At 47.1% G+C, this 930,499-nt stretch overlaps 23 protein-coding genes and 3 long non-coding RNA genes across 89 annotated transcripts in view; 9 read left to right on the forward strand and 17 right to left on the reverse strand.

Annotated features, from left to right (window-relative positions):
* Nucleotides 1-6,790: 6,790 nt before the first annotated feature.
* LOC307205386 (laminin subunit beta-1-like) lies at nt 6,791-74,341 on the reverse strand. Of its 3 annotated transcripts, none has more exons than XM_079957689.1 (35): nt 74,287-74,341; nt 66,556-66,608; nt 59,472-59,650; nt 57,831-57,954; nt 55,684-55,757; nt 54,093-54,281; nt 53,466-53,529; nt 51,545-51,747; nt 48,997-49,117; nt 48,156-48,344; nt 46,774-46,953; nt 44,557-44,669; nt 44,102-44,181; nt 41,939-42,095; nt 40,875-41,027; nt 39,159-39,317; nt 37,595-37,716; nt 31,704-31,824; nt 31,222-31,414; nt 29,320-29,463; nt 26,709-26,940; nt 25,672-25,835; nt 23,834-24,058; nt 22,405-22,619; nt 22,199-22,295; nt 20,383-20,761; nt 17,438-17,622; nt 17,103-17,344; nt 15,915-16,118; nt 14,739-14,883; nt 13,537-13,744; nt 12,704-12,845; nt 11,915-12,091; nt 10,406-10,553; nt 6,791-8,542 (listed from the first exon to the last, which is right to left on the reverse strand). In XM_079957689.1, the coding sequence occupies exons 2-35, from the start codon at nt 66,593-66,595 to the stop codon at nt 8,409-8,411; spliced, it is 5,502 nt and encodes a 1,833-aa protein (XP_079813815.1). In that variant the 5' UTR covers nt 66,596-66,608; nt 74,287-74,341; the 3' UTR covers nt 6,791-8,408. The 3 variants fall into 3 exon arrangements, with proteins under 3 accessions (XP_079813815.1, XP_079813813.1, XP_079813814.1); XM_079957687.1 differs by lacking the exon at nt 74,287-74,341 and adding an exon at nt 74,125-74,280; XM_079957688.1 differs by lacking the exon at nt 74,287-74,341 and adding an exon at nt 68,851-68,970.
* Nucleotides 74,342-81,403: 7,062 nt separating this feature from the next.
* Nucleotides 81,404-89,848, reverse strand: LOC307209042 (uncharacterized protein; the record flags this gene model as incomplete). Its single annotated transcript, XM_079964133.1, has 4 exons — nt 81,404-82,070; nt 83,671-83,768; nt 85,777-85,874; nt 89,670-89,848. The coding sequence occupies 4 exons, from the start codon at nt 89,846-89,848 to the stop codon at nt 81,840-81,842; spliced, it is 606 nt and encodes a 201-aa protein (XP_079820259.1). The 3' UTR covers nt 81,404-81,839.
* Nucleotides 89,849-106,795: 16,947 nt separating this feature from the next.
* On the reverse strand, nt 106,796-135,206 carry CCDC71 (coiled-coil domain containing 71). Of its 5 annotated transcripts, none has more exons than XM_079963784.1 (2): nt 135,106-135,206; nt 106,796-114,632 (listed from the first exon to the last, which is right to left on the reverse strand). In XM_079963784.1, the coding sequence occupies exon 2, from the start codon at nt 114,569-114,571 to the stop codon at nt 113,375-113,377; it is 1,197 nt and encodes a 398-aa protein (XP_079819910.1). In that variant the 5' UTR covers nt 114,572-114,632; nt 135,106-135,206; the 3' UTR covers nt 106,796-113,374. The 5 variants fall into 5 exon arrangements, with proteins under 5 accessions (XP_079819910.1, XP_079819913.1, XP_079819912.1 ...); XM_079963787.1 differs by lacking the exon at nt 135,106-135,206 and adding an exon at nt 127,835-128,009; XM_079963786.1 differs by lacking the exon at nt 135,106-135,206 and adding an exon at nt 127,799-127,938.
* Nucleotides 135,207-145,403: 10,197 nt separating this feature from the next.
* On the reverse strand, nt 145,404-168,704 carry LOC307208903 (uncharacterized protein). 10 transcript variants are annotated; one of them, XM_079963934.1, is made up of 5 exons: nt 160,865-161,780; nt 156,042-156,144; nt 155,499-155,602; nt 148,574-148,766; nt 145,404-147,543 (listed from the first exon to the last, which is right to left on the reverse strand). In XM_079963934.1, exons 3-5 carry the CDS (start codon nt 155,568-155,570, stop codon nt 146,954-146,956), a joined length of 855 nt encoding a protein of 284 aa, XP_079820060.1. In that variant the 5' UTR covers nt 155,571-155,602; nt 156,042-156,144; nt 160,865-161,780; the 3' UTR covers nt 145,404-146,953. The 10 variants fall into 10 exon arrangements, with proteins under 10 accessions (XP_079820060.1, XP_079820062.1, XP_079820056.1 ...); XM_079963936.1 differs by having other exon boundaries at nt 161,021-161,043; XM_079963930.1 differs by lacking the exons at nt 155,499-155,602; nt 160,865-161,780 and adding an exon at nt 168,200-168,704.
* Nucleotides 168,705-175,923: 7,219 nt separating this feature from the next.
* LOC307208690 (uncharacterized protein) lies at nt 175,924-193,456 on the forward strand. Its single transcript, XM_079963559.1, has 6 exons — nt 175,924-176,129; nt 180,200-180,752; nt 183,663-184,048; nt 187,781-187,941; nt 190,035-190,167; nt 192,856-193,456. The coding sequence occupies exons 1-6, from the start codon at nt 176,070-176,072 to the stop codon at nt 193,042-193,044; spliced, it is 1,482 nt and encodes a 493-aa protein (XP_079819685.1). The 5' UTR covers nt 175,924-176,069; the 3' UTR covers nt 193,045-193,456.
* Nucleotides 193,457-204,536: 11,080 nt separating this feature from the next.
* Nucleotides 204,537-243,537, forward strand: KLHDC8B (kelch domain containing 8B). Of its 8 annotated transcripts, none has more exons than XM_079963882.1 (7): nt 204,537-204,832; nt 213,351-213,436; nt 220,588-221,424; nt 237,807-237,971; nt 238,904-239,128; nt 240,135-240,236; nt 242,266-243,537. In XM_079963882.1, exons 3-7 carry the CDS (start codon nt 221,049-221,051, stop codon nt 242,460-242,462), a joined length of 1,065 nt encoding a protein of 354 aa, XP_079820008.1. In that variant the 5' UTR covers nt 204,537-204,832; nt 213,351-213,436; nt 220,588-221,048; the 3' UTR covers nt 242,463-243,537. The 8 variants fall into 8 exon arrangements, with proteins under 8 accessions (XP_079820008.1, XP_079820006.1, XP_079820012.1 ...); XM_079963880.1 differs by having other exon boundaries at nt 220,597-221,424; XM_079963886.1 differs by having other exon boundaries at nt 204,537-204,743.
* A 1,301-nt stretch (nt 243,538-244,838) lies between these two features.
* Nucleotides 244,839-267,544, reverse strand: CIMIP7 (ciliary microtubule inner protein 7). Its single transcript, XM_079964085.1, has 4 exons — nt 267,393-267,544; nt 256,295-256,408; nt 247,642-247,719; nt 244,839-245,439 (listed from the first exon to the last, which is right to left on the reverse strand). Exons 1-4 carry the CDS (start codon nt 267,417-267,419, stop codon nt 244,951-244,953), a joined length of 708 nt encoding a protein of 235 aa, XP_079820211.1. The 5' UTR covers nt 267,420-267,544; the 3' UTR covers nt 244,839-244,950.
* Nucleotides 266,201-318,443, forward strand: IHO1 (interactor of HORMAD1 1). 16 transcript variants are annotated; one of them, XM_079963276.1, is made up of 12 exons: nt 267,571-267,663; nt 271,592-271,643; nt 274,327-274,435; nt 275,280-275,333; nt 277,157-277,246; nt 278,798-278,868; nt 284,975-285,128; nt 288,087-288,244; nt 297,264-297,312; nt 297,543-297,618; nt 308,464-308,570; nt 316,694-318,443. In XM_079963276.1, exons 6-12 carry the CDS (start codon nt 278,813-278,815, stop codon nt 317,693-317,695), a joined length of 1,602 nt encoding a protein of 533 aa, XP_079819402.1. In that variant the 5' UTR covers nt 267,571-267,663; nt 271,592-271,643; nt 274,327-274,435; nt 275,280-275,333; nt 277,157-277,246; nt 278,798-278,812; the 3' UTR covers nt 317,696-318,443. The 16 variants fall into 16 exon arrangements, with proteins under 16 accessions (XP_079819391.1, XP_079819402.1, XP_079819403.1 ...); XM_079963277.1 differs by lacking the exon at nt 274,327-274,435; XM_079963266.1 differs by lacking the exons at nt 274,327-274,435; nt 275,280-275,333.
* LOC307209192 lies at nt 272,202-274,263 on the reverse strand. Its single transcript, XR_013835403.1, has 3 exons — nt 274,157-274,263; nt 273,597-273,771; nt 272,202-272,762 (listed from the first exon to the last, which is right to left on the reverse strand). It is a non-coding gene; the product is annotated as an uncharacterized lncRNA (long non-coding RNA).
* Nucleotides 318,444-352,772: 34,329 nt separating the features above from the next.
* Nucleotides 352,773-370,477, forward strand: PRRT3 (proline rich transmembrane protein 3). Of its 3 annotated transcripts, XM_079958606.1 has the most exons (5): nt 352,773-353,050; nt 353,274-353,459; nt 355,731-357,026; nt 359,534-359,674; nt 366,746-370,477. In XM_079958606.1, exons 3-5 carry the CDS (start codon nt 355,787-355,789, stop codon nt 368,695-368,697), a joined length of 3,333 nt encoding a protein of 1,110 aa, XP_079814732.1. In that variant the 5' UTR covers nt 352,773-353,050; nt 353,274-353,459; nt 355,731-355,786; the 3' UTR covers nt 368,698-370,477. The 3 variants fall into 3 exon arrangements, with proteins under 3 accessions (XP_079814732.1, XP_079814733.1, XP_079814731.1); XM_079958607.1 differs by having other exon boundaries at nt 352,773-353,459; nt 355,695-357,026; XM_079958605.1 differs by having other exon boundaries at nt 352,773-353,459.
* A 6,252-nt stretch (nt 370,478-376,729) lies between these two features.
* On the reverse strand, nt 376,730-398,122 carry CRELD1 (cysteine rich with EGF like domains 1). 2 transcript variants are annotated; one of them, XM_079963763.1, is made up of 11 exons: nt 397,989-398,122; nt 394,028-394,221; nt 393,597-393,679; nt 392,850-392,960; nt 392,379-392,470; nt 389,291-389,467; nt 383,874-383,969; nt 383,241-383,324; nt 382,843-382,938; nt 381,523-381,669; nt 376,730-380,762 (listed from the first exon to the last, which is right to left on the reverse strand). In XM_079963763.1, exons 2-11 carry the CDS (start codon nt 394,160-394,162, stop codon nt 380,542-380,544), a joined length of 1,242 nt encoding a protein of 413 aa, XP_079819889.1. In that variant the 5' UTR covers nt 394,163-394,221; nt 397,989-398,122; the 3' UTR covers nt 376,730-380,541. The 2 variants fall into 2 exon arrangements, with proteins under 2 accessions (XP_079819889.1, XP_079819888.1); XM_079963762.1 differs by having other exon boundaries at nt 394,028-394,184; nt 397,989-398,086.
* Nucleotides 398,123-399,756: 1,634 nt separating this feature from the next.
* IL17RC (interleukin 17 receptor C) lies at nt 399,757-444,142 on the reverse strand. 2 transcript variants are annotated; one of them, XM_079961284.1, is made up of 19 exons: nt 443,575-444,142; nt 440,462-440,483; nt 439,556-439,714; nt 438,336-438,419; nt 435,526-435,638; nt 432,075-432,192; nt 431,929-431,973; nt 427,331-427,476; nt 425,523-425,582; nt 417,928-417,991; nt 417,073-417,260; nt 415,534-415,584; nt 414,489-414,534; nt 413,548-413,678; nt 413,365-413,424; nt 405,938-405,995; nt 404,456-404,551; nt 403,062-403,100; nt 399,757-402,388 (listed from the first exon to the last, which is right to left on the reverse strand). In XM_079961284.1, the coding sequence occupies exons 1-19, from the start codon at nt 443,695-443,697 to the stop codon at nt 401,715-401,717; spliced, it is 2,277 nt and encodes a 758-aa protein (XP_079817410.1). In that variant the 5' UTR covers nt 443,698-444,142; the 3' UTR covers nt 399,757-401,714. The 2 variants fall into 2 exon arrangements, with proteins under 2 accessions (XP_079817410.1, XP_079817411.1); XM_079961285.1 differs by having other exon boundaries at nt 413,548-413,669; nt 443,575-444,117.
* A 3,943-nt stretch (nt 444,143-448,085) lies between these two features.
* LOC307209243 lies at nt 448,086-536,432 on the forward strand. Its single transcript, XR_013835468.1, has 2 exons — nt 448,086-448,462; nt 533,477-536,432. It is a non-coding gene; the product is annotated as an uncharacterized lncRNA (long non-coding RNA).
* Nucleotides 459,330-512,069, reverse strand: IL17RE (interleukin 17 receptor E). 5 transcript variants are annotated; one of them, XR_013834802.1, is made up of 19 exons: nt 500,011-500,283; nt 493,386-493,511; nt 490,221-490,375; nt 485,506-485,524; nt 483,429-483,581; nt 480,850-480,941; nt 479,301-479,424; nt 478,430-478,572; nt 477,324-477,392; nt 476,522-476,591; nt 475,203-475,390; nt 474,001-474,048; nt 471,865-471,910; nt 469,944-470,095; nt 467,714-467,782; nt 466,472-466,523; nt 464,154-464,264; nt 460,051-461,286; nt 459,330-460,012 (listed from the first exon to the last, which is right to left on the reverse strand). XR_013834802.1 is itself a non-coding variant. In XM_079961809.1 (19 exons), the coding sequence occupies exons 4-19, from the start codon at nt 490,335-490,337 to the stop codon at nt 460,589-460,591; spliced, it is 2,151 nt and encodes a 716-aa protein (XP_079817935.1). In that variant the 5' UTR covers nt 490,338-490,375; nt 493,386-493,511; nt 500,011-500,205; nt 511,949-512,066; the 3' UTR covers nt 459,330-460,588. The 5 variants fall into 5 exon arrangements, 4 of the variants coding, with proteins under 4 accessions (XP_079817935.1, XP_079817936.1, XP_079817938.1 ...); XM_079961809.1 differs by adding an exon at nt 511,949-512,066 and having other exon boundaries at nt 459,330-461,286; nt 500,011-500,205; XM_079961810.1 differs by lacking the exon at nt 500,011-500,283 and adding an exon at nt 511,949-512,069 and having other exon boundaries at nt 459,330-461,286.
* JAGN1 (jagunal homolog 1) lies at nt 517,991-521,087 on the reverse strand. Its single transcript, XM_079964148.1, has 2 exons — nt 520,937-521,087; nt 517,991-519,669 (listed from the first exon to the last, which is right to left on the reverse strand). Exons 1-2 carry the CDS (start codon nt 521,023-521,025, stop codon nt 519,207-519,209), a joined length of 552 nt encoding a protein of 183 aa, XP_079820274.1. The 5' UTR covers nt 521,026-521,087; the 3' UTR covers nt 517,991-519,206.
* Nucleotides 521,274-533,396, forward strand: RPUSD3 (RNA pseudouridine synthase D3). Of its 2 annotated transcripts, XM_079963907.1 has the most exons (10): nt 521,275-521,414; nt 522,704-522,846; nt 524,582-524,626; nt 525,885-525,981; nt 527,069-527,176; nt 527,338-527,422; nt 527,644-527,770; nt 528,598-528,737; nt 530,167-530,856; nt 530,891-533,396. In XM_079963907.1, the coding sequence occupies exons 1-9, from the start codon at nt 521,320-521,322 to the stop codon at nt 530,374-530,376; spliced, it is 1,050 nt and encodes a 349-aa protein (XP_079820033.1). In that variant the 5' UTR covers nt 521,275-521,319; the 3' UTR covers nt 530,377-530,856; nt 530,891-533,396. The 2 variants fall into 2 exon arrangements, with proteins under 2 accessions (XP_079820034.1, XP_079820033.1); XM_079963908.1 differs by lacking the exon at nt 528,598-528,737 and having other exon boundaries at nt 521,274-521,414.
* A 2,008-nt stretch (nt 536,433-538,440) lies between the features above and the next one.
* Nucleotides 538,441-569,354, reverse strand: TTLL3 (tubulin tyrosine ligase like 3). 3 transcript variants are annotated; one of them, XM_079959656.1, is made up of 17 exons: nt 569,289-569,354; nt 566,454-566,538; nt 564,754-564,820; nt 562,411-562,524; nt 561,211-561,323; nt 560,805-560,979; nt 559,364-559,425; nt 557,500-557,628; nt 557,213-557,327; nt 553,815-553,940; nt 552,164-552,353; nt 549,482-549,630; nt 547,919-548,162; nt 544,786-545,221; nt 542,690-543,221; nt 539,214-539,371; nt 538,441-538,950 (listed from the first exon to the last, which is right to left on the reverse strand). In XM_079959656.1, the coding sequence occupies exons 2-17, from the start codon at nt 566,457-566,459 to the stop codon at nt 538,801-538,803; spliced, it is 2,766 nt and encodes a 921-aa protein (XP_079815782.1). In that variant the 5' UTR covers nt 566,460-566,538; nt 569,289-569,354; the 3' UTR covers nt 538,441-538,800. The 3 variants fall into 3 exon arrangements, with proteins under 3 accessions (XP_079815782.1, XP_079815780.1, XP_079815781.1); XM_079959654.1 differs by having other exon boundaries at nt 569,079-569,352; XM_079959655.1 differs by lacking the exon at nt 569,289-569,354 and adding an exon at nt 567,499-567,660.
* A 197-nt stretch (nt 569,355-569,551) lies between these two features.
* TADA3 (transcriptional adaptor 3) lies at nt 569,552-598,094 on the forward strand. 5 transcript variants are annotated; one of them, XM_079963725.1, is made up of 10 exons: nt 581,499-581,640; nt 582,079-582,123; nt 582,500-582,723; nt 584,630-584,883; nt 586,412-586,517; nt 590,890-591,031; nt 592,245-592,348; nt 592,485-592,594; nt 594,567-594,752; nt 595,726-598,094. In XM_079963725.1, the coding sequence occupies exons 3-10, from the start codon at nt 582,517-582,519 to the stop codon at nt 595,916-595,918; spliced, it is 1,302 nt and encodes a 433-aa protein (XP_079819851.1). In that variant the 5' UTR covers nt 581,499-581,640; nt 582,079-582,123; nt 582,500-582,516; the 3' UTR covers nt 595,919-598,094. The 5 variants fall into 5 exon arrangements, with proteins under 5 accessions (XP_079819850.1, XP_079819854.1, XP_079819853.1 ...); XM_079963724.1 differs by lacking the exons at nt 581,499-581,640; nt 582,079-582,123 and adding an exon at nt 569,552-569,714; XM_079963728.1 differs by lacking the exons at nt 581,499-581,640; nt 582,079-582,123 and adding an exon at nt 569,552-569,714 and having other exon boundaries at nt 582,506-582,723.
* On the reverse strand, nt 571,799-581,075 carry ARPC4 (actin related protein 2/3 complex subunit 4). Its single transcript, XM_079964167.1, has 6 exons — nt 580,933-581,075; nt 580,469-580,587; nt 576,500-576,611; nt 576,312-576,407; nt 574,600-574,770; nt 571,799-572,693 (listed from the first exon to the last, which is right to left on the reverse strand). Exons 1-6 carry the CDS (start codon nt 580,933-580,935, stop codon nt 572,688-572,690), a joined length of 507 nt encoding a protein of 168 aa, XP_079820293.1. The 5' UTR covers nt 580,936-581,075; the 3' UTR covers nt 571,799-572,687.
* Nucleotides 598,095-601,868: 3,774 nt separating the features above from the next.
* CAMK1 (calcium/calmodulin dependent protein kinase I) lies at nt 601,869-657,273 on the forward strand. Of its 2 annotated transcripts, XM_079963879.1 has the most exons (13): nt 601,870-602,029; nt 604,946-604,988; nt 612,938-613,108; nt 624,460-624,591; nt 631,434-631,508; nt 631,689-631,827; nt 645,139-645,265; nt 647,671-647,746; nt 650,170-650,282; nt 651,423-651,501; nt 652,442-652,529; nt 653,380-653,476; nt 655,546-657,273. In XM_079963879.1, the coding sequence occupies exons 3-13, from the start codon at nt 613,023-613,025 to the stop codon at nt 655,608-655,610; spliced, it is 1,077 nt and encodes a 358-aa protein (XP_079820005.1). In that variant the 5' UTR covers nt 601,870-602,029; nt 604,946-604,988; nt 612,938-613,022; the 3' UTR covers nt 655,611-657,273. The 2 variants fall into 2 exon arrangements, with proteins under 2 accessions (XP_079820004.1, XP_079820005.1); XM_079963878.1 differs by lacking the exon at nt 604,946-604,988 and having other exon boundaries at nt 601,869-602,029.
* A 165-nt stretch (nt 657,274-657,438) lies between these two features.
* On the reverse strand, nt 657,439-675,549 carry OGG1 (8-oxoguanine DNA glycosylase). Its single transcript, XM_079963729.1, has 7 exons — nt 675,254-675,549; nt 671,775-672,148; nt 668,626-668,805; nt 666,083-666,264; nt 663,894-664,041; nt 661,927-661,976; nt 657,439-659,546 (listed from the first exon to the last, which is right to left on the reverse strand). The coding sequence occupies exons 1-7, from the start codon at nt 675,511-675,513 to the stop codon at nt 659,439-659,441; spliced, it is 1,302 nt and encodes a 433-aa protein (XP_079819855.1). The 5' UTR covers nt 675,514-675,549; the 3' UTR covers nt 657,439-659,438.
* Nucleotides 675,550-677,883: 2,334 nt separating this feature from the next.
* On the reverse strand, nt 677,884-714,099 carry BRPF1 (bromodomain and PHD finger containing 1). 3 transcript variants are annotated; one of them, XM_079958367.1, is made up of 15 exons: nt 713,962-714,099; nt 710,204-710,302; nt 700,511-701,120; nt 696,534-697,490; nt 692,568-692,766; nt 691,468-691,602; nt 690,444-690,590; nt 688,096-688,402; nt 685,248-685,553; nt 683,175-683,453; nt 681,939-682,086; nt 680,469-680,605; nt 680,246-680,364; nt 678,952-679,106; nt 677,884-678,756 (listed from the first exon to the last, which is right to left on the reverse strand). In XM_079958367.1, the coding sequence occupies exons 3-15, from the start codon at nt 701,104-701,106 to the stop codon at nt 678,573-678,575; spliced, it is 3,669 nt and encodes a 1,222-aa protein (XP_079814493.1). In that variant the 5' UTR covers nt 701,107-701,120; nt 710,204-710,302; nt 713,962-714,099; the 3' UTR covers nt 677,884-678,572. The 3 variants fall into 3 exon arrangements, with proteins under 3 accessions (XP_079814493.1, XP_079814494.1, XP_079814492.1); XM_079958368.1 differs by having other exon boundaries at nt 690,462-690,590; nt 691,468-691,620; XM_079958366.1 differs by having other exon boundaries at nt 691,468-691,620.
* Nucleotides 714,100-718,067: 3,968 nt separating this feature from the next.
* CPNE9 (copine family member 9) lies at nt 718,068-778,339 on the reverse strand. Of its 6 annotated transcripts, none has more exons than XM_079963376.1 (20): nt 777,792-778,339; nt 762,032-762,072; nt 752,387-752,433; nt 750,365-750,468; nt 749,452-749,491; nt 746,797-746,873; nt 744,068-744,131; nt 742,082-742,185; nt 740,986-741,090; nt 740,012-740,053; nt 737,014-737,089; nt 727,885-727,938; nt 726,806-726,867; nt 725,516-725,562; nt 724,812-724,993; nt 721,262-721,389; nt 720,133-720,235; nt 719,120-719,177; nt 718,739-718,812; nt 718,068-718,622 (listed from the first exon to the last, which is right to left on the reverse strand). In XM_079963376.1, the coding sequence occupies exons 1-20, from the start codon at nt 777,866-777,868 to the stop codon at nt 718,470-718,472; spliced, it is 1,638 nt and encodes a 545-aa protein (XP_079819502.1). In that variant the 5' UTR covers nt 777,869-778,339; the 3' UTR covers nt 718,068-718,469. The 6 variants fall into 6 exon arrangements, with proteins under 6 accessions (XP_079819502.1, XP_079819503.1, XP_079819506.1 ...); XM_079963377.1 differs by lacking the exon at nt 777,792-778,339 and adding an exon at nt 763,478-763,490; XM_079963380.1 differs by lacking the exons at nt 746,797-746,873; nt 749,452-749,491; nt 750,365-750,468; ... (1 more) ...; nt 762,032-762,072; nt 777,792-778,339 and adding an exon at nt 744,598-744,917.
* Nucleotides 778,340-780,706: 2,367 nt separating this feature from the next.
* MTMR14 (myotubularin related protein 14) lies at nt 780,707-866,122 on the reverse strand. Of its 3 annotated transcripts, none has more exons than XM_079962448.1 (19): nt 865,747-866,122; nt 863,855-864,003; nt 850,202-850,310; nt 849,492-849,567; nt 846,634-846,694; nt 845,303-845,425; nt 843,828-843,901; nt 839,734-839,804; nt 834,964-835,038; nt 825,752-825,818; nt 824,253-824,338; nt 822,897-822,973; nt 822,149-822,185; nt 820,956-821,026; nt 819,696-819,745; nt 816,599-816,737; nt 809,477-809,653; nt 791,419-791,562; nt 780,707-781,250 (listed from the first exon to the last, which is right to left on the reverse strand). In XM_079962448.1, the coding sequence occupies exons 1-19, from the start codon at nt 866,059-866,061 to the stop codon at nt 781,073-781,075; spliced, it is 2,079 nt and encodes a 692-aa protein (XP_079818574.1). In that variant the 5' UTR covers nt 866,062-866,122; the 3' UTR covers nt 780,707-781,072. The 3 variants fall into 3 exon arrangements, with proteins under 3 accessions (XP_079818574.1, XP_079818576.1, XP_079818575.1); XM_079962450.1 differs by having other exon boundaries at nt 865,968-865,987; XM_079962449.1 differs by lacking the exon at nt 791,419-791,562.
* A 13,211-nt stretch (nt 866,123-879,333) lies between these two features.
* LOC307209276 lies at nt 879,334-882,358 on the reverse strand. Its single transcript, XR_013835502.1, has 2 exons — nt 880,574-882,358; nt 879,334-879,930 (listed from the first exon to the last, which is right to left on the reverse strand). It is a non-coding gene; the product is annotated as an uncharacterized lncRNA (long non-coding RNA).
* Nucleotides 882,359-894,324: 11,966 nt separating this feature from the next.
* The window catches only part of LHFPL4 (LHFPL tetraspan subfamily member 4), a 53,518-nt gene continuing 17,343 nt past the window's right edge, over nt 894,325-930,499 (forward strand). Inside the window, exon 1 of one of the 2 annotated variants that reach the window (XM_079964108.1) lies at nt 894,325-895,359. In XM_079964108.1, coding sequence (XP_079820234.1) covers nt 894,954-895,359 — 406 coding nt within the window. In that variant the 5' untranslated portion in view covers nt 894,325-894,953. The remainder of the gene's footprint in view (nt 895,360-930,499) is intronic. The other variant, XM_079964107.1, reaches the window with a different exon arrangement.

The raw sequence follows: 930,499 nt of genomic DNA on the forward strand, positions 1-930,499 counted from the left end.
TCCCATTTCAGTGTATTTTTCAATTGGCAGCTTACGATATATTTCAGAAGATCTGCTGAGCTTTGAAAAGGGATCCGGCAAAACTGTTTTCTTATCCGCATAACAACAGTCTTTGCTGATACCATACATCTAAAGCACGTGCCCGCATGGAATCCTGGGAACTGTAGTTTGTTAAAGGCGTTGGGAATTGTAGCTCTGTGTGGGGTGAACTATTAGGATTTATGTGTGAGTGCTTTCATTGTATGGTGTATACACAGTCATAGTGGCATTTCTCATTTACATAACTGTTTATACAATTGTTGCCTCAGCCCAGATATTCAGGATGGGCTAGTCCGTAGCCTTATTTTATTCACACAAAACTGCCTTTTATGAACCTTTTAAAAAGTGACACACAAAAATAGCTTCTCTTCTTTAAGGCTACGCACATGGCACAGAGTTGGGCTATTTGTAGCTGAATCCTAAAGTCTCTGCTCTGTCACATTGATTCTTTTGGTTTTTCTTTTTGAAGGTTTATACTCCACCTTCCAATCAAAATATTCTGAAGGCAGCTTCAGTTATCACCAGTTGCCACTGCTTAACCCCAAGCAGCTGCCGCCTGAGGCATCTGATTCACTCTTTCTAATGTTAGGGCCCATTAGTGGAGTGGGGAGACATTTGGCCCGAGTCTCAAGCTCAAAAGGGGCCTCAAATTTAGACACTGGTTAAGTTTTTTGGCATTTAGTATGTTTCACAGCATGCTTTTATGCACATCGGATCAGAATGTGACACAAACCCTCAACTGGGAGCTGCATATTTAAGCAAATAAGAGACGTGAGTTAGTGAAATGCTTTTTTTAAAAAAAGACAGCTACAGCTTCTTTCATATTAAAAAGTTACAATTTTCATAAAGCAGGTAAAGAATGATCACCGTTCAGCTATGAGACAAGAGTGCCATACTTAAGGTCAAATGTGACATTGCCTGAAAGCTAGATTTGCCCACAATAATTAGTACATTTCCACAGGAAAAGACTAGGAAAGCATTTTGTCATCACCACCATCATTATATTATTATTATTAGCCTGATATCTTTTTAATCTCTGAGGAAACCTGCTCACATAAACACGTACAACAGAGCAGACCTTGGTTCTTCTGTGACTGATGGATGAAGTCTGGCTCCCTAGTCTCAGGCCAACAAGTCTTCGGAACAGAGTGTTATTTTCTTGCAGGGAGGGAGAAGTAATTGCAATGACAATGGGAGTCATTTCTTAAAACAGTCATGAGGAAAAAATTTGCCTGCTCTCAGGAGATAGTCAGCAAGAGACATGATGATAGCCTCAACATCAGGCTACAAGCATCATCTGGCTTTCAAGAGCTGAAAAATATGGCATTCCTGTTTGTTTTGAGATGTCGGTCTTTGTGTGAGTCTAACTTGCCATTGTTTTGAGACTTAAGGTAAAAGTGAGGCTATCTTAAGGAACGATCACTAGAAAGTGATAGTGCAGCTGCATTGAGATTTGTTCTTGGGAAATATTTCCACTGTAAACAGTATGGTTTGTATGAGTGAGTGCACACATTAATAACAACGTTCATGGAGGAATTAAATAGACTTTCACCTGTGGAGGTATTTTCAAATAGGAATAGATTATATCACTTTGCCATGATGACATACAGAAATTAATCAGGTGCAGCTTTCCACAGCATAAAGATACAGTGAATAGAAAGCTTTGCTTGTTGACTTTCTGCCTATCACATGGCTGTTAAGCACATCGAAAGCCCAACCTCAAATAGGTAAGTCAGGCCCACCAAACTGCTTCTTAGGATCTCATCTGGGATTTTTACAATCAGGTTAGGCCTAATTTCAGAATTACCTAAATCTGCCTTTTGATTTAAAATCAGGACCCCTAATTTGAATAGCTGTGTGTATTTCTTTCATTGTTCTGCCTTTTTTTTGCAAGGAGGGTATGTCTGGAATTCTACATGTGTTGTCAATCACAGGGCACAACATTTGAACACATCAGAGAATGTAGGTAATCCATCCCAAATTGTATGTTTCCTGTTTAGGAAAGTCTGGGAGGAATGCTTGGAAAGGAGCAGATTCAAGGTTTAGTGAACAATGGTTAGACTCACAGCATCACAATAAAACAGTAATATCAAACAGCAAATACAGGAAAAACATTATCAACCTGTCAGGCAAAAAGTCTGCAGGAATAATAAAAAAGGAAGATTTCATTAAACAGGAGGGGGGGGGGAAACCAGAGCTTCATAAGGTAAGGGGAGGTGGCATTGTAGGCAAACTGGTAGCAGATGGAGGACAGGTGAGAGAAAGGATTCACTGCAGTAAGATGTGGTGTTGGCCTCTGGCTTGGAACGTTTGTATAGTAAGGCATTGTCTTAATACAATTAGATGTTGGAAGTGCCAAACTGAGGCATATGGTGTGGGCTTGTCCAGTGAGACGTTCCTTTTGGTCTGAAGCTGACACATCAATTTTGCAGTGGCGAAATCCTTGATATTTGGAGATGTTTATGTGCTTTTAGACTATATACCTGAAGTAAGGAGATGAAAGGATGGACAACACAAGTGGATTTTTCAAGCTCTTACAGTGGCTAAGATACTTTGATCTTGGGAGGGCAAATACATGTCGTATATTGCACAAAGGTCAGAGGAACTCACTACTCTGGCTACATTCAAACGTATTTTACATGGGCATCAATTTGGACATCTGGAGAGCTTATATTAATTTATATGCTTAATTTCAGATTCACATAGTGATGTGATCTGTTGGTTGTCTATCGTTATTTGTATTTTAGTATTTATCATTATTATTGGTTTTTCCCCTCTTCTCTCTTTTTGTTTTTTAACAGGATGAATGTGCAGAAAAAGTGCAATATTCCCAGCAGCGTAGAAACCCAACTGCAATTGTGCTTGAACCTTACAGCAGAAGGACGGTGATTTCTTATTAGCATGAGCCACCCATCTGGAAGCAGCCCTGATCTGCTTGGATATGCTAATATTCGGGTGCTACTGCAAAAGATCTATTGTCACACTAAGGATGCTCAGAATCATATAAGAACAGCACGGCTGGATACTTCGGACATCTTCCAATCCAGGCTAGCAAGAGGCAATATCTCCCTTTAACAACACATTCCAGCCAGGCAAAAGCACTCCAGGAGAACATGGAGCAGGGACAGGGAGAGGAGTCATGGTCCTGGGGGCCAGATAAAAAGGTCTGGAGAGCCACATTAGGCCCCTTGGCCTGAGGTTCCCCTACCACTGATGTAACTCAATGTTGTCTATAGTGATTGGCAGTGGTTCTCCAGGGTTCCCACGTTACCTTGATATGCAAATGACCCAAACAGAGGTCATTCGTATGCAAAGCATGTGTGCTGTCATCACTGAGTTCTCCATCCCCTTCTGACCTTGATGGTTATTTCTCTTTCCTTTAATAGGAGCTCCTCCTCCTCCCATAAATGTAGAGTTGTACATTGTCTCTTTAAAACTCAGGAGTCGTCTTCAGGTCAGGAGCTGACAACCATATATATCTCCTCCAAAATTCTGGACATATTCACGATCACTTACCAACTGAGAATCAAAGGTGATTAAAAGGGTGGATTCCCTTCACCTCTTTTCTGATGCAGCAATAGATAAAGGTAAAGAACCCCTGGACGGTTAAGTCCAGTCAAAGGCAACTATGCGGTTGCGGCACTCATCTCGCTTTCAGGCCGAGGGAGCCGGCGTTTGTCCACAGACAGGTTTCTAGGGCATGTGTCCAGCATGACTAAACCGCTTCTGCCGCAATGGGACAGAAACCAGAGTGCACGGAAACGCTGTTTACCTTCCTGCCACAGTGGTACCTATTTATCTATTTGCACTGCTGTGCTTTCGAACTGCTAGGTTGGCCGTTGCGTGGATTCGAACCACCGACCTTCCGATTGGCAAGCCCAAGAAGCTTCCCTCTTTTCTGATGCATGCTTACAGGAATAGGGTTTCACAAAAAACAACAACAACCCAACCGCACTCTGCATTACCTTGTACAAAAAGAGTATGCTGTTTATTTATTTGAAATATTTTATATATTCAAATAGTTTTTAGAACACTTTTAAAGCTGGGTGAATCAATATGCCTAGAATGTGGCAATCCGCTTCTGGGTTCCACTTTCAGAAGACTGAAAGCTTGGGGCAGAGAAGTCTGTTCCGGTCGCTGTGGACTCTATAGCAACTGGAGCAAAGCTCTCTTCTACCCCCAGTGTTTAGGGTTTTGAAACCCAGATGTGAACTGCCACATTAGGGCATTTCATTTTAGGAGGGTGAAACTTAATTTTTTTTTGCAAATTTCTTCAGTGAGGGGAATCTTAAAAATATGTTTTTAAGTGTGAGGAAATCTGCTATTATTGCTGTGATCGGACAACACTTAGCTTGGTAAGTCTACGTTTGATTAAGAAGCATATGAACTGTTTTGGAAAACAAAGTAAGTTTTTAATTTTACCTACTGAAAATGTCAAGTAATGCTTAATAATAATAATAATAATAATAATAATATTGCAAGTACTTGACAATCATTGGTGATTTCTATGTAATTTTACACACATTTTACTTACCAAAACTAAATCATATCAATTTAACCAAAATATCTTCTGAATTCCCAGGTTATGTTAAAACATTTTGGCACCCCTCATTTTGGGAATTTGAAAGTTGAAAATTCAACATGCTCTTCTGCTACATTCTGTCTCTCTTGAGAGAGCACTGCAGTTCCTTCGAAGCTGTGTGGATATTTCTTGATCATTCTAAACGGGCAGTGTTTTTGCATTCAATGTTTGCAATGTTTTATCTCCAATATTTGCCAAGACTCGGGGATTGCTAGGCCCAACATTAAGTCATTGCCACTGCATGGCACACTACCGCTTTCAAAGTTATTGGAAGAGTAAAATCAGAGAGAGAGAGAGAGAGAGAGATGGACGGGCAACATCTTGTTTTCGATGTTTGGATTTGCCAGCGTCACATCGGTGCCTCTCTCTCACTGTGGTGGGTGAATGAAGGCTCCCATTCCTGCGAGGAGTCAGCATGCTCCAGCTTTTCTCCTGTGCAGAGTGGGCTGGTCCTGTAGCTGGGCTGGAATGTGCCTTTCCTGGCTTGTTCTCTCTTCCATGCAGAGAGAGCCCAACGCACAGCACACTGACCTGAATTATCCCACACTGACCTGAATTATCCCGTGCTGCTACCCCACTCACCACGAGAACTTCCTTTATTCACAGCTCCTTGCAAGAGATCCCATCAAACCATCATGCAAACCATCTGTGGGGGGGGGGGGGAGGAAGTTAAGAGGAAAACCCTTCTCAGTTGCAGGACAGGGAGACAGGATCAAGCAGCTCAGATGCCAATTGCACGGATGCTACAGGAAGCCAGAGATCCCCACCCAAGTTCAAAAGGCTGCACTCATAGAACGCGGACTGTGGCGGATCAAATGTCCAAGCAGTCCAGGGTGGCCAAAAATGCTCCTGTTTTTAAGTGCTGACTCACATTTTAAACATTTACAGATGGGTAGGATGGGCAAAAACAATGACGAGTTGTCGTAGCAAAAAAACGACGAGGAGTCTTGCGGCACCTTACGGTTTATTATGGCATAAGCTTTCATGGGGCCACAGCCATCAGATGCACAAAGTGAATCTGGAATTGGCAAACATATATTCACTACTGTATGTCCCCGTTCCGCATCCCATGGGATTACAGGTGATGCATCAAGCTGAAGTGTGGACTGTGGCTTAGGAAAGTTTTTGCCACAATAAATGTGCTAATCTTTAAAGTGTCACAAGATGCCTTGCCATTTTAAGAGGTCGATTCCCAGGCATCACAGAGCCATAGGACATGATAAATTCATTTGTGTGTGTGGCCCTGGGCACAAATCTCACATTTGCAAACCAGCCAACATGTGATGTTGGACGTGTCAGTCCCAGCCAGGGCAACTCTGCATATGCCTTGCTGGCCTTTGTGCAAGGGGAAAGATGTTAAAGCATCACGTTGGCAAACTGCTTCTCCCTTCGGGGGGATTAATAAAATGTGGAAGATAGCTGGTTCTCATCTGAAAAAACAGGAATTCGGTTTTTTGCTATCTTATCAAATTGCATATTATGGAAAGTAATAGTGCTGAGGAGAAATTGATAAAAGCAGTGTTTTCCCAGTGTCCTTACGGTATAGAGAGCATATCTGGATGTCTGCCCGGTTCACGCAGCAGTGCTTTGACAAAAAACAGCGTGTTCCTAATAAAATTTAGGAAGCTGTGCACAGATGGGCGCCTGAGTGTGTCATTACCCATCATGGCCTTGCCAACAGTTGACAACTCAGCTGTGTCAATGACAAAGGAATGTGGAGGTTGTCATGCCCATTTCTTCTTAACTTCCCAGCTCTAGAGCCTGGAAGGAACTGTCAGAAGAGAGAACATACTGTATGTGACACATTGTTTTCCTCTTTCTGCTAGCAGCCAGGCACAAGGAAATAATTCCCTACACCATCACCACATGCCATCACCAGGGACATCATCTGGCTTCCACTATTCATCCACCCTTAAATCCCTGGCTCTGATCAGTGGCTGGGAGAAGTTTGATGTTGAGTCTCATACCGGTTTGTGGACAGAATCCACACACACCGCTCTGGAAGGAATAGGAGCCCCTTTTTGGGCTAGGTGGAAACAGGGGCTCCCAAATGCCCTTTGTTAGGACCAAAAGGTATAGCAATAGTTGTCTTTTGTTACTGCTGTTCTGAGGACATGATACCACCACCTTCATCAGTCACAGAGATGCAAACACACACCAGAAAACCAGGAGGGTCAAGGGGTTTATTACTAAAATGAAGGATTAGCTAAACCTCTCTTAAGAGATGCTGGTCAGGAGGGAATGTCTGTGGTTGGGAATCACTGTCTTCCCCTGATACGCAACACTTCCCCATATACCTTCTGGATCAATAAGATGGGAGGAGCAGGTCAGGAAGAAAGAGTCAAGGTCAACCCTACCATCTTGTGAGGAGTCTCACACAACTTATTTGAGGTATAATGAAAAGACGGCAAATTGTTAATTTATTATATTTTTACTGCCAGGCTGGGGGGAAAGATGTGCTTGTGGGATTTTTATTTTATTTTAATTCTCAGTTGCCCAAATAAAATGGTGCTTCTTGGGTGCGACGCACCTTCACTTGCTCAAAAGAGTTGACTAATAGCAGTTGACAGACACCTTCTATGAATCTGTGTCATCTTAGAAAACAAACAAACAACTATTGAAAGCTATTTGTGCAACCATTAGTATCCTGAGGAAATTCACATAGGGGAAAGGAAGTGGGAAGAAGGAATCTCTCCATCTTGAGTGGAATAGGAGGGAACTCCCGGAGGAAGTGCTGAACATCATACCGCTTTTGACTAGAACCATTTTTCGGTGGGAGGGGAAGTGCTCTGTGTGACATCATCCATTTCACAAGAAAGGGGGGCAGCTGTGGGGCGTCAAGTCCAGGACTAAATATATTTCTTTGCTGAGGTTAAAGAAACCTCAGGAGGCAACTGAAAGCCACAGGCAATTTTCCACTACCCTTGATAAAACAGGTAGAACTCTGCATCCCTTGTCTATGCCTGAGGCTGCAGGCCGAAGCAGCTGGGTGCTTTGTTTCCACGGCAACAGCAAAAGAGCCCAAGGGCAACGAGAAGTCTCCCAGAGGGGAACTCATCCATTTATTGAGCTGGTGTGGACACATTGGGGCAGATAATCTGCAGGAATAAGGCTTTCTATTCCCCCCGCCACCGTTCTGGGACAGCCTGTGGACCAAACAGATGCCGTCAGGGCAAGACTTAAGGACAGAAATCTAGGGAGAATAAGAAAGATGGGCTTATCATAATGAATCTGAAGTGGAATCACAAAGTTAGAAGGAACCTCAAAATGGTAACCGTTACGATTCAGGTAACACCCGTTGCCCTCTAAAGAGAGCGGCCCTGTAAGACAATTACAAAATATAGGAAGCTGCCTTATATTGAGCGAGACTGTCGGGCCCATCTGGCACAATAATGTCGACATGGACTGGCAGTGGCTTGCCAGGATTTCAGACGCGTCTTCCCATCCCTACCTGGAGAATGCTGGAGATTGTGAACCTGGGACTTTCTGCATGCAAAGCAGAGGTTCTACGGTTACGGCCCTTCCCCATTAACCCCGGAGTCTTAACTTACCTAACGGCACCACCGCAACGTAACTGCGTGTCTATGAGATGCTGGCATTGAAATCGCCCTGATATGCCTGGTCCCAGGCGGGCCTAACTGGTACAATCAGGTGGAGATTAAAAAGAACAGGGTTACACGAAGGCCCCCAAATCTACAGCTAGGGTCTCAGAGAGAGGAGATGGCCAGAGACATGTATGGGAGGTCCCCATTGCGGCAGAGTCCGGAGCTGGCAGGAATCAGGGCCCCTAGCACGTAGCATAGGCCGTGGCTTTGTCCCGGATGTACTGCAGGAGTTCGGTCACTTGTCCCTCCAGCTTCTGCAGCACGCTTGCTTTCTCCTTCATTTGTTTCTCATTGGCCTCGAAGCGCCCTTCCAGCTCTGAAAAGAAGAGGCAGGCATTTTTTTTAAGACAGATCAAGGCCCTGGTGACAACAGTTTTTCATATTCACCCAGTGCTTTTCCAGCTGTACTGACCCCCGGTGGAGTACAGGGTCAGATTTAAGGTGCTGGTTTTGACTTTTAAAGCCCTTCACGGCCTAGGACCCTCGTACCTACGGGACCGCCTCTCCTGGTATGACCCGCGGAGGAACTTAAGGTCCATAAATAGCAAAACCCTAGAAGTCCCGGACCCTAAGGAAGTCAGATTAGCCTCAACCAGAGCCAGGGCCTTTTCAACACTGGTGGAACGCTCTGCCTCATGAGACCAGGGCCCTGCAGGATCTGATTTCTTTCCGCAGGGCCTGTAAGACAGAGTTGTTCCACCTGGCCTTTGGCTTGGAATCAACTTGATCCCCTCCCCCTCTTTCTTACTTCCTTTCTCTTTCTGTGTTGGAACTCCTATTTGGGGACTTCCCTGGGTTTTTTCTGGCCCACGTAGGACCAGTCTGGATAGTTGGCCTTGCTGAAAATTTGATGTTTTCATCCCCAAAAAGTTTTTGATTTGAATTTCTACTGAAAGGAGGCTGCATTTTAATGTTGTACTTTAATCTTGTTTTTAAGTTGTATTTTAATCAATTGTTTTTATACCTGGTGTTAGCTGCCCTGAGCCCGGTCTTGGCTGGGGAGGGCGGGGTATAAATAAAATTTATTATTATCATTATTAATGGAGAGGGAGTGGAAAAGGATGTGCCACAGGAGAAAGCACCCATGAAGCTGAGCTATGTACACTGGTACCTCGGGTTACATACGCTTCAGGTTACAGACGCTTCAGGTTACAGACTCCGCTAACGCAGAAATAGTACCTCGGGTTAAGAACTTTGCTTCAGGATGAGAACAGAAATTGTGCTCCGGTGGCAGCGGGAGGCCCCATTAGCTAGAGTGGTGCTTCAGGTTAAGAACAGTTTCAGATTAAGAACGGACCTCCGGAACGAATTAAGTACTTAACCCGAGGTACCACTTACTGGGTTCAGTCTCAGCCCTGACACATCACCATCTCTCAGTCTCAGCCACATCCGCAAAACATGGGGGGGGGGGGGCGGTAATAATGATGTGTGAGGCTCTCTGAAAACTCCAAACTACTGTACACATTCCAACTTACTGTTACAGGCAACGACCAATGCGTGAATGTGCATGCGCGCTGAACCCAGAAGTGACTCTTAAAATGGCAAAAGGGCCCTTAACCAGCCCAGAAGGGGGCGAAAAAGGTGTGGAAAAAAGCGCCTAGCAATCCCATGATCCCTTGCACTGACTGTTGAGGCCTGAGGAGTGTTGGGGCTTGAGCAAGGAGGTTTGGAGGGAACAATTCTGGTGGAGTTTGGTGTCTGCTGGTTTTTCAAAGGAGTTTCCAGAGGGTTAGAGGGTGCTTGCAGGCTTTTCCAATGGTTTTTCGAATACACGCAATTTCACTTGAAGGCGCAGAGCCTCAGAATCTAACCCCCACCTAAATGGGGAGTTGCCTGTCTTGTCTTCCTTTGATGCCAAACCTGTGCCCGATGCACTCAGTTGTAACTTCCTGAAAACCTCCAGACACCCTGCTATATAGGCCCCACCTCCCCAAAAACATACACGCCACCTGCTGAAGCATCACACCATCCCTTTCCCAGCTCAGAATGCCTGTGGCTCGACTGGAGATCTGCTTCTCCTCTCCCTTATTTTGCACACCAAAATAGGACACAGGCTGTGTTCATACAGCGGTGTCAGTAGGGGGGGGGGGTTGCCTTTAGAGTAAACATTTCTAACACCAAATATATATATATTTTTTGAGGTTGGGATCCTGCCCAACCACACCCGTGGTGTCCCTACCTTCCAGCTTTCTCTTGCTGCCCGTGGCCTTGTCTAAGAGATTCTGGGCTTCCTCCCTGAGGTTTTTCAGCCTGAGCATTGCATCTTGAGGCTGCTTGTCCACTTCCTCTTGCAACTTCTGGTATCTCTTCATCACTTTCTCCACCTCCTGGGGACACAAGAGATTGAAGCTCACCACTACAGCAAAGGCTTGGAGGGACGCTAACAAGGTGCTAACGCTCTAGCCAATTATTTGGCTGGATTCCTCTAGTTCACATGAGATTCACTTCAGTTTAGTTCAGTAAGCCATGCCAGCCCAGGACCCACTTTCAGTTTAAGCATGCATTTGCGGATCCATTCCTTAATATTTTTTTTACCATATATTTGTACAGTAGTACAGCTGCAGTTGAAGACTCACCTTAGATCAGGCCATGACACAACCCCCCTGTTGAAGGCCAATGTTTGGTTTAACAATGTTTGCTTTGGTTATTTCCTGCTTGGACTACTGTGATGTGTTCTACATGGGGCTACCTTTGAAGGTGACTTGGAAACAACAACTAATCCATAATGCGGCTGCCAAACTGGTGACTGGGAGCAGCTGCCAGGACCGTATAACACCAGTCATAAAAGATCTCTATTGAGATCTCTATTGGCTCCCAGTACATTTCTGAGCGCAATTCAAAATGTTGGTGCTGACCTTTAAAGCCTTAAAGGGCTTCAGCCCTATATACCCCCATCATTCAGCCCAGACACTGAGGTCCAGCTCTGAGGCCCTTCTGGCAGTTCCCTGATTGTGAGAAGTGAGGTTACAGGGAACCAGGCAGAGGGCCTTCTCAGTATTTGTGTCCACTCTGTGGAACACCCTCTTGTCAGACATTAAGGAAATAAACAACTTTTTGACTTTTAGAAGACATCTGAAGGCAACCCTGTACAGTCATACCTTGGGTTGCGAACATGATCCGTGCGGGAAGCACGTTTGCAACCCGCAGCGCCGCGTCTGCGCACACACCTGATGTGATTCGGCGCTTCTGCGCATAGCATGATTTAGTGTTTCTGCGCATGCGCAAGCGCTGAAACCCAGAAGTTACCTGCTCCGGTACTTCCGGGTTTGGCGCGGTCCGTAACCCGAAAACGCGCAACCCGCAGCGTTCGCAACCCAAGGTATGACTGTATAGGGAAGTGTTTTATACCTGATGTTGTACTGTGGTTTTATAAATTGTTGGAAGCTGCCCAGAGTGGCTGCGGCAACTCAGTTAGATGGGTAGCATAATAAACTTTATTATTATTAAATTGAATTTGGGTTTCTAATTTTTTTTTGGGGGGGGGGAGAGTTGCTTTTAAAAAAGTGGTTATGAGGGAAGTGTTGTCATGGAAGAAGGTGGAAGGAATTGATGCCGATGGCAGGCAGGAAAAATGCCAATCTGAGCCATGGAGAGTGTTGGCATCTATGTCCATGGCAAGAGACGTGTGGGCAAATTGACACAGTAGCCGTTGGCAGTGGTGGTGATCAGAGGGAAGAGGGACACTCACGTTTTCCAGCCTCCCCGCAGCAGTGGTGGCGCGCTCCGCTTTTCCCTTGGCCTCCTGGGCGAGTTTCTGATTGTTCTGGGACTTGTTTTGCAATGCGCTCACGTTCTGCGCCAGACCTTTGAGGCGGCTCTCCAGTTTCGACTCTGCGTCGACCAATTTCTCGAGCTTGCGTCCGGCCTGAGAGAAAGAAAAACCGCAAGGCGCAGTCAAAACGCTGACTGCTGAGAAAAAGAGGAAAGCCCACCTGGGCAGAACTTTTCACTTCAAGAAGCAGCAGTGGCAGCCGATGGAACTGTGGAAGTGGGGCTGCATTGCTCTCCTGTTTTCCCAGCACTTGTGTGTTGCAGCCGGTTACAGGGGGAGGAGCAAGACGGGGGGGGGGGCTTGGCACAGTTTGGAGCCTCGGATTGGCTCTGCTGCTGTGCCTGCATCATTACCAGTTCCCTTCTGCCTTGGGGAGACCTGAGAGCAAGGCAGCCCCACACCTTGTCCCCAGCCCATCACTGGGTAGAATCATGAAGGAAGGGACAATCTCAGGGCACATTTGCACCATCAGTTTTGTTGCAAACCGACTTTTGTTTTGGCCTTGTGTCTGCTCTTTGACTGGCCTGGCATGTCTCTGCCATGGTGGCCATAGTGTGGCATTGCACTGGTTGAAATAAACCGTGGTTTAACGTGGATGAGCAGTGTGCTGCTGCTGTTACGCTGCTCTCTGAAAGAGTAGAGGAAATGTTTAAAGAAGCTTTTCTAACCACCAGGCTGGCTGCCAGGTGGTTCAGTTCATCTCACCTGTCTGACGCGGCCAGTCACAGCCTGGATGGCTTCCTTGGTTTTATTCATAGCTTGCTCTGCTGCCTCCAGTTTGACCTTTGTTCCATTGAGTGCCGCGCGTGTTTCTGTGATGGTTTCTTGCACACCCTCCGCTCGCCCTCTGGGCATAAAGCATAACAGAGAGTTGGAGCACGGAAAAGACTAGCAATCTTACTGCAACACACGTTTTTGTGGCTTAAGGACAAAAGCATTTTATATGCTTCTTCGTCAAACGTAGACTTACCAAGCTAAGTGTTGTCCAATCACAAAAAATAGCAGATTGGAATTCCTCACACCCAACCCCCAACCCCCCGTAGTTTAAAGACCCCCTCATGGAATAAATTTGCAAAAAGTAAGCTTCATCCTCCTAAAATGGCACACCCTAACAATTAATATTAACACTATTTATTTATTAGATTCATTAGTCACTCATTACACAAAGTTTTCCAAGCAATCTGCAACATATTTTAAAAACATAAAGATAAATACACGATACCACTGACACCTATTGTTTTGGGTATTGCTCACAACTCATGCCAAATCACATTCACATGCACTGCAGAGGAGCTGGCTACAATTCTTGGGGCTTGTTTTAGCTTTTCCAGGATACAATTATAACACTGCAAAAAAACTGGCCCCATTGCCCAGCCAGTTTTTACCAGTAATGACCGGAAGCTGGTGCATATTGCTATGATATCAGGACTTGAACAAATTATGACATTATGAGATATGCAATTTGATTAACATAAAAAAGCTCAATTAGCAAAAATAAAATCTGGGGGTCTGTCCCCTCCACCAACATAGAGACTCACTTAGCTAGTTCCGCTTTTGCCAGGAGTTCCCTGGTACGGTTCAGGCTGTGCACCGTGTCATTCAGGATAATGTCCACCCCGTCCAGCTGACTGATTCTATCCCGGATGTCCTTAATCAGGTTGCTGATCTGATCAGGGCTGCTGGGTAGGGAGATGTTGAGGACCTGCTGAGCCACAAGCTCAATGCTCTCAGGATCAGCACCTTCCTCTATGGAGACAAGAACAGGCCTGGAACTATCCATCCTTGTTTCCCATCCACCCATGTAGGTCTTGGCACAGGGCCGTCTTTACCCGGGGTGCAGGGGGTGCTGCACACCCGGATGCCAGATTCTGGGGGGTGCCAAATGTATACCTACTGTATACCGGTCCCTCTCGATCGGCGGCAGTGAAAAGCAATGGAGCAGAAGTCAACGCCCTCCCCTCTGTTGCTCTGTTACTCGTAGCGTTAAATATTCCCGAGTCAGGAAACAGAAGCATTTTTTTCTGTTGCGTCGTTGTTACAGGTGAGCGATTTCCCCACTCCCCCCCAAAAAGCTTAACAACTTTTAGTTCACATCCCCCTAAAAACGGGTCAACAGCTTTGCCTCCCCCCCCCCCTTGGGGGCAGCTAAACTAAATTTGGGGGTGCTGGGCGGATCTTTGCACCCCAGAGGAGCATATGCTAAAACGGCCCTGCCTTGACACACACACACACACACACACGGCCCTAAATCTAGATATCAAAATACCAACATTGTCACAGAATGACTTAGTGCAAATATACTTGCCTATATAACCTGTATATTCCCCCACCCCAGCCCGCCCCTTTGCAAGCTGTTTTAAAAATGTTTTCAATACAGTGGTACCTCGGGTTACATACGCTTCAGGTTACAGACGCTTCAGGTTACAGACTCTGCTAACCCAGAAATAGTGCTTCAGGTTAAGAACTTTGCTTCAGGATGAGAACAGAAATCGTGCTCCGGCGGCAGCAGGACGCCCCATTAGCTAAAGTGGTGCTTCAGGTTAAGAACAGTTTCAGGTTAAGTACGGACCTCTGGAACGAATTCAGTACTTAACCCGAGGTACCACTGTATTGTGTTTTAATCGTTGTAAGCTGCCCTGGGACCTTAGGGCAAAGGGCAGGTGATTAACAACATCACCGCATCCATCCCTTTGCATGTCACATTGGACTGGTGTTCAGAGCAAGCCTGATGTTCTGCTACCTGCTAGGAAGTCCTTTATCCTCTGGATAAATTCCCGCAGCTTGGCCGTCGACTTCTCCACACGGTTCCGGGCCCCCTGTGCACGCTCCAGAGTGTCCTGAGCATGGCTCCTGGCATTCTGCGCCAAGTCCTGAATTTCTTGCACCTAAGAGTGAACACTGAAGCTTAGTATCCCAAAGCAAACAGCCAGGCAATGAGCTGTGTCAGCTGTGGGGAGTGGAGTAGAGCGGAAAAGGGGGAAGGGAAGATGTTTGGAGAGGATGCGTGCCATCAGGGCCGTCTTAAGTACCGTATTTTTCGCTCTATAAGTTGCACTAGACCACAAGACGCACCTAGTTTTTAGAGGAGGAAAACAAGAAAAAAATATATTGTGAATCTCAGAAGCCAGAACAGCAAGAGGGATCGCTGCGCAGTGAAAGCAGCAATCCCTCTTGCTGTTCTGGCTTCTGGGATAGCCGCGCAGCCTGCATTCGCTCCATAAGACGCACACACATTTCCCCTTACTTTTTAGGAGGGAAAAAGTGAGTCTCATAGAGCCGGCAGCGTCGTAAAAAGGTTAACTCTCAGAAATGTGGTGGGGGGCGCCGGAGGGTTCTCTGCACCAAAGCACTGGGGAAGAGGCGGAGGCTCCGGGCGTGGTGCTGCTTCAGTGAGGGGGGCAAGGGCAGCGAGCTGATGCCAGGAGGCGCCGCATCCAGCCTCTGCCTCTTCCCTGGCACCCTCCAGAACTTGGCGCCCCGGCGCCCTGCGCCACTTGCCTCTATGGGCAAGGCGCCCCTGTGTGCCATGAAGTTAAAGAAAATCCCCTACCTTCATTATATAGGCAGATTTCAGGGAGGGAAAGGGGGGAAAGCAAAACACTTTTGCCTTCTCCCACCCTTCGGAAACTTCACCATTCTGCTAGACAGCTCAGGTGTACAGCTGCGAGTCAGCCCCAAACCCTTTAAAGTACTATGTAGCTGAGCGGGAGAAGATCCCAGGAGGGTGGGAAAGAAAAAAAAGGCCTCGCTTTCTCTTTCACCGTCCTGAAACTTCCCATCCTTAAGAGAAACACAAGATTTCTGTCCCAAGCCGACAGGAGCCCAACCCTTGAATAAATCTGCAGTGAAATCTTTGCCTCAACGTGAATGCCGTTTCTTCTTAACCTGTTTACATACACTTCTGCTGCCACTGTACCTTGCTAGCAATGGTGCCCAGGTGCCTTGCGCTGCTCTCCAGCTGGCTGGAGATGTTCTGAGCTGTAGAGAGTGCCTTCATGGACACAGGCAGTGCTCCAGTGCAGCCGGGGCCTCCGCAGTGCCGCTGACCTAAGCTGTCCCGGCAGGAAGCCCCTCCGCACGGGGTCTGCTCACAGCCCTCTTCTCCAGAAGCACCGCAGATCTAGAGCAAGAGGAGTCCAAGATCAGTGCAGGGAAACAGGAGTCTGGTGAAAGCCCCCATCCCTTGCATAGAAAAATGGAACGGGAGAAAGGAGGGCCAGAACTGGGGGCAGGAGAAAGTGAGGTTCTCATCTCCCCCCATTTCCACATTTCCATGTTAGCCTGCAAATATTTTTCAAACAATTCCCCATAAAGATTCACCAGCAAATTTTGATGCAAATTTACCCTTATATACAGCGTTTTGTATTCTGTTCCCCCGCCCAATGCAGTAAGTCCCAGAACAACTTATAATTTTTTATTATTATTATTATTATTATTATTATTATTATTATTATTATTGCTATTGCCCCACCCATCTGGCTGGGTTTCCCCCGCCACTCTGGGCATCTCCCAATAGAATAATAATAATAATAATAATAAAGCGATAAAACTTCAAACATTAAAAACATAACATTATGCAAGTGTTATGTTCCAGGGATCGTGCCTAAAGCCAAAATGGCATAAAGTCAAAATCGATTGGGTTCAAGCTCAGGCGGGATGGCCAAAATCATTTTTCCTGGAACCCTGCCCCACTTTCCATTTTATTTTGATTTCCTGCCATGGATGTAAAGCGAAATGCACACTAGTTAAATGTGTGTAAGTTGGAGGCTTACCATATGCACATCTTTACAAAGCACCGCTCCCTAATATAATGTGTTTTTGTATCTTTTCCCCCACTAATAACATGCACACTTTATCCTAGCACATGCATCTTTGTACGCATGACTTAGCTGGAGAATGGGACTGCAAAATTATGAGATGGACAAATTCCAAACAATGGCTACCACCACCCCAACCCGTATTTCAGAAAGCGCAAATTAGCCCTTTGATCCAGAATTTCCACTCCATCCCTATCACCCAGGCCACAGCTCTCCTCTCTAACAAACACCTCTCTGCTCCCCCTCCGTTCTCTTGCCCCGCACCCTCGCCCTGAATAATAACTCGCCTTCTGGTTGATCCTGCTCAGACTGAGGCTGCCGGCCTTTTTCTGGAGGTCGCGCAAAGACTTCCGCTGAGCAGCTGCCATCTTGCGGAAAGCATCCCCCCTGCGTCTCAGGAGCTCAACGGTGGCCTGATGCGTGAGCTTGGACTGACCCACCGGGCTCTGAGAGCCGTGGACGGAGCTGTTCGCTCGCTGCTGGGCCAGCTGTGACTCCTGGAAGAATCCCAGGATGCTTTGGAAAGACTCTGCCGGCACAAAAGAGGTTACATTTCAGGGGTGGCCCCGTGACCCGTGCCTAGATCCTTCTTCGCCCGGATACTGCCCCCCACATTTCTTACTGTTGAAGCTGGCGTTTGTCATCCTCTGCAGCTGGCTGCTGAGGTAGCTGATGGTGCGGTTGAGCTCCCCTAGCTCTTGGCTCAGCGCATTCAGACGCTTCTTTTGCCCGCCAGCTTCCTTCTCGGTGCCGTCCAGGTGTGAGTCTGTAGCCTGCAGCTGTTGCCAGAGCTCATCTGTGTCCGCCCTAGCGGTGGGAAGGAATACAGCATGTATATCCAACTCAGCTGCGGCGCTTGTTGGGCAAAGCGCTATCTGGTAGGCCTACCTACAGAGAGGTTAGGCTGGCCTCAGCTAGAGCCAGGGCTTTTTCAGCTGTGGCTCCGTTCTGGTGGAACGCTCTGTCACAAGAGACTAGGGCCCTGCGGGACTTGACATCTTTCCGCAGGGCCTGCAAGACAGAGCTGCTCCACCAGGCCTTTGGCCAGGGCACAGCCTGACTCCCTCCTTTGGCATTCTTCACAGAACTTTAGCCTAATGGTTGCCGTCAATTTGAGTTGAACTAATTTTATAATGAAATGATTTTAGAATGTTGTATTATTTTATTGTTGTTAGCCGCCCTGAGCCCGGCTTCGGCTGGGGAGGGCAGGATATAAATAAAAATTATTATTATTATTATTATTATTATTATTATTATTATTATTACCTCACAGGGTTGTCGGGAGTGGGAAAAGCAGGATAGAAATAAGGCACGCAAAATGATTCAAGTGCTGCATGTCCCCAAAGCTGGGTGGCAAGGGAAGAATACAAGGTGGATAGGACTGCATTACCAATTTTTGTTGGTTTATAGAGCTCTTTCACCACCACGCCTTTTGTCTAATGGTTTTGGGAACTGTAGTGCTGATAACTCTCTAAGCTGGTATGTACAGATAACTCTCTAAGCTGGAATGTGCGCAGAGGAGGGTGACGAAGATGGTCAAGGGTTTGGAAACCACGATGTATGAGGAACAGTTGAAGGAGCTGGGTATGTTTAGCTTGGAAAAGAGGAGACTGAGAGGAGATATGATAGCCATGTTCAACTATCTAAACATGGAAGATGGAGCAAGCACATTTTCTGCTCTGGTCAGACCTCACCTGGAGTACTGTGTCCAGTTCTGGGCACCACAGTTCAAGAAGGACACTGACAAACTGGAACGTGTCCAGAGGAGGGCAACCAAAATGGTCAAAGGCCTGGAAACGATGCCTTATGAGGAACGGCTAAGGGAGCTGGGCATGTTTAGCCTGGAGAAGAGGAGGTTAAGGGGTGATATGATAGCCATGTTCAAATATATAAAAGGATGTCACATAGAGGAGGGAGAAAGGTTGTTTTCTGCTGCTCCAGAGAAGCGGACATGGAGCAATGGTTCCAAGCTACAAGAAAAAAGATTCCACCTAAACATTAGGAAGAACTTCCTGACAGTAAGAGCTGTTTGACAGTGGAATTTGCTGCCAAGGAGTGTGGTGGAGTCTCCTTCTTTGGAGGTCTTTAAGCAGAGGCTTGACAACCATATGTCAGGAGTGCTCTGATGGTGTTTCCTGCTTGGCAGGGGGTTGGACTCGATGGCCCTTGTGGTCTCTTCCAACTCTATGATTCTATGATTCTATGATTCTATGCTCTGCTCTGGAGGCTGGGACCCGAACCAATGGCTTCAAGTTACTAGAAAGGAGATTCCAACTAACCACCAGGAAGAACTTTCTGACAGTAAGAGCTGTTCGGCAAAGGAACGGACTCCTTCAGGAGGTGGTAGACTTTTCTTCCTGGGAAGTTTTTTTAAACAGAGGCCAGAGGAGGGCCATCTGTCAGGGATGCTTTAGTTGAGATTCCTGCACCGTAGGACTAGATGACACTTGGGTCCCTTCTAGCTCTACATTTCCATGATTCCGTGATTCTATAACTTCTAGCTCCTTTATCCCCACACCCCAAATTAAGATGTCCAGGAGTGGATACTTGTTAATCAGTTTTTCAATCTGGATGTGCCCACAGAGGAAAAACTTGAAGCACAAAGGTTATCAAATCCTTCAATTTCTGGCATGCACAAACCAAATAAAAAAACAGACCATTTCACGCTTAACAACTTAAGCGTGTAAGGACAAAAGAAGTAATTATAATTTATAAGTTTTCATGTTATTTTATTTTGTGAAAGCAACTAGAAAAAATATTATGTTGGGAAGATCTCACACAGGTGAAGGGAAGCAGTGGGGAGGAGGGGAGGGTTAGGTTGAATTTGGGAAATAAAATAATATATGGGACAGCAAAGGATATAATAGATTCTTATAGAACAGTAATATATTGTAACCAGAATAGAAGTTCAAAAGGGGAAGTAAATGTATTTTTTAGTATTTTCATTATCGTAATAGTTATTATTATTTCTTATTGGTAAAAGGCAATGTTAACTCAGACGTCTTTGTTTTGCTGTCTGTATAATTTTCTTAAAACAACAACAGCCCAACCTCTCTCACCACCAAAGAAACACAAATGAATAGCACGAGCAACGCTGACACCAAACCCTACATACATTAAGCAAAATAGAAACATCGCCACCCGACCCCCCCATCTTCCCTCCTCCATCCCTCCCCCCCCCAATGTCTCAACAAATGAAACTGATTTGGAAAAATGTTACATGGAAAAAATACGAGAGACATTGCAGTGGTACCTCGGGTTACATACGCTTCAGGTTACATATGCTTCAGGTTACAGACTCCGCTAACCCAGAAATAGTACCTCGGGTTAAGAACTTTACTTCAGGATGAGAACAGAAATTGTGCTCCGGCAGCGCGGCAGCAGCAGGAGGCCCCATTAGCTAAAGTGGTGCTTCAGGTTAAGAACAGTTTCAGGTTAAGTACGGACCTCCGGAATGAATTAAGTACGTAACCAGAGGTACCACTGTAATAATAATTAAAAAAACCCCAACAACAGACCATTTCCCCTTTTTCTGCTTCCCTCCAATTCTACCTCACGTCTCCTTACCTGGTATCTTCCAGAAGGGCACTGAGCTGCCGCAACAGGGGAGTGCTTGGACTGCTGCCGTCTCCAAGGAGCCGCTCGACATCACCCAGCCTGTCCTCCAGGTTGCGCATGCGGCTGCTGCTGGCCGCAGGGATGGGCCCCCCTTCCTTCAGGGCCTGCACTGTGCCCTGCAGCCTCCGCAGCTGTTCCCAGAGCTGTGCCAGAACCGCATCCCACTGGCCGAAGCAAGGGTGGCAGGGGGAGCAACGGGGGAAGTTCTGCTGGAAGCCGCGCCGGCACTGGTCGCAGCGTGGCCCCGTGAAGCCACCTTGGCATGTGCAGTGTCCCGTGAGACGATCACACTGCAGGCTCTCAGACCCCGTGGGGTCACACTCACAAGCTGCAGGGGGCAAAAACCGGAGGTCATTCCCCAAGCAAGCTTTGGCTTTAGTTTGTTTCCATACCGTTTCATTCCAAACCGGTACAAAAGCCAGCTGCACCGCATTGAAATATAAGCACACACCATTAAAACACACCTTATAAAACATTACAGAAAGACAGTACGAGTGGACTCTCTGTGCCCTTACCACAGCAAAAAGACTGATACTGATGAACTGGAAAAATAACAACGCGGCTCCCTGCTGTGGTTTTATTGGTGATTTTATTGGTGTTAGCTGCCCTGAGCCCAGCTCTGGCTGGGGAGGGTGGTGCATAAATATTTTTTTAAAAAAATTATTATTATTATTATTATTATTATTATTATTATTATTATTATATTCTACAATTGGATTGAAGACTTCTATAAACTCGCAACATATGAACAACTTGCATATAAACGCAGACTTGCCATGGACAAATTCAATGATATTTGGAATCCATTCTTACAAATACCGTAATAGGTTAAGATCTGGTGAAGTACAATAACAAGCTTGTAAAGTATACAGTTTGGGGGTTTTCCCCCTCCCCCCCTTTCATTTCCACTTCTACACAGGTTCTGTTTCTCTTTTTCTTTCTCTCTCTTTTATTTACATCTCACCATGTTTAGTGCACATATAATTACAGTGGTGCCCCGCAAGACGAATGCCTCGCAAGACGAAAAACTCGCTAGACGAAAGAGTTTTCCGTCTTTTGAGGTGCTTCGCAAGACGAATTTCCCTATGGACTTGCTTCGTCTTGCGAATCTTGCAAGTTTTTTCCCTCCCCCCCCCTTTTCTAAGCCGCTAAGCCGCTAATAGCCGCTAAGCCGCTAATAGCGCTAATCCGCTAATCCGCTAATAGGGGTGCTTCACAAGATGAAAAAACCGCAAGACAAAGAGACTCGAGGAACGAATTAATTTCGTCTTGTGAGGCACCACTGTATGTACGTTTTGAACTTTCGATAAAGATGTTTAAAACACACACACGAAAGAACCACCACTCTAAAACAACGCAGCAATCGTAATAGTTCAATATGCTAAAGATACACAGCCCGTATGTGTTTTTGTGGGAAGACTTGGCAAAAGCAGCGGTTATCCCACTTGCAAAGAAGGATCAGCTTGCACAGTTGCCTACCGGTCAATAGACCAAGGGAGGCATTTCTTTAGGGCCAACAATACTGGGGCATTAATTACCACCATTAGCAGAGAAGCACAGGGAGCTCAAGTAAGGCATTGTCAGAGAACTTGAGCTTGTAATGCCAGGAGGTGGGGAAACTCATCCAGATCCCCTAGCCCTCATGGGCCAAATTTGACCGGTGGGTGGGGTTAGCCATCTGTCAATCACCTGACCTCACAACGCAGCAACCACGCACAATGTTTGGAGCGGAAGATTCTCGCTCGCACTGCGCACTCGTACTCACCTAGACATTCCCGTTCCGGGTCTCCCCAGTGATCTTCTTGACAGTGGGAGCAAACGCGGCCCCCAAAGCCCGGCTGGCAATGGCATTGCCCTGTGAACTGAAGAAAGGGAAAGTTGAGGTGGTGGTAGGGCTGGCACACTGGTGCACGAGCCGCCCAGGTGCCTCCCCCTCTTAGGGTAACGCTCTCAAGTGCTCGGCCACTTTACCATGTTGCAGTCCGACCGTAACGAATGGGCAGGGTCACAGTTGCACGGCTGACACCCCACGTCACTGCCGAAGCCCCAGAAGTTGGGGGTGCACCTGTCACAGTTCTTATCTACCACGTTGGGGCGGCAGGGGCAATTGCCTGTAGTTCGATCGCAGTGGCAGATGCCTTTGGAGCAGTGCGAGGGCAGTGTCCCCTGCTCGTTGCAGGTACAGCCTTGGGAAAAGAGAATTTATCTTAATGCTGCCAGTGTTTTCAAATGTACACAATTTCCCCCCATATATTCCATCAATGTTTCCCCGTCTTCTCTAAACGTATGTTCTTGTTGTTCTCTTAATTCTATATGTTAAGTCTGCAAGCTGCGCATATTCTGTCAGCTTAATTTTCCATTCTTCTTTAGTTGGGACCTCGCTCGTTTCCCATTTTTGGGCTAACGAAACACAGGCTGCAGTAGCAGCATACATAAATAATCTTTTTTGACACCTGGGAATTTCAGTGTGAATTATCCCCAACAAAAAGAACTCTGGTTTTTTGGGTGAAAGTACTTTTAAACATTTTTTCAATTCATTATGGATCATTTCCCAGTACTCTTTTACCCTTTTACAAGCCTACCACATGTGAAAGAACATTCCCTCAACCTCTTTGCATCTCCAGCACTTATCTGATTCAGTCTTATACATCTTAGCAAGCCTAGGTAAAGGTAAAGGGACCCCTGACCATTAGGTCCAGACTCTGGGGTTGCGGCGCTCATCTCGCTTTATTGGCCGAGGGAGCCGGCGTACAGCTTCCGGGTCATGTGGCCAGCATGACTAAGCTGCTTCTGGCGAACCAGAGCAGCGCACAGAAACGCCGTTTACCTTCCCACCAGAGTGGTACCTATTTATCTACTTGCACCTTGACGTGCTTTTGAACTACTAGGTTGGCAGGAGCAGGGACCGAGCAACGGGAGCTCACCCCGTCGTGGGGATTCGAACCACCAACCTTCTGATCGGCAAGCCCTAGGCTCTGTGGTTTAACCCACAGCGCCACCCACGTCCCTCTTAGCAAGCCTACTCGGTGTTAAAATACCACCTGTAAATTGTTATCAGGTAGTTCTCCTTCAAAGAATAACATTTTCAATTTCCATCAACCCTGCTTATCTTCACTAGCAAACTCTTATTTGTTCTCTGTTCTCCAGCATCTTGCTGCTGCTGTCTTCACTACCACCCCCAACATTTGCTGCCTAAAGTGACCACCTCACTCTACCTAATGAACAGGGTCAGCCCTGTTCCATGGACTACAGATCTACTCAAGCCTGCCACACCCTCCTTCCTCTAGCCTGCATGGGGCCCCCCCAGCCACAACAAAGCCTGCCAAACACCACTTCTCATTCTCAAATCACAAGTTCCTCCCAGCCATCCTCACAATCCAGGCCCGGCCACCCTACTCACGTCGGCAGCTACGCTGGAAGGCATTGCCGTAGTAGCCAGGCTGGCACTCAGAACAGTGGGGCCCGCCAGTGTGGTAAAGGCAGCGAAGGCATTGGCCGCTGTGCGGATCACAGGCTTCGGGGTCGCTGGGGTCAATGTTGTTGTTGCACTGGCAGGGGCGGCAGGCTCCACCTTCCTGCTCAGGGGCTCCAAAATAGCCAGGCGAGCAGTGGTCACACCGTGGTCCTGCCAGAGACATGGGACATTATTGAGGGGTGGGAGAAGGACATGTAGACCATCACTGCAGTCAGACCAACAAAACATGCTTTTCTAGATGGACACACGAAGGGGTTGTGGATCACAAGGCTTTTGTGAGAGAGAACTCGATGAGATCACTTCCTTTGTTTACCTTGGCAGGAAGCTGTAGCCCTACATATTTCCTTCCTGCCTGGGCAGCCGCCTCTTTCTTCATCATGCTTCCAAGCTGACCAAACGTACGTGTCTGAGCTCTGCAGCTCAGACACCATTTCTGAACTTGCGTTTTGTACTTTTGTAACTTTTGTAACTTGCATTTTATACTTTTGTAACTTAGATAGTAGTTATAAACCTGCCTTCATTTTGCTTCTGTAACTGCGGCTTCAAGAGCTGGATTATGTAAGTAAATGCTACTTTTATTTCTTCACAAAACAATGTGTGATTGTTGTTTTTAAGGTGAAGAAAAGGGGTAACAGTATTCCTTAAAGCGTTCTGGATTATTATTTCTAGAAGGTTAAATCAACCTTGTTTTAGCAAACGATGGCACTCTACTGATTTCACTCACATCAGCAAGGAAGGGCAGTAACTAAACAATATATCCTCTCCTAGTGCCTAAATCCATTCCTACAGAACACATAATTACTTAGTGATGGCCATTTCTCCTCTTTTCTCACTATGGCCCAATGGGAAGTGGAACTCTGTCGAACTGTTTTCGCCGACATTTATCACGACAACTAGAAAGGTTGTTGCCAGGTCAGAAAAATTGGGAGCTCCTTCACCTCCTTTTGTGTACCTCTTCACAATCAACCAATTCTATTGTGTTTCTGGTAAAGGGTAGAGGTGGGTCTAGGAAGGGCAGGGGCATGGAGATGCTAGAATTCAAGGCAAGAAGGAATACTGTACTGCTAGTTAGGTTCAGGGGCTCAGTGGTTCATGTGTTTACATGTGGAGAGAATCAAGAGAAAGGGAGATAGATCCAGGCTGCAGGGCAGGCCTGCACAACTTACAACCCACCAAGCTGAATGCAGTCAACTAGTCACAAATATGAAAGCCTATCAGGGACTCGGTAAATTCGCTGGTTGTGCCACCAGCCTAACATGTGGAATGCCCATAATCTAGCACAGCCTTTCTCAACCTGTGGGTCCCCAGATGTTGTTGGACTACAACTCCCATCACCCCTAGCTAGCAAGGCCAGAGTTCACGGATGATGGGAGTTGCAGTCCAACAACATCTGGGGACCCACAGGCTGAAAACTGCTTTCTTTTTTCTGTAAGTCATCGGTTGAACACGTCATAATAGCAGGATCATAAGACTGATTCAGCGCATTAGTCCGTCTAGCTCAGTACTGTTTACTCTGACTGGCAGAAGTTCTGCAGAGTTTCAAGCAGGGGTGTTTCACAGCCCTACGTGGAAATGTCAGGGGTCGAACCCGGGACCTTCTGCATGCAAAGAAGATGCTGTGCAATTGAGTCACAACCCTTCATGGAGCACAGCGGCAGTCTGAAAGGGCAGTGGAGGTGTGCTAGAGGACAGTCTTACAGAGGCTGTATCCTCAAAATGGCAACTTATTTAACCGCATCCCTTGCCCTTTCGATACGGCTTACCTGTATAGCCTGGAGCACAAAGGCAAACAATCTGATTGGTTTCCCTGTCGGTATGGCAGGAGATGCCGTGATAGTGCCGAGACCCTGGATACCCAGGGCAAGGGCAGGGACGGCACTGTTGCCCTGAGCCCAAGACGGGGTCTCCATAGTAACCATCCAAGCATCTGTGATGGGGTAAAAAAAGGAGAAGAAAGAACAACCTTAGGTGGTGGTGGTGGTGGTGGTTGTTAGTGGTAATTGATTACATGCCCTTCATCCTAATGTCCAGCAATTAAAAACACAATATTAAAAACAATTCAAAACTACTTACAACCACAAAAGTAGGGTGGGTCCTAAAAATATGCACCTCATATGTCAAATTATCACCCATTCTTCCTGGCCACTCTTCATCACAGCTGGTTTTGCCCCATTATAAGCCTTATTAGTATAATCTGACGCTCCATCCCACAGTTTAGCCTCTTCACAATATACTCCCGGCCTAAGGCTTCCTCCCCTTTCAATCCTTCTCACAGTGTCTCTGTCCTCCAGTAATCTTCCTGTAGAATCTCCCTGTTTCCTCCTAAAACAAGCTAACAGTGCCTGCTCTAATCTCTTCCTTGAAGGCTGGTATCAGGGGACCAAGCTGTGCTGCATGATTCAGAAAAAAGGTATCTCCTCTCTGCCTCTCTCTCTCTCTCTCTCTCTCTCTCTCTCTCTCTCTCTCTCTCTCTGTGTGTGTGTGTGTGTGTGTGTCTGGGCAGAACATCCATACTTGAGGTGGAAAAATGTGGGAAGAGGAGCTGTTTAACTCTGACAAAAAAGGACTGTTGTCTTTTTTCCAACCTGCTGCAATGAAACTCTTTAATAAGGGGAATATTTAGTGTTTCTTGTCAAATACCAGCACCAATCTCCCTAAGGAAAGGGACTCTGTCAGTCAATGCTTGTCCACCCACTCCCATCCCATTTTCCAAGTCATAACGAACTCAGCCCTCCACACTGCAACATTTTATTGCAGATGGGATCCCGTCACATTTTCCCCACAAATCCCACATGCGTACCTCTCACAATGGCGGCCAGCCGTGTAATCGCGGCACCGGTGGCAGGCCCCCGTGTGCAAGTCGCACTCCTCCGAGTGCCCGTTGCAGTGGCAAGGCCGGCAAGTCGGGAAGCCCCACTGGCCTGGTGGGCACTGGTCACACTGGCGTCCAATGGCACCATGTTGGCACCGGCATTGCCCGCTTACTGGTTCGCAGATCCTGGAGACTGAGCCTTCGGGGGAACAGGCGCAGGCTGTGGGGACAAGGGCCAATGCTTTCAGCATGACAGGTGAGGGTGCATTAACCATTAGAAATTATGGCACAGTTCTCTGGAAAGTCCCTAATATGGAGATTGTGCCCAATTTCCTGGCGCAGGGTAGTTTCAGAGAGTTCAATGTGGCAGCTATTGCCAAATCCACAAGTCAGGAAGCTCTTCCAAAACACAGCTCCTTAACCTCTAGTAGTAACCACCCAGGCTGACAGGGTGAAAGGATAATGGGGTGGGGTGGCAGCAACGTTAAGTGAGTCTAGCAGTGGTCATGTTGACCTAGGACCCAGAATCCCTGGGTTCAAATCCTCACACAGACCTGGGGGGGCGGGGGGGGACACTAGAGAGTATTGTGGCAACTTAAAGACTAACAATTTCTAGGTACTGGACAAGGCCTTTGATTGTTTCTGCTGCAAGAGACTAATAAGACAAGGCTGCCCGTGCGGAAATATTTACCTCACAGGGTAGCTGTTAGGGTAAAATTGGAGAGGAAAAGAGGCCGCCCTGAGCTCCTTGGAGAAAAGTTGGGACAATAATAATAATAATCAATATGAAGATGGTTACTTAATCCCATCTCCTCATCCCAACCTGAAGAGGTTCTCCTTTTTTGAAGGGAATATACATTAAAGCTAGAGAGCGACTCACACCATGCTTTTGAAGCACTATGATAAACATTCCTGCCTTCCGTTAAAGAATCCTGGGAGCTGTAGTTTGTTATGGGTGCTGAGAGTTGTGAGGAGACCCCCACCCACCTCCATTCCCCTCACGCAGCTACAATTCCCAGAGTGGTTCAACGATCAAGGAGCTTGGGAATTGTTGCTGCTCTGTGAGGGAAGTAGGGAGGGTCTCCTCACAACTCTCAGCAGCCTTAACAAAACTACATTTCCCACAATTCTTTGGGGGAAGTCGTGACTGCTTAAAAGTGGTATCATAGATGTATGGCTTGGATATGGCTTAAGTTAGTCAGATTTTTTTTATATATATATATATATTTATTTATTAAGATTTTTAAATACAAATACAGAAATAATAAACAGTATAACATATATCATAACATAGTTTCATAACTTCTTTGGACTCCCTCGCGTCTCCCGCTCCCACTTACATCATTGTAAATTTTGCCAGCAATTTATCATCTTGTTTAGATTCTTGTATCCCATTCATTTGAATATAATCTAATAATTCTCCAAAAGGTTTATATTTTCCTCAATCTCACTTATCGTCCTAATTCCGCCTAATTTGGTGGTGCTCAATTATTTATGATCTAGCATCCTCCTTAACATTCAACCAAATTACAGTATTTTTGTAAATAAATCTTAAATTTCTTCCAATCTTCTTCAGCTCTCTCCTCTCCCAGGTCTCGGATTCTGCCGGTCATCTCAGCCAATTCCATATAGTCTATCAGTTGCATCTGCCATTCTTCCAGTGTGGGTAGATCTTGGGTTTTCCAATGCTTAGCGATGAGTATCCTTGCTGCCGTTGTTGCATACAGGAAAAAAGTTCTGTCCTTCTTTATCACCCTCTGGCCGACAATACCCAGGAGGAAGGCCTCTGGTTTCTTGGGGAAAGTATACTTAAATACCTTTTTCAACTCATTATATATCATTTCCCAGAAGGCCTTCACTCTAGGGCACATCCACCAGAGGTGAAAGAATGTTCCTTCATTTCCTTTACATTTCCAGCATTTGTTATCAGACAAATGGTATATTTTGGCAAGTTTAACTGGGGTCATGTACCTAAGTTAGTCAGATTTAACCACTGCCTGGAGTTGTAGGAGCTTGAATAATACCTAAATATATAATAAAGATAATCCCAAAGAAGAGAATCTGCTCCAGTCCAGTTCTGTTGCTCAACTGAGGCCTCTTTGACCGGATGGGGCCTCTCAAACCACAGAGAATCTGTTCTGGAGCTTAGCACTTGGTCACTGGGGAGCTGAGACTGCTTTTGTAAAGGGAGCTTATTCCTCAAGGGGCTCTAGTTCAGGGGTGCTGACTCTGGGTGGCGTCTAGTCAGAGCAGGATCTCCTTCCCCCCTGTGTCAGGATCCCATTTGCTACTCTGAGGATCAGTAATATACATAGCTGTCAACCTCCCCTTTTTTGGCAGGAAATTCCCTTATTCCAGCGCCGTTTCCGGCTGCTTCCCGCTGCTATCCCGGATTGTTAGATATTCCGTAGACTGCTTATTTTCGAGGCTGCTGATCCCTTATTTTCAAATCTGAAAGTTGACAGCTATGGTAATATAGCCCAGCCACAAGTTTTCCCCCTCCACTCTCAGTGAAAACTAGGCTTAATCAACAGTTGAGGAAAAGACAAGGATGACCATGAGGGAGGCAGTACATGCAGGCCCTGCCTTGATTACTCACGGCTGCAGCCGTAGGGTCCGAATCCGTAGGTGCCCGGGACACACTGGTCACAGCGCCGACCCATCACATTGGGCTTACACTGGCATTGCCCTCCCAGTTTGTGGCAAACACTGCTGGTGGAGCCCTGGGGATCACACTGGCAGGCTGAAGGCGGAAGAAACCACAACGGTTAGGGAAGTAAGCTAGGCAGGGGGAAAGACGAGAGGCACTCGCCTCGCCACCCCAGTGCCAAGGAGACTGGGGAGAGGGACAAGTGGAGATGCGCGCCAACACACTGAACGCAAGCACATCACTCTAAAGCGGATGCACGTGAGCAAGCGAGGAGTATTCCTGCTTGTAGTAATGTGGTAAAATGCAATATACAATGGTACCTCGGGTTACATACGCTTCAGGTTACAGACGCTTCAGGTTACAGACTCCGCTAACCCAGAAATAGTACCTCGGGTTAAGAACTTTGCTTCAGGATGAGAACAGAAATTGTGCAGCGGCGGCGTGGCAGCAGCAGGAGGCTAAAGTGGTGCTTCAGGTTCAGAACAGTTTCAGGTTAAGAACGGACCTCCGGAATGAATTATGTACTAACCCGAGGTACCACTGTACAAGTTCATAGGTTGAGGCCGCAGGTGGTGAAATTGTGCAGGTTACAGTCTAGAACATCCATCAGACAGACAGATGCCGCCCAAATCCTGAGAACCTCAGCTTTCATTATCTTTAAAATTAGCATGTTTCTAGGCCCCATGGTTGTAGTCAGAGATACCCGGAAATATTTCACAACAGTGCTAAAACTGTAGATTCCTCTTCTCGTGGTTCCCCAGAGTCTTTTTACATAAAGGTGAGTTAAACTTGAGGAACTCTCCTCTCCCATATCAACGCTGGGTTTAATGATTCTAGGCAGCACCTCACCAACATTTGGGCCTTTAATTTCCACAGCTCTGGCTTAGGAACATAGAAGGCTGCCTTACAGTGAGTCAGACCATTGGTTCATCTAGCTCAGTGTTGTCTACACTGGGTGGCAAATGCTGGAGATTGAATCTGGGATCTTCTGCGTGTAAAGCAGACACTCAGCCATTGAGCCCTTCTACAAACCACCGTCCTAGGCCCTGGCCACAAAAGTGAACCGCCTAGTTCAAGAAGGCTGCAGCTATGCACTAGCAGCCTCTCAAAATCTGGGGGCAGAGAAATGGGACCATTTCATCATCATTATTTTTTCCCCAAAGGGAGGATAAATTATTCAACAACTTATTGCAGGTGGGGCTCACCGTTAGCAGCACCACAGCTGCTTCCTTTTTTCTTAATTTGCTTTAAGGGCACTGCGCTGTGGTCTAAACCACAGAGCCTCTTGGGCTTGCCGATCAGAAGGTCAGCGGTTTGAATCCCCACGACGGGGTGAGCTCCCGTTGCTCAGTCTCTGCTCCTGACAACCTAGCAGTTTGAAAGCACGTCAAAGTGCAAGTAGATAAATAGGTACCACTCCGGCGGGAAGGTTAACAGCATTTCCGTGCGCTGCTCTGGTTCGCCAGAAGCGGCTTAGTCATGCTGGCCACATGACCCGGAAGCTGTTTGCCGGCTCCCTTGGCCAATAAAGCAAGATGAGTGCCGCAACCCCAGAGTCATCTGCAACTGGACCTAACGGTCAGGGGTCTCTTTACCTTTTCCTTTAAGTAGCAGCAGCAGCAACAACAACAACATGAACAACCTGTCCGCCATTTTGCATTCCCCCCCCCCAATACCCAAGACCTTGCGTCATTCCAGGACTTTGTGTGTTGGTGGAAATGGCAACCACCAGCACACACACACACACATGAACAAACACACGAACAAACACACGAACAAACACAATGGTAGAGACTAGAGAAAAGTATGCAAAGTGGCTTTCTTTCTCAGGCGTAAGAAAGAATCACTCACGCATAGCCCCATCATGCATCAGGGCAGAGATGCTGCACAGCAGGCGGGCACAGGTCTCAGCCAGGTCGGGCATGGTGGCCATGCGGAAAACCTCTAGGCAGGTATAGCGCTCCAACGCTTCCCGACGCTCCACCGCTGCAGGACTGCTACCATGGAGCCCGGGCAGCTCCGTCACACGGGGCAGAAGGACCAGCTGGAGCAAGGAGGGAGACATGTCAGGAAAAGTCTGGCCTGGTTGGGACAAGGACTGAAGCTGGCCCAGCTGCTTATGTAGCACACAAGAGGGGACTTGCTAACTGGGAAATGGGTGCAGCAGGCCCAGAAATCTACCTCAGAACGTGCTGAGACGCATTCCCAGAAAGACTCTGGCAGCTTCTGCAGAATCTCTTTTACTTGAGTGGGGCTGGACATTGGCACGCCACTGTTTTTTGAGTGTGTGTGTGTGTGTGTGTGTGAAGATTTAAAACCTGGTTCTTTCTCACCGAGTCAACGAGGATGAAGGCTGCAGGATGGCGCTGTGCCACCCCTGCCCGCTGGAATCGCACGGTGATCTCATAATGGTTCCTGGGCTCGAAACAGAAGGGCCGTGGCAGGAGCACATACCTGGGGAGAGGGAAGACAAAGATGAGAGACGGGGAAAGGCGGAGAACACACAAGGGGTAAGACTTGGCGCAAGAGGGTTGAGGAACCCAGCTCATAAAATGCAGGTGTTTGCAGACTTGGAGAGGGTTGCTGGGATCGTTCTCAGCTGCCTTGAGGAGAAAAATGTGGCTCACTTTCAAAGTTTGATGCTGCGGACCTGGCACACCCACCAGCCTCTGCCATGCAAATTGTGCCTGGATCACATGTGAGACCCACATCCACACCACCACCACCATCATTTATTATTTGTACCCATCTGGCTGGGTTTCCCCAGCCACTCTGGGTGGCTTCCAACAGAGATTAAAAATACATTAAAACATCAGTCATTAAAAACTTCCCTAAAGAGGGCTGCCTTCAGATGTCTTCTAAACGTCAGATACAGTGGTACCTCAGGTTACAGACGCTTCAGGTTATGTGATTTTGGGTTGCGCACCGCGCCAAACCCGTAAGTACCAGAATGGGTTACTTCTGGGTTTCAGTGCTTGCTCATGCGCAGAAGCACTAAATCGTGCTTTCCGCATGCTCAGAAGCGCCAAATTGCGACCCACGCGTGTGCAGACTGCAGGTTGCGAACGGTGCAGGTTGCGAACGTGCCTCCCACATGGATCATGTTTGCAACCCGAGGTTCCACTGTAGTTGTTTATTTTTTTGACATCTGATGGGAGGGCATTCCACAAGGAGGGTGCCACTACCAAGAAGGCCCTCTGCCTGGTTCCCTGTAACTTCGCTTCTCGCAGTGAGAGAACCACCAGAAGGCCCTCGGAGCTGGACCTCAGTGTCCGGGCTGAACGATGGGGGTGGAGATGCTCCTTCTGGTATACGGGCCGAGACACAGTACATCTGCATCACACTTCCCCCCCACCATGGAACTTCAGTCATACTGGGCTGAGGCGGTTTAGGGCCTCGCACTTGGCCTTGCATGCATAACAGAATCTCATCGCCCCCAGCCATGACAAGGATACTGCCTGAGGATGATGGGCGCTGTAGTCCAAAACATCTGGAAGGCACTAGATTGGTGCAGGCTGCCTTAGCCCTTCAGAAGAGACTGACAGCAGCATTCCTGCGCCATTAGAGGGGACTAGAGAGGCAGCTGGCAGATCAAGGAAGGAGAGAGGAGAGTCGGAGCAGGTAGATGAAAGAGAAGCAAAACACAAGATGAAGAGAGGGGCTGGTGGCTGTTATTTATAGCCTCACTATGTATACTAATTAAAAGTCCTCTATATATAATATTAGAAGTTAGAAATTAGTTACAGAGTGGGTTGCTTACTGAGACAATTTGGTGCAATTCTTAAAAATATATATTAAAGAACAACTCATGGGCGTAGCCAAGAAGGGGCGAGGGGTAGCTGAACCCCGCCCCCCGCAATCAATAAAAATCAATTCAAATCTGAGGTTCTGCCCTCCGGAAAAAGCCTACCTCCCCCAACAACAACAATACAAAATAATAACCTAACAACAAATTCTTTTCCAAGCAAGCCCCTTTCTTAACAGTTATGGCAAGCCCAATAAAAATAATTAAATAATAATTAAATAAAGCAACAAAACATGCAATGCTCATTCGAGCCTCTGATAGTTAAGATTACCGATTAGGAGGGCCACTTTGAATGAAACCCTACTTAGCCATGAAATTGTAAAAGGGTTATAATTACTTTCCCCCTGCTTACTACTCTGAAGTTCCTTAAACTTTCACTAGCCTCATTCAAATTTACCTTCTTTTCCCCATATCTTGGTCATTTTACTCAAAGTGGGAATTTCCCACATATACCATTCTCTAATATGTGGGATTTCTCTGCCACCCCCACCACCCCCAATATTTTGTTTATAGAGTGTTGCTTTGTGCCATTCTGTAAAAAATACTGGCAAGGCTTTTGAGGTTTTTTGTGTGCTCTCTGCCTCTGCCACGAGTCTAAATTATAAATTTTACCTCATCTTTTTATCTGAACCTGAATAACTGTCTCTGCCAGGGCATAACAATAACCAGCCAACCTCTAATAGCTGTCGGGGACCCTTTGCCTGCAGACTGCAGTGGGTCTGCTTTGTTCCGCTGCCTTAGATAATCTTTTTCCGAGGAAACAATGAGAGCCGCTTCTTTCATTTCACCAACCTGCCTGCCAGCGATAAAAGAGGGTGGCAACGATTCAAACCATCAAACTGCTTCAGGGGAAAAACTTGTATGCCCCATTTCCTTCCTTCCTTTTCTTTTTAAAACCCAGGAAATGTTCCAAACCATTAGCGAAGAGGGAGAACAAATTTCAAAGAAGATGAAAGGGGATCTTGAAAAGGGGTGGGTGAGGAGTAGCCTCTCAGATTTTGGGGCTGAGGGTTTTTTTGTTTTCTTGCTTCCCCCTCACTCCCCCAATGGGGCTGCTAGAATACAAATGTGGCAGCCCTTCTGAGGTTCTGAAATTGCACAGGCCTGTCAGATAAGAAGTTCGTCTCTCGCCATAATTCGTTCGCCTGTTTGTTAACGTCTTATCCCAGCCTTCCTCTAGAGAGCTCAGAGCCGTGTACATTGGCCCTGCCCTCCATGTTATGATCACAGCAACCCTATGAGGTAGGCCACTCAGTGAGATTATGGCCTGAGTGGAGATTTGAAACTGGGTCGCCCTAACCCTTGTCTAGCGCTCTAATCGCTACACGTAAGGGGATGTGTTGAGAACAGCAGCACAAATGCCTTCTGCACTCCACTAAGAGCTATGCAAGAAGTGTGGATCAGGGAAAGGTGGAATGGGTTCTGTTATGTACTGAAGTTTTCACCCTAGGCCAGCAAGGGGATACTATAGGTAGTTTTCACTCAGGTCCACATATGCAAATAAGGGGTTGAAAGTGACGTTCAGTGATTGGATAGTTACAGAAAGTGGTTACTGTGCGTTGTAGTGGAGCTCTATATAAGCAGGCTGGCTGAACAATTCAGTTCAGTTCTGTTCTTGCCTGTGAGTAAACAAGAGCTGTTTGAAGAATCGCTGTGTCGTCTGATATGTTCACCCACAACTTAACAGGTTCCATAAAACTAGTTTTTACCCAGAGATGGACTCCAGCCCAAAGGGAAGGTTTCCATCTTACCTGCAACCAAAGAATCATGGAGCGCAACCATCTGCTCTTCCCCCTCACAAAAAAAAGGTGCTTCCAGGCTGTGACTATTTTGAGGTAGGATTCAATCACATACCGGCAAATTCAGGTTTCACAATTAAAGTTAATTTGGAATTCTTGTGCAACAAACTAGCTCCCCCCCCCCCCAAAAAAAACCCAACCCCAGACTTTTGTGATATTAAAAGTAACAGGGAAAATGCTTTGGAAAGTGTGGGATAATATTTGCCTGACACAGCATCACCTTCCGCTCTGAGCCCAGGCTTGGCTGGGGAGGGTGGGGTATAAATAAAAATTATTATTATTATTATTATTATTATTATTATTATTATTATTAAACAAATCAGAACGAACGTGCAGTTAACAGGTTGTTTGTTCAAAGATTGTGTCAGCCATTTATAATTTTCTAGCTGCGCATTTTGCCCCTCCCTTCCTGGGCTAACCACACAAAGGATATGATTTCCGGAGCATACATAAAGTATCTCCTGTCTACCCCCAAATAATTGTAATATAGAATTGTCTGTTAATTATAAATCTGATACACAATTGCTAGTGTCAATCGACTAGTTAGTCTCTAGGTTCCATGGGACTTATTGTGTTCCAACTGAGCAGCTGAGAACTAATGCTGATTTTTATAGAAAATGTCCCCTCTTTACTGGGACACTTAGATATACTTGAATATAGTACACAACAATAGGGTAGTGTTTGGTTTTTTGCAGTGCAATGACCTCACATAATCCATACCCTCACAAGCCCATCACACCTGAAAACCCATTCCACAAATGCCTGAGACAAGAGAAGGATATACCGTATTTTTTGCTCTATAAAACTCACCAGACCACAAGACGCACCTAGTTTTTGGAGGAGGAAAACAAGAAAAAAAATATTCTGAATCTCAGAAGCCAGAACAGCAAGAGGGATCGCTGCACAGCGAAAGCAGTGATCCCTCTTGCTGTTCTGGCTTCTGGGATAGCTGCGCAGCCTGCATTCACTCCATAAGACGCACACACATTTCCCCTTACTTTTTAGGAGGGAAAAAGTGAGTCTTATAGAGCAAAAAATACGTTACTTTGAAAAACTGGGTATACTTCTCTACAGATCATACAAAACAAAGAGCGGCAAAGTTAAAAGAAATAATAAAATGACCAAAAAATAAATAAACAAAACAAAAAACACCGAAAAGCAAGAGGATAGGAAATCCTACATAAAACGGTCAGATCCCCCAAATACAACATGCTATGTACTTGCATGAGTGGAACTGATGATTAGTAAGATCCCTGCAAATACTAGCTGTTACACTTACGGGAATGAAACTGGTTATTAGTTATAATAATGTAATACAAATAGACAGACAATAGCAGGCTCCATAAAGGAAACTCCAGCATAAGAAGCTTGGAATGAGATCAGAGAAGGGAATAGTTAATTGTGCTGTTTCTGTTGCATCTTGCAGTACCAAAAGCCACCAGTACGTGTAGAGGGCCCATAGCCAAACCAAAATACCAACTATTTCCTAACCACAAACCCATGAGCTCTCCAGTTAATTATGGTAAAGACTCAGTCAATCCATCAGCAAATACTCAGATAACAGAAAAACCATGTGCTCCGTCAGTTGTGCCAAAGCGCTGCTTGCAACAATCAGGATGTTGAAACAATAAGCATGATTTATTTCTTACAGCTGTAACGTAGAAAGTACAAGTATACTTGCACTGGTGCTGGGAAGTGTTTTGTAATTTTTGTGTGTGTTTTGTGTCTGTAAAGGGACCCCTGACCATTAGGTCCAGTCGTGACTGACTCTGGGGTTGCGGCACTCATCTTGCTTTATTGGCCAAGGGAGCCGGCGTACAGCTTCCAGGTCATGTGGTCAGCATGACTAAGCCGCTTCTGGCGAACCAGAGCAGCGCACGGAAATGCCGTTTACCTTCCCACTGGAAGGTATTTATCTACTTGCACTTTGACGGGCTTTCGAACTGTTAGGTTGGCAGGAGCAGGGACCAAGCAACGGGAGCTCACCCTGTCGCGGGGATTCGAACCGCCAACCTTCTGATCGGCAAGTTCTAGGCTCTGTGGTTTAACCCACAGCACCACCCGCGTCCCATTTTGTGTGTGTGCAGAAGAGTAAATCTTCACTGTTCACGGGCCTGTAGGAAAAGCAAACACCTGCAGATAAAACTCTTTATAAGTCTGCTAACAGATATATAGATACATACACACACACCTGCATATGCAATTTTATCTAGCCCCTCATGTTACATTTTCAGGGAAAAGGCCAAGCAAGCTGCGCAGCAAAATACACTTCTGGCTCCTGGCTCCTGTTTTGGGAGCAAAATGACTGCAGAGAATACAGTAATTGGCCAACCCCATTTTAGGCTGTCAGCCACACATTATTTTTATAACCCAAGAACCTGAAGTGGTTATTAGTGACTCGAGACATGTAATAAAAACCAGCAATAGCAGACTCCAGTGTGGTAAACAATTTGGAATTCATTTTTTATTTTTTTTAAAAGAGGACATAATCCATGAGGACTTGATTTCCAATAAAACTTCTCACTGACATGCTGTGGGTCTCTCTTGAGTCAAGGAAGCTCCCTCCCCACACTGTGCCCAGTGGGGCTGCTTCTCCTCCCCCTCCTCCTCTCATTCTTACCTGGAACTATGGGGCAGGCTCTCCCGATACATCTGCTCTGAGGGCAGCACGTTGCCACAGCGAGGGCTCATGGGTAATGCCCGCGAGCTGACGCTGACGACAGCTTCCCAATCCTCTGTGGACTGAGAAGGAGACACAGCAGGTTTAAAGCAGCCGTCCCAGAGAATACAATCCCCATCAGGCCCACCGGGCGGACACCCTCAGAAATAGCCTTGCTGCAAAATGTAATACGACAAAAAAACCTAGCTGTGGAAATTCGCTATAAGGCTAGAGGAAACACTTGCTTTAGGAGCATTTTCCCCCCGGAACCCCACCAGCTCTTATCCCTTGCCCTACCAGTGACACCTCCATCCCTGTGCCAAAGGTGGGGGACTTCCCCACCCCCCAGATGTTCCTGACTCTTGGCTTGTCATGAATGAGCCAGCTCCCAGGGAAGGTTTGCAGCCATCTCCCAGGGAAGGGTTACTGCCAACTGAAGAATTTGTTGGGAATGTAAAAAAGTCAAAAACGTCTGGGAAATGATATATAATGAGATGAAAAAGATGTTGAAATATACATTTATTAAGAAACCAGAAGCATTTTTACTTGGCATTGTAGGAGATGATATTAATAGACAGGACTGTAAGTTGTTTTTATATGCAATGATGGCGGCAAGAATATTATTGGCACAAAAATGGAAGCAAGAAGAATTACCGACGAAAGAAGAATGGCGGATGAAATTGATGGACTATGCAGAATTAGATAAACTAACGGGAAGGGTTCGAAACCTGCGGGACCAGAGATTCTTAGAAGACTGGAGTAAATATACGAACTATTTGAAAAGTAATTGTGACGAACAGATTACACTAGTAGGACTGCAAGAAGTTCTGTAAGGAGGATTATTGGAAATATTGCAAGAAAGGCTATGAGGAAAATTATTAGCTAATGATAATTAAGTGTAATAGGGAAATTAAGAAATGCAGAATAAGTGATAAAGAACAAAAAATCATCAGAGGTATTGATGGAAGTCTAAAGCATTGTATAAGATAAGAAGTTATGTTATATGATTGTTGGAAATGATATGTTAAAAAAAACAATAAAAATATAAAAAATATATAAATGAAGAACTATCTGTTTGTTTGGACAATAAAGCATCCTTTTTAATTAACTACGCTCACTGTGTTATCAAGCCAGGAACTGGACTCCTGACATGGCTATACTGACTGTGGCTGATGGGGATTGGAATCCAACAGCATCTGAATGGTCGCACTCTTTCCACAATGTGTAATATGGATTGAATCTCCAGTTGATGGGCATAGATGAAAAGAACTGGGGCAAATCCTCCTTTCCACTGCTATTCAACCACTCTCCAGCTCCAGAAAGGGTGTAAGTTATAAGTTGGTAAGTCCCTGCTTCAAATCTATCCCATAGTCTCATCTGTCTGTCTGTAATATGGGGGATGGCCTACCTTGCAAGGTTGTTGTCAATGTTATCAAGCTAATTTTATGTGCTCTGAGAACTTAGTTATTATGTAAAGATTAAGCATTAAGCACCCACTACGCCCCTTCCAGTTCCTTCCACGTACCTCAGGCTCATAGCGCAACAGGATGTCATATTCCATGGGGTAGGGAATGTTGTCGATATGGAAGGATAAGCCAGCCCCATCCCTCACGCGTGCAAAGCCGGGGCCGGTCCATGTAATCATGTGACCTGTATGCTCACGTTGCATGACTTCCACATCAGGCTGCGGGTGAAAACATGACATCAGCAAAGCTGCAGGGACATAGGGCGCACCATTGCACTGAGTCAGACCATTACTCCATCTAGATGTGTATTGCCTACTGACAGTGGCTCGCTAGGGTTTCAGCCAGGGGTCTCTCCCAGCCCTACAAGGAGGTGCTGGGGACTGAACCTGGTACCACCTCCTGTGGGTTGGAATCCACTGGGAGCAGTCAAATACAACATTCCTCGTTTTCCTAGAGTGGACATGCAAGGGAATGTTTGGTCCAGACAGTTGAAACTTCCTCTTCCTCCTGGCTTGGAGCATCCTTCCTTGCATGTGACTAGTGGGTGGGCGTGACTTTTCCAGACCTGGTAAAAGGACAAGTCATGCTGCCACTCTCTCTCTCTTTTCCATCTTCTTTTCGTCCTGCGAACTTCCTGGACTGCTAACTGCAGTCATTAGGTCAGGAGTCAGCAAACTACGGCCCACGGACCGGATATGGCCTGAGGTGGTCATTAAACCGACCCCCGGCTCTTGCCGCCTGCTCAGTTAGTCCCCGCGTGGAACTGACACTCCATCTGACACTCCTAGAGGTAGGCTGGGTGCTTTCGGGAACCTGAGCTGTGAGCAGAATCATCCTGGTTTTTGTAGTCCTTCCACACGACACCACTTAAGTCGCAGCAGGACATTCCTGACCAACAGCAAAGCACCTGAATTCTACTTGCGTAAAATCATGGACATGCACAGCTCATGGAGGATGCCTTTAACAGATTGCAATGACAAAGTGCATAGTGTCTATTCAAGTGTATCTTTTACCTTCTGGCTAAGTGCAAGGCAAAGAATTAACATAGTTGACCAAGAAGACCCCATGTGATGGCCTGGGATTCCGATTCAGAGGCTGAACCAGAGGAATCCCAGCCTGCACAGGAGTCCCCGCCTCCAGGGCCGGCTGAACTGGGGCAGGGCCTTGATTCTGAAGCGCCTGCACCTGTGCCGGATCCTCAGGAGCAGGCACCAGGTGATTCCACTCTGGCTCCAGAGGTGGTTGAGGACTCAGTGCCTGCAGGTGAGCCTCCCCCTGGGCCCAGTAACCCTTCAGCCTCTCCTGAACTGCAGAGGCTCAGGGCAGAGAGGCGAAGGGAACTGGTTTCTCCCAGGAGGAGTGCTCGCCTTAAGGCCAGGAGAGGCGGGTCTCCTGGGGGCCGGGGCCGCCCCTGGCCTCAGAGAAGATAAAGGCCAGTCAGCCCGGTCCCAGGTTGCGGGAGCAACGTCGATGAAGAGCTGTTTCGGCCAGCATCCAGTCCTGTTCCTCCAGTGTTCCTGTCCCCGCCCGGCTTCCTGCTTCGGACCTCGCCCCGCTCCTTCGGAACTGTTTCCAGGCTATTGACCCAGGACCGGACTTTGACTACGCCAACGGTAACCTTCCCCCCGGGACCAGCACACAAGTGGCTGCTCCTCAGCTCAGCTTTATGGACCAACAACACCTCTACTGAGTGGCCTGGAGCTCTGGTCCAAACCACCCTTGACTTCCTTCCCTGGTTTCCCCCAGCATCCTCTCTCCCACCCTATTTCGGTCACCTTCTGCTGAAGTTGCCTGGCTCTTCGGAGCGCCGCTCGCTGCTGCAGGAGTCTGATTGTGCTGTGCTGTCGTCGCAGCCTCACTTTGCGCCCGTTCTGGACCCCGTTGTAATATTCCACACAGTCCACAGGGGCCTCGGGCCGCAAGGCACCCTACAACAAAGCAGGGAAAATTTTTTATTTCCAACACCATTGGTTGCTCCTTCTAACCATTTCCATCCTCAGCCATTCAGCAACCAAGGGGCTCTGAAAGGCTCACTGAGGCTGCCAAGGCAAAGAGGGAGCCCATGGAACTACCCTATATTGTATGGTTTGACCAATAGAGGTTGCCCCATATGGGCAACTGGGGAGTTGCCCCACCAGTCTCATTCGGTCCACACTTGCTTGGCTTTTTACTTAAGAGTGTTGTCCTTCTATAAGTCAGAAGGGAGGAGAATGGGGACGAAACTAGAATTAGTTGCCTCTGCCTGCCATTGGCTCTGGTTCCACCTATCATTGGCCCTCCTTGCCTTCCATCCTACCAGCCCATGATTGACTGATTGAGCCATCAGGACAGTTTTAATGAATTTTCTCCTTGCCTGCAGATACCTCCATGGTGATGTGCCTTACATGCTCATAGTTTATGGTTGCCATCAGTTTTGATTTTAATTCATTTTTATAATGTTTTATAATGTCATACTGTTTTAATGTTGTTAGCCGCCCTGAGCCCGGCTTCGGCTGGGGAGGGCGGGATATAAATAAAATTTATTATTATTATTATTATTATTATTATTATTATTATTATACAAAACATTCTGAATTCATGAATGAATTTGTGGCATGCAAGTCGGTCAGTGTATGCAAGGTTCTGATTTAGGCCAGTAAGCTGGGCTGGGAACTTTTCAGTCCCCATGAAGGTGTGCGAGCCCCAGAGACTACAAGGTCTCTTGGACAACACCCACAAGAAATGCAAGAAATGGACAAGTAACCCGCATTCACTAGCAGTTTTCCAGACACAGCCCCCCTCGCTCTATGTCCCGGGTTCTCATGCTCCCCTTTCCCTTCCTCTGTCCCAGTGCACTCACTGGCAGGCCCTGATGGGTTGGTGCAAGTCCTGTGGCATGCTCTGCTTCATACATATAATAGTCCAGGGGCATGCAGAAAAACCCTGGCTGCACTTCATCACACTGGCGCCCGATGAGGTGGGGCCGACAGGGGCATTGCCCATCATCCATGGAACACCTGGAGAGAGAGAGACAGACATCCAGACAGAGAATGAGAACAATGGCAAAATATTTGAGCCCTGCCGTTGGAGTAGGTTCGGCAAAAGAAGTACAAAAGAGAGAGGGAGGTTGCACACTCAGGTAAACAGTATTTTGTTTCGCTTTAACTCACAGCTGGAAAGAAAGAATTGGGAGGGCACTTAAAGAGTGTGCTCCGAATTCTTCCGATCTGGTGGAACACTCTGTCACAAGAGACTAGGGCCCTGCGGGACTTGACATCTTTCCGCAGGGCCTGCAAGACAGAGCTGTTCCACCAGGCCTTTGGCCAGGGCACAGCCTGACTCCCTCCCTCGGCAATCTTCGCAGAGCTCTGGCCCAATGGTTGCCAGTGGCTTGAATTAATTAATTTTATAATGAATGATTTTAGAGTGTTGTTTGTGCTGTACTTTTGTACTGTTTTATTGTTGTTAGCCGCCCTGAGCCCGGCTTCGGCTGGGGAGGGCGGGATATAAATAATAATAATTATTATTATTATTATTCTTTATCCATTTGACCCCATGTGTTTACCTGTCCAGTGCTTGGCCTAAGGTAACGGAGAGCTGGGTATGGTTTTGGGCCAAACTACATGGCAGTCAAAATGGGGAGGCCAGGTGGGTCTAATTAGGCCTGCGAGATGGAGTTTCCCTACCACTGTCCTGGACAAAAAAAAAGCCACCATGTACAGCAATGCGCAAGTATAGCAAGTTCAGCTTTTTTTACAATCACAACTCTGTACTACACATTTAAAGCAGTCTTGTGCCGTTTTTTAAAAAGTCAAAGCTTCCTCCAAAGGATCCAGGGAATGGTAATTCGTCAAGGGTGTTGAGAAGTTTTAAGAGACCCCCTATTTTCCTCTCGCGGAGCTACAATTCTCAGAGTGGTTTCACCATTCATCCCTCTTCCAGGGAGGGAACTCTGGGAATTGTGGCTCTCTGAGGGGAATACAGGTCACCTAAGATCTTGCATCATCAGCATCATCATCATCGAAACAAACTAGAGTTGTGTTATGTACTGAGTTGAATAGGATCCAAAATGCAGCAGTCCGATTGGTCCTAGAACAATAGGATTCAGAATACAGCAGTCTGATTGGTCCTAGAACAATGCAGCAGTATGATTGGTCTGCAGGAGCCACCCAATCCAGCTCCAGATGAAAGTGAATCCACAACCTGATTGGCCTACAGGAGAATTCCAGAATTAGCCAATCTCGTGCAGCCCATTGTGTAAATAAAGTATATAAAGCAGATACTTTGGGGAAACTTCCATTCCTCCTCACCACTATGAGCTGAATAAAGAGCATGAAATCCACTCTCGACTCTGAGTATATTTCAAGTTGTTAGCTGTGGGGAAGCCATGAGTGTTTAAAGTGATATGATACTGCTTTAAATGTACTGCTCAAATGGGGCCTCACAGAATCACTTACAATTAAAACAACGTGCAGTTAAGAAGTTTAAAATATGCTTGCATGACCTTCACTGCAAAAGCAACCTTTCTACTTATTTTCCATGCTTCTGTGCAGTGCTGCGAAGTGAGAGATGGCTTCAGATGTAGTACAGAGCTTGACCACTCTTCTTCTTTCTTCTTTGGCGATCACTCGTAGCCGAGTAAGATTGTCTTCTATAAACATGGTTTTAAAGATGAGTCTGTAAGTGACTGTGGAGACCAATTCTGGATCCACACGTCCTTCCACAGTGGGGGCATTGGTTTCCGGATGGGAGTTGACCACGGTGTGGGTTTACCAAGCGTGCCTTCCTCTTAGCACGTTTCTCCCTTGCGTCCTGAGTTCGAGTGTCTTCAAAGCCCATGACACCTTTGGTAAAGGCTGTTCTCCAACTGGACCGCTAATTCCATCTCCTGGAAACCTGAGTGGCCCCTGAGAATATAGAGGTTGGCCACCCCTGCACTCTTCCCTCCCTTGCCAGCCATGGAGCGCCGTTCCCTCCCTCCCCTCCCCTCCCCCAGCCCACCCCATGTCCCTTCCATTCCAACCTGTTGCTGTAGGCACCTCCAAAATCACAAGCGCAGCTCCGGCAGCCAGCCATATCATTGCTCAAACCCCAGTATTCAGGCTGTGGAGGAAAAAGACCACTAGTTCAACTAAAGAAGAAGAAGAAGAAGAAGAAGAAGAAGAAGAGTAGTAGTTTGGATTAGATATCCCGCTTTATCACTCCCCTTCAGGAGTCTCAAAGCGGCTAACATTCTCCTTTCCCTTCCTCCTCCACAACAAACACTCTGTGAGGTGAGTGGGGCTGAGAGACTTCAGAGAAGTGGGACTAGCCCAAGGTCACCCAGCAGCTGCATGTGGAGGAGGGGAGACACGAACCCGGTTCACCAGATTACGAGTCCACCGCTCTTAACCACTACATCACACTGGCTCTCTAAAGCATATTCAGGCCTGGAGTATCCGCATCACGCCTTTTAACGGTTCCGCAGCACCCACTCACCAAACATTGGTTGCAGTATCGCCCGGCAACAAATCGCTTGCAGTAGCAGTCGCCGCTGATGTGGTCGCAGGGAAGGCTACCTGGGATAATCCCACGAGGGTCACACCTGCAGGCTGAGAACACACATAACTAGCACTTTCCATGGGTTTTCATCCAGCTATGCCAGGCACAAGGCTAAGCCATCTCCTGGCCCAGCTCAGCAGGGCTCCAGAATTCGAGGCAACTAACCCACCCATTGTTCCACACACACCCTGCAAACACCCAGATTCTGCAAGCAGAATACATTACCGTATTTTTCGCTCTATAGGACGCACTTTTTACCCTCCAAAAATTAAGGGGAAATGTGTGTGCATCCTATGGAGCGAATGCCAGCTTCTTGGCTTCAGCGATAGCAACGCGAAGTCTCCGAAGCGCAGAGGGAGCGCTCCTTCTGCGCTCCGGAGGCTTCGAGTTGCTTTTGCTGAAGCCTGGAGAGCAAGAGGGGTCGGTGCGCACCGACCCCTCTCGCTGTCCAGGCTTCAGGGATAGCCGCCTGAAGCCTTCGGAGCACAGCGCGAGTTCACGCTGCGCTCCGCAGGCTTCGGGTTCCTTTTGCTGAAGCTGGGACAGCAAGACTCTCCTGGCTTCAGCAGAGAGGGAGAGCTGCACAGTGCCCCTTCAGCCAAGCGGGAGGAGAAATGGAAGGGGCTCCGTTTCTCCTGCCGCTTTGCTGAAGGGGCGCTGAGCAGAAAGGGGGAGATTTTTTTTTTCTTGTTCTCCCCGTCTAAAAAAAGGTGCGTCCTATAGAGCTAAAAATAGGGTAAATCAAATCAGGCGTGTCTCCTGATTGCACAGGTTGTATTGCTTTAAGCTAAAAGGAACAAATTTTTAATAATTTAGAATTTTTAATCCCATTGTCTTGGCTGCGGGACAGATGGCTAGAACTCGTGAAACACTGGTTATAGGAGAGCAAGAAGTAGGGGGCTTGGGAAAGGCTGGAAACTCTACGAAGCAATGAAATTTATCCATCGTCCTCTATGCAATCATTTCAAGGCAATGTGCAATAAATTATTTTTAAAACAGCCAATGCATTTAAAAGAAAATTATAACAAAATGAATAAAGGTAAAAGGTAAAGGACCCCTGGATGGTTAAATCTAGTCAAAGGCGACTATGGGGTTAGAGCACTCATTTCACTTTCAGGCTGAGGGAGCCGGCGTTTGTCCACAGACAGCTTCCCGGGTCATGACTAAACCACTTCTGGCGCAACGGGACACCGTGATGGAAACCAGAGCACATGGAAATGCTGTCTACCTTCCCACCACAGCGGTACCTATTTATCTACTTGCACTGGCGTGCTTTCAAGCTGCTAGGTTGGCAGGAGCTGGGGCAGAGCAACGGGAGCTCACTCCATTGCACAGTTTTGAATCGCCGACCTTCTGATCAGCAAGCCCAGGAAGCTCAGTGCTTTAGACCACAGCGCCACCCGCATCCCTTTTTAATATGAATAGACTCTCATGGCAAAACCCCATCCATCTGGCTGGAACAAAAAATATCTTCATTTATTTCTGGAAAGCGCAGAGAGTGGGCCCCTGTTGTATCTCGTGAGAAATGTTGTTCCACAGATCAGGGGCAGACCCCCTAAAACCCCTGCTCCAAGTTACTGTGAGGTAGACTTCTGAGACCTTTGGAACTTGCAGAAGACAGTGGCGGAGCTTCATGCTCCAGCACTGGGGGAGTGGAGAGAAGGCGGGGGCGTTGTTGGTGCATGTCAAGAGGCGTGGCACGTGTCCTGGGGGCATGGCGCCCAGTGCGGGAGGGGGGCAACTGCGATGGCACCCCACTGGGATCTCGCTGCCGGGGGCGGGGTGCTCCCCCCGCACTCCTCTTCCTCCACCAGTGGCAGGAGACACCCTCCCACAGAACACACAAATATACTGGGTGTGTAAGGGGGTGTTTCAAGTAGTCTGGTTCTGAGCTGCATAGGGCCTTATACATTAATGACAACACCTTGAACTTGGCCTATCCCCAGATTGCTGCCAGGGCAAATCCCGCTAGCAAGGGGTTATATGCTACCACAAGCAACCTAGCTGCCGCATTTTGCACCGGCCGCTGCCTCTGGAACAACCCAGATATCAAGCCCTCCCCCCCCACACACACCATGTATCCATGCTAGCATGACTTGATTCCACACCTGCCCCCACAAAGTCTGGTGACCCCAGAAAGTCACCGATACTAACGCTGGCACCCAAGAGGGTCATTGCGGCTCAGTCCGTAAAAGGCCTCTTTGCAGCTGTCGCAACGCACTCCTTTGACGTTCTCTTTGCAGCGGCACTGCCCAGCGATCATGCCCAGCATCGCATCTGTATGACTGTCACAAACGCCACCGTCCAAGGAGCCCACTGGGTCGCAGTCACATGCTGTGGGACAAAAGAAATTGGATACTGTTCGGGTCCCCTTTACAACTTACGTTAAAAGGGACTCTGCCTTTATGTTCCCTTCCAATCACACAAGTTTCATTAAGGAGAAACAAGAAGAAGTAAAGGTAAAGGTAAAAGACCCTTGGACAGTTAAGTCCAGTCAAAGGCAACTATGGGGTTGCTCATCTCGCTTTCAGGCTGAGGGAGCCGGCGTTTGTCCACAGACAGTTTTCCGGGTCATGTGGCCAGCATGACTAAACCAATACATGACTTTAAAAACTTTTGCCTTTGCTTTTTTCATTCTTTTTTTATGCCAGGAGGTTGAGCACAGTCTGTTAGTTGTGAAGTATTTCATAATATGATGTGTTCCTTTTGTTACTTGTTTCATGTATAGGTTTCTTCCATTGTGAAAATATTTCTTCAAGAGAGAGAGGGTGCCGCTGAAATTTGACAGGCAAAAGTCTGCCAATCTTCTCAATTACGTACTGTTATAAGTGGGAGGTTTGGGGGGGGGGGGGTTAGGCTGTATGCCTGAGCGCTGCTTCTAATTCCTGGATCCAGCACAGATTCAATTGTTGGAATAGCCAGGCCAGACTGGTAATGGCCCACTTTGTTAATGGAACAAAAAAAGTAGTTCTGTGCCAGAGGTCAAATAGATGGGCCTTCCTCTTTCAACTGTCTATTACTTATAAAGGCAAAAGGCCAGGGTGGAAAATTGAATGATGTGACCTAGAAGTAGAGCAGCAAGCTAGAGATAGAGCCAAGCCTCTCGATCAATTTTTATTGTGGCAAAACAGCCGGCACAGAGCCATGCCTGGTTTCTGCCGGGATCCAAGGCTGTGGCTAAGGGAGAAGCAAGACCGCCTTGGAACGTTAATGAGGTCAACCCCTCCGTCGCCGGGCTCAGGTTGTGTATTTGTGTAAATGAGCCATCTATCATAAAGACACCACAGTCTCCAATGTGCCTCTTTGCAAAGGAAACACGAACCCTGGGTGAGCGCCTGGAATGCCCAGAATCTCACACCACTAAAAAATGGCGTGAAGCAATAAAAATCAATACCGCAAATAGATCAGGGGATCACAGCCACCGTTTATCTGTATGCTGTCTCCTCACAGTAAACCCTGCTCGAGGCGATTCACATCATGATTCATCATCCTCATACTAAAAAAGATAGCGACTGGGACGATAGAGGGACACTCACGGATACACGCCGTGCTGGCACGGATGTCAGCCAGAGGGTTGCGGTAGTAGAAGGGCTTGCAGAGCTGGCAGTGCCGGCCCATGGTGTTGTGTTCGCACTCGTCACAGACCCCGCCGCTGGTGTTGCCCGTGGCCAGGTACACGGCCATGTCAAAGTGGCACTTGTGGGAGTGCTCGTTGCAGTTGCACTCTGTGGAGAAGCCAGGGGCAAAGTTAATGGGCGCCGCAAACTCCTGCTTATTCCGCTCGCTCCTCCTTTCCTGTGACCTGAATTGCACCCATGTAACAGTGTCATAAACCCGTGGGCTAGGCCACCGTTGCTGCTATTGCTGAGGCTCTCACCTGCCCCATGTGTGTGCTATTTGTGGCTGCTGCTGCTGCAGGCTTCCCATAAGCTTCTGGTTGGCCACTGTGAAAACAGCATGCTGGACTACACGGGCCATGGGACTGACCCAGCAGAACTTAAGTTCTTCTGTAAGAGCCTGCACAACATTGTTTCTTAAAAATGTTAGGCAAGGCTAAGGAACCACCAATGCCTGCACACAGAAGCCTTAGAAACAGGAGACAGAGGACAAGGAACTCTTGTTCGGTAGCCTGTCCAGGCCTCCATATACACTTCTGAGAATTTCTTCCACTTGTAAATAAATGGAATCGTGAATGTTTCATAGCCCTCCCATAGCTGATTAGCTTTTCCAAGCCTCTGCTACCTATCTGCCCAAAGTCAGGGGGTGCAGCCATACCCAAACATGCCAGCCCCCCCCCTCCCCCAGGGAAAGATCTCTTTCCACTGACTCCCACTCCCAATTCCCCACACCTTTTGGCACGCGCATAAACACCCTCACCTTTGCAGGCGTGTGGGTTGTGGGCCTCAGCTGGTCTCCATGGCAACTCCTGGAAGAAGTCCTTGCAGAGCTCGCAGTTGAGGCCCTTGGTGTGGTGCTTGCACACGCATCGTCCGTGGATCTGGGGCAGAGGAGACTGGTGAGAGGGGCATCCAGAGCCTTGGCACAGCCCAGGGAAATGAAAGCAGAGTGCCACTCAGCATGGAGATATTTATAAGAAGGACCTCTTGTGCCTTGGTGCTGCTGAGTAGGCCCCAAGTGACCTGGAGCCCAAGATGGCAAAGCGTGGCTGATGGCCATATAGTCAGAAGCTATGTGAACACAAACCTGCAACAGATTCTAATAACCCTTGAAGAATACAAGCAGCTTGATTTGTTTTAAGAGAGAGGGTTGCACGCAGTCAAGTGTTGGTGTTGACCTTTAAAGCCCTAAAAGACCTTGGCCTAGTGTACATGAAGGAGCGTCTCCACCCCCATCGTTCTGCCCAGACACTGAGGTCCAGCGCGAGGGCCTTCTGGCGGTTCCCTCACTGTGAGAAGCAAAGCTACAGGGAACCAGGCAGAGGGCTTTCTCGGTAGTGGCGCCCACCCTGTGGAACACCCTCCCATCAGATGTCAAAGAGATAAACAACTACCTGACATTTAGAAGACATCTGAATGCAGCCCTGTTCAGGGAAGTTTTTAATGTGTGACATTTTAATGTATTTTTAAGCTTTGTTGGAAGCTACCCAGAGTGGCTGGGGAAACTCAGCCAGATGGGTGGGGTAAAGGTAAAGGTAAAGGGACCCCTGACCATTAGGTCCAGTTGTGACCAACTCTGGGGTTGCGGCGCTCATCTCGCTTTATTGGCCGAGGGAGCCGGTGTACAGCTTCCGGGTCATGTGGCCAGCATGACTAAGCCTCTTCTGGTGAACCAGAGCAGCGCACGGAAACATCGTTTACCTTCCTGCCGGAGAGGTACCTATTTATCCACTTGCACTTTGATGTGCTTTTAAACTGCTAGGTTGGCAGGAGCAGCGACCTTCTGATTGGCAAGTCCTAGCCTCTGTGGTTTAACCCACAGCGCTACCTGTGGAAGCCACCCAGAATGGCTGGGGAAACTCGGCCAGATGGGCGGGGTACAAATAATAAAGTCTTATTCTTATTCCCTTTCTCCTGTTAGGACAATGACTTCTGCCTGCACAAAGGGACTTCCACTCCCTCTCCTCTTTCTGTGTGCCCCCCCTGTTCCTCCCCGCCCCCAACATATCTGTTCTAAGTTCCCACCCCCCGCCAGCCCTCCAGAGCATATGGGGAAGGAGTGCAGGGGGCAAGCATGGAGGAGGAAGTCTCATTGCACTGGCAGAAGTCCTTGCCTTAAGAGCATAACTTCACTGAATTCAACCCTAGGTTTCTAGGTCTGATGTTTGTCTAGAACAAATAACCCTGAATAAGGTTTGAGAATAACTTAAACCATTAAAAAAAAGTGTTTAGTTGGAATGTCCACTGGGCTGGAAATTTCTGTATATGCCTTCTCTTTCCATCCCAGAACATACCCACACCGGCTCTGCAAGCTTAAGAATGAGGTTTTCTCAAACTGCAAAATGGATTCCAACAAGAGAATCTACACTTCCAGTTGACGGAAATTGTGCTTTTGGTACAATAACGCACATTCTCTACACACAATTGGGAGTCTGTGTGTCACATTCTCCCGATAGATACAGTAAGCAGAACCACCAAGGCTGTAGCCTCTCTACTAGGGATAGATGAATCTGTCAATTTCAGTTTTTTCTAATCTTCAATTCAGTTCTCTACATTTCCACACCTGTTTGTTGCTATTGGGTTGTTTTTTTACAGGAAGAAGCCCTCATGAAAATTCATTTTTAGTGTGCATTTCACCCAATGTGCAAATTTTTGAAAGCGATTTCTCCCACTATGAAGCATGTTGTTATTATTTTTACATGCTATTTTCACTAATGTATTCATTTTTAAAGGCATACTTTCCCCTCAGAACTGCATTATTATATAAATTACTTGGTTGGAGAACTGTATCGCAAACTCCCCACACAGTGGGGTCCAAAAGGTAAAGGGGCCCCTGACCATTAGCTCCAGTCGTGGCCGACTCTGGGGTTGCGGCGCTCATCTCGCTTTATTGGCCAAGGGAGCCGGCATACAGCTTCTGGGTCATGTGGCCAGCACGCCTAAGCTGCTTCTGGCGAACCAGAGCAGCACACAGAAACGCCGCTTACCTTCCCGCTGGAGCGGTACCTATTTATCTACTTGCACTTTGATGTACTTTTGAACTGCTAGGTTGGCAGGAGCAGGGACCGAGGAACGGTAGCTCACCCCATTGCGGGGATTCGAACCGCCAAGCTTCTGATCGGCAAGTCCTAGGCTCTGTGGTTTAACCCACAGCGCCACCCGCGTCCACATACTCCTAATCAAAAAGCCAAGCCCAGCATGGGAGCTCTGACCACTAGGTGTACCTCCCCTTGTTCTGTCTTCCTGGCTATAGGGCTGCAACCTGAACTCCCCGCCTCAGTCTCCCCCAACACTGATAAGGTCCTTACCATGCCTTCCACTCTGCTTGGCGCTCCAGCCAGGGGGGCACACTCCGAGGCGTGCCCATAGCAGAAGCAGCTCCCACGCAGCACCATCTCGTACACGGCGTAGTAGTATTTCTGCAGCACCTGATGCCGAAAGTCGAGTAGGTTGTCGCCCAGAGTGTGCAGCTTTGTGAAGTTCACCCGCAGGTTGGTGACGCGCAACAGATCTGGTCAGGAGGGAAGGAGATGTTTTGGTGCAGAGCTTTAGCTCCTAGACTTCCTGTAGCCTCAACCCCACACCCACCAATTTCAGGCTGCTCCCCTGGATTCCACACAGATCCATCTGCCCCACCTGCAATAAAACATGTCTCTCCCATATCGGCCTCTACAGCCACAGTGGGCGCTGTAACTCTATAATGGCTCAACTTTACCCTCGAAGGCACACTCTCCCGTTGTCTCCCAAGACAGACGGATAACAACAACAACATATTAGGGCTTTAGCCTTACATCAGTTAAACTGGTAGAGAGCATAGGAGCCAACTCCAAGAAGCTGAGGTCCCTTCACCCACCCCCAATAAAATATTTGAGGGGGTGCACCCACCCCCAGTTGATAGACATTGCTATTTAAATGGTATGTGTGTGCCGCATCTATGCTTACCTGCCCCTCCCATTTTATCTAAGTTGGCACCCCCTGGTAAGAGCGCTAAGGGCACAATTGTATTTACAATTGTGTGCTATTGCAAAAGGGATTCAGAAAATAAATAAATGAAGACGGCCTTGCTTTCTAACAATAATTGGTGCCTTTCATTTGTTTTTCTGCACATAGTTCTATAAATACATACAAAGAACAATGTACAGAAGTACAATAACACCATACATATCTTACATTATTCAAGGTCTCTTTGCTTCTTCAATTATTAACTGTTCTTTCTTCTCTAACGCATCTCAAATACTCTTATTATTCCCTGATTCTCCAGCAATTCAATCCAATTAATCACAAACCAAACAGGGTTTTTACTGTAATATTCTTGAAATAATTTGTTCCAACTCCTTTTCCTTCCTTTTCTCTGTATTTTATCCAATAAATCACTTTTGCATATTTAACTGAAGTCCAACATTTTGTTTCCCACTGCCTTACTTTTAGTACCCCCCCTTGTTTCTCACCATACTGAGCTACTAACATTTTTTGCATCATCATCAGTAAGTGAAATATACATTCTTGTTCCCTCTCCAATCTTTTCGTTTGTCAAACAGTAAATTCTCTCACACTTCAGACACTGAAATTTGCACTGACTTTTTGGTAATGCAAAATTAAGCAAATTCATTCTTTTGTAAGCAAGAACATGATCAAATAAATACCTTGAACCAGGCTGCAGCAATAGTACATACCAATGCTATATGCCAGAGACAGAGAGCCTGTGGACCTTCAAGATGTTCTTGGACTTCAACTCCCATCATCCCTGAGCATTGGCCATGTTGTCTGGGGCTGATGGGAGTCGAAGTCCAACAACAAGCAGATGACTACAAGTGGCCTATCCCAGATATTATTCTGTTTTTCTGCTTTTGCGATCACTCGTAGTTGAGTAAGATTGTCTTCCATAAACACGGTTTTAAAAGTGAGTCCATAAGTGACTGTGGAGGCCAGTTCTGGATCCACACGTCCTTCCACAGTGGGGACATAGGTTTCCAGGTGGGAGTTGATTGTGGTGAGGGTTTGCCAAACGTACCTTTGCTTTTGATATTGCTGACTCATATTTTGCAACACAGGGGTTTGTTTGTTTACTCACTGATCTAGCCCAGGCACACCACAGAAGCCGATCCAGCATTCCAACCAGTACGTTTGCACCTCCTCTTCATGGTAAGCAACATTAATTCACCTGCCTGGAGGTCAGGCAAGTTCTTCTCCCCCCACTATGCCATCCCCTGCTGCTTGTTACATTCGTACCTTGGATTTCCTGGCTGTATGGGTCCTCAACTTTCACTGCTGGATCCAGCACTTTGAAAATCACCTACAGAGAAAGGTTAAGATGTACATGCAATTTTTACCTTAATGGAATAAATAGCAGCTGGGGGTGGGGGATTTTGGGAGGAAAGGGTTAAACCCTTCCTCTCCTCCCACAGCTGATATTTGCTCCAATTTAAAAACAAAAGATCTGATCATGGATCTCTGGCATTTTGGCCAGTTAGGCCCCAACGCATGTGTATCCATCTAGCAAAACTGAAAGAGACTATTCCATTATCACACCCAGCAAAACTTATTTACACTGCCGAATTTATCTTAATGCTGCCAGCGTTTTCAGCCGTACACAATTATTTCCCATATAGTCAATAAATGTTTTCCAATCTTCTTTAAACGTATGTTCTTCTTGTTCTCTTATTCTATGTGTTAGAATATGGCAGAATTGAGCATTTCCCAAATTCATCCCCAGATTAAAAATCTGAATTTGACAAAATTTTGATTAGTATCTGGCCATGAAATTCTAAACCTCATTTTGTTTTGTTTTTGTGGTTTTTTTGGGGGGAGTAAAGGTGGTTCTGCTCCTTAATCCTGCTTTAGCAGGGTAGCACTGACCTCGCCATGGCTGGAGGGTTCAATCTCGGAGTATCGCTGGTCACAGATTGCCTGGTTGACGTGTGTCGGGACTTGCATGGGGACGCCAGGGAAGAGCTTGGAGCAGTTGAAGGCAAAGTAGCGATAAACCTTCCAGCTGTGCCCGAAATCTGACGAACGTTCAATCAACATGGCCGCTGGGCGGAATGTCTGCATGAGAAAAGGGTGGCAAAGTGGACAGTTGAGTTTCAGCGTTCCTTCTCCAACCAATCTGCCCCCCTCAACCACAAAAAGTAACTCTAAATAAAAACCTAAAACATTTCAGCAAAGCAAGGCAGGTGCTTGTGAACAGGAGAAACTGGGTTTTCTCATTGCAGGTTCGGAGAGTTTTCAGGTGCTCTGCAGATTCCACACGGGCAAGTGGAGGAATGACCGCATTTTAATTTGCTTGCGAGCGATTTTTTGCTTCTAGCATCTCAACTCCTCCAGCATTCCTCTGGGATTCTGGGACAGGCCTGTCGTGTCATCCAGATCCGGGCTCGTAGTGTTTGTTTCGCTCCAAACTAGCCATCAACAGAAGTCAAGGTTTGTTGTTGGTTTACCACCACACTAGACATATCGTGAAATGTGACTTTGCATTTAGCACATAAAATATGCCAATAGCAGCCACTGTGAAAGGGGGAGGGCACTGATAATTATCAGGATTGCCACAGGGAGCAAGAAGGAATTTAAGGAAGGGCTGCAACTCAGTGGTAGAGAATCTGTTTTATATATACTACGTCCCAGGTTCCATTCCTGGAATCTCTAGGTGTGGGCTGGCAGACAACCATGTTTGAAATTCTGAGAAGCTGCTGCCCATTAGTGTGTTAACAGGACTGAGCTCGATGGCCCAGTAGTCTCACTCAGTACAAAGCAGCCACCTATATTCCTAACCCTTTCCCCCCACTGTAATCCCAAAGAATATCACTCCACTAGTCTGTTATTTGCAACAGCTGCCAATCCTTCCATTGGCACTATTTTAATGTTACACCTAGTTAGGCAGAGAGACCCATCTACCTTCGGTGTCACCTGCAGAAAGGCAGGGTACCTACTGAAATACATAAAGAATGCCACCGCTGTCTTAGTATTAGAGGTAAGGTAAAGGTAAAGGGACCGCTGACCATTAGGTCCAGTCGTGGCCGACTCTGGGGTTGCGGCGCTCATCTCGCTTTATTGGCCGAGGGAGCCGGCGTACAGCTTCCGGGTCATGTGGCCAGCATGACTAAGCCGCTTCTGGCGAACCAGAGCAGCGCACGGAAACGCCGTTTACCTTCCCGCCGGAGTGGTACCTATTTATCTACTTGCACTTTGACGTGCATTCGAACTGCTAGGTTGGCAGGAGCTGGGGCCGAGCAACAGGAGCTCACCCCGTTGCGGGGATTTGAACCACCGACCTTCTGATCGGCAAGTCCTAGGCTCTGTGGTTTAGCCCACAGCACCACCCTCGTCCCTAGTATTAGAGGTAGCAGTGCTTATTGGGTATTTCGTCAGCAGTGCTCCTGTTAGTTCCCATAAAGGCATCTGGTATAAAGGCATTGCAGTGTTTCCGCCCTTTTGGTAGAGATCTCAGTACCTTAAACTTCATTATGAGGTGAGTAAAGTGGAACTCGGCTTCCAGGTCCAAGGAGATGCTGACCTGTTCTACACCTGAGGTGGTAGTGAGAGAGAAGGACAGCAGTAAGACTAGGAGCACCCCTCATTTAAATACGTTGTGGGAGAGGAAATTTTCCTCAATGCAAGACTTACACAGGTCCCATTTTGGCCTGCAAGGCTGTTTTCCCTAAACAACAGTACAGTGGTACCTCGGGTTACAGACGCTTCAGGTTACAGACGCTTCAGGTTACAGACTCTGCTAACCCAGAAATAGTACCTCGGGTTAAGAACTTTACCTCAGGATGAGAACAGAAATCACGCAGAGGCAGCGGGAGGCCCCATTAGCTAAAGTGGTACCTCAGGTTAAGAACAGTTTCAGGTGAAGAACAGACCTCCAGAACGAATTAAGTTCTTAACCCAAGGTACCACTGTACCACACCTACCTGCCCCACACCTGACATCCTATGTCAGCTGCATCACTGAGCTCCCTGTGAGGAACTGACCGCGTAGTTCAGTGGTGGCTGTTTTTGGACTGCAACTTCCATCATCCCTAGCTAACAGGACCAGTGGTCAGGGATGATGGGAATTGTAGTCCCAAAACAGCTGGAAGGCCAAGTTTGGCCACCACTTGCGTAGTTGATCCCTGCAGAAAGCAGTCTTGAAGCTACTTTCTATCAGCTGATAAGCGGTGATCAGTGGCTCTTTGGCAGCACAGGCTCTCTGCAAACCCAGCCTGGTGCTTTGAACTCCCAATCATTCCCAACTGATGTCATTGCGATGTCAGGCGATTGACAGGTGGGCAGCCCCGCCCACCTGCCCAATTTGGCCAATGATGGGTACTGGCCTACTAGGCAGGTCAAGTAAGGTACTGTAACTTATGTTCCCGCCTTCCCCTGTAGGTTTGCTCACTCCTATGCCTTGAGTGAGTGAGGCTTGGCTTAGGTACATTTGATCACAACCTTGGAAATGGTATAAAAGAGGTATTATTATTGTTTGTACTTATTCCCCCTGCTTCTCTGCTCTCATTTTTCCCGTTCTGCTTTGGTTTCTGAGTTCTACTTCCTGAGGCTTCAAATCCTGAAAAACCTGTTTAGGAAGAGACCATAGCAGGACCAAAAAAAGAAAAGATATGTGTGCCTGCAGACAAAAACAGCTCTGCCATGCTACCTTCAAGGCTCTGAAATAACATCGCCTAGGCTCATAATCTCCTGATAAAAACTGCACGTAATAATAGAGATTTATGAATGCATCTCTGGTTTGGGGATGAGGCACGGGAGCTTAACCCTTTACACTCAAGCCTGTTTCCTGGTTAAACCCCACCCACCCACCTCAGTGTCCAGGTTAAACAATGGGGGTGGAGACGATCCTTCAGGTATACAGGGCTGAAGCCATGTAGGGCTTGAAAACTCAACACCAAAACTTTGAATTGTGCTCGGAAATGTACTGGCCTGCAATGGTAAAGGTAAAGGATTCCTGGACGGTCAAGTCCGTCAAAGGCAACTATGGCACTCATCTCGCTTTCAGTCCAAGGGAATTGGCGTTGGTCCGCAGACAGCTTTCTGGATCATGTGGCCAGCATGACTAAACCGCTTCTGGCGCAACGGAATACTGTGACGAGTGCCAGAGAGCATGGAAATGCCGTTTACCTTCCTGCCACAGCGGTACCTATTTATCTACTTGCACTGGTGTGCTTTTGAACTGCTAGGTTGGCAGGAGCTGGGACAGAGCAACGGGAACTCACCCCGTCGCACGGATTCGAACCGCCGACCTTCCGATCGGCTAGCCCAAGAGGCTCAGTGGTTTAGACCACAGTGCCATCCACGTCCCGCCTGCCTGCAGTGATTGGCGCTGGGCACGTTCTGGCCTTATGAACATTAGAGCATATTTGAGTATTTCCACACTAGATATTTAATGTGGACTTGCCATGCTTTCTTCACTTTTTTTTCAGGGCATCCCACACAAAACCATTGTCGAATCATTGTCATCCTGTATTTTCTGTGTGGTTTGTCTTTTACCATGCCACAGAAAGTCCAACTTTTCCAGAACAGAAGAGTAACTCAGTCTCCACTGGTGCATTTGGTAAGGTCCAAAGAAAAGGACTCTGAATCTTTTATTATTGACACTTACCATTCTCAGACTGCCACCAGGTCTGCTCACCATCCCGACCACTCAGGTAGATGACATTCTCAATGTGGTGGCTCTCGCGCAGGGACAGGGAGCGCGAGTCACAAAGGAAGCATTTCTCAGAGTCCTGTCAAGAGAGCCATAGTGGATTGAAAATCAACAAAAGCACCATGTAAATCCTCAGAGACAATGTTTGTTTGTTTCTTGTTTCTGTTTTTTTTACAAATTCTCTTTGGTCACCAGCTATATATTTTTCAGTGACTGCATTAAACCTATTTGTCCGGACAGTTCTCAACATTTGGAAATCTTGGTTTTTAAAGGGTGATGGGTCAGTAGGATTCTACTTTAGTTACATCCTTCTTGTTTTGTATTATTATCTCTTCTGTTTGCTTTTTCCCGTGTGTGTTTTTTTTTGGGGGGGGGGTAATCTGGTTATCGGTTGTAAGATAGCTTAAGTGAGAAGGAAAATGAAATAAATAATTTTAAAAGAACACTAAATGTCATTGGTTGGGGGGGCAGGGAATCCTCAGAGAATACCCCCCTCCCTCACTGATAGAGTTATTATCACCTATAATTATTATAGGTGATAATATACTGATAGAGTTATTATCACCTATAATTAGAGGAAGACACAAACCACACTTGGTGGACACACTTTTCTTTTGCCCAGCTGTTTCCAAGCACAGGTTTGTGCTTAAAAGCTCTGTATCCGAGTGGTTTCTTGTTTTTAGTTTTTGTTCCAAAGCTTTCCTTTGAAAACCCGCTCTTCAGCGTTCAACCGGAGCAAACGTCAATTTGGATTTTGCGCAGATTGTCATTTGCTCCAATTGAGCTTTAAAGAGCAGACTTCTGCAGCAGAAGCTCCAGAGCAAAAAAAAAAAGGAGGGGGCACTCAAACACAGAGCTTTAAAGTGCAGACCATGCCTGGAAAAAGTAGAGCGGATAAGCCCACTGTCAGAAAGACGGAGGACACACCTGCAGCTGTACATTTAAAAAAACATTCTACAATCATTTAAAGCAATGCCTTCCGCCAAAGAATCTCGGGGAATGTAGTTTTCTCCTCACAGAGCCTGAATGTATTCTAAATGTATGGCGTAGGTGTGACCTATTCAAGAGCTCACAGCACAGAGCAAGTTTATAATAAGATCAGGAGAACTAATGGGCATCGTATTCTTTCTTTTTCTAAAATATTTTTTATTGAGTTTGATCTGTATAACCTGATGCGACCAGGTTTTGAAAAGAGACTAGGTTCCGTTGGTTAAACGCTGAGCTATATTGTTAGGAGCTGCTAAGTCTTCTAGAACTGAAAAGCTTTTGCTCTTTGGGCTATTGAACATCTTCTCAGGCTCTAGACAGGGCCTGTCCACGCAAGGAGAGACACTGGGCTTTCCTGGATAGGAAGGGAAGGGCTATGAACGGCTACTGGAACATTGCCTCAAAAGTCTTTCTGCCCCCTGCAGTTAAAAAATCACAGGGTTTTCCTATTGCTGCAGCAGGTCCAACACGTCTTTCCTGCAACAGTTCTGAAGGTACTGTACACAAACATCCCGAAAATGCAATTGACCCTCTGGCCAGCAAGTTGACAGCTCCTTTTTCGTTATCTTCTCCCTCCCCGTTCTTTGGCCAACACCCATGTGGCATTACCTGCAAATGGCTGACGATGCAGTACTCCTGAGGCCCCTCCAGGCCACACGTCGATGTGGCGCTCAACCTCTGCGTCCTCCCAATGAGAAGATTCCCTGTGGCTGGGTAGCAGCTCCCCTCTGAGCATCCATGGTACAACAGGTCGGGCGATTCTGTGCCCTGAGCATCGGCTAACCGGACTGGCCAGGAAAGAAAGAAAAAGCCCGAGGCCGTTTTAGGATCTTATGATCTGTCCACTGTCAAAAGTTCCTAAAATAGGTGCCAGGGCTGCATGTAAAAGCTGCACAGAAGGCACCACAGAAATGTTATCCTGTTTTACTTATGGAAAGAAAAGCCAATACAGTGGTACCTCGGGTTACATACGCTTCAGGTTACAGACTCCGTTAACCCAGAAATAGCACTTCAGGTTAAGAACTTTGCTTCAGGATGAGAACAGAAATTGTGCTCCGGCATCGTGGCAGCAGCAGGAGGCCCCATTAGCTAAAGTGGTGCTTCAGGTTAAGAACAGTTTCAGGTTAAGAACGGACCTCCGGAACGAATTAAGTACTTAACCCGAGGTACCACTATACATCTAACTTTTCCCATCTAAGCAAAGATCTGGAACATGGTCTATAAAATAATAGTCTATGATACTTGCTGTCTGCATATGAAAAGGGGGAGTGGGGGAACCAACTCTGGGAAGGACTAATTGTCCCCCCAAATTCTCATCTCCAAACCACTCATACGCTTCGGAGAATCCAAGGCTGTTTGTGGCATGCATTATGTGAAAATTCTAATCTCCCCCATCATTTTGTCTTCAAGATAATGCCCATGGAAGAATGACATGATCGTGGATCTTGAGATTAAACAGTCGAGAGCCTCTAAGCTTTCTTCTCTGTTTTTAATTTGATATTCAAACACCTCAGATGATCTCCATGAATACATTTCAGTATATTTCAGTAAAACTGAGCAGGCAACTAAGCCCTTAGATTAGGAACACTATTCAAGAGCTCGCAGCACAGAGCAAGTTTATAATAAGATCAGGAGAACTGATCTTATGTCAGGAGTGCTCTGATTGTGTTTCCTGCTTGGCAGGGGGTTGGACTCGATGGCCCTTGTGGTCTCTTCCAACTCTATGATTCTATGATTCTAACTACTGGGCATCGTATTCTTTCTTTTTCTAAAGTATTTTTTATTGAGTTTGATCCGTATAACCTAAATATCAAAAAGAACTTCATGAGAAAAACACATGAAAATTAAACCAAACCAAACTAAGGCTGGCATGGGATGTTACTATTTAAAAAATAATAATGATAAAGTTTGTTTATCATTATTAAGTAGAGAAAATAATGGGCATCCTATTCTTGATCCTAGGTGCAAAAGGGGTCCTTTACCTTTTTATGCTGCTTTAACGTTTATGGCTTCCCCCTAAAAAAATCCTGGGCTCTGTATTTTAGTTGAGGGTGCTGAGGTATAGTTCCCCAGCACCCTTAATATACAACAGCTTCCAGGGTTCTTTAGGGGAAGCAATGGGTGTTATAGTGGCATTATGGTATGGTATGGTATGTTGTGTAGCTCTCATCCCAAATATTACATTTCAGAAACAAGTTGCGAGAAAGATGTGGCACCTGTTCATACCATCCTCTTGTGAGGGGTGTGTGTGTGTGTGTGTGTGTGTGTGGGTGGGTGGGTGGGTGTGGGTGTGGGTGTGTAAACACTGTCTGGAACACTGCACCCTGAGGACCTGACCTAAATTTGTCATGGAAGCTCCCGAGTGGTCCTGCCACCTTTTGATGGTACCCCCTCTTGTTGAAATAAGAACCCTTCCCTTCCTTCCTACACCTTCTCCTCCTCAGCGTCAGCAGAAAACGTCCGTCACATGCTGAAGCTTTTAATACCAGAGCACAAAGGGTGCTTGTTAGTACTGGCGGAACACGGGGCTGACCTGCCTACGACCCTGTCAGTCTTCGGTTCAGAAAGTGGGGGGGGGGGGGAGAGGAGAGAAGGTCTGCATGTGCCAGGATCCTAGCGCTGATGATCGCGTCAGGAGGACTTTGTCAAAGGAATACTGTTAAGGAGAAAGCGGAAGCAGGCTATGAGTCCCTAATCCGGTCCAAGAGCTACAGCTCTCACAGCGACTGCTGGTGTCTCCTGGGAACGGTCTTGGGAGCAAAGAACAAAACTAGGTTCACAAAGAAGCTGGATAAATGGATGCTATGGTCGCACTTGCATTCAGGAACTTTGTAAAGTGGGCCGGCCCTACCATTAGGCAGAGGAAGGGATGCGGGATGGGCTGCGGCAGTGCACACTCCCCCTTCAACATTTTCATTGAGACCCCTAAGCTAGCCTAGGTAAAGGGACCCCTGACCGTTAGGTCCAGTCGTGGCTGACTCTGGGGTTGCGGCGCTCATCTCGCTTTATTGGCCGAAGGAGCCGGCATACAGCTTCTGGGTTATGTGGCCAGCATGACTAAGCTGCTTCTGGCGAACCAGAGTAGTGCATGGAAACGCCGTTTACCTTCCCGCTGGAACGGTACCTATTTATCTACTTGCACTTTGATGTACTTTTGAACTGCTAGGTTGGCAGGAGCAGGGACCGAGCAACAGGAGCTCACCCCATTGCAGGGATTCAAACTGCCGACCTTCTGATCGGCAAGTCCTAGGCTCTGTGGTTTAACCCACAGTGCCACCCGCGTCCCTAGCTAGCCTGCCCGGTGCCAATTTTGCTGCCTGCTGCCTCAGGTGTGGGGGAAGCTGTTGTTCTTTTACCAGTGTTGAAGGAAGCTTCAACTACCAGTCTGATCTGTGTGTGCGTGTGTGTACTGTATGTCCTTCCTCCGGGCACCAAAATGTCTTGGGCCAGCTTTGGTCATGTGTAAAGCAGTCCCCCAAGCCAGAGGAGCTCTGGAGGACAGGCCATTGCCCATTCCCATGTCAACATACATGGAGGGTAAGACCACTCATGGCCACTAGCCAAAACGGCCACTAGCCATAGACATCTGGTTTGCCGCTGTGATATCAGGATGGCGGGCGAGGTGGGCCTTTGGCCTGATCTTGTAGGCCTCTCCTTATGTTTATATTCTCATGCACACGTTCCAGCAGGGTGCGGCTGCCCTCCACATGCTGCATATCCGGTTCAGTCCAGCAAGCGCTGCCCCTTCTCCTACCCACAACTCCTGCCAATGATTAACCACCAAATATGGCTGTCCAGCCAAAGGCATGTCCTGGAAGCATTCCAAAGCAGCCTCACCTGGGCACACTGTGTAGTTTATTTCTTTAAAAAGACACAAGGTGTATGTGTGTGTCTGTCGGGGTGTGTTTCAAGACTGCCCGCAAGCCACACTTCCTGCCTTCGAATGCCTTTCTGCTGGTTCATAAATGTGTATAAATATTAAGCAGGGGAGATTTCTGCTGATAACGACGCTGATGTGAAACGTGTTCCCCATTTTGTTTCTGCACATGAACTTCAGTGCTGAACAGCCTAGTAAAAAAACGCTGGCCACCATGGAGCTAGCTGTGACTAAGGAGGGAAAGGCACTCTGCACATGTTCAATTACTGCCTTCTCAGTTTATTGCTTTACACATCCCAGAGAGAAACTCTGCTAATGACAGCAAATCCTGGGACTAAACGGAGTATCCTGTTCTTCTGAGCTGCTCTTGAGTGTTATAGATAAACTGCATTATTAGGACGAATATTACTGAAGAATACCTCATCATCATAAGCTCCTAGACTAGAGAGATATTGGATTGTGAGATAAGGTGGGAGATGATGATAGATAGATAGATAGATAGATAGATAGATGATAGATATAGATGATAGGTGATAGATGATAGATGATAGATAGATGATAGATGATAGATGGACAGATAGATGATAGATAGATGATAGATAGATAGATGATAGATAGATAGAGTGGTACCTCGGGTTACATACGCTTCAGGTTACATATGCTTCAGGTTACAGACTCCACTAACCCAGAAACAGTGCTTCAGGTTAAGAACTTTGCTTCAGGATGAGAACAGAAATCGTGCTCCGGCGGCGCAGCAGCAGCAGGAGCCCCATAGGCTAAAGTGGTGCTTCAGGTTAAGAACAGTTTCAGGTTAAGAACGGACCTCCGGAACAAATTAAGTACTTAACCCAAGGTACCACTGTAGATAGATAGATAGATGATAAATGGATAGATAGAGATAGATAGATAGATAGATAGATAGATAGATAGATAGATAGATTAGATAGATAGATGATAGATAGATGATAGATAGATAGATAGATAGATAGATAGATAGATAGATAGATAGAAGAAGAGTTTGGATTTGATATCCCGCTTTATCACTACCCGAAGGAGTCTCCAAGCGGCTCACATTCTCCTTTCCCTTCCTCCCCCACAACAAACACTCTGTGAGGTGAGTGGGGCTGAGAGACTTCAGAGAAGTGTGACTAGCCCAAGGTCACCCAGCAGCTGCATGTGGAGGAGAGGGGATGCAAACCCAGTTCACCAGATTACGAGTCCACCGCTCTTAACCACTATACCACACTGGTACCACACTGATAGATAGATAGATAGATGATAGATAGATAGATAGATAGATAGATAGATAGATAGATAGATGATTGATAGCTAGATGATTGATAGCTAGATGATCAAGGAAGCTTGTAGAAGGACATGAGTTCAGGTACTACCAGCCTGACTTAGCCCTGCAACATAGAAAGCAATTGAAAATAATTTGCCTCAACACATGCAGAGTGCCTCTGCCACATGTTAACCACAATCTAACACCATGCATCTGGGATCATGGATAGGGTTTTAAGGAAGCTTTGAACCCAAGCTTTTTTGGAAATTAGTCACTGATCAATAGGAGTTATACCACCATCACTTGTGCATGCCTTTTGGGAATATTTCTGGGCACAGGTCGCTACAGGGAGGTGTGGAGCGGAGACTGCAGTAGGTAGAAAGTATCTTTTGTTGCCGAGCTGGTGCAGGTCCGGCCTTGCCTTGTTCCTACCAGTCCCTGATGTGTCTCGTTCAGGATGGGCCTTCCGGCATGACTTGTGCACAGCACGCGTCTAGGCATGCTGCCACACGCAGGCCCTCACCAAGAACTGGCAGAGAATATGCACATGCCAGTCACAGTCAGTCAAGAAAGCCTATATGGCACATGAAAAACTTGGTGTCTCTACGGAATAAACACACCCTGGCAGGGGTGCCAACTTGAATAAAATATTGGGGGGGGGGCACGTAAACAGTGTTCGAAATTCCCATTGTTCCAGGCGCATTTGCAACAGGGAATTTCATTAGCACGAGCAGTTTCTGAGCTCTGGGCGCGGTACCGCACCTAAGATTTCAGATTAAAACTGCAGAGGGGACGGGTAAGGAGGACCTTTTTCTGCCTCCCCACTTCCAGCTACTCTCTGAAGACTGGAGAAGAGACCCTCTTAAGAATATTAGGGGGTGGGGTGGGCAGAGGAAGGACTAGGCCACGTGAAAAATGAACACAATGTTTTAGCTGCAGTTCATTCATTTTCAGCTTCGTATTCTTGTTATACAGTGGTACCTCTGGTTGCAAACGGGATCCGTTCCGGAGGCCCTTCGCAACATGAAAATAGCGCAACCCACAGCGGCGCGTCTGTGCATGTGCGGGTTGTGATTCGTCGCTTCCACGCATGCGCGTGACGTCATTTTGCACTTCTGTGCATGCGCAAGCGGCGAAACCCGGAAGTAACCCTTTCCAGTACTTCCGGGTCGCCGTGGGACGTAACCTGAAAGAACGTAACATGAAGCGGACATAACATGAGGTATGACTGTATATTTAAAAAGCACACCTAGCCTTTCCACTGTTGCGCCCATAACCTAGGTTTAAGGAGCCACCTCTAGGGTCTCAGGTAAATGTCTTTCTCATCACCTGCTACCTAGTTGGTCTAACTTACGAGATGCCAAGCTTTGAACCTAGGACCTTCCACATGCAAAACAGGTGGAATCCTGGAATCTTAGAACTCCAGCACTGGAAGGGACCACAATGGTCATCCAGTCAAAGCCCCCAGCAATGCCGGAAACTTTTGCCCAACATGGGGCTCAAACCCATAATCCTGAGTTTCATGCTCTACCGACTGAGCTGTCCCAGCTGGCTCAGAGCACACCATGCATTTAAAACACATCCATCACAGGTTTAGAACACAGAACTTCCCCCAAAGAATATCAGGAACTGTGACCTCCTTGTAGTTCCCAGCACCCGTAACAATCTACAGTTCCTAAGATTCTTCTGTGTTACAAACCTGCCTTGGATGTGCTTTAAATACATGGCGCAGGTATGCCCTTAACTACTCTGCCTAGGTCCCCCAGGGTCCTGTAGGTGCGCAGAATTCAGGATTGTAGCGCTGCAACGGAAGGAGTAAATTGCCCCAGCAAAAACAAAACCTTCTTTATAGGCAAATAAGGGGCATGGGAAAGCCCTTTACAGTCATACCTCATGTTACGTCCGCTTCATGTTACAGCTTACGTCCCGCGGCAACCCGGAAGTACCAGAAAATGGTTACTTCCGGGTTTCGCCGCTCGTGCATGCGCAGAAGGGCAAAATGACATCACGCACATGCGCAGAAGCGGCGAATCGCAACCCGTGCGTGCGCAGATGAGCCGCTGCAGGTTGCACTCTTTTCATGTTGCGAACGGGCCTCCGGAACAGATCCCGTTCGCAACCAGAGGTACTACTGTATCTTGTTCAATATGTAGTCAATGGAACCGAAACCACCTTCAGATTAGCAGGCAACCGCATGTAAAGAGACTGAGGGCTTGCCCACACTTCCGCTTGTCCTGCTGCTCTCCTCCGGGAAAAGCTGATCTTTATTGCCAAATCGCAACAAATATCCATTTGGTTTTCTGTGGAATGACGTTTGTTCTGATTCAGTGGCAAAGAGAGGGTTTTCCTGGCGAAAGGTGGTGGGGCAAATGGAAAACCACTCAGACCCGTGCTTTGCAGGCAAGGGCCAAAGCAGAACTGTGGACAAGCTGTTACATGCCCGGGAATAATAGTAATAATAATAATAATAATAATAATAATAATAATAATAATGTCCATCCCCACAGGGATGTGTCCCAAGTCTGAGCACTTACCCCAGAGAAGCAAGTAGAGAAGTATTGCCATGGGCAGCATGGGAAGTTTCAACCTGAAGAGAGAGAGAGAGAAAAGAAAACAGGTAGCTCAACAGGGTTGTCCCCTTTCTGACTCCCTCAAAAACATTGTGGATATATTACATACTAGTGGGAAGGACCACTGAAGGGCTAGGGCTTCATTCATGAGGGGGAAATATCAGGTGTACACATGGCTTGAGCAGGGGTAGGCAACCTAAGGCCCGGGGGCCAGATGCGGCCCATGGATGGTCAGGGAATCAGCGTGTTTTTACATGAGTAGAATGTGTCCTTTTATTTAAAATGCATCTCTGGGTTATTTGTGGGGCCTGCCTGGTGTTTTTACATGAGTAGAATGTGTGCTTTTATTTAAAATGCACCTCTGGGTTATTTGTGGGGCATAGGAATTCGTTCATATTTTTTTTCAAAATATAGTCCAGCCCCCCACATGGTCTGAGGGATGGTGGACTGGCCCACGGCTGAAAAAGGTTGCTGACCCTTGGACTTGAGTATAGGATGAGTGGGGTTAGGGTATGAGGCACAGAGCTCAGAAGCAGTCCTTCCCGTAAGCTGGTACCCCTCCAGATGTTTGGAACAACATCATCCACAGTACAGGCAGCGTTTGGGGAAGATAGGTGCTGTAGTGTCCAAAACTTATGGAGGGCACCAACTGGGCTAAGGGTGGCCCAGAGAAATATCTTCTAGAAGGCCTTGAAGCCTGATCCGGGGGGGGGGGGTTGGGGTGCAATCTGCCAATCTGGGTCCCATCTGCACTGTAAATCTAATGCAGTATCATACCGCTTTAAACAGTCATGGCTTCCCCCACAAAGAATTCTGGGAACTGTGGTTTGTTAAGGGCGCTGTAGAGAGTTATTGGGAGACCCCCCCCCTTCCCCTCACAAAGCGACCATTCTCAGAGTGGTTTAAATGGTCAATCCCTCTTCCCAGGGAATTATTGTTTATGTGAAAGGAATGTTTAGGGAAGCTTTTAATGTTTGATGCGTTACTGTATTTTAATATTTTGTTGGAAGCCACCCAGACGGGCAGGGTATAAATAAATTATTATTATTATTATTATTATTATTATTATTATTATTATTATTTTATGGGGGGTCTCCTAACAAACCCTCAACATCCTTAGAATTCCCAGGATTCTTTGGGGGAAGCCATGACCACTTTAAACGATGTCATGGTGCTTTAAATGTGTGGTGCAGACGGGCGCCAAATTTTGGGGTGGTTGTTTCCTCAACGCCCCCCCCCCCCAGTTCAGACTAATTTGCTGCTGGTCCACACGTGATTTTAAAATCTGTACAGATTTACATAAAGACACCTGCAAATTGTGTCGTGTGAGCTTGTTTGTTTGTGCCCTCAGGGGAACAAATTCAACAGGAATTTTACGTGTGAGAGGTAGAAGAAGAGTTTGCAGGGCTGGGCAGACGCAGAAGTGGTCAAAGGAAAAGGCGGTTGTGTGTCCAAGTGTTGAGGGAAGAGAAATCACATGAGAAGAAGGTTGGGTCATGAGGAGGCAACTGAAGAATAAGGCCGCATATGCAGCATACATTTAAAGCACCAAGAAGCCCGGGAACTGTAGTTTGTTAGAGGCATTGGGGACCGTAGCTCTGCGAGGGATGAACTACCATTCTCTGGAGGGGAAAGCCATGTGCTTTGAATGTATGACGTATACACAGTTGTGAGGACTTAAAGGGCTTTTTGCGGGATGGGGGCAGCTGCAAGCTGTCCCTCTAGACCCGTGGTTCCCAACATGGGGCACATGCCCCACGGGGGGGGGGGGGCAATTCGAGAATGAGTTATTAACAGTGAATGGCCTTTTAGGCTTCCTCCACGTGAATAGGAGTTCACTTTTTGAATAATAAGAATTATACGTCGGGGGGGCACTAGGATTTTAGAGATGCTTAGGAGGGGCATGGCCAAAGAAAAGGTTGGGAACCGCTGCTCTAGACACAGACCCCGCCACTTCCACCTCCAAAATTCCCTGCAGCTTGTGAAGAAAAAAACAACAACACTCTGACACCAAACTCTACATAGCGGCCAGTTCCAAATTTCCACCACACACACAAACACACCCTTTCGAGTTACGTACAAAGCACACAGCCATCACCTCTGTGACACCCTCGACAGCAGAAACCTCGTTCCTCCTGCCCTGGAGGCAGATTTGATCGGGGGGGGGGGATATTGTTCAAGCGGACACAGCGGCCCCCATCCTCCCGCCAAAGCCAGCTTCCTTGAGCTGCTCCTCAGAGATGCCCTTATAATACTCACCTCGGGGCCGGGGCTGCCCTGGCCTCTTCAGGTACTGATGCATCTGTTGCTGCTTCAAATAAGGGGCACGGGAGATTTGGGGAGCGAGAAGCCGGGTTGATGTCTTCCGCTCTCCCTCGCTCGCCCCAACCCACCCACAGCCCTGCAAGAAAGTCCCCTCCTGCCCCGTCGACCAAGAGTCCCAAGTCTGCCGCTGTCCAAGCCGCGTGAGAACTCCGGCCGTGCGAACTTAACTGGCGGTGGGTAAAAATAACCCGGCTCTCCCCCAACCCCTCCTCTCTCAGTGTGGGCAAGCGGGGCTGGAGACTGATTTTTATTCAAATGGAGCCGGGACTCTGAAAGGGACTAACGGTCTCTAAGCTACGGGAATTGTCACAGCCTATTCTTTCTGCTCCGCGGCACACACAGCCTGCCCTGCTGCAAGCACAGGCCCAGAGCTGGCTCGCTGGAAGGGGTGAAAAAGGCTGGAGGATTCTTCTTTGGGGGGAGACCGAAATACAAGGCCTCAGCAGCCCTCCCAGTCCAGCCTCACCTGCCTTGGGGAGATGGTTGTCTGTGAGGTGAAAGCTAGATACAGGAGGTGCATACACACACACACTATAAACCCCCTCCCGCAAAGAAAAAAGTAATCACGAGAACTGTAGTTTACCCTTCAGAGAACTACAATTCCCAGTGCCCTTAACAAAACACGGTTCCCAGGGTTCTTGGGGTAGGTCGGTGTGCGTTAAATGTGTGGTGTATATGTAGCTTTTATATGCCTGTTGTCTTTGTCCATGGAGTTTTCTTGGCAGGGATACTGGAGCGGCTCGGTTCCTGCTCCAGGTGGATCACATTTGGTCGAAACTCTCCACTATGACCTGTCCATCTTGGGTGGAGTGCTCACTGGAAGGACAGATCCTGAAGTTGAGGCTCCAGTACTTTGGCCACCTCATGAGAAGACCCTGATGTTGGGAAAGATGGAGGGCACAAGGAGAAGGGGACGACAGAGGACGAGATGGTTGGACAGTGTTCTCAAAGCTACCAGCATAAGTTTGACCAAGCTGTGGGAGGCAGTGGAAGACAGGAGTGCCTGGCGTGCTCTGGTCCATGGGGTCACAAAGAGTCAGACACGACTAAACGACTAAACAACAACAATATGTAACTTTAGTCTAAAATCTGACTTTTTCTGGGTGAGGGTTTGGTCTCTCACTGCACCTGCCAGTTGCCACAGCTCTGCTGAGGGAAACTTGCAGATATCAGGAGTGGCTAGAATTGTGTCCATTGCTCATTTCTGCTCCAGTCTGCTCAGCGTAAGAATGAGGGTGAAACTTGATTCAGTTTGCATTTAAAGGAGAACCTACTTCATTTGCAGTTTCCGAAACAATTCGCGAACTGAAACAACCTTCGCCTCTGAAATTCGTACGCCTCCAAATTTTGCAGCTGTCTAGCCAAGGAATACACGGGGGTGGGGGGGGAGGGAATGCATGGACTGGGGCAACATGTGCATAGAAATGCATACATACAAAACTAGGGGAAATTGCTTTGCAAAAATGTGTATAATAGGCACAATTTCACAGGCAGGTATATCAGGATAAATTCGCACTCGAATGCCAATGAATTTTCCCGGGGGCCTTTGAAAGCAAAACAGCAAAGCGTTTTGCAGAACTGAGCTTAAGGCTGGAAAAAATGAGGAAATGAGAGAAACGAAGGTTGACAGATTTACCCATCCCTAGTTCATAGAGAAGCTCACTGCAATTTGAACGGCATGCTAAACAAGATCAACACCCCAGATTGCCGGCCGGTCCCCTGGCTGGGACAAGAGTTCACGGCCTGGTAGCCAAGGGAGCCTGTAGCGGCCGCTGCCGAGAAAAGAAAGCTGAGCACACAGCGCTGGCTTGGCCCGAAATTGGAAGCTGTGGGGACAAAAGAGGTGGCCAAGCCCATGCCTTGCCCAGCCACAGTCCGTTCCCAGGGAGCCTGGCAGCAGCGCAGCAGGAATGCACTTGTTGTGTCTTGCACCAGGCTTTCTCATAAAAGCACCAAGAATAGCTTATCCTCTCCCATTCTAAGCAACTCTCCCTGCCCAGCCTCCCTTCAGCTTTGATGGGATGCTTCCCTTTCACAGAGGGGGCAGGGTGGGAAACAGCCAGTGGCTCCCACCCCCCGCCCACCCCCTAATGGCTTCTCCAGGCAGAAAAGCAGAGCTATTCCTGAAGCTGGGCTTTTTAAATATATATTCTCTGTTGGCACCGGGTTGCCAGGGGGTATTCCTCCTGCTCTGCACTAAGGATGGGGAGTATAAAGCCTGGAATGGGGGCAAAAGTCCAGAGAGCCAGGAACCATAGCCTCCCCTGAAGACAAAAACAGGGGTTTGGCAATGAACACCGAGAGCAGGCCAAGCCATCGTGTGGGCTATGCATTTCCACCATGTAAGGGCATGATGCCTGGGGATCAGGTAGCCAGCTGATGTACTCAGCATCATCATGTGCTCCACCAGCAGAAATTAAATGGACAGGCCCTTTTATTAATGTGTAGCAACAGGATTATCCCCCCACCCCCGTTAATGATACAGAAACTCTGCCAGCAATTAAGTGGTGGCCACACCTAAGAGAGGGGGGTCTCAGGTTCTTTTATCTTTTCATTAGTTGTTGCTGCTCACCAGTGAAGGTATGCAAGCAGCCTAGACTCCCTGCCCTGCTGGGCTTCCATCATCATCATCATCATCATCATCATTTATTATTTATACCCCGCCCATCTGGCTGGGTTTCCCCAGCCACTCTGGGCAGCTTCCAACAAAATGCACATGTCCTGATCAACTCAATCATGGACATACCAAAATTATTAGGGTACACTGAGCCAGGTATCTTGATAGCTGAGACATGCTGATTACTGTACTGCAGACACTGCATTTTTACATTTTCCCCCCAAAACAGAGTGTATCCCCCAAGGGTTAAGTTGATCCTACACTAGCTAGATACAGTGGACGCTCGGGTTGCGAACGTGATCCATGCGAGAGGCAAGTTTGAAACCCACAGTGTTTGCAACCCGCAGCGCCGCGTCTAAGCATGCAAAGCATGATTTAGTGCTTCTGTGCATGTGCGAGTGCCAAAACCCGGAAGTAACCTGTTCCAGTACTTCTGGGTTTTGGCGCATCCATAAACTGAAAACGCGTAACCCAAAGCGTCTGTAACCCAAGGTATGACTGTAATGGGAAATTTATACCAGAGAAGTCTGGTGTCTGGTTCTATCCTACAAACAGGAGACGCCGAGGATATGGTTAACCTATTTCCAGGCCCCACAAGACAACTGAAATTTCATTACACACGTAGCACGAGACACTCAGGCTGCTAGACTAGGGACTTGGCCACACTTCTGCCTAGAAAGCATGAGTCTGAGAGGTTTTCCATTTGCCCTTGCCACTTTCCCCAGGAAAACCTGCTCTTTGGCGCTGAACTGGAACAAACATCCATCCGCAGGAAAACCAAATGGACGATTGCTCCAATTCAGCAGTAAAGTTCAGGACAAGTATGGATGAGTGCCTAAGTTCAACTCTTCATCCTCTCAACCCGGTGTAAAAAAAAAAAATCGAATGACTTCATAGACAAAATACATCAAAAGCCGAAGAGCGGAGGGGCAGCTCCTTTTATAATCCATGGCCCAAATTGTCAGATCTGGGTTGTAGAGCCAGAGATTTCACGTAGTCCCAGTCGAGAAGCCCACCTCAAAGTAGGGGGCTGCACATGTTTCTGCACTACAAAAAGAATCTGAACCAACAGAAATGAAATTCAGTGACTCCCATCAATTATACAAATTAAACATAATTGCCCTACTCTTTGAACTGTTTTAAATTGGCTCAGAATGCAACTAATGAAAACTGTAGTTTTAGAAGGGTTTTTTAATTTTATTTTTAAAACTATGATCTGAGACTTGTAGCAGTGGCTTGGTGAAAAATAGGCCACATTATTATTATTATTATTATTATTATTATTATTATTATTATTTGCCTTGTCTTCTCTGTGATTGCAACTAAAAATGTTAGATCCACCTCAAGGGGAAAGTCAACTGGTGTGAGTTGCAAGAACTGACTTTCTGCTGTCTTCTTGTGATAGAGTGACTCTTTTAGCAGTGGCAAGATTTGCTTGGGCAGCTTCGAAAAGTCTTTTTCCCCCTTTACTCTTTTATAATGTGATGAACAATATATATATATATATATAGAGAGAGAGCGCATTTTTGGTGTGTGTGATTATTGTTAATGATTGCTTTCTTATTTTCTGTTGTGACCAATGTCTGAAAGAATAAAAGATAGACAGACAGACTGGCCTCTATGTGCTTATTTTGCATAATTTATTCTTTGAGCTGCGGGGCATGGAAAAGAACTATGTAGACTCCTCACACCCCAACTTTTGACAACTGAAAATCTCCAATTTGAGCAGGCACCGCCCAAACACTTGCAAGTCTAACTTCACTGCCTTGAGGGCTAGAAACTTGCTGCCTAAAAAAACACACACACAAAAACTGAAAGCTGAGTTAAGGTTTTTGAATTGCGTGCCAATTTCCAGTTATCGCTGGAACCCTGCATTGTTCTAAAAAAGCAGCCTGGTACTTGACTGGGATCCTTACTCTTAATAAGTCCTGAAGGCAAAGTTTAGCTAGAAAAACTCACACACACACACACACACACACACACACGTGTGTGTCTCTTCCACAGAGCACATCTACTAATATTCTCTCCCTCCCCACTTTTTGGGGCAAACAACCAACACCCACCTTCTCCCATTAAACATGCCAGAATAGAACCATCCCAATTATAGCAAGTGGGGGGTTTTGTGTGTGTGTGTCAAACTCAGCTCTTGAGGTCCTCCAAGCAGCTTAGCTGAGCAGAAATCTCAGGATCTGCTGCTTCTTACCCTTCGGCCTATGCTAAGAAACGGATAGTTTGCAAATAAGCTCCCTTTTTTTTGCATTCAGTCACTCACCTTCCAGCCACCCACCCCGTTGCAAAATAAAATAAAATAACTAGTTACAGGTAGGTAGCCGTGTCAAAACAAAATAAAAAAAAATCCTTCCAGTAGCACCTTAGAGACCAACTAAGTTTGCTATTGGCATGAGCTTTCGTGTGCACGCACACTTCTTCAGATCAGAAATAAAATAACTAGACACCCTTCGCACCCACCCCTCCTTGCCTGGCAGCAGACGGCTGTCTGTTGGGCTTGGAGTGCAGAAGGAAGCCCGGAGTTCTTGCTTGTCAATTTGCCAGGCCTGGGGAATTGGGAGAGAGAAGGGCCCGACTCCTACCTGTTCATGTGTCCCTGCTGCGGTTCTGGGCCTTGGGCAGGCAGCTAGTGGAGTGCTGCACCCCTGGCCAATTTGGGCACATGGGCAGCCCGCACACAAACTCTCCGTGCTCAGTTTCGTTCTCTCTCTCTCTCTCGCACACATACACACACACACACACACCTCAAGAGCTGGGCTGTGCTTCCCTAGAGAAAGCTCCCAGGCAGCTCCTCCTCCCTTCGTGCGGTGCCAGGCGATGGGAGGGAGAGAGGGGAGGGCTCAGCCCTGCTTTCTGCAGCTCAGCCAAGGTAAGGCAACGGGCCAGGTGGAGTCGCTCCCCTCCCAGCTAGGGAGTGGCGTCATGCCACACAGAAGTATGAGGTGACCTAAGCCAGCGAGGCCCGGCCCGGCTGCTGTAGTCCCTGCAGAGAACTCTGCTGGCAGGCAGGTGTGCAGGTGTCTGAGCTGAACTGGGCTCCATGGTGGGCTTGCCCAGCATCCTAAAGCAGCGGATTTGCTTAACAACACAACAGATATGAAGAGCAGAGCAGGTAGGAGCTCACGTGCCCTGCTTGCCAGTTTCACACGGGCATCTGGTTGAACAGGTGCTCAGGACAGTTTCTCTGGCTGGCAAACGGGCCAAACAGTTGGCAAACTCTGGCCTAGGTAAAGGGGTAAAGGGGACCCCTGACCACTAGGTCCAGTCGTGGCCGACTCTGGGGTTGCGGAGCTCATCTCGCTTTATTGGCCGAGCGAGCCAGCATACAGCTTCCGGGTTATGTGGCCAGCATGACTAAGCCGCTTCTGGCGAACCAGAGCAGTGCACGGAAACGCTGTTTACCTTCCCGCCGGAGCTACTTTACACTTTGACGTGCTTTCGAACTGCTAGGAAGGCAGGAGCAGGGACCAAGCAACGGGAGCTCACCCCGTCGTGGGGATTTGAACCACCGACCTTCTGATCAGCAAGTCCTAGGATCTGTGGTTTAACACAGAGCGCCACCCGCATCCCTGGCCTACTCACAAACATATTATAGAGCAGCCATTCTCAACCTTGGGTCCTCAGATGTTGTCGGACTACAACTCCCATCATCCCAAGCAAGTTGGACCAGCAGTAAGGGATGATGGGAGTTATAGTCCGACAATGTCCAGGAACCCCCAGGTTATCGAGAAAGTCCGTCCACTCATACATTGGATGTGTGCATATTACAGTGGTATCTCATACATTGGAGGTACGTGCATATTACAGTGGTATCTCGGGTTACAGACAATTCAGGTTACAGACTCCGCTAACCCAGAAATACTACCTCGGGTTAAGAACTTTGCTTCAGGATGAGAACAGAAATCGTGCTCAGGTGGCGTAGCGACAGCAGGAGGCCCCATTAGCTAAAGTGGTGCTTCAGGTTAAGAACAGTTTCAGGTTAAGAACAGACTTTCAGAACGAATTAAGTTCTTAACCCGAGGTACCACTGTATCTGGCTACAGGCAACTGCTGCAAAAGCAATTGGGAAGCCTGTAACAATTTCCACTGGGCGAGGGCATATATTGAACCTGTGGCTTTCTGGACCTTCTTGTATACAAAGCGTCTGCTCTGCCGCTGAGATACTGCCCTCCCCTCTATGAGGAAGGCGTTCTTGCTACTGCCAGGAGAGTTTCTTTCTTTACATAACTCACAATGATTCAAGCTGACAAACGGCGGCTGCCATATTCATCATGTAACAGCTCCAAGAAGGTCCAGCCCAGGATATTTTGTTGCCCGGGGTGAGAGACAAGATGGTGCCCATCCCACAACTCCATGTACAAAACCAGCTTGGCTGGCAACCGACTCTGAAGGCAGCGGGTTAGCTTGGTGGTCACAGGAACAGGCCACATAGAGCCAGTGTGAAGTGACTTACGCAAATCAAGTCAATTTAAATCAGCAAGAGAAAAGGCTGGTTTAAATAAATCAGATTAAATGAACTATTTAAATCAGGTTCCCCACTGCTATATTTTCATATGTTACCTAGGCAACGGTGCAGCTATGGCCAGAAAATCATGTTAAGAGTTGCAGGGACACAACTCCTTTTAACGTCAAGGTCAATGCGTTCCCTTGTGGGAAATCTTGAGGGAGGGTCACATGCCACAAATGGTTGGGTACAAAGGCAAAAAATGCCCACCATCTTATTCTGTCTCTTCTGCCAACCCCTTCTTTCTCAACGTGGTTTTCCACTTCTCTTCCCTGTGTGACAATTTGTGTGAAAAGTACCTCCCTCCCCACCAGGGCCCATCTATCCTATACATATATTCAAAGTAGTATCATGATGCAGTGGTACCTCAGGTTAAGTACTTAATTTGTTCCGGAGATCTGTTCTTAACCTGAAACTGTTCTTAACCTGAAGCACCACTTCAGCTAATAGGGCCTCCTGCTGCTGCCGCGCCGCAGGAGCATGATTTCTGTTCTCATCCTGAAGCAAAGTTCTTAACCCGAGGTAATATTTCTGGGTTAGTGGAGTCTGTAACCTGAAGCGTATATAACCTGAAGTGTATGTAACCTGGGGTACCACTGTGCTTTAAATAAGCATGGAATCCCTCAAAGTTCCCTGGGAACTGAAGTTTGTTAAGGGTGCTGAGAAAACCCTCCCATTCCCCTCAGAGGCCGACGATTCTCAAAAACGGTTCAACAACAATTTCCTCTTCCCAAGGAACTCTGTGTTTTAACTTGTTGTGACTCATCTTGAGACCTAAAGGGAAAGGGTAGATAATAAATCAAATCAATAATAATTAATGCGAATAGCAATATTTGCAGTGAAATGCTCACACACCCCACTTGGTCTCATCTCAGGCTGCAGACACGCAATACATTCAAAGCATTTTTTAAGCAAAGAGCCTCCAAAGGCTCTTGGGAACTGTAGTTTACCCCTCACACAGAACTACAATTCCTAGCACCCTTAAACTACAGTTCCCAAGGTTCTTCAGGGAAGGGAATGTGCTTTAAATGTGTGGTTTTTACACAGCCCCAGACTGTGTGTATCTCCTTTCATAGGAATGTGCTACAGCTCTGAGCTACTCATTTTAGGCAGCATTAAAAAAATAATCTTCCATATATACTGAAATTGAGAGTTACTGATAAAAAATATCTTGCAGAAGGGGTAGCTCTCTTAAGCCTCTTGCTGCAAAAATACCACCTTATCAACTAACAGATTTGTGGCATAAGATTTCATGGTCTACAGCCCACTCCCCCTATATCTGATGAAACCTTATGCCACAACGAAACTGCTAGTCCTTAAGGCGCCAGCCACAAGTTCCTTTGTTGAGTTTGCTCAAAAACAGCATGTTTACCTCGGAGGTCGAGCACGACAGCTACTTTTTGAGGGCCACCAGAAGCAGTATCTCAGCAAAAGGATTGTAGTGAGACGTATAAAGGTAAAGGTAAAGGGACCCCTGACCATTAGGTCCAGTCGTGACCGACTCTGGGGTTGCGGCGCTCATCTTGCTTTATTGGCCAAGGGAGCCGGCGTACAGCTTCCGGGTCATGTGGCCAGCATGACTAAGCCGCTTCTGGCGAATCAGAGCAGCGCATGGAAACGCCGTTTACCTTCCTGCCAGAGTGGTACCTATTTATCTACTTGCACTTTGATGTGCTTTCGAACTGCTAGGTTGGCAGGAGCAGGGATTGAGAAACGGGAGCTCACCCCGTCGCGGGGATTCGAACCGCTGACCTTCCGATCGGCAAGTCCTAGACTCTGTGGTTTAATCCACAGCGCCACCCGCGTCCCTTAAGTATAACTTGGTGCATATGTACTTTTGCACAACACGCGACTCTCTCCATGCAAAGGTGAGCAAGCGAGAGTCTAAACATGTTCACAGGTTGGAAACGTAGTGGTGAAGCAGGTTAGGTGGCTCAGCTTCCAGAGAGCCCCCTTGAGGAATGGCATGGAACTGCACCTGCCTTTCTAGCATACTTCAATGTCAAAGGTCACCCTTTTCTGTATTTCATCAATAAAATTGATCAAAATTCCGCAGCTGGAAAAATACAAATTCTCATATCAGAAAGACTGGAAGATGATTGGCTTTTAACTGTAGCAGCTCTGGAGGAACCTCAATCTGCTTCATTTGAAAATGTTATTCATCCTTCAAGACCCAGATTGCAAATTACATTTTTTGTTTGTAAAGGAAAGGGGAAAGAGAGAAAAATGTATAGCGGGAAATGGATTGGTGACATCTCCAATTTTTCCTCTGCAACCATGAGAGCTAATCAATGCTTTAAAACAGGCTTCCTTAAACTTGGCCCTCCAGATCTTTTGAGACTCCAATTCCCATCATCCCTGACCACTGGTCCTGCTAGCTAGGGATTATGGGAGTTGTTGGCCAAAAACATCTGGAGGGCTGCGTTTGAGGAAGCCTGCTTTAAAACAAAAACAAAAACCCCTGAGATTCTCGTGATAATATAAGCAAGGATGCGGGTGGCGCTGTGGGTTAAACCACAGAGCCTAGGACTTGCCGATCATAAGGTTGGCGGTTCAAATCCCCGTGATGGGTTGAGCTCCTGTTGCTCGGTCCCTGCTCCTGCCAACCTAGCAGTTCAAAAGCACGTCAAAGTGCAAGTAGATAAATAGGTACCACTCCAGCGGGAAGGTAAACGGTGTTTCCGTGCGCTGCTCTGCTTCTCCAGAAGTGGCTTAGTCATGCTGGCCACATGACTCGGAAGCTGTACGCCAGCTCCCTCGGCCAATAAAGCAAGATGAGCACCACAACCCCAGAGTTGGTCACGACTAGACTTAATGGTCAGGGGTCCCTTTACCTTTACTGTGCTTGAGCAGCAAACCTGTAGACTCAGGGCGCAGTTCCAGTAGTTAATTTCAAAGTTTAGCCATGTAACTTACTCCCAGAAGACGCGGTGGTGGTCGCCAGCTTGGATGGCTTTGGGAATTAGACAAATTCCCAGAAGACAAGGGCTCTCAGTGGCTGCAACCAAAGTCTTCCTTTGACAGCCTCTCATCAGAACTGAAATCCAGGTAAACAATACCTGGCTCAGCCTTAGTCTTGGGCTTCTATTTATCTACTTTCGAACCATAGTGATCCTAAGTCCCCAGCTCCTAATTGAAGAAGTCTGGGGAAGGGAGCTTGCGCTGTCAGCTCCTGAACCTGATCTAAGAATTACTTTGCAGCTTTTGTTCTAATATGTCACAATTGGGTTTCTTGGCAGAAAGGTGGTATATAAAGGCAATTGGATAAATAATGAATGCATTAAGCCTGCTTCACCCCCCAAATCAGACTTTATATGCAATGAGGAAAAAACAACTGGGAAATTGCTTGCTGCATCTCCTTGGCCGCAAACAAGTGAGAACGAATGCTCAATGAATGGCCCACATTGTTTAAACTAAGGTTACCATACGCCCCCGTTTCCCGGGGACAGTCCCCGGATTTACAAATCAGTCCCCATACAAAATCCATTGAAGTTGAAAAGTGTCCCTGGATTCATTGAAAAAAATCTGGTAACCTTAGTTTAAGCATCCTGCAAACCTTTTGCAAACAAACCAGGGGGGAATGCTCAGTAAACAGGTCATCTGGAAGCAGCCACAGCCTGTTCAAAATCTTCACCAGGCAGCCTTGTTGGTGGCTCTGCCCCAGACCCTGCAATATCCAGCTGGCAAGGATCAGAAGGTGGTGTTCAGAACTACTGGTGTCTGTATTTCTCCAGACAGGTCATCTGTTTCCTCCTGTGCTGCTGCCTGCCAGTCCACAAACTGCGGGTGCATGGGCTGTGCAGACTGCGGAATGTGGAATACCAATGAGAAACACAATGACCTTCCCTTGGATAATTCTCTGTGCACTGCCAAACACAGAAAGTACCGTAAACAGATGCAGAAAAGGCCAAGGCTCCCAAACCTTTTTGCAGCTATGAAGGAGGAGGTATTTTGGCAGGTGGAGTGTGTTGTGTTGCAGCGCTGGAAGAGAGCGAGAGAAGAAGCCGCTGCAAAAAAACTACCACTTTAAAATGTTCAGAAATGCCTCTCCTACTTCAACATTTGACTGCCCTAGAAGCTTTGAAAGAAGTTGCCGACTTCTACATATAAGAAGCCTGCTGTGGTTCCTATTCTTTTCTTTTGCACTCCATTCTGTGATGCCTGCCTATCAGTTTTCTTTCGCAGAGTCCTGATTAAGCGGCTGCATTTGTCGCTCCCACTGTCACGGCCCCTGCAGGTTGTACCAGGCAGATGTTGAGGCTGTAATGAGCCATTGTCCGCAGAATGAGAAACTCTGTAAGATCCAGAGTCCTTGAACTCGTAGGCAACATCTTGGAAACACGGTTTCATTGTTTGTATGCTAATGTTCCATGTGAAAAGCTCCTGCTACTCAAGGCTTCTGCGCCAGAAGGCTGAGATTCCTCCACTGGGCAAAAAGATGTCAAAGACTCCTAATAGGAAATGTTCTATTAAGTGAGATTATACACAGCTAACCAAAAGATTTGCTTTCGGGAAAAGTTAAAGCTGGATTTTTGTTAAAGTTTTCTGTGAAAGAGATCCCCCAGGAGTCTGGGATCCAGCATGCAGAACTGTCGTCTACAATCAATCCCAACATAGATTTCATTTCCATATATCTGAAAGTCGCTTTGGGACTTTCTTAGTCGTGGGACTTAATGAATAAATTTAGTAAAACTAGGATTTATTATTATTAATAATAATAATAACAACAACAACAACAACAACAACAACAACAACAACAACAACAACAACAACTTGTCCTTTTTCCAGAAAGAGTCCCGGATGGCAAACACATGCACAATTTAAAAACTAAAACATTCTAAATCAGTTAAACATCATTTAAAAAAACTCTATTACAATTAAAGTTATCTGAAAGCACTTTCGGTTTAAAGCATTCTAAAACACATTCAGTTAAAAACATTATTCCATCTGATGATCATGACATTTCCAGCAACAGTATTCTTCAGTTCCCAAATGCTTGGGTAAAGAGGAATGTTTTCAAATTCCTCCTGAAAGTTAATAATGATGGAGACAGGCACACCTCACCAGGAAGGACATTCCAAAACTGGGGCGCCATCACTGAAAAGGCCCTGTCACAGTTAAGCACCAACTGGGCAGCCTCTAGTGGTGGCAGCAGCACCAACAAGGCCTCACCTGACCATTGTAAAGTCCAAGGCGGTTGGTATTGGAGAAGGCACTCTTTGGAGTACTTGCGTCCTATATCTGTGGTATTACATGCCCCACCCTCAATGTCTATAAGCAATGAGAAATGCCCCAGTAGTTAGTACAGTTAGTAGAGTTTGGCTTCCTTTGGAAGGAGAGATTCACAGGAGACTTACTGCCTTTTTGTAATGTTTTATTTATTTACAAATATACAAAATATAGAACAGGTGGAAACAGTCTGCACACCCTCCAAGCAAGGAAATAATCCTGCTCCCTGCATACAAGATACCCAGAGAGAGAGAGAGAGAGATGATACCTGCGCTTTAAAAGTGTTAAATACAGCTGATTTAAAGGTGCTGGGAACCTTTGTGCTGAAGAACAGGATATGATTCTAATACAAGGAAGAAGGCACACTTATCACTGTGCTTTTGCCCTCATTGGAACGCTGGGATAAGTCAATGCAGAATACTCCCTGCATTTCTATCTAACTGAAAGGGCTAGAGACTCCTCTAAACATTTGGAGAAGTCGGAATGATCTCGGAGAAGGGGCCATGCCTCTGCAGGCCATGCTCTCTAGGGCTGATAGTAGCCCCTCTCCAGTTCCAGAATTAGTTATGCCGAACACACCTGCGCCCGTTTGTGGTTCAAAGAGCAATGGAAGTAGCGCCTTGGTCCTTCTGTTCCGTAAGGGTCACCAAGATCAGCAAGGCGCTTTGTGGCCAGAAGGTGGCTGGCTGTTCGCTGGTGCTGCTTCGCAAGACGGTGCATAGCACGCAGCAGTTGCCGCCGTTGAGATACTTGCTGCAGACACTGCGTCGTAGAAGGACGTCCCAGCCAGGGTACCTTGAAGGAGGCAGCAGAGCTTCAGGTGGTAGCCACAGACTGGGATCAGGCCTCCAAAAAGGGACAAGGGTGCTGACAGAGTCAGTCCAGGTATTTATTTATTCATCAACGTAATGAAAAGTCTATCAAACCTAGACCCTGGAAGACTGACAGCTCTTATAAAAAAGGTAAAGGTAAAGGACTTCTGGACTGTTAAGTCCAGTCAAAGGCAACTATGGGGTTGTGGCGCTCATCTCGCTTTCAGGCCGAGGGAGCTGGCATTTGAGGCAGACAGCTTTCCGGGTCATGTGTCTAGCAGGACTAAACCACTTCTGGTGCAACAGAACACCGTGACGGAAACCAGAGCACATAGAAACGCCATTTACCTTCCCTATTTATCTACTCGCACTGGTGTGCTTTTGAACTGCTAGGTTGGCAGGCGCTGGGACAGAGCAACGGGAGCTCACCCCATCACGGGGATTTGAACCGCCAACCTTCTGATCAGCAAGCCCAAGAGGCTCAGTGGTTTAGACCACAGCGCCACCCGCATCCCATTGGCATAAGCTCTTATGGGCTAAAGCACACTGCATCAGATGGAGGACTACAAGATGGAGAGATGTGGGTATTTATTCCCACTGTTCCTTCATTCATTCCCATTCATTCCCAGTGTTTAAAGCCTGTTCAGTTGCTCAGAATGGCAAAGTCAGCACAAGAAACCAGTTAAGAGAGAGAGGCCATTCACTCACAGTGGGGTGCAAACCAGGACTACGGCTGAGAGAAGTTAGGACAGGCTAGGCCTCAGAACAAAACATAAACTTTATATTTTTGTTATTGCTTTGTTAAAGGTAGAGGTAAAGAGACCCCTGACCATTAGGTCCAGTCGTGGCTGACTCTGGGGTTGCGGCACTCATCTTGCTTTATTGGCCGAGGGAGCCGGCGTACAGCTTCCGGGTCATGTGGCCAGCATGACTAAGCCACTTCTGGCGAACCAGAGCAGCGCACGGAAACGCCGTTTACCTTCCCGCCAGAGCGGTACCTATTTATCTACTTGCACTTTGACATGCTTTCAAACTGCTAGGTTGGCAGGAGCAGGGACCGAGCAACAGGAGCTCACCTTCTGATCAGCAAGTCCTAGGCTCTGTGGTTTCAATTGCTTTGTTATGTTTCCTTAAATTACTGTAAACTGCTCCGAGCACCAGAATAGCAACCGGAGGGTGGCATAAAAGGTTAAATCGCAGTTTAAAAAGCACCTGTGATGCTAGGTTCAATATTCCCGGTGTCTCTACCTCTGGGCAGAACTTGGAAATTCCCTTCTCTGAAACCCACAGGATTTCTCCTCACAGGCATCTGGTTGGCCACTGTGAGAACAGGATGCTGGACTGGATGGGCCATTGGCCTGATCCAGCACTGTTATTCTACTGTTTTTGAAGCCTGAAGAGCCGGTCAGAATAAAAACTACTGAGCAAAATGAACCAGTGTTCTGGCTCCTAACAGGTTAATAGATAGGTATCGAAGAAGGCTTTAAGACAGATATGAGAGGGGTAGCAGTGTGACAGTAAAATAATAGTTCTCAGACACATCTGGGTTTTCTGTAGGGTCTGGTCCCAAGCATCCCTCTCACCTGCTGAGAGAGTGAGCGGCCCTTCTTAGCTGCTGCAGCCTCACGCTGGCGTTTGGGTTCCTCGTGCAGGGCCATCCAGACCTCCTCAGCGCTCATATCTGTGGAGCAAGTGTGAATGTTGCTTAGAGACTCTTTTTATGTGGCAACAAGCAACTCATAAATCAAGAGCAATCAAATCAAAACACAAAACACTTTCGCCCCCCCCCAAGAGATAATTGGAATTAAAGGAGACTTTTCATGAGACAGGGACGCGGGTGGCGCTGTGGGTTAAACCACAGAGGCTAGGACTTGCTGATCAGAAGGTCGGCAGTTCAAATCCCCGCGACAGGGTGAGCTCCCGTTGTTTGGTCCCTGCTCCTGCCAACCTAGCAGTTTGAAAGCATGTCAAAGTGCAATATTAAAAACACAGAGGGTGCCTTCGCCAATGGCCCTCTGGAACCTGGGGCTCAAACTGCTCCTCATACATAGCAGCACGTTCTGGTGCTCTGTGCTAATTAACTCAAAACAAGGAACCACCTCATGGTTTGAAAACGGTTCACAGTCCCCACTTTATCATCAGGGATTCGGGGTTGCAGGGAGTTGAAGACCCATTTCTATTTCTGCAGCAAAGTCCCTGTCCTCTGTCAGGAGCTCGGCCTACACTCGAGTAGGACCCTGGCAGAGACACATGCCCGACTGGCATGTTCTCTCCCTCCTAGTTGATCGTTCGGGAGCTTCAAAAGCTTTCTTCAGCCCGAACATCACAGCAACCGATGCCAACAGACACCGGCACACTTAGGGATCCGCAGAGTCTTCGCAGCTTGCGTGACAGACCTCAGCAACTCAGCATTTTGGCTAATCTACTTTATTTACATATAAACACACATGGAACACTGCAACATGGCTCCCTCTCTCTCTAGCACCAGACAGCAAAGAGAAAAAGAACAAAGGACAATAGTCCCACTTCACGGAACACAGTAACACAAACATCCTGTCTCCTTCACTTCCCACTCTGTGGAGTCAAAACGTATACCGTCATGTGATAGACAACAACCCCATGACTGCAGTCATGGAGCAAGAATTCTAACATCCTCAGCTTCCTTGAGATGTCCAATCAGCACGAAAGGGGAGATTTTCAGCCAATGGGAATTCTTCTCACCCTTTGTGCTGATTGGAGACCATCACAGTGAAAGGAGAAGAGTCGACCACTGAGGATCGGCTCCTGGGGTCACTCTGGAGAAGACATGAGAAAAGAACACAGAGAAGTGGCTACTTCCTATGTTCCAAAGATAAGCATTTAGGGATACTGAAAACACAAGGTACTTCAGTTTGACTGATTATTTAATTTGTATACTACTCAATACATTAAAAATATCTCCAAGCAGTGTACAAAAGAACTGAAGCAACAACAGGCAACTTAACAAAATATTACAAAAAGACATGGTTGCACAGAAAAATGTGACATTAATACCAAGTTACTAACATATAAAAAATCAGTATCGGTTTATTTTTCCTTCTGACACACCCTCCCACTCAGCCTCTAGGTTCTCACTCAGGGTTCAAACAAATTCTCAGCCCACCCGCAAAAGTCTCGCAATGAGAAGAGTGCCTTGAAACAGCAGGCATCACCCTAGTCTCTCACTCTGGACTTGTGTTTTATGGGCAAGCCCAAGGTGAATGCTATTTCCTCAGGCTGCCCACAGCTGTGTCCCATTCATCTGCACTCCTCGCACCCAATTCGAGGTGTAGCAGGTTTGTTGAGTTTCCTAGAGGGTCCAAAGGATGGGTTTCAAGGGAATGGTGAAGTGCAATGGAACTTTAAGGAAAACACAACTTTAAGTAGCTCCAAAAGATTTGGAGCCCTCCAGACGATGTGCCCATATATGAGCACAGAAAATAGATCTAGCTGAAAGGCAACACGCGGAGATCAGCATAGATTTTTTGTGCTGTATCCCATCCTTATTATTGTTGTATAATATTGTTTCATAATCTTAGAAGGGAGAGTGACTGTGGGGCGGGGGGGAGGGGAGGTCTGTGAGTATTACTTCTGAATTTGCCACTATACTACCAGACTGGGATGAAGAGACAAAGTAGCCAAAAAGCTCCTATGAAGCAGCGTACGCTCACCTAAACCAGTCACCAGCAGGCGCTTCACCCGAGGGCTTACTGGCTGCTCCTTGGTAGGTGGACGCAGAAAGTAGGAGGCTCTCTCTGAGCCCAGCAGCCTGAGGAGAAAGATAACAAGAGGCCATGTTGTCCCTCCCTACTGGAAACACCTACCACCCGGGTTGAGTTTATTAGACTAGCTCCCTCCCAACAACAACCCATCCAAGTGTTGAAGGCTGGTGAACCTGGGCAATTGGGGCACTGCCCTACCAAACTCACTCTGCTCTCAGCCAGCTCTTGCCTGCCTGCCTTCTTAATTATAACCAGTCTTATGGGTGGCACTGCCCGGCAGATTCCTCCGTGTTGCCCCATGTAGATCTCAGCAGCGAGAAGGATGGGGCCAAAATTAGTTGGCTCCGCCTGTTATTGGCTCTAGCTCCACCTCCTGCTGTCTCCCTGTCTTCTGCTCTACCAGCCATCACTGCATCCAAACCATGATCAGAACCCCACATTTTAGATCAGGATTCATCATGTCCAGTCTGGGGCCTAGGCACTCATCTATGCTTGCCACATTGGTGTAGTTTAAAGGATGCCTGCTTCTTGGGAGAAAAGCTATGACAAACCTAGACAGCATCTTAAAAAGCAAAGACATCACCTTGCCAACAAAGGTCCGTATAGTAAAAGCTATGGTTTTCCCAGTAGTGATGTATGGAAGTGAGAGCTGGACCATAAAGAAGGCTGATCGCCAAAGAATTGATGCTTTTGAATTATGGTGCTGGAGGAGACTCTTGAGAGTCCCATGGACTGCAAGAAGAACAAACCTATCCATTCTTAAGGAAATCAGCCCTGAGTGCTCACTGGAAGGACAGATCCTGAAGCTGAGGCTCCAATACTTTGGCCACCTCATGAGAAGAGAAGACTCCCTGGAAAAGACCCTGATGTTGGGAAAGATGGAGGGCAGAAGGAGAATGGGACGACAGAGGACGAGATGGTTGGGCAGTGTTCTTGAAGCTACCAGCATGAATTTGACCAAACTGCGGGAGGCAGTGGAAGACAGGAGTGCCTGGCGTTCTCTGGTCCATGGGGTCACGAAGAGTCGGACACGACTAAACGACTAAACAACAACAACAACAATATATCCTCTAGATGCTGGTTTGATGATGATGATGATGACGATGACGATGACGATGATGATGATGATGATGATGATGATAATGATAATAATAATAATAATAATAATAATAATAATAATAATAATAATAATTTATTACTTATACCCCACCCATCTGGGTGGGTTTCCCCAGCCACTCTGGTTGGCTTCCAGCAAGAGATTAAAAATACATTAAAACATCAGTCATTAAAAACTTCCCTAAACAGGGCTGCCTTCAGATATCTTCTAAACATCAGATAGTTGTTTATTTCTTTGACATCTGATAGGAGGCATTCCACAGGGCCACGTTTGAGCCACGTTACCAGAGAGATGGCAATTTCAACCTGTTCATCATGGTTCTTGGAAGGTTATTTCCAGCAGGCCATTGGTCCTTTCTGTCCCCCAGGGATGTGTAAGAAAATACAACCCAGATCAGACCATCTAGCCCAATTTCCTGTTTCCCACATTGGCCAACTAGATGCCGATGTTTCAAAGTCCAATAGCAGTAACACTCTCCTGATTATGATCTCCAGCATTTGATATTAAAAGTTGTTGTTGTTGTTTAAAGTTTTGTACAAGTTGCATTGCAGTGCTAAAGCTAGTGATGCATTTTTAAAAAATAGATAAATTGTTTTCAAAAGGAGTGAAGGGAAGAGCACAATGCAGGAGAAATATAAAAATGTAGCTCTTAGAAGGGCAAACTCTACCCTTGAAATGTTTTATTGTTTGCATTTGTTATATATTACTCAAACATGCTTCCCTCTTTGTTGCAAATTTTCATAAGGCACTTTACTGGGTTTAAACAGGTCTGTTTCCTTGCAGATACAATATATTATTCATTCCAGTTTTTGATTAATGAGCTTCCCTTCGCTCCCCAACCTGCAAGCACCTCATTTTATAATTCATTGTACACCTATTTTTAGTGAAGTATTGCTGATTCGTAAAACCAGCCTCTTCTCAACCCACAACTGTGCACTTAAGCCAGTTGATATCAGTAGGACAACTCATGAGAAAGTGCATGAGGTTGGTGGGGCTTTTTGGGGCTTTTTTAGAGGTTGCATTTCATCTTAAGAACAGGTCTTCGAGGTGGCTAAGAAGAACAATTCCAAATAACAAACCCCATTTAAATTTTAAATAATCGATAACAGGGATAATAAAAACCTATTTATTATCTTAGTAGATCTATATATCTCCAAAGTTTCTTCTATCATAGAATTCAGCCCTGTTTAGGGAAGTTTTTAATGTTTGAAGTTTTATTCTTTATTTAATGTTCTGTTGAAAGCCGCCCAGAGTGGCTGGGGAAACCCAGCCAGATGGGTGGGGTAGAAATAATAAATTAGTAGTAGTAGTATTACTCATGAGGATTTGGGAGTGCAGCAACACCTTGAGCACCACAGGTTCCCCATCCCTTCTTAAAAGCAATGACATGTTCTCCAGAGTGCAACGTAGGAAGCCTAGCGTGCCTGGAAATTGTCCTCTCTAACCATAATCCATAACTTGAAAGGCCCTTCTGTCTGTCCCACCAATGTATGAAGCATGTTTGGATGGAACTCAGGAGAGGACCGCTCTCCCTCCGAGGTTCTGGAATGCTCCCAGGTTCTGGAATGCCTTGCCAAGGGAGGCCTATCTAATTCTGTCTCTAGTGCCCTCCCACAGGCAAATGAAGACATGTTTATTAGCCAGGCCTTTGACCATGATAAACCAGAAAGCGCTCTGTTCTTTTTTTGCTTTTTTGCATATAATTTTTATTAATTTTTCTGTTTACTCATTTTAAAATTCTTAAGATATCAATGACTTCCCTTTTTCTCTTTCCATGGTTCATTTTGCATATCATAAATCCCTGCATATTTTACAAAAACTGCACCATTCAGTATTCTATTATTGCATCCATCAAAATTTATTTACACTGTTAAATTTATCTTACTGCTCCAGCGTTTTCAGCTGTACACAATTATTTCCCATATTTTCAATAAACGTTTTCCAATCTTCTCTAAATATATGTTCTTCTTGTTCTCTTATTTTATGTTAAGTCTGCAAGCTGCACATATTCTGTCAACTTAAGTTGCCATTCTTCTTTAGTTGGGACCTCGCTCGTTTTCCATTTTTGGGCTAACAAAACATGGGCCACAGTAGTGGCATACATACTATAAATAACCTTTTCTGATACCTGGGAATTTCAGTCTGAATTATCCCCAGCAGAAAGGACTCTGGTTTTGGGGGGAAAGTAGGACACGGGTGGCGCTGAGGTGTAAACCACTGAGCCTTGGGCTTGCCGATCGGAAGGTCAATTGTTTGAATACCTGTGACGGGGTGAGCTCCCTTTGCTCGGTCCCAGCTCCTGCCAACCTAGCAGTTCGAAAGCACGTTCAAAGTGCAAGTAGATAAATAGGTACCACTCCAGCGGGAAGGTAAACGGCGTTTCTGTACGCTGCTCTGATTTCACCAGAAGCAGCTTAGTCCTGCTGGCCACATAACCCAGAAAAACTGTCTGTGGACAAACGCCGGCTCCCTCGGCCAGTAGAGCGAGATGAGCACCGCAACCCCAGAGTCGTCTGTGACTGGACTTTTCCTTTACCTTTTTACTCCCCCCCCCCCAATTCATTATGGATCATTTCCCAATTCTCTTTTACAAGTTCACCACATATGAAAGAACGTTCCCTCCATCAGATCAGCACTCTGCTCTGATTCCTGTCTCTGACAGGACCGTTCTGTGGGGCTTAGGGCTCTCCCAAACCCATGACCCAAGTGATAGGTCACTGCTCACCTGTGGAGATACTGTTGATAGTCTGGCAGGGGACTGCTTAGAGCTTCCTTCTTCTGAATCCTTTGCAGGTTCCATCTTCCAGACCCATTGGAGTCAGCCCACCTGTGAGAATCTTTGGCATGTCCTGAAGAACGGGGCCAGACATGGCCTGGATATGCCATCATAACCTGATAGAACATCACAGGGATAAAAGCAAAGATTGCACCTGAACTTATTCCTTTCTTCCTGAACTTCCCAGGGCCGGATTCTATCTCTTCCACTAGCTGTCCCCCTTCCCACTTTCTTCACACAAGAACAGCCCCTCATTTGCCTATTGGCCTTATGACTAACCTGCTGGATTCTGAGTTTAGGACCTGGTGTGCAGTCATGCAGCACTGTGGCATCCAAGTTCTTTAGGCTTCCTTGTTTGGGCTGTCACCATGGTGCTTTGCCTTCCACCTGCCTCACAAAAGGTAGAAACCAGAACGAAACCACTTCAACACAGGGAGTGAGGAAAGCGTAGGCTGCAATCCTATGTGTGAAATTTGGCTGCATGGCTTCTTCAATACTTTGCATGTTTACCTAAAAGAAAGTCACATTTAACCTAGTGGGACTTGCCTTAGAGTTTAAGCCTGTATAAAAAATTGGATGTGTTACAATGTGCCATTATTTGGGATTAAGTTACGTTGAATTTTTGGATATACATGAGTGAGAAACCAAGTATTGGCCTATGGGGTTGAAAATTAAGAATCCCATGGCTTCTCAAACACAGGCTGCAGACACACCATACATTTAAGACAGATTTAAAGCACATTTTTCTACTCAAAGCAACCTGGGAGGCATAGCAATCAAGGCTTTGTTCCCCTCCAGTCTACTTAAGAAGCTCAGCATATGAAGAGGCTAAGCTGGTTGCTCCATCTCAGCCGTATGGCTTTCACAAGCCATTATTGTGTTCCTATATCAGTAATTTAGGAATTTTCACCATTGTAACTAAGCCAAGTTTGACTCCCTTTGCAAATTTTTCTGAATGCTGTATGGAAAAGCACATGAATCTGACGTGTGGAGAGTTCATAAGTAAACCATTTTTAACTTACCGAAGGTGTAATATAGTGGTACCTCGGGTTACATACGCTTCAGGTTACATACGCTTCAGGTTACAGACTCTGCTAACCCAGAAATAGTGCTTCAGTTTAAGAACTTTGCTTCAGGTTGAGAACAGAAATCGTGCTCTGGCGGTGCAGTGGTAGCGGGAGGCCCCATTAGCTAAAGTGGTGCTTCAGGTTAAGGACAGTTTCAGGTTAAGGACAGACCTCCGGAAAGAATTAAGTACTTAACCCAAGGTACCACTGTATTTTTTCTGTGCCATAAGGCTCAGAAAAGGCTTTTTCTGTACCATAAGGCTCACCCAGAATGTGCAGAAGCAAACAAGTGCATGTTCACTGTACACAAGACAAGTTCTGCTGCATCAGATGAAAAGCCTGTCCAGTCACAGCAGCCAAATAGATGGCTATGGGAAGATTTTGCGCACATTTAACATAGCATCCAAAAAAGGGCTTCCTAATGCCTGTGCAACTTCTGCATTGCGCAAGCTTACATATTCCTTCTCTCAGAACCTTTCAGGGTTTTTTCCCCTACCCACACACTTCAACAGTTTATCTGTTGTTCATAACACCTTCTGCAGCTGTCACCCTCTGTACATTTCAGATTCTTCTAGGCTTCCGGGTTGGCGCCATCGCCGAATGGCGGACTCCCTCCGATATCCGGAGGGAGCCTGCTCGGCAGGGGCTGGGTTCTACCGCGCCGGCGACGCGGGGACCCTCAAAAACCATGGGTGCTGAAACCCATGGGCATGGTGACTCGGCGGGCACCGTTTGCGTCCCCCCCGACCCGCGAAGGAGCCTTTTTAAAGGCTGCGGAGCGGGTGACGGGGGGTGGGGTGGTGCTGTGAGTCCTCCGCTTCCCCTGCCGAGCGAAGCCGCATGCCATTCGACGGAGAGCGCTGACTTCTTCCATTGAAAATTTGGACTTTAAAAGAATAACCCGTGAGTAATTGGAACTTGGATTAAAAAAGGGGAAAAATTCTTTTTAAATTCGGAGCGAGCGGGGGAGGTGCAAAAAGGAAGTCAGCCTCCCCCCTGTTGTAGAGGAGCTAAAGCAAAGGATTTGAAAACTAAGATCGAGTGCAACCTTTTTTTGATAAAATTATTAACTTCGCGATGGAAAATTATAAGACTGGGCTGGAGGAGAAAAGTGGAATGTGAATTAAAAGGCAACCCCCCCCCCCTGGAAACCCCGGGAGCGATCCGTAAGAGCGCTGGGAGAGGAGAAATAGAGGTTTTGACAGCTGTCAAAGGAGCTGTCAAAGCGGAAGAACAAAAAGAGAACTTTGTTACGAGGACTTTGCTGGTCACATTTGTTACAAATTGGATATAAATTGTTTAAAACAAGGAATAATAAGTTACTTTGACTGTTGGGTGTGATCGGGAAGGAAACTGAGCTACTATAATCCCTCTAGAGGAGCTGTGGGACACTACAAGTATTGTTGGCATCGAATTTGAATAGGACTTTTTATCTCCTGGGAAACTGCAGAAATGGAACACTATTTTGTCTACAGAGGTCTACACACTAAAGGAGACAATAGATTTATCTATTGAAGAATGGAAGGGACTTGACGTAATGTTTTGTTCCTGAATAACAAAGCCTCTGCAGAGGAATTAGAAACTTTTTGGAATTAGAACATTTGTGCAGGAGAGCAGGGGGAAAAAAAAGAGGAGGAGAGAGAACAAGAAGAACAACAAGAATAACAAGAACTGGACAAAGTTGGAAGATAGACTCCTTCCAAGATTGGACATGTGAAATCAAAGATGACCAAAAGACGGCAAAGACTAATAAAAAGACGGCAAAGCGGACTGGGGAAGGACTGTGGTTTAGATGTGGGAGCTCCAGGATGACAGTAGATATTGACGGACATTGGGAACGCAACCGGGAAAGGGAGGAGGGAAATTTGGAATCCAAAGGGTGTTAAATTACATTTTATTCTTTTTTCTATTTTTCTGTTTATTTTAATCTGTATTGCATATTAAAGAGGGGAACTCGTGGAAGGGAACAGGTCGATTTTAGGGGATGGGAAAATATTTTTTAAATTGGGTCAATGATAAATAATTTTAAAATTTGGGGTAAGAATTTGTTGAATCAATTTGAAAGAATTGGAATACAAGAGGGGGAGGGGAGGGGAAGTCCTGGAAGGATGCCAATGAAAATTAGGTTTTAAATTTGGATGTTTTTCTTTTTCTGTTATATTTGAAAATCTTTAATAAATATTATTTTAAAAAAAAAACATTTCAGATTCTGAGAAGAAAATGAAAACCACTCCTTCCTGCTACAAAGGAGTTTTAAGATTAAAGGAGGGGATGTGAATTCTCATTTCTTCAGCTTCGGCTTTTGCGTTTCACGAGGCCTGAAGCGTTTCGGAGCTTGGGGGAGGGGGGTGCAGGGAGAGCAAAGTGTTTTGCTTGGCCAAAGTCCTGGCAGGTGGTTAGTGGGGGCCCGACTGTTAATAATTCCCAGCTAGAATAGGGGGTTTGGAAGACTTTTGTTTGTGTGTGGGGAGGGGAAAGCCTCCCTCCCCCCCCCCATAGTAGGAAGGAACTCCATGCGAGGAAAGCTTTACAATAAGGCACATTCAACGGCAAGAACGAGAGGAGGTGGAGAGAGAGAGAAAGAAGAGAGATCAAGGGTGAATGGGGCTGTCTGATTAAATGAGGTCTGAAAGGAGAAAGCGGGCCATTCACAACAGGAACGAAGCCTTCACCTTTAACAACTCAGACTTAATCCAGGGAAGATGGGGAGGGGCGACGGCTGTGGAACTCCATGTAAGATTTCCAGCCCGATTCTGTGTGGGCTGTTGCTTGTCGTGTTCAGCGTGATGCCAAAATCACATCCACATCTCCCACAGAGGTGAGCTGGACCACCCTAATCTTGAAGCTACTTCTCAGGCAGAGGGTTCCAGAAGGGCAGTTACTTTCCTGACTCTAACACCCCCTCCACTTTCTTCTTCCAACTAGGCCAGGCATGGCCAAACTTGACCCTCCAGCTGTTCTGGGACTGCAAATCCCACCATCCCTAGTGAAATATACTCGGAGTTGAGAGTGGATTTCATGCTCTTTATTCAGCTCATAGTGGTGAGGAGGAATGGAAGTTCCCCCGGAATGTCTGCTTTATATACATTATTTACACAGTGGGCCCCACCTGATTGGCTAATTCCGGGATTCACCTGTAGGCCAATCTGGTTGTGGATTCACTTCCACCTGGAGCTGGATTGGGTGGCTCCTGTGGACCAATCAGACTGCTGCATTCTAGACCCTATTCGTTCTAGGACCAATCAGACTGCTGCATTCTGAATCCTATTGTTCTGGGCCAATCAGAGTGCTGCCTTTTGGATCCTATTCAACTCAGTACATAACACCTAGCTAACAGGACCAATGGTCAGGGATGATGGGAATTGTACTGCCAAAACAGTTGGAGGGCCAAGTTTGGCCATGCCTGAACTAGGCCAAGACACTGCGTTGCCTGAGGCAGAGAAGGTGGTGCCCCCTCTACTAAAACTGACTGAAACAGCAGCTGGATCTTTTCTGCAATACGGGCAATGGGGCTGCGTTCTTCCTTACCCCTCACAGAGCTACAGGTCCCAGCACCCTTAAACTATAGCTCCCATGATTCTTGGGGGAGGGGAGAGATGTGCCTTATCATGTGTGCACAGCCTCAGTTGCACCCTCAACAATGTCTTCCAACAATTCCCAGCATTCTCAGTTCCCCATGCTCTCTCCATAGTGGCCTTCTTGATAGTGGCGCCCGCCCTATGGAATGCCCTCCCCTCAGATGTCAAGGAAATAAACAACTTTCTGCCTTTTAGAAGACATCTGAAGCCAGCCTTGTTTAGGGAAGTTTTTAATGTCTGATGTTTTATCGTGTTTTTAATATTCTGTTGGGAGCCGCCCAGAGTGGATGGGGAAACCCAGCCAGATGGGCAGGGTATTATTATTATTATTATATCCATCACCTCACAGTGCCAAAGGTAGGGTGGTGGAATTTTGACTTTTTTGATTCCAGGATGAAAATCTCTTAAAGCTACCACTCATAGGTCCTTGCGAATGTATGCAAATTTCAAACCAAGTACAGGTTAAAAACCCTTACCAAAAGATAATGGAAAAATATTAAAGATGGAAATACTAAAGATGGAAATATTAAAATATTAAAGATGGAAATATTTCTAGCCCACTTAGGCTGTTTTACTGCTAAAAGTTCCCTATATTATCCATAAAAAATATAAAACAATTTGTTTTTTTAAAAAAAACATTTATTTTTATTGAATTTTCAGAGAAAAGACAGTGTCAGCATAAAACATCTTGGCCAGCTGCAAACTGAAACCATGAGATAGACCCCTGAGAGAAAGCAGATCCTCTCATTACTAACACTTATTCAACAGAAATTCAGACCAAATCTTGCCTGGCTGAGACAATGATTATGCTTCATGCCAGGATGCCAGGATTCTGGAAAGCAGACCAAACCAGGGTTGTTAAAAAAAGCTTAACAACTTTTGTATCCCGTATTTTACTTCTAGAAATATGGCAACCCTAACTCAGCAAAGATCTAGTGCTGATTTACCCATGCCTGTACAACAGCCAACATCTCTTACCTCAGGGCCTTGTCCCTCTCTTAAAAGTATGCTGTCTGAAGTGATGTTAGGTGATAAAAGCAAAACTTAAGGACAAAGCGCATGCAGACCAAATGGAACGGAGTAATATTTACGATGTGACCTGTGCCATCTGCTGGCTTTTGAAAGGAATGCAGATCAAACAACAAAAACGTTGTTTAAAGGTTAAAGGAGCACTTTCTGAGGCACTGCAACCTCTGAACACGAGTTGCTGGAAATTGCAGGTGTTGTGCTCATGTCCACACCTCACAGGCTTCCCACAGGTATCTGGTCAGCCACTGTGAGAGCAAAATGGTGGAGTAGACAGGCCATTGGCTGAACCAGAAGCCTCTTAAGGCCTCTGCAGGCATATTTGTAATTCTGGGTACCACACCGTTGATTCTGCATTTAGACTGCATCTTGGGAAATTTAGGGAGATTGCAGATAGTTTGGCATGAAGAAGTTAGAATATCCCGAGAACTGAACTGGTGTGGGAGAACACTTTTAAATGCAAGAAGCTTCTCAGTATTGCAAGACTCAGTTGGTTATAATAATAATAATTTGTTATATATACCCCGCCCATCTGGCTGGGTTTCCCCAGCCACTCTGGGCGGCTCCCAACAGAATATCAAAAACACGATAAAATATCAAACATTAAAAACTTCCCTAAACAGGGCTGCCTTCAGATGTCTTGTAAAAGGCAGAAAGTTGTTTATTTCTTTGACATCTGATGGGAGGGCGTTCCACAGGGCGGGTGCCACTACTGAGAAGGCCCTCTGCCTGCTTCCCTGTAATTTCACTTCTTGCAGTGAGGGAACTGCCAGAAGGCCTTCAGTGCTGGACCTCAGTGTCTGAGCTGGTTGGAGCATGGTGCTGATAATGCCAAGGTTGCAGGTTCGATCGCCTTATGGGGCAGCTGCATATTCCTACAATGCAGGGGGTTGGACTAGATGACCCTCAGGGTCCCTTCCAACTCTACCATTCTATGATTCTCTATCATTCTCCGAGAGAGGTGTAGCAATAATTAAAGCCTTTTGGGCCATGTGGTAGGTGCACTGAAAGAACTGGAGCCACAATATTTAATTCAAATACATTTCCATCCTTAAGCCCAGCAGCAAGTCAACCTTCTATCCAATTAAAAGTGGGTGAAGTGTCGCCTTTGTGTTTTGGTTCCCCACCGGCAACCTTTTTATTTCTTCCTCAAGCTCATTCTGGGAGCGGGGCCAGCCAACCTCTTTAGCAGCCACACGGCGCAAGACGACAAGAAGTAGTTACTCTGAATCCTGGGACGGCCAGTATTGTTCCATTCAACGCTCGCTCCCCAAGACTTCTTCAAAGAAATGTTGGATCTTTGGGCTGATAACTAAATAAAAAAATTTAAGCTGCCAAGATGAAGCACATTGGGGGGGGGCTTAAGATGGCACCACATCAAGTTAAAGGTGGCGTTTTCACATGCAGGAGTGGGGAGAAGAGAGTGGGATTGCTCAGGCTGACCCTGACCTATATTCATTCATTTGAAGATTAGAAGCGCCTTGGACCAGTTGCAAAGGGAATGACAGCGACAACTCAGGATAGGTTGGCCACGGTTCTTTGTGCATCGGTGACTTCGAGACCGGATCTCTGCAATGTGCTGTATGTGGGGGGTTCCTTTGAGCCTGATCTGGAAGCTTCCGTTATCGCAGAATGATATGGCGTGATGGCAGCCAGCAGTGAGACCCTGTCAGCATATGTCACCTCTGATCAGAGACCTGCACTGGTTGCCAATCTGGGCCAAGTTCAAGGTGTTACGATTGGTATATAAAGCCCTTAACAGCTTGGAACCAGCTTAACTGCAAGATTGCCTTACTTCACGTAAGCAGACTTGGCTGCTTCGATCTGCATAACCGGCACTGCTACAGGTGCCGCATGAAACTCAAATCTACCCTTGTAAAAAGAAATCTGGTATTTTAGTGTGGCAGCACCTAAACTTTGGAACTCCCTGCCTATTGTCACCAGGCTTCATTGTACTCTGTTTGATGCCTGCTTAAAACATTCTTGTTTAGACAAGTCTATACAGTGTATCACAGAGATTAGGACTTGCCAATCAGAAGGTCGGCGGTTCGAATCCCCGCGATGGGGTGAGCTCCCATTGCTTGGTCCCAGCTCCTGCCAACCTAGCAGTTCGAAAGCACGTCAAAGTGCAAGTAGATAAATAGGTACCACTCTGGCGGGAAGGTAAACGGTGTTTCTGCGCACTGCTCTGGTTCGCCAGAAGCGGCTTAGTCATGCTGGCCACGTGACCCGGAAGCTGTACGCCAGCTCCCTTGGCCAGTAAAGCGAGATGAGTGCCGCAACCCCAGAGTCGGTCACGACCTGACCTAATGGTCAGCGGTCCCTTTACCTTTACCTCTACACAGTGTATAGAATATTGATGTGCTTTGATCTAGCTTTTAGCTTATCAATGATTTCATTTTTTAAAATGTTTGAAACAGTTTAACACTGTTTTACACGAAGAAATTTGTTGGGGTTTTCTTTCTTTCTGTAAACTGCTTCGATATTTTATCAGTACTGTATATAAATATTGTGAGATGAATTTGGAAAAAGGTTAGAATGGTGTCTAGGCCTGTGCAACTGGGGTACGTGTGAGGCGGTTTCCATGCCATTATGTTTCCCAGGCACTCTGAGGGAGCTAGGGCCTGCTGCCATGATCCCCACTTGATCCCTCCTCTCCTTGGTGTAACATCCCTGAATAGGCTGTATGAAAAATGGCTATAGCCATACTCCTGTGTAAAGACCATGGCTCCGAATCTGTCTCGCGAGCCTGGAAAACATTCTGGCTTTGAGCCACAATTAGCGTATCAGGATATCTACTGCCGCAACAGCTTTAAATTCCATGAACTCGAAACGGACAGGTGTTCTGATTTTCTTTGGCCTCTGCTCATTTCTATCCCTTTTTACAGTACATGTTTCTTTTCCAGATGGTTATCAGCAGGGTTTTGCCCAGTAGATGCACCTGTTTGCAGCAGCAACACACAAATAGGAAAAGTAGACTGTAGCCAGGGTCTTGACCACATAACCTCCACCCCCTCCGGCAATACTGCAAGGCAAACTGCTTTTGAAACCATGAGGCATTTCAAAAGCAGTTTTGTGACATGGGAGTCTGCTAAAAAGAACCAAAAGGTAGTCTGAAATCTTAGTGGGGTGTGTGCTCCTACTAGAGCTTTGTGGATCCCAGCCTATAGTTGCATTTTTCCTTAAGTCAAATATATCTGCTTTCGAGACCCCATCCAGTTGAAAAAGCTTCTTGTGTTATTATTTTTGTGAGTGTTTTTAAACTGCTTTTGGTTGTTTTTATTATATTTTGGACATCGCCAAAATATAAGGAGCGTCTCCACCCTCATCATTCTACAGGACACTGAGGTCCAGCTCCGAGAGCCTTCTAGCGGTTCCCTCACTGCGAGAAGCCAAGTTACAGGGAACCAGGCAGAGGGCCTTCTCGGTAGTGGCACCCGCCCTGTGGAACGCCCTCCCACCAGATGTCAAAGAGAACAACAACCACCAGACTTTTAGAAGACATCTGAAGGCAGCCCTATTCAGGGAAGCTTTTAATGTTTGATGCATTACTGTATTTTAATATTTTGTTGGAAGCCGCCCAGAGTGGCTGGGGAAGCCCAGCCAGATGGGTGGGGTATAAATATTATTATTATTATTATTATTATTACATTGGTAGTTGAGAAGGTGAACGAACCATTTATGATGTGGCTGACTCAGCCACATCAACCATTATTTAATTCACCTGTTCACCTTCCAGAGTACAATATACGCCATCGTCCAAATGCCATCCACTTCAGCTGCCTTAACACACAGACAACTCCAAGCAAGTTTATTAGGAAGAACGATTTCAATTTTCTGGATTAAAATGCGTTTAGCATAAAATTGTTTTTGCTTTGGCGATAAAGGTGTAAAAATCAAAAACTTAAAATCTAAATAATTGGCTATGCTCTCCCTCCATGCATAGAGGCAGAGCATAGCCTCCCGAATACCAGTTGTTGGAAGAAGGCGCAGAAGGGAAAAGAGCTCTTGGGCTCAGGTCCTGTTCTTGGGTTTCATCTGGGTGGCCCCAGGGAGAACAGGGATGCTGGAACAAATGGGCTGCTGGCCTGATCCAGGCTTTTCTTATTGCAAGCTTCATCAACATGATTGTGATTATTGCATTAACTGCAGTGCAGCTACGACATCAAAGAGGCTATTACAGTTAGAAAACATACTGTGCCATATTGTTACCAGAGGACAAAACTGGGCAAATTAATGACACCAAATTGGAGGTTTCTTTATGGAAAATCTTCTGCTTACATGGTAGGAGATCTGGTAAGCCGTTATAATTTTACGAACGGTGATTCTTTCTAGAAGCCATCATTATGGCGAACCTTGCTATTCAGATGCAATCAATGTGCTATGTGATTACATACTGCTTTGCGTTCTGCATTTCGTAACTAAATTCTTCTCAGTTAGTAAAGAGAATAAATTTTCACCAGCTTGAGTCGTAGAAAACCTTCTTTTAAATAAGTAATATGTGTGTGCCTTGCGCTTCAAAAAGAAAAACTTTGCTTGGGGGAGGCCACTGGACTGGCAAACCAATTCATTTAAGAAAAATGAAGTCAGGGACTTTGAAGCTTAGGAATGGAAATCAGGGAATTTTGAGACAGGGCTTGATCTGCCATAAATTGGCCAAACCTTTTCTTTTTTAAAAAAACCTGCTCTCCCACAGCAAATCTAATGAGTGGGAGCTGCAACAAAATGTTGCAGTGCAGAGTGCTCAGGAGCCCCCTTTCCCCCTTCATCAGTAAGCCAGTTTCTGTGGCCATTATGCCCAGTCCTCATTGGACTGCTTTTTTGGGGGGGAGGCAGCCCTCCTTAGTTTCGCTCCCCCTAAAGGCAATGAAGGCAAACATAAAAGTATGCTTACCAATAATACTTGGGAGCCCCCTTATGCCTGAGGAGCAATGGGTGTACTTTTTATAGCTGGGGGGGGGGGCATTCTTTTCTGTTAAGGGCTGCATTACCTTAAGGAAGCGGTTTTTCACTATTCTGAAAGTCCACGGCTCCCTTGATCAACTATATTCTTTCTGCACCTCCAGTTACATGACCCTTTGCCTGCAGAGCCAGCAGCCCCTCACCCCTTTTTGAATACCCTCCCTTGTGGAGTGTTCCCTCAGCCTCCTGTCCTCTCCTCTCTCCCTGGGAGTCCTCTGGGCAGCTGCCACCACTGCCCTTGGTCTCTGAGCCACTTCCCACCCCACACACACGCCCCAAAGAGAGGTGCCTCCTCACGCCACCCCACAGAGGCCTAGGAAGAGGACGCCTCCAGCCTTAGTGGCCCAACGTAGACTGGCCAAAGGTGAATGTGAGAACAGCGCCTTACCCATCTTGGGAGGCAGCAGCGGGCACTGCCAGGCCAGCATGGCAGAAAGGCTGCCCTACGGTGCCAGGCACTCAGCTCCCAGGCAGGCCTTGCACACATCAAGCACCAGAAAGGCCAGCATGGCGCCTGAGGGCCCAGCCTCCCACTTGTCCATCCATTCCCAACCGCAAAGGTTGGCAGACTGGCTAGCTGGGCTCCCTCACCCACTTGCTTGCTTACTCCGAGGCCGCCTCAGCTCCTGGCAACCAGCACCTGCTGGCCAGCCCCAGAGGCACCATTCACTTGGGGAGTTTATAGCCAGGGCTCCTGCAACAAACAACCACACAAGCCTTTGGGAGGCAGAGATGTGAGAGGGCATCAGAAGAGGGAGGGAAGGGAAGGGAAGAGGGGTAGAAGTCATTGTTGCCTGTGGTATCCTGACTATAATTCGAGGCACCCCAGGGTGCCACGGCACACTGGTTGGAAACCATTGCCTTAAGGGTATAGTCTACCAGGGAAAGCTCCATACCATCTGTGGGAAGGACTGGTGCCAATGGACAGGCCTGTCCTCTTTGTCCTTTCTACCACCTACATTTTTCTTTCTGACGTCTTTCCTCTCTATCCCTTCCTCCTCCTCCTCGTCAAGCCATCTGGTTGCCCATCCCTGTTCTACACTAGGTAAAGGTAAAGGGACCCCTGACCATTAGGTCCAGTCGTGGCAGACTCTGGGGTTGCGGCGCTCATCTCGCTTTATTGACCGAAGGAGCCGGCGTACAGCTACCGGGTCATGTGGCCAGCATGACTAAGCTGCTTCTGGTGAACCAGAGCAGCGCACGGAAACGCCGTTTACCTTCCCGCCGGAGCGGTACCTATTTATCTACTTGCACTTGGATGTGCTTTCAAACTGCTAGGTTGGCAGGAGCAGGGACCGAGCAACGGGAGCTCACTCCGTTGTGGGGATTTGAACTGCCGACCTTCAAGATCTTGGACATAACATTATGATGGCTGACTGGGAACAGTTATGGACCACTGGTATGAAGTTTACGGCACGTAATGCCTTAAGTGAGAATATAATGAAAATGATGTACAGGTGGTACATGACACCAGTCAAGCTTGCAAAAATTTATCATTTGCCCGATAATAAATGTTGGAAATGTAAAGAGATTGAAGGTACATTCTTTCACCTTTGGTGGACGTGCCCAAAGATTAAGACCTTCTGGGAGATGATCTATAACGAAATGAAAAAGGTATTTAAATATACCTTACAGAAGAAACCAGAGGCCTTTCTCTTGGGCATGGTGGGCCAATTGGTGCGAAAGGAGGATAGAACTTTTTTTTATGTACACCACAACAGCAGCAAGAATACTCATCGCAAAGTATTGGAAGACACAAGATCTACCCACCCGGGAAGAATGGCAGATGAAGGTGATAGAGTACATGGAACTGGCCGAGATGACTGGCAGAATCCGGGACCAAGGAGAAGAGTCGGTGGAAGAAGATTGGAAAAAATTTAAAGTTTATCTTCAAAAATATTGCAAAATTAAGGATTGTTAGAAAGATGTTGGGAAAAGGAAATTATGTGGTTTTAGTAGAAATGACATAAAGGATTAAGTAAAAATGAGTTGGTGAAAGAGAGAATGTAAAATTATAGTATATTAAGACAAATTATTAAGATAAAAATTAGGTTGGAAGGATTTGCTGAAATAACAAATTGAATTAGAATACAAAAATGGGAGGTGTGAGGAGGTCAAGGAAATAAGTGAATGTAAGTAAGTGATGTACAGGTTTGATTTGTTTTTCTATCTTTTTTCTTCTGTTTTCTGGCTTTTGATTATGTTTTTTTATATATATGTATCGTCTCTTCTTTTTTATCATTGATTGTTATTATTTTCTCTTTTTTTCTGTAATCTTTATTTTTTTATATAAATATTTATTGAGATTTTTTAAATACAAAAATGCAAAAATAATAAACAATATAACATGTATCATAACATCTTTTCAAAACTTCTTTGGACTCCCTCACGTCTCTCGCTCCCACTTGCATCATTCTAAAACTTTTGCCAGCAATTTATCAACTTGTTTACATTCTTAAGTCTCATTCATTTAATTTAGTCTAATAATTCTCCAAAATTTTTTTTATATTTTCCTCAATCTCATTTATCATCCAGATTACATCTAATTTAGTGGTGCTCAATTCTTTATGATCTGGCATCCTTCTTAACATTCAACCAAATTACAGTGTTTTTGTAAATAAATCCTAAATTTCTTCCAGTCTTCTTCAACCCTCTCCTCTCCCAGGTCTCGGATTCTGCCGGTCATCTCAGCCAATTCCATATAGTCTATCAGTTGCATCTGCCATTCTTCCAGCGTGGGTAAATCTTGGGTTTTCCAATGCTTAGCGATGAGTATCCTTGCTGCCGTTGTTGCATACAGGAAAAAAGTTCTGTCCTTCTTTATCACCCTCTGGCCGACAATACCCAAGAGGAAGGCCTCTGGTTTCTTAGGGAAAGTATACTTAAATACCTTTTTCAACTCATTATATATCATTTCCCAGAAGGCCTTCATTCTAGGGCACGTCCACCAGAGGTGAAAGAATGTTCCTTCATTTCCTTTACATTTCCAGCATTTGTTATCAGACAAATGGTATATTTTGGCAAGCTTAACTGGGGTCATGTACCATCTATATATCATTTTCATTACATTTTCCTTCAAAGCATTACATGCAGTGAAGTTCAACCCAGTGGTCCACAACCTTTCCCAGTCCTCAAACATAATGTTATACCCAATATCCTGTGCCCACTTTATCATAGCCAATTTAACCATTTCATCTTGTGTGTTCCATTTTAACAGCAAGTTATACATTCTTGAAAGTACCTTGGTCTTAGGTTCTAACAATTCTGTTTCCAATTTAGATTTCTCCACCTGGAACCCTAACTTTTTATCATTTTTAAAGACTTCTTTAATCTGAGCGTAGTGTAGCCAGTCTCGCACTTTATCCTTCATTTTCTCCAAACTCTGCAATTTCCAATTGTCTCCATCTTTTTCTAGTATTTCCCCATATTTTGGCCATTTGGCCTCCATATTGGGTCTTTTTCGGGCCTTAGCTTCCAGAGGTGATAGCCACCTTGGAGTTTTATTTTCCAATAAGTCTTTATATTTTGTCCAGACATTAAACACTGCTTTTCTGACAATATGGTTCTTAAAGGCCTTATTGATCTTAACCTTGTCATACCATAAGTATGCATGCCAACCAAAAGCATTGTTGAAACCTTCCAGATCCAGTACGTCAGTGTCTTCTAGAAGTAGCCAGTCTTTTAGCCAGCAGAAAGCTGCGGCCTCATAGTACAACTTTAAGTCCGGCAGGGCAAAGCCCCCTCTTTCTTTCGCATCAGTTAGTATCTTAAACTTAATTCTGGGCTTTTTGCCCTGCCAGACAAACTTAGATATATCTCTCTGCCACTTCCGGAAGCACTCTGTCTTGTCCACAATCTGTAGTGTTTGGAACAAAAACAACATTTTTGGCAATACATTCATCTTGATAGCAGCAATTCGGCCTAACAAAGAAAGTTTCAATTTTGTCCAACTGTCTAAGTCTCTCTTAATTTCTGACCAACATTTTTCATAATTATCCTTAAATAGACTCAGATTTTTTGCTGTTATATTTACCCCTAGGTACTTTACTTTTTTAACCACATTTAATTCTGTCTCTCTCTGAAACCGTTCTGACTCTGTATCTGACAAATTTTTTCCCAATACCTTGGTTTTCTGTTTATTTAGTTTAAATCCCGCCACCCGACCAAAGTCTTGGATCAATTGTAGTACTCTTTTCGTACTAGATTCTGGCTCCTGCAGGGTGAAAACTAGGTCATCTGCAAAAGCTTTGAGTTTATATTGTTTCGCTCCGACCTGAATTCCTTCCACCAGCCGGTCCCCTCTAATCATATTCAGGAGCACTTCCAGAACCGAAATAAATAACAAAGGGGAAATAGGGCAGCCTTGTCGTGTTCCCTTTTCAATTTTAAACTCTTCTGTGACCACATTGTTAACTATCAATTTAGCCTTTTGTTCTGAATATATTGCATCAATCCCATTCTCCAAACCCCGTCCCACTCCCATTTCTTTTAAATTTCCCTTCATAAATTTCCAGGAGATATTGTCAAAGGCCTTCTCCGCGTCTATAAAGATTAACACTGCTTTTGTATTTATGTCTGTTTGCAAAAGTTCCAAAATGTCAATAATGTCTACCTGGGAGAAAGCCCGCCTGGTCCTTATGAATTACTTCGTTTAAAACTTTTTAAAGTCTACTTGCCAGAATATCTGCAAATATTTTGTAATTCACATTTAAAAGAGAGATGGGACGATAGTTCTTAAGTTGTGTCTTTTCAGCTTCCGATTTTGGTATCAATGTGATGAAGGCTTCTTTCCACGATTCTGGCGCCCTCCTTCCCTCCATAATTTCATTGCTAACCTCCATCAATGGTTGTATCAGATAGTCTTTTAATGTCTTATAATACTTGGAGGTCAGCCCATCTGGTCCTGGAGATTTGCCCAATTTCATATTCTGAATGGCTTGTTCAATCTCTTGTCGTGTTATTTTGCAGTTCAGGATTGATCTATTTTCTTGTGACAATTTTGATAATCCATTTTTTTCCAAAAATTGTTTAATTTCAATCTCATCTTGCGGCCCTTGAGTATATAATTTTTTGAAGTATCTCTGGAAGCACTTTCTAATATCCACAGGGTTCTGAATGTTTCTTCCTTCAATCTCTAAATTTGTAACTGTATTTAATTTTTGTCTCGTCTTCAACTGCCAAGCTAGCAGTTTTCCACATTTATTCGCCGATTCAAAAGTTTTTTGTTTCATTAATTTAATCTTCCACTCTATTTCCTGGTTTATCAATTTAGAATATTGTGCTTGATGAAGTTTAATTTCTCTCAACGTTGGCTGTGACTTCGGATTTAATCTTAGCTTCTTTTCTAATTCTTTAATTTTCTCCAAAATTTTATCTTTCCTCTCATTTTGTGTCCTTTTCTTTACAGCATTCTGTTGTATCAAGAACCCCCTCATCACTGCCTTGCTTGCGTCCCAGATAGTTCTTTTTTCCACCGTAGTGTTCATGTTTATCTCAAAATAATCCTTTAGAGCTTTTTGGGCCTTCTTGATAACCTCCTGATCTCTAAACAGATTGTCATTCATCTTCCATCTAAAGGAGCCGGTTGGTATTAGTGTCATGTCCAACTTTACTGGATTATGGTCGGAGCAGGTCTTTTTTTTCTGTAATCTTTAAAACCTTAATAAAAATTTATTTTAAAAAAAAAATTGAACTGCCGACCTTCTGATCAGCAAGTCCTAGGCTCAGTGGTTTAGACCACAGAGTCACCCACGTCTACACTACAGAACAGCAAAGCTTATCAATAAACCAGTGCGGAATTGTGTCCCTTTCAGTAACACCCAATTAAATGTATCTGCATCTATCAATGTAGAATTGGGCATCGCTGAGAAATCCTAAGCATTAACGGTTTCAGCAAACCATCCGTTTACGTCCATCCATTGTTGCAAGGAGGAGACAGGAAGGCTAATGTGAGGGGAACCTGTGGTCCTGCAGGACACCAGCTCCCATCAGCTCAGCCAGCATGCTCAATGGTCAGGGATGGTGGGAGCTATAGCCTATCAACAGCTGAAGGGCCACAGGTCCCCTGCCCCTGGAGTAATGGACCATTTGCAGTTGTGTTCCTGCTTCTTAGGGTGGTTTCTTCCTCAAACAGGCACTAGAACTGAGGAGCTTCTTCTCCCCCACAGATGTGTGTATCAATTGTGGCTCAAGATATGTGAACTGGGGACCAATGAATTGTGGCTCAAGATTTGAATGAATTGTGGCTCAAAATTGTGGCTCAAGATATGTGAAGTGGGGACCAATGAATTATCTACATTTGCCTCCACTTCATGTGACTGCTATTAAGAACACAATTGGGTAGTTTCTCTGCAACCCAAGACTCTCACCCCCATCTCGCCTCAGTTTTCAACATCTCCGAAGGACAAAAGGACTTTAAAAAGACAAGACAGACACAGTAAGCTGGGTTTTGAAGCACCATTTTTTATGTAGAATGGCAGAGCGGGGGTCATCTGCTACAATTCCAAAACCAAGGAAAGAAAACTTTCACTTCATTTAAAAAATAAAAGACGGGTCGGGTTTTTTTGTTCCCTTTCCCTCCTTGGTGAAAACATAATACTCAAAAAGTCGCCTTGTGTCACACGAGGCTGTTCCAAAAATATACAAACACTGAAACCGGGAACGGTGGGCTGGCTGCATATGTAACATCAAAACAGAGAACTTCAGAAAGCGTCCTGCACAAAGAAACTGAATGGGAGAGAAATCTGCTCTTGCGAGGCAGCCAGGTGGTGGTTCAAACCCATAATACCAAAGTGTTCTGTTTGCTTCTCCTCCCACATAGTGCCAGGGAGTCACAGGTGAGAAGTAACCAATAGCCAGAGAAAAATATATGTCTATATAATGTTATATCAAGGTTTACAGCACGTTGGGAAAATGGCGGGTGGCCACAAGTTCAGGGCTGGAGATGAGATCCACTTCCATGAAAGGACACCAGGTTTGTGCTTGGCAATGTAGAAACGTTGAGAAGGGCCGCCACACACACACAATACCTTGTGCTGGCCCTGCCGTAGTCTGGCTGGCAGAATCTAGCTACTCTGCAGGTGGCGTCTACCAGGAAAGACAGCATCCGAAACACAAAGGACCAAGGAGAGAGTCGTGGTGTGCTACATAAACGAAGGCCACCTCTGTGGCTCCCATGTCCTTCGGGCGCAAAAGGGTACAATTCAAAGTGCTTTGCATATGGAGACCGGCAGAGGCAGAGAGACAGCCGGGAGACACAGTGGTTTTTCAATGTCTTGTGTTTTAACAACTGTTTCCACAGACCCTCCCCGTTCCAGGCACTGGCGTAGCAGCAATACCCTGTCTGAGCGATAGGAAGAAAAACAGGGGGAAGGGATATTTCCAGACCATCGTTCTCCACAGAGAGAGCTCCCCAAGGGCCTGCCCATGACATTTTAGCACTTCCGATCCCTGCTGGCACAGCCACAGCGAAGCGTTTCGCACGACTGGTGGGGATCGGTCTGGGTCCTGCAAACCATGCGGTGAAGGTGACTGGTCTTTGGCTTGCCTTCATCCACCACCTCCAATCTACTCTGGGAGGAAACGCATACCAAGGGAAGCAGGAAGGAGGCAGGTTGGCCATGCCCAATCGCCTCCCAACTCGCAAAGACAAGGTTGCGCAGTGAGAAGCATGGGGTTCACCCACAAAAACAGGGGAAGATTCTTAAAGCAACAGGAGCCCCTTGGAATCCTCACACATGACTGCAAGTAGGGAGGCTTCACAGAGTGGTACATGCAAAAGCTCCCTTCTTGCAAATGTCAGAGGTGGGGCTGGTCAATGCGGCCCCAATCACACTATGGGCGTAGCCAGGATGTATGTTTTTTGGGGGTAGGCCACCCACCTGCCTGGCTCGGTCTAGCAGATTCAGAATGAAATGTCCCAACATGTCTTAAATCGCTTTCTTTGGACCCCACGCTCAGAAAAAACCTGTCAAAACCTTTCTACAATTTCTACTTTTAGTTAACTATTTTTATTTCTTTACTTGATGTTGGGGGGGGGGCAGCTGCCCCCCTGGCTATGCCCATGACTCACATTGGAATGCGTGCGCAGTTTGAGTGAGCAGGGCTACAGTCCCCCCCGCCCCACAAAGCAGAACTAGCCTGTCACAAGAGACTAAGAATAGGAGACTGAGCAGCTAAGTGGGTGTAATATCTTGTAAGTACTCCTAATCCCGCTTCCTTCTTCCAGGTGTCCGTACCCACTCAGCCGCAGCATTTATTCACTTTTATCGCATCCAGAGCCTCCACATGCCCAGCAAGCCAAGAGGGCATGAAGCATGTTCTCAGCTTACAAATGCACTTGCTAGCTCCCAACCACAGGGCGCACAGAATAGGTAATCCCTTATAAAATGCAAGCGTCATGAAGCACGGCTCAATCCGAGACCATTCGGATGCATGCTTTCTGGTACTGGAGCCGTGGAATTGCGAGTAGCGCTGGACAGAACCTCACCTGCCCCTTCCAATTGCCTCTCTCCCCCAAAAGGCACTCAATACCGTGCAGAAGTGAATCCAGCGATCACCTCTAAGTGAACAAAAGCCTTTCAAACCCAGAGATCCAAGTATGCGAGGGCTCAGTCGATGACGCAAAAGAGCCATCCTGGGAAATCTCAAGCTGATTCAGCTTAGGAAATCGCAGGGTGGAGGAACAGGACAGTGCAGACAACTGCCCGGGATCCAAAGATGTTTGCTCTGAGTAGTCATTGCCAGATAGCCACAGGCGTGCTCCCCTATGGGAGGTTGGAGATCACCACATACGTCAACGTGTGACATCGTCTCATACCTAGCATCCAACGCATCATAGCCTTCTCCGATAATTACTCTCTAAGGTCGCTTTCCCTAAAATTAATCTTCCCCTGTACCCAAAGATTCTTTTGAAACTGGGATGCTGGGGCTGGCCCTGTGACCTAGCGGACATGGACGCATGCAAAAAAGCACCCGCAGGTCCGTGGTAGAGAATCTGCTTTCCATGCAACCCCAGCATCTTCAGCTAAAAAGGAAACAGGGCTTGGCAAAAGACCCTTGCCTGAGACGCTGGACAACCAGCACCAGTCCGAAGAGAGAATACTTGGCAGATAGGATAGATCTAAGGAAAGCAGATCTATTGTGAAGCTTTAGCGCATGAGGGTGGCTACTCCAAAGACACCTGGAAACTGAGTAGCAGAGGTTGCATGCATGAGCTGAGCGCTGGCCCCATTTCCCCATGCCCAAAATTAGGTGGCACTCTTGATGGTGGAGGTCTACAAGCACTTTTGGCACCAGTCCCGTTTTTAAGCAAGCACCACAAGACACGGCCTCCCCTCTTAGCATTCTTTTAAGTAGTAAGATTGTTTTAGTTGAGAAAGCTTGCTACTGAAGCAGTGAGCAACTGGGGGTCCTCACAGGTTCTCCCCCACTTCAGCTGATGGGCATTAAGGGGCTCGGGGAATTCTTCCCATGCAAGAGACCATTCATCTCCTCGCGCTAACTTATTGCAGTGAACTACGTGGGCTTCTCAAGCATCAACCAGGGAGAGGAAACATTACAGGCTAAGTAGATGTGACCATTGTAAAGGCACAAAAAGCTATCTAGATTCCTGCTTAAGTTTTCTTTAGAGTTATATCTTTACCAGGCTAAGTGCCATGATGCTAGTGTCTTTTGGGAACAGAACGCTTCGCTGCAGCAGATTGAAAACCTGCTTCCTAGAAGACCTTCTTGACCTCGTCCCTGGGGGTTCCCCGAGCCTGAATGAAAGAGCTTTCATCTTGCGCTATTCATAAACTGCTTATGCGTTGCACTACCTTTCCAGGCTAATTTTAACATTGCAAAACCAAAAGGAGAGGTTGAGCCACAACAAATAAACTCAAAATTGATGGCTTATCCTTATAAGCAAACTGCCTGATGAATTTCCATTTAAAAAATCCTTTTCCTTTTCAGGTGAGAAAGAACTCTCTGATAGTAAGAGCTGCTCGACGGTGGAACAAAGCACCTTGGAAGGTGGCAGATTATCCTGCATTGGAGATTTTTAAACAGGGGTTGGGTGGCCATCCGTCAGGCATCCTTTAGTTGTGATTCCTGCGTTGAAGGGGATCAGACTAGATGATCCTTGGGGTTCCTATTCTATACCAGGCTGAGACCTTGTCTATTGTTGGGGGTTTTTTGTGTGTTTTTGTGTGTTTTTTTGCTTTCTGTTTCTTTTTACAGCTCTCAGCCCAGGACATTTACAGAGGGACTTGGTACACACACATGTACACATCCAGCCAATCTCACATTTGGTATTTAGGGCAAAGAGGGCTAATCTCCCTTTACTGCCTGCAAACAGGTTGTAGAGCCTCATTTAATTGCTATTTATGTTGCTATCTCTGTTCCTCTTATCGATTCAAGGTATTTGTTCAGCCAGATGTTGTGGAAACTTCAACTCCCACCAGCCCTTAGCAGCACGGCCAATGGTCAAGAATGTTGGGAGTTGCAGTCCAACAACATCTGGCGTGTGTGTGTCAGAGTTTCCCCCTCCATGCTGTAACAACTGTTCCTTCCTTAAGAACACAATCCAGGTACGCAGAGTTTTGTGAGTTGGCCAAGAATTCCCTTGGCAAGCCGTAACTCCTCCAACGAAAACGACAAACCCTCAAGGGCACTTGAGCAGGTGGAAGTCACACAGTTGAAGCCAGACTATGCTCCTATGCAGTTGTGAGTACAACAGGTGCACAAATCAAGAACCAAGGCTTCACCAAAAGCTGTTCCAGGAGGAAAACAGTTTCCTCTAGAAGCAGATTTGTTTGTGTACTGATGCACCCAACTGCCACCCAGTCACGACTTTGCCAGGCACTTGGTGTGAGTGTGCACACGCACACGAATGACATCATCAAGAAACTTGCCACTAGCACATTCCCTATTGGAAGAGCAGAACAGGATTTCCTACAAATTCATTGAGAAGAAAGCTCTTAAAGCATCTACAGCAGCTTGGTGGAAGGGAGGGGGAGGTCCCCCTGTTTTCCTTTTGCCCTACCAGCAAGATAAATACCTAACTCAGAAGAGATCGCAGAAAGGAAAGATATGATCCTTTGGAGAGAATGTTTTCTGAAAGCAGCTTAACTGGGGCAGGCCAAATGCTGGAGCTGTAGTCGGAAGAGGCTAGATTTTCTCCTTGCCTTAACTGAGAGGAGACGCTCAAATCTCGAGACCCCCAACCCCAATGGAAAGATGCCAAGCAGCAACTTAGATGAGCCGCTGTGCTAAAAGCAAAGATTGTCCCAGCATAGGCGTGAGAAGGCAGATTTCCAGAATGATGGTGCTGGCAGCTCTGCAAAGTCAGAGCATCTGCCAATGGCTCGTGGAGAAGATCACCCACCCTCCACCACAGTGGTTCAACAGGTTTAAAACAAGCTTAGGTTTGCAAACGTGGCACAAAGTTGAAGCATACTCTTCTTAAAATACTGGAGGTGCCGGCAAGGATAAGAACATTTAAAACAGTGGTTCTCAACTTTGGGTCCTCAGATGTTTTTGGCCTACAACTCCCATGATCCCTCGCTCACAGTACCGGTGGTCAGGGATGATGGGAGTTGTAGGCCAAAAGCATCTGGGGACCCAAGATTGACAAAGGCTGCTTTAAAGGCTCGCAGGCCAGAAGCCTCTGCTGTGGTTGGACTAGATGACTAGGTCCCTTCCGAGTCTGCAATGCTAGGATTCTAGGATTCTTTTTGCAACAAGAATCACGTCCAGTCACTTCTACATCAGGCCCGAAAACCTCATTATCTTACTGCAGCAGGATACACCTGGGTACATTCAGATGCCCAATGGCTGTAGGTCAGACATACTAAAATGTCTGGTGGCAGAAACGTTCCAACGATTGCACTAGAAAATATTTATCATAAGCAGCCACAGGTTCTTTTTTAAAAAAACAAAAAACTAAAGAGAGGGGAGGGTCAATTCCACTATGGTTTGCTAAGTTGCCCTTTGGAGAATAAAACACAGGACACAGGAAAATAGCTGGCAAGCAGAGCCCCCCATGAACTCTAGATCTTCAGAAGGGGCTTCCACAGAGAGGCGCCCTTCCTGCCCACTATGGCACTAACTTGGCACTAAATTATGAGGCACCCTTTTCTGCTTGCTTGGGGCGTGCCAGGGGCCTTGGTCTGTCCTCCCTTGCTACTTTTTTCATATGCAAAGTCTCCCTATTTGGGGGCAACCCTCCTCCCCAAATATCCCCTTTCCTCTGCCACTGCCTCATGGTCTGCTGGGATTAAAAAATCAGGTCAAGCGAAGGGACGAGGGCACCAGAGAAAGCAAACGTTTTCGCCTTCCCTTTCTATAAACTCTCCCGGCTGATGTGCAATCTTTATCCCCCAGTCAGATCTATAAGGTGGTGGCATGGGCAGCAAGCAGGAGCCAGCGGGTAGTAAAGGGCAGCCAGCCACTCAGATTTACAGCCAAGGGAGGCAACACTGCAGACAGGCAAAGGCCTTCCATTAAACAATCTAGCAACAAATTGGAGAGAAAAGCTTTTGAAACCAACTTGGGGGGTGGGGGGCAATGAAGAAGGGATCACATTCTGACAGCCCTTGGGCAATGCATGTATGTGAGTCCGTAGATATTTATATTTAATAATAAGTATATAAAATATGATCAAATCAAAACCAAGTAGGTTTACAGGTTTGTTTGCTTTAAAAAAAAAAGAAAAGTAAAATATCACAGTACACCAATCATCCCCAGTGCTGCCACATCCCAGATGTGTGCTCTGCCATGTTGAAAAAAGCATGGTAGAAAAGTGTTCTAGAGGAAGGCTTATATCTATCAGGATGAAGCCTCGGAGGCCTCTTAAAAAGTTTTTTTTTTATAATATATAATCCAACAGTTGCCCAACTCGGCAGAACTCGCCTCAGCCGCTAGTGACAGGCCTGAGGACTGCAAACGTGGATATCCTCATCAACTCCCCCCGCAAGAGGCCTGCAGTCTGCTTGATGGCGTCTGCATTCGTGGCCCTGCGGCTCCAACTTCTCCGAGCCCCTCAAGGGACGCTGCGGGAGTGAGGCAACGGCTGGATTCTGATGACAGGGGACAGATTCACCCGGAGGATCTTCTGTGCTCTCCTCCGCAACTCGTCATCGGAAGAGCTGTTCACCTTGATCGCCCGGAACTTCAGCAGGTTCAAGGTCGCGGACGCCAGATCCGGTTTGCCGGGAGGCGAGACGGGAGTCGTTTTCTTCCTGTGCGGCAACTCCTTCCCCTCCTCCACTCTTTTCCTCTTCTGCTCGGCCGTCTCCTGGCGGCTGCCGCCACTTCTCCGTTCCGTTTTGGCCGCGGGCGGCTCCTTCGTCCTGGACGTCCCAGTACTGCAGCTCTGGGAAGGGCTTCCGGAAAGCCGGCCGTTCAGAACCCTGGAGGCTTTGCAAGCGTTGCTCTCCTGCAGAACGCCACCCTTGGGTCCTTTCACGAGGCTCACCGCCAGAGCACCAGAGTCCGGTCCTTTTTTCGCCGCGTGCCTATACCCTTTGGGGTCCAACTGACCGGGTGGCATTTTAGTAGCTTTGATGGCTGGAGGCTGCCTGGACGCCCCAGCTGCCTTGAGGAGCTTAAGGTCCGAGGGTGAAATCCCAAGGCGCCCTTGTTCACATTTGGACTCCAGGCAGGAGGCTGTGGCTTTCAGAGGGACCAAGGCTTCCAGCACAACAGACAGTCTCATGGCCGGGTAGACGCCAGGGTACAAGTGAGCAGGGAAGCCCACAGCAGATGCATTCGATGTGCCTGAGCGTGTCCGTTTCAAAGAGTTCAACAGGAGGTTGGTGGAATTACTGCTCTTCGGCAATGGCTTTTCAGAGTCTTGGGGAGAACCTACAGTAACGCCTGCTAAGGGGCCAGGTACCTTTGCCACGACTGCGGTGCTTCGGGCCGGAGCCTTTGCGGATTCCGAAATAGGGGCAGCTGCTTTTGAAGTGTCTGGAATGCTGCCTTTTGCCTGGCCGGGCATACGGGCAGTACATGACATGTACCCATAAACGTCTTTGCTTCTGAGGATGGTGGGCTGGTAGCCTTCCTCCCTGAGGCCTTGGAGAAAAGCTACCAGCTGGGTCTCTGTGTCAGACAGGTCCCTAGACATGGGGTTGAACACTCGCAGAGCTTCTTCCAAGGCCTTCTGTCCTGCGGAGGAGATCCTTGACCACGAATGGACGGCTTTTTCTTCCGCATTGTCCACCTCAACATTCATGGCATTAGGCTAGCGGTAACTTCTTAGGGGTCCAAACCACGTGGAAGCCAATGCAGGTCACCTCAAATGAAAAGGGGGAAAAGGCAGTTAACTTATAGCCCGAGAAACAGACAAATACAGGGTATTTTTTTTCTTGTGTGGAGGCTCTCAATCCCCCGAGATACCTCTGCAGTGAGTTAGCCTTACCTTTCAAGAGCACAAGCCCTACAATCACATGGAGTCAACTCTGCCAGAACGCCATTGACCGAATAAGCACATTATAGCAAAGCTGCAGAGGACACAGAACTGCCTGAATTTAAGAAAAACTTAAACCTAAACCAGAACTGTATACCATTTAGCAAGTTGCGTCTCCCCCCTTCCCCAAAAGAATTGTATCAGCCACAGATATAATTTTAAGGAGCTAGTCTAAATTTCAGAATGCTACCACAGCTGCCCAAAACTACCCCCAAAAAGGCGAGCTCGGAGCAGAGAACTTCCTGTCCCGTCACTGGACTCACATTCTTTTATGTTAACCCTTTTTCATGATTCAGCAGGCGATAATCCTAAAGAGACGCTCGCACAGCATCTTTAATAGATCACTGCAAACCTTTCCCCTGCTCTAAGTCTCAGAACATGTCATAAAGCAGTGCCTGCATCTTCCATTTTGGTCTATAGGTGTTCCAAAACAAATGTCTAAGTAATTTCTTATGTTCAAACAAATCAACCCTGCCTTATCATCATCTTAAGCAAAGACTATTTCAAGGAAGTTGCTCCGAGGATTCTATTGACCACCCACCTGCCCCAATCACAATTAAGGCTTTGTTCTTCCTTTTGATTCTACGGAGGTACAGGGGGACATTCTGATTTCCGTTGCTGATAGCAGAGGAAAGAGAGAAAAAGGTTGATAGGGCAATAGGTTGCCAGGAGATCAAGGTGCAAGCTGACTAGGTAAAGAGGTGCGACTCAAACGAAACACACACTTTTTCATTAATACACACGACACCTTCATCATCTGGCCCATATTTTGTTCATAAGTAACTTATTTTTTGAGCATGTGCTCTCTTGAGCACTTATATTCTGTCATTTCTTTATTATTTATTTCAGGGGTCTCCAAGCTTTCCTTGCCTTGGGCCAGTGTCTCCAGCGACAATTGCACGGCGGGCCAGAGGGTGGGGGAGCGCGTGCCCATACGCACAAGCTATTTCCGGCGCACTTTCAGGTTGGAGGAGCACTGGAAATAGCTTATGCGCATGCGCACGGACCTCCTCCGACCCGGAAGTGGGTCCCTGCGCCACGCTGGTAAGAGCGGGTGGCAGTTGCCACGGGCCGGAAAAACGAGTCCCTCGGGCCTTATCCGGCCCCAGGGCTATAGGTTGGTGACCCCTGATTTATTTCATAAAATTTATACACCCCTTGTTTGTTAACAAACAAAAACCCCTCAATGCGGTTTTACAAAAAGATAAAACAGTAAAATCCAGAAAATCACGCTTTCCCTGTGCAGGCCACACCATCCTGCGATTATGTTTCAATCAGGTAAAGAAATAGGCTTGTGCATCAAGAATAGCTCTGCCAATCTCACAATGAGTCAAATTTCTCATCATAATGCCTGAGGGAACGCTTGGGGAGATACTCGCGCTCAGAAACAGCTGGGATGCCGCTCAAAACACTTATCTATTTGATTGCATTCTTAATAAGTCTACTGAAGTTTAGGGCCCAGCAGCAACCAGGCCATATTACATATCATGTCCTAGTCACGGTGCAAATACAGGAAAATAATTTCATCGACGATGCCTCCCCCCAAATCCAAACAGTATTAAGAAGAGGATAGCCAGCCAACGGAGTTCAGGAACACTGTCACCTGGAACAAAGGTTTAAGTTTCAAGGATGTGGAAACACCTGTTGCGCACCTGAGAATCATGGACACTCCAGCATGACAAGTCTGAAAAGTGAAGAGAGCACTATGAGCATGGATGAGGCCTCCCCCCCATAATACATACTGATGGTTAAGGACTCTGTGCCCAATTCCAACCAAGCCAGCAGCACTTCTTTCCTTCGGTTCTTAAGTGATGCATTTGACTCTAATCAATTTACTGGTTTGGTCCTATATAGGTAGCAACCAGCTTCCAAATTCATGTTCCAATTCTACCATGAACTAGTTCAGACGCACAACTTACAAAGTCCATTTAAGATCAAACACTTAGAGATGTGAAGGCCTTGTGGGAAAGAGAAAAATTCAGGGCGGGAAAGAAGACGGGTTTTCTCCAAGCCTTTCTGTTTTGTTTTTCTGAAAAATGTCCAACTATGAGAGGTGGAGAAACTTGTTTCAATCCAGGCAAACTTTCAGTGTTTTGTAAGTCCATTATAAATATGGTGACAAATGTGAAGAAGCAGAAACTGATATGGAAATGCTTTATGTCTGCTTGACATTGTTGAGGACTGGAGGGTCATATTCAATATTAGTCCTCCTCAAGAGTAGATGATCCAATGAAGTTGATGAACATTGCTAACTTAGGTTCATCAATTTCAATGGGGCTACTCTACGTTGAATGTATAATCATTTTCTTTCTACCATACTGATGTTTTCTCCTGTTTGGCTGGATTTGTTGCCTGTTCTTCATACACTGGTAAAATGACAGAGTTGCTGGATTCCTTAAGTGTGAACTGAATTGTACCGTTAACAACCATTTGTACATTTTTGTGACTTCTTTTTTTAACATGGCTGCCACACAGCTGTGCCTTGTGAAAATCCGGCCTTGGTGACTAAACTGCATCTTATCTGATATGCAGAAAATCCAAAGAGAGGTTTTGCTTAATTGAGCTTCCATTCAGCAGTTAGGATTGGATTTCCACAAAGCACAGCCACGGAACAACGAGAAAAGCCCTCGGATCCAAGGCAATTAATCGGTATACAATACGCTCAAGATACGAGTCGGGCAGAAGTGGGAACGAGCCCTTACTCTTTGAACTGTGACTCTTGGACCAGGATAAAACAGATTCAAATATGCTGGTTTCATAGCCCCGTACCTGGTTGGTTACTTGATGTTTATATAACCTTCTGGCAATATTGCTGCTTGGGAGTCCTTGCAGTTTCAAGGGCATTTGAACCACAAAGATAAACACTGCACACTTTCAGCAATGTGAGCTGCCACAACAGCTGGAGCGATCACTTGAAAAATGGGAAATTCAAAGGTTGTGAAGGCAACCCTGACTGCGCCTTTGAAAAAAACTCCACTCCAAGCCCAGAGGCCAAACCTAAGAAGACATCTGTATAATGGACATTTGCTTGCCCACTGCAGTGAAGGAGCACTGCTATCAACCTCTGAATCTAGGAAGCTAGCTTATACTTACATTTTGGGGGGTACAGTATATTATTTTGGCTGTTTTTCGTATTTTGCTGTTAGATCCGATTATGAACTGTAAGGTGATTGTTTAATTTGATCAAATATTTCTTAATGGGATGCTTTCGTTAACTTGCTGCTCAAATTTTCATTATATTTTGTAACTTGTGAATTATGTAATTTTCATCCCGCGAGCCTCGACAATATTGATCGTGGAAAGGCAGCATGCAAATAGATGACACTAGGCCAAACCACTGGTCCTTCTAACTGATTGTTGTTGTTTCTGCTGATTTAATGGTTTACTTATTGTCTGTATAAGATATTCTGGTTTTGAATGTTTTATGTTTTATTATGTTTTTATATATGCTGTAAGCCACCCGGAGTGGCTGGGGAACCTAGCCAGATGGGCGGGATATAAATATAGTAGTAGTAGTACTACAGTGGTACCTCAGGTTAAGAACTTAATTCGTTCTGGAGGACCGTTCTTAACCTGAAACTGTTCTTAACCTGAGGTACCACTTTAGCTAATGGGGCCTCCCGCTGCCGCTGCACGATTTCTGTTCTCATCCTGAAGCAAAGTTCTTAACCCAAGGTACTATTTCTGGGTTAGTGGAGTCTGTAACCTGAAGGGCCTGTAACCCGAGGTACCACTGTAGTAGTAGTAGTAGTAGTAGTAGTAGTAGTATCATCTATACTGACTAGCAGTAGCTGGTTTCAGAATGGCCATTCCCAGCCTTGCCTGGAGATGCTGGGGACCTTCTGAATGCAAAAACACACGCTCTACTGCTAAGCTGTGGCCCCTCAGTTTAGCCAGTGGCAGAAACTAGCAAGGCAAAATGCATCTGCTGTAGTAATGCTCCCCTACCCCACAGACCCTTTTTAAGGCTGTGTAGGCACCGTACAGGGACGCGGGTGGCGCTGTGGGTTAAACCACAGAGCCTAGGACTTGCCGATCAGGTCGGCGGTTTGAATCCCCGTGATAGGGTGAGCTCCCGTTGCTCGGTCCCAGCTCCTGCCAACCTAGCAGTTCGAAAGCACGTCAAAGTGCAAGTAGATAAATAGGGATCGCTCCAGCGGGAAGGTAAACGGCGTTTCCGTGCGCTGCTCTGGTTCGCCAGAAGCGGCTTAGTCATGCTGGCCACATGACTCATGTGTGCCGGCTCCCTCGGCCAATAAAGCGAGATGAGTGCCGCAACCCCAGAGTCAGCCACGACTGGACCTAATGGTCAGGGGTCCCTTTACTAGGCACCGTACATTTACAGCACATGACTTCCCACATCCTGAGACTTGTCGTTTCCCCCTTGCCTCGCTACAGCTCCCAACACCCTTGAATGATTAGTTCCCAGGATTATTTGGGGGAAGTCATGTGTTTCAAATGTATGGTGCTTACACAGCCTAAGTCAGGGGGCGGCGGCAACATAAGGCCCACGGGCCACAATCGGCCCACGGGGGTCGTTTAACCAGCCCCCAAGCCAAGCTGCCCGCTCGGCAAGTCCCCGCACGCTGCGCTAAACCGCCGCACCGCGGGGACGCACTTCCGCTGCGCCGGAAATCGCGTCTGCGCAGACGCAGGAAATCACAGATGCGCGGGCACGATCCGGCCCACGGTGGGATCTCTGCTGTAGTGAACCGGCCCAGGCGAAGTAAACCTTGCAGAAGCCCTATTCACACACATCCGGCCCTAGACTAGCTAATAACTTTAGCTGTCCTCACATACACAAACCTCTTGAGTGACAAGCCATGTATCCCTCCGAGGCAACGATACCATGGTCAATATTTCACTACCTATAATGCTATTTTTTTTAAGCGCTATCTAATCTCCTGCAAAGGCCACTGAATTATCCACGAGTATCTCGCAGCTACAGAACTTCCCGCCTCTAAATATCTGTCCATGCCTGAGTTTTCTGCAATGCCTGGGAGAATTTAGCTGGCATGAGGTAGCATTTTTTTAAAAAAAGCTCACTCTTATAATTTACAGTGCCCCATTCTTTCAAAGGAGCAGTCCAGGTTGGCTCAGAATACAAGGAAGGCGCCAGGGGACATAAGCCATTTAGAACTGGCATAAAAGGAACCATAAGAGAATCTCATTTGTAAGAATCAGAAGAGAATCGTATTCTACTTCTAAACAGAAATATTTCCTTCAAGGAGAAGTTTTAGCACTTGCATTAGGTAAAATAAATGAATCATTGGAAAAATTAAGTAAACAAGTGGTTGAAGCATCAACTAAAATTGATCAAAACACTATAAGCATTAACAATTTGGGACAGAAGGGGACTTCCGGGTTAGCGCGATCGGCTAATGGCGGATTCCCTCCGAGCTCCGGAGGGAATCGGCTCTGCTGCAGACGGGTCTCATCGCGACGGCGACACGGGGACCCTTAGAAACCGCAGGCGCGGAAGCCTGCGGACTTGGTGACTCGGTGGGCACCTCAAGCGCCCCCCGACCCACAAAGAGCCTTTTTAAAGGCTACGGAGAGGGTACGGAGAGTGGCGTGGTGCTGTGAGTAGACCGCTACTGCAGTGGAGCGAAGCCGCGAGCCATGGCCGGAGAGCGCTGACTTTTTCCCCTGAAATTTGGACTTGAAATAACCCGTGAGTAGAATGGAATTTGGACTTTAAAATTTTTACCTTTAAATTCAGTACAACCGGGGGATGTGCTAAAGGGAAGTCCGCACCCCCTCTATTTACAAAAGATTTAAAGCAAGGATCGGAGAACTAAGGTGGAGGGATCTTTTTTTTTGGCACGAGTTAAAAGACATTAATTCCACGAATTTGACAGAAGAAGATTTGTGCTGGAGAGTAAGAGTTGAACTTTAGAAGCTTTTGTCTAACCTCCCCCCCTCCGACCCGGGAGTGCCCCTGTGTGTGAGCTGGAGGAAAAGGAACAAGTAGTTTGACAGCTGTCAAAGGAGCTGTCAAACGGGCAGTTAAAGTTAAAAATTTTTATTGTTTAACATCTCTCTGGACTAAATTTGCTATATTTGAATTAAAGTGCTTGGGAACAAAGTAGTTACAAATAACAAAGCAACAGATTGTTGGGAAAGGACTATTAAGTAACTAGAACCCCCCTAGGGGAAACTTTGAAACATTACAATGGCTACAGATGGAAAATTACAGGCAGAGATAGAAAGAATGTTTCTTCTCGTGGGAATACTGCAAGAGCAAAGCATGGCTATGAACAAACAACTTATAACCTTGAACTCTAAAACAAGCAACCCTGCTGAATGCATAAAGGATCTGACTGAAACAAAATCTGCAGCTGAACCAGAGGAGACTTTTTTGGAACTGGAGGAGAGGGAAGAAGGAGTTAAGAAACTACAGGAGAGTACCAATCTGAAGCCTACACTGCTAGAACATAAAGAAGAAGACCTTGGGATTACCAATCTGCGAAAGATGCGAAAGTGGAAAGAGGAAGCCCATGGAACACTTGGAATACTGGAACTTAAAAGAAACAAGAAATATGATTGGGGCTTCCTCTTTGAGTATGGGAGATCAGTTGGCTTGTTGCAGCAGCTGTTACCAAGTATTTTGGATGGAAGAAAATTTGATGAGACTGTGCCAGAGCTCCTTCGAGAACTGAGGACCAACAAAGAGGGCTACCAACAAAACCGGCAGAGAGAGACTGACAGAGATTTGAAGGCCTCTGATGTGAGGAATCCAGGCTAAGAATTGTTTTGTGGACATTTATTTGGGAAGGGACAGAAACCGGGGTAGGGAGGGAGGGGAGAACAGAATTTTAAAACTTTTATGACTTTTGTGTTTGGTTATTATGACCTACATTCAATATAAAAAGGGGGAAATTCGGGGAAGGGAATTTGGGTCGACCTTAGAAAAGGACTTAATATTTATAAGAAAATTGGACAAGTAAAATTTGGCCAAGTAATAAGAATTAATTTTAAAAATAACAATAATATGTTAAAGAAGAGAGATAAGAACCTGCTGAGCTAATTATTGGATTTGGGATGTATGAAGGGGGGGTGGGGGGAAGTCAGGGAGTGGGGTTAAGAAAGTAAGGTTATGAAATTATACTTGTTTTGTTTTTGTTTTCATCTGTGTGTGTTTTTAAAATGTGAAAACCCAATAAAAATTACTTTAAAAAAAAACAAACAATTTGGGACAGAAGGTAAATACTAATACTGAATCTATTGAGTAATTGCTACAGGAATCTACTCTGACTCGACAGACTGCTGAAGAAGCTAAGGAAAAAGCAGGCGCAGTAGAGGAGAAGATACCAGACATACAGAGGCAACTGGAGGATCACAGATCGACACTTTCTATGATTGAACTTAAGGAGAAACAAACGAACCTGAGGATCAGAGCTGTGCCTGAATTAGAGAAGGACAGTCTGACAGACTTTCTTATGCAGGAATTTGCAGACTTTTGGAACCTGGATTTGGAGAAAGAATAATTTAAGATAGTGAGTGCTTTTAGACTTGGAAGAGGGGGTAAGAAGAACAGGGTGAGAGACTGTTAGATTACCCTTCGATCAAAAGAGGAAAGAGACAAAATTTTGAGCCTGCACTTTCAGAAGACTTTGGAAATAAATCAATCAAGAGCGAAATATTTAAAGATATCCCGAAATATCTTTTTGACCTTAGGTCCAACTACGGAGATTTGGTAGCTTTGCTGAGAAGGAATAGAATTGCTTTTAGGTGGGAATTTCCCCAAGGCCTATCTTTTAGCTTTAAAGGAAGAAAGATAAAAATAAGATCAGTGGATGACAAAGGAAAATTCTTGAAAGATCATGGAGAAGACTTGCAGAAAGAATCTGGAGAAGAGCCAAGAGCATTGGACAGAGATCCAACAGACAGAGGACCAGAACAAAAAGCATTGGACAGAGGATTACCGAAAAGAGGAATATTAGACATAGTAAGATTACCCTTTGGATTGGACTGTCCAGAGAAACTAACAGTAATACCACCGACAGAACAAGAGCAAACACTTGGTGCACTTGGAGGAAAATCAGAATAATTACATCATGGCCCTGCAACTATTGAGCTGGAATACTAATGGTTTGAACTCGCCTCAAAAAAGGAAAAGTCTTTCATTTATTAAAAAAGGAACAATTGGACTTGATCTGCCTACAGGAAACACATGTGATAAGGCTCCATAGGAAAGTATTGATTAATAAAAGATTGGGTCAAGAATTTATCTCATCAGACAAAGTTAAAAAAAGAGGAGTAGTAATTTATGCAAAGGAGAGCCTATCACCGAAATTTATATTTAAAGATGACCAAGGAAGATTTGTGGCAATTGAAATTCAACTACAAGGAGAGAATTTTTTGATATTAGGAGTTTATGCGCCGAATGAGGGGAAATCAGAATTTTTTAAAAAGTTGCATGAGACTTTGTTGGACTATTTGGATTATAATATCATCATGATGGGGGATATGAATGGAGTGGGGGATATGAATGGAGTGGTATCTACAAATATGGACAAGGCACAGAAACAGGTAGTTACTAAGGATGGTAGACTACCAAAAACCTTTTTTGAGATGACTGACAACTTGGACTTAGTTGATATCTGGAGGATAAAGAACCCCTTGGGTAGAGAGGGAACTTTCTTCTCTGAAGCCAAAATGACCTGGACAAGAAGTGACCAAATCTGGATAACTAGAGGACTGGCTCCAAAGACTAGAAAAGTGGAAATCTGTCCTAAAATCTGCTTCGACCATAACGCTGTGAAAATGGAGATGAGACTAACACCAATTGGCTCCTTCAGATGGAGGATGAATGACACCTTGTTTAGGGATGAAGAAGTGACTAAGAAAGCCCAAAAAACCTTGAGAGATTATTTTGAGATAAACATGAATGCTACTGTCGAAAAAAGAATTATCTGGGACGCAAGCAAAGCGGTTATGAGAGGGTTTCTGATACAACAGAATGTAATAAAGAAGAGAACCCAAAATGAGAAAAAAGATAAAATTTTGGAGAAAGTAAAAGAAGGCGAGAAGAGATTGAGAGCAAAACCAAAGTCACAAGAGATTTTGAGAGAAATAAAGTTACATCAAGTACAATATATGAAAATGATGAACCAGGAAATAGAGTGGAAAATTAAACAGATGAGACAAAAGACATTTGAATCGGCCAACAAATGTGGGAAATTGTTAGCTTGGCAAATGAAAAAAAGACAAAAACTTAATACTATTACAAATTTGGAAGTGGAAGGAAAGAATATACAGAATCCAGCGGAGATCAGAAAATGTTTCCAGAGATATTTTAAACAATTATATACACAAGGGTCACAGAAAGAAATTAATATAGACCAATTTTTGAAATTAAATGGACTACAAAAAATCTCTCAAGAAAATAAGCTAATGCTGAACTATAAAATAACTGAACAGAAGGTAGAAGGTGCCATGCCACTGGGTAAATCTCCAGGGCCGGACGGTTTAACTTCAAGATATTATAGATCCTTGAAAGATTGGATAATACAACCATTAAAGGAAGTTTGTAATGGAATTCTGGAAGGGAAAAGGCACCAGAGTCGTGGAAGGAAGCGTACATTACACTTATACCGAAAACTGAGTCTGAGAAGACACAATTTAAGAATTACCGCCCCATATCCCTGCTTAATGTGGATTACAAAATTTTTGCAGATATTTTGGCTAAAAGACTAAAAAAAGTATTAGTGGAAGTGATACATAAAGACCAAGCAGGCTTGTCTGACAATACGAAAAATATAATTAACATTCTAGAAAAATTACAAGTGAACATTAATACTAAAGCAGTTTTGATATTTGTAGACACGGAGAAAGCTTTTGACAACATTTCTTGGAGCTTTATGAAGAAGAATTTACAGGGGATGGGGGTTGGTCAAGGTTTTGAAAATGGTATAGGTGCAATATATTCAGAACAAAAGGCTAAATTAATTGCCAATATTGTGGTGACGGAGGAGTTTAAGATAGAGAAAGGGACACGACAAGGATGCCCAATTTCCCCATTGCTTTTTATTTCAGTCCTGGAGGTTCTCTTAAATATGATTAGAAGGGACCAATTGGTTAAAGGTATACAAGTTGGAGCTAAACAGTACAAATTGAAAGCATTTGCAGATGACCTAGTATTGACATTACAGGAGCCAGAATCTAGAACTAAAAGAGTATTGGAACTGATTCAAGAATTTGGTCAGTTTGCAGGATTCAAGTTGAATAAGTTAAAAACCAAGGTTTTAGAGAAAAATCTAACACCGATCGAGAGAGAGAGGTTTCAGAGGGAGACAGGTTTAATATTGGTTAAGAAAGTAAAATACCTGGGGGTTAATATGACTGCTAAGAATGTGAATTTATTTAAAGATAATTATGAAAAATGCTGGACAGAAGTGAAAAAGGATTTAGAAATATGGTCAAACCTGAAGCTTTCCTTGCTAGGCCGTATCGCTGCTATAAAAATGAATGTATTGCCAAGAATGTTGTTTTTGTTTCAATCATTGCAAATTTTGGATAAAATGGACTGTCTCAAGAAGTGGCAGAGAGATATTTCTAGATTTGTCTGCCAGGGCAAGAAGCCCAGAATAAAATTTAAAATACTAACTGATGCAAAAGAAAGAGGTGGATTTGCCCTGCCAGACTTTAAACTTTACTAGGAATCAGCTGCATTTTGTTGGCTGAAAGAATGGCTGCTTCTTGAAAACACAGACATTCTGGATTTAGAAGGTTTCAATAATGTATTTGGGTGGCATGCATATTTGTGGTATGATAAGGTCAAAGCACATAAAGCGTTTAAAAATCATATTGTCAGGAAAGCATTGTTTAATGTTTGGACAAGATATAAGGACTTACTTGAAAATAAAACCCCAAGGTGGTTGTCACCGATGGAAGCGAAGCCTCAGAAAAAGCTCAATATGGAGGCCAAATGGCCGAAATATTGAGAAATTTTGGAACAAGAGGGAGATAAATTAAAATTGCAGAGCTTTGAAAAACTAAAAGACAAAGTGCGAGATTGGCTCCACTATTACCAAATAATGGAGGCATACAAATTGGGTAAGAAAATTGGCTTCCAGGTGGAAAAATCAAAATTGGAAACAGAACTGTTAGATCCCAAAACTAAGACTCTGTCGAGAATGTATAACTTGCTGTTGAAATGGAACACTCAGGACGAAATGGTGAAATCCGCTATGATAAAATGGGCACAAGATGTGGGACACAACATTATGCTGGCTGACTGGGAACAGTTATGGACCACAGGTATGAAGTTTACAGCATGTAATGCCTTAAGAGAGAATATTATGAAAATGATATACAGGTGGTACATGACACCAGTCAAGCTCGCAAAAATATATCATTTGCCCAATAATAAATGCTGAAAATGTAAAGAGACTGAAGGTAAATTCTTTCACCTTTGGTGGACGTGCCCAAGGATTAAGGCTTTCTGGGAGATGATCTATAATGAAATGAAAAAGGTATTTAAATATACCTTCCTGAAAAAACCAGAGGCCTTTCTCCTGGGCATGGTCGGCCAATTGGTGTTAAAGAAAGATAGAACTTTTTTTATGTACGCTACAACAGCAGCAAGAATACTCATCGCAAAGTATTGGAAGACACAAGAGCTACCCACCCAGGAAGAATGGCAGATGAAAGTGATGGACTATATGGAACTGGCGGAAATGACTGGCAGAATCCGAGACCAGGGAGAAGAGTCGGTAGAAGAAGATTGGAAGAAATTTAAAGACTATCTACAGAAATATTGTAAAATTAAGGAATGTTAGAAGGATGTTGGAATGAAGTTATGTGGTTTCAGTAGTAATGTTATAAAGGAGTATTTAAAGATGGATTATTAACAGGTGAGAATGTAAAGTTATAATATATTAAGATAAATTAGTAAGATAAAAGTAAAAATGGAAAGGATTTGCTGAAATAACTGATTGAACTAGAATACGAAAAAGGGAGGTGTGAGGAGGTCAGGGAAACAAGTAAATGAAAGACAAGATATGGGAAAGTTGGTTTGTTTTTAATTGTTTTTATTTTATTGTATTTTGTATTTTTGTTCTTTTTTTCTTTTTTCTGATTTTTGTAACTCTTTTGAAACTTTAATAAATATTATTTATTAAAAAATAAATAAACAGAAATATTTCCACACGCCTTCTGCAAGAGAGGAGGCTCTGCAGGGAGTTTGACAGCTGCAAGGCCACCACCAAGAAAGCCCTGTTTCTTCAAGAGCACCTGTATGATCACCATAGGTAGCTCAGTCGGTAGAGCAGGAGACTCTTGATCTCAGGGTCATAGGTCTGAGCCCAGGTTGGGCAAAAGATTCCTGCACTGAGGGGTTGGACTAGATATCCTCATGGTCCCTTCCAGCTCTATGATTCTCCCTTCAAGGAGCTCAGGTAAGTATCAATGGGGAGCTCACTTCATGTGACAGATTAGTCTGAGAGATGGTGGCTGCATTCAAAAAAGCACTTTATCCTGTTTTCCGTGTGCTTCCTTGCCTGATTAATTTCTGCATTAGACGTAATCTTTCACACAACGTAAAAGCCATTTGTGGAATCCAGCAGAAGTTAAGCACTCAATTCTGTGTTGCTTCCGGGGGGGGGGGGACCATTTGCAACACAATTAACTTGGAAATCACAGTTTGCACTAGAACTCCACGTGATAAAATCTGAGGCAGTATCCTGGCATACAGTTATTTTCTGCCGTGTAAAATTTCGTGTGACATGGCAGCACAACACTCAAAAAGCCATAGTTCCATAACACGACAGGTACTACGGTGTGAAACTAACGTTAGAGATCAGGACAGAAGTGCTAGAGCATTATAGCCAGGAAAACTATTGAAATTAGCCCCATGTCTGAACACAGGCTATGTCTTAGAAAAATAGTTTCACATTCTGCTGAAGCTATAGCATTCCTGATGGGGGGCCATCCAGCCTCTGCTTAAAACCTCTAATAAAGTACCATCATCTAGCTTTTACTATCTACCGGTATGTGATGGCCCTGATGTGAAGGTGGCTATACCATACTGCCTCTTCTCCATGTTAGCTATACTCAACTCCTTCGCAACCTTTTCTTCTAGGGCTTTGGTCTCCAGACCCCATGTTAGAAACGCCAAATGGAACCTTAAACCTAGGTTACGGTTGCCGCAACAGAATGTCTAGGCGCCATTTTTCTTTCAATGAGATCTATTATTATTCATTTCTATGCTGCTTTGTTCTATGCTTCTATGCTCCTAGGGTTCCTTCCTTGGCGTAGACAGCCAAAACCTTCTGAGGAAAGAGGAGCCAGGTACACAAGGTAGGCTCAACGGAGATTTATTCATCATTAAGACAGTGCCAAATGGTCAGCCACAATGCTATTGCCACAAGCATGGTCTGACCTCGGTGCATGCCCTTCGGCTTTTCTTATATACTCCTCTTCTATCAGGTAAATACATATGCAATCCTCGTGCCCGTGTCATTTATGCAATACTATTGGCTAAAGCAATGCATGAACAGATTGTGGACACTCTGCCTGGCCTTCCAATTGGACACACCATTTTTGGAGTTGTCTTCTCCTCAGAAATTCCTACTACCTTATTAAGGTGTCGTCCTCAATCATTCCTTTTCAGCAGGTTTTGGCTTGCACATTCTGTTACCTATCCCTCCCAAACTTGTCCTTGGCAATTCTCCTTGTTTGTGAGAACTCCTTGTCATTACATTCCAATAAATTTTCCTCCTCTTATCTGGCCATCTATTAATCTCCTATTAAAGAACATAATTGCTAAGGCAAGGTTCTTGCTGTTTACGGACACTGCTTTTGACAAGCAGTTCTGACTCTTAAGCATAGACGGCAATTTTGATTTTAACTACTTCTATATATGTATTCATAGGGACGCAGGTGGCGCTGTGGGTTAAAGCCTCAGCGCCTAGGGCTTGCCGATCGAAAGGTCGGCGGTTCGAATCCCTGCGGCGGGGTGCGCTCCCGCTGCTCGGTCCCAGCGCCTGCCAACCTAGCAGTTCGATAAATAGATAAATAGATAAATAGATAAATAGGGACCGCTTACCAGCGGGAAGGTAAACGGCGTTTCCGTGTGCGGCTCTGGCTCTGGCCAGAGCAGCGATGTCACGCTGGCCACGTGACCCGGAAGTGTCTCCGGACAGCGCTGGCCCCTGGCCTCTTAAGTGAGATGGGCGCACAACCCCAGAGTCTGTCAAGACTGGCCCGTACGGGCAGGGGTACCTTTACCTTTACCTATATATGTATTCATAACACTATACATCATATATAGATGATATACCATATATCATAACATATATTCAAAGTGTTGGTGCTGACCTTTAAAACCCTAAATGGCCTCGGCCCAGTATACTTGAAGGAGTGTCTCTACGCCCATCGTTCAGCCCAGACACTGAGGTCCAGCTCCGAGGGCCTTCTAGCAGTTCCCTCCTTGTGAGAAGTTACAGGGAACCAGGTAGAGGGGCCTTATTGGTGGTGGCGCCCGCCCTTTGGAACGCCCTCCCACCAGTTGTCAAGGAAATAAACAAGTATCTGACTTTTAGAAGACTTCAGAAGGCAGCCTGTTTAGGGAAGTTTTTAATGTTTGAAGCTTTATTCTGTTTTTAATGTTCTGTTGAAAGTCGCCCAGAGTGGCTAGGGAAACCCAGCCAGATGGGCAGAGTAGAAATAATAAATTATTATTGTTATTTAATGTTTGATGTTTTACCGTTTTTAATATTCTGTTGGGAGCCGCCCAGAGTGGCTGGGGAGGCCCAGCCAGATGGGTGGGGTATAAGTAATAATAATAATAATAATAATAATAATAATAATTAAACATATATCTAACAAGAGAAAATCTCAAAGCAGTTTGCCACACACTAAGCAGGCACATCCAACTCCCAAGAGACTGTGATCTACTCCCAGTATAAAAAAACTGGCAGTGATGTATCCATTGTCATTGGAGGGAGGAGAAGCAAGCATGGGGTGGGTGGATTGCCCAGACTTGTTGAGGGGGGAGGATTCCACAGAGTTTCTGAGCTTTTTTAAAAATTAACTTTTTGTACACTTTATTTAAGCCCGCGATACGATAAGAATCCAGTGATCTACCAGGATCAGCTGGGGATTTACCGGTAGATCATGATCTACTGGTTGGAGATGCCTGCAGCAAAGCATCCCAAAAAAAGACCCCAATCCAGAATAAAACGAATTCAAGCTTCCAAGGAAAATATTCCAGTGACATTTTGCTTTCCCTATATTTATTTACCCACTTAATGCACACACCATTGATCAGCTGATTGGCAGTGCCTGCCAATCTTCCCTTTGGCTGAGCCAAGTCTTTATCTGCCCCATACCTGACTTCATATGTTATGTCAGATGCAGGGCAGGTGAGCATGTCTTGGCCAAAATTAGATTCAGGTGCCAGAGGCTGCCGATCCTTGCACGATGCCAAACTGCAGCCGTTTTCGAACTTCCTAGCTTCAGGGAACTTTTCCTACGGAGAGCTGCCCGCAAATAAATTCCTGCATGTCTGGCACGGAATCTCCGGGTGTTACAAAGGGGTCTGGAAAGCATTCAGCTTCTGGGTACATGCTCACTTCAGACATGACGCTTGCCAAACTAGTTGGGCCTCACCGTTGCGCCACATTAATTGAGTGTTCACCCCAGAGCACACCCAACACTAGCCTGCGGCTCAACTTTTTATGTGGATGGGTTGGTAAAAAAAATCAGGCTTTTGTTAGTCAATATAGGTCCCCTGAATAATATTTTGAGAACCAATATTATACTGGATCTTCCAGGCTGGCTAGAATCCAGATGTCAGCTGGAACATGGCATTTTATAAGAGGGCATATGGACTGCCTGATTTAACCAGTCCATGGTTTTTAAACATGTATGTTGAAAATCTAGCTCACACTCCTATCTGTAAAACAACAACCACTTAACATTTACAGTGGTACCTCTGGTTACATACACTTCAGGTTACATACGCTTCAGGTTACAGACTCCACTAACCCAGAAATAGTGCTTCAGGTTAAGAACTTTGCTTCAGGATGAGAACAGAAACCTTGCTCCGGCGGTGCGGCAGCAGCAGGAGGCCCCATTAGCTAAAGTGGTGCTTCAGGTTAAGAACAGTTTCAGGTTAAGAACGGACCTCCGGAACAAATTAAGTACGTAACCAGAGGTACCACTGTATATGTAACTAGAACACAATGCCAGTGTTAGAAACTCACAATATATAAGCTAGGCACCAAATGGCTCCTTAAACCATTGTTGTAGTTGCCAAAATGGAATGTTCAGTTGCCATTTTTGGCTCCAATGATGGACTGACTGAGATTGATTATCAGTTAACCATCTGGCTGGTTCAAACAACAACCTTGAGCTAATTTCAGAAATAGACTGGAAAGAGAAGTTGCTGAGTTGCAACTTATTACCAAACTTAAAACCATGGAGAGACCCGGTCTGAATAGAGACATTGGATTCTTATCTCATTATACACGATAAAGCTATTTTTAGGCATCTCACCCTTGCTTTTTTCCTGTAAGACCAATTGCAGTCATTAACAGGCGTCAACAGGTTAACCACTCCTATCAGCCAATCACCCATTCCCACCCCCACCCTCTCACTATATATAAGGGTCTGGTGACTTCTGTTTCAGTGTATCTGGAGAAGTGTGCATGCACATGAAAGCTCATACCAAGAACAAACTTAGTTGGTCTCTAAGGTGCTACTGGAAGGAATTTTTTAAAACCTTGAGCTAGATTAGTGAGAACTTAAAGAAGAAAAGTCACTTGATCCAGGGACTGTCTACACATATTGGCCTATTTTTTTTTTTCCTATTCCTACCTCTTTTTCCTTTCCCCATATGAACTGACCCAGACCCTGCACTCATCATGTGATACCTTTCTTTGTGTGTCTAGAGGGTGGCAACATGAGAACAGGCCTTTTCTGCGGTGGCTCCCCACTTGTAGAATGCTCTCCCCGGGTTGACTCGCCTGGCACCTTCATTAGATATCTTTAGGTGCCAGGCAAACAGTTTCCTCTATAACCAAGCCTTTGGTCTTTAACTATAAGTGGCCTTTTAGAAGTGGGTGGCATGTTTTTAATATATTTCTCTTTCCTCTTGTGGGGTGTGTTGTCTATTTGTTTGGACGCAGGTGGCGCTGTGGGTAAAAGCCTCAGCGCCTAGGGCCTGCCGATCGAAAGGTCGGCGGTTCGAATCCCTGCGGCGGGGTGCGCTCCCGCTGCTCGGTCCCAGTGCCTGCCAACCTAGCAGTTCGAAAGCACCTCCGGGTGCAAGTAGATAAATAGGGACCGCTTACCAGCGGGAAGGTAAACGGCGTTTCCGTGTGCGGCTCTGGCTCTGGCTCTGGCCAGAGCAGCGATGTCACGCTGGCCACGTGACCCGGAAGTGTCTCCGGACAGCGCTGGCCCCTGGCCTCTTAAGTGAGATGGGCGCACAACCCCAGAGTCTGTCAAGACTGGCCCGTACGGGCAGGGGTACCTTTACCTTTTAATTCGCTTTGGGTTGCCCTGGGCAAGCTAAAGTGAATCAACAATTGAATAAATAAACAAGAAGAGCGCTGCTGGATCAGGCCAGCAACCCTTCTAGCAATCCCATTCTCACACTGGCCAACCCAATGTCTATGGAAAGCCTGCAAGCTGGACCTCCCTCAGCACATCACTCTTGCCAGTAACCGGTATTCGGAGGCATACTGCCTCCAACAGTGGAGGTACAACAGGGAACTACATTTATTTCAGCAATGCTTTGCCAAGGTCCCCCATATTATTTTTTGCAAGCTGGTAAAATACAGTCTAGATGGTACTGTGTTAGGTGGATCTGTGGCTAGTTGATGGACTGTAGAGTTGTCATACGTCCGGGAAAACCTGGACATGCCCTCTTTTGGAGGGCCAACATGCCCATCTGGGTGGATTTTTACATTTTAAAGGACATGTTGAGGTTTGGTTTTTAAAATTTTGGGGGGGGAGTTGAGGTTTTTTTTTGGGGGGGCGCGCTGTGCCCTGGAAGCAGAAGTGCTGCAGCAGAGCAAGGCCACTGCAGCAAAGATCAGATAGGAGCAGGGGTCCTGCTTCTGCTCAGGCCTCTTTTTTGCTGTTCAAGATATGGCAATCCTAATGAACTGTCCCAAAAGACCACTAATCAACATCTCACCACCCTGAAAAGAAGTGACATGGTGGAGTGACGCATGGTTCCGTCCCAGGCTCGTAACATTTGACATCTTTATAAATAATATGTATGAAGGAGATGCTCATCAAATTTGCAGGTGACAACAAACTGGGCTGGATAGCTAATATCTTAGAAGGTGGAAACCAAATCTAAGATGATCTTGACAGAATGGAGAACTGGGCCAAAGACAGCTATTTCAACGGCAGTGAATATAAAAACTTTGAATTGACAAGGCAACTTTGGACAAGTTGCTACTAGCCTCAGGTCCTTTATTTATAAAATGGAAATTGCTTCATATGGTTGCTTCAAAAATAACGTGTGGGGCATGAAGGCCTTTATACAAAAGGGGTACAGAAATCAATAATCTCATTCCCAAAGTAATTGCATTCAGACTTATAGGCTGAGAAACCAATTAAAACACAGAACCCAACCCAAAATGAACCACGAAACATCACTCACTCTGGAGCACCCAATGCATTTTTCAAACTTAAAATGCTGCAACTTATCATACAAAGGAATGCTAGAAGCAAGCAAAGCCAGCAGCAACTGGAGTCTTAAGGCTACGATCCTAATCACACTTCTAAGGAGCATGATTAGTAAGCAGAGGAGGATTTACTTTAAAGTTTACCTGCACAGGATTGCAATGTTAAGAAAAATGAGCAGGTGTCAATGGCCACAAACCAGAAATGGAAACTTGCAACATGGAAAGGTTTATGATCCTCATATAAATGGAATAGAAACCATGCATCAGAAATCTTAAGAAAATTGGCTGGCCTTAAAAGAAGGAACAGCCCAGAATTTACATTAAGATGACAAGTTGGGAACAGGTGACCAGGCAGAGAAAAGCGGTTGGGCCATTCCTGGCTTTAATAAGTAACCATTACTCATTAATGGCCTTTTAACTTATTATAGTAACCTGTAATACATGTAATGCTTACTTCTGGTATTATTTTTCCAGCTTTTGTTTTAGAACACAAGCTAGGGACTACAACTACACCGAGTTGTTAATTTTGTCAGCCTCTTCAAGAACTTTGAACGCTAAAAGTTGTTTTTCGATATACAAAATAAGTATCCACAAAGAAGCATATCCTCTTAGCTCCCTTCGACTTTGCCAGATATGCTCCTTAGCTGGGAAGAGAACACGCAAATAACCCTAAACAAATGTTTCCAATCATCTTAATTAAGCATCTCACAGTAGTGACCGAGAGCTGCAAAAAAGTTTGTAACTGTTGGTTTGTGAGTGCACACTGAGCGTCCTTTTTCTGTAGCTGCTACAGGACTAGTTTTCCCTCATTTAAAAAGCCACAAACACCACCTGCAGAAGAGCGCAACAAAGTCTCCAGGAACTGGGACATAAACCTGCGCTCCTGATCCCAAACGAGCATCTGGCTACCTGTTGAGATGCTTATCATGAATGTGCATATTTGGTGCAAATTGTGCGGGGAAACGACTGATATACCAGCATGACCGAGGCCACTCCAAGGGAAGCCAGCAAAGGGTAGCAGGCATTTAAAGAGCTGGCTCCCTCCGCTTCTGCTGCAAATATTCCCCACCCCACCCCACCTTTGTAACAAACGGAACCTCGGGCAACAACGCAGGTTTGAAACGCGGCGCGGGGAGTAAAGTAAAGCTGGATTTACAGCCTCTCCTAAGGCGAGGACGGGTCCCCTAAGCCCGGCCCTACTCGGTGGCAGCAGAGATTGGGAGGGGCTCGGCGGGATCCATCCCTGCAGCTGTTGCAGGGGCAGGATCGGGGCCGACAGGCACTGGAGCCACAACATCGAGGGTCTCCCAGGGGGATCTTTGGGGGGGGTGGGAAGAGAAGCAGCCCCGGAATAAAAGGCGGGCGGGGCTCGGTGGGGTGGGATAAGGCCCTGGGGGGGTGCAAGGGAGAGGCTGCTGCAGCGAAGGATACCAGCAAAGCCAGTGGCGGAGGGCCGGTCCTGCGACTCCCCCTCGGGGGAAGGAGGGAGCAAAGGGCGGGGCATCCCATGGCTGGACGGAGAAGGGCCACGCGGGGGGGGGGGCGGGGGAGAAAGCGGACTGGGAGCCGGGCAGGGAGCCACCCGAGCCCCGAGTTCGAATCCCGACTGCAGCGCCGCTGCCCGGCGGCGCCGGCCCCGCAACCTACCGGCCGCCGCGGGACCCAGCAAAAGCCGCTGCGCCGTTCCAGCCCCTGCAACATGGCCGCCCGCGGAGCGCCGGAAATACGAGGCCACTTCCGCTTCCGGCCCCCGCCGAGGACGGCCCCGCCCACCCTCCAGATTTATCACCTGGGCAACGCCCCCCCCTCCGCCGCTGGCGGCCACGCCCACGGTCGAGTCTTTCCCCCTGGCCACGCCCACGTGGCGCGTCCGTGGCTCCGCCCACTCCCCGAGGCCACGCCCACCCAAAGACCCCCGCCTACCCTGCTGGAGCCGCGTGCACAGATAATCACTCCATTCTCCTCCATCCATCTGTTAGTGGCTAACCATTTGGCTTGCATCTCATTGAGGCACCACAGTGGCCTCTTCCTTCCAGTTAATTTCAAAATGTTCATAGTCTTCTCCACCTTCCCCCTCCTATGTCCAAGCACTTTTGGAGGCCCCTTCTCCAAATCCGCAATATTCCTGGCATGCTTCTTCCATGAACTCCAATAAATTATTTCTCTCAGCAGCACTCCATCTGCTTTCTTTGCCCTTCTCTCAGATTCCCCATGTCCTCCAACTAGTAATAAAAATAATTTATACCTCACACATCTGGCCAACCAAGGACAACAGTTCTTCCCACAATAACACTCTCCCCTAAATTCCTCTAAAGATTCGTTTCCTGAAAGCTCGAGTTTTGTGGTGATCGCTTTGAAATGTAACGCAGGCCCCTGATTTTGACTTCTCAATCAGTCCACCACCTTTCACGTTCAAACAAGATGTCCCGTTTAGTGTGCTATCACAGCACTTTGGTAACCAAAAATCAAAGCCCCTGAACCGAGTTAAGACTTTTAACAGACAGTGTTTCCTGATGGGGATCTTATATCACAAAGCAGGTCGTTCAGATCTGATCTTTCCATGTAAGTGCTTGGCCAATCAGTTTCCACGCATTTTTGTTTTTTTCAGATGGCCATTTATTGCTTTTTAGTTACGCGCCAACCATACCAATGGGCAAAGTTTGACTGAGTGTATACGAGTTGTGTTTTTCAGTTTCGCCAATCACTCCTTCCCTGTCTCGGCTATCATTTTCCATTCTGGGCATATGTACAGGTATTTCTGTATCTCTGTGTACACAAACCTTTGTTTTTTTTTAAAAAAAATTAAATTGCAGCAAATGTTACCAGCCTTATCTAGGCAGTTGCTCTTTCACAAGAGGCAAAATGGAAGCTTGTGCTTTTTTGTGGGGGACGCAATAGCTATTCCAATATGTGTGGTTTTTGGTTGTTGTTTTTTTATGTGATACTGAAGTCTTGTGCAAGAGTGCAAATGTGATAAAGTGTATTTAAAACACACATTTTTATTTATTTATTTTAGGCACTGCTGCAATTTTGGTTGCCCAGGTAGTCCTCCAGTTTTACTGTGCAGATATCTTAAATAATATTTCCTGTGAACTGGGCATGTGTCAATCAGTAGAAGTGGGTTTCATTCCTTTGGTGCTGAAAGCCAGTGAAAACAAAGGTTATTCTCAGGTGATGAGCAAACAGAAGTTGGGTGTGGAGAGATAATTTGAAACATTGCCTCACATTACAAACCGCCCACTCCCCAAAAATGTACTATTTTTACTTATTGGATTTTTTCCAGCAAGGAGAATTTTTATTAATTTCTTTATTTTTTAAAGCACAGGTTGGTATTTTGATGACACATAACATCGTGCGGATTCTGCAAAACATTTGTGGACATGAGCAACACGAATTTTGCAATAAACTTCCCTCTGGAAGCATTCAAACTGTACAGATAACTTGAAGGGGGGAAAACACTACCAAGTCACAAGATCACACTTATGATGAATGGTGTGTTGTTCCTATAATAAAAGATAACAAACGATAGTTTACAGAAATGGAAAAGTTACAAATTACTGGTAATAGGAAAACTGATTTATGATCACTCAAATGAGGAAATGGATTTAATTATAACCCAGGACGGGAGGACCTGTACTTTGAACATAACAAGCATGAATAATGATCTGTTAAGAATAAACATATAGGGAGCAGGATGTGTTCTTATAGAGGACAAGGCAGACTGTAATTTCAGAATGTTCATTAAAGCTTCGGCTGACTAGAATGACTCAGGAATAACTTTACTAATTCCACTGGACAGACAGGGGACCCAGGGAATCAATTCACTGAGCGACTTCCCAACCAATCTCCATTCTTCCCCTCATAATTATTGGCCAATATGTCAAATCTTCTTAGAAATCTTCTGCCCAAGGTATATTATAAGATTACAAGCTTTGTGTTATTATTGAACCCATTGTTGAGTCCATATGCGGTTGTAGGTTGAACTGAACGACTTTAATGTGCATGGGTGTCAGTGAGTGGACATGTATAGTAAAAGGTAAAGGACCTCTGTCCAGTAGAAGGTGATTATGGGATGTGGCGCTCATCTCCGCTTTCAAGCCAAGGGAGCTGGCATTTGTCCACAGACAGCTTTCCGGGTCATGTGGCCAGCAGGACTAAACGGCTTCTGGCACAACGGGACACCGTGACGGAAACCAGAGCACACGGAAACTCTGTTTACCTTTCCACCACAGCGGTACCTATTTATCTACTTGCACTGGCATGCTTTCAAACTGCTGGGTTGGCAGGAGTTGGGACCAAGCAACAGGCGCTCGGACTGTCACAAGGATTCGAACCACCGACCTTCTGATCAGCAAGCACAAGTGGTTTAGAGCACCGCGCCACCTGCATCCCTGGACACATATGAACAATAAGGCACTGTGCAGCCTGCCAATGTACACACTGAAATGGCTCATACATTTGGGGGGGGGGGTTGATAAAGTTGTTGAGCTATTCAGATGTCCTTTAATCAAAATAATACCATTAATCCAAGGAACAAACACACTCACGTGGCGTAAATCAGAGAAGAGGCTGCAGTAATTTGTAATTGATGAAGTGCTGCGGGGAGCTAGTCTTGGGGCAGGTGGTCCGCCTTGGGATTGAGAAAAGAGGCATTAACTGTGTCCTTGTTTCCAGCTGTGAAATGTTGCAGGGTGTGTGACACTGAAACATCCACCTAAATTAATTTTGAGCTGCCAGGGAATGCTAAGTTCTTCTTAGAACATGACTCATCTCTCCCTGTCTTCTCCAGTTAGGCCAACTGCTAATAGGAAAGCCAGGATAATTGTGAAGCATGAATATTTCAAGACCCTCAAAATGGCAGTCTGCTTGCCTGAGGCAACTCCTAACTGCCAAGATCTTTCCAGCGTGTCAACTGGCAATGTTTGCTCCTCCCTCCCACCAGAAAAACAGCAGCAGGAACAAAACTGTGGGATATGAACAGCTAAGGTCAAATGTGGAAAGACGAGCCTGTTGAACTTCCCACATTTATTTATTCATCGTACGTTTATCGCTCCCTGCAGCCATATTCCCATGGGTGGCAGCTTACAAAAGGGGTGGTTTGTCTCCCTATCCAGACTCAAGTTTTTCTCCTTTCCTTTCGCCTTAGTAGGATAAAAAGAGAGCCCTGCTGGATCAGGCCAAAGATCAATCTAGTCCACCATCCTGTTTCAAAAAGAGGTCAGTCAGATGAATCTCAAAAGCCCATAGAAGAGTCTGAGGGCAACAGCTATCCCCTGAGGCAACCAACATGATGTCCTCCAGATTTTGATGGACTCCCATCATCCCTGACCATAGTGGGGGCTGACGGGAACTGGACATCAGGTGGTGTTGTAGAAAAGAGGACAAGAACAAGCATAGACTTAGTTGGCTCTGTCTGCCACTGGCTCTGGCTCCCCTCATGGTTGGCCTCCATGTCTTCTTCTCCACCAGTCCCAATGGGCACAAGGCAATCCTGGGGCATTAGCATATTTCATCCTCTTTCACTTTTATATTTACACCTTTAGCTCTTGACTTGCGAGAACTTTTAACCCCACCATCTGAGTCACCTTTGTTTCGTCTTGGGGAAGTCCAGATTATTTTGTTTTAGATTACAGGAGACTTTTGATGATGACAAAGCTTTGGGAGCTGTGGGTTAAAGGCATCTTCTAAAACGAAACTGGCGGAAAGCGCTACTTAGTCAATACAGATTTTACATCCCACTCAGTGTGATTCAGCACCAGGGAATTCACAGCTTGTCTTATTTTATTATTTTTAAACTGCCCTAGGTGGAATTTTCAGGCAAGGAAGCCTGTCAAATAATTACTACTTGGCGAGTTGGCCACACAACATTCGAGGAGACAGATTGAAGGATGTGGCAGGAGAACACACATTCGGTTAATGTTCTGGTCCTACATGCATTCTGGGTGAAGGAGGGTTGAGGAATGAGGGGTGATCATTGTTTAGCACATTATTGTACTCTGATTGCTACCTACTTTTGAAAATCGATGAAACAAATATTATTTTTAAAAGGATGTGATTCCTGAAAGCCTCCCTAAATTATTAAAAACTACTCAGCTCTCCCGCTCTCCCAAGGGCTAGGCCTACAATTCTTGAGGTTTGTTCATACACAGATTGTGGTTAGGGAATTTGCTACCAGCCTGACAGGCTTTCCTGGCAATACCATCTAGTGCAGTGAGTGTTAAGCTTCAATCCACCACAATGCCCTGGTGTGCCCTGGAGTCAGGGGCATTCTGGGAAATTGAGCAGCAACCAGACTTGGCTACCCAGCCCCTGGTGGGGTATTAAAACAGCACTGGACCCTGCTAGTGGTGGGTCCCTGGCAGCTGCACAAAGATGTGATGTGTTGATATCAGGCTTGTTTTCTGGAATGTTCCACAGGCTACTGAATGGAATCAGAGCAGGGAGAAGATCTTGATGGTCTAGGAAGGCTACGTCTGCTCAGTTATCTCAGAAGCTCCTCACACTTTGCACGGTAGCTATCCAGTACCTAATTTCTAGAAAAATGGAAGATGGGTTTTATGTCTGACTGCAAGCAGCACCTCTCTGATTTGGATGCCTTCTGCCCCCTAATTTCTGCTGTGTGGCAACTCTCTAATTTAGTCAGTGGCGAGAAAAGTGCACTTCACATCTGCTCAGGATCACTTCCAACTCTTCCGAGGTCATGATGTGATAGGGTCCAGCTCTGGCATGGAAAACAGATTGTGAGGCTGAGTATCAGAACAAATTAAGCCCTTAATGCTCTCCCTCAACTTCAGCTGCAGAGAAATTTGAATCTATTTATTTCAAGTATGGCAAAAACATGATCTGAAGAATCATACAGGAAGAGATAAAAATAGCTCAGTAGCTTTTCCATTTATGATTCCAGTTTGCCCGTCTAAATGGTTCAGCTGTACATGTCCTTGTTCCTATCTCACATACAGAGCATCCCTCTTGCCACCCACAACCAGGAAATTATTCTGTCTGGCAGGTAGATGACACTTCATACCTACAATCTTGCCTCTTGCTCCCTGTGAACATGTCAAGATATCATGTATGTCAGCCTTTGCCAACCTCCTTCCCTTCACCCTCCAGATGTTTTGAACTACAACTCCCATCAGCCATGATGGGAGTTGTAGTCTAAAACATCTGGAGGGTGCCAAGTGGCTGTTCTGTGACTTTACATGTTCACACCTGAGTAACTAGCCTCTGTCTAGATGAGGGTGTTAAGTATGACTCTTTAATGCACATTGAAATTGGAGATATATAATGCGTCTGTATAGTATATTGTGAAGTATGGTTGGAAATTTCCATGAATTTAGAGAAGAGCCTATCTGGTTAATCATTAGTGGGGATGTATCTCTGTGGCTTAGTCACAGGGTCATCAGCTCGCAGTCACATGAAAAGGATTGTATTTCAGGTCTATGCATATGCTAACTCATAGGCATCCATGTTGGGTGCTGTGTCTCTTTGTTCTAAGCTGCTGAAGAGAATGGATGTGATTTTATCTATCTCCAGCAAAACTGCCTGAGGCTGAAAGAGACTGCAACGGAGCTCTGATTTTAGCTCAGAATGCAAGTTATTTGTAATCTAAGTTTTTATGCCTTGTGCTGTGAGTTGTGTAAGGAATAAGCAACTAAGTGAATGTAATTTTATTTGTTTAAAATTGTTTAAAGTTAAGTTCTGTGAGTAAAGCTTTTTGAACCGTACTTTTGGACTGGATAATTTTTATTTCAATACAAGAGTCAGTTTTGTTCATCCAGCGGTTTCCACATGTATGAGATTATTAGAGGGTACCAGACTCACTTTTATCTAGCGGTGGGGGAGAAATTAGATTCAGTTAACACTTAAAGGTACAGTACCAGAACAGACATCACAGCCCTTTCACACAAAAATCTACTCTCTGTCTGTCAGTGGCTTTCCAGAGATACAGCCAGAGGTCCATCCCATTTTTGACCCAATATATCAGGGATTGAATTTTGATATAATCTGTGTGCAAAGCATGTTTCTGTGTGCAAAGCATGTATCGATATCTACTAAGGTAATACTATTTCAAGATCTAGTAAGGTCAGCCACTTAGGGGTGGCCAAAACTGTCAACTTTGGATTATCTGTTTCACATTTTTCCAGTTTTCAGCTCTCCACATTTCTGTATCTCTCTCTGTGTGTAGTCCTTAGGAAAACTCACCACCATTTTAGTGCAAATATTTCCTAATGCACACATTGACCTTATGCAATCTTGCTTAATAAACACATTTTTGCAAAGCAACTTTCCCTAATTTTTTAATATTACTTTTTATGAAGATGTGCGTTTTTATGCACACTTTATCTGGTGTATGCATATTTGTTGTGCCCATTACTTGGCTGGAGAACTGCACTGTAAAATTCAGAGGAGCGTGGCTTGCGAAAGAGAGGGATTGTTAAAGGTGAAGCAGGAGGGAAATGAAATGCGCAAAACCGACGCACAGTGATAATAATGTACTTAACAGTGATGATTCACAAGGCAGAGGCATGAGCTAATAATCTCTGTTTAGTCCCTCTGAACTTCATTTTTTTTCACATACATACACATACACCCACACACATACCCAACAACCATGTCTATATGAACTTATAGCCCAGAATATAAAAATTTATTCAGCTAATGAATTCCTAACTCTAGCCTACAGAATTTTGCCATAATATATTTGTTAGTCTTTAGGCAGTTCACAAGCATGTAAAAATGCAAGTAGATAAATAGGTACCACCCCGGCAGGAAGGTAAACGGCATTTCTGTGCGCTGCTCTGGTTCACCAGAAGCGGCTTAGTCATCATGCTGGCCACATGACCCGGAAACTGTACGCCAGCTCCCTCGGTCTATAGAGCGAGATGAGCGTGCAACCCCAGAGTCATCCACAACTGGACCTAAGGGTTGTTGGTTTCTGTTTCCTTCACTGTGCAGTGAAATGCTTGTCACGGGACATTGTTTTGTATTCCACAGTCAGAGTACTGTTGGGTTCCCACGGGAATGGGAGACTGGATGTGACGTTCACTGGTTTCCTGTTTTTCACTGTTCTCTCGGTGTTCTTTGTTTCCGAGAGGAGTTGCTTCTCTGCTCTTGCAAAGGAAAGATGCATGTTTGTATTCTCTCAGCATAGAAGTGTAAATAAAGTTAAGAATGTGGCACATACCGCTTATCCTTTCGCTGTGTGGACTACTCTGTTTGGGCTCCAGATAAGGGGCCTGTATCAGCTTCAGATGAGGGCAGAAGCTGGTCAAAATCTCACAAGGGTCAGGGGTCCCTTTACCTTTACCTAAGCTGCCACAAGGATCTTTGTTGCTTTTGCTGCAAAAAAATAATTTTCCTGACTTCACTATTTACAATTCCTCCACTAATATGTATATATGTGAGCAATTTAGGACATCATGCATTTGATAATGTGAACTCTAGTTCACAAAAGCTTACATCATTATAAACAATCTGGCCTTTACGGTGACATGAGACCTTTTTGTTCTGTTTGCCCTTTTTGTTTGCATGGGATAATTTCCAGCTTTGAAGTCACATCAGTTGTACAGCCTAAGCAACATGTTAGATGCAACAATGCAGTGGAATTTAACCTAGGGCTTGCCGATCAGAAGGTCGGCGGTTCGAATCCCCGCGACAGGGTGAGCTCCCGTTGCTTGGTCCCTGTTCCTGCCAACCTAGCAGTTCAAAAGCACAAAGTGCAAGTAGATAAATAGGTACCGCTCCGGCAGGAAGGTAAACGGTGTTTCCATGCGTTGCTCTAGTTTGCCAGAAACGGCTTAGTCATGCTGGCCGCATGACCCAGAAGCTGTGCACCAGCTCCCTTGGTCAATAAAGCAAGATGAGCACCGCAACCCCAGAGTCGTCCGCGACTGGACCTAATGGTCAGGGGTCCCTTTACCTTTTTTACTTACTGACTTTACTGTAGAATTGCCACTCCTTACCCTGTATAAAGTGAGTGAACGTTGACAGGTGGGCAGGAGCTGGGCCCGAGCAACGGGAGCTCACCCTGTCGTGTGGATTTGAACCGCCAACCTTCTAATCGGCAAGTCCTAGGCTCTGTGGTTTAACCCACAGCGCCACCCACATCCCACAAGTCAGTAAGTACCTATAGTTTATTTTGAACTATGGTTTTAAGTTACAGCGGTACCTTGGTTTACAACCACAATCCGTTCCGGAGGTCCGGTTGTAAACCAAAACAGGTTGTAACCCAAGGCACTTTTTCACCAATGGGGCCTCCCCCCCACAAAAAAATGTGTTGTAATCCAAAAAAAATGAGTTGAAATCCAAAAAAGGGACACACACTTCCATGTTTGCCATGGTTGTAATTCAAAATGGTTGCAAACCAAGGTACCACTGATATGCAAAAATTAGACCACTGAAGTGAGAAAGTGTTTGGGTTCACCAGAGTTCTTTTGCTGCTGCACATTAAATAAAAGTGTGGAGGAGAGGAAAAGTGTCTGCTGTTTGTACTCTCAGGCTGTAGTCCTAAACACGGTGGGAATTACCTTTGAGCAAACGTGCACAGGATTACACTATTAAGATAAAATGGCGAAGGTTTCACGCAGACAAAGGCTGCAGTAAGTGAACATGCACATCATTCAGCTTATCTCATCTCACAGAGTTGTTGTGAGGGTAAAACGGGGGGTGGGGGTGGGGGCGGGGCAGGGAGGACAATTTATTCCACCCCTGAGCTTTTTGAATGACGGGCAAATGAAACTGACCTATGGAAAATGCAACTTGAAAAATGAGACATTGCGCATACCTTTGTAAACCAAGAAAACTTTCATAAAAAATATTATAAATAAATAAATAAATAAAAAATAAATGAAACGAACAAATTGGGAAGCTAATTGGTTTAGACTTGCTAGGTAGGTGCAAAAAGATAATCAAATTGCACCGAAGATTGCTTGGAGTAGGAATGTATTGATTATATAAATATTGTGCTCTCCATCTTCAATTATCTAAAGGTTTGTCACGTGGACGATGGAGCAAGCTTGTTGTCTCCTGCTCTGGAAGGTAGGACCCAAACCAAGGGATTCAAATTACAAAAAAAGGAGATTCCAACTAAACATCAGGAAAAACTTTCTGGTGGTAAGAGGTGTTTGACAGTGGAACAGATATCCCTGAAAGATGTTGGACTCTTCTTTCTTGGAGGTTTTTAAGCAGAGGTTGGATGGCTATCTGTCATGGCTGCTTTAGCTGAGATTCCTGCAATGCAGGTGGTTGGACTGTGTGACCCTCAAGGTCTCTTCCAACTCTATGATTCCATAATTCCTTTTGAACATGTAAAAATTATCAATTACATGGATGTATCTCTAGCACTAGGGACGCAGGTGGCGCTGTGGGTTAAACAACAGAGCCTAGGACTTGCCGATCAGAAGGTTGGCAGTTTGAATCCCTGCGACGGGGTGAGCTCCTGTTGCTCGGTCCCTGCTCCTGCCAACCTAGCAGTTTGAAAGCACGTCAAAGTGCAAGTAGATAAATAGGTACCACTCCTGTGGGAAGGTAAACAGTGTTTCCGTGTGCTGCTCTGGTTCACCAGAAGCGGCTTAGTCATGCTGGCCACATGACCCGGAAGCTGCACGCCGGCTACCTCAGCCAGTAAAGCGAGATGAGCGCTGCAACCCCAGAGTCGGCCACAACTGGACCTAATGGTCAGGGGTCCCTTTACCTTTATCTCTAGCACTAATTACAATATGTGGCTCCTCATAAGACAAAAAGCAGAAGTAAAGAAAAACCTGAGCTTCTTCATATTAGGTTAATATCTGTCTCTTGTGTGTTTAATTATAAATAAAACAACTGGACTAAAGACATTTTCCTTTACTTCTGATTTCTGCCACCCACATGTACCAATTAATGCTATAGAATCCCTTGCGCCAAATACATTCTCCACAGAAGAACAAATCAGAAGATAAATATTTGGCCACAATGATTGCAGATTTTATTATTCCACAAGAAGAAGGAAACCAAGTTGCACACAAATCTCTGCACTGGAAGGCTAACCAACGGCAGATGGGTAAGAGCACATGCAAAATGAAAACAGAACAAAAATCAACACTAAACATGTCAGGCATCGTGAAGTCTAGCAATGAAATCCAACACTTTCACACAGCCCACCTCGACGGACTATCAGGGAGTAGCTCCTTAAGGATGAGAAAGGCTAAAAATATCAAATGTGTTATCATACATTGTGTCTTGCTTACTGAGTTGCCTCTCTGCACTAATTACAGGCTCTCTTGCAGAAGGAGGCAGTTCAGGGGATGCAGATGCAACTTGGAAGTTTCTCTTTGACACTAGAGGAGCCCACGCCGCTTGTTTTCTCAGCTAATGGACGGGGTTTGCAAAGAGCCTCTTGGGACTCTGCAGGTCCATTTTCTTTCTGCAACCCCCTTTTTGGCCCAACCACACCTAAGAAAGTACCTGTACTTGAACAGTAGCCATTGTCATTGCTGTAGGTTTGTAGGGGGTCAGTCTTGGGGATGGTCGAGATTCTCTTCTGAACCAGCGATCCTGTCACTGGGGAGGTTTAGAATCTAGTAGAAGAGGCTGCTGAACTGGTCGGACAACATAATGGCCTTGGCTGGACTGTTAAGCACCCGCAGGGCTGGATTAACCATTAAGCAAAATACGCATGTGTTTAGGGCATCAAGGGAAAAGGGGCACCATGGAAATTCCCCATTGCCGGATTTACCATGGACCAAATGGTCAGCTGAACCAGGTTCCACAAAAAAAGCCTCCAAAATAATTGAAAAAAATACATATCTATGTATATGCAATAATAAAAAATAATAACAACATAGTAAAAATAGAGTTTAATGATTATTGAATGAAGATCTGATCAAATACTTTGCATTAGAAAACACAGGAGAAAAATTTTCCAAATATAAATAAAGTGGAAGTATACAAAAATAAACATTGTTTTCCATATTACTGTAGGCTTCATTTCATTTCAAAAAATAAAACTTAATTTTATGGTTTTATCATCGCTTATGTTTTGAATTAGATATATAAGGGGGCACCAAAACCTTTTAAGTGTCCAGGGCCTCTAAAGGTCCTAATCCGGCCCTGAAGCACCGTCATTTACATGTCCTAAGAGACTGCCATAGATACAAATGGGTGGGTCATTTCCCACCTCACCTGGCTGGCTGCCATGTCATCCTAGGAAGGGGAGTGATAAGCCAGGGGAGTTGGTTCTGGTGGGTGAGTTTTATCTGAGGCTGGAAGCTGGAGAGACAGAGATACGTCTTGCTCTGTGCGTGGGGTCCAAACCGGTCACTTTGGGTCTTCTCTGGAAACCTAAGGGGGAAGCAAGATCTGTTGGACTGTTAATGCTGTGAGTCCCTCCATCCTATGCTTAGGCTGTATATATGTGCAAATAAAACCACACATCCTAAAGACATCAGTCTCCACTGGCCTTCATTCCAAGGAAACCAAAACCTGGGTCAGGGCTGGAACGCCTGGAGTCTCTCACCTCTCAGAGATTGGGGTGTGTGCAATATTTCACAGGCTTTTCCATGGTGTTGATGGAGCCTGCCATCCCATCGTGGTTCAGACTTTTGGCCGGTGAATCCTGGGCCTGCTGGCCCACCATGGGCACCAGAGGACTTTTCATATTCGGAACACTAGAAATTCTCTGGAAGAGGCCCAACTTCTGCAGGGCTTCATCCCTAGGGGACCTCTGGCCTCCAGGCAATGGCAACGGATGTTTATCTGTTCCCACAGCATCCTCTGTTGGCCCTCTGACAGCAGTGGAGCTGTCAAGGTGGTGGAGGAAGCGAGAACGAAGCTCTTGGACGTTGACTCCTGACCTCATTATTGTGTCAAACTTCCTGAAGTAAGCAGGGTGAGATTCCGCCAATCTATGAGGCCCTCTGGATTTGGGAGAAGAAGGGTTGGGCCTGCTCCTTCTCGGAGTGATGTCAGCTGATTCCTCCAAAAGGGACTTGGTCATTTTAATCTTGGAAAGGGCAGGGCAAGGAGAACTGGACTTGGCTGAGGCTGCCTCCACAGACGTACTTTGAAGCATCCTGGAGTCAACACTGTCCTTGCATTGGTCCTCAGCACCTGCACACACAACCAACGTGAGTGAGGAAAGTTGACTGCAGAAAGTCACAAATGCTTCAGCTGAGATTCCTGCACTGCTAGATCAACCTTGTGGATTCCTTCCAACTCCACAATTCTATGATTCTAAGGAAAGAGGTTGGAGGTTTCCTTAAGAACTCTCTCCCTTCCAGCCCAGCCAGATATGGTCCACCTCAACGAAACGGTTGTGGCAAATGCATTTGCTGCAGCTATGTGAATGCCACACCAATGGTTCCCGCAGTAAGCACATCAAGCATGAAGGCAGAAAGCAGAGGGCCAATGATGACTGGATTTCAGATCTAAAGCAGGATTCCCAAAACTGGTACCCTCCAAAAGTTTGGGAATACAATTCCCATCATCACTGCCCATTGCCACTTGACTTGCTGGGGATGACGGGAGTTGTAGTTCAAAACATGTGGAGGACAGCAGGCTAAGGAAAACTGATTTAATGGGGAAAGATCCATGTTTGGGGCCATGTGTGTGCGACAGAGATGCAGCCATCTACTGTGTATGTGGGCTGAAGTTGGCAGTTGCCTATTGGCAGTTACCATTCTAAGTGCTAAGGATTAAAGATTAGGCATGGAATGCCAAAAACATCATTCCCACTAGTTTGACTGGAAGGCAGTGTGCTACTGGGGGCCTAGGAGGCAGTAGAGGAGCAGAAATATACCCCCTCACAGAGTCAAGCGACAGAAAGGACTGGAGGAATCAGTGAGCATGGGATGTGGGGGCAGAGAAGTAAGAAGATGTTGATTTTAATGTGTTAAATGAAAATCACCGGCCAAATCACAGCTGCAGGAAGCCACATGAGAATGGACCTCACTACACCAGCCAGCTGGCCTACATGCTGTAGATCAGGGCTGGGGAGCCTTTGGTCCTCCAGATGTTGCTGAACTACAGCTCCCATAATTCCTGGCCATTGGCTATGTTTGCTAGGGTTGATGGGAGTTGTAGTTCTACATTTCTAGAAGTCATCCACAAATCTATGTTAATGGGTTTGATTTCATCTCACCTAGTGGTTCTGCCAGTTCCTGATGACTCCATTCTTCTTCTTCTTCTTCATCATCATCATCTAAAAGGTCCTCATCCAAGGAGTCAATTGTCTGCAGCAAGTTCTCTAGACATTCCTTCTCTTCTGGGCTTAGCCCAGAGAAAAAATCTTCACCGTATTTTGAGGTGCCTTCAGAATGAGGTACAGGGTTCAACTAAAGGCAAAATAAGAAGCCAGGAAGAGGAGGGGGAACATAGCTTCTCAAAGCCAACAAATACAGTGGTACCTCGGGTTAAGTACTTAATTTGTTCCGGTCCATTCTTAACCTGAAACTGTTCTTAACCTGAAGCACCACTTTAGCTAATGGGGCCTCCTGCTGCTGCCACGATGCCGGAGCACGATTTCTGTTCTCATCCTGAAGCAAAGTTCTTAACCTGAAGGACTATTTCTGGGTTAACGGAGTCTGTAACCTGAAGCGTATGTAACCTGAGGTACCACTGTATACAGCTACTTTTCCAATTAACCAATGGCAGATCCATGCCATACATTTAAAGCACATCCAACACACATTTAAAGCACCTGACTTCTCCAAGAATCTTGGGAGCTGTAATTTGTTTCGGGTGCTGGGAATTGTAGCTCTTGGGGGAAACTACAGTTCCCATGATTTTTTTTGGGGGGGGTCTGCTACAAGGCTGAGGAATATGGGAGGTAGCTTACAAGGGAAATCATTTGTGGAGAGGGGTAGCTGGGAATTAGTAAGACTGAACAAGAAATGATTGTTAGCTCAAAGTCCTGAATCAGTACTGGGTGCGAGCTATTGATCATGGTGTACCTTTGTCTCTATTCAACTCTCTGCTCTAAACCTAAACTCATTTACTGATTCCACTGAGACTTTCAATGTACAGCCGTACCTTGGAAGTCGAATGGAATCAGTTCCAGAAGCTTGTTCGACTTCCAAAACATTTGAAAACCAAATCACGGCTTCTGGTTGCCTGCAGGAAGCTCCTGCAGCCAATCAGAAGCCGCAAAAGCCCCGTCGAAGATTAGGGTTCCAAAAGAATGTTTGCAAACCGGAACAGTCACTTCTGGGTCTGTGGCGTTTGGGAGACAAAATGTCTGAATTCCAGGGCATTCGATATCCAAGGTGCAAGTGTAATAGGAGTGCAATTGCACCTTTGCACCCTGATCCTATGGTCTCATCAAGATGGCTGTTGTTGTGTTTCAGGAATAGCCATGATCCTGGAGTGATGAGCAGGATGTCAAGTCATCTGGTCACACCATTTTTGGTCTCGTATAATTGTACCACTGTAGATGCACAACTTAAGTATCTTATGCTAGGACTGCCATATTTCAAGAAGTGAAAATCCGAACACTTCCGATATGAGCTGCCATATTGCCTGGGTTTTCCCCGGACATTTTAACTGATTTTTGAAAATTTCACCCAGATGCCATTTTCGACGGGCGAATCCCAGCTATGTCCAGACGTATGACAACCCTGTCTTATGCCAGGGCAACACAACTCCCAGCGTAAGGATGACACAGTGAATACCCCCACTCACTGGATCAACCTTGTTGTGTTGAGTGGGCTTGCATGTTCCTATGACCCTTGTGAGCGAAGCCATCGGGAATCTCGTACTCCCAGCGGGGCCACCCAAGGCGGTAAGGTCAAAGGGAAGGAGCTAGACAAAGAATGATCCAAGAAGTCCGCAACGGCAGAACGGGCGGATGATAACAAGCAGTATGTTACAACGGCTGTGAAGGTGGATGAAGGCTGCAGCAGATAGGAATCTATCGGTTTGTCGTGACTACTTCATGCCATCGGAACAGAGCCCTACTGCGAAGACTGTGCGTTGGTCAGGGTTCACTGATCTACACACATAAAACAAAATCACGCACAGGCGTCTTCCAAAAACCCAACCCAAACCCCGAAAGGCCCATGGCGATCGACAAATGGTAACAGGGGCAGGATCGTGAAATCTGGAAGACCATAGTCATGAACCGACACATGGGCGGTGGATACAGATTCAGTCGTTCTGACTCAAGGAACGAGGCAGTTGAGCAGCTCAGCAGCTGTATCCATGACTGAGCAGCCCTTTTTAGGATCCACTCAGCTCACCCCGAAAAGGGGGAGGGACTAGAAAAGGTGCCCTAAACATAGTCTGTCTCCTTTTTCCCCTGACTGGATTATCAACTCCTGCCCGGAAACCAATGTCCCCACTGTGCAAGGACGTGTGGATCCAGAATTGGCCTCCACAGTCACTTACGGACTCATTGTTAAAACCGTGTTTATGGAAGACAATCTTACTCGGCAACGAGTGATCACAGAAGAAGAAGAGGAGGAGGAGGAGGAGGAGAAGAAGAAGAAGAAGAAGAAGAAGAAGAAGAAGAAGAAGAAGAAGAAGAGGCCTGTACAAGGGATATTAAGTGGAACCTCGGGTTGCGAACGTGATCCATGCAGGAGGAAGAAGAGGCCTGTACAAGGGATATTAAGTGGAACCTCGGGTTGCGAACGTGATCCATGCAGGAGGCACGTTCGCAACCCGCAGCGCTGCGTCTGTGCATGCGCATGACACGATTCGGCGCTTCTGCGCATGTGCAAAGCTTGATTTACTGCTTTTGCGCATGTGCGAGCACCGAAACCCAGAAGTAGCCCATTCTAGTACTTCCAGGTTTGGCATGTCCGCAACCCGAAAACATGCAACCTGCAGTATTCGCAACCTGAGGTATGACTGTACATGCTCATGACTGTTAAGGAAAATGAAAAAATGGTTAATTCTCCACCAGTCTGCAGAAATGGTGTTTCCCCCCTACCACAGTACAGCTGCAGGCATCTTGTGACTGTCTTATCTGAGTCGCTGGAAAAAATAGCACATAGCACTGGGTAGATAAGGACTCAAATTACAGCATTCATTGTTGTGGAGTACAGGATAATCTGTTGGGAGACTGGAAACTCTTGGAAATAACCTGTGAAAATGTGTAGGGCTTTGAGAAGAGCTTGTCTGAGAGAAAATGGATGACTTGCAAGGCTTCTTGGACTCAGAGAACTCTTGGCAGTTGCAGGACTTTGTTAGCATTTTGCACTTGCTATGCCGACTCTGTCTCAGCATGGACTTCATAAGCTGGCATCCTCTCCAGGCTCAAAGAGTGGAACTTCTTGTAGCAACTGTAAATAGTGTGCGTATATTGTGTGTGTGCTTGTGTATGCTAAGCAAAAGCTACCTCTGCAACACAATTGTTTCCTGCGGTGAGCCTGGCAGCTCAGCTGAACATCTGTAGCACACACCCAACACCCAACAATGTCCTGCGCATCAGAGAACACAAGACAAGAATCATAGGACACCCTGAACCCTGACACGCGCTTGTAATGATCATAATCAGAACAATTATAACGCTGTGGTAATTATAATAATTAGGCAACTGGAAGAAAATACGGCTATTTAGCAATAGCTCCATTAGGTAGGAGGAAACCTGTGTGGCAAACATTATTTGAGTCAATATGTCATTCCCAGGAGCCGCACTGTGATGAACTGGTGTCAGGTTTTATAAAAAGCCGTCGCTTTGGTTTGTCCTCTCCACTTCATTGTGTACATATAGTTATTTTAATTCTATCATCCAACCTCGTCACCTATTTGTCAAGAGCAATTTTATTACAGTGGTACCTCAGGTTAAGTACTTAATTCGTTCCAGAGGTCCGTTCTTAACCTGAAACTGTTCTTAACCTGAAGCACCACTTTAGCTAATGGGGCCTCCTGTTGCCACCGGGCCGCCGGAGCACAATTTCTCTTCTCATCCTGAAGCAAAGTTTTTAACCGGTGGTACTATTTCTGGGTTAGCGGAGTCTGTAACCTGAAGCGTATGTAACCCAAGGTACCACTGTATTTGGATAGCCTGTCCTATCCAGCTGCATCTCCTTTCTCAGGCCTGCTTCTGGAGTGCATTTGGACTAACAATGGCCGCCAAGAGAATTTGCTTACCAGCCTGGACCCAGTCACACTTCCAGCTTGGTTGACCAAACGTTTACAAGCGGCATTATTGACGATAATAACAATTAATTGCTATTAATTCATCGCCTTCCGTTAATAATCTCAAGGCAATGCACAATGTACACCTGATATACACAAAATACAAAACCACATATGCTTTTGCATTTACTGTATATTTTCCTTCCCCGTAAGACAATCCACTCCAAGATGGCTTGATAACGCTTCATAAAACCAAACAGCAAACCCCCTACCTGGCTGGGAATGATGTCAGAGTTGACACCTGGAGAAAGCGTCCCATGCATATAGCTCTCCTTTGCAGCCCACAGACAACAGCCTTGCTCCTTGTACACTTGGAGGGTTGTGTGTCTGTGTGCAACTGGCTCATATCATATGAATCTGCCTTGCGCTGTCAAACCATTGGTTCAACCTACCCAGTATGGCAAACTCTGACTGGCAGAAGCTCTCTAAGATAGGTTCTTTGCCACTGAGCTTAAAAAATACAGACCATGAACAAGACTACTGCACTCCACTCCTAGCCTGCTTCTCCTCCCCATTTAGACACCTTGAGTCTCCATACCTGGATGAATTTCCTTGCTAACCACAAGGTGGACTGTTTCAAGAAGTGGCAGAGAGATATTTCTAGATTTGTCTGGCAGGGCAAAAAGCCTCGAATAAAATTTAAGATTTTAACTGATGCTAAAGAAAGAGGGGGATTTGCCCTGCCAGACCTTAAACTTTATTATGAATCAGCCGCATTTTGCTGGCTGAAAGAATGGCTGTTTCTTGAGAACACAGATATTTTGGACTTGGAAGGTTTCAACAACGTATTTGGGTGGCATGCATATCTGTGGTATGACAAGGTCAAAGCACATAAAGCGTTTAAAAACCATATTGTCAGGAAAACACTATTTAATGTTTGGATAAGATATAAGGACTTGCTTGAAAATAAAACTCCAAGGTGGTTGTCACCAATGGAAGCTAAGGCTCTGAAAAAACTCAATATGGAGGCAAATTGGCCGAAATACTGGGAAATTTTGGAACAAGAAGGAGATAGATTAAAACTGCAGAGTTTTGACAAACTAAAAAATAAAGTACGAGATTGGCTTCATTATTAACCTGGACAAGAAAATTGGCTTTCAGGTGGAAAAATCAAAATTGGAAACAGAATTGTTAGATACTAAAACTAAGAATTTGTCAAGAATGTATAACTTGCTGTTGAAATGGAATACACAGGATGAAATGGTTAAATCTGTTATGATCAAATGGGCACAAGATGTTGGACATAACATTATGCTGGCTGACTGGGAAAAGATATGGACCACAGGTATGAAGTTTACGGCATGTATTGCCTTAAGAGAGAATATAATGAAAATGATTTACAGGTGGTACTTGACACCAGTCAAGCTTGCAAAAATTTATCATTTGCCCGATAATAAATGTTGGAAATGTAAAGAGATTGAAGGTACATTCTTTCACCTTTGGTGGACATGCCCAAAGATTAAGACCTTCTGGGAGATGATCTATAACGAATTGGAAAAGGTATTTAAATATACCTTCCAGAAGAAACCAGAGGCCTTTCTCTTGGGCATGGTTGGCCAATTGGTGCGAAAGGAGGATAGAACTTTTTTTATGTACGCCACAACAGCAGCAAGAATACTTATCGCAAAGTATTGGAAAACACAAGATCTACCCACCCGGGAAGAATGGCAGATGAAGGTGATGGAATACATGGAACTGGCTGAGATGACTGGCAGAATCCGGGACCAAGGAGAAGAGTCGATGGAAGAGGATTGGAAAAAAATTAAAGTTTATCTTCAAAAATATTGCAAAATTAAGGGAAAAGGAAATTATGTGGTTTTAGTAGAAAAGACATAAAGGATTAAGTAGAAATGAATTGGTGAAAGAGAGAATGTAAAATTATAGTATATTAAGACAAATTATTAAGATAAAAATAAGGTTAGAAGGATTTGCTGGAATATCAAATTGAATTAGAATACAAAAATGGGAGGTGTGAGGAGGTCAAGGAAGTGAGTGAATGTAAGCAAGCGATGTATAGGTTTGATTTGTTCTTTATCCTTTTTTCTGTTTTTTGATGATATGTATTGCTTTTCCTTTTTCTTCCTTGATTGTTATATATATTTTTGTGTTTTTTTCTTTTCATTTTTTTTCTGTAACCTTTAAAACCCTAATAAAAATTTATTTTAAAAAAAATTCCTTGCTAACCTAGCTAGTGCTTATGTATGGTTTCAAGTAAAGGTAAAGGGGTCCGCTGACTATTAGGTCCAGTCGTGGCCGACTCTGGGGCTCATCTCGCTTTATTGGCCAAGGGAGCCGGCGTACAGCTTCCGGGTCATGTGGCCAGCATGACTAAGCCGCTTCTGGTGAACCAGTGCAGCGCACGGAAACGGCGTTTACCTTCCCGCCGGAGTGGTACCTATTTATCTACTTGCACTTGACATGCTTTCGAACTGCTAGGTGGGCAGGAGCAGGGCCCGAGCAACGGGAGCTCACCCCGCCACGGGGATTCGAACCGCCGACCTTCTGATCGGCAAGTCCTAGGCTCTGTGGTTTAACCCACAGCGCCACCCGCGTCAGGTTTCAAGTATAAGGAGTCATTTTGCCCAAGTTAGTGGGTGCTATTTCATCCAATGCAGTTGTTTGCTTGGGACCCCAGCTGTGGTGTAAATCCCTCTTTGCACTCAGCAGGTGCAAACTAAGAGTGGACCTCGGTTTTTGTGACTGAGAGATGCAAGGCCCAATTCCTGCTCTAGGTCTCTTCTGTGTAAACTCCAGCTCCTTTATCTGCGAAATGAGAGACACCACTCCCGCAAGTTTTTCCTGAGGATGTTTTGAAACAGGCACTTTGCCCTCTGAAAAACAGGTGGTGATTAATAATAGTCAGTCCACATGGAGCAGTGATGAAACAAGGGTTTGGCAAGCAAATGTGTGGGTTTTGCTCATACCTCAGGCGGTGCTTCCTTGTTCTTTTGCTCGGTGGTGAGCTGGAGGCTTGCAGCTAAATTGTCAGTGTCCATTTCCTGTCACCGCAGAAGCTGCTTCATCAAATCTACATGTTATAGGAAAAGAACGGGAAGGCGGCCACTGAGCTGAAACTGTACCAAGGGGACTCATGGTCCACATTCACAACTATGATACCGCTTTAAACAGTTGTGCCTTCCTGCAAAGAATTCTGGGAGCTGTAGTTTAAGGGTGCTCAGAGGAGACTCCTGTTCCCCACCCAGAAGTGGTTTAACCAATCAGTCCTTCTTCCCAGGCAGCTCTGACAATTGGATCTCTGAAAGGGGAACAGGAAGCTTCTAACAATTCTCAACACCCCTAACAAACTACAGTTCCCAGACTGTTTAAAGTGGTATGAAAGCCCTTTAACTGCATGGCATGAGCGTGACGTTGAAGCAGACCCGATGAAATTAATTAACCTAAGTTGATTGTGTCTATTATATTCAGTGGGTCTAACGTCGGATGCAATCCCCAGTATTTATGTTTACCTTTTTTATTTTTATACAGGGATCCACAGAAAAGAAAAGGGGAGGCAGTGATGTGCAGTTAGTCATCGTCCTTTCAAGGCCAGAAGTGTGTGCACTCGGATAACTGGAGGGGAACCAAGTGTGTGGGAAGACAGAGATTAAAAGGAAGGTCTAAAAATATCCAGTTTCCAAAACAAAGAACTCTCAATTGTTTCACAGATTCCACGACTCAAAGAAATCAGGCAGATTAATGCTGCTTATGCAAATATGCATATGTATTTCTGGAAAGATTGTGGGGCTGTAGAATTGTTGTGGCACTGCTGGTTCTGCAGGGCTGGTTGTTTTAGTTTGTATGTAAGAGAACATGTGGTTCTTGGAGAATCTCTGTTGTGTTTTATTGATCTTGCTAGCTTCTTTAAGGATTCTAGCTGAAAAGTGGGGTGTAAATCTTCTAAAACAGCACTGCTGGCCTCGGCCCAGAATACCTGAAGGAGCATCTCCACCCACATTGTTCAGCCCGAACAATGAGGTCCAGCTCCGAGGGCCTTCTGGCAGTCCCCTCACTGCAAGTAGTGAAGTTACAGGGAACCAGGCAGAGGGCCTTATTGGTAGTGGTGCCCAACCTGTGGAACGCCCTCCCATCAGATGTCAAAGAAATAAACAACTGTCTGACTTTTAGGAAACATCAGAAGGCAGCTCTGTTTAGGGAAGTTTTTAATGTTTGATATTTTATCGTGTTTTTAATATTCTGTTGGAAGCTGCCCAGAGTAAGTAAATTATTATTATTATTAGTAGTAGTAGTAGTAGTATTAACAGCTCTTCCACCATAATCTACAGGCTAGCCTTCATCAACCTGGACCCTTCCTAATGTTTTAGACTACAACTTCCAGCAGCCCCAGCCAATTCTGGGTCCCACATTCCTGCTATAGCCCCTCGGTTAGCATATCTGCAGTGCAGGATTCCACCCATCTGACTGAGCTTCCCCAGCCACTCTGGGCAGCTCCAAATCAAGTATTAAAAACAATACAGCATTAAATATTAAAAACTTCTCTAAACAGGGCTGCTTTCAGATGTCTTTTAAAAATAGGATCGTTGCTTATTTCCTTGACATCTGGTGGGAGGGCATTCCACAGGCCAGGTGCCACTACCGAGAAGGCCCTCTGCCTGGTTCCCTGTAACTTGGCTTCTCGCAGCGAGGGAACCGCTAGAAGGCCCTCGGAGCTGGACCTCAGCGTCCGGGCAGAACAATGGGGGTGGATACGCTCCTTCAGGTATACAGGACCGAGGCCGTTTAGGGCTTTAAAGGTCAGCACCAACACTTTGAATTGTGCTCGGAAATGTACTGGGAGCCAATGCAGATCTCTCCGGACTGGTGTTATATGGTCCTGGCGGCCACTCCCAGTCACCAGTCTAGCTGCCGCATTCTGGATTAATTGCAGTTTCTGGGTCACCTTCAAAGGTAGCCCCACGTAGAGCGCATTGCAGTAGTCCAAGCGGGAGATAACTAAAGCATGCACCACTGGCAAGACAGTCCGTGGGCAGGTAGGGTCTCAGCCTGCGTACCAGATGGAGCTGATAGATAGCCGCCCTGGACACAGAAGTATTGTATTTTTTGCCCTATAGGGCGCACCGGCCCATAGGACGCACTTATTTTTTTTGGGGGGGGAATAAAGGGGAAAAAATTTATTCCCCCCCGCAGCCCCAAAGACCAAAGAAGCCATGACAGCGAGCGGGATGGATCCTGTTCGCTGTCCTGGCTTCGTTTTTAGCCTCGGGGCTGGGGGTCCGGGAGCGAAGGCGAGGTTGTGCAACCTCGCCATCGCTCCCTGAGGTTGCGGGGCTGGGGGCGGGGGAAGCCCGAGCTTCCCCCGACCCCAGCCCCCAGAACGGGTCTGAGAGCGATGGCGAAGTTGCGCGCAGCTTCGCCATCGCTCCTGGAGCTTGCGGGGCTGGGGGGATAGCTTCCTGAAGCCTGGAGAGCGAGAGGGGTCGGTGCGCACCGACTCCTCTCGCTCTCCAGGCTTCAGCGAAAGCCTGCATTCGCCCCATAGGACGCACACACATTTCCCCTTCATTGTTGGAGGGGAAAAAGTGCGTCCTATAGGGCGAAAAATACGGTAACCTGTGCCTCCATGGACAGCTGTGAGTCCAAAATGACTCCCAGGCTGCGCACCTGGTCCTTCGGGGCACAGTTACCCCATTCAGGACCAGGGAGTCCTCCACACCCACCGCCCCCTGTCTTAGTTTTCCACAGAGGCTGGGCAGAAGCAGCAAGTGGGTATGGAGCTTGCTGGAATCCCTGAGGCCTGCAGTGATTCCTTCTCAACCTGAAAATGAGCCGGTGCTAACAAACAAACATACCAGAAGGCTCCAATACTCTCTCCCAAAGGAAACCAGTTCTGCAAAACTTTCCACCTTCGCCGCATCAAGCAGTTGGTCCCTTATCTTTTCCACCCTGACCTGGCCACAGTGATCCATGCGACGGTCACCTCCAGGCTTGACTACTGTAATTTGCTCTACGTGGGGCTGCCCTTGAAGCTGTCCCAGAAACTCCAATGGGTGCAGAATGCTGCAGCGATGCTTTTCACGGGGTCTCTGCCATGGGAGCATATTCGCCCAGTGCTTTTCTAGCTGCACTGGCTCCCGGTGGAGTACAGGGTCAGATTTAAGGTGCTGGTTTTGACCTTTAAAGCCCTTCACGGCCTAGGACCCTCGTACCTACGGGACCGCCTCTCCCGGTATGCCCCACGGAGAGCCTCAAGGTCCATCAATAGCAACACCCTAGTGGTCCCAGGCCCTAAGGAAGTTAGATTGGCTTCAACCAGAGCCAGGGCCTTTTCAAGTCTGGCTCCGGCCTGGTGGAACACTGTGTCTCATGAGACCAGGGCCCTGCAGGATCTGATTTCTTTCCGCAGGTCCTGAAAGACAGAGTTCTTCTGCCTGGCCTTTGGCTTGGAGCCAAATTGATTCCCTCCCCCTCTTTCTTTTTCCTTCTCCTGTGATGAGGCTGCATTTTAATATTTTAATGTTTCAATATGTTAATGATGTATTTTAATCTTGTTTTTAAGTTGTATTCATTCAATTTGTTTTTATTATTGCTTGTTAGCCGCCGTGAGCCCGGCCTTGGCTGGGGAGGGTGGGGTATAAATAAAAAAATATTATTATTATTATTATTATTATTATTATTATTATTAAAGCTGTTCTGAATCTCTCATCTACTGTGGTGGGTTGGTGCGGAGTCTGTGCATCAAAATTGTTGGCACCCGTCTGCCTCAAGAGAGAATAGAGTGCGCCTCCGGGGGTGAAGTCAAACAGCTGCATTAGCAGCACTGAAGTGATCTCCCCAGAGTGCAAGCCTGGGAGGCAATGTGTATGCAGGTCCTGGTGTCAGCATCGCCCCTTGAGCCAGTGCACCAACTGGACTCATGCACTTCAACCCCGACTGGGCTAGGCGAGCTGGGTAGCACTGCCAGCGACCACCTTTCTCACAGGGACAGGTCACCGTGCTGTGGACTCACAGCTTAGGGCTGAGAGCACCGGATTCACTTGCACAATAATACAGTTGTTGCGCAGCAGAGTTTTGCAGAGTCTTGCAGAGTATAAACCACTCGGAGAGCAGCTCTGTAGAATATCTTCCTTTTATTCTATAGCTACAACTATGATACAAAACTATATACAGAGCTAAAGGATCTAAGCATAAATCAATGCTACACTGAGAGTCTGCAGCTGCTCTTAGCAGCAACCTTATCTCTTGACACGATCTCTAACACTCTCTCTCTCTCCCCGATACACTGACTGACTCACTCGCTGACTGATTCACTCACTGACTAAGTAGAAAGCAGAACATTGCTCCTCCTCTCTGTAGAATCAGCAGGCTCCTCAGGAGATTCTTGGATATGGGAGGGGTGAAATCTCCTTGGATATGGGAGGGGTGAAATCTCCTTGGATATGGGAGGGGTGAAATCTCCTCCTGGGCTGCTCAGATGACAAGATCTGCCCCCCTTCTTGGCCTCACTGATGTGGTCCAAAGGAAAGGAAAGCAATACATTTTTCACCAGCTTGGCTGCAGTAGTTTCCAGAAGGAAGAGCACAAGGCACCATCTAAACATCTTAGGGCAGGGGTCAGCAAACTTTTTCAGCAGGGGGCCGATCCACTGTCCCTCAGACCTTGGGGGGGCAGACTATATTTTTTTTTTGGGGGGGGAGAAATGAACGGGTTCCTATGCCCCACAAATAACCCAGCGATGCATTTTAAATAAAAGCACACATTCTACTCATGTAAAAACACCAGGCAGGCCCCACAAATAACCCAGAGATGCAGTTTAAATAAAAGCACACATTCTACTCATGTAAAAACACTGATTCCTGGACTGTCCACGGGCTGGATTTAGAAGGCGATTGGGCCAGATCCAGCCCCCAGGCCTTAGTTTGCCTCCCCATGTCTTAGGGACTCCACTCCAGGTTTGTGTAGAGTTTACTCCTTAGCCTTTTCTTCTTCTGAAGATGTCCCACAAGGCAGCGGAGGTTTAGGATCAGAGTTTTCCTTCTCCTAGGTGGGCTACCTTCTTCCTAGGTTGATGAGCCCTGTCTGCCCCTCACTTCCCTGTACAGCACATAGCTGTCAACATTTTCCCTTTTTTTAAAGAGAAATTCCATTATTCTGAATAGGATTCCTCGCAAGAAAAGGGAAAAGTTGGCAGCTGTGCTACAGCATGTGCAGAAACTGCCTTCTTGACCATTGGATCCACTATTGGTCTTGTCTGTTCAATCTGCCATAGCCTGTCTCCACATGCAGCGGAAGTCCGAAACTCACCGAGGGTTTGAGACCCATCAGCTACGCTCACCTGGTTTAGCGGGCCAGTCAAAGCCATTCCTGAGGTGTGGCTGCTGCCACATGCCGATAGCTTCTAGGAGCCACAGGTGAGTGGTGCCTGGAAACCAGTGACACCCAGGAACATTGGACCTGCCTCATGTGTCCCAGAACCTTGAAACTTTCTTACTTTCCTGACAGCTGCCAACCTTGCCTGCCAGCTCAGAGCCCAGTGAACTTCTCCTTTTTTCTTTTCTTTTCTTTTCTTTTTTTTTTTTGATCTGCCTATCTCGTTCCTGCCAGCAGGTGACATCTACCGATAAGCGTACAGTAATTTGTTTCCTTCTCACAACAGAGACACCCGTTATCTTTTTTCCAGCGTTCCAAAGCAGCCACAATATTCCCAAAGCTGGTGTAGCTGGTGGGTGCTGCTTTGAAGAATATCTGTGCTGATCAGGTGCCACCGTTGCCATTGTTCCGTGAATGGCACCAGTATTTATCGCAGTGACTGTGAATTTCTAACCAAGCGCATCCTAGATACAAAGGGCAAGCAAAAATAAAAAATGACTCAAAGCACCTATAAGCTAGGATTATGTGAAACAGGCACAAATATAAATCATTGGGGTTCCCCCCAAAAAAAGTGCTTATAATGAATAGAAATGAATATATTGGTCATATGGCTTTTATAGAGCAATTCTTTGTTTGGGCCACATGAATTGTGCTACCCAGTTTCTCTCTCTCTAATAATCACCACTATTGACATGTGCCCCCCACCAGAAGGCTGTCCACAAGTGCTGAGGGGGGGGGGGAGAGATTTCCCACCCCTGGGCTATAGGATATGGTAGAAACTCTGCTACACTAGCAGAATGTGAGACTCGTGGGTGGCATAAGAGATACCCTGATAGAACATTCTAGAACATACCAGTGCAACAAACAGAGAAAGAAAACGGAAAGTGTCTTTTAAGGCGGTGCTTGCCAACTGCTGATTTTATAAATTCTAATAGCTAGATAGATAGATTTAAAATCTACTGCCCACTTCACTTGCATAGGAGCCAACTCCTAGGGGCCAAAGACCCTTTGACCCTCCCCAATAAAATATTTGAGTAAGCAAGCCCCCCCCCCCACTTGATGGGCACTGCTGTTCAAATCATCTGTGTGTTCCGTGTCTTGCAATTGATTAAGCAGGGGTGGTAGTGATATTTTATTCAAGTTGGCACCCCTGTTCACTTGCAATCTAAGAACGTAAGATGAGCCTGCCCCCCGATTAATCAAGGGCATATTTACAGTCAAGTATGTTATGTACTGGGTTGAATAGGATCCAAACTGCAGCAGTCTGATTGGCCCTAGAACAATAGGATCCAAAAGGCAGCAGCCTGATTGGTCCTAGAACAATAGGATTCAGAATGCAGCAGTCTGATTGGTCCTAGAACAATGCAGCAGTATGATTGGTTGGCAGGAACTACCCAATCATGCTCCAGATAGAAGTGAATCCACAACCTGATTGGCTTACAGTAGAATTCCGGAATTAGCCAATCATGTGCAGCCCATTGTGTAAATAATGTATATAAAGCAGATACCTTGAGGGGACTTTCATTCATTCCTCCTCATCACTATGAGCTGAATAAAGAGCATGAAATCACTTTGCGACTCTGAGTATATTTCACTGGCGACGAAGGTGGGATCCCGCTGAGCTGACTGCCACACACAGCACCGCAGCACCGCCACCTGCCGCATCGCTGCCTCGCACCGTGTATCCAGGCTTCAGCTCCAGGACACAAGGAACTCAGAATGGCAACCAACAGCAGCTTTTCGCCATTCAACCCAGCATCTGGAGACTGGGAAGCATACGCCTCCCGTTTCACCTTCCTCCTAGAAGCCAAAGGGGTCACCGATGAAGAAGACGCCAAGAAGAGGGCAATATTCTTCAGCGTCTGCGGAGAGGAGACGTTTGAAATCGCCCGGGCTCTCCTTGCGCCTGAAGACGTCGCTACTGTTCCATACAAAACAATAATGGAACAGCTGAAGGGGCACTTTTCGCCACAGCCCTCAGTGGTGGCTCGTCGAAATGCCTTCTACGCAAAGCGGCAAGCCTCTGGGGAAACCATAACTGGGTTTGTGACCTCTCTCCGCCAAGCCGCCCGGTTCTGCAACTTCTCAGAGCTGGAGAACATGCTTCGTGACCGCCTCGTCGGTGGCCTGAGGGATGAGAAGCTGCAACGACGCCTCTACGCTAAGAAGGACCTAACGTTCCAGGTCGCTCTGGAGGAGGCCCTGGCAACGGAAGCTGCCGAGAGGTCGACGCAAGAGGCACGGCCGAGCCAGCCATCCCAACCGAGGGTCCACCATGAAGACCTCACCGACGACTCAGGATCCAACAGGGAGGAGGTGCACCGAGTACAGCAGCGCACTCAAGCAGCCCACATACCACAGCTGCCTCGACGAGAAGGAGGGAACTGCGCAAGCTGCGGAGAAAGTCACGAGAGGAGGACCTGCCGTTTCCGCAACGCAGAGTGCAGGCAGTGCAGAAAATCGGGACACATCGCCCGGGTGTGTCGGGCTCGGCCCACCCGACGCCAGGCATCAGATGACCAATCCAAGAGCCCCAGGTCCCGGGGCCCAACGCACCAAGGCAACTCGACTGAGCTCACGGACTTCCAGGTATACCAGTTGCCCCACCCCAACGTAGAGAAAATTTATGTTGACGTACAGATAGAGGGGGCCCCATGCCGCATGGAGCTTGACACGGGTTCAACTCTATCCATAATCTCGGCAAGGACCTTAAGGAAACTGTGTCCTACTGGGGGTCCCAAACTCAGGCCGGCCCCATTCACCCTCCGGGACTTCCAGAAACGTAAGGTCCCCACAATGGGGGTGGGGACCTTCAGGGTGCAATACCGAGGGCGGACGCGGCAACTGGAATTGCTGGTGGTCAAGGGCCCCTACATTAGCTTACTGGGATTGGCATGGTTTGGACCACTGGGGCTAGCCGTCACCGGGGTGAACCACACTAGCTTACAAGTGGACGTGGACGCCATATGCAAGGAATTTCCGGGGGTTTTTGATGGGAAATTGGGACAGTATACGGGCCCCCCAATTGCTCTACAGCTTGACCCCGCAGTACGACCGGTCAGGCTCAAGGCCCGCCGGGTCCCGTTCGCCCTGAACCCCGTATAGACGAGGAATTGGACCGGCTTGTGGAGCAAGGAGTGCTGGAGCCGGTGCCTAATGCCCCCTGGGAAACCCCAATTGTCACACCCGTCTAGCCTAATGGTTCGGTCCGCATCTGCGCAGACTACAAATGTACCATAAACAAGGCCCTTACGGCCCATGCATACCCAGTGCCAGTGGTCAGCCATGTTCTTGCCACCCTGGCTGGGTCGAAAATTTTTGGCAAGCTGGACTTGGCCCAAGCATATCAACAGCTGCCAGTAGATGAGGCCACAGCAGAGGCACAGACGATTGTGACACACAGAGGAGCATTCAGGGTAAAGCGGCTGCAATTCGGTATCAGCGTGGCACCAGGCATATTCCAGAATCTAATGGACTCTCTCCTTAAAGGGATTCCTGGCGTCACCCCCTTCTTCGATGATGTGTTGATTGCCGGGCCCACACCAGAGGAGTTTGAGGACCGCCTCCGCACCGTTCTGCACCGTTTCCAGACGGCGGGTCTCAAGGTGAAGCGGGAAAAATGTCTACTAGGAGTGCCTCAGGTGGACTTTCTGGGATTTATGGTGGACGCAGAAGGGGTCCACCCGACTGGGGACAAGGTACGGGCCATTTGTGATGCCCCAGCGCCCAAGAACAAGACTGAACTTCAGGCCTTCTTGGGACTATTGAACTTTTACCATTCCTTCCTTCCCCACAAGGCGGCGGTAGCGGAGCCCCTACACAGACTCCTGGACAAGCGGGCCCCTTGGGTGTGGGGCCAGCGCCAGGAGGCCGCATTCCAGGCAGTCAAGGACTTGCTTGTCTCAAACTCGGTCTTGGCACACTTCGACGAGAGGCTGCCGGTGGTGCTAGCATGCGACGCCTCGCCCTATGGAATTGGCGCTGTCCTGGGACACCAACTCCCGGATGGAAGAGAGGTACCAGTGGCATACTTTTCCCAGACACTCAACGCAACCGAGCGGAACTACTCGCAAATCGACAAGGAGGGTCTGGCAATCGTGAAGGGAGTAAAAAAATTCCATGATTTCTTGTACGGGCGGCCCTTCACCGTGGTGACTGACCACAAGCCGTTGCTTGGCTTGTTTGCCCCTGAAAAGCAGACCCCCCAAGTGCTGTCTCCTCGCGTCCTCAGGTGGTCAATTTTCCTTGCCAGCTACCAGTATGCACTGATTCACCGTCCGGGGAAGGCGATGGGCCATGCGGACGCCCTCAGCAGGCTACCACTACCAGAAACAGGCCCCGACCCAGCACCTGCACAAGAGGTTATGAGCCTGGAGCTGCTTCCTGACCGCCCCATTCAGGCACAAGAAGTTGCACACCATTCCAAGAAAGATAGGGTCATCTCCCGGGTCCTGGACTGGGTGTGGAGGGGATGGCCCAGCAGCAGCCCCGGGCCAGAATTCGCCGGCTACACAACCCGCAAACATGAACTGTCGGCCCACAAGGGGTGCCTGTTATGGGGAAGCAGGGTCGTTGTTCCCCAGCCCCTCCGCAAAAGGGTCCTCACAGCCCTACACGAGACACACCCAGGGGTAGTAAGAATGAAGGCCCTTGCCAGGAGTTATGTGTGGTGGCCAGGGATCGACGGAGAGATAGAGGCCTGGGTCAAACACTGCCAGGCCTGCCAAGAATCCCGCCCAGATCCCCCAAGGGCCCCAGTCCAGTCCTGGGAGTCCGCCCGAGCACCATGGTCACGCCTGCATGTGGACTTCGCTGGCCCCTTTCAGGGGAAAACATTCTTCATAGTGGTGGACTCCTACACCAAATGGCTGGAAGTCGCACTGGTACCGTCCACTTCTACGTCCGCAGCCATCCGGGTACTACGCAGGCTGTTTGCAACCCACGGGCTCCCTGACACTCTCGTCTCAGACAACGGGACTGCATTTACGTCAGGAGAATTCCAAACCTTCACAACGCAGAACGCCATCCGCCACATCCGTTCGGCGCCATTCCACCCTGCCACCAATGGCCAAGCAGAACGCATGGTGCGGACCACCAAGGACACCCTTCGCCGCATGACACAAGGGGATTGGGAGTACCGCCTTGCCACATTCCTTCTAGCACAGCACAGCACCCCCAGCTCAACGACTGGCCGGAGCCCCGCTGAACTACTAATGGGTCGGCGCCTTGCAATCAGATTGGACCGCCTTCACCCCGATAGAGCTCAGGATGAGGTAGTGGTGGGGGAAGGCAAGAACCCCCGGACCTTCGAGGCTCAGGACCCAGTGTACGCAAAGAATTTTGGGGCAGGCCCAGCATGGGTACCCGCCACAGTCACCAGGGTCACTGGCCCCGTGTCGTATGAGGTGCTAACGGATGGGGGGCAATGCTGGCGCCGCCACTGCGACCAGATACGGCGACGATTCCCAGGAGAAAACCAGGAGGAGGAAAGGGCAGAGGAGTCCCAAGGGAACAGAGGGGCAGTGAGGCCCATAGAGCAGCAGGGGCCAGCAGGAGAGGCAGAATCAGTAAATACAGAGAGGACCCGTGAGGCCGAAAGGACACCGGAACCAGAACCACGACTGAGCGAGCCGGTTGCGCCAGACCAAACAGCCCCATCACAGCCAGCATCCTTGGAACACGAGCCAGAACCTGAACCCCGGACCAGGGAACACCCCAGGCCGCAACGCACACGTAGGCCGCCGGCGTACCTCGAGGACTATGAATGCGACCTCCCGGGCAGGACTGGAACTTAGAGGGGAGGGGTGTTATGTACTGGGTTGAATAGGATCCAAACTGCAGCAGTCTGATTGGCCCTAGAACAATAGGATCCAAAAGGCAGCAGCCTGATTGGTCCTAGAACAATAGGATTCAGAATGCAGCAGTCTGATTGGTCCTAGAACAATGCAGCAGTATGATTGGTTGGCAGGAACTACCCAATCATGCTCCAGATAGAAGTGAATCCACAACCTGATTGGCTTACAGTAGAATTCCGGAATTAGCCAATCATGTGCAGCCCATTGTGTAAATAATGTATATAAAGCAGATACCTTGAGGGGACTTTCATTCATTCCTCCTCATCACTATGAGCTGAATAAAGAGCATGAAATCACTTTGCGACTCTGAGTATATTTCAAGTAAATGCTTTTAACTTGATTAATCTAACCAACCAATGATTCAACATTGCAGCCCTACTAAATGCAAGATCTCCACGAGGCTTCGTCCCAATGGTTGAGAACCTAGGAGGGGCCCTGCCGCTCCAGCCCCCTGTTCTCACAGGGGCCATCAGGATGCTTGTGGGAACCCCTCTAGCAAGACCTAAGCACAATTGCACCCTCCCCGCCTGTCAGGAGCATTATTACTGCCTCTCAGTGTGGAGGCAGAGCATAGCCATCAGGCCTAGCAGCCGCAGATAGCCTTATCCTCAATTAATTTACCCCATGGTAAATTAAGGCCCAGGGGCTGCATCCGGCTTAATTGCCTTCTAAATCCGGCCCGTGGACGGTCCAGGAATCAGAGTGTTTTTACATGAATAGAATGTGTGCTTTTATTTAAAATGCATCTCTCAGTTATTTGTGGGGCCTGCCTGGTGTTTCTACATTTTATTTAAAATGCATCTCTGGGTTATTTGTGGGAATAGGAATTTGTTCATTTTATTTTATTTTCAAAATGTAGTCCGGCCCCCGACAAGGTCTGAGGGACAGTGGACTGGCCCCCTGCTGAAAAAGTTTGCTGACCCCTGATTTACCCAGTCCTTAAAAATCCTGAAATGTGTTCGATCCAGTTAAAAGGCAGCCCAATTTCTTTTTTTAAAAGCTTAACAGCATTCAAAAGTTCCACCCAATTGTTTGGATAGCCAATCAAACAGCACTTGGTGCTCTGTTTTCTCCTCCGATGGTCCTTGAACACACTTTCAGAGGTGCAATGCAAGGAAAGTTTTGCTACTCCTGGATGGCACAGGAATGTCGCCTTTGTATCACAACCTCAAGGTTTTTATCCTTCTCCCCAGCTATAGACGTAGCCGGGGGGGGGGGGGGCGCCATGCAGCTGCCTCTCTAAATCAAGTAAATAAATAAAAATACTTAACCAACTGACCAATTGCATTGCAGTAAACTCAGTTTTGCCCCCCCCCCCCCTCATTCAACGTAAAGCCTAAAATAAATCCTGGCTATGCCCATGCCCCACCTCCAACAGCCCCCTTTGCTTGAACTGAAATTGAAATATAATAGAAAGGCAACTCTGAGACGGACTTTTTGCTTACCAGCCTGTCCTTAGCCTCCTCTGTTTGTTGGAACTCAGGTGTTGGGAGAGCAAAGGAGCTGTGGCCAGCAGTTTGTGGTCCCTCTTTTCGTTCCCCATGGAAATGGGCGACCCTGCCTGTGATTGGTCCTGGATGGATGGAGAGCTTTGTACTGTTTGTTTGGACTCTCGGTGGCATGCAAATAAGAGTTATTTCCTTATTGGAGCATCCAAAAGCTGTGTCAACAGCACAAGTGCTGCCTTGCCATTCATCCAGGCCCGTTCCCTTTAGAAAGCAATGGCCTCCCCTCTTGCGCAAACACTTCAGCCAACCTAGGGTGGAAGGGCTGAAAAGGAGGGGAGAGCCTAGCGGGTGCAGGTATCTTAGCTACCAGACCGCCCAGGGACAGGAGAAATTCTTTGTTACCATGGGAACAGCAAGCTCCTTCACGCCATTGTGGAACTACCACCTCGGCTTAAGTCAATTCAAATATATAAAAGGCGCACTCTGACATTTCACAACTTAGGGGGCCTTGAAGGCAGCGGCAAGCGGGGAGTCTCTCCCGCCCCAATATGCCTTTCATGAGTGAAGGATGCACTCTAGGCCCATCAAAAGCAGCTAGACAGCCTGAGCCATTAATAAACTTAATTGCTTTGGATCCCATCCAAAATTAACCATGTCAAAGCTCAGGCTCATCTTCTGCAAGCCTTTTTTGTACGCGTAGCCTGGTTTTGTGCCTTGAGCACAGGGATGAGGGAGCTGAGGGCCACTGGCGCCTGTATCTGGCCCTTGAGCCCCTCCCCAAGCTACACATCAGCCACACTCATCCCCACCCAGACTACATAGCACCCACCTTGATTGTTTTTACTCGCTAGAACATGCCCTTGAACTTGCTTGTTTGCATGGAGGACAGAGAGGAGTCTGCGAGTGCATATGCAAGATACGTTTAAAGCATGGGTCTCAAACCCTCGGAGAGTTAGGGACTTCCTCTGAACGCAAAGACGAGCTGTAGCAGATTGAGTGGATGAGGCCAAGCCTGGGTCCAATGGTCAAGAAGGCAGATTCTGCACTTGCTGTAGAGGGAAGTGAGGGGCAGATGGAGCTTGTCAACCTGAGAAGGTAGCCCATCTATGAGAAGGAAAACTCTGGTCCTAAACTGCTGCTGCCTTGCAGGATATCTTTGGGAGAAGAAAAAGCTAAGGAGTAAACCCAATTCATAGTGGACTCCCTAAGACTGTTGCATGGCGCCTTGTACACCTCCTTCCAAGCTGGTGCCAAAGGTATTGCTCTGATTTCCTTTGGACCACAGGTTTAAGGTGCTGGTTTTAACCTTTAAAGCCCTATACGGCCTAGGACCCTCATACCTACGGGACCGCCTCTCCTGGTATGTCCCATGGAGGACCTTATGGTCTTCAAATAAAAACATCTTGGAGATCCTGGGTGACAGGGAGGTTAGGCTGGCCTCAACCAGAGCCAGGGCTTTTTCGGCCGTGGCCCCGATCTGGTGGAACACTCTGTCACAAGAGACTGGGGCCCTGCGGGACTTGACATCTTTCCACAGGGCCTGCAAGACAGAGCTGTTCCACCAGGCCTTTGGCCAGGGCACAGTCTGACCCCCTCTCTCCTTCTGTAATCTTCATAGAACTCTAGCCCAATGGTTGCCATTAATTTGATTCTGAACTGATTTTAGAATGTATTTCAATTAATTGACTGTGGTTTTATGTAAATTGTGCTATTTTTACTGTTGTTAGCCGCTCTGCGCCCGGCTTTGGCTGGGGAGGGCGGGATATAAATAAAATATTATTATTATTGTTATTATTATTATTATTATTATTATTATTATTATCATCATCATCATCATCATCATCATAAGTGAGGCTGGTATTGTCGTCTGTGTTACGTACTGAAGTTCTCACCCTGGGCCAGCAGGGAGATACTGTAGATAGTTTTCAGTCAGGTCCACATATGCAAATAAGGGATTGAAAGTGACGTTCAGTGATTGGATAGTTACAGAAAATGGTTACTGTTGCGTTCTAGTGGAGCTCTATATAAGCAGGCTGGCTGAACCCTTCAGCTCAGTTCTGTTCTGGCCTGTGAATAAACAAGAGCTGTTTGAAGAATTGCTGTGTTCACCCACAACTTAACAATCTGGGAATCCCAGTACCTCCTTATACACTGCCCAGGCTTGCGCCCCAGGGAGGCCAATTTGGTACTTGCAGTGATTTGACTTCACCCCCAGCGGTGCATGCTATTGCCTCTTGAGACAGAAGGATGCCAACAAAAACAAAGGGCAAGCTGATATTCTGTAGGGATGGTTTTATTACTGTGTTCCATGAAATGCCCAGCACATTGCTAAAGTAAATACATCCATAGTTGTAATAGGGATCCTCTAGGGATGAGCAAAGAGGAGCAGTGGACAGAAGGACCCTTACTGACCACCCCAAAACTAATATTTATTGATGGGCAGCATATATACTTAAAATAAATGCTCTCTGAGAAAACCTTGCTTCCTGAACAATGCAAACAGGCAAACACTTTTTGCATCTCCTGTCACTGTTTCAGATTGTTGGTTGGTAGGAGAAGGGATGAAGTATTTTCCAGAAATTAGGCAAATGAAGTATGCTGCTCCAAAAGCACACTTAATTTGCATGATTATCTTTGATTTGCCTGTTATGCAAATTACATTGCAGAGATTTTTTTTCCTTTCCTCTTTCCTCTTTTTGTTGTTGTTATTGGGAGGTTGTGATAACTGCAACTTCACACTCTGCCTATGATGTTTTCATCCCACCTGTTACTGGGCATAGGTAAAGGTAAAGGGACCCCTGACCATTAGGTCCAGTCGTTGGGGTTGCAACGCTCATCTCGCTTTATTGGTCGAGGGAGCCGGTGTACAGCTTCTGGGTCATGTGGCCAGCATGACGAAGCCGCTTCTGGCGAACCAGAGCAGCGCAGGGAAACACTGTTTACCTTCCCGCCAGAGTGGTACCTATTTATCTACTTGCACTTTGACATGCTTTCGAACTGCTAGGTTGGCAGGAGCAGGGGCCGAGCAATGGGAGCTCACCCCGTCGCGGGGATTCGAACCTCTGACTTTCTGATCAGCAAGTCCTAGGCTCTGTGGTTTAACCCACATCGCCACCCCCATCCCTGCTATTGGGCATAGGGAGAGTTTATCTCATAGAATCATAGAATCATAGAGTTGGAAGAGACCACAAGGGCCATCGAGTCCAACCCCCTGCCAAGCAGGAAACACCATCAGAGCACTCCTTACATATGGTTGTCAAGCCTCTGCTTAAAGACCTCCAAAGAAGGAGACTCCACCACACTCCTTGGCAGCAAATTCCACTGTCGAACAGCTCTTACTGTCAGGAAGTTCTTCCTAATGTTTAGGTGGAATCTTCTTTCTTGTAGTTTGGAGCCATTGCTCCGTGTCCGCTTCTCTGGAGCAGCAGAAAACAACCTTTCTCCCTCCTCTATGTGACATCCTTTTATATATTTGAACATGGCTATCATATCACCCCTTAACCTCCTCTTCTCCAGGCTAAACATGCCCAGCTCCCTTAGCCGTTCCTCATAAGGCATCGTTTCCAGGCCTTTGACCATTTTGGTTGCCCTCCTCTGGACACGTTCCAGTTTCTCAGTGTCCTTCTTGAACTGTGGTGCCCAGAACTGGACACAGTACTCCAGGTGAGGTCTGACCAGAGCAAAATACAGTGGCACTATTACTTCCCTTGATCTAGATGCTATACTCCTGTTGATGCAGCCCAGAATTGTATTGGCTTTTTCAGCTGCCGCGTCACACTGTTGGCTCATGTCAAGTTTGTGGTCAACCAAGACTCCTAGATCCTTTTCACATGTACTGCTCTCAAGCCAGGTGTCACCCATCTTGTATTTGTGCCTCTCATTTTTTTTGCCCAAGTGCAATACTTTACATTTCTCCCTGTTAAAATTCATCTTGTTTGTTTTGGCCCAGTTCTCTAATCTGTCAAGGTCGTTTTGAAGTGTGATCCTGTCCTCTGGGGTGTTAGCCACCCCTCCCAGTTTGGTGTCATCTGCAAATTTGATCAGGATGCCCTTGAGTCCATTATCCAAGTCGTTGATAAAGATGTTGAATAAGACCGGGCCCAAGACAGAACCCTGTGGCACCCCACTAGTCACTCTTCTCCAGGATGAAGAGGAACCATTGAAGAGCACCCTTTGGGTTCGGTCAGACAGCCAGTTACAAATCCACTGAGTGGTAGCATAGTCAAGACCACATTTTACCAGCTTCTTTACAATAATATCATGGGGCACCTTGTCAAATGCCTTGCTGAAATCAAGGTAGGCTACATCCACTGCGTTCCCTTCATCTACCAGGCTTGTAATTCTGTCAGAAAACGAGATCAGGTTAGTCTGACTTATTTTTCAGAAATTCATGCTGACTATTGGTGATCACAGCATTCCTTTCTAGGTGCTCACAGACTGTTTGCTTAATGATCTGCTCCAGAATCTTCCCTGGTATTGATGTCAGACTGACTGGGTGGTAATTATTTGGGTCCTCTCTTTTCCCCTTTTTGAAAATAGGGACAACATTTGCCCTCCTCCAGTCTGCCGGGACTTTGCCTGTTCTCCAGGAATTCTCAAAGATGACTGCCAGTGGTTCTGAGATCACATCTGCCAGTTCTTTTAATACTCTTGGATGCAGTTCATCTGGCCCTGGAGACTTGAATACATCTAAACTAGCCAAGTATTCTTGTACTATCTCCTTAGTTATTCTGGGCTGTGTTTCCTCTGCTGAATCATTTGCTCCAAATTCTTCAGGTCGGGCACTGTTTTCTTTATCGGAGAAGACTGAGGCAAAGAAGGCATTGAGGAGTTCAGCCCTTTCTGTGTCCCCTGTTTGCATTTCACCATCTTCTCCTCTGAGTGACCCCACTGTTTCTTTGTTCTTCCTTTTGCTACGAACATACCCATAAAAGCCTTTTTTGTTGCTTTTAACCTCTCTAGCAAGCCTGAGTTCATTCTGTGCTTTAGCTTTTCTGACTTTGTGTCTACACGTGCTGGCTATTTGTTTGAATTCCTCTTTGGTTTCCCCCCTTTTCCATTTTTTGTACACATCCTTTTTTAATCTTAACTCAGTTAAAAGTTATTTAGATAGCCACCCTGGCTTCTTTAGGCACCTTCCATGTTTCCGTCTCATTGGTATTGCCTGAAGTTGTGCTTTTACTATCTCCCTCTTAACAAACTCCCAGCCATCATGAACTCCCTTTCCTTTTAGTATTACTGTCCATGGGATCTCACCCAGCACTTCCCTCAGTTTTATGAAGTCGGCTTTCTTAAAGTCAAGAAATTGAGTCCTAGTATGCTTGGCTGCTCCTTTCTGCTGTATAGTAAACTTCAGAAGACCATGATCACTCGCGCGTAATGATCCTTCCACTTCTACCCCACTAACCAGGTCATCAACATTGGTTAGGACCAGATCTAAAATGGCTGTTCCCAGGGGTGCCGACTTATAAAAAATATTGGGGGGGCGGGGGCCCATACCGACTTATAAAAAATATTGGGGGGGCCCAAGACCTCCAAACCGCTGCTGCTGGGGGAACGAAAGGGGAGAGCCCCGGGCTGCCCCGACCTTAAGTGAACCTGTGAGGGCCCGCCCTTTGCGGCAGCCGATTGGCTGCCGCTGTGGGCGGTGAATATTAATGAGCTAGGGGGAATCCCCGCTTCTCGCGGGGCTGACGCCAGCCCCGCGAGATTGTTGATGGGTCGAGAGCCCGCAACCCCACCCCCTCTCTAGATCGGGAGTGGCTTTGTTTTTCTTAAATTATTGGGGGGGCAGAGCCCCCCCAAATGAATTTTTGAGGGGGCTCGGGCCCCCTCAGGCCCCATGGAGTCAGCGCCTATGGCTGTTCCTCTTGTTGCTTCTCCCACTTTCTGGACAATGAAGTTGTCTGCAAGGCCAGTGAGGAATCTGTTTGACCTTATGCTCTTGGCTGAGTTTGGCATCCAGCAAATATCCGGGTAATTGAAGTCCCCCATTACTACTATCTCCCTTCCTTTTGCATGCTTGGCCATCTGTTCCAGGAAGGCATCATCTATGTCCTCCGTTTGGCTTGGGGATCTATAGTAAACTCCCACAATGAGGTCACTGTTATTCTTCTCTCCCTTAATTTTGACCCAAATGCTCTCACTTTGGCTTTGAGGTTCTAAATCTTGGATCTCTTCACAGGTATACACATCCCTGACATATAACGCCACTCCTCCTCAATTTGTGCATTTAATTGCTTCAATTTCCTGCGCAGAGCCTCGTAGTCTCTTTTGATCTTCTGGAGGCTATTGCTTGCAGTGTCATTGGTTCCCACATGAACCAAGAGGAAGGGGTATTTGTCAGTGGGTTTTATGATTCCTTGCAGTCGTTCAGTTACATCTTGGATCTTAGCCCCGGGGAGACAGCACACTTCCCGAGACATCTTGTCAGGCCCACAGATCACTGCTTATGTTCTCCTCGGTAGCGAATCCCCTATCACCACTACACGCCTCCTCTTAGGTCTGGTCGGGGTTCTTCCGTGAGCTGTCCGTTCCAAGGTCGCCTGCACATTCCCTGAGGACTGACTTTGCTGCTCGTCTTCATATACCTGATCGACTGTAATGAGGGAGAGATCCTCAAATGGAGTCTGCTCTTCGTCTTCCATGCTAGGGGAGAGGACCTCAAAGCGATTGTGTATTATCTTGTGAGACATTATCTTGTGAGTCCTTGGCTTCTAATTGTATTTCAGGCAGGAAAGTTCTGAAATGATGGAATCATCAGATTAGTTAAACTCGTTCCCATAGGAGGCAGCGACGGTCACTCACTTAAATGGCTTTAAGAGAGTACACAAATTCATGGAGACGAATATCCATGGCTATTAGCCATCATGACTATTCTCTGCCTCCGCACTAAGGGGCAGTACTGTAAGGCGGGGGGCGGGGCAGGTGGAGTGCTCATGCCTTCAGGTCATGCTTAAGGCTTTCCGACAGGGATCTGGGTGGCCACGTGAAGAACGGGACGCTGCAATAGTTGGGCCATTGGCCTGATCCAGCTCCTCAAGTCAGTTCATTCCAACTGACTTCCTTCGGGAGATCTTGCAGTGTTGTCATGTTTAACAATTGGTTTGTTGGATCAATCCATTTAAAAATATTTGTCTAAACCAGTCTTTCTCAACCTGTAGGCCCCCAGATGTTGTTGAACTACAACTCCCATCACCCCTAGCTAGCAAGGTCAGAGCCTAGAGATGATGGGAGTTGTAGTCCAACAACATCTGGGAACCCACAGATGCTCCCAATGAATAGGGGCTCTTCTGATGGTGAGGCATGCTGTTTTTGAACGTTCCCTTTTGTTCAAACACCTCCCTGCAAATAGAAAGCTAGCACCACAGCAAGAAGCAATTTAAAACCAGAAATGTTTGTGCGTGATGGGCTAGCTTTCTGTTTGCAGGGGGTTCACAAACAAATATGCGAGTGGTGATTAAAAACGCACATCTCCCTACCGAAGTGGAGCGGTGTTTTTCCCCTTTTTCTTAAGTCTTTTTATTATTTCGTTTAAGTGGAGCGGTATTAATAATAATAATAATAATAATAATAATAATTTATTTATACCCCCGCCCATCTGGCTAGGTTTCCTCAATCCGCTGCACACGTGTAAAACCAAGCGTCGTTTCTTCCTTACAAAACTTGCAACGTGCCAGTGCCAAAGCCAACGCAGCAGCCACTCGAATGGCAAAAACCAACCAGCCACAATGAACAGCAGTCGGCAAACTTGAGCGGAAAACGGAGTCCGGTCGCCAGGGGGCGCCGCAGCCTCCGTAAGCGCAACGAGGAAACGCAAAAGGGGAGGAAGAGGCGTCTCTAGGCGCCGAGCGAAAAAAAAACCTCTATGGTTACAAGCCGGAGGCGGCGGAGCGGAAGTGGGACGCCGGGCAGCGGCGGTATCTTGGTAACGGTGGAGAAGAAGGGGCGGGTGGGGGAGGGGGAGGGGGAGCGCTGCGGGTGGGGATGGCGGTTGTTGGCGGTGCCTGTCGGGACTGGGTCATGTGGCTGGATCAGGGCTGGGAAGGAGGAGGGGGAAGGGCGCCCTTCGCCCGCCCCTCGCCCTCTCACCAGAGGTCCCATGGGAGAGGACGAGCCTCATGGACCCACTTTCCCTCTCCCCCCGACCCTTGGGGGTCCGGGGCTGGGCGTGGAGAGAGGGTCCCTGGGGCGAGGGATCCTGTGATGGTGGCTAAGAGGGGGATGCCATGAGAGGGTTAGAGGCAGTTAAGGTCAGGCTGGAGGAAATAAGAAGCTTAAGGAAACTGCTGCCATGCCTGAGGGGTAGCTCAGCTGGTAGGGCATGAGACACACTCACTCACTCTATATATATATAATTAAGGTGATTTCAGTTAAAAGAAATCAAGTGATACAGGAGAAAAGAAGGGAAAGTGAGAGGGAGAAAAACAACAAGATACATATAAAAGCGAAAATATGCGCACACACAAATGGCAATATACGATATTCCCATACATTACAGTGGTACCTCGGGTTACATACGCTTCAGGTTACAGACTCCGCTAACCCAGAAATAGTGCTTCGGGTTAAAAACTTTGCTTCAGGATGAGAACAGAAATTGTGCTCCGGCGGCCCGGTGGCAACAGGAGGCCCCATTAGCTAAAGTGGTGCTTCAGGTTAAGAACAGTTTCGGGTTAAGTACGGACCTCCGGAACGCATTAAGTACTTAACCCAAGGTACCACTGTATTGTATAAATTTGTATAGTGTTATTAAGAGCATGAGATTCTTAATCTCAGGGTTGGGGGTTCGAGCCCCATGTTGGACAACAAGGTTCCTGCATTGTAGGTGGTTGGGCTAGATGACCCTTGTGGTCCCTTCCAGCTCTGCAAATCTATGATTCTGTGACTTGTGTGGGCTGACCTGCGGGACTCCCCAAACTGGTAATCGCCAGCCTTGCAGTACGGGTTTACCCTGCTGCAGATCCGCTCAGCTGTGTTCGGTGAGCTTTATTCCCACGTTAGGGTGTGTACATGAAAGAAGGCAGCCTTAGGGTTCAGGAGCTGGCTTGAAAGCAACAAGTGCCGTTAAGCACAGCGGAACTGCTGGCCAGCCTTGCGCAAGTCTGGTTTAATTTGCTTGGTTTTTAAGCTAAGGCGGATTTGTGTAGGAGTAAAGAACAGAGTAGAATATTTAGCTTCTGATTCTTGCAAGAAAATATTTGGTGGTTCTGTTTTGCCTTTGATGTGGAATAACAGTCCTCCTTACATATTGTATGAAATGTACAGTGGTGCCTCGCAAGATGAAAAGAATCCGTTCCGCGAGTCTCTTCGTCTTGCGGTTTTTTCGTCTTGCGAAGCAACCCTATTAGCGACTTAGTGGCTTAGAAAAAGGGGGGGGAGCGGAAAAAATCGCAAGACTCGCAAGACGTTTTCGTGTAAGCAGCTCCTCTCCCACTTTCCTGCTTCAAAGCAACTACGGAGGAGGGAAGGAAGGGGACCATGGATCCTCCGCTGCTGACAGCTGCAGCGGATTCCCTCCTCCGTGATTGCTTTGAAGCAGCAAAGTGGGAGGGGAGCAGCTTACACTCGTGTAAGCAGCTCCTCTCCCACTTTCCTGCTTCAAAGTGGAGGGAATCCACTGCAGTTGCGAGCAGAGGATCCATGGCTCCGCTTCCTTCCCTCGAAGCAGGGTGCAGGGGTGCAGGGGAGAAAGATGGCAGGAAATAGATGCCGGGCAGGAAGACACAACCACACTTTGACCACTGAAAGTCCACCCCAGCCTCCCCAGATTTCCACTGAGACGGCCAGGCTAATCTCGATGGCCATAAGTCTGGCTCAGCATTATTAACTGGACTTAGATAAGCCATGGTTCCCCTTCCTACCCTCCTCTGAGGCTCGATTTAAAGCAGCAAAGCGGACAGGAGCCGCCCTGCAACATTTTATTCAGAATATTTTTTTCCGTATTTTCCTCCTCTAAAAACTAGGTGCGCCCTATGGTCAGGTGCGCCCTATGGAGCGAAAAATACGGTATTTGCCAGAGGTGGAAATACAGAGTTGCATTGCCTTTTTTGGATCAGACCAAAGATCAAGTCCTTTCCAACTGGCTATCTTGTTTTGCTTTTGGAAAACTCAGAAGCAGGAAGAATGGGAAGTAGACTCCCCATTGTCTCCTGCACATGGTGATCAGAAATACACACAGAGATCTCTGAACATTCTTGCATACAAATGTGCCCTGAATGCTGAGGTTCCATGTTAAATTGTGGCGAGTAGTAGACTCTGAGTGGTAGACTCTACCTTCATATGTTTGGCGGCAGCTAAGGTCGGCGGTTCGAATCCCTGCGGCGGGGTGCGCTCCCGCTGCTCGGTCCCAGCGCCTGCCAACCTAGCAGTTCGAAAGCACCTCCGGGTGCAAGTAGATAAATAGGGACCGCTTACCAGCGGGAAGGTAAACGGCGTTTCCGTGTGCGGCTCTGGCTCGCCAGATGCAGCTTTGTCACGCTGGCCACGTGACCCGGAAGTGTCTCCGGACAGCGCTGGCCCCTGGCCTCTTAAGTGAGATGGGCGCACAACCCCAGAGTCTGTCAAGACTGGCCCGTACGGGCAGGGGTACCTTTACCTTTACCTTTAATCCCTTTTTTAAGAACCTCTCTCTCTGCTAATTGTTTCCCACACATCTTGTGACAATGATTTGTCTAAGTTCAGTTATGCAAAGTTCTTCCTTTTGTTTGTGAGCAGGTGGCTATGGAATGTCTGCAAGCTGTTGCTTATGGTTGTCTGCTTATGTGGGACAGAGTGAGTGTACACATCAGGTAGGAGAGGAAACAGATGAGCAAGGTATGGTGGGAATTAGTGCTTGGGCAGTTTGAAAGAGGGACATAAAGAACCGTAGGAGAAAGATCAGGTGAATCTAAGGTGCTGGGTGTATCCTGGTCAGGCCTTGTATGCTGGAGTCTCTGCGGCGTTCTAGTTCCAGAATTGACAGCATCTGGTGGGTAAAGTGTTGGATTCAGCTTGACAGACGAGAAACCCTATTTATTTTAGTGAATAGATAAGGGAGTAGGTTGCATGTGTGATCTAAAAAACCATGTGAGAGGAAGGCCATTTCTCAATGGCAGAGCCTGTGTTTTGAGTGCAGAAGTTTCCAGATTCAGTCCCCAGCTTCTCCAGGGTGAGCTGGGAATTGCTTCTGTCTGAAAACCTTGGGAAGCCACCACCAGTCATTGTTGATCATCTCAAGCTAGAAGGAGCAGTTGTCTGACTTGGGTATAAGGCAGCTTCCTATGTTCTTTCCTAAAACTAGAGTTCAGAACCAGCTCAGTTATTGATCAATTAGAGGCAGGTTTCTATAAATGCAAATCTATCAATGCACCTTCTTCCCGTTTTCTTCTCACTCATGCAAACCTTAGGAAGTCAATACACTTTCTCCACACTATGATAGCTTTGCTAAATTGGTGGATTGGCTTTCGCTGGGGTGGTCTGGAGAAAGTAAACATTTTTTTTTCTGTTACAGTCGCCCATCTATAAAAAGAAATGGCACAAATTAGCTCAGAAGATATTGAGGGTGCAGATTATGAAGTTGATTATGAAGATTATGAAGAGCACACTGTTTTATTCCCACAGTGCCTTAGTCTCAACAATTCACCATGCTGAGCAGTAGAATGTCCATGTAGTGGGCTTTATAGCTGAGTCAACCTGGATCTAATTATACAGTGGTACCTCGGGTTAAGAACTTAATTCGTTCTGGAGGTCTGTTCTTAACCTGAAACTGTTCTTAACCTGAAGCACCACTTTAGCTAATGGGGCCTCCTGCTGCCGCCACGCCACCACTGCATGATTTCTGTTCTCATCCTGAAGCAAAGTTTTTAACCCGAGGTACTATTTCTGGGTTAGCGGAGTCTGTACCCTGAAGCGTATGTAACCTGAAGCGTATGTAACCCGAGGTACCACTGTATAAGCTTCTGCTTCACATTGAATGACATAGGGGGAAATAGTAACTATTTACTCTTCTTGTCCATACAGTTGAGCCTGAGGCGGCATCTCCCTCCTAATTCATCCCAGCCCATGAGTGACCCAGCAGCTTCAAGGGAGAGAGATCTCTCTGGCAGCTGCACTGCAGGAGATGATATTTCCAACACGGATCCGAGCGATTTGAAACCCAAGCTGATGACCATATGTACAGAGATGGCTCCTGGAATAGTTGGCACACAGTCCGTCTCCAGTAGTTCCAGCTTGATGAAAAGAAAATCTTGTTCTGAGACTGATGGTCTTGGGAATGGTGTGAGAAATTCTGGAGAGGAGGACCAGGTCGCCAATCTTAGCAGTGCAGAAGGGCAACGTGGCCAGTCTGCCCAAAGAGAAGAAGATGAAGAAATGGACTGCCAGCAGCCAAGAACTACCACCAGCTTAGTCCCTCTTTCCGGGGTGATCTTAAGCCCTAAGAAACGGAAGCTGGTTCTACACATAGACTTAAACAACACTATCATAGTGTCTGATGCTGTCACTGGTCAGGACCCCAGAGCTGCTCTGAACTATTTCCTGAGTACTGTCACCTGGGGGGAAATCGACCCAACAGGTAAGACCATGCGAGCAGCTGAAATCCCAGTTCCTGTGACATAAAACTTAAGTTCAATGGCTGGATGAAACTCTGCAAGAAATAAGAATTGCTTGGTTTTGTTTTAATCAGGTGATGCAGAGAAACAGTATGGCCAAGGCAGTGGCGTAGCGTGGGTTGTCAGCACCCGGGGCAAGGCAAGTAATTTGCGCCCCCTAACCCGGGGCAAGGCAAGTAATTTGCGCCCCTAACCCCTAACCTGCCGCCGCTGCCAGCTTCCTCTTGCTGCTGCCTGGGCTGGGGTATTTACAGTAAGGTAGCCACGGCGGCGGGGGCGGGTCCGTGTCAGGTGATCTGAGTCGAGTTGCCGCTGGCGCTGCCGCGGAAACGACGCCGCTTGCCCGGAGGAGGAAGAGGGCAGAGAGGCGAGGAAAATGCAACATGGCCCAGTGGCGGCGGCGGCAGCAGCGGGGCTGTGAGGAGGGGCTGCCTGGCGCGCCCTCCGTGGCCCTGACGCGCGGGGACCGCGGCAAGCGCTGAGAGCCGCTGCCTGCCGGACGCCTTCAGCCCGGACGCGCGCACAGCTCGTCGGTTCCGCGAGACATGGGGCTCTGCTACAGCCTGCGCCCGAGGCTCTTCGGCGACTCCGGAGGCGGCGAGCGCGCCCCCCCCCCCCGATGTTGCGCCCGGTGCGGCCGGCCCCCCCTGCACCCCCCACGCTACGCCACTGGGCCAAGGGGTGTGTAGAGAAGGAGGCAGAAGCCTGGGGGATAATTTAATGTAGGGCTAAGGAGATTGCTCTGTTAGCACAAGCATCTCTCCTTCTCTGATGGAGCAGTCTCCCCTCTCCTACCCCCATGTGCTGTTCTGTGGGGAGAAGGTGGGGCAGGAGGAAGCCCCCGTTGTGCTAATGCACATCTAGACATCTGAAGGCAGCCCTGTTCAGGGAAGTTTTTAATGTGTGACATTTTAATGTATTTTTAATCTTTGTTGGAAGCCGCCCAGAGTGGCTGGGGAAACCCAGGCAGATGGGCGGGGTACAAATAATAAATAATTATTATTACTATAGTGCAGTGATTCTCAAACTTTTTCTCTGGGCCATACTTTCAGAATAAAAATTTACACCCCCCCCCCCCCCCGTTTTTTAGATATTTAAAAAGTTCACAAGCAAACCACCAAAAACAAAAAATGACAACCCTCATCAGCTGTTGAAGAAAATAGTATTAATTTATTTACAAATGCACTCCCAATTTTCTATTATTCTGCCTAACGCATTTTCAAGTATGATGTCCTGTTCGTCAGAGGCAGGCAGCGTCGCTTGTTGGGTTTCTTTTGTCTTTTAAGAGAGCCTTCCAGATGCATTATACATAATAATAGAAAATTGAGTGTTTTTGTAAATAAAAAAAAGTTTTCTTCGGCATCTTTTTATGATTGCCTTGGTTTCCCCCCACCTTGAGTTGGTACTGCCCTCTTTCTGGCAACCTGTACTCTGCATACCACAGAGGAAAAAGGGTTGGACAGGGAGGTGGGAAGGTGGGTTAAAAATGGACTGGAAGTGGCCACCCACCCTCTCATGACACCTCCACTTGCCCTCCCTCTCAGCATTAGCATTGGAAAGCAAACAGGGCAGTCCTGACCATTGTATCTCATCCCAGGCTCAAGGCTAACTTGCCTACATCCTCGGCTTTTTGGATCTGGACCAAGAGACTACTAGCCCAGCGCTCTGCTGCAAGACAGCACCGTGTGCTTTTATGCCGCCCACGAGCCAAATCTCCTTATAGATCAGGCTCTTTCGTTCTGCGCAAAGGGAACCTTATCAAAGGAGCTGTTGCATCCTGTATCTCTCCCAGGCACATTTACATATCGTTGGTCTCTTCAGAATTAGGTTAAAGCCGCCTGCCAACTCTCTCTTGCACACATGCGGGAGCACCAAGAAGTTAAAATTAACATGTACTTGGCTAAGCTGTTTGACTTCAGGTGCCCTCTGTCTGAACTGTCGCCACTTGCGTGAGAGATTTGTATTCTACTTCACTGCGCATTGTTCTCTTCCTTCCACCAGCCCCCCACTTTTTTTTAAAAAAGGTATTCAATAAAAGGCTGTTGCAGAAGCATGGAAGCAGCCTTTGTCAACCTGGTGCCCTCCAGATGTTTGGACTCCCAATTCCCATTACGATGTGCTAGCTTGGGTCGATGAGCATCGTAGACTAAAACATCTGGAGGGCACCAGGCTGGCACAGGTTGCTGTAAAGGAGGTCCTTATTTAGGGCACTCTACGCGCTGAGCTATGTGCATTCTAGGCACTGGCAGTGGCATTCCAGGTTTTCGTGCAGGGAGTCTTTCCCAGCCAAACTCTGAGATTCTGCGGGAGGGGAGAGTGCTCTTGTGCTCGAATCCTGCACCTGGTTGGCCATTGTGAGAACAGGATGCTGGACTAGGGGGGCCATTGGCCTGATCCAGTAGGCTCTTAATTTCCTGTGAGATGCTGGTGCCTTCTGCATTCAAAGCAGATGTTTTGTTGGCAAGCTCTGTCCCCTTCCCAGGCTTCGAGTTGGCTTTGAAGGTGAAAGTGAACCTGTGCTGGGACTTACGGCCCAGGACAGAGTGTGAGCCCATCAATGGAAGAGAGAGAGATAGTTCCTCCTTCCTTTAGACCCTAAACCATGGGTAGGCAAACTAAGGCCTGGGGGCCGGATCCAGCCCAATCGCCTTCTAAATCCAGCCCAGGAATCAGCTTGTTTTTACATGAGTAGAATGTATGCTTTTATTTAAAATGCATCTCTGGGTTATTTGTGGGGCATAGGAATTTGTTCCATTTTTTCTTCAAAATATAGTCCGGCCCTCCACAAGATCTGAGGGACAGTGGACTGGCCCCCTGCTGAAAAAGTTTGCTGACCCCTGCCTTCAACTCACCTCCTTCCTCTTTCCTTCCAGGCAAGTGGCAGTGGCTGAGCGAGTCCCCCTCGTTGCTCCCTCCCTGCCCGGGTGCCGTGAGTTTTTACTCCCAGTACGGCCGCAACACCCGATTCACGGACACGCCCCCCGGGCGGAAGTTCTGCGATCTCCACAAGCGCCACCTGCAGCTTCTGGAGTGGCAGGGGCAGCCTCACCCGCTGCTCTCCATCCCCGGCCAGCGGGGCAAGCGCTATCACTTGGTGCTGCCTTCCTTCTTCCGCCTCTTGGAGAGCCTCCACCGAGAAGGGAGGCGCTTTGCCGTCGTCTTCCGCACCTTTGGCACGGACTTGGCTCGCGTCCTGAAGGCGGTGCGCTGCGCCCTGGAGGGAGAGCACCCCCACTTCCCTGCGCTGCGGGACGTCTCGGTGAGTGGGCAGAAAACGAGCGCCCTGGGACAGTCTCCCTTGGGAGGCTGTGGACTCTCCTTCCTTGGAGGTTTTTAAGCATCTGTTATGGACATTTTAGGGACGCGGGTGGTGCTGTGGGTTAAACCACAGAGCCTAGGACTTGCTGATCAGAAGGTCGGAAGTTCGAATCCCCGCGACGGGGTGAGCTCCTGTTGCTCAGTCCCAGCTCCTGCCAACCTAGCAGTTCGAAAGCACATCCAAGTGCAAGTAGATAAATAGGTACCGCTCTGGCGGGAAGGTAAACGGCGTTTCCGTGCGCTGTTCTGGTTCTCCAGAAGCTGCTTAGTCATGCTGGCCACATGACCCGGAAGCTGTACGCCAGCTCCCTCGGCCTATAGAGAGAGATGAGCACCGCAACCCCAGTCGGCCACGACTGGACCTAATGGTCAGGGGTCCTTTATGGACATTTTAGATTCTGCATTGCAGGGGGTTGGACTAGGTGATGCTTGGGGTCCTTTATAACTCAACAATTCTATGATTCTATGGGTTCCTCCATTGCTTTTGCTGCTTTAGTCACGACCTGCCTTTTCCACAAGCCCAGCAAGCTTGGCTGAGGCTCTTTGATCCCAGTGCCTTCTGCTTTTTTGGTTTGTTCAGTTTTCTAGATGCCCTTCCGCTGAAGACACCTTTTTATTTATTGCCTTTGTATCCCACCAAGGAGCTCAAGGCGGCATACTTGGTTCTCTCCATCCTCCTTTATCACTACAACAACCCTGTGAGGTAGGTCAGCCTCAGAGGCAGTGAGTGGCCCAAGGCCACCCAGTGAGCTTCATGGCTGAGTGGGGATTTGAACCCTGGTCTCCCAGGTCCCAGCCTTCCATGCAGCCTATGTTGGCATCCTATGAGATGCAGGTTGAGACTACCTGATTCTACACCCCTTAAGGGGAGTGAAAGGCAGGATATCAAGTCCAAACTACTACTACTACTACTACTACTACTACTACTACTACTACTACTCTTCCTCTTCTTCTTCTTCTTCTTCTTCTTCTTCTTCTTCTTCTTCTTCTTCTTCTTCTTTTTCTTCTTCTTCTTCTTCTTCCCTCCTCTAGGAAATCCTGCCAAGCTCACAGCTGATTGCTTCCTCTCTCTGAAGGGTAGGCAGCCAAAATTAAATCCGGCATTATTTAATTAGGCTGCCCGATAAGAAATGAATATAATACTGGAGGTGTGGAGCTTTGGATTTGATAGGGACTCTCCTTTGCGCTTTGGGGACCAAGGCTGCCAACATTGTACATTGCAATATCTTGTTTGAAAGTGAAGAATCCTGGTGGCTTTGCTGGAATCCTGGAGGAATTCAGCTTTCATTGAAAATAGCAGGTTTTTGGTCTCTGTACTTCCAAAGTGATGCTTCTGAATAATGGGCTAAATATTCAGGAGTGGGGGAAAGCCTGGTTATGACTTAAATGATCTTGAGGTGGTCTGTTTATAGATTGCAGAGCTTCCTGTGCCCTTGCTATGGGCCCCTGTACCTACCTTTCCATTCTTAAGCACCTGTGCATCCTCCATTTGCCACATTTCTCTGAATCCTAGGCCCTATTTCATTTAGCTAGGTTTGTGAGCATGGGGCCATTAAAAATTATGAGGGGTAGAGCACTGCAGACTTTAGCTTGTACTCCTTGTGCTGCTTCAGGGACGCAGGTGGCGCTGTGGGTTAAAGCCTCAGCGCCTAGGGCTTGCCGATCGAAAGGTCGGCGGTTCGAATCCCTGCGGCGGGGTGCGCTCCCGCTGCTCGGTCCCAGCGCCTGCCAACCTAGCAGTTTGAAAGCACCTCCGGGTGCAAGTAGATAAATAGGGACCGCTTACTAGCGGGAAGGTAAACGGCGTTTCCGTGTGCGGCTCTGGCTCGCCAGAGCAGCGATGTCATGCTGGCCACGTGACCCGGAAGTGTCTCCGGACAGCGCTGGCCCCTGGCCTCTTAAGTGAGATGGGCGCACAACCCCAGAGTCTGTCAAGACTGGCCCGTACGGGCAGGGGTACCTTTACCTTTTACCTTGTGCTGCTTGGGGCACTTAATGTTCCCATTTTACAGATGAGAAACTGAAGCAAACAACAATGAGCTTGCCAAGATTGTGACTAAGGCGGCATTTGATTGAAGTCCAAAACACTGTCCACAAGATTGGACCGTGCTGGCTCTCTGCTTAGACAGAAGGCATTTGACGCATGAAAAGAGACAAATTCTGCCATCCGTTGATGCTTAGTGGCATTTGAGAGGACCAAATAAATATTTTGACACCGCTAAAGCCTTCCTTTATAATTGGAATTAAATGTGAGTAAATTTCAGTGTTGTTAAGGACTGAACTTTTGCCACATTCATCAGTTCTGGTGCACTGCCAGCTGCCAAGAGAATTCAGCTATGGCAACCTTTGTGATCTGTTAGGGGATGTTTAATATTAGCAATTGTATTTATTACTTAATGTATTACATTTCTATCTCACCATTCCTCCATTGCACTCAGGGGGCGATCCCATTTTCATACTTGTGAGGTAGGTTCGGCTAATGGTGAGGGACCGGCCCAAAGCTGCCCTGTGTAAATTTCATGACTGAGTGGACATTTCCACCCAGATCTCTGCAATAGAGTTTGCTGTCCATTATACTGCATGGGTTCTCCAGCTGTTGCAGTTGAGATCCATACCCAGGAACAGTATTTCTGTCAGGATCAGATATTGGTAGCACACAACAGGCTGTTGTTCTTATTCCCTACTTCCCAGAGGCATCTGACTATGGGAAAGGGAATTCTAAAGACCGCTTGGCCCTTACATCCATTTCAGCTCCAGGTTTAACATGCAACACTGCTTGATGTGAGCAGAACATTCACATGCAAGTCGAGAAAGTTTCTGCTGGTCACATGGAAGTAGCCCAGCCGAGTGCCCAGTGTTGTTGAACTCCAACTCGTGGCATCATGAGAGCCAGTGTGGTGTAGTGGTTAAGAGCAGTGGACTCATAATCTGGTGAACCGGGTTCGCTTCCCCACTCCTCCACGTGCAGCTGCTGGGTGACCTTGGGCTAGTCACACTTCTCTGAAGTCTCTCAGTCCCACTCACATCACAGAGTGTTTGTTGTGGGGGAGGAAGGGAAAGGAGAATGTTAGCCGCTTTGAGACTCCTTTGGGTAGTGATAAAGCGAGATATCAAATCCAAACTCTTGGGCAAATTGGTGGGGGCTGATGGGAGTTGTAGTCCAAAACAGGGGCAGAGCACTAGGTTGGGGAAGGCTGAAGGAGGCCTTAATCCATTTGGTGGGACAGCCCCCTTCTGCATCCAGGTGGGGCGATGCCCCAGGGGCAGAGCTACCTGCCCTGGCACCTGGGGCAGGGGCGGGGCTAGCCGCCCCGCGGGGGTGTGGCTAGCCGCCTGCACAGCAAGCGTCGGGGTGGGGGCGCCATTAGCCGCCCTCAGCAGCGTCGTCCCTAGCAGCCCGCCGCCTGCACAGCGAGCGGGGGTGGGTGGTGCTACATTGTCACCCGCCCTCACGGCTGGCACCCGGTGCGCACCGCACCCCCCACACCCGCCTTCCTCCGCCAGTGCAACGCCCTTGATCCTCAGGTCCAGTTCAGGGTGATTCCTCTTCTCAGTGCACACAATGCTCTGCTTTGATGACCTCAAGTTTGCTGCTGAGAGCTTGACAGGAGAGTGATCTGTGTTTCATTTGCTTTTTTCACCCCTCCTCTCCCTCCCTGCTACGCTATGGCAGCTGCCGGTGGACGTCAGTCCTGGAACGATACGTTGCAGCAAGCGAAAGGTGGTGTTGACGCAGGGAGCAGGGCGGCTCTCCAGTGAAGATGGCGACAGGAAACTGTACCTCTACTTCAGCTCCAGGGAAGGCCTTTGTGGCTTCCAGGATCACTTTGACTGGTGAGGAATAAGAATGGCGGCTTGCTTCTTAGCCTGTGGCGACTGATGTGCTTTTACTTAGGGTGATGTCGGTGATTCGTTTATAGTGGCTTTCAAAAAACCGCAGCTTGGCCAGACTTTTTTAATTGGCCAGACTTTTTTAATTGCCCCACCAGCACACAAATTTATTGTGTCCTGGCCTCATGTGACAGTCGCTTCTGAGCCAGGCAAATGACTGTGGTCTAAAACAGCCTTCCCAATGTGGCACCCCGTCTCCCGATGCTGTTGAACTATAACTCCCATTATCCCTGATAATCCTGGCTGGGACTGTGGGGGTTGTCATCCGGAACAGTTGTAGAGCATCAGGTAGGGGACTGCTGGTATAAATTAGGGTATGTTTGAGCGTCCAATGTTTTTAGAAGTTTTAATTGCATTAGTATTGTAGGGCGGGTTTCAGCTAAGTTGCTGCGTGCATGGATCAAGGTCCCCTTGTGCAAAGGGACTCCCCGCCCCCCGCCCCCACCTGTGCCCCTAAATCTGCTCTGGCAGGTTGGAGGAAAACCCAGAGCAGGTTTAAGGAGCATAGAGAAGTAGGGTTGGGGGGAAGTCTCAGTGCACAAGGAGACTTTTGTTGCATGCACACACTTAGCGCTTAGTTGAATTTTACCCAATACATTTGCCACTCTGGGCTCCTTTGGAGAAAGATGGTGGGTATAAATACTAATAATAATGATAATGATGATGATGATGATGATGATGATGATGATGATAGGATTATTATTATTATTAAAAAGAAGAAGAAGAAAGTGATTCCTCCCTTTTCCCCTGTCTCCAGCCTGACATTCCTGCAGGGCTGAGACATGTTTGCTTGCCTCTTCCTTTCCTTTACCGCCAGGATAGAGAATCTGATGCTTTTGGACTCCAACTCCCATGATCCCTGATCAAAGGCCATGTTAAGTGGGCCTGATGGAAACTGTAGTCCAACGACGTCTGGAGGTCCATAGGTTCGCCACCTCTCCCTTACTGAGCTCACATCTGCCAAGATACCCGAGAGCAATTGTTTAAAATGCAAAATCGCCATTGGTTCTTTAAGATCCACCTGGCTCTGCCGTGTTCTGCTGCTGAGATTAGGACTGAGGGCTCATCTTGTCCTGTACCAGTAAAAAAAATAAAAAAGGGAGAGGCAGGGAATGGACTGCGCTAAATCCAGGTAGTTCTATTGGGAGTAACACTCTTGTTTTGACATGCAGCCTGAGCCACCAGAAGCTTTGAGCAAACCTGTTAGTTTTGTGATCTAGAAAAGATGGACTCTTGGGCCATCTGGCAATGTAGCCAGCCAAAGCTGAGCACAACCCAGTTGTAATACTTGAGCATCTATTTGTTTTGAGTACTGGAAGGCTTGCCTGGCGGCCCTTCCTGCAGCCTTTTCTGGGTTCTGTTCTGTGGTACATGGAGCACAAACAGCTGCTATTGCATGTGAAGTCCTGCACTGAGAATTATGCATACCTGTTCGCAGTTTCCCCTCCCATGCAGGGTCCTGTGGTGGTAGCCTAAGAAGCTTTTCAAATATGATTTTGAAGAAGCAGGTTTCTTTTGCACAGGAGATTGGAAATGTTTTTGTATTCTCACGAGAGAGCTCTGAAATGAGAGGGAGGTTCCCGTGGTGAAGAGCTGGATCGTGAACAGCCAACGCAACTTCTATCCATCTTTTTTGGCTCTTAGTCCCTGTCCGCCATCGACCTGAACCTTTTCTTTTTTTTATCATCTCATTCCTTGTCAAAAGTAATCTAAATCTTCTCAAATGCTGAACCGTGAAAGCAGAATAAATGGTGTAGGATAAGAATAGATGTATTAATTGAGTTGGTATTTGTATGCAGAAAGAATAGGCCAGCTTGACCCTTATGATCACTGCATGCAATACATTTCTTGCCTTCTCGTTTCCATTCATTGGATTGGAGGGGACAAGGTGGGCTGGTGGGGTCTTTGCTAAGATTCATTACAGACTCTTGCTTCAGCAACCTAGGAAAAATCCTCATAGAAGTTCTGATCCTCTCTCTCTCTCTCTCTCTCTCTCTCTCTCTCTCTCTCTCTCTCTCTGTGTGTTCGTGTTCCAGGTGGGCCAGGAACCAGTTCTCCAGCCGAGGAGGGAAGCCCCTTTGGATCGACCCTCACGACACAAGCACCCACCATATCTGTATCGATGACAACATTCGCCTGAACGATGCCGACACCATCATCCACCCTCGGGTATCGTTGCCATGGATCATTGCTCTAAAATATTCCAGTGTAGAAACAAACAAAAACCACCCCACTTATCAGATCATATCCTCTTTATGATTCTCTTATCCTCACGACAACCCTGGGAGGTGGGCTAGACTGGGCCGGTGAAGGATTGTGGCCAGAGCTTTGAGACAGAGCGAAGACATGCTCATCTGACAGCCACCTCTGAAACCCTGTGCCGCCCTGAGATGGCAGAGCTGCCTTCCAAACGCCTAGCTTGGTCAGGGGAAACCCTTGGGCAGCCCCAGAGGAGATGCAGAACAGGGTGGAAGGGATAAGCCAGCTGCCTGTTTAAACCACAGGTGAGTAGAGGAGACTTTGCTGGCACAGAACGGCAGGTGCGTGCTGCCTGCTCTTGCTGGTGTGAGTCATCCCCACTGCCTGCCGTAGCCCAGCATCCTGCCTCCGAGCGGTCTGAAGCTCATTCACAGCCCTCTGTGCTTAAAGGGCAGCTTCCCCAGAGGGGCATGCTCAGAAGTGAGATTCTGGGGAGAGGAGTGGGAAGGATCTGGCCATTGTGGCAGCTCTCTTTGTGCATGACTGAGAGTGTGCCCTCCCAAGAGGAGGAGAGGGCATGGGAGGGAATGCACTGGCACCGGCTGGGCTGGCAGAATGAGGAATGGCTGGGCAGGAAAGGTTAATTGGTTCCTGCTGGAGTCCAGTCATGACAATGGCCTCCTGGGGTTCTCTGCTGCGCATGGGAAGGGATGCTATCTGCCCCTCCGTTTTGGAAATAAAGGAAGTTTCCTTCCTTTGCATTCAGTACTTAATGGCGGATCAGTTAACGCAAAGAGCTCTTTGCACTAGAGGCGAGGAGCTCCCAGCACCGCCTCTGCCCTATCTGCAGAACGTTTGAGCCCCTGTTTTGCTGAGCAGGGCAGCAGTTCCTCATCCACCCCTGGCCGCATGACCCTGGGCCAAATTATATTTAGAGAGAACGCTGTGGAGGTGACCTTTGGCGCTTCTGTAGACTCCTGATCAAATCTGTTGGCTTCAGAGGCCACTTGCAGGTCAGCCTCAATCCCGATCCCGCTTTTTCCTCTTCAGTGCATGGATCACATTCCTTTATTTCTGGCCGTTGCTATTTTTATCGCTGGTTTTATCATCTGGGCTATTTCTGTTTTTATTGTGCAAGTCGCTTTGAGACACCTTAGTGTAAAAATGCGGCGGATAATAATGACTGTAATAACACAACGTGCTCCAGCTTGCTCTCATATAGCTATAGTTTTTTGGTCTGTTCTTTGCTTCCTGGAGGTTGCCTGCTAGATTCAGGGCAAGAGAGGGCTGCGACGCATTTCATAGCAGCGCAGAAGGGAGGACTGGGGGCCTGTGCATGTTTTCAGTCAAGGGCTCCGACAGGAGCGGGGATGTCGGTCCAATTTCCCCTTCCGCAACCTGAAGCTCCTATAGATCGGGCCACTTTAGGTGCTGTTCAGTAAGGCCATGAACCAAGATTGAAGATTATACAGGGAACAACGTTCTGTGTTTTCCTTAAAGGTAAAGGTAAAGGGACCCCTGACCATTAGGTCCAGTTATGACCGACTGGGGTTGTAGCGCTCATCTCGCTTTACTGGCTGAGGGAGCCGGCGTACAGCTTCCGGGTCATGTGGCCAGCATGACTAAGCCACTTCTGGCAAACCAGAACAGCGCACGGAATTGCCGTTTATCTTCCCGCCGGAGCAGTACCTATTTATCTACTTGCACTTTGATGTGCTTTCAAACTGCTAGGTTGGCTAGGGACCAAGCAACTGGAGCTCACCCCATTGCGGGGATTTGAACCACCGACCTTCTGATCGGCAAATCCTAGGCTCTGTGGTTTAACCCACAGCACCACCTGTGTCCTTTCCTTAGGAGTAGTCTATATGCAGATCAGGGCAGGAGAGGACCCTGCTGCCACGCAAGCCGAGAGCCAATGCATTTGAAGGGCTTTGCCATTCTGCATCTTCCACAAGGAGTGCTTTCAGGAAGAGTGGCTTGTAGTGCTCCTTCCAGTGAGAAGGAACCCAGAGCAATTTACTACAAAGTCGTCATCCCTCCCTGCCCTCCCATACGAGTTTGAGCCATAGCTTGCAGCATTCGGTCCCCAAAGGCCACTCTTGAGACCCCGGGACTTGAGCCGCTCGTGATGTATTTGTGGGGATGTTTGACACTCTCTTGACTGAATGCTTGCTGGAGGAAATAGTGTCCGAGAGCCCGAAAGTTCCCTTTCCCTACTGTTTTCCTAGCCAGCCTCACTTTCTAATGCTGGAAGCCACAGGCTCTATTCTGGAATCCCTTCCTCCTATCCCCTGATCATAGGCAGGTAGGCTCTTACTTCTATGTATTGAGGTGGTGCCACTCTGCACACGCTCAGTGGCATCCTCTGCCATTACTACTTGTGTTCTAAAAGCCTTAATCTGTTTCCCGTTCCTTGGGCTGGACCATCTCCAATTTTGTGGCATCCAGACTGCCTGGCTTCTGAAGAGAAGGGGCTTCTGGGCTACCCTGGAGGTTCAACACCTCTCTGTCTCACCCAAGGAGACATGTTGCCGCCCAGAGTAAAAGAGGAGAGGGGTGGGCTGGCTGGCAGCTTGTTCTTCTGTTGCCACCTTCTTTGGGCTCCTCTGTCACATCCACGGCCTCAGAATTTTGGCTTTCTCTTCTTTTACCCGGCAGGTGTTCACAGGGCAAGGAAGCAGCTGTCTCCGCACGACCCCTACCTCCGAGCTGTACAACATCTGCCTGGTTCAAACAGACCTCCTGGAGGCCATTGCTGACCCTAGCTATTTCTGCCGCTGCGTCCGACGCTGCGAGGAGAACTATGAGAGCTATCTGGCCAGTGCTGGGGGGAATTGTTGCACCTAAGTGGGGCTGACCTGCGGGAGAGTCTCCCCTCGTATACTGTGTGGAGTTCGCAAGAGGAGAATCTTCTATTTGGCGCCTCTCTCTGGGTGTCGGAGTTCCCACCGGAGTCGCTATCCTTACTTTCGCTTCCAGCTCAGAGCCCTGCGGGGAAAATTCTGCAAGCCCAGAAAGCAGGTTTTCTGGTTCTGTCTGAACCTGATCACCTGAACAGAGGCTTTCTTCCTGTTAATATTTATTCAGATGTTGGAGGACGAGCTCATGGAGAGATGGCTGACCTGGGCGAACCTCTGTCTCAAAGCGCTTGCAGCTGGCCCATGGGCCCTACCTTGCTGGTCTCAGCCACAGTGTGGAGAGAAACCGCTGGCCTGTTAACGCAGCCCATCTTTCCAAACATTAAACTCCACTCCAGCTGCTCTTGTTTGTTTTTTGCCTGCGGCAGCGGCTAACCCCAACGCATAAAGCCTGGTGCTAAGTGGGTCCCCGTGGGAGAGGTTCACGGGTTAGGGCTTTTCCCCCCTGGCACAGCTGAGCTAAATGAGGTTCGGCAGCTTGTGAATTTTGCCCGTTTAGAGAATTGTTCATCTCTTCCCCATTCATGAACAGGACAGCTGCGAGATCATCCAGCAGCCACACTCCAGAGCCTTTTGCCTTCAGAAACGGGGGCTTCGCTTCGTTTCCCTCTCTGTGTGCATGCAGATCAATGTGGACAGAAAGAAGCTGGTCCTCGTGATGGTAAGGGGACCTCCTAAGTCAGGGATGTGGAACCTGTGGTCCAGGGAAGGTTCCGTGGCTCAGCGGTAGAGCATCTGCCTTGCATTCAGAAGGTCCCAGGTTCAATCCTCGACATCTCCAGGTAGGCCTCTAGAGACCCCTTTCTGAAATCCTGGAGAGCTTCTGCCAACCAGTGTGGGCAGACTGAGCCGGATGACGGACAGTCCGATTTGGCATTTTTGATTTGTTTTGTTTCTTCGTCGCTTTTCATTCAAATCCCAAAGCGACTTACACACAACATTCATTCATTCCTTATTTATTTATTTATTTAACTGATCTTCATCAACACAATACACACAATATTCATTCATTATTTTATTTATTTAACCGATCTTCATCAAGAGATCTTGGGGCAGTTCACGGAATAAAATAAAATAAAATAAAATAAAATAAAATAAATAAAATAAAATAAAATAAAATAAAATAAAATAAAATAAAATAAAATAAAATAAAATAAAAACATGATAGAATGTAATAGCCCATCAAAAATACAGCATAAAACATACGGGATAATTAACAGATTGCCAGTGAGGCAACACCGCTAACAGAGCAGCAACTGAAAAATAGAAGAGTTTGGATTTGATATCCCGCCTTTCACTCCCCTTCAGGAGTCTCAAAGCGGCTAACAATCTCTTTTCCCTTCCTCCCCCACAACAAACACTCTGTGAGGTGAGTGGGGCTGAGAGACTTCAAAGAAGTGTGACTAGCCCAAGGTCACCCAGCAGCTGCATGTGGAGGAGCGGAGACGCGAACCCGGTTCCCCAGATTACGTGACTACCGCTCTTAACCACTACACCACACTGGCTAAACATCACAATTAAAGCAAAAGTTGCACCATGTGATGAACAAGCAATACAGCCCTTATGAGCTATAAAACAATATTAACAACGAGGAGCGTCTTGCCGATAGAGGCAAGTGGCGCGGGGCGCCAAGTTCTGGAGGGTGCCAGGGAAGAAGCGGAGGCTGGACGCACCGCCTCCTGGCATCAGCTCGCTGCCCTTGCCCACCTCGCTGAAGCAGCACTGCACCCAGAGCCTGCACCTCTTCCCTGCCAGAGGAGCTGCCCTCCAGCTGCTGCCCGCCTCCTCCAACCCCGCAGAGCTGCCAGCAAGGAAGGGGAGGGGGGGCATCGGAGGGATCTTTGCACCACGGATATACTTAAGACGGCCCTGTTAACAACATGAATAAAACAGCAGCCAAAAACACAAACTAAGCACTAAGTTGATGCACACCCCCTGCACACCCCAATGACTCATATCTACCACTGTTCAGCTTATTAAAACCCATATCCACATGACTCCTGTGGCAGCAACTTCCTTCTGAAAGCTCCTTGGGCTGGAGGTGGGGCAGCCCAGGTGAAACCAGCCATCTTTGTTGGCAAACAGAGTCTCTCTCCTCCGGAAGTAGTTCCCTTGCGAATGCTCCTAGAGCTGGACAGTGGGGCAGGTCAGGTGAAAAAAGCCATTGCCTGGTGGCCAACAGCGATTCTCTCTCTCCCTCTCTCACCTTACCTCATAAGGCAGCTTCCTGGTTTCCCATCAGCCCCAGTGAGCCTGGCCAAGGGCCGGGGTGATAGATGTGCTCTAAGGGCAGTGGAGGGCCACATGTTTCCCATCTTTGCCTCAGTTCTGCTTGCCTGCTCTTCCTGTTGTACGGGAGGAGGGTTTTTCTTAAAATTCAAGCAAGCAAACAAAACCCGCACCCAATTCTTTATAGAACAGCGAGAGCACCCTTCTGGCTGCTGTAGCTCACTGTGGCGAGCTCTTGTGCTAGCAGGATTCCCACCCCCCCACCCCCCGCAGAGAGGCTGGCTGTGCCTATTGTTCCTGCTGCCGCCGCTGTGAAGCCACAGCTCCCGTTTGCTGCTTGAAAGAGGAGTTTGACAGAATAGCTTTACCTCCCCAGCAGCAGGAGGCTGAGCCCAACTCCTTTGCCAGGCATTGGCAAGAAAGCTGGCGGAGGACCAGCTTGGGGAAGCTATTGTTCCTAGTTGGCTTCAAGTCTTTTCAGGTTGTATTCAAACCCCCCCCCCCTTTGCTGAGCTGCTGAGCAAATGCAACATAAAGTGCGAAAGAGCCTTGAGAAAACAGGAATGTTGCTCAGCTGAAGATTGTCCTGAAGGCAAGATCGTAGAATCTTGAAAGACCTACACTGGCTCCCAGTACGTTTCCGAGCACAGTTCAAAGTGTTGGTGCTGACCTTTAAAGCCCTAAACGGCCTCGGTCCAGTATACTTGAAGGAGCGTCTCCACCCCCATCGTTCTGACCGGACACTGAGGTCCAGCTCTGAGGGCCTTCTGGCGGTTCCCTCCCTGCGAGAAGCCAAGTTACAGGGAACCAGGCAGAGGGCCTTCTTGGTAGTGGCACCCGCCCCGTGGAACACCCTCCCACCAGATGTCAAAGGGAAAAATAACTACCAGACTTTTAGAAGACATCTGAAGGCAGCCCTGTTTAGGGAAGCTTTTAATGTTTAATATACTATTGTATTTTCATATTCTGTTGGAAGCCGCCCAGAGTGGCTGGGGAAACCCAGCCAGATGGGCAGAGTAGTAGTAATAATAATAATAATAATAATAATAATAATAATAATAATTATTCTAGAGTTGGAAGGGACCCCAAGGGGCATCTAGTCCAACCTCCCTGCAATGCCGGAATCTCAGCTGAAGCATCCGTGGCAGATGGCCACCCAGTCTCTGCTTAAAACCCTCCAAGGAAGGGGAGACCACAACCTTCCCTGGGAGTCTGTTCCACTGTCAAACAGCTCTTACCAGCAGAAAGGTCTTCCTGGTGTTGAGTCGGAATCTCATATTCCCTGTCGCCTGCATATGCCACAGAAGAGCTTCCAGCAGGCAGTTTCAAAGTTGGAACAGAAGCCCCGTGGATTTTTCACAGACCAAAACTAGCTTATTCCTTTTTATTAGGTCCTGCTACTATCTATTGTATCCCTTTTTGACTGCCACAGACTTTTAGAAAGAGAAGCATCTCAAAATATATGCTAAATATGCAACTAAAGAAACTGCAGGGGCACTAAGTGCTTTCTTGCATTTGCCTCTTGGAGGTGGTTGTTTTGCAGTGGTGTAGCGTGGGTTGTCAGCACCCGGGACAAGGCAAGTAACTTGTGCCCCCTAACCCGTGGATTTGCACCCCCTAACCCGTGGATTTGCGCCCCCTAACCCATGGATTTGCGCCCCCTAACCCTAACCCCCAGATGTTGCGCCCGGTGCGGCCGGCCCCCCCTGCACGCCCCACGCTACGCCACTGTTGTTTTGTTTTGTTCTGTTTTGTTTTACCTTTAAAAACTCACTGGATGGATTTGAGGAGGATACACTTATCCATGATGATTAGCCATACAGTGGTTCCTCGGGTTAAGAACTTGATTCATTCCGGAGGTCCGTTCTTAACCTGAGGTACCACTTTAGCGAATGGGGCCTCCTGCTGCCGCCGTGCGTTTTCTGTTCTCATCCTGAAGCAAAATTCTTAACCTGAAGTACTATTTCTGGGTTAGCGGAGTCTGTAAGCGCCTGTAACCTGAAGCGCCTGTAACCTGAGGTACCACTGTATTAGGTAAAAAAAAATCCATATTCAGAGATGATGTACCCCCGGATATCGGGCCCTGGAGAAGTGCTGTTGCTTCCATGCTTTGCTCATGCATGTCTCAGCGGTATCTGCCAGGAGGGGATGCTGGTTTCGATGGATCCTCGCTTTGGTCCAGCTTGTTCCTTGGCCCTTTGGAAGAAGGGTGGGCCAGAGCCTGCGGAGAAGCCAGCAAGTGTACTTTTCTGGGTGTCATTCCTGTTCATAATGCCTGGAGGAGAATGCAGTCAAGGGGTTGCCAAGGAAGCAGGGGGGAGGAGGTGACTTATTTAGCGCATAGGATTCAAGGTCTTGCTGGCAGAAGAGGTTCGTCAAGCAGGCAACAGACATAACCAATGCGCTCCATCCTAACGGTGTCTATGTAGATTGGAAAGCATGGAGAACCAGCGTGATCCTAGGAAGATAGCTGCAGAAACAGCTCAGATTTCCACCTCGGTCCGATTTGGGCCCATCCACACCGAGGCTGGAAATATGGGTTGGGTGGATCTATGCAAAGCGCAATGCGTGTTTTGATTCTTCTTCCAGCTTATAGGTGGACCAGTGCTTGCTGCATCACCTCCAGCTCCCTTCTGCAGCAGCGCAGTGAGTGGCAGCTGGGCGTGAGGTGACCCACAACAAGGGCCTCCCCACCAGCTGAAACCTAGGCAGGCTCCTGCTGTTGTGGGCAGGGCATCAGCTGCAAATGGAAATAAGTAATCTCCTGTCTCACAGGAGTATTCTGGAAATGCTTGAGGCTTTTGCAGGGCAGTTTGCGCATTTAAAAAGTGTTATGCAAACTGTCCTCTCGGTGTGACTGATTCAAGGTGTTTGCCTCGCTGTTTTTGCCCCCAAAGATACCCAGAAGCAGCTCGCTACGTTGGCTGCTTTATCATCTGTTTCGAAACCGGTCTGAATGGGAAGATCCAGTGGCTTAATATTGCACAAGGGATGTGCTGGAGTGCGGGGGGAACTGCGCAGTTCCACTTGCCCCCCTTTGGCTGGGGGGCTGTCTTTGAAAGAAGGGGCTTGTGTGCCAGATGCAAAGCCCCTCCAAGCAGAGCGCTGCTCCTTCAGGAAGCGTGGTGGTCCTGTCCCTCCACCTGTTTCTCTGCCTGACAAGTGACTGACAGCTCTCTCCCCAAAGCCTCTCCTCATCAATTATAAATTCAGTTGCCATCGAGACTGAGGGATTAAGGCAGCTGGAGGCTTCGCTTTCGCAGCCTGCCGTGTGAGGAGGCACCTGTACAGAGCTGGCAGCCCCGCGGCTCTCGGGCAAGGAGGAGAATGCTGCGATTCTGCCATTTCTGAAGTGGCCCCTTGGCAAACAGACCCACTCATCTCCTAGCAGCGCCCGTGCCCAGATCGGATCTTTCTTTTATTTCAAGGCCGATTAATCCCAAACAAGTACTGCTCTCCTGGCTCCACAATCTCAGCTGCTGCGCACACAAGGCACTTTTAAGACAGGGCTAGCGACCATTTGTTTCTATGCCCAGGGTTGCGGGGTGTTTGCATACTGTTGGGGGGTGAAACCAAAGCTGTCAGTGAGAGCATACAGAGCCCAAAGAGGGTGCCCCTTTTCTCTCTCTTGCACCCTTTTCTCTGTCTCACAAACATTTTCCACCCCCTTTTCTCTCTCTCCAACATCCCCTTTTCTTTTAATACGCACGAAACACCTTTTGAATGCTTCCTCAAAACCTGAGCTCTTGCTTTTAACCCACCCTTTTATATTCGTAACCCACATAGCGAGAGTCCATTTGCCCCCCCCTTTCAATGTTACCTTGGTAATGGGAATTCTAAATGCTTTTAGGCTGCAGTCCAATACACCCTGGGAGTAAGTCTCCCTCAGCTCAACGGAACTTACTTTTGAGTCGGCACGGATAGGATTATACTGCTATCAGTTTTGAATGAAGACTTGGGTGCCGTCGTTATGCCAGATGTCACCTCGCTTCATCCCATTTACTCCGGATGAAACAAGAAGAGGGACGTGCAAACTGCTCTCCAAGCATAAACGTGCATCTAAAGGTTTTTTCGTGTACAGAGCAGGGCAGGATCATTCCATTTTTTTTGAATTATGAATGTGTCAAGAATTAACCCTGGGGCACTGTAAATTGTAACACTTTCTTACATCTGGGATAGCTCAGTCAGTAGAACACAAGGCTCTTATTTTCAGGGTTATGACTTTGAGCCCCACTTTGGGCAAGAGATTCATGCATTTGCAGGGGGGCTTCGACCAGATGACCTTCGTCGTCCCTTCCTACTCTGCAGTTCTCTGATTCCCAGGAAGGCCAGCAGGAGCCATAGCCTTGTTTTTGAAGGCAGGTTTATTCAAGTACTCTATTGATCTGAGATATTTATGTTGAGCTTAACCAGGCATGGCCAAACGGCCCTCCAGATGTTTTGGGACTACAGTTCCCATCATCCCTGACCACTGGTCCTGTTAGCAAGGGATGATGGGAGTTGTAGTCCCAAAACATCTGGAGGGCCAAGTTTGGCCATGCCTGGCCTAAGCATTTATAGTGGCCCTTTTATGAACGTTTACATTGGAAGTTTGTTCCTCGCGGCATTCGCTGTGTCAGGTTTCTGTCAAAAAAGAAAACGGGGGCAATCTTCTGGGGGGGAAAGTGACGCTGGTATGTGTATCCCCATCTCTGTATGCCCTTTTAGATCCAATACGTATGGGCCCTGCCCCTTTCTCCTTACCCATCTCTCATCTTGGGAGTTAATCTTTCATTTTTGCCCTTTGTGTCTGAGCATCAGTCCAGGACTTCGCTCCTCCACGCAGTGCAATAAGCAGCTTCTCTTGCACAGATTGCATCTCATTTGCTTGCCAAAGCTATTTGCCTTTGCTGCCCAAACTCATTTTGGACAAGGTAATTGGTGTTCAGGGTGAAATCATGCAGATTATATGTTGGGGGGCCAAATGAACCTTGCAAATCAATAATGTTTATGTCAATTTTCTGCAAACTTCCCTTGCAGTATACTGTGTACAATCATAAGACTTGCTAACTTCTCTGCAGGACTACTGTGTCTTTAAATAGTATATACAAGAGGAGGGAGTTTTAATAGGCACAGATTTTCCAGTCATGATCTTGCAATGGTGGGAATAGTTGCTTTTCTCCCCCACCCCCAAAGCCTCCAATTATCTCGTTAAAGGCCAGGGTGCCCTGTTTCGTTCTGAAGATGACTGTAGGATATGAGTTGCCACTCAAGACATAGGAGTTCTGACCCTTTCATATGTAGCGTTGCCAAATTAGTTTCCTAGCAGGCAGTTGTGCATGGAGACAAAAGGTTTCACCTGTGATATTTTTGCATTTTGAAAGCCCAGGAGCCTTTAAAAAAAAAAAGTTGGGTCCAGTTTGAACAGAACTACCTTTTGCACATGACATCTGATCTTCGGTGTTATCCTTGTCAGAACATTCTACAACTGTTCATCCGTTGCAAACACAAGAGGAAAGCATCTTGCGCCAGTTTAATGACTGCCACGGAAGCTGCCGTGACTTTTGAAAGCTGTAACTCACTTCATCAAGTGCAAATCTACTTGTCATGTTTATGGAAATAAGGTTTGAAAGATGGTGACAAAGTATACACAACTGCTTTAAAAGCACAGATCTATTAAGTTATTAAAATGTCAATTCTAATTGGTTTGGAGTTCTGGGTTTTTTTTTTTAAGACTCGAGTGGTGCTTTTTATACTTTAATTCATGCACGAAATCTTTTCCTCCAAGATGTGAAGGTGGCCGCCAGTTTATAAGACTTAAAAAAAAAATTAAGACAACTTCATGGAGGAAAGGACTACCAAGGCTACTAACCACGACAAGTAAAAAAACCCAAAACACTTCCATGTATACAAGCAGTATATCTGTGATTACCCATATGCTAGGGACTAGCAACAGGAGTCTGACCAAACTGCGGGAGGCAGTGGAAGACAGGAGTGCCTGGTGTGCTCTGGTCCAGGGGGTCACGAAGAGTCGGACACGACTAAACGACTAAACAGCAACAACAAGCAACAGGAGATGCATACAAGCTTAATGCACTGCTTGTGAAGTCCCAGGCTGGCTGGAAGCAGGTGGACAAAATCTTGTGTTCTTACATACAATGTGGCTTATGATTCCAGACTAATATTGCATAATAAATCCAATATGTCCGACATCTCTGGCTTATTGTACATCACATTCATGCAAACGGTGCACAAGGTAGGTTCATTGCCTGTCCCCTAAATGAACAAATTAGCTGCAGCCTTCTCACTAATTATGCATTTCGAGTGAGGCACTCAGTCCTGAGCCAGTTGCTCACCTCTGGCAAACCGTTAACATATGACAGATGGATGCAGGCAGCTGCCAGAGAACTGGATAGCCAGAAACCAACTGGACGTTTCATATATTTTATGTATATTTCATATATACATTTCTTCATGGAAGTAAAATTTGATGAATTGGATTTATATGCCACCTTCTCCAAGGGAACGTGGTTCTCCCTGTCCATTTAAACCCCACAATGACTCAGCGAGGTAGGTTAGGCTGAGAGGCATTGACTGGCCCAAGGTCACCCTGTGAATTTTCTGGCAGAGTGGCGGTCTGAACCCTGTTCTCCTGGGTACTAGCCTGATACACTAACCACTAGGCTGCATTGAACGTTATGTGTGATGTGGGATTCCGCTAGGTACTTAAAAGACTCGGGGTATGTGCTGATATAGGGATGCGGGTGGCGCTGTGGGTTAAACCACAGAGCCTAGGACTTGCCGATCAGAAGATTGGCGGTTCGCATTCCCGTGACGGGGTGAGCTCCCGTTGCTCGGTCCCTGCTCCTGCCAACCTAGCAGTTCAAAGGCACGTCAAAGTGCAAGTAGATAAATGGGTACCGCTCCAGCGGGAAGGGAACCGGCATTTCCGTGTGCTGCTCTGGTTCGCCACTTGACCCAGAAGCTGTATGCCAGCTCCCTCGGCCAATAAAGCGAGATGAGCGCCACAACCCCAGAGTCGGCCACGACTGGACCTAATGGTCAGGGGTCCCTTTACCTTTTATATGCTAATATACATATGTGCGCCTTTAAATCTGAGGAAATCAAGGTACTGGGTGGCAGCGTGTGTGTGTCCCTGATGGGGCCTGGATGCACAGAAACCCTGTAAGCAAAGTAAAACGGTTTTAGAAAAGGAGGGAAAGCCAGGAGAGTCGGGACCCAGCATAAAAGAGCAGCCTCAGGCCCCCTGGCCCATCCCATGACGATGGTTGCACTCCGGGGGCAGCTTTCTCCATGTTGTACCACTCAAACAAATACTGTCTGTACATGACACTGCCTACCCTTTTAAGGAGAAGTATACTGCATGCCAGCGGCCGGATGGAAAGGGAGCAGTCCAGAAAAGCAGCTTCTCCTTGAAGAATTGCTGTGTTTTGTTTTGTTCTTACAGGGAAGGAGCTGCAGTTGTGTGGCAGACCCCATGCTTGGTATGCAGATGGCTCCAGGATCGACCGCAGGCATCTGCTGGCAGGCTGGGGGGGGGGGGGATTGTGTTAGAAACCCTGTTAGAAACCTCTGGTTCTCTGAAGTTACTGGGCTCTGATTACAACCAGCCCAAACCGAGCCAATGGGGCCAATGGTCTCCAATAGCTTCCTAGGATATTTTCATTCGTTTCCTAGCCTGCCTTTGCTCCATCATGGAATGCTGCTGAGTTTGTACAGTTGGGAAGCCCATGAGCTGGGTGGGGATGGTGGATCGCTGCGAAAGGAAACGGGTGCTAGCTAAGCAAGAGGCAAATTGTCCGAGATCCAGGAAGGAGCAATAATGTGGGGAAAGGGGGTTGTGTGAGACCAGAGCTCTGGGTTGGTGGGCAAGAGCATTTCTCGCCAAAGCGATCTTCACATGCCGGACATTGAGCCAGCACAAATTAAACACAGGTTACAGAAAACAGGGTGGGGGAAGATCCACGTTTGCATTGTACAAGCATGCAAGCATTATAGCACCCTCTTAAATGCAACATTTTTTTAAAAATGATCTAGCCTGCTAGGGGCTGTCAGACGGTGGTGAGCATTTCTCTGCTGGGTGAAAAGCAGGCGGCTTTCCTTCTAGTAGCCAGCTTGATTTCTATGCTAAAAGGCAGAGGAGGAAAGGAGCATCTCGCCAGCATGCCTTGACACCTTGAGCTACCAGGCAAGTGCCTAAATGCAAGGCTGCCTGTGTTGCAGATGTGGCACCGTCCCTCCACTGTGTGTGAAAGGAGAGTCTCACAGACTCTTTAGATGGCATTTGCTGCTTTTAGCTTTTATGAATGAAGATCTGGACCTAGCGGCGCAGGATCATAGAACTGCAGAGCTGGAAGGCACCCGGAGCTTCATCTAAGTCCAGCGCCCTGCAGTGCAGTTCCTGCATCCACGTCCCAATCCAGCCCTGCTATGCCACAAGGGCCTGAAACAGAGGTTATAAAAAGCGAAGGCCAGCAGCCCTCCTGTTCCTTCAGTTCTGGCTGATGAGTGAGCACAGCAGTAGAGCACCTGCTTTCTAGGCAGGAGGTTTCAGGCTGAACCCCTGGCATCTCCAGCAGGGCTGGGAATGCCCCCTGCCAGAACCCCTGGAGAGCTGCTGCCAGTCAGTGCAGACAATATGGAGTTCGGTGGACAAAGCCAGCTTCCTATGTTTAAAAAAAAAGGGGGGGGGGAGAAGAGGTATGTTTCTTCATGGGCTCCGCCATCTCTGGATCTTTGGGGTGGGTGAGGGATTGCACCCGCCTTCAGGAAAGAGATGCTGTTGTTTTGTTCCAGCAGCGTCTTTCCTTAGGTTTTCTCCGCTTCTCAGAAAGAAAAAAAACCCACACCAAAACACACCACCCCGCTCCGTTTATGTAATTGTTCCATATAGGATGTTTTTTAACCGTTCAGAAAATGGAAATGTTAAAATTCCCACTAAACAGAAGGGGATGATGGGTGGGTGCGGGGTAGGGAAGGAAGGAAGGAGGGAAGGAAGCAGAGGATCCGGGAGAGGAGAGGCCGTCGCATTTCGAGGCGGAGGGGCTTTCGGCCAGCTCGGCGCCGCGCGCCCCCCGCCTTCCCGGGGCTCCGGGCGCCGCTGCCCAGCGCCTGTCCCGAGCGCGCTGCTGCGCCCGGCGGAGGAAGAGTTAAGGCAGAGAGCGCGCGGCGCGTGTGGCGGCGGCGGCGGCGGCCGCGTCCCACCCTCCTGCCCGCCGCCCACCTCTCCCGCTTCCTTCCTCCCCCTGCGCGGTATAGAGGAGCTCGCGGAGAGGGGAGAAGCAGGATCGGACCAGGGGAGAAGGCGGCGCGAGCGAGGAAGGCGCGATCCCCTCCCTTCCAACAACACCCCAGCCAGCCCGGCGCGCCTGCAGAGTTTGGACCGCGCAGTCCGGGGAGGTGAGCGCGGCGCGCGGTGCTGCCCGGGGCCGTCGGGTGGAGAACTCCGATCGCCGGGCTGTGGCGTCCCGGAGCCCTGCGGTGGCCGGGTGAGGGAGTGGGGAAGGGGACGACTTCTCGTCCTCAGCCTCGCCGCTCTGCAAAGTTTTTCCTGGGCGAGCCGAGAGAGGCCGCAGGGAGCCCGGGAAGGCTGCGCGTCCCCAAGCGCGCCCGGAGAGAGGCGACGGGGCGCAGGAGCCGGAGCTTGGCGCAGCGCGCCTCCTTCTGCGGCCATTGGGTGTGTTTGGGGGGAGCCCCCGCGACTCCCTCGAGCTGGAGGCTGGCTACGGCGGCGGCGCACGCCCTGGAGCCGGCCCAGCCCTTCCTTCAGCCGTCCGGGGCTGCGAAGTCTCCGCGCCGTCGAGTAAAGCTGCGAGGCGAGCCGGAGATCAGCCGCCGCCTGCCAACAACCGACGCGGCGCAGTTCTTCCCCCGTGTGGCGCCCCCTAGTCTACTTTTCCTTCTGTCCTGCCCCCTGGGGAGATATGTGGGTAGCGCTGAGAACTGAGTTGGGCTTAGGAGGCCTGTATTCAGCGCCGTGCCGACCGTGTCCCTGAGCACGTGCAGAGTGCTCTGTTGCCAATTCTTCCGCGCTGTTAGGTAGCTTGAACCTCTATATTTTGGCAAGGAAGGAAGATGTACTGCAGCCAGGTAGGTTGATACACCAGGGACTGTGAAGACGGGATTGGAAGGGAAAAGATTGGAAGGTGAGAAATGATATGAACAATAAATGAAAGCTCAGGAGGAAACTCCTGTTTGCCTTCTTAACCAAGCTAAAATGTTGTTGCCCACCTGCTAAACTCTTTGCCAACCCGGACTGCAATTCCATGACCACTAGTCCTGATGGTCATGCTCTACCTCCCCTCTTGGAGGTTGCCTCTGAATTGCTGGGCATGGCAGGTGAGCAGAGTTCTGCTGCCCTCGGGTCTTCCTTGCTGGCTAGCCGCAGTGCAAACAGCACATAAAAAGAGCTTGCAGGATCAGGCCAATGGCCCAGCATCCTTTTCTCACGGTGGCTGGCCAACCAGGATACTGGACTGGTTGGTGTTTTTCTTACCCTGGCTTAATAGCGGTGCACCAAATATCAGGAGTTTTCTGTCTTATTTAACCCCTCCAATGCTTTATTTTTAATGCCCATCCCTTCTATAGTGCGTCCCCTTCAGACTTTTGTTTTCCCTCAAACTCCTGGGGAGGAGAGCTTCTCTTACATTAGTCTAACAGCTTGCTCTCACTCGCCCTTACGAAGCGCCCTGTTGCGTCAGAGCAACGGCTGCCCAGTCTGGCACCCGGATCCCTACACTCGCCAGTCAGGCACCTCGGGGACTGGCCCACCAAGCATGGTACAAAGCCCCCTCCCTTCCTTGTGCACCCCCTAGCAAGGGGCCCCCAGACACAAACGGACTCTGATCCCGGAGAGAGCGTGACTTTTCTTCTCCATGATATCGTCTGATCTCTCTAAAGCTGTCTAAGTGACTGGCTGTCACAGAATTGGAGACAACATGTTCTGTAGTTTTAACTGTGTGCCATGTGGACAAGTACTTCTTTATGTCTGCCCTAAAGCGTCGTTGGCTGAGCCCAGTTCTTCCACAATGCTTCGTTTGAATGGATGAGGAGACTCTTCTCGATGAGGACTGCAAGAGAAAGAAGTGAGTGGATCCCATCGAGGGTCACTCAAGACACCTGTTGATGTGAGCATTCGTCTTGATTTGTTTCCACCATTGAAGCAGATGTCATCTCACACTTTTCCATGCATTTCCCCTTCACTATGACAAAAAAGTATTATCTTTCTGGAGAAGCGGGTTTGTTGAACCAGACCTCCTGATCAGCTGTAGTTGTCGCACAACCTGAATTTCCTGGTGTGTGTTTGAATCCTGCCCCCAAAATAGCAGTACTCTGGAAGTGAGTAACCTAATTGGGTTACTCAATTGGGTTGTGTTTTTATTCTTTTTTTCTTGGGAGCTGCCCACCCTGGCTGGGGCAAGCAAGTCAGATGGCTGGCATATAAACATTATTATTATTATTATTATTATTATTATTAATGAATGCATCAGGCTGGGCGGAGATGGTTGCAGCTTCTCATTGGCCCCAGCCTACAGCCTCACACAGCACAGGGCATTAAGCCATTCAGTGATCTTGGTTGGGGAAGTGTGATCAGAAGCAGTGCGGACAGCATGCATCAGTTCAGCCTTCTGAATCCATCTGACGATGAAGTCTTGGAATTTACACAGCCTCAGCTCTGGTCCTTGGGGCAAGAAGTGGGGCTCCAGGCAGTATATAAATAGCTAGTCGTTGCACTGTTTGAAGCCCACCCCTTTGGGAAAAATAGGGATTTTAAAAGGCATGGATGTCCATTCTAGCTTGTATTTGTTGCATGCAGTGCTGCTTCCATTCCACTGCATTTCGGCTTCCGAGAAAAATTACGATAGTCGTCTTGCGGCAGAATTTTATGTAATTACTTACGTTATCATTACGTTTATTTAACACAATGTATATACCCCTTGATTGCAGCAAAACCTCCAAGTGGTTTACAAGAAATATTAAAATTATCAATAATAAAACCCAGTTTAAAATATTAATAAATAATTTAAATTAACAGCAAAAGAGATTAAAATTTGACAGCATCTGTGTGTCTGGATATGCTTGCCTAAACAGAAATGTTTTAAGCTTTAAGCAAAGCCTTTCTGGGGTCAACAGGCGGGGAGTTCCAAAGTGTAGATAATGCCATGATGGATTACTTGCAAATACGGAACGAGTATTACGTGGCTCCTGTAACAGGGCCAGTTCCATTAATTTCGGAGCAACAGAAGCGCAGCGGAAATGGGGATGATTAATTAGGTATCGTTGGCAGACCGAAAACATCAACAACGTCAAATAGCAACTGCGTTTGCTGGATCGGTTTCCGTTCCGGACACAGGGCAAATAAGCAGACACTGGCAATTTCTGCTCCCGTTTCCGTCAGAATTTTCTGACATCTCTATTACAAACCATCAAGCACTGACATGCGTTATTATCTGCTTGAGAGTCACAGAGTATATGTTGAGAATTGAGGAGCAGTGTGGCACAGCCGTGTCGCCGGAAGATTAGTACCAGACTTTTCTAGTATTGTTTTTGCTGACTCACAGACTGTCACCATTTTCCAGCGGGATTCCATCACATACCGGCAAATTGTGGTTGTGCAATTTCAGTTTGATGGGGAGAATCTAGTGGAACAAACGTGCTTCCCTAAAAGATCGGGCTTTTTTTTGCATTAACAAAAGCACAAGGAAAGTGCAGGATGTTCCTTGTTTTGACACAGCATCGTCTAACCTCCCTGGAAACCAATCAAGATAAATAAGCAGCAGGTGGCCTGGAAATGCTCTCGGAGAAGGATCACCACAAGGGAACATAGAAAGAAGCAAAGGCGGGTCTGGCTGGTTTCATCTCAGCCCTGGACCCAGAGATTAGTTTGGCCCTTGGGTGTGTTTTCAGAGCCAGAGTTTGGCCTTAGAGTCTTAGAATTGCAGAGCTGGAAAGCGCCCTGAAGAAATACAACCTTCTTCAATGCAGGAATATGCAGCTTTCCCATGTGGGGATCGAACCTGCAACATTCGCGTTACCAGCACCGTTCTCTCACCAACTGAGCCATCCCGGCCTTGGAACATGCATTGCAAGGAAAGGAATGCCTGCTTTGATCACGTGCGCAATAAATCTCTGCCATGCATCTGAGGATTGAGGGAAAGGCTTCAAGGAGAAAGGATATATACAGTGTTCCCCGCAGGGGTTGAAACCCAGCGCTTCTTGTTACAAATTAAGTGCTGGTCGATCAGATGGCTGACCTATCGGCTGCCTGCAGTCGCTGTCAAGTTGGCTGAGGTCTTAATTGCAAGCCTGTTGGCGTCTTACCCGAAAATGGGAGAGGGGGTGGCGATTGGAGAGAGCAATCCCCAGCTCTTTGGAAACATGCCTGTTCAAAGTGGTTTGCTATACCCAGATTCTAAGCAAAACCTGTTATTTCACTGCCACATGTTCCACCGTGGAACATATTTCCCAGGGAAGGGGTTTAAGATTAGAGTGCTGTGCTTTTCGTGAATGAGCCTCTGAACTGCAAAACAGTAAGCATAGCTGGAGATTAGGAAGCATATGACCGCGCCATCCCCACATGGATACAGTGCGCAGAGCAAGGTACTTTTAGAGTCTGGACTGAACAGTCCTATCCTTTCTGCTTAGATGGCAAATGTGCATTACTTCAAAACATAGGAAAGCCAGCTCTTCTGCATTCGGGGGCCCTGCTGCTTATTCTGCTATTGTAGGAGATTTGATTCAGTCCACCCTTAAAACGCAAAGCTGGGATAGCTCAGTTGGTAGAGCACGAGGCGCTTGATCTCAGGGTTGTGGGTTCGAGCCCCGTTTTGCGGACCTTCGAAATTTGCCTTCCAAATTCCAAATTTGCCTTCCACCCTTTCCAAAACAATTTGCGGACCTTCTCTGAATTTCGCAACACTGTTCTGCAATCAGTGGGTGCGCAGTGAAATCTGTAGACGAAAGAAAGGTGTCCGTAACAGTGCAAATATTAGTGAAAGCAAAAATCAGTCAGAGTGGGGGGGGGGGGAATTGCTTTGCAAAAAAAAAAAGTGTGTATTGGAAAAAAGATGGCATACCAACCTTTGTAATATTATGAGGAATTTGCACTAAAAGGCAGGTGAATTTTCACAAGAATCCTTGTTATTTTTTGAAATGACAAAATGAACTCAAGATCGGGGAGGAGGGAAAGAAACCGAGAGCATCCAAAATGGACAGATTGGCTCATCCCTGGCTGAGGGGGGCTCTGGACATCTGCTCCCAAGTCCCACTTTGATAATAATAATAATGATAATGATAATGATAATGATAATGATAATAATAATAATAATAATAATAATAATAATAATAATAAAATAAATATTTGTTATTTATATCCCGCCCTCCCCAGCCGAAGCTGGGCTCAGGGCGGCTAACAACAATAAAACAGTACAACAGTACAACACAACACAACACTCTAAAATCAGTTCATTATAAAATCAGTTCAAATCAAATTAATGGCAACCATTGGGCTAGAGTTCTGTGAAGATTGCCGAAGGAGGGAGTCAGACTGTGCCTTGGCCAAAGGCCTGGTGGAACAGCTCTGTCTTGCAGGCCCTGTGGAAAGATGTCAAGTCCCGCAGGGCCCTAGTCTCTTGTGACAGCCTTCCACCAGATCGAAGCCACAGCCGAAAAAGCCCTGGCTCTGGTTGAGGCCAGCCTAACCTCCCTGTGGCCTGGGACCTGCAAGATGTTTTTATTTGAAGACCGTAAGTCGTAGGCCATATAGGGCTTTAAAGGTTAAAACCATTGCCCATGTGCACACTGAGGGGTCACATTCCTGTTCAGGAAGAGGCTCTCCTCCTCCTCCTCTTCCTCTCTTGATCCTGTCCCTCAAACATCACTAATTAACCAGATACTCTTCTCTTGCCCCCTTTTAATTCATGCGTTCGAATTGCCTTCCCAGTTCCTGTTTGCATCCTTAGTTCCTAACATACCAGATCATGGTGAATCCCTTCTCCCGTTCCCGTTCCCGCCCCCCCCCCAATGCATTTTCCTCCTTCTATGGTTTGTTTACTTCTCCCAGCATAATCACAGAGCGGTTTCCAACAATGCACAAAGTACAATATTACATACGTTAGAAACGACTTGGCTAATACAAACAAGCAAGAAGAGAAGAGCAGGAGTACAAGGGAACGAAAGGATGCTTGCAAATTTACTCCAAAAGCCTGGGAGAACGGCATAGTTTTCCCTTGCCACCAGAGTCTCCATCATGCAAGCTGCCCAGGGGGGAGCCTCTTTTGAACTGTAGGGCAGATGGCTGTGCCCTTTTGTTAACTCTTCGTTGGCTTAAAAATCCAGTGCCTTTGCTACAGTGCCAGCCTTTGCTCAGGTGAGTTCAATCTGTTTCATCGGGAGCATGTAGCTGGTGTTTTGCTGCTGCTTCTGCTTCTCTTTTTTCCGTCATATGTGTCTCTCTTTTTTCTGTGTTTTAAGGGAGGCGGATGCCCCTAAAGATGGCCTGTACATGTCCCCTAGCTAGGCCATCTTTAGATGCCATGGGATACTGTTAAAAGAGTGGGTTATTATAAATCCATTTAGCATTATGAGGTACAAAGACACCATCTTCCTTGCCCTGGCTACTGAGTTGAGTAGCAGGGTGGATGCCGCTCTCACTAGCAGCGACTAAGTCCTGTTGTCAGAAAACCACAGCAATGCACTGCTGTGCCCTCAACCTTTGACCTGCCCAGCTGCTGCCCAGCACTTGCCTTGCTTGGCAACTCAGCGGCTCTGCATGGAGGAATGTTGTAGAACGGTGTTCTGGTCGGATCTGGTGCTGAAATGTCTGTTCCCCTCTCAGCTAGGATTGTGTGTGCCCTGTTAATCTGTGCCCTCGGACTCCCCTGTTTGCTTAACGTGGCGTTTTGAGCATCTTTGCTCTCAAGCAACTAGTCCTCGTGTTTGTGGGAAATACGTAACTCGGATCAGTATTTGGCATGGGCTCAAAGGAGGGTAGGCAGGACGTGGTTTTGAAAGCGGTCAGGGGCCTCAGTCCCCTTTGGAGTTCTCTTTTGTTCCTCTAGGTCTACTCGTGGTGCACGGGTTGCACGGACAACTTTGGGCAGGATTCCTGCATTTCAGGGGGTTGGACTAGATGACCCTCAAGGGTCCCTTCCAACTCTACAATTCTGTGAATATTCCATACCTTTATCTCCCAGTTCTGCTAATCTGCACCTATACCTCTTCCTATGTGCCCTTCTCCTGCTCCCCCTCATATTCTGTTATCGCCTTTTGCTTTTCCAGCTCTTGTTTTACAATTCCAAATTATCCGCTAATCCATATCTCGGAAGCAGACATTAATATGCAAATCATGCACTTATCACTGACTTGGTTTGCATAGGGGGGGTAGGAATTTCTGCGGATAGGAAAAATCGTGTTATGTTGACGCTTGGCTCTCTCACCTTCCTTTACCTGTAGTGAGCGTGATCCTTCAAATCAACTGAGGCTTAATCTGGCTCAAGTTAATAAAAAAGGAATTTTCTGCCGGCTTAAGGCTGAATCCTCTGGTCTCCCTTTGTGGGATGAGATGGTTAAGGTGCCAGCGACAGAATTATCGCGGCCAGCCTGCACGTTCTGTCTTGCGAGAGAGAGAGAGAGAGAGCGCGCGCCACTGGGGTTTAGCTTCCTTCCTTTTTTTTTTTAAAGATACAGATTCCAAACTCTTGGCTGCTTGCACTGAACTGCAGGGGTAGCCAGAGCTGGGGATTGCTGAGTCAGCAGTGCTAGCAATGCAGTCAAAAGCCTGTGCATCAGAGCAAGGCAAAGTGTGGCCGGACACCTTCTTCAGATGGCTGTACCCTGTTCAGCTCCATCGCCAACCCCGCAATCTTGCTCTACAGCTGCGTAGGGTGTGCAGGGTCCGTGGGAGTGGGCTGTTGTTGTCCAGCAAGGGAGCAGCATGAGCTAAAGGTCTGGATGGTGGGATCGGAGACCGCTCTTGAAGTATGGTGCTCAAAGCCGGTATTGCCCTGTGTTTCAGCAAGGTAGGCAGTCTCAGATCTGAAGCGAGAGTGCCTGCTTACATGATGATAAATATTCAAGCGTGCAACGCAGGGGTTCTCAAGGGGTGTGGCGGGAGAGGGTGGCAAGTGTGGCAGGATAAATTCAAGGGCAACCAGAGGAACGTGCACACCTTTCAGCGTAAGCGTAGTATAAAAATTAATTTTTTCATTTGCAGAATTTTGGAAAGGATCCATGTTCTCATTGTTTTTTATACTTTCTGGGTGTCTCACAAAGTTGTCGTGTTCTGTGTTAAGAACCAGTCCCTGCTAGCAATCGTTTTCTCCTGATGCATTTCTTACTAATAAAAACACTGGGTGCGACGTGAGCCAATTTTTTATTCTGAAAGTGTGGCCCAGGGAAAAGAAAGTTTGAGAACCGTTGCTGTAAGGAAACAGCCACGCATTGATTGATTTATTGTGGCCTCAGTGCCCGCTAGAATATTGGAGTGCCTCAGTTCACGTCAGAAGTAGCTGAGCCAGCTCCCTTCCTAAAGGATGGATGGATGAAATGGGAGCTTGTCTGTGCAAATCAGGGGTTGTCGCTTCCCCCTTTTCCCCAAGGGCTGCCTTTCCGCACATCCATTTCCAAATGATGTTTAAGGGACGCGGGTGGCACTGTGGGTTAAACCACAGAGCCTAGGACTTGCCGATCAGAAGGTTGGCGGTTCGAATCCCTGCAACGGGGTGAGCTCCCGGTGCTTGGCCCCTGCTCCTGCCAACCTAGCACATCAAAGTGCAAGTAGATAAATAGGTACCACTCCAGCAGGAAGGTAAACAGAGTTTCCGTGCACTGCTCTGGTTCGCCAGAAGCAGCTTAGTCATGCTGGCCACATGACCTGGAAGCTGTATGCCAGCTCCCTTGTCCAATAAAGCGAGATGAGCGCCGCAACCCCAGAGTCGGCCACGACTGGACCTAATGGTCAGGGGTCCCTTTACCTTTAATAATGCTATATATTTCTTTTCTTAACAGGGTAACATAGTTTCTACATACAGCAGCCTTTCTCAGGGATGTCCAAAGTATACACCATTTACAGCCAGGATAGATTCGTTGTCCAGGTAAGTACTTATCCTTTAGAAGTTTCTCACCACCTACAAATAATTGTAGAGTTGGAAGGGACCCTGAGGGTCATCTAGTCCAGTGTTTCCCAACTTTGAGTCTCCAGCTGTTTTTGGTTCACAACTCCCATTATCCCTAGCTAGCAAGACCAGTGGTCAGGGATGATGGGAATTGTCGTCCGAAAACAGCAGGAGACCCAAGGCTGGGAAACACTGATGTAGTCCAGCCCTCTGCAATGCTTGAATGCAACTAAAGCCCCCATGATAGAAATGTAGTTTTAATTATTTGTAAGATAATTTTGTTCCCCAGTGACTGCAGTTCAGAGCATAGCTGTCAACTTACAGATTTGAAAATAAGGGACCAGCAGCCTCAAAAATAAGGGATCAGCAGCCAAAATAAGGGATTTTCCAAGCACAGGTATGTTCAACTTCTGAGCCCCTCTGAGCCGAAGGCAGAAAGCCCAGCCAGCAGCCAAATAAAGCTTCAAGCGGTGGTTCCTACAGCGCAGCAACCCGGCAAAGGGGATGCAGCAAGGAAAACCACCGTCACCTCTCCGCTGGGAAGCGCTGAGCAAAGGCGAGTCCCCAGGCAACGCGGCCGATTTGATCGGCACAAGGCATGCAAGCTCCACCCCCAGTCGTTCTTCCGACTCCTTATTGGGTGAGCAACGCAACCAAGCAACACAGTTGGAGCCTCCCTCCTCCCTGGCCGGCAGGGAGGGAGGGAGAGGAGCTGCTTCCTTTGATTCCCGGGAAATTTAAGGGACATCATCAATAAGGGATAGCAGCGGGACACAGAGCTGGGATAAGGGACTTTCCCGCCAAATAAGGGACGGTTGACAGCTATGGTTCAGAGGTACATTGTTTCTGAACTTGGAGGGTGTGTTTGACTGGTAGCCCTTGATAGATAAAGTTGTCTTACACCAAGTCAGACTTTGGGCCCATACTATGCAGTATTAAGGAACCTTTTCTGGCCAGTGGCCCAGATCCTTATCGTCCCACCCCCCGGATGGTCAAATTTGACAAGCGGGTGAGGCTGCCCATCTGTCGATCACCTGACATCATACTGTCCGCACTACAAAGCACATCACAGGCTGCTTGAAAGCCCTTTTTGCAAGCCTTTGGTGCTGCGATTTCAACCTGCAGATTTCAGGGGCTCAGAAAGCATCATTGGACTGTTTGCAAAAGGGCTTTCAAATAGCCCTGCGCTGTTCTTTGAACCTCCAAAACCCAAAGGTTTCAAGAGCAGCACAAGAGCTGTTTCCAAAAGGGCTTTAAAGAGCAGCTCAGAGCTGTTTGCAAAAGGGCTTTCAAACCGTTTTTTTGCACTGAGCTTTGGCTATGTGTGCTTGCTCTGAGCCGGAGAGCATGTAGAGCCATACTGAGCAGGATTTAACCCCTCGCTTACCAGCCCCAAACCTCCTAATGACCACTCCTTAACATAACTGCAGTATATGTGGGGGTATAAGAAAGTTTTATAAATAAATATGCACCATTGAAATAGCCTGCTATCCTAGGTTTAAATCCCAGTTTAGCTCTATGGGTGGTTACATATGCTGCTGCATTGCTTTCCTTTCCTCATCCTTTACAGGCTCTTGCAGAAGCTTCTTTAACTAGTTTTCTAACATCTGACTCCAGGCCCTTTTGCCGCATAACTCTCTAGCCCGCTGAGCTGTGGCTTCTCACAAATGAGATGCTGCAGCTGCAGTACACCTGGGAACAAATGCCAGGCAATGTTGGGGGGCACCTAGTTCTTGTTCAATGCGATTATGGCGTTGCCTGCTGATTAAACTCCCCCCTTTTCTCAACAGTTCTCAAGAGCTGGCATGTGCCCGGTTCTCTTGGGTGCTGAAGATGGCAAAATAAGTGCCTTTCCTTCCGTCTCCTTAAGAGCCCCGGAAGACCCCCCAGAGGCAAAAGCTATTTCTGATCTGGGGACTGGCTATCAATATTTCATGCCTGGGTTGCTGAATTATGCAGCTCTTGGCTATTAAGCTACTAGAGCTCCTAATTTTTGTGGGGAGGAAGATAAATGAGCTGTAAAGTCCTGGTGGTTGACAAGATTTAAAAGGGGGAGATTTATCGCTCAAATTAAAAGCTCCAGGTGGGGGCACCGAGCGCGGTGGGGTCTCTGTGGTGGCATGGGGAACCAGGCCTGAGATTCCCAGTCTCAAAGGCAGCTGCTGCTGCTGCTGCTGCCACCTCTCTGCTCTCTTTCTTCAACTCACAATGATCTGACAAATTGCCTTCAAAGCCAGCTTCGCTTGGGTCTCCCTGATGGCTTCAGCTGAGGGGCTCATGACAGAGGAGGCACCCAGGTTGGTTGACCCCCGCAGCTGTGCAAATAAGATTGCTGGCTGACCTGGCCTGTGGCCTGTGGCCTTAGCGGTGCATCAATCTGCAGAAATAAGCAAGCGAAGCTTTCGCAGAATCACTTGCTGACGTCTGCAGATCCAACTGCTGCGGAACGGGCAGGGGCAGCCACTGCCTGTAAAATATGGGAACCGTGTGCGGGAAGAAGCCCTGCTTTCCTCTTTCTCCCCACCCCCCCCCTCACCCGGCCACAGAGCAGAACGGAGAGAGCCTATTGTTTGTTGTATTATTATTTATCTGTCCTGTCCTGCTTTAGCTGAGATTCCTGCCATCGCAGGGGGTTGGACTAGATGACCCTTGGGTCCTTTACAACTCTTTTAAGATTCTACGCTTCTATTTAACATATACATTTTTATGTTGTCCTTCAGCTATATTCCCAGGTGGTTTGCAAAAAAGCATAGATCAAAATCAACATGCAAAAATAAAAAATGTGTACAGTGGTACCTTGGGTTACATACACTTCAGGTTACATACGCTTCAGGTTACAGACTCCGCTAACCCAGAAATAGTGCTTCAGGTTAAGAACTTTGCTTCAGGATGAGAACAGAAATTGTGCTCCGGCGGCAGCGGGAGGCCCCATTAGCTAAAGTGGTGCTTCGGGTTAAGAACAGTTTCAGGTTAAGTACGGACCTCCGGAACAAATTAAGTACTTAACCCGAGGTACCACTATACAATATGCAAAGCCACAAAATCATAAAAGTGGCATGAAGCAGTTAGGAGGTTTAAAATGGTCCCTAAAAAGCACAAGTTGGGGGGGGGGGAGAGCGAAAAGGAGGTCTTTGCATAGTTCTGGGAAGGTAAATACTGTAGACACCATGTGGGGAAGAGCATAACTGGGGCACCTCCACCAAGAAGGCCCTCTTTCCTGTAGCCACTTGACCTGGCTTAGGTTGACCAGGACACCAGGAGGGAGCCCTTCCCCACCAGAGATTTCAATGTGTGGCCAGGTACATAGGGAAATACTTTATGCATGGGCTTTGCTCGGTTTTTGTCCCTGCGTGCATCTATTCTGCACCACCAGGTGCGAGAGTAGTAACTATTAAGCTGCCATTTGCAGCGCCTAGAATGCATCCCATAAACACGTTCCCTCTCATTCTGCACAGCTTTATTCAGAATGCATGAGCTAATTGAGATGCAATGGTGCACCTTGTGGGAATGTTATTGTTGTTCTTAGGAGACAGCCCTATTGTGTTTCCTTAATTTTCCTGTAGCAGCGGGTTGTCCCTCTCACTTCAGTCCACGGGGCAGGAATATTCAGGTTTATGAGAGTTGCCCTCCTAGTGGGATGGGGGAAATTCCGTTGCCTCCGTTCCTTCCAGTCCGGTTCCAATGCAGGACATTTGCTTGTCACTGTGCAGCATGGGAAAGCTCCTCTCTTTCATTCTCTCTGCCTCTTCTTCTTCTTCAGGGACTATTAAGGCTCCCCCCCCCCCCCGACCTATAAACAAAGGAAAGGAAAGGAATTTAGCTGGCGGAGTTTAAAAGGGAATGCGGACGAACAATGGAAGGGCCCTTCATCACTTACCTATGGCTATTGGTCCTTTACTCTCTGATTGTTGAGAAGCACCTGCCACATTTTCTGGTTTTCGGGATGGCTAGATAAAATAGATTCTCAGGGGGAGGCCCTTTGGGCATCCTTTCCTTTGTCCATCCATGATGATTTGTGCTCATTGCACTGCTTCCTTTCCAAATCAGTGCATGTCCCGTAACTGAAATCCTGCATTTTTTTTTATACCAGAAATGCTCAGTGGGTGTTCTTGCCCTGCTTTTGTTGTAATGCAGCAAAAGAGCGCCTCTGCAGATGGCGATGAGGGAGGGAGGGAGGGAGAGGTCAGCCTGGTGTGAAGCGCTGCCACACCACCTCCTCCCACCCCCACCTCTCCTGCTCCACCGTCTCCCAGGACCAGGCGAGGACCGAAGAGGGAGGAGCAGAAGCAGGCTGCACACGGACACAGTCTTTGCCTGCTTGCGTGCAGCTTGGGTGGGGGGAGATACGTAAGCTGAGGTCAGGGGAGGGGTCTCTCTGTTGCGGCAGCTGCCTCCTGGGGCTCACGCCTAGGACAAGCTGAGAGATGTAGGGCTGATGGGTGCTTTTTCCTAACTTGTAAGTTAGGACCTTGGACAATAACGAGTTACACTATAGTGGCCCAAATTGTGGAAACCTTTTTGGGAAAAGTGTATTTCTGAGGTTTGATGGCTCGTAACACCACTTTCTTTTGGAGTAATACCATAAAATTATAGATCAGTGGAATGATAATTTAATGAAGAATGTAATGCGACAATGTTGGTTCAATTATCTGTATTCTATCAAAAGATATAGGCCAATAACCAGAAAAAGGAAGCACAACTTGCTTAGGTTGACAGTAGCTTTCCTTCATTTGAATGTAGCCAATGAACATGAGTGTTTATGAGGTGTTATGAGCCATCAAACCTCGAAATACACTTTCCCCCAAAGGTTTCCACAATTTGGGCCACTAGTGTAATTCCTCGCCCTGGACATCCATGGCCGCACAGCGCCATGACAATAAGGCAGCAGCATTGGGGAAGCATCTCAGAAAAGCAGATGGTCCACCACTATTTAATCCACTACTATTATTGCGTCAATGATACGTTGCAGGATACACTTACCGAAAAACCCAAAAACAAACAGCCTGGAGGAGCTCCAGGTGAGGACTGTGGCTGAAGCTGTGGTCATACACGGTGGTAACCTACAGAGGGAGCTCTTTATTAGCAAACTGTTAATTACCAGGTTGCTGTTACAGTGGTACCTTGGGTTACAGACGCTTCAGGTTTCAGACTCCGCTAACCCAGAAATAGTACCTCGGGTTAAGAACCTATCATCAGGATGAGAACAGAAATCGTGCGGCGGTGGAGCGGCGGCAGCGGGAGGCCCCATTAGCTAAAGTGGTACCTCAGGTTAAGAACAGTTTCAGGTTAAGAATGGACCTCCAGAACGAATTAAGTTCTTAATCCGAGGTACCACTGTATTTCGCTTTCCCAGGCTATGGCAGCTGGAGTGGATGTGATTCTGGGAAGGGGATGGAGGCTGTTGCCGGGACGGTCCTTCCACCTCGCACAGTTGCCTTTGCCACATCCAGCTTCTCCTATCCTCTGGTGACCCTCCTCGCTGTTGTCGTTTCCTCCCCTTTCCTTTCTTTTTTTGTAGTTAAATGTGTTTTGAAGCTGTCTCCATCCCAGCAGGGACCTTTCACATTCACTTAAGTCTGCCTCTCTCTGGTGTGGGCTGTCTTTGCACCAGAGTGTGAATGTACCTGACAGGCCCCCCGTTGCGTCTTCTTGGGGCGCCTGCGATTTGTTTGACCACAGCCATCCTGACGCCAGGTGGTCTTGACCCCAGGGCACCGAAGGTTGCTCTTGTTCTCGGAGGGCAGTAGGCCGAACTAATTCTGCCGCTGTTGCTACGGTCGCAGGGGGACTTTGCAGAATAGGAATAAACGGGCTTCCTTATCCCAGGCCCAACTTTGGCTGTGTATACACTATGCAGTTAGAGCACATTCTCTGGGGGGAAGCCATGTGCTTTAAACGTATGCTGTGTAAGCAGCAAATGTTGTTTTTCGGTTTCTGTTGCCCTATTCAGGGGTGCCCAAAGAGGGCCAGATTTGATGAAGTGAACATGCGTTGAGGGCCTACCAAAGTTGTTGAGCTTTTTTAGGATTGAAGTTAACCCTAAAGTTGTTGAGCTTCTTTTAGGATTTTAACCCAGGAGATATACTGCCACGGGGGGCCGAATTAGGCCCCTGAAACAGACTTCAGACATGCCTGCCCTATGTGATCCTTGGACTGAAGAGGCAAAAAGGAGGCACACGTAATATTGCATATATCACACAATTACACATAAAGTATGTAAATCATTAACAAATATAAAAGGAACTTCCTTCTCTCTCTCTCTCTCTCTCTCTCTCTCTCTCTCTCTCTCTGGTATTGTGAAATCACTTTTAGGTGATTCAAAGGAAGCGACTCGTAAAGGAATAAATAAGCAAATAAACAGTAACTCTTGATTCTGCCCTTATAAAACGTAGGTTGGCATGCTCACACCTCAGGTGTTTTTAGGGATGGGGAGAATCATTCCCCAGTTAACTGCTTTGGGTAGTGTGTACAAAATGGGGGAGAAAGGGATCAGCCTTAGCCTTTGGTGGAGTGAGGCAGCCGTCTCAGAGCTGTGCGTGTTCTAAAAACAACAATAAATCCTTCATTTTTTGTTTTATTCATTTTTGAGTTTTTACTGGCAGAGGGGAGGAGGAAACACTGAATGGGATTTGTTTTGCCTCAGGTGCCAAAATCACTTCACTGGCCTTGGGTACCCTGGTTATTTTGATTTGTGAGGTGGGAGGCCTTGCCATGCCTTGCTCCGCCTCAGGTTTTTTGGGTCGGCTCTGCTTCTCGTGAAAACGCAGCAGTGAGGTGGCTGTGTGGCCTTGTAGAGAAGGTCTTCACATGGCAGATGGAGCTTGCAAACTGTGCCTCAGTTTATACGGGATGGGCTGAGCTGGTTCTGGGGAATGTGTAAATTAATCCGAAGGCCCAGGGAAGCTGGAGACTTTAGCAGCTGCCAGATTTGGGATTTCTGCCCAGATGTGAAAGGCAACTTGAAGCCTTGCGGGCAACCCTTTGGAAGATTTCACCGTGGCCTGTTTTGTCTGTAGATAGTTTCCTCACAATGGCTCCCATGGTAGTCGCCGGTAATCTTGTACCTCTCCTTCCTTAATTCTCTCTCTCTCTCTCTCTCTCTCTCTCTCTCTCTCTCTGCCCCTTGGAAGCCATATTAGGACTCATCATCTGCACAAGACCTGACAAGACAAACAGATCCAGAAGACAACTTGCTGAGAGAGCCGTATTTCCAAAGACTGGCTTGTGTATATTAGACATTTGGTGGCTACCTCCAACATTTCAGGCCTGAACGTGAGGCATCTCTTGCAGAAAAACCCTCGCAGTTCCGGTTAGGGATGGTTCCCTCCCCAACGGAGACAGCATCCCTCGGGCATCACGGCGTTCCTTGCCTTCTCCCTCAGGAGTCCTTGGCCTCTCTTTGCGGCCATATTTGCCTCCCAGTCTACTAATGCCTTGTGGATGCAGAGTTTCAGCGGCGCAGGAAGGAAGGCCTACCAACCGCCTCAGGCCAATCCCTATAGGTCTCTGGAGGGCTGCCCCACGGAGACACCCAGCCAGCGCAGGGGCCGTCGCCATGTCTGCCTCCTGAGATGCCAGGCTGTTGGGCGACATGGAAGCCACCAGTGCCAAATCCTTCTTCTGGGAGGCTTTCCCGCCCATGCCAACTTGCCGGGTCTACTGCAGCCCAACCTTCCAAGATGGGCACCTCTTTGTGGTGGGGGGCTGCAGCCAGCAGGGCCAGCCCCTGGACACGGTGGAGATGTTGGATATTGTTTCGCGCAAGTGGACGGCGCTGCCTCCTATGGCCACCCCGCGGGCAGGGGCTGCGGCGGTGATGCTGGGCAAGGACGTGCTGGTGATCGGAGGGGTGGACGCCACGCAGAGCCCGCTGGCCTCGGTCGAAGTCTACCACGCGGATGAGGGCAGGTGGGAGAAGAAGGCAGACCTTGCCCAGGCTTCCATGGGCATCTCTGCGGTCGAGAAAGGTAGGTGCGGCGAGAGACTGGGGCTGAATATACACATTTTTTTTAAATTATTATTATTATTATTATTATTATTATTATTATTATTATTATATTTATACCCCGCCCATCTGGCTGGGTTTCCCCAGCCACTCTGGGCGGCTTCCAACAAAGTATTAAAATACAGTAGTCTGTTAAACATTAAAAGCTTCCCTAAACAGGGCTGCCTTCAGGTGTCTTCTAAAAATCTGGTCGTTCTTCTCTTTGACATCTGATGGTAGGGCGTTCCACAGGGCAGGTGCCACTACCGAGAAGGCCCTCTGCCTGGTTCCCTGTAACTTGGCATCTCGCAGTGAAGGAACCACCAAAAGGCCCTTGGTGCTAGAGCTCAGTGTCTGGGCAGAACGATGTGGGTAGAGACGCTCCATCAGGTATACTGGACCGAGGCCGTTTAGGGCTTTAAAAGATGCTGTGAAAATGCTTTAAAATATTTTTAAAAATATATATGTGGCATTTTCCATTAGCTTACCAACACCATCTAGCATCACATTTGTATAATGCACTTAGAATACACTTAAAATGTTCTATTTGCAGCTGCATAGCTGAGTCCCGGAAGAAGTAGCTCCAAGGTGGGAGACAGGAGGGTATACAGTCGTACCTCAGAAGATGAACGGAATCCGTTCCAGGAACATTCAGGAACCAAGGCACAGCTTCTGATTGGCTGCAGGAAGCTCCTGCAGCCAATCGGAAGCCGTGATGGATGTTCGGGTTCCAAAGAACATTCGCAAACCGGAACAATCACTTCCGGGTTTGCAACATTCGGGAGCCAAAACGTTAGTCTCGCAAGGCGTTCAACTTCCAAGGTATGACTATATAAGATATAAATATGATAAAGGGCCTTAGACGTTTTTCTCTCTCTCTTTTCTTTTGCTTTTATATCATTTAAAAAAATAATATTCTTGTTCTGTAGACTGGTTTGATTCTTACTGTATTTTATGTCGAAAATTTTCAGTAAAAAATACTTTTTTAAAAAAGAGAAAGGTAGGTGCAGATTCACTCTCATGTAGCTAATCAGGGTAGCATGATGTCGAACAAGAATCTCACAGTGTTTTTGTTCTGAGCATTAGGGATCTGCAACAAATTTTTGCAGCATGGTTCTCCTGGTCAGGCCACCAACCAGCCACACCCTCATCAGGACGCTCCATTCTGCCCTACCCCAGTTTCATTGATTCCTTATCAGCATTCCGTTCCACGGAGCTTGTTCAGTTCTCATTGGTCTATTTCAGCCCCCTCATTTTTTTGTTCCTCTACAAACCTTAGGGTTTCTTCAAGCCTGTTTCTTATGTACAGATTGTGTCCTTTTGACTGCACAGGGACCCGCACTCGGCAAATGAATTGCTGTTGGTATATTAGCTGCTTCTTTAATTAAGCACTCGTTGCATGATGAATGGAGTTTCGGGTTTCTTTAATGCGAGTCAGGCAGGGAGGAATAACTTAAGTGCAATTGCACACACCTGGTGCTCCATTTCAAAAGCCGCTTACTCCGCTGCTTTTAAAAGAAAGCCTGATGGCTTCTCCGTTGCAATGTTTTCCCATGTTTAATTTTATCACTTTGCAACCTGCCTCGAAAATGCCTTTGCTAAAAGGTGGGGATCAAAGCTATGCTGGGTCCTTAACTGATCTTTGTGCAGGGTTGGTGCATAAGCTTAGAGCCTTCTTGGGCTATGAATCCCTGATATGTGTGCTGGCTGCTCCCATTTCTGTAGAGAAGGCAACTCGATTTTAATAAGATGCTGGGCATATACAGTGTCACATAGGTAAGTTTTCTTGCTGATCCAGCATCACGTTCAAATCAGGCCTGAGATTCACATTTGGTCAGCTTGGGCAAGAAGGATTTGTCTCCAGACAGTGTAAACAAAATCTGCCCTTCTTCCCTTATGGGGTATCCAAGAGCCCATGTAGTGTCCCTAAGTAGGTTCCCTATCCGTAGGAGAAAATAACAGAGGCCAACCAGAGAATATTGAGAAGCAAAGCAGCTAGTAAGCCTGATTTTTATTAAAGCTGTTGCAACAGGGTGCTCCCCTCACACGCAGGAGGACGGAGCAGGACCCAGAACCAAGGTGTGCCGGCCCTTATATAGACATTTTAAACTCCCTGCCCTGGAGCTCAAGACCATCCCTCCATACATCATACATACATCACAGAAAAGGTGTAACCCAAGACCACCCCTCACAAACATCATACCTGCGTCACAGAAAAGGCAGTCTACAACAGAAATTTGAACGTTGTTGTTTTTCCTGTCTGCCAGGCTATCTGATAATGCCTTATCTGATTGCCTTTCCCAGTAGTCTGGCCATTCCTTTGAGATGGAGATTACCCAATTCCTGAGACAATGGGAAGGTTCCCTCACCCCCTCCCTCCTTGCAGAGAAAACATTTGGTCAGTTTGGGAGTCAAAATGGTTTCAGGACGGTCTTCCTGTGCTGCTCCACACATGTGGTCCACATATCTATGTTTGTGCTTGGTTGGTACATTTATGAACATTTAGTATATATATAAGACTTTAAAATTTTTTATTACAACAGGAAAGCCTTACAAATACTGTTCTTTTTTGTTTTGTTTCTTATGGCCAAACTATACATTTACACGCGACACCCATTATTCAGCCTCTTTCTCAACCATCACCTTGTAGCTGCTGTTAACATTAGGCTTCAATAAAACAATGAACAGAGTGGTGATATGCTGCAATTGACAGAAGATGATTATCACCAAGGCTACTATCTGTAAACAAACAATAAACATCCATAAAAATGGCAAAAGTAGTTTCTTTCCCAAATAGGTTTTATCTTAAACAATTGCAAACACAGTAAATAAAGAGTTCGCATATGATACAACCAGTGGCGTAGGGTGGGGGGTGCAGGGGGGGCCGGCCGCACCGGGCGCAACATCTGGGGGTTAAGGTTAGGGTTAGGGGGCGCAAATCCACGGGTTAGGGGGCGCAAATCCACGGGTTAGGGGGTGCAAATTACTTGCCTTGCCCCGGGTGCTGACAACCCATGCTACGCCACTGGATACAACAGTGGTTCTGCGCTCATTTCTTCTCTTTCCAAAATAGATTTTATCTTGAACAACACAGTAATAATGATTCCATTTGTGATATACCAGTGGTCCAGTGCTCGGAGATCGTTCAGACATTTCGTTGCTAAAGAGCTTAGTCATTGAGCTTTGTAGTAAATAATATACAAGAGAAGAGTTGAGTGTAAGCGACTTAAAGCAGGTTTAACAAACTGAAGGACATTGTCCTCTTTATATGCTCCTCCCGATGGAAACATGCAGATGGCAACAGATATACCCCTGCTTTTATCATATTGTGATATTATCTTGTGAAATTTGCAGTCCCACTAGGCTGTGACAAAGGCAGAAATGAGAAGCAGGGCCGCTCCATTGGCTCTGCTGAGAGATTAGCTCCTTTTGACTCCAAACTCCACCTCCCTGAACTGTTTCCATTCCCAGCTGATGACGACAAGAACTTTGAAAATTGATGCCTGAGCTCCATTGCTTTCCTCTTCCCTCCCCATCACCCTTTCTTTCTGTGCCATGTCTTTCAGCTCATAAGCCCGAGGACAGGGGCTTTATTGTTATTTCTTATTTCTCCGTAAGCAGCTCTTAAGAGTCTTTTCTGCTGAAGAGAGCGATAAGAATGCTTTTAAATAAATAAAACGAACATTGCTGGTTTTGATGCAATGCTGCTGAAGGAGCCTGCCAGTTTGATTGGAGACCAGGTGCTGGGAAAGAGGGTGTCTAAACCTCTCCCCCCCCCGCACTTCCTCCACCAAAATTGTACGCCCTTAAGATCTTGTTAGCCCTGCGGGGGGGGGGGCGGGTTGGGCTGTTTCTCCTCTCCTACAGGACTTAACAACAGCTACAGGAGAGGTAATTTAGATCGGAAAAATAGATGGAACAAGTGTGGAAGGGTATAATACTCCCTCACCCAGTATTGCTGCTCTGATAAGATTTGGGAGCCTTCCACAGCTGCTGTAAAGTTAAATCCCCCACCCCACCCTGAAACAGAAGATCTGCTCATCAATTGCCCACGTAATGTGTAGCTTGGCACTCACAACCTCCCTTGTAATATGCAGTTAGCAGTTTCTGCAGCTGAAGACATTGCTTATTAAAAGCTTGACATGCTTAGAATTTTTTAGGGTATCTGTTCTCCATTTTCGGAGTCTTTTTTAGTGTGCGTGTCAATTTTCTCTCTGTTGTCTTTGGAGCTGGTTGCAGTCCTTTTAGTTCTTTGCTTATCTCTTTCCTCTTCCCTTTCCTTGTTTTCTTTTCTTTCTTTCTTTTTAAACCACCCTAAAACTTCAGTGTTTCATACAATCAGGAATAGATTCAGAAGCCTTGTCTGATAGGCATGAAGACAATAGTTTCATCACTAAGAATTTTAAGTGTACGTGTTACTTTTCTGGGCTGTTTTTGTTTTTTTTTACTCATCTGATGCTAGCAAACATAGCCGCTGATATTTCATGCAATCGCAGAAAGTTTTTCTCTTTAAAAAACATTTGGCACTTAGTTGTTTTCCACGAGAACCTGAACTCAGTTAATTCATTTATGCCGGACCTCACTTTAAACCACAGTCAAGCCTAAATGTGGTTTAAAGGTGAATTCACAGTGTGCTGATGCATGGAGTATAAACTGCGCCTGCTTTAGCCCTTTCTGCTGCTGCAATACCAGGAAGCTAATCCATGGTTTGTCTTAGCGTTCTGTCTCAACCTGGGCTTATGGTTTGTCTCCCTTCCAAAGAAATCATGAGCCTGTAACCAAGGTTTGTTCTTGGGGGGGGGAGGGGGGGAAACAAACCTTTACTCCAGGTTTGGACAAAGCATCGCTTCCACCACATGGGTGATTTATAATAATAATAATTTATTATTTAATCCCTCGCCTATCTGGCTGGGTTTCCCCAGCCACTCTGGGCGGCTTCCAACCTTATATTAAAAACAATACAGCCTCAGACATTAAAAACTTCCCTAAACAATAATAATTCATTATGTATTCCCACCCTCCACACGCAATAAATTGAATAAATAAATAAATAAATTCCCCAGTATCTCTAGGTGAGGTAAGGCTAGAGATGTCTCTTTCTTGAAACCCAGGAGAGCTGCTGCCATTCACCGTACCCAATGCAGAGATAGTTGGACTGGAAGTTTGACTCTTTACAAGGCAGCTTCCCGATTTATTTATTTTCTGCTCGAAACATAGCTACAAGCTAGGAAGGGGAAGTGGCTTCATGATGATGATGATGATGATGATGATGATGATGATTTATACCCCACCCATCTGGCTGAGTCTCCCCAGCCACTCTGGGCGGCTCCCAATCAAGTGTTAAAAAAAGTACAGTGTTAAATATTAAAAACTTCCCTGAACAGGGCTGCCTTCAGATGTCTTCTAAAAGTTTGGTAGTTGCTTTTCTCTTTGACATCTGGTGGGAGGGCGTTCCACAGGACAGGCGCCACTACCGAGAAGGCCCTCTGTCTGGTTCCCTGTAACCTTACTTCTTGCAATGAGGGAACCGCCAGAAGGCCCTCAGCGCTGGACCTCAGTGTCCAGGCTGAATGATGGGGGCGGAGACGCCCCTTCAGTATACAGGACCGAGGCCGTTTAGGGCTTTAAAGGTCAGCACCAACACTTTGAATTGTGCTCGGAAATGTACTGGGAGCCAATGCAGATCTCTCAGAATCAGTGTTATGTGGTATTGATTGCCACAAAGGCCAGCCAGTTAGCACCCTAAGTGCTTAAAGGAGCTCAAGGTTTCTTACATGGTACCCCCACCCTGCTCCCCATTTAATCCCCACCACAACCCTGTGACATAGGTAAAGCTGAAAGTTAGCGACTGGCACAAGGTCACCTTGAGAGCTTCACTGGTATAGCATGAGACTCTCAATCTTAAGGTTGTGGCTTTGAGCCCCACATTGGGCAAAAGATTCCTGCTCTGCAGGGAGTTGGACTCTATGATCCTTGTGGCCCCTTCAGACTCTACAATGGCCAAGTGAAGATTTGAACCCAGGACCTGGTCCAACACTCTTAACCACGACACCACCACTGTTTGGGAATGTGGGAACTTTTGTACCTGCTCCACACACTGAGCTACTGTGGCCAAATATTTGGGGCTGTAAGGCCCATTTTAAAAAAGGAAGTTTGTAAATATGTTGTCCGGGCTGTCCCTTGCTTCAAAATGTGAGCGCAAACTTGATACCCTTTAAGATAAAATTCTTGCTCGGTGAAATGTATTACACAAGCGGCACAGAAAAGCATAAAGCGCTGATGCCTTTCATCACTGCTCTGTTTGGGTGCAATTTCCAGGCGAGATCAAAACACGCAGCTCTGTCCGCTGGCTTTTGTTCATTGCGTATCGCAGGAGTTCAAAGAGGCACCCAATAGCTTCAGTGTCAATCGGAATCTGGGGCAACTTCAGCCGGGCTGCATTTCCATTATGCAGGTACCCGATGTGATCCAGAAGGGAATGAGGGAGTGGATCTGGTCAGCCGCTAAGCTCACTGAGTGATCCTGAGCCCATCGTTGCTTCTCAACCTCACCGCGTTGTTGCGAGGATAAACTAGGAAGGAGAAGCATGTGTGTCCAGGGAAATTTATGACCACCATGGCTTTAAAAACTATTCTTGCCCATATTTGGGTGGTTTTTGTGGTTGTTATGTTCAAGAACTCTTCTCCCCTCCCCGCGCTACCCTATTGCAAAACATTAAAATAGATTTCACTGCCGTTTTAAATCCGTAGCAATTTTCAGTTGATTACAGTTGCATCTGGGAAGCCAATATCATGTGCAACACTGACTCCTACCCTTGAAATTAAAACCATGTCCAAACACTTGTTAAAATATTCAAAAAAGCTTTTATTTGCAGAGCATATAAGCTAAAGAGGAGGGCAACCAAAATGGTCAAAGGCCTGGAAACGATGCCTTATGAGGAACGGCTAAGGGAGCTGGGCATGTTTAGCCTGGAGAAGAGGAGGTTAAGGGGTGATATGATAGCCATGTTCAAGTATATAAAAGGATGTCACATAGAGGAGGGAGAAAGGTTGTTTTCTGCTGCTCCAGAGAAGCGGACATGGAGCAATGGTTCCAAACTACAAGAAAGAAGATTCCACCTAAACATTAGGAAGAACTTCCTGACAGTAAGAGCTGTTCAACAGTGGAATTTGCTGCCAAGGAGTGTGGTGGAGTCTCCTTCTTTGGAGGTCTTTAAGCAGAGGCTTGACAACCATATGTCAGGAGTGCTCTGATGGTGTTTCCTGCTTGGCAGGGGGTTGGACTCGATGGCCCTTGTGGTCTCTTCCAACTCTATGATTCTATGATTCTAAAGAGGAATACAGTGGTACGAGTCAGTTGGGGAGGGGGGATACCTGTAATCTCAATGGGCCAGATTCAACTAATGAGCCCTGCTAGCGGAAGCCAGTACAAGGACCTCTGCTAGCACAACAAGGCTTTTCTCCTCCCACCGACCCCACCCCAAATTGGCTTGGAGAAAAGAGGGTCCAGGGGAACCCACCAGATTAGCACGCTGGGGGAGGAGAGGGCACATCATTGCCTCTGGCAGGTTGAAATGTTTGAGCTGATGGAATAGTCCCCCTTATCGCTAGGTTGAATCCTTCCAATTTGTTTATTTCTAACCCACTCTTCATTGTGTGAACAGAGCGAGGAGCAGCATTAAAACACAAAGGGCAATATTTCATTTAAATGCAAATGTCAAAGTAAAAGCAGACAGTATACTAAGTACACCAGCCAAGTCAGGGCTAACACTTTCGTCAAATGCATGAGTTGAATAGCCACATTTTTGAGACTCTGAAGAGCGGGGGATTCCTAAACTTGTCACTTTCCTTCGCGGCGAGTGTAAAACAAACTTTTTTGGTTAGCAGAACCCTCTCTGAGCAAGATCAACCCCTTTCTCAGAGCTGCTTGGTACGGGAGGAGAGGGGGAGAGCTTGTTCCTACTGCTGACACTGCTCAGAGAACCCTAGCGTTACGAAGTTGAAAGGGACCTTGGAGATCATCTCTGGAGGTCATTGCCAGGAAGGGTCATGATGGTTCAGTGGAAAAGCATCTGCCTTGCATGCAGATGGTCCCAAGTTCAATCCCTGGTGTCTCCTGGTAAGGCTGGAGATCCTACAGAGCTGCTGCCACTCAGCATAAACAGTACAGTACAGTCATACCTCGAGTTACGGACGCTTCCGGTTGCGTTTTTTCAGGTTACAGACAGCTGAAACCCGGAAGTACCAGAATGGGTTACTTCCGGGTTTCGGCAGTCAGGCATGCGCAGAAGTGCTAAAATCACACTTTGCACATGCGCAGAAGAGCTGAATTACAACATGCGGAGACGCGGGTTGCGAATGCTGCGGGTTGCCCTCCTCACTTTCTGCCATCAAGGTTGTGTCATCTGCATATCTGAGGTTGTTGATATTTCTTCCGGCAATCTTAATTCCGGCTAGGGATTCATCCAGCCCAGCCTTTCGCATGATGAATTCTGCATATAAGTTAAATAAGCAGGGAGACAAAATGCAGCCTTGTCGTACTCCTTTCCCAATTTTGAACCAGTCAGTTGTTCCATATCCAGTTCTAACTGTAGCTTCTTGTCCCACATAGAGATTTCTCAGGAGACAGATGAGGTGATCAGGCACTCCCATTTCTTTAAGAACTTGCCATAGTTTGCCATGGTCGACACAGTCAAAGGCTTTTGCATAGTCAATGAAGCAGAAGTAAATGTCTTTCTGGAACTCTCTAGCTTTCTCCATAATCCAGCGCATGTTTGCAATTTGGTCTCTGGTTCCTCTGCCTCTTCTAAATCCAGCTTGCACTTCTGGGAGTTCTCGGTCCACATACTGCTTGAGCCTTCCTTGTAGAATTTTAAGCATAACCTTGCTAGCGTGAGAAATTAGTGCAATTGTGCGATAGTTGGAGCATTCTTTGGCACTGCCCTTCTTTGGGATTGGGATGTAGACTGATCTTCTCCAATCTTCTGGCCACTGCTGAGTTTTCCAAACTTGCTGGCATATTGAGTGTAGCACCTTAACAGCATCATCTTTTAAAATTTTAAATAGTTCAGCTGGAATACCATCACTTCCACTGGCCTTGTTATTTGCAGTGCTTTCTAAGGCCCATTTGACTTCACTCTCCAGGATGTCTGGCTCAAGGTCAGCAACCACACTGCCTGGGGTATATGAGACATCCGTTTCTTTCTGGTATAATTCCTCTGTGTATTCTTGCCACCTCTTCTTGATGTCTTCTGCTTCTGTTAGGTCCTTTCCACTTTTGTCCTTTATTATGGAAATCTTTGTACGAAATGTTCCTTTCATATCTCCAATTTTCTTGAACAGATCTCTGGTTCTTCCCATTCTATTGCTTTCCTCTATTTCTTTGCATTGCTTGTTTAAGAAGGTCTTCTTGTCTCTCCTTGCTATTCTTTGGAAATCTGCATTCAATTTCCTGTATGTTTCACGATCTCCCTTGCATTTTGCTTGCCTTCTCTCCCCCGCTATTTGTAAGGCCTCATTGGACAGCCACTTTGCTTTCTTGCATTTCCTTTTCATTGGGATGGTTTTCGTTGCTGCCTCCTGTATAATGTTACGAGCCTCCATCCATAGTTCTTCAGGCACTCTGTCCACCAAATCTAAATCCTTAAACCTGTTCCTCACTTCCACTGTGTATTCATAAGGGATTTGACTTAGATCCCCAATATATACATAGGTGAAAGAGAGTCAGTGTGAGGTAGTGTCTAGAGTCTCAGACTAGAGCCATGAAGCTCACTGGGAGACCCTGAGCTAGTCACTGTCAGCCAGCTCCACCTTGCAGGGTTGTTGTGCGAATAAAGATGGGGGGAAGGAAAAAAATTGAGGGTGACATTAAAATGCAATGTAAAATGTAAAGAGGTAATATTATCGAAGTCTTTTTCAAAAGCAATATACTGGCTCCTTTAAAAACGAAAGCAAAGGTACACTGATTTTTAGCACACTGCTCCAAGCAAGCTTATTCAACTATATCCAGTAGTTTGCTGTTGAAAAACAGCTATTGCACACTTTGCCACATCCCTGCTGTTGATGTGCACACGGCACCTAGCAGCTGGAGAAGTCACCGCAACTCTTAACAGCAGAAATGAGAAAGCCACAACTTTCGATGTGAAGGTGAAATAATCATAAACCCAATTTTTAAAAAACATGAATACAACTGGTCATATCAGCCCTAAGGTGCTCAGACAAACGATTCACCAACCCAACCAACATTTTAAGTGGAGATGTGAACTATTAAACTTGGGACCTTTATATATGCAAAGCAGGTGCTCTTCCATTGATCTGTGGCTCCCCAACATGGGTCGGCGCATTGATTTTATTCAGTCCATTTAATAATTTTTACATTACAGCCAGACAGTACATGTCTATCGATCTCAACTTCACAGAGTTAACAATTCAAAAACTCTAATGGCCTGAATGCTATATCCTTAATTGTCTAGAATTTAATTGCTCTAGACATGCCTTTTAATCTTTTTTTCATATTTGGGTTCTATTTTCCTTGACCAGCAGGTCACAGAACAGGTTACAGCAATTTAAAACTCAGTATTCCGTGACTGCCGTCTGTTTTAACTGTTTTTAATCCTGAATTTTAAATTCTCGCAACTCGCCCTGGGACCTGCTTGGCGAAAGGGTGGGCAATAAATTTACTAATAGCAGCAAGTTATTAGTAAATTGGTGGGGACGCAGGTGGCGCTGTGGGTTAAACCACAGAGCCTAGGACTTGCTGATCAGAAGGTCGGCGGTTCGAATCCCCGCAATGGGGTGAGCTCCCCTTGCTCAGTCCCAGCTCCTGCCAACCTAGCAGTTCGAAAGCACGTCAAAGTGCAAGTAGATAAATAGGTACCGCTCCGGCGGGAAGGTAAACAGCATTTCCGTGCGCTGCTCTGGTTTGCCAGAAGCGGCTTAGTCATGCTGGCCACATGACCCGGAAGCTGTACGCCGGCTGCCTTGGCCAGTAAAGCGAGATGAGCGCCGCAACCCCAGAGTCGGTCACGACTGGACCTAATGGTCAGGGGTCCCTTTACCTTTATTAATAAATTACTGTGAGGATAACAACAATATTGAATCAGTTAAAGTGAATCACAGTCCAAGGAACAAGATAGGTCCTAGAAACATATCAAGGGTTAAAGGCCCGGTTAAAGCAGGTTGTTTTTAGCATTGGCTGTATACGTAGTTGAAACTGCTGGGGGCAACTCTGTGTTGAAGGAGTTCCACAGATTTTACCTTTGAGCAGTAAGCTATGTTCCAGCCACGCAAAAGCCAGAGGTTTCTTTCCACACATACACTCTCAAGCAAGCAAGCAAGCAAGCAGCATCGTTGCCATTTGATGACATATTCCAGCCAGGCAAAGACATTTGAGGAAGGTGCAGGGAAGGACACATGAGAGGTGCTGAAGCCTAGGGAGCAGGTGAGGTTTGTGGAGAGGGCCTAGAGGATTGCACCCAGACCCCAGACCTAAAGTTTCCTCATCCAGTCTAATAACAATAATAATTTATTATTTATACCCCACCCACCTGGCTGGGTTTCACCAGACACTCTGGGCAGCTCCCAGCTGAATATTAAAAATGTGATAAAACACCAAACGTTAAAAACCTCCCTAACCAGGACTGCCTCAGATGTCTTCTAAAAGTCAGATGGTTGGCTATTTCCTTGACATCTGATGGGAGGGTGTTCCACAGGGCGGGCGCCACCACTGAGAAGGCCCTCTGCCTGGTTCCCTGTAGCCTCACTTTTCGCAGTGAGGGAACCTCCAGAAGGCCCTTGGCGCTGGACCTCAGTGTCCGGGCTGAACAATGGGGGTGGAGACGCTCCTTCAGGTATACAGCAGTACCTCAGGTTACATACACTTCAGGTTACATATGCTTCAGGTTACAGACGCTTCAGGTTACAGACTCTGCTAACCCAGAAATAGTACCTCGGGTTAAGAACTTTGCTTCAGAATGAGAAGAGAAATCGTGCTCTGGTGGCGCGGCGGCAGCAGGAGGCCCCATTAGCTAAAGTGGTGCTTCAGGTTAAGAACAGTTTCAGGTTAAGAATGGACCTCCGGAACAAATTAAGTTTGTTACCAGAGGTCCCACTGTACTGGGCCAAGGCTGTTTACTTAGGGCTTTAAAGGTCAGCACCAACACTTTGAATTGTGCTCGGAAACCTACTGTTCCCAGGCCTCTACTGGGATCTGGAACAAGAAGATTGTACCCTTTTGGTCACCATCACCTCTCCCACCTGCACCCACCAGCCCTGCGCACTGGGGGTTGGGGAGGAACGCAGGAAGAGAAAGAGAACGAGTGTATATCTGCAAGAAATATGACGGTCCCGACATAACTGATTCTGCTGCAGTCCCCCCAATCTCAGATTTGGAGATGGGCGTGTCTCTGAGTCTGCTGTCTGCAGAACGGTGGGCAGGCTACACGGGAAGCAGAACTTGGCAGCATGGCTGGGTTGCCATGGCGTCTCCAGGGATACAACGCGGCGAGTATAATTCAATGTGATTGCCTGGTATCCCTGAGATGTTCGTTGCTGATCACGTTGGGAAGTAGGTGGGGGCCTTGTTTGGGGACGGGCAGGTCCTGGGGGGCCTGCCAGAGGACAGTGTCTTGGTGGCATAGCTGTCAACTTTCCCCTTTTTTTAAGGGAAATTCCCTTATTCCGAATAGGATTCCTCGCGAGAAAAGGGAAAAGTTGACAGCTATGCTTGGTGGAGGTGGGACGATGGAAGTATGAGATAAAGGACTCTTCTTGCTCAGTGTGGGGTCACTTGGGAAGCTAGTGTCTTGATTTCCCCATGAATACAGTGGTACCTCAGGTTACATATGCTTCAGGTTACATACGCTTCAGGTTACATACTCCGCTAACCCAGAAATAGTACCTTGGGTTAAGAACTTTGCTTCAGGATGAGAACAGAAATCGTGCTCCGGCGGCAGCAGGAGGCCCCAGTAGCTAAAGTGGTGCTTCAGGTTAAGAACAGTTTCAGGTTAAGTACGGACCTCCAGAACGAATTAAGTACCTAACCCGAGGTACCACTGTACTTCCCCACCTTCCGAATGGGCAGTGGAAGCCTTAAAAGGTGAATGCCATGGGAGACGGATTAGAATCAACTTGAGCGCTCAGGGAGGGAGGAAAAATAAATATCGAGCTAAGCTTGATAGTGAGTGCAGCAATGTCAACTTATTCCCACACCCCTTATTTTAATTATTTTCACCCAGAAACTTCTCATCTTGTAGGCCTTTTTCCTAACCTTGGCTCACATCTATCTCTCCCCCCCCCCCCCGATTGTCAGCTTTTACTGACAAATCCTAAGGGCTGCTTCCAGCTTCCCCTTCGTTCCCAATCCAGTTACACTCCAGAACGTGATTCAGCACACCAGATCACACGGGGGTTGAGTTCCCCCAGCTTTATTGCTTTATCCGCTCAAAACCTCGGGGTAAACTGGTAGGTTTGCCACAAACTGCAGGATGATTTTGAAGCAGGGATCTGTAATAAGTGACAAGGAGAAGCCGCTACTTTTGTTTACCGATTTACCTGGGCTATGGAGCTCACCAAATCTTCTGGAGGGCTATTAAATACTTTTTTTCTTTTTAAAAAGTAACTTAGCTGAAAGGTCAAAGGCGTTAAATGTGCGGTGAGGGGAGCCCATTAAAAGGTGCTGGTTTATTTCACCAAAAGGATAGATGTATGATGATTCAACAGGAATGAAGGACTTAACAGTGCAATCAAAGAAAAAAACACTATATTAACATAATATGAATACTGCTGGATCAGGCCCATCTCACAGTGACTGACTAGATGCCTATTAGAAACCCGCAAGCAGGACATGAATGCAACAGTGCTTGGTTTTGCAAGAGAAAAAGAAGAGTGCAGATGCCGGAGACAGAACTTCATTATCTTTGACAGCTCTGTATCAGATGGGATTGGGGAGCTGCAGCTTATTGCGCAGAGGCGAGAGAAAAGTTCTGTGTGTCAGAATTCCTGCTTCTGCAGCAGTCTTCCTCCTCCATTCCATCTGATCGCCTTAGAGGGGGAGAACGATGGGAACCAGGCAGAGGGCCTTCTCGGTAGTGGCCCCCGCCCTGTGGAACACCCTCCCACCAGATGTCAAAGAGAAGAACAACTACCTGACTTTTAGAAGACATCTGAAGGCAGCCCTGTTTAGGGAAGCTTTTAATGTTTAACAGACCACTGTATTTTAATACTTCATTGGAAGCTGCCCAGAGTGGCTGGGGAAACCCAGCCCGATGGACAGGGTATAAATAATAAATTATTATTATTATTATTATTATTATTATTATTATTATTATTATTATTAATCTATAGCAGGGATGCAGCCATGAGTGGAGCCTGGATTTTTGTTGGGGGGTGGCAGGACTTTGTGGGGGGCAGGACTTTTGTTGGGGGGACAGAACCAAAGTGATTGGTCAATTAATTATTTGTATTGCCCTACTTGATCGGGAGGGACGCAGGTGGCGCTGTGGGTTAAAGCCTCAGCGCCTAGGACTTGCCGATCGAAAGGTCGGCCGTTCGAATCCCTGCGGCGGGGTGCGCTCCCGCTGCTCGGTCCCAGCGCCTGCCAACCTAGCAGTTCGAAAGCACCTCCGGGTGCAAGTAGATAAATAGGGACCGCTTACCAGCGGGAAGGTAAACGGCGTTTCCGTGTGCGGCTCTGGCTCTGGCCAGAGCAGCGATGTCACGCTGGCCACGTGACCCGGAAGTGTCTCCGGACAGCGCTGGCCCCTGGCCTCTTAAGTGAGATGGGCGCACAACCCCAGAGTCTGTCAAGACTGGCCCGTATGGGCAGGGGTACCTTTACCTTTACCTTTTACTTGATGGGGGGGCGAGCTGCCCCCTCTTGCTGCTCCCATATTGGCCCTCCAGATACTGCTGAACTACAGCTCCCTCATCACAACCATCTCCACCCCCCTCATTCAGCCCAGACCCTGAGGTCCAGCTCCGAGGGCCTTCTGGCGGTTCCCTCACTGCGAGAAGTTACAGGCAACCAGGCAGAGGGCCTTCTCGGTAGTGGCGCTCGCCCTGTGGAACGCCCTCCCATCAGATGTCAAGGAAATAAATAACTATCTGACTTTTAGAAGACATCTGAAGGCAGACCTGTTTAGGGAAGTTTTTAATGTTTGATGTTTTATTTTGTTTAATATTATGTTGGGAGCTGCCCAGAGTGGCTGGGAAAACCCAGCCAGTTGGGCGCGGTATAAATAATAAATTATATTATTATTAGACTAATGAGATTCTGGAGAAGGGGTGTAGGTTCCCCACTCTTGACCTGTGGCATGGGTTGCCAACACACACACAGAATTTAAAATATATGCATATATTTATAACCCTCTTTTTGAACAAATCCCAGAGCAAGGTGCAACATAAAACAGTATACTCAGGTTAGCCCTTTCATGAACGCAAGTGTGAGTAGGTAGCTGTATATTGCAACAATTTTTTACTACAAAACTCCCTTAAGATGCTAACGTTCGGAAAAGTAGAAGTAGTTCCAGCTTGTTCTGATGCATTCTCTGTTCTTGAATATTCATAACATGGTTATAATTAAAATATATTATGGTAAAACATATATAGCGCATGGCTGTGGCATGCAACGGCAGCCTTGGTGAATTTGTCCTACTGTCTGTTAAAGGCATCCATGTCCCTGACCTTTAAGACAGTTTACTAAGAAGTGTGCTGCAATGCCGCAGGTCTTAAACAGCCCTCAAAAGACCTGACTGGCCCCCTGGACCTTGTATGACACCTTTGCTTTAAGATTTGGATATCCTTCAGCCTCTGCTAGTCATGTTTTGAATTTCACAGAGTCCTTATTTTAGTGCAGGTGTGGGGACACTGCCCATCACCCCCAGCAAGCATGGCCAATACCTGGAGAGCCAAAGATATTGTTCCAGTGCCTTGTAATTTATTCTACACTTCTCACTCTTGTGTTCTGGGTTGGTTACTGTCGGAAGCTAGACAGTGATTACACACGGCAGTGACTATTTTTATGACCTTGTTATGTTGTCTGTGCCTGACGTACACTCACTGCTTTTTTTAAACATTGTCTGCCAGCCTCCGTCACCACAGAGCCAGTGTGGTGTAGTGGTTAAGAGCGGTACTCTCGTAATCTGGTGAACCGGGTTCGATTCCCCGCTCCTCCACATGCAGCTGCTGGGTGACCTTGGGCTAGTCACACTTCTGTGAAGTCTCTCAGCCCCACTCACCTCCCAGAGTGTTTGTTGTGGGGGGAGGAAGGGAAAGGAGAATGTTAGCCGCTTTGAGACTCCTTCGGGTAGTGAGAAAGCGGGATATCAAATCCAAACTCTTCACCTGCCTCTTCCCTCTTCATTTCCAGATGGTGTCGTCTATGCTCTAGGTGGGATGGGTGCAGACACCTCTCCTCAAGCTCTGGTGCGAATGTATGACCTCGCAAAGGATCACTGGCAGCCCCTGCCTTCTATGCCCACCCCCTGCTATGGGGCCTCCACTTTCTTGCACGGGAGCAAGATCTACGTGATGGGTAAGAAGCAAGAAAGCAATGCTTAGTTGACTAATCGGCTAGATGGGCGAACTAAAACCATTATAATCGGCTCACAGATCCCGGGAAGGACAAAAGCCAGAGTTGAGAGTGGGAGGGATGTGGCTTAGATGAAAAGCAGCAAGCAGAGAAAGAGAGAGAGAGACCTACTGGATCTTTACTGAAATCCAGAGCTGTGGCTATGGGAGAAGCAATAGCCTTTTGGGGTATTGAGGCTGTGAACCCCACCAATGTAGGCTCAAGTTGTTATACAGTGGTACCTCGGGTTACATGTGCTTCAGGTTACATACACTTCAGGTTACAGACTCCGCTAACCCAGAAATAGTACCTCGGGTTAAGAACTTTGCTTCAGGATGAGAACAGAAATCGTGCTCCGGCAGTGCGGCGGCAGCAGGAGGCCCCATTAGCTAAAGTGGTGCCTCAGGTTAAGAACAGTTTCAGGTTAAGAACGGACCTCCGGAACGAATTAAGTACTTAACCCGAGGTACCACTGTACAGGTGACTCTCCTACTTACAAGGTAATGTTCCAGGCCCCTGCATGCATAAACAGAGTTGCGTAAAGTGGGGAGCACCCTCTAAATGCCCTCTCTGCTGCTTTCTCTTCAATCCATACCAAAAATACTGTATCCAAAAATATCCACAACTAGAATTGAAGCTCTGAGGCCAGCAGGAGTTTGGAGGATACACAGGAAAGCAGGAAAGCACATCAGCTGTTAGGTGGAGAGGCTGAGTAACCCCGCTTACCTGAAAAGTAACCCCTCTTGAATCCGACAGAACTGACATCCGAGTAGACATGGTGTGGGTTGCTCTGTTAGTCCCCAGACCTTTCTCTCTGCACCAGAATCCTCAGCCACTGCCCTTTGGAACCAATACGGGTGGCCGAACTAGTATTTTGGCGTTTCCTTTTCCCACAGGAGGAAGGCAGGGCAAGCTGCCCGTAACGGCCTTTGAAGCCCTGGATCTGGAAGTGAGGAGCTGGACCCGCTACCCGAGTGTGCCCAGCCGGCGTGCCTTTGCCAGCTGTGCCATGTTGGACAGCTGCTTTTTCAGCCTGGGAGGGCTGCAGCAGCCGGGACCCCACAACTTCTACTCCCGGCCCCACTTTGTCAACACTGTGGAGATGTTTGACTTGGAGGAGGGTGAGCTGGAGTCATGTTGTGCCTGTTTGAAGGAAAGTGGGTTTAACGCAGAGACTGCGGTGGATTGACAGCGACTCTTGCCTGAAAGTGATGGCACAACAGCCTTAAGCAACTCAGCAACTCCTTGTGCTTCAGCCCTAGTCACACTTTCACTTCCCAGGCAATACCATATAAGACAGCCTTCTTGAAATCTGGTCCTCTCCATGTTGTTGGTCTGCAGCTCCCATCACCCCTGGCTGAAAACATCTTTGCAATAGACTTCCCTTTGTATGAAGGCTAAGATGGCTGAAGATGATGGGAACTGCAGGTCAATAACATCTGGGCACCAAAGGCTGATGAGCTCTGACATAAGGCCTTCCCTGGCTATCATCCAGCATCACATTTCACCACAGAGTGAGTGAAGACACGGAACTGAGCTCCCTGAGATTAACTGCCCCTGCTTAAGATGGGTGGATGGGACACGGGTGGCGCTGTGGGATAAACCACAGAGCCTAGGACTTGTCAATCAGAAGGTCGGCGGTTCGAATCCCCGCAACGATGTGCCCTTCTGTTGCTCGGTCCCTGCTCCTGCCAACCTAGCAGTTTGAAAGCATGTCACAGTGCAAGTAGATAAATAGGTACCACTCCGGTGGGAAGGTAAACGGCATTTCCATGTGCTGCTCTGGTTCGCCAGAAGCGGCTTAGCCATGCTGGCCACATGACCCGGAAGCTGTATGCTGGCTCCCTCGGCCAATAAAGCGAGATGAGCGCCGCAACCCCAGAGTCGGCCACGACTGGACCTAATGGTCAGGGGTCCCTTTACCTTTACTTTAAGATGGGTGGATAAGGATTGTGAGTCGTCTCTTGTCCATGTCAAGAGATGTAAATACCCAAATTAGGGCCCTTTAGTCAAGATCCTTCTTGGCATTCAAAGGTTCTTGGCCAACTGAGTTGTCGTCCCCTTTGGTCTTAGTTCCTCTCCCTCCACAGTGAGCTGAGTTCTTGCTCTCCGCCATCTCCCATCCAGGGTCCTGGAATCGACTGAGCCGCGCCATCCGCATGAGGGACAAGAGGGCTGACTTCGTGGCTGGACGCTTGGGTGGCCGCGTGGTAGCAGCAGGCGGCCTTGGTAAGTGTGGCAGATGGGCCACTTCTGTGCTCTTGAGGTGTGCGGAAGATGGAGATGCACAAGAATTTGTCCCAAGCTGGGGATATGTTGGATTGCATGTGAGATCAAGCCCCTGGGCTTGAGGGCTTGTCGGATGGAATGCAACTCCTTAAAACAAGTAGACCTACACCATCTCTTTCAAGTGTGTCATCTTCCCTTACCTGCCGAGAGACGTGGATCTGATTTGTGAAGTTGCTCCTTTCTGCCTCGTTGTTCAGCTCGCTCTCTCTGCATTCCTGTTCTGGATTAGCCTGCAACAGTCCCTTATTCTATGCACTATGAGAAGATAAGAACAGCCTGATGGAGCAGGCCAGTGTCCTATCTAATACAACTTCCTGTTCTCACAGTGACCAATCCAAGCGTTTTGGAATCAGTCACTCAGAAGCAGGACTTGAGTGCAAGGCTTATAATTCCCATCAAATAGCATTCAGAGGTTTACTGCTTCCACCAACCAGGAAAGCTATAGAAATGGCTTCCCCTGCATCTGGAAACCAGGGTATTGACTCTGTTTCTGAACATCAAGGCTAATGCAGTTCTCGTACAACTACATCAGTGTGCACAGCGTTTTCAGGTATTCCCTCCCCTGCAAGCTACCATTTTGGCAGCAGTTGGCCCAACCCATTTCACATACCATGGTCAGCCGTAAGCCACAGCTCACCGGGAACAAACAGCGCACAAGTGATAGAGCGCACCGCATGAGCGCTGGTTCACATGTCACACTAAGCCAAGGCTTGTGGTTGGTTGCTCTTTGTTCCAGGCTGGGCAGGGCAAAATGGGAACAATGTGAGCAGTTCAGTTTGGCTTACTGTGATGTGCGAACTAGCCCATTACATGAACAGGAATTGAGTTGTCCCTAAACACAGGATAACTGCCTTTTGGTAGATAGAATCAAAGTGAGGGAGAAGGTGGCAGTTTTCCATTTTTGCAATTTGTGTCAGGAACACATATCTAGAACCAAACACCTTTGGAAGGATGTGTTGAGGGGCCATGTTGCTACCTAACATGAATGATTGAGACAGGCATTACAGCAGGAGAAAATACAGAGGGTTGAGCCTTCCCTTCCTTCTGCACTGAATCTTGTAGGTCTTTCCTCTGCATTGTTGCAGTTTGCTCATCCTCCACCTCTTGCACAAACTATCAGGGCAGCCACTGATTCACTCATCTTCTTAGATACAGGTAAGTTTTGCATGCCATTTTCTCAGTGGAAATACATGCTGCACGATGCCTTAGGGTCCGTTTCAAGGATGGGAAATATTGCCTTCCAGATGTTGTTGGACTACAAATCCCATCATCCCTTGACAATGGGCCATGCTGGCTGGGGCCAATGAAGTTGGACACCATTGGGAGGGCCAAAGATTCCCCATCTCTGGGCTAAATGCTTTGCTACATGTCACTGAGACTGAGCATGGGGAGAGAGTGCCTTTAGCGACCTCTGTTTTCTGCAGAAACCTCTTTCTATCAACTTTCTTGCCTTTCTTAAACACTACCCTAGATGTCCTCACAAAACACAATAATAAAGAAGGCATAAAAGTTAAACTGCAAAACTCCAACAAGGTTGTCTTTGAAATGAATGAGAGTTAGAGGGAGCAATTACCTGAAAATGTGTCATCTGAATGCTTTCAGCATTGGGTCTCTGGCTTTCATTCACACCCTCTCGGTGTAGCTGGCAGTCCTGGGATGCTGGCAAAGAGGCCTGCTGTGAGAAAGCATGCCAGGATCCACTTGCACTGTTTCGGGCGTCAGTTTGAGTTCCAAATCCCTGCCTTTCATAAAAATCCCCTAGGCCTGTAAACGAAACCTTTCGTTCCTGCTGCAGCAGGATGTGCCATTGTTGTTCATGGGAGATGTTTGCCTTGGAGCTTGGCTCAGCCATAGTGTACTCTTGTACTAGTGAAATCATTAGAGATGCCAGATTTTTTATTTTTTGCAATTGCTGACACCAACTACCGCTTGGCTCATGGATCCGCCTCTCCCCCCACCCCCTTTGCAGGGAACCAGTCAAGTGCTCTTGGATCCGTGGAAGGATTTAACTTGGCGAGGAAGAAATGGGAGCCCTTGCCGCCCATGCCCACCGGCCGCTGCTCCTGTTCCAGCTTGGAGGCTGCCAACCTGCTCTTTGTGATCGGAGGGGTGGCCCAGGGTCCCAGCAGCGCCGTGGAGGCCCTGTGCCTTCAGGAAGGCGTCTGAGCGATGCTTGCCGGTAGAGAGATTTCTTCTGCCAATACAAGCCGAGAGGACTAAAGTGCCTGACGACGACGGTGACGGGACGTGCGTACAAGGGAGCAGGGAGGAGAGCATGTGCTCCGTTGCTGGCGCGGCGCCCTGCAGCAGTGACCTTTCCCTTTGCTGTTCTCCAAGTAGCTCATTTCATCTTTGCAAAGCATAGAGACTCAGAGACTGGGGCAGCCCTGCACTGTCAGCAGGGCACAGGCGAAGCGCCTTAGCAGCGCACCCAGCAAGCCGAAGCAAGATCTACTACTTTCTCAGTGCCACAGCAGGCGCAGAAGGTCTCCTGCTTCCCAGCCATGGCTTCTTCATTGCGCGTAGCCTTCCGACTCCAAAGGAACATGGAGAGAATATGGGCTGCGCCGTGCTCAGGTTGAAGCGGCGGAGCGATGGCCAACCGGAACGCTCCATTCAGCACCCTCCCCTTTCATTGTCTGTCCCGCTGTTGAACTTTAGATTGTAAGCTCTCTGGGGCACAGGCCTCCCCTCCCCTTTCCTTCCTCTTTGCTTATGCTACTCCGTAAACTCGCCATGTATAACGGATATCGGTAGTGCTATATTGACAGCTCACATTCTACTGCACCGCTATTAAGGCTGCCGGTAAAAGGGCGAGCGATGACACGCAAAGTTGAGCCTGGGAGATGAACGCAGCAGTAAAGCCACCATACAGCCCAAGACACAGCTCCACCTGCATTCTTGCCATGCTCATTGGGCTGTGTGGGTCTGGCCCTTAACTCCGAAGGACAGCAAGGTTTCCTCAGCAGGCTCTGGGGAGGAGCGGTGGAAGGTGCAGGCACTAAGCGGAGCAGGCACTCCAGTGTTTCTGCTTTTGAGTTGCCATTGCTATCCTTGCGCTGATGTCTTTTACGCTGCACAGCTGAGCTGACTCCAGGAAGGCTGGGTGCAGCCACGACACCCTCTTGTGTGTTCCTAACTTGGTCTGTGTCTCATGTAGCACATAAGGTGCCCTCTAGCCCAGTGCCTAGGAGGTGGTGTAGCACCTCATGCCAATAAAACCAGTGGATTTTTTTTTCTCTCTCTCCTGGTTTTCTGTCTCCTAAAAATGGGTCTTGTTCCGAGATGTGCTCCATGTGCCTAAGCTGCTGTCTGCACTTAACTCTTAGCTGCTGTTGTTGCTGGTGGCAAGCAGTCATTGTAAGATCAATTGCTAGCAGGTAGTCAAGCACCGGACATAGGTGAGAGGGAGAAAGAGTGCCGAAAGGCAGATTTAAAGCTCACATTGGACAAAGTTGTTAAGGCTCAACAGCAGCTTTACTTCTCCCCAGTCCTCACAATCTGTCAGATGCAGCTCAGCACTCAAACGCAGAGTGGAGCAGGAAATTTAATTCTTTATTCAAGAAAACGGCAAACAATGCAGAGAAGCCTCAAGGCAGGGCCAGCTTCCATAGCAGAGTTGCCAGGACTGACAGTTCCTGTTTCCCACTTCCCCCTAAGATCCCCTCCTCTTCCGGAGGTTGCCCATGTTGGCGTACACTAAGGCAAGAGCAAGCTCATTGTTCAGCCACATGCATATTCTTGGAGAAGGGGGGGGGGAGAGAGAGTCGAATTAGCAAGCTCCTGAGAAGCTTCATGTGCTGAGTCTGAACTGCTTTCTGCCCTTGGCTCTTCCCTCTCGCTCATGCCTGTTGCTTTTTAAAAAAAGCAGCCAACCATTCCTTCATTTTCTGACCTGTCCTCAGTGTCCCACCACCATTCCCGGTGCCCTGATCCTTCCTCCTCTGAGGCTTCCCTAGGGGGTTCGCCAGCTGGTGCCTCCTGCCGCTTCTCGACATCCAGCCAGTCTCCTCCTCTAACCGGACATTGTCCAAGCAGCCTCAAACTGTAGCAGCCCACCTGCAATTTCTGTTCAGCCCTGTGCATTGCCCTGTATGACCTTGGAGACAAGCAGGAAGGGGAGTTTGTCACACTCCTGGGATTCTCCTGCAGCCTCTTGCCCTCCCTGCCTCTGCTTCAGCCTCTGAGTCTAAGCTGCTCCCTGTCACAGGCTCTCCTTGCTCACTAAAGCCTGTTACTTCTTCAGCATCCAACCATTCTCCCCGCCCGCCCACACCTTCTGCCTCTGATCTCTCTTCATTGTCCCCCCACCAATCCCGGGCTCTGAGCCTTCCTCCTCCGGGGCTTCCCTGTTTGGTGCCTATTCGTCCCTACAAAACAACCCTTTGTGCTTAGTCTTGAAAACAAAACAGTAGAATTAAACAAGCATACCTCCGCACAACTCTTCTGACCGGCAAAACAACTTCGTGGCCAAAATCAAGAGTTTTGTGGCAAAAGGTTACCTGGCAGAGGGGGAATAAAGGGCATGCAAAACCCATAGCATCCGCTTGTGTCACAGTCCAGCAAGATTTTATTTTATTTTTTCCCATATTTCACCTTGTACAAAGGAGCGTTTAACTGTTCTTGCAGATAACGTAGAAACTCCCACGTGTGATCAGCAATTGTGCCAGTGCAAACAGTCTGAGACAGTCCACCGAGTTGGCCTGTGGGTGCCAGGGCGCACATAAATGGGTCCTGGAGCAAAGGCTTCTGGGGTCTTGCTGGTATCTGTTGCGGTGGGCTCACACGAGCCTGGAACGGTGGCGGGCTCACTGGAGACAGGGGCAGTGGGCTCACTGGAGACAGGCTTGGTGGGCTCAGCATCTTTCACCACCTCACGCTTGAATGTCCTGGGGATGGGTTCATACAAAGAGTAGCTCCGATAAGTGTGCTGGTAGGTGGTGCTGGGTGTGCGTTGCAGGGGCTGCCCTTGGCTTTGGGAGTGATGAACTAACACCTGGGGGACCTTTTCTCTGGAGTGGAAGTCATACTGGTAGCTTGAGATGAGGGGTCTCTCACGTCTTAACTCCTCCTTCAAGGGAACCCAGTCAATTAAGTTCTTGGTGTTGGGAAGGCTTCCCTCTATTCTCCTCCTTCCTAAGCCCTGCCGGGAAACAATGACCAGACTGTTCACACCTGCACTGTGAAAGGAGCCACCTAGCACACCATTTTAAATGCAGAACAAGAAGAAGCCAGGAGGTTACCAAGGGTGGAAGACAGGTGCAATATTCTGAGAGCAGGGAAGGGCACTGGAGGAAACCCTTGCCACATTTAATCAAAACTAGTGACGGGTGAACTAGTGATGGTGGGATGCGGGTGGCACTGTGGGTAAAACCTCAGCGCCTAGGGCTTGCCGATCGCATGGTCGGCGGTTCGAATCCCCGCGGCAGGGTGAGCACCCATCTTTCGGTCCCAGCCACAGCCCACCTAGCAGTTCGAAAGCACCCCTAAGTGCAAGTAGATAAATAGGTACCGCTTTCTAGCGGGAAGGTAAACGGCGTTTCTGTGTGCTGCGCTGGTGCCGGCTCGCCAGAGCAGCTTTGTCACGCTGGCCACGTGACCCGGAAGTGTCTCCGGACAGCGCTGGCCCCCGGCCTCTTAAGTGAGATGGGCGCACAACCCTAGAGTCGGACACGACTGGCCCGTACGGGCAGGGGTACCTTAGTGACGGGTGAACTACCTTGGAATTGAGGGACAAAATTTGCAACTGATCAAGTGCTTGACGTCTCTCACAAAAGTTTTGTAGAAGGGTTCACAACTCTGCGATTGCTTTTTAAAAAATCAATCTGTCTTCACACTAAGCGGAAACTCCTGCCCTCAGTACTTGATCCTGCATATAATAACCCACAAGTTAGCCAGTATGCCACAAATTGCAATTATTTGGCATATTTCTCCTGATAAACACATTCCGTGCAGGGTTTTTCTTTTACTAATATACACATTTTTGCAACCAGTTTATCCTAACGCATTTTGTATGCTATTCTCACGAATATATGCAATTCCCCCCTACACATTACTTGACTGGAGAACTGCGCTCCAAAATTCAGAGGTGCAAATTTCAAAGGATGGCTGTGCTTTGGTTCTCATATTGTTTCAGAAAGCGTGGTTTCGCTAGATTAACCTTTGAGTTCAAGCTTAGTCGACTTTCCCTCCCAGCGCCATGGAGGAATCTTACGGAGCACACCTGCCTTACAGAGCACAAAGGATGGTAATAATAATAATGATAATAATAAATTTTATTTATACCCCGCCCTCCCCAGCCAAGACCGGGCTCAGGGCGGCTAACAACCAACAATAAAAACAAGTTGATTAAAATAGAATTTAAAGAAACAAGATTAAAATACAACATTAAAACATTAGGATGCGGCCTCTTCACAGGAGGAGAAAGGAAAAAGAAAGAGGGGGAGGGAATCAAACTGATTCTAAGCCAAAGGCCAGGTGGAACAACTCTGTCTTACAGGCCCTGCGGAAAGAAATCAGATCCTGCAGGGCCCTGGTCTCATGAGACAGAGCGTTCCACCAGGCCGGAGCCAGTGCTGAGAAGGCCCTGGCTCTGGTTGAGGCTAATCTAACTTACTTAGGGCCCGGGACCACTAGGGTGTTGCTATTTATGGACCTTAAAGTCCTCCGTGGGGCATACCGGGAGAGGCAGTCCCGTAGGTACAAGGGTCCTAGGCCGCGAAGGGCTTTAAAGGTCAAAACCAGCACCTTAAATCTGACCCTGTACTCCACCGGGAGCCAGTGCAGCTGGAAAAGCACTGGGTGAATATGCTCCCATGGCAGAGACCCCGTGAAGAGCATTGCTGCAGCATTCTGCACCCACTGGAGTTTCTGGGACAGCTTCAAGGGCAGCCCCACGTAGAGCAAATTACTGTAGTCAAGCTTGGAGGTGACTGTCGCATGGATCACTGTGGCCAGGTCGGGGCGGGAAAGGTAAGGGACCTGATGTGGTATGGAGCACTCCAGTTTGCCCAGCTCTGTCCTGTCCCTGCGGCACCTGACCCTGAATGCTCAAGTGTATCAGGTACCCACTAGACGTGTAAGGCAAAGCCTCAGGCTACTTCGTGCAGCCAAGAGCACTTAAGTAGTGCTTTTGCAGAGGCATCCGGTTGGTGTCATCAGTTCCTGAGGGAGCCCTGGAGCCTGCCAAGGGAGAGCTAATCACATTAGGAATGAAACCGGTGTCTCTAATCAAGCACTCCTCTGATTAACTTCTCTACCGCCTCTATTGCTGCATAAGAGGAAAAGGACAAAAAAACCTTCCCCGCCCCCACGCTCCCGCACCCCCGAAACCAATCACACTCACGTTCTCAAAATATGTAGCTGATCCTGGGAAGGCGTGCCTGTTGTCGTGCTTAGAGAATATGTGCTTTGAAGGGGTTTCCTGGAAAAGAGCACAAGCAAGATTAGCCCACGGCTCCCTGCCAAACGCCACACCCTGCAGTTGTACCAGTGGGGTAAAGATGGGATCTGCTTTCAAACACCAGGTGAGGGCAAATTTGGCCCAAAGGAGAGGGATTCGTACTGGGAAGCTATGGATTTCGGGTGCTGTAGTCCAAGACGATTGGGGACTCAAGGCTGAGAAAAGCTGCTGTAGTCGGTAGGGTAGGATTAGCCCAGTTTTAGAGCCACAGTGTTCTGGTTTACTTTGTATTCTGTTTTCACCCTCTACCTGCTTCCCCCCTACCTTTTATTTCTAGTAAAGTTTGACAACTGGGCCATAAAACTCTGCAATTGCAAGCCTCGGGATTCTGGAATCCAGGCTACTGTTTAGATCTGAGTTGTAAGAGACCAACCCATTTTCTTCTGAGATCTGGGAAAGACTTGCGAAATGTGGGCTGCCTTTCCACACTCAGTAACATATAAGGGAACTACTTGTGAAACACAGGGTGAGTTGATCTCAGAGTTCCTGGGCTTTGGGAAGTTAGGGAGGGGAACTACCAGGGTAATGAGCAAGCTGCTTTGATACTGGGGTGTGCGAAGGCAGCTAGCCTTGCTTTCCCCAGCAAGTTTGAGTATAGGTTGAGCCAATGAGTGCAGCTGTACTGGCTTGAAGCCTTAAGAAAAACAACAAAATTTTGGTGTGCCCCAGGTGCACCTTGGCTGCAAGAAGGAAGTGGGAGGATAATGGCAGCAACTACCTTAGATTAAGACTCAATTGGCAACCCTGCAGAGCTGTTGAGTTGCAGTTGGGCAAGCGAGTGTGAAAGGCTCTCCTGAACATCCTCGCTTCGCCATAACCTGGTCCTGGGATAATATAGGGCCTTATAGGTGGCAGACTCGCAGCTGGTGAAAATCCTACAAACAACGCACAGTGGTACCTCGGGTTACAGATGCTTCAGGTTACATACGCTTCAGGTTACAGACTCTGCTAACCCAGAAATACTACCTGGGGTTAAGAACTTTGCTTCAGGATGAGAACAGAAATTGTGCTCCGGCGGCGCGGCGGCAGCGGGAGGCCCCATTAGCTAAAGTGGTACCTCAGGTTAAGAACAGTTTCAGGTTAAGAACAGACCTCCAGAATGAATTAAGTTCTTAACCCAAGGTATCACTGTATTATATACTGGCAGTAGTTTGCCCCACAAGCAGCCTAGTCACTGGACTTAACCATTCAGGGATCCTTTACCTGCAGTAGCTGCAGCCTCTGGACCAACCTCAAGGGTAGCCCCACATTGCAGTAATCCAACCATGATGTTACTAATGCATGGACAAGTGTGGTCAAGCTATCCCTATCCAGTACATACCATACTGGGCAGACTGGGGAAGACTTGGAATGAAATCCCCACTCAGTCACAATTCATGAAGCTTGCTGAACTACCTTTAGCCAGTCACGCTTTCTTACCATTTTTTACCTCACAGAATTGTTGTGAGGAGAAAATTGGGTAAATCCCTGCACAAAAGAAAATCCCTGAAATCCTTTATGGAAGGGTTTGATACAAAGGCGGTAAAACAGAATAAATATTGGAGGTGTGGTTTTTTTATTATTATTGTACAGAGTACTTTCCAGTATGCATTCAGGTAAATGTTTTGGCCAAGGAAACTGGAAATTGGGCTTCAGTCTATCCTACGTTGAAGCCTCTAGGATTATTTCTATAAGGCCAAGCCCCTTGGATCTAAAAAGGGTCAATCGATTGTTCCACAACTTCCACCCTAAAAAGGTAAAGGTACCCCTGCCCGTACGGGCCAGTCTTGACAGACTCTGGGGTTGTGCGCCCATCTCACTTAAGAGGCCGGGGGCCAGCGCTGTCCGGAGACACTTCCGGGTCACGTGGCCAGCGTGACATCGCTGCTCTGGCCAGAGCCAGAGCCAGAGCCAGAGCCAGAGCCGCACACGGAAACGCCGTTTACCTTCCCGCTGGTAAGCGGTCCCTATTTATCTACTTGCACCCAGAGGTGCTTTCGAACTGCTAGGTTGGCAGGCGCTGGGACCAAGCAGCGGGAGCGCACCCCGCCGCAGGGATTCGAACCGCCGACCTTTCGATCGGCAAGCCCTAGGCGCTGAGGCTTTAACCCACAGCGCCACCTGCGTCCCACACTTCCACCCTAGTAGCAGCTAATGGCTATGCCTTTTTTTGCTTGGTGTGCTGCATTTGGTATGTATATTTCAGCTGCTCAGGACTGGTAGAGAATGAAGAATAAAAGCGTCAGTTGCGTCAGTTGCCTGTTCCACAGCTTCCATCAAGAAACAAGAAATGACTCATAGATACATAACTTATCCAAATACTCACAACTGTCAGTGATAACCAGTGAGTCTCTACACAGCCTTTTTGTTTTCACTCTCATAAGTCCACCCATGTTGATATACAAAAAAAACAGTAATTAGTGAGTTTGATTCCCCCCTTTTCCCTTAATTAGTGATTTCACTGTATTTCTTTTCAAAATAAAATGTAATGCAAAACAAAAGAAAATACATCGTTCTATTCCTAGGCATACGAGGCCTAGTCTTAGGCTCGCGGTCCTTGCAGAAGGTCCAACCTCTACTCAAGTGGGGAGTGAATTATCACTGGCGATCCTCTCTCTGGTGGCAGGAAGCAGGGAACCTGTAACTGGGGCATCTCGAGATGGGAGTACCAGACACTTTGGTCTTTGTGGGAAGCAGAGCTGAACAGGCCACCCAAGGGCCTCTCAGGCTGGCACAGCAATAGAATAAACAAAATCGCTCCCTTTTTCCACCCCGGCTGACCGAAGGCAGGGCTTCAGGTGCTGTGGTGTGTTTATCACTCTGTACCTGCTCTGTGTCTCATGAGGAGTGCTCTTGCTCACCCACATTATCAGAGTGTACACCTGCGGGGCCTTATCCTGCAAAGCGCTGGGCTAAGACCCTTTCCTCTCTTGAATCCAGAGCTCCCCAGCATATGACAAAATTGGAGATGCTCTTGTGTTCTCTGTGCAGATGTCAGCTTCAAGGGATGCTTTGTTAGCAGACGAATTTCATCAGGAGGAATCATTCTGAGGGAGTCAATTGTGCCATTCACTGATGTCTGAAAAGCTCTTGCAAGCTGGCAGCTGGAGATCAGTTCTGCATCCTCCAGGAGCTTATTCTGTTGCCTTAGCTGGCATCCCTGCGCATCCCTAGGAGCCAACAGGGCGGTCAAGCCAAGGAGCTGAAGATGCACAGGTTGTATTTATACTATTGAAGTAGCCAAACACATATTTTGCTACAGGTCTCTGATTGTTATAAGCCGACATTTATAGGCTGCCTAAAAGTGTTTGTGAGGTGCTGGCTCTTTTAGAGCAACTTCTCCCTCACAACTAATCTCAGTCAGTCCGGCTAGAGGGAATTTCTCCAGTTTACAAGCTGAAGCCGGAATTGCTCTCCTGCGTTTTGTAATGCACTGCCTATACCTCACTGATTTTCCATGTCTATCCAAATCATGCTGAAAGCTAGTGTATAAGGTACTAGCTAGCCCCTCACTGTGAAGTACAGTGTGTATAGGTGCCTGTACGTTATACAGGCTGCAAATTTTAGTTTCTTTTTGGAGGAAGGGTCTCTCTCCTAGTGCACGCCTTGGAGTGGAGGCTGCGCCATGTGCCTCTTCAGAAGCAAATGTCTTCTCATGAATGGCAGCAATAAATAACCCTCTTGTGAGGTACCTGGTAGGGCTGGGCGGGATCTGGTTTTTCAACATCGCAATATATCACCAGCTAAACATCGTGATACACCAATATATCACAATGTCTGAAATAAGGATTGAGCTATGTACAGGCATTGGCCGGCTTCACGGTTCCCCCCCGCCATTGTGATTTTTTGCACAGCACACACACACGTAATGATCTGCAATGTATTGCCGGGTCAAAAATTATGAAACCAATATCATGATATGAACTTAAAACTGGTTTGGGACAATATATTGCCCAGCTTTAATACACATCATGATTCGCAATATATTGTCAGGTAAAAACCTATGGAACTGATATCATGATATGGACTTCAAACCGGTTTTGGGCGATATCACTAATCCTAGTACCTGGGTGTCTTGTATATTGCTGCCTAGAAAGCAGAGACAAGGCGCAGATGGCAAACCTAGCAGGTGAACTCACACCCATACTAACCACACTCCAAGGGCTATTACACTCGTTGGCCCTATCATATTTTGGGCCAGCATGGCCTGTTCTGCACCACTGAAGATGCAACATCTGGTATGTGCTCCTGTTAATCTCCCCCAGTGATTACTGTTAAGTTGTGGGTGAACATATCAGACAACACAGCGATTCTTCAAACAGCTCTTGTTTATTCACAGGCCAGAACAGAACTGAACTGAAGGGTTCAGCCAGCCTGCTTATATAGAGCTCCACTACAACGCAACAGTAACCACTTTCTGTAACTATCCAATCACTGAACATCACTTTCAATCCCTTATTTTCATATGTGGACCTGAGTGAAAACTATCTACAGTATCCCCCTGCTGGCCCAGGGTGAGAACTTCAGTACATAACAATTGCAGTCTGCAATAATATTTTCTCTGGCCTTCAGATAGCTCACCTTTGCCAGCTCAATCTACCCAGGACCGCTGCTAAAATGAATCCCTGTTTTCGTCGCTCTGACATTGTGATGCCCTTGCCTGCATCCCCCCAATACTATCTTTCTGTTCTCCCCTGGATCCACAAACAACTTCTCATCCTTTCCTGTGAAACTCTCCCTGGCCTTGCCCCCTTCTCCTCCCTGGGCTCATGGGGTTGTGTGGATTCTCATTGGGAACAAGGCAGAGGAAAAAGGTTTAAGGCCCCCTCCACACACAGTATAGTCCTGATCCGGCTTGCGGGGATGGGCTGTACCAGCGATTTATTTATTTTTTTTAAAGATCAAGGGCACCAGGGCAACCCTTTGATAAATATCACATCTAGTTTGGTCCTCGTATAGAAGTTGTTTCTAAACCTGCTACCTTTTTATTTGGAGGAGATGGAGCCTGGGATTATCTGCATGCAAGGCATGTACCTGTGAATTATGACCCTTTGCTTCTATATTCTCTAAAGCCACCCTGTAATTTCAAGGTTGGGTAGGAGAGGCGTTTTGCCAAGTCTTCATTGTTGCTGAGGCTTTATAAATAAAGTTGACCCTCTCGATCAGCATGGGCTTTGAAACCCAGAGAGAGAGAGAGAGACTCCACCTCTGGTTTCTTACAGCTTTTGAAAACAATATTTTCCGTACCAGTGAAACTGCTAGCAAACACTTTGCCACAACATAATTAACATGTAGTACGGGGTAACTAGAGACCAAATAAAGTGCTTTGGAGGGTTATATCCAGCCCACAAGCTGTCAGGGATTTTGTAACTGTAATAACATATTGCCGGTGAGGGATTTTCAACAGGTACAGTTTGTAATCCCAAAATGCTGCAGGGGTCAGAAAACAAGTGCCTGCTCAAACAGGCAGAACTATTAAGCGAACGCAAGCCTCTGCCTTTGCATCCGATCACCCTGATCAGATCTCCCACAGATAAAATACTGAGCTATATCATTTCTCCCCTCCATGAAATAAGCTGAGGACGAGCGCTTGGGCTTGGGAATCAGCAGTGGGAGTTCTCCCTTGCAAACCGAAAGGATCAGAGAAAGAGATTATCCAAGCAGCACAGATGCCGAGTCACATGAGCTAAGCCCCTTGTCACAACACGATGCTCCGTTTCCTGCCTCTGCAGTGCTGCGAGGTGACAGGGCTCCAGGCACAGCGGCACAGAGGACGAGAAGCAGCCGTGGCTTTACCTGTTGTCAAAACCGCTGTGGGTTCCCGGAAGAGAATTAAGAGGCAGCTGTCTTCATTGCTTAATGGGGACAGATGCCAAGTCTCCTACTGTCAGTGCCAGGATGTGGGGGCAGGAGGAGCCTAATCCACAACATGCCGCTCAAGATATTGCAAAGCAATTAAATAGAGCTTAGCTGCTACCCGAAATCCCAGCAGATAGATTTAATAAAGAGGAGGGCTAGCACTTCCATACCACAATAACAAAGGACAACCTGGCAAGAAAGAAACTACCGACAATGGATCCCTCTCATGAGCAGGTGACAAGAGGGTTCTTCCAGACTGTAGCTGTTCTCAGGTGGGATTCAATCACATACCTGCAAATTCAGGTTCCACAATTATAGCTGACTGGGAGGTTTTGCGCTACAAACCTGTTTCCCCAAAATATTGGACTGGAAATGGACTGGAAGGTTGCTTGAGCCAATGCCATCTTAACCTCCTCGCAAGCATATTAGGATGAGTACACAGTGGGTGGCGCTGTGGGTTAAACCACAGAGCCTAGGGTTTGCTGATCAGAAGGTCGGTGCTTCGAATCCCCATGATGGGGTGAGCTCCTGTTGTTTGGTCCCAGCTCCTGCCAACCTAGCAGTTCGAAAGCACATCAAAGTAGATAAATAGGTACCACTCCGGCAGGAAGGGAAACGGCGTTTCCGTGCACTGCTCTGGTTCTCCAGCAGCAGCTTAGTCATGCTGGCCACATGACCTGGAAGATGAGCGCCACAAACCCAAAGTCGTCCGCGACTGGACCTAGTGGTCAGGGGTTCCTTTGCCTTTACCTTTACTCAGTCAACAGAGAATAGAGAAGCATTTCCACTAATGTAACCTTGGGCGCATGGAATTTGCTTTACCTTTCATTTTTGTTTCATTTGAGAAATTTATATCCAACTATAATAGCGCTCAAGGCAGCTATTAAAAACAGCAAGAAGATAATTAACAAACAATTAGCTGCATTTTAGTTATTAAAGCTTTAAGCAGCATCTAGTATAAGTCCTAACAGTGCAAAAATATTCACAACCTCCTAAAACTGGTCGTAACAGAAGCAGAAAAACATAACCACATCTTCCTAAATAGATTTTTCCGATCAGAAAAGCATTTTACTTTACAGCATGACATATTATGCTTTACAGGAAGACATATTCTTGCAACACTATGCAGAAAAGTCAAGCACTAGGGATTCAGGTGCCTGCCTGCTGCTCTAGCTCAAATTAATTCCACATCGGCAAAGGGTCAAATGGCATAAAATCAGCAGTTTGGGACAAGCAATTTTATGCAGGTTGAATTAGGATTTTAATCCCAGGCTTCACAAATGCAAGTGAAAGAGTCAGCTACAGCCATCACCACTACCACCAACCTTCGTGATGGGATCCATCAGTTGCCATCCCATATCTATCACAGTATGTCTCTTGAGTACTCTGGATACGACCTAGGGCCACGCTGCAAAAGCTCCTTTCTAAACTGGGTGGTAAAATGGCAAATGCAATCCAGTGTAAACGAGTGTAAAAGTGAAGCATGTTTGTATACCGTATACGCTCATGAGTTGACTGATCAGAAATGAGACCTTGGGGTTGTGGTGCAGGAAGATGTTGACCCAGTGCGTAGAGGAAAAGGCACATTCCATGGCAGCGATCACTAGGAAGGGAACTCATAGAATCGTAGAGTTGGAAGTGTAAATAAAAATTTAAGGTCTTATATATATAATGAATGTTCATAAATGTGCCAGCCAAGCACGTACATAGATATGTGGACCACATGTCTGGAGCAGCACAGGAAGACCGTCCTGAAACCATTTTGATTCCCAAACTGACCAAATGTTTTCTCTGCAAGGGGGAGGGGGGGAGGGAACCTTCCCATTGTCTCAGGAATTGGGTAATCACCATCTCAAAGGAATGGCCAGACTACCAGGAAAGGCAATCCGATAAGGCATTATCAGATAACCTGACAGACAGGAAAAACAACAACATTCAAATTTCTGCTGCAGACCGCCTTTTTTCTGGGTCCTCCTCCGTCCTCCTGTGCGTGAGGGGAGCACCCTGTTGCAACAGCTTTAATAAAGATCAGGCTTACTAGCTGCTTTGCTTCTCAATATTCTCTGGTTGGTCTGTTATTTTCTCCTACCGATAGGGAACCCACTTAAGCACTCTATAAGGGCTCTTGGATACCCCATAAGGGAAGAAGGGCAGATTTTGTTTACAACAGAAGGGACCCTGGGGGTCATTTAGTCCAACCCCCTGCAATGCACGGATCCTGCTCACAGCCATCCCTGGGTGGGCTTGAACCACCAACTTCCTGGTCAATAGCCAGATGGGCTGTTGAGAAAATAAAACTGCCAATATTGTAATGCTGCTACATGGCGTGACCGCATTTGGAATGCTGTGTACAGTTGGAAAATAAATAGGTTTTTATTTATTATTATTTTTAAAGGGGTAGCCACAGGTTGAAGGTGGGTCTCAGGTATGAAAAGGCTGTGGTCAAAGAGTTAAACACCTGAACTTGAGATGAGAACTTTCTCTCCCAGATCTTAACCACGGCAATGCACTGAGGCCTACTTCCAGTACATTTCACGCCTTCCTCTGTGCAAAATGAGATTAGTCACAGCACGCCCCTACGACTCTTTCATTCCATTTGTCCCTATTAACAACCAGATAGGAGGTCTGGTAAGGATGAAGGCTTTCATTTGCCTTCTTCCCAGTGGGAGCCTGTCGAAGGAGCTGACCCGTCACTCACCTTCATTCTCTTCAGGAAGAGTTCAGGAGGTTGCGGCTGGGCTGCTTTGCGATACTCCTGGGTGAAGTCGGTCCTGCATCTGCTTCTGTAGTTGCCATAGAAACCGTTGGCGTGCTGGAGCAAGAGAGGCAACAAGGAGCCCCTAATTAGCAATTGAGCAACATAATCCAGTCGCCTCTCCAAACTCGCTGGCGAGCTTGATAGGGGCCAGTGGAAAGTCACACTTTGCCTCTGACAACTACGAAAGGATTTCTTACGGGTTTGTCATTATTCTTATTACCGACAAGAAAAGAGGCTCTTCAGGCGAGGGCAAGAAGCAGACAGGCGAGTCTCCGATGATGCAGGCCAGCTTCCCACGGGGGATCTCTTGGTCACGTTACGCCAGCCAAGGACTTGTCAAGAGAGCTTCGTTTGCGAGGGCTGAGAGTCATGTTTCGACAGTCTTGATCGCCACGGACCAGACATAAGGGGAGCTTCAGTCTGAGCTGATCTGCGCCAGCCTATGTGGCTGGTAGAGAATGCCCAGCTGCGCCCCGATTCCAGGCTGCCCTCTTGCCCTCACCAAAACAGCATTCTGCCTGAAAAGGTATTTTTGGTTGTGTGCAACACCATCCAGCCATCAACGTGGGACTGGAAAGCCATAATCTACACCAGCCTTTACAGCAAAAGAGTTATCTGGGACACTGAGTATACAGTGGTACCTTGGTTCTCAAACTTAATCCATTCCGGAAGTCCGTTCCAAAACCAAAGCGTTCCAAAATCAAGGCACGCTTTTCCATGAAAAGTAATGCAAAATGGATTCATCCGTTCCAGACTTTTGAAAACAACCCCTGAAACACCAACTTAACATGAATTTTACCATCTGACGAGACCGTTGAGCCATCAAATGAAAGCAATAAACAATGTACTGCAGTCACACAGTCAATCAGTCAGTAGCTGAACTGGGTTCCACATAGTCACAAGAACAAAACAAAAAAGCCGCAAAAACAAAAACGCAAAATAAATAGCAAAGACCTCAGCGTAACACTCAAAACGGAAGCGTGGCACTCAAAACGGAGCACGTTTGGCTTCCGAAAAGAGTTCGCAAACTGGAACGCTTACTTCTGGGTTTGCAGTGTTTGGGTTCCAAGTTGCTTGAGTACGAAGGCGTTTGAGAACCAAGGTACCACTGTACTCTGCATTAAAAACCAATCAATCAAAACACTGCACTAAAGTAACCATTCTGTGCCAAGAAGCTGGAATCTATAACCATTGTTGTCTGTTGTCCAGCATAGTCACTATAGCAGATATTGGAGGAGTTAGGACTAGCCGCCACTGCTGCTACCTATGTACCCGCCAACATTTTACCATCAAAACGAGGGATATAACACTCCCATTTTATTTTATTTTATTATTTTATTTATACTTTCCAGGTTTATACATTTCATTAATTTTACAATATTTTAACATTTCAAAGATTGACTTCCTTCCCCCTCTTTCTGCGATTCCTTAAATTTATTTTTTAATATCTTCTGCAGATCCAAATTCATTTGATTTGCTCATTTAATTATCTACTTTAAATATATACTCTTATGAAACTGCAAGTTATTACAATAATCCTGCCAATGTTTTTATCTGTTTGCCATTTTTCTGTAAATATTCAATGAACCATTTCCATTCTTTATTTTAAAAAAACAGTTTGTTATCTTGATTTCTTATTCTTCTGGTAAGTTTCGCCATTTGTGCATATTCCATAAGTTTTTGTATCCATTCTTCCTTTGCTGGGACTTCTGCTTCTTTCCATTTTTTGGACGAGTAGCATTCTTGCCGCTGTAGTAGCATACAGAAATAAATTTCTATACAATTTAGATAGTTCTGTCCCTATAATGCCCAAAAGAAAAGCTTCTGGTTGTTGTTTTTTACAAAAGTTATTTTAAACAACCTTTTCAATTCATTATATATCATTACTACAAGACCACCACATATGATAAAAAACCTTATTTCTCTTTACATTTCCAACACTTGTTTGATATAGATTTGTACATTTTTGCCAGTTTACTCGGTGTTAGATACCAACGATACATCATTTTCATATAATTTTCTCTTAAACCATAACATACTGTAAATTTTATACCCACGTTCCACAATCGTTCCCATGCTGCCATGTCTATATTATGACCGATATCTATTGCCCAGAGTATCACTGAGGATTTTACTTGCTTATTCTTTGTCTCCCATTCCAATAATAGTTTATACAGTGGTACCTTGGGTTACATATGCTTCAGGTTACATATGCTTCAGGTTACAGACTCCACTAACCCAGAAATAGTACCTCGGGCTAAGAACTTTGCTTCAGGATGAGAATAGAAATTGTGCTCCAGTGGCCCAGCGGCAGCAGGAGGCCCCATTAGCTTAAGTGGTGCTTCAGGTTAAGAAGTTTCAGGTTAAGAACGGACCTCCGGAACGAATTAAGTACTTAACCTGAGGTACCACTGTACATTTTAGACTGTTGCAGAATTTGTCCTAATCCATAACAACAGGCACTGGGTTCTTCGAGGAAGGTCTGGTTTATTAAGCTGCAGCTGGCATCAGCGAGATCATTCTCAAAGGCTGAGCCCCGATTGCTATTTGGGGCTCACTTTTATAGTGTGTCACAAACAACTTCCAGACACGGGTACAAGAGCATGTGCAGAGCGAGATTACATCATTTTGCAAACAAGCCACACAAGAGTCCTTTCCTAAGCAGTTCCTCTTTCTGGGAGTCTGTCTCAACAATTTCTATTTTTGGGAGACATTACAATAGCAGGCAAAAACAGAACTTTTATAGCCTCTTCCCCGCTCCCCTCCAGTCCTGTCTGCAACTGCCAGTCTGTGCTGGTTTTTTGCCCATATTCAGCTGACCTATGCAAGTTTAAAAACAGACACCAGACTGTTAAGTTGTGGGTGAACATATCAGACGACACAGCAATTCTTCAAACAGCTCTTGTTTATTCACAGGCCAGAACAGAACAGAACAGAACAGAAGGGTTCAGCCAGCCTGCTTATATAGAGCTCCACTACAACGCAACAGTAACCACTTTCTGTAACTATCCAATCACTGAACATCACTTTCAATCCCCTATTTGCATATGTGGACCTGAGTGAAAACTATCTACAGTATCCCCCTCCTGGCCCAGGGTGAGAACTTCAGTACATAACACAGACAGTTAGCTCATCTCCTTGTGACTGACTTTCAGTTTACACAGCATTTTGTGGCAAACTCGAAAGTGGGGGTTCTGGGGGGGACGGTTCTGGAGACATTTTCTGCTCATAGGGTACCTTTTGTGTGTTGGACTGCTGAGGCAAGTAGATTCTATTTTCTAACTGCCGAGCTGATTTCTGCACTATTCGCTCAGGCAGACATTTTCTGATCACCATCGGGGCAGGGGCTGCTGAGGGCAAATGGATTCTATCTCATCATTCCTCAAGACAACACTTTTTTTACATTACATCCCAACAGGTCTCTCTCCAGTTGTGACATTTGTTCCCCAAACCCTCGTATCCTATCTTTCTTAAAATATCATTCAAATGATATTTTAATCATGTAGTTCATTTCCCTGATAATTCCTTAAATTCTTTAAATTTATACTCTCCTCCCTCTTGTTTTAATAAGCTTTTATAAGTTGTCCACCCTTCTATCCTATTATTTTTCTTTACCGCTGTAGCTTCCAGCGCTGACAGTCATAATGGTGTTCTTACCAGAACACTCCCATTTTCAAACCAAGGATCACTTAATGAGTATTACATATAATTAAAGTCTTTTCATTGCCCATGCACTATATTAATTTGCTCTGCACTATATTAATTTACTCTGCATTAGCCTGCCCCGCAATGATTTAAAAGTCAAGAGGGCAATGATTCTTCTGGTTAAAGAGACGTCTGCAAAATATAATTGTCCTACAAATTTGTTTACCAACTGTTCAAAATACAGTGGTACCTCGGGTTACAGACGCTTCAGGTTACAGACTCCACTAACGCAGAAATAGTACCTCAGGGTAAGAACTTTACCTCAGGATGAGAACAGAAATCGTGCGGTGGTGGCGCAGCGGGAGGCCCCATTAGCTAAAGTGGTGCTTCAGGTTAAGAACAGTTTCAGGTTAAGAACGGACCTCCGGAATGAATTAAGTATGTAACCAAAGGTACGAGTGTACTGTAAATCTCAGCATGTACAGGATGTGAAATGCATGTCTATGTCCCTTGGACGTAAGTTGCATCTGCCCATTTAAAACTTTTAACTTGCCCATGGAGGGAGCTGAACCCCATATTTAAATCCCATATTTAAATTCAAACAAGGCCATCCCCAAATAAAAAATAAGGGTGGTGGTTTAGCAGAGAGAGGGATCAGGAAAAGGTGCTTTCCCTGATAAAGAGAGACAATCAGAATATCTGTAGGTATGTTGAAGGGTGAAGAGGTAAGAGCATACTGAGGCTTCTAGTGGTATGTTTAGGTAACTGTTGTCTCCAGACATCTGGACCTCACAAGGTCTCTCCCTGTTTAGAGATAATGTATGTTACTTCACTAGGGACATGGGTGGCGCTGTGGTCTAAACCACTGAGCCTCTTGGGCTTGCCAATCGGAAGGTTGGTGGTTCGAATCCCTGCGACGGGGTGAGCTCCCATTGCTCTGTCCCAGCTCCTGCCAACCTAGCAGTTTGAAAGCACACCAGTGCAAGTAGATATATATGTACCGCTCTGGCGGGAAGGTAAATGGCATTTCCATGCGCTCTGGTTTCCGTCACGGTGTCCCGTTGTGCCAGAAGCGATTTAGCCCTGCTGGCCACATGACCCGGAAAGCTGTCTGTGGACAAACGCTGGCTCCCTCGGCCTGAAAGCAAGATGAGCGCCGCAACCCCATAATCGCCTTTGACTGGACTTAACCATCCAGGGGTCCTTTACCTTAATTTACCTAAATTACTTCACTAACTTCCAACTGTGGTGAGCCAGCTGCATTTGAGGGCCTTTGAGGAAAACATAATTAATCTGCTACTTGATGTAAAGTACAAGTTTAGCAAAGTTTCAGGATATAAAATGGGGACTCTGGACATCTGCCCCACCCAAAGTCCTACTATGACAGCACCACTGGAAGCTTCAGTCCACGACAGTCAGAAATAATGTTTAGCCCCACTCTTGAGTTTTCATCAGGCATTCCCTGCACGTATCCAAACCTGTCTTTGTGACCCTGTAAACTGACAATATTTTTTTAAGAGTCTCAATATTTTGTGTTGTAGCCTGAGATTGTACATAGAGCTAACTGCCCTGGTTACGGCAAAAGGTAGAGGAGCTGTTCTAAGTTTGTTTGTGTTGTGTTGCAACAGCAGTAGACAAATAAAGACCACTTTTCTGTGCACATTGTCAGGCCTCTGCAGTATTTTTGAGGTCACAGTTTCTCACCGCTATAAAATAAAAGTACATCTTTTATCCACCTTGGTTGGTAGGCTTTTGATGCCTATATCTCAGCAATGTGTCTCATGCGATAGATTACTAGCTGTGCTACCCACAGACAGTGCTGCTATGGGAAAAACTGTAGGAAAGGTATATATTACCTTGCAGAATGAAAGAAAGAAAACAGGGGGGAGAAAACATTTTGAAGGTTTTGTTTAAAGAGACAAGCAAGGCAGGGTTGCCCTCTATCCGTGCTTTTGTTTGCATTATCTGTTGAACCTCTAGCAGAAATTATTAGATCTAACCAGATGATAACAGGTGTTAAAGCTGCCTAGGAAGATTTTGAAATTAGCTTGTACGCAGGTGATGTGGTCTTATATGTTAAAGGTCTGGAAAATATAATTAGTCTGCTACTTGATGTAAAGGACAAGTTTAGCAAAGTTTCAGGATATAAAATAAACTGCACTAAATCTGAGTGGCTGGGTAAGATTCTCCAGTTAAATATCATAAGACCTAAATAATGTATTTGAATACAATCATGAAAAGCTGGTGTTTAAAGTCAAAGGTATACTAAAAACTGGTTGCTGTTGAAAACATATTGTTTAGGGGAATTAACATTTCTAAAATTTTACCCAAAAATTTATATTTGTTTTTCAATTTTCCAATTAGAGTACTTCCCTAAATTATAGATACTTGACAAAATATATTTATGGAGATGATTATTATTATTATTATTATTATTCAGCAAAAGAAAAGATTCAGGGTAGCCTTAAAGACTTTACTAGGAGAAATAAAAACAGAGGGTTAGCTGTTCCATCATTTACAAAATATTATGAAGCAGTTACGATATTTTTCGCTCCATAAGACACACCTGACCATAAGACGCACCTAGTTTTTAGAGGAGGAAAGGGGGAAAGCCCTGTTTTTTGGACGATCAGCTCACAGTTGTGCAGCTTCTTTTGCAAAGGAGAAAAGCCTAATTTTTTTTGGGGGGGGGGATCAGCTCAAAGTTGTGCAGCTTCTTTTGCAAAAGGGAAAAGCCCCCTTTTTTTGAGGATCAGCTCAAAGTTGTGCAGCTTCTTTTGCAAAGGGGGAAAGCCTTATTTTTGGGGGGATCAGCTAACAGTTGTACAGCTTCTTTTGCAGAGGGGAAAAAACCCTGTTTTTTGAGGATCAGCTTGAAGGGAGAGGGAAGGGTTACTCTTAATATTATCTGCACATAGTGAGTTTCTGCACCAAGCTTACTTCTGCAATTGTGGTTAAGCAGCAAGCAGAGCCCACAGTTGCTTGCTAAATTTGACCAGGCAGGCTAGAGGCCGTTTCCTGCCTTGTGCTTCCTGCTTCAGTAACGCAGGAGAAGAAAGACACGTATAAGAAAGACACGTATAGGGGAAAGGGGAGGGGGTGCTTAGCTAGCCATATATCCTTATGCCATAAAAGGGAATAAGTTGCAAACTTGTCAGCTGATTGGGCTGCTTGGGAGGAGGCAAATGTGTGTTTTTAGGTATAAGAATGCTTGCTGGACACAGAAATTTTGCAGTCAGGCTTTTGAAGTGATTCTCCTGACTGTCTCTGCGCAGATTTCAATAAACTCTTTTTCTCCAAAGAAGATTTTGCTTCCTGGTGAGGCATCTAATCATAAGCCTGCATTTTTATCAAACTTATATTTTGATCAGGGCCTGTATCTTAAAATGAGCTTAAAGATTTTCAAATGTTCATGCCAGGCAGAAGAGCAGCTGCCTAAAAACCTTGGCAAAATGTTTTTCCTCCTAGACAAGGGGGCCCCCTGATTTATAGCAGAAAACAATTCTCAAAGTCGTAAAAAGGGAATTACAGGCTGACAGCCAAGGTTACACTGACCCTACATATTACAGAAGATAAAAAAGAGATAAACATAATTAAGAGTGGGTAAATAGTAAAATAAAACCATGTGCCTCCCATTAAACTTGAGCCATATTTTCCTAAGGTTCAAAGGTCAAGAGCAGTGAAAAAGGCAACTGGCTTGGCTGGAGAAGATAGGTTTTCTTTCTTTCTATTTTTGAGGCTGGAAACTGTTCCTTACTTTGAAAAGGTTTATTCTTCTAAAAAGCTATCTATGTTATGTATTAAAAATATATTGGCTTAAATGTAATTATGCAAAGGAATTAGAAGCTAAGGAATGTTAAATCCTTATGCTAGATTCTTATTTCATATAGTTGGAAGAGATCACAGGGGCCATCAGCCACCAGCCTAGCCCCCCCCCCCTGCCAAGCAGGAAACATCATTAGAGCACTGGTTGTCAGGCCTTTGTTTAAAAGACCTTCAAGAGAAGGAGATCTTTCAATGATGATCCTTGACATCTGTTTAAGATAAAAATTTAAGATTAACCATCTGTTTTGGAGGGCAATAGGGCGAGGTGAGCTGGTAATTAAGGTTCCTTGTTGAGACACATGTAAGATATATTACTACTTATTTGTCATTTATAGATAGAAGAATATATAGCTTTTTGTTTCCCATAAAAGGACAGAAGGAAATGGGTGTATCTTTTGTGATTGGTTCTAGCAAACAACCAATAGGAATTTCAACCAGGCTGATTGGACAGAGGCAGCCACAGGAGGAGCAAGGGGGCTGGATTAAGGAAATATAAGTGCTGGCCATAACGGCAGGAGGCCAGGCCAGAGCTTGGTAACCATATACCACTGTGCCTCATATTTATTTGTCTGACAAATAAATTATTATTTTAATTTCTCTATTGCTGCGTTGAATATTTCATTCCAGCTAAGCGTTAACCACAAGCAGGGTGCTACACTTACTTTGCAAAGGGGGGGGGGGGAATCCTGTTTTTATAGGGCTCAACTCACAGTTCTGCAGCTTCCTTAGTTTCTACCAGATAAGCTAATCAGCCAGTCACATGTCTCTGGGGAAACAAACAGCCTCCTTCTGCAGAACATTCAACAATGGAGGCCTGGGCAAGGGGGCTGGGCCGGAAAGGGAGCCAGGGACTGACCACACATTCGCTCCATAAGACGCACAGACATTTCGCCTTACTCTTTAGGAGGAAAAAAGTGTGTCTTATGGAGCGAAAAATACGGTATGTTAACTCGCTTAAGAATGTGATGCCACTCAGACAGATCACTATTCTTTTTTTTAATTATTCCCTATAATCGGAAGAATGCCTGATTGCATGTTTGGCTAAACAAAGTATGAATTGTAGCCTGCATGGTTAAACGGACTAGTATGATCTGACTGAGAGGGGAAAGACAAGATTATGATCCTTTTGTTGACAATGTTATCATTTTTATTGTATATTGGGGGAATAAGGTACAGGAAAATATAAATCCACATGCATTGCTGGGAGTGCTTTGAGACTATATATCAAATTAAATTTATTGAACCTTAATGAGATTAATGCATCAAGGGCGATTTACTACCCAGGCTTACCCCTCTTTTCTCTCTCTCGCTGTTTTATTTTTAACCATTTCCATTATTATTATTATACTAATGTTGTACATTGTTTAAAATGTCAAGTACTTTAGATCACTGATGTAAAACGCTTAAATGTTAAAGAAAGAATTGGGGGAGGAAACATTTGGAAGGTTTTCATACATTAGAATGCTGCTAAACGAAAAGGGAGGGGACGCAGGTGGCGCTGTGGGTTAAAGCCTCAGCGCCTAGGGCTTGCCGATCGAAAGGTCGGCGGTTCGAATCCCTGCGGCGGGGTGCGCTCCCGCTGCTCGGTCCCAGCACCTGCCAACCTAGCAGTTCGAAAGCACCTCCGGGTGCAAGTAGATAAATAGGGACCGCTTACCAGCGGGAAGGTAAACGGCGTTTCCGTGTGCGGCTCTGGCTCTGGCTCTGGCTCTGGCCAGAGCAGCGATGTCACGCTGGCCACGTGACCCGGAAGTGTCTCCGGACAGCGCTGGCCCCTGGCCTCTTAAGTGAGATGGGCGCACAACCCCAGAGTCTGTCAAGACTGGCCCGTACGGGCAGGGGTACCTTTACCTTTACCTTTAAACGAAAAGGGAGAATGTTTGTTCATCTTATCTATCAAGAAAAGGGCAATGAAATGTGGGTTTAAGTAGGTGAGTTTAAATCAGCATTAGAAAAAAATACACTGGCAGCAGATGGCTATGCCTCTCGTTTGGTGTGTGCATTTGGTATGTGTATTTCTGCTGCTCAGGACTGGTAGAGAGTGAAGAATAGGAGATCAGATGCAAAAGGAAGAGTAAGAAGTGAGGATGCAAGAGGTAAAGATTGGAGTTGTGGGTGAATTTTTAACTGCTTGACACTCATACATAAAGACTCTCTAGGAGGCCAAAGACTGTCTCCAAAAGCTGATGGAGAGTAGAGCATACTCCTCACAGTAGTTTACCCCTCACTGAGTTACAATTTCCATCAACCCTTAACACAAACTACAATGCCCAGAATTCTTTGGGGGGGGGGGAATGTGCTTTGATTGTGATTTAAAGGTGTAGTGCGTACACAGCCTAAGTTCCCAGCAAGGGAAAAGCTGCCATTGCTGCTAAAATAATGGAAAAACCCATGCGGGATTTTGCAGCTCAAAAGACAACACTCAAGATTACAGGATGTATCTAACCGAGGAGCGAAATTTCCATTTTTATATTTGGCGTAGCAACAATATGCCTAAGGCCACTCCTGTTTCCTGCCTGGGATGCTATGGTTGCCAGGCAACCATAGGCCTTGCTCCCTAACCCTTTTCTTGTGGCAAAAGTAGTGGACCAGTGGGGAGCAAGTAAGGAGAAGGGAGTTGGAGTCATCCAGAGTACCTCACTGCTTCCTGCTGGCCCTATTCAGAAACAACTGGCAGGATCTGAGCCAAGCATTTCTGTCCTATTATAGAGTCTAAACATACCATGCACCCATCCTGCTGTACAGAATTTCCCATTATTAGAGTGTCATTTCTGAGGAAATGGGGACATTGAGTAGAAACCATCCCTCCCATACAGATCGGAATTGATTTTTTGCAGGGTTAACCTGACCTCAGCCAACCCCCTTAATTTCATCCCATAGACTTCTTTATGGTTCAACCCCTTATTTAATAAGCTTCAATTCATGTGCAGGGCTTAATTTGCACCAAGGCTTGCCAAGGCTCAGGCTTGGAACATGTGAAGTAAGGACAAAAATGAGGGAAGACTTGAGCCAGGACAGTGTGCATTTATCTTTTCACCAAGGCTCAGTACACACTATACCGGAGCTTTCCAAACTTTCCATGGCGGTGACACACTTTTTAGACATGCATCATTTCGCAGCACAGTAATTCAGTTTTACTAGCAAGCTGGAGGTTAAACTAACCCCTTATAAGAGCATTTGTGCGACACACCTACACACTGCAGCCGACACACATAATGTGTCATAAGACACAGTTTGGAAAGCTTTGCATCGACTATACCTCCAAAGCCCATTATCTCCCTCAATTAATTCTGAGCACTGTGATTTGTTAAAAGTTGCTGAGAATTTTACCACAGTGCCCAAGATTCTTTACAGGAAAGAATGAGCATCAGATATGCTTCAGAGGTAGAGTGTGTATATAGCCCAAGTGAATACAAAGCATCCCAGATGCCACAGATTAGAGGGGAATACTTCCAGATTAGAGGGTAGCATTTCTAAACATACCTAGTCATCTTTTTCTAGAATATAAAGTGTTTGTGAAGCCTTGCAAACAGCCACAGACAGCATTTATCACAAACATTGAACTCACCCATGTCCCTACGATCGGGCTAGGCATCCCCTCAGGATCTGAGGGGAGCCACGTAAAAGTGGCCTGTCCCCTCAGTTATTTGAGCTGCCACCTGAAGCTAGCTGGTACCTGGGCATAGGGCTTGCCACCCATGTTTACATGGTTGCCAAGCAACTATTATATGCGGAAAGCATGGATTGTTAGATCAGGGACAAGAAGTCTGCCTGATGCTCAATGTGACATTTCAGCCCATTCTCTGCTCTTGAGAAGGAACCTGTGTTATTAAAATGTGGTGATTAGTACTCAGACAGTGTTTGGGGTAGCCAGAAGGGCAGGTAGATAGGGTTGCCAACTGCTCTCGAGACAAAATAAATAAATAAAAACCCTTGCCTGGCTTGTTCCAGTGTAGGAGTGCAAATATCCAGAGATGTAGTGATCAGGTGGGATCGCTATGAGGAATTATAACAAATATAGAGTAAGCCATCTGTGTCAGCAATGAAAGCATTGCGTTGACGGGGTTTAAACTATTTTGATATGATTCTTGATCAATCTACACCCCTGCATCCCTGTTCCATTCCTCTCCTCCTCACATGTCACATACATAGCCCAGTTGCTTAGCCAGGCAGGCATCTTGGGCCATAAAGATAGTGGGCAAGCTTCTTTGAAGTAGCCTTCCAATATATTAATCTTAGGATGTTAATCTTAGGGCCAGGAAACAGATCTCACATGAAGGTGATAATGATCCGCTGTCCTCCTGGCCATCCTTCTTATCATATGTATTACTTGTTTATGACCTCCGGGGTTGCTGTATTCGCTCCTTTGTTGTTTTCATTCATTTACTCCAGAGTATGTATGCCTAACTAGTGTTTGTAGTTTAACTTTTTCCCCACGTGGGTTTGTGGAAATGCTCAGAAGAAATCTGATTGGTTCTTACGAACACTCTGTAAAAAAGTTATTTTGTGAATAAAACTACCTGGGCCAGGGGCTGCAGAAGGACAGGCACAGAGAGACACGATTATACGCACCCTTCCCAGAGTCTTGCTGGTTCAAGTCTCTGTGTGTATTCTTATTAATCAGAGTTCAATCCTTCCTTTACTTTGAGAACGCAACATTCCAGTACCTTTGAAAGGGGTTTACTTAATAGAAATCAAATACCAATAGGTGAGTCACAACTTTAAAATGGCACTTTGGCTTGGCACTGAGATTTGATCTTCAGCAGACATTGTCGTATGACAACTTGTATTCAAACTTATTTCTATAATCATGAGGGATAAAACATTTGCTAGGTTCTGATCTATCTTATCTGTCTGTCTGTCTGTCTATCTCTCTCTCTCCATACTGCTGTGTGCCATAGTGGAACATATGTTCTTTGAGATGGACTAGGATTACGATACAGTTACGTGTGCCACTAAAATACATCCTCATGAATGTCTGCAGAACCGTAGCCGTAGAACGGCATCTTGTCACACAGCTATACTCACTGGATCTGCCTTAAGAGTGTGAATTTAGGACCAAATAAGCATTTGATATAGTCAAGATCAGGCTTCCTCAACCTCAGCCCTCCAGATGTTTTTGGCCTATGTTACCGGAAAAATCCGAGGGCTCCCTTGGACAAAAAGTAAAGACACCAACCAGAGTAAATTGGAGCAAATCAGCAGCCTGTAGGCTTGGCCTTTATTGAACTGTTGCAACAGGGTACTCCCCTCACTTGCAGGTGAGAGGAAAGACACAGAAAAATGGTGTGCAAGACCTTATAAAAACTTTTGAAATTCCCCTCCTCTAGGTCAAGCCCACCCCCAGAAACATCATGCATACATTACAGAAAGGAGGGGTTGAGGGAGGAGTTGTGGTGGTAACCTGAGTGTCCTGTCACCTGGCTGGTTCCCTTCTCTCCCCCTCCCCATGAGTCACTTCCAGGAGACAAAGGGGAGTTTGCAGTTTCCTGCCCCCTGAGGGAAGATCTGATCAGTGTCCTTTGTTTCAGTCCATGCTGAATCCACTCCTATATGCAAGTTCTTTGTGATCTTGATTGTCTTCTGTCTGGGATCATCAGGGTTGGCATAGCCATAACTGGGCAGGGCTCCTGTAGATGTGCTGGGATGGTGAAGGGATTATGGCTGCCCTGTATCAAACCTTCCCCATTTTGTAGTCCTTCCTTCATGGAGTAAAATAAAAATGGAACAGTGCAAATCCGATGTATGGTTGATTTTTTTATGAATTTATAACAGAAGTGTGGCGTATGTAGTGTGTGTGTGAGTGTGTGTGTGAAGTTTGTACAAACAGAATGATTGGGGTGGGGGGTTCCTGCTACAGCCTACCAACACCCATGATCCCTAGCTAGCAGGACTAGTGGTCAGGGATGATGGGAATCGTAGTCTCAGAACATCTGGAAGGCCAAGGTTGAGGAAGCCTGGTCATGATCCTTACCCACCATAGCCATTGTAGGAGAGAAGATGAATGGATTTATGAAATAGTAACTTTAAATATTGGCGTTTCCGTGTGCTGCTCTGGTTCGCCAGAAGAGGCTTAGTCATGCTAGCCACATGACCCGGAAGCTGTACGCCGGCTCCTTTGGCCAATAAAGCGAGATGAGCGCCACAACCCCAGAGTCGGTCACGACTGGACCTAATGGTCAGGAGTCCCTTTACCTTTACCTTAACTTTAAATATTAAAGTTATGGCTTTTATGCCAGGTTGAACATCAACCTCTTTAAGTGCCCAGAAAAAACTACCGTATTTTTCCTTCTATAACACGCAGATTTTTTCTCCTAAAAAGGAAGGGGAAATGTCTGTGCGTGTTATTGAGCGAATGTGTGGTCTCTGGAGCCAATTGGTGCGAGGGGAGGCAAAAAAAAGCAGGCAAAAATCAAATCGCGCGTCTCCTAGAAGGGAAACTTGAAAAGAGGAAGCGGCTGCTTTCCGGCATTCTGCCTCAGGGTCTTACTGCCCACCCACCTCTGTTTCCTTGCTGTGTTTGCTCAAACGGAACAAAGAGCAGGGAAAGCCCCTCCCCTCCAGGCAAGCAGAGGGGAAAGCTGAAAACATGCAGGAGGGAGAGAGAGAGAGAGAGAGAGAGAGAGCGAGCTGGCTGGCTTGGGTGGGTAGGTGAGGGAAAACTTTTGCCTTCCTTTCCTCCCTACCCCTCTCCTGCATTCTTAGCCAGCTGCTTCTCTGCACACCCCTCTCCTGCTCCTTGTCCCTTCTGTGTTTTTCCTTCCCTCCCCACTTAAAATGTGGTTAAAAAGCATGGATCCTCAGGATCTTTGCATTGGGTCAGCCCAAATTCACCATCAGATCACATAGCATGTCCATGGCTACAGCCTGCCCCCCAAAAATCACGCACCCACTGTTGCCTGGGGCTGCAATGGTGCAAAAACGTGGTTACAAAGCATGGATCCACAGGGATTCTCAGGATTTTTTGCATTGGGTCACCCCAAATTCACCATCAGATCACATGTCTGTGGCCACAGCATGAAGCACAAAAATGATACATCCACTGTTTCATTCAGAATGTTTTTTCCCTTGTTTTCCTCCTCTAAAAACGATGTGCGTGTTATGGTCAGGTGCGTGTTATAGAGTGAAAAATACGGTATGTGTTTTTGTAGAAGTTTTTGTAAAAAAGGTGCTGGAAGGTGCTTAAGAACATCCACTAAATAGGAGACCAGTTGCTTTCAGGCACCTTCATTGCTTGTTAATAGATTAAAGACTTCTTGTGTCTCACTACAGAGGCAAAAAAAAAATCCACTTCCTTCAGATATAGACTTGAAGACAGTGCTTGACAATAGCCCTAAGCTCTGTGCTGTGGAGGAGAGAAACTAGAGAGTGTAACAATGAGGTTAGCTGTCATAGATGGCTATGAAGGAAAATGTCCTTCTTTAATGAAATGTTACCTTTTTGCACAGAAGCCCACGGAAAATATCAAATCTCATTTTCTGAGCCCCAGAGATCCAGCCAGCAATCAGCACAAAACTGAATCTCCACAGCCACCTCTGAAGCAGGGAACATTCTGTGTAATAGCAGAAAATAACACAACAAACTGGTGCCAAATCTCACTGAAATTGTACAGTGCCAAAGCAACTCATTATTTCTTAACGTGTATGGAAATGTCTTCAATAGGAGCCAATGAAGCCTTGTAAGAATAGCATGGATTTTTGTCATAGTCTGTGGGATGGTGATAAAATAATTTAATAGAATAATTTAATAGAATTTTTTGTTGTGCAGATGGCCAAAGGGAAGAATCCCACAAAGAAAGGGCAAGAGAACAACGAAGCAGGTATGCAGCATTTAGTGCCTACACTGGTTGGTTGGTTGGTTGGCATCCGTCTGTATCGGGAGACTATGGAGGAGTGTGCCTTCAAGGGTATGCAGTGATAAAAGCATGAAATCCATTATCCGGCATAGATTTTGACTTGTTGAGAATCTACTTTCGAAGTCATTTTAAAAATGCAGTTATAAAAATACATTTTCATATTTCACAGTGGCAAAGGAAGGCTTAATTATTTGCAAGTCAGAAGCCAGAGGGGGGCTCTCCAAGCACAATTATACTTGGTAAGGGGACATGCTTGTGTTATGCATGGATCTGGATCTTTCACCATGATTTTTAGGCCCTATTCCAACTGTGCCATATGGTTAGCCTGTGTCTCAATATACTCTCAAACTCTGTTTCTTTCAGTATGTGTATTATTTGCTGGCATGTACATAATTTGCACCTGCCCTGAAATATATTTAGCAGATGATTAACAGAATATTTCACACACACACACATTTGTTTTTGTTAAATAATTTTTATTAATTCTCAGTTTCAAAAATCCAATATGGAGTGTGTTTTTAAAGTGGATTTAAGAAGCTTTGGGGTTCTGCAGATCATGCTATTTGGGAACGAGATTTGTATAGCATACTAAAAACGATATTCAGTCTTATGGTAGATAAATATTAAAGTAAGTTTTTTTCTGGATATGGTGGAAATGTATTCTTGAAGGTAAGGCAGTCAAATGGACTCACAGGATCAGTATGCACGGCATAGCAACTGTGGTCTAAAGTGAGCAATGGTAGCATCAATTTCCTATATTATTTAGTATCTCTTCTGAGAGGTACTTTTGAGCCTACCTCCTTTTTAACTCTACCAAACCCGGGGGCAGCAGCCAGCAGGAAGAGCCCAGAGTTGAACATAAAACTGATCTTTTTTCACCTGAGTGTCTTAACTCAGCTCAGCTCAAAATATAATTGGGATGTTAAAAAAAACAACCCTGTGGCGGGAATGTACTTTCTCTTTCATGTTGTATCCTTCTACTTTAACAATAGTGGCATTCACATGTAAAAGCTGTAACAGAGCATACCATCTCTTCAGTTTGCACAGGTTGGCATTATGGTGTACTGGCTATATACCATCATACTCAAGAAATAACTGTATTGAAAAAAGGAAAGGAAAATAAATTACTGTATCTAGTAATAGTAACACCAACTTTTTATTTTTTGGGGGGTGGGATCATTACAAAGGAAAAAAACAACAGATAAATATTATTACTCCCTTTTCAACTCTTTAGCAGGATATTGAAACAATGAATAGTTAATAAGTCATTACATCTGCATAACCAAAGCTGATAAACTTTCCCTTGGAGAATATGTAGCTCATGGATTATTTACCCAGTTGTTGTGATGAGAAAATTTAACTCCCTCTAATTTCCTCAGTAAGTGAAATTCCCATGGTGTTTATATATTACAAACATTGGTTTTGCTTGCATATTTGCATGCCCTTCTGACAGCAGGAAAAAACCGGAAAGTCTTACCACCCCAAGGCTAAAGTAAATCATTGATTGCATAAATTACAAGCCTACAATGGGTAAAGCTTTCACTTTACTCTCTGTAAAGTCAGTATGAATCCTACAATTCTTGTGCCCAATACAGTAGAGATAGTGACCAAAGTTCTTCAGGCTGCAATCCAAAATACAGGTAACTAAGTGCTACTGAAATCAGTGGGAGCGGAGTTCTAGGGAAAACTTGAACAAGATCAGACTTGGGCCCGGCTCACCCATGAGGCAAGCTGAGGCAACTGCCTCAGGTGGCCGGATCCATGGGGACAGAAGATCTGATCTCCAATATATGCATTGCCTGCTGCTACTGCCCTCCCCCCCCCCCCACTTCAGTGACCTTTGATTCCCATTTCAGCTGTTGGGTAAGGTTGCTTTGATTCCCCTCCACCTTGTTCCTGGTGTAGATCTTCACTCACCCCCCTCTTCCCTGGCCAGTGGATGTGAGCATCATGTTGTGGTTTGCCTCAAGTGCCAAAAGGTCTTGGGCCAGCGCAGATCAGACTGTATGTATAAGAACAAAAACTTATCAAAACTTAAGATACCACACTGCATCACTTCAAGATTGATTTGGAATTTGTATTTTACACTTCACTAGGAGCAAAAAAAAAAAAAAATGGGGACACAGGTGGCGCTGTGGGTTAAAGCCTCAGCGCCTAGGGCTTGCCGATCGAAAGGTCGGCGGTTCGAATCCCTGCGGCGGGGTGCGCTCCCGCTGCTCGGTCCCAGCGCCTGCCAACCTAGCAGTTCGAAAGCACCTCCGGGTGCAAGTAGATAAATAGGGACCGCTTACCAGCGGGAAGGTAAACGACGTTTCCGTGTGCGGCTCTGGCTCGCCAGAGTAGCGATGTCACGCTGGCCACGTGACCCGGAAGTGTCTCCGGACAGCGCTGGCCCCTGGCCTCTTAAGTGAGATGGGCGCACAACCCCAGAGTCTGTCAAGACTGGCCCGTACGGGCAGGGGTACCTTTACCTTTACCTAGGAGCAAAAATGCCATTTGCCTACAGGCAAATCAATGGAGCGCAAGAATGCTGGATATGGATTGAGTGAAGGTCCATGGGGCAATTTAACTAGACTGAACTTTGCCCCTCTCCAATATGGCGTGGAAAAATATGCTATAGCTTCTTCTGCCATTATATCTTTTAAAGGAAGCCAGTTTGCACAACCTGTTTTGAGGGAATGTTTCAGACTTCTATCATTTGAACTGTTGGAATGAGATTTCCTACCTCGATTTTGTTCTTTATGGGATAAGCAGAGGTTAGTAAATGGGGAGCATACCTTCCCCCCACTTTCACCCAGTGAGAAGCAAGCTCAAAGCCACGTCTTAATTTTTGGAATATCAGGGGCTGCCTGCCAAAACTCACTTTATTTTGCACACCTTTGTTCTGCCCTTTGTCGGGGCTTACTGCAAAGCGCTTTGTGTAACAAAGGAAAAAAGAATGGGAATCCTGAATCACAGGGGCTAGGATTAATGGAATGGCTCATTAGGAACCTAACAATGTCATCCTATCCCCAATTTATGCTTGCTGGGTAAAGTAGGATTGCTCCCAAATCCCCATTCACACTGGCAATCAAAAAGGACACTTTTTGCAACAACTCTTCCGTCTGCAGGACTGACAGTGCCAGGGGGGATATGGGTCGAATGAAGGGCAAGTTGATGGAAGAGCAGGAATCAGGATCCTATGCTTGGGTCAGATCTGCTCACACCCAGTTTGAATAATATCATGTCTCTATCTCTTTGGTTTAGCCATTTTTTGTCTCCTGAATCAGATGTTTCTGTCCTTTGAGAGGAGCACTTTGCTCTGCCCTCATTTCTTTAATGACCACACAAGTGTCAGCTTTTTGGGGTGACTTTGCATAAAAATTATGTGGACCGCTTAGTTAAACTACAGACTTTCATTTGTGTTCTAACAGTTTAACTGACATGGCTTCCCCCCCCCCCCCCAAAAAAAAAATCTTGGAATTTGGTGAGGTGTTGAAAAGCCCATTAGAAATTTCCTAGCCTCTCCCTCAGTTCCAAGGATTGTAAGTAGAGAGAATGAGTATTAAACCAGCTTTGAAGCAACCTAACAGGTTTCACCCCTTTCGCTCTGACTTTCAGGCTGTAAGCTTATATACCCCAACCTGAGACTCAAATACCCCATTGGACTCAAAGGTACTTTTGACCACACGGACATTATTATTGTTATTATCGTTATCATCATTATTATTCTTCACATGAACTTTTAAGAGACTGTTCAGAGCTAGGCAATGGGCAAATGTAACTTTTGATTCACATTTATATGCACTGACTTAACAATTGTGATTTTGGTTCGCTCATGACTTGGCTACCATTTCTTTACACAGAAAAAATGGATTGCTGAGGTCTTAATATTCGGAGTAATGGGGTTTCCAGATTGCTTTTTCAGGGGATGAAGAGTCCTGAGATCTCTTGAAACAGCAACTGAATGTTGTGAGGGGTTAAGATCTTCCCGAGTGGAATTTCTCTTGAGGAGGAATCTGATTTATTTATTTTTTAAACAAAGCAGTTTAAAGTAATAATGATGATGATGAAGAAGAAGAAATCTCGGTACACATAACCCAAGTCTGTGGTGCTTCAATATTCCTGAGGCTCTGAAAAGACGGGTGAGATTAGGAAAAACAAGATTGCCCGCTCCCAAATGGGGAGTTCCGGCTGTGGAAACGAGATGAGGACGTTTCTTGTGAGGGAAGCGATAACGTTAATCCGGTCAAGGAACTAAAATACTTATTTTTATTGAGGCGCTGCCTCTCTCGGGGGGGGGGGGGAGGTGGTGGCGAAGAGACTTGTGCGGGCCTTGTGCGACATGCTTTGCGCGTGGACCACCCTTAAAACTTTATAAATATATATATATATATATCTAGCGAGGATCCCTCGCTGCGTGAGGGAGCCTCTGGAGGCGCTTCGCCTGAGGAAGAGCGTCAGGCGCCTCTCGCGCGCTGCGCGCCCACTAAACCAGGGAAGGCGGAAGAAAGAAAGGCCTGCTGAAAGAAAGGAGCAGGAGGCACGCTAGGTTTACCGTTTAAACAAATGCCTGCATGTCAGCTCTGCACACCCAGGGACATTTCTCAAAGGGGAGGAGGAGCTGCATCAGCAGCCCAACCCCAAGAGGGGAGAACTGGTCTCGCCTCAGGTCCCTCTTGGTTTTACATTGGCACTTGGGGGCGGCAGGTTGCAAATCACGCAGAGGCAGCAATGGTTCTTCCAATACCTTAAGCGCCTTTCAGGCACGAGTGACTTTGTAACAGTAGACGGAGTGTGTGGGGTATGAACCGTTCAGGGCGTCAAAAATAAAAATAAAAACGTCAAGGCGACGCCAATGGGACCTGCCACAAAATGGTGTTTTCTGACCACCAGCCCAACCGACAGCAGCGTCCTGTGGCCATCTAAGCATCGATGCATTACTGTATTTTAATATTTTGTTGGAAGCCGCTGGGGAAGCCCAGCCAGATGGGCGGGGTATTAATAATAAATAATAATAATTAATAGTATCATTTTTTATTTTTTTTTGCGAGGGGTGTTTTGCCCCTTAGTTTTTCCTTGTGGGGGTATTTTCCAAAGATGCTGATACATGGGCATAGCCAGGGTTTTTGTTTGGGAGGGCAGGCCTTTTGTTAAGGGAGGTGCAGAACCTCAGTTAGCTATGTCATTTTATTGATTTGTATTGATTTAGGTGGGGCAACTGCCCCCCTGTTCCCCCCTGGCTATGCCCATGTTCTGATGTTGTCTTCCCCCCCAAGCATGCTGCTATCAAGCTCCCTCTTTCCTCTCCTTTTGTCAGCACTGTTTTGCCAGGGACACAATTTGCTATTGTACTGTAATAGTAACATGGGTCATAACTGAGCCCTGATTTTTCTGTGTGCATGCTAAGCATGTTAGCTTCCACACATTTTTTCAAGAGGCATGTATTTCAAATCCAAATTTCTTTTTTCTTTTTCAAATATACGTTTCTATTCCAGGGCTTTTCATCTACCCCAGTTGGAGGAACTTGACACACCATATATTTAAAGCATATTCCCACCCCCAAGAATCCTGGGAACAGGAGTTTAAACTGCTTGGAACTGTAGCTCTGTGAGGGGTAAACTGTAGTATTTCATATGTATCGTGTATACAGTCATGCCTCATGTTATGTTTGCTTCATGATATGTTTTTTCAGGTTGCGTCCCACGGCGACCTGGCAGTACCGGAAAGGGTTACTTCCAGGTTTCGCCACTCGCGCATGCGCATGCACAGACGTGCAAAATGATGTCGCGCGCATGCGCAGAAGCAGCGAATCGCAACCCGTGCGTGCACAGACGCGCCTCTGCAGGTTGCGTTCTATTCATGTTGCGAACGGGCCTCCGGAACGGATCCCATTCGCAACCAGAGGTACCACTGTAAATGTGTTTTATATGTATTGTGAACTTGGGCGTTGTCTGTTGCTTTGTACCTGCCCTCGATCACTTTTCCACCCTCCAATACCCTTCTTGGTAGTGGCGCCCTCCCTCTGGAATGCCTTCCCTTCAGATGTCAAGGAAATAAAAAAACTATCTGACCTTTAGAAGACATCTGAAGGCAGCCCTGTTTAGGGAAGTTTTTAAAGGATTGATGTTTTTGTTATGTTTTAGATACGTTGTAAGCCACCCAGAGCGGCTGGGGAAACTCAGCCAGATGGGCAGGGTATAAATGTAACAACAACAACAACAACAACAACAACAACATCTTAAAAAGAAGAAGCCAGGAAATGAGTAACAGCATTATCAATTTCTATTTCTTAGAAAAAGTTGATACTGAGGTCTCTCACAAGAATAGTATTTGACTTGCATAAGGCTTGTGCAAGAGTAATTAAGAGGCCTTCCACAAGAGCTCTTTTATTATTTTTTAAAACAACAGCAGCAGAAATCCTGATATATGGATTGTGATTACAGTTTCCTTGGTAACCCCACACATTTATTGTGTGGTGATCATGAGAGAATTGCTCTTCCAAATTGAGGGTGCCTTCAGCATGTAGAAATCGGTGGAAATAGATGTCTTTCATTTGGTTTTGGGGACCTCCAGAAATAAAATGGCTTGTAGGTTGTGCTCAGCTGAAGAACAAAGAGGATCAGATATGGTGACAGAGACCACTCATCAAAATGTCACACCGTACATGTGACAAACTGCCCTCCAAAAAACAACCCAAAAGAAAAACCACAATGGCCTTCCCCATTGCCAATGTATAATGGGCTATTTTTACATATTGGATTTTCTGTGGGAAGTGAAAAATCTAGTTTACATGTAAACAAACATCTATGGGCTGGCATTCTGATGAACGTGACTTCATCTTGAAGCACCCTGTGTTTCACTCCTGTTGATTTTTAAAGCTGAGTGGCACTAGAATCTTGACAATAACAACAAAACCAAAGCAATATATTTGCCTGGGTAGTGTCCATTCTTGAAGCAAGGTGGTCAGCAATTTACTTGGAGATTGTGTCTTGTTTTAGGGTAGTTTCTTCCACTGCCTAGCTTTCATGGCAGTCGTGGGGGAAGCAGCTGCTAAAATTATTGTCTTGCTGAAACAGTGTATGAGGAGAATAATGCACCACACTGCAACATTCACATATTTCTCTTTATGTTTTAACAGGCAAGCCTGGGAAATGAATCCAAATCTCTGGAATGTCAAAGAGATGTTTAGCACTCCTATAAAGATGGGGTAAGCAGGTTATTGCTAGCATTGTTATAGTAGTATACTTGTGTCATTATCATTGACAGTGCATAAATTCCAACCATGGGTTCCGATTCTGGTTTGGATGCTATAACTAACCCTAACTGTAGTTTGGGCCTATAAAGCCTTAAACGGCTCAGGACTGCAACACATCAAGGAGCTCCTCTCTCCATATGAACCTACCTGGACCCTGAGATAATAATCTGAGGCCCCCTTCTTCATGTGTCTCCTCCCATGAGAGGTCTGGCAACACAAGAACAGGCCTTTTTGCAGTGACTCCTCATTTGTGGAATGCTCTCCCCAGGGAAGTCTGACGCCTTCATTATGTGCCTTCCTCATCAACCAGGCCTTTGGTTGATTAACATGTTATACCCCTATTAAATGTGTTTTTTGGGGGGGTATTGGTTTGTTATGGTTTTTTATTGTTGTTTTTATGAAGTATGTTGTGCTTTTATATTGTATTTTTATGTTGTGAACCGCCCTGAGATCTGCAGATGAAGGGCGTTATACAAATTGTAATAATAATAATAATAATAATAATAATAATAATAATAAGTCAATGGCATGCTGGGGATCATGGAGTTGGAAGGGACCCCAGAGTCATCTAGTCCAATCCTCTACAATACAGGAATCTCAACTAAAGCATCTGTGACAGATGGCCATCTAACGTCTATTTGAAAACCTTCAAATGAATGAGAGTCCACAACTTCCCAATGGAGTCTGTCCCACTTTCGAACAGCTATAATAGTAATACTACTACTACTAATAATAATAATTTTATTATTTATATGCCGCCTGACTGAATTCTTCCTGATGTTTAGTCAGAATCTCCTTTCTTGTAACTTGAAGCCATTGGGTCGAGTCCTACTCTCTAGAGCAGGAGAAAACAAGATAAAGAAATCTCCACATAGAAGAGCTCCTGCTGGGTCTTCGAGTATGGTTCTTGAACATTACACTGCTCAGAGCACTTATTTGTGCGTATCAGAGCTATTTCATAATGTGCAGATTAGCTCTTAGTGATCTGGACAGCCCAGTGTCCTTGCTTTTAGAGAAATAAGGAATTGCTGCCTCTGTGAATTGGCTCGAAAAGCATTTAATTAGTCTAAATTAGAATTTACAATGCAATGCATGATTATGCAATCTGAAGCCCACGACCTTGTGATTTTTAAAAAAGGCATCTCTAGAAGTAGGGCAGACTGCATTTATATGGTTGATATGAGTAGTATTTAAGCTGACATGCAAATACATCCATCAGATGGAAGGTGATGTATAATTTGTTACTTTTTCTGAAAATGTCTGATCTTATATCATGCTACAAGAACACAGACATGGTAATATATTTTAATTTTACTTGAGGGGGAATATTAAAATGTGCGGAAGATACTGTTTTACCGCCAGATTAAATTATTCTAGGCTTTGCGAGCATTTTATCTCTGTAATTTCCCTTGTGCTGTTTACAGTACAAAGCTTATAATGTGAAAAGGGCCTCTCTAGTCATGATGAAGACAGTGCTGAAATGAATCATGATGCTCAGAATACAATTTACTCATTATACAACTGTGGAGCTTATTCTACTGCATTTATGAGCTTGCTTATAAGTTTTTCATTTAAGAAGTAACAGAAGAATAGGTTCTGCATCTAGGATGTAGCAAAATACCCAGTGTTTTTCCTGTTGTAGACATTGAGAGAAAGCAGCGGCAGGGCAATTTATAAAAGTGAGGGGAGCAAAGTAGACCCATTTCACAAACAGATTAATCCCCTGTGTAACACCAGCACAGCCACGTGACCAATTTGGCCCACTGAGCATATGCTCTCTAAATTAACCTTCTAAAACTGTCACAAAAATTTACCAGTGTACACACTAAATCCTCTGCTATTGTGCTTTGCTATGATGGCGGATGAGGAGGAGGATTAAAACAAGAAAATAAATTAATAATTTATTTGCCAATTAAGGGAAATGTACTCACGTCAGGCAGGCAAGTTAATAGAATTTTGTAAGGCAGAAGGAGTCAACAAAGCCAACATGGAGAACAGTGTGGTTAATTTTCTCTGGCATGATTTACCATTTATTTAAACACATGCTGCTTAATTGTGTTACCATCTAGTAGTTTTCAAAGTCTGTTTTTTTTAAACAAGGCTTACTAGATTCATATCTAAATCAATTTTAATGTTTTCTCCCAGTGTAAGGATAGCACATTTATATAGGAAGACTCATAAAGGGGCATCAGAACCTGTGGCCCTCCAGATGTTGCTGGACTCCAACTCCCATAAGCCACAGCTAATATAGCCAGTAGTCAGGGATGATGGGAGTCATAGTCCAGCAATATCAGGAGGGCCACAGGTTCCTCACCCCTGATTTAAATACAGTGGTAACTTAGGTTAAGAACTTAATTTGTTCTGGAGGTCCGTTCTTAACCTAAAACTGTTCTTAACCTGAGGTACCACTTTAACTAATGGGGCCTCCCACTGCCGCCGCACGATTTCTGTTTTCATCCTGAAGCAAAGTTCTTAACCCAAGGTACTATTTCTCGGTTAGCGGAGTCTGTAACCTGAAGCATCTGTAACCCAAGGTACCACTGTAATCCAAATGTTCAAACCTTCTGCTACAGCCAGAAGCAATATATGATGCCCTCAGGAAGAATCTGCTACCTCCCTATCTTTCCCCACCACTTTTAAAAATAAATAGTTATTTGAATCAGGCAAACACATATGACATAAGGCAGCTTGTTCACACTATGATCATCATGGGAGTCAATCAGAGGGTGACATGCAGGATGGATGTGGAGTAATGTGTGGTGATTAGGTCAGAGAGTTAAACTTCAGGTCAGGTCCAGTCCTGTGATACAACTTGGTGAGAGCACTGCCTGTTGTTGTTTTTTTATCATGTAGGCAGTGATTGCAGAAACACCATTCCAGGGCTAGAAAAGGGTCTCAATGACAGAGGATGGAAACATGAAAAGTGCTAGCAGGGATGCTAGTGCCTGAACCACAGATGGTATCAGAAGAGGCCAGATCTCCCCCAGGCAAATAGATTGCCTTCTCCACTGTCCCCTATTGCTAGACTTTTGTGCTTACTACAAAGGAAGATACTTTTCACATACTGAGAGCCTGTGTGGTGTCTTGGTTGGAGAGTTGGGTTAAGACCTGAAGCTTGCTGGGTGACCTTGCACCAGTCTCTGCCTCTCAGTCTAACCTACCTCAAAGGGTTGTTGTGGGGATTAAAAGAGGGCAGGGAGAGCAATGTATGCCACCTTGAGCTCTTTGGAGAAAGAAGTGTGATATACAAGAAATAAATAAATTTAGATAGGTGTGTTCCATATGGGATAATAATAGCCCTAAAAACCCGTGGTGTTTTTTTTTTTGGGGGGGGGGCCTAGTGGTGATGTCAGTTTAGGACTTCGAGGCAACTGTCCAGGGTTCCACTCAGCAGAATTAGCAAAGTTAACTGCACTAATATAGCACTGAATGTACAAATCTAAGGCTCTAAGCAGAGACATCACCTTGCCAACAAAGGTCCGTATAGTTAAAGCCATGGTTTTCCCAGTAGTGATGTATGGAAGTGAGAGCTGGACCATAAAGAAGGCTGATCGTCGAAGAATTGATGCTTTTGAATTATGGTGCTGGAGGAGACTCTTGAAGAAGATCAAACCTATCCATTCTGAAGGAAATCAGCCCTGAGTGCTCACTGGAAGGACAGATCGTGAAGCTGAGGCTCCAAGACTTTGGCCACCTCATGAGAAGAGAAGACTCCCTGGAAAAGACCCTGATGTTGGGAAAGATGGAGGGCACAAGGAGAAAGGGACGACAGAGGACGAGATGGTAGGGCAGTGTTCTCGAAGCTACAAACATGAGTTTGACCAAACTGTGGGGGGCAGTGGAAGACAGGAGTGCCTGGGTGCTCTGGTCCATGGGGTCACGAAGAGTCAGACACGACTAAATGACTAAACAACAACAAAAGGCTCTTTCTCTCACCAAATCCCAATTCCTGAAGCCGCAGTAGAACATCCCTCACCAACAAGAGTTGCTTCTTCATCAGGGATGGAAGTGGGATAGCACTGTACATAGGAGCTTGCTGGATCAGACCAGTAGCCCATCTAGTCCAGCATTCTGTTCTCACAGTGGCCAACCAGATGCCTGTGGGAAGCCTGCAATCAGGACCTGAGCACAACAACACATTCCTCCCTCGTGTGGTTTTCAGCAGCTGGTATTCAGAAGCATACAGCCTCCAACCTTTGCATATAAAAACTGTCCTGCTCCCTTCACTAGCCCTCAGGGTGACCTAAGGAAAAAGAAATCTGGAGCGGCAAGTCAAAGGTTAGGCTACTTTAAAACCAAGTGTCAGTTTAGTCTAGCAGTCTGTCACTAACAGCAGCCAGGTGCCTCCAGAATCTCATAGGCAGGTGATGGCCTCTTTGTTGGAAGAGAATATTTAGTTCTGGTGTACTGCATTGAAAAAGGCTGACCCATACTGTATGTTAAAACCACGCTGATTAAATGACTTGGGAAGAATTTTTATGTGAATCCATTGTGACTTTTATCAAATATCAATTTCCATTGCTAATGTAGGATGGAGGAAAAGTGCACAGTTGTAGGTGGTATTCAATCCCTTTTTAGATGTAATTTGTGCACAGCATAGAGCTTTGTCTGCATCTGGTACACAGCTGAGTTCATAGTCTGATGTTATTATATTTAAAACAACATTTGCATATTTATTGCATTTCTGCAGTCATATGCTTCCCAGTCATTTTTCTGATGTGTCAGTACTCCTGTTCCAACATGGCTGGCATCCTATAAATAGCAAAGATTAAAAGCAAAAGTGCTGTTTTGTTGGAATAGGGCCTCTGACATCAAATAAGCATGTCGGTGTTTGAGCTGCAACAGAAAAGCACGATCTGAAAGGATGAAAAGGGAATGATCTGGCAAGCCTAGTAGTAGAAATCAATCCTCAAAATGTTCTCTAAACTAGGGGATAGCTAAGGACACAGAAGTAAAAGAAGAAACTTACTTTTTAAACATGTAGATTTAAATGAATGGCTTTGTTACATGCAGTATGTTAGGGTTCTAAACACACCAAAAGCTCATACCATGGGTCTTCAAAGAATTCTGATGACTTTGAAGAAGTTGCAGAGAGAAAACAGTTTTGTATGAGCTACCTGATACTGGGGTTCAGAGGATGCAAAGATACAGCTTTACTCATTCTTACTCTGGTGGGGAAGAATAATACTGCTGCTGATGTTAGCCCAGTCCAAGACTAGGACTAGCCCTGTCTAGGATGATTGACAGAGTAGCAGCATAGACCCCATCTGCCCTATCCATTTAAAGCTATATCATATCACTTTAACCAGTCGCATCTTCCCCCAAAGAATCGGAAACTGTAGTTAGTTAAGGGTGCCAGTAGTTGTTAGAAGACCCCTATTTTCAGTAAGTCACAATTCCCAGAGCGGTTTGACAGTCATTGCCTCTTCCCAGGGAATTCTGGGGATTTCAGCATCCCCCAGTTTTCTGACATTTCACCTATAACCTTTCTACACAACTGTAAGCTCATTTTAAAAATAAATAAGATTTTCAGGATGATGCAGGATTCACTGCCTGTTTCCAAAGTTCTGTCCTTATATAGAATTGTAAAATACAAGTGACCCAAGGCATAAGTAATAACAAAACAATCAGTTACATCAAATTTGCAGCTGCTGCTGAGAACTCTTGACATATTTTCCACTTCTGTTCATTCTCCTCATGTAATTTCAACCAAAACCTCAGACATTTAAATTTGTTGGAAGAGGGGAATGATCAATTGTATTACTAGCAACAGAAAAACGTTACTTCTGAATGCCATGAGAAGAATGATACAGGCCTTAAATCAGTCATACTAGGATTCCATGTTTTGTGGCTTATTTCTTTCTGATGAATAGTGGAAGTTCCTCTGCCTCCAAATGAACATTCATCAGGATTGCCAAGCATTTAATACTGTTTTGTTATGGAGTTTAGGCAGTTTTAGGCATGATAAAGAACCAAATATATTTTGGCTGTGTTGTATGTTTTTCATATATTGTCATTACTATTTTTAACACTTGCTTTCTCTGTTTTCCTGTTTCAGGCCTAACAAACCATTGAACTGGACCAGTGATTACAGCAGTATGAGTGACTCTCAGTTCCTTTTTGGTTCCCAGTTCTGCCCGGAGAATTCACAGTCAGCATTGACCCCACTTGAATTGAGACAAGAAAAAAGTTCACAGCAAAATTCTCAGGATGTGAGTCTGATGTGTAATTTTCTATGCTGGTAATTTTCTGCCTTTGGGGAATTAGTAAAAATTGAACATTATATCGAGTTTGTTATTACATTGCTTCCTGCTGAAGCTGTATGCGGCATATTAACCTCACAACAAATGTGGCTGTGTAACCCATGAAAATTTATTTCAAGAACCAATGGAGCCTGAATCTATGTAGTCCACATGCAATCTAGATCTATTGCATATTTTTTACCCCCTGAAAGACACCTCTTGAGAAACTATTTTCATTCTGAAAATAAAAGCTCATTGCAAATTGATTTTGCTTTACCCCACAATACATCCATCCCAGAAAAAGGGTGCATTTTTAAGTTCAAAATAGAGTAGTTGCTTTGGAAGGCGATCATCAGGCATCCGCACAACATGACCAGTCCAACGAAGTTGATGTTGAAGAATCATTGCTTCAACACTGGTGATCTTTGCTTCTTCCAGTACACTGATATTAGTTCGCCTGTCCTCCCAAGTGATGTGTAAAATTTTTTGGAGACACCGTTGATGGAATCTTTCGAGGAGTTGGAGATGGCGTTTATAAGTGGTCCATGTTTCACAAGCATATAGTAAGGTTGGTAGTACAATTGCTTTGTAAACAATGTCCCCACTGTGGAAGGACATGTGGATCCAGAATTGGCCTCCACAGTCACTTACGGACTCATTGTTAAAACCGTGTTTATGGAAGACAATCTTACTCGGCTACGAGTGATTGCCAAAGAAGAAGAAGAAGAAGGATGACTGTATACCAATATTACAATCACTACTTCCTTCTTCATTACCTGGGACACATGCAGGGAGAAAAAGACATGGAATAACCCAATCAAGAGGAGGGGTTTCAAATGTGGGAGACTGAGTAAGCTGCTTTGGGGTGCAGAACTGTGGCTAGGGAGTGCGGACCAAGGAGAAAGAGGAAGGCCTGAAGAGATCCCGATGGACTGGAAATTTGCTTGAAAGGAATAAGGTGTTACTATACTGGTGTTGGGTTAAAAGCGTAATTGTGTTTTTTTATCGGTTTTTGATTATGTGTCTTCTAATGCCTTTGCTAACTTGTTTGTTACTTTTCCACAGGGAACTTGTATTTTGCTGTTTGCTTGTATATCTTGGAACAGATGTCTTGTGGGGTGTGGGGTGTGTGCGGATAGTTAAGAGCTTGGGGAAATAGGCTGTACGTAGAGACCCTTCTAATCCCTGGATCCAGAAAGTGTTGAAATATAAGGCAGGTGATCACCTGGGTGATGGGCCATTAAGAGAACAAAGGGAAAGGGCTCTGTGTGAGTTAGCAAATGGGTGGGGCTCCTCCCTCAACTTGTAGTTAGTTAGAAGGAAAAGGCAGAGTTATTACAGTGATATGAACTAGATGAAAAAGAAGCAAGCTGGAGAGAGGCAGAACAATGTTTGATTTCTGTTTGAATCCAAGGCTATAGCTGTGAGAGAAACAAGACAATTTTAGGGTGGTAATGCTGTGAACCCCTCCATCATAGGCTCAGGTTGTAAATATGTGTAAATAAACCATATATCATAAAGACACCACAGACAGTCTCAGCTGTGCCTCATTCCTAAACCCTAGGTGAGTGTCTGGAATCCCTGGAAATTCACACAGCTCAGAGACTGGGGTGGTGTGCAATGCTACAAAATAGTTGCTTCTCTGATACGGCTAGAGGCTACTTCTACACAAAGAAGTAGACTTCTGTAACCATACCCTTAAGTTGATGGGGAATCACATGCAAATATGAGCTTCATTGGGGGGAAGGCCAGGCGTCTCCAGCTAAACCCACTAGTTGGAAGTGTGTGTAGCCATTTTTGTGCTGTTCTTAATAGTGTGCCATTTACAACTCATTTGTCATTTTTCACTGAAATCATGCTTAAATCAGGGTACATCCTCAAGGGTCAAAACAAAAAAGAAATCTAGAGCTCATCCAAACTTTCTCAACTCTTTCCCTGGGGGAAAAGCTGCTCTTTAATGCTGAATTGGAGTAAACATCAGTGAGGTTTCTGCAAACTGACGTTTGGTCCAATTAAGTGCTAAATAACACGTTTTCCCTGGGACAACAGTGGGGCAAGCGGAAAACTGCTCAGACCTGTGCTTTCTAGGTACAAGACAAGCAGAAGTATGGACGAGCCCCTAATGTTCGAGATTCAAAAGTACAATGTGGTCCTTTCTGTTGTCCTGATACCTTTTGCCCCATCTGCACTTTGTAAATGGATTTTCCTACATTTTTGAAGATGAAAGAGAGTAATCCAGCAGGATAGGCTTTCTGCTTAAATTAAAGATCAAGGGAGTGAGGTTTCCATTTTCTTCTACAGTGGTTTGGTGGATTAAAAGCAGGCCTTTTTTTCCTGAAATGCCAACAACTCAGAAGAACATAAGAAGAGCCTGCTAGATCAGCCCAATGGCTCATCTAGTTCATTATCCCGTTCTCACAGTGGCCAGCATATGGCAAGCCCACAAGCTGAGAGCAACAGCACTCTCCTCTCATGTAAATGCTTTTTAAAAATGAATTGGTGGTTTAGAAAAAGGAAGGAAGGAAGGAAGGAAGGAAGGAAGGAAGGAAGGAAGGAAGGAAGGAAAGAAAGAAAGAAAGAAAGAAAGAAAGAAAGAAAGAAAGAAAGAAAGATGCTTTACTGAAAGTAGTTCTGCCTGGAGATTCCAAGGGATTGAGTTGAAGATGTTTTGCATCACAAAGCTATAGCCCTTGCTTTCCTTTTCATTTTTACTGAATTGTATTTTAACATACCATGTGTTAGCTGCTATGAAATCTTTCTGACTGAACAGTGGAGTAAATCTTTTTGAAACAAATATACTTCTCTGAAAAAGAGGCTCTGTTTCCTAGTGAAAGTGTAGTTGCTATAGCCTGGGTGATGCTTTATCTGTCTTTCTGTTAATGCATGTTAAATATTAGCACATGCTGTCTCTCTTTCTCTCAAAAACAGAATGAGCCCAGTATTTTTGCCAAATACCAGTCTAAACCACAGCTCTTTGCAGGGGATGGAAAGGAAAAAGGACCATTAAATTTTCCAGCTGGAAGATTCAAAGGTGTCTTGGAGCAATTTGAAGAGAATAAGAAAAAGATCAAGGAAAAGCACGATAAGTAAGCAAACAGCTGTGAAATCAGTTGACTCTTCCTTCTGTTGAATACAATTGTGTATAAGTCCTACAAGATTTCCACCCCCCATAAATATCATTGCAGCTTGGCTAAGAAACTGTTTAGTAGAGAGGTCTCACTCCCACACTGACAGCTGTTGTTGTTTAGTCGTTTAGTCGTGTCCGACTCTTCGTGACCCCATGGGCCAGAGCACGCCAGGCACTCCTGTCTTCCACTGCCTCCCGCAGTTTGGTCAAACTCATGCTGGTAGCTTCGAGAACACTATCCAACCATCTCGTCCTCTGTCGTCCCCTTCTCCTTGTGCCCTCCATCTTTCCCAACATCAGGGTCTTTTCCAGGGAGTCTTCTCTTCTCATGAGGTGGCCAAAGTATTGGAGTCTCAGCTTCACGATCTGTCCTTCCAGTGAGCACTCAGGGCTGATTTCCTTCAGAATGAATAGGCTTGATCTTCTTGCAGTCCATGGGACTCTCAAGAGTCTCCTCCAGCACCAGAATTCAAAAGCATCTATTCTTCGGCGATCAGCCTTCTTTATGGTCCAGCTCTCACTTCCATACATCAGTACTGGGAAAACCATAGCTTTAACTACTGGTATACGGACCTTTGTTGGCAAGGTAATGTCTGCTTTTAAGATGCTGTCTAGGTTTGTCATTGCTTTTCTCCCAAGAAGCAGGCGTCTTTTAATTTCGTGACTGCTGTCACCATCTGCAGTGATCATGGAGCCCAAGAAAGTAAAATCTCTCACTGCCTCCATTTTTCCCCCTTCTATTTGCCAGGAGGTGATGGGACCAGTGGCCACTGTCTTCGTTTTTTGGATGTTGAGCTTCAAACCATACTCTTTCACGCTCATTAAAAGGTTCTACTGTTAATGCAACTTCACCACCCTCTCTGCAGCAGATCACATTGTGCACCCAGCATGGTGCAGACAGAAAGCCAGGAGTGGTCATGGGCTGATGTGGCTCAAGAGCCAGTCACTGCATCTGGTGGATGCCCAGGGGCAGGACCAGCAGAAGGCCTTTAAAGGGTGCCACCCTTGGCTATAGCATCTCTCTTCTCTTTCCTGTTGCCTGAACTGGTGCTTCCAAATTACTACTATTTTTGGATGGGATCCAATCACATACTGGCAAATTCAGGTTGCACAGTTACATTTGATTGAGAGGTCTTGCTCAGCAAACCCACTTCCCTGAAAGATTGGACTTTTTGCAGCAAGTGATGGGAAAATGCACTGGAAATTGTGAGGTATCTCTTGCTCAATGCAACATCATCTAACCTCCCCCACAAACAAATCAAGGTGAATGCTTCCTAAATAACCAGTGTCATCAAGTCTACCCAAATCAGGATGAGTACTGAATAAGCAGGTTGTCTGAAAGCATTCTCAGTGGAAAAGCACTCCTTTTTCAATATGGGTTTGGCTTTCCCTCCGTACATAAAGCATAAAGATTTTGCTGTGTAGGCTACTGCTTTCTGTGTTTGTGCTGCTGGAGGATTTGATCCCCTGGCTACAATGAGCCCTATAAATGTGTGTGTGTGTGTGTGTGTGTGTGTGTGTGTGTGTGTGTACTTTGATAGCCATTAGTGTCCTCATTTGCTACATGGGCTAGTAAGGATCTGCCTTAAGTTGCCATGTGACTTTTGAGGATTAGATGGAGCCATTCAGTACATCCAGTCCCTCTGGAAAAATATATATATTGTGGACATGCTCTAAAACAATGAGAACATAAGAAGAAGAGCCTCCTGCATCAGGCATGTGACCCATCTGGTCTAGCATCTTGTTCTCACAGTGGCCAACCAGATGTCTATGGGAAGCCCATAAGATTCTAAGCAACTGGCATTCAGAGGGAAACACATTCAAACTGGAGGTGGAAGGGTGCTAAGGACTATCATTTCCAGAGTACAGTCGTACCTTGGATCCTGAACGCCCTGGAACTTAGACGTTTTGGCTCCTGAATGCTGCAAACCCACAAATGATTGTTCCGGTTTGCAAATGTTCTTTTGGAACCCGAGGGTCCGACGCGGCTTCCATGGCTTCTGATTGGCTGCAGGAGCTTTGGTTTGGTTTTCAAACATTTTGGAAGTCAAACAGACTTCTGGAACGGATCCCATTCCACTTCCAAGGTACGACTGTGTAGTGATCTTAAACTCAGGGTCATGGGTTTGAGCCCCACATTAGGCAAAATATTTGTGCATTGCAGGGAGTTGGACTAGATGACCCTTGTGGTCCCTTTCAATCTACAGTTCAATGATAATATGTCCTGCACAGCACCATCCAAACACAAATGTATATTAGTCTGAACAGGGAATTGGCTATATAGCAGATCCTCTCAAGGGAAAAATGAGAGTGTACAATGTTTGCCTTAGCCTAATAGGCATTAACTTTCCATCTGCTCTTTGTCAGGAGGAGAGGAGTCTGTCTTGTCAAGTTCCATTCGAGTGAATTTCGGGGGCAGGGAGGAATTTTCTAACAAAAAAATGCAGAGAAATGCCTTATGGCTGAACAAAAGCACTGCTACACTAGTCTTTACGTTTTGATTAAAAGTAGGCCATGATTAGAATGATTGGTATGTTTTGAGGGAATGAATGTGTTTTTAAAATGTATAGCTTTATCATATAAACAAGCATTTTAGAGCTGTGTGTTCTACTGATATTGCAGCCTCCCTATGGCATTCTTTAATACATGCTTTGTTAGTAAGAGAGGATTAGGATGGAACCCAAGAAAAACCACAGAAGTTTTTCCTCTCTTCAGCAAGCTATGTAATAACTTCAGAACCAAGTGTGAGGGGTTTTAATGATTCCCCCCCCCCCCTGTGGAGTGATGAATAATTCCAATTTGGTACATATTATGTTCAGAAAAAAAGATGCGAGAAAAATATGAAAAAAAGTGTTTGTGTGTTCTTGTAGGAAAGCTGTATTTTGATGGAAAGACTTCAGGCAATTGTGGTTGCTCAAATGATTATCTCTCCTCTGACAAAATACATTGAAAAGCTTCTGATAAGACAACCATTGAAAATCTATTGGGAAACATTATCCACAAGTGTAGCACCCTGCTTGTGGTTAACGCTTAGCTGGAATGAAATATTCAACGCAGCAATAGAGAAATTAAAATAATAATTTATTTGTCAGACAAATAAATATGAGGCACAGTGGTATATGGTTACCAAGCTCTGGCCTGGCCTCCTGCCATTCTGGCCAGCACTTATATTTCCTTAATCCAGCCCCCTTGCTCCTCCTGTGGCTGCCTCTGTCCAATCAGCCTGGTTGAAATTCCTATTGGCTGTTTGCTAGAACCAATCACAAAAGATACACCCATTTCCTCTTGTCCTTTTATGGGAAACAAAAAGCTATATATTCTTCTATCTATAAATGACAAATAAGTAGTAATATATCTTACATGTGTCTCAACAAGGAACCTTAATTACCAGCTCACCTCGCCCTATTGCCCTCCAAAACAAATGGTTTAATCTTAAATTTTTATCTTAAATAGATGTCAAAGATCTTGAGTTCACATCATCATTGAAAGATCTCCTTCTCTTGAAGGTCTTTTAAACAAAGGCCTGACAACCATATGTGTGCTCTAATGATGTTTCCTGCTTGGCAGGGGGGGGCTGGGCTGGTGGCTGATGGCCCCTGTGATCTCTTCCAACTATATGAAATAAGAATCTAGCATAAGGATTTAACATTTCTTAGCTTCTAATTCCTTTGCATAATTACATTTAAGCCAATATATTTAATACATAACATAGATAGCCTTTTAGAAGAATAAACCTTTTCAAAGTAAAAAAGGAAGGAACATTTTACAACCTCAAAATAAGATAGAAAGAAAACCTCTTCTCCAGCCAAGCCAGTTGCCTTTTTCACTGCTCTTGACCTTTCAACCTTAGGAAAATATGGCTCAAGTTTAATGGGAGGCACATGGTTTTATTTTACTATTTACCCACTCTTAATTATGTTTATCTCTTTTTTTATCTTCTGTAATATGTAGGGTCAGTGTAACCTTGGCTGTCAGCCTGTAATTCCCTTTGACTTTGAGAATTGTTTTCTGCTATAAATCAGGGGGCCCCCTTGTCCAGGAGAATAAACATCTTGCCAAGGTTCTTAGGCAGCTGGTCTTCTGCCTGGCATGAACATTTGAAAATCTTTAAGCTCATTTTAAAATACAGGCCCTGATCAAGCCTCAATAAAAATGCAGGCTTATGATTAGATGCCTCACAAGCAAATTAAAAGCAAGATTGACAACCATCTGATTTTATAAACATTTAGAGAAAATTCTAAATGTAGATTTATTGTTTCAAAAACCAACCTTACACAATTTCTTCTTGTTCTGTCATAATCCCCTTACCCAAAGCATCATCCCTTATCATTATCATCTACATCTGCAGAGAATTGTTGCCTTTGAGCTTTGTCCTCTCAATGTAGGGTTCCCTTTTTGTTTCTCCGAGCCCACATGTAATGCAAGAGCCATTATTTTCCCCCTACATGTGGCAAGTTCTAACATATGCTTGACCACTTTCGATTGGATTTCACTCGGGCAATTCTCATCTATCACCCCACCTCCTACCTTTCAGGTGTCCCCCCACTTCAGCTACTGATCTTGTTGCTGCTTGCAGAGCTTGTGCCTATATACCTCTCTATTGCTTTGTCAGCAACCAGGGCTCAGCAGAAAGAAGTCTCTGTGAGGCCACGCCTCTTTTATGGCACATGCCGCACAGAGCAGCATTGCAAAGGTTAACTTGAGTGCTAGCCCTTTGCCATGGTGTAACAAATACAAGTCTGGAACTGTATTTGGCATCTCTCAATTGCTCCTGTTGAAGATGTTGTTCTTTCTTAATCAGGGACAGGGAACTGGCAGCCCATGGACCAGACATGGCCTGTGGCGTCTTTGGATCCTACTCACAGCCTCAATGCCAGTTGCGCCCGATTAAAGCTTCTCTCCTCCCCCAAGCCTAACAACTGTGTAGATGGGGGGTGAAGTTTGTAGAGGGGGGAAATGCAGCTGGAGAGGAAAAGGTTAACCTTCTAATGCACACTGCAGCCTTATCTCCCAAATGCTTCCTCTCCTGCCCCCCCCAAAGGAAGAAGCTGATTAAGATTATATGTCATTTTAAATGTGTTTGTGGGAGAGGGGGTTGTGGAGGTCCCCCCCCTTTGTTCTTGTTTTTGTTATGTATTTGGTGTTTCTTCATTTTGTGTTTTCATGCTGTGAAGCAGCCTGAGCTCTTTGGATGAAGGGTGGTTGGTTGGTTGGTTGGTTGGTTGGTTGGATGATAGATAGATAGATAGATAGATAGATAGATAGATAGATAGATAGATGCTGGCCTTCTGCTCTGGCACTGAGCAACACAAAGGAGGACATTTAATTAAAGTCAGTAGTCTTCAACCTTTCCTGACCCAAGACCCTCTTTTAACCCAAACAAGGATTTGGGAACCCAGGCCTTTCTTTTTAATAATATATTTGTGTGGTGGCAGTGCTGCTGTTGTGACCCACACCCAGTAAGTTCTGGGTCCCAGCACCCCAGTTGAAAGCCAGTGGACTCCCCTTGTGGGGGAGTCCACAGTGGACTGTCCCTTTAACTGGCTTGTGCCTAAGTGCATCATGTGAGACTGGAAGGCCCCTCTGGGTAGCAGAATGATTAAGCAACAGGTAAGCTATGGCTTTCTATAACAGAGGCTCCTCATCTTGTAAATAATAAAGTTTATAAAATGTTTGTGGACACCTCTCTCCTCTACAAGAATTCTCTATTCAAATGGATACAGCCCCTACACAAAAATAATATCCGGCATAAAATTATTATAGATCTGCAACTTTGTTTTGATGGTTTTGTGTAAAATCGAATTATTTTCTTTACAACATTGTTTTTATCTTGGGTTTTCAAACCTTTTGCCTTCTAATTTCCAAATTTAATTTTCATCTTAGTTTATTGACAAGTTCACTATGTGGTATGAGTTTAGAGTTCAGTTAAAATGGAAGAAACTTGGTTGTGTTGAGTATCACGGTTCTGTTTTGCTTGCTCTTCACAAATCACCACAACTTTGTTCCTTACGGCCGCTCTTGGGAAGTTGCCAAAAAGTGCTTCTAAATTAAAATTAATTGGCGTGCTTGTCCTCTAGGAACACAGTCCAAAAAAGCTTTCTGTAGGCTAGGAGGAGAAATTTTCCACTGCAGCAATTTGAGGTACTGAAAAGGCAGGCAGCTTTTCAGTTTATAGTTTACAAAGTAAGTTCCTGCATCTGGAACTTACTTAAAAAAACCTCCAACCTTTTTCCTCTGTTACTTTCACTGAAGTCTTGAGGACTGTATGGAACTACATCAAGGACCATTGCTGGTCCTCAGACCGCAGGTTAAGAACTATATTCTTGAATAAAATATTGGGGGTAAGATGTGGTGCACGCACACCTTTTGAACGGCACTGTCCATAAAGTGGGGGAAGGAGCAGTCCCCTCAAACATTTTATTGGGAGAGCCGAAGCCCCCGAAGCCCCTAGTGTGGTGAGTCAGTGTGGTGTAGTGGTTAAGAGCGGTAGTCTCGTAATCTGGGGAACCGGGTTCGTGTCTCCGCTCCTCCACATGCAGCTGCTGGGTGACCTTGGGCTAGTCACACTTCTGTGAAGTCTCTCAGCCCCACTCACCTCACAGAGTGTTTGTTGTAGGGGAGGAAGGGAAAGGAGAATGTTAGCCACTTTGAGACTCCTTCAGGTAGTGATAAAGCGGGATATCAAATCCAAACTCTTCTTCTTCTAGGAGTTGGTTCCTATATTCCAGGCACCTTCATCATATGACTTTCAGATGATGCTGATAAAACACCTCTTTACCCAGGATTTGACATTTGAGGTGTATGTTATTAAGGCCCCCTTATTTTTATGGTTATAAATTGCTTTTAATATTGTGCTTTAATACTGTAACCTGCCCTGAGAGTGAAGGCCCATTAGGCCAGCTTTGCAACTCTACTTCCCTTGTGTAGGTTACTTTCTGCTAGAGAGAGAACTGCAAGGCAAAACAATGCAGAGCCTGCCAAGTTAGCTCTAATCTAATTTGATATCTTTACATGACACCTATCCATGGTGTCAGTAACGTGACTTCTTGTTGAACCTCTTGATGACATGTTGTTTCCCACTCCACCCCACCCCACATGGAAGACTTCCACAGGTGAATAGGAGTTGGGTGGCGCTGTGGGTTAAAGCCTCAGCGCCTAGGGCTTGCCGATCGAAAGGTCGGCGGTTCGAATCCCTGCGGCGGGGTGCGCTCCCGCTGCTCGGTCCCAGCGCCTGCCAACCTAGCAGTTCGAAAGCACCTCCGGGTGCAAGTAGATAAATAGGGACCGCTTACCAGCGGGAAGGTAAACGGCGTTTCCGTGTGCGGCTCTGGCTCGCCAGAGCAGCGATGTCACGCTGGCCACGTGACCCGGAAGTGTCTCCGGACAGCGCTGGCCCCTGGCCTCTTGAGTGAGATGGGCGCACAACCCCAGAGTCTGTCAAGACTGGCCCGTACGGGCAGGGGTACCTTTACCTTTTTATAATGCATTGAGAAAGCTCATTTCCCATAGTAATAATTGCAACCTTCTTGTAAAAGGTCAATATACAGTAGTAATTTTGTTGCATTGTATTCCTGTCAGTTGAAATATTAAGCAGGACTTTCTCCTCTGTAATTTCTGTGTGCCCACGCAATCATAGGTGATCAGACATTTCCTTTGTTTTGAGACATTCTAAGACTGGGTTCACCACAATGCTAAACAGGCCACTGTTTTTCCTTTGTGATGTTTTCTCTGTGACAAACATAGCTTCATTTCATATACAGTGGTACCTCGGGCTACAGACACTTCAGGTTACAGACTCCGCTAACCCAGAAATAGTGCTTCAGGTTAAGAACTTTGCTTCAGGATGAGAACAGAAATCGCATGGCGGCAGCGGGAGGCCTCATTAGCTAAAGTGGTACCTCAGGTTAAGAACAGTTTCAGGTTAAGAACGTACCTCCAGAATGAATTAAGTTCTTAACCAGAGGTACCACTGTATTCTAGTGCTCATGCCATTTCATGCTGTAAATGTTTTAATTCTCACCTGTGCTTCTGCCTCTTCTCCTGCTGTACAATTCTTGAAAGAGAACATACCTTTAAGCTTTATTTTAAAAAGGACAATGAAAAGCATGACAGCATTGCTGCCACTAGCAAGATCTCCCTCTCCTTGTTTAATGAATGCCAGAGACTGCGGTGGATTAACACTAACTCTTTTATTGTCTAAAAGTGACTATACAGCAGACCTAACAAACTCATGAATGCAGACCTTTCGTGTACCTTGTAAGTCCTTTAGTCTTGGCTCTAGTTTCACTTTTCATGCCATACCAATAAGGCATTGCCTGTCTGTTCAGTATCACAGTTCCCCTCCTTAGCTAAAGTGGTGCTTCAGGTTAAGAACAGTTTCAGGTTAAGAATGGACCTCCGGAACGAATTATGAACATAACCAGAGGTACCACTGTATGTGTGTCCTTCATTCACCCAGGTAAGGGCTCCCAAGCCACAGTCTCAATCTTTTCCTCTGCATTTGTCACCTTCCTAGAAGGAATACCTCCCAGACACATTCTCCTGTTCATTTTTCATTTGTTATTCCTTCACTTCCTCGGGTTGGTGGCACCGTTTTCAAATGTTTCCTCTTCCACAAACCTACCATGTCCTGTCCTCCCCCCATTTTCTTTTTTTCCATCATCAGCTCTTAGCAGGTAAAACTGACTTGTTGAAACAAGCTCTCCTACAATTACTAGAACCCCTGATTTAGCACTTGCCATCTGTCAGCATTTCAGAAAAACAAGTTCACTGGGGATTCTTGCTAATGGAATTTACTTAACTATAGAGGTGAAAGTTCCACGGAGATAAATACTTAAATGAGGAATTAAAATGTGTTAAATCTACATTTTGCTATGTGGTGCATGCTGTCTCGTGAGATTAATCTTGGCTTTTCCCTGTATTTGCCTTTGACTAATTTGCATACAAATTTTGTGTTTTTTTGTGTATCTCCCATTCAGCGAGCTTTTAAACACCTTTATTTTGAACACTAAAGAGAGTCTTCAAAGGGTAAGTGAATCCAAATTATAAGCTGGAAGCAGGGGTGGGAAATGTTTCATGCATTTCTCCTATTTTCTAATTAATAGAGCATTTGCCTTTTTGTCATGCCCTATGATAAAATATAATTGAACCTTTGGTTTGAATGCTTTTCGATTCAGCTGGAAACACTGACTATACTGAAAACACCATAAGGGAAATGAATAAATATTAAGTCTTTCACAAAACTATTTATTTTGCAGCTGCACTTTTCCTTAGATAAGTTTGAAGAAACTCTGAAATCTATTTTGGATGGCTTCGGAAGCTTCTCTAAGTCGAGTAAGTACTTGGGATATTTCTATTCCCATCAGAGTGTGGGGGTCAGACTGATCATTGCATCTGCATCTGTTCATAGCTACGGGGGACTTTTCCAGGTGCTATGGTTTCACCTGGGTGATCATGAACCAGCCACTATCACCATAAGAAATGCAGTGATGTACTGTATTAATTTCTTTTTTTTTTATAAATATTTATTGAGATTTTTTGGATACAAAATGCAAAAATAGTAAACAATATAGCATGGATCATAACACATTTGTCAGAACTTCTTTGGACTCCCTCGCGTCTCCCACTCCCACTTACATCATTATAAATTTTTTTCCAGCAATTTATCATCTTATTTATATTCTTGAATCTTGTTCCGTTAATTTAATCTAATCTTCAAAAATTTTATATTTCCCTCAATCTCACTTATCATCAGTGTACTGTATTAATTTCATCTTAATCCCATTCTTCCTCCAAGGAACACACTTCTATCCTCAAAAGAACCGTATCAGATAGGGACTTGGCCAAAGGTCACCCAGTAAGCCTCAAGGCTGAGCAGGAATTTGAACACAGGCTCTCCTGTGGTGCTCTAACCACTGTGTGATCCTGGCTCTCCACTTGTTGTGAATGACACACTAGTTATCCACGTCTCTAGTAAATGACTTTTGCCCCATAAAAGCGTGACTGTTTGGGGGTCACATTGTGGGGATAGTTTTGTTAGTGTCTTGGAGGGGGGTGGGGCATTGTTTGTTGCACTTGAGGCATGTTGGCAAATCTACCCCTCTGCTTAGCTGTGTTATTTTCAGTCAGATTACTTTCCCCCCATCTGTCTCCCCAGAAATTGTGCACCTATCCTTTCCATGGTTAGAGCACTCACTTCTGAAAATGAAGGCTCTTTCCCTATGAAGCCTGCTCATTTCCCCACACAAATGCTACCCCAAATCCCTTTTCACTTAGGTGACTATGGGAGTGGTGCCTGAGGTGGCTAATACTATTATTAGTCCACTTTAATTGCCCAAACCTAAATATATGGTATGCTTTTGAATCCCTCCTGCAAAATAGTGACAGCCTAGAGGCACTTTAGAAGCACCAACAGTGGCAAATTCAGACACAGAATAGGAGTATGAATTCTAGTATGGCATGACTAGAAAATTTGGTTTGAATAACATGGAACTAATTTCCTTTTTTACTGAAGGAAAAAGTGCAGCCATGAGCTAAGGATTTACATAAGGTAGTCCAGGAAGTCTATCGGCAGGCTGGGATTTAAATATTAAACTCATATTGAAGTATAATTGAAACACTGGCTACTATATTGGAAAAATTGCTTTGGACAGGTGCCTGTGTGTGTGTGTGTGTGTGTGTGTGTGTGAGAGAGAGAGAGAGAGAGAGAGAGAGAGAGAGAGAGAGAGAGAAACTACCTGCCAATCATTTAAAAGCAAAATATGTTAGTATTGCTTGAAAACTTAGCTATGTTCCTATAAGGCATTGTGAAATGTAAGTTTTCATATAGCAGAACACTTGGCACCTGCCGTATTAACAAGCCACATTTCAGCAGAATGTTGCATCAGCCATGTTCAACATATTGCTTCTTCCATTTACACTGGTTCATCTGTACATATCTGGTTGCCAATAAACACTGCTGTTCAATTGGGATCACAGTGATGGTTAATTATCTTCCTACCATTAAGTAACTGCAGTGAAGTCTTGGAAGGATATCAGTTAAATGTGTTCCCTTTGAAATCCAAGTCTCTCACCTCCTGCATCTGGTGCAAAAAGATGAGAAAGTTTTCCTCCAAGTGACAGGCATTTTGCAGACTGCAGCTGTCAGTGTGTGCCTCTGGGAGAATATTGTATATATTATATGTTATTGGTAGATAGGGAAAGCAGCAGGAATTGGGTCGATGTATTAGACTTCCCAGTGTATCAAATGGGCAATGCCCTAGTCTCTAACTGCTGTGAATATAGGGAATTTGTTTTGAGACTGTGGCCTCATGTGAAGAAGGCAATGGCTTAGCTCATTTTAAGCTCATTATTTAGAGTTGTGCTGCTCATAACTAAGCTGTTACTCCTTTTCCTTTTTTGCCTCTGTGCCTGGCTGTGCAGTTCATCAGCTGGGGAGGGCGGGGAATTTTCATAGACATGTATGCCATTGATTTAGCACAGTGGGATCCAAAAACGTTTAATGTAATAATGACTTCAGGAGAAATCTCAGCTTTCCTGCTGCTTGGCAGTTTTTTCACTGGCAGACGTTAGAACGAAACCTTCCACATGGGCAGTATATTGCATCACCATCCATTGTCCTGCCATGTGGTTCCTCCTGGCCATAGCCCCAGACAGCTTTAGGTGTTCTAGATGAGGCATTAAATCTGCACACAAACTCAGCTAAGGGAATGTCACCTAAGCTCAACTTTGGGAACTTCACAGCTAAGTGGCTCATCCCAATGGGAACTTGCATAGCGAGGCCCTGGGCCCCGCAGTTCCCTTAGCTAACAAACACACAGACACGAATGTTTAGGTTAATGGGATAAAATAGGCCACAACTTTATTGGTTATAGATGTGAGTGGTTTGGCTTAGGCATTGGGTAAAACCAGACTATATCCTGACTCCTGCCCATCTGCAGGGAGTCTCATAAGGGTAAACCAGAGGTATGGGGAGCCCTATTATATACATCAAATCGTGGCACCCCCAGGGTCCCAGTGGACATGGCCCCAATGCCATGGCCCTAGCCCACGGCCAAGCTTCGGACAGGAACCACGCCCCCAGATCCCTTTAACGGGTACCCTTAATTTGGAGGGACAGGTGGAGGCCACCACCTCCCTTCCCATAAACAAGGCTTACCCAATCCCTAACCTTACAAAGTTGTGACAGTTGGTAGGCGAAAACCAAATGGCTGGTGCCAATTTGCCAAGCGTAAAAATTCCTACCTGGCCCCAACAATATGGCAGCCGACCTTAGTCCATAGCAAGGCTGCTGTCAAGCAACATAAACATGAGGAGGTGAAAGGAGGTCACCCCCTGGCCATGCTGCTATTTAAACTGCTAATGGCCACGCCCCTAGCTATCATGATTGGTCAGCCGGGGGGGGGGGGCGTCATGAGGCCAGGAGTCCCTATGACGTGGGTGGCATCCCTCCCACAGCCAGGTCACTGGGAAGTCTCAGGTGCCCTCCTGCAATACTGAGAAGCGGAGCAGACTTAATATCACCTTCTATTTCCATAGCTTGTTGGTGCCCCCATACTCGGCTGCACAGCAGCACCCTCCCCACCATTGCATCTTTATTTAAGAATTCATGTGCTGCCCTTCAGCAGGGGAAAAACACATATTTTCAGGGCAACTTACAAATAAAACATTGAGTGGCTAAGTAAAATACATTGTGAAACAACAATATTATTTTTAAAACAGCAGATAAATGTAGCATAATGGACCAGAGATAAAACTAAGATTAAAAGACCTAGGATATATATATATATTTTCATATTCACCTTTGCTTCCAAATATCCCCTAATAGTGAGCAATTCAAGCATATATGCTGAAATTCTGCTATGAAAGGAAACCATCTCCCATCTGCTGCTTCACAGAAGTGCTGACCTAAAGGTCAGATGTACCTTTCAAAAAGGACTCAGCCGAGCAAGCCCAGATTCTCCTTTGCGCAATGCTTTTGACTTGACATACATAACAGCAAATCAAGCACTGACCAAGCTGTCTGTTTTACATTTCCTTGCAGGCTTCAGGTCAGCTGTCCACTTAAAACAGACTACTAGCAAATTTATTTTATTGAGCTAATGTTTATTTGGTGCACCCTGTTTTTCCTTAAACCCCCTTGCCCACTCAGTTTCAAAAGAGTTGGAAAAATTGCTCCCATGAAGAGTAGGGGGAGTTGCTGTCCGAAGTCCCTAGGCAAGTGAGCACAGTTAAAACATCTTTATCTCATGTTTCCAAACTCAAGGCAGCTTTTCACATTTGTATTATGAACAAATTGTGCAAATTATTCTAACCAGTAAAACAAACAAAACATTAAAACCGTTAATGTTAACATTCTAAACATTTGTTTTGCATAACAGAGTCTGCCTTCCCTTTTAGTTTTATACAGTATAACATAAAATGCAAAAGCTACCAGAGCCTTTCAGTCTCTTTCTGCCTCCACTGTTTGGAGGCAATATGCATCTGAATGCCAGTTGCTGGGACTCAAAAGTGGGGAGGGGGTTGTGCTTGCAGGCTTCTCATAGGCATTTGTTTGGCTGCTGTGAGAACAGAATGTTGCCTACAGATCTAGGACAGCTAAACTGGTGTCATGGTGTTGAAGGACCATATTTCTGATGCTTGGAATTCCCACTCATTATTACTGAATGGGCTCTGCATTGGTACCATCTTTAACATCAGATTGCTGGGTTTACCACCAAATAATTTATTCTCTGAAGATTTTGAGTTATACTGATTTGTTTCGAGTGTGCAGTTTCTAAATATATGGTAAGCTAACACAATGTGGAGAACGTCTGACGTGCAATTTAGAACTGGCTTATTATTTACTAGCTTTCTTAGCGAGCAATTAGAAAGAAACTCGCATATTCGCCCAATTGTTTTCTCCCCGCTTGTAACACTGGCATGTGTGCATGGATAGTGCCAGAGTGCATATGCACCCTAGAGAATTGTGCCCCAACCATGCCATAGAGCAGCTTGGAAATCTGTCTGCTTCCTCCCTTCTGCCCCTAGCTGTCAACTGTCCCTTATTTTGCGGGAAGGTCCCTTATCCCAGCGCTGTGTCCCGCTGCTGTCCCTTATTGATGATGTCCCTTAAATTTCCTGGGTTTCAAAGGAAGCAGCTCCTCTCTCTCCCTCCCTGCCAGCCTGGGAGGAGGGAGGCTCCACCTGTGTTGCTTGGCTGCGTTGCTCACCCAATAAGGAGTCTAAGAACGACTGGGGGGGTGGAGCTTGCATGCCTTGTGCCGATCAAATCGGCAGCATTGCCTGGGGACTCGCCTTTGCTCAGTGCTTCCCAGCGGAGAGGTGACGGTGGTTTTCCTTGCTGCATCCCCTTTGCCGGGTTGCAGCGCTGTGGGAACCACCGCTTGAGGCTTCGTTTGGCTGCTGGCTGGGCTTTCTGCCTGTGGCTTGGAGGGGCTCAGAAGTTGAACATACTTGTGCTTTGAAAATCCCTTATTCTGGCTGCTGATCCCTTATTTTTGAGGCTGCTGGTCCCTTATTTTCAAATCTGTAAGTTGACAGCTATGCTTCTGCCAATAAGGATACACCTGAGAACAAGTGTGGATGGGGGAATGGCTAACCTACAACATGTCTGCAAGAAACAATCAAGAGAATTAAGCCAAATCTAGAGCATATATTTACCAAACAAAAAGTAGTACGGTTGTGCGGCGATCTTTGAGAGTCTGATTGAAAGTAAGAGGCCAACAGTTAAGAACATCTGTGCATGCACTTACAAAGAAGTCAGCTTTGCAGTTAACACAGCGTAACAGCAATCAATGAGAGCTTCATTGAAAGTAAAGGGCTTCCTTCAAGAACTTTTGCATATATATGTACAAAGCAGCCAGGTCAGCCTGACTGCTAATTCTACATTTCTCATATTTGCATTCCAAGCAAAAGAAATTATTTTTGGGGTAAATGGCACTCTAAACAGCACACCTGAACATTACAAACTAGACAAATTCAAATCCATGCCTGAAATTACAGACTTCAGCAACATATCTGAATAATGTAGTATCTGAATGAGCACAAAGCAAAATAATTGTCACTGAAATTATTGTGTATGAATGGAGTCAGAGATTGGACATTATTTGTCTCTCGATTATCTACCCATCACAGCAATGGGGTGCTGTGGCAAACAACAACGATACGATCGAAGGTGTCATTATCCTTGCTAATGTAGCATGTCTGAAAAATTGTTGCATGTACAAGCTACATTAGCAAGAAACGCTTCCTCCTTGATTGTGACTACTGCAGCTGATGTGAGGACTCGGAGTAACCCATTAAAATATTTAGAATTAACTAATGCAACATCTACATAATTGCAATGGGCAACAGGTCTGCAGACAGGAGCACATGGAGGTATTCCTTGGTGTAATTCATAAACACAGGAAACCTTTCTAGTAAGTAACAAAGATAGATTCAACAAGCCTGAATGCTGCCTGCTGCTGGGCTATGGTGACTGGCAGTAGTTCTTCAGGCTTTCAGACAAGAGTTCCTTTCTTAGTTCTACATGCTGATGCCAGAGATTAAACCTGGGACTTTCCACATGCAAAAATGACCTGTAGCCATTTCATTAAAGAGAAACACCAGCTTTGATATCTATATACTGGTGTCATGGTGCCAAAAACCATATTTCTGAATACAGTGGTACCCTCGGGTTACATACGCTTCAGGTTACATACGCTTCAGGTTACAGACTCCGCTAACCCAGAAACAGTTTCAGGTTAAGAACGGACCTCCGGAACGAATTAAGTACTTAACCTGAGGTACCACTGTATACCCCTTCATGGATCACTGCCTTGCCGTGGTGAAGGGGCTTGAATAACTCAGAGAAGCTATGAGCTATGCCGTGCAGGGCCACCCAAGATGGACAGGTCATAGTGGAGAGTTCTGCTTCACTGACTATGTGGAGACTTCATTGACATAGTGGAGACTTCTGCTTCAATGCAAAAGCCTTTGACTGTGTCGACCACAGCAAACTATGGCAAGTTCTTAAAGAAATGGGAGTGCCTGATCACCTCATCTGTCTCCTGAGAAATCTCTATGTGGGACAAGAAGTACAGTTGGAACTGGATATGGAACAACTGATTGGTTCAAAATTGGGAAAGGAGTACGACAAGGCTGTATATTGTCTCCCTGCTTATTTAACTTATATGCAGAATTCATCATGCAAAAGGCTGGGCTGGATGAATCCCAAGCTGGAATTAAGATTGCCGGAAGAAGTATCAACAACGTCAGATGTGCAGATGACACACCCTTGATGGCAGAAAGTGAGGAGGAATTAAAGAACCTTTTAATGAGGGTGAAAGAGGAGAGCGCAAAATATGGTCTGAAGCTCAGCATCAAAAAAACGAAGATCATGGCCACTGGGCCCATCACCTCCTGGCAAATAGAAGGGGAAGAAATGGAGGCAGTGAGAGATTTTACCTTCTTGGGCTCCATGATCACTGCAGATGGTGACAGCAGTCACGAAATTAAAAGACGCCTGCTTCTTGGGAGAAAAGCAATGACAAACCTAGACAGCATCTTAAAAAGCAGAGACATCACCTTGCCAGCAAAGGTCCATATAGTTAAAGCTTTGGTTTTCCCAGTAGTGATGTATGGAAGTGAGAGCTGGACCATAAAGAAGGCTGATCGCCAAAGAATTGATGCTTTTGAATTATGGTACTGGAGGAGACTCTTGAGAGTCCCATGGACTGCAAGAAGATCAAACCTATCCATTCTGAAGGTAATCAGCCCTGAGTGCTCACTGGAAGGACAGATCGTGAAGCTGAGGCTCCAAGACTTTGGCCACCTCATGAGAAGAGAAGACTCCCTGGAAAAGACCCTGATGTTGGGAAAGATGGAGGGCACAAGGAGAAGGGGACAACAGAGGACGAGATGGTTGGACAGTGTTCTTGAAGTTACCAGCATAAGTTTGACCAAACTGCAGGAGGCAGTGGAAGACAGGCGTGCCTGGCGTGCTCTGGTCCACGGGGTCACAAAGAGTCGGACACGACTAAATGACTAAACAACAACAACCACTGTATAGGCACTTGTTGGTCCTAAACTGGATGAACATCCTTGCTAAATCAAACAGGGTTGTAATTTCTTAGGTGTCGCACTGTGTTCACAGATTTTAAAAAGGGAACCCTTATACTGCCGGTGTCTGACTTCATAAAGAACAAACAGCAGGTGGCTGGATGGGTTGCTGTCCATCAGTGAAACACCTGTGTGGAGATTTGATTAAACAGCTCTCCTGAACTATACAGTTCTAAAGATGACTTCCAGACTGCTGTGCCTTTTCTCAAGTCATCTGAAAGCACCCTTTGAGAAACTGACACCGTCTCCACTGGATGGTGTCACCAGGAGAATTGCTGAGAATTACTGTAAAAGTTCAAGATTCCCATTAGGACTCTAACCCAAATAATACATGAGGCTCGGCATTCAAATCCAGTAATTTGCGGAAATGGATGGGTTTTTGAGCAAATAAATTTAGAAGCCATGCCCAGGGCACCAAGACTTCACAGGGCTGCTTAAAACTAATAAGCCCAAAAGCGATTGTGTTGGCTATTAGTGGAGAAACTGTCACTTAGCAGTATTATTTTTTCTTTGAAAAGGAAAAGAAAGATAACCCATCATCTGCATTCTGCTTTCAGTCTATAGCCTTGTGCGGTAATGTATTAGCCATTAATAAGGATAACCGCCATAGAGGGAAAGAGCCTTTTTATTTCAGGAAACTTGTCTTAGATGTAGCAGCCAGACTTTTAATGAGGCTTTTGCTTTTTGTCTAGTTTTTGAGCAAGGTTGACTTGGGTCAAGTAATATGCTTGGCTGCGACTTTGGCATCAGTGATGGATCTAAATGTGCTTCTGCCGTGAAAACAGCTATAGAACATTTATAAAAAATAATAATAATGAGAAATGATGGTACTGTAATAACACAAAAGGACTTCTGTTTCAGTGTATCTGAAGAAGTGTGCATGCACACGAAAGCTCATACCTAGAACTAACTTAGTTGGTCTTTAAGGTGCCACTGGAAGGAATTTTTTTTCTTTTATTTTGTTTTAACACAAAAGGAGTTTCTTATTTAATCATATGTGTTGATACTGTACAAGAATGATGACCTTTTTGAAAACGGTGGTAAATTCGATTCAGTTGAGGAAATGATGAATTGTAAAATACCCTGAGATCCACTAGTTTGCCAGATGGATTATATGAAAGAAGCAGTGTGTAAACAGGAGATAATCTTGAATTTGAAAAGCTGCAAGATTGACTTTACTGACTTCAGTGAAATATTGAAAAGTATCAACTTTCCTGACAAAATGTGAATGCTTAGGAAAAGTGTGGAATATATTAAAAATGTAAAATGGGTATCATATATGAAAACAAAGGTCAGAATAGATGTACCACTTCCTGTCTCATTGGCATTGGTTATTAGCTATACACATCAGGAGAAATTCAATGTTCTACTAAGGCGATCATTCTGTTAGAATCCCTTCTCTCCTTCTGAAGCCCATTTTGATGAGTCCCCCTCTCCAGTGTTAACCAGGGTGGCCAAAGCCACCCATATCCCCAAATTAGCCTGAAACCACAACAAAAGTGGTCTACATAATGTTTCATCATAGAACAAAAACAAGCACAGCAACACAAAATTCCAATAGTTGGCACAATCTTTTATTTCCCATGCTAAGTGTGTGTGTGTGTGTGTGTGTGTGTGTGTGACTGAAATAAATTGATAAATTGATTTCCTCATTTACTGCTCCATCAACTTTTCCTCTGTTGTCTGTCCTGTGTTGACTATCCTGTGTAGCCTTTTAGATTGTAGGCTTCTTTGGCAGGGAGTGTGGTGTAGTGGTTAAGAGTGGTGGACTTGTAATCTGGTGAACCGGGTTCGCTTCCCCGCTCCTCCACATGCAGCTGCTGGGTGACCTTGGGCTAGTCACACTTCTATTGTTAGCCGCTTTCTGACTCCTTAGGGTAGTGATAAAGTGGGATATCAGATCCAAACTCTTCTTCTTCTTCTTACTATACGTTGAGTACATAGCACTATATAATTAGTCAATACTAAAAATTCTCAGGAAATTAACTACTGTACAAAGTTTGGCACTTTTTGGCACTTTTTCCATGCCTGAGTAAAAATGCAGAATACACAGAACCCAAAATATGTATACTGAGGCCTCTTAACTACGATCGAAATTATTGCAAATAGCAGTAGCCAATTTGAAGTTCTTGGCAGAGGCTCTTCATGGGCTTTCAGTGATAGCTAGACCTTGCATTGTCTGATGCATGATCTATGTGTTATGTACCAAAAAATCAAGCAAATAATAACCTTGATGATGATGATGATGATGATGACGATGGTGATAATAATAATAATAATATTTGTATATCGCCCTTCATCTGTAGATCCCAGGGCGGTTTGCAGCATAAAAATACAAGATAAAAACACAAAATACGTAATAAAAACAAAACCACCCATAACCCCACCTCCCCCTTCCCCGACTTCTCTTGTAGCTAATTCCTTTTTGGATATATCATTGGCACTGTACACTTACTTCCTGCTTGCAGCAAACGGGGCTCTGGGTTTTGTGGGAGGGGTGGAATGTGGTATGGAGTGGACCAGATGGGCCTCAAAAGTTCTTTCCAGCTCTGTTATTCATAGTGTGGGGTTGTTGTTCTGATTAACAAGCATGCGCTATACAAACTGTACAAAAGTTTTGCCTTTTGAGTGCCACTTTTTTTAAAAAAAGCAAGTGGCATTTCCAAGAACCTTCCACAGATGTCTCATCTTAGTCATTGGAACTACTGTGGCATGATGACGTGTATTGGGTTGGGATGTGCTGTGAAAATACCTTGAATTACTTGGAATTATATGGAAGAGATTGGGCTAGGGATCTGTATGTATAAAAGCAGCAGCACATGGGCTTTATAACATTTATAAAATGAATCTTCCTTTGTTGCACATGCCCACTTGGAAGCACCAATGTGTCAGTTTTAAATAACACTGTGGTGGTGGTGCGGACATTTTCTAGTTCTCTTTGTGAAATGTTGCGCCCACTTCATAACCCACAGTATACAATTTCATTCCAACCTCGCTGAGAAACACTGAGTGGCATTTTATCTTTGACAGAGTAAATGTGACAGGATAAATGTGGTTTGTATTGATTTCTGTGTCTAGTGCAAGAAACGTCTCAATCCTATTATGAATTGGTGCTGAATGCTCTGAGAGACAAAAATGAAATGGAACAAGCATTACTAGGAGTGGAGAAGAAAAGGCTGGAAAACGTAAGTGTGGAGATTGTTCTACTTTATTTAGCTGAACTCTGCCCCTACTTCTTCTTTTCTCTCTTCAGAAAATGCAGACTAATTATCGGATGGTGCCTTCAGAGACACACCTGTACATTTCCTGTAACGAAATAATAACCAGCTTTTTAGCTGTAGTGCATTGTTGTGAGGGACTGTAGTTTGCCACAAACAAGAATCCAAAATGCCAAAAAACCTCCCAACACTCAGGTTCACAACCGGCAGAATAAATTGGTCCCTCAACAATTATTATATTTTTCAAAGTATCACTCGCCGTATTTTTCGCCCTATAAGATGCAACAGACCATAAGACACACCTAGTTTTTGGAGGAGGAAAACAAAACAAAACAAAAATATTCTGAATCCCAGAAGCCAGAACAGCAAGAGGAATCTGGCTTCTGGGATAGTCTCTTGCTGTTCTGGCTTCTGGGATAGCCGCATGTGATGAGATATGGGGGCTACTTGTGAGTAAGCGTTTACCCTCTCAAAGTTTTGTGATCAGTTTCAAAACTGTCCCTCTCCGCGCAGCCATTGGTGCATGGCTGCCTTAATCGCTGGCAGAATCCGTTAGTGGGCGTTTCTGGAATTTCTTCCAACATAAGAGTTCTTTGACAGAAACTCTACGCCTTGATTCTCTACGTGACAGCTTCCTGCGCAAAGTGGGCGTCCCAAGGGGAGGTCCTGAGCTCTCCCCGCTGTTCTCACTGGAAGCGTCTCGGAGCCGTTCCTCCGACTCTGTTTCCGCTGAAACTCTCCCTCTCCCCCTGCTGGTTCCCTCCTCAGCGTCCGAGGGTCTCCTAGCATCCTGGAGCTCCTCCACCACTTGGAGCTCCGATGGCAGTTCCCTGACACCGTGCAAAGACTCTCCCAGGCAGCGGGATGAAGGCTTTCCCTGCCCGGGAGAGGCTGCGCATGGCTAAGCCAGAAGCCAGGACAGCAAGAGGGTTTGCTGCGCAGCGATCCCTCTTGATGTCCTGGCTTCTGGTTTAGCTGCATGCAGCCTCTCCCGGGCAAGGGGATGAAGGCTCCCCCAAGAACCGCGCTCCCTTTAAAGAGCGCGTGGAGCGTGTGTGCAGCTCTTGGGGAAAAGCCCCCAAGAACCGCACACACACTCCACGGGGCTCTTTAAAGGGAGCGCTGAAGAGAGTCTCCTGCCTGCATTCGCTCCATAAGAAGCACACACATTTTCCCTTACTTTTTAGGAGGGGAAAAGTGCGTCTTATAGAGTGAAAAGTACGGTATGTGTAGTCTCTTCTTTCAGGCGGTGGGGACTTTTCACAGGAGAACTGGGTATCCTTGCAACATTTTTTTCTGGTGAAAATAGGGGTGTCCTATTTCATACCACCCAAAATTTATACTATGAAAATAGGGGAAAGCGGGACATTTTGGGATCAAATCAGAAACTGGGACAGCTTCTGTAAATCCGGGACTGTCCCTGGAAAACAGGGTGGGTCTGGAATTGACATATTTTTCTTGGGATTGAGTGGATGGTATTCAGTTTTATTAAGAAACTAGAAACTCATCACCTTCATTATTGTTTTCCCCTTAATAATAAAGATACAAGTTCTCTTCTAAGCACGTTTGCTGAGAAAACATAAGCTACCAGAGCAGTCCACTCACATCTATGTTAGGGCTCCTCAAGATGACCTATTTATTAAGTATTCATCCTAATTTGCTTGCACAAAGCTTACATGGAAGTTAGATTAAATTTGGTCTTTATTGCACATTTGTTCTGATTTGTTTGCAAGGAGGCTATATGACAATAGGCGTGTGTCCTGATTTGCTTGTGGAGTGGAACATCCTTCTATTAATCATGCGTTTTTCCATACTTTACAATGCTTTTCCCTGTCACTTTCCCAACTGCTAAAAGTCTTTTAAAAAGTGGATTTGTTGCACTAGGGTGACAGGGTGCTTTAATCTACTTTACTTGTGCAAATACTGAAACCCTGGAGGTACCTTTAGTTGTTTGTAGTGTACTCATGGCCAAAAATAATTAGCTGCCTTTGGTAAGATGGCCCCCATGTAATTCTTAACTGTTGCAGGTGAGTGGGTGCTTTCAAGCCTATGAGGAAAATTGCTCTGTATGAAAAAGAGGCATCAGGCACAATCAGAGCAGTTCTGCTATACTCGTGCGATCACCCTCTTGCCTTTGATTTGCAGAATAAATTATCTTGCCCTAGAATGCCAATGCAACACCTCTGAAGTCAGCCTAACAAGGGATACAGGTTAATAAGGGTCTCAAGGATGGAATTAATCAACCAGGGTCACAAAGAGCTGTCTCTGTTTAAGATGTCAGCTTTCAAAACTGTACTATGCAGGAATCAAATATATTGAAAATGTAGCTTTCAGAACCTGGAACTCCTCTGAAAATAAGGAAACTTCTTCAGTCAAAAAAGAGAAGTTAGGAATGTCATAAAATGAAATTAGGTAAATAATTTGGGAACACTGTTTCATGAACAATCAGAGAAAAAGCCATGACAGGAATAGAATGAATCTAAAAGAAACCAAGGAAGGATAGGGATTCAAAAAAAAGGGGGGGAGAGAATGCTGAGATAAGATGGCACCCGGCACACTTCCGCTGCGCCAATGGATGCCTGTGCCTCTCGTCACCCCCTCTCGTCTCACATCCTGAGGGAAACTGAGAGTATAACTCACCCCAAACACAACCCTTCACAGAACTCCCCATGTCGCTGGAAGGTCAAGGGTTTGGTAAACCCATCAGCTAGGTTCTCCTGGCTCGAACAATACTTGAGCCGTATCCAACCTGCCTGGACACTCTGACATACATTCTGGAAACGTATGTCCAAATGCTTGGTTCTGGACTAGAACTGTCCAGATTCTGCCAACCTAAGACAAGGTTGATTGTCTCCCCAAACAGTTATGGGCAAGTAACAATCCCCACAGATCTCTTGGATTAAGCACCGGTAGAAGTCCAACTCCCTGCACAAATCCGACAACGCACTGAACTCAGCCTCAGTGGAAGAAAGTGCAATAAGACTTTGCTTCCGGGACTTCCACCCAACCAGGGATTCCCCAAACTTTACCACCAGCCCAGACACAGATTTCCTGTCCCCAAGAGATGCCCAATCGCTGTCACTCCAGCACGTAAGCCGTGCGTCACCTTTAGCTGACAACGTGAGGCAAAACTCTGGTATCCTGCAAATACCTCAACACTCTCTTGATGCCTTGCCAGGCATTCACACTGGGCTTTGTAGCCTCCCTGCTGAGCAGATTCACAGCAAACGCTATGTCTGGTCTGCTCCACTGAGAGAGATACAACAGACTCCCTAGCGCTGACTGAAACACCTCAGGGTTTTGGAACTCAGAACGCTCCCCAAGCTGACTGTCCTTCACGAAGTTAGTCTCCATGGGCGTTCTGACCCCTGCACAGTCAGACATCCGGAACTTCTCAAGCAACTGCTCAATCTTGCCTTTCTGACTGAGCAAGAAACTCCCGTTCTCAGACCTGTCTATCCTAACGCTTAGATAAACCTGAACGGGACCAAGGTTTTTGAGCTTAAACTTCTTACCAAGCTCTTTGGCAATACCTTGCACCTGTCTACCTGTCTGTGCCACATACAGAATATCATCTACAAACACCAGAATCGCTTCCTGTGTCCCTCCTGACCCCCTCAGGTACAGGCAACTGTCTGCAAGACTCTTCCGGAAACCCAAACTTTCCAGAGCTTCATTCAGGCACATGTTCCAATTTCTGGCTGTTTCAAACCATAAATTGACTTGTGTAGCTTCCACACAACACCTGGCTCATTGCCCTCAAACCCTGGAGGAGGTAACATGTACAGATCCTCCTTCAGATCCGAGTTCAAATAAGCCACATCCACATCAAAGTGGTGCACTTGGTGCCCTCTTTGAGCAGCTACTGCTAAAAGCATGCGCAGAGTCTCACTCCGGGAAGTAGGAGCATACACTTCGGTGTAATGCAGCCCCCTTCTCTGCGTGAACCCTCTGGCTACAAGCCTCGCCTTGTACTGTGGTTCTCCAGACGCTGTGGGCTTAATCCTGTAAACCCAACGACAGCTCACGGCCTGCTTGCCCTCTGGCAGCTTCGTGGTGGAGAACACACCTAAGGACCTCATTGAGTTCAACTCCTTTCCCATTGCCTCTTGCCACTTCCTGGCTTCCGCTTCAGGCAACTGTTGAACCTCCTCAAAACTCCAGGTTCGCACTGTGCTAAACCAACCCACACGCTGGTGACCTCAAACCTCTCAGGTGGTACCCCCTTTGTAGTGCGTGTGGAACGTCTGAGCACTGTCTCAGGTGCTCCCTCTGACCCACTGGGGCCAGCAAGTGTGTCCTTGTTATCAGAAGACTCCCCCTCTGACTTACTGCGTCTTCTGGCCTTCTGCACTTGACTAATGGGAGACAAGGCTCACTTTTGGGCTCTCTTTTAACAACCTGTGGAGATGCCCCTCCATGTTCTTGACCCTGGTCAGAGACCTGGTCCTCATCAACAGGTTCAGCTTCTAACTCTCCCTCCTCAGCAGAATCAGACAGACACTCTGAGAGAACGTCAGAATTTGCATGGATCCTTAACCAACCACTCTGCTCACAAAACTCAGCACTTCTGCTGACTAGAATCCTGGACTGATCGCCTTCTGGATAGGCAAACCTTCACCCTTTTGTCGCAGGCTTGTACCCACAAAAGATCATTTTCCGGGACCTCGGGTCACCTTTCTTGTGTTGAGCCTTTGGCACAAGCATCCAAGCTTCGCAACCAAACACACGGAAGAAATGCACCTTGGGCTTCTTCCGGTGCAGCAGAAAATAGGGTGTGTCTCCTACAACAGAGCTATAGGACCTGTTCAAAGTGAAGCTGGCAGCTTTCCAAGCTTCGGCCCAAAAGCTCTGAGGCAAACCAGAGTCAAACAGTAGAGCATCAGCTGCCTCAGCTAGCGTTCTGTTCCTGCGTTCCGCTACGCCATTCTCCTGAGGAGAAAAAGCAACCGTCAACCTGTGACTTATCCCCTTCTGGTGGAAGAAACTCTGCAGAGCAGACCCGGTGAACTCTCTGCCTCGGTCACTCTGAAAGCTCTGCACCTTGGTGGAAAACTGTAGTTCCACTGCCGCAACCCAGTCTTTGATCAGTTGCGCCGTCTCGCTTTTCTGTTTCAGCGAGAAGACCCAGCCGTTCCTCGAAAAATCATCTGTCAGCGTGAGCGCATACCTGGCCCCACCCAGACTCGGCACTAGCATGGGTCCACAAAGGTCTGTATGCACAAGCTCAAAAGGCCTTGTGGTTACCCTCTCCGATCTGGGATAACTGCACCTTTTTATCTTTGCTCTTTTGCATGCCCTACAATCCAAGAATTTGTCACATGCTTTCATCTTACAACCCTCAGTGCATTCTGGCAACTTCTGGATATATTTCCAACAGCTATGCGACATTCTCCTGTGCCACAAATGAGCACACGAATCATGTGTGGGAACGTTAGCACACTGCGCCTGTGCTGTCTCAGCGTCCCCCTTACCCTCCAGAGGTGTCTCCAGAACAAAGAGGTTGTTCTGACATGCAACACTAACCAGTTGTTTCCCACCCCTGGAAATAGAACAGACATCATTTTCAAAGCAAACCTTATAACCCTCCTTTACAAGAGCAGATACAGATAAAAGACAACACTTCATTCCTGGCACAACGTAGACTTCCAGCTCTGCCTGTAAAAAAGAAACAAACACATTGCCAACAGTGGTTAATTGTCTCTGTGAGCCATCAGCAAGAGTGACTGTTTTCCCAGTTGAAACAGCCCTACAGTTCCACATTTCACCACTAGATGGCGATGGCATCAGGTGATGGCTGGCTCCTGAGTCGATGACCCAACGCAGCATGCTGCCCTCACTGGAGTTGTTCTTTAGCGTTGCCATGGAGGCAGCAGCAAGGTGATAAGAAGAACCTTCCTTCTCACTTCCTCTGTCACGTCCTCCCTTCGCATTCCCACGCTGGCCTCCTCTCCTAGACTGGCTGCCATGGAAACCTGGCTGGCTGTAAACAAAGGAGATAAAAAACACCCCGCAGGAAGATAGCGTGGGATTACAACTCAAGCCGTTTCTGAAGGGAAGTCAATCACTGTTAGGGGATGGGTGGGTGGTGTTTTTTTTTTGGTTTTTTTTCCCCCTCTTCTTTTTCTTTTTTGTATTTGTTGGAGGGTTTGCACCTGTGTCTTCGTTACTTTTTGTCTGTTTTTTGTATGTATTGTAATATTGCTGCTAGGAATCTGTTTCGAAAATGTAAAACCAATAAAAAAAAAATTAAAAAAAAAGGAAACCTGGCTGGCTGCCGCGAGGACTTGGCTGACTGCCATGGGAAGTGACCTTGGAGACATCCTGCCCGGCCTCTCTGGCTCTCCTCGGACAGGACCGATGCAGGTGGTCAACAGACATGCAGACAAAACAACGACGAGTGGAAAAAGCCTGAACTGTGCCTTCTGGCTTGGCCCCCCCCCCTGCTACCAGCAGGACACCCTGAGCCAGCTCGGCCCTCTCTGAGATGGCGTTCCTCCTCGTCACACAAACGACCAGTCACATACTGCAGCATAAGATCCGCTGGATTCATCGATTCCAAAGTTAGACACAAATTGTCATAACTTTTGTCCAAAGAGCTGAGCAAAATATAAACTTTCAGTTCCTCAGTAAAGTTGACTTGCAACAGTCTCAGCTTGTTGAAAACAGAGAGCATCTTAGTCACATGCTGTCTGATGCTATCACCAGGACGCAGCTTCAGCTCAAACAAGCTTCTGGTGGTATGGATCTTTGCCCCAGCTGTGGTCCTGTGGTGCACTCTCTCTAGTGCCTGGTAGGCCTCATGAGCAGTCTCAAGACCCTCCACCAAAGGTAGCTGTGAGCCCTCCAAACTGAGCACTATAGCTCCTAGGGCTTTCTGGTCTTTCCTCTGTGAGGCTTGGGCAGCTGCAGCAACCGCTGCTGCATCTCCGGCTGCAGCTTGCTGTGGGGGCCCTTGGATCACCTCCCACAGACCCTTGGCTACCAGCCAGGCCTTCAGCTTCCTTGACCACTCCTCCCAGTTGCTCCCATTTAATTTTTCAAAGGGGACTGAGAATGACTCCTGTCCATCTGCCATCTTCTCCCCGGGGCTGAGCCTACTCACGTAACAGCAGCTCCTCTTGGCACCTGGTCCTGAAGATGAGATCCTCCCCAGCAAGCTTCACTGCCTCAAACTTTAGGCAGCTCCAGCTGGCTTCTCCCCCACACACAGGCATGACGTGGCAACAGCTTCCAAAGCTTGGCTAGCTTCCATAACCTGCTGATATAAGATGGCGCCCGGCACACTTCCGCTGCGCCGATGGACGCCTGTGCCGATAGAAAAACTTGAGCTCTCTTAGCAGAGTCCTTAGCAGAGTTCTGCAGCGGTAGAAAGTGTTGCCTTGTGTGGATAATAAATCAGACTGAATGCAGGCTTCTTGCTAAACTCCAACAGCCTTTAATGAGAAGAAAAACATCATAAATCAGCCCGGCGAGAGAGCGGACATCCTTTCGTCTCTCAGCCAAAAACGAAAGGAAACTCACACACAAAGAAAGATTCCCGTTTGTGAACATAACCACGCCTCAGAATGTGAGACGTCACACAGAACTGTTTAACCCTGTAAGTTCTGATTCTCCTCACAGAGAATGATTTTGACTAATATCTACTTCCTTCTAATAACTGAAATTTCTACCCCAATTTCTACTCCAACAGGTAAAATATGCATGTGAAATGTCATTCAGGTCAATAAATTATTGGCTGAGTAAATTATCAGCACTCGTCCCCATTCATGAAAGTGAGAGGTATCATGATGGCTATGTTCTGACTCCATACTTGGAAGTAATAATGCTTCTGAAAAGCAGTTGCTGGAAACCACAGGAGAGGAAGGTTTTCTTGTTCCTGGGTCCTGCTTGTGGGCTTTATACAGGGATCTGGTTGGCCACTGTGAGAACAGGATGCTGGGCTAATTAGAACATTGGTTGATCCACGTTCACTTCACTTTTTTGTTTTTTTTTGTTTTGGGTTTTTTTTTTAGAATTGAAAGCATTTCTGTTCTAGATTGTGAATTCATATCGTCTAATGATTCTACTCCCCTCATCACTTTCCACAGAAAGATACAGAGATCTCAGATCTGAAATCCAGCCTGCAATCGCTGACGGAGAGTTTGGAGCAACTCACAGCTCAGCAGAAAGAGCAACACTTGAAGCTCTGTGAGCGGTTGGAACACCTGCAGCTCCCTAGTCTTCTGGCTGATTTGCAAACATTCATTTCTGCACCCAGAGTACCAATTCATATAAAGGACAGTGTTTCCCAGACTTCCCCAGACATGATGTCCAGACAGGTACCTAACAATTCCCACTCAAGTGATGCTCCTCCAGGCAGCCGGGTCATTTCTACTGCCACAGCCTTACAGGGCAAAGAAAATGCTGACATTCATCAGAGCAGCCATTCTGGGGCTGGGAGCCGTGATGCTGACCGTCCTCATTGCACCTGCCGCTCCATTGCAGACACTGCTACAGGCAGCCACGAGGAATGCTTGCTTTATACTCAAGGACCAAGTCTATCCACACCACTGAGGAAAGTGATCAAGAAAGGCAGTCGGGCAAAGGGACTTAACACTCCAAAACAGCCACAGCTGAACTGGACTCACATCGACAGTGCGGACAGCCACAAAAATGAGAAGCTGGCCAAAGAGAGCATGATACAAATTAAAGGTGGAGGAAGCAGGATGAAAAGAGAACCCCCAAAATATAGCGAGAGGAAAATAGTTTATTCCTCCAGGAAAGGAGGAAATCGTTCAAAGCTTACTACTAATGCCAGACAAGGGTTTTCTAAGTCCATCAAGTCTCCACACCTTCTGCTCCAATTCCATGACAATTCACAGAATATACCAAATATGCCAGTAATGCCTGGAGTTAAAAAGAAAGTGGATCTTTCTTGTTCAAAAAACAATAGTTTCTGGGCAGGCTCCTCTCCAGAAAGCTCTTTTTCCGAAAACCAAGTGAGATGGCTCAATCTCTCTGATGATTACTCATCTGCTTGTGGTAAACCAGCCCAGCAGAAGACAAGAACATATTGCCCGTTATTTTTTGACAGTGATTTTTCTGATTAAGAGTGTTCTCTAAAAGATGCTTCTTGTATGTAATCATCTTAGTAATAGATTGTTATGAAAAACTTTTGTGCATCTCAAGCAGTAATATGCTCCTTTCTGCAAAACTCCCCAAATGCATCACTATAACCTTGAGAAAAATTATCTATACCTGGCTTCCTTTAAAAAAAATAAATGTATTGGGCCTATTAAGAAGTTCCTTAACCAGATAGAAAACCTGGGGTAAGTCTCAGACTTCCTCATCCTTTACAATCTGATCTTAGGCTGTACCATAGTCTAATAAAAGCAGGAACTCCGTTGAACCTGCCTCCCCCCGCAGAATCCATCCCCAGAAAGAATAACAGGTCTCTGCAGTGGCATTTGGGAGATATACTATGTTCAAACAAAATACAGCATAGATCTGCCTTCATTTTCTTCCCATGTCAAGGAGATGGGAGGAGATTGTACATGTGCCTGAGACACTTAAAGGGCTGAGACGTCTCAACAGACCCTTTGATATCCTTCTTCTCCCCCAAAAGTATGTCATCTAAAAACAACAAAAACCTGTTATGTGTGTTGTATCCAATAAAGCAGTTATTGTTTACTTCGGGCAGTGCTGGTACAGTAGGTTTGGGCAGGGGAACAGAGTAAAAGATGTAATTGCTTTTATTTCTGATGTGACCGTTTGAAAGGCTTTAGTTAAGTGTGCATAATAAAAGTCCAGTAGATCGTTACCGGTGTTGTGCCAATAAAGTTGGAAACATTCATGTAATTGGCCCTGCGGCCGTAACACACATCCCACAGATGTGTGGGAAAGCAGCACCATGTGGTTTGTTGGTGTATGTGTGATAAAGAGTCCTTTGTGGAGTGGTATTTGCTGGAGAAAGCATGCATGAGTGTGTTGAGATGGAGAACACTTTCTTTTCCATATTGCTTTCCCCCTCCTGGTATGCTTCCAGCGGCTTCTCGCTCCCTTCAAATTGAGGCACATTTTGAACTTGGGTATTACACCAGTCGAGCGCTCTTCAGTGGGGAAAAGCGTCTTTCTTGATGGAACCCAGAAGGAGGAAAGACGAACAAGCAGGCCATTTCAAAAAGGGAAATACTGCACCATGTATTTTTAAAAAATGTTCCCCGAAATATTCGCCTTACTTTGCAGGATTGCTAGTTGCAAGCCAATCCTGCACAGAAACTTTTACTTAGATCAGAGGCATAAGCATTTCATGGTCGCCAAGATGAGACAGATCCACCCCTCTCCACAGGGGCAAAAGCCTTTTTTTTCCAAAGCAGATGCTAAAAGAGAAGTTTGGGCTTGAAGCACTCGCTCGATTTTGGGCTCGGTGTTGTATGTTAATTTAGGATCAGCCAATTCTAACGACCCCCCCCCTCGCCAGCTGTGCAGAAGTAATTTCCATTGAAGCTAAAATCAATTAATATGCAGATAGTGAAGAAACAGACCCCCCCCAATTAATCTATACAAGAATAAATACTTCAAAGAAACAGGCAAACCATCAAGGCAAGCTGAGGTTAATTGTTTAGTTAACTTTACTCTTGCCAAGCAGCTCTCAAAGTCCCCAAACCAGCGGTAGATATCTCAGACGAAAAGGGATGTTGGTAATGAACTGAAATCCATATTTTCAAGGGTATGAGGGTCCCGTTTTATGTGATGCTTCAGCCTGCGATGAAGGCAACCTGGAGATCAGTTTGGGATTTTCAGATATCCAGCATATCAAAATTATATCCAGGAATGCCCTTTTCATCACAAAAGGATAGCCCTAGATAGTACGGCCTGTAGAGAGGCCATTGTGACTGCACAAAAGCAAGGGGGGCAGAAGGAAATGCAGTGGAGGCTGGTCTACAAGTGCTACTGGGACGCAGCCCTCCCAAGGAGAATGTCAAGTGATCGAAAGCAAAATTCCCAAGAAATCTCAAAGCTGCATATTCTTTTCTCGCCCCCCCCCCACATTTTATACTTCTATTTGAACTCGGAGAAGCTTTGCAGACGTTTCTGCCAGTCTACTGCTCTCTGGCCAACCAGGTCTCTGTAGTGCTAAGACAATCCTAATCCCAACATTATAGCTAAGGCAAAAGGGTCCCTCCAGTGTGTCTCCAGGCAGAAAAAATATGTGGAAATTGAGCACTAGGGCTGCCTGCTTTTAAGCCCCTTTGTGGTAGTCCTGCCTTCCTCCTGCTATGAAGCCTAGTAGGGCTGCTTGAAGGGCAGTCTGAGCATGCTCAGAACTGTTCCCTCAAAAGCCACACCTCAAAACACATGATTTGGAGTTTTCCAGGAGAATGGTTTGGTTGCCAGTTTGAGCAGCTTGGGTTTTTTTCTTTTTATTAATATTTGTTAAGAGGAAGTAATGGAAGACACGAGTGTGTCAGTATCTTTCTGCACCCATTTTTTTATTTAACCATTTGTATTTTTTCATAGGCTTGGGGGAGGAGGGTTAGGAAGGCTGTCTAGTATTCAAAGCATATTTTGGGTTTTTGTTGGTCCCTGGAAATCTGTGGCAGTGTGGCATGCAGTACTCTTCACATGTCTTCCCAGGCCTCTTAACATTTTAAGGGCTCGTTTACTGATGATACCAGCCGAACCAGCCCTTAAAACTAGGAGGAATTTGGGAAAGTGGGAAGAGAGAGGGGAGAATGCTTGTGCTAGGACTGCACTAGCAGTAACACTCTAATCAGGAGTATGAAATCAGGAGTTTAGATATGTAGCGAAGGGTGGAAATGAGGTGGTAGAGCCTTGCTGAGGTGGTAAAACGGACTGTACCACTTTAGAGAGCGGGTGGAGAGATATTCGTGAATTATCCCCTGGGAAGAGGGGAAACCTAGGTAGGAAATGAACATAGTGGAAAACAGGCTGCAATAGCACTTTTCTCCCTGTGGTAGTTTGTGGGTAGAGATGGGGAAGGATTTGATTTTTGTTTTTAAAGATAAACCCCTCAAATCCCCACTTGTTGAAACAATGTGAAGACTGAAAAACAGCCATCCTTCAAAATTCTCACATACTCCAGTTTTGCAATGCAGTTTGAAAGCCAGTTTTCCCCAAAATGCACATATTAGGTAAAAGTGTGCATAAAAAAAATATAAGTGAAAAAACAAAAATGTAGTCTGTTCGGGGGAAATTGGTTGCAGAAATGTGTATGTTAGTCAAAACTGTGTTTATTAGGGTAAATTTATGCTAAAATGTTGGTGAATTTTCATTAGGATCTTTTTAAAAAATCAGTTGCTGCCAAAATGTAGAGACCTGAAGTTAAGTCTGGGGAAAATGAGAGACCTGAACTTGACAGTTCCCCCTATCCCTGTTTGCAGGTGTTATTAATATTAACTTGCAGGGACTTTTTTCGATGAGAGAGAATTACAAAAATGATACCCTAACTGGTACAGAATTGGGCCACCTCTTTCTATGGCATGTCACAAGGCCTGCAATCTCAAATCCCCAACATTGGGCAGACGATGCTCTTTTCTTATGCATTTCCTGCGTGGTGTAGAATAGTTGCCAGGCCTGTCTGCGTGAGACATGATCCATGCATGCTGCTCCAGCTGCTGCTTAACTTAATTTATCTCAATCCCCTGGAAGACGAAGCTGTGAAAAAATTATCGCTGCGCGTCCTGCCTCTGGTTTTCATAGGCGCAGGATCCCATCATTGCCTTTCCTTTCTGTAATTCTGCGATGTTCACGCCTCATTGGGCAAACATGACAAGCTGACATTTTCCATCAGTGCGTCAACGTTCCCCCGGGGAAGCCAAACGGCTCCTTGGAAAGTGACAGCAACACAAATGACTAAGGAAGTCTGCAGGGTCCTGAGAGCGATGGGTAATGCTGGTGCGATAGCCGTCGTGTGTGTGTGTGTGTGTGTGTGTGTGTGTGTGTGTGTGTCTACTCGCCCCTCCGCCAGCCTGCCTTCCCTTATGCCATCATTACTCAAACAGAACTTGAGAAGGGAGCTGGTGTCATTCATTACCCTGGGGTCCAGATCCCTCAACAGCAGGGAAATAAGGGCCAGGATGCTAAAGGGATGGGCATGTGGTGCTAGCTCCAGAAGCGTTCTCTTGTCTCCTTGCCCAAAAACGCAGCACTGCCAATTCTCTACCACAGAAGACTCCATTGCAGAAGACATGAGGCTCCATCGCAAGGGCTGCCCTTGACATTGACCCAGAAACTCCAGCGGGTGCAGAATGCCGCGGCGAGACTCCTTACGGGGACCTCGCCACGGGATCACATTCACCCGGTGCTGTACCAGCTGCACTGGCTCCCGATGGAGTACAGGATCAGGTTTAAGTGCTGGTTTTAACCTTTAAAGCCCCATACAGCCTAGGACCCTCGTACCTACGGGACCGCCTCTCCTGGTATGTCCCACGGAGGACCTTACGGTCTTCAAACAAAAACATCTTGGAGGTCCCGGGCCACAGAGAGGTTAGGTTGGCCTCAACCAGAGCCAGGGCTTTTTCGGCTATGGCTCCGATCTTGTGGAATGCTCTGTCACAAGAGACTGGGGCCCTGCGGGACTTGACATCTTTCCACAGGGCCTGCAAGACAGAGCTGTTCCACCAGGCCTTTGGCCAAAGCACAGCCTGACCCCCTCCTGTGGTAATTCTTCATAGAACTCTAGCCCAATGGTTGCCATTAATTTGATTTGAACTGATTTTATAATGAATTGATTTTAGAATGCTGTATTATTTTACTGTTGTTAGCCGCACTGAGCCCGGCTTTGGCTGGGGAGGGAGGGATATAAAATTATTATTATTATTATTATTATTATTATTATTATTATTATTATAGCAGAACAGCATCTAGCAGTGCAGGTGCTGCTAAAAGCTAGGCTGCACCTATCTAAGGGCTCCGTTTCAGCTTGTTTCTTGCTAGAGTAACCTCTGAGTTCTGTGCTCCCCTGGAGTTCCTTCCCCGCACCCCTTCTTGCCTTGATTTGCACCAAGGCTGGGACTCGCCATGGCAGGGACCCACACCTGGATCAGACCACAGGTTTCGCTTAGTAACCACGTTGGGCAAAAGATTCCTGCATTGCAAGAGGTTGGTCTAGATCAGGCATCCCCAAACTCGGCCCTCCAGCTATTTCGGGACTACAATTCCCATCATCCCTGACCACTGGCCCTGTTAGCTAGGGATGATGGGAGATGTAGTCCCGAAACAGCTGGAGGGCCAAGCTGGGGGGTGCCTGGTTTAGATGACTGTCATGGTCCCTCCCAACTCTACAGTTCTAAGCTTCTAAGATCTTCCATCCCTCAGTGGCCCATCAGGGGTGCTTTCAGACGGTTGTAGTCTCCCCCCCCCCCCATTTTTTTATTGGTTTTCCAAATTTTTAACAAACATAAAAGAAAACATTACACTATTAAAAAGACAAACAAACATGTAACCTAACTGTTAAAGTCCCAATTTAGTTATCATTCTTAGGTGACTTCCTCAGATTCCCCCCAAACTGAGTTTCCATAGATCTCATTGTAGCAATTTTCCAATATCCACTTTCAAATAAATTTAACTTATTCAAATTACCATCTTAATATCTTTTCATAATGTTTTCAATCCATAATATTATACAATTCCACATATTTTACTCCTAGGCCAGTTTGGTGCTTACAAGTCGTTCTACTTATGTTATTTTAGAATATCTAGCTAAATATTCCTTAAATTTCCTCCAATCTTCTTGATGTTCCTCCTCTTTCTGATCGCGGATTCTTCCAGTCAGGTCGGCCAACTCCAAAAAGTCCATCATCTTCATTTGCCATTCCTCCACTGTTGGTATTTCTTGTAGTTTCCAATTTTGGGCTAACAAAATTCTTGCTGCAGTTGGGGCATGCAAAAACAATCTAACAGCTTTTTTGGGCAGTTCCATTCCTATTATTCCAAGTAGAAAGGCTTCTGGTTTCTTAATAAATTATATTTCAACATTTTTTTCAATTCATTATATATCTTTTCCCAGAAGTCTTCCACCAGACGGTTGCAGTCTTCAGGTGGGATTCAGTCACGCCCCAGCAAATTTAGATTAAGAACATAAGACCCCTACTGACCAATCTAATCCAGCATCCTGTCTCCACAGTGGCCTGTGGGAAACTTGCAAGCAGGATTCGAACACAGCACACTCATCTGCTTTCCAGCAACTAATATTTGGATGTGTTGCTGCCTCCAATTGTGTAGACAGGGCACAGCCATCATGGCGTAAACAGGTGGTGAAATTATAGATTGGGCGGTCTTTTGAAACAGACCCGCTTCCCCAAAATATTGCACTTGTTGAGATAAGGAAGGGGGTGGGGAAATCCCACTGGAAAACATGGGATAAAGCCTGCTTAATGTCATGCCATCTAACCTTCCTGTAAGCAAAGGAAGATAAATGTCCTGGGCCTCTGCTGCATGCTCATTGGCCAGAAAAGTCCTGCCTGCCAGCCAAAATGGGACAGGGATTCCCTTTACCACCACAACTACTTCCTTTTCCTATTACAGATTCCTTCCCTTTTCTGTGCCCACAAAAAGGAAAAAAGTCTTCTTGCACCATCCAAATGGAAGTTCCTATTCCCTGCAACGCCAAGAGTGCTGGTCTCCACCGCCTCAGATTTGTCAACTTGGGAAACTGCCTAGTTTGTCCTCCTGTAAATACATCTCTGGAAATCGATGTGAATTTTCTTGCCACTGATCGAAGCAGATGGTGGCAACTGGAGATCTCTCTTGGCGATCATTTCCTCCTCTTCTACCCGCACTAGTGGGGGAGAAATCAGGGCTTGGCTACCCCTATTGCTGGAATAAAGCAGCTGCCTATCTACCGTATTTTTTGCTCTATAAGACTCACTTTTTCCCTCCTAAAAAGTAAGGGGAAATGTGTGTGCGTCTTATAGAGTGAATGCAGGCTGCGCAGCTATCCCAGAAGCCAGAACAGCAAGAGGGATTGCTGCTTTCACTGCGCAGCGATCCCTCTTGCTGTTCTGGCTTCTGAGATTCAGAATATTTTTTTCTTGTTTTCCTCCTCCAAAAACTAGGTGCGTCTTGTGGTCTGGTGCGTCTTATAGAGCAAAAAATACGGTAATCAGCCCTTGAAATTTAAAACGGCTATCTCTGTTACCATAGGAACATAGGAAACTGTCTTTTCCATTTCAGACTCTTTGTCCGTCTACCCCAGTGTTGTCAACTTTGGCTGGCAGCCTCTCTCAGGATCTCGGGCCTTTTCCTACCACCGTTTAATAGATCCTTTGTCTTGAGACACCAAGGTTTGACCTTGGAACCTTCGGCAGGTAAAGTATGGTTGCCTCTGGTCTCTCCCTCTCCTCTTCTGGTGACTCACCAATGATAGTAGCACTTAACCCTTTCCTTACAAGCAACTTCCGTACCATGCCAGGTCACTTCCCGTCAAGCACATCCTGCGAAGTTTGGGACATGGAACTGCATGCCAGTGTGACAACGTAGCTTGGACCTGCTGCACCCTTTGCTGAGGTGCACAGGAACATACCTTCCAATATTTCTCCAATGAAAACAGGGACGTCCCATTCCACATTTGATGTTTTAGTATGTTCTGATATGTGCTGTGAGCTGCCCAGAGTGGCTGGGGAAAACCAGCTAGATGGGAAGGGTATAAATAATAATAATAATAATAATAATAATAATAATAATAATACCCCACACACAGCATCTTAAAAAGCAGAGACATCACCTTGCCAACAAAGGTCCGTATAGTTAAAGCTATGGGTTTCCCAGTAGTGATGTATGGAAGTGAGAGCTAGACCATAAAGAAGGCTGCCAAAGAATGGATGCTTTTGAATTATGGTGCTGGAGGAGACTCTGGAGAGTGCCATGGACTGCAAGAAGATCAAACCTATCCATTCTGAAGGAAATCAGCCCTGAGTGCTCACTGGAAGGACAGATCCTGAAGCTGAGGCTCCAATACTTTGGCCACCTCATGAGAAGAGAAGACTCCCTGGAAAAGACCCTGATGTTGGGAAAGACTGAAGGCACAAGGAGACGGGGACGACAGAGGACGAGATGGTTGGACAGTGTTCTCGAAGCTACCAGCATGAGTTTGACCAAACTGGGGGTGGCAGTGGAAGACAGGAGTGCCTGGCGTGCTCTGGTCTATGGGGTCACGAAGAGTCGGACACGACTAAACGACTAAACAACAACAAATACCCCACACATCTTACTGAGTTGCCCCAGCCACTCAGGGCAGCTTCCAACACATATAAAAACATTAAAAAAAATTTTTTTAAAAAAAAAAACAACTTCCCAGAGAGCCAGTGTGGTGTAGTGGTTAAGAGTGGTAGTCTTGAAATCTGGGGAACCGGGCTCGCGTCTCCGCTCCTCCACATGCAGCTGCTGGGTGACCTTGGGCCAGTCACACTTCTCTGAAGTCTCTCAGCCCCACTCACCTCCCAGAGTGTTTGTTGTGGGGGAGGAAGGGAAAGGAGAATGTTAGCCACTTTGAGACTCCTTCGGGTAGTGATAAAGCGGGATATCAAATCCAAACTCTTCTTCTTCTATACAGAATTGCCTTCAGACAGCTCGAGGGTCTGATAACTCCATGCCCTCTAACATTTCTCCAATGAAAATAGGGACACCTAAGTGGGACACTCCGGGATCAAATCAGAAACCGGAACAGCTTCTCTAAATCAGGGGTGCCGATGGAAAATAGAGACACTTGGAGGGTCTGCAGGAAGTGTCCAGAAAGCAGTAGCAGCTTTCAAAGTGTGACATTTGCAGAATTTTCGCTGTCTCTGCAGCTGTGCCATGCTGCCACCTAGAGGATCTTGCAGGTATTTGCTCAACTAAGATTCAACTAGACTAGAGAGAGAGTGTGGTTTCGGGGAAGTAAACTAGAATTAACACCCCATTTAATGATAGTCCTGCTGGAACAGACTAGTAGGACTAGCACTGTCTACAACCCTTAGTTGCCATGTGGAATTTAAAATGGCAGTCTCACAATGGCGGGTTCCTCAGAATCAACCCTCGGAACTTAAGCCAAGCTCCATCATTTATTTTCTTTACAGTGGTACCTCAGGTTACATACGCTTCAGGTTACATACGCTCCAGATTACAGACTCCACTAACCCAGAAATAGTACCTCGGGTTAAGAACTTTGCTTCAGGATAAGAACAGAAATCGTGGAGCGGTGGCACGGCGGCAGCAGCAGGAGGTCCCATTAGCTAAAGTGGTGCTTCAGGTTAAGAACAGTTTCAGGTTAAGAATGGACCTCCAGAACAAATTAAGTACTTAACCCGAGGTACCACTATACTTTACTTTGTGACCTCAGGCAGGTGCATAAACAGATAAATAGTGATTATGGTATTGCTACGGCAGCTCACCTGTTCTGTGTAGCTTGTTCTTACTTAATTCTTTTGCCTAATTTCTTTTCTTTTATGTACTGGAGTAGCCATTTTAATTGTTATTATTACTTTAAGAAAGCAGGAGCTGTTGACAATTCTACAACAAAGACAGTTTTCAAGTTTCTCTCGAATTCAGATGTGCGATGTTCCAGTTCCTTCTTTATGTAAGATATGTTAATTTAGTCTTGTGGTTGAAAGAGAAGCAAGCAAAGAACATTTCAATTAGCGAGAAAACAACATTTTGGCTCTCCCCTCTCCCAACCACCAGATGCTACAGAGACAATGATCAATTTTCTCATTTTAAGAACCCAAGGCTATAATTTACCCCAATCTTCCTCTTTACAGCTGCCACGCTGACTAAAAGATCTGCATGTGGATTTCACCCATCTAATGGACTGTGCCTAATTGTACAAGCCAAAGGACAAAGGTTTATAAATCTTACAAAGTGTCTTATTCATAGAGTACTAGTACCAAACTGAACAATACACTGGAGATAACATTAATAGCCACTTGATGGGTTTTGTTTCAAAAAAAGAGAGATTTTAACTAAAAAGCAACACAGGAAGCTGGCTGTTTCAATTTGCGTTCCTTCTGAATTGTTTTCTGGGAGATTAGACGTTGTGGAAAAGCAAGTGCTATCCCATACTTTCTGGTGCCCTTTCCCCATCTCAGAAAGTCTGATCATTTGGGGAAGCAGGTGTCTTGGGCAAGACCCTCCCAGTCAACTCTTAATTGCATGGCCTGAATTTGCCATCATGAGATTAAATCCCGCCCCAAAACAGCCACAGCCTGGAAGCCCCTTTAATAATAATAATAATAGTAATAATAATAATAATAATAATAATTATTATTATTATTATTATTATTATTTATTTATTTATTTATTTATTTATTTATACCCCGTACTTCCCGGTTCAGAAAACCAGGTTCAGGGTGGCTAACAACAAATTTAAAACACTTAATTGATGCAACAAAAAACAGCATAAAATACAGTATAAAATGTGAATAACAATAAATTCAGAATTCAAAAATCAGTTTAGGGGGGAAATCCATCCAATAAACATTAGATGATCACCAGGGCTAGCTGGCTAAATTAGTCCTATTTGGGCCAGCGAGGAGACCAGGGGAGAATTAGCTGTGGGATCCCAGAGTGGGTAATCTTCATAAGAAGGGGAGGGAAGGAAGGGGAATAAAAGATCAGGCTAAGTTCAAATTGAAAGCCAGCTGGAATAGCTCTGTCTTATAGGCCCTGCAGAAAAGTTAAATCCTGCAGGGCCCTGATCTCACGGGACAGAGCATTCCACCAGGTCGAAGCCATCACTGAGAAGGCCCTGGCCCTGGTGGAGGATAATCTGACTTCCTTAGGGCCCGGGACCTCTAAACTATGATTATTCATGGACCTTAAGGTCCTCTGCTAGGCAGTCCCGTAAATACGAGGGCCCTAAGCCACAAAGGGCTTTAAAGATCAAAACCAGCACCTTAAACCTGACCTGATACTCCAGTCAATGGTCCTCTCCCTTTTCACCCTCCCTCTTAGCAAGACGCACCTTGACTCACCTTTTGCAACGTCCACCCCAATAACGCATATGCACCATTCCCAAATTCTGTCTTGCATCAACACAAATCATGCGGCACCCGCAATTCATCCAATAGGCACATCATCCATTCAATCACTCAATTGATCTCCTACTCAGTTACTAAACCATTATTGTCAATCACTCCTACGGTTCTACTAAAAATGCACTTCAAAATTACCAGGAGACAACGAAACCATTCACAGAGAGAATCATATAAAATATCAAAACAAATTGGCACCCATCCATCACAAGGATGTTCTCATATCCTAGACAGCAACCTGGCACTCAACCAGGTTCCTATCTCCCACCCAATACTCTTAGCTCTCTATGAGTTGAGTACAACCAGTTGGTTGCATGGATAGGGGGTGTTTTTTTTTTTTAAAAAAAAAATACTCCAGTCTTCAGCCAAAAAGGCTTCCCCAAAGAATCACAAGAACTGCAGTTCACCTGTCACAGAGCACTCACAACAACCTGCAGTTTCCAGGATCCTTGGCGGGGTGTGGGGTGTGGGGTGCGGAGAGAAGCTGTGTCCTTTAAAAGTGTGGTTTGGATGTGACCTCTGGGAAATGGTGGGTTCAGCCTTATTAGATGTATTTTTCAAGGCAAAGGCTGAATAGTGAGCCATCAAGGATGCTGCAGTGGAAGATTCCCTGCAGGGCTTGGGACTGGATTGTGTTCGAAGACTCTTCCAACTCTGTGATTCTGTGATTTTAAGGCAAAGTAGAGACATCACCTTGCCAGCAAAGGTCCGTATAGAAAAAGCTATGGTTTTCCAAGTAGTGATGTATGGAAGTGAGAGCTGGACCATAAAGAAGGCTGATCGCCAAAGAATTGATGCTTTTGAATTATGGTGCTGGAGGAGACTCTTGAGAGTCCCATGGAATGCAAGAAGATCAAACCTGATCTTCTGAAGGAAATCAGCCCTGAGTGCTCACTGGAAGGACAGATCATGAAGACGAAGGCTCCAATACTTTGGCCACCTCATGAGAAGAGAAGACTTCCTGGAAAAGACCCTGATGTTGGGAAAGATGGAGGGCACAAGGAGAAGGGGACAAGAGAGGACGAGATGGTTGGACAGTGTTCTCGAAGCTACCAGCATGAGTTTGACCGAACTGTTGGTTTCTGCTCTCTTCACTGTGCAGCGAAAGGCTTGTCACAAGACAATGTTTACATTCCACAGACAGCATTGCTGTTGTGTTTTCCCACGGGAAAGGGAGACTGGATGTGACGTACACTGGTTTCCTGTTTTTCACTGTTCTCACAGTGTGATTCTCTCTGTGCTTCAGAGGAGAGAGGATGCATTTTCTGCTCCGGCAGAGTCAAGATGCTTTTCTGTAATCTACCAGCTTTGAAATGTAAATAAAGCAATATAGAGTATGAGCACGTATTCCTCATCATTCCGCTGTGCACTGGACACTGCTAAAATCAACATTCTTGGTTATCGGCCCAGAAGAAAGACGCAGTCATCTGATGCCGGCAAAAGGATCGGAATGCAAAGGGATGGATCGGACGGTATCTGCGCGTCAAGATGATTGATGAGGTATGTGCTACTGCTCCGGGCAGCCTGCCAGCATCTAATTAATGGCTTTATGGCTGGACTTTGAACTTTTATGTCCGTTTGCCGGGAACAGGCAGCGGCTATGCTGGGGAAATCGAAAGTAACTTTTAGAATGTGCTTTTGGGCTGAAGCAGCTGCAGAGAATAGTGACGCAGCACTATTTAAGGCAGCAGAGGGAAAGCACTTTTGAACTTGCCTTTGGCATGATGTTTGAGGCAGCTGCAGTAAAGCAGAATGGCACAGGCTCACAAGCAGAGGCTGTTTTGAACTTGCCTTTGGAATGAGGCTTGAAGCAGCAGAGATGCAGCTTGTATAAAGCAGCTTGTTTAAAGCAGCAGAGATGATGCAGAAGGCTAATGCCAGAGTCATGATGGCCCTTCAGGATGCTTGTGGGATTCCCAAGCTCAATAAGAAGAACTATGTGGACTGGGTTCTCTATGCAGAGGCTATTCTGCGGAAAGAGGGTCTGTTTGAAGTTATTACAGACACCCCCCCAGCTCCAATTACAGATGCATGGGAAGCTAAAGATTTCGAAGCAAGGGGAACTCTTACATTGATAGTATCCCCAGAAGAGCTCTGTCTATTGCGTGATAAGACCTCAGCCAGAGAAATTTGGGACGCTTTGAGAGAGGCTCACTTGAGGACAGAAGCTGGATCTACTATGCATTATTTTAACAAGCTGCATAAGATGGCTAGCTGCAGAAGGCTGGCTGATGCACGTGGGGAATCTGATGCCAATCAGCCACATGCTCAGCTCAGAGTAGCCTGTGATACTGCCATGATTCAGAATGAAGCAGATTGCCAGGGTGATAGCTGCATGGGAAAGGGGGAGTCTTCACAGACGTCATCCCAGAGTGCAGTGGAACCACCAGATGGCGCTAAAGCTTTGAAGGCAGTGAAATGCTACTCGTGTGGACGTCTAGGCCATATGAAGAGGGAATGCAGATATCCCAGGGCCAAGACAGAGCAGCGCAGCGAAAGCTCATCGCGTGGAAAAGGCCGAGGCAAAGGCAGAGGTCCGGTGTCCAGGACAACGCAGCACAAGGCAATGGTCTCACGCTTCACTCCAAAAGTTGCAGAGGTCCAGAAGACGTCTAGATCTTTCTTCGTTGTTGATTCAGCTGCTACCCATCACATGTGCAACGATAAGCGACTGTTCGTGTCTTTCACACCGCAGGAAGGTGCGATTCACCAGGCGGATGACCACACAATTCCCAGTAAAGGCTACGGAACTGTTGTTCTTCACAGTTTGGACTTATCGATACAGAATGTACTTTATGTACCGGATGCCAAACATAATCTGCTCAGCGTTGGACAGCTGAATGAGCGGAACATTGACGTTTCCTTTAAGAACAAAAGGTGCATCATCACAAAGAAAAATGATTATGTATTGTATGCTGAATATGTTGATCGTTCATATGTTTTATATTATGATGATGTTGTGCAGGATGACACTTGTTGCATTGCAGGTTCTAACAAAAGTTTGCATGCAGGATGTATTCATGATTTTCACCGAAAATTTTGTCATTTGAATTTTGAGGCAGTATCTAAAATGCCTGCCTTTGTTGAAGGTATGACTATTAAACCCTGCAGGTACCACATGAAGTGCAAGGCATGCGCAGCAAACAAGGTGAAAATGGCTGCGAAAGGTAAGGTGTCTAGTAGGCAAGCTACAGAACCATACCAAATTGTTCATGCTGATTTGGTTGGACCACTAGCACCCTCTTTGGGTGGGAATAGGTACTTCATGGTTCTCATTGATGCATTTTCCAGGTATATTTATGTGTACAATCTCAAGCAGAAATCAAAGGCTTTTCCTAGGTTCAAGGAATTCTGTGCTTGGTTGGAAAATGTGCATGGCAAGAAGATAAAAATTCTTTTCACTGATCGCGGGGGGAATTCACTTCTCAGCAATTTGAAGCTTTTCTGTCTGAGAAAGGAATTCAACACGATTTGTCTAGTCCTCGCTCGCCATGGCAGAATGGACTTGCGGAACGAGCAAATCAGACATTGCTTCAAGGGTTAAAAACCTTGCTACATGATGCAAATCTTCCAGAGAGTTATTGGGCCGAAGCTCTCTCATGTTTCACTTACAGTTATAATCGCAGGTTATCTTCAGCGATTGGTTGTACCCCCTATGAGAAGATGTTTGGCAAGAAGCCATACATCAAACACATGAAAATTTTTGGTTCTGACATGTGGGTTCACTCACCACAAAACTCCAAGTTAGACAAGCGTGGATTGCATGGTATCTTTCTAGGTTATGAGAAAGGTTCTTACAGAATAAGGATGACTGACTCTAAGACCATTAAGCTCACAAGAAGTGTTGAGTACAATGCCAAGTGGGGGGAGAATGTGGGAATTTTCCAATGTTACCCTGATGACAGTGATGAGGCTGAGGATAGTCAAAAGCAGCCACAGCAACCCACACCCACTGATGAAAGTTCTGATTCTGAGTCTGAAACTGAATCGGGTGATTCAGAGGATTTCAAGAGTGCGAAAGCCTCTGTGCGACCCTCTGAAAGTTCTGATCAAGAATTGGAGGAACCATTGTTCACAATAGGTCGCTTTTCTCCTAAGAAGGAAGAGGAGAGTGTTGAAGACTTAAGGCTAATTCGCAGGTCACAAAGAGCAACAAAAGGCAGACCTCCAAAGAGGTCTATTTGATTGGTCATGCAAGAAGCAAACAACAGTTAGCTTAAGTACTTGTGAAGCTGAACTGAATGCACTGTCTTATTCACTCAAAGATTGTGAATGGTTGTTACAATTGTGCAAAGACATGAAAATTCCTGTCAAATGTCCAATCCAGGTTTACCAGGACAACAAAGCATGTTTGGCTTTGCTGAATTCTAAAGGTTGTAAGCAAAGCACGAAGCACTTGCAATTGAAGTTGCAACATGCTAGGGAACGTATTCAGAAGGGACTCGTAACGGTGTCCTATATGCCAGGTAATGAAATTCCTGCTGATGTATTGTCCAAGATTGTATCAAGGGATCAACACTGTACCTATGTGCAGAAGTTGGGTTTGTACTGATATTGTACGAACACGCTGCCCAGTGGTGTTCACAGAAAGGGGGAGGATGTTGGTTTCTGCTCTCTTCACTGTGCAGCGAAAGGCTTGTCACAAGACAATGTTTACATTCCACAGACAGCATTGCTGTTGTGTTTTCCCACGGGAAAGGGAGACTGGATGTGACGTACACTGGTTTCCTGTTTTTCACTGTTCTCACAGTGTGATTCTCTCTGTGCTTCAGAGGAGAGAGGATGCATTTTCTGCTCCGGCAGAGTCAAGATGCTTTTCTGTAATCTACCAGCTTTGAAATGTAAATAAAGCAATATAGAGTATGAGCACGTATTCCTCATCATTCCGCTGTGCACTGGACACTGCTAAAATCACTGCGGGAGGCAGTGGAAGACAGGAGTGCCTGGCATGCTCTGGTCCATGTGGTCACGAAGAGTCGGACACGACAAAACAACTAAACAACAACAAGGCAAAAAGGGTTTTGGAATGTGTGATACTTCCTATATGGAAGTACAAATGATTCATGTTGCCCATCCAAAACTAAGTTGGTGGCCTTTCCTTAGAAAAAGCTTTTGGATTTACCCATGCTATTTCTTTCTTTCTTTCTTTCTTTCTTTCTTTCTTTCTTTCTTTCTTTCTTTCTTTCTTTCTTCCTAGGGGAAAAAAGTGCCGGTACTCACTATGAAGTTGTTACAGCAAGTGCTACACTATTACCTTTTTTTTTAAAGGTGCCGGTGCTGCATATCCTTTAGTACCCCCAGAAAATACCCCCAGATCATTTACCAGAATCAGGCTGTTTTCACTTGTTCCACAAGCCATTCTCTCAATGGACGCAGAGCAGACATAGTACCAAGACATCAAGAAGAAGAAGAGTTTGGATTTGATATCCTGCCTTTCACTCCCCTTCAGGAGTCTCAAAGCGGCTAACATTCTCCTTTCCCTTCCTCCCCCACAACAAACACTCTGTGAGGTGAGTGGGGCTGAGAGACTTCAGAGAAGGGTGACTGGCCCAAGGACACCCAGCAGCTGCATGTGGAGGAGCGGGGAAGCGAACCCGGTTCACCAGATTACGAGTCCACTGCTTTTAACCACTACACCACACTGGCTCTCAAACACAGGCTACAGCCCACGATGGCTGTGCTGTGCTTCGCGGGCAGCGGATATTTTTAGCGTGCTCCTGTGGCTCGCAGCGATTTCTGTCCAGTTCCACTTCACCGGACTGTTGTGCAGCGAATGCACCAATAACCATCTGCCTTGCCCCCTCCCCTTTGAACACCTTCCCGCAGCGCAAAATGTATGCAGTGAGCACATGGTTGTGATGCCGGCTGCAATGGGGGCAGCTGTCACATTCCAAATGGCACATTTCAGCTGAGAATCGGGAGGTGAAGCTAGGTGAACCAAACAGAGAGCATCCAGAGGCTTCAGACATACGTGAGGGAGAAACGGGGAAAGCACTCTTTGCTGAGTCGCTGTGGGCAGCATCAGACACCCATAGACTCAAAAACACAGGGGCAGGAAACAGGAAACACATCCCCCTCTTGCTCGTTCTCCTCCACAACTCTTCCCCTTGGCCAGTAGTCCCACCTACTCTCTTCCCTGTTTCCCCTCAGCTGGCTTGGATTCCCTAAATAAACCACTCAGGAGCGAAGGCCTGAGGGAATCAGTTGCTGTGTGAGGACCGGCCCTATCAAGAGGCAAGGCGAGGTGACTGCCTCAGGCGGCAGATGCTGGGGGCCACAGGGATGGAAGGAGACATCGCTTTCCGTGCAGCTCCTTTTCCGTTCCGCTGCAGTTCGTTTTGTGCCAAAAACTACATCATTTGTCTCACTGCCTGCTGTGGTGAAATTACGTAACTCGGTGCATCTCAAACTGTGGTTGGACTACAACTCCCATCATTCCTGACCAGTGGTCCTTCTTCAAGGGCTACCGTCCCAGGTTGACGAGCCCCATCTGCCCCTCATTTCCCTCTACAGCAGAAACCGCCTTCTCGACAGTTGAGGTGGATAATGGACTGATTAGTGGAAGTTTAGCTCAGGAAGTTGCCTGGCAGGGCTTTTGCCTCTAGGTGGTGCACAGAGACTGTCAAACAGACAGGTAATTACTGCTCTCCTACTTGAGAGGCCTAACTTCCCTTATATACTATGCCTAAGCCTGGCAGAGAGAAAACAAGCCTCTAAAACAGCACTTTAGCTGGGATTCCTGCATCGTAAGACGTTGGATTAGATTCCCCTTCCAACTCTAATATTCTATGATTTAGAGTCAGGTTGCCAGCTCAAGTGACAGAACTGGATGGGCTTAGGATCCAGTCTAAGACCCCCTTCTCTGGTCCCACCCTGGCCACACCCTGGAACACCCCATTCTGGGGACTTAAACCAACCCTGGCTGAGCAAGTTATGCCGGTGTATCCACAGCTGAGCCAAGGTGGAGGACCAGAGATCTGCTGACACCAAGCAGGGGCGTACGAAGTGGGGGGTGGAGGGGGCGGGTCAACCCGGGTGCCACTCTGGAGGGGTGACAAGATGGCCCCTGCCTCCCCCCAGCTGTAGAGCGGCCAAGGGCATGCACAGTCAGTATGGGCGCTGCTCGTGCTCGTGTGGCTGCAAAGTCCTATGTTACACAGGCGCCGTTAAGCAGTTGAACGTGCATACGTATTCCGTCTGTTTCCCTCCCACCCACCTCGGTGCAGCCTGGGCACTGGCAACCCCTGCTATGCCACTGCAACAGACAGCTCGTGACAGACAGTTTTATTTATGAGAGCCAGTGTGGTGTAGTGGTTAAGCGTGGTGGACTCTGGTGAACCGGGTTCGCTTCCCCGCTCCTCCACATGCAGCTGCTGGGAGACCTTGGGCTAGTCACACTTCTCTGAAGTCTCTCAGCCCCACTCACCTCACATAGTGTTTGTTGTGGGGGAGGAAGGGAAAGGAGATTGTTAGCCGCTTTGAGACTCCTTCGGGTAGTGATAAAGCGGGATATCAAATCCAAACTCTTCTTCTTATTATTATTATTCTCGGAGACCATACAGAGAGGGAAGAGTGGTTTTTATTCCGTATAAGGCAGCTTCCTATACTCTTCCCTGACCTTGACTGCTGTTGTAACTCAGGAAATCAGTGCTTTTGACTGTCTTGAGTTTTTAAGGCTACGTCCTGGCAGTGGCGTAGCGTGGGTTGTCAGCACCCGGGGCAAGGCAAGTAATTTGCGCCCCTTAACCCGTGGATTTGCACCCCCTAACCCGTGGATTTGCGCCCCCTAACCCGTGGATTTGCCCTAACCCCAGATGTTGCGCCCGGTGCGGCCGGCCACCCCTGCACCCCCCACGCTACGCCACTGCGTCCTGGCAGGAAGAAGAAACTGCTGCCCCCAGCAGCAGCAGCAGCCGCCTAGGGCCAACGAGTGCTAAGAGAGGCTCTACCTTGACCCCATTCTTTCCCCTCTATAGAAGACTTAGCCACACTTCAGGTTTATCTGCACTTAACAGGCAGAGAGCCTTCTCAGCAGTGGCTCCCTCCTTCTCATCAGATCTCAAAGAGATAAAGAACTATGCAACTTTTAGAAGACATCTGAAGGCAGCCTTGTATTGGGAAGATTTTAACGCTTGGTGTTTTATTATGTTTTTATATGTGTTGGAAAGCACCCGGAGTAGGCTGGACAACCCAGCCAGATGGGTGGGGTATAAATAACAAAATTATTGTTGTTGTTACCTTTTGCCCTGCTCCTTCCAGGCAGAGGTCTATGCTTTATTGCTCTGTGTCTGAGCCTGGTTGTTTGGTTTTCTTGCCCCAAATTTCCCCCACAAAAACCTGCTCTTTAAAGCAGAATTGGAGCAAATGTCAGTTTGGTTTTTCCACAGATTGATGTTTGCTCTGGTTGGAGTGGGTTTCCGCAGGGAAAGCTCCAGAGCAAAAATGAAAAAGAAAAAAATAGGGTGCTTGGACAAAGAGCTTTAAATTGCAGACTATTCCTGGAAAGAGCAGGCAAAAGTTAAGTATGGATAAGTCCTTACTCTATTTCTGCTGCATGCCCCCCTGCTCTTCAGTGCTCAATTGGAGCAAACAGCAATTCGAGTTTTCTCCGGATTGCCATTTGTTCCGATCTATCACTAAAGAGCGGGTTTCCCTCTTAGAAAGGAAAGGGGCAAAGGGGAAACAGCTTGGACCCCTGCTTTCTATGCATGGCACAAGCAGAAGTGTGGATGTACCCCCAAAGACTTTCAATGACCCTGCCAAAGTTGACAGCAGGGCAAAAGTCTGGATAGAGTCACAAACACCTTTAACAGCCCATGTTCCTGTGCCTTTCGCAATAGCTTGATCAGCGGGCATTTGCAGGTGATAGCGCTCATCTCCATGCACTGGAAAACTTGATCAGCTCATTTCTGTTCTGATTTCCACAACAGCAGGTCAGGAACAAAAAAAATTCCTTCCAGTAGCACCTTAAAGACCAACTAAGTCAGTTCTTGGTATGAGCTTTCGTGTGCATGCACACTTCTTCAGAACACACTTCTATGCTTGTGCCATGCATAGAAAGCAGGTCAGGAAGTCGTTTATGTTTACCTAGTCCATGGGCAACCCTAGTTTAAAGAGAGGGTGCTTGTCCCAATTCTGATTTCCTGAGTCACGACAGTACTCAAGGGCGGGGAAGAGTATAGAAAGCTGCCTTATACGGAATAAAAACCAGTCTTCACACTCTGTATGGTCTCCGAGAAGAAAACTCTCTTATCTTGCTGTTTTGCAGATTTATCTGTACCTGAAGCTGTGTCTGTGTGTATATCTCTCTGGCCCTCCAGCCTCCCCTGCACAAATCCACAGATTAGCCACCCTACGCCCTGCAAACCCGACAGTGCTTTCATGCCCAAATCGCCCTGCCTGCATTCCCCGAATTCTGTGGGTTTAAAGGCTGCTGCCCCAGACCCATTGAACTGCAGTGCAGATCCCTCTAACAATGAGACGTTAGATCCACTGGGGCTCTATGGGCTCAATCTCTTCATTAGGCAACAGAGGCCGTATCCTGTTTGCGCAAGAGAAACAGGGATGCAGATTGAAGCTCAATAGGGACCGGAAGTGGGCCATGGGTGCTGTTGTGAAAGAAGCAGCTCGTTCAGGTGAACTTTCCTGGTCTACATTCAGTTGCACCTCTGCTACCAAGACACCCCTAGCAGTCCTCACTTCTCCCAGTACGTTTCCAAGCACAATTCAAAGTGTTGGTGCTGATCTTTAATGCCCTAAACGGCCTCGGCCCAGCATACTTGAAGGTGCGTCTCCACCCCCATCATTCAGCCCGGACACTGAGGTCCAGCTCCAAGGGCCTTCTGGCAGGTCCCCCATTGCAAAAAGTGAAGTTATAGGGAACCAAGCAGAGGGCCTTCTCGGTAGTGGCGCCCGCCCTGTGGAGCGCCCTCCCAGCAGATGTCAAAGGAAAAAACAACTACCAGACTTTTAGAAGACATCTGAAAGCCTGTTTAGGGAAGCTTTTAATATCTGAAGGGCTATTGTATTTTAATATTTTGTTGGAAGCCGCCCAGAGTGGCTGGGGAAACCCTGCCAGATGAGCAGGGTATAAATAATAAATTATTATTATTATTATTATTATTATTATTAAACTTTTGAAAACACACACACATTTCACATCACAATTTTGATGCGCATTTGGCATGCGTATGAAATGATAAATCGACATGCATGGATGCTGACAGCATCACTCTCAACCACACGCCCTGTTTGTTGACACTAGAAACCCTCCTGCCAATAAACCATTTTAGAAAATCGGAATTGTAACACGACACTGGCCCCGTGGGTCACTGAGGCTGGCTTTGCGAGTAAAGAGGAGCTGTTTGAACTATTAAGTTTCAGCGGTTGAGTGGAAAGCAGTCTGGAGGCTCCCTTGCTAGCATAGCCCCCCCTCTGACCATCTCTGATCCCCAGGGCAGCCAACAAGGCACCCTCCCAAAGTTTTGGGATCCAGTTCCCCTCCACCCCAGCCAGCATGGCCAGTGGTTAGGGATGGTGGGAGTTATAGGTTAGCAAAACTTGAGAGTTCACCATGTTAGCTACCAGATGCCTCCAAGCAGCCGCAAACAGAGCTGGAAGGCATGTTTGCTCCATGGCAGAAGAAAGGTGGGATATTGCTATGTGAATTATTTCTGTTTGTATTGCAACATTCAGCGCTCAGAAAAAGGCGTAGAGGATTCTTGGCTTCCGAGTTATGCCAACTGCTTGCCTGCAAAGGGAAATACCAGTTGGCAGTTGACCCCGCAGGTGCAAATGTATCTATCGGCAGAGGGAGGGTCCGTGTGTGTGCTTCTGCTGCCCATTTCATGCATCTCTTTGAGGGAAGTTTGTTTACCAGAATTCTTGCTCGGATTATGCATAGCAGTGACCTTGAGAAAGCCTTCTCTCCTCTAATGATAAGTTTGCAACATGCAGAGCTACTCCTGTTTGTGATGGCTGCTTGAAAAAAAGTAAGCAAAGCTTTGCCCAGTGTAATAAACACAGTTGTTTTTCCATTAAAAAATAACGTTCCTTAATGTACTCCGTTTATATCATGATGGCTTTGGGTTTTAGACATGCATTGTGCTGCTAATGCTGTTGTGGCTGATATGCAGAGGGTGTGTTGTTATATATGGAATCATAGAATTGTACAGTTGGAAGGTACCCCAAGGGTCATCTAGTCCAACCCCCTGCAATGCTGGAATTCTGCCCACAGCTGTCTCTAGGAGGGCTCAAACCACCAACCTTCTGATTAACAGCCCGACACACAGATCCATTGTGCCACTGGAGAAAGTCTCTTAATGTTTTCTATGGTTTTCTTTTCTATGTTATGTATATGCACTTCATTGCAAGTCACTTGGAGAACTGTGAAGTGACAAGCGACTAATAAGATTAATGTTATTATTTTGCATTTATATCCCAGCTTTTTATTCCAAGGAACTCAAGCTAGCCTACGTCGTTCTCATTTAATCCCCACAACAACCCTGTGAGGTAGGTTAGGCTGAAAGGCAGTGACTGGCCTGAGGTCACCCAGTGACCCAGCAAAACTACTTAGGCTAGAATAAATCACAGCTTTGCAAATAAGTGAAGATTTTATTTGCAGGGTTTCCAGAAGTTACACCCATCTGTTGGCAGTAAAATAAAGATGAAATAAGGTTCCAAACCAGGTTAGGCTGAGAGGAAGTGACTAACCCAGGTCCACTGGTGAGGCTGAGTGGAAATTTGCACCCTTGCCTCCCAGGTCCTAGTCCGACACTAACCACTATACCAGGCTAGATGTCTTTCTTTAAAGCTTTTACAGCTGCCAGTTTCTGCCTGCTTCAAAATGAAAGGGACGGCAGCCCTCAGGATGTGGCCAGAGACACCGGCTGCCTCTCTACTACCCCCCCCCCCGGCCCCGCAAATGGAGCTTGTTGCTTCCACCATTTTAGGTGCCTGCTTCCATTTTGCTGCCTGAGGCACAACAAATGATGCTCTTCACCCTCTGCCACCCCCCCACAAGTCCAGGTGCAAAGTACCCAAGCTGTAGTTTGTTAAGGGTCTAGCTCTGTGAGGGGGGTCTCCGAAAAACTCTCAGAACCCTTAACAAACTCCATTTCCCAGGGTTCTCTGGGGCGAAGCCATGGCTCTTAGAGATATAAGTGTGCTTTGGAAGTATGATGTGACCTCCCTGTCTTTCTAAAGATTTCCTGCAAGAAAGCAATGTTTGCAATGCAATCCACTTTTTAAAATCATTATATGTTCACAGCGTTTGCAAGGAGATTGCGTTGGGAGTTTTCCTGCTTCTCTTCCATCATCCCACACACCAGCCCCAGTTTCAAACCGCTGTTTTGATTTTCTTCAGCCCATTCACACACAACCTGACCTCCTATTGGCAGCCAGCTCCCTTCCCCCTCTAATCCTCCTGGATTAAGCACCCATAGCCTGGGAACGGGTTATATTTAGCCGCTGCTGTTTTAATCAGCGGCGCATGAATAAAATTGGAGGAGGAGGAGAAGGAGGAGGAGGAGAAGCCGCACTGGTGAAAAGATCAGGAAGAGCTGGAGGAAACTGCTGTGTCATGAAACAATGGAAGCAAGAGGCAGCCATTAGCAAAATGGGCCTTAACGTTCCTTGAAGGATCCTGTCTCTTCCCCTCCAAGCAATAAGGCCCACACCAGACCATGGGAGAAAGCATGGGGAACAACAACACTTGCTTTCAATGCAATGCCGTCCTTGCAAACAAAGCAGAACGAATGCTTATTAAATAGCCAACCTTTCACCTAATTGCCCTTCAAACAAATCAGGACAAATGCTCAGCAAACAAGTTATCTGGAGGCACTCCAGAATGGGGAATTTGGGATCCAGTGCCTGTTCAGATCTAGTTGCAGAACGGACCCCCGTCCCCTGCAAAAGGGTTGGGCAGACATTTTGAGAGAATTCTTATACAGTGGTCCTAGACAGCAGAAACAGGAGTAGATGGATTACGGAGGACAAGAGGTCAATTCCTTCTCCTCCCCAAGATTGCGGCTTTAATACCCCAAATGGTTTTTTTGTGGGTTTTTTGTGCATTTCAGTAACTCCAGGCTCTAATTCCAATGGTCTGGCATCCCTCCACTTTTACATAGCCATGTGTATTATGTCATTTGCTTCAATATGTGGTCAAAGAAAGCCCTGCTGCATTGATGGAGGCCTTTCTCCTGTTCATTGTGCTGTTTGTGGTCCCGGATTTCTGCCCCAAAGTCCTGTCTCGGCAGCATCACTGGCTTTTTCCCCTGACCAAGCACCTCTGGGGCTTAGACCGTGTGACAAATAATAGATGACCTACTGAAACTGTTCCCAGGCACCGCTAAGCGGCCTTCTCCCAAATCCAGCAGTTTTGTTACGTGCTTTAAACATGGAGGAGTGTTCACAATACAGTGGTACCTCAGGTTAAGAACTTAATTCATTCTGGAGGTCCATTCTTAACCTGAAATGGTTCTTAACCTGAGTTACCACTTTTAGCTAATGGGGCCTCCCGCTGCTGCCGTGCCGCCACTGCACAATTTCTGTTCTCATCCTGAGGTAAAGTTCTTAACATGGAGTACTATTTCTGGGTTAGCGGAGTCTGTAACCTGAAGCGTCTGTAACCCGAGGTACCACTTTAATGGTCCAGGAGCAATTTTATCAGGCTGTTTGTCTGAACGAGGCCCAGCCATGTTTGTGCCGCCAGGACAGACTGAAGAGCTGCAATCCGACAAGCGAGCCTTCGCCCTGCTGCAGGCTTCGCCTTTCCATTACTTACAGACCAATTTAAGTAAAAGCCCACATAAGCCAATGTATGGGATGAGCTGTATGGGATGTAGCTTAGCCATACAGCATCTGCCTCAAATGCAGAAGGTCTCAGCTCATCCGAACTTGCCCTTGCAAGTAAACCTTGTGGGAATGTTCGGGGTGGCAGGAGAGGATTGTTTATTAACATCCTTCCTAACTTGAGCTAGCGAGTTCCTTTATGTAGCAGAGTTACATTCCTCTTTTACATGCACAGCAGATAGCGGGTTGCAGGCTCGTGTGAGCCTCTTTCTATTATACAGTGGTACCTCAGGTTAAGTACTTAGTTCATTCCAGAGGTCCGTTCTTAACCTGAAACTGTTCTTAATCTGAAGCACCACTTTAGCTAATGGGGCCTCTCGCTGCTGGAGCACAATTTCTGTTCTCATCCTGAAGCAAAGTTCTTAACCTGAAGCACTATTTCGGGGTTAGTGGAGACTGTAACCTGAAGCGTATGTAACCTGAAGCATATGTAACCCGAGGTACCACTGTACAATTCAATCTGTCTCAGATTGAATTGGTAAATTCCCTTGAATCCCTCTTAAAATAATAAATATGCCACAATCTTATTCAAAGTCAATAAAAGAAGTTTACTCACATCAGTTCACAGTTGGATTCCTGAAGGCAGACTTAATTGCAAATATGTACATGTGGATCTACCCCACATAGGGGAATAATCCCAGTGCTTCTGCTGGCTGAGAGCTAGCAGAGCAGTCCTAGCTAAAAGCTGGTCAAACGAAGAAGGAAGTCAAAAAGAAGGGAAGGGTGCTGCATGACTCGTCCTTTTGTAACCTGGACAGGTAAGGTCACGCCCACCTTCTATCAGATGCAAAAGGAAGGATGCTCCAGCCAGGCAGAACAGGAAGTTTCGACTGACCGGACCAAACATTCCCTTGCGTGTCTTCTCTAGCATTACAGGGAATGTTGTACTTGGCTGCTTCTCATGAATCACATCCCACAAACCTGATCTTTATCGCTGAATTGGTGCAAATGTCAATCATGTTTTCTCTGGATTGACTCGATTTAGCGCTAAAGAGTGGGCTTTCGGGGGACGGGAGGCGAAACGTCTCAGACCCGTAGACAGGACAAGCACAAGCCTGGATGAGGTCTCACTAGATGGATCGAGGGGCTTGCCTCGGTTTTAGGCAGCTTTTTACGTTCTGGCTGAAACTCACTTCAGCGCTGGAGACAGCAGAACAACACTCTCCATCACATCTGTGGGTAGCAGGCTGGTTCAAAGGGTGCAGGGCACGCGCTCCTCTGTTGTCCAACGGAGGGGAATGTGCTCGCAAATAACAGTCCTATTGTGGTGCTGCCCTCCCTCCGTACACTCCCACAGCTCCTGTCTGAGGTGGCTGCCTGACATTGCCTAATGATAGGGCCGGCACTGTTCTGACTTAGCCCCGGGTCTCAGTGCGGCTACAGCAGTCCTGCTTCGAGCCAGGACATGCCACTTCCTGCTTGCAGAGCCGCTTCCCAGGAAGCTGTGTTTATGGAGAAGCATCGCCCCCTGCTGGTCTCCTCCACTTTGCACCAGAATGATGACAACGAAGCCGCCAGTGTTTCATAGCTGAGTAGGGATTTGAACCCTGGTCTCCCAGGTCCTAGTCAGACACTATAACTCCTACATTGCACTGGTTCTCCTGCTGAAACGCTGGCCCTCTGTACTACTACTACTAATAATAATTTATTATTTATACCCTGCCCATCTGGCTGAGTCTCCCCAGCCACTCTGGGCGGCTTCCAATCAAGTGTTAAAAACAATACAGCATTAAATATTTAAAAACTTCCCTAAACAGGGCTGCCTTCAGATGTCTTTTAAAGAGAAGATAGCTGTTTATTTCCTTCACATCTGAAGGGAGGGCGTTCCACAGGACGGGCGCCACTACCGAGAAGGCCCTCTATTCACCTTAGCGTGCCAAACCACACCCACCCCATACATTTAAAACATACTTAAAGCACTTTTAACAGTAAGTTAAAGGTTAGCTCTGTGAGGCATGGACTACAGTTCACAGGAATCTTTGGGGGGAAGCAAATGTGTTTTTTAGGGACGGTGTGGATGTGCAAATCTTTTCCAAGTGGAAATAGCAGACCACATATGTCTGTTTGTGTGTGTGTGTGTGTGAGAGAGAGAGAGAGAGTGAGTATGTGTGTTTGTGTGAGAGGGATATCAGGCAATGGGCATGTTTACTTCAAGGGTGACATTTTTAAAAGTGGAGGCAGCCAGTTCAGTGCACTGTTGTTGCAATTACAGGAGTTAGTCAACTTAGCTATTATTATTAATCATTATTTATTGCTTACTGCAAAAAGAATTGCCTCAAAAGTTGCCTCGTTTTTTTAAAAAAAGAGAAAAAGCATATTAATTTCAAATTAGAATACATCAAAAGATTTAAAAATAGGTTAACTAGAATTGCTCATCTTGCAATAATGTAAAAGGAACACACCCTACCCCACCCAGCTAAAAGATGAACACGAATAAAGAGTGAAGCATCTGGGTAAATAAGAACCTCTTTCGCCGGTGCTTCTTTTTGGGGAGAGCAATGCCTCCTCACGCTGGTTGGAGCAACTAGAAAATGTGTACCTATTTGTTTATGATGGTGCCTGTGTTTTTTTGTTTTTGCCTGATTGTCAGTGTTCACTCCTCCTTCTTCTTCTTTTTACATTAGTGATCTAAGCCATGTTTTCTGTCTGCAGGTCTGGGTATCTGTGGAGATGAAAGCTGGCTTTGAAATAAATACTTTTAATAAATAAATGGGTGATATCGATTGGGGGGGCACATGAAAACTGAGTTGCAGCAGGGAGGAAAGGGGAATGTGTTTCTTCTATAGAGAACAGGCAGCCCTGGAATATGGAATATATAATTATTATCAGGGCAAAGCCACTCTTGGGAACACAGGAAGTCCTTCTAGCGCAGTATTGTCAACACTGGCTGGCAGCAGCAGCAGCTCTCCAGAGTTTCAGGCGGATGTCTCCCCCCATTCCTTCCTGCACATTCTCAGGACTGAACCAGGAAGTTTGCGCGGACGATGACACTCTAGCTTTTACTTCTTCGCACCCACAGGATACCCACCGCTGACCTTGAAACTGCACCTATATGGTCTTTCAGTCATTGCGGGTACTGGGTTCCATTGTGGGGAATATTCCTACTCTCTCTCTCTCTTTTGTAAACTGCTTTGAAAGGTTTTCTATAATACACACACACACACACACACACACACACACATACACATATACACACACACAAACACACACACAGATATATACGTATACACACACACACACACACACACATACACACACACACACACACACACACACATATATATATACACACACACACACACACACACACACACACACACACACACACACACACACAGTGGTACCTCGGGTTAAGAACTTAATTCGTTCTGGAGGTCCGTTCTTAACCTGAAGCACCACTTTAGCTAATGGGGCCTCCCGCTGCCGCTGCAGCCGCTGCACGATTTCTGTTCTCATCCTGAAGCAAAGTTCTTAACCCGAGGTAATATTTCTGGGTTAGCAGAGTCTGTAACCTGAAGCGTATGTAACCTGAAGCGTATGTAACCCGAGGTACCACTGTATATATATGAGAAATACAGAAACCAGTTGTGGAGTTAGATGGCTTAAAAGAAACAGGCAAATTATTGGATTTGTGGAGTGCAGGACTGTCGATGGCTTACCGTATTTTTCACTCCATAAGACGCACCCGACCATAAGATGCACCTAGTTTTTAGAGGAGGAAAACAAGAAACAAGAAAGCAACGCAAAGCCTCCTGAGCGAAGAGGGAAGAGCGCTCCCGCTGCGCTCAAGAGGCTTTGTGTGGCTATCCCTGAAGCCAGAAGAGCAAGAGGGATTGGTGCGCAGCGAAAGCAGCAATCCCTCTTCCTGTTCTGGCTTCTGGGATAGCTGCGCAGCCTGCATTCGCTCCATAAGACGCACACACATTTCCCATTACTTTTTAGGAGGGGGAAAGTGCGTCTTATAGAGCGGAAAATACGGTACTAGGCACGATGGCGAAATGGAACTTCCATGTTTAGAGAGAGTATACCCGACTAAATGCGGTCAAACCACTGGAGAATCCAGCCTCCCACATTGTTTTTACTACATTAGCAGCACCGAAGTTTTTACTACATTAGCAGCACCAGGGGCGCAAGTCTGGGCAGTGTGTATGGTCGTCCTGGGCTACCCACCCCACCCTTGGCCTCACTGATGTGGCCCAAAGGAAAGCAGAGCAATATGTTTGGCACCAGCTGTTGGTTTCTGCTCTCTTCACTGTGCAGCGAAAGGCTTGTCACAAGACAATGTTTACATTCCACAGACAGCATTGCTGTTGGGTTTCTCACGGGAAAGGGAGACTGGATGTGACGTACACTGGTTTCCTGTTTTTCACTGTTCACTCAGTGTGATTCTCTCCGTGCTTCAGAGGAGAGAGGATGCCTTTTCTGCTCCAGCAGAGGCAAGATGTTTTTCTGTAACCTACCAGCTTTGAAATGTAAATAAAGCAATATAGAGCATGTTGGCACGTATTCCTCATCATTCCGCTGTGCACTGGACACTGCAAATCAACATTTTTGGTTATGGGCCCAGAAGAAAGACGCAGTCATCTGAATGCCGGCAAAAGGATCGGAATGCAGAGGGACAGATCGCACGATATCTCTGCACGTCAAGATGATTGATGAGGTATGTGCTACTGCTCCGGGCAGCCTGCCAGCTTCTAATTAATGGCTTTATGGCTGGACTTTGAACTCTTAAAGCAGTTTGCCGGGCTCAGGCAAAGGCGGAACAAGTTCCTATGCTGGGGAAATCGAAAGTAACTTTTAAAAGTGCTCTTGGAGTAAAACAGCTGCAGAGAATAGTGATGCAGCATGGTTTAAGGCAGCAGAGAGAAAGCTGTTTTGAACTTGCCTTTGGCATGAGGCTTGAAGCAGCAGAGACGCAGCTTGTATAAAGCAGCTTGTTTAAAGCAGCAGAGATGACGCAGAAGGCTAATGTCAGAGTCATGATGGCCCTTCAGGATGCTTGTGGGATTCCCAAGCTCAATAAGAAGAACTATGTGGACTGGGTTCTCTTTGCAGAGGCTATTCTGCGGAAAGAGGGTCTGTTTGAAGTTATTACAGACACCCCCTCAGCTCCAATTACAGATGCGTGGAAAGCTAAAGATTCCAAAGCAAGGGGAACTCTTACATTGATAGTATCCCCAGAAGAGCTCTGTCTATTGCGTGATAAGACCTCAGCCAGAGAAATTTGGGACGCTTTGAGAGAGGCTCACTTGAGGACAGAAGCTGGATCTACTATGCATTACTTTAACAAGCTGCATAATATGGCTCTTGCTGAAGGTGGAGATGTGCGTACACATCTGATGGAGATGCAGAATCTGAGACATGAGCTGCAACAGAGAGGACTCAACTTTCCAGAGGCTGTGTATTCCTTCATGATACTACAATCTTTGGGTTCAGGTTGGGAGTCTGTTGCGACTCAGATTGCTGTACAGCCTACCGCTCAGCTGACAGTGGATTATGTTACTGCCGTGATTCAGAATGAAGCAGATCGCCGGGGTGCTGGCTGCATGGGAAAGGGGGAGTCTTCACAGACGTCATCCCAGAGTGCAGTGGAACCACCAGATGGCGCCAAAGCTTTGAAGGCAGTGAAATGCTACTCCTGTGGACGTCTAGGCCATATGAAGAGGGAATGCAGATATCCCAGGGCCGAGACAGAGCAGCGCAGCGAAAGCTCATCGAGTGGAAAAGGCCGAGGCAAAGGCAAAGGTCCAGTGTCCAGGACAACGCAGCCCAAGGCAATGGTCTCACGCTTCACTCCAAAAGTTGCAGAGGTCCAGAAGACGTCTAGATCTTTCTTCGTTGTTGATTCGGCTGCAACGCATCACATGTGCAACGATAAGCGACTGTTCGTGTCTTTTACACCGCAGGAAGGTGCGATTCACCAGGCGGATGACCACACAATTCCCAGGAAAGGCTACGGAACTGTTGTTCTTCACAGTTTGGACTTATCGATACAGAATGTACTTTATGTGCCAGATGCCAAACATAATCTGCTCAGCGTTGGACAGCTGAATGAGCGGAAAATTGACGTTTCCTTTAAGAACAAAAGGTGCATCATCACAAAGAAAAATGATTATGTATTGTATGCTGAATATGTTGATCGTTTATATGTTTTGTATTATGATGTTGTGCAGGATGACACTTGTTGCATTGCAGGTTCTAACAAAAGTTTGCATGCAGAATGTATTCATGATTTTCCTCGAAAATTTGGTCATTTGCATTTTGAGGCAGTATCTAAAATGCCTGCCTTGGTTGAAGGTATGACTATTAAACCCTGCAGGTACCACATGAAGTGCAAGGCATGCGCAGCAAACAAGGTGAAAATGGCTGCGAAAGGTAAGGTGTCTAGTAGGCAAGCTACAGAACCATACCAAATTGTTCATGCTGATTTGGTTGGACCACTAGCGCCCTCTTTGGGTGGAAATAGGTACTTCATGGTTCTCATTGATGCATTTTCCAGGTATATTTATGTGTACAATCTCAAGCAGAAATCAGAGGCTTTTCCTAGGTTCAAGGAATTCTGTGCTTGGTTGGAAAATGTGCATGGTAAGAAGGTAAAGACTCTTTTCAGTGATCGCGGAGGAGAATTCACTTCTCAGCAGTTTGAAGCTTTTCTGACTGAGAAAGGAATTCAACACAATTTGTCTAGTCCTCGCTCGCCATGGCAGAACGGACTTGCGGAACGAGCAAATCAGACATTGCTTCAAGGGTTAAAAACCTTGCTGCATGATGCAAATCTTCCAGAGAGTTATTGGGCCGAAGCTCTCTCATGTTTCACTTACAGTTATAATCGCAGGTTAATTTCAGCGATTGGTTGTACCCCCTATGAGAAGATGTTTGGCAAAAAGCCATACATCAAACACATGAAAATTTTTGGTTCTGACATGTGGGTTCACTCACCACAAAACTCCAAGTTAGACAAGCGTGGTTTGCATGGTATCTTTCTAGGTTATGAGAAAGGTTCTTACAGAATAAGGATGACTGACTCTAAGACCATTAAGCTCACAAGAAGTGTTGAGTACAATGCCAAGTGGGGGGAGAATGTGGGAAGTTTCCAATGTTATCCTGATGACACTGATGAGACTGAGGATAGTCAAAAGCAACCACAGCAACCCACACCCACTGATGAAAGTTCTGATTCTGAGTCTGAAACTGAATCAGGTGATTCAGAGGATTTCAAGAGTGCAAAAGCCTCTATGCGACCCTCTGAAAGCTCTGATCAAGAATTAGAGGAACCATTGTTCACAATAGGTCACTTTTCTCCTAAGAAGGAAGAGGAGAGTGTTGAAGACTTAAGGCTAATTCGCAGGTCACAAAGAGCCACAAAAGGTAGACCTCCAAAGAGATTTGCTGATGAGTTTGCCAAGATAGCAGTAACAGCTGTTAAAAGCTCCAAGAAGGTATTTGAACCTTCAAGTTTCCAAGAAATCCAGGATTTGGATTCAAAGGAAGCTGAGCCATGGTTAAATGCCATGAAGGCTGAGCTTGATTCCTTGGAAAGGAACAAAACATGGGAACTTGTTCCAATAGTTCCAGGAATGAAACTGCTTGGAAGCAAATGGGTCTTCAAAGCGAAGACTGATCAAAATGGCAAGATAGTCAGACACAAAGCCAGATTGGTAGCCAGAGGTTTTGCACAGGTACCAGGTGAAGACTATCACGAGACCTACTCACCCACAGTGAGGTATGAGAGCATTAGGCTTATGCTCAAGCTAGCTGCAGAGGAGAATCTACACATTAGTCACCATGATGTAAATACAGCTTTTCTGTACGGATCTCTAGATGAATCACTTTATATGCTTCCACCTGATGGCGTACAGGTAAAACAGGGATTTGTTTGTGCTCTGAACAAGTCCCTTTATGGTCTCAAACAAAGTGCACGGTGTTGGCACACAAAACTCACTGAAGTATTGTTTTCTCTAGGTTTTAAGCAAGGGAAAGCTGATCCATGTGTATTTGTCAAAGAGGAGGGGCAAAAGAAACTGTATTGTTTGTTTTATGTTGATGATTTATTATTCTTTTGGAAAAATGTCACAATGTACAATAACGCCCTAGCTCAACTGAAGGAACACTTTGACATGAAAGATCTTGGTGAGGTAAACAACTACCTATCTCTGGAAATAGAGAGAGATCAAGATGGTAACATTCTAGTACACCAGTCACGGAAAATTGCTGATGTGTTAAGCAAACTAAACCTGATGGATGCTAACCCTGTAGACACACCGATGACAACAGGTTATCAGGTAGATGACACTGAAGAAGCATTTTCTGACACTACACTGTACAGAAGTGTGCTAGGCAAGCTAAACTTCATTGCCAGATGTTCAAGACCAGACATTGCTGTTAGCTGTAATTTGCTAAGCAGACAAGTCAACAATCCTACTGTTAAGGATTGGAAAGCTCTGAAACGCATAGCGCGGTATTTGAAAGGCACTATGCATTACAGACTGAGATTTAACAATCAGAAGTCTGGTGGTCTTGAGATATTTGCAGATGCAAGTTTTGGAAGTGACACTACAGACAGGAAAAGTACGTCTGGAGTTTGCTACATGTACAATCAGGCTCTATTTGATTGGTCATGCAAGAAGCAAACAACAGTTATCTTAAGTACTTGTGAAGCTGAACTGAATGCACTGTCTTATTCACTCAAAGATTGTGAATGGTTGTTACAATTGTGCAAAGACATGAAAATTCCTGTCAAATGTCCAATCCAGGTTTACCAGGACAACAAAGCATGTTTGGCTTTGCTGAATTCTGAAGGTTGTAAGCAAAGCACGAAGCACTTGCAATTGAAGTTGCAACATGCTAGGGAACGTATTCAGAAGGGACTCGTAACGGTGTCCTATATGCCAGGTAATGAAATTCCTGCTGATGTATTGTCCAAGATTGTATCAAGGGATCAACACGGTACCTATGTGCAGAAGTTGGGTTTGTACTGATATTGTACGAACACGCTGCCCAGTGATGTTCACAGAAAGGGGGAGGATGTTGGTTTCTGCTCTCTTCACTGTGCAGCGAAAGGCTTGTCACAAGACAATGTTTACATTCCACAGACAGCATTGCTGTTGGGTTTCTCACGGGAAAGGGAGACTGGATGTGACGTACACTGGTTTCCTGTTTTTCACTGTTCACTCAGTGTGATTCTCTCCGTGCTTCAGAGGAGAGAGGATGCCTTTTCTGCTCTGGCAGAGGCAAGATGTTTTTCTGTAACCTACCAGCTTTGAAATGTAAATAAAGCAATATAGAGCATGTTGGCACGTATTCCTCATCATTCCGCTGTGCACTGGACACTGCAAATCAACACCAGCATGGCTGCAGGAGCTGATGTGTCTTGATTAACACACCACTCGGGGAGGAAATGAGCATGTGAGCTTCTAGAGGGCATCAGGCTCACTGCTGATGGGGCTTTGGCTGCCCTGACCTGACAAAGCATTGTCAAAATGTGGAGATGAGTACTTCTGAGCATGTTCAAAGCGACCTTGCCCATGTAGCCACCTGGAACCAGGACCCGAGCTTCCAAAAAGGCCCCTTTCTGTTGTTTATCTACTTATTTTATTCTATTTATTAAATTTATATACAGTGGTACCTCGGGTTAAGTGCTTAATTCGTTCCGGAGGTCCGTTCTTACCTTGAAACTGTTCTTAACCTGAAGCACCACTTTAGCTAATGGGGCCTCCTGCTGCTGCCACGACACCGGGGCATGATTTCTCTTCTCATCCTGAAGCAAAGTTCTTAACCCGAGGTCATATTTCTGGGTTAGCGGAGTCTGTAACCTGAAGCGTATGTAACCCGAGGTACCACTGTAATACCACCCTTCATCTGAAGATCACAGGGCGGTTTGCAACATACAAACACTTGTTAAGGCCTTAACAGGAAAGTTCCCTGAGGCGGAATGCTTATCTATAGTGTTTTTTATAATCATAATCATAATAATAGTCTTCTTGTCCCATATGCAAAACTCCTCTCCTCCTCTGCCTCAGGTTTCCTTTGCACAGACCTCCCTGTCAGCCTATTCTGGGGCTTCGTTGGAGCCAGATCCTCCGGGAAAGGAAACGCGGAGCAGTGTGCCAGTGCATGTGCAGAGTGCAGAATGACTCCCCTGGGAGGGAGGGAGAGAGGGAGGTGATCTTCCTCGGAACCTATCACATTTTAGGGAACTAACAATATGGATCATCACGGCGGGGGTCTGCAAGGAGGGCGCAACCACGTGGTGGGGGGCAAGGGCGCAGTGGGGCGGGAAGAGTTTGGTGGGTGGGGGAGAGGGGGACGGAGCGGGCCTCTCTCTCCCTGCTCCCGCTCCGCGATCCTCGAGCCCCATTAGCTGAGCGACGCTTGCCCGGGCCGGCAGAAGCTGCGCTGGCTGCGTCCCGGGTTTGCTGCTGCCGCTGCACGTGACTGTGCGCCGCAGCACCTTTTGTGGGGCGCCCTGCTCACCGCCTGCAGCACCTTTGGCTGGGCAAAGTGGAAGAAGCAGGCAAGCAGCTCGGGACACAAGCCAACCCGCCGGCCTTCTCCATCCCGGGTGCACGGATCCCTTGGCACCGAGTGCGAATCCTGCCACAAGGAGCGGGGCGGGGGGGAGGGCGAAGGACGGGGCAGCGGCGGTTCCTCCTCCTCCTGCTGCGCCCCCTTCCTAATGCACGCTGGCCGAGCTCGATGCTGTGGCTATTGGGGGCTTGCGGGGTAAGGGGAGGGAAGAGGCTCTGCTGCTCCCCGCGCGGGGACGCTGCTGGAGCGCGCCTTGTTGCTTGCTGGGCTTTTTTTGCAGGGTGGTTTCGCTGCTCCCCGCGACGATGCCGGCAAGAGCGGAGCTGGCCGCGGGGGCCACCTGAGCAGAGGAGAAGAGACGACGAGGAGGAGGAGGAGCTTTGGGCGCATCTAGGACACCCCACCCTCGGCTCCTGCCCAAGCGATGCGGGGCAGCGCGGGGCAGCGGCGCCAGGAGGAGCCCGAGGTGAGAAACCTGCGCGCGTTTGTGCACGAATGTCCGTGTCTCTCTCTCTGCGTGTTGTGTTTTGTGCATTTCCATCCAGGCTTGGTGGAAGGCGGGGCGGGGGGGGGTTGGAGGGAAAGAGACGTCCTCCTCAATAGACACCCACAGACACCCGGGAGGGCACTCTTCCTGGCACCTGGCAAGGCGTTTAATGGAGGATCATTAAGTTTGGACGCCTGGCACACCCTGCGCATTACTGACCTTGGACGCCGAGACAGCCTGGCAACTCCCCGGCTTGGATGCTGTGTGAGCAAGAAGCCTTTGCACCTCCCGGTGCTCCCCCCCCCCCCCACGGCACCTTTTGCAAAGACCAGGCTTATGGTAAGTGTGACTGCCCTGCCAGAAGAATCGGTGGCCATTGAGGATCTCAGCAATGGGACCTGGGAAGCTGCCTTATACTGAATCAGACCGGTGTTGGCGATCACTCGTAGCCGAGTAAGATTGTCTTCCATAAACACATTGTTTTAACAATGAGTCCGTAAGTGACTGTGGAGGCCAATTCTGGATCCTGTGTTGCATCTAGCTCAGTAATGTCCACACTGGCTGGCAGCCACTTTGCAGGCACCCCTTTGCAGCCTTTACCTGGAGGATTAAAGCTGGAAACTTTGGCATGCAAAGGAAATGCTCCACCACTGAGCCTGGGCCCTTCCCCAACAGCACCCAGACTGGGGGCAGATTTGCATGAAGTACCCCAGGCTGAAGTGTGTGTCTTGTGTTCCCTTGTGCAGCATTCCTGCGTTCTTGAGCTCATGGGGAGGGGGGAAATGCCTATTCTGAGAGGCTGGATCCCTCCGCTGCTTGGTAGGATGTTAATGGGATGGCAGCATGAAGTGCATGACAGGGAAGCGGGTGAATTGTTGGAGATGTGCAGCCTGGTGTTTTTATCAGCATCGTGGTTATAGCACTTGCCTTGCAGCAAATCAATGCGGTGGGCATTTATTGCTCCCATTTTACAGCGCGGAGTAACTGAGGCAGAGAGGCAGAAACTTGCTCAGGGTATGCGCAGTGAGCCTTTGATTTAAAAGTGGGAATTTGGAAGTCAGGTTCCTTTCTCTGCCCATTGGGCCATGCTGCCTCTGTTATATATCAATGGCTTGTGATAGCTAGTAGATAGGGTGCTGCAGTGTGGTGAAAAACTGTTTGGGGATAGTCAAGTGCCTTTTACCAAGGTATGGTGGTTTGGGTTGCCTCAGGTGGGACATGAATGCAAGGCATTCCAAATCATGCAGCTCTTTGCTGCCAGGCCTGGAAAGGGTTAAAGTGCTGCAGGATTCCTGGCTCCAATCAGGGGTGCAGGGATCTGCTAGCTTGGTCTGAGCATCCCCATCCTCAAGCTGCAATAGACCTGGAGCCAGGCGCCCAAGGTGAACTTGCATGAGCTGCAGGGAGTAGGTGCTCTGCAGGGCTTAGGTATTGAGTCACACAGCTCCTGGGATGTGGTTTGCTTTTGTAGGACAGCTGATCATCTGCATTTTCCGAGAGGTATGCCTTGCAGATGGTCCCAGGTTCAGTTCCTGACATTTCCAGTTAAAGGATCTTAACGAGAGCAGGAAAGGCAGGGGAGCTGGGGAGCTGCTGCCTGCTGGGGTGCGCAGTATTGGGTTGCATGGACCAGGCAGCTGCTTACATAAGCCCTCTTACTCCCTAAGGTTTTGCTATTGTGCCCAAATGGCAACAAGAGAGATAGAAGATGGCCGTAATCCTATAAGGGCATAAGAGCCACCCAGTATGGCCCTCGCCTTAGAACCCCACCAGCCCCAGAATGATACCTCCATTATTGTCTTTTCAGACGGGGCACCTGCCTTGCCATGCCTCCTCTGGCTCAAGATGCAGTGGCAAAGCCGAGAGTTGGGAGGGGGGGATGCTGCCATCTGAGGTCCCTCCAAAACCGGCAGTGGGAGGGGAGAAGGCAATACACACTGCAGCTGTATGCCGGAGAAGGGAGAGACAAGTTGCCTATACATGTGACTTCAGCTTCATGTTTGCATCCATGTGCCATGCACAGCTGCTCACTTATGCTCGCCTGCAGCTCTCCGTCCACCCAGCTTGGCGTTCCGCTCATGTTGCTGCTTTTGTTTCTCGTGGAGGCAGTCTCCTGGCTTAACCCCGCTTTACCCATCGCAGCCGTTTGTCACCAAACTCACCCGCTTGCTTCCCTTGCTGTCATTTTTTGCTCCCGTTCCCCGCTTGCGACAGCCAGCCGCCTTCCTTACCCGTGTCGCTGTCCCGCAGGGTGAAGCCTGAGAAGCTGTGACGACGCTGGATGCGGGCCCCCTCACGTTGCAGCGATGGCCTCTGTGGGACTCTTCCTGGCCTGGAGCCTGCTGCTGCCGGCCGTGCAACAGGCATCCCGCCTCCCCACCCAAAACAACCCCACCTGGGACCCTCCCTTGAGCTCTGCCCCACGGCTGCCTCCGCTGAATGGACCCTCCCAAGAGCGTCTCCCAAGCATAACTCCAACCCGTTCAGACCCCTTTGCCCACGAGATCTCCAGTGGCGATGGGGAGCCAGGCAGTGAGATTTGGGACAGGGCAAATCCCACAAGCCATCCCGGGACTCCAATACCCCGGGTGCCCTTTGACTTCCCTCCGGTGACCCGTTCTGGCTTGGGGACACCTGCTAGGGCTTCTGAAGTAAGCTTGGCTCCCCACCTCACCGTGCAGGGTCTTCCTCAGACGGGGGGCTTCACTCTGTCAACAGTGGGGCTTTCTAGCGTTCAAACAGAGCCTGAGGCAACCACTGGCCATGCACCTGTGGAAATAAGCCCAGAGCAGGGAAATAATGGGACTTCTCTCTCAGTCCCTGATGCTGCAAGCGTGGCCACTCCTGGAATAGCCTCCCTGCCAACCTCATCTGGGGTCGAGGCCTCGGATTTACCTGCCTCCCAGGATGAGACCACACACAGCCGCCACCAGGCGGTGCTCAAAGATATCTCCATGGCAACCACACTAGGCCCCAAGCCTACTGTGTCCACCATCCCCTTGGTGACGTTACCTGCTGACGGGTCCCACGTAAAGTGGATGGCGACCGAACGCACCGGTCCAAGGGGCGATAGCGCCATGGGGCAGCTGGGAAGCGGGGGTCCACAGCAGGAGCTGGTGGGCCCAAACCAGACCACCGTCAAATATATGGCTTCCTACAGGAGCACACAGACTTATGGGGGCCCACAGGGACGGGAGGAGCTCTCCACCACTCCTTTTAGACCCACACAGGCGGCTGGATACACCCAGAGGCCGCTTGGGCCAGGGAGGGACACTGTGGTTGTTGCTTCTGTCTCCCGGGCTGGTACAGCCATCCCACTGGATGGGACCCTGGCCTCCGCAAGCCCCCCTCAGCCAGCCTCAGAGGTCTTCCCGAGCCCTTCCACCTCTTCACCGGCAGGGGACATGGCAGGGACCCCCCAGGGACCAGTTACGCACCAAGGAAGCACCCATTGGAGCCTGATTGTCCACACAACGCAGCAGCCAGGACTTTGGGAAGTGGCCGGAACGGAAAAGACTCATTCTCTTGGCGGGTCAGCGACCCCAGGTATGTTTTAGGTTGTTTCTACTTTGGGTTACGGTCTTACTAGCAATAAACGCCCCTCCCCGCCCCCAATTCTGGTCAAACTAATAGCCAAGCGGTTCTCAATTGGTGGTCTGTGGGGGGTGGGGTCCGTGTAACACAGCCAGGGGGTTCATCACAGCATTCACATAACAAAGATTAACATAGCAATATCAAAATTTTCAAAAGTAGGGGGTCCATGGCTTGGCTTTTGAAAAACGGGGATTTCCCTAGTTCGTAGCTAATTGGGAACCATTGGTAAATAGACCCATTTGCTCTCTCTTAAGGCTACATTCACAACATATGCTTAGAGCAGTATGTTACCACTTTAAACAGTCCCAAAGAATTATGGGACCTGTAGTCTATTCAGGGCGCTGAAAGTTGTTAGGAGAACCGTAGTTGCAATTGCAGAGCGGTTTAGCAGTCAGTCCCTCTTCCCAGGGAACGCTGGGAATTGTAGCTCTGAGAGGAGAATAGGCGGCCTTGGCATGGGGGCGTCTCCTGACAACTCTCAGCACCCTGAACTGACTACAGTTCCCAGAATTCTTTGGGGGAAGCGATGACTGCTTAAAGGTAGTGTTGCCATATTTCAAAAAGTTAACTTCCTGACACACGCAAAGTTGTTGAGGGTTTTGGAGGGGGGGGGTTGTTTTGTTTTTTAATAAACCCAAATTGTTGAGCTTTTTGGGAGAAGCCTTTCCCACCAAATTAACAACAGTGATTTTAAGTTTTTGGAGCTGTTTCGCAGCTTTTTCCATTCATTGCCATACATCCAGGTTTTTCCTGAAACTTGCTATCGTTTGCCACTTGCTTTAGGGTGTCCCCATGAGAGTGAAAAGGAATTATCATACTGGGGAGGGTTATGCCTATGATAACTGCAGTGGGGGCTGGGATGTAAAGTGGCAGAAGTCAGCTGGGCTCTGTACAGTGGCTGGCATATTATGGGTGGAATCGAGTTTTATTAGTGCAGCGATGGGGGAATACATTTGGTTGTGAGGGAGGATATATGAAGTAGCAAAGAGGCTGGCAGCAACAGGGAGGAGGTGGCTGGGATATTGCAGCTTTGCTACGGTTGGGATGGGGTTTAACGCTCTATGGTGTTTTGTGAATCAGCAACAGTGGCTGAAAGTAGCCTAACATAGTTTAATATGATTTTTATTTGAGCACTGGGTATATATCGTTACGTGAACCATTTAGAGGTTTATTTACCGTATTTTTTGCTCTATAAGACTTACTTTTTCTCTCCTAAAAAGTAAGGGGAAATTTGTGTGTGTCTTATGGAGCGAATGCAGGCTGCACAGCTATCCCAGAAGCCAGAACAGCAAGAGGGATTGCTGCTTTCATTGCGCAGCGATCCCTCTTGCTGTTCTGGCTTCTGAGATTCAGAATATTTTTTTTCTTATTTTCCCACTCCAAAAACTAGGTGCGTCTTGTGGTCTGGTGCGTCTTATAGAGCGAAAAATACGGTACTTTACTAAGTGGTCTATACATTTTGTTGTTAAATAGCTAACATAAATTTAAAAATATTGCTATTGTAAGTCACTTCGGATGCTCACCGCAAGCAGAAAAGTAACAAAACAGTTGTAGCCAGCTATGCTGTACTCAGAGCAGACCCACTTAATGAGCCCAACTTAGCCATGCCCATCAATTTCAATGGGTCTACTCTTGAGTATGGCTAAGAACCCTTAGCTACTCATCAAGGCTTCTCCTGGTTCTTCTGCTACCTGGAACCCCTATTGGAATCAGTCCTCTTCGGCTGGGATAACTTTCCTCACCTCATAATCTCTTTAGCTACGAAGGGAACATTATTAACATCCAGGAGGGATTTTTTTTTTTAAAAAAAGGTTACCCAGACATTAGATAACCTTGAAAGTATTAACTATGAGGCCAAGTGATTGTTTTTAGACTTTATTTTTTAAAAATCAAATGGTTTTGACTATTTTGTGTTTGCTGCCCTGAGCTCCTTTGAGAGGAATGGCAGGATATGAATGTAATAATGATAATGATAATGATTATTATTAATTATTATTATTTATACCCCACCATCTGGCTAGGTTTCCCCAGCCATTCTGGGTGGCTCCCAATCGAGTGTTAAAAACAATACAGCATTAAATATTAAAAACTTCCCTAAACAGGGCTGCCTTCAGATGTCTTTTAAAGATAAGATAGCTGCTTATTTCCTTCACATCTGAAGGGAGGGCATTCCACAGGGTGGGTGCCACTACCGAGAAGGCCCTCTGTCTGGTTCCCTGTAACCTCACTTCTCTCAATGAGGGAACCGCCAGAAGGCCCTCGGAGCTGGACCTCAGTGTCTGGGCAGAACGATGGGGGTGGAGATGCTCCTTCAGGTATACAATAATAATAAAAGCAATGCTTCTGGGAGAAAACAAGGCAGCAGTTTGACATGGTGGGGTTTTCCTTTCGCCTGAGCTAGAGCTACCTGTGTAGTTGCTGGATCCATCCAAAGCCTATTTCTCTCTTTTTCTCCCCAGGGATTTTGGGAGCGATTGATATTAACCCCCAACGAGTCCGGGGAGCTGTGATGCCCAAGGTCCCTGTCACGTACGTTGGGTCCTCTACTCCTGGACAGGACACCTCTGTGGTGAGGACCAGCCCGGAAACCAAGCACCCAGGTGAGTGAGAACAGGGCAGCGAGGTTGTTTACTAAGAACATGAGAAGAGGCCTGTTAGTTCAGACCATCTAGGCCGCGATCCAGTGGGCTATGCCTGCGTAGCCAAGGCGGTAGACTCCATATGTGGACTCCAACTCTCATCAGTCCCAGCAAGCGTGGTCCAACAAGAAGCCACAAACAGGGCTTGAAGGCATTATGATTCCCTGGTAAGCCCCCCCCCCCCCCGAGATACGCTGCTTCTGAGCATGGAGTTTGCTAATAGGGCTCTGCAAATCATCCCTCCATGATCAACATATCCCGTAGCGCTGAATTCAGGTATGGGTGTCCTTGGAATCCTTCAGAATATTCCTCCCGCAGCTGCTATTTGCTTTTTTAAAAAAGAAAAAAGCATGAATAACATAATACACAGTTTGGCCCTAAGTACGCGGGTGGCGCTGTGGGTTAAACCACAGAGCCTAGGACTTTCCGATCGGAAGGTCAGCAGTTCGAATCCCCATGACGGGGTGAGCTCCTGTTGCTCGGTCCCTGCTCCTGCCAACCTAGCAGTTTGAAAGCACATCAAAGTGCAAGTAGATAAATAGGTACCGCTTCGGCGGGAAGGTAAACGGCGTTTCCGTGCGCTGCTCTGGTTCACCAGAAGCGGCTTAGTCATGCTGGCCACATGACCTGGAAGCTGTATGCCAGCTCCCTCGGCCAATAAAGCAAGATGAGCGCCGCAACCCCAGAGTCGGCCACGACTGGACCTAACGGTCAGGGGTCCCTTTACCTTTACATATAACTTCATTTACTCACCTATTTGTCCCCCTAGCCCTTTTGCTCTTCCCTTCCTTCCTCCCCCTCTCTCCATAATCTCCCTCCACTTTTGGGGTTCGTAGCTGACAAAGCCACACTCGGAACAGAACCCACAAGTTAGTTGTGGTAAACTGATTTCAACAGCTCCAATATGAGTATGGCTCGGATGCCACACTTAGGCTGCAAACTTACTTGGGAGTATGCTCTGTTGATCTCGGTGAGATTTGCTTTGAGCAAACATGCATAGGGTTGCACCGTCTCAGTGTAATCTTGTTGGCGTAAAGACCTGCCCTGCCCTCTCTTTTGTGCTTATCTCGCTCCGCAAAGTGCTGTGCACCTTGCCGGTGCTCCATACATAATACATTGCAGTAATAGATTGGATGTGTTATTGAAGGAGGTGGATTGCCTTACTGCTGGGCTTTCGTTTCAGGGCAGATTTTAAATCTGCCACTGTTGCAAATATGCTGAATGGACTAGCATTAAATTTATTATTGCATTGCATAATTCATTCTGCTTCTCCTAGACTGTGGGCGGGGGGGGGAGAGGGACAGTGAGTTATACAGGGCACTCAGTGAGTGTCTGGATGGCTGAGCAGCCTTAAGACTCAAGTCTTCGGGTTTAGGCTAAGGTGGCTGTCCAGCTCTAAACACAACCCAGCTGGCACAGTTAATGGTCAGGGATGTGTAGTTCAGCAAAACCTGGAGGTCCACAGGTTCCTCATCCTCAAAGTGGACAGTGCTGGCCCAAGTAGGCCTATCTCAGTATAAGGTAGCTTTGAATGTCTGAAGCTGCATTCCTTCTCCATTCTATGTTCTGCCTTCTGCCCATTCAGCAAATTCTCTGGCATTTATTTGAGCTCTCGCCTGGCACTGCCCAAACACACTCCCAGCAATATATTTGCAGCCAAAAACTTTTTTAAAAAGGGGGAGATTCTGCAGCCGGTGCCCCCTTCTTCAGCCTTTCACGAGCTCTGCAAAAAGGTGGCAATCAAACCCACAACTCTGCTTACCCTGTGTAACTTGGCTTGCTCGCTCGAGCCATCTCAGACGATTTGCTTCGCAAACTCCTTTTTGGGTGTAAGTGCATTTGTCTTCCGATAATGGCACGCAGTGGTGTGTAAGGACAGAAGCAAATACTTAACCAGCAGCTCTGCCTTATTAAGGGTCCCAGCCTGGGTGGGGAGGCGGGGAGCGCGAGACAATTATTATATATATCTCAATTATTTCCAGCAGTCTCTCCCCTGTGGAATGGGAATGGTCTTCACTTTGGGCAGCAAAATTGGCACACGTGACCTTTCAGCACCATACTTAGACAGATGTGGGTTCGTGTTCATCGTCACCAGTCCCTGCGGAACGAAGATGCTTGGAAGAGATGATGATGATGATGATGATGATGATAATTATTATTATTATTATTATTATTATTATTATTATTATTTAATATTTATACCCCGCCCATCTTGCTGGGTTTCCCCAGCCACTCTGGGTGGCTTCCAACAAAACACTAAAATACAATAACCTATTAAACATTAAAAGCTTCCCTAAACAGGGCTGCCTTCAGATGTCTTCTAAAAGTCTGGTAGTTGTTTTTTCCCTTTGACATCTGATGGGAGGGCGTTCCACAGGGCGGGCGCCACTACCGAGAAGGCCCTCTGCCTGGTTCCCTGTAACTTGGCTTCTTGCAGTGAGGGAACCGCCAGAAGGACCTCGGAGCTGGACCTCAGTGTCCGGGTTGAACGATGGAGGTGGAGACGTTCCTTCAGGTATACTGGACCAAGGCCGTTTAGTGCTTCAAAGGTCAGCACCAACACTTTGAACTGTGCTCGGAAAAGTACAGGGTGCTTAGGAATGCAGGATGCAGGGTGCTGGAACCTATCCAGACACACAGGCAGAGTAGCAAGGCACACATCCCCCCCCCTCCCCCGTTCTGGGCAGATACTTGGAATCCCCTCCATACCCAGGGACAAAGGCTGATACCCGTTTAGAGCCTCTATTTGGAATTCTTCCCCAGATGCCCAGGAAGGATTTGGGTGGACCGGGAAGAAGCAAAGCTGCCGTGTGAGGGACCTAGTTCTGCCCTAAATGGATTGTTCCATAGGCAGCGGGGGGTGCTGGTTATATCTGAGCTCGGTGCCATTTCTAATCAGGATAATCTCCGGACCCAATTAGCGCTAACTACGCAAGCTTGCCTGTCCTGCTCGCTAGCTGCTCCTTCCCAGGGCATATCTCTGCGAAGACGAGGCAGGATGGGTGCCGGTCCAGAGAGGACCTCTTGCCCCTGAGCTATTTCGTTCCCTCCACTAGGCCTTGGATCCCTGAGCCCACAACACTTTATGTGCAAGTTCAAAGTTGCCGCTTTCCCCTAAGGCAGGACCATAACTTTGCCCCAGATTCGATCCCCAGCAAAGCTGGGAGAAACTCTGGGTAGCCACTGCCAGTCAGTGTAGACAATACTGATGTAGAGGGGAGGGGGAAAAAAGGTAAAGGATCCCTGGATGGTTAAGTCTAGTCAAAGGTGATTATGGGGTTGCGGTGCTCATCTTGCTTTCAGGCCGAGGGAGCCGTGTTTGTCCACAGCTTTCCGGGTCATGTGGCCAGCAGGACTAAACTGCTTCTGGTGCAACGGGACACCGTGATGAGAGCCAGAGCGCACGGAAACGCCATTTACCTTCCTGTCGCAGTGGTACCTGTTTATCTACTTGCACTGGTGTGCTTTCAAAATGCTGGTTGGCAGGAGCTAGGACAGAGCAATGGGAGCTCACCCCATCATGGGGATTCGAATCGCCAACCTTCCGATTGGCAAGCCCAAGAGGTTCAGTGGTTTAGACCACAGTCCCACCCACATCCTTACTGATGTAGAAGAGTCTGACTCAGGAAGTTCCCACCTCCCCCTTGCTCACCCACTTTCCTTCCTTCTCTTGCCTTGGGCTCAGCAGAAGAGTGCAATAGTAGGCCACACTTTTCTCCTGAAGCCAAAGTGATCCAGCACCACTGCCTCCATCATTTTTTGTGACAAATGGTGATTTGACACCTTCCCACACAGACACCCCCCCCCCTGCCGGGCAGTTTCTGTCTTTGGCATAGTTTTTGCCTCCCTATCCCCTGATCTCACCCCCCACTCCCCAGTTCTCCTCTGCTTTGCAGATCCACTCACGCCTGGATCAGTTCCAGCAAATTGGGGAGTGGATGGCAGGCAAAAGACAGCAAAGAAGCTCTGGCTGCCTTGTCTCTCATTTGCAGTGGAAGATTTAAAGGTGCATGGATGTTCTCCAGATTGCAACCCAGCAGATTCCACCCCCTTGAAAAAATCTGCCATTAGGTGGTTCACATTCAGACTCATTGACTTCAGAAATAGGGTGGAACTGAGACCTGTGGGCATATAAATGCAATAAAAATAATAATTAAATTTTTTTAAAAAAAACCCTACGTCGTCCTTCTGGCAGTTCCCTCACTGCGAGAAGCAAAGCTACAGGGAACCATGCAGAGGGCCTTCTCGGTAGTGGCACCCGCCCTGTGGAACGTCCTCCCATCAGATGTCAAGGAAATAAACAACTACCTGACATTTAGAAGACATCTGAAGGCAGCCCTGTTCAGGGAGGTTTTTAATGTGTGATATTTTACTGTATTTTTCATCTTTGTTGGAAGCCGCCCCGAGTGGCTGGGGAAGCCCAGCCAGATGGGCGGGGTACAAATAACAAATTATCATCATCATCATCATCAGTGGGGAACTGTTGCATTTGCAATGTCTGGATCCTTTGCTTGTTCCCTCCATACTAAGTTGGCCTTAGTGCTTCTCGTTTCAGAATTTCCACCATGCTCAGCATAATCCCTGTAAAACAGATGCACCTTAGGGACGAAGGAAGCTGCCTACTGAGTCAGACCGTTTGCTCCATCTAGCTCAGCATTTTCTACGGCGACTGGGTTTCAGGCAGGGGACATTCTCAGCCCTTCCTGGGGACCCCAGGGATTGAATCTGGGAGCGTTTGGCAGGATGAGAGAATGCTCTGCTGCTGAGCCTTTCTCCACTTAGCCCATATAGCTTGTCAGTTGTTTATAACTATAGGCTTCTCTGCATGTGGCCTGGCCTGAAGCTTCTTCACTTTCCTCCCGTGTAGCTCGAAAAACAAAGTCCCTCTACTGTCATTCCTGGATCCCTAGTGCATATCCTCCAGGATTATCTCAGCGGTGGCCTCTTAGCTTGCCTTACCAGTTCTGAACGATCTACTGAGTCTTCCTTAGTCACCCCCTCCCCTCCCCTCCCCTCCTCTGGGCTCATCTTCAGGCTGAAAAATTACCAGTTATTACAATCAGGAGAGCTGCAGTGTGTGGTATGCCAGCCCCGGCCGAGCTATTTTCTAGGATAACAGTCATACCTCGGGTTGCGAACGTGATCCGTGCGGGAGGCATGTTCGCAACCCGCAGCTGAAGTGCTGCGTCTGCGCATGCATGTGATGCGGTTTGGCACTTCTGCGCATGCGCGTGATGTCATTTTGCCCTTCTGCGCATGCATGAGCACCGAAACCTGGAATTAACCCATTCCGGTACTTCCGGGTTCAGCGTGGTCCGCAACCTGAAAACGCGCAACCTGCAGCGTTCATAACCTGAGGTATGACTGTACTCCATCCCAGTTTTCAGTTCCTCACTCCCAACAGGTAGCATTTTCAATCACTGAGTCTGTTCAGTCCCCATTGGGCCGGTTTTGGAGTTTACCACCAACCACCACTGCTTAGGGTTATTTCTCCTAAATACAGTGGTACCTCGGGTTAAGTACTTAATTTGTTCCGGAGATCTGTTCTTAACCTGAAACTGTTCTTAACCTGAAGCACCACTTTAGCTAATGGGGCCTCCCACTGCTGCTGCTGCGCCTCCAGAGCCTGATTTCTGTTCTCATCCTGAAGCAAAGTTCTTAACCTGAAGCACGATTTCTGGGTTAGCGGAGTGTGTAACCTGAAGCGTATGTAACCTGAAGCGTATGTAACCCGAGGTACCACTGTACCTTTTTGTGCGCATTTGCAAACCTCGGAGTCCCCCCAGTCAGGCTTGACATCTCCCCATTGTGTGTGGACGGTGTGTCATTTTGGCTACAAAAGGACCCGCGCTTGGAGAGCTGTGTCGGCCGGCCATGAGCATAAATGATTGCCGGTTATGGTTGCCCTGCTTCCTGCATGCCAGCGTTGCTCGTCTCTCGCTCACCCTGCTGAATCTTGCCAGGTGGCAGGATGGTGAGGCGGCGGGAGGAGGGTAATGAATGGGCCAGAGCCACCCACCTGCTGTCGGGAAGGCCCCCTGGAGCAGATGGCAGAGGAAGCTGCTCCTTAATTTGGTTGCTGTCGCCTCCAGTTTGGGAGAGGAATAAATAGTCATCTCTTGTTCCCCCTCCAGCACAGATGACTCAGTAGCAGAGCGCATGCCGGGCATGCCGAAGGGCAAAGCTTGCAATCCCTGGCATGTCTAGTAGTTAAAGCATATTGTGAAAGATATTTCTCTCAGACTGAGACCTGGGGGAGAGCAGTCAGTGGGGATAGCAAGGCCAGTCGGTCCAAAACTGTGTGTCGTTTGAGAGAACTGCTCATTTTGCCACAGTAAACCAATCAATTAAATGTTCCTGGGGCACAAAGTGGGATTTAATAGCATTGCAACCGGCAGGGTGTGTGTTTCGTTGAGTAGGGAAGTCTAAGCAAGAGTAGTGAATAATCCTGGCATCTCCAGCAGGGTTTGGAGAGACTCCTACCCAAAATCCTGGAGAGCCATTGCCAGTCAGTGCAAACAATACTGAATTAGATAGACCGGGCGTCTGACTCAGTATGTGCTCCTATGTAATCTGTGCTTTAAAAAAAACCAAGAACTACGTCAAAATCTGCAGCCAGATTCCGCACATTATGCGCACAGCATGCAAATGAAGCAGAGTTGCAATCTTTGGCTATTTTTACATCCTATAATCTGCTTTTATTAGTCCTGCGGAGAGACAGAGGCAGAACTATGCGCAGCATCAGAGCCTTTCCAAGACTTGAAATCTGATTTGATCCTCCCCTCCAGCTTCTTAGATTTCACAATTCATCCTTTGCCCACATGCTTCCAACCGTACTGGGAAGAGAGAACCTCGTACTTGCTGCTCCTTTTTTTCTCTCCTTGATGAAAATGTCGGTTCTGGACAGAGCTGGATGTATGCGTGTCATAATAATAATTTAACAATGGAACAAAAGGGCAGGTTTTCCACTGCATATATTTCTTCCTTCCTGACCCTGACTCCCATCGTGCTTTTCTTCATTATCATTTACAGATGCTTCTGGTACCCGTCCCGCTAAGCGGAGCAGCCCCACCACTACCACGTCTGCCCGCCTCCTGGACACCCCCCGCCGTGGCCTGATCCGGGTCACCACCCAGAGAGTCGTGCTGCACCGCCAGCTGGCCCGCCCCCAGCCCAGCCTGCCCACTGTCCTCACTGCCTCCAGCCCTCCTTGCCCTAGCCCTGGCAGCGCCTGCAGCCAGCTGCTGCCTAACCAGACCTTGATCCGCTGGGGGGACCTCGAGCGCACCCTGAGCTTTGCCTGGGCGCTGCACGTCTACGGCTCCGGCGTGCTCTTCCTGCTGCTGAGCCTGCTGAGTCTGGCCTGCCTGGGAGGCTCCCTTGCCTTGCGGGTGGCTCACTTCCCACACGTCGCGGCTGCCAGCGCCCTGCTGCTGGTCTTCGGGCTGCTGCGCACCACCTTCTTCCTGGCCGACCCGTACGGCGCGAGGGGCCGCCTCCCGGCCGCCGCGGTGAGGGTCCTCTACACGGCGCCCTTCCCCATGCTGCTCACCACCTTCGTCGTGCTCCTCCTCCGCCTCTTCCGCCAGGCCCGCCTGGAAGTCCTGCCGCTCAAGTGGCAGAGCCTGCCGCTCTGGGCTGCGCTGGGGTCCGTGCAGAGCGCCGCCCTGCTGGCTGCCGACTTGTTCTCGCCTCCGTTGCACCCGGCCGTGCCGGTGGGGCTGCACACCCTGTCCTGCGCCCTTGGCATCTGCCTCCTGCCCTTCACGGCCTTCGTTTACTGGCTGCTGCGGCGCAGTGTGGCCGAGACGGCCGAGGGCACCCCGGAGCCGGGCGTCTGGAGCGGGGCATGGCTGCTGCTGGCAAGCAGCGGGCTGGCCCTGCCGTGCTGCGGGCTGCAGTTCTACGGCGTGCTGTGGTTCTCGGGCCTCCTGGGCCAGGTGGACCTCTTCAGCTGGGGCTGGTGGTTTGTGCAGTTCTGGTTCCGGATCGTGGAGCTGGTGCTGTCCTTCACCCTCGTCTCGCTCGCCTGGCAGGCCCTCTGCTGGCGCTACGGCTCGGCCGAGCACTCCTGCTGGGCCAAGCTCCTACGCTACTTCTGCGCTTACCGCAAGGCCGAGGTGCCCGAGTACCCCAACAACTGCTACGACTGGGCCGGAGGCATCCTGGAAAAGGTCCCCAACAACGACATCAGCAAGAACCTGATCCGGAACCCTCCCGGGGGTGGGAGCGGGCGCCTCTGGGCACTCAAGGACAGCAATGAGCTGCGGGCAGCGGGCGTCCAGGGCTCCAGTCCGTCACCCGCACGCCCCGTCTACAGCCCCAAGTGCCCCAACGCCGCCGCGGCCATCATGGGCCGCTCCTACACCAGCATCTGCTTTGAGCGGGATTCGGTCCTCTCCCTGGCGGAGCTGGAGTTCCGGCCCCCGTCGCCCATCAACCTGAGCCGCAGCATCGACGAGGCGCTTTTCCGCGAGCACCTGGTGCGCGACTCCATCTTCCTTCGCTCCAGCCTCCACTTCCCTTCGCGCCTGGCCCGCCAGGACTCCTGCTCTTCCCTGCGCGGCGACTGCTCCACACTCTCCCACACCGCCCAGCCCCTGCTGTCGCGTCCGCGCCGCAGCAGTGATCCTGACTGCCTCTACAGCTTGGCCCGGGCCAGCTCCATGGGCGAGCTCACCACTCAGAGCCGCGGCCTGGCCAGCGAACCCCCGACAGACACCTCCTTCGACAGCTTCTCCCGCACCTCCTTCTCCCGGGCCTCCCTCAAATTCAGCTGGAACCCCTGGCGCCACGGCCTGTCCTCGCCAGAAAGCCTGCCCCCTGAGGAGCTGCCCAACCAGGCCCAGCTGCTTCCAGACGAACTGCCCCCCGCCCCTTCCAGCAGCGCCCCAAACTCAGAGCGCGAGGCCCGGAAGAGCTTCCTGGCCCTCAGCAAGCAGGTGGATTCTCGCAGCCTCTCGAGCGACACCATTGAACTGTGAAAACGGCTCGGGATCCCACCCTGCCTGAGGCGCACCAGCCTGATTCTTAGCGGAGGAGGTGGGAGAAGGCGGCTCTCCCCAGGAAGACTCCCATTTTCCTTTCAAAAAAGCCATGGGGCGCCTTTTGCCCCGATTTGGCCTAGTATGTGCCACTCACTTAGTGGCCCCCAATCCGTAGCTGGGCTCCTCTAGTGTCAGCCACATGATAAATAGTACCGCCAGCCAGCCATCCACTCTGTGACAACCACAAACATAGCACAAGCCAGTCATCCGTTCCCATGTTCTGTAGTGCCAGGAACACCCAAGCGCCCGCTCGCCATTTTTTGTAGCCACCTCTGTTTTCCACGTGTAGCATATGGGAATGGGAGGCAGGCGGGCACCAGGAACTCTTCCGGCTGCAAGAAGGATGCCGTGTGGGGAGAGAGCAGGGCGGGAGGGCACTGCCAGCCTGACAGCTCAGATGGCACTCTCTCCAATTCAGCCCCCAATCCGGAAAGGCTCAGCTTGCCGTTACTGTTTGTGGCAGTGCCCACATTGTGCCATAGAAATAACCCTTGGAGGCGAGGCGGAGGAGCGACAGGATGAGGGCCCGCCGTGATGGGCCCCCAAGTATTTGCAGCAATCTCGGAGCAAAGCAGTGCTGCAGGCCGGAGCTCAGTGGTAGAGTCCACCCCAGGCTCCCCCAAACTCGGCCCTCCAGCTATTTGGGGACTACAATTCCCATCATCCCTGGCCACTGGTCCTGGTAGCTAGGGATGATGGGAGTTGTAGTCACAAAACAGCTGAAGGGCTGAGTTTGGGGATGCCTGGCCTACCTTCTGCATGCGAATGGTCCCAAATTCAGTTGCTAGGTCTCTTGCACTAAAAAGGATCTTGCACTAAAAAGAGCTGGGAAAGGATTTCTGCTGGGGGCCTGCCAGTTGTAGCAGATACGAATGAGCTCAGTACAGCAATATTCTGAGTCTGTATATCTGCACGGCAACAGCTCATGCTATAAATCATTCTGTGAGCTGAATTTTTTCTGGCTCAACGTCCATAGCCCAAGCCACAGTAACCGATTCTTAGATGTTGGGAAACGTACAGTGCAATCCTGTGCAGGTCTACTCAGAAGTAATCACCCACCTACTGAGTCTCGTTAGAATTGCTCCCAGGTAAGTGTGCATAGGATTGCAGCCTTAATCTAGCTTTTCTAAAAGAAACAAAACTTGTTTCTAGGTCTCATGGCTGCTGTGGAAAAGGTGGAGAACCGTGCAGCTGGTTTCTTTCCCGTTAGCAAAACCAGAGAACAACATCTCCCATCTCTCTCCCACCAGGCACATGGCTGGGTTATGCTTCAATATGCTAGACTGGGGGCGGGGGGGGGTTATTTCTTAGCTTTTTTGAGCCCCCCATCTTCCTCCATGACCCTCTGCCCGTCTCTGATGTAGTCTACATGCACCCGTGCTCTCCATCCCTTGTGTCTTTTTTTTATAAAAAATAATAATAATCAAAATTTGCCAGAGTTTGACTGAAACTCAGAACTTGGCCTGGAGTTGTGTGGGGGGTGGAAAGATGTTGCAGGACGAGCTTGAAATTCACACGGGAATGCTGCTTTGTCAGATTGGAGCGAATAGCACAATTTTGCAACTTCCCTGGCAACTTACCTCTCCCCCTGACAGGGGAATGAAAGGATGGAACTGTCCAGATCTGCGGTTGGACAGGGGTACTGTCGAATGTCCATGTGGTCTGTTTGTGCCAAAAAGAAAAAAATAAAATGAATAAAGCTGTCGGAGAATGTTAACCCTGGCTTTGGATATAGTTTCTTGCCCAGTTCTGTGGGACTCGGAGGGGTTACAAAACACTTCATTTGTGACGGAAGAGCAAAGAAGGGCTGTGAGGGTGAGGCTCTGAGGGAAAGCACATGCAGACAGTGGAAGCTGGTCCACTAGGGCGAGTAACTGCTCCGGTGTGTCTCCTTAACAACCTGTGTGTCTCCTTCATGAGGTGGAGTTGCCTGTCAGCGTCTTCCTCCTTAGCCTCAGTGTCCCCCTTGTAGAACTCAGCCTGCCATTGGTTCTGGCACCACCTATTTTTTAAAAAAATGTTTTTTAATTAATATTTTCCATAAAACAACAAAGCTGCAGTTACGAAAGATACAAAACAGAGAAGAAAAAGGAAAGAAAGGGACAACTGAGATAGAAGTGAGAGAGAAAAAGAGAAAAATAAAGAAGGCATAAGAAAATAAACATTAGCAAAAATTACAGAAGATGAACTTCCGTTTTCCCATCTGCCGGTTACACACACACACACACACACACACACACACATATATATATATATATATATATATATATTTAACGTGGTACCTCGGGTTAATTCGTTCTGGAGGTCCATTCTTAACCTGAGGTACCACTTTAGCGGTTGCCGCTGCACCGCCATCGCGCGATTTGCGTTCTGATCCTGAAGCAAAGTTCTTAACCTGAGGTACTATTTCTGGGTTAGCAGAGTCTGTAACCTGAAGTGTCTGTAACCCGAGGTACCACTGTATTTAAAACTTTCAGTCGATGCGAACGTCTATCTACTCCACTTTCTGTTAAATCAATATTTCCTCCAAGTTAAGGTATCTCAGAATTACATCTCTGGTGCCACCAAATGTTGGCCTTCCTACCTTCTGCCCCAACAACCCCAATGGGCTCCAGCCATAACAGCCCTATCATAGTCTTTGAATTTGAAAGCCACACATGGGAATATTAGAAGAGCCGTGGTGGATGAGGCCAAAGGCCCATCTAGACCAACATCCTGTTCTCATAGTGGCCTCATCCAGATGCCTTCAGGAAGCCCACATGCAGGTAAAGGTAAAGGGACCCCTGACCATTAGGTCCAGCTGCAGACGACTTGGGGCTTGTGGCACTCATCTCGCTTTATTGGCTGAGGAGCCGGCGTACGGCTTCCGGATCATGTGGCCAGCATGACTAAGCCGCTTCTGGCGAACCAGAGCAGTGCATGGAAATGCCATTTACCTTCCCGCCTATTTATCTACTTGCACTTTGACGTGTTTTCGAACTGCTAGGTTGGCAGGAGCAGGGATCGAGCAACGGGAGCTCACCCTGTCGTGGGGATTCGAACTGCCGACCTTCTGATTGGCAAGCCCAAGAGGCTCAGTGGTTTAGACCACAGTGCCACCTGCGTCCCCCCCATGCAGGACATGAGGGCAATCGTCCCCTAAATCTGATCCCTGGTGCACAGTCTGTTTATTAAACACGGAGGGTGGTATTCAACTAAGTTTTATTCAGAGCCCGCCTAACTTGGTTATAATCATTGATTGCAGTGAGTGCGCTCTTGGGTGAAACTTGTAAGTTGACAGCCACCTATCTTCCTTAAATATATTTAATCCCTTGCCACAAAGGAGCTGAGGGCAGCAGTCATGTCTCTCCCTGCATGCATTGGAGCCTCTGAACAACCCTGGGAGGTAAGTCATGCTGAGCAATAATGACTGGCTCAAAGTCATCCAATGAGCTTCATGGCTGAGTGGCATGGATTTGAACCCAGGTCTCCCTAGTTTCTGGTCCCGCGTAACCACTCCTCAACACCACTGCTCAAATACTTATATACACCTAGTTACAGGTAGGTAGCCGTGTTGGTCTGCCGTAGTCGAAACAAAATAAAATAAAATTTGGAAAATCCTTCCAGTAGCACCTTAGAGACCAACTAAGTTAGTTATTGGTATGAACTTTTGTGTGATATCTGAAGAAGTGTGCATGCACATGAAAGCTCATACCAATAACTAACTTAGTTGGTCTCTAAGGTACTACTGGAAGGATTTTTTTTATTTGATTTTATTTGTTTTATGTACACCTGTGTGTGTTTGAACCCCCACTCCCAGCTGAGAAAAACTACAAACCAAGAGAGAGGCAGGGGGAAAGAGGAAGATTTTAAGGGTCTTGACAAAAGATTTATTTCATGTCCGTTACTTATGTGATCTTGCAGACCAGCTGCTCCAAATCCTGTTTCTTTTTAAGATTGGGCTTCAAGAAACCCCACCCCATTCCTCCCCAGAGGAGATCCAGAAGTCAGCCCCAATTTGGCCTCCCTCCTGGCCGTAGCTCCTGCATCGGTTCTCTTCTTTGTGGATAAGGTTAGCACAGCCTAAGCTATAAATAGGCCAAGCCACTTAAGGCAGAACTGGAGAGAGATTGGGAGGGTGGGGGCGGCGGGCTGCTGCATGTCTGCCATCTCTTGCTGGTTACACAGAGTATAAAACAATGTTATGACACTGCAAACAGCCAATGCGGGAAGAGGGCAGACACAGTGCAAATGGCGCCATGGCTAGTAGTAATTTGTTGTTTAGTCATGTCCGACTCTTCGTGACCCCATGGACCAGAGAACGCCAGGCACTCCTGTCCTCCACTGCCCCCCGCAGCTTGGTCAGACTCATGCTGGTAACCTCGAAAACACTATCCAACCATCTCGTCCTCTGTCGCCCCCTTCTCCTTGTGCCCTCCATCTTTCCCAACATCAGAGTCTTCTCCAGGGAGTCTTCTCTTCTCATGAGGTGGCCAAAGTACTGGAGCCTCAGCTTCACAATCTGTCCTTCCAGTGAGCACTCAGGGCTGATTTCCTTCAGAATGGAGAGGTTTGATCTTCTTGCAGTCCATGGGACTCTCAAGAGTCTCCTCCAGCCAAGATGGGCACCTGCTAAGGACTGCAGTCTAGCGATGGGGTGTTTGTGTGAGTGTCTGTGAAACAACAGAGAGCTGCTGGGAGGGGGGCGGGCAGGGAGGGAGGGCTATGGTGGTCAGGACTGTGTGAAATAATATCTAAATTCTGTGCAGAAGCAGCCCAGACTCTGAACCAAGAGAAGCTGGATTCAGCTTCAGCCTGTCAAAATTATGCAAACTGAAATACATTGCAAAATTCTGTTGGTTGTGGTTGGGCACAAGGTCATTTAGGCCTCATCTGCAGTATACATTCAAAGCAGGCTCATACCACTTTAAATAGTTCACACACACCCCATTCCTGGGAATTGTAGTTTCAGAAGGGTGCTGACAGTTGTTAGGAGATACCTATCCCCCTCACAGAGCCTCAGTTTCCAGAGTTCTCTGGGAAGAGGGACTGGCTGTCGAGCCACTCTGAAAACGTAACTCTGAGAGGGCTATGGACCTCCTAACAACTCTAAACACCCTTAATAAACTACAGTTCCCAGGATTCTTTGGGGGAAGCCGTGACTGTGTAAAGTGGTATCACCTTGCTTTAAAGATATAGTGCAGATGGGGCCAGAATCCTCCATCTAACACTGAGATATTGCAGCAGGGTGGACTAGATCGGCATGGTGTCTTCCAACTCTACGATTGTATGTACGATCTTCCAACACTCTCTATTCTACTGTTAAGCTGCTTGTGCCATCAGGAAATTCTTCCTAGTGTTTAGTCGATATCTCCTTTCTTGGAGTTCGAATCTGTTGGCTCAGGTCTTGCTGTCTGTGTGGAGCAACACAAAACCAGTTTGCTCCATCATCTGTGTGACACAGCCTTTCAGATATTTGAAGATGGCCTTTATATTTGAAGGACCGTCACACCAAGTGAGTTACCAAGTATGTTCTTTCAAGCCTGCTTCTGCTTTTGCATGGCCCATAATCCATAACGTGCTGGCTCACTACACGCAGGGAGGAATATTTTCATGTAAGGAAATATTTAAGAAATGTGACGTCCTGCCTTCGGTCCATTCTTGTCACCTCAGAACTTCGCCACCTCCATCTGTTAATGCACATAAGCAGGCTTGTGTAACCACGGGTTATACATGCCAGCTATTCAATAGCACGAAACCCCTTGATTTCAAAAAGCAGAAATTGGCGTGCGTGTCTCTGCACATGTGGCCTAAGCTGTTCCTACGGCTACAGTTATGAGCAAAAATAAATAAAAAAGCGGTGGCAACGAACATCTTTGAAACGTGATGAATTATGCTCCCAGCTGAAATCCAAAATAGCACTCCAGCTTCCCTCAGACACGTTTGCCTGCCTTCCCTTCCCCAGCTGATTGAATTGCAGTGGCAGGATGAGAGGCTATGGGAGGCCTGGGAGGCTTGAGGGAACAGGAGCTGCTCTGTTACAATTCTTTGAACTGGTACGGCACCCTCACACGAAGGACAACATTGGCTGTGGCGCAGACTTAGCCACACAGGCCTTTAGCTAGGGTTCCCATATTCCCAAAAGTGAAAATCCAGGCAGAGGTTTGGGGTTTTGTTGGGGGGGGGGGGGTGTTGGAGGTTGTTGAGCCCAACTTGCCGTATGTCCAGGTTTCCCCGGACATTTTGCCGAAAATCCTCCCGGACGCCATTTTCCAGCCCAATTCCCGGACGTGTGGCAGCCCTATCGCAGAAGCATCTCCCGGCATTTCAGCAAAGAGCCAACATCTGCAGCCTCTTGCCGGGAGGGAAATATTATGAATCCCTGTGAACGACAAAAGAAAATGGCTGGGTACCTGGATTCAAAATGTGGAGCTTTGCATACTCTCCTGCTGGGAGAGATCCCCAGCAGCAGATATTAAATTCACAAATGAAGCAGCAGTATAGTGTTATGAATATAGCTTGTTAAACCTTTTTATCCCGTTCAGCTAGCTGCACACAACAACCAACCACTTTCTACTCCTCTTGCAATGAGCAGACCTTGGCTACGCCATGAACCCAGGATCTTCTGCATATAACATATGTGGTCTATGGCTAACCTTTCTCTCTCCCCACCACCCTACAATTTGGTAGCTGGGTGTCCTTACAAGGCATCCTGCAATCATTCAGGCATGAAAGCCTTGCAACTTGCTTGTAACTGTAGACTTTTAGACTAGTGGAAATTGAAATATCAGCCTGTGTGTGTGTGTGTTTGTTTTTTAAAGCAAGTTTCTGACCCTCATGAAGATAGGTTTTTAAATATATGGGCCTTTAAGACCAACTGAGACTGCAATCTGATTAAGTCTGATTGAACTCCATGGGGGGTCATTTTTGAGTATACACACAGAATTGCAGCTTTTATTTTTATCTTAAGGCTGCCTTGAGTCTCGTCAGGGAGAAAAGCAGGGTACAAATTAATCATCATCATCATCTGCATGCAGTGAGCTTACACCATGTGTTTGGGAAGCAACGTTAGCCCTGATCCATATCTGTCCTGTCGTTCCTTATAAAATTCTGCATTTAAATGTGTTTTCCCCTCAAAACCTTTTTTGATCTGAATTAGGAAAAAAGAACATCCTAGCTGCGATTTAAACTGGTAACATGTACACAACTTTTGTTGGAATTGACTGGCTGTCTGCATGTGAGACCCGGCATAATTTCCCTTTTTCTTTAAAAGATCCCAGTAACACTTTTTGGAAAGAGAGAGGGGCGGTCTGCGTAAGATTTCAGTGTCCAGCGCAGCTCCCCACTATGACTAGCAAAAATGCAGAATAATAAAAGTATGCAGAGGAAAGCCATATACAGTGGTACCTCAGGTTAAGAACTTAATTCATTCTGGAGATCCGTTCTTAACTTGAAACTGTTATTAACCTGAGGTACCTCTTTAGCTAATGGGGCCTCCCACTGCCGCCGCACAATTTCTGTTCTTAACCTGAGGTACTGTTTCTGGGTTAGCGGAGTCTGTAACCTGAAGCATCTGTAACCTGAAGTGTCTGTAACCTGAGGTAATCGTACCACTGTAATGCAGACTGGTACGATTTAAAGACCACAGAATCCAGCTTGTCAGGGCAGAATCTTTTATTTCCTTGCTTATTTCTGAAGATCGGAGCACCACAGAGGCCTGCATGAAAGGCAGTACATACTGACTGCATATGCTAACAGTAAAGGCAGAAATGTGGGGTGTATCGTCTCAAGGCCCAACTTCCAGCTGCAGTGGCGCACCTGCGCAGCTGCAGTTTGAGATGAGCTATGCCCTCCCTGCCAGCAACCCGCCAGGCTTGCTCGCGATTTGCAATTCAAAGGCCAGCTTATCAGGCATGAAGCTACATCACCTGCCAGCTTGCCTTGTTCCCTTGGAAGATATTGCTGTCACCCTTTTCAGAAAACCAAGCTGTTATTATGAAGAGAAGCCATTTATTATGAAGGCGTTTACAGTCACGCAAAGCATTTTCAGCTTGACAAAAGTGCTTCCATTTCTTAGTCATTCTCCCCCGCAGCGTTGCAGGAATACGATCAGAATGAATTTTCATACCATTTCACTGTTTATGGATGAAAGCAGGGTTCTAATAACTGAGACTGGCGACTGCATGCCGTGAGACAACTAAATCTGACTAAGAGAGTACCATGGGGGTGGTTCAGGAGATTATTATATTCACATTTGGGTGGGCGGGCGACAGAAAACCTCTCATGTCTTTAGTAGAAGCTACAAGAGGTTCTCTCTTGCGTGCAAAGGCATTTAGCTCACAAACTTGTTCAGAGGCTCATTGGCTTGATTAGTTAGGGGCAGAAAATGTTACTTATGCTCTTAGTCACTTGGCCTCAGAAGCAATGAATTCTGGGAATGGCTGCTGTAACCCGGGGCAGCAAAGATTACAGAGATCAACCGGCCTTCCCTTGGAACCATGGGTGGTTGTCTGGGTGAGGCGTCCTTTGAAACATTGCAGAGCTATTGGAAACTGACACCAAAGGTGTGATGGAGGGCCGAACCTCTGAAGAGCTCAACAGCTATGAATGGACTGATAAAGGGAGAGAGAGGCAGCAGCTACCCAGACTAATCTGGTCAAAAGTCGGGGGCTAAATCTCTGACTGCGCTGTTTTGAGCAACTGGAATAACTTTGGGGAAAGAAGGATAAGGGAGCAAAGGTTTGTGGGTTGGGAACCGAGAAGGTTCGGTCATCTACTTGCTTCAAAACAGCTGGGTATCATCTGCCACCCCTTAAACTGCAGGAAAATCTCATTTACTCACCCTTCTCCTTCCAGAAGGCACACTACATCCTTGCCACCCTGGACTCCTTTGGGAGGAAGGGTGGGATATAAATTTAATAAATAATGATATTGTGAAGTGGGGGGGAGGGAGCAGGAGGCTTCACTTCAGCGACCATTTCCCAAATGCTTATCTTACTTGTGTTTTGTTTTTATAAAAGGGCGAAAGTTTGCCTTCATCAAAGGGATTTCCCACCAGCATACAAAGAAATGTGAAATTGCAAAAATAAAGAATGGTAAGGGTCCTAGCTGAATGGCAGTCTACCTCACACACAGTAGGCCTCACACTCAGTGTCCAGGTAGCAGTGGAAGAGAGTCCTGTTGGAACGCCAGGCCCCAAAGAGCTGCTGCCAATCCGTGTAGGAAATACTGATCTAGAGTCTGGCTCAGTCTAAAGGCAGCTTTTTAGGCTGACAAACAATGAAGCAAACTTAAAGAGAAATAACACAATCCAGCTAGCTAAAAAAAGAATAATTGTGGTGCAAGACGCCTGGAGAAATAAAAAGGTTTTAACTTGGTGTCGAAATGAATGCACTGGTGGTTGCCAGACATATCTCCCACAGGGAGCAGGGAGCGTTCATTCCATAGTCAGGATGACACCTCCAGAGCAAAGTCCCTCTCTTTTGCACATAGGGCTGTCATACGTCCAGGAATCGGGCTGCAAAATGGCGTCTGAGCGGATTTTTGCTGAATTGGCAAAATGTCCGGGGAAACCTGGACGTATGGCAAGTAGGGGTAGTTTTATTTTTTAAATGCTTTTAATATAGCCGCAAGGATGCTACTTGCCCAGAAATGGAAAGAAGAGGAAGTACCAACGAAGGAGGAATGGATAACTAAGACGACAGACTATGCCGAAATGACAAAGAGGGCCGTGAAAATCCAGGACCAAGTTGAAAAAAAAGTTTATACAAGACTGGACTAAATTTATAGAATATCTTAAGGTCCACTGTAAAGACTTGAAAACATTAGCAGGATTGACATAGCATCTATGAAGTCATGTGAATTAGGATTATCAACGGACTTGCAACTGAATGGGAAACTAAAGATGTGTAAGGTAATAAAGGGGAGAAATTGGAAACTAGGAGTGGGGTGGGGGGGAGTCTAGAAGGGATGAATAAGTAAGTAATATGGATGTTAAATTGTTAAATTATTGAAAATTGAAAATAATATATATATATATATATATATATATATATATTGCTTTAAAAATCCAAGAAAAGCCCAAAACGTATTTTTGGGAGGGACAACAACATGGACCAAAAAATCCCACTATCAAACAACTTTTTACGGATTTTCACTTTTGGGAGTATGGCAACCCTACGTACTTCTCCAAAATGTGGAACACAGAGAAGGGCCTCCTCTGACAAGCACAGTTAAGTGTTGAGCTCTCCAAAGGCCTGCGGAGGGAAATACCCCCGTCACCCTATTTTGCCCCTGCTGGAAATGCCAGGAGTTTATCTGCACAACATGAGAGGACACCCACAAGGAGTTTGCGGGGGGGGGTGCAGCGAAGGGAGGAAGAAGAGGATATTCTGAGAGCCGCTTCCAAGAGTATGCAGTTGTTTGTGTGTCACGTGTGTGCGAAGTAACCGGTGAGATTTTTCAGTGTTTATTTTTAGAACAAATGCCTTAAATCTAAGAGTGGCTGAGATAGCAGGCCTCGTCCCAAGCTTTGACACACACCCTGCACTAGAATTGGAATTAGCGCAGGAGAGAGAGAGCCAGAACCACGTGGGATGTGGACAGAGAGACCTTTAATTTCCTGAGAGATGGACGGACAAATGGTTGAGTGGGCAGATGTAAAGGGGCAAGGATGGGCATGCGTGCCAATCAAGCTTTCCTCTGCCTCACGCGCTGCCCCTTGGCAGCACCAGGGCTGTTTCACACATTATGCAGAAGGAGGCAAGGAGAGACTGGCGGGGAAAATAGAATTCTGGACTGTACCACTTCAGACGGCAGGGGTGAGTGGGACCTTACCTTTGAATGCTCCCTCCCAATAAAACTCCCTGCATTAAGCTAGCTAGCCTATCAGGGAGAAGGTTATGCCCTAAATCAGAGATAGGGAACATGTGGTCCTCCAGATATTGTGGGACACCCATCAACCCCAGCCAGTACAGTGTGATCAGGAATGATGGGGGTTCACCAATAACTAGGAGACTTCAGGTTCCCTAGCCATGCCTTAAACCATTCTCACCATAGCTGTCAACTTTTCCCTTGTCTTGCAATGAATCCTATTCGGTATAAGGGAATTTCCCTTTTAAAAAGGGGAAAGTTGACAGTTATGATTCTCAATGATGGTGCTGGCTCACTGAATGCAGGGATATTTTTTTTTTAGGTGGGAGAAGCATTCAAAGTGCTAACCATCCAGAATGGTACTGCCTCAGTTTTTGCCATTTCCTCCAGCATAACGTGTAGATCAGCTCCTAGCCATAGAGGCAGCCCCTCCAAGAGCCAGCAGGGAGCAATTCCAAGCTCACCCACCCTGTGTATCTTTCCACAGTGAGACAACCTTTTTCCTGGTCCATCTGAGTTGACCAGTGTGGGGGAGACTGGAATTCACAGGTAGGAACACACTTGAGATCATCCCACATGCAGTGAGGGCCAGGCCAGTCAAGAGAGCAACGGGGACCTGCTTTTTTCAGGCCCCACTGATGGTGACCCAGATCAGTCCTCTTGCACCATTAAGGGGTACTTCCCCCTCCATCTGAAGCCACGCCAACAGCCCTCCTCTCAAGCCAAACTGCAGAGCTCATTTCCTCTTGCGTCCCCTTTCTACCTTCATAGCATGCTAGGCCAAGGCTACCAACAGCCCAGAGTGGGATATGGCCTGGTCTTTCTGCCTCTTGAATCTGGATTTTTAAAGGGGTGAGGTCAAGGGATTCCTGCCCACCAGCTGGCTCTCTGAGGCAGGACGCAGAAGGGGACGTTCACTTGGCCCGTGCACTATCTGCCTTTGATAAAGCCGTCCAGCACGCGGTCACTGCGCTCAGACAGCCAGTAGCCGGCCATAGCGGCCACGGCACCAATGAAAATGGCGGTGAAGACCATGTCTCCTTTCGCAGCTAGGGTGGCCAGCGCGCAGATGATGGCACCGAAGAACATCTGCTGCAGCACAACCACCTCGTCGTCCGTGATGTCGTCAAAGAATCCTTTCTCCGGAGCATCTATGGGAGAAGGAACAAGTCGTAAGAAAAGGGAAACTGACAGCTTTTGTCACCTAGAGCCTCCTAGTGGCTGCACCAAGTTTTGATAAAAGCCACAACTTTGGTCTGATTTTGCATTTTACCTCCACACTTAGCATTAAATAGAAACGAGAGAGACTGAAAGGACGGACAAATTTATCATGTCGCAAGTCTTCGTGGCCACAGCCCTATGACTCATGGCATAATAAATGTGCTGGCCTCTTCGATGGTTTTGCTACAACAGGCGGTTTATTTATTACTAATTGCATTTATTATGTGCCGCCTTTCTGTAAAGACAGCGTGCGATTTAAAATATTAGAATAAGCAATGCTACAAAAATATCCTCAGGCGAACTTCAGGAGCTGATGGCACCAGCTGGCCCTCCTCACTTGTGAAGCAAACTCTCGCCATCGTTCTGAAAACTTGTATTAAAGTGTTTTTATTTGCATGTAATGCTGTATCTTGAGTGCCCGTCTCCGTAAGAAGGAAGCCTTGTCTGACCGGTAGCATTAACTTTTCTGTGGAGCCAGACCACTTATGAGAGACTTGGTTTGTTAGGCAAAAGTCACCTTCTGAACAAACCTACACAGCAACCTACAAAATGGCCGACGAAACTGCTTCCGGGGTAGAAGGCAAGCCCTAGAGACTGACCCCCACAGGGCACCATTGCCTCCTCCAATTCCCCAGCTAGAGAACATGTGCTGTAAAGAGCGATGCTGCTGCTGCTGCTGCTGAGGTTTACCTGGGGGTTTGTCTTCCACACAGATCCCCTCCTTGCGAACATGTCCCTCTGCGCAGACACACCGGTAGCTGCCGTCCGTGTTCTCACAGGCCTCGTTAGCGCCTGTGCATACGGGTTCTTCCATGTCCCCGGCACATTCATCCACATCTGGCAGAAGGGGGCATGGGAGTCACACTAGGTAGTTAGGAACCATTTCCCCACAGAGGGTGGAATAACCTTTCTAGGCCCCAACCCTCCCACCTTATATACAGACAGAGAGCATTCTATCGCTTGACTGTAGCAAAACCTTCCAGTGATTTCCCAAGAAACAATAAAAATCATCAATTAAAAATAAATACATTTAAAATAATGAAAATTAAAGGAATAAAAGAAAATTAAGAGTAAATGGGCCTTTTCTGCAGGCTCCCCATTTGTGGAATGCTCTCCCCAGGGAGATTCGGCTGGCGCCGTCATTAATTTAGACAACCAGGCAAAAACAACCAGGTCTTTCGCTGACTGACATTCAATGCCCTTTTAAATATGGAAGGGGGGGGGGGAATTATTGGGTCATCTTTGCTTTTATTTTTATTATGTACAGTGGTACCTTTATTATGTACAGTGGTACTTAATTCGTTCCGGAGGTCAGTACTTAACCTGAAACTGTTCTTAACCTGAAGCACCACTTTAGCTAATGGGGCCTCCTGCTGCTGCCATGCCACCGGAGCACGATTTCTGTTCTCATCCTGAAGCAAAGTTCTTAACCTGAAGCACTATTTCTGGGTTAGCGGAGTCTGTAACCTGAAGCGTACGTAACTTGAAGCATATGTAACCTGAGGTACCACTGTATTTTGTGTTTTTTATATTGTAATTTTATGTAGTGAACCACCCCGACATCTACGAGTATACAAATTTAATAAATAACGGTAAAACTAAATAAATAAATAAATAAATAAATAAATAAATAAGAAAGATTACAGCACATTCACATCCATGTGTCTAGATCCGCTTCCCTGAACAGAAATGTTTTAAGTGGGTGCCTGCCTGGCATCACTAGCCAGTGAGTTCCTAAGTGTACGAAGAAACTGAATGCTGAAAGATGCACAGCGATAAAAGGGACCCAGGATTCCAGAAAGGAAACAGAAAATTGGGGGTGGGGTGGGAGGAGGCACAGAGAAGCTCCCAAAGTTACAGCGACAATGGACAGTCAGATGACTGGCAGGAACAGAACAGCAGCCTTAAATGATGCTTCATTGATAGGCCAAACAAAAGGCAGAGCTTTGTCTACCAGCTTTGTCACGCAGGGAAGGGTTAGCTGTGAGATAACTGCTTGAGAGCGCTTACCAAGGCACTTGACACCATCGCGCCGATAACCCTTGTTGCATTTCTTGCAGCGGGACGGCCCGGCACCCATGCAGCCAATGCAGGCCTTGGCACAATCTGAACAGAAAGGGAAAGGCAGGATTAAGAGGCAGGTCTGGAAACTGGATGCGGACAAGGAACGCTAAAGTTCTGTTGGTGAAGGTTTCCAAATGGGCTTTGTTCTCAAGCCATTGCTGCTTATATTTCTCCTCCTCTTCCACCCCAGCAAAAGAGTGATCGGTCCAACCTGGAATATATATATTTATTTTGTCCAGGAAGGGGGTTGTGGTGGAGGAACAGGGTACAGTGCTATAAAGTATTCTGCAGAGCCGAGTCACTTGTCTAAGGGCAGCACACTTTTAAGGCTCGGGGGCTCTTACCTCGGCACTCGTAGGACCCCTCGGTGTTGACGCAAAACTGGTTGGCCCGGCAGTGCGCCATGTCTGTGCCACATTCATCTATGTCTGTGTGGGACAAAGAGAGATCTGTCAACCCAGGGCTCACGCAGAGCAGTTCCTGTTCTCTCCCCATGTGGGAATCATCTTCCTTTGCCCCCCCCCCCAATAATCAGCACCACCCTGCAAGGTAAAGGTAAAGGGACCCCTGACCGTTAGGTCCAGTCGCGGACGACTCTGGGGTTGCGGCGCTCATCTCGCTTTATTGGCCGAGGGAGCCAGTGAACAGCTTCCGGGTCATGTGGCGAACCAGAGCAGCGCACAGAAACGCCGTTGACCTTCCCGCCGGAGCGGTACCTATTTATCTACTTGCACTCTGACGTGCTTTCGAACTGCTAGGTGGGCAGGAGCAGGGACTGAGCAACAGGAGCTCGCCCTGTCGCAGGGATTCGAACCGCCAACCTTCCGATCGGCGAGTCCTAGGCCCTGTGGTTTAACCCACAGCGCCACCCGTGTCCCTGCAAGGTACCTATATCCAAAATACACAGTACCTCAAATCCTTTTTCACTGGTTGCTAAGCAACCATGGATTCTTTCCGGCCTAGTCCCACAAACTCACCAATGCACCTTCGGTCATGAAGCATCCAGCCCCTCTTGCAGCGCAGGCAGCTTGAATCTTCGGGGCCTGAACAGCGTCCGCAGGCCCGGTAGCACTCTGAGAGGGGAAGAGCGCCTAGTGTGTAGGGGGGAAGAGCAAAAAGCTCCCCATCTTCCCAAGCCCAGGCTAGAGTAATAGCTCACGAAGGACTGATACTAACTACGGAAGGGAGGGAGGGATACGTAAGGAAGGGAGACATTACTCCCCAGCATAGGGGGCCTACACAGCACTTCAACACCCTCAGGCCTAAGGTGATAAGGGAAGGAGGAAGAGGAGGAGGTAAACAGGAAACGCAGGCACCACTCAACCCGATACAGTGGTGAGGAACGTAAAATCATGTTGGAAATGTAAAGAGACTGAAGGTACATTCTTTCACCTTTGGTGGACATGCCCAAGGATTAAGGCTTTCTGGGAAATGATTTATAATGAAATGAAAAAGGTATTTAAATATACCTTCTTGAAGAAACCAGAGGCCTTTCTCCTGGGTATGGTTAGCCATGTGGTGTTAAAGAAGGACAGAACTTTTTTTATGTATACGACAACAGCAGCAAGAGTACTTATCGCAAAATATTGGAAGACACAAGATCTACCCACTCTGGAAGAATGGCAGATGAAGATGATGGACTATATGGGACTGGCAGAAATGACCGGCAGAATCCGAGACCAGGGAAAAGAGTCGGCGGAAGAAGATTGGAAGAAGTTTAAAAACTATTTGCAGAAATATTGTAAAATTAATGAATGTTAGAATGATGTTGGACAGAAATTAAATGGTTTCCAGCTGTAACATTTCAGAGATATGAAAAATAAGGTTAGAAATAAGTAAAAACTAATGGCGAGGATTTGCTGAACGAACAATTTCAATTGGAATACAAGAAAGGGAGGTATGAGGAGGTCTGGAAAATAAGTTAAAAGAAAATAAGTAACGGAAATTCTATGTGTTTTTCTTTTTCTTTTTGGTTGTCTTTATTTTTGTATTTTTGTTGTTTTTTCTTTTTGTTTTTTCATTGTATTATTTCTGAAAACTTTAATAAATATTCCATATTTTAAAAAAAAGGAACGTAAAATCATGTCTGTGACACTTCCGCTTTTGAGGAAGGGCAGTAGCTCAGTGGTAAAGCCATCTGCCTGCGATGCAGAAGGCCCCAGGTTCCATCCCAGGCATGGTTCTCTACCTGCAACCTCAGGGAGCTGCTGCCAGCCAGTGTAGACAATACTGAGGCACATGGCCCATTGGTCTGACTTTGTATAAAGGCAGCTCGCTACGTGTTTCGCTTAATTCAGCCCAGGTTGAAAATATTCCATCGGTAAGAGTGATCAGCTGTGGCGACAGTACCTACAGACAGGGCCCGTGTTTAGCCAATTAAAACCAGTTTTAGGAAACAGGCTCAAGGAGGCCAGGTGGTACTGTGGTATCAAGGATTCAGCCCCAGCCTCAAGGGCTCAGGTTTACCATCTGGCTCATTCACCTAAGAAGATCAAATGGGGGAAAGATCCCTCTCTGCCTCAAGCTCTGGAGTCACTGCCAGACAGATTAGACAGGACTCCAGATGTTGGACTACAACTTCCACCATTATTGACTACTGTTGCTGGCTGAGGCTGATGGGAGTTGTAGTTTGGCAACATCTAGAGGATGCCACGTTGGCTATCCCTGGGCTAGATAAACAGACAGTCTGACCTGGAATGAAGCGGACTCCTGTGTTCCTAAATATTCTTTTAGCAATACGTGCTAACAGTGACGCTAAGCACTATTAACTATTATTACACTGTATGCTGTGAGCATCTATAAACCAACAGAAATTAGGGATTGCTTCCAGAAATATTTTAGACAATTGTATAAACAAGGTCCTCAGAGTGATACGGATATAGAACAGTTTTTGGAGAAAAATGGACTGAAAAAGATCTCTCAGGAAAGTAAAGGGATTTTGAATCAGAAAATAACAGAGCAAGAAATAGAAGGTGCCATTCAAAATATGGCATTGGGCAAATCTCCAGGACCGGATGGATTGACTTCTAAATATTATAAGATTTTGAAAGAGTGGTTAATACAACCTTTGAAAGAAGTTTGTAACGAAATTTTGGAGGGAAAGAAGGCACCAGATACGTGGAAAGAAGCCTTTATCACACTTATACCAAAGACTGAGATAGAAAAGACTCAACTTAAAAACTACCGCCCAATCTCCCTATTAAATGTGGATTACAAAATTTTTGCTGATATTTTAGCGAAAAGGTTGAAAGTAGTTTTGATGGAGGAGATACATAGGGACCAAGCAGGCTTTCTTCCGAGAAGACATTTGTCAGATAATGTAAGGAACATAGTTGATATTTTGGAAAAACTGGAAGTGAATATTAACACTAAAGCTGTTTTGATATTTGTGGACGCTGAAAAAGCTTTTGATAATATTTCATGGAGTTTTATGATAAAAAATCTTCGGGGGATGGGGGTAGGTCAAGGGTTTGAAAATGGTATAAGTGCGATATATTCTGAACAAAAAGCAAAATTAATTGTAAATAATGTGGTTACAGAAGAAATTCCTATTGAAAAAGGGACACGTCAAGGATGCCCAATCTCTCCATTACTCTTTATATCGGTCCTGGAGGTTTTGCTGAATATGATTAGAAAGGACCAGTTGGTTAAAGGAATACAGGTCGGAGTTAAACAATATAAATTGAGAGCCTTTGCAGATGATTTAGTACTTACACTGCAAGAGCCTGAATCTAGTACCAAAAGAGTATTAGAACTAATTCAAGAGTTTGGTCAAGTAGCAGGATTTAAACTAAACAAGTCTAAAACGAAGGTTTTGGAGAAAAATCTAACAGTATTGGAGAAAGAAAAGTTTCAGAAGGAGACAGGTTTAACTGTGGTTATGAAAGTGAAATATTTGGGTATAAATATGACATCTAAAAATTTGAATTTATTTAAAGATAATTACGAGAAAACCTGGACGGAAGTAAAAAAAGACTTAGAAATTTGGTCAAACATGAAGTTTTCCTTGTTGGGTCGAATTTCAGTTATAAAAATGAATGTACTGCCTAGAATGTTGTTTTTGTTCCAAACATTGCAAATAGTGGATAAGATGGATTGTTTTAAGAAATGGCAGAAAGATATTTCTAAGTTTGTCTGGCAGGGCAAGAAGCCTAGAATAAAATTTAAGATATTAACTGATGCGAAAGAAAGGGGCGGATTTGCCCTGCCAGACCTTAAATTGTATTATGAATCAGCAGCGTTTTGCTGGTTGAAAGAATGGCTACTTCTTGAGAATACTGATATTTTGGACTTAGAAGGTTATGACAATTTTTTTGGATGGCATGCATACCTGTGGTACGACAAGGTAAAAGTTCACAAGGGTTTCAAAAATCATATTGTCAGGAAAGCATTATATAATGTCTGGATTAGATATAAAGATTTGTTGGAAAGTAAAACTCCAAGGTGGTTGTCGCCAATGGAGGCAAAAGCCGTTAAAAAATTAAATATGGAGGTTAATTGGCCGAGATATTGGGAAATTTTGGAGCAAGAAGGAGACAGACTGAAATTGCAAAGTTTTGAGAAGTTAAAAGGGAAAGTGAGAGACTGGCTGCATTATTATCAGATAATGGAAGTTTTTAAACTAGACAGGAAAGTCGGCTTCCAGGTGGAAAAATCAAAATTAGAAACTGAACTGTTAGAATCTAGTACTAAGAACTTGTCAAAAATGTATAACTTGCTGTTGAAATGGAATACACAAGATGAAATGGTTAAATCTGCAATGATTAAATGGGCCCAGGATGTTGGTCATGACATAATGTTTGCTGACTGGGAAAAGTTATGGACCACCGGGATTAAATTCACGGCATGTAGTGCCTTGAGAGAAAATATTATGAAAATGATTTATAGGTGGTACATGACCCCAGTCAAGCTTGCGAAAATCTATCATTCGCCCGAGAACAAATGTTGGAAATGTAAAGAAAGAGAAGGAACATTCTTTCACCTTTGGTGGACATGCCCAAGGATTAAGGCTTTCTGGGAACTGATCTATAATGAACTGAAAAAGGTACTTAGGTACACTTTTCCTAAGAAACCAGAGGCCTTTCTCCTGGGCATGGTCGGCCAAGTGGTTGTAAAGAAGGATAGAACTTTTTTTATGTATGCTACAACAGCAGCAAGAATTCTTATAGCAAAGTACTGGAAGACACAAGATCTACCCACCGTGGAAGAGTGGCAGATGAAAGTGATTGACTACATGGGCCTGGCAGAGATGACGAGCAGAATCCGAGACCAGGGAAGAGCAACGGCGGAAGAAGATTGGAAAAAATTTAAAGACTATTTAAAGAAATACTCTAAAATTAGTGAATGCTAGATTGATGTTGAATAAGAAAAATAGGGGTTAACAGCGATTATGATTAAGTGGAAGAAAATGAATGTTTTTATAATAAATTTGAAAGTAAGGGAGGGATTTGTTAATTAATTAATTTGACATGAGAATGCAGAAAGGGGAGGTACGAGGAAGTCGGGAGAGTAAGAAATATGAAATTAAGAGCAGGAAATTATACATGTTGCATTTTATTGTTTTTTGTTGTTTTGTTCTATTTGTTAAAAATATATGGAAAATTGAATAAAAACTATTTAAAAAAAAAAAAATACACTGTATGCTGTGAACAGCCCTGAGATCCACGGATGTAGGGTGTCATACATATTTAATAAATAATAATATAGTGCAACATATTATTAGATTGCCTTATTTAGAGTATGTGTGCATGCCTAGGGATGCCAGGGGAATGTGTACACCAGCTTATATAAGAGATAGATGGATAAAAATGGTAAAGGGACCCCTGACCATTAGGTCCAGTTGTGACCGACTCTGGGGTTGCGGCGCTCCTCTCGCTTTATTGGCCGAGGGAGCCGGCGTACAGCTTCCGGGTCATGTGGCCAGCATGACTAAGCCACTTCTGGCAAACCAGAGCAGCGCACGGAAATGGCGTTTACCTTCCCGCCGGAGCGGTACCTATTTATCTACTTGCACTTAGACGTGCTTTTGAACTGCTAGGAAAGCAGGAGCAGGGACCGAGCAACGGGAGCTCACCCCGTTGCTGGGATTCAAACCGCCAACCTTCTGATTGGCAAGTCCTAGGCTCTGCGGTTTAACCCACAGCGCCACCCGTGTCCCTGATAGATGGATACAATAAGGTTTATATGTTTCATTTGATGGAATATTGTGGAGATTTCCGGAATCCCATTGCACCACAGACAGGGGGAAGCTCAGGAACAGTGTGGTTGTGAGTATTCAAGGGAAACAAGAAAGGAAGGGGATGGCAGGAAGGGAAGTCACTAACCAGCACGGGCAGCAGAGCTTACATCTCCAGACCCTGCCCCCAGTCTAGCAAAGCATGGGCACTCTACATACCCGCACATACCAGGTGGCTGTCGTTGCGAGAAGCTTCGTAGTAGCCATCTCCACATTCGGAACAGAAGGGGCCACCGTAACCCGTCTGGCACATGCATAGGCCGGTGCCCCTGCGTGTGCCATCACCGTCGCACTGCCCATACCCGCTGCAAGGCTTCTGGGCACCCCCAGGGCAGGCTGTGGAGAGATGTGAGTAAATGCTGGGGTTCAGCAGTCGCTTGACCTTAAATGGCAACGCGCAGACCGCCCGATTCAGCACCACGACCCAATTCAATACGCATTTACTCTGGAACGGTAACAATTCTGTATCTGTCTCTGTTCAAGGGCCCCAGCTGCCCGCATACTCCACCACTTCAATTTGGCCAGCTTCCCTTAGAATCATAGACTGTAGTCGGAAGGGACCTTGAGAGTCACCTAGTACAACCCCCTACAGTGAAGGAATCTTTTGCCCAATGGGGGACTTGAACCCACAGCCCTGAGATTAAGAGTCTCGTGCTCTACCAACTGAGCTATCCCTCAGTCCCAAGAAGTGGACAACATGATTAACATGGATTCCATCAACCAGCCACACTTTCTGGGGGGCTGATAATCCTAAATGCACCTTTCCCACCCCGACCTGGCCACAGTGATCCAAGCGACGGTTTCCTCCAGGCTTGACTACTGTAATTCGCTCTATGCGGGGCTGCCCTTGAAGCTGTCCCAGAAACTCCAGCGGGTGCAGAATATGCTCCCATGGCAGAGGCTCCTCACGGGGTCTCTGCCATGGGAGCATATTCACCCAGTGCTTTTCCAATTTGATTCCCTCCCCCTCTTTCTTTTTTCTTTTCCTTTCTCCTCCTGAGATGAGGCTACATTTTAATATTTTAATGTTTCAATATTTTAATGCTGTATTTTAATTTTGTTTATAAGTTGTATTCATTCAACTTATTTTTATTATTGCTTGTTAGCCGCCCTGAGCCCGGCCTTGGCTGGGGAGGGCGGGGTATAATTAAAAAATATTATTATTATTATTATTATTATTATTATTAGTTCAGTGATGGCGAACCTTTTAGAGACAGAGTGCCCAAACTGCAACCCAAAACCCACTTATTTATCGCAGAGTGAAAAACACGGCAATTTAACCTGTATATTTCATTTCTTCTGTGTGTTTCACGTTTCTTCTTCATGACTGCTGTTGTAATAAATAATTCTTCATAAAGTTACTGCACTACATTCTTCATTAAATTATATTTCCATTGATATATAATTTTATGGCATAACTCAGCTGAGCTGCCCGCTCCCGCTTGGCTGCCTTCAGGTGGTGCAGGGGCTCTCAGATGCAGCTTCTGGGCTACCTCCACCTTCCCCAACCCCAGCAACTATTCAGCCTGGCTGCCTTCATGGGGTTGCAGGAGATCTGATGCAGAGGTGGGGGCCCCTTTAAACTTCTCCTTTGAGGGGACTGCAGCCACGAACCCCTCAACGGAAAGTGTGACGGAGCCTGCACCTCCCCAGCTGAGCAGCCCTGATCCAGCTCCTGTTCGTGTGCAAGCAGCAATGCTGCCTAGCGGAGCAACCCGATCCTACTCCTACTTGCCTGCAAGCAGGAGTGGAGGCGGGGATCTCTCAGAAGTGGAGCAGGCTGGGGAGGGGCAGTGACATCCCTTGCCTGCTCGCTAAGGTACCAGGGCTGCAGGCTTTGGGTGTGCGTGAGCCTTCCTCCTCCTCCTCTCCCACCCCCAGCACAGAAGCTACGGCCCTGCTGGGGCGACGGCATGTGCCCACAGAGAGGGTTCTGAGTGTTAGAATTCCTGCTCCATGATTGCAGTCATGGGATTGTTGTCTATCACATGACGGTATATGTTTTGACTCCACAAAGTGGGAAGTGATGAAGACAGGATGTTGGTGTTACTGTGTTCCGTGAAGTGGGACTGTTGTCCTTTGTTCTTTTCTCTTTGCTGTCTGATGCTAGAGAGAGAGGGAGCCATGTTGCAGTGCTCCGTGTGTGTATATACGTAAATAAAGTAGATTAGCCAAAATGCTGAGGTCTGTCACGTAAGCTGCGAAGACTCTGCGGATCCCTAAGTGTTCTGATGTCTGTTGGCATCGGTCGCTGTGATGTTTGGGCTGAAGAAAGCTTTTGAAGCTCCCTAACTAACGACCAGGAGGGAGAGAACATGCCTGTCGGGCATGTGTCTCTGCCAGGGTTCTACTCAAGTGTAGGATGAGCTCCTAACACTGAGTGCCTTCTCTGGCATGTGTGCCACAGGTTCGCCACCACTGACCTAGCTTTTTAGGAAAAACAAGACTCTCCCTCCCCGCTTTCCCATCCATCAGTCTTTCACAATAAAGTACCTCGGGGCTGATTTGGAAAGAATCCACTCCCAGTAAACCAGCCAAAGAAATATCCCACAGCGCAAACGAGTGTCTTTGAGTGACCCCCAATAGGGAACTGAGGCATCCAGCATATAAACTCAGAGGTCACACCTACTCCATACATTGAAAGCGCTATTGCACCACTTGATGGAGAACCCTGGGAACTGTAGTTTGTTAAGGGTGCTGGGAGTCGTAGCTCTGTGATATCAGCACCTGGACCAAACTACAGTTCCCAGGGCTGTAAAAAGACTAATTGTAAGGTAAAGGTAAAGGTACCCCTGCCCGTACGGGCCAGTCGTGACCGACTCTGGGGTTGCGCGCCCATCTCGCTTAAGAGGCCAGGGGCCAGTGCTGTCCGAAGACACTTCCGGGTCACGTGGCTAGCGTGACGAAGCTGCTCTGGCGAGCCTGCACCAGCGCAGCACACGGAAACGCCGTTTACCTTCCCGCTATAAAGCGGTACCTATTTATCTACTTGCACTTAAGGGTGCTTTCGAACTGCTAGGTGGGCAGGAGCTGGGACCGAACGACGGGAGCTCACCCCGCCGCGGGGATTCGAACCGCCGACCATACGATCGGCAAGTCCTAGGCGCTGAGGTTTTACCCACAGCGCCAACCGCGTAAAAGGACTGATTGTAAATGACTGCAAAAGTGGTATCAGAGTGAGTTTGAGGTACATGGCACTGATCACTCATCATCGCAACAACACAGGAAGCCACACAGCACCACTTACTGTGGCAGTCAGGGCCGTAAGTGCCAGGAGGGCAGCACAGTTTCAGCGCATCCATGCAGAGCCACTGGAAAAAGTCAGGGTGCTGTCGCTGCCTGGGGAAAAGAGAGCCTCTGTTACTGCCCTGGTCCCATGCTGGGACTTATTTATACCACAGGCCCTGCACAGCTCTTCCACTGCGCTCGAGAATGGAGCAGCCAGAAATAGGCAGGAAAGACCCCCTCGGAAGAGATGTTCTATCAGGCAAGGATAGAGACATCTGTGGCCTTCCTGTTGCTGCTGGACTCCAACTCCCATCAGGCCCAGTCAACAGGGAGGGATGATGGGAGCTGTAGTTCAACCACACCTGGGGGGGCCACACATTCCCCATCCCTGGCCTATAGCTACAAACATACTGAGCACGGAACCAGAAGCAGGTCCTGGGATGCGTAAGGAAACATTCCATGGTGGAAACTCTTGCTCTTTCCCACTCACTCATGGAACCACCAATGCTCCACGTGGTCTTCTCCCTGCTCCAACAGCTGGTGGCATGCAAAGTCTGATGTGGCGCACACACCCTCCAAGACTTCCAGCAGGCGGGTCTCACTGAAAGGAGGGAAAGAGGCCGGGTGAACATCAAGGCAGCTGGGAAAACCAAAGCAGTCCCTCCACCAGCGTTACAAAGTCTGCCCTCTCTGCTTCCCCTGCTAACCAGTCTACTGCCCAATCAACCATTTGTAAACCTCTGTCCCTCTTTTGACCAGCAAAGTCTGGCTGGCCCTATCTTCTTCTCAAAACTCCACCAGGAGAGCTTGCGTTTACTCTGCTCAAGCAGCCAGTCCCTAAGGAGTTCCCTTTTGCCCCCCTGAGTGAAGTCAGGAGGTGGCAATATGGCCGACAAGCCACCCTGGGGAGCTTGTGGGCGACAGCTGCGCTATCATGGAATAAACAGGCAAGATGTTTGTCAGGGCTGACATTTCCTTCTCTAATCCTGAGGGCTAGTAACTTGCTTTTAACAATCAAGAACATCAGTTTCAGCCGGAGTTTTCCGTCCTCCGCTTAATTCTGCAGCAGAGGTCGCAGACTACATTTAATGGCGCCATCTTGGCCATGCTGATTTTTCTGAGCTCTTTCATGATCAGGATTATTAGTGAAGGTTTGCCATCCCCACCCCACCCCATCCCTCCCATCAAGGCAGCAGCATCTCACCAACGGCCTGGCCCAGCCCAGACCTCAGGTCACCTGTTTGCATATTTTGCAAGCTTCTCTTCTTCCCAGGCTGTGTTCCCGCCCCCGAAGTTCTCTCGCTGTGTCCGCTCCAGACCCTGGGAAAGCAGGAGAAGGCTCACAGCAATCCCAAAACTAATTTTCTTGTCTCCCCTTCCCCCAGCAACCCTGAGCGCAGCAACCCTTTCACCCCACGACCTGCATGCAGCAACCCACACACCCTCGATTTTTAAAACAGAGGCTCACCAAGTCCCTCTGCTTGAACCCCCACCCCCTATCTCTGTCTGTCTGTCTTTTTTCTTGCTCCAGTCCTAGCCGCTCAGGGGCTCAGGGGCTAGGCTAGAGACCGCGTAGCATCCCATCTCAAAATGCTTGCAAGTCCCTACTTTGTGCAAGAGCCGTCACACACCTCAGCCCAAGCCGAAATGCTCTTTCAAGCCTCCCACCTTATTGAAGTTGCTGGCCAGGTCGCGGCACGTCTGGCAGGGCTCTTGCGGAGAAGGGCTCCCGTTTCGAACCCTGAGGAGCAGCAAGAGAAGCGGGAGCCAAGCAGACGCCATCTTCTTCCAGGGCAAAGCCATCTTCAGGAGGGCAGGGACCAGGTTGGAAGAAAGGAGGAGGAGCCTTCAAGTGGGTGGTCCTGTTGGAAAAGCTTGCAAATCTCACTGGCAATGCTAGAATGTGAAATCTCCACACACACACCCTCCTGGGATAGAAGCTGATTATTCTGATTTTTCATTTCTTTTTCAATATTTATCCGCTGCAGTGAATTACTAACACTGAACACTTGTTGCTTTTTCTTCAGCGATAGTCGGGCTGCAAAAGCACCATACATTTAAACTCTCCCAAGAATCCTGGGAATTGAAGTTTAAGGGCGCTGGGAACCATAGTGCCATGAGGGGGGTAAACTACAGTTCCCAGGACTCTAGGGGGAAAGTCATGCATACAAATACTTAACTAACTGAGGTTCTACCTCCCCCAACATAAAGCCTGCCCTCCCACCATTAATCCTGGCTACACTCATGAAGTCATCTGCTTTAAATGAATGGCGTGCATGCCATTAGATGGGTTGCTTACTGGCTCTTGCTTCCTGGAAGCCTTCAGCTAGACTTTGGAGTGCCCTAGCTTTGGATCCCCTTCATTGGGGCCAGAACAAGACAAGCCACAAGATCCCCTCCAACTCTTAGGATTTTATGGGTTGAGGCCTACCCAGAAACTGCGTTACGACTCAGAAACCTTGCCGAATGGCCCACAATGCATCTGGGCTGCCTGGCTAGGCCTTTCTCTGTAGCAGCCAGCGCAGTCCGCTAGTTGCAGAAACCTGTCTTTGCCACCTGTCTGAGAGGCCTTCACAATTGGGGGCTGGGAGGGGAGGAGAGGGGCTGTCAAGCACCAGGAAGACCACCGTACGTGGCAGCCATCTTGCCGTCTCGCAAGCTGAGCAGGCATGTTGTGTAGTGAGGAAAAAGCGCCTCTCCAGGCTAGTTGTTGCAGAGGAGAGCAGGCCCCCAGCCAGCACCGGATATTGCAAATTCAGATCCCAGGGACTGACGCCAGCTTCCGAAGCTGTTTCCAGGATGCGAGCGAAGGAATCTCTGCCTAAAAATAAAGGCCTGAAATGGATCCTCGTAGCTGTCAAAGTGCTCTCATTGCTAAATAAAGCCAGGAGGAGGAGGAGGGTGCGATTATTTCCCCCTGCAGCGCTGGTAGATCCCAGCCTAGAGCTCAGGATACGAAAAATGGCAAGCTACAGGCCTGTGGGATCTACTCTCTGCCCCCTGGAATTATGGGATTCAATGCTATGCCAACTCGGAATACAGCCACTGAAGTTAATGGGCACAGCGAACTTAGGTTCATTCATTACAGCCCTTACGATGTCAACAGTTGGTTAAAGCGTGTTGCTGATAATGCCAGGTTGCAGGTTCGAATAGGACAGCTGCATTTCCCTGCATTGCAAAGGGTTGGACTAGATGGTGCTTAGGGTCCCAACTCTACAATTCTATGATTTCTATGAATTGGAACGAGATACAAAATAGTGGGCCCAGGGTGCACGTATGGAGGACAATGGTCCTTCACTGTTAAATTGCTCTAGGCAGGAGAGAAGAATCAGGGTTAGGCCTTTCCCAATATGATGCTTTCTACGTGTGTTTGGACTCCAAATCTCATCTACCCTGACAGCTGGCCATGCAGCCTGGACTGATGGAAGTTGGAATCCAAAACATATGTAGGCTTGAAATCACGAAATAACATTTTACCTGCTTTCAAGAGCCTTACTCTGGCCAGGGGCCTGAACATTTTTACCTCAGGGAGTTTCAGGGTACAGAACCTGATGCTCTTAGAGGAACAAATGGTCCGCTCTACATTTATTTTTATTTATTAAATTTCTTGCTCACTTTTTTAAAAACCAAGGTAACTCAAAGTGATTCACAATAAACAATCAAACAATTACATACATTGAAACTGGCATAAAAGGGGAAATGGGAGAAAAATTAAAAAGACAATCCTATTTTATAAAAGGCAGGATTAAAACATTCCACCAACTCAAAGGTGGCCACAGATAAGATTAAGAGTCTGGCAAAAAATGATTTTTTACATGGCAGCTGGCGCTATGTAATGAGGGTGCCAGATGAGCCACCCTGGGGAGAGCATTCTGCAAACAGGGAGCCACCACTGAAAAGGCCCGTTCTCCAGGCGTCCCAAGGAGGGGGGCACATGAAAAAGTGCCTCAAGTGATGATCAATAGTAAAGATTTTCTAAATGAAATAAATCCTGGGCAACAGACCACTGTGAACTGCATCTCCCCAAGCATCATTTTAATTCCAGGCGGATAACAAGGAGCAAATCTGTGGATTGTGCTTCAACCCTGTTTTTTGGGAATCCGAGCATTCCTGCAGCGGGAGCTAGATCAGGAGTTTTGTTATCCCTTGCTACATGTGCATCATTTCAAGCCCTCAGGGAAGACAGAAATATATTACTACTACTACTATTATTATTATTATTATTATTAATTATTATTATTATTATTATTATTATTATTACCCACCCTAAGGTCCCAGGGCAGGTAGTTCTGCATAACTATACAGTTATTAGCATACAAAACTCAGCCCTCCAGATATTTTTGGCCTACAACTCTCATGATCCCTAGCAGGACCAGTGGTCAGGGATGATGGGAATTGTAGTCTCAAAACATCTGGAGGGCCGAGTTTGAGGAAGCCTGAAATAAAAGAACCAATTCACATAGCATTTTAAAACACACCCACACACAGAAGCCTTCAAGCCTCTGCCCATCAACTTCCTATCTATAGAGCAGGGGTAATCAACGTGGTGCCCTCTGGATGCTGTTGGGACTACAGTTCCCATGAGTCAGAGAGGCGTCGTGCTTAAGACTAGGACCTGGGAGACCAGGATTCAAATCTTCACTTGGCCATGAAGCTCACTGGGTGACCTTGGGCCAGTCACGCACTCTCAACCTAACCTACCCCCTGGGGTATACAACAAATAGGCCAGCATGGCTAATGGTGAAGGATGATGGGAGCTGTAGTCTAGCCGCAACTGGAGGGCATCACATTGCTATAGAACAGAAGGGAAAACCCAGGAGTGCCCAGACCACATTTGATGGAGAAACCAGCCCCAGTCTGGCGACCCATAGATCCTGGGTGGAGCAACCTATTAAGAGTGAACTCCATCTTGCAGCCTGCGCTAATCCTCACACTGCACAACCATTATTTGGGATTAATTTATGCAGAATGAAAACCATAACCCGCTAGGCTTTGCAGTTTATTGAAGCGAGTTAGAACAGCCATTCACCCGACGTAGGAGCCAACTCCTAGGGACCGGGGCCCCCACAAAGTTGGTGGGCATTCCCATTCAAATGATGGGTGGGTGTCTGTCTGTGTACTGTGTCATGTGATCGATTATGGTGGCCGGGGCTTACTTGGCCCCCCACAATTTATTTATTTTTCCAAGTTGGCACCCCTGGCACCCGATTTCCGCTATCCTGTCTGACTGCCCAACGCCTTAGCAAAATCCTGCCATTCATCGCGTGCGGCACTTCTGCACGCAGGGCAATCCGTCACGCGCTTGCTGGGGAGCAAGTCCGCAATAAATGGGATTTATTTGCAAAAACAAGCACCGGCCGCATCTAACCGGGGATCGCAATTTATGGAGAGAGCAGCATGGGACCCTGGCTAGGCCTGTGGCCCGGACCCACCCACGAAGGCCTTGGACAGAGACGGTGGCTCTGACCTCTCCTGCAGGCGACGGTGCGCCCTATGGCGGAGAGGAGAGGCTGCAGACGGACCGGAGGGTGGGGGAAGCGCGCGATGCCCACCCATTTTCCACTCCCCGCGGGGGGGGAAAGGACCTGTTTGTTCCGATCTCCCCCCCTCCCGTGTCCGGGGCACCTACCTTCCCTCGCCCCCGCTCGCTTTTCCGGGGAGCTTGCACGGGCCGGCAGGGGCGAGGCCGGCGGGGAGCAGCGCCCACTTTTGCGCCCGGGGCTGCTTGCAGCAACCGAGGCTAGGAGCGGGGAAGTACCCCTCCGCCGGTCCAATGGACCTCGGTCAGCTGGCCGGGACCGCCTCTCCGCCAATGGCATCGGGACATGTGCGGTTACATCATCCCGATCTCCTCGCGAGTTGCCAATCGGCGAGCTCCGTGCCCGTCGCCCCGCCGAGCAGCACCTGTCAGGGCGCGTAAAGACGCAGCTCGGCCCCAGGATGCGGCTCCGGGGAGGGGCGAGAGGCTGGGCTGCAAACGGCTGAGCGCTGCGCCTCTGCAGCAGAATAGAGGCAGCAGCAAACAACAAGCAAGGGAAGGTGCTGCTGCTGCTGCGCAGCGTGGCCCAGTTGTTGTTTCTCCAAAGCAGATCCTGGACGAGACCAGATCCCATCCTCCGTCTAACCTCAGGCATAAAATGTCTGACAAACGGACGGGATATCCGTGGCGGGGTGTGTGCAAGGGGAGACGAGTTTTCTGACAAAACCCGTGACTTCGTGCACACCATACATTGAAAGCATATTCCCCCACCCCAGAGAATCCTGGGAAGTGTAGCTTAAAGGTGCTGGGAATTGTTGCACCATGAGGGGTATACTAAGGTTGCCGGGATTCTTGGGGCGCACGCACAGTGTATGCAGCCTTAGTATTTTGAGCCCCAAAGAACACTGGGGAATTCCCTTAAACACATTCTCCAATAGACATTTGCTGCGTTTAATGACAGGTGTTTCTATAATATTTTATATACAGTGGTAGCTCGGGTTACATACACTTCAGGTTACATATGCTTCAGGTTACAAACTCCGCTAACTCAGAAATAGTGCTTCAGGTTAAGAACTTTGCTTCAGGTTGAGAACAGAAATCGCGCTCCGGCAGCAGCAGGAGGCCCCATTAGCTAAAGCGGTGCTTCAGGTTAAGAACAGTTTCAGGTTAAGAACGGACCTCCGGAAAGAATTAAGTACTTAACCAGAGGTACCACTGTACAGCCGATAAGGATTTCACAGTGCTTTGTGATATTGCCAAATCTTGCAACTGTGCAAACATATACAGGGCAGGGCAGGATGGAGGGGAGATGAGTTTCCTTGTGAAATCAGAATTTAAATTTCAGTGTTGGAAAACACTTTGTTACAGTGTGATGGATATTTTAGGGAAGTGAGTTTGTTGTGCCACCCAGTAAACTATAATTATGCAACCTGAAAGCACCCACCGGTCAGCCGCTGTGGGGAAGAGGACACTAAACCAGGTGGACCTGTTGTCTTGTCAAGCAGGTGTTGTGTTCTGCAGGGCAGCAAGGCAAGGCCTAACCGGGGTGTGAAACAATGCAAATTGGACAAGGTTCAGATGGGATGCTAGACTGGGCTCTGGGGAACATAGAACTCTGAAGCTGCATTATTAAATCACCAGTTTATCGACTCAACAAGTGGGGGAGCCCAGAAGAGTCCCATAGCACGGGCCACCCCCCAAAAGAACTGGCAAGATCCAGTTTGCATGTTGTAGCCCTTCCAGTAACCTGAGCCCGGAAGCTGCTTGCTACTTCCACTCTAGTTTGGAAGCAGGTCAAAAAGATATTTGCATGCAATTATGACTACAACATATAGCATGTTTCTTTGTGATTAATTTGCTCACTGTGCCAGCAGCTGCTCAAAAGAAATAGATAGAGGAACAGAAGGGGAAGAAGACATGGATTATAGGGCATTTATTTATTTAGTTTAAAAAGTGATATCCAACCTATTTTTCAGAAGATCAAGGTGGCTTTTTTAAAAAAAAACACACAACAACAACAATAAAAAACCACAACCACAAAAACAATCCCACAGTTCAAGCATGGTCTGTTTCTTGAAGGACAAAGCCCCAGCTTGGTGCCTGATATATATTTGGGGGCTATTATTATTTGAATTTGAATTTGTATGCCACCTTTCATCCAAAGATCCTGGGGCGGTTCACAACAGAAAAATACAAATGAGAACACAAAATACATACTAAAACAAAAGCAAACCTTCTCACCAAGACATTTAAAAAGTCATAGATTGTTAATCAGCCCAAGGCCTGGTTATGGAGAAATGTTCTCGCCTGGTGCCTAAAGATATGTAGTGAAGGCTCCAGGCGAACCTTCCTGGGGAGAGCATTCCACAAACGAGGAGCCATCACGGAAAAGGCCTCTTCTCGTGTTGCCACCTTCCAGACCAAAGAATCATAGAATCATAGAGTTGGAAGAGACCACAAGGGCCATCGAGTCCAACCCCCTGCCAAACAGGAAACACCATCAGAGCACTCCTGACATATGGTTGTCAAGCCTCTGCTTAAAGACCTCCAAAGAAGGAGACTCCACCACACTCCTTGGCAGCCAATTCCACTGTCGAACAGCTCTTACTGTCAGGAAGTTCTTCCTAATGTTTAGGTGGAATCTTCTTTCTTGTAGTTTGGAACCATTGCTTCGTGTCCGCTTCTCTGGAGCAGCAGAAGGGCCTCAGATTATAATCGCCGGGGCTGGATTGGTTCATATGGAGAGAGGTGGTCCAGTATTTTGATGCAATTGCCTTTCAAAAATAATTGCAAATGTAATTTTATATGGACTACAACTCCTATCAGCTCTAGCCAGCATGGCCAGTGGTCAGGGATTATGTGAGTTAGACTCCAACATCTGGAGGCTAGCAGGTTGAGGAAAGCTACCCTAGAGAATGAAATATACTTCCCCCCTCCCCCAAAAATGAAGATAATATTGCTTAAATAGATATCCCACAACTGAGAACCTACAGTGGAAAGTCTTGCCTTAACGTGTTTACATTCCACTCCTTGGCTCAGATAAAACGCATACTGGTAAGGATTAGAGAAAAGCTTAGGGTTTTTCTAGATGCTGTTCCCTAAAAAAGACCCTCCCACTTTAAAAAAAATCATCCTTCTCATCGTATTGAGTGAAGCTCAGCAGCTATCTCACCATTAAGTCCAGTTAGGAATCTTAAGGACAAGTCATGCTGAATTGGGCTAGGGGCCAAATATGTGTTTTGTTTTCTCGTTTTGCATTTCTCTGTTGTGAACCGCCCTGGGGTGAAGGGTGATGCACAAATCTAATAAATAATAAATATAAAAATCTTCTGTTTCCAGAAGCAACCAGCCAATCAGATGCCTCTCAAGCAAGAATGGGGAATGTTAGACTTTGACTTCCATCAGCCCCAGCCAGATTGGCCAATGGTCAGAGAAGATGGGAGGCTAACAACACCTGGAGGCTCCCAGCTCCCCCTACTCTATGGGTTCCTAACCAGAGCATGAAAGCAACAGGCACCCATGTTGGTTGCCCTTCGTATACGGTACTTGATGGTATACTGCTCCCTGCCCGTGTAGATGGGATTCCTCTGTTCTTGCAAGCATGGTAAATATTCAGTAGTTGCACACTTGGTAGCAAAATGTCAGGATCTTTCCAAACAAGCTAATACACACACATCTTGCACTCCACCTATCCACTTCACTGCTGTGCCCAAATGCATCCGTTCACATGGTCCAGCTACCCTGTGCCATCACGGCTACTGGGAGCAGGCTGGCCAGTGATGGATCAACACGGAGCCTTCATGTCCATGCATTCCGCTTAACTTCCTGGAACCACACAGGGCCCCCAACGCAGCCAACTTCTGAAAGCTTTTCCTCTCAGGACTCTACGGAAGGGTGAATGCTGGCCCCCGTCAGCTGTGTGTCGTCAGACTGGGGAGGCAGCAGTGGTGGATAATGCCAGCTTGGCTCCTTTTCCCGGCAGTCCCGCACCGCATCCTCCAGACTCTTGCTGATCCACACCGCGTGTCTCCTGAGGCTGTTCCTCTTCTCCTGGCCCACACCGGGGCCAGCCAGCGCTAGCAGGAAGTTGAAGAGCTGCGACGGCAGAGAGTAGACAGGCGCCGAACGGAAAAGCACGGGGATCTGGTCTGCAGGGAAGAGCTCCTCAAAGCAGGCGACCATATACCGGTCCCTGGATTTCCCAGCCAGGAAGTCTGGCAGGATGCAGTTCAGAGAGGCCAAGAAAGTGCTGTCAGGCTTGGTGGCCGGCAGCCTGTCTTGATGCTCCCAACCCAGCCACTCCGAGCAAGCAGCTCTGGCGCCGCGGGAAAAAAGCAGCACAACGGCTCCGCCTTCTTGCAGGACCCGGTGCCGCTGAGCATGGAGCCACTGCATGGGCCCCAGGGATCTCAGCTCCCCACGGCTCCACAGCTCCAGGGATACAGTCAGCTGCAGCCGGGCCAGTGCGCCAGCCAGGGTGCCCACCAGGCGCTCAAAGCTAGCGTGGTCGGGAGAGTAGAGAACGAGGATGTGCTGTCCCCGAAGCGCTCCTGGCAGAGAAGAAAGAGAGAGGGCGTTTGTCCATGGCTTGGTGTTCCGTAGATAATGATCAGCCACTCGTGCACCTTGCCATTCCAAAGCTCAGTATGTCCAAGGCCAAACTTCTCATCCTAACTCTCAAGCAATCGTCAAACGCTCTCTTTTTCTATTGGAGAATGCGGCCCTCCAGAACTCTTATCTATGGCCCTCGGGACTCTCCCCTCTCTGGCCCTACCATGAGCCTTCCTGGAATTCTATTGGGTGTTCCCACTACAAATATTAATTAACAGTGGTGCATCGGGTTACATACTCTTCAGGTTACATATGCTTCAGGTTACAGACTCCGCTAACCCAGAAATTCGGACCTCCGGAACGAATTAACCTGAGATACCACTGTACTTAGTAAATTGCACAACCACTTATCACTGCTCTTGTGAAGGGTCACTGGGCTGACTCTGCAAACATAACAGCTCTAGGTGAATTGTTGCAGGCTGCACCTTTTGCATTTAATTGCCGTTCAACAAAACTTTGAACTATTGTTTCTTTCCTTCTCTACCCATGTGTGATAACACCAGCTGAGAATAACACTTTGTGCATCTGACAAAGTGGACTCTAATCCATGAAAGCTGACGCCAAACTGTATTTGCTAGTCTTTACATGCTACGAAACCCATTGTTGTCTTACCTCCAGAACTGTAATCTTCTTTCAGGATCCTGAGCCATCCTGTGGGGGGGGGGGGGGAAGGGATGTCAGAGAGAGCTCTTCAATCAAGAGGGCAGGCAGGCATGAAAAGAAAACACCCTGCTGGAAGGCAACTCTGAGTCATGACATGCCACAGAAAAGAACAGAGCGAAGGGGCGACATAAACTGGTAGCATTTTAATCTGTAAGAATGCGTAAAACCACCCTTAGGTTGTCTTAGCTTTTGAATGCTTTCTTCCGTAAATGACACTGCTATGCTACAGGAGGGGTCAGAAGAGGGCGCTCTCCCCACAGCTGATCGCAAGGCAGCAGGGAAGTGCTGAAGAAAGCACAGCCTTAGAAGGTTGGAGAAATCAGGGGTGGGGGAGAAATTTGGCTCCATTCGCATGAGAACCAAAACATCACTATCCTTCTATACACACACTTCTCTGAATTTTGTGGTGCATTCTAGTAGAGAAGAAGAGGAGTTTGGATTTGATATCCCGCTTTATCACTACCCTTTATCACAGCGCGGGTGGCGCTGTGGGTTAAACCACTGAGCCTAGAGCTTGCCGATCAGAATGTCGACGGTTTGAATCCCCACGACGGGGTGAGCTCCCGTTGCTCGGTCCCTGCTGCTGCCAACCTAGCAGTTCGAAAGCACGTCAAAGTGCAAGTAGATAAATAGGTACCGCTCTGGCGGGAAGGTAAACAGCATTTCCATGCACTGCTCTGATTCGCCAGAAGCGGCTTAGTCATGCTGGCCACATGACCCGGAAGCTGTACACCGGCTCCCTTGGCCAGTAAAGCGAGATGAGCGCCGCAACCCCAGAGTCGGCCACGACTGGACCTAATGGTCAGGGGTCCCTTTACCTTTAAGGAGTCTCAAAGCGGCTAACATTCTCCTTTCCCTTCCTCCCTCACAACAAACACTCTGTGAGGTGAGTGGGGCTAAGAGACTTCACAGAAGTGTGACTGGCCCAAGGTCACCCAGCAGCTGCATGTGGAGGAGCGGGGAAGCGAACCCGGTTCACCAGATTACGAGACTACCACTCTTAACCACTACACCACACTGGCAAGTAGGCTTGCAATCATACATATTTTAGGCCAAACTGCATACAAATATGTGTGCAGTAGGAGAAATGCACATGGAAATGCTGTTGAATTTCTGTGATGTGGAAATATGGTGCATGGGAATTAATACTAGAAAAACAAGGAGCTGGACAGGAACTGATAAAAGATTCATCCATCCCTGTTGGAGAGGTAAGGCAGGCTCATAATATCACAGCAGGTGAAGCAGAAGCTGGGATGACTGGGGGGAATACAGGAGATAGAACGAAAGGGATAAGCAATCGTTGTGGGTAGTGCATTGGGAGCCACAGAAAGTCTGCCTTGTACCTTTCAGTGCTTCTTTCTTGAGCAGCAGCACGAGCAGGATAGAGCAGCTGCCTAGGAGAGCCATCATCCAGGCCAGTGCCCAGCGTCTTCGGAAATCTGCATGAAAAGCATGGAGGGGAGAAGGAATCATTGGGTGATCTTCGGTTCCCATTCCTGCAACACGTGGCCCTTTCACCCCCTGCTCAGTGGCTGGCAATTTCCCCCACAACCAATGGTTTTAAGACTGAAGAATGCAGCCTCCCAGTCCAGATGTAGTCTTTAAGTACTGTGCTTGTCTCGCTGGAATTGGGGACCAAGTCAACAACCCTATCAGGCTTGAAGAGAGAGAGAGCTTATCCACACTTCTCCTTGCCCTGCTGCTTTCTCCTGGGGAAAGCTGCTCTTCAGTGCTCAATCGGAGCAAACAGCGATCCGGGTTTTCTCTGGATGGACGTTTGCTCCAATTTAGCACTAAAGAGCAGGGTTTTTTTCAAGGAGCGGAAACCATTTGGACACATGCTTTCAAGGCACAGGACAAGTGTGGATGAGCCCTTAGTCGTGTGGTTTGTTTAGTGAATATCCAATGGCTACATCCTCCTCCACCTCCCACAAACTGGGGTTTGTGTTCTTCAAGCTATGCAAGCAGCTGGAAGAGGAGCAGGGTGGGGGGCAGCAGAGGGCAGAGAAAGAACTCTGAGTGGAGAGGTGTCCCAGTTGTCATCCTTTGGAAGCTCCTGGGAAAGTCATCCAGCCAAAGCTGATATGGCCTGGAACTGGTTCTGTATGGTGCATCCTGATTCATGCCTGCCTGTAAAAGTGAGCCTGGATGTTGCCAGCAGGTTCCAGGAATCCTCTTTGTTGTGACATGGCGGGGGGGGAGTTTGTTTGAGCCCAGGGCAACAGCCCAGGTGGAGCTCTGGGCAAGAGCCAGAAAGCAGAAAGGAATTGAGTAGGAAGGTGTGTCAGAAGGAGAAGGGATTGTTCTCTGTTTACATCTGTTAGTAATTTGTGTTAATGGTTTTGTCATGTGTTTTTGTGACAGCTGTTGCTTTAGCAATCAAGCAGAGGAGGGCCTTCTAGGTATTGGCACCCTCCCCGCGGAACGCGCTCCGTTCAGATGTCAAGGAGACAAAGAATTACACAGCTTTTAGAAGACATCTGAAGACAGCCCTGTATCGGGAGGTTTTTAATGCTTGATGTTTTTATTATGTTTTTAGATATGCTGTAAATCACCCAGAGCGGCTGGGGAAACTCAGCCAGATGGGTGGGGTATAAATAATAATTTATTATTATTATTATTATTATTATTATTATTATTATTATTACAATTAGCTTTCTGTACCCCACTAAAACTGATTTTTAGATGCGAAGTGGTATAGAAATGGTCTAAATAAATAAATAAACCCCTGTGCAACCTCTATTCCCCAGTTGCCCTTGGAGGAATTCAAGGCCACCTCTCCTCCAAGGAGGCATCCCTGTTGCCCCAGACACAGGTGCACTCACACTTCTCCAGTGAACAGGCCCAGAGCTCGTGGTTCTCACCATCCTCTGAACTCCATACCTGTAAACAATGATAAAAGAACAGCTGGCTCATGGTCTTGTTTGCCTGGGAACACAGAGTCACACAGCTAGCGCCTGGCAACTATCTTAGGCCACTTCCACTTCTGGAAATGAATGTTTATTAAGCATTCATCCCGATTTGTTTGCACAAAGTCTTGGAGGTAATATACAACATCCGCTCTTTATTGAGCGGAAGCTCTGTCTTGTTTGTGGGGAGGTAACATATAACAACCTCTGTTTATTGAGAGTGTGTCCTCATTGGTTGGTGTGGAAGTTATGCACGTGGCCTTCCAGATGTTGCTGAACTACAACTCCCATCATCCTGGACCATGTTGGCTGGGGTTGATGGGAGTTGTAGTCCAGCCAGAGGGCCACAGGTTAGCCACCCCAGGTCTGGAGCATTATCGTTGTTAGCCGCACTGAGCCCAGCTTCGGCTGGGGAGGGCGGGATATAAATAAATTATTCTTATTCTTATTCTTATTCTTATTCTTATTCTTATTCTTATTCTTATTCTTATTATTAAAGCACTTCACACATCAGCAATGCTTACAGCAACCTCTGCAAGGCACTGCATTATAATTGCAACATGCGAGTTGTGGCTAGCTCAAGGCCACTTACTGAGCCTGTTAATAGGCGAGGAAATCTATTGGCTACCACACTACAGGAGCTCCCAACCTTTTACTGAACAATGCCCAAAGGAGGAGGTTACATCTCTAAGGAGATTGTTCCAGCACTGGTTATAAATTAAATACAGCCATACCGTGGGTCTCAAACAACTTGGCTCCCGAACAATCGAAAACCGGAAGCCGAATGTCCGATGGAGCTTCCGTGGCATCCAATTGGCTGCAGAAGCTTCCTGCAGCCAATCAGAAGCTGCACTTTGGTTTCTGAACATTTTGGAAGTCGAATGGACTTCCGGAATGGATTCCGTTTGACTTCCAAGGTACATCAGATGCAATTCACCAAGATGCCTAGGACAGCCGTCCATCATAATCCTTAGGATGCCCTTGAACTGGGAGCTTTGGAGTACAAAGATACCTGTATCAATTTGTCCCTTGACACGGGGACATTCCCAGGGGAACTGAAGGAAGCAGTAGTGTGTCCACTCTTAAAGAAATCTTCATTAGATCCCTTAGACCTATCCAATTACCGCCCAGTTTCAAATCTTCCATATCTGGGTAAGATAATTGAGAGAGCGGTTGCTGAACAGCTTGGTAGGTTTCTGGAGGAAACATCGGCTTTAGATCCATTTCAGTCCGGTTTCCATCCTGGTTTTGGGACCGAGACGGCTCTGGTTGCCCTAACAGATGATCTCCGTAGACAATTGGATCGAGGCAGGTCAGGACTGCTGATCCTTTTAGATTTGTCAGCAGCCTTTGACATGGTCGATCACGATCTTCTGGACCACCGCCTCGCAGACGTGGGAATACAGGGCATAGCCCGTAACTGGCTGTGCTCTTTTATCTCTGGTCGGGGACAGAGGGTGGCACTAGGGAGGGAAATGTCGTCGCGCCATTCCTTGGTGTGTGGAGTGCCGCAGGGCGCAATTCTCTCCCCGATGCTTTTTAACATCTTTATGCGCCCCCTTGCCCAGATTATCCGGAGCTTTGGGCTGGGCTGTCACCAGTATGCTGATGACACTCAGCTCTACCTGCTGATGGATGGCCACACCGACTCAGCCCCGAACACACTGACCAGATGCTTGGAAGCTGTGGCTGGATGGTTTTGTGGGAGCCGATTGAAACTAAATCCTTCAAAGACAGAGGTCCTATGGCTGGGACGGGATGGCATGGGGATGAGGGACCAACTCCCTTCTCTTGCGGGGGCCCAATTAGTGCCATTGCCTTCCGTTAAGAGTTTGGGTGTAATCCTTGATGCCTCCCTTTCCATGGAGGCGCAAGTTACAGCAACAGCCAAGGCGACATTTTTCCACCTTCGCCGCATCAAGCCGTTGGTCCCTTACCTTTCCCCACCCCAACCTGGCCACAGTGATCCATGCAATGGCCATCTCCAGGCTTGACTACTGTAATTCGCTCAACGCGGGGCTGCCCTTGAAGCTGTCCCAGAAACTCCAGCGGGTGCAGAATGCTGCAGCGAGGCTCTTCACGGGGTCTCTGCCATGGGAGCATATTCACCCAGTGCTTTTCAAACTGCACTGGCTCCCGGTAGAGTACAGGGTCAGATTTAAGGTGCTGCTTTTGACCTTTAAAGCCCTTCACGGCCTAGGACCCTCGTACCTACAAGACCGCCTCTCCCGGTATGCCCCACGGAGAGCCTCAAAGTCCATAAATAGCAACACCCTAGTGGTCCCGGGCCCTAAGGAAGTTAGATTGGCTTCAACCAGAGCCAGGGCCTTTTCAACTTTGGCTCCGGCCTGGTGGAACTCTCTGTCTCCTGAGACCAGGGCCCTGCAGGATCTGATTTCTTTCCGCAGGGCCTGTAAGACGGAGTTGTTCTGCCTGGCCTTTGACTTGGAGCCAATTTGATTCCCTCCCTCTTTTTCTTTTTTCCTTTCCTTCTCCTCCTACGATGAGGCTATACTTTAATATTTTAATGTTTAAATATTTTAATGTTGTATTTTAATTTTGTTTTTAAGTTGTAATCATTCAACTTGTTTTTATTATTGCTTGTAAGCTGCTCTGAGCCCGGCCTTGGCTGGGGAGTGCGGGGTATTATTATTATTATTATTATTATTATTATTATTATTATGAACCAGCAAACTACACATCACAGCCTCTGAGTGGACAGCTTATTATCTCAAGCCCAGGCTTGACGACACCCAGGATGACGATTGGATCCCCTCAGCAGGAAGCAGCATAAGAGGGCTTCCTGTTCCAGATAAGCCTTCCTTGACCAACTGGATCTTCTGGCGTGTTCCTGTATCCCTTTAGTCCTGACTTCTGCCTTGCATCTTGATCCTGCTAGTCCTTCAGTTGTGACTTCCTTGCACAGCTCCTGGCTCACCTCAGATTGCGTCCCATGGCTGAGTCCCGTTACTTCAACCACCAGCCAGCAGCATGTGGTCAGTGGAGTAGGGGGACCAGGCTAGTCCCCTAAAGGCTCCGAGAGCCCTCCCACCACTTCCCCAAAGCCCTCCCATCTTTGGAAGGATGCAGCAGGGCTCCAGTATCCCGTGCTTCCTTCCCAAAGTCCAGTGAGCTTCTGCCTGGCTTAGGGAGGGAAGTGTGACACTCACAATCACCCTTGTAAGCTGGTGCCTCTGGCCTTGCTCTGCTAAGAAAAATGTCACTGCGTGCCACTGCCACCAGCAGCCATGAATAGATAGCAAGAAATATTTCTGCTTCCTCTTTCTTCATGTGTATGTTTAGGAGATACAGCCTCCACAAGGGATGTATTGGAATAGATGATATAAGTTGGGACCGGCAAATAAACTTTGGCTTGTGGGAGTGGGGTGTGTGGCTTTCAAACCTCCCTCTTCTCGGGCTGGGAAGATGCCCAGAGTGTAAAAGCCTCCCCAACTGAGGATTTTAAAGACACAAACTGGGTCGGTTGGCAGGAGCTAGCCCAGGCATAGGCAAACTCGGCTCTCCAGATGTTTTGGGACTACAGTTCCCATCATCCTTGACCACTGGTCCTGTTAGCTAGGGATCATGGGAGTTGTAGTCCCAAAACATCTGGAGAGCCGAGTTTGCCTATGCCTGGGCTTGTCAGGAGCTCGTCCTACACTCAAGTAGGACCCTGGTAGAGACACATGCCCAACTGGCATGTTCCCTCCCTCCTGGTCAATTGTTCGGGAGCTTCAAAAGCTTTCTTCAGCCCGAACATCACAGTGACGGTTGCCAACAGACATCGGCACACTTAAGTATCCGCAGAGTCTTCGCTGCTTGCGTGACAGACCTCAGCATTTTGGCTAATCTACTTTATTTACATATAAACACACACGGAGCACTGCAACATGGCTCCCTCTCTCTCCAGCATCAGACAGCAAAGAGAAAAAGAACAAAGGACAATAGTCCCACTTCACAGAACACAGTAACACAAACATCCTGTCTCCGTCACTTCCCACTCTGTGGAGTCAAAACATATACCGTCATGTGATAAACAACAATCCCATGAATGCAATCACGGAGCAGGAATTCTAACAGGGCTAGCCCAACCTCTGCCTTCCAAAGCTCTCCTTTCTCAGCGAGGCTGCACAGCAATGGACAGCCCTTCTGCTTGGAAGCTCTTGAAGGTGTGGATTGAGTTGATCGTCAGCCAGCTTGTTCCATGCCTTCAGAGTTCCCCTTTCTTAGCAAGAGGCTGCTCAATGCAAGGCTGCCTCTCTGCTAAGAGCACACCTCTATGGTGGGGTGGTGGTTTTTGGAGCAGTGCAATCCCCCACTGTTGTACTGAACAAAGTGGGCATAGGATTCGGCGACTACTGCACCAGTTTAGGGCCAGGGAATCTCTGTCCCTGATAAGATGGTAAACAGGTTTCTGCACACCTACAGCCATGTCCCAAGCTGTGTACACGTCCCAAAGCCTTTGTCATATGATCAACCATTAAACCAGTGTGTGTTTAAGATAACCTCACAAACCAAGCATTTCTAAAGAGTGCCAAAGTATGCATTAAAATACCTAGAAGGAACAAGGTTTTTTTTTATAGCATGATACAGCTGGAGCAATTAGCCATTAGCCAATGACTAACAAGAGTAGCAGAACAATGTTTCCAGTGACTCCATCACGGGAGAAGAAAATTGCAAAACTAATTACAAAGAGCCTCCAGAATCTCAGCATTCTGTGAGAGGGCTTCAAGCGCACGCTGGGAAATTTCAGTTTGCACAATTAAATGTGGATTAAAGCACTCTGCCTCTCTTGTGCTGCGAATCCACTTAAAAAACAAACAGGTTTTCTGTGGTTTGAAAAGTGGTGGGGAGATGCACTGAAAAGTGGGGGGTGAACGAATGACTTGTGGGAAAACGTGTCAATCCGAACGAATGCTCGCTGTCATAAGACCGCCCCAAGACAAATATGAACAAATGCTTAATCAAGACCAGACAGAGGATCCCTCCAGGCACCCTGATTATTATGCATTCATGGTGGTTTATGTGCAATCCTGCTTTCAACACTCTTTTTAGCCTGCAGAAGTTTCAGGGCAGGCATACAGTTTCCAATCAGTGCACATCCCATAATTTTCTGCTGTAACTTTTTATACCAGAAATGTCTGACATGGGCGTGTCCCATTTTGTTACACTCTAGTTCAAGAGTTACACAGTAACACGGGTGGCGCTGTGGTCTAAGCCACAGAGCCTAGGGCTTGCCGATCAGAAGGTCGGCGGTTCAAATCCCCGCGATGGGGTGAGCTCCCGTTCGGTCCCAGCTCCTGCCCACATAGCAGTTTGAAAGCACGTCAAGGTGCAAGTAGATAAATAGGTACTGCTCCGGTGTGAAGGTAAATGGTGTTTCTGTGTGCTGCTCTGGTTCGCCAGAAGCGGCTTAGTCATGCTGGCCACATGACCTGGAAGCTGTCTGCGGACAAACGCCGGCTCCTTCAGCCTATAGAGCGAGATGAGCACCGAAACCCCAGAGTTGTCTGCGACTGGACCTAATGGTCAGGGGTACTTTTACCTTTACTTAGTGCAAGAGCAACCCTCCTGGCAGCAGTACAGTGGTACCTCAGGTTAAGTACTGAATTCGTTCCGGAGGTCCGTACTTAACCTGAAACTGTTCTTAACCTGAAGCACCACTTTAGCTAATGGGGCCTCCTGCTGCTGCCACGACGCCGGGGCACGATTTCTGTTCTCATCCTGAAGCAAAGTTCTTAACCTGAAGCACTATTTCTGGGTTAGCGGAGTCTGTAACCTGAAGTGTATGTAACCCGAGGTACCACTGTAATGTGATAACACTGGGAAAGAAGCACCAGCCAATGCTCTGTGGAAGGTGCACTATAAATCCATCATGAATGCACTAGGATGGAGTCCATGACATGTTGCAGAACATACTCACAAAAAGAACCACTGGTCCAAAGGGTCATAGAATCATAGAACTGTACAGTTGGAAAGGAGACCAAGGGTGATCTAGTCCAACCCCTGCCACACACGAATCTGAGCTAAAGCATCCAGGACAGTCTCTGTGCAAGCAAATCATGATGTGTGCTCATTCAATAGGTCTTCTGGAGGAGTCAGCTCTGTCAGGAGCTCGTCCTACACTCGAGTAGGACCCTGGCAGAGACGCATGCCCAACTGGCATGTTCCCTCCCTCCTGGCTGATCGTTCGGGAGCTTCAAAAGCTTTCTTCAGCCCGAACATCACAGCGACCGATGCCAACAGACACTGGCACACTTAGGGATCCGCAGAGTCTTCGCAGCTTGCGTGACGGACCTCAGCAACTCAGCATTTTGGCTAATCTACTTTATTTATGTATATACACACACGGGAGCACTGCAACATGGCTCCCTCTCTCTTTAGCATCAGACAGCAAAGAGAAAAAACCAAACGACAACAGTCCCACTTCACGGAACACAGTAACACAAACATCTTGTCTCCGTCACTTCCCACTCTGTGGAGTCAAAACATATACCGTCATGACAACAATCCCATGACTGCAATCATGGAGCAAGAATTCTAACAGGGCTAGCCCAACCTCTGCCTTCCAATGCTCTCCTTTCTCAGTGAGGCTGCACAGCTCTGGACAGCCCTTCTGCTTGGAAGCTCTTGAAGGTATGGATTGAGTTGACCGTCAGCCAGCTTGTTCCATGCCTTCAGAGTTCCCCTTTCTTAGCAAGAGGCTGCTCAATGCAAGGCTGCCTCTCTGCTAAGAGCACACCTCTATGGTGGGGTGGTGGTTTTTGGGGCAGTGCAATTCCCCACTGTTGTACTGAACAAAGTGGGCATAGGATTCGGCGGCTACTGCACCAGTATAAAGCCAGGGAATCTCTGTCCCTGATGTAGATAAGATGGTAAACAGGTTTCTGCACACCTACAGCCATGTCCCAAGCTGTGTACACGTCCCAAAGCCTTTGTCATATGATTAACCATTAAACCAATGTGTGTTTAAGATAACCTCACAAACCAAACGTTTCTAAAGAGCGCCAAAGTATGCATTAAAATACCTAAAAGGAACAAGATGTTTTTTATAAAGAATGATACAGCTGGAGCAATTAGCCATTAGCCAATGACTAACAAGAATAGCAGAACAATGTTTCCAGTGACTCCATCACGGAAGAAGAAAATTGCAAAACTAATTACAAAGAGCCTCCAGACTCTCAGCATTCTGTGAGAGTCAAAACATACACCATTATGTGATAGACAAAAATCCCATAACTGCAATCACGGAGCAGGAATTCTAACAAGCTCAACACCATACAACATGTGGCAATTCCTAAAGGCATGCCCTCCCTCTTCCTGACACTCGTCCCCGCTCTCACCTTCGTGCACTCTCCTGACTGCAAGTCCCTCTGCAGGGCAACCTCCAGATTCCCATTTCCCTGTGGAGAACAGGGAAAAGAAAAGGCAGTGAGTGCTGCACAGCTACACCCCCCGCCTCCACCCTATAGAACAGCATCTGAACCATAGCAGGAGGGAAAAAAGAGTGGCAGTCCAGGACTTACTGTGCTGGCAGCTTGAGCGATGGGCACCCAGGTACCCTCCTCAAAGACATGTGTAGAAGAGCTCCCTTGGGAATGCTCAGTCTTCCGAAGCAGCAAACGTTGCTTTGTTTGCCAAGGGCTTTCTGCGGTATCTAGGGGAAGAGAAAAGAAAGCTTCAATGAAAAGCCTGGCCGCAGGATCAGTCCACGGATCTCATCTCCGTTCTTGGGAATATATGAGAAGAGCTCTGATAGTCAAATGGAAATTGCAGGCAGGTCTTGAAATACAGTCATACCTCGGGTTTGACAGACGCTTCAGATTGTGCGATTTTGGGTTGTGCACTGCGCCGAACCCAGAAGTACCGGAACAGGTTACTTCTGGGTTTCGGCGCATGCGCAGAAGCGCTAAATCGCGCTTTGTGCATGCGCAGAAGCACTGAATCACAACCCGCGCATGCGCAGATGCAGCGCTGCGGGTTGCGAACGCTGCAGGTTGCAAAGGTGCTTCCCGCACGGATCACGTTCGCAACCCGAGTGTCCACTGTATAAGCAGAGGAATGAGAATGATAAAAGGAATGTTAATGTAGGATATAGGTTATAGAAATAAGTAGTACACTTAAGGCAGCTGATAAAGGATTTGAACAGAAACGTCATGGAAGTAAGGACGCGAAGTCAAAACGTTAAGGGAATATTGTATTGAAATAGAACTGAATTTTGTTAAATTGTATGGAAATCAATAAAAATTATGGGAGGGGGGAGAGAGAGAATATAAGAAGAGCCTGTTGGATCAGGCCCAAGGCCCATCTAGTCCGGTATTGTGTGGCCGACTAGATGCTTGTGAGAAGCCTGCAAACTGGACATGAGCACAAGAAGGCTGCCATTCCCAGCCACTGCCATTCAGAGTTAGGTTAAATACCTCTAGTCTAGTCTAGTCTGGCGTTCAGAGACCACTGTGGCACTCACCTTCCTGCAGACAGCTTTGGAGGTAGGTGTTTCCGTTGCTCCTGACCTGCACAAAGGGAAAGCATGTGTCAGTAGGAGGTCCTGTCACGCCCTTTTTTCCTGGAGGCACCTAGCCAGAAATGGAAGGCTAAGGCAGATTTGAAAGACATTGGCACATCGGCTTACCATATTTTTCGCTCTATAGGATGCACCGGACCATAGGACGCACCTTGTTTTAGAGGGGGAGAACAAGAAAAAAAAAATTCTCCCCCTCTCTGCTCAGCGCCCCTTCAGCAAAGAGGCAGGAGAAACGGAGCCCCTTCCATGTCTCCTGCCGCTTTGCTGAAGGGGCGCCCCTCTAAAACAAGGTGCGTTCTGTGTGTTCTGTGCATCCAGGTCGGGGAGCAGCGCAGCAAACCCTTCCCGCCCCGCCCCCCCATACCCTGACTGGACATTTTGTGATAAGGAAATTGAAGACAGGAGGTGGAGAGATCAGGCCACCTTTATATAGCAGAGGTTGGCAATCAGAGTGAACAGGACACTGCCCCATCAAACTCAATCTGCCCCAGTCAGCCTCCTGATCTGCAGACCTGCCTGCTTAGAAATAGTCCAGGGGCTGGCAGCTTCCTCCTCCTCCTCCTCCTCCTCCACCTCCACCTCGGTTCAGTTCTGTCCTTGTAGACCCAAGCAGGGAGGAGATTGGGGGCAAAACTAGAAGCAGGTGACTCTGTCTGTCATTGGCTCTTTGGCATCACCTCCTATTGGTCTCCCTGCCTTCTGCCCCTCTACCAGTCCCCATGGCTGACCAACCACCACTACACCTTTGCCACTCTAGTAAGGAATCACTCTAGTAAGGAAATTCTCTTTGGTCTCTTTCTCTGCGGGTCACTAAAAAGAATGAGCTCCAGATAAGAACAGTGAAAGAGGAGCCCAATTCTGACTTTCAAAATGCCTTAAGACAGCAGGCCAACATTATGCAGGACCACAGGAAGCTGGACATAAGAGGCTTAGCCATTGTTCTTGAATGGATTGTAATTACGTGGATTGTTAATTACGTGGGTCCTACCTGCACACAGAGGTTGGGGTGTGGTGTCAGTCCTGGGAACTCCTGCGGCACCTAAGAGGTTTGGGAAGAGTTTGTTACAGTCACAAAACTCACAGCTCACTTGCACATCCATCCGTGCAAATGTCATCACCACCAACCCAGCCACTACCCATCGGAAGGGAACTCCTGGTGCAAATGCCTCAGACCCCTCACGCTTTAGGCCTGCTGTCAGATGCTCTTGGTTTGAAGGGCTGCTTCTTATCCCAGCACACCACAGTCCCGTAAGACAGGAATGAGGAACCAGGGGCCCTATAAATATTGCTGGACCCATCAGCTCCCATCGGCCCCAACCGACAGGGCCAGTAGTCCGGGGGGGGGGGTTGTCCCAGGACAACTGGAGGGCGCCAGGCTCTCCAATCCCAGCTGTAACACGTCGCTGTCCCATAATGTCCACATTTCCACAGAATGCAGGTGGGCGATCTGCAGCTCTGGAGCTGATGTGGTCCTCAGCCTGACCTCGAAAGCCGTCTGCAAATGACAAGACTTCTCACTAGGAGCTCACTGCAAGCCAAGTTAATGGCAATCAAACACTCTTCTTTCTTTCTTTCTGAGGCCCAGGAGCCTGTACAAAGGAGTAACTCCAACCTTCCCATCCAGGCCATACCTCTGAGTTAATTCTCCAAAAACTGGCCTCCTGGATCACCACCACCTTTTCACTGAAAGGGGCCATTTGCCGGATATTTAACTGATCGTGTCTACATCACATAAGCAGCCTGAATCCTTAGACCCTCCAAGTGTCCCCTTATTTTCCAGGGTTTTACAGAAGCCATCCCGGTTTCTGATTTGATCCCAGAATGTCCTGCTTTGCCTTAAAGGTCAAGGTAAAGGCGTTAAAAGGGTAAAGGTAAAAGGACCCCTGACCGTTAGGTCCAGTCATGGATGACTCTGGGGTTGTGGCGCTCATCTTGGATGTCCCTACAGTGGTATCTCAAGTTACAGACGCTTCAGGTTACAGACTCCGCTAACCCAGAAATAGTACCTTGGGTTAATAACTTTGCTTCAGGATGAGAACAGAAATAGCACGGCGGCGGCACAGCAGCAGTGGGAGGCCCCATTAGCTTAAAGTGGTACCTCAGCTTAAGAACAGTTTCAGGTTAAGAACGGTCCTCCAGAACGAATTAAGTACTTAACCCGAGGTACCACTGAATTTCCATCAGAGTGTATGGACCTCTGTGAGCCAGGCAGATAAGTAACTATCCAGCCTTTAGAATACATCTGCAAGCATTCCTGTATAGGGAAGTTTTTTAAAGAAATGTTTTATGTTTTATTGTGTTTTTACATATGTTGGAAGCTGCCCAGAGTGGCTGGGGCAACCCAGTCAGATTGGTGGGGTATTATTATTATTATTATTATTATTATTATTATTATTGAATAGGATGTCCATATTTTCATTGGAAGAATGTTAGAGGGTCTGGAGACTTACTGGACTCCACACAATCCACACTTGCCATCTCGCCCACATCTCCTTTCCCCGCCCCACTTGCTCCTTGCTCTACTCACTTGTGGGGTGAGGGGCAGGTGCAGCTGGGGGTGCAGTGGGTGGCAAGAGGTATGGGGTGCCCCCCTCCAGCAGGGAACCAGCTCCCCTGGGAGGTCGCACGGTGCAGAGAGAGAGCAGGTCAGCGTCCCCTCAAAGGCTTTAATTTTCAGATGGCTCTGTTCCCAGGCCCTGGACAAGGCCTCAGCATCTGGAACAGGAAGTCAAGTCTTTGTAATAACAGGCGAGAATGTCCTTCATACACACCGTCCGCTCTCCCTCCCAAAGTACACATTACCATGCAGTGGCGTAGCGTGGGTTGTCAGCACCCGGGGCAAGGCAAGTAATTTGCGCCCCCTAACCTGTGGATTTTAGCAGGGGGCAGAGAGCTGCGAGTGCGAGCGCCCCCCCCCCCCGAGATGTTGCGACCGGTGCGGCCGGCCCCCCCTGCACCCCCCACGCTACGCCACTGTAACCATGGCAAGTCCTCCTCTGTCAACATGTTCAGGGCTGGCCTAGGACAGTTTGCTGCCTGATGTGAAGAACAAGATGTCAAAACCACCCCCTTCTCCCCACACTTGGTACAAAAAGATGCCTGCTAAATCCTGCTTTGGCCAGCATCCCTCACCACACCTGATAGTAACAGGTTGGCCTAGGGCAGGCGACAGAAAGAAGTCTACCTGAGACACACACACACGAGACCTTCAATGCCACCTTGAGACTCCCTGCACTTCAGTGGCTTCCTGCCACCTGAGGTAGATGTCCCCTTCTGCCTAATATGACTGGCCCAGAAGAACACACCCCAAGTTAATGCTAACATTTTCGCTTTTTGAAATTCTGGGTCCGATGTGGACTGGATTTTTTAAAAAAACGCATACCACTTGAAAAGGGGCACAGGTGAGTTCGGGGCGAATCTTCTTGGCTTCCGACGTTGGGCCAGACCTATGAACACAATACCCAATAGAATAAGAGGCCAAATGCGAGGAAGATGTGCAGTCGTGTGTGTAATGGGGGGGGGGGTGGGAGAGAAATCACTTGGTGAATGGGCTGCGCACATGCAACTTACCACATGGTGTCCTCAGCCATTACGCTTGTATGGCCGTTCTCAAGGCCATCTGGGTGAAAGTACAGTCGTACCTTGGTTTTTGAATGCCTTGTGACTCAAACATTTTGGCTCCCAAATGCCGCAAACCCGGAAGCGAGTGTTCCAGTTTGAGAACTTTTTTTGGAAGCCGAACGTCCGACGCGACTTCCGCAGCTTCCGATTGAGTGCAGGAAGGTCCTGCAGCCAATCGGAAGCCGCGCCTTGGTTTTCGAACGTTTTTGGGAAGTCAAACGGACTTCTGGAACAGATTCCGTTTGCCAACCAAGGTAAGACTGTAACTTGTAAACCAGCCCTTAAGTCCTGGAAATAACCATGGCTCAAACCAGAGCACCATTTAGGGACTTGCATCACCAGGTTTGAGGTATTTCAAAAACGCTCTTACTCATGAAGAAACTGAAAAAAAAAAGTATAAGGACGGTGACGCTTGCCCTCCTAGGTGACATCATGCTGGGTCATAAGGAGAGGGTTAAGTGAGTGCGAAGTGATTGGCAAGTGGGAACCCAAGGGGAGGAGTTAGAGTTAGTGTTGTTAAGGAGTCAGTCGGGTGTTACAGAAGAGAGAGGGAGGATAAGTCTGTGGGTTGGGATAGTTTGATGTGAGAGAGTGAGCGAATCTGTTAAGAGGAGTCAGATAGACAGTTGGGATAATCTGTTAGGAATTAGGAAGGTATAGGCTGGTAATGAAACTAAGATAAAGAAACTGACAAGAAAAATTATCTGAAACCATAAACTTGTTAATGATTATAAAATAAACTTGTTTATTTGGTTTAATGTTAACAACTGTCTGGACTCTGTGTGTGCCCGAGAGAAATGGGTTGGTGGCAGTGGGGAAGCATTTTTTTTTTTTTTTTATAATAATTTTTATTATTTTTCCACACAGATAATAAACAGCAATATAACACAATATAACTTCATACTCATCGGTTCATAACCTTTTTTTCTTTGACTTCCCCATACCTCCCCATCCCTGCATCCTTGTTTAATAATTCTTTAGCAACCCTTAAGTCCATTGTCTTAATTCCTTTTCGTAAGTATTTCTTAAGTTTTTTTTTGTTTACTGCTGCAATTCTTTACTTCTTACCCCCTGACATCTTAACATTCCTCAATTTTACAATTATTTTTAAGATATATTTTGAAATTCTTCCAGTCCTCTTCCACTGTCTCTTTCCCCTGGTCCCGGATTCTGCCCGTCATCTCGGCCAGTCCCATAAAATCAATCACCTTTGTTTGCCATTCTTCCAGAGTAGGTAATTCTTGCGTCTTCCAATACTTTGCCAGTAGAATTCTTGCTGCTGTAGTGGCATACATAAAAAAAGTCCTATCCTTTCTTAACACCACTTGGCCCACCATACCCAAAAGGAAAGCCTCTGGTTTCTTAGGAAAAGTCCACTTAAGGACCTTCTTAATTTCATTATAGATCATTTCCCAGAAAGCTTTAACCTTTGGGCAGGTCCACCAAAGGTGGTAGAAAGTGCCTTCAGTCTCATTACATTTCCAACACTTATTATTAGGCAAATGATAAATCTTTGCTAGCTTGACTGGGGTCATGTACCACCGGTAGATCATTTTCATAATATTTTCTTTTAAAGCATTACATGCAGTAAATTTAATACCGGTGGTCCATAATTGTTCCCAGTCAGCAAACATAATATCATGACCTATATCTTGTGCCCATTTAATCATAGCTGATTTCACCGTTTCATCCTGTGTATTCCATTTTAACAGCAAGTTATACATTCTTGATAAATTCTTAGTATTGGGTTCCAACAATTCTGTTTCTAATTTTGACTTCTCTTTCTGAAATCCTATTTTCCTGTCCTGTTTAAACGTCTCATTTATCTGATAGTAATGCAACCAATCTCGAACCTTAGGTTTTAGTTTCTCATAACTCTGAAGTTTCACCCTTTCACCATCGTATTCTATGATCTCATGATATTTTGGCCATTTAGAATCCATATTAAGCTTTTTTACTTCCCTAGCTTCCATTGGTGACACCCACCTAGGGGTTTTACTTTCCAACAAATCTTTGTATCTAATCCAAACGTTGTACAATGCTTTCCTTACAATATGGTTTTTAAAACTTTTATACACCTTTACCTTGTCATACCATAAATATGCATGCCAACCAAAACTGTTGTCATACCCTTCCAGATCCAAAATGTCAGTATTCTCAAGAAGTAGCCAGTGTTTCAACCAGCAGAAAGCTGCTGATTCATAATAAAGTCTTAAGTCCGGCAGGGCAAACCCCCCTCTATCCTTTGCATCAGTTAAAATCTTAAATTTAATTCTGGGCTTTTTGCCCTGCCAGACAAATTTTGATATGTCTTTCTGCCACTTCTTGAAACAGTCCATCTTGTCCACAATCTGCAACGTCTGGAATAAAAACAGCATTCTAGGCAATACATTCATCTTAATAGTAGCGATTCGGCCTAACAAGGAAAGTTTCAGCCTTGACCATATTTCCAGATCCTTTTTAACTTCTGACCAACATTTTTCATAATTATCCTTAAATAAGTTCACATTCTTGGATGTTAAGTTTACCCCCAGGTATTTTACCCTTTTTGTAATTTCCAAACCTGTTTCATTCTGAAAATTCTCTCTTTCTTCCATTGTTAAATTTTTTTCCAACACTTTCGTTTTTTGTCTATTCAATTTAAAACCTGCTACTCGACCAAATGTTTCAATTAATTCTAATACTCTTTTAGTACTAGTGTCTGGCTGTTGCAAAGTCAATACTAGGTCATCTGCAAATGCTCTTAATTTATAATGTCTAACTCCGACCTGAACTCCTTTAACCAACTGGTCCTTTCTAATCATGTTTAACAAAACCTCCAGGACCGATATAAAAAGCAAAGGGGATATTGGGCAGCCCTGTCGTGTACCTTTTTCTATAGGTATTTCTTCTGTTACCACGTTATTTACAATTAATTTGGCTTTTTGTTGAGAGTATATTGCACCTATACCGTTTTCAAAACCTTGTCCTACCCCCATCCCTTGGAGATTCTTTTTCATAAAAGTCCAACAAATGTTGTCAAAGGCTTTCTCCGCGTCCACAAAAATCAAAACTGCTTTCCTATTAATGTCAACGTCCAGCAGCTCCAAAATGTCTATAATGTTCCTCACATTGTCTGACATATGTCTACCTGGGAGAAAGCCTGTTTGGTCCTTATGAATCTCTTCTGCCAACACTCTTTTCAATCTTTTTGCCAAAATGTCTGCAAAAATTTTGTAATCCACATTGAGTAAAGATATAGGGCGGTAGTTTTTAACTTGGTTCTTCTCAGTCTCTGTTTTCGGTATAAGTGAGATGAAAGCCTCTTTCCACGATTCAGGTGCCTTTTTCCCCTTCAAAATTTCATTGCAAACTTCCTTCAATGGTTGTATCAGCCATTCTTTCAGCATTTTGTAGTATTTGGCCGTCAGGCCATCTGGTCCTGGTGATTTTCCCAATTTCATATTTTGAATGGCACCCTCTATTTCTTGTTCTGTTATTTCCTCGTTTAAGATCCTTTTACTTTGTTCTGAGATTTTTGGTAAACCGTATTTTCTGATGAATTCTTCTATTTCTTGCTCGTTGGTTGGCCCTTGTGCATACAATTTCTTAAAAAAGCTTTGAAAACAATTGTTGATCTCGTTGGGTTTGTGGATAATCTTTCCATCCATTTCTAAACTTGTTACCGTATTCATTTTCTGCCTTTTTTTCAATTGCCATGACAGAAGTTTCCCACATTTATCCGCTGATTCAAAAGTTTTTTGTCTCATTTGCTTTATCTTCCATTCTATTTGTTGGTTCATGAGTTCCATGTATTGCATCTGATGAAACTTTATTTCTCTCAAAATCTCATGAGACTTTGGTTTGGACCTCAACTTCTTCTCTCCTTCTTTTATTTTTTCTAAAATTTTTTCCTTCTTTTCATTTTGTTGCTTCCTCTTAATAGAATTTTGTTGAATTAGGAAACCTCGCATCACGGCTTTGCTTGCGTCCCAAATTATTCTTTTTTCCACATCTGTTTTCCTGTTGATCTCAAAGTAATCTTTTAATGTTTTAAGGGCCTTCTTATGGATCTCTTCATCCTTGAATAGGGTGTCATTCATTCTCCATCTAAAGGAACCAGTTGTTGTTAGTTTCATCTCCATCTTGACCGCATTATGGTCGGAGCACGTTTTTGGGCAGATTTCTACTTTTTTTGTTCTTGACGCCAGACTACTAGAAATCCAAATTTGGTCTATTCTTGTCCATGTCATTTTTGCTTCTGAGAAGAAAGTTCCCTCTCTCTCTAAAGGATTCTTTGTTCTCCAAATGTCAATCAAGTCCATTGTTTCAGTCATTTCAAAAAAGATCCTTGGTAGTCTCCCTTCTTTCGAGATCACTTGTCTCTGTGCTTTGTCCATGTTTGTTGAGACAACTCCATTCATATCTCCCATCATTAGGATTTTATAATCTAAAAAGTCAACTAATGTCTCATGCAACTTCCTAAAAAATTCAGCCTTCCCTTCATTTGGGGCATAAACTCCCACAATTAATATCTTTTCTCCTTGAATTTGTATTTCAATTGCCAGGTATCTTCCTTGTTCATCTTTAAATATTAATTTTGGAGCCAACTTTTCCTTTGCATAGATCACCACACCTCTTTTCTTTACTTTGTCTGATGAGATGAATTCTTGACCGAGTCTCTTATTTATTAATAATTTCCTGTGTATCCTGGCAATATGGGTTTCTTGCAAACATATTATGTCTAATTGTTCTTTCTTCAAAATGTGAAAAACCTGTCTTCTTTTCCGAGGAAGGTTCAAACCATTACAGTTCCAACTAAGGAGTTGCAGAGACATTTTGTATTTAGGTAGCTGTTCCTCCAACTGCTCCAAGCTTCTGCTCTTCCTCCGATGGTGGTAGTGAAAGTCCAAATGACAAATTTGCTATATCGGGTGGTTCCCTCTCCTCCACGGTTCCTTTCTGCAGATCCTCCAGATACTTCTCTAGAAATAGTTCTTTGTCCTGAATTGTTTTTATTTTAATCTTCCTTCCATTGAAGTTAAAGGACAATCCTTGTGGAAATTCCCATCTGAATGGTATAGTGTTTTTCTTCAGCAGGTCTACTAAACTCTTGTAATATGTTCTCACCTCTAAAATGTATTTAGGAATGTCCTTAAAAATCTGTATCTGACAATTTTGGATCACCAATGCCTTTTGATAATGCAAATTCAATATTCTATCTCTTTCTTCTTTTGATCTCAATGTAATTAGGCAGTCCCTTGGTTTTTTGTCCTGCCTTCTACCCAGTCGAAAGGCTGATATTATCTCAAGTTCCTCATCTTCCTCCCATTCCTCCCGCCAAAAAGTTATGATGTTCTCTGTGAGAAATTTCACAAGGTTGTCCCCTTCCCCTTCAGGCACCAATCTAAATTTTAAATTCTTCTCTTTACGTTGAAGTTCCAGTAAGGAGAGGGCTGCATCATGCTCATTCACTTTTTTAATAATAGGCCCAAATTTTTCCCTTGTCTCTTCAGCCGTTATTTTTGCACTTTCTGCAATCTTTCGTGTTTCTGAACTTTCCTGAATTAATCTATTTATAGAATCTGTGTTCGATGCAACACTAGCCGTATTCACATCCAACCTTGTTGTCAACTCTGTTAATTTTTTAGAATTCTCTGTCGAAAGTTTTGTCAATGCTTCCAGGGATTGATTTATTTTAAGTAGAGCCTGAGTCATAGGATCCATAGAAGCTGGTGTTTTTTCCTGCACAGCTGCAGTTCCTGATATAGAGGCCCTTTTCTTGTGAGATTGTTTTGCTTTCTGCCTTGTTACTATCTCTTCTGTAGGGGCACTCATATCCTCAAGGTCGTTTTCACAGAGTTGATTCCCAAGTGGAAAATCCCACTGTTACTTTTTCAAGTGCAACAGTTTCAGATAGAGCCCTCTAGAGGGAGCATTCAATTGTATCCAAATGGCAGAGATAGAAGAAAACAAAGAAGCAAGGGAGTATAACAGTAGCCAAAAGTTTCCAATGTCCAAATTGTAATGTCTCTATTTTTCTATGTGGCCAAAATGCAGCAAAGTACATCTAAGGTCCGATAACTTTTTTGCAAACAAGTCCCCACTTCTCAAAGTTTGACAGTCCACGTCCCGGTGTCTTGTTTGGGCAGCCCGACCCCAGGGGATTTGGCAATGGAAGGTCTTAATTTTCCATTAATTTTCCAGCAGATTAACAACGTTCCAATCCCTTCCCCCCTTCTCCTGCCAATCTGGGGGGAGGTTTTAAGTCCGATGTCAGTTTGACAGCTTAAAAAAAAATTAGAAAGGTTCCCTTTAAGTGCAGCTTGATTTTCGTTGCTTTATTCCTTCTGCAGTTCCGGGGAGGCAGACTTCCTTAATTTTTGCCTTTCCCGTTTTCAGCCAATTTTTTTTTTTTTTTTAAAAGTCCCGTTACTTTTCCAATCTTACTCACGGGTGTTGTGGTCAAATTCCAATTGCAGGAAGGAATCGGCGCTCTCCGCTCATGGCGACGCGGCTTCACTCCGCTAGCTGGGTGACGACTCTCAGCACCGCGCTTACCCCGATGCCGCTCAGTAGCCTTTAAAAAGGCTCCCTCACAGTACCGGGGGACGCAAAGGGTGCCCACCGAATCTCCTTTGTTCACAGGCTCCGCGCCTGTGATTTTAGGGGTCCCCCGCTTGCCGTAGCGGGTAAGACCCGAACTAACGGAGCAGTCCTGCCTCGGAGCTCGAGGCTCGGACCGCCATTAAGCGCTGGCGCCGACCGGAAGTGCTGGTGGCAGTGGGGAAGCAAGCACAGTGGTGGCACAGGGATCAGTAGACCGTCAAATGTCCGGAGACCCAGTAAGACCCAGGACTTACTGCAATAAATTGCTATGTGAAATGATTCATGTATGAAAACTGGGATTAAAATTCTGTGTAAAAAATCAGGGTTCTAGTCAGATTTAAACCTTAACCCACTATTTTAGGACATTAGCAGCTGGGCCATAGCCAAATCAAACTTGTCGCAGGTGACAAGATGGTGGCTCTCCCATCAGCCCCAGAAAGCATGGTCAAGGATCAGGGGTGATGGGAGCTGTAGTTCAACAATACCTGGAGGACCACAAGTTTCCCACTGTTGTCATAATGTGAGGAAGGGTATGGCTTAGAACACTGCAACTGCATCGCACATTTAAGGCATGCTGAAAGCACCTGGCTTCCTGCAAAGAATCCTGGGAACTGTAGTTAAGCTAGGAATGCTGGGTGTTGTGGCTCTGCTAGGGTAAACTACCATTCCCAGGATTCTCTGGGGGAAGGCATACACTTATTTAAAGTTAAACATGCATCAGGTGTATAGTAAGGGGGGAAACTTTGTGGTGTGTGTAAAAATCCTTACCTCCACGCAGAGACAGGGTAACACCTGGTCGATAGGCAAGCTCACATTCTCGTTTCTGGTCTAAATACAAAACAGGGAAGTGACGTGAGTGAGAGCAGTTTAGCAAGAAAAAGCTTGCCTGGTCTCAAATTCTTCCTGCCCCTAGACACTGTTATAAGAATTCTAAGGTCCCAAATATAAAATAAACGTTCATAAATGTACAAGGCAAACACATACATAGGTATATAAACCATGTGTCTGAAATAGTACAGAAGAGCAATCCCGAAGCCATTTTGACTCTCCCAAACCATTTTGACCTCAAATATTTCTCTGCAAGGAAGAAGGAAACGGGAAAGCTTCTCCATTGCCTTTTGCTACCTGTCTTAAGGGCGTATTTGTGTATGAATAGGGTGAGCCTGTGACCTGGATTCAGGAATTAAAGTATTAACCATCACAAAGAATGGCCAGACTGCCCAAGTAATGAAATCAGCAGACAGGATTTCTGCAACAGACCGCCTCCTTCTGTGATGTATGTATGATGTTTTGTGGGGGTGGTCTTGGGCTACAGGGTGGGCAATTTCAAAAGTCTATATAAGGGCTTGTGCACCATCGTTCAGGGTTCTCTCCTCCCTCCTGCGTGTGGTGAGTGGAGACAGGCTTACTAGCTGCTTCGCGCCTCAATTTTCTCTGGTTGGCCTCTGTTATTTTCTCCTACCAGTAACTCACTTAAGGACTCTAAGATACCCCAAAAGGGGAAAGGAGCAGTTTTTTCTTATAACAACATCATTAGGATAAGCAAATTAGTGAAATGTATGGCTGACTGCAAAGCCACTCCCGACATACGGAGGGGGGGGGGTTGCGGGCTCACGCCCCATTCACACCCTCGCGGGGCTGGCTGCAGCCCTGCGGGACTTGGGGAATCCCGGGGTCATTAAGATTCATCATTCACCGCGCCAGCCAATCGGCTGGCGGCGGGGGCGGTACTTGTAAGGGGCATTTAAGGTTGGGGCAGCCCATGCTCGCCCCTTTATTTTCTTTCAGCAGCTGCGGTTTCCCACCCTCCCGCCCTTTAGGTTCTCATCTGGACTTTGCTATGGGCTTCGGCTGGTCACCGCAAGGGGCCTGGTAGGAGTTTTTCCATTTGGCTAATTGGCTATATTTTGGAAGCCACTTGGTTTTTTTGCCTACCTCGTAGCAAAACGTCACAACACCTTTGGTTTTGGCGGTTAGGCATTGGCAGGGGTATTATTATGCAAATGAGATGGGGGGGAGGAACGCCATCACCTCCCCCAAATGTTGAAGGGTAGTTCGTTAAAGGACTCCGGGGGGCGTCGCCTCGTCCGAAACCTGCGGAGGCTAGGGCCTAAAGCGCACTCCTGAGCGGTAACCCCTCGGGGAGCGCCTAGGAATGTGCATCTCGGGGGCTCCCCCTGTTGGTGCTTAACCCTTCCCGGTTATACCGGTTAGTCTGATAGGGCCAGTGCCTAAAGCCAATACCGCTCTTACCTGTAATCAATAAAGTTGTGGCCATTTTTTGCCCATTAACCTAAATTCTGGTGTCCTGTGTTTTTATTTATTCCATCTGTGGGAGGGGGCGGGAATCGCCACGCAAATTTCTTTTTGGGTTTGAAACAGTAGGAAGGAATTCAACATCAGGCCAAGGCAATTGTTCCCTCAAGGTAGGTATTTAGGCTTCCCAGACAGAATCCCACCCCCTATCTCTTCTCCTGCTTTTCTGGGGATTCTCCTGAGGAGGAGGAAGGAGGAGAAGGAGGAGGAGAAGGAAGAACATTCAGCTCAGCTTCTCGGTGGAGTCTTCTTCTGCTCACCAGCAATTTAGGTGCGTCCTCGCCCAGCTCTTTGAATGCATTCGTCTGATTCAGATACAGCCACATGGAAAAGTGCTGACCCTCAGGGATGTCCAACACATGCAGCACTGCCTTGTCTAACTTCATGGAGACCTCCAGTCTGGGCACTGCAGGAGAGATGAGGCGGCCATGAATACGCTACATGAATTCACACTTTAGAGAAAACAGCAAGTTAAGTGGCGACATGATACAAATTTATAAAATTATTCGTGGCATGGAGAAAGCAGATAGAGGTTTATTTGTTTCTTAATCCCTCTCGCAGAACACTAGAAATTGTGGACATCCAGTGAAGCTAGTTTAGTTTTCTCTAAACTAAGAAGTCCCAAATTCTGTAACCTTTCACCCCAGAGGAGTCGCTTCATCTCCTTCATCTTGGTTGGCTCTTAGTGTGGACCCAAGGGATCGAATCTGAGAGTCCACGGCTACCACCTGCCATAAACCCCCATTGGCAGGATTGGCAGCAACCAAGAAAAAAGCACACCAAGCACTCAGACCAATTCAATAGTCAATAGTAACAAAAAGTAATCCATTCAAAAGCATATATTCTAATAAAGATTACAAGATCAAATAGAGATTACAAACTCTAACAGAGATTACACGTAGTTGTTATCCATTTTCTACGTTTCTCAAGGATAACAACTACGTGTGGGTAGATCAACGTGTATCTTGAGCTTTTCTGTGCATATATTTATCCGAAAGTCTTCAAACTTACAAACTTCAAACTTCAAAATTACCGTAGATTCCTGCGTATTAGGCGACTGGCGTACTGGACACCCCCCCCCAAATTAGCAGCTGCAATTTGGGGATTTGTTTTATAAGCCCAGTTACCGGGGGGGGGGGCTCTGCTCTGCGCCACCCATACCCAGCGTATAAGACGACCCCCGACTTTTTAACCTCTTTTCCGGGGTTAAAAAGTCGCCTTATATGCCGGAATCTACAGTAGCTGATGAAGGTGAATACATCGAAACAGGGCCCTGTCCTGGTTTCCAATCCATAATTTGACTTCTGCTCTATGATTGAAACTGAGTCTCCATCTGTAAGCTGATAAATTATAAGGATCAACATTACTGTCGAGTGAAAAAGAGAAAATCTTTGTAACGAATTATTGTGTTATACATATCTCTTTGAGTTTGAGTTTGTAATCTCTGTTAGAGTTTGTAATCTTCATTAGAATACATACTTTTGAATGGATTAGTTTTTGTTACTATTGACTATTGAATTGTGAGTAGGGACCACTCCCACTATTGAAACTTACATTGGCCTGAGTTCTTGGTGTGCTTTTTTCTTGGTATACAGTATTTAATAACGAGGACTGGCAGCTGATATGCTTGTGATAATATCTTGTTCTCTCGTTAATTGCGCTGTTTTAAATGCACATGTTATACTTGATTTCCTTTAGTTATGTTTTATTTGGAAATGTTTAAGATTTCTTTTCATTAACATTTCTGCGTTAAATGTGCATCCTGTACTTGAACTCCTTCATAACATTTTATTTTGAAATATTTAAGATAATATTTTAGTTTAATTATGTTGCTTTGAATATATATATTAAATTCATTCAGTAATGTTTTATTCTGGGTTGTCAATGGAGTGCCTTCCATCAGCTTTGGCTGGTGGTCCAGCTACGCCCAGTGGTGGAGCTTCATGACAGGGATAGCCTAACTACCGTTGTCTATGCTCTGATAACCCCAAGGTTAGATAACTGCAATGCGTTATACGTAGGGCTGCCTCTGAAGATGGGTCAGAAACTTCAGCTAGTGCAGAATTCAATGGCAAGTTGCTCACCAGGAGCAAGACGGTTTGAGCATATTACACCGATTCTGGTGCAACTGCACTGGCTACCAATTAGTTTCTGGGCCCAATTCAAAGTGCTGGTTTTGACTTATAAAGCTTCAAACGGCTCAGGACAACAATACAGTGGTACCTCTGGTTACGAACTTAATTCCTTCCAGAGGTCCACTCTTAACCTGAAACCGTTCTTAACCTGAGGTGCCACTTTAGCTAATGGGGCCTCCCGCTGCCACCGTGCCGCCGGTGTGCAATTTCTGTTCTCATCCTGAGGTAAAGTTCTTAACCCAAGGTACTACTTCCAGCTTAGTGGAGTCTGTAACCTGAAGTGTTTGTAACCTGAGGTGTTTGTAACCCGAGGTACCACTGTACCTCAAGGACCGCCTCTTTCTATATGAACCTATCCGGACCCTGAGATCATCTTCCGAGACCCTTCTTCGTGTGCCTCCTCCTCAAGAGGTCCAGAGGGTTGCAACACAAGAAGGGGCCTTCTCTGCAATGGCTCCCCGTCTGTGGAATGCTCTCCCCAGGGAAGTTCGCCTGGTGCCTTCATTATACACCTTTAGGCGCCAGGCAAAAATGTTCCTTTTAAACCAGGCCTGTGGTTGATTTGATTGACATTCTAGGCCCTTTTTAAATGTGGTGGGAGTTTTTTTTGGGGGGGGGGTTATTGGGATGTTGTTTTTATTTTGAATATGTATTTTGTGGTTTTATATTTTGATTTTATTCTGTGAACAACCCTGAAACCTCCAGGTATAGGGCAGTATATAAATTCAATAAACAATAATAAGAATGATTTGCCTTTTTCACAGCTGCCGCAAACTGGATCAGCGTCTTCCCCTGTTACAAATTTTACACATATCAGTTCGTTTCTTTAGTCACTGGAATTGTGCCTGTAAGCACCTCTGTCCCAGTTCACAGAGTTCACCTGCTCCATTCAGGTTACTCCCAAATTACGTAAACAGGACACATTTTACAAAACGGACATTCGTTTTCAAGTATTCATCAAGCACAGACATGGCATTTTCAAACTTCTCTCTGTGTGGACTCTTATGTCACAGAGTCTGCAATTGTGAGTAATATGAATGTGCTATTTAAGAATAAATGGGACGCAGGTGGCGCTGTGGGTTAAAGCCTCAGCGCCTAGGACTTGCCGATCGAAAGGTCGGCGGTTCGAATCCCTGCGGCGGGGTGCGCTCCCGCTGCTTGGTCTCAGCGCCTGCCAACCTAGCAGTTCGAAAGCACCTCCGGGTGCAAGTAGATAAATAGGGACCGCTTACCAGCGGGAAGGTAAACGGCGTTTCCGTGTGCGGCTCTGGCTTGCCAGAGCAGCGATGTCACGCTGGCCACGTGACCCGGAAGTGTCTCCGGACAGCGCTGGCCCCTGGCCTCTTAAGTGAGATGGGCGCACAACCCCAGAGTCTGTCAAGACTGGCCCGTACGGGCAGGGGTACCTTTACCTTTACCTTTTATTTAAGAATAAAAAGCTGGGGTTCTCAGAAAGCAGGATGCCAGAGCCCGCACTGGATACGCACCAAATTCCACTCTTGCACAGTCATCTTTCCCCTGACTAATAAAATTTGAATTACGTGGTACTGCTTTGCCTGTATGAAGGTTAAAATATCAGGGTTAGGACATGAGTCCTTAATATGCGGAAAAACAGAAAGCTGCACTACACAAACTTTGGACCTTATCCAAGGTGTTGTTCCACTTTTACTCAGAGTAGAAGCAATAAAATTAATGGATGTGACTAGGTTAGCTCCATTTGGACCAACTGTGAGTAGAATTTACTTGGATACAACAGGTGGCTGGGACAACCCTCTTGTCCACCACCTGATGCCCCCATGACATCAGACGATGGACAGGTGAGTTATCCCAATCACCTGCCAAGGTCCCTGGCAAAGTGCCTCCCAAGCTGGTTGTTGGTTGCCTAGGAACCAACCAGGGGCTTTGCCAGCATTGGACTGGTAAACCTGGTTCTTACGGGGATTGGAAGTGTGGTCAAGTTCCCCACGGGAAACTCATTTGCGCAGTTGATAAGCTTGAACTGACCTGGCTTTAAAATAACAACAACAACAACAACAATAATTTATTATAAGTTTCCCAAGCCACTCTGGGCGTCTCCCAACTGAGTATTAAAACAATACAGCATTAAATATTAAAAACTTCCCTAAACAGGGCTGCCTTCAGATGTCTTTTAAAGAGAAGATAGCTGCTTGTTTCCTTCACATCTGAAGGGAGGGCGTTCCACAGGGCGGGTGCCACTACAGAGAAGGCCCTCTGCCTGGTTCCATGTAACTTCCCTTCTTGCAATGGGGGAACCGCCAGAAGGCCCTCGGCGCTGGATTTCAGTGTCCGGGCTGAACAATGGGGGTGGAGACGCTCCTTCAGGTATACACCTGCTATATGCAGAGATTGACTGCACAGGGAACCTGGTTGTGTAGCCGACCTGCTCCCGATGTGACAAAGGATGTCAGATTTGGAGCAGACTGGCACCGTTTGCAGGAAGCGGACTCCGGGCCTAACTGTGACTCAGGTTGGGCCAAATTTGTCCTGAGGGCTGGAATGTTCCTCACCCCTGTCCTTGTTGGACCTTTGGTTTCGACCCAGAAAAGAGGTGGTTTTAGCCTTAGGAAAGGTTGCCGCCGTGGGAATGTTTTCAACGAAGCTCAGATCCCTATCCAACGAGCCGCAGGGGGTTTGGCTGGCTCTGGCTGGTGCCTGCGTCAGGGCAGCGGCACTGATAAGAAGTCGGTGGCATTGCTACATACCTTGGCAGAGGCGGATGGCATCTTTTGCTCTGTGCCAGGTGCAGTCTGTGGGAAGAAAACACAGAAGGAAGGCCTGGAGGTTGGTTGGTTGCTCTGCTCCATTTCCTCAGCTGCTCGCTTTTGGAGCAGGCCTGGAAGGCACTCACCTGGCCCAGAGTGGGTCTTCCGCAAGGGTTGTGCAAACTGATAGTGGGGATGGGTGAATGCCGTGATATGCAACTCCCCGCTGAGAGCCACCGGGAAGCAGTCGAACTGGAGAGAGCCCTGGGAAGGAAGGGGGCAGGAGTGTCAAAGGTGAAAGGAGCACACACACCCCTCTCTTTCTCTCTCACACGCTATCACGCCCACAGACAGGAACACACACACAGAGGGACCCAATGGGGTTGCCATCTGTCGCACTTCACCTTTCCCATTGGGAAAGGCGAGGGATGTTTTTGGGAACCACCACGTCCTCCTCAAAGTGTTACCTCCCACCATCACCACTAGGGTGGGAGGTTGGACCTGCTGCTTATCTGGGGCTACTGCTTCAATGGTCTCCCCAAACACTGGTTGCTTAGCGCCCTGACAGTACAAGAGAGGCTGGATAGAGCAGCTTAGCGCAGAGCTCAGAGGGAGAGAAGCTCTGTGGCTGTGGATCATTCAACATTTTGTGTATGCTGCTGCTCCAGACACCATATTGGCGATGATCTTTTGACGTGGAGGGGCTGTTGAAATTGTTTGGAGGGCATGCAGGCTGCCAGTTAGCCACAGAAGGCTCCAAGGGGCTTCTGGAGGTTCCCTCACTGCGAGATGTGAGGTTACAGGGAACCAGGCAGAGGGCCTTCTCGGTGGTGGCGCCCGTCCTGTGGAACGCCTTTCTGTCAGATGTCAAGGAAATAAACAACTATCTGACTTTTAGAAGACATCTGAAGGCAGCCCTGTTTAGGGAAGTTTTTAATGTTTGATTTTTATTCTGTTTTTAATCCATTGGGAGCCGCCCAGAGTGGCTGGGGAAACCCAGCTGGATGGGCGGGGTATAAATTTATTATTATTATTATTATTATTATTATTATTATTATTATTGGCAGAAATTGCAGCTCTATGGCCCACCAATTAAGGTCAGCTAAAACGGCACCTAAAATACGTTTGTATATCAGTGGGGCTTAATATATCTTGCCATTTTTGCAACCACACTCTGCAGAATTTAGCATTGTCAAGGAACCCAGTTGTCCTTTATCAAAAGGCAAGCGTCTAGCCGTCAAAGATAAGCTGCTTTCTGGAGTGTGGGCAATTCCACATTGAAAGAGCATCCCCCCCTCCTGAAACAAAAAAAAGAAAGAAACACAGGAATTGCAGTTTGCCCTTCACAGAACTACAATTCCCAGCACCCTTAGCAAACTACATTTCCCAGGATTCTCCGGGGACCGTCACATTCTTTAAATGTATGGTGTGTGAGGATGATTCGCAGCAGGTTTGCCATGCGTGAGTTGCCCCAGTGCTCTGCATAGCTAGTCAAAAATATACAGATGGAGTTAGCGTGGAATAATGGTTAGGGTTTCAAACTAAAGCCAAGGAGATCCAGGTTCAAATTTCCACGGCACCATGAAGCTCACAGGCTGACCTTGGATCCGTTAGACTCTTTCCACTTTTTCTCCTGGGGTTCGTATTAGGATAAAAAGAAGAGAACCACATATGCCTCCGTGAAGGAAAGGAGGGATGAAAATGCAGTAATAATGCAGAACCTATTATGAAAGGTGGGGGGGGGGCAAGGATTTCCATTTACTGTATACACTTTATGGAATACCCATCTCTGCCTACGGGTAGGGCAAAGTGGAGGAACTGAACTTGTGGTCAGACTGATTTAGTGGTAAATTAGGGTTCTCTGCCTGTCTGCAGCCCAAACCGGCTGTGCAAGTCAAGTGCCAGGGAGCAAAACAGAGCCTGCATTCCTCCCTCAATCCCTCCCTCCTTCTCATCTATTTCACTAGACAAACACCAGTTTCTTTATGGGCTGGTTCATCACGGAGCCCTACCTCATTGCTAATCCAGATTCCTGCGGTTCGAAAGCAATCTCAGTAGTTTCCACATGTGCATATTTGGATTTGACCCAATCCATTGTTTCTTGTCCTGGCATACAAGTAGGTGTGTTTTTTTTTAACCCTGTGTCTGTTTTTCACACTCACTGACTTGTTCATTCCACTCGCCGAACCATGGCAGTACAAAAGGGGCACACGCACAGCTTTCTGTTTACCTGCACATTTTTTTCCTTTTTTAAAATAAAAGATTCTTCTGTTTCACTGACCAACCCCCCAGTGAGTATGTGCAGGTACCTATTTATTTATGTGCATGGGTCTTGATTTAAATTTCCTCCTTCAGATAAGCACTGAAGCAGAGATCTGATTATAGGTCGGCTTGAGTCTACATCTCATGTTGTTTGCTTGCTTAGTTGACCTTCGCTGCACACATCTGAGGCTTAAAAAGTGAAGGAGGGTGAGTAAGATTGTTTAGCAAGGATCCCTGCATTGCAGGGGTCGGATTAGATGACTTTCAGGGTCCCTTCCAACTCCACAGTCCTATGATTTATTTATTTTTAAGTCACCTTCCCAGACACTTGCTTGAAACTCAGTCGTATGAAATTCTGCGTGTGCACAGACCAGAGGGTACAAGAATAAAGTTTCAAACAGTGTTTATGTTTTCACCACATGCCAGAAGTATGGGTAGGTGAAGGTAAAGGTAAAGGGACCCCTGACCATTAGGTCCAGTCATGACCGACTCTGGGGTTGCAGCGCTCATCTTGCTTTACTAGCCGAGGGAGCCAGCATACAGCTTCCGGGTCATGTGGCCAGCATGACAAAGCTGCTTCTGGCGAACCAGAGCAGCGCACGGAAATGCCGTTTACCTTCCCACCGGAGCGGTACCTATTTATCTACTTGCACTTTGACATGCTTTCGAACTGCTAGGGACCGAACAACGGGAGCTCACCCCGTCCCGGGGATTCAAACCGCCGACCTTCTGATCGGCAAATCCTAGGCTCTGTGGTTTAACCCACAGTGCCACCCACGTCCCATAGAAGTATGGGTACCAGAAAACAAATGAGAAGCGACAATGGATGCTGGGAGCATGCAAAACTGAGTGGGAGAAGAGAACATTCAGACATGCCCCCAAGGAAAAAAACAGCAGCAATGGATCCAGTAACAGATTAACAGCAGTCTGGAGTAGGGTTAATTCTAATTTTCAGATTATCCCAGGATACAGGAAATCTGAATTCACTGCTAAAAAGAAATGAGATGGGCACTGATTGAAGGCTCCGTCAGACGGACAGCGCCTCAAAAAAGGAGGCCCATTCACATACACAGTAAACTCCAATGTAAACCATACTTTTAAAGCACATCCAACACACATTTTAAGGAGCTTGATTCCCTCCCCACCCCCCACCCCAAAATTATTGGTAATGGTAGTTTTCCCCTCACAGAGCTACAACTCGCAACACCCTTCACAAACTACAGTTCCCAGGATTTTGAGTGCTTTGAATCTATGGTGTGGATCCGCCCACTTGTTCTCCATGCTTACAAATTTTGGATTTCACCAATGGACATTCAATGGGCCCAAATCACTTACCAAATCACTTCTGTTGTGCCAGTCACCACCAAGGGGGAGCAAAACCTTCATATTGGCGCAGTGGGAGGAAGCGTATGTCTCAGCTGAGAGCAGCACGTGGGCCTGCAGGAATCCTGGGAAAAGAGGAAGGGAGGGAGTGCAGGGTGTCAGAAGAGGAATGGAAATAAATGCAGATATGGACTCTTGAACTGGAGGACTGGTGCGGCCATCAATATACTTCACGAGGCTGTTTGAGTCATTCCTCACATTCCTATAATATGCCATCGAGAATTAATTAGGCTCATAGACTCACAAGAGCTGGAAGGGACCCTGAGGATCATCCAGTCCAACCCCCTGCAAGGCAGGAATATGCAGCCGTCTTCTTTTCCTGGGGGGGGGGGGCGGCGCAGGGGTATGCAGACCCTAAACATTTTGTGAATCTAAGCTTGGCCTCACTGAGGGGCAGTATTTCAATATGAGTAGGAAAAGGCGAGTACCCCTAAACATTTTTTTAAGGGGGGAAAAGGCACTGTTTATGGGGCTTGAACCTGCAACCTTGGCATTATCAGCACCACGCTTTAGCCAACTGAACTATCCAAGGTGGTTATTCTCTGTGCAGCAATTGCTATTGTTAGCATCTGTCAGAGCTGCCCGAGGTCCCAGCTCACAAAGGACCAACGCCAGTTCTTGTTATATACAAAAGTCTTTACTGAAGATCAGTTTCGATTTCAAAGCCGCGGCGCGCAGCTCTACGTCTTGGAGTCTAGACCGCTGAAGCTCCGTCTGAATCTCCTCCCCCCAAACACCAGTTTAAGACTCTAGCCTTGCTCCACCTCTTCCTTTGCTCTTTCCTCCTCTGGGTCCGCCTGTCCACTGGGGTCTTGCCCTTTCTAGACTCTTCTGACGCTGAGTCCCCTGAGTCTTCCCCCTGCCTCCGGCGGGCTTTAGGACCTGGTTCCCCACTCGGGTCTTCTGCTGTCCCGCGCGCCTGTACATTTGAACTTGGCGCGCGCGCCCACCCGGCAACCTTCCTCCTGACCGTTACACTGCTCCTGTCACTGCTTCCCCCTTCGGGGGGGCCAGCTGGATCTGACTTCCCCTCCGTTCCCTCACTCAGCAATGGAGGCGTGGTCAGCCCTGACTCATCTTCTCTCCCTACTGGAGGAGACGCTGGCCCTGATACATGGGACTCCTCCCCCCCCGCTACGCTCTGGTGAGGAAACTGGTCCTGATCTCCAGCTGCTGCTTTGGGAGTCCCCGCTGGCCCCTTGCTTCTGGGGTGTCCCCCTTGGGACCCCCCTTGCCCTGGCCATCGGCGCCCCCTTCTGGAAATCTTCTGAATCGCTGGAGAGGCTCATGGAATCTCTCGGGCCACTGTCATACTCCCCTACACTGCCCTCAGATTCTTCCCCTTCGCTCTCCGTTTCCTCTCTCCCCTGTGCCTCTGCTCCTGAGCCCCTGACATCCATCCCCCCCTCGAAGCCCCCCCTTCCCCCTCCCCCTCTTCGGGTGCGGTTTCCGGGTGCTCCGGTGCTGCGGGGGTGAGTGCGGGATATAGTTCTTCCCCCCTTGTGTGCAGCTGACCGTCTGGATCCGGCCAGTCCGCAATGGGCTCGTTGACGTCGATCTCCTCCGTATCCATCTCTCTGCAGCTGTGCTCGAACCCAGGATCCTCCCCCAACACGTCCATGTCCGTCTCTCCCCCTGTTGCCTCGGGTGATGCTGCGTGTAAGGGCCCCCTCCGCAGTTCCCTGCTCCACCCCACCTCCGGTTGATCGTCCCACCAATAAGAGCGGTCTGTGACAGACCCCGAGAGCGATCCCTCTGGGGAGCTTGTTTCTGGCGCTTTTTCCTCAGCTGATGAGAACCCCTGGAACGTGCTGGTTGAAAGTGTGGGTGTGAAAAGATATTCGTCGAAATAATCTGCCGGCATGGGTCTGTGTGGGAAGAGTGCATGGAACTCGTCTTTGAGGTAGTGCTCCTCCACGGCATAGTACGGTACCCACCTGTTGGCGCTGGCCGGGGTACCTTCCCTGGCGAGGAGATATTCAACCCCCTCTTCCCCCCATCTCGAGTCCAAAATCTCCGTGACCTCGTTGAGTGGCGCCGCTCTCGGCGACCCCCCCCCCCCCGTTGGCGATTTGCGGGGTGGGTCTGGTGCGTTCCCTGGCGCCTGAAACCTGTGGGGTTCCTTGTAGGGTGTGAGCACCGATCTATGAAAGACCGGGTGCATTCTGGAGCCCTCCAGGAGTGTTAACTGGAAGGCTACCGGATTGATTTGTGCCTCGACCTGGTAAGGCCCTAGCTGCTTGTGTCTGAGCTGCTTCTTAGCTAACGTCCTGGCCGGCACTGCCTGGGCTGCTAACCAGACCCAGTCCCCCACCTGGATGTCTTCCCCGACTCTCCTGTGCCTGTCTGCCTGCACTTTGTATGCGTGTTTTGCTAGTTCTAAGTGCCTTCGGAGTTGCTCGTGAACCTCCTGTAATTCCGCTGCCCAAGCCTCTGCTCCCTGTGCCTCCCCCTCCCCCACTTTCTCCCCCTTGCCCTGGCCATCGGCGCCCCCTTCTGGGAATCTTCTGAATCGCTGGAGAGGCTCATGGAATCTCTCGGGCCACTGTCATACTCCCCTACACTGCCCTCAGATTCTTCCCCTTCGCTCTCCGTTTCCTCTCTCCCCTGTGCCTCTGCTCCTGAGCCCCTGACAGCATCGATACCAACTTTCTTGTTCCTCCTCTTTGAAGTTCTGTATAACTGCGCAATATTTCAAAATAACAACAACAACAACAACAACAACAGAGACTGCTGTAGACAAAGTCTCCTTTCTGGCTCACCTTCAGTGTTGCCATGATGTCTTCTGCGCTCTGGGCTGGTCCTGTCAGCTCCCTCGTCTTGTTTTGAACCCAAGGCAGGTGATTCTACAAGGAAATAAAATGACTGTTTACCCCAAATAATAACAATAATAATAATAATGCAGCTCAGCACAGTGCAGTGCAGCAGTTGTCCACCAATTGTACTTTTCTCCACTTATTTGTCTGTTTTGTAACACAAGAAAAAATATTTAATTGAAAACTTTTTTTTTTTAATGAGAGGATTGGATAAATTCACGGAGGAAATTTGATGGCTGGGCTCTATCTACATCCACAGATGGAGACAGCAACGCTTCTGAATATGTTTCCAAGCACAATTCAAAGTGTTGGTGTTGACCTTTAAAGCCCTAAACGGCCTCGGCCCAGTATACCTGAAGGAGTGTCTCCACCCCCATCATTCTGCCTAGATGCTGAGATCCAGCGCTGAGGGCCTTCTGGAGGTTCCCTCATTGTGAGAAGCAAAGCTACAGGGAACCAGGCAGAGGGCCTTCTCCGTAGTGGCGCCCCACCCTGTGGAACACCCTTCCTTCAGATGTCAAAGAGAAAAACAACTACCAGACATTTAGAAGACATCTGAAGGCAGCCCTGTTTAGGGAAGCTTTTAATGTGTGACATTTTAATATATTTTTAATCTTTGTTGGAAGCCACCCAGAGTGGCTGGGGAAACCCAGCCAGATGGGCAGGGTACTATTACTACTACTACTACTACTAATAATAATAATAATAATTATGAATACCAGTTGCTGGAAGCCACCGGAGAGGAGAGAGGTCTTGTGTTCAAATCCTGCTTGCTGCTTTCCCAGCAGGCATCTGGCTGGCCACTGTGAGAACAGGACGCTGGTCTAGATGGGCCTTGGGCCTGATCCAGCGGGCTCTTTTTTATGTTCTTATGACAGAGCCTGGGACTTTCAGAGTACATGTCCTCCAGTTGAATTCTGGCCTTTCTCCCTTCTGTATGGTTTGGTCCCTCGTGGGGCATGTCTAGGAACTGAACTCTACGACCTCTCAAACCCAACGTGAGAATCACGTCCTGCTAGCACTAGACAAACAAGCCTGCCCTGAAGTGGCAGGGCGGGGGGGCATGGTCCAGCTAGGACTGAAAGCCAAGATACAAGGCCGACTGCAGCAACAGCAGCAGGCCAGGGTCAACGTTCAGGTACAGAGCCCTGAGCCACCTTTCTCACCCAGCAGGCCAAGGCGTAGGATCACCTGCACACAGGGGATGCAGTCTCGCTGCTTCCGACACCGAAGTCCGTTCCTCGTCTCCATCTGGGTCAGTACCAGGACTGGGTCTTGCCCTGGGGCTGGCAGGGCATCCCCAGGGATGCACAGCACACCTTTTTCTGAAAGTAGGCGAAAGAAAGAAAGAAAGAAAGAAAGAAAGAAAGAAAGAAAGCATTACCCTGTGAAAGAAGGGCGCCATTCAGCAGAATGTGTACCGGCACCCACAAACACAGCATTTCGAAGGAACACTCACTACCGTCAAAAGAGCCCTGAACCAAAATTCACAGAGCCTTCCATTCCTAGAACATAGTCTGAAGCTTTTGTGGATAAGAAGAAGCTTGTGTTGAATCCAGGGGCCACAAGACTAAGGCAGCCTAAAGTTGGTTTTCTTGGGTGACGTCCACCCGAAACTCTCCCCTCTTTCCCAGGAACACTGCAGTAGAAATATTTGGCACGTTTTGGGTCGTGCAATGTGAATTGTGGCCAAATGATGACAAGAATGCTTTTAAACAAACAAACCCTGTAGCAAAAGAATCCCACGCATCGGGCTTTAGGACAAGTCAAGTCAAAGGCAGTCTTCACACTTGGATTTAGTCATGCTTACCTTTCCTCCACTCTTTTTTTTCCCCTCTGGAGATTTCCCCACGAAAACCCGCTCTTTAAAGCACAATCGGAGCATACGGCAATCCTCAGAAAACCTAAGTTCTCTAAGCGATTTAGCACTAAAGATTAAAAAATTGCTCCGACACAGAGCCTTCACGTGTGGATCTGTGTCTGGGCAAAAAGTAGGTGTTGATAAGCCCATAGATTTATCAAGATAAAGAACAGGGATGAGAATTATTAATTTTTTTGGTACAAACACTTACCCAATAGCTGGCAGCCAAGACCCTATAGAAGGACACAAAAGGGACAGTTTCAAGAGCTAGTAAAGAGACTATCGCAAGTTGAGCTCCTTTTCTCCCACCCTACAACACACCCTGCCAGGCTGAGTCTAAAACAACATGCCTTCCAACTGTTATTTCATTGTGAGGACCAATTTCTTGGGTCTAGGAAAGCTGTTCCCAACGCAGGACATATTGGCTTAATAAAGTGGGGAACCTGTAGCCCTCCAGGAATTGTTGGACTACAGCTCACCTGTTTGTACTGACTGTTTTAAAGAGCATTGTTCTGCTTTTCCCTTACTGTAAACTACTCTGGGTATTCTGCTATATCTTTTGCTCTGAGAAGTCAACCAGGAACCTCCTTTCCACCTGCACATCTGGTTTAAAGGTAAAGGGACCCCTGACCATTAGGTCCAGTCGTGGCCGACTCTGGGGTTGCGGCGCTCATCTCGCTTTATTGGCCGAGGGAGCCGGCGTACAACTTCCGGGTCATGTGGCCAGCATGACTAAGCTGCTTCTGGCGAACCAGAGCAGCGCACAGAAACGCCGTTTACCTTCCCACCGGAGTGGTACCTATTTATCTACTTGCACTTTGACGTGCTTTTGAACTGCTAGGAGGGCAGGAGCTGGGACTGAGCAGTGGGAGCCCACCCCGTCGCGGGGATTCGAACCACCGACCTTTTGATCAGCAAGCCCTAGGCCCTGTGGTTTAACCTACAGCGCCACCCGCGTCCCTTACATCTGGTTTAGGACTATATTATTATAGATTTGCAGGGAAATCAGTCTGGGTGATATCTGTGGGTCTCTTCCAAACCTGTGATTCTGTATCTGTAAGGTTAAAATCTACAAAAGGAGAACTGGTAAACTGGTCCAACCAGCTCCATTGTTAGGGTCATGACTTTCGCCAGACTCACCAGCATCTTAAAGAGTTAGCTAAGAATAAATACGTTGCCATAGTGACAACTGAAGTTACTTCCAGGAAAGGATATAGGCCGTTCCCTACCAGCGTCACCAGGCTACCTGCAACATCACCACACACCTAGTTTTGGTGTGTGAGTTTTGGCTGAAGCTAGAAGCAGGAGGCAGGGAGACCTGTCTTGCTCTGTGCTGGACCCAAAGCTATGGTTCGGAGATCTCCCTGGGAACCTAATGAGGAGGCAAGGTCTGCTGCAATGTTAATGCTACGAGCCTCTCTGCGCTATGTTCAGGTTGTATATATGTGTAAAGAAAACCACGTTTCGTAAAGACACCAGAGTCTTCACTGACCTTCATTCCCAAAAAAACTGAACTCTGGTAGGTGTCCCTAAAGAACTTCATCAATAAGAAAATGGGCTGCACCCAACAATATCTATATACATGTATGATTCCAATGGAAAAAACATAACAGGTTGCTGCCGCCATGAAACATACGATCTAACTTTTGATAGTGGCAATGGCAACAGAGGAAGGAGAAGGAAGGAACAAACCCCCACCCGAGTCATCTAAATAACAGTACAGTACTAAAGATTTTCTTGAATTACAAAAGAACGTGCAATTAACCCCGCTCGACTCACAGTGGCAGAACACAGACAAAAAAAGGCAGATCGAACCACCTCAGCCAGAAAGCACCCAAAGTGGTTGCAAACACTTTCCCCTGCCTATCACTCAGGGAGAGTAGCAGTACTACTACTACTAAGTGGCAGTATCTGTGTGGTGGACTTTTCAACTTTTGCAATGTCCTGGCAAGGGACGTCGCTATCTTGGCTTGGTACAAAGGCTTGCGGCCTTGTTTCCTGAGCCTTGACAACTGCAGTCACCAGAGCAGGTGACTCTTCTCATGGCAGGTGTACAGGTGGCAACAAAAGAGCGGCCTGCTTAGTTCTTGCGATGCCAGGCATGCTGTTAAAGGGCACAGAAGCAGAGCCAGGAAAGGAGGGGGAAGCACTGCAGTGCCATAGCCTCGGTACACAGGTGCCGAAACCTTTTGTTCCTGCCATGCTGTCTCCATGGCCACAAGCTCGAGGAAGCCTCAGCCGCCGGGCTGTGGCATTTGCTGAGTAAACAGCAACCTAAGAGGCCTTGTCACAGTACCAGGTAGAGCAGGTAGTTCCTCCTCAGTCTCTCCTAGCAACCACAGCGCTCCTTCCCTTCTACATAGCAGTTGCCAAAATTAGGTAGAGAGGCCATTATGGGCAGGGGAGAGGAAGCCTCAGGGCTGAAAGGGTCAAAGGCAGTGCAGGGAAGATGGAGAGACTTGTCCCTCTCCCCAAAGCCCATCCAGGATGTTCAGGGTGCAAAGACCTCAATATTAACAGGGACTGCATACATAGAATCCTGGGAGCTGTAGCTGACTGCTCACAATTCCAGGCATCCTTAACAAACTACAGTTCCCAGGATTCTTGTGGTGTGTGCTATAAATGTATGGTGTGTACACAACCCCAGCTTAAATTTGAAACCAGGCATGTTTTTTTAAGAAACGCCCCCCCCCCATTTAAAAAAGGTTGTGGGATTTTGTTACAGCTGAGAGAACTATAGAGGGTGGTGGCGGTGGGAATCATGGCAGCTTGGCTTGGGACATGAGGCGGAAAAATGCCATAGCTGTCAACTTTTCCCTTTTCTTGTGAGGAATCCTATTCGGAATAAGGAAATTTTCCTTAAAAAAGGGGGAAAGTTGACAGCTATGAAAAACACTCCAAATTGGGACCCTCGTTATTTTGCTTTCGAGGGAACCAGCTGATTTGTGCCAGCGCACGAGAGCCAAAAGCCAGAGCGCTGGGACCAAAAAAATTGGGATGTTCCAGGATCCAGTCAGAAGCAGGGAATGGCTTCTAGAATTCCAGGATGTCCCGCTTAGATCAGGACGGTTGAGCGGTATGAGAGAGGTGGAAGTAAATCGCCTGTGAGTGTAGTCTTACTTACTTACTTACTTACGAAACCACTTCCCCCATTTGAACAACCACGATAGCTCATTTAGAATAAGTTGAACTTCCAAGCACATCGTGTGGTGTGAGGCATGGCCCTGTCAATGATGCCAGCTGGCTGGCCAGCCGTGCCCTTCTTCTGGATACTCCGTTTGCTGACCCTCCCCGACCCCAATTCTTCAGAAGGCTTGTACCTACCTGAGAGCAGTGGACAGACTCCAGAATATTTGCAGGCTGAAGGCAGGCAGAAGGCAGGCACACTAGGACGAGTGGCACGACCCAAAGCCACATCTCCGCCATCCGTCGTACCCCACAAGTCATTGTGGGGATGACAACGGCGCTGCTCCTTTCATCGCAGAATCTGCCTTTGCACAGGACAAATTAGACCGTGCCTGAATAGCACAGTTGGCACGCAGCTTGATAAATATTTCCTCGTTTCCACCTCCTGGGAGCTGGTTTCTTTCCAGCGTTTTATGTCTAAGGAGCTGGCGCAGATGCTGGCAAACAGGTCCTACGCCAGGGCAAAAGATCCAAGCTGAAAGATCGGGAAACGTTTCCTATCCGAAAGAAGACTTGAGGATCCAAGGAACCGACACTCCGCAATCTTCACGGCAACTTGTTTGACAGGGCCCAGGTTAGTCAACCTCACTCCCTTTCTGCTACTACCAGAGAAATTGCGTCAAAGGGGAGTAAAGGTGGAGAGGGCGTTGCAGAAACTGGAAGTGAGGGCGAAGGACAGGATAGCCTGGGCACAGCGCCAGCAACCTAGTTTAAGAGAAGCCCCAAAGGGTACAAGGATTAAATGCAGGAAGACGTATTCACAGCCAAGTTCAAAGCTGTCAAATTTCCTGAATGGCAGCACAGCAAACCTGATTTCTTTATTATTATTTTTTCTATTTTTTTATTTTTTTTAGCAGAGGTTTTCCATCAAAGCTGGCAAAGGAACTTGTTGGGTCTAACTTAATTTTTAGAATCAGGTAGGTAGCCGTGTTGGTCTGACAGACAAAATAAATTTAAAAATTTAAAAAATTGTCCAGTAGCACCTTAGAGACCAACTAAGTTTGTTCTGGGTGTAAGCTTTCGTGTGCATGAACACTTCTTCAGATACCTAATTTAAAAAAAAATTAAAAATTAGAAGGGCATGTCATTTTGCTGGCTTGCATTTTGCCAGCGTACTATGTATGCTATGGGTCTCGAACCCTCAGTGAGTTAGGGACTTCCTCTGCATGCAAAGAAGAGGAAGAAGAAGAGCTTGGATTTGATATCCCGCTTTCTCACTACCTGAAGGAGTCTCAAAGTGGCCAACATTCTCCTTTCCCTTCCTCCCCCACAACAAACACTCTGTGAGGCTGAGAGACTTCAGAGAAGTGTGACTAGCCCAAGGTCACCCAGCAGCTGCATGTGGAGGAGCAGGGAATCGAACCTGGTTCACCAGATAACGAGTCTACCGCTCTTAACCACTACACCACACTGGCTCTGAAACCTGCAAAGACAGGTTGTAGCAGATTGAGCAGACAAGGCCAAGCCTGGTTCCAATGGTCAAGAAGGCAGATTCTGCACTTGCTGTAGAGGGACGTGAGGGGCAGATGGAGCTTGTCAACCTGAGAAGGTAGCCCATTTGGACAAAGAAAACTCTGGTCCTAAACCTCTGCTGCCTTGTGGGATATCTTTGGGAGAAGGAAAAGCTAAGGAGCCAAACGTATTGCTCTGCTTTCCTTTGGACCACATCAGCGAAGCCAAGAGTGGGGTCTTGTTGTCTGGGCAGCCCAGGAAAACACTGCCAAAACTTGCTCCCTAGAGAGGTCACTTCAGTGCTGATAATGTACCGTATTTTTTGCTCTGTAAGACACACTTTTCCCCTCCTAAAAAGTAAGGGGAAATGTGTGTGCATCTTATGGAGCGAATGCAGAGTGTGCAGCTTTCGCTGAAGCCAGGAGAGCAAGAGGGATCGCTGCGCACCAATCCCTCTTGCTCTCCTGGCTTCGCTTCGCTGGAGAGGCGCTGCACAGCTTTCCCTCTCTGTGCAGCGCCCCTTCAGCGAAGTGGGAGGAGAAACGGAGCCCCCTTCCATTTCTCCTCCCGCTTTGCTGGAGAGGTGCTGAACAGAGAGGGAGAGAATTTTTTTTTCTTGTTCTCCTCCTCTAAAACTAGGTGCGTCTTATGGTCGGGTGCGTCTTATAGAGCGAAAAATGCGGTAACAAAAAATATTCTGGAGGCAGCAGTTACAAGTTACTGGTCTCTACAGCCACAGCAGGCGCAGTGATTCTCCAGTGGTTTGACTTCACCCCCGCAGGAGCTCTCCATTGGAGCCAGTGTGGTGTAGTGGTTAAGAGCAGTGGACTCGTAATCTGGTGAAGCGGGTTCGTGTGTCCGCTCCTCCACATGCAGCTGCTGGGTGACCTTGGGCCAGTCACACTTCTCTGAAGCCTCTCAGCCCCACTCACCTCACAGAGTGTTTGTTGTGGGGGAGGAAGGGAAAGGAGAATGTTAGCCGCTTTGAGACTCCTTAAGGGGAGTGAAAGACGGGATATCAAATCCAAACTCTTCTTCTTCTTCCATTGTCTGTTGAGGCAGATGGATGCCAACAACTTAAGTCAACAGCCTTTGGCCTTTTAAGACCCAAGACCCCACCACCATGCAAGATGGGATCTGCTTGTAGCAGGGTGGGGAAAAACTCATTGCCACAAGCAGAAATTGGTTGTCAACCCATGCCGCAAAAGTTGTGTTGCCAATCTGCCAAGAAGTACATGTGTAGCTGCCATACTGGAATCCAATATTTCTGCTGCCGACATTTTAATCCATATTTCAGCCTCCCGTTTGGGTTAGAAAATTAACTCCAGTTAGAAAAATAAATAAATGCATGAACCAGTGAAATCAACTACAGTTATCATTTACTTCCTGAAACTAAAGCACATAAAATACCCAGGTTGGGAAAGTTTTCTAGAGAAGCGATTTAAAAGGATAAAAGTGAACAATTTCCTGAACTTACATAGGAAGAGAAAGCCTAGTATAAAGAATGGGAGTTAAAATAACAACACACAGGAAAGTGGCTTCCCACCTTGCAGTTTCCTCATTAAAGGAAGCTTACTCGGGAGTTACAGAAGTAAGAAGATGGGGGAAAGAAAAATTCAGAGACAAAAAACAAACACATTTTAAAAGAGAAGCCTGAGGGTCTGGGTTAATCCCATGGAGACATCAGTCTTCCAATGACCTATTTAGCCAAACAAATCCACATCAAGGCCCAAACTCAGATAGACAATTACTGCACATGGAAGCTCTACCTTTTAACATTTTTCTTTTCTCTCCTAGAAGGGACACTAATTTTCCCCATAGTTATACAGTCATAATATTTCCTAGGATTCCTCAAAATACCTTTTACTCTCTGAGGAAACCTGTTGTTGTTGTTGACTAAGCATGTCTGACTCCTCATGACCCCATGGACCAGAGCATGCCAGGCGCTCGGCTAAATGAAAGCCGACGCTGCATCTTGGCTTGTAAGAGGATTTTGGGCTCAAACTAGGCTATTTGCAGAAGGAAAAATTAAGTATACCAAGAGGCCAGTAAAAGAGACTGAGATTAAGTAGTGTCTCCCTTTTGATGGAGTTTACAAACTCCAAGTTTCAAGCAAAACATTTTCAAAGTTACAAATCTCCTTTTTCCCTCCCCCTGCCCCCTTTTACTGTAGAGAAAGGGGAGCCCAATCTCTTTTCCAAGGTAAAAGAGCAAGTACACACACACATTTTCCTGTTACTATTTGGAGAAAGACTGTCCTTTTTACAGCCTCTTTCAAACAACAAACATCAGCACACCTCACCTCACCACTCCCGCTTTTCTCAATATCTGCCATGTTTTTGGGTGGATCAGGCCCAGCATGTCTCCCTCACACAAAGATTTTGAAGCAAGCTTGCATTTAAACTACACATTTGGGATACACAGCCACCAAATGTTCCCTTTAAGACCAATTTAAACACGGGGGAGAAACGTTTTATTCGTTTTATTAACATTTTTAAACCTTAAGTACAAAGCTTACTTACTCCTAGGGAAACAAAGATATCTAACATACCCCAATTTCCTCTCTTTCAAGTAGCATCAGGCTGGATGTTGGTGCCTTAATGAGCCCATTAAAGCTTCCCCAAAAATGCAACAACGATAGAACAAGACTTACACACAGACATGAACACACTTTGACCTGTTCATGGTTCGGAGACACCCACATGTCCTGACATGTTCTCAGTCAGAATAGGTGTCCACTTCCAGGGTGTATACAAGCACTGAAATCCTTTCTCTCTTCAGCTACAACCCATGTTTCACTTTACTCATACTCATACTCATACACCAACCGATTGTTATAAGAAAAAAAACCTGCTCCTTTTCCCTTATGGGGTATCCAAGAGCCCGTATAGAGTCCTAACGCGGGTTCCCTATCGGTAGGATAGGGAGGCTACAGGGAACCAGACAGAGGGCCTTCTCGGTAGTGGCACCCGCCCTGTGGAACGCCCTCCCATCAGATGTCAAAGAGATAAAGAATTACCTGACATTCAGAAGACATCTTAAGGCAGCCCTGTTCAGGGAAGTTTTTAATATGTAATGCTGTACTGTTTTTAACACTGATTGGGAGCCGCCCAGAGTGGCTGGGGAAACTCAGCCAGATGGGCGGGGTATAAATAATAAATTATTATTATTATTATTATTATTATTATTATTATTATTAGGAGAAAATGACAGAGGCCAACCAGAGAATATTGAGAAGCAAAGCGGCTAGTAAGCCTGATCTTTATTACCTGTTGCAACAGGGTCCCCCACTCCGCCCACGCAGGGAGGGAGGAGAGGAACCCAGAACAATGATGTGCAAGCCCTTATACAGTGGTACCTCAGGTTAAGTACTTAATTTGTTCCAAAGGTCCGTACTTAACCTGAAACTGTTCTTAACCTGAAGCACCACTTTAGCTAATGGGGCCTCCTGCTGCTGCTGCGCCACTGGAGCACGATTTCTGTTCTCATCCTGAAGCAAAGTTCTTAACCTGAAGCACTTTTTCTGGGTTAGCAGAGTCTGTAACCTGAAGCGTATGTAACCCGAGGTACCACTGTATAGACTTTTGAAAGTGCCCACCTCCGCCCAAGACCACCCCCTAAAAAGTCATACATCACAGAAGGAGGCGGTCTTCAGCAGAAATCTTGCCTGCCAGGATACCTGATGATGGTCGCTGTTTGCATTACCTGGGCAGCCTGGCTATTCTTTTGTGATGTTCATACTTTAGTTCCTTAATCCAGGTCAACCTATTCATACACAAATATTGCCTTAAGGCAGGATTTGCAAGCAAAAAGACCATAGGAAGGCTTTCCCCATTTGCCTCTCTTACTGCAGAGGAATATTTGAGGTCATCGGGAGAGTCAAAATGGCTCTCCTGTACTATTTCATACATGTGGTTTATGTACTTATGTATGTGTTTGCCTTGTACATTTGTGAACATTTAACTTAAGGTTACCAGACGTCCCCTTTTCCCGGGTACAGTCCCCGGATTTACAAATCAGTCCCCATACAAAATCAATCAAAGTTGAAAAGTGTCCCCAGATTCATTGAAAAAAATCTGGTAACCTTAATTTAATTTATATTTGAGACCTTAGGATTCTTATAACAAGATGATCCAGGGAACTCTTGTTCCTTTTCTTGGCCATCTTGATGTAAGTGTTCCTTTTCTTGGCTCCGGCTCCAATCCAGAACTTTAGTTCCTGTTAAGTTGTGGGCGAACATATCAGATGACACAGCGATTCTTCCAAAGCAGTTCTTTATTTGTAAGCTGGAACAGAACAGAACTGAGCTCAGTCAGCCTGCTTATATAGCGCTCCACTAGAATGCAACAGTAACCATTTTCTGTAACTAGCCAGTCACTGAACGTCGCTTTCGATCCTTCATTTGCATACAAACTATCCAATCACTGAACGTCACTTTCGATCCTTCATTTGCATAACTATCTACAGTATCCCCCTGCTGGCCCAGGGTGAGAACTTCAGTACATAACAGTTACCTCCCGCCAAAGAAAAAATGGGGAAACGGGGAAACTCACTGACAAATGGTCAGTTGCGCGCTGAGCTTCACTGGAGCCCTACCTCTCAGAGGTAGCTGTACCGATTTAAGTCCCTTTGTGGTCGCCAAAACTGATATAAAAAAAATAGGGGTGGTTGGCTTTTGCTGCCCAACTCCCCCTGAGTCCCTAAGTCCATGATCGGTCAGAGATGAATGGATGGAGGCAGGATGCAGTGAAAGCAAGGCAGGTCTTTTATCTTTCTGTTGCGACAGAGTTCCCTCTCCTCCTAGCAAGGAGGCAAGAGAGACCCCAAACCAAGAAGAAACATCTCTTTTAATGGTTTGCATTTTGGCATGGAGAAAAAGGACACCCCCCTCTATAAAAGTCAGAAATTACATCACACATAAGGTGGGGTTACTGTGGCTCAGGCAGGCCAAGGGGAGATATTTCTGAGGATTTAGCAAGTTTTACATAGTTCCAGACACAGTTTGCACAAAACATTAGCATTTGATAAGACAATTGGGATCCCTGTCAGAGATCTCTCAATGCAGAGCATCTGGGCAAACAATGACAATTAATACAAAGGAGGTTCATAGATATAGGAGAGGAATCCCTATATTCCCCTGATTGCTATCTGCCTAGCTGTTCTTCTCAGGCAAGGGGGATTAAGGAGGCAGATGAAATAATAATAATAATAATAATAATAATAATAATAATATATTTATACTCCGCCCATCCTAGAGTCTTTAGGATAGTCACGATTGCTCTCCTGTACAGTGGTACCTCAGGTTAAGAACTTAATTCGTTCTGGAGGTCTGTTCTTAACCTGAAACTGTTCTTATCCTGAGGTACCACTTTAGCTAATGGGGCCTCCCGCAGCCGCCACGCCGCCACCACATAATTTTTGTTCTCATCCTGAAGCAAAGTTCTTAACCCGAGGTACTATTTCTGGGTTAGTGGAGTCTGTAACCTGAAGCGTCTGTAACCTGAAGCGTACGTAAACCAAGGTACCACTGTACTACTATAGACATGTGGTTTATGTACTTAGGTATGTGTGTTGACCTTGTGCAATTACCAACATTTATTCTATTTTTAAGACCTTAGAATTGCTATAACAAAGGCAATCACCCAATAGCCCCTCTGCCGCCACAAAGCCAGAGTCGTCCACGCCAGAGTCAGAGCTTGAATCATAGCTACCCGCGCACTAAACTAAACTAAAATAATAAAAAACCCAAATCCCGGACATTTGCTTTAAAATGTAAAATTTCCCCTGGGTGGGCATGTCGGACGCCCAAAAGAGGACATGTCCAGGAATTCCCAGACGTATGGCAACCCTAGCCCAAATAAATGTGCTAATGACCTTTCATACCAGTGGTGACTTTGAGTGCATAATGGGTTGTTCAAGACACCAGCTGATGAAACACTGCAATTAAATAACTACAAGCAGCAACCACTTTTCACGCAAAATGAAGTCCAAGCTACGAAGATGCTGCTGCAGTTCTGTATCTTTTCTCTCCTGCTCCATCTGCAGCTCTCAGTTCTATCAGGCGGGGTGGGAGGAAGGGGGGGGGAAATAGCGCCCGAAGTAAACCCGCAGATCAGACCATCTATGCTAGTCTACCACTACAAATCTATGGGAGAAGCGCTTGCGGTCCTTCCATTGTAGCCCTTGGAGCACCTGCCCGCGCCTCCACCTCCTCCTCTTCCTCCTCTCTTTGAACTGCTTTCTCTATGGTTGCCCTCACTCTCCTCTCAAGGCTCCTCATCAATTCATAGGCCATGCCAGGCTGCCCATCTCATCTGGGTCCTTCGGTGGCACAGCCGCAGTACGGCCTAGCGGGAGCAGCGGTGACAGGCAGAGGGGAGGCCACAGGCAGAGACGCTCAGTTTGGCGGCCGCAAAGAGGATGGTGGCAGAAGGGCCCGAGGCTCCCACCAGTCCCGGCGGGGAGGGGCTCCCAGGGGCCGAGGCTGGTGAGAGGAGGCCAGAGGGGGGCGGGCCGGGCAGCCAAGCAACACAGTTGGAGCCTGTCTCCTCCCTGGCTGGCAGGGAGGGAGGGAGAGGAGCTGCTTCCTTTGAAACTCGGAAAATTTAAGGGACATCATCAATAAGGGACAGCAGCGGGACATGGCGCTGGGATAAGGGACTGTCCCTCCAAATAAGGGACGCTTGACAACTATGGCTTGGATACAGCATGTTTTGCACTTGTGGATCATTGGCAGCCATGCCCCCTCACAGCATCCTGTAGTTTGTATTGCTCGGTCCAGAACCATTGATCCCAATGGCTCTAAGAACTAGTTTAGTTCAGTGGACAGTGGACTCATAGCTATCAACTTTTCCCTTTTCTTGCGAGGAATCCTATTCGGAATAAGGGAATTTCCCTTAAAAAAAGGGAAACGTTGATAGCTATGAGTGGATTTGATTGCAAGACATATGGCTTCATATCGGCAGTCTACAGAGTCACTCAGCAATGCTGGCTAGCCTGCTTATTTTAGTCCGGGTTAATCATTCGTAAAATTGGATTCGTTATGACTTATCACACAAGGTCACTAGGAGGTTCAAGATAAACATTCGTCCGTTTTTCAAGCAATAAAGCTGTTCTTAGCATGCAGTGTGCTATTCACCCTAATTAAACAGCAGCAATAAATAGACAGCATAAATCCAAACATTGGATGTGACCACAACATGCTGGACGAGGAAGAAAGAGTCGGCCTGTATGATGGCCCTATGAGCCATCTGCTCTGGGCATCATCCACATCAGACTATTGATTAAGCCACACTAATTAAGGAGTTTAATTTAAAACCAGTTTCCAGGGCTGGGTCCAGCAGTGGGCCAAGTGGGGCACTGGCTGAGGGCCCAGGAGTTCAAATAGGCCCCATCCTGGCTCCAGAACAACCTCACCAGTAGATCTTTCAAGGGTTTGCCAATCAGTGTGACAGCCTGGACCCCGTGTTTTAGGGGACTCTATGCTGTTAACAGTGGGGTGCAGGTGACGCTGTGGTCTAAACCACAGAGCCTAGGGCTTGCCGATTGGAAGGTCGGCGGTTCAAATCCACATGACAGGGTGAGCTCCTGTTGCTCTGTCCCAGCTGCTGCCCACCTAGCAGTTCAAAAGCATGTCAAAGTGCAAGTAGATAAATAGGTACCACTCTGGTGGGAAGGTAAATGGCGTTTCCGTGCGCTGCTCTGGTTCGCCAGAAGCGGCTTAGTCATGCTGGCCACATGACCCAGAAGCTGTACACCGGCTCCCTTGGCCAATAAAGCGAGATGAGCGCCGCAACCCCAGAGTCAGTCATGACTGGACCTAATGGTCAGGGGTCCCTTTACCTTTACCTAACAGGAAACTTGCACGCAGGCACCAAGTGCAACTGTGCTCTTTGCCTGGTGATTCGCACTGGTGATAAACAGAGGCATTTTCCTTCCAATGGTGGAGCATAGCCATTCTGGCTTGTAGCCTCTGAAAGCCTTATTTCTTTAACAAAACAGGATCCTATATCATTTCAAACCACAAATGCATATACTGTATAAAATGTACACACATATGAGCCGAATACTGCACAGGTTCTTAAGAGACTACAATTTTATATCTAGAATTATTCATGCTCCACCTGCCTGCTATGTGAATGAAGGCATATGCAAAACCAATTGGTTTTTCCACGAAGGAAGATGCATAAAAGTGTGATCCTAACCACGTCTTCTCACAAGCAAGTCATGTTGAATTCAGTGGCACTGATCCCAGGTAAATGGGATGAGGATTTCAGCTTAAACGGGGGGTGGGTGGGTGGGAGAATGTTGCAAAGCAAGCCTTGCATTATAGCTATTTCTGTAAAGTATATGTATAAATATACTAATACAATATAATATAATATAATATAATATAATATAATATAATATAATATAATATAAATATACTGCATAAATGCCTCCTTAGCACGAAGAACATTGTAGATGAAAGAAAATATAGTGTGTATTGGGACGTGTGAACTTGCTGCAGATCTTTCCCCCAACCCCAATGTTTTCAAACATGAAATGCTCTGGTTGTAATATAAACAAATACATGCTAGGCTACAACAAAGTTACATTGCAGAATATAGTTACTGAGGGGTAGGTTATTGCAACCTCAAGTGGCATGTTCTCAGAGATTGCCAGCTTCTAGGTAGCAGCAGCAACATTGGGGCTGTTAACAGCATAAAAGGTAAAGGGACCCCTGACTGTTAGGTCCAGTCGCGGATGACTCTGGGGTTGCGCGCTCATCTCGCTTTCTTTAATGCTGTTTACCTTCCCGCCGGAGCGGTGCCTATTTATCTACTTGCACTTTGACGTGCTTTCGAACTGCCAGGTGGGCAGGAGCTGGGACAGAGCAACGGGAGCTCACCCCATCGTGGGGATTCAAACCGCCCACCTTCTGATCGGCAAGTCCTAGGCTCTGTGGTTTAAACCACAGCGTCACCCGTGTCCCACTAAGTTTCCTGTTAGATCATCCGATTGGCCCCCCTTGGAAACAGGATGTGGCAGTAGATAGGTCTTTTTATGTTATGGATGTTGAGTAAAGAAAAACGCAAGATGGCGAACGGCACCTAGTCAGCGTGAATGTGAGCTCTCTGACTTATTTTTATCTTTTATCCTTCAAATTTGTTTTAATGAGTATAGAAACCTATTAACTTTTAACCTTAGTTTTTAGTTTTAGTGTTAATTAGTAAGTAGGAGGACGCCTCTTTCTATCGAGGAGACAACCATTGACCCTGAAACTTGGGGCAGCTGCATGAAGAGAGAAATGACTAAGCAATTATACAGCCCTGCTTGTGGGAGAGGAACTGGGAAACGTACCAGAGATTCCAGAGATTTAGACGACTCAGAGGAACTGAGATGCCTGCCTCTTGCTAAACAAACAAAAATTTGTGAACCTGAAAGTACAAAGGGTATTTTTAATATTCCGGTTTCAAACTCTTTCTCACTGCTAGCAGAGATGAATGACGAGGAAACCATTGCGAAAGAACCTTTCGATAACCTGCCTATTAAACCTGCAAGCAATAATAATACTGGTATCCACATGTATGACTGCACTAGAGCCCGTGAAAGTTGTATTGATGAGATACTATTTGAACACTCGACTACTCTAGACCTAGTTGCTAAAACAGTGGACTGTATCTTTAAATACATAAAAGACATCCGAGGATCCTTGGAGAAGATTATCTCGCTTGTATCCCTAACAGGTAAAGACAGTTCCCCTGATGTATCACCTGAGATGGAATCCATACAATTGTCCAGAGCACCCGTTTTACCTCACACCTCCTGTACAATTTCTCAAGTTGTTGGCAATCAGAAAAGTGAGCTAAGTGAGCAAAATAAGAAGGAACAACACTATGCACCTCCTTACAAACTGCTGCTGCAAGCTACTAAAATCTGCTTAACGGTTTGCCCCTTTAGAGGCAAGGTGATAAACTGGCATTATAAGAGTGATATAAGGAGACACCTAGCGGAGCTCCTGGGGGTAATCCCTAGTTCTATTGACCTGAAGCATTTTGACCATATTAGCAGCAGACCTCAGAGGCAGAGAGTGCTGCTCTCCTTTAAAACCAAAAAGCTCCCTGTATTTATTATGTCCTCAAGAAGCCTTCTAATTAACTATGGAATCCTTGCTACAAGAGTCTTTACCAATACCAAGATCTGCCCCCTCTTACCAAACTGCTTGCTCAAAAAGAAAGCAGACAAGTCTGAGGGTTCGCCAATTGCCACGACTCCAACTCCCCTGGCCGCAGATCTAATTAGCTGGGCTGACCCCCCCCCCCCGCCTCCACTGACAAAGGCTATACATCTGGAGAATTCTACGGAGCGTGAGTTACTTCTATCCTTCTCCCAATTGCCAAAACTGGAGCGAACAGAGATAACGGACAGACTGGATGAGTTGTTACTCTGTCTCTGTAACACAGAAGATCATGTTCAGGTAAATAAGATGAAGAGCAGTCTACACAAGCCCAAGTGGAACCTGTTTTAACGACCCTTGATCGGCAACCTGGCTGTACACGGCCTCGGGATGTCAAGCCCAGGCAGGATACAGTGAAAGATTCGACAACCCTCTGGTCAAACTCGGAAGCTGTGGCAAGACTGAATGCTCTTTTGGAGGCAAACCGAAAAGGATGTCCTCCACCTGCCTTACACTGCATGTTCCCTACAGCAACCGCTGACCCAAAAGGCCCACCCCTCTCAATTTTAGAGCATTCCTTAAATGCAGAGTCTATGGACCTGTCGTTAAGTGATACTCCCGTGCACCAGAATCCATCCCTGCAGCCACCAAAAATTAAGCCTCAATCCATGGCTGCTGCTGCGGTAAGTGGTGATTGGAAATTGCCAGGTAAGCAAGCTACAGTTACTTCCTTCTTCCAGCCTATTGCCCCCCCTCGCCGCATGCATTCCCAGGTGGATTCTGCCGTGCTGGTTCCGCAAGGCCCAGCATGACTCGAAGGGGTGACCAGGAGATCACTTACTTTCTTATCCTGGAATGCAGCTGGCATTAAACCTAAGCTGATGGACCCATCCTTCGTCGCCTACATAAAAGGCAGTCGTATTCTTTTACTGCAAGTGACCTGGGCTTGTGAGGGCTTCTCCTTATCAGGGTATAAGGGCTTCTACCTGAATGCACAACAGAATTCACTATCACCTGGTAGACCACAAGGTGGGTTGGCTACCTTAGTTTCTTTGGCTTTAAATCTGCAGGTGGAACAAATCGACATCCAGTCGTCATCCATGCTGGGTGTAAAGCTACAAACAGCGGAGGAAGTGTTCGTGGTGATTAATGTTTATTTGCACCCAACCTACAAGAAAAACCTGGTGGACCAAAGATGGAGGGGAATTCAACTGACTCTTGAAACTCTCCTAGAGAAATATCCTGAAGCCTCCTTTCTAGTTGCAGGAGATTTCAATGGCCGATTGTCTCACTCCGATAAATCATTATTTGCTAAATATAATAAATATCCCCCATTACCCTTTTTAACCTCAGACCTTTTACCCAGGAATTTTAAAGACAGTGTTGCTACATACGCAGGTTTTAAATGTAGACAAACCTTGATGGCTCTTAATTTTCACCTTCTAAACGGAGCTCTCAGTTCTGATTACCCTGCCGAATTTACTTTCTGGTCAGGCTCCCGAGCCTCTACCATAGATTTTATTTGGACATCAGTAGACCTAATTCCCAAAATTTCCAACTTTAGGGTGGTAACGAGGCTGGAAAATGACCATTTTCCATTAGAACTCTCTCTGACCCTGGGTGGAGAATTGGCTACCTATTCCTGTGTGCCTATTACAAATAACCAGCTTCAGATGAGGCCCACTGCCTTAAAATGGTCCGACAATTTGGCTCAACAGATAAATGAACTCCTTTGGTCTGACCAACTGCAAGAGACAAGGGACTCCCTTGTCCAGGCAGTTGAGCCACTGCCAATATATGACAATTTAGTAGAACTGCTAAAACCTTCGTTGACTAAGGCCTCGGTAATGAATAGTAACCATTTCTCTCATAAAAAGTGGTTTGACGAGGAATGTAGACACTTCAAGAACAACCTATATAATGAATTCTTGGCATATAGGGCATCAAATGACCCCGCACCTAGCAGTCACCTTATGAACCTCAAGAGAAGGTATAAAGCACTATTAAAGGAAAAGAAGCTTGCGGCAGAAACAAATGATTGGAACAACCTTCTAAAAGCTGCAGAAAATAGAAATCCCTCCTCCTTTTGGCACCAAATATCTGCCACACCGGCTGTGGGAGAAATCAGCAGCAGCCGCCCAGGGAGGACATCCTGGTCTGTGGGGGCTAACATGTGGCTGCTTCAATATGCATGAGAATGGCATTTGTTGGAACATTGGAGAACAAGGGGAGGGGGTTCTCATATATACCTTTGTCCTGCTGTAGCGACTTCTGTATCTACTTTATTGGATTTTATATGTACAGTACACCCGTAATACAAGGGATGCGGGTGGCACTGCGGTCTAAATCACTGAGCCTCTTGGACTTGCCGATTGGCAGAGCTTCATGCAGTGGCAGAGCTTCATGCTCCAGCACCAGGGGCAGAGAGCAGGTGGGGGCGGGGCTGGTGTGCGTCTTGGGGGTGTGGCGCGCCGCCCGCAGGGGCAGGGCACACTGCCTGCAGGGGCAGGGCGCCCAGCGTGAGCCGCGATGGAACCCCACTGGGATCGCGCTGCTGGGGTGGTGCGCTCCCCACCCCCACCCCTCTTCCTCTGCCATTGGCCACATGACCTGAAAAGCTGTTTGTGGACGAACACCGGCTCCTTCGGCCTGAAAAGCAAGATGAGCGCTGCACCCCATAGTCGCCTTTGACTGGACTTAACTGTCCAGGGGTCCTTTACATTTTCCTTTTTTCACACCTGTAATTTATGTGGGGGTTATGTTCCAGGGATCACGCCTAAAGCCAAAATCACATATCCTATCTATCTATCTATCGTGGGTGGGAATGTAGTTTTCCATCTCTCTTTTTTGCCACAAACGTAAAGCTGAATGCACACAAGTTAAATGTGTGCAAGATGCGTACTTACTATATTCTAAACTGCCTTGAGGACTTTGGTCAGTAGGCAGGGTATAATTTATTTATTGCTTAATTAATTTTTTTATACTGCCCTTCACCCAAAGATCACTGGGTGGTTCACCAGGATAGGAGTATAAATACTCCTAAACAAAGAAACAAACTTTTATTTTCATACTTTGCCTGCACAAAAATGTTGTCTCCAAAGAAGGAAGTGTAAAGTGACAGAACAGCAGAGAGACACAAGGGTTATTTTTAGATGCATTGGAGTGGAGTATCTACTGAATAACGAGGAAATGACAAGCATCATTTTGAAAGTTTGACATTTCACATTGTTTTTTTTTTGGCAAGATGACTTGAGATCCATTTTACAGTGGTACCTTAGTTTGCAACCATTTTGGATTACAACCACATCAAACCCGGAAGTGTGTGTCCCTTTTTTGGATTACAACCCATTTTTTTTTTATTACAACCCATTGGGGGGGGGGGAGGCCCCATTGGCGAAAGCACGCCTTGGATTACAACCTGTTTTGGTTTACAACCGGACCTCTGGAACGGATTAAGGTTGTAAACCAAGGTACCACTGTACTTCAAAAGAGTTAGGCCAAGAAGGAGGGGTGAGTGTGGCTTGAGGAAGAAATCAAGGGGCCCACTGACACCCTGGGCCCAAGGGCCTGCGGTTCCCATTTATACTACAGAAGGGATGGCTCTCCAGAGGCCATTGGACTACAACTCCCATCATCCCATTCTGCCCGAGGCTGATGGGAGTTGTAGTTCAGCAAACATCTGGAGGGCCCCCATTTCCCAACCTCTGTACTAGAGGGGAGATAGCTTGGTTTAAAAGGTTATTCTTTCCCACCTGCGCGCTTCTGTTTGGCCAAAACCAAGAGAGGCAATCAGGACAGACTGGCGCCTGGTGCCACCACACCCTCAGTCACCAGCGGCAAACAAAGGTCCTTTGAGCTACGGGCAGCACTGCCAAGTGTGTGTCACATAGAAACCATATATGTTATTCTGTTTACATCTGCAATCTAAGGTACATCTACATCTACAAGGGCTTAGAGGAGAAGCCAATAATTCAGAAAGCAAGCACATACATTTTACTATCAATTGAAAACAGGTGCTAACACCCTGCCCCACCCCCTGGCCATGGCTGGTATCACCATCAAAAGCTATAATTTAATGTTCGTTGTGAAGACTTGTTTGCGATACCTCGGTGACACGTCTGCAAGCTTAATAAGCTCACGTCTAGAAGCACCTCAAGTTCTGTAATACATAAGTTATGTGTGCATTGCAACAGGGCAAGTCTCGACCTGCCTTTTCAAGGTGGAATGGTATTGTATGTACACACCAAGCACAGAAGTGATCTATATATCAAAGATGCGTGCGCGTTTTTAAAGTAATCTTTATTATCGTATTCCAAACAGAAAAAAACAAGAACAGAAGGACTCATATAAAAGATACCCCCCCAACGCATTCGACAAACACACGACGAAACAAAAAAAGCGTTCCCTCAACGTAATCCTTAAGTGACATGCTTGCTTTGTGCTTATTTGAACAAGAGGCAGGCTGGTGACCAGAACAGGTAGCTTGGTAGATTTGTAGTTATTTAATTGTATATTCCTTAATAGCTGCCTCCATATTTCCCCTCATATATTCACAAGTTAAATTGCTAGAGAAACCCGCTTTTAAAATGAAAGCAGAAAATGCAAAGAGTGGAGGGGGGGGAGATTATTTCTGCGGCTACAGCCCTGAAATGACCTGCCGGTGAGCAGTTTAAGATTTCCTGCTAGCCAATTAATTTGCAGTAGGGCCGATATGACTGTCCTCCAGAGCACCTCTTTTGGGGTGATTGCAGCGTCACATAAATTACACATGGCAAGACACAGCTCCAATATTGCACAGCCCCTCCTCTGGCGCCAACGCCACACAGCGGCCGCCTGACCTTTCCTGTGCCGTGACCGGCATTAACTTGCACCGCACTATCATTTCCACGGCAACCGTTTCCATAACCGCTGTGCAAGGCGAGGCCTAGCCGGTGGAGCAGCCTCCAACTCGGCCGAGTTTGGCCGCTCTTTTTCGTGGCGTTGGGACTCAAAAGGCCCCGGACTTCCTTAGCAAGCAGAGCAGCCTCTCCTTTAGCTTAGGACACTGAGTTTGGACCTTCCTTTTCGCATCTGCAGACCTAAAAAGGTAAAGGGACCCCTGACCATTAGGTCCAGTCGTGGCCGACTCTGGGGTTGCGGCGCTCATCTTGCTTTATTGGCCGAGGGAGCCGGCGTACAGCTTCCGGGTCACGTTGCCAGCATGACTAAGCCGCTTCTGGCGAACGAGAGCAGCACAAGGAAACACTCTTTACCTTCCCGCCAGAGCAGTACCTATTTATCTACCTGCACTTTGACGTGCTTTTGAACTGCTAGGTTGGCAGGAGCAGGGACCGAGCAATGGGAGCTCACCCCGTCGCGGGGATTCAAACCGCCGACCTTCTGATCGGCAAGTCCTAGGCTCAGTGGTTTAACCCACAGCGCCACCCGCGTCCCACCCGCAGACCTAGCAGGCTGCAAACGCCTGGCTTCCTAGGTTCTGTAACGGAGGGAGAGCCCCATTTCACAACCCCACACGTTCTCCACCGGGATGCGCGTCTCTCCTCAAGCGCAGCTCGGCCTGCGCAGTTTGGGATGAGGAGCGAAAGGGACCAGGGAGCTCGCAAACTTCTCCGTGGCTGACCTCCAAGGCCTCTGGCTCCGCACAGCTTTCTTCCTCTCAGCCTTGAGCAGGCGGCACACCAGGGCTTTAGCGCTGGCGTGGAGCCATCTTGGGGCCGAGCTGGAAGGGCCCTGAAGCACCCTGACCAGACTTGGCAGTTCCTGAGGCAGACGGTATTGAGGAAGGAAATACAAGGCCCGGGGAATGTTGCGCCGGCTGCACAGTTTGCTGAAGTAGGCGATGACCCAGTCGCCCTTTCCTCGCACAGCCCCGGGCTCCCCCTGCAGTTCGCCTTTCAAGCAGGCCATGGCCGCCCCAAACAGGTCGTGGGGCTCCGGTGCCTTCACGCCGCCGCGCCTGGAGGTCTTCCCTTGCCACAGCCCGTAGGCGCGGGCGCTGCCGACGCTCCACAGCAGCAGGACCTGGCCCTGCTCCCGGCTGACTTGCTCTCGCTGGGCGTACACCCAGGGCAAGATGCCCAGCCGCCCCACGTGGCCCAGCTCCCAGAGGTCTAAAAGCACGGGGCAGCCCAGGGCAGAGCGCAGCAGCGCCGCAAAAGCACACACCAACTGCTTGTGCTCCTCCGAGTCGGGGGAATAGATCAGCAGGATGGGGCGAGAATGGCCCTTGCCCGGTACGTCTGGGGAGAGAAGGGAGAAAGCGGAATCAGGAATGCTTCTCATAAGAAGGTGCTGACCCTTGGCAGGGACTTTCGAGTGGTGGCTCCCCAGCTGTGGAATGCCCTCCCTAGTGAGGTGCAACCTCTCTCCGTCATCATTAATTTTTCAGGAATATTTTGAAAGTGTTCCTGTGGTGGCTGAAGGATACTGTTCCTGGTCAACCTTCAAGATCATTGAACAGAAAGAGGGCTTGAATTGATTTTAGAATATTTTAAGCAGAGGTTGGGTGTCCCCCTGTCATAGATTGGACTAGATGACCCTCAGGGTCCCTTCCAACTCTACAATTCTGTGATTCTGTTAACGGCTTTTTAGTTGAGTCGCAATTGTTTTTGACTGCTTTAGAATGTTTTTACTTTATTTGTAAAGTTGTCTTATCTCTTTGCCACCACGGGCTCCTTGGGGAGGAAGGGTGTGGCATGAATCCAATATAATAATAATAATAATAATAATAATAATAATAATAATAATAATAATAATAATAATTTATTACTTACACCCTGCCCATCTGGCTGGGTTTCCCCAGCCACTCTGGGTGGCTTCCAACAGGAGATTAAAATTACATTAAAACATAAATAATAAAGGTTTTAGGTTCCTCCTAAATGGGGCCTTGCCAACCATGAGCTACAACAGATCGCCAAATGAGGCTGGATGTAGCAGCACGAACCACCAGCGACTATGAAATATCCCTTTCCAGCAGATCATGGGAATGATAATGTCTGGTGTTTATTCTATTCCCATCATCCTGCTTTAGCTGAAACAAGCGTCCTGCTCAGAATGCAGTCTGCTCCCGGTTGCACCATGAAATCATAATACAGTCATATCTTGGGATAAATATGCTTCAGTATAAGTATTTTTGGGTTGCGCTCCAAGGCGCAGATGGTCAAAATGACGTCACGTGCATGTGCAGAAGCAGCAAAACGGAGCCCGTTACTTCCAGGTTTTGCCGCTCGCGCGTGCGCAGATGATCAAAATGACTTCATGTGCATGTGCGGAAGTCGCAAAACACGACCCGCGCACTCGCAGACGCGTCTTACATTCGCTTCAGGATGTGAACGGGGCTCTGGAACGGATCCCGTTCGCATTCAGAGGTACCACTGTACTTCAATGGAGAGCAAATGGAGGCTCCGGCAATGATAAGCTCCTGACTAGAGCAGAAGTGAAAATAAAAGCTGGATGCTGAGAAGAACGAGCCATTAATAGAGAAGGCTTTTAACTGCATGGCCTGCTTTATGTTGGTACAGAAAAGAGCCTTCTCTGTGGTGGCACCTCCCCTATGGATATTGGGCAGGCACCAATATTGGATGCTTCTGGCATGCTTTGAAAACATACCTATTTGCCCAGGCGTTCCTTGGCCATTAATGCCAGTTTTTAGCACCCTAATTACTGTAACGGATGTTAATATTTTACTCATATGTTTTTATGGGTATTTTTTCGGACTTCGTGGTATACAGCCATTGCTTCTTGGTTGTAAACTGTTGTGGAGTGAAAGGCAGTACAGAAACAATTGAAATGAATTAATAACTTTGTCCTGCCATATTTTTTCACATTGACCCTACACACACTTCCAGGCAAGGAAAAAAGTGACCTTCTGCGTAAGAGTAGACGGACTAACATTTTTATACACAAATGCCACCACATGGTAAGAATTGTTTTTGTCATTCTCAACCAATCTTTTCTGAAAAACATTCAGGTTTTTCTTCTGTTGCTTTATGAATCGTTATGTATACTTACGGTGTTAAAAAATAAGAATGACTATAATTTTGGGCCATTCCTAAATTTGCCCCTATCTCAGAGGGAGTCAACATGGCGCCCTTGAGAAGTTTTTGGACTACAACTCCCATCAACCCCAGCAAGCATGGCCAATGGTCAGTGTGTATGGGAGTTGCAGTCCCACAAAAATATTTGCAGGCAACCTCTGCCCTATGTGATGAAATACAGAGAATGATACTGATCTGACACAGTCTCACCACACGGGACTGAATTACTAGAGTGCGTCGCCTTTTGGGAATGGCCGCCGAGACCATATAACACCGGTCCTGAAAGACCTACATTGGCTCCCAGTACGTTTCCGAGCACAATTCAAAGTGTTGGTGCTGACCTTTAAAGCCTTAAATGGTCTTGGTCCTGAAGGAGCGTCTCCACCCCCACCATCCAGCCCGGACATTGAGGTCCAGCGCCGAGGGCCTTCTGGCGGTTCCCTCACCACGAGAAGTGAGGTTACAGGGAACCAGGCAGAGGGCCTTCTTGGTAGTGGCACGCGCCCTGTGGAATGCCTTCCCATCAGATGTCAAGGAAATAAACAACTATCTGACTTTTAGAAGACACCTGAAGGCAGCCTTGTTTAGGGAACTTTTTAAGGATTGATGTTTTATCATGTTTTAATACAGCGGTACCTTGGTTTACAACCATAATCCGTTCCGGAGGTCCGGTTGTAAACGAAAACAGGTTGTAACCCAAGGCGTGCTTTCGCCAATGGGGCCTTCCCCCCATAAATTGGTTGTAATCCAAAAAAAGAAAGAAAAGAAAAGGGTTGTAATCCCAAAAAAGGGACACGCACTTCCGGGTTTGACGTGGTTGTAATCCAAAACAGTTGTAATCCAAAGTGTTTGCAAACCAAGGTACCACTGTATTCTTTTGGGAGCCGCCCAACAATGGCTGGGGAAACCCAGCCAGATGGGTGGGGTACAAATAAATTATTACTATTACTATTACTATTACTGTTATTATTATTATTATTATTATTATTATTATTATTATTTCAAAGACATTTCCCGCCCTTTCACAAACACACAGTGATAGTTCTTCTTATCACTCCAATGCGTCTTACCTCTATGAAGCCTGCGCAGAACACAGCGAATTAGCAGAACGGCTGCGACCAGCAGCAACAATAGTCCTAGACTCACTCCAAAGGCCAGCAGCCCCCAGTGCCTGTGAGTCACTAGTAGGGGGGGGAAAGGAGGTGAGAAATTAACACAGATTAACAACAACCTGCACTACCTTTCCATCTACTCAGGGATCTATGTACATTATTTCTCTTTCCATCTGAAACTCCTGGCAAACTCATTCTCTGAGTGTGGATCTTCATGGAGCCAAAATATGCACCATCCATTCATGCACAAGAGGGGGAGGCTCCGTGGGAACCTTGAGGTATACAGGAGCACTTTAAAATACCGGTAAATACATAAATCTAAGGACTCTCTCTCTCTCTCTCTCTCTCTCTCTCTCTCTCTGTGTGTGTGTGTCAAAGACAACCAAAACAGACTAATGAGAACTGAACATACTCAGTGGCCACAAAATGCTGAATGCCTCTTGGAGGGTGAGGGCAGAATGGAGTATTATGGAAGATAGCAGGACTGACGGGAACCCCGCATGAACCAACCCAGATCCCACATTCATCATCGGAGGTCCTTCTTCGTGTTGTGAACTCTCCAAGACAGGTGTGGAGGGTGGCAACGTGAGAATGGGCCTTTTCAGTGGTGGCTCCGCACTTAGGGAATGCTCTCCCTAGGGAGGCACTGTCTGACACCATCACTGACCACATGTAGGCACCAGGCAACCCCTTTTTTTCTTTTCAACCAAGCTTTCTTTTTGGGTCCTTTTGCTTGGAGTGCCATAAATAATAACAGTATCAACCTGAATGGGAGCACTCACGACTGCAACCTTTTGTTGCAGGACCCACTTGCCCATCCTAAAATATAAAGTTTTGATGCCGTCTGTTATGTACTGAGTTGAATAGGATCCAAAAGGCAGCAGTCTGACTGGTCCTAGAACAATAGGATTCAGAATGCAACAGTCTGATTGGTCCTAGAACAATAGGGTCCAGAATGCAGCAGTCTGATTGGTCCTAGAACAATAGGGTCCAGAATGCAGCAGTCTGATTGGTCCACAGGAGCCACCCAATCCAGCTCCAGGTGGAAGTGAGTCCGCAACCTGATTGGCCTACAGGAGAATCCCAGCATTAGCCAATCACGTGGGGCCCATTGTGTAAATAATGTATATAAAGCAGTCATTCCAGGGGAACTTCCATTCCTCCTCACCACTATGAGCTGAATAAAGAGCTTGAAATCCACTCTCGCCTCCGAGTATATTTCACCGTCCCTTCTCTCCATGGTATATATGTGCTACTAATCCTCTTATGACTAACCCTACTAGAGAGCCTTAGCATTGCAGCAACAAGCCTTGAGGACTCCGTCCTTAAATGGAGAGTCTTCATTGAGGACTCTCCTTCATTGGATAGTTTTAAGCAGAGTCTGGATGGTCATCTGTCTTGGATCCTTCATTTGAGATTCCAACTCTTTGATTCTATGTTCTCCCAGAGGGTACTGATATTTTCCCCATTTGCTGGCTGACAAAACAGGTTCCCCATCTCTGCCTGCACCAAAGAACAAGTGGTTTGTGCACTACAACCCGCCTCCGTGTACAACAGGATCTAGAACATCTAGTTCTGACTCAATACTCTTTCCAAGAAGACTTTTCACTGTTCCACATTTAGCTGGGGCCATGGGCGTAGGGACGCAGGTGGCGCTGTGGGTTAAAGCCTCAGCGCCTAGGACTTGCCGATCGAAAGGTCGGCGGTTCGAATCCCTGCGGCGGGGTGCGCTCCCACTGCTCGGTCCCAGCGCCTGCCAACCTAGCAGTTCGAAAGCACCTCCGGGTGCAAGTAGATAAATAGGGACCGCTTACCAGCGGGAAGGTAAACGGCGTTTCCGTGTGCGGCTCTGGCTCGCCAGAGCAGCGATGTCACGCTGGCCACGTGACCCGGAAGTGTCTCCGGACAGCGCTGGCCCCTGGCCTCTTAAGTGAGATGGGCGCACAACCCCAGAGTCTGTCAAGACTGGCCCGTACGGGCAGGGGTACCTTTACCTTTACCTTTACCTTTATGGGCGTAGCCAAGGGAGGGGGTGCAGGCAGGGAGGGGCAGCTGCTCCCCCCCCCAAATCAATAAAAGTACATAGCTAACTGAGGTTCTGCCCCTCCTAACAAAAATCATGGCTACGCCCATGGCTGGGACCCAGCGCTGCTCCCTCAGGAAAACAACCAGGCACCGTCACACGAGGAATGACACATGCAGCCACTCCCCAATGGGGCAAGGTGCTGTTCCTTAAATCCCTTCCACTCCCAACCTAATATGGGATGGCAACTTACCATCTGGGCACAGAAGCTGTTTGCCAGCGAAGCGCACATCAGAACGCCAGACCTGACAAACCAGAAGCAGAGAGAAGGCAGAACACTTGACACTGGTTTTAGTGACACAAGACTGCACTGTATACAAGTTGTACAAGTGACAATAAAGTATTTCAATTTCAATTCAGTAGCTCGCACGTTTTGCAGCTGCCAGTGGTGCCTCTCTCCAGGATCAAGCCCCACCTACTGCCTAAACTGTTCTCTACTGAGCAAGGTTCTACTCAAAGTCAACAAAAGAGGTTTAAAGACTCTCCCAAGGCAAATCTTTAAAAAATGTAGTATAAACACTGGCCTGTGAGCGCACCAATTGGAGATCAGCCTTTACCGAAGGTGTCATGGGCTTTGAAGATGCTCAAACTCAGGATGAAAGGGAGAAACGTGCTAAGAGGAAGGCACGCTTGGCAAACCCTCACCGTGATCAACTCCCATCCAGAAACCTATGTCCCCGCTGTGGAAGGACGTGTGGATCCAGAATTGGCCCCCACAGTCACTTATGGACTCGCTGTTTAAACTGTGTTTATGAAAGACAATCTTACTCGGCTACAAGTGATCACCAAAGAAGAAGAAGACTCAAAGTAGACCCACTGGAGTTAATTAACTTAAGCTAACCACCATATTTTTCGCTCTATAAGACGCACCAGACCATAAGACGCACCTAGTTTGTTTTCTAGTTTTCCTAGGAGGAAAACAAGAAAAAAAAATTTTGAATCTCAGAAGCCAGAACAGCAAGAGGGATTGCTGCGGAGTGAAAGCAGCAATCCCTCTTCCTGTTCTGGCTTCTGGGATAGCTGTGCAGCCTGCATTTGCTCCATAAGACGCACACACATTTCCCCTTACTTTTTAGGAGAGAAAAAGTGAGTCTTATAGAGCAAAAGATACGGTATGTCTGTTAACTCCAAGGTGTCTCCTCTGGGCAGGACTAGTGGTGGATACAATCCAATGTACAGTGGTACCTCTGGTTACATACTTAATTCGTTCCGGAGGCCCGTACTTAACCTGAAACTGTTCTTAACCTGAAGCACCACGTTAGCTAACGGGGCCTCCCGCCGCCGCTGCGCAATTTCTGTTCTCATCCTGAAGCAAAGTTCTTAAACCAAGGTACTATTTTTGGGTTAGCGGAGTCTGTAACCTGAAGCGTCTGTTACCCGAGGTACCACTGTATATTACAATACAGGGTGGGGTGGGGCTTAGGTTGGTCCTTACCAGTACACAGCTTGTCAAGGCCCGCCATGGAAGGATGAGATCCAGGTCTCCCAGGCTTGATCCTTCCAGCTGCAAAACATAAGCGTGAGTTGGACATGAGGCCCAGTCCTCTGCCTCACATTTACCGCACCTTCCCTCAACCACCAAAGAATTGTAGAGTTGGAAGGCACCCCAAGGATCATCTAGTCCAACTTCCCTGCAATGCAGGAATCTCAGCTCAAGCATCCACGGCAGATGGCCATCCAACCTCTGCTTAAAAACCTCCAAAGGAGGAGAGCCTATCACCTCCCAAGGGACTTCGTTCCACTGTCAAGCAGCTTGTACTGTCAGAAAGATCTTCCTGGTGTTTAGCTGGAATCTCCTTTCTTGTAACTTGAAGCCATTGGTTCGAGTCCTACCCTCCAGAGCAGGAGAAAACAAGCTTGCTCCATTTTCCATGGGACAGCCCTTCAGATATCTGAAGATGGCTATCATATCATATCATACCATATCATATCATATCATATCATAAATGGTCAAAGGCCTGGAAACGATGCCTTATGAGGAACGGCTAAGGGAACTGGGCATGTTTAGCCTGGAGAAGAGGAGGTTAAGGGGTGATATGATAGCCATGTTCAAATATATAAAAGGATGTCACATAGAGGAGGGAGTAAGGTTGTTTCCTGCTGCTCCAGAGAAGCGGACACGGAGCAATGGTTCCAAACTACAAGAAAGAAGATTCCACCTAAACATTAGGAAGAACTTCCTGACAGTAAGAGCTGTTCGACAGTGGAATTTGCTGCCAAGGAGTGTGGTGGAGTCTCCTTCTTTGGAGGTCTTTAAGCAGAGGCTTGACAACCATATGTCAGGAGTGCTCTGATGGTGTTTCCTGCTTGGCAGGGGGTTGGACTCGATGGCCCTTGTGGTCTCTTCCAACTCTATGATTCTATGATTCTATGATCTCCTCTTGGTGTTCTCTTTTCCTGGCTGAACATACCCAGCTCCTTCAGCTGTTCCTCACAAGTCTTGGTTAACAGACCATTGATCATCTTGGTTGCCTTCCTCTGCACATGTTCCAGCTTGCCAATATCCTTCTTAAATTGTGGTACCCAGAACTGGACACAGTACTCCAGGTGCAGTCTGACCAAGGCAGAATAGAGCAGTACTATTACTTTCCTTGATCTGGACTCTATGCTTCTGTTGCCAGAGTGGTGCATGCTCTGGTTATCTCCCGCTTTGACTACTGCAATGCGCTCTACGTGGGGCTACCTTTGAAGGTGACTCGGAAACTGCAATTAATCCAGAATGCGGCAGCTAGACTGGTTACTGGGAGTGGCCACCGAGACCATATAACACCAGTCCTGAAAGATCTTCATTGGCTCCCAGTATGTTTCCGAGCACAATTCAAAGTGTTGGTGCTGACCTTTAAAGCCCTAAATGGCCTCAGTCCAGTATACCTGAAGGAGCGTCTCCACCCCCATCATCCAGCCCAGACACTGAGGTCTAGCGCCGAGGGCCTTCTGGTGGTTCCCTCGCTGCGAGGAGTGAGGTTACAGGGAACCAGGCAGAGGGCCTTCTCGGTAGTGGCACCCACCCTGTGGAACGCCCTCCCATCAGATGTCAAGGAAATCAACTCCAGGTGCAGTCTGACCAAGGCAGAATAGAGCAGTACTATTACTTCCCTTGATCTGACTTTTAGAAATCTGACTTTTAGAAATCTGACTTTTAGAAGACATCTGGGGGCAGCCCTGTTTAGGGAAGTTTTTAATGTTTGATGTTTTATTGTGTTTTTAATATTCAGTTGGAAGCCGTGTATCATAGATACATTCCAGGCAGTGTCTAGGAAGAAAGACCGGCACCAAGTTGTTCTAATGTCTCAGACCTTTTTAGGCATAGGTTTGCACTTTAAAGAAAAAATGGGCGGGGTATAAATAAATAAATTATTATTATTATTATTATTATTATTATTATTATTGATGTAGCCTAGAATAGGATTAGCTTTGTTTGCTGCTGCATCACAGTGTTGACTCATGTTTAGCTTGTGGTCCACTAAGACCCCCTAGATCCTTTTCACATGCACTACTGGCAAGCCAGGTGTCCCCCATCTTATATTTGTGCATCTGGTTCTTCCTGCCTAAGTGCAGAACCTTACATTTGTCCACTCTGAAATTAATTTTGTTGGTTTGGGCCAGTCCGGCTGAATCCCAACCCAAGTTAACCCTCCTCCTCTCCGGCTCCAAAAGTCACTTACATGGGTGATGGTATAGACAGGTGGCTCAGGCTCACATTGGCGTGGAGATTGCTTCTGACAAAAGGCCGAGCTGAAGGATGCTGGTGCGCGAGAATGGAAATGCAAGTGGAGCTGCCAAGGTTTGACACTCATAGATACATTCCAGGCAGTGTCTAAGGAAGAAAGACCGGCACCAAGTTGTTCTAATGTCTCAGACCCTTTTAGGCATAGGTTTGCACTTAAAACAAAAAATTAATTCTTACAAAATTTTAAGCGCATCTGATATGTGTGTGACCGCGCATCGTGCTGAACCCGGAAGTGACCTGGAAACGTCACAATAACTGCACAGAATAGGGCAGAACAGGGTGGAGGTGAAATGGGGTGTTTCAAGGCTTTTCCAATGGTGTTTCGAATATACGCGATTTCACTTAAACGCACAGTGCCTTGGAACATAACCCCCGCGTAAGTCGGGAGTTGCCTGTATAGCAACATCATACACACATAAAATATATCCCAGAAGGTGGAGTTTAGGCAACACATCCAAATCAACACGGGTCTTCAGAAAACTAAAGCACAGGCAAGTGAAAAAACCCTAGATCGGTATCCTGGCATCTTGCGGTTAGTTCAGTGCTGCCTACAGCATAACTGTAGGCTGTGAGTATTCTGTATTTCCACTACTTCGCCACATGAGGGCGCAATTGCGTTTCACTGTTAACAGTGCAAACACAGCTCTTCCAGATTAAAGGAAACAAGTGACAAGACTGCTCAAAGCTAAGCAGGAAGATTTAACTTTAAAATCCACATAACAAGCCATTCTGTTTTCACAAAACAACATTGGGGCGAGAATCTTCATGTTGCTTTAGACTGACTAAAAACACCAAGGAAGTCTTTTGCTTCAACCGTTCATTGTTTATGGTCAACATGTTTTCTGCCAGTTAAGAGGACCGTGCATTTACGCCATGCGTAGCAAACTAAGGCCCAGGGGCCAGATCCGGCCCAATTGCCTTCTAAATCCAGCCCATGGACGGTCCGGGAATCAGCGTGATTTTACATGAGTAGAATGTGTGCTTTTATTTAAAATGCATTTCTGGGTTATTTGTGGGGCATAGGTATTCGTTCATTCTTTTTCTTTTCAATGTATAGTCTGGCCCCCCACAAGGTCTGAGGGACAGTAAACCGGCCGGGTGCTGAAAAAGGTTGCAGACCCCTGCTCTATCCTCTTCCTTAAAAAGGTAAAGGAACCCCTGACCATTAGGTCCAGTCGCGAACGACTCTGGGGTTGCAGCGCTCATCTCGCTTTATTGGCTGAGGGAGCCGGCGTACAGCTTCCGGGTCATGTGGCCAGCATGACTAAGCCGCTTCTGGTGAACCAGAGCAGCGCATGGAAATGCCATTTACCTTTCCGCCGGAGCGGTACCTATTTATCTACTTGCACTATGACCTGCTTTCGAACTGCTAGGTTGGCAGGAGCAGGGACCGAGCAACGGGAGCTCACCCCATCGCGGGGATTTGAACCGCCGACCTTCTGATCGGCAAGCCCTAGGCTCTGTAGTTTAACCGACAGCGTCACCCGTGTCCCATCCTCTTCCTTAGTGTTCCCTTTATAGGACTTAGCATGGCAGAGAATGGAAACAAAAGCAGAATCAATTGGCTCTGCCTGTCAACTTCTCTGGCTCCATCTACTGTCGGCCGCCCTACCAGTCCCAACGAGCACCAGCCTCCACTGACAGCTGAACAGCATTGAGACTACCTGCTTCTGAGTGCTGTTGTGATGGGAAAGGAATGTACAGACACGGGTAGAGAAAACAACTTTGGGTCCATGCTTGTAACCCTAATGAGCATGATCTCTGGTTCAGTGAGAAGGAATTGCCTCCCTTGCCCCAATCACCACCTCCCCATTATCCTACGATACCAAACCAGCAGGTTTGAGCTGCAGACTCACCTGTCCGGAGTGGGCACTGAATGTGGCTGCTGTTTTTGTAGGAAAACTAGAAAAGACAGACAGCAGAGACACTGGATCATTGGAAGAGCTGGGGCTGGTTAAACCAAACCAGCAACTCACATTCACAGAATGAAAGAACAACAAAATCAGCAGGAGCCCTCAATTCTAGCCCCCTGCCTTCTTTCAGGAGGGGATACAACAAATATCTTTAGTGGTAAAGAAATCCCACACCCCCATTCCTCCAGTGACGGACAACCTTGAATGCAGTCATACCTTAGATCCCGAATGCCTTGCGGGTCGAATGTTTTGGCTCCCGAATGCTGCAAACCTGGAAGTGATTGTTCTGGTTTGCAAACCTTCTTTGGAACCCAAACATCCGACGCGGCTTCCAATTGGCTGTAGGAGCTTCCTGCAGCCAATCAGAAGCCGCGCCTTGGTTTCCAAACATTCTGGAAGTTGAACGGACTTCCAGAACGGATTCCATTCAACTTCCGAGGTACCACTATATCCCATCAATCAAGCCAACTTAAAACTAAAACCATCAAGTATTTGCCCAAACCTGCTCTTATAAAAGACATGGGGAGCTGCTTTTTAATGAGCCTAACCATTGATCCATCTTGCTCATTACTGTCTACAATGGCTGGGAAATGGCCTTCCGGGATTTCAGACCCCTTCCAGCCCTACCTGGAGATACTGGGGGTTAAACCTACAAAGCAGCAGGTGCTGTACCACTGAGCCACATCCCTGACCTCCAGCAGTGAAGATTCCGCGCCACTCCTGAAAGCAACCTGTCCCAGTGCAGAAACACCCAGACAGTTAGCCAGTCGCTAGGACAGCATGGCTGTAGCTCAGCGGCAGATCGTCCGCCTTGCACGCAGAAGGTCCCAGGTTCAGTCCTTGGCATCTCCAGACCAGGGTGAGAATATCCTCTGTCTGAAACCCTGGAGAGCCTCTACCAGTCAGTACAGACAATGCGGAGGTAGAAGGACCTATGGCGTGATGACTCAGTGTAAGGCAACTTCCTATGTGCCTAAGTTCTTCCCAATGTCCTAACTGAATTTTTGTGCTTGCAGTTTTAAGCCCACGACTATGGCTTATCTGGAGCCCCTTAGGCTGCAGACTTTAGAGTGTACACTGTAAACAACTAAAAACTTCAGCAGGATTTGAATAACGTTTGTAATGTACTAAAAACTAAGGTAAAATTGGATTATATAAGAAAAATAGGGGGAATAAGTGAAGCAGTGGGAATAGATTGAAAATGGTAACCATGGAAGGGTGGAGAAGAGTCAAAGGATTCAGGGAATCCTCAATGATGTTGTTTATTGTTTGAATTTAAATTTGCAATGTAAAACTCAATTTTAAAAAAAGATTTTAAGAGAGGCAGCCCCATAGGACTCTGTGTAACTTCCTCCTGAGTCAACCTTCATATGACTCATCACAGGGTCTGTCTTCCCTTGGACAAAAGCTTTATGCTTTTGAAGGCTTATCAAGTGCAACCCTTTTCATACTCTGTGACATATGGAAAGAAGAAGAGGAGTTTGGATTTGATATCCCGCTTTATCACTACCGTAAGGAGTCTCAAAGCGGCTAACATTCTCCTTTCCCTTCCTCCCCCACAACACACACTCTGTGGGGTGAGTGGGGCTGAGAGACTTCAGAGAAGGGTGACTGGCCCAAGGTCACCCAGCAGCTGCATGTGGAGGAGCGGAGATGCGAACCCGGTTCTCCAGATTACGAATCTACCGCTCTTAACCACTACACCACACTGGCTCTCACTGCTGGAAAAACCACAGCAGGGACTGAGAGCTCATCTGTACCCTGGGCTTGGGCTTTCTAGACATGGAACAAGCCTAGATGAGCCTTGAGAGGACATCCCTTGGTTGAGGGCAGGCCAAGTTATATCCCTCCACAAGAACAGAAGTGAAGTTCACTTTTTTTAAAAGCACACAAACATCTACACCCCAATGCTATCTGCTCAATCCTATGATGATAATGCAACTCCCAAGCTTTCCGTCACTCTCCTGAGACTGTGCAGAGTCCAGACAGCTGCAAGCGGCAACAGTTTTGGGCAGAGAAGGTCTGGCACTAGGACTTGCCAGTGTCCGGTGCGAGTAGCGACTGGGAAGCAGGCCTCACCTTGAAGCAGAGCCGAGGGTGAACATCCACCTCCTCAAGGATGTACTCCTAGAGAAAGAAAAAAACACACGAGGATAATCTTGATTGTTTATTTGCAACATCCATCTGTCGCTTAGCATGCAAGACCTCTAAGCAATAAGGCACAATAAGATCATTTCAAAAGCACTCCGTTATCTTCTCTCCTATATCAATTTCCACAACTCAACATGGCAAGGGTGAGGGAATCTGTGACTTTTCAGATGTTGTTGGCATCCAACTCCCATCCACTCCAGCGAATAGGGCCAACAGATTGATGTTTGCTGCAATTCAGCATTCAAGAGAAGCTTTCTAATGAGTAATGTTTTATTATGTTTTTATATATGTTGGAAGCCGCCCAGAGTGGCTGGGGCAACCCAGTCAGATGGGCAGGGTGCAAATAATAAAAATTATTATTATTATTATTATTATTATTATTATTATTATTATTCCTTGGGAAAAGAAGAAGAAGAAGAAGAGGAGGAGGAGTTTGGACTTGATATCCCGCTTTATCACTACCCTAAGGAGTCTCCAAGCGGCTAACAATCTCCTTTTTCCTTCCTCCCCCACAACAAACACTCTGTGAGGTGAGTGAGGCTGAGAGACTTCAGAGAAGTGTGACTGGCCCAAGGACACCCAGCAGCTGCGCGTGGAGGAGCGGGGAATCAAACCAAGTTCACCAGATTACGAGTCCACCGCTCTTAACCACTACGCCACGCTGGCTCCCAGCACAAAAAAAGCACAGGACAAGTGGGAAACTGCTTGGACCTGTGCTTTCAAGGCACAAAACAAGTGGACGTGGTGACAAGCTCTAACGCTTCCTCCAGTTCAGCCATCCTTTAAACACCCCAATCTCCCCTCTTTTACTCTTTACAGTGGGCAAGGAGCACCAATATGTACTTATCCTTAATGAGGACATACTGCTAAGCCTGAACCACTTGTTTGTGCAAACAGGCTTGCCAGTCTCTGGTGGCTCAAAGGCATCAAGCAATGATTCGGCAGCTAAATATCTCTCCACGTGCCTCTACTGCTCCCTTTCTCTACCTGCTGCGGCAAAACCGAGCTCTACCACAAGCAGGCAGGGAAGGCAGGGTCAGTTCCGAACGAACGTCACCATAAGAGCATCCTTGGATCGTTACCCGTTACCACCCCACCGAGCCCCTAGTATGACCGCCCCAGCCTTTCACCTGGCGTAATCCTGTGACTGTGGAATTGGGGATGTCTTGACAGGCCGCACCCGGAGTGGCGCTTTCTTTCCAGCACAGAGAAGCAGTGGGATGAAGCAGGCAGCGGCCGCTCAGGGACATAGCCATTTCAGCCTTGCCGCTGTTGCTGTAGTCGCGAAACCACATCGAGGACCACAGATCTGGACCATCTAAGAAGAGAGGCAGCAGCAGGGGGTGGAAATATGATTAGACTGTTGAGTCCCCAATAGACACTGATACCTTATAACAGGGATGAGGAACCTGTGGCCCAGTGTATGCTGTTGGAACCAGGCAGAGGGCCTTCTCGGTGGTGGCGCCCGCCCTGTGGATTACCCTCCCATCAGATCTCAAGGAAATAAACAACTACCTGACTTTTAGAAGACATCTGAAGGCAGCCCTGTTTAGGGAAGTTTTTAATGTTGGATGTTTTATTGTATTTTTAATATTTGGTGGAAGTGGCCCAGAGTGGCTGGGGAAACCCAGCCAGATGGGCGGGGCATTAATAATAATAATAATAATAATAATTATTATTATTATTATTATTATTATTATTATTATTATTATTATCATCATCATTATTATTATACCTAGTCCAAGTTGTGCCCTTTAACCACTACATCACATTGGCTCTCTCTTTGTCTGCTGGACTCTTTATTGAATCAAGTCGGCACCTCCAGCAAAACAAAGAACAGGAAGGGGGGGGGACACCAATAGCACCTCATTTTTATACCCAAGTAAATGCATTAATAGTCTAATGGGCAGAGCCAGAGATCAATTTAGTTCTAATTGAAAAGGGGGCTGCATTCTTTCATTAGGGCTAACTAACAAGAGACAAAGCAGTCTGCTCTGCTTCTGCACCTTTAACAACAGCTCAATGTGCAGAAAACAGATCAGAACCATCTTTCCCATTGGCGTTAGTGGTTCGTTGCGCCAGGGCGCCGGCCTCTCAGGGGCGCCCTGGCGCGTAGGGGAGCTGCACTCCCTTCCTTGTTTGGGAGTTGCTGGGGGGGGGGGCGCTGGAGGGATCTTTGCACCATGGCGCCAGATATGCTTCAGATGGCCCTGCAGCAGATGAACATTTCACGGCAAGAAGCTATGCATACTTGCTAACACCTGCATACCAAGGTCCCGTCAAAGGCACAGGAGCAGAGGCTAGCAAATAAATTTGGCATGCCTGTCCTCCACAGCAGACCTTACCTACCTAAAATAAACACTATTGTCATAATAGCAATGCAGCCCTAACAGCAACAGAGCTAGACAGCATTGGTAGAGCCCTGCTGTCAGAATAAAGCAAGACTCACAGGCCTCTGGCTGATCCCAGAAAGGGCACACTTTTTTGCGCAAGCTGTCGTGGTGCTCATGATACGATGCCTAGAACAGAAGGGAGAAAAGTTAGGTCCAAGTTGGCTGCTTCCCAGCCTCTACGGTCCCCACAGGGCTCCCACCCATGTGCTAAGAGGCACCCAAGAAAAAATGACAGGCAAGTCCATTCTGTCCTGGGGTGCTTCCAGATTGTGGACTTGGGGTGGGGGGGTGCGGGAGGCTTAACACTGTAAATGGGTCGTTCACAAACAAGTCAAATCTGGATGAAATTGGATTGGTGGTGGCGGGGAACGATGGCCTGGAATTTGATGCCAACAAAGCTGCAAAATTTGCATGCATAAGGAGCAACCACCCCGCAATCAACACCCATCTGGAAACATTCTTGGATGTTCTGTCCCCTGTCCAGCCCTGGCCACATGGTCACTTTCTGTATAGAGGGCCTGGAGTGGGTAGGAGGGGCTCTTAAAGATACAGCCACCCACAAACCTAAGCATAATCTGCTACAAGACTGAGCCTCAGAAGTAAGCCTCAGCTCAGCTCAGGTTCCTCTCCTCCAGCCTTCCCCAACTTGGTGCCACCCAACTTGGTGCCTTCAACAGCTGGTGGGAGTCCAAAGCAGTCAGAAGGAACCAGGTTGCAGAAGGCTATTTCAATCCTTCTTCCCTCTCCCAGTTCTGTTTGTGCATCTCCCCACCCACCCACAAGGGAGACGTATCTCTCTTTTCTCCTCCCGCTGAAAAGTGTTGGAATGGTGGGCCCCTCAACATGATGTGCACGCACCTCGATGCATAAGCATGGGAGCAGGCGCTCATATGACAGCAGAGCAGGGTGATGCTTGGAGACCAGAATCTAGGAAGAGGAGAACAGGGCTATAACATTGAGGCTCTGGCACAGAATATAAGTTTGTAATTCTTCTTACTCAACCCGCACATTCCCCTTCATATCCCTCCAGCCTGTTTGCCCTGCCTTTTCCTCCCCCACCCCCCATTATTTTATCGTTTTATTGTTTGTACAGGAAGCAGCAGCCTCCTTGCTCTTCCTTCCTACTAAAGGTAAAGGTAAAGGGACCCCTGACCGTTAGGTCCAGTCGTGGCTGACTCTGGGATTGCGGCGCTCATCTCGCTTTATTGGCCGAGGGAGCCGGCATACAGCTTCCGGGTCATGTGGCCAGCATGACTAAGCCGCTTCTGGCGAACCAGAGCAGCGCATGGAAACACCGTTTACCTTCCCACCGGAGCAGTACCTATTTATCTACTTTGACGTGCTTTCGAACTGCTAGGTTGGCAGGAGCAGGGACCGAGCAATGGGAGCTCACCCCGTCGCGGGGATTCAAACCGCCGACCTTCTGATCGGCAAGTCCTAGGTTCTGTGGTTTAACCCACAGCGCCACCTGCATCCCATCCTTCCTACTAGATGGGTCCATTTCTTTTCTTTCCTCCCTTCTTTCTAAATTTATTTGGTTTTTCGGATTAAAATTTTAGTCATATATCAATCATGGACCAAACATAAACACTAGATTCCAAGGAATCTCTTGGACTTCCCTCCTTCCCCTTCTGGGTCCTATTGTTAATCATTTCCTCCTGCATCTTTTATGAGGAGCCAAATCTTTTACATCTCCATTGTGTCCAAAATTCACCCTTAAACTACAAGTGATATTCCAATCCTTCTAAAGATTTTAACTGTCTACAATGGTCTTTAAGTTATAATTTCCCCCCATTCCTTATTAAAATTTAGGTCTTCCTGATTTTGGCTTCTTCTGGTCATTTTGCCATTTCGGCATAATCCATCAACATGATCTGCCATTCTTCTCTGGTAGGGACTTTTATCTTCTTTTAGATGGGTCCATTTCTGTTCCTCCTCTGCATCCTTCCCCTCCAAGGTCTCACCTGCTGGTGGAAAGGCTGGCCCAGTTCCGCGCACTCCAGAGCCAGCTGGTGGCAGAGACGTACTGTGATGTCAGGGCCCTCGGTGACAGACACCTCAATAGCCTGTTCTGCTGGCACCCATCTGTGGTGGAACTCTGGAACTTCTGGGGAAGGAAAAGCAGGCTGTGGCAGAGGAGAAAACCCAATCTGGAGCAGGATATTTGGAACGTTGCTGCGGCAACTGATGAGGCGTTTTGGATTTGATTTCCCGCTTTATCACTACCCGAAAGAGTCTCAAAGCGGCTAACGTTCTCCTTTCCCTTCCTCCCCCACAACAAACACTCTGTGAGGTGAGTGAGGCTGAGAGACTTCAGAGAAGTGTGACTGGCCCAAGGTCACCCAGCAGCTGCAGGTGGAAGAGCAGGGAAGCGAACCCAGTTCACCAGATTACGAGCCTACTGCTCTTAACCACTACACCACACTGGCTCTCCACACTCACCACACTGATGTGTTTCAAGGCTTTGTGTATCTGAGGTAACACATGGCGTTGGTATGGAAATGTTGCAAAGCCACACAGGATTATCCTGCTATTACTGCATATTCTATTGCCTATCAACCATTGTGTGTACTTTGATATAGGATTAAATTCTTGCATGTGTAAGTTACAGAAATATATTACGCTCATCTAAGGCCTTGGCCTCTCTCCCCTCTGTATTGATCACAGAATAATTCTGGAATGCCAAGGAAGGCACTTTGAATACCATCTATGACCAGTGTTTCCTGAACACCATTTTCCCCCAGCATAGAATTTGAAGATTTTCCAGGCACAGAATTCCAGACCCCTCAGCAATGACAGTAGGCCAGGCCTATATGTATTCTAGCCTTGTCTTACCTAATTGGTTGTTAGGGATTAAAAGGGTTTCGTTGATGCTCAGCACCCCACCAGGAATGGTTTCCAGCGAAACAAGCACCCGGCGGCCGCTCTCTGCTGGGAAACAGTCAAACAGCACCTGCCACTGGAGAAGGAAATGCCACAGTGAGAATGGTGCTCACCCAGATCTCCTGCTTGTAAATCATGCTGGAATCTTGGCCTGTCCCAAGCTGGAGTAACCCCCTAACTAGTGGCTGCAACGCTATTGCCCTGTAAGCGATTATCTGGTGAATCTCTTAAACAGCAGGAGTCCACAAAACGTACAAGCCAGACTTCACACACCACGGCATCATCACATTCAGTGCTTTTGGAGGGTATGAGGTGTCACCGCACATATCTTGGCAATGGAGCGGCAGTTGTGAGTACAAAATGGCTGCCGTGCACAGCAAAAAAAAAAAGGAGAGGTGATGGTATTCCATATCAGTCACTACCGCCACAAAGAAAGCACTGCTCATATCCATTCAAAGCCCTGAACATGGAATCCAATGACTTGTGGAGGGTCTTGAACATACCAGCGTTCAATTTGTAAAAAACCCCACACATTTCTAGTCCTCATGAATTTAACCTTAAAAGGCTGAAGCAAATTATGTTAATTCCCAAATCTTCCCCATCTGTTAATTCTAGAAAGGGAGTACAGTGGAACCTTGGTTTACGAACTTAATCCGTTCTGGAAGTTTGTTCTTAAACCAAAGCGTGCTTTCCCATAGCAGCGGGGGACTCAAGTTACAAAAGGAACACACTCAACAGGAAGCGGAACATGTTCTCGCTCGTAAGAGATGGGGTGCCATTCCTCAAGTCTGCCTGAAACTCAACGTCACAATGATCCCTAGGCCTAGAAGAGCATGCATGCTTGTTGCAGTCACCCAACACGTCCTCACTCTGTACAAGCTCAAGGGCATCCCCATTCATTATGAATTTACAAGGAGTTGAGTTGACCACTGAAAGCAAGTTTTTTTAGGGTTCAGTCCTGTCCTCTGTACCTTTTCTACTTCAGGACACAGACATCCCTTAGAACACAAAATAAACTCGGTGTCTGGTACATTGCTAGGAGCATCAAAAATGGGGGACTGGGAAGCACAGCAAAGTTTCTAAAACCAAGGCCAAGGCTGAGGAATCTGTGACCTTCCAGAGGTTACCATACTACAACTCCCAACCACCCCAAGAATTTAGGTTCCCATAAAATTACACGTTGCTCCTACATTTTGCAAAGATGTTGAAAGACGCCACTATGAATGAGGAATGTACAAAGATTGGTCGTTTCCCAATGCAATGGTCAAAAAGGAGGTTGTGGCGTATATGTTTCCACCTTTCTTTCCTGGCACAGAACTCCTGTGCTGGCAGGCAGACGTTCTGAAGCTTTTCCCAACATGGAGATAAAGGAGAACTTAATCAGCTGAATTTCGGCCTTTCGTACAGCTAATAAAGAGAAGGCAGCGACATCCTGTTGAGTGGCGGGAGAGAAGCCTCCCCATCACAGTCCAACACGTCCATAGGAATGGTGATAACTAACCAAGGTTCCAGCGCCTGCTCTTCTGAAGATCTGAAGCCAGCCAGAGCGTTTGGAACTTATAACCAGGAAATGCAGCTCCAGTCCTTCAATGCCTGAGGTCAGAAAAAAGAGAGAGAGAATACAGTGGTACCTCAGGTTACATACGCTTCAGGTTACAGACTCCGCTAACCCAGAAATAGTGCTTCAGGTTAAGAACTTTGCTTCATGAGGAGAACAGAAATCGTGCTCCAGCGGCGTGGCAGCAGCAGGAGGCCCCATTAGCTAAAGTGGTGCTTCAGGTTAAGAACAGTTTCAGGTTAAGTACGGACCTCCGGAACGAATTAAGTACTTAACCAGAGGTACCACTGTAGTGCCAAGGAGAGAGACAGGCAGTCCAAGGCAACACAAATCTTCACTGAATCCTGGTATTATTTATCACTTTAACTGAGTAATTTGTATCCCACTTAATACGGCAGTTTCTAAGCAGTGGAAGCAGTCTATCTCTCCTGGTGCTTACAAGGCAGTGTGCGTGCTGTGCATTTGCGGGTTTCCTGAACAAGTGCATCATATTGTTATGAGTTTGTGGGTGCCAGGGTCCCCTAAATTCCTGGGCCCAATAGGTGCTAGAATTTAATCAAAGCTTGGGAGCTAGAATCACAGAACCCTAGAGTTGAAAACGGTCATCTGGTTCAAACCCCAGCTATGCAGGAATCTTAACTAGATCATCCATGACTGATGGCCATCCAGCCTCTGCTTACAAACCTCCAAGGAAGGAGAGAACACAACCTCCAGAGGGAGACTGTACCACCCTCGTACAGATCTTACTGTCAGAAAGTCCCCCCCCCCCCGAAGTTTAGTTGGAATCTCCTTTCTTGTAATTTGAAGACATTGGTTTGAATCCTAAACTGCAGAGAAGGAGAAAGCAAACTTGTTCCCTCTTCCATGTGACAGCCCTTGAGATATTTGAAGGTGGCTATTATTGCGTGGACAGGCGGAGTCCCCAGATCCCGAGTGGTCCCCCCCGTCATGTGGAATAACGACTCTAGACAACGTGCTATGGGATTAAATTGGCCACAACTTTATTAAATTTCAAATGTGGGTAGACCTTGGCTCAGGCATTGGGCGTTCTCCCTCCCTAGTCCCCAGCCGGGGACCTAGGGAGCATCAGGGTTATCCAGTGTGTGTGGGGGGGATGGGCCGGCTCTGGAGAACATATGTTCAAGCAGAGATAGCCGCCCCCGTTACGCCGCCGCAGGGGAGAGCAATGACGACCTTTCGGCGTACGGCCAAAGCCTCCCTTCAAAAACCCCTTTAACGGGGAACCCTGGTATCGCCGCCGCAAAGAGGAAGATGGACTAAAGGATTCCGCCCAAGGCCTGATACCGCCAAAGTTGTGACGTTTTGCTACGGGAAAGGCGAAACCTGCCAATGCAGGGAAATTCCTTTCCGGCCCTTTAACAGCGACCTTATCGTAGCAGCGCCCGCATACCTGTGGAGAAAGGTTAACCTGCAAAACCTATGAAGAAAAGATAACCTGCAAAAGAAGGCATTAACTGAGGGTGGGTAGGGTGGGAGAAGCTCTGGAGCCAAGTGAGGATTAACAATTAAGATCCACCCTCTATTGTGTGGGCAGGTAATCCCTCCCCCTACCTGGCCTGGTTTCCCTGGCAACGCTTCCCCCAGGTGGGATTGGACAACTCACTGGGGTAGGCGGGGACCTCCAGGTATCCCACCTGAGGGAAGGCAAAGCCTATGCTGATGGGGCCACTCCAGATCCAGGGCTGCACGCGTCCCCGCAAAGGGCGCCCCCCGTTTTAAGTGGGGAGCGGTCATTGTTAGAATTCCTGCTCCATGATTGCAGTCATGGGATTGTTGTCTATCACATGATGGTGTATGTTTTGACTCCACAGAATGGGAAGTGACAGAGACAGGATGTTTGTGTTACTGTGTTCTGTGAAGTGGGACTATTGTCCTTTGTTCTTTCTCTTTGCTATCTGATACTAGAGAGAGAGGGAGCCATGTTGAAGTGCTCCATGTGTTTTTATATGTAAATAAAGTAGATTAGCTAAAATGCTGAGCTGCTGAGGTCTGCTACGCAATCTGCGAAGACTCTGCGGATCCTTAAGTGTGACAATGTCTGTTGGCATCAGTCGCTGTGATGTTCGGGCTGAAGAAAGCTTTTGAAGCTCCCGAACGAACGACCAGGAGGGAAAGAACATGCCATGTGTCTCTGCCAGGGTCCTACTCGAGAGTAGGACGAGCTCCTGACAATCATATCTCCTCTCAGCCTCCTCTTTTCCAGGCTAAACATACCCGGCTCCTTCAACCGTTCCTCATAAGGCTTGGTTTCCAGACCCTTGATCGTCTTGGTTGCCCAAGTTCCAGCTTGTCAACATCCTTCTTAAATTGTGGTGCCCAGAATTGGACACGCTCCTAACCCTTCCAAATGACATCCCATTTACATTCATTTTCTGTATCTCATTGCATCATGAGAACACTTCAATAAAAATATTAACTGTAATCTCCTTCCTCGCCACACCTGTTGTAAGAACCCTGGCTGGATCAGGCCCTGGCCCACCCCACCTGCTCCCACATCCTACCTGTAGCATTCAAAGCCACGCGAACACGCACACACGTCTGGCGCTTGCGGAACAGCTGAACTGGGCTTAGGCTAAGGCTGGGCGCATGCAGGAATAGGTCTTCCTGCAGCTTCCGCTGGCATCGGAATCTGGACCGAGGCAGGGCACCGTACGCTGTAGAAAAGAACAATAATGCAATTATTGTATTATGCGGGAGAAATAATGCTGGAGAAGCATCTTGGAACAACCAGCCAAGAGGAATGATGTGTGGGCAGCGCAGTATAAATCCACCATTAATGCACCATTATTCTATCCATGACATATTGCAGAATGCACAGCTGTTAGGTAAAGGTAAAGGGACCCCTGACCATTAGGTCCAGTTGTGACCGACTCTGGGGTTGCGGCGCTCATCTCGCTTTATTGGCCGAGGGAGCCGGCGTACAGCTTCCGGGTCATGTGGCCAGCATGACTAAGCCACTTCTGGCGAACCAGAGCAGCACACAGAAATGCCGTTTACCTTCCCGCCGGAGTGGTACCTATTTATCTACTTGCACTTTCACGTGCTTTCGAACTGCTAGGTTGGCAGGAGCAGGGACCGAGCAACGGGAGCTCACCCCATCATGCGGATTCGAAACGCGACCTTCTGATCGGCAAATCCTAGGCTCTGTGGTTTAACCCACAGCGCCACCCATGTCCCTCTGCACAGCTGTTACACACCTGCAAAAAAACCACCCGTCTGGAGTGCTATGAACTTCTGTCATTTCTGTTGCCATAGATTTAACATGGGTCTTCTCCGGAAATCTGAATTATAGTCCCAGTACTCCAGCCAACTATAAACACACTTGCCAGTACTTTCCATCTTCTCCAACTCAAAAGCCATTAGCCTGTCTCTCCTTCCCTTACCCCTCTGTAGGGTTCCTGCAAAGAACTCCATACACCTAGAAAGCTAGCATGTCAAGGTGGAGGATTCAGTTGAGCCTTCTCCTTGACACACTATTTTCCTATGTGCACAGCTTTCCACCCCCCCCCCACTCAACAGAGGAACATTCAAGCATGTACCTTCACACCTCTGTGACACTTTTAATAAACTGGCCTGCACTGAGCCTTTGGGAACCTCCAGACTGTCAGTATTGAAAAGTGTGGGATGAAAAAATGACTGATGGGGAGACATCTAAGTACCACACAAACAATTCAGGAAGAACACAGGACTAATGCAGCCTACACAGATGTTTAGAACGCTTGCAGAAGTCTTAATTTGCTTCAACTACCACGGCTTTAACTTTCTGTATGTTTTAAATTGCGGTTGCAAACTTTTCAGAGATAATTTTATTGCTTTACCTTTTTGGTAAACCACTTTAAGGTTTGTTTTCGTTCCAAAAATCAAGCGGTATATCACTTTTACAAGACTGATTAATCAATCAAATGCTCATTGTCATATAAAGGTAAAGGTAAAGGGACCGCTGACAGTTAGGTCCAGTCATGACCGACTTTGGGGTTGCGGCGCTCATCTCGTTTTATTGGCCAAGGGAGCCGGCGTACAGCTTCTGGGTCATGGTGGCCAGCATGACTAAGCCGCTTCTGGCAAACCAGAGCAGCGCACAGAAACACCATTTACCTTCCCGCCGGAGCGGTACCTATTTACCTACTTGCACTTTGATGTGCTTTTGAACTGCTAGGTTGGCAGGAGCAGGGACCGAGCAATGGGAGCTCACCCCGTCGCGGGGATTCGAACCACTGACCTTCTGATCGGCAAGTCCTAGGCTCTGTGCTTTAAGCCACAGCGCCACCCATGTCCCTCATTGTCATATAACCACCATGCAAACATATCAGAATGAATGCTCAGCAAAGACGGGATGTAATCTAACCCCTGTGCAAACAAATCACAATAAATGCTCAATAACACATTGCCCGGAGGGACCCTTGGTTATATTCTGCAACACAATAACCCTTCCTGCACTCCAGGCCAAGCAACATCCTAGAGTTTAGGAGTTCCAAAATCTTTTCTCTTCAGTTTCCAGCCCCAAATGCCCATGGTTCCTTGCTGCAATCACAGTCACCGCACAAGCAGGAGTACAGGGGCGCTTATTTTCTTACTCACCAGTAGCATTCCAGCATTCCTGGAAAAAAGAAATAAGAGAGATAGAAAAGTTCAGTGGGATAAAGTGGAATCAATATCTCTCCCTGCAGTCCTAAGGCAGGAGCATATTTGCCGGAAGCAAAACAGACAGGCAGGGTCCACAAATGTTTGCTTGTCCAAGGAAGCTGAGAGGTAGATAAAGTACAGTGGAACCTCAGTTTTCGAGTGTCTCGGAAGCCGAACGTTTCGGAACCCAAATGCCGAAAACCTGGAAGTAATTGCTTCTGTTTTCGAACGCGCCTCGGAAATGGAACGGCTTCCGAGGCACGTTTCTCAGTTTTCTCAATTGAAATTGATGACAGCGCTTTGCGCCTCAGTTGTCGAACGTTTCGGAAGTCGAACGGACTTCCGGAACGGATTACATTCGACAGCCGAAGTTCCACTGCAGTGCTTCACACAACATGCATTTCATTTATAAAGATCTCACCGGTCTGGTTCACGCATCACACTAAGCCACAATATAATGAATACAGTGGTACCTCAAGTTACATACGCTTCAGGTTACAGACTCCGCTAACCCAGAAATAGTGCTTCAGGTTAAGAACTTTGCTTCAGGATAAGAACAGAAATCGGGCTCTGCCGGTGCAGCAGCAGCAGGAGGCCCCATTAGCTAAAGTGGTGCTTCAGGTTAAGAACAGTTTCAGGTTAAGAACGGACCTCCGGAACAAATTAAGTACTTAACCTGAGGTACCACTGTATTTCACAACTGGGTTACTTGGCAGAAAGGTGGTATATAAAGGCAGTTAGATAAATAATGAATGCATTAAGCCTGCTTCACTATTGTTTTGTTTGCGTTCTTTTTTGTTATTATGTACTTTGTGGTTTTATTTTGTATTTTTATGCTGTGAACCACCCTGAGATCTTCGGATGCACGGCAGTATAAAATTCAATAAACAAAACAAAACTCACTTTGCTGCTGCTATTTCCCAGTAGGGCTACTAACTTGAATAAAATGGGGGGGGGGGGCAGATAAACCCTACCCTGCATAACTGATCACAATATGTGGCACACACACCATTTGAATGGCAATGCCTATCAACTTGGGGGTGGACTTCTCAAATACTTTATTGGGGGGGAGCAAAGGGACCTTGGCTCCTAAGCTCCCCAGGTGCCTTAGTTCAGCAACGAAGCCAAGACACTTCACCCCCCCCCCAAAAAAATCTGGGAACTGTAGTTTTCTTCTCACGGAGCTACAGTTCCCAGCATTTGTGGGAAGGGATGCTTTAAATGTGCGCGCAGCCCAGGCCTATGTGTTTCAATGCCTGGCTAAAGCTCTGCCTAGCAAAAACATTTTACTGCCTGAACTGGAACAGCAAATGGCCCCCTCCTCCCACGAAAGTCAAGATACCCAAGGTATTTTGGCACGTGAGGGAAAAGTGAGCATTAAAAAAACCAACCCGATGCCTCTCATAATTTGCTACCTTTTGTGATCTTCAAAAGCCGCTGCCTGAGGCAGTTGCCTCACTCTGCTTAACGGCAGAGCCGGCCTTGAAAAAAACAATGAGTCCACAGAAGCTACTAGTTCACCCACCCACCCACCCACCCAATCCAATCCAAAGTCACTTGTGGCTTGGAAGGCGGGGTGGAGTAAGCCACAAATTTTAACACTTCTCTGTCTAGTCACCCACAAGTGATCGTTATCACAGGAAAGTGACAATTTACAAGCTGCTTCCGCTTCGATCCTCACGTATTCGATTCTCAATGTGGTTTTCTCCATGTGTATGAGGGTGATCTCTCTCACACTAGATCTCTATTTATCTATCATCTATCTATCATCTATCTATCTATCTATCTATCTATCTATCTATCTATCTATCTATCTATCTATCATCTATCTATCTATCTATCTATCTATCTATCTATCTATATCTATCTATCTATCTATCTATCCATCTGTATCATCTATCCATCCACACACCACACACACACACACACAATGTTGGGGGGGGAGGAAGAGGAAGAGAGGGAGCTCTGATTGTGTAACACCTCACACCTCAGCAATAATAAATCACTGGCAAATAGTGCCATGCGCTACCACTGAAATGTTACTCAATCAGATATATGCCCCTGCGGATGAGAGTGGGGTGCCGTGAGTTTAAATTGAAATGTACTCAGAACTCCATTCCAGCACCTCTCAGGTGGGTGCCGTTGCCATTGTAAGAAAACATGGAAGTGTTCGTGGCGAGTTCCGGCACCACTTTTTCTAGAAAAATAGCACTGTATACCCCCCTCTTCCTGAAACCTCTGTGAGACTGCTATTTAGTCCTGTAGCAGGCAGGCCCAAACCAAGAGGCCACTGTTAACTACAGGGATACTGGCATACAAGGGGAGGCAAACCATCTCAAAGAGATGTATAACTGGTATGAAATGATGACTTAAAAACATCCCCAATTAGAATTGAAGGCTGTCGTATGTTAAGGGCTCTGTATCACTGGAAAGGGAAACATAAGGAATGAGCCAGTTCCTTCGTGCAAAAGTTTGTGAGAAGGAGGGAGGCATGTATTCATGATCTGAATAATCCCTAGTCTACCATAATGTGAAACGCTAATAATTCGAGTGAGTGAGTGAGTGAGTGCGTTAAGACATTTAAGGAATGTTTTAGTAGGTGGGTTTTTCCCCCATTTTTTTTATTAAGGCATGGGGTTTGTGGGTGGTATTAGACTAAGTTTTACTCGGACCCACTGAAATTAATGAGTGTAACTAAGTAAGGTCCGTCCATTTTAATGGCTCTACTCTGATTGATATGTGTTTAATTTTCCCTTAAAGCCATCTATGTTGGTGGCTATCAGCTCTTCACATCTCCTAGGAAGGAGTTTCGTAGCTTTACCATGTGCCGGGTGAAGAAACACATCCTTTCGTCTCTTCCGAATCTTCCTTTTCTGAAACGTCTTCACTGTTACAATATCCTTTTTGAGGTGAGGCAACCAGAACGGTACACGAGTTGGCAGCATTACGATACTGGCAGTTTTATTTTCAGTTCCTTTCCTAAACAACCCTTAGCACAGCATTCGCTTTTTTCACACCAGCTGCACACATTTATCTTAGCAAGATGGTAATCGCTAAGGCCGCACTACACACATTTAAAGCTCATGACTTCCCCTAAAGAATCCTAGGAACTGTAGTTTGTGAAGGGTGCTGCTAACTGTAGCTCTTTGAGGGGTAAACTACAGTTTCCGCGATTATTTATGGAGGGGAGGGGAAGCAATGCACTTCATAGCTCAGTCGGTAGAGCATGAAGCTCTTAATCACAGCGTTGTGAGTTTGAGCCCCACATTAGGCAAAAAAACCTGCATTGCAGGGGGTCGGACCAGATGCCCCTCGCGGTCCCTTCCAACTGTACAATTCTGTGATTCTGTGAAATATAAGTGGTGGTAGCCAACTAATAGCTCATCCACACTTTGCTTGTCCCACATCCAGAAATCACGGGTCTGAGAGGTTTTCTGCTTGTTCTGTGCTTTCTAGGCAGATTTTTGTTTGCCATGCAGTTTCCCCCAGGAAAACACGCTCTTTACTGCTGAACTGGAACAAACAGCAATCCATAGAAAGCCCCATTGGAGTTTGGACCGATTCAGCAATAAACTGAGGGTTTTCTCAGGGGAAAGCGTCGGGCCAAAAGTAGACCCACTGGCATTAGTTAACACCTATCATAAAGAATTGTTAACAGCTGCAAGGATGTTAATGGCTCAAAAGTGGAAAGGAACGGCTTTACAAGTTCGGGATTTGGCTATAATGGCAAAAGCAACAAAGAGCAAGAATGACAAGTGAATGTAGAAATAAATTATGAGGAAACTGGTTGTTCCTTATACAATCCCCTCCCTGTCCCCAATAAAATAACTACATCCCATGAAAGAAAATTCAAGGAGGTCTGGAGGGTTTCTTAGAGGAGAATTTTATGTTAAGGCGTATTTTCTTGCAGAATATTATGATCCGGAGCCATTTTATTTCTTAGAGCAGATTTGTTGATTTTCCTGAACAAATGTCGGATGATTACATAAATTTGAAAAATAAAAGTAAAGGAAAGAAAGAAACCAGCTTGACTTATATTACGTCCATGGATTTGAACTGTGAGGTAAACTTAGCTGAATACTCCCTGTTGTGTGTACAACGGGGGCGGGGGAGAGAAAAAACCAACCAAAGAGCAGGGCGACTGTCAGATTCTTCTGAGAGTCCTCCGCTGTAGGGTCCCTATCCTGCACTTCCACCACGGACAGCCCTCGCTTCAGTTGCTCTGCGGGGCACTACAACCCTGCCTTGCTGTCACAATCGTTAACGGACTATGAACCACATTTCTGACAATACTAAGCATGCTGCCTCTTTTCCAGTTCCCGGACGGATCACATTTGCAGATACATCGTACCACAGCATTATCTCTTCTCATGCTTCCCCCAAAGCCCCAAAGACATCCATATAAAGAAACAGAGGAAGTTAGAAGGACATTCTCCTGTCACCCACATTAAAACAACAAACAAGAAAGCAGCCTGGGCAACTCTTGGCTTCAGGGAGCGCAAGGAACAGCCAGGCACTCATGTCCCTCTTTCCCATCAACCAATAAAGGATCGGCGCTCAACTTTTGGGGTTGCCCTGTGTCTGCACTGTATGAGGTCTGCAACATCCACTGCCCGCCCCTTGCCCCAAAAACAATATCACTGCACCCGTAAAAGTAAAAACATGCTTACGAAGTTGGTGAGGAGTTGCCGGCGGGCAAGAGGCAGGTAATTCCGGGGTGCAGCATGCAAAAGGCTCAGGAAGAAGGCGATGGGCAGCAGCAGGGCACTCGTTGTGGGCCTCCCCATGGAGTGCCGGGCTGGAGCTCAGCTAGGCCGGAACATGGCTGTTGTTAAACAGTCGAAGAGTCAGATCTCAGCACTCCTAGGCCAGGCAGCCGCAGGCAAGTCTCCACCCCTCAGTCTCTCCGTTCCCTGCTATGCCTTGCCCCAACCTAGCCAGTCTGGCCTGCCTGCATTCCTTGGCGGCTGCTGCTGCTGCTGCAGCTGTTCCAGCAGCTCCTGGGTGTTGTTGTTGGGACAGCCTGTGAAACCCCACAACTCAGAGGGGTTCCGTTTCCCCTTCCGCCCCCATGTCATTGCAGGGTTCTCTGAGAGGCGGCGTACAGCCTAGCTTGGCTTAATCATTTCTAGCCCTGGGTAAGGGGTTAAAGGGCAACCAGGACATGGGGGTAAACAAGGGGGGAGCAGGGAGGGGCAGCTGATCCCCAAGCAGTAAAAATACTGTATTTTTTGCTCTATAAGACTCACTTTTCCCCTCCTAAAAAGTAAGGGGAAATGTGTGTGTGTCTTATGGAGCGAATGCAGGCTGCACAGCTATCCCAGAAACCAGAACAGCAAGAGGGATTGCTGCTTTCATTGTGCAGAGATCCCTCTTGCTGTTCTGGCTTCTGAGATTCAGAATATTTTTTTTCTTGTTTTCCTCCTCCAAAAACTAGGTGTGTCTTATAGAGCGAAAAATACGGTACATAGCAAACCGAGGTTCTGCCCCAGCCCCACAACAAAAGGCCACACACCCCCTAACAAAAATCCTGTCTATGCCAGTGAACCAGGACCTATGAATCCACTGAAAGGACTCTCCCCATGTAAACTCTTACAGCACTAAAGCCCACCCTACGCTCCAGGCTCATGCCCAGGACTAAAGCTTCATTCATTCCTTACAACAACCCTGCAGAGTATGCCACTACCACTCTTTGTTTTACGGAACTGAGGATGAGGGAATGCGGCTGATCGTAAAGTAGAGCTTTCCAAACTTTCCATGCTGGTGACACACTTTTTAGACGTGCAGCATTCAGTTTTACTGACAAACCAGAGGTGTAAACTAACCCCTTTCCAGCCCTGTGAGGAGCATGGGGAGTGTTCGCACGACACATCTGCACACACGACACACTAATGTGTCATGGCACAGAGTTTGGAAAGTTTTGTGGTAAAGTGTCATGTGGGGTCTGAATGTCCCTGTCTGATGCTTAGATCTCTGTGACGTGAGCTATTAAAAAGATAATCTTCCGGGTTAGCGCGATCGGCTAATGGCGGATTCCCTCCGAGCTCCGGAGGGAATCGGCTCTGCTGAAGACGGGTCCTACCACGCTGGCGACGCGGGGACCCTCAGAAACCGCAGGCGCGGAAGCCTGCGGACTTGGTGACTCAGTGGGCACCTTTAAGCGCCCTCCCTGACCCACGAAGAGCCTTTTTAAAGGCTACGGAGAGGGTACGGGGAGCGGCGTGGTGCTGAGAGTAGACCGCTACTTCAGTGGAGTGAAGCCGCATGCCATGGCCGGACAGCGCTGACTTTTTTCCTAAAATTCGGACTGGAAACAAATAACCCGTGAGTAGAATGGAATTTGGACTTTAAAATCTATATCTTTGAATTCGGTACAACCGGGGGATGTGCTAAAAGGGAAGTCCGCACCCCCCTATCTACAAACGATCTAAAGCAAGGATCGGTGGACTAAGGTGGAGAGTACTGTTTTTGGTGTTAGATAAAAAGTATTTCCATGAGTTTGACAGAAGAAGTCTTTGTGCCGGAGAGAAAGTGAGGAGTTTTGGAAGCTTTTGTGTACCCCCCCCCCGAACCCGGGAGCGTCCTGTGTGTGAGCCGGAGGAAAAAGAACAAGGAGTTTGACAGTTGTCAAAGGAGCTGTCAAACGGGCGGCTAAAATTTCAGAACTTTGTTATTTAATAACTTTCTGAACTAAAAGTGTTGCTTTTGAACTGAGGTGGCTGGAAACAACGTAGTCATAAACAACAAAGTAACGGGCTGTTGGAAAAGGACTATCAAGCAACTGTAATCCCCCTAGGGGGAACTAGAGACATTACAATGGCTGCAGAGGGGAAATTACTGGTAGAGATAGAAAGAATGTTTTTTCTCGTGGGAATCCTGCAAGAGCAGAGTACGGCTATGAACAAAGAACTTATGACCTTGAATTCCAAAACAAACGACTCTGCTGAATGCATAAAGGATTTGCCTGATAAGGAATCTGCAGCTGAACCAGAAAAACTTTTTTGGAACCGGTGGAGAGAAAAGAAGGAATGGAAAAAGTGCAGGAAAATATCAATCAGAAGCCCATATTGTCAGGAAATAAAGAAGAAGATCTTTGGATTACAAATCTGCGAAAGATGAGAAAGATGAAGGAGGAAGTCCCGGGAGCACTTGGAATATTGGAATTCAAAAGAGTAAAGAAATATGATTGGGACTTCCTCCTTGAGTATGGGAGATCAACTGACTTTTTGCAGCAACTGCTATTAAGTATCTTGGATGGAAGAAAATATGATGTGACTGAGATAGAATTCCTTCGAGACCTGAGGACCAACAAAAAGGGCTACCAACAAAATCGGCAGAGAGAGACTGACAGAGACTTGAAGGCCTCTGATGTGAGGAATCCGGGCTAGGATAATTGCTTGGGAAGGGATGGAAACTGGGGTAGGGAGGGAGGGGAGAACAGAATTTCAAAATTTTATGATTTTTGTATTTGGCCATTATGACATATAATTAACAAAAATACAAAGGGAGAAATTCGTGGAAGGGTAATTAGGTCGACCTTAGAAAAAAAAAGATTTAATGTTTAAAAGAGAATTGAATAAATTAAATTTGGATAAGTAAAAAGGATTAAGTTTAAAAATAACAATAATATGTTAAAGATGGGAGATAAGAACTTGCTGAACTAATTTTTGGAATTGGGATGTATGAAGAGGGGGTGGGGGGAAGTCAGGGAAAGGGGGTAATGAAAATAAGAGTTTATAAATATATATGTTTTGTTTTTGCTTTTGTTTTATAAAATGTGAAAACCTAATAAAAATTTTATAAAAAAAATAAAATAAAAAGATAAAGAATGTCACCTGGTTGCCTATGCAATGCAAGATCAGGAACAGTTGGGCTGCTTGTGTTGCCTTGCTTCTTTTGCGATTGAGAACAGGTGCAAAGAAATGGTCCTGAAGTTCGTTGTTAGTTCCCAGTTTTCTTATCTGCATGGAGGTTTGAAACACAGATCAATCAGAGAGCCATCAGCATCACACACATATGAAAAGTTTTGACTGGAGGAAGTTACCGTTCTCGAAGGGGACATTGCTTATACAGTGGTACCTCGGGTTAAGTAAACTGTTCTTAGCCTGAAGCACCACTTTAGCTAATGGGGCCTCCCGCTCCCGCTGCACAAAAGTTCTTAACCCGAGGTACTATTTCTGGGTTAGCGGAGTGTGTAACCTGAAGCGTATGTAACCTGAAGCGTATGTAACCCAAGGTACCACTCTATTGAAGGACAAGCGGCCAATGTTTACTTCAGGAATTCAGGGACATAAAAACTTTGCTGTTTTTTATTGTGCTATATTTCATGTTTTTGTGCAAATAAGGAACTGGAAATTTGGAACTAGTAACCAACTTTAGTGCTCTTACAAATAAAGTGAGCTAAAGATGCTTTTGGGGGAGTGCATTTTTCGGTCAACCACCAGAAAATTGGCACTGAGTGACCATATTGTGGGGAGGGGGGTTCTGTTCCTGGCCCCTGCACATGTCTCATAAACCCAGCCCAGCCCATTATGCCCCGCCCCCATTATGCCCTCTTCTTTGTCCAAAATGACCCACACTTTGGTGGTCACACAAAATTGGACACATACAAAATGGTCACCGCCTATACTTCACAAAGCACTTCAATTCATTACCAGTGGTTAGGATGAAGAGTATACTGCTTTTTGTACGTTAGAAGCCTAGGCTGCATGCAAACTCTACCTTTAAAGTATATTCAAAACACATTTCCCCTCAAAGAATTCTGGGCACTGTAGTTTCTTAAGGGTTGCAGGGATTCTAACTCTGTGAAAGGTAAACTACAGTGCCCAGAATTCTTTGAGGGAGAGAATGTGCTTTAAAGGCATAGTGTACAAACAGTATTTAACTGGAGTGAAAAATTGCTAATACAAACTGAAATTGAAGGAGGATGAAGGAGGGGAGGTATGCTGTCAAGATAAGAGAGGTGACAGCAAATAAGGAAGGGAGATGAGGAAAGAGATCAGCTCTTTCTCTCTCTCTCCAGATATTGGAGCAGCTTGCTTTGAATGGGAATTCTTCCTGCAGATATTCCTTCAAAGTCACGTTTCTTGATTCTCCCTGTGAAAGCTTGGAGCTAGCCTGCAAACTACCACTCAGATCTTCTCCAACCTTTGTTCCTCTTGTCAGCCATCATCCTTCTTAGATAACTGCCCCCCCCCCGTGTTCTCCCCTCCCTGACTACTTCCTCCTAAAGCCCATTCTCAAAAGAAAAGCATCAACAGAAACACAAAAAATTGTATGTTGGAGCCACCGCGAAGCTCCCTTTGCAATTCACACACCTCGTTTGTTGAGCTTTCCTGCCAGAGAGACTCCTGTCACATCCAAACCGTACATTCAAAGCACATTATACCCCCCACAAAAATTCCGGGGGGAGCGTGGTTTAAACCTCACAGAGCTACAATTCCCAGCGCCCATTACAAGCTACAGTTCCCGGGATTCTTGGAGGAAAGCTCTAAACTTTATATGTATGGTGTGGGTGGTGTTGCAGAGTTTATCCTTCCCTGGTTGCGAACCTATCAAGGCATACCTCCCTAGTCACCAGGCTTCAAGGTCAGCACTGCTCCCTTTCTTTCTCTCTCTCTCTCTCTCTTTTTAAATAATGCTTTCATTTAATTTTCACGGTATGGAAGATACAGATTGAGAAAGCAATTGTTACAACAGTAAGCAACAAATAACCCGCCCCGATTAAATGACAGACTTTTGTCACGCTCTGCAATGAAGTGTCACTGGATTACTCTAAGGTCACAGCACATTTTCCCACGAGTGGATTCCTGCCACAGGCTGAACCATCAATGTATTCAGCTAACATTCGAAGTTGAGTTTCGCCCAGAAGCGAAACAGTGCAGAGTTTCCAAAAAATGGATGCCTGTGTCCAGTGCCAGATTTTCGTGTAAGCTAAACAAGCTATAGCTTAGGGCCCCACTCTCTTAGGGGCCCCCAAAAAATTAAAAGGAAAAGAAAACTGGATGTACATTTCCAAAATATATAAGATAAAAAACAAAACAAAAATAAAACCTAAATACAGCAACAATGTGTAGGCTCCTAGGATGTAAGTAATGGGCCTACTCCCTAAAATATCACTGGTTTGCTCATTTCTATACATAGGGTGCCTACATTCTGCATGGACTGGTCGCAGGGCAACATGTGCAAATGGCTTTAGATACCTATTAGGTCCATAAATTCACATATAGCATATATTCAACATAAAAAAACAGCGACAATTTGTTGTTGACAAAGGACAGCTGGAGGGCCCTGTTACCTTCAGTAGCTTAGGGCCTCATCAAACCTAAATCTGGCCCTGCCTGTGTCAATGTGCACAAGCAGGCACATGTGTGCAATACTGCTCTCCCACAGCAGCACCACAAGCCTGGCCAGCACTACACAGTGGTACCTCTGGTTACGAACTTAATTCATTCTGGAGGTCCGTTCTTAACCTGAAACTGTTCTTAACCTGAGGTACCACTTTAGCTAATGGGGCCTCCCGCTGCCGCCGTGTGATTTCTGTTCTCATCCTGAAGCAAAGCTCTTAACCTGAGGAACTATTTCTGGGTTTGCGGATTCTGTAACCTGAAGCGTCTGTAATCTGAAGCGTCTGTAACCCGAGGTACCACTGTATACAAAGGAGAGCTCCATGGGGTGACCTCCAACTACAACCCCCAATATTATTGACAACTGGCCATGCTGGCTGGGACTGATGGGAGCCGGGAACCCACAGCATCTGCAGGTTTCCATGCCGACTACCACAAGTGCAACGCTGCAAAGAGAGTGAAGGCGTCTGACTGCATCCAGGATTTTAGGATGTCACAGAGTTGCATCTTCCTGGGGGAGAAGGGTGGCAGTCTTCCAGCAGGTGGAAGTAAGCTCAAACGAAAGGGAGAGCTTTTCAGGGGAGCAAGTTTGAAGGCCTTTCTGCTTAGTCCTAGCCACCTTAGAACATGCAATGTCCTCCCCCCTACACACACCAAAGGCACTTGAACTTACCTACCTCGGCCGACTCCCCGCCAGAGCGAATTCCCCTCCTCGCATCTCTTTCAGACATCTACTGCACAGTCATCCCTTCCTTGCTTCTCTGCCCCGTCCCCACCTACAGGTTTTTTATTTTGTGTGTGGTGTTTTTTAAAAAAAATTCTAAATGAAGAACTGAAGTTGGGAAATGGGGACATGCTACAGGGTGACCTGGTTTAGCTGAGGTTTCCTGTTGGGCTGACTGTACAGGTAATGAGGACGCTCAACAGCAACTCATCGGCCGATGTGGTGAAAGGAAGCACGAGCAGAAACACTGGGTGAGAGAGGGTGGGGAGAGACAGAGAGAGAGAGAGAGAGAGAGAGGAGAGGGAGCTTCTTCCATCGAGGGCATTGTCAAGCAGCCAGCCATTCTGGCCTGGCTCTGCCACACCTGTGCTGCTCTGATCAAACATCAACATGTGGATCTTGGCTACCTCCCAAGGGCACAGATACACACTGATTAGAATGAGCAGCAGGAAGCCCTGTAGGTTACGTAGATCAGGCCAGGAAACCTGGTTTTTTTCACCTAGCTTGGGCAAGGTCCCATCGGCCCAAAACACTAGTGTTTACATTTCAGAAACAAGAGAGTTCAGAACAGCCTGAACTTTCTCCATTATCTAGGATGCCTGTCTGTCCCACATGACAACACTTTGCATGCATAGTATTCAAAACGCCTACAATGATCTCAAGAGATTCACAGCAGACCTGGGTGGCAGGGCAGCCTTATTTATGTGTGTTGCATTAATAACCTGCCTCTTTTCCATGATGGAACTCAAGGCGGCTTTGGGATCCTAGAATTGTAGAGTTGAAAGGGACCCTGAGGATCATCTAGTCCAACCCCCTGCGATGCAGGAAGATGCAGCTGTCCCAGACGGGGATCGAACCAGAAACCTTGGTGTTATCAGCACCGTGCTCTCACCAACTGAGCTGTTTAGGCTTACAGGAGGTTCCCAGGCAGTTTCCTACCCAGACCTGCTTTGCTCCAGCAAAGTGGTTCCTTCACGAAAGGGTGTTTGGGGTAAAATAACAAAACTGGGTGAAATGATACTTATATGACCATGGGGGGGGGGCGTGTCAGCCTGCTCTGGCCAAAACGGCAAATGGGCTAGCGGTAAGGGATGGAGGGATCTGTCAATTACAGTTCTCGCAGTTTCTCATTTTTCCAAACTTAAATTCAGTTCTGCATATTTCCACGGCAATTTGTGGGTTCTTTTGTAATCCTCAGGAACGTTCATCAGCATCTTGGCAAATATTTCTCCTAATAAACACATTTTTGTACGCAGTTTTGAATAACGTTCACTTTTCTGCAAAGCAATTTCCCCAAATACAGTGGTACCTTGGGATGCGAACAGGATCCGTTCCGGAGCCCCGTTTGCATCCTGAATGGAACGTAAGATGCAACGGCATGTCTGCACATGTGCAGGTCGTGTTTTGCCACTTCTGCGCATGCGCGTGACGTTATTTTGAGCGTCTGCGCATGCGCGAGCGGCGAAACCCGGAAGTAACGCGCTCTGTTACTTCCGGGTTGCTGCAGAGCGCAACCCGAAAGCGCTCAACCTGAAGCACATTCAACCTGAGATATGACTGTACAATGCGTTTTTATAGCAAGAAATACATTGCACACTAGTAGCTTAGAAGAAGAATTGCATTTCTCCCTTATAATGTATATGCATTTTTGTAAACAGTGGTTGAGAAATTCATTGCAAAATTCAGAGAAGTGTGAATTTCAAAGGACGGCTTTGTTTCAGTTTGCATATTGTTTAAGAAAGCACAAGTCCGGCAGATACACCTTTAAATATGAAGTGAGTAAGATTTCTCCACCGTCCCAAGCTAGCAGCACCTTAAAGGCTAGCCAATTTATTACGGCACAAGATTTCATAGATCAAAGTCAACTATATCAGACGCATGATCTTAAAACGGCAGATTCGTTCGCCTGACCCAGATCAGCAAGATCCTATGCCATACTATGTTGGCTAGACTTTAAAGCGCCACTAACCCATTTGTTTCTGACACGACCCTGCTAAGCGAGTTGTTGTCACCGTGAATGCTTGCACAGAACGCTTTATTTAAATGAAGGCTCACCTACCCTGGTTCAAAGGAGGCAGGGTAGGGGATTATATCAGATTACATGGCTCTTGCAAACTGGAATGGGATAAGGTAAACCTGGGTTCAGTTTATGACCCAAAAGTTGTCAATTACAGTTTCGAAGGCAGAGGGCCTTCTCGGTAGTGGTGCCTGCCCTAAGGAACGCCCTCCCACCAGATGTCGAGGAAATAAACAACTATCTGACTTTTAGAAGACATCTGAAGGCAGCCCTGTTTAGGGAAGTTTTTAATGTTTGATGTTTTATTGTATTTTTAATATTCTGTTGGGATAAGGGGGAAAGTGTGTGCGTCTTATGGAGCGAATGCAGGCTGCGCAGCTATCCCTGAAGCCAGAACTGCTGCACAGCAATCCCTCTTGCTGTTCTGGCTTCAGGTATAGCTGTGCAAAGCCTCTTCAACAACATTTGATTCAGAATATTTTTTTTCTTGTTTTCCTCCTCTAAAAACTAGGTGTGTCTTATGGTTGGGTGCATCTTATAGAACGGAAAATACAGTAACTGCACCACTGAGTTCCACAGCACTTATTTCCAAGTTAAACACAGATGATAGCTCAGTTGGTTAGAGCATAATGCTGATACAGTGGTACCTTGGGTTAAGAACTTAATTCGTTCTGGAGGTCTGTTCTTAACCTGAAACTGTTCTTAACCTGAAGCACCACTTTAGCTCATAGGGCCTCCCGCTGCCGCTGCACAATTTCTGTTCTCATCCTGAAGCAAAGTTCTTAACCCAAGGTACTATTTCTGGGTTAGCAGAATCTGTAACCTGAAGCGTCTGTAACCTGAGGTACCACTGTAATGCCAAGGTTGCAGGTTCGATCCCCGTATGGGGCACCTGCATATTCCTGCATTGCATGGAGCATGACTACATTCTCCTCAGGGTCCCTTCCAACTCTACAATTCTATAATTTTAAGTTAGTGTGCATACTGCAGCCCTTGAAATGTTCAAGGACTGACTTAATCTTCAGTCTGCTGCAGCAAAACCAACACAGAGGCTTGCGATACCTTGCAGAGGGCTCGTGTCCATGAAAAAACGCGCAACTAAAACGTGTGATTAAAAAGAAAATGGTGGAACAAGACTTCTTGGGTGGCGGTTGTTACTACATCTAGTTTGATTTTGCTTTTGCTCCAAATACCAGTGCCCAAAAAAGGAGCCCCTCCCTTTTGAGGAATGAAAACTCATAGCAGTCTTAGCATTTCAGTTGTTATTCTTATTCTTGATATCTCTGTTACGAACGGCCCACCCTTCACCCTAAGGTCCTGAGGCAGTTGCAGCAATTAAAACACAGTGTTAAAAACATTTCAAAACAACTTACCATCACAAGAAATAAGGCAGGTGCTAAAGACGTACAACTCGGGTGCCAAAAGCCAGGGTAAAGAGGGGCGTCTTCAGCATTTGCTGAAAGCTGGATATAACAAAAATGCCAAGACACACCTCTGTGGGGAGGGAGTTTCACAATTTAGGGGCTGCCACAGAGAATGGCCTCTGCCAATCTTCACACCTGAGGGGTCTGGGGGGAAGGAGGCAGCCTGTCAGGTGTTTGTCCCATCAGAAAAGATAACATTGCAGCTATTTCTGTGCATCTCATTCTGTGGTGCCAATACGACTCATATTTACTATATACAGCCAGGACCTTTCACCACCGCCCACCTATGAGTCACGCGAAAACATCCTTCATGCTACGAGCCAGGTAGCCCGGAGCTAGCCAACACTCCTGTCAAAACAGATACCCTTGGATTCACTTTCTAGGTTGGTATCAAATCAACATTTTTTTCTCTTCTCGCTGTATGTTGGGGGGCGTTTTCCATCAATGTGGTTCAGGCTGCTGCGACAAGACTGATCGGCAAAGAGACCTAATTCTTTAATACAGTGGTACTCTGGTTTATGAACTTAATCCGTTCCAGAGTCTGTTCTTAAACCAAAGTGTTCGTAAACCAAGGCGTGCTTTCCCATAGAAAGTAATGCAAAACGGATTGATCCGTTCCAGACTTTTCAAAACAACCCCTAAATCAGCAATTTAACATGAATTTTACTATCTAACAAGACCATTGATCCATAAAATGAAAGCAATAATCAATGTACTATACTATAAAAAAATAAAACAATATTGCAGATTATTAAAATTTTTTAAAAAAAACTTACCTGCACTGATGATAGTCATTGTTTGGATGGGGGGCTTTTATCCATTTCTACAGTCACACAATCAATAGCTGAACTGGGATCCACACAGACCCCCCCCCCACTGCTGTGGGAAATGCTCCCTAGAGCGTGTGACTCCTGCAGCAGCATGGGAGTTGTGTGCCCGCAAACCAGCTGGCTGGTGCGCAGCTTCCCTCCCAAGCCTCTGTGGAAAATGCTCTCCTCCCACAGTAGCATGGGGGAGAGTTGCACGCCTACACACCAGATGGCTGGCGCGTGCAACTTCCCTCCCTCGCGGCTGCGGGAAATGCCATGACGACCCCCTTCTCCGCTTCCGGACAATGGAAGTGTGGCACTCAAAACGGAAGTGCACCGCCAAATGGAGCACGTTCGTATACAAAAAAAAAATATGCAACCCGGAACACTCATTTCCAGGTTTGAAGTGCTCGTAATCCAAAAAGTTCATTAAGTAGGCTGTTTGTAACCCGAGGTACCACTGTACTAGAAATTGGATCTGAGCCACAGGTTGGGCAAAAGATTCCTGCAGGAGGTTGAACTGCATGACCCCTGTGGTCCTTTCCAACATGATCAATGGGAAGATGTAGAATGGGAAGATGTAGGCTTGCCAAACGTTAGGAAAATTCCTGACATGTCCTGGTTTTCGGGTGTAAAAATGGTGTCCAGGAGGAATTTTGCCGAAATGGCCAAGTGTCAGGGAAAGCCCAGATGTAAGGCAATGTGATAGAAAAAGCAGTGGAAACAGCTCAAAACCTTTAAAATCACTATTTTTGGGCTAGGTTTCCCCCCAAAAGCTCAAGAATCTGGGTTTGTTTCCCCCCCCCAATTTTTTTGGTTGTTTCCTTAAAAAAAACTCAACAACTTTGCGGGTTTCAGGAATTTTACTTTTTGAAATATGGGAACCCTAGGGAAGATGTGCAAATAACTCACATGAATACCAGGAGGGTTGCAGGATATATGCTCATTACTTTAAAGTCTGTGGCCTTATTTGCCTCTCCAAAACTGCTGCTTGTTGTCCTTTTCACACATAGACACCTTGTCTCCTTGCCCTGTTTAAAGGGGTGGAGATAAGGAGGGGAAAGCTGTTTGTCGGTGGAATGGAATGGTTGGTCAAACTGTCCTTCTTGCACCACAGCACAGAGTTTTCCCTCTCTTTTTGGAGCTGGGGAGGGGAACCACTGCAGCTCCTTGCCAAGGGTGCAAAGGGCCCTAAGTTCGCCTCTGATAATATAGAACTAACTCTTCATGTTGTGGTTTTGAACCCTTGGTCTCTGTTCCTGGAGCCATTTTCTCATGTCGCCCCTAAATCTCATTAGTGTAATTATAAATGAATTCATTGTTTCAATACCCAGAAGTGGTGCTGTTTTTCCAGAAAAGGAAGTGCTGGAACTCACTATGAACACCTCCTTTGTTCTCTTAGAATGGCAAAGGCGCCCACCTGAGATGTGCCAGAACTGAGTTTCTGCAAGTTCCAGCTGGGAAAAAAAAAGCCCTGCCCTGAAGTCCATAAAGGTAAAGGTAAAGGCCCCTGACAGTTAAGTCCAGTTGCAGAAGACTCTGGGATTGTGGCACTCATCTCGCTGTACAGGCCGAGGGAGCCGGCGTTTGTCCACAGACAGTTTTTCCAGGTCAAGTGGCCGCTTCTAGCGAAACCAGAGCAGCGCACAGAAACGTCATTTACCTTCCTGCTGGAGCAGTACCTATTTATCTACTTGCACTTTTTTGCGTGCTTTCAAACTGCTAGACTGGGAGGAGCTGGGACCATAGCTGTCAACTTACAGATTTGAAAATAAGGGACCAGCAGCCTCGAAAATAAGGGATCAGCAGCCAAAATAAGGGATTTTCCAAGCACAGGTATGTTCAACTTCTGAGCCCCTCCGAGCCAAAGGCAGAAAGCCCAGCCAGCAGCCAAACGAAGCCTCAAGCGGTGGTTCCCACAGCACAGCAACCCGGCAAAGAGGATGCAGCAAGGGAAACCACCATCACCTCCCCGCTGGGAAGCGCTGAGCAAAGGTGAGTCCCCAGGCAATGAGGCCAATTTGATCGGCACAAGGCATGCAAGCTCCACCCCCCAGTCGTACTTAGACTCCTTATTGGGTGAACAACTCAGCCAAGCAACACAGTTGGAGCCTCCCTCCTCCCTGGCCGGCATGGAGGGAGGAAGAGGAGCTGCTTCCTTTGAAACCCAGGAAATTTAAGGGACATCATCAATAAGGGACAGCAGCGGGACACAGCGCTGGGATAAGGGACTTTCCTGCCAAATAAGGGACGGTTGACAGCTATGCCAGGCTGGGACCGAGCAAAAGGAGTTCACCCCTTCGCGGGGATTCGAACCACCGAACTTCTGATCGGCAAACCCAAGACGCTCAGTGATTTAGACCACAGCGCCACTCGAGTCCCTCCTTAAGTCCATATGCGTATGCAAAACCTGGTCCTGTGTACGCTTACTCAGAAGTAAGGGCCACTGTTTTCAGTGGGGCACACTTTCAGATAAGTATGCATAGGACTGCAGTCTAACTTAATGGCAAGATACATTGACTGATATTTGCGATTTGTATTTTTTTTTTTTTTTTACCCTTACCAGATTTGATGTACTGCCATCTGCCTTACTAAAGGGCAGATACGAGGGCAAACCCTATGCTGAACGAGTTTGCCCATGTGGTCTGAAAGAGGTGGAAACGGCTTTACATGTGTTGCTACACTGCGACCTTTACGGGGATATTAGGTCACTGTTTATCTCCCCCATCGTTCAGAAATTTCCAGGTCGATCTGAACTTCAGCGGCTGAAAATCCTACTAGGAGATAAAAACCCAGAAGTAACACTGAAAGTGGCCAAATTTTCTGCGGCTGCGATCAAGCGGAGGGCATTAGCTGTAAAAAAGTAAAAGACTTGACCCCTGGACAAGCCCCCTTATCTTTTAAGCCTATACATATATTGCAGTGCATAAATGTGCATATATGTGTGTGTGTGTGTGTGTGTGCATATGTGTTGCTTTTTATGTATAATTTTACAATTTTTTTTTTTTTTTTTTTTTTTTTTTTTTTTTTAAATTGACACCATTACTCCCTTTGTAAACTATTGTTGTTCCATGTTTTTCTGGTCTATGACCGTAATAAACTCATTTCCATTTTTCCATTTTTTCCATTGACTGATAAGAATAAAGGCACACATTTCACATGGTTTGGTCTGCATGATTCTTTTTAAAACTTTAAATAGCAGCTGGTGGTGGTGGGGCAATCAGGATGAAGATCACAGTATAGGACGGAGTTTTTTTTTAACCCTTCAAACCCCTTGTCATTATCCTGATAAACATTTCCCCTCCTTCCCAGTTTATTTACAATGAGTGGGGAGCTGGCATTAAACATCGGAATAAGGAGAAGGGTTGATTTGCAGGCCAGGAACGCATGGAGCCACAATTATATTTAGCACAGTAATAGTGAGAACCCGCCAGGTCTTATTGGGGCAGATAACAGCCATTTATATAATAATTTTCAAGTTTCATAATGAAAGGAAGCTGAAAAATCATCACACTAAAGAGCAGCTCCTGAATCTCCATAGTGATTGTAGGCAGTATGTAATTAAGTATAATCATGTGTTCTTCTGGAGAGTATCTTTCCCCTATTAACCTGAGCAGCGCTTTGTTTCTAAAATGAAAACGTCCTGGGTCTGCCTGGACATGGAAGCCATGATGAAGCCATGATGTAGGCATGTACTATTATTGCTCTGTGCCTGCCTTTACTTGCAGCCATCTTAGCCTATAGTCAGATGTACAGTGGTGCCTCGCAAGACGAAATTAATCCGTTCTGCGATTCTCTTCGTCTAGCGGTTTTTTCGTCTTGCGAAGCAAGCCCATTGACGGCTTAGCGGATTAGCGCTATTAGCAGTCTAGCGGCTTTTAGCGATCAGCTGAGAGGCGGCTTATCAGCGGAACAGCTGATAAGCGGCTTAGCGGCTTAGGAAAGGGGGGGGAGCGAAAAAAACCCACGGGAACTCGCAAGATTTTTTCGTCTTGCAAAGCAACCCCATAGAGAAATTCGTTTAGCGAAGCGCCTCCAAAACGGAAAACCCTTTTGTCTAGCAGGTTTTCCGTCTTGCGAGGCGTTCCTCTTGCGGGGCACCACTGTATATAAAACAATCAGACTGTACTTACTAATAAGCCCACCTGGAGAACTTGTCTGTGTTCCCAGAATTTAAGCAGAATTTGAGTTAGCCTGACCAGAATTTTATTCTGTTGGTCACTTGCGTGAGAAATTGAGGATACGAAAACAGAATATTTATATTTTAGGAACCTGCCCCCGCTAATTTGTTTTAAACTCATTTTTAAATTGTATTTTTAAATTGCTGTAACCAGACCAGGGACCTAGCAGTGAAGGACAGGTTGGAAAGAAAGAAAGAAAGAAAGAAAGAAAGAAAGAAAGAAAGAAAGAAAGTTTTTTGTTCAGTGGTTTAAGGTAAAGGTAAAGGTACCCCTGCCCGTACGGGCCAGTCTTGACAGACTCTGGGGTTGTGCGCCCATCTCACTTAAGAGGCCAGGGGCCAGCGCTGTCCGGAGACACTTCCGGGTCACGTGGCCAGCGTGACATCGCTGCTGTGGCGAGCCAGAGCCGCACACGGAAACGCCGTTTACCTTCCCGCTGGTAAGCGGTCCCTATTTATCTACTTGCACCCGGAGGTGCTTTCGAACTGCTAGGTTGGCAGGCGCTGGGACCGAGCAGCGGGAGCGCACCCCGCCGCAGGGATTCGAACCGCCGACCTTTCGATCGGCAAGCCCTAGGCGCTGAGGCTTTAACCCACAGCGCCACCTGCGTCCCATGTTCAGTGGTTTACTCTGTAGTAAAAAGATTGCAGCATTTGACCACAGCAAAACAAACAGACTATGCATACACACCATACATTTAAAGCACAATACTCCCTCTAAAGAAACATTAGAACTGTAGTTTAATTCTGGCAGAGCTACAGTTCTCAGCACCCTTAACAAACTACAGTTTCCCAAGATTTAGGAATACGTGTCTGCTTTAAATATACTAGCGCATTTGCAGTCAAAGAGGCCGTTCTGTAGAGGAGGTTAATTATTGACAAAAAAGGACAAACATGGTCAAACCAATTAAAGCTTCACTTTCTTATTCATCATTAAAAAAACAAACACAGAGTTAATTAAAGAGGAGTGAAGGGAAAGTAATGGAAATTAAGCAGAGAAAAGCAAACTGAAATATAATTGGCCGACTAATAGGAATTTAATTGTGTGATGCCTGAATTAAAGCTCTTGAGTTTCCCCAGTGATCCTGAAAACCTCTAGAAGTCTAGAGAAGAACAGAATCTATGTGGCTACATGATGATTTCAACACGGAAATCAATAAACTATGTATTCCTACCATGCTTGGATTCATGCATGCAACCAATTATTATTTTTCTACTGATTAAATGCACAATATAACACTTTGGCATGTTCAAAGTGCTTTGCGTGGATTATCTTAATCATATTTACCAAAACCATTAGTAGTAGTAGTAGTAGTAATAGTATTACAAGTAAGGTAAAGGTAAAGGGACCCCTGACCATTAGGTCCAGTCATGACCGACTCTGGGGTTGCACGCTCATCTCGCTCTATAGACCGAGGGAGCTGGCGTACAGCTTCCGGGTCATGTGGCCAGCATGACTAAGCCGCTTCTGGCGAACCAGAGCAGTGCATGGAAACGCCGTTTACCTTCCCGCCAGAACGGTACCTATTTATCTACTTGCACTTTGACGTGCTTTCAAACTGCTAGGTTGGCAGGAGCTGGGACCGAGGAACGGGAGCTCACCCCGTCACAGGGATTCGAACCGCTGACCTTCTGATCAGCAAGCCCTAGGCTCTGTGGTTTAACCCACAGTGCCACCCGCGTACCTTAAGTATTACAAGTACTGTACTACTAATATTGTTGCTGTTAACCCCATAATAGGGGCTGAAATTAAAGGATGGTGGCCCATGCTTTCTTCTAGAAAAATAGGTTCCAGAACTCACCATGAAGTTGTTATGATAAGTGCCACTTTTTAACAACAAATAGACGTGCCATGTTATAATAAAAATACTGCTCCCTTTCCCTTATCGGGGATCTAAGAGCCCATATAGCGTCCTTAAGTAGGTCCTCTATTGGTAGGAGAAAATAACAGAGGCCAACCAGAGAATATTGAGAAGCAAGGCAGCTAGTAAGCCTGATCTTTATTAACTGTTGCAACAGGGTGCTCACAACTACACACAGGCAGGAGGGACCCAGAACAATGGTGCGCAAGCCCTTATATAGACTTTTGAAGCTGCCCACCCTCTAGCCAAAGACCACCCCCCAAAACATCATACATACATCACAGAAGGGGGCGGGCAACAGCAGAAATCCTGTCTGGCAAGATACTGATAATGGTCACTTGATTGCTTTACCTACACAGCCTGGCCATTCCTTCTGAGATGCTAAATACTTAGTTCCTGAATCCAGGTCACAGGCGCACCCTGTTCATACACAATACGCCCTTAAGATAGGATTTGTGAGCAAAGAGGCAATGGTGAGGTTTTCCCATTTCCTTCCTCACTGCAGAGAATTTTTGAGGTGGCCGGAAGAGTCAAAATGGCTTCAGGATTGTTCTCCTGTACTATTTCAGACATGTGGTGCCATTATTGCGTACCCTTGAGTACCACACCGTTGGTGGCAAAGGCATATCTGAACCATTAATTTCTTGGTTCGAAATAGTTCAGCTTCTGTTGGCCACTGGTGTTATGTACTGAAGTTCTCACCCTGGGCCAGCAGGGGGATACTGTAGATAGTTTTCACTCAGGTCCACATATGCAAATAAGGGATTGAAAGTGACGTTCAGTGATTGGATAATTACAGAAAGTGATTGTAGTGGAGCTCTATATAGGCAGGCTGGCTGAACCCTTCAGTTAAGTTCTGTTCTGGCCTGTGAATAAACAAGAGCTGTTTGAAGAATCGCTGTGTCGTCTGATATGTTCACCCACAACTTAACAACTAAAATTTATGAAATGGTAGCCTGATGATCCTTTTCCCTCCTAGAAAAGCTCTTCTGAATGCAGCAACAAGAGGCAGAGTGCTTAACCCTTTCCCCACCAATTTGCTTCCTCCCAATCCTCTTCTGAAAAGGCCACATCCCCACCATACATCTGCAGCACATTTTAAGCATATTCCTTCCCTCAAAGAATCCTGGGAACTGTAGTTTTACCCTCTGCAGTGCTTCCATTCCCAGCACTCTTAACAAACTACAGCTCCTAGGATTCTTTGTGCTTCAGATGTGCTTTTAAATAGATGGGAATGTGCTCTCTTCCCCGCAGGGTTTCAAATGCTTGTTTGCAGTGCCAAACACATCACTGAAATCAGCAAAGGAAAAGCCACTCCCCAAAAATTGCAGTGGGGAAAGGCTTAAGCATTCCAACCTTCCTCTCTTCTTCTCACTCAGACAGTCCTCAGCAGCTTTTCCAGCAGAAGATAGGCCATGTGGTTAAAATTGCATTTATGTATAACATGTTGGCAGTGCTATTTTTCTAGAAAAAGAGGTGCCACTGCCAGAACTCACCATAAACACCTCTCTTGTTATCTTACACAGTTGTACCTTGGAAGTCGAACGGAATCTGTTCCGGAAGTCTGTTCGACTTCCAAAACATTCAGAAACCAAAGTGTGGCTTCTGATTGGCTGCAGGAAGCTCCTGCCGCCAGTCAGAAGCCATGGAAGCCCCGTCGGATGTTCGGCTTCCGAAAATCATTCGAAAACCGGAACACTCACTTCCAGGTTTCAATTGTTCGGGAGCCAATTTGTTTGGGAGCCAAGGCATTTGAGCTCCAAGGTGTTCAAGATTCAATTTATAACTGTACAGTGGTACCTCTGGTTACAAACTTAATCCGTTTCGGAGGTCCGTTTGTAACCCAAAACCACTCGCTAATGGCGCCTCCTGCTGCAGCCGCACTGCTAGCGCGCAACTTCTACTCGCATCCCGGGGCAAAGGTCGCAACAAGGGGCATCTACTTCCAGGTTAGCGGAGCTCATAACCCGCAGCGTTCGGAAGGAGGACGGTACATAACACGAGGTTCCACTGTAATGGCAACAGTGCCTACCTGAGAGGTACCAGAACCAAGTTCCAGTGAGTTCCTGCTTTTTAAAAAATCCCTACATATTGAGTGGCTGTATTAGCACTACCTAATCCGATCAGAAGGTCGGCGGTTCGAATCCCCGCGATGGGGTGAGCTCCTGTTGCTCGGTCCCAGCTCCTGCCAACCAAGAAGTTCAAAAGCACTTCAAAGTGCAATTAGATAAATTGGTACCACTCCGGTGGGAAGGTAAACGGCGTTTCCGTGCGCTGCTCTGGTTCACCAGTAGCAGCTTAGTCATGCTGGCCACATGACCCGGAAGCTGTATGCTGGCTCCCTTGGCCAGTAAAGCGAGATGAGCCCCAGAGTTATCCGCAACCGGACCTAACGGTCAGGGGTTCCTTCACCTTTAATTTGCAATCTGTAAAGTAAATAAATTTTGACCAAAATGCGGGAGGCAATGGAAGACAGGAGTGCCTGGCGTGCTCTGGTCCATGGGGTCACGAAGAGTCGGACACGACTAAACGACTAAACAAAAGTAAATAAATAAATCTGGTAAGGGCTCCCTCTTGTGCACACCATAGCAATGTATGTAGCAGCTGCCACATAAAAGCAGTGCAGCCGCTACACTTTGCTGGGAGTTCCAGCAATGTCCCAGCAAAAATGTTTCCAGGCACTCCTTGCATATTTGAAAATATATGTCATCATTTTTATTCTAACACCCTCCCCGCTCAAAGTTTAAGTACTACATAGAAAACTGCTTCTGTACCAGGTTGGACTATTTTATCCATCTTGCTCAATATTGTCTGCTTTGGCTGTCAGAAGCTCTCCTGATATCCCTGATCCTTTTAGCTTGAGATCTCAGCTTGGGACTTTCTGCATCCAAAGCATCTGCTCTACAGCTGATCTACAGCCTAGGACTTGCCACTCAGAAGGTCGGCGGTTCAAATCCCCGCGACAGGGTGAGCTCCCGTTGCTCGGTCCCTGCTCCTGCCCACCTAGCAGCTCAAAAGCACGTCAAAGTGCAACTAGGTATATATGTACCGCTCCGGTGGGAAGGTAAATGGCGTTTCCGTGCGCTGCTCTGGTTCGCCAGAAGAGGCTTCGTCATGCTGGCCACATGACCCAGAAGCGGTACGCCGGCTCCCTCGGCCAGTAAAGCGAGATGAGCGCCGCAACCCCAAAGCTGGCTACGACTGGACCTAATGTTCAGGGGTCCCTTTACCCAGCAAACTACACAACTTAAAAATATTTCGAGACAGGCCCATGCAGGGCAGGGGGCAGCAGGGTACACACAGACGACTACATTGGCTGGGGGTCTCCACCAGGCTGCCATGCCAAGGATGCCCCATTCCTCCCAGCCAACCAGGGTCTTATTGGGCAAATCGGCCATGCTGTCTGTATGCACTGTATGGCTTTGATAGTAAGATCTGGATCTGCATTATTACGTACTAGTGTGTAGTGTCAGATCAGATTAGGCAGCGGCACGGCCGTGGCACATCTTACGGACAAAACTTCTGCCTTGGGCCTCAGACAAGCTCTGCATGGCCCTGATTTGAGGCACATGCCAAAGGGAAAGGAAATCCTCACTTTTTTAATACCACATGGCAACTGTTTCTGGAATACATGAGACAGTAAGCGCGATCCACCGAATTCCCATGGCAACATGTGCAAAGATTTATTGGACTGAAATACAGGGGTGTGAGTTAATCTTTGAAAGCTGTCTGGTTGGTAGGTTTCAAGTTGAGTTATTGTGTGTACAGTGGTACCTCGGGTTACATACGCTTCAGGTTACATACGCTTCAGGTTACAGAATCCACTAACCCATAAATAGTGCTTCAGGTTAAGAACTTTGCTTCAGGATGAGAACAGAAATTGTGTTCCGGCGGCGCAGCAGCAGCAGGAGGCCTCATTAGCTAAAGTGGTGCTTCAGGTTAAGAACAGTTTCAGGTTAAGAATGGACCTCAGGAACGAATTAAGTACTTAACCCGAGGTACCACTGTATGTCCTTTTTAATTAATAAAGTTATTTAAAATAATAATAATTTGAGGCAGCTTCACCCACCTCCAGCACAACCTGATGAAATGTATATATGTCAGTTTTAATTTCTATTCAAATTGATGTGGAAATATGCCTCTATGAGAGAGAGAGAAGACAGAGGAGGAGGAAAACCAACGTGTTAACCATCTTGGCTGCAAGTTTCATATTGGTTGCTCAACTTGTATTTGGCTGAGAGTCCATGCGCACCCTCTGACCTAAAGATTCAAACCATTTTACGCTTTCCTTTTTTTAATGAGGCGTCTCCTCCCGGATGTGAAATAATCAAGCAGTTCCTGGGAACTGGGAAGCATTGCCCTAACTAGATGTTCATACCTTTCCTTGCCTCTCTGCATATTGATTTAAAATTCTCTGTGGGCAGGTGAATTTCAAATTAACGCTCCTGGCTGGCGGTTCCCTACACGGGAATATCACATACAGTGGTACTTCAGGTTAAGTACTTAATTCGTTCCGGAGGCCCGTACTTAACCTGAAACTGTTCTTAACCTGAAGCACCACTTTAGCTAATGGGGCCTCCCGCTACCACCGCGCCGCCGGAGCACGATTTCTGTTCTCATCCCAAAGCAAAGTTCTTAACCTGAAGCACTATTTCTGGGTTAGCAGAGTCTGTAACCTGAAGCGTATGTAACCTGAAGTGTATGTAACCCGAGGTACCACTGTATATCAAAGAGTGCTTTTAAAATAGGGATATCATCACCAGTGCTCTTTTTTCTAAATGTTTAGGGGTACTCTCATTTTCCTACTCATATTCAAATACTGCCCCTCAATGAGGCCAATCTTAGATTCACAACATGTTTAGGGCTATGCGTACCCCTGCATCATCGTCCCCCCCCAAAAAAGCACTGGTAATTACTATGAGCATTTGTTAATTGCCACTACTCCATATAACATGTCCTAAAGCGATTCACAATCATAAAAGCACACATAATGCAATGTTTAAAACATACATCGAAAAGATAAAAGAACATTTTACCAGGTTCTGTTTAGTTGTGTCTCTTGTTTCCATGGATTCAGGCCAGAATTATGGGGTTGTTTCTCAGACAGGACCTTGACTCGTTTTATGAAGGCAAGAGGAGATCATCTAACAGCAAACATCACCTTTTATAACTCTTCTCACGGCCCTCCTCAAGATTTCTCCTCCCATTTCCACCCCCTTTCCATACACACCCAAACCTCCAGGCTCTTTCTGGCCTTCACAACCTGCCTTTATTTACACACATCCCTCCCATTACAGGATGTCCTTGGAGATGAAATACGCCACATGCTGGTTCTATGTTATTACGCTATCAAAGAGATTTAATCTCGGCCACAAGGAGATCTTGCCTTAGTAATACATTCTAATTTGCATTAGCAATACTACTTTATTTTTCTGCAACTTGCATGAGTCATACCGCTTTTTTTGTTTGCTAACCCTGGACTTAATCTTATGTATGCAACTGGGAACAGTGACCATAGCGCTATCAGATTCAGCAAATATTAGATCTGCAAATGGCGAAGAAAACCAAACACAGTTGCGTTTGACTTCGAATGAGGAATCTTCGAAAGATGCGAGGGGATTGGCAAATGGAAGCTGGAAGGCAAAGAACAGGCTCAAATCTTTCCAGAACGCCTGGGGGCTGTTCAAAACCACAATAAAAGGAGTTCAGCTATACAGTGGTACCTCGGGTTAAGTACTTAATTCGTTCCAGAGGTCCGTTCTTAACCTGAAACTGTTCTTAACTTGAAGCACCACTTTAGCTAATGGGGCCTCCTGCTACCGCCCCGCCGCAGCACAATTTCTGTTTTTATTCTGAAGCAAAGTTCTTAACCTGAAGCACTATTTCTGGGTTAGCGGAGTGTGTAACCTGAAGTGTATGTAACCCAAGGTACCACTGTAATTTATACTGCAGATCGGGAAAGGGTAGCACCTAGGCCAAGGGGATTTCAGCATGGCTGACAAGGAGGGTCAAAGAAGCTATTAGAAGCAAGAAGGTTTCCTTTAGCGTTTTTATTCCTGTTTTTATTCAGTTAATGGCATTTATCAATTGCCTTGCACAATAAAAAGTAAAACGGCTAGACAGGTTAAACTAGGACCCTAAAAGCAGTTTAAAACCTGGGAAAAAATTAAAACCCATAAAAAAATTAAAGAGAAAGAATTCTGTGCATATAAAGAATTGAGTACAAAAGCAACTAGAGGAGGAATAGAAAGAATTATCATTTGAGTACAGCAAAAGCAGCAAGGAACAGATATAACTAGAAAAACAAAAGACGTGTGGGGAGAAAAGCTATAAAATCTACCTTTTAAAAAGAGTGGGTGGGGAAAAGTAATTTGATCTAAGAAACATCAAAGCATGTAACAGTCGATTAGATGCTGCTGCCTTCATCCCAGACTCTATAAAAAACTGTGTGTTAAACTAGTTGAAAAATCCCCTTAGCTTGTTTTCCAGCAACTTTTTCCACTTCTACTTAGAAAAGTAAAACTTATTGGAACCAATTTTAAATTCTACTTACCCATCAGAAAATTACTATCAGATGCCTACAATATTATCTGCAATGGAATCCAATCTCATTAAAATCAATGTGGGAAATGGATTTGCACTGTGAAACTGATAACACAAACAGGCAACAAGCCTTTGCAATTATTTTGGGAAAAGGTATTTGAATACATTTTTTTTCTATTAGGGGACACATAGCACAAGCTGATCCAAGGATAACTTTACTAACTTAATTGGTCTCTAAGGTGCTACTGGAATGATTTTATTTTATTTTATTTTATTTTGTTTTGTTTCAACTACGGCAGACCAACACGGCTACCAACCTGTAACTTTACTAAATCTGTCTATAGATACCGATAATAATTTACTGTTTAATGAACCTACTAATCTTCCTCATGTCTGCAACAAGATACCTGTTAGTACAATATTGGAAAACAGCTACAAACTTAACTCTAGAGGCATGGTAAGGCAGACCACAGATCACAACTCTTATGGAGAAACTAACAAAGTATATTAGGGCACTAAGAAGCACAAAGGCTGAAGATGATTTTGGAACAGTATAGTGCATGTTTATTAATAACACTGGAAAGGACAGCGCTATCTCTTCCCCACCCACAGCTCGCTACGGAACAACCTGTTAAGACGGGGATTAGAAGACACTTCACTGATAACTCTTAAGATATTGTACAGACCAGCTCAATGTTTAAATGTATTGTTTACCATTGAATATGCATGGAATTTTTATTGAAGGTGGGGGGATATATGGGGATTGCTTGTTGTAAGTCTTTTCAGACACTGAAAAATGAAGTTAAGAAAAGAATCATTCAGTGGAGGGGAAAGCCCTCTCCTTGGTTTTATCTACTGTGGATTTCCACTGAATGAATCAGAATTGAGATTCAAGCGCCAGACCCCTGTTGCAGCCTATGCCGCAAACACTTGCAAATCTGTAGAAGTCAGGACATGGGTCAGAGACACCAAACAGCCATACAGTGGTACCTCTGGTTAAGAACTTAATTCATTCTGGAGGTCCGTTCTTAACCTGAAACTGTTCTTAACCTGAGGTACCACTTTAGCTAATGGGGCCTCCCGCTGTCACCGCACCGCCGGAGCACGATTTCTGTTCTCATCCTGAAGCAAAGTTCTTAACCCGAGGTACTGTTTCAGGGTTAGCAGAGTCTGTAACCTAAAGCGTCTGTAACCCGAGGTACCACTGTATTGTGAATACAGTCGTACCTCTAGTCTCAGTAACTTCCTCGTCACATTTATTTTCCAGGTTGTACAGTCTGCACACAGTGACAATGATCACTTCATTTTTCACACGGGGAGGCATGTCTTACGAACTTAATTCATTCCGGAGGTCCGTTCTTAACCTGAAACTGTTCTTAACTAGAGGCGTGCTTTCGCTAATGGGGCCTCTTGCTGCCGCTGCGCTACCAGCACACAATTTCCATTCTCATCCTGGGGCAAAGTTCTCCACTTGAGGTAACTCTTCCAGGTTAGTGGAGTTTGTACCTGAAGCATTTGTAACTTGAGGTACCACTGTACGGTGGTACCTCTGGTTACGAACTTAATTTGTTCCGGAGGTCAGTTCTTAACCTGAAACCATTCTTAACCCAAGGCACCACTTTAGCTAATGGGGCCTCCTGCTGCTGCCACGCCGCCACACAATTTCTGTTCTCATCCTGAGGTAAAGTTCTTAACCCAAGGTACTTCTGAATTAGCAGCATCTTTAACCTGAAGCATCTGTATTTGTAACCCAAGGGACCACTGTAGTTTGTTACTTTGCCGCAGTGAGTGGGCAATTCCCTAAGTAATAGAGGTGTGAGTATTATGCCTGCTGGATTGGCAGTCCTTCATGTGTCAGGGAGAGGATATCCAGATTTGCACCCCCAGGACATCTGGAATTTCTTGTCTCCCCTTATCCTTTTGCATATTCCTCATCCAATTCAAATCCCCTCCTCCTTAATAAAATTCCTCCTTCAGAAAACTTTTATGAACTTCATGCTCTATAAGGTGGACGGTATTGGTTATCTCGAGTGTCTCTGTCCCTGAGGACCTTGGTTTTTTTCATTTTTCTGTTGTTTGCTGCCAGCCTCCTATCCTCCTCACTGCCCTTGGAACTGCCTGTGTAATCCTCTAAAACTGCCACCAAGCTGCTGTTTGCATCTGTCTGTGTGGTTGCTGTCAGCACCTTGGAATAATGGGATGCTATGCCGATCGAAAGGTCGGCGGTTCGAATCCCTGCAGCGGGGTGCGCTCCCGCTGCTCGGTCCCAGCGCCTGCCAACCTAGCAGTTCGAAAGCACCTCCGGGTGCAAGTAGATAAATAGGGACCGCTTACCAGCGGGAAGGTAAACGGCGTTTCCGTGTGCGGCTCTGGCTCTGGCCAGAGCAGCGATGTCACGCTGGCCACGTGACCCGGAAGTGTCTCCGGACAGCGCTGGCCCCTGGCCTCTTAAGTGAGATGGGCGCACAACCCCAGAGTCTGTCAAGACTGGCCCGTATGGGCAGGGGTACCTTTACCTTTACCTTTTGTCAAGATGGAATGGAAAATTCCCAGTCATCTCTCACCCCTGCAGAGCGTAACTTTCCTGCAACTTGCTTAAAGTCCTTTTTTTTTTTTTTGCAATGTACCTGCACCAAGATCCTGGAAAGTTAGTACTTTCGCTCCTTCCCATTTCTGTTTTGGGCACTGCTTGGGCATTTCACATTTCTTTTTACAGCGCACACACCTGAAGATTTTTAGGCTTCCGGGATGTTACTAGTATCGGAAATGTCTGGGAAAACCTCTTTAAACCATGCCACCGAGGTGGTAATTAAATCCTGCCTTCCCCATATCTTCAAGGATGCCTCTCAGTCTCAGATTACTTGTGTTATTTATGTTCTTCCACCGTAGGCAGAAGATTCGCAGTGACTTTAGTAAAGGTCTCAATGGAAGTGTTGTGCCTCAGTCCTATTCCTATTGTAGACTCTGCAGTCTTTTCAGAGGGGTCCTTTTAGAACTGTTGCAGACAGTGCTATTTTTCTAGAAAAAGAGGTACCGGAATTCATCATGAATGTCTCCCTTGTTCTCTCGTCATGGCAATTGCACCCACCTGAAAGGTGCCAGAAATGAGTAAGTTCCAGCTGGGGGAAAAATGGCCCTGGTTGTAGCTCTCATGTCCTCCCTCAGTAACATGTGCTATTATTCGTGCTGCAGTAGGGCTTGCTTCCGTTTCAGAGTGGTCAGAAACATTCTCACTCAGTGCATGGTTTTAGCTGAGGATGCATAGCACCCCAAGATTCTTGGATCATTGCCCACCTGATCCACCTGCTTACCTGGCAGTTTTGTCACCTTGTACAACAATTCTTTAAAAGAAATACTGCAGCTGCGAGCGTGGCAGTTGGCTCACCTGTCATCTTGAATGATGACATCACAACTTCTCTTCCCCCCCCCCACTCCAATTTACCAGGTTTCTTGACCTTCTGCAGCTAAATGAGTTGGCTGCACCACATTTTTCTGACCAATAGGGCACATGTAAGGTAACCAGAAAATCAGAATAACTACCATTCAACAAGCATAAGATCCAAAGTATTATTAAATTTTGTCCCAATTTCCTACTGCTTGAAATATATCAAAATAAAATAATAATATTGTGGTATGGGAGCAATTATAAGTAGCTATTAGAGAATCAGCATGTTAAGCTTGATTAGAGTATCAGACATAGATTGGGGAGATCTGCCTCAAATTCCTCCTCACAGAGCTACTATCCTCAGCCCTCTTAGCAAACTACGGTACCCAGAATTCTTTGTGGGAACTCGTGTGCTTTGAATGTGCTTTGGACCCGATTTAAATGTATGGTGTAGATCTGTATTAAGAGTCTTTTTTGGAACCAATCTTGTTCTGTTCTTCAGCTTCTTTTTGCACAGGGGAGCAAATGTCTACACTTGTGACTACCTCAAGGAAGCTTTCTATGTAGGCAAGAGATCTACTCACCCCACAAACCTCCACTTTCTTTCCCATTGACAGTGGCATTCCTTAGGCCAGTGGGCATCCTTGGAATCTTGAGAAAGGGCACCCATCACAAGATGGCTGCTGTAGGGAATGGAGCAACACAAAATGGCTGCCACCTCTCAAAGAACAGAAAAATGTAGGGGGAAATGACATCTACGCCACTGCTGCGCTTGCTCAGTGAGAGCTCTTTGTGTCTCTCCTCTGTTCAGAATGGATAGGAAGGTGGCTATCCAACTGCAACATCCAATGAAATGTGTCCAAGCTTAATGGGGCATGTTCCAATGTGAACAGGAACTGAGCAGAAGGCGCAAACATCCTCTCATTTGCACTGTGGATTTTGGAGAGGATATTTACTGAGACCTTTCACGGACACTGGAGGTACTGGTGGGCACTCTTAGCACACCACACTGTTATCTGGCACTGCGAGGCCCTCAGCGCCTCCTGAAGACCGGACAATGCATGATTGAGGGTGGTTTCACCTCTAGCAGCTCGAGCCAACTGCCACCATCACACCCACCCCCTGCTAATTAAAAACAAAACCCAGGTGCAACGTTCTGCAATATTTTTCTTTATTTGGTACCCAAGTACATGGGGTGTGTGTGTGCTGAAACTCATTAGCTGGGAATGGGGTGGCGGCAGCAGTCTCTGGGGCACCCAGGCAGTTATAGGAAAAGGCAAGGGGGGTTATGAGCAAAGATGGAAACCCATCTACATGACTAAATGAGCAAGGGACAGCAGGCTGTGGTTGCATCGATTGGGCAGTTGGGCTTTGGGCAGTGAGGCTACAGGGAACCAGACAGAGGGCCTTCTCGGTAGTGGCGCCCGCCCTGTGGAACGCCCTCCCATCAGATGTCAAAGAGATAAACAACTACCTGACATTCAGAAGACATCTTAAGGCAGCCCTGTTCAGGGAAGTTTTTAATATTTAACGCTGTACTGTTTTTAACACTTGATTGGGAGCCGCCCAGAGTGGCTGGGGAAACTCAGCCAGATGGGCGGGGTATAAATAATAAATTATTATTATTAGTAGTAGTAGTAGTAGTAGTAGTAGTATGTAGACGATTGATGTCTGTAGTGATGTGTGGGGGGTAGGTTGTCGAGCGTTTTGCAGTGGTGCCCCCCCAAAAAAGCTCAACAACTCTGGGCAATCTCCCCACAAAAAAGTGCAAGAACTCTGAGCAATTTCTCCCCCCCCCCCCAAATTATTTTGTTGCGGTCCCAAAAAATAGGGGTCGTTATACACAGAAAAATATGGTAAGTACACATAGCATAATCTCTCAAAAGGGCTTGATTGGGAACTCTTAAGATGGGTGGAACGTGATGGGACCCCAAGTCTCACCATGAGCAGTTCTCTTACCCAACTCACATCTAACCAACTCAAGAAGATGGAGTCAGCCTGCCTGGTCACGATTCAGCGTTCATTCAAATCAGCAGGACCGCCCTGCATCTCTCAGTCTGAGCAAGCTAGGAAAGGTCTTTCTGAAAGGCACCAGTTGCCTCTCCCGTAAATCCCTCCCAAAAGGAGGGTTGCCCAAGTCTGCAGCTCCTAGTCCCTGTGGTTGCCAGCAGGGGGTCAGAAGGCACCCACAGAGGCTTTCACCCTGCTCAAATGGAGCCCTTGCCACCTCCCATCAGCTTGGCATGGTAGGGAGGGCAGAGAATCCCAAAGAGCGCCATCTGCCTCTGCTTGAGCAGGGCACCCCTGAGCCCCCCCCCCCAAGCCCCCAGACATCGCTGCATGCAGGTGAACTCCTGGCCGCGTGTTCATTTCTTCTTTTTCTCCTGTGTGCTGGTAAACCAGGAGTCCAGCAGCTTCTTGCTGTAATACAGCTGCCAGCCGTGAACCTGCACGGCGACCACCACCAGCAAGTACATGACGGAGACGGCGGAGAAGCCAAAGATGAAGCGGTAGGCCTTGCCGTGGCGGTAGAGCTGCTGCGCCATCGGGAACATCTCCATGCTGCCATAGATGAGAGGCGCCACTGAGAAAAGGCCTGTGCTGATCATGGAGATGACCAGGTAGCTGATGTTGTTCCGCGGGAAGGAGAAGAGGCCGAAGAGCGAAGGGATGATGCTGAGCAGGTACGGGTACTCCCACTGGTAAGGCATGGCCACCTGGTCGTGGGGCAGCAGCTTGAAGTGAGCGACACACATCTGCGCTGCCACCAGAAGCCACAGAGCTATCTGCATGTAGATCAACTTCTTAATCTCCGACTTGAGGGACACACTGTGGGAAGCAGAAGGAGGGAGGGGGCGGCAAGGGTGAGCAAGAGCCAGCACTAAAAGGTAATTTCTAATATGGTGGTGAGACAGTCAACCCCAAGAGAAACGGGTGAAGAACTAGGCAGAATGACATAGGCTATAAGCTACAAAAACCCAACAAACCCAAACCCAAAGCAGGGAGTTGATTTTCTGGATGTTAACCCCTACCATCTCAGACTGCAGAATTATTATACTATTGCTATTTATTAATATATGTACCACTTAATGCCAAAATAAGCTTCTAAGCAAAGCTTACTCTCTCTTATTGACCCCATTTTTTAGCACAGACAATAATCCAATGTAGCACAAAGTTTCATTTTTGTGTCACTTATTCTCATCTCAGATTCCCAGACATTGTTGCGATGCAACTGCCATCATCCCTGACTGGCTGAGCTGGCTGGGGATAACATCCAGCAACATCCAGGGACCCAGCGTTGACGGACGCTGCTCTACATCCTCAACCATGGGTCCTCAAGTGCTGTTGTATTACAGCTCCCATCATCCGTGACCACAGGCCATGATGACAAAGGCCGAAAGGATTTGGAGTCCAACACAGGCTGCTCTCGACCAATTGAGCAAAAGAATTCCGACTGTACTGGTCTGTGGCGATTGGGATGATCCTATTTTAAAGAACAGAGAATCGAATATTTTATGGGGGGTGCTGCTGATAATTTAATTCTAACATTCTGCAAGGAAGGTGGAGCTGCAATCCAGATGCCAGCTTCTTTTTTTTAAGAACAAGTTTCCTGTGCCTTTAGCAGCTGCACAAGAAATCAAAATTCAGTAGAGGAAAACTTTTCCTAGTACAGATACTGTGATGGAGAAGGCCTGGCTAGCTGAATCTCCAGCTGTGTGAAAGACACAGGCAGAGGAAAAACAAAACCAAACCTCATTAGTAGGTGGCCAACCCATCAACCTCTTCCCACAACACCAGGTCTCTCCCCCCCCCCCCCCCCCAGTCTTACTGCATAGTGATTTACCGGGCGATCTGCACAACGACGTTACATGCATTTAGCTTTCCCCCACCCACACGCAAGAGGGCGGCGGCGAAAACGCAACGACGCTGCCCGATAAGCGGACGGGGGGGGGGGACTCCACGATGGCGAATGACTAAGGAGGGATGACAGCGGGAAGCTCCGGCAACGTGCACTGCTGCGGAGGCGGGGGAAGCAGCCTGGTTTCCCCCGCTGGGCGCGCGGCTTGCTGGCCCCACCCCCCACCCCGCGCGGCACCTCATTTGGTAGTGCTGTGCCACGCGCTCCCGGTGCCGGAAGTCGCTGCCGTCGGTTCCAGCGGCTCGAGGTCCCGCGCGGGACGCCATCTTTCACCAGGAGGGTTAGCGAACCCAAGTGCGCATGCGTCAATCCAAAGCCGTTCCCGTTCCCTTCGCGTCGGTGGCTATAATGTTGGAAGCGAGGGGGGGCGGATGTTTGCTCGCCCGCGCCTCTCTGATTGGTAGCTCTCGCCGTCTCTCGTGTGACGCTGACCAATCCCCTAGTTAGTAGGAGAAGGAAAGGGGTGGGGGAGCCGCGCCAATGCGAAACTACATTTCCCAGCGGGCCTAGCGAGCCCTTTCTGGTTTGTCCTTCGCCGTTTTGCGCGCGCGCGGGTCTGAATGGAGCCTTCTGCTCTCCTCAGGGTCGCGATGTTCCGCTCGAGCCGTTGGTGCCTCCTCTGCGGGTGCGGAAGGCCGTTCAGCTCCCGCGCCTGGTAAGAGGCTCGTGAGGAAACTGGGCAGGGAGTCGGTTTGTCTCCCCCCCCCCCACTGTGTATCCCACTCTTTTCGGCCAGCCACCTCTCAGCCTGTGCCAGGCAGAAATTCAACAGGTGTGGTTTGGTTTCCCCTTCCCCCCCAAAAACAGGGGATGTAAGTGATAGGAGGGAGGTATCACCTGTTGAGCTTCCAAAGCTAGAAATAAAAGGTGGCTGCAATGATAATGAGGCCCAGACGTTTCTTCTGGATACAGATTTAAGTTACTGGAAGGAAGTTCCTGACTCTTCCTTGAGGTACCAGCATCCTGTTAACTGGACAGAGGTGTACAGGGTTGAGCCAGGGTTCCTTTGGGGCTTAGCCCCAAGAACCTATTTATAGTCTTAAGGCCTAATTCTGAAAAGTATGGATAAAGAAAAAAACACCTCCAAGCATATGCAGAGTGCCTTTTGCTTTAATCAGTAAGTGCAACCTGGTATTAGGAGGCAGGAGATCTAAAGTAGGTAATGGGTTTTTGATTTTTTAAAATGCAACATTGAGACACTTTCGCCCCACAAAAACCCTGCGGGTGGTTTGACTGACGAGTTGGGAACATGGGGAGAGGCTGTCGGTTGAGGTGGTGGAGAGAATATTGGATGGCACTGCGTGCGAGTGAAGGGAGATATTTGAGAAGGGTGGGGGGGGAAGGGAATCGGAAGGTGTTTGAGATCTGGTTGGATAGGGGTCAAGTTTGTGAAAAGTGTTGTGTGGTAGATAAGTCCTCTCTCCCCACTGGCCCTAAATGTGCTCATTCACGTGTCTTACTGATTTCAGTTAGACTTAGAGAGCTAGTGTGTCTCCTTTCTGACATTGGCTAATATTACAACTACCCTATGAGAGAGATGGAGATGGAGGCGTAGAACAACACCATCATTAACATCTGTTTTAAAACTGGCTCCCTAGGGTCCCTTCTGCTGGCTGTTGCCCATAATCAGAATAACCAATTCTCTACATACATATTCGAATTTTGTTTTTCTCCCTCTGCGTACACTCATTTACTTGATCACTCTGTATTCTGAGCCCCTTGATGGGCACAGACCCATTATATAATCCAGAGCTGTTGTTAGCAGCTTCTCTCATAGATGCAAGATATGAATCCAGATCAATATTTATGTATTGTTAGAGGAAGTTAAGAGTGGCAGGCAAGCTGTGTGTAGAAGGAGCCAGTGTCAGAATGGGAGACGAAAGTATGGAGCTTAAGGCCAGCTGGCTATATATTGGTGATTATTTACAGTTTCTTATTTTGTAGGTATCAATTGCTGCAGAAGCAAAGAGGCTCACGGAAGCCAGTCACAGACAACTCCAGTGAAGTAAGCATCTTGAGTCCCACAAGATCACTCAGCCCCGAGGAAACGTTGAACCTGCTGGAAGCATCAGTAGTGCATGCAGATGGTATGTCTGTCATTTCTCATAACACTAGAACGACATGTGAAAAGAATCTTGGGATTGTAGCCTTAATCCAAAATGTGGCAGCTAGATTGGTGACTGGGAGTGGCTGCCGGGACCACATAACACTGGTCCTGAGAGATCTGCATTGGGTCCCAGTACGTTTCTGAGCACAATTCAAAGTGTTGGTGCTGACCTTTAAAGCCCTAAACGGCCTTGGTCCTGCATACCTGAAGGAGCGTCTCCACCCCCATCGTTCAGCCCGGACACTGAGATCCAGCGCCGAGGGCCTTCTGGCGGTTCCCTCATTGCGAGAAGTGAGGTTACAGGGAACCAGGTAGAGGGCCTTCTTGATAGTGGCGCCCATCCTGTGGAACACACTCCCTTCAGATGTGAAGGAAATAAGCAGTTATCCTATCTTTAAAAGACATCTGAAGGCAGCCCTGTTTAGGGAAGTATTTAATATTTAATGCTGTACTGTTTTTAACATTTGATTGGGAGCCACCCAGAGTGACTGGGGAGACTCAGCCAGATGGGCAGGGTATAAATAATAAATTATTATCATTATTACCGCAAGTAGCACATGAATCAGTAAGTGTGATGCAGCTGCAAGGAAGGCTAATAAGATTTGAGGATGCATTAACAGAACCATAATTTCTAACTTGCTGGAAGTAATTGTTCCCGTTCATTCTACCCAAATCAGACCTCAACTGGAATACAGTCGTACCTTGGATCCTGAACACCCTGGAGCTCAGATGTTTTGGCTCCCAAACATTGCAAACCCAGAAGTGATTGTTCTGGTTTGTGAACGTTCTTTTGGAACCCAAATGTCCTGCAGCCAATCAGAAGCCACAGTTTGGTTTTGGAAATTGGACAGACTTCCGGAACGGATTCTGTTTGACTTCCAAGGGACGACTGTACTGTGTCTGGTTTGGGGTGCCTCATTTTAAGAAGGATGTAGACAAATTGGGACAGATTTAGTATTCTAGTGGGGTGGGTGAAGGCACAGTTTCATATTGCCTAGCCCTGGAGTGTTATAAATCAGACCTGCCTGCACAACCTGTGCTCACCAAGCTCAATGCAACTCTCAAGCCATGTATGATGGCTTTCCAGATACTGCACTTGACAACTTATGCTGGGTTTTCAGCCCAAGCAAGGTACAGGCAGTAAAAATAGGTGTATAGATCCTCTGTTGGTCTGCCATACATGGTTAGTGAGCTGCATTCTTCCTAATTGTATAGACTTGGTATTAACAAATGGAAAAAAAAACCATTGAGAGTAAAAACTGGCCTATTAGCCTTGGCTGCTCTATCGGAGGATTGTGAAACTTGCAGTAGATCCCCATTTTCCTTATGCAGAAAGTGTGCAGAATGTAGCTTGCGTGGTTTGCATTAGTGATATAATTGCACAGCACACCTTTGTGTGTTTATGTATTCTCTCTCCACAGCCCTGTCCCAATCCCTCTGAATTTGGTCTTTTGTTTAGAACGCTGCTGTCAAAAAAAATATGTTGGGGAGAAGGGGGCATACATTTGAAAGGGAAAGGAAATATAGAGATGGTGGAGAGGAACAGGGATTTCTGCTTATACAAGAAGCCCCTTACCCCGAGCATGGAAAATTCCACCCAGAGCCTCCTTTCGATTCTGCATTGTGGCAGAGGTTGTTGACATGTTTTGGAGTTTGTTTGAAGACTCCAACAATCACCATTTGTCCCTGAGGCTCCTGGTTCTTTTGTATTTCAGGTTCACTGGTGGCCATCAGCAAACCCCCTGGCTTACCTGTGACAGGTATGTGGCGTTACATTTTGATGTGTTTGGATCCTGTGGGGTTGCGTGCCTTGGGCATTTCCTTTGAAAGTGGAAATGCAGGATTATAGAAATGCCTTTAGAAATACATACAGATATGCCTGTACTGTACAGATTAAATATGTGTTGTATGTGGCCTCCCCTTGCGCTTGGCAGTTAGTGCAGAATGCTGCAGCATGATTACTGACAGGAGGGAGGCCTTATCAGCATATAACACCTGTACTCAGAGGTCTGCACTGGTTGCTGATCCACTACTGGGCTGAGTTCAAGGTGTTACTATTAGTATATAAAGCCCTTAACAACTCTTGACTAGTTTACCTGCGATATTGCCTTACCCCACATGTGCCCACTGAACTGCTTTGATTGGCAGAATTGGAACTTTTACAGATGCCACATAATATTCACATTGCATCTGTCAGAACTTGATCATTTCATGTGGCGGCACCGACACTTGGGAACTCCCTGCCTGTTGATATCAGTCAGACACCTTCACTCTATTCTGCTGAAGGCATTCTTATTTAGACAAGCCTATCCAGATGTTCTGGACGCGGGTGGCGCTGTGGGTTAAACCAAAGAGCCTAGGACTTGCCGATCAGAAGGTTGGCGGTTCGAATCCCCGCAACGGGGTGAACTCCTGTTGCTCGGTCCCTGCTCCTGCCAACCTAGCAGTTCGAAAGCCCGTCAAAGTGCAAGTAGATAAATAGGTACCACTCCGGCGGGAAGGTAAACGGCGTTTCCGTGCTCTGCTCTGGTTCGCCAGAAGCGGCTTAGTCATGCTGGCCACATGACCCGGAAGCTGTACGCCGGCTCCCTCGGACAATAAAGCGAGATGAGCGCCGCAACCCCAGAGTCAGACACGACTGGACCTAATGGTAAGGGGTCCCTTTACCTTTACATTTATCCAGATGTTCAGAAAGTTTGTATGAGTTTTAATTTGTTTTAGTTTATTCTATTATGGTTTTAACTTGCTGTATGTTTTAAATTACTGTTGTAATTTTTTTTAGTGACAATTTTAAAAATCTTTTTTTGCAAACTGCTTTGAGGGTTTTTTTGTACAGTCAAGTGGTATATACATTTTGTGAAATAATAAGTAAATAACTGAGCTCCCAAAGTAAAGCTGGACCAGGGTGGGAAGGGCTGGCAAGCCTTTGCCAGAACAAGCCTCTTCTTTGCAGCCGTGAGTAATGGTTAGCTTCTGTGTGGCATCAGTGATTTTTCCCTCCTTCTCTGCCAACAACAGGCAAACCAGGGGAGCTGACTTTGCTGTCTCTTTTACCGGATCTAAGCCAGAAGCTTGGCTTCCCACAGAACCTCGCTGTGATAAAAGCTGCAGTAAAGTAAGTAAACGGAGACAAGGTTTTGGAGAGAATGACAACAGGCTGTGTACAGGATGGGTCTTATTTATTTAAATCCCACCTTTCTTCCACCATAGAACTCAAGGCAGCACACATGTGCTCCCATCCGGATACTACTTTGCTTCAGCTTCCCATCCTGCACCTCCAGACCATGTCCTGACATAATCAGCAAGAGGGCATTCAGTAAAATCCGATTAAACTGCCGTATTGCAAGAGAACCCATAGCACAGAAGTTAGACAGCTGATCTGTACTACAGCTCCAGTGTTCCGGATATGATCATGTGCTCTGAATTCACTTCAGAACTTCTGTATGCAAAAAATAAAATAAAAATGGTTGCCAAGGGCTAGTGGAAAGATTTGTGATTGGCTTTGTGAGTCAAAAGACTGCGAGGCTGGAGCAACTCCCTATAAGGGAGGTTTTATAACGCTTGCGAGATTATTCGCTTAGAAAAAGGGACAACAGTCAAGGACTATATGAATAAATATTGTAATATTAAAAATTAGAAATTACTTGAAAGTACCAAATAGGCCTAGGATTAAATTAGGATTTATTTAAATAAATGGGATTTAGAACACTAAGAAAAGTGAACAAATTTGATTATAAATGGAATATTGTTGTTTAATAATGATATTGGAAAGCTGTTAAATTCAGACACAAGGAAATTCAGAAGGGAGGGACTAGAGGAAGTCAAGTAATATGTTTATAAGGTTGGATTTTTAAATAATTAAGTTTGCGTTGTATATTTGTTGTTTTTCATAGATGTATTTTTTGTTTTTGCTTTTGCTTTGGTTTGTTTCACGGTTGTGCAACGTTTGTTGCAGTATTTGTTATAATTGTAGAAAACTTAATAAAATTATTGGGGGGGGGGAGAAAAAGGGATGACAGGGCGGGGAGACATGACAGAGGTTTATAAAATAGCCTCAGATACTGGCAGGAACTTGTAGCTGTTGTGACCTTTGGCCATTGATGCCACCTTGCATGGTTTTAAGCAAGGCACTATTCTGTCCACAGGATTACTTACTCATGACCTGTGTCAGAGAATTAATAAAGGATTTTGCCTCTCCCTAGGGAGAGTTCTGGACTTGTTCTGCTCTCAGGTTGCCCGAGCACCACCCGGCACCTCCAGGATTTCTATGCCCGATGTAAGAGAGCAGGAGATCCAGCCGCTACATACTGGTGAGATGAAGACTTCCTAATCGCTTCCCGTTTCCATGGCAGGGTGGGGATCCCTCATCAAAAAGACTTTAGGTTCCCATTCTGCCTTCCCCATTTCCTTCAAAGCGTTGTAGGCCCAGTTTGGTGTGTGTGTGGCCTGACAGAAAACCTTCTCCTTGCAGTGCTGTCACTACCAGGATCCCTGCAGGCTCGGAAGGGGAAATTCGTACAGGTCTCAAACTGATACAAGTCGAAGACCATAAGCTGGTGAGGACAGGCTTTTAACAGGGAGGGAAGGATTTGATATTGCGGCTCTAGGGAATTTGCCTGCTGCTGCTGCCCGTTCAGTGGAGTCCCTGCAGGGTCTGAGAAGTTTGGTCTCGCCTCCTCTGAGATCCAGTTGCCTGGACTGGGCGCAAGGATTACTGCTGAAGTTTCCATTGGCCCTCAGGAAACACACTGACTCGGGGCTTCTGTTTGGGTTGCAGGTGGTGCCAGTGGCTTCGCCTTCTCGAGGCAGCCTCCAGAGGAAGGAGGTTAGAAAAACACAGACACTCTATAAGGTGCTGGACTCCCGCGAAGGCTGCGCCTTGGTGCAGCTACAGCCACTGACAGGTGCGTGATGGAGGCCCTGTGGCACAGAGGCAGTTGCAGGAATAACTGGAAAGGGACGCTGTGATATGCAAAGCAAGCTGAGAAGCTGACACGAGTTCCCTCAGTTACAGCTAACCCCCCCCCCAAGATTTTTTCCATTTATAAAATGTATAAACTTTTTGATCAAAAAGCTCTCCAGGTAGCCCAGCATACACTTTGGAATCTGAGATAGCAAATCCTTAGCCGCCTCTTCTTTTTACAGTTTGTCAAGTTTCTAGCTCTCGTGACTTTAGAGAAACCTTTCCTGTACATAACTGTGTAGTTGTTTACTTGACGGGCGGGAAGTCAAATGGAACTTCGCTGGGTCCTTTTATAATTAGGCGATGGGGTGTTCATGGCCAGTTGATTTTCCCGTCCCTCTCTGCCTTCACTTTTCCTTCTCTTATTTTAAGCCTGTTTCTTTTCCTTTCCTCTTACTATCTTAGCCTTGCCCCCCAGAAATGCTTGCCTGGCTGTTTTTGCCATTTTTGCACATTTAAAGTGTTTCATTTTGCAAATTAATACAGAGTGTTTCATTTCATTTCAATTTAAAGTGTTTCATTTTGCAAATTAATACCCTCTGCAGTCTGGGGTTCTGTCCTTTTGCCTCCTTTCCTTATTTTACACTGCAGAAATCTGGGTTCCTTGGGTACCAGATCAGGCTATCGTAGTTCTTGTTTTTTGACGCTGTCTATTTGTCTTACTCGGGTTTTAAAAAGAGCTTGGATTGCGAAGGTCACAGTGTGAAGCACTGTTGGGAAATTCTACACTGAGGCCCCCTCTTCATCTCTCCTTTGTCCTTTTGGCAGCCTTTACTAACCAGCTCCTGGTCAGCTTGATACTGCTGCTGAGCCCTGCGCTAGGGGACCACGTGTATTCCTCCCGTGTGGGGTCTGTCCTGGGGGAGCCCTTCCTCTTGCCAGCTGAGAGTACCCTTCCTCGCACACAGGTACCAAACTGCTCTGATGCTGCCTCCTGTCTTGGTGTCGGGGATCTACAGAGCGATGTAGCAGGATAGAAGGAAGGAACCTGACTGATTTCGCACAGTCAGATCTGTGTCTCCACAACCCAAGGCTATATCACTTGGGAGATAGCAGCAGCAATCAAGTTTTACATCCATTGGGGAACCTTTTGCCCTGCAGATGTACAGCTCCTAACATCCCTGACCATTGACTGTGTTGACTGGGGCTGATGGGAGTCCAACAACATGTGGCTCCTCATCTCTGCTTTATGGCCATACAAGTAGCTGACATTCCTGGCTACAGCCTTCCAACTTTTCTTTTTGCTCCAGGAGCCTTTCCTTGTAAAATGGGGCCCAATGGAAACGAATCTGTTTCTCCCCAATCCTAGTCAAACACTCTAACCGCTCCATTGCCCCGGCTCCCTCCTAACTTCTGATGGCAGGGGCATGCCTGGAGTAGGGCCTCCTTTTCGTTTATTAGGATGGTATGCATTGTTGTTGTTGTTGTTGTTGTTGTTGTTGTTGTTGTAAACCACCCTGTGATCCTTGAAGAGCGGTAAAAAAATCTATTAAATAAAACAAAATAAACTCTTTGCTTCCAAACTTCCCCCAGACCTCACAACTCCCCAAGCTGTTACTAACTTAATAGGGGCAGATGAGTACCACACAGGTTTAATTCTTTGTTTGTTTGATTGATTGATTGATTGATTGATTGATTGATTTATATACCGCTTTTCATAAGATCTCAGGGTGGTTCATAGAATAAAATGACCTTCAAAGCAACTGTATGGGGGTGGTGTCAAGGTATTTAAAATCAAAATCAAAGGGAGAACAAGACTGTAAGATCTTCCACACCACATCTGATTTGGAGCTCAGTTGATCTTCCTACTGTGCTTGGACTCAAGAACCTTCCAAGCTCCAGGTCCTGCTCGGCGAAGAAACTGCCTCTTGCCTTGGGACAAGTCACTGTACTGTAATGAACCATCCACACTTGGCAAGGATAAAAATGAGACTTGGGCTACAGCAGGCTTCCTCAAACTTGGCCCTCCAGATGTTTTGAGACTACAATTTCCATCATCCCTGACCACTGGTCCTGCTACCTAAGGGATGATGGGAGTTGTAGGCCAAAAACATCTGGAGGGCTGAGGTTGAGGAAGCCTGGGCTAGAGTGACAAAAAGCTCCCCCCCCCCCCCGAGTAAAATAAGGACTGTTATGCACTTTCCTGTAGAACAGCCTTTCTCCACCTGTGGGTCCCCAGATGTTGTTGAACTACAACTCCCATCACCCCTAGCTAGCAAGGCCAGAGCTCAGGGATGATGGGAGTTGTAGTCCAACAACATCTGGGGACCCACAGGTTGAGAACCGCTGCTGTAGAAAGTTGTAATGATGTTTCCTTCCCCTCCACCCTCTTGACAGGTCCTAGAAGATGCTCTGCTGAAGAAGCTGCGCCTGCGGCAGCAACTGGCGCACCGATTGCCTCTCCACCTGCACCTGCACCAGCTCCTCCTCCCGGCCGCCGGCTCCCCTTCCTCCCGCACTGTGCTCACAGCTCCTCCGCCACCTTTTTTCCTGAAGACCCTTTGTCTTCTGGGCCTCGCCTTGCCACAGGACAAAAACAAGCAATGACAAGGCATCCGAAGCATTTGCCTCAGCTCAGCAGGTACCGCCTGCCCTGGTCAACTGGAAGTGATAGCTTTTGACAGCCAGAAGCAGGTCTCTGCCAGGTTCTTGCTGCGGAAAGAAGCATCTCGTCTCCTACTGGCCGGATGAAGGGCGTGAAAGGGAGAGGCTTCTTTTACACCTCCTGCGGTCTTAACAGGGCAGCAGAAGCAATTTTTGGAACTCTTTGTGCCGTGCAGCAATGAAGGTAGCAGTGAAGGAAACCTGGGTTCTAGAGTTTATGTTTGCCCTGATAAATGCAACCTCCACAGGCTGTGAACCAGCAGGCCAATTACGTACACATGGTTGCGCCACGGCAACGCGGCCGGAAAAAGCTTCGGCACACCCAACTCCTACTGAAATCGGCGGGAGTGCTGCACTCCCATTACCTACGATGGGATGCATGCACTCCTCATGCTGTGTGGTTTACGCTCCTTGCAGCACTAAGCCACTGTGCTCGGCATTTATCTTTCCAGAAGAGGCAATTGCTTGCCAATGGTTGCCTCTGGCACTCAAGATAATGGCACTCTTCTGGGGGGGCAAAGCAGCGTAGGCTTCTCTCCTTTAATCCGTATATCTATGAAACACAAATGACTAATGAAAAAAATGTGCTTTGGCTTTTCACTACTGCTTTTCTACATATATATATAGTGGTACCTCGGTTTAAGAACAGCCCTGTTTACGAACTATTCCGTTTACGTACTCCACAAAACTGAAAGTAGTGTCCTGGGGTGTGAACTTTACCTCGGTTTAAGAACGGAAGGGCACTGGTGAGGGGAGGCTTCATTAGGGAAAGTGCGCCTCGGTTTAAGAACGGTTTTGATTTAAGAATGGGCTTCTGGAACAGATTAAATTCGTAAACTGAGGTACCACTGTATATATATATATATATAAAATCAGAACCTTTAAGCATAAAGAGCTGTTGCTGAATGTGTTTCAGATAAGGATCCCTTTGCTTATTCTGTGTCTTCTACTGAACTGAGAGTAATTTTTAAAACCGTCCAGGCCACCCTTCCATATAAATATTCTCAGGGTAACTTTTACGTGATTAAATAAATGGCAGTAAGATGAAAATGCAGCTTCAGAAGTGGCAGCAATTTATAAAAACCTGTTTTAACGAAAACCTTGGGGAAAGACAAAAGGCCTTCCCCGAGTGATGAGCATACTGAAGGGCAGGCGTCATGGGAGCCTCCCTGGACAAAAGGTCCATAAGCAAGGTGCCACCGCTGAGGAGGCCCCACCCCAGGCACCAGCTGGCATTATCCATGATGCCAGGATGTGGGCGCATGAGTGTGCAAAGTTTTAGTTGGAATGCTGGTTTAAAATGTTGTCTACAGCTGGCAGCCAGCTCCTCCTCCCGTCTTATCTGAAGCGGCTTTGTGTAATCTGAAAGCTTGTCCTCTTCTCTGCTGATACGAATTGATCCGATAAAGGTGTACCTTCCTTGTTTTCATGCCTAGTAGTTTAGTAGTAAGCTTGATTTGATAACCGCTGGACTGGTGTCGTTTAGCTTACGGCAAGAAGCGCAGAGTTGGAACAAGCGCTCTTAGTAGTGGCAGATGGTTATCTTTACAATGGCTTTCTGTCAACAGGGTAACCGGAGAGCCTTGTTGAGTTACTGCAGTGAGATAACTGGCATAAGATTGCAGGCATCAGGTTCATCCTGTTTTCAGGCTGTATTATGGTGCAGAGGTGCAAGTTGAGTTCAGACTAGAGGAATGTTTATGGGGTAGGGGGAATCTAGTTTTGTGCTATACACATAGGTCCAGGCCACTTGAGAGAGTTTGCAGACCTGGGCACAACCATATTACTTGGCCACTTTTTCCTTTTCTTCTAAAGAGGGTGGCTGCAGAGGGGTCTGGAGCAGTCTCCTGCAAGGGCCGAGGGCCAGAGATTCCTGCTTTCTAGTAGCAGCAGCAAGTGAAACTTACGAGAGGCAGAATCAGGGCTCTTGTTTGCAAACATAAAGGTAAAGGGACCCCTGACCATTAGGTCCACTTGTGACCGACTCTGGGGTTGCGGCGCTCATCTCGCTTTATTGGCCGAGGGAGCCAGCGTTTTTCTGCAGACAGCTTCTGGGTCATGTGGCCAGCATGACTAAGCAGCTAATTGGTGAAACCAGAGCAGCACACGGAAATGCCGTTTACCTTCCTGCTGGAGCAGTACCTATTTATCTACTTGCACTTTGTGCTTTCGAACTGCTAGGTTGGCAGGAGCAGGGATCGAGCAACAGGAGCTCACCCCGTTGCAGGGATTTGAACTGCTGGCCTTTTGATCGGCAAGTCCTAAGCTCTGTGGTTTAACCCACAGCGCCACCTGCGTCCTGTTGGCAAACACACACACACACACACACTAATAATAGGAAACAAGCATTGTTTGCTTCCTTCAGAATGAGAATTGCTGTTTAAAAACCTACAGCTTATTCTTCTTTAAAGGGTGGAAAGGCCAGCTTTTGTCCCAAACAAAATCAAGAACTACATAATTTTCCTCCTTTCCTCCTCCTCTCTCTCCCCTCGTTCCACCCATCCCCACCAATCGTATTAAAAGAATGCAGCTTATGGTTTGTTGTGCAGCATGTAAGTGTCAGAGTGCTACCTGCAGTTAGGCTGCTTTGGAAAGAACAAAGAAGAGCGACTGGAAAATGTGCGCGCAGCCTTGCTTGCAGTTTGGCTCTTGCTGCCATCTGGAACCAGGCTGCAGCAGAGCATCAGCAAAGTGTGTGTGAGAAGTGGAAAGAGACTTCTTAGCTGTGTTAATTATTGTGGCTCATGCTGGAGGGCTGCAGCATGCTGTGATCTCCCCTGTTGTCCACTATGTAGCTATAAAACAAATGCTACTGCTGGAAAGTTTACAGGTCTTTGGTCAGCTAGAGAGGCCAGAATGGAAGAATCTTAATGCATGGAGTGGAAAGCAGGAGGGGCCATTTAGATGCGTTAAGGCATCAAATAATGTTTTCAAATGTGACACAAGGGTTTCCCTGCAAAATATATTTTTTTAAAGGGTTGGGAGAGGAAACTCCAGGTACTACAAAGTGATGTTAAAGGTTTTGGTATTTGGCCTGAGTAAGGGCATTGTACATTTAACCAGTGAGGAGTTTATCAGCCCTTGTTAGAAAATCATGGCCCGACAAGCCTCCGGTTGGACTTTGATCATCCTTTTTATTGCATTTGGGTTATGACATCACCATTAAATCCTCTTTGAAAAGCCCAATAATAATAATAATAATACAAATTAGCAAAGTGTTTCTTTTTGAAGAAGGGAATAGTGCCAGCAGTAGGGAGAGACTGGAGTCTAGGAAGCTCCTTTATACAGAGTCAGAAAGATCTTTGGTCCATCTAGTTGAGTATTGTGCCCAGAGGCTGGCAGAGCCTTTGCAGGGTTTCAGATAGAAGTGTTCCTGGGCTCAGCCTGGAGTTGTCGGAGGCTGAACCTGGTCTCTACTGCATGCAGAGCATGTTCCCTTCTCTTACACTACGGCCCTGAGCGCCACTGGTGCCATAAATGAGCCTTACTCCCATTCCACTAAAATCTCAGACTAGCACAAGCAAAGCCTGCCAAGACTGTTTGGTGGTTTCTTTGTAACGTGGTCAAGTTTCAGATTTTACCATTCCGTATAAATGACAGACTTCTCAACGTCCTCCATTTTAAAGAAAACAAATCAATCCCTAGCCCCTTTGATCAGAACGTGAAAAACTGAACGCTACAAAGATCAGACTGCAAAGGTAGAAGTTTATTTCTCTTTCACAAACTGCAATCCACAAAACCACTCCACCAGCAAGATACCAACGACGTAAAGAATATTTTTTAAAAAAACAGACTCGCCAAGGAAAGCTGTACAAATGTCAAACACAACTGCACAAAACTTGTATTCTTGGTTCTCTTCAGTGGTTTAGGAACAATGAGCAACAAAAAAGATGCGTCAAAGCTTCCACTTCCTGCCTTTAATCATTGCGTTTGGAGAGTGGATTGAATTGCCACTCGCTTTTTTACTGTCATTGCCCCTTAATGGCAGAAGTAGCGGTGGGGTAGAGAAGGAATCTGTGGCCCCCCAGAATTTGGTAGACCCCAGCTCCCACCACCCTCAACCATTGCCTACTATGGCTGGGGCTTATGGGAGCTGAAGTTATAACAACAGATTTCCCCATCCTTGCTTTAATGGCTGTCTGACATATTGAAATATAACAGGTGGAGCTTTTCCTGCCCCTCTGTATATGAGAAAAAGGTTTGCCTGCTACATGACTCTGTCTCAGGCTGCTGGCAAGTATGGGAACAGGGCTGTGTTTTGTTTGTGTAAATGAAAACCTTAAGCTTGAGTAAGAACAAGGTAAAAACAAATTATAGCATGCTTTTGTATTGTAACAAAAAGATACGGCACAACTATATAACCACAGCCTACATATATATCTGAAATAATAAAAGTAATTTTTTTAAAAAAATCTTCCAGAAGGTGGTGAGATTCAGGTGAACTTCCAGAGGAGAGCAACCCAGAATCCTGAAATAAAGATGCCTTTATTTCAAAGTCAAACTAAATCTGTTCATCTAGCCCAATACTGACTATGGTGACCGTCAATGACTCTTCAATGTCTTAAGAAAAATCTGACCCCAACCTTTCTGCTTGAAATCCCTTAACTAGCAATGCTAGGGATTGAACATGGGGCATTCTGCATGCCAAGCATATGTTCTGCCACTAAGCTGTGGTCTCCTTCCCTTTCTCTTCCATCTCCTTTTAATACAAGAACAATGCTAGCCAGCAGCTGCTCCAAACCTGCTTATGGAGACCGTCATGGCAGGGGCAGAGGTGGTCTGTTGTGTAGAGCTTCATACAGGAGGATGGAACCTCAGCATGGAGGAGAGGCCATAAGGAGCCAAGCCACGTCCTAGAACAGGGAATCTGTTGCTCTCCCGATGTTGGAGTCCAGCTCCCATCAAGCTTAGCTGGCATGGTCACCATGATGTGAATTGATGGACTGCAGCCACTGGAATCAGTCACCCCTTTCCTAGAACAAGGAACTAATGTCTTCATTTCTAGTGCCACCTCGAGCTGAAACCATGGGAGAGACCTGCTAGAAGGCTATGGCATCTATGAAACCATACTGTGTGGTTATTAAAACATTTCCTTTTGCACATACACCCAGAATCCACGAGCCATCTAACACACCTATTTCTCCCCCCCCCCCTCAAAGGCAGGCATTTAACAAAGCCTGCATTGGTACTACGCGGTAAATTAATGAGCTTTCAGGTGCTTTGCATTGGCCATGGGAGTGATAGGCTGAAGTGCTGCTCTTGGCTTTTCCTCCCTCCGCATGTCAGTTCCCAGAATTGTGTTGCACTGTATTTAGCAGAACCCAGCATGGAAAGAGAGCCGGCTTTGAATTTTCCTACTGAGTTCTATATGATGAATTTAACTGGGCTGCAACCTGGAACACAGTTAATTGGGTAAAAACCGACATTGGGAATTCCAGGAGCGGAAGGGGGTGGTGGTGTTAATGCCCTGTTTTCTGGAACAGAAGAGTCACGGTGGCACCAACAGCTTTATCCCCTCTGAAGAAACGAATGTGAATCCGTCAGCTGCCAGGCACCATTTTGTTGCTCCTAAAGCCTGGTGGCAGGATAAGGAGAATGTGGAGGTAGCAGCAATGTTTTGTGGAGAGGAAGGAGGGAACAAAAGCAGGAGCTACGGTAAGTTCAGGTGGGGTGCACAGGAAGAACAAAGGCTGGACCCAGTCCCAAATCCACACCTCAAATTTCGCTAGCAGTACGCTTACCATGATTTATATATGTAAAGATAACAGTCCTGAATTTTGCCTCCTTGTTAATGCTCCAGTGTGACTCTAAAATACCACGTGGGGAACTGAATTTCAGGAAGTGAAGCAAAGACTGGCCAGAGAGTTTTATGAGTCGAGAGGAAAGAAGGCAGGGCATCAGTAGAGAAGCATATTGCCCTCTCTGCGCCCCAAAGCCAAGTATGAAATGCCTCCTAATCCAATAAAATAGCTATTTCCTTTTTCTACAGCCAGGATTTTTTTTTTTAAAAAAGATTCAGGCTGCTATTGGCAGCCCAGAAGAGCCTCTGTTATCTTGGGTGGGGTTGTTCTTGAACCCTGAAGGCAGCCCATCTAGGAGAAGGAAAACACTGAACCTAAACCTCCTCTGCCTGGCGGGATATCTTTAGGAGAAGAAAAGGCTAAGGAGTAAACCCTACACAAATCCAGAGTGGAGTCCCTAAGTGGGTTGGGTGGTGCCTTGTACAACACCTTCTGGTAACTCTTGCAGCCAAGCTGGTGCCAATGTATGGCTCTGCTTTCCTTTGGAACGCATCAGCGTGGCCAAAGATGGAGTCCTGTTCGTCTGGCAGCCCAGAACCTCCACATTCACTGCCCAGGCCTGTACCCCAGGGAGGCCACTTTGGTGTGGCTAATGCAGCAGTTTGATTGCTCTAAAAATGTAGGGTGGCGGTTTTGTTTATCTACACAAGAACCAACCAGGCGGTGCTGTACCGATCCAACGCCTAGTGCAAACGAAAGGAACAAAAGAGGCTTGTACATTTGTCTGAAATGCGGTGCTTGCTTCCACAGTAGACTCGACACACAAATTATGACTATCTCTCTTGTTTCTGCCTTCTGTCAGGGAAGAATTTCCAAAACCTGGTATGGTAAACAGAGCATCTTTTAGCCAAAGGTTGGGTTTGCCTCCCCCCACCCTGTCTGACTAGCAAGAATTCAAGAGGAGAAAGTTTCTCTGGATTAATGTGATGAGACAAATTGATGGAGGGTCTTGCTAGCTCTGTGTCTCTGAGTACCAGTTGCCACTGACTGCAAGTTGGAGATGGGCTGTTGCCCTCATGTCTTGTTTGGGTTGGTGGCAACTGGTTTGCCACAGTGAGAACAGAATGCTGGACTAGACAGGCCTTTGGTATGATCCAGCAGAGCTCTTTTTTGTTTTTTAAATTTCACTGATGGGGGGACGGGAGTGCCATCTGCTGAATTTGATGGTCTGGTAGCTGTAAAAATCACAGGAGCACCACCAAGGTGGGATGGGGTGTGGGAAGAGTGACAATCTTACCTGAAACCTACTGCAAGACTATTACTTTTATAATGGGGCCTATGGGATCCTGTGCCCTAGATCAGTTATTTCACACAAAATGTACATATTTAAATGCTAAAAACATAACCCAGCATCCGTTCCTAGAAGCCTTTTTCAAAGAAATTTCCAAAGAAATTTCCAGGGCTTTTTTTCAGCATGAACTTGCTGGAACCTGGTTCCGGCACCTCTCAGAGGGGCACCATTGCCATTCTAAGAGAACAATGGAGGCATTCATGGTAACTTCCGGCACCTCTTTTTTTCTAGAAAAATAGCACTGGAAATTCCTATACAGTGGAACCTCGGAAGCTGAACTTCTTTGAACTCGAACGTTTCAGCTCCCGAATAGCACTGGAAATTCCTGTACAGTGGAACCTCGGAAGCTGAACGTCTTTGAACTCGAACGTTTCAGCTCCCGAACAATCGAAAACCCGGAAATGATTGTTCCGGTTTTCAAACGATTTCCAGAAGCTGAACATCTGGCGCGGCTTCCGATTGTCTACAGGACGCTGCTGCAGCCAATCAGAAGCCGCGCTTTGGAAGTCGGAACGGACTTCCGGAATGGATTCCGTTCAACTTCCAAGGTACGGCTACTGGTATTAAAGCCAATATTTCTCTTGTTTGTCCACCACCTATTTTTACACCGAATCTCTCATTGTCAGAGACAATTGTGTATTTACAGGCTGGTTACTTAAAAGCTGGCCAGGTTATCATCCATGTTTAATGCCCTGGTTAGCAATTAGTATTTACTGGGAAGGGTTTTTTTTTGGACATGATAGATGGTATCAAGCTGTGCCCAGCCTCATGAACCTTCAATTCCTCTGCACATATACTCTTGCCTCCGAGTTGGCAGCAGTGGGCGCTGCTTAGTGGTCAGATTCGGGGAGCCCTGTTGCGCTCCAGACACAATGGATGCTGATCCCTGTGTTAAGGACTGACAAAGGCAGAGGGCAGCAAGCATGGTTCTTTGTTTTAGCATGTGAGATAGAGCCCTCTTATGACCTAATGGGTCTCTTTCGCTCTCAGCAGTTTTGATCTTCTTTCTCCATGGCTTTGCAACTCTTGCCTTCTGCTGGGTCTCCCAGGGTGCTCCATTTTTCACATCCAAAAGTTATCAATCGTCTGATGGGAAAGAGCCTAGGAGCAAGCTAATTCTGCAGCCTGGCAGTTGTTTTGGGGAAGCAGAAGAGAGACCCGGTCGTCTTTAGAATCTATAGACAATTGATTTGGGCACCGCACGACCCACTAGAGGTCTTCTCAAAGTTCCAAGCCAGAGTGGATTTCTATGTGCAACTCTCCCGGAGTTCCTCCTCAAATTTTTACCAAGCCCGAAGGCATCAAGTCGGCTGCCGCGGTGGAGTTATTGCATGTGGTTTCATAGTCTCCTTTTTCCCCCACTGGAGGCAATACAGACATCTGATTTTCAAAAGCTGGTACCAGGGGTGGCAGGTGTTGCACATCCTAGACATATAGGTGAGGGAAGGATCAGTGGTTACTGGACTGGGAGGGGGGAAGCATGTCCAAAGAGGGGGTGTGGGGTGTTTGTGGTGACCTCTCGGCTCCTGTTCGAAGCTGCAAGATGTGTTCTACAGAGGGAAGCAGCTTTCGACAGCCTCCGAGGGTGGAGATGCGGAAGGAGGCAGCCAGAGAGGGGCAATGCTGGTCAGTGGGGCTTCTCGGGGCAGAAGTGTGGTCCCGTGAGCACTCAGGGACTCGGTGTATACCTGAGCCTGGCATGAGATGACCACCTTGCGGTAGAAGAATTTGGGAGTTCTAGGAAGCCGCCGCCGAGGCCCAGCTCTGGAGCCGCACAGCACTTGCCAACTTGCCATGGCCTTTCCGTTGCAGAAGAGGCGGGGGAGCTTGTGAATTGCAGCCAGGCCTGGGGAGGAACCAATAATAGAGCACGTTGCCTTGATGCTGAGAGACCCCGGAAAGCTCTAAAACGTTCTAAAAAGAGCGTCCCTTCCGCGCAGACGGACGGCCGCTTTTTAGCCATTGGCAGAAAGCAAAAAAACAACAGCCCAAAACAGAATTGTGCAACGGCCTCCAAAATGAGAAGAAAGCCCTGGCCCAGCTCCTTTTGCAACAGCAGGGGAAAGGAAGGGAAGAAACGAGCCCATGCAAAACTCACGGCACTTTAACCCCAACAGCCACTCGCAGGCCCCAAAGCCAAGGCTCAAGAAGCAGCGGTCAATGCAGGGAGGCATGGACATGCCACAACATACCATATACACCACTGAAGAGGCCCACCACAGTGGGCAGGCACCTGACTGAGAACCTGTGGGCTGAAAGACACACTCATCTCAACCTGAGCCCTCCTCAGGGATGAAATGCCTCAACTGTAGGCCACTATGAGCTTAAATGCACAACACACGGTGAAAGGAAGCGATACTTTTGGCAAGAGCTTTGGAGGAGGCTGGTGTCTGATAAAAACGAGACAGTCCAACTGTCTCCATGGTGTTTTATGGGCTGAGCAAAGCTACTTTTTTTTTTTTTTGCATGTTTGCAAACATTAACATTCCCTTCCCCTGTGTTCCAAGTTTGCTGATACCTCTCTGTTGTGCACATGAAGAATAGTGCGTGTGTACTTTGAACACTCCAGTGCTGTATATCGTTATCAGTTCAGGCCTATCATGCAACTGTTAAAGACACAGGCAGTCCCCTTGGAATGGAAATTCAATCACAAGGCAAGTTTCACCTGTTGGGTTCAGTCCATCACACAAGTGTTAAAGGCAAAGGGTATTTTTAAAGAAGACTGGCAAGCCTACAATGGCCTCGGAGGCACAAACCCTATTTGACTGATTATTTTAAGAGGCTATGAAGGCCCAATGGCAAACTCTACCCTTACCAGTACATTCCGGTTCCGTGCGTTATACTCAATTATACTCAGAGTGGATCCGTTGAAATTAACGGACCTACATTAGTAATGGCTATTAATTTCAATGGGAGGAATTCAGCATCACGCTAAAACAAACCTTTTGGCAGTGCAAGCATTTCTGTTTGCTTGACAGAATGACTCCCCCCCCCCCATTTGCTGTTCTGGGGTGGTCCCAACCACACACACCCCCAGCTGATTTTGCGGGGGGGGGGTTGTGGGGGGAGTCCCAATGTGCCAGCAGGAGTCCTTGCACTGGCTATCAATAGCAGAGCTACTTAGTTGGATCCAGCCCAACTTTTAAGTAAAAGTTTAATACAACCCCCAGTATTTATATGGCGAACTGCCTGCTTCTGGCAGGGAGAGGGGCTTGCATGTATCTTTCATGATTGTAACACACAAAAACAATGAATGCCTCAAGAGGGATAAGCAGGAGTCCATTGTGATGATAAGGAATTTCATTAGAGTGAAAAGGGCCAGCTTTAAAAACTTTTTTTTTTTTTCATTAAAGAGCACCCTTACCCATGAATGATATTTAGGATCATGTTAATCGAATACCTTGCACCCGTGCTTAGCTTATGAACACAAGAGGAGCCTGCTGGATCGGGGCCCATCTAAGTTCAGCATTCTGTTCTCATACCACCTCAGCTTGGTCACCTGAATTTTGCTAATCAGTGGCTTATTTGTGCATTCTGCTTCAGTCCTTGAAGAAATATTTGGTATATACTGTTGTACCTTCCTACTTAATTCAACCAAATGGGTGGTTCCTTGACCACAGAAGTTTGACAGAAGGGCAAGAAGTGTGCTGATCCATTAAGAATGGAGACGAAGAACCACAGGGAGGAGGGGAAGTCAAGTACCACCACTCCTCCTCCGTTCAATGCTACCCAAATGGCAGGGACAAAAACAACAGCACAGTAGCAGACAAATCAGTAGCAAGGTAGGGAGGACGGCGAGCCAGGCAGAGACTTGGGAGGATGGTGGTAAATGTCGTATACTGCAGAGCTTGGCTGTGGGTCGCAAGGCAGGGTTGTTCAACTGGCTGTTTGGGCAACCTGCTTGGATGCCCATAGGCTAGCCTTTTGGACCTCCTTGCCTAAATCCCACATGCTTCAGATCTCTAAAGTTGCATAATTTCTTCTGTCTGAGATTCTGCCCGCTCTGTTACAGTGGGCTTGGAACCAAGCAATCCCTACATCAGGAGTCACCAACTTTTGGGTTCTGGGGGGCCCATTGGGAATGTACAGAGAAAGAAACAAAATGGCTGCCGACAGGGGGATAAGGGGAGCACCCATTCACAAAATGGCTGCCATTGTGGGTGTGGCCCATCCCAAAACATCCATTTCAAAGAAGGTCAATGATCCTAAATACAGTCGTACCTTAGATCCCAAACGCCTTGATACTCGGACATTATGGCTCCCAAACACCACAAACCCAGAAGTGAGTGTTCCGGTTTGCAAACGTTCTTTGGAACCTGAATATCCAGTGTGGCTTCTGATTGGCTGCAGGAGCTTCCTGCAGCCAATCAGAAGCCACGCTTTGGTTACTGAATGTTTTGGAAGTTGAATAGACTTCCAGAACGGATTCTGTTCGACTTCTGAGGTACCACTGTATACTCCTGGGAAACTGTATCCTGAGAACCTCCTCTGCCTCCCGGGTGTCCTTGGAATCAAAGTTATTCCCTTCATATCATGGTTTCTCTCCACCTCCCTTAGTCCCTGTGTTGCTCTTGGCTCCTAGCACTTCCCTGCCCACCTTGCCCCCAGCAAAGAGAGCCTTAGTTTTGCCCTCCACACAAATGCCAAAGGCGGTTCATCCGACCTCCTCCTCTGGCCCACCCCCTGCCATCACACACTGTGGCCAACGTTCCTTCAAAGTCCTTTATTGGGATGGAGAGTCTAGCTCTTAAGAAAACATGATTCCCTCTCCATACAACCCCACGTTAAGAAGTGCTGCCCAGACCCTATAAATATATATATGTATCTATTTATATATGTGTAGCATGATTCCACCCTGCAGCGACAAGCCCCGAACGAGGGCTGCTCCTGGGTCAATGGGGGCTCCTGCCCTCCCTCTGCTGCCGCCTTCTGATCATAGACGCTCTGATGGCAGTGAGTTCGGTGGCCGAAGCTAAATCCATGCCCGGGGGGGATGGGGGATTGGGGGGCACAGGTATGCTGTGCATCAAGTTCCGCAGGTGCTGCTGCACCCTGAGCCTCACGGGGTAGGCGGGAGAGAAGGGAGCGCAAGAGGCCGCCAGGTCAGGAGAGAGGGGGAGAGAACCCATTTCCTGCGACCGCATCTTCAACCACAGCTCCCTACCTGGCATCGGGGCTGCCTTGCTGGGCACCGGAGCCACCGCGCTGGCGCCTTTGGGATCCTTGGCCTGGTGGAGGGCGGGCTCCTGGGGGGCTAGGCTCTGGGAGCTGGACGTGGCACAGAGCTGAGCCGGGCCGGACAACTTGCCCCCCGGGACGACCGTGGTGGTAGCCATGCTATGGGCCATCAGCACCTTCCGGTTGCGGGGACCTGCGTTGAGCTTGCTGGGCAGCTTGAACCTTGCGGACGTCGAATCGGGGACCTTGCTGCCGGGCGCCTTCTCCCGGGCTTTGTTCTCCTTCCCAGGAGCTGCAGGCTCGGTCGCCTTGCCGTTGGCGGACGCCCAGCATGGGGTGGGGGCTCGTGGGGTATCCTGGTTACTGCGCCGGTAGATCAGCTTGGGCTTGGGCGGCTGCGGCCCGCTGTTGTTCTTGGTGTCGCTAGGCACGGGGCTTCTCTGGAGCGGAGGCCTCTTGACAGTGGAGCCTTCTACCAAAAGGCTAGTGCCAACGTACTGAGGGATTTCCACAGCTGCCTATGGGGAGATGAGGGAAACAGGGTGAGGCTGCCAAGCCGGACAGCAGGGATTATTGTTGGCCCTGGCTTGCAAAACTGCCACAAGGCTGAGAGAGATATCCTGAGATGGGGCTTCGGGGATACGGTTTCATCGCTGGACACTGAGGTCCAGCTCCGAGGGCCTTCTGGTGGTTCCCTCACTGCGAGAAGTGAGGTTACAGGGAACCAGGCAGAGGGCCTTCTCGGTAGTGGCACCCGCCCTGCGGAACACCCTCCCATCAGATGTCAAGGAAATCAACAACTATCTGACTTTTAGAAGACATCTGAGGGCAGCCCTGTTTAGGGAAGTTTTTAACGTTTGATGTTTTATTGTGTTTTTAATATTCTGTAGGGAGCCACCCAGAGTGGCTGGGGAAACTCAAGCCAGATGGGTTGAGTTTATAATAATAATTTATAATAATAAATTATTATTATTATTATCATCAAGCAGAAATGGTCCCCGGGATGCATCTGTGTCTGGTGCAGAGGAGGCCCAAAGAAGCTGTTCCCAAACTGTGCCCGCATACATGCTACAGCGTGTCTCGAGAGAACCACAAGGGTGCTTGCAAAAAACCGAATTGTTAAAGAGGGCCCTGTGATGCTTCTTCCCGTAAGCCCCCTCCAAGAACAGGTAATTCTGGAGCATCTCTGCACCAGAGTGAAAGAATGATCCAACTCCACCTGATGCAAAGCCACACCAGAATGATCCAGAGGAGACCATCCACTGCAGTTCTGCAGGAGGTACAGTACATTCAGAACAGTGTTTGCTTCCAGTCTGGAAGGCTCATGAGATTTCTGCACTGCATGGGGTTGGACTAGCAACTAGAGGTTGCCAAGCTTGCTCGCTCCACTCACCCATCCTGTCCACCAACCCCTTTGCCAGCTGCCCTTCTCCCACACCAAACCCCACTCTTTTTACATTGCATCCACCCCACGCTCCTCCCTTCACAGTGCATCCCAACCCCAAATGCCTTTTAACAGAGATGCTTCATAACGGCTTGCTAAACCGCTCTGTGAAGTGCCTCTCCTTCCTTCCTGGGCTGCCTGCCACCAGCAGTGCTTCCTTGCTCTCCTGCCTGCGTTCGTCACACTGGAGTTGGCATGGTCACCTGCTGGTGGCCACGTGAACTACAAAGCACGACAACAGCCTTAGGTTTCTATATATATAGGAAGAAAGGGGAAGTCTGTGTGTGGTGCCGCCTCCCAACCAATCAAGGCACACTCCGTAGAGAAGAAACTCAGGGCTGCTTCGAGGTCCTGTCCCATTCCATGAGGCACTGAAGACAGCTCTGAATGAGCTCCCTTAGCTTTCTGTTGGCCATTCCTGCCAGCTGGCTCCTCAGGTACCTAATCAGCCTGCAAACCCTCAGTGCAGAAAGGATGAGCCATCTGCATTGAAGGCTACCAGATGGTGGCAGAGCAAGAACCCAAAGGAAAGGGAGGCAGAGCCAGTGCAAGGCAAATCAGGCAGACTGGGGAGATGCTTTATCCAAGCAGCTAATCCCAGTCCCTGAGGCTAAGGCCGCTGGGCCCTGTGCACTAACCTGTTTGTAGATGAGCTCAAAGTCTCCCGTGTTGCAGTTGCGGTCGTACTTGCGATCGATGACCACACGCAAGGTGTCCTCCTGCACGCTGGCGCAAAGGCGGGTAGTGATGGCAGTGGAGGCTGCCATGGTGGGGCTGGCATTGATCTCAATCAGCCACGGCTGGTAATCTTCTCCAAAGAGGAAGTCTGCGCCGTAGAGCTCAAAGCTGTTCTTGCGGAATTCCACCAAGTCCTGCGAGGTCTGCATGGCGTGAATGATGGCGGCCTTCATGCCGGGCACAATCACCGTGGACCACGCCTCGGGGGCCCCCATCTGTCGCAGGTGGGCCTGGAACTGCTCGGACGACCACATGTTGTCGCGGGGGAGCTCAGAGTGGCGGTTCAGCGAGTTCTCGTAGTGCTTCTGAATGGAGTTGTTGCACAGGTGAATGGAGCTGGGTTGGAGAGGAGGGTAAGATCAGTCCACAAGGGGCGGGGGTTAGGTGCATCGGGCAACAATACAGGATTGGGACCCGGGAGGTGTGTGTTCCATCCCTGCTAAGCCACAATAGGAACACAGAAAATCAGCCCATCTTGCTCAGCGTCATCTATAGGGGCAAGAGTGCAGCGGCACTCAAGGATTTTGGAAAGGAGGCTTTCCCAGCCTTACCAGGAGATTCTGGGGACTGAACATGGCACCTCTTTCATGCAAAACAGAGGCTCGCCCACTGAGCTGCTCCCCATTCTCAACTCCTTCCCGTCTACGGTGATCAGGGATACTGTTATGTACTGAGTTGAATAGGATCCGAAATGCAGCAGTCTGATTGGTCCTAGAACAATAGGCTCCAAAATGCAGCAGTCTGATTGGTCCTAGAAAAATAGGATTCAGAATGCAGCAGTCTGATTGGTCTGTAGGAGCCACCCAATCCAGCTCCAGATGGAAGTGAATACACAACCTGATTGGCCTACAGGAGAATTCCAGAATTAGCCAATCACGTGCAGCCCATTGTGTAAATAATGTATATAAAGCAGATACTTTGGGGGAACTTTCATTCCTCCTCCCACCATGAGCTGAATAAAGAGAATGAAATCCACTCTCGACTCCGAGTATATTTCAGATACTTCTTCCCTGTACGTGCTGCTGTCAAAGAAGCCTCATTCTGCATTCTAAAGAAGCCCTGTTCACAAGAGCTCTGCCCCCGACGGCTGACTTACCAGTGTGGTAACCACAGTACTTCTTGGGCATTTCTCCCCTGCTAGGCTCCAGCAAAGCGCAAGGCATGACTGCTCTGCATTGCTCTGCATTCTCCCTTTCCCAGAAACCTCATCTCCCTCTACTTTAGCCCCACAGCACCCTCGTGGCTCTCTGAACAAGCCCTATCTTCATCCCTCCCCGAAATACTCCTTATTACTTACAACCACACCCAGGCTCCCAACTCTTTTTTCATGCTCATACTAGATATTCACTCCTCCTCCACCAGTTCTTTTTTCCTTTCTCCCACCCTCCATTTCTTCTCCACCCTCAGTTGCCCTCTCTTGGGGCTCTCCAAGATATTCAGTGGCCAGCTACCGTCACACGCCTTTCCCCGGTTACATTATGCTGGTCAAGTTGCTTTGGCAATGTTTGCAGAGCACGCTGGTCTGCACGAGAGCGCTGATTTATTTAATTTCACGCAACAGATTTCTCACCTGCTCGTCAGGGCACATTGCACTCACAAGGTGCCTTACCAAGAGAGATTTAAAACATACACACACAAAAACATATATGGAGCTTCCAAAGGTTTCAAGCAGGTCTGCAATCTGTTTAAATGGTCAGAGCTGTAGTTCACAAACTATTTACCCGGGAATAATACAGTGGTACCTCAGGTTAAGTACTTAATTCGTCCCAGAGGTCCGTACTTAACCTGAAACTGTTCTTAACCTGAAGCACCACTTTAGCTAATGGGGCCTCCAGCTGCTGCCGCGCCACCGGAGGACAATTTCTGTTCTCATCCTGAAGCAAAGTTTTTAACCTGAAGCACTATTTCTGGGTTAGCGGAGTCTGTAACCTGAAGCGTATGTAACCTGAAGCATATGTAACCTGAGGTACCACTGTAACTGGGATGATCCTCCAGAATTTAGAAGAGCGCAGAAAGCTGCCTTATACTGTCAGGCCAATGGTCCACCTAGCTCTGTATTGTCAGCACAGACCGGCAGCAGCTCTTCATGGATTCAGGCTGGAGAGATTCTCAATCCCACCTGGAGATGCCAATGCATAAGCCTGAGACCATTCTGCATGCAAGGCAGATGCTCTTCTGTGGCTCTGCGGTCCTCATGGGGCATCAACGAGACTATCAATGAAACTTGACATGAGCCAACAGTGTGATGCGGCAGCTAAAAAAGCCAATGCAATTCTGGGCTGCATCAATAGGAGTATTGCATCTAGATCAAGGGAAGTAATAGTGCCACTGTATTCTGCTCTGGTCAGACCTCACCTGGAGTACTGTGTCCAGTTCTGGGCACCACAGTTCAAGAAGGACACTGACAAACTGGAACGTGTCCAGAGGAGGGCAACCAAAATGGTCAAAGGCCTGGAAACGATGCCTTATGAGGAACGACTAAGGGAGCTGGGCATGTTTAGCCTGGAGAAGAGGAGGTTAAGGGGTGATATGATAGCCATGTTCAAATATATAAAAGGATGTCACATAGAGGAGGGAGAAAGGTTGTTTTCTGCTGCTCCAGAGAAGCGGACACGGAGCAATGGTTCCAAGCTACAAGAAAGAAGATTCCACCTAAAGATTAGTTAGAACTTCCTGACAGTAAGAGCTGTTTGACAGTGGAATTTGCTGCCAAGGAGTGTGGTGGAGTCTCCTTCTTTGGAGGTCTTTAAGCAGAGGCTTGACAACCATATGTCAGGAGTGCTCTGATGGTGTTTCCTGCTTGGCAGGGGGTTGGACTCGATGGCCCTTGTGGTCTCTTCCAACTCTATGATTCTATGATTCTATGATTCTATTTAAGACTGTGAGTGGCATGCACAGAACAAAGTAGCAGCATCCCTCTTTCTCTCTCTCTCTCTCTCTCTCTCTCTCTCACACACACACACACACACACTCATCAACCACACACATACAGCTGTATCCAGCCGTGGAGAAGATAAGCAATGCAACACTCACGTGTCCAGTTTGTGTAGGGAAAAGGGCTGCGTGGAGAAGCGGATGTAGCTATGCTGGTAGAACCAGATGGTCAGTGGGTTCCAGTCAGTCACCAGGAACCACTGGCGCAGATCAAACTTGGTGCCAAAGATGAGCAAGGGGGTCTCAATGTATTTCTGCACCACCCACTTGCCGTCCTTTACGATCATGGGGTCGCAGTCCACTAGCTTCACTATCTCCTCCAAGCGGTCCATGCACATGATGCCTGTTGGGAAACAAACAAGCAAACAAAAGCCCTCACGGTCATGACAGACCCACGTCCCTTCCTTGCTATCAGAGCAGTTCAGAGCAAAGCGAAAAGCTCAGGCACCCTTTCTGCAGAATCCAGGCTAGGTAGACAACACCCTTTCCACAGCCGATGCATCGGAGATGGCAAGAGACACAAAGTGCATGTTTTGTGTTACTGGTGTCCAACCTCCACTCAACAAAGAGAACTTCTAGGGTGGCTGTGAAACTCCCAAAGGTGGCAGTCATATCACACCAGGATCAGGAGCCCTGCATAACCAGGTGGTCATCAGGTTGTCGTGGCAGGACTAACATAATGCATTTTTATCTTTGGCAGCAACAACGAAAAACGGTTCCAGAAAGGGCCTAGGGTTGCCATATTTTAAAAAGTGAAAATCTGGACATGAAAGTTTAATGAAGAAGAAGAAGAGGAAGAGGAGTTTGGATTTGATATCCCGCTTTATCACTACCTGAAGGAGTCTCCAAGCGGCTAACATTCTCCTTTCCCTTCTTCCCCCACAACAAACACTCTGTGAGGTGAGTGGGGCTGAGAGGCTTCAGAGAAGTGTGACTGGCCCAAGGTCACCCAGCAGAAGAGAACCCGGTTCACCAGATTACAAGTCCATTCTTAACCACTACACCACAGTGGTGAAAATCACCAAAATCTACACTACCGACGGGCTGCCATTTCCACTCGAGGGCCGAATACTGGCTATGTCCAGGAAATTCTGGATGTATGGCAACCCTAAGAAAGGCTAACAAATGTCAATGATAGGAAAGGATCTGCCTTTGGGCTTACGCGATCTGAAAGTCACAACACAAAAAAGGGAAAGTGTTCTGGAGTGAAGGGGGGGGGAGGACAAACCCTTTGTCTCTCACCCTATAAGGCTGGTTCATAGTTGGGGTTAACTCTGAGCAACCTCAGTCTGCCACTAGAACAGGCTGCATTCACTGCAGTAAGCAAGTCCCTTTTCAGTTGGCCATCACTGTCTCATTTGATTGTGTGAACTCAATAGAGAGGCCTAAAAAACCCTCCTCACGTTTCAGCTGCTGGGTGTCAAGACACTACACCCTCTCCTCTCTATGCCTGCTGGGTGAGGGCTGCACCAGTTGTGCACAGTGCCTTAGCAAGCAAGATTTTTTAATAACAGCAAACTCAAGAAGGGCACAATAGGGATGTTGTCAGGGTGCCACTGCTCAGGAAGAAGCCCAGCGTGAACAAGGCCTTTGCCAAGTCCATTTTTCCCCAGTCTCCCCCTTATATGCTCTTCTGGATCATCAAAGCACCACTTCTCTCACCTCTGCCCCGGGACTTGGCTCCTGGCTTCACAATCCATATGTTCCTGTCCCCTTCCATGTCCAGCTGCGGGACGACCTTGGACAGTCGCTGAAGGACGTCTTCGCACCGCTCGACGTGGGCACCCGTCTGCACCATCTGTGCCCCCTCGCTGCAAACACAAAGACTCAGAGCAAGGACCCCACCCATTCTCCTGCCAGCACAATCTGCTTGGTTGGGACAGGCAGCTATTCTAGAAACTAGCTGTTGTATCAGACTCAACCGCAGCTTTATCTAGAAATTGGCACTGTTATGACCGTGATGAATCTCAGAATATGGCCTCCTAATGGACCATTTCACCATAAACAGATTTACAGCCCTTACAGTCGCAGAGGGAACTCATGGCTCTCTAGATATTATTAGACTCTAATGGGGTGGAGCTGTGCGTTAAACCACAGAGCCTAGGGCTTGCCGATCAGAAGGTCGGTGGTTCGAATCCCCGCAAAGGGGTGAGCTCCCGTTGCTCGGTCCCTGCTCCTGCCCACCTAGCAGTTTGAAAGCACGTCAAAGTGCAAGTAGATAAATAGGAACCACTCCGGCGGGAAGGTAAACAGCGTTTCCGTGCAGTGCCCTGATTCGCCAGAAGCGGCTTAGTCATGCTGGCCACATGACCTGGAAGTTGTACACTGGCTCCCTCGGCCAATAAAGTGAGATGAACGCCGCAACCCCAGAGTCGGTCATGACTAGACCTAATGGTCAGGGGTCCCTTTACCTTTACAGTGGTGCCTTGCAAGACGAAATTAATCCATTCCGTGAGGCTCTTCGTATAGCGGTTTTTTCGTCTTGCGAAGCAAGCCCATTGACAGCTTAGTGGATTAGCGCTATTAGCGGTTTAGCGGCTTTTAGCGATCAGCTGTTAAGCGGCTTATCAGCGGATCAGCTGATAAGCGGCTTAGGAAAAGGGGGGGGAAAGGGGAAAAAACCCGCAGGAACTCGCAAGACATTTTCGTCTTGCGAAGCAAGCCCATAGGGAAATTTGTTTTGCGAAGCGCCTCCAAAACGGAAAACCCTTTTGTCTAGCGGGTTTTCCGTCTTGCGAGGCATTCGTCTTGCGGGACACCACTGTACCTTTTAACGCCTATCAGCCACAGCCAGCATGGCCAACATGCCGAGGGATTGTGGGCAGTATCCGACAATATAGTTCCATTTGCGTAAGGACTTCTGGCTGCATCACGAACTCCCCCCCTTCCCCTATGCACCCCCTAAATCTGTTCTTGGGGTTCTCCCAACCCTCCGGAGGATATTTGGAGAGAGTGTAGAAGCAGGAGAGGAGAGAAAGTCCTTGTGCTGATGGAACTACTTCAATGGGATACCACCCTATAGGCGTTTAGCCCAACAACACAGAGTAGGCTGTAGGTTCCCCATGCCTGGGCTTGGGATACGTGAGCATTTTCAACCACAACGTCTCAGGTGCTATAGAGCACCTGGGAAAACCTTCCAGGTGGCTCCGATTTCAGTACCCAACTGCAATCCCTTCCTCTCTCCATTGTTTCCCATGCCTAGGGCCTTCATACTCAGGTCCGACAGTCATTTCCCTTCACTCTTTCAGACACAGGCCCCAAATTTATCGTCCCCAGTTTGTGATGATTAAAAACAAAGCAAAAACAAAGAGAGAGAGAGATTAAGAGCATAAGCATGTAAAGATGAGCAAAACTGCCTAATTCACGTAACACAATTCACATAACCTACATAACAAATTTCTGCATGGACACTTCTCAGTCTGCTGATTCCTGCAAAAATTCGTTTGAAAATAGAGCAACATTTCCAGCTCTCACAATTGTGAAGGAAATGAAAGGTGTTCAAGGAGTTTCTGCTCAAAGAAAAAAATCCAGGTTTAATCTGGCAGGACCTTCCAGTAGTCAGGGAATAAGAATTTCTTTACACAATACAAACCCCAGTCCTTCCCTCAAATTCCCCATTAAGTCCCTGTATCTTCCTCTACATACCCAGTTGCTGTAATCCTGATAGGTGTAGTTTATTCCCCTGTTTGTGTTAGAAGATTGTCCCTTCAGAGTTTATGTAGGCTGCCCTCGTGCCATCGTGATCACATGAACCCAATTCCCAAGGATGCTCAGAGGGGGGAGGAAGGGCAGGAAGAGAGCAAGGAGGAAGGAGAAAGGCAGGGGCTGCAGAGAAGATAACGACACAAAGTTTGTGGTTCATTCCTGCCCAGTGTGTCCTCTTTTGTCAGGGGCAAGCTACAAAACCAAGCGCCCTAAATGCAAAATCTGTATGTGCGTCAAAAACCTTCTTTCCTAAAATGATTCTGCAAAAAAATAAAGTGGGGCGACAAATATTGCTAAACTGAAATGAGCACATACACACACAACAGGTTGCACCCAGGTGCTGTCCGTGCATAAACAGAATGGACTTCTACTTGTGAAACATTATTTCAGCTTCCACTGCCTACCTCCAGCCTTCTGAATACCCTCAAATAAAGTTTTTTGGGGGGAGCTTTGAGAGCGGGGTGGAGAGACGAGAGGAAGACATAGTCTCCTTGCCTAAGTTAAAGTCAACTTGGTGGAGTCCACTCTATGCAAATGGGCACAAATTTGCCCAAAGATCCAGTTCTGAAATTGGGGCTTTCCAGGTTCAAGAACAGATGGTTTTGCTGTGTGGTATATTCTAGGATCTCCTATACTTACTGGGCTAGCTGGTAGTAGCCATGTAGAAACTTTTCCCAGTGTGACTTTTTCATTAGCAAAGGAGAACCGGATTCTCTGTCAATGTCCTGGTGCCTCAAGCTGCTCATGTGTTCCTCGCAGGCATGTATCGCAGTCTCAATCAGCTGGGATGAGAGCAGGACCCCTTTCTTCCGGCTGGTGTACTGCTTGACTTTGGAAAACGAAGGGTTGTTGAGCCAGTTATGCAAGGCACACAAAGCAAGACTGCCTGAGATACTGTTTCTGCTGCTCCCTGTAAATCACAAACCTTCCAACTTTTCTCCCATGAAAATAGGGGCATTCTATTCAATTACGATAATAATTTTACTATTTATACACCACCCGTCTGACTGGGTTGCCCAAGCCACTCTGGGTGGCTTCCAACATTTATATACCGTATTTTTTGCACCATAACACTCACTTTTTTCCTCCTAGAAAGTAAGGGGAAATGTCTGTGCATGTTATGGAGGGAATGCCTACGGGTGGCATGCCTATGGATTTTCCTCCTCTAAAAACTACTTGCGTGTTATGGTTGGGTGTGTGTTATAGAGCGAAAAATACGGTACATATACATACCCACCCACCCACACACACCCACACAAAACTTCCCTATACAGTAGTACCTTGGGTTAAGTACTTAATTCGTTCCGAAGGTCTGTTCTTAACCTGAATCTGTTCTTAACCTGAAGCACCACATTAGCTAATGGGGCCTCCTGCTGCTGCTGCACCGCCGGAGCACGATTTCTGTTCTCGTCCTGAAGCAAAGTTCTTAAACCAAGGTACTATTTCTGGGTTAGCGGAGTCTGTAACCTGAAGCGTATGTAACCCGGGGTACCACTGTACAGGGCTGCTGCCATATAGCTCAAGAGTCACATAACGCCACATCTTCCAACATTTCTCCAAAGAAAACAGGGACGTCCTAAAGAAAAGTGGGACATTTCAGGATCAAATCAGAAACCAGGATGGTTTCCATAAATCCAGGACTGTCCCTGAAAAATAGGGACACTAGTGGAGTGTCTGAAATCAAAGCAACACACACACACAAACAGTCACAAACAGAGACCTAGGTCTTTTTTACAAACAGATTCCCAGTTGTCAGGGTCTGGCTGGACACTGAGGAGTGGTGGTTGGAAACTGACTTGGAAAAAGTGATCTGGGGGAGCCAAAAAGCTACACCCACCCACCCAGCTCACTTCAGATAAAGAAACTCCATAGTACTTCTTTCTTAGGACATTTTCACATGGAAGACTTGAAGCAAGCTCATGCTTCAGTTAGTTTCTGATCTAATCTCCATTGGAAAGAAAGTTCATTTGCATGTCAAACACCCCTACTCCATTCTCTCTTCTTACACAGAGGAGACCAGCCCAACCATAGACAAGAGAAGGATCACTCCGCTGTGAAATATACCTTAGAGAAAAAGCCACAGGGCTAATTTTGGAGGTAGCCCATAGCCCCTTCTCAATAGTCTTCCCTAGAACACAACTGATGGCATTAGCAAAAATTTAAAGAGAAAGGCAATTTATCACACGTTCTGCTCTCCCATCCAGGACCTTTTCCAGGTACTCACTGGAGACGGCAGTAGAGAAATCTCTGTGGCTGTTCCTTTTTTGAACACACAGCTCCTACTGCTTACCTGGAGTCTCTGGGAAATTTGGGGGCTCATTCTGATTAGCATCCAGTCTTGTCATGTTAGGTTCATTCCAGTATCGTTTCACCACCACTTTGAGAAGGCTCCTGGCCGCAGTCAGCTGGAAATCCTCTACCATAAAAGGGAGGAAGGGCACATAATTCTCTAGTGAGAATCCAGAGCGGGGAGGAAAGGAACCCCTAAACCAGTGTTTCCCAACCTTGGGCCTCCAGCTGTTTTTGAACTACAACTCCCATCATCCCTGACTAGCAAGACCAGTGGCAAGGGATGATGGGAATTGTAGTTCAAAAACAGCTGGAGGCCCAAGGTTGGGAAACACTGCCCTTAACTATCCTCCTTCCTCAACTGACATTTGGGGGGAACCATTCCATCCAGCTGCCTCAGTGGAGGAGATGAGAAGCAGGGCTTGTTTCATTAGCTTTGCTGGAGGCCCAGTTCCATCAGGTGTCTCCTGCCCCTGATTTGTGCCAGCTGGTCATCATATTTAGAAACTGATGCCTGAATTTTTATTTACCTCTTCCCTCCCTCTTGTCCTTGCATGTTGTGTTGTTTTTTTTTTTTTTAAATAAGCCTGTAGGTAGGGACTGTTATGTTTTGATTGCAGCAGCTTAGGTAAAGGTAAAGGGACCCCTGACCATTAGGTCCAGTCGTGGCCGACTCTGGGGTTGCGGCGCTCATCTCACTTTATTGGCCGAGGGAGCCGGCGTACAGCTTCCGGGTCATGTGGCCAGCATGACTAAGCCGCTTCTGGGGAACCAGAGCAGCACACGGAAATGCTGTTTACCTTCCTGCCCGAGAGGTACCTATTTATCTACTTGCACTTTGACAAGCTTTCAAACTGTGTTGTTTTTTAAAAACTGTGTTGTTTACCTTCCTGCCCGAGAGGTACCTATTTATCTACTTGCACTTTGACGTGCTTTCAAACTGTGTTTTTTAGGACTTCCGGGTTGGCGATTCCAGCAATGGCTGAATTCCTCTGATCGGGAGGAATTTGCTTCGTGGAAATTAGGGTCTGGCCGCCACGGCGAAGGCGGGGACCCACCAAAAATCACAGGCGGGAGAAGCCTGTGAACGTGGGATTCGGCTGGCACCTTTTGCGCCTCCCCTACTCGCAGGGAAACCCGGTTTCGGGGGTCCGGAGCGACGTGGGGTGAGTGGCGTGGTGCTGCGAATTGACTGCTTCTTTCACGGAGTGAAGCCGCATAGCTGTTGCCGGAGAGTGCTGACTTTTTCCTGTGGACAATTTGATCTTAAAACAACTACCCGTGAGGAGAACGGAAAATTGGATTTTTAAACGTCTTAATTTGGCACCGAAACGGGGAGGTTTAAAACAGGAAGTCCGCCTTCCCCTTTTGTAAATAGACTGAAGCAAAGAGGCTGCAAGCTAAAGTCTCGGAAAGTCTTCTGTAAAGGATTAAACTTCCATCGGTTAAAATCATTAAACCCCCCCTTGGAAGCAGGAGAAGAGGGGGGAAATTTTGGATCGCGTAAGCCTGCAGGAGCGAGAGCGAAGAAAGATAAATTATCACCGCTTTGAACCTGGAAACGGGCTGCTAGCAAGATTGATGTTTTGGGAAAGTTCATTGACTGTGAATAAAACGTATGTGGACAGATAGCTAAATAAGAGAAATATATTGTTTCCATTGTTTCCTTCTGCGTTTAAAAAGGAGTAAAAGTAACTGAAAATCGAAACTAATTTTGTTGCTTGAACTGTGTTTAAAAGGATTGATGCAAATAGAAATTGTTTCCCTCTAGAGGGAAACTGTTACAGGAGTGGAGCTGGGGGAATTACCAGCTGCAGAGATAAAAAACTGTGAGAACCAGGGATTGACCTTGGATTGGTAAGAATGTTGACAGAAGAAGCCTTAGTGATTGCATTATGCAAGATAAGTGCTTCATTGGAACAGCTTCATAAGAAGACGGATGTGATGACTATTAAAATTGACAATTTGGGACAAAAAGTGACTGATTTGGGACAAAAAGTGAATATCTATACAGAAACTATTCAGGAATTGTTTCAGGAATCTACTTTGACATGGCAAATTGTTGAGAAGGCAAGGGAGAAAGTTGTTGTTAACCTAAAGTAATACAAGTGGAGAGAGCCCCAGTTTTACAGAGGCAATTTGATGAATATAAGTTGTTGCCTTCTATGACTGAATTTAGAGAAAGTCAGATTTTGAGGATTGGAGCCCTGCTTGGATTTGAGAAGGAAAGTTGGATAGATTCCCCCATGCAGGGATGTACTGACCTTTGGGATTTGGACTTGGGCCAGGAGGAGATTGGAGTTGTGGGGACTTTCAGTTTTGGAGGGATTTTGAAACACGTCCTGAAACATCTTTTGGACTTTAGTGCTAACTAGGGAGATTTGGCTGACCTGTCGAGAAGGATTAAAAATATTGCTAGGTTGGAGCCTCCCCGAGATCTACTCCTCGGCATCAAAGGAAGGAAACTAAGAACAAGATCAGCAGAAGACAAAGTAAAGTGCATGTATAAATATGAAGAAGATCTGCAGAAGGGACTTGGAAAAGAGTTAAGAGCCTCGGACAGAAGATCACCAGGTTGATGGACCATATGGAATAGACGGAAAGGACTGGCAGAATCCGAGACCAGGGAGAAGAGACGGTGGAAGAAGATTGGAAAAAGTTTAAAGTTTATTTATAGAAATATTGTAAAATTAATGAGTGTTAGAAAAATGTTGGAATGAAATTATATGGCTTTAGTAGAAATGTTATAAGGAGTTAAGTATAAATAAGTATTATGGTATTAATGGAAGATAAGGTTAAAATAAGTTAAGATAATTATATGACAGAAAATAGAGAAAGAGGGAAAGGAATTGCTGAAATAATTAATAGAAGTGGAATACAAAAAGGGAGGCGAGAGGAGGTCGATGAAACGAGGGAATGAAAGATAGGGCATTGAAACGGTATGATGTATGTTTTTTAATTTTTCTATGTTTAGTTTAATGTGTTAATGTTGTGTTATATATTGTATTGTATTGTATTGTATTGTATTGTATTGTATTTCTTTTGCCTTTTTTCCTTTTTCCTTTTTTCTTCTTTTTTTTCTTCTTTTTTTTGTAAGGTTTAAAAGTAATAAATATTATTTTTTAAAAAACTGTGTTTTTTCAAAAAAATTAAGCCTGCAGGTAGGGACTGTTCTGTTTTGATTGAAGCAGCTTACATACAATCAAAACAGACTTCCTACTGCACTAAGACATACCATCAAAGTAGAAAGTATATCCCAAAACATGGTGGTCCTTTACTCTGGGATAAGGCATCTCTCATCCCGAGAGCAGGGAAAGCAAGGAGCCCATTGTGCTAGAGTCATGGAGTTCCCTTCTCTTTCCCACCCCACCAAAGGAGAGCATTGTGAACAGTTCTCACCAATAAAGGCATGCTTTTCATCTTCAGCTCCAAGGCGGTAACAACGTGGGAAAAAGGTATCGGCATCAGCCTGGTCAAACCACGGCAGGTTTCGCAGGTTCAGACACAGCCCTACCTGAGAAAGAAGGGATGGATGCCTTTGCAGCGGCTGAATTTCCCAAGTCTCCAAAGCACACATACACAAGCTGGTTGGGCCCAGATCCTGCAGATTCCTTTTCCCAACTCGGAGCGCCATTCGCACTCTGCTAGTGTGGCCCAGACGTTCAAGAAGCAAAAACTCTGCCCACCTTGGTGGTGAAGGTGCCCGCCTTGGCATAGTGGTTCATCATCTGATCTTTGCGCAGGAGGCGGCAGTCAATGACATCACGCCGGTTGGTCCAGATGAAATAGGGGATCTGATTGCGAACCAACCTTGACTGCCAGGGAAAGAGGAAGGGTGAAAAGTAAACATGGAAGCCTAGTGAAACAGTACAGAAGCTGGTTACAACAACAACAACAACAACAACAACAAGGTAGGTGGGGGGGAACTGGGTGCAGGTGACAGATCTGTTGTTGGGAAAGGTGTCCAGATCCAATTCAAAATGCTGGTTTTGACCGTTATATGGCCTTATATGGTTCGGGACCATTATACCTAAAAACTGATACCCTGAGATCATCATCTGAAGCCCTTCTCTGCATACCACCTCCAAGGGAAGTCTGGAGGGTGCCAATGGCCAGACAGGTCTTTTCTGTAGTAGCTCCCATTTATGGAATGTTCTCTTTAGGGAGGCTTATCTGGCATTAACCTTGTCATCTTTTTTTGGCGCCAGGTGAAGACATTTCCCCCCAGAACATTTGGGCAGCCCTAACAATATGGTGTTGCACTGTTAAATATTTTTAAAATAATGTTCATATTACTGTTTTTGTTTTCATTTGACTGTAAATCACTTAAGGATCTTTTTCTATTTGAGAAGTGATGTATAAATGGAAAGAACCCAAATCCTGAATAAATTTAGGTGATGCTAAAGAACACAAGGAGGGGGTCTATGATGATCAAACAGGCAGCATGTGTATTGCAGTGGTTAGAAAGTCTGATTAGGATTGAGGAGACCCAAATTCACATCTCTACAAAGCCATATAGCTCACTGGGTCACCTTGGTCCAGTCACTAGCTACTATTTTTCCCTCCCTCCCGCCCTCCCTCCCGCCCTCCTTCCCTCCCTCCCAGAACTTCCCTCAGCTCCTCTCTCTGGTTTCTTTGCACATATTGTTCTCTACATATTGTAAAATTGTACGTATCATTGCCTTATCTATCATATATTCAACTAATAAATTTGTGGATGTTTATTCAAGACGTGCCAAGGAGTCCAGATCATTTTGTTGTCTTTTTAGATAATTTGTAAAAAGCTCTCATTCTTCCTTGAAGTCATGATTGTCCTTGTCATGCAGTTTATATGTCAACTTGGCCAATTCCGCATAGCTCACCAGTTTTTCTAGCCACTCTTCTTTCGGTGGACACATATCCGATTTTTCCATGTGTGTTTAGTCCATGAACAACAACATGAGTGTTTTAAATTGAACTGTATACAGTGGAACCTCGGATTTTGAACGTAATCCATTCTGGAAGACCGTTCGACTTCTGAAATGTTCGTAAGCCGAGGATCAATGGGCAGCCGGCAAAATCCATTGAATAAATGGAGAAACGCGCCTCAGAAGACGTTCGACTTCCGAGGCATGTTTGAAAATGGAAGCAATTACTTCTGGGTTTTTGGTGTCTGGGTTCCGAATTGTTCGGTTTCCGAGATGCTCAAAAACTGAGGCACTACTGTGTAAGGCCAACCAAAACGTCACAGAATAGTGTGCATGCTATTAACAATAGAACATGGAAAGCTTGCACACTGCCTTGTCACATTTGGTTGGCCTCTATTGCCTTAGTATGGATCTACTAATGTTGGGAAAATCTGAATTAGATGGAGGTGAGGGGACTGTGGGCTGTAACCCGGATGAGGACAAGATGGTGCGGAAGGCATGAAAAGCATGCACACCTGGGATGCATCAAATCCACTTTAAACTGCCCTCAACGGGCTTTTGCAGGAACCAGAATTGTGGAGGGAAAGGTTTAGCTGCTTGAAGGAAGCATTTAGGGGTAAGTTCACCATCACATCAAACTAACCATAAGGCTATAGGTACTATCAATGGAATCATCCTGTTCATCTTCCCCTTCTTCCTCCTCATCTGTGAAGGAAATGGAAAACAGCAGAGTCAAGGGTCACTCACAGTCATTACCAGGGAGCAGTCTCCTTCTTGGACACACTGAAACTGTATTTAAAGTGCTTATTACTGTGGGTAAGTCCATAAAAAGATGGGTGCTCATATATTTATATTTAATTATTATTATTATATTTAATTATTTTGTTATTTTTGTAAACCACTTTGAAATTGATAACCATCTTCAAATCATTGATAGAAAGGCAGCATGGGTTTTAATTTTATAGATCTATACACACACATAAATGTTAAATGCAGAATCACAGACACACAACTAATGATACTTAAAGGTAAAGGTAAAGGGACCTCTGACCATTAGGTCCAGTTGTGACCGACTCTGGGGTCACACTTAAATTTAAGTTGTAGAATGCACTCTCTGAAGAGGCTAAATTAGGAAAATAGTGCAGAGTGCTATTTTATTAGCAAATATATACAGATCTTGGGTTGCCAGTGCTTTCCTTCCAAAACCTGGAGCAATATTTACATCAGTTACATCTTTTTCTTGTTACAAAAATGCCAAGTGAAATCTAAGAGTCTTTTTTTCCACCCAATCTAATATAGTCCATTTTTATTGCAAGTTTTACATTATTTTTTTCAGTCTTCACAAACATAGCTATTTTGCTGTGCTTTCCCTTGCTGTGTTGCCAACAAAAACCTCATGCTTAGGAAAACATAGTAATACCATCCTGTGTTTCCTTGTAGCACTTTTACACAGTTCACTGCAAGCTCTTTTAGGTCCAAACAATGGCCATTTGAGAAGGTTAAGTAACCCATGGGAAACAGTGTAAAGTCAGAGGTGACGTTTAAAGAGAGGTGGAGGTAGTTTGAAAGTACTATTGGTGCCCTCAACACACATACACACACATTTCCAATCCTAGGACAAAATATAGCTTGGCTTTTCAGTGTTTCACACTGAACAAATGAAAGCCAGTTGTGATGGGCACTGTTTGGCTAGCGCCCATGCCATGTCAAACCTAAGTCTATTAGTAACTTTGCACCTGTTTTTATAGCGTGCATGGATTTATTTGGAGCAGGAACAGATGAACATATCTGGTGCTTGTACATCTGAGATTCTTCCAAAAATTCAAAACAAACTTTCGAATGTTTTTAAATACCATTGCAGAGGGTTGGGCTAGATGCTCCTTGAGGTCCCTTCCAATGCTACAGTGATATGATTCTATGAAATACCTCTTTTTATGTGGTTCTAATTGAGAATCTTAATGTTTCATTTTACGTTTTTGTAAATCGCCTAGAGGGTTTCCTCTTCTGTAAATATACAGTCAGGCGGTATATAAATTTTGTTCGATACAATTAAAAGAGAAGTTGCAAGAGACTGGTGGCATTACCGTCCTCAGGCCCATCACTGTCATCGCCATCTTCATCCTGCTCCCCATCAGGCAGACGTTCTCGCTTATTCACTACTTTAGCCACCTTGGGAAACTTCCTCTCCACCCAACCCCTGCCAAGCAGCCGTCTCCGAATCACGGGGTAAGGGCCGTTCACCATGAAGATCTTCCTTTGCTATGGGGCAACAGGAGAGGCTTATCAACTTTGCCCTGCAGTGGGGAGGTGAGGCAGAGACTCGCCCCTCAGTGATGATAATAATAATAATAATAATAATAATAATAATAATAATAATAATATCCTCCCCATTGGGCTAGGTTGACCCATCCAACCAAGGCTACAGAAGAGGGGGAAACAGGCAGGGTGAAGGCTAAAAAGGCAGAGACGATGTGAACCAAAGCCACTCACCTTGATGGCTCTCTCCACAAACTGCCTGGCTTGCTTGAGGCGCTCTGGGTTGAAGGAAGAGTTGAAGTTGATGCTGCGAGGTGAGCGTCCCTCTATCAAAGAGGCTGCATCTCCTGGGACGAAAAAGAAGAAGGGGGGAGCCTAGCTAGGCTTTCCAACCTTTGTGACCTCTTAGCACCTACCTCACACCAAACAGTGGTACATTGGTTGTTGAAAGGCTTGGCTCCTGAACAAATTGGTTCCCAAACACCGCAAACCTGGAACTGAGTGTTCCAGTTTGTGAATGTTTTTGGGAAGCCGAACATCCGACGCGGCTTCCACGGCTTCTGATTGAGTGCAGGAGCTCCTGCAGCCAATCGGAAAACGCGCCTTGGTTTCTGAATGGTTCCGGGAGTTGAACAGATCACTGGAATGGATTAAGTTCGACCTCAGTTTATGAACTTAAACTGTACCAGAAGTCCATTCTTAAACCAAAACTGTTCTTAAACCAAGGCACGCTTTCCCTAATGAGGCCTCCTGCCACCAGTGCCCTTCCACCTTTCGGATTCCATTCTTACACCAAAGTAAAGTTCTCTAACTGGGACACTACTTTTGGTTTTGTGGAGTTCATAAACTGAATAATTTGTAAACAGAACTGTTCTTAAACCGAGGTACCACTATATTGTGTCCTATATCTATTGCCCAGTTTGCAATAGATATAGTGTGAAATATCTATTGCCCACCTTTGTACCAGCCGTCAACCAGAAAGTCCAATTAGGCAAGGATTTACAGCCAGCACACACTATCAACCATAAAGAATCTGTAGGAGCCTGATGGGAACATGCCTTGCATGCACGACTCATATCCACCAGGAGTTATGAATTTGGTGTTGGGGGCCTGATTCTGTACAATTCCCTCCCAGCTGAAATCAGACAGGCCTTCTCCCTGTTGAATGTCAGGCATGTAACAAAGACCTTTCTACTTCAGCATCCATTTTAAGGAAGCTTTGTTTTCATGTTTAATTTTAATTGAACTTGCCCATTGTATACTTCTCAAAAAAAATTATGTGCACTGCTTAGAAACTGCAAAAATAAGAAAGGAAAATAATACAAAGAGGATCAATAAACAAAATAAAATAATAAAGCAAATCTAGAGGGGATAGCAAATCACATGAACATCTACCCACGGCACAGAACCCCTGGCAGTATCTTGGCAACTCACCTTCTTGTCTATACCTGCTGGTATTGGGAGCGGTGGATGGCTGGCGGCGAGTGGGGTGCAGTTGTGTACGTTCGATGTTGGAGGGGGCATCTCCGTCAGGCTTCAATCTGCCAACTGAGCACAGTTGGATGAGGAACATTGAATAATAATAATAATAATAATAATATTTTATTTATATCCCGCCCTCCCCAGCCGAAGCCGGGCTCAGAGCAGCTAACAACAGTAAAAATAACACAGTTTACATAAAATCACAATCAATTAATTAATTGAAATACATTCTAAAATCAATTCAGAGTCAAATTAATGGCAACCATTGGGCTAGAGTTATATGAGGATTACAGAAGGAGGGGGTCAGACTGTGCCTTGGCCAAAGGCCTGGTGGAACAGCTCTGTCTTGCAGGCCCTGTGGAGAGATGTCAAGTCCCGCAGGGCCCTAGTCTCTTGTGACAGAGCGTTCCACCAGATCAGGGCCACAGCCGAAAAAGCCCTGGCTCTGGCTGAGGCCAGCCTAACCTCCCTGTGGCCCGGGACCTCCAAGATGTTTTTATTTGAAGACCAAAAGGTCCTCCATGGGACATACCAGGAGAGGCAGTCCCGTAGGTACGAGGGTCCCAGGCCGTATAGGGCTTTGAAGGTTAAAACCAGCACCTTAAACCTGATCCTGTACTCCACCGGGAGCCAGTGCAGCTGGTTTTTAGAAGAACAAGGGTTCAAATGGCACATATGGGGACTACATGGCTAGTCTAAGACATATTATGATACAGAAAAACACACCTGAAGAAGCAGGACTTGTTCCTGCTGTGACTTAAGAATGGAAGAGGCAGGAGATAACGGATCTCTTACGTAGGGCCGTATCCAACACTGCAGCTTTGTTGGTGCAACAGATTTCTGTACATGATCTAGAGCAGGGGTAGGCAAACTAAGGCTCAGGGGCCGGATGCGGCCCAATCGCCTTCTCAATCCGGCCTGCAGACAGTCTGGGAATCAGCGTGTTTTTACATGAGTAGAATGTGTCCTTTTATTTAAAATGCATCTCTGGGTTATTTGTGGGGCCTGCCTGGTGTTTTTACACGAGTAGAATGTGTGCTTTTATTTAAAATGCATCTCTGGGTTATTGTGGGGCATAGGAATTCGTTCATTATTATTTTTTTTCAAAATACAGTCCGGCCCCCCACAAGGTCTGAGGGACGGAGGACCGGCCCACGGCTGAAAAAGATTGCTGACCCCTGATCTAGAGCCTCCTCTTTTTCTTTTGTCCCCTGCCCCCCTGGTGCACCCTCAAAATTAGTTCCAGAGCGTTGGAGGAGCCTCCAGCAGATTTTGGGGCATGCAGAAGGAGGAGAGGAAGCAGAAGTCCCCATTGTGTCAGTGGAACCCTTCTGGTGCAACACTGGATACAATATTTGTCAGTATGTACTAAGCATGGGCAAACTCGCTTGTCTTTAAGGCTAACCTAAAACATTTTGCTGCCTGAAACAATATTAACATAATGTCCCAGCCCCATTCCTGACTGGATTGGCAGTCTCGCCTCCTGTGGTTTCCAGCAACTGGCATTCAAAAGCATTACTGTGCCTTCCACCATGAAGGTGGACAAACCTAGACAGCATCTTAAAAAGCAGAGACATCACCTTGCCAACAAAGGTCCTTCTAGCTGAAGCTATGGTTTCCCCAGTAGTGATGTATGGAAGTGAGAGCTGGACAATAAAGAAGGCTGATCGCCGAAGAATTGATGCTTTTGAATTATGGTGCTGGAGGAGACTCTTGAGAGTCCCATGGACTGCAAGAAGATCCATTCTTAAGGAAATCAGCCCTGAGTGCTCACTGGAAGGACAGATCCTGAAGCTGAGGCTCCAATACTTTGGCCACCTCATGAGAAGAGAAGACTCCCTGGAAAAACCCTGATGCTGGGAAAGATTGAGGGTGCAAGGAGAAGGGGACGGCAGAGGACGAGATGGTTGGACAGTGTTCTCGAAGCTACCAGCCTGAGTTTGACCAAACTGCCGGAGGCAGTGGAAGACAGAAGTGCCTGGTGTGCTCTGGTCCAGGGGGTCACGAAGAGTCGGACACGACTAAACGACTAAACAACAACAACCACCATGAAGGTAGAACAAAGTCATCATGTCCAGCAGCCATTGGGAGCCTTATCCTCCATGAATTTGCCCAATCCTCTCTTAAATCCATTGGTGGCCATCACTGCTTTCTGTGGGAAGGAGTTCCATAGTTCAATTGTACACTGTGTGAAGAAGGGCACGAGGTTGGGAAAGGCTGCTGCAGGCAACTTTTTGCCCTGAAGGCACCTCTTTGATCTAGGAAGCATGGAGTAGTAATTAGCTGCTACCTTACCTCCTCTGCTGGTCCTTCTGCCCCCTCCAGCATCACTGTCCCCTCCTGCTTTACACTTTGGGCCCAACTGCGAGAGACAAAAAGAAACACTGAGATTGTTAAAAGATCCTATGACTCCAAAAGGAATGCAGCCCCACAAGACTTCCAGGGGATTGCCCTACTCCAAAGGCAAATGCAGCAAAAATGACCCAATAAAGGTCAAACAGAATGCGGCGGCTAGACTGGTGACTGGGAGTGGCTGCCAAGGCCATATAACACTGGTCCTGAAAGACCTACATTGGCTCCCAGTACGTTTCCGAACTCAATTCAAAGTGTTGGTGCTGACCTTTAAAGCCCTAAACGGCCTCAGTCCTGTATACCTGAAGTGTTTCCATCCCCATCATTCAGCCAGCTCTGAGGGCCTTCTGGCGGTTCCCTCACTGCGAGAAGTGAAGTTAGAAGGAACCAGGCAGAGGGCCTTCTTGGTAGTGGTGCCCGCCCTGTGGAATGCCCTCCCATCAGATGTCAAGGAAATAAGCAACTATCTGACATTTAGAAGACATCTAAAGACAGCCCTGTTTAGGGAGGTTTTTAATGTTTTATGTTTTATTGTGTTTTTAATATTCTGTTGGGAGCTGCCCAGAGTGGCTGGGGAAACTCAGCCTCATGGGCAGGGTATACATAAATAAATTTATTATTATTATTATTATTATTATTATTATTATTATTAACAATGACGAATCTGCAATTCCCATGACCACTGTTTCTTCTAGGACAATCAGCTTGTTCTTGGATCTTCAGAAGCTCTGTTCAAAGAGCTGCAGAAAATAGTGTTTTTTCAGAAGCCCAACTCAAAGCACTATCTTGCCCTGTGCTTTGAAAAGGGCTTTGCAGGCCAGCAAATGCCCTTTTGACAAAGCCTCAACCTTACATACCTCACAAGTGTCTTCGTATATGACATCAGGTGTCGTAGAGCAGGTGGGTGTGGCCTGGCCGGCCAAATAGGGAGGGCATAATAGAATGGGCATAATGAGGTTCCCCACTCCTGTTCTAGGTCTTGCTCTTCTTTAAAACTGGATTTATTTTTTGGACAGGAGAGGTGTGAGCTTGTAGTGAAGTGAGAGAGCATCAGCTCTGCCTCTCAAGGCAGCTGCAGAGACTACCACAAAGCACTTAGATTCCTTTGACTGCCACTCTACCCCAAACACCCTTTAGGGGTCACTGTAGCCTTTGCCCACTGTGTGGTGCCTGCAACCAGTTGAGAATTTGGAGTAAACATGCCCACCATCTATGGGTCACGACAGCCTCTTCAAAACTGAACTGAACACATATCCCATTTATTTTGGGGGTGGGGGTGGGGGTGCTATACAAGCATTGTACGCTGAGAAGAATATTTGGCGTCCTGGCAAACTCAGCTTCCATTTCTTGAAACCCAGCCCATATAGCTCTGGGAAAAAACCCTTGCACATGTGTGGTGAGGAAGTGAGCAGAGTTTACAAACAGAGAGGCAAGGTATTACTACTTTAGTTAGCTTTTTATAGTACCCTACAATTTAATCTACCCCTCAGATATTGCCCTCTTTTAATTCCCTCAAGTCAGGGACATGAATTCCAAATCCTTTCAAAATATTGATCGCTGAAACAATATATTTGTGCAAAGAAGTACATTCCCAGAGAATCTGGAACTTGGCTGTCCCAATAAGCAGCTCTGCTGTCAATCACCTGCATATTCTTGGTGCCAGCTCCACTGCCTGTCCAGCAACTCACAGTGAACAGGTATGTCAGTCATGGCGCACCGCACAGCCACCTGCAGGGACAAGGTGACAAGCTCACTTTTGCAGCTAAGCTAGAGAACCCTCCTCTCCACATCAATATCCCATATAGGAGCTTATGACAGAATATAATCCGCAGACAGACATCCGCATCATACAACCTATGGCAGCTGTCCACTTTCTATTATTGGACGTAGCCAGGAATTTTTTTGGGGAGGCAGGCCTTTTGTTAGGGGGCAGAACCTCAGTTAGATATGTATTTTTATTGTTTTTTTATTGATTGGGGGGGAAGCTGCCCCTGCCTGCCACGCCCATGGCAAAGAGGAAATTTTTAGTAGGGCTGAATGGATCTGCACCCAATACCGCTTATTTTTGTTGGAGACTGTTGATAAACCTACCTTTTCCCAGAAGCTTTTCAGAGATGTTCACTTGGGTTCGGACAGAGCAGTAACAGCTGAGCTGACTCAAAGGTGCCCCTGCACTGCGTTTCTGCTCTTTTTGCAAACTTAAAATGGGCTTTTCATTTTGGAAATCGTTTTTTTAAAAGTGCTTTTTCCTTCACTGCCAGGCACAAAACAGCTCAGGTCATTAGACAGGGAAGCACGGCTTGATCACATCAACACACACACACACACACACATATTCAAGCCATTGGGCACCCTTCCCCTTCCAAAATCTAAACCAACAGTTCCCATACCTCCCAGCTGCTTCCCCTCGCTATCCACCCTCCAACCAAGCACAGCATTCCCAGGTGAACATAACCGTGTAAGAAACAGGCCTTTGAGCTCCGAAAAACCTGGCACCGCAACATAGGTGCCAACTCCCTGAGCACCCACAAAATTCCCCATGAAAGTGCCGGGCACCCACAGGGTCATTGCACGCTGCATGGCACCCGCGTCCCCGGGGCACCCACGGTCGCGGGGCCAAGTTGGCGCTATTGCACCGCAACGGAGACGAGAGCACCTCTGTGCATGTGCAAAGGGCATTCCTCTCACCGAGCGGTAACGAGCCCCTCAGGAGCCGCGGCAGACGAACCCCATTCCTCTTCCATAGGGAGCTCTTCTTCTCTCCCCACCCACAAAGTTACTGCCCCACAGCCTTGTCTCCACGGCCGACTGCCCCAACCAGCATCCCCCTCCCCCCACCTACGGGCAGTTTCCGAGTCCCTTCCCCGCCCCCGAACAGCCGAGGCTCCCGCTCCCGCCGCCGGCGAGGGCCCAGCTCCTCCGCAAGACTCCCATGCGGCTGTTTGGCGTTTCTATGGAAACCAGGGTGAGAGGCAGGTGCTCCGGGAGAGGCCTTTTGGTTTTGCTTTGTTAAAACACGTGCCCCTCCCCCAGCCCGGGCCTTTCAGAAAGATCTTTTGCAAAAAGGTATTTTGAGGAGAATTAATTCCCAGAGCAACTGAAGCTAGCTAGCTAGATAATGGCCACGATAAGGATAATTAGAAAGGAGATCTCAAGAGCCATGCACCTCTATTTTAAGCTGCTCTCCAGGAACTTCTTTCTGAATCAAAACAGGGATGTTAAGGCAGGGATGTTAAGGGATGTTAACAGGGATCTGAAGGCAGCCCTGTTTAGGGAAGTTTTTAATATCTAATGCTGTATTGTTTTTAACATTTGATTGGGAGCCGCCCAGAGTGGCTGGGGAGACTCAGCCAGATGGGCAGGATATAAATAATAAATTATTATTATTATTATTATTATTATTATTATTAACTGATCAGCAGAGGTGGTTTGCCAAACGCTCCTTGCCTACTATATCCTTCTCTCTCTTTCTTGTGGTTAGATAAAGCACTCTCATCAGTGCACTGCTTAAAGTAGAAATTGCTAACTGGTTCCTGAGCTACAACTCCCATTAGCCTCAGCCAGCAGGAACAATGGTCATGGAGGATGGGCACCATAGTCCAGCATGCATTTTGGGGGCATCACTTCAGCTGCCCCTGCCTTAAGGATATTGGGCGGCTTTCCCGTGCCCCTCAAAATCAGGTGTGGGGAACTTTTGGCCTCCCAAACATTGCCAAACTACAGCTCCCATCAGCCCTAGCAAGCATGGCCAGTGGCCAGGGATGGTGGATGTTGTAGGTTCAGCCACATCTGGTCAAACGTTCCTCACGTCTGTTGGCCATCAGGCAGGAGGATGGATGTAGTAGTCCGTGCTGGCTAGCGCTGATGGGAGTTGTATTTCGGCAACATCTGGGCGGCCCCAATTTCCCTTGCCCTGAATTAAGGGAATTGTGGCAGCAGGGGGCTCTTTTAAGGTGACCAGTTCTGGCTGATAGGATAGAGGGATGTAGTCATCCAAGATCTAAGGCAATGTGGGCAACAGCAGGAACCAGCCAGGCAGGGGACGCAAGAGAGGTTTGTGTAGTCAAACTGAAAATGGGGGAAATTATATCAAGGATAAGACTCCAGAGGGGGAGGAGTAAGGTTTTGGCAGCAGAGTTCAAGGACCAATATATTGAGCAAAGAACAACACAAATCAGACTGTTGTAGGTGCAAGTATCCTTAGCTGGCCTTAGGGGCACACATCTACATGGGCTCTATCCAAAAGGGACATACTATTCCTAATTTACCTTAGTTGCGGCTCATACTGTCTCCCTGCTACCTCTGATGACTCATGCACATTTGTGGCTGGCCCCCCGTGCTTGGTGTCCACTTGACCCTGTAAAATTCACGTATGGGCAAAAGCCTACTTCCGGCTGCAGGTATACGAAGCCCAGACTGGGCACAGTGGGAGGGTTTGTGGCTCAGAAGCAAACAACCTCCCTAGGCTTGAGGCCTACCTTGCAAGAGAGGGCCAATGGCATTGTATTATATCACCTGCTCGAGACCTGCAGAGAATGCTCAGGATGGCTCACCTATGACATCAAAGGGCAGTGGAACTACCATCGTATTCCAGGATTCTGTTCCTTCTTCCCATTGGCTTGGCTTCTTAAGGATCACACACCAACCACTCCTGACTGAGGATGGTGAGACAGCGGATGGGGATAATTGCCTCTCTTTCATTGCCTTTCTCTAAAACAGACTGTACGGAGGTGTGTATGCTATCTGAATTGTTTTTTGTCCATCCCAGGAGGATCAACTGCAGGAAAGAAAAACCTTCCATCAATCTCTGAAAGACAAGCTAGCTAAACTATGAATTCTTCAGCAGTGGAGTGCTACTATCAACACATAAACAGATGAGCATCTGAGTTTGGCAGGTGCATGAGGTAAGGGGCTTCATGTTCATTGGCTACAATGTTCAGAAGGGACAACAAACCTGCCTCTTTAGGTCTCTTTGACATGACAAACTGGATTTAGCAAGTCAGGTTTATCTAGGTTTCAAGTCCAGTAGGTAGCAACCAACAGCCCCCACCGCAAATACATTTTGTCCTCAGAACCATGTGGTCTTCTGAAATCTACCGTCATTCATTGCTTCCCCACATTCATATGGTTCCGCAGTTTGGGCTTGCTGTGCAATAGCCAAGCTGCTGGATCGCCTTTTGCCTTGCAAGTCTTCGCCACTGTTAGCAGATACTTTACTTCTCTTGCTGCTCGGCTTCAGGACCATTTCAACTCTCCCCCCCCCCTGCCAAGTCTTGGTGTAGACAAATGCGTGTGCGTGACTGCATAGAGTATGAGGATTTGCTATGCTGCACAAGAACATCAAATCTCACTACAGGAAGCAGCCCACAAATCCATTTATAGGCTACAGTGCTCTTGCCCACAATGGCAGAAGCTGAGCTTGAGGAACCAGCAAAGGGTGTTCTCCTTAAGAAAAAGGGAAATGCTTAAAACAGCTCTTTACAACTTCTAAAAAAAGAAAGTGGAGACATTGCGGTGGTGCAGGGGGAAGGACAGGAGAAACTGTGAAATTTAGTTATTCTCCTTTCGCCAATTAATGAAGTGGCATTAATGTTTTGCTTTGAGGCAGAGAATATTTTGCCAACTTTTACTAGAGGAATAGGCAGTGTTGAGTATAGGATTTAATGTCATATTTAAGCAAACTGTTGCTTCCTTTTATAAAACCTTCAGTACCCACTACACTGCCTCAGTGGCTTAGGAAAGGAATAGCTAACCAACTCCCATCAGCACCAATGTTAGGAATGACTGGACCTCTGGGGAAGGGCCATAGCTCAGTGATGGAGCACACACTTCGTATACAGAAGGTCCCAGCTTCAAACCCTGGCATCTCCAGGGAAGGCTGGGAGAGACTTGTGTCTCCAACCTTGGAGAGCAGGCGCCAGTCAGTGTAGATAGACAGCAGTGTGGTAGATGGACCAAAGGTCCGGCTCAATGTAAGCAGAATGTATGGAGGGCCATATGTTAGCCACCTCTACCATGGGTGCACATTCTACAATATTGTTGTTGTTTAGTCGTGTCCGACTCTTCGTGATCCCATGGACCAGAGCACGCCAGGCACTCCTGTCTTCCACTGCCTCCCGCAGTTTGGTCAAACTCATGCTGGTAGCTTCAAGAACCATCCATCTCGTCCTCTGTCGTCCCCTTCTCCTTGTGCCCTCCATCTTTCCCAACATCAGGGTCTTTTCCAGGGAGTCTTCTCTTCTCATGAGGTGGCCAAAGTATTGGAGCCTCAGCTTCAGGATCTGTCCTTCCAGTGAGCACTCAGGGCTGATTTCCTTAAGAATGGATGCGTTTGATCTTCTTGCAGTCCATGGGACTCTCAAGAGTCTCCTCCAGCACCATAATTCAAAAGCATCAATTCTTCGGCGATCAGCCTTCTTTATGGTCCAGCTCTCACTTCTACAATATACACACCTAATAAATAAATGCCTCTTGTACCAAAACCTTTCAAAATAGGTACAATGTGAGCTTTAGAAAAGGTGGAGCAAATCTACCCAGCAAGAATATTATCTTCACTTCAGGGAGTATTAGCTGTTCTTTACAAAGCAAGGAGATACCCTCATAACGTAATAGAACATGTTCTTTGTAGGGAGCATGGTAATTTGGTTTGCCTTGGCTTGGGAGAATGCAGCCTACAGTCTACTAAGGTGCGGAAAGAGCACCTACACTGAAAACATCATTTAGGGCAGGCATAGGCAAGCTCGCCCTCCAGATGATTGGGGACTACAATTCCCATCATCCCTGACCACTGGTCCTGTTAGGTATGGATCATGGGAGTTGTAGTCCCAAAACATCTGGAGGGCTGAGTTTGCCTATGCCTGCTTTAGGGCAAACACAGAACATTGGGTCAATCCTAGTTGCTGGGACACGACAAGAAATTCCATGTGCTTCCCAGGCAGCATAACCAGACTCAGCACACCACAGAGAAACCATGCAACCACCGCTTAACTTCAGGAGGCAAGAAGGGGGAAAAAAGGCTTTAATAGGGAGGGTCCCAGAGTAAGAAAGTTACAGCAAGTGCCATAGCAAAAAGAACCAAGAGTTACAGATTCCAGCTCCGTCGCGTTTTGCTGACGCATGGCCTGGCCCCTCCCATCACAGCTCCCTCTGGCACAGATGTGGAAGGGAATAGAAAGGGAATGAACAGGAGGCAGTGCTGTGCTCAGAATGCTCTGATTGCTGTGGGAGTACGGGAAAGTGGGCTACAGGAGGGTGATCTCTCTAGAGAATGGGAATGACTTGGCACAGGGGAGGACTGCCATCTTCAGCACCTGGCTTGCCTGCAAACCCATGATTCCGTTTGGGAGGTGGACCAAGGTAGTCACACCTTGTACCCTAGTACGTTCCAAGTCAGGCTGCCAGTTTGTCCAAAGAGATGCTTCAGGCCTCATTTACTGGGGCCAAACCTTATAGAGAAAGGCAGCTTTTGTGTGTTATCTGTCAGAAGTGTTTTTTTGCATGCACAGCACTGAGATGAACTCCCGCAACAACTCTTTCTGAGGGCTGCTGGAACAGTCGATCCCTTCCCCCCACAAGGCCTTGGCCGCTAAGAGACTCAAGTAGACAAATAACAGCAAGTATCAGTCATTAAAAAAAAAGAAAAGGATATCAAGTTGACACAGTCTTAAACAAGCACAGTTTTGTTCCAAAATTATTTAAAAAAGCACCCTCCCCTCCCCTGGGCACGCTGGCGAGCATGGTGTACATTTAGCTGGGACAGCCCCCGCAGGTCTGGCTGCTTCTCATCTCGCTCCCAAACTGTGGCCCTCTCTGAAGTCACAGCAAGGTGGCTGTGCAGAGAGAATGAGAAAGCCAAGCTCTGGATTCCAGCCCTTAGTCTAGAACTGTGGGGGGAAAGAGAGAAAGAGAAGTCAATTAATTCAAAGTTGCATTACTCAAATTGATTAATACAGCTTCTCAGAGGCACACACTATTAACACTCACATACACGGGCTAGAAAAGGGCCTTTTCAGTGTTGGTGCCCTTACTGTGGAATACCTATCCCAAAAAGGCTCGCCTTGTGCCTAAATTATGGTGTTTTCAGGGCTAAGTGAAGTCTTTATGTCCCTGGGCCCGTTAGTGCATTTTAGCTAGTTTCTATGTCATATTGTACAGATATTTTACTATTTTGACAACATTCTAATTTTAAGTTTGTGAACTACTGAGAAAACTTACTGTATGTAGAAAATTTCTTAAATCTCTTTATATTCAAAAAAAATCTCAAAGCAACATACAAAAAAGAAACAAAATATATTAATAACCAGTGGCCCCAGGTCACCTCAGGGTCATGTGGCCCTGTAAGAAGCACCTTCTCCGATGACTGAGGTGACCACTATTATATAGAAGACAAGGCACTCTTGTTCTCAGGTATCCTAAGACGTTAAGGCAGCCTTTCCCAACCTGGTGCCCTCCAGATGTTTAGGACTCCAACTCCCATCAGCCCAGACGACATGATCAATGTTTAAGGATGAAGGGAGTTGTAGTCCAACACCATCTGGAGGGCCATAGGTTAGGGAAGGCAGTGTTAACGGCTCTGTACACTAATACTAAACATTAAGCCTTGTCTCGTGGCATACTGGCATCAACTTTGTAGATACAGAAGTGTCACAAATATTAAATGAACCAAAATGACACAAACACTGCAACACCCTGGAGCGGTTCACTTCTCTAGCGAGAACTTTACAAGGGAAGACACCTGGAAGAGGTTGCTACCAACCTTTTTGCTATCACTTCCAAGGGCTTGTTTGCATTTTCATTGATATTAGCAGCATGTAACAAGTAATTCAGATCACTTCTCTTGGAACTTGGAATCCAAACAAGCTCCTATGTGATTCCCATTGGAACAGTCCATACCGAGGGTTTTGTGCTCCCGAGTACCAAACAAATGTAAGGAGCAATTACCGTATTTTTTGCCCTATAGGACGCACTTTTTCCCCTCCAAAAATGAAGGGAAAATGTGTGTGTCTGCGTCCTATGGGGCAAATGCAGGCTTTCGCTGAAGCCTGGAGAGCGAGAGGGGTCGGTGCGCACCGACCCCTCTTGCTCTCCAGGCTTCGCACAGCTCTTCGCAAAGCGCGGGAGCCCAGCGGAGAGTTGCCTGCATGCTGAAGCCTGGGCACGCTGAGCTCAGCGCACCCAGACTTCACGCAGCTCTCCGCAAGGCGCGGGAGCCCGGCGCTGGGCTCCCACAGCTTGCGGAGAGTTGCCTGTTCTGGGGGCTGGGGTCGGGGAAGCTCGGGCTTCCCCCTCCCCAGCCCCGCGTCTGGGGGGGGAAATAATTTTTCCCCTTTATTTCACCCCGAAAAAACTAGGTGCGCCGTATGGGACGGTGCGTCCTATAGGGCGAAAAATATGGTACTACTACTCAAGGCTATGTGATGAACTCTTTATAGTCAAGAAGATATTTAAACCAAGGGCTTCTATGCCCACAGACAATTTTGTATCCAATAGGCCTCCCGCTGTTTCTAAAAACATTTCATAAACACTTGTGATAAAGTTCTTCATTTTCATCTCTAAACAATTTTACATGCATACGTCATTTTATTCAAATGCCGACTTTCCATAGTTAAAACCATCCTCAAGGTGGCTTGCAACATGAAAAAATGTACATGATTTTGTTTTTTGTTTAGAAGGCATTGCTCTTCTACAGATGGCGCTGGCAGTCACATGACTTACCAACCAAGCTCCCACAAACCACTGGTGAATTTTGGCATACCATTTTTGTTTCACTTCTGCCTAACAGACCCTTACATTCTTCAGGAACTCCTCTGCCACAATGCGAGCTCTGGCATTGACGGACAGCTTCATCTCGCTGATTTCCTTGTCAATTTCCTCCATGAAATGAATGACAAAGTCCACCAGCTTGTGCTTGTACATCTGCTCTGTATGGAAGTTTGTAATCAGGAAGCTAATGTCATAGCCCTGGGATAAAAGGAAAGCAGCATGTAGTAAAGGTAAAGGTACCCCTGCCCGTACGAGCCAGTCTTGACAGACTCTAGGGTTGTGTGCTCATCTCACTCTAGAGGCCGGGAGCCAGCGCTGTCCGCAGACACTTCCAGGTCACGTGGCCAGCGTGACGAAGCCGCTTCTGACGAACCAGAGCAGCACATGGAAACGCCGTTTACCTTCCCGCTATAAAGCGGTACCTATTTATCTACTTGCACTTTGGCGTGCTTTCGAACTGCTAGGTGGGCAGGAGCTGGGACCGAACGACGGGAGCTCACCCCGCCGCGGGGATTCGAACCGCCGACCATGCGATCGGCAAGTCCTAGGTGCTGAGGTTTTACCCACAGTGCCACCCGCGTCCCTAAAGCAGCATGTAATTAGCATCTATTAAGCAAAGACTCAACAATCACACCTCCTACTCACTCTGACACCAACTCAGCATGAGGAGAAAGGAATTATCCTGCTTTTTTTTTTTTCTCCCTTCCATAAACAGTTTGCAGATATATGTAGCGGGCTTGGCTACATGTAACAGTGACAACTATCTATACTAGCTACCCAGTCAATAAAGCCAAGCCTTATGAGGAACAGTTGAAGGAGTTACATATGTTTAGCATGAACAAGAGGAGACTGAGGGGAGATATGATAGCCATCTTCAAATATCTAAAGGGCTGTCGCCTGGAAGATGGAACAAGCTTGTTTTCTCCTGCTCTAGAGGGTAGGACTTAAGCCAATGGATTCAAATTACAAGAAAGGAGAATCCAGCTAAACATTAGGAAGAACTTTCTGAAGTTAAGAGCTATTCAACAGTGGAATGGACACTCTTGGAAGGTGGTGGACTCTCCTTCATTAGATGATTTTAAGCAGAAGTTGGATGGTCATCTGTCATGGATGTTTCAGTTGAGATTCTTGCATTGCAGAGGGTTGGACTGGATGGCCCTCGGGGTCCCTTCCTACTCTACAATTCTGAGATTTTATGATAATAAATCCAACAGCTGAGAAGAATCAGGAGAACACACAGACCACACTGGAGTAATGGACCTAACCCCTGTTGTCTGCCGATACTGCAACACCAGTTATGGAGACAGCCATTTTAACATCCATCAGTGTATAGCAGCACACACATGCATATCTCCTGTAAGAAAATGCAAATCAAGGCTTTGGTATTCACATCAACTCAGTCATTTGGACTCTAGTGACCAAGCTCAACACAGAGCTGAAACCACACCCTTTTTTCAGTCACACCAATGCTGCAAGGGGCAAGCTCACTGTTAGCCATTGTCACTGCTAATACTACTGTGGAAGATGTTGGCAGTCAAGCAACATCTTGAAAATAAAAGCCACTCAGTCAGACATCTTATCTCCTGAGAGAACTTCACATTACTGAGAGCAGTGAGGTGTGGGATATGCTACAACAGCTGTCAAAGAAATGGCCTGTGTCACATGCTGTTGCTTTGGCTAAGAGACAACAGAAAAAGCCCTTTGTACCATGCCATTGACTCTGGGTCAGGTCTCCTTACCTCAACTGGTTTCCGACGTAAAATGAAGAAGTTCTCTGCTCTCATCATCATGAAGCGCATAAATTTGTGACACAGGATCTTTTCAATCTCATCGGCCTGTGGAAGGGAAAAGGGACAGCCATTAGCTTTTTTCAGGTTGGGTTGCAATGACCACCCCATCCCTCATCTCCCATCCATGCTTGGCTTACCTGCTTCACTGCAATGCTGACTCGCACAGAGTTGATTGACCCTTCAATTAGGACTTTTTCTTTCTCATTCCTGCTGATGATCACTGGCTGCAGCAGTAACTCCTTGCTGCTTCTGCAAACCCACAGAGACAAATCTATGTCAGGGACCACGGAGAGGCATATTTTGTCTCTCCTTCAGAAGGATTCCAGCCACAGCACAACCCAATGTTCTCTTCTCTCCCCAACCATTGAACTTGTATTCCTAAATGCAAGCTCTGCAAACTTTCACCACTTTTTAAAATTCAGGAGGTGGTGCCCAAAAGTTGTGGAATTCCTTCTCCACAGAGGTGCATCTGGCACCCTAATTGTACTGTTATCATCATATGCTGATGGCACACCTCTTTACCCTAAGCCATTTGACATCTGAGACACATTTTTAGAGTCCACGCTATTATAATGATTGTTAGTTGTTTTAAATATGTTTAACATTGTATTTTTAATCTGTTGTAACCTGCCCTGGGACTTCATGGTGAGTAAGAAATCATATAAACAATTCATCTTCGGATCAAGACAACAGTGTTAAGTTAGCTTCCAGTGCTTATACCTTTGCCTGGTAGATGTAGATAACATATGGCCTGCTGGCTGCAATCTGGTGGCTGGGGAAACCCAGCCAGGTGGGCAGGGTATAAATAATTTATTATTATTATTATTATTATTATTATTATTATTATTATTGGCCCTCTGATGCCTGTCCCACCAGCAGCTGATATGTGATAACTCAGCCATGGGATAGCTGGTCTGGGCAAGGTACACCCCAGATACAGAGCAGGGGCTGTAAACTGACAATCACTGTCCTGAGGACTCTGTACAAGGGATTCATTCAACTACTTGACCAGAGGAAATAAGGTAGAACATGTAAATGAGCACAATCAGAGAGAGTTGCTAAGACTCTTTACACAAAACATCACTAGAAGTGCCTCTCCAAGTTCCATCAGATCCACTTTCCAACTTGTGGGGAGACTTTTGACCTAGTAAACCATCTTGTTCATTTTGTGAGCAATCCAATGTCTATGAGCCAGGCAGCTCTAGAATTTGTTCCTGCAGCTAGTCTGCCAGAAGACCGAAGAAGGTCCAAGTCTGGCAGTTGTGGGCAAATGCCTTTCTGGCATTAGTCAGACCACAAGCACTTCCTCTTGTGTAACTGCACTTTAGCTCACACAGAAGATATTGGATTCAGTAAGAAGCAGTGGGAGAGTAGAACCATGTACCTAAACTCAATTGCCATCCCAGTATTTCTAAAAGGGACAAGAAATCCATTAACTCAGAGTGCAAAAGCGCGGTCCAGCAGACAGGAGCGTTGGGACAGGGGTCACCACATATCAAACCTGTTTATCCAATACAGACTCACTTTGGTATGTGGAGTGTAATTTGTGATTCTAGTTAGAAAGTAGATCTTACTTGTTAAAATCCCACACATGCAATAAGTATTTGTAGAGTAAAAACAATAAAATCATTTATTACAGGAGTTACATAACTTAGAAAGAGAAACTCTTCAATCCAAGTTAAGTAATCATTCTAGATGCTAGAGAACACAAAGGCAGCCATGCTTGCTCTTTTGTTCTCTCATCTTGAACGGGGAATATGAGATGGAAGTTGAGGAGAATGCAGTCTAAGCAGTCTAGACTTCAAAGGATAGAGAGGTCAACTTAGAAGTCAAAGACATAGAGATAGTCTAGGAATGTGGAGGTTCCTTACTCTATCTGTACCAAGTCCATGCAAACCCCTTTCTGCAAGGTGAGGTTCAGCCAGACGTCTAACACCACCACAGTACCTTTCTGCAGAGTACTGATGTAAACTACCGTACATACAACACACAGAATGCAATTGTTCTAAAGATAGGGACATAAGAATGAGGACCAGGAGCTTGCAAGACAGGCACAATAAAATGTATTGATTTTACACCTGTACATTTCAGGCGAACTAATGCACCCATATGAACCATGATGCATTAGTCATATTTGCCTTCTGAGCAAATGTAAGATTATCCATTTGTTTCACAGCTAAGACCTTGTTCAAATATTTCTCTAAACTGATTACTGTACTCACATAATTCAGTAACATTTTGACTAGGGAAATATCTGCAGGGACTCTCAATGCTCAGAATTAGATGGCTCCCTTTACACACTTTCACATAGATTTTATGGCAGTGGGGAGGGAATAAACAGCAGGAGGAGGCAAGCAGAGAGCAAGCATAGGCCTCACTCGTTGGTGGCCATGCCACCTCTTTCCCATACTTAATACAAGTCAGTAGAGTGGCATTTACTCCACTGATTTCTACCAGAATGATTCCTGGGCGAGGCCCCCTCTTAGCCAAGGAAAACCCTCAAGTGAGAGGGCAGGAAGGACTGTCTGTTTACCATGAGTATCTAAGCACCTGCAGTTTCCCCTCAGCTGCTAACCAGACTTTCCAGCTGAGGAACTACAGGGAGATGGCAAAATGTTCCTTTCCTTGCTACTGCTCTTCATGCGGCCGTCTTTCTTTTGCTCCCCGCCCAAGACAGTACAAAAAGGAAGTCAAGACAAGCCTGTGGCTACTTATTCAGAGATAACCCAGGAGGTTAGGGAAGTCTTGGTTAGAGCACCCAAGAGGATGCAGAAGGAATGGAGATATCTGAATGCTGCAGTCCATGCATAGTTCTTTGAATCAAACCCTGTGCTGAAATTAGAGAACATTAAAAATGGGCCATCCACAATTTCAAAAAGTATGAGGAACAGTAGATATGGAAGATTGAATTTATGTAACTGCAGTCACCATGGTCCACTTATGGAATGAAGCAGTGGAATGGAATGAAGCAGTGGCATGACAGTTAACATGCAGAATAGGAACAAGACAAAAATAAAACAAAAGATATAATATCACCAACTGATCAACACTATCCATAGCAGGATGGTCAGATACTTGGGCACGGAAATTAAGAAGAAGGTTATTGTAGTCACAAAAATATGATACGATGAAGGGGAATAATAAGCAGAAGTCAAGAAATGAGAAGGTAGAGGGCACTAGTGCCATGACAGCTGGGAGAAAATACAAACAGCAAAAAAATGAATCTAAAATTGCAAGCCCCTGGAAAACCAAGAAGAGCTTTTGTGCTGACCAATTAACAGTGCACACGAGGACTACTCATAAATAAGTTCTACTTAATTCAGTAGTGCTTACTCCCTAGTAAATGAGGTTAGGACTGCAGCCTTATATGTTCCACAAATAAAAGTTATTTTTTTAAAATGGGATTGCAGCCTTTTTAATTTATTTGACTCCCCCCCATCTTTTAGGATCTATACCCTTCAGAAGGTGGCTTACAAGTCAGCAAAACACATTGAAACGCTAGGATTTCAAGTAACAACAGACAAAACAGATTACCACAATGTAGACCACACTTTTTTAAAAAAAGTATTTAAGGTATGGGAAACCTTGAACAATGGGTGGTGAGAGAAAGGTAGCAGAATTAAGATGCACACCATCTCTCCACCAGCAACCTACCCTGACAGCTATCATTTCACTTTGGAGCGCATTGCAATGTGGAAACTTTCAGTCCCTATGGCAACCTTCAGGCCCTTCCATTCATTCTCCGACTCCACCTCCTCGGTTTCCGCACTTCCGTATGCGGCTTTTATCCCCCAGCCTTTTGCCTGCATCTGTTGCCTCTGCTTCCCGCAATGAGCCCTTGAAGGACCGTTTCCATCAGCCGCCCTTTCGCTTCGCGCACATTGCTTTAATCCCCGGTATTTATAGGTTTAAAAAAACAACAACACCCATTCATCAATCGACACCAATTCATGGCCATCTGAAAAGAAAAAGCAGGGAGTACCGACAAGGCCGAAGGAGACCTTTTCCCCTCCCTCCAAATAAAGCACATTATTATTATTATTATTATTATTATTTATTATGCAGGCCCATCCCCGCCCCCAATGCCCACCACCACAGACACCCACCTGACTTCCACCTCCGGCTTGTTGTGCCGCTCCACCACCTGGGACGAGAAGTTCTCCAGGCACAGGGCGGCCTGCAGGGTAGCGCGCACAGCATTGAGATAAGGGCGAAGGGTGGCAGTCTGAAAGGAAGGAGATTCGACAGGTTCCCCCCCGTCAAAATAAACGTCGCACCTTTAAAACCGCCGCCCGTGACGTCACCGCGCACCCTCCTCCTCCTCCTGGCAGCAAGAGGCCTGTCAGCCGGGCCTGGGCGAGGCGTCTCCCCTCAGCGCCAAGCTTACCTTCGGAGCCCCCTCAACTCCCTCCACGGCCCCGGGAGCGCCTGCCCTGACCGGTTACCGCCAACGGACAACCCTCCTCCCCTTCCCCTTTCGGAGGGCCTCGCGCTGCCCCAGCCAGGCCCTGTCAGCCAGACCCACCTGGTCACCCCCTCGCCCGCCCACCTCCCTCTCCAACTCCCTCACCATGGCAGCAAAGGCGGCGGCGGCGGCGGCGGCAACAGCCGAGGGTCTTGGTCCCAGGAACGGAAGCGGAAGTGGTCCCCGCCAAGACGCGGAGGCGGCGCGCGCGGTAGGGGGGGGGGAGTGAGTGAGATCCTCGTTTCTGGATCGCTCCAAAATCTTTCGCGGAGGGGGGGGTGGATAGGCGGGTGGGCGCGCTCAATACCGGCTCCTTTCGCTCCCGCCGGATTTCTGGAATTAGGTGATGTTGGCGTTCCTAATCAAGTGCTGGTTGCATTCTTTTCCGACGCCGTTTGTCTTTTATCGTTTGCTTTCCTCGCTCTGTCCCTCCTGACCCACCCCTTTTCCTCAGTTGGTACGTCCGAAGCCTCCCTGTCTCCATATTTGGGAACAAGAGAGCTGTGGGCGTGGCCGGAGGGGACACGGGCCAATAGCAGGAGGCTGAGGGGAAGGAAGAAAAGAAAAAAAGCCCCGTAGAACTTGACTCTCGGCCAATAGGGGCGGGGCGGCCGAGGGAGCGTCCAGCCAACGGGAAGGCGCCGCAGGAGGGGCCAGGCAGGAAGTGAGCGGAGCTGAGGAGGAGGAAGCGGTCCTGCGGGGCAGAGCTCGGTCTCTATCTATGCAGTACAGCCTTTGCCTCCCCCCGCCTTGCAGTCGCGAAGGCCCGCGGCGCTACTTCTCCCCTTCCCTGTGCGCATGCGCGGGCCTTGGGTGAGTGTAACCCGGAAGGAGCCCCTGAAACCGGAAGCTACCCCAGCAATCTCCCCCCTCCTTCCTCCAGCGCCCCCTCCTGGCCTCTCCCCCCCCCCCCGCTCATTCATCACCTGTTTCTTCATCCTGTATATTGGGTCCGTTTTTCCAGTGCTGCTCATCCCACCTTCTAAACCCTCATTGCTTTGTGCTTTTCTTCCCTTGCACGTTTGTGCCTTAACCCTGCAGAGGGTCTCCCCTCCCACTGCCCATTCTGCGGTCCCTTTCCCACCTGCTGATGTTCTGTAGACTAGCCTTGCCTTCTCGTTCTTTTTTTCCTTCTCCTCTTTTTCCTCCACCTGCAACCTGCTTGCTCCCATCCCTTTCACACTTGCCCCTCACCGTGTCTCCTTGCCCGCCCGGCTGATGATACCTGTCACCATGTCTCCATCAATGCAGGTTTCCTGGTTGTGAGCCGCCTCCCTGTCTCCGGTTATCTATAGGGTAAGAATTCTCAGTGCTAACCTGTGTCACTTGGCCAGTTAACAGTTATCGGTTTTTGTACAGTGGTACCTCGGGTTACATACGCTTCAGGTTACAGACTCCACTAACCCAGAAATAGTACCTTGGGTTAAGAACTTTGCTTCAGGATGAGAACAGAAACCGTGCTCCGGTGGCACGGCAGGCCCCATTAGCTAAAGTGGTGCTTCAGGTTAAGAACAGTTTCAGGTTAAGAACGGACCTCTGGAACGAATTAAGCACTTAACCCGAGGTACCACTGTATTTTGTTTTGCTTTTACTCCCTGCTTGTTTTGATCCTGCGTTTGGCACCTGTGTTTGTTGCTGCTCCGTTCCTTCATGTCACTTTCTCTTTTTGCAGACCCAGCTGGCTGCGCCATGTCTGAGCTAAAGGACTGTCCCCTTCAGTTCCACGATTTCAAGTCTGTGGACCACCTGAAGGTGTGCCCTCGCTACACAGCTGTGCTGGCCCGTTCGGAAGATGATGGCATCGGCATTGAAGAACTCGACACCCTGCAGCTGGAGCTTGAAACACTGCTGTCTTCTGCCAGCCGCCGGCTTCGGGTGCTGGAGACTGAGACCCAGGTCAGATGGAAATCAAGCTGCTCCATAGAATGGAGATGGTTTATTTCAGTGGTTCCCAAACTTCTTCCCCGCGTGGATCATTTGAAAATTGCTTAGGGGCTGCCTGCTGTAGCAATTCTAATGTGCTGTATGGTTTTTAATTGGATTTAATTGCATCTTTTAATTGCATTGTTTTATTCATCTAGAATGCAGTTTTTTATAGAATGCAAATTGTAAAACAGTATAAGCAGTTAAAATAGAATTAAAAATCGATATGAATATTTAACACAGTGGTTGTGGCATCTCCTGTCTTCAGCCACAAATCCACATATGTGTTGCAGACCACCTGAATGATGATTACGGTCCACTGGTGGTCTGTGGACCACAGGTTGGGAACCCCTCCTTTATCTCATTCAGAAAAGGGGTGTTGGAACAACTCCACTATGAAGAAAGGTGACAATGTTTGGGGATTGTTTTGTTTTGTTTTGTTAAGAGGGACATGAGAGAGGGAGAGAAAATTATACATGGTGTGAAGAAAGCAAATAGAGAAATTTCTCCCTCTCTTCTGATACTAAAAGTCTGAGACGGCCAATGAAGCTGAATGTTTCAGGAGAGACAAAAGGAAGTGGTTCTTCACATAGCACATAGTTAAGCAATAGAATTTGCTCCCACAAGATGTAATGACAGCTACTGACTTAGATGATTTCAAAAGGGGGTTAAGCAAATGTTCTCCCTCTTCTGTCGGAGGCCGTATGCTTCTGAATAACACTTGCTGGGAATCACAAGTGTCTGTTAGAATTCCTGCTCCATGATTGCAGTCATGGGATTGCTATCACATGGCAGTATATGTTTTGACTCCACAGAGTGGGATGTGATGGAGATTGGATGTTTGTGTTACTGTGTTCCGTGAAGTGGGACTATTGTCCTTTTCCCCTCTCTCTTTGCATTCTGATACTAGAGAGAGAAGGAGCCATGTTGCAGTGCTCCGTGTGCGTTTATATGTAAATAAAGTAGATTAGTCAAAATGCTGAGTTGCTGAGGTCTGTCACGCAACTGTGCAAACTCTGCGGATCCCGAAGTGTGCCGGTGTCAGTTGGCATCGGTTGCTGTGATGTTCAGGCAGAAGAAAGCTTTTGAGGCTCCTGAATGATCGACCAGGAGGGAGAGAACATGCCAGTCGGGCATGTGTCTCTGCCAGGGTCCTACTCGAGTGTAGGCCGAGCTCCTGACAGTGTTGAGGACATTTTGTACTCGGGTTTTGTTTGTGGGCTCTTCCACCCTTTCCACCAGTAGCAATAGATGGAGCTAAATTGGGCAAGGCCTTGCAAGAGTCCTAGGGCTGTATCCAAGAAAGTGGGATGACCTCTGCTCCTGCAATAGAATTCACCCCATACATTATCCCCAGATGTACACTGCAACCCCCCAAAATCTGCCCAGGAAAGCCTGCAGAGGGAGGGCAGGTTCTGTTGTGCAAACAGAAGTTCTTCCACTTGCACAGTTAGTTTGCTCAATTCAACTCCTAGATGTGCAGAAGTGAGAGATGGGTGCAAAGAAGCTAACATCATCTAGAAGGTCTTTTTCATATGCCTGCTACACCCCCTGATTCTAAATACGGATTTATATATACTTATATCTTGCTCTAGCACAGTGCATTTCAAGAAGAAAGTGCTTGTTACCCTCTAAATGTTGTCTAGCATATGGCGTTGCCAGTGATGGAGCCACCTTTTTCTGGCGAAACATCTTCCAGCCCCTGAATTCCCCCCTCCCCAGCTCAGGTGTGCTATGAAAAGAAGAATGCAGTGCAGGAGTCACTGCGGCCAAGGAGATTGGAGCAGTTTGGGGCAGTGACCTAGCAGCCTTTGAATGAATGACTCTATCACCTTTTTCTCTAACAGGGACTAACAAAGCAGCTGTTTTGTTTTTCCAGATCTTGACAGATTGGCAAGACAAGAAAGGGGACAGGAGGTTTCTGAAGCTGGAAAAAAAAGAGCATGAGTTGGGCACTCCTGTCAAACATGGCAAACCCAAGAAACAGAAGCTGGAAGGGAAAGGAGGTCACAGCACAGGGCAGGGTCCTGGTCGGCCCAAATCTAAGAACTTACAGCCCAAAATCCAGGAGTACGAATTCCCAGATGACCCAATTGATGTGCCCCGTATCCCCAAAAATGATGCACCTAATAGGTATGTAGGAGAGGGGTTTCCACTGCAGCAGTAATAATGAAAAATGCTTTGTTACATATAATCTGCATATCTTGAAGGGAGAATTTATCGATCTGTCTATCTAAACAAACAAACTAACTCTTTGTTACCCTGCTGGACTGCAAAGAAACCCAAAACACTCAAAACAGTTTACAAAAAGGAAACAAGAAAATCAAGAAAAGTTTACAATAATACTTTAAAACGTTCAAAAAGTTAAGATACTACAACCAATTAAAATTTGTATGAGCTTTATAAGCATCTGAGTAGGCTTGTTTAAACAATACTGTTTTTAGCAGGCGCCCAAAAGAATACAGCGAAGGCACCTGCTTGAAACAGATATACCTCTGCAGCAATGAAAATGTATTTTTGGAAATGGCCAATTTGAAGATGTAACCCGTTGTTTTGCCCGCTGTATTCAGATCAAAGGAAACGAATTGTGTTTTATATTTTTTGTTTCCATACAAAATCCCACAAGATATGGTTGGAATATTGCTGGATAATCAGTTTTATATTACAGTGGTACCTTGGTTTACAACCATAATCCGTTCCGGAGGTCCGGTTGTAAACCAAAACCAGTTGTAACCCAAGGTGCACTTTCGCCAATGGGGCCTCCAAAAAAGGGGGGGTGGGTTGTAATAAAAAAAATGGGTTGTAATCCAAAAAAAGGGACACGCACTTCCGAGTTTGATGTGGTTGTAATCCAAAACGGTTGCAAACCAAGGTACCACTGTACTTTAGTGTACTCCACTGAAGAATTCAGGTTGTCTTTTCCTCTTGTCTGCCGGCCAAAGTACCTAAGCTACAGGTGTGTATGTTTCTCACTGTTAGTGTCTAGTGTCCTGCTCTCTTGAGAGCCAGTGTGGTGTAGTGGTTAAGAGCGGTAGTCTTGTAATCTGGGGAACCGGGTTCGAGTCTCTGCTCCTCCACATGCAGCTGCTGGGTGACCTTGGGCCAGTCACACTACTCTGAAGTCTCTCAGCCCCACTCACCTCACAGAGTGTTTGTTGTGGGGGAGGAAGGGAAAGCAGAATGTGAGCCGCTTTGAGACTCCTGAAGGGGAGTGAATGTTAGAAAATGAAGCTTAATTGGTTTACGACCCCAATTAGCTGCAGTTTATAGCGGTCCGGCACGTTTCTCAGCCAAGCTGCGCAGAACTGCTTCTCTCCGGTTTCGCCTTGCAGAGTAAAAACACAGCGAAAAACTGTTGCTTCAGATCCAAACACACCAAGCTCTTGTGTGCATATTTATCAGTCCTTTATTACAGCAGGATATTTACAGCTCAGCGTTTCTCAGCATTTCTCAGATTCTCCTGGACTGAGAGCAGCCATGGCCACCGTCTCCCTCGGAAGCAGAGACGGAACAGTGAGGAACGACTCCTCCCTTTTTCTGAATTACGCGACAGGAATTGAGGGACGTCACACAGAACTCTTTAACCCTATGAGTTCTGAAAACACTAACAGTGAAAAGCGGGATATCAAGTCCAAGCTCTTCTTCTTCTTCTTGTTTGCAGGTTCTGGGCCTCAGTGGAGCCCTACTGTGCTGACCTCACCAGTGAGGAGGTGCGTACCTTAGAAGAGCTCCTCAAACCTCCTGAAGACGAAGCAGAACACTACAAGGTAAAAATCAGCTTGATGGAGACACTTCTTTCAGCCTTCCTGCCTGCCCCTTTTCAGCCAAGTTTCCTGACGTCCACCAAGTAGCGCTTTCATTTTTTATTTTGATTTTTAAATAATTTTTATTTATTTTCCATTTAATCATATACATTCACATTATCATTCTCTACTTTACCGCCCAGGCTCTTTAGAACCTATCAACTTCCTTCCCTCCCGCCACATGGCTTTCAGAATTAACCTTTATATCATTGCGTTTTCCAGTTCTAATTGCACTCATTACATAATGGTTCAAAATATAAATAAATATAAAGAGGTGGAAAGTTTCTCATTATAAGTCGTCAGACAACCCTGCTACTGATGTTAATTGCTTACAATAGTCTTTCAGATATCGTATAAATTTACTCCAGTCCTTATGGAATACTTGATTGTGCTGGTTTCGGATTTCTTCCCTTGGGATCTCTTCACCCACTATACCCAATAAAAAGGCTTCTGGTTTTTTTTAACAAAAGTATTTTTCAACATTTCCTTTAACTTACTATATACCATTTCCCAGAAAGCCTGCTAAGGGAAGCTTTTAATGTTTAACAGACTATTGTATTTTAATATTTTGTTGGAAGCCGCCCAGAGCGGCTGGGGAAACCCAGCCAGATGGGCGGGGTATAAATAATAAATTATTATTATTACTTTACCTCTTTATAAGTCCACCACATGTGGTAGAAGATACCTTCCCTTTCTTTACATTTCCAACACTCATTAGTTCTTGTCTTGTACATTTTAGCCAATTTAGCTGGTGTTAAATACCATCTGTACGTCATTTTCATAACATTCTCTTTAAGTAGCCCTTTTTATTGAGCTGTTGTGTTGAGCCAGGGACAAACCCAGGCTACACTGGATAACCTGTGATTGAATGCTTCCTTCCTATTAACTACTGAGTTTGTTGTAAAGCAAGACTCTCAGGCTAACCTCTCTTCTAATCTGAATGTCCAGGACCATTTTTCCTGCTGGCTTCTCTTAACATTTCCCGCAGCTCAGCACATGGTGGTAGCTGTGCGCACTATGGAGAGAATGTTTTAAGTATTGTTGCCAGGCCGCAACCTAAGGAACCAACTTGTTATGTGCCGGCGTGGTTGCTCGAGAGCGAACAGGCAAGACTCCCACCGGTCTTTTCCAGGCTTTATTATCTGTCCAAAAACATTTACAGTGCAGAGCGTCTCAGGTCCATGTCTGCTCAGTCGCTAGCAGAATCTGGGAGTGGGCGGTCCTTAAACCTTCCCCAGCATAACAGTCTTTTGACCCCCATCCTTCTCCTCCCCTCTCTGCGCGCAAACCGACTGCGCAGAGAGGGCGTTGGCAAAGGGGGACTTGCCTCCCCTCTGCTTTGCTCAGGCTTGGTCTTGTGGCTCTCTCTAGCATCTTCTGATCCCTGCATCCCTTCCCCACTGGAGGCAGGGCTTGCTTCGCAAGATCTTAGGAGGCTCCCTGTAACACAACTGCCCTTCCACCTCTCGCCTCTGAGCTGATGGCACTTCCCTGACACAACTTATTTCTTTAACAGTCCCTCAGAGGAACTGAAGTATGAGAAGCTGCCTTATACAGAGTCAGATCACTGGCCTGTCAATTTCAGAATTGTCTATACTAGCTGGCAGTGGTTCTCCAGGATTTCGGATAGGGAACCTTCCCAGCTCTAGCTAGAGATGCCTCTCAGTTAGTTTCAAAAGCTGGGAGAAACTGTGGTTTCTCCCACCTCACCTCCCTGCAAGTCCCACCAGCGATCTCCTCTCTGCTGTAGGACAACAGAATCCTGTTTGCTCCAGCTGGATGGAGGCGAGAGAGTAAAATTGGGGGCTGTGAGGTTAGTAAAGCAGGAGAAATTGTGGTTCTGTCCACCTTTGCTGCTGAGTGGTTGTTAAAGAGGATCGTTCTTTGCGTTGTGACCCAGCATCCTTGCTGCTCTGATCTTTTAAGCTCTTCTAGCGGAGGAAAGCGGCTCTGACTTCCTGCTTGTTTTTAGCTGTCCAGTTCTGCGTCTTCTCCAGCTCTGCCAGCCCCATTTTAAGCTTTTCTATTATCTGTTATATAGGTGGCGCTGTGGGTTAAACCACAGAGCCTAGGGCTTGCCGATCAGAAGGTCAGCGGTTTGAATCCCCGCGACGGGGTGAGCTCCCATTGCTTGGTCCCTGCTCCTGCCAACCTAGCAGTTTGAAAGCAAATCAGTGCAAGTAGATAAATAGGTACCACTCTGGCAGGAAGGTAAACGGTGTTTCCGTGCGCTGCTCTGGTTCACCAGAAGCGACTTAGTCATGCTGGCCACATAACCCGGAAGCTGTATGCCAGCTCCCTCGGCGAATAAAGAGATGAGCACCGCAACCCCAGAGTCGGCCACGACTGGACCTAATGGTCAGGGCTCCCTTTACCTTTACCTATTATCTGTTATGGCTGAGTGGGGATTTGAACCGTGGTCTCCCAGATTGTAGCAGGACCCTCTAACTATTGTACCACGCTGGCTTTCTCATTGAGAGAAGTTGCTGCAACTCTCTTCTTATCTTTGAGACTTGGCTATTGCTGGATGTGGAACTTTTATAGCCTTAACACCAGCCAGATATGTGAGACAGCGGGTGCCAAAGTGAAGGGAGCCTCCCCACATGAGCCACCTCCGTTATCTTTAGCGGCAAGGTCACATGTTGATGCTTCCCAGATAACACAACCAGCCTCTTGTTCACATTCCCTCTCTTGACCTTGGACATTCCCCTGCTTCATGAAACACCTCTCTTGTCATTTATATATTTTACCTTGAAAAGCTTTTATCTGTCCTTTGTGCCCAAGAATTCAACATGGCCTGCTGCCATAAGATTGGAAGAATAAAAGATGCAACAGCTGGGATTATATAAAATACCAAAGCCAGCTTAAACAACAGCTGTCACATCATCATCATCATCATCATTATTTATTGAATTTGTCTACTGCCCTATACCTGGGGGTCTAAAGGCAGTTCGCAGAATAAAATCAAGATATAAAACCACAAAATACCTAATAAAAATAAAAACAACAACCTAATAGCTCCCCCCACCCAAAAAACATTTTAAAAGGGCATAGGAGGTAAATCGGAGGTAAACAAAAGGCCTGGTTAAAAAGGCATATTTTTGCCTGGTGCCTAAAGGTGTATAATGAACATCAGAGAGTCACAGAATCGCAGGATTGTAGAGGTGGAAGGGACCTCAAGGGTCATCCTAGTCCAACCCTCTGCAGTGCAGAAATCTCAGCTCAAGCAGCCAAGACAGATGACCCTCCAACCTCTGCTTAAAAACCTCCACTGAAGGAGAACCCACAACTTCCCGAGGGAGACGGTCATGCAGCTCTTACTAAATGGAGATAAAACTTCACACATACCCTCAGTAACACCTGGCGTTGGCAAGATGAAAGAGCTCTCCTCTGCATCCATCTTGCATCAATATTTCATCTGAGCATGGGCAGTGTTACTTCTGCCCCTGCTTAACGTAGTTCTTCGTGGTTTTGCCTGCTCAGCGGGCTGCACCTGCCATTGGGCGTGTTGGATAACTGTCCTAGGTGGCAAGCAGACAATTTGTGTGCTCCTCTTCCCTTCTTTGCCTGTTGACCGCTGCATTTAGCTATGATGCCTGTTTCAGTTGCCTAGCGAAAGGTGATGGGGATATCACTAAAAGCAACAAAAGGGAGGGTGCCTGATACATTGAGGGGCCCAATGGAGTTCAGCATGGAGCAGGTTTGTTGGGGGAGGGAATAAGGTAGTGCACATGGTGAAATGGAGGCAAGGACTAGCGGGAGGAGGAAACGGCAGAGGGTAGGGCAATGGGATTTGTGTGGAGCTACATCCGGGGATGTGGGTGGCGCTGTGGTCTAAACCATAGAGCCTGGGGCTTGCCGATCAGAAGGTCGGCGGTTCAAATCCCCGCAACAGGGTGAGCTCCCGTTGCTCGGTCCCTGCTCCTGCCAACCTAGCAGTTTGAAAGCACGTCAAAGTGCAAGTAGATAAACAGGTACTGCTGCGGCAGGAAGGTAAACGGTGTTTCCGTGCGCTGCTCTGGTTCGCCAGAAGCGGCTTAGTCATGCTGGCCACATGACCCAGAAGCTGTACGCTGGCTCCCTCGGCGAATAAAGAGATGAGCACCGCAACCCCAGAGTCGGCCACGACTGGACCTAATGGTCAGGGGTCCCTTTACCTTTACCAGCAGGCAGGAAGAGGAAACGGTAGAGGGTAGGGCAGTGGGATTTGTGTGGAGCTACATCCGGGGACGGAGGGAGCAAAACATCTGGACATTGATGAGCGGAGGCAGAGTTAGACCTGCCATTCCACCCTGTTATTGCACAATGTGAATGCACGGTTTTCCTGCCCCTGTAGATCCCACCTCTGGGGAAGCATTACTCCCAGCGCTGGGCCCAAGAAGACATGCTGGAGGAGCAGAAAGACGGGGCTCGAGCCGCCGTTACTGCTGACAAGAAGAAAGGCATTTTGGGGCCCCTGACAGAGCTGGACACAAAAGGTACCCGACAGCCTTCTGCGGAATCTTGTGCCATCTTTTCTGGGGGAGTTTGCAGCTCACTAATATGGGCCACGCTTTATATGTCGCCAAGACGGCGCACCCTTTATGTGTCAACATGCCGCGGGCTTCATGCAGCCCGGAGTCAAACTTTGTGTTGCCCTGCAGGTCTCTTTCCCCTCCACACCTGAGCTGTTTAGCCCTAGGAATAGCTGAGAAGGGCTCCCATGGGGGTGCTTCTTCGCCGTTCCCGGACAGCCAGATAAGTGGGAGGCACATGGCAGGATCACTGAGATCCTGTCGTTTGCCTCCTGCTTCCTGCTTCACTTGGCACGGTAGCACCACTCAACTGTTCCCAGCACTAATCAGTTGGAGAGGCAAGCAATGTGCAATTGATTGCTGTCATAGATGGAGGGGAAAGTTGGCAGGATATTGGTGGGCAGGGAGGCAAGGAGTGAGTGAGAGAGGGCAAGAGAGAGAGAGGGGGGCAGGCGCAGGACCCAGGCCCTGACCACACCTACTGCCAGCCTTGACCCCTCCATGTGGCCATTGATCCACCGTTGTATGTAGTGCTTGAAATCTTCCCCACCCTTCCTTTATGCAGATCAGCCTGCAGGTGTGACTCCTGGTTAACTAAGGATTCTCGGGTGGAAGTCTTTGGATAGAATCATAGAACTGTAGAGTTTGAAGGGACCAGAGTTTCCCAAACTTGGGCCACCAGCTGCTTTTGGACTGCAGTTCCCATCATCCCTGACCACTGGCCCTGCTAGCTAGGGATGATGGGAACTGTAGTTTGAAAACAGCTGGAGACCCACGTTTGGGAAACCCTGATCTAGTCCAATCCCCTGCAGTGCAGAAATAGGCGTTGTCCCCTACGGGGATTGAACCTGCAACCTTGGCATTAACAGCACCACGCTCCAACCATCTGAGCTATTATACCCCTAGGCTGGCAGTGCCTTTAAGGTTTGATGGCCCTCGGCTTGATGGACTGCTCATCTAGGTTGGTATAAGGTTCTTCTCATTGATTTGTGGTGCACCCAAGGGTTTGGTTTCCCCTACGGCCACGTGGTTATTATGGGAAAGCCCAAACTCTTCCCACTACAGAACATTCCTACGCGGTTAGGCGTCTGCCTAGGGGTTCCCGCTTTTGCCTAAGGTCCCAAGCCAACCAGACCATCCTGCTGCTCAACTGCTCCTTTGTTCCTACAATTTCCAGATGTTGACGCTTTGCTGAAGAAGTCCGAGTCCCAGCATGAACAGCCTGAGGACGGCTGCCCCTTTGGACCTCTGACCCAGCGGCTTCTGCAGGCATTAGTAGAAGTAAGCAGACAAAATCCAGACTGGGTCCTCCTTTGGCTTCAGCAGGCCCTGATTTCTCGGGGAGAGGAGGTGGTGGCATCAGAAGGCCCAAGACCCTGTAAGCCTCACCTCCCCCATCTTCCCTCTCTCTGTGTAGGAGAACATAATCTCCCCCATCGAAGACTCGCCTATTCCTGAGATAGCAGGCAAGGACTCTGCAACTGATGGGGCCAGCACTTCCCCCCGCAGCCAAAACAAGCCCTTCAGGTGAGCGCTTTGTAGGATAATAATAATTATAATTAATAAGTAATAACAATTTATTATTTATATCCCCCCTATCTGGCTGGGTGGCTCCCAATCAAATGTTAAAAACACAATACAGCATTAAACATTAAAAGCTTCCCTAAACAGGGCTGCCTTCAGATGTATTTTAAAAGTCAGATACAGTGGTACCTCCGGTTAAGAACTTATGGTAATTCGTTCCGGAAGTCCGTTCTTAACCTGAATCTGTTCTTAACCTGAGGTACCACTTTAGCTAATGGGGCCTCCTGCTGCCGCCGCGGTGCCGCTAGAACACAATTTCTGATCTCATCCTGAAACAAAGTTCTTAATCCGAGGTACTATTTCTGGGTTAGTGGAGTCTGTAACCTGAAGCGTCTGTAACCTGAGGTACCACTGTAGTTGCTTATTTCCTTGCCATCTGATGGGAGGGCGTTCCACAGGGCAGGTACCACTACTGAGAAGGCCCTCTGCCTGGTTCCCTGTACTTCTTACAGGGAGGGAACCACCAGAAGGCCCTCGGAGCTGGACCTCAGTGTCCGGGCTGAACGATGGGGGTGGAGATGCTTCTTCAGGTATACAGGACTGAGGCCGTTTAGGGCCTTAAAGGTCAGCATCAACACTTTGAATTGTGCTCAGAAACGTACTGGGAGCCAATGCTATTCTCTCAGGACCGGTGTTATATGGTCCCAGCGGCCACTCCCATTCACCAGTCTAGCTGCTGTATTCTGGATTAATTGCAGTTTCCGAGTCACCTTCAAAGGTAGCTCCACGTAGAGCACATTGCAGTAGATTCTTGTTCCTTTTAAATCAGCCTTCTAGAAATCTGGTCCCTGTTTTTCCCCTCATTGGCTCTTTTTGGGGTGCAGGCTGGGGGAGTTCCGAATATAGTCAAACCTCGGCTCCTGAATTCCTCCGCTATTGTACATTTCGGCTCCCAAGCACCGAAAACTCGGAAGTAACTGCTCTGGTTTTCAAACTATTTTCGGAAACGGCTTCTAGGGAGTTTTTCCCTTTTATCTCCATTGACTTTGCTGACCGCCCTTTGATCCTTGGTTTTTGAGTGGTTCGGAAGGTGAATGGTCTTCCGGAACGGATTACGTTTGACAACCAAGGTTTGACTAAATCAAACTGTAAATCGTGACTGTATACCATCACAGCAACCAAACTCTAAAAATGGGTTCCAAATCTTCGCTGCGTAAAAGGGCAGCTGTGAAAACTCACAAGCAGTCCAAGTTATTTGCCTTCAGAGGCTTGTAAAAAAACAGGACTTAAAAACAGAGAAAAAGATTAACCTTTCAGCTCAAAAGTAGCTATGTTGGTGACAGCTTCGTGGGAGAGGTGGCACTGCCAGGTGGTTGGGTAACTCTGGGTAAGCTATTGGTGCCATCCCCCCCCCCCCCACAAAAGCAGCCCAGGACTAGCCACTGGTGTCACCTTTCTTTACAACTTTTGTATAGCCTTTTCTGTCACAGGTGACCTTGAGACGGCTTACAAATGATAATATCAATGCAAACCTTGAAACACAATGGGCTTTATCCAACACTGTCTCTTCCCCCTCCTTTTTCCTGCGCACGCGCGCGCGCACACACACACACGCCATGCTCTCAAAAACTGGGGGTTGGGGCCCCTCTGGAGCAGATTTGGGGAGAGGAGACAAAGAGGAAATCTGTTGCATGAGTGGAACCCAGTGAAAACGTAAACTACAAAACGATGCTAATTTTGCATAGCGCTAAATTGCCAAAGATGGCAATCGGTTCCGACTACATGGAAGGCGGAAACGGCTCTTGGGAAACCGAGGCTGAGAATGAATGACTCAGCCATAGCTTGCCAGGTGTTCCAGTTTACTGGAAGGCTCCTCACCTAGATCTAGACCTTATGCTCTGCTCCAGGCCACCAGACCTCTTGTGAATGCTGAGGTTTCCCTCACCGTGGCACTGCTTCTTGTGTCCTCTCACAGCGTGCCGCACACCAAGTCTCTGGAAGGCCGCATCAAAGAAGAGCTGATTGCTCAAGGCCTGCTGGAGTCGGAGGACCGGCCTGCTGAGGACTCGGAAGACGAGGTGCTGGCCGAGCTGCGGAAGAGGCAGGCTGAACTCAAAGCCCTGAGCGCGCACAACCGAGCCAAGAAAGTCGAGCTGCTCAGGTGGGAAGAAGAGGATAATGATTTCTTGCCCAACCCTCACCCCTAGCCCCCAGGGTGGGTGGCAACGTTGTAAAAATGCAAGGTTGAAACCGGTTAGAATAATTTACCGTTTTAAAAAAACCAGATGTGGGTGGAGAATCTAATGGCCTCATCCCGTTGCCTTCTTGGCCATGCAGATGTGTTTTGCTTCATTTTTATTGCCCTCCTCCTCCTGGGGGGTTGGTGTTCTGGGCCAGAGCTGGATAAAGATGGAAGCGCAGACTGCTGCAGCTTAGGGTTTCCATGGTGTGGTTGAAACCTCCCTGTGTTTTATCCAGTTTGAGGCCCCTTTACATTAAGGACCACCTTTCCCCATAGGAGCTTGTCCGGACCCTCAGATCATCATCAGAGACCGTTCTCTACATGCCACCTTCCAGGGAGACCTGGAGGGTGTCAGAAAGAGGCCTTTCCTGCCTTAGCCTCCTGTCTGTGGGATGATCTCCTCAGGAAGGCCTGCCTGGTGGCAACTTGTATTATTATTATTATTATTTATTAAATTTGCCCTCATTTCAGCCCAAGGCAAATATGGTTTTGTTTTCCTGGGCATGTGAATGGCACCAGTGACCAGATTACAGTGGTACCTCTGGTTGCAAACGGGATCCGTTCCGGAGCCCCGTTTGCAACATGAGCAGAACACAACCCGCGCCTGCGCGGGTCGCGATTCGCCACTTCTGTGCATGTGTGTGACGTTATTTTGAACGTCTGCACATGCGCGAGTGGCGAAACCCAGAAGTAACCCTTTCCGGTACTGAAAACGCTCAACCTGAAGCAAACGTAACATGAGGTATGACTGTATTTAAATACTGCTGTGTGTCAAATATAAGTTTTTTTCTTTAATTACCATGTTATATTCCTGTTGCAAATCTGCTTCCCGTTGCTGAAAAGCAACCTGCAGATCTCACAAACCACCTAACCCCTTGCAACCCTTTCACAGGCTGGCCAAGGAGGAGCTGCACAGACAGGAGCTGCGCCACCGGGTGCGCATGGCTGACAACGAGGTGATGGACGCCTTCCGCAAGATCATGGCCGCCCGCCAGAAGAAGCGCACCCCGACGAAGAAGGAGAAAGACCAGGCCTGGAAGAGCCTCAAGGAGCGCGAGAGCATCCTGAAACTGCTTGATGGCTAAGCCCTCGCATCCCGGGGGAGTGTTAACCGGGAGCCCCTGGGCCCAAGCACCTCCATTTTGAACCGCGGTGTAGGCCCCAGCTTTAAGGGAGGCGACAGCTGCAAATATGGACTGCAGCAGCTCCCTCCATTCAGCTTACCAGCATCCTGTTGCAGCCAGGGACCTGGGCAGGCTGGACTTGGCCTGCTAGGAGCACTCACTGCATGTGAGCTGGGGCAGGGGGAGCCTTGATTGCTGCTAAAGTTGGTAGTTCCTCCTTGGACATCGGCAGGGCCGGCTTGCAGCATTGGAGACGGGGAACGGGACAGAACCTATGAGTCGGGTCTGAGCATCGCACAGACGCTTCCGGGACTCTTGTCTGCAGCGTTTAAACTTGTGGAGGCGGATGGCTTCGGATTCTGTTTCATATTTTCTGCCCCACTTTCGCCACGCTGCATACGAACCTTCGGAGGCTGCAGAGACGGCGAAACCTCGTAGGCGGCGGCCAGAATTCCTCAAGCGCCTGAATGGCATTCAGCTGGGAACAATTTGCCACAACACTCCAGTGCCCTAATCTGGGACAGACCCAAGTTAAAGTGGCCAGTGAAGCTCAGAAACTGGAATACCTGACCCCTAGGCGGTGTAAATAGGTGCCTGAAGTGCGTGGCATTGGGCAGTAGAAGGAGCTGCTTGTCTCCCATAGGGTCTCAGCCAGACTGTTCCCCGTTGGCCTGTGAGAAATAGTGACGGTCCCTGCGCTGTGGAGGATTGTGGGTGTTTGTGAGCCTGAGAGGCAGCCCTGACGGCTTTCCTCTGCTCCCCGTCCTGCTCAGCCTCTTCCTCTGGTGGTGTGATGTCTTCTCCCCCTGCTTCCCCTTTCTCTGAATGTCTAAAGTACCTACCGAGGGGTTGGCCTTGGTGTGGGAATCGAGTAAAGGGGTCCCCTGGGTTCTACGATGCAAGGGCTGATTGGAAGAGGCCCTAGGGCAGTACGTTCTCTGCGGGGCAGAGCAAGGCCGGTGAGATTTGGCATTTGGGCAGGAGGGAGTGGCCTTGGCTAGGCCTGCACCTATCCCAGCCGCACAAGAAAATCACTAATGGGAATAGTAGCTAGAAGCTGTGGTGGGGAAAGCCGCTGAGTATGGAGAGCCATCTTCCATTCTCTCCGAACCTGTGTGTTGGCTCCCCTGGCAACATCCTGGGAAAAGGCCCAGAAGCTAAGAAAGTGAGTAGGGAAGAAGTAAAACATCAGGTTCTCTTTCCCCATCCCCTGTGGGAAAGAGAAACAAGCAGGAGCTGCCTTAAGGGCAGACTTCTCAGATCCACAGGGAGGGGGAAAGGGAGGGGCAGAGCAGAGATCACCTGGCTGAACCCATGTCGAGAACTCTCAACCCTGCCAACTGCATAATATCTAGCCAGGCTTCGGAGGGCATACAGATCAGGCAAGGCCAGCACTGCCTTTTCTTCCTCTGTTGCCTGCTAAGAGCCTAAGTTTCACCTTCTTTGCTCCCTTTATACGGCATTGGGGTGTCAGGTGATTGACAGGCCCCACTGGCCTGTCAAAACGGCCTGGAGGGGAGGGGGCCAGGAAGCTGAGGACCCAGCACCCTGCTCCCAGCTTTACTCAACTGGCTGCAAGTGTGTGTTTACCCTTGCTGTAGTCATGCCATATTGCAGCGCTGCGCAAGGGAGCCTCAAACTCCAGCTGGCATCATAGCACAATTCCAACACAGCAGTAGGAGGAGATTGAAGCAAGGCTTTGGGCTTCCTCTTGGACACACCTCACCAGCTGCATCTGCAGACTTCTTCCACCTCCGCTGACTTTACCTCCTGAAAGTTTGATGGGCAGCTGACGGCTGTCTTAATTAAGCATACAATGCCTGTATTTAAAAACGCACTTGGGGCCTGTTTCCCCCCCCCCCACTCCTTTCACGTACCAGCAACTTTCAAACATTTCCTGCTGTGCCTGCCTAGAGGAGGTTTCAAGCCTCATTGGTCCGTGACGTGAGGCGACTCTGGGAACAGATGGTATTGGGGGCTGGAAAGGGCAGTGGCGGAGAAGCCCGGAGGAAGGTCTGGCATTTGGGAAAGGATCGAATGAGTTCTTCACACACTGCGGTCTCTTCCAGTTTGTGTCAACATGGTGCCTCACTAGAAATTCTTCCAGAGTGTCAATAAACCCATGACTACGAGAGCAGCTGGTGTGTTTGGGTGTAAACTTTGTCAAGGACCCGAGGGTTTGGATAGGACCCAAGAGAATGTTACTGATAAATTTGAGTGCTGTAGGAGAAATTGACAGAAGCTGAAGGGGATCTAGCAAACCCCACCCTAAAATAGCACGGGAGACTTTGGAGCAGGCTAGCCAAGGCTCTGGATGTATTCTTGAAATACAAGCAGGTGAGCCCAGACTCCTAGGATGGAAAGGTCAATACTACTGGGAAGGTACTGTGGTACCTTGGGTTAAGTACTTAATTCGTTCTGGAGGTCTGTACTTAAACTGAAACTGTTCTTAACCTGAAGCACCACCTTAGCTAATGGGGCCTTTTGCTCCTGCCGCGCCGCCAGAGCACAATTTCTGTTCTCATCCTGAAGCAAAGTTCTTAACCTGAAGCACTATTTCTGAAGCAAAGTTCTTAACCTGAAGCACTATTTCTGGGTTAGCCTGTAACCTGAAGTGTATGTAACCTGAAGCGTATGTAACCCGAGGTACCACTGTATAACTGAAGCTTGGTGGAGACAACTCCCTGATCAGATTAGATCAGCTGGAGGATATAACTAATTCAAAAAGTATTGATGTAGCAGAAAAGAGGGGGAGGTATGCTGTTTTTTTTAAGTGTACCACCTGCAGGGAAAGATGAGCAGGGTAGCCTGTAAAGAGGAACTGGTAAAAAAAAATTCGAGAGAAAGAAATAAAAGCCACATTGTGGCTTTCACAGCCCACTGAACCAAGGAAAGGATGGGGATGGTGAAACAAATTACAAGGAAACGTTTCAAGGAAGCAAGACTTTAATTGACTTCAACTGCTCCGATATCAGCTAGGCTTCAAGCTCTACTAATCAGGGAATCACCCAACAAATTTCTGCCAGACCTTGCTGACAAAAACTTCCGCTTCCAGAAGGTGGAGGAATGAATTAGGGGGGTTGACTGTCCTTGATCTGAATTAATAGGGAAGAGTTAGTCAACGAGATGAGAGTGGCAGGAAATTTGGGGGGAAAGTAGCCGCAAGTAATGATGGAACTCGTCGTTTTGTGAAAAGCCAAAGCTAAGGATCAAATGTGTACCTTGGATTTCGGGAAAGCTGATTTTGTTTTTAACAAGTTCAGGAAAATACGACATAGGATTTGAGTGCTAATGTGGTGTAGTGTCCAGAGTGTCGGACTAGGACCTGGGAGACCAGGGTTCAAATCCCCACTTGGCAATGAAGATCACTGGGAAATCTTGGGCCTCCTTCACAGGGTTGTAAGAACATGGTTGTTCACCACCTTGAGCTCCTTAGAGGAAAAAGGCGGATATAAATGCAATAAATAAATTTCACAGCTAGATATACTGAGAGGGAAAGGAGTCAAAGTTGGGCGGCATCTTCTGGAGGAGGAGTTAACCAAAGGCACAATCTCAAACCATTCCAATGAGAGAGAATGGCGAGACATCTAAGAAAGCCAGGGTGGCCCCCACAGCTTAATGAGGAGCTGGAAATAGAGAGCACATGTTTGAGAAGTGTAAGGAACGACAGGTAACCAAGTAACCAGGTGAAAAGCCTGGCCTGTAGGGCCAGTGTCAGGAAAGCTAAAAGCTCAGAACTAGCATAGACTGGTAAACAATGGGAAGAGCAATGGAAAAGGGCTGTTTTCATGTGCATTTGGAGCAATGGTTCGATTCCTGCTGCTCAGTATGGATGGTGAAATTTGAACAGAGCTGCTCAACTCTTTTTCCCTGTCATCTCCCTTAAGGGAACCTCTGTCTAATCTTAAAGAGAAGATGTAATAATTTATGCCAGAGGGGAAAAACAGGGGCAGGTAGCCCTGCTCTCTTTTCATTGGAAGTCTTGCATTTTTATAAAATTGTTAATAAAATTGTTACAGAGTTTAGATAAATTAGATAAAGTTTTTTATAGCACCTTTTTGTTTTGTTAAAAGTTTATTTTAGAATTTTCTGCAGCCTATGTATTTGACAGGGACGCAGGTGGCGCTGTGGGTTAAACCACAGAGCCTAGGACTTGCTGATCAGAAGGTCGGCGGTTTGAATCCCGGCGACAGGGTGAGCTCCCGTTGCTCGGTCCCTGCTCCTGCCAACCTAGCAGTTTGAAAGCACGTCAAAGTGCAAATAGATAAATAGGTACCGCTCTGGCGGGAAGGTAAACGGCGTTTCTGTATGCTGCTCTGGTTCGCCAGAAGCAGCTTAGTCATGCTGGCCACATGACCTGGAAGCTGTACACCGGCTCCCTCGGCCAATAAAGCGAGATGAGCGCCGCAACCCCAGAGTCGGCCACAACAGGACCTAATGGTCAGGGGTCCCTTTACCTTTACCTATGTATGTGACTGTCTTCTTGTCCCCGATCTGACAGAGCAGGTTTCAAGTCTCCTCTGAACTAAGGTGTGGGTGGGTGTTTATCCTAAGGTGTTTGGGAGGGTTGTACACTTTCTACATGCAGAGTCCATCTGTGCCTTTGATATCCTGGCAAATGTTTAAAATTCCTCCAGTATACTAGTCCTTTCGAGGTAGCCTGCTTCGAGAAAGTCCTCTGAGACAAGGTTGGAAGAGCTGGGTATATTTAGCATACAGGAGACTGGCGGACACTACAGCATTCTTCAAATACAGTGGTACCTCTGGTTAAGAACTTAATTCATTCTACAGGTCTGTTCTTTACCTGAAACTGTTCTTAACCTGAGGTACCACTTTAGCTAATGGGGCCTCCTGCACCACCGCCTCACAATTTCTGTTCTCATCCTGAAGCAAAGTTCTTAACCCGAGGTAATATTTCTGCGTTAGCGGAGTCTGTAACCTGAAGCGTCTGTAACCCAAGGTACCACTGTATTTGAAGTGCTGTCGCATAGATAAGGTCAAAGACTTGTTCTCTGATGTCTTAATGGGCAAAACTGGATCTCAGTGTGATTAAGGTACAGAGGTGTTTTGGTGGAAAACAGAGAAAAACATCTGGAATAGCAATTTGATCACACACCTTTCCTAAGCTGCTGGGATCTCGACCTGCACTTCGTCAGGTTTCCTGCTATGCATGTTTTTACTCAGAAGTCCACCCCACTCGGGTCAGCATGCAGAGGATTGGGAGCCTCAAGCAGGTGCAGAAAAGCTCTCTTTAAAAGAGTAAAAAGCAATTATTATCATTATTTGTTTCGAACATATTCTGAGGATCTCATCTGCGTTGCAATAGGAAAAGATGTTCCGATGCGAATTCCTTCTTGCGTGCATTGTAGCATAAACCAAGATGTTTAAATCAAACGTGCTTCCTTATCTCATATACTTTTATTTATTTATATTTATCGTGGAAGGAGAATAAGAGCAGACCATTAACAAAGCGCTCCACTCCACTCCACCCCGCCTCGTCTTCCATAGTACCCTAATATTGACCTTAGGGGCTGCAGCTCATGGTTTTTTACAAACCGTAGCGGATAAAAACTAAATGACTCCTGGAGAAGGGGACACCCCCCCCTCAACTTTTTAACACCCCCCCCGCGATAAAATTCCTCTCCGAGGCCCTGCCTGTACCATCCCTAAATCAGGTAGCCCAGAGCGCCGCGGTGTGTGAGCGTGCGCGCTCTTGCGCTCTTGCGCTGCGTATTTATGAATGGAGCGGCGGCGCTGCCTTCTCCTCCGTCCAGCCCCGTTTCACTTCGGTTTAATCCCGTCGCCAGGCAGCTCCCGCCTCCCGAGCCTCGGATTGGCTTCGTGCGGGCTCCAGCTCCGCCCTTTCGCGGTGACATCGCCGGCGGCTGGAGGGCGAGCGCGCACAGAGCAGGGGAGGAGAAGGCGGAGAGGGGCGCGACGACGGACGCCTTTCCCCCATCTCGGCTGGCGGCGGCGGCGGCGGGGCGCGGAGGACCCGAGGGAGCCGCTGCCGCGCACTCAGCTCGCGAAGCGGGACAGCCCCGGCGGAACCGCCACCGCAGATCCCTCCATGTAAGTAAGGAGGGCGCCTCGGGACTGCGCCGGCCGGGGACAGATTGGAGACGGATGAATGGGCGGCTGGCGGCGTTGTCTGTCTCCCTGGCTGCAGCCGTGCGCCTTTCTCTGCCTGCTGCGCCCGCGCCCCGCTACCGCTGCTGAGCATGCATGCTCGCCCGGGGGCGGGTAGGGAGGTCGGCGTGGATCTCGACCTGCACCCCGTCAGATCTGCTCTGTGTGAGCCTTGGCTGCCTGCATTTGCCCGTGCGGTTTACTTCTTCTCCTTTTCCTTCCTGGCGTTGCGCGTGTGCCTTGCCTGCCGCTCACTCCGCAGCACATCATCTCGGCACTTGGCCGTTTCTCTGCACCTGCTTGAGGCTCCCAGTCCTCGGCATGCTGGCCCGAGGGGGAGGAGTGTAAACATGCATAGCAGGATCAGCGTTGTGCAATCCTTCCTCTCTCTCTCTCTCTCTCTCTTTCCAGAAAGGATCTGCATAATCTCCTGTGCGAATGTGTGTCCGGTGCGTGGAGAGGGTGTATGAATGGCTCGAACCTGTGTGAATAGGTGCACAGGTGTGCCTGAGTCGCCGCGGCCATTGTCTGCGCAACGCTCTGCACCTCTGCCTGCGTGTGATTGTATCTGACCCGTGCACATACTTGCGCACTGTGCATGCCTTGGAGCAGGATGCCATGTCTGGAACCGCTGCGTAAAAAGTGGCACATGTCTTTCTTTGCCTCTCTGCACCTGGGGAGGAGAGACACGTTGCCAAATATGCCTGCCTCTGCCCTGGCTTTCTGTCTGTACAGAGAAAAAAGATAAATGATGCATGTCTGAGTGAACAAATGGGCATAGATCTTGCTCTTCCCTGTGCATTGATGTGCGCTTATCTCCAAGCAAATGTACATGTGTCAAGCCATGATGATGCTAAGCGTGTGGTTATCACTGTCACCTGCCTGCATCTGTCTCTGATGTTATGCAATTGTTTTGTAGGCGTGAACCTGTCTCTTATCGGTAGGTCTATTGTAGTTCTTCCATGTAAAGGTACAAGTGCATATGTGAAGCTACCCGTGTGGCTGTCTCTTTGCCTACTTGTTGAACGTACTTGTTTCTGTTGGTGCCTGTTTCCATGTAGCGGTTGTCCTCATATGGTTGAATTTAGGATCTTTCCAAATGATTCTTTAACGCTCTACCTTTGCAAAGCTCTAACCCATGCATATGGACATACATACATTATATATATATATATATATATATATATATATATATATATATCCTTTTAATACCTGTTGTGGAACGGTGTTGTGGAACAAGTGGGGGGGGGCGACACTTGTTGTAAAAGGGAGAGCTGAGAAAGTGGAAATTTTTTAAATGAATATATAAAAAGGACACATACTACCAATAACAAGGGAGGGGAGCCCATTTAGTCTCTTTGGGCAAGCCAGCCTTTTCCATCCAAGTATTGCTTCTTTTTTTACTCATTTCCTCAAAATTCAAATCACACTACTTTGGGTGTTTGGTGAAAACAGGATTCTTCCACTTTGTAGCATTATTATGGATAATCTGCTGTAATTGCACACTCATCATGGGCACTGATTGGACTGTGCTGATGTCGTGTTTTCTCCTTACACACACACACACACACACACACACACTCCCCCACCAGATACCATTTAAAAAACTCCTCTCACCTTCCTTTTCTGGGGGGGAAATAATAATTGCGTACCTGAGTTTTTTTTAATACCAGCACAGATGATTCATCCAGCGTGATTAAAAAATAATAAGAATCAGGCAGATTTCCAGTTGCTCCATTCCACTCGGTGCTTCCATTCATGGGCAGCCCGTTAGCCACTGCAGCAGCCTCCCTTTCTGCTTCCTCCGGATACAGGCAAACAGCACTTTTGCATTGTATCTCCCTCCAGTCACCCCTATCCACCACACTCCTACCCCTAAAGGGGAACATGCTGTCAGCAATTTCTGCTGCAAACAATTAGCACGAATGCTGCAGTTGGTGGGCAAATGCAAATGGGGCACGTGAGGGGTGTGTTGGTCTAGAATATTGCATTATCACTGACTCTGTGTGTATCTGTGTAATGACCCCTGTGCCTTGTTCTGTAGAGGGGTGTGCGCCTGTCTGTTTACATCCCTGCGATGATGGCATTTGCCTTGGGTAGTGCTGAATCTCTTCCTGCCTGCCTCTTCTGCGTACGCAATGCTCCATTTACCAGATACAAAGCTTTCGATGGAGAGTTTATTGATGTCTCTGGCCTTCCCTCGTGGCTTGGTCTGAAAATACAGGGGGATCTGATGGGAAGCCTAAGACGTTGTTGAACTGCAACTCCGTTTTCACCCCGTTGTCCATGTTTACTGTGGCTCATGGAAGTGCAACATCATCTGGTGGGCCACAGGTTTCACATCCCTGGGATGGGGGTGCAGTAGAGTAGCTGTGCAGAGTGGCTGGGTAAACTCAGCCAGATGGGCGGGGTATAAATAATAAATTATTATTATTATTATTATTATTATTATTATTATTACAAGGGAAGCTGAGTCTGTAGTTCCATGTTAAAGTCCTTGCGTTCTTCAATCCCCTGCAACTCCAGTTTCTTTCTTTTTTAAAAATGTCAGGCAGTAGGGTTCCGCCTGAGACCTTACAGAGCAGCTGCCATTCAGAGAAGCCAGGTCCTTGTCTCTTAACCTTGTAGAAGCTTGTAGGGTATGAATTTCCAGGCAGGCAGCAGCCGTGTTAGTCTGTTGGAGCAAAGACAAACACAGAGTCCTGTGACACCTTCAAGACTGGCACCTTTTCCATCAGATGTCGCTGCCCACCTGCCAGTTCTTCATATGCAAAGCTGTCTTTAGTTGCCTGCAGTGCTGTTTTGCTAGAAAAAGAGGTGCCGGAACTCACCACGAACTCCTCTCTCGTTCTCTTATAGTGACAACCTCTCACCACCTGAGATGTGCCAGAACTGAGTTCCGGTGAGTTCTGGCTGGGGGAAAAGAAGTTGTCTGGATTGCCTTGTCTTTCTTACTTTACCTAATGTAAAGCCTGATGAAGCGGACTTTACTCCACGGCCGTTTATACCATAATAAAGCTTGTTAGTCTTTAAAGTGCTGCAATACTCTTGGTTAAAGGTAGCGTTGGTCAACTGGCAGCCTGAGATCCCAGTTTGTCCCCTCCGGCCCCCTGCAGCAAGATCTCTGACCCAGTGGTGTCTCTTTGCATTCCCTGGGCATGTGTACTGTTTTCTCCTTAACCTCTTCCTCCCCAGAGTGATCAACAGCAAAATTGAAAAGCGCTCTCTCTCTCTCTTGCTCTCTCTCATACACACACACACACACACACACACAGGTTTGATCCAGAGAGTTGCAGGGTTCTCCCCTTCTTATGCACCTCAACTGCTCTCTCTTATGTGAATGCCAAGAGATGTGCAAAGCAGTTGTAATTAACTATTGCGCAGAAGGAGAGAACTCTCTTGCCTGTGCCTGTGCCTTGGCTTGGCAGGACTAGGTGATTGAACGCATTACATATCCCTCACCCTATGAGAGCATCCTGGATTTGCCTGCATCCTATGCAGGCTGCCTTCAAGCTGTCTCTGTCTCTGTTTTGCAGGAGGGATTCAAGCTCATACCCAAAACGTAGATTTGTGCAATTAAAGCGAAGTAAACCACTCTTTTAGGGACGCGGGTGGCGCTGTGGGTTAAACCACAGAGTCTAGGACTTGCCGATCAGAAGGTTGGCGGTTCGAATCCCCGTGACGGGGTGAGCTCCCGTTGCTCGGTCCCTGCTCCTGCCCACCTAGCAGTTCAAAAACACGTCAAAGTGCAAGTAGATAAATAGGTACCGCTCCGGCGGGAAGGTAAACGGTGTTTCCGTGCGCTGCTCTGGTTCGCCAGAAGCGGCTTAGTCATGCTGGCCACATGACCCAGAAGCTGTACGCCGGCTCCCTCAGCCAGTAAAGCGAGATGAGCGCCGCAACCCCAAAGTCGGTCAGGGGTCCCTTTCCCTTTCCCTTTTAAACCACTCTTTCACCGTAGTACAACAAATCCATTTCCCCCAGACTTTTTGCACATGGACACAAGCACACGTTGGGAGAGTCTGAGACATTTCTACTGTGCAATGGGAGTGGAACCAGTATGTTGGTCCTTCAGCACTTGCTCAAGTCAACATGGGACCAATAATAATAATAATAATAATAATAATAATAATAATAATAATAATAAAATATGCTGACCACGGGTGTAGGCTTCAACTCCAGGCAGTTTTGTGAAGAGGAATCTGCAATTATACAACACTGACTCACGAACACCCTTCCATGTTAAGCTCTGTAGGTGCTGCACTTGGCTTGTGGTTCAGAGTTGCATTTTGGCACTTAGCTATCTCGACTGGATGATTCCACACTTAGGTTGCCTGGGGCATAGCGCTGCTGTTTCTCCTGGTCGGAGGAAGTGTCATTCGATGGCATCATGTGTCAATTCATCTAAATGCAGGCTGATGTAAAATGAGCTGTTAATGTTGCCGTTTTTAACAACGCAAATATTTCTGCCCAGGTGGGAGAAGCCTGGCTATATGATGAAGAGATGAGGAACGACTCACTAAAATCACCCCTGACTATTGACCATGCTAGCTAGACCTGGTTGGGAGCTGCAGTCCAACAAGAACATGTGGGAAAAAGTCCCGCATCCCTGTTATTAGAGGGCAGAGTGTCCCTCTGGAGTTTGGACATCATTGGTGTGGGTCTGGGTCTGGCTGGAAAGGAGCTGGATCAGACCAATGTCCCATGTAGCTCAGCATTCTGCTGTCACAGTGGACAACTAGGTGCCCTTTTGAAGCCCCCAAGCAGGACAGGCGTGCAACAACATTCTCCCCACTTGTAAAACCCATCTTTGTTATTCAGAGGCATATTGCCTCCAACATGGCAGGTGGCGCTGTGGTCTAAACCACAGAGCCTAGGGCTTGCCGATCAGAAGGTCGGCTGTTGGAATCCCCACAACGGGGTGAGCTCCCGTTGCTCGGTCCCTGCTCCTGCCTACCTAGCAGTTTGAAAGCACGTCAAAGTGCAAGTAGATAAATAGGAACCACTCCGGCGGGAAGGTAAACAGCGTTTCCGTGCGCTGCTCTGGTTCGCCAGAAGTGGCTTAGTCATGCTGGCCACATGACCTGGAAAAACTGTCTGCGGACAAACGTCGGCTCCCTCGGCCTATAGAGCAAGATGAGCACACAACCCCAGAGTCGTCCACCACTGGACCTAATGGTTACTTTTACCTTTTAAAGCAGGTAGCACATAGACATCATGGCTAGTAGCCATTTACAGATAGGTAGCCGTGTTGGTCTGCCATAGTCAAAAAAAAATAAAAAAAAATCCTTCCAGTAGCACCTTAAGGTATCTGAAGAAGTGTGCATGCACACGAAAGCTCATACCAAGAACTAACTTTAAGGTGCTACTGGAAGGAATTTTTTTATTTTGTTTTGACTGGTAGCCATTGGTAGCCTTGTCTACTACATTGTTGCATGTCACCCTTATCTCTGAGTGGTGTGGATTCCCGGGATTTTGGGCATACTTACTCAGGGTCCCTTTTTGGGACCGAGGCACAGTGGCCTCTGTGGTGTCTTTATGATATGATGCAACCTGATCCTACAACGCAGGGCCTCCCAGCATTGACGCTCCAAGAGAGTCTTGCTTCTCCCCTAGTGGTAGCCTTGGATTCAGAAAGACACCAGCTGTGGTTCTCAGCAGCTTGCTGACTTTTACAGACTGTAACCTTTCCCCCCTAAGCCACCTCACAGCCAGTTCTGAAACTCTGCTTTTGAACTCTGCTTTGGCTTTCCGAATGGCTCGTTACCTTTCCTTTGTTCTTCTTAATGGCTCGTTTCCCAGGCAATTTCCTGCCACGGGAAGCTGTCCTGGCTTATATTGTAATACGTGTCTGGCATCCAGTTTTAACACTCCAAGCATTGATTAAATTCTTACATTTACTGAATCCAGGAATTTAGGGTGTCCAGCACTCAAAAACTCATAACAATATATTTTGGAAAGTTGTTTGTCTGTGCATTTGCACACCTCTTAAGATATTGTGGCTACATTTGAACATATTTCTTGTACGCATCAGTTTCATGTGGATACCTATTTATACTAACCTATATGTTTAACTAAGGATGGCCGTACTTAGTTATTGCATGCTTAATGTGAGCTGATGGTTTTTTGTTGTTCATATATTATTTATTTTTCTTTTTCTCATTTATTCATTTATTTATCTTCTGCTTTTCTTTCTCTCTCTCTGCCCCCCCACCCCCATTTGTTAAATTTTCAAATAACAAAGGGTATATTAATCAAATTTTCCATGGTGGTTCCTGAGATCAAGGAGCAGTTTTTTTGGTCTGGATTTGGATACCATTTTGTCCCAAGATGGCAGACTGAACCTTTCAAAAACTGCACTGCTTTTAACAATCGATTTCAAAATTCCACTGGTTTTGTTGTTTGTTTGTTAGAATTCGTTAGCACTTCCATCAACGAACATAGTGGATGCAGCTCCATCAATGAACAGCTGACCTGATTGTAGGTAGTGTGGAAAGGCAGTGACTCCAATACTTGAAGTTCGCAGGCAGTTATATCAGTTTCACCAACTACCAGGAGCATGTGGGCACATTTAAAACTAGTGCGCCAGCTCCGCCTGTTCCTGGAGATGTCTGCTCTGGCCATGGTGACAGTTACACCCTGTTTGGATTTATGACACAAGAGAGGGCCTTCTTTGCAACTGCTTTCCGATTGTGCAATGCCCTTCTATGACAGGATAGCCTGGCCCTCTCTCTCTGCTTTCCTTTTGCTGGCAGGAAAATACTCTCCCCGCCCCCTTGTTCTGACAGTCCTTTTGGCCACTAATTGTGTGTTGTGGCAGGGTCTTCAGTGTTCTACTTTTATTTTTCTTAAGTTATAAGTGTTCTCAGTGCTTTTAAATACTTATTCAGTTGCTTCCTAGTATTCATATTTCTTGTATATATTCTTAGTTATATCTGTTTTCATTTATGTCGTGAGCTGCCTCGGGGCCTCTTGCCTCTTTAACACCTGTGTTGTCCACCCAGAACCAGACAACATATTAAAGAAAGACTCATGGTTCAGACCCCCTGAGGTACGGTGGAACCTCAGTTGTCGAATGTAATCCATTCTGGAAGACCGTTTGACTTCCGAAACGTTCGACAACTGAGGCGCAATGGGTGGTCAGAAAATTCAGTTGAGAAAATTGAGAAACATGCCTCGGAAGCCGTTCGATTTCCGAGGTGCGTTTGAAAACAGAAGCAATTACAGTGGTACCTCGGGTTACAGATGCTTCAGGTTACAGACTTCACTAACTCAGAAATAGTACCTCAGGTTAAGAACTTTGCTTCAGGATGAGAACAGAAATTGCACAGCGGCAGCGGGAGGCCCCATTAGCTAAAGTGGTGTCTCAGGTTAAGAACAGTTTCAGGTTAAGAACAGACCTCCGGAACGAATTAAGTTCTTAACCCGAGATACCACTGTACTTCCAGGTTTTTGACATTCGAAAACTGAAATGTTTGGCTTCTGAGACACTTGAAAACCGAGGTTCCACTGTACCAGTTCAGAATTGCATGTTTTGAATGCTTCCCTGTGCTTTTAACAAACCTTTCTGCCCCCCTCATGGAAAGATAACATAGCACAGCCTTCACCAACCTAGTGCCTTCCAGATAGATGTTTTGGACTACCAATCGCACCAACCCCTTCATCATATGGCAAGGCTGGCCCAAGAACAGGCCCGCTGGTATCAGGCCAAGTGGCCCATCTTTCCCAGAGATGCCTCTGGGAAGCCAACAAGCCAACAAGCAAGGCCTGAGCACAAGAGCTCCCTCCGCTCTTACTGTTTTCAGCAACTGATATTCAGAGACTCTGACAACTGGAGAAGGATAAAGTAGCATCACCTTCCCTCTCGATCCCTAACATGCCAACTTCCCCAGGGAGGGCGAGAAGATATGACCTAAACAGGGAAGAGAACAGAGGTACAAATGTTCTCTTAAAAAAAAAAAAGAGGATGAACATCCTAACCCCATTTGACTGGGTGAATGCTACAGAAATAAGATTTGACTTCCTCCCCCCCCCCCATGTGCTTCTGTCTGCTACAGTGAGCAGAGCTGTTTTCACTTCAGAAAACAGGGCCAAGAGGAACTTCAGGTGGCTTCACATGACTCGGGTGAATGTGGCTTTCCTCTGGAGGAAGGGAACAGCATTACGTAATTCTCTTCTCAAAATGTTTGCGAACGGTAGATCACATCCAGCGTTAAATCATACTTTGAGTAGGCGCTTGGGAATGAGTGGGTATGACTAATTTAGGTCCATTAATTTCAGTAGGTTTCCTCCGAGTACAACGTAGGCTGTATTATCCACTATATTTTTTAGAGCACATTCAAAGCACATTCTTTCCCCTCGAAGAATTATGGGTACTGTAGTTTGTTAAGGGCAGCTAGGAATTGTAACCCTGTGAGGGGTAAATGACAGTGCCCAGAATTCTCTGAGGTAAAGACTGTACCTTAAATGTGCTTTTAAGGTATAGTGTGTACACAGCCTCAGTTGGCTGCAACCCAGTAGATTTTATTGTGTTTTGACCGATAACCTAGAGCTCCTCCAGGCAACATGTTTGTTGAGCATTAATCCTGATTTGCTTGTGCGAAGCAGACATTAGAAAATGCCCAGTCTTTATTTATCTGATTTGTTTGCAGGGAGCCATTTTCACCTTGAATTGCTTGTGCAGCTTCCCTTTAATGTCTTTCCCATCACTTTCCTAACAGCAAAAAAGGCCAATCTTTAACAAGTGAGTTTATTGCGCCCAGAGTCATGGAACGTTTTAGTCCGTTTCAAGTGCGCAAACCCAAGTGCCTGCTATGCGATGGAAATCCCTCCTTGAAAAGACTGATATTCTGGAGGCAGCCCTTGTCTTCAGCGTCAGGCATAAGGAGCAGAAGTAAACCAGAGGCCTTGTCCACACTTCCTCCTCCGCTCCCACCGCTTTCCCTCAGAGAAAGCTGCTCTTTAGCACTCAGTCAGAGCAAATGGCAATTCGGGTTTTCTCCGGATTGACGTTTGCTCCGATTTAGCACTAAATGATGGGTTTTCCGTGGGAAAGGAGCGGGCGGAAGCGGAAAACCGCTCAGGGCACAGGGCAAGTGGGAATGTGGATGAGCCCAGAGCAAATCTTTCAAGGGAAATGGACACCCTCCCGCTTAGCCTTTCCGGAAACCTCCAAATGCTGCTCACTTTAAAGTTCATTTGAACACGGTAACTCACGTCGCAGCACGAAGGCTAGGCCGCAAGTCAGCCTTTGCCAACTTAGATGTTGGCTGAGGAGAGGTTGCACTCCAAATCGTATCTAGAGGGCATCAGGTTGGAGAAGGCTGCTTTGAGGGTGGGTGTGTTTGTGTGTTGCGCATAAGTGTGCAAAAGTAGGGGCAAGCCTGGCCCCTTGGGAGATGGAGGTTGAGGCAGAGGAAGGAGCTGTGTTTTCGGTGTTGCAGGAGCTACAGCTGTTGTCATGGCGACAGCTGCAATGTTACCAAACAGGCTTAAAAGCCTGAGCAATATGCTGAAGGGCACAAAAGTGAAGAGGAACTGGGAAGAGGGAGGGCGAGGTGAGCTGAAGCAAAAGAAGCCCTTGTGTCTGGCCACTGCACCCCACCCCACTGCCCCCTCCTTGAAAGACTTTGCCAGGGGGAGCCAATATGGTGCCTCTCTCAAGGTGTTGCTGGATTATCAACTCCCATCAGCCCTAGACCCAGCAAGGCCCATGGTCAGTGATGATGAGAACTGGAGTCCAGAGACATCCAGAGGGAGGGCACTACGTTGCAGACCCTTGGGCTAAGCCTTGGGGGGGGGGATGACTCTATAATCTGAATTCTGAGATCCCTGTGTAAATCGGTTAATTTTAAACTGAGCTGCTTCACCAAAGATGATATAAGAACCTTCCTGCACATTGGTGACCTCCAGATGTTTTAGACTGCATCAGTCCTGAGCACCAGCAATGGTTCCTGGGGCTGACGGAAAACAGTAGGCCGAAACATCTGGCTGGGGAAGGCTGTGGCACATCTTGGGTTCCGGATCCCAGCTTTGTTGATGCTGAGCAGCTGAACAGTGTGAGAGCCTTCTGCTGGAGGGAGACAGGTGAACTCTCTTCCTTCATATGCATGGGATGTGCAGAACCAAACTGAATATGTAACACTCCTGCAACACTCAGGTTGGCCCCTGTTTGCTCTCCTCCTAGGCAGTGCTTAGCTCCAGGAAGATTCAATAAACACATGAGACGTAACTGGCTGTGTTCTTAGATAAATAAGGTATACTATTCATGTATCAAATCATATATTTCAATGGAAGTAACTCATAAAGTTCAACAAACGAACAAAGCAGAAGACCCAGTGGATCAGATCTTTCTCTAGTCAGTTCACGTATCAGGTCCATCCGTGTATTAGTGTCTATTCCACCTGTCTGTTCATAAGGTCCAAACAATCCACATGAAAGGTTGTAGCAGTTCCACAGAATCCTTTCACAGAGTCTAAGACAAGGATTTCTGGAATATTGGCCTTGTTTCGCCGTCCTAGGCTTCATCAGTAGTTAAAGTTCATATGTGATATTACAGGACAGTGGATCTTATGGCATAGTAGTAGCTACTACAGTGGTACCTCTAGATACGAACAGGATCCATTCCAGAGCCCCGTTCGTATCTAGAAGTAAACGTAACTAGCGACGGCGCATGTGTGCACGCATGTGTCCCTTTTCGCCGCTTCTGCGCATGCGTGTGGCGTCATTTTGAGCGTCTGCACATGCGCAAGTGGCGAAACCCGGAAGTAACGCACTCTGTGCAACTCGAACACGCTGTTCTAATGCCAATTCTAATGTTCTAATGCCAATATCCCTGTTCTTCCTCTCTAGGCCCTGAGTTTGCTCCACCTGCCCGCCCCTCTGCTCTGGGACAGCTGGGCATAGGGCAGCCCAGAGGATCAGCCCGATAAGAGCCATGCCCTTGGAAGAGGAGGAGCCCCGTTGGAAGAAACGAGCGGAAGATATCCGGGAGATCTATGAATTCCGGGAGGTGCTGGGCACGTGAGTCGTTGTTCGTTTGTTTATTGCATTTACATCCCACCTTTTTCACCAAGGAAAGCTTAAATTGGTGCTCGTGGTTCTCCCCCCCCCCCCCCCATTTAATCCCCACGACAGTTAGGTTGATAGGCAGTGGCTGTCTCAAGGTCACCATCTTCAGCGATGAGTGGGGATTTGATCCTTGGTGTTCCAGGTCCTAGTCTGGCGCCCTAACCACTACACCACACAGTCATGTGGTTCTTAGGGATATCTTGGTGAGGGCTGCTCCTCTAAGGCAGGGGATTTACAGTACTTTATTTTCATGAAAACCTCAAGGCCCACCAACTTGAGCCAAGTTCAAAATAGCAGCTTGTTTTCTTCATTTTAGTTTTCTTCATTTTCGGGAAAAGGGTGCCTTTGTTGTTCTTTCTGTTACTAAACAATTGGAAGGACCCTTGTACACCTTCTGCAAATCTCCTAGCAGTAGATGCTGCCAGCTGATGTTCTAAGAGCTTGTTTTCTATCATCAAGATTCCAAGGCTGTTAGCCTAAGCTAATTGACCTTGTCTACATGAAACAGGAATTAAAAAATGCTTCAGAGTCACACTGGTTGCCATGGTTTACTGTGGTGGGAGTGAGTTTGCCCTCCCCTGGGGCCTCATGCTTCTCCTCTGAAACAGCTGCAAGAAGGGGCTTGGAATATTTTGCGTCTGCTTTTTTAATTTTGTTAACCACATCTTGTGCTTAACCTTAACTATGGTTTGTTTGAAAGCAGCCAACTTCAAGCAATAGCTTATGAAGCTGTCTCGTTTCACCAAGCCATCGTTAAGATTAGCCACAGTTTAGGGTTCGAGCATAACAGTGACTGCGGTTAATTGAAATTAGAGGCCTCCATTCGTCTTCTCTTGGCTATGCTGGATGAGGAAGAGAGCACATGAAGAGAACAGGGAGTGTTAGGCTCGTTCTTGTCGAGATAAACCATGGCTTATAATGATATCACAACACAACCACTTCCTTATATTTTGTGCTACACCCATGAGAGATAATAACCCTAGTATTGTTTATCTGATCAGTTTTTGAAAAATGTGTTAAGAGTCCATGAGGCTGCTGCTGCTTATTGATTTCTGCCTTGTGTTCCACTTGAGCAGGGGAAGCTGGCTGATAGCTCATTTCCTGTTTGGGGACTTCCTGCCATGAGAACAGGGTGCCACACCAACAATGGGCTCCTCTTCGGTTCTTAACTTCTCATGCCCCAGTAGGAGACTGTCTAAAATGTAGGAGTCAGGTGTAGGGTGAGATGCAGGGTCCAGGCTCCATTAGTGGCAAGCATCTTCTCCCCTGCCCATCCTAAACTGCTAGGCACACTCCACCTTGAATTTGTACCAAGGCTGGGCCAACAGGTGGCAAATGTGCTTTGGAAACCTGTGGCCTCAAATATTAGCACAGGGCTTAGTCAATATTGACAGGAGACCTGGGCTGCTGCTGAAGTATGTGGCCAGTCAATAGTACCCTATTTTTTATTTTTTTGCAAGGAGGGTTTTTTACCTCAGGTAGCACATGCTCACAGGTACTACCTTAAGGTTTTCAAGGTTCAGGTCTGGCAAGTGGCGAGGGCTCTCTGTTATCTAGGCAGCTATTTTCAGCCTCTCCTTTCTCCATTACCATTGGATGGAAAGCAACTCAGCTATCTGTGCGTCTTCATGAGCAATAGCAGAATAAATGAATGAACTTTTCTGTTGGGCGAGAAACAAAGTGAAAGCCTTTTGCTCTCCCCACCCTGTCCCCCACTTCCTTATATGTGTCCATATTTTCTTCATACATGGCTGTGATATAAGGCAAGGATAGAAAGACTTCGTGCTTGAGAAATCTAATTGGGTGTGGATGTGTTTTATTTATTTAAAAGGCTTTTTAAATTGCTTTACATTATATATTACATTATATCTATCTATATCTATATCTATATCTATATCTATATATCTATATCTATATATCTGTCTATGTCTATATAGGGGACGCAGGTGGCGCTGTGGGTTAAAGCCTCAGCGCCTAGGGCTTGCCGATCGAAAGGTCGGCGGTTCGAATCCCTGCGGCGGGGTGCGCTCCCGCTGCTCGGTCCCAGCGCCTGCCAACCTAGCAGTTCGAAAGCACCCCCGGGTGCAAGTAGATAAATAGGGACCGCTTACTGGCGGGAAGGTAAACGGCGTTTCCGTGTGCTGCGCTGGCTCGCCAGATGCAGCTTTGTCACGCTGGCCACGTGACCCGGAAGTGTCTCCGGACAGCGCTGGCCCCTGGCCTCTTAAGTGAGATGGGCGCACAACCCCAGAGTCTTGTCAAGACTGGCCCGTACGGGCAGGGGTACTTTTACCTTTACCTTTATGTCTATATATGGATAGATAGATAGATGTATGGCATGTGCTGTGTATGTAGTTGTTGTTGTTGTTTAGTCGTTTAGTCGTGTCCGACTCTTCGTGACCCCATGGACCAGAGCACGCCAGGCACTCCTGTCTTCCACTGCCTCCCGCAGTTTGGTCAAACTCATGCTGGTAGCTTCGAGAACACTGTCCAACCATCTCGTCCTCTGTCGTCCCCTTCTCCTTGTGCCCTCAATCTTTCCCAACATCAGGGTCTTTTCCAGGGAGTCTTCTCTTCTCATGAGGTGGCCAAAGTATTGGAGCCTCAGCTTCAGGATCTGTCCTTCCAGTGAGCACTCAGGGCTGATTTCCTTCAGAATGGATAGGTTTGATCTTCTTGCAGTCCATGGGACTCTCAAGAGTCTCCTCCAGCACCAAGCAAGTTAGTTTTATTACGGCAAAAGCCAGCGACACAGAACACCACAAGATCAAACAAAAGGAAATCAACAACAGCATAAAAAAAAAATTACACAAGGGAACTTCGCAGTGTGCCATTCAACAAAAGAGATTTACGCTTCCTGATTGCTAAAGTGCAAAATTTGGCCACCTCATATGATATTGAGCTTGAGGAATCTTCCAGAAGGTATTTTCGTAAAATTTCGGGGAAGGATTCCAAATAATGTTGAAGGGGTATAAATTTTGATAAAAGCGGCAAAATAAGTTGAACTCGTTCTTCACTATAAAATTCGCAAAATAGAAGGATGTGAGTGACAGATTCTACCTTATTAGACATACAGGGGCAGAGACGCTCATGCATTGGTACCCGCGTAAATTTGCCATACAGCACTGCTGAGGGCATTGTCTCAAAGCGGGCTCTGGAGAAAGCCCATCTATAAGCTTTGTTAGTGATGTTAGTTAAGTAAGGGGCAGCTGCAAAATTAGGCCAAGCTTTTAAACATCTATACGTCTCCGGGAGTAGGGCGTTTTCTTGTTGTAATTTGACATTGTAAAGTCTCTGAGTGATAATTACTTTTGCCTTATTCAGAGTTCCAATAAGAAGATTTTCAGGGTTTAGGCCAATTTGTATGATCTTGTTAGTTATTTGCATAAGCCAAGGAGGATAGGGAACTGCGGCCAGGAAGTAAGGTAACAGTCCCTTAGGATTGTAGTGGATTTTCAGCCAGAGGGATATTGCTTGCTCCCAGACTTTTAATTCCACTCTGGGCAGTCCTGCCTCTTGCCTTAAGACTGCATTAGGTGTACACTTTGGGGTAGCAAATAACGATCTTAAGAATTTTGATTGTACTGTTTCAAGGGTCTTAAGGTTGGCAGAAGGGTTAATTTGAGAGCCATACAGGAGTTGGGCTAAAGATTTTGCCTGGAAAACTTTAAGGGCCATCGGGAGGAAGCCAGCTCCTTTCCTTCTGAATAATCTAAGGATGGCATTTGCACTTCTTCCTGCTGATATAGCTGATGTGATTAGGTGTGTTGTCAATTTGGCATTATAAGAGAAAGAAATGCCTAAGTATTGGAAGATCTTAATCTGTTCAATGGCGTTTCCCTTTACGCTCCAATTATCTTTCCTGAAGGAGCGGTTAAAATGTATAATTTTGGTTTTGGCAAAGCTAATTGTTAGCAGCTCAGTGTTACATTGGTCACTAAACTTTCCTAAGGCACGTTTCAAGCCCACTTTGGTTTCAGAGAGAAGAACAGCGTCATCCGCATACATTAAAGTTGGTACTTTTCTGCCGTTAGAGAGCACGGGGGGATGGGTTTCGATTTCACGGCAACATGTGACCAGGGAGTTAACATAGATGTTAAATAAAAATGGGGCTAACAGGCATCCTTGTCTAACTCCTCTTTGGACTGGAATTTCTCTAGAGAGTCTGCCGTCCTGTGCGAGTCTTATCTGGAGGGTATTGTTCTCATGAAGCTTAATCATCAGAAGTAATAACCTTCTGTTAATACCCATATTGGCCAATTTGGCCGAGAGCCTGCCCCTGGATACGGAATCAGATGCTGCCTTTAGGTCCACAAAGGCCGCATACAATGACTTTTTCCAATGTTTCACATACTTATAAACAAAATAATCTAACACTAAGCAGTGATCAATGGTGGAACGTCCAGATGTAAATCCTGCTTGTTCAATTTCTAGCAAATCATTATGGTCTAACCATTCACACAATTTTAGGCATAGGTGTTTTGTATAAAGTTTGCAGATCACATTCAGAAGACTAATTGGTCTATAATTAGATGGATCAGAGGGGTTACCCTTTTTAAATATAGGAACAATTATAGCCAGTCCCCAATCTTTAGGGATTTCAGTTGTCTTATCTATATATGAAAATAGATTTGCAAGAACCGGGGCCCACCAGTTTATTTGCGCTTTCAGAAGTTCAGCAACAATGAAATCACTTCCTGGGGCTTTGCCAGATTTCATTTGTAGAATTAACGAAGTGATTTCAGTTTCAGATGTTGGGGGCCATGGTGTATCATTATCTAAAGAGATGTTAAGCAGCGCAGGAGGTCGATGTTCCCTAAACAGCACTTTATAGTGCTCTTCCCATAAGTTTGCAGGGATTATTGTGCCCTCGTTAGGAGCTTTGGTTTGACTGGAGATAATTTTCCAGAAGTTGGTATTGTCTTTTTCTATTGATGCTTTTATGAGGGCCTGCCAGATGAGAGAGTCTGCGGTTCTTTTTTTGGTTTTTAGTAACTCTTTGTAGTTCTTTTTTTTAAGTTGTAACTCTAATTTAGTAGTAGGGTTAGGATTTTGCTGGAAGACCTTAAAGCATTCCCTGAGTATAAGTTTTGCCTGGATGCATTCGCGGTCAAACCATTTTTTGTTGGTAGGGAATTCATTGTGGCTAGATCTCCTGAATCTTGACAATAACGGTTGGAGTTTTCGGATTAATGTATTATAATGGTCAATTGGGGAGGTCTCTTCAATATCGTTGGAGGTCAAATCAGCCCAGAGGAGTTGACCTTCCATTGATTGTATCCAAATGCTAAAGTTGTTATTAACATAAGGGGACCATTTAATTCTGGATCTGCCTATTTGTTGTAAAACATTAGGATCAGATGTCTGTGGGGCGAGCCCACATCTAGAGGGTTCCCAAAATTCAGTCCTTTTGAGATTTAGGGGTAAATGGTCACTTTCGGTTCTTATATCTACAGTAAATTCAATATGTTCATCAAAGAGTTCTTGGGAGACAAGAATGTAGTCAAGAACAGAATGCCTTAAGCCTGACCAATAAGTAAATTGGCCCGGGCAGTCTCCCGAGGAGAGGCCGTTTAAAATAACAAGGTTTAATCTAAGTGCCATTCGAAAAAGACATGTACCAGCAAAATTAGTAACTGGGTCAAGTGAATGACGCCTAAATAGGGGCCAATGTTCATCATTAGCATTTAGGGGACCCATTCCACTTTCGTTGATTAGCTGTTCGTCTGAATGGCCTAACCTTGCATTAAAGTCCCCACCAATAATTAAGGAGGCAGAGGGAAACTTATTTGAGACAAGGAGAATGCAGTCTTCCAGTTCGTTCCTCCAGCACCATAATTCAAAAGCATCAATTCTTCGGCGATCGGCCTTCTTTATGGTCCAGCTCTCACTTCCATACATCACTATCCAATCTTATGGGTCAGGGGAAACCCTGGGCAAAAAGGTAAGCCCCTTTATAATATCTTCAAGGCAACTGGTGGTGGTGGTTCATGTAGGGCAGAGGGAAGAACTTCAAGATCTACAAACCAGTGGCGGATGCAAGATGATGGCACAGGGCATCTTTGAATCAAGAGTTAAGGTGCCACAGAGCACACGCTTGGTTCAGGAATTTGCTGTCAGGACCAGAACTGATGTCACTGCGTAGCTCAGTTGGTTAGAGCATGGTGTTGATAACACCAAGGTTGCAGGTTTGGTCCCCGTATGGGACAGCTGCGTATTCCTGCACTGCAGGGAGTTGGACTAAGTGAGACTCAAGGTCCCTTCCAGCTCTACAGTTCTATGATCTCAGCCCTTTCTCCCTCTCTCTCTCTCCACAACCTCCCCGCTTCATAAAGGGCAATGAACCTTAGCCCTGTGTTCAAGGACTGTGTTTGACACCTCAGGTGCAGCTGCCTGGCAGCAAAGGAGCTCAGACTGACTGGCTTGCAAAGTAAAAGGAGGCCAGCACCCGAGACTGGCTAAGACACCTAAAGAGGGATTAATGTGTTAATTACAGAAAGGATTAGAAGGTGAGAGCTCTCGCAGAGGTCACCATTGTCCAGTCTCTGAAGGAAAACTTCTCTGGTTCCTCACAATCCCTGTGGGGTTCTTCTCCTGCAGGCCTCCATGTAACAAGTCATGCCACCCTCCCTAAGTTACCTGTTCAGATTACTGCTTCTGTGGACAGGCACCGTGTTTTATCTTGCGTCCATTTTAGTGCCAAATGACACATTCAGGTGTCTTTAAGAGGAGGCTCAGTCTGTTTTGAAGGAAAAGTAGCCATGCAGGGTCCCGAAGCAGAATGTGCTCTCTGTCCGGATGGGGTTCCCACTCCAGTTCCCCATCAAGCCTCTCCTTAAGAGGCCATCTTAAGCATCCTTTTTAAAAAGTGTGGTTCGAACCTTATATGGAATTGGCACAGGCTGCCCTTTCTGCTCTGTCAGGTCAGTCAATAGAGCACGAGACTCTTAATCTCAGGGTTGTGGGTTCTTGGGCAAAATATTCCTGCATTGCAGGGGGTAATAATAAATTATTAATAATAATAATAATAATAATAATAATAATAATAATAATAATAATAATAATTTTATTATTTGTACCCCGCCCATCTGGCTGGGTTTCCCCAGCCACTTTGGGCGGCTTCCAACAAAGATTAAAAAAAACATTAAAATGTCACACATTAAAAACTTCCCTGAACAGGGCTTCCTTTAGATGTCTTCTGAATGTCAGGTAGTTGTTTATCTCATTGACATCTGATGGGAGGGCGTTCCACAGGGCGGGCGCCACGACCAAGAAGGCCCTCTGCCTGGTTCCCTGTACTTCTTACAGGGAGGGAACCGCCAGAAGGCCCTCAGCGTTGGATCTCAGTGTCCGGGCACAACGATGGGGGTGGAGATGCTCCTTCAGGTATGCTGGGCCGAGGCCACTTAGGTTAGACTAGATGACTCTCGTGGTCCCTTCTAACTGTACAATTCTGTGATTCTGCCTCGTGCATTTCAAGGCCGTTTGACTCTAATGTATCACCTATACACATACATAAACACAGAGGAACCCCCTTCATACAAAGTCTAGACCATCTAGCACCATATTGGCAGCACTGACTGGCAGCAGCTCATCAGGGTTTCAGGCAGGGGTCTCTCCCAGCCTTACCTAGAGACACTAGTGGCTGATCCCGGGAAATGTTGCATGCTCTACCCCTGATCTGCACTCCTAAGCATCCACACTTGCCAGCTGAGGTCAGCCCTTCCCACCACATCTGCTGGTGGGATTTAGTCCAGGAAAGCTTCTACCATCCTAAACTTGCTAATCTTTCAGGTGCCACAAAACTCTTCAGTTGCTTTTGCTGCAATGGGCACACAACAAATGCTTCAGGGTCACAACCTCCTTTTATGTACCTATCCCTAAATCAGATTAGCCAGCTCCTGAATATATTTTAGCAACCCTTTTTTCGGGGTGTGTGTGTGCAGGGGGTACTCTCAGCCAGGATGATTTAAAAAGTGGTAAAATGCATTCTTAGGGAGAAATGATAATGCCGAATAATGGCAAGCAAAACAGCGGCATCAGATTTTTGTTATGTTTGTTAAATTAGCCAAGCTGCAGGGGGCGGGGGGGGGGAAGGGTGTTGACTTATTCTAATAGAGTCAGGAGGAAGTGGGAGTAGCCAGATTGGACAGCAGGTTTCGCAAGCCATCATATGAAGTGGCATAACTTTGTTTTTCACGAGAACATAGGAAGGGTCTGGTCTAGCATCCTGTTTCCCACAGTGGCCGGTCAGAGGCGCCTGGGAACCTCACAAGCATGGTGCGAGGGTAATAGCCTGCTCTTGAAGATGTTCCTCTAGCAACTTGGGGAAGGGCCATAGTTCAGGGGGTGGGGCATTTGCTTGTATGCAGAAGGTCCCAATTTTTATATACATATATATACATTTTTATTAGTTTTTTTAACATATCATTTCCAACAGTCATATAACATAACTTCTTATCTTATACAATGTTTTAGACTTCCGTCAACACCTCTGACGATTTTTCATTCTTTATCGCTTATTCTGCATTTATTAATTTCTCTATTACTCTTTATTATCATTCTCCTCATAACTAATCATTCTCCTCATAGTCTTTCTTGCAACATTTCAAATAGTCCTCCTTACAAAACTTCTTGCAATCCTTCTAGCGTAATCTGTTCATTACTATTACTTTTCAAATAGCTTGTATATTTACTCCAGTCTTCTAAGAATCTCTGGTCACGCGGGTTTTGAATCCTTCCTGTTAATTTATCTAATTCTGCATAGTCCACAGAAGGTCCCAAATTCAACCCCTGGCCAATCCAGGTAGGGCTGTGAGAGACTTTCGTTTGAAGCGGTAGGGAGCTGCTGCCAGTTGTTGTGTTGAGTTGGATGGGCAAATATGTACATAACTGGTATCCAGGTCCTCCTCTGATTGTGTGGAGGCAGTAGGTACCTATCATGTGTACCCACCGATAGCCTTATCCTCCTTCGAATTTTCCTGGACCATAAAAAGCAGCTGGCAGGTGGAGATTCTCTGGTGGGGCAACAAGGCTCACTGGCATATGCCAAGTGGCATATGGTGCCATGGAGGGGAAGGGGGCTGCAGGTTGTGAGCTGTGTCTGTCCTCGCAGCAGCTTATTCCTCAGAACCTGCCTCTCCCCATCTCTCCTTGGCTCGGGCCCCGAGTGTCGCTTTGTACAGATAACAAACCCTTTCCTTCCTGGCCAGAGACGGAGCCCATTCGGCTCTGAAACTGTGCCATTTCCCCGTTCTCTTTTATCCCCTGCCCTAGATGGGGCTGAAAAGCCAAAGGGCTCTAATCGCAAGAACCGGTGATAAGCAGGGAGGGGAATATAGATAGTGCCCTTTGTTTGCCAGCTTGTGTTCTTATTCTGAAGGTGGCACAGCCAAGGCCAGCCAAGAAACCAGTATGGTGTGTGTGGGTGTGAGTGTTCATACACACCTGTGCAGTGGGACACCACCACAGAGATACAGGTTTTAGAAGCTCTCTGCTCAGGTAGAAGGGAACATGCCTCTTGTCTCCAGATCCTGTATCACTCCTTACCAGGAATCTGTGGAAATTCCTCCTATTATAGCCCAATCCTCACCCTCCTGCTGCCCAGATTTCACTGAACTACGACTCCCAGGCAGCATGGACAGCGGCCAGGGTGCCAAGTTATGAATCCCTTTCTCTTTCTAATCCATCTGTAGATCCTGGAGGACTTGGCTCAATTTGCTTTTACATGGGTGCAACCTGCGTGGTTCTGCTTTTAAACTCACCCCCTCCCTTGCTGGAACACAGTGTGCCCAGTCTCTGCCTTCTTCCTACCTGGCGCTTCCTCCCAAATTCTTTACCCAGCGCGTCCTCCCTTCCTCCTCTCACCCCTTTCTTCCTGGCACATTCTCTCCTGCCAGCCCGGTCCCATCTCTCACATGCTCTCCTATAAATAGCTGAAATTCTGCAGGTTGCTGTGGTGACAGCGGCTGGGTGAGAGATCCAGCTGGGTGTGATGGGGAGGGCCTGGTGCTCGCAGGATGTCAGGTCAGAAGATGACAGGGGCCTTGCTGTGCACGACATTGAAGTTGCTTAAAGTTCCTTATTTTGCGTGTGGCTTTAAAACACATCTCGGTCAGAAAACGTAAGGAACTGGATGCCCCTGTGTGGCGATCACACAGGGCCCCCGGACATTTGACGGTCTATTGAACCTGTGCCACCACTGTAATTGTGTTCTTTGCTGCCACCAACCCATTTCTCACAGGAACACACGGAGTCCAGTCAGTTGGTAGCGTTAATAAATAATCAAGTTTATTTTATAGGCATGAACAAGCTTATGGTTTCAGTTAATTTTTCTTGGCAGTTTCTTAATATTAGTTCCTTAACTGTCTTATTCATTCCTAACAACTTCAAACTGATTATCTCAACTAACTATCTATCTGACTCCACCTAACAATTCCTCTCACTCTCTCACCACACAACTAGACCAACCCACAGACTATTCCTCCCTCTTCCTTCTTCAACTCCCAACTCTCAACTGACTTTCACACAACTCCCCCTCTAACCCTAACTCCTCCTATCAGCTTCCACTGGCCAATCACATCACACTCATTTTAACCCTTTCCTTATGACCCACCTAGGAGGCAAATGCCACACCCTGAATTTCGAAATAAGCTTGGGTCTGCTGCGTCGTGACGGGGGGTGGGGGTGGATGACTCTTGAAGATCCGCAGTCATTTCCCCCAGCCAAAACACTTTATTTTTTTTAATTATAAAATTTGTATACTACAGTGATACCTCTGGTTGTGAACGGGATCCGTTCCGGAGGCCCGTTTGCAACATGAAAAGAGCGCAACATGCAGCGGCCCCTCTGCGCATGCGCGGGTTGCAATTTGCTACTTCTGTGCATGTGTGTGACGTCATTTTTGCGCTTCTGCGCATGCACGAGTAGCGAAACCCGGAAGTAACCCTTGCCAGTACTTCCGGGTCGCCGCAGGACATAACCTGAAAGAACGTAACATGAAGCGGACGTAACATGAGGTATGACTGTACCGTTCATCCGAAGATCTCTGGGCGGTACGCAGCATAAAGCCCGGATGAAAACGATAAATAAGGAAGTGGGCATGTGTACCCCAATAATCACCTTTGGGCCACCCCTGTTGATAGACACCTGCATCTACTGGAGAGTGTCTTCTATGAAATGGCCTTGAAACCCCCAGGCCCTCTGAACTAGGGGACCTGCATACCTGGCTAAGAATGGGACACACCTGCTGGGCTGGCCTGCTCCACCATCTCATTTCCCTGCCCTCCCCTTCTGTTTTCCAGAGGTGCCTTCTCCGAGGTGGTCCTGGCCGAAGAGAAGTCGACTCAGAAGCTGGTAGCCATCAAGTGCATCGCAAAGAAGGTGTTGGAAGGGAAGGAGAGCAGCATCGAGAATGAGATAGCTGTGCTACACAAGTGAGTGGTGCTCCCTCTCGTCCCCCATCCCTCCCTTTGAGAACAGCCACTGCTGGGTCAAACCAAAAGTCCTCCACTCTGGTCCAGTGACCCCGTCCAACAGTCCCTGGAAAGCGGAGCAAGGTGGAAACAGCCATCCCATCCCTGCTTACCCCCACATCCCCAGGGCATGTTTGCGTGGCACTGAGATCAAAGCAGTGGAGCTTGCAGTAAGCTACCTGAACCAGTGGGGTGGGGTGATAGACAGAAAGGCAACTTCTTCTTCCTTCTTCCTGTTCTTTTAGTAGCTACATGTTGGTAGACCACATGACTTCCTCGCAGGCTCTGCTTCCTTCCTGCTCCTTCTCCAAGTGTCAATACCAGTATGAGCTAGCAAGGGCTTATTAAATAGTGGGTGGACATAGCAGACGGCACAGAGATTTATCCAAGTAGTCCTTTATAGGTACAGTGGTACCTCGGGTTACATACGCTTCAGGTTACATACGCTTCAGGTTACAGACTCTGCTAACCCAGAAATAGTGCTTCAGGTTAAGAACTTTGCTTCAGGATGAGAACAGAAATCGTGCTCCGGTGGCACGGCGGCAGCAGGAGGCCCCATTAGCTAAAGTGGTGCTTCAGGTTAAGAACAGTTTCAGGTTAAGAACGGACCTCCGGAATGAATTAAGTACTTAACCCGAGGTACTACTGTAAGCTGGAACTGAGCTGAACAGCAAACAGCTCAGCCGGCCTGCTTTTATAGGCAGCCGGCTGTCAAAATTGTAACAACAACAACCCAGGGTTTCCTGCCTAAATTAACTGACGTGGACTTGAGTGAAAACTATATACACAATACCCCTGGTGGCCAGGGTGAGAACTTCATTTTTTTTATATATAAATAATATTTATTGAAATTTTAAAGGTTACAAAAAGAAAGAATAAAAACACCATATCAAACAAAAATAAAACAACGCATCACAATAAGGAAGAAGAAGAAAAAGAGGGAAAAAAACAAAAAACAAAAACACACAGCTAATCTTCCCATAACTTGTCTTTCATTTGCTTGTTTCCTTGACCTCCTCACACCTCCCTTTTTTGTATTCTAGTTCAGTTGACTATTTCAGCAAATCCTTTCCATGTTTTCCACTTTTTGTTCTGTAATTTATCTTAATGTAACTGTACTTTCCCTCCTTTCACCAATTAACAGTCTATTTTTTCCTAAACCCTTATAACATTTCTGCTAAAACCACATAACTTCATTCCAACATCCTTCTAACATTCATTGATTTTACAATGTTTCTGTAGATAGTCTTTAAATTTCTTCCAATCTTCCTCCACCGACTCTTCTCCCTGGTCTCGGATTCTGCCAGTCATTTCCGCCAGTTCCATGTAGTCCATCACCTTCATCTGCCATTCTTCCCGGGTGGGTAGATCTTGTGTCTTCCAATACTTTGTAATAAGTATTCTTGCTGCTGTTGTAGCATACAGGGTGAGAACTTCAGTACATAACAGGGTTGGTGTTACTTTCTTGTCTGCAGCTCGGCCACGTGTAAAACCTATGCTTAGAATGTCTTTGTTCTGGATGTCATGCACAGCCATGCACATTTGCTTTGCTCTTGCAAAATGTATATACAGTGGTACCTGAGTTTTTGAACGTAATCCATTCTGGAAGACAGTTCGAGTTCTGAAACGTCTGAAAACTCAATACGAAAGCCTCAATTCAGAAAACTCAATACAGAAAGCCACGTGGCATGTTCGACTTCCGAGGCTTGTTTGAAAACCGAAGCATTTCCTTCTGACGTTTACGGCATTCGAAAAGCGAAACGTTCATCAGCGGAGAGATTCAAAAACCAAGCTACCACTGTATGTTCTGCAAAAGCAATGAATGTTGGTATTGGGCTTGGAATTCAGGATCCCAAATTTTTCCATTAAAAAAAAAAGTAAGCAAGTTTCCAGCTGTTCTGGCTGCATAGGTAGGGTTGAAAAGGTATAGTTGCTGCCTGCTGAAAATAAAGAAGCCCAGTGAGACTGTGAGCCAAGTTTGTTGGCAAAAAATAAGGTGAGCGCTCATCTGAATGTGACCTCAATGGGAGTAGTTAATGCTGCGTGCCTTGGTTCGTGTGAGTTCAGCTGCAGAGAGGTCTGCGCATGAGTGCACCCTAAGTGCAGGGAATCTCTCCCCTCATACATCTGGCCTGCCAGCCTGATCACGTGTCAACAGCTCTTTGCATCATCTCCATGGGCGCATAATTTCCTACAACTGATAGCTGTGCCTGGGATATCAGCCTTTCTGAAAATAGTGCTGGTTGGCACTGAACAGTGTCTCCTTGTGCCCAGAGAATGCCACGTTTTCATTCCTGTAACTCTCTCATGTCCAGCGAGGGCAACTAATCTATGACCTCTGTCACGAGCACTGGAGAGGGAAATTCTGGAGAAGTGGCTGCCACATCTGGAGTCTCCATTACAGAGTTGGAAACTGCACTTCCCATCCTCTGAGTACAGGGGTGGAGAGCCAAGTACAGTGGTACCTCTGGTTAAGAACTTAATTTGTTCTGGAGGTCCATTCTTAACCTTAAACTGTTCCGAACCTGAAACACCACTTTAGTTAATGGGGCCTCCCACTGCAGCCACGCCGTTGCTGCTCGATTTCTGTTCTCATCCTGAAGCAAAGTTCTTAACCCGAGGTACTATTTCTGGGTTAGCGGAGTCTGTAACCTGAAGTGTACGTAACCCGAGGTACCACTGTACCCTCCACACGTGGCTGAACTCTGACGGCCATCATCCTTGACCATTTGCCATGCTGGCTGGAGTTGATGGGCATATAATGCAGGGCACGATGCGTGTGAGACCCCCCAGCTATCTGCCATTCTATTATTATATTATACATATACATGAGCACATACAAATTATATGCAAATTTGTGCCTTAGCAACAACCCTGGGCCACAGGGATTCTGGGTCCAAAGCTATGAGTTCTGGGGTGTCAGGTCCAACAAAACGAAGGCAGGTTTTCCCAACCAGCCCAACATCAATGACCATAATGTGGACCATTGAAACTGGGAAGTGGGAAGCTCACTCAAAGGAAGTACAGTGGTACCTCGGGTTACATACGCTTCAGGTTACAGACTCTGCTAACCCAGAAATAGTACGTCGGGTTAAGAACGTTGCTTCAGGATGAGAACAGAAATCGTGCTCCGGTGGCGCGGCGGCAGCAGGAGGCCCCATTAGCTAAAGTGGTCTTCAGGTTAAGAACAGTTTCAGGTCAAGTATGGACATCCGGAACGAATTTAGTACTTAACCTGAGGTACCACTGTATTTTTCAGGAACTAGTGAGTGATTTCTCAAGGAACCCTTCAATAGTGACTCTTCTGCTTAAGGCGGAAGGGTAGGGAAGAGGTAAGGTTAAAGGAAAGAGCTTCTGTACACATAAAAGGTGACTGTCTGTCTCCTACTAATAAAAATCAGCTCTAGAATATGATCTGGGTATTAAGGTTGCTTCCAGAGTTAGCCTGGAATTGCTACCCTTTGTTCATTCACTTTTTACGGAGAATCCAGATGACATCATTCCCCAATTATTGCAGTCCCATGGCTTTCTTTCTTTCTTTTTTTCAGAGTTGTTTTGTTTTTAAATACTAGTGCAAATATAGTGTATATATAGAGCAAAAACCCCAGCAACAGCCTGTCCAGTGCTGTTGAGCCTTTGTAGGGTGACTTTAATTTAAAGCTTTCTGCTGATCACTTCTGCTATTACATTCGCTACTTCCTCTTGAGCATGGCAGTGGGATCACTGATGACTTTCCCTTGTCCTTTAAAGGTAAAGGTAAAGAGACCCCTGACCATTAGGTCCAGTCATGGACAACTCTGGTGTTGCGGTGCTCATCTCACTTTATTGGCCGAGGGAGCCGGCGTACAGCTTCTGGGTCATGTGGCCAGCATGACTAAGCCGCTTCTGGCGAACCAGAGCAGCGCACGGAAACGCCATTTACCTTCCCGCCAGAGTGGTACCTATTTATCTACTTGCACTTTGGCGTGCTTTCGAACTGCTAGGTGGGCAGGAGCAGGGACCGAGCAACGGGAGCTCACCCCGTTGTGGGGATTCCAACAGCCGACCTTCTGATCGGCAAGTCCTAGGCTCTGTGGTTTAACCCACAGCGCCACCCGCATCCCTTTCCTTTAATTGCTGCCTTAATGTTGGCTTCTGCCCCTGTGTCTGTGATGTTGGGAGGCTTCGATTACTGGTTTCCTTTAATTATTTTCCCATGGGTGGAATTCATCCAAGCTGTTGTGTGCAAGGAAAGAGGTCTGCTTGCACAACAGGAATCCCTGCCCCTCCTCCCCCTTTGTGCCCACCCCCCCCCTAAAGCTGCTCTGTGGGGAGAACCCCTGAGTAGGTTTAGGGATTGCTTGGAAGGGAAGGAATTCTTATTACACTAATGGACCTTGTTCTATGCATGTAAACCCCACTTACCGCTATGTTTAATTCCACCTCCTCTTTCTTTCTTTTATACCAAATTGCTATACATTATTATTTCAGTGGTGAAGGAGGATGTGGCTTTCCTTCGTCTCCAAAAACAATGGCTGCACATTTAAATGTGCAGCTCACCCACAGTCCCCTATGAATTTTCACGAGTCTCCCCTCCTGTAGGTTCTTCTTGACTACTACCAGTGACATCACAAGTGAGTGACACAGATCGGTACCTTTACAAAATTATTTGTTTTTTAAATCTTTTGAAGCCGAACCACTCATTTTAAGCCGTCTTCAAAACAAAGCTCCACCTAATGCCTGCAAACTGGTCTGCGTGGCAACACCGTGCATTTCTTAAAAAAATATAACCTTTCTTTCTTTCTTTCTTTCTTTCTTTCATATATATTTAAATAGCTGTTTCTGGCTTGTGTGCTCATTCTTCCCAGTATGTAATATATATATATATGGTGGTACCTTCAGGTTACATACGCTTCGGGTTACAGACTCCGTTAACCCAGAAATAGTACCTCGGGTTAAGAACTTTGCTTCAGGATGAGAACAGAAATTGTGCTCTGGTGGCGCAGCAGCAGTAGGAGGCCCCATTAGCTAAAGTGGTGCTTCAGGTTAAGAACAGTTTCAGGTTAAGAACAGACCTCCAGAATGAATTAAGTTCTTAACCTGAGGTACCACTGTATATAGCATTTATTTGACCCTTCCCATATGTTTCTTCAGTCAAGTACTTCACATACATTAGCTCGGGAATCCTTACAACAACACTGCAATGTAGATTTTGCTATTATTCCCTTATTGTAGGTGTGTGTGTGTGTGTGTGTATTTGTGGGGCAGTGGCCTGAGGCTGAGAGCAGTAGTTTGCTTAAGGGCACCTGCTGGGTTCACAGCAGAGGCAAGATTTGATTCTAGGGACTGTTTGTTGCATAGCTCTGTCGCACAGCAACCAGCTTATCACAGGGACATTATCTCTCTGTTTCTCTCTCTTTTAAAGTAGCTTGTCAGCCTGTTCCTCTCAAGCAGCAGGAGGAAACCTCTGTTTGGCCTCCCAGTATTGTTGGACTACAACTCCTATCATCCCTGACCATTGGCTGTGCTCTCTGGGACTGGTGGAAGTTGGAGTCCAGCAACATACGGAGGGCCAAAAGTGCCCCATCCAAGTTGTACAGTGGAGACCCTCGGAAGAAAGGATATTGCACAGCCGGTGCTGGTTGTGGCCACACTAGGAATAAAATGGGTGGGAGTTGCCACCTGGACCCCACCCCCTTGATTTTGAAACGAAGATACAGGCAAATCTCCACTTGCCTATGATTTATTTGTGTGCAACTGCACTGCCGCAAAATAAATAATCCGTCTCAAACTTGGAAGTGGCGGGAGAGAGCTGGAAAGTTTTTGCGGCTCATGAGAAGACCCTCCCCAGAGCCCAAAGAGGATGTCAGTGAGCCAAAGGCCAGAAATAAATGTTTAAAATGCTTCTCTCTCTCCCTCCCTCCCTCTCTCTCTCTCTCTCTCTCTCACACACACACACACACTTATGGGCTCCAAAATGGCGCACGGAACTGTTATGTACTGAGTTGAATAGGATCAAAATGCAGCAGTCTGATTGGTCCTAGAAAAATAGGATTCACAATGCAGCAGTCTGATTGGTCCTAGAACAATGCAGCAGTCTGATTGGTCTGCAGCAGCCACTCAATCCAGCTCCTGGTGGAAGTGAATCCGCAACCTGATTGGCCTATAGGAGAATCCAGGAATTAGCCAATCACGTGCGGCCCATTGTGTAAATAATGTATATAAAGCAGATATTTCGGGGAAACATCCATTCCTCACCACTATGAGCTGAATAAAGGGCATGAAATCCACACTCGACTCCGAGTGTATTTCACTGGCGACTCTCGCTGCTACCTCGCTACCCTGCTCAACAGCTGTTGGGCAAGAAGCTGTATTGCAGTGGGCTCGGATGTGCTGTTCCTTTCCCCTTTCTGGCGATCTGAAGGCAAAGGGACTGAATAAAAGAAAAAGAGCATGTAAAAACAGGTGTTTAGAGCTGGCACAGGCAAACTCGGCCCTCCGGGTGTTTTTGCGACTACAATTCCCATCATCCCTGACCACCGGTCCTGTTAGCTAGGGATGATGGGAGTTGTAGTCTCAAAACATCTGGAGGGCCGAGTCTGCCTGTGCCTGGTTTAGAGGATGCTCCCCACATGCTCATATCGCTTATGGGCGGGGCAGGGCAGGGCGGAAAGTAACCCCCGCATAAGTTGCCTCTGCCATGGGGTCTGTGAAAATATCCTTGCCCAACAGAGAAGCTGGGAAGCAAGCCTTTCAGGCTAAACAAGGCAGAGTGATGATAATCCACAGACCTCTTGCTGAAGGAGCTTCTCTTTCTCTTGCAGGATCAAGCACCCCAATATTGTGGCTCTGGACGACATCTATGAGAGCGGAGGACACCTCTACCTCATCATGCAGCTGTGAGTTGAAGGCTGGAAATTAGAGGAGTCCCAGCTATGGGCAGGGGAAGGGAGGAGCCTCTTGGCACAGCCTGGCAGCATTGGTGGAGCTTGTGGGCAGAGCTCACCCTGACCATTCTCTTCCTGAAAGGGTCTCTTGAGGAAAGCAGGCCTCACCTGTGTTTTGCCTCCCCAATGTAGGGTCTCAGGCGGGGAGCTCTTTGACAGGATTGTGGAGAAGGGGTTTTACACGGAGCGAGATGCCAGCCAACTCATCCGGCAGATCCTCGACGCTGTCAAATACCTGCATGACATGGGCATCGTACACCGTGACCTCAAGGTAGGGGCATGTACCTGTGTGGGGATTTCTGTCGTAGCCGCCTCGGGGTTAAGATGTGCATTTGCACAACTGTCTGTTTGCTGAAGGCCGGACTAGACAATTCATCCTATTAGCAGTTGCTTGGGTGGCCTTTCCAAAATAAAAATAGCTGGCACTTTCCCTCTGCTGCAGTCTGGACTAGTTTGGGGCGCTTTAATCCTTTGTCTCTTGCTGCTGCTCCAATTTGGATTTGGGGCCCCATGCCCCCCTCTCCACGAGTTGGAAGGAAAGCTTCTGTTTGCCTCCTCCCATCCCATGCCCACTCTGGACTGGGACCACAGCTGGAGTCAAAGCCCCCCTTAAAGGTAAAGGTAAAGGGACCCCTGACCATTAGGTCCAGTCACGAACGACTCTGGGGTTGCGGCGCTCATCTCGCTTTATTGGCCGAGGGAGCCGGCGTACAGCTCATGTGGCCAGCATGACTAAGCCGCTTCTGGTAAACCAGAGCAGTGCACGGAAACGCTGTTTACCTTCCCGCTGAAGCGGTACCTATTTATCTACTTGCACTTTGATGTGCTTTCGAACTGCTAGGTTGGCAGGAGCAGGGACTGAGCAGCAGGAGCTCACCCCGTCGCGGGGATTCGAACCGCGACCTTCTGATCGGCAAGTCCTAGGCTCTGTGGTTTAACCCACAGCGCCACCCACATCCTAAAGCCTCAGCCCAAGATAGGAGGCACCCCATACCTGTTATTCATTTGCTAGTTGTGGTGAATAGCATCTTGACTAGTCTGGTCCCTAATCTGCTGTAGGTACCTTAAACTAGAAATACAGCTTTTGTATTTAGCAGCCAAGTATTAAGAGCTTACTTCCTCCATTGTCTTGTGGTTTAAGACCTAAACAACATGTGACACCAGTAGTTTTTGATTAGATCTCTTTCCTGTCCCTTGAAAGCAGCCTTGGAGGCAAGGGGGAAAAACTGAATTGGGGCTGCAATGAAGAGGAGGGAGATTATAGCCTTCTTCCCCACCTCCATTCATTGATGCAAATCATTCCTCCTCCCCACAAAGTTCTCATTGCTGTTGAGGGGCAAGTGGACATTCATTTATTGTGCCCGTCTGCATTTCACCCTGTGAGCCTCTTCTTATTCTGCAGATTTGGGGGCGATAATACATGATCTTGTTTTCAATACTGTTATTACCTGCCTGTAAACTTTTTGGGGCAGACATAACACTTCATCTCCTGTCAGTGTGTGTCCCATAACGTCCTGCTGATATCCTGTGACTTCTTATGCCACAAATTTCCTGGGCTTTATTCTTTCCCTCTTTTCTTGCCCTATAGCACAGGATTGCTCCTCCAGATGGCAATAGCCTGGTAACGCCAGGGAAGCGTTGCATAACAATTTACAAAGCAGGATGATGTGTGGATGGTCCGGTATAAATCCACTGTAAAGTGCACTGTTATTTTGTCAGTGACATATTTCAGAATACAACACCCCACAACACACACACACACACAGTCTGGGCCCTGTGTTCAAGAGCAACTTCAGGAAGCTATGTGGAAAGAGTGATTTTTGTACCAGAGAACTGGTGTAGGAAAGTGGGGTTAAACTCCCAATCTCTGCTGAGAAAAACATTAGGAGAGACTTCCGGAGGCGGCGCGAACGGCAATGGCGGTCCTCCTTGCGTTGTGAGGAGGAAGCTCCGTGGAAACGGGTTGTCCGCTACGGCGAAGCGGAGACCCGCACCGAAAACCCACAGGCAGCAAGAGCCTGTGGTCATGGGACTCGGCGGGCGCCAGAAGCGTCCCCCAAAACGGAGAAGGGACCCTGTAAAGGGTCTCTGAACGTGGAGGGGGTATCGTAGCGCTGTGAGTCGATTGCTATTCCTGTGGAGTGAAGCCGCATAGCCGCTGCCGGTGAGCGCTGACCTTTTTTCCTGGAAACATCTGATTCGGAAAAGAACAACCCGTGAGTAAGAAAAGATAGTAAGAATTGGAAACTAAACTGTTATAAATTCGGCTAAAAGCGGGAGATGCAAACAGGAAGTCCGTCTTCCGCTTCTGCTTAAGATCTAAAGCAAAAGACTTTGATGTTTGGAGCCTTTGAAGAGGCGTTAAAAATACTATTCTGTGCATCCGTTGAAACTGCCTTTATACAAAATTGGGATTTAACTTCTTTTAAGTGACTTACTTTTCATATGGACTGTGTTTTACCTCTCCTTTTGGAATTACAATCTTACTGAGTAGCCCAGACAATTGGACTGCCTGAATCAACAGAACTGTCAGATTGCAGACTTTGATACTTTGTTACCTGGGCTTGTTACAGTCTGAGTGTTTGTGGAACTGCTACACTGAAACATCATTTCTGGCATTTTGCTAGAGACATTGTAGTGCTTTTTAAACCAACTCTGCTTACTACAAGAAAAATTGAAGGTTCTTTGGAAATTAATTGGACTAACAATTCGGCTTTTTCCCTCAAGACATATTCAAACTCCCTCTAGAGGATTTTGGATGTACATTTGTATGTGATTTTACTTTCTCTTTCCTTTCCTCCTATTGGACTGTTTACCCCCTGGGCTGCTGGATTCCCATGGGAACAATTTAGCTTGACCTTGACTAGTAGACAATACTGGAATGAGTGGCACTGGGAAAACAAGAGCGGCTAAAGCAAAAGCTAAACAAACAACACTGACTTTAACTTCACAGCCGCGTAGATCATCTGTTCCTACTGTTTTGCTGGCAGAGGAAGAAGAAGTTGAGCAACCATTGTTGGAAGATATGGCTGCAGGAGGATCTGGTTCAGTATTAGAGAAAATCTTTGAAAAATTGGAAGTTTTGGATAAAAAGGCGGATGAACAAACAGCTAAGATTGACCAAAACACAGCCAGTGTTAATAAATTAACTGAACAAGTTGCTCTGAATGCACAATCGATTGGAAAGTTATTTGAGGCCACTGCAGAAAACCGCAAATTGGCTGAGGAAGCCAGCCAAAAAGTTGAAGAATTACAACAAGAGGTAAAACCATTGCATAAACAGGTTGGTGAACAGCAGGCGTATTTGTCTATGATAGAATTGCGGAGTCGGGAAAATAATCTGAGATTGAGGTCTATACCAGAACTTGAACAAGGGAATTTAATTGAGTTCCTGACAAAAGAATTTTCCAAGTTTTGGCCTTTGGAGGAAGAAAAGGACTTTAAAATTGTGACTGCTTTTAGACTTGGAAAATCAACAAGAAAAACAGGCCCAGAGATTGCTTGATCACTTTGAGATCTAAGGAGGAAAGAGACAAAATACTAGGCCTACATTACGGAAAATCACTGGATATTTCGGACAAAAGAGTAGAAATTTATAAAGATATCCCAAAACAACTTTTGGACCTTAGATCCACCTACACTGAGTTAGCAAAACTGCTGAGGAGCAACTCAATTGTTTTTAGGTGGGAATTTCCCCAAGGACTATCTTTTACATTTAGAGGGAAGAAGGTTAAAATTAAAACAGCCGAGGATAAAGAAAAATTTTTGAGTGCCTATGGAGAGGATCTTCAGAAAGGGATTGAAAGACCTTTAGGGTCTGGGCCATCACCTGCACCTGCACCTTCGGGACCTGATGACCCGGAGAAAAAGATACCACCACTAGAGGAATAACAGATTTGTCCAGGATGTCTCTGCAACTTCTGAGTTGGAACATTAATGGCTGCAATTCCCCGGAAAAGAGGAGAATATTTCATATATTGAAAAAAGAACAATTGGACATTATTTGTTTGCAAGAAACACATGTGACTAGGCTCCATAGGAAAGTGTTAATAAATAAAAGATTAGGACAAGAATTTATCTCTTCGGACCGAGTTAAGAAAAGAGGAGTGGTCATATATGCAAAGGAGAGCCTATCACCAAAATTTCTATTTAAAGATGAGCAAGGAAGAATCTTGGCAATTGAGATACAAAATCAGGGAGAAAAGTTTTTGATACTAGGAATCTATGCACCAAATGAGGGGAAATCAGAATTTTATAAGAAGCTGCGTGAGATAATGCTGGACTATCTGGACTGTGACAACATCATTATGATGGGAGATATGAACGGGGTGGCATCAACCAACATGGACAAGTCTCAAAGCCAAAATGTGACAAAAGACGGCAGACTACCTAAAACTTTTTTTGAACTGACTGATAATATGGACTTGATTGACATCTGGAGGACAAAGAACCCCCTGGGAAGAGAGGGAACATTCTTCTCTGAAGCCCAACTGACATGGACAAGAATCGACCAAATATGGATAACTAGAGGTCTGGCACCTAAGGCGAGAAAGGTGGAAATCTGCCCAAAGACCTGCTCCGACCATAACGCTGTAAAGATGGACATGAGATTAATCCCAACCGGCTCCTATAGATGGAAGATGAATGACAATCTGTTTAGAGACCAGGAGATCATCAAAAAGGCCCAAAAAGTTTTGAAGGACTATTTTGAGATAAATTTGAACACCACGGTGGAAAAAAGAATCATCTGGGATGCAAGTAAGGCGGTTATGAGGGGGTTTCTGATACAACAGAACGCTGTAAAGAAAAGAGACAAAATGAGAAAAAAGATAAGATTTTGGAGAAAATTAAAGAATGTGAGAAGAAGCTAAGATTGAAACCGAAGTCAAAGGAGATTTTGAAAGAAATTAAATTTCACCAAGCACAATACTCCAAATTGATAAATCAGGAAGTGGAGTGGAAAGTTAAGTTAATGAAACAAAGATCATTCGACTCGGCAAATAAATGTGGAATACTGCTAGCATGGTAGTTGAAAAAGAGACAAAAATTAAACACGATCACCAACCTAGAGATTGAAGGAAGAAACATTCAGAACCCTGCGGAGATTAGGAAGTGCTTCCAGAGATACTTTAAACAACTATATACTCAAGGGCCGCAAAATGAGGTTGAGATAGAACAATTTTTGATAAAGAATGGATTACCAATGTTGTCTCAAGAAAACAGATCAACCCTGAATTGTAAAATAACTCGACAAGAGATTGAAGTTGCCATTCAGAACATGCAATTGGGCAAATCTCCAGGGCCTGATGGGCTTACCTCCAAATATTATAAGATATTGAAAGACTACTTGATACATCCACTAATGGAGGTTTGCAATGAGATTATGGAGGGGGAAAAAGCACCGGAAACGTGGAAAGAAGCCTTCATCACATTGATACCTAAATCTGAATTGGAAAAGACACAACTTAAGAACTACCGCCCCATTTCCCTTCTAAATGTGGATTACAAAATTTTTGCAGACATTTTAGCAAATAGATTTAAAAAGGTTCTAAGTGAAGTGATCCATAAAGATCAGGCAGGCTTTCTCCCAGGAAGACATTTGTTTGCTAACACAAGGAACATTATTGATATCTTGGAACTTTTGCAAACAAATATTAATACAAGAGTAGTGTTAATATTTATTGATGTGGAGAAGGCCTTTGACAATATTTCTTGGAAGTTTATGAAGAAAAACCTGGAAGGGATGGGAGTGGGACGGGGATTTGAAAATGGGATAGATGCAATCTATTCAGAACAAAAGGCTAAATTGATAGTTAACAATGTGGTGACAGAAGAGTTTAAAATTGAAAAAGGAACACGACAAGGTTGCCCTATTTCCCCTCTGTTATTTATTTCGGTCCTGGAAGTGCTCTTGAATATGATTAGAGGGGACCGGTTGGTGGAAGGAATTCAGGTCGGAGCGAAGCAGTACAAACTTAAGGCTTTTGCAGATGACCTAGTTTTGACCCTACAGGAGCCAGAATCTAGTACGAAAAGGGCTGTACAACTGATTCAAGAGTTTGGTCGGGTGGCGGAATTTAAATTAAATAAACAAAAAACTAAGGTATTGGAAAAAAATTTAACAGCTTCAGAGTCAGAAAGGTTTCAGAAAGAGACAGAGTTAAACGTGGTTAAAAAAGTAAAATATCTAGGGGTGAACGTAACAGCAAAGAATCTGAATCTATTTAAGGACAATTATGAAAAGTGTTGGTCAGAAATTAAGAGGGATTTAGAAAGTTGTTCAAGACTGAAACTTTCCTTGTTGGGCCGAATTGCTGCTATAAAAATGAACGTATTGCCAAGGATGTTGTTTCTTTTTCAGACTTTACAGATTGTGGATAAAATGGAGTGTTTCGGGAGGTGGCAAAGAGATATCTCTAAATTTGTCTGGCAGGGCAAAAAGCCCAGAATTAAGTTTAAAATATTAACTGATGCTAAAGAAAGAGGGGGGTTTGCCCTGCCAGACTTAAGGTTGTATTATGAATCAGCAGCTTTCTGCTGGTTGAAAGATTGGCTGCTTCTTGAAAACACTGATGTTTTAGACTTGGAAGGATTTAATAATGCTTTTGGATGGCATGCGTATTTGTGGTATGACAAGGTTAAGATTCACAAGAATTTCAAGAACCATATTGTAAGGAAAGCAGTGTTTAATGTCTGGATAAAATATAAAGACTTATTAGAAAACAAGACCCCAAGGTGGTTATCACCTATGGAAGCTAAGGCTGTGAAAAGACCCAATATGGAGGTCAAATGGCCGAAATATTGGGAAATATTAGAAAGAGATGGAGACAATTGGAGATTGCAGAGTATGGAGAAACTTAAAGATAAAGTGCGAGATTGGTTACATTACGCTCATATTAAAGAGGCTTTTAAATTGGATAAAAAGTTAGGATTCCAAGTGGAAAAATCGAAATTGGAAACAGAACTGTTAGAACCTAAGACTAAATTACTTTCAAGAATGTATAACTTGCTGCTGAGGTGGAATACACAGGATGAAACGGTTAAATCAGCTATGATAAAATGGGCACAGGATATTGGGTATAATATTGTGTTTGCTGACTGGGAAAAGTTATGGACTACCGGTATGAAGTTTACGGCATGTAATGCCTTGAAAGAAAATATTATGAAAATGATATATAGGTGGTACATGACCCCAGTCAAGCTAGCTAAAATATATCACCTGCCAGATAACAAGTGTTGGAAATGCAAGGAAACTGAAGGAACATTCTTTCACCTCTGGTGGACTTGCCCTAGGGTTAAGGCCTTCTGGGAAATGATATATAATGAGCTGAAAAAGGTATTTAAGTATACCTTTCCTAAGAAACCAGAGGCCTTCCTTTTGGGCATTGTTGGCCAGAGGGTGTTAAAGAAGGACCAAACATTATTTATGTATGCAACAACAGCAGCAAGGATACTTGTCGCCAAACATTGGAAAACCCAAGATTTGCCCACGTTGGAAGAATGGCAGATGCAACTGATGGACTACATGGAGTTAGCAGAAATGACCGGCAGAATCCGAGACCTGGGAGAAGAAGCAGTGGAGGAGGATTGGAAGAAATTTAAGGACTATCTTCAAAAACATTGTAAATTATATGAGTGTTAAGAAGGATGAGAGATTTGAAAACAACAGGGCACCATAAAGTTAGCGGAAAAGATTATGAGAATGAGTGAATTTCATGAGAAAGATAAATTTTGAATGAATATCATGTTAAAATTAGGTATTCAGGATTTTGATAAAACTATTCAAAGTTAGGGATAAAATATTGGAATTGTGTACAATAAGAATGAAAATAAGGTGATAAGTTGCTGGCTAAAGTTTTATTAATTTGGAATGTAGGAGTGAGAGACGTGAGGAAGTCCAAAAGGGAAAAATGAAGAAAAGATGGTTATTACAAGATGTAAAATTTTATGTTTGTTTTATTCTTTTGATGTTTTCTGTTTATTCTGTCTTTTTTTCTTTATTCTATTATCAAAACTCTTAATAAAAATTTATAAAAAAAAGAGAAAAACATTAGGAGAGTCCACTACTCTCGCAACATGTTGATTTTGTCCCTTAGAGAAGTTCTGATTCTGGGATAACTGGTCCCGTGGTCGTGGTGGAAATGGCTCTGTGCCCTCAAAGTTGAGGACAGGATACAAGTTGATAATCAACATGCAGAGACAATGGAGAGCCGTTCAAGTAGTCAAAAATAGCATAGGAAAAACCCCAAAGGAAAAAGAAAGACTTACATAAAAAAGGGAATTATTCTTTAGGCCAATTCTGAATGCCTCAGATTGAAGGTGGGTGAATTAAGAGTGTGCCGTATTAAAAAGAGAACAGGACACAGTGGGAATATTAGAAACAATTGGATACTTATAACCCATGGATGTTAAATCTGTAGAAAGAATACTATGGGAAGGGAGTGCAGGGCAGGGTGTGGTGGTTTTCCAAGTCAAAGGAGGACTGTCTTGGGAACAGTGGCCACAACACCATCAAATTCAATATATGGGTGGGAAATTGCCTGGAAAATGCAACACAGGCACATTTAATTTTGGGCCTGGGCATCTATTGCAGCCCAATGATTTAGGCTGGCACTGTTTTGAACGAAACTCTGCCAATACAGTGGTGCCCCGCAAGACGAATGCCTCGCAAGACGGAAAACCCGCTAGACGAAAGGGTTTTCCGTTTTGGAGGTGCTTCGCAAAACGAATTTCCTATGGGCTTGCTTCGCAAGACGAAAATGTATTGCGAGTTCCTGCAGGTTTTTTTTCCTTCCCCCCCTTTTTCTAAGCCGCTAAGCCGCTTATCTGCTTATCCGCTAAGCCGATAAGCCGCTAAAAGCCGCTAATAGCGCTAATCTGCTAAGCCGTCAATGGGCTTGCTTCGCAAGACGAAAAAACCGCTAGACGAAGAGACTTGCGGAACGAATTAATTTCGTCTTGCAAGGCACCACTGTAGTTGTGTTATGTACTGAAGTTCTCACCCTGGGCCAGCAGGGGGATACTGTATATAGTTATGCAAATGAAGGATCGAAAAGTGACGTTCAGTGATTGGATAGTTTTGTATGCAAATGAAGGATTGAAAAGTGACGTTCAGTGATTGGATAGTTTTAGAAAATGGCAACAGTTACATTGTTCTGGAGCTCTATATAAGCAGGCTGACTGAGCTCCTCAGTTTAGTTCTGTTCCAGCTTACAAAATAAAGAGCTGCTTTGGAGAAATCGCTGTGTCGTCTGCTATGTCAACCCACAACTTAACAAGTTGATTGCTCTTTTTGATGTGTTTTGATTTCCCTATGAGCTTGGCAACTGTGTGCTTACATATGTACATAGATACTGCTGTTCGCCTAATTTTATTTTACGGAATGGACGGCACAGTTTCGCTTCATGTTTTCTTCCAGAAGTCGGGTCACAAACACGGTTTGTGGCTCAATTGAGGAAGTCTCCTTTCTGTCCTTACTTTTGAGGCTGAACCACCATATGTTGTTGCCAACTCCAGCTATGAAAAATACAAATCGGGATGTTGTTGCCGCTAGCGAGCGGGGAGGAGAGAATGGCTCTTTTCACCTCGGCTGGCTCAGGACAAAGAGAGAATAATTCTTCCCAGTATAGCACTCCTTGGATCATTCAGCAAAAGAGGGAAGAGCAACAAGTTTGGTGGCTGTTCATCTCTGTGCTCCAGCACCTTGCTGTACTCTGTCCTAAAAGGTAAAGGTAAAGGTACCCCTGCCCGTACGGGCCAGTCTTGACAGACTCTGGGGTTGTGCGCCCATCTCACTCAAGAGGCCAGGGGCCAGCGCTGTCCGGAGACACTTCCGGGTCACGTGGCCAGCGTGACAAAGCTGCATCTGGCGAGCCAGAGCCGCACACGGAAACGCCGTTTACCTTCCCGCTGGTAAGCGGTCCCTATTTATCTACTTGCACCCGGAGGTGCTTTCGAACTGCTAGGTTGGCAGGCGCTGGGACCGAGCAGCGGGAGCGCACCCCGCCGCAGGGATTCGAACCGCCGACCTTTCGATCGGCAAGCCCTAGGCGCTGAGGCTTTAACCCACAGCGCCACCTGCGTCCTCTGTCCTACACTCCGCCTAATGGTAGGGCAGGCCCTGTGGAGAATTCTAGGGTGCGTGCTCAGTTCTTGCACTATGCCTGTCTGGGCCTCATTGAAGCCCCAAATGAACTAAGAGTGCACCCTAGAACACCATCTGTACTGCCCAATGGCTGCATGGTGTCACAAGGGAAGGCTGGCTGTGCCAAACAAGCCAACTTTCATGGAAGCTGCTTTGCCATTACTGGTCTCATTTAGTAACCTCTCCTAGTCCTCTGCCATTCTGTGCAGCAGATTTTGACCAATTGCTTTGTTACAAACTTTCTAGTTTTGCACGTTTTTGTGTCTTGGGGAAATGGATGGGCTGCTTTTTTCCTGTAGTAAGACGGAGCTGTTCCGCCTGGCCTTTGGTTTGGACTCAGTCTGACCCTTATGTTTCCCTTCCCTTATGGTTTTGATTTATGGGCTACTTTTAAAATGAGGCTGCATTTTAAATGGCATTTTAACCTGTATTTTAAATTGTGTTTTTTCCCCTATTATGTTTTTACTGTAATTTTACTGGTGTTGGCCACCCTGAGCCCGGCTTATTAATTAATTAATTAATTAATTAATTAATTAATTAATATAGTGTGCATTCTATTGATGATAGAACTTGGAAAGCTTGCACACTGCTTTGTCACATTTGGTTGGCCTCTACTGCCTTAGTACGGATCTACTGAGAACCATTTTCCCCCCTGTTGGGTGATGAATTCAATGCATCTGTGTTCTTTTGGCAATGGACACAACCACATCCTCACATGTCTCTAAGTGAACATTTGCTTCTCCCATTGCTTGCCCACTTGGATTAGCGCATGGGTTTTGGAACTGAAACTTAGATGTCTCATAAGAGCTTAGGAAGAACCTGCTGCATCAGGCCAATGGCCCATCTTGTCCACCATCTTGTCTTCACCATGGCCAACCAGATATCTGTGGCAAACCCATAAGCCGGACTAACAAAGGCACTGTTTTTTTCTGCAGTTTCCAGCAACTACTATTCAGAAGCATTACTGCCTCCAGCCATCATCTTCTCAGCTTTCTATTTTGGTTTGGGCTTCCATTTTAGCATCTATGCATCATGAACTCTGTGTTCTAGGCCAATCGAGATTTTTGGGGAAACTGCAAGAAGAACAAACCTATTCATTCTTAAGGAAATCCGCCCTGAGTGCTCAATGGAAGGACAGATCCTGAAGCTTTGGCTCCAATACTTTAGCCACCTCATGAGAAGAGAAGACTCCCTGGAAAAGACCCTGATGTTGGGAAAGATGGAGGGCACAAGGAGAAGGGGACGACAGAGGAGGACGAGATGGTTGGATAGTGTTCTCGAAGCTACCAGCATGAGTTTGACCAAACTGTGGGAGGCAGTGGAAGACAGGAGTGCCTGGCGTGCTCTGGTCCATGGGGTCACGAAGAGTCGGACACGACTAAACGACTACATCCCCAAACCTGATGTCCTGCATATTGGACAAATCAATACAACCACTTGAGCAGCCGCTGAGTTCTAATGAAGTACAGAAGGTGTACTAACTTAAAAACCCAACGATAGCACAGAGCTCAGACGACTGTTTTCCACAGGGCAAGGCTGGCTTTGCTATGTAGCAGCTGCTTTGAACGGGAGATTACAAAACGGATGACGTTTTTTGGCCTTCAAACCCTATCCCTGTACAGCACTTAAATATCAATGGCTGGCACAACTACAAGGATGTAACCACAAAGGATTAGATAAGAATTAGCTCACAGAACCAAAACAGGCTGAGATTTTTTCAACCTGCAAAACAGGTCCGAATGCCCAAAGGAAACAGATAAGGATGGTATTTATAATAAGGGTGGTATTCTGCTAAAAGACAAATTTTCTCAGATGGCAACTTGGCACCGTTTCACACTCAAATGTGTCTCTATGAAGTGGCTTCTCATATGCTGCTAAATAAAGAATAATAAATAATAATATTTTTTTTATTTATACCCCGCCCTCCCCGGCCAGAACTGTTCTCAGGGCGGCTAACACCAATAAAATTACAATAAAACGTAATAGAAAAAGGAAAAAAAGTTAATTAAAATACGGGATAAAATATGGGTTAAAATACGGGTTAAAATACAATTTGAAATGCAGCCTCATTTTAGGTCAGAGCACTTAGTCTGGAATTATTTTACATAACTTGATGGCCTGGACTGTTCCAGCTCTATCTTCTAGAAACGATGTTTTCTTAGCTGCTTCTTTTTGAGTGATAAAAGCTTTCAGGCAATAAGGTAGAAACATCTAGCTTTGGCATTTAGATGTTTTTGTTGCTTGGCCTAACCTCTGAGGTTTCCCCTCCAGCTTTGCTTTACATCATAATTGCTAATTCCACTTTGAGCCGTAAGATTTCAAGAATCTCAAGTCTCGTGATTGTAGCAATTGGCAGGCATTTAACATTACACACTTACAATTTAACTATTGCAGCTTGACCTCTTCCCCTTCCCTCAGGGAAATTTAGTTCTGTGAGGGGCTAATGAGCTCCAGGAGAAAAAGAATTAGTATCTTAAAATAATGTATTGTGTAATGTCCCCCCCCCAAAAAAAAATATGTTTACCTTATTGCGATAAGTCTACCTTTAATCAGCTTTTAGAAATACCGTATTTTTCGCTCTATAAGACGCACCAGACCACAAGACGCACCTAGTTTTTGGAGGAGGAAAACAAGGGAAAAAATATTCTGAATCTCAGAAGCCAGAACAGCAAGAGGGATCGCTGCACAGTGAAAGCAGCGATCCCTTTTGCTGTTCTGGTTTCTGGGATAGCTGCACAGCCTGCATTCGCTCCATAAGACGCACACACATTTCCCCTTACTTTTTAGGAGGGAAAAAGTGAGTCTTATAGAGCAAAAAATACGGTAAGTTTAACAGATCAATCCATGCATTTTGTATGCACATTTGATTTACTTATGTCCATAGAATAGAACTGTAGAGTTGGAAGGGACCCTGACGGTCATCTAGTCCAACCCCCTGTAATGCAGGAATCTCAACTAAAGCATGCATGACAGATGGTCATCCAACCACTGCTTAAGAACCTCCAATGGAGGACAGTTCCGTGTTCTTTTTTGGACCAAGCTTGTCTTGATTATTTGGTTTTGTGTGGGGTTCTTTCTTAAGATGCTTAGAATGGTCTTTTCTCCTTACTGCCTGGATTTGTGCATTCCACCATGCTACCTGAACTGTCCCAACTGGTCATTATAAGAACTGCACTTTAACAACTGGTGCCTGAGTTTGGTTGTTTTCCTCTACCCTCCTCACCCCTTTCCCCTTTTGTGTCGTGTCTTTTAGACTGTAAGCATAGAGGGCAGGAACTGTCTTGTTTTTTTACTGTTCTGTAAGCCACACTAGGACTTTTTTGTGGGGGGGCTGAAGTATGGGATTAAAAAAAATATGCTTTAAATAAATTGTTACTTGGAGCTCTAATCTGACAATATTTATCTCCCACTTTCCTCCCTGCTCTCTGCCCTTGTTAGCCTGAAAACCTGCTCTATTACAGTCTGGATGAAGATTCCAAGATCATGATTAGCGACTTTGGGCTGTCAAAGATAGAAGGCTCAGGAAGTGTCATGTCTACGGCATGTGGGACTCCAGGTTATGTGGGTGAGCTAAAGAGGTTTCTTATTCCACCCCCCCCCCCCCGCCCCAATTGAGAAGAGTGGATCTGGCTGACAAAGAAAATCACTGCATGCCCTGAGGGGGTTTTTATGAGGAGGTGGGGCTACATTTTGTCTCCAGCTTGCCTGACAGGAGGGGCGTATTAAGTGCCTTTCTAAATATGGATAGCACTTCAGTGTAGGAAAAAGCATGTAAATCCAGTGTATATTGTAAGAGGGGCACCATTCGTGTGTTTCGCCATGTGAAATTATGATTGGCCACAACCTCCCAACATGTGCTCAATGTACGTATTTTTAATCTTTTGTTGGAAGCCGCCCAGAGTGGCTGGGGAAACCCAGCCAGATGGGCGGGGTATAAATAAATAAATAAATAAATAAATATTATTATTATTATTATTATTATTATTATTATTATTATTATACATGATCTACTGTACTATATGGACTGCTTACGTTAACGTACAGTATATGTTTAAATTACTATTGGTGGAGCATTTTCATACGTCAGAGGGAGATATTTCTATCTTTCCCCTCTCCTGTTATAGTTGATAGATAGATAGATGTTTAAAATAAATGCATGAGGATCTGCTCTTGGATTTCATGCTTTATTTCCAGCAAAGGGGTACTAAAACTGAAATATCTGAAACGGTCCTTTTGCTGGGACTTGACAGGACAGGGGATTCCCATTCAGAGGCTGAATGGCAGCCTGGGATAAGTTGCATTCAACTTGGCGGAGCTGAAACATGCTCGACCCGCCACTGGCCCTGCCATCTTTTGTTGAGGGAGCGGCTGTCAATGAGTGACATTTGCAGTGCTGTTTTTTCTGGGGTGGGACGCACGGGTACGCATACCCCTAAACATTTTGTGAATCTTTGTACTTTTGTCCATTTACTGTATTTATTTCCCCCCGATTTGAACTACAAAATGGTGATTTTCTTGAGTCAAAATGAGAGTACCCCTAAACATTTTTTTTTTATAGAAAAGAAGTACAGTGGTACCTCGGTTTACATATGCTTCAGGTTACATACGCTTCAGGTTACAGACTCCGCTAACCCAGAAATAGTGCTTCAGGTTAAGAACAGTTTCAGGTTAACTACAGACCTCCAGAACGAATTAAGTACTTAACCCGAGGTACCACTGTACTGGACAATTGTATCCATTTAGCATTATAGAGTCATTGTGCCATGTTTCTTGTAGCAGAATAATATAAAATAGCTCAAAAATAGCTCTTTATTATTCTGCTTTGAATGCCATCCTTCTTTGTTCCATGGCATCAGTTTTAGCCCCAGTTCCTTTAAGGCTCTGTGCTTGTCATTTCCACTTTGTCCAGGTACCCAATTTCATCTAAAAAAATGCTTCCATTCCTATTATCAGTGGGAACCCATTCGACGGTGTTAGTATATTTTTTTTATTCTCGGGGGAGGACCACCTATTTCATTTGGAACTAATTTCTGATAGCTCAGCCAGGAATTCATAGTCATCCCATCAGGATTGTTCCTCACCATATCATATCCCAAGGGTTGAGTTTGCAGCTCTGCATCTATACACTTAAAACTTCCTCTGGTAGCCCTCTTTTTAACTATACATTTTGGAGAAACCAGCTTGTGGGTGGAAGGCTTGATTGTCAATTGTTTCACCAATGTTTTGTTGTCCATGCTGTTGTATTTTGGGTCAACCTGGACTGTAACTTAGCTACAGTGGTACCTCGGGTTACATACGCTTCAGGTTACAGACTCTACTAACTCAGAAATAGTGCTTCATGTTAAGAACTTTGCTTCAGGATGAGAACAGAAATTGTGCTCCAGCGGCGCGGCGGCAGCGGGAGGCCCCATTAGCTAAAGTGGTGCTTCAGGTTAAGAACAGTTTCAGGTTAAGAATGGACCTCCGGAACGAATTACCGTATTTTTCGCTCTATAACACGCACCAGAGCATAACACGCACGTAGTTTTTAGAGCAGGAAAACAAGAAAAAAAATATTCTAAACGAAATAGTGGATATATGATTTTTGTGGTTCATGTTGTGGCCACAGACATGTGATCTGACAGTGAGTTTGGAGTAGCCCAATGCAAAAATCCTGAGGATCCATGTGGATCCATGCTTTGTAACCACGGAGGAGGGAAGGAAGGGGAACCATGGATCCTCTGCTCACGACTGCAGCAGATTCCCCCCGCCACCCGCAGGCATTCGCTCCATAACACGCACAGACATTTCCCCTTACTTTCTAGGAGGAAAAAAGTGAGTGTTATGGTGAGTACGGTAAGTACTTAACCCGAGGTACCACTGTACAAGGGTTGCATTTCCCCATCTGTCCCCAAACGACATTTGGGCAACAGGGAATTCCCATCTCTAATGGTCACTTTCTTCTTCTTTTTCCCCTTGGGTCTGGTCCAGCTCCTGAGGTGTTGGCACAGAAGCCTTACAGCAAAGCGGTGGATTGCTGGTCTATTGGAGTCATCGCTTACATCTTGTACGTACTGAGTTGAATTGAGATGGCGGTGGGCCTGGAGCCAGATGCCCTGCCTTCTATCACTCCTGAATTCACATATGCAAAGGGAGTCCTATTCAGCTAAACACTGGACACTCCCTTCCACTCTTCTCCTTCCACGGTGCTTCTGGCGCCACACAGCTACTTTTGCCCATTCATTTCTCCTTTATGGACAGCTTGAAAAGTTTCATAATATTGTCCCCCACCAAGGCCCACAACTCAACCACCAGAGCCACCTTTAACCCTTTACTGCCCACAAAGGTGGTACATCCTCTCTTGGGGATTATTACTGTATTTATCCGTGTATAACACACCCCCGTGTATTTTTGGGGACTTGAAATTTATCCGTGTATAACATGCCCCCGTGTATTTTTGGGGACTTGAAATTTAGAAAATGGGAGTGGGGTGATTGATTGCCCAGAGTTGCTGAGCTTTCGATAGGGGGAATGCCCAGAGTTTTGGAGCTTTTTTTGGGGGGGGGGAATGCTGAAAATCTATCGCCAGACTGTCCAACGCTGCAACGCTTGCGCGTCGCATAACCCAACAATCGCCTGCCCGATCGCCGCAAGCAGCCGCCATTTGCCCGCCCAATTGCCATAACAGCAGCCAATCAACAGCAGCCCTTGCCGCATCCACCAATAACCCGCAGAATCGCCACTCACAATCTCCTACTTGCAGAAGCAACAAATCCCCCGTCACCACTCTTCACTACCCATGTATAAGATGACCCCAAATTTTTGACCCTGTTTTATCAGAAGAATCCCTTGACTTATACATGGAAAAGTACGGTACTTCATTCCGGCTACAAAACACATTTCTGCATCTTTAATTAAAAATGGGGTTAGGAGTAATTCACCAATGCTTGAGGCAGTGGCTTTTTGCCAGTTCCGGGAGGTATGTTCACCAGATCTACATTTCCTACTTAAAATTGGGGGGATTGGAATTCAAGTTGTACACCTGCTTCTACACTTCCTGGATCTCCTTAGCTCAAATAATGTGATCCTCAGATGAAGGCTGGTATATCATTTATTATTATTAATAATGATAATGATGATATCATCATCAACATACCGTATCTTTCGCCCTATAGGACGCACCGGCCCATAGGATGCATCTAGATTTGGGGGGGGGGGATAAAGGGGGAAAAATTATTTTTTCCCCCCCCAGGCGCGGGGCTGGGGCGGGGGAAGCCCGAGCTCCCCCTTCCCCCAGCCCCCAGAACGGGACCCAGAGCCATGCCGAAGCTGCGTGCAGCTTTAGCATCGCTCTGGGAGCTTGCGGGGCTGGAGGAGGGGGAAGCCCTCTGCCAGCCTTCTAACCAAGCACGCTGCGCCTCTCCCACTGTCCCCCGAGTTTGCGGGGCTGGTGACAGGGAGGAGCAGGCTTCTCCCCCCCCCCCCGCCAGCCTTCTAACCAAGTCGGGGGACAGCGGGAAAGGCGCGCTGCGCCTCCCACTGTCCCCCGAGTTTGTGGGGCTGGCGGTGGGGCTCTCCTGAAGCCCCATAGGACGCACACACATTTCGCCTTCATTTTTGGAGGGTGGAAAGTGCGTCCTATAGGGCGAAAAATATGGTAGGTTTATAAATGTGCTTTTTGGAAGAAGACACATTTAAAATACATATTTAAATGTACACATTTTCGTGCAGACTTTTCATTTTTTAAAAGTCAGTTGGAAATGGGCTGGAATGGACTTATGGGTAAACACACATGCAAATGACATGAAAAACAAACTGGTTTGCCCATCGCTACTGTGTAAGAAGATTGGTCAGTGAGTGGCTTAGGAGGTGCATCAAGCAACAGGTTCACTTGGTGCCTCGGTGTCTCCAGGAGAGGGCACGCCACCACCCAAATGAAACAGCTCCGCCTCTCTCTTTCGGCAACTATTATTTATTTATTAAATTTCTATTCCGCCCTTCATCCGAAGATCACAGGGTGGTTGACAATAGAAAAGCAGAAAAAAGAGAGATGCCGCCGTAAAACAAACAAAAACGGTTCAACTGCTGTTATCAGGGCCAGGCAAAGACATTTTGGCACCTGAGGTGGACACAGAAATGGCTCCCCCTCTCTCCGCCAGGGAACAAGGGGTCAGGGGATATCAGGAAAATGGAGGGGAAGAAAAGATCAATTTTGGGCTCTGCATCCCAGGTGAATCTTGCCACCTGAGGTGGTTGCCTCACCTTGCCTCATAGGTGGGCTGGCCCTGACAATGATTCTACCCCTCTAATCCCCTGGTCAGGAAGTAACCTGTCTTTTTTCTTCCTCTCTCCCCTCACTTTCCATTTACCTCAATTCCCCACATTCTTTTGCTCCTGCACAGCCTATACATTTATTTCCAACTCTCCCAGTTGTTTATTGCCATGCCTTCTGAGTGTCACACATGCCCTGTCCCCACTTTCTCCCCTCAGACTGTGTGGCTATCCCCCCTTCTACGATGAGAACGACACAAAGCTCTTTGAGCAGATCCTGAAGGCCGAATATGAATTTGACTCCCCCTACTGGGACGACATATCGGAATCAGGTGAGGGAAAGGAAATGGTGGCTTCTCTGAATGCCAATGCTAGAACCAAGGCACATATTATGTATATTTGTTGTTGTCAGGGGCTCAGGAGCAGAGGCACAGGGAAGAGAGGAGATGGAGAGCGAAGGGGAAGAATCCGAGGGGAGCGTAGGAGAAGAGGACAGTGGACCGAGGGATTCCATGAGCCTCTCCAGCGAATCAGAAGATTCACAGAAGGGGGCGCCAGTGGCCAGGGGTAGGGGGTTCCCAAGGGGAACGCCCCAGGAGCAAGGGGGCAGCGGGGACTCCCAGAGCAGTAGTTGGAAATCAGGACCAGCTTCCCCACCAGAGCAGAGTGGGGGGGAAGAGTCCCAAGGATCGGGGCCAGTGCATTCCCCACCAGGGAGAGAAGATAAGGCAGGGCTGACCACACCTCCATCGGAGAGTCAGACAACGGAGGGGAGGTCAGATCCGGCCAGTATCCCGGAAGAGGGAAGCAGTGACAGAAGTAGTGTAACGGTCAGGAGGAAGGTCACTGGGTTGGCACGAGAGGCAAGTTCAAATGTACAGGAGCGCGGGACAGCAGAGAATGAGGATTGGGAACCGGGTCCTAAAGCCCGCCGGAGGGAGGGGGAGGAGCTAAGCGACTCACCGTCGGAAGAGTCCAGAAAGGGCAATGCCCCAGCGGGCAGGAGGACCCAGAGGAGGAGAGAGCAGCGTAAAAGGTGGAGCAGGGCTAGGATCTTAAACTGGTGTCATAGGGGAGGAGACTCAGACGGTACTTCGCCGGTCTAGGGTTAAGATGTAGAGCTGCGCGCTGCGGCTTTGAAATGGAAACTGAACCTCAATAAAGACTTTGTACATAACGACAGCCTCGCGTTGGTCCTCTGTGAGCTGGGACCTAGGGGCAGCTCTGACAGTTGTGTTTTTTTAACTGCTGATTTGATAAAATTTATTGCTTGTTTTTTCAGTATTTTCTTACAGATATTTTAGATCACTTTATCTAAACAGCTTAGTGGGCTTTTAAAAAAATAAATAAGTTGGTAGATAACTCTCGTTAATTAAAAATAATAATAAATGGAATCAAGTGGATCTGTGCTGTGGGAGGAGGCCAGCTTGCTTGCTAACTCAGCCCTTCATTCACTTCCTTTCTCCTCTCAGCCAAAGATTTCATCCAGCATTTAATGGAGAGAGACCCTAAGAAACGCTTCACCTGTGAGCAGGCACTACAACACCCGTGGTAAGGAGGAATCTGTACCCCATCATCCATTTAGCTGGCTTTGAGAAAGCTGGGGGATCTCTTGGCTCCTGTTGACCAGTTGTAAAAGGCAAGTAAGGGGGAGACCAGCCTGGCCAGAGAAGGAGCACCTGCAGGAAGTTTTGCTTTTTTTGTTTGCTTTTTTTCTTCCTCCTCCCTGTCCAAAAGATCATTAAGCTCCAGCTGTCCGGTGCCCTGGGACTGCAGAAGCAAGAAGAAAGGGCACGTTGGCTACCATTCATTGGTCAAAGGAACAAGGGGTGCCAATTGCAATTTGAGTAGGAATACCAGCCAAGAAGATGAGCGTGGTCTGAACTGGATGTGAATGCCCTTTTATAGCTCACCATTTTATTCAGCGTTGGAGAACCGATCTCTCCCCTCTGCCTTTTCCCTCCACTCGCCTTTCCATGTATGTCATTTCTTTTCAGTTTGCAAGCCTGATGGTAGGACATCTCTTCCTCACTCCTAATTGATGGGAGACAATCAATGCCACTATGAAAAGCGGCATTAAAAAAAAAATACAATGGAAGAAAGCGGGAATATAATGCTGTGATCTTGCACCCACTTGAGAGTACGCCTCTCACTGTACTCCCGTCGTCCCTGATGATAATTGTAGCCCCAGATATCTGAATGCCATTGGTTTGGAGAAGGCTGGCCTGCAGGCTTTCAGAGTTGGCACCAGGGGAACTGATCGGAACAGGAATTCCCTTAGGTCCTGTTCTTATTATCAACTCACATCGCTTGGAATGGTGGAGGCATCTATTGGTATTTCATTGCCTTGTATAGATGTTGATCTTGGTGGGTTGACATGGTGAAAGGTTGACCTTTTTAAGTATAGGGGTCCTGGATCGTAGAAGGCTTTAAAGGCCAAAGGCACTTCTATGGGGTATGTTAATAAGAACCAATCTGCTCTTCCTTCCAGGATTGCTGGTGACACCGCACTAGATAAGAACATCCACCAGTCAGTCAGCGAGCAGATCAAAAAGAATTTTGCCAAGAGCAAGTGGAAGGTAAGGGCATGTCCTACAGAGAAGCAGTCGGTGGGTGCTTTTACCCACGAACCTTAAATCTGTCCCTGCTCAAATCAGACTGCAACGTGAATGCAAAGCCTTTGTCTGCCAGAATATATGTTTGCTTTTTGCCTTAGTATAACCTTTACCAATGATATTCACTTGTGGCATGTGAGAGTCTCTTGCATATTTTTAGTATTTAATATACAGTTGTATGCATTGATATTTTTTGTATTATTGATTTTATGATTATTTCTAACTGTTCCTGCTAATTTTTTTGGGGTGAATCGTTACACTTACTGTTCATTTGCTATGTTGTGAACCTTGGCGCAATTTTGTGGGACTGTGGCATACAAATTAAGCAGATGGGGATGGTAACCTCCCTCAAAATCTCCTAGGAACTCCAATTTGTTGAAGCTGTTTAGAATTTTGTTTTGAGATTCCTATCTATCCCCATCCCAGGAATGCCCTGGAGAAAGGAAGCAACTTATTGAACTAATTTAGGTCCATGGTGCAAATATACTTTTATAGTGAACACAGCTGAGAATAGATATTTGCAGTCTCGAGTTTCCTTGGTGCCAACAGCTAGGGAGAAGAAGAAAGGCTTTCATTTTCTGTATGTCTCATTTGCCACACAGGCTGCATACAAACCATACATTTAAAGACGTGACTCCCCCCACCCCAATAATTCTGGGAAGTGCAGTTTAACCCCACACAGAGCTACAAATCCCAGCAGCCATAAACTACAGTTCCCAGGATTCTTTGGGGGAAATGATGTGCTTTAAGGGAATGGGGTGTACATCTCTCCCATCTTTGACAGCAATCTGCTTTTCTTTTTTGCCCTACACAGCAAGCCTTCAACGCAACTGCTGTGATCAGGCATATGAGGAAGCTACAGCTTGGAACCAGCCAAGATGGGCCTGGTCAAGCCATGCAGGAGAGCAATGGTGAGAGGCTGGGAATGGCCATTGGTGCTGCAGGGTATTCCCCTCCATGTACTGTGGTGACACCAGTATAGAGCCGAAACAGATTTTCTCCTCAAGACCTTTGTCGGTGAATCTTGATATTCACTAATGGCTGGTGGTTAATATTTGTGTCTGGTATCTGCCAAGGTTTGACCTTACTATTTGATCCTCCCCCCACCTCTGGATACACTGACAAATCCTAGGCATTTGAATTCTGAGGTAAAATTTCGCCTCACTGTTGACATTCTGCATTTGGAACTTGAATGGCAAAATTGAAAGCAGTGAGTGATGTCAAGTTAAATACACATGAAAGCTTGTATCCCTTTGACCCCAATCCCATCCCCACCTTCCTGTTAACAAACACACTTTCTCCAGAGCTGGAGGATTTCCTCTCCTCTTTTCCCATTTATTATTTGGGACAGAATGGCAGTAAATTGGTATAAATGGTTGTAAGGGCTAGCAGTTTCAAAGGCGCATGACCTGTATTCAGGCATATGCTGTTCTGTGGCCTCATGAACTGGCTATGCATCAACAGCTTCCCTCACAGTTGCTTCTCTGTGATACCCTCACACTTGACTTAATGTTCCCTCCCTCACCCTTTGTAAGGTTTTATTCCAGTGCTGGGGATCCTTTGGACGTTTTTCCAGACTACAACTCCCATCATCCCTAGCTACTGGCCGGGGCTGATGGAAGTTGCAGTCCAGCTCCTGAAAGGCTACAAGTTCCCTGTCTTTGTAACTTTCTCTTTTCCCGCCATTTATAGCTTCTGCCATCTAGTGATGGCAATGTCAGAAAACGGGAAAAGGCAACTCCCATTTCCTTCCTAGTGCCCCTGAAAACTCACTCATGTTCGCTTTGTCCAGGGAGCCACTGCCTGGCCTTTCCTGAGCTAGGAAATAAGGAAAATGTTTTGTTGCTCCACCAATTACTGTTGTCCGAAATTCAGCAAATTTAGTATTTGTCTGGGAAGGATGGATGGGCTTGTGGAGAAGGAATGGGAGGATTTGGGAGAAGGATGTGGGTGAAGGAGGATGTTACAGCTTGTTTTGGAACTAAACTGTATTTTCCCGTGTGTGTGTGTGTGTGTGTGTGTGTGTGTGTGCTTTATATCAAAATTAAACACGTTAACTGCTTTCCACACTTCTTTTTATTAAAAAAAGACTTTACATGCTTTGAACACAATATGCACACACTTAAATTGGGTATATTGATTAACCTTTGGGGGCAGTTCCCCCTCCCTCGCTTCACCTTGCAGTTTGGCCAGAGTCAATGAGAAGCCATTTGGGTGGCATGGCAATAGCAACTTAGGCATGGTCTGTTAGGGATTCCCTTTACGGCTGCTGAAAAATGAGGTTTTGCTCACAGCTGGGATTCCCTGTAAACACAAAAGTATTAAGGTGCTATATATAACCTAGTGCAAAAGCCTATCCTTTGTAGTATGCTGAGCAGAAGACAGCTGCTAGGCAGCTTTGCCTCGCTGACTTTGTGCTGTGTTTGTTGTGTTGTTGTGTTGGGTTGGGTTGAAATAAACGACAGACGAGTAGTGGGTGTCATCTGGGAGGCATCCTCTCGAGCATGTATCGAGGAGTCCCTTTTATTGAATATTACAGCATTGCCACATATGTGCTTGTTGCTGATTGGTTAACATAAATACAAAGCAAAGTTTACCTATAGACGTTAATCACCAATAGATTAAAGGCTGGGAAAGGGAGCACAGAACTAGACAGGCATAAAAACCTCCTAATTAAATTATAACTAGTGATTAATAGAACAAGACCTAAAACAATTACTTAATGATTGATAATGTAAGACTTAAAAGGACATAGCAATCATGTTCCGTAGATGTGATCAACTGTGCATTAAGAACAGGTCAGAATACCATGTTTTCATGAACTCAGTGTGAACTGAGGATGCCTCACCCCCCCCATAATATTCTAGGAATATTTCAGCTTGGAGCGGTGAGCAGTGTGTGCAAAAGCAAAACTTTCCTTCAGTGTTGTGCTTGTAGTACCAGTTAGCCCAGTCCTGACAGTCCCTTTTCTCTTCAGCAGGCTCAGCTTCCAGTAGCAGCGAGGAATCCTTGGGGAATGGTTCTCACCGTCAGATGCGGGACTGAACGTTCCCCAGTGGACAGAGGACACAGATGACGGTGCCAGGATCAACCCACTGTGGGGCGGGTGGCCAAAGCCCCACTCTGCTGTGCTACGTGGAGCCAGGGAAGGGTTTGGGACTGCCCCACACCCCTCCCAATTAAGTGTGGCTGAGCCCCACCGCAGGGAAAGCTTCCCTTGCTAAGCCACGCCCTCCTGAACCTGGACATGGGGCCTGATCCTTCATAAGCCACACACTTCTCTGAAGATGCTTCTTCTTCTTCTTTTCCTTCTTCTTCTCTCTCTAACACAGAGCAGCCAAATGCTGGCCGCAGCCAGCCAGCCAGCTCTGTCTGTGCCCTATGCTGACCCCCTACCCAAGCTGACAATGTCGTCGTCCTCCTTGCCCAATCATGTGGTGTTGTCTAGGAAAGACCACACAGTGGTCTGCTCAGGCCCTCTGCAGCAGCTGTCAAGGTGGAGCTTGAGGATGCCTCACCCCCCCCCATAAAAACCCTAACCAAGTCCCCTACTCAAATCATATCACCTCCAGCCAACAAGCAGGTTCACAAAGCGCGAGCCTGCAGCGCTTGTAACTCTAGATCACCCTAATCATGTCACGAAGGAAAACAAAAGCTGCTTGTGGACCCTTCACAATTTGATATTGAGGCGCGCCTCCCGGTAAGTGCATTTCCGCTGTTGAGAAACGTGAAGCTAGATTGAAAGGCTGTTTCAATCTTCTGGTGTCATTTGGCTGTCTGTGGGCGAGGACACGTTATTTTTTAAGAGTGGTGGTTTGATAGAACCACAGCTACCCTTGACACAGATGTACGTTTTAAATATATATATATATCCAGGCATAGGTGGGAGAGAAACAGTTTAGCTGACTTTCCGTATGGTTCCGGTTGAACTATGGGGAAAAGGGGACTGTGTTTGGGTACCTTGTCAGCTGCTGCCCACGGCCCATACCGTACCATCGGCCTCCAGAGCAACCCTGCAGCTGTTTTTAAAATGCTTTGTGTTTTGTATTTTTCTTTTTTTGGGGGGGGGGTCAGGGAAGAAGGAACGCGCTTGCAGAGATACACATATGCCTCTTGTTTTTCTAAAACAACGCTGAACCTTGGGGCAGCCTGTCTGGAGTAGAAGGGGGAAGGCAAGATTGAACAGTTGTTGAAACATTGTTTCGGCACGGGAAGCAACTCGCCGATGCAGAATTTGGCTTGTTGGGCCGTTTGCAACGCCAGTTGCCAAAAAGGGAAGCTCACACCATAGACGACGCTCCCACTGAGGCAGCCCTTGAAGCACTGGGTCTGTCTTCATCCAAGCTGGCCTTTGCACCACCCAACTGGCAGAACCAGGATTCTTCCCACTGTGTATAGAGTCCAGGCTTCCCCAACCTGGTGCCTTCCAGATGTTTTGGACGACAACTCCCATCCAACACAGCCAATGTCTAGGGGGTCATGGGAGTTCTGTAGTCAACGTTCTCCAACAACGTTTGGAGAAGCACCAAGTTGGAAAAGACTGGCTTAGTCCCCTTCCCCTCTTGCTCTCCTGCCTGCTCTTGACGCTCACAGCTCCACATTTTGCGCCCATGTTCTCTCTGTCTCTGCACTCTCTTGGTTCAAGAGGACTTTCTAACTCGAAGTTTCTATTTTGTTGCTTGTTCTTGTATTAAAAAGGAAGAAAGCGCACATGTCTTTATCTACCCTATCTGCGGGCAAAGGGGTGGGGGAAAAGAAGGGAGTGGCCGCTGATGCCCCCTCACCCAGCAACCAACCATGGGTGGGGGGTCTGCACACACCTGGTAGTGTCTAGACCTGTTTCTAAAAGTGAAAGAAGGCTAGAAGAGGAGAGTTTTAGGAGGACACAACTTGTTTATTGTTATTGTTACAGCACCTCGAAGTCAGCTAAGCACTTTATAAAAGGGTAGAAATAAATAGGTCTCTGCCCAAAGCAGCTTACAATCTAGAAATAGTCAAGACGAAAAAGGCAGGGGTGGGTATAGGGAACGGTAGGTCAAATCGCTGGATGAGTAAAAAAAACAAAACACAGGCCCGTGAGCCAGCTTTTCAAATCCTATGGATTTTGATGGGGAAGAAACAAGCACGCTTAAGTCTCTCCCAGTGAAATCAGCAGGATTTTAAAGGGCTTAGCTCTGGCCATAGAGCATTCTCACGGTACAGGTTACAAAATATGATTTTAAACTCCACTATAGAAATGGAGGATGTTTTACCAAAACAAACAAACAAAAAATTGAGCGGAAAGGACACTTCAGGAAGAAAAACAAAGAGATAACATATTGAGCTGCAGTGAATGTATTCAGGAACAACATTCCATATTAGTGGAAGAAGGAAAAGAAAGGGGATGATAATATTTAATAGAACAAGAGGTTTTAGGTTCACTGAGCAGAAAAAAATGAGGTGAATTAAAAGCCCAGACTAGAATAAAGCAAGAAAACTCAACTTGGGCCTGTTAAATAAACAAGACGAACGTTCCTTCAGATGGAGACTATGTTGATGCTAAGCCAGAGGGTGAATGTGTTGGTAGATGTTTATGGATGCATATAGGTTGGGAGGGGGAAGACGGCCTGCTTTTCAAGGCCAAAAGGTACTTCTTCAGCGGTTGGAACGGGGAATATAATATGAAGCCAGAAGGGAGGCAAGAGGGGAGCTTCTTGGGCTGGGCTTCGGCCCAAATGGCAGCCATTTTTAGTGTCTGGAATACCAGCAAACAACCTGGTGTTCTCCACTATCCCCACCTTAACAGCAGGTGGCTAGTCCTCTCCCTAGAAAGCTAATCACCAGCAAAACACAATAACCGATCAACTAAAACTGATTCCGATAAGCCACACAATTGTATGCCTCTACTCAGAAATAAATCCTATTGGGTTCAATGGGGCTTACTCCTGGGTAAGCATGCCTGCAATTTCAGCCTTGGTCCCTCTGGAAGCAAGGGAACTTGAGTTCATTACAAACTTGTTCCTCAAGCCCAGCAGAGTGAAAGTGTATTTTGCTGCACAAACTGGCAAGTAGTGGGAATTCCTTAATCCAACCAGCGGCGAGGGTTTTGCCGTTGCAGGGCACATGCACAAAGACACCGTTGTATGTATGTATATACAAACATGTACATTTACAAGTTACGTACAAAATGAGAGCGCCGTGGAGTTAAAAGCGTGATCTCTGCTCCCTTGCGCGCGCACACGACTTAAAATCTTCTCATTTCAAAGGACACTCTAGCCTAACTTTTAAACCACACCTAGATTAAAGTTTAATAGGGCCCACCGAAATTGCTAAGCATGGTGGGATCTGGGGAAACCGCCACCAGCTAGCTCCCCACCCAATGTCAACGAGATCACAGATATCGATGAGACTCCAGCCCTCAGCAACTGGTCTTCAAGTCTACCTGTCACACATCCATTATGTGGAGAAATACTTTTTGAAGTGAGGTAACTCCTAGGTCTAGGTCTATAGAACCAAGACCCTGGTTCTTATAAGGAGGGACTCTGAACTGGCCTGAACTGAGAAACTGGGCTACGCCACACTTAATACTGTACCCCAAAGCCAAAGCAAATGACCAAAGCCACAGGAACAAAACGAAACAAAAAAAAGAGGATTCTATTCTATAATACATTGCGGTTACACATCAAGCTTACAACCACCACAGGAGACCCCTGGTGGAAAAAAGACAACAGCAGTTTAACTAAGAGGAGAGCTCCACAGCACACCAGCCTGCCTCTCTCTCTGGCAGCCCCTGTTCTCGGTGTGGATGTTCCTGTGCCTCTCCAGCCCTGTAGAGGAAATGGTTTTTCTTACTTGCCCAAGCCAGGCACACAAAACAGGAGGCTGTGGGAGAGGTTACGACGTCAAGGTGGGAAGGGTGCTCCTGGCAACTTTGACACAGCGGTGCTTGGCATCCGGATCGGAAGATTCCTGGTACTTTCGTAGATCGGCGCAAAAAAGAACCTGGAGAAGGAGGGCAGAGAGTCAGAATTGTGGGAGGAAACAAATGTTTACGAAAGGTGGTTTGGAAATAGGCCCCCTAGTGAGGAGGAAGCAGGTTTCTGTGTGAGCCAGGTAAGAGTTTTGACAGCTGTGTCAGAAGAAGCAAACGTCAATTACCGTATTTTTCGCTCTATAAGACGCACCAGACCACAAGACGCACCTAGTTTTTGGAGGAGGAAAACAAGAAAAAAAATATTCTGAATCTGTGCAGTGAAAGCAGCGATCCCTCTTGCTGTTCTGGCTTCTGTTATAGCTGCGCAGCCTACATTCGCTCCATAAGACGCACACACATTTCCCCTTTTTAGGAGGGAAAAGGTGAGTCTTACAGAGCAAAAAATACGGTATACACAAATTGGCAATTTTACACTGAGGCCAAGACGAAACAAAAAACAGGCCTAGAGGCAAAAAGGCTGTGTGCACAAATGCACCATTCAGACCAGTTTAAAACAGGGCAGGTAAGCATACCTTAGATTAGCATCTACTGGGCTGCATATTATTTTGTCAGTATATACAGACTGAAAGAAGAAACTTCTTCACGCAACATGTTGATTAATTTGGAGACCATACTGCCACAAAACCGAGGGATGGCCACCTGAGTCAGAAGGCTTGAAAAGGGAAACGGGTAATTTGGGAGGGTGGGTCTATTGTTCCTTCTAATGGCCAATTCAAGCAAGGTGTTCTGATCGCTACGGATGGCGAACCGTTCCACTCGGAAACAAGAGGGAGGTCCACTGCAGGGAATCCTTGGACTTGCAGAGGCACACAGGAAAAAGAGACAGCCACCACATCTCTCCTGCACGCGTGGATAAAAGGGGAAAGACAACTTGGGGGAGGTGGGGAAAGCGAGGAATAGAAGAGGCAGAGAAGAGTCGGGAAGAAGGTGACGTGCAGGGAGAGGGACCTGGAACAGCAAAAACATGGGACAAAAACTTGCTGGTCCCAGTTGTCAATGGCTGTTCTCCATGTTGGCTAATGTTCAGAGGAAGTATTCCACAAAAATACCAACGACTGGGGAGCAGTGGCGGAGCTTCGTGCTCCAGCACAGCGGGGGGGGGGGGGAGGAGATCAGGAAGGAAAGGGGCTGGCACGCATCCCAGGGGTGTGGCACGCCACCTGTGGGGGCATGGCACCCAGTGCGGGCGGCAGGGCAGCCGTGATGGCACCCCACCGGGATCACGCTGCCGGGGGCGGTGTGCTCCCCTGCACCCCTCTTCCTCCGCTGGGAAGGAGTGGGGAAAGCTATCGCCTCCAAGCCCTGCTTGCGAGCTTTCTAGGAGAACCTGGCTGGCCATTACGGGAAGGAAGATGCTAAACCAGGTGGACATTGGGTCTGGTCCAGCAGGTCTCTTCTTATGTGGCTCCAATCTGGTGGAATGCTCTGTCACAAGAGACTAGGGCCCTGCGGGACTTGACATCTTTCCGCAGGGCCTGCAAGACACAGCTGTTCCGCCAGGCCTTTGGCCAGGGCACAGCCTGACTCCCTCCTTTGGCAATCCGCACAGAACTCTAGTCCAAAGGTTGCCATTAATCTGATTTGAATTATTTTTATAATGAAATGATTTTAGAATGTTGTATTATTTTACTGTTGTTAGCCGCTCTGAGCCCGGCTTCGGCTGTGGAGGGCGGGATATAAATAAAAATTTATTATTATTCTTATTATTCTTATTCTTATTATGTTTTAACATAGCCCAGAATAAGGCCCGAGGGACTCGTTTATCTGGCCCGCAGCAACCCCTGCCACCCACTGCCACCACCTGCTCCTACCGGCGCTGTGCAGCTGCCCACTTCTGAGTCGGAGGAGCACTGGAAATAGCTTGTGCGCATGCGCAAGAGTTATTTGCGTATGCGCAAGTGTTATTTCCGGTGCACATCCAGGTTGGAGGAGGCCCGTTCACATGTGCACAAGCTATTTCTGGTGCTCCTCCGACCTGGAAATGCGCCGGAAATAGCATATGCACATGCATATGGGCATGCACTCCCCTGCCCTCCGGCCTGCCGTGTGATTGGCACTGGAGACACCGGCCCGAGGCGCGGTAAGTTTGCTGACCCAGGCCTAGATGAAGTAACTATTCCCCTATAAGTCGCTGTGGCAAGAAAAGCTGGATCAGATTTACTTAACTGTTTCTGCTTCTGAGATAATCCCCAGACATTGACCATTCTCTTTGATGCCCTTAAAAAAAAATCAATGAAAGCTAAGATTCTTACAATTCTGAATTACTTTACCCTCAAGCCGATTCCTGCAGTTGGACGATCTAGCTGTTCTTGTGTGTTCCCTTCTCACGCATGGCCTTGCACAAAGCCGCAGAAGAAAAAGAAGAGGATTTTCCACTCATTTACTCACCGCTTGTGCCCATCCAGCATATGGTCCCCACAGGCTCCGGAAGAAGTTCCCTGAAGGCAGAGCAGTCAAGAGGGCAGCCTTAGTGAGTTGGAAGGCAACAAGCTGCCTTGACAAGGGAGTGGATTCACACAACCAATTCTTGAGGTTAGGCTGGCCTCAACTAGAGCCAGGGCCTTTTCGGCCGCGGCTCCAATCTGGTGGAACGCTCTGTCACATGAGACCAGGGCCGTGCGGGACTTGACATCTTTCCGCAGGGCCTGCAAAACAGAGCTGTTCCACCAGGCCTTTGGTCAGGGCGCAGCCTGACCCCCCTCCTCTGGCAATCTGCACAGAATTTTGCTTATTGGTTGCCATAAATTTGATTTTAATTAATTTTTACAATGAAATGTTTTTAGAATCATTGGATTATTTTGATTGTTGTTAGCCGCCCTGAGCCCAGCTTCGGCTGGGGAGGGCGGGATATAAATAAAATTATTATTATTATTATTATTATTCAAAGGAAGCTCCCTTATACCAAGCAAGACCCATTGGGTCCATCTAGCTGCGTACTGACTTCCTTGCCTCTCCAGGATTGGATAAAACATGGGACTTTCTGCACTCAAAGCAGGTGTTTTACCGCCAAAACATGGTGATGTCTCTCCCTTGGCTCGCATTGGCCAGAATGCTTCCTATCTACACGGATGTTCCCACCCCTATTCTGAAGATTAGAGCCCTAATCTCTTTACTGCCTCTCCTGGTATGTCCCGCGGAGGACCTTACGGTCTTCAAACAAAAATATCTTGGAGGTCCCGGGACACAGGGAGGTTAGGCTGGCCTCAACCAGAGCCAGGGCTTTTTCGGCTGTGGCCCCGATCTGGTGGAACACACTGTCACAAGAGACTAGGGCCCTGCGGGATTTGACATCTTTCCGCAGGGCCTGCAAGACGGAGCTGTTCCACCAGGCCTTTGGCCAAGGCACAGTCTGACCCCCTCCTTTGGTAATCCTCACAGAACTCTAGCCCAATGGTTGCCATTAATTTGATTTTGAATTGATTTTAAAATGAATTAATTTTAGAATGCTGTGTTACTTTTATTGTTGTTAGCTGCTCTGAGCCCCGCTTTGGCTGGGGAGGGCGGGATATAAATAAAATTTTATTATTATTATTATTATTAGGAGAGGAGTTCCCTGACAGACCAAAGTGAGCACTTGCAGCAATTGGCAATGATTGGTTCTAACTTGTTCCATAACTGAAAGGGCTCTGCTGCCCACTGCTTTTTGGGAGGAAGGCGAGAGTGAGTTTGAGAAGTTGCAACTGAGCAGCCACAGTTGAGTGGCATCTCAGCAAACCATTAACCCCTCTATTTGATGGAGCCTCTGCAAGCCTCTGGGCCTCGAGCAAGCAAATTGTGTATTTTCTGGCGCTTTTCTGAAGTAGTGGGCATTGCTGCCCACTTTGTCATCGTCACCTTGTTTTAAAGTTATGCCGGCAGTATACAGCAGCAAGCAGTGGGACCTAAAGGTAAAGGACCCCTGGACGGTTAAGTCCAGTCAAAGGAGACTATGAGGTTGCTGTGCTCATCTCACTTTCAGGCCAAGGGAGCCGGCGTTTGTCCACAGACAGCATTCCGGGTCATGTGGCCAGCAGAACTAAACAGCTTCCGGCTCAATGAGACTCTGTGACGGAAGCCAGAGCGCACAGAAACTCCATTTACCTTCCCGCCGCAGCGGTACCTATTTATCTACTTGCACTGGTGTGCTTTTGAACTGCTAGGTTGGCAGGAGCTGAGCAGAACAACGGGAGCTCACTCTGTTGTGGGGATTCGAACTGCCGACCTTCCAATCAGCAAACCCAAGAGGCTCAGTGGTTTAGACCACAGCGCCAACCGCTGTGGCAAGGGTCCCAATGTGGAATGCAAGTCTGAGGTTGCATTCTGAACCGAAATCCAGGAAGGGTTCACAGCAGGCACCTGACCCCACTGGCCCTCACCGATCTCTCGGTGCACCCGCTCAGTCACACTGCGGGCTCCCATGCCGAGCTCTTGGCCGTAGTAGCGCTTGGCAACCTGCCATATATGGGTGTCCACCGGCACGGCCTCCGCCTTGTCCAGAGACATGAGACACACGCAGTCGGCCACCTGCAAAGGGAAGCAAAGAAAATTGCACCACGATAGCGGCCCTTGTTTGCCACTGCTGGAGGACACACAGCTACAAACAGGCAGCTGTGTGTCAAAGTTCAAACAGTCCCCTGCCCTCCCACACTACAGCCCTTGTGCCATATTTATGTATTCATTCGTTCACTCACTCCCTTCAAAATGTTGTAAGCTGCCTTTTAGGATCAAACCCGCCCAAGGAGTTCCCCAGCGTATAAATTCACAATGTGCCGTTCATAATAAATTGAAAACCACGTCACAACATTAGCACACAGCAAGAACCAGCAGTAATAAGTGGGATAAGGAGAGCTTGAAAATAATACCAATATATTTCACAGCTGGCAACCAATGCCAAGATATATATCAGTACGACTCCCCCCAATATGGCCATAAAACCTTAATTCTCTTCCCCTTTAATCAGCAAAATGAGGTATCCTTAAGGCCTATCATTTTAATACATCAGCACAAGAATGAGAAGCAAATTTCAAATACATTAATATTCAACTCTGGGAGGCTTAGTTTGGTCAGAATCCAGTATATCTGAAGGAGCGTCTCAACCCCCATTGTTCGGCCCAGACACTGAGGTCCAGTGCAGAGGGCCTTCTGGCGGGTCCCTCACTGTGAGAAGCCAAGTTACAGGGAACCAGGCAGAGGGCCTTCTCGGTAGTGGCACCCGCCCTGAGGAACACCCTCCCACCAGATGTCAAAGAGAACAACAACTACCAGACTTTTAGAAGACATCTGAAGGCAGCTCTGTATAGGGAAGCTTTTAATGCTTGATGCATTACTGAATTTTAATATTTTGTTGGAAGCCGCTCAGAGTGGCTGGGGGAGCCCAGCCAGATGGGTGGGGTATGTATGTATGTATGTATGTATGTGTATATATATAAATAAATAAATAATACTTTATACGCTTCCAGAATTAAGGCTAAATACTGTACATTACTTCTGGTAAATGAGCCACCATAGCTGCTAGAGGGCTGTGAAAATTTGCATCCTGGGCTTTTTAGACTCGTCTACCCATGTATTATATGAAACCAAAGGGGCACATTGGTTGCCAGATGTGTGGCTCCCCTCCTCCACCAGTTCTCCTACCCTAATATAACACAAATCAGGAACAACATTCAGAAAGAACAATAAAATAAAATACAACTATTGTTAAAATTATCAACACCATCTTCAAACTTGTTAGTTTGCTGGTTACATGAAGGTCTCCAATTGACTTACAATGCATTGAAAACATAAAAATACATGTGGTGGACCTGTGGTAAAGTGAAAAATTTCTGGGAATTAATTTACAATGAACTCAATAAAATTTTCAAATATACTTTTCCAAAAAAGCCCGAAGCCTTTCTACTGGGGTTGATGGAGAAGGAAATTTTAAAAAAGGATAAAAAAAAAATATGTATGCCACAGCGGCAGTAAGAACTATGCTGGCCCAGAATTGGAAAACAGAAGTAATACCTACCATTGTGGAATGGCAGGTTAAGATGATGAGTTACGCAGAACTAGCCAGATTGTCGGGAAGAATTGGAGAGCAGGATGAACAGAAGTTTCAAGAAAGTTGGAGTAAATTTATGGTGTACATAAGATATAACTGTAAAACCTTAAAGGCACTGGCAGGACTGGAATAACTCTTACAATGTATGGCAAATATAAAGTTAAATAAATAGAATATGTGATGTAAGAAAACACAAGATACTTGCCGAAGGGGTGGAGGGAGGTCAGAAGCTCAGCAGAGCTAAAGGTAATTATGTGACATATGTGTATTATAAGTGTATGTTTAATGAAAATAATAAAAAAATATTGGTTAAAAAAAACAAAACATAAAAATACAATACGCCATAAAAGCAGAATGAAGCAAACCCTGTAAAAGCCACGGGAACCTTTGGTAGCACGCTTAGTAGCTAAACAACATCATATTGCAGGGGAATCCCCAAGTTTTTAGCTGGCAGCCAAAAGATGTTAACGGAGGCGCTAGGTGGGCAATAGTAACAGAGGGATAAGGTGCCTAATTTGTACTCACCTTGGCTCCCACTCCAGGTAGCGTACACAAGGCGTGTCGAGCCTGTTCATAGGGAACAGCTCTCAACTGCTGCAAGCCGGCAGCCCCACCAAGCGTCTTCAGAACAGCGCGGGCACTCTCGCTAACAAACCTCGCCCGATATCCGAAACCAAGGTCCCGCAGCCGGGCTTCTGTGTCTGCTCCTGCAACAGGACACCCAAAGAAGGATGGCAGCCTTTTGAAGAAACGCTACGGTCGTCTAGAGAAAGACGAATGTCCGGCAGCCATTATTATTTCCTAAAAGAAATGGCTAACACAACATTGGTCAATTAACCAGTCCTCTAAAAGAAAAGATGAGCACACAGCTTACAGGTCAGCTATGAAGCGATGCCACTGTAACATGCATGCTCCACATCCCAGACACAAATACAGTGGTACCTTGGGTTAAGTACTTAATTCGTTCCGGAGGTCTGTTCTTAACCTGAAACTGTTCTAAACCTGAAGCACCACTTTAGCTAATGGGGCCTCCTGCTGCTGCTGCGCCGCAGGAGCCCGATTTCTGTTCTCATCCTGAAGCAAAGTTCTTAACCCGAGGTACTATTTCTGGGTTAGCGGAGTCCGTAACCTGAAGCGTATGTAACCTGAAGCATATGTTGTTAGGATATTTCCGTTCCACCTTAAAAGGGAGCAGGATGTTTGTGTCACAGCCTGCGTATTTCCTGTTCACAGGATGTTTCTGTTGTGTCTTTGCTTTCGTTTCTCTCTCTGTGCCTGGGACATTGAAGCAGGCAGTCATGTTTTCTCTTTGTTCTGACCAACGCTGAATAAAGTTGTAAATAATGCTCTCCTGCGTGCATCTTTCGCTGTGCGAATTCTGCTGATAGAGCGTGCATCAGCTCTGGAATGTGGCAAGCTATTTCTGGAGCTCGTGTCGCTAATTGAATGATACTGCGTGTCTACGGGAGGTTGATGGATCGCAACGGAGACGACATGGGGTCATGATGGACTCTGTTTCCCTGGCAGTATCCCAACATATGTAACCCGAGGTACCACTGTATATTAATCCCTTGTATCTTTGGAACCTATTTATTGACACCATAATGACTGATGAACCAACGTATACTTGAGGGAAACAATAAGTTTATCTATTTACATATATTCTACATAGGTCTGCAACCTTAATTATATATTTTTGTTATTTTCTTATTGTTATTTTCTTTTTTAATGCTTTCAATGTATTTTTTTCTTCTTCTCTTCTCTTCTCTTTTCTTTCTTATTTACTTTAACTCACTGTAATACTCTCAATAAAACACAAACAAACAAACAAAATTAATTCCGTGTATCCAGCTGGAATTTGTTATAGGCTATCCTTTCCTGACCCTCAGGAGATTTATCCTGCTTAAATCAACAATATGGCAAAAAGGCAAAGGACCCCTGGACTGTTATGTCCAGTCAAAGGCGACTAGGGGTGTGGTGCTTGTCTCACTTTTCAAGTTGAGGGAGCAGATGTTTGTCCGCAGACAGCTTTCCGGGTCATGTGGCCAGCAGGACTAAACCACTTCTGGCGCAACAGAACACCGTGACGGAAGCCAGAGCACACTGAAATGCCATTTACCTTCCTGCTGCAGCAGTACCCATTTATCTACTTGCACTGGCGTGCTTTCAAACTGCTAGGTTGGCAGGAGCTGGGACAGAGCAACGGGAGCTCAACCCATCGTGGGGATTCGAACTGCCAACCTTCCAATTGGCAAGCCCAAGAGGCTCAGTGGCTTAGACCACAGAGCCACCTGCTCCCAGGTTCCCTGTGTACCCCAGGTTCAGTGGTGAAAATGTAATTGATCAATCATAGAATCACAGAATTGTAGAGTTGGAAGGGATCATGAGGGTCATCTAGTCCAGCAGGAATCTTTTGCCCAACACGGGGCTCGAACCCACAACCCTGAAATTAACAGTCTCATGTTCTGCTGACTGAGCTATCCCAGGAAGCTTCAGTCTCTCACAGAATAAACAGCCCTGAAATTTGATCTATGGATTTCGGAGCGCCCACATTTTTTGAAACGGGAAATTTTGTTCCTCTTCAGATTGATCTAGGTGTTAATACCATGCTACACTTCGCCTCCCAAGTGCTGGCCCACCCATGAGGTGGGCTGAAGCATCTGCCGGTGGGGTCACATGATGGCAATGGCGGCTTCCAGCAAGATGTCGCGAGAGTTGGGACAGAGCAACTGCTGACCTTCAGATCGGCAAGCCCAAGAGGCTCAGTGGTTTAGACCATAGCACCACCCACTCCCCTTTTAGTCTCTCAAAAGAATGTCAGTCAATCCTCCACAGAAGGCCCCTTTGGATAATTCCATATATTAGTAACCTCAGTTTCTGCAGCCGTCAATAAATTCGCCATCCTTCATTGTTCCAGATACTCAAGAAGCAGCACCAACAAAGGCAGCAGGTAAAAGCTACTTGAGGCAAAGATTTCATAGCATTTCACCATATTCCATGCTCAGTTGTTAAGGGACAGCAACCGCCATGGAGTTTGAGTCTAGATTCCTCTTGGACAGCATCCTTACCTGCCATTGCCTGCAGTGAAGGGAATGCGTGGTACGTCTTGGTGTCCAGCTGACAGAGGCGGCGCCCGAAGACCTGGCACAGATGCTGGATCATGTTGGTGATGCGCGACAAGTGGTTGTTGGAGGTGCAGATGAAGGAGAAGAGGCATTCTACGGGGTCCTGTCGCAGCACCCGCACCCCTGAGAAGAAAAGAGGGTGGGAGGGAGGGAGGCAACATCATATCTATGGGACCACCTCTCCTGGTATGCCCCGCAGAGGACATTCAGGTCCATGAATAATCATAGTTTAGAGGTCCTGGGCCCTAAGGAAGTCAGATTATCCTCCACCAGGGCCAGGGCCTTCTCAGTGATGGCTCCGACCTGGTGGAATGCTCTGTCCCATGAGACCAGGGCCCTGCAGGATTTAACTTCCTTCTGCGGGGCCTTTAAGACAGAGCTATTCCGCCTGGCTTTCAATTTGAACTTAGCCTGATATTTTATTCCCCTTCCTCCCCCCCCCCCCTCCCCTTTTATGAAGATTACCCACTTTGGGATCCCACAGCTAATTCTCCCCTGGTCTCCTCGCTGGCCCAAATAGGACTAATTTAGCCAGCTACCCCTGGTGATCATCTAATGTTTATTGGATGGATTTTCCCCCTAAATTGATTTTTGAATTCTGAATTTATTATTCACGTTTTATACTGTATTTTATGCTGTTTTTTTGTTGCATCAATAAAGTTTTTTAAATTTGTTGTTAGCCACCCTGAGCCTGGTTTTCTGAACCGGGAAGGGTCGGGTATAAATAAATAAATATTTATTTATTATAACAAACACCCACCTAACTGATAGAGCTTGAAACACACACAGACATACAGACACACACACACACTTTTCATATAAAAGGGTGTCCCCAGACTGATGGCTCTCGGTGGCTAAGGGCTGTATGCACTCAACAACCCTGTCAAATTCATTATCAGGTACAGTGTGTTTTAAACCCCCCCCCCCAACCCCCAGGTTTCTAGTTCCTGAGGCAACAAACTAGGGTTGAAGACACGTAGGCAACAAATTGTGAAATACAAGAGGCATATACCTTGCGGAGAGGGAAAATGAGGCCAAGTAGGCTGGTGGTTTGTTGGCCTGAAACGGGAATCCGAGACCTCCTTCCAATCTTCCATTAAAAGCAGAAGACTCTCAAATTAGCAAACTGAGCAAATGTACCTAGTTGGCATTATTTATACAAGTAATGTGATTTAACTTTTTTTTTTTGGCGCTGGAAAGAGTGTGACTTTGCAGCACAATTCAAAGTGTTGGTGCTGACCCTTAAAGCCCTAAACGGCCTCAGTCCTGCATACCTGAAGGAGTGTCTCCACCCCATCATCCAGCCCGGACACTGAGGTCCAGCGCCGAGGGCCTTCTGGCAGCTCCCTTGCTGTGACAAGTGAGGTTACAGGGAACCAGGCAGAGGGTCGTCTTGGTAGTGGCGCCCGCCCTGTGGAACGCCCTCCCAGCAGATGTCAAGGCAATAAACAACTATTTTACTTTTAAAAGACAACTGAAGGCGGCCCTGTTTAGGGAAATTTTTAATGTCTGACGCTGTATTGTTTTAAATATTCGGTTGGAAGCCACCCAGAGCGGCTGGGGAAACCCAGCCAGATGGGCGGAGTATAAATAAATAATTTATTATTATTATTATTATTATTATTATTATTATTATTATTATTACTATTACACAAGATTTCTGGACTTTTCAAATGCAGCAGTAGAAAGCCATCGTTGCAAACACTAGGGCTACATATAGCGATCAGAACAATAGATCCCCTCTTTAGCTTTGCTTGTCTGCATGTATCCAAAGACCTTGCTGCAGCCAGAAGAACAAGACATGTTATTCCCTTAAAATAAGAAGGGGGAAATTAAGCTAAAATGACTGTGAGTCCAAGCCTCACACCTGCTTCTGTGTGAAAATGTGTGCATTTGGTACCGTGCGATGCAATCCTGACGTAGCTCTATTAGCCCCAGGTAAGGTAAAGGTAGGGGACGCAGGTGGCGCTGTGGGTTAAAGCCTCAGCGCCTAGGGCTTGCCAATCGAAAGGTTGGCGGTTCGAATCCCTGCGGCGGGGTGCGCTCCCGCTGCTCGGTCCCAGCGCCTGCCAACCTAGCAGTTCGAAAGCACCTCTGGGTGCAAGTAGATAAATAGGGACCGCTTACCAGCGGGAAGATAAACGGCGTTTCCGTGTGTGGCTCTGGCTCTGGATCTGGCCAGAGCAGCGATGTCACGCTGGCCACGTGACCCGGAAGTGTCTCCGGACAGCGCTGGCCCCTGCCCTCTTAAGTGAGATGGGCGCACAACCCCAGAGTCTGTCAAGACTGGCCCGTACGGGCAGGGGTACCTTTACCTTTACCTTTTAAGGTAAAGGTAAAGGGACCCCTGACCATTAGGTCCAGTCGTGGCCGACTCTGGGGTTGCGGTGCTCATCTCGCTTTATTGGCCGAGGGAGCCGGCGTACATCTTCCAGGGCATGTGGCCAGCATGACTAAGCTGCTTCTGGCAAACCAGAGCAGCACACGGAAACGACGTTTACCTTCCCGCCAGAGTGGTACCTATTTATCTACTTGCACTGGCGTGCTTTCAAACTGCTAGGTGGGCAGGAGCAGGGACTGAGCAATGGGAGCTCACCCCGTCGTGGGGATTTGAACCACCGACCTTCTGATCGGCAAGTCCTAGGCTCTGTGGTTTAACCCACAGCACCACCCGCGTCCCTTTCTTTTAATTGCTGCCTTAATGTTGGCTTCTGCCCCTGTGTCTGTGTACCTTCCCGCCAGACGGTACCTATTTATCTACTTGCACTCTGACGTGCTTTCAAACTGTTAGGTTGGCAGGAGCAGGGACCATGCAACGGGAGCTCAGCCCGTCGCGGGGATTCAAACCGCCGACCTTCTGATCGGCAAGTCCTAGGCTCTGTGCTTTAACCCACAGCGCCACCAGCATCCCTAGTCCCAGGTAAAGGAAACAGCAAAAAGACCCAGGCCACCTACCTCCAAATCCTGAGATGTGCTGGTGAACTAACTGGGAAAACTGCCCCCTCTCATCTCTCTCTTCCATCACATAAGTTATCCTTCGCTCGTGCCATCACAGCTAATTGAGTTGCAATGCTGCCCTGAACCTCACCTACCTGGGAACTTGATGGCCACTTCTCGGAAGTGAGAGTCCACATAGGACCAGCCCTGGTACAACGCAGACAAGTTGACGTGCAGCTGGAAATAATCCTGGAGGATCTGCGAGGGAGTCAGCCCATCCGTCCCCCGGACCAGCTCTCCTGACAAATGGCCGCCCGGGCGCTCGCTGGTACCAGCCCGGATGGCTTCAGGCTGTGCCTGCTTCCTGCCTTTCTTCAGCGGTGGCTCAGAGAGGCCATCTTCTTCTCTGCTGCCATCCTCCTTCTCCTCTTCATGAAGCGTGTACCAGAGCTGTTCTTCTGACTGGGTGAGGGTCCAGACACGGCCTGCCAACACACCAGTCCAGTAGCCAGGGCTGGTTTCGGACCACCTGAGAGGAACGCAAGGCTAATTAGCAGCAGGGACAGACCGAATGGTTTGGAGAAGCTAACCTAGGCCTTCCTCCGCCTTTCCCTTTATGCTCCAGAAGGTGGCAAGACCTGTATCTTTGGAGTCACAAGGCCCGTCACAACCTCACAGCCACAGAACCATAGAGCCATGCTACACTATCCTACAGTACACTTCCACCAACTACAGTGGTACCTCAGGTTAAGAACTTAATTCGTTCTGGAGGTCCGTTCTTAACCTGAAACTGTTCTTAACCTGAAGCACCATTTTAGCTAACAGGGCCTCCCGCTGCTGCCACACTGCTGCCGTGCGATTTCTGTTCTCATCCTGAAGCAAAGTTCTTAACCCGAGGTACTATTTCTGGGTTAGCGGAGTCTGTAACCTGAAGCTTATGTAACCTGAAGCATCTGTAACCCGAGGTACCACTGTACACGACACCTTGTCTCACACACACGCTCTTCTGACATCAAATGCATCCCCCCCAAACTGCAAAAAAATGGCTCCCTTATTAACTTTCTATTCAGCAATGTATCCTCCCAGTTGTAGCAGCCCAAAGGGATAAAAACATCCTAGATGGGTGATGTTCTGGGCTCCTGTGATCCTTCACAAAGGAATTTAAAGAACTGAGAAAGATTTGCTTGTTCTACTTTATGAAGTCGTGCATTTGATTAGAAGCAGGATGTCTGCAGTTTTTTAAAAGAACTGAATCAAAACACTATTGATCACTAATGCAGACTTTTGGAAGCTACGTACTGAGACCATCTGGCTCTGTAGTGGTAGGGCAGTAGCTTCCCACCGTTTCACAAACGGTTCACAGTTTCCCAGCTTCTACCTGGAGATGCTGGAGGATAAAAACACAACAAGAGGTCTATTGGATCAGGCCAAAGGCTCATCTAGTCCAACATCCTGTTCACACTGTGGCCAACCAGAAGCACTCTCCCCTCCTGTGGCTTCCACCAACTGATATTCAGAAGCATCACTGCCCAACAATGGAGGTAGAACATTTCCACTGTAGCTAGCAGCTGCTGAGAGCCCTCTCCTCTAATCCTTTTTCAGAGTCATCCAAGTTGGGGGCTGCCACTAACAGCCAGATGTCCACTGGAAGCCCACAAGCAGGTCCCTAGCCCATAGCACTGTTCCTACTTGTGATTCCCAACAACTAGTATTTGGTGACTTACTGCCTCCCACAGTGGAGGGAGAGCAGAGCCATCAGTACGTTTCCGAGCACAATTCAAAGTGTTGGTGCTGACCTTTAAAGCCCTAAACGGCCTCGGTCCAGTATACCTGAAGGAGCGTCTCCACCCCCATCGTTCAGCCCGGACACTGAGGTCCAGCACCGAGGGCCTTCTGGCGGTTCCCTCATTGCGAGAAGCAAAGCTACAGGGAACCAGGCAGAAGGCCTTCTCGGTAGTGGCGCCCGCCCTGTGGAACGCCCTTCCAGCAGATGTCAAAGCGATAAACAACTACCTGACATTCAGAAGACATCTTAAGGCAGCCCTGTTCAGGGAAGTTTTTAACGTGTGATATTTTACTGTATTTTTGGTTTCTATGGAAGCCGCCCAGAGTGGCTGGGGAGGCCCAGCCAGATGGGCGGCGTATAAATAAATAATAATAATAATAATAATTATTATTATTATTATTATCACGGTTAGCAAGATTTGAACTTGCAACCTTCCTCAAGCAATGCATGCGCTCTGCCACACAGACAGATATACCCCTCTGACATATCACAGCCAGCATTCGAAATTCACCAGGCGCCAGGCACATTTTGCATCTGGCTATCAGCCACTCACAACCAAGCAAAGGTGCCAGGATGGTGCCTGATGTTTCCACCACCTGAAGATGCATGCTTGGGGATCCTTGGATCTTGATGGTTTTCACACACTAGCGACACATCTTGTAGAATTCTATCTGTGCAGTCAGATAGATGAATGTCAGGAAGCAAAAAGTCGTATTGAAAAATACGACTTTCAAGCCGTTTGGTCCCCAAATGGCAACTAGGCATTCCGTTTCAGCGACTGCAACCCTGGTTTAACCCTGGTGCCTAGTTTTTATATATTGTATAGTCGTACCTTGGTTGTCGGACACCTTGGTACTCATACGTTTCGGCTCCCAAACGACTGAAAACCGGAAGTGAGTGTTCCGGTTTCTGAACATTTTTTTGGAAGCCGAACATCTGGTGTGGCTTCCACTATTGCTTCTAGGCACCTGCGCAATTAGAAAGTCAATCGAACGGACTTCCTGAACACATTCTGTTCGAAAACCAAGGTATGACCGTTTTAACGCTGATCACAGCTGCTTTCCACAGATGGTTGTGGGGAGCAGGAGAGAAGTGGAGTTAAAGCTGCAATCCTAACCTCACCTACCCGGGAGTAAGCCCCACTGAATTCAATAGGTCGTACTTCTGAGTAGACACTGTTGGAATCAAGGCTTTTTCCCCAGAGAGAACTCACAGGAGCTCAGTTCTGGCACCTCTCAGGTGGGCGCCATTCCTTGCCGTTCATGGTGAGTTCTGGCACCCTTTTCTAGAAAAAAACAGCCCTGGTTAGAATTGTGCTGTAGCCCGCCAGTCTAAATAAGTGTCCCTTTTTCCAAAGCGGATTGTCTCTCCCCTTCCGAATTATTAAAAAAAGAGCAGCTGCCATAATAAGTAAGCAACCCATCCTTTGAAAGCCAGTGGCCAGGATGCATAGAATTTGCAGGTGAGGTTCCGTGGGGGAGACACAATGGTGCTTTGCTGAAAGCGCAATGCAGAGCCATCGGCAAGAGGGCAGAGCTGGCCATATTTATACATATATGGAGGATTTTTTGTGTCTTTCGGACGCGCAGCTTCATCTCCATCTCCATGCCAACGAGGGGGGGGGGGAACTGCACTGCACAAGAGCCTTGCAGAAAGAGGAGAGAGAGAGAAGGTGGCAACCCGAGAGAGGGAGAACAGGCAAGGGGGGGGCAGCGAGACAGCGGCACCTTGGAGATAATAATACAAGGGAGGGAGCAAGACATTGGCGGCGGGGGGGGGGGGGGACGGGACACCCTTTCTTAGCAGGCTGCCATTCCGCGCTCGGGAGCCGCCAGGGGGCGCACTAACCGGAAGGTCTGCCCGCCACAGAGCACCAGGTCGAGGCGGAGTTGGGCGCGCGGGCAAGGCAGGGAGCGCCAGGGGGTAGAGCGAGGCAGCGGGGCCGGGCGGGAGTCCATGCCGTTCCTCCTTCTGCTGCTGCTGCAGCTGCCGCCGCCGCCGCCGCCTTCGGGGTGGACGCGGGGATGCGGCTCCTGCCGCCGCCGTTGTTGCAGCTGCAGCCGAGCGCCAGACCAGAGCAGCTTCGAAGAAGCCCGCAAAATCACCATAGAGTTGCTGTTGGTTTCCCTCCCCTCCCCTCCCCCCCCCCCACCTCACCGCCCCCCTCGCGCTCCGCCAAGTTCGGAGGAGGGATCGCGCAGGGGTAGACGGAGCTCCGGCGCTGCCCGCTCTAGGCCGCTGGGGTATACTCTGTGGCTCGAGTGGGCGGAAGTACTGGCCCGGGAGGCGCCCCGTTCCTGCGCCTGGGAGTTGGGCGGGCGCCGCGAGCTAGGCCTCTCAGGAGAAACGGCCACAAAATGGAAGGGAGGAGAGGTTGCTTCCTGCCCCCTCCCTCCTAGTTCAACACTATATATCTAGTATATCTATATACATTACACTCTACCTGTTACACTATATCTATGTGTAGTTTGAGATAGATAGTACTTTCTATATATTTTATCCATACGGCCACAACATGGACAGATGGTTGGGGGTCCTTTCTCTCTGCTTACCCCATCCAATACATTCTATTGAATTAAAGCCCCACAGTGGAGACCATAATAATAACAATAATAATAACAATTTGTTATTTATACCTCGCCCATCTGGATGGGTTTCGCCAGCCACTCTGGGCGACAACACACTATTCAAAACAACAAGAAGAAGAGTTTGGATTTGATATCCTGCTTTAAGGATATCAAGGAGTTCAAAGCGGCAAACAATCTCCCTTTTCCCTTCCTCCCCCACAACAAACATTCTGTGAGGCTGAGAGACTTCAGAGAAGTGTGACTAGCCCTGAAGGGGTACAGTTAGGGTTACCCCCCCCAAAAAAAAGCTCTAAAACTGTCTGTGAATTGCCCCCCAGCCAGGCCTCAAAAGCCTCGCCTCGAGCATTTTAAAAACTGCATTTTCCTCTAAGACAGAATGCATTAGCTAAGCATTCCGCACTTGCTGTAACTAAAAAAAAGATTGCAACAAGGTAGAGAACAGAGCCCATTGTCTTCTCAGGCCTTTCTCAGAGCCTAAGGTCACCTGGCAGCTGCATGTGGAGGAGCGGGGACGTGAACCCGGTTCACCAGATTACGAGTCCACAGCTCTTAACCACTACACCACACTGGCTCTTGATAATAAAACATCAAACATTAGAAACTGCCCTCCACACTGACTAGATCAGTAAACAAGCAAACACCTGACTGATTCTAAGCAAGAAATACTTCTAATGGTTTGCCTTCGGGCCAAAATCGAATAAAATTCATATTCCCCATCCGAAAGAGAAGGTAGCGCGTTTTGTGCAAATTGGCGCTTGCGCTTCTTTTCTCTGTAAAATCAAATCAAGGCTGTGGTGCACACCCCGTTGCAAATGGGGTTTGTGTCCGCGTTGCTGCCACCACCCAAGATACAATTCCGCACTGAGAAGACACTCTGAAGCATCACTTCGCATCGAGTCTCTTCCACAGGCTTGTTGGTCCCACAGACCAGAATGCAGATCAGGCTGTGAAATGGGGGACAAAGTAGGGAGGAATTATGTTGCTGTTGGAAATGCTGGAAATGTGGAGATTCAATACCTAAAGCACGCCATGTGCAGTGTGCAAAAATTAGTTCAGATGATTGGAAGACTCTCCATAGAATAAAGTGGGTTTTTAAAAAGTGCTATTTTTTAAAGGCTGTAGTGACTTTCAGCAACATTATCCCAAAATGTGGCTCAGAGGATGATCTGATGCACTTCTACTGCTGAATGAATCTAACCAAGCCTGGTTTTGTGAGCTGCCAGGTGGGAGGCCCCTTGGGAACCATATATAGTCTGCTTTAAGTTCTCTGGTGTAAGCTGGGTAAGAGCAACATAGGAATTGTTTAAAAAGGTACCTTATTCATATGTTGTTTCTGGTGGTTGCTTTTTTAAAAGCAAATGAGGTTACCAAAATCACTCCTACAGCAGCACTTGGGCACATATTGTTAGTGCTAAATGAACAGAAAATAATGGCAGCAGTGGTGTTTTTACCCTGGAAGTAGAGTTGATTCTGCAGCTACACAACTCCATGCTTTCAGACCAAGAATGGACAAAAGTACAGTGGTACTTCAGGTTAAGTATTTAATTCATTCTGGAGGTCCGTTCTTAACCTGAGACTGTTCTTAACCTGAAGCACCACTTTAGCTAATGGGGCCTCCTGCTGCCGCCGCGCCGCCGCTGCATGATTTCTGTTCTCATCCTGAAGCAAAGTTCTTAACCTGAGGTACTATTTATGGGTTAGCGGAGTCTGTAACCTGAAGCGTATGTAACCTGAAGTGTATGTAACCCGAGGTACCACTGTATAGAAAAGGCGGGAGAACATGAAAAAGCAAAACACTTTCCCTCATCTCTTCTGGTAACAAGAAAAAGAAAGGAAGGAAGGAAGGAAGGAAGGAAGGAAGGAAGGAAAAGAGAAAACAGACACCGTTGGTTCCAAAAGAGCCATTTTATTTTCTAAGAATTGATAGAGATCTTCTTCCTCCAAAATAAATACAAGTACAAATGCCCACCCGGCTGCAGCAGAAAGAAGAGCCGGGGGCCTACAGGGCAAGGGGGGGTGGGATCAGGCAGAGCCAGGTTCCAAAAAGCTATAGTATCAAAATGTGCGAGTGAGAAGACAGCGGCCCTGCTCTGCAGAGTGTCGGTAGGACTGGGCCGAGGAAAGGATAATGGATCAGGGCAAGTACTATGATGCAGGGAAAGGAGGGGCCGGGGTCTGTGTGTTGGTGAGTGTTTATGGAGCAGCCCAAATAATTTACATTCTCCCACTATTGTACAGTATTTTACAAAGGCCCAGGGGACCTCAGGACCCAGACAGTGGGGTATTGTCCTTGGGAGCTATACAGGCAGCTGGGTGTCGCTCACGCAGCTGGTCAGGGCAACTCCAGGCATGGAAGAAGGAACGGCAGGCTGGCACAAGAGGTAGGCTTGCCCACACGGAGGGCACAGTGCTCTGTGGGTGTGCTCAGCACACTGGAGGGGCTGTTGGGTGCTCTACGCAAGCTCCCGCAGCCTGGCCACCAAGGGCCCGGGCTTCTCGAGGCTGGAGCTCCCCGCTCCCTTCTCCCGTACAGTCCAGCTGCACCGAGCGAGCAGCCTGGGCGGGAGCCCCGGTGAGGGTCAGTCGCTCTCGCTGGAGTCGCTGCTCTGCTCCCCTTGCACCTTGTTGCGGTGCTGCATGGCCCGGTGGTAGGCGATCTGGACAGACTTGCGGATGTTGGACTTGCGGCCCTCCAGCATCTTCTCCTTGTCCAGGTCCTGGTTCACACCCAGGGGCACGAGTTTGGTGCGGGGCAACCACTGCCTGCAAAGGAAACGGAGCGACCCAAAGTCACTAGGGGTGCTTGCCTCCCCTGGAGGGAGAGGGCTTCCACGTTCTCCCAAGTCTCGCCCCCCTCATCCTTTCTCGGTATGGGGCAGACCCCCAACTTTATCCACCAGGTTTCGGTCCAGACATGGCAGCCCCCCATCTCTGCAAACTTCCGTCGTGGGCCCTTACCAGGTACGCTTGTTGTCGAAGAAGAGGACCAGGTAGAGATGCTCCCGGGCTTCCTGAGTCATCTGCTCTCCCAGCTTCAGCACCTCCAAGGGGGGTACAGGGATGGGGACGCCATGGTGGAACATCCCTTCCCGTGGCATCTTGGGGTCAATGATCTGCCAACAGGGGAAGATCAGACATCAAGAGAAGCGCAACTACACAGATGTTGCAATAGAGAAATCGTTGAGCGTGAACACACACACACACACACCAGACAAAGAAAGGCTGCTATGTAGAGTGCTGGAGTGGGGAAACTCCCAGGTTCAAGCCCCAGTTTAACTGTGAAACTCACCAGCTGGCCTTGTTCAAGTCTGTATATTTCAGCCTAACCCGCACAGCATGCAAATTGACTGCCCTGAGCTGCTTGGAGGAGATGGAAATGTGACAAGTAAACAGACTGGGCAACTCAGCATTGAGGCTTTAAGGACCAATATGGCCTTTACACGTTAAACAGCCTGAGTTGTTCACCACTCGCAATTGCACACGTATGCTGCTGGCGGTCACAGAATTGGGATTCCCCCCAAACCTTTGCTGTCCGCAATTCTTGCTGCCCCTTCTTCCCTTAAAACAGGTTTCTGTCTTTTATGGGTGTTGAAGAAACATTTCAAAGGCTCTGTGTCGTGTGTAGTAACGTGATGAGACATTAGAGAAGTGCGCAATCTTAAAACTTAACTGTTGCGTTTAGAATAAATTACTAATTACTACAACCATTTAATGTCTCCGTTAACACCAGGCTTATGCTAAAAGGTACTGATTAGGCAAGTAGTCCATCTATATCATTGCTAACAAACTGGTTGTATGGTTGCACAGCTTAGGGTTCTTGAGTTCAAATTTCAACAAAAAAAGCACTGACAGAAGGTAGTAAGGCAGAAGCTGGGGACCCTTGCTCATCCAGATGTTGCTGGACTACAACTCCCATCACCCTTGACTATTGGCCATGTCGGCTGGGGCTGATGGGAGTCGGAGTTTTCTCTCTCTCTTACACACACAAAATTACCCCCTTTTTTTCTCCGCAAGAATTAGAAAAGTTCATTAAGAAACAACAACTGAATATTGTGTTTCTGTTGGTTTCTACACTAAGTAGCATTTTCTATTCTGCATAAACCTTCCTGTTTCACAAGACCTGTCCTTGAAGCTTTGCTTGGTTCATAACCTCATTTTCTACTATTGTTTCAAAAGGTGCATCACCCCTACTAAGGTTTCCAGTGGCCTTAACCCTCCTCAGTGCATATGTAGGCGTGCTCATCAAACCCACCAGTGCCGGATAAGAGGGGTAACCCCTGCACTTGGCCCACACCAGGTCCAGGGCATCCAGAGGTGAGTCCTCATCCTCAGACAGCCAGCCGGCCGATCGGCTGATGCTCTTCCGCACCACTGCACAAAGACAGAACGAGAGGGGAGAGGGTGTAATTGCCATCCTTCTCACCAGCCCCATCTCTAGAGAGGAAAGCAGAGGAAACGCTGCCCCGAATACTCACTGCCATGGCCCACCCCTCGGCCGGTTCCCACTGAGTAGGACTCGTTTTCTGTTCCCGACGTGTCTTCGCTGCTGTCCTCCGGGAAATTGACGCGGGAGAAAGAGGGCTTCCCTCTGCCTTGTTTGGAAGGAGTTGTGCTAAATGGGAGGAAGCAGAAGCAGCGATAACTTTCCATGTTCTGCAGAAGCCTGGGAGACTGCTACCTCCGCATTAAATGCGGAAGGGGGAAAGGAATAAGACCCGTTCCCTGGGAAGTCCAAGAAGGATGTACAGTGGTACCTCTGGTGCAAACGGGATCCGTTCCGGAGCCCCGTTCACATCCTGAAGCGAACGCAACCCATGTCCGTGCCTCTGCGCAGGTCACAATTCGCCGCTTCCACGCATGCGCATGATGTCATTTTGAGCGTCTGCGCATGCGCGAGTGGCGAAACCTGGACGTAACACGCTCCATTACTTCCGGGTCGCTGCGGAGAGCAACCCGAAAATATTCATCCCGAAGCTACTTCAACCCGAGATATGACTGTACTGCAGGAACTTATTGCGTTTGATGCCAGGATTGATCTCACCACTAGAACTTTGGGCAAGCATGGCAAGTGAGGAAAATGTCCTCAGCCTCTCACTGCGGCATACGTCAGAGAAGCCCTCGTGGAGCAGACCACAGGTCTACCTAATCCCACATCCGGTTTCTTGCCGCGGCCAACCTGATACTGGAAACAGCATGCAGGTAACTTGACTACTAGTCGCTCATAGCTTTGAAATGTGTGTAAATTTCTTTTTATAGAGCCATACAACGCAAGCAGCATTGAAAGGCGTGTTGTGTACACTGCTGCATCTGGAACAGTGCCTGATACATGGCCATGAAGAAGAAGAAGAAGAAGAGGAGGAGGAGTTTGGATTTGATGTCCTGCTTTATCACTACCTGAAGGAGTCTCAAAGCAGCTCACATTCTCCTTTCCCTTCCTCCCCCACAACAAACACTCTGGGAGGTGAGTGCGGCTGAGAGACTTCAGAGAAGTGTGACTAGCCCAAGGTCACCCAGCAGCTGCATGTGGAGGAGTGGAGACGTGAACCCGGTTCCCCAGATTATGAGACCACCGCTCTTAACCACTACACCACACTGTCTTAACCACTACACCACAATGACTAGTGCCTAGAACCTTGTCAAAGCCACTACTTTTGCTAAATCAGTCATTTCCTTGTGGCACAGTTCTCCTGCTTTTGGCCCACCATTATCCAGAACATATCAATGTGTACCCGGTGAGCGGTTGTGCTAAGACCTTGTGGCAGGGCGGTGCATGTGTCTGACAAGATTCCCTTCGAAACTGGAAGGGCAGTTTACAAAGTTCACACTTGCCACCTGGGAAATTGTCTGGCTTGGGACTATCCATTATTCTGCACTGTGCACCTAGGCTAAGAGGTGGAAGAAGCCCAGCTTCACCGCTGCATGCAATGGGAAGGATCTCCTGGTACCTGGTACGGTCCGAGGCGGCGCTGCTGCTGGTTGTGCTGCTGGACTCAGATTCAGAGCTGCTGCGTGGAAGGTTGTAGTCGTTGCGATAAACTAGGAAGCTCTTCTTGACCGGCTGATTGCCGCTGCTGAAGCCGTTGGCCGGCAGGTCTGCAGAGGGTGGGGAGGGGAGGGCAAATCACAACAGGCTCCGATATAATGCCTATAACTGAATTCTCCAGCTGACAAATGCAATGGCTTTCTACCTGGCCAACCGTTACACTACAATTTGTGAAAGCTGGATTCAAGCACAGATGGATCCATTACAACAGTGTTTCCCAAACTTGGGTCTCCAGCTGTTTTTGGACTACAACTCCCATCATCCCTACATAGCAAGCTCATTGGTCAAGGATGATGGGAACTGTAGTCCGAAAACAGCTGGAGACCCAAGTTTGGAAACACTGCATTACAAGCTTTTCTTTTTATCTATTCTGTCCCCTCCCCTGTTCCTCCGTTGTGCTTTTTACATCTTTCTGTGCATATACTTTCAGCCTCTGTGCCCCATCGGCTTTCCAGAAGACCCAGCCCCTCTCTTTTCACCGCTGACGTAACTTTTACCACTTTGTTAACTGGGACAAGACGCTTAACCTGACACAGGCAATACTCTCGTATCAAACTGTGGCCACTTTATGTGGCACTGAATGAAACCTGCAGGGCGCAATCTAACAAAAACGGCTTGCGTTATTTAATTCCTTCCTTGCACATATGCCGAGTTTGAGGCAAATCACACCTCCCTTCCAATCTAAGTACAGTGGTGGAAAGAAGACCGTCCATGTGTTAGGATATAGTTCCATTCCACCTTTAGAACAGGCATGTGGAGTTGTTGTATGTCACATGTCTGTTTACTGCTGGGAACTTCCGTTGTATATAGCTTTTGCCTGTGCTGCTTTTTGCTTGGACACGAAAGAGAGCAGACATGTTTTCTTTGTCCTGTTCTAATGCTGAATAAACGCTTGCATATGCTTCTGTCCGCCACTTCCGTTGTGAAGAGTTATTCACTCTGCTGATTAGAGCGTGCTAAAGTCTCTAAAGGTTTCTGAGGCTTGTGTCACTGTTTGATGCTGTTCCAAGGGAGACCAGAGTTCGACAGGCTGCCGGCCGGTGGCTGGAGTCAGCTGGGGACCTGCCAAATGCCCCCGTCTCCCCGGACGCATCCCAACACCACACACTATCTCAGCTTGGCCCCATTCCTCACTCACCAATTGGAGCGTCATCTGCCGATTTGTCGCTGTCGCTGTCCGAGGTGGAGCTGGGCCGCGGGCTCCTCTTGCGCGGCCGCCGGGACACCATGATTGGCAGCTGAGGGGGGCCCACGGGGCTGTTCCCATGACCCGGAGCCAGTTGGCTGTCGCGGTTCTTGGGCGGGCGCCCTGGACGCTTTGGGGGCCCGGCCGTTTTAGGGTTCTTCTTGGAGAAAAGCACCGACGTTCTCCTGCCGACTTCATGCGCAGGCGTGGAGGATGAGTTGGGGCCAAGGCCTGGAAGGGCAAGCAGTGATATTACTCAGAGGATGAACATGAGCACTTCCCTTCAGTATCCCCACCGCCCGTCCTTGGAAGCTGAATGGGTTCATTCGAAGGGATTGCTCCCCCTATACACTGAGCAGCCCCCTCTAGTGTGATGGGAGTCACCCACAGCAGCTGCTGAACAGAACTCAGGAGTTCTGAATCCGAACTTCAATGTCTAAAATCCCTGGTAGAGGACAAGGATCCTGAGATCATGTTAAAGGTAGCCAAATTCTGTGCGATTGCCATAAAACATAGGGAACAAGCTGTGCTATCATGATTAACGCCTTAAATGATAATTTTAGGTTATATGTTAGTGACAAAGTTTTAATTTATATATTTTTAAACTGTTGCTATATCTGTATTGTCGCTGTTATACCTAATTGCAAATTCAAATACATCCCTATCATGTTTTATGACTTCCTTGATACTGTATGTGGGCTGGAACTGGTCTGTGACCGAAATAATAAAATTAATTCACTCAGGAGTTCCAGAGTAGGGGATAACGCTAATAGGAAGTGGCAGATCCCACTCTATGAGTTGTTGGGTAAACACTGGGAATCTATTAGGGCTGATGCCAAGAAAGATATTACTAGGCCTGGGTGATACGTCAATATATGATCCAAAGCCGGTTTGAAATCCCTATCGTTATATCGGTTTCATCATCTTTGACCTGGCAATATATCGCAAATTGTGATGTGTGTTAGGGTGGGCGATATATCTTCCAAAACCGGTTCGAAGACCATACTGCGATATCGGTTTCATAGTTTTTTGACCTGGCAATACATCATGAATCATGGGGTGTGTGTGTGTGTGTGCTATGCAAAAATCACAATGTGGGAAAAACCGCGAAGCCAGCCAATGCCTCTACATGGCTCCATCCTTATTGCAGACGTTGTGATATATCAGTATATCATAATGTTTAGCTGGTGATATATCACAATAAAGGTAAAGGTAAAGGACCCCTGGACAGTTAAGTCAAAGGCGACTGTGGGGTTGCAGCGCTCATCTCACTTTTCAGGCCAAGGGAGCCGGCGTCTGTCCACAAACAGCTTTCCGGGTCATGTGGCCAGCAGGACTAAACCGCTTCCGGTGCAGCGAAACACCGTGATGGAAACCAGAGCAGTGCACGGAAACACCATTTACCTTCCTGTCACAGCGGTACCTATTTATCTACTTGCACTGGTGTGCTTTCGAACTGCTAGGTTGACAGGAGCTGGGACAGAGTAATGGGAGCTCAGCCCGTCGCGAGGATTCAAACCGCCAACCTTCTGATTGGCAAGCCCAATACAGTGGTACATCAGGTTAAGTACTTAATTCATTCCGGAGGTCCGTTCTTAACCTGAAACTGTTCTTAACCTGAAGCACCACTTTAGCTAATGGGGTCTCCCACCGCAGGATCCCGATTTCTGTTCTCATCCTGAAGCAAAGTTCTTAACCCGAGGTACTATTTCTGGATTAGCGGAGTCTGTAACCTGAAGCGTATGTAACCTGAAGCATATGTAACCTGAGGTACCACTGTATCATGATGAAAACCAGATATCGCCCAGCCCTAGGTGTTATACCTTGAACCTCAGCCCAGGTCTGCTTGCCGTGCCCCTTTCCACAGACCCGAGAGATCATCAACTGAAGTGCAATATTTTCTGGGAATCCTCACGAGGAGGAGGTGCTGCACTGCTCCCCTGGCCAAGCCCCTCCCACTCATGGAGGACCCCCTGGCTGGCTGGGAACTGGCTGCTCCATGCTGTCCCAGGCCCTGCCACCCACCTTTGCCGGTCTCCTGGCTGCTGCTCTCCTCGGCGGCACTGTCGGTTTGCGTGTCCTTCTCGCAGGGGTTATGGGCCGGCAGGATGATGCGGGTCAGGGGGCCGTGCCCATCCCTCCCTGACTCCCGCTGGTGTGCCAGTTTGCGCCGCAAGGCCGTAATCTCCTTCTTGATCATCTTGGCCCGCCGGCAGCGGCCCATGCTCTGCTTCCCGGCGCTCACCTCGGCCAGGCGTTCCACCAGCAGGCCCAGCTGGTCTTCCAGGGGCAGGTGTTTCTGGTTCTCAGACAGCAGCATCCGCTCCTCATCTGCGCCAACAAGGAAACAAAGCCCAGTATAAGAAGGAGGCTTCCGCCGATGGACCCAGGAGAGACCAGAACCCGGAAGGAAAAGAAAAGAGGCAGGGTTGGGGGAACCTGTAGTTCTCTGGGCATTACAGGACTACAACTCCCATCAGCCCCTGCGGTCAGGGATATTGGGAATTGGGATGGGACAACAGCTGGAGGACCACAGGTTCTCCAGGCCTGACATTGTTATGCAGCATCTCAGTCCCTAAAAGGGGGCAAAACGGAGAGCAGGAAAGTACCATGGATAAGGGCGGTTGCCTTCCACAATTCCATATGCATGCAGTTTTAAGTGCATTTCAAATCTTTGGGAATTCAAGTAGCTTCTATCCCTGCCTCCTTTTGTTGAAAGTTTGTTAGGTTCCAGATTTCTGATTATAAATCTTAAGATGTGTTCGGTTTCCTCCTCCTCTCCAGCAGCCAAGCACATGGAAAAGTAGCTTGTTGGACCATCTGTCTCTGGGGCACTCTGGCATGAGCGAGTCCAACTGTTAACAGCGTAGCTATAAGGATGGCGGCTGTGGACTGTAGCTACCCACCACTGCCCCATACATAATTCTTATCTGGCTCCTGGCTGCCAATATCTTAAGGCATGGTGAAAGCCTCACCAATAGTTTCAGTGATGTGGAAAAGTGAGGAACATATGAAGTTGTAAGGAACAGATATACCAGACTTTGGTGCTTAACCTCTCTGATGTGCAGATCTGACTAGATCCTTCAGATTTTGCACTTTTATGAATTTTGCAGCACAGTTCTCGACTTGAAAAAGTACCAAGATACAGATAAAAGTGCTTAAAAAAAAATACATGTAGAAATATGTCCCTTTGAGACAAAATATGTTTAGAATAGTGTGTGAGAAAATGCATTCAAAGCTACATCTGAAGTACACGTGTTGATAGGGATTTTTTTTTAAAAAAAAAGCAGATCTGTATGGAGATGGGAAGGAAGGAATTTATTGCTGAACACATGAAAACCAGCCTTCCTCAGCCCGGTGCTTTTCAGATGTTTTGGGCTCCAAGTCCCAACAGTCCCAGCATGCATGGCCAATGGCCAGGGATGATGGGAGTTGTAGTCCATCAACATCTGGGGTGTTAGGAAAGGCTGAAACTGATATGGACTGGAAATACACTGGTCCGTAATTCTTGAAAAAATGAATAATTTAAATATTGCCATTTAAAAACAAACAAACAATGAAGATATTTATGAAAAACACGGTCGTCTGCATACTTCCTTTAGGGGGCAGACCAAAGAGATCTTTCAGACAGGGGTGTTAAAAGACCGAAAGACAAGACCAGTATCAACAGCTCTTAAAGAAGCCCTCAGATGTCAAGGAGATAAACAACTATCTGACTTATAGAAGACATCTGAAGGCAGCCCTGTTTAGGGAAATTTTTAAAGTTTGATGTTTTATTCAGTTTTTAATCTGCTGGGAGCCGCACAGAGTGGCTGGGGAAACCTAGCCGGATGGGTGGGGTATAAATAAATTATCATCATCATCATCATCTTTGCATCCTCTTTGTCACAAAGGGCTCAGTGCTAAAAGGATTCAAGACAACATAGGGTCCTTTTTGCTAAAAGCCAAGGTAGCAAACAAACAACCATAGAGGCTCAGGGTAATTGTAAGTTGCTGGGTGAGAGGATAGATGGGAGAGAGGAGAGACCGCTGGAGGATGGTTTGTTTAAAGAAAGCACATCACAACGTTTTCCTTCCTGGAGGAAAATGAATCCCACCCCCCACCCCCTTGTTTGTTGGCCTAGATACACATTGGAGCATTCTTTAATGCTTGTGCCCCGTAAAAGGAAGAAAGAAGTGAGCCAAATGCCACTAGGCAACCTCTTGTCTTGGGACTTTTCCTGCACGGGAGAAGAAGGGGAAAGTTGCCAAGAGGGATTCTAGTAGTTGAAATTCTGCAAGCCACCTCTGGCAGCTTGTCAATATACCAAACTGCAATTTTTGAAAGCTGGTGGGTTGCTGCAACGGGGAAGTTTTGGCCCAAGCTCCCACTTTCTTGGCCCCTGCAGCTCTGGAAAAGTCTCCTTTAGTTAGCCTTCCTCTTTTCCGAATTCACCCCCGTGACCTCCTCCTCTCGCACTCGGACCACTTCCATCTTCCTCCGTGAGGCTCTCCTTGCCCAGCCCCTCCTTTCGCCACACTTCCTCCCCAGGAGGCCTGCCTCTTTCTAAAATCGCAGCAGCTCAGATGGTGCCAGCCGGGTCCCTCCCTCTACGTGTCCTTAGGGCAAGCAGCCAACACTGCCAGAAGCTCCAGCCCTCCCACAAAACCCTTTTTGTGCTTTGCGATAAAGGCATCTCGGCAACGGATGCAATCTCACTGGGGAGAGAAGGCAGGGGCTTTCTCTTCAGACACCCCTTTCTTCCCAGTGGATCCAATCCGAGTCAATGCCAGCTTCTGCCCAGGCAGCTTTCAGCTCTGGCACTCCTTCCCCTACCCGGGCAGCCACCATCCTAATCTCTGGGCATTAGCCGAGGACGTTTCTTATACCGACCGTTCTCGGTGCTTCGCAGAGGCGCCTCGTCCGCGGCCATGGGGAAGTGCATGCCCGTCTCGAAGTCAATGCCCATCTTCTCTGCTTGCCGGCGCGCCTGCCGCAGCACAACATCCCCTTGCTCTCGCAAGCGGACGGCTGCCCGGTAGAAGATGGTGTCTTTGGCGTTGTACTTCAAGCAGTTGCTGACGATCAGGTTGAAGTCCTCTTCGAACTCGTCCAGGTTCAGGTAGCGATAGCCCTCCAGCTTCTGCTTCATGGTGTAGAAGTCCATCGGCTTCTTGATGTGGTCCAGGTAGTCAGGGACCTGCAGCGGGCAGAGAGAGAGAGAGCAGAATGGCTAAGAGATGGGGGAGAGCGCCGCCCCGGGGTGGGGGATTCCCTGCTCCAAGAGAAGACGAAACAAAAGTTAGAAGCAGTCCCGAAAGCCTCTCGCCCAATCTGGAGCAATTTCCCCACGGAGAAAGGGGCACTGCCATTCAGCGCGGGCACACAAAGTCGGGCACCCTCCCCCAAGGGTCCATCAACGGCGTTCTCCCACCCACATCTTCCGAAAAAAGAAGAGCGAACATTTAGAAAGGCGGGTGGCTTGCAAGGGGAAGCAAAAGCAAAGCTGGCAGGCTGCTCGTGAAGAGGTTTGGGACCTTGCTCCCAACCTCTGCTCCTCTACATGTGCTGCAAGTCCCCTAAAAATGTCTGCCTGCAGTCTTCCTCGCCATACCTGGCTACCCCACCTATTACCTCTCAATTTCCTTTCTCAATAGGCCTCAATCTCAACACACAACTCTCTCTGCGTCACAGGAGGTTCTCCAAAACCCCTCTTGCCAGGCCCGGCACCACCCTGACTAAGGGCTGGGGACAAACCTCTTCCTCTTCCTAGGCAAAGATAGTTCCTGCATCCTCCTCCCATATATAACAAAGCTGTGTGACAAAAAAACAGGGTGTTTTAATATAATTATGCTATACTTGACGGAATAGAGCAAGCCTGGTCTGATGGTAAGTTTGTACTGCTAAGAGGTGGGTCAGTAAAAAAATAAAATAAGAGAGCGTCTGCAAAAAAAGGGGGCTGATAACCAGACATTTTCAGTAAGCTATTTGCAGTGATCTATTCAAACAATTTGTTTTTCATCAACAGTCAGAAGGGAAATGTAAAATGAACCTTTAAAAACAACAACAACAAAAAACCACTTTGGCTGCAGAGTAGACAATTCACTTGGATGGAGTGGTGCTGATTTTGCGTATTTTTGCCTTCCCAACTGCCCAACCTAGAAGCAGAATCTAAATCTGGACTGAATTGTTCCCTCTTTCTGATGAAGACAATGTATCCCTTGTCTTTTCTACTTTCTGTATTTACTGAAATTAAAAACAACAAAGATCTGTACTCCGATCTTCTTAATTCCTTAAAACGGATGACGCATTGACCTTAGATAGCAGCACGGCTTTCAGAGGAAGAGTATGAAGGACCAGCCACGTTAGGAATGTAACGCTAAACCATGACTTGGTCCTACTTAAACAAGCAACAGTGAGACTTGAACTCGTTCACTGGCTTCCGCATGACCAGAACGAGGACTTTGCGAACCTCTATCTCCAGTCTGAGTGTGTGTAGAAGCTCTAAAAGCGGTCTGGCCACATCTAGCTGGGCAATGGTGTCATTATTTCCCCTGGTGGTGACCAGCCTGTAGGGCAAACATATCCTCTTCTATAAGAGAAGTCACATAACCCCATACAAAATCAAAAGGAATAGAACAGTCCAGCTTGAGTCTAGACGGCCCTTGTCAAATTGACAACCTGTAACTCCCTCCCTGCACCTTCACGGGAAACCCTCAGGGCTTTTATCTTGGTGACCTGGGTGACTCAACACACTGGCCTCCCTCCGCTCCTCACCCTGCAAAACGGACAATTCCCGAAGCAATTTTTGGTGGTGACAGCGACCGCAACCCACCCCTCTCATGGTGGCGTTAGAATTTACCTTCTCATTTGTTACCAAAAACAAAGATGGCGGCCAACTGGAGTGGGCGTGTGTGGTTTTGTTTTGTTTTTAAAAAGAGGGCCCAGGGCAGGTGTCAACAGCAGGCCATCCCAGAGCACGGAGGAGCAAGGAGGCCATCTACTGACGCCAGGCCTGGAAAAGGGCGTCTAACCCTGTCAGGAAGCTTTGGACCATAGTACATTTGAGCTACTTGCCCAGCCAGAGGGGCCTCTGGTGCCTTTCGCACATACAACGGCCCAACCCTGTGGGCGTGCGAAGGAAGGGTTGGGGTTGTTGGGGGCACAGGACAGGACAGGCCCAGCGCCAGGGCTGGATGGGAACAGAGCAAAGTATAAATTGGGGGTGGAGGGGTTCTTACTTCGTAGAGTTCTGTTACCTCAGACAGCGGGACCGGCTGGCTGAAGATGTTGCCCGTGTCCTTCTCCTGGAGCTGCTCCAGCGTCCGGCGCAGGAGGATGAGGAAAGGGGTCAGCTGCATCTCAAGGGCCACCTGCTGCATTTTGATCTGAAAGACAGAGCGGGAGGAGACACTGAGCTCTCGGGTCCCTGGGACAGTCCGCTGCGCCTCAGCCGGGGACCTCTGAAGTAGCATGGGGTTAGAAAGCACCAGCTCCCAGGGCAGAGGGGCTGGGGGGAGGGGCAACCGGTGACCCTCCAGGTGCTACAACTCCCCACCCACCCCACCAAGTCCCTGACCACTGGCTGGGCTGGTTGGGGCTTGCTAGAAGTTGGGAGTCCCCCTGAAACTCTGCGCTGTAAGAGAATTTCACTTACTGAGCCGTCTTTGGGGCAGCTGGCCTGCCATTGTGGATCTTGTGGAACCCCCTAATACGCTGCTGTAATACACCCTTACCCCCCCCCCCACTCCTCCCGGGGAATGCAGAGGTGCATCATGGGCAATCCTGGCGCTGCTTCGCTCCTGCCATGTCGGAACACGGCCTGGGAGCGAGCTCTGGGGACAACGGGAACTAGGCACGAACAAGAGGGGAACAGAATTCGCACTAGAGCCGACAAGTCACATCTGCACAGGAAGTTTTTAACGGCTGATGTTTTGTTGCGTTTTTTTTATATTTCGTTGGGAGCTGCCCAGAGTGCCTGGAGCAACCCAGCCAGATGAGTGGCGTATAAATAATAAAATTATTATTATCTGGAGAAGCTTGACACCTCCTCCCCAAACACCCCTCAGACAACCCCTTCAGGAAAGGTTCTACCACCCCATCCTGCAACTCCCCTAGGAAAGCCCTGTGCTCCCCTCTTGTCATGCCACTTGGCTACGCTGCAGAGGTCCACCGCTTCCCTCTTGCCAGTCCGCGCCAAGCATGTCTCCCTCCCTCCCCTCCCCAGGAGAGGACGCCCCGATCACCCTTTCCCGCCGTGGTTACCGTCTCTCTCTTGAGCTTCTCCCGCTTGCGTATTAACTCCACCAGCAAGCGCGCTCGTTCCAGGTCGTGGCGGAGGCGCTGCCAGGATTTCAGCTGCTCTTTCAGGGCCCAGTTCTTATCCTCTGTGTTATCTCGCTGCAGGAACATCAGAGTCTATGAGAGGAAGGGGCATCCCTGCCCCCTGCCAGGTTTCCACGGCTCTCGAAAGAAGAGCGGCAGCTGGCTCTGCCCAGGGCTGCTGCCAGGAGCTGAGGGGAGGGGGGGCAGTGGCAAATGCCAGAGCGGAACGGGGCATGGCGAGGGCAGAGACTCCTTTGGCAGGGTTGCAAGAGGAGGCCCGGTGCCTTCTCTCTCCCTCCTGGCAGAAGGAAGGAAGATGCACGGAGCTGCCTTGCACAGAGTCAGAGCGCCCTGCATGGACTGTCTACCCTGAATGGCGGCAACTCTATGGTCATGGAAGAGGGCTTTCCACCCTCCCGCCCGCCCAGTGAGCCTGGGACTTTTTGCATGCTAAGCTGGTCCTTTTGGGTTAAGCCAGGGGTCAGCAAACTTTTTCAGTAGGGGGCCGGTCCACTGTCCCTCAGACCTTGTGGGGGGCTGGACTATATTTTGGGGAAGAAATTGAATGAAATTCCTATGCCCCACAAATAACCCAGAAATGCATTTTAAATAAAAGGACACATTCTACGCATGTAAAAACACGCTGATTCCTCGACTGTCCGAGGGCCGGATTGAGAAGGCGACTGGGCCGGAACCGGCCCCCAGTTCTTAGTTTGCTTACCCATGGGTTAAGCTCATGCTAGCTTCGCCCTTGGCCAGAGGAAATCCGTAGGTCCCTGCACCCACCATGTCTTGCTGCAGCAACCGAGGCCTTCCTTCCTGCATGCCAACTGGGGAGCGCATTGCCCGGCCTTGCCGCGATATCAGCCTAAGCTTCTCCCGCACAACCCCATGCTCCTTCAAGTCCAACAAACGATGGCAAGCGGGTGGCCAGGCACCAGAGGCCTTGCTCTTGGCCCTGCAGGCACCTGGCAGTCACGCCCTACTCTTCCCCCTCCCCACACGTTCGCCCTGGCCCCCAACCTCAAGGCAAGACGTACCTGCTCAGCCTTGGACACAGGAGGAGGAGGGGCCGGCCTCCCGGGCTCGCAGTTCCTATGCGACTGCAGGTGTGTTTGGAGCCGGCGCAGCAAGGGCACTCCATTGCGGGATTGCCTCTTCAGGGTCCAGTAGCTGTGCAATCTCTGCATGAACTGGCTCTTCCTCTGGAGGGTCAAGCGGTTGGTGATCTTACTGAGCCTGCAGGGGGGGAAGGGGCGGAGCGGGGAGGGTCAAGTGGTCGTGTGGCAAGGCCAGGGAGGCACAGCGGTTCCGCCTGTACCACAGGCCTAAGGAAAATAGTTAAGCGGCGTCAGTGCCGTAGCGTGGGTTGTCAGCACCCGGGGCAAGGCAAGTAATTTGTGCCCCCTAACCTGTGGATTTTAGCGCAGGAGTCTCTTCCACTAGATTAGCGCGCCCCCCCCCAGATGTTGCGCCCGGTGCGGCCGGCCCCCCCTGCACCCCCCACGCTACGCCACTGAGCGGCGTTACTGTATTACAGAACACACCGACAGCGGGGTTTGGAGACGGGGGGGGGGGAAAGGAAACCTGGGTTCAAATCTCCTACGCAACTGGAAGGTCGTGGAGCAGCCTCGGCCGTGTTGCTAGCTCTCAGCCTTTTCCACCACTTTCATCAACTATAAACGTCAGAGATGTGGCGCTAATGTTATTGTTGCTATGTTGCTGGTGAATGAGAGTTCTGCAGTGGGCTTTTTACTCTGCCCTGCTTCAGAATTCGTCCATCCGTGCACTGCTAGGAGACCAGAGGAAGGGCAGCCAAGGAACTAGGTCACGAGCAAGGAAACTTTGGCCTTCCTGACGCTGCTGGACTACAAGTTCCCATCATCTGTCGCCATCAACTATGACGCCTGGGGCTGATGGGAGTTGTAGTCCTGCAAAATATCTGGACGGCCAAAGGTCCTGCAGCCCTGAGCTAGGTGAAGGATGAGGTTAAATTGGTTTGCCCAAGCCTGGGGCAGCCTGTGAAATGGATGTGGCGCCCAGTTAGATCCTGAACAGGGGGCAATATCCACCCACCAACTTTCTCCGTGGCTAAAATAGCCTGCTTGGCATCCCATCGCTGGCCTCCAAAGTCTGAGAGTGAAAAACTCAAGAATCTGGTGGTGTGGAAATCCTTTCCTGAATACATCACACCGCCAACTAAAGCACCGGGATGCACATGGGATGACTGAGGTTTAGTGGACAACTTTTTGGATCTGACCTGGCCTCAAATCTCTCCTAAGCTGCCAATTCACTGTCTCTCTGCTTAACCCCGAGCCACAGTTGCCACTTGCCTCTTCGCCCCTGCATGGGACAAGAGCACTTCTCTGCAGTCAGGAAGACGAGTGGCTGGTGGCTGCAGCAACAGAACCGCTGGGAGCCCCTGCCCTGGAAAATAGTAATGTTATTCTATTGATTGATTGATTATGACATTTATATCTCACCTTTCCTCTCCGCAGAGCTCACGGGGGCACAGGTGTTCTCTGCCTCCCCATTTTATCCTCACATCAACCCTATGAGTTAAGTTAGGCTGAGAGGCCGTGATTGGCCCAAGGCCACCCAGCGGGCTTGACGGCCAAGTAGGGATTTGAACCCTGGTCTCCCAGCTCCTAGCCAAACGCCCCAGCCACGACACCACGTTTGGCTCTCTTACAGGAAGCCTGCAAAGCAGAACATCAGGGCAACAGCTTTCTTAGCTGCTGGTGCAACTGGGACTCAGAAGCATGTTGCTTCTGAACCTGAAGGGAGCATCTAGCCAGTAAGGCTTATAGCTATTGACAGCCTTATCCTCCAAGGACCTTAAGGTACAGATCTGCGGGCAATTTGCCTTTGCTACAAGGCTGGTTTCATTAGCTGTGGTGGGATGGAATTCTGCATTTTTAAAAGCATTTTGTACACTGGAAAAGGTGCTCAAGAAGTATGCAGCAACAAATTAATTTAAAGATTTGCCTTGTCGGCAAAACAGACCGGCATCCATCAAGACCAGCGTTCTGTTAACAGCCACAGCCGGCCTCGTAACTCTTGAGAAACCTATAAGCAAAGCAACAAGGGGAAGGCTTTCCCCACGGGGATGTGGTGACACACAGTGGAGGAAACACCCACCACTGCCGGGCTTGTTTCCTGCTCCCAACAGACAGGATCGCAGAACCGCCGTCCAGCAGGAGAGCATTTTTCACCATGCAGCGAAAGCAACGTTCAGCCTGGCATAATTTGCTGCCTTGCCGTTTTGCCCACAGTGGTGAGACAAATTCAAAAACGGGGTTCCAAGGGAACATAGAATGGAGTCCTGCCCGACCTTGTCGTCAAACCGGTGGGTGAACAGTTTCTTTGGCCATAAACAATCTTCTGTACGTTTCTGCACACAATTCAAAGTGTTGGTGTTGACCTTTAAAGCCCTAAACGGCCTCAGCCCAGTATACCTGAAGGAGCATCTCCACCTCCATCGTTCTGCCTGGACACTGAGGTCCAGCTCTGAGGGCCTTCTGGTGGTGCCCTCATTGAAAGAAGTGAGGTTACAGGGAACCAGACAGAGGGCCTTCTCGGTAGTGGCGCCCACCCTGTGGAACGCCCTCCCATCAGATGTGAAGGAAATAAGCAGCTATCTTCTCTTTAAAAGACATCTGAAGGCAGCCCTGTTTAGGGAAGTTTTTAATATTTGATGCTGTATTGCTTTTAACACTTGATTGGAAGCCGCCCAGAGCGGCTGGGGAAACTCAGCCAGATGGGCGGGGTTTAAATAACAAATTATTATTATTATTATTATTATTATTATTATTATTATTATTATTATTATGTACTTACAGAGAGAGGAGTTGAAAAGGACGGAAGAAACAGGAGCACCACCTTACCGCTTAAAAAAACGGGGTGCTGTTTACGGACAGTTTCTAAAATGTTTTTAAATTGTTGTTTTATTGATAGTAATCCGATCAGGGGTTTCATGACGGCGGAGCGGTATATGAATTTTCGTAAAATGGATAAAATAAATACACACCCCTAAACAGTGTTTTTTTTTTTTAAAGAAACATAAGGTACCCTTGAGTAGCCCCAGAAAAAAAGCACAGCCCCTAACTCCTGAAATGTTTGTCCATGGCAACATTAGCAGTAGCCCTTCTCCACTTATTCCCAAAGTGCATCTCCTTTAGCAGAAAAAGATATATTAAATTATTTTTAAAAATTAAATATTGAACAGTCGCATGCAAACTTACTGAACATAGCTCCCATGATGGTAAAAAATAAAATAACTTGCACCCTCGTATAGAGACATGTGCGCAGTAGCTTGAGAATCGAACACGGAACCTGTGGCCCTCCAGAAAGAGCCGGACTCCAATTCCCATCAGCCGGCATGGCCAATGGTCAGGGATGATGGGAGCCGGAGTCCAGCAATGTATGCAGGGTCTCAGAAAAGCCCAGTTTAAGCCCCTGATCAGATGTGAAGCTTGAACAGCGACCTTGGACAGGCCAGCCTCTCTGGAGATTATCCCACAGGTTATTCTGAGGCTAAAACGCTACCTTGAACGTAGACGAACTGCAAACGTAGTAAATAATAAAGCAGCCCTTTCACAAGCACCCAACACGTTTTTGTCTCAAGCGGATGCGGCCCAAGACACTTTGTACATAGCACGCCTCTAGATTAGGCGCCCCAAATACTGATTGACATCCGATGCCCCTTTAAATGGGTGGGGTATTATTGGTTTGCTCCTGTTCTTATTTTATTATGTATTTTGTGTTTTTTTATATTGTACTTTCATGCCATGAACTGCCCTGGGATCTACACATATAGGGCAAATATACAAATAATAATAAATAATAAAAACCCAGGGATTATTTTTTGCCTGCGCTGTACAGACCAGCCTGCAAAGCCCCAAGTAACCCAGACAACAACCTCGCCGCTTCGTGATGTGGTTCCAACTCATTAAGGATGTGGAACGAGCGCCTGGGGTGGGGGGGGGGAAGAGAAGGCACCCTACCTGTGGGGAGGAATGCAGGGTACCGAAACCACCGGCGCAGCCGCTCTCTTCTCGGCCAGGATCTTCCTCGCCTTCTTCATCTTAATCCGGGACTTGGCCTTGGCCTTCTTCACTTTCTCCGAGCTCCAGCCTTTCCCGTCCTCCTCCTCCTCCTCTTCCTCCTCCCCCTCGCTGTGCGAGAGGGCGGGCAGGCGGCGCATGGAGCCGGGCGGCGTGTGGATGTCGCAGTAGGCCGTCTTGCGGACGCTGAAGGAGGTCCCGTTGGCCCCCGTCTCGCGGACGGGCTCCATTTTCATGTAGAGCCCAGCCTGCTGGGCGCAGGTGACGTGGAAGGCAGTGTAGCAGTTGGCTTTGTGGCACTGGATGCAGGCGCCCGAGCCTCGCTGCTTGCAGATGTAGCAGGTCAGCTTCCAGCGGGCGGGCGGGATGTGCTCGATGCTGTCAATGGGCTCCAGGAAGACCGTGTTGGCGAAGCACACCTCCGGGATCCAGAGGGCGCACACCACGTGGGCCCAGCGCCCGTCGTCCGTCTGCTTGAAGGCGCCCCCTTTGTTGGGGCACAGGGCGCAGTCCACGGCCCGCGAGGGGGACTGCAGGCAGCGGCGGCACAGCCACTGGCCTTCGGGGATATAGGGGACGCCGTAGCACTCCTGGTGTACAGCCAGGTTGCACATGTCGCAGAAGAGGATGACGTTGCTGTTCTGGCACTCGCCGTCGTTGCAGATGCAGCAGACGGCGTCCTCGTCCACCAGGGCGTTGGGGTCCCCCTTGTTGTGGCTCTCAAAGTAGGACTCCTTCTCCAGCCGGTCCATCAGGTACTCAAAGATCTCCTGGGGGATGGGGCTCACGCCCTCCGTCTTCCGGCGCTCGTTCATAATGTCCAGCCAGATGTAATCCTCCTCGTCCATGTCGTACTCGACTTCCTCGTCCAGCTCCTCGGCCGACTTCTCAATGTATCTGGGGTGAGCGGGGAAGGAAAGGGACAAAAGCACACGGCTCGGTGACCGGGAGCGACTGAGCGCCTTTACAACTGAGAACAGCGACTATAGGGTTGTTGGCTGTGACTTGCATCTTTCCACCCGGGCCTGCCCTTTAAGTGCCAGATGTCAGGGACTGGCTAGATGATGAGGAGAGGTGGGAGGCACCAGCTGGGAGACGCCCCCACCCCCAAGGGAAGCCCCAGAGGAGAAAGGCTCCGAGCCTGGGGATTGGTGGTGGGACACAGAGGAGAGGTCCGAGGGAGAATGGGAGGGAGGAATGGTTGGATGCTGAAGAAGCAACAGGCTTTAGTGAGCAAGGAGAGCTTGTGACAGGGAGCAGCTCAGACTCAGAGGCTGAAGCACAGAGGGAACAAGAGGCTGCAGGAGAATCCCAGGAATCTGCCTCTCCTGCTGCAACGAGCTCCTCTCCCTCGTTGTCTCCAAGGACACACAGGGCGATGCATAGGGCGGAAGAGTTTTTGCAGGTGCCCCAACATAGTTTGAGGCTGCTTGGGAAAGGTCTGGCAGAGGGAGGGAGACTAAGATGGGGTAAAGAAGTTGACTATCAGCCCTGGCAACTGCACTGTTAGTCCTGTCAGCATGTGTTGCTGAGCTGTGTGCCGTTTTCTCAAATCAAGAATTAACTACAGTGCCTAACTCTGCAACTTGTGTGTTGACCATAGCTGTCAACTTTCAGATTTGAAAATAAGGGATCAGCAGCCTCGAAAATAAGGGATCAGCAGCCTCACCTGTCCTGGGGACAGTCTACGGGATATTTAACAATCCGGGATAGCAGCGGGAAGCAGCAGGAAACGGTGCTGGAAATAAGGGAATTTCCCGCAAAAAAAGGGAAGGTTGACAGCTATGGTGTTGACCTGCATCTGGCCCAGTTGTGAAGCTACATAGTCTGTTTAAAAAACATTAAGGTTTGGTTGCTTTGACCTACAGAGGGAGACCTGTTACCCCTAGGCCAGAAAGCAGGAGCACAACAGGACAGGTTTTGACTGGCAGCCTAATACTAAGTGTTGCCAGCTTGTTCCACCTTGAGAGTCACTTGTCATTTGTTCACTTCCACCATTTTATGCAGAGAATTCTAGAGTTGGAAGGGACCACAAGGGTCATCTAGGCCAGCCCCTTGCAATGCAGGAATCTTTTCCTCAATGTGGGCCTCAAACCCACAACCCTGAGATTAAGAGTCTCGTGCTCTACTGACTGAGCCACGACTGGCTGCTTCAGTGCTCCCTTCCTGGCAGAATCAGCTGAGTACCAGCATGAGCTCTGCTTGCCATCCCTCTTCCTCTATGCTGAGAATTCTGGTCACAGCCATCCAAGCCCTTTTTTTTCTTTGACCTGGGGAGTGCGGAGAGAAACCTATCACGTCACTCTGTGAAAATCCTTTCATGCAAGCCGCCACACTACTTACAGGTGAGTGAACCAGACTGGGCGAAACACCGCTGCAATCAGACAAAGTCTTCCAACTTCGGCATAATGTACCTCTCAAAAGCCAGGGGTAGGAAGGTGGTGTTGGGGAGTTAAGGCGTCTCTCCAGGCAAGAGCACTTTTTTTCTACCCTTCCCCCTGATGCCAGGGAATTCTGTGGCCACCGGGTAGGAATACTGCTGTTCCAGATTCTTCTCCAGAGGTGCAACCCCTTGCTCCTGTTAGGAAGGGAGGAACTCTTCCTTTGCCCAAGGGACACCGGCTTCCCTCCGAGAGGGAAGGGCAGAGGCCCCCTGAGAAATGCTCAGCAGCACCTCCTTAAAGTGCTCTCCTCCCCATTTGAGAACCTCAGCTAGGATGGAGAGGATTAATAATATTGTACACCACTTAAGAAGGGCGCTGTGTTAAACCACAGAGCCTAGGACTTGCCGATCAGAAGGTCGGCAGTTCGAATCCCCGTGATGGGGATGAGCGCCGCAACACCAGAGCCGCCCACGACTGGAAATAATGGTCAGGGGTCCCTTTACCCTTTATCTTTACTATACCACTTAAGGGGGCACCTAGCCCATCTAGGAGAAGGAAAACTCTGATCCTAAACCACCACTGCCTTGCAGGATACCATCAGGAGAAGAAAAGGCTAAGGAGTAAACCAGGGGTCAGCAAACGTTTTCAGCAGGGGGCCAGTCCACTGTCCCTCAGACCTTGTGGGGGGCCAGACTCTATTTTGAAGGGGGGAGGAATGAATGAATTCCTATGCCCCACAAATAACCCAGAGATGCATTTTAAATAAAAAGACACATTCTACTCATGTAAAAACATGCTGATTGCCAGACTGTCTGTGGGCCGGACTGAGAAGGCGATTGGGCTGGATCCAGCCCCCGGGCCTTGGTTTGCCTACCCATGGAGTTAACCCACACAAATCCTGAGTGGGGCCCCTAAGGCGGTTGGATGGCACCCTGTACACCTCCTTACTGCAACTCCTGCAGCCACGCTGGTGCCAAACATACTGCTCTGCTTTCCTCTGGACCAGATCAGGGAGGTCACTTCAATGCTGTTAATGTAGCAAAAACAACACGCGAGGTAGCAGCTATGAGTTACCACTCTCCGCAGTCACAGCAGGCGCTGTGATTCTCCAGCAGGGCTGGGTGATATATCGATACATTGCCCAAAACAAGTTTGAAGTCCATATCGTGATATCGGTTCCATAGTTTTTTAACCTGGTACAAAATACTGCAAATCATGATGTGTGTGCTATGAAAAAATCACAATGTGGGTGAAACGGTGAAGCCGGACAATGCCTGTACATCCTTATTTCAGACATTGTGATAGGTCAGTATATCACAACGTTTAGGGTTAGGGTTAGTGGTTTGACTTCACCCCAGGAGGCGAACTCCATTGTCTCTCGAGACAGATGGATGCCAACAACATACCACATAATGTAAGAAGAAGAAGAATCTCTGAAGTTGCTTACATAGGACACAATCAAAACCCAAACACGACCCCGCAAAGCCCTCCGAACCACAGCTCCACAGGGTGCCCCCAACCCACAGGTGGTACCTGTAATACGAGGAGGGGCGAGGAGGGGCGTCAGGCGTGTCCTGGTCCAACTCCCGGTACACGGCCTCTGGGAGCTTGGGCATGTTGCCCACCGAGGCACTGTGGTGGTGATGGTTGGAGTCCTTACGCTTCTCCTTATTCTTATGCTTGCCGGCTTTGGGGGCCACAGACGGCGTCTCCGTGTTCTCCTTGTTGCTGTTGTTCTCCGGGACCTCCTCGGGCGCCTCGTCGTCCTCGGACACCACGTCCAGGTTGTCGAAGATGCTGATGCGGTGCACGCGGCCGTGCAGGTCCACTTCCACCATGCGCTGGGCCTGCGCGTAGGTCATGACCTCTCGGCCCGGCGACTGCGAGGTCTCGGAGGGGCTGGGCGACTGCTTGTTGGCCGCCCGGCCGTGCCGGCCCTTCTTCTTGTGCTTGCGCAGAGGGGCGCTCTGCGGGGGCGGGGGGTTGTCATGGTCGTAGTGGTAGAGGTGGTACTCGATGCCGCTGTAGCTCTTGTAGATCTTGCGGCAGGTGTCCACGGGGCACTCGTACGGCGGCTTGGTGGCCCGCAGGTTGTGGCAGAACGTCTTCACGTCAAAGTCCACCCCCATGGCGCCTGCTAGCTCTGTAGGGAAGGGGGAACCAAGAGCAGAGAGGTCAGGGCTGGGGCACCACCCAGATACCTACCAACGGTTTGTTCCCCCTCCCCGACCCAAAACTCCTGTGCCGGGAGGAGCCAGGAGCTTCGCAAACAGGCTTCTAGCACGTCGTAACAGGACCTGCTCCACTCCCAGACTGATCTAGCACAAAATGCACATGGGGACCAGGCCAATTCCCAGAGGCAGACTGGCACGAACATGACAACCACACCAGAGACTGTTGTGCAAAATTTTGCAGAGAACTGTACTGCTTCTTTTCCCTAACCAGGTATTACACCTCGTCCTCTTTCTCCAGGGTTATTGCTAAATCACGCAAGGAAAAATGTGGGCAGCAGCCATCTGGGCACTAGGGACTTGGGATGTTATTCTACTCACCCTGCCTGATGCTGCCCATCTAAGGAATTTCTGCTGGTTGTGCAGGGAGCAGAACAGGTTCTGGTTTTCTGTCTGTCTAGCTCAGGGACAGGAAACCTGTGGCCCTCGAGGTGTTGCCGGACTACAACTCCCATCATCCCCTGACAGACAGCCATGCTGGCTGCAGCTGATGGGAGCTGCAGTCGAACATTTGGAGAGCCTTGAGGTTCTCATCCCTGGTCTAGCTGTTCTCCACTCCTCCTACAAATTACTCCTCAAAGCCCACTTTTTCAGCAAAGCTTTTCCTGAACCTCTTCACTTTCTTGCCAGCTGACTTCCCTATTTTCCAGCCTCACAGAGTCAACTAATATAGCATTGTCGGCAGGGGACTTCTAATAGTGCTTGGCATGGTAAACATGCAAATTGCAAAGGTAAGGCACGGAGCTCCAAAAATACCACCAATTGGCTGCAAAAAATAAGCCACAACCATGTAGCAAGTCTCTGTTGTGTCCACCTCTATTTCTAAGGCATGGGGCCAGTTTCCTTCCCTTCATATTTTGTTTTTTTGTGACCTTCACGCCTGTGATGTCCTGCAACATTCAAAGCCATTTTTACCCCATTATCCATTCCCGTCTTTTCTCTCCACTCCATCCAAGGCAGGCCGTAAGCCCTCTAGACAGGGATCCTTCTCACTTGTATTTTCTGTTCTCTGCTAGGCACACTGCTACCACTAAATTTTAAAGCAGCAGGAGTCCGGCAGTGGCGGGGAAGGGAAAGAGTTTGAGAGTATTAGCATTAACCAAACTACTCATGGTATCCTCCCACTACCCCCCAGCTGTGTAAGAGACAAGCTGGGCCACAGTTATCCAGGCTCTGGAATCATTCCATGTGGGCTACTGAAATGTGTTACATGCTGGACTGCCCTTGAAGACTACTCTGGAATTTCAGCTGGGATGAAATACAGTGGCTTAGAATGTTAACAGCAACTGGCAGAATGAAACATGTATAAGAAGTTCTGAAACAACTCGACCAGCCCCAATCTATTTCTAGTTCTCAGCTTTAAAGCTCTGAATAGCCAAGTATCTAAAGGGCTACCTTTTTCTCCCCATGAAAATATCCCCCTCCAAGGCCCACTCTGAAGTGGGGTAGATGGCAAAGCACCACAATGTAGAATGCTCTTCCTTTTCAGCACCAGCAGAAGGCTTTTGTTCACTCCGGCTTTTAATGTAAACTAGCTGCAGGGACGCGGGTGGTGTTGTGGGTTAAACCACAGAGCCTAGGGCTTGCCAATCAGAAGGTCGGCGGTTCGAATCCCTGCGACGGGGTGAGCTCCCGTTGCTCGGTCCCTGCTCCTGCCAACCTAGCAGTTCGAAAGCACGTCCAAGTGCAAGTAGATAAATAGGTACCGCTCTGGCGGGAAGGTCAATGGCGTTTCCGTGCGCTGCTCTGGTTCGCCAGAAGCGGCTCAGTCATGCTGGCCACATGACCCGGAAGCTGTATGCTGGCTCCCTCGGCCAATAAAGCGAGGTGAGCGCCGCAACCCCAGAGTCGGCCACGACTGGATCTAATGGTCAGGGGTCCCTTTACCTTTACCTTAGCTGCAGAGAATGACAACTAAGACAAGGAAAGCCTGGCTAGCAACATGGAATGGCCCTCGACTTAATACTTCCCACAGTTGTGCAACTGAGAGCAACATCAAAAAGGGAAGTGAAAGAATGCCTGTCATTTGCCACTTCTTGCTCAGGCTCTGTTTCACACATTGCCTCTGTCATGCCATGCTGTCCCCTAGCTGGAGAGGAAATGAAAAATAATGGGATTGGTGTCAGGCAACCCAGGTTGCATTGACTTCCTTTCTACAACAGGAATCAGACAGTACTAGGAATGAAAATCCCAAGCTTTGCCTGTGTGTGCAGCCTCCAACCACTCTTTGCACCTGTTGTTGTTGTTTACTACCAAAGGATCACAATTTACAATATAAAAACACAAAAATGTGCAAACAAAAACAATATCCCCCAACTGCTCTTTCCCTTTAGTAGTACACTCTGTGTTTGTTTGTGCATGTGCTGTTGTTGTAGCACCAGGAATAAACAGAAAAGGGCTGAAAGAGAACACTGAAGGACGCCAATCAGCCCACCACACCTTTTGGCCCTGATAACTCCCACTTTGCCTTTCTCACCTGCGGCATCCTCTGCTTGGAGCAAGGAAGAAGAATTAGCACAGAAAGGATAGGAAAGCAGATAGAGAGGCTTGACCCTGCTTTACACGCTGCAAACCTTACATTACCTCTCTCATCCCACGCTGTGCCAGCAGCTATAAGGAGAACGATAACTATGGAAGAAGAACGAGGGAGGGCAGGTGGCCGTGAAGCTGCTCCCATCACACACCACCTTCCCTATCTCCAAGGCACCCTCTGCCACAGAGAGATCATGGGAGAATGAGTGGGTAGCAGAGAAGGCAGAGAAAGACGCCAACCCAGTATGCCACCACCTTTGTCCAAGTAACCCTGTGGTGTACCAGGAGGGCAACGGGTGGCGGCCATCAGGCTACCCACCTTTCGCTCCCCGGACCTTCTTTACCTTTGTGGCATCTTCCAGCATAGGTGGGCAGGGCAAAAGAGCAGACTCGTGCCCTTGGTTCATGCAAACCCCACGCCACCTCCCCCGACAGCAGGGCAGCAGCTGTTATGGGAGGGGGCAACTTGGGCAAAGCAGCTGTCAAGCCACCTCCAAGGCGTTTCTCTCTATCTTCATGGTGCTGGTGAGAGAGCGGGGGGGGGGGGCACAGAGAAGTCTGCATGCCACATCCCCTGCTGCCCTGCTGTTGGGCACATTGTCCCAGTGGGCACTAAAGAAAGGGAGAGCTGCTGCCCTCCCTAGATGTTGCTGGACAACAACGCTGCTCCTATTATTATTATTATTATTATTCTGATGTGCTGGATTTGTAGACCGCCCTTCGCCCGTAGATCTCAGGGCGGCTCACAGCAAACCCATCACCCCTGGGGGGGTGGGCACGGATACCTGCTGCAATGGTAGGGAGAGGGGCTGTCAAGCGCGCGCGCTCTCTCTCTCTCATTCCCACGCGCGCGCACTTCCTGCATGCATCGGAGGTGTGGGGGTGGGGAAAGTGTGGGTCGGATGTGGGGCAGGAGAAGAAGGCGGCTTGTGGGTTGGCGGGGCAGGAGCGCGGTGGGGGGGGGGATATCGGAGGAAATGCCAGCCTGCCCGGCAATGCTTTGCCCGCCGTCTTCTCCCCCCTTTGCAAGGCACACACGAGACCCACGCAGAAGCAGCGGCAGCCCCCGTTTCCTCGCTGTTTCCGCGGGAGAAGCCAGCCCGCCCGCCCGCCCGCCTGCCGGGCGGCTTCCCCTCGCCGCTCCCCGCTCCCCTCGCCGCTCCCCTCCTCCTCCCCGCCCGCAGGCTCTCTCACCGCGCTCGGCCTCAGGCCCCCCGCCCGCGGCTGGGCGGCTGCTGGGCGGCTCTCGTGGCGGCAGGGCCCATGGGCCCAGCCCGGCCCGGCCCGGACAATGGAGAAGGAGGAGGAGGCTCCGGCGGCGGCGGCAGCAGCAGCTCCTGCGCGGGGAGGCCCCGCTGGGTAAAGCCGCTCCTTGGCAACCGCACTTTCGCCACCCAGCTCGCCCGCCGTGTTTGTGTATGTGGGGGGCACCTGCCGATTCCCCCCCCCCCCGCCTCGCCACACACGCACCCCGGTGGTTTCCCCCCCCCCCACCGTCGTCTTCCAATTTGCAAGGTCAGACTTCCCGGCCGGCGGCCGTAGGCGAATCTGCTGCCGCCAATGTCAAGGCTGTGCTGTAGTCGAGAGTGAAGGGGGGGGGGAGCGTTGAGGGGTCTCCCGCTCAGGACTCCTGGGTCCCTCTCCGGTCCAGCTCCGGGAGGAGGAGGAGGAGGGGGGGGAGCCCCGTTTCCGTGCCACGGGGGTTTGGACTGGGACTTTCTTACACCCCCACCCCACCCCACCCCAACTCCCAGGGCATCCAGGCAGGAGTAGGGGGCTGGGGAGTGGAGCCCCCTCTCTGTCTTGACAGCTTTCCCCAGGGAAAGAGAGGAGAGGTTGCTGCTGAGGCTCCAAAGGGAAATTATAAAACGAGAGGCACAAAGCTTCCGGCCTGGAAGACCTTCTAGGTGTTGGCCATTCATTCAGGGATGTGTAACAATAGCAAATGTCGCTTTCGACGACAATAATAATATTGCTGGTGCTCACCATCATTGCTTTTGAGCAGGGATAGGGAAAAGGGTTGCTGAGCTACAACTACCATCACTGGCTATGCCGGCTGGAGCTGAAATCCAGCAACATCTAGGGGACCGCAGTTGCCCCAGCCTGCTGTCATGGGAAGACTGTAAGTTCCCGAGCGCTGCTTTGCAAGAAAGGTGACGGTTACGCAGGTATTCATGCAGGGGCTGGCAGAGGCAACATATGAACCTAGGCTCAGTTCTCATAGAGTGTGCAGAAGTAGGCCCTATCGCTAGCTTAAAATGCAGCCAGGTCGTTCTTTTTCTTAGTCCGGATCATAAGAACATAAGAAAGGCTTCCTGGATCAGGCCTGCGGTCCATATATGTGGTCTAGCATCCTGTTCTCACCATGGCCACCCAGACATGGGTGTAGCCAAGGAGGTGCAGAGAGGGACCCCTGACCATTAGGTCCAGTCGTGGCCGACTCTGGGGTTGTGGCGCTCATCTCACTCTACAGGCTGAGGGAGCTGGCGTATAGCTTCCGGTCATGTGGCCAGCATGACTAAGCCGCTTCTGGCGAACCAGAGCAGCGCACGGAAACTCTGTTTACCTTCCTGCCAGAGTGGTACCTATTTATGTACTTGCACTGGCGTGCTTTTGAACTGCTAGGTTGGCAGGAGCTGGGACCAAACAAGGGGAGCTCACCCCGTCGCAAGTCGAACCTTCTGATCGGCAAGTCCTAGGCTCTGTGGTTTAACCCACAGCGCCACCCGTGTCCCTGGTGCAGAGAGGAGCAGCCCCCAAATCAATAAAATACATAGCAAACTGAGGTTCTTCCCCCCACCATAAAAAAGGCCTGCCCCTTCAACAAAAGGCATGCACCCAAATGCCTGTGAAAACCTGCAAGCAGGACCTGAGCACAAAAACATACAGTATGTCCCTCCTGCAGTTTCCAACAACTGGTACCCAGAAACGCTTCCGTGGCCACTGAGAGCCTGCTCTCCATGAACTTATCTATTCCTCTTTTAAAGCCATCCAAATGGGTGGCCATCACTGCATTCTGTGGGTCCATACTTTCACTGTGCATTGTGTGATAGAAAAGTCCTGAAACCATTTTCTCTCTTCCAAAATGACCTCAAATATTTCTCTGCAAGGTTGAAGGAAATGGGAAATCTCCCCATTGTCTCTGTGCTCACAAATCCTGCCTTAAGAGCACATTTAAGGTGTGAATAGGGTGAACCTGTGAGCTGGATTCAGGAATTAAGTAGTTATAATAAAAATAAGGTAAAGGTACCCCTGCCCGTACGGGCCAGTCTTGACAGACTCTGGGGTTGTGCGCCCATCTCACTCAAGAGGCCAGGGGCCAGCGCTGTCCAGAGACACTTCCGGGTCACGTGGCCAGCGTGACAAAGCTGCATCTGGTGAGCCAGAGCCGCACACGGAAACGCCGTTTACCTTCCCGCTGGTAAGCGGTCCCTATTTATCTACTTGCACCCGGAGGTGCTTTCGAACTGCTAGGTTGGCAGGCGCTGGGACCGAGCAGCGGGAGCGCACCCCGCCGCAGGGATTCGAACCGCCGACCTTTCGATCGGCAAGTCCTAGGCGCTGAGGCTTTAACCCACAGCGCCACCTGCGTCCCTAATAATAACAATAGAATGGCCAAAACCCAGATAATTCAATCAGGTAAATGGCAGACAGGAGATAAACAACACATTCAGGATTCTGTTTTAGACCACCCCCTGTGATGTATGTATGATGTATGTATGTATGTATGATGGGCAATTTAAAAAGTCTATATAAGGGCAGTTCCTGAAGCTGAGGCTCCAATACTTTGGCCACCTCATGAGAAGAGAAGACTCCCTGGAAAAGACCCTGATGTTGGGAAAGATGGAGGGCACAAGGAGAAGGGGACAACAGAGGACGAGATGGTTGGACAGTGTTCTCGAAGCTACCAGCATGAGTTTGACCAAACTGCGGGAGGCAGTGCAAGACAGGGGTGCCTGGCGTGCTCTGGTCCATGGGGTCACGAAGAGTCGGACACAACTGAACGACAACAACAATATAAGGGTGAGCACACCTTTGTTCTGGGTCCTTCCTTCCCTCTGAGTGTGTGGGAGCACCCTGTTGCAACAGTTAACAAAGATCAGGCTTACTAGCTGCTTTGCTTCTCAATATTCTCTGGTTGGTCTCTCCTATTTTTCTCCTACGGATAGAGAACCTACAAAAGGACTCTATTCCCATAAGGGAAAAGGAGCAGTTTTTTCTCATAACAAAGGCAACCTTCTGGGTGGGAAAAGACATGCCAGTGGCAGGTTCAAAGGTGAAAAGTGAGTGGGGAAATGTAATTGACTGTTGCCTCTGTACAGTGGGCTACATTCCAGCCATGCAAAAGCTTCAAATTTATACACCCATCTCCATCCAGCAGAAGCTCAGTGCACTGTCTGGGTAGGGAGGAAAGCCAGTGAGGATTGTGATGTGGGGAGACCTTTGAGGTCTAGAGAGAGAGGCCTTGGGAGCCACATTCAGCCTCCAGGCCTGAGGTCCCTCACCCTTGGTGTGCAGGATTGTAGTTTTAAGTTCCACGTGCACATTGCTGCTGCTTTTATTGCTATTGTTAAATAAAATACGTGCAGTCAGGGGGAGTTAAGAGGAGGCAGGGAAGGTAAAACATCAGCTTTTTCAAAATAATTTTAGAAGAATCCCTCATTTATTTCAACATAACATTGTTTTCAACCTTTTGGTGATTAATGTTTTTTCATTCCAATATTGTAAGTAATTATACCAGCATTCCAAAAAGCGTCTTTGAGTTCTGCTTCCTCCCTTAAATTTATTATAATTTTTTTTATATAACCCCCCCCCCCCCCAAATTTCTTTTCAGTTCCTCTAACAAAGGAGATTGTCCCATCCCCCCAAGTCGTTAACAGTTTACAAGCAGCGGCTAGCATCTCATTTCTGGAACTTTAAATAGACAGCCCCTTCAACTAATCGAAAGGTTTGTAAAATCAGATTTCCACTGTTCCCAACTTGAAAGCCTGTTTGGAAGTGGAAGTGCTGAAAAGATAGCAGAGACTAGGCCTGCCTATGAATCAGGAGAAGGGGATTCCAAAGGCTGCTGTGCAGCAACACTAAAGGCCTCATTCTCACATTTTGCAGGCTGGGGCTTCTGACAAGGTGCTTGCCTGCAGAGTGTAGTCAACCATTGGGTATATAATAATAATAATATTAGTAATAATAATAATAATAATAACAATAATAATAATAATAATAATAATAATAATAATAATAATAATAATAATTTTTATTTATACCCCGCCCTCCCCAGCCAAGACCGGGCTCAGGGTGGCTAACACCAGGTATATAAATGATTAAAATACAACTTAAAAACAACATTAAAATGCAGCCTCATTTCAGTAGAAACTGAAATCAAAAACTTTTTGGGGATGAAAACGTCAAATCTTCACCAAGGCCAACTATCCAGACTGGTCTTACGTGGGCCAGAAAAAAGCCAGAGAAGTTCCCAAATAGGAGTTCCATCACAGAAAGAGAAAGGAAAAAGTAAAGAGGGGAAGGGGATCAAGTTGATTCCAAGCCAAAGGCCAGGCGGAACAACTCTGTCTTACAGGCCCTGTGGAAAGAAATCAGATCCTGCAGGGCCCTGGTCTCATGAGACAGAGCGTTCCACTAGGCCGGAGCCAGTGTTGAAAAGGCCCTGGCTCTGGTTGAGGCTAATCTGACTTCCTTAAGGCCCAGGACCACTAGGGTGTTGCTATTTATGGACCTTAAGGTCCTCCGTGGGGCATACCGGGAGAGGCAGTGAGCTGACCTTTCACTACTATTCAATCCCTGTGAACATGAAATGGCAATTAAGAGCTTTTAAGGGGCCAATTTAAAGGCATTAAACTATCCCAGGCCCATAAAAACAGGAACACGTATTCCTTAAAAAAGAAAAAACAGATTCTGATTTTAAAACCCAAGGAACCGCCGAAAGTAAAATGGCCGAGAGGTGGCGCTGTGACATCAGCTAACCCTGGGTGCATTTGCTGCTAGGGCCCCAAGCGGGAGAGGGCCTCCCCGAGATGGAAGAGGTAGCAGATGTACCTCTGTTGCCAGCTGCCAGCTTTTCATTATAATCTTGTCTTTCTCTAGAGAGAGACCGCAAGCCAAAGAAGCTGCACATGAGATTTAAAACAGCAACTTCAAAAGAAACAACCCTTTGACACAAGTGATGTAATGAGGGTGGAAGATTATTCCTCTGAGATGCAGGATGCAATAAACAAAATAAAAATAAAAATTGGTAGCCAGGAACCACAGGATCTTTCTCTGCCTCAAGCTGTTGAGTGAACAAAATCCAGGGGATAAAGAAAATGTGAATAATCATGGAATCTGGAAGGAGCTTAGCATCAAAGTCCACTGAGCTCAGGGCTTGCTCTCATCACCACTGAGGCTGATGAAACCAGCTAACCCTCAGGCGTTAGTCCCTAGTATCTTGAAATCAGAGGCAGCTTACCTCTGATACTCCATTTCTGGCGCTGTATATAGTGGTATTGGTGTCCATTCACTTGCCAGATTACGCGAGGATAGGTCCCTGCCCTGAGGAGCTTGCAGTCTAAAAACTGACACAGGAGAAACAATATTATTCTCATGGGTAGTGGTCATCGATAGACCTGTCCTTTATAGAATCATGGTGTTGGATGAGGCCTTGTCATTCAGCCTTGCTGCTTCAGTGTGGGACATGAACGTACCTACTCTTTTTTAAAGCCACTTCTGTTAGAGGGTATTCTAAATATTTTGGGCTCATTTAGTCCAAACTACCCGTATCGGGTAAGAACTGTAGTTTATGTAAAATATGCAGGGGTTTATGATATGCAAAATGAACCATGGAAAGAGAAGAAGGGAAGTCACTGATATTTTAAGGATGTTTAAAGGAGTATTCTAAATTATAAAACAAAAAAATTAATTAAAATTATAACTGTCTCCAGCCAAAACATGGCTAAACCAAGCAGAACACACCCTGCAAAGTCCCACCAAAATATTTAAAGGTCAGGCAGTCAACACGCCACAAAGAAACTAACCAATAAAAAAATCACTAGGAAGAAACCCAGTTTTGTTCCTTTATCTCTTTTGTACACTTTTATACAAATCCATATAATTCATATAAATTCTTGGGCTGTCTACTGTCCAATAAATAATTTCTGTTTGCTTAGGCTGCTTCCAGAATGCAGCTGCTAGACTGGTGACTGGGAGTGGCCGCCAAGACAATATAACTGGATCTTCATTGGCTCCCAGTACGTTTCCGAGCACAATTCAAAGTGTTGGTGCTAACCTTTAAAGCTCTCAACAGCCTCGGTCCAGTATACCTGAAGGAGCATCTCCAGCCCCATCATCCAGCACTGAGGTCCAGTGCCGAGGGCCTTCTTCTGGCGGTTCCCGCGCTGTGAGAAGTGAGGTTACAGGGAACCAGGCAGAGGGCCTTCTCGATAGTGGCACCTGCCCAGCAGATGTCAAGGCAATAAACAACTATTTTACTTTTAAAAGACAACTGAAGGCGGCCCTGCTTAGGTAAGTTTTTAATGTCTGATGCTGTATTGTTTTTAATATTTGGTTGGAAGCCACCCAGAGTAGCTGGGGAAACCCAGCAGGATGGGTGGGGTAAAATAAATAAATAAATAAATAAATAAATAAATAAATAAATAAATAACAACAATAAATTACTGATATTGACACGAGGCATCTTTGGCCTTGGGGGAAACTTTATATTTTGTTTACATTTCAGCAGCGCGTAACTGAACCACAGGACCTGCTCCCACAGGAGTCAGTGACTAAGAGAGGAACACAGGTGGCACTGTGGGTTAAACCACAGAGCCTAGGACTTGCCGGTCAGAAGGTCGGTGGTTTGAATTCCCGCGACGGGGTGAGCTCCCGCTGCTCTGTCCTTGCTTCTGCCAACCTAGCAGTTCGAAAGCACGTCAAAGTGCAAGTACCGCTCCGGTGGGAAGGTAAACTGAGTTTCCGTGCGCTGCTCTGGTTCACCAGAAGCGGCTTAGTCATGCTGGCCACATGACCCGGAAGCTGTACGCTGGCTCCCTCAGCCAATAAAGCAAGATGAGCGCCGCAACCCCAGAGTCGGCCATGACTGGACCTAATGGTCAGGGGTCCCCTTTACCTTTAAGAGAGGAATGGACAAATTTGGGGGCGGGGGGTGGGAAGCTATCAATGGCTACTAGCCGTGATGACTATGCTCTGCCTCATTGGTCTTGGGCTGCAATGCTTCTGAATGCCAGTTGCTGGAAACCACAGGACGGGAAAGGGCTCTTGTGCTTGGGTCCTGTGGGTTTCCTACAGGGACCTGGGTGACCACTGTGACAACAGGATGCTGTGCTAAGATGGGCCATTGGCCCGATCGAGCAGCCTCTTATTTTGTTTGCAGCAGAGTCTATTGTTGTTTCCTGACAGTGTGTTAATTGGGGATCTCATAATGGGTGGTGATTTCATGTTTTGTATACGTGTGTGTGGGGGGGGGAAGCGGGCTCCAGGTTCAGTGATTGGCATTCCGCTGTCTGAAATCTCGGAGACCTGGAGCCAAACCACGTAGGTAATTGCTGGACCAATGGTGACCTGACTCAGAATAAAGCAGCTTCCTATGTTCCTAAGAAAAAAAATAAGTAATAAAATCTTGTATCTTCCTATTTCCATGTCAGCAAAAGTAGGAAAAACAACCTGATCTTCATTTGAGCTGCCTAGTCTTGGAGCCTGCTGCTACATCAGGTGCCTCTTAGTGAGTCAATTACTCCCATTAATCACAGAACCTTAAGGAAAGAATCTATAATTATTACATGATGTTTTTTAATAAAGCCATGGTGGAGGCTGTGAGCTGAGGCAAGCTGTTTATTTACCATTTCGAGCATATTTTGACCCAAAGGCTGAGGACTTGAGATTGGTGGCTGAAAATACTCTTCGGAGGGGAGTATTTCGCTTGACAAAATACTCTCTCCCCCCCCCCCCAGAGTTCATCTTCACTGGTCAACTCATTCTTGACAAATGCTTATGCCTCCATTATGTACGAACATAAGAACAGCCCTCCTGCATCAGACCAAAAGGCCCATCTACTGCAGCTTCCTGTTTCTTCAGAGCTCGGCCAGATGGCTTCGGGGAGCTAGCAAGCAAGCAAGCAAGCAAGCAGGAAGCCCAAGGTTGTTTTGTCACTCTTGATGTTGCTGCAGGACTGGTTTTGCTTCTGGGATCTGTTCTTAGGAATGATCATGGTTAAGGAACAACGTCCACGGAACGGGGCCATCCTGAGAATCTGAAATGTGAGTTGTCCTGCTGTGTCACAGGAAGCATAAAACCATATTTGCCTGGTGTGGCATAGTCCAAGTTCACATATAAACCCATAGCTAAGATCAAGTAAGCCAACAACAAGCTTCTGGGATAACTCAGTTGGTAGAGCTTAAGACTCTGGATTCCAGGGTTGTGAGTTCAAGCCCGCACTGGGGAATTTTTTTTTGCATTGCAGGGTGTTGGATTAGATGATCTTAGTGGTCCCTCCAATTCTACATTTCTTTGTTCTTATTTTCCTTAACAAACTATAATTAATAAACCATAGTTGAGATATTGGCCTGGATTCGGATGTAAGACTAACTCACCAGGGTTTAATGTTACGTGCAAACCAGGTCGTAGTTGCTAAGAGGTGAGACCCAGTCAACCTAGATTAGACAACAAGCCGACCTACCGTATTTTTTGCTCTATAAGACTCACTTTTTCCCTCCTAAAAAGTAAGGGGAAATGTGTGTGCGTCTGATGGAGTGAATGCAGGCTGCACAGCTATCCCAGAAGCCAGAACAGCAAGAGGGATTGCTGCTTTCACTGCGTAGCAATCCCTCTTGCTGTTCTGGCTTCTGAGATTCAGATTATTTTATTTCTTGTTTTCCTCCTCCAAAAATTAGGTGCATCTTGTGGTCTGTTGCGTCTTATAGAGTGAAAAATACAGTATGTGTGTATAGCTGTGTACCCCTGTTTATTTACGTATGCGAAGATTTAGGAGACGTTGCCGATCATTTATTACAAATATACTAATAGTACAATCCTATGAAGGCCTACTCAGAAGTTAGTCCTATTTAGTTAAAGGCTACTTGCCCCAAGGTGAATGTGTAGGGTTGCCGCCTAAAGGCTGTCCTGAATTTCCACCATGGCTAGGGTCAAAAAAGAGCAGAGAAACAAACTTATTTTGTTGGGAAATACAGAAATTTAGGCGAACTCAGGACTGACCTGGGAGAAATCTATGAACACTCTTTCACCTTGGGTATCTCTTTAAGGAACACTTTTCTAGGCGGCTGTAGCTGGGCAGCTCTAGAAATTCCTTGTTAGTTCCTAAAAGCAGCCTTGCTGGCCATTCTTAACATTTGGGTTTGAGCGTTTAGCCACTTCCTATATTTGCCCAGAGGTCTTCATTTTCTGCTTACACCAGTTGCCATGGAACCAAGGTACCCTCGTCACAATGACGCTAAGGCGGAATGTCCTGTTTCTAACTGAAAGTGGCCATTTTGGTGGTGGTGACTAATGCCAGGCAAATGTAGGATCAGACTGTCTTTCTCTATGTGAATCATCCTCCTTCCCCACAAACTGAGGTTTCTCTAGAACAAGAAGAGACAGCTCTTTATCACTCTAGCCTGCTAGCTAGAACATAAGGTGCTGCCTTTTACAGTCAGGCCAATGGGTCAACCTAGGGTAGGACCCCCCCCCCAAGCCCATGGGCCAAATTTGGCCCAGCATGGGTCCCAGTTTGGCCATTTACTCCAAACCACGCCCACCAGGCTTGCTTTCAGGTGTTTGGGATGCACTGCACAAAGGAAGCTGTCGTCTGTGCATGCACAACGGCCGTCTCAAATAAACATTCACACTGTGAGGAAACCCAAAGTGAGTGGGGCTTAAATTTTCCAGCTGGATTGAAGCTGGTCTAAGGGAAAACACACACAAATCCGACAACAGTATTTGTCAAGAAAGTACAGGACCGATGTGGACTGTGGCAAACACCGTGTGAATGTGGCTTTAAAAACTAGCCGTGGCAGCACACTGGGTGTGGGGTCTGTTATGTACTGAAGTCCTCACCCTGGGCCAGCAGGGGGTTACTGTAGATAGTTTTCACTCAGGTCTACATATGCAAATAAGGGATTGAAAATGACGTTCAGTGATTGGATAGTTACAGAAAGTGGTTACTGTTGCGTTGTAGTGGAGCTCTATATAAGCAGGCTGGCTGAACCCTTCAGTTCAGTTCTGTTCTGGCCTGTGAATAAACAAGAGCTGTTTGAAGAATCGCTGTGTCGTCTGATATGTTCACCCACACCTTAACAGGGTCAGTGGTAGTGTGAACACAGCCTTGTTTGGCAGTGCCTGTCATTGGCTCTGCGGTACCCCCTGCTGTTGGCCTCCTTGCTTTCCACCCTATCAGATCACCTGCCATCATTGCTTCCTACGCAGTTAAGAGTTTTCACACCGCCAAGGCTGTTTGCTAATCATACTGCCTGCCTGCCACGAGAAACTGCCCAGGAACTGAGCCCCTCCCGGAGTTACCTGCACCTTCTTGGCCAAAGACAAAAGGTGGACCCCCAGCCAGGGATGCGAGAGGAGTGGGGGGTGATGGCGATGATGGGAAGCCTTTGAAGGGTGGCCCTCCCGCCGCATCAGATGAGCGGAGGCATCCTGCCAGCTTCTGCTGTTCCATGTTTTATTCAGGCAGGCTCAGCCCTGGGCTGCGCTTTTGCTTCCTGAGAGCAGAGATAAAGTAGGCCAAACGCCCTGCCGCGGGAATACTCCCTTCCCATCTGCTTGCTGGCTTCAAACAATTGAACCTCACCAGGCTGGGCCGTTGCCGCTGCTGTGCACTGAAATATCCCTCCTGGATAGTCTGCAGAGGGAGTCTTAGGGAGCTGGAGAATTGCTGCATCGGTGGAAAGAAGCTCCTAGCTTATAGGCTTACAATATCAGGGTTTCCCCATATGTCAGGCAAATGAAAGATTTGTCCTAAAACTTAGGTCAGAGCCACACCAAACATTTCAAGCACATGGGATCCCCACCCCCACCAAGGAATCCTAGGAACTGAGGTTTGTTAAGGGTGCCAGTGTGGCGTAGTGGTTAAGAGCGGTAGTCTCGTAATCTGGGGAACCGGGTTCGCGTCTCCGCTCCTCCACATGCAGCTGCTGGGTGACCTTGGGCTAGTCACACTTCTCTGAAGTCTCTCAGCTCCACTCACCTCACAGAGTGTTTGTTGTGGGGGAAGAAGGGAAAGGAGAATGTTGAGACTCCTTAAAAGGGAGTGAAAGGTGGGATATCAAATCCAAACTCCTCTTCTGCTGGAAATTGTAGCACTGCCGAGGGGCAAACTATAGTTCCCAATGTTGTTTGTGTGTGAAAGCCATATGCATTTCATGTGCTTTCATGGTATGGTGTGTATAATCTTTAGTCTGCAAAAGAAGAACCCAGCAGTGTTCAGTTGCTGTTCTCGAGGTGCCATTGGGCAAATGGGATATTTGGCCTGGGCTCTGGCCATGGAAGAAGCTTCTGTTTCAAAGGGCTTGGAAATGCAGGTGTCTGTATGGCTAGAAAACTGAATGCCTTTTAAAATGTCACAATGGCCTGGTATATGTTTCTACCCTAAGCTCTGATTTTTTCTGAATTAAGCTATAATATGAAGAAAATAAGTATTGCCTTCCTTGTTTCTGTTGCCAGTGCTGTGATTTCTTGTCCAAAATCCCCACATCCCGGTGGCTTCATCAGATTAGCAATTCATTTTGTACTTGGGGCTGCGGTGGAGTTGCTATCAATAAACTGACTCTTTAAAAAAGCCCCGCAACTTTACTAGTTCCCAAAGTGAGATAAGCAAGAGGCCTACCTCTTGAGCTGGTCTTTAACTGGGAAGCATAGCCTGAGATGGCAGAAAGCCACAACCCCACAGCTGGTTCACCCCTCTGGGACAACTACCCTGTAATATCATAGAATTATAGAACTGTGTAAAGTTGGAAGGGATCCTGAGGGTCATCTAGCCCAACCCCCAGCAGTGCAGGAATCACAGCTAACGAATCCCTGACAGATGGCCACCCAACCTCTGTTTTAAAACCCTCCAACGAAGGAGAATCCGCCACCTTCCAAGGTACCGTATTTTTCGCTCTATAGGACGCACTTTTCCCCCTCCAAAAATTAAGGGGAAATGTGTGTGTGTCCTATGGAGCAAATGCAGGCTCCTTGGCTTCAGCGATAGCAACGCGAAGCTTCCGAAGCGCAGACGGAGCGCTCCCTCCGTGCTCCGGAGGCTTCGCGTTGCTATCGCTGAAGCCTGGAGAGCGAGAGGGGTCGGTGCGCACCGACCCCTCTCGCTCTCCAGGCTTCAGGGGTAGCCACCTGAAGCCTTTGGAGCGCAGCGGGAACTCGCGCTGCGCTCTGAAGGCTTCGGGTTCCTTTTGCTGAAGCCGGGAGAGCAAGACTCTGCCGGCTTCAGCAGAGAGGGAGAGCTGCGCAGCGCCCCTTCAGCGAAGTGGGAGGAGAAATGGAAGGGGCTCCGTTTCTCCTGCTGCTCCGCTGAAGGGGTGCTGAGCAGAGAGGGGGAGAATTTTTTCCCCCTGTTCTCCCCCTCCTATGGTCCAGTGCGTCCTATAGAGCGAAAAATACGGTAGTCCATTCCACTTTCAAACAGCTCTTGCTGCCAGAAAGTTCTTCCTGATGTTCAGTCGGAATCTCCTTCCTTGTCATCTGAACCCATTGGTTTGGGTCCTACCTTCCAGAGCAGCAGAAAACAAGCACGCTCCATCTCCCATTTGCCAGCCCTTCAGATATTTGAAGATGGCTATCATATCATTTGGGTGGGACGCGAGTGGCGCTGTGGGTAAAAGCCTCAGCGCCTAGGGCTTGCCGATCGAAAGGTCGGCGGTTCGAATCCCCGCGGCGGGGTGCGCTCCCGCTGCTCGGTCCCAGCGCCTGCCAACCTAGCAGTTCGAAAGCACCCCCGGGTGCAAGTAGATAAATAGGGACCGCTTACTAGCGGGAAGGTAAATGGCGTTTCCGTGCGCGGCTCTGGCTCGCCAGATGCAGCTTTGTCACGCTGGCCACGTGACCCGGAAGTGTCTCTGGACAGCGCTGGCCCTCGGCCTCTTGAGTGAGATGGGCGCACAACCCCAGAGTCTGTCAAGACTGGCCCGTACGGGCAGGGATACCTTTACCTTTACCTTTACCTTTACCTTATCATATCATCTCTCGGTCGTCTCTTATCCGGGCTAATCATACCCAACTGCCTCAACCGTTCCTCACAAGGCATGGTTTCCACAATCCCTCATCGACACAACAACAACAACAACAACAACAACAACACACGCACGCAAGAGAACCTGGGACCAAGGATGGTTTATTGTCGATAACCAGGCAGAAACAGAACTTGGTGGCGCCTTACTTAGCGAACCTGAAGAAAAACATCGTCCCTGGCTGCCCACAGCGAAATGCAGGCTTCCTTCCAAACTCCTTCCTGGTCCGTGCCCCTTGCCAAGGGCTGGTTTGTGAACTCTGGTGCCATCCCTTGGAAGATTCTGGGTGGGTTCATGCTTTTGTGCTGGCATCTCCGAGGGCACCTGTGCGAGGCAGGGAGGTCACACCCCGGCCCACCCCCCACAGAGAGAGCTGTCCCAGCCACCTGGCCCATTGGGGACAGCCAACGTTGCCCAATTGGTAGGAGTTGTCTCAGTCCCAGCCGGAGTGAACGCCCTCATTGGCTCAGGCTATGGCAGAGGGTGGAGCTACTGCGGACTAGCAGAAAGGGGCTTGATGTCGCGGGTCTTCATGTAGGAGAGGAGCTGCTCGGGGATTTCAGCCAGGACGTCCTTTGCCAGGCGTGCCATGCTCAACACGTGGTTCCCAGAATGGTCCACGTAATCCCGGAATGGCACAAACTGGGGGGAAAGAGAGAGAAGGGGGTAGGTGCTTGGCCAGATCCCGCACCCCCAAAACCCACCAACACTACCCTTTGGCATCGCTGATCCATCCATGCTCTCTGGAAAAGAGTTACCTGCACAATGTCTCTCTCAGCATAGCGCCCTCTGGAGGAGACTCGCACTTCATCTCCGTCCAGCTCTTCCATAGCTGAGGATCACACAAGAATGAATTACTGCTAAGATTCGTTGCCATCCTACTTGGGTCACTGCCCAAGTACAGGGTACCTATGAAAGCACCTCTTCCCTGCATGCAACCCAACTCCACAAGGCCTAGTCATTGGCCTTGCAGCATGGCCTTTGGTGGTGGCCCTCTTGCCGCTTTGTGCTTTGTGCGAAGTACTGAAGCATACCGATGTTGTCGTAGTGTCACCCTGTCGGACCGGGTTGGTCCAGGTCCACCCAACACAATTCCCATCGTTTTCCCATAACACATCTTGGATCAGGGCAACACTTACCCAGAAAATCAGCCGGCCCTACTCCCACGATGATGATAGACATTGGCAAAGACGAGGCCTGTGGGGAGAACCGCATTGTCTGACATGCATAGCTGTCAACTTTCCCCTTTTTTAAAGGGAAACCCTATTCGGAATAAGGTAATTTCCCTTCAAAAAAGGGAAACATTGACAGTTATACCCACAGCCTTGCAGATCGAGATCAAGGCCACAAGGAGCCCTGGGCTAATCTAAATCCACACATTTGCAGCTGTGTATGCACACACAGGTGGCGCTGTGGGTTAAACCACAGAGCCTAGGACTTGCCGATCAGAAGGTCAGCGGTTCAAATCCTCGCGACGGGGTGAGCTCCCGTCGTTCGGTCCCTGCTCCTGCCAACCTAGCAGTTCGAAAGCACGTCAAAGTGCAAGTAGATAAATAGATACCGCTCTGGTGGGAAGGTAAACAGCGTTTCCGTGCGTTGCTCTGGTTCGCCAGAAGTGGCTTAGTAATGCTGGCCACATGACCCGGAAGCTGTACGCCGGCTCCCTTGGCCAATAAAGCAAGATGAGCGCCGCAACCCCAGAGTCAGCCACGATTGGACCTAATGGTCAGGGGTTCCTTTACCTTTATGCACACATGCAAAAACATGTTATGTACAACAGCAATGCACAGTGGACATTGCTACGTATCTTGGCTGCAAAGCTGTTTACCCCTCAGCACAGCAGGGCCGTGCTGGGACCTCTCAGCCTCATTCTGCCGGTGGGTAATGTCCGCACCATCGTTTATGTAAAGAAGGCCTTTTTATGGGGTTTGGGGGGGTGGGCAGTGAGGAAGCCTGTGTTGACTGCCTTATTGCAAATTCAATCGAGAAGGCGGTGAGGGCATGTGGAGACCACCTGTTTTCTTCAAGAAGGCACTTAAGGTGACATTGGGAGCTGCTGGTGACCAGCTTTCATGCCTCCTCTTAAGTCTTGAGGATGTTCCTTTTCTTCCCCATCCCTCTCCCAGCATGGAAAGGGAGAGTTTGGACTCACGCTGACAATGGCTTCCTTGGTTTGCAGCATGTCAGAGATGACTCCGTCCGTGATGATGAGCAGGACGTAATATTGGGACCCGTCGGTCTCCTGGGCCGCCAACCTGGGGAAGAGGGAGAGTCTTTCAGGTTACAGACGCTTCAGGCTACAGACTCTGCTAACCCAGAAATAGTACCTCGGGTTAAGAACTTTGCTTCAGGATGAGAACAGAAATCGTGCTCCGGCTGCACAGCAGCAGCAGGAGGCCCCATTAGCTAAAGTGGTGCTTCAGGTTAAGAACAGTTTCAGGTTAAGAACGGACCTCCAGAACGAATTAAGTTATTAACCCGAGGTACCACTGTATTATTATTATTATTATTATTATTATTATTATTATTATTATTATTATTACAGTGATACCTCGGGTTACATATGCTTCAGGTTACATACGCTTCAGGTTACAGACTCCACTAACCCAGAAATAGTGCTTCAGGTTAAGAACTTTGCTTCAGGATGAGAACAGAAATTGTGCTGTGGCAGCGCGACAGCAGCAGGAGGCCCCATTAGCTAAAGTGGTGCTTCAGGTTAAGAACAGTTTCCGGTTAAATATGGACCTCCGGAACGAATTAAGTACTTAACCCGAGGTACCACTGTATACCCTGCCCATCTGGCTGGGTTTCTCCAACTACTCTGGTCAGCTTGCAGCATATCTAAAAACATAATTAAAAACATCAAACATTATAAACCTCCCGATACAGGGCTGCCTTTAGATGTCTTCTAAAAGTTGCGTAATTCCTTATCTCCCTATCTGAAGCAAGGGTGTTCCACAGGGAGGGTGCCACTAACGAGAAGGTTTGGGTTGGCGGTTCCTCCACCTTTCTCTACCGCTGTCCTCACTGGTTCAAATCGCGCTGCTCGGATCGGCCAGGCAATGGGGGATGTTCCCTAAGGTGCCACTGAAAACATGCAAGCCCTGGAGCCAGACTGGGCTCCTTTGAAGGCAGAGGTGACTTTGGTCTGGGTGTTGCAACAAATGCGTCTTGGAAAGACCAACTCAGAGATGTTCTGCCCCCAGCCCAACGCAAGGCTCCCGAGAGAAAGGAGGGCAGGACCTTGTTCGGCATGCGATTCTTTTCGGGTGCCCACTTACCGTGCCACCTGGTTGATGACTGGCGCAAAGTTGGTGGGTCCGTATAGCTGCACTGTGCGTAAGCTGTGGAAATAAGATTCCAGCACTCCCTCAATGCCCTCGCAGCTGGGGTTGTCCGGGTTGTGATTCTAAGGAAAGAACAGCGCCGTTTAGCAAACACGACAGATCTTATAGGAAGGGAGGTACATGGATATTTTTTGCCAAGATAACCCCAACAACAACAACAACAACAACCAGTAACAGGTGAACCCAAAGCCGAGATCTGCAAGATAGGATCTGGTGGATCTCTGGCTCAGCCACCCAGTTCCTACCACCGCCAGGCTATACCAGTGTGGCTCCCTAATCCTGGCTTAGGTAGAGCTAAGACCAGTGGACCTTAAGGGACAAGATGTTAAATTGTTTTTATATGCAACAACAGCGGCAAGAGTACTGTTGGCCCAGAAATGGAAGCAAGAAGAAATACCGACGAAAGAAGAATGGCAGACGAAATTAATGGACTACGCAGAATTGGATAAAATGACAGGAAGGATTCGAAACCTGCGGGACCAGAGATTTACAGAAGATTGGAAGAAATATACAAATTATTTGAAGAGCATCTGTAATCAACAAATTACGCTAGTAGGACTACAAGAAGTTTTGTAAGGAGAAATATACGAAACATTGCAAAGAAGAGAAAGAAGAGAGACATTAGTTATGATATTTAAATGTAATAGTGAAAGTAAGATATGTAAATTAAGTGAAGAGATTGGAAAATTTTCATATGTGATTGATGGAAGTTAAAAAAATTGTATAAGATATAAAAGTATGTTTAATAATTGTTGAAAATGATATGTTAAAAAATTAATATATATAAAGACCAGTGGACCTTACGCCAGCATAAGCCCTGAAAAGCAGGGAGTGGCAGGGATTGGACCAGGCAAGGGGGACTTATGCTGAACCCTAACCCTAACCCTTCCACTGGTTCCGTGCCTAGAAAGTGCCTTCTGGGCACGAGTCTGAGTGGATTTGAATTTGCCCTGCAGCTTTCCCCTGGGAGAACACTCTATTTACCGCTGAATCAGAACAAATGGCAAACCGCTGGTTTTCCCAAGGAGAGAGCGTCAGGGCAAAGGGAGGTGAGGATGAGCCCCTTTTCAGCTTGGAAACTAACCTAATGGAACTAATGCTTGCCAAAAGGATGGCATTCAAAACTCTTATTTCAAAGGCTTGCTTTCCCTCTATCGGGCTTAGGACAGCTCAGCCGGCAGCAATCCCAGCTCCAGAGTTTGGATCGGGTGTGCTTTATTGAAGGCAGTGCAAATTGGGCTCACTTCCCTATTTAGGATGTGTGATTCTCGCCCCCCGCCCCCGCCTCAGTCCTTAGCAGATAATTCCTTGCCAGGTGTGAAAGTAGGCTTTCTTTCACCCAGTTTGGCGCCCCTGCCACACACAGGCTGGGAGCCTCAAAGGTGCCCCTCTGGAACCTTCACTCAGGGCAAAATACCCGGCTAGCTCGCCTGTAGCAACGGCTGTCCTTGCGCATTTAGGAAGTATTTGGAGGCATGAGGAATGGAGACTTTGTGTGTGTGTAAAAAATTAAAGCTTCCTCCCCCCCCCCCCCCCCCCACAATCCGGTTTTTGTCGGTCACACGCATTTGTAGATACCTGTGGCATGTTTCATACTGTAAGCACTAAAAGCCATAGAGAACAGGCGGTGATAAAACAATATTAAGGATCCTTCCACCGCTACTAAACTTATAGAAAGAGGGGGATTGAGGAACCTCTGTTGGAAGACAAACCCTGAGCTGGAAGACCTGCCCCACTAACCACAGAACAGTGAGCAAGGGGCTTCATTTATTTGGTGGAGAGGGACATGCATCTATTCTGCACAATCCAGAGATAAAACTTGGTGTTGGAAACAGGTTAGAGGCCTGAGCCCTGGAGTTCTGGCACAAACTCATTGCTGCATCCCATCATCTGTGCTAGTCTTGAAAAGGAATGCAGCACCGACCAGTAACTGGAGCGAAGGAGAAGGAAAATGAAGCCAAGAGTTGGATGTGAGCAGTTGGGTAACTATGGATGCAGGTTAGGCAATTCACATCATAATACAAAGGGAGATAAAAAGTGGGTTTTTAAAAAGCTGGTTTGATGGATATCAATGTCCCTTATAAGGCTGCCTGCTGGTTTGTTGCTGAGTTGTAACATGCTTGGTACTTACAGCAGGGCAAAGGCTTTTGTAGTGGCTCAGAAGCGGAGCGTGTTGTGTGTCGCAGCGAATGTAGTTATTGGCAACAACCTTGATTCTTCTTACTCTTGCAGATCCACCAGGTGTCATTACAGAGAGCAAGCAGCAAGACTTGACTACACGCTCTGAATTTCTTTTTGGGGTCTATGTAATGGTAGTTCGCTAATTCCCCCTGCCCCACTGCAAAGTTCCTAGGCTGAGATGTCTCGGCAAACCATGTACTTAACCATGGTGCTGCCATCATTGATTTATCAGATTATTTGACAACATTTATATACTGTTTGAATGTACAAAAAAAAAAAAAAAAGCAAGGAGGAAAAAAAACAGCACCAAAACCAAACACTTCTAAGTGGTTTTCAACAATATGAAATAAAACATCAAAATGATCCATACAAAATTGTTGTTGCTGTTGTTGATGGCATCCATCTTGGGAGACAATGGAGGTTCGTTCTCAAAACTGGTACCATATTAGGAAAGTCAGAGGCTTTAGGACAAGCTGTGCTGAGAAGGGCCTCTTTGACTAGCATATTTTAAAGGGAAAACTATATATTATGAAAATCCAGAGTCTCAGGCTGGTAAATCTGGCTCTGGTTAAGACAGTCTTGATCTCCGTTGTCAGGGGGAAAAGAAAACCAAGCACAAAACTAGGTACAAATGACTTGACTGTTCCAAAGCCTTTCCACAAACCACCTCAACAGAGCTCAATGACCATTAATGGTCCATGGAGCTCAGCTTGTGAACCTCTGGGGTATACAATGATCCAGGTAAGGTAAAGGTAAAGGGACCCCTGACCATTAGGTCCAGTTGTGGCCGACTCTGGGGTTGCGGCGCTCATCTCGCTTTATTGGTCAAGGGAGCCAACAGACAGCTTCTGGGTCATGTGGCCAGCATGACTAAGCCGCTTCTGGCGAACCAGAGCAGCGCAGGGAAATGCCGTTTATCTTCCTGCCGGAGTGGTACCTATTTATCTACTTGCACTTTGACGTGCTTTCAAACTGCTAGGTTGGCAGGAGCAGGGACCGAACAATGGGAGCTCACCCCGTCGCAGACATTCGAACCGCCGACCTTCTGATCGGCAAGTCCTAGGCTCTGTGATTTAACCCACAGAGATTTCCCTAAAACCTGACTCCACAGATATGCAAAAAACTGCCTCATAAGTCAGGACAATGATCCCTCTAGCTCAGTTTTGCCCTTCCTGACTTGGCAGTATGTTTGCTACTCCAGATGCATGCAAATGGAGACACCAGGGATTGAATCTGGGGCCATACGCACAGCAGGCCCCTCCCATCATTTCAACTGGGGGGGGGGGTTGGGTTTCCCACCTACCAAAGGGAACTGGTGGGACACCTTGCCGTCCGGCGGGACTTTGGCTCCGAAGCCGTAGGCAGGGAAAAGCTTGTCGCTGTCGTAGTCCTGGATGATTTCTCCAACGGCCTTCAGAGCCATGGCGTAGGAGCTGAGCTGGTAGGGGCTCATGTAATGGAGGGAGGTGGGCTGGGAGGGAATCCCTGTGAAAACGCATTTGGTCAGCCTCCAGAATCCCACAACCCCATTCCCCCAGCAATTCAGCCCCACGGCTTCCCACAGACCGTACACACAGCATTTGGAAACCCATATCAAAAAGCCAGCAACCCTCCGCCATCTTGGCTTGGCTTGGCTCTCTCCCTCCTCTGGGAATTCACAGAACCTTGGGTAGTTCTTCATACTTTCCTTCTTCTCCTCGACGGCACCCTGATTGGCCTAATACCTCCATTTCATTCTCCCACAGGTGAATTCCCCTCTTCCTTGACTCCTCAGACACTGGGACAATGGTATTTCTCTCCCCTCACCCTGTCCTGTGACCAATTCTGGTATGGAAGTTCTTTGCAGAAAGATTCCTACAGCCCCACATTTGAGAGCGGGGGCAGGCAACCCCACAGAGGTGGAAGGTTAAAGATCTGCCTTTAGCCCAAGGGTCCTCGGCTGCCTGGTTACCGGCAGCTAAACTCTCCCTCTGTTCCCATAGTGACTCACGGCTGTGCTGCACTCACCGTTGGAGGCGGTGAAATCAATGGCGACGGTGAAATTCAGCTGTGTCCTAAGGGGTGGGATGGAGGAGAGAGAGAAATGGATGCTGCCATTCTTGTGAGCCCCCCAAAACACCCTTAGCTGTGTTCTTCCTCATAGGTTAATCCCACCAGAACCCTTTGGTCTCTTGCCGGTACCCCAAAAGCAGAGCCCCAACCTCAAAGGTCTCTGCCAGACCTCAGGCATATCCTCTCAATGCTTCACACGCTTGTCTTGTTCTGCCTTCCTGCCTAGGCCACCCTTATCTAGTCTCTCTCCTCCTGGGCAATACCCAAGAAGCTGTGAAGGCTGGCATTGGTGCTTCAAGCTCTAAACAACTCAGAGACCAAATATCTGAAGCACAGCCTCCTTCCCTACAGATCCTCTCAGGTGCTGAGACTGGCCCTGCTGGTAGTTCCTCTACTATCAGAGGCTTGAGCGTGCGAGAGGGCCTTTTCCATGGTGGCCCCTAAGCTGTGGAACTCCCCGCAGAAGTGTGTCTGCACCTTCTTTATACAGCTTTCGGAGGATGTTGAAGACGAACCTCTTTACCCTGGCTTTTGACACTTGAGGTGTATAATTTTGGAATATATTTTTAGGATATATATTTCTGAAATGGTAAGCTGTTTTAAATAACTAATTATTATTATTATTATTATTATTATTATTATTATTATTATTATTTCATTATTTATACCCTGCCCATCTGGCTGGGTTTCCCCAGCCACTCTGAGTGGCTCCCAACATAATAATAAGAATAAGAATAAGTGATAAAACATCGAACATTAAAAACTTCCCTAAACAGGGCTGCCTTCAGTTGTCTTCTAAAAGTCAGATAGTTGTTTATTTCCTTGACATCTGATGGGAGGGTGTTCCACAGGGTGGGCGCCACTACCGAGAAGGCCCTCTACCTGGTTCCCTGTAACTTCGCTTCTCGCAGTGAGGGAGCCGCCAGAAGGCCCTCGGAGCTGGACCTCAGTGTCCAGGCCAAATGATAGGGGGTGAGATGCTCCTTCAGGTATACTGGGCTGAGGCTGTTTAGGGCTTTAAAGGTCAGCACCAACACTTTGAATTGTGCTCGGAAATGTACTGGGAGCCATTGTAGGTCTTTCAGGACTTAATACCGTATTGCAAAGTGGCACTTCAATGTTGTAACCCACCCTGGGACCTTAGGGTGAAAGATGGGCATTCCATCCATCAATAACAGGGCAGCCAGCCCTTGGCCCTCCAGAGTCAGGGCCCTAGGAGGCACCCCAGCTTTTCAACCAACGCACCCGCCTCGAATGTAGTCGACAAAGGTGTATTCCGACTGCACTGTGAAGGACAGCAGCGTTACCTACCGGAAACAGAGAGACAGACAGAAAAACAACAATATGTGAAACACATGTAGTCAGAGAGGCAAATTGGAGGCTAAAGGTGCTTCTAGACTGTTGCTATTTTAGGAGTGGGATATGATCACATGCTGGCAAATTCAGGTTGCAGAATTACGGTTGACCTTGCACAACAAGCTTGCTCCCCCCCGAAAAGATTGAGGGGATTTGTGATAGGGAAAATGAAGGGAAAATGCACCAGAAAAATTGTGGGATTGCCCTTGCATGCCTAAACTCCCCACTGCATTCAGCTCACGAGTCCTGCCAGTGGAAGCCCACAGAAGGGTATCTGCCAGCTCAATGGGGCATTCCACCCCTCTCCGCCCCTCCCAAAATGGCTTGGGAAGGTCAGAGGAACCCCCAGAACAGCCTGCGGGGCAGGAGGGGGGGCAATCATTCCATCCGGCGACCTGAAATGCTTGCACCAGCAGAACATTCGCCATAGTGCTGAGCTGAATTTCTCCCCATGTGTTTTCAATGCATGGCGTGTGACACGGTTCACTCAATGAGCAACTGTGCACACCGCTTTTGGAAACGTAAATAGGAAGTTGGTGATGGGGAGGGGCAGATCTGGACCCTGGGGGGAGGGAAAGAGGGCTTTAAACCTCTGCCCACTCTGTGTAGCCCTGATCCAGATCAGCTTCCCCTGTGACCAGAAGGAATGACTGGTGGTACCGGTGAAAATTTTTGTCCCGCCTCCCAGTATAACACAGGAATCTTAGCAACCCACTCCAGTTCACCAGATCATCTATGCATCAGGTTAGGGTACCTACACTCCTCTAGATGCTGATGGACTCAAAGTCCCATCATCCCTGATCCACAGTGTCTGAGGACTGATGGGAGTTGTAGTCCAGCAACATCTGGAAAGCCATGAGATTTTCTATCCCCCGTCTTACAAAGCCAAACCCTTCAGCAACTGGAGCTGGCGCTTAACAATTCAAGGTGGGGGGAGAGGAGAAGAACATAACATTCCCCATACTTACTGTCCCGGAGTTAACGTATTTTTTCTTCTTGCATTTCTTCCTAGGATTTGAAACCTGGGGTTGAAACAGAAGAACAAGGAAAGGTGACTCTGTTGTCACCTCTCCAGCCACCATTTTGTCTCCCAACAACCGTCACCAAAGTTGTATCCTTTGCAACCATTATACTTCATATTTGTGGCCATTATCATAACCTCAACAGAGCAGCTACACAGATTGTGGAATTGTAAGGATCAATCAAACAAAACAAAAAACAGTCCGGAAAGCCAAATCCAATCCCTAATATAAAGTAAAAAGTTATCCCTCTTTTCTTTTACCAACCATCTTGGACACTATACAGTGGTATCTCAGGTTAAGAACTTAATTTGTTCTGGAGGTCTGTTCTTAACCTGAAACTGTTCTTAACCTGAGGTACCACTTTAGCTAATGGGGCCTCCCGCTGCCGCTGCACGATTTCTGTTCTCATCCTGAAGCAAAGTTCTTAACCCGAGGTACTATTTCTGGGTTAGCGGAGAATGTAACCTGAAGCGTCTGCAATCTGAAGCGTCTGTAACCTGAGGTACCACTGTAATCACTAGGTGAGGTCTTCTGTTCTCACGATTTCTGTTCTCATCCTGAAGCAAAGTTCTTAACCCGAGGTACTATTTCTGGGTTAGCGGAGAATGTAACCTGAAGCGTCTGCAATCTGAAGCGTCTGTAACCTGAGGTACCACTGTAATCACTAGGTGAGGTCTTGTGGATGGTCCTGCCACTGGGGGCTGCCTGGCTGATGATTAACTGCAACAGGGCCTTTTTAGTGGTGGCTCCCTGGTTGTGGAATGCCATCCCTAGTGAGGTGTGCCTGTCTCCATCATTATTAACTTGCATGAAGAACTTGAAAGTATTCCTGTTTTCCCCATGATCATGGGATAGAATGGTGTTTATAAGTCCAGTTGCTTCCAGAATGCCTTTAACTGAAACGGCTTTTAGATATTTTTAACTGCAAAGTGCTTTTAGCGTGGTTTAGCGGTTTCAGAATATTGCTGCATCTTTGGGTTATTTGTGGGGCCTGCCTGGTGTTTTTACATGAGTAGAATGTGTGCTTTTATTTTATTTTATTTTATTTATTTATTTTATTAAAGATTTTCTTGATTTACAAAAGTGTGTCCAATGTCTCTCTCTCGTATTTTTTCCCCATGTAACATTTTTACAAATCAGTTTCATTTGTTGAGACATTAGGAAGAAAAGGGGGGGGGGTGAGATGGGGGGGTGAGATCGGGTGGCGATGTTTCTATTTTACTTACTATATGTAGGGTTTGGTTTGGTGTCAGCGTTGCTTGTGCAGGTTCTTTGCTGTTCACTTGTGTTCCTTTGCTGGTGAGAGAGGTTGGGGTTGGCCTAGGGTGTGGGTGTTCATTTGTGGTTGGCTGTGGTGGTCTTTGTTTTCATGTGTGAGTGGGGTGGGTGGGTGTTTTGGGTCAGCTTTTATTTAAAATGCATCTCTGGGTTATTTGTGGGGCATAGGAATCCATTCATTTTCCCCCTCCAAAATATAGTCCGGCCCCCCACAAGGCCTGAGGGACAGTGGACCGGCCCCCTGCTGAAAAAGTTTGTTGACCCCTGGTCTAACTTGTTCCGGTTTGTGCAAGCAGATTGCTTGCTTGCACACTCTTCAATGCTGCTGAGCTGCCACTTTTCAGTTGGAAAAAGAGCTCAAATGAAGGTCCAACACAGCACAGTACAGTGGTACCTCAGGTTACATACGCTTCTCGGCTAGCCCAGAAATAGTGCTTCAGGTTAAGAACAGTTTCAGGTTAAGTACAGACCTCCGGAACGAATTAAGTACTTAACTTGAGGTACCACTGTATAGCGATACATTATCCAGCAATATCCAGAAGGCTGCTGGTTCAATCCCTGGTATCTCCAGGTAGGGTTGGGAAAAGCCCCTGCCTCAAACCCTGGAGAGCCACTGCCAATCAATGTAGACAATTCTGAATGCTGTGGGCCAAGGGCCTCAGTCATAGAATCATAGAATTGGAAGGGACCCCAAGAGCCATCTAGTCTAACCCCCTGCAGTACAGGAATAAGTAAGTACAGTGGTACCTTGGTTCTCAAACACCTTGGTACTCAAACAACTTGGAACCCAAACACTGCAAACCCAGTATGTTTTCCGGAAGCCGAACGTGCTCCGTTCTGAGTGTTATGCTTCCGTTTTGAATGCCACACTCCCGTTTCGAGTGTTACGCTGAGGTCTGTCTGTTTTTGCTATTTCTTTTGTGTTTTTACAGCTTTTTTGTTTTGTTTTTGTGACTGTGTGGAACCCATTTCAGCTATCGATTGACTGTGTGACTGCAGCACATTGTTTATTGCTTTCATTTTATGGATCCATGGTCTCGTTAGATAGTAAAATTCATGTTAAATTGCTGTTTTGGGGGTTGTTTTGAAAAGTCTGGAACGGATTAATCCGTTTTGCCTTACTTTCTATGGGAAAGCACACCTTGGTTTTGGAATGCTTTGGTTTTGGAACGGATCCCCAGAACGGATTAAGTTTGAGAACCAAGGTATCACTGTATAATAACTGCTCATCTAAGTTGGCTGTGAGTCCTGGAAGACCTGCTCCTGCCTGGCAGGCCTTTTTCTACCTGGCCTGGGAGCGCAGGGCCCTGATTGACTCCAGCTACAAAAGCTGAGATTTAACTTATACACAGAATTCATCATGCGAAAGGCTGGGCTGGATGAATCCCTAGCTGGAATTAAGATTGCCGGAAGAAATATCAACAACCTCAGATATGCAGATGACACAACTTTGATGGCAGAAAGTGAGGAGGAATTAAAGAACCTTTTATTGAGGGTGAAAAAGGAGAGCACAAAATATGGTCTGAAGCTCAACATCAAAAAAATGAAGATCATGGCCACTGTCCCCATCACCTCCTGGTAAATAGAAGGGGAAGAAATGGAGGGAGGGAGAGATTTTACTTTCTTGGGCTCCATGATCACTGCAGCTGGTGACAGCAGCCACGAAATTAAAAGACGCCTGCTTCTTGGGAGAAAAGCAGTGACAAACCCAGACAGCATCTTAAAAAGCAGAGACATCACCTTGCCAACAAAGGTCCATATAGTTAAAGCTATGGTTTTCCCAGTAGTGATGTATGGAAGTGAGAGCTGGACCATAAAGAAGGCTGATCGCCGAAGAATTGATGCTTTTGAATTATGGTGCTGGAGGAGACTCTTGAGAGTCCCATGGACTGCAAGAAGATCAAACAGATCAATTCTGAAGGAAATCAGCCCTGAGTGCTCACTGGAAGGACAGATCGTGAAGCTGAGGCTCCAAGACTTTGGCCACCTCATGAGAAGAGAAGACTCCCTGGAAAAGACCCTGATGTTGGGAAAGATGGAGAAGGGGACGGCAGAGGACGAGATGGTTGGATAGTGTTCTCGAAGCTACCAGCATGAGTTTGACCAAACTGCGGGAGGCAGTGGAAGACAGAAGTGCCTGGCGTGCTCTGGTCCATGGGGTCACGAAGAGTCGGACACGACTAAACGACTAAACAACAACAACAACACAAAAGCTGAGACTGCTGAAGAGGACAGAGACTCTCTTGGTTGCCTTTTGGTGCAGACCCAGCTCATATAGCATGAGCGTCCACAGCCCCCGCCATAAACCACCATTGGCAGGATTTGCAGCTGCAGCAGCAGATATGTTGTGTGCTTATGAGAATATTTTATTCTTTTACTAGTTATGCTGTTTTATATTTGACTTCACTCAGTGATGCTTTATTTTGGAACTGTTTAATATAATTCTTTTGTTAACTTTGCTCTGCTAAACGTGCGTTCTGCAGTAGTGTGTTTTTTTAAAAAAAACGTTTAGGATAATATTTTAGTTTCCTGTTAATAATGTTTGAATGAATGTTAATTGTATTTAAATGTATACTTTGTATTCGGCTTTCTTCAGTAAGGTTTTATTCTGGATTGTTTTATTTGCTGTTTTAATGTAGGTTGTAAACTGCTTTGAGATTTTCTCCCCTTAAAAATATAAAGTAGTATGGAAGAAGATCTGTCCCCATGATCAATATTTTTCCATAATTTCTATTAAAAAATTAGTCCTGTCTAGCAACAGGAAACTTTAGTAAGAAGCAGGGCAGATGATGGGTGTTACAATGGCTTCTTTGAGGGATGGAGAGAGGGAATGAGGAGGCCCAAAGGAAGGATATCAGTTCCAAACTAGATAGCTGGGACAGAAGCAACTGGGGTATGGCCCAAAGTTTGCTTGTACTTTCACTTAAGTCAGGCATAGGCAACCTCAGCCCTCCAGATGTTTTGGGACTACAATTCCCATCATCCCTGACCACTGGTCCTGTTAGCTAGGGATCATGGGAGTTGTAGTCCCAAAACACCTGAAGTGCTGAGGTTGCCTATGCCTGACTTAAGGGAAAGCAAACGTGTTTTTCCGGGTTGCCCAAGAGGTTCTGAACATCACATCTCTTTGGGGATCTTGTATGTATAACTCAAAATCAAATCAAACCTTTAATGCTTATCCAAGAGCTATTGACAAATCAAATAACAACAACAACAACAACAACAACAACAACAACAACAACAACAACAACAACATCACTCAAGATATAATGAAAACAGAGTAAGAAGAGTGCAGTGTCTGTTGCAGCATCTGATCCTATGCTGTATCCTGTATCTTTTGCAAGGAGAATAACTGCAGAACTTTTGCTGTAACTCTCACTACCAAAAAAATAAAATAAAAAAGGCTCCTGCTCATTTACAATTCGACCCAACACTTTAGCAACAGAGTCGGCAGTCTCCTTCCTGCCTGACATCCTTCATCCACCTTCATTATTCTAAATCATGCTGGCAATCAATCATAGGGGATTTGTCTCATTCCTTTTTAATAGACAAAGCCACTACTAGAAATCAAAAGTGATCCTGTGGGTCTGGTTTGCCAGCAAAAGAAAAAGAGAGAGAGATGAGACCAGCACATCGTCTCAGATCCAGTCACTTTTCTGCCGCAACCGTTTTTTGCTTTAAATTCCCGTCTAGGGCAATTATCTAGATTGCAGCGCAATACTGATTGTAATGTGTTTCCTTCTTGGGGGCCGGTAGGCAGCTTCCTCGAACATCCCAACCCTCTTCTGTTTGTGTGGCAAAATACACCGTGTGACCCCAGACTGGGGCTAGGAATACAGGCAGACGCCCCACTCAGCTCCCATTTTAAGAATGCTACATGAGGCAGGATGATAGGGCTAAATCTGGCGAGAGTCAGGGGCGGGCCTTGTGGAGTTCATGAAGGGTCTCCTCCATGCCCCCTGTGCCCATACTTTTTGCCTCAGTAACGGAGTGGGTACCACAGATATATCCGTTGGCCATTTCAGATTGCCACAAGGGGAGAGCTGCCGCCCTGCAAATAGTTGAAATAGTTCCAGATGCTGGGACCCTGATTCAAGGAAAGACGCACTCCAGCATGGCTCCCCCACAGTCACTAGCCAACCCACCTTCTTGGCTGCCACCTTACAGACCCTGCGACTATCTAGTTCAGGGCTGCATCAATAGGAGTATAGCATCTAGATCAAGGGAAGTAATAGTGCCACTGTATTCTGCTCTGGTCAGACCTCACTTGGAGTACTGTGTCCAGTTCTGGGCACCACAGTTCAAGAAGGACACTGACAAACTGGAACGTGTCCAGAGGAGGGCAACCAAAATGGTCAAAGGCCTGGAAACGATGCCTTATGAAGAACGGCTAAGGGAGCTGGGCATGTTTAGCCTGGAGAAGAGGAGGTTAAGGAGGTTAATATATAAAAGGATGTCACATAGAGGAGGGAGAAAGGTTGTTTTCTGCTGCTCCAGAGAAGTGGACACGGAGCAATGGCTCCAAACTACAAGAAAGAAGATTCCACCTAAACATTAGGAAGAACTTCCTGACAGTAAGAGGTGTTCGGCAGTGGAATTTGCTGCCAAGGAGTGTGGTGGAGTCTCCTTCTTTGGAGGTCTTTAAGCAGAGGCTTGACAACCATATATCAGGAGTGCTCTGATGGTGTTTCCTGCTTGGCAGGGGGTTGGACTCGATGGCCCTTGTGGTCTCTTCCAACTCTATGATTCTATGAGGGCTCGGCAAGCTTTATCTTGCCTGGGCCAGAACGGTCCCACAGAGATCCCTCTGTGGGCAGGATTGTGCGAGTGCATGAGCGCCCATGCCTGTGATTTCCAGCGTCTGCGCATGCGCAGATGTGATTTCTGGTGCCGCGGAAGTGAGTCCCCGCGCCACAATGCACCGGTTCAGCACAGCGCGAGAGCAGGCAGCTCAGTTTGGGGCTCATGGGCCGGTCAAATGACCTCCGCTGGCTGCTTCCAGCCCACGGGCCTTAGGTTGCTGACCCCTGATCTACAGCAGTTCAGTGGTGAGAACCAGCATGGTGCAGTGGTTAGAGTGTTGGACTAAGACCTGGGAGAGCAGGATTCGAATCCCCGCTCAGCCACAATGCTCCCTGTGAGCTTGAGCCAGCTACCGTTTCTCATCCTAACCTACCTCACAGGGTTGTTGCGAGGATAAAATAAGAAAGGGAACCGTGTAGATCATCTTAGGTCCTTATAGAGGAAGGGTGGGATAGGAAATAAATAAACAGAACACACTGACAGCTAGTTGCTCTCCAGAGAAGTCTTTCTCAGCCAGAGACTGAACCTGGAACCTTTTGCATTCAAACCTGATGCTCTGCCAGCTGAGCTATGGCTTTCCCCCAACCTGGTGCCCTCCAGATGTTTTGGACTACAGTTCCCATCATCCCTGACCATTCTGGCTGGGGCTGATGGGAGATGGAGCCCAACAAAATTGGGAGAGTGCCAGGGATTGGGATGGGCAAGCGGCATTTTGGGGTGGGGAGCAGCAGCTGTGGGGAAAATTCTTTCCTTCACACATCCATATACAGTCAGACTTTGGATCCCTAACACCTTGGTACTCGGATGTTTTGGCTTCCGAATGCTGCAAACCTGGAAGTGAGTGTTTACGAATGTTCTTTGGAACCTGAATGTCCGATGGGACTTCCGCGGCTTTCGATTGGCTGCAGGAGCTTCCTGCAGCCAATCAGAAGCCATACTTTGGTTTCCGAACGTTTTGGAAGTCGAACGGACTTCCAGAACGGATTCCGTTCGACTTCCAAGGTACGACTGTACAGTGGTACCTCAGGTTACATACGCTTCAGGTTACAGACTCCGCTAACCCAGAAATAGTGCTTCAGGTTAAGAACTTTGCTTCAGGATAAGAATAGAAATCGTGGTCCGGCGGCGTGGCAGCAGTGGGAGGCCCAATTAGCTAAAGTGGTACCTCAGGTTAAGAACAGTTTCAGGTTAAGTATGGACCTCCAGAACGAATTAAGTACTTAACCTGAGGTACCACTGTAGATTATTGAACACAATGGTAACTTTTTTAGCATATACCGTGCGATGTGGCTGCATGCTAAATATATTATCCAAAGCAACTCTGAGCACGAGCAGAGTCTGCCTGCCAAGGCATCCCAAAGAAATCTTGTTTGGTATCCCACCTCCCGCCAGCCCCTAATGCTCCCCCTATTTCTCATAACGCCGCAAGCTGAAGTTTGCTGTGAGCAGATTCAGGATGATTATTTATTCCCTCTGACAGATCAGAGATGCTGGATTTTATTAAACTGCAGGCGCAAACTGTGCAACATCACCCAAAGTGGTAATAATACTTATTGAGACAGCATCATCTAGGGTGGGTATGTACATGGTTTGTTCTCAATACGAAACAGTTAGGGCGGGGGAGGAATAATGGGACTTGAGATATTGGAAACCATTAAGCAGTGGCTGGGAAGTAATGACTGGGTTGCCAACTGGCCAGAAAAGAAAAGAAACATCTAAGAGCTCAGGGGTAAAGCACCTACGTTGCACACAGAACTTCCCAGGTTTGATTCCCTGCATCTCCATGCATGGCTGGGAGTGTCTGCACCTTTAACACCAGAGAGCTGCTGCCAGTCAGTGTAGACAGTATTGAGCTAGATTGATGGACCAGCGGTCTGACTCAATACAAGTCAGCTTCCAAATGCAGTCCAGTCTGCTCCTAAGACTATTTGTCTACCTAGCCCAATACTGTCTACTTGGATGGCAGCAGCTCTCCAGGGTTCTTTCTTATTGCCTGCTGTAGTTGCCAAGGATTAAACCTGGCGCCTTATGCATGAAAAGTATGTGCTCTGACTCTCAGCTGCGGCCCCTCCTGCCTTCAACTGATCAGTCTGATCAGCAGAGATCAAGTGCTGAAGCTTATTGCAGCATGGAAAGAGCCATAGCCATGGGTAGGCAACCTAAGGCCCAGGGGCCGGATCCGGCCCATTCGCCTTCTAAATCCGGTCCACGGACAGTCCGGGAATCAGCGTGTTTTTACATGAGTAGAATGTGTCCTTTTATTTAAAATGCATCTATGGGTTATTTGTGGGGCCTGCCTGGTGTTTTTACATCAATAGAATGTGTGCTTTTATTTAAATAATGCATTGCTGGGTTATTTGTGGGGCACAGGAATTCGTTCATTTCCCCCCTCCAAAATATAGGTCTGAGGGACAGTGGACCGGCCCCCTGCTGAAAAAGTTTGCTCACCCCTGGCCAAAGCTTATCACCTATTAATTGCTGTGGATCAAATCACCATTAAAGGGACATTGACAGGGGCCAGTTCAAAAACTGGCAACTAAGGCTGTGCACCACCTATTCCTTTAAAACACATTCAGAGTATGTTTCCCCCCTCAAAGAATTCTGGGCCCTGTAGTTTACTCCTCACAGTTACAATTCCCAGCAATCCTTAGCAAACTACAGTGCCCAGAATTCTTTGAGGGAAAGAATGTGTTTTAAAGGAATAGTGTGTACACAGCCTGAAAAAGTCCACAGTGGAAACCGAATCCAGACCATGGCCTTCATTCTTTTGAGCTTTCCCCCCATACCAATGGGGACTAGAAACATGAAGTTTTTGCAAAACAACAACAACATCACCATTCACAGCTCTTACAAGTCTGGTACATTCAGAGGATTCCACTCCAGAAACACAATCTGTTGATTCAAGTTACATCTCTAGCTATGCAAAAAAACAACAACCCACAAACAAAAACTAGCATTGCTCAGTGTTAAGTATTTGAGTTGAAAGAAGCTTACCTCATAGACGGTGAACTGGTTCTGGGCACGAGAGAGCTCTCTGTAGCTTGTGGCAAACTCTCCGATAAAATCATGGCTGTTGGAACGAAAAGGAAGAAGCAGTTCAGCCAGTTGGTTCTGGCGCAGTCTTACATTCATGTCAGAGCCCAGCTATTTAAGCATACCTGCTTGAAGGCACCCCCGTGTTAAAACAGTCGTGCTGGCTGTCAATTCAAGCACCCCATTTGAGGTGCTCAAGTTAGTGTGCAAAGCCCTAAATGACCCGGGCACCAAACACCTGGAAGTCTGTCTCCTCTCCTACAGACCCTCTTGGGTGCCAAGATGGACAGAGGGAGTCCTATTGGTAGTTCGTCCACTTTCAGAAGCTTGAGGTGGGGCAATCTTGGAGAGGGCATTCTCTGTAGCAGCCCCTAAGTGGTGGAACTCCCATCTCACAGATGCGACATCCTGGCATCTTTATTATACAGCTTCTCCTGTGATTGCTGAATATGCATCTCTTTGCCCTGGCTTTTAAGCCATGAGGTGCGTATTTTGGGGAGCCACCTAAAAACTGCAACTGAAAGTTGTTTTAAATTGTTTCTATATTGTGTTTCGGGATGCGGGTGGCGCTGTGGGTTAAACCACAGAGCCTAGGATTTGCCGATCAGAAGGTCGGTGGTTTGAATCCCCGTGACGGGGTGAGCTCCCGTTGCTTGGTCCCTGCTCCTGCCAACCTAGCAGTTCGAAAGCACATCAAAGTGCAAGTAGATAAATAGGTACCGCTCCGGCGGGAAGGTAAACGGCGTTTCCGTGCGCTGCTGTGGTTCGCCAGAAGCAGCTTAGTCATGCTGGCCACATGACCTCGGCCAATAAAGCGAAATGAGCACCACAACCCCAGAGTCAGTCACGGGGTCCCTTTACCTTTATATTGTGTTTCAGTGTTGAGTTTCAATGCTGAAACATGCCCTAGGACCTTAGGCTGAAGGATGGGTAGTAGTAGTAGTAATAATAATAATAATAATAATAATAATAATAATAATAATTTCAGAACACCAAGCATCGAGCTCCTATTCCCCAAGACAATCTCAGCTACTTCACTCATTCCAGCTCTCACCAGATCCTCTTTGCTCTTCTAGAAGAGTGGTATACCTATGGGCCTTGAATCTCAGGGTTGTGGGTTCGAGCCCCGTGTTGGGCAAAAAGATTCCTGCATTGCGGGGGGTTGGACTAGATGACCCGTGTGGTCCCTTCCAGCGCTATGATTCTGTGAAAGGCTGCTAGACTTCAGCTGCCGTCTCAGGCCCAGACAAAATGGCCATGTTAGCTGGAGTTGATGAGATCTGGTAGTCTAGCAGCAGCAGCAGGCCACAGGTTCTGCACCCCTGCGTCATAGATCTACATATACACCAGAACAACCTTGGCCAACTTAGTGCCCTCCAGGCTGCAGCAGATTGAGATGGTAAAATGTACCAGTCCAGAAAGCAGGCGGGGAAGGAGATAACTGTTTCTGAATGCTCTCCTGCATTCAGAAACAGAAACCTGCAAGCAGGGAATTAATCACAGCAGGGAGTGTGCTGAGCTAAAACCAATCTCTCTCTCCTTTCTCTCTCTCTCTTCCCACAAACTGCAGGTTCCTTTCAGGGGAGCATTAGAAATGGTATCTCCCACCTGCAGCCAGAAGTGGTACAGTTCACTCTGCCACCTTTCTCATGCATGGATCCTGGCCCTATTCAGAAAGAAAACAGAGGCTGTGATTTATTTATTTTTGTAAAGAACTGCACAAAACGGGAGCGCTGAAAGCACTTTCGGGTCGAATGTTTTTGAAAGGGCCTTGGAAGCCGGGAAGGGGAAGAGCGGAAATATTTCTGCCAACAGGAGCAGAGAGGATGCTCTCAGGGAGCCCTAACGCAGAGGCAGATCCCTCTGTTGCTTCAGGGCAATTCTGCTTTTCTGGCCCTAGTGCTCTGTTCCTTTATTCTATTCGCACAGTGCTTTCCTCACTAGCTTGTAAACCTTTTAGGCCTATGTGCCTATTTGCTAATAATGTCGTATTTGCTACATTAGATGTCGTAGGATGGTTCTCCCTTAGCCCTGGCCAAGGCTTACTTGCTACTTCCAGCCTCAGTTCAAGACAGAATAACTCAATTACTTTGAAAATGGTGTTGTTTGGGTTTTTCTTCTCCTGCTTCTTTATTTTCATTATTAAAGTCAGAGTTCATCAACCTGGACTGTGACTCTCTTAACCCCACAGCCAGCATGTGGGGCTGGTGAGAATTATAGCCCTGAACATCCGCAGGGCACCGGGTTGGCAGAGACTAATTCAAGCCTAAATAGCTGCAGTCCTATATACACGTAACTCGGGAGTAAACCCTGCGACTTCAACGTGATATATTTCCAGGCAAATGATTCTTCAGCATCAACTTTGTTGGACTGGTCATGTTGTTTTGGATGCCTGATTACCGTCTTCCAAACAACGACTTTATTCTGAACTTAAAAATAGAAAGTGTAATGCTGGTGGTCAACAAAAGAAGTTTAAAGACTCAAGGCAAATCTAAAAAAAAAAAAAGTAGTATAAACACTGACAACTGGGAAACACTTGTCTGCGAGTGCTCCAACTGGAGAACAGCCTTTACCAAATGTGTCATGGACTTTGAAAATGCTCGAAGTCAGGACGAAAGAGGGAAGGCACGCTTGGCAAACCCTCACCATGATCAACTCCCGCCGGAAAACCAATGTCCCCGCTGTGGAAGGACGTGTGGATCCAGAATTGGCCTCCACAGTCACTTACAGACTCACTGTTAAGACCGTGTTACTCACTGTTAAGACAATCTTACTCGACTACGAGTGATCGCCAAAAAAGAAAGAAACTATTTCCAAGTAAATGTGCACTACAAAATCGCACATGTATGTGATTTATATCCTGATTTGAGTGACTGATCCTCAAAGTGACCCATAGGTTGGTTCTCCCACAGAACTAGAGAATGTTCTAGAAACTATGCAGACCCCACCACCTCCTCACCTGCCATCCCGGTCCCAGTCAAAGACGTCAATCTTCACCGTCCTGGAATGCAAGTGACAAACCAAGGCTGAAAGAAATATTACGGTTCTGAGAAGGTCCCCGATTAGCGGGGCTTGTGTGTGAAACACTTTCCCACAACCTCTGATCTGTTTGGACCTCTGATCTGTGAGGACCTTTGTCAAAAATACTCAACCCTTGGAGCTAGCCCTGATGCCATACACAGGAACACAGACCGCTTCCTTAACCCAACAAGACTGCATGTAGCTTAGTATTGTCTACAGTAGCGGACAGAATCTCTCTTTAGAATTACAGCCCCGGGGGGGGGGGGGGGTTATCTCCCATCCCTATGTGGAGATTCTGAAGTGTGGCTTTTTCTCCTGTTTGTCAAGATACCTGATAATGGTTGCTGATTGCAGGGCCATTCTTTTGAAATGGTAAAAATACCCTAGTTTCTGAAACCATTGTCACAGACCCGCCCACCCTGTTCCTATTCATACACAAAATATGCTCTTTCAACAGGATTTGAAAGATTTGTAAGTGAAAAGAAAGGTTGGAAAAGCGTTCCCCTCCCCGCCCCCCTCAAGGCACATCCTTCTACCTCAGGGGAAATATTTGGGGTCACTAAGACAGCCAAGATGGCTTCAGGATTGTTCCGTGTGCTAAAACAAATTGTTTCCAGGGAATACAGTGGTACTTCGGTTGTCGAACATAATCTGTCCGGAAGACCGTTTGACTTCCGAAACGTTCAACAGCCGAGGTGCAAAGGTTGGTCGGGAAAGTCAATTGAAGTTTTTTAAAAAAATGCAGCAGAAGTCATTCGACCCTACGAAAAGTGTTCGAAAACGAAGCAATCTGAGATGCTTGAAAACCGAGGTAACACTGTACTTCCCAATTTTGAAGGAAGTTTTTTTGTAATGCGGGCCGCAATGTGTGTGAGAACCTTACAATTATCAGAACAGTATATAAACTCTGACCTGTCATAGTCCCCATTGCACAGGGCCCGCACAGGGATGGAAAATGGCTGCCACACGGGATTCAGGTTATTCTTCACGACCTCCGTCTTGTGGCAGATGGTGAACCTGGAACCAGGAAAAGGGTGTTGGCAATGGGCACAGGAGAACAGGAAGCGCTGCCGTGTGTGTTTGTGGGCATGGCGGCACAAACGAAAAGGCAATATAGGCATGGTGGGAAATATGGATGGTTAAGGGTTATGACTTGGGCAGGCCGTACGATACGTTAGGGATTCATCTCATGAGCACAAGGGTCCTGTACATTTAGCTACATCTAAGCAGAAACCATAAACCTCAGCACACTGAGTTTAGCTGCAGATCTCAATATTTTCCTTTCTACTACACACGCATTAAAAAGCATGTGTTTTGGTGAGCGTCTGCCCATATCTTGCTCCTAAAGCGCCCAGCTTCCCCCAGAGAATCCTGGGAACTGTAGTTTGCTAAGGGTGCTAAGAATTGTGAGGAGACCTCCATTTCCCTTCACAGAGCCACAATTCTCAGAGTTCACTAGGGAGAGGGATTGGCTCTTGAACAACTCGGGGAACTGTAGCTCTGTGAGGACCATGGGGGGGGGGTCCTCCTGACAACTCTCAGCACCCTTAACAAACTACAGTTCCCAGGATTCATTGGGGCAGGGGGAAACCCTGGCTGTTTGAAATGGTATGATGCTGCTTTAAATACATAGTGCACATGGAGCCACAATGTCAAATGGAATATGAGTAAAGTGCAGAAATTGATATTTTAGTTTGCTGCATTGCAGGGGGGTTGGACTGGATGACCTCTGGGGTTCCTTCCAGCGCTACAATTCTACATGTGTTGTGTTCTGAGTCCTGGGAAACAAGAACCTGGACTCAGAACACTCTTATTAGGCAGGAGGTATATTTTAGAGATCCTTCCTTACTTTACAGCTACACGCAGGCTAGACCTTCTTCCTTCCAGAACTTCCCTCTCCCTCTGCCTACTGAAAGCCTGGAGCATTCTGGAATTCGTGTTCTGGATCAAGGAATGGCTCTGCCACAAACATTACAGTTAAGGCGGGTGTCAGGTATTTCTTGCGTACGTGCCATCCTCGTTGCTGCGGTAGAAGACAAGGAAGGGGTCGGATTTGCCAAAGAAATCCTTCTTGTCCAGCTTGTTCGCACACAGCTGCATGGTGATAATGTCCTGGAAGGGAAAAGCTGGATCAGATTAAAGTGGGGACATCCTCAAGACTAATACAATGGTACCTCGGGTCAATTAGTTAATTCGTTCCGGAGGTCCGTTCCTAACCTGAAACTGTTCTTAACCTGAAGCACCACTTTAGCTAATGGGGCCTCCTGCTGCCGCCGTGCCACCATAGCCCGATTTCTGTTCTCATCCTGAAGCAAAGTTCTTAACCTGAGGTACTATTTCTGGGTTAGCGGAGTCTGTAACCTGAAGCGTATGTAACTTGAAGCGTATGTAACCCGAGGTACCACTGTATATGCATAGCCCATGGGACTGGCAGAGCATAAGGCAGGAGGACAACAGCAGGTGGCGCCAGAGCCCATGAGAGGCACAGCCACAGCCAATCGTAGGCAGCGCCAAGTAATTATTGTTTTGTCCCCGCCCTCCTCTTCCTTACAAGGTCAACACTCAGACCAAGGAGGAGAAAGTGCAACACCCCCCCACCCCCGTGGCCTGGTTTTAAGTAGGCAGGCTGGTAGGCGGGGGCTGGCTCACTGCAGAGCAAGGTTGGTGGAGCAGTGCCCCCATTTGCTCTCATGCACCCGCTTCTACTGGGCACAGCACTGCAAGTGTGGAGGAAATGGTGAGAACAGCGTGGGAAGACAGTAGCGAGGCAGGACAGTTTGCCCGCAAGTTTTGCACATTTAACTTGAGCGCATTCAGCTTTATACATGTGGCTTTAAAAAAACAAGAAAGCGGGCGGAAAAGGCCCAGGTTTTTCAGGGAACTGACTTTAGCAATCCCACCCGCCACTGAACCCAATGTGTTTTGACTCTGCGTGGGGAGGCAGGTTTGTTCCTGGTCCCTGTGTACGTCGGCGCAGGGCACATAATATTTATTTTTTATTGAATTTATATACCGCCCTATACCCAGAGGTCTCAGGGCGGATGGTTCACAGAACAAAATCAAAATATAAAACCACAAGATATATTGTCAAAAGCAACAACCCAATAACGCCTCCTCAAAAATACCCCACATTTTAAAAGGGGCATAGGAGGTGCCATTTTAAAAGGGCATAAGGGCATAAGCCCGACCCACCTAGTTCCGCCCCCTTTGTGCCCTCCTCCAGGTCTCAAAGGACCCATGCGTCAGTAGTCGTGCATCAGTTGGATGTGTGCAAAACAGTCGCTGCCTGTTTCGGCTTTAGGTGTGATCCCTGGAAGGTAACCCCTGTGTAAGTTGTGGGCTTACTGTAGCGTAAGGACAGAGCTAGCAGCACAAGCTTAGTGCGAGGGGTGCTGTGTTTGTAGAGTGAACAGTTCGTGGGTAGAAGAAACCGATACGGCAGGGGGAAAAGCAGAAAGAAAGCTTTATAGCCTGAAATCATGGAGGCGTCAGGTGATGTACCTGAAGCATACTGAAGCATTTAAGAAGGGGCTAAGGCAGGGGTCAGCAAACTCTTTAAGCAGGGGGCCAGTCTATGCCCAGTGAAGAAAGCATCCTTTTAAACAGAGACAGGGAACCTGTGGCTCTCCATATGTTGCTGGAGCCAGCCGACATAGCCAGTGATTAGGGATGATGGGAGTTGTAGTCCACAACATCTGGAGGGCACTGCATTGGCCCGCCCTGACCGAAATGTAGCAGGCGTTCAAAAAGCCATCTAAATGCATCACTGCCGTATTTGATTTATAGTGCGATCCTATACATTTCTGAAGAAAGCCCTGCTGCGTTCAATGAGTGCAGATGCATGCTATACGTTTAAACCGCATTCAACATACATTTAAAGCACGTGGCTTTCCCCTCAAAGAATTCTGGGAACTGTAGTTTGCTAGAGGTGCTAGGAAGGGTAGCTTCGTGAGGCAGAAACTACGGTTTCCAGCAACGTTGGGAGGCAACTCACCCGACAATTGCTGAGCTCCTCAGCGAACAGCACAATTGTACCGCACTTCTTCCCTGGAACCCCACTAAAAGGAAAGAAAGAGAGAGAGACACAGGCTTAGTTCGAAAGTACACTATATCCCATGGCTGCACACGGAAGCCTCATTCGTGCTGGCTTTGCTGACACTTGTGTGGTAATGTTACTGGAGTAACTGGACAGGACTCAGGGGAGAAAGTTCAAATATTACTCTGAGCCACCAACAAGTGCAAGGCCTTGTCAGCCAAGAATTTGGCTGCCTCTTCTTTGGCGCTGCAAGAAGGATGGGGAACCGGCAGCCCTCCCAGATGTTGGACTACAACTCCCATTGTCCTTGACCAATGGCTATGCTGGCTGGGGCTGATGGAAGTTGGAGCCCAGTCCTATCTAAAGGGCCCCAGGTTCCTCATCGCTGAAATACCCCTGAAATACAGCAACAAAGTGAAAGCGAGCTCTTTTTGGCCCAGCCTTCTACTGTGCTGCTAATTCCCGTATTTTAATCCCTCTGTAATCACCTTAACTAAAAGGAATAACAGGCTCTTAACAAGGTGCTAAGATGTAACTAATCCTCATAAAGTGACTTTCTGTGTGTGTGGCTGGCAAAACACAAGATAAAAACCTCCTCCGCACTCAGTGCCAGAGAATTCCCAGAATGCATTGCTTCAGAACAACAAGGAGCCCACCATGGTTGTTTCTGAACATTCAAGTCAAAGTTCCCCTGGACTAGAAAACAAAAGCGGTAAAGGGAGATTAGATTGACAAAGAACCCCCAGCACCTACCTGAAATCTGCCATTTGGGTAGCATGATATGGAAAGTCACTTAAATTACCACCACCCCACATCCCTAGTTGTTTGAGTCTGACTTCCATCATCCTTGACCACTGACCATCTGGCTGGACATGTTGGGAGTAAGGTAAAGGTAAAGGGACCCCTGACCATTAGGTCCAGTCATGGCCGACTCTGGGGTTGCGGCGCTCATCTTGCTTTATTGGCTGAAGGAGCCGGCGTGCAGCTGGTCATGTGGCCAGCATGACTAAGCCGCTTCTGGCAAACCAGAGCAGCGCACGGAAACGCCGTTTACCTTCCCGCCGGAGTGGTACCTATTTATCTACTTGCACTTTTGACGTGCTTTTGAACTGCTAGGTTGGCAGGAGCAGGGACCGAGCAACGGGAATTCACCCTGTCGCGGGGATCCGAACTGCCAACCTTCTGATCGGCAAGTCCTAGGCTCTGTGGTTTAACCCACAGCACCACCCACGTCCCATCTGTTGGGAGTAGGAGTCCCCTAAAATCTGGAGGGCCGTAGCTTCCCTCATCTCTGGCATGAGCCTTATTAGCGGGATCAAAACCCCTTGCGTGGAGGAGACATAGAGGGAGATGGGAGTAATGCAGAGGCTGGGTAGCGTGGCAGTGACATGCCTGTTTCCCCCTTTGCAACATGGCAAATTGACTTTAATCAGTGTGGCAGCGGCCAATCCATTCTGACTTTGTGTATTTGGGAGACAGGCAGTGGGGAGAAGGACGCCCTGTCAAAAATAATTAGTGATGGAAGGAGCGACAGGTCCTGATAGCCTCCATTTTGCCCTTGCTGCTAGCTAAAAAGCCCCAAAGCGGGAGACGGGTGGTTCTGGCGGGGCCTTTGTGTCACAGCAGGAGGCATTCGGCGCAAGGTGTTTCAAGCCAACAGGCTTCATTTTGGGAACGTCCCCAACCTTAACGCTTCTCACTCAAATCTTCAAACTGGCTACTCAGACCCTGCAGCTCACGTGGTCAGCAGAACGCAGCTCCAGGTTTGGAGAGTTGAAATAAGCATCCCTTTCTGTCCACTCGGCTGGCATGCCCCTCTAGGGAGCTGGATTCTGCTTTTCACTAGGCTGCCAATCAATTAAACGTCTTAATAAATCAATTAACGAGGATGCTTTGAACTGATTAGTCAATTACTTCACTTTTAAGAAAAATTAAAACACGCGATTCAGAGCTGAATTAAGGTGCCCTTTTTAGGGGGCGAAGGATGCTGAAAAGTCTCCCTGCACTTAGAATTTAGCAAACGAAAGCTACAACACTGAAAGGCCTTTATTAATATTTTCTTTCTCAATATCTTTGGGGGTATCAAACGTTTACAAACTGGAGCTAAAATGGGCATAAAAACCCCTGAGCACGTTCAAGGACCACCATGATTAAAACTGCTCCATGTTTTAAAGAGGAAATGGGGAACCTGTTACTGTCGGTGCTGGACTACAAATCCCATTATCCTTGACCATCATCGGCCATGCTGGCCTGGGCTAGTGGGACCTGGAGTCGTCCAACACAAATTCTCCATCCCCATTTTAAAGACATATTGGCAAAACGAACTAAATAAAACAAATGACCTCTGGTTCTTCAACCTAGAAGCAAACAAACCGTCACTCATTCTGGGGGGGAAGTCTCGCTTTTGTGAATTATTTCCCAAATAATTAATGCCCAGCCGGGAGGGAGTGGTCTTGAGGGCAGTTTACCATGGAAAGGTGGCATTCAAATAATTTTTAAATCTCTTTTAGTACTTTAACTTTTTGTATGCTTTTAAAGCATTGTTGTATTCCACCTCCCCTTGATTATCTCCTTTCATCTTTTTGTAAATCGCTTTGTGGTGCTTTTTTTTTAAAAAAAAAAAACCAACCAAGCGGTGTACGAGTTTTATGAAATAATTAAAAGCATAAACGATGGTGGTGACTCACGTGAGGGGCCGCTCCAGGCGACCTCTTTGGGAGCCGATGACCTCGCCCAGGGCCATGTACGCCTGTCCTAGGAAGCCCTGCCAGGGAGAGAGAGAGAGAGAGAGAGAGAGAGAGAGAGAGAGAGAGATCACAGATGATTTGCGGGGGTAGGAGAGGATGGGCAGGGAGACACCCCCCTCTTCATTACAGAGCCAACAATTTTGTAATTTAATGCTCATTTCTGCCCTCTTGCATCGCCAGCTTTCTGCGGCAACTGAGAGATCTAGCGGGTACTTTCCCACTCAGCGCCAAACACCCTCTCATCCCAGCTGCATTGCAAGGACTTGAACATGGGTAGGCAAACTAAGGCCCAGGGGCCAGATCCGGCCCAAGCGCCTTCTAAATCTGGCCCGCGGATGGTCCAGGAATCAGTGAGTTTTTTTACATGAGTAGAAAGTGTCCTTTTATTTAAAATGCATCTCTGGGTTATTTGCGGGGGCCTGCCTGGTGTTTTTACATCAATAGAATGTGTGCTTTTATTTAAAATGCATCTCTGAGTTATTTGTGGGACATAGGAATTCGTTCATTTTCCCCCTCCAAAATATAGTCCGCCCCCCCCACAAGGTCATAAACATGGCCTTAAAATGGCCCAACTCTGAATATGTCAGGGATTGTGAGTTTTATGGGTGCAAAACTTCCTCACACTTTCTCAACAGACAAGCCTGAAGCTGTTGTTTTATCAGGGGAGTCTGTGAGACCCCAGCTCAGAGGTGAGTCTATATCTTCTGACTGCAGAGCAGTTCTGTATCTCTTTCTTGTACAGTGGTACCTCGGGTTAAGTACTTAATTCGTTTCAGAGGTCCGTTCTTAACCTGAAACTGTTCTTAACCTGAAGCACCACTTTAGCTAATGGGGCCTCCCGCTGCCACCGCGCCGCCAGAGCACGATTTCTTTTCTCATCCTGAAGCAAAGTTCTTAACCCGAGGTACTATTTCTGGGTTAGCGGAGTCTGTAACCTGAAGCGTATGTAACCTGAAGCATATGTAACCCAAGGTACCACTGTACAGTCTATCTACCCTGTCTCTTCTTTTCTTTCTGTAACTGGATGCTCTCTCATGAGCTGAAGAAGTATTTTTGAGCGTTACTGGGGATCCTGTCAGAACTTGGACTTTGCAACCATTTTACTCTTTTAAACCTCAGTAAACCATTGCTGGTGAATTCTGCTCCCAAAGACGCGCATCCCGATTTTCCTCTGCGGCATGTTGAAGGGTATGCAACCCTCTGCCTTGTTGTAAGGCTATTTCCTATGTTGCTAACCTGGCTTGGTCCAGCCCAACCACACTCTACCGGCTCCACCAGCAGAGGGCAGCGTGGCCGCTTCAAGGGGCAGAGGTAGCTTACCTTCTACGCAGGTCATAATGGGAAATGCAGCATGGAAATAAAATTCAAGATACAGGAGTTAGAGGCACCATCCCTGCTACTATTCAGGAATCCCCACAGAGCTCCCCCACTTTACCCCAAATTTCCACTTTGGGCTTGGCTCAAAGCGTCCCAAAAAAATCTGTCCTGGAGAGACCCCAAACCCACTGTAAATCATGTCGTGTGAGCAAATGGCACAAAATGTGATCCCGACTGAACAGACAGCTCAGTTGTAGAGAGCGAGACTTTTCATCTCGGGGCTGTGGGTTCGAGTCCGACGTTGGGCAAGAAGCTTCCTGTATTGCGAGGGGTTGGACTAGATGACTCTTGCGGTTCCAAATCTACGGTTCTATGACCGGGAGGAACTTTTTGACGCAGTGGCGTAGCGTGGGTTGTCAGCACCCAGGGCAAGGCAAGTAATTTGCGCCCCCTTACCCATGGATTTGTGCCCCCTAACCTGTGGATTTGCACCCCCTAACCCTAACCCCCAGATGTTGTGCCCAGTGCGGCCGGCCCCCCCTGCACCCCCCATGCTACGCCACTGTTTTGACGGTAAGAGCTGTTGTTATGTACTGAGTTGAATAGGATCCAAAAGGCAGCACTCGGAATGGTCCTAGAACAATAGGATTCAGAATGCAGCAGTCTGATTGGTCCACAAGAGCCACCCAATCCAGCTCCAGGTGGAAGTGAATCCGCAACCTGATTGGCCTACAGGTGAATCCCGGAATTAGCCAATCACGTGGGGCCCATTGTGTAAATAATGTATATAAAGCAGACATTCTGGGGGAACTTCCATTCCTCCTCACCGCTATGAGCTGAATAAAGAGCACGAAATCCACTCTTGACTCTGAGTATATTTCAGCTGCTTGACAGTGGAACAGGTTCCCTTGGAAGGTGATGGACTCTACTTCCTTGGAGGTTGTTAAGCAGAGGTTGGGTGGCCATCTGTCATGGATGTTTCAGTTGAGATTCCTACATTTTCAGGGGGTTGGACTAGATGGCTCTTGTGGGCCCTTCCAGCTGTACAATTCTACAATTCTAAGATATCCTGGGCTCTCCAGATATTAATGCTCATTGCCCAAGGCAGATGGTTATTTTCCTGCTCAACATTTTGTGTTCTTTTTTTGGAAAACACAGCACTTCCTTCCTTCCTTCAACTTGCAACAGACTTTCCAGGACCTCAACTGACTGCATTTTCTAGGTCCCATCTCTGCAGCAAACCCCTTTGCAGAGGTATTTAGGGAGGTATGTACTCACGCTTTTGGGAAGGTTGCTAGTCTTGGAGTCCACATTGTAGCTGGGAAAAACACAGAGAAAGTGCACTACTGCCTTGGTGTTAGAACATATCAGTGCCAGATTTACGTATAAGCTAAACATGCTATAGCTTAGGGTTCCACTCTCTTGGGGGCCCCCAAAAAAATTAATGGAAAAAACAACTGGATGGGCAGCTGGACATATAAAGGGCCCCGTTACCTTCAGTAGCTTAGGGCCTCATCAAACCTAAATCCGGCCCTGGAACATATTCAAGGTCTGATTTGGAATAGGGTTTGAAAGCAGGCCTCAGCACTGCAATCTGAGACAGGAATGTAGAAGCCAGGGGCATTGCCAGATGTGGACCATGGGAGCTGAGCCCTACCCTTTTGCATCGAACCCCGGATCTCCTTCCTTCCTCCCCTCTTAAAACCTAATTTTTTTAAAAAAAGTTTGGCTTGCATGATGGCTTTCCCTTTGAAAGTGAATCTAAAGTTTCAGCTGTGCCAGGGATGGAGCCCCAGTTGTTATGGGCTTGTGCCAAAAGTCTTTTAAGGATCCAGCGATGCCCCTGACGAGCCTCTTAATCTCAGGGTTTTGGGTTCGAGCCTTAATTTAGGGGGGTTGGACTAGATCAGTGTTTCCCAAGCTTGGGCCTCCAGCTGTTTTGGAGTACAATTCCCATCATCCCTTGCCACTGGTCTTGCTAGTCAGGGATGATGGGAGTTGTAGTTCAAAAACAGCTGGAGGCCCAAGCTTGGGAAACACTGGACTAGATGACCCCCAGGGTCCCTTCCAACTCCACCATTCTATGGTTCTATGAAAAGAGAACCAGGAAACAAGCAAGCAGAGGGGTGGTAAGAGAAAAGGGGGTCAGGACAGGGGCACAAAGTCGGGGAGAGGACCGGAAGTGACTCACACATCAAAACGAAGGTTCTGCTTCTCCTCAAAGTAATAGTCAAGCACAAATTTCCGGACAAACTCTGGGTTCAGCGTGTTGTCGATCACCTCTGTGCGACCAAACTGGGACAGGGAGGTAAGAAAAAACAGAAGGGGAAATGCAGAAGGTTAAACAGGTGGCAGTAGCAACCCCATGTTGCATATATGGACTGTGAACACACCATACCTTTAAAGCACCCTCCTTGGGGGGGGGGGGCAATAATCCTGGAAACTGTGGTTTGTTACAGGTGCTGGGAATTATAGCATTGTGGTGGTGGGGTAAACTGAAGTTCCCAGGATTCCTTGGGGGAAGCCATGCACTTTGCATGTTTGGTGTACAGTGGTACCTCGGGTTACATACGCTTCAGGTTACAGACTCGGCTAACCCTGAAATAGTGCTTCAGGTTAAGAACTTTGCTTCAGGATGAGAACAGAAATTGTGCTCCAGCGGCATGGCGGCAGCAGGAGGCCCCATTAGTTAAAGTGGTGCTTCAGGTTAAGAACAGTTTCAGGTTAAGAACGGACCTCCGGAACGAATTAAGTACTTAACCCGAGGTACCACTGTATACTCAATCCTTGTATGCTTGCATGGAGGACAGTACTGGCAGGGCTCTTGGGTTGTTGACTCACTAACCCTCCCAATCCAAAGCTTAGATGAAGGGTGACAAGCCTGTGGCCTTGCCAGGTGGTGTTGGTCAGCCCCAGCCAGCATGACCAGTGGTCAGGGATGATGGGAGTTGTAGTCCAGGAATAGAAACAGACTTTCATTTTCAGATCTGGGAACTGCCTTTAACCCAAACACCCATTTGCTTATTTTTCTAAACATACATTCGTATGGTGACGGTCCTGATGCCAAGCCCCAACTGTTATGTATTCAGTGGTCTGAGCTTGAGTCTGGACTAAGGATTCTGAGCTCCTGATTCGATATATGTTGTCCAATCACAGAACATTTCAGGATTTGGGCCTCTGCCACTGGCCGTTGAACTCTGAGTCATGATTCGCAGTTTGGAAGTTTAGACAGCCAATCACATTGGGAGTGGGAGTGGCCCAACCTTTCAGAAATGTATATGAGCTGTTGTTTTGCCTCTCTTTCCCAGTTACGTAGTTCAATAAAGGTTCTTGCTGTTATCACTGTGTCTTGCCTCGTGGGAACCCACCTACACTTCACTAACTTCGGTCTATACATGACCCAATGATGGGTCCTGACTCACCAGTGATCTAGAGGGCAACAGGTTTCTCACCCCAGCCTAGAAGAGCCACATACCTCTGGCCAAAGCAAGGCTGTCCCTCCACAAAAAGTCGAGGTTCGGTGGAAGCGGCAGCTGCTGGGGAGCAATTTGCCCCCCGAGCGCCAAGGAAGCTACACCCAGTGGTTGTTTCCTGGGCAGGATTTGGGTTGGAGGACAAGGCCCCAGGGTGAGAAACTCAGCAGGGCTGGCCTCCCAGCTACCACATTTTGAAGCAAGTGGGATGTTCTCATTCTAAACAGGGCGGGGTGGGGGTGGGGGTGGAAGACCCATCAAGTCTAGACTCTAAAATAAATCTAGCGGCAAGCACAGACTGCATTCGCCACGCCACCCACTGCACAGGGGGACTTCAGAGTCAGAGTTCATATCTCCGGGATACAACCCTAGTACCTGCCAAGTACAGCTGATGGTGACCATGTGGATTGGACCTGACAGAGGAAGGGAAAAATAATAATATTATAATAATAATTTATTATTTATACCCCGCCCATCTGGCTGGGCCTCCCCAGCCACTCTGGGCGGCTCCCCAAAAAAATATTAAAATACTGTAATACATCAAACATTAAAAGCTTCCCTAAACAAGGCAGCAGGCAGCTCATTGGCTGACCTCCCAGCAGGTTTGACCAATGAGGGTCTGTGCTGGTAAATTGCGGCAGGGCCCATATCCTGCAAGAAGAGTCCTTTCCCAGTTTGATGTAACAGGTGCGTTGGAAGCAGAAGGGTGTGTGTGTGTGTGTGTGCCTGCAGCTGCTCACCTCTCTCCATTCCTTGTCCGCCGTTCCTTGGATGTAAAGAATCACAACTGCAAGGAGAGATGTCAGAAGATGACATTCAGCACAGAAAAAGAAAAAGAAATCTTCTTCCATACAATTGCATTTTTTACACATGCACTTGTGTTTTCCATGCCATACTCCTAATGCACCTTTTGCAGCCGTTTTGTAGGCACCCTATATTTAAAGCACACTTTCCCTTCAAAGAATCACAGGAAATGTAGTTTGTTAAGCGTGCTGGGAATTGTAGGTGTGTTGCGGTCTTCAGGATTTTATTTGGGCAGGGATGTGCTTTAAATAGCTGGCGTGCACGCAGCTTAAGTTTTAATTACACAATTGCTAGGGTTGTTGTAATTATTATTATTATGTTTCATTATGTGTTTTAATTATGGATGTTTATATTTTAGTGCCAGTGTAAGTTGGGTGGCGCTGTGGTCTAAACCACAGAGCCTAGGACTTGCCAATCAGAAGGTCGGCGGTTCGAATCCCCGCGACGGGGTGAGCTCCCGTTGCTTGGTCCCTGCTCCTGCCAACCTAGCAGTTCGAAAGCACACCGGTGCAAGTAGATAAGTAGGTACCACTCTGGCGTTTCCGTGCGCTGCTCTGGTTTGCCAGAAGCGGCTTAGTCATGCTGGCCACATGACCCGGAAGCTGTACACCGGCTCCCTCGGCCAGTAAAGCAAGATGAGCGCCGCAACCCCAGAGTCGGCCACGACTGGACCTAACCGTCAGGGGTCTCTTTACCTTTACCTTAAGTTGTTTTTTATATTTGTAAACTGCTTGGATGACTATCGTGGCTTTAAGCTATATGTAAATTAATTAATAATAATTTCCCATTGTTCTGCAGAAGGTTTTCTGTTTTATAAGCTAAATTAAGAACAGACAATGGGTGCCAGCTGCAAATACAATACTAGGCAATATTGGAGTTTTAATGCTCCAACATCCCTGTCCGTAGTTCAGTGGCAGATCTGACTTGGTCACATGCAAAGCTCTCAAATTCACTCCTTAGCATTTGCAAGTGAGCCCGGAAAAGACACTCAAGAGAGATGCTGCCCGTCACTGGATAGTCTGACCTGGGATACAGCAACTTTTCCTATGTTCCCTGAGTACAGTGGTACCTTGGTTCTCAAACAACTTGGAACCCAAACGCTGCAAACCCGGAAGTAAGTGTTCCGGTTTGCAAACTTTTTTTGGAAGCCGAACATGCTCCGTCTTGAGTGTTATGCTTCCGTTTTGAGTGCCACACTTGCGCTTAGGTCTGTCTGTTTTTTGCGGCTCTTTTTTGTTGTTTTTGTGACTGTGTGGAACCCAGTTCAGCTACTGATTGATTGATTGTGTGACTACAGTACATTGTTTATTGCCTTCATTTTATGGATCAATGGTCTCGTTAGGTAGTAAAATTCATGTTATATTGCTGTTTTAGTGGTTGTTTTTAAAAGTCTGGAACGGATTAATCCATTTTGCATTACTTTCTACGGGAAAGCACACATTGGTTTTAGAACACTTTGGTTTTGGAACGGACGTCCGGAACGTCCGGACGTCCGGAACGGATTAAGTTTGAAAACCAAGGTACCACTGTACTGAGTACTAACCGGCTGGCACTGGTGACGTCACAAACCCTCTCTTTCTGAAGCAGTTTGCAGTTCTTTTAAAATAGTTTCAGTCATTAAAAACAATAGCAAGGCAAGCATTAACTGTAGCTAGGTAAAGGTGTGCATGGCACTTTTAAAAAAAATGTCAGCAGCCTGTTTGAAGCATGAGGCAAGGAGGAAGAGTGATGGACAAGGCACCCTTTGAGTTACTGGTCTGTTGTGCAACTCTCCTTTAATTTGTGATGTTGAGAGGAAGCCAGGTTTCTACTGCAGGAGCAGAACCTGCTGTGATGTCTGTTTATATGTTATTGATCATCCATCAGCTACAATATCTTTTAATCTGTTGACAGTCCTAGCTTGCACCTTCATCACAGAGATTTCCTAAACAATGAGATTGGCATTTAAGATCAGGCGAAGCAAACTCTCCATGAGCTGCTTTTGCAATTTAGCCCTATACTGCTCTGCGGTATCATGAATTAGACAAAGCGGCGACAGCATTCTTTTAATAATGTGTCTTCGCATCTTGTCACCATTGCTTTATTGGGAAATGTATCAAAACTACACATGGGTTATGACAAAAGCGGCCTAATGAATCATACGATAAATATTATATGTATAGCAATCACAATTAATATCAAGGCAAAGATTTAATATTACAGTGCCATATCCTGCCTTAACGTTTATCCATCTTGGGCAATCCATTACCATCACCTGATCCAATATGTCAACACAATTAAATTCAGCGAGATTAATATTTCAGCTCAAATGCTGAACGCTATCATACCCATCTTCTCTGAATGGTTTTGCCATTTCTGAACTTTTAAAAGGACAGTTTTAAATGCCAGATCACTGATCAACAGAATTTCTCGGAGTTATATTTGATATTAGTCATATGCAGAGTAAACCCATTGAAATCAACTGACTTTTGTAAATGAGCATCTTAGTTGGGTATCAGCCTCAGTGTATAACTTAAGTTATCTCAATTCCTGCTGAATGTCGAACTGTTAAGATTTTTGCAGATAGCAAATTTATTCAGCTTCCTGCTCTGAATCCAGCTTTTTAAAGTAGCCTAACAATACTCTCCTTGGATCCAGACCACATCTGCAATATTTTCCAATCAGTTATCTGGGACCAAAACATCTGTATTCAGGACTTCCGGGTTGGCGCCATCGCCGAATGGCGGACTCCCTCCGAGCTCTGGAGGGAGCCTGCTCGGCAGGGGCTGGGTCCTACCGCGCCGGCGACGCGGGGACCCTCAAAAACCATGGGCGCTGAAACCCATGGACATGGTGACTCGGCTGGCACCTTTTGCGCCCCCCCGACCCGCGAAGGAGCCTTTTTAAAGGCTGCGGAGCGGGTGACAGGGGGGGTGTGGTGCTTTGAGTCCTTCGCTTCCCCTGCCGAGCGAAGCCGCATGCCATTCGACGGAGAGCGCTGACTTCTTCTATTGAAAATCTGGACTTAAAAGAATAACCCGTGAGTAATCGGAACCTGGACTAAAAAGGGGGATAAATTTTTTTAAAAAAATTCGGAACGAGCGGGGGAGGCGCAAAAAGGAAGTCAGCCCCCCCCCCCCTGTTGTAGAAGAGTTAAAGCAAAGGATTTGACAACTAAGATCGAGAGCAACCTTACTTTGACAAAGTTATTAACTTCGCGAGGGAAAATCATAAGATTGAGCTGGAGGAGAAAAGTGGAATTGAATTGAATTAAAAAGCAACCCCCCCCCCGGAACCCTGGGAGCGATTTGTGAGAGCGCCTGGAGAAGAGAAATAGAGGTTTTGACAGCTGTCAAAGAGCTGTCAAAGCGGAAGAATAAAATAGAGAACTTTGTTACGAGGACTTTGCCGGTTACATTCGTTACAAATTGGATACAAATTGTTTTAAACAAGGAATAACAAGTTATTTTGACTGGTGGACGTGATCTGGAAGGGAATTCAGTTATTGCAAACCACCTAGAGGAGCCGAGGGATATTACAAGTATTGTTGGCGTGGAATTTGACCAGAACTTTCTATCTCCTGGGAAACTGCAGAAATGGAACACTATTTTGTCTACAGAGGTCTACACACTAAAGGAGACAATGGATTTATCTATTGAAGAATGAAAGGGACTTGACGTAATGTTTTGTTCCTGAATAACAAGCCTCTGTAGAGGAATTAGAAGCTTTTGGAATTAGAACATTTGTGCAGGAGAGCAGGGGAAAAAAAAAAAGGAGGAGTGAGATCAACAAGAACAACAAAAATAATAAGAACTGGACAAAGTTGGAAGTGGTATCATTTGGGACATCCAGATTTGACAGGCTTAAAGAAATAAAACTGGAGTTTTTACTCCTAGATATAAAAATCTGGATGGAAGAAATGGGCCTTTTTTGAGACAGACTCCTTCCAAGATTGGACATTCGAAATTAAAGATGACTGGGAAAGGACTATGGCTTAGAGAGATGTGGGAACTTCAGGAAGACATCAGACGTTGAGGAACATTGGGAACGCAACCGGGAAAGGGGGGAGGGAAATTTGGAATCCAAAGGGTGTAAAATATATATATTTTTTAAAATCTGTATTGCATATTAAAGGGGGGAACTCGCGGAAGGGAACAGGTCGATTTTAGGGGATGGGAAAATATTTTTAAAATTGGGTCAATGATAATAAGTATAAATCTGGGATAAGAAATTGTTGAATTTTTTTGTTTATTTGTAAGAATTGGAATACAGGAGGGGGAGGGGAGGGGAAGTCCTGAAAAGATGTTACTGGGAAAAAGATTTTAAAATTGGATGTTTTGTTTTTTTATTTTGTTGTAATTGGAAAATCTTAATAAATATCATTAAAAAAAAAAATCTGTATTCATGTATGTATCAAGTCAATCTTTACATGACTGCATCACCAACAAATGGAACATATCAGGTAGATTTTGTCAAGTTTCCATGGTTGTCAAATGCCACTGTATAAAAACCTTAAAACAGTACTACTATGGGGTTGAAGATGAACTGGAGGACCTCATGGTTGGAAAACTGACTTCCTGAGGCAAAAGACAAGATGGGGCCTTCTCCTGGTCCATATACACAGAATAACAGAATCATAGAGCTGTAGAGATGGAAGGGATCCCACGGGCCATGTTCTTCTGCTGTGGTGGAATCACAGCTAGAGAATCCCTTACAGATCCAACGAAACTTACTTCGGTACTGGCCACAAGACAACATTCTCTATTGTGCCCGAGGTTTTTGCAGGACATGCTCAGGCTGCAATGATGTGATGCAGTCACAGGGAACCTCTGACCTCCAGGCCCAAAGAAGCCTGCCAGAGGTCCCTGGGGCTGTTTCCTCCCGGCCACATGCACCTGCCACTCACCTGCGAAGGAAGATCGGGGAGACTAAAGAGTACATTCCAGGCCAGTCCTTTGCGAGCGCAGCTGGCATTTGATGCTCTAAGGCATGGTGTGTGTGTGTTTGTGTTTGTGTTTGTGTGTGTGTGTGTGTGTGTGTGTGTGTGTGTGTGTGTTTGCAATCAAGCAGGGCATACCTTTTATGAAATAAATAAATAAAATTGAAACTTGGCAAACTGCTCTGCTGGGATCGGATGCACTTGGGAGCTTCCGACGGCATCGGAAGTCTGCTAAAAGCAGCGCTGCTTTTAGCAAACATCCGATCCAGCCAGGAACTCCTGCAAAGAGGAGCTCCCTAGTGTATCCGACCGCAGCAGAGCGGCTTGCCTTTGCCAGCGCGACTTGCCTTTGGCACCAAACTGAAGCTGTGTTTAATGCAAGCTGCACCGCTACGTCTAGGGGCTGGATTCACTGAACGTTTTACTACAGCAGGCGATTGCCAAGTGGGCAGCCCAGCCGACTTGCCAAATGTAGCCCACAACTGGATCTGGTTCACTGGCCAAAAGGAGTTCCCTTGCTGTTGATGCAAAGGGATGTTCACAGACATCCTGAGGTCACGGAATGTTTACAATCAATATAGCTGTTGGGAGGGAAGTGGGCATTTTGGCTGGGAGTAAACCTCTTCAAGGGCTGTGAGACATGGGGGGGGGGTCACAGGGCAATACAGCTGGCTGGGGAGGAAGTGAGATGGCCCCGTTGAAAACAAAAGAGGCACAAAATGAGGGGAGTAAAAAACAACAACAGGCAGACTGATTATTTCACATTGATTCAAAGTTAAGCAGCCAAATATTTAGCAAGAGTATTTACATTAAAGCCTTTTAAACTCAGTCTTCAGCCAAAAAGGCTCCCAGAGCGGCTTATGAAGATCATTAAGAAGGCACACGTTCATAGAAAGGATTTTATGTAAGCATTGTTGATTTTATATTCATGTACAACAGCTGATAAAATAAAATGCAACTGGGTCATTGTCCACACAGTGAATGCAGAAAATTCACATTCTAGCTACTGAATAGGTTATTCCTCCCCATGTAATTAACTAGAAGCCTTTTTTTTAAAAAAGGAGTCTATTTAAAAAGTCATTTTTAGATATGTGTCAGTGTTGTTAACTTCACCACAACTGTAGCGTCCCACAATGCCTGGAGCCATCCCTCCTTGAACCCCTAATTTTTTTTAATATTGGGCGTTCCTAGGTGACCTGTTTACTGAGCATTCGTTTCTGATTTGCTTGCAGGGAGGTTAGACAATGTTGTGGCAAAGTGAGCATCACCCCACACTTTCCTAGTGCATTTTCCTGTCACGTTCCTTATCGCAAAACAAAAAGTCCGCCGTTTTGAGGAAGCAGCTTTGTTTTGCAAGGCGACCCAGTCAACTAACCGCACAGCCTGAATCCGCTGCCATGTGACCGAATCCCATGTGACGGTTCTGGAAGTGTCCTTCGAAAGAAGCCCTTGCAAAAAGTCTCAGCTCACCTCGCAGTCATTATGAGGCTGGTACCACTTAAAAGGGACACCTGGGCTTTCTGTGGTTCAGCCACCAGCAGAGAGAGACTCTCTGTAATTGGATGCCCCTTTTAGACATTCACCAGAATGTCTCCTCTGAGACAGCCTCTCTCTGTGTGTGTATGTGTCTGTGTATGTCTGAATCCCGTCTCTGGGGCCTCAAATCTGCTGAGAGATTATGTAGGCCGCTGTTGCCACACAAGCAGGTACATGAGCTGGTCTCTACAGTTGGATAATTCCACAGACCACGTTAAACAAACTGCGGCTTCACACTTGCTTCCTCCCATCTTTCCGTTGAGCTCCTTCTCACATTTCTTCAGGATATGCTTCTACATTGTGTCCCAGAACTAAGCCTGACTCAGTTCAAGGAAACCCAGGCTACATATTCATGCCATACATTTAAAGCACCGTGATACCGGCCTGCTATGACGCACACCTGAGAGGTGCCGGAATGGCACTCTGGGGCACCCCAGCTGAACAAAAGCACAACCTAGAAAGCACAAGACAAGTGGGAAACCGATTGGACCCATGCTTTCTAGGTGCAGGTAAAGGTAAAAGGGCCACTGACCATTAGGTCAAGTCGTGGCCGACTCTGGGGTTGCGGTGCTCATCTTGCTTTATTGGCTGAGGGAGCCGGCGTACAGCTTCAGGGTCATGTGGCCAGCATGACTAAGCCGCTTCTGGCGAACCAGAGCAGCGCACGGAAACGCTGTTTACCTTCCTGCCAGAGCGGTACCTATTTATCTACTTGCACTTTTGACGTGCTTTCGAACTGCTAGGTTGGCAGGAGCAGGGACCAAGCAACGGGAGCTCACCCCGTCACGGGGATTCGAACCGCCGACCTTCTGATTGGCAAGTCCTAGGCTCTGAGCCCTCTGTTTGTGCAACTGAAATAAATGGCAACTTCCCCCCTGCCTCCATTTCTCTCCCCTTTCTCTCTTGCCTCCCCACTTTTAAATTACAGCATGCCAGCTCCTCAGGGCAGGCAGCTGTCCTCCTCTGTTTTGTAAAACGCCCTTCACACTGAGTGCTTGTCTACAGGATGGGGCATAAAATTCCTCCAGGGCTACCATCTATTTACACTAGAAACCCAAAGGGGTAGGCCTCTTAGCTCAACGGCAGAACATCTGAACCTAGGACGTCCTAGGTTAAGACCCCAAGGTCTCCATGGGACAAATCATAGAATCATAGAGTTGGAAGAGACCACAAGGGCCATCGAGTCCAACCCCCTGCCAAGCAGGAAACACCATCAGAGCACTCCTGACATATGGTTGTCAAGCCTCTGCTTAAAGACCTCCAAAGAAGGAGACTCCACCACACTCCTTGGCAGCAAATTCCACTGTCGAACAGCTCTTACTGTCAGGAAGTTCTTCCTAATGTTTAGGTGGAATCTTCTTTCTTGTAGTTTGGAACCATTGCTCCGTGTCCGCTTCTCTGGAGCAGCAGAAAACAACCTTTCTCCCTCCTCTATGTGACATCCTTTTATATATTTGAACATGGCTATCATATCACCCCTTAACCTCCTCTTCTCCAGGCTAAACATGCCCAGCTCCCTTAGCCGTTCCTCATAAGGCATCATTTCCAGGCCTTTGACCATTTTGGTTGCCCTCCTCTGGACACGTTCCAGAATGTAAGGTTCTGCACTAAGGCAGAAAAAACCAGGAGCATAAATATAAGATGAGGGATGCCTGGCTTACTAGTAAGTAAAGGCAAAGGGACCCCTGACCATTAGGTCCAGTCGTGGCCGACTCTGGGGTTGCGGCACTCATCTTCGCAACCCGCATCCCATAGCTTACTAGTAGTACATGTGAAAAGGTCCCAGGGGCTTGGTGGACCACAGGCTTAACATGAGTCAACAGTGTGATGCAATGGCAGAAAAGGCTAATGCTATTCTAGGCTACATCAACAGAAGTCTAGTGTCCAGATCAAGGGAAGTCATAGTACTACTCTATTCTGCCTTGGTCAAACCACGCCTGGAAGACTGTGTCCAGTTCTGGTACCACAATTTAAGAAGGATGTTGACAAGCTGGACCATGTGCAGAGGAGGGTGATCAAGATGATCAAGGGAGGGTCTGGAAACCAAGCCTTGTGAGGAACAGTTGAAGGAGTTGGGTGTGTTTAGCCTGGAAAAGAGGAGACTAAGAGGAGAGAGGATAGCCATCTTCAAACGTCTCAAGGGCTGTCAGATGGAAGATGGAGCATTCTTGTTTTCTCCTGCTCCAGAGGGTAGGACTCTAACCAGTGGCTTCAAGTAATAAGAAAGGTTTCCTATTTTATAGGACACATCTGTTATATGTCTACTCAGGAGTAATACCCACTGAGTTCAATGGAACCCATTCCCAGGTGACTGCCATGAAAGACTGCAGCCTCAGCTCTTGTAGACAAGAGACGGGAGAAAAAGCAGGCTATGAGATGAGAAGTTGGCATTTAAGCAAGGCGGGGATCCTCATGGCATGAGAAATGTTCCAGGCTTGCAGGCATAATGAGCTGTCTGCCTGTCTACCCATTGTCCATTGGAGGAGGATTAATTCTGATGAGAACGAGGTTTCCCCCATTAGCTATATTAGGAAAAAGCTCCATGACAGATGTGAAGGCGTTAGAATCCATTTTCAGCAGTGGCGAGATTTAATCAGGCAGCATCTATTGGTCACTGGGGACCAGTGGGGGCTGGTTGGGCAGAAGGCAGGGAGGCCACCAGTAGGGGGAGCCAGAGCGAACGGCAGGCACAGCCGCCCCCTGATTGGCTGTGAATATGAAAGCAGGCAGATGGGGTTGGCTGAGGGCAGTCTGAATGTTGGTGGGGCAGTGCCCCTTCCGCCCTCATGGGCCACCTTCCACTGGCCATTTCTAAGGTTCAAGCCAATTTTCTGCTTTCTCGTAGTGCGATAAACAAGTAAGTTTTTTTGCTGTTGCAAATGCTTTAATTGTTTTGTAAGCACTGCCATTATTTTATTTCACTTCAGTAGTGCTTTGAGGTGGACCAGAAGATTTTCCTGTCCCTCTGTGCTGCCCAGGTGGTGAAGCAGATTGTATTATAGCAGCCAACCTACTTGACAAATCTTCTTTTGGCTTTTCGACCAGATTCGTCACCTCCCACCAAGGACAGTGACACACTGCCGCCCCCCCACCTCCTCACCAAATATCAACAGCTTGGCACACTTACCAGGATCAGACTTCGAGAAAGTATCCATGTCCAACAGGTTCCTGGGGAGATCGATAAGCAAAGGGATAGAAAGAAAGACAAGAATGTGAGTTTGGAAATAAGAGAAATGCCGGAAAGTGAAGTGAAGTGAAGTAGTGTGTGTGTGTATGTGTGTGTGTGTGTGTGTGTGTGTGTGTGAGAGAGAGAGAGAGAGAGAGAGAGAGAGAGAGAGGTCCCATCTACACTATGCTTCTAAAACAGTATTGAGGCATCTAATCATAGCCTGCATTTTTATTAAGGCTTGATCAGGGCCTGCATTTTAAAATGAGCTTAAAGATTTTCAAATGTTAAATGCCAGGCAGAAGACCAGCTGCCTAAGAACCTTGGCAAGATGTTTATCCTCCTGGACAAGGGCCCCCCCTGATTTATAGCAGAAAACAATTCTCAAAGTCGTAAAAAGGGAATTACAGGCTGACAGCCAAGGTTACACTGACCCTACATATTACAGAAGATAAAAAAAAGAGATAAACATAATTAAGAGTTGATAAATAGTAAAATAAAACCATGTGCCTCCCATTAAACTTGAGCCATATTTTCCTAAGGTTAAAAGGCCAAGAACAAATAGACTGGCTTGGCTGGAGAAGGGGAGTGTAAAGAGAAGAAGAGGTTTTCTTCCTATTTTTATTTTGAGACTGTAAAATGTTCCTTCCTTTTTTACTTTGAGAAGGTTTATTCTTCTAAAAGGCTATCTATGATAATGTATGAAATATATTAGCTTAAATGTAATTATGCAAAGGAATTAGAAACTAAGAAATGTTAAATCCTTATGCTAGATTCTTATTTCATATAGTTGGAAGAGACCACAGGGGCCATCAGCCCAGCCCCCCTGCCAAGCAGGAAAGATCATTAGAGCACATATATGGTTGTCAGGCCTTTGTTTAAAGACCTCCAAAAGAAGGAGATCTTTCAATGTTGATGTGAACTCAAGATCCTTGACATCTGTTTAAGATAAAAATTTAAGATTAACCATCTGTTTTGGAGGGCAATAGGGCAAGGAGGGCAAGAGGTGAGCTGGTAATTAAGGTTCCTTGTTGAGACAAATGTAAGATAAATGACTACTTATTTGTCATTTATAGATAGAAGAATATATAGCTTTTTGTTTCCCATAAAAGGCAAAAAGGAAATGGGTGTATCTTTTGTGATTGGTTCTAGCAAACAGCCAATAGGAATTTCAACCAGGCTGATTGGACAGAGGCACCCACAGGAGGAGCAAGGGGGCTGGATTAAGGAAATATAAGTGCTGGCCATAACGGCAGGAGGCCAGGCCAGAGCTTGGTAACCATATACCACTGTGCCTCATATTTATTTGTCCGACAAATAAATTATTATTTTAATTTCTCTATTGCTGCGTTGAATATTTCATTCCAGCTAAGCGTTAACCACAAGCAGGGTGCTACAGTATCATACCACTTTAAACAATCATGGCTCCCCCACAAGGAATCATGGGAAGTGTGGCATGTTAAGAGTGCAAAGAATTGCTAAGAGACCCCTACTCCTCTCAATTCTCTGCAAGGGACTCTGGGAATCGTAGTTTCTGTGAGGAGACGAGGGGTCTCCCAAGAATTCTCAGCACCCTAACCAAACTACAGCTCCCAGGATTCTTTGGGGGAAGCCGTGACTGTTCATAATACGGCTTCAAATATGCAATGGTGCAGGCAGGGCTTAAGGATCAAAGTTATAAGCCTAGGATTTGTTCCCTTCCCTTCCCTTTCCCCCCACAGCAAAGTCACCTTGACCGTTCTCAGCCGCTTCCCTTCTCTTGTGTTGTTAGCTTTATTAATGCATCTGAATTAAGATCATTAAAAGAGGCAATCAAATCTGTAGTCAGTCGCAGCTTTGTGCTGGAGAGAGGGGGAAAGAGCCGATTCACAGCCCTCTCTGCCCCCAAGAAAATCCTCAGGGAGGAATTTCTGAGCAGTAGACCTGAGAATGAAAACAAGGAAGATGAGGGGGCAAGGTGAGTCTACTTACAGGCCCCCCTCATGGCAAGACCTTGTGCCCTTATTGGATGCAGAATCCCTTCCCCTCTGTTGCTAGGACACTTCAACTGAGGTTTAAGTACAATTAACAGTCACGATTGCCAGGCTATTGTCACAGACCTGACTCCAACTGGGTGAGAAAACCCAGCAGTTCTGTATTCAGCCCAGAACTCTGCAAACAACTTGAATAAGCAACTGAAATTTAAATCTCTCCCTTGGTCACAGAAGTATACCATTCGGGAGGCTGCTGCGGCTGCCAGCCAGTGTTGGCAATGCTGACTGAGCTAGATGGACAAGTGGCCTGTCCCAATCCAAGGCAACTCCCTATGTTTGGCGAGCTTCCAGCTAATCGATTATCTTCTTCATTATTGTAATTATTCAGGGTTTTTTTTTATATTCCCCCTGAAAATAATACAGTCATGCCTCGGGTTGAATGTGCTTTGGATTGAGCACGTTTGAGTTGTGCTCCGTGGCAACCCGGAAGTAACAGAGCGCATTACTTCTGGGTTTCACCGCTTGCGCATGCGCAGACGCTCAAAATGACCTCACACGCATGCACGGAAGCGGCGAAACGCGACCCGTGCACGCGGAGATGCACTGTCATGGCTTACATTGCGTTCAGGATGCGAACGGGGCTCCAGAACGGATCCCGTTCGCATCCTGAGGTATAAGCAAAGCTTCCTTAAGTTTTTAGTCAAGAATGAAGATTAGTTTGAACACATGCAGAGGTCTTAGGATGTGGGCGTAGTCAAGAAGGGAGGGCAGGGGACAGCTGCCCCCCCCCAAATCGATCAAAATCAATACAAACCAAATGGGGTGGTTGTAGAGGTCAGGGGGCAGAATTTTAGGTAATTATGCATAGACCACTCCAATCTCTGAGGTGATGGACAAATAGGAACGCTCAAGACAAACAGAAGTTATCAGTTTCCTGGATTGCCTGCTTTCCCTGTCCGTGGATCGGCAAAACTGGTTATGCTCCCCCTCTGAGCTAGGCAAATCCTTGTTTTTCACTACAGTAAGCCTGCAACTTATGCACATTTAACTTGTGCGCATACAGCTTTGCGCGCTTGGCAAAAAATGTAGAAAGAAAGAGAATAGGTAAAAGGTAAAGGACCCCTGGACGGTTAAGTCCAGTCAAAGGCGGCTATGGGGTTGCGGCACACATCTCGCTATCAGGCTGAGGAAGCCAGCGTTTGTCCACAGACAGCTTCTGGGTCATGTGGCCAGCAGGACTAAACCGCTTCTGGTGCAACAGAACACAGTGACGGAAACCAGAGCGCACGGAAATGCCGTTTACCTTCCCGCTGCAGTGGTACCTATTTGTCTACTTGCGCTGATGTGCTTTGGAACTGCTAGGTTAGCAGGAGCTGGGACAGAACAATGGGAGCTCACCCCATTGTGCGGATTCGAACTGTCAACCATCCGATCGGCAAGCCCAAGAGGCTGAATGGCTTAGACCACAGCGCCACCCACATCCCAGAAAGAAATAATACAGGGGCAGGAAAGGGGTGGACGTCCAGAGGAAAAAAGGCTTTGGTAATCCCACGCACCATTGAACCCAAAGTGATTATATGTGATTTTTGCTTTAGGCATGATCCCGGAACGTAACCCCTGTGTAAGTTGTGGGCTTAATGTACACATTTAATATGGAGCTTGTGAACTCTTTCATTTTAAAAAAAGAAGAAGAAGAAGCAGGATGTTAGTGCCCATGGTTGGTTAGAAAAGATTGGTAACTCATTTTTTTTTAAAAGCAAGTTTCTAGCCCTTATGGTTGATTAGAAACACTTGGAAACTCATTCATATATATATATATATATTAAAGCAAGTTGCTAGCCATCTTGGTGGATTAGAAAAGGTTGGAAACCCTTGGCTATGTTGTGGTGCAGTTTGGCAAACCAGATGTGTGGGGGGTGGGGGCAGCGAGGCCAAAAAATCGCAGTGGGGCAGGGAGTACATCTCTCTTTTATGCCTTTTCCCCACGAGCGATCCTCTCATCTCCTTGCTCTCTCTGCCACCCCTGCCCTTGTCGAACACTTTCCCATTCTTTGAAACTGTTAATCTTAGAAACCGAATGAATTATGTAGCCAAACTGGATATATGCAGATGTACCCGAGTTGCATAATTCATTCTGAGTACAGATCTGAGGTTTCCATGGAACAGAAGTCGGGAGGCTTTCGATGCTGAGTGCGTCCTGCTTGCTCTCAGGGCAACATTCGTCTCCCCCTCAGCCCCCAACGTGTACTAAATTGACATGCTGTTGTAGACCGTTAGGGCAGATACTTTGGCCTCCCACAGAAGGACAGCCCAAGGAAGCTGGATATCAATGCTGGGCTAGCGCTGGCGATGTTGCACTGAGCAGCAGCCCCCATTCATTTCAATCATTCCAGCGGGGCAGCTGTGGGAGGCACCATCTGCACTAGGGTGGCTTAGCAGTCATTCCCTCTTCCCAGGGAATTACTGGGAGAAGGTGGCGCTGTGGTCTAAACCACTGAGCCTCTTGGACTTGCCGATCGGAAGGTTGGCGGTTCGAATCCACATGAAGGAGTGAGCTCCTGTTGCTCAGTCCCAGCTCCTGCCAACCTAGCAGTTCGAAAGCATACCAGTGCAAGTAGATAAATAGGTACCACTGCGGTGGGAAGGGAAACGGTCCTGTTGTGCCAGAAGCAGTTTAGTCCTGCTGGCCACATGACCCGGAAAGCTCTCTGTGGACAAACGGCGGCTCCCTTGGCCTGAAAGCGAGATAAGTGCCGCAACCCCATAGTTGCCTTTGACTGGACTTAACCGTCCAGGGGTCCTTTGCCTTTTTTTTTTAACAAACCCAGGGGATTCTGGGAATTGTGGCTCTGGGAGGGGAAAAGGGGCCTCCTAACAACTCTCAGCCTACTTAACACGCCCCAGGATTCTTTGCAGGAGGCCATGACTGTTTAAAGGGGCATGATACTTCTTTAAATGCATCACGCTTGATTCGTCTTTTTCTCATAGCTAGGCAATAGGTAGCCACCAGGTGAAACTCAGTTGGGGAGGACATCTCTCTCACCCCAGGCCCAGCCTGAACAGGAAGCATTTTTAGCCCTTCCTGGGTAAAGCCAAGAGCCAGGGCTGTGTGAGAGGAACCACTCCTGTGTTCTTTACTCAAGGGAAGGGTTGAGAAACTTGTGGCCCCTCGCCCTGCAAATGTGGCTGGGCAGCAGCTGTCGTTCACCCCAGCCAGCATGGCCAACCGTCATGGATCATGGGAGTTGTAGTTCATGCCTTGCAAGCTGCACACAGTTCACCCCTTCTCTGGGGAGATGCACCCCTGGTGGTCCACACCGGGGGGGGGGGGGACAGCGCTCCTACATCTTTAGGGGTTGTATAGAAGAGGGAAACTGATCGCTCTTCATCAAAGAGGTTCAGTGCTGTCATGTGTGGACTGAATTGGCACAACAGATGATTAATAAAAAAAAATGTTGATGGACTATATGGAACTGGCGGAAATGACTGGCAGAATCCGAGACCAGGGAGAAGAGTCGGTGGAGGAAGATTGGAAAAAATTTAAAGACTGTTTACAGAAATACTGTAAAATTAAGGAGCTTTAGAAAAAAGTTGGAATAAAGTTATATGGCTTTGGCAGAAATGTTAGAAGGAACTAGGTATAGATAGATTGTTAATGCATTAAAAGGGGGGGAAACTAGGTTACAATATGTTAAAATTAACTATAAGACAGAAAATAGATGAAGATGGAAAGGACTTGCTGAAATAGTTAATTGAAGGGTTATACAAAAAGGGAGGCATTGAGGAAGTCAATGAAACAAGTGTATGAAAGTTAAGATCAAAAATATTGGAAGTGTTTTTAATTGTTTTTGTTTTGTTTTGTTAATTTAATGTTTTATGTAGTGTTTTTGTTTTTGTTTCTGTTTTTCTATGTTTAACTTTTCCTTTTTCTTTTTGTAATTTCCAAAATCTTAATAAATATTATTAAATAATAATAATAAAAAAAAACCATGTACTACAGGCAACTCCCCATTTATGCACATTCAAGGCACATATGAACATGCACACGACCATCACCACAAACCCGGAAGTGCGAAAACACTCTCTAGCAATCCTACGAGCCTTTGCAAGTGCAGTCTTTAGTAGCCTTTGCACTGACCTTTGAGGTCTATGGAGAGTTGGGGTTTGAGAAAGGAGGTTTGGAGGGTGTTTGGAAGCTTTTTCAATGTTGTTCCCAATATACGTGATTTCACTTAAATGCACGGAGCCTCAGAATGTAAAGGCTAATTTAAAGGACCCCTGGACGGTTAAGTCCTGTCAAAATGGGAGTTGCCTATAATTGGCTTTCCAATGCTACGACATCTGTGTATCTTTTGTGGGGGTGTCAATGGCCACTGCTAATGATCCGATGATCACAGTCGGTACTTTCTTGCATGTCTTCCCTCCTGACCTCACTGTTTACAACACCGCACAACACCGTATAATGCTACATGCAGCTGATGAAACAGAGCGCGATCCGTAAAACCTTATGATGCCTCAACAAATTTGTTAAGACGAAAACTTCCGATAACCTAGTATCGTGTCTATTTTGATCTAAAGAAGCCCTGCACAAAATGAGGGGCTCCTCCATCGAAATAACTGGAGAGTTGCATCACCTTAAAGGCTCCTCCAAATTGGCATTCTTCCTTATTTGCTTGTACAAAACATCCACAGAGGTTAAATCTGGTCTTTACTGAGTATTTGTTCCAACTGGTATGCGGGGAAGTTACACGACGGCGAATGTTCATTCTGCATTCATCCCGGGGAATTATACCTCTCACCTCATTAATTCATTAGTTCGTTCCACACTTTTCAGCGGACTTCCAGTCACTTTCTAAACGGCAAAAAGTCTGGTTGCTTTAAGTTATTTTCTTGTGCTTGTGTGACAGGGTGCTATAATTCACTTTAGTTGCACAGACCTAAATTTCTCGGTGCGTGCTTGAATCCCACCTGCAAAAAAGGACTAGCGAGCTTATTGTGGAATAAGCTTTCAGAGGGTTTAAGGAAGCTTGTGCTGCAAAAACTGCTGCGACCCGCCCTGGGACCTTATGGCGAAAGGTGGTTAATAAATCAAAATGATAATAAATAAAGTGATCATAATAATTTGTGACATCAGCCTCTTTGCTGGATTCTGCTTTCTTGCTGCTCTGCCTCTGTGCTGCTGCTGCTGCTGCTGCTTCTTCGTCTTCTACAGCATTCTGCACTTTGGGCCCAAGATACAGAAGATGGGTAGCATGAAGCAAGGCGAGGGGGAATCCCCTGGAGATTGCAAGCATCGCTTCCAATCCGATTACGTGCAACTCAAGCCTGCTTCGTGGCCACCCTGACTGCCTTCCCTGGCCCCTGTGTGCTCCTTAACAGCAGCCCAGATCAAGTTAATCTACGGGCGCTTTCCCCAAAACAACTTCTGCCTGCAGACACGGGGCTGTCAAAGGAGTTTCGTCTGTTGCTAAACGAAGCAGAAACACAAATTCTCTCATTATGGGCTGCGCCAGGCAGAAATCAGGCACTTTTCCTTTTTTTATATATGTTGCTATTACAAAATCAAATAAGAACCTTTTGATGACAGTACACCTTTCTGCACAGGACAGGTCCAATACCTGAGGCACAGCAGCCGTCGACAAGCCAAGGTTGTCCTCAGCATAGCTGTCCTGCACAGCCACAACGTAACAACAAAACTAGCTCAGCACAGATGGCTTTACCACCCCAAGTCAAATTCTACTGTATAGGAACACACTGAGACACACTGTTGGTCCATATAGCTGAATATTGTCTGATGGGAGGTGTTTCTCTGGGGCTTCAGCCAGGGGTCTCTCTCTCTGAGTCCTAACTGAGATGCTGTACCGCTGAGCCATGGCCCTAACTGTAGAATTACAGAATCGTAGAGTTGGAAGGGACCAGGAGGGTCATCTAGTCCAACCCCCTGGAATGCAGGAACCTTTGGTCCAACGTGGGACTCGAATCCACAACCCTGAGATTAACAGTCTCATGCTTCTACTGACTGAGCTATACATCATGTCGTCTGCTTTTCCAGATCAGCTTTTGTTCGATTCCCCTCATTCCAACCCAGGCAGGACATTTTTCACCCTAACACTTTACGTTCATTAGGACAAAAAAACAACAGCCCAGTGGCAAAAAACAAAACAAAACAAAAACCAATAGATTTTTGTAAGATTTTTGGGAATATGTTACGTTCCACCTCCTTTTTGCTCACAGAGGAAGAAGACTGGAAATGGCAAGTGGCTGAAATTCGGAGGCATTGTTTACTAAAGTGGTACCTTGGGTTACAGACGCTTCAGGTTACAGATTCTGCTAACCCAGAAATAGTACCTCGGGGTAAGAACTTTACCTCAGGATGAGAACAGAAATTGCGTGGCGGCAGCAGCGGGAGGCCCCATTAGCTAAAGTGGTGCCTCAGGTTAAGAACAGTTTCAGGTTAAGAACGCACCTCCAGAACAAATTAAGTTCTTAACCTGGGGTACCTCTGTACTTGCAGGGCCTTACAACAGCCTTTCCTAACCTGCGATCCTCCCAATGTTGTGAGACTCCAGCGCCCATGAGTCTCAACCTGCATAGCCAATGGTCAGGGATGATGGTTGAGGATGATGCAGTCCAATAACAGTTGAAGGGCAAGTTCGGGAAGCTTGTCCTAGAAGGAGTATGTGGTAGGTTTCTGCTTGGCGACTAACAACTGGGTAGCTCAGTTGGCTAGAGCACGGTGCTGATAACACCAAGGTCACAGGTTTGATCCCCATATGGGGCAGCAGCATATTCCTGCAATGCAGAGAGTTGGAACTAGATCAGTGTCTCCAGGTGGTTTTGGGCTACAACTCCCAACATCCCTAGCTAGCAGGACCAGTGGTCAGGGATGATGGGAACTGTAGTCCAAAAACAGTTGGAGACCAAAGTTTGGGAAACATTGGACTAGACGATCCTCCCTTCCTAGTCTACAATTCTATGTGCCCTACTTTAGAGGGGCCAGCCCTCGATTTGAAAGAATCCTCTGTTTCAAGAGCTATCCAGAGCTATTAGAAGCAAAAAAACCCACCCCTTGTTTTGATGAATTGGAAGAGCCCCAAAAAGATTGCATTAAGCACATGGATTGATAATATGGACAAATTAGCTACATATGAACAAATTGCATGTTGACGCAAAATAAGAATGGATAAATATGAAGAAATCTGGAAGGAATATTTAAGCGATAAGTGGTGGGAAGTAGAGGGAGGAGAAAGAGGTGGGAAAATATTGTTAAAAAAGGTGTAGTCATAGGTATATCAGTGTATCCAAATCTGAAGCGTCAAATTGTGTCATTACTGTTATTATGGTTTTTGTTGTATGTGTCTTTTGCGGTTGATGTTTGTACCGAAAAATTGATTAAATACATTTTTTAAATAAGAATAGTAATAATAATAATAATATCTTTATTGCCATTGCCCCCTCTCAGGGACAACGAAATTACTTGGCTGCTCCATCCACCCAGGTAGGGCACTCCACTCAAAATCAGAACAACTATAAAAACACTAATTAAAAAGCTATCCAGTCGAGATATCTTTCTTTCTTTTAAAGAGTGATCCCAAGGGGGAGCAGGGGTTGGGGGGTTTGAAGCTGACCGTTTGAAGCACCTGGCAGCAGGCAAGTCACCCTGTCCGGCTTCTGCGAGATGTATCGTACTCCCAATTTGAATTATACTCATTATTTCTGAATTTGCACCTGCGGGTAAAGTTACCAGCTGCATCTTATGCAGGTCCGTGTCCAATTCTGCACTCTTCTTTTTGGTGACGTTTAAGCGGCTGCCTCCGTCTACCTCTGTGTCAATTCTGCAAAGGAAAGAGCCCCCAGGGAAGGAGCCTGTCCTAAATGGTTGCAATTAATAGTGTGTCTAACTCAATAGTTTAATAACCTACAAGTGGGCAGGAGGAGAGAACAGCAACATAAAACCGAAGTATAAATTTTTAATTTTAATTTTAATTTTGAATAAACCTTTTATTGCCTCCTTGGCATCGTAACGGGCTGGCTTCCCCTTCTTTTAACACAGTTCTCTGTATCCTGTGTATGCTCCTATGGTGCCCAGTTGCAATTTCTGCTTTGGTTGTAATGGAGGGACCATAGCTCTCAGTGGCAAGAGCACATGTGTTTTACATAACGCGTCTGCTTTGCGCTCTGAATTTTTAAAGTTCGCATCATTTGCTGCTTAGTGTATGTTGTCTTCAGCTTCCTTTCATTGTACAATTGTTTTGGAACTGCTTTGAATTTTTGTACTTTTTGCTGATCTTGTCATTTTTTAAAAAAAAAATCATTTGAATCCATTGGATGCCTACTACAAATTGAGATCAATAAAATAAATAAATTCAAGGGTTCCATGCAGAAGGTCCCAGGCAGTAGTGCTGTGATACATTTCAAGGGGTAGGGACTCATATTAACTGCCCCCATAGCCAAACCCACAAGAAATATCTGATAATGCAGGTAAGCTGCACAACAAACAACAACAGTACATGACTCAGGAACGCCACCAAAGATAAGGAAACAAGTTTCCATCTTTTTCTGGATTACTTTTCTCAAATCAACCTACTTGAAAGCCTTGTTATCACCTCATGCACTTTCCAGAGCAGGAGGCCATCAATTACCCAGGTGCCCCAGCACAGGAGGCAATTGCTCCTGCCCTGAAAGAAATGCCCAGAGCCCCACTGTCTTGCAACCCCCCTCACCCCACTGGTCTTCCCAGCTTCAGTCCCTGGCATCATTAGTTAGTGTGTGTAGTGCTTTAGAGTGTTGCATATGAGCCTGGAAGCCCTGGGTTCAAATCCTCACTCATTCATGAAGCTCACTGGGTGACTTTGGGTCAGGAACACTTTCTCAGCCTGATGATAGGCATAGGCAAACTCTGACCCTTTAGATAATTTGGGACTACAATTCCCATCATCCCTAGCTAACAGGACCAGTGGTCAGGGATGATGGGAATTGTAGTCCCAAACATCTGGAGGGCCGGAATTTGCCTATGCCTGGTTTAGCCAGTCTGGTATATACTCTTTAATCTCATCCATTTTTCTCATTTTTGGCTCTCTTTCTGGAAAATCTCAGAAATCATTGTAGGTACCCCAGTTATCACTCATATTAATTCCGCCTGCCCTTGTATCGACTTCTATTGGGGATAAAATGGGGAGCGGTAGAACCAGGCACACCAGACTGAGCTTCTTGGAAGAATGGCAGGATCTCATTGTTAAAAAATAAATAAATACCAGATGAGAGCAGGTGATAGAAAAGACAGGTCCTAGCCTGAAAAGCACAATAGCTCATGTATGAGCTTCAGCTGGGATGGCTCAGTCGGTGGAGCATGAGACTCTTAATCTCAGGGTCGTGGGTTCAAGTCCCGAAATATTCCTGCATTACAGGGGGTTGGACTAGATGCCCCTCGTGGTCCCTTCCAACTCTACGGTTCTAAGTCTTCACAAAATGAAACAAAAAACCCCACAGAAGACAGATTAGGGCTGAAGAGAATCAGTTTTCCATGCAGGAAAAAAGTGACCAGTTCCACCCCATTCCTCCTTCCTGAAACGAGGGAGGAGATACTGCCTGCCATTGTAGAAGGTACTGAGTTGGGTGGATAATAATAATATTTATTATTATTATTATTATTATTATTATTATTATTATTATTATACCCCGCCCATCTGGCTGGGCCTCCCCAGCCACTCTGGGTGGCTTCCAACAAAGACTGAAAATACATTAAAATGTCACACATTAAAAACTTCCCTGAACAGGGCTGCCTTCAGATGTCTTCTAAATGTCAGGTAGTTGTTTAGCTCTTTGACATCTGGTGGGAGGGCATTCCACAGGGCAGGTACCACTACCGAGAAGGCCCTCTGCCTGGTTCCCTGTACTTTGCTTCTCGCAGTGAGGGAACCGCCAGAAGGACCTCGGCGCTGGACCTCAGCGTCCGGGCAGAACGATGGGGGTGGAGACGCTCCTTCAGGTATACTGGGCTGAGGCTGTTTAGTGCTTTAAAGGTCAGCACCAACACTTTGAATTGTGCTTGGAAACATACTGGATCACAGGGCAGCTTCCTGCCTTCCTGTGTAGTTTGACCGCTCTGTGAGACCTGGACAAACTGGCATTCTGCCATGGTCCACAACCACCCACAACTCTTACAGTCAGGACCAAATAACCCAATCCTGTGCTGGAAGTCCTAAGGGGAGAGAATTTGGTGACAGCCACAGACAGAGGTTTCGCCTTGGACATGGGGGGGGGGGGTCCATCTACACCCCTGGTGCTACTGACCGTGACAGAAAAACATATGATAGGTAGAAGGAGATAGAGAAGAAGAAGAAGAAGAAGAAGAAGAAGAGTTTGAATTTGATATCCCGCTTTATCACTCCCCGAAGGAGTCTCAAAGCAGCTAACATTCTCCTTTCCCTTCCTCCCCCACAACAAACACTCTGTGAAGTGAGTGAGACTGAGAGACTTCACAGAAGTGTGACTAGCCCAAGGTCACCCAGCAACTGCATGTGGAGGAGCGGGGAATCGAACCCAGTTCACCAGATTACAAGTCCACTGCTCTTAACCACTACACCACACTGGCTCTTGTGAGCAGACTTTTTCATTAACTGCTTCCCAGGACTGAAGCAAAAAGTCCAGGCTCAGCTGGGTAGAATGTGGTGCTGATTGTGGCACAGCATACCTGAAGCTTAACGAATCAATAACTAGGAAGATGCACGTTGACCCGAAACTGGTGAAATCTGAAAGGGGCAGTGGGGGGAAGCAGGAAGGTGCATGCAAACTCCCAAGCATCACAAATGAACCATGAAGAAAAACATATTTTGAGGGCAACAGGTCAGATCAGTGTGGGGGAACTGTAGCCCTCCAGGAGTTGTTGAGATTCGACTTGCAGCAAAGCCAAAGGGCAGGGAAGGATGAGTGTTGTTATCCATCAACTTTTGGAGAGCCACACCATCTCCAGCCCTGTAGTCACAGGTAGCAAGACTGAGCCACGAAACAGGTGAGGGGACCATTTAAAGACATTTCCCCTCCGTGGACTAGGTCTTTCTGGTGTTGTGTTAAAGGAACCTGCTAGATGGGTCGAAAAGCCTGTAAAGTCCTGCGTTCTGCGACCACCTGGATGCCAGCAGGGCACGAAGGCGAGAGCCCATATCCGTACTTTGTCTCCAGCCTCTGGGGCTCAGCAGCCTGTTGTTGTTGAGTCATTTAGTCGTGTCCGACTCTTCGTGACCCCATGGACCAGAGCACGCCAGGCACCCCTGTCTTCCACTGCCTCCCGCAGTTTGGTCAAACTCATGCTGGTAGCTTCGAGAACACTGTCCAGCCATCTCGTCCTCTGTCGTCCCCTTCTCCTTGTGCCCTCCATCTTTCCCAACATCAGGGTCTTTTCCAGGGAGTCTTCTCTTCTCATGAGGTGGCCAAAGTCTTGGAGCCTCAGCTTCACGATCTGTCCTTCCAGTGAGCACTCAGGGCTGATTTCCTTCAGAATGGATAGGTTTGATCTTCTTGCAGTCCATGGGACTCTCAAGAGTCTCCTCCAGCACCATAATTCAAAAGCAACTATTCTTTGTCGATCGGCCTCCTTTATGGTCCAGCTCTCACTTCCATACATCACTACTGGGCTCAGCAGCCTACTGCTGCTGAACATGGAGGCTCCATTCCACCATCGCGGCTAGGATTTCGGAGGAGCTACCCTCCTTGGCACGGCACCCTCGGCTTCATGCCTTGGCCCCCGAGCAGACTTGGCATCTTTCTCAGCAACACAGCCCAACATCTCGCTGCGGAGAGAGACATTCCTTCTGTTCACCGTGGGACATAGATTTCTGCTCTTCTGCAAGTGAAGTGGGTGATGCTTATCGCCTGTGGTAACCACTCTCCTCTGCCTGACAGGAGGAAGGCTTATTTTCTCTGTCCATTCAGGTCTATTTTTAAACACAGCCTCCAGGGGCTCGGATTGATTGGCTTACAGGCATTGCTGCGGTGCGCAGGCCTTCTCCCTGCAGCCCAGGTTCCCCTCCACCCTTCTAGCTACCCTCGCACCCATCCTCCCAACACTCTGCCCACAGGAAAGGGAGGGAGGAGGAAGTGTGTTTCCCAGATACCTTATCTGCATACACTCCATAGGTCTAAAATACAGCATTGTATTTATTACACAGGTTTCAAATTCTGCAACCAGAAGCAAAACTTGCATTCCGATCATCAGAATAAATCGGGCAAGTTTACCCAAAACAAGCACCGTTAATAAGTAGGCTTGAATCTCTCTGAACATGTTTTCGGCCCAAATTTGTGGTTTGGAGTTTCTGTGCTGGGTACTGAAATAAGGGTAAGGGAAACAGAAATTTAAAATGAAGGGAGAAAAGAGAATTAGATATGTAAGAGCAGAGTGCCAGGGGTGAACTCCACTCCTATCTTCTTGGCCAGTAGAGCTTTAAGGAGGAACAAACTCTTATCTCCAGACCATCAGAAGCCCCACCTAGTATCTCTCTATGTTCCAGGCTTGCAGGAGCAACCAGCAACAGCTTTGCACATCCTTCACGAGGACCAGAAACCTGCTTCTTTTGCTAAGAGGATGTTGGGATTCTGCCCAAAGTACTGGATTTCGTGTTGCGACCAAATCCAGAGTTTTGCTGCTAGGATGAGTTTTGAGGAACCTGTACGTGGTAATATCAAGCTAAGCTTAATCAGAAACAAACTAGCCAGGGGGGAAATAATAATAAGGTGAAGTCCTAAAAGGTGAGTAATTGTCCAGTAATGAACACCCTCCCTTTCCAGGTATTTTGTTAGGGCAAGCAGCTGGATCCAAGAGAAGCTCCAGGCGTCTTCCAAACCTGTGATTCAAGCACACTGCACTTACACAATGACTCCAGTGTAAAACGTGTGCTACGCACATTTAGATGTTGATTAAACTTATATGGAGATTGGGTCCATTCAAGCACCAAGACGAAACACGAACGATATTGCAAAGGAAGGAGCAAGAACATCATGTTTGAAAAGCACTCTCCAAGGGTGATACAAACACACGCCGGCTGCTGACATGCTGAATGTACCAAATGCATATGGGCACCTCCACGCTCAGTGCAATATGTGAATGGAACAGGATTGCTGACCTGAAAGAGCACATACAGCAGGGGGAAAATCTGTGAAGGCTGCAAACAGAGAGAACCACACATGCTGAGCCTAAGCGTTGCATGCACACACACACACACATACACATACACACAGGTAAATGACATGCGTAACACTTGACTACGGCATGCACACATATATACACACAGACAAATTCATGCGCCCTCGCTGTGCCCAGGGTGGCACGCACAAAACTGTACACACACCCACACCTCTCCGAGGCACCAATTCACTGGGCTCGTGAGATGTACAAATTGTATAGCAACATGACTTGCACGCTAGGCTCCTAGTTACCCCCCACCCCCCTCACACACTGTTGGACAATCGTGATGCACTTTTTTGCACAAGCGTGAGCCCACCCCGGGCGCTTCCCGGGCACTGTTTACATCGGGACAAATCCACGCGCATCCTGCAGGGCTCGCAAGCGGGGAGGCGTTTCTCTCTCCGTCAGGTTTCCCTCCCCGAAGTACTGTAAGCCCTGAGACAAGAAGCGATGCACTCGATCCACGCGCGGGGTGTAATAACGGGACGCGAGGAGCGGATTTTCGGGGGCGCTTCCTCCTTCCTTGCCTCCCTCCCTGCCCGCCTTCCCCGTCGCCCACCCCTCTCACCTGCAGGAGACGGTGAGTTCCACCTTGGTGGCCGGCACCCTGGAGGGCGCGGACTCCAGATCTCCGGGAGACGCCATCCCCGCCGGGCTCCAGTCGCGCTAGGGGCGAAGCGGGGCGCGCTCCATGGGGCGGGCAGCCGGAAGCACCGGAGCGCAGGAGGCTCCTTCGATCGCCGCTCTGGCTCGCTCCGTCTAGCCGCGTCCGCTCCCGCTCCAGGTGGCTGCACGTGTGTATGTTGGGGTGGGGTGGGGTGGGGAGGGACCGCTGTAGGGCAGGGCGGGCTCCCCACTCTCCCGCCCTTCCTGCTTCCCGCCTTTGCCCGCCCCCAGGGGCGCCCTTCGCGCTCAGGCGCCGGCGCCCGTCGGAGAGGCGCGGGGAGCTGTCCGAGGTGCTGAGATCCAACCCGACCGCGGCCGCCTTTCCAAAGGCGCGCAGGGCTGTCCAAGGCGATCCTCGCTTCTTGGTCGGCCTTTCAGCGGGTCGCCCCTCGCACCCTCCCTCGGCGCCCTTTTTTCTTGCGGCTCCGCCCAGCGAGGAGATGGGACCGGGATAGATCTCTCTGGATCTCTCTCCCGGCTCTCAGTAAAGCGGGCCAGTTTGAAAGCTCCGCCGCTGTTCCGTTGCGTGGGTTGGGCTATTTATAGACCGGGAGAGGAAGGCGGAGGAGCGGCGCGGCGCGACCCCGGGTCCTGCCTTGAAGCGCTCGCCCAGCGCCGCGAGGGGGTGGCGGGGATTGGGGCGCCATCAGGCGTGATCCCCGCAAAAAAAAAAAAGTTAAAATAAAAATATGAGAACGATTGTATAAGGGGAAGTTGAAACTTGTTCGCCTCTGCGACCAAGCCGGAGAGAGGTTGCGCAGCTCCAAGCTAATCGGAGTGAGTTGATGTTTTTTCTAGGCGGAGCGGAGGCGCCTTTTCGCGGAACCGGTCTGGCAAGGGGGTGCAAAACATCGCATTTCCCCATTCTGGTTTACTCAGGAGCCAAGTTTCACTGAGTTCAGAGGGGTTAATTTCCAGGGTGTGCAAACGGATTGAAATCCGAAGCCTGATACGCCCAAGATCCAGAGTTTGTTTGAAGGGCTTGTGGGGTGGGGGGCGCTAGTGCTTTAAAGTGTTAATACGTCCCCTAGCTTCGTTATTGCAGGTTTCAAAACCCAAGCCTCAAACATAGGAAAGGCGACTTTATATCCCCCCCTATTTTATTTATCCACCGTTTTCTGAAGCTTTCTTAGATTGCTGGGAGAAGGCAGGCAGTCCTACAAGTTGATTTCTTGTTCTTTTGAGCACTTCCACCCTCACCCATGGGACGCAGGTGGCGCTGTGGGTTAAAGCCTCAGCGCCTAGGGCTTGCCGATCGAAAGGTCGGCGGTTCGAATCCCTGCGGCGGGGTGCGCTCCCGCTGCTCGGTCCCAGCGCCTGCCAACCTAGCAGTTCGAAAGCACCTCCGGGTGCAAGTAGATAAATAGGGACCGCTTACCAGCGGGAAGGTAAACGGCGTTTCCGTGTGCGGCTCTGGCTCTGGCCAGAGCAGCGATGTCACGCTGGCCACATGACCCGGAAGTGTCTCCGGACAGCGCTGGCCCCTGGCCTCTTAAGTGAGATGGGCGCACAACCCCAGAGTCTGTCAAGACTGGCCCGTACGGGCAGGGGTACCTTTACCTTTACCTTTACCCTCACCCATAGGACAGAAATGAGCTCAGCCAGTCATGCTTACAAGTAGATTACAGGGGAAAGCAGCATTGTTTTGGAAGTATTCTCTCTCCCCCCCCCCCCAATAAAAACACAGAGTTTGCCATTTTGGCCCATCCATCCCTCCCACAAGTTTTGGGAAAACTGTATCAGCAACAGTAAGAGGAGAAAGAGGACTGAAAGAGATACAGAACAGATGCAAGCGCATTGATGAGCCCCGGGCTGATGGTTTGATGCAGCATAAAGAAGATTCCTAAGAATAGTGGAAGGAAAACATTGGTATGCTTTAGTGGAGAAACAGCCAATATCCTGCACCAACCATGCCTACTGGAAGACACCCATGGATCATCCAGTCCAGGGGTGGGCAATTTGCAGAATGCGACCTCCAATGTGACCCACCCAACAGATTTCCCCACAGTTACGTCTTAGTTCCTCAATGCTTTTGATGGAGAGGGATGGGTTCCTGGGACTATAATGGCATCTCTTTGTATCCTGGATGGAGAGGTGTGCATGTATGCGCTTGTTGCAGTACAAATCGCCCATCCCTTGCGAGTTGTGCCTTCAGGGCTTTAGCTCCACCCATTTGATGGCACACAGCACTTGGAAGCAAAGGCAAAGCCTAGTGGGGAGAGGTCCCCAACGTCTAAAGTCGAGTCCATGGCTGCCTTTGCCTGCACTTCTAAAGCAGAGTAAGAGTGAAGAGAGATTGCTTACTGACAATCTGATTTCGTTTAAATAAAGGAGCATTGTTGGGAAGTTTGCCTAGGGACTGTCTGCTGAGACGCCTCGAAAGCCAGCTAGATTGGGCTGGGATGGAGCTCCTTCAGATGACAAACGAGCCTGTGTCCAGCAAAAATATGAAAAGGTACAGAATTATGCAAACAGGAAGAATGCAGAAGCTCGATTCAGATCGATGGAGGACAAGAACCTTAATGTTAAGCACACAGCCCAACGAGGGCTGCGGGAGTTTTGCCCAAGATCTGATGGAGCTGAGTGGGATGTATAGATTCTACCTCCCTTAAAGGCTCCTCCCACTTTGGGAACCAGGCCTCTATGTAAACGAAAGGGTGGGGGACCCAGCAGCCTTCCAGATGTGGTTGGACTCCTCCTGTCAGCTCTAGATTGCCTGGGGTGGCGCGAGGTACAAGCCTCGCCTGTCTAAAAGCTTTGTGCAGAGCTCACAGCCTAACGCAAAGAGAAATCAAACACACAAAGAACCAGAAGACGGGGTGTTTGACACATTTTACTGTGGTGATTTGTCAGAGCTAGCCAAATCCTGTATGAGTTGGGGGGTGGGGTGGGGGTGGAGAACCATTCCCCCAGCTCATCATTCTAGTGGAAACCAGCCCAGCCCAAGGCAGCTGAAAGCTGTGACCAGTCAGTCAGTCAGTCAGTCAGTGATGGACCCAGAAGGGCTGGCAGTCAGGTAGCGTACAGAGGAGAGCGTAGCCTGATGCTCTGGCCCAAGCCAGAAGCTGGCCACTGGGCTCTCATGGCTTATGAGGTTCCTTCACCTTCCGGACTAGAAAGCAACCCAGACAGGGCAGCGTTGCTGTTGTTGTTGGTAGTGGTGGGTGGTGGTGGGAGGGGGTCTCAAAGAACGCTGCTTCCTCTTAGTCCAACGCCACGGGCAAACTGCTCCAGAAGGCCACCGATGGCTCCCGATGGGCTGGACATCACAGGCTTCAGACCCACCGTGCTGTTGTATGCTGCCAGAAACGCCGAGCGCACGTCCTCCAGCCGGGTCTCCCTCTCCGTCAGCGTCACCAGGCTGTAAGGACAAGGAAGGAAATGGCAATTTTTGGAACTGTTCAAAGGGCTCCCCTTAAAATCCCATTGGCTAGCATCTCTCTCTCATGGATGCTTTAGTGGAGATTCCTGCACTGCAGGGCTGGCTGTCCTGTGGGGTCCCTTCCATTTCTACGACTCTATGAAATCCGTATCCTCTGCAGAAATGTGTCAGTGTCCTATATTGCAGATGGGTGGGGAGAGTTGCTTGCCCAGTTCACAGCAGAAGCCAGATTTGAAACTTGTGAGAATCAGCTAGGATTTGGTCCCAAGGAGATACTCCTGCGAGGCAGAGAGGAACGCTAAACAACCTTTTCCATCACCCCCTGCAATGCCATTCTTTTTCTTTGGCAATACAGGAAGCTGCCGTAAAACAAGAGCCAGACCGCTTGTCCGCCTAGCTCAATAGCAGTGGCTCTCCAGGATTTCAGACGGGGAAACCTCTTCCTAGCCATACCTAGAGACTGCAGAGATTGATCCCGGGACCTTCTGCATGCAAAACAGATGTCCTACTGCTGATCTATAGGTCTTCCTCCATAGGGGAAGTTCACAAGTTCTAAACTTCATACTTCACAGCTTGGCCTTTTGGCCACCAGCTCTCTCAAGATGCCGGTGAAATGCGCGACTTCATTTCGCACAGCTCCGAGAGTGATTGACACTTCAAAGCCAGCTGGCTTCCCTTTCCTCTGGTGGCACGGAGGGGGAAAGGAAAACAGACGCCCACTGGCTCCAATGCAGAAAGCTTCTGCACCTTTTCGCCGCCTGCATCTCGCCATGCAAGCGAGGAGACCGTGACCGAAGCACGAGTCCCGGAACCCGGTCGGCTGCGGCAGAAAGCTGCTCAGGGCCTTCCAAATCAGAGGCAAACACTCCCCCGGTCCCTGACAGGGCTTCGGAACAGAACAGAAGCAGCGTCTGCTCAAGGCAGCTGCTTCTGGGGCTGCCTGAACTCTGACACTCCGCACCGGTTTGGGGAAGGGGCAAAGCTCAGCAGGAGAGCCCCTGCTCTGCGTGCAGAAGAATTCAAGTTAAATCCCCAGCATCTCCAGGTTGGACTGGTGGAGAGCCCTGCCTGTAGCCCTGGAGAGGTGCTGCCAGTCCGTGTCAGCAATACTGAGCTGCGTCTGATTGTATAAGGCTCCTATGCTCAGTTGCCTTTGCACTGAAGTATTTCTGGGCCGCCTTGGCTGGAGAGCGAGGAGAAGGCAAAAGGAGAGGAAACGAGGGGAAACTGGCTGCACGGTTATAGTTAGGGCCCAGAATTTTTGTGTTTGTTTGTGTGGGTGGGTGGGTAGGTGGTGGGGAGAATCACAGCCATGGGAGAGGCTCAGGAAGCCACGAAGGCCAAACTCTTTGGAATGTCAGAACCCACACCTCCATCTCCACCGCCCATAGGGCCAGATCATTATTCCGCTGAAAAGAATTCCTATCCTCCGCTCCTCCCCCCTCTCGGCTTGCTGCACCAGCCCCAATTAGAGCGCCCGCCCCACTTGCCGTCTCCTGCTGCTGCGCTGAGGAGGAACCTCAAAGCCAACATTCCAGCAAAGAAAAAGGCCATGATCTCCACCTTCTCTCCTTGAACTTTATCTTCTAAGCTTCCCTCCCCATCCCTAAAGCCCACTGCAGGGAGGAGAGAGAGAGAGAGAGAGAGAGAGAGAGAGAGAAGGAACTGTGTGCTGCATTCTGCCAGCCGTTCCTCAAAGTGCTTTTGGGATAAAGCCTTCTGGCCAAGAGCTTCTGTATTAGTAACGCTCCTCCGGCTCCATTACCCCGACGCTTGCTGGCCTCCTCGTCCACTTCTCCTCCTCCAACTCCCCCCCCCTCCTTCCCCCTCCTTCCACAGGGTCCAAGTTGAGAGTGTAATCTCCAGAGATGGAGAGAAAGGGAGCTGGGGGAGAGTAGAAACCAAGAGCTTCTGGCTGTGCCTGCTAGCAGGAAGCTATTCTCTCCACCCCCCACATCACTGCCACTCCCCACCCTCCCGTTCTGTGAAAAAGAGGTGCAAGAGAAGGATGCATCCTGTAGAGTAGGGCAAGGCGTCCCCTTGTGACCAGCCTGCTCTCCATCTGATCTATGGTACGGTGGGGAGGAAGCCAGGGTGGCGGGGGGGGGGGGAGAGAAGCAAACAAGACATTCCAGATGAGAGCTGCGCAAAGGGAGATTACTGTTCAAAGGCATCTGTTCAGAGCTGTCTTAAGAAAAACAATCTTTGTCGTCGTGCATACATGCATCTCTCTCAAACACACACACACACACACACTTTCTCTCTCTCACCATTTTCTCTCAAAGAGAATAAGACATCCCTTTAAAAAAGGTCATCCCAAGGGCACGGCACAAACCTGCCCATCAAGCATTCCCTTTCATCTCCCCAGTGTTTTCACCGGCTTAGGAACTGGCACCGTCAATTTGAATGGAAAGCAGGAGAAAGCCACCCACTGCCACCAGCTTCGAGTCCGGAAAGAGCAGCGAGGGGACATGGTGGAAAGGCTTGGATTAGAAAAATAATAATAATACAAAAAACACAAGAGCCCAGGGAGAAAGGCAGCCGGTCTATTCAGCCCGCCTGGCTCGCAGAGTGAACTGTTTGGGAGAGAGTGGCAGAAAGGGGAAAGGGCCTTTCAGACGGCCCCACGACTAGCCTATGGAACTCCATGTCACAGGACTTGTCAAAGAAGGGAATGCACATTTGAAGATGAAACTGCACAAAAGCAGATAAATGTTGCTGTTTTGCCTGAATAGGGGCGAGAGACTCAGAAACCGCAGCAAGGAAACACAAGTTTGTTGAGTCTTCCTCCAAATGCTTTTTAAAGGTCCAGGACTAAGCGGCATTGCAAAGTTCGCAAAGAGAACTTCCGCACCAGTCCCAAAGGGGCTGGTGGATCGCAGGATCTGAATCAGAGAGCTACAGCAAAAGCTTCGATCCTATCTGTATTTCCTCTGGGAGTTTAAGCCCCGTTGAACAGTGGAATCTGACACAGTGCAAAGGAGATTGTTCCACCAGTGCAAACGTATCTGCTTGTCTGCTGGAATGACCCCTCTGTCTTTCCTTCCCCCACATGCTATTCGGGGAGTCCTCCTGACCCTCCGTATCCGAGGGAAGAGAGGAGAGGAAATTGCACCATGGCACCAGCAGAAGAGTCTTGTGCTTGGCTTCTTCTGCTAATGGAACCAAGCAGCTGAATCTGGCCCCAAGGCTATCTTTCTGGCTAAGAAGCCCCACTGAATTCCATGGGACTTATTCCCAGGTTAAGTGGGCCCAGGGCTGTGTACCCTAGATTCTGAAGGAGCATGTGTAGGAATGGGCTGCAGGGGTTTGTCCTTGGCTTCTCTTGAGACATCAGGCTTCCTCCTCTTCACATCCAGGGATGTTCCTGCCCCTCTCGTGCGGTTCCACCTGGCAGGCTCATGACAGAACCCGAAACCGGGATTAGACGCAGGTTTGGTCTGATCCAGGAAGCCTCGTCAGATTCACCGCCAAATGTGGACCCCCCCCCAAGAATCTCAGAGTAATGATTATTTAAATGGGTCTGGACTACAATGCCCATCGTCCTTCGCCTGAAGCTGATGAGAGGTGGAGTCTGCAGGTTCTCCACCCCCTGCTTAGGGTATGGCTCCCACATGGGCTCATGGCCTTCAAGCTATGCACCCCACTCTACCCTCCTCCCCTCCTGATACAAAACGGCAGAGTTTGCATGTTGCAGCAGGGCTCCCCCAGGCCAGGGAATGTGTGAGAGGCTGGACAAACTAGAACAACTGCAGAGAGAGAAGGAACTTGCGCTCTTCTCCCCACCACCTTATTATAACCCACCTAATTCCAAGCTCTAAAAACCTACACACACATGGCTCAGTGAGGAAGGAGAGATCCCTGCTTATTTGCCCCACTACAAATAAGCTAGCGGCTCTCTCCCCCAAGAAACTCCCAAGGCACAAACAGCACAATCAGGAGATTACACAAGACTTTGGCATAAGCCCTGGCTTTGGCCGCATGCTGCTTCCTCGGTGAAATTACCCGTTTAGTGACACTGCAGCTCTCCAAACTGGATGGGGCGGGCAGGGAAGAAAAGTCGGTAGCAGAAGCATCTCCTTGCTAGGTATTTGGAAACAAGCCCACCGGGCTTGCAGAGAGGGTCGGCTTTTAGAATCCCCCATTTCCTTGTAGGGGAGACTGGCTTGCAGGAGTTGTAAGCTAGCTTCACTTACTCTGGTTCTTCCTTCTGCTGCAGGAAGTCATTAAGCTCATTCGTAATATCTCCCAGATCTAAGCTAAGGGCTGCCATGAAAATGCATTTCCTGGAACTCAAAGCATCTATTGAAGATGGGTTTGCAGGAGGCTTAAAAGAAAACCGTACACATATCTAACTTTGTGCTCGGTGTTTCTTAGTTTCTGGCTTCCTTGATCTGCACCTGATGCTGTGTAGGTGCGTGTACATAGATACCCCTTCTCGCCAACAAGGGAGCCAGTGTGGCATAGTGGGTAGTGTGCCCGACTAGGACCTGGGAGACCAGGGTTCAAATCCCCACTCTGCCATGATGCTCAGTGGGTGGCCTTGGAGGCCAGTCATTGCCTCTCAGCCTAATCTACCTCACAGGGTTGTTGTGGGGGATTAGATGAGGAGGGGGAGAAGCATGTGTGCCACCTTGAGCTCCTTGGAGAGAAAGGTGGAATATAAATGCAACAAATAAAGCTAAAGAGACCCCTGACCATTAGGTCCAGTCATGGCCGACTCTGGGGTTGCAGCGCTCATCTCGCTTTATTGGCCGAGCGAGATGACTAAGCCGCTTCTGGTGAACCAGAGCAGCGCACGGAAACGCCGTTTACCTTCCCGCCAGAGCGGTACCTATTTATCTACTTGCAGTCTGACATGCTTTCAAACTGCTAAGTTGGCAGGAGCAGGGACCGAGCAACGGGAGCTCACCCCATTGCGGGGATTCGAACCGCCGACCTTCTGATCGGCAAGCCCTAGGCTCAGTGGTTTAACCCACAGCGCCACCTGCGTCCCTTAATGCAACAAATAAATAACATCAGAAATAAAAACACACTCTGCATTTGACTGTGGCCACCATGAGCAGAACGCACTTGCAGGATTCTTCCCACCCACCCCAATTTTAGGAGAAGTCAAAGGGCTGCAATGTGTCTGAAGCTGTAGAGCAGGGGTGACTAACCTACGGGCTCCACGCAGTGTTGAACTCCATCTTCCATCAGCCCCAGCCTGCATGGCTAACGGGCAGGGATGATGGGAGCTGTAGTTCAGCCACATCTGGTGAGCCACAGGTTAGCCACGCCTGCTTATAGGAGACTCTCCCTCCCCCCCCCACTCCTTATAAAGGCAGGATTCTCAGTGGACAAAACCACACCGACCTCATTACAGACTGGCCTACATAATTCCAATTACGGGTCAGCCGGAGAAAGAGGCCTGGATTAACCACGTAGGAAAGCTGTCTCCCCCGCCACCCCCATGCGACTTCCTCCAGAGATACAGCTCCGGCTCCTTTAAAAATTCCTTGCCACTCGGAACGCAGCAGCTGTGCTTCCTTCGTTGCAAGGCCCAGGCAGTGGCCATTTGCCCAGCTGTAGGAGAATTCAGATCCTGGCAACCTGAAAAGCTACCAAAGACATTGAAGTGGGGGGAGGCTGGGAAGGGGGGAACACGGAGGACAGAAGCATGCTGCCTCTGTGCAGACATGGCAGTGGTGGGAGAGGAAGAACCCCGGGATATGGCTCAGGGTGAGGATTCCATGTCCTCTGAAGGAATTCGCTCACACCAGAGGCATCTGTTATCTTCAAAACAACACACACACACACACACAACCACCCCTACACAATCTGGGAGCACATGCATGCTCCCATTCCTGGGTCTGCAGGAGACAAGAGTAACCCCATGCCTGCCAATTCTTCTCTGCAAATGTGCCCCACTATGGGCCGTTTCTCCACCAAGCTGGTTTGGGCATCTAGCTGGAGGGCAAGGCATGGCCTATGGGGCATTTTTCAGGGGAGAACTGGGCAGGCAGGTCAGGGTTAACCATCACTCGCTGATTTTGCACCCCTGCAAGTCTCACCCATATGTCTGCCTTTTGGGAAGCTCATGAGTCAAGATAGGTCATTACTTAAACAAAAACGCTCCAGTCAAAGAGTTCTGTGCCGGGAAAAGTTTAATCTTGCCTGCCTAACACAAGTTAAACGTATTTCAAAGTACTTAGCATAATCTAGTCTGCTGCACATAAAGAAGTGGGTAAAAGTCTCTAACAACTGGAGGGCTGCAGCTTATAGAACAGAAATAATTTTCCCCTGTGCTGCTACAAGATGGCATGGTAAATAAAATAAGCATTTGCAATATCTGCTGTTGTAAATGTCTAAAAACAGAGAAAAAAGCAAAGGGGCTTCTGCCACATGCGGTGAACATGCCCTCACACTAAATACCAGAAGAAAATGAAAGCTTTTAACGGATAAGATATTGGACTCCTTTACTTGCTCCTTTACACTTAAGAGCTAATACAAAAAGAACATCATGAACTGACTAGCTGTATGACAGCACCTGCTGTGATAATCCATTCTAAATACTGGAAATTATCAGATATAAATGAATGGATAAATTGTAGGACGTCGCAGTATGGGCTGAACTGATATCTTTTAGAATATTTTTTTTTTAAAGGCTAAGATTCAAATTTTTGTTTGAAAAATTATGAGCATTTATTAATATGTGGTTGTTAAAGCAAAACACTGGAAGAATCCTGTATGGTTTCTGTTAAGTCTCAATGTATATATACCATGCGCATCCAACTTCCAAGAGACTGCGATCTACTCCCACTATAAATTAACTGGCAGTGATCTACCCATTGGATTGACCAGAGTTATTGAGCTTTTATTTTTCCTTGGGTGATCCATCAGGATCACACGACCGACCAGGATCAACCAGGGACACTCAGCGATTAATAGGTAGATCACAATCGACCAGTTGGAAATGCCTGATATATACTATGGGTGTTATTCAATTAAGTTTCGACCCATTGGATGGGCTTCACCTCACAAGCCCTATTCGATTGTCCCATTAAAGTTAATGACCACACTGACCAAGGTAAGCCCATTAATTTCAGTAGGTCTACTCTGAGTGAAACTTAGCAGACTAACACCTTGCACCTCCTCCTTGTGCAGATCCTGTCTGCTATTGCACTCCATTTCAGTATTCTTGGGGGGGGGGGAGGGAATACATGCAACCTGGAACAAACTTAAAAAGTACCACTATTGCCATCCTCCTATGCAACTCATTTATTTGAAGCACTAAAACAAAAAACTGCCCTTCAATTATTCCCACAGCAGTTCACCGAAAGAACACACTTAAAATGTAAATATAAAAGCCAAAACGCGCAATTATACCAAGCAGTGCAACAAGAGTCAGCAGGATAAAAACAGAAAAACTCTGGGGAGCTAAAAGAGGTTTTGCCCGATGAGAAAAAGGGCAAGAAGGCAAGAAACAAACAGGAAACCTCTGTGGAGTGTTTCACCCCAGGGAACTTGCTTCACCTCGAACCGTGATGGCACCCTTAGGAGGCTCTCCACTGAAGAACTTAATGTATGGGTAGGTACATATAGAGGCAGGCAGACCTTCAAGTAACCTGGGTTCTAAGCTGTGAAAGGCACTTTGAAATGTGCCTGGAAACAATGTGGAAGCCGCAGCAGCCGACACTGCCAGGTACAATACAACCACAACATCCAGTCGCAGGGAGTAATCCAACGTCCGCATCCGCTTTCTGTCTTAATTGCAGTTTCAGAACAGTTTTCAAAGGCAGCCCCATGTATAGCGCACATTACAGCCGTCTACCCTTGAGGTCTGCCAAAAGCAAGCAAGGCTAGGTTTTTTCCTGTCCAGATAGGGTGGGCCACAAGTGGTTCGCCAGGCTAAGTCGCTAAAAGGCACTCTATACCACAGAAGCAACTTGTGCCGCAAGCGAGGAAGATCGGGCAAGACAAACCCTAAGCTGCAAACCTGTTTCTTCAGGTGGAACGCTATTTTAGCCATTTCCTTGGACAGATGGACGCCCGCAGCGCCTCCATATTGTCTGGACTGAGCCTGGCTCTTAACCAGTCTTTCCCCATGGGCAGCAGGTTGGGTAGTTTTTAATGTGTGACATTTTAATGTATTTTTAATCTCTGTTGGAAGCCGCCCAGAGTAGCTGGGGAAACCCAGCCAGATTATTATTATTATTATTATTATTATTATTATTATTATTATTATTATTATTAACAGCACAATCCCTAGTCTGCCCTGATTGTGCAACACAAGGATACTCAAGAGAACTCAATACTCAAGAGTACTGCAACCCAGACAGGAAGCCTGGAGAGAGAGAGAGAGAGAGAGAGCGCGAGAGAGAGAGAGAGAGAGAGAGAGAGAGAGAGAGAGAGAGAGAGAGAGAGAGAGATGCAATTTTCGTAGATCATGGCAACACCATCTCCCTAGTCCTTGCTGGCGCTGAATTGAGTACTTGGGTGGATGTAGCTGAGAGGTCAATTCCATCCAGGTTTCAGTGCTAGAAGCCAGATCAGTTCTACTCAACAACAGCCATCTGCTGGAGGTATAATGTCTTTTATCTACAGACCTACACTGTGGCCCTGGCCAACTTACTGACTTAGCTTTTCTGGAAGTAATGAATCCATACTAAACCAACAGGACTATTGCTCATTAAGCTTTCTTCTTCTCGTTTCTGTGCCTCCAGGATAGTTCACTGAGACACTGCTTCAGCCAAAGTCCCATTCCAAATATGTCCCAAACCTTCTACTCTATTGCCAGCTGTACAGCAGACCATCCTCGCTCCAACGCTAGGAGGAGAAGCACCAATACCCCAGGGAACTATTGTGCCAAGGATGCTGCCGTTAGTGTGGCATTTTAAACTGAGCAACTTCGTGGTGCGAGGTTCTGCCCGAGCCTGATGAGAAGGGCTAGGGGCAAATGAGAGAGAGGCTATCGAGGGGCAATGCGAGCACAGCCCTCTTATAGCAAGACCACCAAGGGTTCAGCTGGCACTGGTCTGAATGTGAAACTAACATAAATGGTTATAGACCACTGACCAAAGAAGCCACAAGACGCTAGCAAGGAAGAGGACAAGGTCTATCAATGAGTTCTGGTGTGATCAATGAGTTCAAGTCCTAACAAACTTTGAGGGACACAGCTAGACATGAGTATTTGTAGGGCAACAGGTGCCAAGAATATAGGGCCGGCCCCACAGAATTGCAAAAGCAGTGAATCTCCCCAATCCACATAGCAACTCAGTCAGATGGGCGGGGCACAAATTACAAGATTATCGTTATTAAAATGAAAACTTCTGAAATGAGGAAGAGAAAATGAAGAGGCTGTTGACCACTCTGATCTGTCCTCAGTTCAGTGGATGCAACAGTAGCCCCTTGGCAGGAACTCCTAGGACTGGACTGTTGGAGCAGAAGAAAGAGGGATCAAATGACAGTGCCATGGTCTCCGCCTGGTAAATAAAAGTTGCAAGATAAAGGAACTCCATGGAAAACGAAAGGTTCGGCTGAGTGGGGAAAAACAACAATGCGCAAAAGTTGTCTTGAAAAGCTCTGCATAAACGAACTGAATCAAAGAAGGCCAAGTTCCACAGCTCCATGCGCTGCACTGCTGAAGAGGACGAGAAAGGAAAAGGACCAGCCCGACGAGAGAGCACGTTGAAATCAAGATTCAGAACTGGTTGTGCTTCCCCGGAGGGGCCCAGCTCACATCTATGGAGCATTTGCCTTTTAGCAAAAGGACCGTTATCAAGACGAGACATGCATCTGCATGGAAGTACCTGTGATGACTGAAAAAAGGGGAAAGTTCGCAGTCATCCCTGTGTGTTGTGAAAGACATATCTGCATCCCATGCGCTCTGGGGGTGTTTGGGTGGGAAGAGTCAGCTTGCACTGCCAGCCACCAGCATGTTCTTGCTAGCGAGAAGGCCTATAAGGAACTGTCACACTGAGTTAGACCGCTGGACCTAGCTAGCCTGGTACGATCAAATCAGTAATGGTCCTTGTGGGTCTTCTGGGAGAGAGGCCTTGCCCAGGCCAGTGACTATCGTTTCAGGAAGCCGGAGGTCCGAACCAGAGGCATTGGGTTATTATGCACAGCGCAGCCCCTCCCAACGCGTCGTTCTCAGCACACTTACAGGGAACTGTTAGGGAGCTCATCCGGGAAGCTGAAAGGGAGGGAGGAGTCTGCTTGCTCCTGTATACTGCCATTCCCCGTTACCAGCTGCCAGCTGCCAAAGTCTGTAGAGATGGAGGATCCAGGCAGAGAATGGTCTGCAGATCTGGGGCAGAGAGAGGGAGAAAGAGAGAGAGAGAGAAAGAAAGAGAAAGAGGAGACGATGCAAGTCAGTGGCTTTGTTCAGCAGAACGTCCCTTTTGCTCAAGCCCTCGTTGGTCTCCTGCCCCTCTGAGTTTACACTGGCACCATCATCTCAAGAATGGCATTGAGGGTGTACGGCTTACGGCAGGCCTTTCTAAAGTGAGAAGGAAGAAGATGCCGAGCTTGTTAAGGAGGGCGAAAGCGCTGAATCGCTGTGGCGGGCAAACCAGCGGTTAATGTCATGCAGGAGCTGCAAAAGCCAAGAACCGTCTTGCCAAGAGAGCCCAAAACCCCGACACTGCTCCCAAAGGTGCGGTCGTCATGCAGGCCAGCTGGGGCCCAATGGAAGTTTGCGGAGGGCATGGAGCGACGCAAGAGGGAAGGGTGGCAGAGCATCCTATTTGCATGCAGATGGTCCCTGGTTTGATCCCCCAATGGCATCTCTGGGGAGGGCTGGGAGAGACCCCCGCCTGAAACCTTGGAGAGCTGCTGCTGGAGGGTGCAGGAAGTACCAAGAAGGATGGATGGGGGATCTGACTCAGAACGAGACAACTTCCTCAGGTTCCTATGAGATTTGTGCTTCTGGGAGGAACTTCTACTTGCCCCCCGGCCCTTCCAGCCAGTGGAGTGCTCAGATCCTGACACGACATCCCCGGTTTTCTTTTCCTGGAAGGTGAGAGGCAGCGTGGGACCACAACGGCCGTGAGTTGGTAGAAAGCAAGAAAGCAGCGGTAGCACTTAATCGAAGAAAACAGCCCAGAGGACAGCAGAGCGGAAAGACAGAGAGAAGATCCCCAGCGGATTGCAGAGCAGAAACCGTGCGGCAGTCCCGTTCTCGTCCTCCTTCCAAAGGCAAGCCTTTCAGCCTCTGGCCACGTCCTTCTTCCACAGTCCCAGAATGCTTAGCTGGAGGCTCAGGAGTGACACGCAGCGCTAAGTGTTAAGCAATACGACAAGCCGGCCGATTTGGAAGAAATGAATCCGATGGGAGCAGAGAAGCATCAGCTGCGAGGCGGCAAGCCCAACTCACAAGGAAGCCCTTTATTTTTATTTTTATTAAGAGGCCCTTCAGGCAAACCGCTTTCAGTCGGAGCACCAGCAGCTGCTGGCATTTGCAGAAGCGTTAGGTCCCCTCTTACCTGAAAAGGTCATTTCAATGTACAGGGAATAATCCAGATTTCCAGTTTTGGGGAAAAGACACAATGCTGTAGGGTAAAACAGACTTCCACTTTTGGCGCCGTTCCCTATCACCACCCCTCTCTCTGTCCCCAAAACTCACTGCTACTTTGGCGAACAAAAGGGGATTTGCTTTCTGGTTTCTTGCAAGAACGGGCTCATCAGCTGACTGGGCACAACAGGTCACTGGGCTCTTGGCAAAAGAGGATGCTCTTCCACACCTTAAATTTATTTACACCCTGCCCTTTTCAGCCACAAAGTCTCCAAAGCGTCTTATAATCCAGCATCTTTTAATGAAAGCAAATCTCAGTTTTTATGACCAACCGTCTAGGCTTGTGCAAGGATTGTGGGATAATGCCGTCTCTCATGAGTTTAGGAAAGGTGAAGAGCAGCTGTGCTGGGTCATGCCAAAGCATCAACTATGCTAGTACAGTGGTACCTCTGGTTACGTACTTAATTTGTTCCGGAGGTCCGTTCTTAACCTGAAACTCTTCTTAACCTGAAGCACCACTTTAGCTAATGGGGCCTCCTGCTGCTGCCGCCACACGATTTCTGTTCTCATCCTGAGGTAAAGTTCTTAACTCGAGGTACTATTTCTGGGTTAGCGGAGTCCGTAACCTGAAGCGTCTGCAACCTGAAGTGTATGTAACCCGAGGTACCACTGTATCACTCTTCCCACAGTAGCCAATAAGAAGCAGGACATGAAGACAATCATTCCCTCCCCCTTCTGGTGCCCGGGAACGTACAAAATACTCTGAATGTGGAAGTTCTAGACAGCCACCCTGACTAGACGGTGGCCGTCAATCAACTGCTGGCGGCTCCTGGTTCCAATCGCCTGCACACGCCAAGCAAAGAGACTCGCTGGCTCCTCTTTCCCTTCTCAAGACAACTTTGGCGGCAAAGCGGATTCCCATCAGAGAAACGCGTCAGAAATAAAGACAAAACGGACTCCTTCATTGCAATCCCCGGCTGTCTTACTGCAGAGGGATCCACAGGTGCGCTCATAGCATTCTGAAGCAAATAGGATTTTTTTGGGTGGGGGTGGAGAAAAGGACGAATACCCAGACGCCTACTGGCTCTTAGCTTTGAAGTCATTTATAGCAAGAGTTCCAAAAAGCAGGACAGGACTTGAAAAGGGAGGCAGCCGGCAAGTTTTGCTTACAAGGATGAGGAAGCAAGGAGAAGCATCGATGTGGGGGAATTAGTAGTACAGTGGTACCTCGGGTTAAGTACTTAATTCGTTCCAGAGGTCCATTCTTAACCTGAAACTATTCTTAACCTGAAGCACCACTTTAGCTAATGGGGCCTCCTGCTGCCGCCGCGCCGCCGGAGCACGATTTCTGTTCTCATCCTGAAGCAAAGTTCTTAACCTGAAGCACTATTTCTGGGTTAGCGGAGTCTGTAACCTGAAGCGTATGCAACCCGAGGTACCATTGAATCTGTTAGGATCAAGCATTGGTGATTCCTTGAAGCAACTCCCACAGAGACTTCCTTCACCGCGGTCACAGCCATCGTTTCCCCACCTTTGGTGATGGATGTCTGGAGGGCAACATGGCTGCGCCCGTCTGTCGGCGTTTCTCAGCTGCTATTCCTGCATTGCAGGGGGTTGAACTAGACCAGGCATGTCCAACAGGTCGATCGCTATCTCCTGGTCGATCACGGTATTATTTTAAGTGATCGCTGTTGTTGTGCTCTTTACCGATCCCCCCCAAATGGTAAACAACTCCGGGCACTCTTCCCTCCCCCCAAAAAAGCTCAACAACTCTGGGTCATCCTTCCCAAAAGAAGCTCAACATTTCTGGTCCCTCTCCCCTAAAAACAGCTCAACAACTCTTGGCAATGACATTGGGTAGATCACTGCCAGTTTTTTTATACTGTAAGTAGATCGCAGTCTCTTGGGAGTTGCGACGTGCCTGGACTAGACAACCCTTTTGAGTCCCTTCAAACTCTACAATTCTATTGGTTTTTTAATTCTTTGTTATATAATTTCCATACCACGCTTCATCCGAGGATCACGGGGCGCTTTACAATATATAAAAATCTATAAAGGTAAAGGTAAAGGTACCCCTGCCCGTACGGGCCAGTCTTGACAGACTCTGGGGTTGTGCGCCCATCTCACTTAAGAGGCCAGGGGCCAGCGCTGTCCGGAGACACTTCCGGGTCATGTGGCCAGCGTGATATCGCTGCTCTGGCCAGAGCCAGAGCCAGAGCCGCACACGGAAACGCCATTTACCTTCCCGCTGGTAAGCCATTTATCTACTTGCACCCGGAGGTGCTTTCGAACTGCTAGGTTGGCAGGCGCTGGGACCGAGCAGCGGGAGCCTCGAGTCTAAATTAACCTCAACACATACTGCTCTGGGTGGATCATGTTTCCAGAGATTTGGGGAGTCTGGCCTTCTTGTATACTCTGGCAAAGCTCACGCAACTCGGCTCGCCAATGAAGCGGCCGGACCAGGGATTGGAAATCGGTAGGAAGCCAGCTGCCAAGAGCCGAGTGCAGGAAGGAGAGAAACGCCGGTTGCTTGGTCAGCAAAGCAGAAGGGGAAGAGGGAAGCCAGAAATAGAGAGAGATCTGGAATGGCCACAGAAGCACAAAGCCAGCCCTGAAGTTTGCAGACACAGCCAGAAAAGATTCAAAGCCAAGGGTTTACCCAATAACTCTGCAATTTCAACCACCTGTGGGGTCCAGATGATTGACTCTACTAGTTGATTAAGAGTCCATTTTCTGCTTCCGTTTTTTAAAAAGCAAGTTTCCAGCCCCTCAGTGCATCAGAGAAGAATTGAGGAAAAAAGGGATTTGGGCAGGGTGCCCATCAGTTTCTGTGCCTACTCCGTGAAATACATGCCCCCCCCCCCCGCCTTGCTCTCTTGCTACCTCTTTCTTCAATGCTGCACAAAAGCCCATCTCCTGCAAACTTCCACTGTGAAAATTAACCATTTTTTTCCAAGTGTACATGACTGACACGACTGATGCAAGCATAGTGCTGTAGTCACGTTGGGTCACTGAATATGTTACATTTTAAATGCAGAGAGAACCTCCATAAATCTGGCGATTTTAGGAGAGATATTTTGTTTGTGACAAACTGAGAGAGAGAGAAGGGAAGGAAGGAAGGAAGGAAGGAAGGAAGGAAGGAAGGAAGGAAGGAAGGAAAAGAGGCAGGAACTAGTGACATTATCTGGGAGCAGAGGATAAAACAGTCGTGGCAGCACCAGCAGAGCCTAGAGTCAAGCTCTGTGAAGAATATTAAATCCCTCAGATGTCAGCATGCCAGAGTGCCTGAAACATTTTTTGTGTGAAAGGCCCTTCTTGCATGGATTGCATGAAGGAGGTCTCAGGTTGAAGGACTGCAAAAGTGTTGGGAGCTGGAGTCAGGAGCAGGTTAGCAATATCTTTATTCAGAGAAACCAAAACAGCGCAGGAGGCCTAGTGAACCCAGCAACTGCTCCCAGGAGGTCTTGACCCCAGTGAGGCCTCCTCTTCTGCCTCTTGGCCCCCTCCTCTCCAGCCTCTGCTTCTGCCTCCGATTCTGGACTGCTCTCTGCCCCAGACTCCTCCTGATCACTAAGCCCTGTTGCCTCTTCAGCTTCCAACGCCTCCTCCTCTTCTCCCTCTGAGCACGCATTATCATCATCCCACCACCAATCGCCTGGCTCTGAGCCTTCTTCCCCTGGGGGTTCTCCAGCTGGTGCCTCTGTATCCAGCTCCTCTGTATCCAGCCAGCCCATGACACAAGTTCAGGAGGAGCTACTTCTATCCAAGGCACTGGAAAGCCACTGCCCATTACGGTAGACCAGGACAACCTACGAGGTACCCTTTCCAGCTGCTGTGGAACTACAATACCCATCAGCCTCAGCCAGAGGGCCAATGGGAATTGTAGTCCGACATCAGCTAGAGGGCACCAGGTTGGGAAAGCCTGAAGCAGACAATGCCAACGGCGTTGTCAACACAAAAGTAGCTTTATCTATCCAAAGAGTAACTCATCCTCTTCTGCTGGGGAGAATGTTCCGGAAACTCTCCAGCTCTAATCCTTTCACCCTGGCAAGCGGAGCTCTCCAGCCTTCATCCCACACGACCTTATTAGAGTTTCAAGTCCAGTCTTCCGCCAAGAACAGACACTAGAGCGCTGATACAGAGGATTAATTTGGCTTATGATCTTTGGACAAAGCAGAAAGCCAAGAGAACAACAATAAAGGGAGGGGTGGGAGGCGAGATGGTAAGACTAGCCAGCACTTCAAACCATGGATTCATCTTCCCTTTCTACTCCAGACTCATGCTGGACAAAAAGGACCTCAGTGATGTGCTCGAGTACAGCTGATCTAAGGAAGGGAACAGCAGAGTGACTAACAAGCCAATTAACTGCAAAGGGGCCCACTGGCAGGGCAATAAGAATCTTTTAATACCAGGGACCCAATTGGTGGTGAAATCTTTTTCAAAAAAATTGTTTTAGCAAGTAGTGCCGTCTCTCTGAAATGTATGTGCTACTGTGGCTCTATAGCATGGGTAGGCAAACTAAAGCCCGGCCCAGTCGCCTTCTAAATCTGGCCAGTTGACAGTCTGGGAATCAGCGTGTTTTTACATGAGTAGAATGTGTCCTTTTATTTAAAATGCATCTCTGGGTTATTTGTGGGGCCTGCCTGGTGTTTTTACATGAGTAGAATGTGTGCTTTTATTCAAAACACATCTCTGGGTTATTTGTGGGGCATAAGAATTCATTCATTCCACCCCCCCCCAAAAAAAATATAGTCCGGCCCCCCACAAGGTCTGAGGGACAGTGGACCGGCCCCCTGCTGAAAAAGTTTGCTGACCTCTACAGTCAACCTCACGAGCTGTGTCGGAATTACGGTATTTCTGCTTGTGTTTCTGTTAACTAAAGCAGGAGTGGCCAATGCGGTGTTGCACCCCTGGATGTTCTGGCTGGACTCCATCTCCCATTATCCTCGGCCGCATTGGCTGGGGCTCATGGGAGCTGGAGTCCAATAGTAATTAGATCGGATCATGTTGGCTATCCCTGAGCTCAGGAAGCAGAATGACTTGTTTGCTCCTACTGCCCTTGCAATCTTCTTGTGTCTCCAGGCGGCATCTCATACGTAAACCTTCCCAGACGCCCTTGCTTCCCTGGTTCACCTACGCTCTCCTACTCACACAGGTGAAAAATCGCTGCCTTTTCCTGGGGTGATGGAGTCAAGTAGAACTCAACTACTTTGATGCTGAATCAGAACAGGGTTGGCGACTGAATCAGATAAGTGCTGGAGATGCAAAGAGGTTGAGGGAACGTTCCTTCACATGTGGCAGACTTGTAAAAGGGTAAAAGAGTGTTGGGAAATAATCCATAATGAATTGAAGAAAATGTTTAAACGTACTTTTCCCAAAAAAACCAGAGTCCTTTTTGTTGGGGATAATTCAGACTGAAATCCCCAGGTGTCAAAAAAGGTTCTTTATGTATGCTACTACCGTGGCCTGTGTTTCGTTAGCCCAAAAATGGAAAACGAGCGAGGTCCCAACCAAAGAAGCATGGCAACTTAAGCTGGCAGAATACGCTCAGTTTGCAGACTTAACATATAGAATAAGAGAACAAGAAGAACATATGTTTAGAGGAGATTGGAAAATGTTTATTGACTATATGGGGGGAAACTGTGTAGACATGAAAACATTGGCAGCGTTAAGATAAATTCAACAGTGTAAATAATTTTTGATGGATGCAATAATGGAATACTGAATGGTTTAGGTTTTGTAAAAGATGCAGGGATGTGAGATATGTAAAATGAACCATGGAAAGAGAAGAAGGGAAGTCACTGATATTTTAAGGATGTTAAAATGAGTACTTTAAATTGTAAAACAGAAAATCTAATAAAAATTATATATAAAAAGCGGAGTCGGCCATGCTTCGTGAGCAGCACAGGTAGAAAGCACAGGGAACCAAACTCCAGAAATCCATCAAGCCGAGAAATATTTACTGGAACCTCCCCAGTAAATGGGTTGGGCTGGGAATATCCTGCATCTGAAACCCTGGAGAGCTGTCCATGTGGACAATAACAAGGTAGATGGGCTTCTGTATAAGGCAGCTTCCTTGGAAGCCAGCCCCTTGGAAGAAAAAGCAGGATCAAGGCGAGGCAAAACAGACAGGGAGAGTCTTGCTGCTGCCCATTCCTCTAGCAGGAAGAACGTTCAGATCTGCTGGGTCTTAGAATCATAGAATCATAGAGTTGGAAGAGACCACAAGGGCCATCGAGTCCAACCCCCTGCCAAGCAGGAAACACCATCAGAGCACTCCTGACATATGGTTGTCAAGCCTCTGCTTCTTTATTTATTGTCTCCAAAGAAGGAGACTCCACCACACTCCTTGGCAGCAAATTCCACTGTCAAACAGCTCTTACTGTCAGGAAGTTCTTCCTAATGTTTAGGTGGAATCTTCTTTCTTGTAGTTTGGAGCCATTGCTCCGTGTCCGCTTCTCTGGAGCAGCAGAAAACAACCTTTCTCCCTCCTCTATGTGACATCCTTTTATATATTTGAACATGGCTATCATATCACCCCTTAACCTCCTCTTCTCCAGGCTGAACATGCCCAGCTCCCTTAGCCGTTCCTCATAAGGCATCGTTTCCAGGCCTTTGACCATTTTGGTTGCCCTCCTCTGGACACGTTCCAGTTTGTCAGTGTCCTTCTTGAACTGTCTGACCAGAGCAGAATACAGTGACACTATTACTTCCCTTGATCTAGATGCTATACTCCTATTGATGCTGCCCAGTCTTTGAGCAGCCCAGATTCTTTCAAGCTCCAGCTCCGGAGAAAGGGCTTCGTTTAATTAGGTCACTCCTCTCCACTGCACCACCCTTCCCTCCCAGGAAGAGCTATATAGGTTTCTGACAGCTCTGGCTTCTCTTTCTTCACTTCCGTCACTCAAGCCAGCTAGGAACGGGGGTGGGAGAGAACCTAAAATCCACAAATACCACCAACCTGTGGTGGCCTAAGAATGGAATTCTGGCTTTGGTGCAGGGTTCAGTTTGGGCTTAATTTTTGAATCAGCTCTGCATGTGAAGCTGTGACTATGCCTTACCCCTCTCTACCCTATATTAGCTGCTCTAACTGGCAGCAGAGATCATGGCCACTGGGCCCATCACACCCTGGCAGATAGAAGGGGAAGAAATGGAGGCAGGGGGAGATTTTACTTTCTTGGGCTCCATGATCACTGCAGCTGGTGACAGCAGCCACGAAATTAAAAGACGCCTGCTTCTTGGGAGAAAAGCAATGACAAACCCAGACAGGATCTTAAAAAGCAGAGACATCACCTTGCCAACAAAGGTCCGTATAGTAAAAGCTATGGTTTTCCCACTTGTGATGTATGGAAGTGAGAGCTGGACCATAAAGAAGGCTGATCACCGAAGAATTGATGCTTTTGAATTATGGTGCTGGAGGAGACTCTTGAGAGTCCCATGGACTGCAAGAAGAACAAACCTATCCATTCTTAAGGAAATCAGCCCTGAGTGCTCAGTGGAAGGACAGATCCTGAAGCTGAGGCTCCAATACTTTGGCCACCTCATGAGAAGAGAAGACTCCCTGGAAAAGCCTCTGATGCTGAGAAAGATGAAGGGCACAAGGAGAAGGGGATGACAGAGGACGAGATGGTTGGGTAGTGTTCTCGAAGCTACCAGCATGAGTTTGACCAAACTGTGGGAGGCAGTGGAAGACAGGAGTGCCTGGCGTGCTCTGGTCCATGGCGTCACGAAGAGTCAGACACGACTAAACAACTAAACAACAACGACAATTGGCAGCAACTCAGCAAGCTCTCAGGTAGAGGGTTCCTAAGAAGCGCAGTTCTATCTACACTCCACGGCAGCAGCTTTCCAGGATTTCACCCCACAAGGGATGTTCAAAAGCTCTAAACTTCATGCTTCACAGCTTGGGCCTTCTCTTCCAGAGTTGAGCCCTGGCTTGAGGCCAGCCCCATTGCTTAAAACAGCCTCCCCCAGCCTGGTACCCTCCAGGGGTTGTTGGCCTGCAATTCCCTCACTACTGAGCATGCTGATTGTGGGTGCTGGGATCTGTAAAAAAAGGTAAATGTAAAGGACCCCTGGACGGTTAAGTCCAGTCAAAGGTGACTATGGGGTTGTGGTGCTCATCTCGCTTTCAGGCCAAGGGAGCCAGCATTTGTCCACAGACAGGTTTCTGGGTCATGTGGCCAGCAGGACTAAACCGCTTCTGGTGCAATAGGACACTATGACGGAAGCCAGAGCACACAGAAACACCGTTTACCTTCCTGCTGCAGCAGTACCTATTTATCTACTTGCACTGGTGTGCTTTCGAACTGCAAGGTTTGCAGGAGCTGGCATAGAGCAATGGGAGCTCACCCTATCATGGGGATTCGAACCGCTGACCTTCTGATCAGCAAGCCCAAGAGGCTCAGTGGTTTAGACCACAGTGCCACCTGCGTCCCTGCTGGGATTTGTACAGTGGTGCCCCGCAAGACGAATGCCTCGCAAGACGGAAAACCCGCTAGACGAAAGGGTTTTCCGTTTTGGAGGTGCTTCGCAAAAAGAATTATGTCTTGCGAGTTCCTGCGGGTTTTTTTCCCTTCCCCCCCCTTTTCTAAGCCGCTAAGCCGCTTATCTGCTTATCCGCTAAGCCGCTAAAAGCCGCTAATAGCGCTAATCCGCTAAGCAGTCAATGGGCTTGCTTCGCAAGACGAAAAAACCGCTAGACGAAGAGAATCGCGGAACGGATTAATTTCATCTTGCGAGGCACCACTGTAGTCCAACAATGGCCAGAGGGCACCAGGTTGGGGAAAATTTACCCACTAATTAGATACTGAAAGATTCTCATTGCCCTGTTGGTGGGCCTCTTTACAGTAATGAGCTTGTTAGTCACTCTCCTGTTCTCTTCCTTACATCAGCTGTCCAATGTAGAAGCAGCCAATATAACCAGCAGCCTCAGCTATATGCATATCCATACCATAATACTACCCCCAATGCAGAAAAGGAGAATGTGGCAACAGGGGCAGATTTACATTTCCAAAGAATCTCCGCTTTCATTTAGGGGGGGGGGGGGGACTAAATTCTTAGGACTGGCAAAAGTGCACTTGGAAAAAAGTGGGCAAGCAACACTGCCCAGAATTTATGAACTCAAAAGCTCCCTCTGAGGTTCTCAGTGGTTTGCACTGTGCAACCCCAGCTCCTAGCAGATTTTTAAATTATTGTTGTTATGTATTAACTTTATGTGCTGCCCTTCATCTGAGGATCGCAGTGTGGTTTACAGTACAAACACGGAATTAAATTCCGCATTAAAAATAAGCCGAATAAATTTGCAAAAAAAATCCCCTTGGTGCAATTCACACAGTCCTCCATGCAGTTGTACAGACTGCAAATTCCAGCTTTCCTTGGTGGTGGTAAAGGTAAAGGTAAAGGTACCCCTAACCATTAGGTCCAGTCGTGGCCAACTCTGGGGTTGCGGCGCTCATCTCGCTTTATTGGCCGAGGGAGCCGGCGTACAGCTTCCGGGTCATGTGGCCAGCATGACTAAGCCGCTTCTGGCGAACCAGAGCAGTGCACAGAAACGCCGTTTACCTTCCCGCCGGAGCGGTACCTATTTATCTACTTGCACTTTTATGTGCTTTTGAACTGCTAGTTTGGCAGGAGCAGGGACCGAGCAACAGGAGCTCACTCCGTCACGGGGATTCGAACCGCCGACCTTCTGATCGGCAAGCCCTAGGCGCTGTGGTTTAACCCACAGCGCCACCTGCATCTCTTTGGTGGTGGTAGTGGTAGGGAAATCTGGATCGTCCAGGCACAGAACGTTTGCTCACTTGCTTAGTACTGCGCTTCCCCCACCAACTGCCGCCACCTTTGGGCCAGCGGTTGCCTGTTTGTGCCTGCCTGCTTTAATCAGCTGCCTGCAAAAAGCAGACATGGCATTAAGGAGCGCTCCCAGGACATAAATATTTAACCATAAAGACCAGAAAGCTAATAATTACTCTATTAACAGCAGCTGGATGGCAGGAGATCTTTGTGCAGGGCCCAGAAGCACAGCCGGCAAGTGAGCGACGCACTTGGCAGCTGGCAGCACTCTGCTTCAGCCATGCCTGTTTGCTGTCACATTAGAGCATTTACCGGCCTGACCCAGGGTAATAATTACAGGGCCATTAAGGCCAAGAGCCAGGACTCTTGCGTGCAAGGAGAAGGGTATTTGCTCACAGCACACAGCAGCAGCAGCAGCAGCAGCAGCAGCAGCTTCCTCCACAACCTCAAGCAGCGGAAACCAGCAGATCATCGGGATGACATCATGGGCTTCCCCTGATCATAGAGAAGTGCTGGGATAGAAGAACTCAAGAGCCCGTGGGGCCAGACCATGGGTAGGCAAACTAAGGCCCGGGGGCCAGATCCGGCCCAATCGCCTTCTAAATCCGGTCCGCGGACAGTCTGGGAATTGGCGTGTTTTTACATGAGTAGAATGTGTGCTTTTATTTAAAACGCATCTCTGGGTTATTTGTGGGGCATAGGAATTCGTTCATTTCCCCCCCCCCAAAAAAAACATATAGTCTGGCCCCCCACAAGGTCTGAGGGCCAGTGGACCGGCCCCCTGCTGAAAAAGTTTGCTGACCCCTGGGCAAGACCAATGGCCCGTCCAGTCCAGCGTCCTGTTCTCACAGAAGCGCAAGAACTCCTTCTGTGGTTTCCAGCAAGCACTGCTGCCTCCAACTGTGGAAACAGAGCACAGCCAGCAGCCCTCGACAGCCCTCTCCTCTTTTGAATGAGTCTAATCCTCTTTGAAAGCCACCCCAGTTGGAGGCCCAGCGCTGCCTCTGGTGGGAGGGAGTTCCACAGGTTAACTATGCGCTGCATAAAGAAGCTCCTGTTTTCAGGTGTCCCGAACCTTCCAACGGTCTAGTTAACTCTGTGAAATAGATGCACAGGAACAGAGGCCGGGTTCAGCTGCCAAAAGGCAGACCTAGAGGACTAGCTCCCTCATTCCCTCGCACACATACAAGGGAAACGAGGAAGTACAGAAAACACAGCATCTTGGAGCTCCGCGGGAAGCTCCAACCCCACCCCGACACCTCTTCCCGTGCTCGTTTGCCGACCGGGAGCAGTTGCCGCTGTGCTTTACGCATTTCGACAAAGCTGTCTCCAGACCCAGAGCTCCTCGGCGGATCTGAGCGCATTGTGCCAGCTTTGTTTAATGGGTTTAGCAAAAGTGCATTCAGGCGCGGCTTAGCCAGTTTGCTAAGCCACATTACTGTCCTGCGCGCATCTTACACGGCGTTAATCCCGCCGCCTGCAGACACCCAGGAACGCTTCCGCAGCGGAGGGGGCCACACCTTGCTCCCAAGGCAAACGGCAACAGGGGAACAGACTCTGCACCCCAGGGCCCATTTTGCACAGCCTAGCCGATCGTAATAAGAAGGTGCAATCCTGCCTTCAAGCGTTTGCTTGAAGCTCCCAAGATTCTTTCCTCGTGGTGCCAGACTACCCCAGCTTTTCTGCAGAACGTTTTGAGATTATCTACCTTCATGTGCAATATTAACACAACAGAGCTAAGTATCCATGTGGGGGGGGGGGGCACACACATACAGCTTCTCCCATTAAAATGTGGCACAGGCCGGTAAATACGTTGCTGCGGCGCAATTCATTTGTTAATGGGGCACATGCTGATTAGACTGAGACGACAGGGGGCGGTTGCTCAAACGGGTGGTCTAGCAGGCAAGCTGCTTGGCTGCACTTGCACGGGACAGGTGGGAGAGGCCTGATCAGACCCTCCAGGCGCTTGAGGCTCCCTCGGCCCTGTTGTTAAGAAAGCAGACAAACCCCCACAGGGCAATACTGAGCGATGCCCTTTCCTTCCGCTCAGTCACAGCTTCAGGCAATCGGGAGTGCAGGGATGTGTGCGCTTGCCAGCTTAACTACCAATATGCCTATTTGGCTTCAATTAAGCTTCCCTGATCCAGTCTGCGGAGACAGACAACCGCGGGGGTTTCCTTCTGCCTGGCCTGCCAGTTTGCCTAGGCTCTGGCAGGCTCCCCTCTCCCTCTCTTGGGGAAGGGAGGGGAAGAGAAACACACACCCCCCCCGCTTCCTTTCCTTCTCCCAAGCTAGCATGCGCTGCACTCCTCTCACGCCCTCCTCCTACTCCCAGCGGCCTCAGCGTGACTTGCCCTGCGTGCCTCCTGCCTGTCAGTGCGCTCGGGAAGTGGCAGGTAGCCAATTAAGTTACTTATTGTAGTAGCTGCTGGCCCACCGCAATGCCCCGCTTCCTCCGCTGCGGCAAACGCTAAGTGCTTTGTTGCCATGGCCACGGGTCCAGAAGATCTGAAAGCCACGCGCAGCCGTCTCCTTCCTCTGGGTTGGCAAGGCTCCCCCGAGCCGAGATATACGAGGGGCACAGCTGAGCCTGCCAGTGTGGCAGGCCCCCCCCTAGTGCTGCAAGGGAGCTTTCAAGAGCGTGGCTACCTTGCCCGCAGCTCTTCCCAAAAAAAATCGGCAACGGCAGAGCTGCTGGGCCTGAGGAGCCACACGCTCCTGGGATAAGACACTTGTAATGCCAAACACACACACACACACACACACCAATGTCATCACCCTTTGGGATAAAGGGGCTGGAGCTTCCCTGGCAAGCAGCCCCCAAAGCAGAAGACACTGGAACATGCCTTTTCCAGAGCAAAAGGAGAAGGAGGAGGAGGAGACCACAGCTCAGGGGCACAGTGCATGTTTTGCATGCAGAGGGGCCCCCAGGTTTATTCCCTGGCAGTTGTAGCCTTAGTTGTTGTTGGGATCTGCCTGTCTCGAGAGGCGATGGAGTGCACGGCCCAAACTACGATGCTGGCAACAGAGTGACCTCTGCAAATACCACCCCAATTTAAAATATGCAGAGGGAACAAATGCAACAGCCAGGCCACACAACGGACAGGATGGCAGGGGGAAACAATAATATCCTGTACTCAGGGAAGATAGTTACAGGTAGGCAGCCGTGTTGGTCTGCCGTAGTCGAAACAAAATAAAAGAATTCCTTCCAGTAGCACCTTTATATGCCTGTTGCCTTTGTTCATGGAGTTTTCTTGGCAGGGATACTGGAGTGGCTTGCTGGTTCCTGCTCCAGATGGATCACGTTTGGTCAAAACTCTCCACTATGACCTGTCCATCTTGGGTGGCCCTACACGGCATAGCTCATAGCTTCTCTGAGTTATTCAAGCCCCTTCACCACAGCAAGGCAGTGATCCATGAAGGGGATCTTAAAAAGCAGAGACATCACTTTGCCAACAAAGGTCCGTATAGTTAAAGCCATGGTTTTCCCCGTAGTGATGTATGGAAGTGAGAGCTGGACCATAAAGAAGGCTGATGGCCGAAGAATTGATGCTTTTGAATTCTGGTGCTGGAGGAGACTCTTGAGAGTCCCATGGACTGCAAGAAGAACAAACCTACCCATTCTGAAGGAAATCAGCCCTGAGTGCTCACTGGAAGGGCAGATCATGAAGCTGAGGCTCCAATACTTTGGCCACCTTATGAGAAGAGAAGACTCCCTGGAAAAGACCCTGATGTTGGGAAAGATGGAAGGCACAAGGAGAAGGGGACGACAGAGGACGAGATGGTTGGACAGTGTTCTCAAAGCTACCAATATGAGTCTGGCCAAACTGCGGGAGGCAGTGGAAGACAGGAGTGCCTGGTGTGCTCTGGTCCATGGGGTCACGAAGCGTCGGACACGACTAAATGACTAAACAACAACAGCACCTTAGAGACCAGCTAAGTTTGTTCTTGGTATGAGCTTTCGTGTGCATGCACACTTCATCAGATACCAAGTGTGCTTGCACACGAAAGCTCATACCAAGAACAAACTTAGCTGGTCTCTAAGGTGCTACTGGAAGGAATTCTTTTATTTTGTTCAGGGAAGATACAAAACCAAGGTATTGTCTCTGAGGCAGGGTGGATATGGGAGGGCAAGGTTTGGCGGCACCATCTCATTTGAAATACAACATACAATTAGACCTAAGGGTAAAAATCTTGAAGTCAGACAATTGCACAAGTGACAAAGCGCGAACGGTGCTGGAGGAAGATTAGCCAACCGCACACCTGGATTTGGGGGGGGGGGGAGAAGGCTTTACAGTGCTGCCAAAGACAGTTTGAGATAAATTTCTATAAGTACATTAATTTCCTCAATTGGGAGCCATCATGAAAAGATATTACCTGCCTGCGGGCACAAGCGACCTTCCTCTTCAAATGGAAGGGGCACGAGCAAAGTCTCCTCTTACACCAATGGACAGAACAACAGACAGCTCTAACGCAACTCTGGCTGCAGCCGAGGGTGGGGTAGGGGAGAAAGTGAGCAGAGCGCATTCCCGAAATTTGAAACACTATTCTGAAACATTTAGCACTATCTCGCTTGTATGCTATCTAGATTTCAGCTTTGTGATTTTCTTTGCTATGCGCTTTCGGTTCGTATAACCAATTCCTTACTTGCTACAGATTGAGGGTGTGTGTGTGATCTGTTTTGGTTCAGACCTATAGTTCTTAAATCTTCTAGGTTTTTCATCTCTCTGCCTTTCCAAACTCATGTTCCTTGACAAGAACTGCATTTGATTCGAGCCAGTTTTAGTTTCTTATTGCAATCAATACCCTGACATTTTTAGAAAAGTACTTCAGATAGTTCAAGACTTGCCTGGTTAATGACTCAAGAGGCCTCTGGTTGGATTAAGGGTTGGAAGTAACACTCCAGGGCTTCAAGCCACATGAGAGAGTCTTTCATATGTTTAAAATAAGCACATTGCTTTTCCCCATTCACTGACGGGATCTGCAGTTTCCCCCCAATATTTTGCTATTAATATTTTGCCGAGGCTAACGAATGCACCACCAAATTCACCCTCTTTCGTTGGAAGTATGTACCGTATTTTTTGCTCTATAAGACTCACTTTTTCCCTCCTAAAAAGTACAGGGAAATGTGTGTGCGTCTTATGGAGCGAATGCAGGCTGCACAGCTATCCCAGAAGCCAGAACAGCAAGAGGGATTGCTGCTTTCACTGCACAGCGATCCCTCTTGCTGTTCTGGCTTCTGAGATTCAGAATATTTTTTTCCTGTTTTCCTCCTCCAAAAACTAGGTGCGTCTTGTGGTCTGGTGTGTCTTATAGAGCGAATAATACGGTACTTTAAAAGAAAAAATCACGGTGCCCATCGTTGACTCATAAATGACAATTTGATCGATTTCCTTTGCAATTTAGCCCCCAAAAATCTTTTCGTTTGCATTTCCTCTAAATACAACTAAATCTGACATAACGCTGACCACATCTCCAGCATAAGGCGGCTGGTAACCTGTACATCTTTTCAAGTTCAACAGAGCAACAGCGAGACCACGTAGTTCCTAAAACACTGCAGATCCTGGTCCCGAAACGATTTCACGTGGCACTAACCAATTGTTGCCTTCTTCCCAGACTCCCTACCCACCCAAACGTGCTCAAGCACTTAAAACAAATCTTTACGACGGGTTTGTTCAACACCACAGGAGAGGAAGAAGAGAGACACAATTTACAGAGTCGAATTTGGAGCAGTTGTTCAATAATATTCCATCGAGCCATACCTGCATGATACCGAAAGCTCCCTTCAGGCGGCCCAACTTCTCTTGCCCACAGATGGCGTGGCACCTTCTTCCCCAAGCCCCCAATTCCAGCATTCATGGGCACAGCCCCCTGCTAGCCATGCCTACGTTTTAACACAGTCCTCTAGCATTCCAAAGCAAGGTGCAGAGAAAGTGCCTCTGGGTGCTTTACAAACAGACATAAACAGGACACTTTGCTAGGTGTCCCTGGATTAGCTGGGCCACACGCATGATCTGAAGCCTGGAAGCAGAACTTCTGGCATCGCCAAAAATGTCAACCCACTCCCTTTTTTCAGAATTAAAAATTCTAGAGCTCATGGACAAACTGAAAACTGTGGGCAGTGGGAAATCCCTAAAGCTGTAAAAGGGCTAAGCAGGAATTTTTAGGGATATCTGGCTTAACCTAGTACAGTGGTACCTCTGGTTAAGAACTTAATTTGTTCCGGAGGTCTGTTCTTAACCTGAAACTGTTCTTAACCTGAGGTACCACTTTAGCTAATGGGGCCTCCCGCTGCCTCCACGCAATTTCTGTTCTCATGCTGAGGTAAAGTTCTTAACCCGGGGTACTATTTCTGGGTTAGCGGAGTCTGTAACCTGAAGCGTCTGTAACCTGAAGCGTCTGCAACCCAAGGTACCATTGTACTGCTTCTTGTGCAGCCAGTACAACCCAGTGAAGTTTCTCGACCCCATCCAGCCTCAAAGGGCTGCCATCCCCCAAACTCAGTGCTTTTCTTCCTCTCCTCATTCTGCTAAGTCGGCACCGGGCCCAGAACTGAGGCAGCAGGAGCAGACATCTCAGGTGGCAGAATCCGGGTGGAACTAAAGAGCAGCAAATTGCCACTTTAATTATATTTTTGGGCAGCGGGTGCTTTTTCCTTGCGGCGGCACTTGGCGAAAAGTTTCCAAACAGCCTCCTGAGAAGGAAATTTGTGTACATTTGCATGATCGATTCCTTCCTAACGCCTGGTTTTTCTAAAAGGGGGAAAGGAGGGTTTCCTTCGTGTGCAGCTGCTTGAATGCTGCCGCCATTGCTTCTCCTGCAGACCATCGCCCTTGCCTTGCGCTGCTTGGCAACCTGCTCCCCTCTCTCCCCCCAGTCTCCAAAGTGATACAAGCCTCACTCCGTCTCTCACCTGGCTTTGGGCACTTCCAGAGGACTGCTGCCCAACCTTGAGAAGTTCTCCGAGTGGTTGGAAGAGGAGGAGCTGGAGGACTTGGCTTCGAGCACGCCCTGGACAGGCAGCCGTTCCTCGGACGGTTGCGGCCGACCCCACAGGACTGTCTGTGGGGAGGAGGCACAGTTTTTCCTCCTGCAAAAAATTAAAATTAAAATAGTAGTACACAAGCACCTACTTGGGCTGCGAGTGCCAAGCCAAGTGGGGAAGAAGAAGAAGAAGAAGAGTTTGGATTTGATATCCCGCTTTATTACTACCTGAAGGAGTCTCAAAGCGGCTAACATTCTCCTTTCCCTTCCTCCCCCACAACAAACACTCTGTGAGGTGAGTGGGGCTGAGAGACTTCAGAGAAGTGTGACTGGCCCAAGGTCACCCAGCAGCTGCATGTGGAGGAGCGGAGACGCGAACCCAGTTCCCCAGATTACGAGACTACTGCTCTTAACCACTACACCACACTGGAAGTCTAGGCCGCCTCAAGGCAGGTTCCTCCTTGCCTCCTAACTGCTCCACTCCCTCTCCACCAAAAAGGCTCCCAGGGAGGTCAGGCCAAAGGTTTACATGGTACTTCCCTGGACTCTCAAAATGCTCAGACCATTAACTGGAGCTCAGTATCCTCTCCAAAGAGAACAAAAGACGGGGGGTCGCCCATTCCCATATAAAAAACACTTCTATTCCACCTCTCTGTTAGAAATGGCTCACGGTAGCTAACAATAGGTTAATCTACTGAACTTTAGGAGTTACACTGTCGTAAAAAAAATATAGAAAGCCCAGAATACAAAGGGACAATCACCCTCCAGCAACACAGCAAATCACAATCAGAACAGGAGCTGAAAGCTATTCATACTTCTAAAAGCCTTATTAGAAGATTTTTAGCCGTCAGGTGAAAGACTGCTGGAGAGGGCATTTACATAGCGCTCTGCAGCCTGTAAAGTCGCTATTTTTCCCATTTCGCAGATGGGAAGGCTACGCCCAAGAGAACAATGATAAGCCTAAAGTCGGCACAGCGAGTTTATGGTTGGGGCAAGATCTGAAGCAGGAAACTTTCCAGCTCACCTCCCCTGCTCTGAGTCTCTCTGCTACTACAGCAGCTCTCTCGGGGCCAGACCCCAAGCACTGCCAGCAGCTGCCTATTCTGCAGTTCTTAATTCAGGTTCCCAAGACAATGGGGCTTTGCTGCTGCTGCTGCTGCTGCTGCTGCTATGGAGATTCACTCTTTTGATTTCCAAGCACCTGCTATTGTGAAGCAAAGCTTGGATCCTGCGCTGAGAAGGGCGAGATAGACCCAAACTTGACTGGGATAAGCTTGCACTGAGTGACAGGTGCCATTTCTGCACTCTGAACATTTCCATGACATTTATCACCCGCACGACCTAAAAACCTCAGGATTTTAACCTCTCCCCCCCTCCTCATATTCATCGTTCCCTCACCTTCTATCATTCAAGCCCTTCCCAAAATACAGTGGTACCTTGTGTTAAGAACTTAATTTGTTCCGGAGGTCTGTTCTTAACCTGAAACTGTTCTTAACCTGAGGCACCACTTTAGCTAATGGGGCCTCCCGTTGCCTTTGAGCGATTTCTGTTCTCATCCTGAGGTAAAGTTCTTATCCTGAGGTAATATTTCTGGGTTAGCGGAGTCTGTAACCTGAAGCGTCTGTAACCCGAGGTACCACTGTACAGTGGTGCCTCGCAAGATGAAAAGAATCCATTCCGCGAGTCTCTTCGTCTAGCGGTTTTTTCCTCTTGCGAAGCAAGCCCATTGACGGCTTGACGGCTTAGCGGATTAGCGCTATTAGCGGCTTATCGGCTTAGCGGATAAGCAGATAAGCGGCTTAGCGGCTTAGAAAAAGGGGGGGAAGGGGGAAAAAACCGCAGGAACTCGCAAGACATTTTCGTCTTGCAAAGCAAGCCCATAGGAAATTCGTTTTGCGAAGCACCTCCAAAACGGAAAACCCTTTCGTCTAGCGACTTTTCCGTCTTGCGAGGCATTCGTCTTGTGGGGCACAACTGTACTGAAATTCTGAGGACAGGCTACATTTTGGAAGCAAGCTAAAGAGCATGCAGCAAATACAAATCTTTGCAGAACTGATTCTCAGCAGAGAAAAAAATTGGGAGGAGGGGACAGACACAGGCTTAAGAGCAGAATTGTGACAAATTTGCTCTCTCTTCCATCTCATTCTGCTTTCCCAGGTGTTACCATACAGCCTTGGGAGCCATCTTCCCACTGCCACGGAGAGTTGCCAGGAATTCTTTGCCCCAAAGGGTGCATTCACAAAGGGTTTCCTATGTCTAATGTAGACGTTGCTAGGATTAAGAAGGATAGAATTTAGGTGAATCCGGAAGGTGGGCTGCAGCCATTGCACAGCGGCACCTTCTCCCCAGCTGCTGTGATCACAGGAACACCTGCAGGCTGCCTTTAGCTACGGCCAGATTTGCACAAATAATAATCAAAAAACCACCCCTCTCAATTGCAGACACACATAGCCCTGGAAGAGCTATAGGGCTGCTCGTGTTCAAGGGGAGGTTTGGTGCAAGCCAGCCCTTAGCAGCTGGGAGAACTGAACCTTCCACAGCCGTTCCCTCTCTCTGCTGCCCCAATGCTTTCTGTTTCCCTCGCTGCCTGCTGAGCGATTATCAGAGGCCTGGCTTATTACCCCTTGCTGCGCACGTTAATAAGGGCTCTCCTGAAACCCCAGGATTTCCTCGCAAGACCCTCGGCGACTCACTCTCCAGAGCGGCAAGGCAGCGGGGCCAGGCTTTGGACAGCCTTTATGCGCTCCCTTGCCTTGTGATTGCTGCATTGTGAAGTGCCTAATAACACAGCCACAGGCACTCAAGCAGGCAGGCAGAGAAGAGAGGCAATTAAAAAAAGAGAGAGGCTTTTAAAAACAGGACAGGGCTCCCCGCAGCTTCCGCAACCGTCCCAGCTTTTGTGAGGGGGGGTGGGGAGCACGCGAGGGGGGGGGGAGAGAGAGAGAGGCCCAGAACTGGCAGCTAAAAATGGGTTTCCTTGCATGGAAAAGATTCGATTTTCTCCCTTGCAGGCAAGAAGAGCCCTGCAGGATCTGGCCATCTAGCCCAGCATCCTGTTCTAACAGTGGCCAGCCTGTGGGAAACCTGCAAGCAAGATGCAAGCACAAAGGCACTCTCCTCGCATCCTGCGGTTTCCAGCAACTGACATCCAGGAGGACCGGTGCCTCTGATTGTGGAGACAGAGCGTACCATGGTTTGCGCCAAACCGCCTACACGGCCGATGTCTTATGCCAAACTTCTGCAACCTGGCACCCTCCAGATGATGTTGAGTTCCAAGCCAGCGTGGCCAATGCTGCTGCAAGGGATGATGGGACTTGCAGTCCCAACACACCGGGGGAAACCATGTTGGAGACAGCGACCCAAGGAGCCACGGCCCTTTTCACAAATGCACATCTGGGTTAAAGGTGGGTCTCGGGTCAGAGGAGACTGAATAAGCCAAGGTCCCTTTCAACTCTACGATTCCTGGGCTGAGAACCAACTTCCTCCTTGTCAGCAGCTGGAGTCAGGTGTAAAGGTAAGGGTAGAGGGACCCCTGACCATTAGGTCCAATTGTGACCGACTCTGGGGTTGCAGTGCTCATCTCGCTCTATAGGCCGAGGGAGCCGGCGTACAGCTTCCGGGTCATGTGGCCAGCCTGACTAAGCCGCTTCTGGCGAACCAGAGCAGCGCACGGAAACACCATTTACCTTCCTGCCAGAGTGGTACCTATTTATCTACTTGCACTTTGACGTGCTTTCGAACTGCTAGGTTGGCAGGAGGAGGGACCGAGCAACGGGAGCGGGGATTCGAACCGCTGACCTTCTGATCGGCAGGTCCTAGGCTCTGTGGTTTAACCCACAGCGCCACCCGCGTCCCGGAGTCAGGTGTAGGTCAGTGATAAAAACCCACGATGCCAATAAAGTTAACTCTTTATTCGAAGAAACCAAAACAGCGCAGGCCAAGTGATCCCAGCAACTCTTCCCCATAGGTCTTGCCCCAGTGAGGCAGTTGCAAGGACTCAGAGTCCCTGCCTTTCCACGGCTGCCTAAGTCTCCTCCTCTCCAGGGTTTCTGCCAAACCATCGGAGACTGCTCCTGTGTACAACCAATCTGTCCTCTGCCCTTTTCATTTCTCTCTCTGTTCTGGGAGACCTGGAGGGAGGGGGAGCTGGTTGCAGCAGCAGGAGGAGACTCCCTGTATTCTTCTGCAGCCGGCCTCCTCTCTCTCCTGGCCTCCCTCCTCTCCAGCTTCTGAATCAGGACTGCTCTCTGTCCCAGCTTCCTCCTGCTCACTAAACCCTGTTGCCTATTCAGCTTCCGACGCCTCCTCCTCCCAAGTCTGCTCCCTCTTCTCCCTCTGGCCACTTGTCGTTGTGCCACCACCAATCCCCTGGCTCTGAGCCTTCCTCTCTTGGGGGGTTCCCCAGCTGGTGCCTCCCGACACTCCTCCAAGTTTCCCTTCCAACACATACAACAGCCCTCACGGGACCGGGATTATCCTTGCACATGCTGTAAACTGAGAAATACAGGGATGGTGCACACACACGAAGAAGTCCTCTGGCTACAGAATCTGCCTTTCAGCTCAGAATTCCAGGCAGCCCTGCACACAACTCAGGCGACCCAGGACAGCTTCCAGCTCCTGCGGAATCATCTGCCAGCCCTTCTTTCCCTGCAAGGTTTTCACTGTCAGCTACCGTGTGCCGCCTGCAATTTGACTGGGGTGCTGAGCAGACTTGGCAGGGCCACCATTCGAGGGCTGCCCATGCTCTGAACAGCTCTCTCTCTCTCCCCCTTGCACTTCAAGAAGCCAGGCATGCAACAGCAAGCTGAGGGTTCGCTGTTGCCCAGAGGATTTCCAGCTGCCTCTCAGCACAGCCCAGATTTAGCTCAGAATAATTGCACTGTAAAATATCATTAGCACACGTGCTTGGGGAGGAGAAAGAAAAATTAAACTGAGCAGGGTAGGCCCGCGGGCAAGGCTCCGAAATCCCCAGCCTTTGGCTCCCTACCCTCCCGTCATGTGGGAGAGCTTCTCCTCTTCTCCCGCTAGCTCCTCTCCTGCATAGACTTCAAGGTCCAGGCCAACGGAGGGGAGGGAAGAACAAGCTCCCCCCCTCCCACCGTGGAACGACCTTCACTGTGAAGGATCTGCCTATCCTAGGGCCAAGTTGTATGTCATGCTTGGACGAAATTGGTGGGCTGGCTTCCCCCCTGGATTTGAGAGCCTTTTCTACAAAGGAAGCTGCCTTATTCCTAATCATCTAGTCCATCTGCTTAATCATCTGGACCATCAAGCTCAGCAACGTCTATGGTGACAGGCAGCGGCTCTCCAGTTTCCCAGAAAGGAGCCTTCACAAGCCCTACTACTAGCAGATCACAGAGCGGCATTCCGGAATGTAGGATGGCCAACTTTAGTCCTAGGAGTGGATTTTGTGGATTCAAGATGGTGGAGGGGGGTGTAGAACCCTATATCCATTGAGTCACTCCTGCCTGACTCACGCCCCTTGGCTTGGAAGGGCCCCCCGTGCCCAGGCGGAAGAACATTCCTAGTTATAAGTGAGAGGGTTGCTATCTGTTATGGATGCTTTCGCTGAGATTCTTGCATCGCAGGCGGTTGGAATGGATGACCCCTGCGGGACCCTTCCAACTCTATGACTGTACAGTGGTACCTCGGGTTATGAACGCTTCAACTTATGTTTTCTCGGGTTACGAACGATTGTAACCCGGAAGTAAGTTGTCTGAGCTCTCGGAGGCCTCGCCACTGCCTGGAGGCAAACCCAGATATCTGCGGGGCCTACGGAGCTCTCTGAGGCCTCCGCGAATGCCGGGAACCAAGCCCCGATACCCGCGGGGCCTGCAGAGGTTCCGCGACTGGGCTCCAGCCGTGGGAGCTCTCTGAGGCCTTTGCAAATGCCAGGAGCCAAGCCGATTGTGATTGTGGAAGAGGACCCTGAACCGCCATCCAAACAATGAGTGCACGTAAGAAAAGAAATAAATGTTAATTTTTTTCCCTATCTAAAATACTGTCTTATTTATTTTATAGTACAGTACGTTGATTATTGGGACACGGGTGGCGCTGTGAGTTAAACCACAGAGCCCTAGGACATGCTGATCAGAAGGTCGGCAGTTCGAATCCCCGCAATGGGGTGAGCTCCCATTGCTCGGTCCCTGCTCCTGCCAACCTAGCAGTTCGAAAGCACATCAAAGTGCAAGTAGATAAATGGGTACCACTCCAGGTGGGAAGGTAAACGGCGTTTCCGTGCAAACTGCTCTGGTTCGCCAGAAGCGGCTTCGTCATGCTGGCCACATGACCCAGAAGCTGTACGCTGGCTCCCTCGGCCAATAAAGAGAGATGAGCACTGCAACCCCAGAGTCAGTCACGACTGGACCTAATGGTCAGGGGTCCCTTTACCTTTACCTTACGTTGATTATTGCCTTCATTTTATGGATCAATGGTCTCGTGAAACAGTAAAATTCGTGTTAAATTGCTGTTTTACGGGGTGTTTTTCATCGTCTGGAACGGATCAATCCACTTTCCATTACTTTCAATGGGAAAGTCCGCTTCAGGTTAAGAACGGACTTCCGGAACCAATTAAGTACTTAACCCGAGGTACCACTGCATAATGTCCCAGAGGCTTTCTAATTCAGTACTGGGAGAGGAACCAGTGAAGTGAGAGGAATGCACTGTGTGTGTATGGGGTACTAGACAGGCCATTTCTGACTTGACAGGTGCCCTCTGCCAAATGAAGGGGTTCTCCAGGGCCTCTGCAATAATATTGGGTTTATATGCATGCCTAATTTTGCACCTGGGTGTAATGTGGTGTGTGTTGGAATCACAGCCAGACCAGCAACACACTGAGGGTGAGGTTGGCTCAAGGTACCATCGGGGTCACTACTTCAAAAATTGGGAAGGGTGAGAGGCCTGGATGCAGCTGCTGCTACCTTAGGCCCTGTCTAAGCTGTTGTAACGGACTGCTTTTGTGGCACACGTTTACGAAAGCCATGCACCCGCCGCCCCACATACACCTGCCCCATGGTTGAAGGCACATGCATACACGCACACACAGTCTTACCAAGCAGCCTGTGTTTGAGACCCTGCTGGCATCAGCTCCACTGCTTCATAGGTGAAGCTCCCTGCAGCCCCAGGTGAGTTCTCCATCACAAGAGAGAAGTCGCTGCTGAGACTAGTAGGGCTGCCCCGGTCCCTCTGCTCTGGAACACAAAGAGAGCAACGTCGGACTACCTTTCTTCTATAAAGTAGCAAACCCAGCATCCCCGAAATTAACCTCACACGGGGATCCCCACCACACATGAACTAACGCAACAGCTTGTTTTAATATTTGCGGCCTAGGACCCACGTACCTGCGGGACCACCTCTCCTGGTATGCCCCGCGGAGGACCTTGAGGTCCACAAATGACAACATTTTGGAGGTCCAGGTCGCAAGGTGGTTAGATTGGTCATAACTAGGGCCAGGGCCTTTTCAGCACTGGCCCCGAATTGGTGGAATGCTCTGTCACAAGAGACTAGGGCCCTGCGGGACTTGACATCTTTCCGAAGGGCCTGCAAGACAGAGCTGTTCCGCCTGGCCTTCGGTTCGGACTCAGTCTGACCCTTATGTTTCCCTCCCCTTATGGTTTTGATGAGGCTGCATTTTAAATTGCATTTTAACCTGTATTTTAAATTGTTTCCCCACCCCATTATGTTTTTACTGTAATTTCACTGTTGTTAGCCGCCCTGAGCCTGGCTCTGGCCAGGGAGGGTGGGGTATAAATAAAATGTATTATATTATTATTATTATTATTATTATTATTATTATTATTCTGATGGAACTGTTTCCTTGTGTATTTTAAGTGTGTGCGTGCATTTATGTTGTCCTTGATTTTATACTCAAGATCTCAGAAACAGCCAAACCGTTTCCAAGCTGCAGCTGAGAAAACTATGGCAGAACTTAAGAGGGGCGGCTGGTTTTTTTGTTTGTTTTGTTTTGTTTTAATTATTAGCAAAGATGACAGTTCAGTGATCTGTCACAAGGCTGAGCATTACCACCTGCAGTGGTGAGCGCAGGAGTTGCCAGGCTCTCGTTCAGAGGCAGCACCTGTTTATTTAAGAGCTCAGGAGGGGCAAGGAAAAGGTGGGGAAGATGCGGCCATGCCAGATGCTGAACTCCCAAATGCGTAGCAGCCCCAGGGCAGCAAAGCCAGGAATGGGGAACACAGGGAGCTGCCTGGTGCCTGCCAGGGGTTGAACATGTGCTCTGCCACTGAGCCACAGCCTCTCCCCAAAGAGGGGGCTGATGGGAGTTGTAGTCCAACATCTGAAGGACCACAGGTTCACTACTCTGGGCTAAGAAGACGCAGACCCAATTTGCCCACTCTCCTCTCCTACCCACTGTACGGGTTACAAGTCCTGAGCCCTGAGCCCGGCTTCGGCTGGGTAGGGCAGGATATAAATAAAAAATTTTATTATTGTTATTATTATTATTAAGTCATAAATGGGCCAATAGTGAGGCAGGAGTCACAGCGGCTATATCCTCTTGGGGCACCGGAGCTTTTCTTTTTAAAGATAAACAGGCAGTCGTTTACAATCCTAGACAAAAGCAAGCAGGCCTTTGCCCCCCATCAGCAAAGCCCCATCTGAGAGCATTGCGGACGCAGACCTGATTTTAGATCTCAGCTGGGGGTTCCTGGGGGTTCCCTGGGGCAACCCCCCACCTTTCCAAGCACAGCTCCCCACCTGCAAAATGGGAGGGAACAGCATCTTATGTTTTTCACCTGTGATGGGAGATTCTCCCCCCCCCCCTGTAAGAACCAGGGACATGTATATACTCTGGGCACAGAATTTAGTGCAAGTTCTCTGACCAGAAAATGCTGCAGCCCAGTGGATTAGGCGTATTAAGCACATCTGCATGACTGCTTTGATTTTGCGTAACTTTAAAAACTGCTGCTGGGAGTGTCAAGGGGAAGGAGGACTTATGCAGGAAAGTCAGTTCCCGCCACCATCACTGGAAATCTTATGCAGCATCTGCACAGTACCAGACCGCTTGAAACAGTCGTGGCTTTTCTTTAAAAATCCTGTGAACTATACTTTGCTGACGGTCATGAGAGTTGTTAGGAGCTGCAATTCCCACAGTGGTTTAACAATCAATCCCTCTTCTGAGGTTAGCTGTATTTCAGTGAGGGGAAATAGGGCTCTCCTTACGGTTCCCAGGGTTCTTTGGAAGAAGCCATGACTGTTTATAAAGTGATACTTTAAACACCTAGGGTAGATGGGGCCTGACTCTGCCCCCTCTCTAGATCCTGAAATTTCAGCAGGCACTGCACACATACTCTTGGGTCTTCCAATCCTAGAGGACTGGGCAGTTTGTGTATGTGTGCTTTGACACACATTTCTCAGGAAATCGAATTATTGCCACATTCTGCGGCAGCACATGCACACCAATTACAGTTGTCTGGTTATCTCAGAACACACACTTGTCCCTCAGCGGTTTCAAGGATTTATCCCATAGGCCCTTATGTAACATGCATGGTTGTATCCAGCAAAGTCATCTCATGTGCACCGTTTGTGGAATCAAATTTCTCCCCATGTGTCCCTCCCAAAAAAGAAAAATGTTCTGGGGGTCCCTCGGGAGCACATTTGGGGAGGGAAGGGGGCATGCAGGGAAAGAGGGAAAGTTCCATTGCACTAGCAGAAGTCTGTTTGCTAACAGGATGGCATTGCATTAGTACAAAAATCTTTATGGAGGGGGAAACTTGAAATGGGAAGGAACTCCAAGCAGCCCAGCGATGACTGAGCGTGCTCAGGGGGCGCTGGTTGACTGTGAGGAAACAGAAAACTGGTGAGGGGCAGGCAGAAGGGGGAGATAGCCTGCAAGTGAGGAGTGCTCTACACTGCAACTTTTTGTTGCAGGCCCCATTTGTTATCCTCATTTTCAATCAGCAGCTGGAGTAGATTTCTGTTGCAGTTGTGTGAACTAGAGACACCCATCTTTTCTGGAATCTGAATCCAGTGACCTGGTCACCTTCCTGTGAAACTGCAATGAGCTATGGCTCTCAAAGGCTTCCCCCAAATTCCCCTAGTGAGCGAAACCTTGCTGCCCCACCCGCCATCAGAAAGCAGACCCAGTTGAGGCTAGAGGGGGGACTGGTTAGGAGGCAGCAAGAAACACTCACTCAGCATACAGATCTCTTCCAAAGTAAATCCGGGTGGCAGGCTCTTCCGTCTAGGGCGGGGAGAGACAAAACATGACAAGTCATCAGATGCCACTGAACCACCAATGGAAAACGGACTTGGAAACAGTATTCCTCCAGGTCTTGACTGGTTAAACAGCTACTGACCAGGAGGGAATTTAGCCCTGCCACAGAAGAAAGGAATTTTTGGAAGTATTTGGCTTAAACAAATACATATACAAGGGGAAGTGAGCTCCACAAGAACTTGCGAGATTTTGACAAGGTCTTGTGAGAGCTCACTGGAAACTGGCGCTGGTGCTGTTTCTCCACTGCCAGCGTGGCGTTGGGGGCCTTTGCCGCCTGAGGTGGCGGCCTCACCCTGCCTCATAATTGGGCCGGTAAACAAGATAAGTTTGCCCTGACTGGGCTCTGCCCAGAAGTCTCTTGCTAGCCACCATTTGGAGAAGGAACGCTGAACACTATCCATACCATTAATTTTTTTAAAACAAAAAACAAGCAATCACAGAGCCGAAGAAAACAATTCTTAAAACCAGCCATTTCGGGGGGGGGGGGAGGTCTTTTATTTAAAATCCAAAAAACCAGGTAATCTGGGGGACATCTGTTCTCTCTAGTGGGAGAGAGTTCCACATCCCAGGGGCCATGAACAGAAAAGGAAGGCCCTGCGCTGTCCTATCACACAGCAAACCACAACTGTTGATGGAACTGCAAGCAGGATATCTCCTTTCAGACCCTAAGGCATAGGCTGGCATGCAATGGACTTGGGTCCCCTGCTGTATAGGGCTCTATGGTAAACACCTTAAATAGTGCCCAGTAAAAAACAGGCAGCCAGGGCAGCTCTATAAGGATCGGTGACACAATTCCGCTTTGGGGCACCTGGCTGCCAAATTCTGCACTGCTTGCTGCTTCTGGACCATCTTCAAGGGGTGTGATGCTACTGCCACAGCTGCAGTGCTGTTTCAACAGCAACCGGTACAAGGCGAGAGGCCCTTTCGCCCGCTGACCCACCCCATGCGCTGACCAAATTCACGGCCACTTTTTTTTTTCTTATGTAGGACTTTGCAGCCCAAACCTCTTCAGAGAAAGTGATGCGGCCCCGTTTTCACTGCAGAATAAATTAAAGCAAATTGGGCCAAGGCACCTGGGTCTCCCATCTCCCAGTAGAAAGAGCGTGTGCTAACAAGATTCTCCGTTCTTTTAGGCTGCCTTTGGTAGCAGGAAGTTCCTACTGTGGGCTCTCCATACCTTGGCGGCTTAGCAGCTGAAAACTCCTCGGAGGTGATGTGCTTCAGAAAATCGAAGCAGAAAAAGAAAATCTGGAGCCGAGAGAAAGAGAGAGGAGAAAGCGTAAGAGAGAGCAAGGGGCGACAGCACTTGGTAAATGACAGCTGTCATACTGTACGCCTTCCTCATCTCTGCAGGAAGGGGGCCGTCGCCACCACACAAGCCTAGCAAGACCCCCTCGTAAGCCAACACTTTTCCAGGGGTCTCCTGAGCGCTGCTTGTGAGAAGGCAAAACAACACAAACACAGAGCTGACATTATTAAAGTGGAGACATGGCTATGGAAAGGTGTTGCACATGCACAAGTCAAGATGACCGGAGGGTCTAGGAACAAATCACTTTGGCATCCTGGAATTTAAAAGAACAATCATGACGCAGGGGTTTTATTTGAAGAGGAAGACCCAATCAAGGGTGATTAGGCAGCCACGCTTACACTCAGTGGCCAATGCAGCCGAATTTCAGCCAAGCATCCTACCAACCAGAAACCTGTGGGAAGCCCATAAGCAAAACATGAATGCCACGAGCATTTTCCCGTTTGTGATCTCTAGCAACCAGTACTCATTATGACCCAACCTTATCCACCGCTAGTTTGCCCAACACTCCTTTTTCAGAGCCATCCAAGTTGGAAGACATTGTTAAATCTTGGGGTGGTCCAATCCCCAGTTTAACTAAGGCACAGGGCAAAGCACTGCTTCCTTTTTTTTCTGCAATGAATCGCCACCATCCAGCTTCAGGGGGCTAATTCTGCCTTCGACTGATTATGCGAGAGGGAGAAAAGCTTTTATCCACTTTCTCTACATTACAGAAGGAGGAAAAACCCTCTATCCACTTTCTCCATGGTGCTATCATGTCTAATTTACTTGCCTTTTTTCTCTAAACTGAAACACGCTGATCGCTGCACCGTTCGACGTCTCCTGCCTGCAGGCTTGCTGGATGTTTCTGCTCTGGGCCATTAGGGGAAACTGTTTGGCTTTCCGTGGTGCAAGATGCAAGTTTTAAAGCTTATCCTGCTAAAATTTCGGGTGCAGATAATACGTGCACGCCTCTGGCGACCGTTCCCTCACCCCACCCCCTCCCTGCCAGGGTGGAGTCTGCCATGGGGTGCTGACATCACTGCCGCTCTTTTGGCGCACCCCCCCCCGCCAGCGACACTCACCTCCTCCCCTTTGCTGAGTCGATCCACTAGCATGTGCCTGCGAGAGAAAGAGGGAAACCGAGTAGCGTTCAAACTCAAGAGCAAGCAAGGAAACAGAGGCTGGAAGTCTGTTTCTCCATTGCCCACCCAATGTTTCTCCAGACTATGAGCAGAATTCACACAAGAGGGGAGGACCTTGAGACAGGCTTAGCTCAGAGCTTTCCTTCCCCTGCTAGCTGTGATGTAGGTTGGACTGAAGGTCTCCTGGCAAACAGGTTCCAGTTTGCCAATGCTGGATTTGCGGGTCGCATAATCACCAGCTAATCTGGGAAGGACAGAGCCTTCAATGGCAGCTTTAAGTTGTATTACGGTATTTTAGTATTTTTTTTTTGGAAGCCGCCCAGAGTGTCTGGGGAAGCCCAGCCAGATGGGTGGGGTATAAATAATAAATAATTAATAATAATAATAATAATAATAATAATAATAATAATAATAAGTTAAGCTTCTATCTGCATGGTCTTGGGAAATCAGAGATGCCCTTCTATGATCAGTGCCCCAGTACACAGATTATCACTCACAGCTGTAGGCTGGGAGCACAGGTGGAACTGTGTGCGAGGGTCTCCATACGCTCACCTGCAAAACAAATGGCTGGTGCGGCGTAGGGAGCCCCCACCCTCAAATTCAAATGAGTTAGGGGAAACTGCATTAATCCAATCTGCAGCTGGTCCTACTGTTCCCTCCCTGGTTTTGGCCAAGGCAGGATGCTTACCCAAAGAGGAACCAGTCATAGGCCACGGTCAGGTAAAGGATCTCCGCAGGTTCCAGGGATGCATGGATCAGCCCATCCTAAGGAACGAAAAACTGACAATACATCACAAATGACAATGACATTCAGCTGTCCTGCATTTCCCCCTGCAGCTGTGTGGAAGAGAGACCCAAACAGGTTATAAGCCAAAGCGCTGTGTTCCTATGACTGAGAAATGGTTTCTTGTCAATGCAATGGAGCTATGCCAGCAATTCTCTCCAAAGCTATGTCATATGCAATCTAGACATGGGGGAGCTCCAGATTGAAAGCCGTTTTTGAAAAGCAAGCTTCTTGTCCTCAGTGTTATAGGAGAAAAAAAAGCTGTGACCTTCTACAAACACCATGGGACAAATTTGACACCCACAGTTCTTAAGAGGCACCCCCCTTTTTTTTGCTGCTTCTCCGCCCTTCCTGTCGCCTCTCATTCCAGAGATTTTTTCCCTGCATTTCCCGGCATCCCAGTTTTATCAGCAAATGAAAATTATGCAAATGCAATAGGCTCAATGCACTTTTGCTTGAGCGAACACAATTTGTTCCTGCTGCGGAACAAGAAACGGTAAGGAACAGTAAGGGATGTGGATCAGAGGACATCAAGGAATTCAGTTTTTGTTAAGAGAGAGAGTGTGTGACTCTGGCCTCTAAGGTCACAGGGAAGGGAGGAATAAAAGTTTCAGCTATACACAGCCTAGGAACCAAAATGGGAGAGAATATTAAGTTGAAGGATTTCGGGGGTCCACAGCGGGGGGCCCTTCACCTGAAAATAAAGGTCACACACAAACCAAGCCTTCTTGCTCTGCCCCTGGCAGTGATTCCTTTGCCAGTCTGGAGGTACCAGAAAATACTTGACCTCACTTGCTTCCCTGCCCCTCTGGAATTAGCTCTGTACGGAGGCTCTAGCAGACAAGGAGTGCAAGATTTTAATTCGGTGCAACTCAAGTTGTCCCATATCCTCCAGCCCTCTCTGTCCCCAAAGGCAGCCCTAATTGTTCCACAAACCCCCACCTTCTTCCCCAAGCAAATAGTGGGGCAAGGTGTCCTCAGTTCTGAAAGCTGCTGCCGCTTCCGACAGTACCAGCAATGCAAATAGCGCCCCATGTAATTTAGCATGCCGAACATTGTGTTTTCTACTAGCAGATTCGTGCATTTGAAGACCAAAGAGGGGGAGCATCGCTGCAAGAACCACAGAGGTCCCTCTGTTTACAATCCAGGTGCGAATGAAAAGCGGCCGCCCCCTCTCCACCCACCCTGCCCCCTTCCCAGGTCCCGGCTGCACCCCTTAGCGACTGCCTCCCCTGCGGAAACATGCCCATTGGTACTCACAGCCCACAGGGAGAGGCGCAGGAGGGAGATGAAGAGAGGCGTCCTGTCCCAGCCGGATATACAGTGTATCAGGAGCCCACTGTCATCTGCGCTGAGCCAGCAGGAAGGCAAAGCAAAAGGCGGGAGGGGAAAAGGCTGCGTTACTTGCATGGCATTCAAGATGAAAAGCCCCCCGGGGCACCGAGGGCTCCGCTAGCCCCCCAGGGGATGCGGAGGCATATGCCAGGCCAGATGCACAAGGCACAGCGTTCTCCAGGGACAGGCTCCGCAAGGCAGGCAACAAGGGACTATATGAAGCCTGGGGAATGGGCGAAAGGAAGCAACAGAAGCACCCACTGACAATTACTGAGTTAGGCCTGTGGATTAAAATGGGTGCACTGTGAGTAAAATCCAGCCAAATAACTGCCCTGTATATTCAGCCCCAGGGACGCAGGTGGCACTGTGGGTTAAACCACAGAGCCTAGGACCTGCCGATCAGAAGGTCTGCGGTTCAAATCCCCGTGACGGGGTGAGCTCACGTTGCTCTGTCCCTGCTCCTGCCAACCTAGCAGTTCGAAAGCACGTCAAAGTGAAAGTAGATAAATAGGTACCACTCCGGCAGGAAGGTAAACGGCGTTTCCGTGCGCTGCTCTGGTTCGCCAGAAGCGGCTTAGTCATGCTGGCCACATGACCTGGAAGCTGAACGCCGGCTCCCTCAGCCAGTAAAGCGAGATGAGTGCCGCAACCCCAGAGTCGGCCACAACTGGACCTAATGGTCAGGGGTCCCTTTACCTTTTTATATTCAGCCCCGATGAGCGAATCAGAGGGGGCAGATGGGGAGGCAAGTTGGCTACAAGGGCAGAGCTCGCAACAGGTGCCTCAAAGCTCACCGAGCAAAGCAAAATGAGAGGCCTCTGAAAAGCAGGGTATATGGAGTGGCTGCGTCCAAAATTCTCAGCCACAGAAGTTTCACGAGAGCTTTCTTGGGAGACATGCAGGGTGCACTGTGCAAAGGAGACCAGAGGCAACAGGCCCTTCATAAGGTCCAATGCATAGGGAGCAGCACTCTGCAGCTCAGCTCAGATTATTGAAGGGGATGCCAATACAGTGGTACCTCTGGTTACGTACTTAATTCATTCCGGAGGTCTGTTCTTAACCTAAAACTGTTCTTAACCTGAAGCACCACTTTAGCTTATGGGGCCTCCCGCTGCCGCCACGCCGTGCAATTTCTGTTCTCATCCTGAAGCAAAGTTCTTAACCCGAGGTACTATTTCTGGGTTAGCGTAGTCTGTAACCTGAAGCGCCTGTAACCCGAGGTACCACTGTATTTAAGTCTAGAAGCCCAACCCTCAATTCCCCTGCTTTTAGCCATGAGGTTTCTTTGCCATGGAGTTTTCTTCAAAACACTCTCTCTCTCACACACACACCCCAATAGTTTTCTAAAGTAGTCAAATAAGCCACCACCAAAAGGCACCCTCCCCCCATTTCCCACCTTCTCCATAACAAGAAGAAAACCTCACCGTCACCATTAATAATGGAGATCAGGAGCTTCAGGTAGTTCTGTGTCTGTTGCACCAGGTCCCAGCTCTGCAGGAGAGGGGAGGGCAATAGATGAGAAAGAGAGGAGAGAGGAAAAAAGAGAACAGATAAAGTGATGCGTATTGGAGCATCTTTGCAATCCTGAAACACTTAACCCGCATTTTATTACCTGCTTCGTTTCTACATTTTGTTCCCCCACGAAGAGGCAAGTTAGGGAGGACTGGCATGCAAGCAAGAAGTGGGAGAATGCAGAGCCACCTTTAATTTGCAGGAAACCACGTCTCTGCGGCGGCTAACATAGAGCCCTCCTGCCTTGTTGGAGGACGTGCATCTTAAGCTCTCTCTTCTTAGGGGCAGAGGCTTAAGCCTCTCCACTTGCCAAGTATGCCCAACGAGATTGACAACCACCATCTTCATCCGTGGGATCACAAGGGAAAGGGGGCTGTATGCTCTCTAGGTCACAACGCAAACGTTAAGGAGGAAAAGGCTACTTTGGGGCAAGGCAGAGGCTCTGATGGGCACATGCATCTGCAAGACCTAGAAAAGGGTTTTCATTTTGAAAGAAAGATGGAAAAATTTCTGGTCTCCGTGGTAATGAAGGCAACTGGTTCCTGCAGGAGGCTGAGGAACTAGAACGTACACAAGCAGGCCTTCTCTTGTCTTCCCTATGCTCCCTCTAAAAGAATATGCTGCACCACCATTTTCCCTGTCCAAAACCACGCAGAGCCCTGCATTTTGAAACTTTAGTCAGGCTTGCATGACTGTAACTCTAAAAATCTTTCAGATTAGAGCTCCCATCAACACGGCCAAAAAGTGAGGGATGATGGGAACTGGAGTCCAACGCCATTTGGAGAGCTCCAGGGTAGAGGGAGACTGGGCTTAAGTACATTCAAGAAAAGGGAAGGAGAGAAAAGTAATCAAAGAGTTAAGCAGAGGGGGTTGCGGAATTTGTATTTAAGGTTGGTTTACGCTGGGCTGAAGTACAGTGATGTGCCCAAGCCTGGATAGCTCAGCTGGTTAGAGTGTGGTACTGATGACACCAAGGTTGCAGGTTCGATCCCCACATGGGACAGCTGAATTTCCTGCACTGCAAGGGGGCTGGACGAGATGATCCTCAGGGTCCCTTCTGACTCGTATATCTGAGCAGGGACTTATCCTGCAAGTTCATCAATTTACTTAGTAGATTCTGCTTTGCCACACAATGCTGCAACTCTTGGTCCAGCTGCAACATCAGTTAAGTTTCTTAGTTGTGACGTTTGGATTTGAAGCAAAGCATGGAACGCTTGCGTAAGTGTTTTACCCAAAAAGAAATCTGGAAACAAACTTCAGAATGCAGTGGGAGGAGAAGGAAACAGAGCTCTAATTTCTGACTCATTACTCAATTGTTCAGGAGAATTTGGTTCCTACAGAATCACACAGTGCGTCCAGGACCCCCTAAAGTAAAGAACTGTTACAGCCCAGCGATGGAGCGCGTTCTGAAACATTGATTAGAGTCTATGAACGCCCTGCTGCGTCCCGACCCACTTCACCAAGTGCCCCCCTCCCCCCCCCCCAAATGGGGAAGCTCAGTCCATGAGCTCTTCACAGCGGAAAACAGATATAGTGTGTGAGTAACAGGAGGGCCTGGGAATGGGCAGGGGAAGGGAAAACAGCTACCTTCCTAGGAACAGCAGCCTCCCCCAGTAATTGGGGTGGCTGGGCCAGAAATTTCACAATGCGTTGGTCCCGGAATGACCCCACCGAGCTGCCTGCAGAGTCCTAACCCACTTTCGGCAGCTGGAATGGGATTGGTTTGACAAGATCCCAGGGACAGCAAGTCAGGAGGGAGAGGAGTCTTCAAGCCCCCACAGATGTTTACCAGGCAGTGTCTGTCCCCCCCACCCCATTTATTATTATGAGGTGACTCGAGAGAGCTAGAAGACAAACACAACAGGGATCCATCAAACTTTGGGAATGAAGAATGGCTGCTCTGGTCAAAGACTGGGAAGGGCATCCCCTCTCACCCAAGTTGCATCACACTTTGTCCGTGGAGAGCGACAGACAGACAGACAGACACACACACACACAGACACACACAGATTCTAGTGGTGATGATGGGCTGGGCTGGTAAAGAATGGCAGAACTCGGCATCCACCATACAAGTTTATATCCTGAAGGTTAGAGCTTTTGGGAAACTTTCCACTGCAAGTTTCTAGTGGTTGGGTAACGGCAATGCACTGTATGTGGGGCTGGACACGGACACGGAAGCTGGAGCTAAAGCAAAATGCAGTGGCTCATCAGGTCACTGGGAACAGCGTTCCCACATTACCCCTCTGCTGGAATAATTCCACGGGTTGCCAATCAGCTACCAGGTTAAGTTCAAGGTGCTAGTTTTGGTGCATAAAGCCTTATGTGGCTTGGGACCAGGTTAGCCTTTCCCTCCCACCTGGAGCCCTGGACTGACTCCAGCTACAAAAGCTGAGCCTGCTGAAAAGATTTCTTGGGCTAGGGTATTGTTTAGGAGTTTCCGTTGGGTTTTTGTTGTTGCTGCTGCTGCTATTGGTGTTAATTCATTTTACCTTTATTCCTAGATCTTATTATGACTTATGTGGAAACTGTTCAATTTGGTGGTAAAGAATAGCTTTTGATGTGTTTTTCTTATTGCCTAGGACTACTTTTGTTGTAAGGGACGCAGGTGGCGCTGTGGTCTAAACCACAGAGCCTAGGGCTTGCCGATCAGAAGGTCGGCAGTTCGAATCTCCGCGACAGGGTGAACTCCGGTTGCTCGGTCCCTGCTCCTGCCAACCTAGCAGTTCGAAAGCACGTCAAAGTGCAAGTAGATAAATAGGTACCGCTCTGGCGGGAAGGTAAACGGCATTTCCGTGCGCTGTTCTGGTATCACCAGAAGCGGCTTAGTCATGCTGGCCACATGACCCAGAAAAACTGTCTGCGGACAAATGTCGGCTCCCTCGGCCAGTAAAGCAAGATGAGCGCTGCAATCCCAGAGTCGTCCGTGACTGAACTTAACGGGGTCCCTTTACCTTTACCTTATTTTTGTTGCTGGCAGTGATGCAATCATGTTGAAAGCTGCCTTGAGCGTGGTCTTACGTACGATGATGAGACTCAAAAGGTATTTTTGGCTTTTATATACCCAACCAATCATAGTGGCAGATACCCTTTGAAACTCCCCCACTCCCAACAAATAGCAAAATTGGCACCTTCTGTGCTGCCTTTTCAGCGCCTACTAAAGACATTCCTCCTTTTTCAAATACAGCCGTACCTTGGTTTTCGGACGGAATCTGATCCGGAAGTCCATTTGACTTCCGAAAACGTTCAACAACCAAGGCGCAGCTTCTGGTTGGCTGCAGGAGCTTCCTGCACTAAATCGGAAGCTGCGGAAGCCGCATCAGACGTTCGGCTTCTGAAAAACGTTCAAAAACCAGAACGCTCACTTCCAGGTTTGCGGCGTTTGGGAGCCGGAACGTTTGTCTCGCAAGGCGTTCGGCAACCAAGGTAGGATTGTAGCCTTCTAAATGGAGATCTTTTATCTCACTTGGTCTCTATACTGCACCTGAATTGATTTTATGTATGTGCTGTTGCTATTAACTGTTTTTCTATAAGAAACTTACTTATACAGGCTTCTGTTCTATTGCAAATCACTTTGGGAAGCAGTTTATAAATTAAATGAATGTTAACAACAGCGCTCATGGCTACGGCAGAAAGGGCGGTGGAATGGGGGCAGCACATTTGCTCCAACCAGGTACCTAAGGCAGAAATCTCTTTACAGCCTGCTTCCTTGCCCCACTAATATAGGCCCCCGTTGTGCTATTGCTTCAGGTTTGACCAAGCCTTTAAGCAAAAGTGCCTCTTACACTAATAGGCTTCCTTGGGCTTAATTGAGAACTGCCCTGAGATCTTGTGATGAAAGGCGGTATTATAAATCTTAATAAATAGTAACAGTAATAATACAGGCACTGGAAATTGGCACCTGTAGCACTCTGATCAGACTCGGGCAACTTCTGCCATTTAAGTTTCCCACAATTCCAGCCTTTAATGATAAATTAACATGTGCCAATAAGGTAAGACAGGGAATATGCAGGAGAAATGATTTTGAGGAGATATACCTGTATACCTGAAGGAGCATCTCCACCCACATCATTCAGCCCGGACACTGGGATCCAGCATCGAGGGCCTTCTGGCGGTTCCCTCATTGTGAGAAGTGAGGTTACAGGGAACCAGGCAGAGGGTCTTCTCGGTAGTGGTGCCCGCCCCGTGGAATGCCCTCCCTTCAGATGTGAAGGAAATAAGCAGCTATCTTCTTTTTAAAAGACATCTGAAGGCAGCCCTGTTTAGAGAAGTTTTTAATATTTAATGCTGTATTGTTTTTAACATTTGATTGGAAGCCGCCCAGAGTGGCTGGGGAAACTCAGCCAGTTGGGCGGGGTATAAATAATAAATTATTATTATTATTATTATTATTATTAGGAAGGCGTTTGCAGAATCCGTACTGTTAAAACGGAAAGGGGTCAAACCATCGCAAGAGGTGTTGAAATTTTGGGAGGTTGGATAGTTACAATGGAATGGTCTCGGGTGGTGGGGTGCACATTTTTATTCTTATTTATTTATGATTATCACTTTGGCAAAAAAAAATAGGGGGAGAAGTTTCCCACAATTCCCCCAGAGTAATGCTATTTTAGGGGTGCTGTGGGGAATTTGAATGGTGGAAGCTGCAAAGCACTGATCAATGCTCTAGAAAAATGGGGCCCGTGACAAGTGATTCCCCAGAAGTCACCCTAGACCGCCACGTAAGACATATGACTGGCCATCTATATACTTGGCCATTCATTTCCCACAAATTCTCTTGTCTTCTCCACGATTCAGCTCTAAACAATTCACGTTCTGCATGTTGTTGTTTAGTCGTTTAGTCGTGTCCGACTCTTTGTGACCCCATGGACCAGAGCACGCCAGGCACTCCTGTCTTCCACTGCCTCCCGCAGTTTGGTCAGACTCATGTTTGTAGCTTCGAGAACATTGTCCAACCATCTCATCCTCTGTCGTCCCCTTCTCTTGTGCCCTCCATCTTTCCCAACATCAGGGTCTTTTCCAGGGAGTCTTCTCTTCTCATGAGGTGGCCAAAGTACTGGAGCCTCAGCTTCAGGATCTGTCCTTTCAGTGAGCACTCAGGGCTGATTTCCTTAAGAATGGATACGTTTGATCTTCTTGCAGTCCATGGGACTCTCAAGAGTCTCATCCGACACCATAATTCAAAAGCATCAATTCTTCGGCGATCAGCCTTCTTGATGGTCCAGCTCTCACTTCCATACATCACTACGGGGAAAACCATGGCTTTAACTATACGGACCTTTGCACATTCTGCATAGCAGGGTTTCATTTTGTTTTTAACAACCTGCAGCTGCCAATCCAGAGTATCTTAGGCTGCTGGGTGGGGACTGAAGGCCAAACCTGCCACAGGAACAGGAGGCTTATCTCCTCTCATGCACCAAGTTGCGAGCGCCAACTGGCTGCCGAGGAATCAAAAGAAAATGACTGACATTCCGCCACGAAGCTCTCGCCGGCAAGGATGTGCTCAAAAATGCAATTAACGGCAAGACACGCTTGGCAGAATTGAGGTGAAATTGCAGGGCACCGGTAGAACGCTACAGGCCATTGCTTTGTTGTCAGCAGATTTTCAGCACAGTGAGGAGACACTACCCTGCATGTGTTGAATGTTACAACGAATGTTATTTTTTAGGAAGTCACCTACAAGAGGTGAGGGAGACAGTCCACCTAGTCTTTTAGCGGCCTAGCCAGTTCCAGGCCCTCCCTTGTTTCGCTTCATAGAAGACGCATGCTGTTCCTGTTCTGGGAAATGGCAGCGCTCACACCTGCTTTAGCACGTTGTCTTTGGGCGGAAGCACTTATCTTGAAAACTCTTTAAGGCTAAGCAGGGAAGTCCTGCTTCAAAAGAAAGGACTAGGACAGAAATAAAGGGAACATTGATTCCAACCTTAAATGCTGCGTGTGTCAAAGGGAAGTGGGGGGGGGGAGGGCTGGTGAGAAATACTTGGTTTAGGCATGGGAGGGAATGTGGAATGAGATCTTCGAAGACAGGCAAAAGGTTGTAAGTGAGCAACAAAAATGCCCTGGTACTTCAAGCCTGTTTCAGAACAACACATGCGGAAATTGTGTTTGTGAGAGATAAACAGACAGACAGACAGACAGACAGACAGGATCCTCCAAAAAGTTTTATCAAGCCTGTTTCGCAGTAGGCAGTGCAGGATGGAATCACAACTATTCGGGCACATTTATTGCTCCGTAACAGAGCGGTCCAACCTTTCATACCAAGTGGGCCACAAGAGTACTATACAGTGGTAGCTCGGGTTAAGTACTTAATTCGTTCCAGAGGTCTGTTCTTAACCTGAAACTGTTCTTTTTTTAAAAAAATATTTTTTATTAACAGGCCAATCAAATCACATTAATTCCAAATCACATTAATTCCTATTTATACAGACAGATTTTTAAAATTTTATTGGGAGTACCCATACTTCAAGCTCCGAAAGGGATCCAAACATCACTCTTGTTGCTGCTTTAATTACACAAACCTGAAACTGTTCTTAACCTGAAACTGTTCTTAACCTGAAGCACCACTTTAGCTAATGGGGCCTCCCACTGCTGCTGCACCGCCGGAACATGATTTCTGTTCTCATCCTGAAGCAAAGTTCTTAACCCAAGGTACTATTTCTGGGTTAGCGGAGTCTGTAACCTGAAGCATATGTAACCCGAAGCATATGTAACCCGAGGTACCACTGTACTTCGACACAGAAGCCGCCACACACTTAACTCAATTCCCATATCGTAAATTAAAGTGTTCACAATACGTTTAATAACATTTAATAAGCACAGTTAATTTATTTAAATATAATATTAAATACACAAATAATAGATTTAATTATAAAACAAAACTAATACACGGGCGTATGCACTTTCGTTAACCACACCTGACACAAAAAAATATCTTTTTAAGGCTTTAAGATCTATTTTTTCTTGAATGTTGCCGAGGGCTGCCAAAACGGGCATGGCGGTTCACGTGCAACCCAAGGCCCAGACCACCCGGCTCTATCGTCTAACACAGTGTTACCCAACCTTGGGCCTCCAGCTGTTTTTGGACTACAACTCCCATCATCCCTCGCTAGCAAGACCAGTGGTCAAGGATGATGGGAATTGTAGTCCAAAAACAGCTGGAGGCCCAAGGTTGGGTAACACTGGTCTAACAAACTACTCACAAGTACAGGCGTACTCTGGAAGGCATTCTCCCAACGCTGCCCAGATGATAGCAAGCAAATTGTGGGGTCCTGCCAGATCTCCATCTCTTTAGGTGGAGCAGAACCGTTTCCTCTCCCCACAAACCCAAGTTTCAGGCCACATCTAAGAAAGCTTGTCAAGTGCGCTTCCTCCTCTGACCTACACACCTGTTATATACATACACGGAATGGCTTCAGCTTAATCCACACAAGGGAATTGAAAAAAAACCCGCTTATTTATGCAGGCTTTTAATGGATTGCTGCTCTTTGATAACATGCCCTTCCATTGTGAGCATGTTTTCGCTGTGTTTTGCAATTAAAGAGGCGCCGCTTTGTGTTTCGAGGCACTTGAAACTTTTTAATGGCGTTATTTTTACATTCCTGATTTAGAGTCCTGATTTGTACCGGTTTTTCTGTTGTCGGCTTTTGTTTGTTTGAGAAGTGCCTTGGTCTTTCTTCTCAGAATTAAAGGTAACACGTAAATTGTTTAAACACTATTATTATTATTATTATTATTATTAATAGCTGTCAACTTTTCCCTTTTTTTAAGGGAAATTCCCTTATTCCTAATAATAATAATAATAATTTTTATTTATACCCCGCCCTCCACAGCCAAGGCCGGGCACAGGGCGGCTAGCAAGCAATAATAAAAACAAGCTGAATGAATATAACTTAAAAACAAGATTAAAATACAACAATTAAAATATTGAAACATTAAAATATTAAAATGCAGCCTCATCACAGGAGGAGAAAGGAAAAAGAAAAAAGAATAGGATTCCTCACAAGAAAAGGGAAAAGTTGACAGCTATGTTATTATTATTACATGCCATTCATACATTTTTAAGAAGTACTGTAAGCACTTTGGATATAAACTGCTTGTCAGAAAAGTAGGCTGCAAATTTACCCCAGAAATGTTCACCCCGGCTTGAAAAAGTACACCTGCGTACCTCTGAATAACATGGGCTTGGGACATGCCAAGAGAAGAGCTATTCCCTTTGAGCCTTGTGTGTAGTTTTCTGGTGGGTCACTATTGCAAACAGAGTGCTGCACTGGAAGTAGCCTCTCTCTGGTCCAGCAGGGCTCCTTCTTAAATGGACTCACTGCTGTTCCTACCCCAATCAGCTCAGAAAATGGCTAGAAAGGACACAATGAAATTTTGCAACTGAAGGAAGCCAAGCAGGGCTAGCTACCTGGGGGGGAGGCTGCCCGAGAACCAAGAATTAAACTGCTCTCAGCTCCAGAGAGAAAAAGTGGGTAAGGTGAAATTCTGATGGTAGGCTCATAAGGTTTTTGGGGGCGGGGGCTCAACTCAGATACAGTCCATAAAAGCACTTTTTAAATGTGCATACTGTTTACCACCGTCACCAACTTTTCCCCCCAGGAGTCCACAGATCGCCTCTGGCAACTCTTATGTGGAACAATTACTGGAGCATCATTTCTTTGTTGATTTCTGTAGAACCTTCCCAAAAAATTGTGCCCAAAATGGTTCTCAACGTATCACATGAACGACAATTGCAATTCAAAGACGTTACTAGTGTTCATCGTTAACACCAGTAGCAAAAAAAAGAATCCGTACAACTTTGTATAAAATATTAGAAATAAACTAACTGAATTAAGCAGCTTTCAGTAAACAGGAGAGAGAATCACATCAACACAAATGTAGAACATTAGCCATACCAAACATCCTCATGAGTTTATGGTAGTATTCCTCAAACTTGGGTCCCCAGCTGTTGCTAGACTCAAATCCAGTCATCCCTAGCTAGCACGACCAGTGGTCAGGGATGATGGGAGCTGTAGTCCAACATAGCTGGGGGTCCAAGTTTGAGAAACACTGGTTACGGTGTAAGACATTATGCCCCGTCTACCATCCAGGGGTCAGGGGGAAACTTGGTCCTTGCGACCTGCCATCTTACCTGATACTCGCTCCAATCAATGTTCAACCGCTCGGTGAGAGAGACTGGGATGCTGAGAGGAGCATCAACATAATCCTGCAAAGAGAGAGGCACAAGGTCCATCAGGGGTAGGATGATGTGATGAAGGAAGTGCAGTGGTACCTCAGGTTAAGTACTTAATTCATTCCAGAGGTCCGTACTTAACCTGAAACTGTTCTTAACCTGAAGCACCACTTTAGCTAATGGGGCCAGTGTGGTGTAGTGGTTAAGAGCGGTGGACTCGTAATCTGGGGAACCGGGTTCGCGTCTCCACTCCTCCACATGCAGCTGCTGGGTGACCTTGGGCTAGTCACACTTCTCTGAAGTCTCTCAGCCCCACTCACCTCACAGACTGTTTGTTGTGGGGGAGGAAGGGAAAGGAGAATGTTAGCCGCTTGGAGACTCCTTAAAGGGAGTGAAAGGTGGGATATCAAATCCAAACTCTTCTTCTTCTTCTTCTAGCTAATGGGGCCTCCTGCTGCTACTGTGCCACCGGAGCCCGATTTCTGTTATCATCCTGAAGCAAAGTTCTTAACCTGAAGCACTATTTCTGGGTTAGCGGAGTCTGCAACCTGAAGGGTATGTAACCTGAAGCGTATGTAACCTGAGGTACCACTGTACTAGAAATCCTGTACTACAAACAGGTCTGTGTATTTTACTCCTCTATTCCTCTCATCTAAAGCTTAGCTTTGGGTCCAAGACTTTCAGCCCAAGCCCATGCAGATTTGCTCATGATTAGGTTCCTATGAATTCAGGGGGAGTTTGCTCCCAAGGCCACTTGCAGCCTTAGTTGTATCCTGGTGTACTATTTACTTATTTCATTTATATCTCTTGCCTGATACAAACGGGACTTCCCATTTTATTTTCAGAAAAACCCTGTTAAGATAAGGTGAGGTTGAGAGACAGTGGGTGGCTCCAGGTACCTCCTGAAGATTCATACCTGGGTGGGATTTGAACTCAAGTCTTCCCAGTCCTAGTATGACGTTACAGTCAATTCACTATGCTGGCTGTCTCACACCAGTTGTCATTGTAAGCCATTTCCCCCAATGACATCTCTATGCATCTCAACGACTTTTCCAGGCACTGAATTTTCTCATCGCCTAAATTGGGAACGGCCAGTTGCCCCCCCCCATCCCGTTTTGACAGTCCTACCAAATTTAAAATGAGGTAGGGTCAAACGTTCAACTCGGTTCCACATATACGAAGGCAGTGTTTTCAGATTTAAAAAAATATTCCACACGTTAACATAGCCTTCATGTCCCTCGTTTGTTTACATGCAGGAAACATTTTTAAGTGTACAGTGCCAAGCCTAACAACATGTGTTTCATTCCTGAGAAGCCCCAATGACTAGATAACACAGGCTTTATTATGGCGCCTGCACTACTTGTGCATTAATAGACATATAGTGCTCTGATCATGAGAAGCAGGAGTTCTGCTCTGTACTGCACTATTCTGGCTAATCATCGGCAGTAATTATCCTGTTCTGGGCACATTTTAAGGAAGACACTGACAAACTGAAGTACAGTGGTGCCTCGCAAGACGAAATTAATCCGTTCTGTGAGGCTCTTCGTATAGCGGTTTTTTCGTCTTGCGAAGCAAGCCCATTGACAGCTTAGCAGATTAGTGCTATTACCGGTTTAGCGGCTTTTAGCGGATCAGCTGATAATCGGCTTAGGGCTTAGGAAAAGGGGGGGGAGGGAAAAAAACCCCGCAGGAACTTGCAAGACATTTTCGTCTTGAGAAGCAAGCCCATAGGGAAATTCGTTTTGTGAAGCGCCTCCAAAACGGAAAACCCTTTCGTCTAGCGGGTTTTCCGTCTTGCGAGGCGTTCGTCTTGCAGGGCACCACTGTATGCCCAGAGAAGGGAGACCAGGATGTCTCGAAACAAGGTCTTATAAGAAGCATTTCAAAGATCTGGGTATGTTTAGCCTGGAGGAGCAAAGATTAAGGGGAGACATGTTCTTCAAATATCCGAAGGGCTGGCTTCAGGCTTCCATCATTTCTATTTCATTCTGTCTTTTTCTGGGTCTCTGCCCCAGTCAGCATTCTGTGTCCACTGAGCATGCTCAGTCCCCAGAAGATGGTGCAAATTTGTTTTCCCGTTGCTCCAGAGAGCAGGGCTAGAACAAATGGGTGGAGTCTGCAGGGAAGAAGATTTCGGCTAAGCGCTAGAAGCTTCCCCCTGGTAAAAGTGGAACAGAGGCTGGCTTAGGAAGTGTCTAGCTTTTCCTTCAACAGACTCTCTCTCTCTACACACACACACACACACACACACACACACACACCATATTTTTGCTCTATAAGACTCACATTTTCCCTCCTAAAAAGTAAGGGGAAATGTGTGTGCGTCTTATAGAGCGAATGCAGGCTGCGCAGCTATTTCAGAAGCCAGAACAGCAAGAGGGATTGTTGCTTTCACTGCGCAGCGATCCCTCTTGCTGTTCTGGCTTCTGAGATTCAGAATATATTTTTTTCTTGTTTTCCTCCTCCAAAAACTAGGTGCGTCTTGTGTTCTGGTGCGTCTTTTAGAGCGAAAAATACGGTGTGTGTGTGTGTGTGTGTGTGTGTGTGTATACACCCACACCCACACACCCATATATGAATGAGACGACTCCCAAGGTCCCTCTCAGCTCCACACATCTTTGAAAAAGCCAGTTTGTGTAGCAAAATACACCTTTCTGCCCCTCCCAATACCAGCCTGGGAGGGAAACATCACTGGCTGCCTGGAATACAGAAGCTGGCAATCCCTGCCTAAATGAATGGCCCCTTTTCTCCACAATTAAGTGGCTTTCAAAGGCTTCTTCCTGAGCTCCGAATCCTGATTTACGGCGGTTCATAAGTGCTGAGGAAGACACCGTGGAGTGTGGCATTGCACTCCTGCTAGATTTCACAGCAACCGTATTTCACCTGTGTTACGTCTCCCCGTTGCGAAGCGCGTTACTGTGGCGTCCTTTTCTATGGGAGGAACAAGCCTCTCGGCTGAATGCTTTCAAAAGGATTTCTCAGAGAGGACCGCCTGAGCAGCAGTGGGGAAGGGGAAGGACAGAAGTAGCAAATCCCAAAACTGCTGCAGATTCTAGGCCCTCTTGTGGCTGCAAATGCGAAGGTGGGGCTGTCTGCGACGGTGCTGCCAAGACCAGCCAACACCTAAACAGACACTCTCTGACTTTCAGGAAAATAGCACCAAGGTTCATCTGCCCCGGAACACTGCCCTCTGACCTGACAGCTCCTTCCGCCCATTCCCTGGTGAATGAAATGAATCCTTTTAATTGCTCAGAGGAAACCTGTACTCCAATCTGAGCCTTCTCAGGTTTGTGTAGCCAAAACGGATGCACAAAATCAGCAAGGAAAATCCTAAAAACCCCAATAATCCCTTAATAGCTCAAGTAGCGTGGAATGTTGAGGTGGGAGGTGATAACTAGAAGGGGGAGAACACACTGGAATAGCTAACAGGAGGACACAGAAACACAGACATATGCAAAGGGTCAAACGAACCATCTTGCTGTCTTGGATAGCTTCACAATGGACTACCCCTCACCATTTTATTTTTAAGGAAAAGGGGCACAAAACAGCCCACTGAGCATGTTCAACAGGCACAGAATGCTGATTACCATATTTTTCGCTCTATAAGATGCACTTTCCCCCCTCCAAAAATTAAGGGGAAATGTGTGTGCGTCTTATGGAGCGAATGCAGGCTCCATCGCTTCAGCAAAAGCAAAGCGAAGCCTCCGAAGCGCAGCGGGAGCGCTCCCGTCGCGATCTGGAGGCTTTGCGTTGCTTTCGCTGAAGCCTGGAGAGCGAGAGGGGTAGGTGCGCACCGACCCCTCTCGCTCTCCAGGCTTCAGGGATAGCCGCCTGAAGACTCACCTGGCTTCAGTGATAGCCGCTGAAGCCTAGAGAGCAAGAGGGATCGGTGCGCACCAATCCCTCTTGCTTTCCCAGCTTCACTTCGCTGCAGAGGCTTCAGCGAAGCGGGAGCAGAAATGGAAGGGGCTCCGTTTTTCCCGCCGCTTCGTTGAAGGGGCGCTGCGCAGAGAGGGAGAGAATTTTTTTCCCTCGCTCTCCCCCTCTAAAACTAGGTGTGTCCTATGGTCGGGTGCATCCTATAGAACGAAAAATATGGTGATCTGTTGAATTATCTGCTTGTTGAGCAGAGGACCAAGGGAAAGAAGGGATGGAATAGGGAAGATGGAAACCTGAAGAGAAACAAGTCAATGTTGCAGTGACCCCTACTTGTACATACTAATGGGAAACTCCTTCGCCAAGTTACAATCCTTAATATTGTAATAGTTGTGTGTTGATAGCTATGCCAAAGCATAACTATCAACACACAAGAGGCCTTGGGGGGGGGGACCCTGGGCATTGCATATGTGTGCAAAAAACTGAGCCCCACTCCCAAAAAGAAGACCCCAAAAGAACCCACTGCTTAGTGGCCAGAGAAACCAAGTATTGGGGGCCCTCAGAAGTGGAAAAGCACAGGCAGAAAAAAGAGAGGAGCCTGGGAAAGGACACAGCTGGCTGGCCTTAAACCCCACTTATTTCACATTCCAGGGTTGAGTCCTAGCACTGGGAACAGATGTCTGGTCTGGACTCTGGCGCAAAATTAAGCCCGTGAAGAGATTCCGGTGACTACGGAGAAGCAAACGCCAGGTCTCTGCTCCCAGAGTTGGTTCACAAACAGCTTGTGCCATCGGCAAAAACAAAAAAGTTTATCTTGGAACAGCTTCGCGGCAACTCTGCCTGCCCCCGTACCTGCTTCCAGTTAAAAACAAGCCCTTCTGCCCGGTAGCCCCGCTCTTTGTACTCCTTGAAAAATTCACAGCCTGCGTGAAGAGAAGAACGAGAGGGTGAGAGGGAATCCGTGAATGAACATGCACAGGGTAGTATCCAGACTTGACTTCCCACTCAGCAGGCTGGATTTAAATCAAATCGATTTAAATCCCGACTTAAATCACTAGTCAGTAAGACTTGATTTAAATCATTTTTTTACAGATAGACTAATTCTTGCTAGTATAATCTTAATATTTACAACCAGATGAAGGTTTCATTTTTGGAATAATAAATTTTCAGAGTAGTTTTTACAGTTATATCAAAAATTACTGATTTGGTTATACTATTTAAAACACACAGACAGATAATGATGAAATGATTGCGAGGTTTAATAAGTTAACTGTTTATATTTGGACAACTTTTCTGCTGTACTTTATTGGAAGGAGAAAAACAATCATTTTCTTAATAAAAATTTAAACAATTTATTTAGCTAAAGCAATAACATCATAGCTTATGTACAGTGGTGCCCCGCAAGACGAACGCCTCGCAAGACGGAAAACCCGCTAGACGAAAGGGTTTTCCGTTTTGGAGGCGCTTCGCAAAACGAATTTCCCTATGGGCTTGCTTCACAAGATGAAAATGTCTTGCGAGTTCCTGCGGGTTTTTTTTCCTCCCCCCCCCCCTTTTCCTAAGCCCTAAGCCGCTTATCAGCTGATCCGCTGATAAGCCGCTTAACAGCTGATCTGCTAAAAGCCGCTAAACCGCTAATAGCGCTAATCCGCTAAGCTGTCAATGGGCTTGCTTCGCAAGACGAAAAAACCGCTATACGAAGAGCCTCACGGAACGGATTAATTTCGTCTTGCGAGGCACCACTGTATCCATGTTTGTTAACTGGCGTGGTTAAACTTTTTTTAAAAAAACACACAACAGACTCAGTTTTAGCACACATGAAAAACTTAAAACAAATCCTTATTTCCTGATAAATAGCCTTTGGACTATAATGTAACCTTAAATAGAAAACTATCTTTAAAAAGATTTTTCCTCCAGAAACATTTTATTTTAAAAACCCAATTGAAATAATAAAAATCTGATTTAAATTTTAAAAATCCATTTTTTTGTTTTTAAAAACCATTGATTTTTATCTACCCTGCCACTCAGCTGCTTCTGAGGTAGAGGGAGGAAACACTCCATGTCTGTCCTCCAGAATCAAGAGTCCAGGACAAACAGTGTGTTAAGGGCTAGAGCCGGTTGCTGGGTCACAAGAGGTCAGACCACCGTCATCGCCACCACCAGACCGGCACCAAGGGGGTCACAGGAGGCTCAGTGGCAAGCAAGGAAGCAGGGACTGGCAGCCCTCACCAGGCAGCAGGCAAGGCTTGTCGCCAGAAGCTGAAACCAGCCAAGGGACCGCGCTCTCAAACTCTGCCCCAGCGAGTGCATTTCATGCATCAGCACATGGCTCTCAGCTACCCCCCCCCCAAAGCTGGTTTGGAAACGGTTCTTGAAATGGTGTTTGCTGGCAGGGGAGAAGCCTGAAATCCCCTTGCTTGGAATAGCTGGCAGTGAAGAAGAGGCCACAGGGCGGGGAAAACAATTCCCGACACATTGGTTCTTCGAACCATGTTTTAAAGCGTTTGCTCCTTAACAGTTTTATTCCACAATAGAAATATTCAGGCCTGCAAAGCGATATGCATGCTCAGAGGTTATTTGTACATAGCCATATGAAAATGTCTCCGGGTTCCTTTGGGAAGAAGGACCGGGTGTCTATTTTTAATAATCATCATCGTAATAAATTTAGAAATTCCTTCCAGTAGCACCTTAGAGACCAACTAAGTTTGTTATTGGTATGAGCTTTCGTGTGCATGCACACTTCTTCATGTAATGATAAATAATAAATAATAATAATAATAATAATAATAATAATAATAATAATTTATTTATACCCCGCCCATCTGGCTGAGTTTCCCCAGCCACTCTGGGCGGCTTCCAATCAAGTGTTAAAAACAATGCAGCATTAAATATTAAAAACTTCTCTAAACAGGGATGCCTTCAGATGTCTTTTAAAGAGAAGATAGCTGCTTATTTCCTTCACATCTGAAGGGAGGGCATTCCACAGGGTGGGTGCCACTACCAAGAAGGCCCTCTGTCTGGTTCCCTGTAACCTCACTTCTCTCAATGAGGGAACCACCAGAAGGCCCTCGGCGCTGGACCTCAGTGTCCGGGCTAAATGATGGGGGTGGAGACGCTCCTTCAGGTATAAAGGACCGAGGCCGAGATACACAAATTTGTTTGTTTGTTTGACTTATGCCCCACCTTTTTCTCCTAAGGAGCTGAAGGTGGTGTACAGGGTTCTCCCCTCCATTTAATTCCTACAACAATCCTGCGAGGTAGGTTCAGGTAGCTTAGGCTGAGCAGTAGGTGACCCATTGAGTTTCATGACCAGTGGGCCTCTGAACGTGGGTTCTTAACCACAACACCACACTGGCTGGTTGATTTTTAAAACAGTCTCTCAGAATGAGAGTGCAGGTCCTCTCCATCCAGGCCATACATTTAAAGAATTATTTCCCACTAACAGTCATGTCTTCCTCCAAAGAACCCTGGGAACTGTAGGTTCCTAAGGGTGCTAACTTTGCAGGGTTACAGTTCCCGGCACTCTTCAACAAACTGCAGTGCCCGAGATTCTCCAGGGCTGCTGAAAGTGGTTTAATAGTGCTTTAAATGTTTGGAGCGGATGCGACCTTAAGCTAGGCTATATGAAGCATAGTGGTCATGCCAAACTGGGACAAGGTTTGGGCCAGTTGCGATTAGAGCATCATGCCGCTTGAATTCAAAATTGATCTCTCGTATATATAAATAAATATGTACACACACACACACACACACACACACACACACAAAGGCACTTCCTAGATTGGTTTGAGAAGCCTTCAAAAACTTTAATAAAAAAACAACAACCTTGGCAATTACTGAGCCATGTTCTGGTGGTGACAATTCACCCATGGATTGATGCAACCTTAATTGGAACACTCCCAGTGTGGGTCTCCCATCCATTAGAAGATGTCGAGCACCTAAGCATGTGCTCATTTCCCCCACGTAATGCCTCTCAAGGAACATCCCACAGCATTTCAAGACTTTGCAGAGTTTCCAGGTCAGCACCTGCTTGCCATGAGTTTCCTCGCTGTTTGCTAGCAGCAGAATCCCAGGCTTGGAATTAGCAGGGAGGGGAGGGGAAACCCGAGTTCCAGCATCGCGGGTGAGCGGCGATGCCAAATTCAAGGACGCATCCTTCCTGCAGCCACCCATTATCCCGGCACTCGACATCCATTTGCAGCAACATCCACTTTTGATGTGCTACTGGCTATGTTCCCGTAGGGGTTTGTGGGAGTGGGAGCACGGAAGGGCAACACAGACCCGGTCTAAAAGCCATGGGCAGAGACTGCTAGACTCTGACTGAGGAGCCTTATATTTCCAGAGTTTTCTCCCAAGACAAAGGAACTCCTCCATCCAGAGACAAGCAGGGACTCTGATAAGAGACCGTGCAATTCTTGAAATACGTTGGGTGCGCTAAAGAAACTGGAACAATTTTGTAAATGAAAGAGGTGGTTTTTTTCTGCACCCGTTAAGAGTTTTGTCTTCTTGGATATTGGAGGTGCTCCTATTTTACTGTGGGAGAAACCACTCATAGCCATTTTGCCCTCTTCCCAGTAGGAAAGCTTTCCCCAACCTAATGGTCCTCAGGGTGTTTTGAACCACAACTCCCATCAGCCCCAGGGCTAGACATACAGCGGTACCTCTGGTTACGTACTTAATTCGTTCCGGAGGTCCGTTCTTAACCTGAAACTGTTCTTAACCTGAGGTACCACTTTAGCTAATGGGGCCTCCTGTTGGTGCGCAATTTCTGTTCTCATCCTGAGGTAAAGTTCTTAACCCAAGGTACCCGAGGTACCACTGTACTGCACTGGCTGGGGCTGTTGAGAGTTGTAGGCCAAAACATCTGGAAGGAACCAGGCTGAGGAAGGCTGCACTAGACAGCTGTGCGGAATTGCTGCTCGTCCCTCAGAACGCTTCCTTCCTACCTGGGTACGGGATGGAGAGGAGGGTGAAGTCTGCATAGCGCTGTGCTTTATCCACCTTCTCGGAAGACGTCACGCTAGGGAAGGAAAACAGAGAAACGCACTACACGTGTGTGAAGCTGACTGGCATGGCGTGGCAATTGTGGGCCAACCTCAACAAAGTCAGCCCAGTTTCCCCGGCTGCTCCCCACCCCAAATAATCTCAGCTTTTCACCAACAAAAGTTTACAGAGAATAACTGCACGTTCAGGATCTCTTTCCAATTAAGGCATGAGCTAGTCTTTGTGCTTAAATTATCCCATCTGGCATTCTTTCTCTTTTCCTTTTCTTGAAGATTACAAAGCAGTACCTGGCTGGATTACCCTTCACGCCTAGTCTCCAACAGAAGCTTGTTTGTTTTTAATTTTGATGAGTCTGGGGTGGGGAATTAGAAATGGCATCACGCTGAATGCAGAATGCCACAAACCAATTTCATTTATGAAGCAAGCCAAGTTTCTTAAGCTCATAGCTACCAAGTGGCAGGCATCCTGCCAAGACCTGGAAAAGCTCCCTGCAACAACAACAAAACAAAAACACCCTGCCTAATTAAGCAAGCATTTCATGGCAGAGACTTTGAGCTGAACAACGCACTATAAAACATGATTCCTGCACGCAGTGAGCAAACTCGCAAGAGAAAAGTTCAGTGTAGTCTTCTCCCTGACATCCCTATTTTGCTACACGCAAAGAGCATTTTAATGTATGGGCCCATAATAAAATAAAAAAGAACTTCCTCACCCATTTGCATTCCGAAGTGCTGCTACCTAGCATTCTATCCTTGCATTATGTGCAGAACAACTATCTGCAACCACACTTCAGGAGGCTCTACGCTCGAGGAAAAACAAACCTAGGCCAAAAACACAGAGAGGCACTCGGCACATTCCTCCATTTGGGGGCTCTTTCCAGCAGGGCAGGTGAAGAGAAGTCAAAAGAGAGAGAATGACCCTAGGAACGTCTGCCGAAAATGAAACCTGGTTGCTATATCCAGATAGCAGCAACAACTTGGCTTCCTTTACTTTTTTAAACTCATTTCAATATATTTTTATCCCACCGTTTTCTTTGCAGCAGGGATGGGGAAACCTTGATATGTTACTGAACTCCAACTCCCATCAGCCCCAGCCAGCATGGCCAATAGTCAGGGATGATGGGAGATGCAGTTTAATATCTGGAGTGTTACAGCTTCCCCGTCCCAACTCTACCCTTCTGCCTTTTATCCTCACAATACCTCCTTGAAGGCAGCTGAGGCCGAGTGATAGGACCTGCTCAAGGTTAGTTATTCAGGAACCTTTAGGCAACAGTGAGAACCATTGTGAAGTATCCCTGATCTAAATCTGAACCGCTGTCCTACACCTGCTCTTAGGAGCATCCGTCACCTGCAGTGCTTCTCAAAAGTTGCCGGCGGCCAATTGGGACGCACAACACACAAATGGCACCCGTACTTACTTCAAGCCAAACTTCACTTTCTTGTTCTCCACCATCAAGTCACAGATGTACGCAACCGACAGGTACCTCAAGAGCTTGATGTCATGACCTCGGACCTTGTCGAACAGCTGCGAGTCTGCATTTCTGAAATACAGGGCAAGGGGATGTTGTTTTTCACCCGGAGGAGGAAATGCAGAAGGCTCAGATTAGCAGAATCAAGGCATAAGCAAGTCCTACAAGCCAACACATAACGCTTCACATAGCAGTCCTAATGCTCTACAATGGCCAAGACCAAGGACATGATAAGCCGGGCGATTCTCCTGTGCAAGACTTGTTGATTTCAACGTGGCTTTTGCAGCAGAGCTTCCCTGATGGATGGTGCCCCAGCTCAGTAGTAAAAGCATCTGAAGAACCTCTTTAGGAAAACGGGTTCCATTATTTATCCAAATCTCTGGAGGTTCTTGTAAGGGAGCACATCCACTATGAAAATGTACAATGATTTAGGTGTCCTGACCTCACTCCATATTCTGGGGGTGGTTCTGTAGGGGTTGCTGAGAACTCCAAAGAGGTCCCCAACAACTTCCAGAATCAAGGCCCCCAGAATTAAGTTCGGGAGGAGGGGGGGAGCTAAGCCAAACCAGTTAAACAATCAAATTTAGAAGTCACACACGTCCAACACTGCCCTGTGAGTGGCAAACAAGCAAGACCTTGAGAGAGGATTTTAATCGGCCTAAAATTACCAGAAGGAATAATCTTAAAACTGCAAGCTATGCATTAACAATGGAGCCCATTCTGCCGATGGATTTTTAAAGTTTTGCTTCAAACTGTTCTTTTGATCTCGCCGAAGTCTGAAAGTATTTTATTATTGATATTTCTATGCTGAGATTTTAGGACTGCTTTTTATGAGTTGCTCTCTGGTTTTGTTTTAAATTCTATTGTGAAGCACTTCCAAGTGCCTTAATATAGTACAGCAGGCTATAGGTTCGTGGAATTAAAAAAACAAGCAAACCCAAGAAGAAATATTGACAGCAAGTGTGTAGGACTTGCTCTCAGTCCACCTCCCATACGATCCTTACCTCCCCCCTACCCCAAACTCTACTGCAGCCCAGAAAAAGCATCATTGGACTGGCCTGTTCTCACAGAACACCAACCATTGCTTTGTGACCCACAACAGCCAAGTACTTCCCTGCCTTGGGAGAGATGAAATTATGGAAGTGCAAGTTTTTCCATTACTGCAGCTCCATGATGGCAGAAAAGGTCCCTCTTACATTTTCTCTCTGCCATGCCAGCGTAAAGCAAAGAGTCAAAACTTTGTCTGACATATTTGTAGGAGGTGGTTGGGTCAAACAGACCTGAAAGCAGAGTCCTCTTCTGATATGTCCTCTGTATCTGCCCAGGCATCATCTGTGCCCCCTGCAGAGAAGACACCGAGAGAAGTTCAATATATTAGTAGCCACAGCCTCTGCCCTAAACAGATTGGGTCAGCTGGCATAAGAATCTCAGCACTTCTCCCACAAAGCATGGTTCTGGACTTCCCGCGTGTTCCAATAATGTAAGATGCCGTTTGTGATGATGAACGAGTCCTATCAAATCATCAGGCTCGTCCCACGTAGGCGACTCGCTTGCCGCCTCACAAACTGGAAGGATACTACCAACAGGACCAGCTTTATTACAGAGCTTTTCCCTTCAGTCCCACCCCTCGTTTCATTGATGGGGAATTGCGGAGGGTTGGGAAATTGCTCCAAGGTGATGTAGACCCTGAAAACGACCCTGAGAGGTAGGCGAGGCTGAGATATAAGATAACACAGATTGCAGCACACTGGCACTCAATGACTTCATGGCTCTGAAGAGATCAGAATCCCATGCCCGTATATTTTCCTGGACCACCCAGGTATATTTGACACTACCCCTATCTTTTTACTTTTCAGTGCTATGCATAACATTAAATATTATATTTAAAGTGTTTTCTGACGTGAAACTTATCAAGCGGATAAGGAACGTGTGCCTGCTTCCTGCATGGTAAAGCAAGTGGTGCTGGCCATAAATCAAGACTGTTCATTTAGTCTAGGTTAGGGGTCTGCAACCCGCAGCTCCGGAGCCACATGTGGCTCTTTTACACCTTTGCCGCGGCTCCAGGGCAGATACTAGCGAGGGGAGGAGGTGCATTGTGCGCCCCGACACTCCCCACTGTGGCGGGCGCTGTACTGGCTGTGACGTCGCATGGGGGCGGTGCGTGCGTTAGTCACGCACCGTCCTGACGTCACCTTCCCGCCCGCTACATTGTATGGGGCATGTACGCTGGTCACTGCATTGAAAGGGGGCATGTACGCTGGTCACTGTTTTGAAGGGGAGTGAAGAACACACACACACAAAAAAGGTAACTTGTTAATTTAACGTTTATTTCTATGAGGAGGAGTAATTCTGAGGGGCCAAACAAAGAAATAATAAAAAAGTGACAAAAACGTTATTTTTATAATGACGAGTTTTGCGGCTCCCAGTTTTTTTTTCTTCAGAAACGGGTCCAAGTGGCTCTTTTTGTCTTAAAGGTTGCAGACCCCTGGTCTAGGTGAAGAAATTGAAGCATGCAGTAACACTAACAGTTTCAACTCTTTCTTTACAGAAACAAAACAAAAAACAGGATTGGGGAACTTTTTTGGCCCGGTGGACCAGATCATTATCTGCCTCTACCCAATGGGACAGCTTACCTGACAACCACCTGACATCACAATGAAGTCAGATGATTGGCATGTGGCCTGTCCCGCTCAACTGCTCAAGCATCCTGCTCAGCCCTTCCCAGACACCAGGGACAGGGCTGTGGCTCAGCCGCTTTCTGCAGAGATCAGCAATGCAACAGAGATGCCCACAGAAAACCGAGTCATGCAGTGGATCCTTTGCAGAAAGCAGGGCTGCAGTCACCGGCCATCAGCACAACTCCAGCACGCAGCCAATCACAACAGGCGTGACCTCACCACCTGTTTAGCTGATGGGTGAGGACTTCAATACTGCTTTCTGCAGCGATAGGCTGTGTGATCAGGCTGCCCCACAAGGAAGTCTGTCACACAGCTCATCCAGTTGCACCTGTACCTGCCCTACACTTGACTCCTCATAAGTGATGTCAGCTATGAGGCAGCTGGGTGTGGTTTGGGGGAAACAGCCTCACCAGCCAGATTGGGACCTGTGCTGGACCAAATATGGCCAGAGGTTCCCCACCCAAGTTAAAGACCTTAATGCTGCGATGACCTCCTGAAGGTGTACAGCCAATCGGAAAATAGGGGAGGGGAGTCTTAGCATTGAGTGCAGCTCCCCATAATTAAGAGGTAAAGGTAAAGGGACCCCTGACCATTAGGTCCAGTCGTGACCGACACTGGGATTGCGGCGCTCATCTTGCTTTATTGGCCGAGGGAGCCAGCGTACAGCTTCCGGGTCATGTGGCCAGCATGACTAAGCCGCTTCTGGCGAACCAGAGCAGCGCACGGAAACGCCGTTTACCTTCCCACCAGAGCAGTACCTATTTATCTACTTGCACTTTGACATGCTTTCGAACTGCTAGGTTGGCAGGAGCAGGGACCGAGCAACGGGAGCTCACTCTGTTGCAGGGATTCGAACCGCTGACCTTCTGATCGGCAAGCCCTAGGCTCTGTGGTTTAACCCACAGCGCCACCCACGTCCCCATAATTAAGAGGACAATTGTCTAAATGTCATATTTTGCATAACGTGAAAGTTAGAAATCAGATTTTCTTTGTGCAACAAGCAGCTCCCTTGGCACAGAGGTTTTGCTTTGTTTCTGAAATGCGGAATCTATGCAGCAGTGTCTGAAGAATGAGAAAAGCCACCCTGGTCACAGTTCTCTTGCGCAACCAGGGATTCCCGCAATTGCTTCATCACTGAAGACATGCAACAAAGATGCCCTTGGGAGTAGACTCCAAGACTGAAACAGGAAGCTTACGAAGGAGCTTGCAGACCCACAAGACAAGGCCACAAATGGTTACCACCACCTGACAGTACCCTTTGCATCTTCCTCTCCTTGCAGAACTTGCCAGCTTTGGCTTTCTAGGGAACGTGAGTTTGGTTTTCTTTTTGAACTAAGCCACTGTCCTCAATGGCAGCTCAAGCCTGCTGCTCACGCCAATTTTCAAGGATGCTCCCCCAACTAGCGTTATAAAACAGAGATAACACATGACAACTATTACCAAACCTACACCTCCCTTACCTGAGAAAATGTAGTTGTATCCTGTGCGCCCATAAAGTTCCCCCCACCCCGCCAGGGTGGCCGATCGGCATATATGCTGAGGAAAGAGAGAGATGCAACAAATGACCGTCAAAGGACAGAATAGCAATGGACCCTCCTCTTCCTCTCCCAGCCTTTCCCCATTCCCAATTCAAGAGAGTCTGGCTTTGCACTCGTGGTCTGCACTGCGCCTTCCAGATGGAGGTCTGCATGGCTCACAGGTCAGGCTTAATTACTTCCCAACCCTCTGCTAAGCTACATTTCCCCATGATTCTACTTTGCACCACTATTTGCAATTCCTTTTTAACTAATATCAGCCTTGTGCGCTTCATTAACATGCTCTTTGAACCGTCTCTCCCTCAAACCGTTAATGAACGGGATTAGGCTGGTCCCCGCAGGATCCTCTTTAAGTTCACCTATCAGTAGCAGAGCTGAAACAAATCTGCAAGTTATGGAGCAGCTTATCAAAGGCGCCAGCCCGGCCTCAGTCTGCACAGGTGTATGCCCGCTTGACTTGGGAGCATCGAAGAAAGGTTGTCAAGAGATTGTTGCACCCGCTTTCTAGCGCCTTCTGCTCATGGCTGAGGGCACCCTCCAGTAAATCGTGCAAAAGCTACAATGAGACATCCACATAAGAAAACCATGAAAGTCACAAGACACACACACAGAGAGAGAGAGAGAGAGCGCTTTACCTTGCCCTTGTAGAGGATGACGGGGCAGACAAACCGCCCTCTACACCTGGCCATTTTACTGCGGTGGATGAGGTCTTGCAGCTTGCCAACTTGGACGGTGCTCTCAAATCTATTGGAGGCAAAACAGGCCATTACCTGCACAGGCACCAACTGCAGATTGGAGGGGACAGGTGTTGCCTGGATGTGCTTCTCAGGCTACGAGTGACTGCAAAATCTCATCTTGGCATACATTCAGTGTAAAGCTTGGTAGCTTCTGTCATCTTGTTTTGAAGCCAACAGATCAGGGGGAATGGGGAGCGGGGAGAGACTTCCATTAACCAAAGGCTTGGTTTTGTTAACTCCACAGCCACCAAGAATGTGCACCTCACCGTTCACTGTCTTCTTGTTTAAAAGGCTCAGTGGCCACAAATTTAACAGATTCTAGATCCAGACTCAGATTAACTAACAAATAGAAGGAATTTTTAACCCTGCTCTCCCCACCAGCATAGCATACGTAAGTAAGCAGAGAGATGGCAATGGCTACAAGGCTGGTGGTCATCGCCAAGGAGAGACCCAAACGCAGATCTCCACAGTCTAGATCAGGTTTCCATTTGTTCACCACCACTAATATCAGACACCAATTCAGAACTAGTAATGGAGTTGGATGGAAAGGAGATACAAGGTGTCACGAGCATACTGATGAGACTGAACTCCAAATCCCTGGATGACCTCTCTCGGTGTTTTCATATAGATGTTGAACAGCATGGGAGACAAGATGGGAGGACACCCTAGAAGCATCCCAGCGCCACATTCTCGAACTGTCCCTCAAAGAAGTACTGGAGCCACCATGAAAACAATGATAAAAGTTCCACCCCAGTCAGGTGGTCCAGAATAAATGGTCAATAGTACTGAAAGCTTCCAAGAGGTCCAGCAGAACTAACTAGGACATACTGCACCTTCCCAATATGGATCTACCAAAGTCGTCTGCCCCACAACCAGGCCTTGAATGCCATCTTTTTTGACAATCCAGTAACATCTGGAGCAGAGATGTGTCCATATGCTCAAGCACACTGCCCAAGAATGGAAAATGAGTGAGCCTGGATCCCTTCTCAACAAATTGGGCATTTAATGGGGAGGGGGGACGAGGAAGGATCAGGGGATAACCAAAAATCCTGGGAAGGGATCTAACACACCTCCATGCCACTTATTATTTCCACTTTGGTCTGAGTACCCTCTGCTTTATTTCTGGATAAAAACAAATCCAGCATTTAATAGGCACCAATTGGCCACCTCTGGATCATCATATTTTGGCTTCATAAACAGAGATACACCTAAACCTTTTGCCTGACTGCTCCAGCCTCATACCACCTCTTCCCCACCACATAATACACCACAATAAGACAGTAATATCATATGTATTGTGTAAGATGATTTTTTTCATCTAATTTTGCATACAGTTTGGCTTTTTTTTAGAAACAGCAATGCAAAAGTGATGAGCTGCATGTGGTACGTTATTTCTGCATCATATAATTTTAATGTATATGCTAATAACACATATGTATTTTTCTCCAGTGTTATAACATATTTTATGCATTATAATGTATGCTTATAACTGGTGCTTGGCACTTCAGGAAACCCGGCTGTGTGCATGTAATAAGGGATATAACAATATGAGAACTGTTCTTGTTTTTAGCAGGATGGGGGAAGTTGACATTATTAAGGATCAAAGCAGGTTTTCCAGCAACTGATATGCAGACGTTTTGCTGCCCCTGAACATGGAGGCAGAGCACAACCAATGGGCTACCAGCCACTGCTAGTCTTATCTTCCATGAATCTGACTGATGATCCTCTTTCAAAGCCATCCCAGTTGGTGGGCATCCAACTGTCCCATCCTCCTTCAAATACCCTGATCCCAAGCTGCTTTGGGGCTTCCCAAAACGAAATAACCAGGACTTTGAATCGCGCCTGGAAAGAATCCTTCTATTTTGCACCAGCAGCCAATGAGTTGTATAATATGACTCCATTACATATGATCCCTGAACTGTAGCTCTTGCTTATTAGGGGTGAGCAAGTGCCTTTCGCTTTCTCCACGGATGTCGGAGGAGCGTTAGTAAAAAAGGAGGAGGAGGAGGAGGAGAAGAAGAAGCACGGAACATTTTGCATGGCACAGCTGCCGTTTGGGCACCTTGTCTATGCATTGCGACCTCGGGGACAGGAGAAAAGCCCTGCCACCTGCCCAGCGGGAGGGTGCCAGGAACACACATCCGGCCACCCATTGGTGCCAGGGAACTGGACGCTTTTGAACTCACGGCTGCAGTTCCCTCCGACACACAGGAGAACGCTGCGGTTATGCCAGGCAGGAGCCGGTGCCCAGCCGAGAACCGTGCCCAAAGCGCAATGATTTTATGCCAACTCCATTAAAGTTCCCAAGCCCTCTTAAAAGCCTGTGTAAGCCAAAGGGGTTGCTATGGCAACCCAGACCCCTGCTTATGAAAAATACATAAAGTACAACATTTCCAGTTTTAAGGACGAGCGAGGAAGCAAGTACCGCCAGCTTAAAGTCCTATAGAATATTCTATTACAGTTCACACATCCAGCCCCTAAAACAGCCTGCTATATCTGGTCATGTAGCTGCTGCAGCACCCCCCCCCCTGCCATTAAGGGGTAAGGGGCAAAGCAATAACTCCTCTAGGGGGGTTCACAGAACTGCCATCAGCACCGCCCTGCCCCATTCAGTTGGACGGGCAAAGAGGGCCATGGTGGCCAATTCCCTGAACACATGGGGCATGTATGTGCAAAGGAACAGTAGAATGCTCAAAACCAGGGGGGATTTGATTTAAATCCAATCGATTTAAATCACGATTTAAATCACTAGTCAGTAAGACTTGATTTAAATCATTAGTTTTTTACAGAAAGACTCATTCTTGCTGGTATAATCTTAATATTTACAACCAGATGAAGGTTTCACTTTTGGAATAATAAATTTTCAGAGTTGTTTTTACAGTTATATCAAAATTTACTGCTTTGGTTATACTATTAGAAATACATAATTACAAAATTATTGTGAGGTTTAATAACTGTTTATACTTGGACAACTTTTCTGTTGTACTTTATCAGAAGGAGAAAAGTTATCATTTCCTTAATAACAATTTATTTAACTAAAACAGTAGCATTATAGCATATGTATCCATGTTTGTTAACTGATGTGGTTAAACAATTTAAAAACAAAGCAAACTTAGGCTGAGCTTTAGCACACATGAAAAACTTAAAACAAATCCTTATTTCCTGATGAATAGCCTTTGGACCATAATGTAACTTAAATAGAAAATTATCTTTAGAAAGATTTTTCCTCCAAAAGCATTTTATTTTTAAAATCTGATTTAAATTTTAAAAGAATCCAATTCCCCCCTCCCCCGACAATCATTTATTTTATCCATCCTGCTCAAAACAGAGGGACAGATCAGAGGTGGGGAACTCTTGAAGGAGCGTCTCCACCCCCATCGTTCTGCCCGGACACTAAGGTCCAGTGCCGAGGACCTTCTGGCGGTTCCCCTGCTGAGAAAAGCCAAGTTACAGGGAACCAGGCAGAGGGCCTTCTCGGTAGTGACACCCGCCCTGTGGAACAGCCTCCCACCAGATGTCAAAGAGAAAAACAACTACCAGACTTTTAGAAGACATCTGAAGGCAGCCTTGTTTAGGGAAGCTTTTAATGTTTAATAGGTTATTGTATTTTAATATTCAGTTGGAAGCCGCCCAGAGTGGCTGGGGAAACCCAGCCAGATGGGCAGGGTATAAATTATCATCATCATCATCATCATCATCATTACTGGCCCTTCAAAGAGCATGGCAAATGGTCTGGGATGACGGGGATCCAGCTGCAGAGCTGCAGAAGAGTCATAGCCAGATGGTCCCTGGTTCAACCCCAGCATCTTCAGGTAGGGCTAAGCGAGAGCCCCGTCTGACGTCCCAGAGAGTCATTGCCAGCCAGTGTAGACCAGTGGCTCCCAACTGGTGGTCCATGGACCCTCTGGGGATCCATGTAACCCACTCAGGGGGTCCCGCAGCACCATTCACATAACCAAAAGTATCAGAGAGGTATCAAAATTTTCACAAAGGAGGGGGTCCATGGCTTGGCTTTAAAAAAACAAGGGGGTCCGCAGTACAGTGGTACCTCAGGTTACATACGCTTCAGGTTACAGACTCCGCTAACCCAGAAATAGTACCTCAGGTTAAGAACTTTACCTCAGGATGAGAACAGAAATCGCACGGCGGCAGCGGGAGGCCCCATTAGCTAAAGTGGTACCTCAGGTTAAGAACAGTTTCAGGTTAGGAACGGACCTCCGGAACGAATTAAGTATGTAACCAGAGGTACCACTGTATTTAGTTATTTGGCAACCTCTGGTGTAGACAATGCTGAGCGAAATGGATCAATGGCCTGACTCTGTCCAGGGAAGCTTCCTATGTTACTTATGAAGCTAAGAGCAGCGAGGGCCCGCTCAGTAGCTGCAAAGCTCTTTGAAGTACTGGCACAAAGACAGCTTCCTATGTTCCTATCTTTACTGTTTCCCAAGCAATCACCCTGGCCATGTCTGCTTTTGCTTTCTGGGAAGGAGGAAGGTAGGTTTTGAGGAAAGGAGCTAATTTTAATTTGTGCAAGAATGCATCATTGGGCAGGGTTGTTATTCCTTGTCCCCTCAGCCCTTCCTCATTTAAAACAGGAACTCTTAAAAAAAAAAATAGTTGCCAACGGAATTGCAGTTCATTTGCTCCGCTGTTTCATGGGTCTCTGCACTACAGATCTGGCTCTACATGAGCTGTTTGGTCCCTCCAAGATATTTATCAGCAATAGATTCTCTCTCTCTCTCTCTCTCTCTTTTACACACACACACACACACACACACACACACACACACACACACTTCTTCTGCCAGCTAAGTAATCTGAAAATGTAAGTAGGGTGGAGTATGGATTGAAGCAGAATTTCCCAAGCAATTGTATGATCTGCTCACGGAATAAAGGGCTGAATCAGTTCTCAAGTATCTGGGATGGGGAAGAAGGGAGTGCTTTTAAAGGAGCCTTCTGCCTCCCCCACCACAAAACGAGCACTCATGTTCTGCTTGCAGAGAAGCTTGCAAGCATTCGTTGGCGAACAGCTTGCTGGCATGCGCAAAGTATCTGAACAGAGCTGGTAATCCCTCACTGGCGTCGGAAGAGGAACTGGGCAGGGTTTGACATAAACTCTTAAGAGCTGTTCACAGGAAAATGGAAGGACAAGCAGCAGCCAGTACGGCACAGTGGATAGGATGTGATGCTTAAGGCCAAGGAGATGCAGGTTCAAATTGCCTCTGACCACGGGTCATTCACATACGCCTTCATCCTTACCCGCCTCACAGGGTTGCTGTAAACACAGCAGGGGGGCAGGCACACACTATGTATTTAAAACCCGGAATCAAGTGTAAATTAGAAGTGGCAGCTGTACAGTGGTACCTGGGGTTAAGAACTTAATTCGTTCTGGAGGTCCATTCTTAACCTGAAACTGTTCTTAACCTGAGGTACCACTTTAACTAATAGGGCCTCCCGCTGCCACTGCACGATTTCTGTTCTCATCCTGAAGCAAAGTTCTTAACCCGAGGTACTATTTCTGGGTTAGCGGAGTCTGTAACCTGAAGCGTCTGTAACCTGAAGCGTCTGTAACCTGAGGTACCACTGTAGTTTTGATTTGCTGTGCAACCTATTCCATATTCAGCTGGTCCTCCTGTCTTCAGTACACAGAGCAGTTAACTATAACTGGCCAGATTTACGCATGTCAGAAACAAGGGTGTATTCTTTCCCCTTTGTTAATTCGTTTTTATCAGATCTTCCAGAGCACATTCAAAAAATAGATTCAGGTGCCCCCCCCCCAATCAATCAAAACCCGGTCCCACTGTTTCGGCATGTGGATGATGCGGCATTATCACTGATGAGGAGAGGTCTGCAACATCTTTTACTCTCCCTGATTTCCTATTGTGAAACCAATAAGCTCTCAATAAATGATGGGAAGACAAAACATTCTGGTCTTCTCTAACTTCCGGAAATTAGAGAAATGGAAAATAAGAGGGCAAGAAATCCAGCAAGTAAAGATGCACAGGTATCTCAGAATTTTATTCCAGAGCAACTCAGGTTGGTCAAACCATCGCAGAAGTGCTATAAAGCAGGCCAAGTGTACCTACTCAGTAGCAGTTTGCTTTTATTTTCAGAAAGGTAACCGTTTTATACCAGCTGCTATTCAATTTTTTTCAAGCGAAAGTGTTGTCCCAGCTACTTTTTGGGACCCCAATAGGAATACAAGCATATAATAGTGATTTAGATAAGATACACTCAGGTTTCTTGAGATGAATCCTGGGGCTCCCAAGTTCAATCAAGTATGAAATTATGTGTGCAGAACTAGGTATACACATGATGGAATACTGGGTGAGGGCAAGCACTATAAAATACTGGTTGTGTTGCCATTTCTGTTGCCAGCCTTCAAGTCTGCTTACTGACTTACTTAAAAACCCTTATAAATCCAGATGGTTCTAACACTTACATAGCAAAATCAGATCTATTGGTATTGACTTGGAACACTTGTATAATTCAAGTGAGCAATATAAACGGCCTCGGTCCAGTATACCTGAAGGAGCGTCTCCACCCCCATCTTTCTGCCCGGACACTGAGGTCCAGTGCCGAGGGCCTTCTGGCGGTTTCCTCACTGTGAGAAGCCAAGTTACAGGGAACCAGGCAGAGGGCCTTCTCGGTAGTGACACCCGCCCTGTGGAACGCCCTCCCACCAAATGTCAAAGAGAAAAACAACTACCAGACTTTTAGAAGACATCTGAAGGCAGCCCTGTTTAGGGAAGCTTTTAATGTTTAATAGGTTATTGTATTTTAATATTCTGTTGGAAGCTGCCCAGAGTGGCTGGGGAAACCCAGCCAGATGGGCGGGGTATAAATAATAAATTATCATCATCATCGTCTTCCAATCAGATTAAGGGACATTGAAAAACAAAACATTGAGTCAACTATAAATAAAATTTGTTTAAATACAACAGGTAACAGGGTTGCTTATATTTCAAAATTGATAATTCCAATCCAATGCAGGGCCTTTATGTTAGCCTGACTGAACCTTTTCCCCTCAGCTTTTGTCAAGGGCAGATATTTAAACATCCCCAGAAACAATAGACATTGCAAATGTTTTCTGAATGTGCCAGACACAGTAGAACATATTCGTTTCTACTCTCCATTGTACAACTAGCTATGCAAACGTGTTATCCCCTTTTTTGAGTAGTCTTAACATCATGGCACAATGAAAACATCAGATTCTATCTGTCTGACATTAACCCAGAAGTAACTGCAAGGATGGCTGAGTTTTTTTATCAATAGTATCTCTCAGAGTGGTGAATGGCACTATTTAACAGGAAGAAAGTCCAATGAAAATCATCATTATTACATATTTTTAGATGGCTGTTTATTTGTATATATTTTAAAAATTATATATATGGATGTTTTATGATGGCCTATATTTGTAATGCCTAATAAAGGTTTGGCAAAGTAAGCAAGTGTGTCACCATTACAATTGCTAATTGCAATTACTGGTCGCTTTTCAAAACATAAAAATAAGCTGAAAACAACTTTCAATATATTAACACAGAAACACAGGACACTGAAGTTGTCGACTTAGGAGTGGGCAAATATATGTTTGTAAAATATATGTAAAAACTAATAAAAATGTATATTTAAAAAACAACAACTTAGGAGTGGGCACTGACTTTTTCTTTCACACATCTTGAATGCCTCTGGGTTCAAGGAAGGCATAGAAGTTCCTCAGGAGTAAAGCCAGAGGTCTGCTCATGTTTTCCAGTGCCAGCTGTCAGCTTGTCAACACTCAGAAGAAAAGCAGAAGTTTACTCATCTTGGTTGTGGGCAGAAAATGAGATGACTTGAAGTCGGCACACCAGGAAGGTAACGTACTTTTGCGACTGGGGGGCGTACCTATTGCAAAGTGGTTGCTTAAAAAGTTGCGGAAGGACCAAAATCATTCCAAACAGGGCTGACTTCCACGGAATTGTCTCTGCACAGGTCAAACTGTGCATGCTGTCTCAGTATCCCACAAGCACCCAGGAGGCGCTTCGTAGATCCTGAGTTTACAGCAAATGATACCAAACGTTTCAAGCGAGCCATTTGTTGTTGTTGTTTAGTCGTTTAGTCGTGTCCGACTCTTCGTGACCCCATGGACCAGAGAACGCCAGGCACTCCTGTCCTCCACTGCCCCCCGCAGCTTGGTCAGACTCATGCTGGTAACCTCGAAAACACTATCCAACCATCTCGTCCTCTGTCGTCCCCTTCTCCTTGTGCCCTCCATCTTTCCCAACATCAGGGTCTTCTCCAGGGAGTCTTCTCTTCTCATGAGGTGGCCAAAGTACTGGAGCCTCAGCTTCACAATCTGTCCTTCCAGTGAGCACTCAGGGCTGATTTCCTTCAGAATGGATACGTTTGATCTTCTTGCAGTCCATGGGACTCTCAAGAGTCTCCTCCAGACCATAATTCAAAAGCATCAATTCTTCCGCGATCAGCCTTCTTTATGGTCCAGCTCTCACTTCCATACATCACTACTGGGAAAACCATAGCTTTAACTATACGGACCTTTGTTGGCAAGGTGATGTCTCTACTTCTCAAGATGCTGTCTAGGCCTGTCATTGCCCTTCTCCCAAGAAGCAGGCGTCTTTTAATTTCGTGGTTGCTGTCACCATCTGCAGTGATCATGGAGCCCAAGAAAGTAAAATCTCTCACTGCCTCCATTTCTTCCCCTTCTATTTGCCAGGAGGTGATGGGACCAGTAGCCATGCAAATCCCTCTTCATGGGCATTCATGAACTTGGAAGGGAAATCCTTTTCCAGTCTCAAAGACAGAACTGAACAGATTCAGAATGATGCACGCTTCATGAGGAAATGGGTATACACATTGGGGGGGGGCACACAACCCCACACCACCCTTACATTGTGCAGCTCATACTTAGTTATTTTCCTATTGCACCACATAAGTAATGTTTCTGTAGGTTGAAAGCTTGCTCATTCCGACAGGAGAAGGCAGCGTGGCTGGTTCCCTACGCAGTACAGAATCTTGCACAAATCCTTCCAGCTGAGGTCAATCACCGCCCTGGTAATTTCCATCAACCACTTTTTGTTCTAAAGTTGCGTGCTGCGTACTAGGAGGAGGTGGGATTTGAGTGGAGGAAAGACTGACCCTGGGCACCTAATTAGACCGGAGGGGCAAGAAGTGGGAGTTGTGGTGCCCAGTGGCCTACCATCATCACTAGGCTCCTCTCGTGTAAAAGGCCTCAATGTTTTATGACTGCAAAGTGGGGGGAAAGGGCTCCAAGACTAAAACCAAAGAGGGCAGATACTGCACTATACAGAAAACAAGCAACCACCAAGTGCAAGAATGGCCCCGAGAGATATCAGGCAACAAAGAGCTCCACGGTTGCACTGATCTAAGCTCTGGAAACGTGTCAAGAACTCAATGCTGTGGGTGAAAATGCTAATGTTTGAAGATCATATCAACACAGCATTTTGCCATACTCCCTACGGAGCTTGGCCTGCCAAAAATGGCTTGGCAGGCCAGCCTCGGAAGTCTGGCAGGACTAATTGGGCCCGTGGGCCAGAGATTCTCAAGCACAACTCTAGCATATATAGAGAAGAAGTATCTAATGCATAGGAAGATCTTCCAACAATAATTTTCTGGAAAAGCCACTTCACCGTTAGTAAGCTCTGCGCCCTTAGCTGTCAAACAGACAAGGGCAAATGGAGCGCAATAAGCAATGCTGGGAAACATGTTAGCTCCTTTATGATACTGGAGTTGGTGTTGGGGCAAAGCAGGTGAGGTGTGTAACACAGGAGGAGAAGCGAAGCACAAAGCTGCAATACAGGAAAGTAGTATTCCCTCCCCGAATACTTGCAGAGCAGCGTGTTTTAGTGAAAGCAGCAATTCCTCTTGCTGTTCTGGCTTCTGGGATAGCTGCGCAGCCTGCATTCACTCCGTAAGACGCACACACATTTCCCCTTACTTTTTAGGAGGGAAAAAGTGAGTCTTATAGAGCAAAAAATACAGTAAATCTCCAATGGGAAGTTTGAATAAAAACGAAGCGTCATTCAACTGACGCTGCTGCAGTCTCCACCTCTCCTCTCTCAGTGCAACCTCAGAAAGAGCAGGCACAGGTTTGGTAGCTGAAAGGACAAGATGGTGCATTGATTCAGTCCAAGAACCAATACTTTTGTCAACTCCTGGACAAGACAGACCACCTTTCCAACTCACTGAATTTTGCAACTCGCCACATCTTTCTGAGTTCTCACTACGGATATGAGGGGACTGAAACCAAACTCGGAATTTTTCAACTGCTTTTGCAAAATCCTCAGATTCCATCTTCAGGGTCAGAAGCCGCTTTCTACCTTCTGATCTAGACAGTATGATCAAACGGTACAGCTTACATCCAAGTCATTGTTTTGGTTTTCCAAGCCGCAAGAAAGCTGAAGTGAAAAAACTTAAAAAAGGAACCAAAAGGGCAACGAAAGCTACTCAGGCATGAAAAACATGCAAACATCACATGGGTACACCCTGCAGCTGGTGGGCACATTAAGAAGCAGCACAGCTAAGCACTGCTGTGCATGAGTCAAATTTGCAAGCGGTAATAACTTTACTAACTGCAGCTTGCTTAGCCACTGAAGATGGAAAAAGAGAAGTCCACCTATATTGATGGCGTTTGACACTTCAGGGCAGGGCTTCTGGATGGAGATGAACTGTCTGTTTATGTTTCCCTCACTGAGCAGCAGCTGGTAGTCACAAGACTATGTTTTCATTCCACAGTCAAGTTACTATTGGATTCCCATGGGAAAGGGAGATGTGACGTACACTGGTTTCCGGTTTCCTGTTTCCTTTGTTCTGTCGTTCTTTGTTGGAGTTGCTCTCTGCTTCTCACAGAGACAAGATGTATGTTTGTATGCTCTCTGCATAGCTTAGGAATAAAGCTTTCGCAATGTAGCCATACCTGCCTCATCCTTTCGCTGCGGACACTGGATGTATACTCTGCTGGGCTCGATCCAAGATGAGCCGTATCAGCTCGGTGAGCGGAATTTCTAACATGAACTCCCTATGAAGGAACAAGTGCATATCTCCTGGATACCTCATCATCGTGGTTGTTGTTGTTGTTGTTATTTACTGAATTTGTATACCACCCTTTATCCACCGATCTCAGGGAGGTTCACAGAATAAAGACACTTTAAAATACAGAATAAAACCACCAAGTACATAATAACAGACCAAAAACTAAACAAGACAAATAACAAAACAAAACAATAACTCCTACCCACCCATTTTAAAAGAACATTGGATATCAGTCAGCCAAAGGCATGGTTAAAGGGGAACGTTTTCGCCTAGTGCCTAAAAGTGTATAATGAAGGCGCCATGTGAACCTCCCTGGGGTGAGCATTCCACAGACGGGGGGAGCCACTGCTGAAAAGGCCTGTTCCCAAGTTGCCACTCTCTGGACCTCACCTAGAAGAGGCACGCAAAGAGAAGGGCCTGGGATGATGATTGCAAAGTCCGGGTTGGTTTATCTGGGTAGAGGTGGTCTGTGACATCTAGTGATATCAACATACCTTGGAAATATCAGCAACCTGCCTCGCGGTTATGGCTACACTGAGGGTTGTTAGAAGGTAAGCATAGTTTAAAAAGCAGAGACATCACCTTGCCGACAAAGGTCCACATAGTTCAAGCTATGGTTTTCCCAGTAGAGATGTATGGAAGTGAGAGCTGGACCATAAAGAAGGCTGATCGCCGAAGAATTAATGCTTTTGAATTATGGTGCTGGAGGAGACTCTTGAGAGTCCCATGGACTGCAACAAGATCAAACCTCTCCATTCTGAAGGAAATCAGCCCTGAGTGCTCACTGAAAGGACAGATCCTGAAGCTGAGGCTCCAATACTTTGGCCACCTCATGAGAAGAGAAGACTCCCTGGAAAAGACCCTGATGTTGGGAAAGATGGAGGGCACAAGGAGAAGGGGACGACTAAGGACGAGATAGTTGGACAGTGTTCTTGAAGCTACCAGCATGAGTTTGACCAAACTGCGGGAGGCAGTGGAAGACAGGAGTGCCTGGCGTGCTCTGGTCTATGGGGTCATGAAGAGGCGGGCACGACTAAACGACTAAACAACAACAACAACAAGAAGTGCAGTTAGCCCTCACTGCAAGAAAAAGGATTATAAACAAGCTTACAGAGCTCACAATTATAAAAAAAGTGGTAAACTTATCAAGGAACATGCAACATACGACAAAATCTGCATGCAGATTCAAGTTCTGCATGGGAATTGAGTTCTGTATGAAGCAACTCTAAAGTGTTTCAAAGCACAGCAGTGAAAAAAGTGAAAACCAAAGAGGAAGTCCACCCCACCCTTCTCCAACTGTGCAGATCTGTCATATGCTTGAATTTCTACTCGGCTATCACTGCATGGACCCCATGACATGCAACATGTATCTAAGAGGCAGAACAATTCAAGCCACTGATGCACTGTGCTGCAGAGGGTTTGAATAGCACAGATGTGTCCCTCTGCCCAACGCTGCGGGGGCACAGGAATCCCACTGGCAAGGGGCACCTCAATGCACTGCCTGAACAGCAGGTAGACAGAAGTTACCTACAGCGGCATTCCCATCAGCGGAAACCCCTGAAACAGCATCAGGATCTGCTGAATCCTGAGCCAGCCCCAATGTCACTTGTGATGGCGACAGCACCAATCTAGGCCATCTTGTTGCACCAGCATGGAAGTTTAAAAGAGGATTAGACAAATTCACAGAGGATAAGGCTATCAATAGCTACCAGCTCCGATGGCTATGTTCTGCCTCCACTGTCGGAGGCAGTACCATTTTCTGGAAAGCACAAGAGGGGAGAGTGTTGTTATAATCAGGTCCTGCCTTGCAGGCTTTCCACAAGCATCTGGTTAGCCACTGTGATAACAGGATGTCAAACTAGATGGGTCTAATCCAGCAGGGTTTTTTATATTCACTGGTTGCTACTTAACTCACACACCACAGTAGCCTCTCATTCATAAGAAAAAAACACCAGTGCTTGTGCACATTTATGTGAACAGCCAATTTTAGAGCCAAGTAAATGGAACGAAAAGGCTGATTAGCAACTTGCTAGTACTGTAGTAAGGGACACAGGTGGCGCTGTGGATTAAAGCCTCAGCGCCTAGGACTTGCCGATCGAAAGGTCGGCGGTTCGAATCCCTGCGGCGGGGTGCGCTCCCGCTGCTCGGTCCCAGCGCCTGCCAACCTAGCAGTTCGAAAGCACCTCCGGGTGCAAGTAGATAAATAGGGACCGCTTACCAGCGGGAAGGTAAACGGCGTTTCCATGTGCGGCTCTGGCTCGCCAGAGCAGCGATGTCACGCTGGCCACGTGACCCGGAAGTGTCTCCGGACAGTGCTGGCCCCTGGCCTCTTGAGTGAGATGGGCGCACAACCCCAGAGTCTGTCAAGACTGGCCCTTTACCTTTAGTACTGTAGTACATCTCCCAAAAAAACAGTGACGCACTCTGCAAACGTGCTGAGCACAAACGTGCTCAGGTTAATTTGGGTAAGACACAGTCCTCCCGAAAGCAGTCACGACTTACGTGTGCCTCTCTTGATCTGTGCTCTCATATTCCAAGAAGACAATCAGGCGGGGGTAATGGCTGCAGATTTCACCATTCCCATTGTGGATCACGCTGAAGCAGTAGTCCTTGCCAAATAACTCAAGACAGCATTTCTCAATGCGCTCTATCTAGTCAAGTTAAAGAACAAACCAACAGTTATTACAGAATTATTGTTGTTTATACAAGGGAGTAACATTCTCGGCCACCATGCACATCAGGACAAGTCTAGGTCCCTTCCCGTCCGTTCTGCCCCTGCCCCACCCCTAAAAGCACACATGTCAGCAGCCGCAAATGTGCTGATTGCGCACAAGTGGGGAGTTGCCTGTACTGTGATCCAAACCAAAAGCCTGGTACATTGCACAAACACTGTATATATGAGTTAAATACAGTGGTACCTCAGGTTAAGCACTTAATTCGTTCTGGAGGTCCGTTCTTAACCTGAAACTGTTCTTAACCTGAAGCACCACTTTAGCTAATGGGGCCTCCTGCTGCCGCTGCGCTGCCGCTGCACGATTTCTGTTCTCATCCTGAAGCAAAGTTCTTAACCCGAGGTAATATTTCTGGGTTAGCAGAGTCTGTAACCTGAAGCGTATGTAACCTGAAGCATATGTAACCTGAGGTACCACTGTAAATGCAAGTGTGGAGCAAAACATTTGATCTTAAGGAAAAGTTTGCTGCCTCAAAAATCCAATAATGAGACCCTCTATATAGCTGGCATCTATCCCAATGGACTTGCAGCATTTGAAATTCTTATCATTAGAATTCCGGTTATCTGGCAACCTTTGGACAGGGGAAACACTTAACTTGCAATGTTCACCACGTGAGCATTAGGTTACTCTATAAACGAGGACAAGGTGCACCAATGAAGCACATCCAACCCACAAAGGCCATGCAGAATCCGATTGTACACTTGGGAGTATAGACATGGAGTAACCAGGGATGCTGGTATTGCCTACTTGTGTTAGGGAAGTTATGACTTCATGCAACACAGTACCTTCTCTCTCCACCCCACCTTCCTTTCCTATTCTGTTTTCCCATGGCTTATTTTGCAATGAAGCACCAAACAAGAAACCCAGAAAATTCCCATATAAAGATTCGTTTTAAAACAACTGCACTAAAGTAAGGGAGAAGCTTTGCAGTATTAACAGGGATCGTGTAGGGGTCTCTTTTAATGGACTGGGATTTTACACTGCAGAGAACAGATGTTGATTCACCTATCCACTCTTTTCAGCCAAAGCATGGCTCCAAAATTGATTCACAGTAAATTACAAATTGACCCAACTACAGGTAACACTTCACACATCAGACAGGGTGGACTGTACTGCAACAGAAGCTTACGCCGTAATGGATTTGACACATCTTTATAAATATGCCCTCTTTTGCTGCTAATATGGCCTCCTCTCTGTCCGGCAATTAAAATGCAACACAAAAACACTTCTCAGATTTTTTTATCTTTCTTTTTGTTGTGGTTTCCCCCCAATGCTTTTAGCAGTTCTTATTTTTATCTGTAAGCGAGTGCCTTGAACCTGCTGGGTGGAAGAAAGGCAAGAGTATAAAACCCGGGGTAGTTTTATAATAATAATAAAACAAAATAACAATTCTCAGCTGCGTCTGGGTTGCAGGCACGGCAGAGGAATGTCCGGCTGCCGTCCTGCTTATGCCTTTGATGGTCGGTGAGTAATAATAATGATGAAAAGGCATCTCCAAGCTGGAAGAAACTGTTCACCAGTGGGAGTGTTTTTTTTGTTTTTGTGGCAGTCATGCACTTATCAGAGGAGAGGGATCAGTAGCAACCTGGAGGGACGGTTTAAGGCAAGGGCCGTGCAGAGCGGGGCTGAACGAGGCAGGCCCAGCCCACCCCTCAGGCTCACCTTGGCGTTGCTGCCGGCCCCGCCGCTGCCGCTGCCTCCACCTGCCGAAGTGCCTCCTCCTCCGCCGCCTCCCCCGCTACCGCCCCCTCCATCCCGGGCCCGGTACTGCGCCCTCGAGAACTCCAGCAGCAGCTCCGCCAAAGCGCGCTCCCCGGCGCCGGGCCCCTGAAGGGAGGAGGTGGGGTCGCCCGGGGCTCCTGCCATCCCCGCCCCGCACTCACGGGCCCGAGCCCCGGACTCGCCGCCCCTGCAGCGCCAGCGCCTTCTCCATCCCAACCGCCTTCCGCTTCCGGGAAAGGAGAGCGATGCCGTCATTACAGCGCGACACGAGAGCGAACACCACCACCACCACCACCGGCCGCCCGGAAAGGATACCCCTTCCCTATTGGCCCGAAGAGAGCGCGAAAACACCCCCCCCCCTGACTCTTCCAGGGGAAGAAAAGGAAGAAGCGGAAGGGCGGGGCTTAAGGAGGAGGAGGGGGCGTGTCCGCAGGCCGGGCTGAGTGGGCGGGGCCGGACTCCGGCTGTGGGAATTGCGGGGCTGCGAACCAATGGCTGCGTGTGGAACTTTGGTGGCAGCGGCGAGGGGTTTTTTTGTGTGTTTGCTGTCGCGCGCGCGCGCCCAAAGTGAAAAGAGGCTGCAGGATGGAAGCTCTGGCCGCCCGCGTGCACGTGCAAGTGGATCAGTTATTATTGATACTGCTAACAATATTGAGTGATGTATGGAAGTGAGAGCTGGACTGTAAAGAAGGCTGATAGCCGAAGAATGGATGCTTTTGAATTATGGTGCTGGAGGAGACTCTTGAGAGTCCCATGGACTGCAAGAAGATCAAACCTCTCCATTCTGAAGGAAATCAGCCCTGAGTGCTCACTGGAAGGACAGATCTTGAAGCTGAGGCTCCAATACTTTGGCCACCTCATGAGAAGAGAAGACTCCCTGGAAAAGACCCTGATGTTGGGAAAGATGGAGGGCACAAGGAGAAGGGGACGACAGAGGACGAGATGGTTGGACAGTGTTCTCGAAGCTACCAGCATGAGTCTGACCAAACTGCGGGAGGCAGTGGAAGACAAGAGTGCCTGGCGTGCTCTGGTCCATGGGGTCACAAAGAGTTGGACACGACTAAACAACTAAACAACAAACAATATTATTAATACCCAGTAATGCTTTGCCAAGAAGAATATCGGTTTCTGCACTCTGGTGTATATTATTACCAGTGCTTTTTTTCTGGGGGGGATGCATAACCCTAAACATGTCTTGAATCTTTGTACTTCTGTCCCACATACTGTATTTATTTATTTTCCGATTTGAACTATAAAATGGTGATTTTCTCAAGTCAAAATGAGAGTACCCCTAAACATTTTTTTATATAGAAAAAAGCACTGATTATTACCGTAAAAAACAACAATACAAAGATTGGATTTCAGGTAATTCGGTTGTAGCCCTGGCTTACCACCAGTTTATGCAACCGGCTAACACCTTGGTCTCTTGCAGCAAAAACGAGAGAAAGAAACGTGCAACGCCTTATGGACTTAAGAGATTTCTCACGTGAGCAGGAGTCAACTTAAGGACCAGGATTTCAGGCCCAGGGGAATGAGTGTGCTTCTCTCTACCCATGCTTGGCGATTCTCCCCAATGCATGCCCCTTCCCTAGGCTACAGGTTTGGATAGTGTTGGATGCCACGCCTAGAGCAAGTCTGATGGAGGCATGCAGAACACTGCCTGTTCCCTGTTCCATCCATGCTGAATCCGTTCCAGTGCTTGTGCCTCTTAGCTGTTGTAATCTTCGAGCCTAGTCAGAGGAACGTGCCATACTCCAGGCACCCGGCTCGAAGATTACAACAGTTAAGAGCCACGTGAGAGTTACGTGAGAAGAACACACCACTCTCCCTCCTCCCTGTTTTCCCCAGGAGGGGGAAAAGAGACAGACAGAAATGTATTTACATGCCTTTATTTCTGTCTATGCAGCAGTACAGAGAAACACGTCCGTACTCTTCAAACAACAACAGCAGAGAGAGTAACTCCACCCTTGTACTTCCAGTACATGTCAGGTGACACACTGAGCTAACATCCGGTGCTCAGTACAGTGAATAGGCTGTCCCTTTGCTCCCACGGTACAGCCCCAAACATCAACATCCTGTTTGGCTTTTCCAGCCAGCTGCAGCTTGCTGCTGCATTGCTCCTTTTCGTAACATTAACCACTACACCGCACTGGCTCTCAGATAAGCTGCTTGAAGGAGTGTGGTTCCTTAGGCCTGGCTGTAGGAAACTGACTGGATGGGTCCAAGGAAGAGGGAAAGTACCATCTGCCTTGAAGGAGGCCATGGTGCATTCCTCTTTAACAAGACCTCCCTGGATTGCCCAGTAGTGAAAAATTGCCCAGTAGTGAGGATGTTTGGAGAAGGCGGTGGTGATTCTGCACTTTCAGTTACACTTGGAGGGTAATGTGGGTTGAAAAAGGTTCCCCACCTTTGTCTTAATCAGATTCATGATGTGAGTGTTGTATGTGTGTGTCACCCAGTGGGCTTCCTGGCTGAGTGGGGATTTGAATGCTGGTCTCCCAGGCACTCTGACCACAACTTACAAATACACGCGTGTCGCTGTGGGTTAAACCAAAGAGCCGAGGACTTGCCAGTCAGAAGGTTGGCGGTTCGAATCCCCGCGACGGGGTGAGCTCCCGTTGCTCAGTCCCTGCTCCTGCCAACTTAGCAGTTCGAAAGCACGACAAAGTGCAAGTAGATAAATAGGTACCGCTCCGGCAGGAAGGTCAACGGCATTTCCGTGCACTGCTCTGGTTCGCCAGAAGCAGCTTAGTCATGCTGGCCACATGACCTGGAAGCTGTACGCTGGCTCCCTTGGCCAATAAAACGCAATGAGCGCCGCAACCCCAGAGTCGGCCATGACTGGACCTAATGATCAGGGGTCCCTTTACCTTTAATCCCAGGCACTCTGACCACAACTTACAAATACACAGGTGTTGGGGAGGGGGGAATAAATCTTAATCAGCATAGCTCTATGGTGACGGAGAAACAAGAGTCCATGATATCAAGTGCCAAGATTGCCAACTGACCAGCTTCTGTGTCTTTAATTGCACCTCAAACTGCAGAAATCAGCAGCTGAAACTGTTTAGTAACATGGAGAGAGAACCTCCGAATGCCTGCACATTTGGCTAGTTTTAAAGTTGGATGTACCATGGATTGGGGTGCTGTGATGTGCCAAACTGAACATAGCCTAACTACTGTTTATGCTTGACAATTCCTGCTGTCCGTAAAGGTAAAGGTACCCCTGACCATTACGTCCAGTCGTGTCCGACTCGGGTTGCGGCGTTCATCTCGCTTTATTGGCCGAGGGAGCCAGCGTACAGCTTCCGGGTCATGTGGCCAGCATGACTAAGCCGCTTCTGGCAAACCAGAGCAGTGCACGGTACCTATTTATCTACTTGCATTTTGAGGTGCTTTCGAACTGCTAGGTTGGCAGGAGCAGGGACCGAGCAATGCAGGGATTCAAACCGCCGACCTTCTGATCAGCAAGTCCTAGGCTCTGTGGTTTAACCCACAGCGCCACCCACGTCCCCCTACCTGCTGTCCATGGCAGGCAGCAAATAATAGTATTTATTGAGCCCTCTGGTGGTCTGCATTTACAGGATCAGAAACTGAGGAACTGGTGCAGGAGTCCAGCTGTTCAGGGTCTGATCAAGAGCTGCAGTTTCTGCGCATGGTCATCTGCGTTCGCATGCAGTATACCTCTAACTAACAGGAGCAGGGCCTGAGTTCAGCAATAGTTCATCTGCTGTGCACACAGAAAGCTGCAGGCAGCATTTTCAGGCAGGGCTAGGAGAGACTCCACTGCCGGAGGCTATATGTCTCTGAATACCAGTTGCAAGCAGGGGAGAGCGCTGCTGAGCTCGGTTTCTGCTTATGAGTTTCCCATAGGCATCTAGTTGGCTGCTGCTGTGAGAAATAGATTCTGGACTAGATGGACCACTGCCCAATCCAGCAGGCCTCTCTCTCTCTATTCTTGCTGTTGTTGTTTAGTCGTTTAGTCGTGTCCGACTCTTCGTGACCCCATGGAGCAGAGGATGCCAGGCACTCCTGTCTTCCACTGCCTCCCGCAGTTTGGTCAAACTCATGCTGGTAGCTTCAAGAACACTATCCAACCATCTCGTCCTCTGCCGTCCCCTTCTCCATCTTTCCCAACATCAGAGTATTTTCCAGGGAGTATTCTCTTCTCATGAGGTGGCCAAAGTACTGGAGCCTCAGCTTCAGGATCTGTCCTTCCAGTGAGCACTCAGGGCTGATTTCCTTAAGAATGGAGAAGTTTGATCTTCTTGCAGTGCATGGGACTCTCAAGAGTCTCCTCCAGCACCATCTCTCTTCTTACGTTCCCTGAATTCTCCTTAGGAAGCTGACCTGCAGTAACTGACCACCCTGCTTTTTCTGGGGGAATGGCGAAGGAATATAGCTTCGCCTAGGCTCTCCCCATCCTTTAATACAGTGCTGGTTTATACATGAAAGGCTAGTCAGCAAGGGCAGTGCTTGCAAGCAACCCCTCTTCCTGATCTCTGGTACTTACGCTGCTGCTGCAGCCGCTGCTGCCACCACCACCACCGCTGCTCTCGGGGCTATCCTAGCGGCTGCCACCCGCTTTTGTCACATTGCATTGTGGAGCAGCTTCCCTTTCAGAGACCTGACAGGGTCAGCTGTTTCCCCTCTGAGCTACGTGCTGAAGTGCTAGCCAGTAACAAGGCTCAGCAGAGGGTCCCGCAGGGTGGTGGAAACCAGACAGGCCGTTTTGCCAGGCCTTTTCATGCCTCAGCAGGTTTCCAGTTCTAGCAAGCCGGCTCACAACAGAGGTGGAGCTCAGTCTCTGCAAGGAAATAACAAGATCTCTGCGAACTCTTCCCCATTTCTCCTTTCCATAGCCTTCAGCAGGCGGAAAATATTCTCTGAGGCGGAGAAGCAAATGCCACACACATGGCCAGTAAGTCAAAGCGCCTCGTATCCAAAGCCAGCCAAGTTATTGTGGCACCTGAAGCAGGAAAATCTGACCCTTATCTCTCTTTTCCCCCACCTCCCTGCTGTAAAAATAAATAAAAATACATTGAATTATGAACCGTCTGAGCAAGAACGTTACTTGCCCCCAAATGGAAAGAAGTCCCAGCAAAGGAAGACATGGCGAAACTTACCTGAAGAATAAGAAATCAAGATAACAAACGTTTTATAAAAGAATGGAATTGGTTTATTGAATATTTACAGATAAATTGTAAACAGATAAAAACACTGGCAGGATTATTGTAATAACCTGCAGCTACGTGAGAGAGAGAGAGAGAGAGAGAGAGAGAGAGAATAATAAATAAATGAGTAAGTTTTGTTAATTTTGATATGCAGAAGATATTAAAAATAAATTTAAGGAACCGCAGAAAGAGGGAAGGAAGTCGAGTTTTAAAATGTCAATATGATTGTAAAATCAGTGAAATGTATATATCTGAAAAGTATAAATAAAATTTAATAACGAAGAAACAACATGAACCGTTGTAGGGCCAGCACTGAGCAGATAGCTGTACACACCATGCATTTAGAGCAAAAGCCCCAAAGAATGCTGGGAACTATTGCTTACCCCTCCCAGAACTACAATTCCCAGCACTTTTAACAAAGTAAAGACCCCAGGATTCTTCGGTGAAAGTATTTTGCTTTAAATGTATGGCGTGTACACGTCCCCAGTGTGCTGAAATAATTCAAACTGTGATCAGAGAAGATTCAGATCTCACACTCAGAAAAAAATAATTCATGTCCAACAAATACGGCTATATCCACACACACCTCTTGAAAGGCTGAAATGGAGGCCTGTAATTTTATGTTGGAAGAGGCCTTAGACTGAGTCAGACCATGGGTCCATCTACTTCAGGGCTGTTAGCACTGAATGGAAGGAACTATCCAGAGTTTCAGACAGTAATCCTTCTGTTACCTACTGAGTTGAATAGGAGCAGTCTGATTGGTCCACAGGAGCCACCCAATCCAGCTCCAGGTGGAAGTGAATCCGCAACCTGATTGACCTACAGGTGTATCCCTGAATTAGCCAGTGACGTGGGGCCCATTGTCAGCAAGGACTTATGCAGCACAATGGGAATCAGATTTCCGTGCGCTGCTTCTGGTTCGCCAGAAGCAGCTTAGTCATGCTGGCCACATGACCCGGAAGCTGTACACCGGCTCCCTCGGCCAATAAAGCGAGATGAGCACCGTAACTCCAGAGTTGATCACGACTGGACCTAATGGACAGGGGTCCCTTTACCTAGGAGACAAAAACAGCATCTCATGGCCAAATCCGGCTCTCCAGAAAGACCATACCTCCTCTTTCCCCAATTGCCAACCATAAAAACCAGAAATTTGTGGCAACATGTTTTTTAAACGTTAGGCTTAGGAGATAAAGGTTGAAGCCCATCTCGCATCACACCTTTCTTGAAGTGGCCCTTCAGAACAACGGCTGACTGACAAGGGCCAGCCCAATATATTTTGCTGCCTCACAACAGGACACATACAGAAGCCAACCGGGCGGGCAATTGAATCTTATTATTCCACACGGGTGGCGCTGTGGGTTAAACCACAGACCCTAGGGCTTGCCGATCAGAAGGTCAGAGGTTCAAATCCCTGTGACGGGGTGAGCTCTCGTTGCTCAGTCCCTGCTCCTGCCAACCTAGCAGTTCGAAAGCACACCAGTGCAAGTAGATAAATAGGTACCACTCCGGTGGGAAGGTAAACAGTGTTTCCGTGCGCTGCTCTGGTTCACCAGAAGCAGCTTAGTCATGCTAGCCACATGACCCGGAAGCTGTACGCCAGCTCCCTCGGCCAGTAAAGCGAGATGAGCACCACAACCCCAGAGTCGGCCACGACTGGACCTAATGTTCAGAAGTCCCTTTACCTCTACCTATTCCTATACTGGCAATGGGGCAGTGTCTTCCATCTTGCCTAACGGCAGCAAGGTAGTTCTGAGGGGCAGATCAGGCCACATGGCGCAAACCAGGGGGCTGAAGAGAAACCGGAGGCTGTTGCTGCTCCCCTCCTGCATCCACTGAGGCATCTAATCATAGCCTGCATTTTTATTGAGGCTTGATCAGGGCCTGTATTTTAAAATGAGCTTAAAGATTTTCAAATGTTCATGCCAGGCAGAAGACCAGCTGCCTAAGAACCTTGGCAAGATGTTTATTCTCCTGGACAAGGGCCCCCCCTGATTTATAGCAGAAAACAATTCTCAAAGTCAAAGGGAATTACAGGCTGACAGCCAAGGTTACACTGACCCTACATATTACAGAAGATAAAAAAGGAGATAAACATAATTAAGAGTGGGTAAATAGTAAAATAAAACCATGTGCCTCCCATTAAACTTGAGCCATATTTTCCTAAGGTTGAAAGGTCAAGAGCAGTGAAAAAGGCAACTGGCTTGGCTGGAGAAGAGGTTTTCTTTCTATCTTATTTTGAGGCTGGAAACTGTTCCTTCTTTTTTACTTTGAAAAGGTTTATTCTTCTAAAAAGCTATCTATGTTATGTATTAAATATATTGGCTTAAATATAATTATGCAAAGGAATTAGAAGCTAAGAAATGTTAAATCCTTATGCTAGATTCTTATTTCATATAGTTGGAAGAGATCACAGGGGCCATCAGCCACCAGCCCAGCCCCTCCTGCCAAGCAGGAAACATCATTAGAGCACACATATGGTTATCTGTTTAAAGACCTTCAAGAGAAGGAGATCTTTCAATGATGATGTGAATTCAAGATCCTTGACATCTGTTTAAGATAAAAATTTGAGATTAAACCATTTGTTTTGGAGGGCAATAGGGCGAGGTGAGCTGGTAATTAAGGTTCCTTGTTGAGACACATGTAAGATATATTACTACTTATTTGTCATTTATAGATAGAAGAATATGTATCTTTTTGTTTCCCATAAAAGGGCATGAGGAAATGGGTGTATCTTTTGTGATTGGTTCTAGCAAACAGCCAATAGGAATTTCAACCAGGCTGATTGGACAGAGGCAGCCACAGGAGGAGCAAGGGGGCTGGATTAAGGAAATATAAGTGCTGGCCAGAATGGCAGGAGGCCAGGCCAGAGCTTGGTAACCATATACCATTGTGCCTCATATTTATTTGTCTGACAAATAAATTATTATTTTAATTTCTCTATTGCTGCGTTGAATATTTCATTCCAGCTAAGCGTTAACCACAAGCAGGGTGCTACACCACCAGCCGAGGTGATGGCCTCACTCTGTCTAGGGATAGGGCCGGCTCTGGGTAGACTGATCAGGGTAGCAGAGGGAATGGAGGTTGGGTTTCCATGTGACATGGTGATGTAAGAATTAGGTTGCAGTTCTGGATAACAGGACCCTGTTGTGGAAATGAACCGAGCTGGAAGTAGGTTTGTTAACTAGCCCCAAGGAAAAAAAGGCATATATATATATATATATATATATATATATATATATATATATATAGGACATGGCCAGCTTTGCTTTTTTTAAAAAATAATATTTATTACTTTTCCAACAATTTAAACACTACAAAAAAGAAAAACAATACAATACAATACAAAAACACTACACAACACCAACACATTAAACCAACAAAACAAAACAAAAACAGTTTAAAACACATCAAATAATTTCAGTATCTTATCTTTCATTCACTTATTTCCGCGACCTCCTCACACCTCCCTTTTTGTATTCCACTTCTGTTAATTGTTTCAGCAATTCCTTTCCATCTTCCTCTGTTTTCTATCCTATAATTATCTTAGCACATTCTAACCTTATTTTTCCTTTAATACTCTGTTAATCTGTTTATACTTAATTCCTTATAACATTTCTACTAAAGCCATATAACTTCATTCCAACATTTTTCTAACATTCATTAATTTTACAGTATTTCCGTAAATAATCTTTAAACTTTTTCCAGTCTTCTTCCACCGACTCTTCTCCCTGGTCTCGGATTCTGCCAGTCATTTCCGCCAGTTCCATATAGTCCATCAACTTCATCTGCCATTCTTCCCGGGTGGGTAAATCTTGTGTCTTCCAATACTTCGCGATGAGTATTCTTGCTGCTGTTGTTGCATACATGAAAAATGTTCTATCCTTCTTTGGCACCAATTGGCCGACCATGCCCAGGAGAAAGGCCTCTGGTTTCTTCAGGAAGGTATATTTGAATACCTTTTTCATTTCATTATAAATCATCTCCCAGAATGTCTTAATCCTTGGGCATGTCCACCAAAGATGAAAGAATGTACCTTCAGTCTCTTTACATTTCCAACATTTATTATCGGGCAAATGGTAAATTTTTGCAAGCTTGACTGGTGTCATGTACCACCTATAAATCATTTTCATTAAGTTTTCTCTTAGGGCATTACATGCCGTAAATTTCATACCTGTGGTCCATAACTGTTCCCAGTCAGCCATCATTATGTTATGTCCAACACCTTGTGCTCATTTAATCATATCAGATTTCACCATTTCATCCTGAGTGTTCCATTTCAACAGCAAGTTATAGACATGGCCAGCTTTGGATTGCAACCACCAGGTGGTGCTAGAGCTCTGTTTTCTTCTCGCTCTGTTTTCCTGTCTCCCTTTGCCACTTTTGGAAAGCACAGCTTGGATTATTACCAGATGCAACCCTCTCCGTAGTCCCCCTTGCTACTAATAGATTTCCATGGAGCAGCAGCTGCAGGAGAGCTGACACAGCGCATACAGTGCGAGTTGGGGAATCCCTGGGCTCAGCCTCCCTGGGGAAGCCACTATTTGCTCAGATTCCGTTAGCCCTCACCCGCAAAAAGGGAGAATGGTAACACTGGTCTGCCTTCCAAGGCTGTCGTGAGGAGCATCAATGCGATTTATAGGAAGTGCCCTGAACACTGGAAATATGCTAGGGTGGTATTAAATGTCCAGGGGTGGTATTATTACCACCTCCGTCGCCCGCCAAAAATGAACTGTTTGCATTTAGAGACGGCTCCCGGTGCCACCTGACTGCAATGAGACGCCTGCTATTCATAAATCTAGCTCATGGGCAGGCACACTAAGGCCTGGGGGCCGGATCTGGCCCAATCGCCTTCTAAATCTGGCCGGCAGACGGTCCGGGAATCAGCGTGCTTTTACATGAGTAGAATGTCCTTTTATTTAAAATGCAGCTCTGGGTTATTTGTGGGGCCTGCCTGGTGTTTTTACATGAGTAGAATGTGTGCTTTTATTTAAAGTGCATCTCTGGGTTATTTGTGGGGCATAGGAATTCTTTCTTCTTCTTTTTTCAGAATATAGTCCAGCCCACCACAAGGTCTGAGGGACAGTGGACTGGCCCTCTGCTGAAAAAGGTTTGCTGACCCTTGCTATAGCTAGAGGTAAAGGTAAAGATAAAGGGGCCCCTGACCATTAGGTCCAGTCATGGCCGACTCTGGGGTTGCGGCACTCATCTTGCTTTATTGGCCAAGGGAGCTGGCGTACAGCTTCCGGGTCATGTGGCCAGCATGACTAAGCTGCTTCTGGCGAACCAGAGCAGTGCACAGAAACGCCATTTACCTTCCTGCCGGAGCAGTGCCCATTTATCTACTTGCACTTTGACATGCTTTCGAACTGCTAGGTTGGCAGGAGCTGGGACCGAGCAAGGGGAGCTCACCCCGTCGCGGATTTGAACCGCCGACCTTCTGATCAGCAAGTCCTAGGCTCTGTGGTTTAACCCACAGCACCACCTGCGTCCCATATAGCTAGAGGTAGAGGATGATAAAGAGTGTTGTAGGATTCCCTTTGAGGTATGTCTGCATTTCTTTTCTCCTGCTTTCTGCCATCTCTGGCTACTATAGTTTTATTGGGGTGGGGGCTACGAATGGGGTTTGGCATTGTTTTCGCTTTGTAAACTGCCCCTTGCGAGCTTCTGTTCACTGAAAAGTGGCATATATAAACCTGAAATTTGGAAATAGGTTTGGAAGGTTTTGGAAAACGCCATTAAAAAACACACACTAGTGTAAGCTCTTCATCACGAGACACTTGATTGTATGATGTGTGTACTAGCCACTGTTCTACCTTCTCCGTCAGAAGCATCAAGCCTCTGAATAAGGTAAAAGGTGAAGGTAAAGGACCCCTGGATGGTTAAGTCCAGTCAAAGGCTACTATGGGGTTGTGGCGCTCATCTCGCTTTTAGGCCGAGGGAGCCAGCATTTGTCCACAGACAGCTTTCCGGGTCATGTGGCCAGCAGGACTAAATCGCTTCTGGCACAACAGAACACCATGATGGAAACCAGAGCGCACGGAAATGCCATTTATGCCGCAGTGGTACCTATTTATCTACTTGTACTGGTGTCCTTTCAAACTGCTAGGTTGGCAGGAGCTGGGACAGAGCGACGGGAGCTCACTCCGTCACGGGGATTTGAACCGCCAACCTTCTGATTGGCAAGCTCAAGAGGCTCAGTGGTTTAGACCACAGCACCACCCATTTCCCTAAGCCTCTGGATACCAGTTGGTGGAAACCGTAGGAGGGGAGAGTGGCAGTGATGCTCGAGTCCAGCTTGCAGGCTTTCTGCAGGCATCTGGTTGGCCACTGTGAGAACGGGATGCTGAACTAGCCCTCGACCTGATCCAGCAGTTCTTGCCTTTGTGTTCTTATGTGAAATGATGCTCTTCACCAGAGCTGTGCACAAATGGCTTATCGAATGTATCCACTGTATATGTGGGCAAAGAAAGTGGGAGGAGCATTTCAGTGAATTGCTCCAGGGGAAGGAAGAATTATTGTTATTACTTGTCCTTTATCCTATCGTGGCCGACTCTGGGGTTGCAAAGCAAGCCCATAGGAAATTCGTTTTGCGAAGCACCTCCAAAACGGAAAACCCTTTCGACTAGCGGGTTTTCCGTCTTGCGAGGCATTCGTCTTGCAGGGCACCACTGTACTACTAGTAAGGTAAAGGTAAAGGGACCCCTGACCATTAGGTCCAGTCGTGACCGACTCTGGGGTTGCGGCGCTCATCTCGCTTTATTGGCCGAGGGAGCCGGCGTACAGCTTCCGGGTCATGTGGCCAGCATGACTAAGCCACTTCTGGCGAAGCAGAGGAGTGCACGGAAACACTGTTTACCTTCCCACCGGAGCGGTACCTATTTATCTACTTGCAGTTTGACGTGCTTTCAAACTGCTAGGTTGGCAGGAGCTGGGACCCAGCAACGGGAGCTCACCCCTTCGCGGGGATTCGAACCGCCGACCTTCTGATCAGCAAGTCCTAGGCTCTGTGGTTTAACCCACAGCGCCACCCACGTCCCTTTTATATAAAGGTAAAGGGACCCCTGACCATTAGGTCCAGTTGTGACCGACTCTGGGGTTGCAATTTATTTATAAATTTATAAATATAAAGTATATAAATATAAATTTATATAAGTATAAATAAATAAATTTATTTATATACTTACTTATTTATAAGACTTCAGTTATCCCATGGCTTAAAAAAGGGGGAGGGCCACATTATCTACCTGGCCTGGGCCTCTGCCTGGCTCTGCAAGGCCCTGTGTATAGCAGTCCGGTGCCCAAACCACAGCAGAGCAATACCTTTGGCACCAGCTTGGCTGCAGCAGTCTCTGGAAAGAGCCGTGATCTGAGGAGCCAAACGGAGTGAAAGGGAGCCCGGGAAGCAGGGCAGCCGCTCCTCTTCCCACCACTGCTCCGCTTTCCCTTGTCCCTTCCTGCCTGCAGCTTCCACCACCAGCTTTTGGCACAGCCGAGGTGGGCTCCCTCCCTTCTCCCTCCCCGAGCACCGCAGGTACCACTAGCATCATGACGCAGCCGGATTGGCTGCAGAGCACCCTCCGAGAATTCTCTGCTACGGCGATTGGTTAATATGCTAGGGAGGACCCGGGCTGCTGCTTTTTTTGGCATCCCTGCGCGAGGAGGATGGGAGGAAGGGCGCCGCAGCCCGCCTGGGAATCGTGCACGCGATGCGGATTCCCTGTTACAGAGCGACTCTCCCGCAAGCCTCCTCGCTTGCCTGGGGCCTTGCCAGAGCCAATGAGCAATGCAAGGCGCATCGATTCGTTTCCAACGGTGCCAGGAGAACGCGCCGGGTTTCTGAATGAAGCGCGGAGTTAATTGCTCAAAAGGTGGCCATCGCAGCGTCTTAGGGGGGCTTGGAGGAGGTCATTTGGGCTTAAACCACCACCCCCTCCACGATCCTTTGTCGGATGCAGCCTCAGATGCTTCCCAAAGCATTCCCCAAACATATTCTTCCATCTCACAACAGTGTCTTCCTGTTTGTTACCCTCCTTGATTCCCTCCTTGTCTTTCTCTCACTGATTAAATACTGCTTCTTGCAATTTGTCCTGAGTCTATGTAGTTGTGTAGGATGTGGAAATGGCAAGGAGCCATCTTAATGAATTGATTTTAAAAATTTGATTCTTCCACTCCACCCCCATCCTCCGCTGTATGAGTTGCTGGAAAATAAGACACACACACACACACTTACTTACACACACACACACACACACCAGCTATCTGAGTACAAATTGGTAGTCTTCCGCCATAGTCTTTCTTTGTGTATATGTGTGGTTGGAGAGGGGGGAGTGTTCACACACACACAAAAATCAGAAACAAATTTTAACTTTTTATTACAATTGCTTTCACTTGCTTTCCAGAACTGTAACGGTATTGGTCCATTGTACTTTTAAAAATTAATATATATATATATTCTGTACAGTGGTACCTCGGGTTAAGAACTTAATTCGTTCTGGAGGTCTGTTCTTAACCTGAAGCACCACTTTAGCTAATGGGGCCTCCTGCTGCTGCCAGAGCACGATTTCTGTTCTCATCCTGAAGCAAAGTTCTGAAGCCGAGGTACTATTTCTGGGTTAGCAGAGTCTGTAACCTGAAGCGTCTGTAACCCGAGGTACCACTGTATACTTATTTGAGAATATAAGGAGGCCTTCTTCTGATTAGACCTGCATAGGAAATTGTGATTTCCAATAGCCTTGGTGAAAGCGGAAGCAGGGCAGGCTTTAGTTCAGACATATAGGTCTACCTGTGGCACATCATGACTTGGGTTGTGATGCATCTGCTGAAGGGGACCAGGCATCTTGCACAGGCAAGAGATCTGCCATCTGCAGATGGTTCAGTCCAGGGGATCACGACAATCCCAGGCCATATTGTACCTTTCTGCATCAGCAGCATCTTCTGCATGTTTGGCTTTGAGCTGCACAGTTGAAAGAGAACATGAGCAGGGCCCTCTCTGCACCATCAGACCACAGAGTCGATCTAGTCTGGCATCCTCTTTCCTACGCAGTGGCCAACCTGGTGTCCCTGGGAAGCCCAGAATTAGGACAAAAGCATAAACCATGCCCCTTAAGAAAATCTGTCTATATTTTGAAATTTTCATAGTTTTATCTGACTTCCAAAAATCCTACTTGGCTCTCTCTTCGAGTTTCCGAGATTTCACAGTGTGTTGCTATTATACTTTCAAACACAACTTTAAGGACTAGAAACCTTGCCTTTTAAAAACCAGACAGCAGAGATCACTGCTGAGGAATTGTTACCCACCCAAGAAAATGCAATACTTAGTTGTTAAATAAATCATGAGTTCTGGACACAACTACCATTCCAAGTGATGTACAAAATTCCACCCAAAACATAAAAACCGGGGGGGGGGGCACTAATTAAAACTGCATCCCACCACCTTAAAACTGAGTAGTAGCAATTAATTTTGCTGCAGCGATTAATAAAACGCTGATTGAACTAAAAATAAAGTTTGATTTGCGTGGGAAGGAGTAAAATACACTTTGATTCCCTGCAAAAGTATGTAGCCTCCAGACTTTCCTGCAGTGCTTTGTCCTACGCACCTCTCAGTCAGGAATAAATGTGTTAGCCCCATCATGTTCTATTTTTGTGCATCTTAAGACACCTTTGGCATCGCCTTGGAATATTCTGTTTGAAGCAAGTGAGAGATACCTGCAACTGCTAAGTTCAGCAAACAGTTAAGGAAAATTCACCCGTGAATATTACTGAGAGTGGATTCGCAGAGCTGTTTAGGTTCCCCCATCACAACCACATATCCCAGGTGACTCTTTTTGAGGCATTCATGTGCATCCCAGTAGCCAACATATTTTGCTTGCAATTTGAACAGGCGCTCGTTAGATCCGAATGCTTGCTAGGGCTAAAATAGTGTTGGATTATTGTAGCTCGTGAACTCTTAATGTTGAACGATGCGCAAAACCTCATTCTGTAGGAGAGTGTTTCAAGCATTAAGCAGCTACTAATACTTACAAAGGGATTTTGAATGTGTCAAGTCAATTAAATAACGTTTAAAATGCTAGTTTGGGCAAATGTACTGTGACTGTATTGATTACTAGCATTGCTTGTTCTGTGTTTTTTTTTTGGTTAGTCGCGTTTTGAAGGAAATTTTATTATTATGGAATGTGAGTGTGGTAGGTTTGCAGGCTCACACCATGGGCGTAGCCGGCGGGGCAGCTGCCCCCCAATCAAGTAAATCAGTAAAACTATTTAATGAAGCCTGCCCCTCTAACACAGGGCTGGATTTAGGTTTGATGAGGCCCTAAGCTACTGAAGGTAATGGGGCCCTATATATGTCCAGCTGTCCTTTGTCAACAACAAATTGTCGCTCTTTTTTGTGTTGAATATATGCTATATGTTAATTTATGGACCTAATAGGTCTCTATTACTTACACCATAGGAGCCTACACAACACAAAATACTGTTGCTGTATGTAGGTTTTATTTTATTTGTTTTTTATCTTATATTTTGGAAATGTACATCCAGGTTTTTTTCCCTTGAATTTTTTTTGGGGCCCCCAAGAGAGAGAGAGGGGGGCCCTAAGCTATAGTTTGTTTAGCTTATACATAAATCCGGCACTGCTGTAACATAAATCCTGGCTACGCCCATGCCTCATACCCAACAGGAGTGTTCCTGGTCAGGATTCAAGCTGCCTCATCTTACCCTCCTCCAGGATGCTGTTAGGTTGCAAGGCATTCAAACACACCAATTTGCTCTCCCACACCCTGGTTCTCCAAATGACACTCAACCTTCTGAAGCAACTGAACATGCTCAGGCGTCATTAGAGGTTTCTCTGTTTGGGTTGCCTTCAAAACAATAGCATTGATATTTCCATCTGTGCTCATCCAAACATGCCTTCCTCTTGTTTCTCAGTGGCCCAGTTTTGGGCTCCAATTCTATCGGCATTCAACCACCTGAGTTTGCTATTAGAGGAAATGAGTGAGGTCAGAAAGAAAATGCTAGAGATAGTTTGATATGGTTTCAGCCAACTAGCTGGCTATGGCCTTCCATATTCCATCTCTCGCCCTTATTCTGTTCTCGTTGGTCTGTTGGGATTTAGTCAGTGGAGGCTGGTCTAACAGGGTATATGGGTCACAGCTCCACCAACCTCAGCCAAACCCTTGACTTTTTACTTACAACCAGTCCAGGAGGTGGCACTGCCTGAAATAATCTTCCTCTTTAGCTTCGGTGTTGTCCTTATAGAACTCAGCAGGGAGAAGGATGGGGGCAAATTTGGAATCAATTGGCTCCGTCTGTCATTGGCTGTAGCGCCACCTACTGTTTGTCTCCCTACTTATCACACTACCAGTTAAAGCCCTAAACGGCCTCAGCCCTGTATACCTGAAGGAGCGTCTCCACCCCCATCGTTCTGCCGAGGTCCAGCTCCGAGGGCCTTCTGGCAGTTCCCTCATTGCGGTAAGTGAGGTTACAGGGAACCAGGCAGAGGGCCTTCTCGGCAGTGGCACCCACCCTGTGGAATGCCTCCCATCAGATGTCAAGGAGATAAGTAACTATCTGACTTTTAGAAGACATCTGAAGGCAGCCCTGTTTAGGGAAGTTTTTAATGTTTGATGTTTTGTCATATTTTTAATATTCTGTTGGGAGCTGCCCAGAGTGGCTGGGGAAACCACTGGTCAACAAAGTAAATAATATATGATGATAATGATGTTTTAAAAAGTGTACTAAAAACCTTGTAGATACTCCAAGGATGCCAATTTCTCTCTCTCTCTCTCTCTCTCTCTCTCTCTCTCTCCCCCTCGTTTCTCACTTGGCCCCATTTTGCTTGCAAAACTGTCAGCCCTCACCACCTGAGTTCTCTGTTAGAGAGAATGAATGATGATGCATTTATATCTGGTGCAAGCCTACTTGGAGTGCACTAATTGCAGGAAGTGGATACATAAATAAATCTGACTTGACTAATTGCCTGACTCTCATGAAGATGAATACATGCAGTGATACTGAATCAGACCATTTGTCCATTTACTGTTGTCTATTCTGACAGGCAGTGACTGTCTAGAATCTCTGCCAGATATTTTTCGTACCACCTGATACCTGGGATTTTTCAGCTTGAGATGCCAAAGGCCTTTCAACTAGGCCTATCACCTGATATATATATATATTTTTAAAAGCTGACCAATGGTTTATTTTTTTCTTAATGAATTTATTACATGTGCACAGATTTGTATATTGATACAAACAATACAAATGAAGCATCATGATTTCCCCCTTTCATGTGTACATGTGCTGCAGGGACACGGGTGGCGCTGTGGGTTAAACCACAGAGTTTAAGACTTGCCGATCAGAAGGTCGGCGGTTCAAATCCCCGTGATGGGGTGAGCTCCCGTTGCTCGGTCCCTGCTCCTGCCAACCTAGCAGCTCGAAAGCACGTCAAAGTGCAAGTAGATAAACAGGTACCGCTCCGGCGGGAAGGTAAACAGCGTTTCTGTGCGCTGCTCTGGTTTGCCAGAAGCGGCTTAGTCATGCTTGCCACATGACCCGGAAGCTGTACGCCAGCTCCCTCGGCCAATAAAGCGAGATGAGCGCCGCAACCCCAGAGTCGGCCACGACTGGACCTAATGGTCTGGGGTCCCTTTACCTTACATGTGCTGCAGCTAGTAGCATCTTAAGTAAGGCCTTCTTTTCTTTGTGAGAAAAAAGGGAGAATACCTCTTTAAGATGGTGCTTGCTATCTGCAGCTTGTATAAGCACTTGTAGGAAAGATAATGCATGGTTGGTTGGTTGGTTTGAACCAACCACTGTTTGATTATAGATTCAAAGCATTTTATAATCTAGCAGATCAAACATTGCAATCCTACTTTTGAAATGGATGAATTGATGTTAATTAATTTTAAAACAAATATTCCCCCCCCAAAAAAAAAATTCATTCAGAAGTTACAATACAGCTTTGTTCACAGCCATAATATCACAGAATGATCACTCCAAAGAAATCTGCTGTTACCCAAGCCTCAGGGCTTGTGCCTTTCCGAGATACTGAAAGAACTGTACCATGACAGTAAGCAAGAGCAACTACAGTGGCACCTCGGGTTACATACGCTTCAGTTTACAGACGCTTCAGGTTACAGACTCCGCTAACCCAGAAATAGTACCTCGGGTTAAGAACTTTGCTTCAGGATGAGAACATATAACACCGGTCTTGAAAGACCTACATTGGCTCCCAGTACGTTTCCGAGCACAATTCAAAGTGTTGGTGCTGACCTTTAAAGCCCTAAACGGCCTCAGTCCTGTATACCTGAAGGAGCGTCTCCACCCCCATCGTTCTGCCCGGACGCTGAGGTCCAGCTCTGAGGGCCTTCTGGCGGTTCCCTCCCTGCGAGAAGTGAGGTTACAGGGAACCAGGCAGAGAGCCTTCTCGGTAGTGGCGCCCTCCCTGTGGAACGCCCTCCCACCAGATGTCAAAGAGAACAACAACTACCAGACTTTTAGAAGACATCTGAAGGCAGCCCTGTTTAGGGAAGCTTTTAATGTTTGATGTATCACAGTATTTTAATATTCTTTTGGAAGCCGCCCAGAGTGGCTGGGGAAACCCAGCCAGATGGGCGGGGTATAAATAATAAATTATTATTATTATTATTATTATTAACAGAAATCATGCTCTGGAGGCGCGGCGGCAGCAGGAGGCCCCATTAGCTAAAGTGGTGCTTCAGGTTAAGAACATTTTCAGGTTAAGAACAGACCTCCAGAACAAATTAAGTACTCAACCCGAGGTACCGCTGTACCTGTATTTGCTGTTAGAAGAAAAGGTCACCTTCACATCAGGACCAGCACAGTCTGAAAAATAAACAAATATGCTCTTCACTCATAATCACACTGATTAAAATTAGTGCCTAATAATTAATGGACAAAAAAAAAATTGGTTGATGGGATCTTTACTGGCATCTCACCAGCTTTTGAAGATGCCCCTGTTAGCACAAGCATTCCCTTGATCTCTCAGCCCAAGTCTCCCGTTTTAATTACCGTGTTGTTTTAATGGGATGGTTTCATTGCATATTCTAATTATGGATGTTTCTATTTTACTGCTTGTGTAGTTAGTTGGTTTTCACACTTACAAACTGCTGGGGAGCCTATTTGAGCATTAAGTGGTATATAAATTAATAATAATAATAAAAAAACAGTGAAAGCTGTTGACCCTAATATGCTCCTAAGTGGTGATTTCACTACCCCACCCCGACCCCCGTCAGTTCTATGAGGGTCTGAGCACTTACAATATGCACTGGACTTACTTTGTTGTTGTTTAGTCGTTTAGTTGTGTCCGACTCTTCGTGACCCCATGGACCAGAGCATAATCACACTGATTAAAATTAGTGCCTAATAATTAATGGACAAAAAAAAAATTGGTTGATGGGATCTTTACTGGCATCTCACCAGCTTTTGAAGATGCCCCTGTTAGCACAAGCATTCCCTTGATCTCTCAGCCCAAGTCTCCCGTTTTAATTACCGTGTTGTTTTAATGGGATGGTTTCATTGCATATTCTAATTATGGATGTTTCTATTTTACTGCTTGTGTAGTTAGTTGGTTTTCACACTTACAAACTGCTGGGGAGCCTATTTGAGCATTAAGTGGTATATAAATTAATAATAATAATAAAAAAACAGTGAAAGCTGTTGACCCTAATATGCTCCTAAGTGGTGATTTCACTACCCCACCCCGACCCCCGTCAGTTCTATGAGGGTCTGAGCACTTACAATATGCACTGGACTTACTTTGTTGTTGTTTAGTCGTTTAGTTGTGTCCGACTCTTCGTGACCCCATGGACCAGAGCACCCAGGCACTCCTGTCTTCCATTGCCTCCCGCAGTTTGGTCAGACTCATGTTTGTAGCTTCGAGAACACTGTCCAACCATCTTGTCCTCTGTCGTCCCCTTCTCCTTGTGCCCTCCATCTTTCCCAACATCAGGGTCTTTTCCAGGGAGTCTTCTCTTCTCATGAGGTGGCCAAAGTATTGGAGCCTCAGCTTCACGATCTGTCCTCCCAGTGAGCACTCAGGGCTGATTTCCTTAAGAATGGCTGATTTCCTTAAGAATGGACTTACTTTGTACTGGCATGCTAATCTATTCTAGGGCGGCCTGTCCTGTTTTGCCACCTGAGGCAAAGAGAGAAATTGCACCCTCCCCTTACCAATGCCTCCATTACTGTGGTCGCACAGCTGTAGTGGTGGGGTGGCTTCTAGTGAGATCTCATGAAACTCTCACGAGATCTTGCTGGAAGCCGCCATTGCCATCATGTGACCCCTCCGGCAGATGCTTCAGCCCACCTCATGGGTGGGCCAGCACTTGGGAGGCGAAGTGTAGCATGGTATTAACACCTAGATCAATCTGAAGAGGAGCAAAATTTCCCATTTCAAAAAATGTGGGCGCTCCGAAATCCATAGATCAAATTTCAGGGCAGTTTATTCTGTGAGAGCCTGAAGCTTCCTGGGATAGCTCAGTCAGTAGAACATGAGACTGTTAATTTCAGGGTTGTGGGTTCAAGCCCTGTGTTGGGCAAAAGATTCCTAGATGACCCTCACGATCCCTTATCTCTGTTTACTTATCTCTGTTTACAGACTGATAGGGGTTGCGCTCACCTTGTTGATCCTTTCAGAAGTTATCTGTGGTTTCCAAAGCCCTTGATCAAGAACTCCCACCTGCATATATGCGTAAAGACATACTTTTTAAAATTGATTTTCATTTTAGAAGATTACAAGAGGAGCTAAATAAACAAACCAGGGACAATCAGACAATAATAACACTGTGATTACAGGGTCATGCGATTACGAAGGGGAGAAGGGAAGAGAATGTTTGTGTGTGTGTGTGTGTGTGTGTGGACAGTTTCTGGCAAAGCATGCTGATCGCCTAACCTTATGCAAAAGCTCCACTTATGACACCCAAATACTGATGCAGGACACCCAAATATCTGGTTGCCTGTCCTAGGGAACTGTGAAGGACCGATTGTTAAACCACTCTGGGAATTGTAGCTCTGGGAAGGGAATAGGGGTCTCCTAACAACCCTCAGCACCCTCAACAAACTACAGCTCCCAGACAGTGTTGGGAACTCCCATTGTTCCAGGCACATTTGGGAATTTCATTTAGCGTGGGCTGTTTCTGAGCTCTGGGCGCAGTGCCGCGCCTAAGATTTCAGATTAAAACTGCAGAGGGGAAGGAAAGGAGGATCTTTTTCTGCCTCCCCACTTCCAGCTATTCTCTGAAGATTGGAGAAGAGACCCTCTTAAGAATACAGTGGTACTTTGGGTTACATACACTTCAGGTTACAGACGCTTCAGGTTACAGACTCCACTAACCCAGAAATAGTACCTCAGGTTAATAACTTTGCTTCAGGATGAGAACAGAAATCGTGCTCCAGCAGCACGGCGGCAGCAGGAGCCCCCATTAGCTAAAGTGGTGCTTCAGGTTAAGAACAGTTTCAGGTTTAGAATGGACCTCCGGGACAAATTAAGTACTTAACCCGAGGTACCACTGTACTGGGGGGGGGGCAGTCAGGGGAAGGAATAGACCATGTGAAAAATGAACATAGTATCTTAGCTGCTGTTTATTCACTTTCAGCTTTGTATTCTTATTATAAAAACACCCCTGGACATTTTGTTGTCGCGCCTATAACCTAGGTTTAAGGTGCCATTTAGCTCCTAGCTTTCATAACTCAGTTTCTAACACTGCTCCCAGAATTCTTGGGGGGTGCCATGACTGTTCCAAGCAGTATCATACCGCTTTAAATATACGGTGCGAATGTGGGCTTAGCCTAACCTCTACCTCACAGGGTGGTTGTGAAGGTAAAATGGTGCAGGAGAATGCTTTAAACCAGTGATGGCCTAACTTGGCCCTCCAGCCGTGTTGGGACTACAATTCCCATCATCCCTGACCACTGGTCCTGTTAGCTAGGGATGATTGTAGTCCCAAAACAGCTGGAGGGCCGAGTTTGGCCATTACTGCTTTAAACCACCCGAGTTCCTTAGAGGGAGGATGGGAGAGGGAGGAAATGTAATAAATATCTGTTAACCACCCACCTCTAGCTTTGTCGGACTGATCTCCCTCCTTCTGCCTTTTACCCACCACTCCTCTTCCCTTGTATGCCTTGTCATTTATTCTGTAAGCCTGAGGGCAGCGCCTGTGTCTCATATTCAATTACAGGCAGTGTCTGCCGCAAGCACTGCGTCCTGAATGTTAATTGCTGTAAGCTACTTTGGGAGGCATTCTGATTTCCTCTAGAAAGCAGGATGAAGAACATTAATACATCAATAAATGAAATAGCCTTTCGTTCCTTTCCTATGTACACACTTTCCTATGGGGAGACCGCCTCTCCCCATATGAACTGACCCGGACCCTGTGGTCGTCATCTGAGGCTCTCCTTCACGTGCTTCTTCCATGAGAGTCCAGGAGGACAGCAACACGAGACTGGGCCTTTTCTGTGGTGGCTCCCTGCTTGTGGAACGCTCTCCCCAGGGAGACTCACCGGACAACTTCATTATCTATCTTTAGGCACCAGGTAACAACATTTCTTTGTGACCAGGCCTTTGGCTGATTAACATTCTATGGCCTTGTAAATGTCTTTGGTGGGCTGTTATCAGTTTGCTTCTGCTTTATAGTGCATTTTGTGTTCTCAGTTTGTATTTTTATGTTGTGAACTGCCCAAGCTTTATCTTTCTCTGTGTTCAGCAAAGCTGGGAGACTATGGGCCAGTCTCAAAGCAGGGCTCACAGTCGTGTCTCTCCTTACCCTCCTTCTCCAGGCACCGTTGGTCGGGTAAGCAGTTCAGTTTTGTCTTTAGACCTCTTCTCTCTCTGCTCTCAGTTCAGGCAGCAGCGTTCTCTCCTCTCTGGCAGCCTTGACCGGGCAGCTGATAAGGAGGGAGGGAGCAGGCTAGGACAAGCTGAAGACAAGCTGGGGCAGGCTGAAACTTGCAGAGCCAGCAGGAATTATAAAAGTACTCAGAGTCTTTAAAATATTTTCCGTTTGTTAGAAATTGGCATCCGGAGGGCAATTAAGATAAGGTTTTAAAAGAATAAAAGTGAGCGCCGGAGAGCGTGACTTGCCTCGGCGCCATCTTGGCTCCACCCGCTCCTCCCTGTGGTCTTCAGATGAAGGGCGGTATGTTGTTGTTTAGTCGTCTTGGTCGGGTTCGACTCTCGGTGAACCAGAGCATGCCTTGGAAACTCTCACTTTCTTCTCAAAGCTTCTCCTTTTTTTATGTCCATGGAGTTTTCTTGGCAAAATACTGGAGTGGTTTGCCAGACCCTTCTCCAGGTGGATCACATTTAGTCTAAACTCTTGGCTATGACCTGTCCATTTTGGGTGGCTCTGCACGGCATAGCTCATAGCTTCTTGGGAGTTATTCAAGCCCCTTTGCCACGACAAGGCAGTGATCCATGAAGGGGAATGACGCTATACAAATTTAATAAATAATAATCCTGACCCATCTTACCTTTTTCATTCAGAATAGAAGATGGAAAATGGCTAAACAACAACGTATCATTTGATGTAATAAAGCAGAAATGGAAGTCAACGGGGGTGGGGTGGGGGGTGGAATGAAAAACTAATGTTTAGTATTGATATTGGAGATTTGTTTTGAAAATGGAAAATCAATAAAATCTTTAACAAACAAAAAAGAAGGAGGAAATGGCTAATTTAAAATTGGTCTCCCTCCTCCACTCCTCCTCGCCCCCCTCAAAGGATATATTCTAGGGCTCAAGAACATGAACTGGCCCCGGGTCTGCTGACAATGCAACCTGTGCGTGTTCACTTTGCAGAAATCATCAAAGTTATGTGCACTGAAGCTTAGAGCAGGGACGGCAGCTCACTGGAGGAATGCTTCCTTGGCATACAGAAGTTCAATCCCCAGTATCTCTCAATTAAAAAGAGCCACTAGCATGAATGCAAAATGACTCCAGAAAGCTACAGCAGACCTCCTTCAGTTTTGTCAGACATGGGACCCACCTTTAACCCAATCATGCATTTGGGGACTCACTTATTTTTCTTTTCTTAAAACAAGGTATCTGAATGCTGTTTATTTATTTTATTTATACCCCGCCCTCCATCCCCAAAAAGAGCCCAGGGCAGCAAGCACACAAGCAATACAACAACTGGAGGTTTTTAAGAAGAGGTCAGGTGGCCATCTGACATGGTCATGATTCCTGCTTTGCAGGGCACTGGACTAGGTCAGCGTTTCCCAAACTTGTGTCTCCAGCTGTTTTTGGACTACAACTCCCATCATCCCTAGCCAGCAGGACCAGCTGTCAGGGATGATGGGAACTGTAGTCCAAAAGCAAGTCCCAAGTTTGGGAAACACTGTACTAGATGACCCCGGGGGTTCCTTCCAACTCTGCAATTCTTTGATTCTGTAAATTAAAGCACCTAAAAATTATTCCAATAGAGAGAAACAGACTTAAATCTAGCCCCAACCCAACAGTTGGGGCCAATGGAATAGACCAGGGGTCAGCAAACTTTTTCAGCAGGGGACCGGCCTACTGTCCCTCAGACCATGTGGGGGGGCTGGACTATATTTTTTGGGGGGAAATATGAACGAATTCCTATGCCCCACAAATAACCCAGAAATGCATTTTAAATAAAAGCACACATTCTACTCATGTAAAAACACAGATTCCCGGACCGTCCGTAGGCCGGATTTAGAAGACGATTGGGTTGTATCCGGCCCCTGGGCCTTAGTTTGCCTACCCATGGAGTAGACTATACTGGGCTAAATGGACCAATGGTCTTGCCTAATACAGTGGTACCTCGGGTTACATACGCTTCAGGTTACAGACTCCGCTAACCCAGAAATAGTACCTCGGGTTAAGAACTTTGCTTCAGGATGAGATCAGAAATCATGCTCCAGCAGCAGGAGTCCCCATTAGCTAAAGTGATACCTCAGGTTAAGGTTAAGAACGGACCTCCAGAAAAGGTTAAGAACGGTTAACTTCAGGTTGAAACTTCAGGTTAAGAACGGACCTCCAGAACAAATTAAGTTCTTAACCCAAGGTACCACTGTACAAGGCAACTAGCTTCCTATGTGATTTACTTCCAGGTGTCTGTCCGCAGCATTCCAGCCTCAAGTCCATCACCCAATTCCTGACCCTGGCTAGACAAAATACATGATGGAGAAAAACACCCCATTGTTTATTCCCAGCATCTGCTCCCTAGCCGGGATAAGAGCCCTCTGGTACTGGAGTCCTGCCCCGAAGCCCCAGAAATGAGAACTGAGTTGGGTCCATTGAGTTTGGCTTGAACTTGGTGAAGAAGTCCATTCTTCCAATCGTTATTGCCAGTTCAACACATGGAAATGGCTGTGACTTGAAAACAACACCACCACCACAACAACACCACGGGCTCATGGTCAGGGCAACGCACAACAAGCGTGGTGAAATGCTTTAAAAAAAATATTGGTGGTAGTGGGCCATGGGGACTACTCAGTATGTAGAAAAGTTTGGATTTGATATCCCACTTTATCACTACCCGAAGGAGTCTCAAAGCGGCTAACATTCTCCTTTCCCTTCCTCCCCCACAACAAACACTCTGTGAGGTGAGTGGGGCTGAGAGACTTCAGAGAAGTGTGACTAGCCCAAGGTCACCCAGCAGCTGCATGTGGAGGAGCAGGGAAGCGAACCCGGTTCACCAGATTACAAGTCTACCGCTCTTAACCACTACACCACACTGGCTCTTAGTCTATGTGTAGTCTATGTGTGAGAGAAGGAAACTCTGTACATGCTCGGATGGGGCCCAGACACTGGAACAGACTTCCATATTGGAGGTGTTTGTTGTAGAAAATTCTTCAGAAAAATTAAACAAACTACAAGTTCTTTCAGGCTTCCTTTGCAGAGAGGAGGCGGTTGGAGTTAAGAGAAAAAGAGAGAATCAAAAGGAGGAGGATTCCTGAAATAACTCCTTGGTTTCCATTCTTAGCAAGATCTACCAAACATAGGAAGCTGCCGTATACAGAGCTCAATTGTTGTCTACACTGACTGGCAGTGGCTATCGAGGGTTTTGGACAGGATTATCTCCCAGCCTGCCCAGAGATCCCAGGGATTTAATACTACTACTACTAATAATAATTTATTATTTATACCCCGCCCATCTGGCTGGGTTTCCCCAACCACTCTGGGCGGCTTCCAACAAAACACTAAAATACAGTAACCTATTAAACATTAAAAGCTTCCCTGAACAGGGCTGCCTTTAGATGTCTTCGAAAAGTTTGGTAGTTATTTTTCTCTTTAACATCTGGTGGGAGGGCGTACCACAGGGCGGGCGCCACTACCGAGAAGGCCCTCTGCCTGGTTCCCTATCACCTCACTTCTCACAGTGAGGGAACCGCCAGAAGGCCCACGGTGCTGGACCTCAGTGTCCAGGCAGAAAGATGGAGGTGGAAACGCTCCTTCAGGTATACTGGACTGAGGCCGTTACACACTTGTGCTACAAACTTTCATAAGAACATAGAGTATGCTGGATCAGGCCAAAGACTCATCTAAGTCCATCATCCTGTCCCCACAGTGGCCAAACAGTTGCCCGTGCCCCCCCTAAAAAAGGGTCGACAACTTTGACCTGAACCCCCCAAAAAACTGATCACCGTCAGTTTTTCATTCTGAGTAGATTACTGTCTCTTGGGAGTTGAACGTCCCTGCTTTAGAGTAATGAGATAGCTCAGCTGGTAGAGCACAAGACTCTTAAATTTCTGGGTTGTCGTGTGGGGGGATGTTGGACCAAGATGACCCTCGTGGTCGCTTCTAACTCTACAATTATACAATTCTAATGATTCACAGTGCGGGTGGCGTTGTGGTCTAAACCACAGAGCCTAGGGCTTGCCGATCAGAGGGTCGGTGGTTCGAATCCCCGCGATGGGGTGAGCTCCCGTTGCTCGGTCCCTGCTCCTGCTAACCTAGCAGTTCGAAAGCACGTCAAAGTGCAAGTAGATAAATAGGTACCACTCTGGCGGGAAGGTAAATAGTGTTTCCGTGTGCTGCTCTGGTTCGCCAGAAGTGGCTTAGTCATGCTGGCCACATGACCCGGAAAAACTGTCTGCGGACAAACGCCGGCTCCCTCGGCCAGTAAAGCGAGATGAGCACTGCAACCCCAGAGTTGGTCACGACTGGACCTAATGGTCAGCGGTACCTTTACCTTTTAATAGGCTTTAAGGGCTATATCAACAACATAAAGGCTTAGACTAGGGCGGTCTGACATGTGGTCCGTGGGCTGCATGCAACCCTTGAGGCATTTTTGGTGGCCCTTAGCAACATTTTATATCCACCCACACACACTGCAGCCATCAGGCTGGCTTCCCAAAGCCATGTAAGCGAGGTGCTGGGCTTTGGGGAGGAAGAGTGAGGGGCCTGGCAGAGTCCTAGAGTCCTTTCTCCTTCCCAAAGCCTAGTTGTTGCTTTCCCAGCTTTGGGAAGGAGATGGGATGACTCTATGACCCCGCCAGAGCCTCACACCTCCTTCCCAAAGCCCTGCCTCACTTAGCAGGCTTTGGGAAAGCAACATGAGGGCTGCGGGGGCACCAGATTTTGGCCTCCCTCGCTACCCACCAGTGTGACAAGGTAGTGTGCAGCCTGCAGGTTCAAGTACATTTGTGGCCCACATGGTATGAAAAGTTGGACCTGCCCTGGCCTAGACTGAAGGTCAGCTGATTTCCCCCCACTTAGGTTCACTGTTGTAGACTTGACCCCAGTACCTCTGCATCTTGTACAGTGGTACCTCTGGTTACATACATAATTCGTTCCCGAGGTCCGTTCTTAACCTGAAACTGTTCTTAACCTGAAGCACCACTTTAGCTAATGGGGCCTCCCGCTGCTGCCGTGCCGCTGCTGCGCAATTTCTGTTCTCATCCTGAAGCAGAGTTCTTAACCTGAAGCCCTATTTCTGGGTTAGCGGATTCTGTAACCTGAAGCGTATGTAACCCGAGGTACCACTGTACTGCAAGGGCAGCTTAAAAGCACCTTAAATTATATATCATAACACTAGAGCTGAGCCCCACTGTAGGAATGGGCTCTGCTGCTCTTTTCTGGGAGGTGAGAAAGAGAGAGAGAGAGGAAACCTCAGCACCGCAAAACGGAATGGAGTCTTCCAAGCCGCTGGCCCACAGGAGGCTGCCTTATATGCCGCCTTGCGTAGGATGGCTATAACATTACGCTGACTTGGCTACGGCGCGCCCAGACTCCGGCCTCCTGCTCCACAGCCCACGTGCCCGCAGCCCGGCTCCGGGTTCCAATCCCCCGGCGCATGCGTAGAAATGGAAGCCGTCCGCCCAGCTCCTCCCTTGACCTGCTTGCCTGGGCGCATGTGCGCTGCGATCCCTTTTCCTCCTCCTCCTCCTTCTCTCCCTCCCCCTCCCCTTTTGAGGAAGCTGCCTGGGCGCTTCCTTCTCTCTACCTGATTTCCTCCCGCTCTGCCCTCCCCTCGCGCTCGCGCCATCGGGCTCGTGCGCGCGCGCGCGGGCAAGCTCCGGCCGGGCAAGTAAGCAAGCAAGCGAGCGAGCAGGCGGGCGGGCAGGCAGGCAAGGCAAGGCGGGCAGGCGAGGAGGGAGGGAGGGAGGGAGGCGAGCAGGCAGGCGGGCGGGCGACCGAGCAGGAGCAACGACCCAGCCGGCGCCGCCGCCGCAGCCAAGATGGAGTCGCGGCTGGCGCGGCTGGCGCTGCAGGGAGCGAGCGGGCGCGCCTAGGGCTCCCTCCCTGCCTGCCTGCCGCAGCCTCGCGAGCCCTTCCTGCCGCCCCATGGCCTGGCCTCCCTCCGGCGCCCCCTCGGGTCTCCCCTCGGCGGGGCTCCCGGGGCCCCTCCGCCTCGGCCAGTGAGCTGCTGCTGCTGCTGCTGCTGCTGGTGCCGCCGTCCGCGCGCGCGCGCCGGTGCGCCCCTCTCCTCCTCCTCGCCGTCCCCGCGTGTCGCCGCCGCCGCCGCCGCCGGGGCCCCGCGCTCTGAGCCTCCCGGCCGCAGGATGCTGCCGTCGCAGGAGGCCTCGAAGCTGTACCATGACAACTACATGCGGAACTCGCGGGCCATCGGCGTGCTGTGGGCCATCTTCACCATCTGCTTCGCCATCATCAACGTGGTGGTCTTCATCCAGCCCTACTGGATCGGCGACAGCGTCAGCACGCCCAAGCCGGGCTACTTCGGCCTCTTCCACTACTGCGTGGGCAACGAGGGCAACAACCGCGAGCTCACCTGCCACGGCTCCTTCGCCGACTTCCGCAGCATCCCCTCGCGCGCCTTCAAGGCCGCCTCCTTCTTCGTGCTGCTCTCCATGGTGCTGATCCTGGGCTGCATCACCTGCTTCTCGCTCTTCTTCTTCTGCAACACGGCCACGGTCTACAAGATCTGCGCCTGGATGCAGCTGCTGGCAGGTAAGGGGGGAAGCGGGGCCTCGGGGGACCCCTCCCCACCCATACACAACTCTCTCTGCCCCCAGTACACCCCCCTCCCCAAAGGACCTTCCTCACCCCCCACACCAAGCCAACCCAAATTCCAAAGGAGGGAGGGGAAAGTGTCGAGATGGGGAAAAGTGGGGCGCTTTTGCCCCACAACTTGGATGGAACAGTGGGCAGAATTGGGATAACCAGAAGTTTCTGTGTCCGGGACGTTTGGCTAAATGGTGATGAACCTGCTTTTAAGTGGGCTGCATGGGAGGAAGACACACAGTGAGTTAGGCTATTTTGGAACATTTAGTTGTTGCAGTATTGTGCCATAAAGGGATACCCGTTTTCCCGGGGCAGGAGGAGGCCAACAGAACCAGCTCCTTTCCACTGGTTTGATGAGACTGAAGGTTTGATGAGACCCACTTTAAGCCAATGTGGTGACCTCCACACATTTTGGGACTCCCATCAGCCCTAATCGGCATGGCGGTTGGGTCAGGCATGAGTGAGAGTTGTAGTCCAACAACATTTGCAGGGTGCCATATTGGAATGGAAACTCTAGGGCCTAGAAAGACTTGCTAGCCTAGGCTCCAGAGTGCCCTAGTAAGTACTGGAACGTAAGTGTTTCACTAAGCTTGTGGAATGTCTCTGGCTCTTGTGAGGTTGGGTGTATGTGTGTGTGTGTGTATATACACACCACAGTATGTATAGTAATCTGCCTGTCGGTGCTTCTCAACGAAGTGTGATATGTGAATCTTGATGTAATTTCCTCTGGGGTTAGGCTGAAATAAAGGACAACGCTCTGACATGCCTTTCCCTTTTCTCAGCGTTCAGATAAATTACTGGGAGCTCTTTTAAAGCTTAAACAGGAAATTCCTTCATCTTTAATTTTAAATGTATCCAGAGATGTATTGATTTAAAACCAGCTCAGGGACTAAATCCTCACCACAGGGAGTTTGAGAAATAATCCTGAGGATTGGTCAAGCATCTTGCTGGCTCCGTTGCTCTGTCCAGGGTGCTGAAGGCATCAAGAGGAACTGACTGCACTGTGCAGAATGTTTGGTTGCAATGGCTAGGAAGGCTAGGAGACTAGGATCATAACCCAAAGGCATGGGCCCAGATTTCTGCAGTTTAGGTCAGATAATGCAGACCTGAAGACAGGTGTAAATGAACATGTAAGGACTGATAGAGGAGGATTTGAAAGTCACTATCCTGAATTAAGGGGGGATCTCGGCAGGTGTTTAACAAAAAAGGGTACAGAAGGGTGGACATCTCTTTTACAAATAGGTGCAAGAAGGCTGCCCCCTCCATTGTAAAAGCATTTTAAAGTTTAAGCTCTGGACTAAGTTGCAGGGACCAGCCTAAGGCTAGAAGACCTGAATTTTAAATGAGCCAAGATGCCTAGCTCAGCACTGAAGGAAGAGGTGATGAGTGAATGTCTGATTAGCAGGAAGTATGTCCGTCTAAAAAGTGCAACTAGGCCTGGTTGGGTCAGTACTAAGGTTGTTGTTTTTTGTTAAGGATGGGAGTGGGGGGGGGCAAAGGTGTTCAGGGTGCCTCTTCCTCTTGATAGACCACATTTAAAATGATGGGGGTCAGGATATGCTGTAGCCTCCCCAGCAAAGCACAGAGATCCCAGCAAAGTTTCAGTTGCACTGCTATGAAGGAGGTGTGGTTTGGCAGAGAAGCAAAGGTGGTTATGGGTCAATCAGGTGGGCTACTAGAGACCCATAGAGGTCTATACAATCCACCGTCTGCTCTGCTTCAGGCTTTCCCAACCCAATGCCCCCTCCCCCGGATGTTGCTGGACTACAACTCCCATCATCCCTGACCACTTGCCTTTCTGGCTGGGGATGATGGGAGATGTAGTCCACAACATCTGCAGGGCACCAGGTTGGAGAAGACTCCTCAGTTTGTACACAGGCGGGGAAGCAGTTTACCAGCTGCTTTTCCCTCTGTACTAGATATGGCCGGGGGGGGGCAATGTTTGAAGGTATGGCATTATTATGTTTAGATGTTTTTAATCTATTTATCTTGATATTTTATTTAATGAGCTGGTGGTTCATAAATATTCTTATAAATATGAATAAATAAAAGTATCTAAGGGTATTGATGGAACATATCCACCACTTCCATGGATATCAAAGGCTCTAGAACAGTGTCTCTCCCTGTCTCCTCCCTTGGCTGCTGTTTTGTATAGCTCAGATATGGGGGAAGCTCTGTGGCCCTCCAGATGTTTTCGGACTACAACTCCCATCAGGCCTGACCACTGGCTGTGCTGTCTGGGGCTAAGGGGGGATTGGAAGTCAGCAGCATCTGGAGGGCTGTCCACATTCTCCATCCCTGATGTAGTGGAAAGCCCACACTGCAGTCCCTGCAAACCCTTCTTAAGGCAGTATCACCATTGTCCTGTACTGTCGGGGGGTTGGACTAGATGACCCTTGGGGGACCCTTCCAACTCTGCTATTCTGTGATTATGCAATGAGAGGCTTGGTCTGGCAATGAGACTGGAGGCCCCAAGAAGAGAGGTGACCCCAGGTTGGTGCTCTCAACATGGCAAACCTAGATGCCTTGTCCTTGGTGGGCAGGAAAGGGTTACAGCACGGCCAAGTTTCCAGATAAGGGCATTCCACTCCCAAGCAGCACTTGGCATAGCAGATCGTATGTAACCCTTCCCCACCTCCATGGATCCTTGCCAGATTCCTTCAGTCGATTCTACCCACAAACCAACAGCACCGGTCCCTAGCCATTGTAGTGGAGAGTCAAGAATAAGACACTACTGAGTGGAAACTGCTTGATTCAGCTGCCAAAGAATTAGCAGAGTACAGAAGGAGTAGAAGAGGCTGCAGCTTGGAGAGCCACGGAGGTGGTGTAAGGATGGCAGTGGCAGGAGTGGAATTTTCAGCAGATAAAAGCTGTTTTCGGCCCATTAGCTGTCTTGTTCTAACTAATTGATGGACTAATGAGCCAGTGGTGGTTCATAAAACAGTTTTACAATGGAGGCTTTATTTATCAAAGGTAGCATTTTATCTTGGCTAGGTAACACAGTCAATTTATTTATTTATTTGTGTTATTTGTGTATTGAAAGGTGGTGGGATGTTCTCTTCAGCACGTTACCTGACCCGAGTGCCTTAATCTGAACTGGGAAATGCCCGAGCCCAGATTGTTTGCAATAATGCCAGAGGCTCCAAATAACCGTTTCACAAAGCTCTGTTCTATTTACAATGAATTAGTCAACTAAACAGGGCTGATTTAATTGATTTATCAGTTCATCATCTAGCTAAATCAGGAAGCGAGCACAGCCTGAGCATGGTGGTGGTTGAGAATTTGTGTAGCCCATTCAAGCGGATGCATAAATGGAGACACGGCCGGGGCAGGGTAATCTGGCTGTGGAAATGACCACACAAAGCACAAACATCAGCGCACATCAGGTTAAGGAATGGGACAGTTCAAGTTGGTGGACAGCGGAGACAAAATGTTGATCCTTTTCACATTCTGCACCAATTATATGCATTCCAGTATAAGGCTGCCCAGGTGTCTTAAACAAAGTACAGTGGTACCTCAGGTTACATACGCTTCAGGATACATACGCTTCAGGTTACAGACTCCGCTAGCCCAGAAATAGTGCTTCAGGTTAAGAACTTTGCTTCAGGATGAGAACAGAAATTGTGCTCTGGCGGCGCGGCGACAGCAGGAGGCCCCATTAGCTAAAGTGGTGCTTCAGGTTAAGTGCAGTTTCAGGTTAAGAACAGACCTCCGGAACGAATTAAGTACTTAATTAAGTACCATTGTAATATATGTGGGTGAACCTTCAAGAAAAACTGGTTTGTTTGTCAAAAAATAAAGTTTCCCCCAAAATAAAATTAATGATTCCCCCCCCCCAGTTGCCCCCTGCCCTCTGGTTACCCAGGGGGGAAATGGACAGATGGGGTTGAAGATTTCGCCTGCCCGACCACTTGCTTTATTCTAAAAGCAGACCTTCAAGAAAAGTAGCTCACAAGAGAGTTGTGTTTATTTTTATTCCGAGATCAGTATTTGAGAAACTACAGAAACTGTAATGATTCCTCCCACCACCCACCCACCCCATCCAAGAAATAATAGGAGGAGAGGTATACAGGCAACTGCCCATGTACACATATTCAATATGCGCACAACTTGTAAATGTGCATCACACCAAGCCCGGTGTTTTTAAAAATCTTAAAATTTTAAAAATTTTAAAAATCACCAAAACATCCTCAGAAGAGCACAGAAAAGTCTGAAAAGGCATGAAAACAGCGCCTAGCAATCCCATAGCCCAGGGGTCAGCAACCTTTTTCAGCCATGGGCCGGTCCACCTTCCTCAGACCATGTGGGGGGCTGGGCTATATTTTGAAAAAAAAAATATGAACGAATTCCTGTGCCTCACAAATAACCCAGAGATGCATTTTAAATAAAAGGACACATTCTACTCATGTAAAAACACGCTGATTCCCAGACCGTCCATGGGCCGGATTGAGAATGTGATTGGGCTGCATCCGGTCCCCAGGCCTTAGTTTGCTTACCCCTGCCATAGCCTTTGCCATGGCAATCCCAAGAGCCTTTGTACTGACCGTTGAGGCCTGTGGTGTGTTGGAGTTTGAGGAAGGAGGTTGTGTGAGAGAGTTGGGCATCAGGTAAGTGCTGGTGGTTTTTTAAAGGTTTTCCAGAGGTTTAAAGGGTGTCTGCAGGATTTTCCAATGGGTGCTTAAATGATACATGATTCCACATATGTGCCTGATGCCTTGGAACATAAGCCCTGCATAAATGGGAAGCTTAGATTTGTGGGTGGTGCTGTGGTCTAAACCACTGAGCCTAGGGCTTGCCGATCGGAAGGTTGGCGGTTCGAATCCCCGTGACGCGGTGAGCTCCCATTGCTCGGTCCCAGCTCCTGCCAACCTAGCAGTTCGAAATCACGCCAGTGCGAGTAGATAAATAGATACCTCTCCGGCGGGAAGGTAAACGGAATTTCATGCACTGCTCTGGTTTCTCCAGAAGCGGCTTAGTCATGCTGGCCACATGACCCAGAAAAACTGTCTGTGGACATACGCCGGCTTCCTCAGCCTGTAAAGCGAGATGAGCGCCGCAACCCCAGAGTCGTTCGCAACTGGACTTAATTATCAGGCCTGTATTAGTAAATGAGAATTAGCAGACAAATAAAGGAACCAGTTTGGAGGCTGCAACTGAGGAACAACTAGCTAATCAGCTTACGGAGAAAACTCCAACTCTGCCTCCCCCTCATAGCTAGTACCTTTCCTAGGTGTTTCCTAGATGTACCTTTTCTGCATGTTCCAGGTGTATCATAAGGTCTGGAAACTTCCCCCTCTTCAAAGGAAGAAAACTAGGAACTGTGGGAGGTGATGATCCCTTCCAATTGCATTTGCGGGGGTCACTGTGCTATAGAGAGAAAGAAAGAGGGAATGGCTTGAGGCCAGCCAAGCTAGAGGATTCTCATCCTGCTCTGCCAGATTATTTATTTATTATATTTGCTATAGTTACTCCCCTTGTTGTCCAACATTGGCTCCCAAAGCAGCTTACATTTAAAATCCCATCACAAGATGCAATTTAAGGAAACATTTGCCTTCGTTCATAGTGAGGGACGAGGAAGCGTGAGGTTTGCAGCTCACTATTCTGGCTTTTGGATGCGGGTGGCGCTGTGGGTTAAACCACAGAGCCTAGGACTTGCCGATCAGAAGATCGGCGGTTCGAATCCCTGCGACGGGGTGAGCTCCCATTGCTCAGTCCCTGCTCCTGCCAACCTAGCAGTTCGAAAGCACATCAAAGTGCAAGTAGGTACTGCTTCAGAGGGAAGGTAAACGGCATTTCCGTGCGCTGCTCTGGTTTGCCAGAAGCGGCTTAGTCATGCTGGCCACATGACCCGAAAAAAACTGTCTGTGGACAAACGCCGGCTCCTCGGCCTATAGAGCGAGATGAGCGCCGCAACCCCAGAGTCATTTGCGACTGGACTTATCAGTCAGGGGTCCCTTTACCTTTACTATTCTGCCTTTGCATTCTTCTCTGTTCCTTTGTTGTGTTGTTCTTGCCACAGCCTCTCCTGGCTATTTTTTTTTTTTAAAGATATTTATTAGGATTTCCAATTTAATACAAAAAGCCAACAGAAAACAAAAAAATGCACAAAAAATAACAAAAATACACAATTTAAAAAACACACAAAACAAAACAAATATAATTCCCATTACTTATTTCCATTACCTTGTTTTCCGGACCTCCTCTCACCTCCCCTTTTGTATTCCAGTTCAAATTCTTAACTCAGCAAATCCTTATTGTAACTTAATATAACTTATTTTAACTTATTGCTCAACCTTTGCATTACAGCTGGTAACCACTTAATTTCTGTCCAACATCATTCTAACATTCATTAATTTTACAATATTTCTGCACGTAATCTTTAAATTTCCTCCAGTCCTCTTCCGCCGACTCTTTTCCCTGGTCTCGGATTCTGCCGGTCATTTCTGCCAATCCCATATAGTCGATCATCTTCATCTGCCATTCTTCCAGAGTGGGTAGATCTTGTGTCTTCCAATATTTTGCGATAAGTATTCTTGCTGCTGTTGTCGCATACATAAAAAAGTTCTGTCCTTCTTTGGCACCAATTGGCCAACCATGCCTAGGAGAAAGGCCTCTGGTTTCTTCAAGAAGGTATATTTAAATACCTTTTTCATTTCATTATAAATCATTTCCCAGAAAGCCTTAATGCTTGGGCACGTCCACCAAAGGTGAAAGAATGTACCTTTGTCTCTTTGCATTTCCAACATTTATTATCGGGCAAATGATAAATTTTTGCAAGCTTGACTGGGGTCATGTACCACCTGTAAATCATCTTCATAATATTCTCTCTCAAGGCATTACATGCCGTAAATTTCAAACCGGTGGTCCAGCCTCTCCTGGCTAGTTCCTTCCTGCATTGTAACTAAATCCAGCTGCTGAACCTTTGCAACACAAAAGCTCTACTGTCGGTATATTGAGAGAGACAGAGAGATGGTCAGCTCTGAAAAGACTTCCACCATACAGCTCAGCATCAGTTGGGGCTTGGAAACTTGCATGAGAGATGTTGTGGGGCAGAGGGATTGTCTTAGATGTTAAGTCTCCTATCTCACCCACTCCCCGTCTTCCAAGTCACTAGTGGCTGCTGGGCCCTGCAGTGTCCCAGCCCAGTGAGAAAGGCTTTCTACAATGAAGCTGAATGTTGGAAAACTCAAGACAGACAAAAGAAAGCACTTCTTCAAAGAATTGTGGATTTGGAAGGAACTGCGAGGGTCATTTAGTCCAACTCCCTGCAATGCGGGATTCCTTTTGTTCAACGTGGGGCTCAAACCCACGACCCACGATCAAAAGCCTCATGCTCTACTGACTGAGCTATCACACAGTGCATAGTTGAAGTATGGAATCAGCTCCCTGAAGATGTAGGGATGGCCACCAACTTGGATGGTTTAAAAAACACACACAACCAGACAAATTCACAAAGAACAAGGCTATCAGTGATTAGTAGCCACTTTGGCTAGCTGTGCACGGCCAGAGGAGATATGATTTTTGTTGTTTAGTCATTTAGTCATGTCCGACTCTTTGTGACCCCACGTACCAGAGTACACCAGGCGCTCCTGTCTTCCACTGCCTCCCGCAATTTGGTCAGACTCATGCTGGTAGCTTCGAGAACAATGTCCAGCCATCTCGTCCTCTGCCGTCCCCTTCTCCTTGTACCCTCCATCTTTCCCAACATCAGGGTCTTTTCCAGGGAGTCTTCTCTTCTCATGAGGTGGCCAAAGTATTGGAGCCTCAGCTTCATGATCTGCCCTTCCAGTGAGCACTCAGGGCTGATTTCCTTCAGAATGGATAGGTTTGGTCTTCTTGCAGTCCATGGGACTCTCAAGAGTCTCCTCCAGCGTTTATGGTCCAGCTCTCACTTCCATACATCACTACTGGGAAAACCATAGCTTGAACTATACGGACCTTTGTTGGCAAGGTGATGTCTCTGCTTTTTAGCCATCTTCAAATGTCTAAAGGGCTGTTGCATGGAAGGTGGAACAAGCTTGTTTTCACCTGCTCTGGAAGGTAGGACCCGAACCAGTGGATTCAAATTACAGACAAGAGATTCTGACTAAACACCAGGAAGGCCTTTCTGATGCTACGAGCTGTTTGGCAGTGGAACGGACTCCCTTGGAAGGTGGTGGACTCTCCTTCATTTTTTAAACAGAGGTTGGATGGCTATCTGTCATGGATACTTTAGCAGTGACTCCTGCCTTGCAGGGGGTTGAAAACAAAGGGGCACCACCCCCTAGGAGAGATCTGGGCACTGTGAATATGGAGAGCGCAAAGAGTTGGCGTATTTAGGTTAAAGTAAGGCTTGCATTTCTCCCCTTCCTTTCCTAGGATAGACAAGAGGGTTTGTGCTGTAAACAGTGCCTGTCCTTAGATGGAAACGAGAAATAAAGGAGTCTGCTTCGAAGCCTAGTTCTAGCAAAGGGGAGCTAGAAGCAGTTTCGAGCGAGTTCAAGGCCATTCACACTAGAGCCGAAGAACAGGCATCTCAGGGTTGAGTGCAGTCTCAACCCGAGAAGAGAACGTCTCTGTTTGGAAACACTTTAAGTCTTCGCTGTCTAATTAGTGACTAACAAATCAGCGAAGGCTCTAATTAGGGCTTCCCAGAAAACTCCAGCTTAAGAGGCACTGCCTCTCCCCCCCCCCCCCGCACCCCCCAGGAAGTGGGATCTAATTAGGAGAAAAGATGCTCCTGTTATTCCAAACAGAAAAAGACCAGCCATCTGCCCTGCTGGAAACCCCAGTAACGCAGAACCACAGAATGTGGGTTTTTCCCTTCTTCTTCTTCTTCTTTACAAAATTCTCCCTATTCTAAAACCAGCCACCGTGACGTGTTCCAGGAAGGAGGAAAAATAATCATAATAATCAGGTGGATGGATGACTGTGCTCCAAGCTCACCCCAAAGTTTTGAGTACAGTGCTGGCTGGTCCATTAGGGCAAGTGGGGCAATAAGCTCCATCTGCCCCTGACTAGCCCTCCTTACAGATGACTAACTTTGTGGGTGGCATGGGCTGTCAACCCTCCTCTTTGGTCTTCCCTTTGTAGAACTCAGCAACGAGGGAAATGGAGTCAAAAGCAGGATTAGTTCATCATCACCATCACCATTTTTAATTTGTATACCGTCTTTCTACTGTTTACAAGCTGAAGAAACAAAAAATGTACATCTTATAAACCATCTAATGCAATACAAAAATGTGATAATTAAACGTAACTTTAAAATAGGCAACCTACATCAAAAAAGTAACATTCAACAATCTTTAGAATAGTATTAAATAATAATAATACAGTCATACCTTGGGTTAAGAACTTAATTCATTCTGGAGGTCCGTTCTTAACCTGAAACTGTTCTTAACCTGAAGCACCACTTTAGCTAATGGGGCCTCCTGCTACCACTGCACTGCCGTCGCGCGCTTTCCATTCTCATCCAGAAGCAAAGTTCTTAACCCAAGGTACTATTTCTGGGTTAGTGGAGTCTGTAACCTGAAGCGTCTGTAACTCGAGGTACCACTGTAACATATAAAAGTTAAACAGAAATCCACTCAACAGTTACAATAAATAATTTCTAAACTATAGTCAATAAGACAACAGCAAGCCACAGTACATAAAATAATGCAATACAAAATGGGAAGCAGAGACTAGAGGGTGGGGCAAGGCAGGTGGAAGGAATCCTTGCCTGATGGAGTCTCTCCCCTCACAGTTCTTCCTTTAGGACCAGCTCCCTTATGAGGACTCCAGTTTGTATGGGCTGGCCTTCCTCTCAGTGTTATTCTCTGAAGGCTCACCCCCCAGCCTCAGTAGTAGTCACTGGCTGTGGCTCCCCCTTCTGTTGGCCTCCTGGCCTTCCGCCCTACCAGCCCCAGGAGGAACCAGCCTCTGCTGCCTGAGTCTCCCCAGAGTAATCAGTCAGGGAACCCAAGGCGAGAGTCTTCAAGGAGGCTGTGCACGCCTGAATCTTCCTTCCCCTTGCCTCTTCCTCTGCAGATGGTGCTTGTCATCTTTAATTGTGAGCTATTTGGGACAAATGCATCGGCGTAGCAGGTGTTGGCAGAGGAAGCAGCCAGAGGGGCTGAAGGAGGAGCAGGGTGTGAACCGCAGGCAAAAATGCACAGCATCATACACCTTGGCAGGGGAAAATGTGGACCTCAGAGGACGGGTGGAAGAGAGAGGGATGAGAGCCTGAGCAAAGCTCTTTCAGCATAGCTTTCTGGTGGTTGGCTTTGGTTTTGCAATGCTGTGCTCAGGTGGGCAGCATTTCACTGGCCCCTGTGTCAGAGCGCTGCATGCCCAATTTCAGGTAGGTAGGCAGGCAGTGGTAGGACGCGGGTGGCGCTGTGGGTTAAACCACAGAGCCTAGGACTTGCCAATCAGAAGGTCGGCGGTTCGAATCCCCGTGACGGGGTGAGCTCTTGTTGCTCAGTCCCTGCTCCTGCCAACCTAGCAGTTCGAAAGAACGTCAATGTGCAAGTAGATAAATAGGTACCACTCCGGCGGGAAGGTAAACAGCGTTTCTGTGCACTTTACCTTTAGGCAGGCCGTGGTCAATCATACCTTTTTTGAGAAGGGATCTGGGAAGGGGGATTGGCAGCTTACAGGAACTGGAACCACAGCCCAATGCAGGAACACTGGCTCAGCAAAAAAAGCAAAACAAAACAAAAAAAGCCTCCAGGAGCCCCTTGCCTGTGTTTTCTTCTCAGTAGCAGGCCGGACAAGAAGGTTGGTGGCAGATGTGGGAAGGGGGGGGGGAGAGGCAATAGATGTACAGTGGTGCCCCGCAAGACGAATGCCTCGCAAGACGAAAAACCCGCTAGACGAAAGGGTTTTCCGTTTTTCGAGGCGCTTCGCAAGACGAATTTCCCTATGGGCTTGCTTAGCAAGACGAAAACGTCTTGCAAGTCTTGTGAGTTTTTTCCCTCCCCCCCCCTTTTTCTAAGACGCTAAGCCGCTAAACCGCTAATAGCGCTAATCCGCTAATCCGCTAATAGGGATGCTTCGCAAGACAAAAAAACCGCTAGACGAAGAGACTCGCGGAACGGATTATTTTCGTCTTGCGAGGCACCACTGTAGATGCTCCCTGGGGAATCTAGCAGGGGAGCTGGCAGAGCAGGGCAGCTGCAGCAAGAACAGGAGGGGAGAGAGAAGGAGGAAGGAGGAGGTGTGTTTTATTTGCGGGGGGGAGATTATTGCCCTCCACCTACCCTGAGTTAAAACCGATACTTTTTCCAGGAAGGTGTCTCAACCAACAAAGAGATAGATAATTCTCCCTCGTAAAGCAAGGAGTGCCAGATTTCTGTTCAGAGCTCAGCTCAGGTTTTGTCGACAGCGAGTGGCTTTCTGGTGGCAGTTATAGCAGTACAGCGGAACCTCAGGTTACAGACCCTTCAGGTTACAGATGCTTCAGGTTACAGACTCCACTAACCTAGAAATAGTACCTTGGGTTAAGAACTTTGCTTCAGGATGAGAACAGAAATCGCGCGGCGGCAGCGGGAGGCCCCATTAGCTAAAGTGGTACCTCAGGTTAAGAACAGTTTCAGGTTAAGAACGGACCTCCAGAATGAATTAAGTTCTTAACCCGAGGTACCACTGTATTGCTACTAACAATAATTTATATTTATCTGCCTCCCATCTGACTGGGTTGCCTCAGTCACTTTGGGCCACTTCCAACAAATTCATACATCAAACAGTAAAACATCAACCGTTAAAAATTTCCTATACAGGCCTGCCTTCAGGTGTCTTCTAAAAGTCAGATAGTTGTTTATTTCCTTGACATCAGATGGGAGGGCATTCCACAGGGCGGGCACCACTACCGAGAAGGCCCTTTTCCTGGTTCCCTTGTAAACTCACTTCTCACAATGAGGGAACTGCCAGAAGGCCCTCAGAGGTGGACTTCCGTGTCCGGGCTGAAGGATGGGGGTGGAGATGCTCCTTCAGGTATACAGGGCTGGTATACAACAAATTGCACTGATACTGCTTTTTTATATAGCGTTTTAGATTGTCTTCCCCAGCCACACACCCACACCCAAAGTGCTTTTCAGTGTGCATTGTGCTTTATCCTTGTTGACAGCTGAGCTCACTTAATGGGCCTATGGCAGAAGATGGTATAAAAACACTTCTTCCTGGTGGTGGATATTCCATTGGGGGAACGGCTCACCAAGTCTGCCCTCGGCCAGCCTCTATTTGCTTGCCTTCTTACTTGCATCCAGCCCAGAAGGTGGCACTGGATGTCAGCTTCCTCTTCCTTTGTCATCGTGTTGCCCCTTGTAGAAGCCGGCAGGGACAACATTCGTTGAATCTGCCTATCTAGTGCCACCTACTGTTGGCCTCCAGGCTTTCCACCCATCACTATTGCTTCCCAATGCCAAACCCCATCCCTTTTTATTTCAGATGTCATTTTTATTGATGATAACTCTTGTTATGTAAAAAAATGAAACCGCATTATTAAAAAAAGCCAAAGCTAAAGACTAAATAAACCATTCATCATAATTACAACAAACCAAGTATTTTCTCAACAGCAGCAGGTGCGTTATTAAGATGCAATATATACTTGCTCCGAATTTTCCATTTAAAAAAATCCAACCCATAAATAAATGTGTTTACTTCCAAAATGACTGCATCTAAGGTATATTAGCTTCCCTTCACATAACTAGATATTTTGTCCATTGCAGCTACATTACTCAAATTTATGCATCCACTCCGTCACATTAGGTAGATTTGTGTCCTTTCAAATATTTGCCGTGGAGATTTTCGAAGCTACCAGATAAATTGAACCAAGGTCGTGATCTTCCCTCCTAATGAAACCTTGAATACATCCTAAGAATAAAACACCAGGTGCAGCCAGAAAAATGCAAGCGAGGCAACATCTCTACCCAGTTTTTCATTTGAAACCTGGGCATCTTAGGCTGACCATAGCTGGTGATGCACCGAGCTGAATGCAGCCCCACCAACCATGCAGGCTTCCCTGCCAGATGCTTAACAACTCTCCCCGGCCCCTTGGTTTCTTTGGTTTCTTTGGCAGTTCCAGATGGGTGACGAAAACAGGGAGCTCCTCAAGCCCTGGGTGGACCCCCGTTTGTGGCTTGTGAGCTGCAGTTACCTTAGCACAGGCATGGCCAAACTTGGCCCTCCAGCGGTTTTGGGACTACAACTCCCATCACCTCTAGCTAACAGGACCAGTTGTCATGGATGATGGGAATTGTAGTCCCAAAACAGCTGGAGGGCCAAGTTTAGCCATGCCTGCCTTAACAGGTCACGGATTGTACAGGCCTCCTCTATCCAGTGCACCAGTGACATAGGCAGGGAGAACTTGGGACCAAACGCATCCCTCCAGGCCTCTCTGTTTGGACCTTGAGGTCTCGCCCCCTGCCACACACCCCTACCTGGCCACAGCCACTCAGCAGCCTTGCTTCACGCCTTCCTAATTTTCCTGGCCTCTGGCCTTGCCCACTGCTGGCATGTGGCCCCTGGAAAGTTGCCCAGAAGGCTCAAAAAGGTTCCCCATCTCTGGGTTACCTTTGTGAACATTAAGTCACTGTTATAATTGTTGACATAGGGATGCGGGTGGCGCTGTGGGTTAAACCACAGAGCCTAGGGCTTGCCGATCAGAAGGTCGGCGGTTTGAATCCCCGTGATGGGGTGAGCTCCCGTTGCTCAGCCCTGCTCCTGCCAACCTAGCAGTTCGAAAGCACATCTATGTGCAAGTAGATAAATAGGTACCACTCTGACGGGAAGGTAAACGGCGTTTCCGTGCGCTGCTCTGGTTCGCCAGAAGTGGCTTAGTCATGCTGGCCACATGACCCAGAAGCTGTATGCTGGCTCCCTTGGCCAATAAAGCGAGATGAGTGCTGCAACTCCAGAGTCGTCCGTGACTGGACCTAATGGTCAGGGGTCCCTTTACCTTTACTATAATTGTTGGCATCTGTCTGTCTCAAGAGACAATGGAGTGTGCCTCTGGAGGTGAAGTCAGACCACTGTGTTAGCAGCACTGAAGTGACATCTTGGGGCCACCTGCCCTGCCAGCGGCGGAGCGTATGTCCACCCTGCCCGGGGTGAGCACGCAGAGTGTGCCCCCAAGGGGGGCAGGGCACAGAGGGTTAGGAGAGGGGCAGGGAACAGTTTCAGGTCAAGAACGGACCTCCAGAACGAATTAAGTTCTTAACCCAATGTACCACTGTAAAAACAAAACATGTTAAACCAAGGGTAGGGAATCTGAGGGACCAAATTGTTTGTAGCTAGACTACAAACTCCCATCATCCCTGACTGAGGGGTGGTGGAGTTCAGCCAAGTTCCCCACCAATGCATTCAATGTATACATGCATTTATTATATATATGAGACTCTTAATGTCAGGGATCCCCATTGCTGGGCAAAGGATTCCTGCACTACATGGGGGTGGACTAGATGACTAGATTCTTAGAGGTTATTTATTTATTATTTTTTTAGCAGTGAGCCACCATGAGTCCCGTTTGGGAAAATGTGGTAAGTAAACAAAAACACCAGTCTCCTAGTTTGGCCCCAGGGGAGGGCATATCTTCATAATAAATGTACTGTTGCTTTCAGTTCCATGTTTAACTTATCATGGCTTGCCCCAAAGAATCCTGGGAATTGTTGTTTGGTGAGAATCCTAAGTATTAAAGGTTCCTAGCATGCGCAAACACACTCACACATAGTCGTTGATGTCTGTTGGTTATGGGGAAAGCTGGGCTGAACACAAACAGAGGAAGATTATCAGGTGTGCAGGATGGAGAGTCAGGAACTGATTTAGAGCAGCCTGACTTGGTTGCAAGGTAGCAGTCCCTTGCTTCTAGGTTATTCTGCCCTGGAGGGGCTCCAGATCATTACACATTGCTGCTGTATATACTGTGCTCGCCTGCCAGGCAGTTTTGTGGGTGGGTGGATCTATATTCTGTATGCTGGGAAAAGCCGAGGTCTACGCTTGGAATACCTTAATAGCCGCCATTTATACTGCCCTACAGTATGTTATTTGGAGGTTTTACTTTCGGGAGGGAAATGTGCTAGCAAGGATGGCCGGACTGGATGACCTGATATGAAAAAGGACAAAGCTCTTTTTCTTCGTAGTTGTGCAAAAGCAGCCATTTCAACAGGTGCAGCTCATTGTGTGTCTCTGGGGAACATTACTGGGCTGCCAGCTTTCCCAGCAGCTTTTGCAGCTGTGTCATCAATAGCCATCAGAGGTGTGTGCAGATTTTAGGAGCCAGTGTGGTGTAGTGGTTAAGAGAGGTGGACTTGTAATCTGGTGAACCAGGTTCGCTTCCCCGCTCCTCCACATGCAGCTGCTGGGTGACCTTGGGCTAGTCACACTTCTCTGAAGTCTCTCAGCCCCACTCACCTCACAGAGTGTTTGTTGTGGGAGAGGAAGGGAAAGGAGAATGTTAGCCGCTTGGAGACTCCTTCGGGTTGTGATAAAGTGAGATATCAAATCCAGACTCCTCCTCCTCCTCCTCCTCCTCCTCCTCCTCCTCCTCCTCCTCTTCTTCTTCTTCTTCTTCTAGGGAGCAGTGGCATTTATCCCCATGTTGCACTACTGCTGTCTGCGCATCAGGCTGAAGCCTCTGGGAGCAGTCTAGGCTGGTCATGCGCCCCCAAATCAGTTGGCACCTTTAGTGAGAAAAACTGTAACCTATGCTGTAGTCACCTCTTCCCCAGGTTCTCTATCTTCCTTTCCATCTGATCTCATCCTTTTAGTTGGGGAACATAAGACTTGGGTTGGTATTCAGCTAACTTTTACTCAGGGTGGGCCCACTAAAATGGCCAAGTTAGTCAGAGCCATTAATTTTAATAGGACTCCTCTGAGTAAAAGTTTTGACTGCAAGCCCTGGTTCCCACATGCAGCAGAAATGAGCTGGTATAGTCCTGAGGTGTCAGAGTGGAGTGTACCACCATAGGATCTGCACAGGATTGTTGGGCCTAATGAGCACAACAACTCATCTCTGGCAGATTTTGCCCCCATGCTCAGACTGAAGGTCCCCTCCTCCCCACAATTGCCTGTCCCCTCCAATCCAGAGTTTTCCCCAAGCAATCTGAGACTGTGCCTGCATGACGTTAGTTTCTCCTCTGCCCTCTTCATGCCTCTCCTGGTTCTGGGAGATGAGGCAGGGAGGGGAGCTTGTTGCAGCAGGATAGGGAGACAGATACCTGTGACTCTTCGCTAGCCAGACTCATCTCTTGCCTCTTGGCAATCTCTGTCCTCTCCTGCTTCTGCCTCTGGTTCTGGACTCCTCCATGCCGCAGACTCCCCCTGCTCACTAAGCTCTGTTACCCCTCATCTTTTGACACCTCCTCCTCCCAGTCTTCTCCCCCTGACCCCTCATCGCTATCCCCCAACCAGTCTCCACCAGTCTCCTTCTTCCCTTGGGGGTTCCCCAGCTGGACCATTCCTCTGCGTCCAACCAGTCCCTGACATTACAGTGGCCAGCCAGAGGCCAATGGGAAGCCGCCAGAAGGACCAGGGGTGCAGCAGCCACTCTCCTTTGTGATTCCCCCAGCAACTAGCGTTCAGAGGCCTCCTTCCTCTGATAGAGGAGGTGGAACATCCTAGGCGATGGGCACTGCTTGGCCTCCAACAGAGCTCCTAATCAGGAAGGTTGAGGAAGCCTGAATGGTGATAACTGCTTTCCCCTCTTGGTATTGCACCAGGGCAGTAGAAGCCAGGCCTTACCTGCTGAACCTCATCCTGTCATGTGGCCACTAACCCCACAGGAGCCTGTTTAGGGGTCAGTAGCCGGGAACAGTAATCAGAAGGCTGCACACGGCTCCCAGCAGCATGGCTGCCTGCCATGTTCTTGCATTCCTCCACACTGCACTGCTTTTGTGCTTCCTCTCTGCCCCGGCCCTTGTGGCTTATTGCTTGCTTATTCCTCATTTGTTCAGCATCGGCTTTGACGCTTCGTTCTATGACAGCACCTCATCTTTAACACCGGAGGGGGAGAAGAGAAGCAGGGAGAGAATGAAAACAAAAGCACAGCATTTTGCTCCTGTGTCCTTGGTGGCTCAAGGCAAAGCAATCATTCTCCAAATAAGTCTGCCTCTCCCCTTAATTGCTCCCTTCATGTCCTGATGCTGCAGCTGACGCACAGATTCACTTCTAGGAACTGTGCTGCTTGCTTCTCTCTTTGCCTTTAAGCTGCCGGTCCCTGGGTCAATCACACTGCCTTTACTCATCCCCAGTGGGAAATGTGTGCCCCTCCAGATGTGGCTGGACTACAGCTCCCATAATCCCTTGCAGCTGGTGATGCATGCTGGGTCTGACCGGGTCACGCAGAACTCTGGTTTCTTAATCTCCACCATTTCTCCAAGCTGGACTGTCACATATCTCCTTCCTGTTCTATTAAAATGTGAAAGGGGTATTTAAGTTCCCACCTGAGATACTACCTGGCGCCCAGACCGTGGCTCTCATTGGTCAGAAAGAGCCATGGGTCTCTCGCTCTAGGAAAGGGGAGACAGCCTTTAAAAGGTGTGATGCTCTTGAAGCTTTAACTCTCTCTGTCATCATGAATGTTGTGTCTGCCCTGAGATCTATGGGTATAGGACGGTATAGGTAAAGGTAAAGGGACCCCTGATCATTAGGTCCAGTCGTGACCGACTCTGGGGTTGTGGCGCTCATCTTGCTTTATTGGCCGAGGGAGCCGGCATACAGCTTCCGGGTCATGTGGCCAGCATGACTAAGCCGCTTCTGGCGAACCAGAGCAGCGCACGGAAACGCCTTTTACCTTCCCACCAGAGCGGTACCTATTTATCTACTTGCACTTTGATGTGCTTTCAAACTGCTAGGTTGGCAGGAGCAGGGAACGAGCAATGGGAGCTCACCCCGTCGCGGGGATTCGAACCACTGACCTTCTGATTGACAAGTCCTAGCCTCTGTGGTTTAACCCACAGTGCCACCCACGTCACAAATTGAATAAATAAAATAAAATCATCATCAGGGACCTGGGTCAGATCTTCTAGACCAACTGGACAGAGGCTGGCCACTTTTGCTGCCTACTCACAAGTAGACATAGACTGTTGTGTTGCTAGTAAGTAGCCTAGAAGTGAATAGGCTAGAGACTGGGAGGAGATACAATGGCCATTGTCAAGTATCTGAAGGGCTGCCTCATGGAGGATGAAGCAAACTTGTTTTCTCCTCCAGAAACCCCAAACCAATGGCTTCAAGTTACAAGAAAGGAGGTTCACACTAACCTTCAGAAAGATGCTGGACAGTAGAACAGACTCCCACGAGAGGTGGTGGATTATTCTACTTTGGGGGTTTTTTAGGCAGAGGTTGCGTGGCGAATTCCTGACCCCCCCAGGTGGAAATAATGACACATGACACAATTATTAAGGTTAATGGGCTAAAAAAAGGCCACAACATTATTGGTTACAAGTGATGAGCGATATTGGCTTAGGCAGTGGTCCTAACCGACTATATCCGATTCCAGCCCATCTGCTTGAAGTCCGGGAAGGGTTAACCACCAGTAGGGGGAGTCCTGCTGATGCACATCAACTAGGAACTCCCCCGGGGTCACCGATAGGGGGCGTGCCTTAGGCCCTAACCTCCTTAGGCTTCGGACAGGGCCACGGCCCCCAGAATCCTTTATCGGACTACCCTTCAATATGTGGGGCAGGTGATGGCGCTACCTCCCCTCTTCCATCTACAGAACAATACCAGTGCCTAACCGCCAATACCCAGAAAGTTGTGACGATTTGCTACGAGGTAGGCAAAAACCAGGAACAGCTGGTGGGCGGCAAAGAGGGCAGGCCGGCTAGGGAGTGACGCGGCCGGGAATCCCCCCAATTGCATGGGACTGGCCTCCACCCGCCTCCTTAGGCAGAAGTGTCATGGATGTCCACCTGTCATGGATGATGTCCACCTGTCATGGATGATCTAGTTGAGATTCCTGCATTTCCTGGGTTTGGACCAGGTGACCCTCAGCATCCCTACAATTTTATGATTCTAAGTAGTCAGGTTTTGGAGTCACTGGGCTCTTTTTGCTTTGAAAGTTTCCATTGGACCCAATTGCCCTCTTCCTAACATATCCCTAGTAAAGTTTTCCAATTAGACTTGTGGAGTAGGTGTGTGTGATTGCCACTCTCGGGATTCGAGAATCCCTAGGTGTCCACATCACTTTGGGGGTATTAAGACCATGGCTACGGTGGATAAAGCCAGGAATTAGCCTGTCCTTGGGGAGAAGCAGAGGGCTCTGTGTCAATTGCAAGGGGTTGACCGGAAGCAGGAGGTGTGCTCATCTGGGATCCCAGGATTTACCAATTCTTTGGATGTCCCCAGTTTCCCCGCTGCCACATGGTAAGACTCAGCTGGCAGGACTGCAGGGCTGTTGTACAGCAGTTGGGCAACAAAGGGGTGTGAGATATTCTTCTGAGTGGTCCCTCTTCCCCACAGATGGGGGTTAGAGTCCAGTGATAAACATCAGGAGAGATTCCAGGCTCCTGTATCCCTGCCGCTTGCCAGGGATTTGTTATCCAGCCCCCATTTGTTGTCTTATTTATTTCTGGGAAAGGGACATAGGTCAGTGGTAGGGCATATGCTTTGCATGCCAAAGGTTCCAGGTTTAATCCCTGGCATCTCCGGGTAAGCTTGGAACTGCCTCCCCACCTTTCTGAAATCCTGGATAGCCTCTGCCACTCGTGGTCCCTTCCAACTCTATGATTATATGAAATGGATTGGTGGTTTGATTCAGGATAAAGTAGCTTCCTCTGTTAAGAACTTTCCTGTAAGGAATGCAAAGGGATGCCCATGGTTCTCACGCATGCACGCTGCGCTTACACTCACAACAACCCTGTGAGGTTGGGGCTGGCTTGGAGGTCGCCCAGTATGCTTCATAGGAATCCTATGCTTCATCAGCCAGATAGCTCAGTTGGTTAGAGCGTGGTGCTGATAACGCCAAGGTTGCAGGATCGATCCCTGTGAGGTACAGCTGCATACATTGGCTCCCAGTATGTTTCCCAGTATGTCCTAAGGGATCTTTACTGGCTCCCAGTATGTTTCCAAGCACAATTCAACGTCTTGGTGCTGACCTTTAAAGCCCTAAACAGCCTCAGCCCAGTATACCTGAAGGAGCTTCTCCACCCCCATCGTTCAGCCCAGACACTGAGGTCCAGCCCTGAGGGCCTTCGGAAGGTTCCTTCACTGTGAGAAGTACAGGGAACCAGGCAGAGGGCCTTCTTGGTAGTGGCGCCCGCCCTGTGGAACGCCCTCCCACCAGATGTCAAGGAAATAAACAACTATCTGACTTTTAGAAGACACCTGAAGGCAGCCCTCTTTAGGGAAATTTTTAATGTTTGATGTTTTATTGTGTTTTTAATATTGTGTTGGGAGCTGCCCAGAGTGGCTGGGGAAACCCAGCCAGATGGGTGGGGTATAAATTATTACTATTACTATTATTATTATTCCTGCATTGCAGACTGTTGGACTAAATGAATCTCAGGGTCCCTTCCAATTGTATAATTCCGTGATTCTAAGATCAACAGCCTGTGCACAAATAAAACGAAAGGGGTGGGGAGAGAAGATACCAATGCTATTAAATAAGCACTGTTTTTGATGGAGTTCATAGAATTGTAGAGTTGGAAGGGACCCTGAGGATCATCTAGTCCAACCCCCTTGCAATGCAGGAATCTCCCATAGGGGGATCGAACCTGCGGACTTGGCACAATCAGCACCACGCTCTACCCAGCTGATCTGTGTCCTCCTTGGCAGTGCTGGGCTCAAACTAGTCAAGAAAGACGCTGTGATTATTACTGAAGGAAGGTCACATCAGGGCACTCTCCAATCCAAGTACCCCCCCCCCAGAGTCTTAGTGAGCTGGGCTCTTCCTCCCCATCACTTCCCATATTGTCTCCCACCACCCCACCCCCCGCCGCCGCCTTTCCTCTGCCCTTTCTGCCAAACTGGGCTTTTAATCCTCGCCCTATTAGGATGGGGTTAAAATGCGTCACACAGAGGCTTTAGTCCTTTTTAATGACACATCTGTTAATTCGGCAGCCTGGCAACATCTGGAACCTAATGTCACTTTCTCCCACGGAATGTCATTTCCCTACAGCTTAGTCCCTCTCCCTGAGCTCCTGTCGCCCACACACAGAACTCTTCCCTTCCCTTCTTTTACCTCAGGAGATGGCTGGCCCTTTTGCCAGGATTGTCATTCCGGTGAAAAAGAGATTTCTTGGAGGGGGGGGGGGGCGGGAGAGAAGATTGACAGCGCAGGTTCAAAAACCTCTTTGCAATAAATTTCGCAATGAAATGTAAACGTTTTGGGATGCCTAACAAACAGAGACATGGGTTCTCCTGAGGTATAAGGGCATGTGGTCTGAACATGCAGGGAAAGGCACATTTGTGCTTGTGTGTGGGGTCGTCTCCCCCCCCCCAAAAAAATGGCACTCATGCCCCCAGGCAAAAAAACGGCCGCATCCCGTTTGCTGTTTTCTGCTCTCTCTTTCGCCAAGGGAAAGGTGCGTGGAGAGTTCAAGAGAAGGTTTCTTCAGAGAACAAATATCTGGGGTGTCGTTGTGATAATCTGCCCCTTCACAAATGTTCAGCTGGAGCAGAGATTTTGGAGGTGCAGAAATAAGCACACATAGCATACTGGACCTGCCTTCAACAACTTCGTGCTCTCTTCAGGTGTTTGTGGACTACAGCTCCCATCATCCTCCAGCTGTCGCAACTGGGGGCCAGCCAGCTTGGGTTGATGGGACTTGTAGTTCAAAACATTTGGGGAGAGCATGAAGCTGGCGAAAGCTGTACTGGGTTCACAGCACAATCCTTATCCAAAACAGTTCTGATTCCAAACAAATACAGGCTACTGTCGGGAAGTTTTTAATGTTCGACGTTTTATTACATTTTTATATTTTGCTGGAAGCCACCCAGAGTGGCTGGGGAAACCCAGCCAGATGGGCGGGGTATAAGTAATAAAATTATTAGCATTATTATTCATATATATATATATATATATATATATATATAATTTCTTTTTGTTTTGCATATAATCAAATTACGTAACATTGTACCCTCTTATTTTATCTCTTTGGCTCCACTGAGCCTAATGACTTCCCTTCCTCCCGTCTGATGGTTTACAAAATTAAACTTTACATCTTTACAATTAGCTTCGTTTCCTATCCTTGTTATAGCATTACCTAAATTATTATATTACTCAACCTAAATAGGTCGCAATTTCATCCTACAAATCTTCAGATAACCCTGCTAATGATGGTAATTATTATTATTCCTAGGAGTTAGCTCTCCTTACACTCCAGACTGAGGCTAGCAGTATGATTCTATGCATGCCTACTCAGAAGTAAATCCTGTCACGTTTTCATGGGACTTACTCCCGTGTTGAATACGTAAACCGACTCCCAAGTCAGTTTCAGGTATTTCGGTCCCATCTGCGCTAAACATTTTAAAGAGTATCATACCACTTTTAAAGTTGTGGCTCCACCCCCCAAAAAAAAAATTTCCTAGGAACTGTAGTTTGTTAAGGGTGTTAAGAATTCTTAGGAGACCCCTAACACCTCAAGGTCTGCTTCTCCCCATATGAACCGATCTGGACTCTGTGCTCATAATCTGAAGCCCTTCCTCGCATGCCTCCTCCACAAGAGGTCTGGAGGCTAGCAATACGAGAGCAGGGCCTTTTCTGTGGTGGCTCCCCGTTTGTGGAATCCTCTGCCCTGGGAGGTTCAGCTGGCATCTTGCTTTTATATGTTTAGGCACCAGGCGAAAAACGTTCTTCTTCCATCATTCCCTTTGTCTGATTAACATTCTATGGCCTTTTAAGTGTGTTTGTGAGGGGGGGGGGGAGAGCTCTTGTTTTGTTGTTTTTCTTTTAACTATTTATTTTTGGTTTTTATCTTGGGAATGACTGCCCTGCGATCTTTTGATGAAACGGCGGTATATAAATTTAATAAATAAAGCAATTAATAAATATTGCCCTCACTGAGCTACAACTCCCGGGGATCCCTGGGAAGAGGGTTTGATTGTTAAACCAGTCCAGGGAATTGTATTTGAGGGGAATACAGTATTTGAGGGGAATACAGTGGTACCTTGGGTTAAGAACTTAATTCGTTCTGGAGGTCCGTTCTTAACCTGAAACTGTTTCTTAACCTGAGGTACCGCTTTAGCTAATGGGGCCTCCCGCTGCCGCCACGTTTTCATCCTGAAGCAAAGTTCTTAACCTGAGGTACTATTTCTGGGTTAGCGGAATCTGTAACCTGAAGCGTCTGTAACCCGAGGTACCACTGTAGCGAGGTCTCTCAGCAAACCCATAACAGACTGCAGCTCCCTGGATTCTCCCTGGGGAAGCCATGATTGTTTTAAAGAGCTATGATCCTGCTTTGAATGCAGATGGGCCATTTGAAGGCAGGTGTGCTACTCTGTGATGGTTTTGTAGGATTTCAGGGGATCTTGTGTAGACCATCCTTAGCGCCACATTCAGAGAGGATCAGGCTATCGGGTCCTTGCTGCTAGCCATGATGTCGGCGGGAGCATGTCTCTGCGCACCAGTCGTCGGGAATCACAGGTGGGGAGAGTGGCTGTTGCGCCCGGGTCCTCCTGCTTGCGGACTTCCCATGCAGCCACCTTGTCGGCCGCTGTCAGAAAAGCATGCTGGACTTCAGCCTGATCCAGCAGGGCTTTCCTTATCCCCTTGTGTCCTCTGTCTCAAGGCAGGGAATCTTCCTTCATTCCCTGCACTCTGTGCAGCTCCTCCTCCTCATCTCTGGCCTCCTGCTGTGTTGCTCCTAAAGCTTCTCAGATGCTCCAAATTAGCAAAGTACCCCTTCCATTACGGGGGATTGGTGCCTTGTCGCAGAGAACCTCCCTGCTTCTAATTTGTGGTCCCCCATTGTTTGCGCCTGACTCATACGACGCAACCCCCTCCTATTAATTTGTTTTTGCCGAGGGAGGAAAAGATAAGCCCTCGAGGGAGGTGCACTGGTCTCCTTGCCAAGGGGACTCTGAGAAGGTGGCGAGGGAAAGGCGGTGGTGTGAGGGGCAGGGAAGACAGCCAAGACTGAGCTTCTTCCCACACCAAAGCAGCCTTGAGAAACTCCGGCAGGAAAAGCCGCAGCCCACGGGGCCTGACACAGATAATCCTGTCCCTGCCTTTGTCTCCCGGGCCTTAAAGCCCACTGCCTCCTTCAAAACCTTTCTGGGACAACCTTTGCCTTTTGTTGGCCACCTCTCTGCTGCTTGGTGTGGGAGCTGGTGGGTGAATCTGCATGGACGGGGCTACACGACTGCATGACAAGGACGGTCACCTTACATAGTTGAGCTTGCTTTCTTCCTCCTCCCTCCCCTTCCCTTCTTCCTCCTGTGTGATTATCCGCCGCAGGACGGAGATGGTCTTACTAGGGATTTCCGCAAGCTTGCTATGAGGGAGCACCTTTCAGCTCAAGAGCAGGGATGTGCAGTGGTGCCCCGCAAGACGAATGCCTCGCAAGACAAAAAACTCGCTAGACGAAAGAGTTTTCCGTCTTTTGAGGTGCTTCGCAAAACAAATTTCCCTATGGGCTTGCTTCGCAAGACGAAACGTCTTGCGAGTTCTTGCGAGTTTTTTCCCTTCCCCCCCTTTTTCTAAGCCGCTAAGCCGCTAATAGCCGCTAAACCGCTAATAGCGCTAATCCGCTAAGCCGCTAATAGCCGTGCTTCGCAAGACGAAAAAACCGCAAGACGAAGAGACTCGCGGAACGGATTAATTTCGTCTTGCGAGGCACCACTGTAGATTCAGGTTTTGGAGGTAGGAAAGCCAGGCTCAGATAATAATAATAATTTATTATTGATACCCCGCCTGTCTGGCTGGGTTTACCCAGCCACTCTGGGCGGCTTCCAACCAAATATTAAAAACAATATAGCGTCAGACATTAAAAACTTCCCTAAACAGGGCCGCCTTCAGTTGTCTTTCAAAAATAAAATACAGTGGTACCTCAGGTTAAGTACTTAATTCATTCCAAAGGTCCATTCTTAACCTGAAACTGTTCTTAACCTGAAGCACCACTTTAGCTAATGGGGCCTCCTGCTGCCGCTGCGCCACCGGAGCACGATTTCTGTTCTCATCCTAAAGCAAAGGTCTTAACCTGAAGCATTATTTCTGGGTTAGCGGAGTCTGTAACCTGAAGCGTATGTAACCTGAAGCATATGTAACCTGAGGTACCACTGTAGTTGTTTATTGCCCTGACATCTGCTGGGAAGGTGTTCCATAGGGCAGGCGCCACTACCGAGAAGGCCCTCTGCCTGGTTCCCTGTAACTTGGCTTCTCGCAGCTAGGAAACCGCCTGAAGGCCCTCGAAGCTGGACCTCAGTGTCCGGGCTGGATGATGGGGGTGGAGTAACTCATTCAGGTATACTGGACCATATGCTGACTGTACGTTCCCAATATATAGAAGTCAATGCTATAGGAGTGGCACGCTTGGTTTTCGCTTGCATTGAAAGGGGATTGAAGCGGGCAAGTGATCAGGGCTGGCGTCAGCACCCAGCGTTCTTGGACAGCTCCAGCAATGACTGATCAGGTCTGCCTAGGAACCCTGTCCCACCTGCCCCTCAGCCCTACAAGCAGTGAACTCAAAATGCTTGTTTACAAAGCTATTGTTCTGCCAACCTTACTGTATGCTTGTGAAACATGGACCACTTATAAACACCATCTCCAGCTCCTCGAAAGATTCCATCAACGGTGTCTCCGAAAAACTTTACACATCACTTGGGAAGACAGGCGAACTAATACCAGTGTACTGGAAGAAGCAAAGATCACCAGTGTTGAAGCAATAATTCTTCAACATCAGCTTCGTTGGACTGGTCATGTTGTTCGGATGCCTGATCATTGTCTTCCAAAGCAACTACTCTATTCCGAACTTAAAAATGGAAAGCTTAATGCTGGTGGTCAACAAAAGAGGTTTAAAGACTGTCTCAAGGCAAATCTTTTTAAAAATGTAGTATAAACACCAACAATTGGGAAACACTGGCCTGCGAGGGCTCCAATTGGAGAACAGCCAAAGGTGTCATGGGCTTTGAAGACACTCAAACTCAGGAAGCCAGGGAGAAACATGCTAAGAGGAAGGCACGCTTGGCAAATCCACACCGTGATCAGCTCCTGCCTGGAAACCAATGTCCCCACTGTGGAAGGATGTGTCGATCCAGAATTGGCCTCCACAGTCACAGACTCATTGTTAAAACCGTGTTTGTGGAAGACAATCTTACTCGGCTACGAGTGATCGCCAGAGAAGAAGTGTGTGTTTTTTGCACGATTGAACACATGACAAGCTACACCTGCTGAAATTCTCTCTTTTATATACCTGTTCGAGTTGCAGAAGCCCCTTTCTCTTTCCCCCCTCTGTCCACCCTACCTGTTACCTTTGTGGTGCCGGGTGAAGATCTTTTATCTGCTCTGTCCTTTGAGCTGTTGTTACCACAGGTTCGTTTTTAATTTTTCTGGCTTTGGGTGCATGTCGTTTAAACAGAAAAAGTCTGCTTCTTCTTATGCCATCCTTTTCGAGGTTTCTTGTTATTGGCTGTTTTACGTGATTGTTAGCCACTATTGTTTGTTTGTTTGTTTAATTTGTATGCAAACACACACACCCCTTCATCCGCAGACCTCAGGGCAGTTCACAGCATAAACTATGAGAATGTAAATGTGTGTTCGTTTTGTATGTTTATGTTGTGAACCACTCTGTGATCTTTGGATGAAGGGTGGTATACAAATTTAAATAGATCAATAAATAAATATTACACACACACATTCAATTGAATAATAATTATTAATAAATGCCATTTATTGGTCGCTTTATACCACTGTTTGGGTCTCCAGCTGTTTTTGGACTACAACTCCCATCATCCCTGACCACTGGTCCTGCCAGCTAGGGATGATGGGAGTTGTAGTCCCAAAACAGCTTGGGAAAACAGTTTGGAAAACGTTGCTTTATACAAAAGTAAAAGTCTCAAATTGGCTTGACAATAAATAAAAATAATAATACATCTAGTTTTGGGGCTTTTTTAAAAAAAGGATTCTTGCTGCATGTTCCACACCGTCCAGATTATTATTATTTGTTTATTTCAAAATGCAGATCAAAGCAATACTTTTCTTAGGACCAACTGGGGGGGGGGGAGCTTCCGGGTTTGGCTAAGGCCCTCTTCATTTTCCCGAGGAGAATTTGACGTGGCTGCTGTCTCTAATAGGTGGCCAGGTGCAGATGAGGACTCTGTGTTTTCCCAGCCATTGCCCACAGCTGCCCAAAGCCAACCGCGTGGTTAGCCCTGCGTTCATTAAGAGGCAGCTGCCGCCCTGTGTCACAGAAGGGACATCGGAGAGATCCGATTGTGGCTGAGCAATGGTGCATCAAAGAAAAGAACCCTAAAGGGATGAAGGGGGAGGGGGGATTTCATGATGTGAATTTTCACCCTGTCATGGCTCAGCTGGCTTTCCTCAATTCTTGGAACAGACAGAGATACCTTGGGTTTGATCTCTCATCCCAGCACAGTCGGATTCTGGACCCATCTGCATTCGAAGCAAAATCTTATCAGCCCTCCTGTGGCGCGATGGATCAGTGCGTCTGGATGTTAGCCAGAAGGTTGGTGGTTTGAGCCCACCCAGGGATGGCTTTGGGCAGGGTTCCTGCATTGCAGGGGTTGGGCTAGATGATCCTCGGGATCCCTTCCAACTCTATGATTCTATGATAACCTTGGTTCTCAGTCCGTTCCAAAACCAAAGTGTTCTAAAACCAAGGCGTGCTTTCCCATAGAAAGTACACTGGTACCTCGGGTTACAGATGCTTCAGGTTATAGATGCTTCAGGTTACAGACTCCACTAACCCAGAACCTCGGGTTAAGAACTTTGCTTCAGGTTGAGAACAGAAATCGTGCTCTGGCGGCGCAGTGGCAGCAGGAGGCCCCATTAGCTAAAGTGGTGCTTCAGGTTAAGAACCGTTTCAGGTTAAGAACGGACCTCTAGAACAAATTAAGTACCGTACTTTTCGCTCTATAAGACGCACCAGACCATAAGACTCGCCTAGTTTTTGGAGGAGGAAAACAAGAAAAAATAATATTCTGAATCTCAGAAGCCAGAACAGCAAGAGGGATCACTGCGCAGTGATCCCTCTTGCTGTTCTGGCTTCTGGGATAGCTGTGCAGCCTATATTTGCTCCATAAGACGCACACACATTTCCCCTTACTTTTTGGGAGGGAAAAAGTGAGTCCTATAGAGCAAAAAATACGGTACTTAACCCGAGGTACCACTGTAATGCGAAATGGATTAATCCATTCCAGACTTTTAAAAACAACCCCTAAAGCAACAATTTAACAGGAATTTTACTATCTAATGAGACCATTGATCCATAAAATGAAAGCAATAAACAATGTGCTGCAGTCACACAGTCAATCAGTAGCTGAACTGGGTTCCACACAGTCACCAAAACAAAACAAAAAAGCTGCAAAAACAAAATAGCAAAATAAATAGCAAAAACAGACAGACCTCAGTATAACTCAAAACTGAAGTGTGGCACTCAAATTGGCAACATAACATTCAAAATGGAAGTGTGGCACTCAAAACGGAGCATATTTGGCTTCTGAGAAAAGTTCGCAAACCAGAACACTTAACTTCAGGGTTTGCAGCTTTGGGGTTCAAAGTTGAGTACCAAGGCACCACTGTACTGTGATTCCGTGACCACTTTAAACAGTCATGGCTTCCCCCAAAGAATCCTGAGAACTGCAAGTGTGCTGTGAGTTGTTAGGAGACCCCCTATTACCAAGGGCAGACCTTTGTCATGTGCCCTGTGCAAGGCCAAAATTTGACGCTGCCCCCCTCTCTCCAGCCTTCCCAAAGCTGGGCAACTGCTAGCTAGGCTTTGGGAAGCAAGAAGGAGGACTCTAGGACCCTGTTGGAGCCCTCACACCTCCTTCCCAAAGCCCAGCACTTACTAGGTAGGCACCCCATTGGCCCCTATGCCCACCTCTGCTATTATGATTTTGGGAGCCACAATTCCCAGAGTTCCCTATGAAGGGGGTTCCAGAATTGTAACTCTGCAAGGGGAGCCACAGGGTCTCATCACAACTCTCAGTACCCTTAGGAAGCCAGTTACCTTAGTTATCAGGGTTATTTGGGGGAAGCTATGGCTGTTCAGGAGGGACGCGGGTGGCGCTGTGGGTTAAACCACAGAGCCTAGGACTTGCCGATCAGAAGGTCGGTGGTTCGAATCCCCGCGACGGGGTGAGCTCCCGTTGCTCGGTCCCTGCTCTTGCCCACCTAGCAGTTCGAAAGCACGTCAAAGTGCAAGTAGATAAATAGGTACCGCTCCAGCAGGAAGGTAAACGGCGTTTCCGTGCGCTGCTCTGGTTTGCCAGAAGCGGCTTAGTTACGTTGTTGTTGTTTAGTCATTCAGTCGTGTCCAACTCTTCGTGACCCCAAGAGGAGAGCATGCCAGGCACTCCTGTCTTCCACTGCGTCCCATCAGACTCATGCTGGTAGCTTCGAGAACACTGTCCAACCATCTCGTCCTCTGTCGTCCCCTTCTCCTTGTGCCCTCCATCTTTCCCAGCATCAGGGTCTTTTCCAGGGAGTCTTCTCTTCTCTTGAGGTGGCCAAATTATTGGAGCCTCAGCTTCAGGATCTGTCCTTCCAGTGAGCACTCAGGGCAGATTTACACACACACACACACTTGTAAATCTGTCTGTACTTTGTTACCCAGAGCTCAAATGTACGACATTTCACACATATGCAATACATACAGGACAGGGCAAAAAAATAAATACAGTGGATGCTCAGGTTGCGAACGTGATCCGTGCGGGATGCATGTTTGCAAACCGCAGCGTTCGCAACCCGCAGTGGTGTGTCTGCGCACATGCGGGTTGCCGTTCAGCGCTTCTGCGCATGCACGACCGCCAAAACCCGGAAGTAACCCATTCTGGTTCTTCCGGGTTTTGGCGGGTCTGTAACCCAAAAAAAGCAACCTGGAGCGTCTTTAACCTGAGGTATGACTGTAAATAGGGGGTCTTATTCCAATGAGGGGCTTTATTCCACATCAGGCATAGGCAAACTCCGGCCCTTCAGATGTTTGAGACTACAATTCCCATCATCCCTAGCTAACAGGACCGGTGGTCAGGGATGATGGGAATTGTAGTCCCAAACATCCGCAGGGCCGGAGTTTGCCTATGCCTGTTCCGCATGTTAGATGTTTGAAAGGTAGAGGAAACAATGGGGTAGGGCAAGCCTTGTGAGGAGCTACTTTTCCCCCACCATGCAGGTAACTATGTTCAGAGCTTCTAGGCCACACTGACACAAACCCCCTTGTTCATAGAGTCCCCAAACCTGTTGCTCTCTGAAGGACTGAGCCTGGCACTCTGCATCCTGTATTGAATCAATGCAGGGTGTAGCATTCCACACTGAAATACGGGACGATCCCGTATTATACAGGAAAAGTGGCAACCCCCTACCTGCATACCTCTGAATATTTGTGACTGGGAGGGTGCTGTGGCATCTGTTTGTGGGTTTCTCACAGGCATCTGGTTGGCCACTGATATTGGATTCTGGATTCTGGTTTTTTTCCCAATAGATTTTTATTGAGATTTTAAAGGTTACAAAAAGAAAAAATAAAGAACATATTTAAACAGAAAAAAGAAAATAAAAATACAGAACAATACAAAAACAAAGGAAAAAACAAACAAAAAAGATGCAGATAATTAAAGAAAACAAAAAAAAAAAACCAAATCAATCCTTTACATAACTTTCTTTCCTTTGCTTATTTCCTTGACCTCCTCACACCTCCCTTTTTTGTATTCTAATTCAATTAGATATTTCAGCAAATCCTTTCCATCTTTATTTCTGTCCTGATGATTTATCTTAATATACTATAATTTTACATTCTGTTCTTTCACCAATTAACAATCCATTTTTACTTAATCCTCTATATCATTTCTGCTAAAACCACCTTACTTCATTCCAACATCCTTCTAACATTCCTTAATTTTACAATGTTTCTGTAGATAAACTTTAAATTTCTTCCAATCTTCTTCCACCAACTCTTCTCTTGGATTCTGGATTCTGAAGGCCCATTAGCCTGATCCAGTAAGACTCTCCTTGTGGCATTGGTGATGAGCCTGTGTTCCTCCCAGATGTTTCCGGATTCCCATGCCAGCACTGACCATGAGGCCAGGAGACTGGAGCGCAATTGAGGGCAGAAACACCTGCTACCTGCTTCTTGTGAAAGTGGCTGTGCTGCCTGCATGCTGTTGCCATGAAGAAGGGGATTAAGAGGCCTTTTCCCCTGTGACCCAAACTCACTCTCTTTTCCTTTTGGAATCGGGAAGGCAACGCCACCTTTTGCACAGGGAAAGAGAACAGATTGTGGAGAAAGGTTACCTACATTGGTTCCCAGTACATTTCTGAGCAGAATTCATAGTGTTGGTGCTGACCCTTAAAGCCCTAAACAGCCTCAGCCCTGTATACCTGAAGGAGCGTCTCCACCCCCATCGTTCTGCCCGGACACTGAGGTCCAGCTCGGAGGGTCTTCTGCCAGTTCCCTCCCTACAAGAAGTGAGGTTGCAGGGAGCCAGGCAGAGGGCCTTTGTGGTGGTGGCACCCGCCCTGTGGAACGCCCTCCTATCAGATGTCAAGGAAATAAACAACTATCTGAATTTTAGAAGACACCTGAAAGCAGCCCTGTTTAGGGAAGTTTTTAATGTTTGATGTTTTATTGTGTTTTTAATATTCTATTGGGAGCCGCCCAGAGTGGCTGGGGAAACCCAGCCAGATAGGCGGGGTATAAATATAATAATAATAATTTATTCTTTATACCCCGCCCATCTGGCTGAGTTTCCCCAGCTACTCTGGGCAGCTTCCAATCGAGTGTTAAATACAATACAGCATTAAATATTAAAAACTTCCCTAAATAGGGCTGCCTTCAGATGTGTTTTAAAGATAGGAGAGCTGCTTATTTCCTTCACATCTGAAGGGAGGGTGTTCCACAGGGTGGGCGCCACTACCGAGAAGGCCCTCTGCCTAGTTCCCTGTAACCTCACTTCTCGCAATGAGGGAACCACCAGAAGGCCCTCAAAGCTGGATCTCAGTGTCCGGGCTGAACAATGCGGGTGGAGACGCTCCTTCAGGTATACTGGACCGAGGCCATTTAGGGCTTTAAAGGTCAGCACCAACACTTTGAACTATGCTCAGAAACGATATTATTATTATTATTATTATTATTATTATTATTAGGTTTTGGCCGCCCTTGTTTCTGTGTGTGTGTGTGTGTGTGTGTGTGTGTTGTTTTCAACCTGACTTTTGGGTTTATGCGTATTTAGCTCAGCAGCAGGGCAATCTATACAAATGATTTAACATATGCAAATCAATCACTCCCCCTAATTGCTTTATTTCCAGAACCATATTCCAAGGTCTTGTAACCGGCTCTTGAGGCACACTGCTTGTGCACATCACAATCTCAGAAATGCCTGGTTGCTCTGTCCCACTCCTAAGTAAATTTGCACAAAAAGGACATTCAGGTGTTCTCTTTTTCCAACCATACTTTGAACTAAGTGTCCTTTGGAGTCTTACATGTAACCTATGATTTCACTTTCATTCCACCAAGGAGTTCAGGGTAGCGTACATGTCAGTATTCGTCAATGTTCTTTTCTAAACATAAGTTTTAATCATTGATGCATCTTCTGTTTCTGTGACTTCAAATGATATTATGCTCATCAGCCATGATGATTGTCCCAAACGATTGCTCTTGCTGAAAGCAAGGTGAAAGAGCAATGTAGTCCATCTTCCGAGGGTTGCAAAATCACCTGCTTAGAACTATTTTTGAAATTTTGGGCATTTAGAACTCATGAATCAGAGAATTCTGCAGAAGAAGGGATGACCAATGAGGAAATATGACCATTCTACATCTGGCATGTGAGAGGTTCATAGACCTTCACTGAAGAACCTGGATTATATTTGACTTCACTTTCTTCATGTTTGTATACATGTTGTTGATACATGGCTATTATGACAATCTTTCAGTTCCTGGATTCAACAAGCCGAAGTTTCTGACTTGTGTGGGTTTTGTGCAAGGTTGTATCTTCTAAGTTTTAGATTTTTGTACCTAAGGGAGGAACTCAATATGTTGTCAGTGCAAACAGACCAATCTCCCCTCTTAATTATCGTTAAGGGTTAAGCAGGAGTATTATTAAACCAAGAACTTTATTTAAACAAGCTTTCTTCAACTCCTAACTCTCTCTGATCCTCCTGCTCTTTGTCTATATACCATATTTTTTGCTCTATAAGACTCACTTTTTCCCTCCTAAAAAGTAAGGGGAAATGTGTGTGCGTTTTATGGAGCGAATGCAGGCTGCGCAGCTATCCCAGAAGCCAGAACAGCAAGAGGGATTGCTGCTTTCACTGCGCAGCAATCCTTCTTGCTGTTCTGGCTTCTAAGATTCAGAATATTTTTTTTCTTGTTTTCCTCCTCCAAAAACTAGGTGTGTCTTGTGGTCTGGTGCGTCTTATAGAGCGAAAATACGGCACTTTCTGGGCCGAATGACTTCTTGGTAGCTGTTCCCTTAACCTGTGTCTTCCCTCTCTGTGTCATTAAATTGAAACTTGAGATACACTCCAATATGAAGCTGGCGAGAACTCCCAAAAGATGGGCACCAATAGCCTGGCAGAACCACTGAAGCTGGAACTGGCTAGTCTAATAATAATAATAATAATATAATTTATTATTTATACCCCAGCCACTCTGGGCGGCTTCCAACCAAAGCTCGACAAGCACAAGGTATAATTGCCCCAAGTAGATAATACTACAGCATAGATCAGCAGCCTAGTTATTCTCCTAACCCTCTTGCTTAGTTCCACATACAGTGGTACCTCGGGTTACAAACGCTTCAGGTTACATACGCTTCAAGTTACACACTCCACTAACCCAGAAATTCAGGTTAAGAACTTTGCTTCAGGATGAGAACAGGAATCGTGCTCCAGTGGCGTGATGGCAGCAGGAAGTCCCATTAGCTAAAGTGGTGCTTCAGGTTAAGAACAGTTTCAGGTTAAGAACAGACCTCCAGAACAAATTAAGTACTTAACTCGAGGTACCACTGTACATTGATGCGCCATGCACTGTTCTGGGGGTTCTCCTGAACCCCCTCCCCAAGCCAATGTGATGAGCGAGAAAGCTCCATGGTGCTAGCAGAAATCCCCGTGTGGGCTTCTCCTAGCAGGACCCGTTAGTTGAATTTAGCCTTGTTTTTAAGTCTTGCATTTATGAGCAATTTAAATTCCGCTCTCGTCACATGCTTATATAAACATTGCAAATGCATTTCTTCTTCTTTTGCAATGCAGCTGTTAAGTTGACTTTATTAGATGGTGAAAAATGCAATATATTTTTCATCTAAGCTCCCTCCCCCTTTTTTTTTTTTACCTTGACCTTTGTGGTCTGTTCTTTGCTTCTGGTGCACAGTCAATTATATTTTATCTCCGTTCTGGTTTGTTTTGGAGAAAGGAATTGTTTGTGTGTGTGTGTGTGTGTGTGTGTGTGTGTGTGAGAGAGAGAGAGAGAGAGAGAGAGAGAGAGAGAGAGAGAGAGAACTGGGGAGAAGACCTTTCATCTCATGCCTTCCCGCTCTCCATATCATATCATTAACCATTCCAGACATTCCTGAGCAGAGAGGTCTCCACCTGCAACAGGGACGCCTCAACCTTGGTGTATCAGGCAATTTGAATGCAAATGACTTTGGTCTTTTGGTGGGGAGGGGCAGCTTCAAGAGCAGAACAGAATCCTGAGAGAGACTGATAAGGGGTGGAAGAAAGGTGTGTGCCTTTGTAGGGGGTTAGGGATGAGTTAGGAATGACCAGGCAGTGGAGATTAACTAAAGAAGAGGGTTGTGTTGTGATCCTTCTCTCTTTTGCCCCCTTTGCTACGGATCTCTTCCTGAAGGCGATCCTGCATCTGTACACGAGGGGGGGGGGGGAGAGAGAGAGAGAGAGAGAGAGAGAGAGAGAGAGAGAGAGAGAGAGGAGGTTGACAATATGTTCCAGAATACAGTGGCATAGCGTGGGTTGTCAGCACCCGGCGCAAGGCAAGTAATTTGCGCCCCCTAACCCGTGGATTTGCGC

This window comes from Podarcis cretensis (genome assembly GCF_951804945.1).
Source record: "Podarcis cretensis genome assembly, chromosome: 2".
NCBI classification, from domain to species: domain Eukaryota; kingdom Metazoa; phylum Chordata; class Lepidosauria; order Squamata; family Lacertidae; genus Podarcis; species Podarcis cretensis.

Excerpts from the sequence above, each read along its gene's own strand:
- LOC307205386 (XM_079957687.1), bottom strand. Across the intron at positions 51,748-53,465 it reads ATACAGCCAGGAAATCCAAG|ATCTGTTGCGCGTCACCAAC; the intron begins GTACGAATGTAA and ends CCTCCTGACCAG. Across the intron at positions 29,464-31,221 it reads GATGCATGATGGGGCTATGC|CCTGCCAGTGTGATCCCCAG; the intron begins GTGAGTGATTCT and ends TTCCGCCTTCAG.
- CCDC71 (XM_079963784.1), bottom strand. The coding sequence starts at position 114,571 with ATGAATGTTGAGGTGGACAATGCGGAAGAAAAAGCCGTCCATTCGTGG.
- LOC307208903 (XM_079963930.1), bottom strand. The coding sequence starts at position 168,297 with ATGGGGAACGAAAAGAGGGACCACAAACTGCTGGCCACAGCTCCTTTG. Across the intron at positions 156,145-168,199 it reads AGGAGGCTAAGGACAGGCTG|TTATCCGAGTGCACACACTT; the intron begins GTAAGCAAAAAG and ends GTTCCCCTCCAG. Across the intron at positions 148,767-156,041 it reads CCTGTATAAAAATAAAAAAG|TTGAACCCTGTACCTCATTC; the intron begins GTAAACATAAAT and ends TTTTGCCTTTAG.
- LOC307208690 (XM_079963559.1), top strand. The coding sequence starts at position 176,070 with ATGGTTACAAGCCGGAGGCGGCGGAGCGGAAGTGGGACGCCGGGCAGC. Across the intron at positions 187,942-190,034 it reads TTCCAGGATCACTTTGACTG|GTGGGCCAGGAACCAGTTCT; the intron begins GTGAGGAATAAG and ends TTCGTGTTCCAG. Across the intron at positions 190,168-192,855 it reads ACACCATCATCCACCCTCGG|GTGTTCACAGGGCAAGGAAG; the intron begins GTATCGTTGCCA and ends TTTACCCGGCAG.
- KLHDC8B (XM_079963882.1), top strand. The coding sequence starts at position 221,049 with ATGGAAGCCACCAGTGCCAAATCCTTCTTCTGGGAGGCTTTCCCGCCC. Across the intron at positions 221,425-237,806 it reads CATCTCTGCGGTCGAGAAAG|ATGGTGTCGTCTATGCTCTA; the intron begins GTAGGTGCGGCG and ends CTTCATTTCCAG. Across the intron at positions 239,129-240,134 it reads GATGTTTGACTTGGAGGAGG|GGTCCTGGAATCGACTGAGC; the intron begins GTGAGCTGGAGT and ends TCTCCCATCCAG.
- IHO1 (XM_079963265.1), top strand. The coding sequence starts at position 266,204 with ATGGAAAAACCCATGCGGGATTTTGCAGCTCAAAAGACAACACTCAAG. Across the intron at positions 271,644-278,799 it reads GCAAGAGAACAACGAAGCAG|GCAAGCCTGGGAAATGAATC; the intron begins GTATGCAGCATT and ends ATGTTTTAACAG. Across the intron at positions 297,313-297,542 it reads CTAAAGAGAGTCTTCAAAGG|CTGCACTTTTCCTTAGATAA; the intron begins GTAAGTGAATCC and ends TTTATTTTGCAG.
- CIMIP7 (XM_079964085.1), bottom strand. The coding sequence starts at position 267,419 with ATGCCTAGCCCGATCGTAGGGACATGG. Across the intron at positions 256,409-267,392 it reads GCCCGATCGTAGGGACATGG|CACGCCAACGGTTTCTATGG; the intron begins GTGAGTTCAATG and ends CTCTTGCTCCAG. Across the intron at positions 247,720-256,294 it reads TCTTCCTGAAGAGAATGAAG|GAAACCCCTTCAAAGCACAT; the intron begins GTGAGTGACGGG and ends GCTCTTTTCCAG.
- PRRT3 (XM_079958607.1), top strand. The coding sequence starts at position 355,787 with ATGGCCTCTGTGGGACTCTTCCTGGCCTGGAGCCTGCTGCTGCCGGCC. Across the intron at positions 357,027-359,533 it reads TGGCGGGTCAGCGACCCCAG|GGATTTTGGGAGCGATTGAT; the intron begins GTATGTTTTAGG and ends TTTTCTCCCCAG. Across the intron at positions 359,675-366,745 it reads CCCGGAAACCAAGCACCCAG|ATGCTTCTGGTACCCGTCCC; the intron begins GTGAGTGAGAAC and ends TATCATTTACAG.
- CRELD1 (XM_079963763.1), bottom strand. The coding sequence starts at position 394,162 with ATGGCTTTGCCCTGGAAGAAGATGGCGTCTGCTTGGCTCCCGCTTCTC. Across the intron at positions 383,970-389,290 it reads CAGCCACCTGGTATGTGCGG|AGTGCTACCGGGCCTGCGGA; the intron begins GTATGTAGAGTG and ends TTCCCCTCTCAG. Across the intron at positions 382,939-383,240 it reads GGGGTCCTACGAGTGCCGAG|ATTGTGCCAAGGCCTGCATT; the intron begins GTAAGAGCCCCC and ends CTTTCTGTTCAG.
- IL17RC (XM_079961284.1), bottom strand. The coding sequence starts at position 443,697 with ATGACTTGTGGGGTACGACGGATGGCGGAGATGTGGCTTTGGGTCGTG. Across the intron at positions 439,715-440,461 it reads TCTTGGCTGCCAGCTATTGG|AAAAAGGTGTGCTGTGCATC; the intron begins GTAAGTGTTTGT and ends GCCTACTTTCAG. Across the intron at positions 402,389-403,061 it reads AGAAGATTACAGTTCTGGAG|GAGCGCTTCGGGGACAGCAC; the intron begins GTAAGACAACAA and ends CTTCTCTGCCAG.
- IL17RE (XM_079961810.1), bottom strand. The coding sequence starts at position 490,337 with ATGGGGAGGCCCACAACGAGTGCCCTGCTGCTGCCCATCGCCTTCTTC. Across the intron at positions 476,592-477,323 it reads TCCCATGCTTATGCATCGAG|GCATCGTATCATGAGCACCA; the intron begins GTGCGTGCACAT and ends CTTCTGTTCTAG. Across the intron at positions 466,524-467,713 it reads CCTTGACAAGCTGTGTACTG|GTCTGGCGTTCTGATGTGCG; the intron begins GTAAGGACCAAC and ends CTGGTTTGTCAG.
- JAGN1 (XM_079964148.1), bottom strand. The coding sequence starts at position 521,025 with ATGGCGTCCCGCGCGGGACCTCGAGCCGCTGGAACCGACGGCAGCGAC. Across the intron at positions 519,670-520,936 it reads GCACAGCACTACCAAATGAG|TGTGTCCCTCAAGTCGGAGA; the intron begins GTGCCGCGCGGG and ends TGCTTCCCACAG.
- RPUSD3 (XM_079963907.1), top strand. The coding sequence starts at position 521,320 with ATGGAGCCTTCTGCTCTCCTCAGGGTCGCGATGTTCCGCTCGAGCCGT. Across the intron at positions 521,415-522,703 it reads CCGTTCAGCTCCCGCGCCTG|GTATCAATTGCTGCAGAAGC; the intron begins GTAAGAGGCTCG and ends CTTATTTTGTAG. Across the intron at positions 528,738-530,166 it reads GTACCCTTCCTCGCACACAG|GTCCTAGAAGATGCTCTGCT; the intron begins GTACCAAACTGC and ends CCCTCTTGACAG.
- TTLL3 (XM_079959656.1), bottom strand. Across the intron at positions 562,525-564,753 it reads CAGAAGGACCAGCAGAGGAG|TTGGCAGATTGAAGCCTGAC; the intron begins GTAAGGTAGCAG and ends AACTGTGCTCAG. Across the intron at positions 559,426-560,804 it reads CAGTGATGGGCCTGAGGACG|ATGAGGAGGAAGAAGGGGAA; the intron begins GTAATGCCACCA and ends TTTCCTTCACAG.
- ARPC4 (XM_079964167.1), bottom strand. Across the intron at positions 576,408-576,499 it reads TCAGCATTGCAGTGAAGCAG|GCCGATGAGATTGAAAAGAT; the intron begins GTAAGCCAAGCA and ends TCCCTTCCACAG. Across the intron at positions 574,771-576,311 it reads TACGTCGGAAACCAGTTGAG|GGCTATGACATTAGCTTCCT; the intron begins GTAAGGAGACCT and ends CTTTTATCCCAG.
- TADA3 (XM_079963724.1), top strand. The coding sequence starts at position 582,517 with ATGTCTGAGCTAAAGGACTGTCCCCTTCAGTTCCACGATTTCAAGTCT. Across the intron at positions 591,032-592,244 it reads GACAGAGCTGGACACAAAAG|ATGTTGACGCTTTGCTGAAG; the intron begins GTACCCGACAGC and ends TACAATTTCCAG. Across the intron at positions 592,595-594,566 it reads AGCCAAAACAAGCCCTTCAG|CGTGCCGCACACCAAGTCTC; the intron begins GTGAGCGCTTTG and ends GTCCTCTCACAG.
- CAMK1 (XM_079963878.1), top strand. The coding sequence starts at position 613,023 with ATGCCCTTGGAAGAGGAGGAGCCCCGTTGGAAGAAACGAGCGGAAGAT. Across the intron at positions 631,828-645,138 it reads TCGTACACCGTGACCTCAAG|CCTGAAAACCTGCTCTATTA; the intron begins GTAGGGGCATGT and ends TGCCCTTGTTAG. Across the intron at positions 645,266-647,670 it reads TGGGACTCCAGGTTATGTGG|CTCCTGAGGTGTTGGCACAG; the intron begins GTGAGCTAAAGA and ends GGTCTGGTCCAG.
- OGG1 (XM_079963729.1), bottom strand. The coding sequence starts at position 675,513 with ATGGTGATTTTGCGGGCTTCTTCGAAGCTGCTCTGGTCTGGCGCTCGG. Across the intron at positions 672,149-675,253 it reads TGTGGCGGGCAGACCTTCCG|GTGGTCCGAAACCAGCCCTG; the intron begins GTTAGTGCGCCC and ends CGTTCCTCTCAG. Across the intron at positions 666,265-668,625 it reads TTCACTGCAGGCAATGGCAG|GAGCAGACACAGAAGCCCGG; the intron begins GTAAGGATGCTG and ends GTCCTGTTGCAG.
- BRPF1 (XM_079958366.1), bottom strand. The coding sequence starts at position 701,106 with ATGGGGGTGGACTTTGACGTGAAGACGTTCTGCCACAACCTGCGGGCC. Across the intron at positions 697,491-700,510 it reads CGCCCCTCCTCGTATTACAG|ATACATTGAGAAGTCGGCCG; the intron begins GTACCACCTGTG and ends CGCTCACCCCAG. Across the intron at positions 690,591-691,467 it reads AGAAGCTCAAGAGAGAGACG|ATCAAAATGCAGCAGGTGGC; the intron begins GTAACCACGGCG and ends TCTGTCTTTCAG.
- CPNE9 (XM_079963376.1), bottom strand. The coding sequence starts at position 777,868 with ATGGCGTCTCCCGGAGATCTGGAGTCCGCGCCCTCCAGGGTGCCGGCC. Across the intron at positions 762,073-777,791 it reads GAACTCACCGTCTCCTGCAG|GAACCTGTTGGACATGGATA; the intron begins GTGAGAGGGGTG and ends CGATCTCCCCAG. Across the intron at positions 740,054-740,985 it reads TGCAATGGGGACTATGACAG|GACGGTGAAGATTGACGTCT; the intron begins GTCAGAGTTTAT and ends CTTGCATTCCAG.
- MTMR14 (XM_079962448.1), bottom strand. The coding sequence starts at position 866,061 with ATGACGGCATCGCTCTCCTTTCCCGGAAGCGGAAGGCGGTTGGGATGG. Across the intron at positions 845,426-846,633 it reads GAAGAGGACTCTGCTTTCAG|AAATGCAGACTCGCAGCTGT; the intron begins GTCTGTTTGACC and ends CCTGTATTTCAG. Across the intron at positions 809,654-816,598 it reads TCTCAAACACAGGCTGCTTG|GAGGAAAAACTGTGCCTCCT; the intron begins GTAAGACTGTGT and ends AATTTTTTGCAG.